General features: G+C 49.0%; 316 protein-coding genes and 10 non-coding genes across 326 annotated transcripts; 160 read left to right on the forward strand and 166 right to left on the reverse strand.

Moving 5' to 3' along the window:
• Positions 1-12,562: 12,562 nt before the first annotated feature.
• On the forward strand, positions 12,563-13,102 carry BKA55DRAFT_686763 (uncharacterized protein; the record flags this gene model as incomplete). The annotated part of the gene is made up of 1 exon (XM_046198970.1): positions 12,563-13,102. The coding sequence occupies one exon, from the start codon at positions 12,563-12,565 to the stop codon at positions 13,100-13,102; it is 540 nt and encodes a 179-aa protein (XP_046053062.1).
• A 1,717-nt stretch (positions 13,103-14,819) lies between these two features.
• BKA55DRAFT_536195 (kinase-like domain-containing protein) lies at positions 14,820-17,116 on the reverse strand (the record flags this gene model as incomplete). The annotated part of the gene is made up of 3 exons (XM_046189793.1): positions 14,820-16,471; positions 16,530-16,997; positions 17,077-17,116. 3 exons carry the CDS (start codon positions 17,114-17,116, stop codon positions 14,820-14,822), a joined length of 2,160 nt encoding a protein of 719 aa, XP_046053063.1.
• Positions 17,117-18,041: 925 nt separating this feature from the next.
• BKA55DRAFT_536196 (TRF2-interacting telomeric protein/Rap1 C terminal domain-containing protein) lies at positions 18,042-20,341 on the forward strand (the record flags this gene model as incomplete). Its single annotated transcript, XM_046189794.1, has 3 exons — positions 18,042-18,164; positions 18,216-18,533; positions 18,581-20,341. The coding sequence occupies 3 exons, from the start codon at positions 18,042-18,044 to the stop codon at positions 20,339-20,341; spliced, it is 2,202 nt and encodes a 733-aa protein (XP_046053064.1).
• Positions 20,342-21,085: 744 nt separating this feature from the next.
• BKA55DRAFT_503574 (uncharacterized protein) lies at positions 21,086-25,646 on the reverse strand (the record flags this gene model as incomplete). The annotated part of the gene is made up of 2 exons (XM_046187018.1): positions 21,086-21,955; positions 22,008-25,646. 2 exons carry the CDS (start codon positions 25,644-25,646, stop codon positions 21,086-21,088), a joined length of 4,509 nt encoding a protein of 1,502 aa, XP_046053065.1.
• Positions 25,647-26,636: 990 nt separating this feature from the next.
• BKA55DRAFT_591377 (something about silencing, SAS, complex subunit 4-domain-containing protein) lies at positions 26,637-28,259 on the reverse strand (the record flags this gene model as incomplete). Its single annotated transcript, XM_046195234.1, has 2 exons — positions 26,637-27,607; positions 27,698-28,259. The coding sequence occupies 2 exons, from the start codon at positions 28,257-28,259 to the stop codon at positions 26,637-26,639; spliced, it is 1,533 nt and encodes a 510-aa protein (XP_046053066.1).
• Positions 28,260-32,200: 3,941 nt separating this feature from the next.
• Positions 32,201-33,002, reverse strand: BKA55DRAFT_686769 (Phox homologous domain-containing protein; the record flags this gene model as incomplete). The annotated part of the gene is made up of 3 exons (XM_046198971.1): positions 32,201-32,264; positions 32,312-32,490; positions 32,562-33,002. The coding sequence occupies 3 exons, from the start codon at positions 33,000-33,002 to the stop codon at positions 32,201-32,203; spliced, it is 684 nt and encodes a 227-aa protein (XP_046053067.1).
• A 3,252-nt stretch (positions 33,003-36,254) lies between these two features.
• Positions 36,255-36,983, forward strand: BKA55DRAFT_536200 (uncharacterized protein; the record flags this gene model as incomplete). The annotated part of the gene is made up of 3 exons (XM_046189795.1): positions 36,255-36,360; positions 36,417-36,505; positions 36,558-36,983. The coding sequence occupies 3 exons, from the start codon at positions 36,255-36,257 to the stop codon at positions 36,981-36,983; spliced, it is 621 nt and encodes a 206-aa protein (XP_046053068.1).
• A 1,625-nt stretch (positions 36,984-38,608) lies between these two features.
• On the forward strand, positions 38,609-40,221 carry BKA55DRAFT_503536 (CDP-alcohol phosphatidyltransferase-domain-containing protein; the record flags this gene model as incomplete). The annotated part of the gene is made up of 4 exons (XM_046187014.1): positions 38,609-38,687; positions 38,779-38,888; positions 39,046-39,171; positions 39,229-40,221. The coding sequence occupies 4 exons, from the start codon at positions 38,609-38,611 to the stop codon at positions 40,219-40,221; spliced, it is 1,308 nt and encodes a 435-aa protein (XP_046053069.1).
• Positions 40,222-41,940: 1,719 nt separating this feature from the next.
• BKA55DRAFT_536202 (uncharacterized protein) lies at positions 41,941-43,176 on the forward strand (the record flags this gene model as incomplete). Its single annotated transcript, XM_046189796.1, has 2 exons — positions 41,941-42,578; positions 42,639-43,176. The coding sequence occupies 2 exons, from the start codon at positions 41,941-41,943 to the stop codon at positions 43,174-43,176; spliced, it is 1,176 nt and encodes a 391-aa protein (XP_046053070.1).
• A 248-nt stretch (positions 43,177-43,424) lies between these two features.
• BKA55DRAFT_278468 (arylamine N-acetyltransferase 2) lies at positions 43,425-45,242 on the forward strand. Its single transcript, XM_046185494.1, has 2 exons — positions 43,425-44,221; positions 44,274-45,242. The coding sequence occupies exons 1-2, from the start codon at positions 43,851-43,853 to the stop codon at positions 44,857-44,859; spliced, it is 957 nt and encodes a 318-aa protein (XP_046053071.1). The 5' UTR covers positions 43,425-43,850; the 3' UTR covers positions 44,860-45,242.
• A 351-nt stretch (positions 45,243-45,593) lies between these two features.
• BKA55DRAFT_686774 (Oligosaccharyltransferase subunit Ribophorin II-domain-containing protein) lies at positions 45,594-46,635 on the forward strand (the record flags this gene model as incomplete). Its single annotated transcript, XM_046198972.1, has 4 exons — positions 45,594-45,718; positions 45,812-46,007; positions 46,059-46,346; positions 46,396-46,635. The coding sequence occupies 4 exons, from the start codon at positions 45,594-45,596 to the stop codon at positions 46,633-46,635; spliced, it is 849 nt and encodes a 282-aa protein (XP_046053072.1).
• Positions 46,636-47,161: 526 nt separating this feature from the next.
• On the reverse strand, positions 47,162-48,333 carry BKA55DRAFT_504664 (Alpha/Beta hydrolase protein; the record flags this gene model as incomplete). The annotated part of the gene is made up of 2 exons (XM_046187111.1): positions 47,162-48,046; positions 48,172-48,333. The coding sequence occupies 2 exons, from the start codon at positions 48,331-48,333 to the stop codon at positions 47,162-47,164; spliced, it is 1,047 nt and encodes a 348-aa protein (XP_046053073.1).
• A 672-nt stretch (positions 48,334-49,005) lies between these two features.
• BKA55DRAFT_560660 (acyl-CoA N-acyltransferase) lies at positions 49,006-50,978 on the reverse strand. The gene is made up of 3 exons (XM_046192106.1): positions 50,458-50,978; positions 49,805-50,387; positions 49,006-49,750 (listed from the first exon to the last, which is right to left on the reverse strand). The coding sequence occupies exons 1-3, from the start codon at positions 50,787-50,789 to the stop codon at positions 49,349-49,351; spliced, it is 1,317 nt and encodes a 438-aa protein (XP_046053074.1). The 5' UTR covers positions 50,790-50,978; the 3' UTR covers positions 49,006-49,348.
• A 1,484-nt stretch (positions 50,979-52,462) lies between these two features.
• BKA55DRAFT_278737 (Alpha/Beta hydrolase protein) lies at positions 52,463-54,119 on the reverse strand. The gene is made up of 6 exons (XM_046185495.1): positions 53,912-54,119; positions 53,785-53,858; positions 53,532-53,729; positions 53,474-53,481; positions 52,727-53,426; positions 52,463-52,672 (listed from the first exon to the last, which is right to left on the reverse strand). The coding sequence occupies exons 1-6, from the start codon at positions 54,019-54,021 to the stop codon at positions 52,584-52,586; spliced, it is 1,179 nt and encodes a 392-aa protein (XP_046053075.1). The 5' UTR covers positions 54,022-54,119; the 3' UTR covers positions 52,463-52,583.
• An 895-nt stretch (positions 54,120-55,014) lies between these two features.
• Positions 55,015-57,342, forward strand: BKA55DRAFT_503892 (uncharacterized protein; the record flags this gene model as incomplete). Its single annotated transcript, XM_046187051.1, has 2 exons — positions 55,015-55,280; positions 55,338-57,342. 2 exons carry the CDS (start codon positions 55,015-55,017, stop codon positions 57,340-57,342), a joined length of 2,271 nt encoding a protein of 756 aa, XP_046053076.1.
• A 1,509-nt stretch (positions 57,343-58,851) lies between these two features.
• Positions 58,852-62,856, forward strand: BKA55DRAFT_686779 (uncharacterized protein; the record flags this gene model as incomplete). The annotated part of the gene is made up of 1 exon (XM_046198973.1): positions 58,852-62,856. The coding sequence occupies one exon, from the start codon at positions 58,852-58,854 to the stop codon at positions 62,854-62,856; it is 4,005 nt and encodes a 1,334-aa protein (XP_046053077.1).
• A 568-nt stretch (positions 62,857-63,424) lies between these two features.
• On the forward strand, positions 63,425-65,311 carry BKA55DRAFT_591386 (TLD-domain-containing protein; the record flags this gene model as incomplete). Its single annotated transcript, XM_046195235.1, has 2 exons — positions 63,425-63,490; positions 63,551-65,311. 2 exons carry the CDS (start codon positions 63,425-63,427, stop codon positions 65,309-65,311), a joined length of 1,827 nt encoding a protein of 608 aa, XP_046053078.1.
• Positions 65,312-65,589: 278 nt separating this feature from the next.
• BKA55DRAFT_686781 (hypoxia induced protein conserved region-domain-containing protein) lies at positions 65,590-66,385 on the reverse strand (the record flags this gene model as incomplete). The annotated part of the gene is made up of 3 exons (XM_046198974.1): positions 65,590-66,143; positions 66,199-66,269; positions 66,327-66,385. The coding sequence occupies 3 exons, from the start codon at positions 66,383-66,385 to the stop codon at positions 65,590-65,592; spliced, it is 684 nt and encodes a 227-aa protein (XP_046053079.1).
• Positions 66,386-66,568: 183 nt separating this feature from the next.
• BKA55DRAFT_560674 (uncharacterized protein) lies at positions 66,569-69,895 on the forward strand. The gene has a single exon (XM_046192107.1). The coding sequence runs from the start codon at positions 66,897-66,899 to the stop codon at positions 69,588-69,590; it is 2,694 nt and encodes an 897-aa protein (XP_046053080.1). The 5' UTR covers positions 66,569-66,896; the 3' UTR covers positions 69,591-69,895.
• A 122-nt stretch (positions 69,896-70,017) lies between these two features.
• Positions 70,018-71,437, reverse strand: BKA55DRAFT_686783 (uncharacterized protein; the record flags this gene model as incomplete). Its single annotated transcript, XM_046198975.1, has 2 exons — positions 70,018-71,196; positions 71,246-71,437. 2 exons carry the CDS (start codon positions 71,435-71,437, stop codon positions 70,018-70,020), a joined length of 1,371 nt encoding a protein of 456 aa, XP_046053081.1.
• A 1,220-nt stretch (positions 71,438-72,657) lies between these two features.
• On the reverse strand, positions 72,658-73,353 carry BKA55DRAFT_686784 (uncharacterized protein; the record flags this gene model as incomplete). The annotated part of the gene is made up of 1 exon (XM_046198976.1): positions 72,658-73,353. One exon carries the CDS (start codon positions 73,351-73,353, stop codon positions 72,658-72,660), a length of 696 nt encoding a protein of 231 aa, XP_046053082.1.
• Positions 73,354-74,009: 656 nt separating this feature from the next.
• Positions 74,010-74,482, forward strand: BKA55DRAFT_536215 (uncharacterized protein; the record flags this gene model as incomplete). The annotated part of the gene is made up of 3 exons (XM_046189797.1): positions 74,010-74,121; positions 74,167-74,283; positions 74,334-74,482. The coding sequence occupies 3 exons, from the start codon at positions 74,010-74,012 to the stop codon at positions 74,480-74,482; spliced, it is 378 nt and encodes a 125-aa protein (XP_046053083.1).
• Positions 74,483-78,139: 3,657 nt separating this feature from the next.
• BKA55DRAFT_504976 (TLC domain-containing protein) lies at positions 78,140-80,167 on the forward strand (the record flags this gene model as incomplete). Its single annotated transcript, XM_046187150.1, has 4 exons — positions 78,140-78,494; positions 78,856-79,169; positions 79,223-79,510; positions 79,559-80,167. 4 exons carry the CDS (start codon positions 78,140-78,142, stop codon positions 80,165-80,167), a joined length of 1,566 nt encoding a protein of 521 aa, XP_046053084.1.
• A 433-nt stretch (positions 80,168-80,600) lies between these two features.
• BKA55DRAFT_504673 (uncharacterized protein) lies at positions 80,601-82,577 on the reverse strand (the record flags this gene model as incomplete). The annotated part of the gene is made up of 2 exons (XM_046187113.1): positions 80,601-82,400; positions 82,455-82,577. The coding sequence occupies 2 exons, from the start codon at positions 82,575-82,577 to the stop codon at positions 80,601-80,603; spliced, it is 1,923 nt and encodes a 640-aa protein (XP_046053085.1).
• A 1,113-nt stretch (positions 82,578-83,690) lies between these two features.
• On the reverse strand, positions 83,691-84,911 carry BKA55DRAFT_686787 (nucleotide-diphospho-sugar transferase; the record flags this gene model as incomplete). Its single annotated transcript, XM_046198977.1, has 2 exons — positions 83,691-83,785; positions 83,837-84,911. The coding sequence occupies 2 exons, from the start codon at positions 84,909-84,911 to the stop codon at positions 83,691-83,693; spliced, it is 1,170 nt and encodes a 389-aa protein (XP_046053086.1).
• Positions 84,912-89,750: 4,839 nt separating this feature from the next.
• On the forward strand, positions 89,751-90,787 carry BKA55DRAFT_536220 (uncharacterized protein; the record flags this gene model as incomplete). The annotated part of the gene is made up of 4 exons (XM_046189798.1): positions 89,751-90,025; positions 90,102-90,306; positions 90,418-90,515; positions 90,547-90,787. The coding sequence occupies 4 exons, from the start codon at positions 89,751-89,753 to the stop codon at positions 90,785-90,787; spliced, it is 819 nt and encodes a 272-aa protein (XP_046053087.1).
• A 932-nt stretch (positions 90,788-91,719) lies between these two features.
• Positions 91,720-92,273, reverse strand: BKA55DRAFT_536221 (Rpp20 subunit of nuclear RNase MRP and P-domain-containing protein; the record flags this gene model as incomplete). Its single annotated transcript, XM_046189799.1, has 2 exons — positions 91,720-92,150; positions 92,198-92,273. The coding sequence occupies 2 exons, from the start codon at positions 92,271-92,273 to the stop codon at positions 91,720-91,722; spliced, it is 507 nt and encodes a 168-aa protein (XP_046053088.1).
• A 682-nt stretch (positions 92,274-92,955) lies between these two features.
• On the forward strand, positions 92,956-94,065 carry BKA55DRAFT_591392 (RAVE subunit 2/Rogdi; the record flags this gene model as incomplete). The annotated part of the gene is made up of 3 exons (XM_046195236.1): positions 92,956-93,021; positions 93,096-93,281; positions 93,397-94,065. The coding sequence occupies 3 exons, from the start codon at positions 92,956-92,958 to the stop codon at positions 94,063-94,065; spliced, it is 921 nt and encodes a 306-aa protein (XP_046053089.1).
• Positions 94,066-94,494: 429 nt separating this feature from the next.
• BKA55DRAFT_686791 (uncharacterized protein) lies at positions 94,495-95,611 on the reverse strand (the record flags this gene model as incomplete). The annotated part of the gene is made up of 2 exons (XM_046198978.1): positions 94,495-94,979; positions 95,032-95,611. The coding sequence occupies 2 exons, from the start codon at positions 95,609-95,611 to the stop codon at positions 94,495-94,497; spliced, it is 1,065 nt and encodes a 354-aa protein (XP_046053090.1).
• A 968-nt stretch (positions 95,612-96,579) lies between these two features.
• On the forward strand, positions 96,580-96,998 carry BKA55DRAFT_686792 (ATPase, F0 complex, subunit J; the record flags this gene model as incomplete). The annotated part of the gene is made up of 4 exons (XM_046198979.1): positions 96,580-96,628; positions 96,694-96,723; positions 96,841-96,891; positions 96,943-96,998. 4 exons carry the CDS (start codon positions 96,580-96,582, stop codon positions 96,996-96,998), a joined length of 186 nt encoding a protein of 61 aa, XP_046053091.1.
• Positions 96,999-97,705: 707 nt separating this feature from the next.
• BKA55DRAFT_560706 (serine hydrolase-domain-containing protein) lies at positions 97,706-98,947 on the forward strand. The gene is made up of 2 exons (XM_046192108.1): positions 97,706-98,002; positions 98,120-98,947. Exons 1-2 carry the CDS (start codon positions 97,825-97,827, stop codon positions 98,830-98,832), a joined length of 891 nt encoding a protein of 296 aa, XP_046053092.1. The 5' UTR covers positions 97,706-97,824; the 3' UTR covers positions 98,833-98,947.
• On the reverse strand, positions 98,943-100,863 carry BKA55DRAFT_279479 (PCI domain-containing protein). Its single transcript, XM_046185497.1, has 4 exons — positions 100,578-100,863; positions 100,462-100,521; positions 99,689-100,408; positions 98,943-99,635 (listed from the first exon to the last, which is right to left on the reverse strand). Exons 1-4 carry the CDS (start codon positions 100,659-100,661, stop codon positions 99,054-99,056), a joined length of 1,446 nt encoding a protein of 481 aa, XP_046053093.1. The 5' UTR covers positions 100,662-100,863; the 3' UTR covers positions 98,943-99,053.
• A 3,496-nt stretch (positions 100,864-104,359) lies between these two features.
• BKA55DRAFT_279510 (DASH complex subunit Spc19) lies at positions 104,360-105,395 on the forward strand. Its single transcript, XM_046185498.1, has 2 exons — positions 104,360-104,700; positions 104,748-105,395. The coding sequence occupies exons 1-2, from the start codon at positions 104,557-104,559 to the stop codon at positions 105,117-105,119; spliced, it is 516 nt and encodes a 171-aa protein (XP_046053094.1). The 5' UTR covers positions 104,360-104,556; the 3' UTR covers positions 105,120-105,395.
• Positions 105,396-106,239: 844 nt separating this feature from the next.
• Positions 106,240-107,259, reverse strand: BKA55DRAFT_504393 (uncharacterized protein; the record flags this gene model as incomplete). The annotated part of the gene is made up of 3 exons (XM_046187089.1): positions 106,240-106,767; positions 106,818-107,126; positions 107,179-107,259. The coding sequence occupies 3 exons, from the start codon at positions 107,257-107,259 to the stop codon at positions 106,240-106,242; spliced, it is 918 nt and encodes a 305-aa protein (XP_046053095.1).
• A 4,685-nt stretch (positions 107,260-111,944) lies between these two features.
• On the reverse strand, positions 111,945-112,608 carry BKA55DRAFT_686797 (uncharacterized protein; the record flags this gene model as incomplete). Its single annotated transcript, XM_046198980.1, has 2 exons — positions 111,945-112,348; positions 112,401-112,608. 2 exons carry the CDS (start codon positions 112,606-112,608, stop codon positions 111,945-111,947), a joined length of 612 nt encoding a protein of 203 aa, XP_046053096.1.
• A 986-nt stretch (positions 112,609-113,594) lies between these two features.
• Positions 113,595-115,501, forward strand: BKA55DRAFT_560718 (transmembrane amino acid transporter protein-domain-containing protein). The gene is made up of 3 exons (XM_046192109.1): positions 113,595-113,617; positions 113,683-114,399; positions 114,445-115,501. The coding sequence occupies exons 2-3, from the start codon at positions 113,842-113,844 to the stop codon at positions 115,336-115,338; spliced, it is 1,452 nt and encodes a 483-aa protein (XP_046053097.1). The 5' UTR covers positions 113,595-113,617; positions 113,683-113,841; the 3' UTR covers positions 115,339-115,501.
• BKA55DRAFT_560719 (ribosomal protein S16 domain-containing protein) lies at positions 115,502-116,234 on the reverse strand. The gene is made up of 2 exons (XM_046192110.1): positions 116,051-116,234; positions 115,502-115,992 (listed from the first exon to the last, which is right to left on the reverse strand). Exons 1-2 carry the CDS (start codon positions 116,125-116,127, stop codon positions 115,725-115,727), a joined length of 345 nt encoding a protein of 114 aa, XP_046053098.1. The 5' UTR covers positions 116,128-116,234; the 3' UTR covers positions 115,502-115,724.
• Positions 116,235-116,485: 251 nt separating this feature from the next.
• BKA55DRAFT_686800 (NAD(P)H-hydrate epimerase) lies at positions 116,486-117,748 on the forward strand (the record flags this gene model as incomplete). The annotated part of the gene is made up of 7 exons (XM_046198981.1): positions 116,486-116,497; positions 116,551-116,659; positions 116,753-116,818; positions 116,873-116,967; positions 117,219-117,315; positions 117,367-117,595; positions 117,646-117,748. 7 exons carry the CDS (start codon positions 116,486-116,488, stop codon positions 117,746-117,748), a joined length of 711 nt encoding a protein of 236 aa, XP_046053099.1.
• Positions 117,749-145,807: 28,059 nt separating this feature from the next.
• On the reverse strand, positions 145,808-145,889 carry BKA55DRAFT_t84. Its single transcript has one exon. It is a non-coding gene; the product is annotated as a tRNA-Ser (tRNA).
• Positions 145,890-147,002: 1,113 nt separating this feature from the next.
• BKA55DRAFT_560729 (CobB/CobQ-like glutamine amidotransferase domain-containing protein) lies at positions 147,003-151,858 on the forward strand. The gene is made up of 7 exons (XM_046192111.1): positions 147,003-147,773; positions 147,822-148,003; positions 148,079-150,561; positions 150,612-150,774; positions 150,845-150,984; positions 151,036-151,077; positions 151,127-151,858. The coding sequence occupies exons 1-7, from the start codon at positions 147,150-147,152 to the stop codon at positions 151,558-151,560; spliced, it is 4,068 nt and encodes a 1,355-aa protein (XP_046053100.1). The 5' UTR covers positions 147,003-147,149; the 3' UTR covers positions 151,561-151,858.
• A 79-nt stretch (positions 151,859-151,937) lies between these two features.
• On the reverse strand, positions 151,938-153,679 carry BKA55DRAFT_686803 (general substrate transporter; the record flags this gene model as incomplete). The annotated part of the gene is made up of 3 exons (XM_046198982.1): positions 151,938-152,173; positions 152,228-153,134; positions 153,185-153,679. The coding sequence occupies 3 exons, from the start codon at positions 153,677-153,679 to the stop codon at positions 151,938-151,940; spliced, it is 1,638 nt and encodes a 545-aa protein (XP_046053101.1).
• Positions 153,680-156,488: 2,809 nt separating this feature from the next.
• Positions 156,489-159,167, forward strand: BKA55DRAFT_686804 (uncharacterized protein; the record flags this gene model as incomplete). Its single annotated transcript, XM_046198983.1, has 1 exon — positions 156,489-159,167. One exon carries the CDS (start codon positions 156,489-156,491, stop codon positions 159,165-159,167), a length of 2,679 nt encoding a protein of 892 aa, XP_046053102.1.
• A 468-nt stretch (positions 159,168-159,635) lies between these two features.
• BKA55DRAFT_504425 (ubiquitin-related domain-containing protein) lies at positions 159,636-159,869 on the reverse strand (the record flags this gene model as incomplete). Its single annotated transcript, XM_046187091.1, has 1 exon — positions 159,636-159,869. The coding sequence occupies one exon, from the start codon at positions 159,867-159,869 to the stop codon at positions 159,636-159,638; it is 234 nt and encodes a 77-aa protein (XP_046053103.1).
• Positions 159,870-162,687: 2,818 nt separating this feature from the next.
• BKA55DRAFT_560736 (uncharacterized protein) lies at positions 162,688-163,581 on the reverse strand. Its single transcript, XM_046192112.1, has one exon. The coding sequence runs from the start codon at positions 163,167-163,169 to the stop codon at positions 162,930-162,932; it is 240 nt and encodes a 79-aa protein (XP_046053104.1). The 5' UTR covers positions 163,170-163,581; the 3' UTR covers positions 162,688-162,929.
• A 267-nt stretch (positions 163,582-163,848) lies between these two features.
• On the forward strand, positions 163,849-164,238 carry BKA55DRAFT_686806 (uncharacterized protein; the record flags this gene model as incomplete). Its single annotated transcript, XM_046198984.1, has 1 exon — positions 163,849-164,238. The coding sequence occupies one exon, from the start codon at positions 163,849-163,851 to the stop codon at positions 164,236-164,238; it is 390 nt and encodes a 129-aa protein (XP_046053105.1).
• A 1,515-nt stretch (positions 164,239-165,753) lies between these two features.
• On the forward strand, positions 165,754-167,040 carry BKA55DRAFT_591401 (uncharacterized protein; the record flags this gene model as incomplete). Its single annotated transcript, XM_046195237.1, has 2 exons — positions 165,754-166,696; positions 166,748-167,040. 2 exons carry the CDS (start codon positions 165,754-165,756, stop codon positions 167,038-167,040), a joined length of 1,236 nt encoding a protein of 411 aa, XP_046053106.1.
• Positions 167,041-167,859: 819 nt separating this feature from the next.
• On the forward strand, positions 167,860-170,303 carry BKA55DRAFT_504880 (pectate lyase superfamily protein-domain-containing protein; the record flags this gene model as incomplete). The annotated part of the gene is made up of 4 exons (XM_046187139.1): positions 167,860-168,019; positions 168,062-168,173; positions 168,223-168,985; positions 169,029-170,303. The coding sequence occupies 4 exons, from the start codon at positions 167,860-167,862 to the stop codon at positions 170,301-170,303; spliced, it is 2,310 nt and encodes a 769-aa protein (XP_046053107.1).
• Positions 170,304-170,367: 64 nt separating this feature from the next.
• BKA55DRAFT_280058 (putative RNA methyltransferase) lies at positions 170,368-171,539 on the reverse strand. The gene is made up of 3 exons (XM_046185499.1): positions 171,476-171,539; positions 171,298-171,422; positions 170,368-171,251 (listed from the first exon to the last, which is right to left on the reverse strand). The coding sequence occupies exons 1-3, from the start codon at positions 171,500-171,502 to the stop codon at positions 170,381-170,383; spliced, it is 1,023 nt and encodes a 340-aa protein (XP_046053108.1). The 5' UTR covers positions 171,503-171,539; the 3' UTR covers positions 170,368-170,380.
• Positions 171,540-171,683: 144 nt separating this feature from the next.
• Positions 171,684-172,702, forward strand: BKA55DRAFT_560742 (thioredoxin). The gene is made up of 3 exons (XM_046192113.1): positions 171,684-171,825; positions 171,880-172,283; positions 172,344-172,702. The coding sequence occupies exons 1-3, from the start codon at positions 171,747-171,749 to the stop codon at positions 172,491-172,493; spliced, it is 633 nt and encodes a 210-aa protein (XP_046053109.1). The 5' UTR covers positions 171,684-171,746; the 3' UTR covers positions 172,494-172,702.
• A 41-nt stretch (positions 172,703-172,743) lies between these two features.
• On the forward strand, positions 172,744-175,345 carry BKA55DRAFT_560744 (mitochondrial small ribosomal subunit Rsm22-domain-containing protein). The gene has a single exon (XM_046192114.1). It carries the CDS (start codon positions 172,767-172,769, stop codon positions 175,203-175,205), a length of 2,439 nt encoding a protein of 812 aa, XP_046053110.1. The 5' UTR covers positions 172,744-172,766; the 3' UTR covers positions 175,206-175,345.
• A 128-nt stretch (positions 175,346-175,473) lies between these two features.
• Positions 175,474-175,556, forward strand: BKA55DRAFT_t74. The gene has a single exon. It is a non-coding gene; the product is annotated as a tRNA-Lys (tRNA).
• Positions 175,557-176,259: 703 nt separating this feature from the next.
• Positions 176,260-178,035, forward strand: BKA55DRAFT_503706 (tetrapyrrole methylase; the record flags this gene model as incomplete). Its single annotated transcript, XM_046187032.1, has 2 exons — positions 176,260-176,569; positions 176,618-178,035. 2 exons carry the CDS (start codon positions 176,260-176,262, stop codon positions 178,033-178,035), a joined length of 1,728 nt encoding a protein of 575 aa, XP_046053111.1.
• Positions 178,036-178,478: 443 nt separating this feature from the next.
• On the reverse strand, positions 178,479-180,817 carry BKA55DRAFT_536244 (uncharacterized protein; the record flags this gene model as incomplete). Its single annotated transcript, XM_046189800.1, has 4 exons — positions 178,479-178,932; positions 178,990-179,220; positions 179,431-179,566; positions 179,716-180,817. The coding sequence occupies 4 exons, from the start codon at positions 180,815-180,817 to the stop codon at positions 178,479-178,481; spliced, it is 1,923 nt and encodes a 640-aa protein (XP_046053112.1).
• A 289-nt stretch (positions 180,818-181,106) lies between these two features.
• BKA55DRAFT_686814 (uncharacterized protein) lies at positions 181,107-184,035 on the reverse strand (the record flags this gene model as incomplete). Its single annotated transcript, XM_046198985.1, has 3 exons — positions 181,107-182,142; positions 182,207-182,437; positions 182,486-184,035. 3 exons carry the CDS (start codon positions 184,033-184,035, stop codon positions 181,107-181,109), a joined length of 2,817 nt encoding a protein of 938 aa, XP_046053113.1.
• Positions 184,036-184,935: 900 nt separating this feature from the next.
• On the forward strand, positions 184,936-186,430 carry BKA55DRAFT_591407 (pyridoxal phosphate-dependent transferase; the record flags this gene model as incomplete). Its single annotated transcript, XM_046195238.1, has 5 exons — positions 184,936-185,100; positions 185,147-185,188; positions 185,246-185,648; positions 185,698-186,355; positions 186,409-186,430. The coding sequence occupies 5 exons, from the start codon at positions 184,936-184,938 to the stop codon at positions 186,428-186,430; spliced, it is 1,290 nt and encodes a 429-aa protein (XP_046053114.1).
• A 208-nt stretch (positions 186,431-186,638) lies between these two features.
• Positions 186,639-187,671, reverse strand: BKA55DRAFT_591408 (uncharacterized protein; the record flags this gene model as incomplete). The annotated part of the gene is made up of 2 exons (XM_046195239.1): positions 186,639-187,209; positions 187,325-187,671. The coding sequence occupies 2 exons, from the start codon at positions 187,669-187,671 to the stop codon at positions 186,639-186,641; spliced, it is 918 nt and encodes a 305-aa protein (XP_046053115.1).
• A 4,763-nt stretch (positions 187,672-192,434) lies between these two features.
• BKA55DRAFT_673002 (uncharacterized protein) lies at positions 192,435-195,147 on the forward strand (the record flags this gene model as incomplete). Its single annotated transcript, XM_046198014.1, has 7 exons — positions 192,435-192,838; positions 192,895-192,984; positions 193,038-193,551; positions 193,601-193,729; positions 193,786-194,193; positions 194,239-194,306; positions 194,454-195,147. Exons 1-7 carry the CDS (start codon positions 192,786-192,788, stop codon positions 195,145-195,147), a joined length of 1,956 nt encoding a protein of 651 aa, XP_046053116.1. The 5' UTR covers positions 192,435-192,785.
• A 1,137-nt stretch (positions 195,148-196,284) lies between these two features.
• On the reverse strand, positions 196,285-199,195 carry BKA55DRAFT_504852 (armadillo-type protein; the record flags this gene model as incomplete). Its single annotated transcript, XM_046187132.1, has 5 exons — positions 196,285-196,471; positions 196,522-196,630; positions 196,680-198,951; positions 199,005-199,063; positions 199,147-199,195. The coding sequence occupies 5 exons, from the start codon at positions 199,193-199,195 to the stop codon at positions 196,285-196,287; spliced, it is 2,676 nt and encodes an 891-aa protein (XP_046053117.1).
• Positions 199,196-199,659: 464 nt separating this feature from the next.
• On the forward strand, positions 199,660-200,197 carry BKA55DRAFT_560784 (uncharacterized protein). Its single transcript, XM_046192115.1, has one exon. It carries the CDS (start codon positions 199,907-199,909, stop codon positions 200,156-200,158), a length of 252 nt encoding a protein of 83 aa, XP_046053118.1. The 5' UTR covers positions 199,660-199,906; the 3' UTR covers positions 200,159-200,197.
• A 2,333-nt stretch (positions 200,198-202,530) lies between these two features.
• Positions 202,531-204,231, reverse strand: BKA55DRAFT_591410 (uncharacterized protein; the record flags this gene model as incomplete). Its single annotated transcript, XM_046195240.1, has 3 exons — positions 202,531-202,731; positions 202,780-203,543; positions 203,595-204,231. 3 exons carry the CDS (start codon positions 204,229-204,231, stop codon positions 202,531-202,533), a joined length of 1,602 nt encoding a protein of 533 aa, XP_046053119.1.
• Positions 204,232-206,277: 2,046 nt separating this feature from the next.
• Positions 206,278-206,372, forward strand: BKA55DRAFT_t75. Its single transcript has one exon. It is a non-coding gene; the product is annotated as a tRNA-Ile (tRNA).
• Positions 206,373-207,999: 1,627 nt separating this feature from the next.
• On the reverse strand, positions 208,000-210,461 carry BKA55DRAFT_503510 (phosphofructokinase-domain-containing protein; the record flags this gene model as incomplete). Its single annotated transcript, XM_046187013.1, has 3 exons — positions 208,000-209,166; positions 209,223-209,693; positions 209,748-210,461. 3 exons carry the CDS (start codon positions 210,459-210,461, stop codon positions 208,000-208,002), a joined length of 2,352 nt encoding a protein of 783 aa, XP_046053120.1.
• A 4,707-nt stretch (positions 210,462-215,168) lies between these two features.
• On the forward strand, positions 215,169-216,902 carry BKA55DRAFT_503666 (uncharacterized protein; the record flags this gene model as incomplete). The annotated part of the gene is made up of 2 exons (XM_046187026.1): positions 215,169-215,268; positions 215,335-216,902. The coding sequence occupies 2 exons, from the start codon at positions 215,169-215,171 to the stop codon at positions 216,900-216,902; spliced, it is 1,668 nt and encodes a 555-aa protein (XP_046053121.1).
• Positions 216,903-226,400: 9,498 nt separating this feature from the next.
• BKA55DRAFT_560807 (uncharacterized protein) lies at positions 226,401-227,824 on the reverse strand. The gene has a single exon (XM_046192116.1). It carries the CDS (start codon positions 227,543-227,545, stop codon positions 226,796-226,798), a length of 750 nt encoding a protein of 249 aa, XP_046053122.1. The 5' UTR covers positions 227,546-227,824; the 3' UTR covers positions 226,401-226,795.
• A 325-nt stretch (positions 227,825-228,149) lies between these two features.
• BKA55DRAFT_686823 (uncharacterized protein) lies at positions 228,150-229,943 on the reverse strand (the record flags this gene model as incomplete). Its single annotated transcript, XM_046198986.1, has 1 exon — positions 228,150-229,943. One exon carries the CDS (start codon positions 229,941-229,943, stop codon positions 228,150-228,152), a length of 1,794 nt encoding a protein of 597 aa, XP_046053123.1.
• Positions 229,944-230,211: 268 nt separating this feature from the next.
• Positions 230,212-232,007, forward strand: BKA55DRAFT_591415 (major facilitator superfamily domain-containing protein; the record flags this gene model as incomplete). Its single annotated transcript, XM_046195241.1, has 3 exons — positions 230,212-230,391; positions 230,440-230,832; positions 230,883-232,007. The coding sequence occupies 3 exons, from the start codon at positions 230,212-230,214 to the stop codon at positions 232,005-232,007; spliced, it is 1,698 nt and encodes a 565-aa protein (XP_046053124.1).
• Positions 232,008-235,136: 3,129 nt separating this feature from the next.
• Positions 235,137-237,182, reverse strand: BKA55DRAFT_536255 (uncharacterized protein; the record flags this gene model as incomplete). Its single annotated transcript, XM_046189801.1, has 1 exon — positions 235,137-237,182. The coding sequence occupies one exon, from the start codon at positions 237,180-237,182 to the stop codon at positions 235,137-235,139; it is 2,046 nt and encodes a 681-aa protein (XP_046053125.1).
• A 4,015-nt stretch (positions 237,183-241,197) lies between these two features.
• BKA55DRAFT_686826 (RTA1 like protein-domain-containing protein) lies at positions 241,198-242,142 on the forward strand (the record flags this gene model as incomplete). Its single annotated transcript, XM_046198987.1, has 3 exons — positions 241,198-241,410; positions 241,464-241,880; positions 241,924-242,142. 3 exons carry the CDS (start codon positions 241,198-241,200, stop codon positions 242,140-242,142), a joined length of 849 nt encoding a protein of 282 aa, XP_046053126.1.
• Positions 242,143-242,342: 200 nt separating this feature from the next.
• BKA55DRAFT_536258 (uncharacterized protein) lies at positions 242,343-243,789 on the reverse strand (the record flags this gene model as incomplete). The annotated part of the gene is made up of 4 exons (XM_046189802.1): positions 242,343-242,743; positions 242,789-243,049; positions 243,103-243,352; positions 243,400-243,789. 4 exons carry the CDS (start codon positions 243,787-243,789, stop codon positions 242,343-242,345), a joined length of 1,302 nt encoding a protein of 433 aa, XP_046053127.1.
• Positions 243,790-243,879: 90 nt separating this feature from the next.
• On the reverse strand, positions 243,880-246,153 carry BKA55DRAFT_560831 (chaperonin Cpn60/TCP-1 family). The gene is made up of 5 exons (XM_046192117.1): positions 245,980-246,153; positions 245,906-245,923; positions 245,808-245,856; positions 244,632-245,748; positions 243,880-244,583 (listed from the first exon to the last, which is right to left on the reverse strand). The coding sequence occupies exons 1-5, from the start codon at positions 245,990-245,992 to the stop codon at positions 244,122-244,124; spliced, it is 1,659 nt and encodes a 552-aa protein (XP_046053128.1). The 5' UTR covers positions 245,993-246,153; the 3' UTR covers positions 243,880-244,121.
• A 418-nt stretch (positions 246,154-246,571) lies between these two features.
• On the forward strand, positions 246,572-249,052 carry BKA55DRAFT_686829 (P-loop containing nucleoside triphosphate hydrolase protein; the record flags this gene model as incomplete). The annotated part of the gene is made up of 3 exons (XM_046198988.1): positions 246,572-247,559; positions 247,609-247,800; positions 247,845-249,052. 3 exons carry the CDS (start codon positions 246,572-246,574, stop codon positions 249,050-249,052), a joined length of 2,388 nt encoding a protein of 795 aa, XP_046053129.1.
• An 863-nt stretch (positions 249,053-249,915) lies between these two features.
• BKA55DRAFT_536261 (uncharacterized protein) lies at positions 249,916-251,501 on the reverse strand (the record flags this gene model as incomplete). The annotated part of the gene is made up of 5 exons (XM_046189803.1): positions 249,916-250,029; positions 250,077-250,878; positions 250,931-251,018; positions 251,072-251,247; positions 251,296-251,501. 5 exons carry the CDS (start codon positions 251,499-251,501, stop codon positions 249,916-249,918), a joined length of 1,386 nt encoding a protein of 461 aa, XP_046053130.1.
• A 724-nt stretch (positions 251,502-252,225) lies between these two features.
• BKA55DRAFT_280731 (uncharacterized protein) lies at positions 252,226-253,957 on the forward strand. Its single transcript, XM_046185501.1, has one exon. It carries the CDS (start codon positions 252,594-252,596, stop codon positions 253,674-253,676), a length of 1,083 nt encoding a protein of 360 aa, XP_046053131.1. The 5' UTR covers positions 252,226-252,593; the 3' UTR covers positions 253,677-253,957.
• Positions 253,958-254,765: 808 nt separating this feature from the next.
• On the forward strand, positions 254,766-257,302 carry BKA55DRAFT_560842 (heat shock protein 70 family). The gene is made up of 5 exons (XM_046192118.1): positions 254,766-255,120; positions 255,173-255,357; positions 255,409-255,649; positions 255,703-256,947; positions 256,999-257,302. Exons 1-5 carry the CDS (start codon positions 254,986-254,988, stop codon positions 257,182-257,184), a joined length of 1,992 nt encoding a protein of 663 aa, XP_046053132.1. The 5' UTR covers positions 254,766-254,985; the 3' UTR covers positions 257,185-257,302.
• Positions 257,303-257,978: 676 nt separating this feature from the next.
• BKA55DRAFT_560845 (uncharacterized protein) lies at positions 257,979-259,777 on the forward strand. The gene has a single exon (XM_046192119.1). The coding sequence runs from the start codon at positions 258,170-258,172 to the stop codon at positions 259,490-259,492; it is 1,323 nt and encodes a 440-aa protein (XP_046053133.1). The 5' UTR covers positions 257,979-258,169; the 3' UTR covers positions 259,493-259,777.
• A 230-nt stretch (positions 259,778-260,007) lies between these two features.
• BKA55DRAFT_591426 (uncharacterized protein) lies at positions 260,008-261,269 on the forward strand (the record flags this gene model as incomplete). The annotated part of the gene is made up of 4 exons (XM_046195242.1): positions 260,008-260,398; positions 260,448-260,617; positions 260,666-261,106; positions 261,153-261,269. The coding sequence occupies 4 exons, from the start codon at positions 260,008-260,010 to the stop codon at positions 261,267-261,269; spliced, it is 1,119 nt and encodes a 372-aa protein (XP_046053134.1).
• A 106-nt stretch (positions 261,270-261,375) lies between these two features.
• On the reverse strand, positions 261,376-263,323 carry BKA55DRAFT_504808 (Endonuclease/exonuclease/phosphatase; the record flags this gene model as incomplete). The annotated part of the gene is made up of 4 exons (XM_046187127.1): positions 261,376-261,702; positions 261,751-262,568; positions 262,615-262,991; positions 263,037-263,323. The coding sequence occupies 4 exons, from the start codon at positions 263,321-263,323 to the stop codon at positions 261,376-261,378; spliced, it is 1,809 nt and encodes a 602-aa protein (XP_046053135.1).
• A 1,089-nt stretch (positions 263,324-264,412) lies between these two features.
• Positions 264,413-266,013, reverse strand: BKA55DRAFT_280783 (uncharacterized protein). The gene is made up of 5 exons (XM_046185502.1): positions 265,618-266,013; positions 265,450-265,493; positions 265,371-265,403; positions 264,910-265,319; positions 264,413-264,857 (listed from the first exon to the last, which is right to left on the reverse strand). The coding sequence occupies exons 1-5, from the start codon at positions 265,761-265,763 to the stop codon at positions 264,660-264,662; spliced, it is 831 nt and encodes a 276-aa protein (XP_046053136.1). The 5' UTR covers positions 265,764-266,013; the 3' UTR covers positions 264,413-264,659.
• Positions 266,014-269,432: 3,419 nt separating this feature from the next.
• BKA55DRAFT_591429 (uncharacterized protein) lies at positions 269,433-273,479 on the reverse strand (the record flags this gene model as incomplete). The annotated part of the gene is made up of 4 exons (XM_046195243.1): positions 269,433-270,508; positions 270,557-271,410; positions 271,717-272,944; positions 272,993-273,479. 4 exons carry the CDS (start codon positions 273,477-273,479, stop codon positions 269,433-269,435), a joined length of 3,645 nt encoding a protein of 1,214 aa, XP_046053137.1.
• A 1,947-nt stretch (positions 273,480-275,426) lies between these two features.
• BKA55DRAFT_591430 (uncharacterized protein) lies at positions 275,427-276,844 on the forward strand (the record flags this gene model as incomplete). The annotated part of the gene is made up of 2 exons (XM_046195244.1): positions 275,427-276,290; positions 276,341-276,844. The coding sequence occupies 2 exons, from the start codon at positions 275,427-275,429 to the stop codon at positions 276,842-276,844; spliced, it is 1,368 nt and encodes a 455-aa protein (XP_046053138.1).
• A 297-nt stretch (positions 276,845-277,141) lies between these two features.
• BKA55DRAFT_560856 (uncharacterized protein) lies at positions 277,142-278,190 on the forward strand. Its single transcript, XM_046192120.1, has one exon. The coding sequence runs from the start codon at positions 277,331-277,333 to the stop codon at positions 278,042-278,044; it is 714 nt and encodes a 237-aa protein (XP_046053139.1). The 5' UTR covers positions 277,142-277,330; the 3' UTR covers positions 278,045-278,190.
• Positions 278,191-280,702, reverse strand: BKA55DRAFT_608923 (uncharacterized protein). Its single transcript, XM_046196629.1, has 3 exons — positions 279,313-280,702; positions 278,816-279,262; positions 278,191-278,766 (listed from the first exon to the last, which is right to left on the reverse strand). The coding sequence occupies exons 1-3, from the start codon at positions 280,375-280,377 to the stop codon at positions 278,395-278,397; spliced, it is 1,884 nt and encodes a 627-aa protein (XP_046053140.1). The 5' UTR covers positions 280,378-280,702; the 3' UTR covers positions 278,191-278,394.
• An 829-nt stretch (positions 280,703-281,531) lies between these two features.
• On the forward strand, positions 281,532-283,177 carry BKA55DRAFT_560864 (Glyoxalase/Bleomycin resistance protein/Dihydroxybiphenyl dioxygenase). Its single transcript, XM_046192121.1, has 5 exons — positions 281,532-281,819; positions 281,880-281,908; positions 282,013-282,449; positions 282,501-282,783; positions 282,833-283,177. The coding sequence occupies exons 1-5, from the start codon at positions 281,656-281,658 to the stop codon at positions 283,006-283,008; spliced, it is 1,089 nt and encodes a 362-aa protein (XP_046053141.1). The 5' UTR covers positions 281,532-281,655; the 3' UTR covers positions 283,009-283,177.
• A 488-nt stretch (positions 283,178-283,665) lies between these two features.
• BKA55DRAFT_560866 (D-isomer specific 2-hydroxyacid dehydrogenase) lies at positions 283,666-286,182 on the forward strand. The gene has a single exon (XM_046192122.1). It carries the CDS (start codon positions 283,916-283,918, stop codon positions 285,812-285,814), a length of 1,899 nt encoding a protein of 632 aa, XP_046053142.1. The 5' UTR covers positions 283,666-283,915; the 3' UTR covers positions 285,815-286,182.
• A 638-nt stretch (positions 286,183-286,820) lies between these two features.
• On the forward strand, positions 286,821-288,698 carry BKA55DRAFT_591434 (uncharacterized protein; the record flags this gene model as incomplete). Its single annotated transcript, XM_046195245.1, has 4 exons — positions 286,821-287,045; positions 287,123-287,318; positions 287,365-288,034; positions 288,080-288,698. 4 exons carry the CDS (start codon positions 286,821-286,823, stop codon positions 288,696-288,698), a joined length of 1,710 nt encoding a protein of 569 aa, XP_046053143.1.
• Positions 288,699-288,926: 228 nt separating this feature from the next.
• Positions 288,927-290,118, reverse strand: BKA55DRAFT_591435 (uncharacterized protein; the record flags this gene model as incomplete). The annotated part of the gene is made up of 3 exons (XM_046195246.1): positions 288,927-289,765; positions 289,813-289,921; positions 289,972-290,118. The coding sequence occupies 3 exons, from the start codon at positions 290,116-290,118 to the stop codon at positions 288,927-288,929; spliced, it is 1,095 nt and encodes a 364-aa protein (XP_046053144.1).
• A 1,671-nt stretch (positions 290,119-291,789) lies between these two features.
• Positions 291,790-294,254, forward strand: BKA55DRAFT_503775 (armadillo-type protein; the record flags this gene model as incomplete). The annotated part of the gene is made up of 2 exons (XM_046187041.1): positions 291,790-293,276; positions 293,327-294,254. The coding sequence occupies 2 exons, from the start codon at positions 291,790-291,792 to the stop codon at positions 294,252-294,254; spliced, it is 2,415 nt and encodes an 804-aa protein (XP_046053145.1).
• A 169-nt stretch (positions 294,255-294,423) lies between these two features.
• On the reverse strand, positions 294,424-295,645 carry BKA55DRAFT_281152 (ribonuclease E inhibitor RraA/Dimethylmenaquinone methyltransferase). Its single transcript, XM_046185503.1, has 2 exons — positions 294,922-295,645; positions 294,424-294,869 (listed from the first exon to the last, which is right to left on the reverse strand). Exons 1-2 carry the CDS (start codon positions 295,330-295,332, stop codon positions 294,594-294,596), a joined length of 687 nt encoding a protein of 228 aa, XP_046053146.1. The 5' UTR covers positions 295,333-295,645; the 3' UTR covers positions 294,424-294,593.
• A 3,414-nt stretch (positions 295,646-299,059) lies between these two features.
• On the forward strand, positions 299,060-299,874 carry BKA55DRAFT_536279 (uncharacterized protein; the record flags this gene model as incomplete). The annotated part of the gene is made up of 2 exons (XM_046189804.1): positions 299,060-299,305; positions 299,353-299,874. 2 exons carry the CDS (start codon positions 299,060-299,062, stop codon positions 299,872-299,874), a joined length of 768 nt encoding a protein of 255 aa, XP_046053147.1.
• Positions 299,875-300,373: 499 nt separating this feature from the next.
• On the forward strand, positions 300,374-301,017 carry BKA55DRAFT_536280 (uncharacterized protein; the record flags this gene model as incomplete). The annotated part of the gene is made up of 3 exons (XM_046189805.1): positions 300,374-300,463; positions 300,593-300,719; positions 300,830-301,017. 3 exons carry the CDS (start codon positions 300,374-300,376, stop codon positions 301,015-301,017), a joined length of 405 nt encoding a protein of 134 aa, XP_046053148.1.
• Positions 301,018-303,564: 2,547 nt separating this feature from the next.
• BKA55DRAFT_505065 (major facilitator superfamily domain-containing protein) lies at positions 303,565-305,125 on the forward strand (the record flags this gene model as incomplete). Its single annotated transcript, XM_046187159.1, has 3 exons — positions 303,565-303,786; positions 303,850-304,311; positions 304,358-305,125. 3 exons carry the CDS (start codon positions 303,565-303,567, stop codon positions 305,123-305,125), a joined length of 1,452 nt encoding a protein of 483 aa, XP_046053149.1.
• Positions 305,126-305,284: 159 nt separating this feature from the next.
• Positions 305,285-311,133, reverse strand: BKA55DRAFT_503490 (uncharacterized protein; the record flags this gene model as incomplete). The annotated part of the gene is made up of 7 exons (XM_046187011.1): positions 305,285-306,121; positions 306,173-306,256; positions 306,356-306,698; positions 306,750-306,838; positions 307,252-308,180; positions 308,230-310,483; positions 310,531-311,133. The coding sequence occupies 7 exons, from the start codon at positions 311,131-311,133 to the stop codon at positions 305,285-305,287; spliced, it is 5,139 nt and encodes a 1,712-aa protein (XP_046053150.1).
• A 5,620-nt stretch (positions 311,134-316,753) lies between these two features.
• BKA55DRAFT_591440 (ste20-like protein) lies at positions 316,754-319,362 on the forward strand (the record flags this gene model as incomplete). Its single annotated transcript, XM_046195247.1, has 4 exons — positions 316,754-317,590; positions 317,638-317,860; positions 317,921-318,952; positions 319,004-319,362. 4 exons carry the CDS (start codon positions 316,754-316,756, stop codon positions 319,360-319,362), a joined length of 2,451 nt encoding a protein of 816 aa, XP_046053151.1.
• An 894-nt stretch (positions 319,363-320,256) lies between these two features.
• BKA55DRAFT_536285 (uncharacterized protein) lies at positions 320,257-320,610 on the reverse strand (the record flags this gene model as incomplete). The annotated part of the gene is made up of 1 exon (XM_046189806.1): positions 320,257-320,610. The coding sequence occupies one exon, from the start codon at positions 320,608-320,610 to the stop codon at positions 320,257-320,259; it is 354 nt and encodes a 117-aa protein (XP_046053152.1).
• Positions 320,611-321,942: 1,332 nt separating this feature from the next.
• On the reverse strand, positions 321,943-323,031 carry BKA55DRAFT_504791 (uncharacterized protein; the record flags this gene model as incomplete). Its single annotated transcript, XM_046187123.1, has 1 exon — positions 321,943-323,031. The coding sequence occupies one exon, from the start codon at positions 323,029-323,031 to the stop codon at positions 321,943-321,945; it is 1,089 nt and encodes a 362-aa protein (XP_046053153.1).
• Positions 323,032-324,302: 1,271 nt separating this feature from the next.
• Positions 324,303-324,929, forward strand: BKA55DRAFT_560889 (uncharacterized protein). The gene is made up of 2 exons (XM_046192123.1): positions 324,303-324,419; positions 324,479-324,929. The coding sequence occupies exon 2, from the start codon at positions 324,517-324,519 to the stop codon at positions 324,754-324,756; it is 240 nt and encodes a 79-aa protein (XP_046053154.1). The 5' UTR covers positions 324,303-324,419; positions 324,479-324,516; the 3' UTR covers positions 324,757-324,929.
• Positions 324,930-328,212: 3,283 nt separating this feature from the next.
• Positions 328,213-331,389, reverse strand: BKA55DRAFT_281497 (uncharacterized protein). The gene is made up of 2 exons (XM_046185504.1): positions 330,206-331,389; positions 328,213-330,153 (listed from the first exon to the last, which is right to left on the reverse strand). The coding sequence occupies exons 1-2, from the start codon at positions 331,122-331,124 to the stop codon at positions 328,286-328,288; spliced, it is 2,787 nt and encodes a 928-aa protein (XP_046053155.1). The 5' UTR covers positions 331,125-331,389; the 3' UTR covers positions 328,213-328,285.
• Positions 331,390-331,513: 124 nt separating this feature from the next.
• BKA55DRAFT_560896 (uncharacterized protein) lies at positions 331,514-333,756 on the forward strand. The gene is made up of 2 exons (XM_046192124.1): positions 331,514-332,004; positions 332,051-333,756. Exons 1-2 carry the CDS (start codon positions 331,813-331,815, stop codon positions 333,542-333,544), a joined length of 1,686 nt encoding a protein of 561 aa, XP_046053156.1. The 5' UTR covers positions 331,514-331,812; the 3' UTR covers positions 333,545-333,756.
• A 158-nt stretch (positions 333,757-333,914) lies between these two features.
• BKA55DRAFT_686857 (uncharacterized protein) lies at positions 333,915-334,601 on the forward strand (the record flags this gene model as incomplete). Its single annotated transcript, XM_046198989.1, has 2 exons — positions 333,915-334,113; positions 334,177-334,601. 2 exons carry the CDS (start codon positions 333,915-333,917, stop codon positions 334,599-334,601), a joined length of 624 nt encoding a protein of 207 aa, XP_046053157.1.
• Positions 334,602-335,729: 1,128 nt separating this feature from the next.
• On the reverse strand, positions 335,730-337,116 carry BKA55DRAFT_591444 (uncharacterized protein; the record flags this gene model as incomplete). Its single annotated transcript, XM_046195248.1, has 3 exons — positions 335,730-335,793; positions 335,849-336,968; positions 337,080-337,116. The coding sequence occupies 3 exons, from the start codon at positions 337,114-337,116 to the stop codon at positions 335,730-335,732; spliced, it is 1,221 nt and encodes a 406-aa protein (XP_046053158.1).
• Positions 337,117-337,822: 706 nt separating this feature from the next.
• Positions 337,823-338,605, forward strand: BKA55DRAFT_560901 (uncharacterized protein). Its single transcript, XM_046192125.1, has 2 exons — positions 337,823-338,168; positions 338,223-338,605. Exons 1-2 carry the CDS (start codon positions 338,034-338,036, stop codon positions 338,379-338,381), a joined length of 294 nt encoding a protein of 97 aa, XP_046053159.1. The 5' UTR covers positions 337,823-338,033; the 3' UTR covers positions 338,382-338,605.
• Positions 338,606-338,613: 8 nt separating this feature from the next.
• On the reverse strand, positions 338,614-340,659 carry BKA55DRAFT_560903 (uncharacterized protein). Its single transcript, XM_046192126.1, has 2 exons — positions 340,352-340,659; positions 338,614-340,301 (listed from the first exon to the last, which is right to left on the reverse strand). The coding sequence occupies exons 1-2, from the start codon at positions 340,467-340,469 to the stop codon at positions 338,743-338,745; spliced, it is 1,677 nt and encodes a 558-aa protein (XP_046053160.1). The 5' UTR covers positions 340,470-340,659; the 3' UTR covers positions 338,614-338,742.
• Positions 340,660-341,537: 878 nt separating this feature from the next.
• Positions 341,538-342,027, forward strand: BKA55DRAFT_591446 (Mss4-like protein; the record flags this gene model as incomplete). Its single annotated transcript, XM_046195249.1, has 2 exons — positions 341,538-341,592; positions 341,645-342,027. 2 exons carry the CDS (start codon positions 341,538-341,540, stop codon positions 342,025-342,027), a joined length of 438 nt encoding a protein of 145 aa, XP_046053161.1.
• Positions 342,028-342,245: 218 nt separating this feature from the next.
• BKA55DRAFT_536292 (uncharacterized protein) lies at positions 342,246-342,957 on the reverse strand (the record flags this gene model as incomplete). Its single annotated transcript, XM_046189807.1, has 2 exons — positions 342,246-342,797; positions 342,853-342,957. 2 exons carry the CDS (start codon positions 342,955-342,957, stop codon positions 342,246-342,248), a joined length of 657 nt encoding a protein of 218 aa, XP_046053162.1.
• A 1,075-nt stretch (positions 342,958-344,032) lies between these two features.
• Positions 344,033-345,250, forward strand: BKA55DRAFT_591447 (uncharacterized protein; the record flags this gene model as incomplete). The annotated part of the gene is made up of 2 exons (XM_046195250.1): positions 344,033-344,810; positions 344,853-345,250. 2 exons carry the CDS (start codon positions 344,033-344,035, stop codon positions 345,248-345,250), a joined length of 1,176 nt encoding a protein of 391 aa, XP_046053163.1.
• A 655-nt stretch (positions 345,251-345,905) lies between these two features.
• Positions 345,906-347,272, forward strand: BKA55DRAFT_536294 (Thiolase, N-terminal domain-containing protein; the record flags this gene model as incomplete). The annotated part of the gene is made up of 3 exons (XM_046189808.1): positions 345,906-345,912; positions 345,969-346,060; positions 346,115-347,272. The coding sequence occupies 3 exons, from the start codon at positions 345,906-345,908 to the stop codon at positions 347,270-347,272; spliced, it is 1,257 nt and encodes a 418-aa protein (XP_046053164.1).
• A 65-nt stretch (positions 347,273-347,337) lies between these two features.
• Positions 347,338-348,826, reverse strand: BKA55DRAFT_504920 (uncharacterized protein; the record flags this gene model as incomplete). The annotated part of the gene is made up of 3 exons (XM_046187142.1): positions 347,338-347,752; positions 347,801-348,542; positions 348,589-348,826. 3 exons carry the CDS (start codon positions 348,824-348,826, stop codon positions 347,338-347,340), a joined length of 1,395 nt encoding a protein of 464 aa, XP_046053165.1.
• A 1,510-nt stretch (positions 348,827-350,336) lies between these two features.
• Positions 350,337-351,014, forward strand: BKA55DRAFT_686865 (uncharacterized protein; the record flags this gene model as incomplete). The annotated part of the gene is made up of 4 exons (XM_046198990.1): positions 350,337-350,373; positions 350,427-350,442; positions 350,569-350,664; positions 350,714-351,014. The coding sequence occupies 4 exons, from the start codon at positions 350,337-350,339 to the stop codon at positions 351,012-351,014; spliced, it is 450 nt and encodes a 149-aa protein (XP_046053166.1).
• Positions 351,015-353,931: 2,917 nt separating this feature from the next.
• BKA55DRAFT_536297 (altered inheritance of mitochondria protein 21) lies at positions 353,932-356,815 on the forward strand (the record flags this gene model as incomplete). The annotated part of the gene is made up of 2 exons (XM_046189809.1): positions 353,932-354,847; positions 354,894-356,815. The coding sequence occupies 2 exons, from the start codon at positions 353,932-353,934 to the stop codon at positions 356,813-356,815; spliced, it is 2,838 nt and encodes a 945-aa protein (XP_046053167.1).
• Positions 356,816-356,918: 103 nt separating this feature from the next.
• On the reverse strand, positions 356,919-358,422 carry BKA55DRAFT_281780 (uncharacterized protein). The gene has a single exon (XM_046185505.1). The coding sequence runs from the start codon at positions 358,218-358,220 to the stop codon at positions 357,021-357,023; it is 1,200 nt and encodes a 399-aa protein (XP_046053168.1). The 5' UTR covers positions 358,221-358,422; the 3' UTR covers positions 356,919-357,020.
• A 57-nt stretch (positions 358,423-358,479) lies between these two features.
• On the forward strand, positions 358,480-360,960 carry BKA55DRAFT_661477 (DNA replication factor Dna2-domain-containing protein; the record flags this gene model as incomplete). Its single annotated transcript, XM_046197583.1, has 4 exons — positions 358,480-358,668; positions 358,724-360,085; positions 360,135-360,227; positions 360,276-360,960. Coding segments are annotated over exons 1-4 (2,184 nt in total), but the record flags the coding sequence as incomplete, so codon positions are not given.
• Positions 360,961-363,571: 2,611 nt separating this feature from the next.
• Positions 363,572-366,971, reverse strand: BKA55DRAFT_686869 (uncharacterized protein; the record flags this gene model as incomplete). The annotated part of the gene is made up of 7 exons (XM_046198991.1): positions 363,572-363,641; positions 363,687-363,904; positions 363,959-364,332; positions 364,376-364,604; positions 364,649-365,517; positions 365,569-365,899; positions 365,949-366,971. 7 exons carry the CDS (start codon positions 366,969-366,971, stop codon positions 363,572-363,574), a joined length of 3,114 nt encoding a protein of 1,037 aa, XP_046053170.1.
• An 858-nt stretch (positions 366,972-367,829) lies between these two features.
• Positions 367,830-368,613, forward strand: BKA55DRAFT_560926 (ESSS subunit of NADH:ubiquinone oxidoreductase-domain-containing protein). Its single transcript, XM_046192127.1, has 2 exons — positions 367,830-368,196; positions 368,307-368,613. Exons 1-2 carry the CDS (start codon positions 367,937-367,939, stop codon positions 368,395-368,397), a joined length of 351 nt encoding a protein of 116 aa, XP_046053171.1. The 5' UTR covers positions 367,830-367,936; the 3' UTR covers positions 368,398-368,613.
• A 68-nt stretch (positions 368,614-368,681) lies between these two features.
• On the reverse strand, positions 368,682-369,915 carry BKA55DRAFT_686871 (aminotransferase; the record flags this gene model as incomplete). Its single annotated transcript, XM_046198992.1, has 2 exons — positions 368,682-369,691; positions 369,744-369,915. The coding sequence occupies 2 exons, from the start codon at positions 369,913-369,915 to the stop codon at positions 368,682-368,684; spliced, it is 1,182 nt and encodes a 393-aa protein (XP_046053172.1).
• A 501-nt stretch (positions 369,916-370,416) lies between these two features.
• Positions 370,417-373,746, forward strand: BKA55DRAFT_673054 (kinase-like domain-containing protein). The gene is made up of 3 exons (XM_046198015.1): positions 370,417-371,274; positions 371,322-372,159; positions 372,207-373,746. Exons 1-3 carry the CDS (start codon positions 370,672-370,674, stop codon positions 373,529-373,531), a joined length of 2,766 nt encoding a protein of 921 aa, XP_046053173.1. The 5' UTR covers positions 370,417-370,671; the 3' UTR covers positions 373,532-373,746.
• A 532-nt stretch (positions 373,747-374,278) lies between these two features.
• On the reverse strand, positions 374,279-375,835 carry BKA55DRAFT_591457 (DHS-like NAD/FAD-binding domain-containing protein; the record flags this gene model as incomplete). The annotated part of the gene is made up of 2 exons (XM_046195251.1): positions 374,279-375,501; positions 375,595-375,835. 2 exons carry the CDS (start codon positions 375,833-375,835, stop codon positions 374,279-374,281), a joined length of 1,464 nt encoding a protein of 487 aa, XP_046053174.1.
• A 1,845-nt stretch (positions 375,836-377,680) lies between these two features.
• Positions 377,681-382,194, reverse strand: BKA55DRAFT_282134 (uncharacterized protein). Its single transcript, XM_046185507.1, has 3 exons — positions 381,982-382,194; positions 378,616-381,903; positions 377,681-378,565 (listed from the first exon to the last, which is right to left on the reverse strand). The coding sequence occupies exons 1-3, from the start codon at positions 382,020-382,022 to the stop codon at positions 377,869-377,871; spliced, it is 4,026 nt and encodes a 1,341-aa protein (XP_046053175.1). The 5' UTR covers positions 382,023-382,194; the 3' UTR covers positions 377,681-377,868.
• Positions 382,195-386,857: 4,663 nt separating this feature from the next.
• On the reverse strand, positions 386,858-389,844 carry BKA55DRAFT_722492 (survival protein sure-like phosphatase/nucleotidase; the record flags this gene model as incomplete). Its single annotated transcript, XM_046201032.1, has 4 exons — positions 386,858-388,538; positions 388,646-388,711; positions 388,757-389,658; positions 389,761-389,844. The coding sequence occupies 4 exons, from the start codon at positions 389,842-389,844 to the stop codon at positions 387,224-387,226; spliced, it is 2,367 nt and encodes a 788-aa protein (XP_046053176.1). The 3' UTR covers positions 386,858-387,223.
• Positions 389,845-390,383: 539 nt separating this feature from the next.
• On the reverse strand, positions 390,384-391,691 carry BKA55DRAFT_504449 (uncharacterized protein; the record flags this gene model as incomplete). The annotated part of the gene is made up of 2 exons (XM_046187093.1): positions 390,384-390,864; positions 390,916-391,691. The coding sequence occupies 2 exons, from the start codon at positions 391,689-391,691 to the stop codon at positions 390,384-390,386; spliced, it is 1,257 nt and encodes a 418-aa protein (XP_046053177.1).
• An 856-nt stretch (positions 391,692-392,547) lies between these two features.
• BKA55DRAFT_686877 (DASH complex subunit Duo1-domain-containing protein) lies at positions 392,548-393,295 on the forward strand (the record flags this gene model as incomplete). The annotated part of the gene is made up of 2 exons (XM_046198993.1): positions 392,548-392,796; positions 392,846-393,295. The coding sequence occupies 2 exons, from the start codon at positions 392,548-392,550 to the stop codon at positions 393,293-393,295; spliced, it is 699 nt and encodes a 232-aa protein (XP_046053178.1).
• A 57-nt stretch (positions 393,296-393,352) lies between these two features.
• On the reverse strand, positions 393,353-394,609 carry BKA55DRAFT_504056 (ribonuclease H2, subunit B; the record flags this gene model as incomplete). The annotated part of the gene is made up of 1 exon (XM_046187063.1): positions 393,353-394,609. One exon carries the CDS (start codon positions 394,607-394,609, stop codon positions 393,353-393,355), a length of 1,257 nt encoding a protein of 418 aa, XP_046053179.1.
• Positions 394,610-395,249: 640 nt separating this feature from the next.
• BKA55DRAFT_536309 (uncharacterized protein) lies at positions 395,250-397,627 on the forward strand (the record flags this gene model as incomplete). Its single annotated transcript, XM_046189810.1, has 2 exons — positions 395,250-395,259; positions 395,325-397,627. 2 exons carry the CDS (start codon positions 395,250-395,252, stop codon positions 397,625-397,627), a joined length of 2,313 nt encoding a protein of 770 aa, XP_046053180.1.
• A 1,936-nt stretch (positions 397,628-399,563) lies between these two features.
• On the forward strand, positions 399,564-401,174 carry BKA55DRAFT_282248 (uncharacterized protein). The gene is made up of 2 exons (XM_046185508.1): positions 399,564-399,592; positions 399,640-401,174. Exon 2 carries the CDS (start codon positions 399,772-399,774, stop codon positions 400,879-400,881), a length of 1,110 nt encoding a protein of 369 aa, XP_046053181.1. The 5' UTR covers positions 399,564-399,592; positions 399,640-399,771; the 3' UTR covers positions 400,882-401,174.
• A 3,179-nt stretch (positions 401,175-404,353) lies between these two features.
• BKA55DRAFT_560949 (uncharacterized protein) lies at positions 404,354-405,041 on the reverse strand. The gene has a single exon (XM_046192128.1). It carries the CDS (start codon positions 404,700-404,702, stop codon positions 404,484-404,486), a length of 219 nt encoding a protein of 72 aa, XP_046053182.1. The 5' UTR covers positions 404,703-405,041; the 3' UTR covers positions 404,354-404,483.
• Positions 405,042-407,284, forward strand: BKA55DRAFT_560951 (uncharacterized protein). The gene is made up of 2 exons (XM_046192129.1): positions 405,042-405,295; positions 405,347-407,284. The coding sequence occupies exons 1-2, from the start codon at positions 405,129-405,131 to the stop codon at positions 406,896-406,898; spliced, it is 1,719 nt and encodes a 572-aa protein (XP_046053183.1). The 5' UTR covers positions 405,042-405,128; the 3' UTR covers positions 406,899-407,284.
• A 1,663-nt stretch (positions 407,285-408,947) lies between these two features.
• Positions 408,948-409,879, forward strand: BKA55DRAFT_282312 (acyl-CoA N-acyltransferase). The gene is made up of 2 exons (XM_046185509.1): positions 408,948-409,402; positions 409,527-409,879. Exons 1-2 carry the CDS (start codon positions 409,018-409,020, stop codon positions 409,778-409,780), a joined length of 639 nt encoding a protein of 212 aa, XP_046053184.1. The 5' UTR covers positions 408,948-409,017; the 3' UTR covers positions 409,781-409,879.
• A 2,393-nt stretch (positions 409,880-412,272) lies between these two features.
• Positions 412,273-413,417, reverse strand: BKA55DRAFT_536313 (uncharacterized protein; the record flags this gene model as incomplete). Its single annotated transcript, XM_046189811.1, has 4 exons — positions 412,273-412,325; positions 412,358-412,510; positions 412,785-412,926; positions 413,133-413,417. 4 exons carry the CDS (start codon positions 413,415-413,417, stop codon positions 412,273-412,275), a joined length of 633 nt encoding a protein of 210 aa, XP_046053185.1.
• Positions 413,418-413,940: 523 nt separating this feature from the next.
• BKA55DRAFT_504930 (fungal-specific transcription factor domain-containing protein) lies at positions 413,941-416,315 on the forward strand (the record flags this gene model as incomplete). Its single annotated transcript, XM_046187144.1, has 2 exons — positions 413,941-414,290; positions 414,512-416,315. 2 exons carry the CDS (start codon positions 413,941-413,943, stop codon positions 416,313-416,315), a joined length of 2,154 nt encoding a protein of 717 aa, XP_046053186.1.
• Positions 416,316-417,189: 874 nt separating this feature from the next.
• BKA55DRAFT_661490 (S-adenosyl-L-methionine-dependent methyltransferase) lies at positions 417,190-419,289 on the forward strand. The gene is made up of 3 exons (XM_046197584.1): positions 417,190-418,371; positions 418,421-418,721; positions 418,771-419,289. Exons 1-3 carry the CDS (start codon positions 417,335-417,337, stop codon positions 419,173-419,175), a joined length of 1,743 nt encoding a protein of 580 aa, XP_046053187.1. The 5' UTR covers positions 417,190-417,334; the 3' UTR covers positions 419,176-419,289.
• On the reverse strand, positions 419,290-420,380 carry BKA55DRAFT_560960 (uncharacterized protein). Its single transcript, XM_046192130.1, has one exon. It carries the CDS (start codon positions 420,100-420,102, stop codon positions 419,317-419,319), a length of 786 nt encoding a protein of 261 aa, XP_046053188.1. The 5' UTR covers positions 420,103-420,380; the 3' UTR covers positions 419,290-419,316.
• Positions 420,381-422,607: 2,227 nt separating this feature from the next.
• On the forward strand, positions 422,608-428,856 carry BKA55DRAFT_686886 (uncharacterized protein; the record flags this gene model as incomplete). The annotated part of the gene is made up of 6 exons (XM_046198994.1): positions 422,608-422,651; positions 422,702-423,263; positions 423,315-423,402; positions 423,451-425,289; positions 425,338-426,475; positions 426,549-428,856. The coding sequence occupies 6 exons, from the start codon at positions 422,608-422,610 to the stop codon at positions 428,854-428,856; spliced, it is 5,979 nt and encodes a 1,992-aa protein (XP_046053189.1).
• A 1,714-nt stretch (positions 428,857-430,570) lies between these two features.
• On the reverse strand, positions 430,571-434,187 carry BKA55DRAFT_536318 (uncharacterized protein; the record flags this gene model as incomplete). Its single annotated transcript, XM_046189812.1, has 2 exons — positions 430,571-433,921; positions 434,158-434,187. 2 exons carry the CDS (start codon positions 434,185-434,187, stop codon positions 430,571-430,573), a joined length of 3,381 nt encoding a protein of 1,126 aa, XP_046053190.1.
• A 1,409-nt stretch (positions 434,188-435,596) lies between these two features.
• Positions 435,597-436,812, reverse strand: BKA55DRAFT_282639 (uncharacterized protein). The gene is made up of 3 exons (XM_046185511.1): positions 436,624-436,812; positions 436,096-436,550; positions 435,597-436,047 (listed from the first exon to the last, which is right to left on the reverse strand). Exons 1-3 carry the CDS (start codon positions 436,682-436,684, stop codon positions 435,928-435,930), a joined length of 636 nt encoding a protein of 211 aa, XP_046053191.1. The 5' UTR covers positions 436,685-436,812; the 3' UTR covers positions 435,597-435,927.
• A 5,204-nt stretch (positions 436,813-442,016) lies between these two features.
• On the forward strand, positions 442,017-444,363 carry BKA55DRAFT_504006 (P-loop containing nucleoside triphosphate hydrolase protein; the record flags this gene model as incomplete). Its single annotated transcript, XM_046187058.1, has 3 exons — positions 442,017-442,802; positions 442,851-442,931; positions 442,978-444,363. 3 exons carry the CDS (start codon positions 442,017-442,019, stop codon positions 444,361-444,363), a joined length of 2,253 nt encoding a protein of 750 aa, XP_046053192.1.
• A 494-nt stretch (positions 444,364-444,857) lies between these two features.
• BKA55DRAFT_673071 (uncharacterized protein) lies at positions 444,858-445,343 on the forward strand (the record flags this gene model as incomplete). Its single annotated transcript, XM_046198016.1, has 1 exon — positions 444,858-445,343. One exon carries the CDS (start codon positions 444,858-444,860, stop codon positions 445,209-445,211), a length of 354 nt encoding a protein of 117 aa, XP_046053193.1. The 3' UTR covers positions 445,212-445,343.
• A 1,426-nt stretch (positions 445,344-446,769) lies between these two features.
• On the forward strand, positions 446,770-448,627 carry BKA55DRAFT_282775 (Tubulin/FtsZ, GTPase domain-containing protein). Its single transcript, XM_046185512.1, has 6 exons — positions 446,770-446,938; positions 447,112-447,135; positions 447,194-447,316; positions 447,364-448,154; positions 448,204-448,219; positions 448,351-448,627. The coding sequence occupies exons 1-6, from the start codon at positions 446,927-446,929 to the stop codon at positions 448,399-448,401; spliced, it is 1,017 nt and encodes a 338-aa protein (XP_046053194.1). The 5' UTR covers positions 446,770-446,926; the 3' UTR covers positions 448,402-448,627.
• Positions 448,628-449,042: 415 nt separating this feature from the next.
• On the forward strand, positions 449,043-449,933 carry BKA55DRAFT_591471 (ribosomal protein L6, alpha-beta domain-containing protein; the record flags this gene model as incomplete). Its single annotated transcript, XM_046195252.1, has 3 exons — positions 449,043-449,343; positions 449,397-449,510; positions 449,566-449,933. The coding sequence occupies 3 exons, from the start codon at positions 449,043-449,045 to the stop codon at positions 449,931-449,933; spliced, it is 783 nt and encodes a 260-aa protein (XP_046053195.1).
• A 192-nt stretch (positions 449,934-450,125) lies between these two features.
• BKA55DRAFT_504923 (uncharacterized protein) lies at positions 450,126-451,199 on the reverse strand (the record flags this gene model as incomplete). The annotated part of the gene is made up of 1 exon (XM_046187143.1): positions 450,126-451,199. The coding sequence occupies one exon, from the start codon at positions 451,197-451,199 to the stop codon at positions 450,126-450,128; it is 1,074 nt and encodes a 357-aa protein (XP_046053196.1).
• Positions 451,200-451,770: 571 nt separating this feature from the next.
• On the forward strand, positions 451,771-452,681 carry BKA55DRAFT_560987 (uncharacterized protein). The gene has a single exon (XM_046192131.1). It carries the CDS (start codon positions 452,049-452,051, stop codon positions 452,364-452,366), a length of 318 nt encoding a protein of 105 aa, XP_046053197.1. The 5' UTR covers positions 451,771-452,048; the 3' UTR covers positions 452,367-452,681.
• On the reverse strand, positions 452,682-456,378 carry BKA55DRAFT_637947 (uncharacterized protein; the record flags this gene model as incomplete). The annotated part of the gene is made up of 2 exons (XM_046197064.1): positions 452,682-456,051; positions 456,134-456,378. 2 exons carry the CDS (start codon positions 456,376-456,378, stop codon positions 452,814-452,816), a joined length of 3,483 nt encoding a protein of 1,160 aa, XP_046053198.1. The 3' UTR covers positions 452,682-452,813.
• A 3,106-nt stretch (positions 456,379-459,484) lies between these two features.
• On the forward strand, positions 459,485-460,638 carry BKA55DRAFT_591474 (activator of Hsp90 ATPase; the record flags this gene model as incomplete). Its single annotated transcript, XM_046195253.1, has 4 exons — positions 459,485-459,707; positions 459,758-459,840; positions 459,913-460,565; positions 460,620-460,638. The coding sequence occupies 4 exons, from the start codon at positions 459,485-459,487 to the stop codon at positions 460,636-460,638; spliced, it is 978 nt and encodes a 325-aa protein (XP_046053199.1).
• Positions 460,639-460,922: 284 nt separating this feature from the next.
• Positions 460,923-464,629, reverse strand: BKA55DRAFT_673076 (DHHC palmitoyltransferase-domain-containing protein; the record flags this gene model as incomplete). Its single annotated transcript, XM_046198017.1, has 5 exons — positions 464,177-464,629; positions 463,968-464,121; positions 463,026-463,915; positions 462,802-462,918; positions 460,923-462,693 (listed from the first exon to the last, which is right to left on the reverse strand). The coding sequence occupies exons 1-5, from the start codon at positions 464,263-464,265 to the stop codon at positions 460,923-460,925; spliced, it is 3,021 nt and encodes a 1,006-aa protein (XP_046053200.1). The 5' UTR covers positions 464,266-464,629.
• A 189-nt stretch (positions 464,630-464,818) lies between these two features.
• On the forward strand, positions 464,819-466,910 carry BKA55DRAFT_503507 (uncharacterized protein; the record flags this gene model as incomplete). The annotated part of the gene is made up of 3 exons (XM_046187012.1): positions 464,819-465,040; positions 465,090-465,138; positions 465,250-466,910. The coding sequence occupies 3 exons, from the start codon at positions 464,819-464,821 to the stop codon at positions 466,908-466,910; spliced, it is 1,932 nt and encodes a 643-aa protein (XP_046053201.1).
• Positions 466,911-467,306: 396 nt separating this feature from the next.
• On the reverse strand, positions 467,307-469,622 carry BKA55DRAFT_686900 (kinase-like domain-containing protein; the record flags this gene model as incomplete). The annotated part of the gene is made up of 2 exons (XM_046198995.1): positions 467,307-468,041; positions 468,093-469,622. 2 exons carry the CDS (start codon positions 469,620-469,622, stop codon positions 467,307-467,309), a joined length of 2,265 nt encoding a protein of 754 aa, XP_046053202.1.
• A 1,857-nt stretch (positions 469,623-471,479) lies between these two features.
• BKA55DRAFT_591478 (uncharacterized protein) lies at positions 471,480-473,309 on the reverse strand (the record flags this gene model as incomplete). The annotated part of the gene is made up of 5 exons (XM_046195254.1): positions 471,480-471,701; positions 471,741-472,111; positions 472,145-472,943; positions 472,980-473,166; positions 473,260-473,309. The coding sequence occupies 5 exons, from the start codon at positions 473,307-473,309 to the stop codon at positions 471,480-471,482; spliced, it is 1,629 nt and encodes a 542-aa protein (XP_046053203.1).
• Positions 473,310-474,067: 758 nt separating this feature from the next.
• BKA55DRAFT_661502 (HAD-like domain-containing protein) lies at positions 474,068-476,027 on the reverse strand (the record flags this gene model as incomplete). The annotated part of the gene is made up of 3 exons (XM_046197585.1): positions 475,482-476,027; positions 475,084-475,383; positions 474,068-475,031 (listed from the first exon to the last, which is right to left on the reverse strand). Exons 1-3 carry the CDS (start codon positions 475,721-475,723, stop codon positions 474,068-474,070), a joined length of 1,506 nt encoding a protein of 501 aa, XP_046053204.1. The 5' UTR covers positions 475,724-476,027.
• BKA55DRAFT_561001 (SCO1/SenC-domain-containing protein) lies at positions 476,028-477,261 on the reverse strand. The gene is made up of 3 exons (XM_046192132.1): positions 476,975-477,261; positions 476,692-476,901; positions 476,028-476,627 (listed from the first exon to the last, which is right to left on the reverse strand). The coding sequence occupies exons 1-3, from the start codon at positions 477,188-477,190 to the stop codon at positions 476,208-476,210; spliced, it is 846 nt and encodes a 281-aa protein (XP_046053205.1). The 5' UTR covers positions 477,191-477,261; the 3' UTR covers positions 476,028-476,207.
• A 63-nt stretch (positions 477,262-477,324) lies between these two features.
• BKA55DRAFT_283153 (uncharacterized protein) lies at positions 477,325-478,993 on the forward strand. The gene is made up of 2 exons (XM_046185513.1): positions 477,325-478,366; positions 478,420-478,993. The coding sequence occupies exons 1-2, from the start codon at positions 477,553-477,555 to the stop codon at positions 478,932-478,934; spliced, it is 1,329 nt and encodes a 442-aa protein (XP_046053206.1). The 5' UTR covers positions 477,325-477,552; the 3' UTR covers positions 478,935-478,993.
• A 330-nt stretch (positions 478,994-479,323) lies between these two features.
• On the forward strand, positions 479,324-481,593 carry BKA55DRAFT_561004 (WD40-repeat-containing domain protein). Its single transcript, XM_046192133.1, has one exon. The coding sequence runs from the start codon at positions 479,715-479,717 to the stop codon at positions 481,221-481,223; it is 1,509 nt and encodes a 502-aa protein (XP_046053207.1). The 5' UTR covers positions 479,324-479,714; the 3' UTR covers positions 481,224-481,593.
• Positions 481,594-481,858: 265 nt separating this feature from the next.
• On the forward strand, positions 481,859-482,117 carry BKA55DRAFT_686906 (mitochondrial outer membrane translocase complex, subunit Tom5; the record flags this gene model as incomplete). The annotated part of the gene is made up of 3 exons (XM_046198996.1): positions 481,859-481,871; positions 481,923-482,024; positions 482,080-482,117. The coding sequence occupies 3 exons, from the start codon at positions 481,859-481,861 to the stop codon at positions 482,115-482,117; spliced, it is 153 nt and encodes a 50-aa protein (XP_046053208.1).
• Positions 482,118-482,433: 316 nt separating this feature from the next.
• Positions 482,434-483,395, reverse strand: BKA55DRAFT_283192 (nucleoporin complex subunit 54-domain-containing protein). Its single transcript, XM_046185514.1, has 2 exons — positions 482,716-483,395; positions 482,434-482,663 (listed from the first exon to the last, which is right to left on the reverse strand). Exons 1-2 carry the CDS (start codon positions 483,334-483,336, stop codon positions 482,556-482,558), a joined length of 729 nt encoding a protein of 242 aa, XP_046053209.1. The 5' UTR covers positions 483,337-483,395; the 3' UTR covers positions 482,434-482,555.
• A 608-nt stretch (positions 483,396-484,003) lies between these two features.
• On the forward strand, positions 484,004-484,965 carry BKA55DRAFT_561013 (uncharacterized protein). The gene is made up of 4 exons (XM_046192134.1): positions 484,004-484,111; positions 484,218-484,445; positions 484,543-484,675; positions 484,729-484,965. The coding sequence occupies exons 1-4, from the start codon at positions 484,092-484,094 to the stop codon at positions 484,867-484,869; spliced, it is 522 nt and encodes a 173-aa protein (XP_046053210.1). The 5' UTR covers positions 484,004-484,091; the 3' UTR covers positions 484,870-484,965.
• Positions 484,966-489,349: 4,384 nt separating this feature from the next.
• Positions 489,350-491,019, reverse strand: BKA55DRAFT_673086 (uncharacterized protein; the record flags this gene model as incomplete). Its single annotated transcript, XM_046198018.1, has 5 exons — positions 489,350-489,592; positions 489,661-489,745; positions 490,066-490,257; positions 490,732-490,899; positions 490,954-491,019. The coding sequence occupies 5 exons, from the start codon at positions 491,017-491,019 to the stop codon at positions 489,555-489,557; spliced, it is 549 nt and encodes a 182-aa protein (XP_046053211.1). The 3' UTR covers positions 489,350-489,554.
• A 957-nt stretch (positions 491,020-491,976) lies between these two features.
• Positions 491,977-493,087, forward strand: BKA55DRAFT_591485 (CAP domain-containing protein; the record flags this gene model as incomplete). Its single annotated transcript, XM_046195255.1, has 3 exons — positions 491,977-492,611; positions 492,663-492,970; positions 493,020-493,087. The coding sequence occupies 3 exons, from the start codon at positions 491,977-491,979 to the stop codon at positions 493,085-493,087; spliced, it is 1,011 nt and encodes a 336-aa protein (XP_046053212.1).
• Positions 493,088-494,261: 1,174 nt separating this feature from the next.
• Positions 494,262-494,918, forward strand: BKA55DRAFT_686910 (copper amine oxidase; the record flags this gene model as incomplete). The annotated part of the gene is made up of 1 exon (XM_046198997.1): positions 494,262-494,918. One exon carries the CDS (start codon positions 494,262-494,264, stop codon positions 494,916-494,918), a length of 657 nt encoding a protein of 218 aa, XP_046053213.1.
• Positions 494,919-495,343: 425 nt separating this feature from the next.
• On the forward strand, positions 495,344-495,673 carry BKA55DRAFT_536338 (uncharacterized protein; the record flags this gene model as incomplete). The annotated part of the gene is made up of 1 exon (XM_046189813.1): positions 495,344-495,673. One exon carries the CDS (start codon positions 495,344-495,346, stop codon positions 495,671-495,673), a length of 330 nt encoding a protein of 109 aa, XP_046053214.1.
• Positions 495,674-495,947: 274 nt separating this feature from the next.
• Positions 495,948-497,140, reverse strand: BKA55DRAFT_283293 (Quinolinate phosphoribosyl transferase). Its single transcript, XM_046185515.1, has 2 exons — positions 496,180-497,140; positions 495,948-496,127 (listed from the first exon to the last, which is right to left on the reverse strand). The coding sequence occupies exons 1-2, from the start codon at positions 496,985-496,987 to the stop codon at positions 496,051-496,053; spliced, it is 885 nt and encodes a 294-aa protein (XP_046053215.1). The 5' UTR covers positions 496,988-497,140; the 3' UTR covers positions 495,948-496,050.
• A 659-nt stretch (positions 497,141-497,799) lies between these two features.
• On the reverse strand, positions 497,800-498,794 carry BKA55DRAFT_536340 (P-loop containing nucleoside triphosphate hydrolase protein; the record flags this gene model as incomplete). The annotated part of the gene is made up of 2 exons (XM_046189814.1): positions 497,800-498,539; positions 498,602-498,794. 2 exons carry the CDS (start codon positions 498,792-498,794, stop codon positions 497,800-497,802), a joined length of 933 nt encoding a protein of 310 aa, XP_046053216.1.
• Positions 498,795-501,057: 2,263 nt separating this feature from the next.
• BKA55DRAFT_t83 lies at positions 501,058-501,152 on the reverse strand. The gene has a single exon. It is a non-coding gene; the product is annotated as a tRNA-Ile (tRNA).
• A 517-nt stretch (positions 501,153-501,669) lies between these two features.
• BKA55DRAFT_686913 (Hamartin protein-domain-containing protein) lies at positions 501,670-504,912 on the reverse strand (the record flags this gene model as incomplete). The annotated part of the gene is made up of 3 exons (XM_046198998.1): positions 501,670-504,123; positions 504,179-504,716; positions 504,899-504,912. The coding sequence occupies 3 exons, from the start codon at positions 504,910-504,912 to the stop codon at positions 501,670-501,672; spliced, it is 3,006 nt and encodes a 1,001-aa protein (XP_046053217.1).
• Positions 504,913-505,521: 609 nt separating this feature from the next.
• BKA55DRAFT_561028 (class I glutamine amidotransferase-like protein) lies at positions 505,522-507,184 on the forward strand. The gene is made up of 3 exons (XM_046192135.1): positions 505,522-506,069; positions 506,170-506,674; positions 506,765-507,184. The coding sequence occupies exons 1-3, from the start codon at positions 505,925-505,927 to the stop codon at positions 506,997-506,999; spliced, it is 885 nt and encodes a 294-aa protein (XP_046053218.1). The 5' UTR covers positions 505,522-505,924; the 3' UTR covers positions 507,000-507,184.
• On the reverse strand, positions 507,118-507,797 carry BKA55DRAFT_561029 (uncharacterized protein; the record flags this gene model as incomplete). The annotated part of the gene is made up of 1 exon (XM_046192136.1): positions 507,118-507,797. A coding segment is annotated over exon 1 (199 nt), but the record flags the coding sequence as incomplete, so codon positions are not given.
• Positions 507,798-508,358: 561 nt separating this feature from the next.
• On the forward strand, positions 508,359-510,206 carry BKA55DRAFT_536343 (uncharacterized protein; the record flags this gene model as incomplete). The annotated part of the gene is made up of 1 exon (XM_046189815.1): positions 508,359-510,206. One exon carries the CDS (start codon positions 508,359-508,361, stop codon positions 510,204-510,206), a length of 1,848 nt encoding a protein of 615 aa, XP_046053220.1.
• Positions 510,207-510,457: 251 nt separating this feature from the next.
• On the reverse strand, positions 510,458-512,285 carry BKA55DRAFT_283428 (class I glutamine amidotransferase-like protein). Its single transcript, XM_046185516.1, has 2 exons — positions 511,946-512,285; positions 510,458-511,890 (listed from the first exon to the last, which is right to left on the reverse strand). The coding sequence occupies exons 1-2, from the start codon at positions 512,132-512,134 to the stop codon at positions 510,709-510,711; spliced, it is 1,371 nt and encodes a 456-aa protein (XP_046053221.1). The 5' UTR covers positions 512,135-512,285; the 3' UTR covers positions 510,458-510,708.
• A 1,911-nt stretch (positions 512,286-514,196) lies between these two features.
• Positions 514,197-515,361, reverse strand: BKA55DRAFT_561037 (uncharacterized protein). The gene is made up of 3 exons (XM_046192137.1): positions 515,089-515,361; positions 514,390-515,032; positions 514,197-514,334 (listed from the first exon to the last, which is right to left on the reverse strand). Exons 1-3 carry the CDS (start codon positions 515,137-515,139, stop codon positions 514,252-514,254), a joined length of 777 nt encoding a protein of 258 aa, XP_046053222.1. The 5' UTR covers positions 515,140-515,361; the 3' UTR covers positions 514,197-514,251.
• Positions 515,362-517,231: 1,870 nt separating this feature from the next.
• Positions 517,232-518,902, reverse strand: BKA55DRAFT_591493 (L-Aspartase-like protein; the record flags this gene model as incomplete). Its single annotated transcript, XM_046195256.1, has 6 exons — positions 517,232-517,265; positions 517,429-517,664; positions 517,712-517,807; positions 517,878-518,141; positions 518,305-518,713; positions 518,853-518,902. 6 exons carry the CDS (start codon positions 518,900-518,902, stop codon positions 517,232-517,234), a joined length of 1,089 nt encoding a protein of 362 aa, XP_046053223.1.
• Positions 518,903-519,428: 526 nt separating this feature from the next.
• BKA55DRAFT_283473 (uncharacterized protein) lies at positions 519,429-521,079 on the reverse strand. The gene is made up of 3 exons (XM_046185517.1): positions 520,731-521,079; positions 519,885-520,628; positions 519,429-519,816 (listed from the first exon to the last, which is right to left on the reverse strand). Exons 1-3 carry the CDS (start codon positions 520,776-520,778, stop codon positions 519,511-519,513), a joined length of 1,098 nt encoding a protein of 365 aa, XP_046053224.1. The 5' UTR covers positions 520,779-521,079; the 3' UTR covers positions 519,429-519,510.
• Positions 521,080-521,895: 816 nt separating this feature from the next.
• On the reverse strand, positions 521,896-523,551 carry BKA55DRAFT_536348 (uncharacterized protein; the record flags this gene model as incomplete). The annotated part of the gene is made up of 4 exons (XM_046189816.1): positions 521,896-522,315; positions 522,370-522,636; positions 522,691-522,982; positions 523,322-523,551. 4 exons carry the CDS (start codon positions 523,549-523,551, stop codon positions 521,896-521,898), a joined length of 1,209 nt encoding a protein of 402 aa, XP_046053225.1.
• Positions 523,552-525,953: 2,402 nt separating this feature from the next.
• On the forward strand, positions 525,954-528,218 carry BKA55DRAFT_638007 (uncharacterized protein). Its single transcript, XM_046197065.1, has 4 exons — positions 525,954-526,283; positions 526,335-526,510; positions 526,562-526,660; positions 526,714-528,218. The coding sequence occupies exons 1-4, from the start codon at positions 526,143-526,145 to the stop codon at positions 528,107-528,109; spliced, it is 1,812 nt and encodes a 603-aa protein (XP_046053226.1). The 5' UTR covers positions 525,954-526,142; the 3' UTR covers positions 528,110-528,218.
• A 313-nt stretch (positions 528,219-528,531) lies between these two features.
• Positions 528,532-531,283, reverse strand: BKA55DRAFT_504944 (aspartic peptidase domain-containing protein; the record flags this gene model as incomplete). The annotated part of the gene is made up of 4 exons (XM_046187146.1): positions 528,532-530,501; positions 530,553-530,909; positions 531,013-531,131; positions 531,192-531,283. The coding sequence occupies 4 exons, from the start codon at positions 531,281-531,283 to the stop codon at positions 528,532-528,534; spliced, it is 2,538 nt and encodes an 845-aa protein (XP_046053227.1).
• A 1,990-nt stretch (positions 531,284-533,273) lies between these two features.
• Positions 533,274-536,550, forward strand: BKA55DRAFT_283650 (uncharacterized protein). Its single transcript, XM_046185518.1, has 2 exons — positions 533,274-533,640; positions 533,752-536,550. Exons 1-2 carry the CDS (start codon positions 533,565-533,567, stop codon positions 536,076-536,078), a joined length of 2,403 nt encoding a protein of 800 aa, XP_046053228.1. The 5' UTR covers positions 533,274-533,564; the 3' UTR covers positions 536,079-536,550.
• A 707-nt stretch (positions 536,551-537,257) lies between these two features.
• Positions 537,258-541,108, forward strand: BKA55DRAFT_638014 (uncharacterized protein). The gene is made up of 2 exons (XM_046197066.1): positions 537,258-537,945; positions 538,004-541,108. The coding sequence occupies exons 1-2, from the start codon at positions 537,555-537,557 to the stop codon at positions 540,982-540,984; spliced, it is 3,372 nt and encodes a 1,123-aa protein (XP_046053229.1). The 5' UTR covers positions 537,258-537,554; the 3' UTR covers positions 540,985-541,108.
• An 8,089-nt stretch (positions 541,109-549,197) lies between these two features.
• BKA55DRAFT_503586 (uncharacterized protein) lies at positions 549,198-550,403 on the forward strand (the record flags this gene model as incomplete). Its single annotated transcript, XM_046187022.1, has 3 exons — positions 549,198-549,391; positions 549,504-550,100; positions 550,151-550,403. The coding sequence occupies 3 exons, from the start codon at positions 549,198-549,200 to the stop codon at positions 550,401-550,403; spliced, it is 1,044 nt and encodes a 347-aa protein (XP_046053230.1).
• Positions 550,404-551,825: 1,422 nt separating this feature from the next.
• On the reverse strand, positions 551,826-553,738 carry BKA55DRAFT_536354 (uncharacterized protein; the record flags this gene model as incomplete). The annotated part of the gene is made up of 2 exons (XM_046189817.1): positions 551,826-553,420; positions 553,471-553,738. 2 exons carry the CDS (start codon positions 553,736-553,738, stop codon positions 551,826-551,828), a joined length of 1,863 nt encoding a protein of 620 aa, XP_046053231.1.
• Positions 553,739-554,586: 848 nt separating this feature from the next.
• BKA55DRAFT_561071 (Nse1 non-SMC component of SMC5-6 complex-domain-containing protein) lies at positions 554,587-555,832 on the forward strand. Its single transcript, XM_046192138.1, has one exon. It carries the CDS (start codon positions 554,735-554,737, stop codon positions 555,728-555,730), a length of 996 nt encoding a protein of 331 aa, XP_046053232.1. The 5' UTR covers positions 554,587-554,734; the 3' UTR covers positions 555,731-555,832.
• Positions 555,833-556,401: 569 nt separating this feature from the next.
• BKA55DRAFT_591502 (uncharacterized protein) lies at positions 556,402-557,749 on the forward strand (the record flags this gene model as incomplete). The annotated part of the gene is made up of 2 exons (XM_046195257.1): positions 556,402-557,395; positions 557,478-557,749. 2 exons carry the CDS (start codon positions 556,402-556,404, stop codon positions 557,747-557,749), a joined length of 1,266 nt encoding a protein of 421 aa, XP_046053233.1.
• Positions 557,750-558,024: 275 nt separating this feature from the next.
• On the reverse strand, positions 558,025-559,727 carry BKA55DRAFT_536357 (uncharacterized protein; the record flags this gene model as incomplete). Its single annotated transcript, XM_046189818.1, has 2 exons — positions 558,025-559,240; positions 559,288-559,727. The coding sequence occupies 2 exons, from the start codon at positions 559,725-559,727 to the stop codon at positions 558,025-558,027; spliced, it is 1,656 nt and encodes a 551-aa protein (XP_046053234.1).
• A 1,303-nt stretch (positions 559,728-561,030) lies between these two features.
• On the reverse strand, positions 561,031-562,100 carry BKA55DRAFT_536358 (uncharacterized protein; the record flags this gene model as incomplete). The annotated part of the gene is made up of 4 exons (XM_046189819.1): positions 561,031-561,139; positions 561,233-561,428; positions 561,470-561,739; positions 561,821-562,100. 4 exons carry the CDS (start codon positions 562,098-562,100, stop codon positions 561,031-561,033), a joined length of 855 nt encoding a protein of 284 aa, XP_046053235.1.
• Positions 562,101-562,284: 184 nt separating this feature from the next.
• On the forward strand, positions 562,285-564,055 carry BKA55DRAFT_504620 (uncharacterized protein; the record flags this gene model as incomplete). Its single annotated transcript, XM_046187107.1, has 3 exons — positions 562,285-562,592; positions 562,644-563,179; positions 563,232-564,055. The coding sequence occupies 3 exons, from the start codon at positions 562,285-562,287 to the stop codon at positions 564,053-564,055; spliced, it is 1,668 nt and encodes a 555-aa protein (XP_046053236.1).
• Positions 564,056-568,041: 3,986 nt separating this feature from the next.
• Positions 568,042-571,732, forward strand: BKA55DRAFT_591505 (uncharacterized protein; the record flags this gene model as incomplete). The annotated part of the gene is made up of 4 exons (XM_046195258.1): positions 568,042-568,378; positions 568,412-569,779; positions 569,838-570,993; positions 571,048-571,732. The coding sequence occupies 4 exons, from the start codon at positions 568,042-568,044 to the stop codon at positions 571,730-571,732; spliced, it is 3,546 nt and encodes a 1,181-aa protein (XP_046053237.1).
• Positions 571,733-572,584: 852 nt separating this feature from the next.
• Positions 572,585-574,990, forward strand: BKA55DRAFT_686931 (uncharacterized protein; the record flags this gene model as incomplete). Its single annotated transcript, XM_046198999.1, has 1 exon — positions 572,585-574,990. The coding sequence occupies one exon, from the start codon at positions 572,585-572,587 to the stop codon at positions 574,988-574,990; it is 2,406 nt and encodes an 801-aa protein (XP_046053238.1).
• A 515-nt stretch (positions 574,991-575,505) lies between these two features.
• On the forward strand, positions 575,506-577,313 carry BKA55DRAFT_505309 (major facilitator superfamily domain-containing protein; the record flags this gene model as incomplete). The annotated part of the gene is made up of 3 exons (XM_046187175.1): positions 575,506-575,881; positions 575,934-576,281; positions 576,334-577,313. 3 exons carry the CDS (start codon positions 575,506-575,508, stop codon positions 577,311-577,313), a joined length of 1,704 nt encoding a protein of 567 aa, XP_046053239.1.
• Positions 577,314-577,508: 195 nt separating this feature from the next.
• On the reverse strand, positions 577,509-578,828 carry BKA55DRAFT_503747 (uncharacterized protein; the record flags this gene model as incomplete). The annotated part of the gene is made up of 3 exons (XM_046187038.1): positions 577,509-578,229; positions 578,409-578,431; positions 578,712-578,828. The coding sequence occupies 3 exons, from the start codon at positions 578,826-578,828 to the stop codon at positions 577,509-577,511; spliced, it is 861 nt and encodes a 286-aa protein (XP_046053240.1).
• Positions 578,829-579,187: 359 nt separating this feature from the next.
• BKA55DRAFT_t82 lies at positions 579,188-579,282 on the reverse strand. The gene has a single exon. It is a non-coding gene; the product is annotated as a tRNA-Ile (tRNA).
• Positions 579,283-579,405: 123 nt separating this feature from the next.
• Positions 579,406-580,280, reverse strand: BKA55DRAFT_561089 (uncharacterized protein). Its single transcript, XM_046192139.1, has 3 exons — positions 579,996-580,280; positions 579,798-579,946; positions 579,406-579,745 (listed from the first exon to the last, which is right to left on the reverse strand). Exons 1-3 carry the CDS (start codon positions 580,188-580,190, stop codon positions 579,574-579,576), a joined length of 516 nt encoding a protein of 171 aa, XP_046053241.1. The 5' UTR covers positions 580,191-580,280; the 3' UTR covers positions 579,406-579,573.
• A 2,700-nt stretch (positions 580,281-582,980) lies between these two features.
• Positions 582,981-584,210, forward strand: BKA55DRAFT_591510 (uncharacterized protein; the record flags this gene model as incomplete). Its single annotated transcript, XM_046195259.1, has 2 exons — positions 582,981-583,128; positions 583,189-584,210. The coding sequence occupies 2 exons, from the start codon at positions 582,981-582,983 to the stop codon at positions 584,208-584,210; spliced, it is 1,170 nt and encodes a 389-aa protein (XP_046053242.1).
• A 1,564-nt stretch (positions 584,211-585,774) lies between these two features.
• On the forward strand, positions 585,775-587,689 carry BKA55DRAFT_591511 (methylenetetrahydrofolate reductase-domain-containing protein; the record flags this gene model as incomplete). Its single annotated transcript, XM_046195260.1, has 2 exons — positions 585,775-587,473; positions 587,523-587,689. The coding sequence occupies 2 exons, from the start codon at positions 585,775-585,777 to the stop codon at positions 587,687-587,689; spliced, it is 1,866 nt and encodes a 621-aa protein (XP_046053243.1).
• A 602-nt stretch (positions 587,690-588,291) lies between these two features.
• Positions 588,292-591,058, reverse strand: BKA55DRAFT_609135 (uncharacterized protein). Its single transcript, XM_046196630.1, has 5 exons — positions 590,678-591,058; positions 590,486-590,604; positions 589,873-590,418; positions 588,819-589,816; positions 588,292-588,764 (listed from the first exon to the last, which is right to left on the reverse strand). The coding sequence occupies exons 1-5, from the start codon at positions 590,740-590,742 to the stop codon at positions 588,438-588,440; spliced, it is 2,055 nt and encodes a 684-aa protein (XP_046053244.1). The 5' UTR covers positions 590,743-591,058; the 3' UTR covers positions 588,292-588,437.
• A 122-nt stretch (positions 591,059-591,180) lies between these two features.
• BKA55DRAFT_284187 (P-loop containing nucleoside triphosphate hydrolase protein) lies at positions 591,181-594,702 on the reverse strand. The gene is made up of 3 exons (XM_046185519.1): positions 594,382-594,702; positions 591,683-594,191; positions 591,181-591,626 (listed from the first exon to the last, which is right to left on the reverse strand). The coding sequence occupies exons 1-3, from the start codon at positions 594,387-594,389 to the stop codon at positions 591,609-591,611; spliced, it is 2,535 nt and encodes an 844-aa protein (XP_046053245.1). The 5' UTR covers positions 594,390-594,702; the 3' UTR covers positions 591,181-591,608.
• A 1,812-nt stretch (positions 594,703-596,514) lies between these two features.
• BKA55DRAFT_686939 (uncharacterized protein) lies at positions 596,515-606,211 on the reverse strand (the record flags this gene model as incomplete). Its single annotated transcript, XM_046199000.1, has 2 exons — positions 596,515-606,082; positions 606,135-606,211. 2 exons carry the CDS (start codon positions 606,209-606,211, stop codon positions 596,515-596,517), a joined length of 9,645 nt encoding a protein of 3,214 aa, XP_046053246.1.
• Positions 606,212-607,199: 988 nt separating this feature from the next.
• Positions 607,200-609,059, forward strand: BKA55DRAFT_686940 (organic solute transporter Ostalpha-domain-containing protein; the record flags this gene model as incomplete). The annotated part of the gene is made up of 3 exons (XM_046199001.1): positions 607,200-607,312; positions 607,368-608,535; positions 608,583-609,059. 3 exons carry the CDS (start codon positions 607,200-607,202, stop codon positions 609,057-609,059), a joined length of 1,758 nt encoding a protein of 585 aa, XP_046053247.1.
• Positions 609,060-609,196: 137 nt separating this feature from the next.
• Positions 609,197-610,996, reverse strand: BKA55DRAFT_284260 (uncharacterized protein). The gene is made up of 10 exons (XM_046185520.1): positions 610,776-610,996; positions 610,708-610,720; positions 610,594-610,620; positions 610,463-610,528; positions 610,338-610,416; positions 610,205-610,288; positions 610,030-610,148; positions 609,913-609,976; positions 609,714-609,858; positions 609,197-609,655 (listed from the first exon to the last, which is right to left on the reverse strand). The coding sequence occupies exons 1-10, from the start codon at positions 610,898-610,900 to the stop codon at positions 609,304-609,306; spliced, it is 1,074 nt and encodes a 357-aa protein (XP_046053248.1). The 5' UTR covers positions 610,901-610,996; the 3' UTR covers positions 609,197-609,303.
• A 36-nt stretch (positions 610,997-611,032) lies between these two features.
• BKA55DRAFT_591517 (uncharacterized protein) lies at positions 611,033-613,558 on the forward strand (the record flags this gene model as incomplete). The annotated part of the gene is made up of 3 exons (XM_046195261.1): positions 611,033-611,136; positions 611,215-613,397; positions 613,452-613,558. The coding sequence occupies 3 exons, from the start codon at positions 611,033-611,035 to the stop codon at positions 613,556-613,558; spliced, it is 2,394 nt and encodes a 797-aa protein (XP_046053249.1).
• A 538-nt stretch (positions 613,559-614,096) lies between these two features.
• BKA55DRAFT_505327 (exocyst complex component Sec5-domain-containing protein) lies at positions 614,097-617,336 on the reverse strand (the record flags this gene model as incomplete). Its single annotated transcript, XM_046187177.1, has 3 exons — positions 614,097-614,807; positions 614,864-616,944; positions 616,991-617,336. 3 exons carry the CDS (start codon positions 617,334-617,336, stop codon positions 614,097-614,099), a joined length of 3,138 nt encoding a protein of 1,045 aa, XP_046053250.1.
• Positions 617,337-617,961: 625 nt separating this feature from the next.
• BKA55DRAFT_561114 (uncharacterized protein) lies at positions 617,962-620,094 on the forward strand. The gene is made up of 5 exons (XM_046192140.1): positions 617,962-618,293; positions 618,382-618,444; positions 618,597-618,683; positions 618,757-618,879; positions 618,954-620,094. The coding sequence occupies exons 1-5, from the start codon at positions 618,213-618,215 to the stop codon at positions 619,743-619,745; spliced, it is 1,146 nt and encodes a 381-aa protein (XP_046053251.1). The 5' UTR covers positions 617,962-618,212; the 3' UTR covers positions 619,746-620,094.
• A 566-nt stretch (positions 620,095-620,660) lies between these two features.
• On the reverse strand, positions 620,661-623,813 carry BKA55DRAFT_591520 (uncharacterized protein; the record flags this gene model as incomplete). The annotated part of the gene is made up of 4 exons (XM_046195262.1): positions 620,661-621,110; positions 621,160-623,248; positions 623,314-623,654; positions 623,712-623,813. The coding sequence occupies 4 exons, from the start codon at positions 623,811-623,813 to the stop codon at positions 620,661-620,663; spliced, it is 2,982 nt and encodes a 993-aa protein (XP_046053252.1).
• Positions 623,814-626,499: 2,686 nt separating this feature from the next.
• Positions 626,500-628,524, forward strand: BKA55DRAFT_504000 (uncharacterized protein; the record flags this gene model as incomplete). The annotated part of the gene is made up of 1 exon (XM_046187057.1): positions 626,500-628,524. One exon carries the CDS (start codon positions 626,500-626,502, stop codon positions 628,522-628,524), a length of 2,025 nt encoding a protein of 674 aa, XP_046053253.1.
• A 1,791-nt stretch (positions 628,525-630,315) lies between these two features.
• BKA55DRAFT_284412 (potassium transporter-domain-containing protein) lies at positions 630,316-633,345 on the forward strand. Its single transcript, XM_046185521.1, has 3 exons — positions 630,316-630,661; positions 630,733-631,917; positions 631,980-633,345. Exons 1-3 carry the CDS (start codon positions 630,497-630,499, stop codon positions 632,976-632,978), a joined length of 2,349 nt encoding a protein of 782 aa, XP_046053254.1. The 5' UTR covers positions 630,316-630,496; the 3' UTR covers positions 632,979-633,345.
• A 60-nt stretch (positions 633,346-633,405) lies between these two features.
• On the forward strand, positions 633,406-635,282 carry BKA55DRAFT_638077 (glycosyl transferase family 4-domain-containing protein). Its single transcript, XM_046197067.1, has 2 exons — positions 633,406-634,137; positions 634,186-635,282. Exons 1-2 carry the CDS (start codon positions 633,712-633,714, stop codon positions 635,164-635,166), a joined length of 1,407 nt encoding a protein of 468 aa, XP_046053255.1. The 5' UTR covers positions 633,406-633,711; the 3' UTR covers positions 635,167-635,282.
• Positions 635,283-635,895: 613 nt separating this feature from the next.
• BKA55DRAFT_686949 (uncharacterized protein) lies at positions 635,896-638,622 on the reverse strand (the record flags this gene model as incomplete). The annotated part of the gene is made up of 1 exon (XM_046199002.1): positions 635,896-638,622. One exon carries the CDS (start codon positions 638,620-638,622, stop codon positions 635,896-635,898), a length of 2,727 nt encoding a protein of 908 aa, XP_046053256.1.
• Positions 638,623-642,923: 4,301 nt separating this feature from the next.
• Positions 642,924-643,878, forward strand: BKA55DRAFT_561131 (ML domain-containing protein). Its single transcript, XM_046192141.1, has 3 exons — positions 642,924-643,270; positions 643,325-643,541; positions 643,594-643,878. Exons 1-3 carry the CDS (start codon positions 643,062-643,064, stop codon positions 643,708-643,710), a joined length of 543 nt encoding a protein of 180 aa, XP_046053257.1. The 5' UTR covers positions 642,924-643,061; the 3' UTR covers positions 643,711-643,878.
• Positions 643,879-644,708, reverse strand: BKA55DRAFT_561135 (vacuolar ATP synthase subunit F). The gene is made up of 4 exons (XM_046192142.1): positions 644,534-644,708; positions 644,437-644,472; positions 644,244-644,381; positions 643,879-644,193 (listed from the first exon to the last, which is right to left on the reverse strand). Exons 1-4 carry the CDS (start codon positions 644,588-644,590, stop codon positions 644,053-644,055), a joined length of 372 nt encoding a protein of 123 aa, XP_046053258.1. The 5' UTR covers positions 644,591-644,708; the 3' UTR covers positions 643,879-644,052.
• Positions 644,709-645,032: 324 nt separating this feature from the next.
• Positions 645,033-650,205, forward strand: BKA55DRAFT_504243 (uncharacterized protein; the record flags this gene model as incomplete). The annotated part of the gene is made up of 5 exons (XM_046187073.1): positions 645,033-645,236; positions 645,301-646,424; positions 647,002-648,047; positions 648,113-648,864; positions 648,922-650,205. 5 exons carry the CDS (start codon positions 645,033-645,035, stop codon positions 650,203-650,205), a joined length of 4,410 nt encoding a protein of 1,469 aa, XP_046053259.1.
• Positions 650,206-650,794: 589 nt separating this feature from the next.
• BKA55DRAFT_561141 (aconitase family-domain-containing protein) lies at positions 650,795-653,911 on the forward strand. The gene is made up of 4 exons (XM_046192143.1): positions 650,795-651,237; positions 651,298-651,329; positions 651,395-651,469; positions 651,544-653,911. The coding sequence occupies exons 1-4, from the start codon at positions 651,138-651,140 to the stop codon at positions 653,668-653,670; spliced, it is 2,334 nt and encodes a 777-aa protein (XP_046053260.1). The 5' UTR covers positions 650,795-651,137; the 3' UTR covers positions 653,671-653,911.
• On the reverse strand, positions 653,912-655,158 carry BKA55DRAFT_561143 (uncharacterized protein). The gene is made up of 3 exons (XM_046192144.1): positions 654,992-655,158; positions 654,779-654,940; positions 653,912-654,721 (listed from the first exon to the last, which is right to left on the reverse strand). The coding sequence occupies exons 1-3, from the start codon at positions 655,050-655,052 to the stop codon at positions 654,012-654,014; spliced, it is 933 nt and encodes a 310-aa protein (XP_046053261.1). The 5' UTR covers positions 655,053-655,158; the 3' UTR covers positions 653,912-654,011.
• Positions 655,159-655,857: 699 nt separating this feature from the next.
• Positions 655,858-656,854, reverse strand: BKA55DRAFT_686956 (uncharacterized protein; the record flags this gene model as incomplete). Its single annotated transcript, XM_046199003.1, has 4 exons — positions 655,858-656,037; positions 656,135-656,430; positions 656,526-656,611; positions 656,844-656,854. 4 exons carry the CDS (start codon positions 656,852-656,854, stop codon positions 655,858-655,860), a joined length of 573 nt encoding a protein of 190 aa, XP_046053262.1.
• A 1,653-nt stretch (positions 656,855-658,507) lies between these two features.
• BKA55DRAFT_609187 (CDC45 family) lies at positions 658,508-661,771 on the reverse strand. The gene is made up of 3 exons (XM_046196631.1): positions 660,669-661,771; positions 659,548-660,617; positions 658,508-659,493 (listed from the first exon to the last, which is right to left on the reverse strand). The coding sequence occupies exons 1-3, from the start codon at positions 661,434-661,436 to the stop codon at positions 658,770-658,772; spliced, it is 2,562 nt and encodes an 853-aa protein (XP_046053263.1). The 5' UTR covers positions 661,437-661,771; the 3' UTR covers positions 658,508-658,769.
• A 2,268-nt stretch (positions 661,772-664,039) lies between these two features.
• On the forward strand, positions 664,040-665,168 carry BKA55DRAFT_504365 (S-adenosyl-L-methionine-dependent methyltransferase; the record flags this gene model as incomplete). The annotated part of the gene is made up of 4 exons (XM_046187087.1): positions 664,040-664,152; positions 664,203-664,393; positions 664,456-664,663; positions 664,700-665,168. The coding sequence occupies 4 exons, from the start codon at positions 664,040-664,042 to the stop codon at positions 665,166-665,168; spliced, it is 981 nt and encodes a 326-aa protein (XP_046053264.1).
• A 913-nt stretch (positions 665,169-666,081) lies between these two features.
• Positions 666,082-668,600, reverse strand: BKA55DRAFT_591532 (fungal-specific transcription factor domain-containing protein; the record flags this gene model as incomplete). Its single annotated transcript, XM_046195263.1, has 3 exons — positions 666,082-667,473; positions 667,526-668,008; positions 668,118-668,600. The coding sequence occupies 3 exons, from the start codon at positions 668,598-668,600 to the stop codon at positions 666,082-666,084; spliced, it is 2,358 nt and encodes a 785-aa protein (XP_046053265.1).
• A 912-nt stretch (positions 668,601-669,512) lies between these two features.
• On the forward strand, positions 669,513-671,901 carry BKA55DRAFT_638110 (major facilitator superfamily domain-containing protein). Its single transcript, XM_046197068.1, has 3 exons — positions 669,513-670,473; positions 670,530-671,015; positions 671,069-671,901. Exons 1-3 carry the CDS (start codon positions 669,843-669,845, stop codon positions 671,740-671,742), a joined length of 1,791 nt encoding a protein of 596 aa, XP_046053266.1. The 5' UTR covers positions 669,513-669,842; the 3' UTR covers positions 671,743-671,901.
• Positions 671,902-672,403: 502 nt separating this feature from the next.
• On the forward strand, positions 672,404-672,739 carry BKA55DRAFT_686961 (uncharacterized protein; the record flags this gene model as incomplete). Its single annotated transcript, XM_046199004.1, has 1 exon — positions 672,404-672,739. The coding sequence occupies one exon, from the start codon at positions 672,404-672,406 to the stop codon at positions 672,737-672,739; it is 336 nt and encodes a 111-aa protein (XP_046053267.1).
• A 440-nt stretch (positions 672,740-673,179) lies between these two features.
• BKA55DRAFT_536392 (uncharacterized protein) lies at positions 673,180-673,569 on the reverse strand (the record flags this gene model as incomplete). The annotated part of the gene is made up of 1 exon (XM_046189820.1): positions 673,180-673,569. The coding sequence occupies one exon, from the start codon at positions 673,567-673,569 to the stop codon at positions 673,180-673,182; it is 390 nt and encodes a 129-aa protein (XP_046053268.1).
• Positions 673,570-673,795: 226 nt separating this feature from the next.
• Positions 673,796-674,598, reverse strand: BKA55DRAFT_561159 (uncharacterized protein). The gene has a single exon (XM_046192145.1). The coding sequence runs from the start codon at positions 674,134-674,136 to the stop codon at positions 673,804-673,806; it is 333 nt and encodes a 110-aa protein (XP_046053269.1). The 5' UTR covers positions 674,137-674,598; the 3' UTR covers positions 673,796-673,803.
• A 268-nt stretch (positions 674,599-674,866) lies between these two features.
• BKA55DRAFT_284921 (uncharacterized protein) lies at positions 674,867-676,526 on the forward strand. Its single transcript, XM_046185523.1, has 2 exons — positions 674,867-675,250; positions 675,301-676,526. The coding sequence occupies exons 1-2, from the start codon at positions 674,971-674,973 to the stop codon at positions 676,275-676,277; spliced, it is 1,257 nt and encodes a 418-aa protein (XP_046053270.1). The 5' UTR covers positions 674,867-674,970; the 3' UTR covers positions 676,278-676,526.
• On the reverse strand, positions 676,527-678,528 carry BKA55DRAFT_284908 (chaperonin 10-like protein). The gene is made up of 3 exons (XM_046185522.1): positions 678,082-678,528; positions 677,632-678,002; positions 676,527-677,580 (listed from the first exon to the last, which is right to left on the reverse strand). Exons 1-3 carry the CDS (start codon positions 678,190-678,192, stop codon positions 676,776-676,778), a joined length of 1,287 nt encoding a protein of 428 aa, XP_046053271.1. The 5' UTR covers positions 678,193-678,528; the 3' UTR covers positions 676,527-676,775.
• A 138-nt stretch (positions 678,529-678,666) lies between these two features.
• Positions 678,667-679,751, forward strand: BKA55DRAFT_536395 (uncharacterized protein; the record flags this gene model as incomplete). The annotated part of the gene is made up of 5 exons (XM_046189821.1): positions 678,667-678,748; positions 678,810-678,994; positions 679,099-679,272; positions 679,352-679,401; positions 679,436-679,751. The coding sequence occupies 5 exons, from the start codon at positions 678,667-678,669 to the stop codon at positions 679,749-679,751; spliced, it is 807 nt and encodes a 268-aa protein (XP_046053272.1).
• A 2,816-nt stretch (positions 679,752-682,567) lies between these two features.
• On the reverse strand, positions 682,568-684,494 carry BKA55DRAFT_504177 (uncharacterized protein; the record flags this gene model as incomplete). Its single annotated transcript, XM_046187071.1, has 3 exons — positions 682,568-683,439; positions 683,488-683,941; positions 683,994-684,494. The coding sequence occupies 3 exons, from the start codon at positions 684,492-684,494 to the stop codon at positions 682,568-682,570; spliced, it is 1,827 nt and encodes a 608-aa protein (XP_046053273.1).
• A 727-nt stretch (positions 684,495-685,221) lies between these two features.
• On the forward strand, positions 685,222-686,130 carry BKA55DRAFT_503917 (protein BCP1; the record flags this gene model as incomplete). Its single annotated transcript, XM_046187053.1, has 1 exon — positions 685,222-686,130. One exon carries the CDS (start codon positions 685,222-685,224, stop codon positions 686,128-686,130), a length of 909 nt encoding a protein of 302 aa, XP_046053274.1.
• Positions 686,131-686,142: 12 nt separating this feature from the next.
• Positions 686,143-687,088, reverse strand: BKA55DRAFT_591539 (chorismate mutase; the record flags this gene model as incomplete). Its single annotated transcript, XM_046195264.1, has 3 exons — positions 686,143-686,811; positions 686,908-686,968; positions 687,036-687,088. The coding sequence occupies 3 exons, from the start codon at positions 687,086-687,088 to the stop codon at positions 686,143-686,145; spliced, it is 783 nt and encodes a 260-aa protein (XP_046053275.1).
• Positions 687,089-687,928: 840 nt separating this feature from the next.
• On the forward strand, positions 687,929-691,976 carry BKA55DRAFT_504252 (uncharacterized protein; the record flags this gene model as incomplete). Its single annotated transcript, XM_046187074.1, has 5 exons — positions 687,929-687,994; positions 688,079-688,679; positions 688,727-689,736; positions 689,790-690,000; positions 690,493-691,976. The coding sequence occupies 5 exons, from the start codon at positions 687,929-687,931 to the stop codon at positions 691,974-691,976; spliced, it is 3,372 nt and encodes a 1,123-aa protein (XP_046053276.1).
• Positions 691,977-692,181: 205 nt separating this feature from the next.
• Positions 692,182-693,726, reverse strand: BKA55DRAFT_503597 (uncharacterized protein; the record flags this gene model as incomplete). The annotated part of the gene is made up of 1 exon (XM_046187023.1): positions 692,182-693,726. One exon carries the CDS (start codon positions 693,724-693,726, stop codon positions 692,182-692,184), a length of 1,545 nt encoding a protein of 514 aa, XP_046053277.1.
• Positions 693,727-695,668: 1,942 nt separating this feature from the next.
• BKA55DRAFT_503858 (uncharacterized protein) lies at positions 695,669-699,787 on the forward strand (the record flags this gene model as incomplete). The annotated part of the gene is made up of 3 exons (XM_046187048.1): positions 695,669-695,928; positions 696,447-699,034; positions 699,087-699,787. The coding sequence occupies 3 exons, from the start codon at positions 695,669-695,671 to the stop codon at positions 699,785-699,787; spliced, it is 3,549 nt and encodes a 1,182-aa protein (XP_046053278.1).
• A 1,529-nt stretch (positions 699,788-701,316) lies between these two features.
• Positions 701,317-705,181, forward strand: BKA55DRAFT_285262 (uncharacterized protein). The gene is made up of 3 exons (XM_046185524.1): positions 701,317-701,893; positions 701,957-704,045; positions 704,101-705,181. Exons 1-3 carry the CDS (start codon positions 701,706-701,708, stop codon positions 704,821-704,823), a joined length of 3,000 nt encoding a protein of 999 aa, XP_046053279.1. The 5' UTR covers positions 701,317-701,705; the 3' UTR covers positions 704,824-705,181.
• A 5,619-nt stretch (positions 705,182-710,800) lies between these two features.
• On the forward strand, positions 710,801-723,937 carry BKA55DRAFT_503583 (dynein heavy chain, N-terminal region 1-domain-containing protein; the record flags this gene model as incomplete). Its single annotated transcript, XM_046187020.1, has 3 exons — positions 710,801-711,101; positions 711,152-723,453; positions 723,509-723,937. The coding sequence occupies 3 exons, from the start codon at positions 710,801-710,803 to the stop codon at positions 723,935-723,937; spliced, it is 13,032 nt and encodes a 4,343-aa protein (XP_046053280.1).
• Positions 723,938-724,339: 402 nt separating this feature from the next.
• On the reverse strand, positions 724,340-726,047 carry BKA55DRAFT_503555 (uncharacterized protein; the record flags this gene model as incomplete). Its single annotated transcript, XM_046187017.1, has 2 exons — positions 724,340-725,804; positions 725,869-726,047. The coding sequence occupies 2 exons, from the start codon at positions 726,045-726,047 to the stop codon at positions 724,340-724,342; spliced, it is 1,644 nt and encodes a 547-aa protein (XP_046053281.1).
• An 877-nt stretch (positions 726,048-726,924) lies between these two features.
• Positions 726,925-727,392, forward strand: BKA55DRAFT_686976 (uncharacterized protein; the record flags this gene model as incomplete). Its single annotated transcript, XM_046199005.1, has 1 exon — positions 726,925-727,392. One exon carries the CDS (start codon positions 726,925-726,927, stop codon positions 727,390-727,392), a length of 468 nt encoding a protein of 155 aa, XP_046053282.1.
• A 2,160-nt stretch (positions 727,393-729,552) lies between these two features.
• On the forward strand, positions 729,553-730,575 carry BKA55DRAFT_591547 (uncharacterized protein; the record flags this gene model as incomplete). Its single annotated transcript, XM_046195265.1, has 4 exons — positions 729,553-729,571; positions 729,628-729,844; positions 729,898-730,300; positions 730,351-730,575. 4 exons carry the CDS (start codon positions 729,553-729,555, stop codon positions 730,573-730,575), a joined length of 864 nt encoding a protein of 287 aa, XP_046053283.1.
• A 361-nt stretch (positions 730,576-730,936) lies between these two features.
• On the forward strand, positions 730,937-731,820 carry BKA55DRAFT_561204 (uncharacterized protein). Its single transcript, XM_046192146.1, has 2 exons — positions 730,937-731,333; positions 731,386-731,820. The coding sequence occupies exons 1-2, from the start codon at positions 731,038-731,040 to the stop codon at positions 731,645-731,647; spliced, it is 558 nt and encodes a 185-aa protein (XP_046053284.1). The 5' UTR covers positions 730,937-731,037; the 3' UTR covers positions 731,648-731,820.
• A 133-nt stretch (positions 731,821-731,953) lies between these two features.
• On the reverse strand, positions 731,954-732,025 carry BKA55DRAFT_t81. Its single transcript has one exon. It is a non-coding gene; the product is annotated as a tRNA-Arg (tRNA).
• A 1,440-nt stretch (positions 732,026-733,465) lies between these two features.
• Positions 733,466-738,121, forward strand: BKA55DRAFT_536408 (P-loop containing nucleoside triphosphate hydrolase protein; the record flags this gene model as incomplete). The annotated part of the gene is made up of 6 exons (XM_046189822.1): positions 733,466-736,052; positions 736,101-736,721; positions 736,776-736,996; positions 737,048-737,305; positions 737,370-737,941; positions 737,998-738,121. The coding sequence occupies 6 exons, from the start codon at positions 733,466-733,468 to the stop codon at positions 738,119-738,121; spliced, it is 4,383 nt and encodes a 1,460-aa protein (XP_046053285.1).
• An 891-nt stretch (positions 738,122-739,012) lies between these two features.
• On the reverse strand, positions 739,013-740,653 carry BKA55DRAFT_504355 (mitogen-activated protein kinase HOG1; the record flags this gene model as incomplete). The annotated part of the gene is made up of 9 exons (XM_046187084.1): positions 739,013-739,088; positions 739,138-739,321; positions 739,380-739,458; positions 739,507-739,863; positions 739,933-740,032; positions 740,108-740,151; positions 740,286-740,415; positions 740,481-740,528; positions 740,598-740,653. The coding sequence occupies 9 exons, from the start codon at positions 740,651-740,653 to the stop codon at positions 739,013-739,015; spliced, it is 1,074 nt and encodes a 357-aa protein (XP_046053286.1).
• A 4,417-nt stretch (positions 740,654-745,070) lies between these two features.
• Positions 745,071-748,119, reverse strand: BKA55DRAFT_536410 (glycosyl transferase; the record flags this gene model as incomplete). The annotated part of the gene is made up of 7 exons (XM_046189823.1): positions 745,071-745,478; positions 745,529-745,601; positions 745,652-746,568; positions 746,618-747,127; positions 747,180-747,445; positions 747,499-747,819; positions 747,957-748,119. 7 exons carry the CDS (start codon positions 748,117-748,119, stop codon positions 745,071-745,073), a joined length of 2,658 nt encoding a protein of 885 aa, XP_046053287.1.
• A 395-nt stretch (positions 748,120-748,514) lies between these two features.
• On the reverse strand, positions 748,515-749,920 carry BKA55DRAFT_285813 (uncharacterized protein). The gene is made up of 2 exons (XM_046185525.1): positions 749,371-749,920; positions 748,515-748,796 (listed from the first exon to the last, which is right to left on the reverse strand). The coding sequence occupies exons 1-2, from the start codon at positions 749,662-749,664 to the stop codon at positions 748,596-748,598; spliced, it is 495 nt and encodes a 164-aa protein (XP_046053288.1). The 5' UTR covers positions 749,665-749,920; the 3' UTR covers positions 748,515-748,595.
• A 4,515-nt stretch (positions 749,921-754,435) lies between these two features.
• BKA55DRAFT_285965 (guanine nucleotide binding protein, alpha subunit) lies at positions 754,436-756,141 on the reverse strand. The gene is made up of 6 exons (XM_046185526.1): positions 755,799-756,141; positions 755,386-755,731; positions 755,201-755,329; positions 755,017-755,146; positions 754,720-754,958; positions 754,436-754,666 (listed from the first exon to the last, which is right to left on the reverse strand). Exons 1-6 carry the CDS (start codon positions 755,920-755,922, stop codon positions 754,567-754,569), a joined length of 1,068 nt encoding a protein of 355 aa, XP_046053289.1. The 5' UTR covers positions 755,923-756,141; the 3' UTR covers positions 754,436-754,566.
• Positions 756,142-762,179: 6,038 nt separating this feature from the next.
• BKA55DRAFT_536412 (transport protein Avl9-domain-containing protein) lies at positions 762,180-764,509 on the forward strand (the record flags this gene model as incomplete). Its single annotated transcript, XM_046189824.1, has 4 exons — positions 762,180-762,445; positions 762,499-762,925; positions 762,980-763,192; positions 763,244-764,509. 4 exons carry the CDS (start codon positions 762,180-762,182, stop codon positions 764,507-764,509), a joined length of 2,172 nt encoding a protein of 723 aa, XP_046053290.1.
• A 549-nt stretch (positions 764,510-765,058) lies between these two features.
• BKA55DRAFT_286115 (Cullin) lies at positions 765,059-768,003 on the reverse strand. Its single transcript, XM_046185527.1, has 5 exons — positions 767,660-768,003; positions 767,526-767,612; positions 767,394-767,470; positions 765,449-767,340; positions 765,059-765,399 (listed from the first exon to the last, which is right to left on the reverse strand). Exons 1-5 carry the CDS (start codon positions 767,725-767,727, stop codon positions 765,211-765,213), a joined length of 2,313 nt encoding a protein of 770 aa, XP_046053291.1. The 5' UTR covers positions 767,728-768,003; the 3' UTR covers positions 765,059-765,210.
• A 545-nt stretch (positions 768,004-768,548) lies between these two features.
• Positions 768,549-770,428, reverse strand: BKA55DRAFT_735606 (uncharacterized protein). Its single transcript, XM_046201300.1, has 2 exons — positions 769,916-770,428; positions 768,549-769,860 (listed from the first exon to the last, which is right to left on the reverse strand). The coding sequence occupies exons 1-2, from the start codon at positions 770,055-770,057 to the stop codon at positions 768,869-768,871; spliced, it is 1,134 nt and encodes a 377-aa protein (XP_046053292.1). The 5' UTR covers positions 770,058-770,428; the 3' UTR covers positions 768,549-768,868.
• A 2,113-nt stretch (positions 770,429-772,541) lies between these two features.
• Positions 772,542-773,561, reverse strand: BKA55DRAFT_673158 (uncharacterized protein). The gene is made up of 3 exons (XM_046198019.1): positions 773,459-773,561; positions 772,710-773,404; positions 772,542-772,627 (listed from the first exon to the last, which is right to left on the reverse strand). The coding sequence occupies exon 2, from the start codon at positions 773,352-773,354 to the stop codon at positions 773,001-773,003; it is 354 nt and encodes a 117-aa protein (XP_046053293.1). The 5' UTR covers positions 773,355-773,404; positions 773,459-773,561; the 3' UTR covers positions 772,542-772,627; positions 772,710-773,000.
• A 237-nt stretch (positions 773,562-773,798) lies between these two features.
• Positions 773,799-775,493, forward strand: BKA55DRAFT_561260 (Metallo-dependent phosphatase-like protein). The gene is made up of 4 exons (XM_046192147.1): positions 773,799-773,965; positions 774,025-774,148; positions 774,200-774,290; positions 774,350-775,493. Exons 1-4 carry the CDS (start codon positions 773,949-773,951, stop codon positions 775,357-775,359), a joined length of 1,242 nt encoding a protein of 413 aa, XP_046053294.1. The 5' UTR covers positions 773,799-773,948; the 3' UTR covers positions 775,360-775,493.
• Positions 775,494-775,609: 116 nt separating this feature from the next.
• Positions 775,610-776,443, reverse strand: BKA55DRAFT_591556 (uncharacterized protein; the record flags this gene model as incomplete). Its single annotated transcript, XM_046195266.1, has 1 exon — positions 775,610-776,443. The coding sequence occupies one exon, from the start codon at positions 776,441-776,443 to the stop codon at positions 775,610-775,612; it is 834 nt and encodes a 277-aa protein (XP_046053295.1).
• A 1,126-nt stretch (positions 776,444-777,569) lies between these two features.
• BKA55DRAFT_536418 (uncharacterized protein) lies at positions 777,570-778,423 on the reverse strand (the record flags this gene model as incomplete). Its single annotated transcript, XM_046189825.1, has 2 exons — positions 777,570-778,331; positions 778,409-778,423. 2 exons carry the CDS (start codon positions 778,421-778,423, stop codon positions 777,570-777,572), a joined length of 777 nt encoding a protein of 258 aa, XP_046053296.1.
• Positions 778,424-782,694: 4,271 nt separating this feature from the next.
• Positions 782,695-783,417, reverse strand: BKA55DRAFT_591558 (uncharacterized protein; the record flags this gene model as incomplete). The annotated part of the gene is made up of 2 exons (XM_046195267.1): positions 782,695-783,168; positions 783,211-783,417. The coding sequence occupies 2 exons, from the start codon at positions 783,415-783,417 to the stop codon at positions 782,695-782,697; spliced, it is 681 nt and encodes a 226-aa protein (XP_046053297.1).
• Positions 783,418-785,710: 2,293 nt separating this feature from the next.
• On the forward strand, positions 785,711-786,360 carry BKA55DRAFT_536419 (uncharacterized protein; the record flags this gene model as incomplete). The annotated part of the gene is made up of 2 exons (XM_046189826.1): positions 785,711-785,968; positions 786,019-786,360. 2 exons carry the CDS (start codon positions 785,711-785,713, stop codon positions 786,358-786,360), a joined length of 600 nt encoding a protein of 199 aa, XP_046053298.1.
• A 579-nt stretch (positions 786,361-786,939) lies between these two features.
• BKA55DRAFT_561271 (AFG1-like ATPase-domain-containing protein) lies at positions 786,940-789,204 on the forward strand. The gene is made up of 3 exons (XM_046192148.1): positions 786,940-787,590; positions 787,645-788,095; positions 788,145-789,204. Exons 1-3 carry the CDS (start codon positions 787,278-787,280, stop codon positions 788,998-789,000), a joined length of 1,620 nt encoding a protein of 539 aa, XP_046053299.1. The 5' UTR covers positions 786,940-787,277; the 3' UTR covers positions 789,001-789,204.
• A 3,168-nt stretch (positions 789,205-792,372) lies between these two features.
• BKA55DRAFT_286527 (uncharacterized protein) lies at positions 792,373-795,003 on the forward strand. Its single transcript, XM_046185528.1, has 2 exons — positions 792,373-794,277; positions 794,330-795,003. The coding sequence occupies exons 1-2, from the start codon at positions 792,700-792,702 to the stop codon at positions 794,870-794,872; spliced, it is 2,121 nt and encodes a 706-aa protein (XP_046053300.1). The 5' UTR covers positions 792,373-792,699; the 3' UTR covers positions 794,873-795,003.
• An 816-nt stretch (positions 795,004-795,819) lies between these two features.
• Positions 795,820-801,984, reverse strand: BKA55DRAFT_686993 (peptidase C13 family-domain-containing protein; the record flags this gene model as incomplete). Its single annotated transcript, XM_046199006.1, has 9 exons — positions 795,820-796,993; positions 797,077-797,150; positions 797,866-797,999; positions 798,054-798,710; positions 798,761-798,941; positions 798,990-799,247; positions 799,294-800,027; positions 800,766-801,403; positions 801,452-801,984. 9 exons carry the CDS (start codon positions 801,982-801,984, stop codon positions 795,820-795,822), a joined length of 4,383 nt encoding a protein of 1,460 aa, XP_046053301.1.
• A 3,298-nt stretch (positions 801,985-805,282) lies between these two features.
• BKA55DRAFT_591565 (uncharacterized protein) lies at positions 805,283-807,507 on the forward strand (the record flags this gene model as incomplete). The annotated part of the gene is made up of 2 exons (XM_046195268.1): positions 805,283-805,317; positions 805,461-807,507. The coding sequence occupies 2 exons, from the start codon at positions 805,283-805,285 to the stop codon at positions 807,505-807,507; spliced, it is 2,082 nt and encodes a 693-aa protein (XP_046053302.1).
• An 866-nt stretch (positions 807,508-808,373) lies between these two features.
• On the reverse strand, positions 808,374-809,435 carry BKA55DRAFT_591566 (mitochondrial carrier domain-containing protein; the record flags this gene model as incomplete). The annotated part of the gene is made up of 2 exons (XM_046195269.1): positions 808,374-809,044; positions 809,096-809,435. The coding sequence occupies 2 exons, from the start codon at positions 809,433-809,435 to the stop codon at positions 808,374-808,376; spliced, it is 1,011 nt and encodes a 336-aa protein (XP_046053303.1).
• A 1,374-nt stretch (positions 809,436-810,809) lies between these two features.
• Positions 810,810-812,586, reverse strand: BKA55DRAFT_505254 (cation efflux family-domain-containing protein; the record flags this gene model as incomplete). Its single annotated transcript, XM_046187171.1, has 3 exons — positions 810,810-811,596; positions 811,649-811,879; positions 811,925-812,586. The coding sequence occupies 3 exons, from the start codon at positions 812,584-812,586 to the stop codon at positions 810,810-810,812; spliced, it is 1,680 nt and encodes a 559-aa protein (XP_046053304.1).
• A 1,596-nt stretch (positions 812,587-814,182) lies between these two features.
• BKA55DRAFT_504807 (glycosyl transferases group 1-domain-containing protein) lies at positions 814,183-815,684 on the forward strand (the record flags this gene model as incomplete). Its single annotated transcript, XM_046187126.1, has 3 exons — positions 814,183-814,420; positions 814,477-814,670; positions 814,728-815,684. 3 exons carry the CDS (start codon positions 814,183-814,185, stop codon positions 815,682-815,684), a joined length of 1,389 nt encoding a protein of 462 aa, XP_046053305.1.
• Positions 815,685-815,918: 234 nt separating this feature from the next.
• BKA55DRAFT_504875 (ubiquitin-conjugating enzyme/RWD-like protein) lies at positions 815,919-816,515 on the reverse strand (the record flags this gene model as incomplete). The annotated part of the gene is made up of 2 exons (XM_046187137.1): positions 815,919-816,283; positions 816,350-816,515. The coding sequence occupies 2 exons, from the start codon at positions 816,513-816,515 to the stop codon at positions 815,919-815,921; spliced, it is 531 nt and encodes a 176-aa protein (XP_046053306.1).
• Positions 816,516-816,769: 254 nt separating this feature from the next.
• Positions 816,770-817,821, reverse strand: BKA55DRAFT_561296 (uncharacterized protein). Its single transcript, XM_046192149.1, has one exon. The coding sequence runs from the start codon at positions 817,722-817,724 to the stop codon at positions 817,011-817,013; it is 714 nt and encodes a 237-aa protein (XP_046053307.1). The 5' UTR covers positions 817,725-817,821; the 3' UTR covers positions 816,770-817,010.
• A 410-nt stretch (positions 817,822-818,231) lies between these two features.
• On the forward strand, positions 818,232-819,191 carry BKA55DRAFT_504743 (tetrapyrrole methylase; the record flags this gene model as incomplete). The annotated part of the gene is made up of 3 exons (XM_046187119.1): positions 818,232-818,366; positions 818,416-818,540; positions 818,588-819,191. The coding sequence occupies 3 exons, from the start codon at positions 818,232-818,234 to the stop codon at positions 819,189-819,191; spliced, it is 864 nt and encodes a 287-aa protein (XP_046053308.1).
• An 82-nt stretch (positions 819,192-819,273) lies between these two features.
• BKA55DRAFT_687001 (uncharacterized protein) lies at positions 819,274-819,940 on the reverse strand (the record flags this gene model as incomplete). The annotated part of the gene is made up of 2 exons (XM_046199007.1): positions 819,274-819,696; positions 819,746-819,940. The coding sequence occupies 2 exons, from the start codon at positions 819,938-819,940 to the stop codon at positions 819,274-819,276; spliced, it is 618 nt and encodes a 205-aa protein (XP_046053309.1).
• Positions 819,941-821,992: 2,052 nt separating this feature from the next.
• Positions 821,993-823,457, forward strand: BKA55DRAFT_536433 (uncharacterized protein; the record flags this gene model as incomplete). Its single annotated transcript, XM_046189827.1, has 2 exons — positions 821,993-822,013; positions 822,063-823,457. The coding sequence occupies 2 exons, from the start codon at positions 821,993-821,995 to the stop codon at positions 823,455-823,457; spliced, it is 1,416 nt and encodes a 471-aa protein (XP_046053310.1).
• Positions 823,458-823,659: 202 nt separating this feature from the next.
• On the reverse strand, positions 823,660-825,775 carry BKA55DRAFT_286943 (Cupredoxin). The gene is made up of 3 exons (XM_046185530.1): positions 825,401-825,775; positions 824,721-825,347; positions 823,660-824,673 (listed from the first exon to the last, which is right to left on the reverse strand). The coding sequence occupies exons 1-3, from the start codon at positions 825,675-825,677 to the stop codon at positions 823,862-823,864; spliced, it is 1,716 nt and encodes a 571-aa protein (XP_046053311.1). The 5' UTR covers positions 825,678-825,775; the 3' UTR covers positions 823,660-823,861.
• A 764-nt stretch (positions 825,776-826,539) lies between these two features.
• On the forward strand, positions 826,540-828,512 carry BKA55DRAFT_286872 (extracellular mutant protein 11-domain-containing protein). The gene has a single exon (XM_046185529.1). It carries the CDS (start codon positions 826,930-826,932, stop codon positions 828,337-828,339), a length of 1,410 nt encoding a protein of 469 aa, XP_046053312.1. The 5' UTR covers positions 826,540-826,929; the 3' UTR covers positions 828,340-828,512.
• A 173-nt stretch (positions 828,513-828,685) lies between these two features.
• BKA55DRAFT_504667 (P-loop containing nucleoside triphosphate hydrolase protein) lies at positions 828,686-829,623 on the reverse strand (the record flags this gene model as incomplete). Its single annotated transcript, XM_046187112.1, has 2 exons — positions 828,686-829,281; positions 829,332-829,623. 2 exons carry the CDS (start codon positions 829,621-829,623, stop codon positions 828,686-828,688), a joined length of 888 nt encoding a protein of 295 aa, XP_046053313.1.
• Positions 829,624-830,440: 817 nt separating this feature from the next.
• On the forward strand, positions 830,441-833,687 carry BKA55DRAFT_561306 (uncharacterized protein). Its single transcript, XM_046192150.1, has 5 exons — positions 830,441-830,779; positions 830,851-831,277; positions 831,326-832,122; positions 832,171-833,195; positions 833,244-833,687. Exons 1-5 carry the CDS (start codon positions 830,621-830,623, stop codon positions 833,533-833,535), a joined length of 2,700 nt encoding a protein of 899 aa, XP_046053314.1. The 5' UTR covers positions 830,441-830,620; the 3' UTR covers positions 833,536-833,687.
• Positions 833,688-833,819: 132 nt separating this feature from the next.
• Positions 833,820-835,763, reverse strand: BKA55DRAFT_504356 (uncharacterized protein; the record flags this gene model as incomplete). Its single annotated transcript, XM_046187085.1, has 1 exon — positions 833,820-835,763. The coding sequence occupies one exon, from the start codon at positions 835,761-835,763 to the stop codon at positions 833,820-833,822; it is 1,944 nt and encodes a 647-aa protein (XP_046053315.1).
• A 5,144-nt stretch (positions 835,764-840,907) lies between these two features.
• BKA55DRAFT_536439 (uncharacterized protein) lies at positions 840,908-841,989 on the forward strand (the record flags this gene model as incomplete). Its single annotated transcript, XM_046189828.1, has 2 exons — positions 840,908-841,103; positions 841,226-841,989. The coding sequence occupies 2 exons, from the start codon at positions 840,908-840,910 to the stop codon at positions 841,987-841,989; spliced, it is 960 nt and encodes a 319-aa protein (XP_046053316.1).
• Positions 841,990-842,625: 636 nt separating this feature from the next.
• On the reverse strand, positions 842,626-843,771 carry BKA55DRAFT_561318 (uncharacterized protein). The gene is made up of 3 exons (XM_046192151.1): positions 843,734-843,771; positions 843,597-843,658; positions 842,626-843,505 (listed from the first exon to the last, which is right to left on the reverse strand). The coding sequence occupies exons 2-3, from the start codon at positions 843,631-843,633 to the stop codon at positions 842,811-842,813; spliced, it is 732 nt and encodes a 243-aa protein (XP_046053317.1). The 5' UTR covers positions 843,634-843,658; positions 843,734-843,771; the 3' UTR covers positions 842,626-842,810.
• A 287-nt stretch (positions 843,772-844,058) lies between these two features.
• Positions 844,059-851,433, reverse strand: BKA55DRAFT_609309 (uncharacterized protein). Its single transcript, XM_046196632.1, has 3 exons — positions 850,524-851,433; positions 844,427-850,470; positions 844,059-844,373 (listed from the first exon to the last, which is right to left on the reverse strand). The coding sequence occupies exons 1-3, from the start codon at positions 851,140-851,142 to the stop codon at positions 844,314-844,316; spliced, it is 6,723 nt and encodes a 2,240-aa protein (XP_046053318.1). The 5' UTR covers positions 851,143-851,433; the 3' UTR covers positions 844,059-844,313.
• Positions 851,434-852,391: 958 nt separating this feature from the next.
• On the reverse strand, positions 852,392-853,920 carry BKA55DRAFT_561322 (uncharacterized protein). Its single transcript, XM_046192152.1, has 2 exons — positions 853,322-853,920; positions 852,392-853,269 (listed from the first exon to the last, which is right to left on the reverse strand). The coding sequence occupies exons 1-2, from the start codon at positions 853,843-853,845 to the stop codon at positions 852,885-852,887; spliced, it is 909 nt and encodes a 302-aa protein (XP_046053319.1). The 5' UTR covers positions 853,846-853,920; the 3' UTR covers positions 852,392-852,884.
• Positions 853,921-855,628: 1,708 nt separating this feature from the next.
• On the reverse strand, positions 855,629-855,700 carry BKA55DRAFT_t80. The gene has a single exon. It is a non-coding gene; the product is annotated as a tRNA-Arg (tRNA).
• Positions 855,701-856,838: 1,138 nt separating this feature from the next.
• Positions 856,839-856,910, reverse strand: BKA55DRAFT_t79. The gene has a single exon. It is a non-coding gene; the product is annotated as a tRNA-Arg (tRNA).
• Positions 856,911-857,686: 776 nt separating this feature from the next.
• Positions 857,687-858,936, forward strand: BKA55DRAFT_504630 (pyridoxal phosphate-dependent transferase; the record flags this gene model as incomplete). Its single annotated transcript, XM_046187108.1, has 2 exons — positions 857,687-857,764; positions 857,818-858,936. 2 exons carry the CDS (start codon positions 857,687-857,689, stop codon positions 858,934-858,936), a joined length of 1,197 nt encoding a protein of 398 aa, XP_046053320.1.
• Positions 858,937-859,147: 211 nt separating this feature from the next.
• BKA55DRAFT_591585 (glycosyl hydrolase family 76-domain-containing protein) lies at positions 859,148-860,615 on the reverse strand (the record flags this gene model as incomplete). Its single annotated transcript, XM_046195270.1, has 2 exons — positions 859,148-860,484; positions 860,531-860,615. 2 exons carry the CDS (start codon positions 860,613-860,615, stop codon positions 859,148-859,150), a joined length of 1,422 nt encoding a protein of 473 aa, XP_046053321.1.
• Positions 860,616-863,773: 3,158 nt separating this feature from the next.
• BKA55DRAFT_t78 lies at positions 863,774-863,877 on the reverse strand. Its single transcript has one exon. It is a non-coding gene; the product is annotated as a tRNA-Ser (tRNA).
• Positions 863,878-865,070: 1,193 nt separating this feature from the next.
• Positions 865,071-865,818, reverse strand: BKA55DRAFT_536445 (uncharacterized protein; the record flags this gene model as incomplete). Its single annotated transcript, XM_046189829.1, has 3 exons — positions 865,071-865,410; positions 865,458-865,609; positions 865,660-865,818. 3 exons carry the CDS (start codon positions 865,816-865,818, stop codon positions 865,071-865,073), a joined length of 651 nt encoding a protein of 216 aa, XP_046053322.1.
• Positions 865,819-867,050: 1,232 nt separating this feature from the next.
• Positions 867,051-868,951, reverse strand: BKA55DRAFT_503716 (argininosuccinate synthase; the record flags this gene model as incomplete). Its single annotated transcript, XM_046187033.1, has 12 exons — positions 867,051-867,337; positions 867,389-867,511; positions 867,569-867,592; positions 867,655-867,693; positions 867,748-867,891; positions 867,949-868,003; positions 868,056-868,170; positions 868,337-868,374; positions 868,425-868,438; positions 868,513-868,608; positions 868,657-868,680; positions 868,738-868,951. The coding sequence occupies 12 exons, from the start codon at positions 868,949-868,951 to the stop codon at positions 867,051-867,053; spliced, it is 1,173 nt and encodes a 390-aa protein (XP_046053323.1).
• A 3,150-nt stretch (positions 868,952-872,101) lies between these two features.
• On the forward strand, positions 872,102-872,831 carry BKA55DRAFT_505033 (uncharacterized protein; the record flags this gene model as incomplete). The annotated part of the gene is made up of 2 exons (XM_046187157.1): positions 872,102-872,379; positions 872,432-872,831. 2 exons carry the CDS (start codon positions 872,102-872,104, stop codon positions 872,829-872,831), a joined length of 678 nt encoding a protein of 225 aa, XP_046053324.1.
• A 151-nt stretch (positions 872,832-872,982) lies between these two features.
• Positions 872,983-874,147, reverse strand: BKA55DRAFT_561343 (large-conductance mechanosensitive channel). Its single transcript, XM_046192153.1, has 4 exons — positions 873,850-874,147; positions 873,600-873,800; positions 873,406-873,550; positions 872,983-873,358 (listed from the first exon to the last, which is right to left on the reverse strand). Exons 1-4 carry the CDS (start codon positions 874,047-874,049, stop codon positions 873,302-873,304), a joined length of 603 nt encoding a protein of 200 aa, XP_046053325.1. The 5' UTR covers positions 874,050-874,147; the 3' UTR covers positions 872,983-873,301.
• Positions 874,148-874,492: 345 nt separating this feature from the next.
• On the reverse strand, positions 874,493-875,856 carry BKA55DRAFT_561348 (actin cortical patch SUR7/pH-response regulator pali). The gene is made up of 3 exons (XM_046192154.1): positions 875,621-875,856; positions 875,269-875,575; positions 874,493-875,221 (listed from the first exon to the last, which is right to left on the reverse strand). Exons 1-3 carry the CDS (start codon positions 875,741-875,743, stop codon positions 874,725-874,727), a joined length of 927 nt encoding a protein of 308 aa, XP_046053326.1. The 5' UTR covers positions 875,744-875,856; the 3' UTR covers positions 874,493-874,724.
• An 839-nt stretch (positions 875,857-876,695) lies between these two features.
• On the forward strand, positions 876,696-876,790 carry BKA55DRAFT_t76. Its single transcript has one exon. It is a non-coding gene; the product is annotated as a tRNA-Ile (tRNA).
• Positions 876,791-878,430: 1,640 nt separating this feature from the next.
• Positions 878,431-881,163, forward strand: BKA55DRAFT_536450 (glycoside hydrolase superfamily; the record flags this gene model as incomplete). Its single annotated transcript, XM_046189830.1, has 8 exons — positions 878,431-879,638; positions 880,017-880,084; positions 880,134-880,259; positions 880,488-880,514; positions 880,567-880,587; positions 880,739-880,857; positions 880,947-881,015; positions 881,068-881,163. 8 exons carry the CDS (start codon positions 878,431-878,433, stop codon positions 881,161-881,163), a joined length of 1,734 nt encoding a protein of 577 aa, XP_046053327.1.
• A 1,506-nt stretch (positions 881,164-882,669) lies between these two features.
• BKA55DRAFT_638244 (ZIP zinc transporter-domain-containing protein) lies at positions 882,670-884,561 on the forward strand. The gene is made up of 4 exons (XM_046197069.1): positions 882,670-883,005; positions 883,060-883,691; positions 883,743-884,043; positions 884,095-884,561. Exons 1-4 carry the CDS (start codon positions 882,850-882,852, stop codon positions 884,278-884,280), a joined length of 1,275 nt encoding a protein of 424 aa, XP_046053328.1. The 5' UTR covers positions 882,670-882,849; the 3' UTR covers positions 884,281-884,561.
• A 5,023-nt stretch (positions 884,562-889,584) lies between these two features.
• BKA55DRAFT_561361 (uncharacterized protein) lies at positions 889,585-891,893 on the forward strand. Its single transcript, XM_046192155.1, has one exon. It carries the CDS (start codon positions 889,988-889,990, stop codon positions 891,452-891,454), a length of 1,467 nt encoding a protein of 488 aa, XP_046053329.1. The 5' UTR covers positions 889,585-889,987; the 3' UTR covers positions 891,455-891,893.
• A 1,822-nt stretch (positions 891,894-893,715) lies between these two features.
• Positions 893,716-895,386, forward strand: BKA55DRAFT_504969 (pyridoxal phosphate-dependent transferase; the record flags this gene model as incomplete). Its single annotated transcript, XM_046187149.1, has 2 exons — positions 893,716-893,764; positions 893,918-895,386. 2 exons carry the CDS (start codon positions 893,716-893,718, stop codon positions 895,384-895,386), a joined length of 1,518 nt encoding a protein of 505 aa, XP_046053330.1.
• A 384-nt stretch (positions 895,387-895,770) lies between these two features.
• BKA55DRAFT_687024 (uncharacterized protein) lies at positions 895,771-896,100 on the reverse strand (the record flags this gene model as incomplete). The annotated part of the gene is made up of 1 exon (XM_046199008.1): positions 895,771-896,100. One exon carries the CDS (start codon positions 896,098-896,100, stop codon positions 895,771-895,773), a length of 330 nt encoding a protein of 109 aa, XP_046053331.1.
• A 712-nt stretch (positions 896,101-896,812) lies between these two features.
• On the reverse strand, positions 896,813-901,609 carry BKA55DRAFT_505207 (uncharacterized protein; the record flags this gene model as incomplete). The annotated part of the gene is made up of 3 exons (XM_046187167.1): positions 896,813-898,173; positions 898,355-901,272; positions 901,323-901,609. The coding sequence occupies 3 exons, from the start codon at positions 901,607-901,609 to the stop codon at positions 896,813-896,815; spliced, it is 4,566 nt and encodes a 1,521-aa protein (XP_046053332.1).
• A 512-nt stretch (positions 901,610-902,121) lies between these two features.
• On the forward strand, positions 902,122-903,280 carry BKA55DRAFT_687026 (uncharacterized protein; the record flags this gene model as incomplete). The annotated part of the gene is made up of 3 exons (XM_046199009.1): positions 902,122-902,185; positions 902,239-902,564; positions 902,612-903,280. 3 exons carry the CDS (start codon positions 902,122-902,124, stop codon positions 903,278-903,280), a joined length of 1,059 nt encoding a protein of 352 aa, XP_046053333.1.
• Positions 903,281-903,285: 5 nt separating this feature from the next.
• Positions 903,286-903,976, reverse strand: BKA55DRAFT_287617 (Rpp14 family). The gene is made up of 2 exons (XM_046185531.1): positions 903,666-903,976; positions 903,286-903,613 (listed from the first exon to the last, which is right to left on the reverse strand). Exons 1-2 carry the CDS (start codon positions 903,874-903,876, stop codon positions 903,291-903,293), a joined length of 534 nt encoding a protein of 177 aa, XP_046053334.1. The 5' UTR covers positions 903,877-903,976; the 3' UTR covers positions 903,286-903,290.
• Positions 903,977-904,207: 231 nt separating this feature from the next.
• Positions 904,208-906,298, forward strand: BKA55DRAFT_591597 (uncharacterized protein; the record flags this gene model as incomplete). Its single annotated transcript, XM_046195271.1, has 3 exons — positions 904,208-904,477; positions 904,530-904,608; positions 904,662-906,298. The coding sequence occupies 3 exons, from the start codon at positions 904,208-904,210 to the stop codon at positions 906,296-906,298; spliced, it is 1,986 nt and encodes a 661-aa protein (XP_046053335.1).
• Positions 906,299-906,629: 331 nt separating this feature from the next.
• Positions 906,630-907,428, reverse strand: BKA55DRAFT_504322 (ATP synthase subunit C-domain-containing protein; the record flags this gene model as incomplete). Its single annotated transcript, XM_046187081.1, has 4 exons — positions 906,630-906,741; positions 906,798-907,106; positions 907,164-907,290; positions 907,371-907,428. 4 exons carry the CDS (start codon positions 907,426-907,428, stop codon positions 906,630-906,632), a joined length of 606 nt encoding a protein of 201 aa, XP_046053336.1.
• A 263-nt stretch (positions 907,429-907,691) lies between these two features.
• Positions 907,692-908,545, forward strand: BKA55DRAFT_561379 (transcription initiation factor TFIIA, small subunit). The gene is made up of 3 exons (XM_046192156.1): positions 907,692-907,829; positions 907,891-908,038; positions 908,102-908,545. The coding sequence occupies exons 1-3, from the start codon at positions 907,783-907,785 to the stop codon at positions 908,252-908,254; spliced, it is 348 nt and encodes a 115-aa protein (XP_046053337.1). The 5' UTR covers positions 907,692-907,782; the 3' UTR covers positions 908,255-908,545.
• Position 908,546: 1 nt separating this feature from the next.
• On the forward strand, positions 908,547-909,689 carry BKA55DRAFT_561384 (uncharacterized protein). Its single transcript, XM_046192157.1, has 4 exons — positions 908,547-908,910; positions 909,053-909,149; positions 909,200-909,235; positions 909,284-909,689. Exons 1-4 carry the CDS (start codon positions 908,741-908,743, stop codon positions 909,611-909,613), a joined length of 633 nt encoding a protein of 210 aa, XP_046053338.1. The 5' UTR covers positions 908,547-908,740; the 3' UTR covers positions 909,614-909,689.
• BKA55DRAFT_561388 (chloride channel) lies at positions 909,690-912,644 on the reverse strand. The gene is made up of 5 exons (XM_046192158.1): positions 912,314-912,644; positions 912,247-912,262; positions 911,914-912,195; positions 911,796-911,863; positions 909,690-911,747 (listed from the first exon to the last, which is right to left on the reverse strand). Exons 1-5 carry the CDS (start codon positions 912,491-912,493, stop codon positions 909,795-909,797), a joined length of 2,499 nt encoding a protein of 832 aa, XP_046053339.1. The 5' UTR covers positions 912,494-912,644; the 3' UTR covers positions 909,690-909,794.
• Positions 912,645-913,243: 599 nt separating this feature from the next.
• Positions 913,244-913,920, forward strand: BKA55DRAFT_536462 (histone-fold-containing protein; the record flags this gene model as incomplete). The annotated part of the gene is made up of 4 exons (XM_046189831.1): positions 913,244-913,307; positions 913,355-913,440; positions 913,490-913,580; positions 913,628-913,920. The coding sequence occupies 4 exons, from the start codon at positions 913,244-913,246 to the stop codon at positions 913,918-913,920; spliced, it is 534 nt and encodes a 177-aa protein (XP_046053340.1).
• Positions 913,921-914,056: 136 nt separating this feature from the next.
• On the reverse strand, positions 914,057-915,284 carry BKA55DRAFT_561394 (leucine-rich repeat-domain-containing protein). The gene is made up of 5 exons (XM_046192159.1): positions 915,074-915,284; positions 914,950-914,990; positions 914,642-914,902; positions 914,456-914,590; positions 914,057-914,403 (listed from the first exon to the last, which is right to left on the reverse strand). Exons 1-5 carry the CDS (start codon positions 915,150-915,152, stop codon positions 914,188-914,190), a joined length of 732 nt encoding a protein of 243 aa, XP_046053341.1. The 5' UTR covers positions 915,153-915,284; the 3' UTR covers positions 914,057-914,187.
• Positions 915,285-915,456: 172 nt separating this feature from the next.
• BKA55DRAFT_561397 (uncharacterized protein) lies at positions 915,457-920,470 on the reverse strand. Its single transcript, XM_046192160.1, has 2 exons — positions 920,005-920,470; positions 915,457-919,953 (listed from the first exon to the last, which is right to left on the reverse strand). The coding sequence occupies exons 1-2, from the start codon at positions 920,216-920,218 to the stop codon at positions 915,590-915,592; spliced, it is 4,578 nt and encodes a 1,525-aa protein (XP_046053342.1). The 5' UTR covers positions 920,219-920,470; the 3' UTR covers positions 915,457-915,589.
• A 2,241-nt stretch (positions 920,471-922,711) lies between these two features.
• BKA55DRAFT_536465 (uncharacterized protein) lies at positions 922,712-923,881 on the reverse strand (the record flags this gene model as incomplete). Its single annotated transcript, XM_046189832.1, has 1 exon — positions 922,712-923,881. One exon carries the CDS (start codon positions 923,879-923,881, stop codon positions 922,712-922,714), a length of 1,170 nt encoding a protein of 389 aa, XP_046053343.1.
• A 10,662-nt stretch (positions 923,882-934,543) lies between these two features.
• BKA55DRAFT_673205 (uncharacterized protein) lies at positions 934,544-935,531 on the reverse strand (the record flags this gene model as incomplete). The annotated part of the gene is made up of 4 exons (XM_046198020.1): positions 934,544-934,808; positions 935,017-935,115; positions 935,159-935,317; positions 935,364-935,531. The coding sequence occupies 4 exons, from the start codon at positions 935,529-935,531 to the stop codon at positions 934,734-934,736; spliced, it is 501 nt and encodes a 166-aa protein (XP_046053344.1). The 3' UTR covers positions 934,544-934,733.
• A 548-nt stretch (positions 935,532-936,079) lies between these two features.
• On the reverse strand, positions 936,080-937,484 carry BKA55DRAFT_287986 (uncharacterized protein). Its single transcript, XM_046185532.1, has 2 exons — positions 937,240-937,484; positions 936,080-937,171 (listed from the first exon to the last, which is right to left on the reverse strand). The coding sequence occupies exon 2, from the start codon at positions 937,146-937,148 to the stop codon at positions 936,198-936,200; it is 951 nt and encodes a 316-aa protein (XP_046053345.1). The 5' UTR covers positions 937,149-937,171; positions 937,240-937,484; the 3' UTR covers positions 936,080-936,197.
• A 3,509-nt stretch (positions 937,485-940,993) lies between these two features.
• Positions 940,994-943,430, forward strand: BKA55DRAFT_504042 (Zn(II)2Cys6 transcription factor; the record flags this gene model as incomplete). Its single annotated transcript, XM_046187060.1, has 6 exons — positions 940,994-941,392; positions 941,633-941,663; positions 941,714-941,765; positions 941,818-942,536; positions 942,588-943,289; positions 943,342-943,430. 6 exons carry the CDS (start codon positions 940,994-940,996, stop codon positions 943,428-943,430), a joined length of 1,992 nt encoding a protein of 663 aa, XP_046053346.1.
• Positions 943,431-944,037: 607 nt separating this feature from the next.
• On the forward strand, positions 944,038-946,428 carry BKA55DRAFT_561420 (uncharacterized protein). Its single transcript, XM_046192161.1, has 3 exons — positions 944,038-944,578; positions 944,627-945,595; positions 945,651-946,428. Exons 1-3 carry the CDS (start codon positions 944,390-944,392, stop codon positions 946,266-946,268), a joined length of 1,776 nt encoding a protein of 591 aa, XP_046053347.1. The 5' UTR covers positions 944,038-944,389; the 3' UTR covers positions 946,269-946,428.
• Positions 946,429-946,510: 82 nt separating this feature from the next.
• Positions 946,511-947,731, reverse strand: BKA55DRAFT_504126 (TatD family; the record flags this gene model as incomplete). The annotated part of the gene is made up of 1 exon (XM_046187068.1): positions 946,511-947,731. One exon carries the CDS (start codon positions 947,729-947,731, stop codon positions 946,511-946,513), a length of 1,221 nt encoding a protein of 406 aa, XP_046053348.1.
• Positions 947,732-949,159: 1,428 nt separating this feature from the next.
• BKA55DRAFT_536471 (uncharacterized protein) lies at positions 949,160-949,927 on the forward strand (the record flags this gene model as incomplete). The annotated part of the gene is made up of 1 exon (XM_046189833.1): positions 949,160-949,927. One exon carries the CDS (start codon positions 949,160-949,162, stop codon positions 949,925-949,927), a length of 768 nt encoding a protein of 255 aa, XP_046053349.1.
• A 218-nt stretch (positions 949,928-950,145) lies between these two features.
• On the reverse strand, positions 950,146-951,081 carry BKA55DRAFT_561422 (Spc24 subunit of Ndc80-domain-containing protein). The gene is made up of 2 exons (XM_046192162.1): positions 950,924-951,081; positions 950,146-950,875 (listed from the first exon to the last, which is right to left on the reverse strand). Exons 1-2 carry the CDS (start codon positions 950,948-950,950, stop codon positions 950,297-950,299), a joined length of 606 nt encoding a protein of 201 aa, XP_046053350.1. The 5' UTR covers positions 950,951-951,081; the 3' UTR covers positions 950,146-950,296.
• Positions 951,082-951,102: 21 nt separating this feature from the next.
• BKA55DRAFT_561424 (mitochondria fission 1 protein) lies at positions 951,103-952,321 on the forward strand. The gene is made up of 4 exons (XM_046192163.1): positions 951,103-951,411; positions 951,465-951,483; positions 951,540-951,633; positions 951,685-952,321. Exons 1-4 carry the CDS (start codon positions 951,393-951,395, stop codon positions 952,012-952,014), a joined length of 462 nt encoding a protein of 153 aa, XP_046053351.1. The 5' UTR covers positions 951,103-951,392; the 3' UTR covers positions 952,015-952,321.
• An 897-nt stretch (positions 952,322-953,218) lies between these two features.
• Positions 953,219-955,171, reverse strand: BKA55DRAFT_504873 (Septin-domain-containing protein; the record flags this gene model as incomplete). The annotated part of the gene is made up of 5 exons (XM_046187135.1): positions 953,219-953,854; positions 953,902-954,368; positions 954,420-954,563; positions 954,617-954,670; positions 954,694-955,171. The coding sequence occupies 5 exons, from the start codon at positions 955,169-955,171 to the stop codon at positions 953,219-953,221; spliced, it is 1,779 nt and encodes a 592-aa protein (XP_046053352.1).
• A 2,885-nt stretch (positions 955,172-958,056) lies between these two features.
• BKA55DRAFT_561432 (uncharacterized protein) lies at positions 958,057-959,857 on the reverse strand. The gene is made up of 3 exons (XM_046192164.1): positions 959,399-959,857; positions 958,764-959,340; positions 958,057-958,714 (listed from the first exon to the last, which is right to left on the reverse strand). Exons 1-3 carry the CDS (start codon positions 959,624-959,626, stop codon positions 958,260-958,262), a joined length of 1,260 nt encoding a protein of 419 aa, XP_046053353.1. The 5' UTR covers positions 959,627-959,857; the 3' UTR covers positions 958,057-958,259.
• Positions 959,858-960,135: 278 nt separating this feature from the next.
• Positions 960,136-966,101, forward strand: BKA55DRAFT_591612 (uncharacterized protein; the record flags this gene model as incomplete). The annotated part of the gene is made up of 6 exons (XM_046195272.1): positions 960,136-960,204; positions 960,259-960,867; positions 960,914-962,102; positions 962,613-963,485; positions 963,537-964,531; positions 964,581-966,101. The coding sequence occupies 6 exons, from the start codon at positions 960,136-960,138 to the stop codon at positions 966,099-966,101; spliced, it is 5,256 nt and encodes a 1,751-aa protein (XP_046053354.1).
• Positions 966,102-966,298: 197 nt separating this feature from the next.
• BKA55DRAFT_288221 (major facilitator superfamily domain-containing protein) lies at positions 966,299-968,784 on the reverse strand. Its single transcript, XM_046185533.1, has 3 exons — positions 967,524-968,784; positions 967,132-967,473; positions 966,299-967,079 (listed from the first exon to the last, which is right to left on the reverse strand). The coding sequence occupies exons 1-3, from the start codon at positions 968,464-968,466 to the stop codon at positions 966,496-966,498; spliced, it is 1,869 nt and encodes a 622-aa protein (XP_046053355.1). The 5' UTR covers positions 968,467-968,784; the 3' UTR covers positions 966,299-966,495.
• Positions 968,785-970,153: 1,369 nt separating this feature from the next.
• BKA55DRAFT_687049 (uncharacterized protein) lies at positions 970,154-971,893 on the reverse strand (the record flags this gene model as incomplete). The annotated part of the gene is made up of 1 exon (XM_046199010.1): positions 970,154-971,893. The coding sequence occupies one exon, from the start codon at positions 971,891-971,893 to the stop codon at positions 970,154-970,156; it is 1,740 nt and encodes a 579-aa protein (XP_046053356.1).
• Positions 971,894-972,358: 465 nt separating this feature from the next.
• On the forward strand, positions 972,359-973,432 carry BKA55DRAFT_561443 (uncharacterized protein). The gene is made up of 4 exons (XM_046192165.1): positions 972,359-972,426; positions 972,524-972,664; positions 972,727-972,777; positions 972,836-973,432. Exons 1-4 carry the CDS (start codon positions 972,424-972,426, stop codon positions 973,010-973,012), a joined length of 372 nt encoding a protein of 123 aa, XP_046053357.1. The 5' UTR covers positions 972,359-972,423; the 3' UTR covers positions 973,013-973,432.
• Positions 973,433-973,740: 308 nt separating this feature from the next.
• On the reverse strand, positions 973,741-979,416 carry BKA55DRAFT_503703 (uncharacterized protein; the record flags this gene model as incomplete). The annotated part of the gene is made up of 3 exons (XM_046187031.1): positions 973,741-973,851; positions 973,902-978,838; positions 978,897-979,416. 3 exons carry the CDS (start codon positions 979,414-979,416, stop codon positions 973,741-973,743), a joined length of 5,568 nt encoding a protein of 1,855 aa, XP_046053358.1.
• A 4,007-nt stretch (positions 979,417-983,423) lies between these two features.
• Positions 983,424-990,111, forward strand: BKA55DRAFT_561454 (acyl transferase domain-containing protein). Its single transcript, XM_046192166.1, has one exon. The coding sequence runs from the start codon at positions 983,538-983,540 to the stop codon at positions 989,850-989,852; it is 6,315 nt and encodes a 2,104-aa protein (XP_046053359.1). The 5' UTR covers positions 983,424-983,537; the 3' UTR covers positions 989,853-990,111.
• Positions 990,112-990,375: 264 nt separating this feature from the next.
• Positions 990,376-992,330, forward strand: BKA55DRAFT_561456 (uncharacterized protein). The gene is made up of 2 exons (XM_046192167.1): positions 990,376-990,850; positions 990,898-992,330. The coding sequence occupies exons 1-2, from the start codon at positions 990,604-990,606 to the stop codon at positions 992,043-992,045; spliced, it is 1,395 nt and encodes a 464-aa protein (XP_046053360.1). The 5' UTR covers positions 990,376-990,603; the 3' UTR covers positions 992,046-992,330.
• A 397-nt stretch (positions 992,331-992,727) lies between these two features.
• BKA55DRAFT_561458 (uncharacterized protein) lies at positions 992,728-994,109 on the forward strand. Its single transcript, XM_046192168.1, has 3 exons — positions 992,728-993,358; positions 993,421-993,674; positions 993,725-994,109. Exons 1-3 carry the CDS (start codon positions 993,161-993,163, stop codon positions 993,858-993,860), a joined length of 588 nt encoding a protein of 195 aa, XP_046053361.1. The 5' UTR covers positions 992,728-993,160; the 3' UTR covers positions 993,861-994,109.
• Positions 994,110-994,569: 460 nt separating this feature from the next.
• On the reverse strand, positions 994,570-997,743 carry BKA55DRAFT_673223 (uncharacterized protein; the record flags this gene model as incomplete). The annotated part of the gene is made up of 2 exons (XM_046198021.1): positions 996,263-997,743; positions 994,570-996,207 (listed from the first exon to the last, which is right to left on the reverse strand). Exons 1-2 carry the CDS (start codon positions 997,649-997,651, stop codon positions 994,570-994,572), a joined length of 3,027 nt encoding a protein of 1,008 aa, XP_046053362.1. The 5' UTR covers positions 997,652-997,743.
• Positions 997,744-999,714: 1,971 nt separating this feature from the next.
• Positions 999,715-1,002,628, reverse strand: BKA55DRAFT_504316 (fungal-specific transcription factor domain-containing protein; the record flags this gene model as incomplete). Its single annotated transcript, XM_046187079.1, has 3 exons — positions 999,715-999,858; positions 999,909-1,002,232; positions 1,002,280-1,002,628. 3 exons carry the CDS (start codon positions 1,002,626-1,002,628, stop codon positions 999,715-999,717), a joined length of 2,817 nt encoding a protein of 938 aa, XP_046053363.1.
• Positions 1,002,629-1,006,564: 3,936 nt separating this feature from the next.
• BKA55DRAFT_505303 (fungal-specific transcription factor domain-containing protein) lies at positions 1,006,565-1,009,316 on the reverse strand (the record flags this gene model as incomplete). The annotated part of the gene is made up of 2 exons (XM_046187174.1): positions 1,006,565-1,007,672; positions 1,007,725-1,009,316. The coding sequence occupies 2 exons, from the start codon at positions 1,009,314-1,009,316 to the stop codon at positions 1,006,565-1,006,567; spliced, it is 2,700 nt and encodes an 899-aa protein (XP_046053364.1).
• A 2,127-nt stretch (positions 1,009,317-1,011,443) lies between these two features.
• On the reverse strand, positions 1,011,444-1,013,185 carry BKA55DRAFT_687058 (uncharacterized protein; the record flags this gene model as incomplete). Its single annotated transcript, XM_046199011.1, has 3 exons — positions 1,011,444-1,012,457; positions 1,012,508-1,013,053; positions 1,013,147-1,013,185. The coding sequence occupies 3 exons, from the start codon at positions 1,013,183-1,013,185 to the stop codon at positions 1,011,444-1,011,446; spliced, it is 1,599 nt and encodes a 532-aa protein (XP_046053365.1).
• Positions 1,013,186-1,013,399: 214 nt separating this feature from the next.
• BKA55DRAFT_673227 (uncharacterized protein) lies at positions 1,013,400-1,016,523 on the forward strand. Its single transcript, XM_046198022.1, has 2 exons — positions 1,013,400-1,015,976; positions 1,016,027-1,016,523. The coding sequence occupies exons 1-2, from the start codon at positions 1,013,524-1,013,526 to the stop codon at positions 1,016,463-1,016,465; spliced, it is 2,892 nt and encodes a 963-aa protein (XP_046053366.1). The 5' UTR covers positions 1,013,400-1,013,523; the 3' UTR covers positions 1,016,466-1,016,523.
• A 136-nt stretch (positions 1,016,524-1,016,659) lies between these two features.
• BKA55DRAFT_503849 (FMN-dependent dehydrogenase-domain-containing protein) lies at positions 1,016,660-1,018,372 on the reverse strand (the record flags this gene model as incomplete). The annotated part of the gene is made up of 5 exons (XM_046187046.1): positions 1,016,660-1,017,754; positions 1,017,802-1,018,077; positions 1,018,127-1,018,164; positions 1,018,214-1,018,247; positions 1,018,307-1,018,372. The coding sequence occupies 5 exons, from the start codon at positions 1,018,370-1,018,372 to the stop codon at positions 1,016,660-1,016,662; spliced, it is 1,509 nt and encodes a 502-aa protein (XP_046053367.1).
• An 888-nt stretch (positions 1,018,373-1,019,260) lies between these two features.
• Positions 1,019,261-1,022,436, reverse strand: BKA55DRAFT_504217 (BRO1-like domain-containing protein; the record flags this gene model as incomplete). Its single annotated transcript, XM_046187072.1, has 4 exons — positions 1,019,261-1,020,388; positions 1,020,438-1,021,586; positions 1,021,654-1,022,083; positions 1,022,159-1,022,436. The coding sequence occupies 4 exons, from the start codon at positions 1,022,434-1,022,436 to the stop codon at positions 1,019,261-1,019,263; spliced, it is 2,985 nt and encodes a 994-aa protein (XP_046053368.1).
• A 3,270-nt stretch (positions 1,022,437-1,025,706) lies between these two features.
• BKA55DRAFT_288678 (RmlC-like cupin domain-containing protein) lies at positions 1,025,707-1,027,428 on the forward strand. Its single transcript, XM_046185534.1, has one exon. The coding sequence runs from the start codon at positions 1,025,859-1,025,861 to the stop codon at positions 1,027,122-1,027,124; it is 1,266 nt and encodes a 421-aa protein (XP_046053369.1). The 5' UTR covers positions 1,025,707-1,025,858; the 3' UTR covers positions 1,027,125-1,027,428.
• A 795-nt stretch (positions 1,027,429-1,028,223) lies between these two features.
• Positions 1,028,224-1,030,626, forward strand: BKA55DRAFT_536493 (uncharacterized protein; the record flags this gene model as incomplete). Its single annotated transcript, XM_046189834.1, has 7 exons — positions 1,028,224-1,028,269; positions 1,028,318-1,028,423; positions 1,028,471-1,028,597; positions 1,028,643-1,028,748; positions 1,028,797-1,029,101; positions 1,029,155-1,029,908; positions 1,029,956-1,030,626. The coding sequence occupies 7 exons, from the start codon at positions 1,028,224-1,028,226 to the stop codon at positions 1,030,624-1,030,626; spliced, it is 2,115 nt and encodes a 704-aa protein (XP_046053370.1).
• A 126-nt stretch (positions 1,030,627-1,030,752) lies between these two features.
• BKA55DRAFT_591628 (uncharacterized protein) lies at positions 1,030,753-1,032,172 on the reverse strand (the record flags this gene model as incomplete). The annotated part of the gene is made up of 3 exons (XM_046195273.1): positions 1,030,753-1,031,182; positions 1,031,238-1,031,940; positions 1,032,124-1,032,172. 3 exons carry the CDS (start codon positions 1,032,170-1,032,172, stop codon positions 1,030,753-1,030,755), a joined length of 1,182 nt encoding a protein of 393 aa, XP_046053371.1.
• Positions 1,032,173-1,032,705: 533 nt separating this feature from the next.
• BKA55DRAFT_561490 (RTA1 like protein-domain-containing protein) lies at positions 1,032,706-1,033,856 on the forward strand. The gene is made up of 3 exons (XM_046192169.1): positions 1,032,706-1,032,986; positions 1,033,037-1,033,288; positions 1,033,337-1,033,856. Exons 1-3 carry the CDS (start codon positions 1,032,812-1,032,814, stop codon positions 1,033,816-1,033,818), a joined length of 909 nt encoding a protein of 302 aa, XP_046053372.1. The 5' UTR covers positions 1,032,706-1,032,811; the 3' UTR covers positions 1,033,819-1,033,856.
• Positions 1,033,857-1,034,245: 389 nt separating this feature from the next.
• On the forward strand, positions 1,034,246-1,035,799 carry BKA55DRAFT_591630 (cytochrome P450; the record flags this gene model as incomplete). Its single annotated transcript, XM_046195274.1, has 2 exons — positions 1,034,246-1,034,473; positions 1,034,522-1,035,799. 2 exons carry the CDS (start codon positions 1,034,246-1,034,248, stop codon positions 1,035,797-1,035,799), a joined length of 1,506 nt encoding a protein of 501 aa, XP_046053373.1.
• BKA55DRAFT_288809 (pyridoxal phosphate-dependent transferase) lies at positions 1,035,593-1,037,550 on the reverse strand. Its single transcript, XM_046185535.1, has 3 exons — positions 1,036,784-1,037,550; positions 1,035,956-1,036,738; positions 1,035,593-1,035,602 (listed from the first exon to the last, which is right to left on the reverse strand). Exons 1-2 carry the CDS (start codon positions 1,037,244-1,037,246, stop codon positions 1,036,035-1,036,037), a joined length of 1,167 nt encoding a protein of 388 aa, XP_046053374.1. The 5' UTR covers positions 1,037,247-1,037,550; the 3' UTR covers positions 1,035,593-1,035,602; positions 1,035,956-1,036,034.
• A 1-nt stretch (position 1,037,551) lies between these two features.
• On the reverse strand, positions 1,037,552-1,040,591 carry BKA55DRAFT_609443 (P-loop containing nucleoside triphosphate hydrolase protein). The gene is made up of 2 exons (XM_046196633.1): positions 1,038,901-1,040,591; positions 1,037,552-1,038,850 (listed from the first exon to the last, which is right to left on the reverse strand). Exons 1-2 carry the CDS (start codon positions 1,040,341-1,040,343, stop codon positions 1,037,984-1,037,986), a joined length of 2,310 nt encoding a protein of 769 aa, XP_046053375.1. The 5' UTR covers positions 1,040,344-1,040,591; the 3' UTR covers positions 1,037,552-1,037,983.
• Positions 1,040,592-1,048,040: 7,449 nt separating this feature from the next.
• On the reverse strand, positions 1,048,041-1,049,842 carry BKA55DRAFT_504504 (uncharacterized protein; the record flags this gene model as incomplete). The annotated part of the gene is made up of 6 exons (XM_046187102.1): positions 1,048,041-1,048,091; positions 1,048,140-1,048,886; positions 1,048,936-1,049,000; positions 1,049,070-1,049,289; positions 1,049,346-1,049,690; positions 1,049,735-1,049,842. The coding sequence occupies 6 exons, from the start codon at positions 1,049,840-1,049,842 to the stop codon at positions 1,048,041-1,048,043; spliced, it is 1,536 nt and encodes a 511-aa protein (XP_046053376.1).
• Positions 1,049,843-1,051,448: 1,606 nt separating this feature from the next.
• BKA55DRAFT_505006 (uncharacterized protein) lies at positions 1,051,449-1,052,177 on the reverse strand (the record flags this gene model as incomplete). Its single annotated transcript, XM_046187155.1, has 1 exon — positions 1,051,449-1,052,177. The coding sequence occupies one exon, from the start codon at positions 1,052,175-1,052,177 to the stop codon at positions 1,051,449-1,051,451; it is 729 nt and encodes a 242-aa protein (XP_046053377.1).
• Positions 1,052,178-1,055,929: the final 3,752 nt, after the last annotated feature.

Here is a 1,055,929-nt window from a genome sequence, read left to right on the forward strand (position 1 = left end):
ACGGAGAGAACTAGAAGGTGAGTGCAGCATGGACCATCAAGATGGGAATCGGCTGATAGACATGGATGAGCCGACCAGACAAAAGTAGGAATGAAGGACAGGCAACGGTGAAATTTGAGCATGTGCTATTATTGTCATTATTGTTGCTGTTATGACTGTTAGTTGCAACTTCAATGAGGTACAGCAAAGTACCATTGATACTTATGCTGTTGGTTTTGGTTTTGCGGGTGAGACACCACGAGATGAGTGGATCTTGATTGGGCTGGGAAAGTTTGACCGCTGCAGTGATGACGAGAAGATCTCCCTGCAACTGCAACTGTACCATCAACTAACTAACCAACTAATGAATGACAATGCCTATTCGGTGCATTCTTGGCCTTTCGTCGACTGCATTTTCAAGGTCCTTGAATGCATGAACGGGTCTCAGAAGGGTCCATATTGTTGAGCAAAGTGACGTCGTTGACTCGTGCAAGATGAGTGTACGATGTTTTTCTTATGAAAGAACTATCTACTGTGACTTCATCTAACACCAGCCTGAAGCATGCTTGTAAATTCTAGGTACAGACCGAAAAAGAAAAAAAAGAAAAAAAAAGGTGCCCCAAGGGATTGGGTCCCTTTGTCAGTGATGACAAGTTGGGTAGCTTGGACAAGAATGGAAGGAAGTCATCGGGGGATGTGTCGGCGCAACATGAACATGGAGAGAAAAGACAACCAAAAGAGGAATGCAATGGTAGGGGTAGGGTAGTGTAGTGTAGGGGTGGGTATGCTAAACCTGGGGTTCCCTCACCTTCTGCTCATGCTGGGCGGACCGGTTCGGGTTGTTACTCCGCCTGCCTCGTGTCCTTCCTGGTCTGTGTGAGAGTTGACTTTTAGTTAGTGAAGAGCAACTGTTAACTTGGTGAGTTATGACAAGGGCAGGGGCCAGGTATTTGATGGACTGGGACAAGGGCTTGAATGATCGACTTCCACATCCATTCTTTTTATTTATTTATGATGCTTGGATTAATAACAGGGCCTCGGTAATTAGTACGTACTCAAGATTGCAGCATAGAACACAGAAAATGAGCGAAATGAGTAGCATTGAATGCCTTCCTGTACTCTGCAAAGTTGCAGTTGTGAATGTAACCGGAAAAGGGTATAGTCATGCACAATTGATGGCGATCTTCAGTGGGCAAAAAGAAAAACAATCAAGCTACTGTACCTTAGCCTCCGTAGTGTTACGTCGGGCACAACACGATAGGCCATCTCGCCTGAGACAAGCGGGTGATACTGATTGACTAGCATCGGAAGAAATAACTTGACATTGACCTTGGGCTTGGACTGGGGGAATTGAATTGGATTTAATCAAGGGGCCACGGCCACGAGGAGGATTCCTAACAAAGCATGGCGCAGATCCGTTAGTGGTTTTCTTTCCTCTCCCATCGGTAAGGTAAGGTAAAAGATGCTAAGTTAGTGCGTGTGAGAGCCGGAGGTCTATTGAAGGGACGTCGCAGTCGTCAGCCAGGAAAACGGCACAGACCAGAAAAAGGACCATGACACCGGATGATACTGTCTCTTTAGTACGGTAATTGATCAAGCTAGAGTTTAGTCCACAGGCTGGGCTGGGGGAGGCTGAAGTGATTAATTCCTTTTCGGCCGACCTTGCGATAGCCTCAAAGCTTTGTTTTGGGCTTCAATGCGCACACGCACGTGTTCAAGTCGACGTCGTGTCACAGACATCTTCACGCTTCAGATTAATAATACGAGGGGAAACCCGTAATTACATAACCAAGCACGAGCTTGATCGTGATCCACGAACTCGCAAAAAGGAAATAACAAAGAACCTCGGACATTTTCTTCTTTCATGCTTCTACGCTTTGACGGTGTCCAAGGTTCCCATGCGGCGTTGAGCTCATCTCAAGAAGCGGTGTTATCAGCTTCATTGAAGGGGGGGAATCCCATCAGGGCCACGTTTTCACCTTGAGCGGGGAACTCTGGATCCATCTCTGACGGTTAAGAAATAACGGGCGGGCGCAGGGGAAAGAAAGAAAGGAAAGAAGGAAGAAAGACGTTGGATCATTTGGAAGGTGAAGAATGATCGCAAGACATGGTCTTGTTCCCGGGGTGATGCTTGCTAGAGGACCATAGCAATGGGATGGATGAGATCTATTGTTTAGAGATGGCACAAAATTAATCGACGATATATACAAGGTAGGTACGGGATATAGGTGAGATTCCACAGTGGTATGAGATGTATCGCATGGGTATTTCGAGATATCAACTAGGCATCCCATATACAATTCCCTGGATTACCACCTCATCGTTCATTATTAAGAGTTCCCGAGGGTGAGGATTGACGCCTAGACGTTTGATGATAACCGCACACCTCCGATTCGCTACTCCTGACCCCCGACCCCCGGCTCCGAGGGCGCTTCTAGCAGAATTCAAGGGTGTCTGCATCTTCATCTTAGCGCCCTCGCGCTAAACTCCAGGGGGACACAGAAGCCAAACACCCGTCACAGGGGGTGTGTGGCCCGGCGGCGCGGGGCGGGGATCTCCCAGCAGGGGTTCTACCCTGGAATCACAGACACTGAGAGGGCACGCTACGAGCATGCGCTACAGGCACACGCACCCTCCCTCCTCCTTCACTGCCGTACCTTAGCTTAGCTTAGCTTAGCTTGTAGGTTCCAAAAACGGGCAAAGAAGCCAGGGCATGGATGACATCCATTGTTATAGCACGAGGTTTTATCAGGATGAAGCCTGTTGAAACTCCCAAAATTCCAGACTCGTGATGTTATCCGTGTTTGTTTATGGTCTTTGCTTTTATTACTGATGGGTTCTGTTATCGTAATTTAGTTTTTGAGTGGCCTATTTGCGATCATGACCTGACACTTCTACACTTTGTATAGTCGCCAGAGAACTATAGTCCGGACGACATATAGATGGGCTATCCCTACCTTGTCATCTATCGTATTGCATCGTATCGCAACACATCGAATTGATCCATTTTCAATCTCTTCGGCTAACTTATGTCTCAGACATTGTTGCTAAACAGGAGTGAAAAAGGACATATCATTACCGCAGAGAGAGTCAGGTTTGCCGATGTTAGTCCGTCCTGTGTAATCTATCATTCTCCATCCCCAACCTCACACGATCCCACTCACATCAAGACCATCCAATACAAACCATGCCAAATGTATCGTCGTCATCACAACGCTCTCGCTTGCTTACGCAGGGGCCAACTTTACTCAACTGCCGGGTCTTCCCAAACTTGACTGATGCTCCTTTCTCTCTCCTCGCTGCGTCTTTCGTTTTCGCCCCCCTGAGATCTTCCACTGATAATGTGATTGCTGCGTCTCATCTTACGGGCCCTTGGCGGCAAAAAGAGACAGAGATAGGTACAGGAGGACAATCACTCCATCGCCCACCGGCAATGGCACTGCAACGGCGGGTACCAGCCAGGGAGTTCCTGGGTTTCGCTTCGAGTCAGGAAACCGTTACATCTGGTCTTCACCGTCTTTGCATGACATAATCACATCGTTTTGAGGGACCAACAGGGCATGCATTGCATACCCAGCAAGTCAGCTTCGCCTTGTGTAACTGTCATATCATCTTGGAGTGTCCCTTTGTTGTGGTGGTTGGAATGAGACCGCCACTGATGGCCTCATCACAGTAGCTGTGCACATAAGAACCCGACACTTACATATATACTATCTAAACATTAAGTGAGTTGTTGAACGACAACGTTCTCAAGCTTGGATCGTCTGCAAGGCTGTGGGCACCTCATGAAGATGCGACACAAGGTCATGTTCCCTGTTACGCATGGGAGATCTACCCATCCATGATCCATCCTCTTGGAAACGATATGGCAGGTCGGGCCGTGAAAGCATAGGGGTCACCGAATCACACTGGTCACCGCAGGGCCAAGTCACTCCCTCCTCTCCGTTCTTGACCCAAATCCTCGATCCATCCCGCACCTCAAACACTCCGAGATCACAGCTGAAGCATCTAGGGTGGCATGTCAACGCAGTGCAACGGGGTATCAATATGGCATGGAGTATGGAGTATAGCTGCGGAGTTTGCCGCAGTCCTTTCCTCTCATGGCTGTGCCGTCGGCCATATTGACATCCACTTTGTCCACTCAGGAGGATTCATCCCTTCTGTCAATCAAGGATATTGATCGACAGAGACCCTGTTCCACGAGGGTTCCTCTCCTTCCATGCGACACTTACATGTAGCCTGACTGATGTTAATGCTGCTGCTAATTTTACAGTGCCGTACCATGCAAAAGGTTAAGCTCCGCTAGAACCCGCGGCGCCCGTTGCCTGTCAAACTAGAGCCAGGCCTTACTGGAATCAACTGCTTTTCCGTGATCCCTATTTGCTTTTGCCGCCTAGCCGAGTATCATCTAACGTTTCCCAGATTCGACCTGACCAGGTAGCTTGCCAACTTTCTGCAGCAGACTGACTCGGGAGAGAGAGGCACAGAAACTTACTTTCACGATGTTATCCCACTTGTAAGACGTCCTCATCAAACAGAACAGGGTCATCGCCAAGCTCGTGAGCAGTCGTTCGTCATTTCTCACCTCAGACCATGTCACCTTGTCGTAAAAGTCAACTGAGCCAAGCTTAGTATAGCCAGCCACTGTGTTGCAAGCCATCTAAACGAGAGTTTTATATCACACTCCTGACTGGGTTGAGGGAGAAACATCTCACAAATCACTCAACTGTACATCGGACACATTGCCATGTTGGGCCTTGGTAAAACGGGATCGACTTCGGGAATCGAGGGAGGTCAGGTCAGGTCAGCTGAAAGGCTGTGGAATCTGAACCTGAGCCTGAGCCTGAACATCATCAGCTGCGGTTCGGTTCCCTGTTGTCGGCGTTTGGATCAGGACTAAGCAACAAGGTTTCCATGGGCTCACAAATAAACTGTGAGTACCCAGCACTTAATTTAGCATGCTGCGACCCTATTGATGGATCTTCATTTCTGTCAATCATAGTTCATCATACTATACCCCAAGCGAAGAGCCAAAATATCATGTCATGGCAGTCAACAGCCGCGCACCTAGTCTATACGTGTACAGAACTGTACTGTAAGTGTACGTACTCTCCAACTAGACAAGCTTTATCATCTTCACATAAGCAGATTCCACGCACAGCCCGTGACCCAAAAAAGCAAATACAGTAGAGAGAAACACTAAGCCCTGGCTCAAAAAGGGCCCACGCCGGAGCGTCTCAGGTCTCGGGAGCAGGGGCCAGGTTCTGGTCAAGCGCACTTCGCTTCAAAGGCAAGAAAGCCCGAAGGGGAAAGGAACACGCGATGTCACTCTGTCCTCGACATGACAGATCCATCCTTTGCCTTACACTGACTGACTCTTCTGACTCTCTACAAACTCTATGTGCCTGCAGTGATCGTCGTCTGGGACCCCTCGTTCTGTCCTCAGCGTCGAACTCTTACACTGATGCTTGCACTAGGATGCGCAAAATCTGTACGCGGAACAAGCCTCAACTCAAAGCACGGACTAATATTAAGTAAAAATGTCTTATTGTTCGGCGAATATTTTGCTTTTTGGTGAGGTTGCTGAAGGGAATGTTTTGTTTCATTTTGCGGGAGACACAGTTGTGGAGAAACCTTACCTTAGCACTCCCTCTCCCTGTTTTTGTTTTTTTTACAGTACGGAGACATACAATATTGGGTAAACTACCGATTTTACTGTCTCTGTTGCATTCTTTCTTTTGAGTTCAAACGAAACTGGTTCCATTGTTTCGAATTGAAACCGGTTTCACCACCGCGTACTCACTCCAAATGTTTAGACGACAAAGGCTCTTTACAGAATTGTCAGCCTTCGTCATAGCCTCAAGTTACTATCGATAGTTCTCGGTGCCTGGATGAGTGGATTGGCATTATGAGGCCGCTATTGGATATCGAGATTGATACATGCTGGGGTATTGTGTCTTGACTCTGTAAGCTGACGGCCGCTTCTAGCTGGTATGCGGCATGCAGCTTGTCTGTGATAAAGAATTTTAGCTGCAGTGAGGCCAGTGGCTGAAGCAAGGAGATTTTTATATGAGTTAAAGGCTCTAAGCAATGTGTGATAGTTATACTGCATTGTCGAGGTGATTGTTGAGATGCCATGCCATGGCTTCACCTGAACACTGCTGATTCAGTGTCAGCTTGTCAGAATCGCGGTGTGGATATGCCATTGACTCTGCATTATTACCAGAGACTCCGGTCTCGCTCGCTGCAGGGTCTTCAACTAGAGCGCTTTGCTTTCTCCTTGCATTTCGGAATGACAACTTCAAGATATGAATTGAGGGTATCTCCGTGGGTTAGTTCCCCGGCGGCATGTCACTCGCATACCAGCTACCGGCAATTGCCGTGTCACAGACAAGAGCAGTTATTCTGCAAATGGAAAAGACTGTTCTTTTCTATGACGCCGGGAGAAGCTTTTCTTAACGGGATAATTGGTAATATGGCCTTGCAAGTTGTCGCTCCGATGCTTCAAGCTACCCTAAACAATGACGTCGAAAGGGGCAAACATGATCGCTTCCTTGGCGAAGAATTTTTGGATGGCGAAAGTCTATTTCGTTCTAGATCATTTTGAACTCACGGTCTATTCTTCTTATTATGGATTGAAATATTGAGTAAAGACACATACTATACTGACACCCGGGTAATAAGTATCCGGAGATGCTTTAAACACACCGAGAAACCACGATTCATGTATCTGGACCCAGTGGCATGGAGAGTATAACCTGATATGACTATGGAAAGCCAAGCATAGCGCAAATACAGACCGTATGTGAATATAGACGGGAGTAACTTGGCCAGTCCTGAGGTACCGCAAGCCAGTTCATGTAGGTCAAAAGTCACTGCAGATGTTGAGCTCCTTTGTGATAGAGACCCTGATAGATGTGTTAATAGGCACAATACCATTGAAAACTAGTATTATATGAGAAGAGAGCTGTTGATATACATACCTAATGACAACATCTGAAAGTCATCGTCATAAGGATTGACGGAGAGACAATGGTGCATCAATAGTCAAGGTGCTACAAAGAACAGAACACTTGTACCATAAGGAGCGCAGCAGAGAAAGAACACAAAGGCACAAACATGGTTACTACATGACATTCATACTTCTGACTTACTTAGAAATAATGGCTTTGGTCTTCCTGGTAGTCCGCTCGTCGTCTCCAGACCACCCCCTGAGTAGGTTTAAGCTTATAACATGTTGCACTAACCGTAAGAATGTATAAAGTTAAGGCTGATAAAAATCTATGGAGATATTACTCTGAGTTGTAGAATATCTGTACCGCAGGAAGCATAGCTCGAAGAAGAGTGAAGGCAGTTCACGATGACGACTCCAAGTCACCATCGGACAATGATTCTAAAGCTGTTGAACATTCTCCATGGCGATGGTCTCACTGTTCTTTCTCTAAGATTCTCCAAGCATAGAACTCAATGTATCATATGGTCAAGTTGCGAGTCTTGTTCATGTTACCTGAAGAGATGGCCAGGCGAGGACAACAGAAAATAGGTGAATTGACAATATAGGACGCAGAGGGCCCAATGAGGATTATTGCATCGAACTTCATTTTCAGCCTCAGAAGACCCTTGGCCTTTATGAGATGGAATTGGAGTCACATAAGTTCATTTCCTTCTACATAACATAGATATGAAAGCCTTTTCCACTTTCAAGAGCTTAAGAAGGGGTGGGAAATACTCTAACGCTCTGCAATTATTTCGATATAAATAAGTTCCGAAATAGTAGATAAAGTGTTAGGCTATGACCACAAAAGAAAACCATGGCCTTACTTATCAGCGCCGAGATTGGAATAATATTGGCTTCGAAAAATGTCGTGGAATGCCATCTAGCCCGACATGACTTGAACTCTGAGATGAGAAGCGTGGAATTATGCCTGTCAATAAACCACAGAGACAAAAACGGTTTGATGCAATTGGGTATTGTAAGGGATGCATAGGTTCAAGTCCATTAGGATCATTGCCGAGTATTCATGATCACCTGTCGCTGAAACTCAACAGACGATGACAGACTTCCACAAGGATAAACACTAGTTACACCGCAACCTATAGACCATTGAGGTAGTAAGGAATTAAGAAACTAGCTATAGTATCTTGGAGAAGTGCTGAGTATCACATATCTTGCGCAAATACTTGAGTTCATTGTAGAGCTCCGCCCTCACCAGCCCCACGGGGGTTTGTGTTGTGCCAGTGAAATAGAACACTACAATAAGACAGCATGTTTTTCTTAAGATACGAAGGTAACTGAAAGACATGATGTATATATACAATGGATCCATTGCAGTATTGTTTGATCTGGCATATGGGCGATGTTAATGCTTGGGGACTGATGATACTGATGCATCATCGGGCCCAAATAGTTCAATGTGCCGGACAAACTTGTACGCCAAGATACATGAGTTGTTCGATCAGATTTGACCTACAACAGAGCGACTGAAGTCGAAACCACAAGCATTATAGTGTTGGTCAGGTCAGTGCAGGGTAGCAACGTAGGCACCACACAAGGTGAGATCGGACTACAGCATGATGAGATATAGGATGAGGTGGCAGTGGATTGCAAATGTAGACGCGGCGGGCGAAACAGAAACACTTAAAACAAAGGGACAGCATCCTCACAATCTTGGAGAGCCGATGTTCGAATATCGCAACCTTGAGGGTAACAGTTAGTCTCGAGCTTTCACTACAACAGCGGTAGGTAAGAGACCCCGGGTTAAGAAGAATATATCGGAACTAAATGATATAAGAAGAAATTTATAGTAAAATATGTCTTTTATGAGACTGAAGATCCGGATCTGAGCTCCCCGCGGTATGTACTAGGATTGTATTCAATGGATATAGTCTTTATGGACCAAAGAGCATGTACGGACAAGCATTTATCACTAATTTAGCGACTTTCAGGATAAGAAACATTATCTTTACCCTGCTGTATTGATCATGCGACCTCTTGTATGACGATAAGAAACGTCGTCGTGAATGCAAGGGTATGGCTTCAGCCAGAACTGAGTGAATGCGCCCGTGGAACATCACGTACGACTCCTTGTAGCAGTTGCTGATCACTTGGGTCAAGTTGGAAGTGATATTAGGAAAAACTTACTACAGTTTTTGTCAGCGCTCGAATTGCAAGAACATGGAGCAACCTTGTACGACTCCAACATCGAACAAATTTGATAAAAGAAGCCGTTACACAGTATGGCGCCCTAGCGGATCTCCGGATGATTGCCCAGTACGAAGGAGAAAGTCTACCAAGGGAGCACGGCATGGTTTGCTCGTGGCTGGATCGACCGAGGACCAGTCTTTAAGGTCGGCGCACAACATAAGATAGCACAAGCAAGGGTGGTATTACTTGCAGCGGCAAGCTGCATTTGACACGATCCTTTGGCTGTCCTCGTGCCACTCGATGCAACGCAAAAAGAGAACAGGCAAATTTGACCGGGAAGAGATGGTATCATCTGAGGTCAAGATGCGGCAGTTCTGGTTGTTGCGAGGGCGGGGGAGGCGCAGAGAAACGGCAAGGTTCCGAGGTTGATGGAAGATATAAGTCTATGGACGAGTGAGTGATGCTGATACTTATAGATGTCATGTTGAGGCTCAAGAGTGCTGCAGGTCAGCAGTAGTTGCATGATGCAGACACGCATCTGCAGGAAATATGCATCTGGACCTGCAGTGCAAAAAGCGAGACGAACTGCAACACGTATTGAGACGAACTCGACAAGCAAACGAATGGGTAATGATTATCGTAGTTTATCCTTTTGGTGTGCTGTGGTGTGTTGTGCTGTGTCAGGGATGTGTTTTGTCTGGCGCGCGCCACAAGATACATCACCCAATAAGTCATCACCCATTGATATTGGGGGGTTTGTGTTTCGGGGAGATGGCTGCCGATTTCCGGATCGACAGAGCAGAGTTAGTGAGTTGGTTGTGTTTCTTTCTTTACGAGACATGGCAAACAGTCACTTATTGTGTGATGAGGGAGGGTTTCAGGCTGAGTCAGTAGGCGCTGGGCTCGTGCGTCGGCTGATATAGCGGTTGATACGCTTCTTGGTTTGGTGTTGTAGAAGGAATCTGCGTGCAAAGAGAGGTACCTGTATTGTAAGTGCAACTAACAGGGAGTGCATTGACGGACGGGAGATACACGTGCGCATGGCATTAACACCTACCAATTTGGGCAGTACCTGGGGATATCTAGACTAGTGGAAGTAGTTTGGTATGTGTGCTGATAGGGTCATCAGCGGAGGATCGTCACGATAATTCATGTACGCACTTTATCTCTGACCTGCCATTACAAGAAGTGTCTTGTACATGTTACAGACAATGGAATACAATGGAGTACATGTCGTGCTCGGGGCTCCTCAGCCTTGATCCCCGCGGTGGCTGCCGCCGCCAAATGTGGCTCGTGGTGGTGATGGTGAACATGGATTAGAGACTGGGATAGACCCTACTTTGTAGGTCATGGTCAGCAGAGGCACGGAAAACTTAACATGGGAATCATCAAATATTTGTGTCTTGGTCTAGTATCGACATGGAAGCCGAACCGAGGTGAGTTAAAGCACCTAGGTAGTATAGAGAGTCTCACCAAGTGAGAAATATACGGCTCATGATCCGGGTTCCCGGGCACGGTCATTCATCTCCGTCTCATGGAATAGGCAATTAGTATCAAGGTGTGTCGTATGTTTACTTTTGCCCGTGGACATGTATTGTAGAATGATCTGTCTCCTGATGTGAGTGAGGTTGTCGTCTTTCATGTTTAGACTCGACCTCAATAAAAGAAGCCACTTTTTTTCTTTTGTCTCTAACTCTTGTTTCCTCTTTTTCTCTCTTTTCTTTTTTCTCCTTCTCCCCCCCTTTGATTCATATTCTTCTTCTCTAGTACGACGCCATCAATAATCATCGAGATCTCTCACCGTGGGTTCTCAGTTTCTTTCTCACCGACCTTTATGCCCCCAGCATCATCACCACCGAGTTGGTCCTGGTTCACGCCTAAATGATACCCTGTCAGGCCTGAATACAGCAAACGCCAGTGGCCCAATAGTTAACTCACTTCACTGTCAATACCAGGAATTAATTTGCTTTTTGGCCTTGTGTCTTTCTCATCTGTCGTTCCCCGGTTGATTAGAAAGACAAGGCAGAAGAAGCAAAAAAAAGCCGACTCTTGGACCTCTTGAGATCGTCATTTAATGACAGGGAGCTCCAATTAGCGTGCGCTACCTCTGGCTGGCTGTAAGAGCTCCCAGCTCCATCAGTGACCGCTCTGTCGGTACCTACCTTACCTACTTATCTATCAGCGCAATCAATTAATCAATCAATCAATCAATCGGGCATCAACTTTAATATTTCTATATAAAGTGATAAAGTATTACTTTGTCCGTCCTTCCCTTGACCGCGGCTGAATCAATTGATTGCTATTACAATTGCACGTGCAATTGTAACCAAATTGTGCAACCGCAACCATCTCTCAATTATCCTCCTTCCCCATCTTATCTCATCCATCCATATCACGCTACAACTTTGGTAGTGGAGGTTAGTTCTTCTCTTATTCAACACCATCACCTAATTACCTTACATACAGCCGAGGATAGAGGCTAATGATCATCTTTGATTCAGTCACTCAACCATATCAAAGTTTGTCACCATTAGGCTCTGCCGCATCTGAACTCACCACACCGCAACCGCACCGCATCACATCCTAACACCAAAGAAAATATCATCCTTTTGGGTCGCAATCATCAAGCAAACCCCCTCGTCAAATCATCCCTGCCTCTTTCACCGAAACGGGCCTTCCATCCTCCATACTCGACCGACCGACCTTACGAAACGATACGTACCGGTACTTTGTTGCTTCGAGTCCAACTCCCCCCACCCTCCACCTCAAGCCCAATTCCGTCTTCTTGGGTTCCTCCCCCGATTCTCCAATCACACTTCTTCCGTCTATTCCCCAAAAGAGACCCGACTCCCTCGACTGCTCTCTTACTTCTCCTCGTTTCTCTCTGGGCGCTCTGAGGTCTGGGAGCCTCCAGACGAACCACCTGATACCCCGAAACCACTAAGAGTCAACTCAACACCACCGATGATGCTCATGATCGTATTGGCCGCGATATCATGATGCTTTGCGCAGCACACCCCACGCCCATTCTAGCATCGTCGCATCCGCTATCATCCTCGCCCTTGCCGTCGCTGCAATCCTCTTCGCATATCTCTCTATCATTGTCGTTTCTGTGCGCCGTGGTATCTTGCCCATTGATATCACTACCAACGCTGTGTTCTTCACTCAATCGTGTCAACAAGCCCTCGGCCCGTCGGTCTCGTCTCATCCAACATAGCCCATGTCACGAGTTGCCGCAGCTGTTTTATACACAAACCGGATTTCTCCTCGCCCACCTGCTCGACTCATACCGTATCCTCAACCCACTTGCTATTCTGCGACGATCCCAAAAGCCAAAAACTTTACTTGACCCCCCAAATCTCAATCGCAGCCGCCTACTTTGCGACTCGCCTGGTCTCCCCACGCCATAGCTAGCAGCCCTTCCAGCTGCTGCCCGTCATGTCCTCACAGGCTGTTCCGGACACCCAGCTAGGGCTCACCAACGAGGAGATCCAGCTGCTTCGCCAAGGGCAGGCGGCACTGGGAGGGGGGTCCAGCAGCTCGCGCGCCGCTAGTCGCGCCAGTAGCCAAGGCCTTCTACTACTCGACAGCTCCTCACTTTCTGCTTTAGGCCGTTACTTTGATCATCTTATGGCTAGTATCGAACAACGGATTAATTACCTGAGTCATGAAGCGCAGCGATTTACCCAACTGCAATATGATGAAGCTGATGGAATCATCGGCGGCGCCGACGCAGAAATTGCTCGATATACCGAGATTCTTCAGCAACTGGATGAGCTCGAGGTAGATTTCGATCGCATCGCTCACATCAAGGAGATTGTTAAGGGCTATCGGTCGAGAGTTGAAAGTTTGGAGCGAGACCTTGAGAGTAGCGGTAGCTCAAGCCGACACCGACACTCTTCGTCGCACCATTCTTCCTCTCATCGCAGCCATGGCCACTCTCATCGTCACAGCAGTTCTCACCGTTCACGACACTAAACAAGCCATCTACGTGGTCGGAGATCACTCACTTACAAATCTTGTTACAGTAAAACAAAAGTCTAAAAAGAAGAAAAGATTCGAAAAAGAAAACAGGGGAGGGTTCGAAAAAGAGACAAAGTCCTGCGCGGGTTACACAGGACCGCCGTGCTCGTTGCATCGCGAAATGCATTCTGCTCTCAGGCTCGGTCTAATCAAAGGTCAGGAAGGGAACCTGGGAGGTGGGAATTTTGGAAGATTGATGGGCCTCACGGCTACAATACGCTACGCTACGTCTACGCAAGATGGAATTGGCCTCGCGGCCTGGCCTATTTTTAATGTTTTTGTTGCTATTATTATCTATCTGCTTCACTTGGGTTCAGTTTTGGTGCTATCTGGCGTTGAATAGCGCCTGTTGTTGGATATATGTTCGTGTCTGGGCATTTGGCTTCTTTTTGTGTTGAATGCTTGGGCTCCTTACCTTACTCAGACAAATTTGGTGTTGAAGCTTGTGCTTGGAGAAAAATACCCCTTGTTGATTATTGTATTGTCATAACAAATCTTTACTACGACATGTACCTTTGTTTCTTGGAATCTTTGGCAGATTGTTTTCTCATGATGTGATGCTAACGTCGAAAGGCATGGATGTCCCTGCCAATGACGGTACTCATCACGAGAGCTCTCACCGCATACTGCTTTTTAATGGACCACTTCGAGTCGTGCTTTTACATCGTCGAACGCCTCACCTGCACGACTGGCTCTGGGGTGCAGCTCTGGGGATGCATATGCAAGGCGAGTTGAAGCATCGTTTATGGGGGAGACGCAGTGATGCCCAACACTAAAGGGTTGTAGTATAGTTGCTGACGTGTGTGAAGATTAAGGCTGGACTAAAAAAATGATTTATGACCTGGATTGAAAGCATATATCAACAGTTTGATTCATTGGCTTTGGAAATTGAGGCGAGAAGTTGGGTTCATGAAGGAGAAGAGTTGGTGTAAGTTGGGTACACATCCATTCTCATGATGATATGGATTGCCCAATGACGTTGTATGTCTTGAATAGACAAGGGCTATCTGCAAAATGCTGCACTTTAACGGCTCCTCATTTTATTGGATGCTCACCGAGTTCTAAAGTGCAGATGCGTTCCTATGAGAAGCCCTTAGACATTTGGGGGCCGAACAATGCTATTCACCCGATTGAGAGAGAGGCTAGGAGAGGTCGAGTATGTAGATGAGTGTGTCATTATCTTTTTACAACGTCTAAGAATAAACTTACGCAAGAACAGCCCGATCCAATCCCACCATTCCTCGCAGGTAGTTTAGACGTTCAACGCCCCCTTTCATCAATCAACTCATTATAACAAATGCTAAAATCCTTGTCCATTAAGTAACAAGCACACCAACAGAGCATCTAAAATGTAATAACCCATTCCATTCCATGCATGCCATGATCCTTGTGCTCGCGCCAAAAACGCCCATAAGTGTTTCCATGTATCATTTCCAAACCCTCACGTGTGAGGGGGGATTATCCATCGGGAAAGCCTCTCGTTTCCCTCTCAGCTTGCGGTAAGACAAATGAAAGGGGGAATCAAAACGAGAGACAAAGAGGTATGTGAGGGTAACGTAGACCCTCGAAAGCAATATCATGATGCTCGCCTCTAATGCATAAAAAAACAAACCACAACCACACCAACTTTCTTCATCTTTACTTCTTTTCATGCGACTAGCACGGAGGCGGCCTACACCCGGGCGATCCGTCGCTGTCGGACCAGGAAAGGACTAGGCATCTCGTCTCGTTCCGGGTCCCAGACAGCGACGGGCTCGTCACCACTTGACTTGCGCTCAATACCGATGCGGTCCCGGAATGCCCTCTTGGGGCTGACATTCTCCCCTGTGCTGGGCATCACAATGGCGCTCATGGGACGACCGCCTGCGCGAGCCTGCTGAAGCTCGACGAGGGTTCGGCCTCGAATGTTATTCTTAGCTGCAACCTTGCCCAGGACGTCATCGGTGCTGCTGCTGTTTTTCTTGTTGTTGAGTGATGAGGCGCGCGTCAAGCCCTGGCTGTTGGCTTCGGACTGGAGGTTTGCCGCTGAGGGAATCTTGCTCAGACGGCGAGTGGGCGACCTCGGAGCCTCAGGTGGAGGCATCTGCTTAGACACAAAGCCCGATGTTGATGGCTGCGTCTTAAGGCGGTTCATGGGGCACGACTTCTGAGAAGTGAGGACAGGTCGTGTCTTGGAGGTGAAGGGATTCTTCGAAGACTTGATGTTTCGTGTTGGCGATGGGACAACGTCTTCATCTTCAGAATCGGACAAGGTATCACGAGGATGATCCCATCGAGAATCGGCGGAGTTTCGATTGGCGTTAGCGGTGAAGATATTTGCATTAGCAGTGGTAGGAGCCTTGGTGTTGCCATTACGACGAGGTGAAAGAGATAGCGACGCAATAGCGATAGGGCTTGGTGAGTTCATCTCGACATCCATTGGTGTACCTGCGGGATTACCGACAAACATGGTCTGCGCACGGCTGAAAGGCGTGCGAGCTGTCTTCTTAGTCTCTCGAGGCGCCTCGGGGCTATCGATGGAGTACTCAGTGAGATCTGTTGTGGAGGGGAACTCGACCTCGCTACCACCAATGGAAGAGTGAGGGTAGTCGGACTTATAATCCGACTTGCCCATTGATGAGGCATACTCATCCTCCCGACTCTCAGGTCTCGAGCCGGAAAATGGCACTGTTTTCTTTTGTAGCTCAGCCTCGACACGTGCCTGAACCTCGGCTTCGAAGCGGTTTTGGAGCTGCTCAATCTCTGCGTTGGCAAGACGGTCAATCTCGAGACGTGCTTTAACCTCCCACTCTCTCCGTAACGATGAGTCCAGCTCCTCTCGGATAACATCCTTTTCTCTCTCCATGTTGGCAAGTCTCTCATTGAGATCCCTTTCCTTCTTACGGAGAGTATCCTCTCTGAGGCGGAGAGATTTGTTGAGGTCGACAACCTCCTTCTCCTTTCTCATAAGCTTGACCACTGGCAAGTTCAGGAGTTCCGAAGTATCGGGTCTTCGATCAGGGTTCACACGGAGGCAGTCCTTGATAACCTGGTAAAGCTCGGGAGAGTAAACGTCGGGCAAGGCAGGGAACTTGCCCTCTTTGATCTTCTGCACAAGTTGGAAGTGAGTCTTTGCGTTGAACGGTGGCTCGCGTGCGCAGAGCTCGTAGATGATGCAACCCAACGACCAGATATCGGACTTTAATGTGTACTTCTCCGCGGCACAGATCTCGGGAGACATGTAGAAGGGAGTGCCCACATAGGTAGAAGCGAAGTCGTGGGACTTGATCATCTTGGAGAGACCAAAGTCTCCAAGCTTGACAGAGTTGTCCTCGCCAAGGAAGACTAAAACATTGTTAGTATCGAATATCGTAAACAAGGGGATCCACTATCGAGGTCTCACCATTCTCAGGTTTCAAATCCCGGTGTAGAATAGTCATTGTTCCAGCGGGAACCTTGGGTCCGCCAGCAGCGTTCCCCTGTGCTAGCCCAAGCACGTTGGAGCCAACCTCTGGAGGGTCAACACCATAGTGACATCGGTAAAGCGCCATGACGAGCTGACTGAAGATGCTCCAGACGAAGCTTTCCTGAGCTCGCTGGCCCTTTAGTGCGAGGTCCTTGATAACGCGGCCGAGATCGCCATTTCCGCAGTATTCCATGTAAAGATGCAAGTCCTGGCTAACTTTGAGGTGTTCACGGTGATAATAGGCGACAATGTTTGGGTGGCGCAGATGCGATAGAATCTGGAATTCGGCGTGAAGTTGTTCGCGCTCCTTCTGGGACATGCGTAGATATGAGATTTCTTTGCGGCACATGATGAAGCCGTCTGTCCTGCGACGGACCTTGCGGATAATGCCAAAGGAGCCATGGCCTAGAAGAAGACGGTGAGTTAGAGTTGTCGCTCAATTGATAGTGTGGCGCATCGAGCACTGTTAACTCGATAGACTCACCAATCTTCTCCAGCGTTTCGTACTTGTCCTCGGAAGACATGATGAAGTTATTCACGGTCAACAAGCAAACTCAACCCATGCAAACAAGTAAATTCTCGCTAGGCCGTGAAAGTGCGATGAAGGACGTAGAAACAAAGACACGAACAAGAACGAACAAACACAACCTGCTTTGGTTAGTAGTAGTAAGCTTGATGTTAAGAGATGGATGAGGAGGAGAGAGAGGAAGAGGAGGAAGAAGGAAGAAAGCAAGGTCCAGCTTGAAGTAGCTAAGTGAATGGATCTATTTTGCGTTGTTCGTGCAACTTGTAGCTTAGACCCAAATAACCCCGGCCACTCGTCCCACGGCCTCGGTTCTGATTGGAAGTAAACACTCCATCGTTGCTACCATGGCAACCAAGGTCAAAGCTACCGATAACCGGGGATAACCCGGGAAGCTTTTATCGATAAGAGGTGACGTCGTTCTCTTTCTGGTTTAGGTAGGATGAAATGATCACTACTGATAGAAGTCTGTCGAACAAACCAGCCAAGAATAGATCAGATCAATTATATGCAAGATAAGGTAATTGTAATGCAGGAGCTGCATTGCTATTTCAACAACTCTACATAGTTTAACAGCAAATCTAACCACATTACAGTGGCTTCAACGTTATGCACTTAGGCAAACCTTAAACGCGCTTAATTGAATACATCTACTAGCACGTGAACGCGCGATGCCCTTCAACGCGTGGCTTTCATCAGGGCGACTCACACTGAGAGAACACCAAAACCGCGGGCGGTAACAAAAGTCTGACTGAGTTCAGGGCGCGTCTAATTATGCGATGAAATTATCGGCTTTTTCAGAAACCTGAGCTGATTCACTCTGCCAATCTTGATATCGTTGGCACACCTCTAGCCCAGCCTCTGACGCGATTTTCAGTGACCAGCGCCTCATCCCTTCATAGCCCGGAAAAAGCCTGCTCATCACAATGCCGCCGACAGTCACATACGATGGAGTCGGAGGTGCGGAGGGTGGTACCATATTCAAGGATTGGAAGTTTTGGCTGGCACGACGAATACCGATGAGAGACCGATGGATAGACCTTATCAAGGTATGTCGATCCTGCAATCCCCTTCACACTCTGTCGCTGATTTTGAGATAGCAAAATAGTGGCAAGATCGTTCCGCTGGAAAAACAAGCTGATATGCTCATTGCGGACCATATCAGAAAAGATTGCCCCGCTGGATCCTATTCCTGGAAGTTCATTGAGGACTCGGTTAAGAATGGGTATATCCAAATAAAGGACAAGTACCTCATAGGACGCCATCCAGACGAGCCAAGACCGGTGGGCAGCCATCAACCCTCGAAATCAACACGGACCAAGTTTACTGCTGAGGACGATGCGAAACTTGCTAGGTGGGCACTAAAACACCCAAACGAACAGAAAGGAAACCAGATATGGTATGAGTACGAAAAAATTGTAAGTTTTAGCAAATCAGGCGATGAAAATTCAGCTTACATGCGTAGAATCCCCGGCATACTGCACAGTCTTGGCGAGATCACTGGATCAAAAAGCTGCAGTTACTGGATAGGAAAAAATTGGAGAAGATGGCAGCCTCTGCACCTGCAGAAGCCGCCCCGGTTAAGAGCATCTCAGAAGAGACTGTGGTAGACCACAACACGGTTGTCAAGGTTCCACAGAAGGCTGCTGTTCAAAGGGCCCCTGAACGACGAGCGAACAACCCAAGAGACCCCGGCCCCATCCGCACAGCACCGCGACCTCAACCTACGACAGTGCCATCACAAAGCCCGAGAGAAGCTAACCAACCTCGACCATCAATAGAAAATGACCAAGAAGAAGAAGAAGAAGAAGAAGAAGAAGAAGAAGCTCTTACTCTTCTGAGAAACAACTGGTATCAAGATCTTGATGAGTATATCAAAGCCACGGAGAGAGACATTAAGAGAAGTCTCAACATCAACGGGAAGAAGATCGAGTTGTTCGATCTTATGCTAGCTGCCCGGGATGCGCCAGCATCACAAGACAGTCAATTGACCGACTGGTACAGGGTCGCAGAAAACCTGGGCTTTGTCGAACCAGATCAGCATACGGTCAATGAGTTGCATCTCTGCTATGAAGAGAACCTCATGGACTTCCTCGATACAATGGAGAGCTTCGAAGTAAACAGCGAGGGAGCAGACCCTGAGTCACAAGGTGCAGCTCCTGATATGGACCCCAATCAAGACATTGACTTCGAGGACGGTCAAGACAGCGGTTTACTGCAAAGCCATGTACCATCCTCGCCCCCAGTCGCCGCGTCAAGTTTGAAACGAACCGCTGGTCAGCCTCCCTTCGCCTCACCGGAGCGCTTTAAGAAAAGACGCTACAGAAAGGGCATGGAAATACCATCTACACCCGAAGCCGAAGAAACCTCCAAGCTACAGCGTGCCCAAGAAACATCTCCTGGTGCGCAAAGAACCTCTCAGTGGCTAGGCTATATTGGTGAAAGCGATGCTTCGCAGCACCTTCCACCCCTTCCCCCAATGCAAGAAGAATCACAAGACCTTGGCACACGGCCAGCATTAAGGCAGGATACTCGACACCAATCTGTGGATGCTCCACTGCCAGACCATCTGGGCTTGGATACTACACCAATACCATTGCATCTAAGTAACCGTCGCCAGCAAATACCTTCTCATGAGAGACAGCGAGAATCACATGCCGAGCCGACAAGACGACGTCATGACAGCAGCTTTACAGAACAAAGTGCTCCCAGACGAGCTGTTTCTTCTGCGAAACCGAACCCAAAACCAAGCACCCGAACAGTTCGACGGTCTCTTCCGGCCTCCTTCAACTCTTCCCGAGCGGTTACTCCCAGAACCAACCAGCCTCGGAGTTCAGAGAAGTCTAATTCTCGAGAGATCCAGAAATGGATCACACACTATGAATCAATGGGTTACCCTCGCCAATTTGTCGTGGAGGCCCTGAAACGCACAACCCTTACACCTGGAAATACGGCCCTTCTAGTCATGAAGCATCTTAGTGAAGGGCGCGATGTGCCTTCCCACCACGAGGGTATCTGGACAGACCGTGACGATGCGGACTTGGACTTTGCTTCGAGCGTGGACTTTCATCGTTCTCCAGCTGACGACAGCGAAGAACTCCAACAGGAGCGCGCTCAGAGAGCTCACAACCGGCTTGTCAATAAACACGGCTTTCAGAGGTTTAACTTGAGAAAGGCTTTTCTCAAGGCCCAATCAAAAGAAGGTGGCAACCACCTGGAGGGTTAGGATCTCTTCCATTGGTTTAACTGACTTGATTTGGGTGAATAAGACGAGAGTTAGGCAGGTTTGTACTTTCAGTGGGAGGGGCGCGGCATGCTTCTTGGCTAAGACGAAACGAACATATTCCATTACACAATACCCTATTTGAATTTGAAACCAGGAAAGCTTCATTAAGCTCTCTTCGCCTACAGGTGATCTTCGTCATGCATGAAGTAATCAGAACATCACGGGGGTGACTAGTGTTGACGGGATATCTTGATGAATGGTCCCCAAAACTGCCTATATACTCATTACGTCTCATTGCATCCTTCTCTCACTCATCAGCGCTTTTGCACACTATGTTGCGCTCCCAACGCCAGAAAATGCAGTTTTTCAGTAACCTCTGCCCCTATACCAAACGCGTGAAACACCACAAACCAGCTTCCATAAATTCCTGCCACTTCCTGTTCGAACGTAATGGTAAAAAGTCTTTTCCTCGTTCCCCGCATGTTGCATCCCGCGTTCAATCCACATCACATTTTTATGCTCCTATTGACAATTGACGTTGTTTAATGGTTATTCGTCACCAGTCACACTCACTTGCCTCCCAGATCAACGAGTAAGAGGCTAGAATGGTAGCAAGTTTGGTGGCAACTTATTATTAGCCAGTAGGCTCACTGCCAACTGTTCTATGACTGAGTCGAACTTTTTGCAATCGGTGTGCTGCTTTAGCATCAGCCAGCGAGGCGATGTCCCCTTCGGCTTCAATTATTAGGGGGCTGGTGGTGGTTGTGGCTTTCGAATAATCTTGATCTTGGGTCGCTGAGTAGGCGCTGCTGCGGGAGGGGGTGTGTTCGTGGCAGGACTTGCAGACTTAGGCTTTGGTGTAGAGTTAGAGTTCGAATGACTATTTAGCGAAATCTTCCTCTCTGGTGCAGGATGCGGCGATGACGCCGGGCCTCCAGGCAAAGGCCTTCGCGCCGCGTCTCCGGGAAGAGGTTTTCTGGCGGGCTTGGCCGTGATTGAATCTGACCTTGAGTTCAGAGAAGGGGCAGGGCCGTCTCTTGGCGCCCCTAAAGGGAGAGATACTCGGCCGTTACCGTTTGGTTTCTTTTCCTTCTTCAACAAAGGAGCGAGGCGGTTCGGAGCAACCCTGAAGGTGACAATTCTGCTCTTCTTCTTCTTGGGGATACCCGAATCAAATGGCTTATCGACCTTTGCGCGTTTTGGTGCCGGGGTGTGCTGTTCATCCTTCTCCGGTCGAGGGCGCTTGATACTAGAAGCAGAGGAGGGTTCTGGGGGCCAAGATGGTTTGGATCCCGATGAAGACGTGGCACTTGCTTGTCGAGACAGACCCGGTGATGCAACAATGGTATCTCTTTCTTGCTTTGGTTGAGTGGGCTTTGGACTTTGAACAACTGGAGAGGCACTGGCACTGGGTCGCTGAGGTGGAGGGACGCTAGGGCGTTGGGCGGATGCCGTCTTGTGGGTGTTAATTTTGATAGAAGATGGTTTCTGCAAAGGCGTAGGTCGTTTCTGCTCAATGATAGGCGCAGCCGGAGCGGGAGGTGGAAGAGGTGGTGCTTGTACGATTGGCTCCCGGGGTGTCGTCCTGTAATGAGCTTTGAATTTCATGATCAACTGTTCAAGTTAGCATCAGACCAGACTTGTTTGTAAACAATGTAGCACTTACGCGGTTAGAGAGCTGCTGCACAGGCCTCTCGACCTTCCAAGCCTTTGGCAAGGGGAGCGTAATAACCCAATCGCCAGCCTCCTCAAACATCATTGCCGCCAAATCCAGCATGCTTTCCATCTCGCCACGACCGAGACTCGGGTGATCCAACGCCTTGCGCATCGCGATGCTGTAGTGCCGTTCGTCTCCTCCGTAGGTTTCGTCCATCTCTCTTCGTAAAGCCTTGAGTGCTGCATCCAGGTTCTCTTTTCTCGCAAACATCTCTTTTCTTGCCTCTATCTCCTGAGCACTATCTTGCACAAGCAGAAGATCTCCTTCTTCATCTTCTGGCGGAGGGTCGTTCTTAACAACCTTAGCATGCTCTCCGAAAGCAATGGCTGCGAGCCCAGAAGCAGCGGCCTCGATGAGTTTGTTCCGCACGTACGGTGACCGGTCGGTGATAAGCGAGTATGTTAAGAATGAGAACACTGTCGGATCCAACATAGCCCCTAGGTCAATCAGAGCCTCGAAGGCCTTGATTCGAATAAGGTCTCTCGTTCCGTCCAGCAGATATTGCCCGAAATCACTGTACTTCTTCGGGATCACTTCCGCCTTCATCAATCGTTGTTTGGCACTTAGACCAGCAATAGTCCAAACATTCTGGTATGAATGGGTCCATTCATCTCGCCGTAAAACTCTCTCGATCTGCTCTATGGCCCTTTCGAGGAACTGCTTCTCATCCTCATTAGGAATCTTGTTCTGCATCGCAAACCAATCGTCTTGCTTGGAAGGGATGAGAGATGTAGCAAGAGCTTCCACGAGAGTAGCGATGTAAAAGTGGTCAGAATATGGGTTATCTTCATTGTTGTTGAAAAGAAGTTGGTCCAGAATAAATTGGCGAGCGTCAAGCGGACATTTGTAGGTGTGAGCATCTCTCACCTGAGCGATGGCTTTGATAATAGCGCACTGAACGTTGTATTGCTTCTTGTCGGAAAAGTCATTCGGCTTTGGCTGGTTCGTGCCTTTGTGGCAGAACATTTCGCTGAAAGCCTTCATCAGTTGCCGAAGGCCAAGCATTGATAGGTCCTTGATGTTAGCCTGCCGTGGCAGAGCTTCAGCAGCCATGGTTCGGATACCATGAAAGTAGCGGCGGTCCACAAGCGTCCTGGTAAGAAAACCTGACGCGATGGGGTGCAAAGGGCCATGGGTCAGGTAAAGCATAGCATCCTGCTGAGCAACGACATCTCTATCTTGTTGCAATTGTGACACGTACATGTACGGCTCAAGGGTCCTCTTCATATCGCAAGACCATTCGAAGTCGGCATCTACACGTATCCATTCGTACGACTCTTGGTCCATCTTTCGTTCAGTTTCGGGGTCCCAATCAATCAACTCCCATTGCGCCTGTTCTTCTGGGGTCTGCAGAACGTCGCCTAAGCAGTAGAGGAGCGCATCATCCATGTTCTCTGCATCCATACTGGCACCAACATTTTGCTTTTCCTTCATGCGACGCGTGCGCTTAAGCCGCTTATACTTCGTATTGTATGGAATCTCGAACTTGGTGGATCTTGTGGCATCTTCGCGGATTTCCAGAATATGCTCGTAGGGCGTTCCATCCGCTTCATGGATTCGTACGGTCATCGGTCCTGTAAACAGAGGCTGTACTTCGCCTGGCTTGACACCGGAGCGACGCTCCTTGACAACGCGTAGGAAATCATTCTTGTCTAGAGGCGGTTTCTTGACTGTCTGGAATTGAATCTGGTTCAGCGTAAGCTCAACACAGAGCCTCTTCTTGTTGAATTTCGCCTTGACATCGAATCGCGGGCATCCTGAACCATAGACCCACTGGCTCCAGAAGCTCTCAAGCCGATACTTGGCCCCCTTCTCACAAGTTGTTCGGAATTTCTCTGTTTCAAGGATAGTAGCCCTGTCCGAAGATTCAATCTGAACCTTTGTTAACATTTTAGAGAGAATGCGTGTCAATCCGTGTCCTCCTGAAGCCTTAATGAGTCGCTTGTCCAGGATGAAGAAAACCACGGGAGCTTTCAGAGTCATAAAGTCCACCTCGAACTCTCCCAAATGCAGGTAAGGGCCGAGATCGTAAAGAGAAGGCCGTTCGACGTCCATCTGAACAAGCTTGTCGGATAGTGTCTTCATCCGGAATCTGTACTCGTTGTTGCCGCAAATTTTCTTCATGAAAAGATCCGTCATGAAATGCGCGATGCCAACGATAAGCCACAAGTCATTTCTTGTGTTGGGTATCATGTTGATCCCTATCCACTGGTACGCCAATGTTTGAACGATCTTTCTTGTGACATCGATCTCGGTGTCGATAATGTCATCTGGGAAAAGCAATCGGTTGCTGATGAAAGCCATGGAATAGAGAGACACAGTGTCCTGAATCATATCATCAAGGAAGCAGAGCTTGAAATTGCCGAACGGATATCGAGCAAACGTGAACGTGAAGAAATCAGCTGCCATAGTGATTGCTGCTGCTGTATTCCTTACCCAGTCGGCACGATGTGGTAGGCAGTATGCGTGAACCTTGAGCGCATTCATACCCAGTTTGACCTCGTCTTCTTCTGTTCGGAACTCAGATGAAAGATCAATATGCTCAAATGGGCCCACTGCAAAACCAAGCTTCTGTACAGACACCTTCTTTTCAGGCTCGAAGGTCATTATCTTTTTGTGATCATCGTCGGGATCTACGGTCTCTTCCATAAGGAAACCTGAGCAGACAACCGACATCTCGCGGAGTTTATCTTCTTCGGCAAGGTTGTGAATTCGCTCCTGGCCATCAATCTGCATCTTGTCGGGGTTACTACCGTTCTGTTGTGTAGCGAGCGCTTGTTGCAAAGCATCGCCCAATGTACGGGGGTACTTGATTGATATCCTCCAGTCGCAACGTGATCCGTGGTCATCTATACAAGGAAATATGCACGAAGCAGTTCCAGGATGTATCGAGCTTCGTGTGTACATGTGTGTAAACCGATTGTCCAGGGGGTCAACGCCGACAAACTGTATCCCATCCCTGGGATTCGTGTGGGTAAATGGTATGGTAATTCTGTACTGCTTGTTGGATCTCTCGTTCGCATCAAGACCTATCATAGACTTCCTGATTATGAGCCTTGGGCGATCCGGCTCGGCCTTACCGCGCAGGTTCACCTTCAGCGATCGATAGACCGGTGTGCACCCCTCGAACTCTCTATTCTCGGCGGGGACATCGTTCTTGCGGGTGCGGAATATCGACTGGGCACGCTTACGGCGAATATCGTGGTGGTCGGCTCTCAAACTCCAACTCTTTGGGTGAGTGAGCTTGGCGTACGGATCATTATAGGTCGCTGTAGTTCTCCGTCTATGACTCTCGACGAGATCACCATTTGACTCCTTAACATCAGCGATGAAAACGTTTTCGGTATCGATGTCGCAATCTGCAGCGTCCAAGACTATATCCTCGATCTTATCGCTGAATACGACAAGAAAAATATCGGTCGTTCCGTCAATGCGCTTATCGCGAAAGTTGACCTCGAGGTTGACCTCTTGCTTGAGAATGAAGAACTCGAGCACTGATCCATCTTCTGTAGAGGATGATTCGTCGTCTATATCGAGGAGAGAGTGGTTCACAGGCGCAGGCTCCTGCGGCATGGCGAGTGAAGTCATATTGGCTGGTGGTAGGCAGGGTAAAGGAAACGAAGGCCTGAGGGCCCCTGCGAGCTGGTGTTCACAGACTCTGCATCGATAGAAGTTCCAACCAGATGCACGGCGCAAAGAAGCCTTCGGGGCCGCTAGGTGTATTTGTAGTTCCTATTATTCTCGTCGCGCAGTCATGTGCTTCTTTCGAGGTGTCGGCGCAATTCGAACGGGGTTTGCGGAGATGGTTCACCGTGAGGTGCTCGGCGAAAAGGGTAACGTGGCTATTAGAAGAATTTGGCCAATTAATTAGTAAGGAAAGGGCCTTGTTGTGAAATACAAATGCTGCAAAAGCGCAATTCGCGCAAACCTAGAAAAATGACCGTATATTAACTTCTCGTCGTGAACTTTGCAAAAGAAGGAAGACAGCTCGCGGCGCGTCAGGAAGCTGGCGTGCACGGACCGCCTCACTCATCCTTTGAGGCTCACGGCGCGGTACGTACCTGCCTGCCTTGAAAGAATGGATGGATTGGGTGGCAGCAAACTTGCGTCTGTTCCTGTCATTCTATTAGCAAAGCACAAACAGAAGAAGGAAGATGATAGATCTCGAGCGCTCCACTACCAAGAAACCCCGAGAAGCGAAACTCAGCTCATCCGTTGCGCTACCTCGCTGGAAACAAGATATGTTGGCATTGGATATTTCTCTATCATTTACCAGGTACTGAACGGCTGTTCATAACCTCTCATCCTTAACAGCTAAGTTAGAACTTGTTGAGCAACGAACAGGCGTCACATGTCATTGGCTTTGCAGCCCATCTTGATTTACAACAGGACACAATTCTAATACAGCATCTCATGATGATTCTCGAGTTATACGCACAATCCCAATCAGACAACTGTGGTACGATTGCCCTTACCAGGGCGTCTCAGATCCTTCCCGAACGCCAACCCATTTAATACAACCGGCCTTGAAATCCTCTTCGCCTGTAGTGATATTACAAACAGCCAAGCAAGTACCACTCACTGCTTGCTGCGTCTTCGGTCACGGCGCTTCTTCCTCGCGCGGACCTTGAGGGTATCTTCATCACGGTATTCCTCCGGCAAATCAAAATCAACTTGGGGTATCTCAGGGATGGGTAGACCCCATGCCATAATCTTTCTCCCTGTGCGCCTATGTCGATGCAGAGCGCTCTCACGCTCATATCGCTTGCTGAAGAACGACTTGAACTCCTTAGGTGGTTCTGGTGGCTTCGGAGCTGGTGGTGCTTTTGCAGGACGCGGAATTTTGGCTGCAGCTGGTTGAGGAGTTGATTTCCGGTTCTTTGAACCTTTGGAATTCTTGGATCTTGCCATGGCTTCCTCCTGCAGTTGCTTTGCCGGCGATTCTGAGTCACTTGCATCACCATTTTCGCCATCATCGCCAGCTTCGTCTTCTTCAACACTTGATGAGTTTTCTTCTTCCTCCTTCTCAGCCCGGGCCTTATCTTTCTCCATCTTCCGCCTCTTCTCTTCCAACACCCAATTTCGAAACTTATCAAGGATAGCCTGGCACCCTTTGATGAAATGGTTACGAGCAGGTTCAAATGTCTTCTTCTTCGTCTCTGTCACACCACTCACGCCCATGACTCTCAACCAGTCATGGCCTTGGAGCCCTTCGAGAAGCCGAATAATTTGGTCCCTTTCATGCTGGGCTCGGCCTTTCTCAGTATTACGTATTGATCTCTCCAGCCGCTCAGCTCGACGATGTATTGGCTGGAACAGTTTATCTGGTAAAGGATCTTCGATAGTCTTGTTCTTCGACTGCGATTCTAGGAACCCGAGATCGACTTGCTGACAATCGAATACATTGTAGAAGAGGGCATCGCCGTACCCGCGTACGGGATATTCAATTGCGGGGTGGTGAGTCTGTGGGATCGCGCGTTGATTTTCTGAAACAGCGCGTCGTGGATCGGAATCAACAATTAGGATCGGCGTGTCAACATTGAATAATTCTATTAAGAGTCAGAAAATGTTGTATTTTACAGGCAACATTCAGTTGAACGATGGGAGTTTTTTTTTTGGATTTTTTTTTTTGGACGTACGCTGCTCCTTGGGCTCGTTCCCAATCACCTCATCGTATTCAGGAAAATAGGCAGAAAGTTCGCTTTTGAACCTTGTAGCTTCCTGAGAGCGCAGCTTGCGGCCTTGCTCCTGGGTATTAGTATCGCTCGGCTGAGGCTGCAACCGATCGAGTTCATGTTTGATTCCATTGATAACTTTGCTCTGGTGTTTTGTAAGAGTCTGCTCCTGCTTCGGCTTCGATGTCGCGTTGTCGGTCGTAGGAGGAGGGGGGATTGGTGTCGCACTCGCCACTGTAGGCGTCGCAGCAGGTTTGCGCGTGGGTGGTGGCGCTTTGTTGTTGTCGATATCGGCATCACGGAGTCCGTGGGAGCCCTTTGCGAGAATCTCGACTGTTAATCGCGTTCTTTTCGGTTTGATCGCATCAAAATCGCGATCGTGGGTGTCGAGTGCCCTCTTGTTGCGCCCTCCACCTCCTCCGCCCTGGGCATGTGCGAATACTCCTGCTGGGGGCGTCAGGTGGTGATGCGGGTGATGCTGGTGCGGAGCTTCAGCGCGCCGCGAGGAACGGGTGACGGAAGCCATTGGGAGACGACAAAATGCCTGGCATGGTTTCAAGGATGTATTTCTCTCAACCCGCCAGCTCAGTTTGAAGATGGCGTCGTCGATGTTGATGGGTTTTTTCGAACGCGGCTTCGGTGCGAGTGCGACCGATCAGTACTGCACGTTTGCGGTCAGTGGAAGCTTGGCTCCGTCTCGCACCAATCCAAGATTTTGAACGCCAGTGTTCTTGGAGTTTCAGCGGAGTGGCGCCACTGAACCCCCTATATCGTACTGACAAATGCAGAGCTACAGGGCGTTGACGCACTGGAGCCACCTGGGGCAAATGAGTTGGTCATTCGCACCTCGAAAAAACGTCTCTCTGACTTCAATGGTTCATTAATTATCAATCAACAGGCCATCATCAAGCTCCTGCTTTAATGCGACAGATATCAATAGCTTCCTATAAGAAGTTTCCTAGCTAATATGATAGAAATATGGACTTAGCAAGGTTAAAGGAGCCTGCTTCACCATATCCTCTGGAATGATATCATTGTGTCTCGACCATAGACATAAGATAACGGAAGAGCTTGAGTCTGTAAAGAAAAGTTTCTACAACTTAAATTATTTAACCAAAATGCTTGTGTTTCCCTTGAAAGCCTTATGTGTTCGCTTGAGTTATGACTGAATTAGGTTCTGCTTTCGTATAATGAGATCCCATGAACACACCCATGGCTTTAGGGTATGGTAGATGGCAAGGCCATGCTTCCGCCATAATACAAACAATAAGATAAATATATGTTGTAAATAGTATGTACGGCCAGCCTTTTTGTGCTTATTTATGCTCCGATACCTTCGCTTAATGGGTATTGTAAGTTAGTCTCTCGAAGCTCTATTCGAGCCAATAGGTAGGCTAGGATTTATACAAAGCTTAGATGAGCTTCACTAGTAACATGATTTGATACCCAGAAACTGCCAGATACACAAAGAAAATACTCATGATATTGGGTATTCGTACTTTACGTCGTGAACCATAATCCGAGAACCGCTCTATACATAAGGGGTATAATATCATAAAACCAAAAAACCTCGCCAAAAACCAAGTGCCTCGCTATACCTGCATCTTTTCGACATCCTCCTTCTTCTCCCTCTTGGCCGCCTGTTTCTCCTCCTTTGTCGGTTTAATGCCCAGCTTCTTCAAGACCTTCTTTACTGGCCTGCCCTCTTGCTTCTCTGCCTCTTCTCGTTGTAGCACCTCCCTCTCTTTCGCAGCACTCTCACTCTTATCCTTAGCTTCCTCTTCTCTGCGCGCTGCCTCCTCTGGGGCTATTATCTTGTCTTTCCTGTGCCCCACACGCTGAGCAAAGTCCTTGCCCTTGCGCTTTGTCTTGATATATGTCTCCAGTCCTATCAACACCACATAGGACTTCGAGATGGAGACGTGGCTCATGTCGACCTCCGACTGCCGCAAGCTTGCAACGAAAGCACGGAAATTCACGGCAGGTGGGCGATAGTGTCCGCTCAGTGGTGAGAGGGACGATAGTCGACCATTCTTGATCTTGATGAGACCAGCTGCTGATATCCGGCTACCCTGGAGGAATGACGAGTGCTGAAATGCCCCTGAATCCTTGATGCCTACGTACATGCGAAAGCTTGTGTCTGCAACAAAGATCCATGTGTTCTTCCGGACAGATTTGCGCATCAACTTGTTGAAGATAGTGGACGCTGAAATCTGGGACACTTTATTCATACCTTGACTATTGTCAAAGCCAGGTGTTGCATACTTGGCTGCCAGGTCTGCCTCTCGTCGTGACTCCAGAGAAGAATCAGAGCTGGAACTGCTGACAGATTCGAGGGATCGTGCATCCTCAGGCTGGGCTGCGGCATTGAAGGCTGGCGTGGAATCGTCCACAGGCACGACACCATGTATGCTGTCCCTGAACTCTTCTGTGGTGTCAATGCGCTGACCATTCTTCGCCCAGCAGAGTCTGCCTTCACTATCGACTTCAACGAGATAGTACTGGCGCTCTTCGCGAGACAGATATCGAACCTGCTCTCGCTCAAGCCGATCGCGTGGGCAGCCATCAACCTCAACGTTGCGGCCTTCACCATAGTCGAGCCAGTAGAAGAAGTTCTCATTTGTATCTGTTCGCTTCCAAACTTCGTGGTAGCGGCAGAGATTGCTTCCGTAACGATGTTTCTGGTCGACCATCTCGAGGAAGTATCGAATTCCCATCATGCGCGCCTCGTGTTTCCGCGCAGCAGTAGCTTTCTCACGTCGTGCTCGTGCAGCAGCTCGTTCTTCGGGGGACGCATCTTCGTCAGATGAGGATTCTGAGGATTCAGAATCTGACAAAAGATCATCATGACCTGCTCGTCGTGCAACGGCGCTCGCCTTCTTCCATTTCTCTCGTGCACTCGCCGACTTGAGTTTCGCAAAACCGTCCGCTTTGGACTTATCGAAAGCTTCGTTATCAGCTTCTGTTTTCGGTCGTGGCATTGTCGCATGTCGAAATTGCGCTTCCCGAATTGCAGTGACCCATCGTGTACTTGCATCCAATCCAAATCCTTGCATCTCTCTTCTTGCGCGATACCCTCTAAAGGTTTTCTGTATAGTGCGCGCAGCTTGCGCTTGCTCCTGCGCTTGCTCCTGCGCTTGCTCCTGCGCCTGCGCCTGGTCGTCCTGACTGTCTCGCGACATGCTGGCAGCTCTATTCCGCTGACGCTGGACTTCGCGCGACCAGCGCCTGCGCTCGCGATCTCTGCGCTTTGTTTCTTGTTCGCGCTGCTGTTGAACAATTGCAATTCGTTCGAATTGCTTTGGTGAAGGTGGTCGCAGAGAGTCCATGTATTCTTTTGTCTTAGTGGTAAAGTGTAAGTCGCCGTTAGCAGTAGCAGCAGAAGATGACGCAGTGCTGACGACTGAGAATTTGGAGTCAGTACGGGTCGGTAGTTGTGCTGTTAAACCCCCCTCCAGTTCCATACTGATATCGTTTGGGGTCTGCACTAAAACCGGTAACATCAAACAACGGTGTTCTAGAATATCGAGTTGCGTCATGGTCGTGGGGTTGAACTGGTGAGAATGTGGGGGTGGGAGCAAAAGTTGGTGATGATGGCGATGAAATCCTTGGAAAAGGTCGTTAATCACATCGAGAAACAAGAAAAGACGAAGCTTGTTGAACTCATGACACTTCGAATCTCTTTAGTTCAGAGCTGGATCTTGTGGCTCTTATAAACATGGTCTTTACTACTAATGTAGTCAGGCCGATGCCCAGAAAACAGCAGGTTCTTGTCATTCTTGTCACGGAAGAACGGCACTTGGCAATCCTGGAAAGGCCATTGGCATCACCGTAAAATCTCAATAGATTGCTTTATCGAGACGTCGCAGTGCTTGGTAAATGCCGTTACATACCGATAGAATCTAGACTCATGGCTGGCAAAGCGTCAGAATAGCGGCACGTAAATCCGTCAGGAAACTCACTCATTGGCTGATGCGTAACAGCATATCCTCTAAGCCATACCGATCTCCACATGGTTATGTTAAGCTTCATTCAGTCAACAGCTTAACTGTTAGTATCGCGCGCCTGTTGTTAGCGATCGGATTTCTCCTGCTGCGCCCTGGCGTCTATACTCAGCCCTTTAGATACGAGAGCTTAAACGCCCAGTGATGACATACCGCTGGGGCGAAGCAAATGGTATGGTTTTTGAGATATGCTTGACTGTTTCGTACAACAATGCCAAACCTTGGTTTCGTCTTGGCTTTCGAATCAAGCCCAAGCTAAGAACAAACAAGCATGCAATACACCTGTAGGGCCACAAGTGGTAGATCATCTAACTCATTATCATTAATACGGATCGCTGGCTGCTGCATATGTGCGTGAGACCGGGCCAAGCAATATATATCGTTTGTACAAAGAGGCCTCCCATGATCGAGACCCAAAGGTAAACATATCCAAAGAAGAGAAGATGCTAAGACGATAGGAACGCTATGCAAAGAGGAACTCCTTGAGGACTGGCGAACCAGAAAATTCTGGATTTAACAATATGCAACTAATAGGTCAGCATAATATTGAACTGGAAACTCCTGATATACGCACTTGAGAAAGTATTGTAGGCCTGCCCGCCTTTTCTCGAGAAATCGGGGCCGAAACTTGGAGATGACACTCTTGGGCGGAAGCGCCGGAACAGCTGCCTCGAATCCGGGGAAAGTCTGAACCAACCGATATCGAAAGTCGTCAAACTCCGAATACCGTTTACGAATATTCATATAACTTCCCTATCGTGGGGTCAGTCAACAGGCCATCTTAAGACCAGCACGCCAATACTGAACCACGACCAATCACGCACATTTAGAGCCTCGACACGGATATTCCACACCACAAAGGCCCCGATATTTGTTGCACTGCCGTTGACAATGGTATAGCTGACAATCTCAACACTCTTGGCCCAGCAAGCGCTGTTGCGGTCGTCGAAGTCGCTCGCTTCGTTGTCACGGAGTGTAATAGCACCAGCAGGAAGAACAGACTCGGTCGACATATTCGATATGGTTCGCTGATGGCCGGCGCGGGTGTTCAGCCAATATGGTGGCGATGTTATCGAACTCGGGGAGACGGTAGATGATGCAGTTTCGTGCCGCGCATGATTGCTGTCGTTGGGGTCATGATCGAAGGATGTTCGTGGTGTCTCAAACACCTCGGTAGCTGCGGTCTGTGTCTCAGAACCGCCTGGATGCGATGCGCCGGCGGCCAAATTGCCATCGCCAGGCGCTTGATCTATCGCAGTCGCCATTCAACCATGCGATGAAACAAAACGTAGAGCTTGAATTGTTCAAGTCGCTGATGAAGAAACGTCCGATACACCAGCTTTAATAGTACTGAATTGTATGCGATTCAATGGTAAAATCGTGTCGCAAAGACTTGTAGCAATGATTCAATTGATCCAGTCGAGTGATGTTGATGTTGATTAACAGTTGAAATCGTATCAGCGAGTTAGGATAACAGCCCATGAATTGTAGCCCTGCTTTCTAGTTGACAAGGCGCAAGGATTTGGGCCGCAGAGCGGTAGAGAAACAATCAATTATGTACAAGTCGTCAGGATGAGGTTGATGATGAAATGAGGCGCAAGCAAAGGGCACGACCCAACCAGGGACATAGTATAGTATCTGGGTAGTGGCGATAGCTTGTCCCAATTGAAAGGATGAATTGGATGTGATGTCGTAGAGCAAAGCCTTAAACGGCGCCGTTCCGGCCTTACAGCTTGATTTTTTCCGATTGATGGAGGGGCCGGCGCCCCGGTCCATGGGAGTCGGGACAACGCACCGGTAAACTTTGTGACCTCTGGCTTCTTATTTGTGTGGATCTACTCCGGATTTGGTTATTCATAGTCTTTATATCTACAGCCTCCTTGAGATATCATGTCATGGGAAGAGAGTTGATTTATCACTCAATGCTTAAGTTAATTACTTACAGTAAACCAATCTCCTGCTGGGTGTAGTGCGATAAGGTTTTCTTAGGTAAACTCAATGCCCACTGACTTGGACATTAAGCAAAAATACCACACTTGCAAGGGTACGCTGTGGCCGCCGCATTCACGGCCGGCCTTCATCTTGAAATACGGAGCTCGAAAGCCACGTCCGTTCCGTGTCCGGCCGAAGAGGTCGGATACCGGTCGTCTAAGCTTTCGGGACGTAGCGGAACCCGGATTGCTAAGCCCGAGATCTCATCGACTGTGGCTTACCTATCAAGGGATGCAAGTACAGAGATTCTGGCTACCTATTTTGCTTCAAGCCGCAGAACTCTCATCATATCACAAGACATTGTCACCTGCTCCAGTTCAAACTGTAACTCTAATCGAAACAGAAGGATGGAAATAGAGGAGGTTGGAATCAAAGGAGTGACCGAAGTTGGATAGGAAGAAACTAAGATCGATGACCAAAGTTTCTCTCAAGTTCTTGCAGGTTCACCTTGAAACGGGAGAGATTATCCTGACTCTGTGGGGTAAGATACTACTCTTCACGTGGAATCTCGAGGATTCATTCTTCCGAAGTCGAGACTGGTCTTCTTCAGGTAGAGTTATCTTTTTATGACCTGTCATGACCCAAGTCTTCGTGTACTCTGTAAGCGTCTTTACCTGGATTAATGCCTGCATGGAACGAACACGATTCAACACGAAGTCACCTTATTATCTTGTACGAGACAAGCCGATATGCTGCTCTTCGGCTAGTCCGTCACATCTCCAAATGCACTCCGCTTTCAAATGTCTTAGGCAGCAGAGTGTTTCTTCGCCTGCGATATTGGGTTACTAGAAGTAATGATTCTTCAACTTTGATGTGTGATACCTCATAAAATGTGCAACTGTGACCATTTCTTCAAGAGCTTGGACTCGAGATGCAAGCCAAGCGTTCCATCTGGACGCGTCAGCTCCATAGTGAGGCACAAACAAGATATCATCATGACCAACGATTGGCGCGATATCCATAGCATCATGTTCTCGTCGTGGTGCATTGCGCGGGGTTATCGAAGGGTTCAGTGACATGCCCCGCCCGTATGCAAGAAATACGAAGGGTGTTGGCTGGTCCAGATGCCTAGCACCAAACAGAGTTACCCTTTATGGGAACAGTTGGCCACCATTCTCGCATCCGAGTGGCCAATCCTCCGTAAAGAATACTCCGACGTGATCATGGTGGGCTCGTACATGTTGTGAGCGACCTCAACCACCAACTGGAGCGCGTCATTCGCGTGGTCCAAGATGCACTCAGTGATGCACAAAGAGAAGACCATCATAACAAATGTGCAGTAGCGGTCTCATATCGCTTCACGACTATGTGGAGTCAGTAGTAGTCAACCGTTCGCGCCCGCCACAGAGCCAAGCTCTAGACATGCGGTTGAGAGGAGACGAAGGACGACCTCCACTCATATGGCCATGATGGCGAGTATGGGGCATCACCGACATCTGACAAGAGTATGGTAGCGTTGAGTCAACTGAGAAGATCTCCATTGGGATCTTCTGAAGATCATAGACCGGGCTGCTGTAACAAGAACATTATCGATAATACTATTGACTCCTTTTAATCACGGCTCTTAAAACCAAGGGCCTTGGAGATTACGGTCATGGTGCACCAACACCAAGCGAGCCAAAGCCTCCCCAGACCGCCCTAAAAAGCCCAAGCTTCAGCGGCGAACCGCACTAGTTGAGTCTATCGGGCCTAGCCTCCAGAGTATTCCGGGACCTCCTGGGCACAAAATGCGCCGAGTGGTGGACGATATGGAGCAAATAAAGTCTCATTGCTGCTGGGATCTGTTAGAGCTAAGCCCAATGTCGCTGTTCTGCTCCTAAAGTCCCCTGTTCACTCTGCGAAAATTGGTGCTACTGGTACTACTTTGTCCACCATCTGTGTGGTCATGATATCGCCCAGGCTCGGGTCTCGCCTCAGCTTTTGCTATGGATCATTTCTTTTGACGCTGTAGCCCGGCGGTAGCTATCTGGGGCCTGCGGGAGAGGTAGAGAAGTATCCATCCATGCATCCATCCATATAGCCGGGGGTTGTCTGTCATTGAAATGTCTCGGGCCTCCTCGACCTTTTCTTCATCGTCCTCTTCTCTCACCACCTGCTTTTGATACACTCGCTATATCAGACTTGGTCCCGATTCTCGACAGTCGTTAACTCGTCACATTAATCTATTATTTCTTCTTTTGTTCTTATTTTACTCAAATTATTGGTCGTCACTCACATACCTCGTTCTTGATCTGTAAGTCAAACATCGTCCGAGTCTACGGGTCTTGCCCCGGTTGTCTTAGTGATAGCATCCTCCATACCTCTCCTTCCCGCAGAGCACACGCAATCTCCTCATTCTGGAAAGAGAGAGACTCAACATAGAAGTGAATAAAACCGCTGACTCCCGGCTAAAGAAAACCCATACCTTTCGTCAATCTTCACCGTTTACGAACTTTTTTGGACTTCGCATACGTATCAACCACATACATACCTCCATCATATCCAACACAACTAGTTTTCATACAAGACACAAATACGTCACAATAATGCCTTCTCTCCGAACAACCGTTTTGGCCGTTGCTGCCTCAGCCATTGCCGTTGTCAACGCCGACTATGTTATCGACCCTGATAGTGTACCCCTGTCTCACCGCCGTGAGTAAATATCTAAAGCCCAGTATTTTGAGATGCAGAGACTAATACAGAACCAGGTGTATGGTGCCAGAACGAGATAGAAACCTGCCCTATGATTTGCGAGCAGACCAGCAAGGGAGATACCAAGGTTAACGAATGTGATCCTGTAAGTTTCGTTATCCAGTCTTGTTTGACAATTGTTAATTTCTTTCCTCCAGAAAACCCTCACATACGGTTGCATCTGCGGTGACGGCAAGCAACCTAACGTGTCTGAATACTCCCTGACCCTGCCATTCTACGTATGCCAGGAATGGGGTAACCAGTGTGTCGAGGACTGCAAGGGCAGTGCCTCATGCGCTTCTGACTGCCGCCAGAACCACCCATGTGGTGCCAGCAACCCCAAGAAGTACAACGCCACTTCCACAGCTGCCGACACTGCTGCCGTCAAGGCGACAGCCAGCGCTACTGACGACCCCAATATTGTCTACACTGGCACTCCAGGAGGTGACGACGGCGACGACTCAGACAGCTCAGACAGCTCAACAAAAACAAAGACCAACGGCGCTGCCGTCATTGAGGCTGGCCGCACATGGGGCCTGACTATTGTTCTGAGCACCATTTTCGCTGGGTTCGCCATGCTTTGAGCTTGTGGTAATGCTTGATGGTTTCCTTAGTTTGGAGACTGGGCTGCCGAAGAGATTACTGCATTGGTTCTGTTCTCTTGTGTTTATTGCTCCTACATTCCTTTGAAGCCTTGGACGTCTAGGTGTTCGGTTATCTTTTATGGTGGGATATTCTTTTTATGATTTTAACTTCAGGGGTTGCCTTTTTACATCATTAATATCGGTAATGTCGAAGGGACGAAGAGATGGGGATAGGTGGTAGAAGAGGACAATACATATCATTGACTGCGATGAAGCAGTTAAACCACCAGGAATGATTCACGACAGATTCGAAGTCAGTGTGATATCTTGATGCATGAAACAAGCGGTGGTTTATCAAGATATGTCATCGTTGTCGTTTCAAGGATACCTAGGGTTGGAGGATGATGGATGGTCAACGTCAGTCGATCTTCACTCCACATTCCGGATTCCAAGACCCTTAGACGTCTACCGGGCTATCGGATCAACCAAACTGCCGTGATGTAAGTATTGTTCTCCAACGAGCATCCATCCATGCCAGCCAATTGCATTTGAATGAGAGGCTCGTATTCTTTTTGTTGGGTGCTCACGCGCTCACGAGCCTAGAAGGGCATGTGAAAATCATTCTATTTATGCGCCATTGATCCATAGCGTTAGTTCATCCCTCGCCTCGGCACCAACGGCTAAGACGGATCAAATAATATCGAAACAATCTCATGATGAGCTGTCCATGCGAGCTTCTCCTCGTGAGCAGACAGGGCTGGCACACCTTCTGACAGGGCTGAGGTCACTGTGCAAGTGAGAGTACTACGTGGGTATGCTCAAAGGATACTATTATTCTCGACTCTCACAAGAAAGGGGCCGTCCAAGTCGACCTGTTTCGTTAGCTGTCAAATTGATGATTGGAGACTTCAAATGAATGAGCCGCTAATTACCCAATTTTAGATGCGTGTTTCCCCTGTAAGCGGAGACCTCTAGTGGATCGGATCGCTGGTGTTAGCAGGGGCTTTCGCGGTTTACGATCCAGGGGTTCGACGTACGACGACACCAGTGCGAGTTGGAGTTTGAATTCCAATTTCGAGTCCTAGCCTTGAGCTGTCAAAACCTGCCCCTTTAAACCTTTTCAGTCCCTTCTTTTCTTCAACCGCAAAAAAACACTCTTTGGCGGTAACTGTTCATCAACATATTTAATTCTTTGAAAGACTCTTCACCGCTATTCTTGGCTGTTTTACTCTGTCTCAGCCCTCCTGGTCGTCTTCGCAAATCAGGTCCGCCACATATAACCTTGGCTTGAAATCCAATTCATCTACCGTTGTCGATAAGAAAACCTGTCACGCTTGCTCTTGGATTATCTTTGTCTTCCCGCCCACGTGCCGCGCCGCCCGTCTCTGTTAGGATAATACCGCCTTGGAAGAGAGCCGAGGGACAATTATCCATTTGCAGGCCTTTTGGCGGATCTACCTTACCCTGTCCTGCTGCACATCACTATTGCGCGTGCCCGCCGTCGCTGCAGGTCCGATTGTCTAGGCGTTTTTACCGACGTCTTTATTTTTTTCTACCTTCCCCTTCGTTCCCTTTAAAAGAGTCCCCCATTTTTGCCCCTCCTCCTCCGGCCCCTCTCTTCCACCATGTCTACAAGCGAGACACTTCCGCTTTACAATCCAACGGCTACTGACCCGGACGGTACGAATATGGCTCCTAATACGAGTAAGTTTGAGAAGAAAGGAAGCTATTTGAACGCTTGAGCTTCACGGGTATTGCAAAAAGACCGTTGATCACTAACCTTGGGGCCTTGCAGAGAAAAATGTTGCCGAGTGCATCTCTGATGACGCACTGGTGCACTTTAAGTCATACAAGTACTCAAGCGTCGACCTGTCGCCAGTCTCGAAATACGTTCTTGGTCCTTTCGTATGTATTGCCTATACCTCCAGCTCTCTTTTGCGCATATTTTCAGCTTTATTTTACTTCTTTGTCTTGACAATTACCATGTGGTTGAGCTCAACACCACTGGCCTGCCAAGTTTTTGGGAGCTCGTGATAGCTAACGCGTCTTTGTCGTCATGTAGTGGAATGCCTCTGTCAACCTCCTACCACTATGGATTGCTCCCAACATGGTGACCCTTTTGGGCTTTTGCTTCATTCTGATAAATGTCGCTTTCTGTGCAATCTGGATGCCTGATCTCGTTGGACCGGTATGTTGAAGGCCCTCCATGTCTCTGAGGTGACATACTAATCGCAAATGATGGCAGGCTCCTTCGTGGCTTTACTTCAGCTTTGCCTTCGGCCTCTTCATGTACCAAACGATGGACAATCTCGACGGAAAGCAAGCTCGACGAACTGGAACCTCAAGCGGCCTCGGCGAACTCTTCGATCACGGCATCGACTCCTTGAACTGCACACTCGCCAGTCTGCTCGAAACTGCCGCCATGGGCCTGGGTACCTCCCCAGCTGGCATCATCACCGCTCTATGCCCATGCCTGCCCATGTTTTTCTCGACCTGGGAAACATACCACACGCATACTCTCTTCCTGGGCGTTATCAACGGTCCTACGGAAGGCATCCTCATTGCTTGCACAATTATGATCATGTCTGGCATTTGGGGACCCGGCATCTGGACCATTCCTCTGGCTAATGGCATCAAGGATACCCTACCTGGTCTTGCTGAGCTCCTTGGTGAGACGACTTTCCGAGATATCTGGATTGGCCTAATTATTGGCTCCCTTGTCTTCACACAGATCCCCTTCTGTGTGCTCAACGTTGCCAAGGCTCGCAAGTCTAGAGGAGAGCCGATTCTCCCTGTCTTCCTTGAGTGGATTCCTATGGCTGTCTTCACTGTTTCAATCGCCGCCTGGGTTTTCTCTCCTTACAGTACCATCATGAAGGAGAACCACCTCATGCTTTTCTGTTTCATCATGTCATTCGTCTTTGGCCGACTGACCACCAAGATTATTCTTGCGCACTTGACTCGCCAACCTTTCCCCTGGTGGACCGTTATGCTGTACCCTCTTATTGGTGGTGCGTTCCTCGGAAACATGCCTCGATTTGGACTCCCTCAGGTCAGCGCCCAATTCGAGCTCTTCTACCTGTGGGCCTATCTTCTCTTTTCCATGGTTGTCTATTTCCGCTGGGCTTGGCTCGTTGTTACCAGCATCTGCAACTACCTCGGCATCAATGCTCTCACCATTCCTAAGGAGAAGCAGATCGCCAACAAGGCGGCACAGGCTGCCAACAAGCTGCACTAAGCCGGAACTAACCGTTCTGGCCGAGCAATCTTGTTCTATGAAGCCCTGATAGATCCAAATGACATACACAAATAATCAGCATCCACCTAGGAGAGGCGCAGCATTTTGGAAGAGAAATCATGGTACAAAAAATATCGGTGTCGCAATACAGGGCGAAGAATCAAAGCATGATGAGGGCGTTTGGTGTTTACTTGCGAGTTTCTCGCATTCTTCATGACGCTAGGATACTAGGGGGTCTTGTATCACGTCAAGAACCATTGGGGGTATATTCATTGTAATAGATTTAAATGAGGAGCATGTGTAGATGATGGGGTTAGAGACTGCCTTTGGATAGGCCCCGGCTTTGACGCATAGAGCGTAAGCCAGATCAATAAGAAGTTTCAATATTTTAGATGCATTGTCCATCATCGTTCTCGCATCATAAGCTCATGATACTGTTGTCCTGTCTGTGTTGCTCATGAGGTGCTTCACAACATTTTAGAAACGTGGGGTTAACGGGATGACGTAGCCTGCGTTAGCTTCAGATGATGTATGTCTGCAGGAACTGTTGGTAGAGAGTTTTGATAAAATCTTGCCTGCTTATTAGTTTCTCGTATAATAAAATGATATTGGGTCAGAGCAACGCTTCTGGAAGAGAAGGTCTCGAAGCTAGCTCCTAGCAATACCTATTTAATGTGAAGCATAACGTCCATTACCTGAACAACGATGAGTGTTTGGATAGCGCAGCTCTTATGCTTTTCCTCGGAGGGGGGGTTCAGTGTCAATGGCATTGTGTCGAATCTCAGTCTCTATGGAATGTGTTCCAGCCTTGCTACGGCTGACTCACACGCCAGGCTGAGGCACGATCAACGAGATCTTTTCGTAATAATTTTCAAGGCTACAGTAGTCTCATTAAGGCCAAAAAAACGGAGATAACGACCACAGTATATCTGAATATGTTTGGTTCAGTGAAAGTAATACGTGTCCAACTTCACAAATGCGTCCAGTATGATTTATCCGTATCAAATCCACCCTCAGATCCTTTATAACCGTGAACCAATGGGACTTTACCATTGCAGCCATGGATAGTGAGTGACCCGACCCCTGGCTGTTCAACCATAAGGTAATTTAAAGGGTCCTCTCCTCCCCCGCGCCTGTTGTGCACATCAAAAAGGCGTCTTCTACCGAGAGCTAACAGGGGCTTCGGACCAATATCATTTCAGTAGAGCAACTGAAGGGCCTACATGAAGTCCGGATCCATTTTATAGAAAGCAACACACAATGGACTTGAGGCTTAGTATTGTTGTAAAGAAAAAGATACACAATTGACAGAATAATGTGAGCTTTGGCCTCCATTGCCACATATGGGGTTGTGGCCGGAGTATTGTATCAAGGTACAAAGCTTCGCCTGCAGTATTGGGCCTGGGCGAAGTACCTACTATTTTCTCCCCACATCCTTCTTGTCGTACCTGGCCTTATCCTCATCCCTTGCATGGGCTGGCGAGAGAGGTTTAACTCCTGACACGAAGCTTTTGTTTGCTTGATTCTCCTCTGTCTTTGTTCGCAACGTCCACGCTCACTTCCACAGCTGAACTTTTGCGCATTATCATACGATTATTCTGATCCTCCAGACGGAATGAGCTAGTTTTGCGCCCCACGATAACCCGAACCAAAACCCGCTTCTTGTTGGTTTAGAGTAGTATTTATTGGTGTCTTCCATCCATGGCTGAATCTCTGACAATGCCTCGACCGCTATCGCAATTGTCATTCCTTGCAAAGCTTCTCGTCTTTGTCTGCCTGCTCCTATCGACGGTCGCCGAGTCCATGACACTTTCAGATGAAGCCCTCGAGAACATTCCTTCGCCCGGCGACGATTTCGATATCAAGGATGGCAAGCTTCTTGCTCCTATTCTGATTCCTCGTGTGCCTGGCACCGAGGGTCAACTGCGCGCCCAGAAACACTTTGTCGAGTTCTTCAAGGATAATCTTCCTGAATGGAAACTCGAATGGCAGAATTCGACTTCAAAGACACCTGTGCACGGAAACAAGCAAATCCCCTTCTCCAACCTCATCTTTCGAAGAGACCCCCCTTGGGCGCAGAACGGAGACGTCAGTCGACTTACGCTGGTCGCGCACTACGATAGCAAGTATGAGCCTGAGGGATTCATTGGTGCAATCGATAGCGCTGCGCCATGTGCCATGTTGATGCATGTCGCGAGGAGCATTGAGGATGCGCTCACTGCGAAATGGGACAAGATGCAAAAGGATGGATCTGCGGATGACGGGCTTGAGGAGACCCAAGGAATCCAGATTATCTTTCTAGATGGCGAAGAGGCTTTCAAGCATTGGACCGAGGAGGACTCGCTCTACGGAGCCAGGTATGATAGATGTTATGCAACTAAACTGCGAACCGAAAAACTGACTAACATGGCGTCAAGGTCACTTGCTGAGGAATGGGAATATCAGTTCCACGGATCTACTGCAACTTACAGAACTCCTCTGGACTCTATCAGTCTGTTTGTTCTTCTCGATCTTTTGGGTTCCGCGGACCCTACTATTCCTTCTTACTTCCTTACAACCCACTGGGCATACCGAGCAATGGCAGGTCTTGAGAAGCGCATGCGACAACTCAATGTCCTTGAGACCAAGCCCAGATTTCCTTTCCTTCCAGATGGCAACAAAACAGCCAACCGCTTCACTCGCAGCTATATCGACGACGATCACCGACCCTTCATGCAGCGCGGTGTCGACATCTTGCATCTCATTCCATCGCCCTTCCCTGATGTGTGGCACGAGATCACAGATGATGGTGAGCATCTCGATCTCCCAACCGTGCGTGACTGGGCGAGAATCACGACTGCGTTCGTGGTGGACTGGATGGGTATTCAGGACTTCATGCCCAAGTTGGCAGGAACTAAAGCGAAGAGGAATGGTGCGGCTGCGACAACTACGTCGAGTCGGAGGACGGAGCTTTAGATGACATGAACGTACATATCTGCATCATTTAGAGAAATGTCGGTGGGTTTCTTTGGGCTTGGCGTTAAAGGCGCGATGTCATGAAAAGAGTCATGTAATGAACAGTCGATCTTGCAAACATGGAGTAAAGGAATCTTTGGTTGACTAGCAAACATATGAATTTACTCTTTATACATACTGAGGTCTCACATCACCTTTCTGCTGTATCAAAAGAACCCTGAAAACGCTCATATTTCCCGAGGGTACCGTGTAAGACGGACCGAGAAGAAGAGGCATTTATTACGGATTTGCACCAACATCAGACTAACAACAACTCCCGAAGTAGACGCCAAATTTTCCTGATTGGCTGACTCTATCTTGGACCCTGACGGCGCCTGTGAAAGGAGGGCGTCTCCAAGTTTAAGCCCCGGACAGTTTTTATGGAGTCTGGAGAGATATCGAGGTTCGTGATACGTTACGGCCAACTTCCAGCGGGTTATTGGCAGTTTGTTTTTGGTTTTGCGCGACATACGAGTAAGGTGAGGTAAGGGTATCGATCATGTTTGTAGTTCAAGCTGACGTCGGCTTTTCTGGCGCCCTCTTGACTCATTTATAAGTTTGATAGTCTTCTATTTAAGTGATAGCTGCTCCCTGTTCTTCAGTTGTTGTAAACCACACTCGTCTTATACCTCACTATGTCAGCCATATACTCTGAAGCCCAGGTCGCCGGGTTTCTCAAACATCTTCAAATCCCCCAAGAGTTCTATGTGGGCAATGAACCTATTCTAGACCATGCCTTTCTCAAAGTGCTGCATCAGCACATGATCGCAACAGTCCCATATGATAACTTGACACTGCATTACTCGTCGCATCGCGATATCACTCTCGAGCCTCAAGCTCTGTACCAAAAGATCGTGGGGGATGGGCGTGGAAGAGGAGGTTACTGCATGGAGAGTAACCTCTTTTTCTGCTACATGCTGAGAGCTTTGGGTTTCCAAGTATATCCCGTTGGCGTGCGAGTTCGTCTGCGAAAGGATGGTGTGCCTCACGGAGGTTATTGCGGCTGGTAAGATGAAATGCAGTAGCTGTCCCCAGTATCACTCACCAATTGCTTACAGGGTCCATATTGTCAACATCGTAACTCTACCTGACAACTCTCGCTGGGTTATCGATGCTTCATTTGGCGGCGACGGCCCTACACAACCCATGCCCCTAGCCGAGGGCACTGAGTGGCGCAACATGGGCACACAAGACGCACGTCTTATTAAAGACTTCATCCCCGGCCAAACAGAGCTCACAGCCGGTCGCCGTCTCTGGATCTACCAATGCCGCAACTCTCCCGAGCAACCCTGGATCAGCTTCTACGCTTTCAGTCACTCAGTTGAATGGCTGCCCGCCGATTTCGAGATCTCCAACTGCTACACGGGCACAAGTCCACGCAGCTTCCAGACAACAACGGTGCTGATTGTCAAGTTTCTTCTGCGAGAGAGCAAAACTTCACCAACGGGCGAGGAGATTTACGGGAAACGAATGCTCATCAATGATGTGGTGAAGGAGAACCCTGGGGGTAAGACAAAGGTTCTAAAGGAGTTGAAGACAGAGGATGAGAGAGTGGAGGCGTTGAAAGGGTATTTTGGTATTGATTTGACGACGGAAGAGAGGGAAGCTATCAAGGGCTTCCAGACTGAGATTAAGAGCGAGTAGAGGATGATATACCACCTGTCATTGTTTTAGAGCTATGTGATTATGATAGAAATGATTTTTGCAATATTGAACGATTATACATACGCTTAAATAGAGGGAAACAAGGAGCGCATTTCTTTTCAGTCGCTGATACATCAGGTGTGTTTTGTTTTATGGTATGGTTTTATAGTGCCAATGTATGAAATCATTCGCCAGTTAATTCTAGTGCCTCAATTATATCACCAGCATATAGTAACCCCCGAATCTGAAAGATCTGGCGTCTAACCCAGCAAAACATGCCCTACGAGTCGTAATTTGTACAATCAGTGAGCCACTGTTGTCTAAGCAAGATCTACTGTCAGAATGGATCACAGATCTGAGGCCAGTTTATAATGTACGGCGGGATCCTTCTTTTACATATTTGGTTGTGCGAGAGCACGTAAATTCTTACATTTTCGAATCGCTGACACGCTCAGTATGCTACCCTCTAGGATTAGTCATAAATTCAGAGGTTAATAAAAGTAATTTGCGTTCACTGTGAAATGAAATTGTTCCTCCAAAGCAAAGACATCACCTGGATTTACCCTGAAGCCAGGAGCTCTATTTGGATTTCCACCAAAGTTTGAGCTTCAACCAATCAAAACTCTCCACTCCCACCACGTAATGCAAGCTACCACCATCTTTAGCTGTCCTGTCTCATCCACTTGGCCTCAACTCTAGAACCGACCGAATCGACCTGCGATAACGTCAAAATCATGCGCTTCTCAATCGCATCGTCCCTACTTTTCCTAACGAGCGTGGCTAGCGCTGCCTCGTCTTGGAGTTTTACCGATGGCTCTGTTACTGTCGGCTCCAAGAGAGCCCAGGGCGTTACTGCCAAGTAAGCTAGCTGTCCCTCTCAAGATGCCATGATGGTGTTATCATGGGCGATTGATCGTGAGAGAACGTGTACTGACTGGTCTGATTCACATAGATTCAGCGATCAGAAGCCTACCAAGAAGCCTCTCGTCCTAGGCAAGACAGATACCATCAAGGTCTCGTTGACCACAACCGAAGCTGGCGAGCCAAAGCGACCTCACCAGGCATTCATCATCCTCACCGAGTCAACAGGCCTCGAGGCCCCGTTCCCTCTTAAGATGAAGGCGTCTGGAAAGGGCGAAGTCGAAATTGTACGCGATCAATGAAACCCGAATCAATTCCACGACTAACAACAATCACAGTCACAAAAGGATCTCCCTATCCAGCTGCTCCTCTCCGACGAACCCATCAAAGCCAACCTCGTCCTGGGATCATTCGGCTCATCCAACCCTCTCATCTCCCCCGTCTTCGATATCGAAGTTCAACTCGACTCCAATGCTCCTTCACCTCAGTATGAGGCTCCCGTTCGATATGGTCCCCGAGCCGAGATCGACCATATCTTCAAGGTCGGCGACTCGAGCCCTCCTATGGTTGTCACTCTTGTCTTTGTGCTCGCCATCGTGGCTAGCGTTCCTGCTCTTTTCCTTGGCGTACGTATAAATGCTGCTATCATAAATTCACAGACTAACAAGCATGCAGTGGCTCTTCCTTGGTGCCAACGTCAACCATTTGCCCAAGGCCCTCAAAGCTGCTCCCATCTCTCACGCCGTCTTCTTTGGCTCTATTGTCGGTATCGAAGGCACACTGTTTCTCTACTATGCCCAGTGGAACCTCTTCAAGACCTTGCCTATCGTCATTGTCCTTGGTGTAGTGTCGCTCCTGAGCGGAACCAAGGCTCTGAGCGAGGTTCAGAGCCGCCGTCTCGCTGGAGAGAGATAATCTGGTTGACGATGTTCAAAAGTACCTGCTTGGCATGATAGAAGGGCTGAAGCTCGAAACCAAGCATTGCAAGTCAATGTCGGTAGAAAGCTAGGGGAAGATAGATCTCTTACTAAAAGAACAGGGTATAACAATGTTTACAATGGATGTTCCATGATGGGACTTTCTGTAACACCAAACGTCTATCGATCAAGAGGTTTTGGGACGGGTAACTTTGCTCGAGAGTTGAAATGATGCCAATCTTCAGGCATGCAAAACGGATGTACATTATGATAGACGCTGGAAATGGAGTCGGATTTGATGACTTTTCAATAATTGCTAGGCTCCAACAAGCGAATCTGTGTCATGATGTTTGTGAATCCTGGACTGAGACATGCACCTTGAACACTTCATCCGTGTAACTGACAGCCAAGAATTCCAGCTTATTATTCACTTCCTGCTTGCTCTCTTACAACGTTCCATGCTTATCGCAATATCCATTATCCATCGATTACTCATGCTCGAAAACAACTGCCACTTGCCACTCTCATTCCTCCTTCGGCTTGGTCCACATACTCAGCTGTTCCTCCAAGACACTGTTGAACCATTGTGTCTTCTCTATGATGGGCGCATGTCCCATATCGTCCACAATGTGTACAGAGCCTGGCTTCAAGACTTTTATGAGCTGTTCGCCATTGGGAAAGCTGATCATGTTGTCACGCTTTCCATGCATAACCATAATGCGCTCAGAGCCGACGCCTTCTGCTATTTCCCGTAGCTGGTCATCCGTCTTGTTGTGCAAAGCTGCCGCCGCAAGCTGACACATGAGCATTTTGGTGGTGTACAGCTCGGGATTTCGTTTCTTGGTGAGTTCCTGAGCTTGGAAACGCTGGAAGTTGGTCTCGAAGAGGCGGTACGTTGGACCACCCTCTGGCGGTGGTGGACTGCATCGTGCGGTGACGCCTGGCTCGGGTAGTATATCATCATCTGGTGCGACGAGCCACTCGGGTGTGAAGAGCCGGAGAGCGGTGTCGACGATACTGCGTTCCATGGACTTAGGGATGATCATACTCATACTGTCTGAGACAGTCTCCCACAGTCCTTTTGTGTTTTGAACTTTGCCTGATGTGCAGATGAGGGAGAGCGACTGCAGACGCTTGGAAATGCGAATAGCGACTTCTTGTGCAATCATGCCACCCATGGAGATACCAGCGAGGTTGATCTCCCGTTCAGCCTTCCAGCCAACATGGTCGATGACCTCGATGACATCGAGCGCCATGCCGCTGGTAGAATAGACACCCACGGGTTTGTCGCTACCGCCCATACCACGGTTATCGATAATGAGAACCGAGTACTTATCGGCACGATCATGACCGAAGTACTTTGTTTGACGTTGCCATGATGTCTTGACTCCTGCCAATCCCATAATAAGCTACACATGGTCAGTCAACATCTCCCCTCAGAATATGACCAAATCTGAAGCAAACATGATATAGACAGTAAGAAAAAGTAACACATGGACGGACAGTTTAAGGAAATTTAACGGAAGAAACGTACCACAAGCTTGACGGGTCCTTGGCCATGAATCTCCCATGCAATGCCGACCGGACCACCTCGACCCTCAGCGACAGAGACTTTGCCGTGGGAGTGAGGTTCTAGCGTCCATAGTGTGCCTGGGTAGGCAGGGTGCTTGAGCGTCTCCTCAGCAGAGGGAAACATGCGTTGTCTGCGAAGACGTATCGCGTGTAAGTGAGCCTTGAATCCACACATGACGAGCGAATGAAAAGAAACGAAGCGAGGCAAGATACTGAACAAAGAGAATATGATGATTATGATAGGAACGGACGGGTTTGTTGGTCGAGGACTCACATGTCAGACGCCATGATCGATATTTGGCGTTTGTTTGCTCTTATAATAAACCTGGCCCGGGCCCTTCTTGCGCAAACACGTTTGTGCACCTTCCGAGTTTCAAGGGAAAGTCTTGTTGTTGTTTGATAGTGTCGTATCTGAAGTTGCAGTTGTCAAAAAGACCCCGTACGTCACTCACGAACTACGCGAGTAAGAATGGGCAGTGAGTATGGAAGAAAGGTGCAGGCAGACTTGAGCGAACGAAGGATAAATGACATAAAAAAAAAGCAAAGAGTTGTCCCTATTGTAGCAGACTACCTACGCCATGAATTGTGGAGAGATAGAAGTAGTATTCGGAATATCTCATCACAACTCAACTTGCACTTTTGCTACTTGCCAGGGTTGAGAGAGAGCGAGTGAGTGATCCAAGGTGACATGGATCGCTGCATTATGCCTCGGCGCTACATACAGTGCTTGATCGCCATGGGCCTAGACACGCCACGTGCAGAATCCGAACGTGGTACGGCAACTTTACATTCCAGTCTTGATGAAAGTGAGAACGAGAGGATCCGAATTATAGGCTAGACTATAACTAAGCTATAGTCACAGAGTTTAATACACCCGTCAGCTTCACCATTCAGCTGTAGCCAATTGACTCGACGACTCCAACAGGCAATGAATCGCCAGACAGCAAATTCATGATTGGATATTCGCTAAACCAAGACTTGTACTCTTTTCAAGCCATTTCTTAATATCTCTTGATTGTCTCTTATTTTTGTTTCTTCCCAGATTGAACTCCTTTCTGGTGTCCCACAATCAAACCTGGTCGTTCATTCATTGTCCACTTAGATCTGCGTCGCAAATCCACAACTTCTCAATAGCCACCTCAAGGCATCACAAGTCCGATACCACTCAGGTTCTCTTCGTCAAGCTGGTTCTTACGATCGACACCTCCAGCAATTGGGTTAACACGGTAGTTGAACAGGTAATAATGAAGTTGACCATCACCGGCTCCGAATTTCTGTTGCTCCAGGAAGAGCGCATTGTCCATCAGTGTCAATGCGTTGAACACGTCGAACTTGTGGCGCTTGGAGATAATAAGGGCATCGTGAACAAGCTCGTTAAGGCGCTTCTTGAGAGCAGCTTTGTCGAACTTGTCCTGCAGGGCGACATCTGTACCATAGTAAAACATGTAAGCGACCTTAATAACGTTGTGCTTAGCGTTTCCAATAGCAGTCGACTCGATGCAGAAGAAAGAGAAGAAGTCGGTGATCTTGTTGTTTTCATCCTTTATAATTGATTAGTGCCCAACCTCTAAACTTTTGGTCTCACAATGACTTACCTCGACAACGTATGTCCACACAACCTGCTGCTCGTTGGGTCCGACCTTGGGGACAAACCAGTGGTGAGCTTCCTCGCGACTGAACTCTGGCGTCATATCGAAGCGCGCATTGTATCGCTTATACAAATCCATAACAGCATCAAGGTCCTTCTCCTCCAGCGGTCGCAGACCCTTGATGCTAGTATCGTCCGGTAGCGCATACTTGCGAACCTGGTACTGAGGTTTACTGTTTGCGGGGAGAGGACTAAAGCCACACTCATAAAGCTTCTGCCAATTAATAGCGCGATGGAAGTATCTGCATGTGCTGACGGGCTTGGGAAGGACGACGCCAGCGGTGTAGAGACCTTGCCAGATCTCATTGAGGTTGCTCCGTCTGGTAATCTCCTTAATGAGCACTGGTGTGAGACGTTTGCCTCGGAGCTTCTTGTGGATGGCAAGGAAGTTGACCTCGGAGCAGGTAACGACGTTCTCGCGGACACGCAGCTGAACGGGGATGGCCGAGATAAAAGCCACGAGAAGACGGGATTGAGTTGCGCGGACACCAACGTGGTATTCCTTCTTCCAGCCAGGAGGCATCATGGCCCTGCGCGTATTAGCGAGAACTGGTTCGGAAAAGTCAACTCATTTATTAGCGTAGCCGTTTGACAACTTACCATCGAAGAATAGATGGGGAGTAGTTGAAGCGGAACATGGCCTCATCGTCCTCGACGTAGTGCTTGTTCAGCAGCTCGTAAACCTCCTTGATCTCCTCGTCCTTGGTCAAATCCATTGTAACCCACTCAAAGCCGGGAATCAGAGGGGCAGGCTCCTTGTCAACCTCCTCGACTTTTTGAATGCGCAGAGGACCCTCCTTCAAAGTCGCATCCTCTCCAAACTTGGGCACAGGCTGCGTCTGCCAGAACTTATACGATCCCATATCTTTGGCGTTCTTTCCACCCGCGGCAAGACCAGTCATGATATCTTGTAGTGACATTTTCTTAAGCATGTCGGCAGCCTGAGAGCCAGAAGGATCATCGCTTTTGGAGGCCTTGGACACCTCTTGGGCGAGGGCCGGGTTTAGGGCGAGGAACTCCTTGATCTGCTGAGGAGTAAGGCCATCGAGGGCCTTATGGAAATCGGAATCGGTCGGGGCGGACTTTGAGCCGGTCAGGGCCTCCTTGACCTTTGATCGCTTCGACTTCTTCTTCTTTTTCTTCTTCTTGTCGCCGGAGCCCTCAGCAGCATGCTGCTCCTCATGCTCCTCCTCGGATCCAGATTCAGTGTTGTCGTCGGCTTCAGCTTCGGCGCCGGCATGAGCGATTGCCTTGCCCTTGAGCTCAGCGTTCGTCTCGTCGACGACGGGCTCAACTGGCTTGGACTCCTCGGACATGATTCGAGATAGACCTTTTGGTGTAGGTGTTGTCGATGCCAACTAATGTTACGTGGGGTGGGGGTTTGATCGAAAGTAGCTCTTTGGTGGGGTAATTCCACGGTAGCATGTGCCTGCCCTGCTAACCTTAGGTGGGGTTAAACGGCTATAAGTACCTATAAAGAACCAACCACGAAATCCACCACAAACCTTCACCTCACAAGGACTTTATACCTAACATCGCATCGACTGTTTATCATAGTCCGCCGTACGAGCAGTGGAGTTAATGTGCGGCAGATCGGTTATCTGAGCCCGAGAAATCAGGTCTCAAGTTAACTTTTGGCCGCCCTGCATGTCACTTGAACTTTCAGTTTGGGGCGAAAGAAGACTTGGCATGGATTCTTCACCAATTACCTGCCGAGACAAAAGCCCAAGGCAGATAATGCACATCTGGAGAACTACTGGTAACCGACCAAGTTGCATATATGAATTTCCGAGCCCGACTGCTTATCTCCCCTCTATCGTCTACACCTGTAGCTTCACCTCTTCACTCACCCTATATTGAGAGCTGAAAATGTCAGATCCCCGGAACTATACAATCGGCTGGATATGTGATACCTCTGCCGAGTACCTTGCTTCTCAATGCTTTCCGGGTGAAGCACATACAGTCTCCGGTTTCGTAACTCCCCACGATAGCAACATTTATGCATTGGGTTGAATAGGGCAACATAAGGTTGTGATTGCCTGTTCTCCTGTTATAGAATACGGTTACTTTCTACTCCTGCTATCATTAAAGATATGGTATGCGGTTTGCCAAATTTTAGAGTTGGGCTGTTGGCCGGTATTGGACGCGGTGCCTCGAGTCCCAAACATGATATGCGCCTTGGTGATGTGGTGGCTGGTTTTTCGGTATATCAATACTAATTTGGAGGAGTCACACGAGAGAATGAGCTATGGATACGGAGAACTGGGGTCTCGACACCGTCATCAAATTTGCAGTCGGAATTGCTTGCACTTAAAAATGGTCGGGCCGGGGGACGCCAGCTTGAGAAATACATCAACGAGATCCATTATTGAAGAGCACCCGAGAATCCAGAAAAGGTTCAAAGACCCGATCCGAGCACTGATACACTTTACCATTTCTGGCTGTTTGGAAGCCTGTGGTAATGATTCCTGTGGTGCGACCTGATCGGCCTGACAATGCGGATAATCTATACCCCTGGGAATACATGACCCTGAAAATATGAAAACTTCGAAGTTGGGTTCCATATAGTAACACAGTAAATTCTACATCTCTTATCGAACTGTGCCAAGTAATTACTAAGAAATCGTATATAAGTTGGTTCATTACAACTTAATGGACCAGATATGAAGATGCTACTTATCAGATGCCAAGTAACTACTCTGGTATAATGTGCTCTCCTCGTCTACCTACTCATCACTGTAGGTCGTTCCGTGAAGATCAAATGCCCTCATGATCGCCAGCGCAACAGGCGCATAACCCATAACATCGTTGTGGCCTGAGTCTCTTATCAACACTCAATCTCAATAGACATGAACATGTTTCTACTTACCGCCGTATGGAAAAAGCTCTTGACGGATAATCATGTTGGGCTCAGCCGTCCAAGTAGTCACAAATGCATCCTTGCCCTTGCGGATGGTGCGTTCTTCCTTCCAAGCCTCGAAGTCCTTGTCGTCCATGATTCCAAGCGTCTCTTGGGCAGCTGCCCTGAAGAGCTTGTTGTCCTCAGTCCATGGAATATCTTTATCATTCTTGGCGTGAATCAGATTGAGCCTTAGCCTCGTTTTCGTAAGACGGACAACGTTGGCGAGTCGTCTATCCGAATGCCATTTGTCGACCACGAATCGGTGAATGAAGCGCACGAGTGACGGCCACATGCGGAAGGGAGCAAGTACAGGGAAGATACCCACAATGCGATAGCCCAATAGGAGATTTGCAAGATCACTGAACCCGGCGACTATGGTAATACCTGCAAATTCGACGCCCTGAAGAGCGTACTTTTCAGCAACGGCACTGACTACAGCAGTACCTAAACTCTGCCCGAGTAGTACGATGCGACTTGGTGGAATCTCTGCGACTTTGGTAGCCCAGTCAACGAGTGTTGCAGCATCTTGAATTACTCCAGTCTCTGAAGGCGTGCCTGTAGAATGACCAAATCCTCGGTAGTCGATGGCAATAACATGATATGATGAAGTATCAGTCAGAGAATGATAGCTGAGAGGTCGAATAGCTTGCGCAATATGACCAGCATTCTGTGAAGTTAGTTGTTGTTGACCAGAATATGGCGGTCATCACTTACACCGTGAACTGAGACATGTGTAAGTATCGATAGGATGAGAACTGCAGATTCAACTTACAATACAGAACTAAGCGAGATTCCGGATCTTCTTTCAGCAGACGAAATGACTCAGTCTTGGTGAAGTCTGCCGAGAAACCCGGCTCTTGGGATTCGATCTTGGCCTCATTTTGTAGATATAGAGGGAGTGGAAGGATGTGCCAAGCGTAGAGAGATTCACCGTCAGGAGTCTTTAATGAGAACGGAGTTACTTGGTTCCCTATGCAAGCATTATGTGAGTGTTACAAATACAAAATCTCAGAGTATGGACATACGAGCGAAACCCCATCGTTCTGGTTGGTTGACATTGCTCCATAATAATGTATTGAACTTATGTGCATACAGGAACCTGATTCGAGAGTCAAAACCAATGAAATCCACGATAATATGGCCCAAACATACTGTCTCTGGAAGAACGGTGTCATTCCCAATCCCAGGAAAACGCAATATAGGCCAAGTGGCGCTGCAACGGCTATAACCACAGCCTTGAAGGCGGGATGAAGATAAGACATGATTTTCTGTTGATGGACCGAAATAACAGATCAGAGTAAAAGAGATCTATGAGGGATTCTGAAAATAAAACGCTACCTTGACCGAAGCAAATAATACGCTCACCTGGTAATTACAAGGCAGAGCCCATGAAGGCCTGAGGTCGAACCAGACGTTGCTTTGTCCGCGCTAAGCATCAGTGATCATCGACGGGACTTCTCACGCGGGGAAAATTACGCCTGCATTCATGTACCTGGAGGCGCGTCTGCTGCGGCTGTTGCTCCACCCATTCTGCTGGGAAGAAAGAGCCGCGAAATGACCACACCTCACCTCACCTCAGGCTAATTGATATACTTTAGTACTTTGATGGCTGCTGAAGCAAAATATGGATAACTAATTTATTCTAAGGAAGTTTGTGAACTATTAACAGCCAACACGTTTGACGGGAGTAATTTCCCCAGCCATCTGCCTTAATCGATAAAACCTAATACCCAGACACTCTCACGGCGCTTCCAAAATAGACCCGGGCCTGTAAGGTCCCTGATGGGCCCCAGCTTCTTTTTTAACTCTAGGCGCTGGAGTGCTAAATTCAGAGGGCCGTCCTAGCCCAGAATTAGTACGACTTGGCCCCTTCGCCTGTTCTGTCCAATCAGACCCCTGAATTAACACTCCATGCTCCATCATGAAGGTGTGTTGGACCTGCACCACTGAGCCTCGGATTGCTGTCCGTGGCTGCTGCTACTTGAATGCTACTACCACTTTCTCTTTTCCAATGGGAGCCTCCATTCCCATCTTCCATCTCCCACCTCCATATTCTCTCAATATTCCCTCGTGACCCAATCTCACCTTCGCTTGTCCGAATATTTCTTGCTCGCGAAAACGACCGATTGCCGACCTTTACACGTTCATTTCGCTCCCAGACGCGCCTTGCATGGCCCTTATATAATGATTGCCTTCGGTCTTGCAGTGTAATTCCCTTGCGCTCTCTGTAGTTTGCCTACTGTACGAGCTAGTTCATGGAGCGAAAGCGCAAACTGCCCGCGCGGGCTGCCGCTCGAGGCGAAAACGTTGCTAAAAAGCGCAATGTTACACCTCGAGAGCGCTCTGCGACGCCTGCTGCTCCTCCCCCGCCAGCTCCAGAGCCAGAACCAGCTCCGGAACCTGAAGAGCCTCCCCCGCCGCCGTTGCCCAAGTCGATCCAGGCTGGTAAACCTCTTCCGACGGTAGAAGTCGCGCAGCCAGAAGAATTGTCGTCAAAGGAGTACCAGTCAGTTGGTGAAAGGTATGCCATATTGAACTGAGCCACGAGATAGTGATACTGACTGACGCGTCCCTCAAGTGGTGTACTTGCCGAATCCCTCTTTCGATCCCGTCACAAATGGATCAGCGAAGGTCTATTTGCAAAGTATTGGACCAAACCCCATAAGCGCAAGGGCGTTCTCAATGAAGACCCTAAAAACCCGCCCAAGGATACCATGTCAAAGGTTGGCACCGTAACGATCACGATTGAGCCTCATATAATCGAAGCCACGATGTACGTTGTGAAGGATCCGAAACCAAAAACTCAGCCCCTACCGCAGCAGCAACCGCAACACCGTCCGATCCTTCAATATGGTCCTCCGAATGGCTCAATGCCACCACCACTCGCACCTCAAGCATTGGGAGCTGGCACCCCGACGCAAAATAGGGCGACGGCAGGGAAATCCATACCACAAAGTCCATCTCAGGGTCCAGTACAAAGTCCAGCACAATCATCTCAAACGCTTCCCAGAACCTCTCAAGGTCAAATTGCTGCTTCGACGACAGCCCCGCCAGCGAACAATGCGACACCATCCCCGAGTCCAAGCTTCCAGCCGCGACCACAAACTGTAGGGCCTGTAGCGCCATCTCCAACACCCCCGATCTCACAAGCGTCTCCCAACATTTCCGCACCAGTGGCGCCTATGTCAGCTTCAGGGCCAACCATGGCACCAGTAGCACCGACAGCACCGGCTGGGCCGATGGCAGCCCCTTCAATGTCTCCAGTACCTCGACCGCCTCCAAGTTCTCATCCGCCCGCGAGTGGCCTCGCCAAACCTGCCCCAGCTCCAATTCCAGGCCCAGCTCCAGGTGCCCCAGCTCCAGGTGCTGCCCCTGCTGCGAAACCGTCGGCCAACGACCCTGTTATCGCTTTATTGGCACAAAAGGCTTCAGGAGATGCGGAGCTGCGCGATCTCATGAAGAGAGTGGCCGTGGGGCAAGCAAAGGAGGGTGAATTAGCTCACTTTCAGAAGATCATAGATCAACTGAATGCAGAATATCGAAGTAGAGGGGGACAACAAGGACCATCGGCAGATCGTCTTCTTGTCGATGGTCGCACAGTGCAATATTTTGCCACGGAAGTCAGGACTATTCTTGACATTGTCTTGGCCTCTAACCCCAACCAGAAGTCGTCTGAGCTGCGGCCACCACAAGGCAGTGATCCGCTTGTCGTTCTACTGGTCAAAACTGCCCTAGAGGATCAGAGGACGCGAGATATGATTCGAAGGATTGCGGAAAACCGACCCGGTTTCACTGATGCTACAGATCTCAAGGAAATTTTAGATAGGCTGCATCGCGATATGAAGACCGCTCCGAGAGCATCCCCTGCTCCTGTACAAATCCGTCAGCAAACCCCGAATGGCATACCGAATGGACAGCAAAAGGCAGCCCATACTGGACCTCCACCTAACCCGCAAGCTCTCAGATCAAAGGGGCCACCACCCGCGCCTAAACCAGACATTACTGCTGTTGTTTTTGACTTTGGAAGCGGTGACCGATATCTTTTTCCCAAATTCAGTATTCTGGAATATCTACCAACTACGACTGGCCAGCAAGTTGTGGCTTCATTCCTAATTGTTCGAAAAGGAAGCACATCTGAATATGGAGGTGACCCAAAGCTAGACTATTACCAGCCCGTCACGATACGTCTCTTTACGCCATCTGGACGCCATCTGGAGAACCTTGCGCGAGTTGTCGCTCCGCAAGATGAGGTCAGGCGCTACATGGACGATGTCATGGATCATATGACCCGCGCCGAGTATGTTCTCCTGGCCATGAGGCTCCCCAAAGCCAGTCCGGATGGAGAGAAAGACGGCACGGCCTCGGAGGAACCAAGGACAAACGGTTCGACACCAAAGCCTGACTCGGCAATAGAGCCGAAACCCGCCGCGAAGGTTGGCGTTCTTTGGACGTCTAAGGGCAATTCTGAAACTCCACCAGTAGAAAGACGGGTGTCAAAGCCAGCTCGAGATGCTGAGCAGGAGGCGGAAGCTAGGTACCAGCGCTTGATCAATCAAGTTTCTGCAAAGGACACCGAAGCCTAATCATGTCTTGAGTTTTGAAAATCTCTCTCGCTACGAGTTGCACAAACTTTTTCTTACTTTGGTGCGCTTACAATGGAGTTGGGCATTTTGTTTTGGCGAAGCTAGGAGTGTTGACTGGAACATCATTCGTGGGATGGATAGGCGCTGTTTGCATATAAGTTACCTAGATTATGTTGAACCAAAGAGAAGAGATTTGTAGGCGGAATCTAATCCCCTGGGAACTGTCCGACGAACCATCATGACCGCGGTTTGTATTTGCTCCATTGGTTGTTGAGCATCATGTCGGGTCCCTTATTGATTTCTCCAGGTAAATTACTTAATTACTACGTGTCATCTATGATGTGTGGAAGACCCTTTGGGCTCCAAGACAGAGGCGTTGAAGTTCCCGCCGGAAGCATATTTGAAATTCTAGCATATTCTTTCCACTAGACAGAATGAGGAGACAGGATTCAAGTCTCATGAAGAGTATAAAGCTAATATACTTGGGCCACAACTTTATATGGCCACATGTGGCAGTTTCGTTGAGGATATGTCGCGTCTTGACTTTTCTGGGCAGCTGTTTCATCCGTCTTGGTTCGAGGAGTGTAATATACTCTCCACCAGCTTGAACGTAACTAGTAACGAAACCCACGAGCTTGCGGAGAAGCACTACCATCATGAGTAATTACATTTTGGCATCGCCATGAACTGCGCTTTCATGAGATGACGATTGTTGTGAATTCAAGTGCAACGAGTTTGACATCTGGGGTTCCGAAATGACCATGTCGCCTCTGCTGAGCCCTGTATCCTCTTTTCATCATCTTGTCGATGATTATATTCAGGCATGCCTTCAAAAATGGAACATCGCAATCACGCAATTTGCTTATAGAGAAGGCTGAATTTAGACCTTGATAGCTCCGAGACCGAAAAGTTGTGTCCATAGGTAGGGAGGGTTCACTTGCTGCTACAGCCAGGAGTATCAAACGGACAGATTGGCCTTTACCAAGATCCATACGTGTATCGATGGGAAATGGAAATGAAACTTGCTGTTGTGATTCGCCAGCCAGTCAAAATCACGTATACAACCATCAAGCATCCAGTGCACTTTCCTATTTGTCAAAGCATGGCTTGGAGGACCACGACAGTAGAAGTCATTGATATACCTTCGCGAACTTACACAATGAGGAGAAACCGTACGATTCCGAATATCTCCTCATTTGAGATATCTCGGCGTTCTCAGCCATCTATGTATGGGCGGCAGCAGTCGGCCCTCACTCGCCTCTGGACTAGTCTCCAGTTATGCCCAACCATACTGATGGCTATCATGGCTATGATGCTTTCAAAAGAGGGGAACAGGAAGTTTGCCCTGATCACGAGGATGATCTGGCTGATCTTGTGTATAAATACATGCTTCCCCCCTTGTACTGACCACCTATTCTTTCATCTGTGCTGGATACGTAGCTCTGTTGTGACCATCTCATCTCTCGTTCAGCTTACTCACCTACTCTTTGTCAGAGTGATCCGGCAATCATGAGATTGACCAACACCGTCCTCATTGCCCTCCAGGCATCGATGGGCTTGGGCTTAGTCGTCCCCAAAGATAACATTAAGAAGGAGGTTGCAGAGCACAAGCACAAAACTTCTGATGATGCCATCCCCTACAAGAAGAACTTTCAGGGTTACGAAAAGATCACCAAGATTACTGCACACCGGTACTATGGGCCCAAAGACCACAAGCATCACCATGAAGAGAAGGAGCATGATGATGAAAATGACGACGACAAGGAGGAACATGGCCACCACTCCCATGAAGTAAAGGAGAAGCACGATAAAGATGACCATCACCATGAGAGCAGGAAGCATGATGACGATGACCATGCCCACAAGGCCAAAGGGAAGGGTCACAAGGACAAGGAGGAGGACGACGAAGAAGACAAGAAACACGATCATGATGAAGACGACGACGATGAGGATGAGGCTAAGAAACATAAACTCATCTACCATACGGAAGAGTACAAGAAAGCCAAGAAGGGCACCAAGGAGAAAGTCCCTGTCTTCAAAGATGTTGTGTTGGAGACCCCCCAGCGCCACAAACCCAAGCATGAAGATGAGCAAAAGCATGACAAGGAAGAGAAGAAGGACAAGCCCAATTCAAAGGACGGCAAAATGTACAAGTATATTCATCGAAATGGAATGGACCACAAGCGCGATGTCGACATCAACATCCATGCTCCAACGTACGAGCTCCATCATGATTCCGACAAGAAGCAGGGCCATGGCAACGCGAAGTTTGTTAAAATCCTTCGTGTAAGCTCTCAAGGGAGTCATGAAACAAAGTATCCAAAGTACCAGCATGATGTCGAAAAGAAACACAGGAAGCCAACAAAGGCGTATCACCCCCTTCATAAGTCTCTCCATCAGCACGATAAGTCGAAGCATCATGATGAACACGACAAGGAAAAACAACATTATATCGACGATGAAACCGCGAGGAAGCTTATTAAGTTGATGGGAGCCGGCTACTTGGGTGAGCCCCATAAGGTTGATAAGAATCACTACTCGCTTCCTAAGCCTCACAGTGAGCATATCAAGTCTAAGCACTATGATAGTCACGACAGGGGTAACTTTGGCAGTGAAAAGAAGTATCCACAGTCTGGTCCAGAAACGACCAAGCCGCTTCTCGACATAGTCGACGACTTCTTCAATGAGGATAATGGGCACCGTGGTTCTCCTGAAAAGCAAGTCTATCGGTATAAGTCTTATCCTTCTCACGATCACTCTGATAAGGACCACACCAGCCACCACGATGAAAGAAAATCCCATTCAAACCCATCAAAGGATCATCAGCGTCAATATGAGCCCAAGGACGGATACAAGTCTAAGCACGTAGCGGACGAGCACCCCAATAAAAAAGATCGTACCGCACTGCTCAATGCCATCAGATACGTCTATGATTCGTCTTACAATCCCAATGCGCCCAAATATGTTGAACGCCCCCACAAGACTAAGCCATCCAGAGACGACCAGGACTCGCATCATGAGTCTGAGAAAGAGCACCATTCTCATGACCGGCCTTCCTACCGATATAAAGAGCATGCCGAGTACAAGCATGATGACAATAAGAAGCACATCAAGTTGAGCGAAGGTCGTTCCTCTCACTATGAGCCAGGCTATAAACACAAGGAGCTTGACTCACATCACGATGAAAAGGAGAGCAGCCATGACCATGAACATGAGGACTCTGAAAAGGATCAATACTCGCATTATAAGCCTATTTCTCAGTACAAGAAGAATTTCGACTACAAGCATGATGATGAGAAGAAGCATATCAAACTGAGTAAGGATCGTGTCTCACAGCATAGGCCAACCTATCATTCTAAGAAGCTTGAACCTCACCATGACGATAAAGAGGCCGAGCATCATGAAGCCCATAACGAGTCAAAGGACCACCACTCACATGACAAGCCAAGCTACTGGTATAAGGAGCATTCCGAGCATAAGCATGACGATGATAGCGAGCGTGGCCCGTTCGATCAAAGAGTGAAACTTGATCGTAAGCCTATCGATCACTACAGAAAATCTGAACATCACAAGGCCCACGAACAAGATGACACGAAGTCATACAGAGATCACCAGTCTCACCGTGAGCCTCACACGAAGAGATCGAACAAGCCGAACCCCAATACACCACTTCCCAGGCTCAACGCCACTCAAATCTGCAACCTCGAATATCTTCAGAAATATGACCGAGAGAGAATCGTACATGGTCTGCCCCTTGATGAGGACGGCAAGAGCCAATTCTGCGATATGGAGGAAATCAGCCCTGAGCTGATCGTCAAGCTCAATGCCATGTATGCTAAGATCGTTGATGACCCCAAGTACGCGCCTTTTATCAAGTACCTCGCCACAGACCGAGGGCTGGAAGAAGACACCGAAAACAATAGAAAGAGATCTGCTCCCGAGATCAGCCCAGAGGCGCTTGCAAAGATCGAAGCTATGAATCCAATCCTTCGTGGCGTAGCTGCAGACAAACTCGATTTTAACCCGAAACTCAAAAAGGAGTTTGTGAATGCCAGAAAGCTCTATCCCGGCCTTATCAAGAAGCTTAACAAAGAGTATGCCCGTGTTATAAAAAATCCCAAATACAAGAAGATCGTCGAGAAGCTCAAGTCTCCTGAGAAGCGATCATCCCCGCCCACGATCAGCAATGAGACACTTAAAAAGATCGAAGCTATGGATCCAATCCTGCGCCGCGTAATGGCAGAGAAACTCGATCTTCCCTCGAAACTCACGGATGAGTTTGTGGATTGCGGAAAGCTCGACCATGTTATGGTTCAAAAACTTAACTGGGAGTATTCCCGCATTTACAACAATCCCAAATACAAAAAGATCCTGAAAGAGTTCAACACCAACTCCAAGCGATCTGAGGGTAACGACGAGCTCAAGGACTGGATCAAAGACGAGCTCAAGGACTTGGACAAGGTCGAGACCACCACAGACGAGACCACCAAGGACGAGAACAAGGAGACGCCGAAAAAGCTCACTGAGAATCAGCTAAGGGCGTTGGGATCTGTCCCTCCTGTGTATCGCGAGATTGTAGCCATAGCGCTTGACTTTCCTAAGGGTCTCAAAAAACAGGTCATGAAGAACGCGGTTTACAAGGGTGAACTTCTGGACACAATGAACAAGGAGTGGGCCCGTGTTCAAACAGACCCCAAATATAAAAACTTTGTCAAGAAGATGGAGAGGGTGGATAAGAAAGTCCAGGAGTTGAGGGATAAGAAGAAGGAGGATGATAAGAAGAAGGAGGAGTCGAAGGATAAGAACAAGATACGTGAGCGATCTGTACACCAGCTTACCGAGAAGCAACTCGAAAGTCTCCTTCAACTGAACAAATACGATCGCCAGGCCCTCATGAGAAAGCTTAAGCTAGACCAGTCACTCGCTCATGAGTTCGTCAACGCTTCTAAGCTGACACCTCATTTTATCGAGAAGTTTAACGACGCTATCGCCAAGATTGCCGGCACTCCTGAGCACCAAGAACTCCTCAAGCTTGTTGGCCAGAAACCCCCCAAGGATGAAAAGGAAGATCAAGCCGAGGAGGAAGCCTTGAAGCTGGAATCTGTCAAGCAGGAAGTACGCATGGAAATCGCCAAGGACTTGGAGCTCGACAAATCCACCGAGAAAGAGTTTTTGGAAGCCGAGGAGCTGGCTGGTTCACTGTTGGAGAAGCTCAAGAAGGGTTTTGCGTTCAAGAGGCTGAAGAACATTACCAAGTCAAGGAAAGACGACACTAAGCACCTCGAACTCGTGGAAGAACTTATCAGGGTAGCCACACTGAAGCAAGAAGAAGCCGAGTACAAGGAATCCCAGCGTAAGGACTCCGAGAAGAATAAGAAGCTTACCAAGACTGACGAGAAATTGAAGGAGAAGCTTAAGAAGACAAAAGACAACGGATGGTGCAACGAGTTCGTTGGCGAGCTTGAGGGCACTTGGAACACTTCTGAGAAGAAGACGGAAAGTCAGAGCAGTTAGAAAGAGGAGGATGGTGTGAAGGAGTAATCAAGTTGAAGCTATTCAGATTGAGATATGGAGATATGGAGATGAGTAGAGGCAGAGGTACTCGATTGGATTTGTTAGTCTGGTGTCAGCAGGGTTTGTTTACTGGACCCAAGTCAGCATCTACCTACCTAGACAATGAATACATTCGTTTCGAGACCTAATTCTGTTGCATGATTGGCATCTTGGTTTCTGGGAATAGCTTCAAATTCCACAATAGAAGCCATAATAAAAGTCCGGGCCGACGATGCCGCCGATTCACGTGTCAATCAAATCAATCAAGACGCCGTCATTGATGCTTGGCACATTGGATTGGATGAGCGACAGGGGAAGGAGCGAATCATTACGTATGTGTACGTACCTTCCCTGTCAGCAATTCACCCACCTCACCTCACCTCACCTCACCTCAGGGCCCAGAATGTCATGAAGTCGTCTAGGCACTGTCAACTTGAACTTGTCATATCATCATCAATTGTTGAATTCTTCTTCATTAGGAGCCAATTTGTTAGTATCAGAGTGATGAGAACGCAGTGGCCTTTGCAAAATGGGTCAGAGTCTTTCGGATGAGCATCCGCAACGGCGGTCGCATGAAGAGCTAACCCAGCAACTTGTGAGCTCCTATCATGCGTTACCAGAGCCAATTCTAAATACCGCTAACACAATCTCATAGACGGAGAAGTTCATGAAGAAATGTTTCACCTCTCTTGAATTATACTCACTCAGAGATGTTTTCAAGAGCCTCGCAGATCAGCAGGACTCTATCAGATACCTGAAAGAGGACACTATCGCCCGATATCTGGAGATACCAGACATTCTCGGCACTTCGCCAGTGATTTTCCACATGGTATCCTACATCGGTGCTTTTCCGTTTCTTCAAGATGCACCTGTGGTCTTGGAGTTTCAGCGGATGATTATGGTGGTCGTCATCATGACTGAGCGCTACCGAACCGTATTGGCGCGGGGCTCTTCAGATAGGACCAAACTATTGTTCAAAAGCTTGGCTGTCTTTGATCGTAAAATGTCCGAAGCAGGAGCCCATCCAGACACTTCACATATCGCACCTACCGAGTCCAAAGACGATAAAGAGAAGGCCAGGTCCCGTGTGACCGGTTTTGCGGTTGATGCAGCTGGCGACGAGGAAGAAGATGGTGAGGACGACGACCTTGTATTGACAGCTTTTGAATTGCTTGACATCAAGGATGCCGTGGACCAGGGCCATGCGCCAATCTTTCATGGCGCAACGATCCCAACCGACAATTTCCGGAAACTTGTCATGCTGCTTCTCCTTGCTGCCCCGCTTGATCCTCAAGAAAGTCTCTCGATGTATTCAAGCCGCGTTGTTGGAGAAGAACTTGAGGGCCTCCGTGGCGCTGCTGAGAGCATTCTTGCCTCCTTCGTTAATGCCGAAACCTCAACTGGCATCAAGTACAACCACTTCAGAACCATCATACCTGTGATTTGCCCTAATCTCTTTCGTGGATTCAATGGTCTTTTTGAGCGCTTTCTTTTCTCGCAAAATCTAGATTTCTCCAAACATCAAAATGATACCCCAGAAGCTACTTCATCCCAAAAAGTAGCACAACCTCTATTGACCGACACGAGCGAAATACTAAATCAGAACACATTGTCCCAGATTTCGCTTTTTCTTCCTGGGACAGATCTCTTCCGGCGAGTGAGACTCCTCTACTCAGGCAATGATGCAGGCTTCTCCATGGGAAGTTTCCAGACGAAGGTTTTCAACTGGCAGGCTCCCACGCTGCTCCTGGTGAGCGGAACAAGGCTGGGAGATGAGCCGGAGGGTGGCCAAGAAAGCAGTTTCGCGGCATCTCTGCCTCCAAAGCGGTTCCCTCATGGTAGCAAATCGGATCGACTCACTTTTGGCGTCTACGTTCGGGAACCGTGGAAACACACCCACCGGGAATGCTTTGGCGATTCAGAGACAACACTATTTCAACTTGAACCGATTCACGATGTCTTCCCGGCATCAACCATTAACAAGGATTATGTCACTTTCACAAAAGCACCAGCGCACCATCCCATGATGTCGTTCGGGTGCCCTCATCCGCACCCGTCTCAAGCTCACAGAAAGGCCGATATGTTACGCCTGGGCCCTGTATCATTGTTGCTTGACGACTCGTTCGAATTTGCAGTGTTCAACCATGATTACACATCTCGAGGAGGTGCATTTCACTCAAGCGTAGTGAGAAAGCATGATTTCCAGGACCGATTCCAGATTGAAAGTCTTGAAGTTTGGGGTTGCGGCGGCGATAAAGAAGCACAGGCTCAAGCCGACAAATGGGCCTGGGAGGAACGAGAAGCGGAAGCTCGTCGCAAGATTAATCTTGGAACTGGCGATATTGAGGCTGACCGAGCATTGCTGGAGATGGCGGGGTTAATTGGAGGAAACCGGAGCGGAGGATCTATGACATGAAGCAGCTCCTAGGAAATTGAGTATTGCCAAACATATGTTCTTGTGGCCTGGATAGCACATCGGTTCACTAACTTCCTGTCTTGAGATTTCAAAATCTTCAAACGCAACAAGCATAAACAATCATTAACATTTGCCTAGCTTGAGAGTAGAGTCACGCTGTACTCGAAGGTACCGCCCGTTTGCTATCGTACACACTATCCTTCTGCCAAAATTAGCATGCGAAACTTTTATACAAACCTCCATCATGACCAATTGCTCCTAATGTACAATATTTATGCTCAGTCCTTCCTCTTGGAAATAATCTCGCCGAGATCGCCCAGAGAACTCTTGGGATTCTTCTTCTTCTTGGCGCTGGCGTCGTCCTCGACAGCTTCTGCTGCGGCCTTCTCATCATTCTTCTTCTCTTCCTTACTGCCCTGTGGCCATAAACCAATGCGGCTCAGAATACCTCCATTGCTGGAAGCATCGGTGCCCTCGGGTTGCAATTCTGTGGGCGCTGCAGTTGCCTTGGCCTCCTCGGCCCGCTGGGCCTGGACCTGTTGTCTCTTCTTCTCGAGTCTCGCACGCATGGCCTTTTCCTCCTCATCTCGGGCCTCAAGCTCACGGATCCACTTTTGTCGCTTCTCTTCAGCATCCTTCTGCTCCTGCAGCTGGCGGAGCTCCTTGCTCTTCTCACGGTCTTTCTGGTAGTACATGCTGCCGGCAAGCATGGCGAAGACGGTGAATCCCTGGGCTGCGACTCGGGCTCGGAACATGCGGTTCGCCTGTTTTGAATCGCCGCGACGGAGGGCTCGGTAGGCATTGATAAAGGCGAGAGTGGTCAGGCCCATTCCTATAGCTATTAGAAGCTGTCTCATGCGTTAAATAGTTCGAAAGGTTTTTTATACCGAGGGGGATCAATGGCTCTTCCTTGATCTTGCGGAGAACCTTTTGCATTGGTCTTTCATTCTGAAGTTCCCTGGACTATCGCATGAGCGGGGACTATACGATATAGCAAGCTGGAATTGAAGCATACTGGTCGCCGTCAAAGGACGAGGGCATAGGGCCCGGGAGGGAAGGCGGTGCGTCAGCCATTGTGTCGTTAAAAAGCCCAATTGCTGGCGCAGAAAGTCGCGAGCTTAGAAGTGAAGTTGAATTCGTGAGAAAGTGGGCTGAGGATTTACAGAGGTATCCATGATCGCTCCATTCAGAGCATCCATATCTGTACAAGCATCATCACTTTTCTCGCTGACGGGTGGGCTCCGCTATTCAAGTACGTACCTCGCCCAACGCAAGCAGCATCGATCGGCCTTTCCGTGTTCGGCCTAGCCGCTGCTCCACCAAAACTTCGCAGCTCTGATCGCATTGATGAGCTTATTGAGATGTAATGTAGCTTTGTCATCATCAGAAACAGAGAACAGATTTGTTATTCATTCTAGCATTGCCTTGCAAACGTACTATACTTCACTACCGAACAGAAACGACGACCGACGCGAACCCGACCCTATTAACGCCTCGACAGCCTCCGTCGATCGACTCTACGACCTTCAACTTCCCCTGACACGTCTAGATTCAGCATCATGCAATATCCATGATATAGCCCACCATGTGGTTGCCGACGCCTTCCGTCGAGAGTATTACCCGGCCGCGGCTGGCTGTGGCCGTAGTTTCTGCTGTGGCCGCGCTCTCAGCCGGATACTATGCATACCAGGTCCGGTCGCAAAGTTTCGAGTCTCTGCCTGGTGGTGGCCTACACAGAAGCAACGCAGTACGACGTCAACGCCGGAATCGGAGAAACGAGGATGGCTCAAGTTCCTCATCCGAGGCTCCGGGTGACGAAAACGCCAATATTGACCCCGTCCAACCCCTTGGCGATGGAGAGACCATAGTTGATGGCGGGGACGAGTGGTGGAACGATCCCAGCGGTTTTCCTTCTAATCAACGAACTGGCCACAACATCGTCACCCTTCTCTTCCGCGTTTCAGAGGACAATGCACGCAGAAACGGATGCGTTCACAGAGGTTGCCAGTGCAATTCATGTGGCATGGTTCCCATCCGTGGAGTTCGTTATCGCTGCGCAAACTGTGCCGACTTTGACCTTTGCGAAACTTGCGAAGCCCAGGGAGTTCACATCAAGACGCACATCTTTTACAAAATCCGAATCCCAGCACCACCGTTTGGTCCTCGACAGATGCAGCCAGTATGGTATACCGGGGACCCAGACACTTGCAGACGAACTCTGCCCCGCAGTTTGATACCCAAGCTGTCACAAGATACAGGATTCGAACGGCCAGAGTTGGAGGCTTTCTGGGAACAATGGACTTTTATGGCTAACTCGGAATGGAGAGATGACCCCGATGAGCTTTGTGTCGCAATGGATCGGAAGACATTCGAGCGGTGCCTTGTTCCTACAGGAGGCTCCCGCCACGCAGCACCAAACCTCATCCACGACCGAATGTTCTCTTTTTACGACTCTAACAACGACGATTTGATTGGCTTCACGGAGTTTCTCCATGGGTTGTCCTACAGAAAGCGAAAGGATAAACTGCGAAAGATATTCTCTGGCTATGATCTGGATGGCGATGGATATGTTGATCGCAAAGACTTTTTGCGCATGTTCCGCGCGTATTATGTTCTATACAAGCAGATGCACAAGGATATTCTAGACGGCCTTCAGGATCAGCTACTTGCCAGCAGTGAAGCTCAACAGCTTGTCACAAGCCGTCAACCACTGAGCAGTCTATTTGGACGCGAGGGTCGAGTTCCCCCTGGTGAAGGACAGTTCCGACACGAGGGCAAGACATATCAACGAGATGGCAGTGTAGATATTGCTGACGGGCATGAGCACGTTGTTGCGCCAGATCGTGGAGATACAGCAGCCCGCGGCGATATTCTAACTAACCTGTTTGCCTGTGAAACTGACCATCGATTCCGGTCTAGAAGGCAGTTCATCACCAGAAACGATACAGATAGCAACTGGAGAACAGTTCGCCGTTTGAGTGGGAGTGAGACCGATCGTACTTATTGGGTTACGCTATTGGAACCGGCATCCACCTTGGAGGAGCTTCCAGGCCTTATAATGGAGACTTTGAATCCTGAGATTGAGGAGCCCACAGATGATGAGGATGAGGAGGGTGATGGTGACAGACCCGCAGATGGCGTGAATGGAAACCATGGTGAAGAAAACGAAACTGGAGGCCCATCACGAACGGAAAGTGAGATCAGAGCCGAGACCATTGCCAAGGATCGCAGCAGGGCCCCTAGACTGGATAAACGTAAAAGAGACATGGCACGGAATCAACTACATGAGCGATGGAAGAGGCGGCAGTTCTATCTCGACGAAGAAGAAGGAGGCCTTGCCCCTGATGACTGGGCAGGCAGTGAGGATATTCTGATGGACCTCCGCCAGATGGATGAAGCCTCTAGTGACGATGAAGAAAACGACTCTACAACGACACCAACTAGTTCAAAGGTCAGGTTTGCCAACGGAAATCTCACTGATGACGAAGAGCATGATAAAACGACCTCTCCTAGCAGTGCTTCTGAGCACGTGCCGCGATGGAGAATACCTCACGCCGAGCGCGATGCTGGCAAAGAGATTCTTTACCAGGTCACTCAACAAGCATTTAATGAGTTGCTTGATACCATTTTCAAGCCGGCTGAGGATCTTGCTGTGCAAGCAGCTGAAACCAAAGAACAACGAGCAAAGTACAAGGACGTACTGGACACCATCGAGGCTGGCGATGATGATAAGTCTAAGCCTACAAGCGAGGGCGACTCCAAAGTTAGATCCGCTGCTGATAAGACCCTCGAGGAGCTTTTGTCTGAAACTGGATATACTATCGCCCTGCCAGAGGGGCGAAATGCAATCGAAATTGATACTACGGTTGAAATTATCCCCGAGGATGGAACGGCAGAGCCCGTTTCTCAATCAGAAACCGAGGCAACCATGCCAATCTCTGAAGACGAAGAACAAGATCCCACTCTTCCGCAATTCCGGCCCGACACACTGGAAGATATACCTACTTCTTCAGCTCACGTATTCTACCCCATCACACAGCCTTTACCAGACACACCCGAGGGCGACGTACCAAACGAAGAGGGTGACACCGATAGCGCTCCCACATCAGACATGCTGCGACACTGGAAACGCCTAAGTCTTGCTGAAGCCCAGGCGATCAAAAGAGGAGGGTGGGGTAAACTAAGCTTTGACGAGTTTGAGGCCATCTATAAGAGCCAGGAGCATCAGGGCAACAGACTCGATTATCTCGGAAGCTGGATAGACTTTTGTATTCCTTAGGCACGGCATCGAAACCGCTTTCGAACATGTCCTGGTAGGGCTCCATAGTGAATGCGTGCCCGAGCTGGTGTTCACCCTTTGACATTTATGTAATTTAAGAGGATTCTGCATAGCATCAAAAAGCTTCTATGTACAATAGCGAAAGGGAAGGAATCGTCACATATCAAGCATAGGATAGCGGGCAAGCATGATATTACTGCCACTATGTCTCACGTTGCATGACTGCTCGTTGTTGCAGCAGATACAATATCATTTTCAAAATCACACAGCAGATGAAAAATAGTTATTAGCAATCGAGTTCGTATTAAATCAACGCTGAAGTACTACTACTCGTATATGTTTGCTCAAGTCAACTCAAGCACCCTATTCCACCCACCCCCCATGACCAGCATGCAACCGTCGATCGATCATCTCTCAAAGCCCCTTCTCAAACCTGCTGCTGAGTAGAATCAACACCGTCGAAGCCAAGCAGAGCGTTCCATGTGTCGGCAGTGCTTTGATCCCGTGTTCCCAAAGCCTCAATCTGAGCCTGAGCATCCTCACAAGCAGCCACAGCATCGGCACTAGCGTCACACACGTTGGTGAGCTGATCACAGATACGGTTGGTAATGATGTTGGGGTTGAGAGCCTCCTGCTGGCCTTCAGCAACGAGAGGATCCTGGGGAATGAAAGTGAACTCGTCAGCTGGGCGACCGTTGAGGCCACCGATGCGAGCCATTGTAGGCTGGCAGACACCGAAGTCGAGAGCACCAGCGTTACCTCCAGTGTTACCTCCAGCGTTTCCAGCGTTATCGGCACCATTTCCAGCGTTGTTGTCATCTGCAGCATCATCCTGGCCATCCTGAGCATTATCGTTGTTGCCATTGTTTCCACCCTGGTTGTTTTGGTTTCCATTTCCGTTGTTACCGTTGCCGTTACCGTTGTTGTTTCCATTATTGCCGTTATTGGCATTGCCGTTGCCATTGTTGTTGTTACCATTGTTTCCGTTATTGTTGTTGTTGCCATTGTTGTTGTTGTTGTTATCCTCGTCTTCGCAATCCTCATCGTCATTTGCGTTGTTTCCATCTTGGGCATTATCCGAGCCATTGTTGCCCTGCTGGCCATCAGCGGGGGCAGTGCCATTATTGGCAGCTCCTCCATTACCGGCACCGGCACCAGAATCAGCGCCGGCGCCAGCATTAGCACCATTGTCAGCACCAGCACCGGTGCCGTCATCCTGTCCATCGTCTTGACCGGCACCACCCGCTGCAGCGCCGTCTTGGCCGTCAAGCTCGACTTGATCTCCGTTAGCACCAACAGCTGTGAAGGTGCTGAACCCCTGAGCAATCATCACCTCAGCTTGTGATAAGCCAGCAGCATCAAAAGGAGTTGTGACTGAGGTTGCCGAGTTGGCATTCTCAGTGGCTGCACCGTCAACAGCAGGGTCAACAAGAGGGACAATGCCGCGAAGGGCAGCAGTGGCTGGTAGGCTGGGGTCAGCACAGACAAAAGGTCTGTCAACAGCTGAGGGGTTGAAGTTGGTCTCAGCTGCGACAAGGCCAATAGCTGCATCGAGAACTTGCTGGTCAGTTCCCAACTCAGTGATCATCTGATCAGCGATAGTAAGCTGAAGGATGTTAGTTGATATATTTCCAAGACAAACTAATATGATATACCTTGTCACAAGGACTAGCAGCTGCGAGCAAAGCGCCGGGGATGCTGCCAGCAATGGTGGCAGCGACACCGGGGTCACCGAATCCAGCATCACCAAGTGCCTGGACAGCAGCAACGGGCTCCTGCTCTTGACCGAATCGGGCCTCGGCGTAGGCCAGAAGAGCGGCAAGGATGATAGACTTTGAGAAAGCCATGATGAATATTGTATCGATTAAGTGATAGTGACAAGTTGGAAGGTTTACAAAGAGTATCAAAGCAACCAACCAGCGGTGCAAAAAGAAGGTATTAAACTTGAAGGAGTGGTCGAAACGAATGCGTTCACAGAACAGCAGAAAGAAGCAAAGGAAAGGGGAAGGAGAAGCAGATGCTGAGAAGAGGCTTTTGTGAGTGATGATGATGATCGAAGGGAAACTCTAACTCTGGATGACAGATCGTCTCACTTATATAGATGTTTCTCCCAACACCATCGAGTAGTTAAATTTGAATAAGCTTGAATCAATGCAACTTGGCAACGAGCCTGAACCTCGTTACGGCGATCATACATGACCTGCTACGATATTGTTTGACGAAACCATATCAGTAAGCGCCGTTTCCATCTTGAGATTCTCCCCAGGGTTGGCAGGACTCCTGGGATGGGGTTGGCGTCTCATTGTTTAGTGTAGTTGTCGAAGAATAGAGTCTAGACTATAGGTGCTTATCTGGATAGCCTATAGTCTTCGGGCGTCTTGGCCATGGCCAAGTGACAGGCATGTGTCGCGAAAAGTCTCCTCCGCGATTCCGAGGCATCGCAAGTCTCGGATACGGAAATCCCGAGTTCTTTGTCGCATCAGATAGTACCTTTCAAGTAGTCAACAGTTGAATAGGGCGGCTGCTGTCAAAATTGGTTCAAGACTAAAAAGAAGCCTCGAATGATAATCCATTTGGTAGCATCGTTGGATTGTGTTAAAGTACCAACATGCAACACAAAAAGTGCTGTCCACAAAGAACTGGAGAGCACTGTAACTCAGATGTCTGGTCGAGCTAACATTTTTTTGGTCATTCAACACAATTCCAGTTGGGAATTGCCTAGTCGATACCATCGTCATGCACAGACTGCGACCGGCAAAGATGGTTGCCGTGATTTTGGGGTTTCGGTTGAGGCTCGCTTGAGCATCCTTGTAAATAGTTCAGCCAAATGTGTTGTAGATGTGAAACGCTACCGAAACCACCCACGCCGTTCAACTTTGGTCACCAGAAACAACACGTGCAAGACGCCCAGAAATGTCTGTGCAAAGCGCCGCCAGTCTGGGACGGTGTTTGTGTTTGTCGTGAGCTTTGGTCACTGCTCTTGAAGCTGAGTTACTCCATGTATCACACAGAACTGCAACGCAAGCCCAACTAGCCCAAGTTGAAGGACTGATTGTAGGAGAAATTTTCAGGCAGGCATCAATTGATTCTCTTCTGGCCATATTAAGAATTCCTCGATAGACCATGGACTGCCACTGAGAGTTGTTGATGGTGTTTCTGTAGTTGCGTACCCTGAATCAACCACAGATTCATCCCAAGAAGCAAAGTCAAAGTCTTCTTGGCCCAGAGTTTCGAAGTCCAGTTTATCAATCCAACTTGTTTCTCCATTTTCCAACAAACTCTGGGCCCCTTGACCTTGTCGTTGTTTTCTCAGATATTCTGTTGGCGTCACACCAACACATTTCTTAAACACTCGATGAAAGTGCCACTTGGACAACCCAGTCTGCTTCGCCATCTGACTCAGGCTCAGCCTGACTTCCGCATCGCCCTGTTTCTCTGTTTGTTGTTGCACAAACGCCCGGATCTTTCGTACGGCTGCTTCTTCTGGCATGAACCCTGCTACTTCGGGCTTACAGCGTTTGCAAGGACGGAAGCCAGCTTTCTGGGCATCGTAGCCATGGGTAAAGAATGAGACGTTTGCTCGGCGGGGAAGACGGGCTTTACAGATTGGCCGGCAGAATATCTTGGTAGTGCGAACTGCATAGACGAAGAAGCCATCCGCATTGGTATTGCGTGAGGTGACTGCATCCCATCGAGATGTCTCGTCTTCAAAGAGTGTTACAAAGTCCAAGGCCTGACCAAAGTCAAGAGTTGCTTGATCCATTGAGAAGTTTGATAAATGCATGGAAAAGTTGATGAATGAGTTGAAGTTGAATCAATGATGGTGATGTAAGGTGAGAGGAAGTAACGGGTAGGCGATTAGTGGGGTCTTGCTATCAATATGACCAATGAAGTAATTGGAAAGCATGACATATTGCTACGAAACTTTGAATAAGGTAGTTAGTCACTTTAGATAACTACTAACCTTAGGATCTTTCTATTCGATCTTAATATCTTGTTAAACTGTAATGTTAAGTTACTGAATTACATCTGACGCCGATTGATCTGTCTATCATTTGAGACAGGACTCCTATGTTGAGCAGAACTGCAGAATACCCTACAATAGAACTTAGATGATTTATACCGAGACTTAGGCTTAGACTTGCCATTCCTACCAACATAAGATTGTCCCTTCAAACCTTACACCCTATGAGGCTGAATACTTTTGCAGTTTTATTCGATTAGCAAGACTTCTTCCTTGATCTCAGCATTGAGCTTGACCTTGAGAAACGATACGACAGTCTCGATTTAAAGACACTAATTATTCTAAGAACAGTCTTTAATCACTATAATGATCATTTTCACAAAAGCAAAAGAAGACAATGTCTAGGTTCCTATGCAATCTGCACCCTCCCGATCGTTGCGCGCTGATGATCTGCCATGTCCATATCGCCTCTATGCTCATTCAATCAAGTATTGTTGAAGACAGTGATTCAGACAACTGCGCCTGCTATGGCGCATACAGGGCTGACGGGAAGCCCCTATGTTATTTGTACGTAGAAACAGAACGGGCCATCGTATCTAGAAGCGTCTCCAGGTGGATATGAGCGAAAACGACATAAATCGGATCAGATGCAAGAAGAAAACTTGGAGAAAGGCCTCCGTCGATTTGTTCGTTCCTTCGGACAAGATACGCTGTCTATTAACTCTCGAGGTAAGCCGATTCATGCCTCTAAATGTCACTCATTCTTGCTGACTCAATAGACACCGAAAGTTATCGGTTGGCCGTCATCATGTTAGACCAGGAGGTAACCCAGGAAGAAGCAGATATCGAAATCGGAATAGCTAATCTCATGGTTCATAAGAGACAACGAACGATGGTCTTAAGGGGTGACATGAGCAACAATGCATAACCGGGCAAAGGGAATTTGACTGACTACAGATATAAGTGACTTACCTGCGAATAAAAAGCGAAACCAGCATAAAGGTGGTGGCTCCGCTCATTCAAAGAGAAATTCTCGCAGGTTGCGTCTCTTCTATTTCAAGATTATAGGTGAACAAAGTTCTCTCATCAAGTTCGCGAGTTTTGAAGCCCATGAGACAAGGCAAAAACACAGGAGCTTTTGCAAATGCTCCAGAGTTCTTGCTTCCAGGATACCTTCGATTTGGTCTGGAACTCTCAACTTATCACCCCGTTTGTAAGTTTTAATGATTGGCGCAGCAAAGAAGGCATGATGCCCTTTTTTATCAGCTTGTATGCAACGAGACACCTCTTTAAATATTCTGTGCCGTCTGATGAGAATGGGTGCAAACATTCATGATCTTTCGAACAGCGGCCTATACAGCTGTGGGCACGACATAGCTCATTCTCGTTTGATAGCAACGAGTAAGCGTGTGCTATTTTATGACCGCTTATGTACTCGTCATGGCTTCGAAAAGCTTTGGAAAGGAAAAAGAAGACGAATGTCCATACTGGGATGACAAACCCTGGCCATCTTCAAAGCACCGAAGAAGATACAGCTATGATGACTCAAACTTCACAGGCTGCTATGTTTCAGACGTCGAAATTTCAGAAGATGAAGATGAGACGGAAAAGTTCGGCTCTGAAGATGACGACGGCGGGGTGGTGTTATGATTACCAGCAATCGACGTATCGCCATTCTTTGAGCCATCTCAACTACTTACCTAGGATAGGCAGTGCAACATTCGAGTTTCCCAACTAAGATCATAGAATTAAGAAAATCACTTAACTGTAGTAAACTAGCAAAAGTTTTGGCTATTGTTTGCCTTAAGTTTTAGACTTCAAAGTATGGAAGCTTCTACCTCATTCTTATAACGGCCACCCGGGCTGAAGGTAGGTTTGTGAGGTAACTGCAATGGCACGCAAACTGAAGACTATGAACTCAACAAATAGCAATTATCAGTGTATGTTGAAGTAACCAATTACAAGTTTGATCAAAAGTAGTCAGCGGATGGATTGCGGGGTGAACGACTCCGACGCCGATTTTCATATCGACCTTTATAGAAACATGCCAGCATGTCACGGCCAACAAGCGATCTGCAGCTTAATTTGGCTGGCTAGATATGCATATGTGGAGGATTGCTCCGCAAGATTGCAGCTTTATGTAGAAGTCGTTCGAGCTGTAGTCGGTAAATGAAACATAGATTAGATCACGAGCCTTTACTGTCATAGAGCGGTTAATAGAAGTAAGCACTGGGCTCTGAAAAGATACGTTGTAGATTATCTGTATCAGCTATACCTCAACTGCGGGTAAACAAAGCTGGAAGAACTTTGGTTGATTGCGTCAAGAGGGGCATGCAAGATAACTTGAAACAATACCCATTGACCCGTCTCGTGTTGAAAAGACGGTGGAGGAGATCGCTTCGACAGTGGATCGAGATGTTGACATTTCAAGAGGTTTAAATAAGCTAACACTGCATGTGCATGATGGCTGCGTCAACGTTCCAAGAAGCTCTCTTCTTCGTTACTGACTCGAACTGGAAATCTTTGAATAGAAGTGACAAGGGCAGAGTTAAAAGAGTCAAATCATCCATCTCAATTTCAGCCCGTGCTTCCGTACCGAGGTTGCATGAGTCCACCACATGAATTGGCCAATCGATTCTGAGGAAATCATCATCAGCCCAGAAGATGCTGGTTCTGAAGCAGCCAACGGGCCCCATAGCGGGGGATAAGTCAATCAATGAGAGACCTGAACATGGGCCTTGCGGCGGCATTTCACCGGGTTCCATACAAGTTAACAACTTGACTTGCAGAAGCGTAGTGCGCATCTATATCACACGAGAATGACATCTTGGACGCATAAAATTTGGTGCCGTGCCTAATTATCGTTTTACTTTATCACTTTTCGCTTCCACATCTTCCCACCAAACTTAACCAATGCGAAAAACTAGGGTTTTACGGGAGCGAGCCGCCACTGGCCCGCATGTGGATGTAATTGGCACAAGGAAAAGGGGTAAACTCGGGTATTGAACCAAGAGAGATCTACGGTGCAGTTCTGACGGTCCTCGCCTCAGATTAGGTAGGGTGCTAGCCAAGCTAAAAGCTTAAGAAACCTTGGCTGTCAATGAGAGAACAAGATAGAGAGGGGCAGCTTGAATAAGGGGACGCGAGAATGGCCTCTTCCCATTGGTTTATTCTCCGTCTCAACGAAATGGAAAGCTTTGAGCAACGGTGGCTGGACCCCTTCCGTCCCCTGGAGCTAGGGCCATTCCATTTAGTCCAGGGCCATCTAGAATCTCGAAATTTCCTTGGAATGAGGCCTGGACAGGACAGACTGTGGTACCTTGGGTAGGTAGGTAGTATATAATTAATATTTGTTTGTTTCTACTGGTGGAGGGTGACATCCATCCACCTTATTCTTATTCGGAACGGAATTGCTCAAATGGATATGGATGTTCTGCTGATGCAGGGATGAGAGGAGGACAAGCGCGGGCTGCAGTGAATGATGTGCTGAAATATTGTTGATCAAAAGGAGAACCAAGGTGGTTGATTCATGGAACTGTCCTCTTGTCACTGCGGGGCAATAACACAGCACTTCTCATAGCTTCAATGAATACTCGTCTATCCAATTGGTGGTCGATTGGCTCTTGTTTCTCCTATTCTCGCCTGCAAAATAGGGTTTAACAGCAATACCTCCTCTATAAAACAATCTCAGATCAGATCCAGTGCCAATGCAGTCCAGCTGCACCTCTTCGCTCACCGCCTTCAAAATGCCCGCTGTGAGGTGGGGCACTTCTCCCTTAACAGCTCTGCAGAAGGTACGTACAGTGAAGGTGGACACCCTGGCACTGGCACTGGCACTGGAACTGGCCTGCCTACTCCCCGTAAAATACCCCCGCTACCATGGGTGTAGTGCAGTGCGCTACCCCCTACGAGCCTCTTTAGAGCCAGCCAGTTCTCAAGTTAATTCTCGGGGGTTCAAAATTCATCGGGATCCCATTCTCTCAGGTTCCTTTGGCTGCCCGATCCTTGAACTTTTCCTCCTCCCTTTCTCCTCTCCTCCTACTTTTTCTCCTCCTCCATACTCATTACCTTCAGGCATCGCATTTGCCATTCGCTGTGTTGAGTTTTGCTTGTTGAGATCGAAAGCCATTGGTAAACTCCAACGGCTTTTGCTCGACTTGACATCTGATTAGCTGCGCGCAACCTCGAAAAGCGAAAAGCGACAGGGAATCTTTGCTTAACTTTTTTTTGATTTGGATCTCGATTGAACCTTGCATCGTTATATCTTTCCACCGAAAGTTTCCTCCCCGCCTTGCGAGAATAATTCAGAGTTCAGGTGCATTGATTGATTTGATCTCTTCCAACGCAATCAACTCAACTCCCTGATCTCTTCCTCTCCCCCAAATTTCCATCTTTTTGTGGCCTCCGACTCCGACCCGCGGACCCCTCCCTCCTTCCGCCCACTCAGCAATAGCAGACAGCCACAGCTCAGCGCCTCTCTACCACAGGCCTGGTCTAAGATAAGACAAAGGACACAGCATCCTCTTACACGAGACGGAGCGAAAACTGCACGAGAATACATCATTTCTGCTACGGGCGCTCAATCATGAGCGGCGATCCAATCATGCAGGTCGAGGACAAGATCGTCCCCGGACCTTCTGTCACCAGCGCAGAGACAGCTGTAGAGGAGACGATCATTCGACAAGATGTAACTGTCATTACAACAGCAACAGACGAGGCTACGGGCCCCAATTCAGCCTTGAGCGGTACCGCCAATCCCACTTCACCAACCACTGCTGCCCCGCGACCACGACTCAAGAAGGACAACAGCACGCCCAACATGAACGGGCCACTCTACATGCAGACTGCCGGTAACAAAACAGTGCTTGTCCGCCGACTTAAGCGCAAGGAGGAGAGCACCTGGAAGCATCTCTCGCGCTGGTTTGTCGAGAACCAAATCGGTACGTTACTCTCTAACCTCCTCTTTTTTTGCCGATCATGGATTGCGAGCGAACGAGCGATGTTCGTGGGGGTGTCAACTGTCAAGGGTGTCAAGTCAAAAATCCAGACTTGTCCCTGGTTAATGACACTTTGGGAATAGGAGGGTGTCGCACTTGAGCAGCACCCCGCGTGGCACGGCATCCCTACAGTACCATCCCAGGCCTAAGGGTCCTTTCCTGCTACGCTACGCTACCTAAACGCCTCGCTCCCATGACTTGACAGGTTGATCGCCTGCTGGTGTGCGTCCGTGTGTGTGTGCACTGATTTGGCCATTTTATCTTGTATTGCTGAACTCAAGCTGACATCGGGTTTCCATTTTAGGCCTCTCTTTTAACCTCCTCGCTCTCATCTTCCTCGCCCAGACTTTCATCCCCAAAGCTCGAGAACACACCCACAAATTCTTCCACCTCAGCTACTACAACTCTCAATCTGGCCAGTATCGCGTCGGTTACGATGATGCCTATTTCATCACCTTCTGCATTATTCTCTTTACCGGTCTTCGCGCCGCCACCATGGAATACGTTCTTGCACCCATTGGTCGACTTCAGGGCATCAGCAACCGCAAGAACCTGACCCGATTTAGCGAGCAAGCTTGGCTCATGGTGTACTATACTGTTTTCTGGCCCTGGGGAGTAGTAAGTTTGATACTGCTCAAAAATGTGAGAAACATGCGCTGACATCTGTATAGTACATTTACTGCACTTCGCCTCACTATATGAGCATGGAGAATCTCTGGACCGACTGGCCCAACCGCGAGCTCGATGGACTCATGAAGGCCTATCTCCTCTGCCAGTGGGCTTTCTGGCTGCAGCAGATGATTGTCATTAACATTGAGGAGCGCCGTAAGGACCATTGGCAGATGTTTACTCATCACATTGTCACCACCGCTCTTATCTTCGCCTGCTACACTTACCACCACACCCGTGTCGGTAACTTCATCCTGGTTATCATGGACGTTGTTGATCTGTTCCTCCCTGTAAGTTGCCTTGCATTGCTTATCAGCCGACCTGCTAATTCAGTTCAGCTCGCCAAGTGTCTTAAGTATTGCGGCTTCAAAAAAGTCTGCGATGTCATGTTTGGCCTCTTCGTTGTTTCGTGGTTCTTTGCCCGCCACGTCTTGTACATCGCGGTCTGCTGGTCCATCTACGCAGACACTCCCCGAATCATGCCCACTGGTTGCTTCAAGGGGAACAACGAGAATATGGTCGGTCCCATCGACCCTCCAGCTGGCTGGAAATATCTGGTCGACCCTTTCATCAACTCTGAAGGCCTTGTCTGTTATAATGAGACCATAAAGTGGAGTTTCCTTGCTCCCCTACTCTTCCTACAAGTCATCACCATCGGCTGGTTTACCATGATCGTTCGCGTTATTATCAAGGTCCTCAAGGGAGGCGATGCTGAAGATGTCCGAAGTGACGATGAGGGTGGCGAAGAGGAGGAGGAAGAGGAGTTTGTTTACGAAGAGGCACAGCCCTTGGAGGAGGAAGTTGGCGTCGAAGAGCTCGACCTCCGAAACTGGGAGCGTCGATCAGGCGTTAAGAAACAAGCCAGCAGCTCAGGAGTCAGCCTCCCCGGCCACAGTGATCGAAAGGAGTTGCTAGGTCGTATTGGCTGCGAGAAGCAGGTCGACTAGACGAAGCTATGGGCTGGGAGTTTAATGGCATTTTTCTCGTTCCACATCCGAGTGATGCTCACATTTTTGAACCTTTTTTCCACTTTTATGTTTTGGGCTTGCATTTTTCGAGGGGATATCTTGCCCTCTGTCTTGATCATAACGACTTGGTAGATGGGAGCTAACGAAAAACAACCGAGGCCAGGAACCTCGTAGGGTCTGCATTGGAGAGCTCCGCTAAAGAATAGACGGCCGCCATTAGAGACGACGATTGCTTCTTTGCAATGAAGACCAAAAAAAAGTTCTTTTTTTTGACGATTTCTAAAGGGCTTTGGATGGGAACACTTGATCATCTGTCTGCTTGGCTTTTCAAGAGAAGAAAAATAGCCCATTTGCGAATGATACCTCGATTATAACGCTGTCAATGCAATGAATTACTTTAATTGAAACTTTATCACTGCGCCGCCTTGTTGTCCTCATCACCTAATATTTCCTTCGCGTAGTCCTTTAACTTGTACTTCTGTACTTTTCCACTTGGTGTCTTGGGATATTCGTCGATCCAGAAAACATACTTGGGTACGAGATGCTTAGACAGCTTTGTCGCAACCCATTGTCTTAGCCCGTCTCTTGATAGAGTCCCTTGCTCTTCAGCGTTGGCTTTATCTATGGGTGCCTCCTCTGCATCTTGCATGTGATCTAGAGGTGTCCATCCTCGCGCGGGGATAACGAATGCAGCGACTGCTTCGCCATATCGCTCGTCAGGGACTCCCACGACACTAGCTTCTCGTACGCCTTCATGAGTCAGAAGGCAGTCCTCCACTTCTAGAGGATGGATGTTCTCTCCACCACGGATGATGAGGTCCTTGATCCGACCAGTGATCTGCACATAGCCTTGTTCGTCCATCTCAGCTTCGTCACCAGAGTACATCCATATTGTTCCGTCTTCTGGATCCGGTTTGCGGACCTCAGCTGTTCGCGCCTCATCGCCATGGTAGCCCTCCATGACGAGATAACCTGCTGCGGCAAGCTCGCCCCGTTCTCCAATGGGAAGAATTTTGCTGTGATCGAGAGGATCAACAATCTTGACACCTGTGTGAGGCATGACGCGGCCTATGGATGAAGTTCGTTTTTCAAAAGGATCTGAGGGGCTGGTCATGCAGCTCACGGGTGCTGTCTCGGTCTGGCCATAGCAGATAACTAGGTCTTGGAGACCAAGGCGCTCGTATAAAGTGTTCATGAGAGAGGGAGGCACGCTGCTGCCAGCAGCAATGCCCTTGCGTAGGTGACGAGGTGGTTGGGAGACGACATTGCCTCTGTCAAGAGCCTCGAGAACAGCAACGAACATGGTATTCACACCATAAAGACCCGTAGCTTCATGGTCAACACACATGCGAAGAGTAGCGTCAGGATCAAAGGCAGGACTGGGGAAGAGAATGCCAGCGCCCGTCGTAGCCGTAGCCATGTATCCCAACACACAGCCAAAGCAGTGAAATAGCGGAGGGGGGACCACGATACGGTCATCAGCATGAAGACCCATTCGGTGTGCTATCAAAGCACCGTTGTTGAGGATTGCGCGATGTGAGAGCATCGCTGCTTTGGGGAGCGAAGTCGTGCCCGATGTGAATTGGATGTTGATGACATCGCTTGGTTTCAGAGGAGAATCCGGCTTTACTGTATGAACTGAGCCGTCAACTAGAGATTGGTAGGGAGTGTAAGCCCGGCAGGATTTGAGGTCGAATTTGATATCTGGGTGGCTCGCCAGGTTGTCTAGCACCACAACGTTACGCAAAGAGGGGACCGTCTCGCTCTGGATCTTGGATGCGGATACATCTCCCACAATGCTCTGGAGCAAGTGCTGGTTACTTCGGCCTCTTCCTGGCTTGTAAGCCAGATCTGTCACAGCACCGATAATGAGCGTTTCCACGGATAGATGCTTCAGCGCCGCTGCTACTTGTTGCTCGTTGAAGCCTGGGTTCAACGGTACGAGAATAGCACCAAGTTTGAAGCAGGCATATGTTAAAGCTGCGAATTCAGGGCCATTGCCGAGAGACACAGCCACGCAATCTCCCTTTCGTACGCCGAGTGAGGAGAGAGAATGTGCGAGGCTGTTGGATAACGAATCAAGGGCGTAGTATGTTAGTGTTGACTCATGGGAGTTAGGACCTGGAGAGCGAGCGATGACAGCTTCGCGATCTCCATGAGCTGAAACAACTGAGGCAAAATGTTCTGGGATTGTGCCATTATATAGAGGAGGCTGCAATGTGTTAGCAAAACTCTATGAGCGTATGAGTTGTTAAAGAGGCTGTACGTCTTTGGGACCCCATCGAATGCTTAAATTGGATGTAGCGAGTGTTCTCACTTGACATGTTCTGAGGATTGTTCTTGAGGATAGATGTGTTCGTCTCAAGCTCTGACGTATCACGGTCTGCATTGTGGAAGCTGTGATAATTCGTCTGGTGTGGATGTGGAGTTTAGAAGGTCTCTGTAGAACAAGGAGAGGCGGGTTATCAGTTTAATGTACAATTGGAAGGTGAGAGACATGTATACCGGCTCTGAGCTTGACTTATTGTGAGAGCTTCAGCCTTAGTAACGATGGATACTTTAGCCAGGCCCATGTACCTTGAGGCGTAGGATCCTCGGCTATCATCGCCACGACCTCCCTCTTTCCACTTCCACCGTCCTTCATCCTCTCCTGTTTTTGCTCCTTCCAGTTCCGTCAGCTCTCCACATTCTATTCACTACTACTGCCAACGGCAGCGGGAGTGGGAGTCCGAACCCCTCAGCGGCTCAACAGAATAAACCAATCACGTATCGTCTTTTCCACTGAAACCTGGGGAAATGCGGGGGCGGTTCGAATGCCGTCCTTTTTCCCTTCCAACAGTAGCAGCCCATCAATTCAGCTTCTAGACCGCGGAAACAACGGCTATATTTGAGCCGGGAACCCAATTCGAATAGGTATTCGCTGTTTCCCGTTGACTCGCAGCAGGAGCGTAACATTGAAACATCCGGTCCGAGTCCCGTTGTTATGACTAAGTACCTTGAATATCACATGCCGCAACTACAAATACAAAGTTTTTGAACAGATCTGGCTCTTTCAACGTTCGGTGAAATTGCATGGTATATGCTTGTTCGCTTCATCCTTCAATCGACAATCCTGAGAAACTCCTTTCTCCTTCGAAGTCCACGAGACATGTGGTTGCCTACAAGCGGGCGACGATACGATAAAACAAGATCAAGAAAACAAATCTATCCCAAAGCGCAACAAATGACTTTCCTAGCAATGTCTTTCATACACAAAATAGAGTCTAGTACCGTTCCCCTCAAACTTTTTTATATCTCTTCCATCGCAATGCAACTGCCAGAGTTTGATAGACCTCTGACTTGAACAACAGCTAATGCGGAAACCAGCCCAGAAACGGACACGAGTGTGTCATTAGAAAAGAGTAAAGAGTAGCAGCTGAAATATACAGGTTCGAGAAGTAAATCTTCATAGTCGTTGCTAAACATTAGGTATCGTGGTTGTGGTTCGCTTCGGATTATAATGTTATTGCAAGGGTGCTTGGGGTGCCTGAGGCGCCTGTTGTCCCTCTTGTTGCTGTTGCTCGCCCATGTGACGCTCGCTTTCAGGTTTCCATGTTCCTATTTTCTGTTAGTAACTGTTGACCCCTAACAAACAGGGAGATTCATTACCTTCAAAGTCGTGTTTGACGAAAGCCATTGGGTCGTCAGGCTCCTTTGCGCCCATCTGTCCCACTCCAGGTGAGAAGCTTGTGATGGGCAACACAACCACATCTCCCACTCGCTTACTCGTCTCCATACCAGTAAAGTTCTTGTAATCGATCGTGCCCTTGCTTTGTGACATGTCAAAGAACCTCGGATCATTGAAGTACTCCATGATAGCATCTGTCCATACAGCAGGGCCAGTAAACTCAACAACGTTTCTGTCGACGAACTTTTCTAGCTTGCCTTGACTCTTCAATTCTAATGTCTTCTTGGTAATGCGTGTGATAATATCGCGAAGCACAGGGTGACCAGGCTTGGCCTGTATCGTCCACTGACAGAACTGGATACGACGACTGTACCACTGAGCCCAGTCGGGGCGATCAGGGTCTGCTTCAATGCCAATAACCAGACCAATAGTATCGCGAGGGATCTGTTCAGGCAACCATTTCACCGAACTTTGAATTGCATAAGTATCGATATCAGAGTAGATGCCGCCTCGAGCGAAGAGAATTAGATAACGGAAGAAGTCGGCCTTCAGAACGGGCATGGGGAGACTTCGGTAGGCCTCAACGACTTCGGGAACGGTGGCGTAGAGTAAGCGAATCAGGTTGATGGCGACGTCGTCGGTGATGACTTCATGAACAAAACCAGGGTGCTCCTCTCTCCAAGAAGCATGATGGTCCTTGAACTGGAAATCACCTTGATCAGGACTTTGCTTCCACGTTTGCCAGATGTAGGCTGGAAACTTGGTCGCAACATCATAAGGATATGCGTATTCGAGCTTCTCCAGGATTGACATGCCCGACATGTCAATGCGAGGCCGCGTGCGACGCTCCTTTACTTCCATCTCCTTTTGTTCCTCGGGTGGTGGTGACACGGCTTGGTTCGAGGCAGGGGCATCGTTCTTGCTTGTATCGGCGGCGGTAGCAGCAGCATCTTTGGCAGCTGGGACGACAGGTGTCGTTGTGTGAGACCGTGTAAGGAGGAAGAAGACAGTGAGGATGAAAACCGCTGCCACGATGGCACGGCGAGAGTTGAGCATGGCGGCGACGGTTACGAGGCGACTGTGATATCGAAACGCCAGGTATGTACGAAGTCGCAGTCTTTTTTGGAAATTCGTCGATAAGGAGCGATGCCCAGGATAAGGGACAGGGGTAGGAAGCGAAGGTCGAGAAACGAAAGGACTGTGCTATAATAGCATAGAAAAGCGAGCGTGGCCAGGCAAAAGCCAGTATCAAGAAGGGAACAAATAGCAGCTGAATGGGACAGAAGAAGAAGTTTTAAAAATGTATGTCGGCCAAATAACTCGATCGCAGTGGACAACAGTCAAATTGAGGCGAGCGAGGGATGAATCCCCAAAGCCAGGGGCCCGCAGTTGGAGACGGTGGAGCTGACACCGAACTAACTTAACAATCGCAGCGAACAAGTCAAGTAACTGGATGGACCCTGGACAAATTGAGGTCGCGGCGCAATCCAATTATTTCGGTATGCTACAGTAGCTGTGCAGTAAGCTCACCAACGGCGCGGTCGCAAAGCGGAGCAGCCGATATGCTGGGAGTAGATTCGGCCAATAAGCAGCGAGGTGAAGATGAATTGAAAGTGAAAGAGGAACCGGCCTTTATCTGCTCATGGATTGGTATCAGGAACTTTAGGCTCGATGCGGTAGGTATTAAGGAGAATAGAATTAAACAGGTGCAAAATGGGTTTGTTTGATGAGGGTTTGAAGAGAGGATTATATTCGAAAGATGGAAAGGCAAGTTAAGCCTCCACTCGTCGTCAATTACGTGGAACGTGGAGAGATCCTTACTGGATACCATGCCTTGCGACGGAAGAAGGCACGGAGTACGCGGCTATCTTTTCCTCACGTTTTCGGTTTTCGGTTTTCCACATGGGATCCAGGAGCTAAGATGGGACGAGGAAGGTGCCTTGACTTGGATGACAGCAAGCACAGCCAGCGCCAGAGGTTACGATTGATGGAAGTGACACGGGCGGCCCGCTTTCGTGCGCTTGATTAACAAGTCTCCTTGAAGACAAGTTACCCCTGAAACTTGATGATACTGTGATCAGTAACTTGCTATGGTGGATGAATCTGTAAGGAGTAACCGTCTGGAAGAAGCCGTTTCTTGTGAGAGGACACCGCTGTAACATGCGCAGCCACAGGGGCTAACGTGCAATAGCGAGTAAGGTCCTCGACGCCTCCTGATCAATACGGATTTAAGAGAAAAATGATATAGCAACGAGGCTATCATCGCCAAGAAATTGTGAGATAAACAAACCAGACTTCAACAGAATCCATCCTTGTCCATCGAATCAAACAAGTTTGCCCTAATCACAATTTTGACACCGCAATGCGCCCCCCCAACCCATTTGGTCCAATTGAGATCTACCCTCATCTCGATCCAGATATGTTACCTGGACGGTTCGCTGACGGCACAAGGTGCAACAATGGTGCAATAACTTCACTTGCCAGACCGAGCTAGACTGCCACAGACAGAAGATCAAACCCGTCAGGAGTGCGGCCTGCCGTTTGCCGGACTGTGTGCATATATCCTGGATCGCAATTCGTCTCACCAAGTGACGCATCTTGTTGATCGCGAAATACAGTGCCACTTTCGAATAAGGTTGCAGAACAAGCCTTTTCTAGCGTTACGTTGGAGATTTCGAAACAGGCGAGGGCAGGGGTTGTCCGTGGAGCATCTCTGTTACAGCCTCTCAGTCGCTGCTTCGAATCCTGTTACAATGGAACCAGCTTGCGTGTCGGCGATCAAAGGACCACGATCATCGTGAAAAGAGCGGAGACTGTTTTTAAGGGGTCCAGATAACCCCCCCCCTGAGGGACGGAAAAATGAACGCTTTTCGTCATGAGCGAACCAGGAAATATTTGGCTTTCGACATGGGTATACAACGTGATTTGGCGACCGTTCCTGAATCTTGCGAGCGGTAAAACCTAATTGCACCTCACGAAGCAGTTTGTGTTTCGCATAGGTGAGCAAACATCTGACAAAGTTCTCATCTCGGTCTCAAGTGCCGAGCTCCTCCGTTTTATTCCTTGCAGAGACTCGGCACATGGCAGAAAAGGTGGTATTGTTTCTGCCAAAATATTGAAGAGGCATAGCTCTAGACATAGTAGCCTCTGTTTGTGGTCTGTTGTTGTGATAGGCAAGGTTGAGATACGAATTGGAATGATGCCAGAAAAGCCAAGCTCGACTTCAGTACTTCATGCCGGCAAGCCGTAGCCAAACGTCATATTATCAGTGAATAGGATTGTATCTTCCCAGCGAGACATTGCATTGCCGGAACCTATGATTACAATGTCGTCCGAGGTTGTTGGTAAACATTGCTTTTCCATTGTTGCTAAGCATAACATCTTGTGATCTGTAGAAATGATCTTTACTGACTGTGTCTGGCCAGCTCGGACTTACTGTAAATTATAATTACATATCCATGGTGCTCGTAGGATCTATAGAATAGCCTCAGCCCAAATCCATGTGCAGCTCAATTTAAACACCGATGCTTGCTGACGAAGCACTAAATCCGCCGGTGCTTGTTCAGCAACTCCATGGGCAGTATCCTTAGACGCGCGCAGAAACAATTCCACATCCCAACAATTCTTGTTTGTTGATCAGCTTTTCAGATCAAAGTCAATTCTTTGCCCGGGATTAAATCGTTATCCACGGCGAACTCTTTACGAATCCGAAAATTTGGTTACAAGATTGCCGAGGTGGTAGGTTCGGTATCAAAATCATGTTCTTGACAAGCCATGTATACGCCTATGACAGGACACGACATAGGGCGCGCGCGGTAATAAACGCCCTATTTGTCTTGGTGTTCTAGGTGGTTTTAGTATCATGGATCTTAGCTTTCCGAAAGTTAGCGGCCCATATGACCCGTTCTTGTTAAATCCGTATGTTGAACATAGCTGTGAATCGGTATGAACTCTGGTTTCTGGTGGTTTCGGAATTCAAGATCTTAGGTCAAGTGGCATTCCGTTTTCCTTTCCGTCTGCAGCTCGACGTAAGTTAGCCCTCTACATTGAATTGGATGTCACCCTTGATGGAGGGGAAGCTTTTTCTTGGCACAGAGTAATCATGATGACCCCAGCCATGAGAGGTCGAAAGCGAGCTTCCCGCCCCCATTTTCGAAGAATGTTGTACGACATAGAGCTCGAGGAGCTCTGATCTGCATAATGTGTATGTTGACAACGTGCAGAGGTGCGTTATCGAGTGCTACCATGCGCAAACTGGTGGATGGACGTTTTGTTGTACACCAGGAGTAAGATATTCATAGAAACAAAACAAAACAAAACAAAACAAAACAAACCGATGCCGGCGGAATCGGCTGCAAGACCAATCCTCATGATGACGGATCCTACAGCCCTAGCAGCTGCATCATGATTTTATTCCTTTTTGGGTAATATTCCTGGACTTAACGTCCTTTCAATTTGTCAGCCCAGTATCTACCTCTAAGCTCCGGGTTCTGACACAACGGGCTTTGCTCTTTGACCGGCAGCCGCCACAACGAAGGGATTCAGATAAACGTTTAATGTATATTAGCAACAGCTTCCAAGAAATACCAATCTTGGCTGACTCTCTCAATGTCCACAGACAGAGTTTAATTGACTAATTATCGTCGTTCGCTTGCCACACCCCCGGCCTCTCGGTTGTTGTGGACAGTCCGAGGATGCCGAATGGAAAAGCCCCGCTCTTCGGCGGACTTTACACGGCTTAAGTCCCAGCGTCTGCATAATCAATAGGGCTCTTCGGCTCGGGTAGGCACTATTTGTAAAGCATTCAACTGCTGTGGATGGAACAGGAAATGTTTCCAAAGCCAGATTAACTCACCATGTCAAGATCTGGGGTCACATATAGGTGCATGTACTGGTACCTGTACCTCGAGGAATAGTTAGTGCACTAACTGCAAAACGAAAGCCTTCCGTCTTGTCGGGTCTGATTCTTAACATGATCTCCACCCGGATCGGCGATTAACCCACCTTTTCATGTCTTCGTCCGGGGCGCGCCCTCTAAAGCCGCGGATATAGTCTCCTGTACTGGTACAATTTGCTCTGTAATTGGACCCTGGACAGGTCAGCCACACCTGTAGGAGTTCTGCTTAGTAGTGAGTTGGAACTTTGGCCTCTCCCGCAAGCTACAGTACAACCGCAGGACTTGAGGCCTAAACCCGCCCATGGAATTTGGAGATTTGCAAGCATGACAAAACAGGCCAGAAGCCACGCCCTTGTTGGACTTGGTCGTACTGTAGTTGTAGCTGAAATGTAGTGTAGTTCAGTAGTTGCAGTACGCCCTACACGCCCCCCTAGCCTGAATTCTTACTTTTTACGGCATGCCATGGGTTGGATAATAATGGATGGATCTCGTTATCCGTTGTGTTGACCTCCATGTTTAAATGCCTTGGCTGATCCTATCCTGCCTTGCCCTGGCCTTCTTGTGTGTTTACAGTTCATCATTTTATCTCTAGTGTATTGACCTTATTATATCTTGCGAACACGATCTGACCAATATTCGAAATAATTAAGGCTCGACCATCATTATTAAACTTCGCCTTCGGGGTTCGGGGATTGCGACACTTATTGCATCCACAAACCGCTTACACAAGCCAAGCCAAGCCGACGGGACCATATAATAGTTGCCGCTCCCGCCATCAATCCGACTCGGTATCCGCGAGCAATAACGTTATATAAACCAACTCAACCGTCCTTTCACTTTTACAAGCCTCAAACGTTTCAATTATTCGACGATAGTACTCAGATGATATCATAAGGTCTCCAACATACCCGACTTCTCATATTGCGACATTAGATAGCCATAAGGCGTCTCATACAATACTCGCTTCAACTTCAACGCAGACACCAAGAAACTAAATCATGGCGACCGAAACCGACACTCTCTCATTCTCGTTACCCACGAGTACCGCCCCTACCGACGTTTCTGAATCTACATGCATGCCTCACTCGACTCCCTTTTGCCAACCCTCGGAATGCCCAGCACAGAACAAACCGGCCGAGTGGGATACAAGAATACCACCGCTGCAACCTACCGCGCAGTCACAAGATTCTGGATCAGGAAGTGGTTGTTTCAACGATGGGGGTCTTTTATATAGAGTTCAGGCTGAGCGTGAATGTCGAGAGGGACCTGGCAAGTAAGTTGGAGGGAATTTCTCAGAATACCGAATTTGATGGACGTTGAGTTGCTGACTATACTTTGGTATTGCTTAGAACCGTTGAAGAGGCTTGCCAACGCTCTCTGAACCACTTCCCATGCCCTGGACTCGCCTTTCCGATGCCAGCCCTCGATTTTGACTTTCGAATCGCTGTTCGTTTAAATCAAGAGGCTGTTCATGTTGACTCCGGCAACACCAAGGAGATCACTACCGTAGCAGCCGGAGTATGGTCCGGATCTTTTGGCCACGGCCGCGTCATTGTGCGTTTCCTTTTTTTCTTTTTTTCTTTTTCCACGCCCCCAACCCTTCTAGATTCTACGCTTTTATCCAATTCGTGACTGACTGAGGAGGATTTTATGTGTGGCGTATAGGCAGGCGGATATGATCTTGGCCAGGCACGCGGTTTTAGGCCCATGAGGCTTGTTGAGGGCGCCTTTGTCGTCCAGACAAGTGATGAACAGCCCGCGCTGTAAGTTTCATGGATTCTTATAAGTCACTAGATCTGGATTTAACTCATTCGTCAGACTTGAAATGCGCACTCGCGGTTCTCTTTCAGGACCTGCAGATGTTCTCGACACTCTATTAAGCCCTCGGGCCCCCAAGGATATTGACCCACGACGATATGGATTCCGCATGTTCGCGACGTTCAAAACATCCGACAAGCGTTACGCCGAAATCGTCAACTGTGGATTGTGGGTGGCCAGTGGTGCCTGGCGTGGCGAGCACTTGGTTATCGAGTAAGTCCTTTTTTGAGTCACAGTCCCCATCTTACAAGGGCGTGCCTAATCACGAGACGCAGTGCCTACCGTGTTACATAAAAATCTCCGTCACAAGCAAGCGAAAGATCCGAATGACTTGACAGAAACGACATTTTAGCATTGCATAAGGGATCCTGACTGGATAGCGGATCCCTCGGCGCACTACAGGAGTTGGTCTTTGACAGCCGAGTCAAATTTTGACCGGCTAGCAAATAGGAGGAAATGGACGGATGATGACGATGCATTGAGCGGCGTAGATATCTTGAGACTTTCCCATCTCTTTCTTAATCCTCATTTGGGCAGTGATGAACTGAATGTCCTGCCAAATCAAAACCAAATAACGTTATTTGACGCCAAGCTGACATTCCATCTCGATTTTGGTGTATGTAATTCCATGCAGTACCCACGCCGGACTCTTATTCGGACCATGATACACCGACGGTGTCATGAGAAAGGATTTCGGAGATATCATTATCAAGCAAAGAACATTCTCCTCCTTTGGCGGCTATTTTGGGCCAATTCTTCCCAGTCGGTCACACCAAACTTCTATTGCTTATTAGGACTATGCCCGAATGTCAGACGGCCTTTGATTTGGCTCTGATTGATTGATTCATAATCACTGTGTCTCGAGCTGACCCAAATCATCCGGGTCGGCGGCCCCCAAGCCCTTAACTCCTCGATCCTCGAAGTCAACTTAGATCTCGGTACTGTCAGATTGGCTTGTTTTGTGTGGCCGTGGTGCATACCCGCGCATTCCGACTCGGACGCCGTGGACTTTGTTCTCTGGAGAAAGTGTCAGCAAAACACAATGCTAATCCAGGATTTGCATGCACGGTTACTTGCCTCGTAGATCTGATGCAACACAGTTTTGCTGCCGTGTCCCTGAATCCTTATCGCCATGCCTGCGGACCTATCTCACTTGAGCTTAATCCGAACTTCCAGACAACTAAGCTTCCTCAGGCGACTCTGATCCTCCTCGTCTCCACCGGCCACCACATCATCCACGGTGCCGACGGTTCCTGTCGTGATCTCCACCTCGCAGTCTCCCTCCTGCTCAAACCAACTCGCGACGGCGAGGGTCTTCTCAATGGCTTTGCCCGTTCCAGTGAGTGTCACGACAGCACTATCCGCATCTCCACCGCTAGTTCGCTGCAGCGCCTCGACACGCGAATGTAAGGACGCGTGCTTTGGTGCTGCGCCAGTGGTCTTGAGTGAGGCGTCAAGTTGTTTACGGGCGCGTTTGACCACAGCCATGAATGGTGTCTTTGACGACACGTAGATGATGCGAGATTTGGATGATGCTGGAGGCTGGCGCCTGGTTAAGGGGCGTTTCTCGACACGGGCGCCTAGGAAGTGTTATTCGCTTGTTCGTAGTATTCTGTGAAGACCGTACCTTCTGAAATAGCAGGCAGCTTGTTCAAGGTGCCATATACCTTGTTTGGAACCTTGGAAACCTCCGTTGAAGCCATCTTGTCGTTTTTTAATGAGACTTGGCTGCCTGATACTGATCGGCAGATGAATCTTCAGAAGAACCTTTCAGGCAGGTATTCGAACAAGTCCTACTTCATAAATGCCAGGAGTCCTTCTTTGATGAATTGGTTGTTTCTAGCCACCTTAGTGTTCAAAGACGCCTGGATATCGATGATGCCTAGCGTGAGTAGAAGTTGAAGTGATGAGAAGAAGGCGGAAGTCTCATAAATGGAAATGAAGAGTAAAAGTCCTTTTAGATACGGGCACCCCCCACTACCTCGATACTTTCATAAATAGCGGCGAAAAACGACCTTCAACTTGATATCTTCTGGAAGAATTTGAAATAGATGTTGAGAACAATTTTTATAAGAGGTTAATAAACTTCATACCATTATGGCAAAATCTTCCATCCAAAGTAGAGGATGAGAGCGCCACAGATCTGTGGCGCTGCCCATGCAACCCAAAGGTAGCGTTTCTAGCGCAGCGGCCCGCTACAGACGCACCTTCAAGCTGCCGTCGGAGCTCACCTAGAGTCAATACTTTTTGGGCTACTCGTCCATCGCCAACTCGCTCCTAATCAGTATCAGTCCACCATCGACATAACCTCGTCGCCGCCATCTCCTCTCATGGCTGCCTACCTACCTCTCCCCGTAGTATCGACCAGCTAGGCACCTATACAAAATGTCCATTGCAATCTGGCCTCCCGTCTCGCCAGCCGAGCTCAGACTTAAAGCCTCCGAAACCCAGGTACTGCGACCTCATGCGACGAAGCGAAACGAGAGAAGTCAAGTCGAGACAACATGCTGATCTATTTTGACAAGGCGCGCGAACTCGATTGGATCGTCGGCGAAACACTCGAGGTCTGTCGCGATCTTAAACATGGCCTTGAGGACTGCTATGCGCTCCTCGCGCCTATCGATCCGGGCAGTACACTCGTCATGAGTACGCCGCGCAACGAAAAAGTAAAGGGCACACTCACCCGTGTCGGTACTCGTATTGTTAAAGGCGTAAGGCTGCCTGTTGAGCTCATGTTCCCCTGCATGCAGCTCCAGCCTCGTTCTGCAAGCTGACGTCCTCCGATCACAGACTATACATCTCCAGCTTCGAACAATACCCCCACAGACCTTCTCCCTATCGCAGTCTAACGCTATCCATATCCAAGGCCTCGATGCTCTACACGGCTACCTAAACCAGTCCATCGATCTCCTCGCTATTATCTTATCCAAACCACAAGACGCTAGTTCACTCGCCTCTACTCTCAGCATTCTTGCTGATTCTCTCTCCGATTCATCAGCTATTCTCAAAGGACCTCCTTTGACAGACTCCGATCCCGCTTGGCAGATGTGCTCATGTCCACCAGATCAGTTTGTGCCATCAATTGGGCCCAACCTCAGCTTTTATCTCGGTCTTCAAGAAAGCTGCATAATTCTGTGGCTACGTGCTCTAGAACCTGTTCATGCGCATGTTCATTTTGGCACCAAGCTCGGTCTAGCCTTTGGAACTGTACGTCGGCTGGAGCATGACGAGATGGACACCGTTTTCCGGTATAACACACAGGGGTCCAACATTGGCGGCTCGAAGCGGGGCAGTGCCCGCCATACCCCGGAGCCAGGATCGTCCGCTGCAGATGTGGATAGTGATGATATTCAGGAAGTGTATGTCCGGGAAAAGGTACGCGTCGAAAGCGCAGATCCGAGTCTCATATCCATTCAGTCCAAGCTTAGCTACCTCAGTCACATGCTTGGCCAAGCGCGAAGGAACATTGCTGAGGTCCTGAGTGTTGACTCTTAGAAGTGAGGGGAAAGGCCATGTGAGCAGCTTTGCATGTAAACTGATTGGATACCCTGGCGTTGAGGTGACAATGGATCTTATTGGGGGGGGTTTCACTCCCAAGTTTGTTTTGAATTATGGCTTCAAAGACGTTAAAATCGATATCACTGCATGCCGCCATGTTATGAATGCCGGTTCTTCAGTTTCAGATGAATTTGTAGAAATCTAGATAATACATCTGTCCATGCAATCCATAATCCACGTTCCATCGCTCCTCCGCTAAAACCGTAAAGACTCTTGACATAAAACAAAATGGACTATGCTGTGAAAACGCAAAGAGACAGCCTGTAATCTTGTACAGGAGGTATGTTCAGCCTGGATTTGACCAGGTGGGTGAGATGATCAGGATACTGTGGAGTAAGAGCGGCGGCGGTGTTGTCGCTTAGGCATTTATCGAACAGGAGACCAAGGCATAGGGACAAGAATCCTTGACTTCATGCTCTGGATAAGAGGCACTGTCTTGTGGACAGTGTCGCTCCAGCCCTCGACCTGCCAGCTCTGCTCACGGCGGCCACGGCGCTCCTCAAGATTGGCAAACTGCCATAGATGGTGGACTGTGTTAAGGTCACCAATCTGAACGAACCAAGCACCAACACCCTCCATAACCTCACGACGGGCTTTGAGACCTCGTCGCCAGTGTGTCTCCCACTCGAGCAGGTTACCGGGGTGCAATGTGTAAGAACGCAGCTCAAAGATACCGCCGAGCGATCGTGGGGGAGTGGTTGGCCAGAAAGAAAACTCTTGCATGAGAGAGATGTTCTTGGAGTTGATCAGGCCCTTTAGCTTGTTGTCAAAGTCGGCAAATTCGGGGTGGTGAGTGATTGAGTATCGGGACTGGTGGTAACCTTCGTATTTTTGGTATTCCCAGATGTGGACTGTTACAGTGGTTAGTAGTTAGAGAGCATGGTAAAATAAACCACAACTTACCGAAGGTGTCACAATCGCCAACTTCTGTCCTCCAGCTTCCGACCAGGTTCACCTTGTTCTCGGGGGCGTTGGCCATCTTGGGATACCATTTTCCAACAAGATCGACATACTCATCAACCTTCTCAGGCTTGACTTCGTGAAGAACGATCGAATGGACGTACTTGCCACGGGCAAGAACTTGACTGAAGCTTGCTTCGAGCTGAGCATCGAGCTCACGACCCTCCTTGGTACCGTAAATGAGGTTTGTCAAAGGGCCCGCCTTACGGGCAGGCTCAGGCTCCTTCACCTCCTCAGAGCGTCCTACATGGTCATTCTGTGAGCCCTCGACCGAAGTGTGGAAAGGAACGTTAGCAGACTGCGGGTGAGAGGGCAACGAACTGGCTTCTCGCTTCTTCTGTGCCTCGACCAGGTGATCGCGGAATTCCTTCTGCTTCTGACTGAACTTATCGACCTCTGCGTGTGTAGGGTTGACATCTCCCAGCGAAGGTGTACGACCATTAAGGACAGCAGTCGAGCTCAAAGCTCGCACGCCTGCGTGAGGAGTGACGGCAGCGGCGCGTGCAAATTGGCGACTGAGCATTTTTGGGATGGTTGGAGCTTAGAGCTTTGGTTGCGGTGAGGAATGGAGATGTAAAGTCTCGAGGTGGATGGGGCGCAATTCGTGTCTAATAAAGCTGACACTGGCGCGGGCGCGGGGAGATTGCGGGCGATCTTCCAAATGACAACAACTTTAAAACGTCAAACGTTGGAGTTGTGCGGTTGTAGATCTTGGAGGGACCGAGACAGACAGGGGAGATGCTGAAAGGAGAAAATACACCGAGGAAACGGAAGCAGAAGGTCAGATGCGGCACAATTGGTGGCAATCAAATGCTGGGAGGGCACAGCAGAAGCGGGAAGGCAGGCGTTTAAGCGTCAAGGTGGTATCAAAGCACCTTTTGGTTGAGATTGCCCTGGCACTGGCAAACCTAAGGAGGAGGGCGAAGCTGGTGGACGATTGGGCAGCTGAGAGTTGGAGGGACGGAACGGCTTTCGGTTACACGCCCAGGAATGTATAATTCACCCCGCACTTATTGGGTGAGTTTTGGTTGTATTCAACGACGAGTATGACGAGTACAGACTCTATGAGCCTTTGAGAGATAAACAAGGACAAAATAGGCTGATTTGATTGAGGGAGACAGGAGTGATGAGATCAGATGGTTTATAGTACGTACACTCCCTTCTTAAAGCTGGAGCTTAGGGAGCTCTCTGATGATGTCACCCCAGCTTAGTCGTCACGTGTAAAAGCTTAGCGCGTCAAAGAATGCGGGGTTCGGTTGGGCCTGCTGTTCCTCAGCTCTGGCCAGGTACGTACTCATCTTACTCAGCAATTCTCAAACTCTCTGCCTTAGCCTCAAGGCACACAGAAAACCATCCGGGCTCGGCTTCGGCAGAACCCGCTCGGAGCTCTGTCTTTCGGAAAAAGGCTCGTTCTGTAGCAATCTCAATCTTGAAGCGATACAGTCCATCAAACCGAACCTACCTCCTACGATACCCACGAAATCCGTCATCATGTCTTGGCTCGGTGTTCAACCCCTCAAGAAGTTCAACGCTCCCTTCTGTACGTTCAATTGCGACTCGTCCGCCTGCGCCGACGTGAACGTATCCCGCTGACTCCTCTAATAGTGAAGCCTTACTGGCCCTTCTTCGCTGCCGGTACGTGAAATTACACAATTCGTCCGACGAAACGATTCTCTCCCGATCATATACCAGCGCCCCCGACTTCGATTGATCTTTCGATGAGTTTTGGACAGCAATTGATTCTTGATATAGGTGTTGTCATTGCCTACGGCGTCAACTCTGCCCAGTCCGCCATGATGAACTGTACGACCCCTATAAAGTGAGCACAGAGCGACGACTAATCAGATTTAACAGCTGCCGAGTGGAAGAACGACCCCCGCAACCCCAACGCCAAGTCTGGCGGTCACTAAGTTTGATGGAAAGGAAATGGGATTTCGTCCAGCTGGCACGCATAATCGATCCGCTCGAACGCGAGGCCATGGTTCATGAGATGGAATTGTATCATAGAATCGCGAAAGGGGCTTAATTGACCTATACAACGATCATACGAAAGTTGCCCATGGATACAACTGCGAACGGCGAATACCCTCGAACTCCGGATGTCCGATTGTGTTGGAAATCAAGACCGAAGTCTGGTCTGGTTTATGTGATATGTGCAAAACCCTTGACTCACTCTGAAATCTACCATCATGCTCCGTGGTTTATTTCTATTTTTGTGCAAGGAATATGAACTATGGCCCAATACTCACCGCGACATACTGGCTATCAAGCTCATGTGGATGTAGCGGTCCATCATCATGGCCACATGCTATCTCGTTTCTATACTGACTTTGTGCTGTGGATGGCTCTATTTCATGTGAGAGGATCCAATTACTTCCATAGACCTCTGAATATAATTCTCCTGTAACGAGGATCATGCGTCAAGTCATGAATTTGGTGGCAAGAGTGATACTGTATTAGAAACTGGTCTTTCATAATAGACCTCAACTATCAGGTGAAACTACGCATTTAACAACACATGTTTCAAAGGCCTTGAATAGCCAGCCATTGTTGGATTGTCGACAATGTTTGTAGTGGGGATAAAGTGCCGTCATGTTAAGCAACGGCCGACGCCCTTTGATTTCTCCCACTGACAAATCATTGTCATTATTGCTCTCCACGCTCGACTCATACGGCCTAAAACCTTCTTATCAACACCGACCTAAGTCCGCTTCAACATTTCATCATTCCTTATAGATGCGTCTTCTTCCTGGTATTCTTTCTGCTGTTAGACCAACTGGAATTACGACTAGACGAGCCTCATCTTTCACTTTTTCTTCATACAAAGTTTGCTTATCTACAATGACCGCTACAGCAGCAACCAAGCCGAATGGCAATGGAGGGAAGCAGGAGGTCAAGATTCTCATGCTTCATGGTGAGTCTTCATGACGTCCATGTAAAGAGATGCATTTCCATATCTCTTTTGGTCATGTTCAGCATACCCTGGACTCGCCCATAATCTCACAAGTCCCTCACTGACATTTATTTCCAGGCTTCACACAATCTGGCGCTCTCTTCCGTGCCAAAACCCGCGCCTTAGAGAAGACACTTGTCAAACTCCTGAATCCCATCTCAATTCTCCCTGTCTTCCTTTATGCCACTGGTCCCAACCGTCTAAGCCCAGAAGATATCCCCGGTTACCAACCCCCTGAAGAGCCTCAGCCCGAGGACTACCAACCCGATACCTGGGCATGGTTCCGCAAAGATGAAGCCACAGGCAACTACCGACTTTTCGACGAGGGGATGGCTACCGTTGGACAGGCTATTCGGGAGGCAGAGGGCATCGATACAGTGTGCGGTTTCAGCCAAGGTGGTGCCATGGCCGCCCTTGTAGCAGCTGCTCTTGAGCCGGAACGCACTCTGCCTGAAGGAAAGGAGGGAGACTGGGCGAGAGGCCTTAGAGAGGCAAACTCTGGAAAGCCTCTCAAGTTCGTCATTTCATACTCCGGATTCTGGGCCACTCCCGAATCGCTTCAGTTCTGCTATGAGCCCAAGATCAAGACACCTTCATTGCACTTCCTGGGCAGTCTCGACACAGTGGTTGATGAGAGTCGAAGCCGGGCTCTCACAGATCGTTGTCAAGACCCCCTTGTACTTGTTCACCCAGGAGGTCACCACGTGCCCGTGTCCAAACAGTGGGCAGCGCCGCTGGCTGGCTTCATCAAGGAGCATGGCCAAGATAATGAGCCCAAAGCGGAGCTGTAAGGACGAGTTCTGTTGAGGAATGGTTTTCGCTACGACATTCTCATTCGATTATTTGGCCCAAAACACATATAGACTAAGACACACAAACGAATAGATAGACTTGATGAATACACCAAATGCCATGTCATATATCCTCATCCCGAGGACTATCTAACCTGTATAATTACAGACCACCCAAACCGTCATGAATTATGAACCGCTCTATCCTTTACTCCTTAATCTTATTTAGCAGGCTGGATTCGTGCCATCATCTCCTCCTTGGTGATGAGATGATCAATTCTCTCCAATAGTCCCAGGAGACTCTTCATGTTGTGACTCCATTCGTTGAGAACATCGTCAGCATCTCTAGGCTTTGCGAAGCTCACAATTCGTGCGGGTCGGTCAATTTTGGCGTAGACAGTCTTGGAAGTTACAAGCTCGCTAATGTACTTCTCTGTCTCGTCCTCGGCAAGATCAAGGAGCTGAGTCAGGCGGCTCATCTGGATGCGAGTATAGTACTTGGCAATAACTCGGACGTTGTGCTCAATCACTCGCTTTCGCAGATCCTGCCATCGCTGGTGGGCCTTGTCGTCAGAAGATTGGCCTGGTTGCGCGTCAAAGACATCGGTACTGCAGAGGTGAGGGCCGAATCTCTTAGCAATCTCGGGCCATCGCATCAACTCATGAACAGTAAAGAGTCGCAGAAGTTCTGCTTCAGCTGGGACTTCGGAGTTACGGGTGTCTTTGTGGATTCGGTGGAGAAGATCGTGCTGTTCGTTGTCATAGGGAGCTAGGATGACAAAGTAGATAATGCGTTGCAGGACCTGTGGTCAGAGATCAGTAAAGCGGATTGGTACTTCAAAAACAGTCAACATACAGGTCGAAGTTTGGCTGGGTCTTCCTCAACTGCTTCTGTGTCTAGAACCTGCCGATAGTGCTTGCACACATCGAGGTACTTCTCCTCGTGTTTGGCAAGGATGATCTGCTGCTCGTAGTAACGTAGCTTCAGATCAGTTGTGTCGTCCTCCTTCTCCTCGGGAACCTCCTCGCCGCGGGCTTTCTTCTTTTCACGCTCCTTTTGCTCCTTCTCGAGCTGCTCGGCTGTCTTTTTAGGCTTGCGAGAAAGATAGCGGGTGCTGATCTTTCGTCCTAGAATAGCAGCCTGTGTCCAGTCTCCGCTCTCAATGCATAGCTCAACTTGCGCCAGAATGAACTCGGTCTTTTCCCGTCGATCCATTGAACCAAAGGTCTCGACTTGCAGCTCGCAAAGAATCTCGGTGGCGGACTTTAGATCACCCTGCTTCTTCTTAATGTCGGAAAGGATCTTGGTGACACGGGCTCGTTCGACTTCGACGAAGATCTTTCCCTCTGTTACTGTTCGCAGGGTCTCGATTACAGAGAGCTTGGTCTTGAGGTCGGGAGTGTCGTCGAGGAAGCCCATGACGGTCTGGACCATCTTGGTGATGGCTTGCTTGAGCTGACTGTGCTTCTTGGACAAGACCAAGGTCTGGTCGTTCAACAAGCTCCAGTCGCCCGCATTTTTGCATAGTGTGACGATTGCGATCAGGACTCGTGATGTGGACGCAAGATCGGAGGCCTAGGACTCGATTAGCGGAGAAGAGGAGTGAGCAGGCGTGTGCCAATGCATACTTGTCGGGTTTGCTTCTCGAGCGCAGCAAGCTTCTCAATGGCGCCTTGGAGGTTGTTGGACTATATACAGCGTCAGACAAAGCTCAATATCGGTAACTCAGAGCTCAAAAACCCACCGCGGCCAGCTTCTCAGCTTCGGGAAGCTGCTGGTCAACCTCCTTTGAGAAGTCCTTCTCGGGCTTTAAAACTCCGTCAGACATGGTAGCGGTGATCGCGATGTAGCCCCCTCAAGATCTGTAATTGTCGGAAAAAGTCTGAATTGGAGGGTTCGAGTTCAGGGATTGTTGATGCGTAATGTTGATGCGATGAGTTTAAGGTCGTGGGGGCGTGTTTGGTTTAGTCCAAGCTGGTCGATTCAGTGACGAGGCTCACGCAAGAGGCTCCTGCCTGCCTGTCGCTAGGTCCCCACCAAGCGAAGCAGGGCCGGGACTGGAATTTAGTGGGACCGATTCCGGATTCTCCGTTATCCAATTTCTGGGGCACGTGACCACCACTAACATGACCTCAACTGAAGCAAAGACAATATCCTGTGACAATCAGGCTTATTTCGAGAATCCTGTAAGTGCTTCTTTTTTACCGCTCTACAGACCTTAGGTTCCCAGCCTAGATTGAGGCACCTTAGTATATGTCCATTCTCCAACTTTAGGGTAATTGAGTACTGATGCCTATACTCTTTATTAACAACCAAAAGGACTAATACAGATTTAAAGATACAAATTCTCTTGAAATTAGAAGGCAAGGCTGATACCCCTAAATCACATACTGTGTCTCGGTTTCCTCAGGTCTCTGCAAGCTCTATTACTTAAGGTCTTTAAGTTTTAGAAATCCCTACATACTAGCTTCAACTTAACATGTTTATTTAAATGTATCAATGAAATTAGGGTTTAAAGAGGTTGTTATAAGAGACAGATCAAGATTTGAATTATATTTATATTCCGTAAGCACCTAGACTTAGTTAATAACTTAACCACATATCGTCTTGTTTGAGAAGTCACTTAGTGCTCGGCCTGCCTCCGCGAACTCATATAAGATGATGGATTGCATACGGAAAGTCGCGCAGAAAAATTGCAAGATAGGAGTAGACTTGATGTCATGCGGTAGCTGTTTGATTGCCCAGGCTGTATGTAAAGAAGCTATTAAGGTCACTCCACCAATAACTTGACATGCAGATATACAGAACACGGCGCCACTGTTCTTTGATTACAATTTACATTTGTATGACATAATGGGCAGTGGGAGCTCTAAACGAAGTCTAAAGGAAGTAAAGCCTTCAAAGGGAAGACGTTGCGCGCAAACCTTGACAAGAACAGAGAAGGAAAGATGTTTTGATTCTGATACGTGGAGTTGCGCTCTAGAGTGCCTGGGGCTCTCTTAATGAGCCAAAATCGCGCTGCCCCATTGCAGACTAGCTACAAGTGTAATTTACTCAATAAGGACGCAGATAGTTCTATAAGAGGATGCAAAAGGTCTCAAGCTACCTTAGTTGTTTAAAGCGATGCGAGCCAAGATCATAATGCTCAAACGCCATCTACAGAATATAACATGATCCTGGACTTGGGTATTTGTGTATTTATTCTGAGCCAGTCAAGTTTGAGTTACCAGAATGATTGGCTTATTGGTGAACCTAATAGTGGCTCGAATGGGGTGAGTGAGCGTAGCCTTGATATGTAGGAATTGGGGAAGTATTGTAAGTGACGTATTTAAAACAATGTATCTTTGAAGTATGGATAAAGGAGAGTACTTGTCATTCCTGCCAAATTGCTGCATCTAAGGTACCTGAGATATGAAATAGGTTTATAGCTCAAAAATCAGGCAAGGTTTGTTAATTGAATCCCTTATGCCTTGGAGTATAGCAGTTTGAACCTCTTCTGTTTCTTACTGCTGATTAATTCTTCTATAAAGAGAAAATTCCCACTCCCATTACCTATTTAGATGTCTTAAAATTGATGATATTGCAGGTTAGCAATAGTCATAAGTTTACATTCAGAGATGTCCTCTGAGACTATGGTTATCATATACACCTAGTAGTATGCACTGAAACCACATAAGAGCCCATTATATCTCCATATCCCCGTTGTTCAACACGAGTTTCCAGCTTTGACGTTGGCCAAAACCCATGATCAATCGAGGTTCATGTAAGTCATTCTTGAGAAAGGAGCCAAAGTAATTGAAGTGCAGCCTGGGGAATACATAACTGCTTCATACGAGACTCTGGAAAACATGTAAAACGACTCAACAGGTAGCCCATTGAATAATCATTCGAGAAGTATCGATTCTATCAACCGCCCGTAATTACTTGACCAGTCTGCAGGATGATGTCTGCTGGTACAAGCAGGGGATTTTGCTTCGTCACATAACATCTCCTGATGTGGCAAATGTCTTAGGAAGCCTCTTTAAAACATGATACAGAGGTTCATGCGAATATACCATTTCAGCCGTGAAGCCCATTTACTTAACTCCACAGCCACAGGCATTCTAATGATGCCCAGAACTGTCCTGAATACAGCCAAAGCAAAGGAACAGAGATCCCACTCAGGACAGTCCAGGTCGATAATATAGATCATCTGTAGTGGTTTCTACAAGTCGATACATGCTGATTTGATTCCAAAAACCAGCCGTCGCTCTCAGGCCAGAACCCACATTGAGGTCCTAGAACAAACCGGAAACACGATAAGTCGAATCTTCTACACGAAGTAAATACTAATAATCGTTGCAGCTCCGATAACAAGGTGACTCTGTGTGAGTTTGTAACACGCAATGAAACCTGGTGTAAGAACTTCATAATATTGCTTGAATAGAGGGCTCGTACTGGTGTTTGTTGGCTGACTGTATGGGAAGTGCGATCTAGTACTCTACTTCTTTAATTGTATTTTATCAGGATCCGTCAGCCATACAACAATAGGGATTCTTGGGCAGGCATAGCTTGCACCGTCCAAAGCCTGTCGAGTGAAATTCTGAATCATGGACGCTAGCCTTGGCCAGGTATATTCAAGGGGACCGAAAGGCGAAGATCGAGGGTTTCATCCGACATATTCAGCAACTCGCAGACACGGAGTGATTTTAAACTTCTCCGGCCAAGAAAGTCGGTACATCTTGAATTGGGCTGCAGACAAACATGCAACCAAGTGACGTCCAGTAGGCATTAGAGATATTAGCTTTCATCTCCGATCATAATTTGCTGTTGCTGCCGAGATAGAACTGCTAATGGAAACTTTAGATAAGCTGTAAGATAATCTCTTTGATCGATTTTATTTAGAATGGGAACTTATTGACCGAAAATACAGGTAGGCTCAATTACAACCTGGAAGTTTTTTCTTATTTCATAAGTTAGGGGATGGCCAGAGTTCATCATCAAATGCAGGTAAACATATTTTATGCATTATTATTATATAAAAAGCTTCTTTCGATTCCTACATCAAGACGAGACTTCTGAATTGGGGATCAATAATACTGTTCAGCCTTTTGTCTTGAATTATACAAAGACTGTGCTTTACACTTCCAGTTGCTATTCGTCCGGAATATGATTGACGGGCCTATGCTTATGATTGAAGATATGAAACGTCAAGAGAGGTAGAATAAGTTTAAGCAAAATCTTTACGCCGGCCAATCTTTATTTCAAGATATGGTTGGGGATCAATATAAATTCGAAGTCATCATGACTTCTCATAAAGAACATTTCATCCAGACTTAATATCATACTCTCACAATTAGGCTCAGCTTTCAGGCTCGATGAGAGAACGGAAAAGAATGTTTTTCAAAAACAATGCATTTCAATCTTGAAGTGACATGATATGACATGAGGTTGAAGCTGTAGTCGGAGGAAGCTCGGTAGAGCAGTTGAGGGCGAATTAAGCGACTGGCCCGTGCGCCGTCGTCATTGTTTATCAACTTTCGCGCTCCGCATCATCAAGTGGAATCACAACAATCCAAAGGCGCTTATGATACCCGGCGCATGACTAATTCAGGGACAAACACCAAGAACCTATGACCACGAACGACTCCACAAACCATTGAGAAAAGTACTGTACTGTAGCATCAATTCGTATCAACAACCTACCCCGCGAGTAACGACCAGAACACCCCACGGTAAACATCATGGCCGCCAGCAACCTCTCGACATACTCCGATTGCGTCTCCTCTCTCCGCACATCCCTTAAGTTCCTCGAATCCTCCGTTGAGACTCTTGATAATGGCGTCTCCGATTTTCCCCGTCTAGTCAACGTCCTCAAGACCGTCCGCGTAAGTCTCTCCACTCACCTTACGTTGCTTCTACTTACACCTCGCAGCACTACGAACTCATCCCACAGCCCACTCTCGCTGCAGCCGAAGCCTCACTACGCGACGAAATTGGCCCGTATATTGCCCTTCTTCTTGCCCGCGCGGACTCCCAGATCGAGCGCCAGGAGCGTCGCATCGAAACACTCAAAGCCCGCGCAGAGCTCCAGCAGGGTCGTTTATCCCGCCCGGACGATGACTACGACGAATACGGTGGAAAGTCTAAGAAGCAGAGAACCGGGAGTCGTAAGTTAACTGCAGAGGAGAAGCTCCGCGCGCGAGCAGTTCGGCAGCGCAAGGAGGCTCTGCGTTATGGTGTTGAGAGATTAGAGCTGGAGGTGCTACAGAAGGAGAGGGAGCTCAGGAAGAGATTGGAAGGGTGAAAAGTCAAGGCGGTATTGAGTTCCAGAAAAACGACAAACGAAGAAACAGCTCAACGGAGGCACTATGGAATATGGTCCTTCTGTGCAGCGAGATCTCCAAGGCGACGCATCATGTCCAAGAGGCCGAGACGTGAAGTCGCACCGATCAATGAGCAAGCCAGGTGGGATTGGCACCGGGCACATACCGGCGTCGTCAACATATCAAGCAATGCCATCCCCCCTCAGCGACAAACACGCGGAATGCAGCCGGAGGATTATGTACTGAGTTCAAGATGAACTTAGGGCAAGTGGTTGCTTTAACTTGGACACGACCCAAGCTCCAGAACGGTACGTCGTCTAGTCTCAGGTAGGCTAGATTAGACATGTCATTGATACCCGGTTTTTCAAAGAAACTGCCACGCGTTCCTGAGTAAAACCTTGACACCACATGCATTGGTCTCAATGGCTGTTGAATGGTCCCGCCAGTTGCAGATCCTAAATTTAGCCCCAGCCCAACCTCACAATTGATGAATTCGAGGATTCAGTTCGCATTCCAATAATCATCGTGTTCACTAGGTCGAAGGGATACCTTGATCCCTCGTCGTTGTAACTACAGCTTGCTTGGTACTATTCATATCTGCACCTGACCAACCCAGATCCATTGACAAAATATAACCCCTTCCATACAAAGCCCAGCCTGCTCGCAGGTCCAGTAGCACGTTTCCTCGTAAACTTACTGCCCGACGACCCGGTGTGGCTGCGGGCCTATGCCACTCCGTCAGAGGGTGAGAAACCTTAACCGAATGAAATATCGTGGTTTTCCGAGGATAATAGATAAAGCGAAGAACAACAATAAGTGAGGACAGTAGAAAAGAAGACATTCAAAGTGAAAAGAACAGCCTAGTTGCAGGCGCCGTGGTCCGAGGTATAACACAAAGGGGTTTTTCGTCCCAAATATACTCCATCCAACATATTTCCCATCCCAGTGCTGAAACCAAATCGCCGAGTCGTGACTCTAAAAACGTTAAAATGCGACAAACAATGAACGAGCAGCCCGTACGTGGGTCTGACGGTGTTCGACGGGCGATATATCGCACATCGCCGAACGGGTATCCCGGGGAATCCATGCATGGATCATTGCTCATAACAGGATGAGGTAGTTGCTGGGCGCAATACCCGTCTCGCCGCTCTCCTTGCGCGCTTGCCACCACCTTCCGCTAACATCTGATACTTCGAGGATCTCGTGCTTGGAGAATGAAATTTCGTTGGCGTCATCCGGGTTGGCCTCGTAGCTGTAAATGGCCTTTGCTCTATAGGGATATTCAGTGGGTGGCACGACCTCGGTGTCGTTGCCGGGAGAGTTGTTTGGCTTGGCTTGCGGTGGTTGTTGTTGCATAACTGAGTTGGTAAAGCTTTGGGGGACTGCTGATCCGCGTGCTCCCCCGACCTGTGAGATACCTCCCACAGGTGATGGGTTCTCAAAACCATTAAGCTGAGCGGAAGTGTACATCTGAGGGGGTTGGACCGAGTTGGATGTCTCAGGGCGGCCACCGTAGGCGTTCATAGTAGATCGATGAATCGTAGTGGATTCTTTGGCGAGGGCGAATGAGTCAAGGAAAGCTCGGGGAGTTGAAGAGGGGCTGGATCCAAAGTAAAACGTCCAAATAACCTGACTCTTTATTAGATTTTCGCCTGAAGTCAATCTGGAATACAACTCACGATGACCATGGCCAGCAGAATAAAGCCAGCAGAAGCAGCCTCGCGGGCGCCGCTGTTAGAGTAAAGGAGCTGGTTGATTCCGGACGAAACGAGAACAATTCCTGCAGCGAGATAACCAGTCACAGCAACGTGGTAGGTATGAACTGCATCGCTTCCAATGACGACAAAGACGCCGACAATCAGGCATAGACAGTAGATGCAGCTCCACCACACGAAAGTTGGGAAAGGGTCGTTCTTGGCAAGGTCGGCATCGCTATTTTGTTGTATCCGTCCAATAATACAGGAGACAAAGGTGATAAACCAGGCGAGCTGCAAAGGTCAATTAGTTGAAGGGCTGTGACGGGGCGCAAGAGGAACGCACCGTGCTAATGGAGAGCGTGGCCAGGGCGAAGGGGTCGCCGAGGATGTTGCTCATTTGAATGCCCTTGCGCTGGCCATACATTCTTGAGTGATCCATTTTCTGAAGCGAGGGAGAGTTGAGAGAATACGATGGCATAAGGAACTTCGGTGTCGAACGAGCTGGCGATCGAGGCTGATGCTAAAGTGAGGGCACGCGCTTTCTTCGTTGGTAATGGTCGGTTGACAAACAGGCGTAAGCAAGACTCGATTGCTACCGGAGCATTCGTCGAAGGAAGAGCGATGTAAAGCGAAGAGGCTGTGCCGGAATCGATTCGTTGCAGTGCTGTGCAGAGCCAAGCGAAGTGAAACAGTGTCGATCGTTTGTAGGATTTCGGTTGGCGTAAGACGAGCGGGAGGTCGCGACAGATGAGGAAAGTCGAAAGACAGGAAATAGGTAGGTAATAATAAGAAGATCGAAAAGAAAGGAGTGGAATGACCCAAGCTCGCGGTTGAGATAAAAGATTACCTTAGGTGAGTGGATTCAGTGGGAGGGAAAGGAAGAAAAGAAGGAGAGGGTGGAAATGATTGAATTGAATTGAACGGACGGTTTGAAATGGGAAGAGAATGGACAGATTGAGTGGATGGGATGGGCGGGATGCGCTGGCTGCGGGTGAGAAGGGGGAAAAACGCGGAGACAAGGGGCAACCCAGTCCAGTCCAGTTCAGTTCTAGCCCAGCGAAAGACCGGGGACCTTTTTACAATGGGCACAGAAGGTTCAGTACGCTCGAGATAGTGGATATTGCGGCGTGATGCAACTGCTGAACAAAGTTGTGAGGAGCCCGAGTCGATAAACGTGGTCGAGGAAATTGTGATGGTGAAAACAATAACAACAGCCCGCCCGTGCAACTTGTGCAAGATACAAATACGCGCGGCTGTTATGAGGAACAACAAGTGGCTGTCGAGTACAGTTCTGTGCTGAATGAAAGCCACTGCCACCCCAATGAGTGTTGCAACGAATGAGAAGTAATGGCCGTACTGTACTTCTTGGTAACCAGACCAGTAACAAGGTACCGCCGTGTGTAGCGTCGCAGTGGCAGACGTGACGCGGTCACAGTCAGACAGGAAGGGCACGGAATCAGGGGAAGGGAGAATTGAAGCACAACCAGGGCCTGATCCAGCAGCAAGGGCAGTCTTGGCCCGATTCCGGTTCGTATTGAGACCGTGTGACGAATTGAAGAGGGAGGTATATCAATCAATGATATAGAAATGAGTGAATTTGGTTGCCAGGAAAAGAACTCGTCGAAATAAAAGATGATGAGATTTCAGGAATCGATGGAAAGTTAATATGACCAGTGGGTGTCGTTCAGGTTCAGGGCCTCAAATCCACTATAGAGTTCCCTGCGGCTGTGCTGGGCCCCAGGCTATCGGGAAATGAAAGGCAGACGATGGTTCCGGGTGCTCTGAGCAAATCAAATCATGCCCTGCCCCCTGTTGTCTGTGGCGCTTCGTCTGCTCGTTGGCTCGGGCCCAAGTTCAGGGCTCTGGAGAAGCTGTCGTGACCGTGACAGGGTGGATTTTGCAAAGAGGGAGAGAAGCCGGACAAGTTTAACAAGCCGAGTCCGTGATTGGATTAGAGACGATAGAGAGCAATTGTTTCGTTTCAATGTCTTGCTTGTTGGTGGTGACTTATTGGTGTCGATATTCGTTACAGTACTTTCAATATTCAAGATGAGAAATGGTAGCAGCCAAAGCTGTGTATAGTGCAGGCAACCTTCAACTTATTCTGGCATGTTCAGCTGCTATCACTCATCCAGGCTCTCGCAGGAATGGATGATACTGTGACTATTGTCCAGTGAAAGTTAGAGTAAACACTGTCTTGGAAACCCCAGCCTACCCCAGCCGACATCATCACGTTAAACGCGCCCTGGACAGGAATTCTGTCTGACTCGTCTCCAAAGCAGTCAGCCCAGTTCAACAGACTGTGGCTGCAAAATACCTCGATCCACGGCAACACCGTCCATGTGCTTTGCGAATTGACCTATTTTGCCCCGTCTTGTTTGAGGTTCGACTAGGGTCAAGTCTAATGCGGGTTATTGGCTCGCTGTGAGGCCAGAGAAGCGGCCTTGACTCCATCGCAGGAGTTTCATCGATGCCGTCCCGGCTGGTCAAGCACAGGGCCACAGTTCACGAATTCCGCGCATTCATACAAGAGGAAATGTTGACCAGAGGCAGATCAACTCAAGCAGGGCTCGCGTGCGCCTTCTTGAAAGATGCAAGACATTGGATTTTATCATTGAGTGGCTGGTATTTAACCCGAATAAAGCACTAATGTGAAACATTGAGTGCGCTCTGCCTCGTGACAACCATTCAAATGTGGTAGACTTTTTCGGGCTGTTTCAACACAGAAGTTGAACTTTTAATTCAATGTTGTCCGAGCTTTCTTCTCAAAAAGATCTGATATTGATGCCTTGCAATTGCTTGCATCAGACCCCAGCGACAGCTGATCATTCTAAACCGGTTCCGTTAGATCGGCACAGCTAATCGCTACCGTTGCGGATCTATCATCTTTTCTCGGTGGACTCTGTCCTCCTTTCATGACAGCGTCACGAAGTGATCATGCTCAATCCTTGAGTTTACTCTTTCTTGCTATAATCAAGTTGCCATGCCCTGCTAGCCCCTGATGTGATACTTACCTGATTCAAGCCAGCAGCGCGCCACCTCAGGTATCTTCAACAATGCCAAACCTGAATTTTCAGTTCTTGTCCTACACTTAAACCCAACTTGTGACCGGCTGCCTCACTACCCGCCAAGGGCTCTGACAGGCCCAGAGTCACGATTCATCCCATGTTGCACAACCTTTTGTGTCTTTGCCGACAAAAACCTGCCAAGGGCTTTTCTTTGAAACTTTACTTAACCCCTGTCACGGAATGGGATTTATCCCCCTGGAACCACCAAACTCAACGAACGATAAGCCGCACAGCCACGGATTTTCCAATCCGATCGATCTTCATGACGTTCAGTGTCAAAGGCTTGCTTTGCCATGTTCATCGACACGTGGCTTCTCTTCCTTTGTCTTGACGATCGGCTGCGCTACAAAGCAGATCGTTTGATGACAGCGCAGCATCGTTTATGGAGCTGCTCCATTTGACAAAAAGCTTGGGCTGAGGCCCTGTTCCAACGGTCGCTGGTGTTGCTGATCACCTGGACTTCCCGGGGCTAGCGTCCGTGTATCAGGGCCGGTTATGGCCAAGGGCCCTGTGATATCTCTTGCTTGAGGCTCATCGTGAAGAACGTGGGATGTTGTTGAATGTGGTGAAAGGTACCGCCCATGAGACGCCTTACACGGTAGTGTTTGCACATGTTCTTTTGCTACCGATTACATGACATGAAACTAGACTACGCAGCTAGCGCCAGGTACGACTCAACAGCTCAAAGCTTCAGACGGATCCACGATCCACTCGCGATCATGTGAGTTGTGCCGGAGAGATATTACCTAGAAGTTGCGTAGTACAACCTGGAATTAGTGAAGCCGAACGACACGACAATGCCTTAGGGAGCGCTTCCAAGCTGGCAACTCCAGAATCCGAGGTTTTCTAACACACCTGTTACATGTGCTCAAACCGTTTCACGTCTTGACATCTCTTGGTAGCAACAATCATAGGAAGCTTCACAAAGGATGACGTATATAAACTGGCTGCCAAACCAATCGCGGGTCTATGGACTGTTTGAATAGAGCAGCTAGAACGCATATCTTCTAATACGGAATTGGCTCGAGTTAGAAGATATGTATCATGTCCAGCTTGCGAAACCTCAAGTCCCTTCTTCACCCTCATACTATCACTCTTCATTCCTACACCTTGCTGAATTATTCCAATGAAGGTTAAAATTCGTCATCTCATGCAGTATCACGATCTTTTCAAAGTCACATTGGTTTAGATATTACCACTTATTGATTCAGCCACGAGACAGCAAAACAGTATTGAAACACATTTCGGGCATTGAAGACGGAAAACTGAGGTTTCACTAGTGAATAAAAAGATTGAAGTTCAAAAAAAATGTATAGTATCTAGGTTTTGGATCGTCTTCCACATGAAGCTGTAAAGAGATGTAGTCACTATGATCGCGTGGGCACCAAGTCGGCGTATCAAGTTCCGAAACAATCCTCCTACACTTTATCAGCCCTCGATGATATACTGTCTGCTCAGGTACAAAGACAGCCTTTAACTCGGCACCTAGAACAAAGAACAGTTTCAATGTAATGGCCACGAAGACGATCGTCAGGATATCCTGGCAGTAGACTACTGCAAAATTAAAAGCAAAACGTCAGTTGCATTAAACGGGAACTGGGCATAAGATTGCGATGCTCATACCCACTGCTTCGAGCTAGGGTTGGTATTGATATTAAGGTGGGACTTCAAGAAGGAATTCATGGCTAATCTGGATGCAATCTATTACAAAGTCGGGGGGAAATCAAGACTCGATCTCCTCTTCATGATATGTCAAGTACAAACGATGAGCTGACTGGGCGATGTTGATACAGCTCAGCCTCACCTGCAATCATGTCCTGCAACACCCCTTCCTATAGGACAGGCTCTGAAAAAGAAGTCAGCCAAAACGAATAGCTAACTCTTTGACTTGCTGACGTCGAACTCGAATGCATCGTTGAATGAATATATTGGGCCACCGGCGCAGATGATACGTATGGGTTGTATGTACTTCTACTTGCCCATTACCAACAGGTCTAAATCAACCAATTTCTTAATTTCAAGGGTATCTTTGAACATGTTTTCATAGCTCTTCTTCAGCTTCCAACTCTCGCTCCGCCCTCCTCACCTGGCGTTCAACAACCTTCACACGGGACTCGAGATTGGCCATTGTCTTTGAGTTATCAAGAATACCTGTTTCGTACCAGGAACGAACCGCGATTTCACTCCTTTGTCTCAGGTCGGCTATCTCAGCAGCTTGCGCGATTTGAGTTGCTTCGATTGCTCTCATTCTATCCTGCAATGCCACAAGCGCTGCGCTATCCGCAGGATCTGGAATCGGACTGTCTTTGATCGCGGTAAGGGACGATAGAGTCGCAGGAAAGGCGGATGCTGAGGCTAGAACAATGGATTGGAGTGCATCGATGTCCAGCTGTGATGGTGGCTCTGATGGGTCGGACGAATGAAAGAAATCGGGGTGAGCTCTGTCTGACAGGGGGTCAGTATGGATTGAGAACTATAAAATATTCCTGATACATACAGATCTTCATGAGCTCGTGGTAAACGCGGACATCGGACAGGAGCATCGAGAAACGTCGCTCTAGCTTGTTGAGCTGGCTAGCCGCCGACTGGTCTTGAGCCAGCGCTGGTGATTGGTTCTGGCCATAGAGGAGATGCTCGATACGGAGAAGTCGCGACTCCAATAGATCGAGCGTAGAAAGAGTTGTTTCGTCCATATTGGTGGCCATCGTGACAGCGAGCGCGCGGCACAAGCGCGGGACCTAAAGGTGAGGTAAGGTGAGGTACAGTACGGCAGAAGAATGACGGAGTGGATGCGGTCAAGGGCCAAAGTGGGGGGTCAGGAGGATGTCATGAAATTGTGAGACCTGCAGAATCATGGTCTTTGTTGTCGCAAAAAGCGGCGCATTTTGTTTGGAGAATGTGAGAAAGGAAAAGGAAAACTGGATTGAAGTAATGTTAGACTTTATCCCCTAGTATTAGATATGTAAACTTGTCGAATATCAAGCCACTACTCTTTATCATAAGGACGTTGCAGAACTATATACTCTTCGTCTCATATGCCCCTGGCAAGCCCTGAAGTTATTCCCCAGATTAGGATCATGGCTTGTCAGAAAAGCCCAATGATTCGCCAAATCATCATCTTGGCGCGCGCTCATTGGCCGCATGAGTTCGGCAAAACCCTCCAGCAGCTCCCCGTCATTTATTTCAAGGATCGTGGCAGGAGAAGAGACCCAACCAGGCACTGTCAGGAATTCGTACTAAACCATCTCCTGACTGTTTCTTCTTCCTCCTGCATCTCAATCATCCACAACAGCCTCGTTGGCACTTCGCTCGTGACTTACTGTTTTGGTCTGTCGTGATCGGACGGGAGTGTTGAACTGTTTGTTCGTCAGGGGCCTTTGTGCCGCGGGACGGTGCAGTACCAACCAGCGACCGGATTGACGCAATCAGGCCTAGGGCTGCTGGCCTACCAACTTTCCGCCTTTCCGCCTCGTGCCTAGTCAGCAATCGGATTAGGATCCCGAGGAACGCAGCGATAACGAACATACATACCTCCAAAACCTACGACGCTACATAACAGCAGAAGGACGCATAACCTAACTACACTTAGCTTTACCCCTCGCGATCGCGCCGAATCCTCGACGAGTCTACACCTTATCGCCGTGTAATGACGAACTACTCTACAATATCTGATGGAAACGCTTCTCTATTTAGAAGTGCCGGCGACATGTCAAGGTGAGGCGATCTCGCTCTGCCTACACCGATTGAGGGAACATCATCACTGACGAAAGATCTCTCAGACCTCGACGTCGTGGTCAAAAGGATGGCGGCCATGGAGGCCAAGCCACCACGATCAGCAGTGTCGTAAACCTGCTAAATACAAGTACGTTCGCTATCTCTCTTTCTCTGTGGCACGTGCTGACACAGGATGCGCAGTTGTTGGAGCTGGCACTCTTGCCATGCCCTCAGTTATGTCACATATGGGTATCATGTTGGGAGTGGTGCTGATACTGTGGTCTGGATTGACTGCCGCTTGCGGTCTTTACCTACAATCTCGATGCGCCCGATATCTCGACCGAGGAACTTCATCCTTCTTTGCCTTGTCGCAAATCACCTATCCCAACGCCGCCGTTATATTCGATGCTGCAATTGCAATTAAGTGCTTCGGAGTTGGCGTGTCTTACATGATTATCATCGGAGATCTTATGCCTGGCGTGGTGTTGGGCTTCCTCAGCAACGCCAACAGCGCTCCGTATCTGGTTGATCGAAACTTTTGGATCACCGCATTTATGCTTATTATTATTCCTCTGAGCTTTCTGAGGAGGCTGGACTCATTAAAGTATACCAGCATTGTTGCGCTGGTCTCCATCGGGTATTTAATTGTTTTGGTGATCTATCACTTTGCATCCGACAAGCACGCCGACCCTGGTAGTATCAGAGTGATCCAGTGGGGCGGAGCTATTGAGACATTGAGCGCTCTACCAGTCGTTGTGTTTGCATATACTTGCCATCAGAATGTATGTCAAACTTGTTCAAGTTCATGATCCAGCTAACACAGTTAGATGTTCTCCATCCTCAACGAACTGAAGGATAACTCACCATCAAGCATTATTGGAGTTGTTGGCACAAGCATTGGCTCTGCTGCGTCCATTTATATTGTTGTGGCTATTACTGGTTACCTTACTTTTGGCAATGCTGTTGTGGGCAACATAGTTTCCATGTGTACGTTTACCCCTCGCCAATATTTGCATAAGCTAACCAAGGCAGATCCCACTGGAGCTGCTTCAACAATCGGAAAAGCCGCCATTGTTGTACTAGTCACTTTCTCGGTTCCTTTGCAGGTTCACCCATGCCGAGCTTCACTAGACGCTGTATTGAAATGGCGACCAAACCGCAACTCGTCGAGTAACGGACGAACCGCAACACCATTACTCCCAGCATCCCCAGCCGGCGATCATGGAAGCACTGCCCCGATGTCTGACCTCCGGTTCGCTGTGATCACTACTTTCATTCTCACCTTCGCCTATATGACTGCTCTCTCAGTCACTAGCCTTGATCGTGTCCTGGCCTTCGTTGGCAGCACTGGTTCAACATCTATCAGTTTTATTCTCCCAGGTCTCTTTTATTACAAGATCAGTAACCCAGATAGCATACATCACCAACGACTGGCCAAGGAAGACGATGATATCGACGAGGACACACCCACCTCAGATGTTGAGGACTCTGCTGCTCTGGCTCAGAGCACAACTAGTGTTCGCAGTGGTGTGAGCATTGCTAGCAATGCCAGCACCCGCAGCAGCCGAAACTCCTGGCGTTGGAGACGCAAGTGGCGATGGGATCTCGAGCATATCGAACACCATCATCTGCGTAGACTCGCCCTCGCACTTGCGATATACGGATCTGTTGTCATGACCGTGTGTCTTGTTCTCAACATTTTCTTTGCTGTCACTCATTAATTATATCATTTTCTCTTACGGCCTCAGGGATGACAATATTGGATATAGGCGTTGTAAGAAGGGGCACATGATGTTTTTCTCAGCGTCTCAGCTTCAATAGACGGCTTAAACTTAGTTAGACATGGTATTGGGTAGTGCTTCAATACAATTACAATAGCGAAAAAATGGATTGGTCGTCGTGATTTGAACCCTTCAAACAAACATCATACAGCTTTCCCCAGTTGCTACACAGGTCTTTGATCCAGTAGCATGCCCGAGCCCCCAATACTCCTCGAGATTGATACGGCTCTCTGTTTTTGTCGACTCTATCTGAACTTCGTGATAGCGTCCCCAAACCAACGCCCAGAGATGCCTTTTCGTACATATCATACAACCCCCTGGGCCACTTATCGAATCCTGACCTTCTCCTGGTCCACAACACCCTTTGTGTTGTCTTGTTTGGGGCCAAATTGCTTCTTTGGTAGAATTCCCACCATGGATAGTAACCTCCAGGCTGTGTCCGTAGGCTGTGCACCAACACCGATCCAATACCTCGCGCGTTGACTATCGAGCTTGATGTCTTTATGAAGTTTTCCGGATGTGTCGTAAGGGTCGGGTTTAGGAATTGGGTCGTATGTGCCGATGACCTCGAGCGGACGGGAGTTACGAGCCGTCCTAAATACCTGTTAATGGTGCTCTCAATTGAACAGATATCATGCATGGGCTGACGCACCGGGCGTGGGCAATGACAATATTGTAGAAGGGCTGGTTTCGGCGCCCAAATCGGGCGAGACGGATCTTGACAACCATGGCGGCGATATGGGGGACTTGAAGACCACGATTAAAGCAATCACCAGTTGCTGAAGGTTGGGACAATTTCGACACGGAGCCGGGGGTTATTTTCGCCGATGTTGCTTGATCACCCGGAAGATGGTGGGGTCGGCCGGGAATAGTGTGGCTATCCAAATGGAGCTCCAACGTGATGAAACACCTCTTACCGAGTGATGTCAGTTCTTGACCCCCTGGACATTTCAACCATTCCTGACTGACGACATTTTCGAAATCACCCAACTTTCACATCTTTCGAACGCATACGGCATCTGGTTTTCACTGAGACTTTTGCAAATATTCATCGATTACTATCAAGAGCACAAGATTCAAAGGCATTATGGCGATCAAGGTAAGTCATAGGTACTCTCATATAGCTCTTCGCTCATTCATTGATCGTTTTAGACCCTCGGAGCCAAAGCTGCTGCTGCTCTTGATCAGGAGCTCATGAGCACTGGAGCGTTCTCCATTGACCAGCTCATGGAGCTCGCTGGACTTGCTGTTTCGCAAGCTGGTTAGTGACTTTACCTTACATGGGCCTTTGACTATAAGATTTCACTTTGGTCTCACAAAGCTCATGCCATCGATGGACTGCTAACATCATAAGTCTATCGCCTGCAGCCTCTCGAGAGTGGCCGTAGGATCCTTGTCGCGTGTGGACCTGGAAACAACGGTTGGTGCTTTCTTCTTACCTGCAAATACCATGAATCCTCACTAACAGCATCAGGTGGTGATGGACTAGTCGCTGCTCGTCATCTTCGTCAGTATGGTTACAATCCGAGCGTCTTCTATCCCAAACGAAGCAAGAATGATCTCTATCAGGTAGGTAACCAAGAAAATCTGGTTTTCACTGTTTTTCACCATGAAAGTCGCATGACGTTTTGTTCGTAACATTGCTGCGATCTTGCAGCTATGTGCTTCTCACAATTATCTTGTCGGTTTTCTACCAGTACTGCGGGAATCGTTGAATGGTAACAACCGGTGTACCGGAAAATGGGTGTACCCAGCCTTTCAAACACGTCCCGTCTCGATTCCATATCCGACAGCTGAACAGTTGCTGATACTGGTCCCAGCGACTCGCAAAACAACTTGAAGACCTTGAGGTCCCTTTCGTGGATGATTTCTCCTCGGCGCTGAACTCGACGGATCATGTTGTCGACGCGATCTTCGGTTTGTATATGAACTTTTTTCGATAGCGATAATCTCTGACCGTTCAACTAGGTTTCAGCTTTTCAGGAGAAGTTCGAGAACCATTTCCTGCTGTGATTCAAGCTCTCCAAGACACGAAGCTGCCAGTCACAGCAGTTGATGCTCCCTCATCCTGGGATATCGAAGATGGTCCACCAAAGTCGGGACTTGGCAGTTCCTTCATGCCTACAGCACTTATTAGCCTAACGGCACCAAAGCCACTAGTGAAGCATTTCAAAGGCCGACACTTTATTGGCGGGCGGTACGTACCAATCAACAACGCTCTCTCGAGGCAACTAACTTCCTGCATAGGTTTGTGACTCCATCCATCGCAAAGAAATATGACTTCGAAGTCCCAGAGTACAAAGGGATCGATCAAGTTGTCGAGGTTGAAGTAGCTGGACAGAAGTCCTGAGAGACATGTTTGGAATGATCGTGGATCGGAAACAAGGAGTATGCAGTAACTACCTCTTGGTCGAGATTTTGAATATACAACAGGCGTTTTACATGACCCGACAGCCTCCTCTCAGACTATTCGGACAAACTGGGCTTGGACACTGTCCGTCACGCATACCATTCCGAAGAAAAAGCAGGCCTTGTGGGCATACAAGCAATGGCGGATGGAAGAAGTGACAGAATTCAACATAAACGAGATAATCTTTCCCGCAGACGTGGCATGCAGCCGAATGCTGCGTGCACATTTATCGTAAACTCGAGATTTTTCCTAAAGTTCGAGTGGGTGATGATCGAAGTCGACAATTGAGAAGGGGGAGGCTCGCACGAAGGACATGGACAATGACGTTGGAACGTTGAAGATGGCGCATGTATGAGTAAGTAGAGACAAATTGACAATTACCACAGACAAAAGATACTGGTGATCAATTCTCAGGAGTCGTTGCAAAATAACTTTCTGACAGTAACCGGATAGGGCTGATATAAAGACTGTGGCGTCGAAACAAACGTGCCGTCTAGGAAAGTAAAGAGGTGGTTGCCACCAAGGCCCAGTGTGTCCGGTATATCCAGGGGGGCTTCAAGGGGGTTACAGGTACCCAACCGGAGCTTAAAAAGGCGAGAAGACGAGTCCACGTCAGGTTGGTTTGTCTCGGCCCCGGGCGACGTTACCTGGAAGGCTCGTGGCAAAAGAGGGACATGGCGAACGAGCGGATGGTACCGCACGAAATAGAAAATGGAACAAGAGCATGCGACCACGAGGCATTTTGAAGAAAGAGATATTAAAATCCTGTGCGTCCGCCGAGCAGCGACTTTTGGTGGAAAACACTACCTTACCTTTACGCTTGTCTGATGAGCACCGTCAAGGAGCCGGAGCTTTTGCTCCTCGACCCGCACGACAGGCGGGGGCGGTAATGCAGCGCTTACAAAATGTACTGTATGGATAAACGAACCTCAAACTGGATCCACTTTTCTTACATGAGAGAACGAGTTTCTTCATGAACCAACTCGAAGGTTACATATTGATGGCTTGACTCGCAATTCCCATTCACATCTTAGCAGAATTGGCATCGACATTTCCACTGACATTTCCACTGACACTGACACTGAAGTCGGCCGACCGACTGATCGGGGCCGCTGTTGCGCCCAGTCTGAAAGATCGGACATGTCTCTCCGTCACACTCGCGCCATCGATTTGCTGCAACTGGAGACATCCATTCTCAGAACAAGGCTCCAGAAAAACCCAGCGGTTCGGGGCCTCGAAAGATTCAGGCTCCGCGTTCTGCACCTCGGAATCGGTACGGGAACTTCGGACGGCACCGTTGGCTAACGGGACTTGTCTGCGTGTTCAACATGTCAGCATAGCATGTCTTGCACAGCAATGTTATAAAAGCGTTACAGAAGGGCAGACTGATTGATACTACTCCAAGACTCTGGCTGGCATTTGATTTGGGGTTGGCCCGAGCTAAGGATCCCGACGCTACGACCGTCAGGGTCCTTGTTGTGGCCCGCGATCTCGGGACCCACGATCGTGAATGGAGCATTATTATGGTAGATCGAACGGCGTCACGTCACGACATCGACTCTACTGGCCGGGCTAACCAAGCGCCAATGCGGTCGAAATACCCTTTTCTCAAATCCACCTCAAACTAGCTGAAAACCCTCAAAAAATGCTTCGGATTGCTACACAGTATTCGGTTCGTGGAAGGAACATGTGCCTGCTTCAATTCAGCTGCGCCACAGCCCAGGGTCATGTGTATGGATCAGAACAGGGATTAAGTTCCCGAATGTTTAAAGCTGCTTCTGATTGCATCTCTCGAAAAACCGTGTGTCTTTTGGGCTATCCCTGCACCTTGTTAACAGGCAGGATTAGTGGCATCTCTGGTCAGCTTGTCAGCCACGTACCGGACCCCCGGCCGCGGGGTCTAGACCATCAAGATAGCCTGGCCATGCAGCTTGTTCCCCGATCATGAGAGTCTGCCCAATGCAAATATTTGGTCTCCAGATCGGATGGAAATCATAGGACATTCTAGAAAGCCTCGGTAGACACAATGAGCTGGACTCGGTGCTACTGGAAGTGACACATTCCTTTATCACTTGCTTGGGTTCGGCAGTGGTTGACGGGTGGTGGTGGGCCACGCTGTGGCGTAACTGCTGTCGACATCCCATCAGTTAAGTTCTCGAAGTCAATTGGGCTAGAGATCGGAAACAGTTGCAAGATAATAAAGCTGCATATTGAAGATCTTGCTCCTTTGGGTCACCACTACCAAGTTCGACAAGCGCGGAGCCACCTTCAGCCACCAACAGGGGTAACTTGATGCTGAGTTGAAGCAGGTTGAAGAACGGATATTAGTGGCAAGCGCTTTCGCGGCTCATTGCTCAAAATTTGATGCATCATTTGGTAGGGCTCGGATTGGCTTGAACTGCGTTTGTGTTCACAGCACGGATACAAGACGGAATTGGAAGTCACTCAAGGGGCCCCTGTTTACCATTTAGAGGGGTGAAACATCAGCGGCCGTTTAATTTTTGCCCCAGACACTTTCAGGTTTGGGGTTGGTCTTGGAATTTTTTGCAAAGCATGGACTGACAGACAGTTAGGGTACCCGCAAAAGCAGGGGAATAGAGGCTGGGCGGTGAGCGGTCTTTGACAAACCGGAAGGACTCCTCATCACACCAGTGGTCAATTTATGAATCGTGTTCAATGAGGCTGATCCACGGTGGTGGTGGTGGATGGGCCTTAAGCGGCCTCAGCGGTCAAGTCAAGTCGGAGAGGGTATTCCGGGGTGAATCGTGACGTTGGGGATGGGGAATAAGTTACCCTAGCAAAATGATGCATATCAGCTGTGTGATGAGATGAGATGCGATGCGATATGCGATTTCCGCACTACATTGCGGAAATACGAGCCATCTCAGTCGGGTCTTTTCTTACTCCAAGCGGAGAGTTTACTCCTACGAGCCCAGGGTCCAATCAGGCACCAATTTAAAAACAATAATAACCCGGAGCCATCTCCGGGTATTGCAACGCATTGATGCAGTCATACTTGGCTAAACCCAGTGGCATGGATCTTGCAGAAGAGTCGTAATTCATACTGTGCTGTGCTGCTGGTGTGGTGTGCACGTGGTTTGAGGGGGAGTGGCTGTGATGGTGTCGAGATGCCTCATTGACGTCATATCGTCAACTGCCGTCTACTAGAAGATTCTACGAAGAACACGATTATTCTATTCTGATCGACTGGAACGCAACATTCTATAGCTTTCGCCGAGGGCAGTCAAGATTGAGCTTGAGTACTGTTGCCACAATGGCCACTGACTGCGCACGCACGCACGATAAATTTTGACGAACCAGCGAACACGAATAGCCACGGGGCTTATAAGTCTCAACCTTCAGTTCTCTTACCTAAAGTTGGGCAGATATCTTAACTATCTGTCGGACCACCCGATGGCCTCCATCGGCTGGCTATGCCATTCTGAGTATAGAGCCAGTCAGCCAGCTATGCCCTACATCATGCATGCATGCATAACCGTTTCTTCAACAAAGCACGCGGGCGTCAGACACGCAAGGGGTCCCCCTGTGCTTCCGTGTTGAGATGCCAAGACACACAAGAATCCATTCAAAACTGCGACGGCTTAAACCCCCACGCAATCTATACATGCTGACGTTCTAGCCTATTCAACCTCGTGGTCTTCCTAAGAACGGATGCTTTGGCTCGTCTCGGAGCGATAACTCCTCAGTATCCATTGAATTGGGCGTCGAAACTTCTGGTTCCTTCTCTTCCAGCAGCGAATACAGCCATCTGAGGGCAAGGCGTCGTCGATAGCTTGAACTTCATTGTAGGTGTTGGTAGGGTAGCGGGGCCTTTCGTAAGTAACGATGTACCTGACGAACAGGCTCCAGCAGTCGGCGCATCTCACGCAGTGGATCTTACACATTGTAGGTCAAAGAGACTAGTCCGACGGGGAGTTGAGGCTATAGCGGTGAAGTCTAAAGAGGTTCTTGAGGCTGACGCAGTTAAGTTTGCGCGTCCTGTTGACATGTTTTTATCACAAGAGAAGTGACTCATTCAGGAAAAAAAAGACGACACTTGGAGAATATCACTGAAAGGGGCAAACGTGCGATGAAGAGTCATGAGGGCTTGCGGGTAAAAGAAGGAGTTCTTGGATTGTGTCATGGTAAGTGATGAGTAGCTACGTTTGAAAACTGCTAACCATATGGAGACAGGAGGTGGACGAAAGCACTGGAGTCAACTTGATTATTCACCGCTCATTTCTCTAAGAGGGGGATCCTTGGTGTGATTCCTGACATGTCGTTGGATTTGTAAATTGTTCCTGGGACCTTGAGCTTCATCAGTCGAACCGCTGCAAAAGCTCCGCCCCTGACTTTGATTGTTGATCACTTGCTGTGTCAACGTACCAACGGATCATCTTCCTTAATCTATTCACGTCAGGGTATAGCTTAAATCCATGAGCTGGAATTGCTAAGCTGTTTTCTGCCTGCGGAAGGTTACGTGGAGCTGAGTGACTCATGGTGATGCTGAGTAGGGAGTTGAGGAGGATTCTCCGAAGAAATTTGGTTGTGAAGCTTCCTTTGAAAACTTGAATTTTGTTGATGCGAAATTCTGAGCTAAGAGCTGAGAAACATATGGAAATTCGGCGAGCGACCTAGGTTTGATACTGGTGTCTTTTTTATCCTTGATTTTCTCCCCCTGAATACTTACTTAACCATCAAGTTGCTATGATCTATATATTTCCACGTCTTCCTGGCTTCCTCCTTATCCCTTAACCGAATCGAACCTGAGCACTTCCGATGCATGCTAAGGATCAAAAACTTGGAATTGTTCGTCCAGCACGCAAGATTCGTTGCTCTGATCACATAGCTCTGTAGCCCTTGATTCAACAGACATGAGACAACCTTCGCAGTCCCTCCGCTCGCCTTCGCCGACCTGATACATGTCGTCCTATAGAGACACCTAACCTAAGATATGGTATACCTAGAAACGGCGTCTATCTGGACGGAAGACCTTTTGGCTCCAGAGCTCCTTGAGGGGATTACTAGCTCACCTCTTGAACTGGTAATCAATAAACCAGAAAGTGTCGATTTGGCCCGTCAGTCTTGCATAGCTGGCTACGGTGAGCTGTTACGGAACTTGGCCAATGGCCGTTCTATCCAGAGTCTGATTTATTTGCTTTACTGCACCATTGTTGCCCAAACTCTATCGCAATATTCTTGGTCGTTGTGACTCAGTTGCTGTGAGCCCGTAAGTGCAGACCCATATCGCCCCCTCAGGCTGGAATACGAGTAGATCTTGATAAGGCAAAATGATGGAATAGCAGTCCTTTGAGTCTTTGCTTCGAAAGTGCACCAACTGCGTAATATTTTTATGGCTCTGAATTTTCAGGCCTGGGCTGTTGTTGTCCTTGCCAGCTTTCTTATCATATTGCAAGCGAAAGTGCGTCTCCACGATATGCTTCGACTCCCTGTAAGCTGCCCAGAGGCCGCTATCTGGCGAATAGGTGGATTGGTTATTCAGAGATCACAGGGCAGGGACTCGCTCGGTGCCTATATCGTCTTTAGTAGATACTGGGTTTCATGAAGGTGATAACATAATGGTGAAGGAATCAGTTAGCCAGTTATCTGGAAAGCACCCTTGAATTGATGGCTCATAAGGCTAGAGCGGTTGCTGGAGATTGCAAAGAAATGTGCTCCTGGTTGGCTTGGTCAGATCGCCTACTCTCATGTTCCCCTGGTTTGTTAGGCGAGATACTTGAAGATATGGAAGGTTTGAAGTATTTCTATCAGATTTCAGACTTTGAGACCCGTTAGTGGAAAGTAAGCAATAGATAGGTGGCTCAAAGGGAGGGAGGGTAAGTTTTGAAAGATGTGAACGGTGCGAGTTGAGAACGAGAAGATCAGACACCTAGAAAAGAAACTTGATCGAGGTTTAGCAGTAGGAATAAAACACGTTATTTGGCGTGGCCATGATGAAGAATACAATAGCCCCGATATATTGATTGAGCTTGCTGGCAAGACGACCTATTTAGCCTTATGTGATATTTCAACAAGATAGATCAAGTTGACGACTATGAGAACTCTTTCTTCCAATTGTCATATTGAAGCTCTCTAATCCGAGCCTCATGCCTTGAGCTAAACTCTCTCAAATATCAGCATGAGAATGTTGAAGCTTTCATGGCTATGAAACCCTCAGACCATCGCAGACGATGTTGTTGTACGCTTCTAGTGGGAAAACAGTGGTGTCGAAATGAATAGCGAACTTGTTCTAAGGTTTATAGCAAGCTTATAATTAGGTTACTAGGAGGCGGGTAGGTATTTGATCTACAAGAATTAAGTGAACGTTGTTTAAGAATCTTTGCGATAGTATATTTAGATAGCATAGCACAACGTAACCCTGATTTAAACGTTGTTCGAATTACAAATTTCTTACAGCAATGCTACGGACACGTATACAACTAAGTCGGTGTTGGGTAGTGATAGTGACAGAGGAGAAGTTGGGCGCAAATACAGCAGATGAAGGTGTCCGTTTGTGGTACGGAGACAGTGCCTATAGATTTAAAGCACTGCCTCTATTACTTTGCCCCAGATTGCTCTCACGCAATTCAAATGACATCGTTCCAGTGGAAAGCACGACTTTAAAATCTTAATTCAAATTTGTCACGGCTCTCTTGCAGGATAATCCCCTTGCGTTGAAGTAGGCCAAGTGGCAAGTAGCATAAGCTGGTGCAATCAATTTTGTGAGACCACAGTGTTGAGACACGCATGAGATAATGGACTTTGAAGCCGAGTGATTGTTTGAAGAGAAGATAACGGACATCCATATCTACTTTGTAAAGAAATACGCAAGACTGTTGCGTACCGAATCCGCCCCTCTACCATATAACATGTGGTAAGTTGATGGATGTCACACAGTTCTGTGGCATTAGGCGAATATGCGTGGACAATGCATAAGATAATTGAACAAGATAACTGCTGTCAATTTATGGAAGCAAAAACACTAGCAATCTCAATAATAACTAGCTATTATACATCGTATACGGATACATATACAGGTACAGATACAGACATAGGAAACGAATTCGTGTCAGAACCCTCTTGGTCTGGGACTCGAGGGTCTAACAGTGGACACATAGGAAACGAATTCGGGTCGTGACTTCTTATAGAGTCCGACTGTAAACAGACATAGGAAATGGATTAGGTGTCGAAACCCTATGCGTCTTAGCTTTATATGGTTTGACTGTCGATACATCTTGCACCATCGTTCCAGGACGATGACGGGCCTGTTGCCAAGAACTTGGGACTTCCCACCGAAGGTGCGATAGGGAACCTCCAGATCTGACCGCTGGTGTTCTCTGAACCGTAGAGATTTCCGTCTTGTGAAGCATAGGCGGCTCCCCATACGTTCTGGCCAGCGATCATACCGAAGCCCTGGATGGTTGTCCATGTGTATGTGGTACGGCTGAACTTGCATAGTGTGGATGTCTTGCCCTGGTCGTCGTACATGATGGAGTACATGAAGTCTCCTCCTCCAGGGACGAAGGCCCAATCGGCAGAGTTGAGAGGGTTCTTGGCGGTACCGCTCATGAGAATCTTGCCGTAAGTAGACGAGCCAGGCATGAGATCGATACACCACCAGCCTTCTCCCTGGTTCGAGATCCAGAAGCGACCTTGGTTATCGATATCACCCATCTGAACGAGGCGGTCATTGGTACGAGTACCGAGCAGTGTCCAACCACCATCGCCACCAATACGGATAACTTGAGAACCCGTGTCGTCCATGTGCATACCGTAAATGTAGTTGTCGAAACGGTTGTAACCGATGGCGTTGATCCAACCACCAGGACCGACATCGCTCTTGATAAGAGTCGTCTTACCAGAAGTGATCTCGACACGGTAGAGAGCGGTCTTCTGCATGAGATATCCGTAGACGTCACAATTGAAGGAGACAGTGGCTGCCGGTGCAGTTGTCGTAGTACTGCTGGTGGTGAGCGGCTTGGAAGATGTTGTAGATGTAGTAGATCGGGGAGCTGGAGTTGCGATGACCACGGTGGCTGGGTCGCCAGGCTCGCCCGGAGCATGAGTGGAAGTAACAGGGGTAGAGATTGTAGTGCCGCCGTTTGTGGTGATAGTGACTGTGCGACTCGGCGGCATCTCAACGATGACGGTACCGGGATCGCCAGGTTGGCCAGGTGGTGAGTATGTAGTGTATCGTGCAGTAAGCGTTGTCGGTCCAGCTGTGGTGACCGTAACGTTGTAAGGAGGGGGGTATTGCACGATAACAGTATCGGGATCGCCTTGAGTTTGTGCAGGCGCAAATACAGTAGTAGGTCGGGTAATAGTGCTGGCTGTTTGTGTCGTCGTGACGGTGTATTTGGGAGGTACCCGCACGATGAAGGTACCTGGGTCGCCTTGAGTAGCTGGCGGTGCGTATGTAGTTGTGAGACGGGAAATAGTCGAGACAGTAGTCGTTGTCGTGACGTTGTACTCAGGAGGCATCTGTATAATGACAGTACCGGGATCTCCCTGGGTGGCCGGCGGCGAGTAGGCAGTTGCAACACGTGAAATGGTTGATACAGTCTGCGTTGTGGTGACATTGTAAGAGGGAGGTACTCTCACGATGAAAGTGCCCGGATCACCTTGAGTAGCTGGGGGTGCGTATGTAGTTGTGAGACGGGAAATAGTCGAGACAGTAGTCGTTGTCGTGACGTTATACTCACGAGGGACCTTGACCCAGACGGTTCCGGGGTCACCTTGCGTAGCGGGAGCTGAGTATGCAGTTGTGACTCGAGATATCGTTGAAACGGTCTGCGTTGTCGTGACGTTGTACGAAGGGGGCATTTGCACAACGATAGTACCAGGATCTCCCTGGGTGGCCGGAGGGTTGTACGCGGTAGCAACGCGAGAAATAGTTGACACAGTTTGCGTTGTTGTAACGTTATATGAGGGTGGCAATTGCACAATGACAGTACCTGGATCTCCCTGTGTAGCTGGAGGGTTATATGCAGTAGCAACTCGAGATATCGTGGAAACAGTCTGCGTTGTTGTGACATTGTATGAGGGGGGCAGCTGTATAATGATAGTACCGGGATCTCCCTGCGTAGCTGGTGGGTTATATGTAGTAGCAACGCGAGAGATAGTTGATACCGTTTGTGTTGTCGTGACATTGTACTGCGGTGGCATCTGCACCACAACTGTACCAGGATCTCCCTGAGTAGCCGGGGCCACATATCGGGTAGCAGGTCGAGAGATCGTGGGAACAGTCTCTGTAGTGGTGACATTACGGTCAGGGGGGACCTGCACAATGAAGGTTCCGGGATCACCCTGTGTAGCTGGTGGCGCATATGTTGTAGACATACGAGTGATCGTGGGGACCGTCTGAGTAGTTGTCACATTATAATCAGGTGGCAGCCTTACCCAGATGGTTCCTGGATCACCTTGTGTGCCGGGCGCAGAATAGGTTGTATAGGGTCTCGAAATCGTACTGACAGTTGATGTGACAGTGACGTTGTACTGGGGAGGTACGTCCACATAGATCGTTCCGGGATCTCCTTGAGTGGCAGCAGGACCATATGTTGTCCTGACACGACTGATAGTTGTGATTGTGTGGGTAACTGTCACGTTGTAGTCCATTGGGACCTGGACCAAGACTGTATTGGGGTCGCCTTGAGTGGCAGCTGGGTAGTAAGACGTTCTGACCCTACTGATCGTGCTGACGGTTTGAGTAGTAGTGACATTATAGTCAACAGGGACCTGTACAAGGACCGTGTTAGGATCGCCTTGAACAGACGCAGGATTGTATGTTGTTCTAGCCCGGCTGATTGTGCTGACAGTTTCAGTGGTTGTCACGTTGTAGTCAACTGGGACCTGGACCAAAATCGTTCCAGGATCACCTTGAGTTGCACCCGGGTTATAGGTGGTCCTGACCCGACTAATTGAGCTGACTGTTTCGGTTGTAGTGGCGTTGTAGTCGACAGGGACCTCAACAAGTACGGTGTTGGGATCACCCTGAGTACCGGCTGGCATATACGTGGTCCTGATGCGACTAATTGCACTGTTGGTCTGGGTTGTTGTTACATTAAAATCCGGTGGGACTTCAATGAGGACCGTATTAGGATCGCCCTGAGTGGCAGCAGGCATATACGTGGTCCTAACCCGGGTGATCGCACTGTTGGTTTCGGTCGTTGTAAGAGTGTAGTCAGGAGGAACTTGGATGAGAACCGTATTGGGATCTCCTTGGGTGCCGGCAGGATAGTAAGATGTCCTGACCCTGTTGATCGTACTGATGGTCTCGGTTGACGTGACGTTATAATCCGGCGGAACCTCGATGAGGATCGTGTTGGGATCGCCCTGTGTTGCAGCAGTCATATAAGAGGTCCTGACACGGCTGATACCACTGTTGGTTTCGGTTGTTGTGACAGTATAGTCAGGAGGAACCTGGACAAGGACTGTGTTGGGATCACCCTGAGTACCGGCGGGCATGTATGTCGTCCTGACCCTGTTGATCGAACTGACAGTCTCCGTGGATGTGACATTGTAGTCCGGAGGGACCTCGATAAGGACAGTGTTAGGATCACCTTGTGTTCCCGCGGGCATATACGTAGTCCGGACACGGGTAATTGAACTGACAGTCTCGGTTGTTGTGATCGTGTAGTCAGGAGGAATCTCAACAAGGACGGTATTGGGATCACCTTGCGTACCGGCAGGCATATAGGTAGTCCTGACCCTGTTGATCGCACTATTTGTCTCAGTGGTAGTGACGTTATAGTCAACTGGAACCTCGACTAGAATAGTACCTGGGTCGCCTTCGGTTCCAGCTGGATTAAAGATTGTGCGGACGCGGCTGATAGTACTGACAGTTTCAGTTGTGGTGACGTTATACTCCGGCGGCAGGTCGACATAAACGGTGCCGGGATCACCCACAGCTGCAGGTCTTGCAAAGCGTGTGGCAGGGCGGCTGATGGTAGGGACTGTTGATGTAACCGTGACATTGGAATCAGGGGGGAGCTCAACAATAATGGTGCCAGGATCCCCCTGAGTTCCGGCTGGAGCAAAGGTGGTAAAAGGCCTTGTGATTGTCTCGATGGTCGTGGTGATAGTGACGTTGTATTCCGGTGGGAGATCAACATACACGGTGCCAGGATCTCCGACTGTGCCTGGACGAGAGTAATGAGTTGTAGGTCTCGAGATCGTAGAGATAGTTTGAGTTGTTGTGACATTAGAGTCAGGCGGAAGCTCGACGATTATGGTGCCTGGATCGCCTTGCGTACCTGCTGGGGCAAATGTAGTTGAAGGTCTGGTGATTGTGTCGACGGTAGTCGTGATAGTAACATTGTATTCTGGCGGCAAGTCAACGAAGATAGTGCCGGGATCGCCAATAGTACCAGGCTTCGAATATCTGGTGACCGGTCTGCTGATGGTCTCAACGGTTTGAGTCGTCGTGACGTTATACTCGGGCGGCATTTCGATAATGATAGTACCAGGATCGCCTTGGGTGGCAGCAGGGGCAAATGTAGTTGATTGTCTTGTGATTGTGGGAACTGTTGTAGTCACAGTGATATTGTATTCCGGCGGAAGGTCAACATAGATAGTGTTGGGGTCGCCGACAGTACCAGCCTTCGAGTACCGAGTGACTGGCCTGCTGATTGTCTCAACAGTCTGTGTTGTAGTCACATTATACTCAGGAGGCATCTCGATAATGATAGTGCCGGGATCTCCTTGGGTAGCGCCAGAAGCAAAAGTCGTGCTCTGTCGTGTGATACTGTAGATCGTGGTTGTGACGGTGACGTTATACTCAGGTGGTAGATCGAGATACACGGTGCCAGGATCGCCAATCTCTGCAGGGCTAGAGTACCGAGTAACTGGTCTACTGATTGTCTCAATAGTCTGCGTTGTGGTGACGTTGTACTCAGGGGGCATCTGGACGAGTACAGTGCCTGCATCGCCTTCAGTGGCAGGGGGTTCAAACGTTGTGCTTGGCCGAGTGATTGTGCTGATGGTTGTGGTCATCGTAACGTTGTGGTTCGGTGGCACATCAATATAGACAGTGCCTGGATCGCCCTTCGTGGCAGCAGATACAAACCGAGTGGCTGGGCGTGTGATCGTGGGCACGACATCAACGATAGTTGTGTTGGTGTCCGGAGGCTCTTGGATAATGACTGTGCCGGGATCTCCTTGATTGGCAGGTGGCATATATGTTGTTTTGACCCGGGTGATTGTGCTGACCTCTTCCGTAGTGGTGACGTTCCTATCAGGAGGTAATTCGATGATAATAGTACCTGGATCGCCTCTGTTTGCAGGTGGAGAATAGGTTGTATACGGAGCAGTCAGTGTAGAAATCTCGGTCGTCCTAGTCACGTTCCTGTCAGGCGGGAGTCGTACAATGACGGTGCCTGGATCACCACGGTTGCCTGGTGGTGAATAGGTAGTATAGGCCTGGGTCAATGTAGGGACCTCTTCCGTAGTAGTAACGTTGCGATCAGGGGGCAATTCAATGATAATTGTGCCTGGATCGCCTTTGCTTCCTGGGGGAGAATAAGTCGTGTAGGGAGCAGTGAGGCTAGAGATCTCGGTAGTGATGGTGACGTTGCGGTCAGGAGGCAATTCCACGATAATAGTGCCGGGATCGCCTGGGGTTCCTGGGGCAGAATACGTCGTATACGGAGCAGTGCGAGTGGGCACTTCAGTTGTGATGGTAACGTTCCTGTCAGGTGGCATTCCCACGACAACGGTTCCTGGATCGCCCTTGTTGGCGGGGGCCGCATAGGTAGTGTATGGGGCTGTGAGACTATCCACCTGTGTCGTGATCGTGACATTCCTGTCAGGAGGAAGCTCCACGATGATAGTACCGGGATCGCCCTTATTCGCCGGTGGAGAATACGTAGTGTAAGGAGCTGTCCTGCTGGGGACTTCGGTGGTGATTGTGACATTGCTGTCAGGAGGCATCTCCACAATGATGGTACCAGGATCGCCTCTGTTAGCCGGCGCTGAGTATTTTGTATAAGGAGCAGTCCGGCTCGTGACTTCAGTGGTGATGGTGACGTTACGACCAGGAGGCAATTCAACAAGAATAGTACCGGGATCTCCCTGGCTTCCAGGAGGATAGTAGGTGGTATAGGGCGCTGTTCGTGAGTCCACCTCAGTTGTGATAGTAACATTGGAATCGGGAGGCAGCCCGATATATACTGTACCAGGATCTCCACGGTTTGCAGGCGGCGAGTACCTTGTGTAGGGAGAGGTGATAGTGCTGACGACTTCAGTGACAGTCACGTTGTGCTCGGGAGGTACCTCGATAATGATAGTACCGGGATCGCCAGGGGAGCCAGGGGGAGAGTATGCTGTGTAAGGAGCAGTGATAGTGCTGACCTCCTCTGTGATCGTTACATTTCGATCAGGCGGCATTTCAACGATGATGGTTCCAGGATCATCTTCAGCACCGGGCGGCGAGTAGGTAGTGTAAATCGCTGTGATGGTGCTGATAGTCTGGGTGATTGTCACGTTGAAAGGAGTAGCAGGACCGGGGGTCTCGATGATAACCGTACCGTTGTCTCCACGGCTCGCAGGAGGTATGTATGAAGTGACAGGGCCAGTGAGAGTTCTTGGACCAGGCCTGTAGACAGTGACATTTTGTCCAGGATCATCGGTAGTTGATGCATCTTGAGAGGTCGATACAACTCGCTGGTTCGGCATGATGATGGCAATGGTGCCTGGGTCACCTGGGGTGCCAGGCGGGTTATACCTGGTGACAACATCTGTTGCAGAATCCGTAGAGTCAGCGTCACTAGTCACAGTGACATTGTAGTCAGGAGTTTCGACAATGATAGTACCGGGATCGCCAGGCTCACCAGGAGGCGAGTAAGTTGTAAATGGCGCCGTGATTGTTGAAGCACCACGAGTGGTCGTCACATTGTAAGGACCAAGAGGCGTCTCAATGATAACAGTGCCTGGATCGCCGGGAGCGCCAGGCGGGGCATATGAGGAACGCAAGGTTGTGACGGTTCTGGGCGCTTCTCGTGTGATGGTGACATTATAATCGGGTGTCTCAACAATGACAGTTCCGGGATCGCCAGGCGTAGCTGGGGGCGAGTACGTAGTAAAAGGGGCCGTGATTGAGGCACCACGAGTGACAGTTACATTGTAGTCGGGTGTCTCAACAATAACAGTACCTGGATCACCAGGAGCGCCTGGAGGAGAGTATGTGGTGTATATGCTTGTGATTGAAGCGGGAGCTGCCCTTGTGATCGTGACGTTGTAGGCATTGTTTGGTGTTTCCACGATTACAGTACCCGGGTCGCCTGGGGTGCCAGGAGGATTGTATGTCGTCCGCACGTCGGTGATCGAGGCTGGAGCCTCTCGAGTGATTGTGACATTGTAGTCCGGTGTCTCGACAATAATGGTGCCTGGGTCTCCGGAGGCACCAGGAGACGAGTATGTGGTAAAGGGTGCTGTAATCGAGGCTCCGCGAGTGATGGTCACGTTGTAGTCGTTGTTTGGAGTTTCAACGATAACGGTGCCAGGATCGCCAGGGGTCCCTGGAGGAGCATAGCTTGTGCGGAGGCTTGTGATAGATGCGGGCGCCTCACGAGTGATAGTGACATTATAATCAGGCGTCTCGATGATGACAGTACCTGGGTCGCCGGGCGTGGCAGGAGGCGAGTAGGTTGTGATTGTAGTTGTGATATCAGTAGGAGCTGCCCTCGTGATAGTGACATTGTAGTCTGGAATCTCAATGATGATGGTTCCTGGATCGGTTGATTGAGCTGGGGGCGAGTAGGTAGTGAACCTTGTAGTAACGCCACTAGGTGCTGTCCTCGTGATCGTCACGTTTCCGTGCTCAGCCAAGGCCTGGTCCAAGTAAACACTGGTTTGCGAGAGAACAGTTCCTGGTTCAGTACCACTTGGTGGAATAATGATAACATTAGTTTCCGCGCCAGTGGTACCCGCATCACTTCCGGCATCGGAGTTGAGCCCGGTACGTGTTGAGGGATCACCAGGAATAGTGACTGTCGCACTAATGGTCACATAGCTGTCAGTATCTGGTGCACCTACAGATGACTTTCCCGATGTATCCACAGGTGTGTAGATAATCTGTGTGCCGGGGGTTCCATCAGTAGCGGGAATAATCTGAGTGACGTTCTCGCTAGCATCAGCGAACCTGGTGTTAGGTTCAATGACAGTGAAGTCATCGTTGCTATCGCTCGGAGTCAACGTCAGTGCATCGGGGTTGCTTGAAGCAGGTGTTATGATGCCACTGGCTGAATCATCAGTGGTTGGCACTGCCGATACTGAGGCAGGACCAGTAGGAAGAGGGGGAGGAGTCTCAATAAGCACGGTTCCGGGATCTCCAGGGGAGCCAGGAGGGTAGTAGGTAGTATACGGGGCAGTCAAAGAATCAGGACCGTCAGTGTAAATAGTCACGTTCCTGCCTTCATCAGAGGTTGGCTCAGCATCAGTGGCCACTGTCTGGATGAAAACAGTTCCTGGCTGGCCTGGTGTTTGTGGGGGTGCGTAACTGGTGATGGGGGTCTTGACACCTGGGGGAGCCAAAGTGTAGAGAGTAACATTGGTGCCAGGTGCCTCAGATGTAGTCTCAGAAATAGCAGCTGGAGTCTCAATGATGATCGTTCCAGGCTGTCCCGGCGTACTTGGTGGCTCATAGGAGGTCACAGGGGCAGTGATAACTCCCGGGCCAGGATACTGACGCACGATGGTGATATTGGGGCTGTTATCACTAGGCGGGATTGTGACGGGCGGAGGAGTGGTCGACTCAGCCTGAGTCTCGATGATGATAGTACCAGTTCCAGAGACAGGAGCAATGGTCGTGACCGTAATTGGGGCAGTGAGCTGGCCAGTGCCAGTGTAAATGGTGTAGACGGTAACATACACATCCTCAGCTGCCGATGTGGTAGCTGCGGCTACAGGTGCAGGAGTTTCGATGATAACAGTACCCGGATTGCCAGCAGAGGGAGAGATGGTCGTAACCGTGACAGGCGCTGTAATCATGGGGGTTCCTGTGTAGGGCCTGAAGACCGTCACGTAACTATCGTCTCCAGCAGGTATAGTCAGAGGAGGGTTCGCTCCCTTGTTTGCGGTTTGCGGGCCCGGTGTCTCAATGATGACAGTACCTGGCTGATCACCCTGTGGAGGAATGGTCGTGACAGTAACCTCACCTGTAATCTCGCCAGTTCCAGTGTAAGGCTCGTAGATGGTGGTATACGAGGGAGCAGGTGTTGAGGTAACAGGGGGCTCAGAGCCTGGTGTCTCGATGATCACGGTTCCGGGCTGATCCCCTTGAGGCTCGATTGTCGTGATTGTGACCGGTGCAGTGATCTGATCAGCACCAGTGTGAGGTCTGTATACTGTCACATAAGAAGGTTGAGGAGCAGGCTCTGGTGAAGATGTCACTGCTGGCTCCGAGCCAGGTGTCTCAATAATAACGGTTCCTGGTTGGTCATCTTGAGGCTCAATAGTCGTGATGGTAACCGGTGCAGTGATCTGATCAGCGCCTGTGTGAGGTCGATAGACTGTCACGTACGAAGGCTCGGGCGCTGGTGCAGGAGTTGAAGTAACAGGCAACTCAGAGCCGGGAGTCTCAATAATGACCGTGCCCGGCTGATCGGCTTGTGGCTCGATTGTTGTAATCGTGACCGGTGCAGTAATTTGATCTGCACCTGTATGAGGTCTGTATACCGTAATATACGAAGGTTGAGGTACTGGCTCCGGCGTTGAGGTCACTGGAGATTCAGTTCCTGGGGTCTCGATGATGACGGTGCCTGGCTGGTCTCCCTGAGGTTCAATAGTCGTAACTGTCACCGGAGCGGTGATTTGACCAAAACCTGTGTATGGGCGATAGACTGTCACGTATGAGGGCTCGGGGGCCGGCGCAGAGGTAACTGGAGGGGCAGAGCCAGGGGTTTCAATGATAACAGTTCCTGGCTGATCCCCCTGAGGCTCCACTGTGGTCACTGTGACCGGCACGGTGATCTGGCTAAAGCCTGTGTAAGGTCGATAAACTGTCACGTATGAGGGCTCGGGCGCAGGGGCTGATGTCACTGCAGGCGCAGACCCGGGCGTTTCAATGATAACGATTCCAGGCTGACCACCGTAGGGCGGGATAGTGGTGAGTGTGACTGGAGCGGTTATCTGATCCGTGCCGGTGTGCGGTTGATAGATCGTGATGTATGAAGGCTCAGGAGCTGGAGTTGAAGTGACCGGGGCCCCGAGCCAGGTGTCTCAATAACAACCGTGCCTGGTTGGTCTTCTTGAGGAGAGATAGTTGTGAGTGTTACAGGCTCAGTAATTCTATCAGATCCAGTATGGAGCTGATAGATTGTCACGTATGAAGGCTCAAGAGCAGGTCCTGATGTCACAGGAGGCTCGGCTCCAGGCGTCTCAATGATCACGGTACCGGGTTGGTCGTCTTGGGGAGGAATAGTCGTAACCGTGACAGGCTCAGTGATTATACCTAAGCCGGTGTGTGGCTGATAGATTGTAATGTAAGAAGGTTCGGGTGCAGGTCCTGAAGTTACAGGAGGCTCTACACCTGGTGTCTCAATGATCACTGTACCCGGCTGATCGCCTTGGGGAGGGATAGTTGTGACAGTTACGGCCTCTGTAATTCTATCCAGCCCTGTATGAGGCTGATAGATCGTAATGTATGAAGGCTCTGGGGCAGGTCCTGAGGTCACAGGAGGTTCAGAGCCTGGCGTCTCAATGATGACTGTACCTGGCTGGTCACCCTGAGCAGGAATGGTTGTAATCGTGACAGGCTCAGTAATTCTATCGAGTCCAGTATGGGGCTGATATACTGTCACATAAGAGGGCTCAGGTGCAGGCGCTGACGTGATGGCAGGCTCCGAACCTGGTGTTTCAATGATAACAGTGCCCGGTTGATCTCCCTGGGGCGGAATGGTAGTGACGGTAACAGGGGCGGCAATTCTGTCTGGTCCAGAATGAGGCTGGTAGACTGTAACATAGGAAGGCTGTGCAGCACTGGTGGACACGACCCGCTGGGCAGGAGTATCAAAGATAATGGTGCCGGGCTGATCACCTTGTGGCTCGATAGTAGTCTTGGCGAAAGGCTCAGTAATATCATCAGTGCCGGAGTACTCCTCATAAACTGTCGTGTATGTTGGAGCAGGAGGCGATGTAGTGACTGGAGGTTCTGCGCCAGGGGTTTCGACCACAATCGTACCTGGCTGGTCACCAGATGGGGCGATGGTCGAGACTGTAACAGGTGCAGTGATTCTGTCGATTCCAGTGTGAGGGCGATAGATCGTGACAAAGGGGGCCTGAGTCTCGATGACAACAGTTCCAGGCTGGTTACCGGAGGGGGGATGGTAGTAGCCGTGATTGGTGCAGTGATCTGATCAGTTCCGGTGTATGGAATAGTTGTCGTGACATAAGAAGGAGGTGTCGCAATGACCACAGTACCGGGTTGGTCACCTTGAGGGGGGACCGTTGTGAGAGCTGTAGGCCCAGTGATCGAATCGGCCCCAGTGTATAACACCGTTGTTGTAACATAAGATCCGGGGGTTCCAACAACAACTGTGCCGGGTTGATCGCCTTGAGGTGGAATAGTTGTCAAAGCTGTGGGACCGGTAATCGAGTCAGTTCCAGTATACAGAACAGTCGTTGTGACGTATGATCCTGGTGTTCCAATAACGACAGTTCCAGGCTGCCCTCCCTGAGGAGGAATCGTTGTAAGTGCAGTCGGAGCTGTGATCACATCCGTTCCAGTATACAGTGTTGAAATTGTAACGAAAGGACCCTGGGTCTCGACTATGACGGTTCCAGGCTGATCGCCTTGAGGGGGGATCGTAGTGACGGTAGTGGGCTCGCTGAGTATCTCCGTTCCAGTGTACAAGGTAGTGATAGTGACATATGACGGCGCAGGCGGTGTAGTCGTGACGGCAGGCGCCGCACCAGGGGTCTCAATGATGACTGTGCCTGGCTGATCTCCTGTTGGAGCAATGGTTGTGACAGTGACCGGACCGGTGATCTGATCTGGCCCAGTATGCTGACGATAGACTGTCACAAACGGAGCCTGTGTCTCAACGATGACGGTTCCCGGCTGGTCACCTTGGGGAGGGACAGTAGTTACAACAGGTACGCTTATCTGGTCCGTGCCAGTATAGGGAACCGTCGTTGTCACATAAGAAGGAGGAGCGGAAATGGAGGTCACAGCAGCCACTTGCTGACCAGGTGTCTCAATGATAACTGTTCCAGGCTGGTCATCCTGAGGGGGGATGGTGCTCGTTGTAGCCTCTGTGATCTGGTCTGTTCCTGTGTAAAGCCTAGTAATGGTCACATATAAAGCAGGACCAGGTGTTGAGGTTACTGGAGGCACTTGCTGACCAGGTGTCTCAATGATAACTGTTCCAGGCTGATCACCTTGAGGAGGAATAGTGGTTGTGATTGGTTCCGTGATCTGGTCTGTTCCAGTGTAGAGCCTAGTGATAGTTATGTAAGTAGCAGGGGCAGGGGTGGTCGTCACAGGAGGCGCTTGCTGTCCTGGAGTCTCAATGATAACTGTACCGGGTTGGCCATTGGTCGGCTCAATAGTCGTGATAGTGACGGGCTCTGTAATCCCGTCTGCTCCTGTGTGAGGTCGGTAAACCGTCACATAGGTGGCAAGAGGCCCAGCAGAGGTTGTCACAGGAGGCAAATCCTGATCAGGGGTCTCAATGATGACTGTTCCCGGCTGGTCTCCTGAAGGCTCAATAGTTGTGACGGTAACCGGCGCAGTGATGCGGTCTGCTCCAGTATGAGGGCGGTAGACCGTAACATAAGTAGCTTGAGGAGGAGCACTGGTTGCTGAATCAACAGAAGCAGGGGTAGAGACAGGCTCAGACTCAACAGGAGTCTCAATGATGACAGTGCCGGGCTGACCGTTGGCGGGAGCGATAGTTGCGATTGTTACAGGGCCAGTAATCACATCAGTACCCGTATGAGGTCGGAATATGGTGATGTAAGACTCATTGGGACCAGCAGGCACGGTAACTGTTGGATTGGGACCAGGAGTCTCTGGCTCAGGAGTCTCAATGATAACCGTTCCGGGCTGGCCACCTGAAGGGGCGATGGTTCTAACAATAACAGGCACAGTGATAACTCCAGTACCTGTATAAGGTCTATAGACAGTGACATACTGATCACCTGGGCCAGGATCGAGTGTAAGAGGAGGCTGGGCAACCTTGGTGTTGACATCTGGAGTAGGTGTCTCGATGATAACAGTTCCCAGGTTCCCGTTAGAGGGCTCGATGGTTGTGACCGTGATGGGCTGATCAATATTGCCTGGTCCAGGATATGGACGATATTCAGTGACATATGTACTACCAGGGCTTGCAGGGGCAGTGCTAGGCGCATTGGTATCCTGGGCCACGGGAGTCTCAATAATGATTGTTCCGGGCTGTCCATTGACACCTGGGATGGTAGTTACAGTCACAGGTGCCATAATGACATCGGTTCCTGTGTGTGGTCTATAGATAGTGATGTAGGAGCTGTCCGGATCAGGTGGAGTAGTCACAGGTGCAGCCTCGGTACTCTCATCAGTCGAGGTTGGCATCTGAGGTACTGGTGTCTCTATAATGATAGTTCCGGGCTGACCATTAACTCCTTGAATAGTAGTAACGGTGACAGGTGCCGTGATAACGTCAGTACCCGTATGAGGTCTATAGACCGTCACGTACGAGTTATCGGGGCCTGGTGGAATGGCCACAGGCGCAGCATCACTAGTCGTGGTTGTGGGAGCCTGAGGCACAGGCGTCTCGACGATAATGGTTCCGTGTTGACCGTTAGCAGGAGGAATAGTGGATACAGTGATAGGCGCTGTGATGAGACCAGTGCCGGTGTATGGCTGAAAGGCCGTGATATAACCATCAGTTCCCTGAGTAGAAGTAACTTCGGGTGTTGAGGTGGTCTCCGGTGCGGTTTGAGGCACGGGTGTCTCAATGATGACCGTACCAGGCTGGCCATTGGTTGGCGCAACAGTTCCAACTGTAAGAGGGGCGGTTATTGTTCCAGGTCCTGGGTAAGGTCTGTATACAGTCACGTAGCCAGAGTTATCGGCCGGAACGGTGACAGCAGAAGCTGTAGTCTGGGGCTCGTCTGATGAGGAGGAAGTTGGGGCCTCAGGAGCAGGTGTCTCAATGATCACGGTGCCAGGCTGACCATTAGTCGGTGCAATAGTGGCCACAGTGACAGGCGCTGTGATAACACCAGGACCGGGATGCGGTCGATAGACTGTCACGTATCCGTCTTGACCTTGAGGAATAGTAACAGGCGGACTATCTGTGGTTGTGGGCTGGGCCTCTGACTGAGACTCAGGTCCTGGTGTCTCAATAATCACGGTGCCAGGCTGTCCTCCCGAAGGTGAAATGGTAGTAACAGTAATTGGCGCAGTGATCGGAGAGCCAGTGTGTGGCCTATAGACAGTGACATAGTTGTTGTTGTCAGCCGGAATGGTAACTGGTGGCGAAGAAGTTGGCGACGCGGCAAACTTGGTGTTAACCTCCGGTGTAGGTGTCTCAATTATGATTGTGCCTGGCTGACCACCTGAAGGAGTTGCAGCGGTGATAGTGATGGGCTGATCAATATTGCCTGGGCCAGGATAGGGCTTATACACTGTGACATATGGGTTGTTGCTACCAGTAGGAACAGTAACTGGACCTGTCTGAGTGGCGGTATTGGCATCAGGGTTGGGTGTTTCAATGATGATAGTACCGGGCTGTCCAGAAACAGGAGCCTGGGTGTATGTGATGGGAGATGTGATCTGTCCAGGGCCGGGATATGGTCGGTAGATTGTCACATAAGAACCAGTCGGGTCAGGAGGGATGGTAATGGGAGAAGTTGAACCATGAGTGGTCTGCGTAGTTGGAGTCGGGGTTTCTATCGGCTGGGTCTCGATGAACACCGTACCGGGCTGGCCGTTAGAGGGAGCCTGAGTCAGGGTGATTGGGGCAGTGATCGTTCCAGGACCTGGGTAGGGCCTGTAGACCGTCACGTATGTATCAGCACTGGAGCTCAGTGGGATAGGAGTCTCAATAAGAACTGTTCCGGGCTGGCCATTGGATGGCGGCTTGGTAATAGTGATAGGTTCGGTAATCACACCTGGACCTGGGAAAGGTGTGTAAATGGTGATATAGTTATCCGTAGTCAGAGCAGAAGTCTGGGGCTGGGTCGGGGTCTCAGGAGCCGGTGTCGTGATATACACAGTTCCTGGGTTACCACCAGACGGTGCCTGCGTGCGGGTAATAGGTGCAGTGATAACACCAGGACCCGGGAATGGCAGGAAAACGGTCACATATTGATCACCGCCAGGTGTAGTGGTTGGCACATTCTGCTGATCATTGGTCAGAGGTGCTGGCGTTGTGATGTAAACGGTTCCAGGCTGGCCATTGGCAGGAGGCTGGGTACTTGTGATAGGAGCAGTGATAACTCCTGGGCCAGGGAAGGGCAGGAAAACCGTCACATAACCATCTGTCCCCTGGGAAGTGGTAGTTAACCCATTCATCTGCTTCGGCGTATTAAATGCAGGGACAGGTGTAGTGATCCAAACAGTACCGGGCTGACCGTTGGCGGGCGGTTGGGTACTTGTGATGGGCGCAGTGATCTCGCCTGGTCCTGGATAAGGAACAAAAACCGTGACATAACCATCTGTTCCTTGGGACGTGGTAGTCAACCCATTCATCTGCTTCGGTGTAGTGAACGCAGGGACAGGGGTGGTAATAAAGACAGTACCAGGTTGGCCATTTGCGGGTGGCTGAGTCCTGGTGATGGGCGCAGTGATCTCGCCCGGTCCCGGATATGGGATGAAAACTGTCACATAACCATCTGTTCCAGATGTAGTACTTGGTAGATTTGGCTCAGAAGTGGTAGCAGGGAGAGGGGCTGGCGTTGTGATGAACACAGTTCCAGGGTTTCCACCTGAAGGGGCCTGCGTCCTGGTGTAGGACGTGGTAATGACGCCTGGGCCAGGGAACGGAAGATACACAGTAACATAGCCATCAGGTCCTTGTGTAGTAGTAGGATCGGGCATTGGTGTAGTCGTAGGAGAGTCCACAACAGGAGTCTGGATAATTACTGTACCCGGCTGCCCACCCGAAGGGGTAGCCTGCGTGACGGTAATAGGTGCAGTAATGATACCTGGCCCGGGGAACGGCTTATAGACGGTGACATAGTTATCGGTGCCAGAAACTGTTGAGGTGGGAGCAAACTTGATTGGTGGCGGTGTCTCGATATAGACTGTTCCAGGATTCGTGCCAGATCCAGTCACTGTAGTAGTGAAGATGGCCGTAATAACACTTGTCCCGGTGTACTGTTCAGTAATTGTGACATATCCGTCGGGGCCAGTCACCGTAACCATTGCAGTTGTGGGTTGAACCTTCACAGGAGGTGGAGTCTCAATAACAACCGCGGTAGATTGCTGGCCCCCTGAAGCTGTCAAAGTGACAGTCTTCGTGACCGTGGTGCTGAAATCTGATCCAGGAGTGTAGATAGTAGCAGTACCACCAGGAGCAGTGGGAGTGATAGTAATGGGGCCTTGTGTTTCGATGATAACAGTTCCCGGCTGGCCGTTCGAACCACTGATAGTTGTGACAGTGATAGGCTCAGAAATAGGATCACCTGTATGCGGTCGATAAATGGTTGTATATCCACCGGGATTATCAGGTTGAACCGTCACGGTCGCACCAGGTTCAGTCTCAGTGACTGTGTCAGCTGGTGGAGCTGGAGTCTCAATAATGATGGTTCCAGGCTGTCCATTTGAGGGAGATTGCGTGATGGTGATTGGGACGGTGATTGGGCCACCTGTATGGGGACGGTAGATCGTGACATACGGGTTGTTCTTGCTGGGAGGGATGGTGATCGGTTGGCCATCCGCAGCAGAGGAGGTCACCGCATTCTGGCCCTTGGGGGTCTCAAGCGTTGGTATAGGTGTCTCAACGATAATGGTCCCCGGCTGCGTACCGCTGGGTGGGACGGTGATCGTGATCGGTGTGTTGATAGGACTACCAGTATGTGGCCTATAGATAGTCACATAAGGGCTGTTACCTCCAGCAGGAATGGTAATAGGCCCACTTCCAGGTGCAGACGTGGTCGGGTCAGGCGTCTCAATAATGATAGTGCCTGGTTGGCCATTCTGCCCTGGCTGGGTAAGCGTAATCGGAACCGAAATAGGATCACCGCTATGAGGTCGGAAAATGGTGACATATTGCCCTGATCCAGCAGGAATGGTAAAAGGATCACCAGGACCCCGAGTGATCTGGCCACCACCAGACGGCACTGGAGTCTGGATGATGATTGTTCCTGGTTGACCAGGAGCCCCAGTGATTGTGATTGTGTTGGGAGCTGTGACAGCATTGGATCCTGTAGGACCTTGGATAATGGTCACGTAAGAGCCATCCTGGCCGGGAGGAATTGTAATCTCGACATCGCCGGGTTCAGGGGCAGGAGTCTCGATAATAATCGTTCCTGGTTGGCCACCAGTAGGTGCGATGGTGATGGTGTTGGGTGCAGTGATCGCACTGTTGGGCTGTCTAACAACCGTGATATAACCACTGTTAGGGTCAGATGGAAGCGTGATAACCTGCTGACCAGCGCGCACAGCCGGAGTCTCGATGATAATTGTTCCTGGATTCGTACCAGATGGAGGCACAGTGTACGTCACAGGCTCAGTAATCTCATCGGAACCGGCGTGAGGTCGCAAGATCGTAGAATAAGGATTATCGCCGCTGGGGGGAATAACCTGCGGTTGGTTTTCAGACAGATCACTGTCCCCATCGCTGCCAGATGTGCTCGAAGGTCCAGGCGTCTCAATGATGATTGTTCCATCTTGACCTGCGGAGGTGGGAACAAGAATTGTGACAGGCGTTGAAATAGGAGAAGCTCCTGTATATTGCCTGAGAATTGTAGTGAAATGGCCGCCGTCGCTTGGAGATATCGTAACAGCGCCACCGGGGTTCTGGTTACCCTGAGGAACCTGGACAACTACTGTGCCCTGATCGCCTCCAGAACCAACAATGGTGGAAACTCGAGCCTGGGTGATGTACTCAGTTCCGGTGTATGTTTGAATCACCAGGACGTTGGAGGTGCTTCCTCCAGCGTTGCCACCAACGGCACCGCCAGCGCCAGCACCTCCAACACCAGGAGTGCTTGGTGGCACGTCTGCCCAAGGAGTTTGGATGACTACAGTCGCAGGGGCATTTCCGGCCGCAGGAATTGTCCTCGTAGCCTCGCCAGTGATGGCAACACCACTAGGCAACGCCGAGATAATCGTGGCCGTCGGATTGTCGTTTGAAGCAGGGATAGTCAACGCGCCGGCCTGGCCCGATGAGAAAGAAGAATAAGCAGTACCAGGAACATCGACAAGAATAGTACCCGGGTTTGTTCCCGAGGGCTCGGCAATTGTGATTTCTTGGTTTGTGGTTGCATCGTTGCCTCCAGTATAAGCCTGAATAATCCTTTCATAAGGGTCATTACGAGTCGGTGCAAGAGTAATTCTTGGGTGTGGAAGGAGTGTCACGGGGAATAGTATTCCTCCGGGCCGAGTGTATGTCTCGACAGTAACTTGGCCCTGTATGATCTGAGGGACAGTGGCATCGTTGTCGGCTGCATCCTGAGGCTTGTCGAGTAAAGTCGCATCGAAAGCTTGGCCCTGATTTCCACCATTTCCAGCATCACCAGCACCTCCTGAATCTCCGTTGAGAGTAGTGTAAGCATGTTGAATGAGAGTCTCCGCAAATCCTGTGGCAATGTTGACTGCGGCTTGGTCGATACCATCTTGTGCCTTGACGGCGAGAAGGAGTGTAGAGGCTAGCAGCCCCCGTGACAACAACATGATGTAAGTTGTCGTCGGAGACGCAGCTAGCAAATTAGTTTGGTGTTGGAGAGAGTCCGTGTGAGGCTTTCAAGTTTCATTCCGAGGCATCCTGGTCGTTTATAAGAACTTAAGAGATACACGATCAGCCGGTACGGCTACACTGCATCGTGTGGCTCTCATCGCTCTTATCGGCCTATCTGTTTTCGTTGCCATTAGAGTTGCCATAGTTCACAGGGCCGGTCTCCACGGTAGGCTGTTCTCGCCCACAAGTCCGCATTCCCAATCCATATTCCCAGGACGTTCTGGACGAGCCAGGAATGTCGTCATTAAGCTAGGAGCACATCTTGCTCCTGGGAGACCTATGTGGCGATCGTTGCCAGCCCTCGTTGTGCGGGCTGTCAGGTCCGAAAAATGTCGCCCTGGATGGGCCTGCATGCGCCGAGTCGTGATTGGGCCATGTCTCACGTAGAGAGCTGGGATCTATACTATTGGGGCTATCGACTGGAACGTGCCGCACCGATCGGGATAGAGATCTTAGGCGTAGATCGTGTGGGTCAGGGGGTCGCCCATCTTTTTGCGTTTGTCTTAGGTGAAAGCGTGCAAGCCCCAGGCGCCACACACGCCACATATTGTCTACTGCAGGACCTTAAGGGGAGCACCAACATCACCAGGCACCGCGTGCGCTTATTCGTGATCTGGACTGTAAGCGTCTCCCCTCAATCCGTTCTTTAGAGTTGCTTTGGATTAAGGTTTGCGTCAGGCCTGGATGCCAAGCCTGGTCAATCTAACCAGTTGCGGCTTTCTCTCTTCTGACATTTCGCTTTCATTCGATATGAGGCGTCATGTAAAGAGTTTGTTGATATAACAGAAGAAAGCGATTGGTCAAGAATTAGGCCAGGAAGAATTACAAAAACTGTATCTTGACACTTAACAAGGAGGCTTCCGAAAAGATTCCTTACCAACAAATTGTTGACATAAACGATAGTCCGAACGAATTTCAATGATCGATGACTCCCAATCACAAGATGGATTCATCCTTAGAACACATCATTAATCGATGACGTCGAATAATGCCGATTTCATCACTAATCAATAGATTGAAGTTGGTCAAAGGAACGTGATCGTCAGGTTAACCATTTCCATTCGCTGTGGTGTTGAGAGACATTTCCGTTTTAGCCATTATTGTTTCCTTGTGTTTCTCAGCGAGACATCAGAATTTGTCTCAATCGCCACAATGACCATATTGCACATCACGATCTTGCTCGTGTCTCGGGGCGATCTTGCCTTCTTCTGCCCGAATCCATTGCGTCGGTCAGAAGCAAAGCCTTTCCCGTTAACAATTACATTCTTTCCATGTGGCGATTGACTTATTACAAATCAAGCCATGAAATTTGCAAGGCACTATTGGTAGCTTCGTGCAAACTCTCTTCTTCCTAAATGTCAATTCATTTTCAATCGTTTCCTTCTCTAAGCCGTCGTGCCATGCACCAGGCTCATGGGAGCTTCATGAGTCTCGGCCCTGCCAAAATTGGTAGTTGGTGTAAGCTATTGATAAATATAAGAGGCCAGACATCGACAGCTCGGGGCTATCAGCCGGATAGACTATATTTGATAGAAATTTGGCGCCGCCGAGAGAGCTTCGGTGCACCCGCTTTGTAGCCGCTCAATAGTTCAACTCTATTTACTTACTTCAAGCATAAGTGCTGGATCTGCTCTTCGCCATTCCTCGTGGAGATTTGTCCCAGACAGTCTATGCAGGATTGCCTCTGTAGAGCCGTTAATATGTTGCGAAGAATTAATATCAATAAGGAGTAGGATACCGGTTGAAAACTTGACAAGAGGTAGCAGGTAGTGTATTAGAAGGGGTTGAAACTGTTCAAATTCAGACTCGACAACAAGTCTCCAACGGTCCATATATCCAGCTTCCAGAGAACATTGCGTTTTTGCACATGTACCTATATTTACTCACCCAGTCGAGTCATGTAAACTGAAATCCTTTGAATAAGTGACTACGTATCTAGCGTGAGGGCCACACTAACTTAGTGATGGTGTAAGTTCCTTTAGTCTTACTCGGGGCTACCCTATAATCAATAAATCAATACAGCGCCCTAATCTACATAATAAGAGAAAAAGGTCACAAGTATAGTATCTCTTCTTTAATGTACTTAAAAATGAAATAAAAGGTCAAAAAGTTATTAAAGCGACGCAGGCCTGATTCGAACAGACGCCTCCGAAGAGAATAGATTTCTAGTCTATCGCATTAGACCACTCTGCCACTGCGCCTTTTGCTTATGGTTTTTCTCGGACTCTCGACACATGTTCGTGGCAGCAGAGTAGCCAGTAACAAACGGCGAACTTGTTTCACACACTATTTGAACCATCTCAAATCTGAGGCTTAAAGTGATTAGTGGGAATACAGTAATCTAGATAAATGAGTTTGTTTTCGGGATTGCCTAAATTCCACAATCTCCATGTCTCAGATGTGTCCGCTAGAACTAAACATCCATGTCTTACCCTGATACAAGTAAGACAGGTTTTCTCCGGCAACCGTATGAAAGTCATTGTCCTCATCGATCCTGGTGCTTCTAAGCCTTTGTTAACGAAAACGTTGCCCAGCCACAACAGATTGCCGCAATTTCGCAGCAATCAAACTGACTCGGCTCTGAAAGACGACTCAAGAAAATTCTAAAATGATCAGGCAGTTTAGGTCCTTCGCTGAAAGTAAGCTATAAGCATGATGTCTCTCTGAAGTGAAACCTTGGCAACAACTTTTAACCTATTCTACCTTGGAGTGCCGGGTGACCTGTTTTCATATTTCGTTATTAATAAGCCAGAAACATATGCCAGAAGGCGATTCTGTTGTTGCTGGACAACTTATAATATGCCGAATCTGACAGGCCAGGCCCTGGAATTACGAAGTTATGGAGATTATAGTTACTAGACGGTTTTGGTTTTCGTAAGGTACACGTTCCATGTCATCCGTTCTCCAAAGCTCGCTATGCCTGGGGCCTCCTAAAATGGTCACGGGTAGGATAGGTATATGGGTTTTATTATCTAGGTAGGGTATGCATTACTAGTTACATTCATTCAATGCAACACGCTATATTAGCTCTACAGGTTTAGAAGAATATACATAAACAAGTATTATCACGACCTCATTTACGCCGAATTTGCCCTTTGCACAGACTCGATACTCTCAACTCAAAACTTCAAAGGCCAAAGCAGAGAGCTCCAAGAGTCCCCGCAGACCCGCGATTGCCCCGCGATGACGGCACTTGCAAAGCTTCGAGCATGTCGCGATAAGGTTGACCGATAAAATTTGGCGCTAGAATTCAAAAAAGCATTCCGCGACTGGATTTCCAGCTGGTGGAGGTAGAGCTGCATCGAAAGACAATCATCGGCTTGAGAGCGGAGAAACATTGCCCCGCATCCGGACATCCCACCTTTATCGGAACCCCGCCAATTTTTTTTTCTTCCTGTTACAGGACGTCGGCGTACAAGCGTCAAGGCGTATCTTGCTTTGAACTCGCAAATCCATCCACCATGCACCACGTCCTGATCGGCGAGTCGTGCTACACGGCTTCTGAAGTCCAGAAGCTCGTGCAGCGCATCAATGATCAGAGCCCCGTCAAGGTTGCTAAGCTCACGGGCTCCTGGCAATACTACCTCGACCTCGAGACTGAGGATGCCGCCGTTCTCGGCAGCATTAAGAAGATCCTCGAGGCCATTGAGCAGCCTACAAACGCTCCCTCAACCGGCGACGATAAGAAGGCCATCGATATCTACGTCAGCCCCCGGAACGTTTCCCCGTGGAGCTCCAAAGCTACCAGCATCGCCCTGGTCTGCGATCTGAAGTCCGTTAACCGCATCGAACGAGGTCGAGTCATCCATATCGAACTCGAGGATGGCTTCAAGGGAGAGGAGGATTTGAGTTTCCGGGACATCCTGCATGATCGCATGACAGAATTCTTCAGCCTTTCTCCACCAGCCCTCGATACCATGTTCGCTCATGGTGCTCGAAACCCTCTCGTCATCGTTGACATCTTTTCCGACGAGCGTGGTCCCTTGGCCGCTCTCCAGGACCATAACAAACAGGCTGGGCTTGGTCTCGACCAACCCAACATGGAGTACTTGGTTAAGCAGTACACTGCTCTTGGTCGATCTCCTGTATGACTCATAAGTCTGACGTTGAAAATCAAATACTGATTTCAGTAGAACGACGTTGAGCTGTTCATGTTTGCTCAGGTCAACTCTGAGCACTGCCGACATCATGTCTTCAATGCTTCGTGGACAATTGATGGTGTCAGCCAGGAGAACAGTTTATTCAGCATGATTAAAAACACCCATAAATCAAACCCCGAATATGTCATCAGCGCCTATTCTGATAACGCGGCCGTGTAAGTCCTGGTTATACAAATAAATTCTGGTTGGGGATCAGGTATTCGGGCTTGTTTGCTAACATCCACTTGCAGCCTTTCCGGTGACGAAGGTAACTACTGGGCTCCAGACTATTCTACCGGAAGCTGGAAGCTCACTCGCGAGGTTGTTCAACCTCTCATCAAAGTTGAAACTCACAACCATCCCACTGCCATCTCCCCCTTTCCCGGTGCCGCAACCGGAAGCGGTGGTGAGATTCGAGATGAGGGCGCTGTTGGACGTGGCTCTTCTCCCAAAGCTGGTCTTGCCGGTTTCTGGGTTTCCGATCTCTTGATTCCTGGCAACAAGAGGCCTTGGGAGCTTGATATTGGACGTCCTTCTCACTACGCCTCCAGTCTTGACATCATGTTGGAGGCCCCTATTGGCTCTGCTCGCTTCAATAACGAATTTGGCCGTCCTGCCCTGACCGGTACTTTCAGAACTCTTCTCACCAACGAGGCCGAATCCGACACTCCTGAGTACAGAGGATACCACAAGCCGATCATGATTGCTGGTGGTATTGGTAGCGTCCGACCCCAACATGCTCTCAAGGAAGAGAGCCACGTTGAAGAGGGTGCCCATGTCATTGTACTGGGCGGTCCTGCTATGCTGATTGGTCTTGGTGGTGGTGCTGCCTCCTCCAACACTGGCAGCGACGCCACAGCGGATCTTGACTTTGACAGTGTTCAGCGTGGAAACCCCGAGATGGAGCGACGAGCCCAGATGGTCATCAACACCTGCGTCGCCCTTGGGCCAGAGAGTCCAATTGCCTTCATCCACGATGTTGGTGCTGGCGGTCTCTCAAACGCTCTTCCTGAGCTTGTGAAAGATGCCGGTTTTGGAGGCAAATTCGAGCTTCGACAGGTTGAGAGCGCCGATAACTCTATGTCTCCTCTCCAAATCTGGTGTAACGAGGCTCAGGAACGATATGTTCTTCTCGTCAACAGGGATGGTCTCAACCGCTTCACTAGCATCTGCCGACGAGAGCGATGTGGCTTCTCTGTTGTCGGAACAGCCGTTACCAAGGATGAGAGCGGTGTTTTAAAGCTCGTTCTCACCGATCGTGAGCCTACGATTCAGCCTCCCGTCGATCCCATCAACCTTCCCATGGATGTTCTCTTCCCTCCTGGAAGACGAATCTCCAAGGACGTCCAACGTGTCGAGAAGAACCTTCGTCCCTTTGACGCTGTCGAGAGTCTCACCGAGCACTGTGGCAGCTCTGACATTGGCGATTTGGTCACTAAAGCTACAGAGTTGGTTTTCAATCTCCCCTCTGTTGGGTCAAAGAACTTCCTCATCACTATCGGTGACCGTACTGTTGGCGGTTTGTCTGTTCGAGACCAGCTTGTTGGTCCTTGGCAGACTCCAGTTGCAGATGTCGCCGTCACCCTTACTAGCTTCAGTCTTGATGACAAGAAGCGACGTGGCGAGGCTATGGCCATGGGCGAGAAGCCTAACCTTGCTCTCATTTCGGCTGCCGCATCTGCTCGTATGGCAGTTGTCGAGAGTTTGATGAACCTTGGTGCAGCTGACATCAAGCCTGGTCCCGTCAACGGTGATCTCAAGCGCGTTAAGCTCTCAGCCAACTGGATGGCCGCTGTTGGTCACCCTGGCGAAGGTGCGGCTCTTTACGATGCTGTTCAGGCTATCGGCATGGAGCTCTGCCCTCAACTTGGTGTTTCTATTCCTGTCGGAAAGGACTCTCTTTCCATGAAGGCCTCCTGGAAGGACAAGGAGACCTCTGAGTCTCAGACTGTCACTGCTCCTGTCTCACTGGTCATTTCAGCCTTCAGCTTGGTCGAAGATGTCCGCAGCACATGGACCCCCCAGCTTCGCCGTGTTGAGGAAGTTGGCGAGTCCGTCCTGGTCTTTGTTGATCTTGCTCAGGGTTTCCGTGCTATGGGTGGTTCCGCTCTTGCTCAGACACTCGGTCAGATTGGTAACGAATCTCCCGATGTTCGTGATGTCCAGATCATCCGCGACTTCTTTGATGCTTTGTGGCAGCTTCATCAGGAGGATATTGTCCTCGCATACCACGATCGATCTGATGGCGGTCTGCTCACAACGGTTGCCGAGATGATGTTTGCTGGTCGATGTGGCGCTGACATCTCTCTTGACGGCCTTGCTGAGTCTGAGGACAAGGTGCTCGACGCCCTCTTCAACGAAGAGTTGGGAGCTGTCTTCCAGATCCGCCGAGGTGACGAGATCAAGTTCAAGAGGTGCTTTGCTACATGTGGTCCTCCTCATGGTCTTATCAAGACTATTGGCTATGTTCGCCCTACTAGCAAGCAATCCCTCCTTGTCAAGTACAGGTCGAAGACCATCGTCGACCTGGAGCGTGCCAAGATCCAACAGTGGTGGACTAGCACTTCTTACGAGATGCAGAAGCTCCGAGACAACCCTGAGTGCGCCCAGTCCGAGTTCGTGGCTATCCAAGACAACAGGGATCCCGGTCTACACTACAAGCTCAAGTTTGACCCTGCTGATGTCAGCCTTCCAGCTCTCACGAGCATCAAGAGCCTGGTGTACAAGCCCAGAGGTAAGATCATAGAATACTGAACAATTAGGGTATATGCTAATATCACACAGTTGCCATTCTTCGAGAGCAAGGTGTCAATGGTCACGCCGAGATGGCCTTTGCCTTCCGAGCTGCTGGCTTTGATGCTGTTGATGTTCACATGTCTGACATCCTGGACGGCTTCTCTCTGGACGGATTCCGAGGTCTTGCTGCCTGCGGTGGTTTCTCGTATGGGTAAGTACACCCATTACTGACATTCGTGTTGGAATGTGCTCCTTCTTGGAATGATACTAACATTCGATAGTGACGTTCTCGGTGCTGGTAACGGCTGGGCTCAGTCTATCCTCATGCACGACGGCGCTCGCAAGACGTTTGAGGCTTTCTTCAAGCGTCCTGATACCTTCTCACTAGGTGTTTGCAACGGTTGTCAGATGTTGACTCGACGTGAGTTCATTCCTCGTTCGTTGGTCTTTAAATCATACTAACAATCTATAGTCAAGGAGTTGATTCCTGGAGCCGAGCACTGGCCAACATTCGGTATGTCATTCTGCTTGTATTCGCGGCAACAAATGCTAACCCTATCCAGTTGAAAACGCCAGCACACAATTCGAGGGCCGATACTCGATGGTGACCATCGAAGACAAGTCCCAGAACTCCGTCTTCTTCAGCGGCATGAGCGGTTCCTCGTTCCCCATCGTCGTTTCTCATGGTGAGGGCCGAGCGGCTTTCTCTTCTGCCAACGACTTGCAGTCCGTCAACGACTCAGGTCTTATTCCCTTCCGCTATGTCGACAACTACGGCTCCGTCACAGAGAGATACCCCTTCAACCCCAACGGCAGCCCCCAGGGTATTGCAGGTGTGCAGAGCAAGGACGGCCGTGTTGTCGCCATGATGCCTCACCCTGAGCGTACCATCATGGCCGACGTTGGCTCATGGAAGCCTGAGCGCCAGCTGGCCGAGTGGGGACAATATGGTCCTTGGTTCCAGCTCTTCTTAAACGCTCGTAAATGGGTTGCTTAAAACTAAAAAGAAATTTGCATTTCGGTGTTCGGGTTATTGGGATGTTTACGGTCATAGAGAATGGGATATGAGGTAGGGAATGTAGAAGGTCTACTTTAACTAGAGAAATTGATTGGTACTAGCAACCAGCTATACTGCCAGTCTTTCATTGTCACTTCATGTCAACAAGTCGATATGTAGTTTTGACTAGAGCATAATTTTGCCAGAGTAAGTTTGGTCATAAAGGTTTCGCAATTCCCCCCTTTTTGACTATTTTAGCCTGTGACTCTGGATCAGCTCTAGCACGATTTTATTTCCTGATGATCACCATGGATATCTCACGTCTGGGCCAAATTTCTGATTTACTATGCATACGCATACAAAGGCAAAGAAACAAACTATACATGATGAACAGGGTTGCCCGCACTTCTGGCCTGTGCAGCAGTTACTTTCAAAATCTCCTTCTCCTCTTGACCGCTGTTGTCTCCAAATACTTGGTCCATCTCCTCTAGAGATCTGCCCTTAGTCTCAGGGACAAGGAAGTATGCCCAGGCAGCAGCAATGGCGCACCAGGATCCGTAAAAGACATATGTACCGAATCCAATTGACTCGAGCATAGGAGGAGTAATAACACCTGTGTATATCGATCAGCGGGACTTCTTATAAGAAAGGACTATATAAGACTTACCAACAATAAAGTTACAAACCCAGCAGGTTGCAGTTGACAGGGCTACGCCCTTCGACCGAGTCGCACTGGGAAAGACTTCTGATGGTAGAGCCCAGCCGAGGGGTGAGTATGACACTCCGTAACATAAAATGAATATGAAGGCCATAGCGACACATCCCCAACCAGCAGCTGCGTTGGCCTTCCAGTCGTGGGAGAAGATGCCAACAAGGATAGCCATGATTCCCCACGAAACAGCACCTCCAACACCACCGAAGATAGCTAGAGGGCGACGGCCAACTCGATCTATGATAAAGAAACAGATACCAACTGCAATCAGCTGAAGAACATTAAAGATACCAGACATAGTGAGAGACATCTCCTCAGACTGGCCAAGAGACTGGAAAAGAGTTGGAGCGTAGTAAATAAAGGCATTGATTCCGCTGAATTGTTGGAAGAAAAGTATCCCACAGCCCACGGCAGTTCTTCGCCAGGTCTTAGGGCTGAACAGGTCAAGCCAAGTCAAGACTTCAAGCTTGAACCCGTGTTTACCAGGGTGGCGGCGCTCAAGCACGGTTCTCTGGAATTGCGCCTCGGCGATGATGCCTTGATACTCGGTAAGAACTCTAGAGTCGTCAGGGGGAAGACGACGCATGCGAGATAGATTGCTGAGAGCATCGTCTGTGCGTCCAGCAAGTGCAAGCCATCTAGGCGAGTAAGGGAAGAAGAGAATTCCAACCCCGACGATTGTTGCAGAGACCATTTGGAGGCCAAGGGGAAGACGAAAAGCGATCTCGCCTTCCAAGTGACGAGTTCCATAGGTGATATAGAACGAAACAACAACGCCGGCGCAAATAGATATAGATTCGAGAACGAGAAGAGTGCCCCGTAGATTAGGGGGTGAGATTTCAGAGATATAAAGAGGCGCGCCCTGGAAAGGAATTAATCATTGCTCTTAAGCTATATGGGTTTGAGTCTTACCAATGCAAGAGTACCAACCCCTATCCCACCGACTGTGCGACCGAGAACAAGCATCTCATAGTTAACAGCAGCAGTTTGAAGTACAGCACCGATATTAAATATGACAACGACAACAGCCAGAGCCTTCTTTCGGGAGATCTTATCAGCCATCCAGGGCATGAAGAAACAACCCAAGAAAGCTCCAAACTCCAGCATACCAGTCATGAAGCCCTTCCCAAAGCCAGAGGCTGCCCTAGGAAAGACATTATGGAACTGAGGCATAACATTGATGATTGAAATGACGCCTTGGTCGTATCCAAAAGAGAAGCCACCTAGGGAGGCGAGAAAAGCAGCTCCAAAGACAAAGTGTGACTGTACAACGCCCCGGACACCTCCTGGGCCATAGGCGACGCTGTCCGCGAGTTTGGTCGGGAGGTCTTCTGTAGGTACGATGTTGATGTCTTCTATGGTGCCGTCATCTTCATCATAGAGAATCTTGTCATCTTTGGAAGACATGGCTAGTAATGAAAGGATAAGGGGTTTATGTGAAGCGCTAGAGGTTGGGTTACTAGTGTTGATGGAGCTGTTTGAAACGGAGAAGCACGACTCGATCAGGATATGGCAGACTTTATATACTGACAATCAGACTACAGTTCTCTGGATAAACTTCCGAAACAACTCAACGGCTGCGGTGATTGTTCTAATTCTCTTGGCTCCGAAACCTAATCCAGGTTCCATGACAGTCTTTGATCCACGCCCCTAAGCCAAACACAGGCAGTATAATGACGTTTAACTATCTCCAACGGCGCCACCCGGTCAGCCAATATCTGGAGAAAGCGAGTGATGACGGGACGTTGTCATCCTGAAGGAATACACATACAGGGGGTGTGGCTAAGATAGTGTGCGGGGAATATCGAGGATGCAAGGATTCGTCGATCGTATTATACAGACTTGACAGTGATGAGGGCTTAAGGGAACACCTCACCTTAACCATGGAAAGGTATTCGCTCCTTCTCAGCATTGTGTCAGGTCCTGTAAGCTCTGAGAGCTTGAATGCTTGGCAGTTGAATTTAAATTCCAAGTGTGTGAATGCATCGTTGGAATTGGAGTTCAAGGTCTAAAGCTCGCGGTATTCTTCTCCGAATCTTGCTTCCTCCCCAGGACGCTAGACCTTGACAGAGGATGATCGACATTTACCTAGTCGGCGGCATTGCAACACGACTCATGCTTCGACCTGGACAAGGACATGCTAGATGACCATAGCTTGCTGCATACTCTCCAATTGTCTGTCTCTCCATCGCCCTTCAATGATAAAACGGTTAAGTCCTATATAAATACAGCTTCCCGCGGAGGTGTCCCAAGTTTAAGGCGAGCTTGTGCTGAGCTGGGTGGTTGTTCTGGTCTCTTGTGAAAGGAACTCTAGTAACTCGCTTTTCCATTGGCTTCTATGATAAATTCCCGAGTGATACTACATGGTTACTATCGATTGTCGGTTGAAACGGTTGAGCATGCGTATATGCCACGGTGAGTTATGCGAACAACAGTCGGATACCTCTCCGAATACATGAGAGATATACCTCTTGTAATTGTTACAAACAGGAATTCATGAGACAATAACGTTCAGAAACTGTATCTCTCCTTCCACGGAAACTTGTAACTTGCAGCCTGGGACGGAGACTGGCGGCTTTGACTACGGTTTTCGAGAACTCGAACGAATCATATACCATGTAATAAGCTCCAATGCTTCATTGGAGAAGATGTCGATCCGCTTTACTGTACAAGGTTGGCTTCGCCGTCGCTGCAACGATCGACAAGCTCGCCGCCTATTTCCTAGCAAAGACAAGTTGGCTATTACAACCCTGACTTCAAGTTTATGGCCTGAATCCTTCAAGTTGAGGCTCATGGCCCGCGCCGAGACTTTCCAGAATAGGCAACACTTCAGCCCTCTCTTGGCACGCGCCCAGATACGGTTTACGAAGCAAGGGGTAAATTTGACCGATATCCTATTAAGGAAATTTATTTGCCAAGCCTTGACTCGGGAGCGACCTCGTCATGCCTTGCGTATGGCACTGGCCTTTTGTCATGGTGTCATGTCTGTTTACATCGATTGGCGACAACCAATGGTTCAAATCAGGGCTGGATGCGGCTCTGTTGTAATTCTGGAACCATTTTTCGTCCCCTAGGATAGTGAATAGCAAGTCTTCTTACATCAATGAATGCCTGGGAATATACCCTAGAGCTGCATGGAGTCTGTAAGAGCTTTTTTTTCGGCTAGGCCTAGATTCTCCAATAATGTTCCAATTCCCATATGCGAACCGGCGAATATCTGGATTAGGTAGATTAATTAGTGCAATGTTTCTACTCCACTGAGAAAAGAGCCAAACCGACTTGACGATAGTTCCCGCTTGTTCCCCACCAGGCGCAAAAAGGCCAAGGGTTGTGTAAGTGGCTTCCGAGGCTTTGGGACATAAATGGATTTCAATTCAATATTCTAATTCTGAATCAAACCGAAACAAACCACTGTTCCGTTAGCTTGGCTGCTAATAATGGACTGTAGCTCAAGTGTTGGGCAATATATTTCTTGGCCTCTCAATTGGTCGTGTTGGGGCTGGTGCTGGCATTGAGTCTTGAACATTAACTGGCAAGACTGGTATGACGATGAGGGAACGTTAAAGACATTCTTGGTCATCTTGTTACCCAATCCTGCCAATCCTGCACACATTTGTGTACATTCTGCCTAATACCCCTCTTTCCGATATGGATGGCAATGACATAAGTAGGCGAACCACTGGCTGCCAATAATACCGGCAACATCTTTTTTAACATTGAGATCCCCCGTTTTCAATCTCAACTGTCCTCGCCGTTGGCTCAAAATCATCTCAACTCTATTTCAACCTCCAACAACACATCAATCTCGACCAAGCTCACTCACAATGATATTCTCTCTGCCAAATCGTCGGGCGCAGTCTCACTGGGGGGTTGAAAATGAGCTGGGCTAACTCGAAAGGATGCCTTTTTCAACCTCCACCGCCAATCAAAATGTCCATCCCACAGCCTTATTTGGTACGAGATACCTTCACATTGTCCTACCTACCCAATGTGCACTCCCATTGTCTGGCCTCTTTAATCTGTTCCATTATGCCTCATCTCCCATCTCCCAATCCCTTCCCGTTTGCTTCATCACCTCCAAGGTTTCGCCACCAATCTGCCATCTCGACCTCATCAATAACTACAGCTATCATCCTCGTTTGGCTTCGTGCGGGGTGTACTAGGGCGCCTCCCATAGAACTGTAACGTCATTGGGAGGTTTGAATCAAGGATCACCATGGACGGATTATCAAACCAGGGCTTGGGTCGCGCGAATAGCGACCAGAACGTTGAGAGTAACGAAAACATCGACCTTGGCAATCCCCCGCGATGGAATGGCCTTAGCGATTGGGAGCTGGATCAGCTAGAGCAACAACAGCGTCGCGGAAGCAATCTCCAAGTCCAAACCTGGCTCCATCACCAACCGAACTCTCAGCCATCACAGAATACCTTCATCACTTCCCAATCGCTACCCCAACGCCAACTTGATAACTACAAGGTTATTGACCGTGTCGATGATGTGCTTAGAAAAAGCCGCAGGCCATCAGCTCAGGCAATTGATGCTCCCAGTACGACGGGTCCGCGCGGTCGGCACATCACCACATCGAGCAATGTTACATCGATTGATGAACGTTTGATGCAGAGGCCTAGGCCTTCAGCACAGTCTTTTCTGCCATTTGGGACCACCTCCGACAGACAAATAAGATATACCGACAATGGCAATCATGATGAAGGGAGACCTCCAGGTTTAGCAACACCTCAAAGTTCTTCTGCTTTCACTACTCTCTCTGGACCCCATACGCGTGGTACTTATAATCAACCAACTGGTCCGATTTCCCAGCAAACAGCTTGGTCAGCAGCCGGCACAGACACATCTTCGGGTTCAAAGAAAGTGCCTAAACGCCAAAACAGTCGCTCAACGGATGATGAAGCGACTAGCAAATATCAGCTCGCAAAGCGATACAGACCCGGACACAAAAGCCAATCGGTACACCGTACGTTGCCAGCATCATCTGGTTCTTCCAGATTGGCCCAGCCAGGACCAGGTGTGACACTGCAAACAATTGAGGATACACCAGCGTCTCAGCGGCGAACTCGAAATATTCAACCATTGTCAGCTTCTAGTGGCTCCAATTCATCCAATATTCGGAGAGACGGGCCAGTACGTGGGCGTCCAAACGATCTGGTCACGCCCGAAGATTTTAAAAACGCTTGCGAGACATGCTTCTTCTGGCTATTAGACCCAAAGCGCTTTTCCTCTCCTGAAAGGCATGCCTGCTCTGGCCGCAAGGATGAAATATCACACATCGTCACTCACGCCGCCGACCATCATGGTCTTATTCGTGGAAAAGATCCGAACAATCCTGCTCGCAAATACCTGACCAGTTGTCACATTTTCGACCCTTTCAACAAAGCGAAAGGAAACTGTGACAAATGCAGCTCATTGCACGAGTGGCAAGGGCAAGATTTTGCAGATCAAGAGCATCACGGCATGGCCCTCTGTTTGCGATGCTGGCGTACGTTTGGGAAGAAGGGCATGCAAGATCATATGGCTGAACCGTTATGTGATTACAATGCGGAGCAACCAAAGGAGAAGAAGGTCTGTATTCTATACACCACTTTCTGCTCTGATACCCAAAAACCCAGTGGACCTCCTAAAAACATGCCACCCCGTAAGTCGAACTATCGAAATCCGGCAAACAAATACAATCGCACCAACCCGAGACAGCAAAGCAATAACAACCAGACACATCGCCAACCTGTCTTCGAGCAGTCTAACCGTGATCTTCGCCCTGCTTCGTCAAAGGCTCCCCAAGGACAGGGGAAACCAAAGGCCTCTCCAGCATCCACAGTCTCTCCGGCGACCCAGGACCGGTCACGCATAGAGAGGCCCAACCAGTTTCCTCAACAAGCATTGAGAAACCCGCCTAATCTACAGGCAGCACCTGCACATCCTTTCTCATGGCAGCAGCCAAATGCCCAGCAACCTGCCCAACCGCCAATTGCTCTGATGATATATCCAAATACCTCACCAGAGGCTGTCGCAGGTCTGGTGAAGAACATTCAAAGAAACGGGATTCAGGAGGTCACTCAATCTCCCTACTCGTCAATGAGTCAAGCAACTTCCTTTAGAAGTCTACAAGGTGGATCTTCCGGATACAGCTTTCAACCACAACAAGCACAGCCACAGGCACAGAGCATACTTCCCCCATCTTACCAATATTCGAACTGGCAGCCATCATTCCAACAATCTTCTCCACAGACATTCTCACAGGCACCCCCTCAGAACGGCGATTTCACCCGGCTTCTTCAACCTGCATCTGCACAAAACGAGTCGTCACAACAGTCGTTTGATCCAAACTTCTTGATGCATAAAACAGCTGCGAACGAGCGTCAAGGATCACGCATGCAAGCACCAACAGGCATGAATTCGCCTATCTACAATGGAGAAGACAAAATGCTCTTTGGGGCGTGTCTCGACGCTGTAACTACAGATTCGAATTTATTCCAGGACTCGGCCATGCCAGTCAATGATAGAGATGTGGCAGTATCCTTGTCTGATATATTATCCCAGGTTCAATCCACTGCTTCAAGGGTGCCATCTACCGCTGGCGAATCCATGGGGCTCATGCAACGGTCACCTAAGGTTGAGGAGAACCTGTGGTTGGATCAGCCGCCGTTTGATGATTTCAATGACATGAATTTTGACTACATTGGGTCTAATCCTAAGCTTCAAGTCACTGTCGAGATGGTAGAGCCTCCACCTCGTCAACCAGAAGAAAAGCTTCAGGATCTAAAGCCCAACAGTCAACTGTCGCCCTTGCACCACAATGCTCTGGAGAAAGATTCAGGCTATCACACCCAATCAGGGATATTCGATGGACCGGATATGGACCTCAGCACCATGTTCAAATGAAGAAAAGCTCGAAGTATGCTTATGACCATCATTCGTTTGTTTCCCAGCGGCCCTGATCTCTTACCTTTCTGTCTTTGTTAGATATATCTTTGGCTATCTCCCTGGTTGTGCAAAAAAAAAATATGTTGAAGCATATATATCATATACTTTCAAGGACATCGCCGTTCTTTTGGTTCCTCTATTACTTCCGTCGACAGACCTACTTTTTCCTTGGTTCAGGACCTGAGTCGCGGTATAGGCGTATTGCGGGTTACGAAGCGCTTTTCTTAACGATTTTGATGAATTTGGATACGAACTCTTCATGAAATGTTCTCTTATATGGCACGGCTCACGCCAATATTCCCAGACTAACTCGTTTCTGTTCGATTATGTATTATTTAGTCATGCAATCCAGGTAACGCCAAATAAAAAGTAAAAGGTTGGAAACTCTGTCCCGGAGCCCATATTGAACAGTGTTTCCATGCCATTTTAGTCCCGTGTATCAATTTCCAGATCCAGTTGCACGCCGTTCGAGATGCCATAGTCTCCCAAGGTAATGTGGTCTTTGAACGGTCTCTCGCTCTGTCGCTTCAGGATAATCTGGCCAGGGTCACGACCGATTCGGGCGGCGACCATCATCTTCAGCTGGCCCACGGTATCAGACTCCAAGCACGGCACAGCAGCTTTCGTACCCAGTCGGTCGTTAACGTTGACGATGATCATCTCCTCGCCTGGCTGAGCTACAGGAGCCTTAGGCTTCTCTTCCTTCTTTTCCTTCCTCTCCCTTCTCTGGTCCCTATCGCCATCTCGCTGTCTGTCCCCTCCTCCATCACGGTCATCGCGGCGGTAGTTCCGATCCCTGCCATAGTCGCGATCCCGATGGCGCTGCGGTGACCGTCTGCGGAAGTCACGGTTTCTGTCGTTATCCCGACGTTCTCCCTTCCATTTGAAGCCACCTGATCCTCTTGGTCTTCGCGCTGGCGATCGCGATCGATCTCGGGGTCTGCGTGGAGGCGAATCTCTGCGGTCGCGGTTGTTGTTACGATCGCGCGACCTGCTGCGGTCTCTGCGCTGGCGACGTTCATCATTCTCTCTGTGTGTATCGTCGCGACCTTTGCGATCGTCCTTGTCCTTGGGAGCAGGGGATTTTGAGCGAGCTCGGGGCTCCTGGGGTGATGAGTCTGTCATAGTTGCGAACTTGCAGCCGCCGTTGCGACAGCTATTATTCTTGCAGAGACGGTGCCGATTGCAAAACTTGAATGCGCGGTGCGTCAAACAGACTCTTTGTGCTATTTCTGGGCGTATAGACGGGGATGAAAGCGCTGAGGGTGGATGATTTTGAGATGTAGGAAAGTGTTTGAAGAGGCTGAAGTTGATTGCGACGTCATGACCTGTCTTTTCGAGAAAGACGGGAGCTCCACTTTTTGGCAGCTCTAAGAGATCTGGAATTCTCCCTATTACAGTCACTGAAGGTAATATTGGTTTTATATTGGTACCTACGGAAATTTAGGGTTGGTTACCTGATGAAAATGCATACGATATTGGCGTGGCTATTGGGTGATTTCTTACATGCAAGGAAGTGTATATGCTGCCTAGAAGTGTAAAAGTGTTGTTCTCGACGCCTTCACTTGATCTCTGCAGCTGATATACTGCGGAGGCAAGACTTACAAAAACTTATAACACATAACCCTCAAGCAATATATTATCTGATGGCTATGATCAAGCTTTGTTAAATCTGACTCGGCTCACAATATATTAGATGACTCTTGATAGCCGTGGTTTCATTGATACTGATTTGCAGGTGCACATCACACTTTGGTTCAGGGTAGGCAAAAGCTACATTCTACCATGGCATCTATTCGCGATACTACAGTAAAGCAAATTTTTGTCCAGGTATTGTATGAAATCTTACTTGCAAGGGCTATTGCATTCAAAGTGATGTTAATCTGCTGTGTTCAAATGTAATGGAGGATGTGGTGCGCATTAGTGACACCTGAATTCAGAATTGAGATGGTGAATGTATGTATTGCGTGTGACCAATATCAACCACGTCGTGGCGATCACAGTATCGTTGACTTCCAATACTATAGTAAATCCTATACCTCGATCTCAATGCGCTGGCCTGTAGTTCACAACTCACAACATGGAAAGCCCTGGGGTGTTGCGTTGTTGCTAGAGTTCAGACTAAAGGCGACAAATCATCACTGTGATGGCATATGTTGATATGCAGAGTAACCTCGTATTGATGACTGAAAGTACGCATGGGCAAAGCCTCTTGGGCTTATTGGAACCTACACTTGATGCAAGCGATTAAGTCAGCAAATCCACTGTGTTTCTTCGCCTGTAGGGCTTGGCACACTTGGGAGAACAAGCTTGTTTGCCTGATATCGAAGTTAGAGTCGATATCCGTTGCTACGGAGAAACCTTGACGTCAACGCAATTGTAAGAACCAAGCCCGTCATTGCAGGGCTGAGCATCAACATAACAAGGATCAGGGTCCAAGTCATAGCCGAGAAATTGAGGAACGGAAAGCTGCCGCTTCAAGGCACGCGACCGGCATGGTGCAGCGACAGCGCGTTGACGACGAGACAAGTGCGCCATCCCCCCGGCTCGAGCCAACGGGTACACCAAATGAGGATGGAATCCTTTTGCGTTGGCGTCGTACAGCGTGGCCACGTCAACATTTGACCTGCTGAAGGAAATGGTAGCAATGATTGGACGCAGTGTAAACAACGCAGCGGTGTGAGGATGGATTACGCTGACAGGAATAGAAACAAAATCAAGGCATCGGAAGAGCCTATACAGAGTTATGCACCATAAGTGCGTACAGTAGCACATGGCACCCACGGCACCCACGCGGTTATCCAAGCGAATCCGGGGCGGGTTGCCGATCAGCGCTGACATCCAGGCTCCAGGCTCTAGGCTTCATAACGACCGGGCCTTATTTTTCCAGCTTCAGGGAATGGCGTACCCCAGCCAAGTGTTAAACGATCGTTGAGTTGACCGGGATTGCCGTTGTGGCAGAGTTTCAGTTCAGCGGAGACAAAGGTATACAAGAGCACAAAATAAAAAGAGTACAATGCTTTCATAGGGAATAAAGAACAAAGCAGCCTCACAAGGCATTATTGTTGGGAGAGATGCAGCTGATGCTACCCATTGCGCGTAATACTCGGTGTTTGGGGGCTGTGACTAACACAAAGCTGCGCTTGAGACTTGAGAGAAACGCAGTTAGATAGAAAATTAGGCTCAGCTAACTTTTCTCATTGCAGTAGCGCTTCAATGTGGCACTTTCCGCTTTCACGGAAGAATGATCGACAGTCTTCAATGTTCTTTTGCGCAACTTGGCGCTGCTGTCTTGGTGATGTGTCTCAGCGGTGTTGGTTGGTGTTGGGGGCACCAATTAAGGTATGGCGCCAGGCACAACCCGACGCAGGAACCGCGGGTGTGCCTGGTACCTTTTGATGGTGGCCAATCAGCCAATTGACGACCGCTGAGGGAAATTATGCAAATTTTACTTTTTGCGCTGTTGTGAAAGTACAAACTTGCACGACCAACGACCAGCGAGTCACGACACTTGAAATGAGGGTCATTGGGCTGATTAGATTGGACAGTGACTTACAGACAACCAATTATCACACAAATCCCCTCTAAAACGCCTTATTCAACTACCCGTCTCCTCAACCGCTCAGGGCCGTCCACACGAGTAGCGGCAATGAGCGCCACCTTTCTCCAGAAATTATTCATGACTTTTTAAGGCAGAGCGTCTTTTTCTCTTTAATTCCCTCATCTCTCAGCCATTGATTGAGTGGGCTGCACAATGATTTCATCGCCACTCAACGCATCCTCGTCGCTTGTCTCTGCTGGTAGCCAACGGGAACAATCCCTATAATGCAGAGTTTTCTTCCCATCCATCACACGGGAGACTAGGGTCACAGATCCCCGGTGAAACCCTCTTTGTGCCTCCAGAGTATCAAATTCTGCCGCACAAAGCGTTAGAGAGCCGAGAGCCTGGAAGAAAGCCATGACAAGGGATTCGAATAAAGGGTCTAATAAGAAGACATGGCCTAGGCCCAAGTTTCAGCAACCAGATATTGACAGGCCTGCTCGGTCAGACTACCTGAAGCTGTCAAGCAAATGCGCTGTAATTTCCCTTGAGGAGCATGACAGGCCTGGACAGGTCACAAGTACTTGAGACATGACCGACGAATAGGGGTCTGTCCGTGTTACATGTACCAGTTTAATGGGCTCGGGCCTAGTCCGCCCCTCCCATCCCACCATCACCAAACGTCGCCTGCGCTCTGGCTCTGGCTCTGGCATTGCCAGGCCTTGGTCTTGGCCTAGAGTCAGGGTGCGTGCTAGTGTGGCCTGCAGAAGCTGAGGTTGCTGTTTCTCTGTGTTGTTTGCTTTTGCTCTCAGGTTCCTCGTAGTATTTCATATGGATCCTCCCCCCCCCGACTTTTGACAGGCCACCCTTCTACGCTTCGAAACAAACTTGTTCTCGGTCCACAGACTTCGTTGGCAGAGTCTATCTCGCTCGTACATTTCTTCGTTGAATACATACATAGGTTACTTTACTTATTAGCTTGTGCTTCTCGCTATCTGGATACAGAGCATCGATCTGTTCTCGCTTCCAACTCGCTCACTCACTTACACCAACCGCAAACGCTTTGAAAGCACTCACTTACACAACAACACCAACACAATGCATTTCTCCAAGCTTATCCTGGCTGTTCTGCCTGCCCTCGCTCTCGCTGACGAGGGTACCACCACCCACACGTCCACCGCCGTCGTTACCAAGACCTACTACCTCTCTCAGGTTCACACCATCACCGCCACTGGTGTGAGCACCACTGCTGTTGAGACTTCCGTCGAGGTTACTTCCACAGCTCTCGTTGAGGAGACCACCACCTACTGGCCTGTTTCTCACAACAACACCACTCCTGTCTCTACCGCTAAGGCCTCTAACACAGCCGGCACCACTGGTGGTTCATCCGAGCCCTCCGAGGTTCCTGGCAACGCTGGATCTGCTGTCGCCATCGGCAAGTTCGCTGTGGTCGGTGTTGCTGGTATGGTTGCCGCTGCTCTTCTGTAAGCGCGTTCTGGATGGAATGAGTTTCCTTTGGAATCTCACTACTGTCGACTTGCAACAAAGTTGACAACAAACATTGTCTTCCGTTTCTTGTCCATTCACCCTTTATACCCTGGCCACCAGCGCGGCCTATTCTTTATGATGAAACGCCACGATACCAACAGCAGGTTGACACTTGTCACCTGCTTCACCCTTGATGAGTCTTGAGACTCTGCCTCCCGGATAGCTTGACTGCTTCCTTACGCTTCATCACGCCCGCTCCATTGACAAAACATGTGGGCTTTCAACTCTTGCTGTTTCTTTCTTCCCCAGCAGCATGTACCCAGCGCGTTGACTGCGCTGCGTATGGCTTAGCCTTCGAGTTGTCGCTTTTGTTGAAGGGTAGCCTTTGATGTTGCCAAGCTTGTTCACCTTCACCACACATATCACAGTTCCACTTTTCCTCACTTGAGGATATCCCTCCCAGGCTTGGTAATCACTCAATGGCTTTGAGATCATATCCCCTTCCTACCAGACAGCTGGTACATACTCCTAGCTGGAGACCCTTTTTACCACATTTATTCAGTCAACATCTCTTCACTCGACTCTGCTGCCTTGTAGAGAGTCGTTTCCAAAGAGACGGGGACGACGTCGGCGACGTGGAAAATAATCCATATTCACTTCAGTAACTCTGCTTCTCGGATGAACTGGTTTTACTATACTTCTCTTTTGGCGATACCCCCTTTTTACGACGGCGCAGGTGATCCAGGATCTAGCTCTGCTTGATCTTTGGAGGATGGTTTGCTGCTTGGAGTATGGCTTTGATTTAATTCGGAAGGGGTGGGATACGATTTACATGAATAAGGAGGATTGGTGATTTTTTGAGTGTCCGACACCGGACCAACGATGATGAGCCATGATGGATGGCTAGTAGATAGTATGAGAGCAATAGACTTTGTCATGCTCAATGATGTTTGGACCTTGCGTGAAAGTGAAAATGAGAGACGAGTCGTTGCCAACTCGGCATGGCGTGGAATTCAACGTCCGGTGACTAACCTGAACAAGCATGAAAGGACCCTTGCTCTAGAAAACAATTCTAGCCAGAGTTCTCTGTCTCTGTCCGTTAAGTGTTACTGTATAAGTTGGCTCAAAAGTATATATATAGATGAGACTATAACCCCAGATAACTGGTCTTTAATCATAGTGAAGTCAATGATTCTACAGACCTCAAAGGTTCTAACCGATGATTTATTCCATTCTTCTGTCTCCGCGGTATCGCGGTATTCGTGACGGGAAAAGGAAATGGAGCTGAATAAGGATAATGCGATGTTCTTTCATTGGCTCATCACTCGGATGCGGCCCGGGATGTGCGGGTCTCATCGGCCTTTGCCCCCGAGTCTAGGAATTTGAGTTCTTTGAAGCTGCCGCCATTTTCGAGTCTGCTTCCCCATATCTCCACGAACGCCCAACGGCCTTCTAATTTCTCGCTATCTTGTTTTCTCGGAGAGATAGAAGCCGTTGTTTCTTTGTATTATTATAATGGCGTCTCTTGCTCCATCCCTCAAGCGGGCACATGCCCCTCTTCGCAAGGCGCTGAGCGCTACGCCTACACTTAGAACTTTCGCCACTGTACCTCCGAGTGGCAGCGAGCCCGGTAAACCTCGACGAAAGAGTTACTTCAAGGACACAACAGTCTCAGACTTCTCCGATTTCCTTGGGACATCGTCTCCAGCCCAGCCACTGTCTCCAGCAGAGGCTTACTCTTTGAAGACCGCCGAAGTCGGCCCCGAGGGCAAGAAGCGAACCATCACACGACTGCCAGAATGGCTAAAGACACCGATCCCCGCCGGTAACGAAAACTTCAAGAGCATTAAGAAGGACCTACGAGGATTGGGATTACACACCGTCTGCGAGGAGGCTCGATGTCCCAACATTTCAGAATGTTGGGGCGGTTCAGATAAGAATGCTGCGACAGCTACTATTATGCTTATGGGAGACACATGCACCAGAGGATGCCGTTTCTGCAGTGTAAAGACAAATCGCAACCCTGCCGCATTGGATCCCCACGAGCCCGAGAACACCGCAGAGGCCCTGGCCAGGTGGGGTCTTGGCTATGTCGTGCTGACCAGCGTGGACCGTGACGATCTGGCAGACGGTGGTGCGAGACATTTTGCCGAGACAATCCGAAGAATTAAGCAGAAGAAGCCTTCGTTGCTCGTTGAAGCTTTGACTGGCGATTTCCGTGGAGACTTGGATATGGTCAAGGTTGTGGCTGAGAGTGGACTGGACGTTTATGCGCATAATGTTGAGACCGTTGAGGACCTCACTCCCTATGTGCGAGACCGCAGAGCTACTTTCAGACAGAGCTTGTCTGTGTTGAAGCATGTCAAGGACGTTATGGGCAAGGACGGTCCTATCACTAAGACCAGTCTGATGCTTGGTCTTGGTGAGCAGGAGCATGAGATCATGGCTGCGCTAGAGGGTAAGACATCATTTTTAAATAATGTTATGCAACTCAGCTAACAGTGATTAGAACTTCGAAAGGCCGACGTTGATGTCGTCACATTCGGTCAGTACATGCGACCCACCAAGCGTCATCTGAAGGTCGAGAAGTACGTGACCCCTGATGAGTTTGAGATGTGGCGCAAGCGAGCTCTGGACATGGGTTTCCTGTATTGTGCCAGTGGTCCTCTCGTGCGTTCTTCATACAAGGCCGGTGAAGCCTTCATTGAGAACGTCTTGCGTAAGCGCTCCGGCGAGAAGGCTATGGCCAGTGGAAACCTTGGCCAAGCCGTTGCTCTCGACTCAACCCAGTCGACGATCTAAATAGATCACTGTACTCCTACTTTCACCTCGACCACACTACACTACATAATCATGGGCTATGACCGTATCGGAAGGCGTTTTGGGATAGGGTCAGATATTCAACTAGAAAAGCATGGCCTTCAACAAGGCTGCTGCGACCTTGTCGCACACTCATATACAATTCAATCACTCACCCCTAGCGGGCTGTACATCAACCATCTGCGCGTTAACGTGGTAACTGTTCAGATATTCTCCTTGTCGTGTAACTGAGCTCTGAATAAGTTCGTCCATTATAGGAACGGCGTCACTCACATGGATGATAGCCAGCCAGACTCAGAGCCTATCGGATATCGTTCTGTGGCAATACTCAAGTATACGTCTTTGGCAATATTCTCTATAGTCTAATGGAGGGTAACATTGGTCGCGGTGGCTCTTGTAATGAACTGGCACTGTCTGGAGGGGTTTTCATCTCTTGTGTAGGTGAAGTTGGAGGTAATGAATCACTGCCCTACATTAGACTTGTTCCACTACAGATGATTAGTATCTTGTGATCACGTCAGCCTCTGTATTTTGGATCAGACTTGGGATGATAAATTTGGTTGCCGTGGAGAAGGCGCAGTCGTGATCTTGAACACATGCAAAGCAAGAGCAGAGCGACAGACAACAAGCTCTTTCCCGTTTCTTGATCAAAGAGGTGCTTGACTGTAACTTCTTGATCAAATCTACCTCTACTTACCTATCTTCTTGACCTTCTTGGTTGACTCTGATTTTCTTGATCAACTTACACATTTCCGACTTGAGCTATATATTCACACTCGCGCTCTTGTAAGGTTCTTCATTATGAAGTTCCTTCTCCTTCTCCTATGTACCTTTTTGGGTAGTGCCAACGCGAGGTACTGGCTTGAGGAGATCGAGCACCGTGGGAGTGCTCCCTATTATCCTGACAAGCTGTACCCTGTGTTTCGCAACGTGAAAGACTTTGGTGCTATTGGCGATGGAGGTTCGTACTTCACTCGGAGACAGTTCACAGCTAACAAAACAGTTGCGGACGACACGGCCGCTATCAATGCAGCTATCAGTGAAGGTGTTCGATGTGTTCCTGGTATGTGCAAAGGAAGCACTATTTCACCCGCGACTGTCTATATCCCACCTGGGTAAGTGTCCAGAATAACATCGCTAATCCAGTATTGCTAACAGAGAAAGAACGTATCTCATCAGCAACTCCCTCATTGATTTGTATTATACGCAAATTATCGGTGACCCCACAAACCGACCTGTCATCAAAGCATCCACCTCCTTTTCAAAGGAAAGCTTCGGTCTAATCGACGGGAACCCCTATCTGTCTACTGGTTCCCTTGCATGGAACTCGACAAACGTCTTTTTTCGTCAAATTCGTAATCTGGTTTTGGATACGACTGCTCTTCCCCCAGATTTCCCTGCCGTGGGTATACACTGGCCGTCATCTCAAGCAACAGCTATCACCAACTGTGTATTCCAACTGTCGACTGTTCCAGGCAATAAACACACAGGTCTCCTCATTGAAGAAGGCTCAGGAGGACTTCTCAATGATCTTTACTTCTTTGGTGGCGGAAATGCCACAGTTTTGGGTAATCAACAGTTTACAGCACGTAACCTCTGGTTCTCTAATGCTGATGTCGCGATATGGATGACCTGGGACTGGGGATGGGCATTCAAGAGTGCCGTGTTCAAAAACTGTCGAGTGGGCATCAAGATGGATGGTTCCTCGTTTGGTGTTGGCTCTCTCACGATCCTTGATAGTTGGTTCGAGAATGTTGATGTGGCTATCGCGACAACACGCAACAGTTCACAGAGTATCAGCAGCGCAGCTTCTTTGGCGATGGAGAACGTCAAATTTCAGAATGTGAACAGCGTTCTCATGGGCCCTACAGGTACTGATCTGGCACGTTCTGCTATAGCACCAGTAGAAAGCGCCGTTTTCCTGATGGTAGGCCAACTCGCGGACCCGTGAACATCACTAACAAAACCAGGGGCACTACGCGAACTCGGAAGGTACATTCGATGCGACGGCCCTTTATCCACTCCCTTTCACTCGAAGTGAAAATCTTCTTGATCGCAACATCTACTACGAGCGATCAAAGCCTCAGTACGAGCAAGTTCCAAGCAGTTCCTTCATCTCCGCAAAAGCAAACGGGGCTTACGGTGATGCATCACATGATGACACTCAGGCGCTCAATGCCTTATTCCAGTACACGGCAGCGAAAGGGCTCATTGCATATATTGATGCAGGATACTACATGGTTTCGGACACTATTCACATCCCACCGAATGCCAGAATTGTGGGTGAAGCCCTGGCGTCGATCATCATGGGGACAGGGCCCAACTTTGGGGACCTGAACAAACCTCGACCTGTCGTCCAAGTTGGTCGCCCTGGTGATGTTGGTCAGATAGAGTGGTCAGATACAATAGTATCAACGCGTGGGCCAACAGCAGGTGCTATCCTAATTCAGTATAATTTGTTCGCTCCTGGAGCCCCATCAGGCATGTGGGATGTACACACTCGAATTGGAGGCTTTGCCGGAACCTATCTTCAAGTTTCGGACTGTCCTGCTATCAAAGGAACAAATACTGTCAACCCGAGATGTCTGGCAGCTTACATGAGTTTTCACGTAACGGCTTTCGCTGGGGGTCTATTCACAGAAAATTGCTGGTTTTGGGTCGCAGATCACGATCTTGAGGATCAAAAATACCAACGTGTTTCCATCTTTGCAGGAAGAGGAGTTCTTGTGGAAGCACAGAGAGGCCGCATCTGGCTCAGTGCATCTGGCTCAGAACACCATGTTCTGTATCAATACCAACTCGCCAACACCAGAGACGTTTACATTGGCCACGCACAGACAGAACAGGCGTACTTTCAACCCATGCCCGTGGCTCAATACCCATTCCCCCCTGTGCCAGCACTGAACGATCCAAACTTTCAGCAAGACTGCCAGAACGACCCTGATCCAGCTGGATGCAACATGGGATGGGGCATGAGAATTCTCAACTCTAGCAACATTGCCGTCTATGGGGCAGGGTTGTACTCGTTTTTCACGAACTACAACGATACCTGTGCTAGCAACAAATCTCCAGGATATTGCCAAGCGAGAACTTTGAGCATCCAAGGCATCTGCCCTGGAACAAGGTTTCTAGGATTGACTACAGTGGGCACCAGGGTCATGGTGCGTCGTGATGGGATGGATTTGGCCCCGGCTAGTGACAACAACAGCACATTTGCGGACACTTTGGCTTTGTATGTCTCATGAGCATTTGACATGCTTTTTTGATGTCAGATAATGAAGGGGGAGAGCTAAACAGGGGTATCGTACGCTATACCAGTAACCTAACTAGAATCCCAAATACCTCTCAATGTTGTCAAAGCAATAAACACAGCTTCATCTGTCCTGATAGTCCGGCTTCCTTGATTGGGCAAAATGTTAACCCAGTAGTCGAACAACTCCTTGGTCTTTGGGCCCTGGATTTCCATGCTGCTGAGCTCTGCGTCGTTCATCGCCGCAAACTCCAGACCTCGCGGGCCACCAAAGACAATGATAAGATGGTTGAAGTTGACTTTCTTAGACGGCGAGAAAACCCTGGAGGCCGGGACACCACGTTCAGAGGTGCCAATACTGACATCGTAACCATTCTCGTAGGGACTCTCGGTGAAAACATTGGAGAGTGAAGTGGCCCTTCTTACAGTGTATCCCCAATAGTAGCCGCCCTCAGTTCTTGGTGCAGCAGGGTGCACAGGTTCAGGATATTGGGTCTCATCATCGGGGAACTTGAGTGTTATCCGCGTCTTTGGGGGGATCTCCGCCTCAACCTCGACAGGCTGCTCCAGGCCAACTTCAACGAGCGAGCCGGATCCTGTGCTAGTTTTACCAGGAACAACAACTCCTTCTCGATAAGAGATCCAGTCCTTGGGGTTTGGGTGGTGGGGCATGTCGAGGCTTGGCAACATAGCAGTGAGTCGCAGGTTAGGGTGGAGAGGGAAGAGGGCTTTGCGCATAAATGGCGGCGCCTCTAGGAAGGATAGAATATGCGAGAGGAAATGGCATGGGTCGGTGTCGCCTGTGTAGCTGTTGGGATCTGTGTGACGAGGTCGGGCTGAGAGAGGCGAGTCGTCAAAAACGACCACTTCGTCGACAGAGAAAACGGCAAGGGCACGGGCGATGCGCGCGGGTTGGGTCATTCGCTGGTCAGCAGTAGCGAGGCTGTGATTGTTAGTATGGGGATAGCTACTAATAGCAAGCTACATACTTTGAGAGGATACTGCTGGGAATAGCAACGGAGATGGTCCATGGTCGACCACCTTCAATTGGGTTAAATGTCGCGGAAGGCTTGAAGGAACCTCCCTCCCGACCATTGTGTTCGGTCTTGCGTTTCTGATAAGAGTTAAGACAATGGTGTGAATAATTAGCGTTGATTAATAACTGACCTTGGAGTCACGCTCTGAGTAGGACATCTTGCTGCTAGGGACTGATAAGATCCGAATAGTCTAGATCAGGTAAAGCTGCGAGAGCTCTTAACAAAAAGTTGTGAATGGTGGGGCCGAATGTCCGGCAGAATCTCCCCGCCTTTGTCACCGCCTGCCAAACATAGATCGTTCGAGGCTCGATCGCGCTTCGTCAGCATCATAGCTAACAGGATGCGACAAATGTGGCCTTTCACGACAAGCAAACTGGCTCAACAATAACGAAATCGCAACCATGAGCGGCCCTATTAACATTGCTTCCGAGTCCGAATGGAGTAGTCTCCTCTCGGGCACAAATGTGGTGATCGCAGATTGTACGTTTGAACATTCCGCGCATATCTATATGATCACTAACACTTAGTACTTAGTCTACGCCGACTGGTGTGGTCCCTGCAAGATGATTGCGCCCACGTTTGAAGCCCTCGCCAAAGAGCACTCGCGCCCAAAGAAGGTTGCCTTTGCAAAGGTCAACGTCGATAACCAGTCCGGAATCGCTCGAGCCCAAGGTGTTTCCGCCATGCCAACCTTCAAGATCTTCCACAACGGCACCTGCATCGAGACTATCAAGGGCGCCAACCCTCCCGCTCTTACGGCGGCTATCAATAATGCGGTTAAGCTTGGCGGACCAGCTACTGGCGATGTTTTCAAGACTCCCGGGCGAACGCTCGGTGGCGAGTCACGATCTGCCCCATTGTCTAAGCAGTGGAACTTGAAAGGCTTGTTCGATGCTTTAATAGCGTTCTTTGGACTCTACTTTGTTTCTCTTTTCACGGTAAGTGACCAGCATGCGGTCCATGGATGTGAATTACTGCAGTTGCTAATTGGATGGCAGTTTGACCCGTACAAGTCAGCGGAGAAGAGCGTTTTCAACCTTCATCGTAAACCAGCACCAAGAAACGCTGGTGGTTCGCAGAGCGCCGGTGGTGCCAGAGCGCCTCCACGCTCCTCCTTCAAGACGTTGGCAGATCTTGGTGGTGATTAAGAGAAACTTTGGGCATGGCGTTTATCGGTATAGGACTCTACGTGGGCATGATTATTCAATCTTTTCAGGCGAACTTACTATTCAGTTCTAGAATCATTCGACTCGTTTACATGATCTTGACTCTCCATTTTTCATTGCAGAATGGCCATTTAGCTGAAGACATAACAAAAGACAGTTGCCACTTAATGTCACGTGATCACGCGTCCAGGCAAAAAAGCTCTAATGAATCTCTAAAACTTTAACTCTATACCTCAAATTTGTAAAGTACGGAAAATGTTGTCGGCCAGAAGAATTCGAAATGCTTGTCCGAGGTGTAATACTTCTTTATTAACAGTATCTTCACGGTTTTATTCTTCCACTCCTTTACTTCGCCAACAGCATATTTCTTCCTCCCGTTACTTGCAGCCCAATAGGAACGCTGCAATTACACAGGCATTTTCGACGTCCAGATGTTTGCGACAAGACACACAAACAACGGGACAGGCATCCCCAGAGGAAATTGAGCAAATTGTTCGAGACGCTAAGCAGAGATTTCGAGATACTTTACCAAAAGGATACCTTAATGACGAAGAATATGCGGTATACGAACGATTATATGGTGCGCCGCTGCGTGAGACGAGACCTGAAGATGTTGGTATCCCAGAGCATGCAGACATGGGGCCACAACCCCCACGACCAGACAACGAGGGTATTCTATTGAGACAGCTCGAGGGTGGCGAATTTGAAGAGATTACCTACGAGATTCCTCTGAATGAGAGTGTTGAGGAGATAAATGAGGCAACTCCGGAAACCGACTTAGAGGACCGCGCAATCGACCAAATGGCGCCAGGTTATGTCGATTTAGTTGCCCGAAGCCAACGAGAATATGATGCACTACAGAAGCTTTCAGAGGACTTCAAGGTCGCACAGCAGAAGCAACAAGAAGCTGAAGATGAAGCGGCGGCCCAGGAAGAGCTAGAAATGGAACAGTTGGAGGAAGATACAGAAGCGACTTGGCCTGAGGAATATGAGCGTACCGAGCGGCTCAGTGGCGAGGAGGCGCGATTTCACCCCTTGACTCTCGAGGGTCGCTTCTGGGGAAGCCCTATTGAAATTCTCTTGCCACAGGACGAAATGGTTATGCCGATTCGTGATCTTCTACAACGAACTCATATCGATCACGTCAAGAGTGCCGCTGAAACTGCATTCGGCGGTCCAGGTCTTCCTCTGTCTCCTGCGACACCCGAAGCTAAGAGGAATGGAAATATGTTTGGCGTTGGCCTTCCAGCAGATCAGCGACACATGACCGAGATTGAAGGCGATGCTTTCCTTGCAGGCTTCATGCCACCAGCCTATGCTTCAGTGATGGCTACCCTCAAAGAGGTTCGCAAGCGAGTTGGAAGCAAGTGGCTTCAGTCCAAGCTCAAAGATGGCAGTGGTATGAGCGTTCTTGATGCAGGATCTGGTGGCGCAGGCTTGATTGCCTGGGACGAGATCGTACAAGCAGAATGGGATCTGCTGAAGGAAAAGGGTGAAGTCAAGGGAGATGATCCCCCAGGCAAGCGTACAGTCATTATTGGCTCTGATCGTTTACGACACCGCACCAAGACCTTCCTAGAGAACACCACTTTTCTCCCTCGGCTTCCCGACTATGAACACTCAGGAGAGATGAAGGGTGAGCATCTAGATGCGGGTAGCAAGCCTCAGCCTCGCAAGAGCTACGATGTTATTATCGCCTCCCATCTCTTTCTGAAGGAAGAACAGGACCACTACCGACAAGCAGTCCTCAACAAACTCTGGACCTTACTGAACAAAGATGGTGGTGTTTTGATTGTCCTGGAGAAAGCTCATCCTCGAGGATTTGAGGCTGTTGCTCATGTTCGAGACACCGTTCTCAGACAGTTCCTTCTGCCTCAATCCGGAGAACCAGAGCTTGATAGCGAGGACTTCAACCCTGCTTATCAACGCGAAAAGGAGCTCGGATATGTCGTAGCTCCCTGCACCAACCAGGGACTATGCCCAATGTATCAGACGCCTGGTAAGAGCAAAGGTCGCAAGGATTTCTGCCATTTTAGTCAGAGATTCGTACGTCCTGCGTTCTATACTCGAATGCTTGGAAACAGCACGAGAAACCAGGGCGACGTCGAGTTTAGTTATGTTGCCTTTAGACGTGGTGTTGCTAAGGAGCGGTCTATAAGTGGCAAAGAGGCGGCAAACCGGGCCTTTGAAGGATACGAGCACTCCGACGAAAAGCCCGATATGCAGAGCCTGCCACGATCTATCATGCCTCCCTTGAAGAAGAAGGGTCATGTTACCCTTGACTTCTGCACACCAGAAGGCAAGCTTGAGAGATGGACCGTCACCAAGAGTCAGAGCAAACTCGCATACCACGATGCTCGCAAGTCACGATGGGGCGACCTTTGGGCTCTTGGAGCCAAGACGCGAGTTCCACGCAACGCTCGCGCTGGCAAGGGACCCGACGATGGCGGCAAACGAGCTGGGCAAGGCAAGAAGCCTAGAAAGGTCGAGATTGTCATGGGACCTGGCGGTATCAGTGCCAACGAGAAGAACGCCCCTCGTGAGCGTCGTGGAAAGAACAAGATGGACAAGAGGACCCGTCTTATCCAGGAGATTCTCGAGGCGGAAGAAGAGGAAGAGAGAATAATTTCCAAGCAAATGGATGAAGAAGTAGAGGCTGAATTGCAAGACGACTCTGACAGAAGAGGTCGATAATAGGTGGATGTATTATATGTAAAATAGATGTAACAACGCTGGTTCGAGACCAGGCAGTCATGATGAGGGCATTTGGGCATGATGATAGATCTCAACACCAAAACAATGTAACGATTTTATGCAATATACTTCCCTGAAGCCTTGGAACCATACCCAACTGTCGTGAAGCAATCCCTAACAGCATGATGAGCCTCATTCAAGTCACTCAGCTAACTCGTCAACTTCTTGGACGCCATTCCAGAGCCTGAGCTTCAACAATAAGAGCCACGCCCGGTTAGCTCAATCGGTAGAGCGTGAGACTCTTACGAGTACGCGATCTCAAGGTTGCGGGTTCGACCCCCGCATCGGGCTGTTCCTATAAATTCGATTGCGAGTGCGAGGCTTTCTTTTTTGTGTTTTTGTACTCCGTGACAGTTATGCTGCGATATCATGATGGTATATTCTGGCGTGAGTCTTAATAACGTTGCGTCATGAAAGAGAACAAATCATCTTTTCGTCTGCTCCTGACAAATGACTCTTCAATACAACCCCTTGTCAGTTCCTCATCATGACACGGATTGAACCACTAATACATAGGCGAAGTCCATATCATGACCATTCCGTTATCACGTGTTTTGATATCGAATGGTTTTCTTGAAATTTGCATCTCCGCCCAAGAACCAAAACCACGGAATTCCATACTTCGGATCAGATCATCTTATCGCTCCCACATTCAAAATAACGTGCTTTATCGCAATTCTGACATCTCCGGTTGCGGCCCGCGGAAGTCGGTGATTGCGTTATCAACCGTGTCTTTGGTGCCCGCCGACAGGCCGATTACAGGTATGGCGTGAGTTTGAGCCAATGACACGAGCTTGATTTGGAGTCTATGGAGGGGAGGGGCAATGGGGTTACTTTTTTTTCTATCGGCTCATGAGGGACGAGCAGGGGTTCAGGGTCTAGTCCATGAGAGCTCTCTTATAAGCCGACCGAGTCTCGCAGTCGCGATATTTGCTGCGTTTTGTTGAGGTGAAGTATTTCTTTCTTTTCTGTATAAGCAGATCAATTACTCGATATGACAACAATAATACCATCATCGCTTCTTGCAGCTCTGAACTGCAGAGGCAACACTCATCTCGTTATCGGCACAAACCCGCTCGCTGCGACTCGATGTGCCCAGTCTCTAAGCTCTGGCGCAAAACCAATTCTTATTGCCCCCGATGGCTCTGAGCTTCACTATGCTCTCCAGAAGAAAATCGACGATGGCAGTGTCCAATGGCACAAGAAGCAATTCGAAGACGCCGATTTGCTAAGACTCGGCCGTGAGGAAGTGGATGGTGTAGTAGATGCTGTCTTTGTCACATCAGGACCACGAGACCCTCAAAGTATGTCTTGCTCTAAACGATAACGACCATTACTAACAAGTGCACCAGGCCTTCACATTTCTTCCCTCTGTAAACGAAACCGCATTCCCGTAAACGTCGTTGACGCTCCTCAACTCTGCACATTCTCTCTCCTCTCGACACATACCGACGGCCCGCTCCAGATCGGCGTCACTACAAATGGTCGTGGCTGTAAGCTTGCCTCGAGAATTCGTCGTGATATTGCCGCTTCTCTCCCTGTCAACCTAGGCGCTGCCTGCACACGCCTCGGAGACGTACGCCGCCGCATCCATGATGAAGATTCCCTAGGCGCTCAGGACGACCCCGCCTCTCTCGATGATTCGTACGACCAAAACGCTCAATTCAATCGTTTGATTACTGAGGAGGATGCGAAGAACCGAAGGGTGCGCTGGTTGAGTCAGGTTTGCGAATACTGGCCCCTCAAGCGCCTCGCTGCTATTACCGACAATGATGTTGAGACGGTTCTCAAGTCATACCCTGGTAATGGTCCCGATATCAAGCGTGATCCCGGTACACCAGAGAAGCGTGTTGGTGCCATTATCCTGGCGGGTAGCGGGCCTGGTCACCCGGATCTTCTTACCCAGGCTACTCATAAGGCTATCAAGACCGCTGATCTTATTCTCGCCGATAAGCTGGTGCCTTCTGGTGTCCTTGACCTTATCCCCCGCCGCACTCCTGTTCAGATCGCCCGTAAGTTCCCCGGTAACGCAGATCGCGCTCAAGAAGAGCTTCTTGAGATGGCTCTCGCTGGAGTTCAAGAGGGCAAGACTGTCTTGCGCCTCAAGCAGGGAGATCCATATGTATATGGACGTGGTGGTGAAGAGGTTGCCTACTTCCGTCAACATGGCTTTGGAGACAGAGTATCGGTTCTCCCAGGTGTGACGAGTGCTTTGAGTGCTCCTCTTTTCGCTGCCATTCCTCCTACGCAACGTGATGTTGCTGACCAGATCCTCATTTGCACTGGCACGGGCAAGAAGGGTAAGGCTCCTTCACCACCAGAGTTCGTGCCCAGTCGTACTGTGGTCTTCCTCATGGCCCTTCACCGGATCAACGGCCTCATTCGTGAGCTCACCACTCACATCGAGCTTGAGCCTCTTGCTCCGGCTAATGAAGAAGCTGCGTCAGCACAGCCCCCTCCTCCACCAGAACCTACTCAAGTCTCGCCCGTAACAGGTGAGAGCAAGCGAGTACTCTGGCCCCGCAACACCCCGTGCGCTGTCATTGAGCGTGCCAGTTGTCCCGACCAGCGAGTTATTAGAACTACACTTGAGCATGTTGCCGAGGCTATTGAGACAGAGGGCAGCCGACCTCCAGGTCTCTTGGTTGTTGGACGATCCTGCGAGACTCTTTTCACCCCTGAAAAGAGTCGAGCTTGGGTCGTTGAGGAAGGATTTAGAGGGATGGAGATAGAAGATTTCACTGTCGGCCTCGAGGCCTTGCAAGCATGATTCATGATATCCTATATGATTTTGTTTGGAGTTTACGCGGGCATGATAACGGTGGCATAGCTGGAGTTGGGTAGATCTGGATATTATTTTTACATAGACTCATATAAAGAATGATAATTGCTAGCCGATCTCTATTCACTCTGCACGCGAGCGCTTCGCATTTAGCGGTGCATCACCGTCGTCTTCTGGTGGTCTCTTGCTCGCCAAAGTTTTTCGCAGGTCTTCCTGTCCATGCTTTTCTAATAGGACCAGCTCTTTATACTTCTCATCACCCAGAAAACCTCTCAAGTAGTCACCTCTCAACCCACGGAGCTGGCTCTCCACTTCTCGAAAGCGTTTTTGCCAGTCACGCAATTTCTTGTCGAAATTTGTCCCCAACTTTGTAACCGTCAGCTGGACCTTCGAATCAGCCTCCATTTTCTTGAGTGAGTACATCGGATCTCCTAGATGATACTCAAGTTGATGCAGGTGTGCGCGATTTCCAGGAAATCCTGCACTGCTGGAATTGGAGGCGCCTTATTTGCCTCCAGAATCTTAAGAAGAGGTTCAAGAAACTTGTCATATATACCATAGTTTTCGAATGGGAGCCAGACCTCCTTGTTCTCATTCAAAGTTTTGCAGTTCCACTCCAATATCCGCAAAGCTTCTTGTCCCGCACAATTGATATTGGCTTCTTTCAGCTGTTCGACGAGCTCACTACCTTGAGACCACCTGCCCGTAAACAGACCAGATCTGAGCTCTTCCATTGGGAGGTACAGTTGTTGTCCAGCATGCTCGAGGGTGGACTTGTAGAGCTCAGGGGATTTCTTGAATGAACCAGTCCTCTCAGATGACATGTGCTTTAGAAGACACAACAAAGGGTATCTTTCGGCTCTCGGTACGATTTTCCGAAGAAAGCTAACAGTGTTAGTGATTTACTCCTCTTATGTCAAGTAACATCTCTGACCAACTTACGTCTGAAGTATCCATTCTTCATCTTCACTGCGCTTTTTGAGAGTGTTGAGGATGAATTCTCTGTGGTTATGTTTCCATGAAGACTGAGATTGTATCTTTTCTTGGCAAATGGGATCTGCCCAAACCTCGAAACTCTCAAATAGAGGGGGGTGCTTTGCGAATGACTTGAATGAAGCACAAAGGGTATCGAATGCTTCAGCTGAAATAGTGTCTTTGGTGAGTTCTTGGAACCTGTCATGCTTGTGTCAACATCGTGACTTTCATGGCAAAGCCGTAATCAGTTCGACCTACCAATAATTCCAATCGTTCGCTTGTTCTTTGCCATCGAAGTGCTTTCTCAGATGATTTACCAGCGCTCAGCTAATGTCCTTTCCATAAGATCGGAAATTTCTTCTGAAACATTCCAGAAAAATCTTCATATTCTCGAGCTCCAAAGCACACTTGGAGATGAGGCTTGGGACTCCTCCATCTGGCCAGAATTGTCTGTAGAAACTCAAAGCGTTCTCCATGAAAGCCGTAGCAACTTGTCTTGAGTATGGATCATCTCGGGGTTTTAAAAGATCCTGGTACACCATTTCTGTCAGGAAATAATCCTCTTTTCTAGTACGAGACTCTCTGTAAGAGAGCTTGTTCGAGCATAACTGGTATAGGTATACCTTTGGCATAAGATAAGCTACCGTCTTGTGATAATGAAACACGAGCGGCGCTTCCTCGTTACCAGTGTACCCCCCCCTTCATCCTCGCTATCAGGGGCTTCCCTCTCAATATCGTAGTCCAAGAAATCATCAAGGCCGAGAACGAGTTCTGAAGAAACTTGATCACCGTTCAGATTGTACAGAGTCCTGAGAGTAGTGTGATCTTCGTCCTCGCCGCCATAACAGTCATCTCTCTCGGCTTTGAAATGCGTTGTGTGTCCCAACATGAAGTAGAAGCCAGCTTCTGAACAGATCTCGTTCAAACAACGCCCAACGGATCGATCGCGACCTTTAAGATTTCTCAAGCACAAGCTTGACTCTGTGTAAAGGTGGTCTAGGGGGTACAGAAGTCTACCGACTTTGGGGAAGTCAGTCCGAAACTTGGCCAGCATGGATTTGAGATCCTTGGTTTGCTGGAAGACGGTGGAGGCCGATAGCTCATCTTCCCCTGTTGCAAAGAGTTTGTAGGTGAGGACGAGTCGGTATCCAGATGTTTGTCGCTCGACTTCATGCGTCACATCTGAATACCAGGACATGGCTATGAGGTCAAACTCGGAGTTTTCGGCCGTTGAAAGACGTCGTTTTTGAGATCCAAAAGACAAGCAAACGTCACCGCCCTCATGTTGCGACGGAAGACAGACAACAAGAGTTCCGATCATGCCTTGTTTCTTTTCTGAATCTTTATGGGGTTTGAAGAACGATCCGGATTCGTAGAGAAGTAGTTTGTGAGGGTCGGCTCGTGGTTGGAATAGACCGAGTCCTCTGGCCGTATTGCGTAGTATCCTTGAGTCAAAGTCCTCGGACCAGTTCTTGTTCATGAGATTGGATTTCGAGGCATCGAGCTCCCATGTATTGCGTACCGAAGTCCCGACAACCGTCTTGTTGCGGTGGCCAAAAGGCGCCTGTTGGCAAATGCTCTGTATGGCTTGCGCATAATCTTCTTTTAGTGGTAGGGAGATAAGGCGATCCCCTTCAATTACAAGACCTGGATTCGCATATTGGCTGTAGACATTGAAGGTACTGATTTCGCCCGTTGATCGGATTGAGTCGAGCGTGCGAGACAACGCGTGAGTACTCTCGGTATATTCATTACCTGAGGAACTTTCAGATCCCTCATCTGAATAGTCGGTCATTGTGTGGCTTAACTCGCCAGTTCGACCGAAGGCTTGGGCTATTTGTTGACGTACTGGCAACATTGGGAGGATGTGGAGTTGCGACGAGTCGGCTTATTTTGTCAAGAAAATGACAAGTTTGACTTCAAATGCCTGCCCGTTGGAAGTAGCTGTTGCACTGTCCCTGCAGTGGCGTGTGCAACGTTGGATAACAGCTGCCACAGGCCACGGATGAATGCAGAGACCCTTCCGTTGGTAGTATTAAACGTAGCGAACGAATTATAATAAGAGACTGAGTTTGTTCGCAGAGCTAAACATTGCCCGTTTCTGTTTGACTTGCTGTTTGATTGTGCGGCAAACCCTGATCTATGGCATCCATCTCGGAGGTGCAAAGTCGTTTATCAGGCTGTGATCCATCTTCAGTGGGTGGCCTTCTCACTCTAGCTGAATTCAGTGGCGGCCCGTATGGAGTTACTCCCTTCAGCAAGATGATTTCGCGGTATCGTTCCTCACCAAGTGCCTTCTTCATGAACTCTCCCTGGAGAGGTTGAAGAACCTTCTCCAAGCCTCTGTAGTTGGAAACCCAGCTTCGCAAGTCAGGTTGGGCTTGGGCTGCTGTCTTGGTCACCCTGAGTTTCCCAAACGTGCCGGTAGTCTGATCCAATACTCTTGTAACTTGAAGCGACTTTTCTACCCCAATAGCATGCTCGATATGCAATCTTCGATTCTTTGGTGCGTTGAACTCCCAGATAGTATCCCGAGGCGAAGTCAAGAATCGATCCAGTTCAGCACAATCCTCACAAAACCCACAGCCTCGCTCTCGGAAAACCAGTCCGCCAACAGCATGAGATTGCCTGGGCAAGTCAAGTCGGATGATTTTGCGCACAAGAAGCTCAAGAACTTCCAACAAAACTGGTGTCTTCCTCAACAGGCCCTCTGCGGACAATCGAATGAAGGGGGTGATCAAGCAGAAGATAACACCGAATGGATCTTTGACAAGAATCCATTTCGCTTTTTCTGCGGCAAAGTCCGAAAATGTTTCTTCAAGTACTCGAGAAGCTTCTACAAATGCCCCAATAATGTGGCACTCAGTAATGAGCCGAACAAAAGGGCCGCAGATCAAGTCATGCCTGGGAGTCTGCACCAACCAAGCTTCTTCCGTAGGCTCAAGCCTATCAGGCGAGAAGTTGAGTTTACCATCGCTGTGATTTATAATGCTTTTGAACATTTCCTTTGCATGCATGAATTGTGGTTCGCTTCTGAACTGGTAAATGTTGAACAGACGTTGGACCAAAAGTGCGCTATGGTTCTGGTTGTGGTGACCAGACGCAACTTTGGGAAGCAGCCTAAAAACGTCGTATGAGCATCAACTTGACTGAAATAATGGTCGGCAAAACTAGATAGACAAACCTGTTGACAATCCAGTGAGCATTATCGCAACGGAGCCGGATTAAGTCGAGGATCGTTTCCAGATCGGTATACTCCCAATTGAGCTCCGGGTTTAGCTTCTCATCCATTATTGTCTCTGCCCAAGCATCAAAAGATTTCCATACAGCTTGACTGATGGCCAGGATAGTACGCGAAAAGTCGCGATATAATATTCCAAATTGCCCAATGGGCTTCTTTGTAGTATCGTCAAGCCTGTATTGAGGTTAGGGTAATACGTGACTTTGTACGCAAGAAACGTACCATTCTTTCCAATCGATAGATTCTTCTGAGCCTTGGTACTTCTTTGCAAGATACTCTGTAAGTACATGCACTGCAGTTATAGGGTTTTTTCGTAAAGCTGATCTATATAGTGGCATGTATCCAGACCTTAGGCTCCAGTTCACGATGGGGTTGATGCATGTGCATAGCACTTGCGTGTCATTCCCAGAGTCGCAAAGCTTGTCGATTATGTTTTCTGCCACCTTGATTGTACCCCCAGGATTCTTCTCTAAGTCGTCGACAACCATCGCCACAACAGGTGCCATGCCTGGATGATGGGTCTCTTGATCTCGAGTAAGTCGTGCTGACCGCCGAGAAGTGTTTTGACCACCTGGTCTCATCAGGTCCAGCAATCCTTCCTTAGGTATCAGAAGAACTGCATGGTCGTGCCAACGGCGAGTCATTGTGTGTTCTTCCATGAGATATTCATTACTCATGCCCTCATCTTCATCACTGGCAGGATCAAGGTCCCATTGTCGATCCACATCAAAGCCTAATACCTCATTTTCTGCGTCGAGCTCTTTGTTCTCTGTCAATAAATGACCTTCAGGCGTATAGACTCCGTCAATGGAACTCTCCACAGTTTTGCTAGTAAGATTATCGGTTACCTCATGTGTGATTTCAGCGAACAACATATAGAGCCCGGCTTCTGAACAAGCCGCGGATAAGGCTTCACAGACTGCTTTGTCCCGGTCTCTTGCTTCTTGGAGTGATAAAACCCCCGTGCCGTTCTCGTCGTCCAATTTATACAGCATCCTTTTGGTACCAGAATGTTGGTGCTGCCACATCTGAAGAACTTCTTCCACACGGCCACTCCCCACATATGATGAAGGGACAATGCGTTGCCCATCGTTGAACCGATGTAGTATGTATGATATAGTGAGCCGATATCCGGAGACCAGTTCGGTGGCCAGGCTATTGGCAGGAGAAACCCAACCAATGGCAGAAAGGTCGAAAGCTGATGAAGGCGCGGTAGATACAGTTTTCCCTCTTCCACCAAGAGATACATGAATGTCTCCACCCTGATGCTCAGATGGCAGGCAAACGGAAAGGTGGCCGACGATGAAATCAGATTGCTCTAGGCTTTGGTCATGCTTGGCTACAGGTCCCGGTCCCTGAAGTGTCAGCTTCTTCAGACTCAGCAAGGCATTTTCTATACCAAGTTCCTTGGTGGTTTCCTGTGTTATCCTGTCCAGACATGATGTCCAGGCCGGATTGATCAAGTCGAATTGTGCACGGTCAAGCTCCCAGATATTCTGGGCCTTACTATCAGTCTCTTGAACCGCGTAGCTCAGCCCTTTGATGACTTCGGCATAGTGATCTGTTAGAGGTAGCGGTATAGTTTGTTGTCCCCCAATTTTGAGGCCTGGATTGACGAACTCCTGATAGCTTCTGAAGGATATAAGTTTACGTTCTGCCTGAATGGCATTCAGGGACGCGAACAGCTTCTTCTTCCATTCGCTTTCTTTGATCTGAGGTGCATCGCCATCATCGTCATCACTGATTTCGATGACGTCTTGTGGCTGTAACATCACTATTGAAGTGTCATACCATGGAGACGTGATGAAAGAAGTTAGAGTTTGGCCGCATGTTAAAAGTGGCACGTGTCTCATAGGTAGGTAAGCGCGACACGCGAAAGAACTGGACGCGACTGAGACGATGACCAACAACAGCAATCAACCGAAAACTGGTGGTTTCGCCATTGATTGGCATTTAGTCGAGATGGCTTCTTCTTGGATTAGGAACTTGAATATTTCAAAAGAGAGCTAGATATAAGAGGGGCCAGTGGCTACCGCCGTTCGGCTGGTGGCCTTTGTACCTGACAGCCCCGGGCCGGCCCGTCACACAATGCCCACTTGACGTCAGCGATACAATAGGGGCAAGGGGAGGTAAGAAAACTTAGGACCTCTATACTAAATGACAAAAAGACTTAGGTAAATTTAAGATAGACTTAGTAGACCATTAGACTACCTAATTATTTTCAGCACCTCGGTTCAGGGTTAGAAGTTTTTTGCTCCGTAAGGGAGGACTCAGCGTTCTCAATGACCAGCCCACTATCAATTCATATTAAACGGTGCGACTTCACTCAATAGCAAGTGGAACGCGTCCATGGTCGTGGATCAGCTCCGCTCAAGTACCCATCAAGGTTCTTTCTTCATACCGCATTTCCTTATTAGAAGTATGTATGTAATATGCCTAGGCTCGGTTTGCCAATGGGGATGATACAAGAAATATCCTTATCTCACAACCAATATCTCAGAGTTTCGCGTTTCAATATACAACCTCCAGTCACCTACCAAATATCTAATTGTGCAATACCACCAAAGGCCAGCAAGAGTCAGTTTGAGCAAGTATTGCAGATCTCATCTTAGACAGCTGACTCATCAGCCCCGCTATTCCAAAGACATTCTCTCTCAAGCGAAGCCTTCGCAATGTTGATTCACCTCCACTTCTCCGATGCAAAGATGGGTTTCCTATCGCAACGAGCCACAGAGGCAGTTGGTGGACTAGATCTGCCATGGAGGTTCGCACCGAGGGGGGACTATGATGCAGATCATAACCCAAATGGTTTGATATCATTTGGCACAGCTGAGCATGTACGAGCACCTTTCAATCATAGCTTCAGAATGCTGACCATACTAGGCCTTGGTTACCAAAGATCTGAAGGAGTTCACAGACAAGAATGTATGAGCCCATTTATCAAACCCTTAGACCTGGGCAGCTCGTAACTCACGCAAATAGGTCACCATTTCACATGATGATTTCCTTTATCGAGGCAGCCATGCAGGGGGTTCTCGCTTCCCAAAAGCATTAGCTGCCCACCTTAATGAATACCTCCAGCCTTACATCCCTGTAACTCCTGATATGATTCGATGCGTCGGTGCTGCTACTGCAATGCATGATATTCTCGCATGGGGAGTCGCGGATCCTGGTGATGGTGTACTGACCAGCAGGCCTGTATATGGCCGGTTCGAGCTTGATTTTGGTAACATGTCTCAAGTAAGAGTCGTATACTCCAACAATAAGATAGAAGAAGCGTTCCAAGATGATATCGTCGAGATGTTCGAGGAGGCGTTGTTGCGCTCTCGGAAGGCCGGGATTAATGTCAAGATGGTACTAATCGTCAATCCACATAACCCCCTTGGTAAGAAACTATTTGTGCTCTTCTCGCCCAAGGACCTAACAGTTTTCAGGACGCTGCTATCATAAGTCAACGCTCATCAGTATAATGCGATTCTGCCAGAAACACAGACTGCATCTCCTGAGCGATGAGATATACGCCTGCTCCGTTTTCAATACAGATGAGCCTGCAGTTCCCTTTGCCTCAATACTTTCAATTGATCCGACTGGAATTATAGATCCAGAACTTCTTCATGTCACTTATGGTCTTAGCAAAGACTTCGGCGCGGCTGGTCTTCGGCTCGGTGCCATCATCACTCGCAGCCAACCAGTCCTCCGGGCAATCGAAGCGGCCATGCGATTCAACAACCCGTCTGGAGCGAGCTTAGCTATTGGAAGCGCCATGCTTGAGGATAGACCGTGGTGTCGAGCTTTCATCGACTCTTCAAGGCTAAAGCTTGCCCAAGCCCATCGACATATCACATCCCAGCTCAGCGACATGGGTATCAAGTACTTACCCGGCAGCAATGCAGGGTTCTTTGTCTGGGTTGATCTATCCCCATACCTTCCATCTGAGCTAGATGGAGAGCTGAATCAAGAATTTGCTCTCGCGAAGAGGTTGCACCAGGCGGGCGTCTTTCTACATCCTCGCGAAGAGCATTCTACCGAGCCGGGATGGTTCCGAATGGTATATTCGCAAGACTCAAGAACTGTCACCGAGGGGCTCCGGAGGTATGTTGATGGTAATTGCATTCATGACCACGTGGCGATGCTAATAATTCCAGGATCCATAAGGCGATATCTTAGCCTGAATGGCCGTGGAAAAGGTTAATTAAACTTATGACTGGCAAATTCAAACAAGTGTCAGAAATTTCAAAGATAGAGGTAGAAAACAGTTAGCCATCACACGTAGGAATGTACGTGGGTGAAGCTTTGATATCAAGCTAGAAATCAAACCTCATATCAGGTGATGATGATTTGATAGCTTATCTTGATACACTTCTGTATCTACCACTTACTGGCTAACAGCGTCCTCGAATTTCTTACCAGTCAACATGAGGAAGGCCTCTCGGTAGCGGTCCGCTGTAGCCTGAACGATATCCTGGGGTAGCTCCACACCCTCCTTGCCCTTGAGTCCTTCCTTAGTGAGCCAGTTGCGGATGAATTGTTTATCAAAGCTGTCTTGGTCGCGACCAGGCATGTAGCCGGCTGCTGGCCAGAATCGAGAAGAGTCGGGGGTCAGAACCTCGTCGACGAGATAGATGTTTCCCTCTCCATCCTTGGCAAATTCAAACTTGGTGTCGGCCAAGAGAATGCCTCGCTCTTCGGCGTACTTTGCGGCCTCCTCGTATATCTTGAGGGAAAGCTCCTTCACGCGGTCTGCAGTCTCACGGTCACCAACCTCCTTCCAAGCGTCATCGGGGTGGATGTTTTCGTCGTGCTCTCCAGCATCAGCCTTGGTGCTTGGAGTCCAAATAGGCTGCTTGAACTTCTGGGCTTCTTCCATACCAGGCTCGACGGTGATGCCATGAACGGTTCCCTTCTGCTTGTACTCCTTGAAAGCAGAGCCGGTCAGGTAACCTCGTCTGTTAGAATGTTAGTGCTTAAGTGTCCCCGTAGAGCCTGAACCGTAAGAGCTATTTCAAGTTCAAGGGAAGGTTTCGCGGGGTTCTTCTGCGATAGGGGGCGGGGCAGCCGTACACAATTGATTCGATCTTGATGACAGAAAGCTTCTTCACGATCATCGAACGGTTCTTGATGGTCTTTGCCTCTTCAGGAGTAACGCCCTCGGGAATATCGAGACTGATGAAATGGGTGCGGAGGCCAGGAATGCGCTCTGTTAAGACTTGGAACCAATGAGCCGAGACGAGAGTCAAAATCTTGCCCTTGTCAGGAATTGGGTTCTTGAGAACAGCATCGTACGCAGAGACACGGTCGGAGGCCACGAAAAGAAGGGAGTTCTTGTCGGGCAGCTCGAAAAGGTCGCGCACTTTGCCCGAAGCAATCTTTTGAAAGCTTGGGAGCGAGATTTCCGTCAAAGCAGACATTGTAACTGAATTTGGTGAGTTTGAATTGATCAGGTTTGACTTATCGGAATAAAGACAATTTGTGACTGACCAGGGTTAGTTACGGTTGTGATGATACCTGAAGGGAGGAAGTTGATGATGAGGTGATGAAAGTGTGAGGAGAAAAATTTAGCCGGTGACTTGGATACATCGTGGAAAGCTTCTCCACTGAGTCATATATTCCATTGCGGTTTCGCCATTGGAGACGACTGACCAAAGTTTTTGATGGGAAAGATGTTTTCCACCTGCAACGCCTTCCTCCTCATAAAATAAGTGAACACGAACCGATCTCACATATTGACAGGGGCAACAAGAACGAGTCGTGTACAGTGTTTTACAGTGTCAAGGGACACTTTTGGCACGGCCCCACAAGACTCCACTCCCATAATGTTATTGGCTACGGCTTGCTTTCATCCAAACTCCAATATCATTGAGCAAAGTACGTTGGCTAGTAGTTTGAATGAGTAAGACGTGATTGAGAGACTTTTCAATCGTCATGGTATTCCTTTGCTTCTACTCGGGACTCCTCCATATCGGGTCGAGTTCTTTCGTGGATCGTCATATCTGTATGACAACTTTCATACAGTAGGTGAGGAGTTTCGTGAGGATGAAGGCATACCTATGTAGCAACACATCAGAATGCAAAGTGGTAGCCAGTACAGGTCTTTTATCCAATTTCTGAATATCGAATCACATTGCAGAAAGTGTTCATAAGAACAATACGGTATGATCATACACCAAAGATATTCACTTCTCCTTCGTCTCGTGTAACATAGTCAAAGAGAGGAGAAAACATTGGAGATCCGGTGCCAAAATTGGGCCAGATCATGTCTTTAGCTGGGCGTTAAGGATGAAACGTGATCTTCTTGTAAGGTTGGGTAAGAAATCACAGGATTACAGAGCAAACACGGATGTTATCTGAGACGGGCCACATATGTTCAAGCATTTGTTCGGTGGTACTCATACCCCGGGAACATATGCCTTGCGAGGTGGCTTTTCCTTGCCATTCGGGTCCTCAGTCTTGCAAGTATCAGCTTGTCGTTTTATACACCATTGGCTTCCGTCAGATTTACTGTCTATCCTCTAAGTACTACCTACTCAAAGATGTATTATTCTCTGTTTTTGTCTCCCAGGCCAGGCGGAAGATCGTAGACAACCATGCTTAAATAATAATAACGATGTCTCAGGCATTCAAGATAAATGTTTCCTATGGTAACATTATAACATGCATTCAGCTACAAGCGGGCTGGCACCAGCCTAACCTAATGATGTTAAAGTAAATTACCTGGTATATTTGACTTAAGCGGCAACTCCTCAGATACGCCAGTTGAGAACTGCCATTCTCTTACACATCCTTGCAGCTTGTTTTAGAACTTGTTGCCGTCCCTGGCGTGCTTCTGGGCTACGCAATAGTTATCTATGTTGTCTCAGCATGGCCACTTTAATAACTTTCCTATCCTTGTGACAAAAACGCGAATAACCCTGGAAACAGGAGCAATGATTGAGTCACCAATTATAGAAGTTGGGATTTCGGGATTATGTGAAAAGGGGGAAAGGATTCTGCAGAGTTTGGTTCTCAGTTGAAACTACGAAGACACTACTTCGATAAACTCGGTATCTCACAAACATCTCAATACTCAAGCTCAGGCTTTCTCCGGCCCTATTCATCGCCAAGTGATCTGATGAATTGGCGACACATTAATATTCATGTTTCCGGTCTGGCTCGTGCGTCACAAGCTTTCCTGTTAATCTCCTACCAGAATGGGAATTTACCTTCAGCCCTAGATTAGGCATCTAAGACTTAACAAGCATGTGGGTATCGAGTTATGTTTTAAAATGGTTTATAGACCAACATGTCAAGAATCATCATGACAAGGAGAGAACAAAACCTCACATCAGGTTTCACTGTAGCCTTTTTGTCCTTTTGTGTGGCAGTTTCGTGCATGAACATGACCTCTGTCCGATGCCCCAACTAACTTCACTCGAATATTGCTAATAAGAACGGTGGTTTAACTCAGTGCAAGGGGTACTGAACCACTTTTTAAATATTGGGAGGAGTAAGTGGTAAGTCCTTCGTTTTTCTGCAAGGCCTATGTAATAATTATTGAAGCGTATCATATTTTAAGAGCTATTTCGAGACTCTTATCCAATGGTTAGAGCCTGTCAATGAGTTCTGTGCCATGACTACCTGAAGAGAAACAAAGAAGTTGTATGGATAGCTTACGAAGTTACGAAGGACCGAATCTACCTTGAAAAGCACCCAATAGCTATTTGACATTTACTTAATTAGGTAGCTTCAGACATTCTAAGAAAGTACATGCTTTATTTGACTTGGTAATCTGGCTTTCGCCTATGGTTACAGGTTTGGTATCAGCACTTGCTAGCATACAACTCAAATGTCACTGATTGCTAATGACAGCGCTGGCAAGATGATGTTCCTAAAGTTGTTCTCCGCGCTTGTTCTCTGGCTAACACTTTCCGGGTGTGAGTGAACGCAAATCTTCATATAATCCTATATTGAATGATTTCTCGATTGTTCATCGGTATGGGCCCATTCGGCTCGTTCAAGCTTCAAGTTTCCTAATACGTATGCAACGACCTACTTACGAGTGCCGGTGTCTGGGCCTTGACAGCTGATAGCATTTTGTCAACCACGTTCCCCATGCTTGGCCGTATATAATCAAATCAAAGAAGGCCAGCTGAGCCGAATAATCAAACACCCCACACCGGCTTATATTTCAGGACCTGTCCGTTCAAAGTGGACCGAAGCGAGCCGCTTTAACATTCATCGTACGCAATACACATCACAGCTTTAACTTTGGACAAAATCATCGGCCCTTCTTACTCCGTCTATGCTTCATATGAAACATTTATCCAAAGGATTTGTTATCCACATGTAGCCGAGAGTCGGGCATTGGCCGCGGGATTTAACCGGGAGAAGAATACACCGATCAATATTCGAGTCCGGTAGTTGATGGGAATGAGGATTCAGCTAGGGATAGTCCCGGCTTTAATGGGGGATGGACGTCAACATACGTTGCCTAGTGCCACCATGTTCGTCCCCAATTGTGGCCCACGCTTGTAATGGATCTCCTGCTCCGTCAAGAAATCATTTCCAGACACTCATCAATACTAGATCACTGTTCACGAAATTTGACTGGAACTCCATGGTTTAGAGGGCAAAATGAAGTCTTCTAAAGGCTTCACCTCGTGTCTTTTTGTGGCTATCTGACTAGTTCTCTTAGCGTAAGCTCAGCCGATGCTAGGTCGAGATCAGCAGGAATGGATCTGAGTCTTCAGCAAATGCCCATCTCCGATGTACCGCAATCGCAAATCGTCGATTTGATCACTGAAAGTCTTGGCAAAGATCTGTGCGGCAATTCCTGGCGTGTTTGGATCTCATCGACGTAGAGGACCAGCAAACAACTGCCGGAGACAAAGCGACACTATACCCATCTTGACTTGTTTCGAGATCCAGTTAGTTGGTGAGTCCCTCAGGCCATATTAAGGGAGTCGAGGGGGGAATAGATGCACCTATTGTGCGTGAGGGTTCCGGGATGAGCTTCGGGAAAGCGTTATTGGCTGCTGCGTATCAAATTGGGTATCATTTACCTGTATCCATGTCAAACAAGATTCCAAGTCTCAAGCGTGGGGGGGTTGAAAAATAGAAACGATTAAGCAGGTTTATGACGGTCGATATGCACCACAAGAGTCCAATATAATGTCTTAGGCAATGTCGAGTTCATAGCCCTTCTCTTGGCTTCTATACATAGAGCCTAGGTATGGTATTGATTTACATCAAAGCACATCCCAAGCTTCATAGATAGCGAGCGAATTGCCTGAAGCTCAAACCATCGTCATGATCTAAATATCATCCTAGTAGAAACGGCCCCTCCCGTCATCCCTGTCCCTTGCATCGCCGTTCCTTGGCCAATCATGGTTCATCCATTCGTCTCGTAACTGCCTCGAGGTCTCTTAGACGCGGTTGCAAAAGCAAGCAAACAAGCAAGAATGTCCCCCCCTTCGCCCAGTCTCAACATGCAAGTATTGCTTATGTCGTAGAAGGTGAAGCCCCTACCAGCCAGGCATCCATATCATCCCCCAGGGCCTCCCCTCGTCATTATCGTTTTCATCGTCTCTCGTCATAATATTTCGAGTTTTGCGCAACCTGTCTTCCTCTCCATATTTGATCATCGGGTGCGTGTAGCCAAGCAACGCCAAAGTCTTCACCCATGTTAGAGGCGCTAACATAAACACCACGCAGAGTTCCAGACGCTCTCTCCCCCCCCCCCCCCAGTTCATCCTAACCAATGTCGTTGTGATGCCCGCTCGTCGAGGTCGTTCCAAGCCTCCCCCAGTGGTTTCTTGTGCCTGCTTTTGGTCTCCTCGCCCCAGCTTGTACTAAGCAACTCTCAAGGAGGAACTGCAAACTTATAAGGCTACGACGCGGATGCCACGGAGCTGATGCCCACTAACTGCAGATCAACGCTTCCTTGCCGATCAGCTGTGCGCGGTCAATCTGATCGGGTAGTTCAATACCATAACACCCTCGTCTTATGAGCCAATCGCCTCACCTGATCTGCCTATCCTTCGATCTCCACCAGGCATACCTTATTACCTTCTGCTCTCCTGATCATAAGCGCTTGCAGAGTATTCCTACCTAAGCGACCTATCTGTACTTCTTTGAATGGTGGAAGTGAAGCACAGCGCTTCGTGCTGACCCGCTACTACACATTGCTTGTTGCTGGCGGGACAGCGCTGCGTACCTGGGCTGTCTACTTGTCGCCCTGTAGCCAATCTCCCGCTCCCGCTCCCTCTACCCATCCGTCTCGATTCCAGCAAATACGTCGACACTAAATCTAATCCAGTTTTCAAGGCACAAGGGTTCAGTTACACTAGGATACGGGACACGATTGGTACGCAACAGCATCAGCCATTGGCGTTTACAGTACAGTACATTTCGTCGTTCGATTGTCTTTCCGTAACCTTGCTTGTTGCAGCACCAGCACCTGGTTCCGGCGCACACCTTGTTATCTACTAGAGCTCTTGTAACTGCCATCGTTTATTGGTATTTTGCGACTGGTCGAAGGGGAAACATGGAACCCTTCATCCCGATCGTCAAACGACGAGCTTCAATTGCTTGTCGCCGGTAGATGAGCCTGCCTCGTGTCTTATGCATACCTATTTTCTGATTCTATGCTCTAGATGCCGGCGGATGAGGAGCAAATGTGTCCACGATCGTGGCCAGCCTCCCTGTAAGGCTTGTTTAGACACCGGGATTAAGGAAGGCGGATGGTAAGCTTCCCTGATAATGTGTCTGAAGCTTATCTGAATTTTTTGTACAACAGCGTGTTCACGCCGCGAGGCCAACCGGATTATGATCGCTGCCACCGGCGTCCACGCGTTGCTCGCAGAAGGACGGCCAAGACGACTCGACAGGATCCAGGAGGAGTACGACGTGAGAGTGCTGATGCTCCTACGAGAGCCCCAGGTACATTGAGTGATGGATGGGAAAACCTGCCTCCACTACCAGAAATCATCGATGGCATAAACCAGTTCACACGACATTACTTTCAACTTGGTTTTATTCCCAAAGAGCAATTTCCCCAGCGTCTGCTCAAAGATCACACGGCAGTCAGCGTCTTTCTCGTTGTCAGTATTCTTAGCATCTCAGCTCGCCTCAGCCGTCCTCTATCGAGGCGGTATGGATCCGGCATAAAGGCATCCGAGTTTTTCATGGAGCGGGCCACAGACATTGCACTCGGCGAGATATTCCCGGCCAAAAATACATTGGAGAACTGCCAGGCCTTTTATCTTCTTAGCATCGCACAACAAGGGAATGGACTTAAAGATGAGAGCCATGTACGTGTAGAAGACGACCTGAATAACCGCTCCACTACTAACTTGATAGACGAGCATGGGCCTTGCTCTTCGAATCGCATCAGCGATCAAGCTGCATTTGGAACATACTTATGCTTATGAGAATTCGAACCCTACACCTGATGCCATAATTCTTCGCGAATCCGCACGCAGGACTCTGGTACGTCATGCCAACCAAACAAACGTTAGTCATATGGCTGAATAGAATGTTCTCAGTGGATGTTGCATAGTCAGGATCAGCTACACTCATGCTCTTCCTCGCCCATCTCTCTCGCGGCTTCGGATATCGACGCCCTACTCCCCTGTGATGAAGATGGCTTTGCCAATGGGCGAGAGCCTCCTTTGCGAGCCGCTCTTGGCGGGACTCCACGTGCTATCAAGGACCCAAGCCTGGTCAATGATCCAAACCGGTCTCTTTTCGGGACTCTCATTCAAGCACACGGATTCTGGGGCGTAAGCACACGGGACGCAGTCAACTATACTCCCAATTCTTATCCATGGGACCCGGAGAGCAAGTTTGTCAGAGTCTCCAAAAAGCTTGATCAGTGGGAAAGGAGCTTGCCTCCAAGCCATCAATGGAGTAGTGATAGACTGTCCGAGTACAGGGCCAAAGCACAGGATCTAGTACGCTACCCCCTTTTGTAACAAACCGAACCACTGACAACTCAGGCATATCTCGGAGTCACAATGATTCCACGCCTTTGCAACATCGTTCTTCGTCGCCCATACTTGGAGTAGTAAGTTCAGATAACCAACACACAATCCAAGTCTAATATGTCGTAGTATCCTGCTATTGAAAACGAGATATACCCTGTATATTGATTCTTTTCATTTTATCCAGTTCTCAACGTCACGCATGACGGGCATATGATGTTCCAACGCAGCCTGGATATCCTGATGGAATGCAAAGAGGTCTGGCCTCTTGCTTCTCGTTGGGTCGACGCCTTAAAGCGCTTTGCTCAAGATCCCAACAGCTCATTTAGAAGCGAAAATGGGATGGCGGATGGCAAAGACCCAATCCATAATCCAATAACTCACCTTCCTGCGACCACGCCGATATCATCTGGCGCGTCGCCTGCTTCGTCCTTGTACACCCGACAAAGTAATTCTCTTGCTCCAGGCTCCATTGCTCTGCAGCTTTCATCCCCAAACGATATCTCCGTCTCCCTATCTACGACTCATATTATTCCCTCTCATTTTTCCCCACCTCAAATCCAACAACAGCCACAGATACATCAGCTGCAGATTCATTCCCATCCTCACCAACCGCCACTATCGGTAATACCACAGCAGCAGGCCTTCGTCCCACCTCAGCCTCAGCCTCAGCTCTACATGAGTACTGATAATATTGCCAACTTTGACATGGTCCTGGGAGCCTTTAGCCCCAATGCTGTCCAGGCTTATCCAATAGCATCGCAGGGCAACCCTCCGTTAGCAACCAGCATCCCAACGGCTATGGACATCACCGGTGGGCCACTAAACCCTCCTCCAGATGGCTTTTTAGACGAGCTGAATTATTATTCATACGGGTCCCAGGACTGGATACCGACAAGCAATGTGTTCGACGGCTATAAGTAATTTCTCTTGCCACTGTTGGGATCCAATGCTTGCGACCGTCACGCTGAACAGACGGGGCAGGAATCAATAAGATGGTGCACTTTTTACAGGATATGTTAGTCAAAATTACTCAATATCCGTTCATATTCCTTGCACTTCAAATTAAAGCAACATTCAAAATCATGGAGATCATTGCTCACGTATGAAACGGACTCTTCCCATCATTGTGGGCAATAACGGAAAATAGATGTGCCTCTGGTGCAGCCGCGTGGTTATGTCGCATTTGGCGTTTCCTTGTTACTTTATTTAATAATCAAGACATAGTATGAGATCTGAAATATGAAATGTGAATTCCACCGTGATTGAAACCCGCATCCGACGAACAGATCCAGGCTACTACTGGTGTCAAGTCTTCATTCATTTTGTAGTAATTGCTACGTAGCCATTATCGGGCTTAGATTCATCAGCACGAGATAGCATTTCACAACATCTTGCAAGTGTCTTTGAGTTCATTGTATGAAAGCCAACGATTGTTTGACTATCGACAGCTACAGACGAGCTCACTTGATACTCTAGTCCGAAGGTTTCATTTCAACGTGTCTTCGCTCAACTCTAAGGGTCCCCTACACACTCCGAATTTTCAATCCATTCCTCAAGAATCCCACCAAGTTCCACAAAGGTGGTTTGTCCGAGTACGCCGTCCTAAGCCTTCCCTAACACTTGAAAGGGAATCCAAGACAGACTCCATGGGCCGTAACAACCAGGGTTGTAAAAGCAGAACAAAAAAGAGTAACAAACCGGCCGCCTTGACTCCCTATCCTCTACATGAATTTTGGGCCGCCGCCGCTTTTCGTCCTCGCAGGGCATACATGACTTCTCTATTCCATCATTGCATCAGAATAAATAAAACAAAATGGGCTGTGTAGTGTAGTGTAGTGTAGTGTTGTGATATGATAGGGGAATGAATACATCATGTAGCGATGGATATGCCAGGTGAAGCGTCATAAGGGGGTATTTGAATTACTGTAGTGTCGTATGGGGTCTATATACATGCAAGGGTCGTGGGGATCGTGCTATGACTGGGGAAGGGGAAGGGAGCATTTGATTTATGGCGGCGATCGCTCGCCTTGAATTTGAGATATGAGTCTGAGTGCCAGATCAGTTGGCCATGACGGCCTGAGAGCCACCTAGTTGGCGCTTAACCTGCTCGCGGGCCCAGCGGGCGGTCTCGATAGTTCGGGGCTGGAATTCCCGGTTGGTCTTGGTCTCCTTGATCATAACAGTGAGCCATTCTTGGCGGAAAGCCTCAACCAGTTGGCCGTCGGGGTAAGCATCAGCAAGGTCGCTGTTTGAGTTAGCATAGTTCGTGCGAATTGCTGGGCCAGAATAGCTTACCCGATAACGCCCATAGAAGCCCGCATCAAGGATTCGCTTCGATTCATATCACTAGCGATGATGCTGAGGGCGTTGAAGATGAGAGGGACGTATTGCTGGAGAGCTTGTGCTATGACGTGTCAGTAACGATTGCATATCAGACGGATAGGGCGACATACTCTTCTCGCTGACCTTCATGGCGCCAATAATCCCACCCCAAGCATCCATAATACCCTCACGGAGGGAGACAACATAGTCGTACATCTCGTAGGGGCCCTCAGGAGAAGCGGTAACAGTTGTAGCTTGCTCGAGAACCTGGGCAACCACGGACAGATAAGTCTCGAAGTGGCCACCGATGGCACCAGCAATGTCGCCAAAGCATTGCAGGATAGCAGGCTTAAATTGGTTGGCCAGAGTGGTACTCTGCGGCTGGTTAGATATGTCAAGACATACAAATAGGGGGATACATACCCTGAGGTTGTTGAGGAGGTAGTTCATGAAGTTATCGCAGTAAGGTTGGCTGCGCTCACCCAGAGATCGAGTAATGTCGCTGACCAGACCAATAGCCATGGAGCAGAGACTGGGCTCGTCCTGGTTTCCGAGGGCGTTGTACAGAAATGGGGCAAAGGCATCCATGTACTTGACGAAATCCTCCTCCATAGCAGTGGAAAGGGCGCTGATGGTAGCGAAAACGGCATCAGGAACGCTAGACTTTCCACCGACGCTGTTGAGGATCTGAAGAAGGATTTGCATGATGCGATCACCCTGAGGAATGATCTCCTTGTCAAGGCGAGAAATGATGGCCTGGAGGACAGTGCACAGGCTGTTCTGCATCTCCTCAAGAGTGATCTTGTCCTCGACACTAACGACCTGGTTCTGGAGAGGAACAGTCTCTTCGAGTCTCTTAATGATTACATCGGAGAGAGAGGCAACAGGCTGCAGGCTTTCGGAAGCAGCGTTCTGCACAAAAACGTTGAGAACCTCGTAAGCAGCAGTTCGCACTGAGGTTTCGGTTTCTGTGCGAGCAGTAACGTCAAGCAGGGAGCTGACGGCATTGTTGAAGTGGGGTGTGATAGCGTTCGAAGACGCGCCGAGATCACCAGCAAAACGCTCAGCCAAGTTCATAAGGGCCCAACAGCATGAGGGCGCCATCTTGGCGCTGCTGAGAAGACCCTTGAAGAGCGACTCAATCAAAGTGGGGAGTTGTGTCTGAGGGTCAATGGCCTCGGAGCATGCCTCCGTGATTCTGCCCAAGGCATAAGCGGTCGAGTCCTTGACGTGCAGGGACTGGTCATCCATCATGGTAATGAGGATAGGCAGAGCCTGCTTGACGATAGGGTCCAAGACCTTCTCGTCAGGACCCTCCATGATAGCACCGAAAGCAGACACAGCAGCATCTCGGTTATGCCAGTCCTCGTGACGCAGGTTACCCTCAACAAACTGAAGGACAGGAGTGATGATCGTAGCACCAACGGCCTGAGCGTACAGCTGCAGACACTGATAAGCAGCGCGGGACAGGTTGTACTCGTCGTCGGTGGCGTCCTCGTCCTGCTTGGTGAGGAGAAGCAGGAGAACCGGTACGACTTCGTTGGCAGCAACGCGAGCAAAGTTGTAGAAAGGGCGCATCTGGTCAGAGCTCTCTACTTGGGCGTTGTCATCCTCGATGGAAATCTCCTCTTCGCAAACGGTACTCCAGAACTCAACAGCCAGCTTCGCGACATCCTCGTCATCGGACTTCATGCCAAGAATAGTGAGACCAAACAAGGCCTTCTCCATATAGAATCGCATGTTCTCGTAGTAAAGGGCCATGATTCGGTTGAGGCAGCCAAAGGCGCCCTGTTGTATCCTTGAGTCGTCGGCTTGTGTGGCCTCGCAGACGACCTGCATAATGTAGTTTCGCTCGCCCTCGTGCTTAAAGTTATTGCCGACAAATTCGAGCGAGTCACCAAGGGCGGTGATCGCAGCGAGACGAACCTCGATGTTCGTTTCCTCCTTTCGGGCTCCTTGCACGACAGCAGTCAGAATAGCATTTGAGTGTGTTACCAAAGCCCCGCGCAGTTCAGCATCTTGGCTCTCGCAGATGTAGCCGATGGTGGTCAAAGAAGACTGCTTCTGGTGGTCGGCACCCTCGCTCACATTCTTGACAAGGAAAGGTAGCAGATCGTTCCACTGGCCACGGGGCAACTCGATAGCGGCAATAGAAGAAATAACCTGGGCGGCGGCAGTACCAGCCTGGGTGTTGGAAGAGTTGAGAGTCTGGAGAGTGAGCTCCTTGACCCTGTTCTTGGTCTCGTCATCTGTTTGCTGAAGCCATTTTGCTTGCAATTCCTGGTGACGAGCAAAGTCTCGGGTTGTGAAGGCGTTCTTGAGTGCGATACCGGCAGCAGCTCTAATAGAGCCATCGGCAGAGTCGTTTGCTAACTCTTGTACGAGGGTTGCGAGGTATAGGGGCTAATGAATCGTCAGCTATCATTCGAGCAGAGGGAGGATCAGGGGTGCCATACAAAGTTGCTCTCCGCGGCTTGGGTAAGTTGCTGCTCGGCAGCATTTCGCAGGTTCGCATCTGATAAAAGTTAGCATTCGTTCATTTCACTCGCAGATAAATGCCACAGATTCAATCGGCGGGGGAGGGCGCGGGATACTGACCAGGCGACAGCGAATTTGCGAGCACCTGGTTTATCTCTGAGCTCGACATTTTTGCGATTTAAGAACGTCTCGTCATGCGGTTTCGGGAGGTATCAATAATGAGCGAGGCGCAGAAAGGCGTAAATGTGTGAGAATGAAGAAGAAGAAGGAAAAAATAGAGCCTTTGGTTAGGCGCACGTGTCGATAAGTTTGGCAGATGGAAGAGAGAACTGTTCTGGATGAGGCGGAGAGGCGGGGGTTTTTTCCCACGACGGGGGGGCTCAGGCCAGGAGAGGAAAAGAACGGGTATGAGGGTCGAACGAGCTTGGCGGGCCAAAAACCGATGGGACGGGGCCTTGTTTGATTTGATGGGCTTTGAGATGCTTGATTGGTAGCAAAGCGGTGGTGAAAGAAGAGACAGTCCTGACTTTTTAGACAAAAGAAGCGTTGATATTTTACGGCTTGAGGTTACAGAGGAGAAAAAGTTAACCTCTTGGATCGAAGGTTTGATGATGACAATCGGCAGCCCGCTCCTACCTTTGAAGTCGCTACCGCCACTTACTTCGACACTGTATCGCACTGTGCAGGGGTGATCTATGAGAGGCGGTTATTTTTTACCAGCTAGCAGCAACGTTCGGTGCCTGACTTGAGATTCAGGGAAGTGCAATAGATATGCAGGTATGGATATTAACTAGTAGGCTGTAGTTATCAATGAGAGGGAGAATCGCAGCGATGAGAGGACTGTGGATGTTGATTCATCACCTATGATGTCTACCTACTGATGCGTCACAGCCCTGAGCCTCACTGTGACTACCGGGTTTATCTATGCATGTATATAGGATTCTTCACACCGACGGCCATGCCCTTTTTTGCTGCGGGACCTTGCGGCAAACGCCATTATGCTTTTCTGGCTGGTGCGATTATATCTGCCGCAGGTTTCGTTTTTGTTTTGTTTATTATGAGACGATACATGAGACTCTGGGCTGCTTTTGGGGTGGCCGTTGCTGCTTATGCACGCTATCGCTTGTCTTGATTCAGGTTTACGTGGGCTGTTATTAGTCCAACGTGTAGAGCCTCCACTATGAACGCAAAACTCATAACCTGCTTTCATTACTAACAGGCGGGAAGAACTTCGCTTAATCTGTAGCCGCACTGTACGCCCTTCATACAGTGCCCCGCGGTGAAGAAATTCACACAGGCTTTTGCACAGTGTTAATCAAGAGCAAATGCCCATAAGCTGCAACCTGCCTGAACCCGACTCGGCAAGCAAGGTATCTCCCTCCAGGGCTCAAGTACCGTAAGGTTCACATGAAAGCCCAGGCAAAGCAAATGCCATTCAGGGACAACAGGGCCCTGACTACCTCAGGTGGCAGATTAAAGTTGGGCATAGCACAAAACTCATCCCTTTAGTAGTGAATAGTTACTACTAAGGATATTCATTTTATATTTGAAATTATCACCACATTTAGCTCACACATAACATGACCCAACCCCTTTCCCTTCTCATTTTTTCTTTTCTTCTGTTTGTGTTGATTTCTTTTCAAAGTAAATAGTTCCACTCTTCCACGGCAACCAACGCCGCCAGCCTTGCCACGCTGGGTAACTCATTTATTATCCAGTTCCACGGCGGATGCGGTTTGGGCCGCTATCAAAATGAAGCTGACTTGTCAGATTGAGGGCCGATGTTCGCTTCGTCTTGGGGTTTGGATCTTCCATGTGTTTCCAGGGGTCCAGTCTGGGGAAAATTCGTTACTCAGGCCCTGCTCCCGCTTTTAGCGACTCACAGGCCATGAGAGCACTGACAAACCGTTCCACGATACAACCCAGTCTTTCTTATGGCCCGTTTCTCTTTGTGTTTTATCCTGCCGGTCTCCTTGTTCTTATCAATACTTTGGTTTCGATCCTTACATAGCTAAACCTCAAAACCTCCTTGTCTTCAAACGTCTGTGCCCTTCCTTGATAGCGCATCGAGGAACACAAGGTCCACAGGCAGCAACTTGCGAATCAAATAACTAAGCCGTAAGTTGAAGTGGACGCATTTGGGCTCCTTCTTACACAGACAGCACAAAACTGGTGAATTGACAGGGTCTTAAGCTGCCTTGCTTAGTTCCCTTTCATCTCTCCTCTGTTGTTGAAGGGATTAGTAAGGCTTTCAGCTTCAGCTTTATGCTCTGGGATGTCACATTGCCAGTGGAGCATATCTTTGAACAGAGTATTCAAGATACATAACTACAAGTCTTGCAAGTCTTGCTAAAACATCCTTTGTTCTCATAATTAAGGTACTAACTAATAGACATGACTACTCCAGGAGTCCAGCCCAGAAGCTTAAGTAAATACATTGCAATCTTTCCTTTATTTCCATCCAAGTATGTTCGAGATTACAAGTAATTTCTAAACAACTTATATGTTCGCACTTTAAGTCTTAGGCCTAGTACAATAAGACTTATTTATGCTTAACCTTGGGAGTGTAATACATAGAAACAAGACAAGAATGACAACAGGTCTCTATTCTGTGTTTTTCCTCAACCTGAGCCCTAGCCACGTACCAAGAAAGGAATCTCCATTCTCGTTTGCGAGAAGCGACAGACTGGGCAGTCTAGCAGCCGTTTAAAAGCCTTCACAGAGCGCCCTACAACACAAGTCTTACAGGGTTGAATCAAGGAACTCAAGGTCACATCAGGTATTCGATCTGGCCGGGATAACAAGGCAATTACATCTCGTTGTCCAGGGTCAAATACCGGTGAGGTGGTATTGAGAAACACCGATTACTCGTTCATTACTCGACATCTATACATGCCGGAGGAAGAGAAATCCTTAACAACTTAGCTCGCGATGAAGAACCGTTTGGTCACTAATAGGTTAGGATCAACTCCCATGAGTAAAAAGAGTTGAAACTTATCATCTTTATTTCAGGCTTTGTCAAGTCTGAGATCCATGTTGGTCAGACGTGGGTCTCGTAGAATGCCCCTCCATCGAGGGGTAGGCAGCGGGATGTCCGAAGACCATGAGGTCACCAGTCCCATCAGTCAGCCCTTCAATCACGAGACTTCTTCTTCTTCTTCTTACTCATCTACCTCCAAAGAAGCATCGTAGCGAGGATGTATATGGGCGCTTATTGAAAAACTTGTCGTTATTTATTTCTTGTCATAAGTCGTAATTATGCGTATCAACCAAGCATCTACATACATCCATTCAATCCCATACCAACTCATATCGTTTCATCCGCTGTATATGATTGATTTCGTAAGTTCGTACAACCAAAAGTTGCCCAATATGAAACATGATTCACGATACCAGTACATGTCTGTAGTTGCTTAAGAAAGGGTATCCATTACCCCCAAAAAAGAAAACCTCTGCTGTCCTTCGAAAGGTGACCATGAATGAGAACGCCAGTAAAAAGCAGACTTAACGCAGGTAGCCTCGGGGTGGGCGGGTGTCATAAAACGTCTCACGTTCCGTCACCTCGTCCCAACGAGGGTGGCTGTGTCGGTGACGATCGCGCTCATAGTCGAACTGGTATTCTCTTTCATACTCGAGTTCTCTCGCGCGCTGCTTTCGAGATCGTCGGATCTCATCGGAAACGTCAACTAGGCGAAGAACGTCGTCCTACAATTGTCAGCATTTGGTCGTTGTGATTCCGGGGTGAAAACTTACGTATTTAAGATAGTCCATGATGTAGTAGAACTCCTTGGTCTCCTCATATTCATATCCAGAGCTCTCTATAGCTTCACGTAGAACGAGATCCTTGGTGATCTCGGTCCACATGTCCTTGGGTGGTGGAGGAGCAGGTCGAGAACGGGTTTCGCGTGTTCGTTCGATATCAATTTCCCTCTCGCGGTCGTAAATGGAAACATTAACACGGTCACGAGTATCCGGGGGTGAGGGGTCTTTGAGGATAGGCTTTGGCGAAGGCGCAGGAGCAGGTAAGGGAGCGCCATCCCTCTCAGGAATGAATTTACTCTTCCTGGAACCACTGTACCTCGTCCAGTTCGTCTCGGTACTTCCACCGCCGACTCCATCCATGCGGATGCGTTCAGTGCCCGGAGGAACATCAACGAGTGTCCAGTCCTTGGTAGCACCGCCCCAGGCTTCACCCATTCGGCCGCGAGAGTCAATCTTGCTGGTAAGATAGTCGCCTTCTTCGTCCACAGCACTGGGTGTCGGCAGAGGAGCAGCTGAATGGGCTCGACGCCGGGTCGTCTCGGACTCGCGTCGAACCACAAGTTCGTCATCGCGGTAGTCGGATCGTCGTTCCCGACTTTGAGAACGAGTGCGCGATGTGCGAGTGACATCCACTTCGGTTCTGTTCTTTGACAAAGAAATATCGATATCTGTCTCACGCTCTCGGACTCGGGAAGGAGCACGAGGCTGAGGCTTTGGCTGGGGAGGAGGAGTAGGGGGTCTAGCTTTGATCATGCCTGCAACCGTTAGAGTTTTGAATCGTTTGGCTAGAGCTTCAGTGTGCTTACCATGGTCGATATCTCGGTAGTGGGTGATAACCTCTCGCTCGATTGTTGGTCCGCGGATAGTCTGAGGCGGAGGAGGTGGAGGAGAAGGTTTGGGAACCGGAGGGGGCGAAGGAGCCCTCTCGCGCTCAATGATACGAGTGCGAATGCGCTCCCGCTCCTCAACTGGAGGGGCGGGCGGAGGAGAAGGCGACCTTGGTCGCTCAACGTATCTGACAACACGGGCGGGCGAAGGAGCTCGCCTGGGAGGTGGTTGAGAGGGTTCTCTGACTCGCTCTCGCTCGTAAACTCTGGTTCGAGAACGCTCATGGTCATGGTCGTGCGAGTGATGGCTGCTGGGTGAAATGCTGCGTGGCCTTCGAATGATGCGTTCCTCTCGAACACGAACTGGGCTGGGACTTCTGGGTCGGTGTCGGTCGATGGTCTCTACTTGACGCTGGCGCAAGACCATGGGACCAGCTTCTGTCCGGCGAGTATCTTCTCGCAAAAAGGCGGGTGTACGAGATTCCTCGCGCGGGGGAGGGCTGATGGTGACGGTGCGACGACGATAGTCGACTTCATCAAGCCCCTCCGGAGCTGAACGTCGAGGAGCAGGGTAGTAGTCCCTTTCCTCGAACTCAGTAGCCCTTACACGGGACATTGTGGTGTAATGAAGTGCTGTTTTCTGTAGATGTGTAGATACCGGTGCTGATTTTGGTGCACTTTTGAGGGCGCCAACTCAATTAAACAGGCTGTTCGTTGCGACAAAGAGTGCAAAAAGGGTATGTCGTCACACTTTAAGCAAGGTGGGGTTCCAGCGACGAGCCTCAGACTTGGTGAGGTCTTGTTACGAGCCAAGCGAGAAGCAAAGCTGCAAGCTACAAACCCAAAAGAATGCAATGTTTTTGAGGTGATAAGAGAGGAGGAGAAAAGCAATAGCCAAGAGAAATGGAAGAGAAAGGAAAAAAAGAGTTTATGAGCGTCAGGTGGGTTTAATGGCGCGCAAGCCGCAAAGCGCCGCAAGAATCAGGCCCCAGACGACCAAGGACGGAGCATGGAACCAAAGCAGAACGTCGTCATCCGACAGCAATAATGAGAGGGAACCCCCCGCCAACAATAGGGTGTCAGCCGTGACCTTGACCTTACTCTAGTTAATGGAGGGGCTGGGCATGGGCGGGCAGTGCTGGGCTGCTTGAGCAAAGTGAAAGTTGCTCCCAGAGACCTGACCTGGTAAGCTGTTGCAGTAGGCAAAAGCGGGCCCGGACTGCCCCAAGGTTAGGTACAAGATTGATGATGGTGGCAGCGGTCCGCAACGGGAGAACTAACATAAACGGTGATCTTTTCGCCTGTTGCACTTTCGTCGAATAGTATGTAGCAAGTCTGATCGAACCTTTATCCAACGTTGATCGTAAATTCGACAACCTCAAAGGAATCTTGCTTGGTTGTGGACATAAACGACTGACCACAATAGACAGACAGTATACCCATCCAATGATCCATCAAGTACCGGAGGTAAGTCAGTCTGCCTGCCTTACGACCCCAAACACGATGAGTCTACCATGGCGGCCCAATGAGACGGGGCCTTCACCCACGCGAAGCATTCAGGTGGAGGGTCAAGCGCAGCCAGGAAGGACATGAGACCTACCAGCCTGACAAACTCTACTCGGAAATTGTCTCTGCCCAAGGCCCCATCCACGATAGTCCTTTCTTCCTGTTATAGAGTTCATCACCGTTACCTCTTATGATTCTGGGCATTCGTTGGGCCTGATTTTGTACATATCTGTCGATTCGTGTTTGCTCTGCCCTTTCTTTGACGAGAACAAAAGCTCGTTTGTTTGGCATCCATGCTGGCTGTGGTGTGGAGATCTACTGACGCAATAGTGCAGCAGCTCACCCCGGCATCTTCTGGTTCTTGGCCCCAGTGCATTGCGAGATGGGAGCCAGAACAGGGCTCTCAGAATGCCCCCTGCGGCGCCACGAGTCCATATCAGCGAATAACATGTTGACTCGAGATGCAACTCGGTGATGTCGACAAAGAAGGTACAGATGTTGCTTCTGGTCGACAAGATAACAGTTGTGCTGGGCAATGCGAATGCTGCAAGTCTATCTCTGTCACATAGAGTTGCATGCAAATCATTGCCCTTGTGATCGGCGATGGAGTCCAAGTCGTTATTCCGCTCAGTTGGGCATTGAATCTCAAAACGAGTGGTCCAGTCATTGACTAGGACTGGGGTCTCAAAGAACTACTCAAGATCCTTGAGAAACATCATACCAAACTTCCAAAGCCACACTGAGGGCCCAACGAGGCGTCGAGCTTGAACCCCATAAGCCGCTATCCTCAGCTGTCAGTTCCTTATCGAAGCCCTTTGAATCGCTGAGGCATCAATGCTGAGCATCTGCCGTCCTTCCATGGTTCCATGGCTGTCTGTCACATGTGACGTGCTGCACAGACCAGGCAAGTTTGCGTGCCAGGCAGGGTTCATTAACTGGGCAGAGTTGGGTTGGATTCGTCTAGATTGTTCTCTTGAAACTTGATGTTTCGAGGAAATAGAATATTGGAAGGTCTACTCTCTTCAAGTTCTTTTAACGGAGTAATTCATCAGGCTTTATGCCAAGCATTTGGTGACAGCAAAGCCTTTCAGGAGTCCCTCTCTCTAACTCAGGAACATAGACTCGGCTATGGAACCCACAGATATCGAATTGGACGGCTTCCGTAGCTCAGTTGGTTAGAGCGTCGTACTAATACTTCATTCCGAGTATCCGGTAATGCGAAGGTCTCAGGTTCAAGCCCTGGCGGGAGCAATCCCAGTGCCTTCCGATTCGTATTTTTAATTCTCTGGTGTCTTTTTTGATGGATGAAGTTTTATTTTTGCTACCTTCGTTCTTGTATCCGTATGTGTAGGTTATTTACTTGCATTGAGCGGGCCAAGTCCTGTTCAAGTTCAACTTGCACCAGTATATTCATTAAGTTATTACTTTGTCCATTTCTCTGTTTTGGTGTTTGAATGATTGATGCTTTTAAATGACAAGGAGTCTTGCTTGGTGCAATTTGATCTCGATCTACTAACCATGACGCATCGAAAGTGCAAACAGGATAAGCCGCTTAAGGGGTTTAATGAACATAACCTTTATCCATACTATCAGTTTGTAGCCAAAAGAAAGGGACCTACATACATTCAATTAAATAAAAGACAACGCTGCTTTAGACGCTGTCTGTCTAAGTCTAAGTTAGTGGTAATTCTTGAACTGTCACATTGTCCTTTAGAAGTGCAAACATCAAGGTCTACCTCTATAGGAAACCAGATTAATAAGATAAATCTTGCACTTCTAAAAATCGGTGTTTATGGCTGTATATTAAGCTTCTCATAGTCTCAGTCTTTATGTCGATATTGTTAATACAAAGAAAACTTAAATCCTTGGAGTTTTTGTGCTAGGGATGCAGGTCCATCATTAGATCGAGCTCTTAACATCTTGTATGGAATGTCCCCAGAGCCGCATATTAACAATAAACCACAGGGACACATCCATCCAACATGAGGATGTCAATGGTAGATTATTCGATTTCAACATACTACGAAGATCTAAAAACAACCTTCAGGAGTACTCTCAGATCCCCTTTAACCAGAACTTACCCTGAACCAGATACATTAAATCATGAACATATTGTAACTGCCTGGATTATCCTAAATAAACACCGCAAGGACAAATATATCGAGAATCCAATAGCCATTTTTCAGGTAAAGGTAGTGTTGATGGGATTTCCCGGGCATTATAAACAAGTCTCTACTTGGTATCTTTACTAGTTGGACGAACCACTTCACACTTAATTCTTCTCCATATCCCCTCCGAACGATAAAAGGGTAACACCTAAAGAAGAAAGGACGCATTCGCGCAATATGTTAGTTGTTTCTGAGATCCTGCCTCTCATAAGTCGTCTAGATGCATCGACAGCATCTCATTGTGAAGTATCTCAATTGGCAGCATCTCACACAAGCGTAGGCATTTCGCCGACCGCTTGAATACGAACATACCAGCTACTTCTTATCGACTTCAACTATATTGAGAGTACTCTTGGGGCTTGTAGATTTAATTAGAACACAGGCCCTCATCTATTACGTTGATGCTGAGGTCAAGCCCTGAAATGAGACATCCACAAGCACATGAAGACGTGGTATTTAGTGTATGTCTTTATTGAGTAGTCCTTCCCCTGTGCTGTTTCTGCTACTTATCCAAGAAAGTACTACAAATGGAGAGCGATATGAGCAGAGCATATGAACAAGATTGTGGTTGAAGACCAACGTAGAAGATAATTGCTTGAACGCCTAAAACTGATTTCATTCATACTGAGCTATCATTAAGAATAAAGGTGAGAGAAAAGTGAAGTAACGTCAATCTGAAAATGTTCTTATAGCCAAATAACGACGCCCCCCTACAGACCACGTTTTGTGTCCTTTGCGATCAACCCTGTCAAGCTCTTCTCCGGCTTAGGGTAATCAGGACGGCCCGCCAGCATGTCCACTACCTCTGACAGGCCCAGCCAGTGGGCAGTCGCAGGTCTTCGGTTGGGCCAATCTGTACCGTGCTCCTCTAGCTCTTCCATTGGGTTGAACACGACCTCGGAGCCCTGGATACCAATGACAGAGGCACTCTTGGGGTCCTTCTTAACGTGGTTGTGAGCGTTGCGTCCAAAGCCCTCAAGATGCTGAATGCACTTGATAGCCAGACGAACAGCTCGGCAACGATCCATAGCAGAAGGCACACCACCCTGCTGGACGTGACCAGGAATACTCTCTCGGCTCTCGAACCGGTCGTGAGCCTCCTCTCGGATGATGTCCGCAATGAGCTTAGCATTGTAGACCTTGCTGGACTTCTCGTTTACAAGAATCAGACGTCCAGCACGGGACTGGCCCTTATCCTTCTTGAAAACCTCCTTGAGATGGTTAACATCGGAGTTGAGCATCTCAAGAGAGATACCTTCCTCAGGGATGTAGACAGCAGAGGCACCAACGTCAAGACCAGCCAGGGTAGCGATGTAGCCTGAGCGACCACCCTGAGTCTCAATAACAAAGACACGGCGGCGGGTAGCGGACGCTGACTGCTTGATCTTGTCACAGTAGTTGACAAGCTCGTTCAAACAGGTATCTGAGCCCAGAGAATACTCGGTTCCGGGAACGTTGTTGGAGATGGTAGCCGGGAGAATGACCATGGGGATGCACAGAGAGGGGTAGTCCTTCCTGGCCTTGCGCATTTGAGAAACGGAGTGGAAGGCCTCGAAACCACCAACAAGGAATAGAGCATCAAAGTGGTGCTCTTCGATCAAGTTGGCAATCAACTCCATACCAGACTCGCCAGGAAGCTCTCGATTTGTACCAATCTCGGAACCACCCTTGCTTGCCCAGCCGTCAACCTCGAGCCAGTCGAATGGGCGAACAGCGCCAATAGGCTTGTCATCGTGGTGTCGTGCAAATCCAGCGAAACCGTTGTGAATAGCCAGAGGCTCGTGGCCCTTAGAAAGACAGTACGCAACAGCAGCACGTACTGCAGCGTTCATGCCACCAGCAGGGGCACCAACATTGATGAAGCCAATTCGCATGCGCTAAGCAGTCAATTGTTAGTAGGAGCAATAATATTCAGATTTGACACTAGACTTACATCCTTCTCAGGCAACTTAGAATCGTCAACCATGACGTTCGTGGTCAACATATAAGAGCCCCATTGGTCGGCGAACTCGGCGTCACGAAGAGACATGGCCTTCTCGAAGTCTTTGGCATCAACAGCCTTGGCGAGTTCTTTGGTCTCAGCAACAGCTTGCATCAAAGGCTTGCGGACAATCTTGTTCTCGTTAATAGCGATGAAAGGAGTCTCGGTCTCTGGTGTGGCTTCGAGGACAGCCTTGACGGCTTCAACACCCTGCAGGGTAGCCAACATTCGGTCGTAGGCGACGGCAGTACCGCCTCGTTGGACGTGACCGAGGGTGGTAATACGTGTATCGAGAGCAAGACCGCCCTCGCTCTTGTCGGCTAGGATGTCCTTGATTTCTTCGGCGCCGATCTTGTTGCCGTCCTTGTCGCGGGCACCTTCAGCGACAATGACAATGGTCTTGCGCTTTCCAAGGTCTCGATGCTGTAAGTCATTAGCGCCTGTGGTTGAGAGTTATTGTCTGCGCATCAAACTTACCCTTCTCACCACGATCTTCATATCTTCCTGCCAATCATGCTCACGAGGTCTTTCAGGAATAAAGACAAAGTCTGCACCAGTTGCGACACCGGCCATAAGGGCCAGCCAACCACAATGTCGGCCCATGACTTCGACGACGAAAGCGCGGGAGTGTGAAGAAGCAGTCGCTTCGACGTAATCGACCATCTCGCAAATACGGGCAAGTGCTGAGTAGCAACCAATGGTCGCATCGGTTCCTGTGAGATCATTGTCGATAGATCCGACGAGACCGACAATGTTGAGATGCTTATAAGGTGCTATTTGTTCTGTAGATAGCTCGCCCTTGGAAACGAGCTCTTCCAGCAGAGAAGGCCACTCAGCTCGGAACTTGTCAGCACCAGTCAAGGAGCCGTCACCACCGCAGATGATCAGAGCATCAATGCCAGAAAGAACCATGTTCTTAGCGGCCGTTAACCGACCAGGGCGCTCGTAGAAAGCCATGCATCGAGCAGTACCAATAAGTGTACCACCCTCAGAGAGGTAGCCTCTGACGTCGTTCCACTGCATCTGTCGGATGAAGTCGCCTCCCTGCACCAAACCCTCATATCCCTCGTAGACGCAGAAGGCGTCGCAACCCATGTGAAGGGACATGCGCACAACAGCTCGGACAGCAGCGTTCATGCCTGGGGAGTCACCTCCCGAGGTCATGACGGCGATCTTCTTCTTGGGAGCCATTTCTGCGAATTCGAAAGACAGAGAGAACGCTTAGGGGTAATCAGTCGATTCAAGGTTTGCCGGAACCAGGTTGAAGTAAGTTTAAGATATTGCGTAGCCGTCCGGAGAAAGGAAAAAACGCGGCGGGGCAGATAGTGTAGCTCTAAAAGGGTATATGATGAGAAACAAAAGCCCAACAATTGGGGAGAGCACGATACTTACAGGAAAATAAGGAGAAGAGAAGAGAAGCGCCGGCTTCAACGGATGATATTGATAGAATATGGTCTCACCAGGTTTTCTGTGAAGAGAAAAGGGGAAATTATTATGGCGCCAGCTTCATGGTCCGGGCAGCAGTCGGTCGGTGACGCAGCTGGAGGTCAGGATAAGTACCTACAGTAGCGAGGGGCAGCACAAGGAAGCCAAGAACCGACTGACGAAGTGGAGGGTATGATGTGTGAAGAAAGAGCTCTTATCGCTTATCGGCCCGCGCGGGGGGAGATTTTGGTCTCTTTTGGGTGCGAGTCTTCACCCAAGGTGAACTTTTAGCTGGCTCAGGTGGGTTATGATGTTACGATTCGTAAGGTGAATTATTAGCACTCACCTCACTTTGGAGCCTCTTGTTCCTCTAGTCTCGGTGTTTTATGCTTGCCTGCTTGTTTGTTTGCCAATTGCCCGCTGCGATAATCCCCTCAAGCCCCTCTTCTTTTTTTATCGCACGCACAATCATATCGAAGCTGTTGGAATAATACCGCATTCCTATTCATGGTATCTGGTCCACGTTTCGGTGGCATTGGACGACGCAATGGTACAGAAACAGCATTGGCAGTGGGACGGGGCGCTTCCATGAGACGTCATAAAGCCACATTCATTCTTTTTTGTCTACCAATGGGCCGGACAAGAGGAGTTTTTGCATGATTTCTATCATGAATGAGCGTTGAATACAAGGGCTGTGCTAAGGGTATCCAACGCATCTCTTCGACATCTAATCCATATGTCACTTCACAGACAATTACCGGCACATCAAATTTTTGACATGATTACCATCCTGGTCTACCGCGATCTACCACTTTAGCTTTAGCTAAGCATGCAGCGGAGAATGACGGCAGCCAGATCTTCAACGCAGGACAGGTGATTGTTAAGGCATTAAGGCAGGCTGAACTGCAAGATCGAAGAACCGAAAGGCGATCGAGATATCCTGATTAACCAATTGTCAGGGGCTCTTACATGGCTGCTCACCTCACATCGTATGCAATTTCAAACACGCCATCTACTACGCATGTCATCCTCCATATCGCTGGCCTCAGAAGACGCCTCAAATTGGACCCAATATCTGTCGTTATTGAAAGGGATAAATATTTGAGAATGAGATAACTTACAAACTAGCTTACGAATGAACGGCATAGAGGAACCAAAACTAGGACAGTAAAGACATGATCTTGCCACCTTGAATACCCTGGACCCTCATAGGAAGAAGGAGATCCAATGGTCAATACAGCTTAGACAAGAGTCATAAGTTTCTAATCCCATGGCTACAAGGGGCCTGGAACACATAATTGCTTTGGTAGTAATAAATGGTTTCCAATAACATATCTGAGGCAGGCAAAGATGCGAACTCCAGGGTCACCAGCCTGTCGGCGCTCTGAAATCTGACCAGTCATTGAGAAAACTTGACGGTCATCTTGGAAACCTAGACAGGCTGTGATGATCGCTGCGAGGATTACTGAGGCGTCCACCACTGAAGCCCTGTGTTTACAGCCCGGTGGTGCAAGCAAGGAAATGAGAGGCCAAAATGTGAAAATAGAATGCCCTTCAGGAGAGTCATATGGCTGCAGATGCTGTTTTATGCGCTGGCAAGCGTCACCTCACAACGGTTGGGATGGATGGTTGGCCTGATGCGACGGCAGCGCGTCTGCTGACCTGGAGCGCCAAGCGCTGAGTCGCCAGGACCCTGAAGAAGCGCCCCTGAACATGACGACAGAGGCCTCAGCAAGGCCTCAGCTCATCACAACCCAGGTTGACAAGGCTCAATTCAAGTCTGCCTCCCTTGAAGCTGCCTTGACTGCCGACTGTAACGGTTAAGCCTCTCGACAATGAGTGGTGCCGAGGATCCTGGAACATCATGGCAGGTGACCTACCCCAGGTATCGTCACTGAAGCCTCGGGATATTCATTTATGAGCTGGTAGCAAGTTTCTCGTCTGATCTGCTCGGCATATGTCCGTGGTCACGCCTATCCCACGATATCGGGCGCATCAACGCAGCAGAACGCACGGGAGGCAAGTCCTGCCCAACTGATTCTGGGCAGAGGGATAGTTACAAGTTACGGCGCAAAAACCTCACCTCCAGAGTGACTCGACTCGGCTTCGTCCCGTCGGAATGAGCTCCGTGGTCAGGCGCATGGACACGGTCATCAGTCATCAGTCGTTACCCGCCTGCACTTCCACCGCTTACAGCCTTTCCTTGCTTTCTGTCGACAAATGAATTTCTAGGCGAGATCACTCAAAGGCCCGTGGCCGCTTGCGGAGGCGAGGTGCAGTGTGCGGATGACAATCTGGGGCTCGTTGTTATCACGGGGTCACCGGATTTTGGTTATGCCATCGAGAACGGGTCAAGTCAATGAATCCCCACGATCCTCTGGGGGTTCTCCAGGGCGAGAATCACTAGCAGGAGTCTCATTTCCAATCCCAGATCGCCCAGAATCACGTCAATTCGCCGTTGAAGTGGAAGCCTGGATTGCAAGCGGACCAATTGACGCTTCAACACGGGCGTCTGTTGATTATACCGGGTTGGGATTGGAATTGAAGCTCAATGTCAAAAACACCATTGACATGACCGGTCGGGGTCTTCAACACCATACTCGGCGAAAATTCTCTCAGGGTCTATCATGTGCCTTGAAGCTATCGAGCTAACGGTTTCCAAGAGAGCCGTTCGCCCCTACCGAGTCTCACTATTCTCAGCATCAAATGCCTTGGTGAATGTTAACACCGCGGTTAATCCGGGCCAGAACAACACAAAGCGAGGCTTGGAATCACCAACGTGACTTGTGATGGGGCCTCAGACAGGTCCCTGATGAATAGCGGGCTACAGGGTGCTTCATCCGTGGGAGACAGAAGGTCCCAAGAGAATGACAGTGGGGGGAAATGGACCTGGTAAGGCAAACAACAGGGTCGTCCGCAGTTCTGGACTCGGATGCCCGATTCAGTCTCAGTTCACAACGGAGCCGTTCAAGGGAGATGGACAGGACACATGACAAGCTGTCAACGTTCCAGAACGTCAAACGGACAGCAGGATCTGCTTTCCGTTACAGGAGGCCGTAGCCCCGTTAGGGAAGAGATAGGGGACACTGAGAGATAGAACCGTTTGCACTCCCGAGACCGCGTTCGTCTGTGCTCGCTCCGTTACTGTCTCAGGTGGGCCACTTACTTGATCAGGTAGTTCAAATATAGCCCAAAGAGGACTGGCCTCATGTCTCTGAGTCTAAACTCTGTTGGGTATCAAAGTGACCCGCTGCTTGAACACAATAAGTGCCTCTTAAGGTAAAGACCCGTGGAAACTGGTCACCAGGAAGAATTTGCCTCCCCCTCTCTGCCACCTCCACCCGTGTTCCTCCCCCTGACAGAAGCCCTGTCCTTGTCTGCTGTGTCGCCGAAGTCGAACAGTCTACAGGCCTTCCCACCTCCACCTCTACCATCCTGTGCCCTGGCTTGGACATGACATTGGCAGATTCTTGATTCGAGAGGGTCCTTTGTTAACAGTGGAAAGAGAGTCAAAGACACAAACGAGCAATAAATAGCTCTTTGGTCTTCGTTGTCATGTTTTTGCTGTACTATGCTGTGCTGTGCTGTACCGCCACTTTACCCCCATTCTCAACTGAATCCGTCTGGTCACGCCTCTGTAAAAGTGTAAGGTTGAGATGGCACCCCACAGGAATCAATTCAATCACTGGACTCATCCTGAGCGAACTTCAGCGTCCATTGACAGCGAAAATTCTCCCGCGCCGCGGTACCTCCGTCTTGTACTGGGAAACTTGGGCTTGTGCTATTTGGGTGGTACCCGCTATTTCCAATCCCCCCTCCATTTCTCCTCTAAGTACGTACCTGAGCCACCCCGGCCAGAGTGGCTCGCACCCCCTCTTGGGGGCCCACGCCCCTGCGGTCCGACACCCCTGGGCCTGGCGTGCACTTGTGCTTGTGCTAAAGGTACCTTAGACTCCATTTACATAGCGCACACCGCGACTCCCTTCCCCCAATCCGTCTTTCTTCCCACAGACCAAACAAGAATAACTACGTTTGATCCCCCCGGACTTTGTTCGTCCTCCTCCACATACATTTACACTTACACCAAGCAACACCAACATCAACATCCATTGAAAGGATTTTGAAAGAACGACCTTGCACCAGGAATCGCCTTTACACATACAGTACATGTCTACTCGAGGATCCCCATGAACCGCAGCATCCACCTCGACATCACACTGACACGCCAAATTCGCTTACATTGACCCTCAACTCCCTCGACTTCACCGCCCGCGACTTAAGGCTTCTCCACCTCGAAACTCAACATCTTTACTACGCTCTGGTGCATTGTCGGCTCTAATTCGATTTACTCCGCCGACGACCTATACAGAACTTGTCCACTACTTCGATTGCACTTACAAGACTTGGACGACTTATTCGCACCCACCCTCGCAACTCTTCCCAGTCGATTAATCGACAGGTCCAAGACACATTATGCCCTATCGTTTAGATACTCATGTTTTGACAGTGGATGCGAACGTCATCCACAAGGTCGATACTGGCAATCCCGCCAATCTGTATAGCATGTGGACCGGTAAGTCGTCTCTTGTTTGTGTTGCCTGCTTATATGCTGACCAGTCAGTCTTCTCTCGGTGTGCAGACTCCGTTGAACAAGGTCGAAGACTAGAGAACCTTAGCTGGCGACTGTGGCAAAGGGAAACCTTTGTCGTCGACAACGAAGAAAAGACAGCACCCACTACACAAACTCTTCCCCAGAACATTCCTTCCGAGTCGAGGATACCCGATCTGCCTCAACTGTCAGGCAGTGTTGAGTCTCTCGTAGACGAAGAGGCCGTCGACTTTTCTTCATTATCAGCACCACTTGAGATCGCCCGCCCTCGTGTACGACGTCAAGATTCTTGCGCCAGCACCCGAAGCAAGCGCGAACGCCACATCAGCTCCGACGACTTCGAGAAGATGATTGTTTCCATTGTTAAGGACAAGGGTCCTCTGTCGGCTCCTCATGTTGCTCCTGTCACCAAGGAGTCCCTTCCAGTTCCTCCTTCTTTCGAGCGATCTGGTTCTACTACGACCGAGTCACAATCGCCTGCAAAGTCCATCACAGCTTCAGAGGGCTCGCCACAACCTTCGCCTCAAAGTCTCTCCCGCACCACTGTTGTGCGTGGCTTCTCACCTTCCCAGATCCCTACCCCTCGAACTATTTCCGGTGCTGCTCAATCATCAGACGCGATCCCTGAGCCCAAGTCATCGCCTGCTGCCAAGGTGGTGCAATCCAAGAAGCCCGCTCGCTTCGCGCTTGGTGGCTCTTGTTCGTCTAGTGAACAGGACCAGAGCCTCAGCAACAGCAAGCCCATCATTCCCATCATCAAGAAGCCCGTGTTTCAGATCGGCGGCTCCTCTGAAGAGGACGGCTCACTCAAGAGCGCAATGGCTTCATCACGACCTGGCTCGCTCCTCTCTGCACGCAAGAAGCAGGCCTCTTTCAGTAATAATGTTATGACACGGACGATTGATGATGAGGCTGCTGTAGACTCGGATACCGACGACTACATCGACGAGAGCGCCATCGATGATGATGACGACTCTTCGGACTGGGAGGACTCAATGGAAGAGAGCGGCAAATCCAGCATGGACGACAAGTTCTTCCAGCGGGTGGATTCCAAGCCCAACTTGACATCCCGACGATCGCTCATTACCCTCATGCTTGCCCAGAATGATCGCGCACGCAATCTTGGTAACCACGCCTCCCAATCGACATCAGCCATTCCACGATCTCGCATGGCCAATGGTCCGTCACTGGGTGCCTCGCCTAATGACTCTGACGAGGCTCCCCTGATGATGAAGGGCATGCGTGGTCCTGGTCTCAAGCCTATTCATGAGGTACCTAGGTCTAGCGCTCAGCCCATCATGACTGGCCCCAACCACATCCAGCCTCAAGCTGCGCTGTCACCTCGCACTACTCGTCGCAACATGCTGGCGACTGAGTTGACCGAGTCTCTTCGACGTCATCTCCTTTGGGAGCGACAGCAGAAGTCCTCGACAGCCAATGCCGTCCTCAAGCGACGACATACATCACACGATGTGGCCAACCTGAAGCAGTACCCCGAGAAGCCTTGCATGAAGAAGAGCGAGGATGTGAACGCGAGCAGCTGGAATCAATACTTTTCCAAGGAGGCCAGCGACGGATACCACTCCAAGGGGTGGTAAGTGATACCCATACCATATTATACCATACCGACACAACTATACCCACTACGATTGTGCATTGGACGGCGCACGAAAGGCATCATCACATCAGCATTGAGCGTTTTTTTAAGCTGCACTTGGCAGCATTTGTTTTACAACTCGTTTAGCGAAACGGAACTGAAGTATTTTATCTTTTTATCACTCATGGCGGGGACTCTTAACGTTATGATACCATGAAATCGTGTTTTTTCAAGGCCGCGGTAGGCTCTTGTTTCGTCATTTCCTGGCTCGGGGCACGTGTACTTGTAGTTTTCATATGGGGAAGATTTCTGGGGCAACCTGAGGATATGATTTCGCTATGAAAGTTTGAGGTGGAGGGGAACCTGAGTTAAGGCGGAGCATGGGTCACGAAATACGGTCATTGGTCTTACTCGAGCAAGCGCAAAAGGCGAAAACAAAAGTCAAAGCAGTGGATGATGACAAGCGAAAAGGGATGTATGAGCGAGAGAGAGAGAGGCTGAGATGGAAAAGGAAAAGATCAAACGAGTCACTCATCAAAAAAACTCGCAAAAAAGGCGAATTGTCTAAGAGAAAGAGGTTTCCGCAAAAACATGAATAAAACTTTTCACGTTGAACAAACAATGACTTGACCTAATTGATTGAATCGATCATCAAGACGCAATGTGTGTGGTGTTGTGATGGAATGTCGGGAGGGTTCCAAGGTTCCTGGATGCTTCAAGGATTGTTGGAGACATGACCCAGGATGGACGTCATCAATCCCGGGTGTTTTTCAAACCTGAGCCAGCACCTTCAGAGCTGAGGGTTGCAGACAAACAAACACCAGCGGCCGTTTAATCCTGATAGGCAGAAATCCTATTGGCTCGGGGAGGAGAAGCCACAAGCCTTGTAGGCCATTTGAGTGTGGCAGACCCAACCAAGCAAGCCAGCACTGCAGGCTTTGTAGAGCTCGTGACTGGATCAATTGGCTTTTGGGTCTTGCGAGAGGAGGAGAGAGTCAGAGTGAGCACATGTCAAAACTTGAATTGAATCTTTGAGACAGTTTTCATCATTCAGTGTTGTCAACTCTACGAGGATACTCTGCATCTCAAGTAAATCACTGGCAAGCCTACCAAACTGTCGGTAATAAATGGCGTGAGTCGCTAGACAAAAAAGAACATGGGACTTTGCGAGAATACCCGTAGTCTGCTCGAGCGGTCAGTCGTAGGAGCTATCGAATAATGGCTGCTACTTCTCTTCTAGTCTTTAGCATAAGGCAGTGCTGTCTTTGTTGGGGAAATATGCAAGCTAACACAGCGCAGTAGTAAACAAGACTCTGAGGGTAAGGTCAACAACAACACGAGGTCAAGTTAGAACCGTCGTGAGCCGTCTTCAGCAACAAGTTTACAAGATGACCATTGACATAAAACGACTGGCTTGGCAAGTTCAACACCATCCCCAGTGCTGCCAAGCCATCGGGCACTTGCTTCTGGGACCTGGAACGCGCCATTGAGTTTTTCACATGGGTTCTCACGTTAGTTATTCTCATCTCAAGTCGACCTGAATTGAAAGGGTGTCCACGTTCAAGTCGCGCCGGCATCGGCATTCAAGAAACCGATCCCAACCTCCCGTCAGTAGGTAGGCGTAGGTAAGCTGAAGGGGGACAACCGGACGCTAAAGAACAACACGCGTAAGTCCAATCTCGTCCAAACGACTCCCTTGTATCTCCGCCCTCGGCCAAAATACTAGACTTCGGGGGTTCTGTTCCTTGGAATATACCTGGGCAAACGGATGTTTTTTGGCTTCTTTCCTTTTTGCGTTCCTGACCTGAGATTGCGATTTAAGGGTAAGGGTTGCAGCGACAAAGCCACGATTGGGAAATGTAGCATTGGACAACCCATAATCAACTATTTTGAGTTTTTAACTCTGACTGCATGTGAATGATGATAGTTCTTTATGTAATTGAAGATGGCAGACAGCTAGAGACGTGATTAACATATGATTGAAGCAACCCAACGTGCATCTCGTATCGTTCAAACTACTGCATTCTATCATCAGCTCTACGCCAGCACGATGTATTCAGGTTCTAGACACATATGTCTAGTCCAGACCATTTGATCATTGCAACGCGTCTTGATTCACTCTGCTCACGGCCAAATTGTGGAGGACGCCATATCCTGCGGAGCCGCAGCCGGAGCTCACGAACTAGGCGCCACATCGCGTACCAAATGAAAGGAGGGCGGGCTCTGACTCCGTGAACGAGAATGAGTTGTTTCAAAGGCATTTGCGCAAAATGAGGCTGGATAAGGAGACGTGTTTGAAATCAGTCATTTCTGACAAGTTATGCCAGAGATGCAATGATAGCCAGTCAATTGCTTCACCTAAGACTCCCTGCGTGTGGGGAAGTCAATCAGAGACTTTTGAAAGGCAAAGGCAAAGGGAACAAGAGACAACGACGCCTCTCCCGCTCAGGATTTTCCGGGGAAGCCCATGGCATCGTCAACACTGACAGAGACACTCACACACGCATGTAAGCAGAGGCCATCGACTCTGTGTGCCTGAGCTCAGATTCACTCGTATTCAACACATACTTTTTCCAAGCGTCAATGGCGTTTAGACGAAAACCAAATATCAATATCTCCCCTCTTTTTTAAAAAGCTTTGACGTGTTCAATTCCCCAGAAAAAGAACCACATGTTGCTGACTTGACTGCGGAGAATCTGGAGAATTTTCTGTGGTCATCCGACTATCTTTTTCTTCTCTCCGCATAGCCATTTTGCCTTTGGATGAGATCACATGGTGTTGGAGTTGCCATTAACGAATTGCATTTTGTCCCCACTGATTATCAGTTTGCTTTTTGCGATATGTGCGCTTGGAGTTTTCAGCACCTCTCGGTCATGGGAAAACGAAACTAGAACAATTGAGGATGTTAGCAAGGGGGGGGGGCGTGCATGTGCCTTGTCTCGTGGCTGACAGGAAGGGATTTCGCATCGTCGGGACTCTCTGGTAGGGTGCAGGGAGTGTTTAAGTCTGAGTCAGAAAGAAGAGCAAACTGTCAGAGGAGAAGATGTCGTTTAGGCTAAACCGAATACTGGAAAAATCGAGACAAAGTTCCGTAAATGGCAGATAAGTGTTTTCCGACCAATGAGAAATGAGAATTATATGTTTTGCTGGGGGAGTGAGCAGCGGAAATAAGACGAGCCAGATTGGCTCAATTACCGATCGGAAACTCGGAGGGGAATAGGACCCTGCATGAGTTTACTGAGAGCCTGCGCTTGTGTTGGTTTGAGCCGTCTTCGAAGCTCCCGGATATTTAAGCCCCAGTGCCGCTGTTTTACTGTGCCGAGCGGTTTGAAGAATGCTGCCTGGATATTTGTAAAGCCTCATGATATCCCGTCTGTTCTGGACTGCCGGGCCAAGCTCATGCGGCTTTCAGGGTTCTCCTCAGGCACCACATCCATAACCGTGACCATAACATTCCTGATTCCCTTAAAGTGAAGTTAAGCGGTCCGAAAGCTCGGGATTCTCATGTCTCGCAGCTCACATGTGCCATGGTTATGCTCCATTTCATTGCAACTCTCCTCGGCACAGGCAGGCAGCCATGGATCTAATGTCGGTCGACTTCGGCATCCAATTCTAAAGACCCTTTTCCCTTCAAGTCATCCATTGTCTCTCAGGGCCCATCCGCCGAAGGTGGGGCTCCCATCCGGCGGGCGTCGGGTGCCCACTGTCCGCTGATTCTGTTCTCGGAAACCTGGGGAATTTATGGCGCAAAAAGAGGGCTTTTTTATCCGTGATAGAATGTCGTGCAATGCAACAAGGGTCCTTTTTGACGTGCATGCTGCGCTCAACTTTGAGCTCATGCCTGACCGTCTTTCATGTGTTTAATGCCGCTCATTCACCGCCTGGTTCTATTGCGTGCGTGCTCATTAGATACCTATAGAGTCGAGCAGAACAGAATTTTTCACATCTGATGCCGGACAAGAGGGTGCAAATGGTAGCCTGAATATGCAATGCATCCAGTCAACCGACTCTTCTCCAAATGAGCTGTAGATCTTTCTCACTGCCAAGTTAATGGTCACTTGCAGCGAATCTGCAGTACGCCAAGGTTCCTGAATCGAAAGGAATGCCGACAGATCTAGAGACGGGTCATGGCTGACATCAGAAGGGCCTCACGTGGATTCAGACCTGTAGCCTCCACTGTCAGCGTCTCTTACAGCACCTGTCAAAAGTTGACATGCCCCTGTGACCTGATCAACCTTTAGCCGGAGCAAGCCTTGTTAACCTCGCCTTGCCTCAAGTGGAAACATATTCCTCGTGGCCTATGACATCGTTTGCATGCATGAGTCGTGAGCATCTAGGTAGAAGCCCCGGATCTAAATCTCGGCGTCAAGTAAGAAAAATACATTCCGTTTCGAAAACTGGGAATTAATTAATTCAATTGACTGATACTGAATAAAATAAATTGAATAATTGGTCAGTCACCCTTAGAGTTTGACTACTGCCAACCCACGATCCTCCCCAGACGGGGTTACGACCAACGACCAAGGGTTCACCGGGGTTTGCGGAATCATCATCCACTAACACGAGAAATTACAGGATATCAGGTAGTAGTAACGAAGAAGATTCGGGACTGCTTACTTAACTCTTACTATTTAATTACTGACCGGAAACCCACCGAGAGTCCGAGATGCTGGACTTTTGCCATTTTTGGTGTACATTATGTGTATTGATGCCCCAGAACCTATTGACTGGAGACTGATGTTGATGTATCAATAGGAAACCATGCCTAAAGCGGTCCACACTGTAATAAGATCAACAATGGAGAAGCTATCGAGAAAAACCACAAAACGAAAAGGTTGTGGTGTGCAATGACAAAAATCAGGCACATGTTGTGATATCGCGATTGCCCTCTCGTCAAAATAACAAATTTGGTGAGCCAAGGCTGGTGATCAATTAAACATCACAACGGGTATGCAGGGCTGCTGTCCTGTCCTGCAGCCTGTAACTTAAACAGTGGTCAGTATCGAAAACTCGAGTTGATATCGATGTTTCTGCTTCTCCAAGATCCATCGAGATCTGGGGTGTTGCTACGTCATACTCTGGGGTGCAAGTGGTGTGTTCTCGCGACACCCCAGAATCTCCAAATCTCGCAGATCTTGCTCTGACGAACCCGCATCGGAACATCACGCGGCTATGGATCTGTGCAATGAGAATGGGATTTTCGCATTCTTTGGTGTTGATGCGTTGTTCAATGATGCAAACGGGTTGTGGTGTTTTGATGTCGAGACGAGGTCATCTCGGTCGCCTATGACCGAATAGTGAACCGGAAATGAGACATCTGTTCTACTTCTAGCAGGGAACTGAGCACGGGAAGAGTAGTTACGTACGGACCATCTCCCGTAAGAACAGCCATACACACTTAGACACTTTAGGGACAACCGCGTTTGTCTTGAGCGCCCGTTGTCGGAGTCTTGGGACTTGGGAACACAAGCGCAGTAATCTCACGATCCACATTGACACCTCAGGCTTCCATTCATGATTTATCCATGATGGTGTTGTCGAGCACGAACCATTACTTTATCCCTATTATGGCTGGTGGTGGGCGGACTTCAGTCCGAGGTGCCCTGACCAATCACCCATCACCCTCATGAGGCCTTTAGGCCTTCTCGAAGTCTTCTCCCGCACGTGGAGAAGAACATCTCACACCTCCATCAATTTTCTCTCGATCACGCGCGGGTTAAAGCTGAGGCTCGAAAAGGCAACTGTTGACGATGCGGCAGCAGAGGATGCTGAGCTAAAACAACGCGGTATTTTCTGGCATTTCGACGAGACATTACACTGTGAAATGCAACTTCAAGTCTTGTTAGTTATCAACACCCCAACAATGGCCCGACGAATGAGAAATTCGATAAATCAATAATTTAATTCGGTATTTTATCCCTCATCTCCACCCAATCTCTTTTCGGATCCGTAGTGGAGAAGATATCTGGAACGGAACAGTTTGGCCTCCCTGTAATCAGCCTTGTAAACTCTAATGCAAACGGTTATGGTTGGGCATCAAAATCTGGTTCTTACATCATCAGTCTCCGCCATGCCCCGATGTCAGCCAGACAGAGCTGACTCATGAGATTTTGTGAGATCGAATGGATCCAGAAGGCCTCCAGAACAAACTCCATAAACTTCAACATCTCCACTGATAAGAATCGTCTTGTTTCCGGCGACTTTACGGCGCTCCTCGGCCCCTCAATAATGCCTTTTTGCTGGGACGGGACCCTCATCACCGTTTGCATGTCTCGCCGCGGCCCTTCTCAAAGCCATTGATATCAGTTAACCGTTACTGCCTCTGTCGGTCCGGCAATGGCAGGGTAATTGATATTCTCTTATTGGTGCAGCTGTGATAAATAAATGGATCGCTTTTTTACTTTCACTCGTTGACATATTTGACACGTGAAATCCGTGTGGCTGTGTCATCTTCCTAGCCACGGGAGGCAAAGTCGACAATATGGGTCCGCAGATTCTATCGGTAATCACCATGTGGGCATGCGTTTCATGGTCCATTATCAACGGAGTCGCCGATGAGGGGATAACAGTTGGAGATGGTGGAGGATGTGAATTACGATTCAAGTGAAACTACAGTTGTTGGAGTGGCTTGGTTGATCCAAGGTCTGCACTTCAGCTCAAGGTTGTTCAGCCGCGTGTTGGAAACCTCAGATGAATTGAATACCGACAAAATATACCCCTTGAGAACACCACTCGAAGCTTAGACTTGCCGAACATGAAGCCGACTGGGCAACTTTAGTTGACTGTCACCCCTAGTGCTTAGCTTAAGCAGATGTCAATTTCCTGCGTTTTGGAGGTATCTCATGTACCTACTACCATTTCTTAAGCGTACCACGTGGTGAAGGTTCTCCGCACCCACCAAAGTGGCCGTTGATATTCCCTCCTTTGTATCTTCTGCCGAGAGTTTAAAGCCATTGTGCCGCGGCCGGTAATTGATTGAAGTTTGGGGGGGGGGGGGGAACGATGTCGACCATTGACGTCTATTGAATTCAGCCTTGATATTGCTGAGACGTTGTGTCAACAACGCCAAGTTGACTGTCGTGTGCAACTCGTCGACCATTCTTGCGTGAGCGGCTGAATTGTCAACATCCTATTATAGAGGCCTAAGCAGTGATATACTGGAACATGCCAGATATGGCTATAGTAAATGCCCAGACTCGCTGTCTGGTTGTGTGCAGTACCACCAGTGTGGTTTTAGCATAAAGCCATCATGTCGATCGAAGAATAAGCCTCCTCGTCGGCTGAAGGCTTTTGATGGTGGTATAGGCAAAGGTGTCTTCTGATGCTGGAAACTACCCAATGCACTTGGCTGATAAGACAGAGATTATCACAAAACACGCAAATTGATGCAGTTCTTATCCAGAGTCCTTGACTAATAATCGTTTACTGGTAATCAGCGGTTCGGCTGCGCCTCTGCTGAGACGGGCAGGTCGTGCATATCAAACTCATGTTACCCCAGACTCCAGGTTTTACCAGACATAATAGCCTGCAGGGCCCTGTGCCTGCTGACATGGTATCATGCCACGGGGAGCTTCCAGCTTCCAGGCCATTGGCTTCCATGTGCTTTGCTGTCGACTGTCAAGTTGCCACCCCCTCCCGAGCAATTTGACCCCCAAATTCGTCCGGATTTCCCCAACTTCCCAAACAAACGGTTCTGCGTGGGTTGAAATTGAAGCCGAAACCCCATGTTCCGGGGAAGACAGTAGGGGTCAGCCGACGGAGAAACTATGCCGTGCAAACGAAGACCCTGATCGGATCGGAGGGCCGTAATCAAGAGGAGATGATAAAGATGGCAGCTTCTCCTTTTAGTTTGACAGGCGACATGTGATGGTCAGAGAGGAGGCCTGGTGATGGGTTGATGCGGAGAACCTGGATGCTGGCCATCGCATTCATGCGGATGCATCGAGGGTCTGATCCGCGGGCCCGGGGCTGGAATATGGGTTGACACCCCAGAGCAGCATATTCTCGGCCCTTCAGCAGTTGCTGTGCCTGAAGGTTGGTGGTATTCACCACAAGATGAGGTGTCGATCCACGGCCCGTGGCCAAGGATGGTGGCATACGGGCCGAGTCGATGCGTTGGCACGCACAATGTGATAATGTCAGAGTATCCCTGATCCTGAGTCGGTGTAAGATTTAATTGTAATAGAAATCAATCATATGAAAGTCGAGTGGCAGCCTAGAGTTGACATACATATCATCGCTGATGAAATTACTCCCACGTGATGCCGAAAATGGACATTGAAACACCCCGTTTCAGCTACCTCGGTCAAGAAAAGATCTGATATGATGTCAGAGATTTTAACCTTGCCTAATACTCAATACTTTATTGTTTAATCTGAAACGGGTTGTGTTACTGGAGGGTGGCATAGGGAGAAACCCCGCGATGCCCTCATACAGATTTATAGTTGTAAGTTGAAGGATGGCCAGTTAACGGTGCTAGTTATGGAAGTGATGCTCAATACAAGTCTCGTACCGTAGTCGACGAGACATCCTTCTTCAACCATATATGGCAAAGTATTTGTATAATCTACCTGGGGTTAGCTATAGGATCAGGCCACAGATACATCGACTATTATACCAATCACATAATCTCACCATTTAACTTCCTATATCTTTTCAATGACTTTCAAATATTTCTATTGGCCAATACCTTTCCTAAGGACAGTTGTTGGGCCAAGGGGCAAATGGATACGATCAGTCTCAGGAGTGTGCATAGTAACATAAACACTTGACTCGCGACCAATTCAATTGTTTGTCTCTTCCACATTAGCCAGGAACTAAGCCTCAATACCATATTTGGCTCTTCTGTTCCTAAAGTTTGCTGGATCGGATCGCCAAAAGCATCCATTACATCATAGCAAGTTCGGCAATAGGAGATCTGATCTCCAATGATGTCAAGTCCTTCACACCATGTCACTTTCTTAAGACTATTGTAGAAACTTGACTTGCTAGCCAGTCTTTGACAAGATGTCATGACTCGCACGATCGACAAGTTGACGATACAAAGCGAATGGTTGTCTTGCTAACTCGACAATCACCACGCCCAGCCTGAGACCTCAATTGCATCACCAAAGGTCAATCACCAGGCGATCAAACTCAGGACAAGCTCAAGAAACATACGATATTTCTAAGCGAGGAGTTTCTCCAAATATATAGTAGAGATTATCGCAACTTTGGTTATCACAGTGAAGCACATAGTCTCTGCAGATGTAAAGGAATCTTGCTGTTCGGGTAATAAGGGTAATGATATGAGTTCGCTTGGGTAAAAGGAGATCTTTCTTATATCTTGTCCTCGTGTACGGTCGTTTTGCGATAGCTAATCATTGTAGTCTTAGTACATCAGTCAATATCAAAGACGATACCTCTTTATGCCACATGAAGGACATTGTTAGAGGAAGTTCATAAAAGATTGCAAGTACGTTATCATAGCAAGTTGAACCACCAGGTGGAGACTCAACTATAAGACCTCTCGGTATAACGTTGAACTGAGGCTTGAGGAAGCATTAAAATTACAATTTTCAGTAGATATTGACTGTTTCTGTTGAGTCGTGCTTCACACATCGCTGAAATCCCCAACCATGATTCCGACAGCATATCCGTCCATTTTCGCCCACCATGTGTTTCTTAGAAATTCCTTTCCTCCATCATCCCTGCTGCTCAAAATTTAGGGCTTTTAACATGTTTACTGACGTCCAGTGACCATGGACATTGTGTGGAATGTCTTTATACGTGTGATTCGATGTGTAGCACACCGAGCTATCTCCAATCTCATGCATGAAGAAGAAACGACACCATTCATGTCGTAGTTTCGACGTATTGAGGAGCTGTTATCTCAAAATTTAGCTTTCTGAAAAGCTATGTCTCCCTCTTAAGTCTCTTGGGATCGGCTGCACCTTGCTGAGGCTGGTTATCTTGTTGCCGTTTCTGGTTTCCAGTGCCACTGGGAGGAATAGGTTGGGGATTCTGCTGCAGGGTGGCAGCTCCAAAACCGTTGAAAGTAGTCTTTGGTTGAGAACTGCCGTCGAAACTGAATGACCGTGAGCCTCCTGGCAGTATAGTACTCACTGTGCCGAACTTGGCCGTCGAGTATGTCGGTGTTCCGAACCTCTGTGCCACATCAACATGCGACCCTTGCTGATACGCTCCGCGCCTGAAGTCAAAAATAGGGTTTATTTCTTGTGGCGGCTCATCGAATCGAAAACCCCGAGAGGATGATGGAAGCGGCGGCCATTGGGCTGTCGATTGTTGGCAATGTTGATTGTTCTGATTGGATTCTTGTAGTCTGTTGTACCGAGACCAAAGGCTCTGGTAGTTACGGCCTGCCTGTTCACTGGCCTTGCCCATATCAAGAATCTCTTGTTTGGATCGTTCTAGCTCCTTTGAAAGTTCTCGGACCTTGTCATTGGCCTCCTGGAGGCGAGTTGATTGTTCCGTTACACGGCCCCGAGATTGTTCCAGATCCTTCTTTGCGTCGGCAAGCTCTTTGTTCATAGATTTTCGGCTGTTTTTATAGGAGGAAATCTCATTCTTGATACTTTGAAGCTCCATCGACAGTTGTCGTTCCTGCTGTCGAGACGCAACGAGAGCAGCTTCTTTCTCAAGCATTTCCGATGACGGGTCATCGGCGCTCTTCTTGAAGGCATCAAACTCGGAAGTAAGTTTTTCAAGTTCGGTCAAAGTTTTCTTCTCTCTTTTGTGAGACGCATCAAGGTCAACTGTGTTTTGTTTCAGCTGGTTCGAAAGGCGATGCTCGCGTTGTTGTGATTCATCGAGAAGCGTTGTCTTTGCTTCGAGAAGTTCGGCAAGGAGTTTTGCTTCACGTCGCGAATTGGCTTGGATCGCCAACTCTGCCTCTTCGAGTTTTGCAGAGAGATCTCTCTCTCGCTGCGAATGAGTTTCCTCCTGTGATTGTTCGGCCGACATGACTGGAGTTTGGGAGGTGAGAGGAATGGAAGAAGCCCCGGCAGAAAAGAAGACGCAGATTCAGTCACGTACAAATAAAAAAGAGAGAGGATGGATAAAGGAAAATAATATTATGTTGCCTAGGCCACTGATTCACAGTGACGAGGTGAAAAAGGCAAGCTGAGCTGCCAGTGTCCGGCAGGTGGCAGGCAGTGAACAAACAAGCAGTGGAGCGGGAATGAATTATAGGAAAACGGCTGAGTGCGTGAGAGTCTTTGAAACACAATCGATGTTTCCTAATGCATTCCTACTCCAGCTCCCTTAAAACAACTACCGGCAATGAAGCCATGTGTAGTGCGCCCACCCAAGTGTAAACGTCTGAAAAGATTGATCGAAAGTTCACAAAACCAGGACAAATCTCTGGCGTCTTCCCATCGAAAGTCATGTACTTTCGAATCAACATTGCCTGCAAAATGCAGAAGAAGACGAAGAGAATGGTGATAGGATGGAATCTCTTCGACCTGCAAGGCTTTGTCACAGTCTCGCATGGCCTAGATGCAGTTTCGGATCTTGGCACAAAGATGGCAGCCATGACAGTTCCCCCAAGAAGCAGATAGTTTTGGAAAATGGCGGTCCAGGAACTTTCAAGGCGAATGTATCTTCCCGTTGTGGCAAAGGCAATGAAGCCAGGCTCCAACACGATGAGCACGATAGCTAGCAAAACGCCTGCTAGCCCATGGATGTTTGCAGCGGCTAGAGGCATGATAGTCCAACGATATCGGAGTTGCACGACAAGGCATGCTGCAATTGAAAGACGTGCTGCGTCCAGGAGACTCAGGAGGTTGGGAATCAAAAGTGCCAGAATGATGATGAATATGACAGCATGTTCTAGAGCAATCTCCGCGTGTCTCCTTATGAAGCTGTCCGCTGGAGGCAGCTTCGCATCACGCGCTGCTTCTACGTCCTTGGCTGCGTAGTATTGAGCTACCCTGGCAAGGGAGAAGAACAAAGGTAAGCTGACCCCTATCGATGCCAGAACTTTGTCGCGGTCCGCATCGTTCGTGAAAGTGCCGATGATTGAGATACATATACCTGCCAAGATTGTGCCAAACGGAACGTACAAACGTCCCCATGGATTAGATCGGGAGGCATTTTGCGGGTAAGCGAGCCTTGCAATTAGAGCTCCCGTCATCCCAATTGCGACGGCAATAAGGCTATGAAGTGACTGTCGATGTGTTTCACCAGGCCTCAAAGGTCGCTCAAGGAAGATTCCGTACAGGAACAAGGTTGATAGGAGTGTAAAGCTACAGGCGACTGCCAATAACGAGTGCGAGATAGGCACCGCGAATTGGCAGAAGTACGTGACCTTGTATCGCACGGGATCGACTTTGATGATTTCGAGTCGTCCCAAGTGTTGAAACGCAGTGTATGTAGAGTAGGATCCAAAGAGCAAGATTCCAAGGGCGCTTACCCAGTCGGCAAGATTATAGGGATCGGTGAGGACGTGGGTTAGGGTGTAGAAAGCGCCTCCAATGCGACAAAAGATCGACAGCAAGGTCGACCCCAAGGAAACATTGTACAACAGCTTCGAGGTCTTGAGCTTATGGCCAGCCATTCGTAGTATCATGACAGATCCCGGCCCGATATCACCACACAGTGACCCAAAGTAGATGTAGAGAGGCTTGATTTGGTGTATCGGCGGCGAAAGAATGATGTTGGCTGTTGCAACAAGACAAAGAATATGGTGTACGAACAGCTCCACAGAGTAGAACTGGGCCTGAGGCAGCTCGTTGGACCACACTGCGAGCTGCGATACAATGCAAACTTTCCCTGCGTTATTCAGGGGCTGATCGACTCCCCATGGTGTAGTTCTCGCAGCTTGAATACAGGACGGCAGAGTTACAGTAAGTCCGAAGGCCATTCGGACAAGTGTGATAATGAGGGGCAAGAGTTTCCGCAACTCGTCTTCGCGCTTGAGTCGTTCGTGAATGGTTGGGGTATATTTGCGGAGGAGGTAGTCAACAAGGAAGTAAACATGCCAGTAAACAACACTGGACATGAGGAATCCAGAAAGGATCGCCGGGCCATTAAGGTGTTCCATGGCTGTTATTTCTGATGAATAGCAGAAGACTTTTGAGGAACATTTCTGGCACATGAGTGTTTGTAAAGGTGAAGACCCCCTCATCCCCTTGATTACACCTGGCCTTGTTTACCTATTTAACGTTTGGTAAACAAAAGCCCTAAAACTTTACGTGATCTTATCATGAAGGAATTGGCTGATCGACCTGATTATAAATGTCACAAATACTGTGTGCCCTGTCGTGATTCTGGAATTTTCATCCTTACAACCATCTTCAATCATGGCAAACATGACGACCGAAAAGGTCCAAGAGGCCGTTGCGCCTGTTGCCTCCCAAGGCCAGGTTCAAGAACAACATGGAGATAAACCAAAGCTCAGTCATCTCCGCAAGCTGAGCATCTTGCTCGTGATGAATACGGTTTCTCTCGTTCAGGCGTTCGATGCGACTTGCATTTGCGTTGTCCTTCCTGTAAGTTACCCCTTCCCAGTTGTGGAGCCATCACTTACAGGGATCCAGTCACTCGCAAGAGAACTGAATGCATCCTTTTCCGAAAGCCTGAGTATGGGCTCGGTGTTCCTGTTGGCGACAGCTATAGCTCAGCCCATCTTTGCCGAAATCGCACATGTCGTTGGGAGAAGGCCAGCATATATCGCAGCCCTCGTCATCTTCATCCTTGGAACGGTCCTCTGCGGCACTGCAGCAAGTAGCATAATGCTTCTTGCAGGTCGAGCTGTACAAGGAATAGGATCAGGAGGACCTCAGGCATTGTCGGGTATGATTCACGCCGATCTGTTCGCGATCCGTGAGCGTTCGCGATGGATGGCGTATCAGAACATCTCTTGGGCCCTTGGAACTATTGCTGGACCTCTCATTGGAGGGGCTGTTGTTGAGAACAAAGACTCCCAATGGGCATGTATCCTTTATTACCATACCACATGTCCTGATACTAATCGTTGTAGAGATGGATCTTTTGGTGCACCCTTCCATTCCTTGGGAGTAGCCTGATAGGAGGTATGTTTCTCCTAGGATATGATAAAGAGAAGCGAAACCTGCGTCTCATCAAGAATCTCGACTGGGTGGGAATTTTCCTATACATCATCGCCAGTGTCAGTCTGCTCCTCCCTCTGACTTGGGGTGGTTCACGCTTCCCCTGGAAGTCAGCAGCGGTTATCGTTCCTCTAATCATTTCGATCCTCGCGTTCATAGGGCTAGGATTCTATGAGAAGACGACAAAAAGGCCTATGTTTCGAAAGAGTATGTTCCGACATCGATCGACAGTCCTCCAGTTTGCCAGTGCGACTATTCACGGCATTCTCATGTGGATGGTCCTATATTATCTTGCCGTCTACTTTCTTGGTATCAAAGGCCAGTCACCGCTTATGACTGGCGTGTGGGCACTTCCAGCTACTATCACCGTCGCTCCTATGGCGGCTGTGGTGGGATTTGTTGCGTGCAAGACAGGACGATACATGGGCTTCTTGCTTGGTGGTTGGGCTCTCCTGGTCATCATGCTTGGAGTTATGACAATTCTTGATAAGGATACCCCAACGTGGGTGATCTTGGTCATCACCTTATTCCTGGGCATCGCAATGGGCCTGCTTATTCCAGTCATGAATATTGGTGTACAAGCCACAGTCGATGAGGAGGGTGCTGGACATGCAATCAGCATGATCTATGTCCTTCGAACGATGGGCCAATGCATGGGAATCGCCATTGGTATCGCGGTCTTCTCCGTTCAGCTGGAAAAGGAGCTCGGAAAGATGGGCCTCGACACAGCTCAGATCAGCAACGCCTTGAAGATGATCAAAGCCTCCGTCGAACAGGGAAGCCTTGGTCAACACGAGCACATGATGAACGCCGTGGCGAAAGCGCTGCAGTGTCTCTGGATGACAGGTAGCCTCTTGGCCGGCTTAGCCTTGATCCTGTGTCTGTTCGCAAGGTGCCCGAAACTTCCAGAGGATTCGGATGCCCAAGTCAGGGCAGAGACGACACCGGAAAGTCGATTCTCGGATACCGCGATAGGGCGGGCCTGGTATTGTTTCTCAGACAAGATTCTCCATAAGGCTACGGGGCAATCAAACTAGGGCTCCGGACTCCGGTGCTTTACTCGTCCCGAAATAGCAATGCGGATGCTCGTCTGTTGGTGATGCCCAACATATACCCCTTGCTTTAGCCGCGATATCGATGGAGTTCCAAGCGAAGCCAAGGGTCGAGATGAGCCCGTCGATCCTTCGAGCACACTCCCAAGGATTAAAGCCCAAGTCCACACCGTTCTTTTTATTATACCCATGGAGCAACTGTGCTGAGAAGATCCAATCACAGTATCTGGTGAAGCCTAAGGAATTCGCCTATTCGTTACCAATACAAAAATTCCACCTGGGGTTGACGGTTTCACGGGCTGACCTCTGACAGCGGTTGAGATGCGATAGCGGGGACCATGGGTTGAGAGTCCCGACGTGCAGAGTGCAGCTCGGTAAATATCATCAGATCAGGGAGGCGAGTTGAGGATTTGGATTGGGGGCCATAGACAAGCATTTATCTACGCCAGGAGATGGATTTAGGCCAAAGGGTTTTTGATATGCGAATTGGTTTTTGATGTTAAACCCGGAGTCTGTTTATGTTTTGATTTAATGGCAGGTAGTTGGAAAACGGTAGGATCAATTGAATATCAGTTATATCTCTATGTTCAGTCTTTGCGAGATAGGGGTTGAGTCTGGAGAGAGGGATACTAGTGGCAGAAGCAATTGGTGGATGTGATCACTACAATTAACGCAGTATCGGTATCATCCGTGACCAACTCCAATAAACTGGTCTTGAAGCAAACGGTCACCGTTTAGTAGCCATGGTATAAACCACCGTTTAAACAAATCAACTAAAATAATAAAATGGAATGAAATATTATTATTTGTCTGATAAATCACTGGGCATCAACTCACGACATCATGCCTGCTTTGACCTTCTAGAAGGGCTTAGGCCTCCCCTGTCTGTCACTTTCAGGGGTCTCCCTGGCGCCGGAAGAGGACCCGCGGGGGCAAGCCTGAGTCGGGAACGTTGGCTTGGCACAAGGGAAAATGAGATGAGAAGCCTGAAGGCATGATAACATGGGATGAATAGAGACAGGGCTTACGCATGGGGGTCATGGCGCACGTGTGAGTCTGTCTGGTCTCCGTGGCCGTGACATGAAGCCAAACTATGCTAACAAGGTTGACCGAGATGATTGATATATCTAGTCGTTTCATATCAAGGTCATCTGTTTGTTAAGTGATACTCGACAAAGGAACAGACGGAATGTTAGAGACAGGGTGTGACTGGAGTATTTGATGAAAATTGAAGCCTTCTGTAAAATACCTTTCACAAGCCATAGTCAAAGCCATTGAACTCTGCCCTGGCATGATCTGACTTGGCTTCACCTCAACTGACTCTCTCAAGTTTCACAAAGCACTAAACTAACCACGGATCTCATCCCCGTCCAGCCATAATTAGGTCCCGTGATGGGGGCCAGCGACGGTCCGGCGCGTCTGTCCGTTGATCCGCGGTCATTCAGGCGCCTCTTTCATTCTTTCATTACTCGGCCAAGTATCAAAGAAAGGGGAGTGAAGCAAACAACAAACTGAGCTAGAAAATATCACGCTCTCCTGTCGAGGCATCAGGGGTAATAAGTCTGTGTTTGTTTCAATATTCCTCATGTGGCATCACCCAGAGTGGAGAGGAAGCCAGAAATACACCTCAGCGTCGAAAGCTAGAACAGTCCTGTGATGCCTTTTACAGGGGTCCATCCATGATTCAGAGTGGACTATGGGGTAAACTGGTACGCCACAGCATTGGCTATCGAATCACTTGTTTGGTGATGCCTTCAAGTCGACTTACATTGTGCTTTGATACGGCTCAGACATTGGTTCGTTATTGTTCAATCGTGGGCCATATTCTTCAACACCTTGCCCTACAGTCCCTGCATACCGTTGGTCGTCCTGTCATGCTCAGAGCCTTAGCCAGACGCATCTTGTTACACCTAAACAAGTTAACATTAATTGCATATTCACGCGTGACTTGATCTCAGCTTCCAGAAGAACATCCATCTGTTATCTATCTTATCAAATTATCTCACCACATCCCACGCTCCCATCAATCATCCCGCGCAGCACGTCACGCCTCAACTTCCAACGCATCCGATGTCGCCAACATAAGCAATAACTTGAATATCGTGTCCGATACCGCTGAGAAAACTCTCTCTTTTGTTCCCCTCGCTTCACATGCCAACAGTAGTTCGCAGGACGCATGTGAGTTGCAGCATTACAGCGCATGCCCTGCAGTATGTAATGGCAAAGTGATGAAGAATTGCGTGATATCCAACGGCTGCGTACGACTTCATTCAATACACACCCTGAAAACTCTGCATCCAATCAATCTTTACATACATCAACATGATCTTTATGGGGGGTAATCGCCAATGTATCGTCATTCAGACCATATGAATCCGCGCAACAACCACACAGAAGACAAGACAAATGATTCAACTTGCACTCTAGAATTCATCACAGTATCTCCCAACAACTTGGCCGTATCGCTAAAATAAAGCGGCGTACTTATACTCCATAGTTTATCAACATATTCGCAAGTATTCTTTAAGCATTGTGCTGACTACAATCACCACCACCCATTCCGACTGGATGTAACAGGAACCAATTAGTAGGTAGCGATTTAATCCTCATATCTTATTTGCCTATTTAAATTTTTATTCTCAGCCATTTATTTCTTCTCAACATAATAATAATCACCAATAATAACCTTCCCACCAATTGCCGCCATTTACTCCCACACAAACGCCTCATAACTCAATGTGACACTCCATTCCCACATCTTCAAATCATATCGTCGCTACAGCGAGATACCGACGGGAATAGAATCAGGATGCTCACATGAATGGGCTGCGTAACCCCCACCCTTCACACGTTTCACATGTCCAAGATTGGTACTCTTGTTTGCGAAACGGTGACAATCCTTTTCTATTATCGCCATGGTTACAGATCTTCATGAAGTGTAAATACTGGCGGCTCGTAACCGCTGAGAAAGGCAATGATGACCAGTGGCAACGAGCATTATCGTTCAGCTGATATGGGGTTACATCTAAGCTGACAGCTGATGTACAGTGCACTCAGAAAGCTTCAGCCTGGCGCCTCTCAGCTGTGACAAAGAACCGCCAGGCAAGGCCCATTCTAGGTCTCTTTGTCTTTAGCTGCCGAGCCACCAATCCTCTTGTACTTTCTCGGATCCTTCCGACTCATCATTCTCCTATCACGGGTCCCTTTCCCGCCTTCCCAAAATCCCCTGCCCTTTCTGCCTATCAGGTACCGGCCGCAGTATCTACACGCCTCAACTGCTGAAGAATAGTTTTGCTCGCGACTACACCAGCCGCAGATGATACGGTTGGCCCATTCATTGATATGATCTTCCATATCATCATGGCACTTGTCACAGGGATGAACCCGGCTGCAGCATGAGAAACGGAACCATCGGTAGGACTTTCGGTAGTGCGAGCATGCGCCCTTGTTTGGGAGTTGCTCTCCCGCGTGAAGGCCCAGCTTCTCCTGCTTCCGCCGCGGCCCTGCGGTAGGCGGAGGGCGCGAACCAGGTGTGATGAAGAGGAACTTAACTTCAGGGATCTTGAAAGTGAAATGACCGTGACAGTCTCGGCAGACATTGGTGACAGAGGAACCCCGTACTGAGACAAGACCAGGAGCTGGGGTAGAGCATCTCTCGCAGGTTGGGACAAAGGTGCTGGGAAGCATATCTGCCACTTTGCACCCAGCGAGATCTAGGAACCCAGCCCTAGTAGAATGCTCGTGAACCAGTGTAGGTCGATACTTGACGGCAAACGGCGTTGCACACTTCTTGCAGCTCAATGTCTTCTCGACGTCAGGCTTTAGGCCTGTGACCTCGTTGACTGTCTTGCATCGCTCGCACTTCACACAGATACCCAAGATGGAGAGCTGAAGTATTTCAATACCGTGCAACTCAATAGATGGAAACGACAACATGGTACCGCGCTCAGGGGTTTCACCTGGCATGGCGACCTGTGGTTCCTTCTCTTCATTTTCTAACACAGCACCGCCCTCATCAGCATCATCAGAGCTGGAGTCATCTTCAGATTCATCTCCATCGACGTGGTTCCACTCAGGAGGTCGCGGGATTACCTGAATATGGCTATCTTCAGACTTTGACTCCGTTTCCTTTGCATCTTTGGGTTGATCTTCAGGTACCGACGCTGCTGGTTCGACCTTGGGTGCCTGTGCCTGTGCCTGCTTCGCCAGTTTGTGGATGTTTTGTGCGAGGTAGTTGAGATGACTCATGAGAGACATCTGCTGTTGCTCAGCTGCTTTTTCACAGAAGAGATCCTCTACAGGCTCCGCATCTTCAGGCTCGACATTATTGAGCTGAATGCGGAGGTTCTGTAGGGGATAAATCAGCGGAATAATCAAGTGAAGACTCCTGACAGATTGCAGTCCTGGTGGAAGCTCCGAGCGCTTTAGTGGTTGCAGCGGCAGCGTGTACACGACGCCATCAGGAGAACGACGATACTCGGGTGTCCTCTTCATACGCGCCTCGAGCTGACGAATCTCAAGAGCACGTCGTTCCTTTGCAGCGGCGATTTCATCTCTTGTGTACGACGGTTCTGGAACGTACGTAAAGGGGGTGGGAGGTTTTGGCGGAGCTGGCTCAGAGACTTGCTTGGGCTGTACTGGCTCGTTTGTCTGAGGTTTTTGTGCCTCCACATGCCTCGTGTCCCTAAAGGTCACGAGCTTGACTGTCTCGGCCTTTTGCTCAGACAGAAACTTTTCCAAATTCTTGTCCAACTCTCGTGTGTGAGCGAGCAACGTAGCCCCAGGTCTCTCCTCCACGAGTCCATCCCATCCTCTCTCGATATTGATACCAAAACCCCTTGGGATGTCCTTGTTCTTCACATGCAGCACCGGCTTCTCATCCGGATATGCCTGCGGGACACGGAGATCACACTCGAGAGCAGCCAGCTCAAAAGGAAAGTCAGGATCCGAGGGCTTAATCTTGAACAGCAATGAAGTCGCACCGTCTGGCGCGGTGGTCTCCTTTGGCGAATAGCGTCGCCGCAGCTGATCGATCTGATATGTCCTAGGATCCTGAGCTTGCGAATCTGGCACAGGCTTTGGGACGACTCTAGAAGAAGAGGCTTCAGCCACAGCCTGTTTACGGGTCTGTGGCGAGCCTGACTTTTTGGTAGAAATCATGACGTTTTTAGAGGTGGGCTGTCGCTGGCCGGTTAATGGTGGTATTTTGGCGATGGTTGAAGTTGAAAACTAGCGATTGACGCGAAATGAACCCAAACTCCGCGCAAGGAAAGAACGGTACTATACAGCCTCAGAATAATGGCTATGATCTGTAATTGGGAAATCAATGGAAATGGAGAGACGGGTGTGTTTTTATCGTGATGTTGATGGAGTGGCGAGCTTCTCCACTGTCTCTGGGGTTGATTCCTTACGTGAGCACAACCAAATTCATTAACGCGAATTGGAGAGTGACTCATCGTGACTGCCATTTCCATATGAAGACATCCAACTGAGATTGCCAATTTCTTATTCGATGATTGATATACTTTCTTTTTAATTGACTCATACCTCATATTATTTTGCTGTCTACTAATTCATGATGACTCAACCTTGGAAGACGAGATGCAGTATCACCAGGTGAAACCAGCTTCGTAGCCCGCCCAGTCATGGCACCTAATTATAATCATGGAGATGCAAAAATTGATTAAAAAAGTCCAGTGAGAGAACTCAAACCAACATCAAGCTTTTTTATGAGCTCTTCTATATCTCATTGGCTCAAATATATTCATTGTCTGGAGTTCAAGACGGTCATCCCATATGAGTCCCCTGTGGCACCGTATAAGAACAAAGGAAGGGAAGTGAAGTACATACACTAAATAATCTAAACTCCTCTAAGATCTTGTAAACAAAGCCAACATGCGTGTCTTCCAGGGGAAACCCGCGAGGGCTTGACTACGTCGACCCTTGGCATTTGAACTTCGGCCTGTCAATGTCAAAGCCAGCCACCTGTGTTACAGTAGAAGGTTGATCCAGCTTTCAGCTGCACAAGACGGTCCACGAGGACGACACTCACATAAGCCGGGGCCATGTATGTTTGACTCGACGTAGGTGACTGTAACAGTTCCTACTGCAGCTTCTGCCGTTGTCCCTCCCCAAGATCACCCCCGCATCGACGATCGGTTTTGCTTGGTCTTCCTACTTGCAGACGGGGAACGACATGAAGCGCCCGGAAGGTCGTCCGTTTGGACATTTGTCTCTCGTGAGATGATGGGTCAAGATGATTGGAGCAATGTCGAGAAGTTCACAATGTGAATGAGAGATGAGAGAAGATCCATTGACATGCCGATTTTGGACAGTCACGGGGGTTCCGCTTCGCGGGGGCTGTGGCTGACATCGACGTCGGTGAACGGTACGTTACTTACGAGATATAAGTTATCAATAATCAAGCATAATGCCTGGACAATAGTACTCGGAAGTCATCAGCAGGGATTCAGGCTAAAGGCGTGCATGTTGCAAGCCGTGGTGGCTGAGATCTATCACAAGTCTATTAATGACAGAGCTTGGCCATGTACGAATCGATTCATGAGTAGGGGTCCGTGATGCTGCCCGATAATATCAAGATGAGCCGTTGTAAAAGCCTGAAAACAAATCAGACGATGAAGGAACACCTAGGTAGTGAATGTGATAAATATGGCTATATCACAATACGAGGTGGTGATGTCGTGGCACCAAAAGAAAGGCCATCAGCCAAACTTGATTTTGATCTGGTGAGCACCGGACAGAGAACGTGGCTACTTGACCGCAACAAAGAAGCATTAAAAAAAGAATAAAATAGATGAGAAGTCACTAGATTCATCAATTGACATTGACACTTGACAGTCGTGCATTGATAGGGTCTGGCTTGGTCATTACGTCGCATGCATGTAGGACAAAGCAAGCCATTATGATAATGGAAGTTGATTACTTGGTAGACGTATCCGTCATGTAATGCAATGTCTCTGAGAAGTTTCTTTTTCCTTCTTCGAAAACGGCTCGTCGCATATGAGGGCACTGTTTGCTGACCCGTGATAGGCAAACAGAAGGGCCAGAGAGTGCGACAAGCGGGTTGAAACATGGAAATGGAGGCCTTTGTTGTTGTTTTTTGGTGTTGCGTTTGAAGGAAGAGTCGGTAGAGCTGATGGTGTCTCAACTAAGCCCGGGGAAGAAGCAAGAGACATCCATCTTTATTTGTTATACGTTGGGGTTTGTGGTGTTAATTGACAGGCCTCTCTTTATTATTAGAGATGGTGGGGGGGAGTGTGCGTCTTGAGATCCAGTCTTGAGGTTGTACAGCTCAGCAAGTTGAGAGCAGATGACCGTCAAGGCCTGTTACAGCGACCACAGTGGGCGGTGAGGCCCGGGAACCCGGTGCTGTGTGGTTGTCTGTACATTCAGGGCAGAATATTGTACCGTTTTGATTATTTGTTTTACGGGTTTTAAATGAATGCGAATTATTTATTGGTTGCTTTTAATTCTTTTATCTTCAACGGGAGTCGATACGGTTCAAACGGTAGATCTGGTAGTCATGCAAACCACACGTCGCCCTGACTTGGCATTTCATTTTCTGCCTTTACCAACTCACAAACTTGACATATCAGTTATAGACTCTTGATAGAATACACTTCTTATTGATTTGAACACTGGCCCTCAATGAATATTATCTGTCGTATATTGTTCTTATTTAATTGTTCAGTTATTTATTGATTCATCTTCATTATTCACCGTTTTCAATTCTTGATTCTCCATGCTCACTTGTAAGTTATCACTTAACATGCACAGCATCTCGCGTCAACCTCACACCAAGCCCTCAACTGACTCACATGCACCCCTCAGCAACAATGGTACCCCATCAATCTCTGAGTCTCACAGCGAGCATAATCACACTCAAAATCAGAACATCGGTGAAGGCACTTTGGGGGGACACAGTTCCCACTGACGGGCCGTTTCCCCTTCCTGGTAAGTCACGATAAAGGAGCACCGTGTATTAATCGATGGTATGTGAGATAAATTTACAACATACGATCCAATAGTCGCAGTGCGCTAGAGAAGTGCGGCTGGCGGGTGGCAGTGTGTAACGCTTCGCCGCCGTGAGGCTGCCTGCTGAGGTGCCGGTGGTGATACACAAGAGAAGAGACAAGATAACTTCATTGTCTCTGCCCAAGTCTAACTCACATGTCTTGCTAACTCTGGAGCAATCAGACTATGTCTCAGCCTTAGATCTAAGCGCTTGCTTACACTCGCTAAGGATATCAACCGAGAAGTCGAATAGAATAAAATTATTCCCTTTTGCGTGACCAAGGTCACGCTTCTCATACTCGCCGCAACCCCATGCCATGATGGCGCCCCGACCCCAATCATCTGCCTCAATCGATCAAGTCAGGGTCTGAGTACACTTTTGTCTCACACGCCTTTCGATCATGAGAAATCCCTACAGCTGTCAATATCAAGATAGCATCATGTGGTGTTTTGAAGTATGAACAACACGTACGAGAATCTTGCAACTGCTATGTGTCCATGTGAATGCCCTCATCTCGTGAGGTCAACGTCACCTCGGTTCCGAATTTCTTGATTCCTTGTGCCGATCTCTTTTCCCGTGTCGGAACTGAGTCATGATCCGAGGTCCTCCGGTGCCTCTCAGAGATGTTAACAGGATCTTGTTCTCGTCGGTTAGTGGTAACTTATTTGACAGGTTAGTAGTTATGATAGTGAATAAAATAAAGCCACCCTTGTAAATAAGCTTAAGTATAACCCGAAAACCCTTCCATGTTCTAATTTCATCTTACACTTTCAAATGAGGACAATTTGATCGTTGGATCCCCTCTACAATTGGTTGCCGTATAAGTCGTTTTCACTAATCTCGCATTCATCGCATTCATCGCCACAGGGCCACGTAACTAGGGTAGTCCGACAACCAACCAGAGTCTTCCCTGACACTGGGATAAGCATCCAAAAACTCGGGTAACGATATCTTTATCCTCGTCAACGTATCCGTCGCATTCAGACATGATGAAATTCGTGGCCTCGATGTTGTGAAAATGTATATAGATTTGATGCTATATGATGAGATGAAGGATGTTCATAGCAGGACAAGTCAGCGATCTATACGAATAACAGTATTTCTTATACCATCTTTACGTACTCGAACAACTGAATCAATATGGGAGATCAAGAGTCCATCTGGATGTACGATCCATCCTTCCCACTTGCTGTGGTTGGTGCTGTTGTCTATGGCATAATCTTCCTTGTCATTGCATATCTCACCCTGATCAAGTACCGAGCCTGGTACTTCATTGTTGTTGTCATAGGCTCAGCCATTGAAGTTGCTGCTTATAATCTCAGAATTCATTCTGTTCAAAACCAGTCAGAGATAGTGAGTTGGTCCGATACTGTCTAGTCTACTCCCATCTCTAAACAACACGGCAGACGCCTTTTGTCTTAACCCTCACTTACACGGTTCTCGCTCCTGTCCTCATTGCAGCTGGAAACTACCTTCTTATTAGCCGTCTGATTCTCAGTGTTCTCCCTCCATCCCATCACCGCATCCTCCGAATTCCAGGTCGTCGCCTTACCCCGATATTTGTTGCCTGCGATGTGATTGCCTTTCTCATTCAGGGAAGCGGCTCTGGTATCGCAAGTTCGGATAACTGGCAAGGAGAGATGGAGAGAATTGGGGTGAAGATTCTTATAGCCGGGTTGGGATTTCAACTTGCCGCCTTCTCTCTCTTCCTCTGCGTTTTTGGACGCTTCCATGTTCTTGCCCTTCGTAAGTCCGTGGATGATGCGCCCAGGGGTTGGCAGAAAGTTGTCCTTGCAGTTTACATCTCGAGTATCTTGATCATGGTAAGTCGTGTGGACCTTGTTGCAACACACGCTAACTCGATAGGTCCGCTGCATCTTTCGAGTCGTTGAATTTGCTGGAGGGAGAGACACATATGCATTCAGCCATGAGTGGCTCTTCTGGGTTTTTGAAAGCTTGCCAATGGTTGGCGCTATCGGTATCTTTTGTTTCTACCATCCAAGTCGATATCTTGGAAGAAATGGCGTTCGGTCCAAGTCTGTTCGGATTGAAGATACCATCGAGCTTGCTCAGGAGCGCAAATAGTCTTTGCATAGACGGTCAATTGATCAAGAGTATAAGGGGATTCTGACAGGTGTGTCATCGAAAGTCTTTCCGAGATTGTTTTAGATTGCAGGAAAGATGGATTTGGGTTGGCTTGACGTGGCTTGATGGCAGTAGTTCAGTTATTTTTTTATTTTTTTTTGAGACATGACTGCGCTTAGTAGTGTTCATAGACTCTAAATCTATCCTACAGCCAAAGAAAGCGTCTCTCCTGCTGGTAGAACTGTTCTGCCATTGCTTAGAAAGAAAGGTTTCCAGACCTGGTCTTCGTCGTCAAACGAGTAATTGAGACTGTTAATGAACTTCAGGGGCCACTCGCCATATTCGTAATACTCAACAGGGAGCTTTCGGAGAATCTGCTGAACCCAGACCTTGGACATAGCTTTTCTACAGTGGTAGCCTTTCTTCCCCAACGCAGATCTCTTGTCTCCTTCGACTGCTTTCCGGCTCATCACAAACTCAAGGACCAGGATGTGCAAGATAACGAGCTGTGAAGCATGATTCGTGGGGTCGATGAATGAAGCAAAGTCGTTGCCGCTGAGGTTGCCAAGCCCATCATACAGGAACGCGAGTTCATGGTAGCCTAAGAATTAGCAATACTGCAACCAAAGTATATGGGAAGACGAACTTTCTGCAGGGCTGGTAGATGCTAGGGTGGCAATTCTTTGCATATGGGCAAGATATTTTAATTCAGCGACGCTCTGGCACAGCGGACCAAGCTTCTGCACACTTTGACAGAATCCCTCGGCGATGACTTTGTCCAGATAATGGTTCGTTTCATGGCCATCTTGTATTAGAGCCTTAACTCTTTCGAGGTAACTTACACGCCCGAATGTCTTGAAGATGGTATGATCTAGATCGACATAAGGTTGTGTACCAACGAGCCAACCTTCAAAAGTGAGCAAGGGGGGGCTCTGCAGAGTTTACTGAGGATTAACTTACAACCCCTGACCATCGTGAGAAAGTCTATGAGCCCGTCGTTCATATATGCAGATTGAAAAGTTAAGTTAAGCATCGCCCCAAAAGCTGCTTCCGCGTCTCGATTGGTGAGACCAGGTTTTGCAAGGTGCTTATTCAAGGCACTGATTGCAAGAACTCGATGCTTCAAGGCCGCTTTCTCATACCCAGAAGGTGTCAGTAAACTTAGATGAGACGCTCCAAGTCCAAGCATAGAGTGCAGTAAGAAATCGTGCTTTTGGGGATTAGTCACATAACCGATATCCATTGCATTCAGCTTACTGAATGTGAAAGCTGTGAGGCCATTTGCCACACTGTGAATCCATCTATGGGCAGAGGAGGATAGGCTTCAAAGAGGAAATGTCGAAAGAAGTTCAGATCATTGTAATCGAACATAACCGGGTCAGTTCGCAATGGTCGTGAGATGACAACCGCTGAGTTTTGACTGCCATGTTTAGGCTTATTCAGGTATTCGCACTCCAGGCCTAATCGTTCGCAGGCTCCGCATTCTGGTGTGGTCAAGTCGCATTTCACTCTTCTCCGTTTGCAGCTAGAGCAACCTGCTCGAGACTTGGTATGACCTTTTCGAGGAATAGGACGTCTTTTGGTGACGGCAGTAGTAGTATCGGAGTAGGCTAATGGGGCGGATGCCGCAGTCTCGGAGGGCTGCATTAGAGAATGTTAAACAGGGTCAATTATCTGTATTGGATTTTGTGGTTAAGATCCATTGATGAATTCTGCTTGAGGTTCGGCATGTTTAGATTACTTTGCACGTAAGCCAAGGGAATTGGAATTCCTCCGATCCCTGTCAGACATCATAACAGGGCATCCAATCATAATGGTCAACAAGCAGACCAACTTTATCACAACAAAACAACACCAGGTACGAAGAATATACAGTACTTTTGATTATACATACATGGATATCATCTACCTGCATAACCAACCCTCAGTCATGATGAGATTGACAAGCATGTATTCATTCATTGCTCATCTATCTTCATCTAAAAGTCGTTGTCATCCGCTCCCGACACAATAACATTGTTGACCTTCAGGACCATGCGACATAATTGTGTGGCGAGCTGAAGCTGCTGCTTCTTGCCGATAAGAGGATCAATAACAAAGGCGTCCTTCATGTTGTTGTCTCCACGTCCCATGCAGTCAACACCAAGCTTTCCTCGGCCCTCAGGACCAGCCTTGACCTGCTGACTCTTGACCTCAGCCAGAGTAGCGATGGGGTTGAGACCACTGTTCTCGGCCAGGGTCATAGGGACGGTGTCGAGAGCCTCAGAGAAGGCACGCATAGCGTACTGCTCAAGACCAGGTGTCTTGACGGCCTCATCCTCAACAGCCAGGGAGCAAGCAATCTCAGCAGCGCCACCACCATAAACGACACGGTTGTCGCGGACCAGGTTTCGCACCACGCAAAGGGCGTCGTGCAGCGATCGCTTAGCCTCATCGATGATCTGAGTGTGTTAGCATTATTTTCACCCCTGACAATCAATAGGACTCACCATCTTGTTGCTACCTCGGACAAAGACTGTAACAGCACGGGTGTTGGCACACTCCTCGATGACAAGCATCTTCTCCCGTGTTGTGCCGAAAGTCATCTCGCGGACGATACCAGCGGTACCCAGCTTCTCGGCGGTCAGATCCTCAAATCTGGGAACAATTCGGCCGTTGGTAGCGATAGCAATCAACTCGATCTCGGGACCGCCCACCCATCGGACGGCTGGTAGCTCATTCTGAAGAAGGAGATGGTTGGCCTCATCATCGAAACCCCACTGGCAAATAGCCAGGTTAGCACCCGTGTCCTTGATCTGCTGGATCATCTCAATAAACTTCTCCTTCTCATAGTTTTGCAGCTTCTTGAACTCCTCGACGCTGGTAATATCGAGATGGTGCTTGGTCTTGGGCTTCGGGGGCTCGAATGCGCATGTGAGAATGGCAATCTTGGCGTCTCGGACTTCTGAAGGCATCTGAGGGTGAGAGAAGTCCTTATCGACAATGACACCTTTAACAAGAAGGGTATCCTCGAGAGCTCCTCCGACCTTTCCATCAACCTTGATCAACTCGAAATCGACATCCTTTCGCTCAAGGTCGGCAACGGAGAGGACGGCATCAACGGCGATGTTGGCAAACTGATCATGAGATTTGGACACAATCTTGCTGCCCAGACTTGTCCGGGCGACCTTGACAAGGTTGGAGGTCTCCTCTCGGGAGAACTCGATGGTGTCTGAAATCTTGTCGAGCTCAGCAACAGCGATATCGCAAGCTTGATCGTAACCGTCGGCAATTCGAATAGGGTGGATTCCCTTGTCGATGAGATCGGCAGCCTGCTCCAACAGAGCACCAGCGAGGACAACAACACCAGTGGTTCCGTCACCAATCTCATCGTCTTGGGACTTGGAAAGCTCTACTAGTAGTTTAGCAACGTGGTTTGTAATCTCCATCTGCTGTAGAATCGTAGCGCCATCGTTCGTCACGGTGATATCTCCATCGGGGGAGATGAGAATCTTGTCGAGTCCACGAGGTCCGAGAGAGGACTTAACGATGTTTGCGACTGTTCGAGCGGCGAGAATATGGGACTTGACGGCTTCGTTACCAAACTGGCGCTTCTTCTTCCCCTGACTAAAAGATATTAGAACGGTTTGGAAATAACGGTGAGGCTGCAATGATGATGAACATACTCTCTGACGACGATGAAAGGTCGGCCTTGCTCATCCTTCATTACCGCCGCTGTTATTGTTAGCTTAAAATCACCATCAAGGCAAATCGTCGCAAATACCATTCGACACATCCAAATCTGTCCCCTCGTTAGCTACCCCTCGCCCCTCATTAACAAAACTGTGCAGGACTCACTCAATGAATCCATTTTGACTGTGACTTGTCCACCCGTGGGGAGCTGTATCCGCTAGAGTAAAGGCGTTTACGGCGATGTCGAAAAAGTCCCACGAAATATGGTGGCAGCCCGGAGCTTCTATCGTTTTCTTGATCGAATCTCCCACCTCAATTTTTTGAAGATTTGGGTGCCTTGCACACCGATGCGCGGCGCGGGGAAACGAGATAGTCCGAAATCAGGGGCTCAGGCGTTGACCCCGCCACAACTCAGTCAGGACCTTAGGCTTCAGCAGTTCAGTTTAGTGAGATCATCGTGAACGTGAACCCCACTACCAGCTTGTGCCCCGCCAATCGTCGATGCATCATTAAAACACACTCCGACCTTAACTTAAGTTAACACTTGGAATCCAAACTCACCAAAGCAAATTTCGGAAACTTTACTTGCGAGCTTGTCAAAGATATTTTTTCCCTTCTTCTTTGTTGTCTATAAAAGCCCCCGGTTCCTCTGTTCTCGCTCTCCAGACACTTTCCTCTATCAACATCCTCCAGTAACTGAGCCAAACCACATCTTCAACCAAAACCATCTTCCGCCTTACCGATCCAGCTACACAAGATGTCGCGCCACCGAATCGTTCATACTTTCGATACAAACGAAATAGTATCCGAATTTGACGGAGATGACTACGAAGAGGAAGTGGAAGACGAGCTCAGTCCAGAGGATCGCCAGGCCATGGATGACGGAACAGCAGAGGTCCGTCGGGTTCTGGGCACTGAAGCCACCAAGGTGACAAAAGCACAAATCGAGGAAGCTTTGTGGCACTACTATTACGATATCGACAAGTCAGTTACATACTTGATGAAGACATTCATTGCCCCGGCCCCCAAACCAGCGAAGAAAGCGCCTGAAGGTATGTCAGTCTTTTTTTCTGCTTCGCAACGCCTCTTTGGGACTGGAGCAGACCACGGACGTCTGCCAAACGGGTATACGCCTATCATGGATCTTCCACCCGCTCTAGGAGTTCCGACATGGCATTTTGACGACATGCCATGGATGAGCGTACCTAAAGAACGCCAGGCTGTCTTCATTGAGCCAGAGCGTCCTCGTGGTGGCTTATTGGGAGGAGGCGAGGGGCCTCCCAAGATGTCAAAGCTTCAAGCTCTTGCGGCCGCTAGGAAGAAGAAAACCGAAGAGAAAAAAGAGTTGGAAAGAGCCGAAAGGGGACTGGGAAGACTTTCCATCAATGAGTCACAAAAAGAGAATCAGCCAATCTTGGGTCAAGTTCATCAGGCTCCTGAACCTACGCTACAAGCCAAATCGCCACCCAAAGAGGAATCAACAGAGGTTGGGGCTATCACCGACAACCATCAGAAAGACATCGATTCTACTCCCAAGGGATTGTCTATGGATGAGGACCTTCCAGTCATTATGCCTCGAGCCACTCCATCTGCTTTTGCCCGGACGCTCTTTGGGTCTGCTCCGTCCAAAGCCCCAAGGCCTGACGAGATTTTTGCTATGCCATATACATCCTCTCCCATTTATGTCGCTGAAGCTTTCGCCGAACCCAGTCCCGATGACGTAGTGCTCGCAGCCCAGGCGAAAGGTTCGAGTTTTGCAAGGACGAAATAATGGGCTAATCTAATTCCAATCAGCGGGAAAAAAGCCAGTGGCCAAGGCTCCTAAAAAGGCCCAAAAGGAAAAAGACAAGGACGTTTCTGAAGCTGAAAAGGACGTTGCCGGGCTGAATATTGCTGAGGCTCCGCCCCCTAAAAGCAAGGGACTTGATGTTTTGAAGGAATATGAAAATAGTTCCAACAAGAGAAGTATCAGTTTTGTTGTAGTCGGTATGTTGACTTCTCTTCTCCTATGTGCTATGCTGATCAAGTAGGACATGTCGATGCTGGCAAGAGTACACTGATGGGTCGTCTGTTGCTGGAACTCAAATTTGTTGAGAAGCACACTATTGATCGGTACCGAAAGCAGGCTGAAAAGTCTGGTAAACAGTCTTTTGCCCTGGCATGGGTAATGGACCAAAGGAGTGAGGAGCGAGAACGAGGTGTCACTATCGACATTGCAACAAACCATTTTGAGACGGAGAAGACCAGCTTCACTATTCTTGATGCACCAGGTCACAGGGATTTCGTACCCAATATGATCGCAGGTGCCAGTCAAGCTGACTTTGCCATCTTGGTTATTGACGCAAACACTGGAGCTTACGAAAAGGGACTCAAGGGCCAGACTCGAGAACACGTGTTGCTTCTGCGAAGTCTGGGTGTTCAGAGGCTTGTCATTGCCGTCAATAAGCTGGACATGGTTGGCTGGTCACAGGAGCGTTTTGACGAAATTGCCCAGCAGGTTAATGGGTTCCTCGCTGGCCTTGGTTTCCAGCCCAAAAATATTGATTTCATCCCTATTTCTGGTCTTAATGGCGACAATCTTGTTCGTCGAACAGAAGACACAGCTGCATCTTGGTATACCGGCCCTACACTAATTGAGGCTCTCGAAAACTCAGAGCCATCAACAACACGTGCTCTCAAGAACCCATTCCGAATGTCTATTTCTGAGGTCTTCAGATCGCAGCTTGGCACAACGACTATTGCTGGCCGAGTTGACTCTGGCTCTGTTCAGATTGGCGATGCTCTATTAGTTCAGCCAAGTGGAGAAGAAGCTTATGTCAAGTCAATAATGGTGGATTCGGATATGCAAGACTGGGCTGTTGCTGGGCAAAGTGTCAGTGTTGCTTTGACCAACATCGATCCTATTCACATTCGAGTCGGCGATATGCTCTGTCACATTAAGGATCCTATCAACTGTGGTGACACTTTCACCATGAAAGCCATGGCGTTTGAACATCTCATGCCCATGCCTGTTGATCTCCATCGTGGACGACTGCATTCAGCTGGACAAATTGTTTCAATTACAGCAACCTTGGACAAGGCCAGTGGAGCGATTGTCAAGAAGAAACCTAGAGTTGTGCAGCCTGGTGGTGTCGCGCGAGTGGTTATCAAACTGGCTGCTAAGGTTCCTCTCGAGTCAGGGCAAAGAGTTGTGATCCGAAGTGGAGGTGAAACCGTCGCTGCTGGATTATTAGAGTAGTGCCATGCATATAATAAAAGCTCCGCACAAGATTCTTTAGTTTGTGCATTTTATGTCTCGAGAGTGAACTCACCGTGAATCCTGGGAGTCAACTGGCTTTTGGGGGTTAGGGGCAAGAAAATATGAGACCTCGATTATAAGTGGCAAAAATACTTAGGTAACTTTAGGATAAACTTATGCAAGCTTATAATAAACTTAGGGAATTTCTGCCTTTTTATCCTTAGTTGCCAAATTAAAGATGTCAAGGTTTTTGCTCCCGAAGGATTGGGCATCTCAATGGTGCACAGTAAGAGTAGTGCTCTCCCATTGTTCAGTTGCGATCATACATCCTGGGTTGAGTCCTTATTCATAAACATAGTATATTAATATTTACCATCTTTGCTTGGTAGGAGAATAGAGCTCCAGTTGTGGCGTCCATCAAATACCAATTCCCAGTTCTAAGATACTCAAGCGATCGCAATTACAAATCCAGTCATGAATAGGAGCCCAATTCACAAACTCTAGCAATCACCCACCCAAATAGAAACAGGTTTCGAATTCAAGATACTTCATGCATGGTGAAAAGTGCGGGATAATTGTAATCGGATTAGAAGTTCAGCCCGTATGATAGTTATGTAAGTTTCCGAGTGCCAAGAGAACATGCTTAGGAAACTTTGATATATCGATCACATTCAAAGAATCGACGGAAGGGGACTTTATATGGAGACTAGAGTTCACTATATGTCATGATGCAGTAAAGGAGGTTGTGAAACCTTGGTAAATACAGAGGTACTAAGCTAAACTTGCGTGCGTCATGCATAACTCATCATGTATCACTAATCGTACAATTGGTTTTTACCATTACCCAAACACTCAGCAAAAGTTTAGTCCAAAAGCCCCTTCTTGCCGTCACCGTCAGCGTCCTTCATGGGGTTGAGACGGTCGATCAGAGAAGGCTTCTTGCCAGTCTGCGTATCTACGCCAGAGTCACCACGGGCCTAGGCGTGTTAGCTTAGTTCAGATTATGAATGTTACGAACACTTACGTGTTGACTCTTCAAAGGGTCGTTGTGGAGGGATCCAGTCTTGACCTGGTCGTACTCGCTGGTGTGCGACTTGTTGAGACCAGCTGTGTTAGGATTTCCAATACCACGGTTGCTGGAGCCGAAGGTGTTCATGTTACCAGTGGTGCCCATGGACTCTACGCCAGATCCAGCACCGGCAGCCCCGGGAATACCAGAACCAGACTGGAGACCAGTGGTGCTTCCAATGCCTCGGTTGCCTTCAAGTGTAGAGGGAGCAGCAGCAGCGCCCTCACGATTCTGGTGATGAGAATGAGCGGCGCCAGCAGCGGCGGCAGCGGCTCCGGCTCCAACACCAGTTCCAGTTGAGCTACCAAGACCACGGTTCTTGGTCTTGGAAGACTTGCCTAGACCACGAGATTCCTCGTCACTAGAGCTCATGGAGCTGCTGCTTGAGGCGGATCCGCGGCGGTCCTTGTGTCCAATACCGTGACGGTGCTTACGAGTAGCTGCAGCAGCTCCGGCGCCAGCTGCAGCACCAGCGGCAAGACCTTCAGTGTTGTGACCCATGCCATGCCCCTCGCGACCGGCTAGGCCCTGATTCTCACCGTAATTGTCACCATGACCGTGAAGGTGCATCGACTTGTCGCCTTCCAATTGCTCCCCCTGAAGCTCTCGTCGGTATGGCTTAGGGCAACCCTCGAATTCAGTGAGCTTTTGAGCTGCTCGCTCCTTGAGACCACCACGCTCTTGAGTAAACTCCTCTAGAGTCTTAGTGGGGAGAGTGGAGGTGCCATGATGGACTGGTGCCGCATGATGGGTTTCGCTTTAAATCAGATCAGCGCAATGCCCTCCATTCCTCGTCATATGTAACGTACTGGATAGGGATGGTCGTGTGAACGACATGAGGCTGAACAGTCTCTTTATTAATCACAGGCTGGACATGCTCATGTACGTGATGATGAACTGTTGTCGTTGTTAGCTTTGCCATTGTTTGATTTGAGGTTTGGGTGACTTACTTCTTTCGCCTGTGAGAACCGGAGCAGTCTCGGTGGAGTGAGTGGTGCTGTGGGTCTCAGTGGTGTCTCTGTATTTGGCAGCTTCTCGGTCGAGTGTAGCTCGAGTGTCTTGCTCATTGCCGTGGTGAAAGGTCTTGTGCTCTACAGGAATAAGGTTGTGGTGGTGCTGCTCGGGACTGAGTTTGTTAGTAGTTGCAAATTGTGGAACAGAGAAAGTCGCCTACAGAGTCTCCTTGTGGGTAATGGGTTGGACAGTTGTATGATGGTGCTCCTGGTGAACCTCCTTGTCAAGGGCAGTGGTTACACTCTCATGCTGGTGAGGCTTGACGTGCTCCTGAGTGACGTGAGGCTTAACGTCTTCGTCAACAGTGGTTCTGTGCTTTCCGTCGTTGGAAAGGAAGCTAGAAACGGCCTGCTTTGCTTTCTCCATTGTGTTTGATTTAGGGATGTGAGTTATAAGTGTATGGGAATCAGGGGTATCTGTTGATTGGCGTTTGTTTCGCTGTGACTTATATGTTGATGATGATGAGGATGACATTGCTGAAGAAGTCGAGGTACGCTTAAGCTTATATACTTGAAGGCGCTTTACGTCGTCTTGTTGTCTGACCTTCCCGCCTCTTCGTCATGGGCAGCATCGTGGACGTCATCACATGGAGCTTTAGCCAACGGTGAGTTCCAAAGTGAGCTCCTAGCTATCAAGATGTTGGAGGTCCACACCGAAACTGCAATGATAATGACCTCAAGCCTTCCATGTCATCCCGCGATCCTCATTTGGTGCGTGTCTTAATCTCCACAGCTACGTCCACGTCAACGGAAGAGTTAGTTCCAGTCTCCAGAGTCAGTGCGATCTGGCATCTGCAGCTCAACTACAGCTGAAAGAGGCCTTCATCGACGTCATGATCGAGGGGCAATCTGAGGAACTGGTGCTCCGCTGGTGCACATAATGGCGAAGCTCCATGCATGTCTCGCCCATCTGAGTGGATGGTGTGTTGAGCCTCAACTGGGGAGAGCAGTTGATCCGCAACCGGAAACCATTGACGGGTCGAAATTGATGATAACCTCGTCCAATTTCTCCGAAAGTCAAAGGGATGTGGGAGATAACAGGAAATGATGAGCAGGTTCTGCCAAGCAGAGCTGAGACTAGATTGTAGATTGGCAATGCTAAGCTTCACTAGCGTGCTATAGCTCTGATGGAAGGCGTCATCGAGCCTCACATACGCAAACTTCCATCATATCCTGTCTGTCGATCCCGACCGACTTCGCGATTCGGTCAATGGCGAAGAATGTGATGTAAAGATGCTGTAACCACGATGCTTCCTATCCTCAATGATGAAATGTAGTGTCTCTGAATCGAATCAGATCACAACAGCCACCTCCCATCACAGGCCAGGGAGACCACGCTTGTAAATATTTCGTAATGTCACTAATACACTTCAGACTTCCGCAACCCTTGTTTCTGTTTCTGTCACTTTTATCTCTTGTCCCGTCGTTGCTGGGCACGTCCAATTAACCCGCCGGTCTCATGGCGGGCCGTCTCAAAAATGCCATCAAGAAGAGGGCATCACGTCTTTTCCATGGAGGTGATGCCAACACTGCCACTTCTGAGGGTTCAGAATCGCACCCATCAAGCAAGAGGAACAGCTCGATTGAGGCGAGTAGGAACTCTCAACCTCGACATCGGAAATCTCTGAGTCTACTGAACAGAAGTTCAAAAACTGAGAGGCATAACGGCCCTGAAACTTTACAGGCGCAGCCTACGGTTGGAGCCCAGAACACAGGCGACTTTCTAGCTCATCCGGCAATTCAACCGTTGAAAACAGATCCAACGCCTAGAACGTCTAGACTAGAACGGCCGCGCCCCAGTCTAGAGCCGGAAAATGCCACTGGCTCGTATGGAGATGAAACTGTGGAAGTTGCATCTCATCGGATATCTCAGCGGTCTTCAATAGAGGCAGAACACTTCCAGGACGCTGCATACCAGACAGTGAGGCCAAGCAAGGCGGAGAATACAGACGACCTTGAAACGAGGTTGTCTCGGCTGGCCGTTTCTCCGGATGAATCAACACTTCCTGAAATAGACATCGACCCTCTAACACCATTCGACCTCGTTGAGGAAGTCAGCCCTACTCAGGCAAGACTTTCACGATTAGCAATTGGTGAAGAAGGACCCGAACATGCAGCGACGCACATCAAGCCCTTATCCCAAGAATCAGACATCAACCTTGAGTCAAATTCAAGTCAAGAGGTCAATATTCGCCGGAACCTGGAGACCATTCACCCTAGGGATGCTGAGTTTGAACGTATCAACGAGGAAGTTTGCGCTGGTACAAATGGCGAGGCCAATTTTCACCTCCAGAACAGCCTTGACTTCGACAGAACCGTTCACAACCAAGACCTAGTTGTGCATGAGCATATTAGACCTCACGTGCACACTATCTACGAACCAACACGTACACGATCGATCCACCACCATGAGCATCGAACTCTGATCCAGCCGATCAAAGATCCAAATCCAACGATTCTTCCAGAACAACACTGGCTTCAGGATGACAAGACTGGGGAAATCTATAGAATTCCTGATGAGTTGGGAAAGAAGTTGATGTAAGCTGTGCTTGATATTGTATTTGTTTGTTTTGCCATTTGGAAAGCACAACAGAGGAGTACAAAGAGTCATATTGGCATATGGTTGCCACATTGTATATGTAATTCCAGTCACAAGCGTTACAGACACAACCATAAGATTCCATCAGGCCGTGTTACGAATCCTAAAGTAAGGTAAGGCTAGTCTAAGTATATGGATCGCCTTTGCGTATATTATCATAAGAGCATAAAAATAGCCTAAGGTAAGAAAAGGGATAAACAGAGAGCATCATGGAATTCAAAGGGATTGTCAGTCTATTGGTGATGGTTTATGGTTGTCTAGGGTGGCATGGTGGGGTAACTTCGGATCACCCAATCATGGCTCAAGGAATCTTCAGTTTGGGATAAAGTTCAATATTGGTCCTTCGTTGATGCGCATAACCATAAACTACCTACCTACTTATTGATAGCTCGTAGATGGTGCCTGCTTTAACGATTGGCGATATTAAGGGATATGAGGATCCTCTGTCGTTGCCACGCTCACCCAAAAGGACACCTTCGGAGCCTTGCTACCGAAGGCCCACCAGGACCAGGTTCCGGTGAGAATATTCTCGAAGTACATAGTAAGAGGCCAAGTCTCCTGTACCTTGGAGGAAAGAAAGCATCTCAGCCTACAAGGTTCACCTCAATTCTTGTCACATTCGGTAGGATTAAACCAGGCAGAGGACTCGCATGACTCACGAGGCGTAGAAACCCATAGAAAACCCACGCAATCCTTTGTTCCAACACATTCTCTGCACATACCTAGAATATCAGAATAGTGATACACAAGTGGCGTCTTACGCAGAGGCCAGCAATGATACTGGCCCTGTAAGTTGAGGCGCTCGGTGTTTAAACAGGTGTCAGGGGTCAGCAGCCTTGCCCTAGAAACACTGTCCCCGGCTTGTACAGCGAGTACTTCCTCCAATAAACTCGGCTAAGGAGGACTCTGAAAAGGCGGCTTGCACAGTGTAGGAACCCCATAAACTTCTGGACCCCTGTCACGTGGGGCTGCGCGAATGATGTGAAATCTGGCCTTTTGTGTTCTGGACAGTTCAACTACTTTTTTTTTGGAGACAGGCACCTTACTTAATAAGTTGTCGGCTTTCCTCCTCCAAACCCGCTTCTTTCAACATTCAAAGATACCCCCTCTCTCCTCCATACCAAACAATTTGTGTGCAAGGCTCGAGACTCAGAAGCCTTTGCTTTACAATTGATTGATTTGTTTTCTTTTCATTCCCCATTTCAGAGTCTAGTTGCGCTTTCGAAAGCAGAGCAACCACATAGAGCTCATCATGGCTCGTTCAAGGAGCTCAATGGCCCTTGGCCTGGGACTCCTTTGTTGGATCGCCCTCCTCTTCTCTCCTCTGGCCTTCGTCCAGACTGTTCAGGCCGACGAGGTCGATAACTACGGCACCGTCATTGGTATTGTACGGTTTACCGCTTCTCACCCGCTCATGATGACCCCGCTAACTAGCTCAGGATCTTGGAACCACATACAGCTGTGTCGGTGTGATGCAGAAGGGCAAGGTCGAAATTCTCGTCAACGATCAGGGTAACCGAATCACCCCCTCTTACGTCGCCTTCACCGAGGATGAGCGTTTGGTTGGAGACGCCGCCAAGAACCAGGCCGCCGCTAACCCCACGAACACTATTTACGATATCAAGTATGCATACATGAATTCCTCTGATGACACCGCACAATGCTAACTGTTCAGGCGCCTCATTGGTCGCAAGTACTCTGAGAAGACCCTCCAGGGCGATATCAAGCATTTCCCTTTCAAGGTTGTCAACCGTGATGACCGTCCCGTCGTCCAGGTCGAGGTTGATGGCGCTAAGAAGCAGTTCACTCCTGAGGAGATCTCTGCTATGGTTCTTGGCAAGATGAAGGAGGTCGCTGAGGGCTACCTCGGTAAGAAGGTCACCCACGCCGTCGTTACCGTCCCTGCCTACTTCAATGTAAGTTTGACTTTCTCCTCTTTCGAGCTGACCAGCCGGCTAACCCTCCGCAGGACAACCAGCGACAGGCCACCAAGGATGCCGGTATCATTGCCGGTCTCAACGTTCTCCGAATCGTTAACGAGCCCACCGCCGCCGCTATCGCCTACGGTCTTGACAAGACCGATGGTGAGCGACAGATCATCGTCTACGATCTCGGTGGTGGTACCTTTGATGTCTCGCTTCTCTCCATTGATGACGGTATCTTCGAGGTCCTGGCTACCGCTGGTGACACCCATCTCGGTGGTGAGGATTTCGATCAGCGAGTCATCAACTACTTCGCCAAGCAGTACAACCAGAAGAACAACGTCGACATCACCAAGGACCTCAAGGCCATGGGTAAGCTCAAGCGTGAGGCCGAGAAGGCCAAGCGTACTCTGTCTTCTCAGAAGAGCACCCGCATTGAGATCGAGGCTTTCCACAACGGCAAGGACTTCTCCGAGACCCTCACACAGGCCAAGTTCGAGGAGCTCAACATTGACCTCTTCAAGAAGACCATGAAGCCTGTTGAGCAGGTTCTCAAGGACGCCAAGCTCAAGAAGTCCGACGTTGACGACATCGTTCTCGTCGGTGGTTCCACCCGTATCCCCAAGGTTCAGCAGCTCATTGAGGACTTCTTCAACAAGAAGGCTTCCAAGGGCATCAACCCCGATGAGGCTGTTGCATTCGGTGCTGCGGTCCAGGCCGGAGTCCTTTCCGGTGAGGAGGGTACTTCTGGTGTCGTCCTCATGGATGTCAACCCCTTGACGCTTGGTATCGAGACCACCGGTGGAGTCATGACCAAGTTGATTCCCCGTAACACCGCTATCCCTACCCGCAAGAGCCAGATCTTCTCTACCGCCGCTGATAACCAGCCCGTGGTCCTGATCCAGGTCTTTGAGGGTGAGCGATCTCTTACTAAGGATAACAACATCCTCGGCAAGTTCGAGCTTACCGGTATTCCTCCCGCTCCTCGCGGCGTGCCTCAGATCGAGGTCTCTTTCGAGCTCGATGCCAACGGTATCCTCAAGGTCTCTGCCCACGATAAGGGCACCGGCAAGCAGGAGTCCATTACCATCACCAACGACAAGGGCCGTCTTACCCCTGAGGAGATTGAGCGCATGGTCGCCGAGGCTGAGAAGTACGCCGAGGAGGACAAGGCTACCCGTGAGCGCATTGAGGCCCGAAACGGCCTCGAGAACTACGCCTTCTCCCTCAAGAACCAGGTCAACGATGAGGAGGGTCTTGGTGGCAAGATTGAGGAGGAGGACAAGGAGACTGTAAGTTCTTCCACTAACTCATATTAGAAACGCATATACTGACTTTTACAGATCCTCGACGCCGTCAAGGAGACCAACGAGTGGCTCGATGAGCACGGTGCTGACGCTACCGCTGAGGACTTCGAGGAGCAGAAGGAGAAGCTTTCCAACGTCGCTTACCCTATCACCTCCAAGATGTACCAGAGCGCTGGTGGCGCTGGTGCTGAGCAGGATGACAACATCCATGATGAGCTTTAAATGCATAGACTGACATTTGGGAAAAGAACATAAATGAAGTCCTTATTTCGGTGTTTGGTTGGAGGTTGGGATGCGCAAGATGTAAAGTAGATAGCGCAATATCATGATTTTCATCCAATCTCGCGTCGTAACTGTCGTTGAATAGGAATTGTGTGTGCCTAGTCCAACTCTCCCCGAATGAATTTGGCGGAAACGATTGACAATTTTGGTGTATATCCCCACAGAAGTTAGAAGTGTTGAAGGTTTAGACGACATCAAACCACATGGCCCTTGAAGGGGCCTCTTCACTCTTAGCCTACCTGGCAAGGAATACGATGGTTTGCTGACTTGACTTTTACCAGAACTCTTCACTGCGTTGTGCAGCCTCTTTGCTTACCCCTGATGAGTCGGTACTTCAGCGGGCTTTGTTGAAGAATTGAGGTAGCCTTCAACTACAGCACTGAGTATATCTATATTCAAAGTTCTTAGTCGAGTCTAGTAGCTAGAGCTAATATTAATCTGCCTAGTGAATCCTAGATAGGATGAATCTTTTCGTGAAGAACCTTAAATATCCCTGCAGTGATCATGTGTATTTAAACAGGAGAGAACCCAAAGCATTACTAGAGTAGACTGTGCCAATCGACGATCCGCACATTGAGTCTTACAGTTTAATGGTTTTGAATCATAGAGATGTGCCAAATCACCAATTATACCCAAAGCAAATATCAGTTTCTGTTAAGTGCTGGTATGCTTGTAAGGTCGAAGCTGTCACTGGCAGGACGAACAGGGCAGTGCCAGGCAAGTTAACAATAACAAAACGACGTATGTTGTATTAGCAGCTTTCCTATTGTTACATTTTCTTGATAAAGCGTTCCTAAAGCATTCTTTTTCCTGCAACGCAGCCAACCCTTAGTTGCATGAGCTTTCATCCAAACACCATCTTTAAAGGACTTCGAACGCATCCCATACGAATCATTTTGACAACATACCATAAACGCTCCTGATTATGGCAATTCCAGGCATAGACTTCATCAAGTCGCTGGAAGATCTTTTTACTGAAGCCGGCGCCAACGGTCGTGATGCCAAAACCGAGTTTGTGCACCTGCGCGGCAGCCTTATTGACTTCATCACTACCGTTAGCAGCGGTGGTTTGAGTGCCGCTAAAGCCCGAGCAAAGTACAATCTCAAGTTTACTGATGGAACTGAACCCGAGACGCACATTGCCTTCTTCCCATCGAACCTCAATATTACAGAGAAGCGTACTTATCTGAATGCTGCAACCACCGCCAAGGAGTTTATTGAGATCCTCGGTACTCTCTTCAGTGAACAGAAGAGCCGAAGTCGGAAGAAGAGAAAACCCAATAAAAAGAGATCCAACGCCACTCCTCCGGAGAGTCCTAGGAACAATGCCCAGAAACGCCTCGAGGCAGAAGCTGCGTCCAAGACTCCGTCAACAACTGATGACAGCCCAAGAAAACGCATCAAGCTAAACACCAGCAAGAATAAAAGCGACGTCTCCGACTCTACAGTTCTTAGCACTGTACACCAGCCAAAGGATAATACTATTGCTGAGTTCTCTGGTAATGAGAAGCCGGCCAACGATAACGATACTGGTGTGCCAGGCCCTATGGATATCGACTCTGGCGCTGTCTCGTCTCACGACAGAGGAGAAGAGATGAACGGGCAACAGACACCGCCTCAGGAACAACAACAACAAGACTCTGCTCCGCAGAGAGCTTCACCGGACCGAGAAGATACGCACATGAACGATGCCGACCCTGAGACTCTCCCTGCATACTGCAGATCAGATATCCTTGAAGTAGTCGTAGCCGCAGAGGCCATCGAAGAACACCAATGGAATGATTTCAAGCCAAAGCTTCTCGAGATGCTGGGTCAAATGCACAAGGAACCGACACCTGACCAACATGCAAAGACCCTGAAACGTCTAGATGTAGCAATTGCCCAAACGGAGCAAGAGAGGTCTCTTATTCCTATCGAAGCCTGGAAGAAGTACGAAGAAAAGCTCACAGATGAATCCAAGAAGGGGTTGTTTGATTGCTTGTGGTCTAGAAGGCTCTGCAAGGTCGGCAAGATCATTTACCTAGCAGAGGAAGAGGTTGCCATGGAGAGCCAGGGTTGGGAGCGCCTTCGCGCCGCAGCCCGTATATGTGCGATCCTGATCGAAATGACTGCCAAATCAGAGGAACAGGACAAACAGAAGGATACCGACATGTGGCTTATTGAGAAACTTGGAGATATCAGCTTTCTGGAGAAACTGTTTGCATGCAAGGGGCGACTTGGGGCAATTAAGGGCCCAGGAAGAGATTGAGTGATATGATGGCGACACTGGTGACAGGAAAGAAGGCCTAGATATAAGAGAAGCCAGAATTGCCGTCGAGATGGCTCGTCATTCGGTTCAAGGAAACTCGATGAGATACGCCCTGTATGATATGACAGCAGAGGTCATTCATTAGGCCAAAGTCGAAGACGATATAGTGCCTAAAAATTGAAAAATTGCTCGTTGTTTTGAAGTTTAAACTGACTGTCATTGGTAGAGAAGCAAAGATCTATATGTGTTCTAACAATGGTTCCTCTGTCCATGACATAAGTGAGGTAAGAAGAACGAGGCGAATGCTCACTCACTTACATGGACGCATCCTCCTATGCCCACGTGACTTGGCTTTTTGTCAGTCCACGTGACTTCGCGTCCCCTGAAACGCGTAGTCGCGACAATTATTGCCATGACGACATGGACCTTGCTTTCGTTGCTCGAGTGTATTATACCACTAGTGGCATTTTCTATCATTTCAACCTTTCATTAATCAAAATCATTGCAGTTTCAATATGCCACCTCGAAAACGTTCCGTAGAGGAAATCACCAGCACTCGGCGAAGCTCGAGGAGAGCTTCCACCACTAAAAGTCAATACTTCGAAGGCAGTGAGGATACAGAAGAGAGTGATGCGCCACCACCGAAGAAACGTGGAAGACCTCCGAAGAAGCAACCTAAAAAGGAAGAATCTGAGGAACCCTACGAAGATGAGCTAGCGCAAGAGCCAGAAGAAGAAGAGGATGATGACGAAGATGACGAGGATGCGCCCCCAAAAGTTACTATCATTCCCTTGGAGAAGTTGAGAGACACAGATGGTGTAGAATATGAAGATTTCAAATTACACAAGAACACGATGTTGTTCTTGCGAGACCTCAAAGCCCATAACCAGAGACCTTGGCTGAAGTGTAAGACACCACGCTACACTTACTGGTAAAGCATTACTGACATGCATAGCGCATGATGGAGAGTATCGCCGCGCTTTGAAGGATTGGAACTCCTTTGTTGAGTGCGCATCCGAATCCATTATAGCAGCCGATGAGACGATTCCTGAGCTTCCCATAAAGGATGTCATTTTTCGAATCCATAGAGATATTCGCTTCAGTAAAGATCCTACACCATACAAGGTACGAGATTGATCCAAAGTACAGGATACAAAGCTAAAAAATCTATAGCCTCACTTCTCTGCTGCGTGGTCTCGAACTGGTCGTAAAGGCCCGTACGCCTGTTACTATATCCACTGCGAGCCTAAAAAGTCTTTCATCGGCGGTGGCCTATGGTGTCCCAGCGGCGACCAAATGCAGAAACTCCGCGCCAGTATTGACGAACGACCAAATCGATGGCGTCGCGCACTCAATGATGAGGCCTTCAAGCGCACATTCCTACCAAAAGCTGCCAACAAATCCGATCCTAACGCGGCACTGCTTGCTTTTGCGGAAAAGAACAAAGAGAATGCACTTAAAACTAAACCAAAGGGCTTCACGGCAGAACATCGAGATATTGCATTGCTGAAGTTGAGGAACTTTACTGTTGGGACACAAATTGACGACAGTATCTTCTACCAGGATGATGCGCAGGAGAAGATTAGCGAGATTATACGTCCTATGGTTGGATATGTAAGTTATGTGTTAATATCATTGCTGAACAAACTGACAAGCTTAGGTTTCATTTTTGAACAGCATCGTTATGCCGGATCCTGGCCAAGATGACGATAGTGACGAAGACGAGGATGAAGGAGAAGAAGACCCTAATAACGGCGAAGACAGTAGCGATGACTAGTTTGCACCTATGGCTATTATACAGCAATTGGGTAAAATTTATGTTTCGGGATGATGCAAGCGGATCTAATTGACTATTTATTTAATCATATGTTTTATCATTTTATCTAACACAGATCGAACATAGCAACGCTAGGGTCATGATCGCTGACCTCACCAGCCTTGTTCTGCCAAGTGTTGATATGAAGATGCTCATACTTGATGCTCCTGCGCAACTCCTTGCTGATGTACATATGGTCCAGAGCTTGGCAATTGCTGTCGAAGAGATATGTGTATCGCTCTGTCTCAGGGATTTTGGCGGCCTCGTCAACATCAACAAGACCGGATGTCTTGACGAAAGTCTGAAGGGGCGCAACGGCAGCGAATTCGTTAAAGTCACCAGCGGCAATGACGTGGGCCTTTCGGTCCTTCTTGAGGATTTCTGCAATAAAGTTCTACAAGTTGTTAGTTGGGTTTTATGCATAAAAGGGTTTGAAACTTACAGCAGTAATTTCGGACTGCTTGGTGCGTTTCTCGACACCCTTGTTCACAGGAGTGCGAGCATCGCCATGCAGGGAGGTCGAGCCGCCCTTGCTGCCAAAGTGGACGTTGACAGTAAAGAAAGACTTCTTTGTGCCCTTGACAGGCTTCCACTCAGCCACGAGGGGCTTGCGGCTGTCATCCCAGGCAGGGTTGGCAGGATCAATTCGTCCAGGGTTGTACTTGAGCGAGGGACCATCGAGAACAGCGTTGACGTCGTTAGGGCCACCTTCATTAGGCTTGACAAGCTCAACTCTATCGGGGCGGTAGAGATAAGCTTGGCGAATGTTACCACCGGGCTGACCACCGTCCTCGTTGTTGTCAGGCTCGACCTCAGCCCAGTCGTAAACAACGCCGCTGGACTCCTCGATACCATCGGCCAAAGCAGCGAGAGTCTTGTTGGCGGAAACGACACCGTCATTGGTAGCGCCACTGTTGTCCTGCACTTCCTGAAGGAAAAGCAGGTCAGGAGTGCGCAGCTTCTCAACTATCTGCTTGACGACAAGAGGCAAATGAGCAGACTCAGGGTTGAGGTTCTCGGTGTTGTAGTCTGCAACTGTGATACCCTTGCAAGATCCCTTGCTGGTGAAGCTGACGGCAGGGTGCTCAGCGTTGGAAGGCTTGCTGACCTTGGTGGCAGTCAGGGGAAGAATGCGGTAGAAGCCAAAAGCGTATGAGACTACGCCAGTGATGTCGCCAACATAGTCGCCGAGCTTAGTGTCGTCAGGGTTCTTGGTGCCATCAAGGGGTGAGCCGATGATGATGGCCTCCGGATTAGCATCTGGATGGTCAGTCAAGCAAACACTTCAGATTGAGGCTTTACATACCGTTGCCGACCATGGTGAGACCGCCGTGCTTGTTCAGACCAGAAACCTTCCAGTTGCCCCGGACCCAGAAATCACCGAAGTTGTTGGGTCGGCTGAGAGCATACGCCTTAGGGACAGTGACAAGCTCACCAACAAGGCTCTCCCAAAAGTCAAGACCGTATGTGCTAGGCTGCAGCTTGGGGTTGGACACTGAGATGAGAGACTCGTTGTTGGGAACAGCAAAAATATTGCCATCATCAAGCTTGGAGAATTGCTTTCCAGGAGGGTTGCCGGTGTCCTTGCCAATAACCTTTGGCTTGAATTTGTTGTCAGAGGACTTGACAACGATGTTCTTGGGAGAAGAGATCTCAGTGAGATAGACATAGTCCTTATTGGACCTGACTATGTTAGTAATGCTTAATGCTTGAGTTGGTTAAACTCACCTGTATTCCTCGACGAGACCATCTAGTGTGATCACATCTCCCACAGAGACGCTGCTCACGGCAGACTTCCCGAAGATATACAGTCCCTCAGAAGTAGCAGAGTTACGATCAGGCTTCGTTGATCGCAGATAAAAGCCAGAGCTGCCAACAGCTGTTACAAGGCCCTCTACACCAGTGACATTCTTCCCGGCGTAGGAAGAGAGATAGCTGTTGCCATTGATCTCAGCAATAGTTAACGCCGCAGCCAGAGGGCTGATGAGGGAAGAGACGAGGAATTGAAGCTTCATGATGAAGATGAGTCGAGAAACACTTGAACTGCCCTGCTCTCAAAATGATCGACAGGGCCACCCTCAGCTATTTGTATTCACGATAACCTCCAAGACCTGCGTTACCTACCTATCCTGGGTTTACTCCAGTTTGGCCCCGGCGCAAAAGACCCAAAAGGTCACCGAAATCGATTCCGCGCTGATTCTCCCCTTGGCAAAAGGTCTATCCCTATAATTTGCCATGTCCATAACCGTCCAGTATCGCCGCCAAGCCTCCAAATGCCCTATCGATCTGGCACGTTTATCTATGCGCCAAATCGGATGTGGCCAGTCAGCGTCGATTGCGCGACCGCGGGGGTTCACGCTTTGCCCTTTTTCGCAGGTCCCTTTTGTAGCTTTTAGGGTCCTTGCTGTTCTTTCGTCTTGGCCCTTGTAAATCATCAACAGATTGGAAACACCTATTGGTTGACTTTGCCCTCGTGCAATCTTGCCAGAGAAAGAAGGAGCCGGAGATATTGTCTCTGGGAGCTATCTTCCGTCCTTTAACGGACGGAAGACTTGGCGGCTCATAGGAATTGCGGCAGTTGATTTATCATTCGTCCAATCGAAATCAGTCAGGTTTCAGGCCAAAGCCATGGAAAAACAATAAATTGGATCATTGGTCCTATTGACATGAACGGGTATCTGTCCAGCTAAAACTCCATATGTCGGCTACCCGACTGGTTCTCTATAAAATCATGGCTTGCCAACAAGCTTAAACTTAAGGCTCTTTCTAAAACAAGGCAACAAAGACTATCGAAGCCAGCCGAGGTAACCCCAATTAAAGACCTACAATTTGTCCTCAACCCTTTGGACACGTGCATATCAATAGTCGGAGACCTCCGACGAACCCGGGGTATTGCTAGGCATGGATAGTAACAGATTGAGCTCAAGATAGCGGGATGCCCCGTCCTTGTATGCCTCAATTGATGGAAATAACTCCGCTCAATAGTGCGCTCTATCCAACCGCTGATACAAAGCGGGTTGCGTCAAGAGCGACGTACTGTCATTAAGGAAAGTGAAAAGTCCACCTCCTCATCACCACGCCTTCTAAATCCCACACTCGATGCATCTAGGACTGGACCCAACTCAACCATTGTGGTCCATTGCGATGTCTATAACATTGATCCTTTGACCCTGAAATCGCAACGACTCAAACATCATATTGGAAGCTGTCCTCGCTCATAGCCTGGGCTCTGGTCTTTTATGTCGTGAGCTCTCAATGATTCGGTGACCGTGCTCAAAGCTGGGTAGGGGCATCGGGACCGATGTCAGGGTGGGGCACAGGTTCTATCGTTTTCCGGAATGACGGAGACATTCAACCAGTGCTGGTGCCGGCATCGGGCCCATTCGTGATAGCGTTCTCCTTGCCCTTGGAGTCGGGCATATCGAGATCGCGATAAAGATTGTTTTCGAATATGTAACTGACTACAAGGTCAGGAATCAAGTAGTCAATCGACATGTTACGTTTGAGCAACAGGCGAATCTTGGTGCTACTGATGTCATTTGTAACGACCTGTATCTATCGTTAACATCACAATACTAACAGAATTATTCCAAGAACATACCTGACGGATTATGTGAATATTCTTCTCCCATTGCTTCAGGTTTGCCAGGGTTGAATCAATTTCAGTTCCCGTGCGCTCCAAAGCAAAAACGCCATAATTACCCAGGATGTGGTCAAGGTCACGCTCGTCCCAGACACCTGGAGTCGACATGGTCTGGATGAGATCGAGGCCAGCAAGGAGCACAATGCGGCAACGCTTTCGAGTTCCGTCAGTGCATTCAACACCACCCATGACCTCGTTGATTTCATAGTCAAAGTGATCAAGCACTTTGGCGGTTGGGATATAAGTTGGGCTCTCAGCTTCCCACGGGTCGACCATTAGCCACTTGGAACTGTTCTCGGTCGCAAGTCTACACATCTCAATCCGATGATGAGCAGGGGCGAGACCCTTCTTTTTATAGGCATCGCTGACTGACATCTGGTTAGTTCAGGCATGTTTCGTCTGATAGGACTGTCACTTACCAGGACTCAAAAAGCCCGCAACAACTTCGAAATCTGATAATGTCAGCGATGCTTCAGAAGCAATGAGCGAGTAACCTACTCTCATTGTGAGCATGGTCCCGAGCCATGGGGAACATCCGAAGGCTGCTCAAAGGTTAGCTATCGCTTGTCCAAATATTGCCAAATCTCATGATTGTCCAATGGTCGAGAGCATCCACCTCGATCAGATGATCTGCTAAAAGAGCCATAATCATTAGGGCAAGCTTACTGAAGATACGTGATTGGGCTGAAAGAGCCGCAAGCAACGAGACATAGCGGAGTTTTGTCTGGAGGGCATGATCGTTGGAAGCGGTGCGAGGGGAAGACGTAATCCTCCCTCGTGTGCTCCTTGACGTATTGGTAGTCGCAAGCCATTTCGACTATTGTTGTGTAGTTGATATTGGTTTCTGAGATGAAAGTGGCGGGTTGAGCGGAACGAGGGGTTTCGCGATCCGATGAGCAACAACGGCCGGCGCCGATAGTTGACGGCGGACGGAAGCGAGGGGCACGGCAGTATCGGCGCAGAGACCGAATTACGACCGACTCGTTGAAAGTGGGCAGACCCGAGTAGTTGCGTTGATTGAAGTCGTCGGGGTGATCAGGCGATAGTTGAAATAGAGATGTGGCAAGTTTGCGATTATAGTTGACTGAATACTGCGCAGGTTTGACGAAATGGATAGGCGGGTGGCGATGGCGGGGGTTCCGAAATCAGCAAGTATTGCAAGTATTATGATGATACAGTAAGAGTTTCGCAGAGCGCTGTGGGTATTGTCGCTTCTTGGGTTAAGCTGTTGGCGTATAGAGAGGGGTCTGAGTAAGTGAATGAGTGAGTGTGCTAGTATGGGCGGGAATGGAGAAGAAGATGGAAGAGGGAAGTTAAAGTAGAGGAAAGAAGGTTTTCCTTACGGCCCTTCTGTGAGAATTGGATTCAAATCTCCAGGCAGGGCAGGCAAGCATAGGCAAAGATGGTGGGCAAGTGCTAGGCTGCGCATGCGCTGAGATCCATTGCCTTAACAAGGGAAAAGTGGAACTACAGAAGGTATTCCCTCTGTTAGACTCCTCGGCTGAGCATTTTGGTAGGTCAGTTTCAGGCCGCTAAAGAATCCGAAGCCATTCGAACCCCAGTCTCCAATCTTGGACAGCCTGCCATTAACTCAACTGAAGTTACTGAACGCACAAGCACCCACAAAACACGAAAGTCCAGGCCTTTGACGCACCATTCGCACGCCATCGACCTCAGTGGAGTGCAACAAAGCCACTGTTTTTGTTGTGTTTTGCTTTGGCTGTTGAAGATTTTACACCTGGTAATGCCTGGAATGGTTAGTTTCCCCCATTGGCTCGTTCGCAATTCCCATCAACTACGACACTGGGAACCTCGAATTGTGCCATGGAATCTCTTACCTCAGAACACAATGAGGCTTTCTCTCTCTAACCTTCACCATGCTCCTTGTTCGCTCCAAAGGAACTCTTGATTACTCATTAAACCATTCACGCTCTAACTCTTAGTGGCGGGGTATGACGACGGCGATCTGAGCCACTCCACCAAGCCGGCTCGAGGGAACGTGATACAGGGACAGAGGGACATCAGTAGCAGCATGAACCTAAGCTCTACGGTAGGACCAATAGGGTCCCTGTAAAGTTACATTGTCGGCAGCCTTGGTTTGTTTTAAAACCGAAACTCATCGAATTGGTCCCTGGAGCTGTGCTGCATGCCGATGGCTTAGTAGGTAAATCAATATGGTCACCTCGCGTATAGCTACAAATCACATCCGTCAATCTTCATCAACAACCAGACCAGACTCAGAGCAAAGATATCTCGGCTTGCTATGACGATCTGGTCCGTTTACAGCTAACGGAGTTTGTCATTCTCTGAAATAGGCTTGTCTTTTATTAGTCTGACTTCATTGCTCTGCCACGAAGATGTCTTTGTAAGCACCATGAATCAATCAGAGTGCATACCAACGACAATCACTTTCTTGAATCCCTGTCAGGAAATGCGGGGTGATTCTAGCTATCTTGATTATCAGAACGCTTACGTTGACAGTTTCTCAATTGACAATTACATAAATAATTGGCACAACTGTGTGAACTTTAGTAAGTTGAGCCGACGGTGTCCTAGTCGCTTGGACTACCGCCGTCAAGAATCGCCCATTAAATCTCTCAAACAGCAACTTATTATATAGTCAAAGCTCTATTGCAGCAGTTGACTCCACGCTCATCCCTGGGGCATATAAACATGGATGTGCTTGGAGCTCCAAACGAGCTTTCTCCACCATTCTCAACGGCGTGCTGTTGACTCGTGATTCAAAAATGCACCGCATCTCGAATTTAGCACAGCCAGTTTGCATGCTGTGACTTTAAAGGGAAAATCATATCATGGTCTCCTAACCAGATGGATAGTTTACGTACATATCGTACCCTTTGGCGGAGAAATAGGAGAAACACCTACGAATTGAACTAGTTTTTCGCTATTTGGAATGACATCGAACCACCAGTCTCATTCACAAGAAATAACAATAGCCGTAAGGTCAAAGCTAATTTCCTGTACACTTGATCGTTTCTTTGAACCCGCAGCTGAACTATCGAAAATCACAAACAATAATGTTCTACGCCAAGGATTCGTGTTAACACCATGTGTCTTCTCTTTTAGCCAGACGGTTTCAGTCGACAACTCGCCTCGTTGCTAGTCAGACGCCGAGAAAACACGCATGTCTCTAAGCTACTTAGCGGACCAATTGATACTTTGAAGGGAGTTGAGAGAGGTCCACTATACCCCCGGCTTGAAGCTGTTGCTGCCACGATATGTTCTGTGATGGATGCATTTTAGCCTGTTCCGTTTTAGGGGGTGATGGGTCCTCCGGAAATCGCATTTCCTAACGCCGACAGCGGACCAGCTTATAAAACCTTGGGCACTTGGAGTCATCATTATCAATATTTCACCCGAGGAAATACATACTTCGTGGCGTTTTTTGTTTTTTTTTTTAATCTCTTTGGAAGAGAGCTTTCCGTCTGGACATAGTCGAAAGATAGGGCAGTGACTTGAAACTTGTTGTTCCCAGGAATGTAGTTATGGATGGATATGTCGACCAAAAGGACCACTTTGAGCGACTTCGGGACCATTCAAAAGAGAATACCCACTAGCAGTCAACGATTGGGGCAATTCATAGTAGAAGTTTTCACTTTCAAAGTCTCTTGGTTCGTGGCGATTTAGTAGTCTGTCTGAGTTGAGCAAGGGGTTTTGCTAGAATGGTCACCCTCCTGGTTACAGTATGCGAGAAAAGATGAAATACACCGTGACAACCTATTATAACTTTAGCTTGCACATATACCAAAGGCTATAAAGTTCTATAAGGGGAGTATATTGTCATAAGTGCTATGGTTTTGATCCATCTATCACAAACTTTGGCCTAAGTTTATGCGCAAGTTGAAGAAATCAACAAGGGATACCTATTCCGCCTTCTTGGACCCCGAGCTCTGGCGATGACCTTCATCAACTGTTGACCAGATTAGGACAAAACCAAATCTTCCACTTGAGCTTAATAATATTAGATTTATAAGTCTCTCCGCCATGGACAAAGACGCCCGAGTGCGGATCCGCAACCTCAAGCGCGGGGATGTGGGACAAGCGTAACTCCCGAACATGTTTGCGGGGAAACGAATTCATTAGATTAGATGACTAGCTTTGACTAATTTGTTCTTGATTCGAGAGAACCACAGACTACAGTCCAGCAATGTTCTCATATGATTATATGGCATACGCGGCGTTGATCTGCTTTGCTATGTCTATGCTCGCAATGAGAGTCTGATGGAGATCGAATCCAATTCAAGAACCTCAGCTATTATCCTCAACCCCAGACGTAACTAACTCGGCAGTGGAACGCTCCCCGCAACTAGAGGCAAACTTCAGGGAACATGTGGTTTAACCAGTCCTTTGCACCGCCGTAAGCTAACAGAAACCTCCGGCGGGCCGGGGTGTGAGACATGTGCTCAGGGAAACAGATGAACACGGAACCAGGAAAGTACTTCAATTTGTATGCTAAGTCCTTAATATCCAAAGTCCTCCCAGACAACCTTCTCTCCCAGCAACCAGCCTTCCAGAGCAGCCAGCAGAGCTGGCGCCGTGCACAGAAAGAAACGGGCGTTTTGGCCCTTAAAGCTCTCGACATCATCAGCGCCTATTCGTCGCTTTACTACCCGTGTCCCAGCCCGCTCGGCCTCCTCCAACAAGTCCACCTTGTCCGGCTGACCAGTGACGAAGAGTGTAGTCACATTTGACAGCCCTGGGATTCTCGAGAACGTGTCACTCGCGAGCGGTAAGTCCTCGTAGCGCAGGGTCCAGAGGAGTGCAAATAGAGCCTTGTGCTGAAGTACAGCGGGTGCTTGTGCGAGGACAGGCGTAATTCCTACACCAGCGGCGATAAAGACGGATTGAGGGCCTTTCGGTTCTAAAGGGATGCGGAAACCCTCTTCGCCGCCAAAGCCAATCACTGGTATCTCCAAAGGCACACGAGAGTTGTGCTTTCGTAGGAAGTTTGTTACCGGGCCATGTTTCCTCGTTGTTATTTGTACCTCTTTACTGTTCTCTGGTGGGCTTGACACAGTAAACGTTCGGACGTAGTCATCATTGATACTTTGAGGATCGTGATCGGCCATATGACTGTAGCCACTCGACACTTCCTGCTCAAAGTCCAACGTGATATACTGTCCTGCGTGCCATGCCTTGATAGGCTGTGCCGAAGATAGCTCAAAGGTGTATCGGTCAATGGAAGGCGTAAGAACTTCGCGCTTAGCGAAGCTTGCCGTGATACCATTTGATGAGGCCTCGGCAATATGTGCATCGTGCTCTGAGAGCAAGTGACGAACAGGTGGGTTGTAAGGCGAGTATTCACCCAGAGCACCTCGGAAAGGTAGTCCCGACTTGACGAACTTTGCAGCAGTAAGTGAGATCTTGACGGCAAGTTTTGTTCTTGCGAGATAAGAAGAAGCCTCATCACCAACAAGTATTGATGCGCTGCCTGTGGCGTAAAGAACGTCGGCTGTGTTATAATCTGGAATAGCGATGCCAACCAGTGGATTCACTCTGAAGTTACCAAGTGTCTGATATAGTCTATTGCCTGAGACTGATATTTCATTAGCTTGGTTCATAAATAAAGGAATGTAAAACTCACACTCTGGATATATCAGCTCCAACCCGTCGTTTTCATTCTTGACAATCCTCATGAACCCAGGACTTCCTCCGCGATGATTTGTATCCATGGTGACCCCATTTGTGCTCGACAAGAAGAACATGTCTGCCGCTGCAACCAAATCTAGGGCCTCCTGTGACAGGGGCAGCTTGTCCGAGACAAGCTCTGGTGCCATCTCATTAGGCACAATATCCTTCTTGTTGAGATATTTCGGGCAGTTGCCTAGACTCTCGGTTACACCCATGGCCATCTGTACTGCTTTGCCTTCCTCTATAGTGGCACCAGCAATCATGTTCCCTACCAGCTTCACGCGGTCTCTGGTCTCCAGGTCGATAGACAACCCTGCCATTCCCTTTCCTTCGCCTCCATTTGGCCTGTTAATGGCGCCCTCTTTCACGCCCTCATCATCAATCCCATCCCACAGAGCTCTGAAAACAGGATCATGGCGAGTATCAACTGAGCTGTTAAACGCGAGTACGCCTTCAGCTACTGGTCTCGCAAAGCCCCGATCTCCACCCCATACTGTAGTCCATGGGCGACCTTCGCTATCCAGCGTTCCCAGGGCTACCAAGGAGGACTGCATCACTCGCATGCCATATTGGGGTGCTAAACCTGGAAACGTTGGGTTCCCTCTTTTAGGGACTTTGAGTTGCTTCTGCACGGCCAGTTCGCCATCGTGCCATTCTGAGGTCGCTGAGGGCATATTGCTGTTAATAAAGGATCCGTAAGATTGTAGTGAATGACTTTGAAACGCGTATTGTAAGCTCAGTGCAAGACTGGGAAAGAGGATGTTTAAAAGCAAGAGCTTGGTCATGCCGCCCTTTAAAAGCCTCTGGCTTAGTCAATTCTCTGTCATCAATGTATGTCAGCATAGATTGACTTCGTGCTGTTGACAGATTGTCAGCGTGGGCTTTTCTCTTTAAGGGCGTAGTTGACCACACTGCAGGGTTGCTCGCGACATAGCACGAATAATAAGTAATCAGAACGCCGAAGTCAGCATGACAACGCCACTCTCTCCAACATGTCAAATATGGTCATCTATCACTTATATTCAGGCTTCTTATGTAAAAGTCCACCTATGGACATGATATTATTGATTCGTGATTCATTATTAATCCAACCCGTTTGATATAATCATTCACCAACCCCTTGGTCTTTGAGATTCAACGTCATAGTTATAGGGAGGAGCTCTTTCAGGTCTCGCAGATGCTGCGCGAGGCGGCATTGGGTTCGTCAAGTTCCTCCGTGGAGGTTCTCGAAAAGGCATTGGCCCTGTGGCACTTCGTACTGGAGGATTAAAGGGCCGTTGCATTGCGGCTCCGCCCTGCTGAGAGTTCACAGATGATACAGTGCTCATGCGACCTCCAGGATTGTAGGCTTGGTATTCCCTTGGGCCCGTTTGGGACGCCTGAGCAGAAGGGAATGTTCCCATGGGCTGCGAAAAGTTATCCATAGGGCGAGCGCTAGGAGCGCGAGTCGGGGGAGGGAAGAAAGGTGCCATATCAGAGTTCATTGGGCCAGGGCTCTCTGTAAATCGACCAGGAAGAGATGTCATTGGGTCCATTGCCATTTGGTTTGCAGGATAAGGGCCGAAGTTATCATGCCTGTCTGTAGTAGATCGCGGCTGGGTGTGTCCCTGGTAGTTAATGGGGGGCACATCAGGCACGGGGGATGCAATCCGTCCATATCCACCTCCAGATCTAGAAGTGGCCCGGGATGCGTAGCTCGCGATAGATGCTGTAGTGCCCTGTCTGGACGGCACAGTTCGTTCTGGAGCCGAGGGTGCGTTCTCCATGCCACCTGGCGTACCGGGCCGTGAAGTATAAGGCGGCAGTGTCATCATAGTGTCGTTACGGTTGAGCATAGGTAGGTGATCCATCTTAGTGACTGGGCCAACGTTTGGCAAAGTTGGTAGGGTGGCAGCTCGATCGAGTTGAGGCTTCTCTCCGTTCTTCTTGGCCGCCTTGACTTCAGCTCTTATGCGGCTGGCCTCCTCCCTAGCTAGAGCTTTGTTGACCGTCTTTGTGACAATCTTCATCAACGCCTTGGTGACCTTCCGCTCGCAGTAGCCAGAAAGACCACCGTCTGCTGCAGGAATCCAATGGTACAGAAAGAATACCCAAAACAGAACGGCAGCGAGAAGAAAAAGCGCAGAAAACACCCAGATAACCAAAGTAAAACACATTCCGGAGAGAATAAGTGCCTGTTGATAATCTTCTTCGGCAAGGATCTTGATTTTCTCAAAGAATCCAGCAATGGACTCGCCTACATTGTCTGCTGTAGGCGTCAATTGTGCCTCATACACTGACTTGAGTGTGAAAGCATTGAGAACTTGACGAGGACCTGAGCAGATGATGACTCGGATCCAGGCTATAGAAGTTAGTAAAGAGTGATTGGTTAACTGATGTGTAGGCCTACCTTGAAAGTTGAAGTACGTGAAAAGCGCAATGTACTGTGCGCCTTCTTTACTTTTGGTGAGTTCAGCAAAGACTAGGAATCTCTTCCAACCTTGAGAACCAAGGCGAATTGATTCCCATCGAACAGCTAAGCTGTCAAGATAGGATTCCGCAACGTTGCCTCTTCTGATAACCCGAAAGGCGCGGAAACCCTCGTAAGCTAGGTTGATGAATGAGAGAATAATGCAAATAGAGAAGATCCATTTCGTGACGTCGAAAGAGATGGCAGGATCAATCTTTGAAGACCAACGATCGAACACAAGTAGATTGACTGCAGTAAAACTGTCGACGACATAGACAGCAACTGAAACAAGAAGCATAAGCCACAGGTAGATATAAGCGAATACAGTTCCGCATCCACGACTTTTAAAGTCGCGAAGGTTGATGTATTCCCATTTCTGATCAGCAATCCCCACAACCTGCTTCTTACGGTTTCCGCAGCAAGTCATGATGAAAACTATGAGAGCCTTCAGAGGCTATTTCGAAAAGAGAGGTTGTCGATGGGTATCAAGGCTATCGAGTGACAAAATATCGGGGTCCTTCGCCAGCGAAGACCAAACACAGCTGTCAAAGAAAGAGAAGCAAGAATGTCGAAGCATAAACTAAAAATAAGCGATCGTGATAATTTCGTGCTGCAACCGGTGCGCGATAGAGTGAGGGTTTAGTGTAAAGTTGACCCCATGGCTGTCGTTGATATTATCGTATATACTTTCGATTAGATAGATAGGTCTTGTTGTTCAAGAAAGGAAATATTCAAGGAGGTATCTTTAAGGGATGAGTGAAATTGGTAGATGATAGGTTTCAATAGAGGACAATAACCATAAAAGTGGATGGCTGTTCTCGGTGGTTGAATGACGATATATTGTTTGAGATTTGGAACAATGGCATGAAAGAGTGACGAAACCGACACAAAAGAGATTGTACTGAAGCCAAGAAAAGAGTCGTCAAAGCTGTGGCAAGAACGATTACTGTACAATAGCAGTAGAAGGCTGGAAGATGAATGAAAGAGAGTCTGGAACAATGAGACAGGACGGGAATGGGAATGGGAGGTTTCAAATGAAAGTGAAGTGGGGGCTAGTAAATCGCATTATTATCCAGCATTGACTTGACTTCAAACAGGAAGGAGCGGAGATCAACATCTATAGCAGTGCAACACTACAACGACCCTGGCCCTCAGTGGCGCCATTGCCTGCAGGTACCAAACGCCAAACGTTGGGAGCATTATCTTGACTGTTCATCGAGGCCAATGATTGGTTGTGGAGATGTTGCGGCGCGGTAGAAGGCCACAATCAGCAAGAACTCAGTGGTTATGAGCCTATTGCCTCTGTCGGGCCTTGGATGGAGAAGACTGGGCATTGCCGCTGGCGTTCGCTCATCTCTCTTGTTTCAGTGGCTGGTTTTCTTTATCCTCCAACCGCCAACTGGAATCTTGACGGTCGAAGAAGACGGCGCGACCAATCCCACAGCGCCAGGCACTAACAGCGAATCAGCGCGATTAGCCGCCGTGTTCAGCGGTAATAATACTGGATAATAACAAAGCCGTGTAACCAGAACCGCGGAGAACAGCACATTATCAATGAAACCTGGATCAGTGCTCCCGAATTCTGAAGTTTCAGCGTGGTTGCATCGCAACAAATCCCCCAATTCTCTCGGGTCACTTGAATGGGTGAAACATGCTAACAGTGGTCGGGTTGCCTCCCCCCGCGTCAATCCATGCCGCAAGCACCGAGACTGTTGCAGACAAGGCCCAGAGCTAACTTGGTCGCAATCTTGGGTTGTCGGCATTTTGGAAACCCGCTTGTAAATCTTCATCTCCCGTGGAACATCATAAACTCACCATCACTGGCATCACATGAGTTGACGAGACGAGGTGCCTTGTCGATCAGGGCTACCGCAACTTGCCTCGGTTACTTCAACCGGGACACTATGATAATTACCGTTCGCTGGCTGCTGGCTGCTGGCTGCTTGAAGTATTGAGAAATAACGCAATCGACGGCAGTTGGCCATTGTGGGCTGAGCGTTCACCCATGCGTTACAAACTTTCCATCAGACCTTTTCTTTGTTCGAAACAACTCTAAAAGGGTCGTGCGAGCAATGGTCCTCTACATGAGACTGTGTGCTACTCCCCGCTATTCACATCAGCGACTGACAAAATCAGAGGTCTCTTTGTTTAGAAGGCGCAAATAATATCGCATTCACTCAGGACAAAGAAATGAAGCATTCATTGGCTTCATCCAATATGTGGCGGAGTTGGGTTCTTTGTTGTCTGTTCTCGTTCCAGAGACGGCGGCAACAGTTATGACAAGAAGAATATTTACTCTTAAGAATATCTTGAACTTTTCATCTATCAGATCTTTGTCTTGTCTCAAGTGAACATCACTGTCTTCGCCATCGTCATGACTTCTGGACACTCGCCGAATCTTGGAGTCGGGATGTTCAGTAGCCCCGCCACAGAGGTTGAGGAACCTACTTTTGAGCTCGTTGAGAAGGTTAAGAAGAATGTCTGGATTGTTACGAGAAAGGGAGACCCGCGACGAGAGAAGTATCTCGCCAGTCCTAGCAGCCCCTTCGGAGTGAAGCCTGATGGTACTGTCGATGTCACGCAGACACTTCGAGAAGCCGAGGCTCTCAACACACTTCTGTCGAAGCATAATCAAGCCTACACTATCCGACAGATCCTCAATCACGAAAATCTCATCTCAATCGCTGGTTTCATGGAAAATCGACCTTTCAACAAGTCACAAACATCTGATGCTACCCCGGAAAATAATGTCCAGATGCTCGTCTGGGACTTCGGTGATGCTGGTAACCTCAGCGCTTTGTTCCGCCATTATCCCTGCGAGAGTTCTGAATTCTATCTCCCAGAATCTCTCTGTTGGCACGTTCTCCGTTCTTTGACTCGTGCAGTGGCTTATCTCCATGACGGGAAATGGCTCTCCTACCGACCCGAGCACCTTGGTCGTCACATGGTCAGGGAATGGGTTTCTGTCAACACTGATTGGTTCCCAATTCTGCATCGTTGCATCGAGCCCAGGAACGTCTGGCTTCAGCATCCTCGAGGCATTGAGACCTATGGCCAATGCAAACTAGGCGGTTACAGCCACGCAGCTGTCACATGCCACACCGTGGATGCTCAATTCAATCCTCATACTGTTCGCTCAGATTCGAATGGGATGGCGTTGGCTACAAAGGAAGGGATTTGGCGACTAGATGATGCTCGATCTGTCTATGATGTCGTCCCAGCGTCGATTCCGAACGAGGTAGGTACCCAATGATGGTCAAGAACTTATCACCAACTCACATGCTGTAGGAAGATCGACCCTATACCCTCGGGGATGAGTTGTGGTCTATTGGTGTGACCGTTTTCACCATGATGACTGGCCAGGCTCCAACTTACTGCTGTGAGGAATGCGGCTGTTCACATGTCGTTTTCTGCGAAGACGATGGCTGTCTGGAGAAAGAGGCCATTGCAAAAGGATGTGACTGCCTCCTTGGTGGCTGTGAGCATGTGAGCGAGAGGAAATGTAGGGAAGAGTTCTCCGGGTGGCCGGATTGTCCAACTGAGCATAATTGCTCCGAGCCCATCATCAACATTCATTCGTACCTTGCACGAGCTCGTTACACCAAAGCATTGCGTACCATAATCATGACAATGCTCGACTACAACCCTGCACAAGAAGAAGACCCTTGGGTTCGAATGGTAGAGTTTGCGCAGATGGTGGAGCTCGCATATGGACAGTGGAAGCATGAGACAGAGGAGGGAATACTTTACGTGGATGTTGAGGATGACATGCTTCAGAGGGTTGCGAAATGAGAGGGCGAGATAGAGCAAAAATAAGTGTATCAGGCTTTAATCACCATCTAATTTCTTATGCTACTAGTAATCCTATAAACCTAGATGATTTCTTTACATGCCTCACAATAATCATGTTCTTTGTCGTGGACCTTTGAATTAAAGATCCAACAATCAAAGAGCCAATGATCTTACACGACTGCATGTCAATTCACAGAGCCAATGAGGTGAAACCAGTCACAAGCTCTCCACTTCGGGCGCCCCGCCATCAACAAGGCTCGAACAAGATGAACCTGGCCTGGACCGACCTGAGCCGTTTCCCCATTCCACCTCAGCATCCATCAAAGCTTGATTCTTCTTTTCTTCCAAACAACGAGCGGGTCTTTTCTCGTTCTTGTACAATAATCTAGCGCTGTTTCCCTATCTATCAAATAACTACGTCACTCTCTGAATTCGGGAAAGTCCGCAGAGGCTATCGACTTATCAATCGCCAATCCTTCAATCACCATGTCCATCTCCCACCCAACGCCTCCTCTTCTCCTCACAAAGCGCCTTACGGCCTTTCTCAACGCGAACCGAACTCCCCAGCTTCCCACGCTTCTTCTTACAAGCCCTCATGGCAAGCTTCTCGCACACGCAAGCCCTCATCCCGTAGCCGCTCTTCGAACACATGCTACCGTCGCCGCATCCCTCCTCGCTATACACTCCACCTCGGCACCCGCCCTCGCCGCTTCTCTACCAGGTTCACGCACGCCCGATCCTATCGGAAGCTCACCACCTGAAGAGGATGACCTCGAAGATGAGACAGATCGACTATCGCAAAGTCAGCAGCTCGACTCTCATAAGTCTGGTAAGGGAAGGGGCATCAAGCCTGCGACTGTCACGGTTCAACTTACAAGCGGGACTGTTGTGATCCGTAGGTTGAAGTGCGGTCTTCTCTTCGTCTGTGTGGGACCCGCCAACCCAGATGCTACAGAGCATGGCGTGCCCAATTTGCATGATCTCCATGTTCCCGCTGGCGAGTCCTCTCATGTTGGCAGTCCAGATGGAGCGGACAGTATACTGAGCACTGGTGGGCAAACAACAGCTAGTCTCGAGAGCAACGCAGGCTCAGCCGCTGCAGTGACTGCCCTTCGCCGTCATGCTACTGAGCTAGCGCGTTGGCTTGACGACAAGCTTGGTACGCTCACAGTTCCAGAGGAGGGTGTTGGCGTGGAGTAATGACAGCACATTTGGTACAAGCGAATTGGCATAGACGGCGTTGGGATTTCTTTATGGGGGATAATCAAGGAGTGGTCTGAGAAAGGCTTCCTTTTAGGCGTTAGGGGCTGCCTTCACAGAGACGGTATTTATATAATCAGAGACGTTGATGATACGTAATATTTTCGCTCAAGATGAGGGTATTAGAAATAAAAGCCGCTTCCAAAGGCTGTATGTTTGAAGACCCCATCCCAATCCATTCCTGAATAACGCCATAGCTCATAACGCCTCCATATGCTTTTAAGTTTCATGATCCAAAGACTCGAATCCTTCGAGGCACCCAAATGTTTGCAACAGAAAGAATCAGTCAGCTACTCTATACTCATACGCATGATCCCATCGTGGGTATCAATCATTCCTTGGAAACCAACCCGGCCTTTGCTGTTAAGTCGTCCAGCCGCAGAGCTACTGCCGGATAGGTTTCCTGGTGTGCTACCGGCCTCGCTTGGGGCACTACTGCCGGCCTTATCGCCGCCGTTGCTACCGGGACGAGAACCCCATGACATACCGTCTCGTTGGAGTGGACTCTGCATGACTGGTGAATTGTGAACGCTCATGCCAGGGCTGACAGCTCGACGTTTGAAGCTAACAGGATCAAAATCATCGTCCCGGCGACGTTTACTGTTGATTCTTCGAGTTATTTCTGCAGCACTTGGTGGTTGAGTACCGCCATTCTGCGGGGCCTAAGACATTAGTTTGTTGTTTCCTTTAAGCAGACAAGGGGGCACTTACAGTAGCTCCACCAACTGACGGTGAGTCCATCGCCACGTCTTCGCTGATACCTGAGGATGAGCCTCGAGGAAGAAAAGCTGCAGGAGGCGGTGTGGTTCTGGCGCCGCCAGTGCTACTTGACTCAGAAAAGGTGTCCCAAAACGTCTTGCCTTTTGAGTTCTTGATAGCATGTTGCTTAAAACTGCTAGAGAGACTCATAGAAATGTCGCCCATGATATCGTCCTCGGGCACGTCGTTCAGGCCTTCTTGCTGCGTTAAGTTGGGTGAAGAGGGTGCTGTTGTTGATTGCGTTGATTCCAAGACCGGTTGCGGGATCCTGGGCTCAAGCTCCATGTCGCAATCACGAACTTGTTTAACAACTTCGGCTTCTCGACGAAACTCAGATTCGGCGGGAGTGCTCTCTTCCATGAGCGCGGCACGAATGCGTGCAAATCCTTTTGTTTTGGGCTGCACCGTATTAGTTGCGCGCTCGTATTAATCTGATATAAGTGACTTGCCAAAAGATTTCCACGTCTTGTTACTACCCTCCGAATGACATTACGCTGCCCATCTCCAAGCCCATCCACATCGCCCATCGCTCGTGTCTCATCGGAATCTGCACCAGAAATGTGCAATTGATTAGCCTGCCAACTGATGCTTTCGCGACGAGCCCGAGAAGAATTAGTTGGCGGTGACTTGGATAGAGATGCGCTACTGAATCCAAGTCCCAAAGGCCCACGAGCCTTCTTCTTGGCTTGTTTGCGGGGTCTCTGTCGCTGTTGGAAACTCATGAGGCTGCTCATTGCAGGGGATCCAAAGGTCCCACCAGACCCTTGGGGACCGAGAATTGGACCAATCTTATGGACCTGCGGAGTTGTTACGTAGGTCTCGTCCATATCCTCGTCCATCAGCTCATCGTCATCAGAGGTACTTGACGAATCAGAGCCAATCACCTGGCTCCCAAGCGAGCTGCTGATGTGCATCTTTTCCTGATTGCCCATGACTGACCACAGAGACGTCGATGTTTGTTCCGGGCCTGCATAATGACTTCTTCGGCTCGGTATGTTCATTGCCCGGCCACCAGCGGTGGGCGATGAGTCGGGAGAAGACTGTTCGGCGAGGGTCGAGTGGTGTAGGCTGGTAGCGGCGCGAGAGAAGTCGAGACCACGGGAGCGACGAGGAAGTATATTGGTAGGGGATGCGTATATCTGGGAGTGGTCCAGTTTAGGTGATAAAGGTGCGGGTTTGACGTATGAGTCCGCGGCTGGCGGAGTAAATTCTCGAGGAGGCATCTGTATGGAAAAGCCACGGTTGGAGAAGTTTGGGCGCCGCGGTGTCACTGGCTGGGGGGTCGGAATACTAGTGTCGTCTTTTGATGTCCGTCGAGATGCCTCAATGATACGTGGTGAGGGAGAGAGTCGAGAGGGAGTTCCTCCTCCATCAGACATGGACCGCGTTTTCGTCAAGGGCGACCGAGCCTGGTTTTCCTGCAATGCAGCAATTTCCTGATATCCAGCGACCTTGATATCGTCCATGATGGCCGAGTCATCATATTCACCCGCAGTATTTCGGAAGCGATCCATGACGGCTAAATTGTTGCTGTTACGGACGGTTACGGTTTCGAGTTGGCGGTCACTATTGCTAGCCTTGAACGTAATTTTGAACAAGGCGCAATAGCTGAGATTGGAGATACAAATATCATGGCATTACATGCTGTGATGTGGTGAATGTTGAGGAAAGAAACTGTAAAGGAAGGGCGTAAAGCCAAAGAACGCGAGGTATTGCGATGAGTGGGCGGCTACTGTAGCAAGCTTGAGTAAATAGAAATTCAACTCATTTAGGTTTGGCCGCTCAGGGCCGCTAAATTGGTTCCACAGGCTGTTGGCGGCTGAGAAGGGCCCCGCAAGGCCATCAGCGTCAGCAGTGAAACATTGAATCGCTCATCCTTGATTTTCTTATTTTCACAGGCATAGCTGTACCTATAACGGAAACAGTCCACCAGGTATACAGCCTGGCTTCGAATATGTATAGTCAACCTTAAGTTTATGCGGCAAGGGACAAATCTGACCCATATGCAGCACTCACAACGTGCGTACTGCAGTTGGCCTAGGTTAAATCTTGACGACATATTTGGTAAAGGTGCATAAAACTGGGTGAATGGTTTATACAATTGGAGGCCTGTATCGTCAGTATATGGGAAGGAGCAATATAAGAACAACTTTTTCTTTAGGCCAGACCAAGCAAGGGCTTAGAGTATTGACTGACATGTACTCCGTATATTGTATGTGATTACCGGTAGTATTGTAGTAGCTTGGCGAAACTGAATATGGTTTATTTCTTGCCGAAAACAATAAGGGGTCGAGTTGAGATCTTACAACAATAACCATTCTAGCCATTGTTCCTTGGGTATGAAACAATGCATCTTCGCGGCATTTAGGACAAGGAAATGCCGTTACCAAATGAAGACCAGTTTCTCCCAGAACGCATTTGTAATAGATACTTACTTTATTCAATTCCGAACACATACATAGTAATTCCGAGCGCAGCCACCGAGAATACCTCCTATCTACCCTACACAAGAGCGCGTCACTCAGTTTCGAACTTATGGTGCCTATTTCATGATCTGTAACTGCGTGAGAACCCACAGAGGTAGGTTTCTTTTGTAAAATTGAGCATCACATAAACTGTAAGCGATTGCGTAACGCTATTGAGGTTCTACTCTCTTTGCTTCTATGAATGATGCTTTGACGTCAGAGCGCAAGTGGGGTTACCGAGTGGAGGGGCATTACCTCAACGACAGTTTCGGCTATCATCATAAAATCTACCAACTTCTCACAGATTCATACTGCACAAAAAGCTCAATGAACTTTGCAAGAGCCGCTCAGCGCATCAATTCCATACAAAACTTTCTGACTAGACAAACTGTTCCCCGTGTTCCTGTACCTGCTGTTGTTGCTGGACAATCCGGATTAGTCGCCATGGCTTCAACTACAGATACCAAGAACTACAAGTTCAACCACTCAATGCAAGTGCAGATCTTCTATTCATATTCGATACGAATGTAGTCGCTAACTAGGTTTAAAAGGATCCGAGTCAAGGACCCCAAGGCTTCCGGTAGGTCAGACACCTTGATGTCCACAACCCTGATCATCAAGCCTCGCTTTATAAGCTTAAATTGAAGAAGCTCACTACATTGGCGAATACTGACTCCAATGCAGCTAAATTCTACGAATTTCTTGGCATGAGTCTTGTGAAGAAGCTCGAATTCCCTGATAGTAAATTCGACCTCTACTTCTTTGGCTATGACTCTCCTAATGCTCTGTCGCACAACAAGAGCACTTTTGACAGGCAAGGACTTATCGAGTTAACCCATAACTATGGCACTGAGGATGATCCTGAGTATAAGGTGAATAACGGCAACCAGGAGCCTAACCGTGGATTTGGCCACACCTGCATTGCCGTCGACAACATCCAGGCCGCCTGCAAGCGTATTGAGGATGCTGGCTATAAGTTCCAGAAAAAGCTGACGGATGGCCGCATGCGAAACATCGCCTTTGTACTTGACCCTGATGGCTACTGGGTCGAGGTCGTTGCCCGAAACGATTACAAGCAGACAGAAGATGTTAAGGAGACCGATGTGTCAACTTACACTATGGTTTGTTCACCTTTCCTGTCGATCTTTCAGAATATGTAGCTAAAGATCTAGAACCACACTATGCTTCGTGTCAAGGATGCTGAGAAGTCCCTGAAGTACTACCAGGAAGTTCTCGGCATGTCTCGACTACGAACCCTCGAGAACCCCGAGGCCGGCTTCAACCTCTACTTCCTCGGCTACCCTGGTGACCAGCCTTTCCCTGAAGGTCAGGATGAGAGCACTATCACCCACAGGGAGGGTCTTCTCGAGTTGACATGGAACTATGGCACCGAGAAGGACGAGAACTTCCACTATCATGATGGTAACAGCCAACCTCAGGGATTTGGCCACATCTGTGAGTTGACATTTGTGAAGGAGAGCATACATGAAGCTGACAAGTTTAGGCGTTTCGGTCGACAACATTGACGCTGCTTGCAAGCGATTCGAGGATATGAACGTGAGCTGGAAGAAGAGACTTACTGACGGCCGAATGAAGAACGTTGCCTTCTTGCTGGATCCTGACGGCTACTGGATTGAGCTTGTGCAGAACGAGAGGTTCTCTGGTAAGGAGAACTTCTAGATGGCCGTGCTTTTATTTCATAAGAACGGAGTGTTGTATCTCAAGATTGAAAAATCAAATTTATAAACGATATCATGAATTAAGGCACCAAGTCCTAAGTATTACCTAGTATTTAGCCGTACCAAAATAAAAATCCGAAGTAAATCCGTACAATTGCAGAATGCAACATGGGGAAGAACAAGTGACAAGCAATTGGTTTCTGGTAGTATTATTCGTCGCCCACCTACTTCCATCTTACAAATAGATGTTGTTCTTGTACCTTGATAGTTACACTGATCCCCATTTCTGTTAGATGGCAATTACTTAATAGCGTCCTTGAAACAGAGAATCGCCTCGATAGTATCGATCCAGGTGTTTGTGAGCATTGAGACAAGATCCCCAGGTTGACCGGTGAGCCATGCTGCCGTGTTCTCGCTCAGGATGCACCAGGTCAGCCAGCGGGCGTCCAATGCCACTGGACTTCTTTGCCCGGCAGACACGGGTCGTTTCCAGCGGTGGCACTAGAATGCTTCTGTTATGTACCCCACGACGGGCCGTGGCTTGCAGTAGTTGAACATGGAGAAATGAGGGGTTGCAGCTTAGGCTGAGTCTGAGATACGGGTGCCACACCAACGCTCAAGCTCAAGCTCCGTGAACATTGATGGTTACTCTCATGGCGCCCCGCCATATCCTTTACCGTGCCGTAGTACTCTGACGTTAATCACATTACTGCAGCAATACTTCACTCGCTGAACGAGCTTTACGCGCGCAGAGGAACCACCCCCGCGTCAGAGATTACTGCGTCCGTGGGGTGCTTGCATGGGAGAACAGACTTCTGCATCTCAATCTGCCCGTTCTTATTAAGGACTTTTACTTTGAGAAACGGTGATCAAGGCTGATCTGGGCTCATTGGATTGGGTAGCCAAAAATGTGGCGGTTATCTGTCTCATGGAAGGACAAAGACAAGAGGGGGAACGTCATCTCGATCTTTTTACTTATACTAGGTCGTGTGCCCTCTCACTTGAACTTGAGTTTCTTAGGACACACACTGTCTTTGCAAGTACTTCCGAATACTACTCAACTCACCATGTCCCCTTCAGCTACTTTTGACACACCGTCTGCTGGCCATTCAAACCGTCTTAAGATCCTCGTACCTGAAAAAGTATCTCCAGATGGACTGGCTTTACTCACCCCTCACTTTGACGTTGACAACCGTAAAGGGTTAACGCCCACAGAGCTCATCAATTTGATCCCTAACTACCATGGCTTGATTATACGCTCCGAGACACAAGTTACGGCCGAAGTCGTCCAAGCTGGACGGAAGCTGAGGGTTGTTGCTCGGGCTGGCGTTGGAGTAGACAATATCGATGTTCCCGCCGCAAGCACCCAAGGTGTTATGGTTGTGAACTCTCCTTCAGGCAACATCCTTGCTGCCGCAGAACACACTATTGCACTCCTCCTTTCAACAGCCCGTAATGTGGGCCAGGCAGACAGCAGTGTCAAGGCTGGCCGTTGGGAGCGAAGCAAGCTCGTCGGAGTTGAAGTTGGCCGTAAGACTCTCGGAATTATCGGACTGGGCAAGGTTGGGATGAATGTCGCTCGCATGGCCATAGGGCTTGGAATGACAGTCAAGGCTGTCGACCCCTATGCGAGCACCGATATGGCTCGTCAAACTGGCGTTGAGCTGGTTCCTGGGTTGGAGGACCTGCTTCCTGTGGTTGACTTTCTGACCATACATACGCCCTTGCTCGCTACAACGCTGGACTTAGTTGGCGAGGCAGAGTTTAAAAAGATGAAGAAGACAGCCCGTGTGCTTAATGTTGCACGCGGTGGTGTGTATAACGAGGAGGCTTTGATCAAAGCACTCGATGAGGGATGGATTGCAGGAGCGGGTATCGACGTCTGGTCTTCAGAGCCACTGGCTGCAGACTCGGCAGGAGCCCGGCTCAGTCAACACCCAAAGGTTGTGGCGACGCCTCATCTGGGAGCTTCGACTGTTGAGGCACAGGAGAATGTTTCAATGGATGTCTGTAAGCAGGTCCTTGAGATTCTTCAAGGTGGACTTCCTACCAGCGCCGTCAATGCCCCTATCATCATGCCTGAAGAATACCGCAAACTGCAGCCGTCGGTGCAGCTTGTCGAAAAGATGGGTCGTCTCTATACGCAACACTTTGTGCGCAGTAGAGGAGGAATGATAGGGGGTCGTCGATTTGAGCTCATTTACCACGGTGACTTAGCCGGGATGTCTAACACAAAGCCTCTGTTTGCTGCTCTCGTCAAAGGTCTTGTGTCCACGTTCAGCGACTCGCATATCAACATGGTCAACGCAGCACTCATTGCCAAAGAGAAGGGCATTGTGATTAGCGAGACTCGTTCTGGCGATTCGCCCTCGACTTATGCCAATCTGGTGACACTGCGTTCATACCAGGCTGGTAGCAGTGGTAGTGAGCAGGTAATTGAAGGCTACGCGAGTGACGAACGAGTCTTCATCTCCAAGCTGGACAGATTCAATGGTGTGTTTACACCAGAGGGAACGCTCATTATCCTGCACAACTACGATGAGCCTGGCAAGATCGGAGGAGTAGGTATGGTGCTCGGAAAGCACGGGATTAACATCAAGTTCATGCAAGTGGCCAGTCTGGATCCCGAAGCTACTAAGGGAGCCGATACCCCGCCTGACCCGAAGGGTAATGAGGCATTGATGATTCTTGGTGTTCTCGGACCTGTGAGTAGTGAAGTCTTGGGGGATTTGAACAATTCTGAGGGTGTCCTTGATGCAAATATTGTGCACCTGGGCAATGTCCCTGAGATCCAGAAAACTGTATAAGTCCTTATTCATTTCGCTGTGCCTGTCAAGTCCCAGAAGATGCCAACAGATGATCAGAATAGCCCAAAATCTTTTATTTTTACCCCAAAAGTGTATTCTCTTTCCCAGCACCACATTAACTACCTCTATAACAACTTGGAATACCCATTGACGCTGGGAACCTGAACATTTCAAGTTGTGATCATGGTGCTGGTTGGCCACATAGAGCGAGGATACCTTACAGCATGCTCTGAGTGGCAATTGTGGCCATGGGAGTGCTGGCTCAAGCAAATTCAGTTGTGTAAGCCCTATCGATATCTCGGCCAGATAGATCTAGGCAACATAGAAGTAAACAAAGACAAAATAAACCTTCATTGTGCGACGATTAACACATGATTGTCTCGACAATGACTTCATCCGGCTTCAGCTGGGAAACTAAGGGCATCGTAGCGCACTGTTTTAGCTTCTGCAACGTCAAGATTTTAGTGGATTTTGTCGACTGCATTCAGGATCGGGACCTGGTCTAGTGGACACCTCGACCAATAGAATTATTCTCCCCTCCCTGGCAGTTCCCTGCGTCATCATGTTCGCGAGTTAGATGACCCATATCATCCAAGGATAAGGTAGCTAATTCCAACCCTTTCGTCCCACTTCTCTTGCCTCGTCGTTCTTGTTCTTCATCAAAGCTCGCCTTTGGTGCGAAAGGTTGGATTTTGAACAGACGAAACGAGGCAAAAAGACTTCGATTGTCCGAATAGCTTATCATCCTTAGCGACGACATTTCTTGAAGCTTGATCTTCACCCTCAGCTCCCCTGTCTCAGCCACATTCCGGTCATTATCGTGTAAGGTTCGCCAAGATCGCTTGTGCCTATCTGTCGGAGATTGATTACCTTGGCCTGCCTTGAACGCGTTCAACTCAATCTGACCTTCGACAATCGACACTCGCGGTCTTTCCGCTTCGCCTTGCGGTGACGAGATATCTCATATATCCACACACACGATATACGACATACACATCCCGTCACAATGGCGAACGCTGCACGATACAATATGGGCTCAATACGTCCGGCTGTCATTGGCATGGGTCGAGTCTTTGGTGCAAGCTTAACGGCTGTCTCTGCCTTTCCAGTCGACACCAAGGGCCACCATGACGCTGGCGAAGAGGGCGGTTCCAGCCTCTGGGTCCTCGCTGTTGCTTCAATGGTTCTGGTTCTTCTTGGTGGTGCTTTTGCTGGATTGACAATTGCGCAAGTTCCCCTCCCTCTTGGCGATGCGCGACGCATGCTGACCTACCCAGTTTGATGGGACAAGACAGTATTTACCTTCAGGTTTTATCGGGCGATCCCGCGGAATCGCAGTCTAAGAATGCGAAACGTGTGTTGAAATTGTTAAAACGAGGAAAGCATTGGGTTCTAGTCACACTGCTGCTATCAAACGTCATTGTCAACGAGTCACTTCCCGTTGTGCTGGACCGAACTCTTGGTGGAGGTGTTGCTGCTGTCGTTGGCAGTACTGTTCTCATCGGTATGTGGGAGATGATATCTCTGGTAGGCTTTGCTAATCATGGCAGTTATTTTTGGTGAAATTGTTCCCCAGTCCATCTGCGTTCGATATGGTCTTCCCATCGGCGGATACATGTCTACCCCGGTTCTTCTTCTCATGTATCTTACCGCTCCCGTTTCTTGGCCTATCGCGAAGCTTCTCGACTGGATTCTGGGCGAGGATCATGGCACTTTGTACAAGAAGAGCGGACTCAAGACGCTCGTCACCCTCCACAAGTCTCTGGGTGAGATTTCCGAGCGATTGAACCAGGATGAGGTTACAATCATCACAGCTGTTTTGGACTTGAAGGACAAGCCCGTTGCTGAAGTTATGACGCCCATCTCTGATGTTTATACGCTTGCCGAAGACCACATCCTCGACGAAAAGACCATGGATGATATTCTTTCTTCCGGATACTCGCGAATCCCTATCTATCGCTCTGGAAACCACTTGGACTTTGTTGGCATGCTTTTGGTCAAGACGCTCATCACCTACGACCCTGAAGATAGAATTCCGGTCCGCGATGTGCCTCTCGGTGCAATTGTCGAAACACGCCCTGAGACCAGCTGTCTGGACATCATCAACTTCTTTCAAGAGGGCAAATCGCACATGGTGCTGGTATCGGAATTCCCCGGCTCAGACCATGGTGCCCTAGGTGTTGTTACTCTTGAAGATGTGATTGAGGAATTGATTGGAGAGTAAGTAGACGATCTCGCATATGATGAGTATTACTGACCAGACAGGGAAATTGTTGACGAATCCGATGTCTACGTCGATGTACACAAGGCTATCCGACGTCTTACTCCCGCACCCCGAGCCCGCCGAATTCACGCAACTGCTGCCGCTGCCGCTGCAATGGCCACTAAGAAGGCCCCAGGAGACTCTATTTTGGTCGACGTTGAAGAACACTCGGAGGAACACCCTCCCAATGTCGAGACTGCCTCTTTCCACAGCAATTACGAAGGGGGATTCCACAATTCTGCCAAGACTGCCATTCACATGAAGCGCCGAACCTCTGACGGTGGCATAGAAGGCACCCCAGTTGTTGTGAAGGCTAGTCTGGATGAAATGAGGTCTCAACTTCGTCTTGGACCTGCCAACCGAGCTGCGAACCCTCGCAGCAATACCCGCAGCCTCTTCAAAATCAAACAAGGTCTCGGTGCGAACCATACGCCCCCCAACGATGGCTCAAGACCTGCCCAACCGCGCGCTGCATCCCACATAGGGTTCACGAGTACTCACGGACAATCGCAGGCGCGGACTCAGGGGCATGAACGGACACCATTATTAGCTGAGGAGCACGAAGAAGCTATTGACGACGACAATGATGACCGCGGTCGCAAAACAAATGGTCGGCATTAGGGGGGTATATTCAGTGGTGTGGATAATAGGGCTTGGTGGAATCGTTTCTTAGGAGTGGCCGCATCTAAACCAGCGCCCTTTACTGTTGGGCACACCAGGCAGGGTTGATTTAATACACCACCAGCAGCATTGATGACAGCAGCCAACCATGGCAACTATAATACTCTTCGACGTCAAGTTTTGCCTCATTCTCTATTTATTCTTCTTTTCATCCAAACTTATATGCTATTAGTCATACCAGATGGCGTTCATGCCGAAGCCAGGTTCTGGTGTTCTAACCCTTGCAACACGGGCGAGGAACTCATCTTGCCAGCGGTAAATCTCCAGCCAACCTTCTTGATCATCCGTGATTGCTACCCACTCATCTGTCCAAGGGCAAGGAGCAACCGCATTACTGTGCCCACCACTCGTAGATGTAGGATTCAGGCAGATCTGGCGCTCAATGGCACCGGTATCTGAGAGCTTAAAGGCCGCCACATAGCCTGTCAGGTCGAAGGAGTTGGCACGGGACGAGGCGAAGAGATACTTGCCCGACGACGAAAGCACGCAGACATCGGCACGGTACTGTGTCCACCTATCGGGGATTCCTGGGGGAATCAGAGGGTAGTGCTTGTGGGTGTAAACGGGAAGACGAGTTGCGGGATCGATGAGGTACTCGCAGATTCGGTTGCCCTTCTCCATAAGTGCATAGAGGTAGTTTCCAGTAGGATGCATAGCCACCCAGCGAGGGTGGTCTCGAGCATCAGGACAATCGACAGAACCAACAAGCTCAAGAGAAGGATCGTCTTTGCTGCGACGGCGATGGGTCCAAAGCTTGTTAGCGCGGAGGTCGGCAGAATAAAGGTACTCCTCCTCAGGGTCAAAGACCATTCCATGGATGCCGGTATTAGGCTGGTAAGGGTAGTTTTGGACATTTTCCTTGAGAGCCTTTGTGGTAGAGTCGGTGGTGAAGACAGCGCCGTGGCCAGCGTGGTCGTAGAAAGGGTTGCAGTAGACGGCATAAGGAGGCTTGTTCGCTGCGAGAAGGAAGATGGCACGGGTGTTTGTGGTGGCAAGAGAAGCATTGGCTGTCGAGTTTAGTTTTCAGTATATGTGCTGGTTATAAGTGACTTACGATCGTGCTCCATTGGGTGAGAGACTTGGTGAGTTATTGAAGTTGGCGATTCGACGGCGAAGCTGGACCACTTCTTCATGGCAGCGCCATAGATAGCTTTGCGATCATGCTGGAGTGCAATGTGAGTCAACGTCTTGCAGAGTGAGAAGCTGAGCTTACACTAAATGTCATCCATGAGATTGGCTCGTCCTTGGGAATCTCGGTTCTTTTCACGAGCTTAAGCGTAAGAGCCTCATCGTCGAAGGCAAAAGTGAAGATAGCACCTGGAGGAGTCCAGGTACCAACCATGAGATGATGAACAGGCATTTTGGCCGCGATAGATGTTGCTCTAAGCTTTGAGACGAGTGTAGGTCGCATATAAGAATCTACAGAAGAACAATTCAATGATCAACGGAGCAATTCTGAGATTATTGTTAGAGGAGAAAGCACATGTAAAAAAAAGATTGAGTCGTTATGATAGATGATGGAGGGGAGAGACAGGCTTAAACATTTATCCTACAGGGCATAGTGGAGGACCCCGCGGAATTGAGCTATGATGCATGCTCAATACAGTTACAGTTGGTTAGTAGTTAGCCGTGGGTCTAAGTCCAGGGACGGGGCCGGCTTCGGTAGTCTACGGCGGCAGATGTTGACGGATATGATTTCGGTATTGAACCGATAATACTGCAAGTGTACGGAGTACTAATATGAGCCATCTTGAAATTTACTGATTAGCGAAAACCCTTAAATGCTATCATCTCTTAGACGCTCATCATGACACCTGAATCGTATCAACATCCCAGACTCATGATGGCATGGCTCTCATCGTACTTGATGTAACTTGCTGTGTTTCATGGGACGCAATTGATCTCAGTTGGTGTTCAAAAGAAATTTTATTTGACTAAACTGTTTGTTGACTATTCTCGTAGTATGTTGAACCTATGATATCTTCCAAGTTAAGCTGACCCAATTGCATCTAGAATACCCCGCATTGACTTCCCCGACGTTGATCCCAGCAAAAAGCCACTAACTTCCTTCTTCTTCTCGTACTATCCATTATTATATTATGTCAACAAATATTTCCTCTTGAACTTGAACGATACTATTGAGGAGCCATTGAAAGAGGTCATGATGACATATCCTTGCTAATGACCATGGCTTTAATACGAACGCGAGAAAAATGTTATGGTCCGCCTACATAGCCCCGGCGATTCATATAAGCTAAACAACAAACAAGGATATCCCCGGCTGATGTTTTGGGCAGTCATGGCGACTCCTTGGCCTCGATGGTACTCATGATATCAGTGTGGTACCTTAGTAGAACACACCGCGGGCCTGTAGTCAGTAAAGTCTCTATCTGAGTGAAGTGCGACCCAAGCATTGATCCTGATTCAAATTTAATTGAACTTATTGAATATCTTTCAGACTGCAAAGCCTGAGCAAATGAAATTGCTACTTCACTGATCAACGTTGTAAGTGGACAGCTTCAGTGCCTTTCCAGCTTCAACGGCCGGCGGAGCAGGAAAAAAAGGAAAGAAAACAATAAACCTATCATTGTTATTATTACTACAAGCAAATATAGTCTTGTACGACCGTTTTCGCCATCCGAGCAGTCCACGCCATCGTGCATCGTCCACCATCACTGGCGCGATAAGATAGGGCACCGTCTCCGGGTCAACGGCCGGTTCCCAATAAACAGTCAACGGCCTGTCTAATCGTGCCTTGGCTCTGGCTACCTAAGCGACCTACTTTCTTGCTAGCTCCAGCTCCAGCTCCAGCTTCTCTTCTCAACTTTACCTTAACTTTATTCTTTCTGCAATGGCGTAGCCCCAATTCGCTGTCTTAGTTGGCTTCTTATTCTCAACAGTTGGCGCGAGACTTAGTTTTGTTCATTGCCAGTTTTTTTTTACATCTTCATTTCTACAGACATCGCTGTGACGCCCTGGGCGAAAGCTACTTATCAGCTCTCATATAACCACAGATATTGTAACCGACATCATGAATACAAACGACGTAAATAGCTTCGACGCCGGTCGAAGACCACGGCCCAAGTCCTCCATCCTCGAGGGCTTCATGCATCGTCGTCAAGCCTCCACCGATACCCATTCGTTCCAGGCCCCTTTCGACGGGCCTGTCTCTCCTATACAGCCCAAGATCATGGCCTTTGAGAACTACTCCAACCCAGGGGCTTTGGCGGAGCTACAATACAACCAACAAGAGTCTTCAGGACGCTTCTCGCGGCGACAGGACCGGGGCCGATCACAGTCTCCGACCAAGAGTAGCTTTGGCAACTTCACCATCATAACAGCACCAGGCAAAGAAGCCAAGGGCTCGAAATCTCGCGATCCCTCTCCCACCAAACCGAAACGCCCAAAGTCAACAACTAACCTTGCTGGTCTGCTCAAGCCCAAGACGCTGCGAAACTTGGGCAGGTTCGGATCCGACGACAATGTCAATTCATCCAAGGACAAGGAAAACAGAACTCCCGAAGAGCCTGTAGCGGACCCTGAACCAACACCCATTTATTCTCAGTTTGCCTCTCGACCGAACATCGAACCAGCCCAAAGCACACGCCGTAGTATGGACGAAGCAAGGGCACCAAGTGCTCAGGATCTCTACAATGGCAGTCGAGTCGCCGTCAAAGAGCGACCAAAATCATATCATCCCATGTTGGGAAGAATGGAACCACCCCCCTCACCAACCAAGGCACGCTCTTCAAACGATTCCCGAAAGGGATCAAAAGACTCGACTGAGGCTAAGAGTAAGAGCGGTCGAGGTAAGGTCTTGAGCGTCTTTACAACATTCAACCACAGTCGATCTAAGTCGACATCAGTCGTACCTGAGCCGACCGAGCCAGTACTTGACCCTAAGGATATTGACAAGCACCTTGAAGCTATGCTGGACCGACGAAACATTCCAGAGAACCAGAGGTACAAGATGAGGAACCTGAGCGACACAATCAAGATGGAGTTTATCCGCCAGGACTGGGCCGAATCACAGGCTTCTCGGACAGAGAGATCCTGCTCAACAGACAGCGCCAATAGCGGCTTGGTCATGGACACCGGCACGCAAAATGAGGAAAAACAGAAGCGATCACGGGGCAAGAGTTTTACCCTCTCGCGAGGAAGAAAGGAATCAAAGGAGCCAAGCTCTCCCATCAAAAAGTCAAAGGGCGACGGGACATTGGGCCGTCATTTCAGAAGCAAGTCCACTGACAGCGTAGTCAGCGAAGGGCCTCCTGGGTCAAGCGGCTCAGTCTCTAACTCTGGAATCCTCTCCAAGATTAAACTCAACCAAGGTCCAGGTGATTACGTGGCGTATCTTAGAAAGGTTCAAAAACCAGAACTTGTTGAGGTCGGCAAAGTTCACAAGCTGCGACTGCTTCTCAGGAACGAGACAGTGGCATGGATCGAAGACTTCATCCAGCAAGGCGGCATGAAGGAGATTGTCGGTCTCCTCAACCGCATCATGGAGGTTGAATGGAGGTAAGTCAAATTCAAGATGTGTTTCAACAGGCGTGACTGACAATTGATAGGGAGGAACATGAAGATGCACTGCTTCACGAGAATCTTCTGTGCCTAAAGGCACTGTCGACGACAGCTCGCGCCATGCAATATCTTCACACGATCCAGAGCGATCTATTTCCCAAGCTCCTACATATGCTCTTCGACCCAGAGAAGAAGGGACCCAGCGAGTTCACCACGCGTAACATCATAACATCCGTTTTGTTCACGTATATTGAGTCTGCTGCGCCAGCCGAACGGGTCACACGAGCCCAGAGCATTCTTGCACACCTCAGAGACCCTGAGCCAAAGGAGGATCAGCGCCCATTGCCATTTGTCCTGGAGATGAGACAAGAAAGGCCATACCGCGTTTGGAACAAGGAGGTTGTTAGCGTCACTAAAGAAGTGTTCTGGATCTTCCTTCACAACGTCAACGTTGTATCCCTTCCTTCGGACCGCCCCTCGATGTGTGACCCTGCCCCTGGTCCGTACAGTTACATGCTTCGACATTTCCCTCAAGAGCGTCCCCCGGTCCCGGCAGCACCATATGTGGGCGGAGTTGAATGGGATGCGACCAACTACCTGGCTTCTCATCTTGACCTCATGAACGCCATCTTGGCCTGCACACCGACACAAGAGGAACGCAACACTCTTCGCGCACAATTTCGAATTTCGGGATGGGAGCGATGCCTTGGTGGTAGTCTACGACTCTGTAAAGAGAAGTTCTATGGAAGTGTGCATGATGGCCTTCGGACATGGGTCGGAGCGGCGGCCGAGGATGGTTGGGATGTCAAGGATGTGCGATACGGGCCGCCCCCTGACGCTCGGGCTTCACCTAAGAAAACTGGAGGTGGTCAGAAGAAACCGGTCGAGGCGGCGCCAAAGCTTGAGATGCCGAAGCTCGATTTTGGGTTGGATAAGCCATCCACTCCGAGTAAGGAGAAGGACATGTGGCTGTGATGAAATGGCAAATCTTGAACTGCTAGCATTTGTTTCTTGCATGTGTTTCCTTGTTGGTCTGGAGCTAAGGTTGATTGTTGGTTGTTTGGAAGTCATGGTAGAGATCCTACTTTGATGATGGCATGTTAATGAACTGATGACACAAAAACTGCATTGTTGACCCATCCGTGCTTCGGGTTACTTGATACAAACTCCTTGTAGATCTCACGTGGTCCCGTGATGTACAGCTTATGTGACGTTCAGGATCAGCCAGCCACCGTATGTTGTGTCCTTACTTTCTTGGAAACTTTGGCCGTATGTAGTAGTCTTGCATTTTTCATCCCCTATGACGGAGCTTCTTCAAAGATTACTTCGATGAAGCTTGAAGGACTCAAAAACCGTTGCGCCTTTGAGAACATCTTCCTCAACCTTGTCATCAGCGGCTGTCAGCTTGGGCAGCAATTTGAAGACCTCAGAAACCTTGTTCTGAGGAATGACCACCACCCCGTTGATTGGATCGCTAAATGCAAGGTCACCAGGAGAGACGAGGGTTCCATCAATGTCGAGAGGTACCTGGATCGCCCAGGGCACGCTCCCTCCACCGACTCCGACAGTGGACAACCCTCGAGCCCAAATCTGTGTACCTCCGAGTTCAGCTTGTTCAAAGAGCAGGGTAAGTAGCACTCACCGGTAAGGAGGTACTCTTTAGTTCCACTATATCTCTGGCTCGCCCAGCTACAACGATGCCCTTGGCTTGGCACACTTTCATGCGAACTGCCATAATCCCACCACAAACGGCATTCTTTTGACCATCGGGCTGCTTGAGAACCACAATGGTTCCTGCTTCTGTCAGATCGACCCAATGGGTTCCCTCAGGGATGTTCTTTTGTATATCTGGAAGATCCTGTCCTTTGGAGGCGAAGAGAACTGTTGAAACTGGCGCAACCGTAACCGATGTTGCATCACCTTCAGGAGAGCTGTATAGGTTCAGATCGGCAACAAAGCCGGCGCCGGGAACCTTTAACTTGAGGAGTGCGTCTGAGATATCACAAGCGGAATACTGCTGCAGCTTTACCAAGTCCTCGGCGTGGTAACTCATGCTGATTGCGTCCAAGGGCAAGAAATTTAGCGAATACGGCGAGTCGGTGAGCAAGGTCTATCAAGTAGTTGCAGTTTCGAAGATTAAAAGCCTCTTTGACGTTGTAGGTGCGTTATAGCCCCGGGTTAGAACTTGCCGGTAATCGCAGGAAGTTCAGGTTGTAGTGGAACTTGGAGCTCCATGACTCCGGAGCCTCCCATCAACCGGGACGTACAGTCCAATCAGAAGCATTACCAGCACATGCTTTGGATGCACGAACTAGGTGGGGGATGGCCAGGGAGAGCTTGACCGAGGCCAATCATTGAACTCGAAGGATCTGGCCCTGGACGGGAATTGAAAGTTGACGAGGAACCGGCGTTTTATTTGCGACTGCAACTGTGAGCTAGCGACAGAGATAGATTAGGAGCTCAAGCGGAGCAACCCTGACATCACGTTTCTTGTTTACTCTTCTCTCTTTCGGATCCTCTTCTAGACTATTCGCAGGAAGGTTTGTTTCGTTTGTTGGTACATGACGCAAAAGTGACTATCAGTTCCCGTCCTGGTATCAATCAGTCAGTGACGAGACTCAGGGTACCGAAATGTGACGTGTCTTATGAGCAAGGGCCAAGATCAAGATGGTGTCCAAGCATGGCCTACATATTCTTTATCGCCGCGATAGACGACCGGCTTCTTTCGGGCAACGAGTCATGGCGAGGCATGATTATGTTTCAGAGAGGCTGGTGTTGCAGAGTAGATTTTGGGACGAAGCAAGTCATTATGGTGAGCGATGGGTGGGGTTCACCAGACATCAACGGAAATTCCGAAGGTGCAAGAACAATCATCATCGATAGCAACTGGTTGAAGACGTTTAAAGAGCGGCTCGCAATTTCCTAACGTGACAAGCCGTAATTTCAAACATTAAAGCGGACACATCCATTCCTGCTACAACATGGATTCGATGCTGTCAAAAGTAGATGCTACGCTAACTAAGTGCCTGTGTCAACCCATTAACCGTTCTATCAACTCAACCCCAGACACACGGACACTCCAAGGGTCCGTTTAACTCGTGACATGTGCTTCATGGCTGGGGCTGGGTTGAAGTTGATGAGAGCTTTACCCAACTGGGCTCAAACTGCTCGTTCAGATAATGGAAAAGAGACACATGAGCAATGAGACCCTTTTTTATGCTAAGATCAGCTGTTGTTGACTGCTTGTAGACTTAGTACATTAGTAGGATAGTCTGTGAAGCGGAACCGGATAATAGGAACTCATTGGGGCGGAAGCCTTGTTGGTCGCACTGCTGAGCCTTTCTTTGGCATGAATAAGAGTATATGTGCTGGCCATGTCCTCCACATAAGATCTTCGAAGCAGATCTAGACAGTTAATTGGTGTTGACATTTTCAACAAGAGGGGTTCATGAGTGGTTTCAACCATATTATCCCTGCCCTATAAACCAGAACAACCACGAATGAGTGCACCAATTGCTGAGAAATGCAGCTAAAAGATGCATACCATCATGGCTATACCTGGTGTGTGAGGGGAACACTTGATGCCCCTCTCCATCATCATCATGATTCGTGGCCGGGACACTTAATCATGTCGAATTCGGCGAGGAGCCATGCGCCTCCACATCAATCACCGTCAGCCGTCTCATTAGATTGACACGGCTGGGATGATGTCGACTTGGTGGATGCTGTTCTGGGGCCGGGCAGAGATGGGTCCCAGTTGCTGCTACCTAGCAGTCGCTAACGGGGCAAGCATGTCGGGTGATGGAACTGACGTTGTGACATCCCACATGGAGGGAATTGTTTCCTATAAATCTATATTTTGACTGTAGTACAAGGAAGACGTGAGAAGCATGAAATGCTCTGTTTGTAATCGAGACATGGCGTATAAGTTTGCCTGTAACCTAGCTTGGCACTGGGAGGAGACAACGGATGATCGACTTGAGCTGCCAGATCTTGGCTGATAGCTGATAGTGGAGGACAACGATATGGGAGGGGAAGACGATCCTGAGAATTGACTTGTTCAGGGTTGTGGCGGACACAACTTTCCAGCAGGGGTTAAAGAAGCTCAACGTCAGGGGTCCATGAAAGGAAAGAAAATTGGATGGAACATCAGGTTACAGAAAAAGCCGTTTGGTGGTTGTGACGGGACGTTAGAGACCGTGCCAGGATGTTTCCCAGGGCAGTGGTAGACTGGTGGTTTGTTCTGGTGATTGCCAGCTCTGATATAACAAGGGAAGCTTCAGTTCAATAAGAAGCACGTGGTGGATTGTTTCAACCTTGACAGACCCAGCCATGGGACATGGAAGTCGATACATTGCGATGCAGTTTGGCCAATCACCATCTCTGAATGCCACCTAGAGGATAGTTCCAAGGTAACCTCAGCTCACCTTATTAACGTGAACAGGCAGTTCTTGGACCAGATCATCCGCGCGGCTCGGCCCAAGAAAAAACGATCCGCAGCGCCCAACTTTCATATCTCCAAACCTAACTTACTAACCCACTAAACTTTGGCCTGGGTTAGCAATTCCTTCACACCTCATCCACCACCGAAACTGTCTGTCTTATTGTAGTACCTCACAACTTCAGGACTAGCCTTATTTGCTTTGTCCATCGGTGTTCATTCTTCCTCCAATATCACACCATCACGCATCACACATCAATCACATCGTTCTCCTTCCTGTGACCTTGACCCAACGTCCACAAATCAAATCTACCATCGCCCGCAAATTCGATCAAATCGCCGCCTCCCCCACCTCATTACGGCACCGCTTCCAGCCACCAGCCACCTGTTCTGTTCGTTCTGTTCTGCACTCTCTGAACTGCTCTGCCAGCCAGCGTCAGGCCAGGTCAGCTCAGCTCAGTTCAGTCAAGCTTTTGTTCGGGCTGTTCTGTGCCTCCTCTGTCTCTGTTTCTTCGCCTCTTATCCTTATCCATTCCTTGGCTTGGCTTGGTCGCTTGCTTCCTTAGCTTGGGATCTCCTACCGCTGCAGCATCTCTTGTCTCGTCCCCTAGTCGATACTGTCCCTTGGCCTCGGGTCATCTTGATCCTATTCGACGACCCTGACAATCATCCTCGGCTGGCTTGGAACTTTGGCTTCTCCTCCTCTACGGATACCCTTAGGCCTTAGCCAAAGTCGCTCGTTCCCGTCACTCGTCCGCTCGCTCGCTCGATCGCAAAACGGAACAGACTCCAAAACGACCCACCCCCCACTACAGCACCACCAGGCCCCAAGACCCAAGGCCAAAGGCCAACCCGGCCGCAGCCCAGAGCCACCCGCTCCAAGATCTCGGAGCTACTAAAGTTGCCTGCACGTCCTGAACCTGCCGGTACGGAGCCTGGAGCCATTTGCCCACGAGCTAGGGTCGCTTGAACCCTGTACGAGACAATGTCGATAAAGTAAGCCTCTTTCGCGAACCTCTTTCTTGAATCTCTTTCTCTGAGCTTTCCATCTTCCCGTCCCGTCTTGTCAACCTTAACCTTACCCTCTTGGTCCCTGGTTTAGTCCTGCACTCAGTCTTCAGAGATTGTCGCTCCCGTGGTTCCCTGTCCTGTGCCTATACCATACCTGCCTTCACATTCCCGTTCCTCCCCCCGTTTCCGTTTCTTGCCTCCGTCACCTTCCCGTCTCCCTCTGCCGTCTCCTCCGCCCCGTACCCTCCGGTCACGGCGGCCACGGCTCAGTCCGTCCGTTGACTGCCCCGCCACCTTCGGCCCATGGAGTCATGGACCCCGCCCTATAATGGACAATCCTCATGACTATCTTATTACAAGCCGTCCTCCTTCGCGGCCTGTCGATCCTGACAATGCCGATAGCTGGGTTATGCTCAATCAGGGCGGCTTCGTCAAGCTTGGCAATGAACGCATCTTGATGAAGCTTGAATCGAGAATCTCATGCGACCTGTCTGTGCCCCAGGAGCTGAGAGCACGATGTGCCTCGTTTCAACGGAAAAGTGATAAAGGCACCCTCTTCCTGACCAACAAGAGAGTAAGTTGATAACAAAACTATCTCGAGATACTCTGCTGACTCTTCAGATCGTGTATCTTCCTTTAAAACCTACACAAGAACCAAAGTTTGAATCCTTCAGTGCCCCAATCCTGAAGTTTCAAGATTCCACCACTTCATCATCTATGTGGTGGGGATGGGTGTGGAAATCAGATTGTATTCCTGTATCCGGTGGTGGCATTCCTCCAGATATCCCTCGTCTTGAGGTCAAGTTCACGTTCTCAGATGGAGGCATGATGGATTTCAACGAAGCCTATATAAGGCTGCGGGAGCGACTTTACCAGTATCAAGAGATGCGCCGGGAGATGGGCCCCGGTGCTGATGTCCCTGATGAACCTCTTCCAGCATATGAAGCCCCTTCCGCCCAGCCAGCACCTGCAACGAGTTCGACAGATGTGCGCCCTAATCGCTCAGAGAGCGCTGCCAGTCGGAGGGCACCAGATGAACCGCCACCAGATTATGACGAGGCTCAGGCGCAGCAGTTGAATATTCGATTGGAGGACCACATTCGGGGCGAAATTGATAGGGGAGCATACGAAAATGATGATTAACGGCCGCGTTGGACCACACCAGTGGCTGTGGTTGTGTTACATATACCAAGATTTGAGCACTGCATTCATGAACTCATTATACTATCTCTTGCTTTTTTCCCCCGGATTTTCATATTCAAGGGATCTGCTAGAATTATGATATTGCGAAATATTACCTTTCCAGACGCTTCTGGATTCGATATTAGAACGTGACAACTTTTCAGTGAATATTCGAGAATCTGTAGAAATCTTCAACTTCAACCACATTATACAGGTTTTGCGGCTGAAGGCCGGATAGATCCGTTCGGGAGACTGGAAGGCGCTTGGATCAGGAAGATATCACGTGATCTTGAATGACAAAGCCGGCTCTGTGCAGCCAATCAAAATGCCTCAATTCCGGATCAGTTTTCATTTCGCTGGCCGAGAGCTTCCGACCTCTTACGATTAGGAACGACGAATCGACGAACGACACCTCAATCGAAACCACCACTCGCCATTGTGAATTCTTCCGCCTGTCGCAATGGGTATCTGGGACGCCTTCACCGATATTGTCGAGGCTGTGACGCCATGGAGCGTTGTTGAGGCCGAGGCCCCTGCTGAGGAGCCCCAGGTACGGGATTTTTTTCCAGCAAGGCATTATGTGTCATCGGCCCTGTCATTGATTGATTACAACGGGACTTCGTCGAGAGCGCATCTAAGACCTTTTGTAAATGGATGACCAAGTACTGACACGGAACAGGAGGAGACCGAGTCAAAGACCGAGTCCAAGGACGAGCCCGAGGAAGAGGCTGAGGACGAGGACGAGGAGGACGAGGACGAGGATGACGAGGAGGAGCTCGTCGACCCCAAGGAGACACTCGAGGAAGGTTCGTCGATTCCTTGCGCCAATATTCGGTCCAGAACGTCATGAGTGATTTCACAATCGCTTCACACCCGGGCGCGATATAACCCGCATTACATACTAACGCATCAACAGAGTGCAAGAACTCTCCCCAATGTGCCCCCGCCAAGCACCACTTCGATGAGTGCGTCGAGCGCGTTCAACAGCAGGAGAGCGAGGGTGGCGCCAAGGAGGACTGCGTCGAGGAATGTACGTCTACCAGCCCCAACTGCGTCATGGGCCCCGAGGACTCCGAGCATCCCACCTACTACACCAGTTGCTAACTGACATCTAGTCTTCCACCTTGCCCACTGTGCGACCGCCTGCGCCGCTCCCAAGCTCTGGACTCAGCTCAAATAAAGTATCAATATCACTGGGTTATCGGTTCCCACCACGACGGAATGGCTACATATACGTCGAAAAGATGCCTAGAGCCGGAACGAAGCAAGCCTGCTCTCTAATGAGGGCTATCTCCTTGTACGATTGCTCGTCAGTTGGGTGTCAAGTCGTCCAGAGATTTATCTGATAGCGGCTTTCTGTACCATACGCTCAAACGCCTGAATAGATTTCTTGCACACTATACCTAGACCATTGATTGACTTTTGCGCCTTACTTGACTCAACAAGGATTGTGCATGCCCAACTGCTAGAGCCGATTGTGATATATCGAGGTCGACGTCGCACCGCAGCTGATTTGGCAACCAAGATGGACTAGTTTGTCACTTCATTTGGCTTAACTGCTGGCCATTGTCCAGTCTGGTGAGGGGCATCAAAGATCTGTCCAGCCAAATCAACCCTGATATATCGGAAACCATTGTAGTGAATATGCAAGCGCGTGTTCCTGTCGTGAGTAACTTTATAATATTCTCGTTGGCATAAACCCCAAATCTTTCAAAGAAAGCACAAGATAGGGATCACTACCGACTTTATGAATGTTATCTAAACACAGAGCGGTGCTAACTATAAATAGTATCCGATTTGTTTCTCTCGCTGGGGTAAAGACTACTGATTATTTAGATAATGCATGGATATCTTGAGATGGCAAACCTTCTATCGCCCCTGTCTATTTCTTTCTTTGCTAAGTAGTTCATGTGACACCTCGGTGCGATCAAAACGAAAAAGAATAGATTGGTGGGATATCGGAACACGGCACAATCTGAGTGGCACATTTTGGCTCATCGATTTGAGTGTTGTAGGGAACAAGGGTCTTGGAACAAAGTTAGAAGTATTGGAAACCCCGCAGCGTTTAGTGGTCTATGAGAAAGTTGTTTTAAATTTATGCGTAGACAATAAGTAGAAACCTTCTCAATATCAATCAGACCATTTGTTAAAGTCGTAAATCATGGAAACTTCAAAATACCATCAACGGCCGTTATCAATCTTCTGATGTTTAGGGTTAATGAAGAAGGTCAGAAGAACATACCAAAACCTCAGGATCTCTAATGTAAACTTCTACTTCTCCTCGATTGACTTTCATTAAGATCTTGAGAAGCCAATACTGATACCTTGTAGCAACGCCGCAGACATACAGAGCTCGGTTAAAAAGTAATAACGTTCGGTTGGCTTGGTTAGGTATGGTGCATGCTGTGGTTGCATTGGAACTTTACCTGATCCTGAATCTTGGATCCTATTTACCCTCGCTTTCAGATTCCTTGCTTGGATACTAGTTTCGAGGGCGATACGACGAAGTTGAATACAAATACACAAATTTGCACATTGTCTGGATTTCGCAAGACAACAGAAAGCGCGCTATGAACGTCAATGCTTCTATCTCATACAAGACTAGCATCAATAGTCTCTAGATATGAACACTAAAAGGAGATATTGCCTCTTTACAGATAGATCAACAACACGAGTTAAGGTGGTGCCGGCCAGTGCTATATCAAGTTAGTAAATAATCTACGCTCGGTTGGTTGAAGTTTGAGATGGATGTTGCAGCAAGGGCGTTTCTGATCCTGGATTGTAGTGCCTGTAGTGGCCTATCAGAAGGCCTAACGTTAAGCCGTTACCGTTAGCGTCGTGTGCTGTACTCGATGCAGATGTCTGTGAAGGTGCAGGTAAGGTAGGCAGGTGATGGCAAAGGTGCCACACGGACTTCCTCTTGTGGATGGCAAGATTCCGGTTGACGGCAATGGCAGTTGGGTTCAGTGTCCTCCTTCCAAGATAGATAAGATTCAATTAACCCATCCCCCCCTCTTCCAGATCAAATAAGATCTTTATTTATTCATTGCTCGTCCACCACTTGTCACCCAATTGCTCAACAACTACAATGCATCTATAAGCCCGCTAGGATCGCCAAGCTGAAACACTCCCACAATCCGCGATCGACCCATCAATCAAAGTACCCCTAAAGTCCAGCCGAAGCGAGGATCCCAGTAAACGTCGAGTAATAAGTTCAAGGTTGAACCAACAATCCAAGGACTCGATCAGAGGAGAGCGACATTACAGTGAGGCGACTTTGAATCAAGTGAGGTGATAAACACCATCACTGGGGGTGTTATCAATTCTCCGTCCGAACTCCTTTTTTCCTCGGTATCTTTGAATCATACTCTCCTCTTTCTTGCATGCATCTGCCACCATAGTCAGACAGTGCATGAGGACGTCCTCGTTCGCTGGACCTCTGCTTGAAACCGACACTGACACTGGCACCGACTGACACTGCCATTGCTCGGTGTATCCCTGTCCCTGTCACGCATCATCATTTCAACGTCGCAAATCGAACGAAACGCATTTCCCCCAATTCAACCTCTCAACTCCATCCTCAGGTCTTAATAGGAATCACATACGCAAGAACCCAAGTGATCACGACAACTCCCTGGTTTATTTAGCATCATGAGTAGCGACGGTGTTGGTGGCCGCTTCTGGCGCAAACAGAAGCTCGGCTCAAGGGACTTTACTCTTCAAGAGCGCAGAGCAACAGGTGAGGGCGAAGGAGATGTCGAGGCCGAGGACGGTAGCATTCGCCAAGGAGTTTCGACAGAGTATCGCACCTACAAACGACGTTGGCTTGGTCTTGCTCAGCTTACGCTGATGAATATCATTGTGTCGTGGGATGTAAGTTTAGAGTTCCCAACCAACCAGCCGAATGAGATGCATATGCTGACAGAAGAACGATAGTGGATGACCTTTGCGCCAGTAGCATCACAGGCTGCCGAGTACTATGATGTACGCGAATCTACCATCAACTGGATCAGCACTGCATTCTTCCTTGCATTTGTGGCTGTCTTTCCCATCAGCATTGCCATCCTTCACCGGGGTCCGAAGCTGGCCTTCATGACAGCCGCCGTTCTCATCCTCATTGGCAATTGGATTCGATACGCTGGTTCTACCAAAGCCAGTGGTGGAAGTATCGCCTATGCGATGGCCGGGGAGATTATCATTGGATTTGCCCAGCCTTTTATTCTTGCAGCACCAACTCGATACTCGGATTTGTGGTTCACAAACCGTGGACGTGTCGCCGCAACAGCTCTGACAAGTCTAGCCAATCCGTTCGGTGCAGCATTTGGACAACTGATTACACCACTCATGGTAAAAAAATCCGGCGATGTGTCAAATATGGTTCTCTACATCTCCATCATCGTAAGTGCCCTTCCAATTTCTGACTTTCCACAGCTAACGGTTCTAGTCAACGGTTTGTGCCGTGCCTGCGTTCGCCGTTCCAGCCAAACCTCCCTCGCCTGTTGGTCCAGCAGCTGAGACCCCTAAACTCAGTCTTCGTGAATCCTTTGGGGTTTTGAGTCGTTCTCTCGAGATCTGGCTAATCCTTGTTCCCTTCTCCATATACGTCGGTTTCTTCAACTCGATCTCTTCACTTCTCAATCAGATCTTCTCGCCCTATGGCTTTTCTGACGATGAAGCTGGTATCGGCGGTGCCGTGCTTATCGTTGTTGGTCTCATCGCCTCCGCTATCTCGTCACCCATTATCGATCGCACAAAGAGTTTTCTCCTAACTCTCAAGATTCTGGTCCCACTCGTTGGTGTCAGTTACCTGATCTTTATTTGGATGCCTGAGACGAGGAATATTGCTGGTCCCTACGTTGTCCTCGCCATTCTGGGCGCCTCCTCCTTTTCGTTGGTTCCTATCGCACTCGAATTTCTCATCGAACTCAGCCACCCACTCAGTCCCGAAATCACTTCAACCCTGGCGTGGGCTGGTGGCCAGCTCTTTGGCGCTATCTTCATCATTATCAGCGATGCGCTCGTGGCAGATAAAGATGCGAACCCTCCGAAGAACATGAAGAATGCCCTAATCTTCCAAGCAGTTGTGGCTCTTGCCGTAGTGCCCCTCCCTTTGTGCTTGGGGCTTTTTGGTCGGGCAGAAAAGACGATGCTTCGACGTGTTCGCTCAGATGAACAAAACCGGTCGGACACGACTGTAACGACTAACGCATGATTGGATTTCAAACTGAATGCGACAGGGACCTGGCGTATGGCATCCCAAGCTATGACTTTGGGAGCTACTAATATTACTGTTGTCTGTTGACGATTATCTATGCCTGTCGTTGTCGCAATATGCCCATTTCCTTCCTTAGTTAAACGCCAATTGGATCTTTTACCCATGATGAGATCTTGTACTCGACGCCTTTTTAACCCCAAGAATGGTTTCCCACTCGTATCGCATGTTCTCCATCTTTTTCCAGCATTCGGCGCCCAGTTCCTCGAATCTCACGATATCTTCCTTGGTCACGTCTTTAGCGCCTCTCTTTCGCCCGATTGCCTTCTTGAAAACACCAACAGCGGTGTCAGCCTCGAGCGTTGCCGCATCTTCGACTTTGCCCTCCCAACCCCAGCCTTCGACTTCTGTCTTCTTGACTTCGACCTGCATGTGACGATTCGAGCTGCTCCCCCACTTGATGCGCTCGGCACCTAATTCATCAAGCGCAGATTGCTCTTGGAGCGCAATCCAAACAGGGGATTTGGCACCAGTATAGCTGTCCGTGTTGTGCCAGGGCGAACCAATCCAGCGACTGATCAGAAGAGCAAGTTCATATGCCCACATGAGAAACCAGGGAACTGGGAACAGGGTGCTGGCAACAATTCCCGGATGGGTGAGATACATGCGCGGTCGAATGGGTTTATCGCGGGCCTCAGTGGGGTCGTCGGGAGTGAAGAAGCGGCTGGAAGATGGCATAGCGGCTGGAAGAGTTGCAGTAAGGGAGAGGATGTCGGTGACTCGTTTGGCGGATTCGTACGGGCCTTTGCCATTGAAGCACTGGAAGTCGGACATATCTAGAACACTATCGATGGCCTCAAGGCTGCTGGACCAGACAAGACGGCCTGGTGTTTCGGTTTCGGATCGCCGACTAAGTAGTGGGAGGAGTTCATGGGCCAATATGTAATGACCAAAAACACAGGCTGTAAAAACCTCGCCGAGTAAAGGTTCCTTAGGCTGCATTCAGTCAATTGGTGAAATCCTTGAGATACGCAGATTCTGACTCACATAGTTGTAGTTGGGCTTTTCGTACAAAAGAGCAGTAGGGAGGGCCATCTTAAAGTTTGGCCAAGTAACAGACTGCACCAACCCCTGGGTCAAGATAGTCCATACAGCTTTCGGATAATTGACCCCTGACCACCCACCATATGCAGCATTGAATACAACAGTATCCAGCCTGTGAATACGCACATCTCGTAGATACTCGCCCTCTAGCCCCTCAGGATTGCTCACCGGGCCTCGTAACAAAGCATTTGCGAAAGAATACACCCCGCGCAAGTCACACAGGTCAAGCTGCAAGCTCAGAATATGGATTCGCGCAACGGTGTCTTCCCAGCGATATGAACTCCCGATTCGAGAACGCAGTGCTGTAGAAGATTGCGCGGCTTTTCTGGCGTAGTCACGAAGGGTTTTGATCGTTTGTAGGGACTTGGACTTGGATCGTGTGGTGGGGATGAGGATGAGGTGGGAGCGCAAAGATCGTGTAGCGAGGAATTCGTCGATTAGTCGTTCTCCAATACTGAGACCGATACCACTAGAGTTCTATTAGCTGTTGCTCCGTGTTTATTAGAGTAATCGAGCAAACCTATTGGCACCTGTGATCAGAACAAAAAGTTGCTCCTGGCCTGAGACCCCATCCCAGGGAGCTGTTGCGGGCGACAATTGTGAACCCATCTAGGTAGAGTACACCTCAATTCTTGGGATGTGACATTCGCGGTGGGCAAATTCAGTCCTGCGAGCAGCAACACAATGCGATATGAAGTTTGAGGGCGGTGTGTAGGCTTTAAGATGTTAGTTGTGGTACCCTTGGGTTGGGTGCACCATGGCGTTCACGTGATAGTCTAATTTCCACCGAACACGAATAAGAGTACATCCTCACAATGCGTCCAACATTAAGGAAGGAAGGTAGGTGAGAAAGGTTAAGGCATCTCATCATTATTCTTGATTCTTATTAAATTGGTAACTATGCTTTTTCCCAGCGGATATCCATTCTCTCCATGAATACTCCATATACCATTGCAATTTGTTGAGGTATGGCTAAATCAACCCAATCATTACTCCCGGGTCTTGTTGCTGCCCTCTCGCACAGCCTCAAGAATTAGATTCTTAGCCAGCTCAACTCCGTCCTTGGTTCCAATAATCTCAATGGCTTCGTCCTTCGCCTGGTCACGAGGGACCTGGATCTTGCAATTGCTTTCCTTTCTGATCGAGTTGACCTTGGAGCCGTTGGGACCAATAACATGTCGGTAGGTTCGAGGGTCTGGGAGAACCAGATAGCCTGTAGCATCATTCTTCTTAGCCTGCTCAAGAGCCTTGGCAATGGCATCCTTGGCCTTCTCTACGTTCTCAGATGAACCACGCAGAACCCAAGGGAAATCACTATCGTCACCAGCATCAATCTGGACAACCTTCCACGAGTGTGCCTCAGATGTGGCATCGTCGTCATCGGTGATCAGAGGGAGTGCTCCGACGTTAGAGCGAGCAGAAGAGTCAGGCTTAGCAGGCAGAGGTTGACCAGCATGGTCAACAGTGACCGAGTAGTTGTTGCGAAGCTGGCGGAAGAACTGGCCACCGTTGGAAATGGAGTGGTGAAGGTTGCGAGGCACTTGGATGGTCTCACCCTGCTGCTGTTGAACAAGTCCTTGAATATGCTCCTTAGCCTTGGCCACGTTCTCAGGGCGGCCGGTCAACTTGACACCAGTCTTGCCATCACCTTGGCGGGGAACGTCGATAGAGACAGTGAACTTAGACTCGAGCTGGCGCTTTGTATCACCACCACGACCAATAAGTGAACGATGGTTCTCAATCGGAACATCCACAATTTCAGTAACCTGGCTCTCACGCTCACCCACAATCTCCTGAATACGCTCAACGATCTTGTTCACAACATCAGTGCGACCCTCGATCTTGATAGTATTTCCATCGGCCTCCTGCTTGGGGAACTGAATGGTGCGGGCAAGCTCTCGTCGGTCGTCAGAGCCGCCGGCCTTGACAACAATGTCGCGAAGGTTGGAGCCTATAAGAGTTAGTTAATGTGGAAATAGATGTACAAGATATAAACTTACCGCCAGCTCCAATGAGAGCCTTGTGGTACTTCTTATCAACGTCGAGAGTTCGGACTACAGTATCGTCGAAAACAGCTCGCTTTTCCTCAAGAACCTTCTTGGCCTTGGCGACCTGGGACGCAGTACCCTTGATCTGAATCTCGACGATGTCAGTGTCTCGGTCCTGGGGTACATCAATGCGAGCACCAGTAGCCTGGCGAAGCTCGTCAAGAGCGGAACCACCCTGTCCGATCAGAGATCCGACTTGCTTCTGCTGCACGGCAACGGTAGCGGTGGCCGAATGCTCTTCAAGATACTTGTGAAGAGAAAAGATCTCATCCCGAGCTTCGTCGGCACCCTTCTTGGGACCTCGGATGATGACCTCATCAGGAGCCTGCTGTCGACGAGGTTTGGCACCCTCTTCGGCATCGGCATTCGACTGCTCGTCATCTGCAGACTTAGCAGATCGAGGGAAGAAAATGTGGACCTTATAACGAGTCTGCAGCCGGTTGATCTGACTTCCCTGAGCCCCAATCAACTCCCTATGATACTTGGGGTCAATCTTCAGGGTGTGACTTGTCTCATCAGCCAGTGTACGAGCGAGACTCTGGATGTGAGAACGAGCGGTCTCAGCCTTGGCCTTAGGTCCCTTGAGCTCAACCTTGCCATCTTGGACTTGAATCTCAACATCGAAACGGTCTCGAAGCTCGCGAATGTTGCTACCACCCTTACCAATTAGGTGATTAGCAAACTTCTGGGGGAAATCGAAAGACAAAGTGAATCCTCGCTCCTTCTCGTCCTCCTTCTCTTGCTCCACGAAAGCATTGGCCTTGGCAGCAAGAGACTCAACAGCAGACGCAGGTCCTCGAAGAGTAATGTTGGTTCCGACCTTGGTGACCCGGACAGGAATCTGATCCGACTTGCGAGATTCCTGCTCCTTCTTGATGAATCGTCTGAGTCTTTCATGGTATTTGGCAGGTACATCAAGGGTAGCAGTAGTAATAGCTTCCTGCTTGTTGATCAGGTCAATAATGTGCTTCTGGGCATCCTCGAGCCCCTTCTTAAAGGCACGGATCTCAGCATCAGTTGGCTTAGTGCTAGGCAGCTGATAAGGACCATCGGCGGGATCAGGACCCTCAAAAACCAGGAGTACAGGAACATTGCCCTCTGAAGCCTCAGGGACAACAACCTGAACACCGTAGTCCTTCTTCACTTGACGAGAAATGTTGTTGCGAAGATGTTGGTGGAAGAAAGGATCAATGGGAATAGCGCTCATGCGAGAGGGAGGCTGAGCATTGACGATGCCAGTAATCTCGGACTGAGCACGGATGGCATTCTTACCCTCACGCGAGTAGAGTTCCCAAGGAAGTGCACCGCCTTCTGAGAAAGGAGTGTTGATGTGAGTGTTGTAGAAAGTTTCCAGGCGCTCGATTTCCTTGCGTTGACGGAGGTATCGAGTCACGTTGCCGGCATGTGCAGCAGCGCCGCCAGGGGCGTTGCGGTGGAATCGAGCAATATCCAAGTTAGACATTTGCATGCCCATGGCCAGATCCATGGCCTTCTCCAGACCAGAAGCAACCTCATCAGCGGGTCCAATGACAGTGATAACATCATCATCCTCTTCAGTGGGAAGAAGAATGGAGCAGCCAGTATCAGCAAAGAATTGCTCAGCAGGAACACCTCGGTCACCCACGATGAATTGGTGGCGGCCACGCTGGATAGAGAGCTGCTCAGCAGCAAGTTGCTTGTGGAGCTCGGCAACTCGGCGCTCAATCTCGGCACGAGCCTTTTGCACGGCGGCGCGGTCACCAGCAAGCTGGATGTGATTATCATCGTTGCCAGCAGGGGCGAAGATAGGCCGTTCACCAGGGTTGGCAATAACAGCAGCTGGCCCTGTAGAGTATGCCTGCAGGGGAGGGATGCGGACCTGTACACCATTGTCTTGTTCAAGAGCTTGAGCCAATGCATTATCTTGACCAGCAATAAAGGGATAGAAGGCAGCAGGAATGCCCCGAACCTTAGTCTGGACATTGGCAGATCGCTCATCAGCAATCTTGAGGATCGCATCTCGAGCAGAGGCGGCAGAGAGGGCATTACCCTCGACAGTCACATCAATGGTGGCATCGTCATCCTCCTCATCGATAGGGTTACTCTCGTCGACTTTGGGGAGTTGAATCTTGGCACCTGTCTTCTCCTGGAGAGCCTTGATCATGGAACCTCCCTTACCGATGATGTGGGCGCGGGCTGACTGTGGAATCGGAACTTTGATAGCAGCCTAGCAAATATCAGTCTAGCTCGCGAATTGGAGACACAAACACTTACTCGAGTACCAATCTGACCAACCAAATCCTTGAGCGCCTGTTGAGCGACATCTTGAGGACCAGTAGCATCAAACCTGTAGCGGCCGTTGGAGGAGGTGGCCATCGAGAGGGTGGCACGAGACTTGCGGTTAAGATCCTTGATGATATCAGGGATAGGCCTCTTTAGCTGACTACGAGACATGATGTACTGGGGATCCAAGGTGACGGACTCGACATTGCGGCCAGGAATGAACATAGATGGCTTGTTAGGGGTAGCAGCACCAGAGGCGGGAGTAGACGAACGAGAGCCACCGTTGGAGGCGGCCCCGTTCGAGGTCTTAGCTCCCCAGATGGGCGCCACATTGGCAGCCTTGCCTTTGGGGGCACCGAGCTCAGGGAACAACTCATGCGACTGAGTATCGAGAGTCTTGGAAGCGGTCTGCTTGGGAGCTACTTTGGGAGCTGGAGCCTGGGCTTCGGCGGAGCTAGAGGCCTCGGCAGGAGAACGGATGGGAAGGTCCTCATCAGGTGCATCCTCGACAGTGACATGATGGGGAGCCTCTGCGTGCTTCTGCATGAGCTTCTGAGCAGCGGAGAGCTCGTTGGCGGGAGCTTCGGAAGCCATTGCAAGCGTGGTTTGTTGTTTCGAATGGTGAAGCTAGCTAGAGTCGGTATTGATGGCAGATGAACTGATGTTTTATGTCAGAAAGGGGTCAACCCGAATCGCAATGGGAGTGTTATGCAGGAACTCTGCGTGGCAAGTACTCACTGAGTTCAATTGGCTACGAGAGCAATGAAGCTTGCGGCCAGGTAAAAGTATTGAAAAATTGTGAGGTTCGATAGAGGAGGGATGACCAGATGTATTAGCGAGTCTTGTCTCTAGAACATTGTGCAAGAGACAGCAGACGATGAAAACCGGTAACCAGAAGGGAGAACCAGAGCTGTGCTAGAGACCGTAGACCGAAAAGACGACGGACTCAGAGAAGATGATTGAGGTTTGAGGATGTATTTGTCGTGGACAAAGTTGAGGGTGAGGTGGAAGTTTCTCCAGACCGCGACCTCTCCCCACGAAGTACAGTAGGCCACCTTTCCTTGCTGCAGGGATTATACCAACGGAGACACCTAGAATTTACGCGAAGCTTGTCCGAGGCAGCGGGCACCAGTCCTTTTTAAGAAGGCGAAGCTGTAAAGGGGAAGTGGGGTCGTGGTTGTATGGTGATCATGTGATGGTGATTATCTTCAACTTTATCAAACACTTTAACCAACAGATTGAAACAATTGTGAGAAGTTTGAGCTGTGTAAGTTTTTTTTTCTCAGACTTGTGGACCTCAAGCTTCACTACTGCCTGGATGTTTAAAGTTCGGCATGGTTCACTGGCCTGTCAAATAGATAGATGGCTTTCAAAGCCATTACCTCGATGGTCATTAAGAATCTACTTTTTCGAATTCAGCCATACAGACACCTTAGACCCAGATCTCAAAAAGCTACCAGCTTCTCTGAATTCCGGGTTCATGACACCTTCGTTTAGTCAACTACTACAATCCTTGGCCTGAGGCTCCCTATACTACCTTACGCATAACCTTTTTCATGTGTATTTGTATCCAGGAGAGAGCATCCAAGTTAAACGACAACAAGCATAAAGCATGTGGTAGTCTATTAGCAGAACTTCGATGTATTGAGGCTGCTCCCGGCAGTTCAAGAAGCTCTTGGAAAACTAATGTCATCCCGCCTGCCCATCTACGGCACTTCAATCCCACTATGATATATCACACGGTCTGAACCTGGGAAACATAACCATAAGAGTTGATCTTATTAGTGTCCGAGTCAACGTGCTGCTTATTTTCCGGTGAGCTTACGATTCACCAACCACGGAACCTTTTTAAACCATGTTGAGACATTTTGCACTGTTGCAATGCGCCCACACCGTTCAAATGTTGCATCACGTCCACCCACACAGTAGATATATTATAACAAGTGAGCCATCACGTCAAATGCTACCGAGCTTGCTGCAGGTTGATACAACGTTTCTCCTCATTGTCAGCTACTGCAGGTACTGACTGGAGATGGCACACTCCGTCCTCTTGAGGCATAGTGGTGTGGCCTCGGTTCAAGCAACTTACAGGGATTACGACATCGTATCACACGGAATAGTGATGTGGCAGCTGAACGGGCCTGGAGAATGTTGAGATGTCCCGTCATATATTCATAACCGACGATGTAGGTTATCAAGCAGTGTTTGCAAGTTTCCGCCGATTTGTATCAGAATCCATGTCATGAATCACGAACAATGGTCAACTGTGAACAGAGAACAGTATTATGTTATGATGAAATGATGTCCAATGGAAGAACAACTCAAATCTGTATGCCACTTTTGCATGAACCTGGCCATTGTAATTTACATCTTGACAAGCGATCATTTCGAATACGGCGGACACGTACTCCGTAATAGCAAAACAAGAGAAGTCCGCAGGTGTTCGTATCGACTGACGAGCTATGCGCTGTCCCGGGACTTAACTCAATAAAGACAGGCATTCTTCCAACCAGTGCTGGTCGAATGAGTTGTACAACATTTAGGGCGATTTTTAGTTAAGGGTATTCTGTCGTGACGCGGATGAGAGGTAACTGGCCCGGATCGTCGAGGACATGGACAATCCCAACTTGTTACAAGGTTGGCCCCTGGCATTGGACGGAATTATGAAAGAGCTTCGGCCACCGAGAAAACAGAGCAATTGAGGATTTAGGTTCCCATATTGCTTTTGTCTATGGTTATTTGTATTCTTTGTATGGAATCAAAGCCTGCTGCTACGCGATTGTTAGTTCTTTACCGTTCCGAGTTTGGCATCGAGATGAGTTGAGCGGTAGTTGAATGGCGAGAATTGAATGGACATTGAAACGTGAGGTAGCTAACCGCCCCCAAAGTTGTGCCTTAAGACCAGCTACCTGCGGGTCGTCCTCCTTGTCTCGGGTTAAAACAATTCGTCAGTACTAAGGGTATCAAGCTAATGACAGTGGCTGTTGTCTTGCTCCAATCCCGGGGGAGACAAGAATGGGTGGTGGAACTTTAAGTCCTCTCCAAACTTGCATATCTTGGCCCTCCTTCAATGGTCTCGGTGGCTTACTACAGGAAACCATGAAAAGATTGTGAGAAGCCAGGTATGCAGCTTTGGTGATTTTGCCCTTGATTTAACATGCCTTTGTTGAATGACGGAAGCAGTTTGTCTCCCTGAGTACCTACGCAAAGGTTAAGAAGGCAAGTTCCATAGCAAATAGAATATCTTATTCAGATGCTGGCAGGCTAGCTAACAACTAGATCGAGGTCCCTTCTTTTCCCTGCATTCACAGAATGAGGTGAGACGCCATGCGAGCATTCGAGGAAACAACTAGCAGCTGTAAGCACCAATGATGAATGGCTGATGAGGGGACAAGTTCAATATTGTGCCCCATCATGACCAAGCTGTAACGCCTACTGAATTAATACTGGACGCAATATTGTGGTGCCTTGTTGATGCCCCGCACACAAAATTTTCTTCAACTTCAGATGCTAAATCGACTACAGCAATGCATATCAATATGTCGGCTCAGGACATACGAGAGCAGTGTTTAACAGAGACTGCGTCGGAGCCAACGACTGCCCAGCCACGGCTATGGTAAATCACCAATGCTTGACTCCCATTAAGACCTGCAAAATCGTCGGCAATCTCCACCAGCCACGAGCGTTCTGACCCACGAGGACGGGGCAGTTGAGCTTGAAGTCGAGCTTGTGCCTGTGCTAGTCTTAAATTGGAGGAGACAGTTGCTTGAGATTGGCCAAGGACTGGCTAGTTTGCCCAAACTTTGATCTCTAGCTTCTCCTGAATCTTCCCGCCCGGCTTTGAGAACAAACTCCACTCAGTCAAGAATCAAAACGCATTCGATTCCACTCACACTTGATCGTGATGAACTTACGACAGGAACGTTCAATATGTTACTGGCCAGTAGGTGCATACCAGGGATGGCCCCGTTGGATACAGCTGTATGTCTTCCGTTGGGGGATGTCTAATACAAACAGCGTTACAGTGCTCGATGGGCAAGATACAGATCGATTAATTTTTCACGATAACATGGTTTGCTAAGCTATTGGCCATGATCGTGGTCTACTAACATGCCCTGTTTAACGAGTCATTGGGGTGACATAATGCACCTGAGACTGACGTTAGTTATCCAAGTTACAAAACCTGAAGACGTGATTCATATAAGTTTTCTAGTGCGAGTATGTGCAACGAGTATGGAGTAGAGCCAACCATACGAGTGATTAACAGTCGAGGCTAAGCAGGCGCCGGCAGTATAGTGCAGCCAAAATATGTGATTGCATTCATTGAAGACTGTTTGTCAACAATGAGTGATTGATTCGATTGGAAACGGCTGGCTTGAGTCTGTAACCAACATCCGTCCCACACTATTGTCTATTCATTCTCAAATGTCCTCACCTTCTGCACCCACCATGTGTCAGGATCAGAGCTCTTCGTCCAGTGCAAACGACAAAAATAAGGTGACATTGGCCACTTGCAGTCCATACGCCATTCACCCCGCGTCGTCATCCTGTGAAGCATCCATTTGAGCACAACGTTCTTTGTGAGGCGCTCAGGGGAAAAAAGATGCAGTGATACCATCCATGACCCTCCAACCATGCCGCTGGTCCAACCACCAAGTGCTGGCAAGATGCTTTCACACTGTCGAGTCGCGCCAACGGCCCGAGGGACAAGAGATGGCGTTGCAACGACGGTGGGGGACGTTGAATGACCTTGAAAAAGGGACAGAAGTTAACAGGAGTTGGGTTGGGTATCAGCGCCAGCCAAATGCCAAAGTACCTTTGCATGAGTGGTCCGCCCCGCTGATCGAATGTACCTTATCCTAATATGCTGGGGTCCAGGGTCCAAGCCATTTCTTCGGTTCCTTGCCTATCAGAAACCCAATTGATTCATTACGTCTGTATCAACGTGAGGGTTTCCAGGGGATTTTACGGAGGACAATGGTCACTTGTAGGAAGCTATTGAGACCGGATTGAACAGGAAGCCTTATCAGGCAAATGTTCCAAGCTGTTTGCTACCTAGCATTCTCGTTGTCGTGCTCAGGTTGAACCCTTCATTTTGAAGCATGGGCCTCTTGATGTCTTGTTTCTAAACAACTTCGCTAATCAAGACCCCAATTCCAGTCGTTTGAACAATTCATCATCAGAGAGATCCATTCCCAGCAAGACTTTGCAACCGTGTCACCCCCGCAGGGCTCCTGATAATACCGTCAGCATCACGGTAGAGGAGTCCGGAAACACTGACAGCCCGTGCCATGTGTTGCGCAGCACCGCACTACGCGCAACAACCGTAGAGTGAGAGTGCCCCATCAGCCGTTTGTATCACAATTCTTGGATTAAAGGGCCTCCATGCTACAGTGTAATATCTTATCCCATAACCCAATCCACCTCCCGCATTCCAATTTATCTCACTCACCCTTCTTGTCGTTCAGTTCCCCTTGATTTGAGGAATACCACACAGTGCGTGTATAATTGTACCTATGTAGGTTGTCTTCCTGTTCTCAAGCTTCCTCTCTTACTTATCTTCTCGAACTTGATCTCCCCAACCCACTTATCCTGTTATCCCCCAAACAGCAGCTTACCCTTTTTTCCTCTTATGAAGTCACCGGGTAGGATTCCCAGGAGGAGAAACGCAGAAGCAAAAGGAACACCAAACAGAGACGAAGCAAGGCAAAGCAAGTAATTTAATTCCACTTGCAGGACCGCCATCACCAATTTAGCATCGCCACTCGGCCAAACAACACACACCACAACAATATCAATACCCCCGCATCGCACTGCGTTGTGCATCCAATCCCCAGTCCCCCGTCAAACTCCTATTGTTTGGCTTCGTTTGTTCCCTCTGGTCTCGCTTGATTCTGAAAAACCAAGGGCCTCTCTATCTCTTGAGTGAGCCAGACCTGCACGGCACGGCACTGCACTGCATTGCGCTGCATGCGCATCTCTTCTGATTTCCCTCCCCTTCATTTTCCCTGCACACACACCCTGTGACTTGATACCTGTTCTGTTTCTGTCTAGTTCAGTCTCCTCCACCTGCTCGCTCGGCCCATCACAAAAAAAAATCCCGTACCTAACAGCAGCAGCCCGCCGTCCCTCTAAGGCCTTTTTTTAGCCCCAAAGGGCCCCCCCAACCCAACTGCTCTCAGTTGACAGGCTGCTTCCTGCTTGGCGCTGGATCATGGACGGCCCCGGATATACCTCTGCGTCGTCTGCGTCTGCTCATACCGCAACTTCACATCGTCGCAAACTCATCAAGAAACCTCCCACTTACGCCTACGCTCGTTCCTCCTCTGGCTTCGATGGTGGTGCCTTCGACGCCCAGTCCCTCGAGAGCAAACGCAGTTCCCAGAGTCTGAGAAGAGCCCCCAGCGCTCCCCCAGCCCGCTCAAACCCCGCGACCGTGTCCGACTGGCAAGACTCTGATCGATCTCATCCTCAATTATCCGCCAACAACAACACCCTAAGACCTGTCCCGTCGCCCATCTCACCCCAGGGCGACTTCACCCCCGCTAATCACTGGGCGCCTGTCCCCCGTCATCCCGACCGTCTCTCCGATTCTCACCTCCGCCCTCTCAGTAAGACAGCGGTGCCTGACGACCTCATCGGCGCTCCTTTTGACGGCGCTGCCATTCTGAACCGCATCGAATCGATTAAGATTCCTAGTCCGAAGGCTGCTGTCCCTCGTCAATTCCCGCCCCAAATCGTCAAGGCGCCTACCGATTCCAGGCTTGCTAGCCCTGCCCTACGAACTTCGACCAGCTTCTCCGCGATGGACTCATCACTAAATGAGAAGAGCCTAGGCCCGAGGGTTCCAACCGATGGGCCTTCGGTCAACCCCAAGCGATATTCTGACGATGGCAAGGATCTCAAGCCTGCTGTTCTACGAAAGAAGTCAGGATTTTCCGGTTTCATGAACAGCTTGGTTGGATCGCCCAAGAAACCCGTTATTTCTGCACCTGAAAACCCCGTCCACGTTACTCATGTCGGCTATGATAGTTCCACAGGCCAGTTTACAGTCAGTCTTCCCGTCTCTTTGTTCCTATACTCGTTAACAGACTCTAGGGTCTGCCAAAAGAATGGCAGCGGCTTATCAACGAAAGCGGAATTCCTGAAAAGGAAAGGCGAGAAAACCCGCAAACTATGGTTGATATCTTGCAGTTCTACAAAGAGACCACGGAGAGGCCCCCAGAAGATCAGGTCCTCGAGAAATTTCATCATGCTGGCCAGTATGCCACCTCTCCGGCAACTGCAGCATCACCGGGCATGTACCCGTCAAACTATATGGGTATGTCACCGAACAATATTTCACCTACGAACCCCAGGTTTCCAACTGTCAATCATGAAGGAAGTTTTGAGAATCCCCGAGCACCACCGCCTGTTCCCCGAGGCCAGGTTGGTAAGGACCTGATGCCCAGCCGCCCAGCTCCAAAACCGCCCGTCAGCATGAGCAATCGACATATGCCTCAAGGCGCATACTCGACCAAGGACTCAGGCATCGGTATGTCTCAGTCCGGCGACGAATCCTACGGCATGTCAAAGGATGCTGGCCCTATGCTCCCCGAAGAGCACCGATCGAGGTCCAATTCGCGCGTCACTGGACCAACATACGCCCCAACTGCTCCGCAACCCAACCCACAGCTCGCCCAAGCGCAAGCCGCCGCTTATCAACAACAACTTATGCAGCAGCAGCAAGAGCAAGCCATGGCCCAGGCTCAAGCTGCCATGTCTGGCGGCATTGGCCGTGCTCCTAGTAAACGAACCCCTCATCCCCAGAACCCGAACATGCAAGCAGCTCCTGGATACGGCCGTGCCCCCGAGTCTAATGGTATGCACAACGCTCCTCGTCAGCAGGCTCCTGGAGCAGCCGTTCCCGGGGCTAGGCCACGACACCGGGCCCGTCAGAGCGCAGGTCTTGATATCGTTGCTGCCCTTAAGCGCATCTGTAGCGAGGGCGATCCTCGAGACATATACCGAGGATTCAACAAGATCGGCCAGGGTGCATCTGGAGGTGTTTTTACTGGTCACGAGCGTGGCACGAACAGATTGGTGGCTATCAAGCAGATGAATCTCGAACAGCAACCTAAGAAGGACCTGATTATCAACGAGATTCTTGTCATGAAGGATAGCTCACATCCCAACATCGTCAACTTTATCGACAGTTATCTGTGTGGTGGCGAGCTGTGGGTCGTCATGGAGTTTATGGAGGGAGGCAGCCTTACGGATGTTGTCACCTTCAATATCATGTCCGAGGGGCAGATCGCTTCTGTGTGTCGCGAGACCCTTCTTGGTCTGCAACATCTGCATTCCAAGGGAGTCATTCATCGAGATATCAAGTCGGATAACATTTTGCTATCCTTGGAGGGCAAGATCAAGCTGAGTGAGTAACAACTGTTCCAGTGGCAGTGCAAGGCACAACTAACCGTAGCAGCCGATTTTGGATTCTGTGCGACCATCAACGAGGCCCAGAACAAGCGAACAACCATGGTGGGTACACCATACTGGATGGCGCCCGAAGTCGTTACCAGGAAAGAGTACGGACGCAAGGTCGATATCTGGTCTTTGGGTATCATGGCGATCGAAATGATAGAAGGCGAGCCGCCATACCTGACCGAATCTCCTTTGCGTGCTCTTTGGTTGATTGCAACCAACGGAACTCCTCACATTAAGAATGAGCAGGATCTTTCTCCTGTGTTCAAGGACTTCCTATACTTTGCACTCAAGGTGGATCCGGAGAAGCGAGCTAGTGCTCATGATTTGCTGAGGGTAAGTCCAAACATTTCCTGTTGATTGATTCCACTGACCCTTTTCAGCATGAATTCATGAAGCAATGTGTTGATCTCGCTCAACTATCACCATTGGTGCGAGCCGCTCGAGAACAGAGGGCGCAAGAAAAGGCTCGCAAGGGGCAGTAGGTACACCCCGGGAGAAGAGTCCCTCCTGCAGATCCCCCAGTGAGAAAACAGAGACTTCGCCGACTGTTGCCAGCGTTTTTCAGACGATGATCGATGTATCTTCAAGTCGATGCAGTGGTCTCGATTGACGACATCCCATGGGCACAATCCGTCCCTGTGTCACAATTCTGCATACCCAACTATCTAATGACCATTTTCTTCCACAAATTATTCAACTGTCATAGCAGGCCTTGCATCTTGAAGTTGGAATTGGTACGGTGCCGCGTCAAGGGGTGGCTCGGATTATGTTATGCCCATGAGGTCGCAAGTTCGACACATGGCAAGAAAAGAAAACCCAAAAGGTGCCAGCAGGCGGACACCATGATGACGCCTGGCAGCACATAGATATGACACGCTGGATATACCCCTGCATACGAATTGTTCTTGCACATCGAGTTCGCACTCGAGGCTGGGTCTGTCACGATACTAGACCTGGCCATGTCTCCTCACCAGCTTTGAATCATAAAAAAATGTCTGCTTTCTTACTTTGGTGCCCTGGCTTTTTGGAATGTGTTTGTGGTGATGATACGAAATGGACTTCTCAGGATTCAGGTGTCACTCTGGGTGACGCTGTTTTAACAGACCTAATGCTCATAACCAATCAAACTAACCGAACAAACGAAGCCAATACTAACCAAACACTCCAACGCAAAGACGACAAGGCAAAATAACAAAACATCTAGACCAGCTCATGGCGACTATACTTGGGGTTTCTTCGATGTTTTCCGTCCTACAAGAACTTGCTCTTTTGAAACATGAAGCTGCCTTGCTCCCATTGTTGATAGAAGGGGCTGATATGCTTCCGGACTCTCGAGCAACCTTCGCCCTCTCTGACAGCAGCGTGGCCTTCCATGCCCACGGGCAGCCCGTTACCAAGCACAGCAACAGTGCCAAGGGCGGCAGGTCGAGCTTGGTGTTTAAGCTTGTCGTGGGAATGTGACGAGAATGGTGAGGAGAAGTGTATTGAGTTGCGTACCGAGGCGGCTGCAGCGCGGGCTGGGAGGAGGGTTCTTTTTATGAGTCGGTTGCGCAAGGACCGAGCGGCGCGGACCAGCGAGATGGAGGGAGTGCAGAGCAGTTTCATATTTGGAAATGATCCTGAAGCCTTTTTTGAGGTGGTGATTTAAAGGATGAGTTGGTTTTCTGATGACCGTGCACTTGATATTGGAATGTTGAGTAGACAATGAACAAGATATCATGAGCGAGTATGTGCTTTGGTCTTTTGTAACGAGAAAAGAAGAATAGGGCGAGAAGTTATAGACAGCAGATGATTGAGAGGCTTTAAGCCTTCCGAGTCATTGCATGAGTTAGCCATGCTCACCTCCGAAAACCCCCCCTCCATCATGAGCCGGAACGACAATGCGGTCTGCCGGTGACACCTCGGGGTCCTCTTTGATCTGTAGGTGTATGTGTCTTGCACGAGATCCTTGGAACGTGGAGGAACTTGGTTCGTTGAATCTGTAGTATATTTCCGCATGAGTCGTTGTTTATCGTAAGGTTCAGCTCTCTACTCGGCTGTGTAGTAATTTTGAGTCTAGGTGCTCAATTTTCACGATGCCACAGAAATCAGATTTGTCTTAGTTCCTGCATCCTCATGAGACATTTCCCCCAAATGTCTCTCCCATATGTTTTGATTCAGAAGACTGTTAAGCGTGACCTCATGTCTCCTATTCTCTTCCTTCATGTTAGTATCGACCCATATTCTCCACCGCCAGTTTAGTTGGCGAACCGCAAAATGAAAAGGCTGGCCGGGCCTTTGACCCGGTTTTGATCGTCTCGACAGCTGCGAAAATAAAGCGGTGAGAATAACATAGACCCGAATTATTGGCTCAAGCTGGATTGCCGTTTTCAACACGGGAGTGCCATCGTGATTGGCTGCTCGGAAACATGCGATGATTGATTGACATTGGCGTGCATTGGTGGACTAGACTTGGGCCAGACTGCACGTGGTTTGGTACCCGTACCTTGGGTTATCAAAGTCACGATCTGCCTCTACAGACGCAAGGGACAAGCAACTTCGGTTGTTAGCGCACGATACACATTAACCTTGTTTTGCATCCGAAAGTCTAATTCAAGCGGCGAGGCAGGATATTCGGTTACACAATCACCAAGATGATAAGTGGTTCTTTTTGATCGTTTCATTATATGCCAGTGGCTATTAGATTTAGATCCCCTGTCTGGATCGCGTCGCTCCGTGTCTAATACGGGCAGATTCATCCTGCTCTATGGTATCCAGAGCTAATCTAGTTTTATCATCATACGTCTCTTTTTGTCCTTGGTCCTTGCTCAAAAATAGGTCACCAATCCTTTCCGGAACTCCAAACAAAGAAAATCAAATCCTCTTTCGGGGCCTTCCCGATCCAGCCATTCGTAGAAACCATTTCTTCGCTAACCGTCAAAGCAGGGTGCCGCTCGCTTAGTAGCATGTGTAGCCGCCGTCGATGATGCAGTTGGAACCAGTCATGAACTTGGAAGAGTCTGAAGCGAGGAAGATGCAAAGACCGTTGAGCTCGTCAACGTTACCCAATCGGTTTTGGGGTGTCAGGGACTTCCAGATCTTCTTCTGTGCGTCAAGCGCAGGAACTCGGTTGAGGGCAGTGTCCATGTAACCGGGAGAGATGCAGTTGACCCGGATATCGTACTTGGCCCACTCAGCAGCAAGAGACTTGCCGAGTTGAATGACGCCCGCCTTGGAGGCATTGTAGCAGCTCTGCTCCTGGGGGAAGTTGACGATGGAGCCAGACATGGAGGCGACGAGAATGATGCTGCCAGGCTTTCCAGCGGACATCATGGCACGGCCAACGGCCTGAGACATGAGGAAAGAGCCGGTAAGGTTGATGTCGATAAGGCGACGGAACATGGCAGGGTCGTAGGTCTCAGCCTTGATGTTGGAGTCGGCAATACCGGCAGAATTGATAAGGACATCGGGAGCACCATAGCGTTCAACAACCTCGTCGACGGCGGCGTTGATGGCAGCGCCATCACGAACGTCGACCTTGAAGAAGGAGACAGGGAGGCCGGTCTTGTCGTGAAGCTCGGCCGCGGCTTCGTCGCCAAGCTCCTGGTTGGCGTCAAAGAGGACAATGTTCTTGGCGCCAGCTTCAGCACAAGCACGAGCCATGTGGTTGCCAAGGCCACGGGCAGCGCCAGTGAGGATGATGGTCTTGCCATAGACACTCATGCTGCGCATGGTGTGGGGAAGCTGCTCATAGGTCTTGCGGGTAAGAGGCTGAACGATGTCGCTCTCGTGAGAAGGAGTACGAGGCTCGCTGGGAACTCGAGCAGCCGCCTCAGGGACGTTGACTGTGTGCTTGTCACCAGTGCCTTGGCCAGCACTGTAGACTGTGACAGGAACCTCCTTCTCCCGGACAACGTTCTTCTTCAAGTTGGTGTCAATGACACGTTGCACAGGGGTGGCCGAGAAGCATCGCGAGTTCTTGGGGAAAGCAACGGCAGGGGCCCGAGTGGCACGGAGGATGCTGCGAGAAATGGAACAAATTGCCATTGCGGAGGTTGTGAAGTTTGGTGGCAGAGAAGAGGATATGGGTATATAAGATAGCCGGGGTGGTAGAGGGAGAAGAAGTGATTATATATTAAAGGATCTTGGTCTTTAGTTTAGACACAAGTGCTCAAGTGAGAGGAGTATAGAATGGAAGATGAAGATTGTAAAAGAAGAAGAGTTGAATAGGTGAAGGGATACTCTTGATATATAGTCGACTGGTTGTGGGTCCGAAAGCAAATCACAGATAGAGTGTAGAGTGTGTTTGTGGAGGTGGAGGGAGTGCAGGCAATGAGAGCAATGCAAAGAAAACTCTAGACCTGGGCACAAAAGTTTTTTTCCTTGTCGCAGAAATTGTACGGTAGGGTCGCAGGGCAAGCTTTTACTTTGGCTTGCTAGGTAGACAGGTAGGTGCAGAATTTAGTGTGGCGGTATGTCCGTGAGGAAGGCGAATGGGTGTGGTGTGGTGTTGCAAGGTCCTTGGACTGTAAGCGATAAGGTACGGTGCAGATGACTTCAGCTGGGGCTGGAATCAAGGGATCTGCTCCTGTTGGCGGCTCTGGGGGCTTCTAGTGCTTGTTCAAGGAGGGTAGCAGCGGGGGGCCTGGATTGAGAGAACAGTGGAACCGGGAGTAAGAGTGCAGGCAAATATAGATAGGTAGGTATGTGAAGTGCAGATCTCGCGGCAGGAAAACTCCGTAGTCTTAGGAGACGGGATAGGCCTCTGTGTTCAGGAAAGGTACGTTTCGCTTGTTCCAAGCTTAGGTGACTGCGAGAGGACCGGTACTATTTTCGGGGCTCTTCAATAGCGACTCCAGAACGGCAATTGAATTATGCTTTGTTTTGCTGTGCAGAGCTGATCTGAGATAGATCGTCTTGTTTTGGTCTGGATGTCTTGGGCGACGGAGATTCGGGCTTGATCTTCGGATCCGGGACTGGACAGGCAAGCTTGGTGGCAAATGCTATGCTATGGTGCAGGAAAGCTATCTCGCCAAGGTGGTGCGGAGAATGTGTCTATGAAAACCTATAATTTGTTAGTCGCCGTTATCATTGAATTGGCAACAAGAATAAGAAGAAGTTTGTTGGGGACAACATACAGCTTCAGATGAACTTTGGTTCAAAGCGAGAAAAGAATCTGTATGGAGCTAAAGTCGTAGAAAGTGCGAATGTGTGATGAAAGGTTATGGGGAACTAGCTCCGACCGGCAATGGATTTATATAGGCATCCAATCCATATGGCAGCTACAATACACAATACACGTAGGTGGAGCAACGGCACGCTTCCTGACGCCCAAGCAAGGGAGAACGGTTCTTCACCGACTTCGGTGTAAGACGGTGAGGTCAGATTTGTAGCAGCAACTATAGAAAAGGTATGGAGGTACATTGGTACGGTTCCTGGATTAGAAGTTTATTAGTTCGGGCCTAAGAAAGGGGGTAACACAAACTGGACTCACCTCACACTCACCTCACATCATGGAGGACCGGGGCACCGATGTCGCATCAGCCGGGGTTTCCTCCAAAAAGTGAGACGGGATGGAGATTTGTGATGGTCACAAGATCGATTGCCAGGGCCACTGACAGGGTCATTGCATTTCCTGTTCCAACCTGTCAAGAGATTGATCAAAGACGAGACTTGGTACTAGACCACAGCAGAGGCGCATTCAGGCACGCAGAAGCAGTACAATGCGGGGGCTTCATTACATGGTCTGAGATTCAACTAGTTTTGTTTTGAATATTTAAATATTGGCTATGCGGGTGATCAGAAAATTTCCATGGTGTTTTACATAGAGGCTTAGTTGAGGTGAGATGGTGTTGTTTCCTCTTTTATCGTCTTGGAGGCATTGCGCAAAAGTTTACATAAGGTATTTTAAAAGTTAGGTTCCCAATCAACAATTGTATCATCAGTCAAATAAAGTACTGCTACATATTCTGTTCTGATCGATTGATAACCTGCTATACAGCCGGTCCGGGTTTCTTTCATACCCTCCGACCTTTTTTTTTATAGCTTTGATAACAACGTGGGGTTCTCCGTTGCTTCTCAATGCCCACATCAGAACATGCATATGCAGCTCTAATTCGGAGGTGACGGTCTAGAGGCAGCCTCTTTTCTCACCCTTCTATTGCGTCTCACATTCACGTCTCTCTTCAGAGACACAGGCACAAACACAACACGACATCATTGCGTATCCCTCTCTGTTCAACGCCGATCTCGGCCAAACAATCAGCCATTGACGCTGATGGTGGCACGTAAAAGACACTTTGCACATCCATCACCGAAAGTTACATGTATGTACATGATGAGGTTGAGAGCGGGAAACAAGCATATGGGGCACCCAGGGATTTGATGCACCAAGTGGAGAGAAGATCAATTAGAAACCCAGATCCCACGGGCAGCCGTGGGGAGCTATGGCGGGTCGCGGGGAGCCTACTCCTAGCCTCTAGGGGCTCTTCGGGACGTTGCAGGGGTAGCTTTGGCTGAGGTGGGCTCTGCTAGTATTTTCTCGGTAGCTATTCCTGGTACCCCCCACCTTTCTTTCTCCCTCTCAACCTCATCCACAGCGGGCGCTTACATGATGAGGTGTGGTGATGTGATGTGAAGTCTCCAACTCTTTGCTGGATAGCTCGGGCAAGCAAATATTGTCCATTCATCCTCCCTCAAAATAAACAAAGTTGATGCAAGGCTTTACACAGTCCGAGCGTTCCGGGGAATGTCTTGGCTTTTACCTGCCTAATTCTAGTTCTAGATTGCTGTCCCTTTGGTTTGCGCCTGTCCGGCCACCGGCAAACAATTTGAGCACAGACGTGCACGTTGCCTCAACACCAAAGACAATCCAAATAACAACATTCACTAACTTGTTGATGATGGCTGGCCTCTGAGCTAATTTGGCACCTCATCCGCTAGGGCTTGCAGTAGTTAGTCTGTCACCAATGGGGGGCGGCAGCATCTAAAGACAGGCTTTGTTCCATCTTTCTAGGCAGACGAATTCTTTTCCACCACCTTCTATTACACCGCTATCCACCCAACCAAATACTTACTGCAATCTGCAAGTGCTTGAATAATGTGCTACAGCTACAGTTCTCAGACCCGAGCCGAGCTGGGGCGCACACACAGACAGACATCTATCTGATGTTGCGCGTTCCCTGGACACCACGGAAGGTTTCAACTCTCAATTCCGGGTAACACGGCTGCAATCGCAATGATGCTGATCCTGGTCCATCCACCATCCACGTCTTGGTCGAGTCAGTACTTCCTCACCGAAACCGCTCCAAGGTGAGGGGGATGATAGCTACAAGACATGACATCTAGAAACTCTTTCTACTTCGTCTCGTAATGAAACTTCATTCTGACCTTGAGGTTTTCTTTTTGCGTCAGAATCATACACTAACAGATATCGCTTCTAACTCCTAGACTACTCACCTCTCGGTGTGCCATCCCACCTCCTTGGATAGACCAGGCTACACCTAGATGGCCAAGACAACCTTAACACCAACCCACCCATTGGCGCCCCCCATTCGTCCATACCACCCTGACCGAGAATGTTCTCTCACTTTCTCAGTTCGTAGTCTGAATGATAGGAAACAATGACAAAGATAGCTTAGTTGTATCAGTGGGGGTTGGCTTTGTCATTTACCAACTGTAGTCTATTCAATGGTCACAAAAATGACGAGATGAAATGTGCTACGCTTGGTTGTTAAACATGGCGATCGTCATTTGTGACTTAATCGAAGCCAAATTTCCATCATGATGACTTCCACAGGGTAAACACCAAAAGACGGTGTATACATCGAACTCATTACGGTTTTGCTAACTCGCTTTATCGAATGACTCCGCTTGTACCCGTTCAGACGACAAAGCAAAAACAAGATATCAGACGATATTCAATTGTCCTCCTAAGAGGCTGCATCGCTAGTTCTGTAGGACAGATATTCTTGCGTGAGGCAAAGCGGACTTGGAGCTCCTTGGGTGACCCACATGATCTTCTTCATTTTTTGAACAAGCACAAGCGAGCTCGAGGGTAAGAGCCTCGAGGCACACTTTGGTTTAGGTCTTGACCTCTTGTGAGCAGCGTTGGTCGAATACACCCCTTGGATCTGCAATGTCAAGAGACTTTCTTTGTGTAAACAGTCTGACAATAAGCTCATGATAGGGCATACTACGTAGTATAAGCACTATCGAAATCAAAGTGCCTCCTGTCAAACCAAGTGATCGGCTTGTACGAGGTTCACTGACATGTTGAGGCCCATCTCACAACCAGGCACGCAATACCTTGCCTGCAGCCCTGCCCTGCCCTTGGAGCTATCGTGTGGTGGGGAGCTGTCAAGGGAACAAGGGCACCAGGTGCATGCATGCATTCGGGCGAGTTCCAGAATCCTCTCAGAAGCACGGCTCTTCCATCCCTTATCAGCATCCATCGACAGACGTGCTCGAGTCTGGGGTATTGTGTGGATTAGATTTCTCATGTTGAATTTTATCAAGTTAGCGAGAATGAACCGCTGTTATCGAGCAGCCACAATGCATTTCTTTTACCCCCTTTCCCCAAATGCGCATAACGGCGGTTCCCGTATGTTTCGTACGAGTAGTTTTGCGGCTGACGATAGAGCCGAATACTGAGATCTGGCGTTGAGATGTATGCACAGGAGAGGCACCGGCCCGGGTTTAAAAATGCGGTGATGGGAAGCCCACGAGATGTCCGGGCCGGTAGTTGAATTTACAGTGGACTTGAGGGATGTTGAATTATATCGCCAGATACTTCGGCACTGCCTTTGCTGAAGATATCATGTCATCAAAATATACTCGCCATCACCTGTACAGCACCAACAGGTAACCGCACTTGATTCATCCCAACTGATTTATGCGACAAACACACAAATCGACAAAGGTGCTATACAATTCTGCAAAATGCATACTGTTAATGTTCTTAGTCTTCGAGTTCAAAGATCTACCGCTCATCCAAAAAAAAGCCAGCCAGCCCAGAACGCCCACGGGCAGGGTATTATTACAAGTAATCCGTGTGAAACGACACAATACCATCCTGATCTCCACCAAGTTTCACTCATGCGAGAAAGCCTGTGTAAATCACTGCGAACAATGCCTCCTCAACACGAGGTTACTTGAAAGCATATCGCTACAACGCCCCGTCTTTTTCCTTTACGCCATCCTGCGAAACTGCATCATCGGCCCCCCTCGTCATTCTCAATACGGACCAAATCAAGGAGTGATGCAATGTAAGGGCTCTGCGAATTTGATCAGTACAAGTGTTTCATGGCAACGGTAATAGGATTGATAAACATACCAAAGCCCTGTTCTCTGCAAGAATCTCGAACAGTCGCGGTAACAGAGGACGGAAAAGGATCTCGTTCCAGCCTCCTATCTCACCCACCTTCTCCTGTTTCTTGACCATCTCTTCCTCAGCCTCCGTTTTGACCACATTGCGAGCAATATTCCTCAGCACTAGCGCAGCGCTGAGTGGAATACCGGCTGCCTGGGGCGGCAGGTTTGGATTTCGCTCGTCCCGTGCTGTTGTAGTTTCCTCAAAAGTCACAGCCATAGTCTTGGCAGGAATAATCCATGAACGTTCCGACTTTCGACTAAGCGAATCGCTGGGCAATGCTGAAGAAATGTGCGTGTTGATGTGTCTCGCGAAATCCTGAAGGCGCATTTTGGTGGACTTGGGATAACGGGAGCACTGATCCCAGGTACAGGTAAATTCCTTCTCGACGTTGTCAAATTGCCCCCCTTCATTTCGCTTCTCTCCGAGATGGTCCACGAGGATGTGCTCCCAAAGCTTTTCAGGTTGAATGTAAAAGTGACCGCATTTCTCAAGCTTATTGTTGGGATTGGAGGCCCAAAGGCATCGTCCGTACTCCTTGCCATCCAAGCCAAGAGGTTTTGGTCTTGCGCGGATACCGTGGATGATGAATTTTTGTTGCGGGTCGCCAGGCTCTCGAAGGACCTGCGCATTTGAATCCTTATATACAGACGTACTGTTTCGGATGAAGTCGGCAGGTGTGATAAGAGGCTGATTGATGACCTTAAGTGGTGCGACAAATGCGTTTTGGTACGCCTGCCAGGCGGCTAGTTGTGTTACAAAAGAATTGTTGTCCTCCTCGAAAAAGCAGCGAACCCAACGGTGAACACGATCTGGCTCTTCAAGCTTGAGCATCTCCTGAAGAAGATCTTCAGGCATGGGAGCAATCTGGTCACGAGCGGGAATTCTTTGTTCGGGCACGAGAACAAACTCGCGTTGTGTCTTACGAGCACCATGAGCTAGGAGGCGAGCAAGATGGTCGATGAGGTTCTCCGGCGTCAGAGACCGGACCAAGGTGTCCACGTTGGACACAACAGCAGTGTACTGATAGAGGAAATCGAGACACGCGTCGATAAGCTCATCATCATTGAGCAAAAGCCAACTGGCAAGTCGCTGGAGCACTTGTCCAGGAACGTTGCTTAGCTTGTTCGTGGCTTCGAGATTCATGGAGATGCGGCCGAGCGCCCGAAGAGACGTCAGAATGATACCGCGGTCATCAGACGTCAACTGCTCCAACAATGTCCTATACATAGGGTCGTCTGAGTCCAATGTCATGAACGGCGTTAACTGCTCAGCAATGTCCAGGGCAAGATGCTTCAGTTCCACAAGAGAATCCTTCTGTGGTAGGTTCAAGATGATACAAATAAGGTCCTTGACGGGAGGGAAGTCTGATATGTTGTGAGCATTTTCCGGCAGAGTGACCATGTTCCGTAATGTCAGGACAGCTTCAGTGATCAGCACCATATTGTCTGCGTATGACTCAGTTTGTAAAATGTCGGGTACATCCTTCTCGATCAGGTTTTCGATTCGCTCCAAGATATCTTGTGTCCCGTAGTTTCCGTCAAGGGCACTTGGATCACTCGAGTCATATGGGAGGTTCCAGGATATACTCCAGTTGACGTGGTAGAACAAATGTCCCACCTCAAGGGCTTTGTCAACTAGACCTTCGGCCAGACCTGGAAATGAATCAAACTTGTACTTATCACCTCGCTCAAACGATATTTTCACCAAATGACTGAGCGCAAAGGCTTGTTCAGCAGGAATGTTTGATCGCAAAGCGTTCAAACACCTCATATAAATGTTAGGACCATCAAAACCGGCTAATACAGTTAGTCGAAGAAAACGACAAAGAAATAACGAATATATACTCACTGCCAGGTTGCATTGCTTGACGAGGGTCAATGCGTGGAGTTTGGCGTGGTTTCTGGAACTCGGTGGGCGCATTGCTCGGGGTTGGCACTGCGCGCAGTGTTAAGGGTTTAGAAAATCGCGGCTGATAGGCAGTGACCAAGTTGGATGTATTCTCAGAGTTAGTGGGATGGTGAAGAACCGAGGGACCTCGATTTCCCTGGTAATTCTGCTGTTGGTGCTGCTGAGGTACGTGCATGTTTGGGTGATGCGAGGGGGTCTGAGGAGGGTTGGCGGCGGGTGAGTTGGTACTGCTCGCATGGTGAGCAGAAGAATGTCGGGTTGTTCGCGAAGGTCCAGTATCCGGTTGAAAGATGACGCGCTGAGGAGGTGCCTCACGCAGTCCTCTGGATGCACGCGCACTGGCAGCAGTGTCTGGCACGGGTCGCTCGCGGACGGGTGTACCATCGTCTCCCGAGGCCGCTGAGTCTGTGGCACCAACGTTGCTCTCTCTTTTCTTCCCCCAGAAATTTTCCCTTGTGCGTGACAACAAACCAGCACCTTTAGCCGTCACGTCCTCCAGAATGTCTTTGGGTGGAGGTTCCTTTCCATGTACTGTGCTGATCTCGAATGCAGCCAAGTTTTTGTAAAACTTCTCCTTCAACGAGAAGGCAGTTGAAGCTTCATTGTTAGAATATATGCCCAGCTCAGACGCCATACGGCGCCATGCAAGCTTCTCCTCCGAGATCTTGTCATAGCCGCCACTTTCAACAACGTGATTGAAGACCTTGAACAAATCAACATGTGTTGCGCCGACCTTGGGCTCTGGATCAAGTGTCGTTCCTCGCTTGGCATGATAATCACGGAGTCGCGACATGAAGTCCTCGTATTCGGGGGTGCGATCTATCGTGTGCGGCGGCACCTCATTGCGAACGGGGGCCATACTGAGAGATCGTGCGGTGAACTGTTTGTGCGCGGGTGGATAGAAACAGGATACGAAATGCGCAGTCGCGAAGAAGGGGCAGAGGTCTCTTGTCGTCGAGCTGCGTTGAACGTCTTGCAGTCAAGAAAGATTTCCCACAGACAGGCGCTTCCACGCAGCGTCTGAAAGGCTTCAATGACCTGTGTATCGATAATTGGCTGGTTTTGGAGATACCGTGGGTGCTTGCAGCTTGATCCACGATTCTCAAATCGCATGGGTCAGTCGCTGATAGTTTGGTTTGGCGCGGCGCGTCGAAGTCTTGGGGGTAAGATTAAGCAAGCTTATCTCCACGTGACCCTTGCTAACAAGATGGTAAGTTCCCTGGTAGCCAATCAATGTTATCCCTTCAACCTCAATCTCTCCTGCCCAAAGTTGGGAATGCTTAGGCCTTTGAATTTATCTTTTTTTAGTAGGTAGGTAGGCAATAAGGATGGGCAGGTGCATCGGGTCATGGAGTACCTACTCGCCACCCAGGTCCTTAAGGTATCAGGCAGTGTTTTGGAAGGAGAAACTGTCCTCATGTTGAAGACCAATTGCATAACAGACAAGGCACGGATGACTTTATCACTGTGAACTCCAAACCAAATCCGACCAAACTTCAACTCGTTCACTCTACATAGTGTGCAGTCTTCCATTTTTAAATTCTATCATGGCCGGTCCCCCGACTCCTGTGTCCCGGTGCCCACTCGTTTACTTAGAGATCCGCGATGGACCATCCGCCAGAGCCTATAACTCTTCTCACCCACACAGTGCTTTCACCTTGACAATCGAAGGTGAAAGGCCGATCGAATCAGAGATGGGTATCTTGGTCCTATTGATTCATAAAGGGAAACAACAAGTGGTACGGACTTGTGGTGATGGGCTCGAGTGGGATGCTAATAGGCCAGGTTTCACTTCGACTCAGCGAAATAAGAGGAGGATCACAGTCCTCTGGAGAGATTATCAGCATCAATAAGCAAACTAATCGAATCTGTGTATCTGTACCCAAGAAGCCCCAAGCGCTCCTCGCGCAGTTCGAGGAGAAGAGAGATTTCAGCGTTGCTGTTTGCTTGCTGCAGAGGGCTGGGTTCTTCGCCTGCGAGGCAATACCAGCATCTCTTCTGACAGTTCCCCCTCAACCCGGACCCCAAACACGCGATGCCATGTTTGACCTAAGGCCACGACTCTCCTCAATCACGCCGCCCTCTCTATTACCTCCGAATGATTTCCAAGGAGCTGGTGCTCAATCTGACTTCTCGTTCACCACAATGTTGAACGCTCCTTTTCAGCCTTCACCATTTTCGACAATCCCGACCTCGCATATCGAGCAGACACAAAGAGCGCAGTCAATGCCTATGCAAAGCTATTTACCAGGAACCCAAATGCGCCATACTAGCCCAGTGACGGCACAGCTCAACCCATACAACATGTTGCTTGAAAGAGACGGTACACGCTCACATATACCTCGCGTTGGGTCACCTCTGAGGTACTCCTTTAACTTGAATCCGCCTCCAACACAGTCACCCATCGGTAGGACCGAAATGATGGTGCCTGTGAATGTAACCATAACAGGCCCCGATGCTCAGAGTCTCCCAGTTCGTGAAAGCTCTAAAGTCGGTTCTTTTGAATATCACCAGAACGTTGCTATTAAGAGTTATAATAAGCACGCAGACTTAAGAGAGGACCTTTCGCCCGAACCGTACCGTCAACAGCCACTGCACAACCAGGACTTTCGCAATTCGATGCCTCGGCCCAGACAGTTGCCATTTGACTTACGCGCAAAGACCACCGCGCCATATGAGAAGCCTAAAGTGCATGTCAATGTGCAACCAGGTCTCGAGAAATCCTCTGGCTCTGGAAAATCCAAGGGATCTCTTGACCAACCTTTGAGGACAGATTCAATCAATTCAGGGAAATGTCAAAGCACCTATTCCACGTACAACACGACAAACAAGAGGCTGAATCAGCCCAGTCGCAGAGCTCTTACGTCAGAAAACACTGATAACTATTCCAATCTAACTCACAGTATTGAAGACCATCCTCCTGGCTCTAATTCGGTGGGTACGTTTGCGAGTGTGAAAGCAAAAGATGATATGTACAAGGACGCCGAATGTCAGACAACCCTCCCAAAGACCCCGAAAGCTTCAACTAGCTTGCCGAGCTCTTCAGAATTGAGACAAGAAATCTCGGGCGTGGAGGTCTTGCCATGGGTTATGCTTACTGATTGCAACACATTGAAGGATTTGGATCAAGCAACAGCCACGTTGTTTGAACAGTTCGAAAAGGATGTCGCAAGGGGTGGTGACGAAACTTTACTCGCACAGTTCTATCTAAAGCAAGTATGGGCAAGGCGTAGAGACTTCTGGTTTAAAAAGCTTCAAGTGATGGTCGGTGGGGAGTGACGACTCTTTGACGAGTCACCTGCCTCTAAACCCGGACTGTTGTATGTGAAAGGAAGGAAACTCGGACATTTGACTTTATTATGGGAGTTCAAGTGATTGTAGACAACTAATTTATTGCTGAAACTGACTCACCGTTCCTAATATATAAATCTTTGTACCGTACCTACCTCGGACTCTCTCGTTCTCCCCCGTCAACAACCGACCGACCCCCTTTAGGTCTTTTGTCCATCGAACTTATCACGGCATCAAGACGCCCCCTAATACCAAACTTATTCCAAGGGTTTAGATTTCTTGCCGAACTTTCACGTATTCCCATTGGTTAGAGTTGAGCTACATTTCTTTCCATATTACAATCATTCTAGCTACCACGATGTCTATATCCGACACGGTCCTCCCAAGCATTGAAGACCCAGATTTCCTCACAACTTTTCCGAGCCCAGCCCCCAGTCCCAACAACCTAGAAATGTCTCACAGTCCCGATATAGAACGGCTGTTGGAGACGTTCCCTGACATTGATGTCGAGAAAGTCCGTGACATCATGGCGAAACAGATGCGCGAGTCCTCTCAACGTAGGTTGCAACCTCAAATGTCCTACTAGAGTACGTATATGTTTTCTGACTCTATAATCGCAGGCATTAGCAAGCGTCTTGCTAGTCGTTCTGGCTGGTTCTGTCAGAAGCAGGGCCTGAGAAACCTCTTCAAGGACATCCATCTCAACGACACTCAGGAGGTCATCAACAAAGATGTCCGTCTCTATCGAAACATCAGCCAGAAGCACGGTGCCCAACACACGCTGGAATGGGCCGAGCAGAGGGGCAACAACATCATGATTGTTAGCCGTCTATCTCGCAACATGGGCAAGCACCGGAGCCAAAAGAGGCTCAAGCTCTGGACCGGGTTCCACAAACACATACGCGACGTTATCAACGAGCGAATACAAGAGATCGAGAGCGGCAAAGGGGAGCTTGCGAGAGCCTTCCACATTATTCAAGTCACAAATACACCCCGAGAGGTAGCCTGGCACCTCATTCGCAAGCATCCAGGGACATGCACCTAGATTAATACCTAGGTAGTCTTGTACCCAACGATGGCACTGTGTATTCCAAGGCTGTATTATTTGTATATATCCTCGAGTTCTTGAAAAGCATATGCATCATTCAAGCTTTTTAAATTAAATTGTCGGACCCGATATAAGGTCTGGATACATTCCCAGGGTCAGGGTTAAGCATGGTCCATGGAAGTCATGTTCGAGGACCTACCTGTTACTGGTATTAAGGATTAAGATCGCAAAGCTACTGCTCTATCTGCATTTACAAAAAGCCTGATTGGCACTTGAAATTTCCCAACATTTCTTTTTAACTTCTTGTGTGAACTCTGTTACATATGCTTAAATATCTGGCTAAGGCTCAGGGTTTGATGCCCTCAGCAACAAAATCATTGCTTGGGCATGATATGAATCCTAGAACTCTGCCTCAGGTGACAAAGCCATCAGTTGACAGAAAGCATTCGTTATGGATCCCAACCTTGGGGTGCTTTTTGTCATTGATATACAGCCCAATATGACCAAACTTCTCAACCGTAGTTTAAGGGGTAACGCCCGTCCCCAACTAGCCATATCAGGGGTAACTAGATTACGTGTGAGGGATCAGCCATAACGTACAGCAACTCGCCGTCTCTACTTCTTATGCGGAGCCACGATCACATCTACGGCAGTACTTTCTGATGTGGCGAATAGTCTTCCTACAGTTCCTGTTATTGCGCCAAACCGTTATGTGCGCCTACAGAGGCTTATTGTGTTTAAAGTACGAGAACGACTATTCTTGAGGCCTTGTGCATATCTCCTGCCTAAAGCTCAAGCTATTTGAGATTTTTCAATGTATCGGCTTGATAATTTCGTGGGGAATCATGAGCTTTAGACATTTACCGACACGCCTTCCTATATATTCCTGTTAGTAAATACACCATTTAGTGAAAGTTCAGGCGTGATACAACATCTATCTGCTACAAATGTGTAGATGTTTGATGATTCAGAAAGTTTGTGGAGGACACATGGTGCAGACCTGTACAATCTTTTGCAGCCGCCATTTTCCAAGATAGACAAAAGACAAAAAAGCCGTCGTATTCATAAGGTATCCATCCGAAACGTGCCTAAAGGGTATTTAAATCGATACAAAGATAACAGCCGTTACTCCTTCATCTTGACATAGTTGCTAGGGAAAATGCCTGTTCTTGTGCCAATTTGTCCCGTCCTATGCGCTGTTAGTTATTGTGACGACGTTTGAGCGATTACTGTTGAATACATACCACCAGTCGTTATCGCTCTCGGTTCGCTTCAGTACAGTGATGACATCTCCCTTCTTGAAGCCCAGATCACCTGGTTGATCCGCATCAAAGTTGTACACAGCAACTGCCTCGTTCTTCTTAAGCATTGCTTGCTTGGCACCGAAGTTCGGCTTGGGAGCCGCTGGCCGTCCAGGGCCAGCCTTCTTTTCGGCGCCGAATCCTCCTGAACCTCCTGTGGGATTGTCACGATAAACGTAGTCATTGTTCGCTCCACCACCAGAAGCAAATGTGCTGGAACGCGTGGGCCCGCCAAAACCGCCTGGTCTGTCGTATACATCGTCCTGCCATGTATTCGACCGGCTGGGTCGTCCGAAGCTGTCATCATATGAACCTGAGCCTGTACGGTCGCGCTGCACGCCCTCGCCCATCGCAGATCCACGGCGACCGTTCCACACAACATCGTCGTGCTGCTCGTCGTATACAGGAACGTCGTTGTACATTGCGTCGTCGCCACCGCCTCTCATGCCGTTGAAAACGCGCGAGTTAAGGATGTTCATGAGAGGGGCGGCTTGAGGAGGTGGCCTCACAGAACCGGTGAGGAGCTGCTGCGCTGTGAAGCGCTGGCCGTACATCTTCTCATTAGCATCACGGCGCTCGATGATGGCAGATCCCTCGAGGGAAACACCAGCAAAGAGACCCTTGGTCTTGGAGTAACTGAAGATGCCGGCGACACCTTTAAGCGAGGCAGCGCCGGCTGCTTCGGCATTGCGACCGACGGGACCAGCTGCCAGGGAAACATTGCCACCCAGTGTCAGAGAGCCTGCCTGAGCAAAGGATCGGACGGCGCTCGAATCGTTCAGAATAAAGACAAAATCGGTCAATTCGAAACCAACTTGACCACCGAAGCCGGCTCCGGCGGTCGCAATAGCGCTCGGGGCACTCCAACCACCCTCAGGAAGTCGGGCGACGACGAGACCGCTGCCAAAACGGCCTGAGCCGAGGAAGCCGGCCTTCAGAACGGTGATGATGGCAAGGCCCTTAGCATTGGCGAGGATGGATGGAGGAATGACCTTGTCGGGACCGAAAGACTGGCGAGGATTGATAAAGGAAGTCAGAATCTTGCCGCACTTCTTACATTCCGCTGTTGAGGAGTTGTGTTAGCCATGTCTCGCACTTGAGCTGATCGGTTCATTGAGGGGTGGAGTGGCCCATGATGCGCGATCATGAATGCGGAATTGGTGGCTCGACTTACACGCCATAGACGACGGAAGGGGATTGTTGATGCCCATCTTGATACACTCAACCAAAGCTCAAGAGATACAATGCACAAACAGGAACAGGGATCGAAAGTAGTCTTCGCGCAAGTCGAAAACTGTTGTTGGAGGAGCCAAGAAGCTCTCAATACAAGGGCGAGTGAGTGGGGTTGATATGATAGGTATAGTAGCCAGCTTGTCCGGGTTGCGTCGTCACCAGACGAGTTACTGCTGCGCCTCGATGGTTTATGCCAAGGAGTGGACGTAAGCAAACGAGTGTAGAATATTCTGCGGCGATATTATACAAGACTTGCAGGATCGACAAAGCTACCAAGAAAGAAAAGTAGAGGTCTAGAGTCTGTTAGGTGCAGACGTTGGACTTAGGTAGATGCACATTCACGGCACCTCGTAATGGGGAAGCTTCCATCTCCTGTGGCGCAGTAATTCAGGTAACCTGGCGTCAATGTGAATAACGATAAATCCACTGTACTTAGAGCCTTTTGTAGCTGCCCAACCATTTTCTTTCATCAGGCCTTGTCTGTAACATGTTGCCCCGCCTCAGGCGCCAAGGTACAGTACATTTCCAGCCTTTTTTTTGGTGTATGGAGAAATCTCCAGTTTATCAGCGGACGAAGGTGTGGCTGTTAGTCGAAGTGTGGCGATGTCATTATCAGAGTACGTACCACTAAAGTCCAGCGCGCCCGCGTGAGGTGGCCGTGGCGGACTTGGAGCCGACCGAGGAGGCCGTCATGGCTGTCGGTTTTGTGTTAGAACTCGAACCCCTTTCACAACTTGGCACTTGACATTTCGAGGATACAGCTCACGACGACGAAGACCTCTCGTCTTCTGCAAAGCGACGACAAATAATACGCAAAATAATCTGTTCTAATCGAAAACCAGACCATACCGGTAACCCCTGTTTCGCTCATCCCTAACTTCCGACAACTTTCACCATGTCTGAAGCCTACGAACGAGAGCGCCAGAACAATGCCCGCCTAGATGAGCTCTCAGCAAAGGTCTCCGCCCTTCGCGGTGTGACAGTCGACATTTACGATAACGCCCGAGCCCAGGATGTCATCGACAACACCGTCCGTATACCCCCTTCGCAAGCGACAACTTACAGCCTACTAACCTCTTAACAGTCCGATACCTTCTCTTCCATGACCACACAGATGAAGGGCTCCGCTGGCCGCTTAACTCGCATGGCTGCATCAGGCAACCGTGTCGCTATCCTCAAGTTGTCGGGAATCGTTATTGGCGTTTTCTTGGTGTTATTCTACGGTGCAAAATTGTTGTTCTAAGAGCCTTGACACAGGTATAAGCTGGACAGGGAACGATCATAATACAAGGTGGCCGTTTGGTAGGGAAGACGGACGTTTAAGGTGGTATACACAGATGGTCAAGGGCATCCAAGTGTACACAGCTAAAAGGCTAAGGAGTTGTGTCCCATGATTTTTACTGTTTTGGCAGCGTTGGGTCGGCGTTATTTGAATACACTCACATTGCTTCATCACTCGAATCAATATCATAATGGTCGTACAATTTAAGCCATCCTATTTCGCGTCTACTTGACTCCTAACATGCAAACGCCCAAACATGCCTGCAATTGTTTTATAGAAACCCCCGCCCAAAAGCCATCTAGATGTTTCCAAAACTCACTGCCTACTGCCACACGTTAGAGAACAAGTCTTCGTCTCCGCCAAAGCCACCGCTAGGCTTGGCTTGACCACCACTGCCACTGGCAGCAGGTCCACTGCTTGTCCATCCTCCAAACTCCTCATCAGCCGATACCTTGGGCGATGCAATAGGATTAAAGCCCCCTGATGCTCCAGGAACGATAGGTGTGTTGGCAAAGGCCCCTCCCGTGTTGCCCCAGCCAAAGTCGTTGGCCGCGGGCTTTGGTGGTTCAGGGGCTTTCTGGACGGGAGCTGGTGTGGGAGCTGCAGGGGCTCCCCAGTCACTTCCACCCCAAACATCAGCACCAGAGAAACCACCCATAGAGCCGGCTGCGTTAGCATTTGTCGTAGTGCTGGTTGGCACGGCGGTAGGAGGGCTTTGAGGGGATGAGAGATTGAAGACAGAGTTGGTAGAAGCGGCTGCGGGCTGTGGTGGAGGAGGCGATGCGGTCACAGGTGCAGAAAGATCGAAAAGGTCACCCATGGCGGAGGATTGAGCGGGCTTGGGCGCGGCAGGAGCAGCAGAAGCCGCAGGCGGTGGGGAGGAAAAGCCACCGAAGCTCGAGAAGTTGGAAGACGGCTGCTGGTGGGCAGGAGGAGTAGGTTGAGAAGGTTTGCTGTTGAAGAAGCTACCTCCTCCTAGGCCACCAAAAGTATTGCTGCTTGATGTGTTACGACTGGCGGAGCTGAGGCTGGCAAAAGGATCGGGAGCGGCGGGCTTAGGGGAATTCGAGATGCTGAGACTACTAAAGGCGTCGTTGAAGCCACCAACAGAGCCTTGAGACTGGTGGCTGAAAGTGGGAGAGGCAAGGCCACCAAAGCCTCCTGCAGATGACTGTTGCTGAGGTTGAGCAGGAGGTTGCGATTTAGGCGCAGTAGCATATAGAGATAGGATAGATTGTTTCAAGTCGGGACGAGACTGACCGCTCGGGGCAGTACCAGTTGTGCTAGCCGGTCGAGGAGGAGCCGCGGGTTCACCAAAGAAGTCAAGTCCAAGTAGTGAGTCCTTTGTGCTTGTTGCCCTTGAGGGAGCAGGCTCGGCCTTGGGAGCAACCTTCGCCGCCTGAGGGGCAGCGCTGCTTGATCGCACAGGAACAGGGTCTCCGCCGATAAGATCTCCCTGGGGTGCAGGGCCAGATTTCGGTGCTTGTGAGTTGCCTAGGGATGCCTTTCTGATGGACTCCTTGCGCTCTATGACTTGCTTCTCCTTGACAATACTAAGGGGCACATCGTCGTCGCCATCAGCATCTAGAGTAGCGGGATCGGGCATGGGACCGTCCATAACCCATCGCTTGAGTTCGTACTTCGTTCGGATAAAGTTCTCGATCTTGGCTTCGGAAGGGGCATGGCCTGGCGCAAGCTTGGCCTCCCAATATTTATTGGCGCGAGCGTTTCCCCAGCTCAGAATGCTTTGGAGTTGTTCGTCGGTCCAGGAATCGAGGTCGACGGATTTGACTCGGCTGATGTGAGTGCCCATGCCACGATGGATGCCCGAACATCGGATACAGATGAAGACACCTAGGTTCCAGCTGGCCCATCGAGGATCTGAAAAGGTCAGAAGGAATGTGCTAGCAAACTTGTAGTCTAATACATACGCTTGTTTCGTTTACAATCAGAGCAGACCTTATTGGCCTCCAACTTGAGGAGACTCTTGATGGTAGCTTGGTTTTGCGCCGCCCGCTCAGCAGCGGGGTTCGGGGCTCTCCTGGACATGGTGAGATCTGATTAATGAAAATAAACAGGACGATCGGAATAGGTTTTGGTGGGCTTCGAGGTGAAGGAATTCGAAGCGTCACTCTGAACGAGTGTTGTTGCAAAGTGGCAACCTGTTCGAAAAGGGTGTGCCTAGAATTGGAAGAAGGTGGTTGATAGGGAGGTGCCAAGGTGGTCGAGTCGGTGATGTTTTAGTTCCCTTCAGCTGCCCAGCGGAATTAATGCATGGGCGGGGCGGGTCTGGACACTCCACTGCGTGGTAGGTACCTGGCCCCTGGAATTGGCGGGGGTTACAAGACTGCACCAGCCACTAGACGATCGAAGCGAAGCTTTCCTTTCACCTTGCACCATGATATTTCTTTTGTGAATAGAGTCAGGTTGAAGGAATTTGGAATTAATTATCTCAGCCTGCTAATTGTCTCAAAGAAACTCAGACCTATTGTCCATTCTTCAATGGTAAATGGATCTGTCTCACGTGATGAGCTGAAGATATCTTTAGGACCCAGATCATTTTGGTAAGATGCGAAACATGGGGGCTGAAACCGAAGCCTTATCGTACTCGAAGACAATAAGACTTTTAAACTTTTAGAGTAATCGTCTCACAAAGTTGAATCATCAAATTACCGAATTTGGAATTGTACCGGCGTATTCAAGCGCAAATACTCGAACCGTTGGGCCCCAAAGGGCATAAAGCGGATAACTAAGATGTGGCTGTGGCGGGCTTAGCAGCAATAATTCGATGATGCAAATGATTCCACAGTTCGCAACTCATGATTTGTCACATTTGCCAACCGGTTGCCACTAAGACCTGGGGACTTATAACCTCTCTCTTGAAAGTCATGAATGATAGCTTGGTCTTCAATCAAATATAAATAATCATATACAAGTCCTTTCTCAATGCGCTTCTCTCCATTACTATCAACACTCTTCTACACTTTCTCAAATATCACCCGCGTGAGACCTCCTCTGCCTTCACACCTGGCTTTTCGACCTATTCCCCTTCGATCTATGTCTGGTATTCCTCTGTTGGGCGCTTTATTTGGCACTTCATCCAAGAACTCTTCCAATATGTCTTACCCTGATCAACGTTCAAACGACGAGTGGCGAGCCGTCCTCAACAAGGGTATGTTCTCGCACTGCTACCATCTCTTCTACACAGTAGCTAACATTCGCAGAGCAATTCCGTATCCTGCGTGAGAAGGGTACCGAACCTCCTGGTTCTGGAAAGTTTGACAAGCATTATCCTGAGCAGGGTGTTTATACCTGCGCTGGTTGTGATGCACCACTTTATAAGGCGAGCCACAAGTTCAGCTCTGGTTGCGGCTGGCCAGCCTACTTTGACAGCATCCCTGGGGCCGTTGTCCGTCATGAGGATCGCGCTTTCGGTATGGCACGAACAGAGATTGTGTGTGCCAACTGCGGCGGTCACCTAGGACATGTTTTCAAGGGCGAGGGCTTTGACACGCCCACTGATGAGCGTCACTGTGTGAACAGCGTCAGTTTAAGCTTTTCACCCGATGATAAGACTGTCAAGGATAAGCCTGAAAGCAAGGCTTGATTTGAAGCATACGGGTTCAGGAAAGACGAATGACGAGATTAAGGACTATATGGCGCAGAGTATGAAGTGACGTGGTACTTAGCTGAAATTGAAACATAACAGTATTGAACAGCGAACGGATTCTACAGCGACTGGTCTCATGGAACTCTCCTTCATGGTGCTGACTACATCAAGTTGCTGTTACACATGCTAACCCGCCTAAGCTTTATCAGATCTTTTCAATCAAACCTCTCAGGAAAGTACAACCACTCTCCAAGTTCCGCATCCCAGTGTCGGAATCTTTGAGCATCCTGGTCCCAAGTCCAGTAGTTATCGTCCATATCACCGTCTTCGGAGAACTTGATTTCGGGGGGTGTCAAGGCTTCTCCCTGTATATATGCTTCTTCGATGCCGCCATCTATGGGATGGCTCTCGAAGGTAATATCCAAACAACGTATCTCTTCCTCCAAGCCATCTACCAGTGAAATTTCAGTCTTTCCGTCGACTCTTCCTTGAACGTATGTATTCCTTTCCGAGCGAGTGTCGGTCGCCTCATCCTCAATTTCGTTGTTTCCTGGGGATGTATATGTCGAACAGTTCAACGCCTCTTTAGGATAGGATATAGGAAAGGATGCTGCGTAGGCTCGAGGCACTTGACCTCCATAGACGGACTTCCGTTGGGGGTCCTTCAGTTGTCTCTTACGAGATTTCCCTCTCATGGATGCTTCCGCAGAACGGGTTATACTATAAATATTTCCTTTTCCAGCATAAAGATGGCTAGGCACGAGCACCTAAAAAGGCATTAGTTTAAAGTCGTGTAACAGGGGCTTGAACAAACATCCATACCTTGACCAATGCATTGTAACAACTCTGTTCATTGTTTTCTCGGACATCCGTCCTACCTACTGGACAGCGCATGAACAAGGCTTTGATGGCAATATTGGGGACCATCAAATTAACCAATCTAATTGTTTTCCTGGTGCTTGAGTCAAGTTTTTACTGGGGAGACTTGTAATGTGATTTCTGGCAATTCCGTCAAAACAGCTTTCTGGAAGTCTATGGTGCAAGTCAGAAAGAGAGGACATACTCAAAGCAGCGATATACTGACTGTAGTAACTTCTGGTAACTATTGGTTTTGAGTCTTCATTGACGTCCTTGAGGTGCATAGATGGACATTTTTATGTCCTGGCCTCATTGAGGTAACTCGGAAACGGGCGGCATTCAGCTTTCGAAGTCGTAACATATTACGATGACGAGGCGAATGTGTTATTCCATGTGGTACGCTATCTCGTAATCATTTAATGTGAAACTGGTCATTTGAATCTGCTTTCTGTCAGAGCCTGACGCCCGGAGACTTATGTGTCTATGAGGCGCAGCAGCCTGACAACCTCATATCTGGTTGCCTTTCAAATTGAGGTTGAAAGGCCTGTGATTGTGACAAGGCGATGGTAGTTACAGGAGTGGAATGTAACTGTGATTTAAATCCGCATCCGCGCCTCATCAAGAGTGATGAGATGCGGTTTCAACCATGCGTGGTCAGTCTCAGTCGTACAACGCACCGAGGCGGCTCTTTATTTCACCGTTAGCAGCACAGCCGCCTTCAACGAGTCGGTAAAGCGAGGCTGTGCAGAGCGACAAGTACCAGAGACCACTCAAAACGCTTATTTTTTAGGTGTTTAATGGAAAAGAGGATCGAGGCAGACAATTGGACCAGTATGCCTCGGGAAAAAGAAACATGCTGTTACATGGCCTTATCCAATGGCTGGCCACAGATATCTGCATATTCGCTGCGCTGCCTGTCACGATGTCGAGGGAAAACCTAGCAGAGGTGATTTTACTCGGACAACAAGCCTCATCTACCTGTTACATATATCAGGTTGAAACTCATACCCCGCCGCTACATTATTCATTGTGTCTAGTTCACGTTTAAGAATCAAGGTCCCTGTCTTTTTTAACAATATTTACTCATCTACCAGGCACTATTCTCTGCCTAATATCCATTTCTTCTACACTCTAATACTTACCCATGACTCCGCCGAGTAGACAAAGAAACCCAGCTCTGGCTGGTAGGCCTGGTCGCTTGAAACTCAGCGTGGAAGAAGCCATCAGACAAGCTTCGTCTCGCTCGCGGTCACCCACTACACTCAGTCCTATTTCCAAGGATCGATCGAGACGTCGAAGTAGTTCGTCTACTACTTCTCATACGATTGAGTCATTCCGACGGCGGGCTGGAAGTGACAGATACTTTGATGCTCTGGGCTTTCAAACCCAGGCGAATCAACCCGAAATTTCCATACCATTTCCACCTCTCGGTTCTCAGGACTCTTCACCATTCCCTCGATTATCCATTGACGAGTCCGCCGTTTTCACAGATGAGGAGCCTCCAAGCCAAGGCCAGTCTCCTATTACTCAGCTATCCGGGCCCAACTGGCAGACGCCAGCACAGCCCCTCTCAAGCACCCTAAGAACTCGGTCAGCACGAGTCAAAGATGGGCAGATGATCCGAGTTACTCTCAAAACTCAGACCACTGAAGTACCGTGTATTGCCAAGTGCTATCTTACTCGGGATTTGAGTGTCGTCGACAACGACTTTGCTCGCAACTGGGGCGTCAAGATACATCCAGTGCCTAAGCCTCGCTGGAAAGATGCCCGACACTGGTGCGTGCTGGATGTAATTGACGTGGAAACGATTGGTAGTGTTCAGAAACAACTGTCAATTCGGCTTGGCAAGCTTCCAGACCAGCGGGTCAGTGTTGAGCTTGGCATTGATGCACTCAAAGCTCTCCATCTAGTTGATGAAACAGGTAGGTAGAATGTCGTCCTAATTAGCTCATGTTAAAATGTAGCTAACCCAAAGATAGAACAGTTATCTCGATCTGCACCTCCTAGCCAATATCTACCATGGACTGGCATCAGCCCTCCTTACCTGCAGCAACCTCAGGATATCCTCGGACCGTATGTGCTTACACCTCCGGCACCACAACAATTTACCACTGGTCGTAACCGTGCCCTTACGGTACCTTCGATACCTTCTATTAGGATTGATACAACGTTCGACACTTCACTTTCAGTACCAAAATCCGTGGGTGACTCGGGTTCTGGCGAAGACTCTAGTTCACCATGGGAATGGGATGCTCTGTCGATAGCATCTCAATCATACCAAGACGATGACAGGAGCGCCTGGAGTCCGGCTGTTTCGGACTGTGGTGGCCTTTCCTCTTCTTTTGACACTTGTATGAAATAACAATCTGCAACTCGGGGCTTTCTTCTTGGTAATTTTTGTTTCCTTTCCTTGATGGAGAATGGAGTTGAGCTTGTATCAAAATTCATATGTTTTCTAATATTGATACCCAGTTCGGGCATGGCAGTGTCATGAATCAGTTTTACCAATCTTCAACAACTTAAAAGATTGGGGGCCGGTTATTTCCTTGTGATAATTGGGGGACCACGTGCTTATCACACTCAGATCAAGTCGTCATTTTTTGGAGTATTTCTTACTTTGTTAGCCACCTCGTGACGCAAGAGTGAAAGCAGTTGGAGAACTTCCCCCGCGCTGAAAGCTGGGGAAATAACATGTGATCGGACACTAAAAGAGCCGCTAACAACGCCAAGACTGGGGCGACGAGATGCCTCGGTCGGTCGGTCTCACGGTTTGAAGTCCGTTCTTAGGTAGTCTCCATCTTCGGCCATTCTTTACCATCTTCTCCTGTGACAAAGCTGACCAAGCCCGAGTCTACTCCTACACAACATCCGAGGTCTAACGAGGTTTCTCTCTGTATAATAATCCTCTCTGATACTTTTTCTCCCCCTCAACCAACTTCTGTCCTTTGTTTTGCGCATTATACCCAGTACTCAACTCTCTCCCTCACATACTTACCTACCCTTATATCATAGCAAAAATGGGTGGTATGTCTTCTCGTCGCACTGCGATCATCGCAAACTCAAACTAACTATCCTCCTAGTCACCGACAGAATCATTCAGATTGGAGGCCAGATCTCTGGTAACCCGACCGCTGGCGGTCGCGAGAAGATCCTCCAGAAGAACCCTGACGATGTATGTTGCCAAGCATTGCCGTATGCACCGGTATAGTTCACTGACCATAACTAGATCGTTGTCACCGCCGCCTGCCGAAGCGCATTCACCAAGGGAGGCCGCGGCGGTTTCAAGGATACCCCCGCTGCTGATCTCATGGCTGGTGTTCTCAAGGCCATCCTCGACCGCTCAAAAATCAACCCTGCTCTCGTCGAGGACCTATGTGTTGGAACCGTTCTCGCCCCCGGTGGCGGCGCAACTGAGATGCGCGCCGCCAGCTTGGTCGCCGGTTTCCCTGAATCTATCGCCGTCCGAACCCTCAACAGACAGTGCTCTTCTGGTCTCCAGGCTACCGTCGATGTCGCCAACCAGATCAAGACTGGCATGATCGATATTGGTATTGGTGCTGGTGTTGAGAGCATGTCCCTGAACTATGGCCCTGGCGCTGTCTCCGAGTTCTCAGAAGCCTTTGAGAACCACCCCGAGGCTGCCAACTGTAAGGTGCCCATGGGTGTCCTCTCTGAACAGATGGCCAAGGACCTCAACGTCACCCGAGCTGCACAGGACGCCTTCGCTGCCTCATCATACCAGAAGGCTGTCAAGGCCCAACAAGCGGGACTCTTTGACGAGGAGATTGCTCCTCTCAAGGTCAAGTTCGAGGATAAGGAGGGTAACACTAAGGAGATTACTGTCTCCAAGGATGATGGTGTCCGAGATGGCATCACCGCTGAGTCCCTGGGCAAGATCCGCCCTGCTTTTGCTAAGGATGGTTCTATCCATGCTGGTAACGCCAGTCAGATCTCTGATGGTGCTGCAGCTGTCCTTCTTATGAAGCGATCTACTGCCGAGAAGCTCGGACAGAAGATCCTCGGCAAGTACGTTTGCGCCTCGATCGTTGGTGTCAAGCCCCTTCTTATGGGACAGGGCCCCTGGAAGGCTATCCCCAAGGCCCTCGATCTTGCCGGTATCTCCAAGGATGATGTCGATATCTGGGAGATCAATGAGGCTTTTGCCAGCCAGTGCTTGTGGTGTGCCAACGAGTTGGGTATTCCCCAGGAGAAGATCAACCCCAAGGGAGGTGCTATTGCCTTTGGTCATCCCCTAGGCTGCACTGGTGCCCGACAAGTTTCTACTCTTCTATATGAGTTGAAGCGAACAGGCCAGAAGGTTGGCGCAACATCTATGTGTGTGGGAACTGGTATGGGTATGGCCGCTATCTGGGTGGCCGAGTAGAGTTCATGTACAAGTATATATAGCATGTATTAAGAGCATTTAGTATTTATTTCAATTTATCCTTTCTAGAATCCTTCTATACAAGTTCCTACATTCTTTTCATTCGCAACCTCAATCAGATGTGTTCCCACAACGAGATCCATCAGCCCAAGCCCGACGCTCTTGTATACTACAGTGCCATCTCTTAACCAACGACATAGGTGGTCCTCTGATTTTTTCTTTTCTTTGTCCAAAGAGCTACTGGAGTTCTTCCTTGAATGGAAAAGGGAGCTGGATCTGCGCCCTTCTGAATCTACTGAACCCGTAGGACTGGTCGGGGCTTCACTAGCATTGCTTCCGCTGCCATAGACCGTGGACATGGAGCTCATCCTACCATGGATATCTAGCTTATCCATGTCAGAAGAGAAAGATGCCTGGCTACTAGAAAATCCGTCGGACTCCTCTATAGCTAGACGATGGAGCATCACAAGTTCTCCCAGCCTGCCATTGATGTCAGTGATAGTTTGGAGAGGAGGAATAAGCACATACTCTACAAGTTGATGGGGTCCAATATTGGCATCGATAATCTCGCCTGCTTCTTTAAGCACGCCTTTGATATTATCAACAACGATTACTCCGCCTTCGACTGCATGCTTGTGGAAGTGTCGATGGGGCTTGTCTTCCCTCTTCACTGCTAGCTGGATAAGGTCGTCTGGAAGCTCCCGCATTTCTGGCGTATAACTTCCAACAGCAATGATGAGTCGTCCTTTCTTGCGGCCCTCATGAGACGTTAAGATGGATCCATCAAAGAGGTCTTTTTGCGAGGCGGTGCAGCAGTAGATCACATCTGCGTCCCTTATCTGATCTTTCACCAGGCGTCGATACTCGTGGAATGCGGGGATCAGGAGACCGAACTTAGTGTCTGACCAGCCTTCTCGTTTCTTGATCTCAGGAGGGATGCTGGCGAATCTCTTCAGGATTCCAGTCGCTTTATCGCTCCACCTATGATTTATAACATGAACGTGTTTAATAGTACTGCCTCGGATCATCAGGGCAAGCCGAATATGCCAGTAAGCCTGAAGGCCACTACCAAATACGGTCAAGGTCTTGACATGATTGCGGCGCTCCAACAGACACGTCGATGCCAGAGCTGTTCTGAATGCTGTGAGAGCTGTTGCATTGACGATTCCAAGCGGTGATCCATCTGGCCTGAACAGATTGAGAACACCAGTAGGACTAATCTGCGTAACACTAGAATGCTGGGATGCTTCTGTACTGGCCAAAGAAATCACTAATTAGTTAGATTGACTCGTCTGTACCGTAAGATGAAGTCTCACCTTTGCAGCCCATTCCACAGGGGGCACATGAGGGCATATAAAGCGTCTTGGCCATGGTCTCTGGATGTAGTGTTGAGATACGTTCCGGTTGCTGAAAGGCTTCCTCGAGAGCCGGCACTCCGGTAGAGAATTCGTGTAGAGATGAAGCCAGAACATGGCGAAACTCATCAAGCTCGTCAACGGTAAGACCTTCCAGGATGGAGTTAACCTGGTCGTTTGAGAGAATGGTATAAGTCATTTTCCGTGAGGCTTCATTCACTGGACTGACTTTCCAAAAATGTGCCAGGTTTTAATAGCAGAGAGCTTGTAATGAGTCAGCTGGTGCAATAGAATTGGCGGTTCACTGGTTATCTGGTTGAGTTTCACAGTCAGATCATGAGTCAAAAACCAATGAGTGTTGCTTGATAAGCTACAAAGACAGAATTGATGCGTGTTAAAGATGATGTAATGGTGTAGAGGCAGCTTATTTATAGGTAACTTTGGCAGGTCCCCGGATCTTCTACGGGAGGAAACACTCCACCTCACCACGTGGTAAGAATAAGGTACGATCGTGCAGGCCATGGAACGTTTAGTTAGGTGTTGTTGACAGGGCTGAACTGAGGCTATTCGTGTGAGAAGATCTCGATTGGGGTAGGTCTAGATGAGTTCCTGACAGGATTCGCTCATTCATATAACTTGACAGAAGTTGATCAATTGTCACGTATCCGTTAGCCGGTCCATAGAATTCTGTAGAACGCTAATTATGAAAGTAAACCAAGGTACTCCGTATAATATCTTTTGACGCAAGACAAAGCTAGTCTTGTTCTTGTTATACCACCACAAACTCCTCGAATCGTAATTTAAAATGATAGCTGGACCTTATAGAGTTAAGGATATGACTACCTACAATATGCAAGAATCTCGAGTGTTGATTCGTGGGCGAGCTTATAATACAGCTTCTAAAGGGTGCCTGAAGTTCAGTATAACCTCACATTCAAAGTCGATGTCTTCAAATACGAATTCATGGATCTCCTAAACAACATTCACTGGCTGACTGGGCCTTGTCGTTGATAATCTTGGCAGTTGTCTCTGTAAAAGACTCCATTTGTGAGCCAACTCCGCTTCACTCTGGGCGAGGCTTGGCGATGCCGCGTGGTCAACGTACGTCACTTGGCTGTGCAGAGAATAGAGCTGCCTAAACGGAAAGTAAATATATGTTAAGCAAGAGAGCACAAAGTAATAAAAGAAATAAGGACCACAAAAGCTTTTGTTCCGTCTCAGCAGACCCAGAGATCCGAAACCCAAAGCCTTGGTCTCATCTTCGCCAACTGGACCTATCAATAGCGCACAATCCCTCCTCCTTACAGGGACCCGTTCCCCTACAAACACAAAACAACCAATGCCCCGTGGAGCATCCACTCACCTGCCCTTCCATTAACTTGTCCGTCCGTATTGACACTTGGAGCCAAGCCCTTTGACCCTGCACCAGCCTCAATCAAAATTGGGGACCACCTCAGCAACCATACCATCCTGCGCCTACACCTACGAAGAGGCTACGTTCATCATTTCAAACTTCGCATCCCCCTCGTCACAGCAATTCAAACTCTCCACCTCTCGATTCAGTCTCCATCGCTGTCGCAACCATCGACAAGTCTCGATACGCTTTACTGCAATCAGATTACGATCTCGAATTGGTTTCTTGGAAAACATCAGTCACCTCCCTCGGCTGGTCCAAGCCCGAATACGAACGCTCGACGTAAGCTGGCAAGATGACGCTCAAGGAGGAGTTCCAAACGCGAAACTTCAGTATGTCGCTCTCGATCGACTGCGCTTGGTGGAAGGTACTAATATCTGTGTAGGCATCTACGGACAATGGTAGGCTACCGATCCTCGGCTGTATACAGCTTCAACCATAGCTATTGAGCTGTTAAGCCACTCTGCGACATGACCCATACCGAATGAACTGCGACGTAACAACCGACTAACACTATTCGTGTATAGGCTTGGAATTCTTTCCATGATCATCTGTCTGGCTGTTGGAATCGCCAACATCTTTTCGTTTAATGTTGTTCGCATTATCTTCTGCGCCTTTGCTATGTAGGTATCTCCCATGTCATGATGAAGCATCGAAATTAACCATGCACAGCGCATCGGCCTTTGTCATTCTTTTCATTGAGGTCCCTCTTCTTCTCCGAATCTGCCCAACCTCCGGCAAGTTCGACGAGACGATTCGCAAGATCTCGACCAATTACATGCGCGCGGCCGCCTACGGCGTCATGTCTGCTCTGCAGTTCATCAGCAATGTCAGCGGCGCAAGCAGCTTGATTGCCGCTGCTGTCTTCCTGCTGCTGACTGCCCTTTGCTACCTGCTCGCCGGTATCAAGGGTCAGGCATTTGTCGGCAGCAAGACCCTTGGTGGCCAGGGTGTCGCGCAGATGATTGTGTAGGCTCGACAGTTGCCAACCCGACCAATTTTGTGACTCTAGCACGAAGCGAACGAGCCACTAAGTTGACATCTTGCACTGTGGAGTTTGCCAAGTACAGGAGGGCGCCTGAAGCTTCCCGTAGCTTGCAGGTGTAGGAGGACATGGGGATGATGATGGAAAATCTGCTTATCTCGACGATTTAGGGTCCTGCCAAGAGCAGCGGCCTGTATACCCAGCTGGATTTGGCGTCTGGGATGAGGAACGGCTCATGTTTTGATTGAAGTTGATGTCATTTCGTGAACGATTTTCAACGGCTGCGTTATTTGAGTTATTTCGCTAAAATTTGATTTCATATATTGTATTTTCCTCATGAGATCTTGCTGTGACCGTGTCGATGTTGTTTCAGTACATTTACCCACTAACAGATATTGTTCGATGTTACGAATCGCATTTCTGGGAAGCTATTGATAGCTCTCGGGATCGCCGCCATAGCAATGTGGTTATTCACCCATGTCCATCATGTGATAAGGCCTGCAATGTGCTCAAATCAGCTGCATATCAAAAGACGGCAACCCAGTGTTCATAATTCTAGACAAGAAGCACGTTGTATAAGGTAGTGTTTATTGAAGCTCTGATTCCCTCGTGATATGATACCTAGGCTTTTCTGCTAGGCGCTAGTTTGAATTTGGTTGATGGCTGAACGGACTGGGCTGTGGACATCTGTTAGATTCGAGACCTCTTTACGTCCAGACGGATGCTGCGAGGGATTTTGCTTGCTTTCACGCCAACGAGCTTCGTGCCATGGCGTTCCACAAAACCAATGCTCCTTTGTCATGAATAAAAAACAACCCATTACAATAGCAGAATGAATCATAGAACAATTCAATATCACATACTCTACTCATCACGGTACAAGAGTTAGCAATGTCTAGGGTAACCGGACCGGTCAACTGGAGCTCTGGTTACGGAGATGGCGTCAGAACGGACCTTTTTGGGACAGCTGCGGAAAACTTCTCGGTCTGATGGCATCATGTACAGGGTGGAGGGGTCAGACGGGTTGTGATTCGACTGGAGGATCGTGATACTGTAAGATGCTCAGGGGAAACAAAGTTTTTTCCATCACAGGTGGGCGATCATTAACGCCAGTCTTTGCTTCTATTTACAACGACATAGAAGCTGAAAGAAGTCTAGAATCTCGAAAACAACAAGATCGTCTTTGACCTTTGTTAGCTGATCCAAGTCGAGACTCCAGTTTTACTCGGGGACCACGACAGGTACTTGACTCTGAATTTTTTTACAGCAACAAAGGGGCCTCGTGGTCTCTTACCAACAACGTTTTCACTTGCAATGCATGGTTTGATAGCTCCGTTCCAGCTGGTCAGGCGACCGTCAGGTTTGTTCACCGTACCGTCCAGTAGCACGCCGTCGAGTAAGCGTCATTCTTTTGACCTCTTATGGACGGGAGCGTCAACAGGAAGAAAATAGCCGGCTGTAGCATCGATCGGTTGGTGGGGAATACACTGCAGGAGATCCCCGCCATGATGAACTATGGCGGGTTGGCGGGAGCGAGCTGTTGAGAGTCTGAGTGAGTACCTCGCTTATGATTCCTTCTCATGATGATATTCTGGTCAAAGACAAAGCCATGCATAATTTCAAGATAGAAACGAGCACCTGCATTGATTTGGCTGTCGCACCGCGCGTCTCAAGTTTCATTAATGGGATTGGACAGAGGACAATCGTAGACTCATGGAATCGTACACAGATTCAGGGACTTCGGACTGGACTGTGGTATCATAGTTATGCGGGGTGCACTGTATCCAGGGCCATGCAAGTGACGAAAATGCTTTATTTGGAAAGCTCTGAGGTAAGCTTCAGAATAGAGGTCAACAATGGGATGAGGTTATAAGATGTACTCAATTCGTGCTTGAAGATGAGTAGAATACACAAATTACAGCTGAGTATTGAATCAAAACTATTACTCGAAGATTGCCGAGAAAAGAACAACCTCTTTGCATTCTCCATCTTTTCAACTCGTTAAAACAATCCACGATCTAGCTACAGTGTTGATCAGAAACGCCTCGCACCGTCCGACTTGGCGCCATCGCCATCCCTGTTTTCACAACCAGTGACGACGAACAAAAGTCACCAGCTCCGGTGGCACTTCCTGTCACCTGGACGTTCCATTTTGTATCGTATTGAGGCCAGAGTCTGGCATATAAATACACTGATTTAGTCGAGCCCGCTGCCAGCTTGAAATGTGCACATAGCTTTTGTATATCTTGTCTTATCTTACACCTCAAATCCCCAACCAAAACCTGTTGTTAGTATTGAACTATAGGTATCTGTACTGCTCGTGCCTGAGCCAATCAATACCAATCACGGCAACCCCATTGGTAAGTTTCTTCGTCCCTGACCAAAAGATCAATGAATCGGTGTGCGACGGGCGCAACACTAGTGGGCGCAGCAGGGTGTGCCCGTATGTGGGATTTTCTATCGCTTTCTGATAGCAATGGATCCATTCACAGGCGCCTCCTCTAACTCGTGAACCGTGGATCCGATAAGCCCAGGGGCTGGTCCAGCGCTGTAGCTACCTGCAGCTGGAACCGGCAACAGGTACAACCTACAGGCACGGCACGGGCACATGGATGGATGGAATCTTGTTGATGGGACGTAGACTGGGATGGAGGCCAACAAATGTCTTTAAATACCAGTCTATGCCCCTGTCACGGTCAAGTCCCAATTCGTGCTATAGCTTCCAATTGCCTTGATTCTACACTTGTTATTTGAACTTGATACTAATTGCTTAGTATTGACCATTCGTTGGTCGTTCCAGATCATCATCATCACACAGCCCGTCTTACACGAAACTGGACTTACTTCTCTTATTTTGTTTCGTCAACATCCTATAATCGCTCCTCTGAGCATCTGAATATCAACAATGACCGCTGCCGCCATGCAACAACCTCCCGTTATTCCTCCCCGTCCGGCTAAGGGCCAGGACAAGAACGATTCCCTGGGCAATGTTCCCAAGATTCCACCTCGTCCTTCATCGAAACGATTTGACCGCTCGATATCTCCCAATCCCGATCGATTCGCTCCTTCACCTTTCAATGAGGGCATTCCTCAAAAGAGTCCCATTTCTGCCCGATTCAACCCCAACGATGCTCAACAGGACCCAATCAACCGCCCAACCAGCGTCTCAATGCCTTCGATTGGCCAGGAGGGAGCTGAGTACAGTGCCGTGACCCACGAAGTCAAGCCCGAAGAGGTCCAGGCCGATGAGGACAACAGAGCTGCGTCACCCGAACAAACACGAACCATTGCCGAAGACCTCAAGCTTCATGCGCCCAAGCCTTCCCTGCCAGCTCAAAGCGCCAAGCAGCGTGTTCAGGCTGTTACCCGCACCGACTCCGACAAGGCAGCACAATTTGGCATTGGCCGCCCTGGATCTACACAGGGCAACAAGAAGCAGTCTAGCAGCAATGTGTCGGTCAGTGACGGCCGCCCTGAGGTAGAGGATGAGCATGGTATCCCCGAAATCGGCCAGCGCGTGCCCATGAACCCTCATCTTGGTGATGTTCAGGCCCCTTCGCCTGGACCTGGGTCCGAGGAATTCAAGAAGCACCACCACCGCAAGCACAGCTCTCGTGGTGGACCTCCGGGCAGCTATGGCCTCCACGGCCATGGTGTTGCACCCTTGGACAAACTCGAGAAGGAATACTACGAGAAGCACCCTGAAGCCCTTAAGAGGGAACATCAGACTCCTCTGCATGACCGTCAAAATGACTTTGCCATGAGCAAGGATGACCTGAACAAGCTGGTCAGAGACACGCGATCTCGTGGTGCCGGCCTGGGTAAGTTGCACGTCTACTTGCGCTAGCACTAGCTAACGAAATACAGGCACATCTGGTTATCAGGCTACGCCTACTGATGAAGTTGGCTTCCAGGCCAGTGAAGAATATACTTCCCGCCTCTCTCCCCGACCCGCTTCCACCAATGAAGGCAAGGTTCAGCCTCTGTCATTTAAGTCGGAGATCATTGGTCCCGATGGTGAACATACTGTGCACGTTGACGATCCTAAGCACCCAGAGTACCGCTCGTATGGTAACGAAGATCCTGCTGTAGACGAGGAGGACCATGAATACACCGCACCCATTTTGGCTGCCGACGAAGTCAAGAATGATGATTCTTCTTACAGCCAGCGTCCTGCTGTTCACCCTCCCGCTGACCGTCGAGGTAGCGGTGACTTGGAGGAACCGACAAGTCGACCTCTGAGCAGGTCTAGCAGACCCAAGAGCAGACCCACTAGCATCTATAAGAACAATGACTCTCAAGAATTTGCTCCCACTTCTCTGGACGACGTCGAAGAATATGAGCCTCTGTTCCCTGAAGAGGGCAAGAAGGAAGCTCAGAAGCCAGCACCTGGTAACAAGGCACGACACCATTTCCCTAGCAAGGACATTTGGGAGGATGCCCCAGACAGCGTACACTTCACTGTTGAGGTTTCGACACCTGATCAGGCGGACCAGGCAGAGCAGGCAGAGGAACCGCGACGACGATCATCTGCTATGGATCGTCCTAAAACCCCAGCTCATATCTTTGCTCAGAGACAAGAGGAACTTGCTGAGCAAGAGGCCAGTGGTCCTGTGGATATTCAACCCCCGAAGAACCATGATAAGCCAATCTGGTACGAATCAAAGGAATCCGATTCTTTCCTTAACAACAACAAGAGACCTTCCGCTAGTCAACGATTCCCCAGCAAAGATATTTGGGAAGATGCCCCTGAGAGTCAGCTCTACGAGACTACCATCTCTGATTCCCCAGAATCCGAGGTTAAGGAGGAACCTAAAGAGGAACTTGTGGAGCAGAACAAGCCTTCAATTCCGGAGCGACCGGCTAGAAAAGCATCTGAGGATCGCCCTGCAATTCCAGAGCGACCCAAGCCCAAGCACACAACAAGCGATGAGGGCAAATCAAGACCTCCCGTGTCAGACAAGCCAAAACCTCAGATCCCTCCTCGACCTACAAAAGCGTCATCAGGGGACTCGGCAGAGCCCAAACAGAAGCCTCCAGTGCCAAGTCGACCGGCCGGTAGCAAGATTGCCGCCCTTCAAGCAGGCTTTATGAGTGACCTGAATAAGCGTCTCAAGTTAGGACCTCAGGCCCCTAAGAAGGAGGATCCCAAGCCGCAAGAAGATCTGACGGAAGAGAAGGAGAAGGCCCCGCTTTCGGATGCTCGCAAAGGTCGAGCCCGGGGCCCACAGCGCCGAGCTCCGGCGAAGAGCCCCGCTGCGGCACCGTCGCCCGCCGTGCAATCTTCAGGCCCTTCTTTGTCATTCTCAACCCCCCAGACTCTCTGGTCTATTGATCCTGAGGGCTCTCTGTCAGTATCCGGCGAGCAAACTCCCGTTTCTGAATCAGAGCCAGCGGTGGAAAAGACTGAGGAGCCGGTCGCTGAGCCCGTGACATCCCAAGAACCGCTACCCAAGTCTGAGCCTAATCTTGAGCCCAAGCCGGAACTTCGATCAGAGCCTGAATCCGAATCAGTTCCAGTGCATAGGAATCCGGAACCCGCAGCAGGAAAGCTACCTCAAGAAGCTGAGCCTGAGCTTCCGGCACAGCAACCTGCCGTGGAGCCCTCCCCAGAGCCTGCTCCAGAGGCGTCTCTCCAAGAACCTGAGCGTGAACAAGAGCCAATTCAAGTTGAAAAGACTCTCGTTACGAACACAGCCGGTGAGAGTATCTTGGAGACTACCGTGGACAAGACGGAGGGAGGTGATGCAGTTGAGCCTGTTGCAGTGTCTGATGAAGTTAAGCAGTAAATAAAAGAATGATAGCAGGTGGGTTGAGGGGGGCATAGGTATATTGTAGATGGCCGGGCTGGCAACGTAATCGGAATTGAGTTTGCTTTGAGCGCCTTGAAACAAAATGAGATTACAGCTGCACCACATATCGAATTATGCTTTCTTTATTTGTGCTACATGAGAAATACATGGTCATATACAGTCTTTTTGTACAATGCTTACTCTACTTGCGCCCCCAGGCTTTCTCTTGATCCACGCCCTTCCTTTCTCTTTCAACAAGTCGGTCGAATTCGTCTTGCGCCTGCTCTTTTGCGACTGCCCTTTCCTCATCCGATTTGCTGAATGAAAAACTGTCACTGGAGCTACCGGCAGACCTGCTGCCCCAACCAGATTGTGATTCTGGCTGAGATCCGGTCTGAGAACGGGCAGCCCAGGCACGGGACTGGTAATCAGATTGCTGCTGGGGCGAACCTTGTGATTGTTGTCGAATGCGCTCCCACGCAGAGCCAGCAGGAGGAGATGTTGTTTTACTGCGGGAAGAGGCAGCGATTGGTGAAGCATCATCCTCATCATCGAGAACGCTCCAGTCGTCATTGGGTTGTTGACTTTGTTGTGTTGTGGTCGAGGATTGGGTCTTGCCCCAGTACTGGGTGGGGGTGGGCTGATATCTACTCTCAGAGCTGGTGTTGCTTTGATCATTGCTGGCCCAAGGGTCGTTCTCATCACTTTTATGCGCATCTCTACCTGTAAAAGGTGCTCTTGAGATGGTAGGGTTACTCATAACATCTTTGACACGCTCGGCAGCATCCTTGGTGAATTGTTTCAAGCGGGGATCATTTGTCATGGCAGCTTCGGTTCGAATGAAACTGACAGCCCGGAATGCAGGCTCAATCATGAGCATTATGACAGCGGCGTAGGCGGTAAATCGAAGTGTATGCCATGTTGCGCGAGGGTAAGCTCCACGGATCTTCTTGTTGGTGAAAATACTGGTAGCCTCATTTGGGTTGAATCGGCCACCAAGCTTGGGTTTGTAGAAAGGGAATTGCCATGTACGACGACCACGATAGGTCATGTATCCAGCGAGTGCGACGCTCAGCCACTTTAAACCGGCGTTGGTGTGGATGTTATCGAGGGTATATTCGGCAATGGCCTTTGCTTCCACATCCTCCAGATCCCGGCCCAGAGTGGCAGCAAAGCCAGAGACCCGGGACGTCGCAACAAGAAGATTCCAATCACGACGGTAGCCAATTACGGAGGCGTAAAACGGGGGAGAGTATTCTTGAAAGTATCGAGTGACTTGTTCTTTGACGCGGGGTTCATATTGGTTGCGCTGGGCGAGTGCCGACTGGCGCCATTCTTCCATAGAGTGCTTGTAATTTTCGCGGGACTGGGCAGGGCCAGCGCCATTGGACTGGGAATTCATCGCAATTAGGACTTAGGTCGGAAGCACAGTGAATCAGAGTCTGAGTGGGCGTTATGAGGTGGTGTTTTACTGACTGATCGGCTCGAGATCATCAAATGACGGACTTGGCGGGACCGAAAATGGTGACGCTGTGAAGCCTGGTCCACTGACGCACATGCCCGTTGATGGTGGAGTCGGGTAGTTTCGATAGAGCTTCGGGGATGACATGGATGAGCTGCAGCTCCAACCACGCTAAGAGCTTCTCCACGTGACCTGGCAACAACAACTGCAAGGGGTCGCGAACATCGCGACACGTTTGCCCATTAAACGCGTCTAACCACTTCCTCCACTTCAATTCAAATGTCCCACTATCACCATACTTCACGGGTTTGGAATTCGGAATGTTCAAGCCCCGGTAGGTATAATGCCTCTACAAAAATCCTACTCGGATCAAGTTGGTCGAACTAAGGTAATGAATATATGTATAAGACAAAAAGTTAGTTGAGCATCACTAACGATTACAGCGCTCGCCATGGCAGCGATCAAGGAGCAACCCGGTTCAGCAAACACCGAGGCCTCGAGCACTCCAGCCTGTGTCCGAGGTGACCAAGAACAAGCTCAATAAGTTTCAGTATCACCCCGCGAATGGCGAATCAGCTACGGAGAGCACAGAAAACGAACAAAATATATCAAACAACCGAACCAAGGACGATACAACGACTACCCCCGCTACTCGATTGACCTGGCAAGAGCTACTCGAACCTGCAGGTGGTGCCGAAGATGATACAACTACATCACCAAATGATCGGCTCCTCTGGGACAACAGGCAGGATACGCTGTACATGCCAGCATTGTCCCCCATGTTGAATCGCAAAGGAAGGAAGCGTGCTAGGAGCTCATCACCCGTCTCATCTCCGGTCGCGGAAAAGCCTAATACACCCTCGGTAAACGTCAAGAAGCTGGCGCAAGCCCTCAAGTCACCGCACGCGGATCCAACACTGGAATTATGGGACCGATACTCTCTAAATGCAACCGATAACGCGGGTAGCCCTCTAGGACTTGCAAACCCTGCACTTGCACAGTTGATGGTATCATCTTCGCCACGACCATCGAAACCAACGGTTGGCGAGTCCAATCTCAGACGAGCAATAAGTTGCGGCTTGAATTGGCCCAAAAGGAGAAGGGTCGAAAGATCAACGTCAGGGAGTCGCCTGAGTATCGAGATGGAAGAGATGGAGGCGTCCAAGTCTTCAATGGTAACTGCACTGCTCGACACGGTGACTAGTAGCATCAACGGGCCGAGTGAGGAGCCCCGCGAGGAGCCTCAAGATGCTCCGGAATCTCCTTCTCCTAAGAAGAGGCGGACATATACCACTAGCAGTGGCTCTCCGCGCCTGTTGAAATCCCAAGCTAGGTCTCAAACGCCAGGACAGCACCCTGCGCAACCGCATATTCAACTTTCAGCTCGACCTTCAGTTCAATTGCAGCCTCCAGAGCCTGCTTCCTCGGACTACGGTGATGATGACTTTGACGAATTTGACGACGACACAATAATGCAACTTGAAGCCAGCATCAATGCCACCCAATTGGAAACGAATCCGCAACAAGAGGTAGCAGTAGCCGAAAACCACCCACTGTGCGAGATCGATGAAAAGGCACCGGAGAAGTTTGACGGCAAGCTGGATGAATTTGACGACTTGGACGATGACTTCTTCGATGAGGCAGAAGATCTCATTACCGCGGACTCTCAACAGGTATCACAGGCTCCACCAACAACAGAAGTCGACGACTTGGACGATGAATTTGGAGACGCATTTGGCGGAGACTTTGATTTTGAAGCCGTGGAATTGGCAGCAACACAAGCAGCCCAGAACTGCTCCGGAGACGTACGTCGAACAACCTAGGAGGATCCGCCATATGCTAAGTAACAGGTAGAGCCGGAAACCAAGAACAATACAACGATACCTGGTGACGAATGTCTTGGAGGGCGAGTATACGGACCAGTATGGACATACACGACCAGAAAAGGTAAATCAGTCGACAATCATGCTCGAATAATACTGATTTTGGCTTCAGATTCTTCTCATTCAGGCCGACAACTCGAAAGATATCAAGACGGTTCACCTAAGGGCCTCATGGTTTGACACACCAGCCCATGCAGAATCCTACGTTCACATTATAGGTGACTTCTCTTCAAGAGGTCAATGTATCATTGACGATGCTCAAAATCTTCTTATTCTACACCCTGATCAACTCATATCTGCAACTGTAGTGGCTGATTCGTTCGGTTGCATGCGCCGTGCTGTGCTGCAAGATCGAGTTAAGGCCACCAGTCCACCAACACCACCCCTTATCTATGGGACAATGCTACACGAAATTTTCCAAGAGGCTCTTCTTGCCAACAAGTGGGATCTCCCTTTTTTATGCGCCGTCATCGACCGAATAACAGAAAAGCATGTAGAGGATCTTAATACTATCAAAGTTGGTATACCTTCAGCTCGAGAGCATCTACAATCGAAAATGACCGAATTGAGTTACTGGGCTGGCGCTTTCGTATCTTCCCGCCCGAAGGAGGATGCTGTAGTTGAAGACCGGAACGGGAAGAAGGCCAACATGGCAGTCACCAAGCTCTTGGATGTTGAGGAACACGTGTGGTCCCCGATGTACGGACTCAAAGGCAACATCGACGCGACCGTCGAAGTTGCGATGCAAGATGGAAATGATATTCGGACTTTGACTGTGCCGTTTGAGGTCAAGACAGGTAAACATGCAAACAGTAACCATATGGCTCAAACAGCGCTTTACACACTGCTCTTATCGGACCGCTACGATATTGAGATTGCGTATGGAATGCTCTATTACATGGAAACATCCAAGACGATGCGTATTCCCGCAATCCGACACGAGCTTCGACACATGATCATGCAAAGAAACCAACTGGCATGCTATGTTCGAGAGAGAAGCGTCCAGTTGCCACCAATGCTCAAGAGCAAGCACATGTGTGGAAAATGCTACGCCAAGACATCATGTTTCATTTATCATCGACTCGCAGACGACGGAGATGGAGACTCGAGTGGTATGGACGAGAAATTTGATGAGCTCGTCAAGCATTTAACTCCTCAACACCAACAATTCTTCATCAAATGGGAGAATTTACTGACCAAAGAAGAGAAGGAGGGCCAAAAGACCAAAAGAGAGTTATGGACAATGACTAGTGCTGAACGAGAAAAGAAATCGCGATGCTTTGCAGATGTCATCATCGAAGAGGGTTCAGCTTCAGTCGACACGGATAACCCTAGGATCAATCGATACCACTACACCTTTGTCAAGCGACTTCAAGTTTCAGGATTCTCATTCCTGGAGTCTGAGTTGTCAGTCGGAGAGCCAATTGTGGTCTCTGACGAGGAGGGCCATTTCGCCTTGGCCATAGGCTACGTTACAGCAGTCAAGAGGCAACGAATCAGTGTCGCAGTTGACAGGCGACTCCATAATGCCCGCATTCGACAACCTGGCTTTGATGAGAGGGATAACCAGATTTTCGCCAGCATTATGGACGTTGCCCATGAAGGCGCGACCCAGGATGAGGCAACGGGCAAAATTAAAGAGGCCCCTATTCGTTATCGACTCGACCAGGATGAGTTCAGCAACGGAATGGCGACTGTTCGCAACAACCTAGTGCAGATGATGGCAGACGATATCGTGGGAGCGCGGCAAATTCGACGACTGATTGTCGATTTAGAAGCACCTAGATTCAAGGCTGCGCCAACTCAGTACATCGTGTCGGATCGGGATAGCCTCAATATTGATCAACATCGAGCCATCGAAAAAGTCATGAGTGCTCAAGACTACGCACTTGTTCTCGGAATGCCCGGTACTGGGAAAACCACAACCATTGCTCATATTATCCGCGCTTTGACATCTCAGGGGAAGAGTGTGCTCCTAACCTCGCATACACATACTGCTGTGGACAACATTCTACTAAAACTTAAGGCTGACAAGATACCTATCCTTCGTCTTGGTGCTCCGGCTAAAGTGCACCCCGATGTCCAGGACTTCGCTATTCTTGCAGGCCATCCAATGAAGTCGTTCGATGAAATCAAAAATGCATGGCACGGGACACCAATTGTCGCAACGACATGTCTTGGTATCAACCATCCCGTCTTTCACGAACGTTCCTTTGATTACTGTATCGTGGACGAGGCATCACAAATTACCCTGCCCATCTGCGCTGGCCCTATCAGAATGGCTCGCACTTTTGTACTTGTTGGCGACCACAACCAGCTTCCTCCCGTGGTAAAAAATGAAGAAGCACGCGAAGGCGGTCTCGATGTCAGTCTGTTCAAACTCTTGTCCGACACGCACCCCGAATCGGTCGTCAACCTCGAGCATCAGTACCGCATGTGTGAGGATATCATGACTCTGAGCAACACTCTCATCTATGATGGAAGACTTCGGTGCGGTACAGAGCAGCTTCGAAGGCGGAAACTTGAAGTTCCACGAATGGAGGCTCTCATGCAGCGACACTACGACGCATCAACCATCAATGCAGCAACTGCCCGGTCGTTCTGCTCTGCCCCCGGTCCGAATCGATGCTGGCTATATGACCTTCTCGATAGCGAGACACGCGTGCGTTTCATTAACACTGACACAATCCAACCTCCCGTTCGTGAAGAAGCCCAGGGCAAACGAATCGTCAACTCAGCTGAAGTCCGTATCGTTTCTCAGCTCGTTGATAGCCTTTTGACAGTTGGAGTTCCAGACTCTGAAATTGGTGTGATGACACACTACCGAGCACAGCTGTTTATGCTCAAAGACAAGCTTAAGATGTTCTCTGGAGTAGAGATGCACACAACCGATCGTTTCCAGGGACGAGATAAGGAGGTGATTGTTCTCAGTCTTGTGCGAAGCAATGAAGCATGCAACATTGGAGACCTTTTGAAGGATTGGAGACGAATCAATGTTGCTTTCACGCGAGCCAAAACGAAGCTCCTCGTTGTTGGAAGCAAATCGACACTCAAGGGCAGCGGTAGCGACAGTATGCTAAGCCGATTCATATCTCTCATGGAGGACCGGAATTGGATCTACGAAATGCCCGCCAACGCGCTTGAAAACCATTATTTTGAGGACTTTGGTACACAGATCACAGCCACAGGCCCTACACAAAGGATTAAATCACCACGAAAGAAAGCTTCTGGAAAAGAGAACCGCAGGCATTCACCGAAAACAGCTAGGATTAGTGACAAGGCGTTATTAAAAGGGAAACTTATCACGAGGGACATCTTGAACGAAATGACCAACGGCGCATATGTTTGATTAGCGGAACTGGTTTAGCATTGCATTGCATGGATAGGATAAGATCAATATAGGATCAATCAAAGCCGCTCAGGCGATACATCGGTATCTTCATCATCGTCTTCCATGTGCTTTGAGGGGCGTTCGAACCTGCTCTCGTTAATAGTGACCCTGTGATTGTGGATAATGACTCACTTCTTCTCTCCTACTATGAGCTTCGTGAACTGCTCCAACTCTTCCAACTGGGCCACACAGCCAGTAAGACTTGTATTGTATGAGTAGCTATATATATCACTCCATGTCTTCTGTCGCTCAAGCTCATAGCCCTCAGTGTCTTCTTCCATTTCTCTGGCCACTTCGGCGGTTCTATGAAGGAGCTTCTTTCGTGCTGCAGCAGCACTCGGTAGATAACGCTTCGCGGTTTGTTAGCCCGGGTTATCATATTTGAGCTTAATACTTGCAGGAACTTTGCGCTCAGATCGCAATGCTACGGCGAGGATGTACAAGTTCCCGAGGATAGCGGCCACTGCATCACGCCGGTAGCTGTGCAGCTTCTCAGCAGCAACGGGATTGTCGCGGATGTAATTTGGGTTGTAAAAGAGAGCGGACTGTCGAACAGCAATGAGATACTCGAAGAATCGCTCACATGAGGCAGCAAGACACGAGTAGGGGATTGGATCAAAAGGGCCTCGAAGGCGAAGTTCGTGACGTGACATGACAAGGAGTTGTCGGATTCTGACAAAACCTTCACGCATCCGACTTTCGAGCATCTCAGAACGTCTGATAGTCTCGGGGGTCGGATTTTTACCCTCGTCGAAGTAAACATAGTTTGCAACAACATCTGACGGTCAGCAGAGTTTCAGAAAAGAGATGCACAGACTTACTTCTGTACATTATACTCATGTATAAAATCATTGAGGATAGCGCGATCCGTAGTTCGTGTCGAGCGATGAAGGGCCAAAGTATCCAATTCACAATGATGGGTGCTATAGTACCGATAAGAAACACCAAGCCCTTGTAAACTCCCAGTAATGCAACGGAAGTTCCAGAACCGTGGTCGCGCAATGTGAGAGATATGACGGCGAAAGACAGACAGCCAACAAGACCAGATCGCTTATCAAAGTTAGCAATGCCCTGGAGTTCGAGATTAAACGTACCGGATGAGTGCTCTGAGTAAAGCGGTATATCATGGGAATCATGTATATAGCAGCAAAGACTGCCAGGACATATGGATTCCCACCACCCGTTGCATGTGCTGCACCACCCCACGCAGCACCAAGAATGGCCGCAGAGGCACGAGTGAAAAAGTCCTGAATGTTGCCCCCTATTCGAGGATGGATCATGATCCATCCCATACAGACAGCCCACCATGCATCGTAAACCATCCACCAGTTGTACGTGCTTTCGAAACAACAAGGAAGAGCTAGAGCAGAAAGGAGAATGACAACTTTCAGTGCATACTTGGTTTCAAACCCCTGGCAACGGCGCATGAGTTTCCACACCCTATAACCCAGCCTATCTTTATGCGACGCAGGTCCGCCATGAATAATCGACTCGACCACCGTACAGTCTTCTGGTTCAGTGACCGCCTCGTAGTTCTCACGAGGGTGATGCTTCTCAGTTGATCTCGTCATTTCTATGAGTTTTGCGATCTCCGCAAATGTCGCTCGATACATGCCAGCCGTGACGCCCCCACGATCGTGTCTAACCTGTGCGTTCGTTCTGTATAGGGCTTTACCAAAAGGGTATACTGGAAGGTTGACGCGTATCCTGTTAGAGTTGGTATGCATATCCTGAACTATGGTCATGAGGTTGACAATAGTCCCGGCTGTTTCGCGGACATGTCTGGCGAATACGAGGAATTCAACAGCCTGTCCATGATCGGCGTACGTCTCGGGCCTGTCGTTCGATCTCAGGAGATGATCTTCTGCAGTATCGAAGACTTCAAGGCTGTTTCGCATGCGCAATTGAACAGGAACGATGTCAGACGAAACATCAGCTGAGGGGCCAAAGTGCTTTCGCCAGCCTGTCAGGTCCATGAGTGCAGCATGACATGTCTTCACACCCTCTGACATACAATCGATGACTTCCCTAGTAGGACCCGACAGAGACCGAGCCACCTTACGGCCAGAATCTTCGACCTCGGATTCACTCCCCGCGTCGTCTGCAACAGTAATCTCAAGAGTGTTGGACCAGTCCTCAAAAAGTTCTGTGTCCGTGTTCATGGAGAGAAGGGCTCTAACCACACCTTGTACTGAATTACGAAGCTCTCGCACGTCATTTGGACGGAAGCGAGTGATAGTAATATCGATTCTCATATCTCGATAGGCAAGTGACATGTCCATGAATGTTTTGGCAAGACGCCTCCTGAGTCCCGTATCTCTAGGTCGAGGGATAACAAGAGATTCCTGGACAGTTAGTATAAACGATAAAAAGAAACATGTGAACATTGCTCACCTGCATAGTATTGAATGATTTATGAAAGGCGACTGCCAGCAGGCGGTTGCCGGCATCAGGGAAGACGAGACAGTTTACCACCAGTGCAATTGCTTGACCTAGTAGCCAAGGAATCGCGTATTGCAGTGACTTGTGCCAGGTGAAAGCATTACCATTAGTCTGCGCCAGTGTTGCGAAGGCGAGGGCTATGCCTGCACATAGAACAGTCTGGTATAGGCGGATAAAGAATGAACGTATGAATGCAATGCTCGCAAAGAACAGAGCGGAAAAGAGAACAAAGATCCAACCAGACGCTTTTCTAGCGTCAATCGTCGATGTTGAAAGCAAAAGGCCAACCATACCCCAGGCCAGGCCGGCAGCAGTACCAATGATAGTACCTACTGTACCATCAACTTGAGAACCAAAATTGCGACCTGGATGATTTATTATGGTAGACACCACCATGATGTAGTCATAGTAACCTAGCCAGTCGTGGACCCGTGGTATCAGACATAAGATGTAAGCGATAAAAAAGGCAAGAAACGACTTGAGAAGCTTGATGCCAGCTCTAGTGGTAGCAACTTTGTGCGTCACTGATTTGAGCTCATGGAGTTGCCTTGGAAGAAAGTGTTTTGCTGATAACGGATGACTCTTTTCGAATTCCTTGGGCAGAGCAGCTTTGGACCGCTCAGCAACCGCATCTGGATCTACTGGGTCCGGCTTTAAGAAGAGAGCGTCGAAGAAGCCATCACGTATCTCAGAGACCCCATACGTTTCCATGTTCATGCGGTCATCGGAGATAATCTGATCAATCTGCATTATGCTCATGACCGATGAGCTCCTTCTGGAGTCCACGCTTGGCCTCGCGAGATATGCTGGAGCAGGCGAAGTAGAGCGCCCTCTAGGTTGATGGTCTAAGGTGAATCTCACGTCTAACCCGGTAGGGCTTAGACTTGGACTATCATCCGCAGATGACTCGGCAGCTGTTTGAGTTTCATTTTGAGGAGGTCCCGTGATTCGAATGCGTTGGCGGCCACGCTTCATGTTGGGGATTTGTGGATTGATACAGTTATGATGGTATATAAGAGAACCGGACTATGTTGACGATACCACCTATTGTGTCGCCCTCGAACATACGAGACTCGAATTGAATTATACACTGGAGTATTGAAGGTAATGGAAGTTAATGAGATGAGACCATAAGCAAATGTTGTGGTTGTATGTTCATTGCCGTATTCCTTAAAGGACTGATTTCGTCATCAGTTACTGCTCTTGGTGTAAAATGCGATGCTTTAGAATGGATACGCTTGCAAGAGAAATGCAAAAAAAGAAAAAGACCGACTCCAGATGAAATGAGTCCAAAAGGGGAACCGCAGAATCCCAAAGAATGATGCAGGATGCAATTATTGGGTCCCGAATAGATCATGTTTTTTGGGCATCGACAAGGCCGTGCATCACTGTTGCCAAGGCTGGGGTCAACTTCAGAAGCAGGGATTTCAATGAAGGGAGTGTTTTTGAAGTATAAGTAGAACTTGTGAGCGATATACATGAGCCACTGCGTTCATCGAGTTGAAATTGCCATGAATGACTCCATCATGTCGTCCAATTGAGTTGAGGTTTAGGTTGGGCATATGTTCTGGTATGGCAGCACCTGCGGAACTCAAACACTCAGACAAAGATAACCTCAAACCAACTGTGCACTAGTGATGCAGCCAAACTCGACTTATAAACAATAATAATTGATTATGCTCAATATCTCATCCCTCCTTCTATCCGCTTGCATTGGATTGGATAAGGACATGCAAGTGACTAGCCCAACAGGGGTGCTGTGACTACCGGGTCACGTGAACCTATCAAATCGAAGTTCAGCAATTACCTACCTAGGTACGCATTCGTTCAGATCAAACAAGCAGCATCACGCCCAACAACGTCACTCAGCCATTGACCTTCCCCGCGCCATCTCATCGCCGAGTCGAATCCCCCTCGAGATCTCGACGATACGGTAAAACATGACCTTTATCCGCGCTGCTGTCGCGCCCCTGCGCGCCGCACGCTGCATTCGACAACCCCTCTCCTCCAGAGGTTTCTCCGTGTCCGCCCGACGACAAGGAGGCGGCGGCGAGCATCAATTCGATCCTCCTACCGGCTGGCTCTGGGGTGTCAAGCCTGGTGAGAAGCCTGAGCCCGAGGGCTGGGAGTGGCCTACCTACATTCTTCTCGGCAGCCTTGCCGCCACCGCCGTTGCGCTCGCCTTCAAGCCCGATACTACGTGAGTGATTTGCACTCGGAGGATACATATCGTATTGGACGGATTCAGTCTTGCCAATAGCGGAATTATGGCCGAGAACTGATACGGGACGTCTACTAACGGTTATACAGTGTCTCTACCTGGGCCCTTGAGGAAGCACGAAGGAGGTTAGAGGAGGAGGGAATCCTGCCCGACCCATCCAAGCAGGACAAGAAGAACTAAGCGGAGGTTACGACATACTGACAGAGGGAAATCCGGTCAATTGTACATGTTATTTTGCATTTGAAGAATGGTATTGCTAGAGGTTTTGGTCTTGAGGTATTACTGTCTGTCTAATTGGGACTGTGACATAACCTCTGACCTTTGCTAGTATCGCTGATTGTGAGCCTTAACAAGCAATTGTGGCAAAGCAGATGATGTTCTCGTAAACCTGAGCGTGAGCGTAATTATTTTGATTCCGATCTATCTATTCCCAGCCGCTATATAACGCCATATACACAACCACTCTAAATAGTGTAGCTCCATTCATGCTCCTCATCACCATACTGAATGGCCTCGATCCATTCCTTCATCTTCAGAGCAATCTCACCAGACTCTTCGAGTTCAGAAAGACCGCAGTCAACGAGCTTACCCTTCCATGAGATGGATCGGACAGGGCTGACAATAGCTGCAGTTCCAGCACCAAAGGCCTCGAGAAGACGACCCTCATCAGCGGCCTCAGCAAGCTCCTTCATCGTGTACTTGCGCTCGCTGATCTTCCAGCCCTCAGGTTCAAGACGCTCCCGAGCGAGAGCGAGCACAGAGTCACGAGTAACACCCTCGAGGATAGTTCCGTCAAGGGGAGCCGTCACAAGCTCCTTTTGGCCAGTCTCCTTGTTCTTGAGAGCAACAAACATGTTCATAGTGCCGACCTCAGTAACGTACTCCTCCTCACCAAACAGCCAGAGGTTCTGCTGGAAGCCACGGCTGGCGGCCTGGAGCTGGGGAACGATACAGGGTGCATAGTTGGCGCCCAGCTTCTTGTCACCAACACCACCGGGCCAAGCACGAACAGCGTAGTCAGTGGCCTCGAGCGAGACAGCCTTGAAACCAGTAGGATAGTAAGGGCCAACGGGCGAGGCAATGACGTAGAGAAGAGCAGATCCGGGAGGTCCGACACCGAGTGTCTTTTGGGTTCCGATCATGGTGGGACGGAGGTAGAGGGAGTATCCCCGCTTGTCAGGGATGAAGCGGGAGTCAAGCTGAGCGAGCTTGGAGATGAGCTCGGTGAGGGCTTGTGGCTCAAAGGTAGGGAGCGCAATACGGGCGGCAGACTTGTTGAGTCGCGCCATGTTCTTGTCGGGTCGGAAGAGTCGCACTTTGCCATCCTTGTCCTTGTACGCCTTCATACCCTCAAAACACTCGAAGGCATAGTGGAAGACACACGTCGCAGGGTCGAGTGAGAGGTTCTGGTAGGGTGTGATCTTGGGTTCCAACCATCCTTCGTCTTGATTCCATTCGATCGCAAGCATGTGGTCTGGCAAAGTTTTAGCTTCCGTCCAGGGCGCATTTGGTGGGGGTTCGTTTACCTGTGAATTCCCTTCCAAAGACGAGATCCTCAGGCTTGCTGAGGCCCTTGGGCTTCGCCGTCTTCTCAATGCTGAGTTTTGAAGCATCCAAGCCCAGAGGCTTAATGGTAGAGGCAGCCTCAGCCTTGATGCTGAACCGTTGCGCATGGCATAGCGGTCTCAAGCTCGACATGCGAGCGCTCCGTAAAGCGGAGCGGACAAGCAACGGTCTCATCATTGATGCGCTTTCTGAAGTCAATTGACAATAAAGAGTTGAATTGGCGGAATTATGTATTCAACACACACTGAAAAACAGAAAGGTAAAGTTTTAAAGATGGAGAGCAATAACCTTCGGTGTCGAGACTAGGTGGGATATTAACTTAAGTACTAGGGGCAATTGTCTATGGTCGGAGCTGTATCGGAGGTTGATGATAGAAATCGATTGCAAATTGACCGACTCAATAGGCTCGCTGCAAAGCGAGCCCGAGGTACTTTACAGGGACAGCCGCCTCCAGGCGTTCACAACCGTCTTGGGCCGTAGATGAGTCGCCTGGCAAAGTCACTTAAAGTTCCGTGAACGCAGCTGTCGACGCCCTATTAGGTTAGTGATAACAGGGGTTTAATGGGGCGCTGATCTGACATTCAGCAGCTGCCCAGGCGTTATCAGCTTATCGTGGGGAAGCTAGGCTTGGCTCCCTGATGGTAAGGATACGTAGGTTATTTGTGAACGCGAGGCTACCCCTACACATGGAGAGTGCGCATCGCGACCAACGTCATTTCCATTCCCAATCCTATTGCGGCCTAAGCGAAGCGATCGTCGACCCTTGTCTTATTTATCGTCATCAACGAATCTCGCATTGTGAGCCTCCAACAACAGCGGCGGCTACGCGCAGCATCTGCGACCCCTTAAGTTCGACCTAACATTTGCGATCCATGGAGAGCTGTCACCATGTTCTCCTCGGCCTTTAAGTCCATCTCTGCCACCAACATCACCGGCAACTACTCCATCTCTTCAGCACCGACTTCGACGGCTGGCCCCTGGAAGATATACGATGCGAAGAAGAAGTCTACCGGCAAGCCATACAGTGTCTTTGTATTTGACCGGAAATCATTAGACAGCCATGGCAGCTCGTTGGGCCGCTCTGGTGCGGCCTCTTTCAAGAAGACGGTCGAGGAAGTTGTCGAGCGATTAAAGAAGGAAGGGTCGAGTCTTGCGAAGCTCAGGCATCCCAACATTCTCGAGTTAGTGGAACCGGTGGAGGAGACAAGAGGTGGAGGTTTGCAGTTCGTGACAGAGTCTGTCACAGCTTCATTGTCCAGTTTACTGCAGGAGAAAGACGAACAGGAACGAGCTGGAGGTCCCGGTGGAAGATCGAGTCGATATGTGACAGAAGACGCAGATGGGACTAAGAGACGAAGAGAGCTTGAGATTGATGAGTTGGAGATCCAAAAGGGATTGCTTCAAGTCAGCAAAGCTCTCGAGTTCTTACATGAGAATGCTGGCATCGTTCATGGCAACCTTACTCCAGACGCAGTTCTCATCAACGCAAAGGCATGCTATCTAAAGCTAATCATGAGAATTCGACTAACATATCACAGTCCGATTGGAAGATTAGTGGACTGGCATTTGCTAGCCCCCCTGAGGGGTCTGACAAACCAACATCTATCCAAGGAATTAACTTATATGAAGTCCTCAATATGGACCCTCGACTACCAAAGACAGTGCAACTCAACCTCGACTATTCTTCGCCCGACTTTGTCGTCGATAACAACCTCAACTCTTCTGCAGACATGTTCTCCCTTGGTCTCATGTCAGTCGCTCTATACAACTCACCCCACAGGTCTCCTCTAGAATGCCACGGCAGTTTGTCTACATACAAGCGACTGTTTTCTTCATCTTCCAGCGTTCCATCTGCCAGTAATAACTATCTTTCATCACGGCCCCTTCCTAGAGAACTTTCGCATGATGTTCTGCCTCGACTCATCACAAGACGGCCTGCCTCGCGAATGACGGCGCGCGAGTTTCAACAGAGCGAGTATTTCGACAACATTCTTGTGTCGACGATTCGGTTTCTTGATTCATTCCCCGCCAAGACTGCAAATGAAAAGGCTTCTTTTATGCGGGGTCTCAACAAGGTGTTACCCTCATTCCCTAAGTCAGTGATGGAGAAGAAGATTCTACCGGCATTGATAGAGGAGCTCAAAGATCGAGATCTTCTTTCACTCATTCTGCAAAACGTCTTCAAGATCCTCGATCTCCTACCGTCTGCAAAGAGGGCGTTCAGTGAGAAGGTCCGTCCAGCATTGAGAGAAATCTTTGTAGTCAACGCCAAGCAGACACAAGAGAAAGATCCAGCTAGGGATGCTGGTCTAATGGTTGTTCTTGAGCATATTTCCTCCATTTCCAGCAACTGCTCTGGGAAGGAGTTCAAAGATGGTAAGTTTACCCAGAAAAGCCGATCGACATGGCACTAATTTCTTCAGACATGCTCCCGGTCATAATGGCAGCAATTGAGTGCCCAACACACTCAATTGTCGATGCTGCTCTTCGCAGCCTACCTGTCGTACTGCCGGTGCTCGATTTTAGCACGATTAAAAATGAGCTGTTCCCAGTCATTGCCGCTGTTTTCAGTAAGACGAACAGTCTTGCTATCAAAGTCCGCGGCCTACGAGCCTTTGTGATACTTTGTGGCGGAACGAACGATAACGGCGAAGACGACGGGCTCAATGGTCTGGAAAACAAGAAGACATCATCTTCAAGTGCTTTGGACAAATACACTATGCAGGAAAAGATCGTCCCACTCATCAGAGTGATCAAGACGAAGGAACCCGCCGTTATGATGGCAGCTCTGAACGTATTACGGGTTGTGGGTTCAGTAGCTGATGCTGAATTTGTAGCGATGGAAATCTTGCCCATTCTCTGGAGCATGAGTTTAGGCCCACTGCTCAACTTGAAGCAATTCCAGGGTTTCATGGAGCTCATCAAGAGTTTGTCTCGAAGGGTTGAGGATGAGCAGACAAGAAAACTTCAAGAACTTGGCGGTCCTTCCAACGGCGCCGCTGCTCCCAGCGAAGATTTCATGGCCTTTGGTGGCGTCACTGGTACAACCTTTGACCAGAACAACGGAGCTACAGAAGACGATTTTGAGAACCTCGTCAAGGGACGCATGGGTAGTCCTAGGTCGAGCACAGCAACCCCCAATTGGGATGACCCAGCCAAGTCAAAATCGAGTACACCCGCGCCTACATTTTCATGGTCGACACCACCTCCACCTGCAAATAACGCTGGATCAAAACCTCCAGCTCAAAAGGCTCCGTCTTTCAGAACCGTAACACCGGATCTGGGTCGTTTCGAGGCTCTTACACCGTCATCTACTCAGTTCAGTCAGCCACTACAACCTACACCGAGCCAGCCCTTCCAACCTCCAACCCAACTTCAGCAACAACCACTGGCTCCGCGGCCGCCTTTGTCTTCTTCGACATCAGGATCATCTATCAACTGGTCTGCTGCTGCCAAGGTCACACCAAGCCCATGGGGAAGCTCCTCTGGATTTGGTACTAGTGCATCTACTGGCAACATGGGCTCCGCGATGGCAAACATGTCTCTTAACTCAACATCACGACAACCGTCATTTACACTTCCACCACCACCACCAGGCAACACATCTACTACGCCTTCTTCGTTCACAATGCCCCCGCCACCGACAAACTGGGGTGGTATGAGTTCGATGAGCAACACAACCCAGAACACGACGCAGAACAACACGGGACAAAAGTCAGGATTGGATAAATATGAGAGTCTGATCTAGACTTGATATTTACGATAGCATTTGTGGGACAGCATTTAGTGTAAGGGGCTGGATATAGATTTGACTTTGTAGTATAAGTCATGGATAATGGTCTCGAGTGGTATGGGCATAGCCAAAGTCACAAAGCCATCCGGTGGCATGGCAAGACTACTATTGGGGTAGAAACAGCACATACTATTACTACAGGCGAGTTGTTATGAGAGTTTTAGACGTGATTAAAAAACACGTCTGTTCGTGAATCTTCAATTTCTGTATTACGATATATATGCTTGCTCTCTAACACATAGCGACTTTGCTGCACCTTGTATCTTCTCCGCCACAGTTTTTGTAAATCCATTCACCATCCCCACCAAACGCTTTTCTTCGCCCCAAATCTCGTTCGGGGTGCCAGTAAATTAGTCCTTCTTCAAGATATTGAAGCCCACGAGGCTGTCTTTATACGCAAAAGTCGCCAAAACGCAGTCGAGACAGGCGCAGAGACAAGAAACGCATGTCTAAGTGAAGGGGAGAAATTGGTTGAAAAACAGTTAAATTCTGACATGTAAAAAAGACAACAGACGGTCGGTCCCGTAAACACCCTTACTCCGTCCATGTCCATCCATTTTTTTGCTGGCATTGGATATCCGTTCCTCCAGACGCCATGCCATCCGCTCGCAGTACAGAATATAGAATTTTATAAAATCGCATAAACGCAGTGTCTTCACATCCTCCCTCGAATATATGAGAGAAAAGCTCGATCAATAAGTCTCACTTCTTGGCCTTCTTCTCCTCAAAAACGTGGCGACTCTTATAGCCAGGTTCGGTACGGACTTCGACCTTTTGGTTCTTAGGAACCATCTCATGCACCATGGGCCAGCCCAGACGGCGGCATAGTTCAGAAACGACAACATCGCAATCGCCTAAGAGATCGATGTCAAAGTTGATGTGATTGACGGCCTGACGAGACACGTAAATCTGAGGGATATGAGCGGGAAGCCAAGACACAATCTCAGATACAGGCGTAACCTTGAGAGAAGTGCCGATGACGATGACGAGATCAACCTTGTCGCGGTCGTGCTCGGTGAGTCGTCGAGAGAACTCATCGGGAAGAGCCTCGCCGAAGAAGGTGATATCGGGCTTCATGACACCAGCAGTGGGGATGTCATACTCAGACTCGTCGGAACTATCGGCGCTCCACCGTCTTCGCTTCTTCTCTGTGCCTGCAGACCGCTTACGCTTAGGTGCACCACCAGTGGTGCGCAGAGTCTGAACGCAACGCGGGCATCGAGGAATCTTGTCAGCCTTAATCTCTGGGAATATGGCCTCTCCCGGGCATTTGTAACCGCACTGAACACATGTGGCGGTTCCGAAGGAGCCGTGGCATTGGATGAGTTTGTCCTTGGGAACGCCGGCCTTGACTTCCAGGTTGTCGATATTCTGAGAGTAGTTGGTCAAGAGTTTGCCCTTCTCATGGAGCATGGCAATGAATTTGTGAGTGGGTGTATATCGGTCCGTGCTCGGCAAAATGTCTTTGGCCACCGAGTAGAAAATGGTGGGATCTTGTCGGAAGACACTAATGTCAAAAACCTCTTGGGGGTCACTAAGACCGAGATGCTCCAACTTGGAGTACAGACCAGTCCCCTTGGAACGGAAGTCGGGAATGCCTAGCGATGTAGAGATACCAGCACCAGTGATGAGGATAATGTTGTTGCTCTTGGTGATCAGGTCAACAGCATCGTCAACCGTGTTGTGACGCAGAAGCTTGGCGCGTTTTGACAGTTCACGCGTAATAGCGAGCGACAACAAACTGAAATACGCATCATCAGGCTGACCCTCTAGGAAGGGGGGAGGACGGATGCCAAAGGCGCTGAGGAGCTTTCTGGCGGTATAGTGACCAGCATCAACGGTGCGTTGACAAAAGACTGTTGGACCATATTCTCGGAGCTCCCGACGAAGTCTGCTAGCTTCTTCAGGTGTGCACACTTTGGGGTCTTTTTTTTTTTTGGAGAATATGGTTAGCAATCTTGGAGTAGAGTGCATAGATGGGGGCGATCTTAGGATAGGGCATAACTAGACAAACTCACCATCAATGGCCACCGTATTATCTGCGTTCAACTCATCAAAAGCATCTTCGAACAAAGAGTCTGTCTCCCACGATTCTCTAACATCGGCAACTCTCTCCTCAAGTTCAGCGAGTGCAACGTTGGCCTCTGCAGTCTTGATCTCGTCTTCTGTTGGGTTATCACCCAACTTGTCGAGAGCATTTGGTTGAGCCTTTCGCTTGGAGAGAGCAACAGCTCTCCCGGAGCCCTTTTTGGTGTTCATGGTAGAGAATATGAAACTCTGTAGAAGGAAAGAGAAGAGAAACGAAACGAAATGAAATGAGGAGAAGGGGATATTAGGGTTTGCCAACTCTTGACGGTGATGAAAGGTCAGAGGCTGCTTCGATCTCCTATGAAAGTGTGTTGTAAATGTAATGTAAAGAAAGGTAAAGGGAAAGGAAGAAAGCGGGTCAGAAAGACGAGGGTGGCATCTATTATTAACCCCAGATCGAGAACCGAACCACGGGTCTGGTTGGCTTGGCTTGGCTTCTGGATACTACCAAAGGTAACTTAACAATAGGTACCTTGAAAAAAGGATACTAAGCCAAGTACCTAATGACAAAATACGCAAAATTCCGTACGAGAAGCCAAGAGTCAAAGGCCTGGCTGAGAAGTGGAAAATTTATGGTTGAGTTGTCGAGGGGGCTGATTGTGAAGAGAGAATCGTTTCAGCTTGAGTGAGAGCGATAGTGAAGAGGGTTTCGTTTGGTTGTGCGAGTTTCGTGCAATGGGAAGAGAGGAAGATGGAGCGGACAAAAGACGACAATGTATGAGGACGAGGCTGTTCCAGTTGAACAAGGCAAGATAGATAAGGAAAGAAACTGAGAGAATGTGTACAAGTCTCTGCCTTATTATTAGCAGAAAGATATCGACGCACGATATCGTGATCAAGCCAGATGGACTATGAGTAATCTGATTCGATGTAATATGTAGTGTCTGTCGCCTTTCCTTTCTCACTTTATTGCCTTTTTCGTGTATCCAATAAAGCTTGGCCGACTGAAACGCGGAACAAAGACCACAAGGTAAAAGGTAATCCTCTGAGAGAACGCGATAAAAGAAACAAGTTGCCAAAGCAAAAGATAGATAGTAAAGAAGAAGAAGAACGAAGTTTTGGAGGAAGAGGAGGAAGGAGGAAAAGAAGCTCAGATACGGTGGTTGGAATGGAATGATGGCGAGCACTGGAGTGCAGGGGTACGTGATTAATTAATTACAGTACAAAGGTAGAGGGGAGAAGTGATAAATCGACTACTCAGCTCGCACACCATCGATACTGACTGACAAACAACTCGAAAACGACCTGAGCAACTGGCGTTCTATTCAACCTCTGCTCAGTATTTCTCATCTATTCTAGAGTCATCTTGTAAACTTTTACTCCCCTCTTCTCTTCTGTTCCCCGCCATCTCCCCTCCTCCTCCTCTCATACACATGTCGCATCATGTGGCAGAGAGTATCTGGGCAAAAACTACCGCCAAGTACCATCCAAGTTAACTAATCCCCTCGCATTTTGGCTTTTCCTGGAATTGCCTCAAACGTCTCCTAGCTTCTCTCCTGCCTTAGACGCTTCGCCAGCTGCCAACGTAGCAATGCGGCCATATGCCTTATGCTAGAGTGACAACTTGTTTTTCTCTACCGGCATATTCTGATACCAAAATATTCATATCCTGGATCTTATGTCAGACTAATCAAATCGTCTCCTCTCTTTTCTCGTATGCGTATCAGGGCTGTCTGGCTGTTCACCACATGGCATGGCATGCCAGGTTGTCACCATTCTCGCTGATTGGTTGGCTACAATATTGCCTATCAACCTTCGACATGACCGGCCCTTTTGATGATGCCGTACAAACAGCACTGTATTTGGATAGACACAGGCTTCGCTACTGAGCGTTGACGTCCTGAGTACAATCCTATTATCTCTATGTCTTGCGAATTCTCATGATATTTATCACAATCCTGTCAGTTTTAATGAAGGTAGTTCTTAGTCCTCAATCTATGACCACCTACTGAATCATCCACCATATTAGTTCCCGCCACATTTAGGCAGATCATGCCGTCTAGTAAATTTTAGTTGTGATACTTTTCTTTCCAGTCACTCACTCAATCCAGCTGTCATTTTTGCATAGACCTTTTATTGTTGTTCAATCGCTCAAACTCTTCCATGTTGATTCCGTGCTAACCAGTTCTATCGGCACCCAAAGCAATACTAAAATAAAAAATACCTCGCACGCACTCAGTTCGGATCAATCCGCAGTACAGCAACTACCTCGGTGAGTCACTGTGATCTCCGTCATCGTCTGGCCGCATCTTTGGTTGCCAGCCCGCCGCTACACCTGCTGCCACGATACCTGCCATCACCGTAGGAGCTCCCAGTGCAGAATTAGACCGTGACCTTGTGGATCTAGGCCTCTTGCTTGAGTTAGGTGTCCCAATCGGCGACCCTTCGAACGGATTCTCCTGGATTGGCGTTTGCGGTGCGTTGAGGGAGTTGGATCGAGAATGAGACGGGCTTCTAGACCTGACCATCTCGACCGCCTCCTTGGGATGCTGAATTGCAAACTTGAGGTTGTTCAACCGTCCACCCTTCATGCGTCGAAGGAAGTTGAGCTCGTCGCGGACATCCGCCAACGGCTCGGGGTACATGCTCATCTCCTCATCAGATACTGTAAGACCAGGCACTTTCTTGGCCCGCTGCTTGAGGAACTCGGGAACCATAGCCAACAGAAAGTGGTCAGGAATAAGGCGAATGATGACACCGACAGGAATAGAAAGAAAGCCAAGCACGATGGCAATGGCCCAGAGCTCTCCACTCTGCTTCTCCGGAGCAATCTGGAAAGCTGCGCCGCCAACAAAGATGATCAGGATTTGACCACCACACATGATAGCGCTGATACCAATAAAGAACCAGTTCTTGGTAAGGCCTTCGAAAATGTTGAACTTGTTGTCCAGGCGACGGTTACTGCATACGTTAGGAAAAATCCAATTTGAATTACAAGAGGTGGCACTTACTTCCATTGGTTGAAAATCTGCATCCAGACAAAGGTATTGAAAACCAGTGTCTTGATTTCCGAGTCGCTTGGGGTCTTTGTAGGTAGAATACCTTTTGAGCTTCCATAGTAGAGGAGAAAGGTAATAACGAGTTGGTAGACAGATTGACCAAGGATCATCTTCCACATAGTGACAGATATAATACTGGATCCCTTGGGCTCAGGCTTTCGGTCCAGAACACTGTCGTGGGGAGGATCGGTGGCGAGGGCGAGGGCAGCAAGTGTATCCATGATCAGGTTGACCCAGAGAAGTTGCACGGCGGTCAAGACAGATGACTCTTCGTTATTGGAGACAGCTGTAACAAAGGTGAGGATGACTGCAGTGACGTTGACGGTGAGCTGGAATTGAAGGAATCGCTTGACTGCATCATTGACTGCACGTCCCCATTTTAGAGCCTTGACAATGCTGGTGAAGTTGTCATCCATCAAAATAATGGCTGAAGCTTCCTTGGCGACTTCAGTACCAGCGATACCCATGGAGAAGCCTACATCAGCCATCTTGAGAGCGGGAGCGTCATTGGTACCGTCACCAGTAACAGCAACTGTTTCGTTCTTGTCTTTGAGTCTCTTTACCAGGATACGCTTGTCTTCGGGGGATGATCGTGCTAAAACATGCAGGCGGGGAATAATCTGCTCTTGTTCCAGCTTGGAAAGGTTGCGGAATTCAGGTCCCTCCATAACAATAGAGTCAGGCTGAGTGATGCCGCACTCCTTTGCAATGGCCTCAGCTGTGATTTTGTTGTCACCGGTAACCATGCGAACGACGACACCGGCCTGTTGGCAGAGCTTGACAGCTTCTGGGACACCTTCTCGAAGGGGATCTTGGATACCGACGACGCCAATAAAAGCCATATCCGAGAAAAGATCATCAAAGACAACTTCGTTACCGCCATCGACTCGGCCGGCATTCTTGGGTGGCCATGAGGAGAAGTCCTTGTAACAAATGCCGATAGTTCGGAGTGACCTTCTCGCATAGCTCTCGATGAGCTGCTGAACAGTGCTGACATTATCATCGGACATAGGAGCAAGAGAGTCGTCGCTGGCGGGGTCACGAAGGACCTGAGTACACTTGGAGAGGATGATTTCTGAGGCACCCTTGATGTAGAGACGAGCACTACCGTTGGGGCCCTGGGTAACGATACCCATGCACTTACGGCCAGAGTCGAAAGGAATGAGCTGCAAAACCTTGGCGTTCTCACGCTCCTCACTCACGGGACCCATGCCAAGATGAGACTTGGCGAGAATGAGTAGGGCAGTCTCAGTCTTGGAACCAATGAAGGTCTTTTCTCCGTCTACCTCGCCTTCAAAAGCGGTAGAGTTGAGTGCAATAGACTTAAGGAGAAGGTCCTTCACTGGCTTGCTGAGCATCTTGGCAAACTCAGAAATACTAATATCACCACTCGTGTCCACGGGGGTAGAGGCACCGCTGGCATCTCCTGGGGATGAGCCACCAAAGCGGAGACTTGTTCCAATCGTTCCTGACACAACCTGCATCTTATTTTGGGTTAAAGTGCCGGTCTTGTCAGAGCAAATGGTAGAGGCATTTCCCATGACTTCACATGCCTTGAGGTGTCGCACAAGGTTGGCATCTCGAAGCATTCGGGTTGTCGCAAAAGCCAGGGCCAGGGTAACAGCAAGGGGTAATCCTTCCGGAACAGCAACCACAATAATAGTAACAACAACAATGAAGATGTTAAGGAATTGCTGTCCTTTTTGAGCGGGTGTGACGGAAGGGGCCTGCTTGGGTAGCCCAACAAGGAACTTGATCAAGAGAACGATGAAGAGCAAGAGACCGGCGGCACTACCGAGCTTAGCGATGTAGGTGGCGATAACATTCAGCTTCGCCTGCAGGGGAGTCATCTCGGGATCCTCGTTCAATGACATAAGAGTTTTGCCGTATGAAGAGTAAACACCAACTGAGGTAGCCATATACGTGCCAACACCTTCCATGATGCGAGCCCCAGACTGGATGAAAGGGTCCATCTTCTTGAGGTCGTCATGGTTCTCGATGGCGTTATAGACAACCTCGGAAGACTGCTTTCGAATGATGTCGGATTCGCCAGTGGCCTGAGATTCGTCACATTTGACATTGAAGCCCTCAATGAGAACTCCGTCGACCGGCACCAAGTCACCAGGCTCAATGTGAATCACATCACCGGCTAAGATGTCGAAGACAGATAGTTCAATCGTCTTTCCTGATCGAATCACCTTGACCAGCCGGTCCTGTTTCTTTTTGTTCAATTTCGTGAATTGGCGTTCTTTTTGGTAATCGTTCAAAGATCCGACAATAACGACGATGGCGATGGCGACAATAATCGCAACGCCTTCAACCCACTCAACCTTGGGCTCGCCATCCTTGTGCTCTCCGCCAAAGGTTTGATACAGGCCAACTGCGAGACTGATTACCGCAGCGATTGATAGCAGAATCAAAACCTTGTCGTTGTAGGTAATCCACATTAGCTGCAAAAGGCTCTTGCCTTTCTTCTCCGGTAACCTGTTGTCCTTGAAAACACGTAATCGGTCGGCAAAACTATCGCCTGATTGCGCTGCAGCATGATCTTCGCGGGGGATCTGTTTCTTAGATGTTGCATCCTCAAATGAGATGTTGCCGGTCAGGCTCTTTTCATCCATACTTAATCCGGCCTTTCGATCGGATCGTAAACCCTTTTCGATACCGTCGATGCCACCTAACTTATAAAAAGCCGAAAGACTCTTAGGGTTGAACATTTTGTTCATCTGGCCAGGTGTGAAGGCAAAAGGGTTGTTTTCCACTTCGAAATCTTGCTCTGTGCCGGCATCTGGTTTCAAAGCGGTCTCATCGTTGGTAATCTTCTTGTGATCATATTCGGAGCCTTTCAGCGTATCTGCCTGTGTCGAGTTGGACCCCACGACAGTAGTATCCCCTTGGGAAGAAACTGATCGAGACATGTCGTCAGAGTCGACGGAGTTTTGTCGCGATCGGTGGTTCATAGGCACAGATAGAAATCCAACACCGCGTTCGCCTGATCTTGATGTTACTGGGCTCGAGACATTGTGGGGACTTGTTGGTCTGCTGTCTCGATTCTCAAAGGCCATGGATGTATCCAATTCAGGCCTCGAAGGTCGTTGCGACATGCCGCTGGTCGATACAGGATTGGCTATTGTTGTAGGGCTGACTGCGTCGTCTTGCATGTTGGAAGGTTGTGACTCTTGGGGCGGCTCGGTAGAAATATTAGGGTTGACAGCAGTGGTATCGATGGTGATGGTCGGGCTGGAATATCGATCAGCATTCAACAGATAAGGACTTGAATCACTGGAGGCCCCTTGAGCCTCGGCCTCAGTCACATACGCGCGACGCCTCATGGGCGGATGGTCATCGTGGTCAGCCATATTGGGTCGGGCAGTGCCGCGATGAGCGACAGCCTAGAGTTGGAGGCGGAAGAATTGACAGCGAACCAGATTTGAGGCTATGCAGCGGCAAAAGTGTTGTCGGTAGTAAGGTTAGTCAGTGTATTATGTTGAGCTTCAAGGGAGCTTCAAGGGAAGATGAGGGCGTGGAGCCGAGAGCGCATGGGGCGATGTTGTTTAAACGGAAGTAAAGGAAACTGGAATTAGAGAAGAAGCCTCAAGGGCAGAAAGAAGGTGTGGAATGATTTAAGGTATCTGTAGAATAAGCCCCCGAGAACTTAATCATGGCCAACTTAACCTCAACTTATTAAACAATCAAAGAAAAGGTTAAGCTGAAGATTGAATTGAGGAGAAATGCATCAAGTGGAGGGCAATGGATGGGATGCATGGGCATGTTTTTCGCCTCGACTGAGCTTGCTTCTCTCTGGTCCAGTCTTCGAATTGAGGCAGTGCAAAGCGTCGACTGTTACTGATTGGTTAGCAGATATCACCATGGGTGTGTGTGTAGAAAGCTACGTACCTAAAGGGTAAGGAGACGGGTTGGAGCATCTTGAGATGGGAGCTGTCCCGTCCGTCGGTCGGTGCAAGGACCGGGCAGGCGCCGAACGAACGGAAGACTTTCTACCTTGGGATAGAGTAGTATTCACAACTCCTGGAACCAGTTATTAGGCGCTGAATGCACCCAGGGTCTTTGAACAAAGGGTCAAGGAATCGCCATACGCGGAGATAAGCCTGCTATTTGTTCAAGTACTTACATGCACTGTGCTTTATTCCCTATGGTCTTCAACTAACAGGCTCTATTGCTGGCTCACTCTTGCTTCAACCTTGCTTCAACCATAGATCCTACGGCTTAACAAAAGATCGCATAAACATCAGTGTCTGGCTTGATCATGCTTCAATATTCTTTCTGTATAGCCAATTCCGTCGACTCCGCCGCCGGGGCATTCTCTCTTGATGGACCTTTCCTCGGCGGCCTCGCACCCTTAACGCCTTTGGCGCTTGGAGAGGGAGGCTGTGTTGCACATATTAGCTCCAGCATAACTCAAAATCTGAGTCTCAGAGTCACGAGTCCATGGTGAAAGGGTGATTTGGTGACGTTAATTCAGCTTCGTTTGTCGCGCTCAACAGATTGTGAGGCAGCTCATTATCCCATGTCGCCACAGTGCACATGCACTTGCGCATGAGGATCCCGTCTTGGCAACGTCTAGAAGTTCTGGGGAGAGCCAAGACTCTAGAATCTATCGGCCTGTAGCGTTCCTGGACTGCTGCCTTGTCCTGAGTCGTCAATGGCACGACTTGGCGCCAAGCCCACACGCTTTTTGAAACAGTTTTTATAGGGAGAAGCAAGAATTACAATGATTGGTGGTCAGACATTGCTAAGTCGGTATTTCCAGGGAGTGTTTCATAGCATGTTTAACGCCGTGATGTTAGTTACTATTCCTGACTCAGTTCATCTGCACCTATAGTCCAGCAAACGAACATTATCTCTGAGATGTGTTCCGTACCAAGTAATCTGTTTTCGTTTGTATAAACAGACAAATGACGTCTCACTGCGCGTCGTGGCTGGTAGCGAGATGAGCAAGAACAATAGCTTGAATAAGCCCCAGTTCAACGCAAATGCCGGAAAATCCTTGGTATACTACACGCTGGTATGGGCAAGACAGTGGTCGACATGACGACGCGATACTATTCTTACTAGCCGTGGATCCTGTCTTGGTCCAGTTTTCGCCCCTATTAAGAGCCCAGGCATGAATATGAATGTCACTGTGGCTAATCCATGAAGTCGTGCTTGAGCCCCCGTCTTTTCACATTCAAAAATCTCTTCATAATCAAGCAACTTCCCTGGTGAGACAGACGTCTACGGCTAAGAGCAGCATATAGGAATCGAGTCCGGGTCGGACTACATAAAGTCCTATGGGCAATTTCCTTGTAAATTGGATCCTCTCTATCCTTGTCCCTTAGCTGCGGGCTCTTGCGTAGTCACACGGCTGATGAGCTTATTTTCTTAGATTGCTCAACCGTGTATTCCGGCTTAGAAGAGAGCGACATATCCAACAACTTGAGGATTCTGACGACATGCCATGGGATGGTTATTTTTTCGATCGCCACGAGAACTTGACCAGCAGTGTGGATCATAACCCTTTCACTGTTAAGAAACAATAGTCCTTTTCAAAGTCGTACTGTACCAGGGGGTGTTTAGTTTGTTACACTAGGATTAGAGCTCGGATTTAATCCCGCCCAAGTAACCTTGAATCGAGGAGCTGTGAACCCCATAACGCTATTTATCAAGTATCCAATCGTAGCGTTCTTGAGACCCCACTGCTCGGGTCAAGCTTCGTTTTTTAATATTTGGAGACGAAAAGCCCCAGTCTCAGGCCTTGTCCTTTATGTCACTAACGGGAAAGAAGCGAGATTGCCTGGGCAAGCAACTTTGTTATGAAATGAGCCAACTGCGTCTGCTCAATGACAACCCGTCACACTTGAAAAATACATTAATCTCAAAAAACCATGAATTCTCTGGTAAGTGGAATCAAGGCATGGCAACTTGACATGTCAGGCTTGGCATTGCCATGCCAAAAGGGACCTCTCGTATCTCCTTTTTATGCCCGTCGCGTGTCATATGTCGATCATGAACAAATGGAGGTTTTGATCCCTTAAACACGAGGCTTGGCGTGGCCGAGGCCACTCTTTTCACCAAGGTCGGAACAATATTGGAGACTGGCCCATCATACAAACTTTTGATAGGAACTCTGCAATGCCATACGGGCAGTTGGAGGCCTTCTGCGTGTAATTAATGTCTCACCTTGAAAACTTGAATGTGGCGGGTGCCACTGCACCGCCACATATCTAACCAATAGCCAGGCTGTTGGGGCTCGCACCCAGATCATGTTGAATAGAGCAGATCGAAATACTGACGATGGGCGCAAAGTGAGTCATGTCATCGGTACTGTCGTTGAAAACATTCGTTCCCAGAAATCATCGCATAAACGATCTGATATTCCAAATTCAACGATGATCAATTGTCGTTGAAAAAGAGTTGTCCACGTCTCATTTAGGAAAGGAATCTTGAATTGTTCAGCCAATCAGATTACACTTTTGATCTTTGCCCAGAAATCTTTCATCTGGCAACTTATGCAGCAAGGTTCTTAAGCATCTAGCCAAGCCAAGCCAAGCCAAGCCAAGCTGAACTGAGTTTAAGAATCCTGGGCTGATTCGAATGTTTGGCAGTGAAGTAAACAGGTCAATTACATCGTAACCATATAATGACTCTCATTACGTTTGGTGGCATTACTCAGCCTCTATCGGCTAATTCCAATAAGAGCCATTGTTTGCAAACACGCGAGGTATGTACACAAGTATCGAGCGGTATCCCGGTATCTTCCTGGCTTTCTTGCCTTCGGCCTGGTGTTCGCCGTGACTTGATTCTCAATGAAATGATTTGGCCGGTTAAACACTCGGCAGTGTCTATAGCTTGGCTATCCTAGTTGGCCGAATAGTATTGTGCAAAGCATGTGCCTGGCTAGCCAAGTGGCGTCTCAGCTCTCACAACTACCCCCCAACTACTAATGCATATGACCCAGGAGGCAGTGCTTGTTGCATCACATGTGATATGAGTTTTCGTAACCAATTGTATTAAAAAATTTGTCTGTAAATCCACAGAAGCTGTTCGACCACAAATTGAGCCCAAGTATTAGTTTTATCTAAGTTACACTCAACGAGACTTGTCAGTTTCAAGGTTTGAGCGCGTCACTACGATTCATGCAGTTTACATCCAGCTCACCATGGAAATCGAAGTTTTGTGGCTGACTACTATATTGGAGAGGCATGCAAAGTGCATGTCAATATGCATGTTTAGTGGCCATCAATACATAGGCATTTCGCCTCTTGCAGCAGCACATCGAACCGCGGGATCTGCGGAGCAATGTCTTATGAGGACACAGGAGGTATCAGATGATACTCATCCCCATTTCGCTAGACGTATTCGTCTTTGGAGTAACGAAGCAGAATTGGGCCAGACTTGGACCGTCTAGCCCAGGATTTACTAACCGCTTTGAAACTGGATGAGAAGATGGCAAACCTGGAAAGTCCCGATAATGCCTTACAAACCCCATGAACTACGAGGCCGATTCTTTATGAATAGTATGGGGAAGAATATCGCCATGAGTTGTCAGATCTTGAGCCTCGCGCAAACAATATAGGAAGCCTAAGATCTGGGAGAGCATGAATTGACCTGGTAAGACTAATCTCCAGTTTGCGCCACAGGATTAAGTGTATGTAATATGACACTATCAAAATATGACTATACAAGTCTTGCCAAGATCATGGCAACATCCGGTTCCAAGCGGTTGTACGGAGTACGACGGTCCTTGTTTGTCATGTCTCGCGATCTCAATCTCACGTAAGTAGATGTACGCCCTAGTAAACAGTAAACAACAAAACCCCTGACGTATCTGACATGATACTCCCTGCAGTGAAACTACAATTACAAAACCCATGCGATCCGGAACGTAACATCTGGTTTCATTTCGTGGGAGAAACCTTTTTCAGTTGTATCATCAAATCCTTCACTACTATCATAGCACAGCCTCCTTCTCGACTAAAAGTCCATGCTTCGCTACGGCACAGCAAAAGTCAACTTCCTTATTGATGAATTTCCACAATTTTGACTCTCTTGAATTAGAGATTTACAAAGAGACGTATGCTTAGAGAAATGGCTCTTTGGGGGACTGCTTTCAACTCCACCGCATCGTGGCTGTGTATTTCCAAACACCAATCAGCGGTGTCCGTTTCTCCTCTTTGGACGACACTTTCCTATATGATAGATTTTTAACTATTAAGTTACGGTGAGAAATGGTACATGTGCTATCTGGCCCTGTCTAGTCTTGCATTTTGTGGATTGTGCAATAACGGAATCGTGGTGTTCCGACGTTGAGCAGTCCCCGATGTCAAGATATTGATCAGCTATTGCAATGGGCTATGCTGCGCACATCTAGACCATAGTTAGGTTCAGTCGATTCTATCAGTGCTACTCGAGTTTCACTGAAGGGACATGATGGTATGATAAGTGCAACAAGTGCTAGGTGTGAATGTAAAACAAAGAACTTTTGAACTCCCTGAGCAGAAGGTGTTGACGACTAAATGTGCCGCACTTTTCGTAACTCTATCCTCATCGACTGTACACCTTATCGTCGTCCCAAATCCACCTTACGGACAGGAATCATGTCTTCGGCGCCCTCCTGGTCCTTGATCAATTTCTCAACTCCAAAGAAGGGCGCAACCCCATGTCTCAGTACGCCCTTCCAGAACCCAGACACAATCTCCTTCAAGTCACCTCCAGTCTGCTTAAAGTCGGGGAACGCATTAATCTCGAGCAGCCAGGCAGTTCCTTGGGCATCCACAAGGAAATCTAGACCATAGACCTCGAAAGCATTGGGTAACGCCTGGAAGTGGATAGGCATAGCCTTTGCTGCAGCCTCAAAAATCTCCCCAGTCACCTCGCAGATCTGGCGGAAGATATCATCGCGCATATCGCCTGACAAGGGCAAGTCCCAGAAACGACGGACAGTGTTTTCGTTTGGTGAATCTTGAAGGCATGTGTTTGTAAGGAAAGACTCAATATCCTCTGGGGCATCTGCCGGCGCTGCATAGGGCTTTCCGGCAAAGAGCGCCAGCATGTGCTTGTAAACCCAAACATCAAGGCTTCCTGTGCACATCACGTAGGTGCGAATGTGGAACTTGCGCTTCTCGTCGTCGACCAGAAGGGGTGGGTGAATATACGGCTGCGCAACAAAGTGTCGCAGATGCGAGGTCATAATGTTGTCCCCATCATTGTCCTGCCCAGCAACATCCTCCTCTTCATCATCAGTGTCAGGCTGGTCCTCCTCCCAGATGTCAAAGATGTTCTGAAGCTCATCCATGGAGCTGAAGAGTCGAATACCTTGACCACGATCACTCATTCCTGGCTTCAAGATCCACCACTCCTTATCCTTAGGATTTGACTGTTGTTCGTTGCGTTCCATACTCTCCCGGAGATCGAAAGCTTCCACTAGAGCATCGTCTAGAAACTCTGCGAAGTCGACTTCGAAGGCTTCACTGCGCTTGATGTGAGGCCCCAAGACGGACTCGGGATGCTTTGCGACCCAGTGATCCACGGTAGCGGACAGGAAGTGTTTTCGGATAAGAGCCTTACGAATCATATAGCTGTTGATAAGAGTTGTACGCTCATGGCTGGCGGCATACTCAAAGTCGATGGCCTCGTACGCCACAATCTGTAGAATATTTCCACCTGAGGGGATGATTTTCGCAAGAGCTGGCTCATCAGACTCCGGTACTTCAGTGATTACATTGAATACCCCTTCGGGGAACAGTGAGTTGAGGGCGGAGAGAATGAGTGGTTGTACGTAAGAGTCTTCGTAGGAGATGACGGCTTGAATTGAAGGGCTCTTTTGCCTCAAAGCCACCTCTTGCTTGATTTGGTTTGCCTCTGAACCTGAGTCCCTTTATCAACAGTAAGAATATGTCTATTGGTGATCTTGGTAGAATACAGGCATTGTGCTTCTCTCCCAGCTCTGCCCACCACATATCATTCGATCGAGGACACTTACAGTTTGAGTTCCTGCTGGTTCCATTCTCCAGGACCATGCATGAAGTTTGCCTTGAGAGGTGTGATGCTGGCATAGTCAGTAATGAAACTTTTCTCGTAGCAAATAACGTACCTTGTCAATCCCTCCTTCACAGTCCATCCGTCGTTGCCAGGGCCAGACTCTTCTACACTCTTGTATACGTCAGTGAACTTTGGCGCCCACTTGAAGTGCTTATGGGTATGTCCTTTTCGTGAGCTAGGTCGGGCAGCATCATCCACCTCACCTCCGACACCCTCACGTATCCTCTCCTCTTCTTCGTTCTCGTCTCCTGCTTCACCTTCGATCTCTTGGAAGCAGCCGCCTTCTCTCCAGTAGTTCTGCAAAACGTTGGTCCAGATAGCCTTGTTGTTTTCCAAACCCTCTACCAAAGGCACATTGACGCTGTAGAGGTCTGCACTGCCGTCTGTGGGCCATTGATTGTAAAGTGTTTCAATGACCTTGACGCTGCGCCGGCAAGCTGCCTCGATAATAACTGGGTCATGGTTTCGAGTGAAGAAGGCGTAGCTTAAAGCAATGGATTTCTTCTGGCAAACAGCGGCCTCTAGAGCAGCACCCAGCGTCCCCGAGCTAAGGGCAAAGACTGCTGTGGTGTTTCTGCCATAGTTAGGCCCACTAACAACAAGGTCGATAGGGCCTCGATCTTGGAAGAAGTGATGAAGGCCAATCTGAACGCAGGAAGCCGGCGTTCCATCAATCAATATCCATTCCTCGACATCTCCTGAGGGGGAGGGTCGATGATGAGTGGTGCCTGGAGAGTCCTCACCGTGGATAACATTTGAAGGGCGGTAGTACAGAGGCTTGAGAGTCTGCCCAATCATATGTGCCTTTCCGATCCATGATCTCTGGGTATGAGGCAAGCAGACTGAGACGGTGTGACCGGCTTGCTGGAGCTGTTGAATGAGACAGTGAACGTAGGGAGAGGAATGTGGTGATGGCGGCCCATCGTCATTGGTAACGAGGATATGCATCTTGAACTATAGAGAAGGCGTCACGAGGACTTTACAAGCTGTTCTAATAGTCAGTATGTCGCCTTTTCTAAAGAATAAGAAGAAAACAGAGAGAAAGGACTCACTCACTTGTAACGCCTGTGAGATACGTAGAGTATTTGATGAAATCAATGTCAGGGTGAAATCGCAATGAGGGGCACGTGGGGCAGGCATGCAGAGTCAGAGAGAGCGCTAAGCACGTCAGTACGTCACAGAATGACTTCCAATTGGGCTTAATGTTCACAGGTACACGTACCAGGGGGGACTCATGTAATTATCATGAACTTGTCTTTTCCTTTATTCGACTATATCATGAAAAAAAAAAATTCTACCTAAAAACCGGGGCTCACAGAATCGAAGACTTCCATTAGGAAAACCCTTAACAAACCAGACCAGCCGATACCGAACCTTGTCAAATAAAATAAAACGAAACAGACTTGGGCTTCCATCCTCACTTCCTCTTCCGAGGGCAGGTATCAACAATAAACGCTGTCTTTCAACGCAATACATGCCATCGTCCCTATCGGCCTACTAGTCCTTTTAACGCGCCAATTCCGTCCAACGCCGTAAAACCGGTCCGAAATTCCATTGTAAGGCGGAAAGTAGGATTAAACCATGCAGAATTATCGAAGTTCGTGGGGCAGCCACTTGACCGTGATGTGACATCGTAGTAGAAAGCAAATGTAACGCCTATGCACGGGGAGGGGCTTTCCTTAGATGCGGGTACGCTTAGACTCCCTAGTGTCGACGCTGTCTGCGGAGCGTTTGCGCGATGGTGATTTCACGACACCTTCCTTGGTTCGTCGCCAAGAGTCGAAGGGGCTTCGCTTTCCAGGTGGCTTAATAGGAGTACCTTCATCAGGCAACTTGTTGGTGGATCGAGTGACTCGTCGAGTAGAAGGTGGTGAGGCGGGAGCAAACCTGGGCGCTTCAGGAGTGCAAGCGCGCTCTGGCTTAGACGCGGATGGGGTTTCTGGGAAATGTGGCTCCTCGTTTTCCTCGACGTCAGTAACAGCCTCCTCTTCCTCTATCTGCTCATCCGTCTTGTCATTTTGGAACAGAAGACGAGGTTTTACGGAACTTCGAGTCAATGGACGGTTGAGATGAGCCTCGGGATCCTCTTCCGCGGCTTGAAGGTCATCAAAATCATCCATCTCTTGCTCAGACCACTTGCGGAAGAATCTCTTTCCACGGCTGTTCGAATTAGCATTTGTAAATATAATGATTGGGTTAAACAAAACTTACAAGGTGTACACCATGCCATCTTTGCGATCAGCAAGATCGTCAACAGTCTTGATGCCTTCTCCAGGAACCTTGACCTTGCGCTTGTCGTGACGTTTAGTAGTCTCAGGTCGCGGTGCATCGCTGAAGAATGGGTTTTCCGATATAAGGAAAGGATTCTCTTGACTCTCATCTCGAACAGGTACTCGATCACGGGTATCGGTAAAGATCTCAATAGGCTCCTCGACCTCTTCCACGGAAAAGCTCTCCATCGAGATGCCGGTGTACTTCTTGGAAGCTCGTTTCCTAGGAGTCAAATTTGCTTCATCGGCATCGGAACTGAAAAGGTTGCGGGCGACTGATTTGATATGTGCGGTTTTCTTTTCTGTGGGTGGTTTTTGAGGAGTCTTTGATGGTGTAGGAAGCATGCCAGCGGCTCCAGTAGCGGAAGAGGTAGATCGCTCATGAGTGCGACGGCTCGCACCATCGCGAGAAGTTTCCGCCTGCATATTTTCTGTTGCGCGACGAACGAAATCGCTGGCGGGCATGCGCTTCTTATGCGGCAAGGGAGAAGCGATGGCAGCGCTCAAATGCTTGTTTGATTTTTTGACAGTATGCGGTGATTGAATTTGACGATGTGATGCGCCGGGTGAAGGAGATCTTGTTCGTTGTGATGAAATTCGTGCGGATTTGCGAGGAGTAAAAGGCTCCCAGTTGTCCTGGTATCCGAGGCGAGGAGTTGGCGGAGTGCGGATGCGGGTGGGCGGTGGAGGAGTGGTAGAGCCGTGTTTGTTGGCCATTTTGATAGGCAGTGAGAGGCAGTGGCAGTCAGTGCCGACTATCGATTATAACGGTTGAGGGGCGTTGCTGGAATATTAAGCTAATCCTTCGAAGGATAATCTCGACTTGATACTAGAAGTATGTTCTCGATGGCTGCCAGGTCTACCCGATAGGAATGCTTCGAATTGGCCTCGTTGACTGACGTGATAAACAGCGCAGTTGACTCGGTGAACTACAGTCGTCGTCTTGAAAGGGGGTATATAGTCTTGGGGTATAGCAACAGAAGAGAGCAATGATGGAGGTCGCTTGCTAATTGATGATAATGGCAGATTTAGAGATGGGAGTTTGTAGGGTAAGATGTTTACATTTGAATAGGAAGAAGAATCAAGATGAGAGAAGTGGCTGGGACAAAACTACCCTGGAGCGTGCACCAGCCTCCCAGCCTCCCTATTCTTTGGTTGTGCGACCAGGTTTTACCCACTGAAAGATAGGTCCACTTGCAACCTAACCGCGTCCGTCGTGTCAGCAACCCCTCCTGACGCGTCTGTTACGCGACAGATTACGGCCAATCAATATGCAGCCATGAGCTATGAGTTTAGATCAATGGTGGGAACAATAGTGGTGCCCCTCATGAATTAAACAAAAGCTGCCGTTCTATAGCAACCCATGACAATCAAATCAACAAACGCCTACGGAGCACAGTGACCCTGCATACGCCACAACGTCTTGTACACGATATCTGAAACGTGGACGCCTCGAAACACACGACCTCACTGCGACCATAGACTGGCGCTTCCAACATAGTCGGTCACTGATACTATTCCCAACAGGCTGGACCCGCTTCTATTGGATTGGATGTCATAGCTATCTGCCACAATGGCTGACGATACAACTGAATATACAGAGTCCAACATCTGGGAGTCTCCTGGAAATGATGATGGCCCACCAACATCTCGACCTAGGACTCCTAGAACCCCCAAATCCCCCAAAACGCCAACACAAGAGCGCCCAGAGCCCATCGACCATGAAGCCGCCCTACGCGAAGAGCTTGAAGGTGTTCGGAGCATAAACGAGTCCATTGAGGGTGTCATCTCAACCCTGGAACGTGCAGGGGGTAATATGAACGTATGTTTCTCATTGCATCATCGAGTGTACATTTACTAACTACCTACAGACCGTATTGAGCACAGTGAATAATGCTTCCGTTCTTCTCAACACCTGGACACGGATATTATCCCAAACCGAGCATAACCAGCGATTGATTTTGAACCCTGCATGGAAAGGCGCAACAGAGGATATTGCCGAACAAGAGGCTGAAGCCATTCAGAAACAGCAGGCTGCTGAGCGAAGAGCTGCTGAAGAGGAACAAAGGCGCGAGGAGTTGCGGCAGCGCCGAGAAGAAGAAGAGGAGAGACGAAGACTGGCCGCAACTGCACCTGCACGAGGAACCAGGGGAACCAGAGGGCTCAGAGGTACCATGAGAGCACGAGGCCGAGCCGCTACGACGAGGAGTGTTAGCTCTAGCTATACATCCGAAAGCACTACATCGAGCATACCGAGCACTCGCGGAACCTCCAATATTGGTCGAGGATTTGGTGCGCGCCGAGCTAGGGGGACTAGATAAGCCAGAACAGGTTCATCTCACGTTTTAATGACAGATACCCAATAGAGATTCTTCTTATTACTTCTTCTTGAAAAAGTCACTCATCTTTTTCATGCCCTTGGTGTTGACCTTCTTGAGATCCCGAACTCCCCTGCTCTCAAGCGATTTCTTCTTCTTCTCCTCCTCCATCTTTCTCTTCTTGACAAAAGCCTCGTCCTCATCCTCATCTAAGCCACGCTTGCGAGAGTAGTCGATGGAGTGTGCAGCCATGGCCTCGGCCCGCAATTTGCTAAGCTTAGCCAGATACTCGTCAAGAGGTGAGAAGTCCACAATAGCCTCCCTTTTCAGCAGGTCCTCCAGTTGAGCTGTAAGAGATGAGGCAATGTAACCTGAGCAAATGAAACTAAATGCGGTCCGTAATCTCTGAAGATTTATTATCTCAGGAGATGCCTCAATGGCACTGACAACGTTTTCTGAGGTCATCTCTTCAGTAAAAGAGGTGGCTGCGGTAGAGGTTTCAGAAACTTCGGTCTCTGTCGTTGCTGCAGTCGATTGCGAATCGGCAGATTCCGAAATAGGTGTCTGAGATTCTGTCCTTGTTGTCGTTGTAACCTCTGTCCTTTCACGCTTCTGTACGAGGATAGGTGCTTCCAGAGCCTTCTTCACGAACTTCTCCTCCATACTTGAAGCAAGTCCGCCCTCGTGCATTCTCTTTGCCTTCTCTAGGACGATCCTGACGAGTTTATTCTCATTTATTCGGAACATGGTCTCATCTCCTGCTTCAACAGTATCGCAAACCTCGGCCATTCGGCTCTCGATGAGCTTCCGTGTCTTATCGCATCGCAAGATTTCAGATAGATGTGATGACCCTTGGGGTAGCTTGTCAAAGTAGTCGTCACTGGAAAGAAACAACCGCTTTCCTTCTGAGCTTTTTGACTGGGTTTCCGTCAACGCTGGAAGGACCAGAAATAGGGGGTCGATTGAAGTAGCTAGAAAGAGATCCTGACACATGGATACTCCAGTCTTCCTGACACTATCTGTAGAAGAATCTGACGAAGTCTCGATCAGCCAACTTCGAGGAGTCGTGTTTGGTGTCGCAACCTTGGTGAATTCGTATATGCCTGTCTCTGGACACACCAGGTATCTCGCGGGCCGGCCATGTCTAGGATTGGGAAGAGTGACTATGCGTGCTTCGGGCGTCGCTTTTGAAGGAAGTATGAAGATTTTCGAGGGGTTCTCTGACCGAGACGACAGACTGAACTTGGATGAAGTAGATTTAGGCTCTGAGGCTTTCGTATCAGCTGTAGCAGCTTTGGTTGATCTTGTCCTTGCCATTGCAAGTTTCGTGTGGAAGATAATTAAATATGAATATGAATATGCACAAAGCTACTCGTTTAGGAAATCCAAAAGAGAAAATGGACCAAGACAGACGCGTTGATGCTCTCCAAAGACAATTGTGTGATCTGATAGAAAAGCTAAGAAGTGATACTCGTACCTGACAATGTATCCGTAATATTGAATTAAACACGTTGAGACGCGTCTGTACGCGACGGTTGCAGGGGCTACAAATGAAAGTAACTTACCGCATTTAGGTTAGTGGGTGCTCTAGTATAGAGGCCGGCGCCAAGACCACCTAGCCAGCGCAAAGAGCAAAGAGCTTTGCGCCCGCCCAGTCAGTATTGGTTGACGCATTGGGTGTGGATGTCCTCTTCAACACCGCTGAAACAGACATTCCCTGCATCAACAACTAAAAATTCGCATTTCCAGCATCTTACCCTTCACCAACGACTCTCGACAGATCCAGCTGAATGGCTGCCGCCCTCCCAAGGCTATACCTACCGCCCTAATCGATTGGGAATATGCTCTATGCTATAGGACGAGCACTTATATCCAAAACCTTCTAAGTGACTGCGTACCAACGGGGCCGGTTTCTGGGCCACCCGCCTGAAATTTACTTTCTGTCCCAGGTATCGTCATGGCTCCAGGTGAGACCGCAATAATTGCTGAACTGCTCTTTCATGTGACAATCCACTGACCCTTCATGCCACAGCTTCTCCAGCAAAACAAGGAACCGAAGCCCAATGGCCCCCAAGATCTCCGCATGAAGCTCTGCTTAGTACGCCGCGTGGCCGAGAGCGATACCGACAGATGATGACATCGCCTTCATCTTCGCCGTCGAAAAGAGCTCACAACTTACCCTCGATGAATCTTATGGCCGAGATTGAAAACGACGATGACGACGAGGATGAGGAAACCCTGCAGCTGAAGCTTCAAGAGATTCAGGCGCGGCTCAAGTTGAAAAAGCTGCAGGCTGCGAAATCAAAAAAGTCGGAAGAAAGCGTTGAGAATTTACATGCCACGACCTCGGAGCTCGTGATATCAACGCAAGTTCCAAGCCGATCGAGGCGCGCAACCACACCAACTAGGGAACCACTAGTTCGACAACAAAACAATGTGGAAGTGCCTGCGTCTCCGGTCAGGAGGGTGCAAGAGCCCTCTGTGCAAACATCGCCAAGTAGAGTGTTGCTGGGTATTGATAAGGGCCTTAAGGCTCGGGATATCTCCTTGAAGCGTGCGCCCAGCTACCGGGATTCGCAAACGTCGACTGAAATTGGACAAACGGGCTATTTGCGAAGAACAAGGTCGAAAACTACAGGGAGCGCCAATTCTTCTTTCTCATCAGAGACACGTCCGATGAGTTTCAATGAACGGCTTGTTTCCGCGAGGACAGATGAGGCTACCCGGGCTCAGCGACAAAAGGACATTCAAAAATTGAGATCAAATGCGTTTAGTATCAGCCAGGATGAGATGGAGCAGTACAAGAAGAAAGCTGTTGAGATACCAGACGAGCCATTGCAAGCTCCGTCCTTCTCAAGGGAGGAGATCATAGGGACAACAAGACCTGTTGGCTTGCAACGAAGTTACACTGTGCCTAACGTACAGGCTCCCGAAAAGAAGGCTCCGGCAACTTCTACAGCTTTGGTTCGGAAGAAAAAGACACCCCCTGGCGAAGTATCTGAAGAACAAGCGGCTGGTTTCGAGCCATACTCGAGTTTTCACTTGTCCAAGAGAATTTTACCACATGGCGTCCTTGCTCGGCACGTTTCCGGCAAGAAAGTATACACAATTAAGGATATACTGAAAGTTGTTAAAGCACCAGACTTTGCTCTGCCAGATGTTGAGCAAGACATCGTGGTGTTCGGTATCTTGGCAAAGAAATCAGAACCTCGCGCACATAAACCAACGCAGAAGAATGGAAAGACGGAGGACAGGGGTAAGTACATGGTCATGACCCTAGTCGATCTAGAATGGGAACTGGACCTTTTCCTCTTCAACTCTGGCTTCACAAGATACTGGAAGCTCACAGAAGGGACTGCTATTGCGATTCTCAACCCGACTATTATGCCACCGCCACCCGGAAGACATGACACCGGCAAGTTCAGTCTTGTCATCAACTCAGATGATGACTCGATTATTGAGGTTGGCACATCTCGTGATCTTGGAGGCTGCCAATCGGTCAAGAAGGATGGAGATTTATGTGGCGTTTGGATCAATAAGAAGCGCACCCATCACTGCGAATTCCACTCCAACGAAGCCCTTCGCAAACAGCGTTCGACAAGAATGGAAGTAAACGGAAGCAGTTTCGGCGCCAGGAAGAATAACTCTAGGGAGGTTATTGGCTGGGGCGCCGAAAAGAAAAAGGAGGCATCCAGGAAATATGACTGGGAAACAAAAACGCATTGGTTCGCTTCACGTTCCATGAGTGCAGCAGACCTGATTGATGGGAAGGACAGAACACCAAACGATCGAAAAGAAAGAGCAGAATTCCTGAAGAGAGATCTGGAGGCAAAAGAGAAAGAGCGTGAAATGATGAAGAAGCTCGGTCAAGTTGGCAACGCAGCTGGAAGGGAATACATGCGACAAGCTGGTTCGAAGGTTGCGGCACTGCCTGCCGCGGGCACTTCTACCCAACCCTCGAGCTCTGCACAAGCGTCAGAGGAAGCTTACAGGCCAGACGCAAAGTCACTAGGCCTACTGGGAAAGGACTCTGCCATACATCTGAGCCCTGTAAAACGGAAACGCCCGGACAGCTCTCAAGCTAGCTCTCAAACAGGTTCAGCCGCAAGTAGCGGCCCAACGGCCTTTGGCTGGGGGAGCAATCTGAAGGATAAGCTCGCAAAAATGAAGGAGGGGGAAAAGCTACGCAAAGATGAACAACCTCCAGTACGGAAGAAGACTCGCTTTGTAACAGACAAGGGGATCCGTGAAGCCGGGAGGGAGAGTCTAGGCGACGAGCTCCACGGGCGGCAGATCATGCTCGACGATGACGATGACGACTTGGTTATTGTATAAAATATTCACTTCTTTCTCCCTTGGACACTCATATGGCGTACTGGCGAACATGAGGCTGTGGTTTTTGGCGTTATTACAGATGCTTTGGACATGTTTACGAATGAACGATTTTGGTCAGGGTTACCTCATATCGCTTGAATCAAGGCAGGTTTTACTGATTGAATCAACTTAGATGACACCAGACGCTCCCTACTTTTGACCGAGGCTTATGTGCTTGCTCGGTTTAAATGCACGATGTCAACAACATGCCATGTTTTACCCCCAACATGCCTCGACATTGGCACGGCCTCCCCCACTTGAACGTATAGCATGCATTGCGCGGAGAAGCTGTAAGCGACGATGATGTGCGTGGTCGCGGTATCCCGGTGGCGTAGTGCATAACATAACTGAGCTGTGTATATCGGCGGCTACGGAGTGATGGAGGAGAAACATGATTCTCTTCAATCTTTCCGGTTTGGTGCTTGCCTTATTGACCAACAGAAGCGTCCAGAATTCCCGTAGCAACGTGCCTTTCTGCGGTCATCGTCGAGTTTCCGCGTTTGTGTAGTGAGCATCATGTGAGGGCAAGACGTCAGGGGGTTAGGAAAGTGTGGTCTGTTCCTCTGGCAGCCTTTGGCTGGTTGCATGAAGAACATGCGAGTCTTCCTTAGCTCTGTGTCTGTTGGAGAGCTATATAGTCTGGTTGTGAAAAATGAGGCATTGAAGCTCGTCCTATCGTTTTCTAAGGATACCACCATACAATCTTCTAAACGTTCAGCTAAGTCAATACCAAAGTTAGTTTTTATTAATTGCACTCCCACTACTCACCAACCGCCAATGCTACTGTGCCGAAACTCTTTATTTTATTGACGCATTCTACGATCTTCTGGTTTCATTCTAACCTCTAGACAATACGACTCAATATGTCACTGCAGGGTAAGCAATGGACGTGGAGTAGGTTTAAGGGGGCAATAAGCACTCTTAGACACCGACATCCCGTGGCAGCTTGGCGTTTTATGCATATATTGCTTCGCTAACTTGATTCCCTATGGGGGACTGCGTTTGGGTTGCAATGACTGAAAATGTTAGTTGTGACGCAATTTTGAACTCTTTGCGAAGACCTTGTGTTGGATAAACTTGTTCTGTCGAGAACACCTGACACATCACGGGTCATCAAAGCTGACAGCTGAATTAAGTTGACTAAAGAATGACATCCATTCGGACCAACGTGGTTTATGGAGGGACATGCCACGATGCTTGGGATGGTTACACAAGTAATTGTTACTGGTGACTGGCTATCGGGCATCACGATGACTTCCAAGCTGGAAAGATATCCTCTGGTCCGTCAAAGATGTAGTACAGAATCGAAATCGATCAAGCATTTTCTTGTCTATCAAGTATAGAGTCACATAAAGATAAACATTCTTATGTTCGCGGCCAATGGCTTGGCTTCGAAAGAGCCATGTTAAATCCGGCTTATTTCAGTTAGATTCGCCGGACTCTTCCTCTTGAATGATACACTTTAGAGGCGCAGCAACCATGCCATGATCCTTTCATCTCCTTAAGCTTTTCCGCAATTGTAATGTACTGTACACTCCAGAAGCCTCTCAGCACTCCGTGCTAATGGCTCTAATGGAACGTTGACTGGCCTCAAAAGGCTCAAATAAACCCCCACGCTCCAGACTCGTCAAGCGACTCTTAGACCCTGAATCGTAGTCTCGTCGACCCCGGATTTTCTGCAGGAATAACCCCAAGAAGCGACTCCCGTGAGCACTTCCCCTCATAGCAAGATGCATACAAGCGGAGTATTTATTCGAGTCTACCAATCTTTGAGCTGCCCGTTTCTCTGACCGGTTTAATCGTCCTCTCGGAGTTGATGAATTGTATCATTTGACTTATTATGGCCCCGCCGTGAAGTAACGAGAAGTTGTGAGTGATCAAGTTGCCGGTTCGTGACTGGAGAGCCTTTTGAGCCGCGATATATGGGTGAGTGTTGAAGAATATTGATACCCAAGAGATGATATAAAAGCCAGTTTTCCCTCCGACTGTATACCTAAAGAAGAGCTTACAATATAGTCTGTTACATACTGATAAATCCTATCAATTACCTTTACCATTGATCTCAAGCAAACTTCCAGACAGTCCCAATAGTGTCAAGCTATATCATGCCTCCTCATAGTGACGCCCCCTCACCAACAGGGTCCTTCAGCAACCAGCTATACAACCACAGCCAATGGCACTCAAGCAATGGAAATCACAGCTTCATATCTGATTCTTCATCAAGCGCTTCTGCAGACGGTCGCTTGGATGACGTGCAGCATACAACACGCCCTCTAACACCCGGCGTTTATGTTCCAACCATGTGCTTCTTCGATCCAGATACAGAAGACGTAGACACCACTGCAATTGCCGCTCATGCCGTGCGACTCGCTGAGGCTGGTGTAACAGGCCTTGCGACGCAGGGTTCCAACGGAGAGGCCGTTCATCTCTCCCACCCAGAGCGGCAGCTGGTCACCGCCACTACAAGAGCCGCCCTGAATGACGGCGGCTTCTCGCATGTACCCGTGATCGTGGGATGTGGAAGCCAGAGCACGCGCGAGACCGTACAATACTGCCATGAGGCTTGGGACGCTGGCGGTGACTATGCGCTCGTCCTACCCCCGTCCTACTATGCCACGTTATTTGCCCCGGCCTCGGAAACCATCCTGGAGTATTTCACAAGAGTCGCAGACAAGTCTCCTATTCCGATCATAATCTACAATTTTCCTGGTGCCGTGGGGGGCATGGATATGTCATCGGATATAATCATCACTCTTGCACGACATCCAAACATTGTAGGTGTCAAGTTGACGTGCGGCAACACGGGAAAACTCAACAGGGTAGCCGCGGCAACCCGTAAGCTTTCAAAATACAACTCAAAGGAGCCCGAGTTCATAGTCCTCGCAGGTTCCGCCGACTTTCTGATCCCTTCTCTGGCCGGAGGTGGTCACGGCATCCTGGCAGGCTTGGCCAACATTGCCCCGAGGTCATGCATCAAGACCATGGAACTCTATCTGCAAGGCAATGTTTCCGAAGCACAAAAGATGCAGGAAGTGGTCTCACAGGGCGACTGGGCGGCGATCCAGGGCGGTGTGGTTGGTGTCAAGGCTGGACTACAGGCTTGGATGGGTTACGGAGGCTTTGCACGAAGTCCACTGCCGAGGCCAGACACAGAGCAAACGAGGCGGTGGAGGGAAGGTTTTCAGGACCTTGTGATGCTGGAGAGATCACTCTAAGTCCGAGTGTGCTCTGAGTCTGAGACGGTGATCATGAAGGGCCGGCCACGAGTGTCACACCAAAGCAAAAGAAGTGGAGGATATCTTACAACTTGGCATGGATGAGGGAGCTTTGATAGCACGATACACTTGGATCGTGTCGTGTTCTTTTCATAAGTGGATCGGCGTAAGCAGCAAGAGTATCCTATGATACCTTCACACAGAGTTCAGAGTGTATATCCCGGGACCTGCATGAGTCGGGAGCTGGAGCGGGCGTGGTCAGCATCGTATTGATGCGATGGGTGGTTCACAAGGCGTGGCATTGTATGATGACTGCTTTTAGCGTTGCGCCATAACAGTGATACTGTACATATTTGCCCTATTCAATGAGACATTTTGTGGACAAGAGGCATTGTGTCTGTGACTATGGCTGACGCGCAAGACTGTCTTGGATTTATCCTCCGTAGTTGTTACTTATTCAGCGGTGTTTTTGGTTGAGTGTAACATCCAATATCTATCTTACTTACGTGGGTCAACCAGTTCCCGGCAACCCTTTATTGCCAAGACGATCTGCAGGAACCTCGAAACACTCCTTTTGGCAAATGACATGTCGATCCCATCGTGTTTCAGTCCCAGATTGGAAATCGACAATGCTATCATGACAAAACACCGTCGACATGTAACCGGACCGTTGGAGAGATCAGCAATTAAATCGGAGCAAAAGAGTTTTCCGAAGAAGCGAGGAGAGGATCTCGATTCATCAAGAGGAGACGCTGTAAGCAAAGTTGAGCACAACAACCTTGTCGCATAACGAGCTGATCTTTTGCCAAGTTTGTCAAGGGACTAGTAATGAATTATTGAATTTGTTGGCATCCATACATTGATTGAAAATAGTAAATAACTCAGCCGTAAGCATTGGTCTTGCTCGTCCTTGGCACATCCATCTCAGATTCAATCGAGACTTGCATGGGTTCCCCTCATTTATCACATCATTAGATACCTTACCTTACCTTACGGTACGGGGTCAGCCGTGAGGTGACTCTGGAGGTTGTGCCGGTAAACTTTCTGACAATAAGCTAAAAAATAACTTCAACTCAATCTCTATCCTGTGCTGAATACAGGCTTCTACCCAGCATGGGAATTGTTAATGATTGCTTCCAAGGCCCTCCTGCCAATGTAAAGTGATTTATAGATGCTTCAATAGCCTCATCATCTGCCATCAAGCCATTGAGGTTATAGCCACAAAATACATCCCTAAATCAGACAACGGTATCGGCGTCGAATTCGTCCGTTGGGACGCGGGGAGGCACGAGGCAAACACCTAGTAAACGGTTCAAACTCTGATCTGATCAGCCCAACCTGGCATCAGCATCTCGAGATGCCATATTTGGGTATCGAGTCGGGCATCCTACAGCTCTGCTTGGCTGGAACCTGTACGGCTCGTATCGGCAAGTTAATGGATCGAAGCCTCATGCAGGCGGGCCATACCTCATCGGCGGTGTGTAGGTTAACACGAGGTTTTCAAGCTTAACAGCAGGATATAGTCCCAATCATGAATGCATCGAGTTACATGAGGCGGACGCTTACAGACATAGAAATGCGGGATTGGCTGCAGCTAAATGCATGTTGTTTGTCGACGCGGGCTTGTCAGGATATAAGTGGTTGAAGAGAAGATCCATGCATGGAGGCTTACGGCAGAACACCATCTTTTTTTGTTTGTTAGTATGGGGAAACAACAAGATATGCAGCATTGCCAAGCGTATAGCTATAACTGGAAGAGGTGCAATTCCAATCCTACAGTAGCATAATCAATAGTTCTAATTGAAACGGACCCAAGAGAAGCGGAATCATGCGCAGAGGCACAACGAGCTAGAGACGAGCTAGAAGCTGGAGGGAGGGGATTTAATGAATTTAATTCTCCCTTAGTGCAAAATTGCCCCTTACTGAGACATGGCTTCACGGACAACGACCCATGGCTCTGGTGAGGGACAAAAGGCTGTCGCCTCCGCCCCTTGGCCAGTGCAAAGACTAGCTGCTAGTTCCTTCAGCCGTCTAGACTATTGCGAGTCTAGGGGCAGGCTATTATGCACGAATCGAGCGGGTGGCTGTTTCATGACTGGGTGGATTCTGAAGGCTCGCATCTTAGCAGAAGCCGCTTGAGGGAGATTGGGCCTAGCTTAAACGGTGAGGACGAACCACGAGGACCGAGACCGTAATTAACCCGTCATGATGCTAAAAAAAGGCCAAAAGGTTTTTCATCAATGTCCAACAAATCCAACAAGAGGCCAAATATGGATGTGATGGACTGCCTCAGGTAGACAAACAGACGAGCTGAACTGACCTGAAGAAGCAAGAGGGCTTTTTGCGATTGCATTTGATCGGAGTAAAGAGATATTTTCTCCGTTTGTTTCCTTCTTGGACACGCGCAGCAGTATCATGTATCAGGTATACCGAACCATACCGTATAGGCACCACAGATGAGAGCCTCGTATAACTGAGCCGATTATTTCCTACTGCTACACTCTCGTCTCTGTACCGATCGAATCGGCATCTCCGTCTAGATCCGGGGCGTCCAGGTTTCCTCTTTGCACAGGACCGCAATCCCTGCCAGAGAGGATCTGTTTGCTTCAACACCAACGTTGATCATTGTGCTATGGATATTAATAATTGTTCGGAATAATAATCAATAGTGCCTGACGTAGTTTTGACGCATCGTGAGTTGTTCCCGGGAAACGGCTGATGCCCCTTGTGCCAATCATCAACTCCAAACGCAACTTCAGCTGCACCTGCGATAAGCTGTTATGTCAGCGCATCGCGCTGGTGATCCTTTTTTAGTATCTTCCGAATATCATGTCATGACCTGGGTGTGCTCGTGGTGCCGGGTGCCGGCCTGTACCTAGCCTGCCAGCGAGGGAGTAGACTCTGCCAGGTAGGGGCGGCTTTACTCTTGGCATCAATTTAATTTGAGTCCCTGGATGCTACGCTGTTGACAGTTTAGCGATAGGCCTAGAGTTAACCGTGGTTGTATGTACAGTAGTTGTGGCTATGATTATGGCCTCATTGAACTGGGCGTTTAGCATTCTAGCTGTTGAGCTCAGCTCTTTCAGGAAGCAATTCACATTTGCTCGTGATTCTTCACATCCAATCCTCAGATCATTCATCCACAGACGGGTCCAATTTAGGCATGCAAGGCATGTTAGAATTTCAGGTACAGGCTCTAAGCGCGCCAGGGGAGCTCATTTGGGCGCTACGCTACATCTTGCCTGAGATTGCAATTTACATTCGGTACCTCGGTATGTCACCTATACAAGGTGTCCGATGGAAGTACCTGCCAACCACAACAATCCCTTTGTCCTTTGGGTATCGTATCGTGCCGTGTCGTGCCGCTGAGCGACAGGCCCACTACCACCTTTAGCCTTAGCTTGGCCCACTCACCAGGCACAAACAACTCCAACTTCCAGCTTCCCCAACCGCTGAAAGAGCCCAGAAGCAGGGCTGTGGTCAAAGTACCGCTCGTCTGGGCTGGCCTGGATCTTACCCCCCTGTTGCCTTCTGGTCTTTTCACAACCATCAGATACGACGTACTAGAGGACGGGCAAGTTTCTTACCATCAGCAATGGATCTCACTGAAAGCTTACCTGCTTCTCCTTATTGATGTCTCGACTAATGCCTAGACAATTTACGCGCAGACAATTTGACAGGCCTAATCTTCGGGGACACAGACGCTGATCCATCCAATGTGGCGTTACGAGCGAACAAGCTACTAAGCACAGAGAAGACCAAAGAAAAGCAACATTGGATACATGACCCTGGCTTGTCCATGTACATGGGTCATATCCCATTTCACCCACACCTTCCTAGCTCATTGCTCCTTGCAACTTTCAACTCTTCGTCAGTGGACACATCCCATGGAATATCGATCTTTGCCCTCCCTGCGCACCCCCTCCCCCTTGTCATCTAGGGCCACTATGAGGGGCGTTACGAACCCCTTTGACGATGATTGACAGCTGGGACGGAGGTTCGGATGCGGAGAAGGGATCATGACCTATTCCCATGGCCATTGCCATTGCCATCAGCCCTTTCTTGCACACCCCCCGTCTTGTTGCGTGGTCATGGCTCAGGGTTGACTTGACTATATCTCGGACGCTTTCCCACACTCTTAACCACTTCCCTCTTCGACCTTGTCCTTTTTCTTGAGCAAGCAAAGTCGTACATTCACGCACGACTTCTGTTCGAATACATTCGTTTTATTTTACAGGACAATCATCATGCTGGGCAAGTTCCTAGTTGCCGCTCTTGCGGTCGTCGGCGGTGTCAACCCCGTCGAGGCTCAGCAGCAGAACATCTTCGTCACCGGTGTCCCGGTCACTGGTGGAGCTGCTGTTCCTGCTCGCAAGAGCATCAATGACATGCAGAAGGCTGGCGGCCCCGCCTGGTAAGTCTGCCGTATGGTTGCTAACACAACCAATGTTAATTTCGACACCAGGGACCTTTACATGCGAGCCGTCCGCTCCATGTACGATGCTAAGGAGACTGACTGGAAGTCCTACTTCCAGGTTGGTGGTATTCACGGAAAGCCTTTCATTCAGTGGAACGGTGGTGGTGGTCGAAGCGGCAATGGCTGGCCCGGATACTGCCCTCACGGTGAGAGCATCTTCCTGACATGGCACCGTCCCTATGTCCTGCTCTACGAGCAGATCCTCGTCGAGCATGCCAAGCGTCTGGCCAACCTCTACCCTTCCAAGTACCGCAAGCAGTATGTTGATGCAGCCAACAATCTGCGTGCCGCCTACTGGGATTGGGCACTCGATGGCATTCCCGCTATCCTCACCCAGCAGAATGTCAACGTCAAGGTTCCCAACGGCAGCGGCCTCAAGACTATCAACATGAAAAACCCTCTCTACACCTACAACTTCCCCAAGGACGCCCTCAACAACAAGTACGGATCATGGGACGACGAGCACCGCGTTCGCATCTACCACTGCCCTGCTCCCGATAGCTTCCCTTCAAGTGCCAACAAACTCCTCCGCCAGCGACCTTACAAGCAATGGGTCTACGATGTCATGACCCGACCTACCACCTTCAACCAGTTCGCCTCCACCGGTGCCAACGGTGCTTCTCTCGAGCAGATTCACAACGCCATTCACTGGGATGCTTCTTGCGCCGGACAGTTCCTCGCCACCGAGTTCTCTGGCTTCGATCCCATCTTCTGGTTGCACCACGCCAACGTTGACCGTCTCTGGGCTTACTGGCAGGCCATGCACCCTAGCCAGTCTACCTTCACCGGCTCTTACTCTGGTGGTGCCCGTTACTCTACTCCCCAGGGTACCCGCATCACTCCCAGCTCTCCTCTCAACCCCTTCTACCGATCCAGGGGTAACTTCCACACCTCTGACACTGTCAAGAGCATCAAGGGTTTCGGTTACACCTACGCTGGACTCGAGTACTGGCACATGTCTGCCAGCCAGCTCTCCAGCTCCGCCCGAACCACCATCAACCGTCTCTATGGCAGCGGTTCTTCCCGCCGTCGTGATGTTGAGGAGCGGGGCGAAATTGAGGAGCGTGCTGATGCCAAGACCACCCGTTACTTTGCTAATGTCCAGCTCGATGTCACCGAGGTTGAGCGACCTGCCCAGGTCAACGTCTACGTCTCTGGAAAGCTCGTTGGTGGTCTCGTCGTTATGCGACAGCCTGCTGAGGGTATCATCCACGGTTCTTTCTCCGCTGACCAGGCTGCCGATGCCCCTCAGCTTCTTGCTGCCTGCTCTCCTACCAAGGTTGCCGATGCCGTCAACAACGGCCTCCAGGTTGAGATTGTCAAGCTCGACGGCTCCAAGATTGACATCAACACCGTCCCCAGCTTGAAGCTCAGCCTCGACGACGTTGCCTACACCCCTCCTGCCGCCGAGGATGACCTCCCCGTCTACGGCACTCCTCGCACCCAGCCCGCCAAGGCTGTTGCCCTTACCAACGCCAAGGCCCTCAAGGCCGTCAGCGCTTGTGCCAACAAGCTTCCTTCTTTCAACCCTCCTGTCTAAATACCCGGCCATCATCGGCGTTTCATTTTATCATATCTGCCGTCGGCGGGCTAGCATGCTCGACCGCGGCTTATCATAAGGGACCACTAGCAAACCGCACAAATTCTTTTTAAGTAATTTTAATCCCTGGCAGACTCGGGGAGTCACGATTGTATTTTTTCGCCAGACTAGGTCTATAGTTGCCATATAGCGGCCCCTTTGTCTTGTACATCTTGAATTCATTCCGTGTGCGTGTCGTGATGTCAAGATGTCTATTAAAAAGATCCTCCAATTAGTGTATTATGAAGTCTGAAGTGCTTAGCACAGTGAAACTGTCTCTAAGCTACATCATCACTGTGGATGAAAATACGTACTAACTCTTTATAAAAAGAGTCTAGAAGACCATGTGAAGTGATGTGAGGATTTGTAACGAGATAAGTCACTTGTATTCATTGCCCCAGGAAAGCTGAGCCGTCAGGTAATGTAACTTGACCTGGGCCTATACGAACAGAAGGTTCATTCCATTTCACTTCTCATATGAGAAACTTGAAAGATGGCCAACCGGCTGCTTGACTGCTCCTTCAACATGAAGTCATTCAGGGGTTCCCCAGCCCAAGTACTGATATGGTTGCCCAATAATCTTGGAGCGTCAATCCCTCCAACGTCGAGACTGTTGCCCTGACTGAAATTCCGTGATTTTATATACCAATTCTTTTACCCCAAGCTCTCGTAGTGTTGTTTTAACCATTCCTAAGTCTATGTAACATGATCTACAAAACCAATGTCTTTTAAGTGTATGAGGTAAAGCTTGCTGGGCTGATCCTCAATTTTAGGGACTCGTCGTATTGATATGACATGTACAATCAAAGGTTTGCAGAGGCCAATAACATTGATTCTCATTAAACACCAGTGAGGGAAAGCAATAGCTATCCAAAGATCTTTATATTAGATCTCAATCAATTTCTGCTCTTGAAGTAGCTGTATGCCTATAGCATTATTATCCGACCGAGACTTGCCTATTGTAAGTCCATGGTTGGATTCTTTCTCAGCTCATATGAGGTATTGGAATAAGCTCGGAAGTTTTCTGTGCTTTTTTAAGTAACTTATATAACTCTTTACCCCTCTATAAAAATAGATAACTTTGCCATCGCTGGAAGCCGATGCTATCAGGTTTCGTCTTCAGAGAGCAACTCAATAAACAATTCCTGCAATGGCCTCGAAACAGACATCTCAAATATTTGAGGGCTTTCAAAGAACGCAAACAAAGTAGTTCCCATAAAGATGAGATCGAATAGGCAAGGACTGGAGAGATATGCCCGAGCTGCGCACGCGTTGTCGCCCCTACCTCTAAGTGGCGGACCGTTTCTTCATTGAGATTAACAGGATATCGCGATAGACTCTTCTCAATACAATGGAAAGTTAGAAAACTGTATAACCTAGTATATAGCACTGATTCTAATGAAACAAAAGACTTTGCCTAGCAGTTCTCTCAACCCACCATCGTACCTATGAGGTCCAGCTCCAACATTCATTAACAGTGTTAGTAGAGAGAGAGAAGAAGAGTTAGGAAACCCTGATTCTCAAGAAGGATTGGATTATAAGGTATAAATACGAAACTATTGGTTTTTTTTTTTTTTTGTTGCCGTTCTACCTGGTAGATACTGTATATAGGCCAAGCTATAAACTACTAGAGGAATCTATAAGTTAACTTGGGGCATAGTGATCTTTTTTTTTTACAACCCAGAATATGTGCATAACTAGTGAATCGCCGCAATTTACTAATGGAGGTATAAGGAAGAATATCAGGCGGGCTGTTCCTTATACAGAGCCAGTCTTATTAATCGTTGAGGCTCGAGCATTGTGTCATGCAGGATGTCAAACTATAACGATAGAAACTCAACACTCGGAATACAACCGACACTGTTCGGTGGACTTTGAAGGAGTCGGATTTTAAATTCAAGGGCTCTGAGATTTCAAGATATAGAGACTTAACCACAGACTGTCACGTGCACCAGGTCTAGGCCACAAATGTGATGTCGTGAGGTTTCTGGTTGGCCAAATTCGACTTCACAGCTTTCTTCTTGCTATCTCATAGTTGACTTTCGCATTCTTTAACTAAATTAAACGTCACCTAGTGAAGATGGCATTCGAAATTTTTGTTCCTTCCGAGAATGAGGCCCCTGGTGTCGCCGACACCTTCTTTGCCGCCATGGACATCAACTTGTTGATGCACGCACAGTTTCCCAACCCTGAGAGCAAGGAGTTTTTCCGAGGCTGGCTTTTCAGAGATACTATGGATCATGTCCAAAGCGCCGACAAGGGTGTTCTCGTTGCCCGCGACCCAGAGACCGGGAAAATAGCGAGTTTCGCTAAGTGGAACGTTCAACGGCAACCGTGGTCACAAGAGATCGAAGAAGCCGATGATGATGAGTTTCCAGACTTTTGCCGTCGTCAATACCTTAAGCCCTACGCGGATCTTACTAAAAGCAAGAGAGACAAGGTCCTAGGCGACAAAACTTATTACCGTAAGTTATTGAGTGGAGGTCGGAATATCGCCCTCCAAACCTTGACCGCTATATACCTATAGAGTTGGAGCTTTTGGTCGAAGCTACCTTGGCTATGTGTCTCTCGGGCACTAACATTTCCTAGACGTGACATATCTATGCACAGATCCCAAGTTCAATGGCCGAGGGGCTGCGTCCACTTTACTTCGCCGAGTGCAGGCTGAAGCCTCCAAGGAGAATGCACCAGTTATTCTCGAGGCTACCATGAATGCGATCTCGTTTTACCAAAAACTAGGTTTCCAGGTTCGAGAAGAGCTTAACATGATGCTCCCAGCTCGTGGCTCAGATGAACCAACTGAATACTATGAAGAGAGAGTTATGGTTTGGACACGAGACTGAAAGCCATAAAGAGTTACACACACGAGGCCACAACGTTGTCGCTAATCGTCTCCACACTCACGTGGCAAAACGTTAAGAGTAATTTAACGCCGAGCTTTGACTCAACATCTCCAAACATGACATCAACGGAGGTTGCGAGCGAAGCAGAGCCTCGGGCTGGACGGAGAGGGTTGGACCGTTATCGGTCTGTATAGCGGGTCACATAGTGTAGCTGGTCGTACATCTCGCCTGCATCACATCAACAAAGTCAGAGCCACCATGACAGAAGCTCCGGACCCAACAATGGCGCTCTTGGTCTTCAGATATCGCTCGCTCTAGAATCAGTGTTTGATGGATCTCGATAAATTGGCCCGTGCATAGCGATGGGCCGGGACAGGACCGGCAACGTGCCCCTGTCGCCCCCACGACACAGGGGTCGAGTCTCTGTTGAGCCAAGATCAGGGACAGGACAAGGGACATTTTCGGATCGTGATGGGAGGGCTTTTCTATGGACCAATCAGAGAGAGTGTATTTGTTCCAAGGGATCTGAAGTTATCTATCAATAAATAACTCTGAGCTGATAGATCTTGGAAGAAACTGTCGCGTGCGGGGCCCATCTCAACGTCTTTCCAAAGTTTGTGTCAAGGTTTGGTGGAATGAAACTGGGGACCATATGACTAATGTTGTCTTGTTCTAGGAATTGTTGCTATCAAATAGGGACGAGAAGATCGTCACTTGGCAACAGGAGATAACTGACTGATGACAGGTTAATTTTGGCAAACGGTTCACCGAGTCTACATGTTGTGAACCGAACATCGGAGTAATTCGGATTAGTAGAAAGTAGCCGGCGGCGGCGGCGGCGCCGGGTCTGACAGCGAGTTATAGAGCCGGTGGTGCCAAAAGTGAGCAGATAGGGGAGATTTGCGGTGTTTGGGAGCTGAGGCATATCACGACGAGCGAATCCAACAGTAAGGAACCTCGGGAATTTTACCAATAAGATAGAAAGGTTATTTTAGCCGCTAACAAACGCAGTGAGAGGGTAACGACGTCTTGTTTGACTGTAGCGGTAAATCAACCCCGGACGAGCCATTACGTTAAAACAACTGCCGGACCATGCAGAATGAGGCAAGACAAGCTCACAGATGGTTTTCCATTTGGTAATGGGCTCAGAGGGACGCCCTTGGTCAGCTGGTATGAGATACCTGACTTCTCAAAGCATTTACATGGTCATTTCGTGTATACTGTACTTTTCAAGCTCAAGGGTTCCTCTTGAGATGGTGTTCAAAACTGGCATCTGTGGTTGTGCAGAAAAATGTCTCTGACGGCTGGGGGGTTCCTCTTTTCTTGATTTAACTTATCTTTTGCCATTATGTATTTCTATCTCCTCTGGTTTTCTAGAGATAAGCTTGCTCATCCATTCAACTCTCACAGCCTTCATCCTCACTCGCTCGGATGTACAGTACACAGCAACACCAGACCCGGACCTAGACTCTGGACCCCGGGGTTGTTCATGATGTGGCCCATTTCTTTCCTCGGCCTAGGAAAAAAGTGAGCTGGTCTTTGTCTGGGCATTTTGCAACGACGCCGCTGCCGAGAAATTTCCCCATTGCGCACGCTGGTCTTCGTCTACATGACTAGGGCCATGTAACGGCTCAGCGTTAGCCATGATTCAGACAAGGCTGTGTTCCCGCTGAGGTACCGTCCGTATGTCTTGGGACATCGGAAATTGGAAGCGACTTGATATTGAAGGGTATGATTTGCAGCAAGTGGATATCTCTTCATGAGAGAGCTTAAGGTTTGATGTTTCAGTCTGTTGAGTCATTGATTACTACGCCCCTAGTATATTTGCGTGCAAGGACAAGCAAAGAACCACTCAAGTCGAGGGTATGACAGCCCAACTGTACATGCAGCAACACGAATGTCCCCAGATGTTGCGTTTCCCTTTATCGTTTGATGTTGAGATACGAAATATCCGTACTGAAGTTCAGTACCTCCCTTCCTGGGCCATGTTCCCCAAGTTCGAGATTCCTCATTCGGCACATGCTCCGGGGCCTTCGAATTTGGGGGGACGCCTCTTAGACACCAATTGACAAGGCTTGTCCCGAAGTTGACAGAGGGGAACTTGGGGATTGGATCTGGAGAACGGGACCCTTTGGCGGGAGAAGTCCTGGTCAGGTACTTTTGGCGTTGCGGGGAATACCATCAAGCCGGATGTATTCTTTCTCTGTTCGTCTTTCTCACATGCCTGTCTTTTTGCACTTTCATGTCCCTTCTCCAAAACCTTCCATGATCATTTAGTACAGTAGCAGCATCTCTGCTATTTTTTTTTTTTTTTGCTCCTCTCTGCTTTTTCCCCCCTTCTTCTTTTTCTCTCCTCATTCACTTTCGGGTACTGCCCGGCCACAAAAGACACAGTTCAGGCAACGGACGGCTATTGCAACTCTTAATTATACTTTGATATAAATAAGTTATTCACGGCTGCGACACCGGCCCATCGCGCCACTGTCGGGCGACTAGGTAGCTGATTTTGGCCCAGTCGGTCGTTTTTGATTGATGACGTCGAAATCTGATAGGTCTGTTAGCTTATCTCGCATTTACCTGAGAGGAAAAAGACAAGGGTCAAGCCTCCAGCCCAGGTTTTACCCTCTACCACTGGCCTCTGCACATCCTTATCATCGTTGTTATCAATATCAGTTGGTTGTTGCACACAGCTTCTCCGGATTGTCTCTTCTCCAAGCAGCGAAGTCGATACTGGATCGAATCAGGTCACAGCAGAGGGTAACTTGACGACGCATTGAGATTCAGGACGCTACCCTGGCCCTGCATCTGCATCTGTATTTGCATTTGCATTCCAACCAAACCCAGTCTAATCTAATCCCCGGTTCCCCAGGCTTTGATCCCCGCCTGCAAAAGTCAAGACATTTTGGCTGTGGGAGCACCAAATCAACCAGCCAGAGCACAGCTGACAGCTCACAACGGGCGTACCAAGGCAAGCACCTTGTCATTCAATTTGCTTTGTGCCTACCTGTTATCGCTGCCGCCCACGATCTAGACAGTACTGTAACGGTACTGTACTTTATCGTGCTCTGTCCTGCCTGTCTAGGCTTTCGCTTGTTGTGTCGCACCGCATCATCGCCGTACAATTTCCGGGCTATCGCATCTGCAACCTACATACGTCTAATATTGGTTGCAGTGAAAGTAGACGAAGAGAGGACAGCAGGACAAAACAAGACCAGGCAAGACAAGAGAAAAAGGAGAGGAGAACTGACTCAACAATAAGGACCGAGTTCGGTATTTCTCAACTTGATTATCGTTCTCTTAGTCAATACCCTCTCCCCGCTTGCAGAAGCCTTATCAGATAAACCAAAAATACCCCTGGTCTGTTTCTGTTTCTGTCACTGTCACTTTTACGCTGTCGACCGACTCGACTCCTCGACTCCATCGGCGCCCATCTGCGCCCGCCATCCCAATCATCCCAGCAAGTCCCTGACATTGGATCCCAGCATCTTGGATCCCACTCTTTGCCCTCGCTCGCGCTGGTTCCCGTCTTTCTTCGCCAACCACTTACACACTTTGTTTGCTCGCTCGGGCATTTTCTTATCTTTTTTTCCCTTCTCCTTCTTCTCATCTTCCTTGCATCACTTCGCCTCCCATCCATCCCGTCTTCCGTTTCCCCAGATTCTTATCTCACACCAACCATTGACTCGTGTCGTCTGTGTGACTCGAATCAACTCACTCAACTTGATTTGGATAACGTGGTTCTATTAGCTATCGTTACCTATCATCTCGCTTCTCAGTGGTCGTAGATCTAACCGCATTGCGTCACTGTCGACCCCGTGGGGCTTTATCGCATCCCAAAAAAAAACTACAGTATCTCTCTATCGTCACCACCATCCATATCGGAAATCTTGCTGCACTGGCATTGACCGGGCTGCATTGTACCCCGAGACGGGAGGCTGACAACTCAAGGAGCCACTGAGGCTCAACCATCTTGCGCCCGTTTATTGCAGGGCAACGGGCGCCTGTAAGGTATTCTGGTGTAGCACAATTCAAGCCCTAGGTTGTGCCCTGACAGCAACACACCCTCTGTCTGTCGGTGTTTTGCTCTGCTGATAGCAGACAGACCTGCGGCGTTATCGAGATTCCATACATTGTTCTGGATCTATCCGTACTCTCCCACCATGTCTCCCCAGTCCTCAGCCCCGGTCCAGAGGACGGCGCCTATCGCCATTGCTCCTAAACCTCCTCGGCCAGAGCCGTCTGCTTATCGCCAGGACAGCTTTCATAGGCTCGAGATGGGTCACGGAGTTGCCAGCTCTGCACCCGTTGAAGGTTCATCCTTCAACGCCTCCTCCATCCCACCTTGTCTATCATGTCGGTACTCACGCGTCAACTGCATCCTTAACGACGATGACGACTGTTGCATTCAGTGCCAAGCTACGGGCTCCGAATGTTCCCTTTCATCCAGCCCTCAGTCCCGAAAAAGGAAGCTTCATGGTGAGGCTAGTGATGATATTATCGGGAAAAGAAGGTCAGATCAATCCGATATCCCCATCATATCCATAATCTTCTCCATATTCATGCCGGCGAGCCCTCCACACTCATCCTGGCTTGAATGCTCCACCAGTCCCCGTGCCTTTCCCTTGCGTCTATCGTTTCCTTCTACACTCTTTCCCTTTCTCTGATAACCTTTCACCTTACTCGTGTTCCTCCTTGCATGCCTTTGTCTGACATATGATTGGCCTCGTACAGTTCACCGGGTCTCGCATCTAGGCGACGAAACCATAACTCCAGTCTTTCCAGCACCGCCGCTAGCAGTTCGTTCCTGGAGGAGATGGCCAATGTTGGCGGCCCGACCATGCTAAAACGTACGCTCGGCCTCCAGGATGATCGCTACAGCCAGTACATTGGTCCTACTACCGACTTTGAACCTTCACTCATCAACCTCTCCTCTTTTGATCCCCATGACGAAAGCCTCCTGTCAAGAGGCACTCTTCGCAAAGTCAGCGAACACGATACTTTCTTGATGCTTCCTGACTCCAGCACTCCAGGACACGAACATGTGACGCAAGACGCTGATCATGTTGAGTCCATCGTGGCACCCCATGGCAGACGTCTCATCGATATATACTTTCGAGTCGTGCACCCCGGATTTCCTATCATCCAAAAACATGTCTTCATGGAAAAGTATGAAAGATCTTACCGAGAGTTTTCACCACCATTACTAGCGGCTGTATACATCCTTGCCATCAATTGGTGGGATCAGAGCGAGGAACTGGCTGGTTTGCCACGACCTAATGTTAAAGAGCTCGAAAGCCTCGTCCGTGCAACTCTTGATGAAGCGACTTTTCGACCCAAGCTTTCAACTATCCAGGCCGGTCTACTTCTTTCGCAGAGGCCCGAGGGCGACCAGTGGGCCCCTACCGCCCAACTCGTCGCACTTGGTCATGAATTGGGGTTGCACCTGGATTGTACTGGTTGGAAAATACCACCGTGGGAGAAGGGCTTGAGAAAACGATTGGCTTGGGCACTTTACATGCAGGACAAATGGGGTGCCCTCGTTCACGGGCGGCCATCACACATTTTTGCTACTAACTGGGGTGTTCAGCCTCTAACAGCAAACGACTTTCCTGACGTTGAATGGGACGAGAACGATCCGGAGGAGAAGCTTGATATTGAGAAGGGAAGGGTATTGTTTACCCGAGTGGTGCAACTTTCGGAAATCCTCTCCGAAATTCTGGACACATTTTATACCCTTCAGGCCATGAACACGGTTGGAAATGCAGGCAAACAAGGGACACAGCTAGTTTTGTCGCTTGCAAAACCTATTCAGCTCAAATTGAAGGAGTGGTACGGAGGTCTACCGCAATTAATTCGCCTCGACTCTTCATACTCTTCTCTTAACCCTTCCTCGAACAGGTTGTCGAGTATTGGATATCTCCATCTGGCATACTTTGCGGCCGAAATTACGCTCCATCGACGAATTATCCGATCATTGGCATCTCCGTCTAGTTCTGTCGACTCGTACGTGCAGCACATCTGTCGCAGTGCCGCCAAAGCACGCCTCATCTCTGCCATGGACTTTGTTAACAGACTTGGACCCAACCATTTGCGTTCGTTTTGGTACTTCGCTTCCAAGACTAACTTTGCATTGATTGGCACATTTGGATCGCTCCTTTGGGCAACGTCACCTGGGCGGGAGGAAGCGGATTGGTATCGAAGGCGTTTGGGAGAGTATAGATGGACTCTCTCAGTTAGCTCAAAACCTGGGGAAGGGAAGGGCTTGACTGAGTTTGCCATGACGATGTTGGATATCTCGACGGGCTTGCTCAAGCAGCTCCCTGAAAAACCCTCCATGAGTAGGAATGGGAGTCACGCTGACCTTTCGGTTTCCGCGCCACCCATTTTCAGTGGTGGCATTCTTGACAGCTTGGGCAGCAGGCCCAGTGCGTCAGAAATGAGCGCTATGTACAGTCCACGGACTGATGATGAGGAAGAAGAGGAGGAGGATGAAAGTAGTGACGACGACATGGAAGACTATCCTACACGGATGTAAGAATTGGGGGAAGATACGGGAACACGATACACTTAAAAGAGGAAGGTTCCGATATTCAGACAACTACCATGATTGAGGAACGATCAGAGGTGTTGTTATGGAAGATATTGCCACGGCTTGCATCGTTCAGGCGTTTCTGTCGTTGCTGCATTGCGATTCGGTAAGGCTGAGGAGTTGGCATGGGTATATTGCCATCCTTTTGGGCCTTATCATGGTTATTTTCTTTCTGATCATTTGGGCTTGGTTTGATGAATGATACCTTGGTTTTGGGGCCCCTCTGGAAGGGCTCAGGATATGACGGAACAGCATGAAGGCGCATTATATGGGGAATATGAGCATCGAGAATTCAGAGTTGCATAAAGCAAGGTGTGCATGATCAGTTAGATTGGACTGGGTTTTTATGAATCACGCATAATACGAGGAATGGCGGCACTAGCAGTCGAGTTATCACGTTGGATTTCATGATTTGGCTCCAGAGAATGTTTCGTCGTCTTGTCTCGTCAACTAGAACAGCCATGGAAGTATACTTATCATGGTAATTATGTCAGTGACAGCTTCGATCTGAGGGAATTGCTATGCGAGTGGCTAATGCAGCATTGCGTATGCAAGACAGTGAATGTTTAGATAGGTACTACCATGAGGTTAGTGGTGAGACACGAAGTCGAGCATGAGTATATTAAATGGATAGAAGTTTACCACGTGTATTAGAAGTCAATTGTTGCCATATACCGGTACTGAAGCCTATCTGCTCTACAGATACCAGGCACTATCCAACGCGGCCCCATATTTCGATTAAGCCACTGCACCAGCCACAAGAATCCGAATAAAGAAAACGGTTTCCCGCCACGTCAACCTTAATTGAGCTTGATTTCATCTGTAACCAACCAACTGTCAACGAGCTTCAAGTGCAGGCCATTTGAATCGCCAGGTCAGACTGTTCTTGTCTATTTTCCTTCTTATTCATATCTTGATTTGTGTTTCCTGTACATTCATTCTATCAATTGCCCTCGTATCTCACAATGGCTCCCAAAAAGGACGGCCAATCGGCCAAGGCGACTGGCGCGCCTGAAGGCTTCACGCCGGAACGGTTTGAAAAGGAACTCAAGGAACTTGCGACCAAGGCCAAGGAAGATACTTTTGCGAAGCGATTCATGGGTCAGGCACTTGTTTATTTCCAGACTCTTCTGCTCCTCGGCTTGCTGGGTGTCGCGTCGAGCGCGTCGCAGCTCAACCTGTCTCCTATCTTTGGCTCCATCCCCTCTGCTGTCACGCACACAACTGCCCTCAAGGCGGCTTGCTTCATTGGCTGGGCCGGCAACTTGATGCTTCGCATGGTTCTTCCCATGTCAACTTCTCAACTTCTCCCAGTCATCGCCCTTAATATCCCGGCTATTCAGTTTCTTCTCGGGACCTTCACTGACCGTCTTGGCTCTTGGTGGGGTCCTCTCATCATCGAGGGTTTCACCTTGTTCCCCCTGGCCATCGTTTCGGCCGCCTCCGTGGCCGATGTTCTTGAGGATGCTGACTTGAGTGCACTACCCAAGTTCGTCGCAGATGCGGCGCCTGGCATTGTCTCGTGGGGTCTGTTTAGACTGGCTGAGAACCAGTCCATGGAGAAGCTGCAGGGTTTTATTGGGAGTACATTTGTGTTTACTCGTGTCGGTATCGAACTTGCCTTGGGAGCTATTTATGCTATTGTGGCACCGTCCAAGTATCTCGTTCTGGCTATCCCTGCACTATTACATACAGCAGTCTTGAACACTCACGTTATGACACCCATGGCTACCGAGGCTCTTAACAGCACCTTGACAGCTCAGAATTGGACACTATTGGAGCGCCGCGAGTCATTAACTGGCTATGTGTCAGTCATCGAGAGCCTGGATAGAGGTTATCGTGTAATGCGCTGTGATCATAGTCTTCTTGGAGGTCAGTGGGTCCAGCTCAATGGCCGAAGAGTGTCTGAGCCGATTTACGGTGTTTTCGTCATGCTCGAGGCTGTCCGTCTTGTTGAGCGGGAGGCTCCCTTGCCTGACAGCGAAGCTAGCGCCCTTGTCATGTAAATCCCCCGTTCTTGTGCTTCACCATTACTCGCTAACATGCCATAGTGGCCTTGGTATCGGAACTACCCCCTCTGCCTTTGTTTCTCACGGTATTGACACTACCGTGGTTGAGATTGATCCAGTGGTTTATGAGTTCGCTCAAAAATACTTTGATCTTCGGGAGAACAGCCCTGCTGCCATTGCTGATGCTGTCTCTTATACAGCTGACCTGGTGAAGCAATCCAAGACCTATGACTACATTGTCCACGATGTGTTCACTGGTGGTGCAGAACCTGTTGATCTCTTTACTCTCGAGTTCCTGCAAGGACTGGGAGACTTGCTGAAGGATGATGGAGTCATTGCTATTGTAAGTAAAGTGAACATCTGCTTAGGCCATGCACTAACTTTACCCTTAGAACTATGCTGGTGACTTTGGCCTTCCTACACCTCAGCTCATCTACCGCACCATCAAGAAGGTTTTCCCCTCCTGCCGTATTTTCCGTGAGAGCCCGCGAGACGAGGCCAACGTAGAGAAGTGGGGAAGCGACTTCACCAACATGGTCATCTTCTGCCGCAAGACCCCCGGAGAGGTCATCTTCCGCAATCCCAGGCAGAAGGATTTCCTCCGAAGCCAGGTTCGACAGGCTTTGCTATTGCCCAAGTATGAGATTAAGGAGCAGGTCTTCCTTGAAGATGAGGCTACGGACGTTCTCAACAAGAACGAAACAGACAAGGTTACTAAGTGGCACCAGGACAGCGCTGCTGGACACTGGAAGATCATGCGGTCTGTGCTACCTGGTATGATTTGGGAGCAGTGGTAGACACATATCTATCTTGTATATGTTCTGATTGCACATATTTCGTATCATTGTGTATACTTCTACTTAGATGACTTGTTAGGTATGACATGTTCCTGGATATATCATATAATAGACATTTGAATTGTCAACTCTATGTCAGAACTACTTTTTGGGGTCCTTTGCAGCATTAAAGGCATACTGTTGGTTGTCCTCGTTGAAATCCTTGGAGAATTCGGCAATGTGATCTGGCACATCAACCCTGTTGTAAGGACCAGCCACTGGTTCACCCATGGTTGCGTGAATAGGTAAGACACCCGTCCAGACTTGGTCCTTGATTGACTCGTCTTCCATGTCCTTCTTGTCGTCACTGGGACCACCGTTGTTGATTTTGGCACTTCCCGAAGTGATCTTGACCTTGAGTATGCCAGTGCTTTGGAGCTCAGCTTTGGTCGGCGGGAGACGGGTGTGTCGCCAACGATCCGGCACCACACTATTGGTGATGAGCTCCATGGCATACAGCCTCTCCTCGTCGTCCTCTACGAGGGCGGCGTGGCCGAAGAGTACAGTTGAGCGATAGTTGTAGCTATGGTGGAAGGTAGACAAAGCCAAAACAAGGCCGTCGACATGGGATGCAGCCACACAGACGGGCATGCCTTTCTCGTCACTAGCGCTACGACCCAAGTTCATGATGCGGCTTGACACATATCCGTGAAGATAGAGGTCCAGAGGGTCACCGATATCTGCGCTGGGCCGGTCAAATGAGCCCATCTGACCGATCATGGGGAGGATGACGGGGAAGGGTTGGACGGGTGTGTTGAAAGAGACATGGAGGATCTGGCAAGTGTTGATGATGTGGTGAATGGTCTTTAGGGCATAAACACCGCGGTCGTTTTCGCGTTTGACGGTGTTGATGGCCTCTTTGGGATATTCGAGATCGAAGCGACCCATTTTGATTGATTCTGATGCTGTTGCTGAGGAAGATGGGAATGAGCTTGATTGTATTGAGCGATGCCTTTGACCATGGCGATTTCTCTTCCTCTTATACTCGAATTTGCATTGTGTTACTCATGCATCATTTTAGATCCCACAGGCAAGCCAATGTGAGTCGTCGTATCGGAGCCGAGATATCATGTCATAAAATTATTCGGTGCATATGGCCGAGCAACTTGAAGTGTACTTGGAGAGAAGAATACCAGCTAATGTAGAGCACTTACACGCCTTTCAATGTCACTGCCATGAACAGTATACTTTCAAAATATACAGCCACATCTGGCTAGCAGTTGTTATGGTGGTGCGGCTAACTGTGGCATCTGACCATTGCGTAGATTCCAATTGGCGAGTCACAAATCATGAGTCTAAATGTAGTAATTCCGCATGCCGTATGCCGGTAGCTGCATTTGCGTATGGGGGTCTTGCACAGGCAGAAGAGGTTAAGTCCCGAGTTTGACAGCTGATAAGAAGCTTTCATTTGGGATCATTCCTGGCTATAGGTTTGATAGGATGTGTCATGAGAATTTTGAACGGATGGAGTAATATTTGGCGGTTGCGGGATGAATGACTAACTGGTCTGTAGAATTTGAGGCTGAAGTTTCCCGTATAAGTCTGAGGCTGATCTACCGGCCCGGTTGTGACTCTTGCAGATGACCGGGAGGGCCGGCCATGGACGGTATAGGAAGGACAATGGAGAAGGACTGACTTGTCTCTTTCTGGGTAATATAATACACCTTTTACCATATATTCAACCTGAGATTTGACAAGAGAACAACTGAGGTTCAGTTTGATGTTGATACATTATGTTATGTCTTACCCTATACATCAATACTGTGAGCCAACTCGGCTTCTATTCCAAAATGAAACGCCTGGACCGTGGAGTTTTGACTCGTATTAGTAGTGGCTAACTGGGTTCCATAGTATTTGATTGCATCTTGTCAAGGTTGACTACAAATGAGAGTTCCATTCAACACCTTGGGACTGGTGGCTGGCAACGGTCGGGTGATCCAGTACTGCAGATCAGCCGTGTTGCAATAACTTGATTGATAGTCATTCTCGATTTGGTTCCGTTGATAATAACTTCTTATAACCAACATATTCAACAGTCGGGAAACTCCCAATCATCTTCCTAAGTCGCCATCTGTTTATCAAACGTTGGAAGATGGATATCGAGTTTTACCACAGAATTTAGGTTGTTAGCCGCTGGGTAAGGTTATTACAAAAAATCCGGGGAAGTTCGTAGGGTAGCAACAGGTTGCATCCAAGTGCCCGTGTTTTAGTCCAGTTCGGGAAAGAAAGCCCAAAGCCCCTCCCTCTTCCTTGTCGTCATTCGGGCGTGTTCGGGTTGAATAAGAGTGAGGCTCCACTGAGAAAGAGAATATAGAAAGTATTGATGCCCATTTATTTCTCCAACTCATTCACTTTCCATAATCACTACTACTCTATATCCTCGGCGATAACCTCATCCTCGTCTCTTCCCTCTTCCTCTATTAACCTGATCAGGAAACTACCTAGAATGCACAAGAGTCTAGGGTGCCTGTCACCCTGCAAGTTGTGCCATGCCTTGGGCGGCGACATGGTCAACCAACAGCAGGCCTCCCTTTGCCCCGCCAAATCATCTCTCGGTCACTGTCCGAACGGGTAATGGGATGTCATGTTAATTCGTCTGAACGCGAGAGGGCGAGCGTTATTTCTCTTCTCTTTTATTACTTTTATTGCCACGAGTTGAAGTGTTTTGTTCATGTTCGCCAACCATCCATCTCCTGGCCAAAATCAAACAAACTCCTCCACCATGTTTCAACAAACCGGTCTCTCCCCCAACTTGGAAGCTGTTTCCGAATAAGACTGATCCATGGAATAACTCAATCCTCGCGGTTATAGTCCAACAGGCTGCCTCTCTTATTCATATGGCATCAGTGTGCTATTGCCCATGCCTGTTATAGTTCAACAGTGGACCGGCTTGTATCAAGCGCCGAGTCCAGTCTGGAGCCTCGTCTCAGTATTGCCCTAACAGCCGCCATCTCCGACGACTCCAGTTTCATAACGGAAGATGCTACATTGGGACTTAACGAAACACCATGATATATCTATTCTGCCCAATCATGTCGGATTGTGCGCCACAAAACAAGCGACTACGCGAGTGAGCTCGAACAAAGCCAGTTTGACCCAAGACCTTCGGCTGAAACCCAGCATGATATAGTTAGTGTTGCAAGTGCAACTCTGCCTTTCAAAGTATTGTCCCCATCTGTTGACGGCTCTGGTGACTTTCCCATCGTTGCATCGCATTTCGTTCCATCTCTCATCTCCCTTTTTTCGCCATTATTCTCTTCTAATCGCACATACTGCTGAACTACCTGCAGTAGTATGCGTCTTGGTTGATCCAAGATCTCATTCGTTTCCCTCTTCAATTTCCTAGCCTCATCTACTCTTCTTTACACTCGCTCTAATACTAATGTTGCTTTCATGACGAACAATCACCGTCAGGCCCTGGTTGCGGCCTTTACTTTGTAAGTCATTCCCTGCCACGATACGAACTGATCGAATAACCAGAACACAGTGGCCTGGTCGCCCATGCTGGTATAGCTGGTGCCTTTCTTCTTCTAAATAATCGTGCTTCCAAAATCTTTCGAGATGCTCCGAGGCTGGCCCTCATCGCGTTCCTTATTTCTTCAGCCCTGTGGGCTCAAATCGATTTCTTCGCCTTTTTACTTAATATCAACTCCATGCCAGGCTGTCAGATCATGGTTACCTTTGCATCAACATTCGATCAGTTCGCACGAGTGTCCATACAACAGAGTCTATTATGGATCTTCAGCACTCACAGTCTTGCATCTCTCACCGAGATAGGCGTCATGCAAGGATTTATTGTCTTGCGACTTATTCTTGGAGGAGTCTTCGTGGGGATTCAGCGTCCACAGCTGAATACTGTCTGCCTGACTCAAACCTCCATTCTACCAGTTGGGATTACTGTCTCTGTTGTTGACACTGCTTTCGTCGCTTTCCTCTTAATCAGAGTTATCTCTCGCGGTATCTATTCGGAGACCCAAGGAGGAGCCATCAGTCCTAGACAGTCCCGAGCGGTTGCTCTCGTTGTGTTGGGTTTGATCATATGGACCGGAGTAAGTACAGACAAGCTGTAGATGATTACAATCATAACTGACCATGCTTAGACCAGTGCTCCTTTGATGCTGAGCATTCAGCCCATGCCCATTGTTGTTCGAACGACTGTGCCTTCAGTAGGTCTATTGATACTAATCGGTAGGTTTGCTCTCTAGTATTCGTTCATGAGCTAAACTGACTCAATAGGGATACTCACTTTGTTCCAAGATCGACTGTTCTCCGACAATTCAAAGCACATACAACCAACGGACGTTAATGACTTCGATGCTTCGCGAGACTTCAATACACGACAGATAACTAGTGCGGATATCTATCGCCCGAGGAGTTATGACGAGTTCACGAGAACATCTGCAGCTGATTTCACAAGAGAATCTAAACCTTTGCAAGTTCCCGCGGAGCCCAAACGAGAGCTACCTTTGATCACGATGCCAGCTGCTGGGCAAGCCAACATTGGCATGGGCGGTGTTCCCGTGCTAGGCCAACTTTTCCCTCTACCAAGAACTCAGACTTTGCCAGCCTCGACGAAACCGGAAAGCTCTCGACAGATTTTGAACCAGGCAACACTGAGCACATCAAGCTCTGCATATAGCTCTAATTCCAGGACCTCAGCTTCCAGCCAGGAGAACTGGGCCGAGACCGTCAAACTGGCCGAATCTCAACACAGCTCTCTATCTTCAGAGGCTACAGTGGCCGCCACTACTTCAGCTTTCTTGTCACCAGGAACGGAGGAAGTCCGGCGACGATCCCCTCGACAGTCTCCTCGACAGTTGCCATCACCAGCCCTTTCAATCTTTCCTCGTTCGACCCCCATCACGTTCCAAGCACGCACTCCCACGAAAGCCGCAGGGGAAGCCGTTGTGAACTTCTCTTTGCCTGTCGACGCAAGAGTACCGCGCCCATACCAGCCAATGCGAAACCAACCCCCGAAATCAGCACCATTGGCTGTCATTCCCAGAAGCAACGCGAACGAGATTCTGACCAAGAGAGAAGACTCTGCACGAACATTGTCGGTGGTTCATCGTCCTCGACCGATACCAAGAAAGTCGAACATCGATCGTGCCCTCTTCCCAGCAGAAGGGTCCCCAAACCTCCAGCATCACAAGCGATCACTGTCGTGTGGTTCCATGAGATTCAAACAGCCGCATGACACACCAGCGGAAATCAACTATGATTTATCTCGTTTAAATGAATTTGCCAATGTTCTACACGCCAACATCCCAACACCAAGCGAAACCGACCGTATCACGAGGCGGCGATCACGATCTATGGTTGAGCTACCGATATTACCAGCTGATATCGGGTTCAAGCCGAACCACATTGAAGCCAAGCCACAGATCGACAAGTCAAATACTCTGACCGCTCTCTCCAGGACGCCAGCAAGCCTTACTTTAGGTGAGATGTCGATTCAATTTCCGAAGAGTCCTCAGCCTACAACTGCTCAACTGCACGACGAGCCAGTATCCGCGACAAGTTCATCTTGGCGTGACCCGCATGGAAAGGGATACGGTCGACGATCCTCGCCTATTCTGCCAGTTGAAGACCTGAGCGCACTCACGCCTTCCACGATTAGAGATGAGGATTTTGCTCTTGACGCGACTATCAGGTCGCCTGCGATGCAGGTCCACGTGCAGAGGGCCTTGACAGTGACAGTTACGGCAAAGCATCAACAACAGAGTGGACTCCGAGTTGCGGGGACTCTATCGACATCGAGCGACGAGGGTCCTCAGGAGCCCTTACCCTTGACTGTGCACAAGCCATCTGCCGAAGCCAATGTCGGCTCTGAGTCGGAGTTGCGACGAGCCGAGGACTTGCACCTCACCGCAAAACAACATTTCTGGCCATCACAAGTGGGGGAAACCCGTCCAGCAACTTTCTCAGACCGGGGATATACGACAAAGCCGCGTCGGAGTCTGCCGCCAGCACCGCTGGTTTTCCGCCGGACCGACAATTTCTACGCTGAGCCATCGCCGGTGGAATCTGACCTTTCTGAAGAAGATGTGGTGGGAATTGTCCCAGACATGACCCGTAAGTTCACCAGAATTTGCTTTTGCGCAATCGCTGACAGTGGACAAGACTTTGGTTCTCCAGGCTCATCTTATCAGATAGCGGAAAATGATAGACTGGCGCTGTTGACAAATTTGGAACTGGAGCTTAACGAACAGGAACACCAATGGCAAACCATTCGGCATACCATGCACGTTCGTGATTCGCTGTCAACTGTGGGAACATCTCCTAGCCGAGATTCGCGATATGGGAATGGAAGCGCACGCCTGTCAAAGCTCGCCCAGCAGCGAGGTCAGTTGGATGCGGACTACGACATTCTGGCGCTTTTCCCTCAGGCCGACTTAAAGTCCAGGACAAAACTCGCGACTAGCTCGACATACCCCAGGTTTACGACCTCATTAGCAACTCCTACCCCTCCAGATACTGATGAAGAGAGCGAATATGACGAAGATCACGAGGATTTAATTGGTCAGGCCCAGATCAGTCCTGCCAAGGCAGCCATGGTGCTGTGGCTCCCCATAGCTTCCGTGCAAGCGGTTACTAGCACTAGCACTGCACCGTCACTCTGGACCCCAGCTTCCAGACCACTGAGGGAAATTGCGCCAGTGGAAATCCCAGGAAGGTATATTCGAGGACCCGTGAGGAAGGACATGAAATCTCTCGTGATTGAGAGTTCAAGACTTTGGCAGAAATCCGAATCAAAGACCGAAGTATCCGTTCACGGACTTTGGCAGCCAGTATCTCAAGCCAAAACCCAAGTGGTTGAAGTTAAGGCCCATCAGTCAAAGCCTCCCCGCAACCCCCCGCGTCGGATCAAACGTGTCACTATGCTGCCAGATATCCTGGAGAGTCCAAAACCACTCCCCGATAGGCGCGGGACACTTGGGATCTTCCAATTCCCATGGGGTGATCGGTCAGACTGTGCGACAATAACACCGATGTTCATGCCTGGCATGACCTACCAACCTATGGTGGTGGATGGGGGTATGCAGATGCAGAATAGCGGCTCGGTGTTTGACATGGAGGACTACGAGCAGGATGACGGGGAGTACTACGATTCGAGCGAAACGTACGATAGCGACGACGAGGATTGTTTCGAGCTGGCCCAGCCTGTACCCCAGCCAACGGACACGTATTTCCACGGAGCCCCGCATGAAAAAATATCAACTTCTCACGAGGACGAACTAAAACCTCGGTCAATTGCTGAGTAAGTAAAAAATCGGCTACAATGGCCTGGCCTAGATATTGTCAAGAATGAAGCTGATTATTTTTCTTTGTAGAGAACGCATAGATTCGGAGCTTTTGAAACGTTGCGAGACATCCGAGGATGCTTATGCCAAGGATGTGCAGATGCAGATGCACGGCAGTGGCAGAGATGACAAAGCCAATGATCGGACAAGTCTCCGTACACAGACCCAGGTAAAGTATGACGAAGATGGAGACGCCGACAGCGAGAGCGAAAGCCCACAGGCTGGAGATTACAGCGCAAAAGCCGGTACAGCAGTTGGTGTTCCCCCCACCTCAACAACCACCATAGAGATGACGATTACGGATATGGATCTCCGGGAGCACGTCTCTGAGAAAAATCGAATCAGGGTCCGCCAGCAGCCGCAATTTGGGGGTCGAGTTGCATCAATAAGCATGCCCGTGCCGCAGATGGCTCGCTGCTTATTGATGGACGTGGGTCGAAATGGACAAGATTGGGCTGGCGCACCAATCACCGATGACAATGGCACTCATGGGACGTCCAAATTCATCTTAGACCCCTGCATTGACAGGGAGTTTAAGTCCCGTGGCGCCCCAGGCGCAGGGCATCCGCAACAGCACCAGCACCAGCAGGCAACGCTTCTGTTCCGTTTCTTAGAGGATTCCATTTCTAAGCCAGCCGACCTTAAGCTTGATTGTGACTCTCCGAATCCGCTCCCGCTAAGTCCGCTCGTCATTTACAAATCCGAAACCCCGACACGCCGGCGACAAATCTTGGTTATTAACTTGCTCTATCCTCCATTAATTCCCACTCAATCTTCTCTTCAGCAAACAACAAACTATCCGAAAATTTCCATGGCTCTGTGGACTCCTAGCACCCCTGTCTCACGCCCTAACAAAGGACTCCCTCAACCCGACGACTCTACCTGGAACACTTATATTCCTACCGGTGAGGCTGCACGCCTCCTCCCTGCAAAGGCCGACATGCCTTCTATCAAAAGCAACTCGCTCTGGACTGCCCCTGTCAAGAAGGCGCCTCTCAACAACTTCGGACTTTGGGGAACCACACAACCGGTGCCAGGCATGTGGACTCAGTCGCCAGTCAACACCAAGATTTCCTACGGTCTTCCCCAACCTGATGCTGAAACTTGGGCAACCTACCTCATCGTCGAGGACGATGCTACCCGAGTAAAGCCTAGAGAGGCCGAGCCTCTACCTGTAGATAGCACTTCCTTGTGGACTCCTGCCAAACCCGTTATTTCCGAGATCGTTTCCGAGGATGGTCTCTGGAGCGGATCAAGCTCCGCATCTTCGGTCAGCGGCTCCGAACCCTCTACACCTAGCGAGACCTCGGCGGTCAATTTTGGCTTGTGGGAGCCTCTTCCCGCTATTGCTTCCGTTGATGATGAAGAGCCGATCGGCCTGTTTAGCCTCAGCCACCGGCGCACCGACTACCGCACAACGAAATTGGCGCCTGCTGCTCAGGGTATGGAACGCTCACCGCGAAGAGCTCTAGAGGCCTTCCCCGATTTTGGATTTACCCACCTCTGGAACATGGCCCCTCTCTGGGACTCTAAGGCCAATGCTGCCGCCGTTCAGCTGCAGCGTGAGATTGATTCGTTGGTATTGGAGGGCCTATTCAGCCTGAACCATCGCCGAAACAACTTCCGTACTACGTCCGAGAGCCCCGCAGCGCTCGAGACCCGACCCAAGCAGCGCATCTCGCAGCAATCTCTGCCGAAGCTCAACACAGATAGCCTCTGGTCTGTGCGTGCATCTAGCCAGGATGTTACCGAGATCAATTGGCTTGCTCTCTCCACAGTCCGACCGAGAACTGCCTCGGTTGTGTCTTTCACTGATAGCGAATCCGTTGTTTCTGACGTGCCCGCACTCACCAGAGCTTCCTCCATCAAGTCAGAGAAGTCCCGACCCGCCGCTACACCCGCTGAGTGGCTCGCTGCCTTGGACGAGGCCATTAGACTTGGATCTGGAAAGGCTCTGGAGATGGACACCGACAACTATCAGCTCTGGTCCAAGCCTGGTGCTGACATTGGTGAGCCCGTTATCGCTTCAGATGAGCTTTGGAAACCCTCTACTGCTCGCTTCCTCGAATTGACGCCCACACTCAGCGAATTCGATAAGCAGCATATTGCATCAGGCACTTCTCAGCGTGGTCGGGTCCAGAAGGCCCGCCCCCCGATGCCCCTCTACCCTGGCTCGTCCTCATCTGCGTTCCTCCCTGGTGCAAGCGAGACTCCCCGCGACTTCAGTGCACAGGGGCTTTGGGTTCGCGCACAGTCCCCTGCTCCTGGGGCTAAGGACGACGGTTCATGGATTGACAAGTCTCTTAGAAAGGGACTGTCATTCGTGCAGCTGTGGTAACTGATCCCTGCATAGAAAATAGCAACGATGACAACCCCCGCTGGGTTGGGGTCGGGTTGTATGACATGACGTTACGATCATCAGATTTCTCGGACATGATTTTGCGAAACTACGGCATGAAATTGCTTTATAACTTGCTTTGAAAGCGAATGATGTTACTATTTGAATCGTAGTAACAGTCAATTGGAGGAAACAGGAGCGTGCTTGACTTCATTTGGCCTTGGCATTTGGTTTTAACCGTTTGGCGTTGGACGCGATAGGTCTCTAGATCGCGGGTGGGTTTTCTTTGTCTCATTGCGTGCATTTGCTCACGCCTGCTGTATGAATAGCAAACAACACGGCACAGTCAACCTGAGCCTCAGAAAAGTAGCTGAAGCATTCGATCTCGAATGACAAATCCATCAAAATATCAACAAATGACTCGATACTAGCCCCTTGAACTTTGTGTTTATACGCCTCAACTTCTATCATAACTTCCGAAAAGCTGCATTCGATCATGCCATTATGGTTCCTCATACCAATAAATTTGTGTTTAGGCTGATCTAAAGTAAAATGTCCTCGCGAAGACTTAGGATATCACCTGTGGCATGATTTTGCAACATGTTTCTTTTTAGCCACGGATAAAGATATTTGTTACTGACAATTACAATACTGAGACACACACAAGACATCACATGGATAAAAGTTTAAACGATCACCAAACTTGGGGCAGCAAGAGTATAGGCAGTAAATCGTCATGTCCGTTATAACCTCTCTATCCATGCGTGCATGCATCATAACAACAGGCTAGGGCTCGAAAAATATACGCCTCCCTCGATGCAACATCTCCAAAGCCATAAAAAATAAAAATAAAGCAGCTACATATAGGCTTTACTCGTTCATCTCTTCTTTTCTCCATATGCTCTTTTCCTGTCCGAACCTGTATGTATCCCAAACAGTCCCTTTGCCCCCGTCCCTGCGCGATTCTCTTCTTTTTATCTTCCTCATGGCTGTTGATCCGTGTATGTTCAGCTTGGTATTTCCTCCGTTCAAAGGCAGCTTCTGTAGGCAGCAATTGTTCTGTCTGTTATCTCGAGCGAAGGGACGTGAATTCTCTCGAGTAAGAAGGTTGTTTCGCAACCACCTCTGCTTGTTTTTCCTTTCATTTGAGTAATCATCAAAGCATTACAGCGTGCCTCGGGGCCGCAAGAATAGAACAACAGAAAGAAAGAAAAATAACAAACGAAACATTACGTTTCCTCATAAACACAAAGGGACAACGCAAGAAAATTCGTCAATAAAACTGACACCTTCGTAAACTATACTCGCGCGAACGAGTACCGGCATAAACGCCGCAACGTTTCGTGTTCCGTCTACCGTATTACTTATAAAAAGTCATTAAGAGCTGTGCTCGTAGTATGGCGAGTGCGCTCTGCCTCGTACAAGGTCCATCCGGTCCAAAATATAGCCTCGGTAGGCATTGAGGCTCACCAGCGAGGCTATGGGCAAATGTTCGTCTTGAAAGTATGTGTAAACGAGAAGAATCAAGATGGATCAAGTCGGTCGGAAGAGCTCATGTCGGGGCGTGAGACAGATCGTCCACGAAACGAGTTCCCAGCCTTGAACGTATGCGAATAAACCCGAGTCTTAAAGGCCATCGCTATATAAATAGAATTCGTGATTAATTTTGTTTTATACACGCTCAGCTAAAGCAGAGCACCAGGACGCAGGCTCATCAGTTGACAGTCATCATCTGCATCCGTTGTGGTAGGCCAGAAGTTGGCGAGTTTTCGGACGATGCGGCTTCTACAAGTGAATTGTTGCCGCGGCTTCGCGCCACTCTTCTAGGAGGGCTCGAGCCGGGGTCGTCAAAGACCCGCGTAAAGGCAGGGCTCGAGTCATGCTGGCGCTCATGTCTGGGTGTTCTCATCGGGCTGTGCGTAATCTGATCGGCCTGTCGAACAATGTCGGATAGTGTATCTCGTAAGTCGCCAGCTCTCTTGACCAGAGCCTTGAGGCTATTAGTGTCGAAGTGAACTTTGCCATTATCAGGTACTTGCTCGGGAGCACGATGTTGCATAGCCCCAATGACAGAACGAACGACTCCCGACACATCATGAGCCTTGCTGTACTTGTTCTCAGGTGTTCGAGGGCGACTGGGCCTATTGGATGGGGGGTTGTCATTCAAAGGCCAGTTACCGAAAATATCATCTTCTGGAGAGAAGACAGATCTTCGCCGGGGTGAGGGACGTTCTCGAACGACAGTGGTTTTTGTCATAGCGGGTTCGTGGCCATCAAATGCGGCATCAAGGCGATTCATGGAATGGGCATCGAAGCCTTCGTCTCCGAACGTTTCGTCAATATCGAATGCATCGAAGTTGATAGATGATGTTGACTTTTGATCATCGTTCTCGTCCAACGACTCTTCATCGGGGGATGCGAGAGCGATAATACCATCAGCCTCCTTCCAGAGATGCTTCTGTGATCCTTCGAGCATATCCATATCTCGCCCATGACGGCACAGGCGTTTCAAATCATTGACAAGAAGCGAGAATTCTCGAATATGGCCAGAATGAGCCTTAACACTTGGTTGCGTCGCACGAATCGATTCTGGTACCGCAAAGATCTTGTCGTTCTTGTCATTACTGCCAATAGGGCCAGCACCAAATTCGAAGTCGTCATCCCAATCCTCGCTGACTGTCTTGGTGCCCATACCCCATGTGCCATACTTGGATCCGGTAGTCTTGGTATCTTCGGGGGCATCATGAACCACTGGGACGCTCTGACTTCGAACGTGAGTTGGGGTTGGACCTTTGCGTATGGCGGAGCGGCCACCTCTAGCGTCCATCTCCTTAGCATAAGAAGTCTTGGGCCGCAAAGACCGTCCAATATCAGATTTGTCGTGTGTCGGGGGCTCGCTCCAGTCGAAGAGGGTGCTAAGTGGGCGGTCATTAGGAGCATCGTGGCCGTTCGTATCAGGAAGGCCATTACCACTAATATTGGCGAGGGCGAGGCGAACATTAGGGTTAATTCCTGTGGAATTCAGTGAGCTCCCTTTGGAGGGAGGTGACAAGGGGTTACAGGGAAACTCGTCATCCCTAGCCCAATCATCATCAAATTCGTCGTCCAAGGACAGCCTGCTGTACTCCTTGGTCGTAGTGGTTAAGACATCGTAAGGCGATGAGTTAAATCTCGACTCAAGCCTGAAGCGTGGTGATGCCTCAGATCGCTTGACTGTGCGGACAGGTGTGGATGCATTCTCGTCCTCCTCCATGATCTTGTCATCCTCGTTCCAGGTCCGGCCAAGGATCTCGTGGATTGAGAGGCGCTTCGTCTTTGTACCATTGCCGGCGGTGCTTGGTGGTGACTCGTCATACATGGACTCCAAGGGGGTCTCGACAGCACGGGCACGACTGGAGCCAACAGTGCGCAGCGAGTCAAACATGGTGTCGCTCTTGAAATCCGTGTCATCGTCATCCCCCGATGTGCAATCCCGGGTGTCACCTTCAGAGCTCTCCATGGTGGAGGTCCTGTCGTGCTGCGGTGCCCTAAGTTGTGACATCGCAGTGGAGCTGGTAGAACTTCCGGAGGGTTGGTTAGGCCGAGACTGGTGAATGGAAACTCCGGCAGAAGACCCTAAGCGGGATGCATCCACATGGAAATTTGCAAGTCTTGGAAGCGTGGGGATTGGTGATGATGAATTCCTTTTACGACTTTTTAACTGCACACTGGCAGCTGAACCCAGGAACGACCCCTGCCGGCCCGATAATGGTGATGATGCGGGGAGGGTCGATTCCAGCGGCGGATTGGTTCCAGGTTCAGCGCCAGATTGCGCGCCAGTCAGCGGTTCCGACACATGTCGCTTATTCCCGATCCCAGATTCAGCGCCACGTTTAGAGCGCCGAATGCTCCCTGTCGTCCTTACCGCCCAGTTTCCTGCAGATGCAAATGGCATTGAGATCGACTTGCGGGGCGTCCTAGAAGGAGTTCCCTCGGAGGGTGGAGTCTTTTCTTCCGCAGTGGATTGATGGGTGCAAGTTTCTGGTTGAATTTGTGCAGCTGGCAATAGACCTCGAGGGGCAGATGCCGTCGAAACCATTCTTGGTTTCACCAGATGAACTCTGTTGCGCTCGTCGTTCTCGATGCAGATGCGCTTCAAGGAGACGGCTCGAGCATGTGGACTCAACTCGCCAAACCTACCCGACCCTGTGCGTCCGCTAATACTTAATCTTTTAGAGTGGAAGTACGACTTCCATCCGCTCCTTGCAGATGCAGATCTGGAGGGGGACTCGAGCAGGGATGGCGCGAGGAACTCGTGGGGTCGTGATGGGTCGTCGAACGAGAAATTGTTCGAATCGGTTGGTGTGTTCAGCGCAGAATCGGGTCGAAATTGTTGTAGTGTTGCAGACCTCTGATGGCTCGTAGCAGGTCGGCGAAGAACGGGTAGAATCTGTAAGTGAGACTTCGCACGTCGTCGCGGTAAAGGATCTGGATCGATGCGGGTTGAGGTAGATCGCTTAACGAGCTTATTTGGGAGAAGCGTTGCTGTAGCAGGATTGCGCAAGATGGGGGCAGCTGAACCGTGGGAAAAGATGGAAGGCGCGTCGGGACCTATACTCGACCTTGTGCTTTCGTGACGAGACAGCGGGCGAATGGAGAAACGCCTTATCCAAGATCCATTGGAAGAGATTGAGTCTCTAGACTCAGGAATAATAGCTGGAGAGTCGGTCTGCCTTACAAACGAAGACTTCCTACTGATAGCCAGAGGAGGGGGAGTCGACTGCGTCTGTGGCATAGGCGGTCGCTGGTAACGGGAGAGGGGAGGTCTCGAGGCAGTAGTTGGGCGCGGGAGTGTGTGATAGTGCGAGGCGCCGACAGCAGAGGCAGCGGTGTTGCTCGTAGCGGGCCGTGTGGAAGCAAAGTTGCCAGGCGATTGTGAATGTTTGCTTGGCTCGCGGTCTATCGAGACTCGTCTGGAATGAGAAGGACGACGAGTCGGATGAGAGAAAGAGTTGGGTTCAGTGGTGGGCTGGCCGAAAACCAAACCACTGGCCGCTGCAGCGATGGCAGTGCCTGTTCCAACAAGCTGAATAGATAAACACGGTCAATTACTGCTGCAACAGGAAAGATGGTGGGTAAGCCACCTAGAAAGAGGGTTTGAGATGATCCAAGAGCAGTGTAGGATAGGGCAAAGTTGGGGTGGGATAGGTTAAAGTCTATAACAGCGCCATGTGATGCTGGTGTGGTGGTGATGATCCTTGATTGATTCGATGTGATTGTGGATTGATTTTGCGGGGAGGCCAAAGCTAGCAACAAACTTACACTTGGAACGGTCTGCATAGTAGCTTCCATTGCGAGGGAAGCCGACGCTCTACTCAAGCGAGAAAGAGAATGCAGCGGCTAGCATTCTAGAGGCGGAGGATGGCGGTGCTGGAAACGGAGGTGATGCTCATCGTCGTTCAAGCCATGGACCTGAGAGATCTCAATGGAGTCTCAACAAACCTGACGGCTCAAGGAGAAGCCGTTGTAACCCACACACGCAGGCGCTCCAAAGGTCCCCTGACTTTGAGAGAGAGGAAGAGTAGCCCCGGGAGAACGATGCGAAGTCGGGAGGAAGCTAGGCGAAACCTGATTCTGGCCGAACAAACAAAACAATGCGAAGCAAACAGCAAACAAGCAAGCAAATCGATGCCTTCTCCCCGAAGAACCTCGGCGTCAGTCAGTCGCTTGTGTCTCTCTGACTTCCTGGAGGGTGGTTTAAAAGAAAGACGGGGAAAGGGCTTGGGCTTGGGCTTGGAAAAGAATATGAGAGACGAAACTTCTGGGCTGAGCTGAGAGTTTGAGGTTGATTAGGCCTAGGTCGCGGGAGCGACTGTCGAAAACAAAACTCTCGGCTGGCAGTTGCGGCCGCGGATGTGTAGGCAGGTAGGTACCTTTTAGCGACAGTGCACCTCAGTACCAGTGCCAGTGATAGTGGGGAGATAGAAAATGGAGAACCTGGACCGCCTCTATAGAACGAACGATTTGTGTAGTGAACGATAATGTAGAAAGGGAGAGACTAATTAGTTGGAAAATAGTTGACGTTGAAAAGAAGCTTGGCGTTGTCTTTTGATCGTTTCCTTTTTGCTCTCTCTTATCCCCTCTTACTTTTCAACTGGGCGTTATGTTTTCTCCTGTATGCCCTTACAGTAACTGGCAAAGACAACACAGTTAAGGTAAGTTAGGTGGTACCCTTTATCGAATTGAGCACCAATTAGCCAGCAGCGAAGCAGAGATTGAACGACAAAAGCAAGGCCTGGGCAATCACAGCAGGAGAAGAGATAGGGAATGCCGCCCTGAGCCCCTCGAATCGCACGCTTTTCATTACCTGCAACCTGGAGATTACAAGTGAGATTTAGGTGAGGACGGATCGTCTCTGCAGGGATGCACATAAGACCGCGACTCCACGGGAAGCCAGGGCACCCAGGTCCTGCATTTGTCTCCTATTAGCGGGCGGAGCCACTGAGAATCTAGCGCCGTTGCGGGCCTCAGGGCTCCTGTAAAGCCGGGAAGCCCACTGAACGTGTCTTATCCCTGGCAGTCCAGTGCAAGCAAGACTGCAGGTGGCCCGCTGCGGCGCTGCGCCCAGATATGGCGAGTACCTGAGAAACCTGGAATTGATTGGGTCTGAGCTGGGGCACGTCTCAAGCGCTGAGCAGCAAGAGAGATTAGACTTGCTACTTTGAGTGGAGGGCAGCCAACATTAACATGACTTGCATACAATAGTTGATTCAATGGCCTGAATCTGATATCATAGACACTGACTTAGCATTAGTACATCGGACCTAAGGTCAAGGTGAGGATCCTCTGGTGGATGATAGTTTTGCTAAACTTAGGGACGGCTTCAATCTGGTGAAATTGGTTTGACACAGTTGGTTCACAGCCGCATCTTGAACAAGCTGCAATTCCTCACCTAACCTCCACTACAATGCCCTATTGTATCTACTGTAGATGCTACACGAGATCCATCACGTCTCAAAGTCTCAAACATAAATTTCAATATCCTGGAAAGGTGCAACGCTTATTATCTAGCGCCTGCGGGCTGGCCACCCGTTATTTACCATTCCAAGGAATATCAACTTTAATTGTCTCGACCTGTATCCGATCGATGCCCTTGAACTTTGGTATGCTTTTTACGGATACCTGGAGACTGGAGTGGGCAACACGACCGCCCTGTGGCTGTTAACCCTGGTACATGGAGCTCCGGACGGGTTACTTCACCGAGGGATTCCTTGGCTTCCTCCGGGGGTTGCATCTCGGGCTCTCCCTACAGCGGCATTTCTGCATCAAAGTCAGATGGTGCGCAGGAAAGCGGGTGGTCTGAACGAAGAATGAGGTGCTTATTCGATCTTCAACGCTAAAATACAGGATCGAAGTCAAGATACTCCACCAAAAGGGCATCTCATCGAGCTGCCCTTGACCCTCGGGCTCGCTCGCTCGCTCGCTACCTTTCGTCTCGTCCCTCCCGGCCCCGGAGGTGACGACGACGGGGGTCACAACGGGATGGAGACTCCCCGGAACGGACGAAGCAGAGCAGCACGAGATCCCTGCCGTAGACTCAGAGACCGAGAAATATAATACACGGGCCCTGTCCGTTGCTTGCCCAACGTCAACACAGGCCAAGGGCCCCCGAGTTTGCTCTGCCACGTAACAGCATAGGCTATCCGCACATGTAGGTAGGTATCACCAGCATGTTGTCACAGGGCCCTGGTGACGCTGTCCGTCTGCAAGACTGATGTTCCCGCGTATACCTGTTGCCATCGAGCTGCTGGGGGAATGAGATACAACGATCAATCCCCATCTGCATCATACAACGTGTACGGCCATGTATTCTCGCCCCCTGTTGTCACACAGGGCCGTTCCGGGTTGGAGGCGCGGCCCTGGCAGCGACCCTGTTTATCAACAAACCCTTACAATGTTCAAGGGACTGATGATTATGAAAAGGGTCCTGGGCATAATAGATGCTAAATGGGGTATCAATTCGCGAGGCTTACAGCAGAGAACATGTCAGCATAGGTCCATTGAAGCCTGCTCTGAACCAGACAGCACTCTTATAACATATCTTATCACGGAAATAGGAGTTGTGTTCCCATCGACTTTATATCTTGCATCTTACAATTGCACCGCCTGAGATCTGTCTGACTGGCATTTCTGATGATGCTGTCTGTACTACAATTACAAGTCTTCAACTCCAACCAGTAATTCGACAGTAACACACACTGCCTTACAACGGTATGATCCTCCGGAGTAGTTCGCCATCTCACGCGCATCTGTCTAGCCAATTCGCGACAAGGTCTGCAACAGGTTCCCCGATTCCTTGATGCGGCCCTGCATGCAATTGGTATCAATTACAGGTCAGTGACAGTTTTCAGCTTGCTTTGTTCTCTGCACCTTTCCTCCTTGGGACTACTTGATAATACCCATGGCGTGCTCGGCCTTCAATAATCGCTGGCCAGCAGCTCTTTCAATGACCAAACTAACATGAGAAGCTGCTTGTGAACATGAGCAACTCGCCTTTTTGTCCCACGTCCATCAGTCTGCAGCCGCCCTAGGTCATCATGTGCAACGCCAAGTACCTAGGACTATTGACGCATGAAGAACAGAGACCAACAAACAAATAAAAGTTTGCCAGTCGAACTTCAGGGACCTTGCCATTGACAAGGTGGCGCAGGGTTCAAGTGGAAGAAACTCTGATGGATGCAATCAAGGCTGTTTGTCTTTTTTTGAAGGCTTTCATGATCACATCATGCCCCATCATTGCATACAAGAAAGTGAACATCATGGTTCAGAATGGTTAAGTTGGTTGGGTAGTGACTTCGGGGTACACGGGCCGTTCTTAGCATCTGCAAGACGAATGTTTGCTGTTGAGTCTGCTACCTACATGAAAAGCACACTATATACGTAGCAATTGCCTTTCGTGGCCCTCTGGAATCTCCCCATTCTGTGCAATATACGACCTTGGTTGTTCATGTTGCCGAAGCTAATGTTTCGCTCCTTTCCAAGTTGGTCCCACCCTGTTCGCACATATGCATATAGTTTGTTGATATGCACTCATATAACTTTACCAATGTACAAGTCAGACTAGGATAACCCAGACTATTATATCAAATTCTACTTTGATTTTCCAGAAACTAGGTACACGTGTATTGACCGTCCCCTTGCAGATCTAGAACACTGTCTTGAAATCAACAATGGTACCGTACCTTAAAGGCTGGGCTGTCAGAGGACGAGGCCTGCCGCACACGGTGAATTAGCCACAACCAACCATAAATAGATAAACGTAAACAACAAAAACAAAAACAACAACACCACACCACACCACACCACATCCAAAACCCAGTGATCTGCAGAATAAACCTGCCGCTCTGCCTCTGCCTCTGCCTCTGCCTGAAGAAAGCGGAGCAGCTGGCCGCCCCTTGCTCGCATTTACTGAGGGGTCAGATGAAACGACTGACCTGATTTGATGAGATTATGCCTCCGCCGTCGCCGCAAGTCATGGGTATCGGAATGTTTTTCGGTCAACGAGCTTTTCGATCAAGATCCGAAGAGGCGCTCGCGTCTCATAGTGGGGTCCAATTCAAGAACTAGAGGTATCTTGGGACTTGGAACATCTCTCGCCTCAAGGCGGGCACCATTCAGATGTTCCAGATGCGAATTTGCACTCACACCAAGTTCCCAAAAAGCCACAGGCAGATCCTCCTCGTGTTGAGGCAATGGCCCGCGACGCAGAGAAACTTAACTTGTACCCCTGCTCCTGGTGCTCGCTTGTCTCGATAAGGCTGGCTCGTGGCCGCTGGATATCTTTTGCCTGGTCCAATACGCTGACAAACATGTGCTCAGCCCATATCCTCGTGAACCGGTTTCCTTGAGCATTGGCATCGGGTTGTTCCAGAGACCGAAACCATCTCAGGAACTCTCGCAACTCATACCTGAAACGAGACTGTCGAGAAAAGCGGGGTTGTTCCTTCTTTCCACTTCCTTCAGAGTTCTCTTCATACTAGGATATCCCTTGATCTGTGGTGTTTCTCGTGCATCTCACTGCAGATGCAGTTGGATGGAGATGAAGAGGAAACAACTTGAGCAGGTAGAACCAGTCAATTCGCCACACTTTGTTCAACAGCCCACTCGCCTACCGACTTGCGATCATATTAAAGTGTTCCTCAGCCAGTCAACACGATGCATTTTCTTCGAGCATCAAGTCCAATTTCCACCAACCATCCTCAAACGGCAACTAGGCTTTAGACAGACGTGCCTAGTGCTCACGATCAGAGCTGACGCAATGCACGAACTGCTTTTTCTGGCGATAGCCCTAAACTCAAAAGCGGCGGTGTGCTTGTCCACAGCCACAGATTGAATAATAAGGGACAAATAGACTCTGAGTCTGAGCTCTCTTCGCAGGGGGTGGACTAGGGTCCTATCTTGAGGCTCTCTACGGAGTAGGCTCTCAAGCAACATGGACAACTCCAGCCTGGAATGCTGATTTTCCCCGCAGAATAAGGAAATAATTCCGACGATCATGATCGCCATGGCTCTTGAGTCAATGGGTGATTTGCTTCCGCCATTGTCTCATATCGGCCCTCGACAAACGTGAGCATAGGAGGCGCATGACAGACGAGGCGTCCAGCTGCCCACGCGCCTGGGACACTGTCGCTGCGAGGAGCTAAGTTGACCTTGTCCTGTCGAGTCAATCTCATACCGGCAATTGGTATTGAATCCTGACAGGTGGAAGATTGCACGTCTGAGACATGATCAATTTGTTGTCTTGCTTGAATAGCACGTTGGTGCAAGTCTTGTTGAGCCACACTCATAAAATTGAATGATTCAATTGACACCCTTGGATGCCAGGAGTTCACACAATAGTTCAAGGATCACAATGCCAATCTTTCAAGTTTCCATCAGAGGCAGCAATGTCTATACACGTACGATGTCCTGGCCTCTGACATTCTAGACTCAGAGCTAACTTTTTTCGCATTTAAAACCAATTTGCTATGTTTCGATAAGGCACGATGGTCAAGCTATCGTCGCGCCAAGTGGAGGCAATAGCATTGCGATGTTAGAAATGACATTGAATGGGTCATCTCCTCGCGAAACGGCACCGCCGAAAGTCCGTCTAGAGGCTCAAGCGTCCACAATTGCCGGAGCGCCGTTTGTCCTTAGTTAGCAATGTCCTTCAGGAGTTGGTGGGTAATGGCTGGCGCCAGTGACAGTTGGTAGTGGTTGTCAATCAGCTGGTAAGACAAAAGACGTTATTGGTCTCACAGAGCCCCTAATGTTTATTGTTGTTGTGAGTGGGGAATGTGAATTCCTCAATAACATCAGTGGAGGGTATTGTCAGAAGTGAATCAGTTGATTTCTTCAGTAAACATTCCATCTCTGTGGATATAGCGGTGTCTAGCAAATAAGTCCGTTACGTGACTCTGCATTGGGTATGTAACTTGAGCTTTCATGCAGAAGGGCCTTGCATCGATCTCCCGTATGTACAGTAATGCACATGGTTATTACATCTGATCGCCAATGCAGTGTTGTGCAGAACAATGCAGGCGCAAGATCAGGGCTCGGTCAGCATAAACGACCTAGATCTGAGTTAAACACCAGGGTTCATCTCCGGGCCAATTGGCCGAGTTGCGCAAACGGGCGAAGAAAAACATCATGATATGAAGTTGACGCGTCGCGTCAATCCCACTCTGACTTTACCTTACTAAACTTAACAAAATAAATACACAGAGATATAGCGGCTTTCTGCACTGTGATTGGTCTTCCCGGTTTGGAGCTGAAAACTGTAATTACTGAAACCGGCGTAGAGCCAGGATTCGTGGCAACTGATTATTGCTGAATTCAACGCCGGTGGTTTCAATAGTTAGCAACCATATTGATAACCGACCTCCGAGGCACTACATCGTCGCTGGGATAGCCCTGTAGAATGAACCAAGTTTTGCTCGATTGCAGTGTCTTGTCGTTGTTGATAAGTTGGCTTGGAGGTTAGATAAAGACTCAATGGGCTGCGAACGCTCAAGTGGCTCTACACATGCAGTCTCTCTTTGCATAAACGCAACTTATCAGCGCTGATATTGGGTCACGGGCAAACTAAACAACGGACATACATGCATGCATGCCGCAATTAGCATACTTTGCCCGCGAACAGGTTTTGTGAGAAACCTGTACCCGACATCCCATTCTTGAATTAGAGGCCCTTCACCGCCAGTTGGGCTTTGATTGATAACCTTATTCTTCTAAATTTGGAGTGAATCAGTACAATCTAACATCTGTAGTTTATTATGAGGCTTGGTTCAGTTTTGATGGTCAATTTTCTTTCCAAGTCCAATGAGTCTGGAGGTATACTGGTATACCTTTCACTCGTATGGATGCCCCTGCTAGCATTTTGATATAGCCTCCCTCGGCGATATGCCTTTTTCTCGTGTGCTCGAGCTCCCGTGTCTTAGGTTCTTGCTATCCGCATGACCCGGTTCAGGAAGGCCATGACTCCCATTACCATCTTTCTGGACATTTACAAACATGAAGTGGCTAGCTATAGGTTAGGTTGCTACGACTGGCAGTTTATCGTAGGTTGAGTGGAGTGGCTTCTATGTCCAACATTCCACCCGCTGGAAAACCCAGGGATTTCTGTCACTCGGTTTGTCGTCCCGGGCACATTGAGTAGCGTTGAAGTTCCAGCTTGAATTCTTGGCCGGCTTGAAATATCTGGTGCACCCACCAATGTCACACTTCCTGTCAGCACACCAAGCTGAGTTAGTTGTGGCATATTTACCATAGCTATACCCGAATTCAACCTGTCAAACTGGAAATTAAGAATGAGCATGCATTCCTTTAGTGATTCATGATCAATCATTAAATTATGTGGATTGGTTGTCACTATTTCAGACACGCCTACCCTGGAGATGATGATGTCGGCGATCGGGCATCAGACCTCCGTGCTGATGGATCCAGTATCTACACCCACAATTTTCAACGACATTTCTGGCGGGGCATTCAAGGTAGCGACACTGTCAAGCCATTCAGTCACGGTTTGGAAACTCTGTGTAGCCCGTGGAGCATACTGAAGGTGTACATCGTGTCGTGGTTTATCAAGAGGTCTCAATTCATTCGTTCCTATCCCAGCTATCCTGCCGTCAAGTCAGCGCATCATGGAGGCTGATATCAGAGCTGTGCTGCCGCACATCGACCCCGTAGTCTCCGAGTACTCTGTGGGCTACCTAACCCATGCGTCAACCTCCTACTTGGACGAGGAGGACCCATCGGGCGAGTCACCACTGAACGAGGCTGCTTCCACCATCACCGAGCTGCTGCTGTCCGCATCTGGCCAAGTTAATACCGAGCTGGAGGAGAAGATTAAACAGCTGGTCGAGAAATGGGTCGATAAGTACACCGAGGCCAATGGAGGCCAGAGACGAGGGCCTTCGACTGTCAAGCGTCTTGACCAGACTATCCAGGTGAGCCAGCAGCGCAACATGTCGTCCACCTTAGCTGTGGCGACTGGTGGCGTGGACCTGGAGTCTGCGAACGCAAGGAAGGTTGAATCCAAGGTCGATCGTAAGAAACTTGAGAAGGCAGAGAGAAAGATTGCCGCCAAGCAGCAGAAGAAGACCTTCAAGACTGTCGAGTACGAGGCATCCAAGCTGCTTGAGCAACCCGAATCGACACAGTCATACGAAGAGTTCTACATGGCCGTCAACCCTCTGCAGATGGGCTCCAGCTCCGCAAACAAGTCGAAGGACATCAAATTGGACAACATTGATGTGTCGATCAGTGGAAACCGTATTCTTACAGATACAACGCTCACCCTCGCCTATGGCCACCGGTATGGTTTGGTTGGTAACAACGGTGTTGGTAAATCAACACTGCTTCGAGCTCTGTCTCGCCGTGAGGTTGCAATCCCACTCCACATCTCCATTCTGCACGTCGAGCAAGAAGTAAGTTCTCCCTAGTACACCAAAAAAAGAACATAGCTGACAAGAAAGATTACCGGTGACGACACTCCAGCCATCCAGGCGGTTCTAGATGCCGATGTTTGGCGCAAAGTTCTCCTGAAGGAGCAAGATGTAAGTATGCCTTTCAGTCATATCGAACACTTACTAACAATGATAGCAAATTACGGCTCGTCTGGCAGAGTTGGAGCAGCAACGTGCCTCTCTCGCTGACACATCTACCGACGCGGCCAGACTCGATCGCGATAGAGAGGCCCAGGATACTAAGCTAGGAGATGTTCAATCCAAGTTGGCCGAGATGGAGTCAGACAAGGCCGAGTCACGAGCTGCTAGTATCCTTGCTGGTCTCGGTTTCTCAGCAGAGCGACAGCAGCACGCCACCAAGACCTTCTCTGGTGGTTGGAGAATGCGTCTGGCCCTTGCCCGAGCACTGTTCTGTGAACCTGACTTGCTCCTTCTTGACGAACCGTCTAACATGTTGGACGTTCCTTCGATTACGTTCTTGTCCGAGTACCTTCAAACATACCCCAGCACCGTACTCGTTGTCTCTCACGACAGAGCGTTCCTGAATGAAGTCGCCACCGATATCATTCACCAACACTCTCAGCGTCTCGACTACTACCGTGGAGCCAACTTCGATACCTTCTACGCTACTCGCGAGGAGCGCAAGAAAGTCGCCAAACGGGAGTACGAAAACCAGATGGTCCAGAGAGCCCATCTGCAGGCGTTTATCGACAAGTTCCGGTACAACGCTGCCAAGTCTTCAGAAGCTCAGTCACGTATCAAGAAGCTCGAAAAGATGCCGGTTCTTGAACCCCCAGAGGCTGAGTACAGCGTAAAGTTCACATTTCCCGAAGTCGAGAAGCTATCACCCCCTATTGTGCAGATGTCTGAGGTCACTTTTGGTTATAACAAAGACAACATCTTGCTACGCAATGTTGACCTGGATGTCCAGCTGGATTCTCGAATTGGTATCGTCGGACCCAACGGTGCGGGTAAGACAACTATCCTGAAGCTGCTCATTGGTAAGCTGGATCCTTCGTCTGGTCTGATCTCTCAACACCCTCGTCTTCGAATTGGATTCTTCGCTCAGCACCACGTTGATGCCCTCGACCTCAATGACAGTGCTGTGGGTTTCATGTCAAAGAACTACCCGGGACGAACAGATGAGGAATACCGTCGCCGACTTGGTGCTTTCGGTATCACTGGCACAACCGGCCTGCAGAAGATGGGATTGCTTTCTGGAGGTCAGAAGTCTCGTGTTGCTTTTGCTTGCCTGGCTCTTACAAACCCCCATATTCTGGTCCTTGACGAACCTTCCAACCATCTTGATATCGAAGCCATGGATGCTTTGGCTGAGGCGCTCAACGAATTCCAGGGTGGTGTGCTGATGGTGTCTCACGACGTCACAATGTTGCAGACGGTGTGCAAATCTTTGTGGGTTTGTGATGGAGGCACTGTCGAGAAGTTTCCCGGCGATGTCCAGGCGTACAAGAAGAGGATTACCGCGCAAGCTAATGCTGCGGGTGTTGTTAAGCAGCATTAAGTACGTAGCCAAATTGATAAGACTGATTCTATGATCCAGAATCTACATTTGCCCGATAACTTTGAGACCAGATGACCTATAATAATGTGTGATACAAGCATTTCATGTCGTTGATTTCAGCTACTCGCTATTCAGCTGATGATAGTTTCCTCTCACAAACGCAGCAATCAAGATTTGACTCATATTGTCCAACCCTAATGGTACTGATGCATAATGTGAGGTTGTGTTACATATGATGTCGATAAAATGGGCTCGGACGGATTTCTATCAGAGCCTCGATGAATAGGCGGCAATTAGCACTCAATAGCAACAATAAGCGTTGAGTTTCAAACGAAATCTTTTTAAATGATGCACCCACGGATTCTGCATATCACTTTTCATCGAAGTTCGAACTATCTTTCTTCAAATAACTTAACTGCGTACAGCGCCTCAACTTTGACGAGAAATATTCAACAACCACATCTCCTCTGCCTAGATCTAAATCACTACCAATCATGTCAGAAATGGAAGGCATCGTGACCACCCAAGCGATCGTCGCCATGGATATCACAGATCCTGATCCTCACGAAAGCCGCGACGAAAACAAACCTGCATTCGATATCAAGAAGCCCAAGCCAACACTTCAAATCCGCGACAATCTACTGTACTGGAAATGCAACCAAACACTCCACGACGGCAGTATCTGCGGTTCCTACAACGAGCTGGACTTCAAGCAGTGCAAGGACTGCAAGAGCCGACGCGGTGTTGGAGATGATGGCACTGACGCCTATGGTACTAAGATTGCAAAGATCGTCTTTGTCAATAACAAGAATGGAGAGGAGCTTTGGCAGTATGTTTCGGAGGAATAGGTTAGCTCAAAGATGGATGTCGATGGTTTGAGAGGATGCGAAGTCTATCACAGAAGACATGAATGCGTGGCGAAGGAGAACTCAATGATTATTTGCACGCTAGAGATGCCGCTTTTGCTTCAGACTTTTACGAATCATGAGAAATGGATCAGATTTGATCTTGGAGGTGGCTTATAGGTGTGGACATGTTATTCCTCAGAGGAACCTCCGAGCAACATCAACTGCAGAGATCACAATACATTTCCCCTCAAGCTTTTCGAATTATACCCGATACAGCAGAACTTTTCTTTCACCGATAAGGAGTCTTCCAGAGCCATTTAGTTGCACATGAACACATATTATTGTGACGATCTGAGACTTCCAAAGAGAAGTCACATCATAAATTTTACTACCGTCCGTCTGGCGGAGAGCGTCCTAGGCCAGATAGATAGACATAGCTCACCCAAACCTATCTAATCATGTTCAGCGACTTTGCATATAACATATATACTCCTTACTTTTCAATTGGAGAAGCATGGGTAGCTTACTGGTCGTTATATCACTGGACCTTGCTTCAACGTTGGTATATGATTGGTTCTTCTGAGGACCGTGGTTCTTTTTCTCGAATCAATGCAATTAGATGAACTTATATGTTTCGTCTGGTTTCCATTATTTCACACCATATGATTTCCTCTTACGTTATTTTGACCTGACTGCTGGCGAGAACATGAAACCTGTCATATGTAGTAATCTAAGGTCTACTGAATTTACCGAAGTCTTTTTGGTCTTTAGGATAGAGGTCTTGGGTTTTCTTGCCACTAGCCAATGTAGGTTCATTGTAGCTTAGATTGATAAGCGCCTAGGTTCAGAACAATATCAATATGTGCCAGTAAAAGAACCAATGGATATCAAACATGCAAATTGAAAGTTTTCAAAACAATTGGGGCTTATTTCACAGGTGGGAATTTTTCTACTGTGTATCTTGGGCTGCTTGGTAAATACAGATATCAACTCGGAGATTCTCTTACTGTGTTATCACCTCATTTCGAAATGCTGATCGCCCAAAGCCGTATCTTCATCTCGGATGGTCAAAATCGCCAATTTACCAGTGGGGCAAGTTTTGCTGGCACTCCGTCAGTTGGTGATTTCACATACTGGGCTGCCAGCGTGGCTGGCCTCAACGGCGCGTAGTTGTGACTTTAACAACGGTTCAAGATAGCCCAATTAAGCTTACTTAGGGTATAAGTTAGGGTGCAATAGCTTCTTCTTCTTCTTCTTTCTTTCAAGCTGCATTATAAGAATTCACCACTTCCATTCTTAATTTGCATCTGGAGATAAAACGGCGGGCTGTTATTTCCTCTCCATCGGCAGTGACAGGCGCAGATTCATTGGCGTGCCTGCCACTGCGGGACCCTTCAGGCGGCGCCTTGCCCTTCTGAACCTGTGCACGGACCAGGAGGTAAACAAGTGAGAATGCTCACTGGTCCAATAGCCTGGAAGGAACCGCCCTACCCCTTGTTTACCCCCTGCTGGGCCCTGGAGCCGTGGCGGTGAACAATTTCACCCTCCAGATCCAAACAAAAATCAACATCGCCCTTTGGTCTCCTTCCAACCCAACCCAACCCACTCTTGTCCTCCTCCGTCAAAGCTAGGTCTACTTCAGCTCTTCGACGACTTCGGCCCATTTCTCTCCTCCTCTCTACTCCTCCAGATTACATTCATCCACATCCATCAACATGCGTGAGATTGTGAGTACATCACTTTTTAAGTTCGTGTTATGCTGTTGCACGCGTTGAGTTTATCGTGCCCCTGATTCTACCCCGCTGGGCGGTGGCAGCTCAACCACAATGCACGATAGCTAGCAGCTTTACCAAACCTTCTGTCAAAACAAGAAGCTAATCAGATCTTTTCTCTACAATAGGTTCACCTCCAGACCGGTCAGTGCGTAAGTGCTCATGGCTTCCTCAACATCGCATGCGGGGGATGCTCACAATGTTTATCAGGGTAACCAAATCGGTGCTGCTTTCTGGCAGACCATCTCTGGCGAGCACGGCCTCGACAGCAATGGTGTCTACAACGGTACCTCCGAGCTCCAGCTCGAGCGCATGAGTGTCTACTTCAACGAGGTATGTATTGACAGTCAATGTCAAGAAACCCAAGCTCACACAACTAGGCCTCTGGCAACAAGTATGTTCCTCGAGCCGTCCTCGTCGATCTTGAGCCTGGTACCATGGACGCCGTCCGTGCTGGTCCCTTCGGTCAGCTCTTCCGTCCCGACAACTTTGTTTTCGGTCAGTCCGGTGCTGGAAACAACTGGGCCAAGGGTCACTACACAGAGGGTGCCGAACTTGTCGACCAGGTCCTCGACGTCGTCCGCCGTGAGGCCGAGGGCTGCGATTGCCTCCAGGGTTTCCAAATCACCCACTCTCTCGGTGGTGGTACCGGTGCCGGTATGGGTACTCTGCTCATTTCCAAGATCCGCGAGGAATTCCCCGACCGAATGATGGCCACCTTCTCCGTCGTTCCCTCCCCCAAGGTCTCCGACACCGTCGTTGAGCCCTACAATGCCACTCTCTCCGTCCACCAGCTGGTCGAGAACTCCGACGAGACCTTCTGTATCGATAATGAGGCCCTCTACGATATTTGCATGCGCACCCTGAAGCTTTCCAACCCCTCCTACGGTGACCTCAACTACCTCGTTTCTGCTGTCATGTCCGGTGTCACCACCTGTCTCCGTTTCCCCGGTCAGCTGAACTCTGATCTCCGAAAGCTCGCCGTCAACATGGTGCCTTTCCCTCGTCTGCACTTCTTCATGGTTGGCTTTGCTCCCCTGACCAGCCGTGGTGCCCACTCTTTCCGCGCTGTCAGCGTTCCTGAGTTGACCCAACAGATGTTCGACCCCAAGAACATGATGGCTGCTTCGGACTTCCGCAACGGTCGCTACCTGACCTGCTCGGCCATTTTGTGAGTGAAACCGATCTTGCACCTAGGAACTATTGCTAACTTTTTACAGCCGTGGCCGTGTCGCTATGAAGGAGGTCGAGGACCAGATGCGCAACGTCCAGAGCAAGAACTCTTCTTACTTCGTTGAATGGATTCCCAACAACATCCAGACAGCCCTTTGTGCCATTCCTCCCCGAGGACTTACGATGTCCTCGACCTTCATCGGAAACTCCACTTCTATCCAGGAGCTCTTCAAGCGTGTTGGTGAGCAGTTCACTGCCATGTTCCGACGCAAGGCTTTCTTGCATTGGTACACTGGTGAGGGTATGGACGAGATGGAGTTTACTGAGGCTGAGTCCAACATGAACGATCTTGTCTCCGAATACCAGCAGTATCAGGATGCTGGTATTGATGAGGAGGAAGAGGAATACGAGGAGGAGCTCCCTGAGGGCGAGGAGTAAACGTACTCCAATGTGCTGAAATGACTGGCTGCTATGTTATGTTTGTCGTATAGCTGGCCTGCAACTTCTTTTCGAGTGTAGTTGTTGTAATTCTGGGGTTAAGATATCCTCATTAGTGGCAGTACACAATAGTGGTATGAGCCGAATAAAATTCCCAAGAGTACTATTGTACCAATTTAATGCTCAAAGATAGTGAACCTAGAACTAACTGATTCAAACTGGTCACAAGCCAATTTGGCCGAGTTCTCGAAATGTTACTGCGACATGAAGTTAGGTATCGGCAATCGGACCACCCATCTACCGACGGACCCTTGGTGTAAGTTATCGTGGTGAGCACGTGATTCTATGACTAAGCGCGAAAAGTTGAGCTCCATCAGCTTGTCAACCTCGTTCGACGAGCCAATACTGCTGCACGCCCACGACAGCCATCTCGACACCAATGGCCGCCATGTTTACTCCCAGCCGGGGGAGGGCAATTGGACGAGCCATTGCGGCCTCATCGTCTGGCCCTGTCACCCTCCCTGGGTTCCTGGTGCCAGCATGGCAAGCGACAGCACCCAAAGTCGCATCTTCTCGAGCCGCCACTGCCCTCTTCTCAACGACCTCGAAGCGACCATCCAAGCTGGGAAGAACCCCTTTGTCGATTCCTCCAGGAGTGGAGCTATCTGTCGGCGAGCCGGTTGCGAGCAGGGACTTGACATCATACAAGAAGGTGTATAAGAAGACCATCACTGTAAAGGGACCTTTGGGTATGAGGGAACAGCATTCAGAATGAGGGGAACAATTGCTAACTGGATGTTAGGAGAACTTGATCTCGAAGTTCCGGAATATGTGCAGGTGACACAAGATCCTGAGGCCAAGATGGTGTCGTTGAATGTCCAGAACACTGACGCCAAGGACCAAAAGGCCATGTGGGGTATGCTCACCGTCTATAACCACGCTTGACGGCACTGGGGCTGACAATTGAATAGGAACAACATGGTCGTACCTGAGGAACTATATCATGGGTGTATCAGAAGGGCACACGGCCATTCTCCGTCTTGTCGGTGTCGGTTACCGAGCGAGCGTCGAAGAGCGAGGAGCTAAAGAGGAATTTCCTGGGCAGCGCTTCCTGTGCCTCAAGCTCGGGTTTACGCATCCTGTCGAGGAGGGCATTCCTCGCGGCGTGACCGTAACAACTCCTGCGCCCACACGTATCCTGATTGAGGGAATTGACCGCGAGACCATCATGTCGTTTGCTGGACGAGTTCGCATGTGGCGTCCTCCGGAGCCTTACAAGGGTAAGGGCGTGTTTATTAACGACCAGACGATCAAGCTGAAGCAGAAGAAGATCAAATAGAGAGATGGTATTTTGGAATTTATACTGGCCAGCTTGGTGGCTTGGCCTATTGGACGCAGCTGGCGTGTGTATTCTAGTATCATGTACAGATTTGTGTACTATTTGACGAGGCATATACAAAACTACTTTTCCTGCTTTTCAAATTCTCGCTTTCATTTAAATCGTGCCCATTTCTTTTCTTCCTTAATTTCCTTATGACTGTTTGGCGCTCAGAACATCCTGGACAGCTTCGAGAACCTTGCCGTGAACAGCAGCGGGAGCAGCAATGACGCCCTTGTTGTTGGCCAGGGTGCGTCCTACGCTGAAGTCGAGACGCTTTCCGTGAATGTCAGTTACTTGGCCACCAGCCTCACGAACAATGAGGTCACCAGCAGCGTGGTCCCAGATCTTCTCCTGATATGTGGCCTTGACAGGTAGACGGAGGTAGATGTCGCCAGCACCGCGGGCAATAGAGCCATACTTAGCCTGACTGTCCATGCGGACACTTTCCTGAGTGATACCAAGCTTCTTCGAGATAAGAGCTTGGTCATCGTGCGCTGAGTGGCCAGCCTCAACACTCTCGCAGAAGGTAGCCTTGGAGAGGTCGTCAATGCTTCGCATGGAGATGGGCTTCTCAGCAGCAAGAGCACCGGAAGTAAGAGGTCGGCTGTTCGCGCCGTGGCCCTGCACAGCAGAGAAAACAACACCACGACCCTCGTCAGTGGCATTGGAGCCAATGTCGGATGTCAGACGGGCTGAGTCGTCAACCGGGAGGTTAGGGCAGCCAAGGACACCGACCTTGACGTCGCCATCGACCATGAGACCAAGGCAGACAGCGTATTGCCCACCACGGAGGAAGCCCTTTGTGCCGTCAATGGGATCAATTGCCCAGATACGACCGCTGGAACCACCCTGACTGCCACCTCTGTCAATCAATTCCAACATATCATCAACATCCTTGATAGGACCACCGAGTTGCTTCTCAGCGTCTTCATCGTCGAGCTTTGTAGAGCTGACGAGCTCCCAGATAGTCTGCTTCAGGTTCGCATCATCACGGAGCTGCGCAGCCTCCTCCTCAGCGACGATAGCGTCGTCAGGGAAGTTGTGGCGGAGAGCGGCGATGATGAGGGCCTGGGCGCCAAAGTCGCCAATGGTGACAGGGCTCTTGTCATTCTTGTCAACGGTTCCCTTTGCCTTCTCATGGAAGACGCGCTTGGTGAGGATCGTAGCACGCTGAACGGCCAATTGGGCGATCTGAAGCTCTGAGGCGTAGGATGGAGACGCCATGGTTGTGAGCGGTCGTTGGAGAAGGATAAGATGGGAAGAGAGTTGGCGGAGACGGGGGATGAAGGCGGGCGAGATAAGGATGGCCAGGATGAGGGTCAATAAGAAAAGGATAAAGGATCTAGACAAGAAGAACTTTGGAGTAGTAGTGGGCATACAAGGCAACGCAATGCAAGCTAGCTACTAAGTAACGTGGGATGGCGCAATTGTCCTTGTGTTTTTTATGGTGGTGTTAGAGCAGACACTGGTTGGTCTCTTTCGGGTCGTCGGGCGGGTCGTCGGGCTCGAGGTGAAGACAATTGGGTCTAATTAGAGTGGGATGTGGATTGATTGATTGATCCGAGAGAGGAAGAGGAAGAGAAAGAGAAAAAGAAGTGGGATGAGTTGTTGGGCAGTCTGAAGTCAAGTCTACCTATGTAAGCTGCGACGTTAAGAGTTGTTTCACTTATGGCGTGACCAGAAGCGGAATGTAGCTCGACTATGTCAATCAAATTAAGATTTATTTCAAGAGGAACCCTTCTAGATTGATACGTCTTAAACAGCAAATTTAAGTTAGGTTTATAATTATATACATCCATAAAGAAAGCTCTACTGCTAGTCATACAATGGCAAGATAGCTCTCTCAAGCCAACCCCGCCATCAGAACTCCGATATCGATGAGGAGGGGCATTTCTCTCTCCCATCCCGCTAACAGTTTCTTCCCCTGCTCATAGCGGAACCACCCGATTGGCCGGACTTTTCAAGCATCAATTCTATTCAGTTCATGCAATCAATCGAGAAGCATCATCTCAACTTGACATTCCACTCCATCGATCCTCTTTGTCTCCCCCCGACCTACCAAACTCATCCAAAATGGCCTCATCTCCAGCCTCACTACGCTCTCTCTACCGCTCCCTCCTCCGCGAGCTACCACCTCGACCCATTCTCGCCTCACCACGCTCTCCTCTTCACTCCCACCTTCGAGATTCCTTTTCCTCCAGCTCCAAGGCTGCGACATCGCAAGACGCCCGCGCCCACGCTGCTGTCCAGGCCATCGCCTATCTTCGATCTCAGCGCATGTACGCCACGTTACTCGAGCGTTATAACCCTGGCATGGGTATGGATGAGGAGGAGCGTGTTCGCTTGACTGCTAGGAGGGTTGGCATGGATCTGCCAGTTGAGTATAAGTAAATGGTGGACTGCGAAATGGAAATGAGAAAAGAGACGGGAGAAAGGGCGGGAAAAGACTCCAAGGGCCACGAATGATCAAAGAGACACGAACCATGACTTGCCAACCCATCAGATGAAGCGAAACACGAAGCACCAAGCAAATCTATAGATGGGAGCATAGGCCAGAAGGTATCCAGAACTCAAGAATATGGCGGTGGAGAAAAAGGCTCAAATTCAGCCCACAACCCTTCAGTGTACGAATAAATGTACCATGGAACAGAAGAGACAGGCGCAATACCCAGGCATCACTCGATAATAAAGAACCAACCATTTCATCATCATATCTCATATAAAAGGACATCTTTGGTCCAGGATCAAAAAATTATATACTGAATAATATCGTTTCCAATCATCAAGCCCATTTGGCTCAGGGGTATCAACGTCTACTCACTTCACTTAGGTACTCTTCTAGACACTGCCAACACCTCTGTCTTCGAGCGACTCATCCCAGCCGCCCATTTGCAACAACCACCCTCCTAGTCGCTCTTTCACGAGCGTAATGTTATCGCCTAGTGCGCTCTTCCATTGATCTTGAACTAGACGGACCTTCTCCTTCAGATCCTCAGTAAGTCGGCGTTCTTCTAATCGTCGCATTTGCAGCGCCTGTGCATTGCTATCAGCCTTGGGAATTGGGTTTCCGTTCTCATCCTGGGTCTGCGTCTCGAGGACCTTGCCCTTGGCGTGAACCACAGCCTCTTTGACCTCGTGAAGCAGACATAACAGGTTGGTGTGTGATTCGATGAACTGGTATGTGCTCTTCTCGGCGTGAAGCAACAAGCTAAAAAGATATTGCATCGGATGCTCGACGTAGGATGGATTTTCCTCGATTTCCGATGCTGGAATTTGAATGTTGAAACCGTCAAGATCGAGAGGAATATTGTCCAGTAGCTCACAAAGCGGAGGCGCAATATCCCAAAACGCCGACAGCTGCAGTGCAACACCATGGTCCACAGCCTTTTCAACCACTCCTCGGAAGTCTCGGGTCCGTTCCAGAACCTCGTGAGCGAACGCATATTCACGCTTGGCCGAATCTTCAGCGAAGAAAGCCTCAGCTGACTTGAGCTTCTCAGTATTCCCGGAAAGTCGGTAAGGAGTCAGTACAACCTCGCAGTATCGGCCGTTGCGATCTGAAAGAAGATCGTAGATGGCCCGGTAAAGACCCTCTCGTGCCTCAAAGACCCATTTAAGCAGCGTCAATTTTTCCAGGAGTTCTGGTCTATCGTCACCCTCTTCCTGCGGCATGTCTGCGTCTATTTGCCCGTTATCAAATAGATGTCGGGCTAGATCGTCAAACAACTCTGTGGCGCCCGAGATACGCCCTGTCAGTAGTTCGTTCAAAGGCAGTACCACCTGATTCTGGAACAATTCGTATTCGGTCTTTTCCAACTCCTTTTTCTTTGTTATCTCGCTGGCTTTTGCATCAGCATCAATAGCTCCTGCGTCTGCATAACTCAAGCTGCCAGCATTGATCTCATTCTGCAAGTTTGTACGCAAAGCTTGGCGGCGCTCAGACGCTGCTTTGGAAAATTGTTCTCGACGTTTGGTGCTCTCAACAGCGAATCGCTCTTTTGTCTTGGCCAATTCATCGAGCTGACTCAAAGCTCGCACGGCTGTTCTGATGGATGTCAACTCGGGATGCTTGTTGTTGACAGCGGGATGGTGCCTTGGGTAAGGAGGAGGCATGGTGACAAGGCGGGAAACATCTAGGTGGTCGCGGTTGATCGTCGAACAGGGACTTGAGCCCATGTTTGAGGTGGTGGCGAAGCCAAATTGTTGAGGAGTCAAGTTGGGCTCGGACTGATCATGCCAGCCCGTCTTCTCAGGAGGATACTCGGATGAAGAGCCTTGCTCCTCGTATACCACAGACGGTCGGTCCTCTTCAACCCACTGTGTCTTGGTTACGCCCATATACTTCGACTCTCTCTTGGATCTTCCTAAATGGGAAGCCTCGCCTTGCGAATCTGATTCCCACCAACGGCTCGGAGGACGACCTCGTGAGCTGCCATTTTCATAGTTTTCGCTGACGCTCATGCTCAAGATTGGAGATAACGAGGGCATGTAATTGCTTGACCAGTTCACATTTGGTGGGTTGTTCCCACTCGGCGACGTCGGGACATTGACTGTTTTGGAGGTAGACTGAGGACTTTCCCCAAAGTTCGAACCTGTAGAGCCTCGACGAGAAGGCCCTGGTTCGGATAGCCCAGGGGTCCACTGATCCTGTGAAGAGGCTGATTCTCGCCTTTGGCTGACCATTGGCCGAAACAAGTCGCGGGTGAGGTCAAAGATCTCGGAGCCCATAGCCCCAATAGCGACAGAATATCGTTCTCGTCTGATCCTTGATTCGTTGACAACAAAGTCGGCGAATAAACGCACCCTGTCCGCGTCAGTAGCGGCCCTCGATTCTTTAATCGCAAATTCGCGGAACCGATCGATAGTCCCTTCTTCAAACTGATCGGCAGTTTGAGTCGTAACCAAATGTTTCGATACTAACAGGCCAGCAGAAGGGGGCCGGGAAGACTCCCGAACCCTCGAGACCGATGCCACAGATCCGGATCTGGGAGGTGGAGTAGGGAGCGCCTTCGGAGCAACAACTTTTGAGCTGCTGGTGTATATCGGTTGCTTAGAAGCGTTGGGAGAGAAAGGTGGCGTTTCCGCTTCCTGAGGCAGCTTCCCTGATGCTGGGGCTCTAGGGGTCGAGTTTCGAGAGTCTTGCGATGCGAGTGCATCACTTAGAGGGGTTGATTTACCGATTGATGTCCGTGACAGATCAGTCGTATTTGGTACCATAATGTCGGCCATAGAATCGGGTCGGGTCCGTTCATCTATAGAGCCACGGACGCTATGTCGGGTCCGACTCTCAGCCCTCCGCTGCAAAATTGTTTTATCATGTCTTACTGCCTTTTGCCGATTGAGCCCGCCAATACTTGATGAGGACCCCAGAGCAGGTTCAACAGGTTGGGAGGATGGTAACGACGTGTCAATCCTGAGGCCCGGTGAACGGCTTCTGTTTGACGGGCCCGCTTGACTCCCTGTCTCGTTCCAATCCGCAGGTGTTGGAGGAACAGGCCCGAGTTCTGTGACGCCGGTTGGTGGTCGGCGTCTTTTTGTGGGAGGAGATATGATGGGGACTGTGTTCCTATCTATAGACTGTACACTTTGCGACCTGCTTGAAGCAGGCGGGGGCCCAGGGGGTGGAGGTGGGAGAGGCATGCCTGGTTCCCATCTGGTCTGAGATGCCGATCGTGAGCGAGCAGATGTGGGTGTCTCCACGGCTCCTGCAGATACGGCTCTCCGAGCCGCCGGAGGCCCGTGAATCATAGGACCAGCCATTCCATGTTCGGGAGCAGGTTGATGAAACGAAGTTTGCACGATCATGCTCTGTCGATGGTTTTGGGGAGGCGGCGGTTGAGGTGGAGGAGTACTAGAAGTGTCCATATCTCTCCGACGACCTAAGGATGGCAGAAAACGGCGATCTCGTGAACCATTTCGCCCATTAACACCCGGAGGAGGAGGAAAAGATGCATTGGCTGGTTCAGGTGAAGGTCGATGCACCATTGTGTTTAGTCGAGGTGGCGGAGTCGGAGTACCAGCTGGTGTAGAGTCGAAGACGGTACTCATGGGACGCTGCTGTTGACTTCTGGGCGGACTGTATGGCGGAGGCGGCATTGGCGACACTGAGGCATGTTAGAACGCTAGCGATAACATGATGTTTTGTTCTTTCTAGTCACTTGCCTTGGACTTCGCCGGCGTATTGAACGGCGCGCTCGGCGACGGCAGCCTGTGTGGGAACCCATTCTTGGGGGTTGTATGGCTGTATACTACTGCCAGGTGTTTGGGCAGCGGACTGGAAATGACTGGAGCTCATGGACACGGCAGATATGGGCGTATGTAGAGGGTTGTTGAAGGCACCTACAGACGTTGTCGTGAGAGGAAGAAGGCCCTGACGGAGTCGCGCCGCTTCGTGAGAAGTCATGATGAAAGATCAGAGGGACCAAGCGAGTATGGACAAAGAATTCACTCGAGCGCCAGGTCCAGGGTCCCTGTTTCAAGCCACAACACCAAAGGATGAGGGACGTCCAACTTAGAAACAGCTGGGTATCGTATCAGGGCTGTCTCTTTGGTCGGTTGGTTCTGATACGTGGGGTGCTAGGGATTGGATGGATCCGCGGGGTGGGCGGCGCGTGCGAGCAGCAGCAGTAGAGTGAGTCGATGCTCAGGTGAGGATCGAAGCAGTCGAGACTATTTTGAGACGACAAGGAATAGGTATGACTATGATCACTCTTGATCTGACCCGGCACCGTACAGCCGTTTGAGGTGGACGCACGAAGAGAGACCTGACAGACGTATGTTACAGGTGAGGCTCAGTGTGTAAAGGACGCTGCAACTTGTCGATGTTGGTCAATTGACAAGGACGTAACGAATATTTCTCATCAAGCCATTCACCGTAGCTGCGGCGAGGACGAAGAGTACGTCCCCTAATTGCGCAACCAACCAAATAAGAAACAGAGATGTGATTGAGGATTGGACTGGATGTGAAAGGTGAAAAGAGAGAAAGTGGTTGGGAGAGGGGCTCTGTAAAGGGAAATGGATGTACAGGTTGCAGTTGGAGTAGCAGCATGAGATAGACCCCTGCGTAAGGTACCTTTACGGTAAAATGTTGAAATCACGACACCTCAATTTTTGGCGGTGTCAGCGGGAGTGAAGTGCTAAAAGTAAGTACATTCTCAAGTAGATAAATTGGAAACCATTCTCGGTTTTCTGTTTATTGCCGGTGAGCCAAGCCCTGCCTACAGTGTGTACCTGCTTTGGGAGAGACTTGCTGGGGGTCGAGAATCGGCACAATGAAAATGGAGTGGCATGGGCATGGATGATGGACGCTATCTGAGGGTGGGACAAAGAGAGACTACATGGGATGCTTCATGGGAACTTTGCCCACGGCCAATTGGCAATAGAAACGGAGGATCTACAAGCATGGCTTTCACTATCAGGCACTAGTTCAGCTTGAGGGGATTCTACTAAGGATGACAGAGCACCTTCGACCGCTTCTTGCAGAGTAACTCAGCTGACAAAGTTGAAAGATGGCGTTCTTTATATATCCTGGTTGGGGTATCTGTAGATCCTAGAGGATGCATTGGTGTAGTAAGGATGGTCACTAAGCAGTCGAGCGCTGCTTGGCTTGTGCCTTTTTAATATTTCTTTTGGGTACGGGGTACTGTAAGCAGAATATCAACACATAGCTAGTCATGTTGCTTGCCTGTCACCATACAAAGACGTTGAATATCCCACATGGAAGCTGAAGGACTTGCTTGATCTTCCTCGTCCGACCCCGCTGAGTGGAAAGGTTGGGATAGACTTGCAGAGATGCTAAGTTTGGAGCGATCCATGGTGGTTCTATTCTTAGACTCATCCCACAGCTTCTATTGGCTGGCAAGGATTGACTATGCGGGTTGAGTGTGGATGCCGGCGCTTAATCGACGTCCCTCGCTGCCTGTCACATTTCTTTACTCTCTGAAACTCTCGAGACCCATGACCGAAAAGACGTTTGCATGGCTGGATCGAACTGCTGCATGAGATCCAAGTGCAAGGGGCTTTCATGCTGTGGGCTGATGTTGACTTTTGATCGCTAAAGTGAATACTCCTTGCAGACTGCAGAGTGCCATTGAAGCCCCCGGGGACCAAGTTATCCGAAGAGAACAAAATAACAACGCAAAAGACGGTCAACAAATAAAGTTTCGACTGCCATGGCCGTTTAAGAACAAAGATATGCTTGATTGAGTTGATTCCATAGCCAATGTCGCCGACCAATAGCTTATAAATCTAAGCTGGAGTGAAACTCCGAGTGATCTGTTTCTATGAATAGATCTATCAACTATGGTATAAGATGCATACTTCCACAGATCCGGCTGACTAACCCATACACCACTCTTTTCCACAACTGAGTATATCAGGCGGACAAGTCTGATACATGGCCTTCTCAGATCACAGCTGATCTGTCAATTGATTACAGAAGTACTCTTGTCCAAGCAGGCATCAGGCATGGTCATAATGTGACGGCGATACTTAAGTCCAGTAGCGCCTGTTGTTGTTGCTCTCAACCTCTATCCCGTTACCCCATCAGGTTTCTCTGATAACTCTTGACCATCCGCACGAAACCTTTCATGACTTGGAGCGTTCGAATTCACCAATATGGAAGCTATCGGACTTGAAAGGCGTGTCGTCTTGCTTACAAACCGACACTCTGCATTCTGAGCCAGCCTACTAACAACTTCAAAGCTTACCGATGCTCAGTGTCACTTCGCTGAGTATTCAACCTCAAGGCTTTGCGCAGCTGTCTCCTTGCGTCAATTGAGATGCCATTCGCAAGGAAGACACTTGCGATTACAAGGCCTAATCTTGGTGAAAAAAAACTAAAAAAAACTAAAAAAAAAAAAAAACTCTGTCAGTTGACACAATACGGACCATCGATTTCTCTTTGGGGTGCGCCTCCGTAGATATCTTCTGAGAAGTCCTTACACCGTAATCTCTTATTCCACCATTGGGAAGCATATTCTTACCGAGGCTGAAGAGACGACGTTTTGGTTATGGATGAAAATGACGAGGCTGGGTCTTGCTCTGAAATGAGCCCCACTTGAAGCTAGCTCTAGGACACTGGAAAAAGGTGGGGGCACAAGGCTCGAGTAAAATTCTAGAGGATTCTTCTCCAACAAACTCTCCTCTCTTTTCAACTCTTCATATTCTGCTCTTCTCTCTCTGCCTTTCTTTTGCTATTTATTGACATTTTGACCGCTGCTCACTCTCTTTCCTTTCAACATCTTCTCTATACCTTCTTCACTAAAATGTAAGTACACACGACACTTTTTTGCACCAATTGTCGCATCTTCCATGATGAGATATCCAGCTGGCACCAGTCATAGAGTGACTTGTACTCCCTTCATTGATGACCAACATGCTGTGGTCTAAGACCATTTCTGATTCCAATTGCGACTCTACTCTTGCATATTCACCTCGATCAATTTCTGTTTTGAGTTCAAGCTAACAGATTCAAAGTCATTTAGTACACCCCTTCGACCGGCTTCACAATGGTTCTACACAACCCCAACAACTGGCACTGGGTCAACAAGGACGTCTCAGCATGGGCCAGGTCCTACTTTGACGAGAGCCTCACAAAGGTTCAGGCCGAGGATGGCGAGGTCAAGGCCAAGATTGATAAGATCCAGAGCATGGATGGTGATGTCGATGTCAGCCAACGCAAGGGCAAGGTGATTACCATCTTTGACGTTAAGCTGGTGCTCCAATATTCTGGTAAGGCAATGCGGTGACTTTGACTGCAAGCATGACAACTAACCATTCAGGATCTGCTCCCGGTGAGGATGATGTCTCTGGTACCATTACTGTGCCTGAGATCGCCCACGACACGGAAGAAGACGAGTACGTGGTACGTAAAACCTCCCCTGCTCTTTCGCCTTCCGTGTTGCCGTAGAATAAACCTCGCTAAGAACCCTCGTAGTTCGACGTAGACATCTTTGCCGAGTCCAAAGAGAAGCAGCCCGTGAAGGATCTCGTCCGATCAAAGATTGTGCCTCAGCTGCGCCAGGAATTCCAGAAGCTTGCCGGCGCCCTCATCGCCGAGCATGGCAAGGATATCCAGCATGCCCCAGGTTCCAACCCGTCGAGCGGTTTCTCGACTCCCAAGATCCACCCTCAGAGCTCTACTCCTAAGCCCGCTGCCACTTCCAGCGCTCAAACTAAGACCGGTGGTGTCGTAAACACAACTACCGTGACCGACAACGAAGAGTTCCGAACTACTGCTGAAGAGCTGTACCAAACCTTTGTCGACCCTCAACGAATTGCTGCTTTCACACGGTCTCCCCCCAAGGTCTTCGATGGCGCCAAGGTCGGTGGAAAGTTTGAGCTGTTCGGCGGCAATGTGTCTGGCGAGTATCTCGAGCTTGAGGAGCCCAAGAAGATCACCCAGAGCTGGCGACTGAACCAGTGGCCTGCCGGTCACTTCTCCAAGCTGCACATCGAGTTTGACCAGAACGACGTCGACCACGTTACCGTTATGCGAGTCAAGTGGGAGGGTGTTCCTATCGGCCAGGAGGATGTTACCAAGCGTAACTGGCTCGAATACTACGTCAAGAGCATCAAGCAGACTTTCGGGTAAGTCCCATTGAAAGCTTTGCTCGGTTACTTATACTGACTATGAGTGTGTAGCTTCGGCACCATTTTGTAAGCAAGCTACAAGACCAAGGAGTCGTGGAGTTGGGGTAAATACAAGGTTAATTCGCTCTCTAGATGAGGGTAGTGACGGGGGGTTACATAGTCGCTGCTGTGGCGGAGGAGGGCGAGAGTCGTCTTGGGTGATCTACACAAGACCTAGAAGCGTGTGGTTACGATATCATGAGAGACGCAAAGTAAAGTAAAATGAAATAATGCATCAATGGTCAGAGCCATATTGCGTCAAAAGCTACCTGAAGTACAGCTAGTTCCTCGCGTATTGGCGTAGTATCTCTTACATCATCGTCCCGTCCGTCCTTTTATTTTTGCTTCCTCCGAGTCACTCTGCTGTCCATCAGATGATATAGTGGGTTTCAACATGGCATCTTCTTCCCCTCCCTTTCGCATCGAAAGCCGAAGCTTGCCCAGATCAGACTCTGCCACTGTGTATCCAGACGCCAAGCCAATTGCTTTATTAGACAGAGCTATTGCCTCGGTTCCAGCCAGAAAGACATGCTGTCCCATCCAGGAAGTCAAAGCTGGCGGACCAAGCCATATACGGTATATTCCAACCATAATGGAAAAACAGCCGAGGATAATGAACACGATGGCAGCACTGATATGACACCCAGTGTTCTTATTCTCTCTCCACCCAACGTAGAAAGGATACTTAGCATTATGAAATGATTCGCCAGAAGCCAAAACTCTTTCTTCCCCAAAAGGCAGGAAATCAGCCTTCAGGTTCTCAGAGTCCAGCAGCTTCGTTGTCTTGATAGATACCATGACTGCTCTGATAATTGCACTAACACCGCTGAGAAGCGTGGTATCTGGGCTCTTTACCAAAGCATCCAGCCAGACGCCATACTGTGGCATCAGTTCCGAGACGTTGAAGCGCTCTGTGACCGTTATGTTGCCCCAGGATGGCATCACAGCAGCGATGGACTTTTCAAAAGTGTCATTGCTAAGAGACAGGAACGAAAGAGCCCCCTGCGGCAGAAATCTGCAGTTCTGGTCTCTGACGTATCTCCTGACTTCGGCGGTTGCGAGCTCCATCTTGTATAAGGAACGGTGCTCTACCGGTATTCTCCATGATTCTGAAGAATCCTTTGGTTTCTTCGCCCACTGGATTTGAAGGCTTCCGAACTCGACGAGTCGATACTCAACCAGAGCCCTTCGAGGCGGATCAAACCAGTTGGTGCTGGTTGTCTCCATTCGATGCCAGTCGCCGGGATCCTCTGTCATATAGAATTCACCCTTGCCAACTGAACCGTTGGCCACTAAAACCACTTCTCGAGTATAAAGCGTCCCGACGTCACCAGGGTAGAATTGATCAGCTCTGCTGGTTGAAAAGCAATTGGCATGGCCAACCATAGCTAAACCATTAGGTGGCAGGGACATGTTCGCAACATAGGGGGACTCTTGAGTGTCCTGGTTGAAGTGGATAAACGCCCGGTTAATATCGTAAAGCGGAAAGTCATTGATCCAAGGTTCAGGTTCTGAGACAAGAGAGCCGTTCTTCACTGCCGAAAGCTCACTCTTGATGAACTCGATTAATCTTGGATGAAAGTTCTCCCTAATCCAGGCGTCGGGGCTCACAATAGCGAACTTGTAACCCACAGACGCAATGATGCTCATGATTACGAGTAAGTACCGCAAAGTGATAAAGGAGGGAAATCCTCTGAAGCCATAGACGACTGGTGCTCGCGGTTGAGAGTTGAGATACCGGGCATAGTCGAGGCCATTGCTGCGTCGAGCTTGTCGACTAGCCCATGTATCGAATATATGAACATATGCTTCTGTAAAGCCATAAGATAGCAGAGCAAAGGCAACACCAACAATGGCTATCCAGGTCTGGATGCTCCATTCATGACCAACACTGAAACGAGCCTGACCTGGTGGCCGTGCCCTCCCAAGCTCCTCTTGTCCTTTGCGGCCGGAGAGCGCATTGACTCCAACAAAAATAAGGACTGAGCCGCCGATAACAATCGCAAGTAGAGAAAGAGTGCCAAGCATTTGCAGGCGTCGAACCTGAAGTGGCTGCATCAACGCCATCACGGTATAATGGTCATTACTTGAAAATCGAAAACAAGCATGAGAGAAGACAAGAAATTGTATCGTTGCTTCAGGCACAGGTGATTCAGGAAAGAAATAAACATCATGGCACCTCTTGGCGACTTACATCATTGAGGCGGGCATCCATGTGCTCAGCCCTGGATATCCGTGGACAGGGGTTGTACTCCTGCAGTCAGCCTGCAGATCACCTTCTGCGTGCGGTTCACTGACTAGTACCAACTCACTATATATACAGGTTATCACCGCCTGCGCCGTCTCTCGGCATTGGGTTCGTCATTTTTGTTCCCAAATCCATAGTCAGGGATAAAGATATCGACCAGATTATCCCACAGTCCCATATCGTATAAGTTCTCGACATCGCTCAAGTTCCAAACCCTCTCCCAGTCGCCTTCTCCAGGATATCGTAGTTCATCCTTTGGGGGCTGTCCATCCTGAGTAGTGACAATGACCTGCTGAACCTCAACTGGCCAGCGCGTGAAGCGAGGCTCAACCCGCTCGTTCTTCTGACGATTTGCTGGCATAGAGCGACGAAATGCAAAACCATCACGCATATCTTCTTTCCAATCCGACCATTTGAGGGTCTCGTTTGTCGTAGTGCCACAATAAACGAGATACAGTGTGTATAGAAGCAGCCCCCAAACCAATGGAGACGTCAGAGCTGCAAGGAGTGACGAGGCCCCCATGTTGACGTTGTCTTGAATGCCCCAACCCCAACCAGCCAAATACTGACTGACTGTCATACCTCGGGGTTTCCATACAGACCAGCCAGGAGTGTATCTCTGAACCCGTACCGTAATAATGGACAATCCAAGAAAGCCACCATATGTGCACAGAAATGCAGTAGAGATTAGTAACAGTATGAACCAGTGCTGGTTTCCGTAACCAACACATGAGTTTATGAAGACGCAATGATGATCGGCTTTGGCAACGCAACGTTTGCATAGACCGCAGTGCTTGGAACGAGCAGGCTTAAGGAACTTGCACGTACGACACATATGCCCCGGGTGGAAAAGTGTGTGGTCGTAGGGATAGAGCGACATGTAATAGGCGTGATTTTCAGGCGTAATGTAGCCTGGATCAGCAGAGCATGCCAGGTAGAGAAATAGGTAGGGCAAAAACACGGTAATCACCACAATGAGTCTGGTGAAAGATCCAATCTTTGGCCACGCTTGAGGAATAAACATGTACTCGCCCACAACCATAATGAGCATGAAGAAAATCTGAACTGTTTTTTAGCTGCCATCTCACGAAAGGTATAGCAAGACAACTCACCACAACAGTCCAGTGTCGCTCATGTAGCATCATGTTGCTGAACCGAGACAGATAACTCGATACTCTCCCTCCCGTGAGCACCTGATCCACCCTACCGATCACATTTGGTATATGAATCCATATTAACCTATGCAGTGCAGCTATGGGCGTTCGTCTATCCCGAGTCAATATCTTAAGTGAGGTAAACAGGAGACAACTCCAAGACGAACCTCAGAGCAGGTATTCGGCCAAAAAAGGCTACAAACACCATAAAAGAGATAAACAGGACCAGAAGAATGAGTTTCTTTAAGGGGCTCATGTTTTCGATTCGTATAAAGAGTGAAGTTTGAAGAATGTAAGAACCAAATTTGCCAGCTAAGTGAGAAGCTTGGCAGGAGAATGTGGGTGGTGGCACTGAATCAAAGCTTCATTTTGCTAGGTTAACAAAAAAAAGATCATCAAACAAGACAAACAAGAAATTAAGAGAACATGAAAACGAACAAGTAAATACGTCAGATTTCAACCTCAAAGAATGATTGTTAACAACAATGCCCGGAGGAAGCGGGCTTAAATGTTATGCATGTAAGCCATGTTCGATGTCTGGATAGAAAGATAACGCGTTTGAGCACGTGATCCCGTGATAGCATCGATGCGAAAAAGATGTAGCCCGTCATTGGCTGATTTCAGCCCGCAGTAATGATGGCGACTTTTTTCCTTGGAGGGGGAATCCCCATGCTTTGATAATCATGAACTAGAAACGAGCGGGCGGGCTTCGGAGATAAAACAATAACAAAAATAAACCTCTTTTCATACTCATAGACACCCTAAAAGACTGTCCTTTCATAGCTTTACTCTGATATTCTTACTCGACAATGGTTCTCCGCAAATTCGAACTCGAGGGAAAGCTTGGCGAAGAAACTCGGCTCATCGAGAGTGGCGTCCTCCTTGAGGAGAATCCTCTTGACGAGAGCCCTGAGTTCAATGAATTTCTCATGGCGTGTCGACATGGCGATCTGAAACGATGTCAAGAACTCATCAGCCAGGGTGTGAACATCAATGGCAAGGATCGTTTCGATTACACGCCTCTCATCATTGTAAGTGTTGGAGATGTAAGTCATCAGAGATTAGGACTAACACAGGTAGGCAAGTTTATGCGGACATTATGAGCTTGTTCGGCTATTATTAGAATCTGGTAAGTTTACACTTATACAATTGGTTACTATTGTAATTTCATTATAAACAATGTCTTTGCAAACTAACACTTACAACTCATCGGATCCCGTCATCCACTAACACTCTCCAGGCGCCCTAGCGGAACGAAATACTTTCCAAGGCGAACGATGCATCTACAACGCCCTCAATGATCGTATCCGCAACCTTCTCCTTCAATATGACTTCTCAAAGTCCTCAGATCCCTATGTCTATTGGTCAACTCATATCTCAACTCTTCTTGGCCGTACAAGCCCCAAGACAACAGATATCACCTTAGTCTCAGGCTCTCGTTCTTTTGATCTTCACAAATTCATCCTTATAGCACGTTCACCTTATTTCCGTGCTAAACTTGCTGCTGTCCCAGATACCACGACTTGGAGACTTGCCAACGCTGTACCTGTGCAGTCTTTTATCATTGTCTTGAGATATCTCTACTTGGGCGAAGTTCCTCGTGATATCGCACCTGTGGGTGGTGCTGACTCTGAAGAAGAAGTTTTCAAGGGTTTAGACAAGGTCAGCAAGCAGCTCGAGGTTGAATCTCTATGGGAGACTATCCTCGCAGGCGGAGACAGGAGACTTGCTCGCCAACGGCATCAATCTGAAGTTGACCGAGCTCGAGGACAGTTCAAGAAGTTCTTCAAACTAAATGTCCTCGGACTCAAGATGGTTGTTGATACGGACCAGATAAAAGATATTAAGTGGAAATATGACAACTCAATGTTTGCAGATGTCATCCTCCGCGCTGATGAGCCGATCGATATCGAGGATGAAAAGTCTGGTCAGACAACGCCCACAAAAGACGCCCCTACTATACCGATTGGCCCAGCCGGAGATCAAGAATCAGTCATCAAACGCAAATCAGTCCTTTACCCCGCTCATAAGGCAATGCTTATTCGCAGCGAGTACTTCGAGAGGATGTTTTCGGGCGATTTCGTCGAGTCCAAACGAGATGAACATCTCCGAATCATTACCGTCGACTGTACGCCCGCTGTTCTTGAAATCATCCTTACTTACCTCTACACCGAGACTGTAAGGTGCCCCCTCGAGCACGCTTTGGATCTACTATACGCTGCAGATATGCTGTTCCTTGATAATCTTAAGAGCAAAGCTGCTCTGACCATCAGCACGCTCGGTAGTGGCACCTCCAATGTGTTGGTAGACCGCACTCATGGTGAGGCGCAAAGAAATGACAAGGCAGGCGAAGAGGATGAACAAATAGAGATGGAGCCCGTCAACATATATGACGTTATACACGCAGCATGGGATCTTCGTGTCCAGCGATTAGAAGAATTCGCTGCGCGTTATCTTGCATATCGCCTAGAGGACTACATAGATGAGGAAGACTTCCAAGCTCTCATTGCAGAGTCTGCCCAACGGATCACTGTTCGAGAAGAGACAGATACTATCGAATTGCTGGACGATATTCGGTATTACCTGGATGATCGATTCAGATATCGCTTTGAGGATGCAGGTCTGGAAGACATGATGGATGAGGAGGGAGAGATCGATGCCGAACTAGCTACTGCGATGGCGCAACAAGCTGAGATCTCGGCAGATGCGACAAACGGCGTTTCTACTAATACTGAACACACGGTTAAAAAGGATAGCAATGGACAAGCCAATGGCGGACAGGTTGTGAGGACGTTAGATGGAGCGGAAGCAGAGGACGAGTTTGTTTCAGACGCCATCAATTACCAGATCCTGCAGCGCAAGATCGATGCCATGCTTGAGCGACTCAAGCTTGATGCATAGAGGACTGTGCCATAGATATCACGTTTACAAGACTTACGGCCTGTCGTTCACATACAGCATAAAAACAAGCATTAGATTCACGAGAAGAGACGAAATGCATTGATAAGACCGCAGTTTATCAAAATGGTATCAATTGAAATGCTCAACGCGCAAGCTTCAAAAATTACCCGTGGGAATTTAAGAACCGGAAATCTTTAATCCAGATCATTGCATGATGATTCTAGCATGCTGAGCTTGCCAACGCTGAAAGTTTTAAACGTGCTCTAGCTTTCCAGAACGATGTAGTCAAAGGAGACATCTGGTTGTGCCACAGTCTTAAGTCGGAACGCACTCACCTAGTGTGTATGCCGTGTCCGCCGAAATATGTTTCTTCTCAGAGAACTTGATGGCTGTTCTTTAGTACTCAACAGTCTTGATAGACTGCTGCAGCAGGGGAGGGAGCTCCTCCCGCTTGACAAGCCCCATGCGCACACAGTCACCCCAGAAGAACATGACACGATCCTGGGCGTAGCTCAAGTAATCGAACTCATCGGGGCTCAGCAGATCTTCTTCCTTGACATTTTCATCGAGACCTGGGATCTTGGCCTGTACGATGCCCCACGCGATCCAGTGAGCATGATTGGCCGGGCGCCACTGTCGAGTCTCCTCCAACAGCTCTCGCACGCGCTGGTCGCTTCGTTCTTCGTTGGCCCGTTCCGCGGCGCTCCATCCTCCGGGGGGTACTCGCGCATCAAGCATAAACTCGACAATGGAGCTTGAGCTGCTCGCTGGAGGGTTGGTAGGTGTCGCAAGTGGCGTAGACATGCCGCTCGACGCGTTGCTATCTGCGGGCGCCAGTCGGGGGGTGGAATTGCTGCCTTGGAACCGGGGACGGTGATCGACATAAGCCTTGATGAAACGGCGTTGCTCATCCGGGGTGGGATATCGTCGCACATCGCACGCCCAGGGTACCGCAGCATCATGGTAGTTATACGTCCATTCGTTGAAGTGATTGGCAAACTCGAGACCACGAGTATTAGGGCCCGCATATTCAAAGTCAATGACGATGAGTTGTTTGTGTTTGTTAGCAGCCTGAAGCAAGGGTGACTTTTCGTCATCAGGGCGAATGCGGAGGATATTTCCATATTGCGTCTTAAAATTTGTTAACAAAGAGACTTGTGAGGCGCATTCTCATGAACTTACATCGCTATGGGCAAAGACGAGGCTGTCCTTGATCTCTCGTTGACCCCCCTTGTAAAAACTGTTGAGATGGACTCTGTACTTGGTTATCGTGTCCCTGAACTGAGGCCAGGGAGTGCCGCATACATAGCCTCTCGATTTCCAGGCATGCACAACAGAGTCGCGTCGACCGTTTTGAGCTTGAGCTTCTTTCTCGTACTCATTATCAAGGTAAGTTGCGATTCGCTCGACATTATCGAGCCATTGATCCCAACTTTTCCATGTTGCCGGTCCGCCCTCCCTCTCGTGCGGGAGCAAGTCAATACCGTCGTGAAGCTCTCTCATTCGCTTGGCAATCTGACGGGACATGTCGGCATCTCGAAGGTCCGCCGGTGTAAGCGTGATAGAGTCAAAGTACTGCTCGAAACGACCATTCTTGAATGTTCCCAATAGGCGAGGTCCAATTTTCTTGCGTGCCAATCTCTGCAAGACTGACAATTCGTTGTCTCGATCAATGAGATGCTCGACCTGTGGACCATAAATGCGTAGAAGGACCTTTTTGGGCTTTCTTTTACCCTCCGCCTCATCGATTTCCTTTGGTGGTGTGACGACATAGACAGCGTTGGTCAAAGCACCACTAAGCCTCTCAACGGAGATCTTATCGCCACCACCGAGGGGAATACGCCTCCATCCCTTGAGTCGCAACGTATGGGCGATGCGGATGATTTCATTCTTGAAGCTAAGCCAGCACTCCTTCTCCTTATCAGCCCTGGTATCGGCATCGGTTGGTTCCTGGTCGTCATCATCCGCGGCTCCACCTCCATAGCTCATCGTCTTAGAGTTGTCAAGCCAGACATCGCAGCTGGGTACAACGGCATCGCCGTCGGCATATTCAGTGTCGGAAGAAAGGCCACGAAGAGAGGATCGAGATGGGACTTTTCGATGCTTAGGGCGGGACACCTTAGGAGTCAGATGAGGCACAGAGTTGAGACCCATGTGGGCTAAGGATTCTTCCAAAATACGCTGAAGTCGATCAAAAGAGATATCACTTGAGTCAGAGTCCAGAGAATCGGAGCGAGGTCGTCCATTGCTGCCTTGTTCAGGTGCTTGAGCCTGTTGGAGTTCGGGTTCGACCTCCGCAGTGCTTCCCCCCTTCGTATCCTTAGTTGGCGATTTGGACTTGCGCCTGCGGTGCGTCTTCTGTGACTTCCTGGCGTGTGCCTTGGCACGCTCATGCTCCAACCAATCTCCTACCTGGGCGAGTAGTTTCTCACTATAATACTGCCCACGGTGGGCGTGGCCATGGCCGTGGTGGTGGTGCGAAGAAGGGTTCGAAGTAGGAGGTGTCTCTTCAGGCCGGCTGCCAGAAGGACTGTCGCTAAAGGAAGACCTAGAGGAGCTGTTGGGAAGGGGAGACGGTAGAGGTTTACCACTCAGGCGTCGCCTGAGGTTGGTAGGAAATTGCTTGGTGGGCTGGGTGTCATCCTCGAGGGTTTGAATTTCGGACTCGGGTTCGGCAATCTGGACAGCTGTGATGTATGAGCTTTGGATCATTTTGATTGAAGCTTTTGGTGACAAAACACAAGCACAGCATGCAGGATAAGATGGATAGCAGGGGAGATATTGTGATATGAGTAGACATAACCGTGGGAGCGAAGTTACAAATTCTGGGTGTTCAGGTATAGCATTCTTGCATTTGAACCCACGTCACAGCTGGCAAAGTACCCAGTGATGCTTTCCCTCATCCGTTATATTTTTGAGGAAAACGAGATGCGAGATATGAACACCATTTAAAGCAAGGCGCTTGAGTGAAGACCTAGTTACAACGCACCTTTGAGAGAGCCGCTTGAGGGACACGGACGATCGACGTCATCTTCGTTTTTGAGAGCAGAGCGCAATGGCTGCTGCTGAACAGACGAGCCGTTGATCGTGGGGCTCGGTACCGCAGACATGGCGGGGGAGGGGTTTCTGCCTTCTGAAGTAGGATTCTGAGTTGTCAAAACGAATCACAAAATGTGTGAAGATTGTGTGCTGTGAGAGTTGCAGTAGAGAAGTGAGTGTGAGTCGCGGTGTGAGAGAAGAGAGAGGACGAAGGGGAGGAGAATTGGTAGAGAATTGAGGCGTAGGTACGGGTACGGATACAGATGCAAGATCCCCCTCTCTCCCAAAAGTAGAAAAGCGGCCCAAGGGTCACTGGCTCTGGGCTCTCGCTTGTGGCTGCGGTAGACGCAGAGGGGGTGCGCTTAGCAGAACCAGGGACTTGGGGTATCGAAACGACTTATTCGTATTGGCTGGTTTGTGAGCTGAGGCGTTTGATTGAAGTTTAAAATGACATGGTTATCATCAAACAAAAAGATAAAGGCCTGGAGAATAAAGATAAGTGGTGAATTAACAAGATAGAAATTGATAGAAGCACGAGATAAGAGAGTGATACCAATTATATAAAGGAAAAAAAGAGACGCACGCCAGGTTCACCAAGAAAAAAAAAGGCCACATGATCTGGACCGTTTAATTAGACTGGCTCTCTTTCCCTTACATAACCCAAACGTCACAGCATTAACGTTCAAGGAAGAATAAAGAGATCACGAACCAGGAACAATCCTTCCACGTCACCAAAAGAGGCGAATTCTTGACGACCAGTGCTGCTTAACTGGAGGTTTCTCTAAAAAGCGTCACCGAAGAAAACAGGAAACATCCAATGGATGCCTACAGTAAACCAACAGAGAGAGGCTGTCAGGAAGCGTTAGAGGTTCCAGACCCGGTCCTACAAGGGTGACGTAGTGCGGCACTAGGGTGACCTCGGTGGCAGTTTTGGGAAGTGTCTCACATGCTCCCGCTTCACCGCCAAGACCTTCAGGGTCCCTCTGACGATATTGATGTGAATTCTTTTCTTCCTTCCGTGCTGGATGCTGGTCTGTTCGTATTCTCCGGGACCTATATTGCCGGCCCCGGAAACTATTGACCCGCTCTCGGGCACCGAAGCCGTGGGGGGCTACCCTCGGCATAACGTCGTCCTACGTCTCTCTCTCTAGTGAGGGTCTCGTGTGGTTGTGGTACTTTCTTCAGGTAACACATCTCATCCATTCAAGTGTCCCCCACGCTCTAGATTTAACGTTTTGTCTTCAGCGAGGTGAGACGAGACAGCCTCATTCTGACAAGTTACACATTCGTGCTACGTACGTGGATATGTAATACTTACTCACATAGCCTCCGGTGTACCCGTATAGGACAGGACGACTCATGAGTGTCACAATACTTGATCTTTCACATCTTGACTATCCAATACTATAGCTGATGAAATAATACTTACTGATATAAAACGCAATAACTTGGCCAGATGTAACATTGCCATCGACAAGCGTCCAATCCGGTAAACTTACAACTCGAATATGCCCAAACTGTGCATACATATCAAAACTCGTTGCTTAGCCTTAACACACCCAGCATTTGCTGAATAGGTTCTTCATCCTCCTTCATCTGTGCAAGTTGTTGCTCCATCTTCGCGAGCCGTCGCTCCACGGCTCTTCTCTTCTCTCGCTTCGCGGCCAAGTCTTTCTCAACAACCTCGGTGATCAACTTAACCCACTCTGTGGCTAACCACTTTTTGGTATTCCAGAGACACTCATCGCTCAGCTATGTCAGTTTGTATCGCGCCCAAGGATCCCTCAAAACGCCCTTTTTGTCATACCGGTCCAACCTGCTGAACTGTTGCCAGACCTCGATTACTTGGCGTGCCTGATTTTCCGTAGTCTTGAACCATTCCTGGTGCGTCTTTTGGCAGGCTGAATTGGGACATGAGGCAGCCTTTTTCTCTCTGTGTAAAGTTTGATGAATCAACCTCTCCATCTTCAGAACAGCACAGGGCATGAAGACCTTGAACTTGAAGACCAAGTTATGTTTGCAGTCACTCTTCCATTCCTCCATCCTCTGTTCAACACGATCAGGCTTGCTGAGCTCAGGACATATTACGTATCCAATTTTGAGGTATCCAGGCTTTGACTTTTCGGCGAAGCAATATATATACCCAGACCCCAAGTTTTTCACTTCAACTCGCTTTACCAGTCGATTCATAATACCATGGACTGGCGATTTTTCCGTGTCATCGAACGTCATGGAACGACGAGAGGAAGAACTGCGCAATGACTCCACATCTGGTTCAGCTTCCTCAATCTCATTACCCAAGTCATCCACGTTGAGTTTCATTTTCCTCATCGTATCACTTGAAAGGAGGTCGTCAACTGCCTGCATCTTTTTGCACGTTGGACTCTCCATATACCGTTCGTTGTAGGAGCTCTGGCGAAAAGAAGATCGTGGGGTTTCGCATCCCCCAGTGCTCATGATAGAATATGGTGTCGACACTGTCGAATATGGAGTGAAGATTTCACTGGGATCTGGCGAGTTGACAGACCCTGGTGAAGTAAGGAATGCATCGTCCGTCGGTGTTGGGTATGATAGTGGGCCTGGTGATCTGGAACAAATGCTGCGATACCTCGAATCTTGGTTTCTTGAAGGCGTCCTGGGAATCTCTCTTTCACTCAGTGGGCTCTCCCTAGTAAGTTTAGGGCGTCGAAGTTCCGGCTGTATAGACCTCTGACGGGAACATTCGCCTATCTCTTCATCTTCAGAATCTTCTTCTGAACCGAATTCCTCGTTACTCAAATCAATTTCTTCTTCAATTGACTCGATTATATCATCGCTTAAATAGTCACCTGAGTACTCGTCGTCGTCTGTGTCGTAAACGATAAAACCTTGACTTTGATCCGAAGTTCGTTTGCTCGTAGGCGTTACTCCACGTTCTCGGAGGGAAGTCGATGATTTTTGAGAATACCGAACCAGCCTTGGATGTTCTGTGAACAGTCTTTCTTTGCTCTTCATCTTGAGCCAGTCTCAGAACCTCCTAGCCAACAAGACATGAACATATTCCACGGGGTCCGAAAAGTTGGCTCCATCAAATACGAGGGTGTTTGTATGTCGCTTTTTTGGTCCGCAGCAGACGAGTTTCTTAGCCAATTCCAGAAGAGAAGCCTTAATCGTGCTCTTCTGGTCTTCATCGTTTGGTTCTTGAACTTCCAGTGTTTTGACAATGGGATTAATAAATCTTCGTCGCCATTATGGAAGCTTGTGAAGGTCCTGGCTCTGGATCTCCGTCCCGGCTAAGCAGTTGATTGCTCCAGTCTGTGGGATGCCTAACGCCTGATAAAGGCTTCTGGAAGCCTCGGAGAAGCTGTGAGCTGGACTCATTGCCAGTAGTTGAAACTATTGCCAGAGATTCGTTATACTGGAGCAGCTGGGACATCAAAGCTGACGAGTTGAGGGCTCGCAAGGGACAAGTTGGAGGAGGAAAGTTATTAGTGAGGAACTCCTTGACGAGAGACTTTTTGATACTCTTTATGTCTTTCGTCCTTCGAGGGGGCTGGGCCATCCTTGATCAGGGGGTCACGAGCGAACTGAATCGAATGCAGCTGAGGCCAGGATGTGACGCCCCATGTGCGTGACCCTGGTCCAGATCAAAGATGCGAACTGTCACCAGATTGACGAGTCTACGTGGTAAATAGATGATGAACAACTGGAGGTTTCGAGGGGACGGAAGAAATAGAATTTCTTTTCTCACTTACTTACAACTCTCGTTGCCCAGATCAATTGGCCTTCGAACAGCTCAGTTAACCTCCTTCATTGAGTGGTCTGACACCATGTTGGTGTTGTTGGTTGTGATGCAGCCAAGGAGCTGGTTAGCGCCAACAGTATCTACAACGGGGAAGGACCTTCTTTTGGGAGGGTTCCTCTTGCATATGTGCCCCCTGTTTCACTCAAGGTATGATCAACTCTTTTCAGCTTTGGTACAAGGTCTGGAAAAAGATATCCCCCCCTGAAAAGTCAGCCTTGAGATTTCGAAGTAAGCAACCACCGGAAAGATTTGGAGATTTATTGTCCTAAATTCTAATGGAAACGCTTCATGTTCTGCGTCAAGTGTTGAAAATCCGTATATGATTGCACACTTTCTACAGTCTTGCCTCAGCAGCCTCCAACTCACTTGGGTACTTAACTCCATCTTCGAGGCTACCAACCTGATCTCCAATCTCCAGCGGCGGCAGCTTAACATAACCCTTCGTGTGCGACAGAGCGGACAAGACCCATTCCCTGGTAGCCTTGATGCCTTCGTTGTTGAGCGCCCAAACCACAGCATCAACAACATCGTCCACGATGACGGCTGGTTTGTATCGAGGCTCCTTCTCCGTTGATGTCTGTCGCCAGACGCCAGTTCGTACAAGAATGGGCACCCACTCGGTACCATCCTCCGCTTTAAATTCGCTAGCACCCCGGATGTCACTTTCTGGGTTATCACCAATCATGTAAACGCGTCGAAGAGGGTGGCACTTCGATATATCATGCCCAGGGCTTTGACCTCGATTGCAGGCCATATCGTGGTAGTACTGTAGCAGCCTATCATGAGCGTATTTGTACGTATGGTTGGATGGTTTGCCGAGTGCGCTGAACTGCAGTTCTGTTCCGTTGGTAGTGGTGGACCATACTCCCTTGAGGGCCTCCATGAATGCACCCGTGCCAAATCGGTTCACAGGGTAGTTTGTTTTCCATAGCATATCAAGGTTAGAGATCCATAGTCCGGGTTGACCATCTTGCTGCCAGCCATTGTTGGGCAGAGACTCAGTACCATTCCGGTTCGAAACCGTTCCGAGGTAGCCTTGATGGGATATTAAAAGGTCGTGGATGATCTGAATATCAACTGACCAGTCTCTTGGATCGTTCCAGATGAAAATGTGATCAATCTTTAGAGCGTTCGCAGGGACGTTAGTTGTATAAGGGTCCTTGAGCAAAGGAATTCGCTTGCCATCAGGTAATTGTGTCGGCTTGCCATTAATCTCGCCCTCAATATGCTCGAAGGGAAACACGTCCTTGCACTCAGCGAGGATATCTGCTGGGGTGATAACACGCTTGAACCCATAACTATAACAATTAGCTGGCCGGAGGATATTTTCCACAGTGTTTGAATACTCACCCAAGAGCAATTTGACGAGCTTCCTCAGGATGAGAGCCTGTAATCAAGATAGTGCCATTGTTCTTGACATCATCACTCCAACCACTCATTGGTGTGTGAGACAGAATCATCCTCCCTTTTACCACATCGTCGTTCTTGGCAATTTGTAGTCTTTCTTGAAGAGTCTCTGCTTTTTTGTCTTCAGGAACACAACCACCGTTGGTCAAAAAGACATATCGGATACCATTGCTTCTGAGCATCTTGATGACCTTCTCAGCTCCATCCACTCTATTGCGGCCTTGGTACAAGACTCCGTCAATACTGTCATTTGTCAGTTTATAGTGCACTTTTTGTATTCGCGAAACATATCCTCTGAGTTGACTAGGAAGGTTATAAAACATCGTACGAAGCCGACTTACTCAAATGCAAAGGCAAACTCGGAAAACAGCTTTCGTGCCAGGTCGGTGGGCTCCTCATATTGATTCGGGTTGACGCCTAATGAGCCCTTTGGCTTAGATAGATAAACATTAGAGGTAGTGAATAGTCTTTGTGATATAGATGAAGCTCTCAAGGCAGCCGTCGTCGTCGGTGCGACAGGCCGTAGCTGCGTCAATCGACGTGCGGCGAATCGGCATTGGCCGACCACACCGAAGCGTTGCATATTTATTTACCGAAGCGCGAAGGATCAAGTATAAGAGAAAATATACACCAGATCTTCAAGATCGGAGATCTCAGTGAGGTAGCAGGATAAGGAATGGTGCAACGGCGACGGGTAATGCTCAAAGTTAACTATTAGTTGTAACACCCTAAGTGTCAACTTGTTAGAGTCATGGTTGATAAGAGGACTTGTTGTCGGTAATATCCACCCACAATTGATATGAGCCGAGGATCGCCATAACCCAGTAACCAATACGTAAATTGCCAATACCAGTAGACTAAGACACAAAAAACTATAATTCACGAGGCTCTCCTTTTTAATACAGTTCGTGGAAATGTACAGTTGATTGAGTGGTTCCTAATTCACAGTATCCGTCTATGAGTTCATGATTCTGGTGTTACAGTACTTTTACATCACCCGCAATATCTGCTCATCTTACAACCCAACCATGGATGTTCTTTTTACATAGAGCCAAAAAGCGAATGCTCTATTTCTTATCCCAGTCCTTCATATGGTCCAGGATAAGCGCTGCGGCCTGCTGCGGCGAGTGTTGTCTGCCCAATGCCTCAACAAAATCACCATCCGGGTCCATCAAGTAAAAGTAAATGCTGTGGTCCACCAAATAGTCCTGTCCTGGCTTGACATTCTGAGGTGTGCTGAAGTAGACGCGGTACTTCTTGCAGAGCGCCTTGATCTGGTCGTACGTGCCGGTCAACCCGATGAACTTCTCATGGAACTCGCCCAGGTATTCCTTAAGAGCCTTGGGGGTGTCACGGGCAGGATCGCAGGTGATAAAGATAGGAAGAAGCGCACCCGGGGCCTTTTCTTCGACGATATCCAACATGGTAGCCATCTTGTCGAGTTCTTCGGGGCAGATATCAGGGCATCGAGTGAAACCAAAGTACACCTAGTAAGAATTAGCCATGAACATCCTCATTTCGAAATAGCGAAGCTCGTTTCCTTTGACATACCAAAGAGTGTTTGCCCTTCATCATCTCGCTGGTAAATGGCTTTCCGTCCTGATCGATCAACTCAAAGGACCCTCCAACTTTTGGTCGGCCCACGCCCTTGGCCGCCTCGGCTATTCTCTTGCGCTGCATGCGCGCCTTTTCAAATTCGAAGTACCATACTAACAAGCCGCAAGTACCGACGAACAGAATTCCGGCCTTCCAGGAAAAGGGCTGTTGTCCATTTGTCAGCTCATTGTTTCCTCAATTACCGACTCATTTCTCTCCGGATCTTCTCCATTCGTACCCCATTGCTATATCGGCTCTTGGCCTGCTCGATCGTCTTGTATTTCGTTCGGCGCTGAGTAATGGGCTGTCTCGACTGGATTGGCGCTCGTGGGAGGGTTGGTCGGAGCTGCTTGGGCTGGAGAGCGCTGCTGGACAAACAGCGCTGGCATTGTCTTGTCGAGAGGGAGGAAAACACCCCCCTCAGTGCTCTTGATGCCGCGATCGAATTCGACATGGTGAATTGACTCTAGGCAAGAGTCGATAAACTCATGCAAAAGCTAAGCTATCTACTACGTAAACTTACATCTTTCGATTGTCACAAGCTCCAAAAAATACATGGTCCGGGCTTTTACCGGGTTTGTCGGTCCCGCCTTAGTCATTCAGTCTATCAACCATTCACTTCTCCCATCTCCAACTACTTGTCACTTACACCGAAGTTTCAATTTTCATTTTGTCGATTAGCTTAATAAACTGGTGGTCTTCATATTTTCCTTTCATCACCTGTTTCTCAGTCTATTATATAAATCGTATTGTGTCAAGTGACCACATTAATTGTATAGAAAGGGCAACACCTGCCAGCACTGTCAACACTCCACAATGGAACAAACTACACCAACAATAGGACAAAGCGAAGACTCTCGCTCTGAGCCCTTTGAAAATGACACAAAGAGCGAAACAGTAGCCGAGAGTACCCCTCAACCTCTGTCAGATGCCCATCCCGCCTCCTCCAACTCACCTTTACATCCTCCTTCTACATCTGCAGAACCTTCCAACATGGCCGCTCACACAGCTTTGAAGAAGAAAGGCACCGCTTCAGCAATTAAGAAGACGTCTAAGCGATCAAAGAAAACCGGAGGGCCAAGAGCGGCGAAAAGAGCCAAACCCGCGCAGTCAGGTTCCGCTGGAGATGCCCATGAATCAGCAGGATCCGAACTCGAGGAGTCCGACCATGGGCCATATTGCCTATGCCGCGGAGCAGACGACCATCGATGGATGATATGCTGCGAAAATTGCGAGGATTGGTTCCATGGAGAATGTATCAACATGAACAAAGAAATCGGCGAGAATCTGATCGAAAAGTTCATATGTCCACTCTGCACAAACGAAAGCCTCACAACATTATACAAGAAGACATGCGCCTTGGGCGGATGTAGAAAGGCAGCCCGAATAGCCCAGGAAGAGAAGAGCGTGTTTTGTTCTAACGAACATGCACAAACATGGTGGGAGCGCATGGTAGCCAAGCTGCCCAAGGCAAAGGGAAAAGGAGGCGTTAATGACCAGCTTACCCAGGAGGAATTCATGGCGCTCTTGGAAGGTGGTCTTTCAGGAACCGATGAGGAAGGACTTTGGAGGCTGGTCAAGGCACCATTTGCAGGCAAAGAGTCACAAGGGACAAACGGAACTGAGAAAGGTATGTCGCTGTCATCCCCTGTCTATCACGCAATCGGCTAACAAATATCACAGAAAATCCCGATCAGATGCACCTCTCTGCTGAGGAGAAAGAGTATCTCGAAAATGCAGCCGCAGCACGCTTCCATCTAGCTGAGGAGACGGTTCTCTGCCACAAAATGCTCACTCTCTTGGAATTCGCACACGAGCGTCGGCAAGCTGCAATTACTGCCGGTCGCTTCAAGGAAGATATTTGCGGATACGATCAACGCCTCGACAGTATTAGTGCCCGGGACGCTTTCGAGGCGTTTGCAAGGTCACCAGAAGGCGAGGCTATTTTCAAGGCGTCTCAACTCAGCGACCCTTTAGGAGAAGGCGACGAGGTTCGCGGTATGTGTGAGCGCAAGCGTTGCAAGATTCATAGCGGATGGTATAAGATGCTTTCATTGGGTCTCAAGCATCAGATTCGGGAGATGGCAACACAGGCCGATGAGGTTGGAGAAGAAGAGAAGGCTATGCGCCAAGCCGCGAAGGATAGATGGGGGCGGAAGCAGTCAGAAAAGAACTGGGTTGAAGTTCTGGATGCTTGAAAGGCTGCTGCTATTCAGGCGTTGCTGGCGTAGGTGGGATACTGCTCATAGTCGGGTGCTTAATTATGTCACCCTGAAGCCACTACTATAGACACCTTTCCAAGCAGTTTGGCGGTTGTTATGAAAGGAACCACAACTGTCTGCTCCAAATCATTAATATTCCATTCGCATCTGGATGGATAATGCTATGCCCTATCCACGAACCAGTGTGAAATTATTATTGTTATGATCAAGAGTGATCGACTGAGAATTTATCATAAGTACTAGGTAGGTAGGTTGGCAGGTGTATAAATGGACATCCATAGCCTCAACCTTGTGTTAGAAACACGATACAGCCCATCTTGTAAACCTTTTAAAAACACTTATCTATTTAAGCTAGAGCTCACTTGTTTCTTTTTCTTTTTTTTTTTTTTTTGTTAATTGTAATCTCTAATGCGATGACTGTTAATATTTATTCATTTATCAAAGCCTATCGAGTTCATACCTCAAGGTGGTTCAGAGCTAGGCGGACTGTTATGACCGCCACCACCCCGCAGTCAGGGAAAAAATCCTTGTCCCGACGACCACCAAAAAGTTGAAGAAAAAAAAAACATTTGCCTGCTTATCAAGCAAGCTTCGACTAACAACTGGAAACTAAAGGGAGCGTCTATTAACTAAATACGTTACCTAGCGTATATTCCTGGTTCTTTTCATTTAATACTCTTTCCTGTTTTCTATACTTTCTATCGCCCTCATCGAACATCAATCATCGTACCCTCGTCATAAAATTACCCCGCCATCATGTCGTCTTCTAACCCCCGCGATCAAAAAGAGCCTGTCGACGAAGAGCTCGAAGATGATATGCTCGCCGTGGAGGATGCCGCCGAGGAGATTGTCGAAGATGAGGACCTGGCTATGGACTCCGACAATGAGGAGATTCTGCTTCAAAACGACTCTATCGGCTACTTCGACGAACCTAAAGACTCTCTTTTCACCATCGCCCAGCATCCCAAGCACCCCTCCATCATCGCAGTTGGCGGTTCAGCTGGCCAGGAAGATGATGCTCCTGGTGCAGGATGGGTCTTCAACACAGCCTCTGCTCAATCGCGGCCTCCGCTGCCTGCTAGTTACTCGAGCGACCCCGCCGCAGACGCCCTAAAGAGCACCCAGCTTCCCTCTTTATTTAGCCTAGATGGCCACACAGACTCGGTGAACACACTCGCATGGACTCTGCCTCAGGGAGAGGCTCTCGTCAGTGGTGGACTTGACGGAAGGTTGCGCGCTTGGAAGGCAGCCATCTCGAATGATGGCTCGGTCAAGATGGACTTCCTTGGTGAAGCACAGGAGGTGCCTGAGGTCAACTGGATTGCGCCTTGCCCATCTTCCACCAACCCCAACACCATCGCCCTAGGTGCTTCCGACGGTTCGGTTTGGGTCTACACAGTTGATCCCACAGATAAAGCCAACCCTCTTCAGATCGTTCAGTCCTACTTCCTCCACACTGGAGCCTGTACCGCTGGTGCTTGGACGCCTGATGGCCTTCTGTTAGCTACTATCTCCGAGGATGGAAGCTTATACGTCTGGGACGTTTGGGGTGAGGCTACTGCCAAGAATCTCGTTGGTGATAACGGTATGACTGCTGTGGCTCTGACTGCTGAGGATCAGCGTTTCGAGGTTGAAGGCGGTCTCTACTCTCTTGCCATTGATCCCAAGGGCGCATTTGTCGCCGTCGGTGGTGCCACTGGTGCCATCAAGGTTGTCTCTCTTCCACGACTTGCGCCTTCTGGACCTCAGCCCCAGGCTCGCGCCCGAGCTGGAGGCAAGACTACTGGCCAGTCAACTTCGACTGCTGGCGGCCAAATTCTCGCCGCTCTGCACACCCAATCCGAGAGTATCGAGTCGCTTGCTCTCGTCACAACGCCCAACACACCTCCTTCCACCCTTCTCGCAGCCGGCTCTGTGGACGGCTCTATTGTCGTTTACGATGCCACCCGCCGCTTCGCCGTCCGACGACACATCTCTGGTGCCCATGAGGAACATGCCATTGTCAAGCTCGAGTTCATCCCCAACTCATGGCAGCTGACCAGCTGCGGCATGGACGGTGTTGTACGCCGCTGGGACCTCCGAGGTGCTGGTGCTACAAACCCTAACGCTCCCGCAACAGCTGCTGAGGCTGGTCTGCAAAAGGAATGGAAGGGCCACCGTGGTGATGGAGAAGGTGGCGGTGTCTTAGGCTTTGTTCAGGGCGAGACAGGCGAGAGGATTGTCACCGCTGGTGACGACGGTGTTGCTCTAGTCTTTGAAGCATAGTGTTTGATAAGATCAAAGGTTTTGGGAAATGATACATAGAAGGAGAAAAGCGTACGCGGAAGTCGTTTCTGCTATCTTATGATTACAATGAATAGAATCATAGGGATGATACCCTGGATATTGGCTGCTACGGCTCTGGTAGTCTGCACTTTGTGAAATGTTGATTCCCAGCATATACCTGGTTAGATTCAATGTATGTTAGCTGCAGGGGAAGTTCGACGAGTAGCTGCACATATATATGAGAGTGAGGGCCTTCGTTGATAGAGAACCTAGAAATTCTAGAATTATAGTATGAAATATGATTAATTTGTGGATCGGTATCAAGATGAATGTCATGAATAGTTTTACTATGATACTCAAGTAATTACCCTTGTTGTCTAAGGTAGATGTATCAGTGGAGGTAAGGGTCAGTGGTGATAACATAGACGCCTGGCTTATCGATAAGAGCTGCGAGTTCGGATCCATCAATCGCAGTAACTGATTGGCCAGCGCTTGTTAGAACTTGAACCGCGCTTGTTCAAAATTCTTTGACCCATGACAGCGAAACAAGATAGCATCATACCCGAGTCTATTTAGCTATCAACGAGCGTTGCCCTTCAACCGAACTCTTCTTTTCCACTTAAATCACATACAAAATGTTTGGAGGATGTACGTCAAACCCCAATTGAGTTATCGAACTACCAAACTGATCCATCGCAGTCGCCCCCCCTCAGCAGTCTCGAGAGGAGATCCGTGCTCTTGAGGCCGATGCTGCCTTTACAGTCCAAGGTGCCATCACCACTGTTGTCCTCCTCTACCTCTGTACGTTTGGTGGATTTTCCTGATTTAAGATGAGTGGTGCTAATCAGGCTCCTAGCCCCCTTCGCTATCGACCTCGTCGGCAAGATCTTTTAAACACCAAAAACACCGTTTACGACTATGAATCTGTTGGTGTTGTCTTGATAGTGTTATGAGCCTGCAGAAATTCGGTCGATGGTGCTTCCGCCACGCCATGTACAATAGAACCGGTTTAGATGGGACGGGCGGGAAGTCATGATTAATCTGTAAAAATACATACCCCTGGACGTGGTAAAAGCCGCGCAGCAACATCACTCACGACATCAAATTGCACTATATGCGTTCCCACTTCATAAACCCAAGTAAAGATATCACTTGCTATGTCGATATTACTCTTAGACTTTACAAAGAATTACGTTTCTTATCCTATGACGCCTAGGATGAATACCCAGTCCTGACTCCGACTCTATGTCACCAATATACATCCTAACAAAAGACAATTGCTTCGTCTTTACCACCTTTGTCGCTAAACCGTGTGCCCTGATTAAGTTCCATCTATTTTGAGTGTGGGTTCTTGGTCTTCTCCCACTCTGCATAATCTGTCGATAGAGCCTCAAGCTCTTTCTTGATATGCTGGATCTGCTTCTCATAGTCCTCAAGCACCTAGGAAGGGGTTAGCCGGCTTGTTTGTAGCGTGGTATATCCGCCCACTTACTCGTTTTGCTTTGGCTTCTCGCTCTGGGTCAATGCTCTCTCCCTCAGCACCGGTAGGCTTATCCAGCTCCTTGCTGAGCTGATCAGCATATCCTCGCAACACAATGAGTCGGCTCCATAGTTCTTCCTCTCTTGCTCCAACAGCAGGGTCCTGGACTTCTCGCTCCAGAGTCTGCAGTCGGCTGCTCAGGTCATCTTCATCACCACTTAGTGCATAGCCACGGTTGCGGAGCACTTGTATCCGCGCAGCAAGTGCTAGGCATCTTTCACTAATTGTTGTCTGTCGTCGGCGGGCTGCGACAGCGCGAACCTCAGTTTCGAGCTCGTGACGCTGTAGAATGGCATCCAGGCTGCCGTTGATCTGGTGGAGACGAGTGTTGAAGTCGGCAACGGCGCGCTTTTGCGTCTTGAGGCGGTCGGCAACGCCAGCGTAGCCGGAACAAAGAACGGGCATGAAACCTGGGGCCGGCTTGTTCTGCAGGGCTTCCTCCCATTCCCGAGGGTCTTCGTGAGGTTGAGGCTTGTAGTAAGGAACGTGGCTCTCATCAACCTTGTTGTAGAAATAGTATTTGAAGACGCAGTTGGGGTTCGCAGGGTCCCATTTCTCGGTAACAAGCTTCATTTGCTCCAGAATCGGCTTCTGGTCTATGCAGGGGTCAGTCTTGCGATGTACGAGAACAACTCTTACTTGATAACATACGCGGTGTTTCCTTTCCAGGCTGCCATAGCGAGTTTGAAAGCTGAGCTTGCGATTGAGATAGAGCTGGCATCTGTTGCGGCTGTGGTTGCTGAATCGATGCGCCGAGTGTGTTGCCTTGTTGCTGTTGTTGAGGCTGGCCTAGACCGAATCCTGTGCTCTGAGTCGGCGCAGTTGTCTGAGCGGGCTGCGACTGCCCGAACAACGAAGGCTTAGCCTGTCCGAAGAGCGACATGGTTGGTGATGGGGTTGCGATGTCTAAATCGGGAGCTGTCGGTCGGCAAGCTAAGCTTGAACTGATGAGATGCGTTGCCGAGACGAAACCCGGTCGAAATAAGTAGCTGGCAGCTCAATATGATACTGATTCCGTTGCGCGACTGTATGGTTGTCGTAATCAAGCTTTATCGGGGCTGTAAGACTGAAAATGTGGTTGTTCGATTGTTTGCTGTGTTTATTTGGCGGCTTAAAATTATTGGAGCTGGCGACGCGAAAACAGAGCTACTCTCACCTTGAGCCCCGTTGCAGCCTTGCGCCCAGCCTCGCTTCACCGAACCACCAATCACAATCAGTCAATTCCTACCTTACGCTACCAAATCCTAGCCGAACGACCTCACATAACCACTTCCGGATTCTGGAATCACCGCAACGTTTGACGACGAGCTTCGCAGAATACCGGCATCATGTCTACCCGAAGGCCCCAGTATGTTCATTCGACAGCTGACTTTCTTGTCTTTGCTCTGAAGCTCCCAGCGGATGCAATTGAGTTCTATAACAGCTGATAATTGGCTAACTAATCAATCCATCAGATTCTCCCAGCAGGTGCTCATCGACACCACTCCGTTGCCCGCCGATATTCCCGCCGTTAAGGAGGTCGGTGCCAGTTCTGCTCCTCTCCTCTCGGCCTCCTTTTTCATCGGTGCTCGATGCCGCGACTACAATGATGATTATATGCAATGCAAGAACGAGAACCCTGGCCGAGGAGAGCTTGAGTGCTTGAAGGAGGGCCGACGAGTTACCCGATGTGCCTCCAGCGTGTATGTCATCTAAAATTCAGCGGACCGTACAGTCTGGTGGTATTCCTGGAGCGCAATATGCTTCAAGGCCGGGGCCAGCCACTGACACGATCAATAGTATTAAGGACATCAACACCCACTGCCTGGCTGAGTTCCGCAAGCACTGGGAGTGCCTCGACGACCGAAATCACCAGTTGTGGCAGTGCCGTCCTGCTGAGTGGAAGCTCAACAAGTGCGTCTACGACAATCTGGTACGACAGCCATGGTCCATCACTTTAGATGAAGGTTCTAATACAGCACATAGAAACTCGAGAAGAAGATCCCCGATCAGCCAACGAACTCTACCCCTGTTCACCTTCGACCAAAGCAGATCTTTGCCGATGTACGCATCGGGCCTGGAGACGGCAAGCCATTCGTTCCGGGGCAGGAGGATGCGCAACAATAAAGCGCTGGAATTTATTAAGATCGAGGCTCGGTCATGTATATTTGTCGATGAATCAAAGAGAGAACTACCAGCTATCAAATCAAAATCCGTTTGCTCACATGCGGTGTCATATATTATTGACTACTAACCTTCAGGTCCCATGTTCGATTCACTACAGTCTCATTCACATCATCCACCAAGCCAAGCAATATATTGACTTGCGGCGACATTTTACCCATGAGTCGTCATCTCAACATCAATAGGTGCTACCCTGAGATATTATTGTAGCGCATTCTTACGAGCTATGCAAGCTCTGTCTCCCAGCATATCGTCTCTAACTCCAGGCAGATTAAGCATATAAGCACAAGTTGCTGTTCACAACATTGCAGTCCCCAAACGTAACAGAACCTGCAGCATCATGCAGCAAGCCTTAAACGCTCGATACACGGCACTCCAAGACATATGAGGGAAGTTACCAACAACACCACAGTTCAGCTAAGCCGTGGAGCCACAATTCGGTATGTCCTTTTTATGATCTGGTGTAGACCACATGACGAGATCGAGATTTAATGGGCAGAGGTATATGGTCACGATATATGAGACCGACCGACCACATCTAAAGGAGCTGCTGAGCACATCGCCACACCTTTTTTGAGTGACCAATACGGACTTTGGCAAGAGGCCAAAGGCTGGACTTGTAGTAGTGGCATTTGATATGCAACAAGCATGCTCCTTGAGCCGCATGTATGAATATGGTTACAAATTTGAACCTACAGTAGGTCTTTCTTGTCGGTGACTGGCCCTTGGAGTCGCACAATCTCACATATGCCCCAGACCATGCACATGATCATGTTATTTATGTACTGCTGGCCTTTTAGCGGGATCCTTTGTTTCGGCCTCATCTAAACTCGTTCAGGCAGCGTAACTGTTATCATGCAACAACCCGTTTCGTTTCGAGTAAAAGTCGGCCAGCAGAGAGGTCGATTGGCTTGGGCTGGGGGGCAGAAACCTGCTGGAACCGACACATTCAAGCTGTGGGGGGGACATACATTGGAAACCTGCTTCGCTGGCTGAGTAGAGGTTCGTCTATTAAGCGAGGCACGAATTAGGAGTTAGGCTCTTGATACTGTAAATTGAGCCTGATATGGCCAAGCTCAAGTCTATCAAAATGGGCTTCTTCATACTTAAGCAAACTGCTCCTTAGGTAGAGTAGGAAACTCTGGCACAAGTGCAGAACAGCATGAATGCCAGAGCTGGCCCTTGCATCATCATACTTTAGGTGTTTTGTTTCTCAATTTTCGGCGCTTGTGTGCTTCGTGAAACAAGAAACGGGCCTTTCAAGCGCCCATGTTTGATGTTCAGAATGGGTCACATTGTTGGTTGGCTGACATCATCTACATCCCCTCTGGCCTTCATAAAGGCCGCCAACAAAGAAACATTTCTGAGAATCTTGTCTTGGTTTTTTCTCAGGGCCGTTTTAGAGGGGTTCACGAGATTGTACAAGTTTGCTTCGAGAAGTCAGGGCAATGTTGTACCATGTCGTGGTTGCATGTCGCCGAACCGATCGGCCCTGTCTCTAAGCAACGTACATAGTAGTGCCACAGTGTCCGAGTACCACGGCTTCTTTTCTTTGTGCGTCACAGGTTTCTAGGGGTGTTTGTGTTTGGTGGTGTGCTTGTGTGGTGGTTTGATCGTCCTGTCCTTTAAACGTTGACCCGGAATGTCACACCCTGAGTGGTGATGCCAAGCTTGGTGTTGTTCTGCCGCCCCAGTTCCTAACTAGAAGAAACACAGCAAGATCATATAACATGGGTAAGGTACCATAAGGAACTCTTAGTTTATTGGATCTCGACAAGTCTGAAGACATATTGACGATGTTGAGGAGAATTCATCAACTCGCAAAGACAAGGAAAATACAAGAGCTCTAGCTGGATTGCACCCATGTGTACGAGCTTGTATTCTTTCTGCATTTTGCTCGACAACACGAGCCAAAGCATAGCATTTTAGGGCAAGTAATTACTGTATTAGTGATTGAAAATGAGACATTCTAATACTCAGCCCTGAACTATAGGGTAGGCATGTCAACTTGTAGAAATGGAGACATGCTGAAGATCTGTGAAGTTTGTACCGATCAGAGTAAAAATAGCTACCTAGGTGGTTAGCCGGGAAATCAGACGAATTGGAGTTTAGAATCAAGACCGGGCGCACGGTTTGACTGAGGGCCACAAGAGATAAACGAGAGGTGAAGTTCAGTCCATGCCACCACGTTGATTGTGTCGAAGGATCAGCAGGCCACTCAGGTCGCTATGGTAGCGCCGGTAATAGCAGCGACATTGAATATATACGAAACAATGGGAATAAATCCGGACCTGAGACGCGGGATAAAGGAGGCCACATTGGACAGGCCTTACTTGCGAGAAGAGATATCTCATCCATTTGCTCGAAGCGGTGACTAAAGTGGTAAGATATCACGCGTGACAGAGAATGAAGGAGACATGTGGAGAATTGAGGACTAGAACCCAGGATAGACCCAGGATATCGGGTACTGGATGTAACGAGAAGTAGTCTAGAATGATCTGTGCTTTCATGTGGACCAAGATCGATCAGCAAAGCAACTTGAAAGTTCCAGCTAAATTGCTTGTTCAGATCAAAGTTTGAAGGCTGCCAATATCTATATCGATGCTTACATATATCTTCAGTTCAGTGATGTTAGACCGTAGAACTTCAGCCTCCACTTGCTGATCCTAGGCCCGGAACTACCGAGCATCATCGTCAACAGGGCAGGCTTGAAACTCGATAGACGAATTCGGTGCCGCCGGTGACAAGGCTGGGCTTCCTAATCGATACAGCTCTAGGAAGTCGGCCACGTAATACTCGAACTCTAGCAGAGCCACGAGTGAACTAAAGATTATGGTTTTGGTTTAGAAGCGAGGATAAAGTTGTCCGAGGTGCACTGAAGGAATGAAGTTGAGCGCCACAGTGTCGGATGCTTTCTCCGATGGGAATCACTGTTCCCTTTCTTGCTAGAACATGGAAAAGTTGTGGATTGCGTGTCATGCCGTCTAAGCTCGGAAGTCGGTCTTGAGTCGCTGTGATCGACTCAATGGTTTTAAGACAAATGCGTTGATGGCTGAGCTCAAAGGGAGGAGTAGAGAGAGAGAGAGAGAGATGACGAGAGGGGTGTGAAAAGTACAACTTAGAGGTAGATTGATAATTCATAAAGTAAGGTAGTACGGCCGATCAAGGGATCATGTGTAAGTTAACAAAGCCGAACTCTGATGATCAGTGACGATCAGTTTATTGTTTCAGTGGCCTGCTAGAAAGCCATTGATAATATGACCCGGAGGTAGCTACCAACTTCGAGTTGTCCAAGTGTTGGGTTCCAGATATCAATCGTCACCTACCGACCTACTCTCAAGACCATCGAATGCATATCCATAGCTCTAAACTCTGAAGCAGAGGCAATCATTCTGTGACACGCCAATCTCCTTCGACTGTGGAACTGTCCAGGATGACATACAGAGAGACCAACAACGAGCCGAAGTGTCCGTGGCTGTAAAAGAATGACGGCTCACGAAATTGAGCATGTTTTCGACTATTTAAATGACTTACAAGGATGAATTGGCATATGCCAGTTTGACATCAGATGATAAAATGCTCTCAGTATTTGGTAGTATCAGAAAGGAAAAGTGAGGCCTTGGATGGGAGATGAAGAACGGAGCAGAACAGTCACCTCTAATTAGCTCAGTTTCAGATATGCTGGAAGCGCATGGGGAAGACAAGAGCCGGGTTTATTAGCGGGCTTTCGGACATGCAGCTGCAGGGTAGCCCCACAACAGCCCGCTACACCACCCTTGAATAGCTTGTTTGATGGAGATGAGGTCGACAATTGCGACTTTGATTGGCCATGTCCATCGGAGATGGATCGTCAGAGCACGCGCCACATTGACTTCTGCAAGGGACGGTGAAAAAGGGGTGGAGAGGTACGTACCCTTCATCAACCAATTGCTCAGCTCAGCTTGCCTCTTACAGAATCAAAATCAATGCAGTGGGTGCGAAGAGAGATGATGGCTAAGGCCAGGTAGGAATGCGTTTCGTATTTGTTAATACTGACATATTGTCGTTTCATCACATACAAACCCGTGCGTATGTGTAGGTGTACGATCCGGCATAATACAAACCCTCACTGTTAACATGATCTTGATCTCGTAGTAGGTAGTATTCCTTCCCGTCAGGTTCTAGTATGACTCTGCATCCGGAAGTCAATGGACCCTCAAAATCTATGGTGTAAGTGCAAAGTGTATTGACTCTAGACCCATCCCCACAAAGCTACGGGTCAATACGCATGTAGTACAATAAAATGCTCACCATTGAAATTGACCAATCCCGGGGGGCTTGAGACTTGGCTTTGGCTTCCGACGTGGCTTTCATGTCCACGCAAGCAGGCCAAGCTTTGCGAAGCATTCTCTAACCTTTTACTCCAGCATAATCACCAGTGGGGGATGAGTGGGGATCATTTGGACAGGAAATGATGAGCAAAGAGTTGAGCTTCAATCGAGTCTGGACTGTTGAACCCGACAAGGTTTCAACACAGAGCAAAGTCAATCGTCTCGTTTATTAGTTGGTTATGATGAGACCGGGGGATGGGATAGCCCGGCATTCGAAAGGAAAAGAACCGGATATGAAATGAGGGGACGGATGCTACGTCAATGAGCAACGCCAACACCAACAGCCTGCCTCACCACTGTCAAACCCAGCATCAAACGCCCAACAGCCGAAGACACAGCCAGAGCTGAAATGACTGGTAATTACCTTGAGCCAGGGCCAGGTCTGTTATGATCTGAACCTGTTGATTACTCTTTTTCCACTGTGTTTGAGCATAGCAAGGGTCCCAATCCTGGATCGTGTGTTGATTTGATTAGTTGACCGCCTATGAAGTCAATGCTGGCGCTGCAATGTAATGCTGCAATGCTATGCCGCAGAAGACAAAATTTTGTACATAGATATCACGTAGATATGTGCGATCGTCCCATTGAAACTGATATGTTTCTACCAAGTCACTGGGTTGCGATTATGATGTATCGGTGGTGCAGTCAATCAGCGGCAGTCGATCAGCGGCAGTCGTGGGGTTGGACAGTTGGACCGATGCCTGTGTGCGCAGCATTGACGCCTCCTGATGGAAAACTGGACGGTACCTGCATTAGGTACTTCTCTCACTGCGACACCACGCAAAATGAGATCGAGTAAGCCACGAGTTTCATCATCGTGGCTCAAGGCCCGTGCGTCTGCCATACGCCGAAGATATGTATCATCCTCGAGGCGATTGGCTTGCGCTGTGAATAATAGTGTGAACGTCGAGTTATTCAGTAGATAGCAGTCAATAGCTGTAAAAATGAGGGTTCCATGAGACTGTAGAATGTCAATCAATGCCGTTGAGCGTGTATGCCACTGGGCCTGGATTTCAATATCACAGCGCTACATGTCAAAGCCACGCTCATCAATGCCTCCCGCCCAGTTCAAGGCACTGGACTGATGCATGATTCGTTCCTGGGTGCCTTGCAGCATCCATTCCCGCCATTCTTCTAGCGCCCAGTCTAACGCACCCCTCCACTGGCTTGAGGCACTAGCGGGATCCAGCCCGCGTTCCAGGGGTCATTTTAACAACCGACTGCCTAGGACAACAACAACAGACGGGAGGAAGGACAGCAGCGTCACTGTCAGTGCTTGCCAGCTGCGACGGCCCTTGGCAACGCACTGCAAGCGCACCGCATCGTAGCCAAAACATTGGCAGCCTCATCTCTTCTTGGGACCTTCCTTCACTTTCCCTCAAAATGAATTTCCTTCTCCGCTTTCTTTCTTCTCAACTATCCACTACACGCTCACTTTATTCGCATTCACACTCATTCGTTCGTCTTGCACTAACAGCTTCTCGCTGTTGCCGCTCTCTACTCTGATAGTAAGTTCGTCCTCGAACGACACCCCTGGCCTCGTCCCCTGCACCACACCCCAGCTCAAACTCGATTGCAGGCTCGCGAGATCCCCAGATACCCCCTGCAAAGCATCCAATCAATACCGCACCACCTAGCCAATCGCCCCTGGGCTAACAGTGGCTGTCCGTCTGCGACCCGCCGAGCAGTTCCTTTTTAACGTCGTCGTCCGCTCCGAAGCCATCTCGACTCTTCTTCCCTCTCCCTCACCCCCCTCCAAGAGTCTTCGTCGAACGATAGCAGGGCCTGCCACTCCTTTGTTTGCGTGTCTACGACATTGCAGTCCACTCCTTCAAAACCAAACCTTTAAAGCCAAGCCTCCGGTTGAACCGTTGATATAGTCCCAAGACCTCCCTCACCTTCTTGACCTCACCTTTCGGTATCGCAAAGTAAAGCTGATCAAGTCGTCCTTCCTTCGGTTCATCCTTCTGTCACTCCTTCAATTTTTGAACTTCAGTCGTTGTTCAACCACACCAAAACTCTTTCGAGGCTCCTAGAGGGAATCTCAACTTCAGCAGTGCTGTCAACCGCTCACCAGACTGGTTCTGAATCAAATCCAACGTCAAGTCTATCTACAGACACTACCCACAACAAAAAGGTAAGCATAATCTGAACCACTATTGTGTGAACCCTGCATTTCTGTACCTGCATCCATTATCTTCGTCCGCCCTCTTTGTCTCGCCTTGTTCTCCACCAACCCCAGTCTTTGAGGGAGTCTTTACGATATCCTCCCTTTCACAACACCGACTCGGCATTGTCCTCGACAGAGCATCGCCGAAGCAGAGCCATGTTTTTGGTCACCATAATCGATAGCAGCGATGAGTCCCTTAAATATTCAGCAAGGGAAACCCCTTCAACTCGATATATCGATGTTTACTTCATCCCGTTCACACGAAATTGTCTCAACACCAAATGTCTTACACGTTCTCGTCCAAACATTCCCCACAAGAGACACCATTCCACCCTCTCTACATCTTAGCCTCGTCGCATTCATCAAAGACACGGAAACAGCTATTGCCAAGCGGCATTGGTCTGACGTTTGCTCAACTGAAAACAGCCACACCTAATACCTCTCAAGCTTATATAACTGACTCTATTTCCAGCTCACCCCATTCCGTCTTGTGCCTCTTCACCGATCACCATGAAGGCGTCTATGTTCCTCCTCGGCGCTAGCGCCATCTTGGCTTCGGCCAGCCCTATTCGAAATGCTCTCGAGAAGAGAGAGATTGAGAAGCGAGAGATGAAGACCGAGTGGGTCTACGAGGTTGTTACCGTCACTGTTGTTGCTGGCGAGGAGCCCGAAACCACGGCTCCTGCGGCCACAAAGCCCACTGGCGTTGTGTTCATGGAAGCTCCTGCTCCCGAGTATAAAGCTCCCTCAACCACCAAGGAGGCTGCGAAGCCCAAGAAGGTCAAGAAGCCTGCCAACAAGCCCTCCACCACCAAGGAGGCTCCCAAAGTTACGGTCGTTACTGTCGAGCCCCAGCCTGAGCCTACCAAGGAGAAGGTCTATGAGTCTCCTGCCCCCGTTGTCGAGAAGCCCAAGACTACCGTTGAAAAGGTTGTCGCTAAGCCCACTGAGGTTGCCGAACCCAAGGTTGAGGTCCCTGCCAGCAGCGGTGATGACCTCTCTCTGGATGGTGCCTATAACACTGTTATGCTTGCCTACCACAACATCCACCGCCTTAACCACTCTGCCACTGCCCTTGAATGGGATGATGAGCTTGCAGGCTATGCCGAGAACACTGCCAACGGTTGTGTTTTCGAGCACGACATGTAAGGCAACAACACATGTGATGAATGATTTGATCACTGACACATTTTTAGGAAGCAGGGCAATGGCGGCTACGGCCAGAACCTCGCTTCTTGGGGTGCCACTAGCGACATTGATGGTCTCAAGAACAAGGCTGCTGCTGGTGGTATTACCAACCAGTGGTACAACAACGAGATGGGCAACTGGGCTTTCTACGGCCAGGAGAACCCTCCTGAGGATATGAACATCGACCTCTACGGTCACTTCACTCAGGTTGTCTGGAAGGACTCCACCAAGGTCGGCTGCGCCACTGTCAAGTGCCCTGCCGGAACTGTTCTCAGCTTCCCCTCTTGGTACACCGTCTGCAACTACAACCCTCAGGGTAAGTCCCATTCATATGCTGATGATGTGAACCATCGCTAACTTTGCAGGTAACTTTGGCGGCCGTTACGGCGACAACGTTCTTAAGCCCAAGGGCGAGAAGCGCGTTACTGTCTAAGCCCTAAGCTATGTGATGAACGGATATGGCACGCTTCTACATCGTTCGCGGGTATGAGGAATCCCGGCATGTCTTCGTTGGCAAGCACTCGTATCTAGTGAGGTGGCAGAAGACGTAGCCCCCTAGACCACGTCTACAGCAACTGTTTTCTTTTTCTCTTCATTTCGATTCTCAATGTACGTTACGCATCATCGTACTTTACGATCTTCTTTGCTCAACATGGGGCCACCTGGCCAACTTTTTTCTTCTCATTTTCTTGACTTTACATGCCTGGCGTCTACGAAAATGATATCAGATAGGGATTGAGGGCGCGTAAGGAATGAGGGTTAACGAAGAGTACCTGTGCCGGTTCTTTCAAACCGCGTTGTCTCTTCTTTTCATTGCCTGGTAGCGAGTCACGAATGAATCGACTCTTATCCACGGCCGTTTTGGGGTTTCACAAAAGGGTGTTTGATGAATGCCTCTGCAGACAGTTGCACGTCGATAGACACGAATGGCACGAAGATTCTGCCAAGATGTTCCCATTGGATTCAATAATTGCCATGATACTGTGACAACTTTCAAGGTGAAGTCACGTCTAACTAAGTATGCCCTTAGGCTTTAACAACTAATTAATTTGCTTCCTGGGTTTTTGACAGTACTCATTATGCTCTCGCATGTACCAGACCTGTAGTATATGTATAGAAGTTACGGAGTACCTAGTAGTTCGAGAGATAGCGCAGCTACCAGGCCTTGGTCCGCGTTGTAGCCATACCGTGTCCGAGGCCATAGATGCAAGTCACCGAGCCTGAGAACACCGACGTAGCCAGGTGCCAGACATGCTCAAGCGGAACCCAACCATTAGGTATATCACAAGACCTTCATGCAGCAAGGCAAGGCCATGGGCAGCACAAACCCAGACCGGGCATACATATCACCAGAATTTTAGAAGCATCTTCAATATACTGGTATTGTTTTGCTATGACTATACATTTAAGTGGTAGGGACGGACATCTGCCATCTTCTTGATCCTAGCAGGCATATCCAAAGCTCCATCTTCTTAGTTTCTTATCGCTCGGAACGCTGTGCTGAAACATTATGGCACAAGAATATTTCTCTGCTTTCGGTATATACCTTCAAGAGCCCAAGAAGAATGATCTCGTTCCATTCTAACTCCATCCTCATAATCCCTGTCATGGACATGGAAACAAAGACTGTTGTTCGCTTGATCGACCTGCGACCGGCGGTTCAGATGATGGCCTTGAGCCCAGGGAAAGGGACAACAAGCCAAGAAACCTTTTCCAACACAGCCATGCGGCAGGGTATGTCCATAACTACTGGACAGATCCCTCCGAGAGGATCTGAAGTCTCAAGAGAACGCATCCTGAGAGCTTCTTTCACCATCTCCAAGGATGGCTTGTTGGAGTGCCAGAAATGGCGCTTCCGTCTTGCCTTCAATCCATTCCACGAGAAGAGGCTGTTCTTCAAGATGTCTGCTATGAGAACCGACCCATTCTGTATCGCCTCAGCTATAGCGAGCTCACACACCCCTATGATGATCCCCAGTCCCCTTTCCACTGCAAGCATGCCTTTGAGCTTAGGGATGGGTTTTTTTCTTGGAAGGGCTGTAAACAACCTTGAGCTAGGGTGTGACTGTCTTTGGGCAATTCACCATGTTGACTCATATCTCTCTGGCTCAGATGACCTGCCAACACCTGCCCAGGTAGTTGTTTGTCTCCACGAGGAAGACAACGGCATTCTGTGGAAGCACACAAACTTCCGCACTAACAGATCCGTTGTGGCACGCATGAGAGAGCTTGTCGTGCAATTCATAGTCACTCTTGCGAACTAAGAATATGCCCTTGCATACAAACTTGATCTTGCTGACAACATCACTAATGAGACCTGCTCGATTGGAGCTGTTAGCGTTGTTGTGATAGATGAGGGCAAGACAAGTCGATATGGTAATGTCGTTGCAGTGGGAGTTCTCGCACAGAATCACCAGCATCTTTTATCAGTCCGGATTGACCTAGCCGTCGACTATTATAGACCTCAAGATACACAGATTATTGTGGAAGAAAGTGTTGGAAGACGTATTGACCCAAAGACCAATCCCAAGGGGAACTTGCATGAATTAGAGTGCAAGATAGTGACAAAAGCGTCTTGGATAGACAATGAACCACGTTGAACCGCCTCATCAATTTGGAGCATGCCACGAAGCTGAATGCTATATCTGGTCTACCGGTAGGTTACAGACTTCTACCGCCGGCAACCCAGATGATCCTGCGGATGAGAATAGTGTGGCTGTTGCAAGAGCCACTTTGGGGAACACAGTGTTTGGTTCACAGGGTATCTGATGGGGAACTATGGGCAGCGGACGAGTTCACGAACCAGAGCAAGGCAGAAGTTGGTGGTGTCTCTGATATGGTCAAGAGAGGGGACCGGCTCACAGATGAACAAGGAAAGCCAAAGACGACTGATGAGATTGAAGATCGGAAGCAAGGGAGAAGAAGCAGTCCTGTTATGTGGGTGTTGTTTGGCCTTACACATAACACAAGAGTTGAGGACTGGCCTGCTATGTTTGTGCTTGGTAGCCCTGACGCTTGAATATGAGATTGCTAAGAAAGGCATAGACCTGTCGATGAGCAGATCCATCTTCGCCCCCAACCCTGCTCTAGATGTTCTATCGACGAGGAATCTAAGCAGCGTGATTTTGTCGTATTCTGACCGCCCCAAACCCCTGAGCAGGAGAAGTAGTTGTCTTTGCAAGATCGTTTGAGTCACCGTCGGTGTAGAGGACCAAACATGGAAGAGAGGTTGGGTGATGCGCATATCGATGATAGAGATACTTCCTAGGCAGATAAAGATTATGAAATTGTTCATGTGACCTATGGAAGTCTAGAAAGATCAACACTCGACTTCGAGTTACCAGCAGATCGGATTCTTAGTTTTCGTGAATATCAATTTACTTTTATTATCTTGACTTAGTGCTCGATCTTGAGTGAGAAGTCGATGTGTGGCACACCCTGATGAATCGAACTTGTTGACAAAATATCGACATCTATAATTTGTTAGTATCAACATGCTCACCAGAATGCCTTCCAAGTACTCACCATTACACAAGTAGGCCTCAAAGTTATCCTCCTGAAGTCCACCAGATGTCTCAAGCAGGAAGTGCCTCTTCCCTTGCCATCGCTCCTTGAGACTTCTTGAAGCAACCTTGACACCATCACCAGTGAAGTTATCCAACATAACCACATCCGCGCCAGCCTCAATGGCCTCGTCAGCCTCAGCCTCGCTCTGAACTTCAACCTCTACCTTCATACTGAAGCCACCGACCGACTTGGCAGCCTTGACAGCATCGGTGATACTGCCTCGGCTCCAGACGTGGTTATCCTTGAGCATGATCATGGCGCTGAGATCCATTCTGTGGGCATCCGCGCCACCGACTAGCATGCCGTACTTCTCAACGAGGCGGAATCCTGGTGTTGTCTTTCGTGTTCCTGCAATCACGCCTGTGTACCCCGCCTCACGCGCAATCGATACAAGTCGCTGGCTCTTGGTAGCGACGCCAGAGCATCGTGCGAGGGTGTTCAGAGCAACGCGCTCACCAAGGAGAATCCCACGAACAGGACCCTTGACTGTTGCGACTCGATGCTTGCCATTGCTCAGGTCAACAGCGGTTCCCTCTTCAGCATGCCACTCGACGGTGCAGCCGCACTGCGTAAAGACCTCGTCGAAGAAGGGTCGGCCGGCGATGATGCCGCTGGATTTACCCCAGAGGGTAGCGACGCGGGGGCCGTCACCGACAACGAAGCCGGCGTAGTCGAACGAAGGCGTATCCTCAGCTAGCCAAGCGGTTACCGAGGTTTTCCACGAAGGAGGGAGAAGGTTTGCGAGGTTTCCTTGAGGGTGGGCCATTGTTTCGAGGTTGAGGCCAGCAAGTGGTGATGTGGGGAGAAGAGAGAGAAAGAGTGGAGGCTTAGCTGCTTAAGAAAGTGTCAAGAGAGTAGTAGAAAGGTAACTCAGTTGGTGCTGGCGGCAGTTTTCAATTCCATAGCCCCGGGTGCGGGACGGCGGATAACGGGAGGATGCGGGGGACACATCCGACCTCCGACCGGAACAGGTGGGGGTGGGGTTCTCCGGATGCTGCCAACTTAGCTACTCTCACTACAACCCAGCAGGTGGAAATCATATCAGTCTGCAAATACACAGAGAGTTGAGGTAGCTATGAATATGAGATACGGGGATGTCGACAGATAGATTTGAACAAAATAATAATGCATAGTATGTTTTGAGTAAAAAAAGGGAAGAATCTACCTCTCATGACCCTCTCGTCCAACTCCCAATCGAGAAACAGTAGAACAAAAAGAAGACCCGCCTGATGCACCATGCATGAATTGAAAGAAGAGAAAGGAGGAAAGAAACTATGCATTGCTCACAGAAATAGTGAATGGGCCGAGACCAGGCTACCAGTATCAAAGACGAAAACACCCCGACTGTGAACCAACCCGCAATACATGACCTATAAAACAAAAATAAGAAACTCGAAAAAAGACCGGGTATCAAACATATGCGCTCAGTCGTCGAAACCATCCTAAAGCTCCTCTTCCGTCGTTGCCGTGGGGAATTCGTTGTAGACATGACCTCATCTCGTATGTCCATACAACGTCTACATCTCTTTCCATCATATCGTCTTCGTTCGTCTAGTTTAATATTGGCAATCAAGAAAATCAACAGCACTTCTTGCGTTCTTTTCGATCCCAGCCGTCTGTTTGTGTCTGCTCCTGAGTTCCCGCCTGCTCGACCGTAACGGCGGGCGAGAAACCTGGTGAGAAGAGCCAACTGCGACGATCGCGGCCTACTCGGAAACTCCCTCGTGCGTCTGCACCCGCAAAATAGCCTCCGTCCATGCCGGATTCGTAACCTGGCGTACCAGGGATGGCAGTAGCCATTAGAAGGGCCTGCTGCATCTTGCGGTTCTGCTCAACAAGCTTGCGTGTGACAACACGAAAGACTTCCTCAACACCCTCTCCTGTTTCGGCGCTGATTTCGTGACAAGCGTCCCAACCAACTTCCTGTGCCCAGAAACCAGAGCTACGCTTCGAGCTGGGGCTCCGAGGCTCCATAGACGGAGGAGACATTGCTTGACCGCCTGACATAGGCGTCGGTACGTGGTAAGGGGTTGCGGTCGGAGGCGGCGTGCTGCCCATGCCTGGGGCAAGGTTTTCAGCGACGTATGCGATACAACGTTCGAATGGGACCTGGCGGGTTGAGGGATCGCGGGCGACAATGTCGGCTTTTGTACCGACTACGTGAAGAACGACATCGTGGGGGAGGTTTCGTCGAAGTTCCATGAGCCATACGCCCATATCGGCAAATGACTGTGCGTCTGTGATGCTGTAGCAGAGGATGCAGGCATTTGCGCCGCGATAGTACAGGCGGGAGATAGAACGAAAGCGTTCTTGGCCGGCTGCGAGTTGACATTAGCATATAAGAGATTATCAACTTGTTTGGCTCCTTATCAAGACCAACCTGTATCCCATATCTGAAGGCGCACAACGGTATCCGAGTCAGAGTCAACGACGCGCTTTGTGAGAAAGCTGGCGCCAACAGTAGAAGTGATCTGAGCCGGGTTGAATGCGCCTTTGCAGTATCTCATAACCAGAGACGTCTTTCCAACGCCCTGGGCGCCGAGGACGACGATCTTGGCCTCGAGCGACGACATGATTATTGGTGATGGTCGCGTCGTTTGCCAAAGGGGGGGGGTTTAGAACCTCCCGTTAGAAAGGACGGAGAGAATGAAAGGGGAAAGAAAGAAACCCGAGGCGCACGAAAAAGAAGGGAAGAAGCAAAAAAGCGAGAGAGGAAAGAAGAAAAGAAGTCGATGTGGTTGAAAGAGAGGAAAGGGTAAAAAAGATCGGCGCAAAAGAAAAGAGGGTCGTGGGTTCTTGGTCGTGGTGTGTCGGTAGCTCAAGTCTTTCTTATTGTGAAGGATGCTTATTTGAATTTCATGCCTAGGGGCGTGTAGACAAGGGAATCTCGGGCGCAGAAGTTAGGGCATCGACTGTCGATAATGCAGAAGCGTATTTTTGAGAGGTAGAGTTGAGGTAGAATGACTGATCATGAGCCTGGAGTTGAGAGCTGAAGGAAGAGACACAGAATGAGTAAACCCGACGTTGAGCGGCGGCATCCGGCGATAGATGGTTGATATAACAGTAACGGAGTCAGCAAACAATGACAATGGCAATTCTAAGTATCTAATGAGTCAAATATATTAGGCAGCAAGCGTCAACAAAGAGCTAATAATCATACTCGATGTAATTAACCTACAGTCACTCAACGTGAACCGGCACAATGTAAACGAGCAAACCCATTTCAACGTTCTTTTATTAGAGGTCTGTAGACATCGTCCATACATCCGTGATATCAAACACCAGAGGTCATTCACTCACCCAGCCATATCCCCCCTAGTCGCTTCAGGCGCCTCTTCAAGGCCCAGTCCACTGGAAATCCGCTAACCAACCCCGCTGAAACCAGAACGCACGGTCTTTCCAGGAGCCTCAGGTCCGCTGACGACATGCGCTAACGGGCCAAGAGGGCTTCACGTGGCACCCAGTCTCTACGTCATTTCTATCCACGAGTCAACGGCTTTGTCCTGTCAAATTTGTCAGTTGAGGACCCATATTCTCAATTCCAGCGATCAAATGCAGCCATAACTATTATATCTCTGCCGCACAATGGCCGTGTAGCGAGTGACTCGAATGTTTTTGTCTTATCATCGCCAGACTTCAGGTACCACCAACAAACACCAAAACGACGTATCTGCAAAAGTTCCAGCTCTGGTGTGCGCATTCCTCGGCTCAATTGCCCTCACCGCTATCCTCTCCAATCTCGACTTCTTTCGAGCACAGCCTCTCGCTGCAGCTGTTCCATCATACATGACAATGGGAGCGGTTCAATGACAACCAACCAGCCAACCAGCTTCTGGATAGGCACTAATACGCGGGGGTCCGATTGCCTACATACAGTAGTCGACCAGAAAACTGCTCAGATTGGGCGAGAAGCGAGCCCATTATCCACATGCGGCTGGAGCGAACCAGATCGGCATTGCAGCCAGATGCATACCATAGTCATAACCATATCCCCAATCAAATTGCGAAATGATACAACTCAGCTGGGAGAATTGTTTTCCATGGGCCTCTTGTAGGAGTACCTAACTATTCTTTTTCTTGCCTCACTGATAACTACGCTCCTTTCGTTGTAAACACCCGGATTCGCCAATTGTGTGTTCGACTGATCTGCCCTCGTCAAATCTCTCCCCCACAAGCACACAAACCAACAACCCCTGTACAGGCTCCTCTATTAGGAAGGGATATGGTGTGTCAGCATTGCAACATGGACAACAAACAGCTCGAGTCGAGTTGGATCTCTTTCAAAGGACGATTTTTACAGAAGAACAAAGGGCTACACTAACTTCTGTTCTAGTAATCTTCACCAGACCTTTAGCTTCTCAATCTGAATCATCAGATGAGAAACATGTCTCAAGACATGGTCACGTCCAGAACAAAATGACGTATATCAAAACACAGTCAGAGACACAACAAGCATTGACCGCTCAGCTGTTCACAGATCGCGATCTTATTTAAAACAGACTCCCCGAGAGCAACTGAATCATATCACCAAATAAGCAGGCATTCCGTTTGTTATGTTTTCTTCGGAAATGAAGTCCATGCGTTAGGCAAGAAATAAGGAGAAAAAGGTCTCGACAACCCCTACCACCATGTGTCATTTCCTGCCTGATATGGGTCCTGACCCCGCATCCCGCAATTAGCCATTCAGCCCTGTTTACATAAGGCATTGAGCTTCTCCAGACTTCACATCATAGGACGGACACCACGGGCCATCTTGCTTGCCTCAGCATAACCGTAAAACAATAGATGTCGAGATGCGAGAAAATACAAAAAATTACAATTGGAAGGCGTTGGGATTGCTCCCGCCAGGGCTTGAACCTGAGACCTTCGCATTACCGGATACTCGGAATGAAGTATTAGTACGACGCTCTAACCAACTGAGCTACGGAAGCCGTCCAATTGTTGAAAGTGATGTCGATAATTGAGCTCATGGATGTCAAGCAATGGTCGATCTGGGCTCGATGCTCATACAGCGGTATCGGCTTGCTCAAACCGACCCTCTTTTTCATAAGCAAGTACCGCAACTTCTGCTAAGAAAAGCTGCTGGCGTGATACTGATATTTAGACTGACAATCCACATGCGCTACCTTGCGTGTTATCATTGTGACTATATGGAATTGCAATCATTACATGCACTCTCAGTTCATTCTTTAAAGTGCTAATGTCTTGATTTGCCGGTAGTTGTAGCAATTATTCATGCTGGTAACTTTCGTACTCGCATCTCACTGGGAGCATAGGGGTTCTTTGTCCAGTACCAGGCTGCATATTCATTAGTGTTGCTGGTCAAACAGAGTTGATGGGCACGAGCCTAATGATTTATACCAGGATGACTCCCATATGTACGTAAATATGTCAAAACCGGCCTATGTATCAACTATCGCAATTGCTCACCTTGTCGTAACCATGTTCTCATTCATACATGAAGCCCCGAATCCCCCTCAGCGCCGATGGTTTCTTGTCCTTTTTTGCGCCTGCCTCCTCCTTACCCTTGTCTTTTGAATCTTTACGGAGTCGATTGTGTGTTGCGCTGGCAAATAGGTCTGAGTGGCTCCTGGCAAGCAATCGTCCCCCATCGCTTCGCCCGAATCGCTGGTGATCTGGACTCATGGATAGAGATGATGCATCTGTTCCTAACGGTGACCCTGGTGGATGTGCCCAACCCCCCGACTTCGGTGATAAGGCAACTTCAGGTTTGTGTCCGAGAGGTGGCGTGACATTGTATGCAGTACCCTCTGCGATGTCAGGACTTGAGAGCACACGCTGTGGCCGCGTTTTCATCATGACGGGGCTCGTTGATATGGACGACCCATCATGCTCTCCATCTGGTGAAGTATCGATCCTTAGATGACTTGGCTTCGTTTCCGTCTTCATATCCAGGAACGATGACTGAAGGGCGGTGTATTTGCGCATTAGCAGGTCGCATTGCTTTTGTAGTTCAGCTTGCTTTTCTCGACTCGCTGCGAGCATTGCCTGAATTGCTGCCTTGCTATCTCGAGAGGGTAGAGTTCTTTCCTCCTGCGCCTCGGATAACTTCGCTTGCAGTGTTGCAATTTGATTCTGGAACAATTTCCGAGTACGCTCGATTTCATTCTCTCGACTGGCAAGCTGAAGATTCAGGGCCTCAACTTTGCTCTCTGCACCTGCAGCAGCAGCGATTGCCCTTTGTTGTTCAAGTTCCTTGGCTTGAAAATCACGTTCGACCTTTGTCAATCTATCGACTTCACTTTTCAGGCGGTCGATTTCAGCGCTGTGAATTTCAATGGACTGCATATTCTGCTTCCAGTTGACCTCCTTGACTTCGGCATCGCACAGTAGCACCCTCAACTTGTCACGCTCCGCCGTGGAATTATCTAGCTCCTTCTGGAGCGCTTCATAGTCAGCCTTGAGTCGCTTTGATTCGTCACGCAGCTTCTTAAGCTTGGTGGAAAGGTCAGCTTCCCACTTCTTCGCAAGGGCACGACTCTTCTCCGAATCCCTCCGAACCTGCATCTCCGCTTTCTTCGCCTCCTCAAATCGATGCTTCAAGTTACGGTTCGTGATGAGGAGATTCTGTGTTTCTGCCTCTGTCACGGCTTCCTCCATATGCCGTCTGCGCAAGTCACCGATATGGGCCATATGTTGTTGTTTCAAGTACCTCTCGAAGTTCAGGTCATTCTGCAAAAGAAGGATCTGGCGTTGCAGACGAGCCACTTGTGTATTCGTCTCAGTCAAAGAAAGAGGCGTGCTAATAGTTGGCGGAGCGCCCAGTAGCGATGGGCCGAGCCGATCAGCCACAGAATCTTGATTGCTGAGCGATAGTGATGGCACACTATCGTTGGCCAAAGACTGATGCAAACTGGACTTGATGGCCTTGTTAGATTGGATCATGTCCTGTAGTTGTGTATGGGAGGAAGATTGGATAAGATGAGGACCAAGGGTCGGACTGTCGGCGTTTGGTTCTCTTATCCTAGCATCAATAGAATCTCGAGTTGATGGGATGCTTGATTGGGATTCCCGCCGAACTAGAGCTGATGGCCGACGACTGCTCGCTAACGACTCCATACTGGCGGAGGTGGGCAAACGATAGCCGCTGTGGAATTCAGCCGTCGCGGTGGGAAGCGGAGGGTGATTTTCTTTGACAACCCCTTCATTCGACGGAGACGCTTCAGATACCGACAAAGTCTGTCCGAAGGGCTGATTGGAATCGTTCGCGAGACACAAAGCCATGCATTCAGCAACAACTTCCGAGGCCTCGCTCTTGATCCAGCGGCCAAAATCCGTCTTCTCCGAATCAATCGTGAGGGTAAAAAAGTTTGGGTGAAGTAAATGGCATTGGCGAAACCTTTCTGACTGGTCTCGAATCTCCGTAGGCTGAACTTCCATATCGTTGGCATTTGCGACATTGGCGTGACGTAGATATCTCTGAGGTTTGCGAATATAGTCCATGAAGTTGATGGGATATAGACCATAAAGAATGGTATAGTAGTTTAGGAGGTGATAGACAGGGTGATCATCTACTTCTGCCTCATAACTGCATTCTTCCCAACTGGATGAATCTGTATCCTCTGGCTGAGGCTCAACTACGCCGGCTCGTTCTCGTGACCAGAATAATAACCTTGCATAGATGTTGAACAGCGTAGGTAGATGAGGAACCAGTGAGCTTGGCATCTGCGGAAGCAACATGATGACAACTGTCAGCGCAGCTGACACTATGGTCGTTGAGCTATCCTGTTGTAGGCATTTCAAAATATCAGCGAATAGTGGCGTTTGTAGAATCTGGTGAACGTGAGGAGGTTGGCTTTGAAGATAGTCGCCCAAGAAACGCAGGACAGCCTTGCGATACTGTTTCTTCACAAAATAGCGATCAAGCGCAGTAAAAAGTTCCTGGTGCAGGTCAGAAAACCCGCTGATGAAAACAATTTGGGCATATATAACCAACCTTGGGATGCTTCTTTCCGAACTGCACAAGAGCCTCCCGCGTGATTCTTTCATTTGGCTCAAGGTTTGAGAGCGCCTCGGTGACAGACGGGTAAAGTTTCTCCATCCATCCCGTGAATAGGCGGTCAATGAGTGGGTTGGAGGAAAGGTCAGAATCAGAACCATCATGATCCTCTTCCGCAATTGATATGATTTCCATGATATTCGCTAGTGACGCTTCCACAACACCTTTCTCGGGAGATGACTTGGCTAAAAGCGCAGAGCACGAGTCCCACCATGCAAATATTCGCTCAGGAGTTCGAAGTATCGAAAGTAGTTGACGAAGGATGCTCAGAAAGGGCGCGAAGGCTGCTGGTTTGTCTTTGACGTGCTTGTCGAAAATGGACAGGAGCTCCTCCTGGAGGCGATCGGCCGTCGCGTCGTCATATTTCTGGTGTCGGCGGAGGTACGCATCAATGATCTTTTCTAAGTCGTCAGGCAGCGAAGGCGTTGGCTCAGCGAGGAAGGCGATGATCGCCTTGGAGAGGTCCTTTAGCGATCTAAACAGTGGAGATAATTGTCAGCGGACAGCGTATAGTATTTGACGTATGGAGATGAATGTCGCAGGATCCAAAGGAGAAGATGGGATGGAAGATCATGAGGGACGAGCCGTTGAGTGAGGGGAGCTCGAGTCGGCAACGTTTTTGGGATGGAGTTTTCTGCAGGGGACGAGATGACGTACGCCGATGAAGCCATGGCGGGCTTGACGGCCTCATCCGAGCTTGTGAGACTCAAGGTGAGCAGGCCGAGATGGTGAGGCCCGTAGAAGTGTGGATCTTGAGCCAAGGGCCTGAAGCCGTCGGAGATCTAATTTGGGTGAAGCTATTCGGTGACGCTCAGTCGGTATGCAGGGCAGGCAGCTGATTTTTGGGAATGGGCAACAGCGCGGCGCGGCGCGGCTGGCCGTGGCGGTACCTTGCCTTGCGCTGTACCATTCTCAAGGTGGTGCGAGTTGTGGCGCTTACGAGTGGACTCTCCATGCGCTGGAAAATCATCCGGCGACCAGCAACCTCGCTGAAAACAGCGGTTGTGACTCGAGCCACAGGGGGTCGTCCCTCTGCTAATGATTTAGTAGTGGTCTAAGCGAAAATGAGTTTGGAGGGTTGCGGCAGGGAGCGGGGCCGGCAGAAAGCTGATCGGTCACAGCTTGATGTCCCGACATGGTCCCCTCTACCTGTCCGACCTCAGTGGAGACAGCCGAACGATGGTACCCTGAACCTCATGGAGAGCCCCGCCGCGCTAGTAACCCCGCAGTTTTCTGATACTAGCTGCAGACGAGACCGTACCATGACTTTGTGGGTAATGATCACACCAGACTCAGAGTCCTTCTGACCTAGAAATCGAGCCACTCAACTTTGGGCCAGGAAGGGAAGGGACGGGACTTGATTGAGTGAAGTGAGGTGAGGTGGTTGCAGTTCCTGAGTCGTCAATCGATGAGGGGAAAGGCTCAGGGCAAAGCAACCACATAACATTCCTTGATGTACTTAAAACGGCCCTCCTGCTCTTCCTCATCTCCTTCTCCTTTTCTTCCTTTCTCATCATTATCCAGATCACTTATAAGCCAATCCAACAACAACAGTAACCTCTTTTCTTGTGGTAGCCAGCATCTCCTTTTAGTGCTTGTCTACTTCTATAACTTCACTTAAACACACGTCACAATTCTCCCTCAACTATTACCCTCTTCTAAACCTCCAACAATACCGCAAAGATGAGTGCACAGAAGACCTCGGCCATCGCTGACCAGGAGCCCGTTGACGTTCTCTTCGCCATTCACGAAAAGTTCGATCTTCTGGACTTCGCCGGCGCGCTCGAGGTCTTTACTACTGCTTCACACGATTTCAAGGATCCTGACAGTAAGTATCCTCTATCTCACAGTATACTACCCCTCGTTTTGGTGTACGGTGCATTCATTTGCTTTACCCCTCCCGCTGATCACGTTTCCCCTTCATGTAGACAACAAGGCTTTCGAGGTCACCATCGTCGGTCCTGAGCCCAAGGTCATCTCGGACCAGGGCGTCGTCGTTGGCTCCCAGATCTCTTATAAGGAAGCTCACGAACGTCTTGAGGACTTTGACATCCTCGTCGTCGTCGGCGGTAACTCCAAGGAGGTCGTCGCCAAAGAGCTCCAACCCCTCTCTCTCATCACCGACTTCTCAGAGCTTCAGAAGCGTGACCCTGCCCGCGAGCGTACCATCCTCTCCATCTGCACCGGTGCCCTCTTCCTTGGCAAGCAGGGTATCCTCTCTGGCCTCTCTGCTACCACCCATCCCGACTTCTTCACCACCTTTGAGAACATTTGCAGCGATGCTGCTACCGTGAACCTTCAAGAACGTACCGACGTGGTCGAGGACGCTCGCTACGTCGTCAACAACCTTCGATTCGATCTCGGCGAGGACGAGAGCCCATACATCCGCCGCAAGTCCGATGCTGGTCAGGGACGTCGCCCTTCGGCAGCCCGGTACGTAACACATGCAGAGTGGTCCCTTCATACCCCACTTTGTCATGCATTGAGTTTGACGCAGTTAAACTGACTTGTGATGACACACAGAAAGGGAAGCATGTCGTTCAAGGATTCCAACACCCGCCGTGAGTCCATTGTGCGCCGCGCAGCTATGCGACTTGGTGGTCTCCGGGTGGTCACATCCGGAGGTGTCAGCTCTGGCATTGATGCAGCCCTGTATCTTGTCAGCGCTATGATTGATGACTTTACTGCGTTGGAGGTGGCCAGGAAACTTCAGTGGACCTGGAACAAGGGCGTTGTCGTCGATGGTCTCGACGTTTAAGATCCTTGGTCTTGAGTGCCGGTTTGTACGAATTAAGAGATTACGAGAGGTTCAGGCATGGCCCTGATTGAGACCAATATTTATGTATCTAATGTATTTGACTGTTGAGCGGGAGGAACCCTAAGAAAATACCAAAAAGACTAGGAGCTCTCTATTTAATTCAATTATTTTGGTCGCCTTTCAAAGATGTCCGGGAAAGTTATTCAAACCGAATTGATCATTGATGATAACCAAGCGCTCATCTTGGGCTTCTTAGGTTCATGGCTGTGTCGGCGTTGAACTGCGGAGGTGGAGGTCAAAATGTGACACTAAAAAGCCACAAAAACACAAAGTGCAGACGCCAAAGGGCAATGACGTGTTAGAGCAGGACCCACACAAGCTCGGGGAGCTCCAGGTCGCGATGCGGGATAAGCTGGAGGTCGTGTGATGATGGCTATGTCCACGAACCAGGGGGTAAACAGGGGTAAGGATGGGCTAGGCGAGGGACATCACCTCATACTATGAATGAAACGAGCAACGAAACGATTGTCGGTCCATCTCGATTGCAATTGCGTTTGCACTTGCGTTGGGCTAGGGAGTAGGGATCGGAAAAGAGAAGTACGATCAAGGTAACATGGGTAACATGATTTCGGTGAAGGGAATTGGATATCAGCTCATGATGTCGAGGCAAAGAACGCATGAGAGCAGTTGAAGTCATGATGAGCTGAATAGACTCAATCGAGTCTTGACCTTGTCCCCTAAGTTAGAGCCCATCAACCCATTTGTATTGTCATGACAGACAGGTGACTTTGATTGCCATTGACCACAATACATCACAGTTTGAGGTGGTACGGTATTCTTTCTATTGTACAACCCATGGCCCACTTGCGGCTGCATATCATGAGACTGCATGTGACCATCAGGATAACTTTAGCCTTTGATTGACCGAGCGTGTTACCTCAATCAGTGTAAACATGAAGTCACGCGAAGCCTTTAATGCTTCAAGTACGCTCTAATGGCTTCCGTATTACACTTCGCAGCGTTCACGTTGAGCATAAATAAGAAATGCAACTCATGTCTGGATCTCGTGGCTGTCTCAGGTGTGGCTTGATCTCGCCACAAGGTGGGCCTGAATTGCTGACATAAGAAATATTCATTGTGACACCTGATTGGATGAATAGCCCTTTACACTTAGATTTGCGACGGGACTGAAGATAATCAAAGTTGTTTCAAGCTTTCAACAGCTCCAATTCGTTACCTACTCTCGCCTTTCAGATTCAGATCTTCCACGAGATAATCAATCATTTAACGTCAAAAGGAGAGCATATGAAATAGTTTTCGAACACGTCAGACGTTCACGCGCAGTCAATTGCTTTCATCATGACTGACTGGGCCAAGCTCAAGGTCATTGACCTCAAGGCCGAGCTCAAAAGTCGCGGTCTACCACAGCAAGGTCTCAAAACAGAGCTTGTCGCGCGACTAGATGAATCCGATCAAGATACTGAGAAAGCCGAGGACCAAGAACAACTCGGAGATGCGCCCGTAAACAGCGAGTCGGGAAATGATGAGCCACCGGCTGAGCAACCAGCCCTTGCAGACAATGAGCCCCAGGAAGCGACCGAGCAGCCCGAACCGAAAGAAGAGAAGCCAACGGCTGAAACAATGGAGCTAGAAGAGAACCAGTTGGGTGATGATACCGCGCCCAATGCCGATGGAGAGACTGATAAAGGGGTCCCTGAAACTGAAAAGGAGGAAGACATCAAGAATGGAGCATTAGAGGAAGCGGCGCGCGATGGCGATCTGGTCGCTGACGTGCCAATCCCCGGAAATGAAGTAGATATACAAGTAAGGGAACCAATGGTGGAGGAGAAATCAAGAGCGGGAACAGTGACAACCACTGTCGAATCTACACCCTCTCACTCACTCGAACCAACCCCTGCTGCCGAACAGCAAAAGCGCAAACGCCGCTCTCTCACACCCCCACCAACCGAAGAATCGATTGCACGCAAACGCGCCCGCACGGATGAGAGTCCAGCAAACGGCGATAGTCTAGGTGCGCGACAGGAAGATCTGCTACCTGAAACTCAAAACAAACCTGCTCCTATGAACATGGATAGTGAGCCCCAAGCAGAGAAACCTCAACAAGAACCTACACAAGAAGCTGCCCCAGAGACCGAGGTACCCAGAGAAGAAAATTTTGGTGAAGACAGAGATAAACCGCAGGACATGGACTACGAACGAGACGTTGCGCCGGCGGTGCACCCGGCCACTTCTGCACTTTACATCAAGAACTTTATGCGCCCTCTCCGACCCCAAGATGTCAAGGCCCATCTCGTCACGCTTGCGGCACGTTCTCGAGACGCAACGGACGATGACGACGGGATTGTGACTGAATTTTTCCTGGACCAGATCCGTACTCATGGTTTTGTTATCTTCAGGAATACCGCTGCTGCTTCCCGCGTTCGCACTGCACTTCATGATAGTGTCTGGCCTAACGAGAGCAATCGCAAAGCCCTGTGGGTTGACTTTGTCCCTCCTGAGAAGGTCCGCGACTGGATCGATACAGAACAAGCCAGCAGTGGTCCACGCGGCCGTTCTGGTGTTCGATGGGAAATCGTTTATGAGGATGGCCCTGGCGGCGATGTTGAAGCACACCTCGAAGAAGCATCAGCATCAACATCTCGCACGATGCCTCAACTGAACGCAAGACCACCCCCGAGCTCAACAATGGCGACCAATTCTATCCCTCTTGGACCCAGAGCACTCCGCGAACCTGCCATTCCCACTGGACCACGCCCTGTTCGCCCCGGCACTGGACCTGGACCAAGACCTCCACCTATCAACCCAGGCGGTGCATTCAAGCGAACCAATACTCGCCCAGTCATCAACTACCAACCTGTATCCGAAGACCTTGCGCGCCGCCGTATCGACAACATGCGCTCTTATTACACAAAAGATCGCGACCGCGACGTCGGCCGTGAGATTAACCGCTACTCCTTTGAGAACGGCACTACATTCGTTGACCGGGGCAAAGAGGTGTTTGAAGGCATCCGACCTCCACACCGTGAGCGAGCCATAGGCCGTGAGCGCCGTGGTGGAAGACGTCGTGGACGCGGTGGTGGCGGCGGTCGACCGCGTAGTGATCGGTATCTTCCCCCACCACGGGACGACCACGGTCCTCGTCGTGGCTCCTTGTCTGACGACGGTGATTTTCGAATGAGGGATTGAGGGCTAGGTGCGTATTATTGGCCACGAGATGCGAAGAAAAGACAGGGCATTCAAATTAATAACTCTGTGTTGTACACATGGTATCAGGAGCTATATCACATGAAGGGCGGCGTTGAGACAGTAAAAAGGCAAGAAGCCTAAGGAAATAAACAACCCGTGTTAAGACATCAGTGAAATGGGTAACTTTAATTTTAATTTCTACTTTAGTTCTGAAGGCTGGTTTTATTCAAGTTATAATCTGTGTTTGTACTGTTGATAGCACTCAACAAGACGCTACAAGCTGGATGCTACGGTTGCTTTGGTCATTGATTTCAGAACATTTCCGCACAGCAGGTTGACATAGCGGGTTGAGGTGTAGTGGTGGTATCACAATCTTTATTATAAGACCAATGTTTCTTAACATAACATTAAAAGAATAGCAGCCGTTATCCTTGCTCCCGAGAAACTAACAGACGTTACCAACGACCTATCCTAGACGCCAAAATCATCTCACACTAGTCGTTCAAGCAGTAGCAGCAAGAGGAGTAGGCTCAACACCGACACGCTCTCGGCTCATGATATCGAGCATCAGAGGGGTAGGTCGGTTATCCTTGAAAACAACCTGGTTACTCTTGGCAAGCTGGACGTTCTGGAGGTACTTGTCGAAGAGGTAAGAGCTGTCCATAGGGCCACCCTTGGCCTCGGGATGGAACTGGGTCGAGAAGATGGGGCGGGTCTTGTGGAGCATACCCTCGTTGGATCCGTCGTTGAGGTTGACGAAGTACTCCTTGAAGTCGCTAGGAAGAGTGCTGGCATCGATGGCGTATCCGTGGTTCTGGCTGGTGATGTGGCACAGGCCAGTGGTTAAGTCGAGAGCGGGAATGTTGTGAGCTCGGTTACCGTACTTGAGCTTGATGGTGCGGGCACCAACAGCGAGAGCCAGAAGCTGGTGGCCGAGACAAATACCCATGATAGGAATGTTGGAAGTTTCCATCAGGCGGGCGAGATTGTGGACGGTAGCCTGGCAATGGGTAGGGTCACCAGGACCGTTGGAGATGAAGACACCATCGAAGTGCTGCGAGACCTTGTGGATGGGGTAGTCATAGGGGAAGACTGTGACGGAAGCACCTCGGCTAACCAGGCTGCGAAGGATGTTCTCCTTGACACCACAGTCGATCAGAGCGACGTGGAGAGAGGCACCGGGGGACTCAACAACGAAGGGAGCCTTGGTGGTGACACGCTTAACCAGGTTGATCTGGCCGGGGTCGACGAAACCCTCATCCTCGTCGGCATCGTACTCTTCACCAATGGATATCCTAGCCAGGGAAGAGCCTTGCTCTCGGAGGTGTGTGACAATGGCGCGAGTATCAACGCCAGAGATGGCGGGAACTCCCTCTCGAGCGCACCACTCGCCGAGACTCTCAACAGCAGTCCAATGGCTGTAGTTGACAGCGACATCGGAGACAACAATACCAGCACACTGAACGTGGGGCGACTCGAAGTACTTGAGAAGATTGAACTCGTCTCGGACAGCGGAGGGAACACCGTAGTTGCCAATCAGGGGCTGGGTGAAGACGAGGATCTGACCTCGGTAGGAGGGGTCGGTCATGGACTCGGGGTAGCCAACAAGAGATGTGGTGAAGACGGCCTCACCAGAGATGTTGGCATTGGCGCCGAAAGCCTTGCCCTGAAAAACAGGACCATCCTATGGGCATATTAGCTTAGGTTGACAAGTGGCATGCCATTGAAGGAGTACATACTCGAATGGTGAGAGTGGCGGGAAGAGAAGCAGCAGGAGCAGTAGCTCGAGCAGCAGAGAAGGGCATCGTCCTGCCCTTGCTGCCAGCAACAGCTTTCTCAGACAGGTATCGGACCTGAAGCATGGTTCGGCCAGAAGCCGACGCGGACTTGGCCGCGGGTTTGGCAAAGGAAGCCAGTCGGGAGAACATTTTGGTATATGTCGGTTGTTTAGGTTGTGTTTAGAAGGAGAATAGTCGGTTGGTCAAGAAAGATCTTTAGCAAGACTGTGACTTCCAGAGATGGTCTGTAAGAGTAGATGGGTTAGTTTTCGCTTCTGGTGGAGATAAGGTAAGGTTTCGAGCGGTGAATCAAAACCAATGAAGAGTACGAACCAGATAGATAATCCTACAAGTCGAGTTAGCATTGTGTCGATTGAAGTCTAATGGAAGTCTTGGTGACGATGAAATGGAGCCATCAAGTAGATACACATCGATTTGTAGCTCCTACAACCAACGTTGCAGAGTCACAGACAAAAATGTGTTCGGTGATGGCGGGGTTGATACAGCGAGTGTATGTCACACGCGAGGTAATAAGAAAAAAAAAAAAGTGAACGTACCTGCGAGGTGAAGACGGATGGGCGCCCGTTCATATGGGCGGATTAAAGAGACGAGCTCAGTTCGGAATTATAGTAGAAGATGCAATCGGGTTGCAGGAGCGTTGAGTCAGTGTTTGGAGGTGAAGATTGTGTGAAACTGTCGCGAGGATTTCTTTCTGTTGGAGGAGAAGAAAGAAAAGAAAAGGACCAAGAGGGTGGGAGTTGGGAAGAAAAGATAGGATACCTCAGTTAGTAGGATCCAACCATGGATGGACGATAGGTGGTGGAGGGCTGACTGGTGCGATCCCGCTCCGCAGGTGCCGCCCCGAAAGGGAAACCTGACAACACGGTCTTGGTCATTGGCAAGTTTTTTCGAGCTGAGTGGGTTCCTCACTGCAAATTTCCTCCTGGCGGAACCCGGATCCCGCTCTTCCGCCGAGAAAACAGTGGTGGCGGGCTGAGCGCTCCGCCTATTGGCACTATTAGAGCCCCGCTACCAGGAACTAAACCCTTTGACAAGATCTCTTAACCTCCGATATCGTTTTTGACTCTCTTCGCTGTGTGAGTCCTTGACCCAACACCAATTACACGTCACAACGCAACCTGGATCGATCACCAAGCCTCTCTTTTCTCCATGTCACATATAGCCAGAACAAGACATATTGTGACCATTGAATATCTTCTCTCAAATGCTACAACTCATGTTCACTCTTGCACCCAAGGCCATATTCATTGAACGTAAACATGTCGACTGAGTCAAGCACTCCAGCACGGCCATGCCCTTTATCATGACAATGAAACCATACAAGATCCACCGTCCCCAGACGAACTCCGGAAATGTTGAGACGTCATTTGATTCGCCCTTGTTGAGGTTTCTCCTCTGTTGGCGGTCAAAGCATGGAAGCCAAGCTAGAAGTATTTCTAGCGTAGCACTGTCGATCGCTCTGATAAGAGTCTGTGGAGCCCTCGATGACCCTGCCAGGCACGCGGCGTTCGGCAGTCGGAATCATGAGACAACCTTGCAAGTCTCGGTCTTGGTATCACAATAAGATGGAGGCTCTATAGAGTCTCTTGAGCCTCAACTTATTGATAGCAAGCCATGTCGTTGACAGGAAACTGCTCACGTGCGTGCGTGTTTATGTAACCAGAGCCCTGACACATCTCGGGCTCGCAGCGCGATATCCCCACAAACTAGCCTTATAAGTGCAATTTGCGTTCCAATTAATCTATGGCACCCCGTCGCCTTCAAATGGAACAACTTGGAACAACGGGAAATACGTCGGGCTGAACATGGACCGCCCGAGATCGAAACCTCGCTCCTTGGAGTGAGGTTGCGATTTTTGTCTTTTTTTCCAGTCACTCTCTTACCTAGGTACCTGTGTGCCTTTACACTTGCAATTTACTAATAACATTCTCTCTTGAGGTCTCTTGAGAAATGCACGCTTTCCTTTTCTTGAATTGGCAGCTCAGCAAGTTGGTGCAAGCTCAAAAGCATTAAGTATTTTTCAAGTTGACAATCACATATATATTCAAAGCAGAAACTTATTTCAGTCATAGTCTCCTGGGTTTGCGGACATATACATGGAGCATCTGGTAGAATTGGAGAACAGCATGCGAACTTGTCTCATGTAAACCTCACGTTACACATTATAACAGTAATAATACTACATTCAGGGTTCGGCGTTTCTAATGACCTTCGACTTTGTCATGTTCACTATTCTTTCTTCTTGTTTACAGTGCACCAAGCTCCTTAAGCTTGCTAACCAAACCACCAACATCCTCAACCTTACCACCTCCCTGACGAGCGGGGGGTTCTGCGGAAGTTAGTAAAAGCACTATGGAACATTCATGCGAGAGAAGTTAACTTACCGATGACCTTAAGTGTCTTAAGACGCTTCACACCATCCAATCCAAAATCTTCAAGCTTTGTCTTCTCCAACTTCTTCTTCTTGGCCTTCATGATATTGGGCAAGCTGGCATAGCGGGGCTCGTTGAGTCGCAGGTCTGTCGTGATGACCATGGGCAGCTTGGCGCGCACCGTCTCAACACCGCCGTCAACCTCCTTTGTCACGGTGACTTCATCACCAGCACCGAACTCGATCTTGCTCGCCTGTGTAGCCTGAGGCCACCCCAGGAGACCTGCAAGCATTTGGCCAGTCTGTGCCGCATCATCATCGATGCTCTGCTTGCCCAGAACCACCAAGTTGCTCTTCTGCTGTTCCACTGCCTTCTGGAGAATCTTGGCTACTGTGAGAGGCTCTAGCTCATCTCCGTCCTTAAGCTCAACGTGGATTCCTCGGTCTGCGCCCATGGCCATGGCTGTTCGCAGCACGTCTTGCGCCTTGGGAGGACCAGCAGAGATAACGCAGATGTCCTCGACACCACCGGGTGCACGCTTCTTCTCTCGGATCCGTACTGACTCTTCGACAGACAGCTCATCGAACGGGTTCATTGAGTGCTTGACACCGGCCGTTTCGACGGCCGTTTGGGCCTTGTTAACTCGAGGCTTGACCTGTAAAGATTGTCAGCATTCCATTGCTTCTCAATTGTCAATCCCGGCTTCTTTACAGCATAGTCGATGACCCGTTTGACGGGCACGAGGATCCGTAGTGCTGACATGTTGTATGGATATTGCTCAATGCGAAATTGAAGTTGTCGGCAGCGGCGAGACGTTCACGAGGGCCGGCCAAGTCGTCATGGCAAAGCTCGGCGCGGGACCGGCTAGGGCCGGTCTCAGCTCCAACCTCGGCCGACGGCCCACGTGACAAATCCGCCGGATGATCAAGCGATGTCGGGATTCATTTCCGTGTTGTTGATGTTATTTCTGCCAAAATGTTTGCGACATATATTAATTGGTATCGTATCTTTCTTCTCTCATCATACGCATATGTATTTCGGTATGACACTCTACCAAAATTCGATTGAAAGTATATACGGGCAGGTGTTGAGGAAATCGGCCACTGACGGTATTGAACCACCGGCAACTTATACGCAAATGCCGAGCCCAGCCATATAACTAAGGTAAGGTAGTCTACCACGAAACCCAGATCAACACTCCACATTTCCGCTATTTACATGAGCGTCATCGCTCTCGCGAAGTACGTGCCCCACGCGTCAAAATCACTTATTCCTTTGACGATGCGGGCATGTCTGCGGCACTGATCCGCGAGGATTCTAGTGGTAGAATGTGAAGGCCTGCGATCCGAGTGTCCACCAGGGGTTCGTGCTGGTAAGGCACGCCAGTTCAACTGCTAGGTCCTTGGCTTGGGTGCTTCATAGACGTAGTACACGCGGTAGGGGTAATGGTATGCGATTGCGACCTGGCTTTCTAGGCTACTAGGGGGGAAGATATCTTAAATAATGAATAATATCTCAAGGCAAGAGAAGGCGACTCTACGCTTATAAATACCTGGTGCATTCTTAAAGAAAACCCTGCTCATTTCTTGTGACCATTTCACAGACATCACTTTCCTGTAAATCAGGTCCAAAGTGGCCTTCTCTTGTACTCCATCTGACAGCCAACTTGACTTGGTCTTACATGAAATTGCACACGCCTCACACTTCCTGAGGCTTCAATCTCTGCGCCCTTCGCTCCGAACTCCGGCGAAATAGCAGTCTCAAGGCAGAAAGCCAGCACGCAAGGCTCAGCCTAATGCTGCTCAGTCACCCTCTACCAGGGCCCTATTCCCGCCTTCTGGATTCTCAGGATCATTATCCTCCTTTTCGCCTTACCCAACCACCGCCCTAAACACGACCTCTGTACAAGACGATATCGATGGGTGCGTTTCCAGAGATGGGTTTCGTCCAGTCGATTGGAAGACCTCAGGGTCAGATATCCTGAAAAAGCTGGTAGATAAGTCAAGAGGAGCTGCCTTCAGCGCTACGGTCTTCTATCTCAAGAAGTAGCAAGTTAACTTTGTCCTCGGCGTCATATATATATCGAAAACCTTGGTTTAGTTTTGCGGTTGATCTAATTAGTTTCACTTGTCTACCAGGAACGAAGATCGTTTTTGTTGTTGGGCAAGCTGGGGTAGGAAAGTCAATCCTCCTTCAGGAGATCACAAACCGAGACAGGCGATCTTTTTGATACCTTGTTGCTTTCTACCCTCATTATTTGATCTTGGTAGTAGTTTTTGTTCTCTTAAATTGTCTTTGAAAACTTGCAGGCACCCAACGATACGAAGTCTGACCTACGCTTATCAACAAGCAATATGTTTTCGTGGATACAGTTGGCTTTGCCGCTACTGACAGGAACAACTGGGACACTTTTGGTGGCCTAAACCAAAGTTAGATGCTTGGCCCAGGCTTTGATCACCTTTCTGATCGCCTCTGCTCAGGGTAAAGCAACGACAACTCAGGCATGCCGCCCAAAACAGATTCGAACGGCAAGAATTGTTGGTTGAGGCTATTGGGGATGTCTACTGGCGAAAGGAAGCTCTTGGATACGCCATGAGTTCTTCAGTGAGGGCAAGGTAGATACAATAGACGATAGAACATCAACAATTGATCTTATTAATGACTTGATGCTTTGTTCTTTCGGAGCGGGGTTCTCGTATTAAGCTACGAACGAGGCTCGGGCCGCCCCGTCAAAAAGTGATCACGTAGGATGCGCAGAACAGGTTAATGGGTAAAACCCGACTACAAGGATTGTTGGATTAACGATTAAATTAAAAATATATACTACTTTTGTGGCCATGCCCCATTCTGGCTCTTACATATCTCGTCGCCGGAGGGCGGGGGACATCCTATGTTATTTGTGCCTTTGGCCAGACACAAAAGATAAATCAACTCAAATGTCCAGCCACTGCCTAGCCGCAGGTAGCCTTGGTCGACCAGCAGGCTCAATTCCCGGCGAGATAAGCCTCGATGGCGGAGATTCGGCCTAGCACTGAGCTCCGGCTCGTGCACCCCTGGGCAGACCTCCTCTCGACGCTCCTTTCGAAGTCGAAGACGTCAACAATGTCAGCCTCGAACTGGGGCGAGATCTGCTTAAGGTCCGGCAACTCTAGTTCAGCGATAGAGGCGCCCTTCTCCTCTGCCTTGCGGACAACGGCGCCGGCGATGTGGTGCGTCTGCCGAAAGGGCACACCTTTCACAACCAGATAGTCGACTGTTAGGGCTGCTTTCATCTTCTCGGAGTCGATCTGCAGCGTGCTCAGGACGTCGGCGGCAATCGCAGGCAGTGCGAAACCGTCTTAATGCAGTCAAGGAGGGGTTCCACTGACTCCTGGATGTCCTTGTTATACGCCGTTGGAAGGCTCTTGGGGGTGGAAAGAAAGCCCGATGCCTGTCGACAGTCAGTCAGCTCAGGGCACAGCCCTTTCATATCTACTAGTCGGGGCCGAAAAGGGACGGACCTGCCCCATAACCCTGCCAGCCTTTCCCCAGATCAGCTCGAGGTTGTTGGGGTTCTTTTTCTGGGGCATCAAACTACTACCGGTGCTGTAGGCGTCGGCAACCTGAACGAAACTAAACTCGGCTGTTGAATAGATAATCAGGTCTTCGCTAAGGCGGCTAAGATGCACCATCGGCAGACTCGACCACTGCAGGATCTCGGCCACGAAGTCACAATCCGCGACCGCCGCTAAGCTGTTAGGGTGGACAGAGGAGAAGCCTAGGTCCTTGGTGAGAAAGGTGCGGTCGATGCCAAAGGGGTTCCCCGCCAGGGCGCCAACACCAAGGGGACAACAGTTGGTACGGTCACGGACGCCGCGAAGCCGCGAAGCCGTTGCAGTTCGCCCATAAGGTAGGTGGCGTGCGAGAGTAACCAGTGGAAACCCGTACGGGCTGGGCGCGTTGGAAGTGGGTGTAGCCGGGCATCAGTACATCGATCTCTGCATTGGCGCGGGCAGCGCAAACGGCCAGGGCCGCGCGCAGTTGTTCGGATAGGTCATCGAGCTGGGCTCGCATCCATAGGCGTACGTCGGTGGCGATCTGTTCGTTGCGTGAGCGGCCTGTGTGAAGCTTGCCAACGATGGTCGGGCCAATGAGCTCAGCTAGACGACGCTCGTTGGCCGTGTGGATGTCCTCATCAACAGCAGGATGTATGATAAATTTGCCCTCAGCCCACTCCTTCTCGACAGCCTCGAGGCCCGTGGTGATCTCGCCGAGCTCCTCGTCGGTGAGCAGGTCTAGCTGCCGCAGTGCCTTGGCAAAGGTGATGGAGCCCCGGATATCAGCCTCATGCAGCGCCCTGTTGAAGGGGGAGCGACTCGTTGAAGATGACCATGAGGTCGTTCATGTTCTCTAGATGGTGACACGGTCAGCATGCGTCGCCACGGGAGTCTCGCGGTGGCCGATTTGCCAGGTCGCAATACCGGACAGAGCAGTACCGGCCTGTGAAGCGACCGCCCCAAAGGAGCGTTGACGGGTTGGACGCCATAGTAGGTGTCCTGGACGCTGGCAAAGGCTATACAGATGGCCGAGCAGTCGGGAGTTATATGGGAAACATCTTCTTTATGCTTGTGGATTGAGGCCACTTGTTTAGTTGGATCTTAAAGTTCAAGGCAGTTGCTGTGTGATCTGTTGAGACTTAATATTAAGGTTATTGTGTTTCTTGGGCGTAGTGCATGACGGCTTGTATTGTGTTGTGTTTAAAAACATTGCTATTGTATTATCTTGACTGTGCGCCTTTGGCCTCACTGATATATGTTGCTAGATACCTATGTGAAAGGGGGGATCCCAGGACAGAGCCCGGGTGCGGGCACAATATTGCCTTCGATGTCAGCGACAGCTCAGGCCCAGCGCCGCAAACGGATTGGGACTGTAAGAATTTGTCGGGGGTGACAGGTATTCAGGTCGTTCGACATTGGGAACAGCAAGCATAGGTTTACTGGCAATTCTGTTTGGACACTGAAGTAACCCGAGGGAAAGTCGAGTTTTTTTGTAAAGAGACTGGTTCAATCAACAGGCACGCCTATACTCCAATGCTCCGACTACCTTACATTACCAACAAATCGCCCTCCGAATCAGCTAAGAGTACACTTCCGCTCACCAATCGTCCCATGCATCATCCTGCTTCTTTGATGGAGGAGCTGCCGTGCTCTTCTTGCCCATTCCCATAGCACTTGTGCCGATTGAGTTGTTGGCAGGTTGTCTTTGATCGGCCAAGTTTGAGAACTCATCCCAGAAGCTCTTCTTGCTCTCATCTAGGGGGGCTTCTCGACTTTTCTGATTGTCAGGGCCTTCCACAAATCTGGTGAAACCCTCCTGTGCATTCTTGCCCGCTGCTTGGGCCTGCTTTGCGAACGCAGAGGCGGTCATTTGAGCCTGCTTTGCAAAGTCGCCTTCCGCAAACTGTACACATGTTAGATAAGACTCTAAGATACCTTACGTAGAATGGCCAGGAAGAACAGGTGACATACCTGCTTAGCAGTGGGCTGAATGTAGCCATCGTTAACAGTCTTGGCGGTCTTTGAGACTGTTGACGTGAACCAGCCGAATCCCCTAGTCAGAGTCGCGACAGCGTCCTTCTGTATATCACCAAAGTTGAGGTCGTTGTCCGAAGAATTGGGCGCAGGAGTACTTCCAAATCCAGCATATTTTCCTCCCTGGCTGGGTGGCAGATGATCCGGTCGTGAAGCGTTATCAGCTCCAAGCCTTGAGAAGTACTGGTCGTCCACCTTGACCTTGCCTCCTGACCCCGCTGCAGGACTCTCATTACGGCGCGAGCTACCACTCATGGGAGTTCCTGTTCGCGACGCGGGTTTCGTGGGCGCAGACACAGGCTTCTTCGCACCAGGGACATACTCGCGGCCCTCAACCTTGCAGCTCAGTCTCTCCTTCCACTCCTCACCGACTTCACCACTGTATCGTTCTGCAATAGTCGAGTCTTCCCATGTGATGCCCATCATCTTAGTTTGCTCATGCTCTTCGAAGAAGTTCCTCCATCCCTCGTTGCCGCCCAGTCGCATTCGCTCGATTTCGCTCGACTTGAAGGCGTCCATTGAAATACTCCTGACGAAGGAAATGTGAACTCCAAGACCTCGATGCACACCAGCGCACGAGAGGCAGATGAAGACGCCAAACTTGGGAGACGCCCACTGGGGAGAGGGCGCATTGCAATCGCAACAGAGATTATTCTTTGATTCCTTCTGGAGGGTGGCGAGCTATCGACAGTATCGGCGTCAGCGTGTGTGACTGCAGCGCAAAGAACAGAAAGGATGAGGAGAGATTAGATGAATAGGAAAGGAGACCAATGGTGGACGAACCTTGGACCGCGTCTCGGGATCGACCTCCCACATGCCCTTGGATGCCATCTTAAGAGGTTCAGTGCTTGTAGAGATATTAAAGCGTCGAGTATATGTTGAACTGTGTTTGTTGAGCACGATATAGTACGGTACAATGGGTCTTTATGATGAGTTGGAAACACCTGAAAATGGAAACAGAAACGAAGGGAGACATCTGAGGGCGCTAGTGCCATCAGGTACCTTGCCTTTACATTTACACCACTCAGCGCCCAATACTACCTGTTGCTCGATGCACTGGAGCATGGGCCTAGCTCCTCCCGCTCGTTGCCATGAGGTCCCCCCAACTGCTCCCGACCATTAAGGGGCTAAGGTTGGCGGGGCATTTTAATCCATAAATAAATTCGCTACACTTTATCAAGACAACATTAAGCACCAGTTCTAGAACCCTTAATGTCCACGTGAGCTATATTATCCAGTATCCTGTTTGATTTAGTCTGTACATTTCACGATAATGGCTTCAGTCGAGTTATTTGTATCATATCCATAATCTTCTGCATGCAAATGGTTCACAAGACCGCGTTGACGCATTAGGTAAATCGAGATATGCTTTCATCATCCTATACTCCAAAGCGATGACGCCTCTTCCCACGCATCTCCACAATTTTGAAGGGTGAACTCGACTGCCAACTTATATCATCATGTCAAGACGAATTTACATACATTCATCATCACGGCAATATACATTCGAGCGACTTAAATCACAAAGGCCCGTTTAGCTTCATCAAAACGCCCTTTATAATACCGCTAAACTTTTCTCTCCCCCCAGCCGCCTCCGGTGTAAACTAGTGTACAACCCGCAGAAGGGTGATGGAGAAAAAGTGATACAAATACAAGATAACAGAGGGCCTGTGAGCTTTTTTGTGTCCCGATCATGGAAATATTAAGTGTTTGATGAGAAAAGTGATAAAAGCTGATAAGTAAACACCACCCGAGATTCATGAGAGCCCGATTCGCTCCTGCTTACGTCCCCAAGATCCCGGCAAGGTCGAATACCTCATTCTTTCTTTTCATCGTTGTAGCGAGAATCTACCGTAAGAAAAATTCGTGAAAATCGCGTACCAAATCGTAAGTGTTATCATCGTGGCATACCTAGTCCATGCCCATGAAATTCGTGCCAAGCCATAACTTAGGCAGTAGTGGCAGGAGTGGTAGAGGCGGGGGTAGCCTCAGTCTTGGTGGCAGCAGCAGGAGTAACAGCAGCCTCAGCACCACCAGCAGGGGCGGGCGCGGCAGCAGGAGTAGCCTCAGTAGCAGGGGCAGCATCCTTCTGGCCGTTGGTAGCATCACCCTCGTGCTGCTCCTCATCGGTCTTGTCAGGGCTGTCAATAGCAACCTTGACGGCGATCTCACGGCCCTCAATCTCCTTTCCGTTCATCTCGTTAACAGCCTTCTGCTGGAGTTCCTCGGAAGCCAGAGTAACAAAGCCAAAGCCACGACCCTTGCGGGCCTCACCACGAGCCTGAAGCTTCTTGATCATGAATCGGGGAATGGGTCGGAGAGCAATCTTGGCGGAAGAAGGCTCATAAGCCTTGAAAAGCTCAATAAGCTGTTATGGTGTTAGCAAACTGTATCAAAAACGAGTTTGGTACGGTGCTCTCACCTTATCCTCGGTCAGGTCGTAAGGCAGGTTGGCAACCATGACCTTGGTCTTGGAAGGAATTCCATCAGCAGGAGGGCCTCGCTCACGGCGCTCACGCTGGGGGCGAGCTTGAGTCTTGTTCTTGGTGTTCGCGTCAGTGTTGATCTTGTTTGTGATGTCGGTCAATGGTAAAACCTCAGCGGTGGCAGGAGCCGCTGCTGCGGGGGCAGCATCTTCAGTAGCGGCAACAGCCTCAGTAGTCTCTCCCTCCTTCTTCTCAGCACCCTCCTATGACATTGTCAGTACAAAACTCATAGATCATAGAACTGACGAATGACTCACACGGCCAGCGCGGGCAGTGCGGCCTCCACGACCACGGCCACGACCGCGGCCACGTCCCGAAGCTCGACGACGAGAGCCCTCGGCACCAGAACCCTCACCGTTAGCACCCTCTGACTTCTCGCCAGCGGGCTCAGGCTTGCGAGCGAGCTGAACAGAAACCTTGCGCTCGAGGATCTCCTTGCCGGAGAGCTCCTCGATGGCACGCTCAGCCTCAGTGGGAGTGGAAAGGTCGACAAAAGCGTAGCCGACAGGGCGGTCGGTGCGGGGGTTCTTAGGAATCGAGACAGACTCACTAGTGGCAAGAACATCAGTACTTGTTAAGGTGTATTCATGATGAGGTGGTGGGGTGATGGTTATGATAACGAGGCAATGGGATCAATGGCTACTATTCCGAGCCACAACAGGTAGAGCCAGTAACCACCCATTTCCAGGGCAAGACTTGATAATTGGGAAGGGACTTCACGCGTGCCTGCCCATTATTTGTCGTCATATGATAGCTAGGGAAGGCGCCCATCGCGATGGCGAAGACACGTGTCTCAGCTAGCCGCTCATTGCATGAAACAGAGAAGGTGACACCAAGATAAAAAGAAGCTGGGCAGGGAGATGATCATGAAGAGAGGATAGAACTTACACAAGATAGCTCTTGAAAAAGTCCTTCAACTCCCCCTCAGTTGTCGCATAGGCCAGGTTGCCAATGTAGAGGCGACGGCCCTCAGCAGCGCTGGCCGAGGCGGCCTCGTTGGCGGCCGTCTTGTCATCGGCAGGCTTGTTGTTGAGTGAGGTATTGCTCAGAGTGTTTGCGACGTCATTAACGGCAGCATCCATGTTGTTGTTGGTAGTGGTAGTGTTGGCGGCAGACATGATGGCGGTAGGTGGATGAGGTTGGTGGTTAGATTGATTATGACGTTCGAACTTGGACCTGTGGTGGAGGAGCGTTCGAAAACGATGGCTGCGAGTTGAACAGGTTGAACTCTGGTGCAATAAGGAGGAGTTTGATCAGGGTAGCTTCGTGCCCTAGAAACGAGGTTGAGATTAGACAGACGACGGTGCGTTGCGCGGAGACACAGGTGTTTGATGTTGTGATGAAGAAGAGAAAGGGAGGAAGTGATGGCGACTGGTAGCGGAATCTGAAATATTTTTCTGGCCTTTGGGTTTGGGGGGCACAGAGGGAAAGAGGAAGGGGGGTGTTGTCAGGGGTGTGGGCAGGTGAGGAGTTGTGGAAAGTGGAAAGTGGCCAGGGCTAGGGGGACGACGGCAGGCGCAAAGAGCGGAGGAAAGCTTAGTACAGGTCACGACGGAAGGTACGAGAACCACGATGCAGTTGGCGGCAACACTCCACGTTAAGGTTCAGATGCCCATGTATCATCCACTGTGAAAGGCGGTATTCAGTACCTGAAAGCTTCGGAGAGAGCTTCAGTTTTGTGGGTTCTCTCCCACTTGAGTGGTTACAGATCCTGGACACTTGAAGACCGCTTTCGGCCGGGGGAATTGTTTCCAGAGCCTGTATCAAACGCTCTTACCTGGAGATGAGAAGGGTAGCCGCTTGACTGTTCAAGATGAACGATCTTGGCAGTAGCAATGAGAGAGAAGGGGTCACACGTTTGAAGGAATTGTTCACGTATTTTTGCTTGCTTGATGCATGAATTGTGCCAGTACAGTATGTTCATATTAGGGCCTGACGTGTGGGTGCTGCGGGCCAAGGATCATGTGCGTCACTCTATGTACAGTATCGGTGTAGTTAAAGTGGTGCGGTGATGTTCTGTTGGCTACTGTATCTTGACTTCAAAGTCAATAGGAGTAAAGGTTGACTTTGTTTGAGCTGAGGCACACGCGAGTTTGAAAAGCTTCTCGAATGGCAAGAATGGCCCCGATCCCTAAAGGGCACCTACCTTAGAAATGGAAAACAAAAAAATGGCAAGAATGGGAGTTGCATTCAGAGATTATATCTTTCCTTTTGGCTGACCGCTCATGTTGATATCCATGAAATCGATATCACGGTCAAGAACAGTGGGGTGCCTGCTAGGGCGTAGATTTATGAGCAAGCACGACATCAGCGAATTAGCATACCTAACTTGGGGTGAATATGCTTTGAATTGAATCATGTTCAGAAATCAGCGGATTAGGAGAGTTGTAGCGCTTGTCTGGTTAACAAGGCTTATGGTTTTCTGTACTTCAAGCTCTGGACTACATAAGGTAGTAAGACTTTCATAATGGCAAGTCTCGAGAACTAGCGATATTATCTTTCTAAGTTTTTAACTGTTTTTATGTACAGAAGTACCAAATCTATTAGTTACATATCCTTGATGGTCTAAGGTATAATATTACCAATTCTAAAGCTTGCAACTTTCCAATACTAAATACCGTAGCCTGGAAGTTTCCTAATTCTTGCCAAACCCCAACGGCCCTTTGCTACCTGGATAATGGTTCTCGAAATGCCTGATGATCACAGCATAGGCTCACGAAGTTGCTTGGTTGCCTGCATGGCGGAAATTGCATACCCTGGATAATTTCACAGCTGGACAGCTTATCGAGTCACATATCTGGGAGAAGCCCCCTGACCGGGTCGATTCACCCCCTTTGCAAGCCCCTTTTACATAGCGGGAGCCAAATGACCAGGGCATCATCGATCATTGCCAGCTCCCACCAATAATTACACGAGAAGAGGCGAGCTACCTATTCTATTCTTACATCCATGTCCATAGTGCACGCCCGCCATGCTCATGATCCTGCCATGCCCGGCAGCTCGGATCCAATGCTGTCCTGCAAGCCAGGATTAGGATTGGGTTTCTCAAGTCCCCGAAAGCCAAGCCCAGCTCCTTGCTCCACAGCTTCTTCTTCTAGAACTTGCCCGTTGTCAATGCGTTTGAATATGAAAACTGTTTTAGGAAATGTTCCCTTTGCCTTGGGTTTTGCGGTCAGTCTTTAATAAAGACGTTGGGCTAGGCGGATATGGATTGCCGGTATTGTTGTCATGAGTAGCACGAAGCAAATTGTTGTTGTTATACTACATAGGTAGTATGTAATCGATCTAGCCAATGAGTCTTAAAAAAGAAAAAAAAGAAAAAAAGGTAATTCGAGGGCATAAACAATTGACTATTGTCACCTATCAATAGCTTGTCTGGCCCCTAATCAAACAACAATAGATCAATTTCTGTGAAACATGATCCCGAATGACAAAGGCCATGTGTAACGACATGTTCATCCAATCCCAATAATCATCATGATTAACAAACGCTGAATCATCTGAAATTTCATCCCCAGATTGATAAGATCCCGAAGCGCAGTAGATACCTCGCCCCGCCATCGGCCGTCCGCTAAACGGCGCTAACTTTGACGCAAACCATCCCACTAAACAACCTCAACCTGCGAGACCGGACCCTGGCTTAATTACCTCTACTCCAACTTCAGTCTCTACCCTGCAATCGCCTTTACATATCTATCGGTCACTCACTATGGCCGCTCACGATAGGAGCGTGCTCGTCCTTTACGGGTCCGAGACGGGCAATGCTCAGGACATGGCAGAAGAGCTGGGGCGAATATGTCAAAGACTGCATTTTGAGAGTCGTGTCGAAGAACTCGATGCAGTAGATTTAGTAGGCCATGTAGCTCCCTTATCAATGAACATCACTGACATCCTAAACTAGAATGCACTTCTTCAGTCTGACTTCGTATTGTTCGTCATATCAACCACTGGCCAAGGAGATATGCCTCATAATTCTCTGGTCTTCTGGAAAAGGCTCCTTCGGAAGAAATTACCACCAGGTTGCTTGGCTTCAGTCAAGTATACAACTTTTGGGCTTGGTGATAGTACCTATCTCAAGTTAGTTATCGAGAAAGTTTGATGCTGTCCACGATGGCTTATACGGTACAGGTTTAATTGGGCAGCTCGCAAGCTCAACAGGCGTCTCGATCAACTTGGTGCTACACCTTTCATTGATCCCTTTGAGGCGGACGAACAATTTCCAGACGGGTCAGCTCTTACTGTTCTGAATCGCAAGTTGAAGTAGCTAATGTTGTGGATAGTATTGACGGAAGTTTTGTACGCTGGAGTGAGCGGCTTTACAACCATTTACTTGAACACCATCCTCCCCCTACTGGACTGGAGCCGATCCCTGATGATGTTATTCTTCCCGCTAAATGGTCCCTAAAGAGTTCCCTCAATGACAACTCAATAAGAAACGGCCATGCATCTCTCACAGTTTCTAACCTCCCTCCCTCTTCGCCTCTCCCTATCCCCAATGGTTGGAAAGCAACTTTGATTGGAAACGACAGACTCACCCCAGAGAAACACTGGCAAGATGTCCGCCTCATATCATTCGACATTCCCCGTCGCGATGGAGATAAGTTATCTTGCGTCCCTGGAGATTGCCTCACCATTTACCCTAAGAACTTCCCCGAAGATGCCCAGAAGCTCATCACACTCATGGGCTGGGAAGACGTGGCCGACAAGACTCTTGACCTCTCGTTGTGCGAATCTCTTCCCACGAACCTCTATATCAACCCCATATGCACATTGAGGGAGCTTCTTTTGAACAACATTGACTTCACTGCAATCCCTCGAAGATCATTCCTCAAGAACATGTCTTACTTCTCCACCAATCCAGATCACAAGGAACGGCTTCTCGAGTTCACTATGACTGAGTATCTAGATGAATATTTCGACTATGCAACTAGGTCAAGGCGATCTATTCTCGAGGTTCTGGAGGAGTTCACATCCGTCAAACTACCCGCCGAACGTCTCTTAGATATTTTCCCAATCATCCGTGGACGAGACTTTAGCATTGCCAATGGTGGCGTGCATCAAAACCATTCGACGGACAAGGACAAGACTCGTATCGAGCTTCTCGTCGCTTTGGTCAAATACAAAACTGTCCTCCGCAAACCTCGTGAGGGCCTCTGCTCTCGCTATCTCGATAACATTCCCTTGGGCTCCATTCTTACTGTCACCCGCAAGCCAGTCCTCTCACCCATTCATGGCCCACAAAATGCCCGACGGCCTCTGGTTGCCATCGCCACGGGCACAGGCATCGCCCCAATACGCGCCCTTATTCACGAGCGTCTCACGAACCCCTCACCAGGACCGATGCATCTCTTCTTTGGGAACCGCAACCGCGAGGCCGACTATTTCTTCCAACAAGAGCTTGATACCGCCGTGCGTGACGGGCATCTCAATGTCTTTCTAGCATTCTCGCGTGATCAGCGAAATAAGATATATGTCCAGGACAGGCTACGCGAGGAGGCTAAGAGAATCGAAGAGGTCATCCTCGATAATGGAATATTCTGCGTATGTGGTGGCTCGACCAAGATGGCGGATGCGGCTAAGAAGGCCGTGTTTGATCCCTTCTCAGAGGATGTCAAGGATGTAGAGGAGCGCAAGAAGATTCTGGCAGCGTTGACATGGTGGCAGGAAATCTGGTAGGAAAATGTCAGTAGAAAATATAGTACATACTTTAGACATCATACAACAGGGCCAGCATAGAAACATGGCAATATCAGAAGCAGATGATAAGCGTATCATCATATGTGTGATTATAGATTGAATAAGAAATATTCTTCTCTTTGGTATATGAGACTGACATATCAAGACAAATCATTACGCTCGCTCATGCATATTTGACAAAGAAAACGTTAAAACAGCCTCAACTCCTGAGGTTTTAACCAGTCTGGGCCAGATATTGTTCTGGCAATCTGTGGCATTACTCAAGCCAGCTGGATATCGCGCCGTCCACGGCCGATACCACGCCAGACCACAGACATCGTTCCTTTCGCGTTTCTCCTCAAGGCAGACAGGAATTTTCTTGCTAGTGATCATTATGGGAATTAAGGCGCACAACAACCAGCTTATTGCTCCCAGCTATACCGCCTTTCAGCCAGTTGCGGTACATGAATCAAATCCTCACCAGGGTTGATGCGCTCTCGACTTCGTGAAGTGTCAGGCTGATCTGTCGAATGATTCTGTTGGGAATCTTCTATCACAGCATTCAGGGATGAGCCATTTGTACCTAGATCCAAACGCCTTGATGATCCTTCTACATTTCGCCTTTCCTCGTCGACAGTAAAGTTACTTCCCAGAGTATCAACGGAGCCGTGCCGATGTGATGACTCACCGGTGGCTTGATAGTCCTCATTTGCTACAATTTGAGGAGCGGCGTGCCGAGAGAAGCGGGTATTCTTGGGTAGTGCCCCAAGAAATACAACCTTTGATGGATCAATGGGCGTCCGTTGCACTGCTCGCTGTTGTGGCTCGTTCGAGGGTTTCGATGGAGAATGAGGTTCACGGTCAGAATGAGATCCACCCATTGCCATCGAGTTCATGGTATGGTGGTCCGAAGTCGGAGAAAGGGGTGAGTTTGGTAATGAAATGCTGTCATTAGTTGGCGATACTGGTATAGTAGCTGGAGAGGGTGCCTCGATGGGACGGCCATTCGCATCGAAGCCCGGAGTCATGGGAGATGGCAGCGGTATTGAGCTTGTGTTCGTGCCCCCTTGTTGTGTTGTTTTTAGAGATGCAGATGGCGATAGTTGCAGGGCCACAGGCGGAACATTTGTTGGGTTTGGCTGGTATATCGCTTTCTCTGCGGGTATCTCCGTCCCATCAGCAGGCGGAGTATATGTTGGAACTGGTCCCTGAAGTTGTTTTTCCAATTTTCTCCGGGCAATCTCATAGGCAGTCATGTTATAGGTGCTGTCGGTACCCATCTCCGTATCGTCATTCCACGACATACAATCATCACCATCAAGTTCTGCTATTGGCAATGGTGCTGACATCTCGTGGATTTGAGTATCGGGAACTTCAGCAACCTTTCCTCTGACATTGGCGCCATCTTCTGCTCGCTGAGTCGAGTTGTTCCGTCTGAGAATTTTCGAAAACAATATGACTAAAGGAGACTTTGGTGATCGCGATCCGTTATTTGGCGTAAGGTCCTGATCCTCTGCTGACGGGTTGTTGCTTTTGGCTGCTCGTTTACGTTTGCGTCGAAAGTATAACCACACAAACAAAGCTGCCGCACAGACGACGAAGACACCCAACCCAACACCTACTCCTATTCCAATCACCTGTCCATCTGAGAGTCCAGCTTCATCCTCTGCATATGGTGGAGGATAGGGACTGTTGTCAGACTGTTTAATGGCAGTCAATTCCGAATTTGTCGATGGCTCGTCTGGGAAAAGAGCTTGGTGGATTGAGAAGACACCCTCATCATACTTGGTTATAAGGTATGACTCCTGTAAAAATGAACGGCCTAGAATATACGACGCGCTATTCTTCGCCTTTCGTAGCATAAAGTAGGGGATCGCTGGGTCGCCGTATTGGATCGTATCGGGCATGAAAGGGTATTGCAGTAAGCCCACAAAGGCTCTCAAAGGTATGGTAATATTGACGATGCCTGGTACATTATAAGGGTCGCCAAAGTTATCGTTATCGTCAAAGCTTGAAAGCACAAAAGTAAGGTCGAATGTCTCGTCATTTGTATAATCACGATATTGATCGTCACTGATGGTGTAAAGCTCAAAGGTGCTGTTGTACGTCAAGTTAAGACTTTGGGCAAATTGGTCGCAAGCCTCGTCTGGTAGCCACAGGTAAGGAGTGCTGCTATCAATGATGGCGAAGAAAGACGAGTTCCATTGGGAGAGCAAAGGTTGCTGAGATTCCCAAGAACTAGGAACATCTTGGCCTTCAGCGGGTGTTATCTGGATGCCACGGACCATAGGGCGCTCCAGATTGTCTTCCTGGCTGAGTGTAAAGACATTATCATGGCTTTTAAATCTTGGTGTTTCGACGCCTCCAAGAGTCAGTGATACAGGTTTGTTTCCTAGTTATGTTAGTGTCTTTAATAAAAGAGGTCGCATGTAGGGCAGCATACTGTAGTATGCTCCAGCTGTATATCCGAAGCTGTAACTTGGAATCAATCCATACGTCCCGACTGCTTGGGTCAATGGTGAATCCGCCACAGTGCCGTTGAAGTTACTCTGTGTGATACCCAAACCGAAGAGTCCGTTCAAGTAGTTGGTCGTGTTTATGGCCGCTATTAGCACACCGTCCATGGTATACGCATCATCACTGAGAGGGCTTTGCGTGATGATAACATCACGCCCGTAGTTGCCATTCCCATCGTAACCAAGATAGCTTAGACCTAGCTGCCATGTGCCTAGGGAGCTCCAATCGCTAGATTCTTGAGGGTTGTAGATGCCTCCGCGAGCGGCGATACAGTGAGGCTCCTCTAACAGATTGTTAATGGCAGATTCAGAATAGAAAGGTATCAATGACTACTTGGATTTGAGAAGCCAAGCTGAAGAAGGAACGACCAAGTGAGGAAAACATACTGGGTAGACATCCTCCCGGTCCAATGGCCCAGAATTCGGAGAGAGCCGTGCTCACCAGAACCTCAATGGCCTGTGAATTTGAACCCAGGGAAAATGAGATGGTAGACCAATTGCCATCGCTCCCAGTCCTGTCTTGTGTTTTAGAATTGACTGCAACAAAACGGAATCGAGTAACTTACCAACCACCAGAGGGCAACAAAACAGGTGCTGGGTCACGGGCTTGTGCTAGTTGCGCGAGAAGGAAGTACGATCCAAGAATAATTGGCCACATCTCGAGTCTGGCAGACAGATGTGAGAAAGTCTGTCGTCTTTGACCCTCACCAAAAATGTCATCCTAGGTTCGAAGCAAACATCCAACGAGATTTATTGAGCCGATAGAGTGGAGGTGACCGCAATGCGGCACATTCAACGTCGCGATTCACACCAAACAACGATCCCAGTGTCCAGTCCAGGGTCGCAGTTAACACTAACAACAGCAGAGCGACAGGGAGCCGAATCCTTCTTGGTGATGGCCACTATTGTACAACTCTGGCACGGAATAATGATTCGTTGAAGCTGCCAAGGCCGGATAAGAGTGTAAACCAGTGGGTTTGGTGACAATGGAACTGGGAGTTTGTTGGAGCAGCCAGGGCGAGGCGACTGAAGATTAACGAGTTCTGGCCTTGTGCCCCTTCTCAGTGGCCTTGGACTGAAAAGAAAGCCACAGAGTAGCGTTACATGGCTTTGGCCATTTCTAGCTTGGCTCGGCCCCCAACGCTATGTATGATGCGGAGCGCGGAGTGTTCCTTGGCGTTCACTAGGCCATCCTGAAGAGGTCGCAAGGGTAACATGTTCGTTATTGGCTGAGTTGAACAACCTTATCATCTCAAGTAGTTCCCTCTTCCATCTTGAATACATGGCATCCACGAAGCAGGACTGTTTAGTTGGAGGGGAACTTACGGTCTTGTCAAGTTGCATTGCCATCTGGACTTGTCGGTGCTGTAGAGTTTCAAGATATTGTTGCACCATGTATAGCTGTGATTTACTCTAAATTGTTCGATTGTACCATTAAGTGATATCGTAGCACCTTCAAGGAAAACAAAATAGTTTGTTGGTGCTTTTGAGGTTCTGGAAACGATCCTGGTCCCTGTCAACAAAGGGCCTCGATTCGTCTGACATGGCGAGCATACTCGGCGTAAAACCCTGACGCCGGCTAGTCGGTGGCTGGAAAGCGTTGCACGACTAGTAAGACCCTGGCTGCAGGTTCAACGATATCAATCAATACTGACGGGTCCATCAATATCAACTTGTGTAATAAACTTGTCTCACCGAGTGCCCGTCAACTATCAGTTAGGTCAGCATAACATGTGAATAAAATTTTAAGCTACGGTTTAGGGTGTATAGGCATCCGCATGATAAACCAGAGCTTATTCCACAATGGCAATTTCCGACAACTTAAAGATCATCGAAATCGGACCCGAAACTGACGGTTATGGGTGTTGCTGCCGGTCGGGTGTGAAAATTGCAAATACCGGAATTTTGCTTCTGATCCATCTTCTTCAGCTCCGTGTGCCTGTGTATCCAGATTGTTCAGCTCCATGTGAAAAACTGAATGGATATCAATTGTTTGAATTTCAGCTGGATGTAACTTAAGACATCATATTGGGCCCGCGTAACTTTGATTGTCCCACCGTTCCCACCGAATGTTTCCCGGAAGGTCGGGACTGATGAGGTGGTAACCCTCTGGGTTAAAGTTCTGCAAATTATCGCTGGCTCTTCCGACTTTTTTTTGGGACCTTGGTACGTCAAGGAGATAAAGTGAAACCTGAACAAGTGGTGATCTGCCAAGGGGAATCAATCGTTCTGGAGTGTCATGTTCTGGGCCAGACCGAACAGAGTTGATAGACGCATTAACAAGGGAGTTTTCGCATAGGATGAAGGCATCAGCCACATGCATTCTGGGCTTTGTGGTGGGTGTCAACACAGCACACAGTGCAACTATGAAAGGCCGGACTGTTGTGTCTCCCGCCACCAAAGCCCTTCGGAGCTATTCTACTAGATCGAGGGCAAAAGTCAGATCCAGAGATGAAACAATACCAGAAAGGAAGGCCCTGAGAGGACAGTATAGGGTCGAGTCAATTAGCAGCCCCAGATGACCTGAACTTACATGGTTCGTTCGCTTGCGCTTACGCCTTGGACGACGTAACCCCTTGTCATTATGCACTAGAGCCAGTTGCTAGAACCTAGGTTAGAGGCTGGAGGCGGGTTCATTAACCTTTGAGCCCCTCCTCAGGCATGCATCGGATCTTGTGATTGATTTTCTCTCCTTATTATTGACAACGTCGAAAGCCGTTGTGGTCACTGCGTTGAAGAACCATCTATAGGTGGCCGATGTGAGACCGGTTCATCAGACACGGCCCAAATCACTCGCTTAGAGGCCTGTCCTAGTCGGTTTGACTTGGTTTGGTGAGCTTGGATGGCAGACAAAAGGAGCTCAAAACGATCAGGGCGACAGTTGATATAGTACGGAGCAGCCCGTCTATGCTGTCTGTGTGTTGTGCTATATCGACAATATGAGGGCACAAGCTATTGGACTGCTCTCAGTCGCAACGCTTGTTCCTTCTATTGTCGGTGTTGCTTTACCTCGATGTAAGTCTTCGAATTGCCCCATTAGCGTATCTCATTGTGCATCCATTCCCCTTGAAAGATGAAGGGATGGGGAAAAAAAGAATCATGGCTAAAGATTACCTTGTCCATCAGCCCCATCCGAACCTAACCAGCCAAACCCTCGGCGCTTTCCACTGAATGAAACGGCCGTCGCGATTGCCCCAGACGGCAGTACCACTCGCTTGTTATCGATAGCATCAACGTCAATAACACAGGTGGAAGAGGAATTTTCCTCTTTTCCTGGCCAAGCATTTTCTACTGAAGTTAACAAGTCAGCTTCGCCAAAGAACAGTTCTGATTATTCTGTCCAGAGACTGCCAATAACTTCACAGTTGGATCAAGAACCGACCACTTCATCTGAGAGCACTCGACTTACTCTAGTAACTCATCTTCGATCTTTCTCGGAACCTTCAACTTCACGTTTCTTCCAGACAATTCCTAAATCTGTTGCTCCGGCGAATGGCAACCCGTCTGATCATGATAGAGGTGCAAGCTCTGTAGCAACTCAAGCTGATATCCAGGCTTCGGCTCAGAGGAGACCACACCAGGGGTTCGCACATTCTTTTACACAAGCCGCACCCAATAATACCAAACTGCAAACACAAACATGCGGTCCTGGCTCCAAGTCTCCCTGCGGCTGGATTCCCTCAGTTACTTCGAAAGGAAATGAGACATACACACCTGGGCCATGGACGTCTGGTACACTGACGCTGATAGCACCAACGTCAGTGTTGCCGTGCACGACATTGCAGGACAACGAACCCATCACCGAGTATTCCATCGTGTATACATCGACGATAACATTCTTTGGAAACCGAAGTGATTACACGCCACCCTATCCTACTATCAGTACCCCCAACATTTGCGAGACCGAGGCCCCAAGCCCATCATTCTCAAAGATTGTCCCATCTCATGGCTCCGAGGGAGCCGGAACACTACCATGGCCAGGGTCTGAATTAACTAAGGAGCCTCCTCAAGGTTGCTTACGGGGAAAATCTTGTACTTCGGAAAAGCCTCCTGGGTGGTCGAATCCGACAGCCGTTCCTGGAGTGCCAGGCTTAACTATGTCAAGTTCACGAATGACCGTGACATTTATAACGACTGACAAAAACCCTGCGGTTGTATTCCCTACAAAGCCGCCACCGCACTTCGACCGACCGACCGGTGGAGGGGTTCTTCCTATGAGTAATAAACAACTACCCGAGCCTTCCAAAGCACCGGGCTCAAACCACCCAGATTCTTCTGGGGGGCACGGAAAGTCGAGTCCCCAGTCAGGGCCCCAGCCTGACGTGAAACCGCGACCTTCAGCAGAATCCGGACCAAGGCCAACATCAGAACCCCAGCCAGAAATCGAGCCACAAGGAGGTCCACAGCCCCAATCACAGCCTGACGCTAAACCTGAACCCCCTAGGAAGTTTTTTGTGACTGCCAGAGGTCAAGAAGTTATTGTCAATGATAAGACCTTTTCGAGTCTCAGAGCAGATCAAACAACAACAGTTACTGTCGATTATGGAACATTCACAATCCGCCCAACAGAAGTGGTTGGTGAAGGAGCAACAGTTAAGAAACCGCAGCCTGTAGGTACTGTGATATCTGTTATCAGCCCTACTGGTGCGACTATTGGAGAGGTACCTGTTACTGTTTCGGGTACGGAAGCTACTGTGGGCGGCACGAGGCTCAAGATTCCTCTTATGGGCACGACCACAAGGCTTAAAGTTCTTGTCGCCGGGTCCAGTACTATTATGGAGGAGCGACAGGTGTCCATTGCGCCTGGTAGAGTGGTGGTTGATGATGAAACACTCACATACCATGGGGTCGGTGGCCCTCAGACAGACGTAATCATTGAGGGTGGTGAAATGGTCACTGCAGTTGGAAGATCCGTGTTTGTCTTTCACTCTACGACTCTGATATACGGAACTGGCGCCCCCGTTACAACGGAAACAATAGATGACGATACTATCACTGTTGGACCAGAGGGTATTGTTGTCGACGGGACCACTCTAGGCGGGTCTGACGCTGAGGTTACCGACACCAAATTTCGGATTGTTGGTGGGGCTACTATCACCAAAGTCAACCCTTCATACGTGATAATCGACGAAACGACCTTCACTGCCGGGCCTGGTGCCAAGAGCACAACAAAAGAGGCCGGGGGTGAGACCATCACAATCGGGCCCAGCGGTATCATCATTGGCACAATGACAATAAAGTATCCCTTTGGGGCTTCAACTGTAACCACCATCGAGGCGAAAGCGACAGCGTCCGATGAGTTACCTGTTGCTACGGGAACCAGCAACACCAATGCTAAAGAGGACGGAAAGGGTAAGAAAGACGATGACAGTGGTGCGATTTTACAACAGCCAGGTTTAGCAACAGGAATGACTGGATTTTGCATAGCGTTTGGCGTTTGGATTCTGTTTTGAACCTGGCATTGGTCACGATTCACCATATTAGGGTCCGTGTCAGGAAACAGATTGGCTTTTAGCACCTAGGTTTTAATGGCATGACAGTAACTAGCATTGCATGAAAGAGATTTGGAATTATGGATGGGAAACACGATATACGACTAGTTGGCTTGTAATTTATGACTGGGATTGACGTTATAATTACAAAGGGCATCTAAAACGCGAGTAAATATGTATTACTATTAGTTCCTTATTAAATAACCAGGAAACTCCCCAGATAAATTCTTGGAGCCTAGTGAGTATTATGGCTCGTTAAATAGGACTGATTAAAATCTTATTTCAGTACTTGTAAGTTATAACCTATATAAATATGGGCAACCTTAGCACTATTTCATAAGGTTTATAATACTAACGATGAACTATTGGCGTCCTGGCTAATTCTTCCTATATGAACAGCGCAGGATCAGCTTTGAATGAAGTTCTCTCAATGAGTTCTGCTTTAGTTTTTCTATGTTTTTTGTTAGATTCTTCGATATAGTACAGGAAATCAGCAGTTCTAGACTCCTCACTTTTTCAATTATGGAGAAATCTAAGTAGCTGAAAGCTTAAATATAATTGCCATAAAAAGATAATAAGCCAATCAAAGGCTGGCAGAAACTCGTATTTGGCGAAGATACCTTAGTATGTGGGAAGCGTTCTAAACTTCTAATAAGATCCAATTCAAATGGCTGATTAAGCTTAGAAGTCCCAGGGGAATAGTCCAGGGGTGTTAGGTAATGAACTTGTCGTGCGACTGTTATTTGGTTTTAAGAATTCCAGAAGTTTGCTTCCAGAAATGATGATCTATTTCTTGTAGGGTAGATATTGTCAGTTTCTATATTGTTAACTTGGCAGCCAAACCAGAAAGGTTTCACTACCTCACTCATCCATGCCTCAAAACATCAATACCAACTTATACACTGATGATGGGATTCCAGTGTGTGTTGAAAATTCTGACCAACGAGTAAGCTGCTGGAGGCGAACTTGAAGTGGCTCCGTCGCGAACACCTTGATGACTCACAGTATCTAAGTCGAGCTCAACAGGCAACGATAATGTCAATGAGGAGGTGATATGACCCGGGAAGAAAGAAAACTTAGAAAGACAAGACAAACGTTTCAATAACGACTTCTTACAACATCTTACCACTTCATCGAACACGATGTCTTATAGTGGTTGTCTATTGGCTCATCAGTGTATCAATAGTGTCTCGCGCCGGCTTATCATCGGCAAAGTTCAAGATCGGATACTCGACACGCCGCGAGGCAAAAAAGGGAAACTTCCTCTTGGAACGATCATCACCTTGACCAACACCTCATCTTCGCGACGATATACCACAACAGCGCACGAACAAGCTCCTCATCTGTTTCAACATCCTCGCCCCGGCGTCCTAGACTGTGCAGATACCTTGTGCACGGTCAACACCCTTATCCCCCGAGTCCCAAGCCTTCAGCTATATGCAACAAGAGCCTCTCGAGAATCTAGAACCTTTGATTCACCGAGACAACCCTTATAAAACCTCGATCTCCCAGCATGGCCCCATTCACCATGACCCGTGTGGCCTTCGTCGAGTCTATTCCGGAGACTCAAGTGGCGCTGAACCAGGCTCTGCACCGGCACTCCGCCGCGACTCCGGTCATGACGTCGATGCCGACTTACTCGATGAGGAGCTACGTCGACTGAGTTTGGGTCATCGCTCAACTGTTCGACCTTCAGCTCCTGGCCAGCGCATCTCCGAGTACGAAAATGCAATGACACCGCCTACTCCAAAGAAGGCATTGGGCTTCAAGGTTATCAAGCGCTCCGAAACTCCTTCTGATGGTGTGCAGCTTGAAGATTTCCCAAATGGTGCGTCATACCGTTCATTATGATATTTTTACAGTATCCTAACTTGAGTTCACCCCAGAGATCTTAACACATATTCTTTCGCATCTCCATTCCGACTCGCACGCCGCCATTGCTCTCGTCTCCAAGCGCTTTTATGCCCTCATCACCAGCTCCCATGCTTGGCGCATGGCCTTCCTACGATTCTTCCCAGGTCATGAAGCACTCGAGGTTAAGAAAAATGTGGATATGTGGGCTTACAGCTCGCACGATCTGATACAGTCTGAGTCTCGTTATTTCACTCGTCTTACCCCCCTAGCATCCTGGAGAAAGGAATACCTTCTGCGCACCCGCTTGATCAGAAGTCTGGCCCGTGGTAAACCAGGTGCATCCTTTGCCTCTGGAGGTATTGGCGCATCTGTTCGTACCGGGAAGAAAACCAGCGCTGTGTTGACGTACAACTCCAAGCTGCCATGGGCTGTCACGAATATTCACGCTGTCTTCACAAACGGAAAGAAACCACCAAAAGCTATCCACGGAGCCGCCGACCTGGGAGTAGCCTCAGTCAGTGACCCTACCAACGGGAGGATTGAGAAATGGGGATTCGTTGATCCCTTCAGCTCTATGCAACTTGATGAGGTGTTCCCCGACCTTGTTCCCTTTGGCTTGGGGGAGGGTCCCGCAGCAACTCCCAATGTTCTCGATGTAAGCCAGCCATATGGTATCCTTGCAGGTGAGGGATTTCCGGGTGGTCGTCCCTATTACCGCCCTGTCAATGAGAACCGTGGACGATATCTCGGTGCGGATTCTGGTGTTGTTGATACCTATCCTGATATCCCTAAGATACCAGAAATGTCTGAAGCGGTCTGCAGTGTATGGTTGGCCAAATCGCCGAATGTGCCAACAAATACGCGGTCAATGATTGGGATGCTGACTGGCTCTACCCTTGGAGTCGTCACTTCATACACCCTGGGCAATGACTCTGGACCTCAACGTTATCAACCCGGAGAAGTTACTGCGCGTTGGGTCCTTAGTCCTGGCGTTCCAATCATCTCTCTAAAGGTTGATGACAACTATAGCCAGAAACGCAAGTCTTCTGCAAGGGTATGGATCGTTGCGCTCAATGCTTTGGGTGAGGTATTCTATCTGACTGAAACACCTACTGCACAAAACCCAACCAAGAGCGAAGACATCACCAAAAATGCTTGGTTTGCTGGGCGCTCAGTTTACTGGCACCTTTTGGACTCCACTCGACGCGTTGCTCGACCAGATGATCTGGACAAAAACGCCATCAAAGGCGCGTACTCGCCCCGGTCACCTTCCAACTCTATGAGCCTGAGCAAGAGTCAGTTGGCTGCTGAAGCACGAGAAATTGAAAAGTTCTTGCGCCAAAAACCTGCACACTTCCGAAGGGTTTGCGAAGGATGGGATATGCAGCGCAAATTGGAAGTCGATTTCGCTAATGATGACGGCCATGGTGCTGGTGAAAACATATTTGTCATCGACTGTGGACTCGCCGAAGACCGCCCTGCACACGTCGAGCGATACACTCGATCTTTAGTTCCTCAAGATGTACAATCGTCTTCGGTCGTGTTGTTCCCCATGCCCCTTGATAACTCCGCCAGCGCTGAGCCGTCACTATTCGGGACTATTGCAGGAAAGGCATCACAGGGGCCAGAGGAGAAGATATCTCAATCTGTCACGTCTACTTCAGTGTCATCATTGGAGGTCCTGTCCCATCTTCACGAGTGGGAGAGTTGCTCCTTTAGGTTGAAAGGTCAAAGTCATGCAGTGATCACTAGTGCCTCAATGGACCAATCTAGCACGGCAGTCCTGACACTCGGCGAAGATCCTCTTCACTCGGCTGAGGAAGAGATTCCAGGCCGCAGATCTCGATTGTTTGCTGTCGGCACAGACGACGGGGCTGTACTTGTCTGGAACGCTCGTGAGGATGCCAAGGCTACGGGTATCAGCCCAGTGCGACAAATCCAGACGGACTCCCCAGAAGTGTCCTGTGTGGCACTCTCGGCTATGTATGTTGTCCATGGCGGTAGCGACGGACTGGTGCAAGCATGGGACCCCTTGGCATCAACATTGGATCCAGTTCGAACTCTCAACGCGAGGTCCAACGGCCGAGTGCCTCGACACATGGTGACAATGAACCCAACTCTTGACGAGTCGACTTACTCGGCAGTTGGTGCAATTTATCTTGACCCTGATCCAACCGTCCTTCGTGGAGTTGTTTCATTTGGTGCTTTTCTGAGGTACTGGGCATACAGCTCTGCCAGTCACGCTTCAGGACGCAAACGTCGGCTTAGACACTCCGATGTTCATGGTCGTCTGGCCAGTCGTCGTCAAGGCGGAGCAGTCATTGATTTTATCGCTGCTGAGGAGGCTGAAATCAAAAGGGAGAACGAGCAAAAGGCCAGAGAGCAGAATCGCCTGCGCAATCGCTTTGGTGTCGGTGCGCTCGGTGACCTAACTGAAGAAGAAGCATTGCGGTATGCGCAGATGGTCTCTGAGGAAGCCTTCCTTTTCGAGGAACAACGTCGAACAAGCGATTCCGCTGCCGATGCCAGCCTGGATACTGCTTCGACATTCAGTGAGACCACTACTGTTGATACCGTCACCCCCGAGCCAAGTGTCTCGGACATGATAACTCCCCCATCTGCCTCCACGGATAATATTGAGAGAGCACCTGTCGAGGACGACTATGAACAACAGATTCAGCAGGCAATCCGTCTTTCTCTGATGGAAGGCGTCAATGATAACCCCACGTCTCCCCAGGCAGCGAGCTCCGGTGATTACGAATTCTCCCTGACATACAAACCCAAGTCCGGCAAGAAGAACAAGACATCTGGAGCTGTGTCGCCTGGAGTTTGCAAGGCGTGGTCGGCAAACCACATAGAGCCTAGGGACTATGACCTAGAACTCGCTCTGAAACTGAGCATGGAGGAGCAAGGTCTGTCGGCGTTTGACGCAGGGTCAGTCGTTCACCGCGAGGAGTTCCCGGCGCTGGAAGCTGAAGGCGTTGGTAAGGGGAAAGGGGTACAGAGGTGGTGATTTAGAGTATTTGCTGCATTGTGTGTCTCGTCGTTCACCGCTTTACATTCGATGCCATGGGTCAACACGATACGTGTTCGATCCGCTGGCCTAGCTTTTACATAATTGGACCTTCCATCGGTATATGTCCTTTCCCGCGCGAGCTGGTGCCTTTGGTGACCAAGTGAACATCGTGATATGATTGATCATCACGAAGCATACTTGTGATCGTGTCAATGTGTCCTCAGAGATTGTCCTGTAATCCGCAATGGGTCTCCTAAATCGAGGCCATCATCTCGAGTGGCATTGCCGATGTTTCCGACTCTCTCATCTGCCAAGCTTAGGTCATCTCATTCCTGTAATTTTGTACCTATAGGTATTCCTTTCGAGGAGTACTCTTTTACTATGGCTAGCTATCTAGGCGGTCCTTGTATGGAATCGTAATGTGGCCAAGTTTTCGCCTTCTCCGTCTGGAATCTTTTAATTAACAACGGATTTATCAGCCAACATTTCCACTCTATAACTCTTATTTACACAAACGACCTCGAGTCATACGTGATTAGTCATTCATCCATCCAGTTCAGTCCGTCCCTTGCCATCAACCGTCATGATCAAGATGTCTATGTGAGCTTAGCGCAGACAAACGTGCTGAAAGTCCTTCCAGAAAAGTGCCTGACTCTTCCTGAGCCAGGCCTCCTCGTGTATATGGCAACTATATCAGAGATATAAATTCCTTTAGGATGCTCGCCTATGAAGGGACAAGATGTTGCCCCTTGTCTCTGGTATATAGCCCAGCAACGGTTCTCTAGACAGACAAACTTATTCACTGGAGATTATCGCTTCTACTTCTCAATTCAAAGATGTTTAAGTCATTTTGTCTCTTTTGGATGATTCGGCTTCCCCACCCGCCGCTTTGATCACGACAATTCGTTGAGCTTGCACCTAGTAATCAACACATTCGTGAAACATTAGGCTCTTGTTATGTCAGTAAAGCTATGCCTCGGCCTTAGCGGCCTTCGGAGCACCTTGTACTGGTGATACCAAATGACCAGTGACTGTTTGTTTTCGTTTTCCCAAGCAATGAACCGCTTTTCACTTCAATACACACAAGGACAAAACGCATTCTTTGTTCCTGAGCATGTTGCTAGGAGTATAGCTGAATGATGTAGGCTTTTCTATTTCTAACACGTAATATGCTCTTTTTCTTCTGAAGGCCCAGACACAAATTTAGAGAAATCCCAATTCACCTTGTCCTCGCTGGTTGGTCTCTTTACTGTAGGCTCTTGTTTCATCGACCTTTTCTTCTGGGCCACTTCCTCTGAGCACTTCTGAGTGCCATAGGAAGAAACCACCTACTAGAACATTACTTAATCGAAAGTCTCTAGTTCGTCAAGTTGGCAAATGGAGCTTCAGGCCATTCCATCATATGCAGATATCTCTAATGCTACTGGACGCATAGTATCAGCTCGTGGTGAATGGGGGTATAGGGTAACTAAAAGATTTTCCACCTACCTACCTATTGAACGGGCACCAATTGACACTAAGCCTACATACACCTTCCTTGGCTGGAATTCACCTGAACTAAAGTTTGGTTTAGAATTCTCACTAACAAAGGGCCGCGAAGACATGCCCCTGATACTCGCAGTTGCTCCGCGGGCGCAGTGTTAGTGGGAGCATTTGGAGGTCCCGGTCCATCCGGCAGATGAGAACAGACCAGCTTGCGATTTTGCGACCAAGGTCCTGTAAGTTACTGTTGCTATTCTCTCTCAAGTAACATCCCCGATCAAGGCATGTTGCTCGCATGTTCATGGATGAGTAGAATATGTCTCGGCTGCCCCGAGTTCACAAGAGCTATCACATGCTTGGAAGCAACCCCAAAACGACGCTCTATGAGGCAAGGCGAAATATGCAATATCATATCATTACACATGGCATAGACAAAGAGCTCAAGACTTTGGCAGAGTGCAACGTTGCAACTTGACGGCCAGGCTCCTCCCGGACCAACTTCCCGCTGCATGGAACTTATAAGGGACCTGCATAAGAAAGGCATCTCCAAGGGCCCAGTTTTTGCGGTTCAAAGATCCTGAGACTTGCGTGAACCGAGTCTCTATTCTCCGAGATATACTGGAGCTTCAAGGTTTCTGAGTTGCCAGCTCATCACTCCCAGAGAGGTGAGGAAGCCACTATGTAACTCAGAACGAAACAAAGGGACAACCGGTAGCGTCCCGAGCAACAGCGTTCGGGGCACGGTCCCTGATCATAGAGCTGATCTTGCACTCTAATAGAACTACTATCAGGAAGCATGAGAATAGCTGCTCGCGGCTGAAATGCGGCGTTCCGGCCGCGCTGGGTTGTTCCTAAGTTTTCAGCACTTGCTCCAGTAGCCGGATATTGGTGGCGGGGAGCGGATCCGCGGGACGGGATGGGCCGCAGCGCCACTGATGAAGTCGTAAAGGATCCAATTCTGAACGGACGTTTGCTTCATTCAGCGATGTTGTGGTAGGCATTTGCATGATCTCGACAGAGAATCCGTTATGTTGCTGTAATTGTTGACAATAGTACTTGCTCGCCACGTAGTTGAATTAGACATCCCTGCTCAAGAACCTGGTCGTTATGACGAAGGTTTCTGCACTGCTGGCTCCGGTCTATTGGGTCATCAGGCCATGACACCAAGAACTCAAACTCGGGGATACATAGCGTTGCAGCATGCAGCTAAAATCCAATCCAGTGCGCTGCAGACTTCAGACCAATGGGCAAAGTTGGCTTCTGAATCAGCGCCCACTGGTGCTGCAGCGCTCTGCAGATAACCGGCCAGCGTATTTCGGCTGTAGCAATTATGTAGTAATGAACAAATAGATGAGGCCTTAGAAATGCTCAGGGAGGTAATCACCCCAGACAGACCCGTCTTCGGGTGTAAATATGCCCGACGAATGTCTTGCCTTTCCAGGGACTGTCTCCGACCAAAATCAGGCCCTCGCATGCTATCAAGAAGTGCGTATCAGGAGACCGGAGCAATGGTGAGTTTTTGGTCAATGCTGCCACGGATAACCAAGGGTCTTTGTCGTAGCAAGTGCATGCTTTTTACCTGTCTTTCATTTCTGTTCTTGTTAGCTCGCTCGGTTAAGTCCCTTCTGACGGTACGCGAAACTGTTTTCCTCAACCCTTGTAGGGGTCAAAGTTAATCCTTCGATAGATTTGTGTGTCCTTGAAGCTGATTGCCTGCCCCCATCAGTAACCCTGCCAGACTATCCGAAAACATTTTAATAGCCGACCCAGGGTTCACGGCCGAGAAGGATATCATTTTCCGTGCTCCGCCCTAGTATGGTTGAGTACTGTACTGATCAGTGTATCTCGATCAATTTTTTCTCTCTTAACTGTTGGGAATGCCGCCGCCGCCGAATATTGGCAGGGGAATGTGTCTGATATTTGCTGCACTGTACTGGTGCCAAATTGAGGCGGAGCTCACGATTCGTAAACAATGCAGACATATAACCAATGCGAAGTTTTTGCTCGAATGCAGATGATGAAAAGGCGTTCGCTGCAGTGGCCGGCAGAGGAATTGACCCCTCTCGACCTTGTCGCCCTTACCTGATCCAGACTATGTGCACAACACACAGATGCGTCTGTACGTAGTAAATGAGACACGAAAGCGGTCAAGGCCTGTAACATACCATTGACATGGTCATATGGACCAAGCCGCTGGGAATTTGCTCAAGGGTTCCCGCCGACTTGTCTCAGGAACTGGAACCGGTCAGCTGGATATCATCATTTATTGGGAATGACTCAAGCCCCTCTACCGGGAAATGCAGATCAACGGCTGTCTCGTCAGCATACACATCTCGTTCCGTCGATCGTGTTTGTTATTAGCATCAAGATCGAGTTCTGATCCGTTGATCGGACCTCCTTGTCACGCAGCAGTTCCCGTCTTCCAGATAAACTCCCGTCGTGCATTATGACAGCTAGTTACCGTTGGGACGGTTCGCGGAACATCATGAATATCTTCCCACAAAGTTAGCACCAAACCTTCCATGTCCTGTCACCGTCCTTCCACTCCCTCGAGAAAAGTACCCAATAGTTTCACTTCTTAAATGTCTCAAAACTAATAATATTTTCCCCGTCCAAGCTCCTATTAGCCAAGAGAGCAGTGGCGGGCGGGTCGATCCACCAGGTTGGCACAGTCGTGGGCGGGAGCCAGCGGGTATCTTTAAGCTGCAGGACGGGCGAGACTGAAAATCAGCTCATGGCGCTGGATGCAAGCAAGTCATGCTGTGCAGCAGAAGACCGCCATGAAAAGTGCTCGAGTTGTGATCCGTAACACAGGAGCCAAAGAAAATGTTGAGCAACCAAGAGCCCAAGGGAGCAAAGCAAACTGATTTGCCTTGTCGACCAGAAAGTCTTTGATAGTTTGCGTTTATTTGTTTCAAACACGGCATTGAGCCGTGGAAATCAGTGGGCCACTCTTAGTTGCTGGAATGTTGCATCGAGCTACAGTGGCTCCGAGGGAGAAACCATCATGTCCCTGTTTCCCAGGTTGACGGTCCTATGAACGTGGCCTATTTACGGAAGGCATAAAATCTGGTGCAGAATGGCATTTGACAATTGCACTGTCCTTTGCCAGCGAGTCAGAATTAACGCCAATCCGTACTGATATGATACATCATAATTGTTTGTTCGGACTTTTCTTTCCTTTCCAGTCTTTCAAGTCTCGATCCGGGAAGATCAGACAAGTCTGAGATTCCAGCCTTGGGATCATGTCTAGCATGCCAAACTTCATGATCACAAGTCGCCAATAGTTCATGTGACTGAGATCCAGGAAGTGCAGCAACGTCGTCACTCGCTGGTATGTTTAGAGGCCAGCAAGGGGAGGCGGTATGGAAATATTACTGCAGACAATCAGAAGTTAGAGCCAACCGTCTGGAACCCTTGCGCATCTGAGATAACCACATGTATGTCGAGACTGATGGTGTCAACGCCTAACCATCTGTGTCGGAATCGAGGCAGACCGAGAACCATGTCCAATGAAGGCAGGAGAGTTAAGAAACCCTTGTAATTGCAGGACAGTGCAAACTCTCTCGCGAAGGACGATATGAGGATGGAACTCGAAAAGTGGCATAGGTATCATAAACCCGCGGGATGATTATTAGTTGTTTGCATGAAGAGCTCCCGGCTTTTCATTTTCTTTAATGAAGATGTGTCCTAGCAGGATTTAAAACCACTGACAGTACATAAGGTCTCCACGAATAGATGGAGACTTGGGCTCTTCGGAGTGTGCAATGATGGACCGATTGAAACGTAAAAATCCAGGGGTCGCTGCGGGAGAGAGGAAGAGTTGGTCCGTCCGTATCAACCACGGCACATTTTCCATGAACCCCGGGTTGCCCATGTCAACTTTGGTATTGCAAAAAATAAATTGAGGCGCAGTCTGGACTTTTTGCTGGCAGACTGGACTGCAAAGTATCATCATATTGTAGAGAATATATGGACTGGTAGTGGAAACCCAGGGTCTCGGCCTAAGCGACGTCGAAATGGTGCCAGCATGTGAGGTGAAGCAATTCATTGATTGACTGATTCCCGGTTGTCAATGACTCTCTGCAAGCAAGCGAGCCGAGGTCCCAAAGCAATGGAGCGCTGACAAACAGAGGCTGGTCTGTCTGTCAACGAACGAACCGTTACGACACAACGGGCGGATGAAAAGTGACACCTCACAAAGGCTACTGCCAAGGCTCGTGGTGATAAGCTTGAAAACCCCCGTAAACCGACAAGGTGAGATTTCTGAGAATGGAAACGGGGTCTTCGATGCAGGGATGAGAGTGTTTTGATTGGGATCTCTTCTTTCAAGCCAGGGCGGGGTGTGTTGAATGGATGATCTGACTGCCCTGGGGTTACCCTGAGCCCTGGAGTTTTTGGTGGATTGTGGTTCCGCTAGTGTTCCACTGCCAAATTCAAGGAACGGCAAATTGTCGGAGATGGACTTTTGGACAGTGCAACCTGGGTTCCTGCTATTCGGGACTGCTCCGAACATGGGCTCCTGGCCAATCATGCGAGTTTGTGGCTTCATGACTCTTTAGTGCATACCTAGTCCTGGGTTCATGAATCTTGGAGCAGTCGTGTTTCTGTTTCTGCTTGGAAGGGAGATACCTTCAACGCCTGTTTGCTCCGGTATTCACCACTAAATGTGAGACTGTTATCTCTGGAATCAAGCCCTCCCTATAGTTGGGTACTGAGGCATTCTACAACCAGGTTCGCGGATGCCCCATGGACAAACGGTTTTCATATGTGTGCGCCTTTACACAGGAATGCTGTGACACGCTTCATCTGCATGAGGCTTAAACTCAAGGCCCAGGTCATGGCTTACGTTTCACAGACAGCTGCATCATGGACCAAGTGCCGTGTTGACAATATCATCAGACGGCCTTTTCTGGCTCACGGCTGGATTGTAGCGCAGCCGCCACAAAACTCATGAGGTCAAGATGTGAGGAACGGGCGCGTGGAAATAACGTGAGTGAAAGCAGCTATACTCTCTACCTCAAACTGTATTCCTCACCAGGAATCCTGTCTGCGACTTGAAATGTTGCAGCAATTGCCTGATGATGATAATCCATTCCAGCTTTGCTAATGTGTGGATGGGGCATCGTATCGCCTCGTGCAACGCAACGCAATCAACAACGTTTTACTGGCAGGTTGACAACCGGGCCAACAAATCCAGGTTCTCAATGTGGCAGCTGGTGACCGCTGAAATGCTACCACAGTTCACAGTGCCGCAGTATTGCCACCACCTGGCCGCTCGAGCTGGCCGCATCAAAGGCCATGGCATAGGCCAGAAGCTGGCTGTGAACCACTGGGCCACAACTCCAGTGAACCGAGCAGCTGGAATAGGGAAATACCACGGAGGTTGGACCTCGTTTGGAGGAGCAATACTGTGCTTACTGTGCTGGATCATGTACCCGCAGGGGTGTGATTCAGGTTAGATTCCCTGTGAGTATCCATCGTTCACACCACAATCTCTGCCTCTGAGGGCAGAGCATGAGCCTCTCCCAGAATGTAGAGCAAAAGGACCTGACCTGTTGCGCATTGCAGCGCATGGCATCACACCTTTCCCTTCCCGTCCCCAGAATTCCGAGCTACTGCGGTGTACTGAAGTTGCGTGGCCAGTGGCATGTCCTGTCGTGTCTTGGATTGTCTCCTGAAGAGGTCAAGTCTCCAAGGTACGTCCTTGAACTAAGACCTAGGCCTCCTGGTTTCCAGCGGCCGACTGCTCACGTCCCCTCCCCATCCACTGTGTCGGGACTGACTGGCTGTCTGACTGTCTTTTGTTGTTGAACAGAATGGACGGATCATGAACAAATACATATTTCTACATGCCACCACTCACAACTTTCACCCCTTCCATGGTATCGTTGACGTCCCCCACAGGCCCTTCTTCCCGTGCTGGGGTTCCTTCCTGGTTCCATGTTCCATGGATGCAACGAACTCGTATGAATTCCTAATTGGGTTGAGGTGCCCTTCTTTAACCCTTGTTGCACTGGGCAGGCCTTCCATTCGCTGTCTCTGCCTTCTGCAGCATTAGCATTGGTTTTGTAGCGCCGGGCCGCTAGACTGGGTCCACTAATACCACCAGGCTGGCTCGATGTGCACTGTAGAGTTGAGTGTAGCGCCATCCACGAGGTCCCGTCCAAGTTAGCAACCGCCAGACTAAGTATAGTTCGCCCGCCCTCGCCCATCATCCTTCGACCAACTTTCTACTCTACTCTACTCAGTCCTCTCTCTCTCTCCCTCCTCCCTCCTTCTCTTCTCATAAAGTCAACAATTTCGATCCAGCCATTCCCGTATCGTATCGCCTTGTTCATCGTCGCAGATCCACTGCGTCATGAGAGGCTTATAAACTCTTAACCTTCACTCAGCTCGACACACGGATTGGACTATCCTGACTAATTAGCTCGACGTCTCTTTAACGGGACCGTCGCTATCTATCGGACGATACATCATCGTCGCTTGAGCGCCACTACTTTCGGTCCCGCCGATTGCATAAACACCATCGCCTCTACTGGACTCTTTCACGACACATAGCAAACCCTGTTACCCAATTTTTACTCATCGTATTCGCCTCTTGCATGTAGAAAACTGTATAGAGGGACGATAAATTATCTCATATCAAATCTCACTCGAAACGGTTTCAGTCACTTAAAGCAGCAACCACTAAAGAATTTCAAATCTGTTACAACAGACTATCCAACATGAGTTCTCCCTCCCAGGCCGGGCCCTCGTCCCGTAGAGAGGAGAAGAAAGAGAAGGGATTCAGCAAGCTTCTTACTCGCACCAAGACTTTCCTCAAGCGAGAGGGCTCCTCATCTGCTTCTAAGCGTCAGTCGACTCTCTCGACAACCAAGCCTACCGCTCCAGCCAAGTCGGAGGAGACTCCCCAGACGAGGTACGATTTGCTCTGGTAACTTTTCCTCGGACGAAACGTCTCGACGGATTGTTGCTATTCCTGAATTTGACTGGACTAGTCCATGTACATGCAGTAACTAACAAGCCTGCAGTCAACCCCCTGCTCCTGAGAACAAGAAATTGGAAGCCAAGGCTAAATATGAAGGCTTGGAGGGCGTCTCCAAACTCACCAGGAGCCAATTGATCGAAGAGCGTGCTAAGAAGCTCGGTGAGCGCTATGGACTTGATATCAACGTTTCCGAACTTCAGACCAGATCACCCGACGACACCGTTCTCCGCATTGACAAGCCGATCCGTATGCGTGTACGACGAACGTGCCACAAGTGCAACTCCACCTTTTCTTCTGCCAAGGAGTGCCCCAACTGCCAGCATGCTCGTTGCACCAAGTGCACCCGTTACCCTCCCAAACGAAGCGAAGCCGAGATCATTGCCAGCCGTGAGCGACGTGCCGCCATCATCAAAGCCAACAAGGAGAACGCCCCTATCATTCCCGACTACTCTTACGCCTTTGACGAGAAGAAGATCGTCCTTACTCGACCTAGCAAGACAGGTGGTCAGGACTTGGTTCACAAGAAGCCTCGTCAACGTGTGCGAAGGACCTGTCACGAATGCTCGACTCTGTTTATCTCTAGTAATAAGACTTGTGAGAAATGCGGCCACGTCCGCTGCACTGACTGTCCTCGAGATCCGTACGTTCACCTAGCTGTACCTATCAAAGTCTTTGCTAACCAGATAACAGCCCCAAGAAGGACAAATATCCATACGGTTATCCTGGAGATGAATTCGGTCCTAATAGTGTGCCACACTATGAGTGCAAGGAGTGCAAGACAATATTCCCGACTGGTGCCGAAAATGGAACCAAATGCACAAAATGTGGTTCGGAGAAAACAGACGAGTCGCCCCGTGTCAAACCCCGCAAAGTCGAACCTGAACCAGACCCGGAGATATTGAAGAGGTTACAGGAGCGACTTGAGAATCTAAAAGTGGCATAACTTGCATAAACTATTAGATTCCCTTGAACTCGGGAGTCGGGGACGAAGAGAGGATGCTATTTCATTTTTATCGTTTTACACAAACACACACGACGACGACATTCGAGCTGCGAGAGCGAGGGGACGATGGGCGGAGGGTTTCTCAACCATCTCATATTGATGAGTCGAAAATTTGATGACCTTCGATCCCCATCCGCGGTTCATTTTCCTTCTACTTGGCCACACGTTGCACGGTTCATCCACCCTGGACTACGGGTACATTCGACACGAAGCCTATTTGTTTTTCACGAGATAGGGATGGCAATCCATATTAGCCAGCGCATACAACATCACGTTCTGGATCATTCCATTCAAGCGCACCTCCATGATTTTGCATTACCAGCCATCAGTCATTTACACGCATTTACGAACAGAGGAGTTATGATTCAGGGGAGCAAGGTGATGTAGAGGGGATAGGAGGAGATGTGGGTAGAATTGCCGAGAGCTGTTGAAAGGGGGGTGATTTGTGTCTTGACAACAAAATTCGCATGTACCTTGCGGGCCGTGACCTTTTGGAGGATGGATACCACAACGAGTGTGCCACACATTGTCAATTTATTGGCGAAAGCGAAGAAGCGGTGTTTTTTTTCCCATTCTCTCATGGTAAACACAATTCTGTTGGCGAGCGATACCTACGCCTTGCATCAATGAGAAAGACGTCAATCCTTCATAACACCAATACTATTTGACGAACACAAGTGATTTCAATTCCATGTAATCCATTCACTCCCACTCGTTCTGAATATGATTCATCACTTGGTCGAGGACTAATGAGGATGTGGCATCATATCCATGCCATTTATCCTCTCCTAGTTCGTCTAAGAACCCCAGCAATGCAGTAAACACGTGAGTCTTGCCCCAATATCGCCATCATACATACATACCTGATGTACCTACCCCCGCAGTGTTCGTGATTCATCCAACCCATCTTCCTCTATGCAGATGTTGTGATACTTGCAGTATACGTAAGTGGTACTTGTGTTGGGCAATATGCAAGAGTTGTGCCATGGTCTGGTGCTTTCTGTGTAGCGGTGTGTGTCGCACAGGCGCAGCAGATGCTGCATAGTGGCGCTGATACCGTAAGGAGAAACAGGTGCGTTCGGCTCATCGGGAGGACAAGAAAGCGAGAGTGAGGCGTATGGGTGTTCTGGGAGAGCCAGAGACAGGGGATAATGGGGGGGGTTTCTTCCAGGGACTGTCGTGAGTAGTGATTCTAGAATATGTCTGAGATATTACTGGAAGGGTTATGATGGTTCTGGTATCCATGTATGCCTCTATTAAATGATCAATATACTATCTAAAAACTTCACGATTACTCCTTGTTATCCACTCCCTCGGCACATGTGATTCCATGCCGTATGGACAGAGTATCCCCAACATCCCTCACTCCAGAGGCTGGTCTCCTTCCTTAATGAACGGCTCAAGACCAATCCTAGCTGTATGGGTCACCGAAGCACCAAGGGTATCAAGCCGGTTGATTTTTCGACCAAGATACCTCCCTACACCATCCATTCGGTTATTGAGATGGGCATGCTGTTCATCCACTCTACGTTGAGCAATGGACTTTTGGAATTCGGTCGGGTTGAGGATGGGCATGAGACGGTGCGTTGGGTAAAATCGACCTCTAATCGACTGTTCCTTGAACACGACGTTCTCTTTGATCAGTGCGTAGCGCCAGCGCTGTGCCCCGACCGAATGGCGCCACTGGCTTTCACTTCGTAACGCAATGGGAAGGTGTTCATCCCGGACAATGTTTGGCTGGTCTTCAGACACGAGCTGGTAGATATGGCCGACGAAAAAGACGGCGCCAGGGAATTCCGAGGTGGTGAAGATGCGTCGGAGGCCCAGAACGCAAGTCTCGGCCGGGACGTTCAAGTCAGCTGGGATTGATCTGAGCCGCATTGCGTCGCCAATCTCGATGCGTTCAGCTCCAAAAAAGCAACCCCAGTACGCAACTCTCTTAAAATTCGGTTCTTCGGAGATTTTGGACCATAGGGAGTACGAATAGTCAATCTTCACAGCTGCCATCTTAGAAGCGTCGAGTGCAATCACCTCTCGGCTATTCCCGTCCGCAGTACTTTGGAAGAGAGCCTCCCATGAAACACCATCATATTCCTTGTCCTTCAATTCGGGGAGGTTGACAGGTGGTACGGTGAAGGCATAGAAGGGTCGCATATGCGCATCTGTTTTTGTCACATTGTTTTGTTGAACGATGCCATGGCCGATTGGCATAACCTCATGTTGACCGGCACTGGATGAAGCAATGACTCCAAGGCGCCATGCATTGCCGTTCAGATACCAGACCAGCTCTCCTGACCTGAACAGCACAGGTGATTTCAGTGACCACTGAACCGGCGGGGGCTGTGCTTGAGTAAGAGGTGGAGCTTCTTGTTGAATCTGCTGCTGTGCTTGAGGCTGGGATTGTTGAATATGCGGTGGCTGCTGCTGCTGCTGAAGTGGTGGTTGATTTTGGGGTTGAGACTGAGGCTGGGGTTGGATTGCCTGCTCCTGTGGTCGGATCTGGGGTGGGTGATGAATATGCTGTTGTATGGGAGTTGTAGTTACAGGGACCGGTGTCGGTGCTGGTGAATTTTGTGCTGTGGTAGCCGGCGTAGACTGTGTAGACGGCGGACGTGGTGCAACTTGGTTCGGCTTCTGAGGTGCCTGCCCAGGCATCGGGGGGAGGGGAACAGGCGTGACCTTGGGCGGGATCTTATCGGCTTTGATAGGTTCATGTGTGATGATCAACGCGTCGTCAGCACCGATGCCCCCTTTGATTGAGTTGAAACCGTTGCAGTGCGCACAGCAACAGTCTCGGTAGTCCATCGATGTTGAGAGCAACCATATCAGGTGCACAGCAAATTCCTGCGGGCTCTTAAAAAGCTTCACCTTGATAGGATACCCCGAAACCCAAAGATGCTTAGACTTCTCGTATAGCCAGTAACCTCGTGGGAAGTTCACTAGCCACGGATTCCCCTCTTCACATGGTTAGATATCTGAGAGGGAGCAGGCAGAGGAGCCAACTTACCATCAGGGTTCGGACATAGCTCTTGCTTCAGCAGGATCCCGAGTTTGACTTTCCACTCTGTGAATCTTGGATCGTCTTCGGCTAATCGAATCATCTGAGGTTTAGTCCTTGGTGTTTTCTCAGCCGCAGACGCATCCTTTGTCTTCTTAGTGGTAGTCGTGGCGGTTGGTGCTGTGACTGGCCAGTAACCAGGTCCAGTATCTGAGCCATCGCTTCTTGCCACCCGTACGACATCGAATTCTTTCAGTTCCGTGGGATTCATTGCCATTCTTGGATCAAGAGCCTATTTGCGTTTGACGCTTGCTCGATGCCTTGCAGGTTGAGGGCCCTCCTCCAGGAAACTATGAGGGCGTAAAAATTTTGTTTCTATCCTTTGGCAAGCGAGGGATGGCTCTAGGGCCTGATGAATTTGAAGTATTTGTCGAATTCGCGTGTTGTTGAAAAGTCGATCATTTATGATCGTGCGCTTTGATGAACTGCTCAACACGAAGAGTAGCTGTTGGAGTAACAATGACCTGGACACGCAATCTTTCATCCGCTTAGCTGAGTGTTACTAACAACTTGTATGTTCTGGGAAAATGCGTCCCGATCTTCGCGCTCTGTGCCTTGATCGTGAAGGGGGTTGCCGTAACTTACCTGAAGCCCAAAGCTCTCAAGTGTTCTTTCAATTGGTAGACGAGCTGAGTCAGCAGAATGGCTGGGCCACCCTACACTAAACAAAGGAATATTGGTTGACAGTGAAGTCAGTAAGGTACCTAGAGATTTCTGCTAGAATTCGGTATGGAAGAGCATGCTGTTTCTTTCTATTGGTAAAAGGTTTTACTGTTCTTCTGTGCATTCTGGCCGTATTCTAACGTGCTAATGTACAATCAATGTATAATGTCAATCGAACTTCATAGTCAACATTCACGGGTTATTAATTTGATCTGATGAAACCTTCTCATCTATACAAGAAGTAACAAAGCATTCTCGAAACACAACGAAACAAAGAAAATCGAGTGGCACTGACAAGTGATATAAGAACAGCAAGCTGACTGACATGCCTGAATGAGCCACCACAGCCACAAATGCGTGGCTCGTGCACTCAATTGAACCGTTGAGATCCCTTAATTAACGCGTCAAACGAACGCGTCTTCTCTTCCCCTCCAAGAAAATCATTACTGAGCTTTCAATCCAAGTATTCACACCTCATCAAGTTTGAGAACAAAATATAAATCTACAGCGCTTGGCCTCGGGCGCGAATACCATCAAGTCCAAACAAATTATGAATAACCATGAATTCAACCACGGGGATAGGGCCTTTCTACAGGCTATTCTAGCTCGAGGAACGATTACTTTCGAAGAGGCCCGTCCTATCCTTGCTGCGATATTCAATGCCGGCCGTAGGCACAACGAGGATGAGGACGGAGATGAAATACGAACAGATCAAATCACTGAAGAACACTTTCAAGAGGCCATTGACAAAGCTTCTGAAGCAGCCTCACTTTTTGACTACGAAATCCGAAGTACTTTTCACCAAATTACCAAGAGACGAATATGGGCTTTGGTCAACACCACATCCGATCCGCAGACGCAACTCGCTACAACATACAGCCACGAAGAAATCTCGTTCATCAAACGTGTTCTAGACGCCATGTTTGAAAAGTTCAATACCCCGCGTATGGAAGTCATGGCTATCACCGAGATGCAGGCCATCAAACTGGCACGGCCAAACCGACGAGAAAGCCAGATCGATGTGGAAACTCAGACGCAAACAACTGCAGACAAAGGACTGAAGCATAGTGAAGTGGAAGCTGTACTCGCAAATTTGGTCGAGGGAGGCTGGTTCGAGAAGAGTAACGAGGGGTTCTATACATTGTCACCCCGAGCATTGTTGGAGTTACGACCCTGGCTAGTCGAAACCTACAACGACCCGGATCTTGAGCCACGCGATTGGCAGCGCATCAAGTTTTGCGAAGCATGCAAGGACCCAGTTACGATTGGACTGAGATGTGCAGAGGTGGATTGCAACTTCCGGCTCCACGAGGTGTGTGACGAGGCTTTCTGGCGAACTAGGCGCGACAGCAAATGCCCAAGATGCTCTACCGAGTGGTCAAGTCATAAGTTCACAGGCGAGAGAGCGGTCACTTCGACGGATGCTTTCCAACGGGGACGGCGGAAGAACGGTAGCGGCTGGCAACGTAGCACACTCGCCGATGAGGTTATCCGTGATCAAGGAGGGGCAGATGAGGTAGAAGACGAGGACGTTGATGACGCCTGATCAAGGTGTATACGCTGTTCTACCTACTTGTATGTCTTTATCGTTAACCATAGAATTTCAAGATACCCAGGGTCAATCAACATGAATTGGCATTACTTAGTCATTACTTATGCTGCCTACCTGTGCCAGCTGAAGTCGAATTAAGTCCCGATCTCCACCCACCCACGTTTTGGAAGCGATTTGACCAATAATTTTCGGATTCGTATCATGCTACGGCAGTTGATTGTCGATCATCAAATCACGTAGCCGTAAACATATTTACGTGGGGGAGCTTAGGCTCTCCTCAGGGAGCAAGAAAACTTCTGACCTTATATTAAAGTACCAAAAAAGACTAGCCTAAAGGTCCACTAAATTTATACTAAATTTACCGTAGTCTTTTTGTCACTTAGGATAGAAGTCAAAAGTTTTCTTGCCTCCCCTAGGCTCTGACTCTGGGCTGCCGTCATGACATCACATGTGATGTGGCTGTGTGCTCTCGATTCGCGTAGATCGTTCGTCACCCAAGACAAGACAAAGGCGAATTTCCAAGCGCGCGCCAACACCAAATCGCCATCCCTCTTTTTCCTTTGAGCTGGGCGGCCTCTTGTTCCAGACTAAGGTAGTTAAATAGCTAAATCCCCATCTGCCGGATCTCCGAACCAGGCACCCCATACATATAACAAAACTCCAAAATGTTGGAATACTTGACATACAAAAAGATCAAGAAGAACAGAGCGGAGAAAGCGGCTGCTGCTGAGGAGACTGCGAAGAAGACCGAAGCTGGATCTTCGGTAGACCCATCCTACGGACATGTACCGGATTTCAGCAACGACGCATCTCGTGCATCAGGTCATCAACACAGGCGGCGAAGCACGCAGCACAGCCTCAGCTCCAATACTCCTCCTCTGAGCCCAGTCCTCGACCGCGATGATGAGGCCTGGCTGCAAAGTATCCTGGAAGACGATGGTCCAGCTCCGCCTCTGCCCCCACGCATCAATACCCCTCAGATCGACCTCTCGTCTGCATCTGAGAGTGAGATAGAGGCGGTCAAGGCTCTGCAAGAACCTAAGAGTAAAAAGGACAAGAAGAGAGAAAAGAAAGACAAAGAGAAAGAGAAGCACGACAAACAGCCAAACCGTCTAACGGCTTTGTTCACGAGACACAAGAAACCACAGGATGGTCTTAAGCCTGAAGATAACGTCGCCCCACCAGAAGCTGAGCGTGAGGAGCAGGATCTCGGTAACGTTCTCGACCGCCTGAACCTCCAAGCAAAGAACAACAAGATCGTTTCTCTCTCCAACGAGTCATCCGAGCTCCTGTCTCGTTTTACTCAAGTATTCAAAGATCTTGCCAATGGAGTGCCAACAGCCTACGGCGATCTCGCAAGCCTAGTTGAAGATCGCGATGGTGCCATCAATCGCGGTTTCGAAAAATTGCCTTCATCTCTCAAGAAGCTTGTTACTCAACTTCCAGATAAGCTGACGTCCTCCCTGGCGCCTGAGCTTTTGGCAGCTGCAGCAGAAAGTCAGGGTCTTAAGGCAAATACGGAAAAGGGCGTTAAGGATGCCGCTATTGACCTCCTCAAGCCCTCCAATTTGACCGATCTGGTCACGAAGCCAGGGGCTGTCGTTGGTATGCTCAAGGCTATCGTTAACGCATTGAAGGTGCGGTGGCCTGCATTTATCGGTACAAATGTTATTTGGAGCGTTGCTCTATTCTGCAAGTCATGATGCGCAAACTGTTTCATACATTTGCTAACCCTGAACAGTATTGATGTTTGTACTTTGGTATTGCCATAAGAGAGGCCGCGAAGTGCGACTGGAGCGTGAGAAATCTCTAGCTGAGACACCCGTTGATGGCAGCGATCGCATCGAAGAGCTTCCAGATGACCCTCTTCTTCCCGGGCCAGAAGCAGCGGCGGCGGGTCGCAATACCGACAGGGCAATACTCGGAGATCCTGTTTCTCCTTTGTCTGAGCCATCCCCGATTCCTGCTGTAGTCGAGCCAGTCTCACCAGAGGAACCGGTTCGTCGTCGCTGAGACAGTGCCTGGATAGGAATTCTGTTTGCAAGCAGGTTGGTATAGGTAACGAGCAGGATTTACGACATGGTTTATGACGAAATGAGAATGGGGCCTCGGGGCAGTGCGATACCAGCTTTTACTAGTGATGAACATGATACGAATAATAAACTTGATTTCTGCATTTCCACAGTGGGTATCTTTTATAGGTTGAAAGGCATATCTGTTCTGGAGGGTTTCGTAATTCGGCTTTCCAGTGCCATCCGGACACAACGAGACAACAAATATTGTGATGCTTAATCGTCTTGAACCACTTCTTTGATCTCTTCTCGCCCAGGGGCCATGGCGACGGCCTCACTCTTATCGCTCACACCTTGGCGATCTGTCGCCCCACCTCCATCTTGCGACCAAAAGTCCACCTCATCAATAATGTCATAGACAATATCCTCTGCAATTTGGTCACAATAACGCTCGCTCAAAGCGTGCACCTTGTTCAAGAGAGCGTTGCCTGACCGGACCTCATCGGGACCATCTTCGGTGGTCTCGGCTGGAGGAGGATACCAAAATTCGGGGCCGAAATTGACTTCCACAGCGCCTCCACGGAAGACACTTACGGCAGGGTAATATCCGAGCATGCCGTCGTCGAGGCCTTCGCGAGCGCCAACTTGGGCTTGAGGACGCGAAGCTGGTGGAAGGAAGCCGAGGAGGTTCTTGAACGGAGTTCCCATTAAAACACCATTCTTGTATATGCGGATGCAAGAATTGGGAAGCGTGCGGAGACTTGGAAGGGGGTGATTAGGACCGGGTTCTTCTGAAGAGCCACCGCCCGCCCCCGTCGGGTTCATAAGATCTTCCAGTTCTTTGGCGGGGAAGTACTCGATCTTCTCGAAATAAGTATGAGCTTTGAAGCGTATGGGAACGCGATCGCGGACAATGTTATGGCCTTCAGCGGTGGGCGCAGGACCCTCATCGGTTTGATCAACAACTGGATTGTACTGTCCAGACATGATCTTGCGGTGCAGATGTTCTGATGGAAGCTGAATCTCGAGGCCGATGACATCTCCCTCTCGAATGCCTTCTCCGGCAGGAAAGAATTGCTTAGGTCGAGACATATGCACCTTTTCTCCCGCAACATCACGGAGGCCATAACTGTAAGCATCAAACCCCACAGGCGCATCAAGCGATGCTTCTCGTCTCGCCCAGCCCACGCGCACATGCTTTCCTCCTTCCGGTTTGGTCTCTCCATCTTTTGGTGGCCGAACCCCTTGTGTAATTTTGCACTCCCAGTACCATCTGCCCTCCCTCACAGCCACGTTTGCCCGTGCCATGCGAAATCCTTTGTCGGTTGTGACTTGACGAGCCGACTTATCAAAATAAACATGCCCCGCTGAGTCCTCGAAGCTCATGTGGGGGCCATATGGCTCTGGTTCTGTGCTTCGGTAGTAGATCATGGACGGGAAGAGAGGATCGGCGATGCAGTGAGTATACCGGAAGTTCTTCTTGTTAGAAACACTTTGACAGTTAGCATGAATGTATTTTTGGGTATGGTCTTGGCTTACTGATCCGATGTCTCAAAGAATTCTACCGTTTGGCCACTTGGAACCGTAACCTTGTGATGCGCCGTCATGACAGGACCTCGAGGAGGGTCAAAGCCGGACAATTTAGGCAGCGCCAACTTGTATCGTAATGGGCTCGACTCGCTCTGTTTCTTCTGTGGCTTCGATTTTGGTTTTGGATCAGGTGTCGCACGAGCACTATCGCTTCCTTTGGCCTCGCGTTTCTTGAGCGTTTCCTTCTTTGTTCGCGCAGACTTGGATCTAGCATTTTGAGCAGCATCTTCGGGTGCCAAAGAGTCGGAGGGCTTGACTTCAGGATTCAATGGTGAGGGGACGACAGGACTGTGACGACCTTCTTCAAGGGCGCGTTTTTGCGGAACCGAGGACAAAGGGAGAGTGGGAGTTGGTTCTCTCTTGGGGGAACTCCCGAGCTCGGAAGTCATGATGAGGGGGAACGACTTAGACGTTCGCGATATTGCATGCAGTCAGTTAAAAGTACGGAATTGATGTTGAGTGACGCGACGCGACGTGATAACCAGACTATTAACGCCAATCTTTCTTAAGATGAAGCTACTGATCGATAACCCTGCGTTTGAGCATGAGCGAGATAAGATAAGATAAAAACGAGAATGCGAGTTCAAGCCTCGGCTGATAAGAATTGAATGGAAAGAACAAAAAAGAGGGCCCGATCTCGGCCTAGCGTGGACTGGATCTGAGTCGGTCAGGGCACCAGGACGGCGATCCCCTGCGCAAAAATCCGACCAGCGGCGCCAAGAAACAAAGAGGAATTTCTCCGTATTAGCTGAACCAATCAGAGAAGGCTTAATGTAATCCAACACATTTCAGGGGCTAAATGGCAAAGTTGACAGAGCCGCGGTGAGGAAGAGGGGTCTACTAGAACGTCCTAATTTAAGGGCCCTTTCTCTTGGTCCCTCCACTGTGACGACACGTTGGGAAGGGTCTTTTCTGCAAGTTTTCTGGCGTGACGAGATCTGGAGAGTTGAGAGTTCATGTTTGTGAGGCATAGATCTCTCACGTGAAAAATACGAACAGTACTCGGTATCAAATGATATCCATGCAGTCGGAAACGGCATCTTTGGTTCGAGAGCTAAGAAAGACACTAGAAACGAGATGAGAGTGTCTAGATCAAGTCGGTTGTTTTAACCCCAACCCACCAGCGGCCGTCGTTCCATGCTGGGGCCGACTCCCCGTGAAATCGCATCATGTGTCTGTTGAGTCTCGTCTTGCTTCTGGTTTGTTTTTGCCTTTGCACGTCACTCCCCTCTTGTCTGAGGACGAATTAGACTTGGCTGTCACTGAGGGGTACGAAAAGAAGAGAATAGAGAGAACAGAGTCAGCGAGTCTCTCTCTGCTGGGCCCCATTTTGACTCATGCAATGCAACGCCAGCCCGAGACCCGACAACCAGTCTCCAATCCACCATAACTAATACCAAACAATCTGAACGGTAGAAGGCAGAGCGAGGCAAGGCAAAGTAAAGCAACGCAAACAAGAAAGCACAAACCCAGATCCAATTCCAAGACTAAGCCCCAGCCCCATTGGATAGATTAGGCCTTGTCTGATCATCAATCGCTACGCAATCACCTTATTCTGCTCAACTTTCTCTGCCCTCTATTTCTCGTCTGACCTGCGCCTCAATCTCAAATCAGACGGAATTGTTCGTCCATCTGTTTTGTTGACTGTCATCTCTGAGTTCTCACCTTTGACCTCTACCCTTTCCCTTCACCCTAACCCCCGCCTTGTCCTCTCTTGGTTTCGGACACCCTTCCTTCTCCCGGGGTCACCGTCATTTCCTCCACCGCCATCTGCCGTCTCATTGCGTCGCTAGTTATCGATCTACGGTATCTCACGCGCGCGTGCACGCACACATACAGTACACAAACATACACCCTGGTCTTTGGTCTTTGCTCTGCTTGGTCACCAATTCACCTTCCACCGTCCCAGCCTGGTGGTGCCGCAAGACTTGGAGTCTGACGCCTAAACCCATTGACGAAGACCTCCCCTGTTATTCGCCAAGCACCACATTCAATTATACCTTGCCTAGGAACGAGACAAGGCGTGTTCCGTCCCGTCCTGTGCTGTCCTGCACTTCGCTTTGGGCCGCCTTTTGTTGTCTTACCAACATCTGTCATTGCGTAGTCACAGATTCATCACCCTTGCCCCTACTTTCCGCCTTTTTGGTTTGGTTGATAATCTTTGTTATCTCCTGTTCTTGGTTATTCCCTTCGTCTTCTTTACTACACACTCCAAACATCCTTGTCCTCTCCTCTCCTCCCCGCGGTTGTCGACTCCTCAACCTTCTTCTTTGGTCTTCTCGGCCTTGCAGTTGCGCCGGTCCCAAGTATCTGGTCGCTGTCGCGTCACTCTCTGACATCTGTCGTCTGACCAATACCTGGCTTCCCGTTCGATCGAACTCGATCCAACTTTCGATTGGTCCTGTTACTAGGTCAGCTGCCTACGCATCTACGTCTCTTGGTACCCTGGCGACTTGTTCAACTCGTCTGCCCACCAGCAAACTGGCAACTTGACGATACATATCGCTTGACTGCAGACTGGGCTTTGCACTAGGTACCTCCTCAGGATTCTGACTTTCACCTCGCATCGAGCCAAGAAAGTGATACCTTTGTTTGGTTCGCTTCGGTGCCTGCGAACTTGTAGTTACATAACCCGGCTCCGGCCTCTCTCCGGATTCGCCTCCTTCCTCGGCCGGTTCGAAACCACTTATCAATCCGCTGCAGCCGATTACGAGTCGTGTGAAGGACTTTCTCTCCCGTAACCAAATTTCAATCTTACTCATCTTCGACCTGTACGACAATCAAATCAACCTTACCGACCTTGATATCAACGCCGATGCACGCTATAGATTTCGGTTTGTAACTGACCCGTCGCATTCAAACCAAGACTATTGAAGTGCACCTATTTGATTCATCTGGACCATTGTCGCCTTGTTCTCCTCGATACTATCAGCCCTACCTACGGGCATGAGCCAAGAAACCCAATCAACGGCGCTGTATAGCCATCAGCGCGAGACGGGCTCGGTGCGAACTGCGCTGCCATCACGACCAATGTCCTCGAAACCAAGTGATACCTCGACTGTTTCTTCTCAGGAGCGGACTAGACTCCCTACCGTCCAGGATAACCGCGACCACCAACATAGACTAAGTGGGAGCCCATCTGGCTCCAAGACAAGTCCAGCTCCAGGAAACATGTTAAAGCAACAGAGTCCTGGGTCAGAGCATGGTTCAAAAACAAGTCCGCCACCCAGTGGAAGTCAAGGACAAGTTTGCAGGTGAGCTTAGCCTTGATTCTACAGTAATTACTCTGCTTATACCGATGATAGTAACTGTGGAACCACCCGAACCCCTTTGTGGAGGAGATCACCTCAAGGTGCTACGATTTGCAACGCCTGTGGTCTCTATCTGAAAGCCAGAAACGCCTCTCGTCCGACTAGTCTCAAGCGACCACCGAATGTTGTCCCTGCAGACCCCCCTCGAACAACTGCGCCGAAGCCCTCTGCAGCCACAGGCCCAAAACCTGCGTCAAATGCGACCTACGTATCTGCTGATCAAACTGGAGGGACTTGTCCTGGAGGTGGACGCTGTAATGGAACGGGTGGTGCAGAGGGCTGCAATGGATGTCCGGCCTATAACAACCGTGTTTCGAAAAGTGCCAACCTAGGTGGAACCCAGAAACGACAGAGTTGCCAAAGTCGGAGTGAAAGTACCAAACCAGAACCAGTGCCTCTGGATGTCAATGCCCTTCAAAATCAACAAAATTCGAATGCCACGGTTGTGATCGCATGCCAGAACTGTGGTACCACTATTACTCCTCTCTGGAGGCGTGATGAGAGCGGCCACACCATCTGCAACGCTTGTGGTAAGTATTGACCTGTTAGCGTTTATTAAACAGTAGTCGTTAACAGCCCTAGGCCTATATTATAAGCTACATGGTGTTCACCGGCCGATGACCATGAAGAAATCGACTATCAAAAGACGAAAACGAATTATCCCAGCTTCCCAGGATGAAGAGATGGAGGATGCAATAGAGTCAGCCGAAATACAGGGCCAGTATGAGTCGAATGCCGAGAAGGGGTCAATGAACGAGGACGGATCTGTCAACCTGGGTCTTCGTCGCCGTCCAGATCATCCACTCACGATCGAGCCTCAACCGGTTATCCGACCTACAAGTAGAACAATATCGCCATTACCTTCGACCTCGGATCTCGCTGCGTACCACCAGTCAAATAACCCACGCCAGTATACCGGATCCCTGAACGACGATAATCGACTGGCCCCCATGGCGTCTATGTCATCGAACAATGACAGGAAGACATCGCTATCCCCTGCCTCGTTTCTGTCGCCAACTCGAAAACGATCCTTCTCTACTACCGAAAGTGAAGCATTTGCCTCACAAGAAAATGGACAGGAGAGCTCGAAACGAATCTCCTCGATTAATATAAAATCGATACTGAATCCCTCGACGTCAGCCACCACTCCCCCCAATTTAGGAACAGGAAGCGACGACGGCGACTATTCCTTGCCTCCCATACGATCACCTGGCAGTACCATAGCATCAGCACCTAGTCCCAGCGCTTTTTCTAACAGAGATAACACACCAGGTGCTGGCCCGCGTGATTTCGACAGTGAGAGAATAAAGGCTGAGCGTCGAGCAGCCTTACAACGCGAAGCGGACAAGATGCGAGAAATGCTTGCCGCAAAAGAGAGAGAATTACAAGAACTTGGACATGATTAATGAGTAGGATCCACGACAAGACATCAACGATTTATGAGGTGCCTCTTGGTCAGCAAGGTGTCACTGGACGCGGAATTTGAGTGAATGGAAGGCGAGTTAGGAACCGGCGCATTTTGGATTTCACAGCACACACGGCTTTCTCGGATGGGTTTCAGCTCATGGAACTGGAGTTATTGCTGTCAAGGAGCATGGTGTTTGACATACGTGTCTGGTCTGCTTTCTTTCTTTTCTTCTAAAAGCTATTGGAAGGATTATACAGAACTACTCGCTGCAGCCAGCGATACCACTCTACCTCTCAAAAAGGACATTATTTAACGCTACGGAAAAAGCACATATAGACAGGATCAGGCTGTATGTATCGCAAGATAGTCTACACGAGCCAAAAAAGAGAATGCGGTGTCGCGTTGAGCGACTGTGAGTTGACAACTTGATCAAGTATCAGTTTTGAGCCTCCTTCCCGCTTCCTCTTTGATTTATTCGTTGTGATAACGACCTTCGTGAAAAACCAAGAATTTTTGATGGAATTTACATAGTTTTCCGAGATTCAACGTGCACTCTATAAATCGTTTGCGAAGGTGGTTGCACAGTAAACCATCCATTGTGTGGACATCATAGCGTAGCACAAAGCCCCGTGCTCACTATGTAGGCGCCTAATGCGTACATAGCCCAAGCTTGACAGACCACGAGGTATAAAAAGTAGGTTTTTATGCATCAATGAACTGATCAGAAAACCCGAGTCGTCTTGTGATCACAACGAAATAGGTTGCCTTCAAGGACCATGAAGTGCAAGGCTTGTTGGTAAGACTGATCCATACAAATGTAACGCTGTAGAGAGAAAAGCGGCGAACTCGTTTACTACAGCCAGTGACATTATGACTTAAAGGAAAACAAATCCCAAGACTACTTAAGCAATGCAATGGTCCATTAGGGTGGGGAGAAATTGTTTCCTCGGGCATTGGAGAAGATTTGACGACGGATAAGATAGCAAAAGGTGCCGTCACAGCTCAAATTCTTGGAACTAATATGTTAGATGCATCATTACTAGTAAGATTAGAACAAGAAACATAGTATGAACCTCTAAGACTCTTTGTTTATACAGTGACGTTCTCGAGGTGTTCCTCTTCGATATGGTGATATGATAGGAAGGATGAATGAAGGGCGACCTAACAATGAGCTAGCTCTGACAGAGGCCTGAAGATGTCTGTCATTCGTTAACCGCAGCGCATAGGCCGTTCATGATATATTCCTCGCAATGAAACCTATAAAACGCCTGGCGTGGAGTAGTTTAACATTGGCCCATGCAATTGCAACCTTCAGGGAGGGGATAGAGCTGTCGTGAAACCATGGTAGCTACCATTCATGCATACACTCGGTCTTGTAATACATAGCCGGTATTTGAGTTGAGAGTTAGCTGCAGCAGTTACGGGTGCCTTGTGTTGGCCGTGCGCTGCTGCGGGATCAACTAGAGTGACTTGATGCGTTCTCTGTTAAGTGTTCAAACAAGACGGGGGATGTCATCAATATAGTGGATGAAATCATGATTGAACAGTACATAACTAGCAAGTTACCTAATTGCGAAAACCATGGTTTGCTAACTTCTGTATGACGCGCCTAAGCCCGAGTGAATCGCTGTTAGTCACCGTGTTTGGGAGGGTTGGATTTGGTGGTTATATGCTATCTTCTAGAGGGAAGCCTTGAAGATGTCGCGGCAGCGTAGCCAACTGACCGACACGCATCGAGTGAATTGTATATGCATCGACTTTCAACTAACATGAGTACTCGACCCCGTTCAAGTAGATACTACATCTTCAGGCTTCGCCACAAGGCTGTGTGGATGCCTTCAGAAATCTCTATATCCTAGGCACTGCCTGTAACATCAACTCCAAGGAAAATATTACAGGTTATAAAGTATTGATACTGAGCTGAGTTTGATGTCAATGTCTGCCTTGATATATGGATATACAGGAAATCGAACAGTTCATTAACAGAACAAAACACCACAATTACCATCAACATGAGGATATGTCCAACGAAAAAGGACCCACCAAGATTCAGGATATACCTAACAGCTGCCCGCAGTCTTTTGTATTTCAGTAAGGTGGATGATTCTTTCGGCTTCGGGAACAACTGGTTGAGGACGAAAGTTTTGTTTGAGCAGATAGTCAAAAGCACGACGAAAAGTATACTGGCATCCAATGGTAAATCATAAGGTTAGTCAATCAACCCGGCAAGAGACACTTGAGTCAACTTATCAAGCTGCGGCAGAAAACTATTCGCCATGCTAAAGTCATTAGGTCTCTGAACAGCTGGACATGTTGTGATACCTGCCCAGCAGCATGGTTCGGATCTTACCGTATGTGCATATTGAGCTAAGTTAAAGTTACGGCATCTGCGGAGGGATGTTTTGCCCTGTCTATCTCCGGTCCGGGATCTGGTCGAGATAAAAGGAGAATTTCCGAGCAAAGGGCGTTGATATGGTCAGAGTTGTATGCTGAATCGAGCGAAACTAGAACGGCCGGGCGTCGATTCTTTAGCATCAAAACTTTTTTTTCTCTTGGAAATGCCGTAAACTCACTGCTGGACACCCCCATAGGCTCCTGTCGAGCTCCGTAATGACCGGTACCGGTGCCGGTGCCGGGTGGGTCGCCTCTGGAGACTCCGTCACGGTGAGTACTAAAGGCTTACCACCAGTAGTTGCAACTGTACCCGTTCTGCCGCTTTCCGCTGCATTTCCGCCGTGCAGGTAGGCGGGTTCGCCTAAACCAATGGCGCATTTTCTTGCCCCAGGATTTGATCACCTACACCAAATCTTGCTCATATCAATCGCAACCTAGATACATAGACACCAAAAAGACCTCATTCAACTTTTCTGCTTACCAATACGTCAGATGATAAGACACAACGTCGTGTTTAAGCAGGGAAATATCTTGAGTGATCTGCGATTTGCTACCCCAAAGCTAAGGATGCTGTGTCGGTGGCTGATCCTAAAATCTCACCGACAAGGCAGACCAGCTGGTCTTTATTTTTCTCTCCGATAAACTGTTCTTAGAAAGTTCCAGTGCTTTCGCGACTATCAGGAGGTGATACGAGGCATATCAATCAATCATTCAATTATAGCGGAGAAGTAAGCATCTGAGCCTCTGAGGACGTACTGAACCCCACAAAGACATTCCGGGGAAATGCATGCTCGGACTTATCAGAGTCATGACTCCGATCCGGTTGACGATGACCCTTCAAGAGACATCACGGATAATATTTATTGAAATATAGAAGGTCTTGTTCCAGGTAAAGGATCCATACGAAGGCCGGTCTCGGGTCAAGAGTTGGGTCTAGCGAGACGCATCCGCATGGATGGCTACGCCTTGCGAACTACGAGAAGCGGAGCCTAGCCCATATTGACGATGCCGAGCTGACACTGTACTTGCGAGACAACGATTGGACACCCATGCTCTTGGCTTACCATATGAAGAGGAGTTTGAGCCATCCTACAGTGTTGAAAACACCGTCACTCCGCAGCCTGTGTGCGTGGGTCCATTGATCAAAAAGATCCTTGTCTGTCAATTGAAGGGCGCACGACTTGACAATCTGGCTAGACTCGCTCAGCTGGTTGGTGTGGCTGGCCGACACTCTGCACTCTGTACTCCACCAGACTTTTGGCTTGGTTCACATTCTGGGGGATGGAGACTGCTGACTCTTTCGATGTGCTCCTAGACAGACCGTTACTTGTGCCAAGGTAGTACCTTGGTTGGATTTTGAACTTGAACAAAACTCAGGGACTACCCTCAATCTAGGAGCCTCAGCCTTTTCTCTTCACTTTCAGGCTCAACTATTTTGTGTTCCTCTAGCTCCCACTTCAAACGATTCAAGTGGGACCGGGCTGACTGACATCCATATCTATTCGGTTCATGGTTGTCACCCTCACGCGCGCCTTTCGATTGACCTGAACCGACATCTCTGCTCCGCATCAGCACTTATCCTTGTGCATCATGTCTAATATCGATGAGATGGAGCAATTTGTCAACTGGGACAAGGCCATTGACGCCTTTCCACAACCCCAGGATGGCAACGCCTTTGCTGGTCTGACAGCTGACAACAGCGAGAGCATTGATCTTGTCCTGGAGAATGTCAGTGAAGACGACTTCAGCTTCTGCGCCCTGCAACACTTCTCAGACAACAACTTCCCTCTACCGGACATGCCCGCCCCAACAATGGACTTCACCACAACCGCTGAAGACATATCTAGTCAATTTCAGTGGGACACGCCTTCATCGCCATGCATCAACTGTGCTATGTCTGGCTTCTCATGCAAAAAGATCCGAGAGGGTATCTACAAGGACTATTGCACTACCTGCGTAGCATTGAAAGCCGACTGCAGCTTTGCTGTTGCCCCCGAGTCTATCAACACTTCAGCTGCGCCCTTTGACATCAACCCTTTTCTGTCATCTGGACCTCAGATCTCCAACACCCTCCAGGAGGACAATCAGGACGACTCTTGCCAATCCTCTCGCAATGCCTCTCGCAATGCCTCCGTCAGTGATCTAGGAAATCTGGGAGAAACATTCAACAACAAGGCCGCACCTCCTCCCAAAATTGGAGCACGATTCTCTCGAGAATCTGTTCGTATTCTCAAGAACTGGCTCTCGACTCATAACCGTCACCCTTATCCTAGTGACGAAGAGAAAGAGATGCTGCAACGCCAAACAGGGTTGAATAAAGTTCAAATCACAAACTGGCTTGCAAATGCTCGCCGACGTGGCAAGGTTCAGCCCCCGCGCTCAACATCGCCTCACTACACCAGCTCCTGGTCAGGCCCTATGGATATTCCTCAACGCCGAGGAACACCAGCACTGGAAGCCATGAATCCCCTGCAACGTTGGGAGCACTCACCCCCTGAGAACGAACCTGCGTCCGTCAGCGCTATTGCACGGGCCGTTACCGCCTCTTCCTCCGGAATGTCGTCCGGACTCGACAGCCCTTTCAGCTTGAGCTATGCGGACGATGGCTCAAGCAGATCCATCTGCAACCAGTCCTCAGTCAGCAGTTTAGGCACCTCTCACTCGAGTAATGGTTCTCATGGATCGGCCTATTCACACGGATCTCGCAACTCATGGGGGTCGTTTGGCTCAGCCCCATTCAACAGCCACGGACGTCGTCGCCGTCGCCGAAGGGCTTCGGCAAAAATTAGCAAAGAAAAGACCAGCCTGTCAACCCCTCTCAAGACCTTCCAGTGTACATTCTGTACCGAAACATTCAGGACTAAGCACGACTGGCAACGACACGAAAAGTCGTTGCACTTGTCTCTTGAGCGGTGGGTGTGTTCTCCTCACGGCGCAAAAGCCGTCAACCCTGATACCGGAATCTTATCCTGTGTCTTTTGTGGTGAGGCCAACCCAGACGATGCCCATATCGAAAGCCACAACCACTCCGCCTGCCAAGAGCGTACCCCAGCAGAACGGACGTTCTACCGGAAAGATCATCTCAACCAGCACCTGCGTCTGGTGCATAATATCAAGTTTCAGGATTGGTCTATGAAGTCGTGGAAGGTAGCAACGCCTGAGATTCGGTCCCGATGTGGTTTCTGTGGTATCGTAATGGATACATGGACTATCCGTGTCGATCATTTGGCAGAGCATTTCAAGACGGGTTATTCCATGGCTGACTGGAAGGGTGATTGGGGTTTCGATAACCCTGTACTCGAGATGGTCGAGAACTCCATGCCTCCATGTATGAGACCTCTCCAGTATCCCGTAGACAAGTTGCCAACGTCTAACTTTTGAAATAGATCTTATTCATTATGAGCGCACATCCCCGTTACCATACGTAGCCACTCACTCCCCGCCAGAGTCACCTCGTAATGCCTACGAGTTGATTAAGTTGGAACTGGCTTTCTTCACACGGAACTATCAGGACCAGCACGGACGACTCCCGAACGACGAAGAGATGATGGTCGAAGGTTGCCGTATCATTTTCGCTAGCGAATTGTTATCTCTGCAGGGCATCGCGACGAGGCCATCGTGGCTCCGTGACATTATCATGAGCTCTGACACTCTACAACAAAAGGCTAGATTCGGTCCTTTGCGTGGTGCCGCTGAAAACAGGCTGGCATCGCTCAAAATTAACGGCAAGGACAACTTGTTCGAGGAGTGTCCCATGGAGGTACAGCTCCACGAGTTTGTCAAGGCCAAGAGACTACTTGGTTTAACAGCGATGGATGATGAGCTTCAAGAAGAGGCTTGTCGTATCGTTGGCCGGGTGGAAGAAGTCTCTACACACCCGTCAGAAGCTATTGCTAACTGGCTAATTCGCCTTGCAACATCATTTACGGACTGGCTCGCACCTTTCCGTCGACGTGCACACCTTCCACGAAGCGAAGACGTGGTGAACCACATTTGCCGGTCAACGGATCCTTCATCTATCGACTCGACCATTCACAGCTACTCGCGCCTTGAGCGTGAACTGAAGGACTATCTCATCTTGCAACGATCAATGGGCATGGAGCCTACTGACGAGGACCTCCAGCGACAAGCTCGTATCATTATATACGAATTTGACGACGGTTGGAATCAAACCGCGGCAGATAATGCATCATGGCTTGAGGGATTCAAGAACCGTCATCTCGCAACTAGTAACAACTCGCCCACATTTTCCCTTCAGCCTAGCACAAACTCAACTGTCAGCGGAACTGCCACCACTGATGCGACACTTTTTTCCAATGACTGTCCTGTGCTTCTGGGATTGGGTTGTGATGACATGTTTGATATGGGCAGCGGCCCTAACTGCCCCGGACCATACTTCCTCAATGATGCGAACTGCTATCGACGATTGGCGAAAGAGCTGAAGCGATGGGTTGCTGGCACTATGTCGGCGAACAACCCTAACAGGCATGTGCCTAGTGATGCAGAGCTTCAGCACCAGGCACGCTGGATCCTATATGACGAGTAAGTTTTCTGAGCAGGGAATTTACCGAATGTAATGAGCTGACAATATTGTAGCGACGATCCTTGGAACCAGACTGCTGCAGATAATGCCGAATGGCTTCAAAGGTTCAAGCGAGACGCCGGAATCCTCAAGACAGATGGCCCTGGTCTCCCAATGAGCGATGGCTGGGCCCTCGAATCTGGTGGTTCAGGATTCGCACCCCCCTATGCTTGCCCCAAGGCATCGCTCGAGCCTTTCCCTGCAAATGCGCAGGTGTCAATGGGTCAGGGTGCCAAGTCACTGCCAGCAGCTATTGCGAACAGCTACATCGAGAAGCTCACATCGCAGGCAGCACGACCTGCTGAGGTTTTCTGCTCGCGAGAGTTGGAGCGTGGTCTTATCAGCTATGTTGAGGATCATGTAGCATGCAAGGGATCTATGCCCACAGACGCCATGCTTCAGACACGAGCGCGTCGGATTCTTGACTCGCAGACCACACCAGCCGATGATGTTGATCTGTTGAATAAGTTCAAGGATATGGTGGCCAAGAAGGTTCCTCAAGCAGTGACCGCTCAGGACGCCATTGCGAGCGCTCCTGCGATGCCCAGCAATATGGAACTTAACCTCTCAGACGAGGATGTGAACAACATTCTGCAAGACATGAATTTTGAATTTGATGCTCAAGACTTTGGCGTTACAATGGAAGGGCTACAAGATACAGGTGGTGTTAGCCTGGATATGGCAGGTTTCAAGGATTAGGGACCGCTTTATACCATTCACGAAGTGTATTAACGATGACGATTAGACGCATACAACAAAACGGTGTCAGGTTTTTGAGGATTTCTGGATACACTATGGGTGCGCAGAATTGATTTAAGAGGCGGATATATCAATGGATATCAGTTTGTTTACATAAAATTTGGGAATGGCACAATAATATCACTATTTTAACAATGTTCCCTTAGCACCTTGCCTACTAAGTTTCAGGCTGAGTCAACATAGGTGATAGCAGCGATTATTCGGGCATAAGCGAGACCATGTCTCAGCCCAGACTTTGGCCTAGAACAAAACAACCACTGGATGGAAACAGTGACTCACATGCTCTTCAATTGCATGCGGACAGTGAGAGAGCGCCAACCGTTAAAGATGGGCCGATGACTTCCAAAGACGGCACTGGGCTTGATATCTGACGTTAGACAGTACCTGCCCGTACCTTGGACCAACCTTCATCAAGTAATTGGAACCTAAAGCACCTAGTGCTATTCTGAGTAAAGTACGATGCGGTAAGATCCAGTAGGCAACGATGTCCAGATAAAGTAAGAAGGCACAGCAGGAACGGAAGCGACGCATGTCAATTCCATTCAACTTGTTCATTCCATGTTTTTTTTAACTTCAAACAACCACTTTCACGCGTCAATTTCAGTCACTAGAGACGGAGATGCTGGAGGCTTCACAGACTGCTCTATGAAGCTTGCTCAGAAGACACCTCGTCTTCTTGACAGAGAGACAAGATAAAGTGACGCTTGAGTGAGGCAATCAATCGATTCGGATCGCTTACACTTACAAGACGCAGCTTCACTCTCATCTATTGCTGGGCGACCTCCTACCCAAATGCCGACTTATCTATGCCACGGGTTTCGATGGCATCGCCGCGACATCCGAATTTTTGTCATCCTCAACGACCTTGAAGACGCAGCACCAAACTGGGTTCTTGCGCCTGCATCGTCTTATTGTATCCTCGACCAGCTACACGCGAAATACGACTTCTTGCCTGAGCTCTCTCCACCAACAACGCCCACGCAAAAGAGCGTCAGCGCCAAAAATGCCAATATCAAAAAGCAATTCGATCATGTTGACGACGACCATGCTCTCCCGACATCACGTGTACCTGATGCCGAAGATGCCGTTCTCATGCACTCATGGTCACCGGTCAAATTGCTGGAAGAGTTCGATGTGGACGAAATGGTGACGGCATGCAGGCCATATGCTTATGTGGCTGATTATGTGGTACGAGTCGACCTGAGCGTGGATGTGGCAGGTCAGATGGCCAAGTACTACGACAAAATGGCGGGCGAGGATGGATGGATCGTAAAATTAAGGAATGAGCTGCAGAAGGGTGAACCCGTGCGGTGGTATGTCGTAGTCTGTGGTGACGATGTGAGAGAAGTCCCAGGGAAGAGTGACGAAGAAGAAAAGGAGGTCGGCTATGAGCAGGTAAGAGACGCGGCCCAAACTATGGTGCGCAACCGACGAACAAAGGATGCCTTGGAAGGATTTTCTGATTCCCCATCCGAGTACGATGATGACAACAATCGAGATGAAGATGGAGAGGATGCTCTCACCGTCCTAGATGGTATTTTAGGGGGAACAGATGGCGCTGCAACACCCCGGCCACTTTCGAGGACATTGCCAGATATCGATATCCCGCTCCAGCCTCAACTCGACCCAAATCGGGCTTCAGTTTTGACAATATCAACAGTTTGGTCCCAAGATGGGTCACCCAACGGAACAGCAAGGCAGGAAACACCGGATATCGATGCACCTCTCCAGCCTCATGAACTCGGAAAGAAAAGGAGATCTGTATCTACAGCTTCATCAGTATGGTCTCGAAAGGATTCTCCAGACAATGGACTAGCACTGGGAACACCGGATGTTGAAATGCCGCTTCTCCACCCCGACAATGCACGATATTCAGCTTCGACAGCATCGGGGATATACTCTGCATATGGGCAATCTAAAATCGAACCAAAAGAGTTTGTCAAGGTGCAGTCATCGGTGCAAAATTCCATAAGAGAAGAGATACCGGGTGTAAAGCAACCGCTCAAACCAAACGAGCTTCATCCGTCAAGATCTTCAACGCCTCCAACGCCCAAACCTTTGCAACGGCAGCTGCCAGCTCCAACGATATACAGACCCGAAAGTTTTATACCGCCTTTCTCGCCTGTTCTGCTACCTATGGAGGGGTTTGACCAAGAATCTCCGAGGCAAAATACTCCTAGCAGAACAGAGGATATCAAGCCTCCAGAGACATCTTGGCCATTATCATCAGACTCACCACTTGAATCCTCAGGATCCAGTACATTTCATAATCAAGATAGTTCGTATCCATATGTTGCATCAATCATAAATCCAAAGGACAGGCTAGGGGCCCATCTGAACCTACCCAAAGAGCTTGTTCCTCCTCGAACACCGTCGCCAACATCAGAGTATTCACCACAACCCCAGATTTTTGGATCAAACATGCCCAAGTTTGAGGGGATAGTGTCACACGCTCCACCATTGTTGGTGTCACCGAATCCAGCACGCCTAGAACAACCAAGTTCTGGTGTATTGTATGAAGCTGGTGACACAATTTCCGAGCAGCAGCTACCATCAACACGAACGCCGGCTCATCGAAAGACGACCAATCCTGTCTTGAAAACACCTCCCAGAAATCCAACAACACAGCAAACTACACAAAAACCACCGAGGTCTCGCTTACCGAGAAGTGTCCCCAAGAATATTCGAATATCCAATGTACCACTACCGCCGGAACCAGAAATAAAGACGCCTCGTCGCCCGCCTACGCCGCCAAAGCCTCGAGCTATACAGGGGGGAAACTCGCAAAAAAGACCACAAACTGCGCCAGAAAAGGGGACGATGTCGTCGAAAGCTCATGCCAGAATGTTATCAATGCCGTACCAGTATGAGACACCCAGCTCTCTGCAAGAACTGGAAAGGGAAGAGCTGGTACTAGAGCCTACACCATCTCTTGCTTCTGGCCACAACACGGGTGTTAGTTCAAAACCGAGCGCGCCACGAGATTTAACACGTGGGGTGAGGTTACGTGCACCACAGCCAGTGGCCAACACGACGCAAAGTCCACAGACTAGTGTATCTATGGAGCATAGTGATGGTCAGGTAGATGAAGACGGAAGACATCCTAAACAACGAATTGGTCGGAGCCATTCAGTGGCTGAAGGGCTTAAGAAGCTGTTCAGGAAGCCGTCTCATGCTAAGGCAGGCCATCATCATTAAGGGTAACGGAGATGGATCGTTATGATGTAAGAGTAACGGAACGAAATTCTTTTAAAATTGTACAGTATTTGAGAATGCATAGAGGTTTAATTACATAGTAGGTGACCTACAATTAACAATCGGGTTTAACATGTTCAGTGAAATTTTCAAGATGCGAAATGAGATGAGGGTATGGTCATGTAAGGAGTTGATGCACGTCACGTGTAAGTTAAGCAAGACAGCTTGTGGCTCGAGTAACTCAACTTAATTACCAGCATACTCAGTCAACACCCTCAATTCAATCTTAGCCTGTTCGATCTGTAAACAGCCCGCTTACACCAAATAAGGATGCAACTCATGGTATCAATTGATTGGAGTCCCTGATGGTCTCCAAATAATTTTCCAATCCGAGATCATTGTGCCCACCGAACCTCGACAACATCAAACCTCGAGGCCCGAGTCCGAGTCCAATCTAGCCTCCGGCGATTGTCTCCTTGCCCGTAACCTTCGGTTCTTAGGAATCACCTCATATAAAAATGGCCCTATCGCGATCCGATCCTGGCCCCAATGCGTCAGTCGAAGCGTTTGCGCAAACCGGCGCTGAGCCCTCGCTTGATGATAGCGACGACGAAGATCTCCGGTCGGCTGTTGGCAGTGGAAGCGATGTTTACGAGCTGCATGAAAGGAATACAGGTAGGGGTAGCCACGGCAGCGCGATATGGGATGCCGAAGCTGCAGAGGATGGAGATGTGGACCATCCTCTCGTAGAAGAGCGCTCGCGAAGTCCTGGTTCTATGGCGAGTTTCCAGCTCTATACTCCGGATGAAGAACAAGCGGTGCGGAGGAAGTTCGATCGCAAGCTTGTCTTATTCGTGGCTCTACTTTACATGTTGAGCTTCGTCGACAGATCCAGTACGACCCTTCTATCTTTTTGCGATCGGCAACATGGAACTAACAAATCTAGATATCGGGAATGCTCGTATTGCAGGCATGGATGAAGACCTCCAGTCTGACCCGCCCCGCGATGAATGGTACCAATGGGCCCTTACGGCCTTTTACATCACTTATATTGCCTTTGAATGGATGTCGCTTCTGTGGAAGCTCATTCCGGCACATATATTTGTGTCGATGGTGGTCCTGACGTGGGGTCTCATGGCATCCCTTCAGGCTGTCGCGACGTCTTATCCCATGTTGATTGCGCTGCGCGCTGTTCTTGGAATAGGAGAGGCTGGCTTCACGGGAATTCCGTTTTACTTGAGTTTCTTCTTCAAACGAGAAGAGCTTGCGTTTCGTACTGCTATTTTCATATCTGGTATGTAATTCCCTCTTACGATGGCGAAGAAGAAAACTTATAGCTGTCACAGCGGCACCCTTAGCTACGACGTTTGCTTCAACTCTCGCCTGGCTCATTGTTAAGTTTGCTGAGTTTGGCCCCATTGCTCCCTGGCGTCTTCTCTTTATCATCGAGGGTTTCCCATCCGTCATCGCGTCTGTAGTAGCTTGGAATGTCATTCCTGACTCTCCACAAACAGCCCCTTACTTGACCAAGCGTGAGAAGAAGGTTGCTCATCTACGACTTCGCAGCGAGCAGCCGACAGCCACAAACAATAAGCCTTCATCCGGTCTTAAAGGCCGCGATGTTCTAGCGATATTTCGTGACCCTGTCGCTTGGATCACTGCAACCATGTTTTTCCTCACCAACATGGCTTACTCGTCTCTCCCCGTCTTCCTCCCCAAGATCCTCACTGAGATGGGTCACGATACTCTCACCTCTCAAGCTCTCAGTGCTCCTCCATACTTGGCGGCTTTTGTCATCGTCCTCTTCACAGCGCACATGTCTGATCGTCTGCGCACACGCACCGTACCTCTAATATTCCATGCCCTTGCCTCTTCAAGTGGCTACGCCATTCTCGCGTTGGCCAAACCCCTTAATCTTCCTAATTTCATCCGTTATATGGCCGTATATCCTGCCGCGATAGGCTTTTTCAACGTCGTCACTCTCATCATTACTTGGAGCATTAATAACCAAGCCAGCCAGAGCCGCCAAGGCGGCGGCTTTGCTCTCCTCCAACTCGTCGGGCAGTGCGGACCGCTCGTGGGTACCAGATTGTATCCAGATCGAGATGCTCCCTATTATGCGCCCGGGATGAGTACATGTGCAATTGCTATGCTTCTGGTCTCCATCCTAGCATATGCTCTTCGCTTTTATCTCAAGTATCAAAATCGTAAATTTGACCGAGCTGAGAGTGAGCGTCTGCAGGGAGGCGATGAAGTCGAGGAAGAAGGCCTCGTTGGTCCTGGGAGACGCAAATCAGCGGCTGTTGTCTTTCGATATATGTTATAGGGCAATTTTAATAACCATTGTTTCAAACTCACTGCTCATCAAAATGCGTTATTCACGATATGATCGGTACTGGGGCAAACTCGATTATTAGACCATGTACACTTTCTTCTTGCTAGCTAACACCTCGTGATGCTAAAACAATACCGTTTGTAGTTTCATTTTCTCAGACGAATTGTCATGTAAGTTATTTATAATCTATTTCCCGAAGCGCATCCACTTAGGGGCGTGATACTTCTCTACGCCAGCTTTCCACCAACACTCAGTCCCATGCCCGCTTTTCTCGATCGAGAAAGACGCGGATTCTTTCTCATGTTTGCCCTTGCTGGCATCCCCAGGTCTAAGTTTGCGACGCAGTGTCTTCCAGGCCGAGTGGTGTTTTTTCTGCTCCTTATGTTGACGCTTGATACTCTGACAGGCTTGGCGAACTTTGTTGCAGCTGTTATGACAAATATTGTGTGCCAGTTTCTCAACTCCGGCTCGAGACCGTTTCACGCCCTCTGTCAAGCTTCGAAGAGAGATAACAGAAGCCTTTCTCTTAGTTCTCCTTTCCATTTGTGGTGGTTTGATTGATGGACTAGCACTGTCTGGGTGCCGGTTTTCTGCTGGGCCATCAAATTGGGTTTGGATTCGGGCCTTCACCCGTGTCAGGGGATAAGTCCCTACAGGACCGGCAGTGTCTTTCAATGAAGTCTGTCTCGCCATGGTCTCCTGAGGAGCCGTCGCATTTGATGGTAGGTCTTCGGAAATTGATACAATCTCAAAGTGATAGTAGGACTGGGTGGCTAATCGTTGCAGGTTCCCGAAAGCAGCTGCCTCATCGACTTCTGTCTTGTGGGTGCTTCCTTTAATCATAACTCTCGCAGCAGCAGAAGAGCTTGATGAAGATCTCAGACCAGATAGCCGGTCGTTGGTGCGACTATATTTGTTCAAATCGCCCAAGTCAAACCTTGGTATGCGAGTGTCCGAGGCTGGTGATGGCACACCATTAGATTCAATACCTTGGTCATGGTATGATGAAGATGTGCTCCTTGGAGCTCCATGCGTGGGCTCTGGAGAGGGTGCTTGCGACCTCACAGGCCTCAGATTATCTCTTACCATTTGTACGATAGAGAGCTGGTCTGAAAGAATCTCAGCTGTCGATGGTTTGCGGATTCGGTCATCGGATGCATCGTTCAGCTGTGCTTCTTCACGAAAGTGATCGCGGTGGGCAACTGGTAGTAAAGCTCCATTCTGAAGAAATGCATCTTGTCTGGAGGTCTTTCGACTGATTGGGGTTGTATGTGCCTCAACCTCAGGGAAAGGTCGCTCATTTGACAGGAAATCTCTCTAGGATGCTGCTGGTCTGATGTTTTCCAGATTCTCGAGTTTCTTCCGGTTAATGGGGGCTCTTTTTTGTACGTTGAGTTCGCTCAACTGTGTACCAGAAATGGTGTTACTGTCGTAGGAGTCTGTGGTATACCCTGCTGAGACGCCGAGAGGGCGGGACCGGACGGGAAGTGTAAAGGTGTCATTCATGGTGAGGATGTATATATCACTAATAAAATCAGCTAGTGGGTGATGAATTTCAAATGCTGATGAGTAATTGAAGATGGGAAAAGAAAGCGAAGTGTGAGATAAGAGTTTGTTGATAATAAGCTGAATGAACCCCAATCTAGTGAACATCATTAGGTTGCTCCTACCTCTGTGTGGCAGATGAGAAAGAAGGATAGGGCAAGTACATACTATATAAAGGAGTCGCAACCGTTAACGTTGTTTCGTGCTTGCCTTCTTGGAATGCCTTGATCGAAAGTGGTATAGAAACACCAAAAAGATATTGCTGTCTCATGATGATGAGACTTGAGACGGCAAAAAAACGAATCGGAGGGCACTGGGATTGCTCCCGCCAGGGCTTGAACCTGAGACCTTCGCATTACCGGATACTCGGAATGAAGTATTAGTACGACGCTCTAACCAACTGAGCTACGGAAGCCTTCCAATTCGATGGAAAAGCAGGCGTTATTTTGCAATACATCGTATGTCAATTGCTCAAAGTCCGCCGAGTAGGGACGATATGCATCACAAACATCCAGTGGGGAATACCACAACAGACTATCTTCGATGAGGAGACTGATAACGATGATTACTAGTCCATGAATTAAGAAGTGCTCTAGCTAGAGCTTATTGATTTTGATTATCCCTGTTCAAGCTTCATATGCCCGAAACGACATATCCTTCCTCAAGCTTCGATTTTATACATCAAATCACCAATACTCCGCCTGTCTTATCCAGAATTCTCAACGCAGTTGGTACACTTGGCGCACGTGAAATGCGTTGTTGCAGCCCCGAGCTTGATAGCTCCTTCTGGGGCATTCTGATGGAATAGGTCAGGCCAGCCATGCTGAGTCTCGGGCCAGGCAAATATTTTGATCGGGGCACACCGATCATTGTTGAATCTATTGTTTGCTCTGTTAGTAGTATACGGACATATGAGTAAGTATAACATACCCAGCTAGACGGCAGATCATACCAGGATCAATAAAGACAGATCCGACATGTCCCTTAAGCTCTGGGCCTAGCTCATTGCATGTATATTCAAGTTCGGGACGATAGGCGAAACATGGAGCTCCCCAGTTCTCCTCACGGCAGAAGTAAACCTGAGGTGTGGTTAGTATATGTAATAGGCCTGAAGCCCTTCAAACCTACCATGCCAGGCTCTCGATCCCCCTCACTGTTCTCATCAGGGGTAGTACCAAGGCGAGCCTTGATAACTTCAGGCTCGATGGCTTCGTACTTGAGTGCGGCTCGTTCTTTGAGAGGTGAAGACCACATGTCAACTGAGGCAGCGAGACACTGCGTAGAAAAGAGCGACAAGACTGAGAATGCAAAAGATGACTTCATTTTGATGATTGGGTGAGAGTAAGTGTTGATAAGAATGAAGATGGAAGATGGTAATCTGAATTTATAGTCCTGGATAATCTGAATTGTTTATTGAGCATTCACAGCAGCTGACGTCTGGGATACACCCTTTAATATATCAGAGTTTGTTACGGCAAGCCATTGATGATTTTTCGGTTTCATTCATTGACGACGAAGCTACGTATGACGCGCAAAGCCTCGTGACGGCAATAGCTCATGCGATGTAGCTACAGCTTCAATCCGAGCCCACTCATTCCATTGTACCTATTTTTCCACCTGTTACCGACCGTATTGATTGCTTGTGTTGTGTTGTATTGATTAAAGACTCGGTTGCCTCGTCAGCTCATAAACAAGCCCCCTCAAAGACCTTCGGAAGTCATCGGTCATCCCGTGATACAAATTCGGCCCATCGGGCGTCCAAGAAATGCTGTCAACTTGCAGGTGGCTTGCATCACTAGTAAACAAACAACTGGGCCCAGATGGGAGCTGCGGCTGATCGACTAGACGATTGTATCAACGATATTACCGGCCTCAGGAAGCTTGTGCAACTCTCGTGTCTGCTGCTCAACCGTTTGCCTGGAATTATCAGAATAGCGGTCTCGCCTCAGTCGGACCCCCACGTTGCGCATTGCATCACGGGATATAAGTAACTCGCACCAAGTACCGATTTTGGTTTGCCAAAGATATATTCCATGTCGCTGCGTTTATTCTTATGCAAGCATTTGCCGTATGCCAGTAACATCCACCGCGTGAAAGCCGCTGGATCGCCCAACGTGCATAACTGATCGCCCGTCCCTGACGTAGATGGCAGGGAAAACGAGTCGACGCAGCTTCGTATCAAGTCTTCGATTTCATTTGATCTGTTATGAAACTCAATCTTCCCTGCACTGGATTTCCATTTTTAGAAATAGAAGCATACTTACATTTATGCATATTCATCATCCGACTTGATCGGCCTTGGAGCAGCGGCCCGGAGCCGGCAACGGAGACGGGCGGAAAAGACTCCACAGGGATTGCCTAAACAGGCAATATCTTTCACAGCGGACTCCAGCACCTCATCCCGTATACACGAGTGTTCTTATGTCAGGTTAACACATACGGGCGACAGCGTGATACGGTCTTCTCTCTCACGACGGAGTATTTGGCTTGAAATTGCCCGTTACGCTACACTTCTCACAAAACACATTCTTGGCTTCGGAGGAAATGCAAGAAAGGGCATATTCGGTCAGCCAAGCAGGTTGCTTCGAGTCGAGACCGATCTTGGTACGAAAAGAGACTCTGTTCGGATACACAACATGATTCGACGCAGCCATCCGTTGCAACTCCCGGCAGATAGCCACTCCATCTAGCAACTATCTCTGGCGTTGCCGGTTGCACGACATCAACTTCAACCACTCTGCGTACACCAAGGCCACTGCCGTGGTCCCCAAGTCGGATTTTATTGAGTAGGATAGCACCTTACCATAGCCATGTGCCTCGATCCTCAAGGTTTCTTGGACTGTCTTAAGAAGGCAGACAGATACGAGATAGTGCAACTGTAAAACACGCTTGCACATAGTTCAACAAGGTGATCATGACCTCTGTAACAACACTGCAGTCGACAATTATATGAACACACAGAGAACTATGGTACCTTTGGTAACCCGGATTCTGAGGCGGTGAAGTTGGGTCGCCCATCACGCAACATCTTCCACACCACAAAAAAACGAATGATGATTACAACAACAAGATGGATTCTTGGTACGACATGCCTATACAAGTGCTTCAGAACCAAGACGATCACACATTTTTATAAACAACAATTACTTATGGGGTTGTATGGATGAAGACTAGAGATTACTTAAGTGTTTCGGGAGAATTGGCATATGCTGTTCCTGAACTGGATGTAGGGTAATATTGTTAGCTGTTTTAATGGCAGGATATGATTGTGACAGTTCAAGTTTTTTTTTTTAAAGCGACATTTTTGTTTTTCTTATATTATGATTGTTCTGATAGACGTTGTCCTTGATGGAAGTACTAAATAGACAGCACCGCTGCCATTGATACAATCATCGTTCCCTTTTACGTTATGTTTCCAGGTTATGTTACTGTGGGTTTCAAGGAAATCTAAATATACAAAAAGGGCGAATCCTCCTTTGATATTCTGTCCGATTTCAAAAGATAACAAGCTCAAATCAAAACCTGAAGAAACACTGGGCACTTTTCTGCCAAGTATAAGAGTATGCCTTCCACTCATGCAATATTCTCGAATTGACTGCTCATCTAACGAACAGATAATGACTTTTTTGCAGGTAGAGTATCACGCGACAGTTTTTTTTTTCAAACACTTGAACCGATGAAAAGAAAAGAAAACCACCCCAAAGTTCTAAAGAGCAAAGAGTTGTTCTGCAATCAGAACAATATCATGAACTGACTTCCAGAGCAGCTGGGCATGTAGTCGGACCAACTTTGGGCGATCATTACACAGTGTTCTACGCACAGTAGGCACTAGATTCCAAGCTTTGGTGCGATGGGGTATACCGAGTAGCCAAGGTGCTTTCGCCGGGGCCATAGGTTTCTGTTATCTGTTATGCTAAGACAGTGCACAAATCAGCTAATTCCTACGCGTTATGCTTGGTGGAGATCACGAACGCCATCGGTTATGGCTTGAAAAGCAATGGGTTCTACCACTTTTTGACCAGGAAACTTCCCATTCATTCTCCTAGCTGACGAGGCTTCATCTCTGCAATCTGCTTCGACAAATATACATAATCTTCCGAAACAGAAGGCTAAATGGAAGAACCAACCACAACGTTGACAAATCGCCCTCGTACACGGCAACGAGCGTATAAGAAGCCACCTGCTCTTGATGTTCCCAACATTGATGAAGATGCTGCGGAAAGGAAACGCGTTTTGAATGTTTTGGCACAGAGAAGATATCGTGAGTCATCATTTTTCTTCTTTTGCAACTGAGTAACGTTGAGATCTGACAGGCATGTAGGTGAAAAGAAACGACTAAATCGTCTTAAAACCAAGTCAGCTGGTAGCAATGCGTCTCAAAACTCCGAACCTCAAGACGAAACAGCTCAAAACTCCGAATGCAGAGTATCAAGAGACAATGTCTATGAAGCTCCGAATCTGCAGAGCAATTTGCAATCCACAATTCCAGAATCCATCTTGTCAATCCCTCCCACTACAGATGCTGACATCTTGGCTGGGTTTGGCCTCAGTCTGACATCTTGGAACCCCCTCGGAGACCCCTTCCAAGATTTGACATTTGCGTCTATACTTCCAGACTCAAACACAGTACCCGAATACCTACCCGAAGACAATACCAGGGATGATTCAGTAACAGCTACTCATCATGACTTGCCTGCGGATTTTGGCGGAACCGATATGACCATGTTTATTGATTCGTCATCACTCAGCTCTTCAGCCTCGTCATCGGAAGGGCAGACGTTTCCTGATAGTTATCAAATGCCTCTGCTACAGCTTACACTCCTCAAGGCTGTTATGCGTATCGCAGATCGTCTTAACCTGAAGCCAGATCTTTGGGACTTGGCGGGCAACTCGGCATTTAACACAGGGACCGCAACGCCAGCATCTCTATTACCTCCATCATGGCAGCCGACTCCATCGCAAGTTGCGATACCACACCATCCAGTGTTTGATCTGCTGCCCTGGCCAGGTGTCAGAGAGCGTGCCATCTTCATCCTGTCATTGCCCGATGAGTTACGGCCACCACGAGCCCAGGGTGCACTGGCGACCGTCAACTTTGCCTATGATGTTGAAGATACAGCCGAGGGAGTCAGGATTTATGGTGATGATCCATATGATCCAGGTAACTGGGAGCTGGGGCAGGTGATGTTTGAAAGATGGTGGTTTTTGTTTGACAATAGCATCATCAGCACGAGTAACCGCTGGCGAAGGGCAAGGGGAGCACCGCCGTTGCTATTGAAAAGCGGAAGTGCTGGTTCGAGTCCGACTGCAAGTACATCATCTGCTACAACTGGGGGATCATGATGGGGCCACTGAGGTTGTTTGAGTACCTTAGCAGGTAGGGACATGCAGCCTTGATACAAAACTCTCTATGATACTTGTAAAATATAGAATAGCGATGCAGCATGAATTTTATGACGTTAACATCAATTGAGCAAGAATGAAAGGTAAAATTATAACCACAGGGCCAAAATGTGATATCTATTCGCATAGCCCCAATACTCACTCACCTCAATAAGCCTCACTTCTTATCATCCGAGCCCCGTGATTAGCTCAAAGAATAATTGGCATCTAGGTGAAGGTCTTGATGCTTAAATTGATCTTTGATAAAATAAATTTTGGACCTTTCACCCACCGGTCTGACAGTGACACCACTAGTAGCTCAGCATCATGACGGAGGGGTCATAAAGGTACTCGGGTGATGATTCGTCCATTTACTGGACCCTCGACGCTGGGGGAGAGAGGAGACATAGAGATCATTGGCAGGGCCTCTCAGAAGATGGCTGCAAACTGCAAGCTGCAAGTCGTGAGCTACTTCAGCCAAACAGAACCCATCGAGTCCACAGTTTCTAGGCTCATTGCAGATGTTACCTCACGCTCCATTGTCTTGGGTTTCTCACCGATCAAAAGAGGCGCAGCCGAGTACAAGCCAATTCAACGGCCACTCTAATTAAGGTAAGCAACGATTTATGACTCTGACCCTGACTCTGAGTTCTTGAGCTTAAAAAATTTCATCCGTTTGTCTTAGCTGGAACGTTTGGAAGCTCACCTCATAGCCTGGGGCAGCTTTAGCGGCATCCTCACTGGTTCGATGCCCTGAGCTCCCCTGAGCCTCTCGGCTTCCGATGCCCGGGAACGGCGCTGAGATCAAATGAATGCATCTGCATCCGCCAATCAGCAGACACAAATCATACATCGGAGGTAAAAACGGAACCCCACTGGGGAGTTTCTGGAGGAAGGAGGGGCACTTTAGAGGCCGTCGGCGGGGGGAGAGGAGAAATTTCCTGGACAGTTAGAAGGAAGGAACGACGTGGAACGCTTTTCTAACCGTACTCGGTTTCCTTCTTCTCTCTTTTTTTCCTTCTTTCTTCTACTCGTCATCCATCACTGAATATATAACCTCTTCTTCGTTCTTCTAATAGCATTGACCGTCATTTGTCAACTTGGATCCTGGTACTACGTAAACTATTACCCCCTGCTGCTGCTTCTCGTTCAACGGATTGAGAGAGGGAAATCGAAAGGTCAATACAGATCATCGTTTCCACCGCCTCGTCTGGAGTTGCAGCGCAAACCCTCAAAACCGGGCTTCAAACAATACAATAAACGTTAGTTCATACCAACATCGCCGCAATACCTCTCTTATCTAGTATTGAAATTGCTAACATAGGATTCCTAGTCAGTCGTCGTTACAGTTCCCCTCCCCCACAATCTCCCCATACTCCAGCTCTTCGATCCGAGCTTCGACCCGCCACGACCATCACGTCCGACTCTTCCTTTGTAACGAATCAACATTGTTCTTTGGTCAAATACAAACACAAGCTCGTCACAAACGGCCTAATCCAGCAAATCCTCGTCAATCGATTTCACCATGCATATCAAGGACATGCTCAACGACGCCGAGAGGAGCGGCCAGCCCTCCTTCTCTTTTGAGTACTTCCCTCCCAAGACCGCCCAAGGTGTTCAGAACCTTTACGACCGTATGGATCGCATGTATAATTTAGGTCCTAAGTTCATCGACATCACATGGGGTGCTGGTGGTAGAATTGCCGAGCTCACTTGCGAGATGGTTCTCCAGGCCCAAGCTGTCTACGGCCTCGAAACTTGCATGCATCTGACATGCACTGACATGGGTGTTGAGAAGGTCAATGATGCCCTTCTTAAAGCGTACAAGGCCGGATGCACCAACATCCTGGCCCTACGTGGTGATCCCCCCCGAGCTCAAGACAAGTGGACCGCTGCCGACGGAGGCTTCCAGTATGCCCGTGATCTCGTCAAACACATCCGCGATACCTACGGCAACCACTTCGACATCGGTGTTGCTGGTTATCCTGAGGGGTCCGACGACAACAAGAATGAGGACGAACTACTTGATCATCTCAAGGAGAAGGTTGACATGGGCGCCAGTTTCATCGTCACACAGATGTTCTATGATGCTGACAATTTCATTCGCTGGGTGAAGCGCGTTCGTGAGCGTGGTATCACTATCCCTATCCTTCCCGGTATCATGCCCATCGCTACATATGCCAGCTTTCTTCGACGGGCAAACCACATGCAGGCCAAGATCCCTCAAGAATGGCTCGATGCACTTGAGCCTGTTAAGAATGACGATGTTGCTGTCCGAAACATTGGAAAGACCCTGGTTGCCAATATGTGCCGAAAGTTGCTCGCCAACGGGATTCACCACCTTCACTTCTATACTATGAACCTTGCCCAGGCTACACGCATGCTACTCGAGGAGCTCCAATGGGCTCCTTGCGCTGAGCGTCCTCTTCAACAAGCTCTCCCTTGGAAACAGTCCAAAGGACTTGGCCGCCGCGAGGAGGATGTCCGGCCCATCTTTTGGAGAAACCGCAACAAGTCTTATGTTATTCGCACACAGGATTGGGATGAGTTCCCTAACGGTCGATGGGGTGATTCTCGCTCTCCTGCTTTCGGAGAGCTGGATGCTTACGGCATTGGCTTGACTGGTACTAATGAGGCCAATCGTAAGAAATGGGGCGAGCCCAAGACCATTCAGGATATTGCTCAACTTTTCGTCCGATATCTCCAAAACCAGATCGAATCTCTGCCTTGGAGTGAGGCACCTCTTACCACTGAAGCCGATGAGATTCGAGAGGAGCTTATTGAGCTGAACAAACGAGGATTATTGACTGTGAACTCTCAGCCTGCTGTCAATGGCGTCAAGTCTTCTCATCCTGTCCATGGCTGGGGCCCCGACAACGGTTATGTCTACCAGAAGTCATACCTTGAGTTGCTGGTACACCCTGATGTCTTCGACAAGATGATCACTCGCATTGAGAACCATCCTGACCTGACCTACTATGCTGTGACTAAGGACGGCGAGCTTCGATCTAATGTAACATCTGATGGCCCCAACGCAGTGACATGGGGTGTCTTCCCTGGAAAGGAGATTGTGCAACCAACCATTGTCGAGAGCATCAGTTTCCTCGCATGGAAGGATGAAGCATTCCGACTGGGTGTCGATTGGGCTCACTGTTACGACATGAGCTCGCCTAGCCGAGCTCTACTTGAAGGTGTCATGAATGACTGGTACCTCGTCAACATCGGTGAGTGCTTAGGTTTCAAACTGACTCTATAACGTGTTAACAATGGTAGTGAACAACGATTTCCACGACAACAAAACCATCTTCGAGCTTCTGAAGGGCCTCGAGGTCAAGGATCTCACCACTCCTGCGACTCCTTTGACTGAGTCTGTTGGCAATGGCGCCGTAGATACCGAACCTATTGCCAACGGTACTGCAGCCACTGCAGTTGCGAACTAGATATTCTCGCGCGGTGCTACCCCATGCAATGGTTTACCAAGATGCCCAGCATCTTACCCAAAGTAAATCTCTGTTATGATTGCAGAGCGATCGCAAATATGCATCATCGGGGCGTTGCTGTGCTCTTCCTCTAACTTTAACGACCTACTGCTTTTTTCTTCCTTTGATTTCTTTTTTGATTTTCGGGTTTGGTTATAATAGCATCACCAAGGTGTCTTTTTCAACAAAAAGTTACCAGGGATACGGGGGCAGCATTTTAAAAAAGGCGCAAGATACGAAAAATCACCCGGCGGGCGCAGACGACTTTATGTTTTGGGGGCTTGCTTTGCTTGTTCTATATCTCAACGATACCCCGCCAGCAAGGCCTTATGGATGGACGAATGCATGATTGAATTTGGTTTCTTCCTTCTATCTTTTTCATTTTTCTTCTTTCCCGACGAACGGGAAGAAATTATACAGAGAGTGGATGATGGAGACATGGAAAAGATTAAAAGGCAAAGTTTGGCTATCATGATGGACCGAAGCAACAGCTAGACATTGCTGATGCTCGGAACCAACAATTGACTTGATATCTAGTCCCGATATTGGGCTACGATGATACTTTGCGCTGTCCCATGCCAACTTTTAAGTGACTTGAGTGAAATGTCCAAAGTCCATCGTTATCCTTTCTTCTACCCAATCTGGGATTGTGTTGTACACGATAAAAATATCTTACTCGAAGGGGCTATGCAAGTAATTCCCTCCGTTCTCACCATACGTCTTCCTCTGCCACTTCATAATCCATATTCACCGCCCTCTCTTCCCGCTGTGGTTCTGCGCTCTTCTCCCGTCTAGGTTGATCATCGAAGTCCGCCATAGCATCGTCCTCTACACCATGCCGTGGCGCATCATCATTGCTAAAGGTCTTTACAGGCGGCAGGGGTGTATTCACCCACGCAAGTTCGAGACGACCCTCAACGCCAGGCAGTTCCTTGCCATTCAGACTATAGTAAAACTTCTCTGCTGTTTTGCGGTCTTGGAAAGAGACGTGTGTGATTTCGGGAGCTGTATCAACAGACTCAAACTCGCCGAGGTTCTGTTCAGTATGTCAGTGAAATGAGACGTGAAAAGGGAGAGAAGTTTAACGTACTAGGAGGAAATGACGTAGCATCTCATCCTTATCGGGTGCTGTAAAGTCAACACCTGTAATGGCGAGCTTTTTAGGTCGGTTGTCGATCGAGTATTGCGCATAAGCCGCGTGCATGTTTCCTCCTCCACGACCCCTGAAGCTTCCTCTTCCTCGTCCACGAGCGCGAAAGCTGCCTCGACCTCGGTACCCACCTCGAGGAGCCCATGATGAAGTTGATTCTTCCTCGGCATCGGGATCCAGACCGAGCATCTTTGCCTCTTGTTCGAGAGCCGCAAGTTTCGCGCGCAGCATACTTGTACCTGACGAATTGGCGTCTCCGTCTTCGCCCCTCTGACTGGCGAGTTTTGCCTGCAGCTTCTCGTTTTCCTCCCGGTGGCGGGCGAGGAGTTCTTGATGCTTCTTCACTACCTCCTGACGCTCCTGCTCTATCTTGGCGCGCTGAGCCTCGCGCTTTTGGTGTTTCATTTGTTCTTCTTCTTGCTTTCGCTGGAACTCTTCCATATCGATTTCTGGTTCGAGCTCGTTATCTTCTGCAGTCATTGGGTCGCCCGACCAATTGCCCCCTTGCAAAGGAGCCGATGCTGGCAGTGTGTCGATCTTGTCTTTGTACCAAAATACCTTGACGAATCTGTTGTCAAATATCACCTTCGGTGACTGATATGCTGCATTTGCCGAGCCCCATTTATCGTACTTAACAATCGCGAGGTGCTTGTATGGCTGCATTGATACCTCCTGGATATTGCCAAATTGGGAGAAGAACTCCCGCACCTGTTCCTCGCTGAACGAATCTTCTGGGATGTTTTCGACAACGATGGTGCTCTTTGTACGGTCATAGTTGGGCCCTTCAGCAGAAAAAGGAGCTCTCGAACCGCCCTTCTTAGCGCCACGGTTCCGACGACCTCCTCGGCCACCTCGGCCCCCATCGGGTGGGAATGTCCAAGGGTTCATGTTATTTGGAGCGTTTGCTAACATGGCAAATGGATCACTTGGGTCGTACTCTATCAAGGCTTGTATTAGACGAGTAAGTAAAACAAGTGAGTGACACCAAACTTACCGGCGTCGGTACCTGGGGGCACGAATATTGACTCGTTGCCATGGTCGTATGGACAAGTGCTCCCGCGCGAACAGAAGCCCTTGGTGTCAAAATCACGGCATCGACCTCTTCTCCGTGGCTGACCCCTACCACCACCAAAGCCCTGTTGCGGGAAGTTTGGCATGCCAGGGTAGGGCATCCCCATAGAACCCATTTGTAGAAATGCCTCCATGACTTTCGGATCGAAAGACATATCGGGTCGTGGAGGAAGATTATGCATGGGAGCACCAGGCCGTCCTCCCCTCATATCGTCGGCTCGCCCTCCACGTCCACCTCGCCGAGGTTGCTTCTGCACGCGCCCGTCACGGTTGAAATTCTCGTATCCATCTTGAGGGTCGTATTCTTCGCGATCGTAGAAACCTCTCTTTCTTGAGCCATTCGGTGTCGTGCTGTCGGTCAAAGGTTGCTGTACTGGTTGGACTCCGATCTTTGGAGCTGGAGGAGCACCTGGGAGGTAGGATCTGTATGCGATTGCTTGGAAGACGTCGTCGAGGAAAGCTTTGGGATCTGTGGAATTGATTTGCGGTCAGTTTCTGCGAACAATCGTCCCAAAAGTGACAATAACAATGCGCACCTTCGCTTAAAAAGTCAGGAATCTCTTGTTCGCATAGCTTCCGTACCGCGTCTGCGTCGCCATCATGCTTGAGAAGAGCAATGACATACTCGGCTAGGACATCGGCGTCGGCGTCAGAGCTATTGCATATGTTAGCGGAGTCTTTGAACTGCAAGCTGCTCGCGTATCGCACGGAGAAATGGGGTTACGGACGTATTCTCGATGCGCTTGACGATCCACGCCTTAAGTAGGGGCGCATCTTCTTCAGAGAACAGCATGGCTCGAATAACGCGACGGCTCCGTCAGTAGCAGCCGCCAGAATGCGCTCGAGACAAAATGCAAGGGTAGATTAGTTAGGAAATGTTTGGTTGATGTTCTGAGGTTGGAGGCTGATTTTTTCGGGTCTTGGGCGGTTGGGGCCTTTCCTTGTATCGTCCATCACAGGTCAAGCAGTAAAATCCCGGGAGTTCGAGTCAATAGAGACAGGTCCCAATGTAATTAAACAAGAAGTATTCTTATATACTAGACAAGTGTTAGGAAAGGCAATGCTCATGGGAGCATTTTAATTAATTACTAAAAATTCGGAAGCTGTTGATATGACATAGTAGGCAGTGCTATAAATACTTATGTACTGTAGTCCAACAGAGCTCCATATCATCTACCCGCTCCACTTTTTAATGAAGGCAACGTCGAACTCACTCACCTTAAAATTGCCAGTAACTTTATATTCTTCATAGCTTCTCGGTCAACAGAGTTGCAAGTCAAAATTGTCCTTCTAAATAGCAAGTAGTTCTCGGTCTTGGCCGCTGAGCCTATGTGGTTTCCTGTTAATCTTGGTCACCTTACACCTTGTGTCTTGACTTCACAACTAGAACTTCATATGAACTTCAATCTAACGTGTTTCAACTCATCAGATACGACATAACTACATAAAAGCCGAATTGAGCTTCTCCTTGACATTCAGCTTCAACCCGGCCACTCGACTTTTCTTTTGGTTTCCGCTCAGCATGCCGCTCCTGAGATCATCAAGGAGCTCCTCCATGGAACCTGACATGCATCCCAAATCTTCGTTATCAGCCGATTAATCTTGCGTGTCCAACTCGGCACGCTTCGTGGTTCGTTCGGCGCATTAAAAAAAAGCCGTTTACAGCTTGTCGTAGTACTATAATGATATGTTAGTATATCTCCTAGATCCTCGGGCTCGGATATTAAACTTACGTTCTCGACACCAGGAACGTTCTCCTTGACACCCTTGCGCTTTCGCATGGTGGTGACAATTTGGCCAACCTTGGTGGTGGAATCGAGGGGAGAGCCACCGGGGAGGATCTGCCAGTGGTCGAAGACGGACTGGGGGAAAGCCTGTCCGGAGGTGGCCTGTCGGAGATCTCCGTTGAAGCCGAAAGACTCGAGAATGGGGAGGTAGGCCTTGATGTTGAACAGAGGAGTACCAGGTCGCTGCTCCTCGCTGAAGACGTGACCACGTCGTCGGGTAAGGACACCGTAGACACCACCCATGGCCTGCTCGGGGACCTGAATCTCGACAAGGTACACGGGCTCGAGAAGAGCGGGCTCGGCGAGAAGAGAGGCGGCGTACAGGACACGACGGGCAGTGGGGATGATCTGACCACCACCACGGTGAATAGCATCAGCGTGGAGGGTAACATCGAGGATGTTGAAGCGGCAAGATCGCATGGGCTCCTCAGCAACGGGACCCTCACGGGTAGCCCACTGGAAACCAGAGACAACGGAGTCCTTGATTTCGTTGAGGTACTGAACGGCCTTGGTCTGGTCAACCAACAGGTTAGCACCAGTGCCGTCAGGGCCGAAGGTCCAGATCTTTCGGGCGTCGGTGACATCCCAGCCGAAGTCGTCAGCAAGGACACGGGCACGGGCCTTGAAATCGTCACGGGCGCTGACCTTGCCAGCCTCGATGGCAAGCGAGAGCTCCTCCTCGATAGGCTCAGCAACCATGTACAGACGGTTGTGCTTGTTGGGAGACTTGGACAGAGCAGTGATGCTGGACTTTGCAGTAACGGTCTCACGGTACTGGACGACGGGGTCGGAGATGATCAGGGGAACACCGGCGTGATCCTCCTCAAGATCCTTGAGGCAAATCTCGAGATGCAGCTCACCGGCACCGGCGACGACGTGCTCACCAGACTCAGAGGTCATGGTCAGGACACAAGGATCGGACTTGGAGAGACGCTTGAGACCCTCAACAAGCTTGGGGAGATCCTGAGCGTTCTTGACCTGAACGGAGCGCTGGACGACGGGGGAGACGGAGAACTTCATGACCTTGAGGTTGTGGGCGGTCTCGCTGGTGGTGAGGGTACCGGACTTGAGAAGGAACTGATCGATACCGACCAGACCGACAATGTTACCGGCAGGCATGTCATCGATGGGCTCGACCTTGCCACCCATCATCAGGACAGTACGCTGGATAGCCTTGATGAAGAGATCCTCCTTCTTGCCAGGGACGTAGTTGGGACCCTGGATGCGGACCTTGAGACCGGATCGGACGGTACCGGAGAAGACACGACCGAAGGCGTAGAATCGACCCTTATCGGAGGTAGGCACCATCTTGGAGACGTAAAGCATGAGAGGACCCTTGGGGTCACAGTCACGGATACCAATGGCAGCTTCGTCGTCAGGGGGACCCTCGTACAGAGTCTCAGCACGGTACCTCTGGGCAGTGGTGGGAGAAGGAAGGTGGAGAATCATCATCTCGAGGAGGGAGTCGGCAGCGGGAAGGAAAGTTCGCATGACAGCCTTGAGGAGCTGCTTGCCCTCCTTCTCACGGTCCTCAGCGGGGAGCTTGAGGTTGAGCTTCTCAAGGAGAGTGGCGGTCTCCTCCTTCTTGAAGTTCATAACAGCGGAGAAGATCTTGAAGATGGGGTCGAGGATGAACTGGTTGAAGGCACGCTCGAGCTGCTTACCCTCGTAGGTGCCGTTCTTGGTCCACTTCTTGGTCTTGGGGTTGAAGTAGTTGTCGCCCCAGAGACGCTCCATCATCTTGTTCTTGTCAACACCGAACTTCTTGGCGTATCGGACAGCGAACTGTCGGACGGTGAAAGCCCAACCGTGCAGACCGGAACCGAAGGCGACGGTACCCTTGTCGGGGTAGACCTGGATGTCACCAATGGACTTGTCAAGGTAGGTGGAAATGATGACGTTGACGGACTCGATGGTTCGGGAGAAGGACTGGTACAGATCCTCCTTGGAGACCTGAAGCTCGAGAAGAGCACGATCGACCTTGTTGATGATGATGACGGGCTTGATGCGCTCACCAAGGGCCTGTCGAAGGACAGTCTCAGTCTGGACACAGACACCCTCGACGGTGTCGACGACAACAAGAGCACCATCAGTAACACGGAGAGCAGCGGTAACCTCAGAAGAGAAATCAACGTGACCGGGAGAATCAATGAGGTTGATCAAGAAGTCCTTTCCGTCTGTCTTTTGGCCAACAATGTCGGCAACGTCATCGTCCTCACTAAGCTGACCATATAGAGAGATGGCAGTGGACTTGATGGTGATACCACGCTCCTGTTCGTCGGCACGAGTATCGGTGGCTCGGGCATCACCAGCCTTGGCGGTGGAAATGATACCGGCCTTGGCGAGAAGAGAGTCGGTCAGGGTAGACTTGCCGTGGTCGACGTGGGCAATAACGGACATGTTACGGACATTGGTAGGCTTGTCCATAAGCTGCCGGATCTCGTCGATCGTGAAGCTATTGTGAGTGAAGGCATCGCGGTTAGCTCATGGTCATAGAAGGGCGGAGGGCTCAAGTCCGAGCGGGGTATAGTGCAGCTGGAGGGGTAGGTGATCATAAAAGGTGGTGGACGACAAGATGGTGATGAGGATAATGATGAAGGTGATGTTGGCGATAGGGAGACGATGATAGATTCCATGCTACTTACTTAACCATCTTGGCGGTATTGTCTGGATGACCTGACTATGTGTATGTCAAAAGTCGAAGTTGTTGATGTGGGAACAGAGCGGGGTTGAAGTTTTCACCCCGCGATCTGAGCCGCAAGAAAAGGGAAGAAGCAAGAAGCGATTGCCGTCAAAGAGAAAGAAGGCAACGATTCAAGTGACGATGGAAGAGAGACAGTTCCGGAGGAGAACCACTGTCACTCTTTATGCGTCCCTTTTGGCGAGAGAAGGTTTGGAGGAGGAGAAAGAGGGAGGGAAGAAAGGAAGAGTTTTGAGCGGGGAGGAGGAGTAAGGTAAGGTAGGTTTGGGCACCTCAAGATTCATTCGGCGAGAAGCCTACGGGCAGCAAGGTTGGACCACCAAGTCCACCACTTAGCGGAGGGCATCCCCACTAAAGCACGAAAGAAAAAAATTTGGACAGTGGGCTTTTCACATTTTGGTGGGGCAGCAACCGCTCAAGAGGACCCCGCTACACAGTTGTTTTCTGCCACCCGCTGAAGGAATAGGCGCTCCAGGCCCTCATGGAGGGGTTGGGCTTGGTCACGATAGGCCCATGAGTCCGCTAAAATTCTGTCTGCTGAGCATCTTGTCCATTGACGGGAGCTTGAGATACCCAGCTTAGCTCTCGGCTGCCAGGTATGGATCAATTGCCACAGTCACGGCCGCACAAGATGGGAAATTGAGGTGATCTTGGAGGGCACCAACCCTGGCACGCCATGGCTTAGTCACCACCGAAAACCCTTGAGCTTGCCCCTCCCCCTCCTCTTCTTCAAGAGCTCATGCACTGATGGCAGAGTATTTATTTGTCTTTTCTCACTGTCTTACCGAATGATTCATCGTATAGAGTTGCTATTGTTACCAGGCGTCTACACACTGCTATAACTGTGAGAATGCACGGATGTCTCGTCAAATTGCATAAGCTCACGCATAATCACCCATGCTAACCAAACTATGAGACAACCTGATGGAGGGGGATTGTCCGTGGGCCCAGCTTGAAACCGAGTCTCCCCTCCTCTGCTCGAGTCGGTTATGAGTGACTCTCTATGACGTGCATGCACTGCAGGTTACCTACTGTAAGTCAGTGTTACAGTGGCTTATCATAATCAGATACGGTACCTTCGTTATTATGAGACATCAAATTCGTGATTTATCATTTATGGACCCTTTTTTTTTTTTTTTTGTGCTTTTTGACTCTTGTCCTCTTCATCGCCGCAAAGGGTTACAAATATCCGAAGTGGGCTGTAGCTTGAGCTGAAGAGAAGGGAACCTAGAGAGAGCTCCAACGTTACGCCTCCCACACAATTCACCCCGTCCATACCATTACGGGAAAACCCCTCTTCACCCACTAATACTGTACAACCCACAGGCCTCATGAACTTGTATTTTCCCGGTGGAGATTCCCTGGGACGGTACATGCGCAGTTGATCCTTTGCCGTACCTCTGTCAATCATCGCCTCACATCCTCAGACCACCGCAGAAAAGCTGATTTCTCGTAAGAGCTTCCAGGTAAACTCCCATTGGAGGATTCCACAAGCTCTCCCGGGTGTGAACCCGCTAGACCCGCCCTTGCAACCCAGAAGGCTAGACCGGAACCCATAGATCACCTGGTGATGCCGCATTGAAGATCTGATACCAGATTTTCCGAAGCATAGAAAGGTCAGATCAGTATCAAATGAATTTTATACCTTATCTACTCCATAAGAAAGGAGAAAAATACCGCAACATTGCCATAGAAGACATAGACAATAATATAATCACTACATCGTGCTTGGTATCAGGTTGACTATTCAATTTATCTCTCCTTTTGCTATGTCAAATTTTCCATACTTCCTATGCCCTCAGGTACTGTTGTTGATGGTCGACCACTGGTAAATGCGTCAATCGCTTGAGACAATGAAAGATCCAAAGCAGTACAATTTCTAAATGTATCCAAATGCATCATGTCCATTTATGTGTAATCAACTCAAACATGAACTTGTCGAAACACATCCCTTTCTGACATTGTCTAATGCCTCCCGTAACGCCTCGCTTGCTCATCATGCCGCTTACTATTACCGAATGACTCACTCGCCGCCCATTAATTCAAATATCGTCCTTTGCCATCACCATGGTCGATCTCACGACGAGCCCAAGATGCGGGCGTATGCGTCCTCGACCTCGCCGGCCAACTCGAGAAGTGACACAATGACAATCTGATGTGTCAAGTTTGGTAATCGATCACGATGCAGGCCAATCCATTCCAGGGGCGGTGTTGCCTCACCCATATCGCGAAGCTGCGGCGTCTCGATAATGGGCGGCTCCAGTGCCACGTAGTCGTACTTCGACATGGGTACATCGATCTCTGCTGTGATCTTTTGCTGTTCTCCATCTGTCTCTTCCGCCCCTGGCACTCCTCTGATCTTGACTGCGGTAAGAGGTATCTCCTTGCCCCAGACTTGCTCGAGCGCCTTTGCATGGTTTGCAAACATCCCTCGGATGTAGCTCACACGCGAGAAATTCCAGCCCACTTCCACCTTTCCTTCGAATGCACTCTTGAAGATATAGCTGATCTCGTTCGACCTGGGCTTCTGCCATGTCTCCATCACTGCTGATACCTGAGGAACGTTAAGAATGGTTCCTCCTCTTGATCCCGTTGCACGTTGGACGACATCCTCAACAGAGATCTCGCTTAAAGTCTTTGGGGCCTCAACATTGCGAACTCCAGCAAGACCGATCCGAAGCTGACCCAACATCATCCTCAGGATACTATGAATGCGTCTTTGCTCCATGCTCGCAGCAAAGCGGGCATATGCATTGAGTGCCTCCACCTTGAACACTTGGTGGTCTGAAAACGTGCTGGGGAACACGCCCAGATTTAGTGCCTTGAGTGTCACCACAACATCTGTGTCTAGAGAAATAGGTGACTTTGAAAGTGTGTCCTCATTCTTTAGCTTCGGTGTTTGTTCGACTTGATGGATCGTGCTTCGAGATGTCGACATTGACCTCCTCTTCATGAACTTCTCAATCTCCTTCAGCGAACCCTGGAAGCTCTCTTTCCTTTCTTGGACAAGTTTCTGAACGGCCTGCCACAGTGCAATGCCCTGAGCCGCTGAAGTTGTTGTCCCAAAGATTTGAACAGAGTCACCATCAAAAATCGCGACCAATCTATCTCCACTTCCGTCCAGACTCTCCCGGACATTGTACATGAGGAACTCAAGCGATGTGATGTCAGCAACCAAGAAAGCTTGGTAGTCAAAGGCCGCCTTGACTCGGAAAGCGTTGAAGCTTATAGAAGCTTGAATCATAGGAGTCTCGTTCAGAGCTTCTTCTCGTTTTGGCCATTGAATAGAAGTGCGCAAGCGGAAATCTTGAAGAGCTACAAACCCACTCAAGCGTCCAGTACAGTCAACTCCAATCTTGTCAAAACCGAGACATAGGTTTTGTTCCCAGTCGGACGTTTTCTTAGACGATACCCAGAACTTCTTGATTGCAAAGGCGGATTTACCGATGGCCTGCCCAAGATCGATGGTGACATCTAAGGCTGCAATCGAAATGGTTGCTGTCCAGGGGAATGCAGCGGTTGCTGCGACCTGCTGATATCGTTGCACAAGATGTCCACTCTGGGATGTCTCGGGAGTCATCTTTGCTACAGGTGCTGTAGTGGCAGAGCGTAACTCGCTCGGGTACCAAATTTCACGGAACAGTAAGAAATCCTGTGCTTGTTTGGCGTTGATAGACACAGCCATGGGACTCACGTTGATGATGGCAGATACTCCGCTGGTTCCGCTTACATGCTTGCTGTTCATGAACGATAACGTAATGGAATCAAGCTCGAAACTTGCTGTTGATTCGCGTGAATACACATGCTGCACCGAAGCATGCAGTTTGGTAAAGTCTCCTGAAATGGCAAAGAAGTTTCCCTGCTCTAGAGACTTGACTGTGTTGACTGTAAAGTAAATATTGTCGAAGCAAGCTGTGGCGGCAACACGAGCTATGGGTTGGCAACTCAGAGAGAATTCTTGTCGGCAAATCCTCAGGCCCAGGTTGAGCTTGAGGCGACCCAGAACAGCACTTGGGTCCGCAGTGATGATATTATCACCGTCTCCAGACTTGCTGGGGGGCGGTTTGGACTCTGCTTGTTCGTTGAGCTGTTCAGTTTCCTCGTCATCCTTGACAACCTGCTTCACGCTTGACAACATGTCCATAACTAGTGGCACGACCGAAGGGTACAGAATGTTGCTCGAAGCGTCAACCTTTATCTCTCCATACAGAGATGGATCGTCCTGAGCGTCATCACGGTACTCGATCTTCCAGGCCAAACCAGGACTGCGCAGGACTGTTCCACTGCCAGAATCGTCTGTATTAAATTGACCGTATTTGCCTGCAGGTGAAGGGCGCCCCAGAGTCTTGGCCGAATTGTCCAACGATCTTTTACTGGCGATGTAGACGACAGCACCAGCGAAATCTGCATCAATAAGAAGGCTTTCTAACCTCTTGTTACCGAAGATGCTACGCTCTGGCTGCCGCTTGGGTACTCCGTCTGGCTTCTTCTCACTTGTGACTGCGGTGTTCCATTGTGTTGACGCTTGTGCGACATTGTTCAACGAGAGCGTAATCGATTCAGCCAAGTGGGCAGCCGGAACAATGAAAGCGGATGTCAGCCGGAGATCAAGGGATTCGCCAACAGCCTGGAACGCCATCCGTCGTGCAGACGCAGTTGACATATAGGCGATGTTGAAGGTCACTACAGGTAGTAATGCTGAGTGAAGTGATCGAATACTCAGGTCTTGGCCTAGGGGCACCATCTGAATCTGGAAGTTCTCAATCGAGAGGCGTGCTGATCGTTTGGTTCTTGTACCGAACTCGAAGAGTTTGACTGACAAGACAAGATCCTCCTTGGTACTTGACGCTTCATCAACATTATCCGCGACGCTCCACCGGACACGAATATTTCTGAGTTCGAACTGGTATTGCACTGATGCAAGAACTGAGTCGATGATATCGACCTCTTCCGGCTCATCATCTCCATTAATAGTGATCTTGGGCTTTGATTGCCTCAGTTTCCTCAGGTAATCTAATTCCCGAGAAGTATCAAGATCCTTGATCTTCTCACCCATGTAACCGAGGACATCGACGACAGTCGAAATGGTTTCCGGGGCCAGGTTACACTCAAAATCGTCACTTGTGAAGTTAAACGCCCAATCCTCTTTGCCATCATCGCTCAGGGTTGAGCTGGCGGAAACTTCAACACCAACGCCAAGATTTCCACAAGATCTCATGGAGTCTTCGGGGCCTCTGCGGATGTCAAGGCCGATGTGACTCAAATTGAGATGGATCTCTGGATATTTGAGAATAGGGCCGTGTGCTTCATGCCGATTTGACGCATGCAAATGGGCTCTGTCCAACGAAAACAGTACTTGAGCCATTGGCTCAACCTCTGATTTTAGGGAGGTCTTGGCAAAAACCTGAAGGCCAGCCAGAGTCAGGTGGACATTATATACGACCCTGAGGCTGTGATGCTCTGGCTGAATAGGCTCGAATACCGGCTTAGGAACCTCGTCCTCCTCGGGCCCAAAGATCTCGGCAATGCGATCCTGGATAATCTTGGTTTGCTGCTGTAATTCTTGGACAGCACTCGATATCTGAGGTCTGTTCAGGGCTGTCAGAAGACTGTAAACAGCAGAGGCATCAAGTTGAACTATCTCCAGAGACGAGAGGACATTGATTTGATGCTCTGTCTGGCCCATATGGCTCGTGATACGACCATTGGTCGGGGGGATCTGGAGGAGTGAAATGCTGCGAGGTTTGTTTCTGACATTGATCTGCATCTCATGATAGTTCTCCTTAATATCAAAGTCGAAAATAATCTCCTTTCCGAAATTCGCTGCCGCTGCCGCTCGTGCTACAGTTCCCGTGATCTTATAGGTGAGAGACTGGAGGAAGGGAATAGTAATGCTGTACTCGTCTAAGAACATGGCAAGATTGAACTTGACGCTTGAAAGGCGATCCGCGATCTTCTTCTGTCCGTCCTTTGGCTTGGGCTTTGACAAACTGGCAAGCTGGTTCTTCAGGCCATACACTGTCTGTATCTCATCTCCTAAAAGACGATCAAGCACCTCCATAAGTCCAATGGGGTCTTCCTTGACTGCAAATGTTAAGTTTCGACTTCCAGCGCTGGCTTTGATTGTGTGGCTTGACGTGTTATCGGTATTTTGAAGTTCATGGGATACAAAGATGCTTGGATTCTTCAGCTGCATCATACCCAGGGAGTGTGAGTTACTATGAATTGATGAAGTGATGGCGTTGCAATTGAGCATCAGGCTCATGGCACTAGAGGCATTGAGGCTGGACTGATGGAGCAAAGACATTTTTAATCCATGGCTCAACGTCCTGGCCTTGAGATTAATAGTCTCCAATTCAATTGCGCCTCTTGTCACCTCCACTACTATATGGACAGGAGGCCAAGCAGCAGGATCGGGTTTGGCTGGGCGCTTGGGTTTCGGCATAATTGGTGTTGGCTGGACCTGGCTCTGGCTCTTGCTGTATAGCTGTACCACTTCTTCAGCTAATTCGCAAAGCTCCCAGTTCAAGTTGATGCCTGCTTCGGCGCAAGATACATTCAGAGTCGTGAAAGGAGCTCCTGGGGCTTCGCCGGCAACCCCAGCTTCATGCATTTGCTGATCAATTCTCGCAGCCAGGTCAATGAAACCGATCTTGTTCTGCTTTGGCCCAGGATCGAGCACGAGTTGAAGCTCAGCAAGCCTACAAGCACCAAGAAGAGGAAGTAGGTCACCTTGAACCATGTCTGTCTCTCTGAGTTGTCCAAAAATATTGGTAAGGATAATTGCACTTGGCAAGTCCTCCATGTCCCAGCCACGCCATTTCTCCAACACGGTCAGTACATAATTTGCAGCATCTTCTGGTATGTCTGGAGTGGCGTGGAAGCATTTCTGGATGATTTGAGATTTGGAATGGGAATCCATGGCAGTCCAGATCTGGCGAAGTCGCATCGCGAGTTTCCAAGAGTCAGACGTACGAAGATGATCATCTGCAGATCGCAGTACTGCAGAAGGTCGAACTAGAAAAGAGGGATCGTTGGTAGATTTGCCCTGGACAAGAAGCAGGTACGTGAAAAGCTTGTGCCGATTTTCGTGTTTCGTCATAGTTTCAGAGAAGATATGTCCAAGATCGGAAGCAATAAGTGAAGTGCGGTGGATGAGGGAGGCCAGGTATTCGATCTTGCCCGAAGCAGTACTTCCAACCACTGACCCAATATCTGCGTCAATGAAGCGAACATCTTTTTCGCCGATAGACACAACTACATCCTCGATTTGTGCCATGACTGCAGGCTGGGGTTCCTGGAAGGACGGGCTACGTTCAGATGCAGATAGCTCTGCAGATCCCAAGCGCAGTTGGAGCGATGTTCTTGAGTGCCGCGTCTCATCCCGGAAGGGGTCTTCCCAGGTGTTCGTCAATCGCGTAATCAAAGCCACCTTCGAGATTGTGAGGTCGTATTGATCTTGCTCTTCCTGTGAATAGCCGGAGGAATCCTCTGTAGTCGAACTGAGAAGCCTAAATGAAGCGTTCGGTATCCGAACCATAAAGTCCTTGATCTGGCCTTTAGTTTCTCGTTCCTTCTGCCGATCAAAGATCTTAGTCATGGCATCAACTTGAAAGGTATCTAATAAGGTTTCTGGTTCGTTTGGCTGCAGAGCATCAAGAAGAGAAGCCGCATAACGCAAAGCCGATGGGTTAACGAAAGCTGACATGCCAGATGGAAATTCGACAATTGCACCAAGATAAGGGTGATCCTCGCCCAGACCGTTGGGATCAATATCATCCAATCCTATGCTCATCGTGTCAAATCCGTCATCCCCATCGCCTTCCTCGGTGCTCTGGAAGGGCAATTCATGCGTGCTTGGTCGTAGGCCATGTAACGGAAATTGAGGCGAAACATATTGGCTTGAGAAGGCCACTGAAGAGTGTGCAACATCGTCTTTCACAACATAGTCGTTGGCTGAGCGATGTGAACCAAACGAGCCTCTAGCTCTTAGGGATTGTCGGTTGTCTGCTGACGAAGACCTACCCCCCAGGAAATCGCCCTGTTTGGATCTGGACCGAGCTCTGGATTGACTATGTGCAAGCACAACGCTTTCGTTGCTAGATTCAGCGAGAGAGAGAAACGAGGACTTATGAGTCAAACCTCGGGAATGACGTGAGGTTATCGTCGTGCGTGAAACATCGTCTTTCTCTCCCTCGAGGGACACAGCTGGATGAGGAGGGGGAGGTGCACATTGAGCCGGAGGGTCAATTACCTCTGGGACAAATTCGTCCAGATATTCCGGCAAGAGGAGAAATTCGGCTCGATGTGTGCGCTGATCCTCCCTCTGAACCAACTCCTGCTGGATTCTTCTTTCTTCACTGAATTTGAATTTGCGCCCGATGACAGCAAGGCGAACGGTCGTTCGGAAGTGGGCATCTGTTTCCACAGGATGGTGGTATCTGGATTTTTGTCTTCCCGCTGACTCTGCATTGAGACATGAGATTTGAATGTTTGGCACGACAATATCTGCACGCTTAGAGTAATGAGATCTGGCCCAGTCATTGAAGCGTACATCGATGGCATCAGTTGACACCAAGAAAGCAGCTTCATCTACATGCAACCAAACTTGAATAGACTCCACGGCAGCTCGAGCAAATGTTATATCGTAGAAGACAAGTGATGAGTATGGCACAAGGGCGTTCTCCACATCATCGAAGCAAAAGGCAAGGGATTTGCCGCCCTTTGCTACTGCAACCAGGAAGTCAGATGTACACTCTCCGGTAATTCCGCCCACATTGACATCCCAGTTGCAGACGTATGCTGGCTCGGACGGCGGCAGCCCAAAGAGCTTGTGCCCAAATAGTCGAAGGCCATCGATGAAGAGTTGGGTATTAGACGAGGACATGCCAGGGGAGTCCAGAGTGCCTTCGCTACATCCTAGCGCAAGACTGATAGGACTGACCTCGACCTCGACTTCCATGAAATAATTGGTGAAGCGCAAGTCGACAGAGACGCTAGCCAGCTCACCCTCTATGTAACGGTCAGCAGAGTAGAGGTTCGTTGGTAGCATGACCTTGAGATCCTCAATTCTGACACCTAGAACGACGTCCATGTCGTTGGACTTCTTGGGAGGAGGTTGTGTTACAGCTTCCGCGTCAGGATTCTTTTTCTTCATCTGAAGCTGATTCTGATATTCGTCTAGCGTTCGGAAGTGAACAAATTCTCCAAAGTAATTATCTTTCAAAAGTATGACGTATCGGATCAAAAACCCATACAAGTACACATAAGGTGATTGACCGCGTACATTGAGAATAAGTGTGTCCGTGTTTGCTGACGACGTCGTGGCATTGTAGTTGTAACTTCCATCTACCGCAAGGCCTTCAATATGGCCCAGTCGCTTCGAAGAAAGGAACGCAGCCTGTGTGTTCCATTGAGGAACTTGAAGCGCCATATCCAACTGATCAGCACGAACATCAAAGGGGATGGCATTCTTGCTTGGCCGAAAGGAGTCGGCCGGGACGCAAGACTCAGCAGTCAAGCAAGGGCTCGAAAGTATAAGATAAGTGTTATCTTCAATGACCGTTGCTTTGTCGATGATGTTGGCCTCGTTGACGTTGAGATAGACCTGTAATGAGTTCAACGTAAGATTGAGATGATATTTGAAGGGCACGAAAACAAGATAGTCAGCGGGCGGGCCAGCTGTCCAGTCGTCAACCAGATCTGTAAGTAGGAAGATATGGTCTCTCAGCATGAAAAGTTCCATTTTCGAGCTGGTGATGTTGAAGTGCCAGTTCCTCAGCGAATTCCAGGCTAGCGGGTTTGAAAGGTCACAGGATATCACTTGAGCACCAGATCGCCACAAGAGATCATGGTTCACGCTGCTCCATAACTCAGAACTTGGCAAGTCGACATCGAGCTTTGTGGTATAGCCTGTTGAACTAGCCAGCATATCCATGTTGAACTTGACCGACGAATTCGCGGGGAGCTTCACTTCCAACCATCCTGCAGGCCGAATTTCCGTTGCGTCTGTTTTGCTGTTCTTCTTGGCCCGGTTCCTCTGCTTTCGTTTGGTGGGAGGTTTAGCATGTCGCATGGGCGGTTCTTTACCACGCCAGCGCCAATTTTTGGACTCTTCTCTAATGGGAACTCGCAGCGTGATTGCGTCGTCCATTTCGATGTAGAGTTGAAACGTTGTAGCGATTCTCCAATCCCCTGGTTTCAGCGGTTTGGCAGGCACGGCATCTTTACATAGTGATGGAAAAAAGAAGCGCTGCAAATCTGCTCTCTGACGATCTGCCCAGGGGCCATAGTTCATTGTGCCTCCTTTAATTGAAAAGTTCATACCCCAAGCAGGGGGTTCGTCTCCATTGATGCTGAGTGGGAAGGTCTTTACGCCTCCATAGCGACTCTGATCAGGTACTTTTCCAACAGCATCCCAGAATACTGTCAATACAGCCTCAGGGCTGTCAAGAATTGTCGTCACAGCTGCGTATTCTACGGATGCCCAACGAGCTCTATCATCTCGGTCGCGGTCATCAAGATAACGGGTCAGGCCTTGCCATTGATTTGCCCCGGGAACTTGCGAAGTAGCGGTAGTCATGGCAGTCCGTGAGTCTGTTGAGAAGGATTCCACAGACCGCCGCCAGTACGGAACTAAATTCCGCAGCGAGTTAACGGCTTTTCGGCGATGGTGGCGGAAGAAAGATCGCTTAGATAATGCCTCCTGGGTCTGGGTATTGTCACGGTCTCGGGTCGCACGAGTGACTTGATCCTCCTTGAAGTCTTCGTTCTCCTTGATTTCGACAACCGGATGCTGGAATTGAACCTTGAAGGTTTGTCGATATGGATCAGGTGTAGTTGTTTCCGAAGCATCTACTTCCACATCCAACGAATCCGCTTTGGCGATAAGGATGGCTTTCGTGTTTTCATTGCCTATAACCGCAGCCGCTTTCTGGCACCGAATATGCACAGGGAACAGTCGAAGCATGAACGGAAGCTCGGGTTCATCATCCCTGGTTTGTTCATCGTCCTCGCCGCTTCCAAAGCCCGTGGTTGTGCGTCGGAACATGGTCTTAGCTCGTTCGCTGAACTCTTGCTTCGCATCCGTCCCTTTCTCATTGCCAGCCACGGAACCGCCCTCCTTCTTGTGGCCTCGTGATCGTGTAGTGGTCTCGTCCTTCTCTGATATTCCACTAGAACGAGCCTCCGGGTCGTAGGTCTGGGTAAGACCAGCAAGTATACCATCGTAGGCTGGGCTACGATTATACACAAACCACTCCAACCCAGTCAGATCCACCTGGATACGACAAGGAAGCTCCGAGTTCTTTACATCACTTGTAGGTGTAGCATCATCGGAGGAGAGTTTCGATCGTCGAGTGTCGATTATATCCGCGTCTCGAACTCGTCGTAGCCAGTATCGCCATGTTATGTAGCCATGCTGGATCATAAACGTCTCGTTCTCGCCATGGTATCGTAAGCCTGTAAAGAAGACTCGACCACCAAGAAGGGATATTTGTATAGCCTTGACATCTATGTAGACTCGATAGTGGTGCCAGGTATAAGCTCGGAGGGCGTAGGATACGATCGACGCGAAGAGTCGATTGAAGTATAGGACAAAGAAGATCGCCAGGAAACAGCACAAGGCCATAAAAATAAGGAATTTACTATTTTACGTGAGCAGTAGCTTAAATGGCTCTTCAATGACCGGGAGCATACTAGTTGAACTGGGGATTCCCTTCAGCGGCCCTGGCTACAACAATCGCATTGTTGAGGCCAGGCATAGTGATATTCATGTTGAATATACTCGAAGGAGCTCACGGGGCTCCACTAAAGGATCGGGAGGTGAATCGCATTATACTATTAGGAATTATCAATTCGTGGTTACAGAGTTAGGAGGTGTTTGCGCAAAAGTCTGTAAGTGAATCAGCCATAGTAAGTTTGGCCTGCTAGGTAATGTTGGAGTCGGTCAAGAGCTATATGGGCTGTCAGGTCACAATGGAAGAAACCAATTCGCGACGGGACAGGACCACGGTTGTCGAAGTAGTCCTCTGCCCCTGTCACTCAGCGGATGCAGGGTAGTGGAGCTACCTACTGGACATAGCTTGGCTTCAGTGGTCGAGCTGGAGATTCTAGCGTCCCGCTCCCTAAATTGTTTAGCGTCCACTTCATCCCGCAATTGCATCAGTGGATAGACAAGCTTCTTGTCAGCACCACGCCTCAATATGAGGCTGGCTGCATGTCACCACATGAAGTTGATGGCACCAACTTGGCGGGGAAATCGACTTCACGGCGGACAGTTTCCTTCGTTTTAAAGCTTTTCTACAGCTTGTCTAATATGTAACGAACTCCTCAGCCACTAGAGCAATAGACTCTTTCTGCTAATTACGAAGCTTGATCGGCTAGTCTCAATATGGATGATCTTCAATATCGGGCAGGCATGCGGGCGCATGAACGATAAGCCGCCCCCGGAGCTATCATTCCTTAGACACTGTTACGTACCACACTCAAGGCAACAAATACATCATCTGCCCCAACAACCAAGCTTCAACTGTGACTACATGGCCAAGCGACACACGACTCCCGCGAAAGCTTGAAAGCGTCGTCATCGACGCGATCCGAGTGCCCTCGACACCTTTGCACACTCCGTCTCTTGTTACGTATTGTCGGCGACATCTGTGGCTCACCGAAATACTTTGGGCAAACCGACAGTCATGTGTTAGGACATTTCAGCCATTGCCCTTTTTCACATCAAACCCGCCGAACTACAAAATTTAAGTAGAAATGGAGGAATACGTCGGGACTATGGCGGATGGCGGCACTGGCCAGAAGCTTACCTATGCCACAACTGTGGTCGCTGGCGTTGCTTCAGTGGTTGCGACAATACTCTCTGTTGTGTATGGACTCGTCGCGTGACGCATGATAATGCATATGGCTAACCACAGCTTCCAGCTCGATAATGTTACAAGCCAAAAACTACCGTAAACCCCTACTGCAAAGATACGTCGTCAGAATCCTTCTCATGGTTCCTATATACTCGATAGCATCATGGACAAGCATGGTCTCGTTGAAAGCCGCTGCGTTTCTCGATCCGGTCCGCGATATCTATGAAGCCTTCACAATATATACCTTCTTCCAGCTCCTCATCAATTACCTTGGTGGTGAGCGGTCTCTCATCATTATGACACATGGTCGCGCTCCAGTGCATCACCTCTGGCCACTCAACCATGTTCTTCCCAAGGTCGACATCTCGGATCCCCATACGTTTTTGTCCATCAAGCGCGGCATTCTTCAGTATGCCTGGCTCAAGCCTATTCTTGCGCTATCTGCTATCATCATGAAAGCGACCGGTACATATCAAGAGGGCTATATTGGTCTAAGCTCAGGATACCTTTGGAGTGGCATCGTTTACAACATCAGTGTCACCGTCAGTTTATATGCGCTTGGTCTCTTCTGGGTCTGTATGAATCAGGACTTGAAGCCATTCAGGCCTGTGCCCAAGTTCTTATGTATTAAACTCATTATCTTTGCTTCTTACTGGCAGGGCTTTTTTCTATCGATTCTGGTTTTTTTGGGTGCGATCCCTGATAATGTTGAGGGTTACACCTCCGACAACCTGGCAGCGGCTATCCAGGACGCTCTTATTTGCGTGGAAATGCCTATCTTTGCCGTGGCCCATTGGTACGCTTTCTCATGGCACGACTTTGCTGATAACAGCATTCTATCCGCTCGCATGCCCTTGCGACATGCTTTCAAAGATGCTTTCGGTGTTAGAGATCTTATTGAAGATTCGAAATTGACCTTCCGAGGAGATACGTACGGCTACAGAATCTTCGATTCTGGTGACAAGGTCATGGCTCATGAAGATTCCAAATCTCGTCTTGCGAGACTCAAAGAAGGGATGCGATACGAGCGTGGTGGAAAGGGGAAATACTGGCTTCCTAAGCCTGGTGAGGTGAATTCAACAACGCCTCTTCTTCGCGGGAATGGGGAGTCAAGCGACAACAGACCTGATCAGATTAATGAAAACATACATGGTACCTTCGAGGAACCCGAGATAGACGCTGATGAGGATCGCCTTTACGAGCAAGCACGCCAACTGGAGTATGGTGATTGGAATGTAAGCGCGATTGAACACCATGCAATTATACCGCTAATATGAGACAGTACCCAGTCATTACCGCCAGCGAACCGCTGAGAGAACGATACCGTTCTCCTGGCAGCTTTGGTACGAGGTCTTCAGCTTATGCCAGCCCATCCGTGAGGTCGCCGGCAACAGAGTATCCTCCCGCAACAAACAAAGGGAAGCAAAGGAGCAGAGGGCATGGACGTGATTCTCAGCTGGAGCCTCAACCTGAAGCTGTTGTCCCAATTAAGAAGAAAAAGAAACCAAGGAAAGTTGTCAAACATGCCGAACCAGACCCAGGCGAACTGGGCCTGAACAAGGGGCCTCCCGCTCCTGCAGAAACCGCCCAAGTTGGTGGACACGATGGACACGAGAGTCCTAAGAATGAAGAATCTAGAGCTTGGAGCGACGATCGAAATCAACCAGAGTCCCATGCAGCCTCCAATTACCAATCGGATTATGGAATAGACCAGGACGAATTCCGCAATGTTTGGGGAAGAGATGAAGGATCTAGATAAAGGGCTGCTTTTTATACCGAATACCCTCATGTCCGCTTAGGTTAAATGAAACTTGAGAGCATAGCATGGAGTTACGGCTGACGTTGCATTCATATCTGCTCTATTCATAGCATGGCATTGAATCTTTACTGGTACTTGCGAAGCATGAAACGTGGTTTGAATAACACACCTTCCTTTTGACACCTCGATCTATAGTTCTGCGCAACCTTTACACCTCGCACCGTTTTCAATGGTTAGCCATAACTCAAGCCCACGTCAAACTGAATACCTCAGCTCCATGTCTCGAGATACCAACTTCGGTCTTGCCGTCCGCACTCTTGATGCTAGTGGGGATCTTGTCACCCTTGCGCTCTAGGATAATCTTCTTGCCAGAGGTATCGGGCAGCTTATAAAAGCGACGTCCGTTACGGCTGAAGAAGTTCTCGAGTATTTCTTGTGTCACATCAGCTTCGGAGATGACTCCACGTTCGATAGCCTCCTCGAGACCAAGGAGGACAAGTTGCACGACGTAGGGCTGAGTGAAAACGCCTGCAGGCGCCTTCCCCTGCTCAGCAGAGGTCTTGGATTGCAGGGGGTGGGGGGCACTGTCGCTACCGCTACCAGAGAATTAGTACCAGAACAAGAACCCGACTTCAACTTGAACTCGAATCTTACAAAAAGAACCTGGGGTTGCCACTGACAACAGCCTTGACCAGGGCATCTCTGTCGGTTGGTTTCTTAGGAATGGGCTTGCAGAAGGCGAAAGGGTCGCAACAGGCCTCGTGAGAAGTGAGGTAGAGGTGGTGAGCGGTGATGGTAGCTGTGAAACTAGTCAGGATTGAGCATCACCAGCGTCGGTTACTTGACATCATACCGCCAACAGTTGGGCCACAGGCCTTGACAGCCTCCACAGCAGCGGAGGTAGTGCAGTGCTCAAGCTTAAACTAGTGTCAACAATCACGGGACCTGATCGTGAGGAGGGCATACATACCACGATGCGCAGTTGGGGAAATCGGTCATGGAGCTGCTTCAGGGTTGGGAGGAAAGCCTCCTCAAGGGTTGTGTCGGCCAGCGCAAGAGACTCGAGGACTTCTCCGTGAATGTTCAGGACTAGCATAGAAAAATAGTCAGTTTAGTCCGGAATAGAAGTTTTCTAGGATTCTAACCAATTCCATGCTTTTCCATTGCCGCAAAGGTATCATAGAAGGCTGTGATATCTGAAACACCACTCTCAGAGTTGGTGGTTACACCTACACAATGTAAGTGGTTACGATCATAGAGTTGGACAAGATTACGCACCCTGAGGGTACAACTTGACACCGGTTACACCAGCCTCGGCAGCTTTAGCTATCACTTCAGGAGTGACTGAAGGGTGAAGCTCATACGAGTTAGAGATTGGTAGTATAGGGTGGGTTGAGACTTACATAGAGTGACATGAGGAAGTTGACATCTTGGGTGATAGCAGTGAGCTTGGCCTTGTATTCGAGAACCTACAGTTATAACGGTCAGGCTTGATCTTGCAGAAGTCTACTAAGGCCATTTCTTGAACACGTACCTGCTCAACAGCAGTAAGAGGAGGCAACTATACGTGACATGGGTCAGCTTTCATGTATATGAACCATTGGACAATTATGAGTTTTGAACAAGATCACTACAAAACATGACATACAAGATTAGGCATACTATTATATTATATTAGCAATTAATATTCAATTTGTTATAGTACAGAGTCCATACACAAATACCGTATCGACTCCACCCTGGCGAACCGTTGGAACAACCAAGTCCATCATTTCGCCCTGACGTAAATGGACATGCATGTCAGCCGCAGCCGGAAGTTCGAGACGCTGAATGTTCTTCATTTTGAGAGTAGTATCAGGCGTGACTGTATCTTCTTAGTGGCAATTGGAAACCTTGTATATCCTCAGACAAGTATTAGATGATAGCTGAAGCGCGGGGTTCAACTTTTTTTCGATGCCCCGCGGTCTCGGAGAATGACTAAGAATGCTAGGTTTCGGAGACTTTCTGCCAATAAGACAAGCTCCGCACTTCACCGGATAAAACACAAATCCGCTTCTACAGGCGGTGTGAGAAATTTGTCGGTCTGTCAAGGCAGAATCGCAGCCACGGCACAATTCTATCATCAAATCCCTGCCCTACGTTATCAATCCTGCAGCCATTCTGAAGTCTCTTGGACTTACGGCACTGGCCTCTGGTGGAAACGGCGTATCAGACGCCTTGACGGTTCAGGTTGCGGGCGACGCGCTTGCAACGACTCCCCAGAGCGCGCAATGGGCCGCAAGCCCAATCCCCTCATTCTCGAGTACTTCGTCCGTGGACCCAAGCTCAACGACAACAGTAACCGATACCCGCATACGTGCAAGCAATGCGGTGAGAACTTTCCAAAGGGAAGGATTGATAGCTTGACAACACATATCACCAAGAAATGTCCCGCCATCTCCGAGTCGGATCGTATGCGAGCATGCCTTGAACTTCATGGTATCACGAATGCCCGAGCACCTGTCGATCGACCGCCTCCTGAAGTGCAGCCGAACGAACCGCCAGTCGATGTCCCAAATCTCCCACAAGGGTGGAGCGCCCTCGAGACACTCGCCGAAGCCTCACGACAGGTTGATTTAAATGAGAACAACCGTGCTCAGAGCGTACAGGCAGGCGTGGTTGACCCCGCTGACCCCGCCAACGCCCAGCATGTTCCAGATCGCTTTGAGCTTCACGAGCAATTTACTCTAGATAACCCTCCTGTGAGCTATGAGAACCGGTCGCAGCAGGGCAACAGAGGTAATGGCCCCTTAGAGATTGACTTGCAGGGCGTGCTTCTTACAACAAATGTGCTAGGTGTAATCCAGCAACCACTCCCAGGAACCGAGCTATCACCCGAGGAACGACTTCAAGCATTACTTCCCAACAGCGTTGCTTCACCAGACGTCTCGAACATATCGGTCGCCGTTGCTGCTACAGCCAGGTTAAACCCGTCGCTTCTTGACCCCCAGCTCGTTCACGAGACTGGTACCTCGACTACACCGCCGTCTATGGACATTTCGACCCCGATAGAAGCCTCGCCTAGTGCCGTAACAGCTCCTGACAGTGGGATCTCGCAACCATGGGGTGAAATGACATACCTGGCCACTGCCTCGCCTGTTCCTTTACTGCATGAACATCCGCCGACACCCATCCAAATGAGCAGGGGTGGTGTTCGAATGGACACAAGCGATGGGCAACTTAATGGGAGACCTCGCCACGCTCGATCCCGCTTTACCGCTGCGCGGCGTAAGGAGGTGCAAGAAGTACGGAAAATAGGTGCATGCATTAGGTGCAGGATCCTTCGAAAAAATTGCGGCAAAGGAACACCATGCGACACTTGCAGGAAGGTATTAGCACCGAGGGTGTGGAGGACTGGTTGTGTGCGAACGAGGCTCCAGGAGCAGCTTGATTTGTACTCAGCGGGTGTCCAAGTTGTCCTGTCCCAAAACCGCATCAACCTTCTGAAGAACCAGCTGAATATGACCCATGATGGTACCATGATAGAGGTTTCGCACTTTCCTGAAACGGGAAAAGCCATAATCCTCGAGGCTTTGGTCGCACTGCTAGAGCCAAGTGAGTCGCTAGCAGAATCCAGAGGCAGCAAGGATTCATTCTTCCAGGTCATTATGATCGATCAGGACAAGGAAGATGTTCCAGGCAAGGTTGAGGCCTACATGCGCGATGTCTTTCAACTTTTTATCGATCGTGAGCCCTCCAAGTTCATGCGTGTCACTCTGAGTCTTGCTCTTCAGCAATTGCAAGAGTCAGAGGATGATCTACTTCGAAAGTCTTTAGAGCTATGGGGTTTGGTGGAGAGCATCGATCGCGAGAGGCAGTGGAACGTTATCGAAAGACCAGCCAATAAAAGCGAAGAGCCCAGGCGCATTCAGGAAGCCAAAAGCGAGAACGATGCTGACATCTATACGACCCTTTGCATGCAGCTGAACGCGGCAGCTGAGAGAAAGGCCAACAATACTTCAAAGGCACTACTCAGCGGCATGCACCGCGTGCTTCAGGACAGCAAGGTCAAGGTGAACTTCAAGATGTACCTAACGGCTGTCATTTTCCTTAACTGTCTTGAGAAATCGACTTGGGCTTTCAAGGCTTGGGAGCAAGATCATCTTCGCCCTGGGTGGCCCCTAGAGCGAGACCCGGGTGTCTTCACACAGCAGGGTGGTAATCTAGCAGGGTTGTTGAAGATGCTATTGGCAATCCGCAAAGCATTGCCACAAACACTTCGCAGTGAGACAGGCAAGCTGATCACCTCGGAACAAGACCCTGTTATAGGGACTTACTTCCAAAGCATCGATCTGGACTGTGAGTACCCTCTGTTCTAATCCGTTTGTAATATTTGACTAATCACTGTCATAGACGATACAATCCTTGCCCGCCAAGAGGGCTCTCCCTTTTCTCCAGCAGACTCTCGATCCCTCGAGATGATGTTGTGCTCTCACCTTCTTATCACAAACTCTCCTTGAACGATTCTTCACAGGCCGATGCTTATGACACTTGCAAACGCTACGAACGGAGTATACTGACATAAATCATGCACAGAGGGGAGATGTATTTGAGTTGAACCGTTTAATGGCTAATGACTGGACGGAAAAGAAAATGAATTTTGATACCACACGATATATACTATATATATATGTATGACTAGACACGGTGCGTTTGGGCCAACGTGTTATGAGGGGAGGACAAAGGTCGACGAAAACAGAATAGAAATCAGGGGTTGTGATTCATTATGGCGTTTATGGCATAGATAAAAAAAAAAAGAAACAATATACCTCGGGATTTCTTAACGATGAAGATTTCAGCGATTGAATGGACTTACAGAAGTGAAGAAAGTTGATCATGATTCACTTCGCTTCGTGCTCTCTCCTACTACATATCCTTAGGTACACAGACCGTCCCACCGAGCATGCTCTAACCTGTAGAGTCCATTCCCATTGTGTAACTATCATCCTCCCTCTCTTGGTTGTTTGAAGTGCTGGAAATATGCGGATCCAGAGCCTTCTAGGCTGACATACCGGATAGACCGCTATTATTCCTACTAGGGCCGTGGCCAGGCCTTTTTGGTTTCTTGAAGCAAGCAAATTCGTTTTTGCTCGCTTCTCTAAGACGTTTGAGAACGTTGCGCATTTCGGATAATTCGCCTTGGAGACGTGCGCGGGCCTCGTTGTCCGTACGCGCATCGAGTTCTTGATAGATTTGGCTCTGAAGCTCTGAAGCACGCTCCGAGGTGTAGTGGCTGAGGGTCTGGGCGACGAATTCTACGTCGAGGGTTGCCTGCATGAGAGCCTCTAGAGTATAGCGCGGGCGACGTCTGAAGGCTTCAAGAAGCTGGATGGACGTCTGTTCGAGGAGGAAGGACAAGACTTCGACGGTAAGAGCCGGCGCAGTAGTAGAAACCTGAGAATGGACAAGTACGAGGGTAAGAAGCGCCTCGTATACATATGGTTTAGCTGCCTGGGTACGTTGCCCTTGACCAGGAGCCCAGTCAGGGGCTGAGATGCCTGATTGAATGACATCGCGAAGCCTCTCGATTGACTGTCTTGTGTAGGACTGGAAAAGTCGTTCGTGAATTTGTCCAAGAACTTCGCGAATCTTCTTGGACTCGTCAGTCAACTTAACAGAGAAGGCATTCTCGAACTGCAAGTTAAGACTTGGCACTACTTGCGACCGCAATGATGAAAGGTTGCTAAGGGTCATAAGCATGCGAATGTTCTAAATGAAATTGTCAGTACGGTAAAATCGTTCGGAGTGGGTGGAAGTAAGCCTACCCTGTCCCCTGAGTCCAATGCCCCTTTGCCCGCCATGCTCGGTGCCGCAGCCGATGCAAGCGATCTCTCACTGTCGATTGACCAGTCGTCCTCGGTTTTCTTCAAAGATCGCTCGGCATTTTCTACCATACCACTTAATGCCTTGTACAAGGTAGTGACGTATTGGCTGCGGACCATCTGAAGAAGTTTGGTCGGAGGTGGCAAGACAATATCTCCCGAGCCTGACCTAGACATGGCATCAGGGATATAGAGAATTTTCTGCATACCCGATAGGACTGCCCCTTCGAAGGCAGCGAAGCTGGCTGGCATTCGTGTCACGTCCCCCATCTCAACCGAGCGCTGCCAATCCTCAACATACTTAATATTCTCAGCATCTCTGTTCCAGGCTGCGCATAAAGCTGTCACGCATCGCTCTCGGGAACCTCCAACAAGACTCCTAAGGCGATCGATCACCTGGCCTTCTCCGGATTCAATTGGCTCAATGCACGCTAAATCTCCAGCTCCAGCGCCAACCAAAGTCAGCATCTTGGACAGATAGTGGACGCCGCTGATGGAATTAGACCACGGAGGCCAGAATGCCAGCTTTTCCCAGACTTCGCCCCTCTTGGGCGATGGAGGAGGCATATTGTTTGGATCAAAATTGAAGCGAGGATCTCTGGGGGACGACAATGCGGCGGATCCGGGCGTCGTCGGGGCTGGCGTATTGGGGATTGGTGAGAAAAGTAGGGATACATCTTCGGGAGGCATATCCACGAAGAAGGAATAAGCGTGTTCTCGGAGCAAGTCCACCAGTTCCACAGCTCCTTTTCGTAACTCTCCAACACTCTGCGGTGATAGTTCATGGTGATGCCGAGACTCGCCGCGATATCCAACAGGGAGGGCAGCTTGAGCAGATCCATTGATGAATCCTTGCACTGTCTGCCAGAATTCTATCACCTCACCCAGAATACCTTCACTTGACAGGAGACTGTTGAGGAACGACAACATCTTCTCCCAGAGCTCGATTACTTCAGGTGAGTCGAATGTCAAAGGCTTGTCCTCAATTACCGGCCGTCCTAGGGATCGAAGATGCGCAGCGATGATATTGGGGTTCGGCTTATCGTTACTGGCCAGCCGGCGACGAAGCACCTCGATCTCAACTTTTGAGCGGTCTGCTGTCGATTGGATTTTGCCCTTCAAATGGTCGTATCGACTCAAAAGCCATACCCAGATGGGATTGTCGTCGGTGCCAAGCTCAAGAAGCAATCCGATGAATTCCATGTGTTGATCTTGGATACGACCAGTCGTGCCGTCTGTCCTGGATGCGGTGTGAAGAGTAACCAGCCTCTTCCAGATATCGCGTTTGAAGGCGCGTATCTGCTGGTCAACATCATACCACATGCGTCCCGCTATTAACAACTGGTAAAGCTGGGGTTCTGTTGGAGTCTCGTCCCCTATTTCCTCTGTCAATCGTCGAGCTTCGTCAGCAATTTTTCTTGCCCTGCTAAACTCGTCGACTAATGATTCATAGTCCTTGCGTTTGATGCTGTCTGCTATCGAGGTGCTCAGCTCAACGTAATCCTTGAATCTGGTCAGATGATTTGAAACGGTTTTGAGGTTTTCCTCCTTCTCTCTTCCTCCCAAAGCAGGTCCCCATACGTCCTCAGCCTTTGCCGAAACTTCCAGGAGAGGGCCCTTTATTCCCAGTACACCGTACTCGCTCTCTTTAGTCAACGCATTCTTTTTACGCGTATCAATGCTGGGGGATGTCAGGGAATTATTGATTCCTAACCCAGCACCACTCGCAACACTATTGCGATAGCTGCGACGCTGAGCTGCATTAGAGTGCGCAGTATTGGCGTCAGGTGGTTCCGTTCCGCGGTATTTCATCTCCTTATAGACATTATCTATTGTTGCTTTTGCTTTGACGAATCTTTCGAAGTTAGTCTCAACGAGGACCTTAAGAGATGCGGATTTTTGATCGATGGATTGAGATAGGACATCAAGACCAGTAAGGAGACTCCGAGTGTCGGCAGTAGCATGCATCTGGGAGAGGAAGAGAGCTGGTGAAAATGTTGTTGAGGAGAGTAGGAATCGGTTGCCTGATGTAGTCACACACCGTCAATCTATTATATCCGTGAAGCGTACAGTCATGGCACGGGAGCATACGTAGTCGGTGGTCATCTTGGAGGGGCAAACCAAGATGCTTCAGCGTTCTGACGACGCTATCCGTAGTCCCTAGCGGATCCGGCTCGTCTTTTTGAACAATATTTCCAACGCCTCCTTGGTCGTCTTCTCTGGGAATGTTACTCCTTCGTTGGCTCACAGCTCTCTCAAGCGCCTGATAACGCGACTGTCTTCGTTTTATAGCAGCATTTTTCTCGTCCTCCTCATCATCGTCCAGGTCTTCCAGGTCCTTTTCGGCTGGCCATTCAGTGGGATAAAGAGTAGGGATCTGGTAGAAATCGAGGATTGTACGCTCGGTATCGGCCATGGTGATTCTGATGATGGTCTTGAGTTAGAACACTTAGGGGTGACGTCGCATGCTCGATAGGGTCGGACTGTGTTGCGCCAAGTCGGCGCAGTTATCTTTGCGAAATATTCTCTAGTCTGGAGAGTAAATCTAATACCGAATGTCACACGCGCAAGGTTGCACGAGTCTATTGTATCACAGGTCTTGCTGTGAATAGGTGCTTGGAGATAGTGTTATGATGAGCTATCCTGGGTAGGAATACTAGGTACCTAGGTAGCTTATGTGGCTGGGCAATTCCTACATCGGACTGTGGGGTTTAAGTGTGGCAGTCTAGCTGTGGCGTCACTTATTGCTGTGACGTGCATTTCTGTGGTTTCTTCGTGAAACGTTAAGTGAACTACGGGTGCCCACCGGCCCCTCGTTGCTCGGAGGAGGCTTCTGAAATGTGAACGATCCCGTGGAAGGACGGGAAGAAAAAAAATATGTCAAGCAATGGAGCGGAAGTCCGCGCGGGATACGAGGCTGCAGCCGAAAGGAAACCTTGAAACCACTGTAAAAGGCGCGAAAAAGTGGAGGGTAGTGGATCTGGGCGCCGCAAATGCCTTGGCCTGCTGTTGTTTTCAGTGGCTAGTGGCCCTGTTCAGACTGCCAACCTGTGGCTAAACTACCATGAAAACAGCATTGGCCATTGATTTGGTCGGTTTGGGGTGTTTGTGGTTGGGTTGGGCAGGTTGTTTTCTTCCATTGACCTGAGTTATTCTTTCCTCTTTTCTATTTCTTGATCTTCTTGTCACGCTCTTCCCGTTATACCCTCTCCTCTCTTCCAATCCTCGCCTCATATTGTCTCTTCTTTCTCAAGCTGTATCCAGCTAGTCTCTCTGCTCGCTCCTCTTCAAAATGCTGGCCATTCGAGCTCTCCGAACTCCCGCCTCCAGGCAAGCCCTGCGCGCTGCTACTCCCCGCGCCGCCGTCTTCTACGTATGAGATCACCACCAAAACTTCCCCAAATTTATTCAAACATGCAATTTGGGCACAACATGGACATTTACTTACATTCTCCCTACAGAACCGATGCTACTCGACCTCTGGCGAACGAGTTGCCAAGTACAACGGTACCAAGGATGCCAATGTACGTTTTGCGCTCCCTCATAAAACACCTTTTGGATGATCCTAGCGCTCGGCTGGGCCGAGCAAGGTGCCGAGATAAAATAACTCAGTCTCACTCGACACAATGCTTGGCTTCAGTCAATTGAAGAGATACTTTGCTAACTTCTCGCGCAGGGCAACTTCCTGGTTAGCTTGATCGAGGGTGACGGTATTGGCCCCGAGATCTCTCAGTCCGTCAAGGACATCTTCGCCGCCGCCAAGGTTCGTCATGACAACTCGCCCATCCGTATAAGTCGCACGAAAAAAACAATTATGCTAACACAACATCTTCAAGACCCCCATTGCTTGGGAGCCTGTCGACGTCACCCCCATCATCAAGGACGGCAAGACTGCTATCCCTGATGCTGCCATTGAGAACATTCAGAAGAACAAGATCGCCCTCAAGGGTCCCCTCGCTGTACGTCACCATGAACGCAGACTCGTCACACTCTACGTCTCTCTCATGGCCCAATGGCTAACATCTCTCTCAAGACCCCCGTTGGCAAGGGACATGTCTCTCTAAACCTCACTCTCCGACGAACATTCAACCTCTTCGCTAATTTGCGACCTTGCCGATCCGTCGCTGGTTACGAGACTCCTTACGACAACGTCGACACCGTCCTGATCCGAGAGAACACCGAGGGTGAATACTCCGGTATTGAGCATGTTGTCGTCGATGGTGTCGTTCAGAGCATCAAGCTTATCACCCGTGAGGCCTCCGAGCGTGTCCTGCGATTCGCCTTCCAGCACGCTGAGTCCATTGGCCGCAAGAAGGTCCGCGTCGTTCACAAGGCTACCATCATGAAGCTCTCAGATGGTCTCTTCCTTAAGGTTGCCCAGGAGGTTGCCAAGGACTTCCCCGGCATTGAGTTCGATGCTGAGCTCCTCGACAACAGCTGCCTCAAGATGGTTACTGACCCCACTCCTTACAACGACAAGGTCCTTGTCATGCCCAACCTCTACGGTGACATCCTCTCCGATATGTGCGCAGGTCTCATCGGTGGCCTTGGTCTTACCCCCTCCGGAAACATCGGTGATGAGTGCTCCATCTTCGAGGCCGTCCACGGTTCCGCTCCTGATATTGCTGGCAAGAACCTTGCCAACCCTACTGCCCTCCTCCTCAGTTCCATCATGATGCTGCGACACATGGGTCTCACCGAGCACGCTTCTCGCATTGAGACCGCTATCTTCGATACTCTTGCCGAAGGCAAGGCCCTCACTGGTGATCTTGGCGGCAAGGCCAAGACCAACGAGTACGCCGCCGCCATTATCTCCAGGCTGTAAATATACACCCTTTAGTTTAGATACCTGTCTCCTCACCCGAGGGTTTATACGCGATTTTCTTTTTTTTTTTTCCAGGGTAGTGTACTTGCTAAGTGTACCAAACCTAGAATCAGGCACGGCGAAATGATTAAGTTACGGAGTTGCTCTTGATGATGAGGACCTTAAAAATGTGTGGATGAGATGAGAAACAGTGAAAGATAATGCCTAAGCTACCTTATGCGATATAGTATTGGTAAACAATATAGTCAAGATTCAAAATTTGTCACTCTCGTATCGCTCTCAAAACAATGCTTCTAATTTGAGGTAAAACTCCTTCCATATCCCGCCGCGATTTTGCATGATACTCAAGTCATTATGAGTTTTATAGACCTTACTGAGTGGGGACCATATTTTTGTGCCAGGTGGTGGGTGTTGGCTACCCTACAGCTTACAGAACAATTCAGAGGTTCATTAGAGATTTCATACTGAGTTATGCCCTTGCGGATTGGTGAGGAGATGTGTTATCTTAGAACGTCATAACGTGTGAAATATGAGTATCTACGGTTATCAAGATTTATACACAACAGCAGCAAACAACATTCATTCAGCCAGATCAAGGTAACGATTATGACTTGACTGAACGTGCCAAATCATACCATAACCCATCTCATTACGTTCCTAGTTCAATGCTGCCCCAGTCACCATTAATAAGTTGTAGATGCCTGATGCAAAGTGCATTCATAAAGCGACGCTCCGTAAGTTACATGCAGGTCCAGATTCACCAATTCCCTTGTGCATCGTCTTTGTCCCAGCCTTTCTACCCTAACCCACAAACCCAAAGCATTGCCGTTGAGCCGTTTGCGCCGTCTTGCCATCGTACCTTGGGTAGCATTTGGCACCAAAAGCAATCCCATATTTGGAAGCTGCCTCTAGACCTCATAGTCGACCAGATCGAATTTCCTTATCAAAAATTTTGACGCCCCAAACCTCATAAAACTGCAGGACTCCAACAGTCTTGAGTCGAAGCCTCTTTCCACAATTCGAGGCATCATCATCGTCCTCCTCACTTTCGCTATCTGAACCCCAGGATGGTAGCACAGGCAGACTGCTGCTATTGTGATGTGGATGAACGGAAGCCTTTTCCTTACCCTTGCCTCTTCTCTTCGCCCCTTCCTCAAGTGCGTCTGTAGGACGAATGACCCTGTCGAGCCGATCATCTTCCATAGCGATCCACTCCAGCTTCAGCTCGGGATGGTGAGAGAGATTATCCACGATGAAATTCAGAATCTCGCGCATGACCCATATACATGTGTCATTGTTCCTGAAGCGAAGAATGTTTATAGCACGAAGGTTGACTAGTCCAGCAAAATACTGCATGAAGGCGTGCTAATATTGGTGTTAGCGACTGATCGGATTTCTGATAATGCTGACTTACCACTGCGTGGATGTTCATACTGAGAGCCAGCTCCTCGAGCTGCACACCACGGTTGCAAATAAGTATCATTGCCTTCTGATTCGCATCCCAGCTGCTGCTGTTTGATTCGTCCTTGATCATGAGTCTCTTGAGTGTGTGCATGTGCTTCTTGAGGACGAGCCGACGGATCTGGTCGATCGTGACGGTAGTTCGTGGAGCGAAACTCTCAGGCTTATGTTTAGCGCTTCGCTCCAACAAGAACAAGTCGTGCAATTCTTCAAGCTGGGACATGCAATTGAGGAATGCGGTCGAAACATTGTCGGTAAAGACACTCCGCAAAGCCAATGGCGAGACCTTGTTCTCTTTGGAGAGCAACGTCCAGATTGGGCCTTGATTACCAACATTTAGCAGGGTCAGGTTTTTAATGCACTTCAGGTCAATAGCCCTCGACAGAACGGATGCCTTGACAGGGATGAGATGAATGCTCAGTGTTTCTAGTGCAATACCACGAGTGTCTCGTAGGTATTCGTCGATCGAGCGTCGTGATTTTTCGCCGTCATTGTTTTGAGATTTTCCGAAGACTTGATCCTCGATATGTTTGATCTCGAGATGAGTCGTTTTGATCGCGCCTCTGATATGTTCAGCTTCCTGACTTAGTTCTCTTAGTTGTGTCACTGAGTCCTTGAACTGTTCCAACTCAGTAACAGTACCCTGCACACGAATCGCCGTGATTTTCTGGATGAAAGCATCGTTTTCGTCCTGCAACTGCTGCAGATTTGACAGTAGGGACTCATAATTCACCCGCTGCGCATCCAAATTTGTGTGGACCTTGTTCAGCCCTGGGGTCGCGGATGGGTTCGAGTTAGTATCCGGTGTCTTCGAGGGCAAGCCAGAGGAGTCAGCAACTGCCTCTGGTGTTTCTGATGCTTTAACCCCAACTTCCTTCTCCCCAATTTCCTTGGTTTGTTGTTCGTCCGAATCCACTTCCAATTCATCTATCATATCCAGATGTTCAATTTCGATATCGTCTGGCGATGCATCGTTGTTTGAGTCGTTATTCTTAGACAGTAAAGTCAATCTTGATTCCGTTGTCGTCGGCTTCGATGCGCCACTCTCATCACTCTGTTGCTCCTCATCATCCTTAGGTGTCGCTGAAGTGCTGCCGGACGGTTCATTGCTTGACTGAGAAGGGAGCTCACATGAATCCACATATTTTCTTGCTGCCTTTTCAATCACGTCCAAAATATCCTGCTGGGCTGTCGAGAAATCGCGAGTGCCATTTATATGTGACATCAACCTCGTTGAAACACTGCGGATAGATGACACAAATTCTTCACGAGGATCTTCTGAATTGTCGTTGGTATCGGCTTCTTGATCATCCTCTTGGCTGGTCGCTGCCTCGCGAGGACTCTGGATAAGCGCAGGCTTCTTGATAATAAAAGGTTCGACATCAAATATCCTTCCCAGGATGCCCTCTTGGAGTTTACGCTCTTCCTGGGAGCGAAACGTCTTCGCAGGGCCGCTCGCGTCGAAGCTGGTGCTCTGGGAAACGGGAACCACCTGAAACTCATCGTCGACATCAGAATCGTCCGGATCCGAGTCAGGTGGCGGTCGTCTAGCTTGTAGCCCCAAGGTATCAGACAGAGAAAGCTGCAGTTCGGTAAGTGTGGCGGAAGAATTTCGAACGCAAGTCTTGAGCTCCGTAACCAATTCGAGATTGTCGATATCGAGAACGGAAAGACTTTTCAGTTTTTTGAAACCCGAGAGCGTTGGGGGCTCCTGTGTTGCAGAGTCACGCTTGCTTGCCTTTGATTTGGAGGACTGCTTAGACGTTGGCAACAGGGGAGGAGGTGAATTGATGACTGGCAGAGATGTCATGGCACCAGCCAGTGGGGCTGAAAACACTCCTGGGGGAGGCCCAGGCGGAGGAGGCGGAATATCTGGCCAGTGAGTTGAGGCCGGAGGGAGAGCGTCAATGCTGAGAGGAAGAGGAGGGGGTGTAATGTAGTATGTATCCCCGGCTTGGAGGCGAATGTGGAATTTTGTTAATGTTTTGATCTTATGAAGCTCACGATAGACCGGCCTGCTCAACTCAACGCGAATGTTCCACCTAGCCAGAAAATTAGTGATAAAGAACTTTCCAAGAAACCAGATGCAGCCTGCTGTGGAACACACCTAAAAGTTTCGAGTGACTTGGCTTTCTTCAGAGTCAGATAGAGCAAAGTGTTAAGGAACTTGCCACAACTGGCGCTGTACAGATACGGCTTGTAGGCATGTTCGGCTTTCACGCCAGTGCTCACTGTATCCATAGACAGTTCCCTTAGATGCTTCGCGTAGTTGTAGTCGCTCGTAGTGAAGGTGTCGAGACCACCCGCAAGGCCATCAATTGGGGATTCGAATCTCACATCATCGTCATCGGGAAAGAGGATGTTGAAGCTACGATAGAGCTGCGCGGATGCTAACTCATGAAAGTGCCGAGATACAAGAGCGCAACATATCAGCTCAGACTGGGAGCACTATGGGGGTGTCAGCAATGTCGCACGAGGCACAGGATTGTGAGTCTAGGCACGAACATGCGACAAGATGTCCTGCTGGGTCTCTGCTGGGAGATCGAGAAAGGTGAGTCTGCGCTTGGGCGGGGTGGCAGCCTCGTTGCCGGTGGCCTCCGCAGCCATGATGATTGAGCGGGGGCAGCGTGGCAACTAGGCTGACTTCAATGCGAGGTGAGAACAATGAAGCAGATAGATAGATCGAAGAGTAGAAGGAGTAGCTTCTCAGTGGAACGACTTCAGTCTCAACAGGCGATGCGACGGATGGATGGATATTTCGCGATGCGACTGGGGTAATGCGATGCGATGCGCTGGGCATGCAGATGCGCCGATGTAGGATGTGCTCGAATGGATAGCGTCGATCAGCAGGAGCTAAAGAGGAGGCTATAAACTGGGGCCTAAGAGATGAGAGAGATGCCGAAGCGACGATTGGGATGGGGAGACGTGTATGAAGATAGAATCGTTCGGTTGAGTAAAAGGAATGAAACAAGAAAACCGAAACAAGGATGGAGGAGAAGCAAATCCAAGCAAGTCCCAGTCAAATCAGTAGCGAGCCGCTTTGGGGTCGTAGTCGCAAGTCTCAAGTTCTGGGTTCACGTTAGCTGAAGTTGAATTGTTGATCGTTGGTTGGCTGTGAATGGCGGCTGGTGCGGGGCGGATCAACGATGACCAGCTAGGATCTTCTGACCCAGTGGGCATTGCTCCGTAACTCAGTGGAGAAACATACTGATCTCTAATGTAGTGCCCGGGTGGCAGCTGTTGCTGACTGCACCTCAAGTTTGGCTTTGCTGCACTGAATACCTTATCTGGGGGATACCTACCACTCTAGATTTGAGTAGTCAATAGAGCCTCTTCAAGTAGTGGAGGCGTTGCAGTTAGCTGCCCGCCCGGGGAAGGTTGATGGTATCTGAAACTCTTCGACGTCTAAAGTGCCTGCATGTTTAATTTGTATTTACCGGTCATATGGCGTTGTGCAACAGTACTATTAACGGCATCCGTGGTTTTATATACAATAACGAAACCAGGGTGTTCTGATTCCAGCAGCCATATTTCTTATGATAAATTGCCTTAATACCAGGGATGATCGTCCTCAGACACTTCATCTGGGCACTTACATATATCCTATGCCAGGTGTCACTGCTAAAACTATGAATACATAGAATAACTCTATATGAGTCATAGGCAGAGACAGCTAATCTTTACTGACGTTAAAGAGACTAAATATTTGTGTAAAATCTTTACTGACTTCATCCAGCACACACGTGGCAACATTAGACTTGCCATGCATTTTTTCAGCAACTTGATTAAGAAAGTTAACAACGATAGAGCGGACAGTATGACTCCCACTGAGTATTAATCCTTGCATTCGGTATGGCATCAATTTCATGACGATTCTGTTCTGACAAACAACCCAGTGGATTTTATTATTATTAAAATCTACCTTATGAAGTTTGTATCTCTGTGGATGTTCTATGATTGCGGTAATGGCAGACTGCTTCAGACGATACATAACTGTAGCCCGAGTAGGGAAATCAACATGATTTTCGTGGTTTACTTAAAGTGATGATATATGCTTCAACTATTAAATACCTATTTGGCAGCCTCAAGTTGCCATGATCACAACATGAAACACCACATCTCCAAATCCGCATCCTGGTTTCTTAAGTGCAACTAATGACTAACGTTACCATAGATCTCCCGTTCAGGCATGTACTAGCCGTCTGATATTGGAAGTTAGGTTCTAGTTAGCGTATATCTCCATCGTCCGAAAAACGCCCCCGCCGTTAGCCTAACTTAGGGTCTTGTTTCATGTTTTGAATGTTTCTGTTTCTGTTTCTCAATAAGCTGTGGGATGGGGTTTTATAGAATCAAAGGTTTTGATCAAGAGAACACATGTTTGTCGGGCATCGTCCTTTCCAGTCAGACTGAATCCATTTGGATTCTTTTTTTGGGTCACGGTGTTCTAAATACCCGGACTGCAAGCATTCTCTGGATCCTTCTAATTAGGACTTACTATGTAACAGAACGGCGTGACTATTGAGCTCTGATGTTATAGTCTACGAATTATAATCACAACATTGTGTTGGCTGGTCTCATATGGAAGAATCTTCTTGGATTTTTGCCCTTCGATTACGCGGCAGAGCAAGAAAAAGGGGGAGATATCTCGATTACTTACGATCATCACAAAGTGTCTGGGTCTAGGCACAGAATTGCCGAGAGCCAAGTCATCAAATGGTTGGAGAACAGACTGTTGTGTGGAACGACAAGGGCAACAGCCAGTCAAACAATTCAACGCTTGTATACGCTCGTATAAGATGACGCTCGTATATGGTTACGGTCAGTGCAATCATGACCAACAGCTCTCTAAGTCTAATGTAAAGCGAACGTTGGCTCAAGAACATCATGAAACTATAGTTAGTGGACCTGGCGCTCCATCATTCTTCCCCGCCCTCTAAACTGCGGCCCTCAGGTTCCACCTGCAGGGCTGTGTGGCTATGTTCGATCCCTCTAGACCCCTTCAATCAGCGCTCAGGTCAACTCAGGCATCCGTCAGTTATCCGGTTCATCGTCTGTTGCATTTCTTCCCTTCTCACTCTCACTCCTACTGTTGTTCTTGTTTGTTGAAACCGAATTGACATCTTCCACGTCTGTCGCTACCATCTTTGTTACATACAGTCTATTCGAGCCTTTGCAATCACATTCACAGCTAGAGACATTCTCGTATCTTCTCAAGACCACCTTCATCCTCCCGCCTAATTAAACATCGTGAATACCAAACCGTTGAACTATCCTTTACAGTCAGAGCGTCAAAATGGCCGACACAGAGGAGCCCCAGTTCAACACTCTAGCTGAGCGCATTGCTGCTCTCAACAAACAAAAGAGTTTCACAGGCGCCCAAAGCCAAAGTCCTGGACCAGTTCGCAAACGACCGCCGCCTCCTCCCCCTCCTGGCCGCCCAGCAATTGAATCCCGAAGCCAGACGGTACCAGCTATATCGACCACTTCAACTCCATCGCAGACCAACCCAGCGATTCCTCCTCGCCCTACGCGAAAAGCGTCGACACCACAGTTAACAGCGCAAAATAGTCAACATGATGTCCAGCAACGAGCCCCGCCTCCGCTCCCAAGCCGGACCCCAACTATGCAGTCCGCTCCGTCTTTACCACCAAGGCGACCTTCCACGCAGTCTGGTCTGACAGTGCGGCGGAACTCTGGCTCGTCAGAAAGATCACAGAACTCTGTGATATCTTCGTTATCTACGGGCAGGCCTCCATCATCAGTGACTAGTGTCAACTCTGATGGAGCAGGCTATAAGTTACCACCTGCTTATGATCCTGCGAGTCTCCCCAAACTCCCTCCGTCAAGGAGAGAAAAAGAAGCAGCCGTCAAGGAGGCAGCGAAACCTAATCGTGCTCCGCCGTCACCGCAGCCCCCACGGGCCATTGAGCCTGTGCCTCCAGCTCGACCTAGTCTGCCACCAAGGCTGCCTTCACGGCCAGCAAAATCACAAGCGGATGCTACACCTGGACCACAAGCGGCGTCGCAACCCAGGAAGTTACCCTCTAGGCCATTGGCGAACTCAAAAGCGAAGACACCGGTAATTCTTGGATTTTCCAATAAGGACAAACCCAAAGATTCCCAGCCAGCACTACCCACACGGCCTCCGATCCCAGGCCGCTCACAATCGGGAGATCAACCACCACCAGTGCCGCTCTCTTCTCGACCCTCAGTCGCCCAGATTGAAGCGTTTGAGACGCGAGCTTTCACTCCATCTGCCCCAGTATATGGATGCCTCATATGCCGGGACTGGAGCGGTCCAGATGCTGTAGCTGCGCAGTATCCTCGAGATTCTGTCCCGAGGAATGACCCGGTGGGTTATCTGGCTCAGGTTCTTTGTGGCCCATTTCCCTCGTACACGGACAAAGCGCGAGCGATCTTCACTTGGTTCCATCACAACATCAGTTATGATACCGCTGCATTCTTTGGCAATAACGTAAGGCATATGACCGCGGAAGATACAATTTTTACTGGTAGAGCCGTATGCGCAGGATATGCAGAAACATATAAAGCGATCGCCAATAGAGCTGGTCTTGAGTGTGTGGTTGTCACCGGCCACGGGAAGGGCTTTGGATACACTCCGCTCAAGAAGGGCGAGCGTCCACCAAGAGCAGATCCAACCGGACATGCTTGGAACGCAGTGCGAATCGATGGTGGTGACTGGAAGTTACTGGACGCATGTTGGGGCGCCGGTCACGTAAATGGACAAAATTACGAACCCAAATTCTCTCCTCTACAATTTACCAATGCCAATGAGAACTTTGGCCTGAGACATTTCCCGTCCGAGTCACGATATCAATTCAGGGAGGACGGTCAACCAGTCACGTGGGAAAACTACTACACTGGAGGAATTGATGGGGAGCCCCACGGGATGTGCTCAACTACAGCTGAAGAGGGCATCGCCGAGTCCAGCGTAGAGCCAAAGCAACGGCATATACCTATTGACAACGGTGAGATTGTGCGATTCCAATACTCAAAGGTTTGCGAGCACTGGTCAGAGAAGGTGTGTGGCGGTAAAGAGCGGCTGGTGCTCCTCTGCCTTCCCCGAAGCGATGGCCAGAAGGAAGAGATGGTACCCATGGAAACGAATGGATACTGGTATTGGCTCGACGTTAATGCAAGCGATCTTGGGCCTCGGGGCAAGTCGGTTCGGCTGCTCGTTCTGACAAAGTTTGGAGACCGCGAGGATGCAAGGGGAGTCACAGGCAAAGAATTCCTCGCCAAGTTCGGTAGATGCGCAATGGGCTGGTCGTACCTTGTTACATGGGACTTGGTTTGAGGCCTCTCATCTGATAGTCACATACTTGGCGTCTCCTGATGGTACTATATATCTGCATGTTGCAGTCTGGAAAGACTTGGCGAATACACGCCTCCATCGTAAAATCTCCGTCCCGCACCTCGATGCATGAACCGGACAACCGACGGCCACTTTCTCAGGAGAATCATATAGACCATCTTTGAGTGCAGATGGTGAGTTTATGCACTGGAAACTGGATGCTTAACAGGAATAGGGGTTTATGATCAGTTCCTGAATGCTATAATCTAAGTCGCTTCTTACGGCATTTTGATGAAATTAATATTAGAGGGCAGTAGAAAGTTGGTATACATGCTATCAATGAGATACATTCTGATATTCGTTAGTATTATCATTAATCGGTATCTATAGTACTGAGGATCGACAGGCCGTTCCTCGAAACTTGACTTCTTACCGTGAGGGGTATAGTGGATCTTCAGGATAGAACCGAGCGGCGAGAATTGGTGCCGAGACATCTTTTAAATGCATCTTTTTCTTGGACTTCATCTTGGCAATCCCCATGACGCACACACGGGCTGTGCACCTGTTAATGATATCAGAAATGTCCTCGTGTGCAGGTTTAAGTTTATCACAGGTACTTCAGTTCTGTTTGTAGTGGAATTCGGGAATGGCCATCTGTCCATAGGTGGTAGGTAGGTACCATAGAGGATTTATGACAGAGTGAAGGGTAAGGTATCATGAGCAATCGGTTTACACAAGTTAGAGAGCGAGCAAAGACCGAATACTACCCCAGCAATCTATCTATCCATAAGCATATTGAAGGCTTTGAGCCGAGTTACATAATTCATCAGAGTATGATCATCTATATTGGAATTACTTTTATGATGAGTTTGGTCTTAGTCTTGGCACAAATTGTCAATCGAACGTCCTACGTTATTAAGAATGCCTATTCCTGTTCTCAGAACCCGGGAATGAGAATTGCCTGATACAAGACAGGATAGGATCTTGGCCCAGCATGAGAGAACCGCAATCACACTATTAACGTAAGATCCCCAAGACTTCAAAACCTCTCAAGTTTTCACGTGGGGCCCTGGCTAAAGCCGATAAACTGACAGGTACTTTTTAGCAGGGGGTCTGCTATGCTTGATACGTACTACACTACAAATACAACCAAAAGCTCACTCGAGCGTCATACGGCAAGACTCGGTAAGACCATTCACTTGGTCTCGGACGACCGATGAAGGACCCTTTTTACGACGCACTATGCAATGAATAAGCAGCCAAGAGCAGAGAAACCCAAATAAATGTCTTGGCGCTTCGGGTTTTTGACTACGAATGCAACGAGCTACCACCTCCAAATGCCCATGGGGCAATCATTGCCCCCAGTTCGACTATCCCCGCACTTCTTTACGCTTAGATTGGAGGACGTCGGGATGACCTGGATGGATGCCCGCATGTCATTGGACTGACTCAATGTGACTGCCAGGGAACCTTCCCCCCTTGACAGTTTCTCGAATCTTTTGACTCAAGTGTGAGCAGCATCTCGGCGACATCGTGGGTACAGCCGTCCTGCAAGTGAGGGGAAAATTGGGTCCTTGACATGCACACAGCCTCAAGCCTGCATACGGGTGCATCTTCTCAGCACGCAGATAGAACGGACCATCAAACCCCTTCTCGAGCTTCGGTGGAGAGGCTCAAGACGCGATGGTTTGTCCGAGTACGCCTGGACCTATCAGCACCACCAATACTTGCCAAGGGACGTCTTGGCAGTCAAGATGTTCACCGTCCACCAGAATTGTGGCTGTTGGCAGAGTGGACCAGGAAGCCAGTTTCGCCTAGGCATGGCGTTCTGATCTAGGATTAGGCTCGCCATTATCCACCACCATCCTAGTCAGAACATGGCCGAGTATATAAGCATGAGCCCCAGGTTTTAGTCCCTTTGCCTTTGGTCTTTGGACCCAGCGTCACCGAGTGACCTTGCCGACTCCAGATCGAAATGATCTCCTACAATGCCCGCAACCAGAGAATAGAAGCCTGGGTCAACGCGGCTGCCGAAGAAAGCGAGGATGCCGCCCCTACAGACCCCGAAGCCCGCGACCTGCATGACCAGGAAAAGGCCCAGCGAATCGAGCACGAGGATTTGTGTCGCGACAAAAAGCAGGTAGGTCCTAGCTCCATGGAAATAAATGTGCGACGTTATGAATGAAGGTCTGACTTTCTCATCTCGAAAAGACGTATAAGGGCGTGGTCTTACTATGGCTCGCCTGGCAAACTACTGGTGTTGTGTATGGCGACATTGGCACCAGTCCCCTTTATGTTTTCAGTTCGACTTTTAGCGAACAACCGTCATGGCACGACCTCGTGGGAGCTCTGTCGATAATCATCTGGTCCCTCACCATCATCGTAACGCTTAAATATTGTTTCATTGTCCTGTCAGCCGACGACGATGGACAAGGAGGAACCTTTGCTCTGTATTCTCTACTTGCTCGATATGCCAACATTGCCCGTGTCGACCCCAATGGCCCGGAAAGAATTGTTGTGCGCCTGGACCGTGAGACGGGCGCCGAACTCGCACCGGCTGGGAGAATGGCCCGGGATTTTCTGGAACGTAGTCGGGTTGCACAGAGCGTCCTCAAAATCGTTGGCGTTTTGGGCGTTTCCATGGTTGTAGCCGACAGCATTTTGACACCCGCCCAGTCCGTCTTGGGCGCCGTCCAAGGTATTCAGGTTATCAGACCTGATCTGGGAAGACCGGCTATTGTGGGGACATCGTGTGCGATCCTCATTGCACTTTTCTTACTGCAATTCATTGGCACGTCCAAAATTGGCACCTCTTTCGCTCCCGTCGTTGTTGTCTGGCTCCTCTACAACTTCTCCATCAGCATATATAATCTTGTCTTGTACGATCACACCGTACTCAAGGCATTCAGCCCACATTATGCGTTCAAATACCTGATACGAAACGATTCTGATGGATGGAAATCTCTTGGTGGGTTGCTTCTCGCATTCACCGGCGTCGAATCACTCTTTGCAGATCTGGGTGCTTTTGGACAGCGAGCCATACAGCTTTCATGGTTGTTCTTGGCATTTCCATGCTTGCTGATCACATATTGTGGTCAAGCTGCTTATATTTCACAAGATGAAACTGGGTTGGCTTTCACCAATCCATTCTTTCGCACCGTTCCCGAAAGCACACTGTACTTCAGCATCATTATTGCCGCACTCGCTGCTGTTGTTGCCAGCCAGGCTGTGATCACCAGCTCTTTCCAACTCATTTCTCAGTTGATGAGGCTCAGCTACTTTCCTCACATCAAGACTGTTCACACCAGCCGTCGATTCCATGACCAGATTTATATGCCGCTAGCAAACTGGCTACTCATGACCGGTACTGTTGTGGTTACGGCTGTTTATAACAATGTAAGTTACCCAGCCTCATTGTATCACTTTGGAACGGACTCGTCTTACATGACTTGAACTAGACAACGAGCTTGGGTCATGCTTATGGCGCATGTGTCATTATCGTTAGCTTTATCACAACGTGCATGGTGTCACTAGTAGCACTCATCATCTGGCGTATCTCATCAATCGTTGTCCTCATCGGGTTCCTCGTCTTCATTCTTCTCGACAGCATTTATCTTAGTGCAGCAATGAACAAGGTGCCCGACGGTGGTTGGTTCGCGCTGGTCCTGTCCGCCATCCTCAGTTCATTTGTCATGCTTTGGCGATGGGGCAAGGAACAGCAGTGGGAGGCAGAGCAAAGGGACATGGTGGACCCCGCAGAGTTCCTCATGTCCTCTCGGAGCACCTCAAGAAATAACTCCATAGCCAGGGGGATCCAAGGTGACGGCTCTCTGCGCTCGACGAGGCTGAGGCTTTCACCCGAGTTTGGAGGTGGACAAGTAATGGTCGCTCCAGGACTCGGAATATTCTTCGACAAAGTGGGCGGGAGCGGTGATCACATCCCCAAGGTATTTTCGCAGTTCGTTCGAAAGTTCCAGACGAGGCCACAGGTGATTGTTTTCTTTCACATGCGCCCACTTTCCCAGCCCACGGTACCATCTGACCAACGGTTCGTCATTGCTCGTGTTACAACAAAGATTCCTTCATGTTATCGCATCGTTCTGCGGCATGGTTACATGGATGACGTTCTCACACCGAATTTGGCGCCGACGATTGTTAACGAGTTGATGACCTTTATTACCAGAGGTCCTTTCCCACCTGATGAGAATGACATGCCGCCAGAGTTTCGAGAAGAGCTTGAAGCGCTGCGGGCCGCTGAAGAAGCACAAACCGTTTATCTTATGGGCAAACAGACCATGCGGGTGCAGAGACCAGAAAAGAGGAGTATTGCCAGTATCCTACGCCGGGTAGCACTGGAAGCATTCTTGTGGATACGAGAGAATTCACGAACCAAGCTGGCTAATCTGGATATTGACCCTGACAGTCTGGTAGAAGTGGGCTTTGTGAAGGAAATTTAAAGACGACAACGATATTGAACACGAGATACCCGATACATTTACGCAAAAAGAAAAAGGGACGATTGGGTACCAAAAGTTAGATGGACTACTTTACGATTTTTGAACACAGGCGCTTTGGATATTTGGTTCAGCTGGGAGTTTAACTGATTATGGGTTTAGTGGATGTCTCTGCTTTGTTTTGCTATACTGGATGGGATGGGAACTCTCCGCTTACCTTAGATGTGATCGTTTGCTTGTACATGGTTTCAAGATGGAAGCGATATCGATATACCCTCAAGAGCGAATGAACAACGATAATTATATTGCATATGCTCTAGGTTGAAGACCTTACTGATAGGCGGAATTCTATCAACTGTGAATTAATTTCAGAAGCATGAATCTTGAGGGGAGAAGTTTAGAGACAGATACTTCCTGGTGTTGATCTTTTTATCAGTCTCTGTCGTGTATTTTGCACGTGTTTCCGCGTAATTCAATGCCACTCCACACCCCGGCTGTGTTCCGCAGTGTAACAACGTGTCACCAAGCTTCACCTCAACAATACCTTGCTCTCTAGAGACCCTGTTTTGCTTTGACAGCAGAGCGCATTGTGTTGGACAATCCATAGCAGTCGCCTTTCTGCTGGTAATTGCTCCAATATCGTCTTCCATGATGCCCTCTTAACCCTCGTTACGCACCGCCTAGCACACCATCGCGCACCTATCTCAAACTACTACAACACCAAAAGCCGCCTATCATGACTGTAACCATGACAACCTCACTCTCTCGCTCTGAAACACTTACCCTCTCGACCATCTCTGTCGCTGCTTTTGCAGTCCTAGCAAACACCCTCCATGGCGATGGCGAGCCCCTCATGGCATCTCTGGCCCTGTCGGTCCTCGCCTTTGCGCTCTGCTTCGCCATGATCCGCTGGCTAGGCCCTACCTTCATGCGTGCTGGTTTTCAAGGCCGCGACATGAGCAAGGCGAACCGCATAGAGATCCCAGAGTGCATGGGCGCTGTATGCGCTGCGGTCTATCTCCTCAGCGTCATCGTCTTCATCCCATTCCCGTTCTACAAGGACATTGTTGCGGCGACTAGTGGTGGCGGAAACCGTGATGTCGTCGTTGAGCTTCAGCACGTCAATCAGGGCCGTTTTCTGCATCGCTTTCCACACAACAAGGTGCGCATAACCCAAGATGCATGTCTGCTGCTTTACTGACCCCGTTAGCTCGCTTCATTCCTGGGCGCCATCATCTCTCTTCAAGCAATCGCCCTTCTTGGTATTGGTGATGATCTCTTCGATATTCGCTGGCGGCACAAGTGGTGGATCCCCGGCCTCGCCTCGATCCCTCTTCTTGTGGTTTACTTTGTAGACTTTGACGTCACTTCTATTGTCCTACCTCTTCAGCTCCAGCCATATCTTGGTGAACTCGTTGACCTCGGGTTTCTCTACTATGTCTACATGGCCTGCGTTGCCATGTTCTGCCCTCAGAGTATCAACATGCTGGCAGGCATAAACGGCATTGAAGTCTCGCAATGCATCGTCATCGCTTCTCTCCTCGTCTTCAACGATTGCCTGTACCTCTTCACGCCATATCCTCACCCTGCTACCGACTCGCACTTGTTCTCCCTCTATTTCCTCCTCCCATGGATAGGCGTCTCATGCGCCTTGCTCCTCCACAACTGGTATCCTGCAAAGGTTTTTGTTGGCGATACGTACTGCTACTTCTCAGGCATGGTCTTTGCTGTCGTCGGTATCCTCGGCCACTTTTCAAAGACCCTCGGACTCCTCCTTGTTCCTCAAATATTTAACTTCCTCTACTCGTGCCCTCAGGTCTTCGGTTTGATTCCCTGCCCACGCCACCGACTTCCTCACTTCAACGCCCGGTCTGGTCTCATGGAACCGTCTGTGACTCCTTGGTCACCCGAGCGTCAACCACACCCCTTGGTCGCCCAAGGCCTACACTTTCTCAACACGCTACGCCTGGTAAAGGTGACAACCGACGAAAAGGGCCAATTTGTCGAGACAAGCAACTTTACCATCCTCAACCTCTGGCTTGTCTGGCGTGGACCACTCCGCGAAGATCGATTGGCCTTTGAGATTACTATGCTCCAACTTGTTGCTGGTTTCTTTGGACTGTTTGTGAGGCATCGTCTCGCACTGTTGGTCTTTAAGGAAGATAACTGGGGGACTGCTGCACAATATTAACAGAGTAAGAAAAGGGTTTGCGCCTTGCTCAGGGTCACAACCTTACTGTCTATCCAAATAGAAAATCATTCCACTGGTTGGAAAGTTAGTAATTGAATGATACCCTGACGTTACGGAATGAGTGCCGCCTACTGTGAAAATCATTTTCTCATTTTGGTTCACCATTTTATATATGAGATTGCTGTCCAAGACGGCTGTTGAATCTTTAAGGGGTGTATTTCCCATTATTCAGGGCAGTGCAACATGACTATGGTGAGTACGTGCAAGTAGGGCTGACGCCTATAATTACATACAAGGATTCCTTCAGCATCTTTTCGTAAGAGACTTACTCGATCCTACTCTTCACTTGTTTTGTTTCATGGTCAACCCTCTTCAACTGGACATCAATCAAAAAACATCCCGGAAAAGAACCACATAACAACTCTGCTTTTCCTCCCCCAGTGATCCCTGAGGAGAAATCCCATTGACCCATAGGCACCAAACCTGATGCGCCATTCCCGTATTTAGATGCCAGGGTTCATTTGACAGAACCCATCAATCCCAGCATCCGTAATCCCACAGCCTCCCCAAACGCCAAATCAATGGGGTAATCATCTGACGTACCAGCCAGTGTATATAAAGGAAAGAACTCCAGGCTTTTGATTCCGTCATCCCCAATCCTAATCAATACGACAAAGAAAATCTTGAAACGGTTGACACATTAAACATACAGCTACTTCATTCATCCTTTTATGAAGACCCATTGGCAGCGGCTACGGAAGCCATAATCAGGGTCTCCGCGGGTTTCTCTCTCGACGGGGAATCGACTATGATATCAACCTTGGTGTCTTCAGGGCTTGAGATAGAAGGCTTAAGAACGGTATGTCCTCCAGCTGTTTTCCCAGCAGCCTTGTTCATCCGACTTTTAGTGTAGTCGCTGAGGCTCAGCTTTTTCTTTACAGGACTAGGGTGAGTACCGATTCCGTTGACAGCCGGCGGAGCGAATGGACTTGGCAATGGACCTGAAAGGGGGGAGTGACCGACGCCGCCAGACTTTGGCGTTGTTGCGTTGTGAATCCCGAGTCCTGTACTATCGAAGGCTGGTACGGGAGGTAGCTGCACGCGTAGGTCGGGAGTCTTTGCCTTTGTCGACGTGCTACTCGCACCCGATCCTAGCACAGGAGTCGTAGTCGGTGAAGAGGCATCTGCCATGGGTATATCTCCTGGTCCAGAAAATAAAGGTGGTAATTCTGAATCCGATCGCTTGATTACTAGCTCATGCTCCAAAGGCGAGTCGACCTCCATTACGGCACCATTGGATACTTGGCTGACAGACGATCGCCTGCGTAGATCCTCTCCTTCAGCTCGGACTTTATGGCGACTATTTAATAGTCGCTTGGAAAGCGAGATGATCCGCTTCTTTGGACGAGGCGATTGATTTGGCCCACTAAACCAGGCGCCTTCGACAGGGTCCGTCTGAACCGCAGCATCACAGTATACTCCTCTGGGAGAAGCTGATGATTGGCGCGATGGAGTCGCTGCAGAGTCTTGATTAGAAATTGACGGCCTTTGTTGGATATGCGGAGAAGAACTAGCAGGGGATCCTGAATGGCTTCTGCAAGTACCGGCATCTACGTAGTTGCCGTGAGACGCAACTGAGCCGTTGCGATGCTTCGACTTCGAGGAGGTTGAGCCAGTACCATCTGATACTCGCTTCTTCTTCCGCGACGGTGGTTGTTGTTCCATACGACGAAACGAATCCTCAACCATGGCAACCTTCCGCTTGTCTCGATCCGTTGGCTCAGTCAGTATGCCTAGTTGGTCGAAAGATCCTTGGCGAAGAGGTGTAAGGTCACGACTGGGTGGTTTGCTTCGCATAGAGCCAGATTGGGATCTGTTATCGTGATCCGCAGCATCGTCCACATGACCTTCACTCGTGGCTCGACTGGTGGCAGTCTGCCCTGTGTTTGTTGGGGAGATAGCCTGCGTTTTCGGCTTCCTTGGCTTCTTTTTTGCGGGCGCACGTCCCTGGGGCTTGCCGAAGAGATACTGACGGTGAAATCGTGCAAATGCACAGTTGTTATCCAGATCGCACGCGCACCCGCCGTATTCGGAGAGAATTCGGTCTATCCAATTCGATATCGCCATGTATTCTGTTCCATCGACCGGAGTTTCCGTATTACTGGTCGAGTCATCGTCGCTTAGGCCAAGAAGATGAAGCCAACGCGTATCCACACTCTTCTCCAAGCGGAAATCCCAAGGCAAAGTGATTTGTTCGTTAGCGGAGATGTACCTGTCGCTAACGATCCAGAAATGATATTCGCTTTCATCGGAAAGATACGTATCAAGCTGAGCATTGGGCTTGCAACTCCTGCGAACATAACGGGCAAGAGAGCCCTCTTGCCTTGTATCGATGTATAAAGGTAGGACAGGGTGAAAGAAGACAAATGGGAGAGGGGAAGATAGATCTGCCCAGAGGTTGACAGGGTCAGCGCAGTAGTCCTTTTGAAAACCAATTTCACCATTCAGCTCAACAAGAGGTACATCCTTCTCAATTGGTGTACTCGATTTGAGAAACCTCCACCTGAGAGCTTTACCATCGTCCAGTGTTCGCGTTGCATCACTAACTTCAAGCTTAGGCTTGTTGGCTTCCAGATTTGAGGGTGCTTTCTGGAATACTTCTGAATGGCGTCGACCAACTTCACTCCGCATTGTATTGGGTTCGCGAAGCCAGCGAGATAGCGCAGTGGGAATAGCGAGACTGGCAAAAGCATTGTTCCGTGACTCGGGGACATCCCTGGCATTATATAAGTCGTAGAACTTTTCAGAGTAATGATGGATTTGAAAATCATCGGGAAGGTCGGGAGGGGTAGTTGCTGGGCTGGGAGGGTGGGCAGTATTTGATCGGCCATTTCCATAGGAAGGGCTCCGTTTGGGAGCCTGAGAACTCATAGACTGTGATGAGCGATGCTTCGCCTTTTTAGGAGGATGATGGTGATCTCCAGAATGGCCATGTTTCCCATTTTCTTGCGGACTCGCATGGCCATTTATTGGTAGCTCGGTAGGTCTCGATCTCTTCTTGTGGCTTCTGGGAGGGGGTCTTTTTGTTCTTTTATCGGCACGCTCGTCCGTCGTTCCGTTTTTCAGGCGTAGTGTACGCTCAATAGCCTTTTGACGGTCGAGAGGGCGAGGTTTGCATTCTGCACAAGAATGTGCAAAATCTTCGCGCACAGCTTCCTCTCGATTGTCAGGGTAGAAGCAGTCGATGTGCTGCCACGTATCACATGACTCGCAATAGATTGTGTTTCCATCATCGTCAGAGAAGTTACATATACACTTGATGGTATATGGTTCTTCTTCCGCTCCCTCAGTCGGTCGGGCAACTTCGTCTTTAGGCGTTGCGCCTGGAAGAGCCAGAGGGGCGATCTGACTAGGAGTCGCAGACTGCGTTGACAGCGGTTCTGGTCTGTCGGTCATAATCTGTGGTAAAGATAATACAGTGAACACCGGAGGGGGTATGTGTCTAATCTATTATCGCGGTCTTTGGAGCATGACGACGCCGTTCAGATGGCGCGCCGGGGAGACCGTAAGAGGAGTCGATAACCTGAGTGGTTTAAGGGAGTCTCATTCGCCAAGACAAGCGTGGATCGTATTCTGACAGCCAGAAATCGCAATCGTCGAACAAGAGACTCGAGACAGGTCGAGACGTCGACACAAAGGGTGGAGGGTCAGCGGCGCGACGACGGGAGAAACAAAGTCAACGGTCGTAATCAGGTCGACACGAAGATGTCGAATATGAAGCGTAGACGCGAGTCGAAGGCGTGTTGGGGACACTCGGTCGGTTTGTGTTTTCGCAAAACTCGTTGTGATCGGTCACGGCAGGGTTGAGACGAGTTAAAGTCGAGATGTCGAGCGCGGAGAAGACGAAGATTAAAGGTGTAGGTGGCGAAATTCGATGGGGAGATCAGAAGAAAATAAGATTTGAGACTACTCAAACACAATCTGTACAGAAGAAGCGCTTGAAGCAGAATGGAGATAACGAGAGGTGAGGATTGAAGATCGTGGACTGCACGAAGAAGGGTGGGTGATGGGAAGAAAGAGGATGGGGAGGAGCGACAAGACCGGGAGTGCTTCAAGACAAGTGCGGTACTGGTGCTGGTGCTCACTGGTGGTAGGCTGGACTGGGCTGGTACTGGTACTGAGGTACCAGCCTGGGACCTGCCTGGGTTCCATTTCCAGTTGGCTAAGAGGGGGAGGAGAGCAGGTAATGGAAGGGTAGAGGAGAAAAGTACGTACCATTGGTATCTTCACCTCACCAGCGGCTCACGCTTCCCGTCTCATTCTCTTGATGGCTCCCACTCAATCTCAGCGCGCAGATGCAGCAACGATAACATAAGAGGGTGCCAAAACTTGAATGGTCCACTGGGCCGTTTTTGGTATCCTCTCCTGATGCTTCTGGGCTGGATTGGGTAGAAGTTCCATGAAAAAGAAGTGTGCGAGTGAGAGAACGGGGACACTCCCACTCCAGCGACAGTGGCCCCCCAAAGAAAAGACAAGACAGAGAGACATGGAAGAGAAGAGACGAGACAATAACCAAAATTCGGCGCTAGACCAAACCTTGACTGGCGGTGGATAAGGAGAACTCTTAGTGCAGGAAGCAGGGCACGCAGGGCGCATTGTTGGCCTGAGGCACTAACAATAAAAATTGTCCCGCTGCCGCTGCCGCTGCGCCTGAGCACAGGGCTAAGAGGGGGAAGGAAACTCAAGAGAGCGGAGGGGAGAGGGTTTCTGCTGGAAATTGCGTACGGCGAGTTTTTGTTGGCGTTGGCGTAGCCAGCCAGGGGGCTCGGTTTGTCACTGAGTGAGTCCGTTGAGACTCGAGTATCGTTTGAGATAGCACGGGTGAGGGGAACGGTGATGGAAACAAGACAAAGAATAGAAAGCCATGTCTCGAGTTTATCGAGTATGCTTCGCTATGCTTTCTGCTTTGCTTTTTGGTAATGGGCCGATACTAGGAGTTGAGTATTTCGTATGAACGGGAAGCGAAGGAGTCGGGAGGGGCTTCACCAGATTTTCAAAGGCAAAGTGACGACGGCCACTATCAGGGAATCAGGCACGTAACCTGAACACGTCTCAGAGCCAGTCGAAGGCAATAAACAGCAGATGACAGCTGAAGCTGGGTTTGCTAGCCTCAAGAAATGACTGTGGTTGGCGGGCTTGCAGTGGAGATGAGTGGGGCGTCTGAAATTTGGCACCCGCCACAAATAACCTGCGCTTGGTGAAACGAGGAACCATTCATTCTAAGTTAGTAAGTACTAATCTAAGCTGAGGCCGCCGAGGTAAACCCCAGGAAGGGGAAGAAAATAGTATTTATTTATTGTGAGTGTTGTTCGCCGCGTTGAGATTTGCTTGATCTGAGAAGAACGGGATAGTTCAATAACAGAAACTCATGGCTACTCAATGTGAATGTAATACTCTATTATCTTAGCCACGGCGTTCATTTCGACGCCTTCACGAAACGATGTCGAAAACGGGACCACACTTCTTCATGGTAAAATGCAATTTAGAAGAGCCTAGCTTGCTAATACAGTCCCATGCTTTTGTAGTTCGCACTGTATATGAAGACAGTGCCCGCGACAAGGACGGCATATCCTTGTTGCTTCGACTGGCTTGTTTTGCATGGAGCAGGCTTGGTACCAATCTGGCCTTACACCTCCAAGCCAATCAGGTGAGGCTACTTCGAAGTTCATTACTACATTGTGCATACATATCTGTGTTCGGAGCCTGTGAAAGATTCCATGATGAAACGGAAGTGTGTGCAAGCTGACTGCGTGATAATGATGATATTCGTCGCGTCATCACCACGTGCAAATTGCTCAGTGTCAAAGGAGCGACAATTGCGTCGAATTTTGTAAACAGCAACATTTTAACAGGAAGCCTGAGATGCAAAAAGACTCATTATAATGAAGGGCACGAGCAAGAAGTATCTATTTAAACCATACCAAACTTGTCTGAATATACCTATTACCCGAGACCTCATGGGGTTTATGCCTCCGGACAATCCTTAGAGGGCACCTCGATACCAAACACGTACATTTGAATACTGGCCTTCCCAGATGCCGACATTCTCGTCCCACGGTCTGCTCAGAACATCTATGTGCAACAAGTGTCCATCACCATCGTGTCTGTCTCGCGATGCTGCCCGTATTCGCACCCATGCTTGGCTGACACCCAGGGCATGGAAATGGCCCGCGTACGAATGAGATCCGGGTGCGACGCTGAACTGCTGCAAATACAGATATCTGTTTTACAGAGAGCGTCGCCTGGATATTTTCCCATTTCCCAATGACCGTTTTCTTTTGAGCTCGAGTCTTGGGCAGCTGGTGGCAGTCAACACGAAACATGTACCAACAGCCCAAGGCGACTTCATTCCGATGGACTAGTGGACCCCCTTTCGTGACGAAACCTTAGCCTCAGAGGCTCACACCTTGCGGAAGTGGGGAAAGTTGCACCAGAAGAAACGCATGCATCAGGGAGAAAGAAAACCTCTAGTCTTAACCTAGGGCGCCAGAATTGATCGATCTAAAGGCCTATCAAGCGTATACTAGGTTTGTCTAAATCTTTTTGTCACTTGTGTCTGGGTCCTTAGTTTTCTTTTCTCCCCTAGGCATGGTCTACACAGTGCGATACCAAGGTGACGAAGATGTGTCGCGGGCAGGGGTTAACCCATCGGCAAAGGCCAGCATAAATATGCATTGTCCAAAACATGGAAATGCTATTCAAGCTTCTGCCGAGCTATACATACGCCAAAAGCCAATAGCAACACCAGCGCAATCAATCCATGACTCGAATCCACTCGAGGGAGCTTATAGAATACCTTAACCGACACGTCTCACCGTGACCCCCTGGTGAAATACTCATTGTGGTATGTCGCCGTGACATGCCATCATGATTCCGGTACCCTTCGCGACATAAACCAGAAAAAAAGCCCGCAGAACTTGTCAGATCTGGCAGCAGGAGCAACACCAGCATGCGCAATTCCGTAGCAAGTTCCTACAGTCCTTCTTCATGCCCGCCGCAAGCAGCAGATCACAATGAAAGATGGTAATAAAGCAAAAATTCCGCCCCCTATGGTCCCGAAGGACAATAGAGTGTGGAGTGACTCCGCGGGTGTGCAATGCAGGCCCTCCACGCTAGAAAGGCCAATTCTTGAGCTGGCTTTCCTGAGGCAAGGTAAGTATGAAGAGTTCAAAAAAAGGTTGGAAGAAAAGCGCAATTATATACCGAGATCTGAGAATGGCCCGTGCACAAGGCTTCGACTTTTGTGCCTCAGGTCGTGACTTATTCGGTGACGCTAAGCGTGAATGGCTCCTGAGGAGGCTGGGCTTGCTAAATTCGGCATGTTCCACCTCCGCAAACTTGAGACAGGAACCTGCATCAGAATGAGCATGCAGCTTTTCTATCTCATGATGTTACCAAAAAAAAAAAAAAAAATCACAATTAACTGAAAGTCAGTAACTCATACGCTTTGCCGAGTTATACACACTCATTTCGCTACTCATCATGATGGCTCGGTCTGGAGGCTTGATTCCATCATTTGGTTCTAGGCTTTAGGCTCCATGATAAGGTAAGGTACGTAGCTTATTTAGTGCACTTGGATATGGCCCGCGATCATCTGCAAGGCGGTAAGGCATCCATTCTCAACCGCTCTCGGCCAGTCGTTGTACCAAAAAGTGGAGGATAAGTCCCATGACGCACTCAACACTAAGCCACTCGCCATCCAACCATTCTGCCCTGATAACGACCTCTCTCATCATCTTCACACGACTTCCATCATCTAATTATTGCTTCGTATCATTTTCGTAAACATCACAACATACAACAACCCATCGCATCTCGCGAGATAACACCGCGCGATGAGATTCTCTACCGTCACCGCATGTCTGACGGCATGCCTGGCCCCAGCGGCTGCTCTGAGCGTTCTCAATGGCAAGGCTCCCGATGTTACCATCAGCGACGACCTCAAGATTCCTGGCGACTCTCCCCTCGAACTGTGTCCCGGAGACCATACTGCCGACCTGATCCGGATTGACAAGGTCGACCTTGCTCCTAACCCTCCCAAAGCGTACGATTTGCCCGCTCATACTTGCACAACCATGAGATACTAACATTTTGATAGTGGCCAGGAACTCTTGATCAAGGCAAAGGGAGTGGTCAAACAGAAGATTGAGCAGGACGCCTATGTTCTCTTGACTGTCAAGTATGGCCTTATTCGTCTTATTAGCACCAAGGCCGATCTTTGCGAGCAGATTGGCAATGTCGACCTGAAGTGTCCAGTCGAGGCTGGTGAAGTCGAGATCACCAAGACCGTAGACCTTCCTGCTGAGATCCCTCCCGTACATGGATACTCCTCCTTTTCCTCATGTTTTTTTTTCTAACCTGTTACAGGGCAAATACACCGTTCTGGCCGACGTCTTCACCGCCGATGATGTTCAAATTACCTGCCTCACAGCAACTGTCACTTTCTCTCGTAGCAGCAAGGGCTTCTTTGGCAGCGATCTGTAATTGACATTATGGCGCATTCATAACATACATATGATGGCATGAATTACCGTTGGGCACGTTCTCATGGGTTTCTCGGTTAAACGTTTGGTTTGGCGAAGTTTCTTGCTCTTCCTGAGCAACCTGCAGCGGCTTTAGATCTATTTAGCATATCTGATAATGAGTCCATTGCATTGTACTCCACCTCGTATCTCTGTAATAGGAACTGCCCTGCACAACATTAAGTCGAAGAAAAAACCGCAATGCTGGCCTCAAGTCATGTGCGGCCATGCTCACTGCCGCCTCTATGCCATGCTCGCTCCATTATCCCGAAACAAATCCTTGCGCCCAGTGAAACAATATCCCTTACTCTCCAAATAGGCGTCGCACTCGTCTCAATACACTATCCTTCTCAGGGTCGTAAGGGTGGTCTTTGCTTGGGATCTCCAACACGGCAGGGAAAGCCGCAGTATAGGTATCGATGCGATGTCGAATTCGGTCAGCGATCTGCAGGAGAGTTAGTTGCAGCGGTATAAAGAATTGGAACGATGTCTAACATGTTGATTGATGAGCACGATGCCAATATCTTTGCGATCTTCGGTGAATCGATCGAACGCGGCCTCAATAGCAGCTGTATCGGTCTTGCCATCAACGACGAGGAAGTTCTTTTGAGCATCGGCACCTGTAGTTACATGCTATTGAATAGAGTTAGCCTGTGCAGGGAGAGTGCGCAGTAATTCTGAGACTCACGCCGATACCCGCAAGAAGCAGGCCTGTTACTGAGTCCTAGATAAGAGCTACGTCAGCGCAAACCTTCGAACCAAGAGCCATTCATTGCAGCACATACTTCGTCGCCAATGACGGCGAGGAATTGACGGTCCTTATAATCTGCTTGCGAGGCCATCTCGATGAACGTGGATGTGCGTTTGCGCGTCCCTCTTGGGTGTTGATGGCGCTAAGTTGATGATAGTGGAAGTGACAACGACGAGGAGGTCGGCGCCTGAAGTTCCGCTCCGCCTAGGAACCTGGAAGCTCTGACCATTGTGAGCAAGGTAGGCCCACGTCAGGTGGATGCTGCAGCCTCCACTGAGTTTCTACTGGCCGGCTTCTGAAGTACCTTAGGCAGGTACTGTACTAGCGAACAAAGAATTGACCTGGTCCTTAGCAACAGTGATCTCGAAGTAAACAACATCTGGCCAGGTCGCCGCCTTTACTTTCTTTATTACTTTCATACTAACTCACGACTCTCCTCCCTGGTATTGCGATCGCGAATTTCGAAGAAAACAACCTGCTGTGCGCTCAACATGCCACGCCTAGTTCGCCGGCAGCCGCTCAGAGAGCGTATCATGGCTGCAATCAATCCTATGGACTTTTTGCTTTGGTTGTCCGAAGAGCTGGAAACGAGAGATTGGGACTCAGCTTCTGTTGGAACACAAATGGGCCTTGCCATGAACTTTGTTTTCTTACTTGCGCGCGCGAATTCAGGATCCTCAACCTCAAGTGACGATATTTTCAGCGATGAAACCAGTTCAGGGTGGCTATCATTCTTGGTAAGCTCTCGTCTTCTCAGGCTGCTCTATTACAATGTCGAGGCTAACCACATATCCTGTAAAGGTCTATCCGCTGGTATGGACCCTCGTCGCTTTCTCGTTTACCAATGCTTTCTACACAATTACACGAACGCGCAAGTACCGACTCTTTCTGGCCAAGGTCGACAAGCCGCTTTCAACGCCTTCTGCGCGACGTGTGAAAGTAAACCAATCGAGCGCATCGCCTTCTACGCCCCTGAGCTATCTCGCCAATCTGATAACACCAGAATCTGCCGAGTCGCGAGCCCACCCAGATAAGACATCAGATGTCTGGGAGCTGTCAGTCTGGGATCCTTTGCCAGTTTCCTTGCGTCTGGCTTGTCTCTTTGGCCCTGGACATGTTTTGGTGTACATGATTTTCCTTCCTCTGGCTCCTCTTGATCCCCGACCAAGCGTGACGGTTCTGAATACACTAGTTCTGCAGGGCCTTATTTCCGCTCAGCTTCTCTTCTTCTGTTCTCGATTTGCGCAACAAGCAAAGGATAAGGCCGTGATTCAGGAGCAAGTGATGAAAGAGTACGATACCAAATTTGTCCATCCCCGTCTTCACCCTACAGTCCGCGATATCGGCACACAGTTCTCAATAGACCAGCCCGACGACTATCAAGAATTTGTGCAGACTGGAACTCCTACGGTTCAGATCCGTCATGGTTTCCAGATCCACTCTAACCCATACACTGGAACGGATCATACCCCTGAGGAACGATCCCTCACCCCAACCTCCAACAACGTAATGAAGCCTCACATGTTCACGCCTCCCACAGCAACTCGACGCTCGGAAGCTTTTAGACCCGCTACCAGCCAGAGGGGCACCGCACCTCGTCATAGTTTGCCCGCAGGCTACACTTCAACTGGTACATCCTCAGGAGTTCAAGGAATGAGCTTTGGTGGAAACATGGGCATTCATACTCATAACAAGTCACCCCTCAAGAAGGCCACCAGCCTTAATGAACTCAATCCTCAGGAAGCGGCATCTCCGCGTAATTCTCGGGAAATGGCAGCTTATGAGCAACGAAACTGGGGAGCAGCAACACCGTCGAAAAAGGTTGACAGTCGTCGACTGACAGGTTCAAGACCTAATGGAGGCGGCAACCCCTTTGCTGGATTGGTTCGGCAACAAGCACCCTCGGATAATCGTCATCCGCGATGGTAGCTTTCGATTATTATCTTGTTTATTATACATTTAACCACATCGAAGCTTTAATGTAGCCTCGGATAGCAAACATTGGCGTTAAGGTCTGGCTTCTGAATAAATATTATGGAACATCCTGAACCTCCCTAACCTATATTCATCGTGAGCCTGTCTTTGATGGTTTATGCCTGCTTAAATACTGTCACGATTCGTTTCTATACCTTAGGTACTTATCATAAGCATCAAGGGATATCGGAGACGATGGCAGGCGGGGGATTTGTATGCATTCGTCGTGGTTTCCCTCCCAATATCACTAGTGGCATATACGAGGAAAGCGTAGTTGATGGCTTCTCAGGATCGATGCCAATGGTACACTTGATGTGATAATCTTCTCTTTGACAATCACCCCTGATCCTCGTATCCATAACTGCTGTCCTTACCTAGCGCTCTCATGCAAGTTCGAAAATATTAACAGTCACCAATCACCCCCTTTCTTTACCATATTATCAAACAGAGTCAAGTTATTGATCAACGACGCGATTGCCTGCACCTAGACATGCCTGAGAAACCACATTGGTCATCACTACGCCGCAGGGCAGCATTGTCTGACCATCCTTCCCTGCCTTCACATCCGCAGAATCTCCCTCAACGCATGGAAGATTCCGGGAGAAGACTAACACTTGGAGATTTGGGTATACGAGCTAAGGAAAGACAGGAACCTGCTCGGAGTGCCACATTAGGGGATGTGGGAGATTGGTTCAGGAACAAGCTTCCAAGTCATCGTCCAGAAAGAGGAGGGACATTGAGAAATAACGGGGTTTGGGAAAACGGAGAGGCTGCTGGCAATTATTCAGCTCAACTTCAACACAAAGTCAACAATCGAGCACCAGCACAACAGCCCTCTGCCTCAAATCGCCGAGGGGGCCAACGCAGCAGAAAAGGGGGTTCGGATCGCCTTGTGGATTGGAACACACCAAAGAACTTAAGTGAAGCAGTGCCTGAACCAAAGCCCGCATCTAGAAGCAAAGGGAATGGGCCTTCACTGCCGCCTCATCGTAGATGGAATGACTTTGGTTCCCTGAGAATAAGCAAGAAGCGCGGTCAGAAGAAGCCGAGTGGCAGTATAGAAGCCGAGAAGGACAAAGGGAAACAACCCATGAGGCGCTCCTCCAGGGCCCAGTCCTTCGCGGCAGCCATTCAAGGAACACCTAGCATATTGGAAGTTCTAGAAGCCAATCGAAAGGCAAGGAGAAAAGCCCGAGAGGACCGGGAAAGTCTGAGAGAGAGCGGAGATTACTTGGGCGTCCAAGGTATCAATCCGCAGACTGGTATTCTTGATCTTACATCGGACAGCGGAGAGAGCATCCTGAGCTCGGAAACTGAACAAAAGCTACTGGCCCTGGAGGCACAGGCCAAGAACGCTTTATCAGCTGCCGGAAGAAAGGAGGCCGAGGTCGAAATCGTCAAGGTACATCTCGACCATGAAGTTGCGAAGACACGACGACAAGAGAAAGCAGAAAAACAACTGGCAGCTTCTGCCACTGGCAAATGGCGAAGGGGGACACACCAGTGGTCGTCGGTTCAGGAGCCTGATTTGAGCCCCATTGCCCAATCACACAGAAGTACTTCAGTATTCTCAAGTCAGTATTCTAATCTATGCCATTTTCGCCCTGACACATTTAACTAAACTTGTCTTTTGACGTAGGGCGCCCGTCACACCGAGACTTAGATATGGCAAAGGAGGAAGGGCTCATCGACTTAGACCTTCCGCTTCATCACAATGACTCAAAGCAACCTTCCGATGAAGAATTCCCACCTGTTGTGCAACCCAAAGAAAGCTCGCACTCATCTGACACGGTCATCAAAACCCCCCATCGACGCAGCCTGGCGAATCCGTCTCCTGCGGCCTTGGAGCTTTTCGAGAATGACATAAGTTTCCATAACCCAATCGAGCCCAGGCCAGACAGAGATCAGATCCCAAAGTCTTCCCTTGAACCCGCGCATGATGATACACAAATACAAACGGCTTTGAACGAGACACAGCATCTGCAGGGGAACAAGAAGTTCCACGAGGCGGGCGGACCACTGGCGGACCACAGAAACCAAAACAAAGGCTCCAAGTCTTTTTTAGAGAAGGGACCAGAAGGGGAAACAGAACCAGGAGGAACCCAGACACTTCGGATTTCAATCAGCAAGAACTCTTTGCTAGATCTCTCGATGATACCAAACCTCACAGCATCCAACCACAACAGCCACTTACTAGAGAAGAGCAAGATCGAGATACGAAGCCAGCACGAGAACAACATTCCAGAAAGCTTCGTGCAAGATTTGACGATCACCCACGAGAAATCCACTACCCCCCTGACAACATTGGAACAAACCGCATCGAGTTCCCTAGAAAACCAGTGCCAACACACTCAAGCCTCGACATACCATCAGCAAGTCTCGACAGGACGCGTATAGAACCCGCACCTAACAGGAAGCCTAAGGATACAGCCAAGTTGGGAGCAAGAGGCACTGAACAGTTCAACGCCGTCTCCAACAGTCCTACTGCTCCAGCGGCGGACATTGAAAGCTGGGATCACAAACGGCCCACTACCCCAAAGCGAGGTAGAGCGGTCAGCAACTCGAGATCCCCTCACCGCTCCTCCGTTTCTCTCGAAAGAAGCGACAGTCAACGAGAAGCTGCAACATCTACCTACGATTACCAGGGAAATAACACAAACAAACCAACAAACAATCAAAGTGACTCATCCCCAATTCTTGCATCAGGTCCATACGAAACCCGAGACCAAAGATCATACAGCCAAGCAGGTTTGGACGCAGAGCGCGAATCACGACATCACGAATAGGTACGAGGTCAAGGGGGCGTCTGCATCCACAAACACCACCATCATTACTGGGTGCGGCCAGATAACATCGAAATACCCCCCCAAGAGAGGTCAAGAGGCCGGAAAGGGTCTACAGCGCAAGCGCAGGCTCAACCGGGTAATCCACAACCTGAAGAGATTTGGCACAACGCCAAACAGCTTGGAAGCTTCCCCAGAGAATCGTGGACTGAGTGCATTGCCGAAATCGGCGTCCGTGGAAAGGATTCAAGCGACCGATACTATATCGGAGAGTCCTCTCGAGGAGTCGAGAAAACAACCACAAGCACAAGGGTACAACACCATGGGGAAATTACCAGAAGTGCCAGCAACGCAGCACCGATGCAGCAGTTTGTCAACATCCACTTGCACAATGGACGTCAAAAACAGAGAAGAGGGGGAGAAAAGGCAGAACATTCCTCAGAAAGCCAGCGTTCAATTGAGCAATCTGGATCTTCTATCTCAAATATACATGCCAGGAGTCAGCAATCAAGCAACGGATCCAGGGATTCACGTGCCAGGCAGTCTTCCAAGACATTGGAACGCCGAAGACGGCATCGCAGATCTTTCCAGTAATAGATCTCAACAGGGTGTGACGGGAGGATTGTGGGATGCTATCAAGGAGTTTCTGTGTACGATCAAGGGGTACAACATACAGTTTTTGAGATTGTACTGGAAAGCGGTGAAGCCTGTCTTTGATTACAGCTCTCCGTATTGGAGAGCTACCGATCGAGACAACGATGGTTGGACAGATTTGGCGAGTACTTGTCTCGCATTACCCCTTGTATTCGGGCTGTTGGTGATATTAGTATGGGGTATGGAATTAACGGCAATCACAATGAAGTGCAGGGAAGCGGATTGGGATTGTTTAGTTGACGAGGCACTGGCAATGTTTCGGCGGAGCTTGACCGGAGTATACATGGACGACTAGGTACACAACGGCCGGGCGGATACCCGGGAAAGGACCGGTGCCGGAGACAACATAGTCCGGGGCAAGCCGTGCGCCGATGGCGGATGCGGAGGAAGGTAAAATAGATAATACATAGTACGTCTTTACGATACAGCATGTTTAATGTTGAAATTGATCGTCTGTTCGACTCTGACTTAATCACTAATGTCTCAAGTGTGTTGGCTCTTCGTATTCATGGGATTCATGTTCATGTAACACCGTGTAAGAACCAACGAAGTCTGGTGCTATTAGCTAATTTGCAAATATCTAAAACTCAGCATTGAGTGAGGCAAGGCAATTGATGTCGTAATTAGACCAGGGTAGAGCCGTGGAGTTTGAAAAAGAACCAAAACTAAATAGCAATCGGAGGTCTTGGACTTTTGACATCGGAGGTTGAAAAAGCAGCGATCAGCGAACAACCAATAGTAACCAATTATTTAGCAATCAGCGCAGGAGGCAGCTGTGGGTCTACCCCGCGCTGGCGCCCGTCCTGGGGCTTCTGGCCTCTTGGTGAGCTCCAATTGCTGACGGCCGCAAACGGACCCCTCCGATCATCGGCGCCTTCGTGCCAATTCGATGAAGCTCGTGGAATTGGGCAGGAGAGGGGCGCTCAGATGAAATTTTGTTGATAAACCCCAGAAGCAGACGCCTTTTTTTCTAAGTAATTCCAGTCCATTTCCTGACTTCTTCTTTCTTCAGCTGCATCATATAACTCTGTCCCCTTGTCTAAAGCAGAGAGTTAAAGCTTCCTCTTCTCCTTAACAACTCCATCAACTACCTTCTTCCTTTTGAACCAACTACATACCTTCTCACCCTGCATTTGTGATATTCTCCTATTCACGAGCGTCATTAATCACTTCGTCTCTCAAGTACTCTTTCAAAGTCGTTCACTCAGGGCGACTATAAACATCAAGATGCCTGCTCCCGTGGGTAACCCCCAGACCCTCTACGACAAGGTCTTCTCGGCACATATCGTCGACGAAAAGCTCGATGGCACAATTCTTCTCTACATCGGTACGTTTCTGTGCGTTTAATTCTGCTTATGGGCAGTGAACTGACGAAGTTGGCCAAAAGACCGGCACTTGGTCCATGAAGTGACATCACCAGTAAGTTTAAATCCCCCAAACGATCGACGTTAGGTTCCGAACATCCGTTAACCAATTACCAACAGCAAGCCTTTGAGGGTCTCGAAAATGCAGGCCGCAAAGTCCGAAGACCTGATTGCACTCTCGCAACCACTGATCACGTATGCATTACCAACTACTGGAAACTACCGTAACCGGTGGTCAACAGAGCATTTACTGACCCTGGACCCTGCAGAACGTCCCCACCACATCCCGTAAAGCCCTGAAGGACATTGCTTCATTCATCGAGGAGGACGATTCGCGAACACAGTGTGTCACTCTCGAGGAGAATGTCAAGAAGTTTGGTGTCACATATTTCGGCCTGGGCGACAAACGACAAGGCATTGTCCACATCATTGGCCCCGAGCAAGGCTTCACTCTCCCTGGAACCACCGTCGTGTGCGGTGACAGCCACACCTCAACACATGGCGCCTTCGGTGCTCTTGCCTTTGGTATCGGTACCAGCGAGGTTGAGCATGTCTTGGCCACTCAGTGCCTCATCACCAAGCGCAGCAAGAACATGAGGATACAGATTGACGGTGAGCTGGCCCCTGGTGTCAGCTCCAAGGACGTCGTCCTCCACGCCATCGGCAGGATCGGAACTGCCGGAGGTACTGGTGCCGTTATTGAGTTTTGCGGATCTGTTATCCGTAGCCTGAGCATGGAGGCTCGCATGTCCATCTGCAACATGTCCATCGAGGGTGGTGCCCGTGCTGGTATGGTTGCCCCTGATGAGATCACCTTCGAATATCTCAAGGGACGCCCCTTGGCCCCCAAGTATGGTTCCGAGACCTGGAACCAGGCTGTTGCCTACTGGGAGTCTCTCCAGTCTGATCCTGGCGCCAAGTACGACATTGATGTCTTCATTGACGCCAAGGACATCATTCCCACCATTACCTGGGGAACCAGCCCTGAGGATGTCGTTCCCATCACCGGATGTGTCCCTGACCCTGAGACCTTTAGTAGCGAGAACAAGAAGGCCGCCGGCCGCCGCATGCTTGAGTACATGGGCTTGACGGCTGGAACACCAATGGAGGACATTCCCGTTGATAAGGTGTTTATTGGATCGTGCACCAACGCCCGAATTGAGGATCTGAGAGCCGCCGCCAACGTTGTGAAGGGGCGAAAAGTTGCTGATAACATCAAGCGCGCCATGGTTGTCCCTGGTTCCGGTCTTGTGAAGGCACAGGCTGAGGAGGAGGGCCTCGACCAGATCTTTGTTGATGCCGGTTTCGAGTGGAGAGAGGCTGGATGCAGTATGTGTCTGGGCATGAACCCTGACATTCTGGCCCCCAAGGAACGATGTGCCAGTACATCCAACCGAAACTTCGAGGGTCGACAAGGTGCTCTTAGCCGAACGCACCTCATGTCTCCTGTCATGGCAGCTGCCGCCGCTATTGTCGGCAAGCTTGCTGACGTTCGCAAGCTATCGCACTACACCCCCCAGTCGGCCTTTAAGGCCCGCGAGCTCCCTGCGGAGGAGCCCCATGTAGATGAGCGAACCAAGGATGACTCTGAGGAGCGAGAGATGATCGGTGACCAGCCCCAGGACTCCCAGCCTCACACAAACACTCTGGTTAGCGCTGGAGGTGCTGCTTCTGGTCTACCTAAATTTACTATCTGGAAGGGCACTGCCGCTCCCCTGGATCGATCCAATGTCGACACTGACGCCATCATCCCTAAACAATTCCTCAAGACAATCAAGCGAACAGGTCTTGGCACTGCACTATTTTACGAGCTCCGATACAGGGAGGACGGATCTGAAAACCCCGACTTCGTCTTAAACCAAGAGCCTTTCCGACAGACCAAGACTCTGGTTGTCACTGGACCCAACTTTGGATGCGGCAGTTCTCGAGAGCACGCCCCTTGGGCCCTCCTAGACTTTGGCATCAAGTGCATCATCGCTCCCTCGTTCGCCGATATCTTCTTCAACAATACTTTCAAGAACGGCATGCTCCCCATTAGGATCGAGGACAAGGATAACCTTGAAGCCATCGCCGCTGAGGCTCGCGCCAACCGCGACATTGAGATTGATCTGCCCAATCAGCTAATCAAGAATGCTGACGGAGAGACCATCTGCTCATTCGACGTTGAGGAGTTCCGCAAGCACTGCCTGGTCAACGGTCTCGACGACATTGGCCTGACCATGCAGCAGGAGGACAAGATCGCCGAGTTCGAGCGACGCATGACACAAAACACTCCCTGGCTCGACGGCACCGGTTACCTGAAGCGTCCTGGACAGGGTGGCAAGTTGGCCGCTAAGGCCGTGCCTGTTCCCAAGACAAATCAGGGTGAGGAGAAGAAGGAACCCCTCGAGTGGTGATTCGGGTAAAGGGATGTTGGAATGAAGAAATGACTTAACGGCGAAGGGATCTGGTATACTGGTATATGATGATTAGCATCTGGTTTTTGTGGTTTCAAATATTCGCGATGGACAAAAAGGGTTGCTGGCTTTGCTCATACTGAATGCAAAAGCACTAAAACATGGAGTAGATACCAAATCGAAGCTCCTGAGAAGATTTATGAATCAAAATATTTACAATTAATGGCACCGGAATAAGATGAAAGCTACTTTATGCGATATGAAAACGGGTTTCTTCAGAAAATGATAATTTAGAACATTCGTACCATCTTAGAGTACGCTACGAGGTCAAGAGAGTAATATCAATCCCTCTTCCTGATCTCATCGCGAAGGATACCGACATGGACCACGAAACCGGCGGAAGGTCGCAGTTCTTCGGGCAGCACACTATCAGAAGCTTTCCAGACATGAAATGAAGTTGAAAACGCCTTTAACCAAGACTCGAATACTTCGTCACTTCGAAGTTGTTGCCCAATGACACAGACACACGGCCGTCTTTCTTCATCATCGGCAAACGACTCATCGGAGAGTCTTAAACGACACGCATCCGCACATGCCTGAACGAAGGGGTCTACCAAAGCATAGTTATAAACACAATCACAGGCAACAACGGCGTCAAAGCTACGAGCTTCATCAGAACCAGTAAGGGACGGTGTTACCTCGTCCGTCTCCCAATCAAGCGTTGTAAAGCGGATATTCGGTTGTGCTGCACCATGCCCATGCCCATGACCATTTCGTTTCTTCTTGCCTCGGCCACTTGTAGGTGTAGACGTCCCCGAGCTAAACGCAGAAGAGAAGTTCTCGTCAAGATTGCGCTGAACAAGACGCTGCACGTAGGACTGATCGGTGAGGACATAGCGTGCTACGCGTGGACCAAGGGCAAGGGCACTCAGGGGGGAAATGCCACAGCCGAGTTCAAGGATGGAGGCGTTTGAATGGACGGTATTGGCGAGAATGGGATTGGATGAGGAAGACAACCAGGAGGCGAAGCTGGGAGCTATCTTCCATAAGACTATATCTCAAGTCAGCCTTCTCTCCTGAGGAGTGAGTGTGAAAAGGAAAAATCTACCGGCTCCTGTTGTTCCACCTGCGCGTGACGATGACAGAACAGTAGGAGATTGATGAATAGTGTAATCCCGATCAGCAACAGAAACATCGACGGAAGCAGCACGAGAGTCGATGAAGCCAAGATTCATGGAAGGGATAGGCTGTGAATACAGCATAAAAGTTTCTATGCATTTTTAGTGAGACCTGCATGAATGGAAGGATCTTGTAAGCTGACCTTCTTCTGCGTCTTCAACTTCTGGCTCAAGATTTGTCAAAAGACTATTTACGAAGTCCATTGTGAGGTGTTATTTATTCTGATGAAGCGTGGTATGAATTTCGCGTGATGTTGAACAGAGCATTTCGTTGAAAAGGGTTGGTCTTATATGGAGATACCGAGATAGTGTGAAAGCGATTGACCTAGCCGAGTATGGGAGTTGAATGTAAGTGGATCCTGTGCTTTACATATAGGCAAGTACACATATCAGGAACTTGAGGAAGAATCACCTAGACATGCCCCTTGATTCTATGACATGATACAAAGTAATTAAGCTACCCAGAAAGATAAACAATCATGACTACCATGTGTTAAGCTGCAATCAATCCGTCCTAGAGACGAAAAAGATCAAGATGCCGGAAGCTCACAACAGAAATCGACTCTGTCCAACCCAGACAACGCCCTGGCCCAAACGTGATGAACTAACCAATAGAGATTCAAGATCTTAGTCTAGGACCATATAAAACCATGGAAAGTGAGAGCTTGGGGAAGCCATGGCGTCTAAGCAGTCATATCTCAAAACACACTCATGAATGCAAACAAAACATGGACAGTAAATGAAAATACAGAGCCCGGTAAAAAACAGCAAGTCGATTTATTCCGCAGTCAAAGATCCCTTAAGGCGCGTCCTTGTAAAAGCAAGAGGGCCGTACGCTTGGGTCGAAGACAAACAGTAAAAGCAAAAAGATAAAAGCTCCTCACACTCCTGGCCAGTATGGCACCCATGGGTCCTTCTTTTCACTTGTATTTGTTTTTCTTTGATTTCATTTCCTTCCCTTTGTTCCTGCTCGTATTCCGTTCATGTCATTGGTCGGATCTCGTTATCCCTACACCAAACCGTCGTAAAGAGATAGCGCTGAGACGATAGTCTCGTCCCGTTTGCTGCCCTCCTTGAACTCCTCCATATCTAGACTTCCATTCTCGTCCTTGTCCATCATGCGGAAGATCTTCCTTACTCGTTTTTCGGGGGTATCTTCGTCTTCGGGTAATTTGACCATGGAACCGACCTGTTAATGTTTAGTAGGGGTTCATCCTGTCGTCCGCATTCCCCATAGTTGCATGAGGACATGGCGCTGCAAAGCTGGCCACGAAGTCGGTACTCACCATCTTGTAGATAGCTTCGACAATCTTGAGCATCTCGTCATAGCTAATCTTGCCATCGCCATCAATATCGTACAGCTGGAAGGCCCAATCCAGCTTGTCCTCCATCTTGCCTCGGCTAGTAACACTTAGCGCGCAGATGAACTCTTTAAAGTCAATAGTGCCGGACTTGTCGCTATCGAAGACGTTGAATACATAATCGGCGAACGAGCTCGGATCTCCGAACGGGAAGAATTGTCTGTAGATTTTCTGGAACTCCTCCTTGGTGAGTGTACCCGAGGGGCAGTCCTTGAGGAAACCTAGCCCTGATATCAGACACAAATTCCTATCTCATGAAGCGTGCAGACTCCTGGTATAGATCGAGTAGGAGGCTGCGTCAGTGACAGAGACTTACCCTTGTACCATTGCTGAAGCTCCTTCTTGTCGAAATGAGTCGACTTCTGCAACTCGACGAGCTGATCTTGGGAAAGCTTGGACTGTCTGTATAAGCACAAGGAGGTTAGTATTGTTGTGATGTGGTCGATCCCTAGGTATAATGACGTCGGTCCCTAGCTTCCGCGGGGATCCGAGGTTGACAAATGCGCTTGCGACCCGATGGGATTCCTGGCGGCAAGTGACGCAGAGGACACTCTCAGACACGGAGGCGATAGGGCAGAATAATAATGTAAAGCGACTTCCCAAGACAACTGGAATAGGTTGGAGATAAACTTACGATTTACCCATGACGTCTCGGACTTTACGATGTTATCAGCGGGTGGTTATAGAGAGCGCGAATTGCGCGACGGTCGATCAAAGGCTTGGACGTCTGGGGTTGTCTTTATCTCGAAGGAAATGAGGAGCTCTCGAGCCAAGGCGCCGAAGTGAGGGTAAGATGAGGCCGTTTTCTTTTGAGAATCGCTTATCGGTAGGAAAGGTGGTAGATGATGATATCAATGTCGATGTCGATAGCGGGAGGATTGCGGGTGGAATAAGTAGGTCACGTTGGGGCTGGAGAAAAGCGAAGCGCTTAGTGAGGGGAAAGCTATTAAGCTCTCAGGGTCGTGCGACAGTAATAGGCGAGGAGAGACGAGTCGCAGTCGTGGAGGGACACAAGAGGCGTAGAGGCTCAGGTAAAAATCGGTTCAAGCAGAGTAATAAGAGAAGAGAGATGGAGATGGAATAACTACCTGCGTCGTAGGTAAGAAGTGGAGGCCGCTAGATACTGATGCAAAGTGTAAGGCCAAGCAAGCAAGCAAGGTATGGAACGGGAAGTGTGGGAAGGAGTATGATGAGGGTGAGGCGGGAGACACTCCAGTCCGACGGGGTTAAAGGCGATCCAAGATGGCAGCAACTCCGCTGGAATAAAGTCGCCGCCCAGCACATCCTTCAGGGCATCATAGGGGTCTCAGTGCGATTTTAGGCACTGGTAGGGGAGGAGTTAGTGGGGGCGGGGTTTCTGGATAGCAGAACCCCGCTGTACTCCAAGTGGTTGGGTCCGTGATGCCATCCATCCAATTGGTAAGCGAAACCGCGCTCTGAATGCATCTCGACCCATTGGAAATCTGGTTTTTCTTTCGCTTCCAATGACGAATCCGAAACAGCCCGTGAATACGAGGATCTGAGATCTCCAGACTACCTTGCCTTGCCTATACAATAGACTGAGCGACCACAGTATCCCAATACTGACGCTAGGGACATTGTCTCCAAGACCAGCTGCCTCTTTCAGCCATCATCTGTAGTCCCAGCAACGATCTACGGGGAACATCAAAGAGGCTGTGTCTTTTTCGATTTCTCGAAGCGTGGCGACCAGGTTGTCCACGCATGCAACCAACAACCCAGCACAGGATTGTGGCTGTGTTATCAGAGCCTGTCGTGGGCTATCACTACGATCCGCTTAGATTCCTTTGCCCTGATCGAATTCGGTTTTTGACCCTAACAGAGTCCGAGGATACAAACTCCCGATCGAGTCACCTAGACTAAGAGATCTTGGTTCTAGAACGACTAATCGTCAAGTGGTTTGCTCGGAATTCTGATAGTGCTCGTGACCTTCAAAAGCGATGGTCTATCTTTAGCCACGGACTAATTGAGACTCAAGCAAAATGGACTTTGAACAAACAGCTGTAATTCCAGAATATACAATTAGCGCTCATGTGTCACAACTCACAGAGGGAAAAACATCTGCGCCAAGTCGGCACCAAACCACTCTATCGTCAATAAGCTTTTGCTGCGCCCACCTCAAATAAACCCGTCCTTCACCTTATCTAGCTAGCTTCCAAGGAAAAGCTCAGGATGACATGCTGCTCTACACAACCCCTGCTAGATGGTGCCTCAAGAGGCCTCACATATCAACTAATTACCTTGAATCATCTCCGTCACAAGATCCAATTATAGTAGTGGAAATATATTTCAAGTCCTTAGTACTCAATATACTTCCAAGAGAAGTCTTGCTTAGAGGTATCTTAACCATAGTTCCACCCATGCATGCTACCTGTCCCAAATCATGATGCCTCCTGACTCCTATCCCTCTGCCAGCTTGGAAGATATCCAATTCAGAAACTACTTTAATCATCCCGTCCGCTTGCATCTACCAGAACGACACACACGTATACAATCATTAGATACTTAGCAACCATCATACCAGGCCGTACTACTGCGCTCTTCAACCCACGACAACCTTCATGCTCAAGCTCTCCAGAAAGCCACCAAGATCCTCCTTCTTCACCTCTACCACGCAATGCTCAAAACTGTCAATTCGAACCCGCGTGTTGGTTTCTGCTACTACCTCTTGAAACGCGATCCCAAATTTGTTGAGGCCGTAGCCTTTCTCATGCTCGACGTCCTCGTCATCTGACGCGTCAGAGTCTGAGCTGTCCTCGTCCTCTGACTCCGTTTCCAGCTCGTCGTCATCGTCACCCGCGTCTCGTCGGGCTGCACGCTTATCCTCTCGTATCTTCTGCTTCGCTAGACGTGACTCTTCTTTCTTCTTGAGCTTTGCTTCTCTCTCAGCTTTCCGTTTCTTGGCGGCTTCTCTGTCAAGCAGTGTGGTATCTGGACCACCACCGCCGCCAGTCCCAACTACCACATATACACCTCTTTTCTCGTTGAGGCTTGCGACGACAAGAGGTGTACCGCGACCACCATGTGACAGCTTGCCATGCATTTCTCTCTCCTGTTCAGCAAGGGCTTCGCCTATCCAGAGTGATAATTTGGTCAGTGCTGCGGGATGGGTGAACAGTGAAACGTCAGGGCCCTCCTTGACCACACACATGCGGAATGCACGAAGATGCTTGATCTGCTTCTTGTTGATGAGAGACGTTCCCGTCCGGTAGATGGCACGGTGGAGGAACTGAGCAGTAGGGAGACCGGCTTTCAGCGCGTCGATGCTATTGTCCAAGTCAGCGAGGAGAGAAGAAGGTCTTCAACGAGTTGATACTTACTTTTCGAGCGCGTCATATGCCTCCCAGAACCGCTCAATCCACTCCTCGCCCTGAGCTGCAAACTCTGCCTCTTCTTCCGCGTCTCTACCAGCTTGACTTGCTGTTACAGCAGGTTCTGGGTTCTGAACATGTTTGCCTACTTCTAGGAGTGCACCAATAACGACTCCCACATCCTGGGCACTCAGCGTTGCTCGCCATCCCCAACTTCGGACAAACCCCCATCCATCCTTCGCGCCAGCACGGTCTTTACCATCCGTATCGACTGACGGCACCATCTCGTCAAGGTTGTAAAGTGAGCCGTATTTCAATAGCTTTGCCCTCAACTCACGTTTCAGCATCATGTCCATGTGAGTATAGCTCTGCTTGCACTGTGCCAGGCTGACCCCCATTTTCGCAAGTAACTTGTGAAGCCGCTTGATTCCTGCTTCGCTCCAAGTCTTGAGGCGAGAAAAGAGATATGGCGAGTGCAGCATGCTGTCATAGAGGCTCCAGTGTCTGATAAGCAAGAATCTGGGCTCCGGGGACAGCCGAATTCCCGTGTCTTCAGGGTTCCTCGCTGTAGTAGGAATCACGCCTGTATTTTCTGCAGCAACACGTCCATTCGCAAGTTCCGGGGGGTTCAATCGCCTGACTTCATCGCGGAATTCTTGGCGTATTCTAGCACCTCGAGTTCCCAACCAACCTGTCGGACGACTCTTGTCGCTCTGTCTGACAGGTGCAGCAATGCCTGCCGATGAACGGCCATAGAGTTCCATAGATGTAACTCCAACTATAGATAACCATAGGAGGTCGTTGTCTGCTCTACCAAGATCAGAAGCAAGCGAATACATCATCGATGACAACGGCTCCGAGAAAGAAGATCCAACTTTGTAATATTGGTGTAGAATGGCCTCGTGCTTTTGTCGTAACCGCAGGAGTTGTCTCCTTTGTGCGCGCAGTGACGGTCCTGCAGGTAATTGTGCTCCGGAGGGAGGTTCGATAGCATCGCTTGACAGTCCAAGATCGGGCTGTCGCATTGATATGAGCCCTCTTTGCTGGGGCCGCCGTGGTGATTCGGCAATAGAGCTAGACTGCACGAAAATGTCAGTAAGTCCAGTTGTAGGTAGTTTAGGCCGTCATACTGAGTTACTCCTTCGTCGTTGGTGGGGCCTATCATCGTCGCTTTCGTCCTCTGCATCTGACCAGCTTTTTCGCTTTTGACCTGCATGAACAGGTTCTGGGATGAGATCGCTTGGATTTTCGTCGTCGTCGTCGTCATCGGTATCTCCCAAGTCCTCACCACCGTCGTCGATTTCGGGCATCTCCATCAATTCGAGGTACGCATTGCGCTCGGTTTGCATATCGTCGACAATATCGCCGTCATCGAAGACAATAACACCACCCTTGCCAGGTTTAAATGTTGACTCAATCATGCCACCGTTGACACCAGTAGGGCACCTTGAGTGATAAGACGACGACACCTCCGTTTCAGGGTCGAGGGGAAACCCGCCAAAAACGTTTCCAAGGTTCCATGGTCGATGAGCGTCCATAACCCAGACCTCGACACCACTGTAAGGTTGATCGTCACCTTCAGGCTCAAGGCCAAGAAGTGGCCCCAGATCAACCATACCCCCTACACCAAGGCATACAACGACACCACCGCTGCCTCCCTGAGACTCCATCATGGGCATGACCAATTCTCGGCCAGCCTTCTCAAGATCTGTGTAACCAGCAACAGGCTGTATTTTGTGGGGAATATAGTCATGTTTCAGCAGCCGGGTCAGGATCCTGCAAGCACAAAGAGCATCGGGTTCGAGAGCGACGAGAACAAGTACAGGCGGGGAGAGCGGGTGTCTCGTTTGCTGAAGGTGGACGTAGAGTTTAGAGATCAATTGCCGCGGGAGATACATGGCGACGAGACTATGGAAGCGGTTCGATCGCTAAGCCTATATGCCGCAAGTTTCATGAGGGTGAGGGTGAGTAAGAATTGTATAATGGCAATCGGTCTTGTATCGTCAAGGGGCAAGATCGGGACGCGATGATCGCGTAAAGTAGATGGGGAAACGTCGACAAGGGAAATAAACAATGATATAATGAGAGTCTTTGAAAATACAATAAATGAGTACTCAATTATAGCAATGAGAAAAGAAGACGCTCGAAGCGTAGAAGTACAGACGGCGTTATCGTTCGTTATGCTCGCTGATCAATATGGGAGTGCGTCGTGCTACGGTGGCTCTGCGTTGCTCAGACGTTGAAAATCAATTTAGTCCAACGTGTTTTTGGCGACGCGACTTGGCTTGGCTTGGGCGATTGGATGACGCGCTTTCCCTACCGACCGTGTAAATTGGCCAAGCGTAGCGGAATGGAAGTGGCTTCAGAAATGTAATGGCACGGACTGCCCCTCCTTCCATTTTTAAAGACAAGGTCCTCCTCAAGATGTGCATTGAATGGATGAATATAATAAGTCATCGGAATAGAAAACAGCTTGACTTCCTTATTGAGTTGGTCTCGTACTTCATAAGGCACTGCTCAATTTGTGTACTACGAGCTTTCGCTTGGGCACGGATACAAATATGAATGAAAACCGCAAGTATTCTGCTGTGCCTTTCCATGTTATCCGTGTCTTCCTAGGTTGTTCATCAAGAACTGGTCGTAGGTATAAGGTTACCATACTAACTTATACCTTGAGGTTATTGATATCAATCTTCACTATCACTCAAATTTCCCATCTTCGATTGGTCTTACAATTCTTAAGATCTCTCAACATCTCTGAACTTGTGCGAAATAGACATACCATCGAGTACCCCCTGGTCAAGTCAGTTCGGATATCTTGATGACTTATCCGAAACTCTTAGCTGGGTTCCCTGGCTACAGCACACGCATATTGACACAGCACTCAACTCTGCCATCCAACACAATTTGCAAAAGCGTATCTTTGACTTCGCACTGCCTTTTGGACTTCAGGCTGGCGGGAAATCCAACGCCATATTTGTCATCATCTCGACAAAAACTCCCAATGTACCTTGGGTCTCTATTCATTATAAGGCATGCAGCACTTTGGCTGAAATAACTTATTGTATGCCGAACACCTAACCCTTGACCATGGTTTCAGCGGAAGTGGACATTCCCTTTTCCGCGTTGCTCAATAGAATCAGCTCAATGATTTGTTCAAGTACGCAGTTTTGTGGTACTATACGAGCATGCAATGCTTTCACGGAGCATTCTCTTCCCGTGACGGAGCGGAGTGGACGACCCCAACACCCTCCGCTCGGAAGTGACGGTGCGCAACAAACAAATGGAGACTGGTCCTGAGGCTCCTTCGGCCCACTGTGGGATGCCGTTGCAGTGATTGCACCTATGCAGGATACGTTACTGTTACCGTTACTCTACGATACCTTTGGTAGAGCACAGCACCACCTCCTCGGAGCAGAATTGGTGACGGAGAGGTCTCATCTTTTGTTTGCCTCACCTTACTGCTCGAACTGCGTGAATTAATGGCTCTCAGAAACGGAATGGTCGAGAGAGTGGCATGATCTATTGTTGTATTAGACTGGCCACATTCCCACACAAGCTTGAAAACTAAGGTATAACGCATACATCCATCAATTAAACAATACGGCAACTGAACTTGACGAGACTCGATCATCACGACTCAAATTCCTCCAAACCTCCACACGAAACTCTCTATCCTTAGCCACAGCCCTGTTTCTTGTTAGTTTTCCTCTATCGCAATTAGGGACAGTTGCCATTTTGTACCCGTCGTCTCAGCTTTCTTAGCTGCCTTAGTACACTGGACTCGCTCGCTCGTTCGACCACGTCACAACTGGGTCGCATCACGGCCACCAATCAGTGTGAACACTTCTCAAAAGAGTTTCGGTTTGTCCCGACGGCTCGGGGCCATACCGCTTGACCAAAGAGCCTATCCCGCACCGACCGTCTGTCTTGTTTGCTACCAACTTACCGGTCACCTGGGATTCTGGGTCTCCCTGCGCCGCCGACCCTCCCTTCCGTTCTTCTGGAAATCCTCCTTGGCTGTTCTCCCATCGTATTGGCTAGCTGGAACCATTCACTCGGTTAGTCCCCTCCACACAGTCCGGCTTGCTGGGTCTTGTCACTCTTGTCACTCTGTACAACTTTTCGTTCAACGAGGCCCTATCATCCAAGCCGGTTTGGTCGATACCCGGGATTCCCATGCTTGCTTCTCTCGATTCTCCCTCCCTGTCACATATCATTCTCCCAGTGTTAGCTTCCCTGCCTTTGTACAGGCTTCCCCTGCGACATACGTACCCTACCTTCGGGACAAGGTCTGGGTATCTGTCACCGGCATATGCTTGACCCACCAAGGCCTGTCCTATCATTCTGCCCTTCTTTTAGCTTGCTGCTACAGTACCTATCTGCTGCTTTTCTGCGGAGTGCTCATGTATTCACGTCAAATATTATTTCCTTCCCACTTAACTTATCTCTTCTCGAGTACTATCCCTCAAGAGGGACTTGAAGCAGAGGTTCCGTAGCGATGGACCATAGAGACCCCGAAGAGGACCCAACTTCGGACTATGGAGATTCAATAGCAACCTCCGAATTTACTTCAGTTAATACCAGAGAACTTTACTCGTACGAACATGGAAGGTGTGTTGCTGATCATTGTTACACCCCGTTGACGAATGCTAATCTGTTAGGCGATATCAAGGCTTTCTCTGCGGTCGTTATGGTCTGCCAAACGACGATGCTGAGCAGGTTCGCGAGGGCCTGAAGCATAAGCTGTACCTGGACTATCTTCTCGACGGAAAGCTATTTCTGGCCCCCATCGGGGACAACCCGCAAAAGATTGTTGATCTTGGTACAGGTGTTGGCATGTGGGCGCAAGACGGTCAGTTATTCCGTCTCAATTGCAATACTTTTAGGCTGACACTGAACCTGCCTTAGTCGCAGAAAACTTTCCCAGCGCACGGGTTATAGGATGTGATCTTTCACCCATCCAACCACATTGGACGCCGCCCAACGTTGAGTTTCGAGTAGAAGATCTTGAGGATGAAAATCGTCCATGGACAAGAATATATGACAATGCAGATTTGATTCATATCAGAGCCTTGTTACAGACCTTGCGAAAACCGATACAGCTATTGGAAAGGGCTTTTGAGTAAGTTGTGTCATCATCAACTTGTCGTAACCCCAGCTCATTTAATGCTGTTAGAAAGCTGAAACCGGGTGCTTGGATCGAAATCCATGAAATTGTTCCGTTTGTCTTCTCTGATGACGGTACTGCCGGAGATGATCATCCTATGAACAAGTTCTACCGGCTTATCGAGGGTCCCTTTACCACGATATACGGTTGGAATCTACGCTTTCCATTCCAAATCGTTGAGGCGCTGCGTGACGTTGGATTCATCAATGTCAATGAACGCCATTCATACACACCTGTTGGCCGATGGCACCAGGAAGCAAAAATGCGAGAAATGGGAATCTTCACTCAAAACATCCTGGAGGAATGGGTCACGGCAATGCTTGGCCGTCCGGATATCATGGGAGTCACAGAAGAAGAGGCATATGAGCTGGGGCACAGCGTATTCGAAACCCTCAACAACACTCGCATTCACGCACAACTAGACTGGATTGATTGCTGGGCGCAGAAGCCACTTGCATAAGGCACTGAAGAAATTTTTATCAAAATGGCCAATCCTGCAAAATTTCTCCCATGTGGACGGGTATCCGACAGAGACTGACTCAAAACTGTCAGTGTGCATAATGCTTTTGTCCCCGCTTGGAATGTGTGACAGCTAAATAATACTAACTACTAACCTATCTGGCCTTGGTGATTGGGGTGACATGGATGCAGGGTTACCTCGCATGCTGTTTGAGAGTTGTAGCAATGCGACACAAAGCAAACAATGGCTCGTCATATGCTAATCACTCTGCTGTGGCTTATGCTGGTTATCCAAATGGGAAATGGCAGCGTAACAAAGTGGAACGGTTCACCATATCCTCAGCTCTACTCCGTACATAGATAGGTAGTTTCACACAACTATCGGCTTGGCTTTGAGGTGAAGATTGGACAGGCAAACGGCGCCAACCTTCTGATCAAGGTTGAACTAGACATGACATCCATACCAGTGAATAAAAACAGTGGCGCACTTCTGAAAATCACCGTCTGAATAGGTCGTGTGCGCTTCCGATCTATGATCCTCAGCCGTACCCAGTAAATTATTCGGCTTATGACAGTCGAGGACACTGCATTCCGAGAAGATCTGGGTGAAGTTGATGTGAGAGCGTCTCAAGTCTGGCACAGACGCCAAAATAAACAAGTTATTCTTATAACGGTCGCGCCACTATGACCATTCGTATATTCTAGTTCGAGCTCAGGACCGTGAACAGTAGCATATGGGCACAGGTCAAGAAAACAAAGACCAAAAAAATTAGATACCGGTATACTGCATCATCTTCAAATACTATGATACAAATAAACATCCAAGATAAAGCATTCTAGTTGGAAGAAGCAAAGCAAACAGACAAAGGGATAATGCTGCTCGTATATCGTATCACATCACTGCTCATATTGTTCTAGTTCCCACCAAAGATGCGACCACCTGGAAGATTAACAGTCGGAGGACGCCCCATACCTCCCATCCCAGGTGGCATACCAGGCATACCCCCGCCAAAGCCACCACTGAAACTACCAAATCCGCCCATCGGTGTAAAACTTGAAGTGTCGTTGTAACCAGACATCATGTAAGTCCAGTCCATCTCACCAGGCTCGTCGCTTGAGGCAACTGAGCCAGAGTTTGCTCGTTGGCCATGGTGCACAGTTCCAGGGGTCATCTGGCCAACAGAAGGGGCGAACCCCGTGGAAGAAGGCGTCGTGACCTGAGAATGCGGGACACCGATCGGAGGCTGGGAAGGATTGGGAACAGGTCGATTCGCTTGCTTTGCTCGCCGGCGAGCTGCCACACGCTCACGCAAAGGTCCCAAGAAAGCTGGCCTGTGAACCTGTCTGCCAGCAGCTATCAAGGCAGCTTCATGCGCATCCCAGGCTTTGATAAAGTGGCCACCAAATGCCATGTGCATAGGATTATGGTAGTTGTTGAGAAGGCCACGGAGGTCATGGTTCTTTTCGATGGCATCCCATGCTCGCTCTACCATGGGGCCAGAGACGCGGTGGCGCAACTCCTGGACGAGAAACATGTAAGCGGGAAAGGGGAAGTGATGCATAGAGTACCACTTAAAGGGCCGCAGGGATTCGGATGACTGGACAACGTTGTCGTATTCGATCATTTGCGTGGCTTGTAGGAAGAGGCTGTCGCGTTCAACGTCTTTAAGAGGGAGGTTGTCGTCATTGCTATGCATCCGAACAAGGAAGCTAATGATTCGCATCTTGCACATAGCTTGACGAGTCATGGTAAGGGTAAAAAAGTGCAGAGGAATCTTAGGGTCGCATTGGCTAAGGTAGGTGCCTTCTATGTGTGCGCAGAAACCGTCGAGCGTATAGGCAGGGCCGTCTTGACCAGCAAGGCGGATGGTAGCTTGATTCTTGGAAGCAGGTGTCCCAGCAGGACTCTTATCTGTGTTGTTCATTTTGTAGCTGTCGCGATTACTATCGCTTGAAACCGCCATAGCGAGCTCGACTCTCGTAAGAGAAAAGAGCATCTCGGTTGGTCCAGAGTGTGGTGTAGGTAACTCTTTACCGTCCACATGTAAATCTGAGTCGTTGACGTTCATGGGGATCTTGCAATCACCGCCGGTCGAGAGAGCAGTAACTGTTGATCCTGCCATCTCTCCTAGCCGTCGATCGTATCCCACAAGGGTCCACCACAGTCGGCGACGCTGCTCAACCTCAAATGGCGGTAGCCCAAACTGCGCTGGATCTCGGTGAAGTCCCATCCGCTGGGCAATGCGGACAGCTAAACCAATGAGACAGAATACTTGACGAGGGTCAACGAACCATCGAACAGCAAACTAAGTAAAAGTCAATCGACAGCATTCACAACAAATTTATAGGTGAACTTACGAGGTAAAGAATATACGCCTGCAAGAGAATAGGATCGTTGACCCGCATAAATCCGGCTTTCGTCAGCGCATGCTGTGTGCCAGTATGGTACCTTGCGAGGAGCTCTTTTTTGGTCTCGTTGAACCGTTTGTAGACGTCTGCATCCTCAAGCGATGTGATCGCCATGAGGTATATGGAGAACATAAGAGCCTCAATGTTCTTTGGTGCATTTTCGAGATCAGAGCTCGCCTCTATGATCTGTGCTTGAACTGTAGGAACGTGTGTTATCTTGAGCAGGGGGTTGATGTTGTCGATATATATTTGCCAGAGCTGAAAGATGTGTATTGTGGAAGGATGAAGATTCGCGATAGGGACTGGAGCAGCTCCAATAATGAAAGGAAACCCATCAGTGTCAAACATTCGATCAAAGGCACGATGAATACTTGAGCCCACTTCAGGTTCATCATCAGATGAATCTTGCAGCATGTGCTCACTGGCTCGAAACTACGTAGGATATTAGACGACTGTGGTGAAAGAGAGGAGAACTCAACCTACCTCTTTGTGATAAAACCACGCCCCGCCACCAGTCCTATAATTATGTGAGCAGAAGTACTTCCGGAGGCGTTGACAGGCCTTGTCTGCAGGATGCATACCGTTGCTCTGAATTAGACGGCGCAGGGGAAGAACTAGCTTCAGGGGTTGTCTTGAGACCTTCAAAATCATTCTCAAGTTCTTCAACATCTTCACCCGGGGGACCATCAGGTCTCAGTTCATGTCCTATGGCATCAACCTTGACTCCGTGCTCCGCGAGAAGGGTTTCGTACTTTTTTAGCCGATCGATCAAGTCCTTCTCCTGTAGACGCTTCTTCCGGCGGCGAGGAGGCTGGGGAGGAATAACGCGACATTCAACTTTGGCCTTTACACAGTTGGCACATGGCTTGTTCTTGTCACAGCGGACCTTTCGCTGTTGACAAAGCACACAGCTGGTCCCTCGAGTTAACTTGATGGCGGAAGGATCTTGAGGTTGTTGTACTTGAGACTGCTGCTGCTGCGGGGCCGATTCGGGCACACCCGGAATGCCATTGGGATAGGGCATGGCCAGTCAGTAACTGTATCGGGGGACCGAATGGCCGGATGATTTGACCCCGACGGAGTGGGTATCCTATCCCGGATCTGCACGGGACCGGGCAAGGGACGGCGAAGGAGGTGTCGGGCCCGGGCAAGTGGGTGCTGAGACAATAACACACAGCAACAGTCACGCGTTATTGGATATTGACGTGGCGGCGAATGAAGAGCGGGGATAGGCCCCAGAAAGAGGCGTTTTTGTTCAGATATGAGAGACTCTCATGGGTTCAGCTGAACTGCAAGTCTCTTTCAGCTGTAGGTACTGCGCTGTCGGAATTCTCAGCCCTACAGTAAGATACTTGCCTACTGTAAGGTAGCTTGTGGGTAGGGATCAGAGTCAGGGACCTGCAAATGCATCCATCCATCTGCTTGTGGCCAGTGACAGGACAGATCTGCAACGAGGGAACAGACGTTGCGATGCGTTGGATGGATAATTATGGCGTGTTTGTGATCTTCGGGCCCGAGATTACGGGAACGGGAGCTTGATTTTTGCTTGGCGGCCGTGCTCTTTTATGAGAGACTGGTTGTTATCGTAGGTAAGGGTTCAAATGATTGGTCCCCTCAATCTTTGCTTGTTAATGGGCGTTGAAAGTGAGGTTGAGCAGATCAGATACAATCAAGGGCGGGTCAAGACGTGTAATCCAAGGGCGAAATGAAGAAAGGACGAAGTACCATTCAGAGGCTCTTCGGGCAGTAGACAAGAAAATGGCCGAGAGTTGTCAAGTTTGAGTGTTGCTCATGATGAGTTTATGTCCGTCGGTCCCGAGAGGGGACACTCTTGGCACCTTCGCGACTTTGATTTCCCAATCGGGTATAGCTTTGTGGTCTCCGGATCCGACCTATAACTGGTTCCTTCACCTTCGGGACCCTTGTTCTGCATCAAATCACTTCTCTCGGGTCAATTTTCGTAATTTTCTCTATTGGGATGAGTATTGACCGAGCACGCGCATCTTCTGTATGCAAATCTCTTCTAGGTCCTGCCGCTAGTTTCAACTTATTGCATGGCTCGGTTTTCAGTCCGTCCGATGATTACTTGCAGTGTAGATATATATCTAGCAAAATGTCCAGTTCAACAGGCCTCATCTTGCTCAGCAGCACCAGACTCCAGTGTTTCCCAATATTTATACTTATACTAATACTAATACGCTGTTTAATATCACATCATCTAAGCCCTTGCATCTCTAGCTGAATAGCTTCAGCTTCAACTTCAACCATGTCTCCCCCTGACAAGGCCGAATCTCATGCTCCAGATCGCAAATCATTCAACTCACTCTCATCAGCCGAACCACAAACGTATTCTGAACCTGACAACAAGAGATCATCACAAGATGAGAAGCCTCAGCCGCTTCAAGGCAATCAGCAAGAGTCCGCAAATGACACCAAAGACGAGGAGTCAACCCCCCAGGGCCCAGCTTTCGACAAAGAAGCTCAAGAGAACTACAAACCAAAGACACTGAAGTTCTGGCTTATCATCTTCTCCGTCTTTGCTGCCATGTTTCTTGTCGCTCTCGACCGCACAATCATTGCAACTGCCATTCCTCAGATCACAAACGACTTCCAGAGTCTAGGCGACATAGGATGGTATGGTTCTGCATACATGCTCACTACAGCTGCCTTTCAGCTCATTTTTGGTCGTATCTATCGATTTTACCCTTTGAGAACGACCTTCCTTGTCTGTATCTTGCTGTTCGAGATTGGCTCTGCTATTTGTGGTGCTGCTCCCAATTCTGTTGCTTTTATAATCGGAAGAGCTATTGCTGGTATTGGCTCTGCAGGAATTATGACAGGCTCAATGATGTCCATCGTACCTATGATTCCTCTTCATAAGCGGCCAATGTTCCAATGTAAGTATACACTCCCCTCCCCATGACTATACGAGTAATATCTAACATATTCACAGCCATGTTTGGCATGGTTTTTGGCATCTCGTCCGTTGTTGGCCCTCTTCTTGGAGGGGCCTTCACTCAACATGCCACTTGGCGATGGTGTTTCTATATGAATCTCCCTGTAGGATTCGTCGCCTCGGTCTTCCTCTTCTTCTTCCTCCACATATCGCCCAAGAAGCACGAGCCTGTTCCTGTTCTGAAGCATATCACTCGATTGGACCCGCTCGGAACATTCTTCTTTGTGCCATCCATGATCTGCCTCATCCTGGCCCTTCAATGGGGTGGCTCGACTTACCCCTGGGACAACTGGCGAATAATTCTTCTCTTCGTTCTCTTCGCTCTTACAGCCATTATTTTTGCTGTCGTACAGATCAAGATGCCCGAAACTGCAACAGTCCCTGCCAAGGTCATCACCCAGAGGACTATGCTGGCTTGTGCGTGGACTATGCTGTTTGTTGGTGGTGGTATGATGATTGTCGTTTACTATCTCCCCCTTTGGTGTGAGTAACCCCTGCCTTCATTTTGTTTATAACATACGCTTACAGATTATTAGTCCAAGCTACCAAGGGCGCAAAACCCATCGACTCAGGCATTTACACGATTCCATTAGTCCTAAGCCTTGTCGTAGCTAGCATTATCTCTGCTGCCTTCACCCAGCGCATTGGCTACTATGTCCCATCTATGCTGATATGTCCCTGTATCATGGCCATTGGAGAAGGGCTCTTGACCACGCTCAAGCCAGATACGGGTTCATCACACTGGATTGCCTATCAATTCCTTGTTGGCTTTGGCTTGGGCCTGGGAATGCAGACTTCCGGCCTCGCTGTCCAAGCAACGCTTCCCAAGGAGGATATCCCCATCGGAATCTCAATTACCTTCTTCGCGCAGCAACTCGGTGGTGCCATATTCGTCTCTGTTGGGCAGACTGTACTTAATGGACGCCTCGCGGAACATTTATCAGATATCCCAAACCTTACGCCCAAGAAAATTGTCGATGCAGGTGCTACAGAACTCAACAAGATAGTTCCGTCCGAGTACATGCCCCTGGTGAAGGACGCATATAACATCGCCATTACCCGAATATTCTTTGTAAGTCTGGCATTGACTCTAGCCCAGTTGGTTTGCGCATTTTGTGTGGAATGGAAGAGTATCAAGCCCAAGACCGAGTCATCGCCAGAGGCCGGCAACCCCCAGGTTCAACAGGAGTCAAAGCCGGAAGAGTCATGATGGACGATATATAAGACGCTTGAGGTTTGTAAGATTGAGGAGGCTGGTGACAAATAAACCCCCCTCATGGAACAAGACCGCACACACAAAAACAAAACAAATAGGACAATACATATGTAGATTAGAATAGGATAATAGCGATTACGAGCATACAATCATGTCCCAATTCCTCAAACAGGCAACTGATTTTGACTCGGATACAATCCGATTAGCCGGTGCAGCACCACACCGTGCACCGGCCGCCCTCAACACCAAGCGGTTGCTGTTTGTTGGACTTCCTAGTCGCACTCGGGAGGCGTAGGATGGCGGTGAAGCCTTTGTGCCATGATCATCATGCGACGTCCACCAGAGACGACTTGGACAGGGGACCCATCTCTATGATCGCAGAAAGGATCAAAAAGAAGGCATAGCCTAGATAATTCTTGGAAGTTAGTCAATATCTCTTTTACGGACAAACTTGTTAATAAATACCTTTAATGTGTGGATTTTCTCTCCTCCAAGTCCACGACGCTCAAAAGTCACATACATCTGTAATACTTCATTACCGCCATCTTTAGCTCACAGCTTATGCGCAATTGCGCCGAATTATCAGCGGTTTCATCCTCTCGAGCATTTCTTGAACTCAATTGCAATCGACATGTGCACAAGTATCAAGACCACAATGGCTTGCGGCCACACGTTCACAAACTATGCCACAGCATGTGGCATGGCCACAAACTCTCGCCCATGCACTCCCAATGTCAAAATTCAACATCTCAACGACACGTGCGCAGCGTGCGATCCGGCGGCCCGGAGGCGCCGTGTCCGTCAGGACTACGAGAGCCGGCACGCCGAGCTCATGGCCAAGTACATGGCGGCCAAACAGACGGGCGACGGAGCAGCCATGGCGCGTGTGGAACTTCTCGTCATGGAAAATTCCATGACCACAATGGAGCGGAATTTCGAGATCGGCATGCACTGCCAGGAAGAGGATGTCATGTGGTGGGAGATGGATTGAACGACAGAAATGTGCTGAAATGATTTATGATGATTACGAGACGGATCTGGCGTTGCCTGTAACAATAATGGGGGGACTACTGCGTATTTATGAACTACTTATAAACATCTGCCATTAATACTAGACTCCGAGCCTAACATGTCCTCAAACCATTATCCCAACCGTCTAACTAATATGTACCAGAGTCTAGTGTGACTCTTTAAATCCTCCGCTCTATGTGTATGACGCCGAGAATTAGATAAGTCGAGTATTGGTAACCGAGGTCCAGGTTCGGTGTTTTTCGTGTTCCGCGTAAAATGACAAGAAGGGAATCATTCTGGGTCTTGATGCCGAAAAGAGTGCCCTCAGCTCATCGCCGAGGGATGCAAAGTGGTATCCAATTTTTTATCAAAACAAAATGTGAGGCCGTGTCTTTCATAACACCTTTACTGAGGTGAGTTTCAATGCGATCTGGGTGATGGTGGCTGTGGTGATACTGATCGGTAGGTGGGACGGTCGTATTGTACGTTCTTGAAGGCCGGCATGAGAGTGTCAATGCCGAGTGGTGTCTGTATTGAAGGATAGTCCAAGTCGATAGAGCTAGCAGTCGACGTTGTCGATGTTGAAGAAGTATCGGAAGTGAAAGAGGTCGCTTGTTTGTACTTCTTGCTCGGCGCAGGCGAGTCGCTGTCGATGCTATCGCAATGAGGACGTTTCCCACTACGAGATGTCATGGCTGTGCGTGTCGTGGGTTGCTGGAGGTAGAAAGCAGGCGTTGTGATGTTTAAATGATGTGAAGCCGTCGACACGCGGACCACTTTGTCCGTACTTTGACCAAAGGCGGCGATCATGGTTTGGATGTGCCCAGAGATGAGAGTGGTGAGATAATATGGAGTGGACTCCCGAGGTGGGAGGGTAAATTCAAAAGTTGGTCAAAAACTGGAGGCGGCGACGAAGACGGAGCTGGGCGATGAACATCGGAGAATTAGAGATTGAGATTGAGTATGAGATTCGAGGCAGATAAGAGATGCGATTCCGACTATTTCAGATCAGATGAGTACTTGATATTTGCCGGAAAGATCCAGTTATGGTCCAGCCAGTGAGAAAGAGAGACAACCGAGAAGGAAGAAGAGGGGCTGAAATAGGTGAAGGGAGAGGAAAGAGACAATGGGACGACAATAGTAGTGGAGGATAAAGAGGATAAAGGATGATAGATCTTGAAAATCAATAGAGGGGAAGGAAGAGAAGGAAGAAGGAAGAAGAAAGGCGGAATGCGGAATGCGGAAAATGTGAGACTCGGGTGTATGAGAAAAAGGAAAAAGAAGCCACAATAATAATAAAGAAACAAACGTTCCGGCTGGTGGTATCGCCCGTCTGAGAGCCAAAATGAGATGCCTGCATTGGATGGATGGATGCATGCATGCATTTGCATTTGCTTTCACTTTGCATATCTTACCTTGAGCGGCTTGAAAAATGGTGGGGATGGTCAAGCTTGAAAGCTTCTTTTGAGTTAACAAAGGTTTATGCCTGATAAGATTTCGATTCGACTTTTATTGCGTTGTCATAAAGAACCGACACAGTAAAGCTTATTATGTCGCTGGTGAATGCCGTGCTGAGTAACCTGCAACCATGGCCGGTTTTGAACAAAGCAGTTGGTGTATCAAATGGATTGGATCTCGACTCCTGGATGATGATCAAAGCACCATAGACATAGCCACAGGCACGGGCACAGGCATGGATCTGCTCAACTAAGCGAGGTCGCGTCAACGTCGATGAACGATAGACAATAGAGATACCATAAATAGATTGATAATAGGATTATATCAGCTCATACACACAAAGCATAAAACACACGCCTGTGCTCTCAACTTCATTCATTGTATGATCATGACATGTCACTCAAACGGCGGCAAAATTCAGGGTTACATGCCGCCCATGTCGAATTTAGAACGGAAATTGAATGCTGACCTAATACTGTTATCACTCCAATGGACCCCACATTCAACTCTTAGCTCAGGTAGCCCTGGAGCTCTAGCAGCCTAGCATGGATGCGGGGCATCTTTATTCCCATGATCCGTCCACCAGCAACTCATCTCCATCACCCTTCACGCCGACGCCGCCTTGACCAAAGCTAACGATAGCTTCATTCAGATGTCAGACACACTAATTCAACCCCCTTACTAACTTCATAACATAATTTCCACGACACATTTCACTTTACACCCTCCGCTGTGTCTTCGCCTCAGCTCATCATGGCTGCCTCGACCCCCGCCAACCCTCTTCTCTCTAACCAGAAGAGTTCCGAGCTTCAGGCTGTTCTTCACCCACTCGTCCTCCTCACCATCTCCGACTACATCACACGTCATACTCTTCGTCAACAGGAAGGGCCCATTATTGGCGTTTTGCTAGGTCAACAGAATGGTCGCGAAATCACAATCGAGCATGCCTTTGAAGCTCACACCCGACAAGAGCCCAATGTACAAGGTGGATACCTCCTCGATGCCACGAAATTTGGCGCACGGTTAGAACAGAGTCAGTAGACTCGTCCATGCTATCATCGTCTCCCTCTGACCATGTACTAGTGATCACTGTCCATAAAGATAGACACCTCGACCTCGTTGGATGGTACACTCTTCTACCTTCTTCAGGTCCTACCCCGACTATCCTCTCAATCCACAATCAGATTCTCGAAGGTTGGAACGAGTCAGCCATACTCCTCGGGTTCCACCCGGAGCAGGTCCTTGACCACTCCGTTGGTGGCAGACTTCCACTCACTATTTACGAGAGCAACTATGAAGTCGACGACCAAAAGGCGGATAACGATGGAGAGGACAAGAAGATGGATGACGGGGAACCCACGCTCAAGCTCAAGTTCAGAGAGCTGCCCTACTCGGTTGAGACCGACGAAACCGAAATGATCAGCATGAACTACGTAGCTGCTTCAGGAGGAAACGCTGCTGCTGCTCCCCCAAAGGAAGACAAGCCCTCTCTGTCCATCGAGTCGAATGGCAAGGGCAAGCGCCGGCTAGTAGAGAGCCACGACGAAGATCATAACAAGGCGATTGCGCAGGATGATGAGGTTGTTCTGACACCAGAAGAGGACGAAATGATTGCTGCCCTTACAGCAAAGGCCAACGCTATCAAGATGCTCCAGTCTCGAGTTCTCCTTCTCACTACTTATCTCGAGCGTCTTCCTCCCTCGTACATCAACGGTGACGCAGCCGACTCCAGTAGTATGGACGCCGACTATACCACTCCATCAGCGACAGTGCTTCGCCAGATCCAAGCCCTCGTCAGCCGCCTGGACCTCGTCATTCCCTCTGACAGAGCCTCATTTGAGCGCGAGATGCTCCATGAGGCAAACGATGTTAACTTGGTGAGGCTCCTCAATGGCATCGTCCAGAGCGTCGGCCAGGCCCGCGACGTTGGCAAAAAGTTCCACGTTGTCGAAAATGCAAAGGCGTCGCACCGTCGTGGTGCTCCTCCTGGCCCCGGTCAGGATTTTGTCATTGACCCAGCTACTTACAACATTCGTGGAGCCGGCGATATCCTGATCTGAAATTGCTAGATATACGCGCGGAGGCCCGCAGGCGCAATGACGCGTACGACAGAAACGACCTAGTCAAATGCATTCAGCCCGGCGTTTGGTGTTCGAGGTAGATCACAACTTCAAATCGTGTTTTAGAGATGAATTAAAGCATAGACTAGTTATTCATATCATATTTATTAGTCTAGTGATTTGTGAGTGTTTCTCGGCTTCACGGGTCAAGTTGCGGTAGGGGTCAAATGTTCATGTTAATATCGTGGAACTATGTCTGTTAGGACGAACTCCCTGCCGATCCCTTTTCCCAACCCATTAAGCCATTTCATATCATATTTTGTGTCTTTTCAATCAAATATAACCTTCCCCCCAGGCTACCAATGTAGTAGCTGGTATCATCGTAACTGAATATCTATTTACCCCACCCCCTGTGAAATATGCCACTGGAATATGTGGCTTCTTGGATATCTTTGTCTATCATTCATAAGTCGTAAAAAAGCAATCTTGAGAAAGTTTTTATGCCTCAATAACAATCTTCAGGACAAGTTTGCCCTCATCATCACTGGTGCGTGTTGCTAGCTCAAATGCACGTTGTGCTTGATCGAGGCCCCTGAAACGATGGGTGACCATATCGTCCAACGAAGGCAGGCTACAACCAGAGGGATTCGCAGCTTGCGAACACAAAAGCCGAATACCAGTGGGATAGGTGTTGGAATACCGGAATACGCCCAGGATGTCAATCTCACGGAGGTGGGCCACAGAGAGAGGGAGGGTCTGGATCGGAGTTCCCATGCCCACCATGATTACTTTGCCGCCGGCTTTGGTGGCATATAAGCTTGTGTGCATGCACACCTCCTTTCCAGTGCACTCAAACGTGACATCAACACCATCCTCATCCTCCTCAAGCATGAAGGTACCAGCAGGGTTTGATGAAGCAAGGATATCCGCAGCCAATGATTTGGCTCCGTCGAAGCGGCTTGCTGTTGAAAAGGTGCTGGCAGGAGTAATGATACCAGTCTCGGGTGTAGAGATTCCAGAAGAATAGTTGGATGAGTTCAAACGGGACAGGGGGGTAACAAAACCATGGGTTGCAAATCCACGGCTTATGGCATAGTTGACACGCCCAGCATCAATATCAGTGATTGTAACTGAGGTGCAGCCTGATTGACGAGCCATTGCAGCAGTCAACAGGCCAACAGTGCCGGCACCGATAACAAGGGCAGTGGAGCCCGGCTCCGGCCTGGCACGGTTCACCGCGTGGATAGCTACAGACAGCGGCTCGAGGAGGGCGGCGGCCTCGAACGAGACGTTATCAGGCAACCTGCATTCGAGTTAGTGACCAGGGCTGTCAAAAGAGTCATGTTGAGCTTACTTGTGGCACCAAACAGCGGGATGGTTAATCCTCTCTTGCAATGTGCCTTGGTAGTGAGGGTAGGTTTTGGCACTGCTTCTGAAACGCAGCTTTTTGCATAGGTTGTAACGACCTTTACGGCAAGTGCCGCAGTTTCCACAAGCAACACCAACTTCAAGAGCAACTCGGTCGCCCAACTTGAAGCCACTCACTTGAGGACCAATAGCAACAACTTCGCCAGACGATTCGTGGCCTAGTGACAGTGGATGGCAGGCACAGAGATCGCCATTGGCAAACTTCTTGTAGTAGGAAACATCTGAACCACAAATGCCAGTCGCCTTGATAGCGATTTGAAGCTCGCCTGCTGCTGGAGCCTCGATGGTCCTTGTTTCCTGGAACGCGGTAAGTCAGCCAAATGTTCGGGTAGGGCTGAATCGACAGTAACCATAGAGATTGTCAGGGTCGGCTTACAAGTCGCAGATCGCGGGGACCATGCAAGACAGAGGCACTGATGCTCAATGGCTTCGATGGACCACCGGGTAGATGCGTTGGTGCGATCTCTCCCGTAGCAACTGGGGCCATAGCTGTCAACGGCAACGCTTGAAGCGTGGGATAAAGGTGGGATGTTGGTGAGAATGGAGACTTGAGGTCGGGCGATGACTTGATCAGTTGCCGTTTGGGGCAAATACAGCAAAGGGGATTGGCTGGTGGAGAGAGACGGAAACGTGGGAGTCGACCAGCGCGTGGGGGTAAGGGCCTAGGATAGCTCGTGGAGGCGCTCCAAGTGCCAAGTGCCTAGGTGGTAGATTGGTGTAAGATATAGAAGTATATAAGACTTGAATTTCTAGAGCTGTTTGGCACGAATGCTTGAGCCGATTTGGGCAGGTAAAAAAGGTTCACGGCTATGTATCGTTGGATCAAGCAAGAATGAGCCAAAGGAGATGGGTTCCCACCCCTTAAGTAGGTAACACTCCTCGCCAGTAACCTCCGGAGCAATTCGCCAGAGGAGTCCGAATCGAGAGCAGCCAGAAGCAAGGGCGTGCGCTCATCATTAAAATGATCAGTGCCAAGGTGGAGCGGCGCCTAGAGGCGTTTGAATTGGGGGGAGAAGGCCCAGTCAGGAAGCAACAAGCTATCGGTGGGAAACGAGGAGCTTTCCGTTAGGTGTTGTCATATCGCAAACTAGCTGCAGGACTTAGCACGATGGCAATGGCGTATCGGCAGAACGACAGCCCCTGATGCCCTAAGAGAGCAAGATGGTCTCCATGTTGCCTGGGCCGAGGCCGGACCACCAAGCAGAATTGGTGGATGTTTCGCGGACGAGCCTGTCGCAGGCGGGCGTCTTGCATGCACAGATGGGGCGTCACTGAGGGCCTTGATGCTTGTTCGCGGGGCGCGCTATCAAGGGTCTAATAGCGGCGTCAACTTTCTGCGTCCTCCTGGAAAATCGTGAACAGGGGCATTGAACTGTGACTGGTTTGATGGAAGGTGTCAGGGCTAGCAGAACACCATGGCGCTGACAGAGGAGGGCTAGGAGACCTGCTGCCAGAAGAAATGGTGCCTTTGATCGTCACGGCTTATACAAGTGTTGAGGTTTTGAAAATGCTGGCCACTACTGGTGCCCGCTCTAAAGAGGAAACAAGATCATCAATTGTGACGAACGTGTGCCGTAGATACTGTTGCATGCCTCCGTGACGGAAGACGGCCAGGTGTACCGGGGACCATGATTGTCCTACTATAGTCATGCACAAGCAGCATCGTGGTGTGGTCCCTAATCAGCCCGAGATCGCGGTGAGTGAGATTGTGGAAAACATGACAGTTGCAGAGTGTCATTGACGCACGTGTCTGGGACGTCAACGACTGCAGTCAAAGACAAGGCTTTGCTTGATATCAACTTTGAACGGAGGAGCCAGTGTCAGAAAGGCTTCCCAAGCTTGAATGTCTATGCAAATGGCGGTCTCATCAACATGGACAAAAGGAACATCGTTTCAACCGTTCCAGTTCAAAAGAGCTGTCGTCAACAGTCTTCCAACCGTCGTCAGCCACCAGCCAATGGATACGTTAAGTTATGTTGCAAGCTGCAGGGCCAGACAACGGGCCGAGTCATATCCCCCGCTGAGTACTTCTTGGACATTAAGTGAATTTGAGAACTTGAGAAGTGATCAATCTGCCTCAATAGTTGATGGTGGCCAAGGATGCCAAAGCCGGTGGAGGCATGCTTGATTCTGCGATGCTCGTAGGTCAAGCCGAAGAAGACTGAGAGAAGAGAGCATACAAGATAAGGTACTGCTCGGTGCAAAGGTGGCCACAGAGGTTCTCTTGTCTCAATTGAACCTTTCCTTTTTGATAGTAATCTCCTCCAGTACATGTATTTCCGCGTTTACCTACCAACCTTGCCGGCCGTGTATCACACCAATCGGGGGATATCCATCCCCTCCAAGTTCCAGGAGGAAGCCACAACTTTAACCAAGAACAAACCTTCCAGCCTCCAGTCCTCTTATTAGGTCCTGTTCGAAACATCTTGTACTGTACATACACAACAATGCCTCGGGGTCCTCTGCTGGCGTTGATTTCTCGCTTGATCAATGCCTTTTCCAATAAATTTTACAAGGTTATACGATAAACGATGTTGAAGGCTTGTTATCAATCAAGATTTATAACCGCTTATCGCCTCCACTTGTCATGTCGTCGGCTGCAGTGCCTTATCAAGGATTTCAAGGGCCAAGGATCAACCACAAAAGGAGCAACACGATGTCGACAGTAAATCTACAGTTGGCAGGGATCAGAGGGTCAAACCCCGGACCCCATATGGCCCAGTCCTCGCTCCGTTTGGCGGGGATGGGGTGGGACTGCATCCGCCATATTCTCAGTTGTCTTCACCACGGCGATCTGTTCTCTCCCGATGGGGGTGAGAATGAATGATGATACACAGGTGTGGCTATTTGATCTCCTACCGATGAATATATCCATTAGTGAGGAATGTCATATGGGCAAAAGCCACCATGATACGCCTGATACATGTTCTGGTTGCCAGCAGCCTCATAACATGAAAATTTTCAACAGCTAACACACGAAAAACATCTGCACGTCTTTTCTTTCGCCTAAGGCCAGGCTAAAGCTTGCATCAACAGCCAAGACTGGGTCTTCCCAGGATTGTTTGGGCCATTCGGATGTTGAGAAGTTTTCTAGAATGCAGCTCGCTCCATTCCTTGCCGCAAACTTCAGCTTGATTCAACCCGACAGTTTAAGTGCCGACCCTGTGTGCTCAATTCCTGACACGTTGACTTTCTGTCAAGGCGAAATATTCCGTTGTTCTGGAAAGCACTACAAATATCAAGAGAGTTGCATAATTGATTGGCCTACGGTAGCTATCTCACTGCCTGTCCATTCTAAGGGTTAGCCACAAGGTGCAGAAATGACGAGATGCCATGCGCTTGGGGTTCCACTACTTCATCCCAACCCCTGGATGTGACAGACTGAATTCTTGAAAAACCACCCCAGTCGGAAGTAAGTTCTGATAACCGTCAATCGCGGTTAAACACGTCCAATAATATTGATAGCCTATTATTATTCAGGCTTTATGCGAGGATAACGACAACCGATCTCACATTTTAGTCAACATTAGAGAGTAGGTACGTCGTCCTTCAGACCATATAATATGAAGGCTGCTCTGTTGGTCTCGTAAGAGAGCATATGGCCACAGCCCAAGGCATGACTGGACAAACAACTCGCTCCCACACAGTTCAAAGCATGAGAATCACCAAGTTGGATGTAACGTGAAACATGCTATGCGTAGGGAGGCAATCGCAATCTCTTCAGACCGCCTCTTCCTTGAGCACGACATAGTACATGCTTGCTTGGCCTCACTCAACCAGGCATCGTCTCGTTACAAGAGCAGACAGAGAGCAGAATACAAATATTGGGCCCACGTAAACTCTATTTTAAGAGAATACAAATAATACAAGACACATGTTAGCTCCCTCTACATACTCAGGAAGAAGGTTATGGGGATAGCCAACCAGCTGCACATGTGTCTCCAGGCAGTATTTGATAGGATGTCGGTCTCAAACCTCCGCTTGAGGCCTTCATTTAGAAACAGCCCTATGGATGCTGTCCGGCAACCATTGGAACCTGGAAAGCTGGCTGGTTTTAATTCGGGCATTGCTGACAGTCTTGTTCATGCAAGATTGACGGGATATGCTATTCAACTGAGGTTAAGAGCTTACGCCATTGCTCCCAAAGCTTTCGAGGTGACACAGCATATGTGTACAGCAGGTTTCGCCATAACCATCATAGAAATGCAATCTACCACCTCCAAAGTCTCAGACAGATGTTCTGTACGACCGTTACATGGCGTGAAGTGTTATTCTGCAGCTTGGCCTCGGTCAAGATTAGAGTCGGGGTCCTCCAGACCGGATTTCAGCATAAGACAAGGTATGTCCAATGAACTCAAATTATCTTATCTATTGGAAGACTTTCTCAACATGAGTACCAAGGCTCATGCGAACGATGAAGCATACTCCTCAGACCTCATTTGTGATTATGAATAACGCTATGATGATTCTTTGTCACGGCTTTCACTTGGTACACCGGTCATCACGTCGCATCTTCCACATTTGGGAGCTGGGAGATGTGCAGTCTTCCTTGTAACCCACCAACTCTATACACCGCCATCCCTTCAAGATCGAACGATGGTGATAAATGACAATGAGATTCCAGCAGCGCAATGACATTATCAAAAGTCTGGTGTTGCTGTTACATGGCATCTCCATACACACCACGGCGTTTGATATAAATTTATGAGGCCTTAGACGAATAGAAGACCACGGACGCAACGATAAAGAAAATCGGTTTTACATATGACACCAGGCTCAGAGCAATGCTATCAAAAAGAGGAGGGAATCTGATGCAAGCCCCTTATTCATCATCCACATAGTGCACTTGTTGCTGTTGCAGCTTAGAAGGTGCTGGCCGCCAGTCGGCTCGCAGCATTTCTAGCATCCACACGATCCTCATCATCCTCTTCGTTGACACCCTTAAGGCCGGCACGGCCGCCCGTCTGTCGCCCTTGGGCTGTCTCGGTGCTCTCTTCGCTCTCGCCCTCCTCTGACACCTTGCTGATGAGACTGCCTGACACGCTGCGACCCGTGGCATCTGAACGGCGAGGAACGCCACTCCAAGAGTCACCCTTGGGACCTTGACTGGCGGCGAGACTCGATCGACGCACGGTTGGATGCGACTCACGACCCAATCGGCTCAATCCGCCTGAGGCGTCAATTGATCGAATATCCGGTCGGACCGTCTCCAGCAGGGCCAGAGTCCGCCTCTCAGCTTCAATCTCTCTGAGCACATATTCCCTAATGCTCAGACGGAGATCAGCAGAGGTTCTCGAGAACCACTTGCGACGCTCCTGGACCAGGTTTTGGGTGACACGGTTGGTCTTGTTGTACAAGTAGGTCTCGTGCTGGCGAGCGTCGTCCAATGCTGTGATGGCCTCGTCCACCTTTTCACGGCGAACACTCGAACTGGCCTTGAGGCGATCAGCCGCATTGAGCTTGCTACGGGTAGCTTCCTGAGCTTGTAGGAATTCGCGAATCAGAATCTGACGGTTGGTAAGGGACTCCTTGACAATGAAAGCGTCTTGTGAGTGATATTGGAATGGGTCGCCAATAGTTGTGGCCTCTGCTGTCGCTTGGGCAGCATGGTAGTCGCCGACGGTCTGGACGACTTTACCTAGCTTTCGATAGGCGTTTGCCAAGCCAGGATGGGGTTCCTGAACATGCATACTTGTGAGTTTAGCACCGTAATCGGCTTCGGAAAGGCCGAGTCCTAAATACGTTTAATATGCTGGACTTGTGCGGTCTGTCGGAAGCTTACCTCTCCTGGCCTTGACCAGCTTATCGACCTTGTGGCCGGCATCCATGCTACCAAGATAAAAGAGCTTGACGGTTGGACGTGCATCCGCAAGCTCAGGGGTATCATCAGGGGGGGGAGCGAACTGCTTCAAAATCTTTCTGCGGACGCCTGTCGCTGGCTGCTTCTTCTTCACCATAGGGCTATAACCAAAGTCACTCTCCACAAAGAGCACCATCTCGTCGTCCCGCATTAGGATTTCATTACCACAAACGTAGTTCAACCATCGCTGCATGAGGGCCTTGACCCGAATCTCGTCCTCGTCTGTCCCAGCTCCAGCGGAGGTCAGAGGCGGCGGGACCGCGGGAACAAGGACCTCTGGGTTCGCAGATATCAGATGATCGGCAAGTTTAACAAACTCGGAGTGTAAACGGCGAACATCTCGGAATTGAGTTGTTCGAAAGCGGGGAATGTTTGTCTGTGACACGTCAGTCCATCATGAGGGGGCAAAAAGACCTTAGAAAGCATACGTGAACATCGAATCGGAGGATGGGATCCTTCTTGCCGGTGCGTTCAAGTCCCGTAATCTTGGCTTGGAGTCGATACTGAGGCCCGGCCGGTTTTTGGGGGGGCGGTTCCTGTCCAGACTGTGAAACCGGTGCACCACCCTGGTTGTGTTGCTGGCTATGCGCTTGAGCTTGTCCTTCCTCCCCAGCTGACGGTTCAGCGGCTGTGGATTGCGACTGTGCCTCTGAAGTATTCAGTGTACCCGAAGCCTCAGTATCGTCTTCAGTGCCGGAGGCTGTAGTCGCAGTCCCTGGACGCTGGAATTCTTCAGACTGAGATGTAGACTGGTCCTGAGACAGGCCATTCGAGGATTGTGGGTTGTAGCGAAAGGGAGGAGCAGCATCAGCTGAGGCGGGATTGAAGGCAGCAATGTTGTTTCGCGATGGAGACGACACAGGGGAGTTGCCCCATGGTGAATCCCCAGCGGGATCCTCCACGTCGTGGATCGTGGAGCTGTAGTCCATCGCGAGTGAAATATCAAGGATATAATTTGGCGATTGTGTCGGTTGGGCGATTGTTGATGGGAGAGAGAAGCTGGAGGAATGACGTTGCGTTGGTTCTGCGCGCGCTTGACCTAGGTCCAGTCGGTGGTCGGCAGGGACGGACGGGGGTAGCGAGCAAGATGGAGGTGGAGTGCGGGTACCAAGTTGGGCCAGAGGAGCTGCTCGGATTCAAGGTGATGGGCAGAGGACTAATAGCCCTCCAGGAGTAATTCATACTCTTCTCTTACTACAAATTTGTTGAGACTCGTTGTCTTCAGCGAGTTCCTCCTTGCTGAAAGTTCTATTCTTTCAGAGATCGGCCCAGGTATAACCCACTGTAATTACTATTCTTGCGCTCCATCGCTTGAGGCATAGGTTTCTCCTCTCGTAGGTTGCAGCCATTCCCGTCTAGGTAGGCTGGCGAGCTTACCTCTAGGCCCATGACACCTAACAGGGGGCATTGCTTCATTGAGCTTCCGCTACCGCCTGGTCACTCTTATCTTATCGGCGCCCCAAAATGTTGTTAGTGAGGGGCTTGGAAAATGTTTTGGCTCGACATCACTGGTGAATGAATTTGTGATTTGCTACTGGAGGAAACTTTGTCAACTTATACTTTTTTTTGCGCCAGCAACCCAAGCGACCTTCTCAATCTTCTAAAATTCGTTCTAACAGAACATCTTCCAAACCGACACCCATATAATATTTAATAATGGGTAAGAAGCGAGCGCGCGAAGAGGGCAAGGATGTCCCGCCGGCTGATGTGGACAAGATGGACGAGGACGGTTCTGATGACGAGGTTGGCAAAATGCTTTCAAGTTGTATGCGCATCCTACTGACTACACCAAAGGACTTCGATATGGTTGATGTCGATTTTGAGTGGTTCAACTTTGACCCTGAGGTCGACTTCCACGGCACAAAGACCCTCTTGCGACAACTATTCGATGTTGATGCGAATCTCTTCAACATGTCTGCCCTCGCCGATCTCGTTCTTTCACAACCCACCATTGGTTCCACCATCAAGGTTGATGGTAAGGCCACTGATGCCTACGCTATGCTCACTATTCTCAATACGGCTGTACACCGGGAAAAGGAGCCCATGAACAATATCATCAAATACCTGATCGAGAAGTCGCAGAGTAGCTCGTCCCTGGCACCCATCGCCGACGTCCTTAGCAGTGGAAAGCACGTGGGACTTGTGTTCTCCGAACGCCTCATAAACATGCCTTCCGAGCTGGCCCCACCACTATATTCAATGCTTATCGACGAGGTTGAGGCTGCTGTGGAGGACAAGGAACCCTACGATTTCTCTCACTACTTGATATTGTCCAAGACATACCAGGAACTCGAGTCTAAGTTGGATGTCGAGAATCAGAAGCGCAAAAAGGCAAAGGAGGAGGCCGGCATTTATTATTTCCACATGGAGGACGAGGTGCTACAAAAACATGCAGTGGCGCACGGCAACTTCAATTACACAAAAGAGGACGAGTCGGCGGCAGACAGTAAACGGGCATTCCAAGAAATGGGCGTCAAGGCGCATGGGCACATGATTCTTATCGAGGCGAACAAGTTCCCAGGGGCGGTCAAGGCTGTTAATGAATATCTCAGTGCGGCGCAATAGATGAGATGAAGCTCAGGCGCTTGGTTCTAGCCTTTGCATCAAGTATTCCACCTCGACTTCCTTGGTCAATGGGATAACAAAGTCCTTGTACATTGAAACAACAGCGTCGACATCGATTTTTGCCGCTCCCTCGGTTCCGTCGGGGATAGAGGGATCCTTGCCGTATGTCAGAGCCTTGAGTCGTAGTCGCTCAAGGACCTTTTTCTCCACTGCTGCATTGGTGATGGATTCAGCGATGCCCTCCCGATCTTCAGCCTTGATAAGCCGAATATATTTTTCCTCGTCCGAGCGGAACTTGGACTCAGCGACAAACTTGCCGAAGTGAATGCGCCGTGACAGAGCTTGTAAACAAGCAATATCGCAAGTTGCGGTTGAGCCGTAGTTCTCTTGAGACTCGCCCCGCTCCTCGCGTCCGAAATCGGGGCACACTGCGGGGAGAAACTTTTCGGTATAGAATTTCTTGATCTTGTCGTTCACATTGACGTTGTTCTCATGCAGGATCTTGGGGTAGTTGAGAGGCTTGAGTATTGGGTTTTGCAGTGCATCGGGGAAGAAAGGATATTCGTCAGGCGACTCGAAACGTCGGATAAGGGATTGTAGCTTCTCCTGCTCGCGAAAATACCAGTCGAGGAAGCTCAGGTTCGCTTCAGGTAATTCCACAGCTCCAGGGACGTAAATCGTCTAGAATGAAGACATCGTTAATCATCGTTATTATGCAATCTGGGGTTTTTTCGGCTGGACCGGGGTTTGCATGAGGCGTTCTTATATCCCACTTACACCATTCAATGCGAATTGCACCCTTTCTATCAGATGAAAGGTGATTGTATCCTCAAGACGGCTACCAATGTCAGTCCGGGTGCTCAATGGAAAAACAAACGGTATGGGAAGTCGGGAGCAGCTCGTACATAAGTTGGAATCGGATTCGAGCCAGATCCAGTGCGTGTGCGGCATCGGCCATGTTGATAACGGTATCCATACTGGTCCTGATACAAAAGGAATTGAACACCGAGGAGATGCGCTTTTGAGGTGTGTATCGACCTGAATGATCAAAAGATCCAGATCTGATAGAAGACAGGAATTGGGTTCGATGTAAGTAGAAGTGGGATTATATATCAGTGTAATGAGTCGTACAAAGTCAATATTTGAAGTACCGAAGGGCTAATTACCTAGAGGTAGTACCTAGGTAGGTTAGTTGGTAGCAGAAAGCGGGCATGGAAAGGCTGAAGCTCTGTACTAAAAGATTGCAGCCCATGACATGGTCGGCAGCCCAAAGGGAGGAGGGCATGAGCGGAACTAGAGCCGGCATTTCCCTTCCCTTCCTCCCACTTCCTGCGGCACAATAAAATTGAGCATGGAGGGGTAAGCTCGGGGAAGAGGTCGAGCTCAGCCTTGAACGTCACCAGGGGAGCATTAAAATACCTTACAGGGCACAGCTTCACCTGTGCGCCACTATCCTCACAGCCCCCAGCGATCATTCCAGCAGTTCCAGCGCTGTGGCAGAGGTGTCGCATGAGCCAATTACAGAGGGATGCCATCCATCCAATTCTGCTACTGCCCACATTAGCGTCTCGGATCAGAAGCCTCCCAAGCCCAAATCCAAGCCTGTTCGGGTCTTTTTTGCCCTCCACCTCAATAACCAAGGTTATCCCGGCGCGCGTCATGATAAACTCCTCGTGAGCTACCAAATCTTTTGATTCTTCCTTGTCCGAAGCCTCAGCGTCAATCTTCCACCTCAATCCAATCGCTCCAAGGCCCTCCGATTCTCTTTCGCTTCTGCACCTCCGCCAGGAGCTAGGCCATGGCGAACCAAGAGACTCACTATGGCTTCGACGAAGGCGGAGATGACGACCAGTCTATTGTGTCGGTGTGTAGATACCTACTCGAGCTCCATTGTCTCTTGTCATGCGGACCGCACATAGCTAACCTCAATGCTTTGTTTCTTGGGTAGACGCGCGGACTCGAGGCTTTCAGTAGAAAGGTTACAACTACAGCTACTCATTTGATCGGTCCCAATGCCGAAGCCACGGCTCATCACTACCAAACCGCAATGGCCGAGGTTCACAAACAAATGAAGCGGCCGACTGTCCAGCGAAGCATGTTCGCGATGGCCAGGACAACCCCAACCGACCTCATGCGCTCCAGACTCTCAACGCACGAAATCCAGCATCGCGCTTTGACATACCTTCCCGATGAACTGCTTGCCAATATTCCTGAGCATGATAATCCTTACTCGCTGTTTCAGGGTTTCCAGGCCAGCTTCCCCGAGCTGACTGACGAGGGCAAGAAGTTCCAGCGACGGGTTACCCGCGGTCGCAAGATGCTGGAAGATTCAGATGGGACGCCAGGAAGCCCCAAAAAATTAACTCAGTTAAAAAAAGAAAAGGCTGCCATGATGCATGAGTTTGGGCTGTTGGGTACTCGCAAGAGCATGGCAAGCTACGAGATTCGAGAAATCGATAACAAAATCGCCAATCTCCACGGCATGCGAAGAATTATCCTGGACAGGCTCGCTGGTTTGGAACAGGATGAAGCCATGTTGGAGCATGACAGTATGTGATGTGCCAAATACGTGACAAGACTCCACTGACTTGACAAGTTTCCGAGATGGAGATCCGAGTTGATGAGGCGCAGGCGCTGGTTGATGAGGCTGAGGAAATCGCACGAAACACACGAACCCAGGATGAGCAAGATCTTGTTGGCGATGCCGATGATCACGATCAAGAGTTTATGTCCCAGTCTGTTTATGAAAAGATTCCCATCTCAGAAGCAGGTAGTACGCCCCGGAAAACGAAAAAGGTTCATCGTAAAAAGTCAATGCCCATTCTGCACGAGCATTTCGAGCCTGGCACAGCCATTCGCGAGCTCCGAGCACACAAGGACACGATTACAGCTATTGATTTTGACGCTCCCTTTGGCACTATGGTTACTGCTGCGCTGGATGACACAGTTCGAGTTTGGGATCTCAACGCTGGCAGATGCATGGGTTATTTGGAAGGGCACACTGCTTCGGTACGCGCCTTACAGGTTGAGGATAACATTCTTGCAACGGGCTCTGTGGATGCGACTATCCGACTCTGGGATCTCAGTAAGGCGCACTACGACCCTCACGGCGGCTTGGGAAAAGACGACGATGAGGATGCTATTGCTTTTGGAACGGATAACCACCTTGAACCCCCACCTGGTAGCATGGCTGATTGCCCTCTGTACACATTGGAATCACATGTCGACGAGATCACAGCCCTTCACTTTCGAGGCGATGTTATGGTTTCCGGTTCTGCAGATAAGACGATTCGCCATTGGGATCTTGAAAAGGGCCGTTGCGTGCAAACACTAGACGTTATGTGGGCGGCGGCAGCGAGTATGACAACTACAGACAGCGGATGGCGACCCACTGGGCGGTCTCAAAGCAGTTCAGCCGACTTCGTGGGTGCGTTGCAGGTCTTTGAGACTGCACTTGCTTGTGGTACCGCAGACGGCATGGTGCGTCTTTGGGATCTTCGAAGCGGCCAGGTCCATCGCAGTCTTGTTGGTCACACAGGTGCAGTTACGTGTCTCCAATTCGACGACGTGCATCTGGTGACGGGAAGCGTAGATAGAAGCATCAGAGTATGTTGCCCTCTTGTATCCTCTAAGTACATTTTTGCTAACCAAAACCACAGATTTGGGACCTGAGAACAGGGTCTATTTACGACGCATATGCATACGACAATCCAATCACAGACATGATGTTTGACGCCCGAAGAATCGTCAGCGCTGCGGGTGAGGACGTTGTCAAGGTGTACGATAAGGTAGAGGGACGACAATGGGAATGCGGCGCCGGCATCACGGCCGCTGAAGAGGGCAAGACTCCAGCCATCGTGGAGCGTGTACGTGTAAGAGATGGATATCTTGTTGAAGGCAGACGAGACGGTGTCGTGGGAGTATGGACAAGCTAAGACATACGTGTGTAATCTGTACAAAAAATATAATGAAATCCACTCATGACGATTTGAATCATGAGCAACGCTTCAGTCGTTCAATCTGTAGGCTTATAAACTGAGTCGGGGCAAAGTTGGCTGGAAGGGTTCGCTATACAAAAATATACGCTGCACTCGATGTTATATATCGAATTACGCGATCAAGATGCTCTAGATCATATTGACGAACATTGTGGGTGAAGACTACCTTAATGTATCTTATTGGATGCTTAGTACTGCCAACTTCAAGGTTAAGCGGCGATGTCTCAATCCGTGCTTTTGCACTGTTATTGATCACAACGCTTTAGTTCTGGCAGATAACAAGCAACTTGAAACAACGTTTCCTTTCGATTAGGCTGATTGCAATCTCATAATTAATGACATCTTTCCTGGAACATGGCGTCAGCGGCATATGAGCAAATTCTCGTCAGGTATTTCGAGACAACTCGCGCGCTCGTCGAGGCACCAGACACTGAGCCGAGAACGACAGATGCACGCTGTATAGGCACCGAAGGGTTCAAAAGGGTTTCTGAAGAAGTTGTAGAGAACTTGACAGATCACGCTGCGCATACGGATCCCACAGCAGATGCCATGGTTCGACTTCTTGCAAGACAGGCTCGTACGTTGATCACAATCCACAATGACTTGGCCTCGAACAAGGGTACCATCAACATCAATCAGGATCTGCTCAAAAGAAGAATAGCAGATCTGATCTCTATCTCGTCATCCAAGTTTTACGCCTACCGTTATGACCTCCTCCCTGTCATATGGCGTCAGATATATACTGACGCTTGCATCCTTGACTCTTTCAGCCTCATTGTACCACCTCTCATAATTGATAGCATTCTCCCAGACAAGCTTCTAGATCTTGTCGTTGAGAAGCTTGACAGAGCACTCATCACGGCTGGTGGTGGCGGACGACAAGAATGGCTTGAGGAGACATTACGGATACTTGAAGTAGCGTGGACGGCGAACGGAGAGCACGAGAGGCCAATAAAGCGTCAGAGACATGACACTTCGACGCAATACTTTTCGAACTACCAGCCTCATGGACATCCGAAGCTCTCACCTATCAGGGAATGTCCCCGACACTCCGGCTGGACAATACCGCAGTTTGAAGACTATATGAACTGCGATAACGGAGAGCCTCGACCTGTCGTCTTTACAGATTTGATTACAGACTGGCCTGCTCTCGCAGATCGCCCCTGGAAGGATCCCGGGTATCTCCTCTCTAAAACCTTTGGAGGGAGACGTCTGGTACCGGTTGAAATCGGTAGGAGTTATGTCGATGAGGGTTGGGGACAAGAACTAATCCAGTTCCGCGAATTTCTTGCTCGTTATGTTACAGGAGAAACAGAGGGCATTGGCTATCTCGCCCAGCATAACCTCTTCCAGCAGATTCCTTCGCTTCGTAACGACATATCCATCCCGGACTTCTGCTGGGTCGACGTCCCACCTCATCCAACAACTCCGTCTCTAAATCAGCCACCCGTTGACATGCCCCAGCTCAACGCCTGGTTCGGTCCAGCGCGCACTATCACGCCTCTCCACACCGATGGCTACCATAACCTGCTCTGCCAGGTCGTTGGAACAAAATACATCCGTCTGTATCCCCCCCGTGCAACATATGCGATGCGGCCGCGAGCATCTGAGCATGGTGTTGATATGAGCAATACGAGTGGATTGGATGTGGGTGTTCTCGAAGAATGGGATGAGAAGCCCAAAGATATGAATGAAGAAGATGCCCAGAAGATGAGGGAAGAACTCGAAGGAATCGAGTATTGGGAGTGTATCCTTGAACCAGGAGACACACTGGTTATTCCTATCGGATGGTGGCATTATGTGAGGAGTCTAAGCGTGAGCTTCAGTGTGAGCTTCTGGTGGAATTAATAGGCCTTGGGCGATAACCCTAGTAGATCCACGGGTGAATTTCAGAAACATCTGCAGGAGGCTGATACACACATTTAAACGACTGTAGTGATAAAACCGCAGTGGAGGTCGCTGACATGTTCATTCCATTGCCTACGGACAAGACTCTGCTGATCCAAACTCCTGTAGATTTTGCAGAATATCAAAAAGACCTGTGATCCCTTTGTTACCCAGCTGTGGATGCATCATCCACGCTCTCGCCCGTTCCTTGAGCCTCTCTCCGAGCTTTCGCCCCAGCCTTCAATGTCTCCCACTTCTCACGATACTTATCCAAAACCTTTTGCATCTTCCGGTTGTCCTTTTCCAGTCGTTCCATCTGTTTGACGGCTGCGGTGAGCTGTTCCTCCAACTCTTGGTTCTTGCGTCGTAAGGATTCATCTGCAACTTTGCTGGTATGTGGTGAAGCAGTGGGCGATCCAGGGCGCATGAGACGGTAACTTTCGGCAAGAGCCATTGCGGAATTCTGAGCACTGGCTTCAAAGGCGTGGAGCCGCTTGGTAAGTTTATCTAACGTGTCCTTGAGAGATTTGTTTTCAGTGTATAGCTCTTCGATGATGTTGTTGAAGTCCTTGTCAGTACGGGCACGGCCAATACGACGTTTGGCTCCGGGCGACAGCGGGGGTGCTTCTCGAGCATCCACAAAGTCGTCGTCATCTTCATCAGGAACATCGAGGAGATCACTGTGGGATGATGCCCCGAGTCTTCTCTTTTCCTTCTCGGCAAAGCTCAGGATATTTGCATAAGACATAGTGTGGCCAGTACTGGGCACAACGTAGAAAGAATCGTTAGCTCCGTGCCCTTCTCTAACAAGAGCCTGCATGGTTGCCTTGGAGTAGATCTTGCTAAGGTCTGGTTCTAAGACCTTGGACGGGGACGCCTTAAGGTGACTACGCTTGGGACTGGGAGACATTTCTGGGGAGTCAGGTGTTTCTGTAATGGTGGATTCCTCTTGTATCAGTGGCAGACCGGCAAATGCCAAGGGTGCTGAGATCTTGTTTATGAGACTTCCGAAGGTGTTGTAGAACCGAGTATATCCTCCGTCGTCACTGCTTGCCGCAGAGGAAGTTGTATCGGTGCGTGGGGACGATGAACCTTTACCATAACTATCGGATCGTGTGGTTGCAGCGACAGGTGGAACCCAGGTCGGTTTGCCAGGTTGATGATCGATGATAGTCTGCATCTTGGCCTTGGTTCCGCGAGGGTGCGAGGCTGCATCTAGATTTCCGGGAGCTTGGTCGTTGGAAACGCTGGGCGCGAGAGGTTGGCCTCTATACTTTGATCGGATGCCACGAGCGGTAGCCAAGTTACTGGCGATGGAAGAGGACATCTCCCGGGGAGCATATCTGCGTTGGGTAGGAGGAGACAGTTTCTTTGACGCCGTTGAGTCCTTCTTGTTTTCCTTTTTGTCGTCCGCATCTTGGGTGGGAGCATTCGTTTTGGTGGACGAATCCTTCTCGTTGAGATCGGCATCGCTGGCCTGGGAGGTAGGTTCGGTCGGTCGGTTTAAAATCTCGACGATCCTACGATGATGTTGTTCTAGGAGCTTCAGTGTTCGCAGAGCTTCGATGCTAGAGGTCGATCTCGCAGCGTTGGCGAACTCGCCAGCGGCCTGAGTGTGTTCGGTTATTGCGACGGTGCTATCGGACGAGTGGTGAGCGACACTCGCGGCGCGCACATGATCGTGTGCTTTTACAAGCGGAGATGAGTCCATTGTTCCATAAGTGGTGAAATTCGAGAGAGCTTGAGTTGTCCAGCGGATCTTGGTGTGCTGTTCAACTTTTTGAATTCGCTATTGGGTTGTAGGTTGGTTGTTATCGTAACGTGATGAGGTCAAATGTGGGGAGGCACAAGACCACTGATGATGGCGGTTGAGTGGCTCTGGGCCCAGATATTACCTACCTTACCTAGTCCCTATTTCAAGTTGGCGATGTACTTCACGAATGGGAAAGTGACAGTTAGACCTTGTGCAAATCAAGGTAGGTAGTTGATTGTTTATGTCATGTTGAAGATCTAGTAATACGAGAGTTTACTAACAAGTAGGCACCTACATTTGGGTCAAAGGACGAATGGAGTAAGATGGAAGTCTTGCTTTCCTCTTGACGCAATCAATCGCTCATACTAGCAGTTGCACATAGCCCATGCTATAATACAATTTAGCTTTTGGCGGGGTTAAGATTAATTACCTTACCTACTAAACGCCAGGTACGCAGAAAGTGATCGGGAATTTCATGACGACACTGACTCAAAAGTGGAGAATGGCTGCGGATCATGTAAGGTAAGGTATGTAATGTATTTCGATGAGTACCGTAACTTTCTTGCCTATTAAGGAGTTTTCTTCGTAAATATGCCTGATATATGAGATGCATGAGATGCATGGTCTTGGCCCTGTGCTGTTACCCTAAAGCATAGTACTAACAGTAAATTGTTTTTTTTTTGTATGTTATGGCTACAGGTTATCTCGGGACATACAATATCGTCTTTCGGACATATATTGTTAATTTGAGCTTTCTCTCTATGTTAGTTACACACTTACAGCCCTAATGGAAGGTTCGAACCAATGCATATACTCAGTATTCGATCATGAATCCAGTCCAGCTACTGTACGGGAGGATATGGGATACTTATGATTATTCATATTGAATAACCTTTTATTCCTTGATATATCTCCAATCTTAATCGAAGCCCTTCTGGCTTTGTGTCCTTGCTGCTTCTTTCCTTTCTTGTACACAAGAGTTAGATATTCATCAATAAATACCTAACTTAAACACTCTGTTCTTTTTATCATTCTCGTATAGGAGTCCTACTTCGTACCTACCTACCTTGGGTAGGTAGGGTTGTTACTGCGCCACGGAGTCTGGCCAGCTCATCCACCAACCTCAAACAAAACCCCATTGTTTAGCCAGAGGTTCAGCAGGGATCAAGTCTGACTGGTCCCACCAGCTAAGCATCCACAGACATCATCATTGGCGCCCCCACTCGTCCACCACACAGGGGTTTGTACGCGGGTTCATCGGTTAAGTTTAGAGCTTCCAGTTGGTTTCGGTGGTTGGCTGGTTCATTCGGACTCTAATATGCCTACACCAACCGAAATACCTACGGATTTGCGAGCTACTTCATCCCCTGAAGTAACCCTTTATTGATAAAAGCCACAGGCGTGGTTAAATGCAGTAGGCACCCACTGAGATACAGGTTGGAAATCACGCATGCGGTTGAAGTTGGATACCACCCAATTGAGGGAGGAATTACACAGAAACCAAATCGAACAAGACTTGACCCGACTTGGCGTGGTCCAGGACGTCGTAGTCTGGCCCGTCATATAACCACCATTTGGGCTAAAACAAACCAACGACGTCAACTCTCTTATCCTTGGCTCGATCGCCATTCAGCTTTCCACGACAAGACCTCAAGACCTCTCAATCTATATCCTTCGACTTTTATCGACTATTCTAAAAATATATAACCAAAGTTTGTCATACGAAAACCCTTGCGTTCTACAACCACGACCAGCGTTCCTCAAGACTGCCGCCACATCGAGCGCATCCACTCCAACGCCTCCAAGCACGTAACAACGAGCGATTCCGGCTTGATCCCTCACATCTTATTCGACCTTCGACCGCAGGAGGCTGCGGTACGCGGCGACTGCGACTGCAACGATGTCAACGACTTTGGACAACAGCAGCAATACTGGGCTGAACAAGCTGCTGCCAAAGTCAATATCCTCCAAGCGACTTCGAAGAAAACAAGACCGAGAACAGCCAGGGCTGTCCTATGACGATGCTAGCGTCTTTGCACATTCACAGTCAAGCCGGGAAACTTTGGAAAGCGATGGCACACGCTCTGGGCACATTGCAGGAGATGAGGATGAGGGAACAAGCCAGAGCCATCGCTCCTATGAGTCCGATGGGGACGAATCGTGAGTTTCATCAAACTTTCTTGTCTCGCTCTTTTTTGTTTTAGTTTCCCCTTCTGCTTTCCCCTACCGTCATCAACTGGATTCTTCGTGGCAATGATCGTCCGCCTCCTTGTTGGTTTTGCCAGTCCTGTTGCGTGGGAACAGCTGCGAGGCTGAGACCCCTCGGTCAGTATCTGCGACATCCATGCTTCAGTGGCACCAAAAGGAGAGACACAATATTCGACGTATTGCGCTAAGAGGATGGCAGATCAAAGCTCCACACGGCGCTATGATCGTCCATACTCGCGCTGACAAGCTTCAACTCCATTGTTTGGCATTACATACTTCCCAGTTACCTTGCTTACAATGTCGCTATCTTCCTGCTTTGTTTTGTTTCTGGTTATTCTCGTGCCAGCAGGCTTGGCACATCTGCCGTCTTCCCCGTGCCCACTTCCCTAGCAAACTCCACTTATCGGTGTTACCGTCTGTGCTCTCTACTGCATTTGATCAATCTAACTGGAGCCATCGTCACTCTTTAGATCCAACTCCCGACACCCGCCACCTTTCTCGACTCATCCTTCTCAAATAGGCCACTTAACGACAAACTCTTCTATTGTACAGGCGAAGTATCAACCAGAATCACAACCTTCGGTTTCAGACGTCGAATCCAATAGTAGTGCTTCAAAATCGTCAACGTTCCCAGCATCGCGAACAGATTCCATCGATTCAAAAGACCCCCGGATCGGCCGGAGTAAGACGGGCTTGCTCCCTCCCCAAAGTTCCGCTCGTCGCTCGCCATCACCCGCTGGTAGACTAAAGGGTATCTTCAAGCCCAAGAAGAGCTCTGGGAATAACCCAAGTCCAGAGCGTCGCCCAGCAAGCGAGCCCCAACCATCGACTGAGACTCGCGACGAACAACAGCCCACCATCTCGGTGGATCCTGAACCTAATCAAGAATTACCAGTTATCGAGCCACCAGCTGCAGCTAAAGTTGCTTCGCCCGAAAGACGAGCGAGGGTCCAGCCCAAGGTTGACACGAATATCCCTCCTCGAACTCCTCCAAGCGGTGACAAACCTGCCCCGGTTATAGTAAACACCCCACCTACACCTACCGAGTTCGCCAACAAATCCGGCCAGTCGTCTCCCGAAAGGAGGTCTTTCTGGGGTAGTCCAGGGAACAATTCGGGCACAAATGGCCGTCCTTCCTCTCAGAACATGAGTGCGAACAGGAGGAGTCGATCGAATTCACAAAACATCGGCCCCAGCAAACTCTCTAACATTGTATCCGCTCCCCTAACACCGACCCAAGAGAGTGGTGAACCGACGCCTACGGCGAATCAGAACCCTTCAGGCGGCTTCTTCTCGTCTATGATCTCAGCTGCCCAGAACGCTGCCAATTCTTTCAGTAATACCAGTTTGAATATTGGCGGAAACAAGTCTCGAAGCGTGACTCCCAACATACAGGAAACACCCGAACCCGACAATACCCAAGACAACACCGAACCCACTCCGGTTACGCAAATGGCGGACAAGAAGGAAAACAGAAAGTCCGCGGTGTCGACAATTGGTGCTGGTGAGCTTAGTCTCAGCCAGCTTGGACTTGCTGAAGCTCCCAGCCTTATCGCATCTCCAATCAACGCCAGGTTCCCGGACGTGTCTGACACGCGTGCTCGGTCTGAATCTGCCCCGGTCGATTCCCCAGTGAGTCCTGTGGAGTTTATCCCAGAGGAGTCTTCCAGTCGCCCACGTTCACTATATGAACCCGTGAGCCGTGAACGCACGCCTCCCCCTGCAGAGTTTACGAACAAGGAGAACGGTGTGCAAAGAACATCGAGTCTCCGAAGTGCTCTCAAACAGAGCCACAGGAAGCGTGGAAGCTCTGTCACGACTGGAACCACCATAGGAGCTGCGATTGCAGCTGCCAATAGTTCACTAGCACATCCCAATCTGAGCGCACCCAAGCTTACAGGATTCGCTATTGCCAGTAAGAAAAGAAATCGCGATTTTCACGATTTGTTTAAGAGTGTGCCAGATGATGACTACCTCATCGAAGACTACAGTTGTGCTTTGCAGAGAGAGATTCTCGCGCACGGCCGCCTTTATGTCTCAGAGGGTCATCTCTGCTTCAGCAGCAACATTTTTGGTTGGACAACAACACTCGTTATGAGCTTTGATGAAATAGTGTCTGTCGAGAAAAGAAGCACTGCACTACTCTTCAAGAACGGTCTGATGATTTCAACACTGCACGCCAAGCACATTTTTGCCAGTTTCACAAGCCGAGATGCTACATACGATCTGATCGTGAATATATGGAAACTTGGTCACCCTACACTCAAAAGCACGCTAAACGGTGTGAGACTTGAGGGCACCGGTGGCGACAAAACAGAAAAGGTTGATGCTGAGCCTCCCGCTGAGGATGAGACTCACGAGGGTTCAGAGACAGATGACGAGAGTGATGACGAAGAGGAGTACTACGATGAAGATGTCCACGAGGAGATGCACAATGCTAGCATAGCTGCCGAAACTAAACCCAACGGAGCAGATGCTGATGGTGAGAAGGCTGCCTCCAGGAAAGCGTCAGGAGCAGCGCTCCCAAGTGGACCGGCGTCTGAAGAGTCACCACCCGCTGCTGGAGGCTCCGCGGACTTCCCAGGCCCAGCTACTCATGCACCCACTGAATGCGGCGACACTGCATCACATTACGATAGAGTGGTTGGCGACGATATCATTCCGGCACCACTTGGCAAGGTGTACAATCTCATGTTTGGCCCAGCTTCAGTTGCATTCATGTCGAACTGGCTATCAGGAGAGCAGAAGTGCTTAGAGCTGCAAATGGAGGACAAGAAGGGCCTTACACTGGATAACAGAACCCGGACATTCTCATACATCAAACCACTCTACGCCTCGATTGGACCAAAACAGACTAAGACTATTACCTCGGAGACATTAGAGACTTTAGATCTCGAGAAGTCGGTCAACCTTACCTGCTCAACCCAGACACCAGACGTGCCGAGTGGAAATGTGTTTGCGGTCAAAACCAGGTACTGCCTCTCGTGGGCCGACAACAACGCCACTAGAGTGCAGATGAACTGTACAATTGAGTGGTCCGGCAAGAGTTGGCTGAAAGGTAACTGCAGTAACCATTTAGATCAATTAGAATCGATGCTAACATGGTTCAGGGCCTATCGAGAAAGGTGCAACTGATGGCCAGACTACATACGGAAAAGACCTGTTTGCAGCTATCAAGGCAGCAGTATCAACCAAACCAGGAGGAGCAACGCCGGTGGCCCCAGCACTTAAGGGAGGCAAGAGGAAAGGCAAGAAGGCTAAGCTTTCACAGTCAAATACTGGTGTTGTCGAGACCAACGTTGCGCCCAAGCGGCCTGCTCAGACGAGTTGGGGTGTTCTGGAGCCTGTACGAGGAATCCTGGAGCCAATTGGAGACATTGTCCAACCTCTTCTCACTGGAAATGTTATGTATGGACTTTTGGTAGGGTTGCTGGTTGCCACGTGGTTTGGGTTCGGCTTCACTCCTAGCAGAAATGCTTCCTACGGTCGCGAAATTGGGGGCGTCTATCGACCAGACAGGATTGCTGCTTATGAGGAGATGTGGCGAAGAGAGGACAGTGAGCTTTGGGATTGGTTGGAGGAACGTGTCGGGATGGACCGTCTGCAGAGTGACAATGTCGGGGCACGCAAGAGGGCAATGGAGCCAAAGACAGTTGAAGACAACTTGCGCGCAACTCGAATGGGTGAAAAAGAGGTGGAAGAAGCGATTCGAGTCACAGAGGAAAAACTACGAGTACTGAAGGGAGTTATGGAGAAGAAGAGCAAGCCTGGTAGATCGACTGGTGACGATGTTCGATCACAGGGACTATAGAAATTGTGTATATTTTAGTGATACATCATAGCCTGACGGGAGTAATCAGCGAGCTCCTTTGTTCTTTTGTCAACTACCTTTGTAACAACAAGTTAACCATTGAATATATTTGGTAGACGAGTCAAGCATCGTTTCCAAGTTAGGGTGGGGTGGTATTGTGTCGATGGTCGGTTACACAACTGGTGATGGGTGTCTACATTGCAAGGCCCGTGATGCTGATGAATGATCAGATTGGTCAGCCTTAAGCAAGCAGGCAAGCCAATGGCATTCTTGGCTCAGGACAAGGAATCTGAGCGTTCCTGCATGGCCCAGTTTGGATCTGGAGGGTGGTGGCTATGCTCAGATAGCTCGGTACTGGCACTGCACCTTAGAGACGGGTTGAGAAGTAGCTCCGAGCACCCAAAGGTAAACATCCATCGGTTTCGTGCAGGCCTCTGGGTTCCTTGAACTCGGGCATAGGAAGTTGCATGGATAGTCAATATAGCGTTGAGGATAAAAAGGTCGAGTAAAATATCGGATATCAATATCAGTACGACTGGATTACCTACCCTGCAGCTCAAGGTAAGTAGGAAACCGGGCTCTTGCTATAATATAAAGCCGGCAATCATCTTACAAATTATCTATGTTAGTACTCCGTACATTGTTTGTTGCAATCAGCTGATCCAGTCTAGCATATGGATGGTCTGATTCCGCGACGGGTTGAACACGAACGAAATATTTAGGACGTTTCGGTGTGACGCAACCACGCAGCGGAGACTTTGTATGTGACTAGAACAGCTTCCATGTCTCCTCTAGCTATATGTCTGGCGTGACAACGATGCTCAACTACTACTATTAGGTAGTTAGAACTTAACGTTTGACAGTATATTCTGAGACCAATATACCGACCTCACTTTCACAATAACGAGACCACAGTTTCCAAAGTCTCCCAGCATATAGAGAGTTATGCCTTATTAGGCCAGCCCAGCCCAGCTCAGCTCAGCTCAGCATCTTACGGGCATTCTCAGGAGCCGACTTGCAGTTGATGAGGGGCCAGAGCTGTGTCCGCCTTGTTGCCTACCCTGCTTCTTCCCAAGCCACTCGAACCAAACAACAGGGATGACGATGCAATTGTATTGGATGAGGGAAGCAAGTTTCATTGCCGGGGCACCCCCGCGTGTGGACGGGCGGGGGATGGTTTGTGCTGCAATTCCATTCTGAGTGAGCTGTGCGAGGCTGATTTTGCTTTAGTCTTTTAGTACCAACTATCCATCCCTCCTTGTCCCATCGGCTTCAAAGAGCCTTACCTGATGACGGAGGCTTATCCGCCTTCCTAGGCACTGCCCTGAATAAGATCTTTTCGCTACAAGGCAACTCTGTTCATCTTTCCAACGTCCGGTGCCTCTCTGTACTTGAGCAGCAACAGCAGATCCCCCATCCCCAGGCCCGGGTCCCACGGACGCATACTGACTACCTACATCGCTTGCGTTGAATGGATACAGCCCAACAACGTTGATCCACCTCCCTCCACTTCCACCGAGCCGCAAGCTTAAGCTCTAAGCTCCAAGTCCTAGTCCAGGCCTTGAGTCCTACACACTCTTGTCTTATTCGCCCTAGGACAGTATCCTCGCGAGTTGCCTCCCCAGCCGTTGAACTCATATTCCAGTGGTAATAAAACCAAAAGAGAAAAAAATCTATATCGACTATGGGTGGCGTATACGTCTGATTGTCTTTTTTATTTGGAGGAGGCTGATACTGTTGCAATCTCATCTATTTCTCTCAATATCGCTCCCGCCTCTTTCGCCATCCTTAGAGTGCTTGCTTGGTCTTACTTGGATCGACTTGTAATTGCAACAGCCCACAAAGTTCAACATTGCAACACAAACTTTGCTTACAGGGCCCGGGAGTCGAATAAAGAGCCTTTCCATTGACTCTCGAAATGGAGTCAAAAAAACGTTTGTCCCTGGATGGGACAAACTCTGGCTCGGGACCTTCAGCCCTACGCCGGCTCACTCGAAGCCCCAGTCATCGTATAAGTCTGCGGCGATCAAGCACTGAATCTACATCATCATCCTCCGTCTCCTCAATCGCGTCAGAAGACAATGAGGCATCACCGAAATCTTGTGTGTAAGAGACGATTTTTCCTTTCATTCATCTCGACAAGTCCTCCCCGACTCATTGGTGCAATAGGACCCGTGGTACGTCGAGCGACGACTGCGCTCTTCATCGGTTTATCGTCTGGACTGCAGTCAAACGAAATGAGTGCGACAGAATGACTCCCCAAGAGAAGCTGGAATGCCCTATGCTGCGCTGCCGCAAACGATTTGCCAACCACGAGCTCATGCTCCAGCATCTATACTCGTGCAGCTGGCTCTCCACGAGTGAGTATTGGTGTTACGAATGCGGAAAATCCGAACGGTTCAACGATTCCAAGTGCAAGCGATGCCTGGGTCACCCATCACGAAGAAAGAAGATACTGTCCATGGCAAAGAGCTTCTTCAACTCCCTCGGTCACAAACCCAAGAGCTCAGCCCTGGAGGATCTTGACCTCGACATTGACATGGGAGAATCTGAGGCGCCGCCCAGTTATGATCTAGCCGTGGCGCCAAGTGAGCTCGAGCTACCTACGAATGAGATCCATGAGATTGGCTCCAGCGGTATAGTTTTACAGCCCATATTGGAGAATGAGAACGAACATGAGAACGAGGCAGAGATAAGCCCGGCCCCCATGCTCACACCTTGCATCGCATCGCTGCCTACACAGACCCAGGCACAGACTCTGCCTACTCACCCCGCGGAGCTCGAATCAGATGCAACCCTCAGCGACCCCCTCGATTTCATGCTGCCGCCAGGCACTGTTGTCCCTGTCAACCTCATCGACCCCGGCTGCAACACAACTTCTGTACGGCCCACTCTTCAGCTTCATACAGCAGGTCTAGAAGAGTACCGCAGAGAACAAAAGAGACGCAGTAAGGGCCAAGTCGCACCTAGCACCTCGGTTCGCTCGACAGCCAGTACCAACTCGACGTCGAGCACAAATACGACGGACACTACTTTCAGCAGAGAAAGTTACAATATCTCCCCCATATCGTCGTTCTCTGATCAATGGGCAAGTGCACCAGTCTTCGACTCTGACTTCACCTCCCCTGAGAATGGCTTCCAAAGCCCAGGAGGCCTCCTCAGGACGAAGTCGTTCGCCATATCTCACAAGGCACCCGCAGCCAAGGGCTGGAACTCGTTCGAAAACGAGGCAGGCATGTCCTATGACTCCCAACCGACTGAACTCCCCACAGACATCCCCATGCTCGGTGCCTTGCCTGCCGCGGAACCTGATACTCTGAACCTCAACCAGCCCGTTTTCACATTGAATGACTCTTCCCTTTCCTCTACTTTCGACCTTGATGCCAACATTGCCCTCATCGACAATAATGTCACGATGCCACCGTCCCTCCACCTCATGCCACCGCTACCGAAGGCCGAGTCCTATCATAACCCTCGGTCTCTGATCGGCACGGCATGGAGTACTCTCCAGATGCATGTCGCTGACTCTCTGACCAAGCTTCATCATATCACCAAGAACCACCTTGTCATACAACTCAGAAGTCTTACGGCTCAAGTAATAGCTATAAAGGGATTCGAAACTCTTATGGATATCATCGAAGGTCGCCAGCCGACTGTTCCCATCAATGTCCTCTGCTTCGTTCACTTGGTTTACTGTTTCTCCCTTATTGTTCACGAGCAAGACGCTGCAAAAAGATCTTCGGATCTTTTTGTTCAAGCGATGTCCTACAGCACCTTGTTTTCACGGCAGGATCGCCAGCTGTATATACAGATTGTCGAAACTCTCTGGAAACCAGCTGCTATGAGCAATGCTGACCTCGTAAACCTGGTTCGGGCCAAAACATCTTCTTTGATGTCGCATTCGCCTGGCTCGAAGGGGAAAGGTATTGAGCCCACAAACATGATCTACGCCAGTGTCGACTCGCTAGCGTTTCTGGCAATGTATTTCTTAGACCAACTCGAAAATGCCGCCATCCATGTGACAGACGACGCGGAAGTTCTATCATCTGATCTCTTTATGGGTCACTGCAATAGCCTAGACAGGACTCATATGGATTCGACACAAAACATGGCAGCAAATCTTATGCTCAAGCACAACTTTCAACTATATACTCATTATCAAGCCTTTGCAGACAGTCTGAACAACATCGCTCATCGCGCCAATTCGGAGTTGATGCTACCACGGCGCTTAGAACTCGAGCTTATGGAGTGTGGAAAGGTGAGTCGAAAATAGTCACTTGGAGGCCGAGACTAGACTAAACAATCCAATGCAGATGTGCCTACCTCCAGACATTTACTTCGACGGATATATCCGCTTTGTTCGAGAACAGATGGATTCTATATATTGCACGGCTACTGAAGAGGGTACTTACCGGGCTCTCTATTACCGCCAATGCATTGAGCTTATCAAATCTGTTATTGGCGTCCAGTCACAACCGATAGCTGCGCACTCAGTTCAAAACAGCTCAGTAACGCAAGATGGTTTTGACGATATCGACGAATTCTTCAATGTGATGACGCCGAACAACTTCAATTTTAGCTCGGTTGGCCCATTTGATGCAGGGCAACCCTTGGACTTCTCATGCCTACCAAACACAATTGATCCTGGCACTTTGAACCCGTTACCACTTCCTACGCCCGCAGACACCAATTCGGTGCAGGCGACTTCAACGGCCGCCAATTCACCACCTTCTCCTGCTCCAGCAGCATCCTCCTCCTCCTCTTCAGCAGCAAAAATCAAGTCGGACAGTAGTTGCAAACTGTGTGGATATACACCTGAAGGTGATCCTCGATGGTTCAGCGGCAGTATGGCCAAGCACATGAAACTGCAGCACTCAACAAAACCTCCAACCATCTACCGCTGTCCATACCCTGGCTGCACAAGTCAGTACAAGAACAGACCAGACAACTTGCGCCAACACCAAATAGAGAAGGGTCATTTTTTAGAGGGACAAGACGTTGTAAAGCGATCGAGCAAGCGACGTAAGATTGAGTGATCTTGGATGCCAAGGTTGGCACAGGCAGTTGCTTCTTGCAGAGGGCCTTCAATGGGGACAATCACGGATGACCTATGCTGATGTGTTCGTTTTGCTTTCTCAACTTTCTTTACCATTGTTTATAGACAACATTTGCATGGCGTTTTGGTTGGACACCAGCACTGGAGTGCTTTATTTTGGAAACATACCATGACAGGCGTAATGCGTTCTCGTTATCAAACGCAGCCGATGTTAATATATGGTCATTACGGCGCATGCGTTGACGCAAACATTGCCGATACTACGGTGACGAATGTAAATACCCTGTAGTTACATATATCTTGTCTTTGAGTTATAAGCTCAAGTTAGTTCTATCCCACAGAGTAAGGAAATTAATCAATATACCCACCTATTTCATAAATTATCTTGCAGTAATACAAATCAGGCAACACTAATAAGGTACTTAGACAAGATGGTGACGCTATAACTGCATTGAGGTTCGACACGTCAATCTTTGGCCTGTTGGTCCCGTTTCTGAACAAGCCTCTGACTGAGAACGGAATGCTCGGCAAGGCTTCTTGTAGGACAGAGACTTAATGATTGGCTCAGTGAGAAGGCACTTGGAATCACGTGCTAAGCCCGCAAAGAAACGATAGAGACATGAAGGTTGATAGATGAAAGGTGCTGGGGAATTGGTGTCTGCTTGTAGGTTTATTAGATATATGAGACAGAACTGTTAGGGTGTTGTTATTGCAGTATAAAACTGCATAATATTAAATTGAAACAGAATCGGGATAAGAAGTGTTGAGTTTTCTGAATTAATAAAGAAACAGCTTAGGCTAGTAATAAAGTTGAAATGGCGGGAACTTATTTATTACTGACGTGGAAGTACTGCGCAAACTCTGTACTTAATTTTCAATTCCAAATATGAAACTGGACAATTAATAATTATCAAAGCTATCTAGTTTGTCTCTTGAGCCGCACAAAGAGATACCTAAGCAACCTACTAAGGTAAAACACTTCATGCAATTGCCGCGAGACTTCAAATGCCGAAATGATAGACACCATGTCTACTAGATTGAAATCTCGCAGTGCAATCATATGGCTTCCGATCCAGATTATCACCAAATTCACTTCCAGTTACAGGGGCTAGTTCGCTGACGCAGTGACGCCACGCCACGCCACGCCACGCCACGCCAGCCATAGAGATCCCCCACAGCTTGAAATAAGATCGACTGGCTGCCTGGCTGAAGTCCAGCGAAGAGAAGGAAGGGAGGATAACGCACACCTGCCCCAGCCTGCACTTGCCTACACCTGCCACTCCATTCATATCCTGTCATCAACCATACAGCTTCACCACTGTTATTTTCTATCTCTTAGTTTATGTTGTTTTACTCGGTCCTTCTAAGGTGCTCAGGCTCACACGAACCTTACCGCAAAGGCTCAAACAACGAGGCCAGACACAGACAGTGCAACACCGTAGGAAATCACACAGTGCCGCAGCGGTAGAAGAGGCGTGTTTGTCCATCTGCTTGCTCTGGTTGCTGCACTGCACCCTTTCGGCTCTTTTGCCCTCCCACCTTTTCATCTTTTCTTGCGTTGCTGCTCTGTCATCGTACCAAATCTGCCATCAAATCTTTCTCCCTTCGCCCCTCCCCTGCCAATTTTATCTCCCCCCTTCGCTCAGGCCAGGCATCGTCACGCCAGGCAAGCAGGCAGACTTTTTCATCCCCATAATTTTGCACGCCTCTGCATAACCCGCAACCACGCCTCCTCCTCCCCAAGTCCAGAGCTTCATTAATCACACCCCCAAAGATCCTGGGTCCCAGGGTTTGCTTCATACACACGCTCCGCAATCTGAACTACACTGCACCGCACACCACCGCGCTCCGCTCCGTATCAGCACCTCGTGCCCGGCGAAATCAACGTCACGGCAGCATCTCTCGTCACTCTCTTACCGTCACCGCCACCGGTCACCGTCACGGCCTTCGGCTTCGGCAACGGAGGCCACAACGACACCTACCGGAGGAGCGTAAAGACGGATCGCGACAACCTCATCGAGAGCATCGTGATAGTCACGCAGCCGAGTGTGCCATCATACACTCGACTCGACCAGACCAGACTCAGCTCCCCGAGTCACGCCACGTCACGTCACGTCGTCGCCTTGCTTCGCTTTGTCGCGATCGATAAACGACAACAACACATCCGGCGTACCCATTGGCTTCACTAGTCCCCGAGACTCAATTCTTTCGCGTTTAAACATTCACGTTTACCAACCGGCCCTTCTGCCGGGGCTGACCAGGCGATATGTCGAGTCTGCGTCCAGGATCCAATAACCATACTGGCCTCAACTTTCCCCAGACCAGTCTTCGCCGTAACCCATATCCTCCAGGGCCTCATCCAGGTCAGCAGAACAAGCAATCGCCCGCGCCTCATTCTGCGTCCCCTTACCAGACTCAGGCATATCAGCCTCAGCAGACGCCAACTGGATATCCTCAGCATCTTTTCTCAAATCCTCCGCATGTCAACGGCAGCCTTTCCAATGGCTCCTCGCGTTCTTCCACTTCGCACATGCCCAGTGCGGTGCCGAACCCGCTTGATGTGTCTAATCCCCGAGGACTATCGCAGTCACGCTCTCAAATGATGTTTCCGACGTTGGGGCAGGTTGTGCCAAATCAGTTACACCATCCCCAGCAGCAACAGCAGATGCATTCCCAGCACTTGAGCCATTCTTCTCACTCCCTCAACCAGCCTCGACAAACCCTCCATCAGCACCATGCTCAGCAGTCGCCTCAGCAGCGGCCTCAATCCCAACAGACTCAGCCAACTCCAAAAATTGGCCAGCTTCAGGTTAAGCCTCAAGCGCCTTCCCCTCCCTTGACCCAACAGTCGAGTCAGCAACAGGCTCAAACGCACCAACAGCTTCAGCAACAACTCCAACAGCAGCAGCAACAGCACCATTTGCAGCAACAGCAACAATTGCAACAGCAACAGCAGCTTCAGCAGCAACAGGCGCAACAGCAACAACAACAACAGTTGCAACAACAACAGCAGCAGCAGCATCATCATCACCAGCAGCAGCAGCCGCAGCAACAAGCGCACCAGCAAGTCCATCCACAACAGCAGCAGCAGCATGCACAACAACAACAACAACAACAACAACATCAGCAGCAGCAGCAGCATCAGCAGCAAGCGCAGATTCACTCTCAACAGCCACAGCAGCAACAGCTTCGAACTCCCCAACAAGAGCAGCAGCAGCTTCAGCACCCGCAGCAACATGAACCGCCAAGATCTCAATCACATCAGCAGCCGGCACCTCGACAACAGAAGCAGCAGAAGCAACGTGATCAACAACGTGAACAGCAACGTGATCAGCAGGCACAGCAGCAGCAAATCCAACAGCAGCAGCAGGCTCAACAGGCACAGCAGCAGGCTCAGCAGCAACAAAAGCAACAGCCCCTTCCCGCCGAGCCAATTCAGCAGCAGCAGCAGCAGCAGCAGCAGACTCCGCCACAGCAACAGAAGCAAGATGCCAATGGGAGCGAGTCAATGGATATTGACACTCAAGCAAATGGGGAGGAGAGTGGAGGCCTGGACATGAAGATGCTTGCTGATCCTAACTACATCCCAACTCAGCCGTTGGGCGAAATGATGTCCCCGCCGCCAGAGGGCGGAAGTTACCCTACCCTCGAGGCGGTCCAGAAGGCTGTTCTCAGATACTGCACTTCCGTCGGCTATGCTATTGTCATTGGTCGTTCAAAGAAGACAGTGCCTGGCTTGAAGAAGGTCCTCTTTGTTTGCGATCGTGCTGGCAAGCCGCCAAGTCGTGTAAGCCCCGAGTGCCGCAAACGTAAAACATCGTCCCGCAAGTGTGATTGCCCTTTCGGCTTTTTCGCTATCGAACAGCGCACGCAGTGGACGATTCGATATCGCCCTGACCCTGCCCATCTTCAGCATAATCATGGGCCAAGTGAGAGCCCCTCGCATCACCCAGCCGCCCGGAAACTGGATAGTAGAATGGTTGCTGCGGTAAAACAGCTTAAGGAGAACGGTGAGTTACTCGACTAGAGGAACTGATTCCATACTAACTGCAATGAGCAGGTGCTGGCGTCTCGGAGACGCTGCAGATACTGCAGACCGAAAACCCGGATTGTCATCTCCTGCCACGCGATATATACAACGCTCGTGCGGCTATCAATCGCAATCCTCAGAAGGTTGCTACAGGACTGGCAGAGAACAGACCAGCCATATACAGCAAACCTCACCAGTCCCCTGAAGATCGCATTCGTGCTGAGTTGAGGCGTGAAATCGCAAAGGCTCGCGAAGAAATGCAAGAAATGGAGGAAAAGAAGGATAAAGAAATCAGCGAGCTGAAGACCAAACTGGAAGAAAAAGAAGTCATCATAAGAAAATTCGAAGAGTTCATCGACATTTGTAACGAAAGAGTTATGTTTCAACGACAGCGACTAGCAGGAAGCAACGGAAATGGGGCAAACCAACCTCAAGTCTGATCTCACCCACAGGCGCATCGGTTGGTCGAGTGGTTAGTATTGAAAGAAGTCGGGTTATGGTCGATAAGTACAAAGGCGTTATGATCGGGAATATTTGGCAAATGCTTGCACTTATGAGACTGGTTTTGCACAATGCTTGTTCAAGTTGATTTTGGGTGGCACGTTTGTTTTCTTCCTGGAGCATGGTTTAGGATTATGACGTGGCTTTTGTTTTTGCACTCGAAGTTTGTGTGCCTGAGACATTTTCACAGGAAGAAATGGTGATGATTGGAATACATATCTGTTGAGCGATCCGACCCTGAAATGCATCGATATGTGATAGTTGCCGTTGGGCTCAATATAAATCAATGCACTGGTGTAGATTACACTAACCTTTCTTGTCTTACCTGGTACATAGTTATCGATATTAACAAAGCAGTTTCAAACATCTAGCCACAACTTATACGTTAGTTGTGGATCCTAGAGGCTTGGTGGCCTCATGATTAACCGATGACAGTTGAGTTTAGAGTCTTATATTTACCTTACCTTATTTTTGGTTGAACGTGTACTCCGTTCATATCCCCGCACTCCCATCCACATGTACTCAAGGTAGCCCTGGTAAGCAAGGCCAAGTAGCGTAATTGGGAATGGACAGAACAGCGACTTCTAGCCAGTTGGAGTGTAAATGTCCATGGGTTGTGTTTGAATATTATGGTCCTTCCATGTCTTTCACATTTGTTCGTGCATATCATGCCATCAATAAGCACCCTTTAGAATGGCAGATGGTTGCTGAAGGTTTCATCTTATTTGCTGTGCAAACATGTAGCCCCTGGCTCGTGTCTTCAGTTTATGCTGGCCCTTTCTTTTGCACGTTAGGACCAATCAAGGCTCATATCTCTGGTTGGTTACATGTGGATTGGATAGGTACGGTACTGCTCCACTTCATCAATCTGCAGTGACTCCAGCGGGCTGCAACGGGCTGCAGCGCGTTTATCTCCTGTGTGAGCGATTGTTTTAGGTGGCCTGACGTCCAATGGCGTTCTGACACATCCATTTCAGCCAATTGCCGATCATGCTTGAGCATTCTCAACAGGGGTACCCCTGGATTTAGTCGCGTCTTGAACAGTAAATTCGGTAGAGCCAAAGCTGAGGTGTGAGGTGCCCTTATTATTGAAAGTCAACAACTCCTGGATGATCAACTTCATTTTAAATCACCAAACCCCAACCTGTCGTTGAAGATTTCATAGCACCTCTGCGGCTTTGTTTCACGACTATCCATAGTTGATTGTCAACTGCACGCTCCTTAGCCTTTGAGCTCATCTTTTGATTTTGCTAAAGCTTTATAATATCTGACTTGTCACCACGTTTGCGCCCAGCCCGAAGCTCGCTCGACCGCCACATACAACCTTCTTGATTGCGTCCTTTACCCATAGCCCACTGACGATTCGGAAATGATCGCGCGCCATTAAAACGCTCATATACTCTCTTCTTCCGGCCTTCTCATCATTATGGAGGTCACTTCGCCCGCTGTGCCGAGCCCTGGAACTTCCGCCAACGGCGTAACATCTTCCCCGTCCTTCCCTACCATCGAGCCGGAACGCGTTATCGAACATCTCGCCTCTGTCTGCGAGGTCGCACTTGGAGCTACACGAGATGAACTCGAACAAGTGGGAAGCTTGCTGCACAAGTCCCGCTATAGCGAGACTATTTCACGATGCACACGCTTTGCGAGCGATACTCAGAATGTGCTTTACATCCAGAAAGATTTCGCAAATTCATCTGCTGTTGAGCCTGGAGCCGACCCTTCTTGTTCGTTCATTTTATTGTTATAATAGTCATGGCTTGCTAATGTGAAGTAGCGCCCGTCTCCTACAACTACACCTTGTCAACCGAGATCTCATCTTCCCCGACAACTGTCGCTTCCCTTGTCCTCATCAAGTCACCTCAGCCTATAGACCCAGCTCGACCCCTTACATCTCAAATATTTATTACTAATTTGCCTGGTCCCGCATCTCTCAACGCTGGAGTTGGAGAACAGGGCTCAGTACTTTCTCCTTGGGAGGTACTTCATTCTCAGGTCCACCATGCCCTGGTACCCTACTTTGATGCCAACACTAAGAGCCAGCAACTGGCGAACGGGTCAAGAGGTCGAGCTGACGTTGATGCAAAGACTGGAATCCCTGTAACAAAGAAGCGACTGAACGATTTGGAACTGAGCTTGCTGCATCTCCAGCAGAACGTCGATATCCCTGAGATCTCCCTTACGTTTCATTCTATCGTCCAGAATGTCCTCGATGAGGCCGAGGCTCACAATAACCGACCATCCATCGATGGAATTCCTCAGAATCTTCTCCAGGACAGTACCTTTCTCAACCGATTGCAAGCAAACGTCAACACCTGGATCAAGTCCATCCAAGGAATTACCAAGTTGACCAAGGACCCTTCATCAAATGCGAACCAGGAGTTTAGCACCGCGAGCCAGGAAGTCAATTTCTGGTTGTCCATGGAGTCAGCTCTGGAGGGCATCGAGGGCCAGCTCCGTAGCGAGGGCGTGCTCTTGACGCTGGAGATTCTCAAGCACGCCAAGCGTTTTCAGGCCACCGTGAGTTTCACGGCTGACACTGGTTTGAAGGAGGCTATGGATAAGGTACAGAAGTATAACCAGCTTATGCGAGATTTTCCCCTCGACGAGTTGCTGTCTGCTACTTCTCTGCCGAAAGTTGGGGAAGCCATTCATCAGATCTTCAGCCACCTGAACAAGAAGTTGAGGATCTGCCCTTATCCTATCCGCAGGGCTCTTCCGCTTGTCGAGGCCATCTCTGCTGATCTCGACGATGTGCTTCATAGGCTGTTGACAGGAACTGAATTGGTTAATCTGGATTATCAGCAATTCAAAAATATCATGCAAACATGTGACCAGATTTTCCAAATTTGGGAAGAAAACGTCAAGGAGTTCACCAACGTAGCTCGTGAGGTGACCCGACGAAGGAACGAGAAGTTTATTCCCATCAAGATTGTCAAGAAGCATTCCGAACTTGAGGCGAGAATCAAGTATGTCAGCACTTTCCGCGACAACCACGAGCAGCTCCAGCGTACGATAGTCACTGTCCTTGGCCCCCAAGCAACTATTCCTGGCGTTTCCGAGACCACCGAATTCAATGGCATCATTGTCGAAGAGATTGGTAACGTCGACGCCGTGGAGGAAGTCAAACAGGCTTGGGAGGCTCTTCAGAACGTTGATCTTCTGGATGTTACAGACCAGGGCAAGGAACGATGGGTACGAGCTGAGAACCTCTACAACGAGCGTACGACCCGTGTAGAGAATTCCATCATCCGCAGACTTCGAGAGCGACTGGCTACAGCAAAGACTGCCAACGAGATGTTCCGAGTATTCTCCAAATTCAACGCCCTTTTCGTCCGCCCAAAGATTCGTGGCGCAATTCAGGAATACCAGAACCAGCTCATGGACCACGTTAAGCAAGCGATCAACGGTCTCCATGAGCGGTTCAAGCAACAGTATGGCCATTCAGAAACTCATGCTATGGCCCAACTACGCGATCTCCCTCCTGTTTCGGGTGCTATCATCTGGGCTCGTCAAATTGAGTTCCAACTTGATGGATACATGCGAAAGGTTGAAGCTGTCCTCGGCCCTGACTGGACTTTGCACGCCGAAGGCCATAAGCTTCAGGAGGAGAGTGAGCTCTTCAAGCAGAAGCTCGACACGAGCCGAATCTACGATGCCTGGCTAAATGATGTCGGACGACGTAAGATTTCAATTTCAGGACAGCTTTTCGACATTGCTCGTGTAAGATCTGCTGGTGGTATTCTCGAGCTTGCTGTGAACTTTGACCCGCAAGTCATCACTTTGTTCAAGGAGACTCGTAATCTTACTTGGCAATCGTACTCGGTTCCACATGCTGTCACGACTGTTTCCAAGGATGCGAAGCGAGTTTATCCCTATGCCGTTAGCCTAATGGAGAGTGTGAGAACACTCTCCCAGACCCTACGTCAGATTTCTGCCATGGGAGAAGAGTCTGTCCTTCTTAATGGATATCGAAATGATGTCTACAGGCTAATTGGGGAGGGTGTCCCGCTACGATGGGAATCCTTCATCAACTCACACGAGTTATTCTACTCTGAAAATAGACAGACTCGCCCCTTGCTACCTGGCGGAAACGATTTCGGTCTGGCCAAGAATACTGAGAGCAAGCATGGTATGTTTATCCGCGGATTTGCAGCAGCTGTATCGGTTCTCCAGCAAAAGGCGGTCTCTTTGAACTTCATCCATACCACTGTTGAACAAGCGTTGAAGGAACTCAACACTTGTCCCTATGACGAGGCTGCGTTCCATAGTCGCCTGGATACGATTCAATCGGCGGTGGACCAACTGAACTTAGAACAATATGTCAATTTGGACTTTTGGGTGCGAGAGCTAAACGCCAAGATTCAGTCTATCCTCCTTACGCGCCTTCAGAGTGCAGTTCACTCGTGGATCGCTGCTTTTGAGGATGATACACCCGAAGAGGAAACTCGTCGAAAGACAAATATCGATGAGACAAAGTCCGAAACCCCCACGATGAAGCGTCTTGTTCTTGAAGTGGTCATGCGCAACCAAGTAATCTATCTTGACCCTCCTTTGGAGTTTGCGCGTGCAAGCTGGTTCCTTCATCTTCATGAGTGGCTTGGAATTGTCTGCAATCTCCGCAAGATCAAGGCCACCCGTTATCAGATGAGCCTCACCACTGCTGCTCACGATGAGGCTCGGTTTACCGACTTACCAACTGAATGCGCTGGACTGCTGCAGCGTGTTTATATTTCTGTTGAAAAGAAGCTTCAGGAGATCAGCGCTTATGTTGACAAGTGGCTTCAGTTTCAGTCACTCTGGGACCTCCAGTCTGAACAAGTTTACGATGCTCTCGGCGAGCCACTCCCTCGATGGCTACAACTTTTACAGGATCTCCGCAAGAACCGCTCGACCTTTGACACCCAAGAGGTCAGCCGGGAATTTGGACATCTCACTGTTGACTATGATCAAGTGCAGACCAAGGTCAATGCGAAGTATGACCAGTGGCAACATGAGATTTTGATGAAGTTCGCCAGCCGCCTTGGCAATCGTATGCGCGACATCAATGCGGAGATTGAGAAGGCACGTAAGCATCTCGAGAGCCAAAGCTCCGACGCCTCATCAACTGCACAGGCCGTGCAATTCATCACAGTCGTTCAGAGCTGCAAACGCAACGTGAAAACATGGGCGCCCGAGATTGATATGTTTCGCCAAGGACAATCCATGCTTGTAAGACAACGATACCAGTTCCCTAATGACTGGCTTCACATTGAGCAGATAGACAGCCAATGGGAGGCATTGAAGGAAATTCTTGAGAAGAAGTCAAGAATCGTTCAAGAGCAAAGCGATGCTTTAAGGGCCAAGATCACTGCTGAGGATAAGTTGGTTAACGAGAGAATTGCCGAGATCGCCGCCCAATGGAATGAGGAGAAGCCAGTGTCTGGCACCATTCAACCTGACGTTGCTTCCGCTACCTTGTCCTCCTTCGAAGCTCGCATCTCGAAGTTGCAGGACGACGCCCAAATGGTTGTCAAGGCTAAAGAGGCACTGGATATTCCCGCCAGCATGGATACCTCTCTCGAGTCCACTCTCGAGGAGGTACGAGATTTCCAGTCTGTTTGGTCAAACCTTTCTACTATATGGGCGAGCCTCAACGAAACGCGCGATATCCTCTGGACTGCTGTTCAACCGCGAAAGATCCGTTCCAAGGTCGATGACCTTATCAAGAGTACCAAGGATATGCCCAGCAGGATGCGTCAGTATGCCGCTTTCGAACACGTTCAAGGCATTCTGCGTGGCTTCCTCAAGGTCAACCCCATTCTATCTGACCTGAAGTCTGACGCTATCCGCGAGCGCCACTGGGTCAAGATCTATAAACAGATTAAGCCTCAGAAACGATTTTCTCCTAGCTCTATGACTCTTGGTGACGTTTGGGATCTTAACTTGATTGCCACCGAAGTCATCGTCAAAGACATTATTGCCCAAGCCCAGGGTGAAATGGCCCTCGAAGAATTCCTAAAGCAAGTTCGCGAGACTTGGCAAAACTACGCACTGGAGATGGTCAACTATCAAAACAAGATCCGTCTCATTCGTGGCTGGGACGATCTTTTTGCCAAGTGCAGTGAAAACCTTAACTCACTTCAGGCCATGAAGCACTCTCCTTACTACAAAGAGTTTGAGGAAGAAGCTGTGTCTTGGGAAGACAAGCTCAACCGTGTTCATGTGCTCTTTGATGTCTGGATTGATGTCCAGCGTCAGTGGGTTTACCTCGAGGGTGTCTTCACTGGTAACGCTGATATCAAGCACCTCCTCCCTATCGAGTCTGGACGCTTCCAAAACATCAACAGCGAGTTCTTGGCTGTCATGAAGAAAGCCAACAAGTCACCATACGTATTGGAAGTTCTCAACATTCCCAACGTGCAGAAGTCATTGGAACGACTCGCTGAAATGCTTAACAAGATCCAGAAGGCTCTTGGCGAGTATCTGGAGAAGGAACGTGTTTCATTCCCACGATTCTACTTCGTGGGTGACGAAGATTTGCTCGAGATGATTGGTAACAGTAACGACACGTTACGCATTGCCAAACACTTCAAGAAAATGTTTGCGGGTCTCTCAGGACTCGTCATGGACGACGAGACTGTTATTTCTGGCTTCACCTCCAAAGAAGGCGAGGTTGTTCGGTTGAAGAAGGAGATTTCTTTGGCGAAAACCCCTAAGATCAACGACTGGTTAGCCCTCTTGGAGGGTGGCATGAAGTCTACCCTTGCTGAGCTCCTTGCCGAGGCTGTCGATCATTACACCCCTATCTTCGAATCAGAGAATATTGATCGTGATGCATTGAATGCGTTCATGGATGCCTATCCCAGTCAGATTGTAGTTCTAGCCACGCAAGTTGCCTGGACCACAGCTGTCGAGCAATCCCTATCTGCTGGTGGCAGCACATTGAAGATGCTGTTTGAACGGGAGGTCGAGGTTCTTCGTGTGCTTGCCGACACCGTCCTTGGCGAACTCGAAGTTATCCTGAGGAAAAAATGTGAACAGCTGATTACGGAATGTGTCCACCAGCGCGATACCATCGAGAAGCTTATCAACGCTAATGCTAATTCCACCGGCCACTACCTTTGGCAGCTACAAATGAGATATATATACAACCCTGATGGCGAGTTCCTGGACCGCCTTTACATCAAGATGGCCAATGCCAAACTCAACTATGGTTTCGAATACCTGGGAGTTCCTGAACGTCTTGTTCGCACCCCGCTGACTGATCGTTGTTTTCTTACTCTTACTCAAGCTTTGTGCCAACGTCTTGGTGGTTCTCCTTATGGACCCGCTGGTACGGGTAAGACAGAGTCAGTCAAGGCCCTCGGCGTGCAGCTGGGTAGATTCACCCTTGTCTTTTGTTGTGACGACACCTTCGATTTCCAAGCTATGGGCCGCATTTTCCTTGGTATTTGCCAGGTCGGTGCCTGGGGTTGTTTCGACGAGTTCAATCGTCTGGAAGAACGAATCCTCTCAGCCGTCTCTCAACAGATTCAGAACATTCAGCTGGGCCTGAAGCAAGGTGCTGAAGATGACCAGTCGCAAATTGAGTTGGTCGGCCGTCAGCTCCATGTCAACGAAAACACAGGTATCTTTATCACCATGAACCCCGGCTACGCTGGTCGTTCCAATCTGCCCGACAACTTGAAGAAGCTCTTCCGAAGTGTCGCCATGTCCAAGCCAGATAAGGAGCTCATCGCCGAAGTTATGCTTTACTCCCAGGGCTTTAACCAAGCCAAGCAACTATCCAAACACACGGTTCCCTTCTTTGACCAGTGTTCTGGAAAGCTGTCCAAGCAAGCGCATTACGATTTCGGTCTGCGTGCGCTGAAGAGTGTTCTTGTCAGTTCCGGCGGTCTAAAACGTGCTCGCCTAGGTGAGGGCAGTCTTGGTGCCGAAGAGGTCGTTGAACCTGAAATTCTTGTGCAAAGTATCCGAGAAACGATTGCACCTAAGCTTATCAAGTCTGATGTTGACATCATGATGACTATTGAAGCCAATTGCTTTCCTGGTGTGCAGTACGTTCCGGCCAACCTTGTGGAACTGGAAGATGCCATCCGTACCCTTGCTGCCGAACGTCACCTTGTAGTCAACGAGCTTTGGATGACCAAGGTTCTCCAGCTGTACCAGATTCAGAAGATCCACCACGGTGTGATGATGGTCGGTAACTCTGGCTCTGGAAAGTCCGCGGCCTGGAGACTTTTGCTTGATGCACTTCAGAAGGTCGAGGGCGTCGAGGGCGTCTCACATGTCATCGACTCCAAGGTCATGTCCAAGGAGGCTCTGTACGGAAACCTCGACTCTACCACCCGTGAGTGGACCGATGGTCTGTTCACTAGCATTCTTCGAAAGATCGTTGACAACCTCCGTGGTGAGGATTCCAAGCGACACTGGATTGTCTTTGATGGTGACGTTGATCCTGAGTGGGTTGAAAATTTGAACAGTGTTCTTGACGACAACAAGCTCCTTACGCTTCCCAACGGAGAACGTCTCAATCTACCCTCCAACGTCCGAATTATGTTCGAAGTCGAGACGCTGAAATATGCAACCCTGGCTACTGTCAGTCGTTGCGGTATGGTCTGGTTCAGTGAGGACACCGTATCACCCAACATGATGGTCGAAAACTATCTGTCCACTCTTAGCAGCGTCCCCTTCGAGGACCTGGATGAAGACAGCGTTGCCACCGGTCAGAACCCCGCTAAGACTCTGGCTGTGCAGAGCGAGTTCGCTGCCTTGCTTCGTATTTATCTAAGCGAAGAGGATCTCATTCTCCAAGCCTTGAAGCGAGCCGAGGCCTACAACCACATCATGGAGTTTACAGTCGCACGCGTTTTGACTACTCTTTTCTCACTGCTCAATAAAGCAGTTCGTGATGCAATTGAATACAATGGTCAGCATTCCGACTTCCCTCTTGAGTCTGAACAGATCGAAGCGTTCATCTCAAAGAAGCTCCTCTTGGCACTCGTTTGGGCCCTTACGGGTGATTGCCCCTTAAATGACAGAAAGGCCTTCGGCGATGAACTTTGTGCTTTGGCAAACTTTGGCTCCCCCCCTCTTGACGGCACAAGCTCACTCATCGACTTCGATGTTACTTTGCCTAAATCTGAATGGGCGCCATGGCAAAACCAGGTTCCTTCTGTCGAGGTTAACACTCACTCTATCACCCAGACCGATGTAGTCATTCCTACTCTGGATACTGTTCGCCACGAAGATGTTCTGTACTCGTGGCTTGCGGAGCACAAGCCTCTACTCCTCTGCGGCCCCCCTGGTTCCGGTAAGACAATGACTTTATTCAGTGCACTTCGGAAGCTGCCAAACATGGAGGTTGTTGGCCTGAACTTCTCAAGTGCAACCACACCTGATCTGCTCATCAAGACTTTTGAGCAATACTGCGAGTACAAGAAGACATTGAACGGTGTGATGCTTTCCCCAACCCAAATTGGTCGATGGCTTGTTGTTTTCTGTGATGAGATCAACTTGCCCGCACCAGACAAATACGGAACTCAACGCGCCATATCCTTCCTGCGTCAAATGGTAGAGCATAACGGTTTCTGGCGAACGTCCGATAAGTCCTGGGTTACACTCGATCGCATTCAGTTTGTTGGTGCTTGCAATCCTCCTACAGATGCTGGACGTACCCCAATGGGTGCTCGATTCCTCCGACACGCCCCTCTTATCATGGTTGACTATCCCGGTGAACTGTCCCTCAACCAAATCTACGGCACTTTCAATTCTGCTGTTCTCAAGATCGTTCCGTCTCTCAGGGGATACTCCGAGGCCCTTACTCATGCCATGGTTCGCTTCTATCTCGAGTCTCAGCAGAGGTTTACGCCAAAGATTCAACCCCACTATGTATACAGTCCCCGTGAGCTAACACGATGGGTTCGTGGCGTTTATGAGGCTATTCGACCGTTGGAGTCCTTATCTATTGAAGGTCTAATCCGAATCTGGGCTCACGAAGCTCTTCGTCTGTTTCAGGATCGTCTGGTCGCCGAAGACGAGCGACAGTGGACCGACGAAAGCGTGCGCCGCATTGCGCTTGAATACTTCCCCAATATCGACGAGGAGAAGGCTCTGGGAGGGCCTATTCTGTTCTCTAACTGGTTGTCCAAGAATTACGTTCCGGTTGACCGTGAACAGCTAAGAGATTTTGTCAAGGCGAGATTGAAGACTTTTTGCGAAGAGGAGGTGGATGTTCCTCTAATTCTGTTCAATGACGTCTTGGAGCATGTGCTACGCATTGATCGTGTCTTCCGACAGCCCCAGGGTCATCTTATCTTAATCGGTGTGAGTGGTAGTGGCAAAACCACCTTGTCTCGTTTCGTGGCCTGGATGAACGGCCTCAAAGTCTTCCAGATCAAGGTTCATGGCAAGTATTCTGCCGAGGATTTCGATGATGATCTTCGAGACGTTCTTCGCCGTTGTGGCTGCAAGGGCGAGAAAATTTGCTTTATCATGGATGAGTCAAACGTTTTGGATTCAGGATTCCTGGAAAGAATGAACACCCTCCTCGCCAACGCTGAAGTGCCTGGTCTCTTCGAGGGTGACGAATACGCTGCTCTTATGACAGCATGCAAGGAGGGTGCTCAGCGACAAAACCTGCACCTTGACTCTCCAGAGGAGTTGTACAAGTGGTTTACCCAGCAAATTGTGAAGAACCTACATGTCGTATTCACTATGAACCCACCCGAGGATGGCCTTTCTTCCAAGGCTGCTACCAGTCCCGCGCTGTTCAACCGTTGTGTTCTCAATTGGTTTGGTGACTGGTCTGATCAAGCCCTGTTCCAGGTCGGCCATGAGCTCACCCAATCTATTGACCTGGACCGAAGCAACTTCGAATGCCCTGACACCGTTCCTGTGGCTTACCGTGGCCTGCAGCTACCTCCATCTCATCGTGAGACAGTTGTCAATTCTATGGTCTACATTCATTACTCTTTGCAGCGGTACAATGAGAAGCTGTTCAAGCAACAAGGCAAGGTCACTTTCCTGACCCCTCGTCACTTCCTCGATTTCGTTGCCCAATACGTCAAGCTCTATAACGAGAAACGGGAAGATCTCGAGGAACAGCAGCGCCACTTAAACGTTGGCCTTGAGAAGCTCAGAGACACTGTCGACAAGGTTCGAGATCTTCGAGTGAGCTTGGCAGAGAAGAAGAAACAACTGGAGCAAAAGGATGCCGAGGCCAATGAGAAGCTGCAGCGAATGGTGGCTGATCAGCGACTGGCGGAGCAAGAAAAGACCGCATCGCTCGAGATTCAGGCTGCTTTGGATAAGCAAGAAGTTGAGGTTGCGTCGCGGAAGAAGGTTGTGCTGGAGGATCTGGCTAAGGCGGAACCTGCGGTCGAGGAAGCAAAGGCTAGCGTCAGTAACATCAAGCGTCAACACTTGACCGAAGTCAGGTCCATGGGTAATCCACCTCAAGGTGTGCGACTTGCTATGGATGCTGTGTGTACGCTTCTTGGCCACAGGATCAATGACTGGAAGGCCGTACAGGGTATCGTACGAAAGGACGATTTCATCGCTAGCATTCTCATGTTCGACAACGCCAGGCAGATGACCAAGGCTCTAAGAAACAAGATGCGTAACGATTTCCTGTCCAATCCCGAATTTACGTTTGAGAAGGTCAACCGTGCCTCGAAGGCTTGCGGACCCCTTGTTCAATGGGTTAGCGCTCAAGTCAACTACTTCGACATTCTTGATCGTGTTGGCCCTCTCAAGCTCGAAGTTGAGGAACTGGAGGAGAAAGCTCTGAATACCAAGGCTGACGCCAAGGCTGTACAGAACAAGATTGCAGACCTGGAATCTAGCATCAATAGGTACAAGACGGAATATGCTGCGCTGATTAGCGAGACACAATCCATCAAAGCTGAGATGTCCAAGGTCCAGTTTAAGGTCGATCGCAGTGTTAGGCTTCTCGATAGCTTGTCTTCGGAACGAGTTCGCTGGGAAGAGGGCAGCAAGTCTTTCGAGATCCAGATCAGCACATTGGTCGGAGATGTCCTTGTTGCTGCTGCTTTCTTGGCTTACAGCGGTCTCTATGACCAAACTTTCCGAAAGTTGATGATGGATGATTGGTTCCACCAACTTCACCTCTCTGGTATACACTACAAATCACCCAACCCTGTCACGGAATATTTGTCGACTGCAGATGAACGTCTGGGCTGGCAAGAGAACACCCTTCCCGTCGATGACCTATGCACAGAGAATGCAATTATTCTCAAGCGTTTCAACCGTTATCCTCTCATCATTGACCCCTCAGGACGAGTCACAGAGTTCCTACAAAGAGAGTGCAAGGATCGCCGCCTAACAGTGACCAGCTTCTTGGACGATACCTTTACCAAGCAACTCGAGAGTTCTCTGCGGTTCGGAAACCCCATCCTCATCCAGGATGCGGAGCATTTGGATCCCATTCTCAACCACGTCCTCAACAAGGAATACCAGAAGACAGGTGGTCGTGTCCTCATTCAACTAGGCAAGCAGGAGATCGATTTTTCGCCTGCCTTCAAGATCTATCTGTCTACTCGTGACCCATCAGCTACTTTCGCTCCTGATATTTGCAGTCGAACCACCTTTGTCAACTTTACTGTCACCCAGAGCAGTCTACAGACACAGTCCCTTAATGATGTACTTAAGTCTGAGCGTCCTGATGTTGATGAACGACGTTCGAACCTCATCAAGCTTCAGGGTGAGTTCAAGGTCCATCTGCGACAGCTGGAGAAACGATTACTTCAGGCCCTCAACGAGTCTCGTGGCAACATTCTCGATGATGACAACGTAATTGAAACTCTAGAGACTCTCAAGACTGAGGCTGCAGAAATCTCTGGCAAGATGAGTAGCACTGAAGGTGTCATGGCTGAAGTCGAGGAGATTACACAACAGTACAGTATCGTCGCACGATCCTGTAGTGCCGTCTTCGCTGTTCTTGAACAACTGCATTACCTCAACCACTTCTACCAATTCTCGCTCCAGTACTTCCTGGACATTTTCCAGTCGGTGCTCCACGGCAACAAAAATTTAGCTGGCCAGACTGACCACAACGTTCGGCGCGACGTTATCGTTAAGGATCTTTTTATTAATACGTTTAAGCGAACCGCTCTGGGTCTGCTCCAAAAGGATCGGGTGACTCTCGGGATGCTCCTCGCGCAGGCCTCGCCCTACAAGATGGACAAGTCTTTGATCGACATCATCCTCGATAACCGTGTTGAAGGTAAGGACCTATCTTCAGATCCCGATCAGAGAGATCAAGCCTTCACCCAGGCTAAGAAGATCGGCGTTCTCAAGGAAAAGCTCGACGCTGTCTCTGCTGAGGATTGGGACAAGTTCTTTACCGAGGAGTTGGCCGAGAACGCCGTGCCACAGATCTGGGATGACAAAACTGAGCTCATGGATCAAGCACTCCTGTCTCTCCTGCTCGTAAAGCTTTTCAGGATGGACCGTTTTGTTCCTGCTGCTGAACGCTTCGTCAACCAAGTTTTTGGCTCGGGCATCTTCGATATCGTCGAAGACCTCAAAGAAACAGTCACTCAAGTGTCAGCTACACTGCCAATCTCTCTCGTGTCGAGCCCTGGTTTCGATGCCAGTTACAAGGTGGATAACTTGGTGGAGAGAATGCGCGTCAAGTGCACAAACATTGCCATGGGTTCCAATGAAGGTTTGGCTAGTGCAGACAAAGCAATCAGTAACGCCGCTCAAACGGGCTCATGGGTCTTGGTAAAAAATGTTCACTTGGCTCCTACCTGGCTGCAGAGTCTGGAGAAGCGTATGGGGTCACTCAACCCTCACTCAGACTTCCGTCTGTTCCTGTCCATGGAGTCAAGCCCAAAGATCCCAGTCAACTTACTCCGGGCTTCTCGTGTTCTGATGTACGAGCAACCTGCTGGTGTCAGGGCCAACATGAAGGACTCTATGTCTTCCCTGTCCACACGAGCTACCAAGAGCCCTGTCGAGAGAACTCGTCTTTACTTGCTTCTATCCTTCTTGCATGCAGTGGTGCAAGAGAGATTGCGATACGCACCCAATCTGGGTTGGAAGGGATTCTGGGAGTTTAACGATAGTGATGTGAGTAACCCTGAGTTCAAGCACAATCGTATTATTATCAGCTAACACATTACAGTATGAATGCTCTGCTTTTATCGTTGATACTTGGGTTGACGGCGTGGCTGGTAACCGGACCAATATTGCTCCTCAGAACATTCCTTGGGAGATGCTCCGCTACATGGTGACCGAGACGTACGGTGGCAAGATCGATGATGAAGGGGACTTCAAACTGCTCTCTCAACTCGTCACATCATTCCTGACTCCTGCCGCCTACGAAGTTGACCACAAACTCGTTGACGGCCTTGTTGTGCCCTCCGGTACAAGCCTGCAGGACTTCAATGCTTGGATTCACCGCTTGCCCGAGCGTGAGCCGCCTACCTACCTTGGCCTTCCTGCCAATGCCGAGAAACTTCTCCTTGGTGGTCTTGGCCGAAGTTTGATTGGGAACGTCCGCAAGGTCACAGAACTACTCGATGAAGGCGAGCAGTTGGTAACTGAAGTGTAGGATTTGAACACCTAATAATATGCCCCAGAGTACATGAGATATGGTCTGGATGTTGACGGGAAGGACTACATGATGGCTACTCCATTTATGTCTATCTTGCAAAGGGCGCAATGGTCCTTTGACTTTTCTATTTGTTTCATTAGATGTGGCACCAAGCATGGCGTGCGGATGAGGAAGTTGCTGGTACTGAAAGATTACTGCTGATTATACCCCTGCATCACATAGACTGGGTTTGTCTGTCTTACTCTGTTGGATTGTACTATTTACACCACCGAATTCGTTTACGGCTACCTAATAAACGGAATATGTTCTGTATCGTAAATTGAATCTGGAGCCAAGAAGAAGAAACAAAGTCAAGCAAGGAAGGGGATTCTAGAGACTCTAAGCTAAATAAAAAGAAGACTATCTATAGAAGTCCATTTGGGAGTTCATGTCAAAATCACCAAATCCGTGCTGGGGAAAATTGTAGAAGTCCACCTCGCCAACACTGGTAGATTGGGTCCCTGCTGGATGTGGCAACTGGACTCGAAGCACCTCGGAGACATATTTGCGCAGCTCATCTTGCACAATAGCTTCGAAAGTCCTCTCAGCATCACCCGGATTGACCAGTTCGTTCATCCAAGTAAACTTGTTGAGAAAGTCTATCCAGAGTTGCGACTCGTCGACTTGAAGTAACTTATCTGCTCCATCAGCGGCCTGAGTGAGTAGTTTAGCATCAGAGATGACGCTATCAGTTTCAGTTGCAGTTGACTCAGCACGAATCATCCATGATAGTGTTATGAGTAGTTCTGATGGAGGAATGCCAAAGGCCGACTCGCACTGAGTATACCATTCAGGGGCACAATTCGCCCTTACCAGATGCGTCATTACTCCCCAGAGAGTGCAAAAGACACGAATATTGTACCACCAACAACGCATATCAGTACTTGGCTGTACTGGGGCATCTTGTAGAGCCACGGGGTGGTTGAGTCGGAGCTGTTCCTCGCACCACCTAAGACAGAGACTTAGGGGGGATGGACACCCGTGGCGTAGAGCGTTCATAAAAGGCTGTGTCGTGATGAATTCATTCAAGAGATGCTCAGTCATAAAATTCGGGGGGTTGGAATCGTCAAAACAATCGTCATAAATCTCGAGGGCATAATTGAGAAAAAAGAAGGCTACGAGATCGATAGACGAATACTTGCGTGAAACCTCTCGAAGTGATCCGTCGCTGCCAACCACTTGCTCGACATTACGACAGATTTGTTTGACAAATGCCGACTTGTCCGAATCTTCTTGGTGGCTTCCCACGTATGCTTTGAGCATCGACAGAACGAACGGAGAGTCTGAGATTCGAGTCGTTGGTGTTTCGGTCCATTCCCTTGCAAGAATTGCCCTGGCGCTACGAGCATTATCTGGTTTACCGGCCACACGGGCACAAGAGATGGCGAGAAACTCCCGAGTCTCAAAAAATGACTGACTGCTATTTGATAAGATCTCGTAGAGATTCGAGTATAATGCGAATGCGTTTGTGTCATCGAGCATAGCGGCACAAAAGTCAGCAGCAAGTTTGTTCGCTTCTTCAGATGACCCAGTTGCCCATGGATATGGGACGACAAGCTTTGCGGCTTTGTAATTATCTGGCGACTCGCCATACTCCACGTTTTCTGATCCGACTGCAACCATCAAAGTGTCTGGGTCGGAGCGGTCAGACAGGGGGTGTTGGTTGAAGGAGTGAGTTTCTCGGTCGAACTCGGCTCCAATATCACCATAGTCCATCGAGTCATTTATGCCACCAGGTGATAGGGAAATATGAGGAGTCTTTTTCTCATTTGCATTGTACTTCTTTATGCCCCATTTCTCGAAACGATAGCCATATTGTCGTTTGCTTTTTGGTGAAAGGATTAGTCAAAGATCAAAACACTGGGTACTGTACTTGATAGGTGAGATACCTTTGAACAATATTGAACTTTTTCTCCATGACATTCATAACGACACTCAGGGTATACTTCTTGTATAGATTGCATAGAAAAGGCTTGAACCTTTCCCAAGTCTCGTCGTTCATGCGTGTTGTAGGTCTGGGTAGCCTCTCGTCAGTCCCCCGTGAAAATGACCTTTCTCTAAACTCCATGATTCTTGTCACGTCTTCTGCGAGGAAACCGTCTCGAAAATTGAAGTCGAGCATACGTCAAGAGGTTGAGTGTTTTGTGGAATTGAGGATCGCCCGCAAATGGTGACAGGGCTGCCTGTCGCTTTTAAGGGCAGCATTTTGCACTTCCTGGCTCTTGGCAGTATATGACTGTAATTCTAGATTGCCTTGGGGAGCGCCTCATTTATAAAAGGCGTGGAATGCCGGTGCCTTTCGTATCATTTTCAGGCTCAAGTGGGTGAGTTGAGTGTATGTAATTTGCTCGGATTGTAATTTCAGGAACACAACATGCCTGTCTGATTGGTCATGGTTATGGCTGTGCATGCATTGAGCTGGCGAACCAACTTTGGCGGATGATCTCGGGGGCTTTTCTCAATAAGCAAGGCCCATATGACAAGCATACTGCAGCACAGCCTCGACTAGGCCTCTCTCACTCTCTTCTCGAAGGAAGATGGAAATTCCAAACCTCACACGTGAGGTGATGTGCTAAGATGTGCTGTAGCCCAACGGCACCCAACTCGGCACCCAATACCCAACAGCCGCTTTTTGAGGCCTGCCCTGGCATATCATAACGGAATCGAATACGTGGTTCTTGATTCTGACTTGTAGTTGGTCAATATTGGCGTGATATTGCCCCAATCTGGCCGTGGTGTTGCAAAATGCGCGTGAGCTTTGGGCGAGCTCTCATTTGCATGAACTGCCGATTTTTATTGACATGACAATCCCGAAGCCCGCAACCCTTTAAGACTTTTGAGTGCCCTCGCAAACTCAGAATTGGCCAACACCTCGTCTCCAGCTGTGTCTCCAGCTGTGTTATACTATGCAAACAACGTCAGCACCATACCACCGCAAACCCATCATGACGGACGATTTTTATAATTCGTGGGTGGAACCTAGCAAATACCCACGAATACCCAATGTATACGAACCAATTCAAGACCCCCAAATTTCTGGTCCTTGTGGTATTCGAGAAAAGAAAGAATCTGCCTGGGCTCATCAGGATTCTCGGGATAGCCATCAATCGTCTTGGACGAGCAATCGCAAACCTTCGAGCGGCGAGGAATCATATCAGTGGCTCATCAACGACCGGACGAATTATTCTGTGGCTGTACAACTAGGGAGCAGCTACAGGAGCGAGAACCATATCCTTGGAGATAACTTCAAAGACACATCGAGGGACTGGCACTTGCCGTCTTATCACCCAGATCCAATTGAGAAGAGACGTGCAAGGCGTGAAGCGAGCTTTGAGAAGTGGAAAGATGCTGGTGATAGGGCTTTTTGTCACCCAGGGAGGTTTGGCCATGATTTGAACCACTTGAAGGCTTGAATCAGAGGACTGACAACCTATTGTGAAGACTTGGGGATTCAAGGAATTCTTTAATGTTGATGCGAACGCAGATGGTTTGATATACTGGTCGTGTCTCACATTGGTCGAGTTTAATTCTGCATCACTTTACCGAGCTGTAAAGCTCATGTGTTGCAGGGACATCGTTGCTAAGAATGCCACAAAGCAGCCCATCCTCCTGTCGAATTGACCAAGACTTTGCAGTGATGGACATGTCTAACGTGTCTGGAACAACTGTTTGGCCAGGGCTGGGGTATTTCTATCTTGGCCATTGGGACGATCGTGGATTCAGTGCGGATTCCCTCAACATTCACAGCGACCTATCAGAGAGCTTTGGTAGCAAACGTATTTGCGCGCCCAAACTCGAGGGTGCAGACATGGGTGCAAGCTGCAGTTGGTGCTCGAATGAATTGGCGATGATGGTGGTGCACTGAAACACGATTTGATACGTGCCGTGAGACTTGCATTGGAACAAAGCAGATGCATGAGAGTGATACTACTACCTACCTCCTTCTGTATGAACCAGTGGAACGAAAGCAAAGCAGAATGGACAGCTCTTGTTTGAATAAGAGGAACACCACAGCTGATATGATAGAAGCAAGGGGTTAAAGAAAAGAGAGGTAGCTGTTGACAAAAAGATTTGGAGGATAAGGTAATCTAACTGCACTTGTAGGACATCGGGCAATAGGTAAGGTACGTACCTGGTACCTTATGCGGGCACTTGAAAGCAGGAAATATGTGGTTTGCTAAGTACCTGTTGGTGGGAAGAATCTCGATGAGCAAGGGTAACTGTAACCCGAAATAATGCAAGGTCGATTGCCACCTACCACCTAAACTACCAGATACCCTAAGATACCCTAATACCTATCTAAGCCTTTCTGTCATTTAGGACTTTAGTCTGAAGTTTTCTGCTGCCCCCTAGGAGCCGTAGGTAAGTTCAATGGTAGCGGGTGAAAATGCACATTGTCCCGCTGTGAGCCGCTCGTGAGAGGTAGGAGCTTGGAGCAAGTTGTCGTCATTAGAGCGGATCATTTAACCAACCAATCATTAGCTAGACGCACGTCTGTCATCCTTGCACTTACCGAATGCGGGTCTGTGCAGAGAGCTACCCTCCCTTGTCTTCGGGGATAAAGATCCACTTGAATTGTTCTGTAACTTGGATTTGTTCCAGGTCTTCCACGTTCGAATAAGGTAGCAGTAGCAGCCTTTATAGAGACATACATAAGAATTACGACATCCAGATCATAACGGAAAAGTACGTCAGCTCAAAAAAAAAAAAAAAAAAAATACCGGACACAAAGCCTGCCTCGTACAGCTACGTTGACAGTTGCAGCGTGTACCTCATCTGGCACCACTGTCATTCCCCATTGCTACCACACCCATACAGTCCACAATCGTGATGGTCGCCAGTCTCAATGCCTCAAAACCAATGACAGCCCGACCTCTATTTAATTCCCGGCAGTTTTCATAGCTGATCCGTGGTTTAGCGCCCTTGAAGCGAGGTCATATGGTCTAACAAGGCAGCATGAAAGAAGCACCGTCTGGGCAAGACAAGATCCGATATAGCCTGAGAGGCTGTGAAGAGGCAAGTCATGCGCCGCCGCCGTTGGTCTGATCCTTTGACGTAGCCCTTTCTGTAGTTTCGGTGTCCTGACTTTGAGTGAGTACCTTGCTGGGGTTGTACAGAGTTCTTGCTTCTGGAGGTTATTGGTTATTCCTCCCATTTCTGACAGAAGACGGCATACCTGACTATGCGTGGAAACAAGGCACGTCGATGGAAGTCTTATTAGCGTAAATCGTTTGGTGTCATTCGTGGTGTGACGATCCCAGAGTGTGGTTGTTTACTCCTCACCTCTCTTACCTACTAGGTACCTTAACCTACCTAGGCCTGCTTCCCCGCATACCTACATTAACTAACGTACCTTGAGAGGAGTGAACCACACCTCCCCTACAGTAGCAGCAGTAGGTCGCTGTGTAAATAATTCCCGGTGTTTAAATACTTCTTCTCCCCTCCACCCTCTCCATATTCTCCCCCTATCACTTCTTCGACACCATACACAACTTTGTTTCGACGGCGAACTTCTCTTCTTTCAATCGACTACAAACAACCTCGAGTCGAGCTCAGCTCTACAGCCCTTCATCATGGCAAACTGGCAACAGTGTAAGCTACCTTGTCGTCCTCCACTTCCAGTCCATCTCGACTGACCCATTCAATAGACAATCCCTTTGGTAAGAGGGAATCCCACTCCAATAGTGCGATCCTCACCTACAAGATCCTCACTCTCGTCACCTGGATCTTGTCCCTCGTTGTCACTGTCTACTACACCCTCAACCGTCCCGATGATGGGCACACGAGAAATCGAAAGATCTGGGAGCAGAACCACATGTATCGCACTGCTTTTACGCTGAACCCGATCATCACATCCATTTACTGGTGCGCATCTCCCAACCCATTAGCGCGCGTTCGCATACTGATAACTTGTCCAGGATCGTTCTCTTCATTCTCCAAGCTGGTTACATTGGCCACCTATTCTCGAGCAACTCGGACATTGTTCACGCTGCTGCCAGTGTTGGAAGCCACTTCATCTTCAACAACCTCTTCCACTTCGCCTTTGTCATGCTGTTTGTCCGCTCTCACTTCCACTGGGCTGAGGTCATTCTCGTTCTCAACTTCATCAACCTCTCCTCGCTCTACTTCCGCCACAACACGTATCCCCGATTCATCCATACGCCTGTGGTGTCCGGGCCTTTGGCTTGGACTTTTGTCGCAATTTACTGGAATGGTGCTCTGATGGTTCCCCACCCTGACCACCTTGTTGCTCGCATCTTTGGGAACATCTTTATCTGGTCCATTCTTGCTTATGGACTTTTCTTCATCACCATCTACAAGGTATGTCAAATTACTCCAGTCAACTTATGTAACTCGCTGACCGTATGCAGGATTACACTATGGGCTTCTCGCTTAGCGTCTTTGCTGCTGCAATCGGAGTTTCCCAGTTCCTTCACCAGGTGATTGCCTTCCAGTGGATCTTTGCCTTTATCATCATGGCTCTGCTTTTCATCGCTACTGTCGTCGTCGCTGTCCCTGCCGCGACTGGCCGAGAGATCAACTGGCGCAGTGCGCCTGCTGACCAGGAGCGTGCCCCTCTCCTCGCAGAGAATTAAAAACATCAAGTCACGGAGAGACATTGCCGGGGGAGCGGCGGTACCTTTCTTTGCTTGTCCAAGTCTCGCACTATTTCTGTAACTCGAGTTGCCTGTGGCTACTGTTTGAATTTCTTAGCCGGCCTGCTGCATGCATGATTCGATAAACCTTGTCGAATGCGGAGTAATGAGATAATCTGGCGTTGAGGATTTATCAAGAATCGTCAAATCCTGCAACATGCGCGCGTTTGTTACAGGTTATATGTTACCCAAACTTAGGTAGTAATTGGAGCTTCTTCTGATACGATACGAAACATGGTTACGAGGCTGTTGGAGGTTTTATTCCGGTGATCAACGTGATGCTTGAAGTAAATGCTCACTGACGTAGTGGTGGAGCTTAATCGATAAGTTGCCGACGCTAGCGGCTCAATTCCAAGATCTTCACTTGCGCAGCTGGGCATCCACCATCATCAACACACGGTCATGAAGCCTCTGAGGGCTTTTCCTTTTCCTTTCAATATCGGGACCGACATTTGCCAAATATCCCGTATTTACAATATATTGTCAGGTCCGCGGGCTCTACGCTTTGTAAACAGGGTTTTAGCCCCTGAAGAGCTGGCAAAGAAAGACGTCCGATTAAATGTACTCGACCAGGCGGCAGCGCATAAGGTTCCATCACGAGGTGCCAGAAGCAAAGCCAGTAAAAAGCATCAGCCACATGAATACATCGCGTCAAAGGACCCTGAACTGTGGAAATGCGCTGCATTCATAGCAGGAAGGTGCGGGGTTTCAAGTCTATCATCGGTAATCACTGACTTGAATGGTGTTTAGATTCGCTGTAAAGGAGGCTGCCATTAAAGCACACCCACACCGTCATTTGACGTTTCATGATATTATGATTGAGAGACGGCTTGTGAAGGGAGAGGTACTGGGCAGTGGGCCGCCAATCGCGCGTATACGGAGCGGCGAAGGAGAAGCAGAAGACACAAGTGCGATGGTGTCGATAAGCCACGATGGAGATTATGCAACAGCTGTGTGCTTGGGTTATGAACCTGATAATGAGAATAGAAGAAACAGAGACGGAATTACATAGCATACTACACATATATCTGCTTCCAATACCGTGCTCTACAAAAGTCAGCAACCGAAGGCAACTGAATATGGAAGACATCGATGCTAAGAAAATACAAGTGGTATGCATTAACCTTTGGTCTTAGTACTTACATAGGTGGACATAATATAAGAGTTCACCCTGCCTATTAGTGCTTTAGAAGAATAGTAAATATTATAGCTTATATGTGGCCTGGTACCCTGTCCCTTTTTCCAACCAGCAGCAAAAAAAGACACCTCACCAAGTATCCCACGATATTCAACCCAAACCTCAAAAATAAACTCAAATCGGTATACCAGGGACTCGAACCCTGAGCCTTAGTCTTAGGAGGACTACGCGCTACCATTGCGCCAGCACACCGGAGCGGTTTTTCCGATTCCGTGATGATTGGATATAGTTGGAGTGATGTTATTATGGCTTATATCCTTGATGAATCGAGGTGGATTTAGTGCAAAAAGGTTCACGGTTTGAAGATAAAAAGACATCTTTGTATGTAGGACACTAGAAATTCGCATTTAGTTTTGCTAGTTGGACAATCTGCCTTATAGCTACTGTTGACAGTGAGCGTGGCCGTATCCATGTTGCTATCAATGTGGTCCTTTACTAAGCTACTGGCAGCTCACATCTAGTAGCATAAGGATAAAGCAGGGTCGTTCTTTTTAACAATTAGCCCATATGGCGATCAAATTGCCTTTGTACTTCATCATGTTTGTCAACTCCAACTAAACTTGTGTATGCCGTTATCGCTGCATCAAAAGCACGCCTACGCTGACACCAGCACCCACCTTGTTCAAGATCTAATATAGAGACTTAGACCAAGTATCTTCGCGTTGCACAACCGTGATTCAATTTATCAAGCAATCGAAATAGGTTTCAGGCTATCATTGTTTCATAGTAGCATCACGTTAAGCATCTACTCTTTGTCACAATCGAAGCGGACTGGAGATGACCCGGCCATAACATTCACAACATCCAGTACGACCGCAGCACACCACCACACCTCTCCTTCACCTCTTCACCGTGACAATGAGAAAACAGAGGGGGCAAGATAACCGAAACCGGTCAACAGCATAATGAGGCGGTCAAAGTTAGGCTTTGATGGCCATTTGAATGCCTGTCCGTCTTCCCCAATAACTATCGTTGCTTCATGGGTGCCCCTGCATTCAGCTAAAGGCGTTAACTCCCCCACGGGCCAGGCGGCTGGCGAGGACGGCGTTCAGGTCCGTTGCCCACTGAAAACGTCGGAGGTTCACCCGCTAAAGCAGCTAACGTCCAGTTCTTCCAGTTGTGCCTGCATCTCTGATTCCGCCCCCGATGCCGATATTCGGGAGTCCACGCCTTGATGGGGTGCTCCACTTGTCCAGAGCCCACTCCCCTCAGCCATTCACTGTTCATGACTTCCGACTTCGATTGATAACGTGCTTGCTAGTGACTTCTTGATTCTTTCACTAACATCGTCCTTTGTTTGTATATTCGTGATGATGAGTCGAGGGTCAGTGTTTACTTAAACCCAATCCTTGTTTTCTGCTTCTGCTCTGCTCTGCTCTGCTCTGCTCTGCTCTGCTCTGCTCTGCTCTGCTCTGCTCTGCTCTGCTCTGCTCTGCTGTTCCTTTATGGAATTCTTCATGTCTACATCAGCATGATGGATGTCGTAATTCACCGCTTTGGCGGGTTAGAGTTCTCTCCTTATGAAGGGAACGGATCTGTCATGATACCGCAATCTTCTTCTTTGACTAGGTAAGAACTCTCTCAATATTATAAATTGAGTTTGCTAAAATTTCTAGCCTATATCAGAATGCCATGTCCTTGTCCCAAATTCCGTGGATTCATCATGTGTCACAGTTCGCCCAATCTGGGATACCACAGGCCATTGTGCTTTTCCTGTCACTTATGCAACTCATCTACCACTTAGATCGAATTCGTCGGCAGGAGTCTAGTTGCCGATTCAAAGCTGCCAAAATACGGTGGCCGTATGAGCTTGCCTCACAAATCGCAAGACTTGCTGCTGTTGTATATATTACATTTGCTTATGTCCAAGATCGACTACATTGTATCAACATTGTATCTGTTGCATATACCTTCGCTGTCGGTCTCGCTCGCCTCTTCAACCATCTTGAGTGGCGTCATGTAGCACTGCATCAAATCAACTTTGTGCTTCCAGCTACTCTGACCATTCTCATTGCAGGGCACACGTTGCCCTGTATCCAGACTGGCACAAAATGCCTTCACGACGCCAGCACTTCTGGTGGGATAATCGCTCTTGCAGCAGCATCTGTCACTGCATTCATTACCCCTAGAGAATGGACTCCAATGCAAGTTGACCTCAACATCCCTGGTTACGACCAGAATGAGCCGGCTCCCGAGGAGGCTTGCAGTTGGTTCACTTACTACTGTACCTATGACTGGCTGACCCCAATCATCTGGAAGGGTGTGAAGCGGCAACTTGGTATGGCTGATATTCCAAAGTTAGCTTGGTATGACGAACCTATATACCTCTTACGTCGTGTACAAGAAGCTCGTTCAATCTCGAAAAAAACACTCCGTACTGTTCTTAGATTCCAGAAACGCGAGTTGCTTCTCATGTCGTTTTGGGTTGCCACCTCATACACGGTGGAGAATATAGCTGCATTCGCCATGTTCAAATTACTCGAATATCTTGCTAACCCTAGCGGTGCCATCTATAAACCATGGCTTTGGTTATTCCTTATGTTCATCGGCCCACTATTCCGCTCCGTTGCCTTCCAGCAGTACATCTTTACATCTACCAGACTCGTGGTTCGTATCAAATCTGCATTCACTCAAGAGCTGTACTGCACTGCCCTAGACTCGATGGAGATGGAAGAGGACCCTTTTGAACTACAGTCCGGTGGCGCGAAACCCAAGAGCAGGAGCGGCCAGACCACTGCCAAGACCACATCAGCAGGACGTTTGGCTAACCTCATGGCTTCCGATATAGACGCCATCTATAGATCAAGAGACATCATTCAGGCCACCATTGGCACCCCCGTCGGAACCATAATATCGCTCATTGGAATGTACAGAATGATGGGCTGGGCATCTCTGGTAGGAAATGCGATTCTATTTTTGGCCACGCCTCTTTCGATATGGCTTGGGCGCTTGATGTTCTACTCACAGCGCCGAGTCAGGAAAGCCCAGGATTCCCGCATGTCCTTAGTGACGGAGTATCTTGCATCCCTTCGCGCCATCAAGTACTTCGCCTGGGAGGACCCTATCACTGAAAAAATCATCGATGCGCGTTCTGCAGAACAAAGGGAGCTTTGGAGGACCTCTATGATTCAAGCTTCATTGAACCAAGTTATGCAGATTGTTCCTTACTTATCCTTACTTGTCATGTTTGGTTTGCACGTTGGACTCTCCAAGCGTCGACTGGATGCCGCTACGGCTTTCACAACCATATTTCTTGTCAAGAATGTTCGCAGAAATATCATGCAGGCTAGTGCCTTTGGTAGGAATTTCGCGAGCGCGCTGGTGTCGGTGACCCGACTCGACAAGTACTTTGAGAGTACAGTTCCTATTCCTCATTACCCTGTTGGACCCCTTCACATTGATCATGCCTCGTTCCGGAAGACGAAGACAGCCAGTTTCACTCTGAACAATATAACACTTGGTTTTGCCCAAGGGGGTCTTAACGTCATTAGCGGCCCAAGTGGCAGCGGCAAAACAACGCTGTTGCTGTCTATTCTTGGTGAGACCTATCTGGAGAGTGGAACTGTGACCAGACCAGATGACATAGCGTACGCTTCTCAATCTGCATGGTTACAGAACGAGACTATACAGGCCAACGTTCTATTTGGTAGTCCAATGGAGAAGCTGCGCTACGATCGTGTCATCGAAGCATGTTGCCTATGGCAGGATTTTAAGGATCTACCGGCTAAGGACATGACCATCGTGGGCGAGAACGGAACTTCTCTTTCAGGTGGTCAAAAAGCACGAGTTGCCCTTGCAAGGGCATTGTACTCCAAAGCACCACTTCTGTTACTCGATGATATCTTTGCTGCTCTTGACGCCAAAACAGCTGCTGGAGTTTGGAAACACTGCTTCTGCTCTGACCTTCTGAGTGGCAGGACAACTGTACTTGTGGCAAATCTTCCCTGGATTGCAGAGCAAGCAGATCTCTCTGTTGTATTGGGGAAGGGTCAAATCGAGTCAGCAGAGCCCCAAATTGGTATTGTTCGTAAACCAATCGCTATCGCTCAAGTCCTCGGAGGAGATGCTGAGGACGATGACGCACTATATGATACAGTTCAGGAGATACAATCTAACGGTGATACTTTGAACGATGCTAACCGAACCTCTGAAGAAAAACACCTGAAGGATGTGGTCAACCAAGAAATGAAGGCTTCTGGAAAGGTCGGCCGCATGACTTGTCAGTACTCTTTTTCCAATCGTGATGAGATGCTAACTTTGTCGCTAGTTTTGCAATACATGAGCTACTTCGGACATCCGGCCTTTGTTGCCGTCTGCCTGGGACTTTTGCTTGCCACGAACATCTTTACCTTTAGCAGTCTTTTGTGGCTCTCTGTCTGGGTAGAAGCATACAATCACCAGGCTCACATCGATATTCCTTATTATATGGGGATCTTTGCAGGCCTTACGTTCCTTGAAATTGGTAGCTACTGTTTGGCCATCATAATGTTTGAATGGGGAGCTTGGAACGCTGCAAAGAGATTACACAATGATTTCATACATGCCATCATGCACGTCTCGCTTTCATGGTTCAAGCATATCCCCATTGGCCGCATCACAAACCGCTTCTCCAGTGACATGGCCTCAATCGATGGTACCATCAGTACCATGCTACGAATCATGCTTGATACGGTCCTTCTCATGCTCTTTCGCATTGGAGCTGTCAGCAGCATAATGCCGGTTTTTATGATACCAGCACTGTTCACATGCTTGTTTGGTGTTCTCATTGGAGAAGCATATACTAGAACGGCAGTTGTAATCAAGCGGCTAACGTCTTCTGCTCAGTCGCCTGTGTTCTCCCAGTTTGCAGATACATTGGCAGGTCTTCCTGTTATTCGTGCCAGGAGTGGTATGTCGTCAACATTTCGGCAAGAGTTGGCTGCTAGATTGCGTACATGGTCAGCTTCAGCCGAAGCCAGCTTCAACGCTAACCGTTGGGTTGCTGTACGCGTGGATCTTGTGACAGCCCTCGTCAGTCTGTCGGCGGGCATCATTGCCGTATCACAGACCGGTGTCGTGGCTGCAGGGCTGGTCGGTTTCTCCCTCACCAATGCCAATGGGCTCAGCCAGACGATCCTGTTACTCGTTCGAGCGATGAATGATTTGGAAGTTGAAATGCAGAGCGTGAGTGTGTTTGTCATCATCTGCCAAAGTGCCTACTGACCAAGCACCAAGTTTCACCGAGTTAAGGAATATGTCAAGTTGGAACCTGAGGAAAAGGATGACACAACCTATCCCGAGGAAGGCGAATATACAGATGATCCCTCTCACGTAATTCCCGAGAACTGGCCTCGATCTGGCGAGATCGAGTTTCGAAACGTTACAATCCGGTACGATCCTGATGGACCCGACATTCTCACCAGTGTGAACCTCAAGTTCAAAGCGGGTGAACGCGTGGCTGTCATAGGAAGGACGGGTTCAGGGAAAAGCACTGTTAGTATACTACGCTCTTTACCTCTAGCACCTGTAGAGTTTCACTAACGACTGCGATTCCTAGCTGGTGCTTTCGCTCCTTCGCTTCACACATGTTGTCTCTGGTGAAATTCTATACGACGGAATTGACATTACCAAAATTCCTCGACACCGCCTCCGAGAAAGCCTTACAATCATACCACAAGAGGCTGTCCTGTTTAATGGGACAGTCGAGTCCAATCTTGATCCTGGCGGTCGAGTTCCCAAAGACATTCTCGATAAGGCCCTTGACAACTGCAAAGGCATCGCATCCTTCTCCCCTCATACTTCTGATGATAGCGATAATGATTCGCCCGATTACGAGCACAATAGTGTGAATCTTACCACATGTGTCGACGCTCGCGGTGAGAACTTCTCTCATGGTCAACGGCAAGTTCTTTCACTCTGTCGTGCGCTGATTCGCCAAAGCAAGCTGATGCTGCTTGACGAAGCCACGGCAAGCATGGACTATGATACAGACCGAGGTATTCAAAACGTCCTGCGGCGGGAACTTGAAGCGGCCGGAGGAGGGCGGACTTTGGTAACAATCGCGCATCGTTTACGTACAATCATCGATTATGATACAGTCGTGGTCATGGGTGCGGGGCGTGTTCTTGAGTAAGATCTTATTGATTCTGGTCCCTTTCAAATTGACAACTGACAATCCTCTCCAGATATGGCTCACCTCGCGATTTGTACAACAGTAGAGGCCAGTTCTACGACATGGTCTACCATAGCGGTGAAATGGAGGACCTACAGACTTTACTAGAAACAGGGACTTTCCAACAGGGCATTTAACGAAGAAGCATTTCTTTAGGCTAGGTATGATTGGATACTCAAGATGTATATGTCAGAGCATCGCAGGGAGCACAAATACGTGGGAAGGTTGCCGCGTATAAAGGTGAGAAGTATTGCATTTTTTGAATAGCGGCATGGTATGCTCAGACATCTATGCCGTGCCTAGAAAATATATCTCCCATTTAAAATATAATGAATGAGTCCAGAAGTGAGTAATGGTTTACGTCCATCTGGGGCATACATACGTCTTCTTCATAGCTTATCCGAGTATACATATGTTGACGATATTAAGGCAGACTTCTTTAATAAAGATTCCATTCACAAGCTCTATAATTTCCTCAGACAACTGGGAGCCAGCTAAATAAGCAGAAGAATCATTTGTAACCTAAAAGCCTTTTGTGTCGTGTATTTTCATGCCCCGCTGCATCCTTGCTTGAACAGATACGAGAATAGAAAAAGCAGGTGTGGTGGGAAAAGCGAGAGCCAGACAGTAATAAAAAGGGGAAAATAAAACGAAGCTCCCGTTGCTAAAGACGATCGATCGAACATCTTCCTCATAAAGGAACTTGTTCTTTAATTCCAAAATCAAAACCAAAGCAAAGTCTTTCCCTGTCTCCCCAACGCCATACGTGCGTTCGTATATTTTGCATGTACATGCCTGTTTCTTGCGACGGATATATCGTCGGTTCGTCTCCTTTCACGTCTTGTCGCGTCTTCCTGCATCTTCTTTTTTATACGGGCACGGGATAGTGTGATTGTGGTAAGATGAATGGATCATGGGCGTATGCGTTGAATTTCGTGGTATCATCGACACTGTGACGTGGTCTGCTTCTTCCTCAAGTTCGTTATGCACTGGTAGCATCTTCCTCCGTTATTAACCACATCCCCCATTTATTGTCCGTTGAACTGCTCCTCCATGTTGGTAACTCCGGCTTCAACGTTGTGGTAGTCGAGAATTTCCGAGTACCTGTTCTGTATTAGTATATTCGATGCATGCAGCCTTTCATCACACTAACATCATGATCTTCCATGTATCAACGGGCAGATCGGCGTCGTTGAAGCTCCAGTCAAACTTCTCCTCCGCCACGGGCTCGTCTGTGGGGTCGTGGTAGGGGGAGAGATAGTCATGGGAGAGTGCTTCTGTGGCAGTTATTCGCTTCTTAGGGTCGAAGACAAGCATGCGCTCCAGCAGATCAATAGCTAATGATTCTGTCAGCTGGTGAATTCTCAGGGTCCATTGGGGAAGGTTATATCATACCTGAGTCGTCGGCATTCTTGAATTTGTTACGGAGAGGCTGTCGTTCACGTTTAGGCAGCGACTTCACGAACCGCAATGTCTGGTAGTTGTTAGAATTATAGATAGAATGCAAAGCAGTATAACTCACGTTCTCGCTGGCGATGGTGTTAATAACATCATCAGGCGGGGTACCAAGCAGCTCAGTGATGATAGAGAATTGGTTGACGTGATCCTTTCCGGGAAACAGAGGTTTGCCCTCAAGCATCTCAGCAAAGATGCAACCGGCACTCCAGATATCAACCTCGACATCGTATTTTTGCCAGGTGAGCATAATTTCGGGGGCTCGGTAGTACCGTGTGGAGACATAACCAGTCATCTGAGGATCCTGGATTCGTGCAAGACCAAAGTCGCAAATCTTGAGATCACAGTTTTCGTTTACGAGAATATTGCTGGGTTTGAGATCGCGGTGGACGACGCCGGCCGAATGCACGTACTTGAGACCTCGCTGCAGGGCAACTAATGTCAGCAAATGATCTGCAACAACCGTCTTTGTCTAGACGTCATTGGTACATACCATAATCTGGTAGAGGAAGTACTGGATGAACTGCTTCTCAAGAGGGCGCGACGTCAATAATCGGTGAAGATCGGTACCGAGGAGCTCTGTGACAAAATAGCTACGGAGCTGTCAGCGAAAGAACATGGGGAAACGAGGCGGGGGAGGGGTAACGCCGGCCGCGGCTGGAACGCACATATCTTCCAAAGGAGAAATAAAGATGTCGCTCAGAGAAATGACCTGATAGCAGAGCTGCATTAGCATCGAAAGTCCTACAATTGCTCATACATTAAGTGAGGACAGGTCAAGCAAAAAAAAGACGCGTTGAAGGCGAAGATATGCGGGGGTCGAACTGTGGAGGGGCTGATGCTCACGTTTTCGTGCTTAAGGTGCTTGAGCAGCTTGAGCTCACGGTATGTGCGCTTTGCGAGCACAGGTGTGCTGAAAGGCTTCATGATCTTCTTGACGGCGACATTTTGATTGGTAAGTTGATCCCGGGCAGAGCTGTTGCAAGGGAAGCGTGTCAGTCAGAGGGCGCAGGAATAGTTGGGACACCCAAGCGAACGTACCAAACAAGGCCAAAAGCTCCCATGCCAACAGGCTGGAGATCAGAGTATCTGCGCGCAAATCGAGTCAGTAATGCGACGAACGGCGAATTGTTGGCTTCAAAGGCATGGTGAGCTTACCTCGAGGTGATCTCGAATGTGGTGCCAAAGATCTGGGCGCGTACGAACTCGGCCATGATGAATATGTGATTTTTTTGGACGAGAGGTTTGAGGGTGAAGAGAAAAAGTAGACAGTTTCCTAGCTGTAAAACGAGGAACACCAAGATGAGGTAAAGATGATGGTGGGCGGGGCGCAGACGTAATCGTCTAGGATCGTATAGTCAAGGCTATGTTGAACCTGGCGTGCTGTGCGGTGCGAGATAAAGTGAAGAACAGAGAGATAATCTAGTTATTGGATTGGATGGGCGGCTGGAAATGGAAATGGGATGGACCGATAATGGGTCAGGTGAATGGTAAATCGACGATCGAGCAAAAGACGATGACCGACCGGGGTACAGTAAAAAAAAAGCGATGCAGGTTTCGATGTCGATGAGCACAGCGTATCAAGCGGGGGCGGGAAGAGGCGCGTGAGATCCCACTGGATAGGACCACAATGAGCGTGTTTGGTTGACTGATTCCTAGATCACTCAATGGCTTTGTAACACAGTGGTCGACTGATCGTCGTTGTTTTGTCTTGGGCCGTCTTTTCCTTTGATGGTATTCAATGCCCGTTGGCAGGTGCGGGATGGCGGGGTAGGTAAAGAAATGCGTAGGCAAGAGCAACGTGTCTATCTATCAATGATTGCAAGGTCAGCAACAGTCCATAAAAATGGCCAGAAGATCAGTCAGTTAATGAGTGAAGATGGATTGCCACCTAAAAGAGCCGGTGTTCGGTAGATTCATAAGGGCACAGAAAGAGACACTACGAGAGCTGCTGAATTAGGTTGGAAACGCTCCGTATGCTGGGCTGTCCTGTGTAGGTACCTACTCAGGCCTGTGACAAGGTACCTGGGTGAGGGGCAGACTGGCCACTGAGTGACACTGAGATTGTTCAGGGGGGATAGTACAGGCTCTGACACCGCCTAGAGGCAGTCTCCGGGTCTTGTCCCTCCAGTCCGCTCCAAGACTGCAGCAGTGGGGTCCAAATTCGTCGAGCCCCATAGTGAGGTGCCTTCGACGCCATCGTGCCCCAATGGTCCGGCCGTTTGCCCCGAGTACTTCAGAGGCCGAACGAAACAGGGCCATTGCTTGGTGCCAACAAGGAAGTAGGATCCAAACGCTGGGAGGAAGTCTGGGGTATTGGCTATTTGCTCGACAAAAGGCTTACCTATTCTTTGCAGCTTCAGGCGTCGTCGGTTACGGAGACTCGTTTCGAATCCGGATGGTTTCCTCCTGGGCCGGCCAAATGTCGATCACTGCAGAGGATATCAGACGTGTCGCAGGCTGTGTAAGGTGACGGGCTGGAGGAGACAACAGTTGTAGGGTAAAATGAGAAGAGTTGAGAGGAAGAGAGTCGAAAGGAGGAGGGGAAAACGAAATTTCAACAAGACGTTAGCATCTGGGATGGAGGGTACATGTACATATATACATGGTCGTAGAAGACATTGGGTCGGTTGAGGTGAGGAGAGTGAGGTGTTGGTATTGGATTATGTGGACGGAGGACCGCCGGTTGGTTTGCTTGGTGGGGGTGGGTGAGGGGGACAAGAGCTCCGGGGAGTAGTACCCTGGAAAGGTAGGTACTTACCAAACTAAGGGAGTTGAGTGGCTTGATCAAGATGCCTCTACCTTCCTTCCATAGGCAGAGCAAGGAGCTGTCCCTTGTCACCGTCTATTTAGTTTGTATCTGTGTCCTCTGATTTAGTGATTCACCTTATTCAGACCCTTGCGACACGTAATAGGATCGAGATCTCTCTGTCGTAGTGGATCCATATCAAGGTTATGCGCTTACATGGTCACATACCTGCCTACTACCAGGACATGGAGTTTTTTTATGGAAAAGTTGAAAATTTGATGTATGACATGATACTTTGAGCCCTTCCAAATCGATTCCTAATCCTTGCAAATCAGGGTCCCTTATGAAATTTGAAGTCGTGTTCTCGCAATGCATGACTCTTGTCTGTAGATGGTTATCTAAGTGCAGCTCGGGCAAGAGAGTGATTGTTGTTGACCTATGCAGTCAGGAGTTGCTGAGAGAATATTACAGGTTTGGCGGTATATTATGCACGATGTGATATATAACGAGGTTTTCTTGGTTTTTAACATTGGGTGACGATAGCGACAGCTGAGTCCATATCAAACTGACCCTGCCAAGTCTGGCCTGTATCTGCACCTGCACCTGCGTCTGCGTCTGCATCAACATCCCATCATGGCATCACCAAACTCAGCCATAGGTAAGGTAGTCAGGGAAATATTACCTATTGTGTAAATATTACCAATTCAACCCATCATGATTGCTTAAACTTGTCCCCTCATTTTTCTCTCTTCCCCCTTGTCTCTTGCGTATCATTTCCTGCATCAGAAACTTCAAAACTTCCATTCACATGGCTGCCATGTTTTCTCAAAATGACGTCAATTCAGCCTCCAACTGGCTTACCCCTGTTTTCTAACAGTACACGCCTGATGGCCGGTGCAGATGCATGAGGATGGGGCATGGCCTGGCGCCCAAGCGCCTTTGCCTTTTCCTTTTCCCTTTCCTTTCCCTTTCCCTTTCTCTTTCCCTTTCCCCCCTTCTGTCTTTCTTTTTCAAACGGCGCTAGGACCCATCCCCAGTCTCCGATCTTTCCCATGGCTCGGTACCCCTACACCACTTTTACGCGGCAATGGTACCTGCGGTCTCGATCTGCCATGCTCAATGACCTAGCCCGCTCATCGTGGAATCGTCGCAACGATCGAATATTCTCCCGAAAGACTAGCCTCTTCAGTGGAGCCACTTCCAAAACAAGCCCAAGCCTAAGTTCAACTCACCTCCACTGCATACTATTGAGTACCTATCAGTTCTGGTTTTCATCACGCGCTACAATGCTGCAATTAATGGTTCAGGTTTTCAGAGATTCAGAGATCTCTTTCACGATTCGCTACGTCATATATCAAAGCCTTGACTTTCAGCTGCATCTTTGTCGTACCAGTATCCAAAGTCCCACACCTCAAGACGAGGGTTACCACCAACATCTCGCACTGGAGTTGTCTCTACTATGTCAACGATTCATGTTACAGTCTTGATATGTTTGGTTGAGCGTAGTCCTGCCCCCCTTCTCAATTATTAATTTCCTTGTTGCGGTAAGGTCTCAGGATGATATGCCTCAGTGTCATCTTGACCTTCCTTGAATTACACGCATAACTGGGTGCCACCCTCACTCGCTGGGCTTTCTAACTCATAATATCGCAACTCACAGCCCTCGCGATTCTTCAAACCTCAGATCTTCCCCAGCGCCCCTTAACCTTGGCTTCACAACACAAGCGTGCCCTGTCGATCCTCTCCTGATCCCATTGCCATCCACACGTTCATCTTCCATCCGATCCCATCTAGTAAAGATCTAAATTCTATCGTCTCTTAACCCAGCAGAACCAACCCTACCAATTGACATCCCAGATCGACCATGTCACTTTGTTCCAGACCTTTTGATCGGCATCCAGGGCATACTTAAACTCTCTGCAGCGAATCTTTCCCGTCCCGTGACGCGGATCTTAACACGTAGAGGCGACCGAGCAAGGGAACACCCGCCCTGACTGTTCCAAAGAGTCGGTACCGAATCTCTTACGGTCCACTATGTATAGCAATCCGGACGCTTGGTACCGGTCACCCACCCAGAGTCAAGTTTCTGCTACGTACTACGTACAAATAACTGCCGTCTAGCCAAGCCATAAATCTAGGTACTTGACATCACCCCTCCAACGGTTCCGGTTCAGGGTACCACCCTTTCAAGTGAATCCTATATATAACATGCATGTACTGGTGCTGCATCGTTCTAGACGGCCGTACTGTAGATATAGTGCTATTCCTTTTGATCGGGCTCGTGCTCGCATTTGATATGCAGCCGGGCAAGGTCGAGAGATCACTTGAGATGCCCTTCTCTAAGCTTCCACTAGAACTTCACCTCTTCGGCCCCTTCCATTTCGTGACCATATTACCCCACAAAGTCCTCGTATCAATTCCTCAGTCTCTCTAGAACCCCACAGAGACGCATGGATCAATACACCTTGCATGGTTACGGTGAATCATTGCCTGGGAATACAGCGTTGAGATTCAGTCTCATGCAGGCCTTCTCATCGATCTGCACTGCCGATATAGACTTACTTGATCGGATCCAACAACATATCGGGAAAATCAGCACACATAACAACACGCCTATATGCGGATGCGATCACACCAAAATCAAGAGTTCGAGGAGTAATATATGCCATGGCCGTTTCATTATCAAGGGGAGAGCCTATCCATTATCCGCTCTTGTCATGGTCTCGCATTTCGAAGTCATTCTCCACCGCCAATCATATGTCACCAGTCTGCCCAATTCCTTCTCTTGTCTCTCGTCCATCATGAATGTCTAACCCCACGCCTCTCTGTGAATCTATCCACATAGCCGTGTCTACTTCTATCATAAACTAGTCCTTCACGATCTAATCATGGACGACAAGGGGCTCTGCGTTCCAGATACTCTCGGCATACTCGTCAATGCAGCGGTCGCTGCTGAAAAATCCCATGCGAGAAACAGAGATAATTGACTTCTTGATCCATTCCTCCTGGTTCTGATACGCCTCATCCACCAGCTTATGAGTCTCGTTGTAGCTGTGGAAGTCATCAGACACCAAGTAGTAGTCACCGTGATCACGGACAGCAGCGACCAGAGCGCTAAAGTCATGGACCGAGCCAAAGGTGCCCTTCTCAATCTCGGCAAACACTTTCTGCAGGTCGGGATCGATTTCATGAGAACCGTACTGGTGACTGTGTCGGAGGTCTTCAACGTCTTCAGCGAGGTTTCCAAACAAGAAGATGTTGTTCTCGCCAATCTCGCGAGTTATTTCAATCTAGTGGTTCTGGTTAGCCGTGGAATCAAATGCAGATTTCATACACTTACGTTGGCACCATCACAAGTACCAATGATGAGACCGCCATTCAGCACAAATTTCATGTTGCTGGTGCCGGATGCCCTGCGACACATATTAGCCACTGATTTCTTGGTGCTTGCATATTAACTTACTCGGTGCCGGCAGTAGAAATGTGCTCGCTGAGGTCCGATGCAGGGGTAATAATCTCAGCTTTGCTGACGTTGTAGTCGGGCAAGAAGATGACCTTGAGAAGATCTCCAATATCCTCATCATTATTCACCACAGAGCCAACAGCGTTAACCAGATGAATAATCTGCTTCGCCATCCAGTAACCGGGGGCGGCCTTGCCTCCAAAGATGGAAACACGAGGAACGACCTTCTTACGCTCCTCAGGGGACAATGACTTGAGGTGGAGATATCGGTGAATAACACCGAAGATATTGAGCTGCTGTCGCTTGTATTCGTGGATTCTCTTGACTTGAACGTCGAACAGCGCGGCAGGGTTCACTGTGACACCTACGGCCGACTTGATGAGCTTAGCGAGTCGAACTTTGTTGGCATACTTGATCTCGGACCACTCCTTCCGGAATTCCTTGTCATCAGCAAACTTCTCGAGCTGGTTGAGAGTGGTGAGGTCCTTGAGGAAGCCATTACCTCCAACCTTGGAAGCGATGAGCTCCGAAAGACGAGGGTTGGCCTGGTGAAGCCAGCGGCGAGGAGTGATACCGTTGGTCACGTTGGTGAACTTGTCAGGGCCGTAGATCTCGACAAAGTCCTTGAAGATAGTGGTTTTGATGAGATCCGAGTGCAATTCAGCAACACCGTTGACCTTGTGTGATCCAACAATAGCCAGGTACGCCATGCGCACCATCTTTGTCTGAGATTCCTCAATGATGGACACTCTTCTCAAGATATCTCGGTCATTGGGGAATGCCTTTTCGACCTTCTGGAGGAAAAACAGATTGATATCGTAGATAATCTGCAAGTGTCGAGGTAGAAGGTGCTGGATCAGACCAACAGGCCATTTCTCCAGAGCTTCGGGCAGCACAGTATGATTGGTGTAACCGAACTGGAAAACAGTTAGAGGATGAAGTTACAAGCTTGTTCGATCGACTCACGGTGTTCACGACAATTTCCCAGGCCAGGTCCCATTCAAGGTGCTCAATGTCAATGAGAATTCGCTGCAACTCCACGATGGCCAGTGTAGGGTGGGTATCGTTGAGCTGGATAGCCACCTGGTCGGGGAACTCTTTCCAGGGGCGGTTGGACTTTTTGAAGCGGCGAACGATATCGTACAAGGAGGCAGCAACCCAAAAGTACTGCTGTTTCAGCCGAAGTTCTTTTCCGCGCTCCAGATTGTCGTTGGGGTACAGAACAGCGCTGATGGTCTCAGCTCGTTGTTGATCGGCAACCGAACTCTCGTAATCACCATTGTTGAACTTCTGGAAATCAAACTCTCCACCAGAAGCTTTGCTGGACCACAGTCTCAGATTGTTTGTTGTGGGTGTGTCGTACCCGGGGATGGGAACATCGTAGGCAACAGCCTGAACGATCTCACCACCCTCCCAAATAGCAACGGACTTGCCATTCTCATCAGTAGTCTTCCTAGCATGTCCAAAGAATTGAATCTGATCTCAGATTAGCTGTGCTTGACTATCGATCAAGTATTTTATGACTTACATCAACAGTGACGTCGTGTCGTGGGAACTCCCAGGGGTTGAAGTCAAGCCAGTAATCAGGCACCTCGACTTGGTATCCATCGACAATTTCCTGCTTGAAAATACCATATCGATATCGGAGACCGTAACCCCAAGCGGGGTAGTTGAGGGAGGCCAGACTGTCGAGGAAACAGGCAGCGAGTCGACCAAGACCGCCGTTACCCAACGCAGCATCGTTCTCCTGCGTGATGATATCTTCGATTCGGAAGCCGAGCTCAGCAAGACCAGCTAGCAGCTCACATTAGCGAGGCATCAATAAGCTCAGGTCTGAATTCGCCTACCCTTTGCAGTATCCTTCTGACCCACGTTGAGCATAGCATTGTCAAGAGCGCGACCCATCAAGAACTCAAGACTGAAGTAGTAAACGCGCTTGGAATCGCGGTAAGTCTGTCTCTGTTGGGTTCTGTTCCAATCAAGGATCAGGCGATCACGGAAAGCCAGGCTGGTAGCAGAGTAGGCAGCATGCTCATCGCAGTTGAAGACAGAGCGGGCGAGAGTGGTCTCGACATGGCGGACAACCTCTTTTTCGAAGCCGTCTTTACCAGTAAAGCCACTAGACTGGTTACGCTTCCATGCTTCACGCTGAGGTTCAGGAATTGAGGCTGTTGGTGGTGTAAGTCGATATTCAGTGGCAGATCGTTTCCAGCGATTAGATGGGGGGGGCGTCGAGCAAAGAATCTTGACGATTGAAAATAGCTCAAAGAAAACGAATTGCAGATTGAGTGCATAGACAACGTACCTTCAAAGCTCTTGATCTCACTAGGACCGAAACCGGTGGCAGTTCGGGTGTGTTTTGGGCGAGAGATGCCTGCGGGGCCGACTGCACCCTGAATGTCGACAATCGGGGCTGAGGTGGAGGGGCGCCTCTCACGGGTGGGCAAACGCTGCTGTTCAGACGCCATCGCTTCTATCCACAGGCTTGTTAGTCGAGTGGTGAGAGCGGGTGAGGAAATTGAAGGGCGAGAGAAGAGAGATAAGAACTGTTAGTGTCGGGGCATAGCAATTAAATACTCAACCACTATGGATAGATCCCTTGTCCTTTTGTGAAGCGAGAATCAGATCAGATCACCTACATCAACAACAAGGTTTACTGATGCCACTGAACGAGTTCTCGACGTTAGATAACACAACTGGCTAACTACACGAGGTGTGCCACAGCTTTGGGTGGGGGAGCGGGGTTGAAGGTGCAAGGTAAAGTTGCAGTAGTTTCTTACGTGCCCTGCTTTTATCGTGGCGGCTCAGAATCCCAATAAGTGCAGGGATCTGATCTAGGCAAGGTAGATTTATATGCGAGAGGAGGCTATGAGCCGTGGTATGTCGAATCTGGACTGTCGTGTTTCTCTATCGACTTTGTTGAGGACAGGGAAGTTGCGCGTATTCAGTTGTCCAGAGAGGCCATCCGTTTAGTTGATGGGGATCCGGAGAAGGCGGGAGCTTGGGGAACAGGGGAGCTTGGTGGAGTAGACAAAGAAGATTTGAGGAGAAGAATGACAGGGATGAAACGAGTTGAGGTAAAGATGAGAGAGGATAATATGGTTAGTTTTATGTTAATTGACGAACAGATGTTGTAAAGGGAAGACTGAGAGGTCAGCGGAGGATGAACTGAGAGAGAGGTTGGAAAGGAAAGAGGAAGAAAGGAGGAAAAGTAGCTCAAGTCATTTGGTATGAGCTGAGAGAGGGGAGCTGCAGGGAGCTTATAGTCTGTCTCTGGGTAAGTGCAACACAATTGATGGTGGTGGGAGGGAGCTTCCCGTCCAGTCTCCTCCACCATGAGCGGATCCATTCTAATATGGTAGCATGACAACCCCTCCACACGAGCCGAGCCAGAAAAGACAACAAAGCAACAGCTTCACTTGCCTAGCGTGTGTCTTGTTTTGTCTTGCTGCCGCGTTGAATGTGGCATTACTTAGAGCTCTAACCCATACTGCGTCGCATTTTGTCTCTTTTGCTCCGCTTACCGGCCAATGTCGTCCTCTTGCCTCGTCTACCGCAATGACTAGGCCGCATACCATCACCAACTGGCGGCATGGTTCCCCTCCCCCACAGCAACCGTTCTGTGACATGACGACATACGACGCACACCTACGCTTGTAGAACATGCGATGCGATCCAACAGGTACATAATAAAGACGGAAGTAGAAGAAATCACGTACCTCCACGTCCGTCTCAAGGCCCTTTTCGGTTTGGGCGTCCAGTCCAATGCAATAATTTTTGAACCAGTGCTCCGAGTCGCTAGGTGAGAAGGTGTTAAGCTCTAACACTAAGGGGTCTGTCCGTTTCCAAGCACTTAAGACAGTAAACAGTTTCTGTATCGCAGCTCTGAAGATGGAGCTATGCTGCGACTTACGCGACCTTGATTCAGGCCACTGGCAAGAGCGACATGAGTATCGTGGTAGCTCGATATTCAGCCGAATTTGACGAACAAAAGCCGCAGTTCGAGTGGTCATATGGCCAAGTTGCTCTAGGCATGGTACCTGTAATTCTAGTTGGTAGAAATTCTGCGGCTCAATAAATGCCTTCCATTCTGAGCAGACAGCCGCGTAGGAGCCGCGACCCCCCCTGGCGCAAGGCTACCTCCAGTATTTGTAGCCGAATCTCCGGCGGCAACAAAGCCCAAGAAGAGCCTGACATCGTTTTTAGCCTTCTTTATGATGTGCTCCGGTATTTGTGTCAGAGGCAAAAGAGCCATCGTCACATCCATGATGGGGGGACTGGAGGCAGCCTTTTTATCCCTTGGAGAATGTATTTAGGGTTCTCTTGTATGCGTCAGACCTGATCAGATGATAAGCTGAAAAGCTTATCTTGGGCTATTGTGTGGGTAGTTGGTATGCTGCCTGAAGTGTGTTTTTGAGAGTGTTATTTTGAGTTGATAGACCTGACAGCTGATGCTTGCATCGCGCGCCTTACTCGCCATCGTCACCTCGTCGGGGAAGGTAACGTGGTGCTGCTTGCCACGTGATCAGCCCCGGCTGAAGAGGCACTGAAGGCTTAAAAAGAGGTGAAAGAGAGTTGGCCACGACCTTATAAACGACAAATCTGGGCTCCCAACCCCATAGTGGAGGCGACAGCAGCAATTCGACACTCGAGCGACATTCACAGTATGGTAGCCGAGCATCAGGCGTTGAGATGTCGAGGGAGTGTGTGTGTCGCCAGAAACAGGGATATGTAATTCGTGGGCGTAGGCCCCTGTCCACTAACGTATTTCCCCACCACCCCGTGCACCCCTAGAGTCCGCATACTTTTCCTACCAAAACCTATTACTTATACCTATAAAATTAAAATACTAATAAAATAGCTATTTAAATATAAAGAGAATTTTTAAAATATTAAAAAGTTATATTTTTTTATTATAAGATAAAGTATTATATATATATATATATTATTAATTAAGTTATAAATATTTAAATACTTAATATATTTAATTTTTTAAGTATATATACTTTATAAGCTATTTAGTTTAAAATATTAATTAAAACTATTTTTAATATAATATTTAAATTATAAAATATATATAAAATAAAGTTTTTTAAAAATTTAATAATTAATAAAAATATTATAAATTTAATAAAATTTAATAATTAAAACTTATTAAAATATATTAAAATATATTTTAAAAATATTAAATAAATTATATATAATAAGATATATATATAGTAAAATAGCTTATAAATTATAAATTATAAGTTATATTTATAATAATATATAATTAATATAAGGTTTAAATAACTTAAAAAATTAAAATTAAAACTTTTTTAAAAAAAATATTTAAGCTTATATTTTTAAATTCTTATAAAAAGATAAATAAAGCTTTTAATAAACTTTTTTATATTTTTATATAACGTGTTTTATAAGCGAGTGACCCATATAAGCGAGTGACCCAAAAATCTCAACCTTCTCAATTAAATCGGCAATAAAAATACCACAAATTATCAGATCAATTAAAACTAATCGCTATATTCTTCTAAATTAACCTCAATTTCCTCCTGACAGGTCCTTGTATTATGCCCGGCCCTGCCGCATTTGCTACAATGTAAAACCCTCGGTCCCTTAGACCTTCCGCGACCACCACTTCTCGACGATTCGGCTGCTACCTGCGTATCAACATCCATCTGATCAATTGCTTGTGATGCCTCTTCTATAGTCAAAGGCCCTCCTTTCTGTAGTCTAGTCCTTTTCCCCCTCCGGCGTCGCTTTACTATCCGATTCTCTTGTTCAACTTGTTGAAGCCTATCCTCTAGTAGGACTATCTTATGGATAAGGACGCTTGTTGCCTTCTCAAAATGCTTAACAGCCTCAATAATTGACTCTGGGGAGCTGCTCTTATGGTTTCTAACCCTTCCCTGTAGATATTTAGAATGCGATTGGGCCTCTAGTAGTGTCTTTGGGGTCCTTGCAGTCCAAGGGGTTGAAGGTATCGTGACCTCTGCGGGAGGTGTCGGGGTCCGTAATTGCACATCAAGCTTTGAGATGACATTTTCTGGGTCAAAGGGAGCAAGCCCAGCTCCTCTAAAACCTCCTTTGATATTACTTTCTGTAATAGTAGCTCGGTGGGCGGCATGAAAGGCAGGAAAGAACTCGATCTTGGTGATGTGGTTTATAGAGCATCCCATTAGACGCTCTATTTCTCGCCCATAGGCCTTTTTCAGCGGCCCAAAGCACCCTACATCAAGAGGCTGGAGTAGATGAGAGGCATGAGCAGGCATACAGAGGGTAATAATCTTATTCTCCTCACAATATCTCTCGAATTCGATAGAGTGGTGGCTTTCATGACCATCGAGGATTAAGAGACGATAAGAACCAACTGATCGGTCCTTTGTTGATCGATCAAAGTGCTGTAGCCAGTCAAGACCTAGCTGGTTATTGGTCCATCCATTTTCGCTCAATGCAATGACCCAATCGGCGGGGAGGTTGCATTCTCGGTACCAATTGGCAAGATGATATTGGCCTGAACCAATGATGAATGGTGCGATCGATTGACCTTCTGCATTGACCGCTTGAATCACAGTAATCCATTCACGATTTCCAGGCTGTATCTTCTTTGGTATCCCTCGCCTTTCTGAGCTTGTGACGACCATTCCGGGCTCAATCATACCCATCATAAAGCCGGTCTCATCAAAGTTCCAGATATCAGCTAATTGGATACCGTATTTCGCGATCGTATTCTCTACGAGGCGAAACCAGCCCTGAATAATAGTCGGATCTTCGCATTTAGCTCTCTTATAGTCATATCTCCGAAATCGACATGCCTTTAGCTCTGGTTGTCGTTGGATAAAGTTATGAACCCAGAGCTTGCCGACTGGTAATGCCTCGCGATCGGCAAGTAGAGAATTGGCCATTTTTTCCACAAAATCGCGCCGAGGGGGGAAACCTCGGGAATCTAGGTCAAGGATAAATTGAACTATCGTCTGTTCCTCTAGATCAGATAGGTTCCGTGATTTTGTGGTTATATCACGCTTTGAATGAATGCCATTCCGGCGGCGACCTAAGGTGCGGTGATTGACCTGATATACAGTCGCCGCCTTTCGGATACTTAATTTCGGGTCATTTTGAAGGGCCTGAAGGGCAAGAAGTATCCTAGCTTCATATGAAGGCTGTGGCATATCGGGTTGTTGAAAGATATTGAATTGAATGATGATAATGTAAGTTGAGGGATTTTTGGGTCACTCGCTTATATGGGTCACTCGCTTATAAAACACGTTATTATATATTAAGTTATATTTAAATATTAAGTTATAATTATTTTTATAAATATTTAATATTATTTTTTAAAATTTTTAAAATTTATATAAAACTTTATAATTATTTATTATATTAAATAAAAATATTAATAATCTTTTTTAATAGTTTTTATATAATATAAATCTTAAATAATATATTAATAATTTTAAAAGAATTTATTATATTTTATAAATATTTAAAAATAATAATTTATTTTATTATTTTAAACTTTCTTTTAAAGCTAATATTTATAATATTAATAAAACTTTATATTTTAATAATATAATTTAAAAAAAGTTTAATATATATAATTTAAATCTTAAATAGCCTATATTATAAAAATCTAAGTTATAGAATTTTTTCTTATATTCTTAATATTTTATTATAAAAGCTAGATTTTAGTAAGAAAAGTATGCGGACTCTAGGGGAGTATGGGGTGGTGGGGAAATACGTTAGTTTGCCGATTGCCTCATGGCTCACGGTCAAAGCTCCAATCCACATTCAGCCCCTCATCCAGGTCAATTTAAGGTACGTAGCTCCCAGGACCATCGTACGTTGCTGATATCGGGTTCCTGGCCAAACCCCGTCATAAAACTTTCCCTTTTCCCTCCCAGTAAAGTTTATTATCCTCCTTAAGTCCATAACAGCACGTTTCGCGGAGCTATTGGGTCTATTACGCCAAGCAATGGTACGCATACCAACGGTTTATAACTATCGTACTTGACTTGGGTGTCCAGGCAAGCGAGTCATCTCACTGGAACAAAATATATCTTTCACATCACGTCCACTATGCATACCTTGTCCAAATAGAGCCCATCAAAGGCGATTTCATGATATAAATATCGTCAATTCGTCTCGTTCGAATCGAGAACTACATATGTACCTAGAGAAGATAAGCAACCCATTAGCATGCCAGACGATGAGTCCGGCTTTCATTGATGTTCCCAGTCAGCTCCATAAACACCAATCTCCCTGGAAACGGCAACCATACGCCTGCTTCTCTTCCGTATCTTTGAGATCGACAAAAGCCATAGGAATGCTAGTACCGTAATGTCTCCGCCTATCCCGCACTCCGGGATTTCTTTTCAATCCAAAGTGACCTGACTGCTTCGCTAAGCAGCTTCACGACAGCAACCTGGGTCGCATTGCGAACACCGTTCATTTCCATGTCATACAATGCTTCAGATCCCAATTGAACAAAGCCCAACCTGAACCCTGAGCTCCTGCAAGGTCTAGTCGCCCAAAACTCGAAAACTCGATGAAGCACAATATATGCCAGACCAAGATATATAAACCGCAAATTCAACTCCATGTCGATAGTACTCTTTTCGGAAGGGGTTTGCCCTGAGTTGCGGACAACCAGGCGCATCTCCAGGAATCATGAACCGGCGAAGAGATTGGCTCAAGAGAAATGCCCGTTCGTAGCCGTGGAGACTATACCCGAGGAAGGCTCCGAGTATAGGCGTCGCGTGAACAAAGATAATAAATAATAAAGCAAGAATCGTATAAAATCGATGTCGTCCTGAGCCCCGTACCCCAGACTCCACAAAAGAAAAATGCTCTTGACGCCAGCCAACAGTTCCGTGCCCTTAACATCGTGGTTGTAAATTCAAATGAGCAGTGATTCGCTATCAAAGAATGCCCGAGTCCTTAAGTGCGTTATTCAAGATAGTCTCTTTGACTGCAGCGAAAACGAGTCGAATGTTTGACGTATCTGTTGCTTGCGTCAAGCTATTTCATGTTAGGAACCCGCAGGAGTCATTTTCGACATTAACAAAACTTACTGGGGATACAGGTTTAGATGCGCCCGATTGACCTGATTGAATCGCCAGAGTAGATACTTGGCTGCTTTATTGACGTCGTTACCACCCGAGTAATCGGGAAAGTAATTACCCAGCGGAGACCTGCTCAGCTTTTGTTTGAAAATATCAACCTTGTTGAGGAACAAGATGATGCTAGTACGCATGAACCACCGTGAGTTGACAACCGAGTCAAAAAGGAGCAAACTCTCCATCATTCGGTTCTAATGCTGGTGTTAGACGACACCCCCCAGATATCATTATTGCAATTCCCAAGCTTACCTGACTGCTCTCCTCGAGCAGGACTTGATCATATTCGCTCAATGCCACACAGAAGATGATTGATGTGACGTTCTCAAAGCAGTGTATCCACTTCTTTCTCTCACTTCGTTGACCACCAACATCGAACATACTGTCAAAGTGTTAATAGAAGCTCGTGCCCAGTGCGGGAGTCGTATGTCCTTACTGAATGCTTAGTTGCCCCATTTGGAATCTCGTCTCATAGATACCTGTCGTCTTCGTTCGCGCTCGGAGCACATCCATTTCGTTCGGTAGATAGTCTGATGCTACTATTCGCATTGCTTCTTGAAAGAAACTGGAACAACCCAAGTCAGCAACAATCCGCGCCCAATATCAACTGCCTGAACATACTATTCCGCGGAATCCATGAGGTAGAACTCTGTCTGATGCTCCATAAGAAGATCCTTCGCTGGATCGTTCCACAGAGATTGTACCGCTGCGCCCACTTTCGGATCGATTTGCGCTTGAGGACCAGACTCGGCTTGGTATTCTAACAGGAATTCCGCATGTGCCTTGTTCTCTTCGTTTTGGGGCTCGATGTCGAATTGTTGCATGGCCATGATAACAGCTTTGGCGCACTCGACAAGGTTTTTGAAAACAGTTGGCCGGTAATTGAACAGCTCATCTTCCGAGTAGCCTTTGAGATGGATAATTTTCATCTGTTTGACAATCGTCGACTTGCCACTCTCACCAGAACCTGCCAAATTTGTTAACTATCAGAGCTTGGGCTCTCAGCGCTTCGCCTGTCGCCTCGACACCCTTACCTAGCAGCAAAATCTTGCATTCTTTCCGTAATCGTTTCGAGTCTTCCTCCAGAATTTTATCGATAGCCTGACTCTTCTTCTTCTGATCCGCCTCCTCATTACTGGAGCTCATGCATGCACCCATTTTGGCGGATCACAAAATGGCCCGAAAAAGACGGCCCTTCGATAAAAAGGAAGTGATCGGTGTGCTGAGCACAGGTCCACTTCGTGATTTATGATGTTGTTTATCTTCAGAAGTGCATGACGGTCGCAACGTTTTGCGAAAGTAAGCGGTGTCGTATAATGTGGAGATAATGGGAAGGGAGACAGTCGTGAGGGTTTTTGTAGCTCGGATTTCGAACTGCTGGCTCGGTTCGGAATGAAGGATTGAGGAAGACTGACGAATAGATGCGATACGAAGTTGGTGAAGTAAATGGTAATCGGGCACGTCAAGGATGAACGGAGAGGTCGGGAAATCGGATCGATACGGGCGAGGAAGCGCGGACAAGACTCGAACCCTCGTAAATGAGTCCTCGAGGCGTTTTCTTGGGGACGGGCGAGCGAATCCGAAAAGTACTGAAAGATGAAGTCGGGCGAGATATGCCTGAGCAGCGTCAAGGCTGGAAGCTGGAAGGAGAATGTTTGGCGGTGGGTAGACAAGAGAAAGAGATGGATGGATAGTCCTTGTCGCTCCAGATGGTTGGCCGTAACCAGCTACTGTACGGTACTAGGAGCTTCGTGGAGGCAGGGCGAGTGGGCGAAACTAAAGAGTACAAAGGCACTAGGGAACCTCGACGATGACGAGACAAAGTCGGCGGAGGGCTGTGCCAATTGGTGAGAGAGCCGACAGTGGAGAAGGAGTGAAGACAGGGGTGTGCGAGCCAACGCGAACCAGTGAGCAGGCGAGTGAAGACGAGAGATTTTGAAGGGAGCCTAGCTACCTAGGTAGTACTTCTGAGCCTTGGGGGCTTGGGGGGTTGAAGCTGATGGGTACGGCCAAGTTGAAGGGGCGTCTGCAGCCAGTAACTAACAATGTTCTAATGGGAGCGAGGGGTGCGAACCAGAGTGCCTACAACCGGATATCGTTGGTTACAAAGGGACTCGACCGTTCGTGGAAGAGTCGCTTTAGGGAGTCTTGCAACGATCTCGGCAGAGTAGCGCAAGCGGAAGTAATGTCAAATAGAGAAACCTTGTCATGTCTGACTCTGAAGTGAAACGTGGTGATGAACGCCATCAGCCAAAGTTGGAGGCGAACTCAACTGAAATGAACTGAACTGAATTGAATTGAATTGAGCTGGTGCAGGGTTAAATTGCACTGAGCACCTACGGAATAAGGCATGGTCGAGTAAACATTCAGAGGGAAAGTATAAGTCGGTACCAACCGTGCCACCGCCTGCTTTCTTTGCCAACCCGATTCAACCGTCACATCCACATCCAGCCCAATTCAAGCAGGAGGCAGGGACCGCAGACCTTTCAGCTGCTGGCAAGGACCAAGGGGTTCACCTCAGCGCTATTCTCCGCCGAAATCTAAAAACAAATTCACATTCATATCCACATCATACTGCCATGTCCATTTCAATAACTTGATCAGCAATACCCTCCATGGACCATAGAGCATCTTCACAAGCCAATTCCACAGACTACATACTAACTTACCTACTGAGAGCACATGAAAAGTTGAGTGGAGGGGACGCGGCTTCTGACCTGTCTGGCTTTCAGTCTCTGCCGGTGCGACAGATTTATATGACCAAGCTGAATTGTTATCATTATCCTTATTCCTTTAAGAATGGTGGACGGTGTGAGTAGGCATTTTTGTATCTTTCAAACCCAGCCTCAACTGATCAAAATCTCGGGCAAAAACAACGTGGCCATCGCCAATGGGCTTTTCGCATCTGTCATTCCCCGCTGTGCTGGTGTCCATTGAACCATGCTATCGGGACCGCCTTGAGACTCACTGGTTCTGGCTCTGGTTGATAGCTCTTATTACTAAATTCCAGATCGTGCCATCTAAATGGCCTTCTAAGGTGGTTAGGTATGTCATACAGAGAAGACGCACTATCATCTCGTTGTTGAGCACATTGACTTAGGACAGATGCTGCTTGGCTAGCTTATTTACAATGATCAACTGCAGTAGATAGCTCGGTACAAATTTATGATCCCCCAACAAGGAGTCTCGACAACCCTTGTCACGGAGAATGGCCAACTCGATGTGAGACCAAATTGAAATATCCAGTTTTATCTCATCACGATTGATAAGAGCAGCTCAGAGCGAATCTATTGGCAGAGCCTTAGATGGTCGTCCCTCGTTATGTATTCATCTGTTTTCAGGTTGAACATTGCAGCTCTATCCGTATCCCAGTCCAAGTTGCGCTTAACACAGGCTCTGGCGGTATTGGCCACCACTCTAGTTCCGAACATGGGCAAGGCAACCATGGATTCACGCTCCTGCACTTGCTCTGACCTCCTGAAGAGTCCATAAGGTACTGATCAACGTGCCAAAAGCATATTCTAATTGGCCAATATCTCAAATTTCATCCGCGGCGGCTTGGTGAGATCGCTGCTGGCCATAAAGCTTGTGCTAGACCCTGTCCTGTACTCGATAGCGGCTACAAGATCTTATTAGAATTACCATGAAGACTCGACGCCTCGAGTCCTTGATAAAAGCTGCACACTCGATGTATGTCGACAATAGATCTTCTTTGATCAAGATGGGACGGCGGGTCTAGTGGAGAGAGTGTTTTGCCGCCCGCATATGCCAGCCCTCTCAGCCCCTCTAAAGCCTGGCTAAGGTAACTGGACTTTAACTTCTTCAACTGACGTCTCCCTCTAGCCCCTGTAGGGGACTCGCCTCCCCATGTTTCCCGAGCTGTATTAGCTAATGACGGCTCATCCAATCTGGGTCCCAAGGCTCTTCACTGAGGGCGCTGCTCGTAGCGTCGTCAGATCTAATAAAGTTGGGTGGACTTATCCGCATTCCTCACATAATTCTAGACCATCGCCCCGTGCCACGCGCTTTCAAAAAAGAATTTGTTTCGTCTCATCAAAGATGAAGAAACAGCCCGATGGACGAAAACTTATGGTAATTGAGTTTTCTGGGACCAAACAAGAGCGTCCGCAACAAAAGACGAAGCCAGGTCAGTGGAATTTTCAAACAGGGGTCTCTTTGGGATTCCTGGAGACAAAGTGGAGTGCCAATGCAACCCATGTTTACATATTATTGCATATTCCTTTTCTGCTTCTCATACCAAGCTGCATTGGTGTTTGCCTGCAGAAACCCTCGCCGCCCCCCCCAAACCCTTCCTATCTCCCTCACCGATGCACCAGGCTTCCATATATGAGGCACACCAATAAGCCTTGCCTTGAAACCGCGCACCATTAAATACTGGCTTGGCAGAAGGATTGCCTGATCTCATGCTCCATTTCTAAAAGTATTATTGAGAAAGGGAAGTCAAAGTTGCACGCAAGCCAAATAAACAACGAACCTCAACAACCCATGGAAGGCGGAAAAAATAGATCATTGATCTGACATACACTTCAGCTAGGTGACCCTGTCATGTATGTTCACCACTTGGAAGAAGCGAGTGCCTCTTCTGATTAGGCGTTGAAACATGGAGAATCCCAACCACCCTTCATCAATTCTGCGTGCCCTCGTCTTCCCCTGATTTATCCTTCTTAGCCAAAGTCGTTGATGAAGCAGCAGCTGCAGTGATGTCTATATAGAAAGCGCAGAGCGCCTATACCACATGCACACACTACAACTAGACATGACTCGGCTGTGTCTCTACCGCTAACCACTCCGCCTAGTCGGACTTTGGGGCTATGATTACTTGCTTGATCTTGAGTAATAAGCCTCACAATGTGCTTGGTTGCTTTCCTGCTTCGTGTCAACATGCAACATCATGATCTCTCTACCAAGCTGCTGATCCAAAACCCGGCCGTTGAGCCAATTTGGTGCCTATAGTCGGAAATGAGGGCACTGGTCCATGCTCAATAAGTAGATTTGTTTATGTTTTGACTAATCAAAATAAATCGATTATACTTGAGTCGTTATTGCTAGATATGTCGTTTCAACCATGAGCGTAGACGGTACAGCACTATCACCGTGGTGTGAGGCCTGAAAACAAATTTGTGAAATGAACGCAAAATATAAGCCTTTGTCATCCAAGCATGAATGGAATTCAGCACGGCATCCATCTTGATGATATTTCTTTGTCTCATCCGTCAACTATGCCGAACAAATTGTCGGCTATGGCTTATTAGTAAAGTCTGGGGTCGTGCCCTTTGACCTGGCGGCCCCACGATATTGGATGTCAAAACATTGACTCATAAGGACTGCTATTCTCACACATACCAGGAATTTCAACTTCTGAAGCCTCTAGTCAGAGGCTGGCCCATCGTGATCTTACATACCTACCGTTTGCCTTAATGAGTTTCCCATTGGCATATTTAGGCCCACAAAGCCATGACAGTCTATTTCGTCGAGACCCATGTTGAAGTGCAATCAGATTGGGACATTTGAACCGTTACATTTGTGCATTGCTCAAAGACACCAGCACCTTCGGACCGACAAGAGCACGTGCCGTATGGAAACTGAGTAGTCGAAGCTATCTCGATCGACTAGGCTTCTCAAAGTGAGGGTATTGGGATACACGTTCAGTTGAGCCGGAATTCAAAAGTGCATATGACGAGTTTGAGCCAAGAAGCTTGAAGCCCTTAGGCCATAATCTACGTGAGGCGAAGAGAGATAATAAGTATTATTATTAGAAAACCATTGACCTGTCGTTCTTTAGGTATGATAACTGGCCTAGTGATGTTGTTTATCTCAGTTGGTAATGGAAACCAAGACCGCGAGTCAATGTACTTCACTTAATTCACTCTGGTACTCGGTTCTTACTCTCTCTATCTCTGTAGCTGTCATATCGGACATTTGGTGATCAAGTATCAGATAAGCCGTTTTTTATGCATGACCTTGAGACTGCGGGTCGACCAGTCAATGCAAGCAGCTTGCGAGATAGGTAGGTTTGGCTTCACACATTGATATTGGTACTCCATGTGCGCAGAGATCGGTATCTTGAAGCCTCTTCAGGAGCACTCTTCTGTGGTAAATTGCCCGGACATTATAGTAGTTTGGAAGCTGTCACTCCTAAACAATCGAAGCCAGGCGTTCTCACACATCTCCCGTGGCAGTATGGAGCACAACACCTTGGAAAGGATGGCTGAGCCAGATGACGGGAGCTGAGGCTCATCGTGCCCATCTATATCGCCCGGGGCGATAATGCTAGGCTAGTAGCTAAACCTAGGTACAGTACGTAGGTAAGTAACTAAATTATGCAAGACACGTCGACTTGCTTCATTGGACATGGATACAAATGACCAATCATAGCTGAAGAAAGGATTATGCTTAGCCGGTGTCGAGGTCCGTGGGAGGAATGTTTCTGACGTTCTTGGCTCCAAAGGAGAATACGGCATTGAAAAGATTCATACGTCATTATTTTGGTTCAGACCATACATACACAGTAAGAACAACAGCAAATGCAGCCAAAGTACGATGGATTTTAATTACTGGGGACCATGCTCTCTTTATTTACAAGGCGTGGAGTAGTTTCTGAAAGGCGGAGACGGGTTAATTTGCATCTAGTGTTCACTTAATAATTCAACCATTTGATAGCATTGATCTTGGGTTTAGGGGACGTGCATGTTTAATTGGTGATTTTCATTCAGACCTGCCCCTCTCTATTAGCACCTGAGGTACCTGGACATTGGGACATCTTCCCGTGATGATACCTTATCCTACCCCATAGTCCAGGCTAACTGACTTGACCCTGCATTGTCTATTTCAACCTTTCTTCCCTCCAGTTTTCTTGATTTCGTCTTCTATCAACATCATCATGAATTGATGTGCATCACATTTGCAGCCCCATCCGAAATAAGCGGAGCTAAGGTACCAAGCGGAGCTTTATCTTATCTGAATAAGTTACCCATTCGTCAAGAAGTCCTGTTTGGATAACCGCATTTGTCGAGGGGCACCCATGATCGCTATGCGACCTTGAACCTTCGTTGATACTCACGCCCTATAACAAGTCTTGTATCTGAACATCTAGCCAAAAGATATCGATACCTTGAAAGCCGCAGCATCGAGCCTCTAGTTACAACTCAACGTCACTGAGATTCGGGCGCCTCGACGTCCAACGTCCAACGAATTCGCCTCCATCCCTGACATTGCAGCTCGAGTCAAGCAAACCCCCTTATCACGTCAACGAACCTTCTCAACTGTCGATCGATCAGCCCCTCGCACGTAGCGATATAAACAACGTATAATTATATACATATCCTTTCTGGAATACTATTTTTGGATATCTACATGGCCGATTTCTAGCGTACGACCTCGACAAGAACCACACAATGAGCTCCGACGAATCCCCTCCCACCGGTCTTGGCGCGCCTGAGTCCCACGATGACCTCAAGCCCATACTTTCGCCCATTCTGCCCTCTTCCCCTGCATCCTCTACCAAGGTCGATTTCATCCCGCTTGTTACTGTTGTCGGATTCCATCATGCAAGGGGCCCAGAGGTAGAGAATTGGTTTGGAGCAGACGAGGGGAGTGATCCTGCGGCTGATTATGGCTGGTCTTTGTTACCTTTCATGGCCCTGAGTGATGGGGCGCATGCGTGAGTTGTTTATTGGTTTGACAATTGTGAATGGTGCTGAGAAATTTGTGTAGATCCGAGGAGGACTTTTCATACTTTACGCTGCTTCGCCCCGAGACGGAGACGAAACCCGCTACGTCACTGTTTGGAATTTCCTGTACACGACAACTCGACTCATCTCAGCTTATTAATCGCCCTGCCGATGTCACGCGATCCACTGTCCAAAAGGCCGTTGTGGTCATTGCTGATAGTCCTCAGTTCTTCGGTATGCTTCGTGAGCGTCTGAGTATTGTCACGCAGGCTTGGTTTGCGCAGCGTGAGTTTACCGATGTTGAGATTCTCCGCAGATTTCAGGAGAGTCTGGCAGATGAGAAGACCAAAGGCATTCTCAATGACCAGGTAGACCGAGACCAATATCTCGGTATGAGTCTTCGGGAACTGATCCACGAATACAAATGGCAAACTTTGGTTTTGTTGAAGTGTTGTCTCCTCCAACCGAAGGTAACACTGCTAATTTTTCCCACTGTGACGAAGATCGCTGACTGGTTTCTCCAGATGCTCTTCTTTGGGTCGAGGTGCGACAGGTTGTGCATGATGCAATTTTCTCTTTTGTCCTTGATACCCGGCCTCATTCGCAACCTGCAGGACAGTGCAGACCCAGAGCTAAACAGCTACGAGACGAGTCTATCAAAGCCTACCAGTTTGCGAACTAGTGATCGCAACTCCCTCCTCTGCTACATGGGCCTACCACTCCAGATATTTGGCAAGGTGAGTCTCGTCACAAGAACTCGATCCGAACAGGGACTGATAGCAAATTAGGGAAGTCTATTTGGACCCTACACCCCCCTGCAACAACTTGATATTCTCGCCGACTTTGGCACAAAGTCCTATATTGTCGGCAGTACAAACTCACTTCTCCTGCAGCAGAAGGACCGCTACAGCGATATTCTCATCAATCTGGACGAGGACTCAGTTGTCATCAACTCTCCATCACTCAGAAGCGCTTTGACTCTCACCGCTGCAGACCGCAGGTGGATAGACTATTTAACTCATGAGATCAACGAGACATGGGACGAAGCCAATCCTAGCAGGCCAAAGACGTTGAAGTACGTCGGGAGCGAGGAGTTTATCAGGCTCCAGTTCGAAGAGTACATTCTCGCTCTCATCTCCTCCGTTAAATACCACAACTATCTTAACGTGAACCCGAATAACCCCAAAGCCATCCTTCCCGAGGTTGAGGGTGATCCCGTTGCAGACTTTGGTTATGAGTGGGTAGAGACTTGGAAGCGCACTGAGAACTACCGCATGTGGAACGCAAACACTGACTCTCATTTGTTCGACATTGTTGACCCTCGACACCCTTGTGCAGGAGGTTTAAACATCGAGGATGTACAGCGTCGTATCGCAGAGCAAGTGAAAGAACTGCATCTGGACGAGCGTTTTGCGCAGGGCAAAGAAGTCCTCGGTCGGAATCTTGCCGCTGGTCGTGAAAAGGCGTCCTTTGTTCTTAACAAACTGTATGCTGACATGGAAGCTTTGCGTGAAGCACAACGGCGTCGCGCTGAAGAAGCTCGCGCAGCATCACCGCCAAACGGTTCTAGTCAGTCAGCCGGCCAAGATGCTTTAAAAGCCGGACAGCAAGGGCAATCAGCTGGTGCGCGTGCAGGTGCTTACATCGGGAGTTGGGCAGCCTGGGCTGGTGAGAAGCGCCGAACAAGTGGATGGGGTGCTGGCTGGGGTCGCAAACCAGGCCCGAAGCCTGAGAAGTCAATGGACGACTCCAGTTCAAGCAGTCCCATCGACAAAGACTACCAGATGATCAGCGCTCCAGGTTCTCGAGGTGGCAGTTCGGATGATGCAACTGCACGACCAGGGAGAGGAGCAAGCTTCAGCGAGAGTATCCTCTCGGGAGTCAGCGAGTCAGGCAGCCGGCCGACCTCGGGGATCAACAAGCCTCTCCCAGGTCCACCTGTGCCCGAAAAGAGGGACGATGGGTTTCAGACCGAGGGAGTTGTTGGCTCGAAAGACAAATTGCCAAGCGTGGGCCCTCCTCACGACGAAAAAGGTGCAACGACTAAAGAATGATAAGTATACAGAGAAAGCCTAGGGAAACAGGGGCTATGGACGGCCGCTTCATGAATATAAAGACATGGTAATCAAAGCGGGTGATTTTAGCCACATTATGTATATATCACCCATTGTAGCCTGCTATAGTTTGTAATTAATATTGAACGAGCCATGCAATATTACAGCATAGAAAGATCGAAATGGCTAATAGTTTTACTCTAAATAAGTCCTTTATAAGTACTGTTTTCATGTCATGTCCGTAAGACCTTTTTCTTTATTTGAAGCAGTCCATTTCTACAGAGCCCTTTTTGCAATCAGTCAGTCCCTGATCCCAAGCCAACTTATTCTTCCTTTGCAAACCAGTTTCTCCCCGCCCAAGGTACCAAACCATCAAGACCCAAAACACAGAGAATAAATAAGTCAAGGAACACATAGAAAGAAACCTAGGCAGGGTCAAGGGAGAGGTAGCCGCGTGCTCAAATTGCTGATCATCTATTGTTTACCAAGCCCCATTTCTCATCATGTCTGCTGTCAGACTCTCTTACCAGTCGCTGAAGGAATTAAGAAAGTAGATACGCTCATAACCGCCGAAAGCCCCGGCCCGGATATTTATGCTCTCAGGAAATACATAATAAATCGGGCTTGATAACCGCGAAATACATAGGCTGGGATGAAGCTCTCCGACTTGACCTCGAACCAATACCACTTAGGTAGGGGGTTTAAGCTAGGTAACCTAGCTCGTCGTCTTCCAAACGCTCCAGATACTCCTTGTCTAGTAGGATTTCGATGCATTTTTTGATATCGCCGACCTTTGGAACAAAACGCGAGCGGATTTGGTTGATCGTCTCGCTCACGAGCTGGGTGTGCTTCATCTTCTTGCGGGCCTTCATGATTCGAACGATGGCAGACTGCGTTATAGTTAGTATGAATCCTGACAAATAAAAGAGATATACATACCTGGAGGACAAGTTTTCGATCTTCCTCAATTGTCTTGTTTGTCTCGGCCTCCTCCTGCTTTGCTTCCTTCACACCGCCGAGGTTCAGGTTCACTCTGATCTTTTTGCTCTTGAAGTCGTAGTTTAGTTTGAAGGTTTTACCGGCTCCTGGCTTCTCACCGGCCGCGCCAGACATGATAAGCACCTTGGCCTTCAGGATAACAGCGAGGGCCTGATCCAGTACCTCCTTGCTCAGTTGGGTGGCGCTGAGCATATCCTCGTAGCTGTATGTGTCCTTCTCATTGAAAAGAAGGAGAATGGCCATCTGGTAAATTGAGACCTGGAAGGTATACGGAGTCTTGCTGGCCTTGCAATAGCCAGCCTTGATCTCACCCTTGCAAAGATGCCACAACCACGTGAGCTTACGTCCGTCATGCTTGTGCTTGTAGAAGCGGATGAAGCGCTCGATCTCGGCCGCAATCTCGGGAGGTGGGCTGAAGTCAGTACTTGGTGCCGTCAATGGCCAGAATCCGGTTCCAAGAATAGAGAATGTTGAATCAACGGCCTTGGTGTATTCAACGCCTTCAAGATGCTCGCGGAAATCCTTATTCAAGTCCTTAGAGATTTGCATATCCTGGAACATGCGCTGGAGTTTGTTCGTGTATTCGAAACCGCACGCCTCTTTAAGTTTGCTGATCATGCTAGTCTCAGCGTCATCTGAAGAGGAGTTGCTATGCACCAAACGTCGGGCGAGCATCCGCGAATAAAACTTCTGAAAGACATCCTTGTCCTCAATGTACTTAAACACGGTCATAATCTGACTCAAAGTACGTTCCAATTCTGCCTCCTCAATACTAGTGCTGCTCTTTCTTAGCAAGACATCAGTGTATTTAGCCAGAAGTTCGGGCGATTTGTTGGATCCTGCCTTGCAGACTTCGTTCCGATTGACGAACTCCCTACAGGCGTTATCAAGAGAACGTGTAAACTCTGGCTCATCATTGAATGCTCTCTTCACAAGGCCCTGGTACTGGGTATGGATTTCGAGGAGAGCGTCGACATATACCTTTGGTTCGAGCTTATCACCCTCCGATGATTGGACCTTCTGTACAGCAGCAAGGCCTGCCTTTCTCACATGCGTCTCAAAACGGGCTCTAAGCGGTTCGAGGCCATCGGGGATTCTCGAAAGAAGGTTATACATTCGTGCCATATCCTCTTCACGGTCGTTGTCAAGAAGTACCTGGAACTCATCCCGAAGGAGACTTGAGTGATCGGCGATGAGAGCTTGATTGCAAGTCTTCTTGAGAGGAATGGCGATGTCTTGGTGCAGGTACATGCGCACGCGTTCCTCCTCCTCAGACAAGCGAGCCTCTGCCTTCTTCATGTATTCCACGACGCTATTCTCGGCAACAAATTGCTTGGACTCAGCCACGTAGAACTCTTTGGTAGCAGTGAGGAAAGGACGTTCGAAGTGATAGCGGTAGACATCGAGGGTTGACTTGGAGGGGTCTGCTTCATCCAGTCCCAGAGAGACAAAGGAGTCCACGACTTGCTTGATTTGGCCATGCTCGATGGTCTCGCCGTTCCTTTGCTTCTCCACAAGCTTAAGCACCGCATCCATGACCTTGTCACTGACCTTTTCGAAGAGCTCCTTCCTCCATTGCACAAGATGCAGGGTATAGACATCGTAGATATTCTTTTTTCCTTCATCGATTTCTCGCTTGACCCAGTGTCTGTTGAGATAACGGAAGAGATGGTGGATATACTTGGCGGCAACTGTGTAACGCCCCCATTCTTTGATGTAGAAAGCGAGCAGCGCTTCGTCGGTGTGCGCCTTGCTTTGATTCACAAGGCTCTCGAGATGATGCTGGAGGTAATCGATGAGCTTGTTGTAGAGTTCTTCCCCTAGCAAGTGTGCTATTGAGCAGTTAGCTTGACAGGCCGTAAATGCATGTCTAAGAATGGCTTACCCCCTCTGTGGTTACTATGCATGGCAGGGCCAGTCATACCAACTGCCTTTTGTGACGTACAGAAATTATGGACAGCGCTGTGACAAGTCAGTAGACTCTTCTGATATACTAAGTTTGGTGAAGATGACTGACGTGTAGACGCCCATGTACATTTGCATGTCGATACCCTGCTCGAGATCGTTCATGACGCGTGAGATACCAGCTTGCAGATAGGTCCATCTATTCAAGTCAGTCTTGATAATCTAAACATGCATAAGGCTACTCACGTTGCCCCAATATCCTCTCTATTAGGTATCGGTGGCATCTGACTCGGGGCACTCATCTTTGCGGCCATGGTGGGCTGAAAAGCGAAGATGGATGGCGGTTCAACGGAGGTACTGGTGATGGAGGCGGGGTCAGTCTCGAGGGGCTCGACGCGATGTCGTCAGAGTCGATAAAGGTCGATTTGCCCAGGAGGAGTAAACCCTATAGAGCTGTAACCGAAGCGCAAATATGCGACGCGATGATGAAGATGACGATTAGGACCGACGCTCGAGGGGATGTTGTCGAGGCTAGTGTTGAGCTACTCGGGCACGAGTGAGAGCAAGGTCGAGCAAAGAGGCGGCTTCGGATGGACAGTAATAGTTGGTCGGTCGGGTTTGTGCTTTTTGTGGTAAGGCAAAATGCAGTCCATAAACTTAAATCATCCTAGACATATGAGTCATAAGAGAGAGTGTGAGAAAGAGAAAAGAAAAAAGGGAAACACCCATCAAGTGATTCTTGACAGTCAATAAATGCACAGGACGGGAGAGGATCAGGCAGTCAAGGCCAGACCGCAGTAGCTGGGACTGAATATGACAAGGCGTTGGCTGAGGCAAGGCCAGGCGCAAGAACTCGCTGTAAAGGGCTTAGCGTCGGGATCTGCCGCTCCATACCGCCCTAGGCTGATGGCCGGGTTGTCTCCAATAAACAGGGGTGGAGTAGGTACTAAGGTTAGGGACTGTGGAAGCCTCCCAGTTGAAGCATGAAGTAGGTAGTAGGTAGGTACGGATAGGCCTACCTACCCTGGTAATTACCTTCTTCCTGAGGCCCCATAGTCTACACATGAACGCACACAGTAACGAATGCTAAATGACACAATGCATCTACTAGGCAGTGGTTGAACTGAATGGGAGATACCAACTCGATAAATAAAAACATTACTGCACATTCCAGCAAGGAGACGTATTATTGAGTTTTATTCGTTTGATTCCTCCCCATGCCAAATGTTGTTCCTGAATGCAAAGAAACATGCATGTTTAGCACGGCATGTGTGATAGGTAGCCTGTAATACTAATAAAGGAAAAAGAGAGCAGCAATGAACGCTAAGCACGGTCTACCGTGATATCAATGTCCCATATAATCCAACAAGTCGCCATAAGCACTCCCTGCTCAAAGGGGTATCCTAAAATTTCCAAACCAAGTCCGTTGCTCCAGTCCTTCTCTCACTTCCTTTCCTAACCATGCAGCCCATCATCTTCACCTCCTCCCAGGCGCTCCACTGTCCGGAATATGTTGACTGCAAAGTTCATCGTCCAAGCAATCAATCCCATGAGCATGAATGCTGCCAGCGCCTTAGACAAGCTCTTGACTGCTGTATCAGACAAGTTATGATAGACAAGGCTTTCGAACGCAAGTGCTGTGCTTGCCGACTTAAAGATAATGAAAAAGAGGTCTAGCAAGATGAGAGAGATCTTGGAGACAACAGACCTTAAACCCAAAGGCTTTCCTGTGTACTCATCCCAGATCATATAACCAATGTATGGAATAGCAACGCAGTCTACGGCCACGGCAACGATGGACTGTGTCTCCTCAGCTGAATCTGTGCTATCAACGTCTTCAAGCAGGTGGATCCGCGCCGCAATAGCAAGGGCAATAATTGAGGTGACCATGACGCTCAATCTAAACATTAGAGGAGCAAGAGAGTGCCGAATAGCTATATTCCATAAACGTTTGTACGGAGCTAGCGTCCTCTTCTTCCGTGAGATCCTGGCTTCTTGTGCATTGTAAGGATGGCGGGCTGGTGTGTTGAAATTTGGTTGTAGGTGGTTTAGAGCCTCAACATCCATCACTTTCGAGTCCTCGTTAGTCATGCGACCCCATGACGAAGATTGGACAAAGTCTTGCCATGCTATGTTCGGCTGCGAGGTTAATGCTGGTTTATGTCCTGGCACAATAACGGGTTCTGCGGATCTCAAATGATCCCATTTCCTGCCACGCATCGAGGCGCGACCGTAGCGCATAAAATGGGGGATCTTGCCTCTCGTTTCCTGGCCTTGACCAACGAGAGGATCTTGTGGATCGACGAAGCCATCTTTCGAGATTCGTCTTTGAGGGTCACTTGGTGACGAGTTATGTTGTGGTGGCACAGCGCGAGTGGGAGGCCGGAGGAGCCGCAGTTGGTCGTCGCTTACTGAACCATGTTTGTCGTCCCATGAATCGATCCAGGCTATTTTTTTTGGGTTAGTTAAGAAGTCAAGAGATGAAGTGCTATAATCGCTTACGTGGGAGGGATCGAGGAGGGCGTAGACGGGCAGATCTTCCCGCGACAGAGCTGCTCAAAGTACGACCAGAATCATAGGTCCGTGGGGAGTCGTGATAGGTGCCAGTGCCAGTGCCAGTTCGTGGAGGAGAGGGAGAAGTCATGACTTGAATCAGCGGCGGCGGCGGCGAAGAAGCCAATGATCGCGATATTTATGTCTTCAGCCGGATATTGAAGCCGGCGAGTGCGATCGCAGAGCGTACCCAGGACAAACTGGCATGGCAGTCGATTTGTTAAAGCGCGGCTGAGCCGGCGAACACGTAGGTTGAGTTGGAAGCCGAGCCTATTGTGTTTTGCAGAGGAAAACCATAAAATAGAAGGTAGCTAAAATAAAATAAAAAAAAAAGAGATTTGATGACCGTCAACGGTTGGGGTTCAAGAAAATGTAATGAACACAAAAACACACACGACACAGCAAAAAAACACAATAGTTGGAACGTAAGGTAGCGAAATAGACTGGGAAATTAGAGATTGGAGATCCCCGTCCTTAGGCTTTTGACGGGCGTTTCGACGCGCTCATGGCATGGTCTGTGCGGGCTGGGTCAGGTCTCCCCACAGCGTCATCCATTGACCGTTAGCGGATGAGATTACCTGCTGAGCTCTGGAAGCGCTAGAGCGTCATAGGCTGCCAAGGCCGCTTCCAGGTCGCTTCCAGGTCGCTTGCACGTTTCTTGCTTTGTTCTTCATGGATGCATGCATTTCTGTATAATGAAATCATCGAGGCCAAACGATCCATCATCCTCGGTCATTATACTGTACATTTTAGATGGTTCATTGCAGTCTAGGCCATGTTCCCTATTATATTAAGTAACGTCAGATACGGGGAAACCGGCCACCCCCGGAAACCGGCCACCCTGCACTAATAGATAATAAAATTAAAATATTTAATAGCTTATCCTATATAGCCTTATTTAAGATCTATAAGTAACTATTATATAGTTTTTATATAAGAATATTTATATAAAATTTTATTTTATTATATTTTAATAATATTTAATATATAATATAAATATATATAAAACTTAAATATTAAGAATTAAAGAATATTTAAATATTAATATTAAATTAAATAAAAATATTATAAAAATAATTTAAATATATTAAAATACTTTTAAACTTATAATTTTTTATATTAAAATAAGTAATTTAATATAATTTTTTATAATATTTATAAAAATTCTTTAAGATAATTTATAAAATATATAATAAAAATATTATTATTATTTTAAAATTTAATTTATAATTAAAAAAAAAACTTATTTATATAATTTAACCTTTTTAAGTTAATTTATTAATTAAAATATAATAATAAATTTAAATTATTTATTTTTTATAATTTTATTTAATACTTATAATTATAAAAAGATAATATTAAAAAAAAAAACCTTAATATTATAAATATATAAATAAGGCTTATTAATATTAAGTATTAAAAATATAATTTAAATATTTTAAAATTTTAATATTACTAATTTTAAAACTAGAGCTTAATAGCTATTTTCCTTATATTTTTTATAAATATTTATAATTAGTTAAGATTTTCTTAATAAATACTAGTAATTCTTTAATAAATTTAATTATTAAATTTTAAATAATTATATCTTTTTAATAATACTTAATATAATTATATAGTATTTTTTTTATTATATAATAGCTATTTAAATATATAAATAAAATTAGAAAAAAAAATTATATTATTAATCTAGAGGCTTTTATAGCTATTTAAAAGTTTAGTGTTTTAGTGAGGAAGGGTGGCCGGTTTCCGGGGGTGGCCGGTTTCCCCGTATCCGACGTTATTGTAACCATTGTCTGTCATCCTCGCATGATACCCTTGCCAACCAGCCTATCAACCCCAGTGGTGCCCAGAAAGCCTAGTTCTCGTTTGCATGCCTTCTGGCTGCCTCCTTGCAGCAACGCAGATCCTTTGTTGACAAGCTCCAGGCACAGATCAACAGGGTCCCTGTGCCAGACTTGATTTTGATACGGATACGCGAATAAATCTCAACGTTTGATCAATGTCAGGATATCACATATCACGCGACACAATCCCATGTTCCCATAATTACACGAACCAGATACTTAAGTACCTATCATACCAATAAGTTTTTCAAAATTTTCGAAGAAAACTTGTGCCCATGGCGTCAAATCAGGTTTCATCAAAAGGCTGCAGTGAAGATAAACTTCACTTGCCGCTTGTCACCATCTTCAATTCTCCGATCGTCCCTCAACCTTGATTCAACCCCACACAGGTGTTAGGTCCAGACTAACGTATTCTGCTACCACCAAAGAGCGGGCTATTCTGGGATATCTCTTACACTTGATACCAGAGCTTCTTCACTACTATTATTGATTTGCGCGAATTGTGGCTCTGGACTATACTTTCTAGACTTCATAGAATCATCTCTATTGTAGCGACTTTCTTTCCAAGATACCTTACCTTACCTTACCTACTAAGATATATAGATGTGTGTTCTTCAACAGTACATCCTTGAGCAAAATCGACACCTCGAGTATTATCCTCGAGGTTGAAACGTAAAATAGAAATGTAGCCAATCAGACCTTAAAGAACCCATCTTCAACTAGCAGGTGTTAATCCCGGCTTCACTGTCATGCACAATTATCGTCCAAATCAAGTCACACATTCTGCCTATCTGATAAAAATGATGCAGTTTAACTTGGGTACCTAATTTTAGCTAATTGTTATTTCAAAGCTTCCCCCCCACCATTTCTAATTTATAGCTTCTGGGTAAACATACCTAATAGTACAGCTAAGGTATGTTTCAACAAAGGTTGTCCTCTAGAGCCTGGGATTCAAGGACGAATATCATTATTCAGCGATAGTCACTCCCGTTCTCCAGAAACTGCACTCTTCTATCGATTCGCTTCGATAGTTTCCCCATGTTTTGTAGCATCATAGCGGAGTTCATTTCAGCTTGACTGAACCCATGGGAACCGCTCTGGGTGCCATTCAAGCATCCGGGTATGTACCAAAGGAGCAAACACGCTCGATATGCATGTTTGAGATCATTCAAATCATTCTTTGCCGGTCATCGTCCAGCCTCCTTATCGCTCTTGTGAAATCCCAACCACTCGCCCAGCATTCCTCCCGGCTTCGGCAATGGGCATTCCCTCCTTGCTCTGTCTTGTGCGTCCTCTGTCTCGTCGCTTGCCACATCGTTAAATTGAACAATCCCATCTTCGACTTTGGGGTTGGCGTCCTTCTTCTTCCATCTCATTCGTCGGCCATTCTCGTCGACCATAACATCTCCATCGGCGAAGCGGGCCCGGGGTACGGGGCAAGGAAGCAAATGTGGGATTGTGACGACTATAAAGCATGCGGCGACTGTCGTTGCGAAAAGTGACGATGTCATTCGCGATTTCGGGTGAAGGAGTGGTGGCATGATCCTGGCTAGGTCCGGAGGTCGTTTGGTGAAGTGTGGACTCTAAAAGTCTCAATTGGTCGTCAGCAGGTGTTTCAATGGGTTCCAGATGCCATTGAACTCACATGACAACTGTAGCATCATCCTCCAGACAAGCATTGACCAGGTCAACGTTGCCGACAGTATCGAGCGATTTGTGGTGGTGATCCAGAATTCATAAAGGCTCACCCAAACCTGAGTTATGATGTGGTTCTCATTGGCTACCGGCGGAAGGGGATTGTTTCGGCCTCGGCTCTATGTAAGCCCGACCTCTAATACTTCTTCATTGGCGGGGCAGTAGAGCGTCTCCACCCGACGAGACGAAGAGCGTCACTCAACACCACGAATCGCGAAATCTCCAAATCCCCAACTACAACCAACACGCGCGATCAGCTTTCAAGTCATCCCCGCGTTCAGCTTAAATCACATCGCATCGCATCGCATCGCATCGCATCGCATGAAAACCCCCGATTACTTACGATATGTTATGATCATTTGCTTCGATACGGTTTAGGATTTAAAGATTAGCGGCGCGCATATCCCCACGTGCCAACCCACCAACTCTACCCTTTCACGATGAGCGACCTCGACAAGTGAGGCTGAACGCCCGACCGCTGGTCTTCGAATTTTTGAGCTAATAACTCATTCTCAGGGCCATTGCGCAGCTGCGCGCATGCCGACCGATTCCGGAAGCGCAAGTCCGCGAGCTCTGCCATAAAGCTCGGGAACTTTTAATAGAAGAGGGTAACGTCGTCACTGTAACGGCACCAGTAACAGTATGCCTCATGCCCTAATGAAGGCTCAGCAATCGCTGATGTTCTTATTAGATATGTGGTGACATTCATGGCCAATTCCACGATTTGATGGAGCTCTTTCGAGTAGGGGGCGATGTTCCGGATACAAATTACCTATTCATGGGTAAGACCAGTCTTTCATCATATCCAGCAAATGTTCGTACCTCTAATCAAAATTCCTAGGCGACTTCGTCGATCGCGGCTTCTATTCACTGGAATCATTCCTCCTTTTGCTCTGCCTAAAAGTTCGATACCCCGATAGAATGACGCTAATTCGCGGCAACCACGAATCCCGTCAAATTACCACAGTTTACGGCTTTTACGATGAGTGCATAAGAAAGTACGGCAGTGCTAACGTTTGGCGTTACTGTTGCGACATCTTTGATTACCTGGCGCTTGGCGCGATCGTCCTGGGCGCCTCCAACACCATGTCGCCTGGGGTCGAACCTGTCGATGACGAAACTGAGATTGAGGTTTGCGACCAGAATGGCTCTATAATGAGCCGTTTTCCCCGACGTCGGCCAGACGATAGCTCGCAAGATCAGATCCAAAGCCCAGGTGGGACAGCAATGGACAAGACAGGCCCCCCAGGGTCGGGCGCTTCAGGGTCAAGCGGTGGCTCTGTGGGAAATCCAGCCGGAGCAGTACTCTGTGTTCATGGCGGTTTGAGTCCATTGGTCGATACAGTTGACAAGATTCGCTTGATAGACCGCAAACAGGAAGTCCCTCATGAAGGTGCCATGTGCGATCTACTCTGGTCCGACCCAGATGAAATTGACGGCTGGGGTCTTTCCCCACGAGGCGCAGGCTTCCTTTTTGGAGCTGATATCGTCAAGGTCTTCAACCATCGCAACGACCTGAGCCTCATTGCCCGCGCACACCAGCTCGTCATGGAGGGATTCAAGGAAATGTTCGACGCTTCTATCGTAACCGTGTGGTCTGCTCCGAACTACTGCTACCGCTGTGGCAATGTTGCTGCGGTTTTAGAACTCTCTGAGGATGAGTCTGGTACGGGTCTCTTCGCCCGTAGCAATGGTGATGTTGGCAGAAGCGATGGCGGTACTGGAGTCATGATGGAGGGCGGTATGCCTCCTAGGAGCGGTCCTGCGCGGCGATACAGGGTTTTCCAAGCTGCACCACAAGATTCGCGAGGAATGCCTGCCAAAAAGCCAGTCGCTGATTACTTCTTGTGATCATCTATTTTGTCATTGTCTATTATTTTCATATCTACCGGCCACAAAGGTGGCTTTGTATCACGGTATTAACTAGGGTTTGGGGTTACGGACAGGGCATGGAGTTCGATAATACTCAAAATTCATTATATACTACCTGAGTCAAGGGGTATTGTCATGGTACGCCTCTTAAATGCTTGATAACCGACGCAATGCAGTTCGATCAGACCCAATCTACTTCGGGGCCGCTAAATCCATGCAACAAGCCAGCTCATGCTATAAAAATACCTCCTGGTCCCTCTCTTGGATACAGCTCCGCAAAGCTGTCAAACCTCTCCAGCAATTCCAACATAACTTGCAAAGTGTCGAAGCTTTCAATAGTCCCCCAGCTTGCGGATTCGGGGTTTTCGTAGACCTTTATCTGAAACATGAGTGCCTGTTCGGGTTTCCTTTGTCGTCCTATAGACGTCAAGAGGTATGGCATCCTTTTCAAGGCGTTACGCAGTATGGCTTGGTCCTCAGTAGACAGCCTTTCACCATATCTGCAAATGTCAGAGATGAGGGTAAGGATAGCGACGGCAGCATTGACCTCGTCAATGCTAAACACGCTATCTGTGTTCAAATCGTTTGATATAGCGGGTTCAAGGAAATCCGGAGCCTTTGTTGTTTCTGAAGCTGTCTTCGAACTGAAACTATCAAGCGTCTGGTCGAAGTTGTATGCATACTTATGACAAATGTCAGCGGATTCTTTTACCTCATTCAGCGTATGTTCTGGTGCCGTACCATATCTAAACAAAGTTTTTTCTTCGCCACCACCAAGTCTCGGCCTCAGGATTGAAGGCGTTTCGCCGCAGGTTTCGCCGCAGGTTTCGCCGCAGGTTTCGCCGCAGGCCGAAGAAAGTCGCCTTCTTCTCTCTTCCTCTTTCTGGTGCCATGAAATACAGGGCTTGAGTCTTTTTCGATGGACACGATTCCGAATGATGGACATGATTCCGAACCATTCTGACCATCTTGATGTGGTATTTTTGCCTGTGTCACACGAATCATGACTTCCGGTTTCTGCTGTGACTTCCTGGTGCTTCCTCTTTTTGGCTTGCTCACCCATGTTGGATGTAGCTTGCTTTGATCCTTCTTTGATACTTTGTGATCTGCTTCAACAGTGGATAAGCCTAGGGTTGGAACCGAGAGTTTGATGTGCGGTATGCCCTCAACTGGACAAGTCAACGGGATGCTCAGTCTTCTATCGCTTGGATGTTCACTCACAGTTATGTGATCATTCACTAGTGAGGGGTTTGGGATGTTTGTGAAAGCATTGCGCCCGGATCGGAAAGGGATTTTATAGGTTTGATGCGACATATGTCCCACACAACGCAGAGTGTTAGAGATGTCCTCAGTAGATTGTTCGAGTGCCTGTTCGTCAGGTGGTGAAGCTGATAAGATCTGGTCAAGCTCTTCCCTCCTTGTTCTTATTGGTCTTTCCAGATTGGCAGAAGACATCGCCATAGATGTTTAGTTGTCAACTTGTGAATTCGTAGATGGTATCAAGTTTGCGAATGTTGAAGTGAAGTATCGTACAACGGCCGGTTCGGGGTAATACTTGATTAATATTCGATACGAGAAATGGCATGTGTTGGTATCTCCTATCCTTAACGCCCTATTAACAATCGTTCTTTGAGACTTGATGAAAGACCCTATTATTCCTTCGGGTTCGTTGTTCGTTTTATCGATGTCGATGTTCGACTTCTGCTTTATGTTCCAAGAATTCTGCAAGACAGCCCAACAATAAGATCTTTGTCTGTAGAGGACAAAGCTACAGGAACATCATCGCGTGGTCGAGCTCGGCTTTGCCGCTGGGTTTCCTGTTTGTTCACTCATAGGTTCCTCCCAGGCTGCATTTCATCACCAACTTCGCCATGGCACGAGGTGGAACACCCTTATACCAACTCGGATAATATTGGGTATTTCGACAAGACAGGTGACCGACAGGAAACCCATATCGATTTGTGGGGAAATGTACGTCGCCGCCGAAATGCGAGGTCAAGTCTATCGATAGGTCGAAGGAGCTTATGCGCAGCGGCTGTATCGAATCCCCTTGAACTTCACGCAAATTGCATCAACGCGAAGCTACTTGTCGATGCCTGTTTGATGTGGATAGCAGAGGATTTTGAGGCCACCGGGCGCAACGAAGTCCATTGGGTCGGACAAAAGCTCTCTGCTGGTTGGCCATCCAGTCAACACGGTCCTGGAGGGCCACCATCTTGTCCGACAGGGTTGTGAAAGGAATTCATGGGAATGCTGTAGCCCATCGTTGACGAGACATCCCCAGGCATGGGTGCCACAGAGTAGCTGTGTCGCCGAGGATCATCCATCAAAGATCCAGGGGTAGCGATAGTGTGGTAGCTTTCGGTCCGTGAAACTTGGGGATCAGGGAACATTTGAGAGGTGTAATGCTGGGGATGCATCGATGAAGTTATCGATTGCCTCGGTACTGGTGTAGGGACGTTGGAAGGAAGTGGCCGGGCGTATGCTGAACCTGGCTGGATAGCTTGGCCAGATTCCCATATGGAAGAACTGCTTGTAGATCCACTTGCGATAGATGGCTCACGGCTTTCTTGCGGAGGAAGGCCATAGGATACGCCAGTCTCGAGAGCTGTAGGTCTCCGGGGTGCTATAACCTGCTGAAGAGATTGGACGCTATCGCTGTGAGTGTTGGGGGTGAAGTGCGATATTGCAGTCGGACCGGTTTGCGACGCTGTTCCCGAGTGCAAGTAACTAGTAATGTAATCATCGCTGATTCCATGTCGGTTGAGAAGACCACGGAGTTGTCTATTCTCTTCTGCAACCCTCCGCGCAGCATGTTGCACCTCTGAGGACGCCTCGACGCCCTGCAACTCATACACTCGGAGTCGTTGCTCGAGCTCTTGGAGATACTCTCTTCTGCGGGCCCGGGATCTCCTCTGATTATCTCTAATCCGGGCAAGGTTTGCTTTTTGCTATAGACAAGGAGGTGTCAACATTAGGAACATGGATCGAAGAGGAATGGATATGGACAGAGGAACGGGCCACGTACTGCCGGCGTTGACATTTAGTCGTTTTATAACTTGACGGGACAGGCGTTGTCAATATGCGACAAGAGCTCGGCATCGAGGCCAGATCGCGAATCTCTAACAACCTCTTGCGACAGCGCCGTGGTGTTGGTCAACCAACCCTGATGAGGATCAACGAAAGGCACAAAAGATAATGTGCAGGAGCTCAAGTTGAACGAAGCTGGAGCAGTCCTGATGAAAAACAACCCAGGTCTAATAGATGACGCTTTCCCTTTTATTGAAAGGATGGATGGGGCACCACCGGTGACATATACCAGGGTATTTATGAAGACTTAAGACGATAAGCTCACGAGAGGGTCCGCCACATGGGAAGGTCAGCCACAGCGGCAAGTGTTTCTTTAGAAGACGGCGAAAGGAGAGAAAGAGGTATTGGGGGCTTCTATACTACAGTCTGAAGGAAGTATCAGATACCTGTGCCTCTAGAGATCCAGGGCCCGGAGAACCCCATCAACGGACGGGGCAGCCCTATTGGGACGAGGACCACTGGGCCGGCGCGGGACAACGAGACCAGTCGATGCAAGTGGCAGCCGGTTATGCTGGGAATATGCTGCAGGGCTGCGCTACAAGCAACAGTCATGAGCTAGCTGCAACCCTGGTGCATTGCAATCTGCAAAAGACAAAGAGCCGGCCAACTCAGTAGCAAGAGATCCATGAACCGGGCGAGCGAGCAGCGCGCCACCAACTCGATATGTGGAAAATGGTAACAAGCCACACTTGAACGCTGACACCGCGACTTTCGAATTGTTCCTTCACAAGCTCCGTCCAATATCTTCTTGCCTTTCTCGGAGGCGAGTGAAGTTGAGATCACATTGCGCAGTCAAGGGGGGTTAAAGGAAACAGAAGATAGGTGTCTCACTAGCAAGCCATATACACATACTCCAGGCGGGCCCGACAGGATATGAGACTTGGGGATGTGAGAAACTGTATCGAAAGCCATGAAACCACCACCTAGCAGCTGTGCCAAGCTGCAATTAATTGAACGGGAAGTGTTGCCGCACAGCAAATAGGTGTCTGAGAACTGGCAATGTTTCCAGGGATCCTGTCCCTCGGAGGTAGTGGCTGAGAAGATTTTGAGTTCACGGAAAGCGGAGTTGCAGCTGAAATGACGGAGGCCTGGACGGCAGAGGGGCCAGGACCCAAAACCGATGTTAGTGATTCGGTGAATGGGCATCATCCTTTGGTTGGGCATAAACCCGTCGACGACGACATGATTCAGTGATTGTGAGAAGAGCGGCTCCGAGGGTATGGCTAACAAATGGCACATCACACCCACTTTCGAACCTCGCTGCAGAAAAAGACGGGCTGGCGTGAGCCGTTATTGCCCCCTTGTGGCGATAAGGTGGGTGTAAGTCAGACAGACAGGGTACGCTGTACGGAGATCATTTGCTGAGCCACGCGCTCATAAACACGCATCCTTGAAATTCAGTCGCTGAGAACTCGAGGATATGAAAGTATCAAGCCCTCCCAAATCAACAGAGCGGAGGGCACAGAATTACGTCTGTTCCAGCGGCGGAGAGGCATTAGACTCGCATCCTCCATATGTTCTGCGATCGTGTCTAGACGCCTCTTTCCTTCCAAGGTTACCTGTGGTCGTAGAGGCTAGCATCTTGAAATTAGTCTGCTGACAGACATCTCCTTTCACCTAGGAAATCTAAGAAGAGCCGTGGGAACCAAGACCCCTAGGGTGACACCATTCCCCAGCTACCATTCAAGGCTAAGCTTTGTTGGAGGTGTTGCCAGGTGCCGTTCTTTTCTTTTTTCGAAATAGAACAAGGGCGTTCTGGGGAGCGTTAGGGAATCAGGATGTGAAGCCATGGATGCCGCTAGCAATGCACGGTCGCTCATGTCTAGGGAACCGAAAATGGAACGACAATGCCGGTCTCCAAAAAGCAGATCCATCAAACAAATGGAGAAAGTACGTATCGTCTAGCCGTTTATCAAGGCGTTGTCTGGTGGCTCAACACTATAGCCAGTGCTGTTATGAGACCGCAGTTAGATCCCACGGCGTATAACTGGTACCCCAACGGTCGAGAATGAGAGCAATAGGCGGTGATGCAAATTCGAATGGCAACACTAAAACAGAGGCAGCCCAACCACAGCTCGAGGTCCGTATTGCACAGTACAGAGAACGCATGGCAGTGTCGAAAGGGCTGGGATCAATCAAGGGAGACAGATCGCGAGCCTAGAACGAACCAAGCGGATCATAATCATACTGTAATAGGCACGTCTATGCGATGTAACATGCTGGGAATTTTAGCTATCCCAATTGATTCGTATGAAAGAAGAAAGCATCTGAGCAGTCATTTGTTTGGGTGGAAGCAACAGCCAAGCTAGGTAAGTCCAGCAGGACAGGGACATCTGTACAACGCAGTCCGGGACGGAGGAGAGCGCATTGCTCATCAATGGACTAGGTACCTACTGATTGAGATTGGATGCTATGATTGAGTTGGCTGGGCCTAAATGACTTGACGATGTCGCGATATGACGCATTGTGTTTTGCACCCACCGCGATAAACTCGGGCCTGGGGCTGGGCTGGCGAGGATATCGTCATGTGCCTGCTATTCCCCAAATTTGGGTGAGCCCCCCCAAATCTCGATCTTCGCCAGGGAAGAAGGCCCAAGGCTGTTCCAAGGGTTTGGAACTCCGTCGAGATGTGGCTGAGGGGCTTAAAGTCCAGACCCTGTCCCCACCTCGGCAAATGCCGACCGTTGAGGGTTAGCAAAACTGTTCGGTCAGGTTGAACAAACTAGGTAACAAGACAAACAATTACGAGAACTGTTAGTTGTCAACAACTCTTAGCCACTATAGGTAATATCAAAAAACCGTTACATCTTAAGTATCAGATCAAAATTACTATGGTCCCTGGGAAATCCTTGGTCATACAACTTTCTACAAAGCAGACTCTGTATAATCTTGACAATGCATAGGTGGTAAGCCTCTATTGTTGGCCGAAATAATTCAGTTTGCCGAAATACACATCCATGTCTCGGCAGTCATTTCATCAACATCTTTAGAACTCGTAACATAACACAGATTCTTCTCGCCTAATGTCGTTACGTCTAGCTATTCTCACCGTATATGATGTGTCACTTGCATGCTTCAATGGGGAGTGCAGCAGGCCGTACAAGCATAAGTCCCAGCGCCGCGGTCGTGGTAGCGGGTGTACCGGACATCAATCCGGTTTCCAGACCGACTATAAAAAATTATTCGAGCTGCGTCACATCCATTTACAAGGGGAAAAGGGAAACTCTTACCATCCTTGTATTGTCCTCCGACGACCCGGCCGAGAAACTGCAAGCACGGAATAATATGGGTCAGAAACAAGAAACAGGAGAAGCATTGACTCGAAAATTATCAGGTTTGATCCTTTAGCATACGCAGTCTTGGCGAGGTTAATGGTGAATAGATCTTTAGCAGCACGGAAATGGCTCACTCACTAATATCTTGGTAATCTTGCCTTGACTCTTGATTTCCACTGATTTCTATGGTCCCGACCCGTTGTTGCCCGTCGCGGTCACGGAGCTGCCGTTGAAAGTGGGTCTGCCCTGTGCCCCTCTTCCCGCCGGAGATCCCACTTCAACTACCTATTCGGAGTCTCCTTCTTGTCCGCGCGCTGCCTTCGATTCTCCCTCATCTCTAAATTACTCAGCCCTCCATAAACCTCCCTGCGGCTCTTTGTTTTGTTTCCCTATTCTGCAAAACATCCGAAACGCCAAGCTCGGATCACAAAACTAAGAAGCAATTCATCACCATCAAAACCAAAGGCCACTCCCAATCAGAGGTCGTCGAGTCAGTTTGGACGGACACTAGGTGCGAAACCCGGTACCGACTCAAGCTTATGCACCAGATCGACCACCATGAGGTCCCTAGACAGCTGAATTGTCGGCCCGTCCTTGCAAGTCCTCGGGAATTTTTTCAACGCATGTGCATACGTAGCATCCACGTCACATTCGCGATTCAGGTGGTTATGGGGGAAAACGTGGTTGTGCCATGGCAGCTTCGCTGATGATGCCTAAGAGACATGTAACTAACATGTGGCAGCTTGGGTTGCACAATACCGCTTCTTTCAGCCGTTGCCTATCCCTGTATATTCTTTACTTTCTGACTCGAGCAGGCTGAGGAAATTTCTATTGCTACGGACTAAGTATCGTGTACTTTTACGATTTCCGCGGATACTAGTTGCCTCTCAAAGGCTATCTCACCCCTACCTATCATCGATCGAGTCATGACTCCCTGCATCATGACACCCTACCAGCTTGTCAACCACGTGCTGAGCCGTTTGAGGTATACCTCATCTCGGAGCACTGTCTCAAACTCGTCTCTCATATTCATCATAATTACCTCGTCAGTGGGCGCTTTGGTGTGGTGGAATCGTAGTATGGCTGCTCGAAAACTCTCCATGGCTTGTTCAAGTTTTTCTTCTGCTTGAGTCAACAATCTTGCTTTGAGGCACTTCGCACAGAGATTCGGGATCCTGCCCTGCTCTGGTAGTGTCCTTGGTAGCAGATGAAGTCCTTCCCTAGTCAGGGGTCTCACTGGAACTCTATGCCCACACCCGGGATAGATGAGATCGACTCGGCAGAAGGGGCAAGTGCCCTGATTCTCGAACCACTTTTCAAGGCACTGCAAGCAAGCAGCATGACCACATGGCATTAGACTAAATGTACTTTCGTCAAGCGGCTCTGCATCTGACTTGATCTGACAGTTCACCTGACAGCATATCTGACATTTCAGTTTTATTAGTTAGTCAATTAGGAATTTAACCTTGGAGAATGGAAAGAAGGACTCTTTCGGGTCGTATCGTCGATGGGGCTGGAACCATGATGAGAATCGCGGTAGAATCTTGGCCTTCATCCATGACCCAGAGGCTAGTGATGCATTTGTTTTCTGGTGTTGAGGAGCCAGGCAATGTTTACTGGCTCGGGTTCTCAAGTACCTCTTTTGAGGCTGCTGTTGGCGATTGGGAGACATCGTTTATGAGCTTTTGCGTGCGTCTCGTTAATTGTGTTGTTGTCTATTCAGTCGTGCTACTCTTGTTGTTGTGTGATGCGGTTGGTAATATTCGGCTATTGGTTACTAATTAGCAATTCTAGGCATAGAGACAAACTCTGGATAATGAAACAAGTCATGAAAGTCCGCGGCACTGTTCAGTTCATTCACGGCTAGGAACAAGCAATATTCCCATCGCTTTGGGTGTTCAGTAGTGTATGGTTGTGTTCTTCAACGTTCTAGCCCATTGTTTGTTGAACATTGCCTTATGTTCTACTACTATCTTTGTTCCTCACTATAGTGAGTACGATGTTCTAGATTCCATTGATGACATGCATGCCCTAGGGATGAACCGCTAAAACGTTTAAAGACTCCATAGCCTCCATAGCCTTGTCCAGGTACAATAGCCGGTGACAGCAGCTAGTGTGTGGCTTGATCTCTTGATCACTTTATCTGTATGATCTTTTGGATGCTGAATCGAAAGTCGCATGTCGTTCGTGTTTCACGTGAGAATCTTGGCCCCAGTCTATACAAGGTCGAGACCCAGACCATATATCTTAGCTGTTTGCGGATCACAATATTGATTCTTCTAGATGTGGTAGGAGACTCGCGAGGCATGCTGCGAAACGATGTTTCTTCATCCTTAACCCCCTTGATTTGCCATTGCAGCTCAGCCTCAGGCCGCAGAGTATGTATGTGGGGATACTGGGGAAATTTGATGACATGCCACAATAGTCGATTCTTTCCTATTACTGAAAATCCTGCATCAACTTGACTAGTTGCTGATATTACCCCAGTATCATTTGCGTCCCTGGGGATGACACATGTTCGACAACACGATCATGTTTAGGGCTCAATTTGCTTTGCAGATCATAACGTCGATCTAAAAGTCCGTTCATTATTACATTGGGCCAAAGTTAAAGATGCGGCTCAGCCCCAACCTCAATTCCCGGGATCTAGACTGGCGTCGATGGATCCGTCCCTTACGTTGTCCGAGCTAGTCATTCTCGGCCGAGGGTACCGAGTCCCCGACCACTCGTTTCGGATTTACGGCCAGGTTTGGCCAAAGCTTCCGAAAATACCCAACGACCGGAGAAGGTTAATTCTTTGTCGGACCGCTGGACACTCGGACCCGGAATGGATGTGGGGCATTCCGATTTTCAACACCGGTATTCTGGGACCCCGGAAGTGATATCGGGAGATGGGCCAACAGCTGAGTCAGTCAGTACACCAACCTGGAGAATGTATAGAGTACATTGCACCGTTACTTAGGGCAAAGAGGCTTTATTATATGGGAAAAGATTTAAGTCATGGAACGATTACAGTTTTCGTCCATGACATATCTACGTGCCTGCATTGTCAACTAACTAATGCACATACCATCGTTTCACTAACGGACGTTGAAAAGTAACCAGAGTCATGAGAAGGCTTTGATGCTTGCCCTGCAGGGCAGATGTAGCTGTGTACCTAAAGTGCGTTCTTTGTTATACCTTTGTGCTACAGAAAGGGAAACACGCATCCCACGTATGAGCATACTACGTTGTAAGCGAACACGCGTAGAGCGGTGAATGGAAGCCATGTTACCTTACGAGATCAGCAACAAGGATAGATGCACCATCTCATCCGTTTGCAGCATTCATCTTGGTCTAGGCTGATGGTCTCAGCTAGGTTCCACAGCTTTGTTTAATGGCATGTGTCTGAAATACCGTCCGAGACTGAAGCAACATTCTCTTGACACCATTAAACTATTGTCTTGCAACAGACGTTCTAGAACCGGAATCCCTGTCAACTTGATGAATCGAGTATGTTGTAAGTCGACTTCGACAATCATCCAGATATGAAGCTGTATTGAAGCTCTAGGGTAAGCCATAATCCTTGTGCTTCTGGTTGCTGGGGTTGCACAAGTAAACAGGGCTCTCGATGGAACAAATAACCAACCTCAGGGCACCAGCGAGTGAATCCTTCGCGATGGAGAGTCCCTGCGTCTCCTTGACCTCCCCTTGGCCAAAACCTGGTCTTGGCGTCTCTTTTAGGCAATCAGAACAGAGTATCAGCTGGCCCATGTCAGAAGTGACACAGAAAAACTGCCTTGATAGAAGGGGCTGCTGGGCAACAGGCGACTCTTGGCCTGACGTTGAATCTTTCTTATAAACTTGCTCGTAGCGGTCAACTTCTGGCAAACTGATAAACTCCAACTTGCCTCTTCATTGAATCCTCACTCGCTCGTACTCTAACACCACGTTTCACGTATTACAGCACAACTTTACCACCGAGAATGCCTTCTGTCAAAACGCTGTTCGCCTCAGCCACCTTGGCTTACCTGGCCAGCGCCAAGACTATTAAGATCACAGCTACCAGCGACGACAAGTTCGACCCTGAGGAGGTTGAGGCTGAGAAGGGTGATGTCCTCGAATTCCACTTCGAGCCCAAGAACCACAGCGTCGTTGCTGGCGATTACCGATATCCTTGCTCTCCTCTCGATATGGGCACTGGCTTCTTCTCTGGTTTCGTTCCCACTGACGATGGATCCGCCGTAAGTTGCGACTCCTCGGGCATATATGCGATATCTAACACGGTCTTTAGGACAAGATATTCAAGGTCACCGTCAATGACACTGACCCTACGCCTTTCTACTCCTCCCAGGGTAAAGAATGCGCCTCGGGTATGGTTGGTATCGTCAACGCCGACTCCAACAAGACTCTCTCCGACTACAAGAAGCGCGCATCGGAGCTGAGCTCTGGAGTCAACCCTGGCAAGAAGCCATTTGGCGGCGAGTTGGTAGACGCTGATGATGCTGATTCAGATGGCGACAGCAGCTCCGGAAAGTCCAAGGATGGAAAGAATGACGACAATGCTGCTGGTGTCCTCAGTGCTCCTCTCGCTGGTCTGGTCGCTGCCATTGGTCTTGCTTTTGTTATAGCCTAGTTGGTAGGATGTTTGGAGAGATGTGACATGATATTCACGAAATCATCTGGGAACTGTGTTTAAAACAGCGGGAGTAATTTGAATGTATCATTAACTAGACCATAATACCTGTGAGCCTGTACATCGATGCTTGTGTCGACCAGGCAATGAATTGATCACTAGGTCAGAGTATTCGATCGATGCACAACGCACATTGTCTTTTAGCCGTTCGAACCCCCTCACCCGGCAGGCTTCAAATCCCTAATCTTATAATAACAATATGAGGGTTTTGAATGCTTATTTGCCATCACTGTCAGGTCACTTACCTTGGTCGGAGATGATTCTCCGGGTCATGGTCAGAGAAGTTTGGAACTCTCTCGTAACATCCATAGCCAAGGGTTCAAATTCTGCGTGCTAGCTGGGATTGATAATTGCTGATGCTTTGCCCTCGGAGTTGAATCGGCATCTTGGTTAAAAAAAACTCGAGATCACAACAACCGGGCCGGTCGTCAACTGTATGACCACGCTCGAATATAGGGTTTAGAAGAGCTGAAAAAAAGCTTGAATCCAGAGCTCTGTACAGTATTGGCAATATATCATGTGAAATTGTGAACAGCTGACCAACGAAATCTGAACGGATCATCTAGGGTAGGCTCTTGGAAGCCGCCAAGTAACGCTTGTTAGTGAGCCTCGGCAAACTGACGCAAAACTTCTTAATTGAAAGTACACCCGGGAATATCGGTAGCCTTCGGGTCAAGGATGGAATACCAGTACCGGGAACCAATTCTAAACCCGGCCCACACTATCGTCACTTGAATACCGGATTCGCAACTCCCCTCCGTGATTAACTCTCATATTACAAACTTATTTCCGTAAACTCACCAGCGACCGATCGCAAACGAAACCGCCTCGATTCCTGCGACATATATGCGATCAAAATGCGCGGCGCATTGAGGTGTAGTGCCACTGTCCGCCATCCTCAATTGTTGCGGCCGTTGGTGGATGGCGGCAGATTTGCGAGGGCGCTTCGGACGAGCGCAACACCACAGGCCTTGCGAACAGGCTCAGATTACCGCAAAACACAACAAGCCCTCACAATCCAAGGCGCCAACTTATCGACGTCATGTATACATCGATCGCGATCGATGGCAACAGTAGTCGATGCCGAACCTATACATGGCGGAGGCCCAATCCCAGAGTATGACAGAAGAGTACAGGCGGGCAGGTTGCGAAACGATGAGCATCAAAGAGGTGAGGATGTTAGAATCGAGTCAGGAACGTAAGCAAGTACTGACAAGAGAGAAGGGATCATCCAGAATTTCCAAAATCTATATCATGAATTGGAGAAATATGACGCCCCGCCTGTCCAGCATCCCAGCATCGAATCCCTCAAGCCCACCAAGAAGTCAATATTCTCGTCGCTTTTTGGCGCAGGCGGCAGTAGGTTGGCTACTGGGGATATTCCTAACAACCTTCCGAGAGGCTTGTATCTCTATGGTGATGTGGGTTGCGGCAAGACCATGTTGATGGATCTATTATACGAAACTCTGCCTCCATCTGTCAAGTCAAAAAGTCGAATTCATTTCAACAACTTCATGCAAGATGTACATAAGCGACTTCATAGATTCAAAATGGAGCATGGAAACGATATAGACGGGGTACCATATATCGCAGCCGACATTGCTCAGCAGGCAAATGTGCTCTGTTTCGATGAATTCCAGTGCACAGATGTAGCAGATGCAATGATTTTGCGACGGTGAGTGCACTTTCTTACTACAAAGGCGCTCAATGCTGACTGTATACAGACTGCTTGAATCTCTCATGGCAAACGGCGTAGTCCTGGTAACAACTTCCAACAGACACCCTGACGAGCTGTACAAGAACGGTGTCCAGCGAGAGTCATTCATCCCCGCCATCGAACTTCTCAAGAATCGCCTGCATGTCATCAATCTCGACTCGCCAACCGATTACCGAAAGATCCCTCGACCTCCATCTGATGTATACCACACGTCACTCGACAGCCATGCGCATGCGCACGCAGAGAAATGGTTTCGGTTTCTCGGTGATCCTGAACAGCCTGAACCTCGACCCGAGACGCAAAAGGTCTGGGGTCGTGAGATTTATGTTCCTCGAGTCAGCGGACGAGCGGCATGGTTCACCTTCGACGAATTGATTCGACAGCCAAAATCTGCTGCTGATTTTATTGAGCTGGTTCGGGCTTACGAGGCATTCATTGTAACCGATATTCCCGCAATGACTCATCAGCAGCGAGATCTCGCGCGTCGTTTCATCACATTTATCGATGTTGTGTACGAGGGCAACGCTAAGCTTGTCCTTACTACAGAGAAGCCCCTCTCAGAACTCTTTGTCTCTCGAGATGAGATCGCTGAAAGCCTCATGAACCAGGGCGTGAAGCACGAGCACGCGGAGGAAGCTGCTGCCAACCATGACCTGGTACACAGCGTTGACAAGCTCAAAGACTCAAATCTCTTTGCGAGTTCAGAGGAAGCATTCGCATTTGCTCGTGCGCTAAGTCGACTGCGTCACATGGAGAGTAAAGAATGGGTGGAAAGGGGGATGGGTCTTGAAGCTCAGGGCGGCAAGTCGGATAAGGATAACTGGACCAAGGCGAGAAGTCGACAGATGGAAGATTCCATGTGAAGAGGAAGAGGCGAAGCTGGATTGTGGGAGATGCATTATATACCCGGAGCATTGACTCAGCATAGCGAGCGTTTGCCTGGTCTTGTATTTATAACTGTACGATGACGCCTGTTGAACAACCAGCAGTTTGAATTCATACATGAGCATATTTGCTGTTTATATTTAGATAACTGATGATGTCTGAATAGAAATTTTGATAGGAGCCTAGGAGTGTTTTTATCGCATCCTATGGTGACTTCCGAAAGCTAGATTGCCATGTTGGACGTCGCGACTCGAGAACTCATCGGCTGAACTGGAAATGGGGAGAGTTCGAGAATATCTTTAGGAAGCTCAACGGCGTACTCATGAGCGAATCGTAACTTGACTAACTTCATAGTCTTTCGGTTACTCGTCCCATGAAGGGAGGGTTCAGTTGTCTAATACCCTACTCAGTGGCGTGATTCCACCTTAGATCCAAGTGTTGAGAAGGCCACTTCGAGCTTCGACGGATCATTGCAAAGGTTTACACCCTTTTCGTGGAACGCTACTATAGAGAATGCAGTTTCAATGGCCTACAAAGAATCGCAGGCCCTCCTGAAGGCAAAAGTGTTTAAGGGACGAACGAAATCCCCATTAACACTGAGACAAATTTAAAGCCATGCAGGAATGTCATGTTTTAGACACTGGTGATCACAATCCCTGAAAAATCAATTGTCTCTGACCAGCCACACCTACAACCTCGAATAATGATAGAAACGACGAAAACAGGATATCCTGCGAAATTTCGACTTTCTCAATGGTAGCTAGCACTGTTATCAGCAGGTGATCAATACACCAAGGATCTCGAAACAGAGCCGAAATGAGCCTTATGGCATTCACTTACCCAGTTTCTACGGAGACTTTGTGAATTTCATTAGGTACCAAGGAGCCCTGTGAGGTCTCCCAGGAAAGCCTTGTCTCATTGAGTGCGGAACACCGGCGCCTGTAGCTGAAGCTGGGGAAAAGCGTCGAGTAAATTTAAACAACAGGCCATATCCACAACAACAATGGATCTAACATCGATATAATTTGTTTGCCGACCGAGACAGAGGGACCGAGGCTAAACATGAAACAGTGACGTTGTTACGATGTAACCAAAGATTAATTAATATCCTTGTATTTGGAGATTGAAGACCCTTATCTAGACCAGATTGTGAATCATTTTGTCTATTTATGCAATAACTCAGTGCAAGGCATATTTATCAAACTTCGCTAATCATTTCGAGAATCGATTGCTGCACGAAATGCTTTCTCATCTCGGCATGACAAGGGTGGGTTCAAGCGGATGGACGGACACATTGAAGGAGCACAGATCAAGCACAGATTTGTCTCCATCGGTCGTTTCAAACCATATAACGTCAATGCGTGGATGAGCGGTCAAAGTGGTGCAAACAAAGAGGGAGTTTGTTTCTTCCCATAGTTCGGAAATGGGTAGTCGAAATCAACGGGATTAGCATAATTGCTTGAGGAAGCCCTAGATTCGATATCTTGCTATTAAGAAATTGAGCCACTCATGTAACCAAATCTGACGAGAAAGACCTTACTAATTTTTATTACCGAGTCGAAGCATCTGGTGGGATCATTTGTTAGTTGCCCGAGATGTGAACACAGCCCTGTATCTGTGCAAATATGGATGGATTTCCTCTGCTTCTACATAGTAGCACTTAAATAGACAGACCAAGCAGCCAAGTACACAAAATCAATCACAGAACGAAAACGTTTACTGAAGGCAAATTCGATAGACTAACATTCTTGGGTGAATCGGTCGATATTCGTTGCTGGATCCATGGAAAAGGAGAGGATGAAAGTGTGAGTGGGTGTGGGATAATTTTAATGAAATCGGGCTATTCTCTAATTTGGGTTGGAAGACGTTAGAGCTGCGCGCTGCAGAAGCCACGCTGTACAGGGTCGATTGGATAAGCCATTACGGATTGGCCGGCGCCTCAACGGTTCCTGGCTAAACAGATTCGACGGGGCTTCATCAACCAATCATACAACTTATGTACCTGAAGTGGCCCAAGCCACCCCTGATGTTTAACCCCCGCCAACGCGCTTACCCCTGGCTATTGTGAACCTTCTCAGTCGTCACAACTCAGCAGGGATCAGCCTTGAAGCCTCCCACCTCGGAGCAATTGGTTTCTTCTCTTCTCGGCAAATCATAAATCACTCGAATTCCTTGGCCGCATGCTTCTCTGCTGATCATCATTAATGCACGGCGCCTCATGAATAAAATGAATGGGAATCAGGACCCTGTCTCGTTCGTTAGTGTGCCTGATAGCATTCATTGTCGTGATGGTCATGGTGATACGAGTGACACAACTGAGATGGCTGCACAAGTGGCAGGTTAAATTTGGAATACGATATGCCTAATCTAGTGTCGTGCGATGTACCATAATATGCATCTTGCAATGCAGCTTTATGCAAGCGCATCTATATATTTTCGTATGGCGAATGTCTGTTCAACAACTCACAACTGGAGGTGATTGGCATTCTACCAAGGACTGAGGACAATCTGTACTTGTACTACCGTGTACTATATAGCCCGGTTAAAGATGAAACATCAATGAAATTGGTCTATCTGGAGACCCAACATAGCACAGAGAATACCTCAAAGTACATAGCCAGGGCCCTGTCACTGCGAGGTTCAGCTCTGCTACCCACTAGGATTACTTTTAGCTTGGGGGCTCGGTAGGCCCTATCAAACATTAGCAGGTCCTGGGATTCAATGGGGAGTCCGGGGGGCTTGCTCGGCAACCTTGTATTTGGCAAGTGCCTCCACTGAGCTGCTCCTGGTCCTTCCCCGTCTCCTCATCTCACAACCATATCCTCGTCCAGGGCCTCTTCCGCCCAGTGTCTTTTCTTCTCTCCACCACCATTCTTTTTACACTCTTTCAACCTTGAAATCGTTCAGTCGTTTTCAGAACTGTTTCTTTACACGGTCGCCTTGCTTTGGCTACTGTCCGTGTTGAGTTCAGTTTGTCCATTCGTTTCAACCCCTGGCGTGTTTTTGCAAGACTGCTGCCGTGCGCTGTTTGTTAATCAGAGCGATATTCATACTTCTTTCAACATCTAACCCTGGTTTGGCAGCTGGTCCAACAACATCCATATTTCACGTTGTAACTAGCAGTTGAACTTGCGATTTTACATCACACTCGTTACCGACGCACTCCCCCCACCGTTCTGGTCTGAGACATCGCCGCCGCCGCCCGTACAAAGACATCAGTCTCGAGACCCCTAAGGGACACATTCTTTATTCCCGCCCTCTATTGCAACGCCCTTCATTCCAGTCGACCTGACAACCAGCCCCGCCAATTTTGTCTTCCGAGACGATATATTCCACCGGAACGACAAACATCGACTTTGTGATCTTCGCGCGATCTCGTCATTTAGATTTGTTGCCGTACTACATAGTCCCCCGAAACTCTAGCAAACATGCATCTCCGGCATCTGCAAGTACACCGCAGGGCCGATGGGCTTTTTGGGTTTGGTAACATCGCTCATGAGATCGACGTCTCATCCGACGGCTCAAAGCGCCATGTACATAAGAGACAACCACGTAAGTTTCGCTTTTATCTGAGTAAACCAAATCGGCTTTAGGACGAATTACTGTATCAGTTTTGACCAGTGAATTGTGCATCAACTAACCCAATTGCAGAAGAAATAAGGACTGTCTTCAAGACGATGGAAGCTACTTTCGAAGGGAAGATTGGTGGCTACAAAACAGTAGGCCACGAGCCTAAGCAAACGGGCTCATCAAAGGACGATGACGAAGAAGATGACGACGACGAGAGAGACTCGAAGAAGGAGGCTGAAGAAAAGAAGAAGGAAGCTGAAGAAGCCAAGGAAAAGGCGAAAGAACAGGCGGAGAAGGAGGAAGAAGCAGCGAAGAAAAAGGCTGCCGAAGACAAGGCGAAACAGGAAAAGGCGGAGGAAGAGAAGGAAAAGGCAGAAGAGGCTGCCAAAAAGAAGGCTGCGGAGGATGCCAAGTCTCGCAGTAAATCCGAGGATGACGATGCGAAGGAGAGCTCAACAGCCAAACCGACCAGAACTCGCGCCCAAATTACCACTAGTAACAACCCATCGAGCGTCCCCTCCGTTATTAGCGACCCAACTGGCAGTCAATCTATCGAATCCATTCTCGCCAAAGCCACCGGCTCAGCCTCCGCTTCTACAACTATCGATGAAGCTGCCGACATATCTGGAGCCTCAAGTCTACCTAGCTCCAGCTCCAGTGCTGTGCCAGAAGCCAGTGGTGGCACCAGCGCAGGAACCAAGGCTGGAATTGCGTTTGGTGTTCTTGGCGGGTTACTTGCCATGGGCTTGCTTGTCTACTTTATCTTCACTAAACGCCGGAAGCAGGCTGAGATGGAAAGACTCGAGAATGATGATGAGAAGCTTCACGGCCCGATGGCTGGTCACGGTGGCCCCCCTATGGTTGCCGCCGCCGCTGTGCGTCGTTCTATGTCTCCCGAGCCTATTGAAACCGCCTCTATCCGCACTGATGCAAAGGCTCCCCGTGTTAGTCTCCGACCCGTCACTCAATTCCTGCCCAACTGGAACGGCCTTGAAAAGGAGAAGCGCGCGAGCAAGGGTGCAGGTTTGACTCTTGCTGTACCCGCTGCCGCTTCTCCATCATCCGCTGGTGGTCCCTTGTCCCCTCGATCCCCTGGAGGCAGTGCCTGGGAGCGTCCAACAACAGCTCAAGGCGTCGATTCTGCTAACCCCTTCGGCACACAGGCCGAGCGTGTTCCATCTCCTGTCCAAGAAGAGACTGCTTCTGCGCTGAGAGCTTCTCCCAGCCCCATGTCCGAAAACTCGACCATTGCTGTTGCTGCCGCCGCCGCTTTTCCTGCTGCTACCGCTCCAGTCTCACCTCAATCACCTTCTCCCCACGGCCCCCTAACCGCCAATGGACCTGCTGTTGCCGCAGCAGCTGCTGGTGCAGGAGCCGCTATGGTCGCTCGTAAGACTTCGATCCGCAAGGCTGGAGGCCCTCAGCAACTTGACCTGACCCTTCCGAATGCCCCTATGGCAGCTGTTCCTGCTAGTCCTGCTGGCACTGAATACAGTAACTCTTCCGCTCCTTCTGCGGGTCCCGACAGTCCTTCTGCGGGCGCTGCGGCCATTGCTGCTGCTGGCGGACCTGCGAACTCCGCCGTTCACCGCGTGCAGCTTGACTTCAAGCCCACTATGGACGATGAACTAGAGCTCAGAGCTGGTGATCTTGTGCGACTCCTTCACGAGTACGATGATGGCTGGGTAAGTTTGTACAGTTCATTTTCTGTCTCAGCCCAATCTAACTTCTCTCCAGGCTCTTTGCATCCGACTTGACCGTTCTCGACAGGGTGTTGTTCCTCGAACCTGTTTGTCAACTCGTCCTGTGAAGCCCCGCCCTGCTCAAGGTGGCCCTCGCCCAGGCCCTCCTGTTAAAGCTGGCGGACCTCCCCGAGGACCTGGACCCAATCAATCTCAAGGACAACGACCTATGACCCCTCAAGGAAATTTTGGTCAACCTCGACCTGCATCGCCGGCTGGTCCTATGAATCCCAACAGCAGTCGTCCCCAATCACCAATGGGACCTCCCGGCCGTCCTCAAGGACGTCCGATGAGCCCAGGACCTCGAGCGCAGTCACCCGGCCCCCGTAATGGACCGCCTAGTGGCAGACCCATGAGCCCTGGGCCTCGTTCTCAATCACCTGGGCCTGCTGGTGGCCGTTCACAAAGTCCTAGCGGGATGAACCGAAGAAACAACCCCCCTGGACCCAGCCCCATGAACCCTTCTCAAGATCCTCGCTCGGGGCCATCTTCTTCGGGCTCTCTTAGCAGGAAGCCCGTACCTGGCCAGGCGTATTGAACAGCTTACAGCCGTTAATGGCTCTGTATGAAACAGTATTAAAAGGAACGGCGTTCTGCGGTACCATGGAGAGACCCTGAGCATTATGGTCTGCTCACGCTTCTTTACTCTTCTGGTGGATGATTTAAATTACTTTCGAACTTCTTAACACTCACTTGACCAATTCTTTTCTTCTTACGTGGCTACTTTCGAGCTACTTTTTCCCGTTTCACGTTCATATAAACTTCATATTTCTCAGGCGGTCGTCAACTCGTCATTATGTCATGGCATGTCATTTACGCTCATGTCAGGGCGACCTTGCGAGTGACTTATCTCAGCCATTTGGTTTGAAGGGAGACGTGTATACAGGTTACGACGTCTTGTTGCGAGGCCTTCTCCTCTAATAGAAGGAGCTGCGCTAGTCGCTAATGTGTATCTACGTTTGCGTTTGTTCTTTTCGAATATCACTTCTTCCTCTGTGGCTGGTTCGAGGTCGTTGGATGGAGAGAAGAAAGAGAGCTTGCTTGGTAGCATGTTGCCACCAGCAGCTAGGATTTAAAGACTTGAGACGAAAGATAGGAAACGAAAATTATTTCTCGATGACTTACTTCCATTAGTCCCATGTATCTTTTCATGCTATATGTGGTGTCTGTTGTGTGACGCCTATCATCTTTGTGTTCGCATCTCCTGCAGAGCATGTAATACTTGTGCTGAATAGCCATTGTTTTAGTAACTTGGCTTTTTCCATCAAATTGTATGCAAGACAGGAGATCCCGCCCCTGAACGAAACTGACTGTCGCAAACCAACGATGATGTTTCCTCGTTTCTTCTCTCCTATCCTTGAGAAAAATGAAGAAGCAGAGCCAAGTAGTCCGAAATATCCTTTCAAATCCTGAGCGCCCCAACATGCCTAGCCGTAACGCCTCGCTTCCATCTCTAGATATTGCTGCTCCTAGGTTTTCTCTTGCCTACAAGCGCATGGCCACACGGGAGAGCAATGCTACTGGAAAGTCACCTCCCTTGCGTAGCAGCTCTTTGACTTCTGGCGTATCCCGAATGTACTCAATGAAGCACACAAAGTACTCCACAATAATCTCTCGTGCAGTGTCATCCTCCACAGTATTTTCGAATAGCTCCTGCGCGAGGGCAACGATGTCGGGAACATGGTATTGGTCGAAGTAAAAGTAATACAGTATACAATGGAGGCGGCAGATGGAGAGACGGCGAAGATCTTCAACATCATACTTATCCGCCAGGATGTAGAGACGTGCGTGGCTGAGGAAGACAGGCAGATATGAGTATTTGCCTTCTTGTGTGTTCTGCAAACTAGTCACGGCCGGAGCGCCGCCGTTAATCATGGGTGAGTCGTAAGGAGGACGGGCAAAGTTTCTCATTGCTTCAAACCGCTTTCCTGTTGTGGTTGTCACGTCAAGCATATAATTTTGATCCGGGCACCTGCGTTTGCGCCTGGATAAGTTACCGTCTTCAGTCAACTGCAGAACTCCATTATGTTGATCGTTATTGGACTGATAGCTCTGGATAAACTCGCCAACGGCCGCCGGCAGCTTCCACTCACAGTATTCATAGGTGTAGGTATAAGTGAAAGGGGGCCGATTACCGCCATTGTTTGTTGGCATGTGGTCTACGGTGGTGGAAGCTTCAGATGAACTTGACTCGTCACCCGCAGTGCTGTGGTATCCGGTTGGAGTGCCTTCCGAAGAGTCATCGTCGTCGTCAAGATCCTCGTCTTGATCAGAATCATTGTCGTCGCGCATTTCCTCCGAATCCGAGCTGGTGCTGCGAGAGTCATCTGAGCCTTTCCCAGACGAGGATGCATAGCCATTCACATCATGAGTATATGACTTGAGTGGTGAGTGGTTGCCTTCAGTGTCCAGTTCAGGTGCCGGGATAAGAACAGGCTGTGCCTCACTGTAGTCACCAGAGTAGGCGAATTTGGCGAAGCGCACAAAAGTGTCGACATCTAGATCTGCCCATACGACACGACCTTCCCGAGCTTCTCTCATGTTCCCATTTACTAGAGCGTTTAGGACTGGTGATAGTCGGCCGATGAGTTCCTTGTGTACGTGGAACTCCTTGGCCTCTGGCCCGATAACGAAGAGAAAGGGCTTGGAAGCGAGGGATCTGTTGTAAAAGTCAGCATGCTTGGAAACGTCGAATATGAAAGCACCATCTCAAAAATCAATGGAATACATGCTAATACTCACTCTTCGAAGTTGAAGCTGGCTGCCGGAACCGCAGCGCCAGTTCGCGAAGCAGACATGGTGTAAGTGGGAGCCTCCTAACCGCTAGTAAATGATCTGCGTTGTGACCACTAGAAGCAGGGGTTGAAAGGTAAAAATAGGAGAAAATAAAAGAGAACACGCGAAGTATTGATGTGGATGTCTCCAAAGTGAGGTTGAATGTGGACGACAAGACAAGATGACATTAACGGATTGAAGATTGTTTGAAGTCCATGCCCTGCGCTGCTAATGGACCCGTATGATACGGTAAGGAAATGGAGGAATAGCGCTTAAGGTGGGTACCTACCTTAATCACAGAGACCAGGGTACCCATACACTAAATCTCAGGTAATGCGGGGCGGATGGTAATGATTGGCTCCCTTGCCGCGCAATGTCTCACAGATGGGTTATAGATACCTGGGCAGATAGGATATCTGGAAACATTGAGGAAGTTGTTGTGTTTCTTTTACTGTGCATGTGCAGCCTTGGTTTCGCTGTTCATCTAAAAAACGCTTGAGCTAGAACTTCCTCTTCGACTCCCTTGAGCCTTTTCTTCAAGTACCTGTATAGTGTATGAGAAGGATATCGCTTGGGGGGAAATACAGCGGAATCGCTTACACCAAAAATCGCTGATCTGCCACCAAATCGTTTCTGCTGTTTTATTTCGCCCCTACCTCTCTCTACCTTGGGTACTACTTAGGTGCCTAGGTAGGTATTTATTCATGCGACGAACTTTCCCCCACATCCACCACAAACTTCCCCTGATGCCTGTACATTTGCCCCTGATCCAAAATGCATCTCAACAACACGCGTCAATTCTGCAACTTTCAGACATCGCAACTCGCACACTGCGCAAATCCGAGAAATATCAGGAGCCATTATCGCCAGTCCCGTAGAAGCACAGCGTGCTATTCAAAGGTGTCAGCAACAAGTGCAACAGAGAGGATGCGTAGACAACTTACCAAACAAATGTCCGTTTTCACATTTTGCTTCTTCCTCTTCCAAACGCAATGCTGCATCACAAAACACGCAGTGTTGGTTAGCTGCAATATCTCTGAACTGCTCCCTCAATAACGAATTGTTGAGCTCAGGAGATATCTTGCGCGTTGCTGTAGTCCCAAGTACTTCAGGGGCATTCCCGTACATCCACTCCCAAACCTGGCCTTCAGTTGTTAGAGGCTTCGTGACTGTGACCGCATCCTCTTGGCCGCGCTCTTCGTCTCTTCTTGAGAACATCAGTTTACAGAGGGCTCGCCTTTCTGGGTGCAAAGTGCTGAATCGCGACACAAGCACTGCTGTTGTGCCACCGCCGGGTGAATGCGCCATGCCCCAGATGCGGTACCTGGATTCGGGAACTTGTAACTGTGTTGTATCTTCTTCCATTAGGTCGTCTTCTGAGTCGTCTGAATCCGAGTCTAATCCTTCCAGCGCAACCGCTCTTGCAACGAGCCGTGTTGTGTGTTTTCGAATTCTTGTTGCCCATTTTGGAACAGAAGCCTCTGTGTCCGGAAGATTTGTCTGAAACCAGTCCTGGTTGCGTGATGTTGCAGATAATCTGGCGATTGAGTAGTACGGAACTGATCCTAGGTGCGTTATGCCTTGATCGTGAATTAGAAGTCCTACATTGTTGTTAGATGTGTTGTGTGCAGAGCCTGTAAGAGTTGTGTACCAGAAATAGGATTCGATGAGACTATTTCATCTTCCTTGGAATACGTTGTCGAGCACTCCCAAGTATAGTGAGCGCCAGCCAACTCCTCGGCATCGTCAATAAACGAAACCTGAAATGGCTTCACATTAAACGGATCAGCGACCACGCCCCTGGCTACAGGCTTATCATCGTCATATGCGATCTTGAGCCACGTTAGCTATGGTTATTCCACGCGCCATAAACTACGTACCAAGTCTTCCCACTCGATATATGCATCCGTTGACAGAAACATGCAAATGGCCGTCATATCCGCCTTCTCGACTTCGATATGCGGAGGCTGACCTCTCTCCCAATTGCCCAGGATAGTGATCTTTCGAAACCCAACATGATTCTTTGCCAAATATGCCAGTATAGCGACTTTTTTGCCTTGGCTCTTGAACCAAGAGCTCCATTTCAAAGAAAAGGCACTCCCATGAGGCACATAGTCGGGATCTGTGATATCTACAGCCTATTTTATGTTAGAGCCTTTTTCGACCAAGTTCAGCATAACTCACGTCTTCCTTAATATGTATCCCTCTGCCATCAAACCGGCCGACTTCTTGGATGTCCCATCGCGTCTCTTCACTTGAAGGATCACCTTCTTTTGCCTGCGAGAAGAGCTGCACCGCCATTACAGCTACTTCTTCAGCATCATTGCAGTATGCTAGCAGACCTCTCCCTATGTCCACTTCTTTGGCCCACGAGAAGGCCTGAATGCGTTCATTCATGTTTCGATATCCATCTTCCTCGTTGCTGTCGGGCAGCGGAAGTTGAGCCCCGAGGCCCCAGAGTGTCTTCCATGCCTTGAAGCTCCGAACCCGCATGCCTGCTATCATTGCAGATTGCCGATCGATATGTTCACCAATCGCATATATACATCCACTGGTTGACAGCGCTGTTAAGATAGGTCGAAGATTGCAACCCAATCCATTTGGTGACCATTCCAACCTCACAATCTGGCAGATTGGCGCACCCGAACCTGTGACTAGTCCATTCCCCACGCCAGGAAACCAATTCTCGTCGTTAGCTGGCGGCCCAGCCACTCTGATACCAGAAAACGAACAAAGCTGTGCATTGATTGTGGGATCTGGGCGAATCAAGCCTGAGGCTCGATAGGAGAGCGTATACTGGCTCTGTAGTTCTTCTTCATCCGCTCCTTCGTCGGGACCGCTACTCCTTGGATATTCTGGAAGAAATATGTAAATAGTATCATCTGTAGCAACTGCAAGCTCAGCGTCACAAGACCATGCTAGGGCATGAGTTGTCAGTGGACGCGATTTGAGATGAATTGTTTTGAGAGGCCTTGTCTTGTTTTCAGAACAGTTAGCAAGTCTTTCGTTACAACTTTCTATTCAAGAAGCGGGAATATAAAAATGACTGTACATCCGTGGCAGAATTTCTGGCACAAAAAGAAGTAAAGCGAATCTTTTGTTATTGAAGTCTCACCTTGGACTTTTCCATCCTGGCAGCTGAGACGGATCGCGTCAAAGGCCGGCCGTAAGTGACATGAGAATTATAGCTCTTATCAGATAGTCATGTGAAAAGGAAGATCGATACTTCGCTTCGACAGTGGCATGGCAGAACCGAGATTTTGATGAAATCTTCATATGAAATGGTCAATACCAAAAAAGTTGCTGACTAAGGCAAACAGTAGACACCTCATACACCATGAAGAAAAAACAACAAAAGTACCCTTCTGTGCTCTCAGGGGTTCAATTATACTTCAGTCAGTCTGCGAGTAGGATTCTTCACGAGGTAACTATAATATTAGGTCACGGACATCTATTTGAAATGGTATCAAAACTCATCAAGTCAACATATACTCTGTGCAGAACCGTTTGCCTGTGGCCATATCTGCAGATTACTCATGACTTATTACTAGTATGGTAACAAAAACACATCAATCCCGTCAAGTACGCCGTTCTCCATATTCTTGGTATGCCATTAATGTATAATAATAACAATACTCGTGATTATTGACCTCAACCTTCCAAGAAGGATCCTATAGCCCAGAGAAGGCCACAACCTGCAAGCGCTGTCGCACCAACGACCTTCTTGGTCCACCAGTTGTCATCCGTCAATGCCTTGGCCTTTTGGATCTTTCTGGCAGTCTCAGTTGGAGCACTAGCAGGTGCCTTTGCAGATACCTTCACCCCAACAGACTCCTTGGCTGCCTCTGCTTCCTTCTGCTGGAGAAGGGCAATTTTCTTGCTGAGCGCTAGGAGATCCTCCTCAAGAGTCAGATTACCGCTGCGGTCAACCTCGACGTTCTGGATGTTGCCGAAAAAGTCTGTGATCAGACGGCTACGGGCGTTCTCTTCACCACCGGGGAAGAGGTCGTAGCGCACTCCAGCATGTGAGTGAATCTTGCCGAAGTCGTAGCTGTCGAACAATTCGCCCACTGTCTTCTGGCTGTTCAGGTCCTTGACGTTGTTCTCAAGGAATTCAAGATTGTAGTACGTGTATCGATCGATAACGGCGACGCCTACATCGTTGTCGGCGTGATGTGAGTATGAAGACTGATCGAGCTTGGAGGAACCGGTGGCGATGATGTTGGGGGAGTAAAGTCTGCTGTACATGGTGTTCGCTTGGCAGGTATCGATCATGAAGAGGATCTCGTGATATCTAAAAAGCATTAGTGGTTGATAAGAAAGCAATGAAGCTACCACTTACCTCTTCTTCTCCCACATCTCCTCAAAGGCGTTCGCAAGATCGAATGCGCCAATCTCCTCAGCATCCTGGAACTTAAGAAACTCGTTTCCACCATGACCAGTCATGTAAACCAGAATATTGCTTCGATCATCCGTAAGTAGGCGCTTGCTTCGCGGCATCTCCGCGCCCACGCGATCCGTCAACAGGCGAATAAAGTTCTCGACAGTAACCTCGTAGCCACGGTAGTCCACCTCGATGTTGTCGCCGTAGAGATCAACAGCGCGATCTGAATTGCTGTAGACGGTTCCGGGAAACGCGTTCCGGGGATTGCAGGCCATGTCGTCGGGAAGCATGAGGATGATCTGGGAGTCGGGAATACCCAGACGCTTGACGGTACGGTACATGGAGAGGACATTGGCGAGATGACGGTAGTTGAACCAGAATCGTGATGTGCAGACGAGAACGGCCCAGTTGCTGGTATGTTCGGCGAAAGCGACAGTCGCGAATATAGTCGCAGCCACGAGGGCGTGGAATCGAAGTATTGAGAGCTTCATGGCGGGGGGTGTGATGCGATGAAGCGAATTGGTTGACAAGGGAGCGTGCTAGAATAAGGAGCGAAACTTAGAAGACAGATGCAGCAAATGGCATGTCCGCTGGCTGTATGCAGCTGAATTGAGGTTGCTGAGAGATGCTCCCTCAGACTTACAAATCTATACGGCGGCGATAATGATGAATCCCATCCACTGGATATCCCTTTTCGGAACAACGTCACCAAGGAGGGAACACCTAACATTAACGTTAGGGGATTACTGTTAAACACATAATCGGAGTCTTACCGGATCTGGACCCGGAGTTTTCGGCGTGTAGGATCCGATGAGACGGCCCCTGGCGCTTGTACTGATTCGAAGCACTAACAATTTCTCAAAGCATGTCACCAGTTTGAACAAGGCCACTTCACCTCTCGGCTGTCGTATCTCGAGAGAAAAAAATCTTGGGCTGAGGTGGCAGAGATGCTGATGAGATCTCTCCTATTCCTTGACCAGGGTCGAGAAACAGTTGGGGATTAGGATCTGTTGGCGTCGTGTTTGTTTGATGAGGGTATCTGAAATGGTTCGACTACGAGTGAGATATGCTCTGATGTTGGACATGGCTGTCTCATGGGTGTTGTTTTAGGAAATGTCGAGTCTAAGAATGAGATCAGGTATATGCGGCTCGGCATGGTTTGAGATCAACATGGTTAGGAACATACAGAAAATCCATCACGAGGGTGTAGCATGGGATTCATTGTTGGTCATACGCGAGTCTCTAAACCATTGCTTTGAGTATGATACCTGCCAAAAACTAAGCATCAATGTGGTAAAAAGGCCGTGTTCTACTGACTGGCTATCTGAACCTGTGGGCTTATAGTTCTGACTCAGAGCGTAAGAGTACTGTAACTGAGTGAAAGCTGACAGGGCGTATGGATTCGGGTCGTTCACGATATTGACGCTTTTTTATTATAGAAGAGACGATACGAGAACAGTCTATCCCATTAGGTAGTCTAAGATATTCAGCCTGGCCACCACACCCGCTAAATTATTTTTCTCTCCAAAATTCAGGTAACCTTTATCTTAGCCTGAATCGAAAGATTCAGTCTGATGCGGATATAACAGCGAGGGCCCATGAACCCCTCTTCTTGTTGCTTTCATGGTCATGATGAGAATCGAATTTTCAACACGATAACGAGAAAACACAATCTGTAATTAGTAAGTCACTTACAGTAGCGTCTCGTAGCTGCATGGAAGAGCGAACAGAAAAAAATGGAGGACCCTGCAGCGACTCCACCATGACGATGTGATAGTCCATGGATGGAACTGAGACTGGGGTGGCAGCGACTAGGACATTCGAGTTGTTCGGCTGCAAGTGAAGGAGCAGAAAAGGTCACCTTGGCAGAAAGATGCCGAACAAAGCCGTTGGCGCATACCGAGAAAGGTGAACGACCTTGTGCAAAACGACTCCATAAAATTAAGCCATGTATCGTCAGGTGGGCTGAAGAGAAAAAACAGAAGGCTTCTAGTGAGACGCAAGTGACGAATGAGGGCCGGCACCGGAGTTGGAAAAGGTACGATCACATGAATATTGCAGACGTGAAATTCAATGGAGTCGTGTTTTGAATGGCGTAGGTGATCCACTTGGCATGTGTCTTCTTCATAACCGCTACCTTAGACCAGGTTATGCCATGCATGGACAGGGCATGGATCTTGAGCTGTACTGTATGCACAGTACTGTACTTCCAGTGCAGTAGGAGGAGCAAGACCAAGGTTGGGCCGGCTTAATTAAGGTAAACTCGGTGGTTGTGAGTCTTGGCCGAGGTTGAGCAATAATATCGTGCATAGAGCCACGGGGTCACTTCAGAAGCTCTGAGGTCGAGAACCAAAGACATCCAATGGCGAGTGGTTCCGTGACTACATGCCGGAAACATCAGCTTGAAATGATGGAGCGCGTGGTAAAAAGCCTCAAACATCACCTGTCATGGAGAGAAGCTGGGGGAAGAAAACCTGGGGTCGAGGAGAATCACGATATAATGATGTATCATGACAGTCCGGATGGACAGTCCAACCCCCAATATCTCCTCGGGAGAACCCCCAAACTTGTGGTATATACGGTACTGAGCCTCGTTTTCATTAATTATTATGACAATGTTGATCAATGCCAATTATCGTTTGGTTTCAGTCCACTTTGACAGAACTCTCCGATCATGACTGTGCACTTAAAACTTGTTAGAGCTGTTTATTTTCTTGATTGTAAAGCTGGCTGATAATGAAACTCCAAAGCTTCCATGAGATTTATACATAGCTACCCAGGTATCTAACATTGGCCCGCTAACCTTGTCGTAACATAACACAAAGGCAAAATACAATGCATTGGATGCCCACTCTCTTTGGGCCTGGGTCTACCTACCTAGGTAATAAGGTGAGGAGTACTGTAAGATCAAAGTGTAAAGTGTATGTGTCGTGTTTCGACTTTTGGGTGTTGGAGGTCTCAAACTTGTTGCTAAAAGTAGTCCTCATCACCTGTCCTTGTGTTCTTCTCCTCTTTTACTTGTCCTATAACTTCTCCTCCTTTCAATTATTTCTCTCCAAGGTCTTACGCGAAACCCAAACAACCAAACAAAATCGAAACACCACATACTCCTTTTCTCTTCCACCTCATCTTATATCCTAACTATCCGGGGTGACACGGTGTATGTTACGCCCGTCACCTCAAGGACCCTGCCTTTGTCTCTGGCTTCACCTCAGGTCAACCTCTGCCGTGCGACGGTGACTCGCTGAGGTGAGTCCGGGTACCTCAAGCCTGGCTCCAAGGGACCAACCACCCCCTGGTCACCTGCTAAGCCGCCACGCCAGATACGATCCTAGTCGAGCTCCCTGCTTTGCTTTGTGTACCGGTAGACCTTCTGGACCGTGGCGTGCATATGAGTCTTTGGCTGAGTTATCCTCTTCCGTCTCATCTGATTTGAGTAATTCGACCCCCAGAGGCAAAACGCCAAAAACGCCGGGGAGCCTAAATCGGTCACTTTTACAGTGGAGGCTTGAAGGTGCCTGGGTACAGTACTTACACTGCCCTGCCTAGTCCCGTCGGCTTTATAGTGGGCGCCTGCACAAGCTCCATCTAAAATAACCAAACTAACTGTGCGACGTGCGCCAGGATATTTGACTACCCCCTTGGCCTCCATCTCTTATTCGGTTCAATCCAACCTCACTCTTCTTTCCACCAAAACAACTGACAAATCTTTCTCTTCAACTTGTCGAGGTCTTTGCTGTCTCAGCACTGCCACGGCTTCTACCTTTTGTCTCTGTTGAAGACTTCACCATGGGCCGTACGCCGGCCTACATCTTTGTCGTCAGGTACGTTTTCAGCTACCTTTCCAGACCCCTGTCGTCATGATGCATCGTCGCAATCAGATCGCGTAGCCCTAGCGCTGCGTATGCGTACAGCATGACAGTATGGGCATGATGTTGGTTACAGAGCTTAACTGACCTCTATCTAGGCACGGCAACCGCCTCGACGCTGCTGACAAGAAATGGCATCTTTCATCTCCTACACCCTATGATCCGCCTCTGACCTACGGCGGCTGGCTCCAAGCCAGAGCTGTTGGCAACCAAATCTCCAGTATTCTTGAACAAGCGAAAGACGAGTACGAGACGAGCTCCAAAGGCACAAAAAAGCGACGTCGATTCAAAGTCGTCATTCATAGCTCACCATTCTTACGATGCGCCCAAACATCGATCGGAATCAGCTCCGGTCTTGCACAGACTCCCCATGAATCGCCTTACCGTCCGAACGACATCTTCGTTTCAGCGACTGGACCACCAAAGCACTTCCGATCCACTATATTACGTCTGGATTCCTTTCTCGGAGAATGGCTGTCTCCCGAATATTTCGAACAGATTACTCCACCGCCTGGCGCGGCTCTCATGCTTGGAAGTGCAAAAGCCGAACTGCTAAGACGCGAAGACTACAGTGCACTAACATCTGCACCCGCTCCCGCCCCGATGCCTCATAGCGGCTCTACTGCTTCTCTTTGGAACGGGTCGCCCGCCGCCAGTCCGTCTCTTGGGCCCCTGAGATCAGGGTCTGCAGTGGAAGGTTCTTCAGGCTCGGCTATGGCTGCGGCTCTAACTGGGCAGCTGGCGACTCAGATGGAAAAGAAAGGGTACACAGTACCAAAGCCGAACTATGCTATCTCGAGTTCCGGAAAGATCCCCGACGGATTCGTGGCCCATGCGCGTGACGAGTGCGTTGTCGTCGATTACCAATGGGATTCCATGAGAGCTCCACTAGATTTTGGGGATGGCGGCCAACTTGGAGAAGAGTGGACAGACATGCACAAGAGATTTCGACGTGGCCTGAAGAAGATGGTGGACTGGTACGCTACGACTGATGCGCCTGACGAGATGGTAACGCAGGCTGCCGGAGCTTCGCAGAATGACACACATGACCCCTCGATTTCCGAAGACGAGGATGTTGAGACTGTTGTCATTCTTGTGTCTCATGGAGCTGGATGTAATGCTCTGATCGGCGCCATTACTCATCAGCCTGTTCTCATGGATGTTGGCATTGCCTCCATCACTATGGCAGTACGAAAACAAGATGCTGACTACGACACTCTCCTGGCTGCATCAGCAAGCGAAACACCAAACTCCGAGCCCCATGTCTCTCCCCATCAGATGTACGATATTCGCATGTCTGCAAGCACCGACCACTTGCGCTCAACAACTTCGACTCCAGTCTCGTCCCGATCAACCTCAGCTGATGGTTTCCCTGCTGCTATCCGTGGCCGCAACCCCAGTATTAGCAGTACTGACGGACCTGGCCCACTCATTGGTTCTTTCGTCTATTCCGATCCTATTATTCCCATGGGTAGTCGTAGTGCTTCGGCCAGCGCAACCGTGGGATCATCTATACGGCGAACTTCGGGCTCACAACGGCCATTGAACCGAGGGCCAGCTCTTACCACGGCAACAGGCGAACCAGGCCCGAGGAGCAACTCTCCAAGCGCTAACACACCCTCGTTCGGCTTGTGGACACCTGGGCCTTCGTCTCTTAGACTGATGGATGATGGCAGTGACGATACCTCTGACAAGGAGGATTTCGATTCTGTGCTGCCCAACTTCGGTCGCTTTAAAGGTATCCCAGAGGACAACAAGGGAGAAGCTCAAGCTTCCACCGCCATGTCTACCTCAAACTCATCTACACAATCATCTTTTTCTTCACGCTTTGAACTTAACTCTACGAACTCATTGTCTATGAGCTTGCCGCCAGCGGCTATCACCTCACTTAGCTCGTTCTCGTTCCCCCCAAGTGGAGAGACTACTCCAAAGGCTACTCCCAGAGGCCCTATTCTATCAGCCCCTATTAGAATCAAGACAGATATCTTGCACGATTTCGACAAGCCCGCTGAAGAGCTTCATATTGGACAACTTGGAGATGGTCTGGGCGGACTTTGGGGTCTTCCTCGACCTCCTGGCGAGGCCGAACGTTTCCGCGATATGAGTCTTTCAAAACGACGTTGGACGACTACTGAGCGCGCTTAACACTCGAGTCTCTATGATACCCTACTATACTTGCCCTTTGACAGGATGTTGACTCAAATATCCTCTTCTTTCGAGGCCTAGGGCAGAACGTTATTTATCTCTTCGCCTTATACTATTTCAGCGCGCGTTGCTTCCTGCTAGTCGTTTACTCTTATTTACTCGACGACAGGCAGGTCTGTCTTTTTTACTCATGACATCGGCGAACTGGCGGGATACCATCCACTCATGAAAGGGAGCACAGCAATGATATGCCGGACCTATTGGCATTGGGATTGATACCTAGGGAAGGGATGAATTTACAAGGACACAATATGTTTCATTGAGTTGCTAAGAGTATATTGCTTTTCACTTTGGAATTCGGCGCACGGTTATTATGGCGAAAACGGCGGCAATGTATTCTGGTACGTGGGGTAGCATATAGCGATACCAGGATTATAGGCACAATCGCCGTCAAGAGCCTAAGATTGCTCAAATGCATTTTGTTTAGAAAGTGAATACAAATCTCATCTTCACTATTCGGCCATTGTTCGTGGTGAGCTAAGAAAAACAACTGACGGCAGATGTGTGTGATTATGTTTTGATTTCATCTATCCATCACAGCAGAAAGCCAATACCACGATCTAACTGTTCATGATCTATGTGCGTAAAACAAAGGATATGCTCAGCGCTCGAATTCTGCTTGAAATGCGCATCCACTGCGGATGGGAAAATACAATTCATATCATGCCCAGCAACCAACGCCGTCCATCCGCTGTGACCCTGCCCAATGGTCAACAACCTGTGTCGAACCCCTGAAAAATCCGAAAGCAAGCTTTTCTTGTGTATGCCTATATCGCTTTATCTTTACAACTTCCTTGTCACGGCATCTAGCCGAACACCTTGTTCATGGCCTGGTGAGCCAGCTCGACACCGAGGAAAGTAGCGGCGTTGGCGGGCACAGCACGAGCAAGGGCAGGACCAAATCCAGGAAAGAATGCCTTGACACCGCCCTTTCCGTAGAGTTCGCGAACAATGCTACCAACGGAGACGTTGCCCTCCGAGGTCTGCAGACGAGACTTCACCGTATCGATGGGGAAGACGGGTATCCACATGGCAACTCCAGCGGCAGCTCCGGCGCATGTGATAGCACTGAGACTGAGCTGGCCACTGGGCTTTCCAGTGAGAGGATCAACCGGTGTCATCTTTCGCTTGATGTACTCGTAGGCGGCAAAGTAGGCAGCAGAACCGGGGCCGTCACGGGCGAGAGTAGCAGCGCTGCCGCGGAAGACGCTACGGATACCACCCTCCTTGTAGAGCTGGCGGACGACGTCAACGCCTCCGTTATACTTGGGCTTCTCGCCGGGAGCAAGCTGCTTCTGACCCTGGACCTGGAGGATGACCTTGATGCGCTCGAATGGTGCTGTGATGGCAGTCATGGGAATGGCGGATATGAAACCGGCGGTTGAGATCTGGGCGATTGTGAGGCCCTCCGCGGGGACCTCACCGACACCTCGGACGATTTGCTTGCCGAGGTCGTAACCCCAAAAGGACACAGCAACTGGCTAGGTCAGTTGACGGCATTTGAAGTTGAAAAGGGAATAAGACATACACATAGGTGTGACACCGACGAGAGGGGCGCTTACGCCAGCGTAAAGACCTCTTCGCAGACCATCACGAGCAATACTCTTGCGAACAACATCGACGGCGGAGGAGTAAACACCTCGCTCAGCGGTTTGAAGGCGGACCTTGACAAGGTCGAAAGGATGGCCTACTACGACAGCGCAAAGACCACCGAAACCACCAGCCGCAAAGGCGCGAAGCTGCTGGGCGAGGCCAGAGGATGCGCCGGCCTTGGAGTCAGCTTTTGGTTCAGGAGCGGGCGCAATGGTCTTGAGCTTGTCTACGACACGGGCCTCGATGGCGGAGTCTGGGGTATCGGCGGAGGACATTATGAACAGTTTGGAGGGGAATGATGACCGAGAAGGAGGAGGTGACGAGAAGTGAGGTAGCGGAAGGGTTTATGTTGGGTTTTGGCACAATGAACCTCGGAATGTGGAATGTGGAGGATGTGAGTGGGATAAGAAGAGTGTGGGGTGGTCTCGGCCGAGGGGAGGGTGTAGCTTGTAACCAAGAGCTCAGGTATGATGTGAGTCAAGCAAAGGACAAGCTGATATAGGAAAGGGTATAAAAAAAGGGAGAGGGAGATAGTGAGAGTACATTGACTCAGATCTGATCAGGCACATCACAGGCGTATTTTCTAAGCTTCTATTCGATCAGTACAAGCTTGACCTGAGGTTCTGTCATGGAGCTTCACGCCTTTGTTTAATTACAACAACTAAATAATGATTATCGATTATTATTTTTTTTCACTGGGCAATAATACAGCTAGTGAATCTAATTCTCCAATTCCTCCCCTCGGTCTTCCGGGGCAATGATCCCTCACTCACCCCCGATCCCCGAGCCCCGGTCCCGGCTCTGTTCGTTTTTTGTTGCCTCGGCTTCGGCTCGCGGGGTGCATCGAGTCTTTGTGTTCCCACATGGAAAAGAACCGAATTTCGTGGGGTACTAGAGGCCGCATATCATTGCTCTGGATGCTGATGTCAGTTACAATGCAGTGAGCTGGCTGCAGTAGCATGCAGTTACACTGCTACAAACAACCCGGGCAGACGGAATTGCGTCGGGATTAGGGGCTCTGCATCTAGAGCTCAAACGAGGTGAAGTGAGGTCATACACCAGATCTTCAGGTCAGATTAGGCTCTTTCAGTTGGAGAAGAGCCCCACAATCCCCATGTCTTCCAGACTTCATCTGATTATCACATGCAAACTGCAATTCTGTTTCACATACACCCTCACTAGCATAGCTTGATCACGAGCAACATTTATAAGAAGCAAGCTGTATAGTGATTGAAGCCTGTTCTATTGCTGGATATACACCCGTCTCACCCCTCTACTCTATAGTTTCTGTCTCCATGATGAGAATCCAAGTAAAACCTATTAATGATACATGAGATCCTCCACGTGCCCCATGAATGACGTTGTTGGCCAACTCCGGGAATACCAAGCCAGAAAACACCAAGACAACCCAACTGGCAATGGTATTGAACCATTTACCAGTCTCTGGCTCTCTGGCGGTTACCGTTATTCCAACGGAGTGTCCCTCAGCAAGTAAATCGACAATCAGCTGCCCTTCTTTGATACAAGCAAGTCATACACTTCGTCTCGCGACAATGCTTCTCCCCTTCGTTGTACGTCCCCACCTCTTTCACATCGTTTGTCCCATCTTGAAACTCCGCCTCTAAACACTGTAGCGACAAATTCCGCTCCTAGAATGCCTTCGCTGATGCCAATGTGGGTGTTGCTGGTGGTGCTGGAATTCCTCGCCTGCTGCACCAACAGCTGTTGTCCCCTTCTCGCTCAACTTGCACCACAACGTCTGCCCCTTCTCTCAAGAGATATTCGCGCACTCGATCTCGGACGTCTTCCAACGGAGCTCCTCTTGCTGCCACTACGTGAACAACGCCCAAGAGCTTTCCTCCACTAGGGCTAGCGCTGTGGTCATCCCGCCAAAACTTTGGCGACGAATAGCCTACTACTCCTCTTTGGTTCAGAATACCACCCAGGCTGTTTCGAAGATTGTACTCTGTATCCTCCGGAATGCTGAGCAGCAGCCGTTTTGCTGACGAGTATACCAGCGGCTTGGATGAAAGAAAGATCAGAACAGCAATAAAGCATGACGCCAACGGATCCCATCCGGCCCACCCCCAAAAGCTCGTTAATATTGTCGATACGATGACCGACACACTACCCAAGGTATCGGCAAGAATATGCAAGTAAATACCGTGCATGTTCTCGTTGTCATGGCCGTGGTCGTGGCCATGATTATGGCCATGATTATGGCCATGATCATGGCTGTGAGAATGCCCATGGTCGTGTCCATGATCGTGTCCATGATCGTGTCCGTGGTGATGGTGGTGGCCGAATGCCATCATTCCAACCAGGTTAACAAGAAGACCCAGAGTGCTCACAATAAAGAGCTCGCCCAATCGCTTTGTCTGAGTTCCCTCCCACAACCGTTCGAAAGCCTCAAAGGCAATTTCGACACTGAGTAGCCTACACCCAATAGGTTAATACCGGACCTGCAGATGTCCCGAAAGTTACTTACATCAACAAGATGCCGTTGGCGAATCCACTCAGTGTCTCAATCTTGCCGAAGCCATAAGGAAATCTCTGGCTTCGAGGCCATTTGCTCAATACGGCAGCCAACAGGCCCACCATGAGCGCCACGCAATCAAAGAACATATGGATACTGTCGCTCAGTAAACCAAGGGAATCTGTGACGTAGCCGTAAAACGCCTGTACAGCCATGAACGAAAAGTTGAGTCTAGACGGAGATCTGAATTAACTAAACATTCCAGGTAAATTACGTGGTTTTGCTTACGCCATGAAGTAGAAAATTCGCCTGGAATCCTTTTCAATTAAAATCGCATTCAAAATGGGAAATCTTGTTGTATACGGCAGAATCATGCGGGTGAATAATGATCTTTTGCCCTTGTCGTCATCATGCGGATGGCCATGATCATGTCCATAATGATTGCTATGATCATGACTATGTGAGTGATCGTGACTATGAGAGTGCGAGTGGTCGTGGGAATGTGAATGGTCGTGAGAATGATGGTGGTGAGGAAGTTCCGGAGGGGAATAAGTCATGTTGGCCGATTCGGGACCTGGTGTAAGTATACTCTTGCCTCCCGGTGTTCTCTCTTCTGTCCAACCCTCTAGGGTGTTTAATGGTGCTGGAGGGAGCTTCTCGCGGGCAATGGATGCGCTTGTGTTGGACATGCGGGAGCGTCTGTGTCCATGCTTGTGGACGCTCGGATTGTGTGAGTGTGCAGAATGGTTTCCGTTCCCATTCGCATGATCGTGGCTAGTATCGTGGTTATGGTCTTCGTCAGGTACTGATGGAAGGCTCCCGTTGGAGAAAGTCGATTGCCGTCTAATGTTGTTCAACGACGATTGAGAATGACTTCGTGTGTGTGAATGCATATGGTTCTGATGCGCATGCGGCAGAGAGGAGGTCGGAAGGGCGTATGAGGACGCCATGTTAATTTATAGAACTCGGGATGGGTGCTTAAGTCAAAAGTTCGATCTTGAACTAAGTCGTAGAGTCGCTCAATGAGGGCGGTGATCGGATATCGGCGCAAGTATTGGCGATTTCAAAACAGAGTCCTTACGCCTCCCCTAGGGCCAATCGCAACGTCATCAGTCGAGTGTAAAATTGAATTTGTGAAACGGGCGCGTCGCAAGCAGCTGTACCGGATCGGATATAGAAAGACAAGAGAAAGAGATCGTGGGACGTCAAGAATCCTTTTCAGAGGTAGACGCGGGAGGCGTGAAAGAGCTGTGGTGGTGTGGCGGGCTAGAGATAGGAGACTCCAGCACGTGGAGCTAAAAGTGACGACCCGAATGAGCAGCGATCGACGGGAAGCCAAGAGGATTAAGACCCAAGATGGAAACAGCTGAGAGGGAAAGTTAATGACTCGATCAATGGATTAGAGTTGAGCTATCTTATCCTGCTGAAAAGATGGTCTTGAGTCGGTGAAAGAGTTGCTAAGGTTGCTCTATTCGCCAAGACTTGATACCATTTCGGAGTCACTTGACTGTTGATCTGGATTGCTCCTTCCTGATCCTCTGATGCATCATGGATTGGTCCCCTCATGGCCTTGTCGTTTGGTCGGGGATTCCTAGGGGATGGTCAGTTTTGACTGGCTGAGCGCTGGAAAGTTTGGCGTCTCCCCTGCATGCGGTTACTTTTCCGCTAAAAGTTAGTGCATTTGATGCTCTAGCTCGCTTTTAGGCATAATGCTATCACACCCCGCAGCAGAGTTGCATCTCAACCCCTGAACCTCATCTAGAGATGAGGTGTGATAATCTCCCGTTTCCCATCTTTGTGCTTTACACAGTATTATACACCTAGAGAGTATCGGAGCGCAAATAGGCTGAACAATTCTACTTAACAAAAACTACAGCTAGGTGCCTTGTTAGATTTTAGGCTTTTCATTTACTCTGAGTCAATCTCAAGTCCGTCGAAGTATTTCTATCACCCACCTACCTACCTTGTAAGTAGGATTAATAAGGTGCTATGTTTTCTCGCATCACCTACTAGGTAGATTGCTTTGCTTGACAAAGAGACATAAGCTATGACGTTCATTACAGCAATGGAGCCAGGTTTGTTGCTTGTTACACTGCATCTTCCCTCCCCTGCAGCATAAAAAGTTTACATTTGTTGTTTTGGATTGAATTAGATGAAAGCAGCTGGTGCTGTTTCTTTTGAGTTTGAGCGTGGAATGATTCACAAAGCCTTTTTCGTTACTCCCACAGCCTGACACTTTTTATCTTCAACTCTCGCTTACCTTGTGCGTCAATAGAATACTTATTAATCTCTATGTTTGATCGTCTTCTGGGATCAGCTTCAATCGAGATCGCTTTGTTTCGTTATCTCTCTCCTTGCTTTCTTACCGTCGGTACCTGTGCGTCCTCGCCTGTGGAACCTCAAATCCATTCGACCAGAGTGCAAGGTGGCCTTGGCCTTAGCCAACACAACTCCAACAACGCTCATAACTGGTTGCTGCGGGCACCACCAAAAGGATTCATATTAGTCTCGACGCCATGCCATGATTGCCGATTCATTTCTTTAATATGTCAGCCGCTTTTATTGTCTCCGTCATTGCCGGCGGTCTCAGCTGTATCTTCCTGGTGTGGCTGATACGTGGTTTTGCGATCCTTATTCCTACTCGCTATCAGCCATCTCAGAAACCTGAAGATGATCATATTCAGATTCTTGTCGTCGGCGACGTCGGGCGCAGTCCTCGCATGCAATATCATGCTTTGAGTGTTGCCAAACATGGTCGCAATGTCGATATCGTGGGCTACAAAGGTATTATTCCATCGTCTGGATCTCATGAATTTTGTGCAGAAGCTAACACTTGATAGAAACCTCAAGACACCCTGATCTCATCGGGAACCCTCGCGTCGCTATGTATGCACTCCCACCACAACCTGAAGTCCTTCAATGGGGAACATTGCCCTTCTTTCTCAACATTCCTCTCAAGGTTTTATGGCAGTTCTGGGGCTTATTCAGTACCTTGATGTATGATGCTCCTGCTGCAAAATGGATCATCATTCAAGTAAGTTGATATCACATACTACGGCTCTTTTTAGCTTTATGATAACAACCCCCCAAGAACCCTCCCTCGATTCCGACTTTTCACGTTGCACTCTTGGTTTCCTTCCTACGAGGCAGCAAGCTTGTAGTGGACTGGCATAATTATGGCTACACCATTCTGGCGCAAGGGAAGTGGTATGTTAAGCCATTGGTTCCTGTGTACCGTTGGTATGAAACCGGCCTCGGACGCTATCTGGGAGACGTCAACCTTTCTGTCACCGATGCTATGGCCCGCCAGCTCAAGGAGAAGCCTTTCAACCTGAAGCGTTCTGTCCTCACACTTCATGACCGACCTGCCCAGGTGTTTCAGCCTATTCTCTCGACTGCGAAGCGTCTGGCCTTTTTGTCTCGGCTTGCAGAGACTAAAGATATTGCCAAGGATATTGTCGATGGAGCAGTACGACTCATCGTGAGTAGCACTTCGTGGACGCCAGACGAGGATTTTGGTCTGCTCCTGGATGCTCTCGTATCCTATGCCAGTTCTGCAGAGGCTTCGCCCATTCTAGCTATAATTACTGGTAAGGGTCCGCAGAAAGAACTTTACCTTGAAAGAATCAAGACAATTCAGGAGGAGGGCAAACTACCTGGCGTTCGTATCATAACAGCGTGGCTTTCCACCAGGGACTATGCTTCACTTCTTGCTTCGGCAGACCTTGGTATCTCGCTACATAAGTCCAGCTCGGGTGTCGATCTTCCCATGAAGGTAGTGGACATGTTTGGTGCCGGTCTCCCTGTCGCAGCATACTCAGCTTTTGAGAGCTTCAGCGAGCTTGTCAAGGAAGGTCAAAATGGCTGCGGTTTCGAAACCTCATCAGAATTGGCGGAGATTCTTGCGAGATTGCTGAGTCTTTCTGGGCAAGAGGAGTTGGCTCGTTTGAAGAAGGGTGCTGTTAGTGAAGGCTCTCTGAGATGGGATCAGGAATGGGATCGCGTAGTTGGCAAAGTCATTGGGCTTGTTGGTGAAGAGAGCACTTAGATACTGCAACCCAAGAGAGAAATCAACGACTAAAAGCCATCTTAATGTTCCTGCGTAATAATAGTGGAGAGTCGTTATTTCGCTGATGGTTCAACACTGATTTAAAATACGCCAAAGGCTCCATGACACCGCTTGAACGCTGTTGATCGTCCGCAAGGCGTTTCCCACCTAACGCCAACCCACGTATGCTTCATACTCCCATGATAGCCACATATATAGAGAATAGCCTTGCATCTAATCCTCTCCCAAGCTCTCCCTTACACACTTTCTGCAACGTTTTCGGAAGTCTTTATTCTTGCCCTCCTTTTCCTCGCGGAACATACGTGCAGCCTCCACGTTGGCAGGGCTCTCGTCGTTGGGGCTGTGGAAAAGACTGATGGTGCTGAGAAGAATAGTTTCGGGCGTCTGGACTGGGCTCCAGCGTTCAGAAGCTGCTTCGTAACCGTACTCATCTTCCTCGGGAGGATGGAGGATGGAGATGCAGAGCTTGCCGTTTTCGTAGATATTCGGATGGAAAGGAATGGGGTCTTGAAATGTGAGTGAGGGTGGCATGTGAGGGTAACTCGACGGAAAGGATAGACGAGCCCGGAAGTTGCCTCCTGGAAATCGAGGTCAGCGTATGTCAAAGGTCATGAGGGGGAAGCGAGCTTGGGCTCTGGTTGTACCGCCGTAGTATTTGCAGTCGTCGCTAATCATGAGCATCACCTCCCATTCAAAGATGTTGTTATCGTTTACGAGGCCACATGAGATGCCTGGAATATCCTTGCCAGCCTGCATCTCTTTGAGCTGTCGCTTGAGCAACGAAGCTGCTGGGGCAGAGCTAGCAGCCATGATGTCTTCTGTGGACGAGGCGCTGATGGTGAGGTTCTAGCTTAGCACTTGTAAAGTAAAGTTGAAGTGTGCCAGTAAAAGCGGGTGAGGTTGTATATGTATATGCAAGATCAGTCCGTAGAGGTGTGATCCATTACTACTGGACCTAATGTTCTGGTGGGCGGCGGGTGGTGGGGGAGTCGTTAGGCTCTAGTTGGAAAACGGCCCCGCCTCACGGATTCCATGAAGAGAAATTGAAAAGCAATTCGCTGATCCATTTCACAAGATTGGCTGCTTTGGTTTACATCTGTTGAGTCATGGAAGCAATGCCTGCTGTATCAAAATCTTGCCTGGCACTATTATCTAAGGTTGTTTGCTTCACTCGCACCGACCTCTGCAGTATTGTGATATCTCGAACCGTCTGTTAGATTCTTGACTGTTATACACCCCTCCGGCAATACTTTTCATATAAAACAATGTTGAACACGGGGTATCATTAAACGACTTGGATATCCATCACTTCTTCGACGTCCCAAATCCAGTAAAGCCCATTGCTGCCATCATATCATCTTCGTCATGTTCACCATCAACCCGCACGTCCTCTCCGTATTCCATCTTCACCCTTGCATCCTCCTCCTTCTTAAGCCTCTTCCTCTCATTGTCTTCTCTTCTCTTCTTCCTCCGCTCCTCGGCTTCTTTCTCAGCCTCTTCTTCTCGCAACTGTAGTCGTTCGTGTAGGCTAGTCTGCTTCTCCTTCTCTAGCTCGTCTCGCCGTCGGATGTAGTACTCAATGCGTTCATGGACTTCCTCTGCCGTCGCGCGCTTGACTTCAGTCGTTTGGCCCGTATTTATCAAGTGCTGTGGCGTGTTGAGATGCTCGATGTATTGTTTGTTGTCTTTGAATGTGAGGTCGCAAGGCTCACAGTAGAAACCAGCTCCGCGTCCACGCTTTCCAACGCCTGCACCTCCGGGGACCAGCTGCGTCTTTCCGATTTGTTGTGTGAGGTCTATAACATTTCGGCGCGCTGATGTGTATGTTTCGTCGCCTGTCAAAGGCTTGTGGTATTTCTTGCCTGCAAGCTTGGCTTCGTAACGCGCCTTGGCCTCTTCTTTTTCCTTTGCCTCGCGTTCATTGGCTTTGGCAGCGTATTCGTCGAGGTCATAGGTCTTTCGAAAATCGGTATCGCCTGATGGCGCGCCACTATAGGCACCTTTCTTGGAGTCGGACATCGTGGGTTATATCAATATGTTAGGAGGAAAGCGAATAGGTCTAGAATGATCATGGATGCTAAAAGTTGGGACGCGATCATAGTAGTAGGATTTGTACCGGATCTAGCCAAAAAAAAAAAAAAATGAGACTCACATGGAGACAGCATCTAACTCAAAGGCACGATCTTAAACGGTAATTTCGTTTCTTGTGATTGAACTATGACCTGTAGTCTATCTCTGGCATATACTCACCGCAGATCCAAACTTAGCATTTGGTCTTTCTGAATATACTTAGTCTCGCACTTCGTCAAAACCGCAATATCGTCCTGGTGCTAAACATGGCGCCAACCGTGCGAATTATCCCAGGCCATAATTGCTTTAGAGCGACAGGGGTGCTTGGCATGAGGTCACAGATAGAAGCGCTAAAAATACCCCGCCGCGGGGCATCTCTATTTTTTGAGTCGCGGCCTAGGGACAATTTTTCACCACCAGACACTACTGCGATAATCAGACGTGGAAAGGATCACAATGCTGTACTTAGTAGGACTTGGTCTCTCTGACGAGACAGATATTACTGTCAAGGGCCTTGAGGTCGTCAAGAAAGCCTCCAGGGTCTATTTGGAGGCTTATACTAGCATTCTGCTTGTCGAGCAATCTGTCCTGGTACATGCAACCATTCCCATAACCCATGAACCAATGCTAATTATACAAGGAATCTTACTATGGACGCTCCATCACTGTAGCTGACCGTGAGATGGTTGAGTCAAACAGCGACGAGATTCTCCGAAATGCGCAAAATGAGGATGTTGCATTCCTTGTTGTTGGAGATCCCTTCGGGTATGATCTAGTAATCCAACGTACAGCTGTATACTGATACACCATAGTGCCACTACTCATACAGACCTCGTTCTCCGTGCGCGAGAACTCGAAATCCCCGTCCGAACCGTTCCCAACGCCTCCATCATGTCCGGGATTGGCGCCTGCGGTCTTCAGCTCTACAACTTTGGTCAAACTGTGTCAATGGTTTTCTTCACTGATACATGGAAGCCCGCATCTTTCTACGATCGGATAAAGGAGAACCGTCAGATTGGTTTACACACATTAGTCTTGGTAGATATCAAGGTTAAGGAGCAGAGTCTCGAGAATATGGCCCGAGGTCGTCTGGTCTACGAGCCTCCTCGATACATGACTGTCGGCCAGTGTGCTCAACAGATGCTAGAGATTGAGGATGAGCGTAAGGAGGGTGTCTATACCAAGGACAGTCTGGCCATTGGCGCTGCTCGCGTCGGAGGTAAGACAGAGAAGTTCGTGGCTGGTACTTTGGAGGAGCTTTGCTCTACCGACGAGGAACTCGGGCCTCCTCTTCACAGTCTCGTCCTTCTTGGTCGAAGAACACACGAGCTGGAGCTCGACTACGTACGAGAGTTTGCAGTTGACAAGGAGAAGTGGGATAGGCTATGGAAAGCTGAGTACGGAAAGCAGCTGTGAATGGTTGCTAATATTGTCATGAATTCGTATCACCTTTGATAAAAGTCCTATCGTACAAGCGAGATTTGCATTATTCAGAATATTACTCTCGCGAAGCGCGCCAAGATCGCACATCCCCTTCCGAAATCTCCCTCAATGTATTGGGCGAAGCAGGCTTGCCAGTGACGGCGCTAGAAGCGATGTCGGCAGCGCGGCTCAGCAGGTTCTTGGAAACGAGCGAATAGGTGACTGAGACTGTCTTGACGCGGATAATTCCGATACGAGGGTCGTTCTCAGAGCCATCATGGACACCGTCACCGAGATCACCAAGCCAAGCCTTGAGGGTAGGGCTGTAGTGCTTGGAAACAAGACTGCGATCTGTGCTGATACTAGCATTACCAGCAATGGAAGCCCACTCTCCGGAGGCGTTGATGAAAGAAACGTTGACATGAGGGTCAGCATCGAGGTCGTCGGTCTTGCCAGACTCGGTGTTGGTGTGGAAGAGAAGGTCGATACCTCCAGTCTCCTACAAAAATGTCAGATAGAGTTTTAATATCAATTGAAGGCACACATACTGTGGCAGCCAGCGCCATGCAGCGAGATACTAGGTTACCAGAACCTGAGCCCCGGGTGGTCATCATGCCAAACTTCTCCTTGGTGATGAAGTGGACGAGATCCTCAATCTTGGTCTGGAGGGGAGCCTCCTCAACGTTGGCCTTCTTGTAAGGGTCGGCAGGGGCATCGCCAGTGTTTGTGTTGGAGAAAGACATTTTGTCTGGTTTGGTATGCGGTGGGAGTGTTTTGTGTTGATGTTGATGTTTGAAGATAAGATCAGAACTCAAGCACAAAAACTGAAGCTTCCCCAGCAGATTTATATACCTCCTCGCAAACGAGCTATTTGCTTACACATTATAGCATGCAAGCCATCATGGCAAAATCGTATGCATTTCATCATCGATGTTCAGTTGACATGTAAGGCAATCGCAGCGGGGGTGTTTGAGATCGAACAATAATAATGGTGACGTCAGCGCCCATGATGGGTTCCCGGCACGGAGGCATGAAGCTGTTGTGTCAAGCTTCGCGTTATTCTACCAATCAAGGACTACATTGGATTTTGGTACGATGGTTGGAGGATTGGGCACAACGTCTATTTCCCAGTCTCAGTGGGTTTGGGTTGCTTCCATTCAAGGCGTCTCCTTGATGATGGGAGCCAACATCTCATGGCCAGCCCAAGCCCAATCAGTCCAATGTTGGCTCGAGGCTACTAAGATATAGTTACTTACCAAGGTGCCGAAGAGCCAGAGGCAGCGAGTCTTTCCATTGTGCCATTTTCCATTCAATGCAGGTTGGCCAAGACTGTTATGCAGATGCCCGCTCCGCTCAATATACAATGCTTGTTCAAGGACGCCATAACAGACAGATGTAACTGCAGATAGAGTAAAGCTCCTTTTCGAGCTTCCCATCGGAAGTCTTTTAGAACAAACGGATAGCCTATAGCATTTTGGCTTGCGTAGCACAAGGGTTCCTATGCTATTCCTTGACGAAGATCGTGCTAGGGTATATCGATCGTTGTTTAACGACTACAGTTATGAATACCAAGAGACAACATCAAATGGAATTACCAGTTTCATTGGTCACATTATCCCTCGCGTCCTCTCTGAAGACATAGCTGAAATTATTCGGGATCTCGTAGTGATCCATAGGCAAAAATATTCAGTAGGGTAAGATATGTTAGAGCCACGGTCTCAACACCAACGGGGTTTTTCCTACTTATAACCAGAACCATATCCTACCCAACACAAGTTTCCCTTCAGCTTAATGTCAGTGAGAGAGTGGTTTAGACCACTGAAAGTGTAGGGTGTTGTTGCTTGGCTGAATTGCTTTCCTAATTCAAATGGCGGGCAATGTTTGATGACGCCAGAAATACTATCATTGCCTTAAGATTCCCGGATGTTTTGTCTTCGTCTATAAACCCCCTCTGTGGACCTTCGGGGATCTCGATCGCATGGGCTACCACTTTTGGGAAATTTCAGTCGGCGAGCGGCAAAGGCAACTTGCGCCCGGCGGTCCTTGCCTTATTAATTTTGTGTTGCCAGTGCCAGTGCGTGCCTTCCTCAACCCGAGCCTATAACGTCACACAAGAAACAGCAGACTTGAGGGACAGGAACTCCACTCCACCTGGCTTCAGCAACCTCAGGTAATAACGTGCCGACCAGCGACTTCCCTAAGCACTTCCCGTGCAACACCTGCCTTCATCTTCTCCTTTTGTCATTCCCATCCATCACAGACAATTCCACAATCAACAAGCCAGCACAAATCGACACTGGAGGCGTCGCGCCTTTGCTGTTGTCACCTGCAATTCGCAAATCCATTGGGAGACAAGCGGATAGCATTTCCCTGGACGGTTGTGCCCTTTCAACTCTTCACTCACTCAACTACCTACCCTACTCTCCTCGTTTCCCCAGACCGCATCACCACAAAAGAGATAACCATTTGATTCAGTGCCGGCGCAACAGGATTGCAGCCTTTCTATTCTGCATTCTGTTTTTCTATGCAGGTCGTCTGATTGAATACTTCACCTTCTTCCTCATTTTATTCTACTCTACCCTTCTCATTGCCATCGACCGTACAAAACCGTCCCACCCATTTGTGGTCTTAGTTTCCGGCTAAGCTCACGACATCTTCACCTGACTTCGGATCAACGTGTTTGTGACCCGTCCACTCTCGTTGACTGGAGGTTGCGATCGTTCTGCGACCGCTTATGCGACGCTGTTCACACAATTAGCCATCCACATAAGCCAACTGTCTTTCAAAACGTGACCATGACATCAAACACCCCCGCGGTCAGTATCTCAAAGATGCTCAGCCTTGGAATTGGCTGACAAGTTACAGACGGCTTACCCGTGGGAATGTAGGGACAAGGAAGACCAGGCCAAGGCTGCCTTTAACCATCCTCTCCGCCGTGCAAATCAGTCTCTTGCCGAAGAGAACATGAAACTGAAGCGTATTCTTCGCGAAAACGGCATTTCCTGGTCTTCCGTCGCTCTGAGCCATATGAACCAATACAATCCTTTGAAGCGCAAGACCCGATCTTCTATGACCGCTCAGGAGCTCGGTCACCCTTACCTTCCTATGGAAGTCATTCTCCGTATTCTGAAGTTCGCTATGAAGTCTCCTTTCCCAATTGTCGATCCTCTGTCCCCCCTTACACCTGAGAACATGTCTGACAAAGAGAAAACGCGAGGCAACCAGATTGCAATCAATTTCCTGGCTACTTGCAAAGCTCTTCACGTCGAAGGTACTCGTTACCTGTGGGAATCGAACAACTTTACTTTCACAACTCCTCAAGCTGTTCGCACCTTTGCCGAGCTTCCCGCCAACTTTCGCCAAAGTATCACTCATATCACTTTTCGTGTTATTGCACGATACTATGACGACCAACCCTGTCGCCGACACAAATTGGACCGCTGTTATCATGCCGATTTGAAGAAGGACCACGTCTTGAAGGTTCAGCAACGTCCAACAGAGTCTCCCCTTGTCCGTGGTGGCTTCCGGTGCTACACTTGGAACCAGATTGTCGATTTTCTCGAGGGGCTTCGTGCACCCTTCGATCCGAGTTACCGAAACAGGAAGCAGCCGCGACCACGAATGCTGCCATCTCTTGTGTCTCTCCGTCTTGACCTAGTGAATTTCTCCGACACCCTCCTCCCCTTCTCCGGATCCGAACTTCACGATATCTGCTCTCATGAACTCGGCTGCACCTTGAATGAACTCCAGGTCACGGGTATGCCCTTTGATGACACTGGCATGAAGGCATCTGCCGAAATGAGCGGCATGCTCAAAGACGAAGGTTTGTATCTTGATGGCCCGGCTTCCTATATGGCTCACTCTAGGCATCTCCAACCTCTCTCTGGCAAGAAATGGTGTGCCCGAGTGATTCGGGCGTGGAAGCCCAAGGATGATGACGACGAAGATAGTGAAAACGATTCGGATACTGTTCATGGCCACTCCCACGGCCATGTCAGGCTTGGAGCTTTGCCTCCTGCCCCGACTGAGGAGGGCCACCCAACTTCAAACCGCGACGAAGAATCAGTCATCTGGAAACGAGTGCCAGTCTCTAGAGACATGGAGAAACGGGATTGGGTCCAATTCTCTCGCTCTAGTGGATACGAGATTAGCGATCTCGATTGGGATAGCGACGACGAGGGCATCTGCCCCTGTTGCGGAGAATCCCACCCAGGCTCGTCCTTCCTGGAGACTCTAGTGGATGAAGATCTTGCTGACTGATCATCAGTATAATTATATTATCGGATATTTGGCGTTGAAAGGGGGAATCGACAATGGGGTTGCTGTGATGGATTATGTGTTTATCTCCAAACATGCATAGATACCCCTACAAGCTATGAGGATGCTAATGTTTTTTGTTGTTTTTTTGACGACCTGGAATGGAGTCTAAGGAACAAAATGGTATGGGAATATATTATGATGGGAATGGGCAAGATCTCTAGACAGGTCGACATGGCTCTAAGTCAGTGCCTAGGCAAAGGATGCCCAAGGTCGAAGGTGTAACATGGAAACACTGAACATGTGTGATGGAGTGGCGTCTTGCAACATGATCAGTTCGTATATGGTTTATAGGGGTCTATAAAATCAATCGCATTTTGTACCTATGGCAATATCCTAATAGTTGATCAGATACCCGAGTCGTCCTGTTCCATCTTCATCTTGTGTGAGAAATCATTCCATGCTTTACAACCTTCTTCGATATCTTGATAATCCTGGTCCGACACGAGGCTCGGGATTTCATCTTCTCGAACAATAAATTGTAGCGAGAAGCCTTCAGCAGCGTGCCAACCTATATGGCAGTGCATGAGCCACACGCCTGGATTGTCGGTGAGAAATGCGATTACAAGATGTCCTTTGGCAGGCAAAAGAGCAGTGTCACGGCGCGGCGGGTTTTCTGTCTTGAGGGTAACATTTGGATCGTATGGACCAGGGCCTTGAGCAAGAATATGAAAATCGAATCCATGAAGGTGGATAGGATGAGAGATATCTTGTTCTGTCTCAACAGCAAGGTAAACCCAGACATCCTTTTTAGGAACTCGAATGACAGCATTAGACTTGGTGAATGAGGCGTTGTTATTGAGCTTAAGGAGAGAGGGTTCGCCCCATTCTGCGATCATGGTGGTGCTGTTGAGCGCCCATTTGATGATGCCGTCCGAGTTCCAAGAGCGGTTGGCGTGCTGTATGACTTCCATTTCGGGAGGCCCAACGTTGTGAGGAACGACAGGTACAATGCTCTCGTAAGGTTCGTCTTGACAATGATCCTCATGCTTGCGTCCTTTCGTCGTAGGCGTAGTGCTGTTCGACGCATAAGATACAATACCGAGCGCATTTTGAGGGTTGACGTTTCTGGTGCAGTCAAGTTGAGGGATAGCGCGAAGCCAAAAAGACGATGCCTTTGAAGCTTGGTTTGCGGTCACGAGAATATCCATGCGTTCACCTGGAGAATGTTAGAAGAAACTAGATAAGGAGTGGTGAGAACAATACCAATTGCGAGGCTGATGTGGTCGGTCTCATAGGGCTCAATTGATACAAAGTCTACCGCAATGACCTTGAGAGTGTGATGATCAATAGAAAACTTATACAGAGTATCAATGCCGGTGTTGATGAGACGTAGGCGATATGTTTTGCCCTCTTCAAAGTCCAATCTGAATCTCTCTCCCGTCTGGCTCTTATAGCTATCCTTTCCATAGACATTAGTACCGTTGATGAGAACATTATCCATCAGTGCGGGACCCTCTCGCTGGACCTGATGTAGAAGTTGATTGACGGTCTTGTGCGACCAGTCACTGAGCATAATAGTTCCAACATCCTCATCATAGTTAGCGCTTGCGGGACCACGGATTATTAAACCACCATAAACACCATCATAGGTCTGGAGCCCAAAATGAGAATGATACCATGAGGTACCATACTGGGTCGCGCGCCATCTGTATGTTACTGAGGATCCAGGTGCAGTAGGGCACTGGGTAATAGCAACAACTCCGTCTTGTGGGTTTGTGTGGTTTTGATGAGTGCCATGGAAGTGAAAGGATGAACCGTTGGATGAAGTCTTGAGGTTACTTGTCATGTGAACGACAACATTATCACCCCAGTCGGCAAATATAGTTGGTCCTTGAAAAATTAGCTCCAAATTGACATATCGTTCCAAGCCGGGATTCTCATACCTGGCATCGTTCCGTTGATAGCTTGGGCGAATCTGGGGACTCCATCAGGAGTAAAGGTTATCTCACTGATTTCAAGCCAGTATTCTCTCGTCACACCAGTATTAGGAACGACCGAGTAGTAATCACTATGGATATCAAATCCACACCATTGATCTCGAGTAGAAGGTGTGTTTCCAGAACATGGTCCTTGTTTTTGAAATTTGGAATCGATGGGCTCCGGCAAGGCTGTCAAGGGCGAAGCCAAAGCGATGAAAAGAATTGAAGACAATCTGGACATTGCAACAGATGAATAAAGACTTTTCAATGACTGTAAGCATGAATTATCCCCATTGTCACGATGAATCTCTTCTTTTAAACAATTACTTGAACCCACGAGGACGGGACTTCCGCCATGAAGAAGTCTCGTCTGATCACCATACGCCCCAACCGGGATCAGCGAGATAAATTCTAGTCATATAAAGTACGGAATTACTTTAGAGCTCGTGGGAAGCCCTATATTGAGAAGCCATGGCGTTGAATTGCACTTCATCGGAAGGACCGAATATGTCGATGGCGCCGGTGACTGGACGATTCTGACGAGTTGTCTCCTGATATTCACGTGATTCGATATACAAGACCTGGTCAAGTAACTGGTCTCCTAAAATCCTGAGTATGATGTATTTTGTCATTTGTACCAGGGGGCTTGAGGAAGAGGAGCCTCAGGGCATATGATAGGCATAGATCGCATCAAATCGGAGTTACCGAGGTTCCAACACGAGCTCATGGGAGTGCCGGTCTTAGCTTCAAATTCGATAGAATTGCATCGATGTAAAGCTTTGAAGTGTTCAAGCATCGAAGACGTTCGATTTGTCCTTTGCTATACGACAATCTCGTCCTATATGTCACTGGGCTCGCCGTAACCCGAAGTCGAAATCTTTTGTCAGAGAAGAAAGAGACTATGTTTAGACTACCATACAATGACCTCAAGGGTTCATCTGGTATAGAGAATCGATCGCCTCAGCATGTGGCTAGCGTGAGTTCCTTGAGCGTCAAGGTAAGGCTCATGTAAGTGAAGTTATCTTTAGATGCAAGGATACCCAGGAAGTTCCACTGGAAGCTTCCCCGCCAACGTCACCTGACGTCGTGACTCTCCAGGCGCTTTGCGCTTTCTCTGAGCGCGCCCCTGCCTGTCGTTTCGTTGGGCGGGTATGAACTGAAACCGCGACTCCCAATTTAACATACTTTCCTTGTCTCTGTCAACACCACTCTTAGGTTTGCGCAACCCGCAACTCACAACCTGCAACGAACGATACCCTTTTAGTTCTTGGGGATTCCAGCCTGGTGCAAGAACTCCAAGTTTGCTTTCATCGCATTCAATTCACTTGTTTTTAATCAATGGCCATAGTCAATCGCCAGCAATAAACTCGACATATACAAGTCTATAATCACACGAAATCTTGAAGACTTTCAGTTCCCGACGCGCGCCGACGCGCGCCGACAACGCTTCAAGTCTTTAGGGATACCTTCTCTTCGAACGCAGGAACATCACGATGCCCCCCAGTCTGAAGGACAAAGGCGGTCGGCTTCTGGCTTTTGCCAATGCTGGCCAGCGAACGAACGAAGCTCAATCCGGGGTGGATGTTAAGCCCACGAAGTCAGAACCACCACAAAATGTTCCCACAGCTCCTATACCTCGACCTACTAGCTACCCTCGGGAGATCACGGGGCTCGGTGGTAGAAACACCGCGCCTCCAAAACAGAACTATCCTTTCAGCCAACCACTGCATCATTCACCAGTGCGCTCAGCAGTATCTTCTCCAAATGGCCGGATTAAAGCAGACTCAAGTGATCGTCGGGTCGACATCTTCTCTGGTTCGCAACTTGACGAAAACTTCATGGAGTCTGGTCTTACGACTCCACAAAACGAGCCATCCGATTCCGTTAAGCTTGGGCCGGAGTTGACTCGTGATCTTAAGAAGACCATTCCGTCACACCGCCTCCCTGACCGCAATCGATTTCATCGACCACCGCCGACAAGTGACTTATTCATTGTTGGTGACGATCTTCGTATGAACGTGGTCAGTCGGTCACAGCAACACAATGTTGATCATATGGGCGATGGTTTCCAGGATGATGTAAACGTGAGGCATGGAAAACTCAATGGCCAGCACGGGCATGGGCGAACTCGACCAGACTCCCCGGCACGACAGGACTCCAAAATTCCCATGCGTGAAGTGAGGATTCGAAAGTCACATTCCGGCCGATCAGAGGCCTATGACACGAACCAAGCAAGGAACATATCACCCAAACACCGTGAAACACAATGGCAGACGCACTACAGAAATGAGAGCTCCCGGCAGCCGACTGTCCACCATTTGGATGATGCAGATACTGAGTCTGCATCTCAGGAGGAAGAACATACAACGCCCAGGCCTAAGCCTGCCAAGCCGGTGGTTCAGAGAACTCTCTTGGAGAGCTCGATGCCAGCTACGACAAACTTCATGTCAAACACTAATCGCTTGGACAGAAAGCGACGTCGTCCAAGCCCTGAGTACGACGATGTGGCTCTTAACTCTATGACATTTGCCTCCCTTCGGCAGCAGCCTTTCGACTTTGATCCTTCCAAAGATGGGCAGAAGGGCACTGGAGTCAATGCTGACAATTTGGAAACCAAACTTGAGCATTTTCGTCATCTGGGTGAAAAGGAACAAAATGACCTGTTTTCCAATATGTCGATGGAAAATTGGGAAACCTCGGGAGAATGGTTTGTCAACAAGTTCAACGTACTCATGCAAAAGTTGCTGGATTCGAGAAGACAGAAGCGCAAAATCATTCAGGAGTTTGAACAAGAAGCAGCCAATCGTGAAGAAGCTGTCCGTCTCAAGACACAGGCCATTGACCGAAAGCTCTCTAAGATGAAGCAGGACGGCCAGCGAGTGGTGGAGGATAAGACTGCATAGATTATGCGTGGCGTATGGACAGAGTCGTTGGTTTTTTTTATTTTTCCTGAAATGAGTTTACGACCGATATGATTGCATTATGCTGGAGTTGAGGCTGGTTTACTCGATATCGGGGCGTGAGATATCCGGGCGGTTCGCGAGGCACCTGGAGCAGAAATGAGCTCACTTACACCGGAATTGTTTATAGATAGATTCGCTACGATGGTCACATCTTTGATGAGGTAATATGTAAATTCGCTGAAAACGGTTCAGGGCCGTGAATGGTTCATTAGTCTGTCGTGAGGGTTTGTTGTGTTTGGTTTGTTCGGGTGTGAGTGGAGGTGAGATGAGTTGTGTGCCCCCTTTTTTATACTCGTCGGACATGTTTTACTTTTCTGTCGCGGCCTACCACCATCCTCAATTGTCGGCCCGGTCGGTTGGCGAGAACTCCTTTTCTCATTCTATCAGTATAGAGCTCATAAGCAGGATAGTAGCCGTCGACGAATTTGACCACTTCGACGGAGGTCATCCCCGCATCTGGGTCACCCCTTTCCTCACGCAAGTGATCTTCTTGCTCTAGTCGCCAACCGTAGACGTAGCCAAGATCCTCTGCATCGATTTGAATGAAGGCGTCGAAGGAATCTGTGAGGGAATCATACTCGGAGAGCTTCTCATTTACGAATAGAAGGTCCTCAAGTTTGTGTTGTTTGAGAGTTCGATTGGGCATGTTGAGTCTCGCCTCAACGGCCTCACGAGTCAGAGGACGGAAGCCTACACACCATCCCTCGAGAATGATGGCCTGGATCTTGTCCTGGCCTGGCTGATTCACAGGAAGCCATTCAGATTCTGGGAGGCGATCACCTTTACCACCCTTAATGGCCTTGTCGTATTTTGGTAGTTTTGTAGGCTCTCCTCTTAGTAATGCCTCGAAGAAGGCTTTGAGAAGAGGCAAGTCATGAGTTCCTGTACCTATTAGAACCCGCCTAGTTAACAAACAGGGTGACTTTACTTACCGGGCTCCCCACGATGCTGAACAAGGGCATTGTCAGGGTGAGCTTCAGCGAGTGCAACCTGATCCTGCCGAGTGAGATAGAACTCGTCTATGCTACAGACAAGGGTTGTCACATTCTGGCTCTCAAGAGCCTTGCTCAGCGCCTTGACAAGGGTAGACTTGCCGGCGCCCTGAATGCCGTTGAGGCCGATGACAAAGGGGTGGTCGGGAGACTCTTCGCGGTGGAGTTTGAGCTGAGAGAGAATGAAGGGGAGGCAAATCTCAGTTTTGTCGTCGATGAAGTGGGGAGCCATGATTTAATCAAGATACGGATAAGTTACTGCGCATATACAGGGCATGGGAGTGAGAACGATAGTACGGTATGGGTATTGGTAGCGCAGCCATAGGATGATTGAGTGTTGGGTGTTACTGTCAGTCAATTGCTTTCTTTTTTTTCGTCGGGCAATTCAAGCCCGAGGAGACACGAGACACTAGAGACACACACACAATGACTGACCTTTTCGGGCTGATCAAATCAGCATCAAGCTTGTGGCCCGGTCTGGGCTTGGTTGATTTTGCGGGGAGGGAATAGAGAGAATTTGTGGGGATATGTCCGTAGCCGGAGCCGGGATTGGAGGTCGGCAACAGAATTGTTAGAGAATGCGACTGAAGGGAAACGGCAACAATGCAATTAATGGTAAAGTGCAGTTCAATTTCAGATATAAGCTAGTTTCGTGAGCTTGCTTCCTCTGTCTAATGAAGAAGAAGAAAAACCAGAGTTTAAAGACATTGTGTGTTGTTCTATGTAAATGAAATGCTGTCTTCACCTCGAACTATCCCACATGTAAGATTCGAGATGTCACTCGACAGTACAATCTGACAAGACTTTGAATATTACCCCAGATATTATTATACTATTCTCTTACACTGATTCAGTAAAGGCATGTGACATTAACTACTATAGGGTATTTCCTCCGCATGACCTCATCTGCCGCATCTCAGCTTTACATGTGAAGCCAGACCCTTTCCTGACTCGGCCTAGTGTATTCCCCGCAACCAGTCCCCTCGGTACCCCATAGAAGCCGAGGCTTCCCCTTCACAAGGTTCCTTGGTATCCCCGAGACGGTTTGAGTTGCAAGCCGGCCCAAGCTTGTTAAGAGCTGCTCGTTGCGCTCCCCAATTATTTCGCTTTACAGTTCTTCATCCTCATCCTCATCCTCATCCTCTCACTCTCTGTCTTTTTTCCATCATCTTGAGCGTGTCATATTATACCCCCTTACATATTTGAATAACACATCACACATTCACACCATGGCAGACCAGTTGAGATACGACGGCCAAGTTGTTGTCGTCACTGGTGCTGGCGGTGGCCTCGGAAAGGCATATGCTACTTTCTTCGGCTCCCGTGGTGCCAGCGTCGTCGTCAACGATCTTGGTGTTACTTCCAAGGGTGAGGGCAACTCATCAAAGGTTCGTAGACAAGCAAGAGCAAACAGCTTCCCCGGGCGCAAAGCGCATAAAGCTAACCCCAATCGCGATAGGCCGCCGATGTTGTCGTCAACGAGATCAAGGCCGCCGGTGGCAAGGCTGTTGCCAATTACGATTCAGTAGAGAACGGCGAGCGCATCATCGAGACCGCCATCAGCGCTTTCGGCCGAATCGACATCCTCATCAACAACGCTGGTATCCTACGCGATGTTAGCTTCAAGAACATGAAGGATGAGGATTGGGATCTTATCTACAAGGTACACATTAAGGGCTCATACAAGTGCGCCCGCGCTGCTTGGCCTCATTTCCGCAAGCAAAAATATGGCCGTGTTATCAACACCGCCTCGGCTGCTGGCCTCTTTGGCAACTTCGGCCAGACCAACTATTCCGCCGCCAAGCTCGCCATGGTTGGTTTCACAGAGACTCTCGCCAAGGAGGGTATCAAGTATGGCATTCTCGCCAATGTCATTGCCCCCGTCGGTATGTAACAATCGCGCCTCATGAGCTTCATACACTAATCCCAAATAGCGGCTAGCCGAATGACCGAGACCATCATGCCTCCTGATGTGCTCGCCAACCTCAAGCCTGAATGGGTTGTGCCTCTCGTTGCTGTTTTGGTCCACAAGAACAACACAGAGGAGACTGGTGGTATCTTTGAGGTTGGCGGCGGCCACGTGGCCAAGCTCCGATGGGAGCGATCTAGCGGTCTCCTCCTCAAGGCTGACGACTCATATACTCCCGGTGCCATTATTAAGAACTGGAACAAGGTTGTCGACTACTCCAACCCTCAGTACCCTACGGGACCCAACGATTTCCTCACATTGCTTGAGGAGTCTATGAAGATGGGACCTTCAGAGCAGGGTGAGAAGCTCGACTTCGCTGGCCGTGTCGCTCTCGTCACTGGTGGTGGTGCTGGTATTGGTCGTGTTTACGCTCTGGCCTTTGCCAAGCACGGCGCTTCAGTTGTGGTCAACGATCTTGCTGATCCTGAGCCCGTGGTTGCTGAGATCAAGAAGCTCGGCGGCAAGGCCGTTGGTGTGAAGGCCTCAGCTGAGGACGGCGAGAAGGTTGTCAAGGCTGCTATTGACGCCTTTGGCCGTATTGATATCGTCATCAACAACGCCGGCATCCTCCGCGACAAGGCTTTCTCCAACATGAACGATGAGCTCTGGGACCCTGTCCTGAACGTGCATCTCCGAGGCACCTATAAGGTCACCAAGGCTGCTTGGCCTTACTTCCTCAAGCAGAAGTACGGACGTGTCCTGAACACTACTTCAACCAGTGGTATCTATGGCAACTTTGGCCAGGCCAACTACGCTGCTGCTGTAAGTTCTCAATATGCCGCTCATTATGATAATTGCTGACGATCACAGAAATGTGGTATCCTTGGTTTCTCTCGAGCTCTTGCCCTTGAGGGCCAGAAGTACGGCATCTACGTTAACACTATCGCCCCCAATGCCGGCACTGCTATGACTGCCACCATCATGCCCGAGGAGATGGTCCAGGCTTTCAAGCCTGACTACATTGCTCCCCTTGTCCTCGCTCTCTGCAGTGACAAGTGCCCCACCCCTACTGGTGGTTTGTACGAGGTTGGCAGCGGCTGGTGTGGCCAGACTCGATGGCAACGAACCGGTGGCCATGGCTTCCCCGTTGATGTCACTCTCACCCCTGAGGAGGTTGTTAAGAACTGGAAGGACATTGTCACCTTTGACGGCCGTGCCGACCACCCCTCCAAGTCCCAGGACTCGATCGGTAAGATTATGGCCAACTTGGAGAACCGCTCTAAGCCTAAGGAGTCATCTGGCGAGACCAACTACCTCAAGGTTATCGAGGAGACTCTCAAGAAGGAGGGCAAGCCTACTGAGTACAAGTACGAGGAGCGCGATGTCATCCTCTACAACCTTGGTGTCGGTGCCAAGCGCACTGATCTCAAGTACGTCTTCGAGGGCTCAGATGACTTCCAGGTTCTTCCTACCTTTGGTGTCATCCCTCCTTTCAACGCGGAGATGCCATTCGAGTTTGACAACATTGTGCCCAACTTTTCTCCTATGATGCTGCTCCACGGTGAGCAATATCTTGAGATCCGCAAGTTCCCCATCCCTACCAGTGCTCGCCTTGTTACCCGAGGTCGTCTCCTCGAGGTCATCGACAAGGGTAATGCCTCTATCGCCCGAAGCTCCACCACTACCGTTGACGCCAACACTGGTGAGGACGTTTTCTACAACGAGTCCAGCGTCTTCCTCCGTGGCGCTGGTGGTTTCGGCGGTCCTAAGCGCGGTGCTGATCGTGGTGCTTCCACTGCTGCCAACAAGCCTCCTGCTCGTGCCCCCGATGTTGTCGTTGAGTCACCTACCCACGATGACCAGGCTGCCATCTACCGCTTGAGCGGTGACTACAAGTAAGATTTCCTACTACCCATAACTTGAATCATGACTAACATGAGTAGCCCTCTTCACATCGACCCTGCCTTCGCCAAGGTCGGTGGCTTCAAGGCCCCTATTCTTCACGGTCTCTGCTCCTTCGGCATCGCTGGAAAGGCCGTCTACGAGCGCTTCGGTGCCTTCAAGAACATTAAAGTCCGTTTTGCTGGTGTTGTCATTCCTGGTCAGACTCTTGTCACGGAAATGTGGCGAGAAGGCAACAAGATCATCTTCCAGACCAAGGTTAAGGAAACTGGCAAGCCTGCCATCGCTGGAGCGGCTGCTGAGCTCAGAACCGACGGCAAGAGCAAGCTCTAAACAAAAATTCAGCACGGTCAACGGAGTTTTTACAATGGGATATGCATGTACCATCATAAAGTTTGTATTGTAGTTGAGTGATGTGATTCTTATCATGTCCTGTTTTGCCCAATCTTATATGCCAATTTCAATACCAATTTCTTAAATTTATAACCCATAAGACGCCCCGTGCCCATTCCGATAGTTATATTTGTGGAAATCCGTTAAGCCTGCGCCTGAAGTCACAATGAGGCTTCTTTGACCCATCTTGTTGTACGCCATTACTCGAAAAAAAGTCCATATCCCTAAACAAAAATCGTTTCGACGACGAGATCCAACACTTCCGAAAGAGCGGGAATTCGCCCACTGAAGAGAACACGCTCAACGCTCACGTCCATCCTGTTCGCCGCAACGCCTGTTTCAAGGAACGCCCGCTCTGTGCCCGATAATTCCCGGTTCTCCATGTCTTTCCACTTACGCTCAGCCTCTTCGCGTGCAGCTTGCAAAACCTTTTCCGTATCCTCGGATTCCCAGAGATTGCACCTGTCACACTCCTTGCAGGGCGTTGCATCACCTTCCGGGCGGAAGTGGTCGCAAAAGTGGCGATATCCTTCGTCAGTGAGGTCGGCGCGACAAACATAGCACATCTTGTAGCCGCAGGGACAAGTGAGCTTATTGCAGCCTGCATTCTTGACGAAAGATGTGTTGCAGCGGGGACAGACGCGCTTTATAGCCATGCTCATGGCCTGCTCGACCTGTGTGCGGAGGGCGACGAGCGAGGATTCGTTGCATACGTGGATATCCTTCCAAGACTTATGGCATGAGAGGCACGACATGCGGCCGCAGCTGGGGCTTTGGCAGGTGAATTTGGTACCGCGACGACGACGACGGTGACGGTTGAGAGCTTTGGACCATTCCACTGAGATGTAGTCGCCAAATGACTGCTGTGTGCTGAGGAGAAGGCATATGAAGGAGGATATGAGGACGAAGGGGAAGACGAATGGGAGGGTGCCGATACAGAGAACGAGGAAAAAGAGGTTGTAAATACTATCCGACTTGATACGAAGAGCAGATTCGTGCGCTGGCGTGTATATGTCGTCTATCTCGGCATAGTCACAGAAGGGACACCGTACTAGGGGGAGATTGGATGCCAGAAGGCTATGCTCTGCTAGTCGACGGTCAAGCTTGTGCAGAATTTCTGCTCCCATTTTTTCTTCCTCCATGGCACGGCGAATATGATCTGGTGGGATATGTCCAGGACATCCATCGCCATCTGAAGAGAGGCACTTGAGCGTTCCCGTTTCAGGGTTGATGCTGCTTTGCCAACCTTGCCCAAAGACGGCTTCTTTGATAGAGTGCTGTACACATCGGTAGCAGACGAGATGACCCTCACGATTGCAGTGGGTAAACTCCTCAAAGGCGGCTGATATGAAGCAGCAGACACACTCGTGGGTTGCATCTGCCTTTTCTGCCTCCTCGTTGTTGAGTATGACAGCAAGACCTCTGTCTCTGTCCTCCCTGTCCCTTCTGTCCTTCTCTTTCAACGGTACCACCAAAGTATCGTACAGTTCACGGTCCAGTTCTGCACTACCTGTGGCCCGAATAGTGGGAGTAATCGAGCCCTGACCGGTTGAGCGCCATGACACCAGCGGGTGATTCTCTGCCTCGCCCGTAGCGATAGGTTTCCTTCTGAAAAACAACGATGATATCGTGAAACGCCATGATTTGGAGGATAAAGTAACGAGGGTCTGGCGGGCTTCGAGGTAGGAATAGTTAGACTCGGCAAGAACAGCGTTTATGGTAGACCGCGATAAGCCTTTGAACTCATGCCATGCTAGATTTTGCACGGCTCTTTTGTACTCCTTGCTCTTGAACACCTCTGTCTTTGGTATCGCATCCGGTTGAGCGGTGTCTTTGTCCGGAACTCTCCACCGACCCTTGACCCACGTCACTCTATTCTTGAGCAGCGCATCAGCCACAAGAGCAAGCCTTGAGTCGCCGTCGAAATTCGACAAAAGCTCGCGAAACACTTCGATCTGGATATCGGGAAACACGGCGGCCAGGGCCTCGAGGCTGTTGTTGAGTTCGCGCAGGTCAGGCCTATCGGGTGGCAGACATGGTAGTTGGGCTTCGTCGTAGATGTACTCGGGTTGAAGAAGGTTGGAGTCGCTCGACTTGGACCGGACAGAGGGTGTTCTGGTTCTATCGGTGGAGGTGGAGGTGGAGGTGAGCAGCCCGGGGAAAACCATCGTGACTGCTCATTCTGGTGCGTGTGCGCGTGAGGTTTCGTTGATGGAAGTGATAAATGGCGGTGGTAATGGTTGACGGAGGATTAGGTAAGGTGCTTGAGGCGTTGAGCTGAGGAATGAGGCTTGCGGTGGTTGGTTGGGGTGCAGAGCTGAATATTTTTCACCGAGAAAAACCAGTGGGAATAGTCAGAGTTATTGAAATGCAACATGTTATCCATTCGGCTGTTATCATGCTGTCTAAGTTTCATGGCTGAAGGCGGTAAGTTAGGATAGAGTTGTGACACGTTGCTGAAACAGAGACACGAATGATAATCGATTAACCAAGTTTACTGTAACCGTACAAATATTTTAGGTTCGTTTTCAGGACTTAATTTCATTAGCTGTTAACTTATTGCTTCATACAAGAGGAATCAGAGTGTTATTTGACTCATTGCGTACACTGGACCCTGAATTCTTTGTACTGAGGTATGAAGCGTTCGGTTTAATTGAAGCAGCACAATCAGAAAACCCAAAGACACCAACGAGAACAAGCATGCATCATTATTTATTTGCCGCATATCAGACGAATTTGACAATTTATACCATACTCGTCATAAGGAATATAAATTGTTTGAACGTGAATTGACAACAGAACCACCTCTGAAGATGAAGATGATAGGTACGGTGCCTCATTAACCGACAATTTTTCGACTACCAAGCTTCTACGAGTTTCATGTCGTGACACCTTAGAATTAATACTTACCAATATATTAAACTTAGATAGTTAGAGGGTAGATATGAATAGCAAGTAAAACAATGCATCTTAGCATTACGAATGAATTAAGAGTAACAGAAGTCATAAAATATACCTACCTGAATAAGGTAAGTAAGTAGGTAGTGAAGATGTATTCTTGGCTCTCCTTCTTAGACTTGTCAATATCCTCATGATGGCTGAATGTCATCCTACTCCATTAGCATGAGCATGAGACAGACGGCCTCAGATGCTGCCCCAAAGGCATGGCAAGACCATCATCATTTTCCCATCTCGGATATCAAATCTTCATATTCGGTAATTGCTGGACTTAAAAGCTGCCGGTCCCCTCTCGCTCAGACTCCTGCCCGCCATGCACTAATGGATATTTAGAACTTCTTTATTGACACTCTTGGACAATTTGACTCCTTCACATACGGCACAAGGAGGGGAGAAGAAAGGCGCCTGACATTTATTTACTCATGCTGAGGCTGGTACAGTATATGCTAGTAGACCAGCCAAAGCTCGATCTCTTCTTGTATTGAATGAACGGGAGTCTACAACCTTATCTGAGAACACAAGACAGGCACGCATGTACAGCGCCCCATAGACGGCTCAGAAAGGCAGGAGAAACACGGATATGCTATGTACGCAAATCGTCCAAGTGATCCGCCGTTGACGCACCCCACGCTTTGGTTGGTAACATTGATGGAGAAGATCACCACACCAGATCGACAACCCCGCAATGTTAACTCGTCTTGAAACTATCATGACGACAAAACCAGGTAGCTGTTCCTCGCTCACCTCCGTTATCAGACTCAGAAGGAGCTCGCACGAGAAAACCATGACAATGGGAGGTCAGATAGCTCGTGTGTCAAGCCCAGAAACTGACTCGTCAAATCAGGATATTTGCTGCGTAAAATCTACCACAATATCACTGAGCAATATGAAGGTGGCAGCGTGGGCGGCCATCATTATCATCTCGAAACCGCCAACTCAAAATTAAGATTGCAGAATGCCTGTTTCACGTCACTCGGCTGCACAATAAGCACCGTTCATCTGCGCAGTCGTCCACCATATCTGCAGCAGTGCAGCCTTTCCAACCCCCCCCCTCTTCAATCTTCAGTATGCACCATACGACATGCTTGATGCAGGCACGGGGGTTTGTGACCAAAGTCCCATCATGAAGTCAATGACCGGCCCGAGGCTTCGCAAGCGGTGAGATGAAGTTGACAACATCAAAAGTTAGCGCGCCGCCAAGGTATTAGACCTTGTGCGGCTAATCGAGCACTTCGCGCTTAGAAGGCTGGATGAGTCTAGCAACGAGTTTAGAATAAGTCCGTTGATTTGATAGCTTGGATGACGTTAGGCCCTGTATTCTAATATAATCAATCAATCACATGCTGAAGACAATGGCAACTGACTTTGGAGGAGTGAAGGAGCAACATAACATCTTCCAGATATCTCGACATGAGACTGAACTCATGACGAGGGCTATAGATCTTTGTCAGATCCGCAGCCAGTCGTTCCTTGCAAATGCAGGCATTGCAGGTCCATTTCTCGTTGAGGATCTCGCTCCTTGTCAGCCGCTAGCTCTGTATTGCCTACATCAAGCCTGCTAGACCACTTGTCAAGGACTCAAGCCTCTTGGACATCAAAGCTTCCACCCGAAATAGTCGCAGCGATATGTGTATTACAGTGTTGAGATTGTGCGAGACTACGTACACGGAGTCCTAACGACAGCGCCAAGTCCGAGCCCTGACATGGGTTTTCAGGGATGACGACGATCTTCTCCCGTCATCGTTGGCTATGCTCAAGCAAGCGAAGTGAGTGAGAAAAAGGGGTCTCTCGGCGATGAGCTCGGCACAAGCCAACAGTCGGCCAGCTCCACTCCCTGGAGGAGGAAGCACGCGACTTTGTGCAGGATAAAGCCCATCGTGCATAAACTGCTGTGGAGGAAAAAGCAAAACCCCCCATGATATGATGATGTGAGCTTTGCATTGGCTCCAAAAAAAAGTTGGCATGTGCTATGAAGCGCAGTGCTCCAATGCTGTATGTGCATACATGGGGTGTTTGGTGTTACATTGAATAGCTAGTGGACAAAGCCTATCGACTGATGATCACTGATCCGAGACGACCAAAAACGCTCGCTCGTGGCGTCTGTCTCGGACGAATGATGTTGTTGAAGCGACAATAAACCGAGGGTATATTTTTTGGCTCTCAGATCTACTATGGGGCACTGCCGCAATTCGCGATATTCTAAGTGGAGCTGAAAAGGCAGCATAGTTCAACCAACAAGCTGGATTAGGGCTACAAGAGGCTCAAAAGCCGGCCTGAGAACTGCCGCCGTGAGGATACAGTACCCAAGATGAAGGCCAGCCTTTGGCTTGTGTTTCATATCACACGGTGCCTCACGGTAGGGCGCTTGCATGTGCAGCCAGAAGTGCTCATGAGACCTCGATTCCGGGGCACTATTTACGAGTTTAACCAGAGGGTGTGATGGCCTTGACGATCTTTGTTGTTGCAAAGGTCTTTATTTCCCTCATGGCGGGTTTGATTGCTCGATGAAGCACTTGGCAGCGCTTCTCATCTCCAGGGAAGCGGCGTTTTCAGAGTGTGGTTTCGTCATTCATTATATTCGACTGGGAGATCGATCGAGGACGATACACACTGTTGACGTATGAAGTGTTTCTCCTGACTAGTCAGGAACCGAAACCCGAACATCGATGCCCATAGCGCCGCAGTTGTGCGTGCTATTAAGGGTTGACCATCGTATTGCTCCTGATAATCGCCCGTACAGTTGATTTACTGTAGATCCCACATTGCACCATTTCCCTGATTTGGTTGTCGGCCACGCGACAAGGACTCTGCTTGCCTGAGCATTACAGAATTCTTACGGACTGTCAAGTGCCGTTGGGCGTCATCAGAAGTTGCCCAAGTCAGCACGGTCAGCCACCTCATCTTGGACAGAGCACAGCATTCACGGCAGTCAGGCTGAACCAACGATCCGTCATCTGTGACAGCTTGCTGTGGCTTTCAGCTGAGGTGGATTATCTTGCATTTCATAAGCTGCCAAAGTTCTATTCAGGGGGGCTGTGAGGACGGAAACGCCTTGGCTGAGTTTAATTTCTCACCATAAGCTTCGGGAAATTGATCAGTTCGAAGTCTAGATCCGCCATTTGAGTATCATTATTCAACTTGGACAAATGCTGTTTACCTGTTGCAGGCTAATAGCAATAAAATAATTCAGTGTTGTAGCCGCACCCATGTCCACTTCTGCTCTTGTTGCATCGTTCTCGTCGCCGCCACTATTTCCATGCTCCACTTTCCGCCACCCACCCCGGCTAGCTTAGGGAGCAAGAAAACTTCAGACCTGAACAAAGGGTGCCAAAATAAACCCATCAAAGAGCCCCTAAGTTTATGATAATTTACCTAAATCTTTTTTATCACTTAGGATCGAAGTCCTAAGTTTTCTTGCCTCCCCTAGCCCGGGACTCCAAAGTTGTCCTTAAACAACTTTTGTGTACCAAAAATATACGCCAATACGATGTGCAACAGAACAGGTACGGCCGGCCCCGACAAACATGAACCAAGCCAAGAAAAAACACTGGACATCCAAATCACAGAAAACGAGGGATCTACGGACAGCAGTTACAGTCTATCACACGGTGCCTGATTTTGAAGTTACCTAAAAAAAAACGCCACAGCCCGTATCTTTTCAGCCGCTTCAAGATGAAGATCAAGCTCAAGCTCAGAGCAATGTGAGCAAAGTAAACGCCAACTCTCTTGGGCCTTGGTCTCTGGTCTCAGTCACTGCCAGGGACAAAGCAACACCAGGACAGGGTCCGGTGTTTGTCTGCAATAATAAAGCCGTACAGTAACTTAGCCAAGCTTAGCTCAGGTGCCTAGGTTCCCCCTGGGCCCCCCTGTCCTGGCGCTGGACATCCACCACACCTAACCAGCCGCCTCCTCCACCGCTACAACTGGAGAGTCTGGTTTAGCATACTGCTCAGCCTTACTTAGTCGCGGTGAATGGGTCCCTTTTCCCTTGTCTTGGGCCTTGGTCAATATTTACTGGAGGTACTCCGTACTGTATGTATTTGGCTCAGCTTTGGGATATATAACTTTAGTCCTCCCCCCCTCCCATCGACTGTTCTCTTCCTGCATTACCTACTGGTGCATCTTGAACTTTGTCTGCAGGCGTGGCTGTTCGTGTGTGTGCTCGCGTGATTACCACTCTCTTATATATTTAAGGGTATTTCGTAGACAGACGGACTTGTTGATTCGTCTTCCCACGCTCGCATACACCTACGTGTACACGTACACGCCAAATCATGAGAGGAGGCTTTTGGAACTGCTTAGAACTGAGGATTGGACGACGAAACATTGCATCTTGCTGCCCATAAACGAAACGATGAACCGAGATATGAAGCTGGATGTTGAATCCGTCATGGCCGACCAAGACAAGAACAGCCGCTATGAAGGCTACTTTGCCTATCGACCTCTATCCAACCTACCTACACCGCCCCCAAGCTCTCGCAACTCATCCGCGGCTCAATCACCACGAACTACACTTGACGATGGAGAGCCATTGATGCCTCGATTCCGAGGTAAGTGTTATCTCTAGCACGGCTGGCAGAGGATCAAGCAGTGTTGATGTGTAACATCACATTGTTTGCATCTCCTGTCATGTCACGCAGCGTACCAAGCTTGTTTTACTAACGGACTATAGGCCCCGCCATCCACCTTGTCAACCTCATCCCATCATCTGCCTCTCTGGCCACGGCCTCAGTCCCTCTTGTTCAGGCCATCCTGAGCCGCGCCAATCTCCCGATCGAGACCGTTGCTCTCGCAGTATGCATTCTCGACAGCCTCGATTCCCGTTTCGCCCGACGATGGCGCCTCTCGTGCCCCCTGCTGTCCGGCTACTTCTCCTCCACGTCTAAGCGACACACTCTCCCGCCGACGCCCATCATGCCTCAACGACAGCAGTTACACATCGACTCAGTCAACCCTGAGCTCATCATTATGGCAGCTCTTGTCATTGCTGTTAAGTTCATGGAGGATCCTCAGGAGGCTTCTCAGTACTATTGCAAAGCCTGGGGTCGTGGCATGTGGTCACCCGAGCAGCTCAACACCACCGAACGATGCATCATGGAGAACCTCAACTACCGCATTATGCCCCTTTGCGATGAAGACTGTTTGACGGATGCTATGGTGGATATGCAATATGCCGCTCAGCAGCCCGAATGGGACCTCAACGAGCACATGCCCGCGGATAGTGATGACGAGAGTGACGACAGCAACAACCACAACAACTATGTGCCTAGCCACTCCAGATCAAAGACACTCGGCACAGGATCCGCAGTATTAGGATTAGGCCTTTCTCTAACACCAGTCGATACCCCGACTGCCGAGGCCAGCCACTCGACTACCCCGCAACCGTCAAGGCTCTGCAATGACTACTTCAACCATTTCCAGGCACGAGAGGATTAAAAAGGAAAAACGGCGTTCTTTTTTTCACTTTGGGCATTACGAGGCGTTACCGTGGATACCAACACATTTAGCGACTTTTTATGGATTGTTTTGACAGCGACCCGACTCGATCCGGCGTGATAGGCATCTTGTTATGTGTTGTTTTGGGAATCAGACCCCTTTTATAACGCTCCTGATTGGACGACAGGGCGGGAAATAGCATTGTTCTATATACGGAGGCATTCGGAGTGAACATTGAGTTCCTATAATCGAGGAACAAGTTTATTGGGATTGATTTGGTTTGGTTAGCTGTGTCTGCTATATGGCATCATAGGTTGAAGCATGGATATGGCATCTGATCTGAAGCTAGGATTACACATACCCCTTTCCGTATATTCTAGTCAATAACTACGTACTTTTAATGTTCTATAAATGGCTCCCGGTCCCATACAAGTCACTCCGGCCCTTGGCATAACAAATCAGGCGATATCATGCCAGCATTTTCAGGGGGGATCCACCTTGTTGACGTTGATGTCTTATTCAGGATTCACCGCATGTAAAAACTCGTGATGTAGTTTTTATAAGTCAGTATATTATGCTTGGATACGGCAATTGATGCCGGCTTGTTATCTTGATAGTATGTATTGAAGATATGTGGTGTTACTTACTGTATCGAACGAGAGTTGCAGATAGAGAGTTGTAACATAACTCACCGCATGCTACTCAAACACCCCTTGTCTGTTGACCATTATCTTAGCGAGGAGCTCATTCATCATTTCGCTTCTATATCTGGCTTCATGCTGAGCATGATTGAGCATCTGTAGTACATCAAATACATCTCCCTAAGGACTCAGCCTCTTTATTGTCCACTCCTGCTCCTCGCCCTCCCGTTCATAAACGAACCTGTCGTGAAGTCTACTCTCCCTTCCCTGCCAGAACTCGATTCTGTCCGGGATAATCCTCAAACCGCCCCAGAAATCAGGAACAGGAATTTTCTCCTGCCCCTCAAACCGCTTCTCAACCTCTTTAACCCATCCCTCCAGCTGCTTGCGGCCATCGTCGTCTTCACCTTGTGGCTCAAGTACTTGACTCTGTCGACTAGCCCATGCACCGATTCTGCTTCCCCGAGCTCGCGTGTCATAGTATGTCTGGCTTTCTTCCCGGGAGATCTTCTCCACCCGTCCTTCAACATGGACTTGGCGCTGTAGAGATTCCCAGAAGAACAGCATCGCAGCGCGGGGATTGGTCGCTATATCGGCTGCCTTGCGAGATGTGTCCAGGTTAGTGTAGATGACGAAGCCGCGGTTGTCGAGCTCCTTTAGATACACAGTACGAGATGAGATACGACCTGAGGGGAGAGATGCTGTTGAGAGAGTGCATGATTCAGGATGATCTACGCCAGAGTCATTCTCCTGAGCACGGGAGAACCATGCGTGGAATTGAGGGATAGGTGATGTTGGGTTGAGCTGTGAGCGGACAAGAGTCCCTTTTGTAAATTGCTCTGCTTGACCTGTTGCCTGATGGCCCGCCGGGGCGACTATGAGTTGTTAGTAAACTGTTCCATGACAAATGGTGCTGTGAAGAGAAGAGTCGTGATGGCAAGACTGGCGGGGTAACGTTGAACATACAGATCAGCTTCGAAGTATCTGCTGAATGAAGCGCCATTTTTGCAGTAGGGAACAACCTAGAGCTGGAGTTAGATATTAGTAGACGCATTGATTTATATATATCAGTCTACTGTGGGAAATCATGCGATTTGACTCACTGAACGAACTTTGAGGCATACGATGGATGGGATGTTCAAGAAGGAAAAAGGTACGTACTGCGCTATCGGTGGGTGGTGGAGTTATGACATCTTCGAAGTGAAATTTCCATTTGTTGACTTTACTCCAGGAATAGCTGTACATTGGGATTTCAGGAAAGTATACTATTATAGCACAATACAAACCAACATCAAGATTTGAGAGTTACACCATCGAGGGCTTCTCGGAGGAACTTATAAGTTCCAGTCTCATGATATTCACGCCACGAACAGCAGGAGAAAACAGACACACATACAAAACACACGGAACGCACGGGTGAAATAATAAATAGGTATTCAATTAAATAAACGTATACGACGATACGTATACATACATGATACATAACATACATAAAACCGTACGCCGACGACGTGAGTCGCGTGTCATTTACACAATCTATAACATCAAATGTCGTTCACGGGCATCATCCTGGAATGCTTGCTAACGCACGCCAATTTCTATCCGGCTTTGAAAAAAGCAAAAATTACAAATATCCAATCATGTCATGAAACTTTTCAAATCCTTTCCGACTCATATATAAGTTTACGAATCAGCCATAACCAACGCCAACAGAGCCATGCGGCAGTAGAGGCCATAGCGCATCTAAACACCATGTTAGCAATTATGGTCAACATCTCGTAGAAATCAATGCTTACCTGTCGGAAGTATGCAGCTCGCTGGTCGAAGTCGACCTCCTCGGCAACCTCCTCGTTGCGGGGGAGAGGGTGCATAACGATCGAAGAGCTCTTAGCATGCTTAAGCGAAGCGTTGTCCACTCGGTAAGAGTTCTTAACGCGCTGGTACTCCTCCTCGGTAGGGAAGCGCTCCCGCTGCACACGTGTGCAGTACAGGACGTCACTGCGAGCCAGGATCTCAGGGGTGAGAGTCTCAGACTCGCAGAGAAGCTGGCCAGAGGCAACGAGCTGCTCTCGGACCTTAGGTGGAAGAGCCAGAGCCTTAGGGGCAACGAGCTGGACCTGAACGTGGTAGTGTCGGAGTAGGTACACAAGGGAGTGCACAGGTCGGCCGTAGAGAAGATCACCCAGGAAGGTGATGGTCAAGCCCTGAACAGTACCCAACTCCTCACGGATGGTGAAGAGATCAAGGAAAGCCTGCGTGGGGTGCTCCTTGCTGCCGTTGCCACCGTTGATGACAGGGACAGGGCTGTATTTCTCAGCAACATGAACGCTGCTCTCCTCAGGGTGACGGAGGACGACAGCATCACCATAGCAAGCCAGAGTACGGAGGGTATCCTGGAGAGTCTCGCCCTTCTGGACAGAAGAGTGAGAGGTGGAGATGGCGATGGTGCGTCCACCAAGACGCTGCATAGCAGCATCGAACGAAGCCGAGGTGCGAGTAGAGGGCTCGTAGAAGAGCGTCGTCAAGACGCGACCTCGAAGGATGTTCAAGACACCTTCGCGCTGGACACCAAGACGCATCTCCTGAGCAACAGTGAAGAGCAGGTGGAGATCAGCTCGGCTGTAAGACTTGACGGACAGAACGTGGGTGTTCTTGAACGACGAAGGCTGAGCCAGGAGCTGCTGGAGGGAAGAGCTGACCAGAGGCTGGAGCTGGAGGCCAGGGGCGAGCTCCTCAACAGGAGCAGCACCACGAGCAGGCGAAGGCAGAGTAGCGCCAACAGCACCAGTATCGACACCGCGGAGACGGTTCAGAGGCTGGAAACCACCCAGCATGGACATGCGACGGGCTTGAGGAGAGTCGGTGGCTTGAGCGATTGAGGTGGTGGGCTTGACGGGAGGCGACATGGGAGGAGCGATGTGCGAAGACATGTCCTTGCCCTGAGGCGAGACAGGCAGGACCTCACCATCAAGGCAGACTGTGGTGTTCTGGAAAGTGACTCGTTGAACAGATCCACGCATAGTGCGGCCTACGAAAGGAGACCAGAAGGTACCGGGAGCCACGGTGTAGGGACGGTCAATCTCAGCCTCGATGGTGGTACCAGACTGATCGTGGAGCTCGAAGATCTCCATAGGGTTGGTGTAAAGACGATCCTTGATGTCGTCAACAGTTAAACGACCCTCAGCAACTGAAGTGAGCAGCAGAGGGAGAGCATCAGAGATACCCATGTGAGGATCGCCCTTGTGGCCGAGCGAAGTGGCCAGGCGGTAAGGCAGACTACCAATGGAGAACACATCAATGGTCGACATGTGCTGCCAGAGTGCCTTCTGATCAGCAGCGGTAGGCAGACGCTCGCACTCAGGGTACTCGTCACGGTTGAGATATAGGGAGTAGATCGAGACGTCGCAGGTGACTTGGAGTCCCTTAGCCTTGCTAAGGGCAATAAGCTTGATATCGTCCTTGTTGGTGACTGAAGTAACGTGGATGCGACGGTTGTGGAGGCTGGCAAGGAGGAGAATCGAGGCCAAGTCAGTCAGCTTAGCATCAGTGACGATAGGCTTGTGTGTGGGCCAAGAATCGAAGTGAGCAGTGACAGCAGCAACCTTGCTGATGTTGCCAGAGAGGTGGTTAAAGGGGATGAAGAGCGACCCAACCTCGCCTGTAACGTGGCTGATCTGATCAGCATTGTCGGAGGTAGCAGCTACAGAGAAGTTGTAATCGCAGTAGCCACCCCGTCGGCTGCTCTGCTGAGCAGTCTTCAAAGTGAGGGCATCGGTGATGGCACCATCAACACCCAAAGGCATAACTCGAATCATGCTGAAACCAGCAGAGATAGAGGCCTTGGTCACTGTTTGAAGGTCGTCATTGTTGGCAGTAGCAATGCCAGGAACGAACGCAGCGATGTTGATCAGACCGGGTAGCACAATGGTTCGGTGGCTGGTCTGGTAATCGCGCTTAGAGACCTCAAGCTCGAAGTGGCGGGCAATGGCCTCGACGAGAATCTTGGCGTTCTTGACGTTGGTAACAAGAGGAATCTGATAATCAACAGCCATACGTCGAGTCTGGTAACCCTTACTCATGTAGTTGGCAGGACGGCGGTACTTGTTGTTGGAAGGCAAGTTGATGTACAGATCAATGGTGTTCTTAGCCAGATGCTGGGTGAGGGAGAACTCAGAGCTGCGATCCTCCTCCTTACCGAGAACCTCAAGGTACTGGCACTGAACGCCGTGCTCCTGGAGGAAATCGGCAGTACCGGAAGTAGCGAACAGCTTGTAGCCGAGCTTCTCAAGCTTCTGTACAGAAGGAAGCATCTCACGCTTGTCCTTGTAGGATCCAATGGACAGAAGGATGTTCTTCTTGGGAATCTTGAAACCGGTAGACATCAAGGCCTTCAGATAGGCCTCATTCTTGTCAACACCGAAGCAAGCAACCTCACCTGTAGAGGCCATCTCGACACCCAGTACGGGATCAGCACCGGAAAGACGGGAGAAACTGAACTGAGGGACCTTGACACCGACGCAGTTGGGAGCAAGATCGGTAGGAGGGTAAGCCTGGAAAGGCTGGCCCATGATAGCCTTGGTGGCCATCTCGATCAAGTCAACACCCATGACCTTGGACACGAAGGGGAACGAACGTGAGGCACGAACGTTACACTCGATGACCTTGATGTCGTTGTCCTTGGCAATGAACTGAATGTTGAAAGGACCAGTGACGTTGAGAGCCTGACCAATCTTGCGAGTGGCCTCTTCAATACGCTCAATGGTAGTGGCCTCCAAATCCTGAGGAGGCAAGATAAGGGTAGCATCACCAGAGTGAACACCGGCGTTCTCGACGTGCTCAGAGATGAAGTGGCCAATAACCTTACCATCCTTGGCAACGGCGTCCATCTCAATCTCCTTGGCATTCTCAATGTACTTGGTAATAACGACAGGGTGCTCCCGAGAAACCTCAGCAGCCTGGTCCAAGTAGTTCTTGAGATCCTTCTCGGAGTAAACTGTGTTCATAGCAGCACCCGAGAGGACGTAGGAGGGTCGAACCAGCACAGGATAAGAAACAGCGTTACAGAACTCCTGAGCATCAGCAAAGCTAGTAAGCTCCTTCCAGGTAGGTTGATCGACCTCAATACGATCCAACATACGAGAGAACTTGTATCGGTTCTCGGCGTTGTCAATCATCTCAGGAGAAGTACCCAGAACCTTGACACCGGCACGGTGCAGGGGGAGTGCAATATTGTTGGGGGTCTGACCACCCATAGCACCCAAAACACCGCTTGAGTTCTCAAGCTGGTAAATGTCCAGGACAGTTTCGAGGTTAATGTTCTCGAAGTAAAGCTTATCAGCTTCGTCGTAGTCTGTACTAACCGTCTCCGGGTTATAGTTGACCATGATTGTCTTGAAACCGGTGGCACGAAGGGTTCGAATGGCTCGGACTGAGCACCAATCGAACTCTACGGATGAACCGATACGGTAGACACCAGAGCCCAGGACCATAACACCGTGATCGTCAAAGTTGACGTCGTGATCAGAGGCATTGTAGGTCATGTAGAGGTAGTTGGTGAAGGCAGGGAACTCAGCAGCGACGGTGTCAATCTGCTTAACAAAGGGCTGGATACCAGCCTCAAGTCGCAGGCGGCGAACAGCAATCTCGTTGGAGCTCCAGAACTTGGCGAGCTGACGATCACTGAAACCCAGACGCTTGGCCTGGAGAAGGATAGAGGGGCTGGTGGTGATGTCGGTTGTGCTGTAGCTTGTCATCCTCTTGGCGAAGTCGCTCAAGCCCTTGAGCTTGCGGAGGAACCACTTGTCGATCTTAGTCAACTCCCAAATCTTGTCGACAGTGTAACCCTCGTGCATGGCGTTGGCAATGGCAAACAGACGCTGGTCAGAGGGGGTCTGGAGCTCATCCTCAATGCTCATGAGGGCCTCGGTTTCGTTAAAGCCGAGGTTGTGGAAGTCGATGGCTCGGATGGCCTTCTGGATGGCCTCCTCGAAAGAACGACCGATACTCATGACTTCACCCACACTCTTCATGGAGGAACCAAGCTGAGTGGACACACGGGTGAACTTCTTGAGATCCCATCGAGGCATCTTGACCACGACGTAATCTAGCGAGGGCTCGAAGCAAGCACAGGTGGACTTGGTGACTGAGTTCTTAATCTCCTTAAGAGGAATACCAAGACCAAGCTTGGCAGCGATGAAGGCCAGAGGGTAACCTGTAGCCTTGGAGGCGAGAGCAGAAGATCGAGACAGACGGGCGTTGACCTCGATAATGCAGTACTCGCGGGAAAAGGGGTTTAAGGCATACTGGATGTTACACTCTCCGACGACGCCAAGATGGCGAATGACATTGACAGCTGTTGTTCGCAGCATGTTGTAGTCCTCATCAGACAAGGTCTGCGAGGGGGCGACAACAATAGAGTCACCAGTGTGGATACCGAGGGGGTCGAAGTTCTCCATGTTACAGACTGTGATACAGTTGTCTTGAGCATCACGGACAACCTCATACTCGATCTCCTTCCAGCCCTTCATACTACGCTCAATCAGAACTTGGGGACTGGCGGCGAAAGCCTTGTTGCAGAGATCCATCAGTTCTTCCTCGTTGTTGGCGAAACCACTGCCGAGACCACCAAGGGCATAGGCGGCGCGCACAATGACGGGGAAGCCAATGTCCTTGACGACGTGCATAGCCTCGTCGATGTTGTTGGCAGACGCGGACTTGGCACACTTCTCGCCAATAGAGTCCATGCTTCTGGCAAAGAGCTCACGATCCTCAGTAGTGATGATGGTATCGATCGGAGTACCAAGAACCTTGACACCAAGAGACTCGAACTCATCCTTGAGCTGAATACCGACCTGAAGGGCGGTCTGTCCACCGAAGGTCACATAGATGGCATCAGGTCGCTCATACTGAATGACCTTTCGAACGAAGTCGGCGTTGACAGGGAGGAAGTAAACCTTGTCAGCCAAGCCCTTGGAGGTCTGGATAGTGGCGATGTTGGGGTTGATGAGGACAGTGTAGATGCCCTCTTCCTTCAAAGCCTTGATAGCCTGACTACCAGAGTAGTCAAACTCACCAGCCTGACCAATGCTGAGACCACCACTGCCAAGAACGAGGACCTTGCGAACAGAGACGCGGGGGTGAAGACGCTCGTTCTCCTCGATGGTGCCACCAGGGAAGCTGACAGGAGCCTTGAGAAGCTCGGGCTTCTCGGCACAGTTGGCCATAGTGTTGATGAAGACATCGAAGAGGAACTCGGTGTCGCGAGGACCAGGGGTGCTCTCGGGGTGGAACTGCACACTGAAGTAGGGCTTCTCAGTGTGGAAGATACCCTCGTTACTACCATCATTGGCGTTGACGAAGAGCTCCTTCCAGCCATTGGTCAGGCTGTCGGTATCGACGGCGAAACCGTGGTTCTGAGAAGTAATGTGGCATTTGCCAGTAACCATGCTGGTGCAAGGAATGTTGTGGCCACGGTTACCGAACTTCATCTTCTTGGTGGTGGCGCCAGCAGCACGGGCGAGGAGCTGGTGTCCCAAGCAAATACCGAAAACGGGGATTTCATTCTTCTCGAGGACGGCAGCGATGTTCTTAACGACGTTGTCGAGCATAGCGGGGTCACCGGGACCGTTAGAGAGGAAGAGACCGTCGAACTCGTCGATGGCGCTGGCGATATCGTAGTCCCAGGGACAGACAAGGACCTCGACACCACGCTTGAGGAAGCACCTCAGCTGGTTGAATTTCATACCGACATCGAGGCACAGAACACGGATAGTACGCCCGGATGGGTGCTTACGGGCGACCGACGTCGGAGGCTTGTAGAGCTTAGGAGCCTTAATGGAAACTACATATATAATGAGCATGCGTCTCCGAGTTTGAAAACGCTAGGAAACTCACCTTCGGCCACCAAGTTCTTGGTGTTGGGGTTGACCCATTCGACCTGCTCAAAGTGGTCGGTAGGCAAAGCAGCCAAGGCATCGTCAGCCTGACCGTTGACAGAGCCATTGGTCAGACCACGAGTCTCAAGGCGCATCTTACCCAACATGCTACCCTTCTCACGGATTCTTTTAGTCAAAGAGCGGGTGTCAACGCCGTACATAGCGGGAACACCCTGCTCCTTCAGCCATGTGCCCAGAGAAGATTTGGCCAAGAAATGAGAGAAGTCCTCGCCAGCATATGAAGCTGTGACGAGACCAGCAATGTGGATTTCGCTAGACTCGAAGTGAGCGGGCAGATCGCCGAGGAGCTCATCCATAGCCTCGCGCGAGGGGACACCATAGTTTCCGACGAGAGGGAAAGTGATGACGAGAATCTGGCCGCGGTACGAAGGATCCGTTACGGACTCAGGATAGCCAACCATACCCGTTTGGAAGACCAGCTCTCCAGCAATGCTCTTCTGGGCACCAAAGCTGTAACCCTGGAAGGAGGAGCCATCTTCAAGCTCGAGGCAGGCGAGGCCATCATCCTCGGCGCCAATCTGACGAGCAGAGGCTGGAGGTTGAGGAACCAAAGCCATTGTAGTGGTTATGGTTATGACTTAGGAATGAAGCAAAGGAAAAGACAAAAAGCACCTGCACTGGGCTATATCAACAAAATACCCAAAGAAGCGCGGGGCAACGACGGGGAGGGGTCGTCGCGGGAGGACAGGGAGATTGCGAGCGACGGGCCGGCAAGTTAACTCGTTTTCAGAGCTACCCTGGTAAGGTCAGAAGCTACCTCGCAATCATCAGCCTCAACTGTAGTTGGAGGTAAAGAGGATGTTGGAGAAGAGCGAGGGTTTGGGAGGAGGAGAAAAAAAAGAAAGAAGTCTTTTGATGGAAGCGGCCCTCGAAACTTTTTTTATCGCCGGGCTGCAGTACAGGGTGCTCCCCGCTGTGGACTGCTATAAACTCTAATTGGCCAATTGAAAGATGGTTCCCTTAATGCAGCCAATTGCAGCATTCCATTAAAATCTGCAGGGACACTAAAATGCCCCGCCGTGCCTTGGCCAAACTTCTCAAGCCTCTCCACAAGCTGCGCAACAACCTTTCATCATGACTGATCGCCATCAGAAATGGTTGGACTTGAGCCTCGAGAGTGGGTTTGTTAGATCAGCGGTCAGGGTTTAGCCGCACCGTCGATACGGGCCAAGGCAGTGGAAAATTCCCTGCCCGAGTTCCATGGCAGGTGGCGGGGAGACTTGTGAAAGGCTCCGGTAACGGAAGAAATATCTACGACATATGCGGATTGGAGTTGTCATGACAAAGTCTTCAACGTGAAAAACAACATATCACCAACAATGCTGTAGGGAACCATTCTGGAAGCTGCAGAATGCCCGTAAGCTTCCAGTCCGTAAGCATGATACTAACTCTTACTGTGAGAAAGAGCTGCAGTCAGCCACGCAACAGGACAACCTTTTCTCAGCCGGCACTCAACACCCAAGATCCATGATCGAAAAAGCTCGAGCCTAGGGCGACAGCGAGAAAAAAGGCGCTTTATATGACAGGCTAAAACATAAAACATCCACTTTCCGCTCAGCATCCACCTCCACAGCTTGAAAAAAAGAATTTTTTTTTCTTACATCTGATCTTGCTATGATTGGATTAGTTCACGGTGACTGTCCACCTTCAGTCAGGTTTAGCCTCATGCGAGCCGCCAAAACCCGATATGCAGGTTCACTAGCAAGTACCTATCCCGACATGAGGTTCGTGCCACACCATGTATGTCTTAACAATTCTAGAGTAGAGAAATGACATCGTATACTCTGTTGCACATGAAGATATATACAAATATCTCATAAACGCTGTAAATTCGAATATCAGACAAAATATCCTTATTTTATAGGTATAGGATAAATTCGGATCGAGATCGAATCGATAGAAACTACTCCCTAAGACTGGGCACATTGATGCAGGCAAATGACGTGAAATCATTTATCCAGGCTAGACTCTCTTGGCTTTTCATCGTTAATTCTTCTGAAGGGAGCTCCCAACGCCCTGAGCAAAATCACCAACTACATATACACTTCTCCTTTTGAACCACCCCCAAAGTAACGCTATTCTTATAACAATATTGCTTCTAATCTGCCAGTTTGTCGAGCTCTTAAAACCAAGCCAGCCCTTATACCATAAAAAAGAAGAAAAAAGTGTTATGCTATTCGTTAGATGAACTGGTCAAATCGACCCAAAATAACTCCCATCTGAATCTCTATAAACCTTGGCACCATATTTACGCCTTAACGTTCTTTGTCTCACTCAGTAGTCGTGTGAGCCAGCAGCGTTAGGGCATAGGAGGTGCCCCCATATTCGTGATCTTGGGCGTCCTTTGTGCTGTCGGGCTGGCCTGGCTTCCCATCATGCCAGGCTTCTGACCGCCTTGTGTATTCATGCGGTAAGCTGGTTCTCTCTTCGGGTCGATACCGGGGAAGACAGCCTGCAGCCTTGAATACAGGTCCCTGATGCTATTATTTCGCTCTTCACGGTCAGCGACCGGGTCGATATTGTTTTCCGCCCCTTCAGGTCCTACAGCTGGGACCCGAAGTTTGAGCGAAAGAGTCAGAGCAGGCGCAGTGAGGTATGCTGGACAGGGTGGAACTTTAACTTCAGGCTTCCGATCTGCAAGAGCGGCCATATACGACAAGTTTGCTTGCAATCTCCTCATACATCTGATGGACAGTTAGTTGTGTAAAGTGATACTTTGTCCAAATGAGAACTCACTGGAGATAATCCTGCTGTAGTTGTGTCTCTTCATCCGTCGGTTTTTTCTCAGCAGGGTTTCCAGCTGCAGCGCTCTCCTTCTTTAGTTCCTGTTGAGTTGCCTGGATTTGTATAGATTCATAGAGAAGTTCGTGGTTGATATCGAGCAATAATGCGAATCGTTCCTTGTCTCGAGACTCAGTACCAGGGCTTAGCGGAGCCGCTGTTGAAGCTCCATTAACAGCCGGTCCTTGATTCGAAGAGAAGGTTGGCGTCTGAGGTGTCGATAAGCCGGCAGATGCTGGCTGTTGTTGCTGCTGCTGTTGTTGCCCTTGCCCTTGTGCCTGTGCCTGTGCCTGTGCCGAAGCTTGTTGAGTCTGCTGCTGTTGTTGCGGCTGCGGTTGTTGAGACTGCTGGTTCGTAGGGGTTTGGCTTTGGGAGGGAGGCTGAGGTGTTGGAAATTGACCCTGTTGCGAAGGTAGAGCGTTGTTCGGCGTCCCTTGTGCGGCGCTCGGGGGTCTTTGAGGGGTCGATACCTGACCCATACCAACGGGGTTGGCAGCTTGTTGTTGTTGTTGTTGTTGTTGTTGTTGTTGTTGTTGCTGCTGCTGCTGCTGCTGCTGTTGCGCTTGAGCCTGCGCTTGCTGTTGCTGTTGCAATCGTTGCATCATCTGAGGATTCTGGGGCATCCCGGGTTGGTTCATTGGGAAGCCCTGCATGCCTCCGCCCATCATGTAATTTGGCGCAAAATTTTGAGGAGCGACCGACGAGGGAACGACTTGACCGTAGGGGTTGCCAGCGAACTGCTGTTGGAAGCCTGCCACTGTGCGCAACATGTTAGCTGTTGGGTGTGGAGGAGAGGGGGGTGTTTTGTCGCGTCGCATATCGGTTTGCGCCGCGCTTCTTCTTAATCACGCCTGACCACAGACTGTCCACACATCGTTAAAGAGGCTGGTGCTGTTTACTAGAGCATTGGAGGCAGGCGCGTCGTGAAAGATTCGATCGAGGATTGCGCGCAATGAAGAAATGGTACCTACTCTGACCATTGGCAGCCATATGCTGCATTCCTGCGTTTGGCATCATGCCTCCTGGACCAGCACCCATCATTTGAGGATTCGCGCCAGGGTTAAAGCCTCCTTGAGGCGTCATGCCGGCGAACTGCTGTTGCTGGTTATACATCATCTGCTGAGCGGCTGGCTGGGCTCCGGACTGCTGCTGTGGGGCAGGGTTGTTGAAAGAGGGAGCAGCATTGTTGCTAAAGCCGTAGCCGGCGGAGTACATGGCTGTTTGTGACTGTGACTGTGATTGTGACCTGGGCTGGGCTGGGCTGTCGCTTTCAGGGCGTCAAGGCGTCAGTACAGCGCTTCAAGCGGCAGCGCGTGCTGTACTGGCTGTGCTGTGCTGTAGCAGCGGCAGAGGGCAGCGTATAATAGTGGGAGGGATGTGTTGGGATTGCGCCTGTGTGAGCGAGAACAGGCTTGTCGTTGGCTGGCGATGGAACACGAATGGGGTCCAATCAGTCGGTCAGTCCATCAATTCATGAGTGACAAGTGAGGAGTGCAGGAGGTCGTATGGCGTGGGATCGGGAGGCTGGGCTTGTCGCTTGTGTACGGATATGGACATGTATGGACGCGGTTCAGTTGGTTCAGGTTCCAGGATTGGAAATGAAACCTAGAGTTAACTCAACGGTGGGCAGTTGAGACGTGGTTGTGTGGGTCCAAATGTTACGGCAGTCTGGGTGGGCAACCAGGCCGTTTTTGTCACAGTTACACTTCAGCTACCGTACCGTCAGCACTACGTGTTCGACATCAGCTATCGAGGTGTATATCCTCCCTGCCTCCTTCTGTACATACCGCGTTTGTGATTTAACTTTCGCCTATATCTGTTATTTTTCACGAAATTCTATTCGCATATATCATTCAGACCACCTCAGTCTATTCTTCGTTCCCCATACCTCTAGGCTCCAAACATTCATGTCGCCGACGTTTCCAGTAAACAAGGGTAGTTCAAGGAGCTGCAGTCCATGTGAGACATATATTGACTTGGGCTGACTGAGTTTAAATAAAACTATCACCCAACACCAGCGTCCCCGTATCACTAACTTGGTCCCGGACTTGTTTGCTCTTATTATCAGCCGCACGCCATCCAAAGAAGCTGAGTATCACTCTTGACCTGTTAACACTTCCCAGCATTTATACCATCTTCAAGGATTTGCTTCATAACAGGCGCCTTCACAAAATCCTCCCTAACCTCAGTGTACAATTAATACCTACCATATAACCAGATATCCTCACAGCCCCAAGCATACCCCAAAACGACAAAAATAAATGATCACGCTGGGGATCGAACCCAGAATCTTCTGATTCGTAGTCAGACGCCTTGCCATTGGGCCACGCGACCTTGCTCTTGGATGATTCCTGGTGGCCAAATTCCCGTCCAAGATTGTGGACAACACAAACGGAGAGCTTGCTTGTCCACCGCAAATGCGATTTTAAACTCGTGGATTAGTTCCTTGTTTGTTATTCATCTTCTCCTCTCGTACGAGTGAAAATTAATGGATGGTACTGGGTATACCTCTGCAAACGACCTATGTGGAGTCCACTGTCCTTGAATTACCCCATTGTTGGCCGGATTGTCCGTGATAGGGTTTGCTGTCAAGTTCATAAGCAGTCTATTAAGAACCAACCCGAGCTGACTCAAGTTTTCTTATATATCAATTGTAAAGGCATGTTAAGAATGATAAACTATACCACCCCTTTACACCAGCGTTTCATAAACACAAGAGGTTGAGTAAGAAGCTGATACCCAATCCATGACTATGGAGCTTATCATAAGCCCGTTTGATCAGTGTAGTGATGAAGTGAAAATGTACATAGACCATTGATCCTGCCAGACTTCGGTCTGTTAACAACGGGTTCTCTTCCAGATAAAGTTGCCCACTTGCTGAAGTTGACTAAGGGACGCGAAGCGATGATGTAGATGTGGACAGGTTAGAGGTAAAGGGAAAATAAAATTTATCGTTATAAGAGATTCGTATAATATATCTGAGGTTTGCAAGTGCTCTCGCGTCATGAAGATGACAGAGTACCTTAAGCTGTTGGTGACACACAAAACGAGTCTTGTTGTCTAGCCAATCATGGCTCAAGGGAGTTACACAAACACTCTGCCAATCATCAACCGCGCGGTACAACTATAAACTCCCCAGGTTAACCTCAGTGGTTGTGTTAGTCGCAATAATCTTGTATATACATTACAAGAGATCATTGTCCTTACGTTTCTTACCGACCTCAAGGTTTTAAAGCCAAGGAACATATTAATAAGGAGATGATTCTCACTTCGACGCCTGGCTAGACCTGGAGCGATTAACAAAGCACAGTCTCACACAGGGTTGGTCTTTCAATATTAATACAAATAAGCTATCAGGAAGTCGGGATTAGAATGTTGGTTTACGTAGTGGCAATATGTCCTATCAGGGTGCAAAAGGTTAGCGCTTTCCTCGGAGAGGATCGACACCACTTAACGCCAGAGTCAAAAAGCATGATCACGCTGGGGATCGAACCCAGAATCTTCTGATTCGTAGTCAGACGCCTTGCCATTGGGCCACGCGACCTTTGTTCTTGAATTTCGTGGTGGTATTTGATACTATTGGTCTGGAGTTGTGCCGAATTGTAGAGTTGGACGTTAGACGATGTCTGTTTGTATTGCCGACTTAACTGTGGCTATGAAACTTGATCCCTGAAATAGTGATTGGCTTTATAACAGTGCTCTGTAGCTAAGACTTTAGCCTTCACTTGTAAGGATGATTCTTTATGCCTATAGCGGACTATCATGACTGGGAAGACATAAAGGTGTTCGAATCTCACTGGGAGAATTTGGATTCTTCTGTCGGTATTATACGCCCATTGTCAGTAGAAACATAACCCGATCGCATCATATGATAAAAACTCAAATAGGATAAATCGAAACATAGTTATTAACTTATCTATCCTCTGTTGTCTCTTCGTTTCTCAATCATGAAGCCGCAGTTCAGAATTTTCGTTGTACTTCAGGGTAACGTTCTAGCCCATAGATGACTCCAACATCAGAATATACCTTAGCCATACCCATTGTGACTCAATTGCGTATCGGAAAACAATCGTCCCGTCATACTGCAAGCCTTTACCTATATTCAATTGCTTATCAAGGTTCTAAACACCACATCGTGGGATACATATACGCCGTATCCAATGCTTCCCCTCTATCATGACAAGATGAAAGCCCCACAAAAAAGTCAATGACTCCCCTCCGGCGTCGGACTCAGCAACCAAAAAGTGTTAAACACCACATCTTAAAGAGCCACACATCCTCATCACTCCTCAGTTCGTCAGGAGATAAATCACCACCAAAATGGCTCCCTTCAACCTCGAAAGCTGTGCCAGGCCAAACATCTTGGCCCTCCAGCCATATCGCTGCGCGCGAGAGCATGTTGCCCCTCCCCCGCATTAGAGCAACGACTAACTTTCCCCAGCGACTACAAGGATGACGGCACCAATATCCTTCTCGATGCAAATGAGAACGCGTACGGTCCCTCTCTGAGCTCAGACGTCGCAGAGAAGACTGCCAATGGTGTAGAGGTCGACTTGCTGGGCCTGCACCGTTATCCTGATCCTCACCAGGAGCCGTTGAAGCAGCAGCTCTGCGAACTGCGAAACACCCACGCCCATACAGATAAGACTCTCAAGCCTGAGAATCTGTTTGTGGGAGTTGGCAGTGATGAGGCTATCGATGCTCTACTGCGTTGCTTCTGCGTTCCTGGAAAGGACCGCATCCTTACATGTCCGCCTACGTATGGCATGTATTCGGTGTCTGCACAGGTCAACGATGTGGCTCTCGTTAAAGTTCCCCTTTTAGAAGCTCCCACATTCAGCATAGATGTTCCAGCTGTCATGGAAACTCTGACAAAAGAGCCTAACATTAAGCTTGTCTACCTTTGCTCGCCCGGAAACCCCACTGGCTCAGTCCTTGCCAAGTCCGACGTGCAGCAGATTCTTGATCACCCAACATGGAACGGCGTTGTCGTTCTCGACGAAGCATATATCGACTTTGCCCCCGAAGATGCTTCTCTGGCTGAATGGGTGACCGAGTTCCCTAACCTGGTCGTTATGCAAACCCTCTCCAAGGCCTTCGGCATGGCTGGCATCCGACTCGGTGCTGCATTCACATCCCCCCCAATTGCACGACTTCTCAACAGTCTCAAGGCCCCTTACAACATTTCCAGCCCTACAAGTGCCCTTGCGTCCTACGCTGTCTCGGAAAAGGGACTCGCTATTATGCGAGACCACCGTGCGCGCCTCCTAGAGCAGCGTGACCGTCTTATTAAGGAACTCTCTAAAATTCCCGGTGTCGGTCGTCTACGAGGTGGCACCGAGAGCAACTTTTTGCTTTACGAAATGCTTAACACTGTAGGCGAGCCGGACAATACTGTCGCGTTGGCCGTATATGAGAAACTTGCTGAGGGCAAGGGTGTTGTTGTGCGATTCAGAGGAAAGGAGCACGGATGCCAAGGATGTCTACGAATCACAGTCGGTACAGATACCGAGGTGACAAGATTCCTGGAGTCACTGAAGACGACGTTGGCTGAGGTGAGAGGATCATAAACTTGGGCACTAAATAGGAAAAGGACGATAAAACGACGGCGTTCTACGTCAGATCTAGACCTTCTGGGCGTAATCTCGTGGAATTAATACAAGCAACGCTCAGGGTATGAGCGTTTTATACCAAAGTAGTCTCTCAGACCGTTTATCCAAATACCTGACGCCTATTCCATTCTATATCTATAAGGTCTAATAAATAGCCAACAACTCTTGTTTAGGCCCATCCTAAAAACAACAGGACACTCCCAATACTGACCGAAGCCAGGACGAGATCCGCTCTAGAGAGATTAGCAGCATCCTCACTCTTGGTAGGCTGAGCTGCAGTTGCTGATGATGTCTCTGACGAGGTTGATGGTGTACTCTTGGTTTTGGACTCGTGCTTTTCCATGGCAGCCCAGTCTGTGCTGCGGACAACCTTGACATCATCGCCCTTGAGCGGCGCAGGAGCATCACTTAGTAGCAAGCCCTGAACAGCTTCAAGAGCACACATTTGCTGCCCGAGACCGGGATTTCCATCAAAACCAGAGACATACCATCGCATACCACACTCACGGCCAGACTTCCCTCCCGTACATGTTTGGACAGCAGCCTTGGCCGATGGGAGGAGATGAGCATGAACGTACCCCTTCAAAGCGGGCTGCATCTGAATGGACAGGTACATGAAGCGTGATAGATAACCCTTGAAGGTGGACATGTCGTCGTTGCATGTGTTGACGGTCTCGCAGGCAGCTTCGTACATGATGTTGGTCGCGTTGGGGAATGGCGAAAAGAACCAATCGGTGCCCTCTAGGAGACGCTTTGAGCGGTCGATCCATTCTGGCTTCTCAGTGTAGTTGGCGAGAACTGCCGCGCCATAAAGATATATACCGCTGGTGTAAGTAAAAGAATGGTATGTTGTCTTCTGGCAGTTGTCTTCCACACTGGCGCCGTCATAAACATGATAGTTGCGGTGATCGATGAAGCCCACTTCCCAGGACCAGTCCCAGATCTTAATGGCCCAGTCGAGATATTTGTTATCACCAGTGATACGAGCCAAACGGGCAGCAAGTTGGAAGAAGCCGCCGTTGCTGACTGAGTTTTTGTATGTCATGCCATTCGGGTTACTTGGGTAGATCTGCCACAGGAGGCCGCCACCACAAGCTGTTGTATTCCATCGATCAGCAAGCTCGTTGAATACGTTAATGCTGATATCGAGCCACGATGGGAGGTCCTTATTGGGCTGAGGGAAGTTTCGCTCAGCGGCGGAGAGGACGGCTGAGCCCCAGAAAAAAAGATCATCGTTACCCTCCTCGTCGGCGTGCTCTGCAGGCATGTAATCGTTACCGGTGCCGAGATTTGTAGGCCCCAGAAGAGCTTCGATGACCACATCGTTGTAACTGTAATCTCCAGTGAGGTGGTAGTAGTCGAGCATGACACCCCATAGGGCACCAGCTACCCACCAGTAGTATGGATCTTGAAGGTCGCCGAGATCTTTGGGTACTGATGATGTGTTGCCACCGTAGTACTTCATGGCATCGAAGGCGAGCGTGCCCGCTACATCTCGGATTGAATCTGAAGTTGTTGGTGAATTGCAACACCTCTTGGCCGTGGGACATACCTGGATTTGCAGTATCAAGTGAACTGGGAGGCGTTTTGGTAGCGATGGCTATAGAAGCCAAACCGGCCAAGGGAAAAAACTTCATAATGTGTCTATTATCGGTGATGGGTATGGTGTATGGTGTCTATGTTGAGTATGCTTAAGATTCTTGATCGCTCAGCGATAGTCTTCTCCTGGAAGATTGATTCAAAGTCTTTTTGGTGCTTGCAGCAAGTTGATAGTTTTCCGGGGTCCGATAATGAGTGTAAGTTAAAGGCGATTAATGGCAAGTGATATGGAATGATCGTCTAATTATTCGGGCAAGAGCGAGGCGTTCAACTCAAACAAATCAAGCTCCCACAACAGGTACGAGAGAAAATCAGGCGTAGAAGTTGACCACGCCTTCGGGGGCATGAAAAGTAAGATAAGAAAGAAATAAGAAGCGAAGGACGGGCCACCAAAAGATAAAAATACAATCACAGCTGAGAGGGAACGGGAATACGAGAACGCAATGAGCTAAAGCTGAAGCTCCAAAGACGTTCGTTCTTTTCAGGCTGGACTGGGCTAGTCCAAAACGTTGATAGAAGACGGGGGCTAGTCTAGGTATTAATACGTGATACCCTTGCTTGGCGGATTGTTTTCAGAGTTAGACACACAGGGAGGACATCTTGAGGAACGAATGACGAATCGTGCTGGGTTCATGTGTAGACTAAGACTTTAGCTGATGAGCCTCAGACAAAGTCAACCGTTGAATCATGACCTCTCCATTTTCCATGTTCATGGGTTACCGAGCTCTCCCCGCAGACGGACACGACAAGGTACACAACCCTTGAAGGCCCTGCTCTCGGCGATCAGCCGTTGATTGTGGCCAGTAGAACATGTCATCGTGTTGGTGTTACAGACACAAAGAACCGGCCGTTTCGACTGGCCGCGCGGGTAAAGAATTGCCAGTCACCAAACCACAGTTTTTGTTTCCCAGGAATATGAATCTAGTGCAAGGTACTGTAGGATCCAGGGGTAAAAGCCACTAAACCTTAGCTGACAGATGCCTTGGGGGAGGGGATTGGTGGGCGTCAAGAGTTGGAGGAAGAGGCTTGGCGCCACCATGTTCATGCCCTGACTAGAGGCTTTCGGGGATTATCGCAAGGCATTGAATGTTGATACTCTTCTGGGAGACCTGGCGAAACAGGACAGGTTCTTCCAGAGTGTGATGTTCTCTGCTGTGTAACCATGCATCATCCAAACTCGAGCAACACAAACTCAATATCCTTGCCCATCAACTCTGCATTAACGTTACGGTCCTCATCTCCACTCCCCCACCCCCAGCAACCTTTCTTTTCCCTGCCCTTGCATGGTCTTTCGTAAAAATGATCGTCTCAAAGCCTGACTCACTGACGAAACACGATGCTCAAAAAAAGAGATCTTCAAACACGAAACAACGCCGGGCATTTCTCTCGTCTGATCTTGATTGCAGCGTTTCCGACCTTGCCGTGTTATCATGCGGCACTTTTTTCAAGTCAGACACGAGGAAATTTTTGAAAGTCGCAACCTTACAGGACTCGAAGGAAAAGCAACTGTAAAGTCAGCCTAGGTCCGTGCATTGTTTACGAGATTCGGGTCGGTTCCGACATTGGAAGAAGCTCAAGGCCAAGCTTCTTGTCTTACATGTGGAGATGCAGGCGGAATTTAAGATCTCCCACACTATAGATGGTAGTAGAAAACTTAGGACCTCAATCTTAAGTGACAAAAATATTAGAATATCTTGGGATAATTTAGCATAAACTTAGTGGGCTCTTTGGCTGGGTTTGTTTTTGGCCCTACTTTAGATTCTTAAGTCTTTTGACAACCTGAGGGCACTCTTATGTTGGACACCAGCACTGTTTCCCATGTCTCGGAACCTTGAAATTGCTGAGATGTAGTCTTCGTATGGTTATGAAGCTACCGGAGCTTGGCCGGATGTTGTCTTCCTTTTTGAGCCTCCTTGCAAGCCCGTCAGCAGTATTAATTTGCTGTCTTGCTGTGCCACCGTCTTAGTGAGACTGTCTCCAGTGCAGTTATGGATCAGGTCTCAGAACCAGGGACCGGCCGCTTCAAGCATGAAGCGCTCACTCAGATCAACTTGTTCTCAATCTATTGACCTTCGGAGGCAGAGTGTCGGGCCTCCGTAAGCTTACTCTCTCCTTCAGATGATACCATTGTTGGCTGAAAACCTTAATGAGCAAGGTATACTCTTGCGGCCGCATACAAACACTGCACGCTACAGCGCGTCGCCGACGCCTTTGCAGTTTAAGACACGGCTGGTCGCCATGTCTCTCAAAACTCTTACCCCTTCTCTCCGCCATTTCCCGTTCTTTGCCTCCATTCCCAGTGCCGCGTAATCATCAAGTAATGCATGTGTTGAAAGTTAATAATAAACACAAAATAACAGCATCAACAAAGAAAAAAGCATCTGAATATTTCAATGGAGTTCTAAAATTGTGTACGTAGTCTTAGGTTTCTGGAACATTAGGTTGCTCGTGAATGACATATCGCTACACGATAAACAGCCAGATCCTGTAGGGCTGAGAGAATGGCTGGTTTAGTTGGAGTCTGCAACGAGAAGCGGACGGAAGGAAGGAGCATCATGACTTCCCTCTTTGATAACAAATCTCTACGCAAGGTCCGGGCCGCTGAGCTTAAATTAAGCGACACGTGACTGAAAGAGGAAATCGCCAAAACCAACCTCACTTGAGTTGGTGATGTGAGGACATGAGCGAAGGGATATAATTTTGATGATAAATCGAGCTTCCTCAAAGTCAATGTGTCCTATCAAGCAAGCTCGCTTAAAATTTGGACAAGATCGTGGTGATAGATTAACATATCAGCTTCCGTACGCTCTGCCAGCAATATGAATGCACACACAAATATATCGATAAAATGATTATTTTTCTCTGACAGCCCATGAGGTCTATCTATCTATTCTATCGCGAAAAGAATCCAAATAACATCATGCATATCAAGTTTCGTTGAGCTGGGCGGGAACACAGCTAGTAACGTTATTCGCTTGGAGGTTGTGTGACCCGATTTCCATAAAAGTTTAAGAAGTGATGATATCTCAACACTTCTGCTGCACAACTCGATTCTGTAAAAGACAGAACCCAACTGCTAATTCGCGTGCATCTTGTCGTCCCAAAATCGTCTCCATAAGTGCAAAATTGAGAGCATGATTGATCCTCGAATTTTCATATATCAAAACACGTTTAAGTCGCAAAAATGAAGGTTTAACGACACAGGCAGGATTTGAACCTACGAACGCGAACGTAACAGATGTCTAGAACCTCTTAGAGGTCCGTTCAAGTCTGTCGCCTTAACCACTCGGCCACTGTGCCTTGTTTTGTTGATGGTGGGAGACGGACTATTTTTGGTATTGAGGCATTTCTCAACGTCTGTGCTGAAAGTGGGTACTCTCATCTCACGCACAAAGTCTCCACAACTCTTTGACTCCTGAACCCAATGTGGAACTCCAAGAATTGAGATCGCAATTGCACATTTTCATTATACAGTGATCTGGCCGTCGCTCTCAATTTTCGATGACACTGTTTGTCGGAAGCCTCTGAGAATAAGTCTTCTGACTTCTACGGTCACTTCTTCAATGATGTTGTTCTTCACAAGCAAGGGTCTTTCTTGAAAAAAGCTTATGTCGATACTGGCCACAGCCGGCCTGTCCACACAAGCTGAGACGTAAAGCTCAACTGCATTAACACCTTTCAACTCGTCAATGTTGTTCTGAAGGTCGCCAATAGGCTTGATTCAAGCCAAATTGTCAAGAGGACTTGTAGCAATGTGTGAATGTTGTCATTTCGGCATGCGTCACGGCCGGCTGAGATTCCGGGACCGGAAAAATGGAGCCTGTCATTCCGGCCGGTAAGAGCATCCGGCCGTTCATGAAAGACGGTACTGGGACAGAACTCTTCTCTTTTCTTTAAACATTTTTAACCTAACACTTCCACGCCTCATTCCGCCGAAATCTTAAGCTCAATCTCCATAGTCGAACATCCTCCTCTCCTGGAGATAACATCCCGAAGAAGCAGCTCTAATCCACCTGACGCGGTTTCTGTCAACATCTTCATACAAATCGAGGAGGTCACTAGTACATTTCTAGACAATACTTCCCCTTATTATGCCTTAATACTGCCTATAAGGATTTACCAAACTTTTGTCCTGGCATCTCATGGCCACCCGATGCCATTCTGTCGAATAGACATCTGTTTGAAGCACTCAGATGTGCATGAACCTGTATCTACCGTCGGCTACAAGATTGTCTCTAAACATAAACCCAATACTTCGAGGAATCAGAACTTCCTGCATCTCCATCGCTATACCTTAACACAACAGACTTTGGGCTCGTCTTAGGATAATATTACTCTAGCTCATCAAATTTGCTATCGTTTTTGGCTACTCTTAGCTAATATACGAGCATGATGTATTAAACATACAATAATCGAAATTCAACAAAGAAAATTGCTCGCTTGCTCCCGACACCCATCATAAATCGTGTTCTCATTAATAAACGGCCGAATTCTTACAGAGTCCAACCAACCATCAAAGTGCAACAAGCAGCAAGCAGAGCAGTTTTAAAGGTGATGCTCAAACTTGCTCCAGCATTATCGCCATTTGTAGCTATCGGCATGGACACAAAATCCGTCGGTGTACTCGAAACTGCAGTAACAGGGTCCGGATCATGTGGTAGTTCGCCCATTGTCAGGACACCCCATTCTACTTCACTGCTGGAATAAGTTGATGTCCATGTCACCTCGGTTGGACCTGTGTGCACGCCATCGTTATAGCCTTCGTTGAAGCTAGAGTATCCGGAACACGTGGCCCTGGTCGTGCCTTGTAGATTACACTCTAAATTTGCGGTGCTGCACCATGTTAGTAATGGTACTTCGTAGGTATAGGGAGAACATACAGCCTTGAGGTATGCGTGCCGTGGAACCGGACAGTATCGGGACCTTCGACTAAAACGAAAGGGAACTCAAGGGATAGATCACACTCTGGAGGGTCTGAGTCGTCTGTATCTGGACAGAATATTGTATATGTTGTTTCCTTAGCTTCCGCATCCTTGTGCGTGTTAGCACCCATGATCAAGTTTGCAGAGAATGTCGACTCACGCTTGAGATGACACTGCCGCGCACGAGAGACCACGACTCTTCATCGTAATAGGGCAGATAGATAGGCGCTGTCGTTACAGCAGGCGGCTCCTCGTTAGCATATGCGAAGCTGTTCACAGCCAACAACGCCAGCCAAATTGACTTGGAGCGTGGGGACATGGTCGACTAGCTTGTCGCGCAGGGATAAAAAGAGTATGTAAAAGCCACTCTAGCCAATCAGAGCTTGTGGAAATGCAGAGCGATGATCGCGGTTGCAAAGATGCGCGCGCAAACAAGGGTTATCTTCAAGGTATGCGCAGATAAGTCAAGACAAGATTTACTCGAGCGCGAAATGATGACCTTCTTAACAGCTCCTTTTCCCAGGAAACCGGGATGGGAGGGGCCAAAGGCCAGCCAAGCATCAGCGGAGAGTGCCAAGGTCTGGGCGGCCGAGGTTGAGGTTGTGAGCTAAGAGATGGTGATGAAATTTGGGTGTGAGTGAAATGTTGACGAAACAGGAGAACGTTAGAAGAGCTGGATAAAAAAAGAACGAAACATTTTAAATAGAGACGATGATACTTTGATATATTCATCCGGATATCGGCTACAGGAAATGTCAGACGGACAAATTTATCATGACACGCCAAGACTGAGCTTTGTCTGGAATCCGATGCCAAGACGGACACTGAATGCCAAGAATGACCCAGTTTTGTGACATCCCAGCAAACGTTGCATTCAAGCAATATGAATTCTACAATAGTAAATGGAAAATGGTTATCTAGCCTAAATCTCGAAAAAATCTCCCAGAAAACCCATCAGGAGTTACTACATCATGAGAGGACATTGTCGTATGGCTAAAGTCTGCTATTGCGGCCGCCAACCTTCAATTACCTCCTGATATTGATGAAAGATTATCGATCGAATGCGGCCTTTCCATGCAATCTTTGATGTATGAAGGTGCAGAAACAACATTGGTTTCTGGTATCATTCGGGGAGAAATGATATCAAGTTTGTGATTGATAGTCAGCAACTCTCAGCCGAGAAGTACCGTGACAGCATCGCAATCTGTCAAGGCTCCATGCAACAATCGCCACCACATTGAGGGTTGAAGTTCAGCTTTCCAGAAACAAAGTATGGGAACGGCCCAGATGTTGGAAGCCCGATGCTGTGCCAGACAGATGTACGATCTATTACTGAGGGGAGGAGTACTGTCTTACCAAGTGGCGGGGTTGTTTCTACCTCCTTCTAAGTACAATAACTACAGGCAACGAATCAGGATAGCATCAGTAATTTAGTTTTTCTTTTTATAAACGCGAGCATGAACTACTTGCGGCGGGCATTGAGCTGTACAAGTTTTCGCCGCCTACCTCAATGTGGCGAAACACATTGAAGCCGTCATGCCGATGATGCATTTAGACACGGGCAAGGGGCTCGCCGTCCTTGATCTTCCTAGCACCGTACTTCTCGAGACGGATGGCTTGGATGGCGATGAAGCCAGATGTGTCTTGGGGAGTCCAGTTCATGTCCAGAGTGTCCATGCTGCTCTCATCGGCTGAGTAGAGGTTGGACGTCTCGCTGGAACGTCCAACGACATACGCGCAACCCTTATAGGCGACAAGGTTCACCTTGCCCTCGACTTGGCGCTGTGAGAACTTGATGGCATGCTCAACGAGCTCACGCTCAGGGCTGAAGTACATGCCTATTGCAAGAGTTAGTGGCTATATGGGAGAGGGAGGTGAGGATAACTGACCGTTGTAAATGGCGGCTGACCAGTCTTGAGACAGACGGTCGCGGATGGATCGAACCTTGGAGTCGAGGACCATTCCTTCAAGATCGATATGGGCCTGTCGAAGGATAGTAAGACCAGGGGTGTCTATGGAAACAATATTAGTGCTGTTTTCCGATGACTAAAACAGATCCTATCACATACCGTAGCAGCCTCGGCTCTTCAGGCCTAATAATCGTTAGCGAATAACACAGCCAACAGCGATGAACTTATAGCAATCGCGAACTCACCAATAAATCTGGACTCGACAATGTCAACACGTCCGATACCTAATAATTCGTCAGTGGATACTCATGGAGTCAGTTCAGAGTCTGGTGCCTTACCGTTGACTCGGCCAATCTCGTTCACCTCCTTGAAGATCTCCAAAGAGTTAGTGATGACCTTGTCACCGACCTCGAGCTTGACGGGAACACCCTGATCGAAATGAACAGTGAAGGGCGTGGGCTCATCGGGAGCCTTCATGGGGTCTACAGATGGAAGTCAGCGTCGACTCTTCCAAGCCAGAACAGTGAGCAGTGTCTTACCAACTGTGCGCTTCCACATATCTTTGGGGGGCTCGAGTTCTGTTTGCTCGAGAATCTGGCAGGGTCAGCACACTGCACGATAGTGTTTATGATTGAGGGGGACTTACACCGGCCTCGTACGAGCAATGGATGATGTTGTCATCCATAGACCATGGGGCCTTGGGAGTAGAGCTGACAGGGATGTTCTGCTCGGAGGCGAACTTGAGCAGATCCGCACGTCCACTGCGTGGTCATTAGCTTGGCTGCGAGAAAGCAATGGCGGGTGATCACTGACGCGAATCGGTTGTAGAACTCGGGCAAGCGCCATGGAGCCAGGACCTTGAGGGTAGGATCGCAGGCCTTCCATGCGAGCTCAAAGCGAACTTGACTAGAAAGGAGAAGTAAGTACTAGGCCAGCGGTTCATTGGAAATTGAGGCATACTCGTTCTGTACACGTTAGAAACAGAAACCTGAAAAGACGGATCTCAAGAACTTACACCCTTGCCGGTACCTGAAGAGATAGGAACCCGTGTCAGAGAATTATCTAAAAAGCAAGCAAGCTGTGACTGGACAGGGGCTGCTTACATCCGTGGCTGAGAATTGTGCAGTTGTGCTCCTTAGCAACCTTGACCATCGCCCTAGCGATGACTGGGCGGGCAAGACTGGTTCCGAGCAGGTCATCTCGATGTTAGTCGTGTTGTCTATGAATGTTGAAGCTGAGTATCTTACATCTGTCCTCATAGACTGCGTTGCCTAGATTTCGAAAGTTAGCAATCTCATTGGTTTCACACTACAATAGCAGAGACGCACATTGGATAGCAGGCCAGACGAGTTCATCAATAAGCTCCTGCTGGACATCGAGGATGATCATGCGCTCAGCACCGAGCTTAGTAGCCTTGGACTTGACAGCCTCGAAGTCCTCCTCCTGACCGCAGTCGGCAAGAAAGCACACAACCTCATAGCCCTGAAGAACCAACCATCTGAGGATTGTGCTAGTATCAAGGCCTATTACATGTATGAGCATTGGTTTATGGTCTTATCTTGAATGTTTTCAACTTACCACCTGAGTAGGCACTGAATTAGGTCAGTTGTCAGTAAGATATCATCTACCAGTCTTGATCGGACTCACAGGCAGACACGTTCCGGAGCCATTGTAATGGTTTCTTGAAGTTGAGAGATGACCTAGATTGGTAAGTGTGAGAGACAGACCTAAGAGTTATCTTAGATCCAAGAGGTATACGGGAAGCAAAGCGACTTAGTATCAGGCGCAAAGTGGGTGAAGATACTAGCAAGGCCTTACGTAGGGTCTCCAGCTCCGAAGACGGGGCTACTTTTGTGGGTCACGAATTGATAAGGGCCGACCAACCCTACCCTTGTCTGGCCATCAACAAAACTCTCAAGGTATGGATTGAAGTTGTACTAAGTGAATCCCCGCATCATGTGATTACTAACAATTAAGCTTCAGTTTGCTGGCCGAAGTCGGTATCGAGTTGTGTCTTCACCTCTTTAGCTAGACAAATTCTTGATCATCTTGCATGAGATAGAGCTGATTGTCGCTGGGAGGACCCTTGTCGAGCAAGGTTATTGATACTTGAAGATCTCTCTATTCGGAAATTTATTCATTTGACGATGCTTTTGGCCGTTATTGGAAGGTCCAAAGCCCAGCTTCTGCTGTCAGGTAGGTCAAAGGATCTAATATCTACGCCTACACTGCTACGCATCGAAGACTAGTACGGGATTTCTGTGTTACCTTCCTACAATGGGAACAGAACTCAGCCTTGTGGGTCAAGTTTCAAAGACTCTGTGGTATGGCAGGCAACGGGTCCAAGAAATACAGTTGCCTCGTGGGGAACTGCGAAAAAGGAGCAGCAAACGAAAGCCCACGTTTGCTGCCCAGACCGTCGAATGACATTGTGTTTTTCCTTTATTGCAGCAGAAGAAGACATTGACAAAATACTCATTTCAGTCAGCGAACTACACAAGGGCGGCTTAGATAGCCTTGATGGGAGTAATGTAAAGCGATGTTAACGCTGATGGTCAACAGCTCTGCTCTCACAGCATCGATTGCTTAATACATAATGCACAGCTTGATTCTTATCGAAGGCTTTAGTAAAAAGGTTTTTGGACTTGATTCGAGTAGCGAGATCTTCAAGCAGCTGCCTTTATGGATCCTATTTTCCTTCTTGCTTGGTTGAAGGTCAATGACTTGCGCTTTGTTCTTCATCGAGGCAATGTGTCTGGTGTCAGGACACAGAGAGAATATCCCAAATATATGTAGAGAACCTCATTTCCGTAGTATTATGCCTGTTTGACAGACAGCATTTGGGCACGTTTACATTAGGGTGACAGCAACGTCACATTGCCTAAAGTTGAGCAAGGAGAGGACAGTATTCACTAGATCAGCTCCTAGCGCTATCTGGGATATCAATTCTACCTCTCTCGGAACACTGAATTCTGATCATATTCCTTTCGCTATATTTACGCCTGGCATAGAAAACTCTCAGGCCGAACTATATGCCCACGCCAGTCTTTAGAGGGCCCAACTTGGCATTTCGAGAAAAGTTGCAGACCTTTTGGGGCTTATGCAGTGACTCTCCTGCATCCATGGATCAATATGAACACATTTATTCAGGCGACGCAGTTTAATGGGGCAGATATACACCATCACTTCCCCTTCCAACTATTCATGGACAGGCAGTACGCCTTCGAGGGTTATTCAAGCACGCGCAAGCGAGCATTTCTAGGCTCCGGAAACTTCTTCAGCTATGTCAATTGGAACTCAAAGCCAATATGAATGACAATTGTCCGTAACATCAACACGTCTGGAACTCCTAGGCTTGCATGCCGAACAAGTCTTTTGTTACTGGGTTATCTAACTTCTGAGGGCCAGTCGGACGAGAGCCCGACTTACAGAGGAGATCTTCACTCAAGTTTCACGAAAAGGCTCTAGAGTGGTTTGCTCTCTTGGGCCACAGTCATCTGTACAGCTACGAGGTTAACATCCCGACACCAATAGTTCTGGATCCAGATCTCTGTCTCATGCCATACACTCGCTTGTTGTCTCGCTGAGCTCACTACCTCGTCTATAGACCCTAACTCTCCACACACGCCTTGACAGGGAGGATAGGAAAGGCACCACGTTGTTTATTCTAAAGCTCCAATGTAATACCGCTTTAGTGGCACTCCGGTGTCCTATAGAACAAAACAGGCCCACCAACCCAACGGTATTCTCACAATATTCTGCCTCAAGAAAAACATCTCTAGGGCAACTTTCATATCAAAATACTTGGATAGAACGAAAATCTGCTTCGCATTGGCAAAGAAAGCCATGTAGAAACGTCAATTAGTGGCCAGGGAGCCCTGCTTGTTTCTCGTTGCTACAGGTTAGTCATGCTCCAGTTGTTTTCGGAAAACAAGGCAAAAAACTTCAGGCAACATCTCAAAGGCTGTAAGTCTTAAACTGTATTGTTGTAATAATTTAAAGCAGGTGCTTTTATCTGGGGAAGATGTTCAGGCAACCTCACAAGGATGACTCTTAGCGAGAGGCTCTAATTGCACTTCGCCTGTCCTTGATTCTCATCAACATCATGGGTCTCGTTCGAGAGCTAGGATCTAACAGTGGTCTAACAAGGGCGCCACCCCCGTAAAACTAACTCGATTCAATCAAAGCTTCACCAGAAGGATCAATAGTCCCAACGGCTTTGTTAATGACAGACGCCATCTCCACGCCAAATACGAAATGTAAGCCTCCCCCACAGTATCTCATCAAGATGTCACTGACACAGTCTTTGACATCAATATATTTAACTTTTCTCTATTGAACATCACCCGCGCATCTTCTCCAATTTTATCCCGCCCTACGAGGCCCGAGTGGGCGGTACCAAGGCGGATACTCGGAACATGGGCCGTTTTAATCTCCTTTCTAAGTCCGAAATAAGGTATCGGAGTGTTTTATTCGAGCATAGCGTTGTCGTTAAGCGGCCGCCGAAGGATTCAATCAATCAAAAGAACCGGTGAGTCTCTAACGCTTTAAAACTAGTTGAATAGGGGAGGCTCTTTTTTCTTAAAGTCTCGCGTATATCATCGTTTTTCTCCAGTCGTTCGTCGTTCGTTCAGCATTCAACCCCATACACTCATTCATTTGCTGTACAGTCACTCTTTAACAATAATCACAATGGCTCGGTCTCTTGCTCTTCTCGCTGGTGTCCTCGCCACTGTTGCGGCCCAGACTACCACCGTTGAATTCCTCCTCCCCATGTTCGATCCTCAGCCTCTTGATGGCTCTGTTGTTGCCGTGAAGGGCGGCGCGACTACTCTTGCTATTCACTGCCCTAATGCAAAGGCGACAAACTGCGGCCTTGCCGGCACCAGCACCATTGTTGGTGGCCCCTCTACCATTGAGTACTCTTACACCATGCATCCTGAGGTTGATGGATTCGATGGCGGTGAAGTGTAAGTATCCTACTCACAAGTTTCATGGCTTCAATGCCTAACAAGTCACCAGCAAGCAAGATATGGGTTGCGTCCTGGACCCTAAGAAGGATGTAGCTACCTGTTCCGTCCACCAAGTTGCAATCCTCTCCGGCATCACCGATGTCACATCCATGACTGATAGCGTGAGCGGCTACAAGTCGCTTCTCATGCCTATCACTGTTACTGCTGGCGTCAACAAGCTCAACGGCAACGACGATGCTTCCGCTACCGAGGCCGCTGGCTCTGAGGCTACTTCTGCCGATAAGCCCAAGGACACTGGTGCCAAGGCCACTGATACCGCCGACGCTACTGCTTCTTCTGATGCTGCTGCCACTCCTGCGAGCTCCGACAATGCTGCTGGTCCTATGATTACCCAGAATGCTATTCTGGCTGCGGCTGCTGTTGTTGGTGGTGCTGCTATGTTGCTGTAAATGTGAGCATGTATTTTGGACAAAAGTTTTGTAGTAATGATGCCTAATTAAATATTTGTTAACTCGGAGCCAAATTGCGAATGACATGCAATGTTAATCTAGTGAAAATCGATCGACGAAGTAAGGTTTCGGCAATCAGCGCCACACTATAACACTATGACATTAGCTCCATCCTGGCAGCCAGCCACACACGTCACATATTGGAAAATGGATACTGAATATGGCACTCATTGAGTCACGGTTGATCAGCTTGAATGCAGTATAAGCCTCTTGGTATTTGGGCTCGAACAGCAACACTTCCAAATGGTAACAATAAGACTGAGTCTACCAATAATCGCCATGATAAAGCAAGCATTACGCATAGCATCTCACTATCCGTAAAGAAATGAGCAATCTGTGAGCAACTCAAGAATGCAAAAAGACGAGAAGCAAAGAGTATCACGTGTGCGTACGAGATGTTCGAGGTCAACTCAGTTGCGATCCTCTCGTCCATCAAGCCAACTGGTACACTGGATGCAACGAATGGACTAGATAGTGTTAGTCATGATTCCATCTTGAGATTCGAACGTCTCACCTTTTCGTTGATGCGCTGTCTGCAGTACTTGCACTTCTTTGTGTGCTTCATGATAGGTTCGGACGAAGCAAGCTGCCACAAGTGCGCAAGTCCATAGAGGGCGATACCCAGCACAAGAAAGGATATCATTTGACCAACAAAAGATCTATTTGCTGTGAGTATAGATGTCTCGAAGGCCTCTGATGTTGTCGTACCCATATGCTAGGACAACAGCACCGTCCTCTTGCGCCTGGTGAAGGGTGTTGTAGCCCGTTGTCTTGTTGTAGTTGGGTCCCTTGTGCAGAACGGCAAATTTCTCCTCCATGTTTCTGTTGAGTGGGAGGAGGATCGAAATAGGTGGCATTAATACATCGCTCACGAAAGACTTTACTAGGTCTGTGAAAGCGGCCGCAAGACTGTCCAGTGTGTTAGTTGCCTTCACCGTAATTCCAGGAGACTTCATACATCAAACCAACGGCAATCTTGAGGATATCATCTTGGAACGCAAAGTCGACGAAGCCTTCCCAGAAGCGCTTAACTCTCTTGTGGCCTCGGCCAAGCAGGGACTCTGACTCTCCAGAGCCAGACTCTTCATCGTGAGATCTGCTGGGCATGATGCGATAGTTTGGGCGTGATGTTCTCCAGAGACCAGACAGCCAGGACATGGGCGAGGAGTCAAATGATCAAGGATTGTTTGTGTTCCGGACAACCTGAAAGCTATTGATGCTATATTAACTTGGTCGTGGAAGCTGAAATCAAGGTCCAGGTGCCGAAGTGACACGCGCTACACGCGGTTGTTGGTTGATGTCTGTGACGTCATGTGTACTCAATCGCACTTACAGGGTAACTGAACGACTTACACCAATTACCACCATATAGATCAACGATCATTCAGTATTTGTGAATATATTCAATAAATTAATAAATGAGAGATAGACCAAGGAGAAAAGGATCAGCCGGATATGGGTTGTTAAGAGTTTCGAAGGGCCTTTCTCGAAACTATACGACTGGGACTCGTTGCGAAACAGGCACCCTTGCGACACCATGGGTACCCATACAGCGAGCAATTGGGAGACCTCAGTATCAGTTTGACAAAGCACAGCACAATGTGACTGACAGACACGAACACGTTTGCGTGTAGATTAGATAGACCAGCTATCGCATTACTTACTATCTGACTATCTAGAGGTGCCATTCTTCTTGTTTGTATAAAAAAAAAAATCAAGGAGGGGATCATTCTGAAACTGCAAAAGGAAAGTAAAAACACTTTGGTATCATAGTCGCGCCCAATCTGGTTAACAAAAACCAATCATCAGTCTAGTCATCATGTCTCATCAAATCTAGTAGCTCCCCTTTCGTGGCTTCCACTGTCTCTTTCTCTCGCGTCGCATAAGACACAAATGCATGACCCAGTAGATAGCCGCGACGATCATGAGAGCAGCAGCAGCCCAGGTCAGCCCCAGGAACTTATTTCCAATAGACGCCGACAGCCCAACATCATCGCCGATGTCGTTGATCTTGTTGACACCCTTCTTCCCAGCCACAGTGACGAGAATGCTGGCGATAAGGAGTACAAGTGCGGCGAGCCCCGAAAGAATGACGTTGACGGCGTTGACGCCGCGACGAGCAAAGAGGAAGAATGCGCCGGCGCTCGCGACCATGGCGAGGCCGGAGAAACCCACTGCCAGGACGTAGAGGACGAATGTAACGAGGAGAGCCGTGTTGAGAAGATCGATAGAGTCTTGGATGTCATCGGGCCAGTTGATGTCAGCAAGACTCAGCTCGAAGGGACCGACGGACAGTTGCTTGTCAAGCATCTCGGTGAGGTTGAAGCGTTCTATAAGATTAGAAATTATTCTCAATCGGCGTTAGGGTCATACTCACTCTCAGGGGCAGAGTTGGTGCACTCTGTAACATTGTATCCAGCACCAGGGCTCGTGGCATTGGGCTTGTACTGTCCATCACATGTGGCCATGACATGAATGGAGTACCACTCCGAAATACCAATAGTATCGGCCAACTTGTCTGCAACGTCGCCAGTGATGTCGTTGATCTTTCCCTTGACATCGTCCTTAACTTCGTTCCACTTGTCGGTGACCTTGCCAAAGAAGCCATCATCTTCATTGTTGTCATTAGAAGAAGCGTCGCTGTCCGTGTCGAGAACGTTATGGCCAATCATTGAAGTGTTGAGCTAAATTGTCAGCTCAAGTTGTTGAGAATTTGCTTCAAAACTCACCCGTGCAACAGAGTATTCTTCCATAAACCCTTCCTTGTGACCAGCAAAAAGGCAGAGCATTGAGAGGATAAAGGCCACCATGGACAACACCATGGGCAAGAGGACGAAGAACCTCGATAACATGGTTGCGATGTATGATACTGAGGAAGTGGAGTGTCTTCGAGTTGTAGAAATACGAAAATCAACAATTCAAAGGAATGTCTAGTAGACACCGAAGAAGTCGTGTTGACTTTGCGGGTGCTGTAGTGAAATATATACTTTACGAGTACAGAGACCCTGTCCATCAATGATGCAAACTACGACAGCGCATAACCAGGTATGATTCGCGCACAGGGCTTCAAAAGAGTCTACCAAGCCAAGCTAAAAAGGAGCACAAACGCCAGAGATTCAGAACAAGCTCAAGGTCGTGTTCATGAGCGCATCGCCGTGCAAATCATGACCCCAAACAACGGCCAAATCCGAAACAGACCAATTATACATGGAGCGCTTGCGTCACTGGCTGGACTGCTTCTTTTGTTTCTTTTCTTGGCTGGGGATTCTTTGAGGGTTGCATGGCTGGGAAAACCGGTTGTGCAGGGGTCGGGGCTGGGATGGACGTCAGCCACTTGATGAATCGACAGTGGACGCGTGTGAAACAAAAGGGACAGGGATTAAGAATTGGGTCTCCTTAATCATTATTTCTATGTTTGTTCTTTATTTCGTGAAAGAGGCCTCTTTCTCGTATTTGATGCATTGTTGATGGTGGACCATTATGGGTCATTTGACTGAATCGAAGATGGAGATGGACCCTGAACATCGTCATTAGAGTTGTGCATAAGCGGGCGAGGCTTGCCGATAGCCCGGTCGAGAAGTGATTCACTGCCTCGCTTCTTTGATGCTTGCAAGAGTGAAAGACTCTGATGAATCAACAAATCCGTGGCCCTCAGTCTGCTCGGGCCTGTCTTCCTTTCTTCTGGCGATCAATACCGATAGCACTGAGAGATTGCCCTCAACAATGGCCTCCCAACCTTGTTATTCTGACTTTCCTCGCCCATGCAGCATCCAAGAGCGGGTCATCCGCTCATCTATCCGGTCGGCTTCCGTAGCTCAGTTGGTTAGAGCGTCGTACTAATACTTCAATCCGAGTGTTCGGTAATGCGAAGGTCTCAGGTTCAAGCCCTGGCGGGAGCAATCCCAACGCCTTCCGGATATTTCTTTTTGTCGATTTCTGCCCTTCCCGAAGAGTGGTTGTGGTCGTGATGTTGACCGGTGATGAAGTGGCTGGTGTTGAGCAACGATGTGCACGTAGTGTAACAGAGGTGAGCAGGCACGAAGCAGTGGTTACTCAGACTTTTTTCTTCTTTGGTTTACTATCGGGATAATCGAGTCTTTATTACACCAACACTGGGCCAAAGGCAAGCATAATCCCAATTGCTTCGACCTCGAGGCCTCAGCTAACACACTTAGCATTGTAAACTCGACTACGCGGGCGATTCCTCTCCAGGAATATCTCCTCTATGGCTCACTTGATCAAGCTACAGCACTATACTCAACTGTCCAGGCGCTGCACTCAGAGTCGTACCATCAAATGAGCTTCCTGGCCCAAGAATGCGTCGTCAACTATTGATGATCCACGTTGCCAACGACCCACATATGACGAGCACAAAGCCTAAATAAAGATGAAAAAAATGTCGCACAACTTCAGCAGAGGTTAGAGACGTGGATTATCTTCCATCGAAGCAGATAAATGACTCGTTTGCTTCTAGCTCTTCCTCCACCACTTAGAGCAGTTCTCGACGTCTGATCTTCAGCCATATTTCAAGCCTCGAACTCTGCTGCTCAAGGGGCAGACAAGAAATGAAGCTTATTTTTAACACAGGTCACTTTGCGATGGCCCCGTAGGCTTACACCGTAATATTACCACCGGTATCCCTGCTTGGATTGATGGTCAAGTCTTAGAAACTAAATGGTTATGTTTCAGGAGCCGCCTGTCAAGATCTTAGCCAAAGCCAAGACACGGTTATGCTCCCCGGAATCTTCTTCCCGGGGTAACTGACATGGTTGCTATTTTGGGTTGTCTCATCACCATTCTCTGGGGTTGCTTCCATTCCAGACTTCAAAGTCGACTCTATAATTGCCTCGATTTTTCTTCTGGCCGTTTCTTTTGTCGTTACCAACGGCCAACGGCTATCGGCAAAATGCGTATCCTTGGCCCGAATTGACTTTTTCATGGCGCCCTTCGATCGAAAGTCTATGAAGCTGAATCCACACTTACACAAGCTTCCTTACACTGGCTGCCTCGAAGCTTAACCACGTATTTCACACTATGAGTTCACCATGGACACAGTGTAAGGTAGTGACACATCCTGATATTTCTTTTATCCCGCGAGTGGCGTGTTAGACTTTTTATCGACGACTGATCGGGAAACTGATGAGGGCACCTCAACAACTGACGGGCCGACGGAGTGACTTGAGATGGACCTATGTTGCCACTGGTTTTCTCAGTGGATTCGTAAGTGTCCTTGTATTCTCGGGGTAACTCTGCAAGCTGAGTGAAGAGTCTGCCTCGATCGGACTTTGAATTGGCTCGGATGCGTGCGTGTGTGCGTGTACCTGCATGAGTACGTAGAATTATTCATCTTCGACGTGTCTTCGATCTAGTTGTGGTTCAGATTCTTAAGACAATCTCATTTCCATCTCTTCTTCTCTTTCCTTTCCCTCTTCTATATTCCTTTCTTGTACTTTTCTCTCTTTCCTAAGGACATACTTTCGTTACCATAATCCAGAGTTTCTTGTATATGTGTTATACTCTTACCATACCATCAGTCACAATGCCTTCCATCAACAGCCTCCTCACAATGGCCCTCGTAGGCTCTGCCAGCGCTGCATTCCAGGGTTTCAACTACGGCTCGACCTTCACAGATGGCAGAGTGAAGGCCCAGTCCGACTTTGAGAACGAGTTCAAGACCGCCGCTGGCCTCGAGGGCACCGGGGGCGCCTTCACCAGCGCTCGCCTCTATACCATGATTCAGGGTGGCTCAACCAACCAACCCATCTCTGCTATTCCTGCTGCCATCAAGACCAAGACCAGCCTTCTCTTTGGTCTCTGGGCTTCTGGTGACGGCTTCGCCAACGAGATCGCCGCTCTAAAGAACACTGTCGACCAATATTGTGGACAACTCGATGACCTTGTCGCCGGTATTTCTGTCGGAAATGAGGATCTCTACCGAATCTCTCCCACCGGTGTCAAGGCCAATGAGAACCCCGGTACCAACCCTGACGTCCTCGTCGACTACATCAAGCAGACTCGTGCTGCTATCAAGGGCACTTGCCTTGAGTCTGTCCCAATCGGTCACGTCGATACGTGGACTGCATATGCCAATGCTTCCAACAATGCTGTCATTGAGGCCTGTGACTGGCTTGGTATGGATGCTTATCCTTACTTCGAAGACACCAAGAACAACCCCATCTCAGAGGGTGCAAACCTCTTCAAGGCTGCCTGGAATGAGGTCAAGACTGTTGCAAAGGGCAAGGAAATCTGGGTCACTGAGACCGGATGGCCCGTCAGTGGCAAGACATATGGTAAGGCCGTTCCCTCTACCAAGAATGCTCGCACATTCTACGAGGATGTCGGTTGCCCTATGTTTGGAGATATCAATGTCTGGTGGTACACACTCCAGGACTCTGCTCCTCAGACTCCTAACCCCAGCTTTGGCGTCATTGGTTCCGAGTTGACTGAGAAGCCCCTGTACGATCTCAGCTGCGATGAGAAAAGTAAGAAGAGAACTCTGGTCAGCCGCAACAACGATGTGTCTGGCAACGTTGAGCACCGCTTCGTCAGCCCTTCTTTCGTAACTGGTAACTATACCAACGGAACTGTGCCTGTAGTGCCTGGCACTCCCACTTCTCTTGTGCCTACTCCCTCTTCTACCTCCGGCAATGGTGGCTCTGCTTCAACTCCTTTGCCCGGCAGCGGGGCTCAGCAGCTCAACTCAATGGGCGCCGCTGCTGTCGCATTCATTCTTGCCGCTGCTCTGTTGTAAGCGGAAGTTTTATGAAAAACTTATGATTTGTTGTATATAGAATCGGAATTGGTAATGGGCATTGGGACAGGACATACAAAAGGCGCACATGAGTATATACATATGAGCACATGGTTTACCGATGAGTCGGCATGTGTATCCTATGAGAATTGAATAATATGAGTTCTACACTTTCGAGGCATCGTTCGACCGTGACATCCATAATTAAATTGATAGCAAGAAAGGATAAGGGAAGCAAGTTGAGCTTTGCGTGATGGACCTCGTAAGGGAAGAATACCCTTACCATATTGTCACTCCTATACAGATGCTTACTTCTGATAACACCTACATTGGGCTTGCGGTTCCTGTGAGCTAATGATCACTTGCACCCCTAGGTATCTCCTAGCCAATCAGAAGTCTGATGCAGCTGGGAAGCGGTTAGGAGGTACCCCCCATCAACAATGTTCGTGATGAGATTACACTACTGAGTGTTCATATATACTTGACCACAGCTTGCCAGTGGCAAGGTACCTTAGGTCAAAATCTCTCTGCTCTCGCGATCTCTTCCCTCCTTTCTTCTCCAGCCATCAACATAAACGACAACATCATTATCATCATCATGATCAGCAACAACAACCGTAAGTTGACGGTCCCTTCATTTGCCCGGGCTCTTGACTTCTTCGCTTCACTTGTTCCCTCATCTGGATGTATTTGTTACTGCTGCATTATCCGTTATGTACACGCCTTCCTTCTTGTCGTTCCAGTCACCGTGTCTCATCTCGCGATCTCTTTGGAGATCCCTTCATTCACTCTCAACTCTTGTTATCACTTGATCTTTACAGATTGCTAATATATATGGTTTCTAGGCGTCTTTAAAAAAGAAAATGGCTTCCGTAAGTTCACTCCTATCTCACTAGCAAACATATACTGACTATTTTTCTATAGACACCTACCACTACTCCAGTCGTAAGTATACTCCAAGGTCCTTTCTATCACTGCAATATCTCCTCGACACATTCACGACATCTCCGCGACATCTTCCCATTGTTTTCCACATACTGTCCCGGCGTCATCAGACATCTTTCGCAACACTCTCGAAACATCCTCACTAACATAGTATCTAGAACCCGCCTGCCAAGGGTCCAGAGGGGGGCCCAACTAGAGACGATGGCGCTGTGGCTGGGGGCGAGGCCCCAGCCACGAAGAAGAAAGGACGACTCTTCTGCTCGTATTGTCGTAAGGCAAACCATACCGTGGACACATGCACCAATGTTCATAAGTACTTATCCCACTATGCAAGTTATGCACATACTAATCTTTTGTAGCTGGCACTATCACTATTCTTCGGGGGTGGGAACCCTTCGGTGGCCCCTCCGGGCACCGTGCTCCGTGTTGTAAGTTCAACCTTCACCAGATTTTTGGCAACTTACTAATCCATATATACAGGCGACTGATCGAGTCGAGAAAAACAAAAAGAAGAAGAACAAGCACAGAGCTCAGAAGAAGCTCACAGACAAGGCTGCGGAGAAGGTCGCAAATTAATACTAAATTAATACTAAATTTACCTTAAGTCTTTTTATCCCTTAGGATAAACATCCTAAGTTTTCTTGCCTTCCCTACCTAGCTTGACTATTTTATTACACAAGAACATGTGTAAAATATCACAAAATAACAAATTATGTTCTTACTTTAAACAGCTATTCTTCTTTTTCCCAGACAGGCATATTCTATTAATCGCTTTCCCGTAACTATGTCATCCTCAACTAAGTCATCAATATCGACTACTTTGCCCACCAAGCCAACCCAGTGCTGGATTCAGAACCCGTGTCATTATTCCCAGCTACGACTGATGTGGGAAACCATCAACAGTCTAAATTGACAAATGTCCTTTATGCTGTCACTACACCCTCAAACAAGCCGAAGCTCCAGAAGTCTGGTCAAGGCTGGCGCCCTCAGGAGAGCTGTCACGCTCTAAGCACAATGACCAAGTCTTCGGAGATAAGGACAAGGCTGGAGAAGGGAATGAAGGTGACACTGACCTCTCAGGACAAGACGATGTCAAATACAGCTGGTCTGAGGTCCGTTGTGATAGGCCTTTTGGACTTGGTACTCTGGAGGGAGGGTTGTTGCGACAGTATCATGTCCCATCTACTGTGTGGTTATATGATCCCCAAGCTACCTAGGTATCTTTGAACTGGCCTTGGCTCAAGCAAGGTAGTCTCATCGCCATGCTCCTATCAACGGCAATAAAACTATTGGGGCAAAAAGGTTGGAGCTTACAAGGGAACAATACTCAGGGAGAGTCGATTGATATTAGTATGGGCTTCTTGAGAAGAATAAAAGCTCTACTTGAAATAAGAAGTAGTAGCTATTTTATAGCATTATATGTCTTGGATGTTCTTATGTGACAAATGTGGTTAACAACCAATGTCAAATTTCATTCAGCTGGGCTTTTATCTTATCTGCTCGCGTGACCAACATGAGCGAACCAGAGCAACCTACCTTAAGTAAGGTAGTCAAGATGTTGATTGTTTCTATAGCCTGATTAATATAGTCACGGTCCATCGACATCTGTAGGAATTTAGTTAAGAAATCATCCCATTCAATTGCCCTCGGTGCTCTGTTCCGTTCCAGGTAAATGCTTGGAAGCCCAATCTTGCAGGCCACCACGTCTACGAATATAAGTTTTAAGACCATTTTAGGGAGTATTGTCATAGTTTAGAAGAGTTTTCCTAATGTTTAGTTCATTGAGTTCTAATTTATATATAGGGTCCTAAAGTCTATGATGATATTCTCATAAAGTCATTAAATTATTACGACATTGGATACTCGGAAATGCACCAAGCTGAAGATTTTTACTCTTTTTTCTTGTGCTGTGGTGAGGGCGTCAATAGCTCTGGAGCTCCCCTGCATGGAGTGGATACTTCAGCCTTCAGCCCGGGGCGCAACATGCTCATTGGCCGACGCATCTTGGCATCCAAGCCCCTCCCCCTGGCTTATCCGATCTGCCTCTAGCCTAGGAATATCCCCATTTCATCCCCAGCTTCAACTTCAACTTGGACTTGGATTGAAACAACACAAGCCAAGTCGAGTTGTTCTTTTTGACCTCTTATTTCCGTTTTTATTCTTCTTGAACAAGGCCACTCGCTCCTTTGCCTTGGTTTTGGCGTCTTTCTCTTTTCTTATTATCTAACAACTAAGCTGTCTTGGTTAAGGACACATATAGACATGACGCTCACTCGTAGGAGCGTCGTTTGCTCGGCTGTCTGTCTTGCACTCCTTGTCGGTCTTGCATATGCAGGCCATGACCACGGCCATGCCGAAACTGTTAAAAATGCCAATATTGACAATATGAGTCTCGAGGAGCTCGACACTCAACTCCTGGTACGCCAAACTTACCTCTCCCTCAGAGCGTCTTGTCCTGACCCAGTCCTCTAGACCTGCCCAATTGTCGAGCAACTCAACGCCGCCAAGCACGCTCACCACGCCGCTGCACCCTCGTCGATGACCTCGCGCCTCTTCGCCGTTCTCTTCCCTGGCTCACCCGCCGTCAACGCCCTACTTGCGACCCTCTACATCTCCGGTCCACCCAACTTCCTTCTCGCGCTCTGCCCGACCAACATTGATCCTGCCTCTCTTTCCGTCATGGTTGCTTTTGCTGTGGGCGGTCTTCTCGGTGATACCCTTTTCCACCTTCTCCCTGAGATCTTTGTTGGCGAGGACCATGATGAGGCTGTCAAGTTCGTGCTTGTCGAGCCTAACCGTAACCTTGTGCTTGGATTGGGTATCTTGGTGGGTTTTATGACATTCGTCGCTATGGATAAGGGTCTACGAATTGCTACAGGGGGAGCTGGTCATGATCACTCCCACGGACATGGTGATGCGCATGCTCATTCTCATTCTCATAATGAGGATAAGGCTGTTTCTTCCGGTGTTGATGCTACGGATAGCCTTGTCAAGTCTCGCAAGAAGGGTAACGAGGATAAGGGTGCTGTTGTTGCCAATACTGTTGAGAAGCCTGAGAAGGAAATCAACCCTAGCGTCAAGCTGGGTGGCTACTTGAACCTTATGTATGTTGATCTTACGGGGTTGATCATTTGAAACTGAACTAACATCTGCAGTGCCGACTTTACACATAACATCACCGATGGCCTGGCCATGTCTGCCAGTTTCTATGCCTCGCCTACCATTGGAGCTACCACTACTGTAGCAGTCTTCTTCCACGAGATCCCTCACGAGGTTGGCGATTTCGCTCTTCTCATCCAGTCCGGCTTTTCCAAGCGAGCTGCTATGGGTTCACAATTCATCACTGCCTTGGGTGCTCTTCTCGGTACTCTCATTGGTATTGCTATTCAGGAGTTTGGCAGCCCTAGCAGTGACGTCCCCATGGGTCGTAACGAGGGTATCTGGGGAACTAGCCTAGTAAGTTATATAAACACTCGCATCCCGGGATAAGTTGCTAACTCGTTGTAGACCTGGGGCGATATGCTTCTACCCTTCACTGCTGGTACATTCCTCTATGTTGGAACCGTTGCCGTCATCCCTGAGCTTCTTGAGACTGGCCCCAACAAGGCTAAGGAGCTCAAGAACATGCTCATTCAGTTCACAGCCGTGGCTATCGGCGCTGGTATTATGTTGTACATTTCGTGGCACGACTAGGGTATACGTGAGTGGATTGCATATGATGAGAGCTGTGTAGTAGATGAAGCGGGTGTAGATGTGAGTTTGAGATATCATGAGTTTGTCAGGCGTCGTTTGATAGATGTCTTTTTTCACGGGGGTGAGTGTGCCCGAGTATAGCAGTTGAAGTTGATTTGATCTACTCCTGATTGTTCAAGAGTCCGGGAAATAAATTATTATTCTTATGATGAATCTATACAATCGAGGCTTAAGTTGAAGCCTAAGAATTATAAAGCTAGTAGCGAAAAATTACTATGCCCTCGGTTTATGTGTTCTGATTAATGTCTGGCATCTCAATGATAGGATTAGGGCAGTTTGTCCCCTCCTTTACAACCTCCAATCACTCTTGTGACGGTGTGTTACATAGCAAGACTCCGAGTTCAGTATACCTGACTGATTGATTGATCAAATAAATTCATTGGGCCGGGACACTTGCCCCCTGACATACCGAAACTGCGACCCTTTACCATAAATTGAATCCGCACTTCATGTTGTCAGGAGATATCGTCATAAGAACTCTCACCTCAGGCTCAAGTTCAGGGTATGTCTCACAGGGTATTGAATTCCGAGACCAAAAAGGAAATTCTCCTCTGGGTACCTCTTTTCAATCGTCTGTCGATTGGCCACGTGAGATCTCTTATGTCTATTTCTACTACATGACATGTTGATGACAATAATGCTGTACGTTTCGCTTTATCTATTACTGAATGGGAAAGGTCTGTTCTGACATGCTCGTCACTGCTTCATTTCTACACAAAAATGTCGGCATATCCAACGTTTATTTACATGTGAATGAATGACAATAAATAATATGTGTAATGACAAGCTTATATCAGTAAATGTAACTCATCTAGCTATAGAATAGCACCTTTATGTCATTGCAGGAGTGTTTATGATTGAAGCTCTGAACGGGCTTCAGAAAAGGGTCTTGTTCAGGGTAGTAAGAGCTTTTGTTGGTCTTCTTTGGAATCATTGCCTGTGAAAAAAAACTGTAAAAGAGTTAATAGTGATTACGAATAGTTGTTCTGATTACAGAATATTCACGTAGTATCCTTTTATGCAGTGAGTGGGTAAAGTGAAGGAATTCTTTTCTTTTTTACCATGTGTCGCCACTGAAACATGAACTGGTGAGAACCTCATTAAATAAGCGGACCGAGTCAAAGACAACCCCACAAGCTCTCAATTTATCACTGATAAGAATCACTAATCAACATCGATAACTGAGCCGCAATTTCACTAACCACCACCGCTGATCAATGTTATCAGATCAACGAAATAAGCCTTTTGCTCGGCAACCGGACATCCACCATCAGCTCCTTCACAAGCCAATGATACAACAGAACCCAAGCCCCGGGATGGCCCTTGGACCCCTAAAACGGTACTTGTCGAGCAAAAAGCTCAGGGCTAGGGCATCTTCATGCACGGCGGCTATATCCATAGTATGTGGGCCGCGGGTGAGCGACGCTTCACCAGATGGAATGAGTTAGAGCCTCATTAGTGCACACGACATGGATGCTGTCAGTGAATGTGTTTCCGGTATCCGGAAAGTGGAAAGATTAGGGGGTTTACGGGTTGATGGAACGAGCGCAAGAGTCAGAGATGGAGAATGGGAAAGAAACTATTTGCCATATAATATCATCATATGGAGCAGTGGCAGTGGAGTGTAAGGTGCTTCCTCGGTATGATGCAGGGCAAGAAACCATCTACGTCTGAGCTTGCGTGTGCCTCCACGAGTGGCTCACAATCTCTTGCCCTGAGCGCGGCAATGTCATGTCGTGATAGAAACGTGGAGAGTGGATCACGATCAAGGTGAAGCCACTCATACCGAGAGTGAGCTGTGCTGAATGAGTTGGCTCTTGGCTTCCTAATTAATGCAAGCCTCGGTGGGTTTACCAGTGGGTCAACGGAAGAAGAGATTTTTTTCAGGTCTGCTGAGCTTAAGTGCAATATCGCTAGGTGTAGCTATCGTGAAGAGGGAAGCAAAGTGTCAATATCGAAATTGAGACCGGTTGAGGGAAAGGTGGATATTCAAGATGAAGAGGTTGGAGGGGATGAAGAAAAAAAGGGGAGAGAGGTGTGAGCCGAGTCAAGGTTTGACTCACCGACTCCAAGATGGAGGCGAAAAGGGTAGGCAGGAGAGAGCAAAAGGTTGAATCGAGGGTTAAAAACACGGAAATGGTGCATGGCAATAGCTATATGGACAGACATTGATGTTGGTTCAACTATCGTGAAGTTGAATCTTGGTGTTTTGGCGTTTCAACGATGATCAACACCTTCAGACCAACAAGACAGTTTGTGCCTGGCCGAAAGGAGAAGGCATGCAAGGGCCATTAGCCAACCAACTGACACGAAGCCGGCTCGGAGACGGTGAGAAGATCGTTTCGGAGACTAGCACCATCTCCAGTTTCTGTTAGTTACAGTAGCTTCAAAACTCTGCATGTAGATGGGCTGTTCCACTTCTGCAGAGCGGCCTGAGCTTCCCCGTGTTATCTTGAAATTTGCTTCTCCCCGCATCTGGGCTTGAATGCTTTGTTCGTGATCTTCTGCCGGTAGCTCAAGAGCCCATATTTACTACGACTGTGATTGTGATGGCAGGATTCTGTTGCGTAAAAGAACAAGTGGGACGTTGAATGTTCCCCAGAGTAAAGATGCACGTCTAGTTGTGAGATTTCCTAATTGATACTCGCGAGTTGGAGACATCTGACGATATCGGACCCTGGCATGGCGAAACGAGAATTTTCCATCCAGCCACGCTTCCTAAATAAGAACACGTTGTTTGCTGTTGCGGTGCGGGACGCCCGTCGAAAATCGGCCATTGGCGGCGGCATCGTGCGGCATCGTGATGGCCTGGACGGTCTCAACTGATGGTGGGAGGGGCAATTGGAGAAAAAGGGAAAAAAGCTGACCGCCAACGAAGGAGAAAGGGATAAGGGAGGGAGGGTAAAGACTGGGGGGGTGTAACGGAGTGGCAAAAACAGTGAGTAACAATAAACACATAACGCCTTGAGGGGAAAGGAAATGAAAATGAAGCCCACGATGCAAAACGAGACGCTGCCACGCAACCATTCGAATCGTGTGCTCGGGGGCCTGCCACCAACGTTGACTCGTGGGGGGCTTCACTAGCTATCCCCAGGCGAAGCGCCCCCATCTCCAAAGCTTATACTGCACTTCTCGTCCTGACAGGGATAGCACTGAGGAGAAAAGGGCTAACGACATCTGCGTGTCGACGAAGACAGAGTCAGACTCAGTAGGGAATGGAGTCAAAGTTAGGAATCGCGGGCGAGCTAGTCCAAAACTCCAGGTTCGAGAACCGGGCACAGACGTAGAAACGGTTAGTTTAAGACTTCGACCCCAGCATTTGCTATCACCAGGCCTTATTGACTCTGATGCACCAGGTCGAAACAGGAATTCCTCATGTAATGGGAATTGTAGTATGCGACTCTCCCCCTCTTGGGCTTTAGACTCTAGAACATCTCACGATGTTCGCCTACGTTTCCGTGGTGTAGCCTGTCCCATATTAGGCACGGAAAGGCGGCAGCTGAAGCAAGCTCTCATTTTCTGACCGCCGGTTTACGGCATGAGAGGGAAAAAAAGACCATCGGCCGGTTGTCCGGAGAGGTGCGATGGGAAATGGAGAGGATGAGGTGTATCAGGTTTCTCGTAAATTTCCGTCCAGATACACCTTTGTTTTTCGGTTAACACCAACCCGTAGAGGTTCATATTCACAATCAGTGGAATTTTCGGTGCATCACAATTGCAAAGGCGAAAACGTGGGGAATCATGAAGTCATGCAACTCCAGTTTCTTCCCCAGTTTGTGTGACTTCACCGTCATCATCAAGAGCCTAATCCAAGGCATCAGGAATTTGGGCCGCGTAAGTGACGTCCCAGATCTCGATAACTGTATTTTGTTCCCAATTTTGTAGGGCGAAAGGAATAGTAGCTCCGGCCTGGAGATGGCTTGAGCTGATGGTGGGAGGAGCTGGGCGAGGGTGAGGGTGAGGCTCTTGGAAGACGGGCCGGCTCACACCAGAAATTGCTAGAACCATGCAATGAGTGCATGGAAAGCATGGAACAAATGGAAAGATGGATGGATGGCTGGAGGTGCCTTGCAGCCTCGTTCCTGACGTGCTTGAGGATGCAGTCAATCATAGCTATGCATTGTGCTATGCCTCGCTATTGTTATGCAATGCTTAATTCTCGTAACCCGATAATGCCGGCCGTGAATCTCCGATTAACTCTCTCTCTCTGGCCACCATCATGACTCTTTTTCGGAGCCTTCCGAACGACATTTCCGATGTTTACTTCAAAGGGATCAATACTGAGATGTTGGACTACAGAGAGATAGTCTAAATCGATTTGAAGATTTCATGTGGTAATTTGGTGGTTCACGGATTCTCATCCGCGCCAAGAACTGTAGCGTCCTACCTTAACCCAAAGTTAATCAAGCAACTCAGGACTTGAAGCCGACTATCGGATGTTTTATTATTAGCCTCTGGGCTGTTGGAGATGGTCACACCCGGCCCAGCTGCAAACGCACAGTCAGGAACAGGATCTGTTGGAGAAGTCGGGAATGAGCAAGACAAGGCAAACAGGGACCCCTTCGGCACTGAAGAGCCTGTAACCACAACTCCACCATCGGCGCTAGTCATGCACGATTTGTCGAACCCCGGTCGAATGGCTCACAAAGCTCGGAAGCCTTTTTCTCAAACCCCCACTTCAATTTTTTTCTTCAGAGCGAGTCGCCCGTGTAAGTGAGAGACTCAGTTAAGGTACCGGTACCGCGATGGAGCTCATCGTGGATATCTTTGAGGTAAGAAGAGAGGGTCTGTTGTTTGATCCAGCTCTTCAAACACGCTCTGGGTGTGTTTCCTCAAGAGCAGTAAAGGTTAGACTTCCGAGGAGGTCAGACCTGGAAAGGGAAACATCGTAACAAAGACTGCAGTCAAGCAATATCGTAGATGTTCAATATTGAAGATGCAAACGCTGTTGTCTTGTCTGTGATCAACAACCCGTGCTCCCATCTTGACCTACTCCAATTCTGAGCCCTTGTTGATGGCTTCTCCAATTCATCACCCCTCCAAAGATGATTTATTTAGAAGCAGAAAAGACTTTTCTCCAACCTTTCCAGATCGCCTCTATGGCTAAAATAGTGGCTGATGATGTGCTTTTGGCTACCATCCAACTCACATTCCTTCCGGCTTTCAAACTTTGGTGGTTGTCGATATGTCAGCCGGGCGTCATATCTGATATTATTAATGAAGCCTACGCCCTATGTCCAGAGAGTAATATTAAAGCACGTCGTCGTCACCATTTCCATCCTCAGGAAATATATAATTACCACGTAGCAGACGAGCTGTTCTTCTCATCACCAAATTACTCTCTCAAGTCTCGACCACGATCTAGCAACTATTGCATGCAGACTTGCGAGACCCAGCAACAAGAGCACGCGCTCCCTGGGTCCCACCAGCCTACAGCGCGCACACCCCTGGCAATCAACGCCCCTCCCCCTGTAAGCACCTCAGCATCCTAGACAGGGCAAGCTCGAGCACGAACCAAAGTAACGGGTACGGTACCGCCGCATTTCTGTTTTTATATAGAATACTATATATATGACTCTGGCCTTGCCCTCCCATCATATCGTCAAATCTCATATCAGTATCATTCTGCTCTTTTGCAATCATCACAATGTCCAACGCTGTATCGGACAACGGACCTCGGTCTACTAGACCCCGTCCTGCCAAATCCGGCATCGACATCAAGCTCGACCAGCACTGGAGCTCAAAGTCGTATACCTCTGGCTCCAAGGTCACAGGAAACGTCATCATCAACACCCAGCGCGATGTTGCCTATGATGGCTTTGACATCTTCTTCACTGGCACTGCCTACACTCGTGTTGACTTTGTCAGCCAATATTCTAGCGCTAACTACGCTTCCCGCCCTTTCATGAAGCTCCGCATGCCCCTCAGCCCGGCAGACTTCCCCAGAAATCGTGTCTTTGAGGCTGGTCGCACATATACCATCCCCTTCAACTTTGTTGTTCCCCACCAGCTTACTCTTAGCGCATGCAACCACCCTGTGGAGCATGAGGGTATCAGGGATCACCACCTTCAGCTCCCTCCTACCATGGGATTTTGGGAGCGCAACGATCAGTCTCCTGACATGGCTCACATCGAGTATGGCATCCGTGCCGTGGCTACCAAGAACAATGAGGAGGAGGGCCGAACTTTACCCCTTGACAGCTTCCACATGGTCAAGGTTCTCCCTGCCATGCCTGAGGATGCCCCTCTTGATATCTGCTCCAAGGATGAGCGCTACTGCCTCTCCAAGACAAAGCCTATCCGCAAGAACCTCTTCTCTACCAAGCAGGGTGAGCTTACCACTACGGCTTCTCAGCCCAGTGCCATCATGCTCTCTGGAAACTTCCTCAACGCCAGCGGTACCAACTTGAAGGTCAACTTCGAGTTTAGCTCTACCTCCAAGGATGTTGCTCCTCCCAAGATCAACTCTGTTAGCGCTAAGCTTCACGCAACCACGTTCTTCAGCAGCGCTCCCATGACGCAACTCCCTAACCTGGGTTCTCGCATCAAGCACCAGAGCACCCCCTCCCTCACTTACTCCACCACTACACCTGTCCCCATGCGACCTGACACCCAGCTCACTTGGGAGGATGAAGCTCCTGGTTCTCGACGGGATTCTGGCTACGACAGTGCTTTCTGGAACGAAGGGGAGACTTCTGAGTCTGATGATGCCCAGCGCAACAAAAAGGCCAGCAAGTACAACGTCCGCCGCTGCGCCACTCTCGATGTTCCCTTCAACCTGCCCACTTCCAACAGCAAGCTCTTCCTCCCTACATTCTACTCGTGCCTCAGCGCCCGCGCTTATATCCTCCACCTCACCCTCTCTGTTGGCCCCATGAACACCAACATCAACCTCAACATCCCCATCCAGGTGGCTGTTGAGAACACCTACGACCACGTCGACGACGACGAGCTTCCTTCTTTCGACGCCGCCATCGCCGAGGCTGAAGAAGCCGATGTCGACCTTCACCTGCAGCCCCGCCTCATGCAGGTTCCCGATGCTCGATTCCAGGGCAACAGCGTGCTCCCTGGCTACGAAGACATGCGAATGCGAGCCCAAGTGGCAGTTGCCTAGATGGTAACAGCTTTTACAACCAAAACAACTTAATATGGATATTAATGGAGGAGGATCTGTTCCAAAAGTTCTTATGATACCACGTTTCCAAAAAGAAGGAGGAGGATAGGAAACTTTTATGACCTTTGTTTATTGCATTACTCAGCGAGGAGTTTTCGAGATTTTTTTCAAAAACGATTCGATTTTCTGTCAAGAATGGTTCTTGGCATTTTTGGAGTTTAGAGGACGTTGCATATACAAGCATTATACAGGGGATGGCATTATTGGGATTACATAAAATGGGAATCGGACACCGCATTCCGAAGCGAGTTTTACTATGTTAGACGTGGAACCACCACATGATCTTTTTTGTTATAGAAGAATATGATAATCTTCCAACATTTGTTTCTTGATGTGATCTGCTGTTCTGGACATTTGTCTCTGGGTGTGAAAACAATTGCATTTTCTTACGTATTAACAACCTCGGACAACACCACAGTCGACTCATCCAAAAGGGCCTCAAAAAGGGACATTCGGAAATGCCGTCGGATGATGAACCACGTGGATGTGATCGGCCGAAACCGCAGTACACACGTACCACTACCAGCAGTGGAATCATTATCGCGTTACATCCGAGACTGTTTTGCTTTCCCATGTTATTGCCGTAGCAATATCATAATCTTCCGCTTTGCAGTATACAGACATGCACTGAAACTTGATTGGCTACAACTGTGGGACAAGGCGGGATCTTGCATACGGGATAGAGCGGAGCGATATCATTGGTAGATTTGGGGGCCTTGAAGAGCTTGCAGTATGATTGAGATTTGGTGGAAAAGCTGCGATAGAGATGGCCGTGTATTTTAGTTTCCAAGTCCATGAGCCTTAGTCAATGTCATTTAGTGATTAATAACTGATGGATATCGAGATTGGCTAGTGAGAAATATTTGCATACATATTTCGCTTTTGACATGATGCTTGAACCTCCTTAGTAGGTGATGAGCTAACGCCTGGGGTCTACAGACTTGCTGTACAAGCTGTAGTTGTTTGGTTTCCAGCGGCGGTTACAAAATAGATGATCACTCAAATGAACAAAGATGGGCGATGCATGATTTGGATCCTGTCACACCTACAAGCGTCTAGTCACCCAATCGCACCTCGTCTCTCGCGAGATCGCCTCGTCTATGCAGGGGCTCAGATCCAGATACCGTCACTATAGAGCAAACAACGCCGCTACAGGTTTCAGCGCGAAGAGCGAGGACATTGTTCTAGAAGCGAGTGTGGTACTACCGATCATATAAGCTTCAGCCTCGAAAGCGGTGTCGAAAGGACAATGCGCGACAAGTTTAGGTGGACAAAGACGACCAAGAAACGTGATTTGGAGCTTATGCGGTTTGCAGGGGCTAGCCACTACACCCAAGGCTTATGGACGTTCTCGCGTCGCCGGTTGTGATGGATGATATTTGCTTTGAGGACAATTTAGAAGGGTTGGCAAAGGTTTGAGTGTACTGTGAGCATGGCCCCTGCTTGGAGGGTTAATATTGTTCAGCGGTTTGGTGGCGTTGCCAAGACATGAGACCGTTGTGCTGGTAATTCAACCTTCGTTAACAGAAACAAGAGTTTCTCGATAACTCTGTTAATACTAATTCCTCAATGAGAGGTTGTAAAGTTAACAATATCTTGCCTTGGGAATGCTTTCAATTGAGTAAGGTCTCCAGCTAAAATGGCATCAAGAACATCGAATTGAACCCGGTGTTCGGGAAAGAAATAAAGATACATCTCACAGCCAATTGCCCGAGAATAGCGTGCATTAGCCCCTCCTGTCACGTCAAATTCAGGATGTCAGCCAAATGAACAATACTAAGACCAAAACCTAGTTCTGAGCCATGTTTGCTCTCTAAAGGACAAGAACACCAGCCCTGTAGAACAAAATTCGAAGATCAACATCAACTAATCAACAAAAAGGTCTTAGTCAACGGAATTGTATGGGTGGAACAATATCAAACCTGGGTTATCATGATGCTCCGGAGATATGGACAATACTAAGGCTAGTAAGAAGAGCAAGGAAGCCTCGGCGCAGGAGCTTCGTTTTTCATGGCGAGATACGATCCTTGAGTCTTCAGAGCGAGTGACTCTATTACTCTGAAGTCAAGTAAGATGGATAGATATAAGTACGGCGATCGTTTGCTGTTTGAGAAAAAACCAGACATCCAGTCTCATCCGCTTCAACCTCTCCACTACCCATCTTCTCCTATATTCACTTCCTTCGACATATAAATCTCATCATGGAAGCTCGAGAGTTCCGTGAGGCTGCCAAGGCGGCAATTGACGAGAGTAAGTCCTTATATCATAATCATAATAACCATCATGACTCCCTTTGAGTCACAATGAAACCTGATTGAACGTCTTCTTCTCGAACTTCCCCTTATAATACCCTCCTATTAGCACTGCCACCTTGGAATGACGAACTCGTACTAAAACTTTCAGTGACCGACTACACCGAAAACGTCGCCGATTATCGCGTTGTCTCGAATGTTAAACCGGGCTACTTACGCCCTCTACTACCCTCCTCTCCGCCAACAGATCCAGAACCATGGTCCGCCATCCACCAAGACATCGAGTCCAAGATCCTCCCAGGCATAACTCACTGGAGTAGCCCTCGCTTCATGGCATTCTTCCCCTGTGCGAGCAGCTATCCAGCCGCTCTGGCAGAGATATATTCCAATGCCTTCAACGGTGCACACTTCAACTGGATCTGCAGTCCTGCTGTCACAGAGCTCGAGACTATAGTCATGGATTGGCTTGCCCAGGCATTGGGGTTGCCTGAGTGTTTTCTCAGTGGAGGGTCCACACATGGTGGCGGCGTGATTCATGGGAGTGTTAGTGAGAGTCTCATTGTCAACATGGCTGCTGCGAGAGATAAGTATCTCGCTGCTGTGACAGCCCATCTCCCTCCTGGTAGTGAAGAGAAGGAGGAGGCGCTTTGGAATCTTCGAAGCAGACTCGTGGCCCTTGGAAGTTCAGGTACACACTCGAGCACTAAAAAGGTCGCTCAAGTTCTTGGTGTTCGCTTTGCTACCATCCCAGTCTCTGAGACCGATGGCTTCTCTCTCACAGGCGAGGCTCTCGCTGTTACTATTGAGACTCTTCGAGCCCGTGGTCTTGAACCATTCTTCCTCACTGCCACTCTTGGCACCACCGATGTCTGCGCTGTGGATGAATTCGAGGGTATTGTCCAAGCTCTAAAGCCAACCTTCGATACACCACGGGATATCTGGGTTCACGTCGACGCCGCGTACGCTGGTGCAGCGCTTGTTCTAGAAGAATACCAACACTTGGCCAAAGCCTTTTCGTCATTCCACTCCATTAGCTTCAGCCCTCATAAGTGGTTTCTTACCACATTCGACTGTACAGCCGTCTGGGTTCGTCATCGATCTTGGCTTATCCAGGCCCTAAGCATCAAGCCTCCTTATCTACGGAATCAATTCAGCGACGATGAGTTAGTCACCGACTACCGCGACTGGCAGATCCCTCTAGGGCGGCGTTTCCGCTCTTTAAAGCTTTGGTTCGTTATGCGAAGTTATGGTATCAGCGGCCTTCAGAAGCATATCCGCAATGGCGTCGACCTGGCGGAAAGCCTTGAAGAAAAGATAGACTCTCGTCGGGACATCTTTTCTATCTTCACACCAGCTCGTTTCGGTCTCATTACAATCCGGATCGATGGCGAGTCCGAGCAGCAGATTAACGACCGCACTGAGGCGGTGTATGAGGCCATCAACGCTGCGGGCAAGTTCTACCTCACCGCCACCGTTGTAAATGACAAGTTTGCTATTCGTGTGTGCACGAGTGTGACAAAGGTAGAAGAACAACATGTCCAGCGAATGTTTGACGTCTTGGTGGAGGCGGCTGAGACTGAGATTGCTAAAGGGCATAAGTGGTTAGAATGTAACTTATAAGTAAATGATTTAGATAATCAAGAACGAGAAACATCATATAACAAGTTATGCGTCGGTGTTGGACGTGCAACGAAAGTCAAGAAATCCTCCCACACTTGAGAATATTCTGATAATAAGGAAGGTAAGTCGGTAGAAGTCCTCGATCTTATATCAAAGAATTTCAGAACTAGACGTCTAGTGGTTCATCTCATAATTCAGCCACAACACCAGAGCATAACTTAAAGGAAAGAGAAACGACTTCTGTTATGGCTCTTGAGCTTCAAGTAACCGTTTTAAGAATGTGACACTGACATCTAAATGCGACCTTTATGCCTCCTATGCTCATCTCCCCGAATTCCCCCAATTCATAATCGTGTACTCATTATCATAACCATTCACCCCCTTTCACCGACTATAGCCCCGACCCCCTCGATAATCATAATCATCATAGTCGTCGTCTGGATACCGACTGCTCGATCGATACCTTCGCCTTCCCCTCTCATTATCCCGGCTTCTACTCCCCCTTCGATCATCGCAGTGCTCGTGCTTCTTCTTGTAGTTATCAAAGTCGTGGCTGAGCCACGTAAAGGCACCAAGGAGGGCGAGAACAATGCCTGGTGTCCAATCGAAGCCGGATTCGCTCTGTTTAACAGGAGGGCCACGGCGGGGAGGAGGTTGGCGACGAGATTGGCGATGGCTCCGGGGAGGCTCTGAGTATGTGTCTCTTCTTCCCATGGTAGTGGCAATCAAATGTGATGTGGCAGTTGAGTGTTAGATGATACTGTGGTGGTTTGCTTGATGATATAATCAAGGATGAGATAGGATGTGAGTCGTATTCAGATGGTCGACGTATGTAAGAGGCTCCAAGAGTAAATCCTAGACATATGTCGTATGTGTCTCTCCCTAGTGAAGATCAAGGGAGTTGCTTGATGTGCCGTATTGTGTCCTGGTTTAGTATCGGTCTTCCATTCACGTAAACTGGTGATATACGAAAAAGCGCAGATTTCACGGTTATAAACTTCCAGCCCCCATTGGAATTAAAGGCCCTGACCCAACCGTTAGACATCTCCGCCACTACTGCCGGCTTGCATCTCCGGGACCACTTAAGCATTAAGGATCGAATGTCATTGCTTACTTCTCAAGTCAAGCTTAACTGGAACAAGGATCATAGTTGGGGGTGACGTGCCAGGGCCCAATTGAAGGACCTGGCCCGAAATGATGTCACCAATATCGTCATTTCTCCTCACTTTCGACACTCTCAAAGCAATTTCTCATCAAAAGAATGCATCTTCACGTAATATTGCAGTACCAAGACCCCATCAGATGATTCTATCTTAGCATTAATATTTGTCTAGATCAGGTCCCGTAGTCTTAAGAATAGACGCCTCTACTCTAACGGAATGCTAAACACTGTAAACGCTTAAAAAGTCTAAGTGAACATGATACATTAGATGCTCGCTCGCCTTGGTGCCATTGTACGTCTCAACGCCTTCTTGGCCTCCGTCTCTTCTACTAAAGGCAAGACTCCTTGCTCTTTCATCTTGTTGAAAAACTCCTGTCCATACTTGTATCCCAGTTGGTACAATTCATCGAATTTGTGGAAGTCAAGAGTTCCATAGTCATCGATTGGTGGACGCATGTAAATGCATCCAGCCATCGTTTTTGCACGTTCCAAAGCATCAACACTCGACACGTATGCCAGTCGTCCTTGAATCTCCGCAAGAGTTGGCGGGTTCGGGTGAGACGAGAATGGGTTCCATCGGTTCACAAAAGCCCATGCACCAGAGAGTGAATCACCATACGTCTGCGGCGTGTCATCGTCCAAAGCACCTACATCAATGGCGAAGATTATGTCAACTCCGAGACCCTTCATGTGCGACACGGTCAAATTGTCAATATAGCCGCCATCCAGTAGCATACTGCCCTCATCGCATAGAGGTGGGAGTAAACCCGCAAGGGACATGGACGCTCTGATATATCTCCACGCGTACCCACTGGTGTGGAATTCCGCTCGACTCTTACTGATATTGGTTGTGTTGCAGTAATATTCGAGCCAGAAATCTTCCATCTGCGTGTCGCCTAAAGCCTTGAAGATACCACGGTTGAACTCGTGTCCTGTAGTGTAAGATGCAGAGGGATACGTCAGATCAAGAGCAAACCGCCATAGACTGGCCATTCGCCCAGCAAATTTCTTGGCAAATCCAAACATAGGCACGACATCAGCATGCCGGGCGTACAGAGCGCCAACGAAGGCACCGATCGAAGTACCTCCAACGAGATCGATCGGAATTCCAGCTTCTTCCATGGCTCGGATGATACCAATTTGTGTGATGCCTCGAGCACCGCCTCCACCAAGAACAAGTCCAATGGATTTACCACATAGTCGTCGTGCCAGGCGATGAAAATCACCCTTATAAGGCGAATCGGGTGAGTAGTACGGCGTATGGTGCACCTTGCGAGATGTGTATTTTTGAATTTCGGCCTGGAGGACCTGAACACGTTCTTTGAGAGCTTGACCAAGTTTCTTGGGAGCATGGACTGGCATCTCGTTTGTTCTGAAAGCCATTTGAATATGGCAGTGGCCACCATTGATCCACATACGGTTTTGCAGCCAAGCTCGAGTCAGCCCAGGCCGTGAATAACGCTCAGCATGTAGCAAAACCAGAACCTTTCTAGCGGTAGATTTCATGCCAAGCATAAAGCGTTCGTATTCGCCAATAGCTGGTGATCCTTCGGCAAGACCCACCAAAAGGATGCTGTCAGCTTGCGTGATACAAGTCTGTGTCCATGGCGAGTTGACGTTCGTATCTAGAGCCAACATGTTAGCTCGAGGCTCTCGTCTGAAAGTCCAGAAAGTATGTTGTAATGGGAATAAGTCAGGAAAAAATTAGAGTTAATAGAACCAACATCGGCTTTGCCTCTGGAGTCTATGTGTGATCTTATCATCATAAAAGGAATGGCTGAAGAAAGAAAACAAGTTACTGCTTACCTGCAACATAGACAACCAGACCATACTTCTCTTCCAGATCAGCAAGATATTGAGAAAGTCTGAGCTTTCCCATTTTGTTGAACGCATGCTTGCCAAGATGGTTAAGAATAGCAGCCTGGTTGAGAGATGTGGCCCCATTAGCTGGACCGACTTGGGCCAGGGCATTCATGAGGCGGTTTCCAAACTCGACAACAGGTACACCTGCGGTAACAGGCAAGATTGCTACAGTTCGCAGATTCATGTTGGACTTGCGCATTAATGTTTTTGGGTTCGTACTGGCATCCTTGTACGAGAACTTGGAAGTCTCATCAACGATTGCCCTCATCCGTGATGCAATGATCTTTGAAATCTTGATGGTGATATTCGGATGCTCCTGTGCCAAGCTGTTGAAGAGTGTTCGGGGGAATTTCACCAACTCCGTATCTCGAATAGCGTGCAGAGTCCCTGGACGAGCAGTTTCTGTAAGCACCTCCAGCTCACCGACACTGTCACCTTGTCCGAATTCGGCCAGAGCCGTTACGCCACCACTGCCGCCCTTTCGCTCCTGAACCAAACGAAGGCGACCGTTGAGGACGATATAAATCGCCTCACTTTCATCACCCTCATGGAATAGCACCTGCCCTGCGTTGACTTGAACCCATTCCAGAGCAAAGTCAATATGTAAAATCAGGCGGGGCAAGATGTTGGTCAGCCTCTTGGCCATGGTGAGGAGGACAATTGGATAACGGTCGACGATCCGCTCCAGCGAAGCGCGAGGCAAGAAGCCGACATAGACATCCGTCTTGGCCACTACATCAATGAAAGACCGGTATGAAGACACGCTTCCGATGTAGCCAGCAAGCCCACCAGGTTTGACCAAGGCAATGCTGCGACGAGACTTTTTCGATGTTGATTGCTGTGTCTCGGCTTGATCTCTTGCAGCTTCGGTGCGAGCCAGATTGGGGAAAGAACCCATTTCAGAAGGATCTGGGGATGAAGGATCTGGTTGTGATGAACCGAATCCATTAGATTGTAAGATGTTGTGGGCATCTGCCTCACCAGTTGTACCAATATCCAAGAACCCATCGACAACATAGTACAAACCAGGGTTCCGCTCTCCTTGCTCTACAAGAACAGAGCCTTTGGGGAAGAAGACGATCTCAACCTCATCCTTCATGTCGCTGGCAAGGCCCTGAGCACTCACAGGAGCATGCAAAGCGGTTCCTCCAGAAGTCACTGACTCAGTTTCGCCGTCAACAGAACCATCGTAAGGAGGCATGAAACCGAAGGCATTGCTTTGGCTGTAAAACTTTGATCGTCGATGGTCATATGACACGAGTCTGGGAGAGCCTTCCATGGACTCGGGCTCGCGGGACGCGCTCCCGTTGGCATCAAGCCCAAGTGACTTGAACATGCACTCCAAAATAGAAGCACGGAAGAGATTGTCTTCGTCCACAGTTTCTCGTGGATCCATCGTCATGCGACCAAGCCTCCTTGAATCAAAAGGATCATTGAAAAACCTATCATCCTTTGGATTCGCGCCCTGGTGTCTCATCGAGGCCCCGGAAACGGATCGTTGGTCCGCCGGTGAGATACGCGAAGTCCCTCGAGCTAACTGAATATTAGACAGCAGATCTCCAGGACTTGGAGTGTGGGGAGAAGTTCTTTCGCGAGGTGGCGCAATAGTGCTTGTGACAACCGAAGTCGACCGCAGTTTGGTCATTGATTGCAGCATAGCCTCTTTCCGAAGAGTTGTGCTTGACCTTCGCCGATGAGTTGAGGCCGAGTTGTGCAATGCAATACCCTTCGTGTCATCATCTTCGTCTGTACGTTCCCTCTCCCGCTTGAACTTCTCCTTGAGGCGTTCTAGAGCATCACCCCGCAGGATATTGGGGAGCTGGCATACCGTATACTTGATCATGCTCTTCTCTGTCTGCAGGACTTCGCTAGTCAAGCCGAGATAGTTGAATGCTTGCGCAAGCGTGACTCTCTGGAATCTTGAGAGAATAACATGAACAATGTGTGCGGTTGCCTTGGGGTAGATCTTGATGAGCCTTCTGAATGCACTTGCTGGGATGATGGCAATTGTTGTATCAACTGTAGCACGAGCAATAATGTCTGGGTGAGCCGAGCCAGATGTTGCCCTTGTTGGCAAGGGCGGCCTAGTAGGTGGAGGTGTCTCGCCATCCAATGACATGGCAGGAATCGCAGCCTGATCAGTTTCCAAGCCAGAAACACCAAGGCCTTCGGGTTTCTTCTCATCCGTCTCAGTATCATTCCGGGAATGAGGTGTGCCTGGCATGGACATGTTGACATCCGAAGGGACACGTCGAAGATGAGGCTTTTCGAAAGTCGGGTGTTTGAGGCCGCTGCTTTTGGCAGGATGTAGAGAGGGGTCCTCCTGATCATCATTAGGTCGTAGCCTAACATCCTCTGTAAACAGAGACATGATTGAGAACAAGGATGACATAGGTGCACCATTCCGAACTTCTGTCAGAAGCTGGTAGGTTTGTTGACCAGGAGCGATATCGTCCTCATCGGACGAGTCCAGGTCAAGATGTCCTCGAGAGGCGGCTGCTGCGCGTGGGCTTCGGTTTGATTTGACAAAGATCTCTACCAAGCCATCGACGACGATACAGAAGCCTTTTTCTTCTTCGAGGTTGATGGTCTCTCCAGCAATAAGTTTCCTCGTTTGCATGCTCCGAGTCAACTCATGAAAGACAGGTCGTTCCAGGTAACCGAAGATCTTGATGGCACTCAAGAACTCGTCCAGGTAGTTTGCCAACCCAGACTTAGTACCACCTTCGTGAGTGTCTGGAAAGAGATCGATGTCCGGCTCTTTGCGCTGAGGCTCTGGTGGCAGACGGGAGTACATGTTCAGGATGCGATACCTGACAACCCAACTGACGGCCGACACGACCGCTACCATGATAAACATCCTACAGGCGTGTTAATATTACGAAGCAAACGAGATTATTGGCAAACATACAGTGTAGTAGCGTTCATGGTAACAGTCCAGCTTGTTGAGAACAAGTGGAATAGAAAGGAAGGGACATTGATAGTCGCAATTCGAATGACCCAATAAAGAATTGTGGAAGTGATGTGAAGAAGAAACCATATCAGCCACCCAAAGAGGCCAAACCAGGTGTAAGGCTCATGGGCGGTGACAGCAGGCATGGTGCTCACGATAGAGGGAGAGGAGCTGCTGAGGGCATGGGCGACAGTCTCAGCGACGTCGCCGGCCATTTGGGCGGCATTTGACGGATCAGATGCCATGGCTGGTTATGAGGCTGCTGCGCATCATACCGTAGCATCCTGTAGAAAAAAAGAGCCGCATGGAAGCGGAGGGAGAGTTTTGGAGCAAGGGAGAAAATTGGAGGTAGAGGTTTTATGAGCATGGGAAAGGAAAAAAGAGCGTGGCTGCTTCTGCGCGTGAGAGCTTTTAGCTTGTGATCGGTGCGGAGCTGCAGGGGAGCTCAGGTGCCGAGGATTGGCCGGTTAAGGCCCCACTTCACTGAGTGACGGTGGGTGAGCCGCTGAATTTGTTCCGCTTGGGTAGGTGTGGTGGAGGGGCTGCCCGTTGGTGCCGTCACCTTGTGCATCTGCTTGGATAAGCCATCACTATTCTTTTCTCTAGATATAACGATCGCGATTCCCAGGTCGATTTATTTGGTGCATAAAACAGACGGTAATAGCCTGTTTTGTCTTGTGCCAAGCTGCTACATCCCACAGTTGCATCTCACTTGATCATGCGCTCTTGAGCTCGGCACCCTACGACAGCCTCTCAGATGCCCTTTGCGCAACTCGTCGTCGGCAGCCCAGGCTCTGGAAAGAGTACCTACTGCGATGGCAGTAAGTTCTGCAAGAGACTGAATCTTCCTGTAACTGTATACTGACTGATATAGTGCACCAGTTCCTGGGCGCCATCGGGCGAGCCTGTTCAGTCGTAAATCTCGATCCTGCCAATGACCATACAAACTATCCTGCGGCACTCGATATTCGCAACCTAGTGAAACTCGAAGAAATTATGAAAGATGACAAGCTGGGACCTAATGGTGGCATTTTATATGCCCTTGAAGAACTGGAACATAATTTTGAGTGGTTGGAAGAGGGACTGAAAGAATTTAGCGAAGACTACATTCTTTTCGACTGCCCGGGACAGGTGGAACTATACACACACCACAACTCCCTACGGAATATCTTCTATAAACTCCAGAAGATTGGATACAGGGTTGGTAGCTTCCTCTCTACGGAAACGTAGCGACTAACCGTTGATAGCTTGTCTGCGTCCACCTCTCGGATTCTTTCTGCCTGACGCAACCCTCGCTATACGTATCGAACGTCCTCCTTTCCCTCCGAGCCATGATCCAGATGGATATGCCACATATAAACATACTCTCAAAGATCGACAAAGTCTCCGAGTACGACGAGCTTCCGTTCAATCTCGACTATTATACAGATGTGGACGACTTGACGTATTTGACACCCCATCTCGAATCAGAATCGCCCGCTTTGAGGAGCGAAAAGTTTGGTAAGCTCAATGAAGCTATCGCAAATTTGATCGAAAGCTACGGCCTGGTGCGTTACGAGGTCCTGGCCGTCGAAAATAAGAAAAGCATGATGCACATTCTTCGTGTCATTGATCGTGCCGGTGGATACGTCTTTGGGGGTGCTGAAGGTGCCAATGATACAGTGTGGGCGGTCGCCATGAGGAGTGAGTCGTCTATGCTAGAGGTGCAGGATATCCAGGAGCGTTGGATTGATCAAAAGGTGGAATATGACCAAATAGAACGTGAGGCCGAGGAAGAGCAGGCTCGCATTCAAGAGGAACAAGCCATGGAGCTGGACCAAAGCGAACCATTTGCTCCAGCAGGCGGAATGGACCCCGACTTTGGAGATATGACAGTTCCAAAGGACAGTGGGATCAAGGTAGTTAGAAAGAAATGATACCCGTTCATCAATCCGCATCATCCATTTCTTCATCACTCGACGCGTCGTTGATGTCGATAACCATTCCGTCCTGATTACGCAGAGAAAGGCTGTGAGAAGATTGGGAGTCCGTATCCTCCTTTGCAGCAAGGATGAGTCTCTTGGCCTGGCGAATAGCTTCTTCCTCAGCTTTGCGAATTGTACCACTGACGCGTACAACACGAAAGATACACGGCCTGCCGTCTTTGACGGGAACGTGATCCATAAAGGTCAGTGTTGACCAGAGCATTTGATAGTGAGCCCTTGAACATCGTAGGATGAAAGTTGAGGTTGCCAGGGATAAGTATTTTACTAGACATGTTAGAAATGCGACGCGGTTAGAAGCAAACAGCAAAATGCTCACCTGAGCAGCTCATCAAAGCTCCAGATCCACAGTCGCCATAAAGCGACGCGACTTCAGCTCTGATACCCCTGATGAGTGCGCCAGGAGTGAGCTTTTCGATTGTTGGCTGGTGATTAAGAACGAAGTCTGGCAAATCTGATTTTGCAGCCTTTGCAGGGTCTGGCAGGTAAACAATGTTGACAAGGAGATATCTTTCCTTTATGCGCACCATTTTGAGGAAGCGGCGGTGAAAAATCGAGTGATGTTGTTGTAGATGTTGACGAATAAAAGAAGTTGAACCAAAGCTTGTGACTGAAGAAGTTGACTTGCATCTCTGTGGAAGTTTGGCGGCTTCGGGGTCTGCCCCACTAAGACCGGGGCGGTCCAGCGGGGCCGTAGACGAGGGAGCTTCCCCGCCGTCATCAGTTGATGAACTCAATTATTATATTTGCTCATTTCTCCCTGCAAGAGCTATATCCTTTGATAACTATACCTCAGTATTGATATTGTTATTCTATGAAACGGAGTTCTTCATAAATTGTCACTCAATTGTCGCAAAAACCATGGCTTCCGGTCCCTTGAAGGCGGCTCTTCTTATCGTCTCAACGACAGCAGCCAAAGACGCTTCTGCTGATGCTTCAGGACCTATCCTTGCCCAAGTACTGAAAGATGAAGGTGATGAAAAGTGGGAGGTTCAAGATACGAAGATTGTCTCAGACGATGTACTCGCTATCCAACGACAGATAACTGCCTGGACCGACGGTCCTGATAGTGTCAACCTCGTTGTGACTACTGGCGGAACTGGTTTTGCTACTGGAGACTCTACCCCAGAAGTCAGCACTCTATATGGGCTTTTATGAACAATCTAAGGCTAATAGTATCTAGGCAGTCACTCCCTTACTGCATAAGCAAGCCCCAGGCCTCGTTCATGGCATGTTAGCAGCCTCTCTCACAGTAACACCCTGTAAGTGATATCGCTTCCAATATCGTACCAGATAGTCCTAACAAGATCGATAGTTGCAATGATGTCACGTCCAGCAGCAGGGGTCCGCAACTCGTCCATCATTGTGACCTTACCTGGCTCGCCTAAAGGCGCAAAGGAGAACCTCCAAGCCATCGTTAAGACACTACCCCATGCCTGTATCCAGGCTAAAGGTGGCAACTCCAGAGCTATTCACTCTGGTGGAATCAAGAAACTGGAAGCTGAAGCAGGCCTTACAGGTGGAGATGCTCAGCCTGCACCTGCTGGTGGATGTGGTCATCATCACCACGGCCATGGAAATCTCGTGAGACACACAAAGTCCGGTACTACTCTCTCTAATGATCCTGCACTTGGGCCTTCTCGTAGATATCGAGAATCACCCTACCCCATGCTACCAGTCGAAGAAGCCCTGTCGTTGATCGAAGAGCATACCCCCGAACCCGAGGCTATCACAGCACCAGTTAATCAGTCCATCATCAACTCAGTTCTAGCTGAGGACGTCAAGGCCAGAGAGAATGTTCCGGCCTTCCGCGCCAGTATCGTGGATGGCTACGCTGTTGTGGCCCCTAAAGACGGCCAGCTGAACGGCGTCTTCCCTGTAACAGCCATATCTCATGCTTCACCTGGCGAGATCGGGGCTCTGAATGAGGGAGAGTTGGCTAGAATCACCACCGGAGCCCCTCTGCCTCCTGGTGCCACGACTGTTGTTATGGTCGAGGATACTATCCTCAAAACAATGTCAGAGGACGGTAAAGAGGAGAAGGAAGTTGAAATTCAAGTCGATGGGGTAAAGGAGGGTGAAAACATCCGCGAAGTTGGTAGTGATGTCAAAGAAGGAACTGTCATTCTCAACAAGGGAGAGACTATCAGCGGCGTTGGCGGTGAGATCGGTCTTCTCGCTTCTGTGGGAGTCTCAGAGGCAAAGGTCTACCGTCGTCCTGTGATAGCCGTATTATCCACTGGTGATGAGATCGTCGAGTACAACCGCCCAGGTGATCTGAAACTTGGCGAAGTCCGCGACACCAATCGAATTACTCTCATGTCCGCAGCGAAAGAATGGGGCTATGAAGTTATCGATCTCGGTATTGCTAGTGACAAGCCCGGTACTTTGGAGGAGACGCTCCGTGATGGACTCAGACGTGCAGATTTGCTCATCACCACTGGTGGTGTCTCTATGGGCGAGCTCGATCTCCTCAAACCAACGATTGAGCGTTCTCTTGGCGGCACTATTCACTTCGGGCGTGTTGCTATGAAGCCTGGAAAACCAACCACCTTTGCCACAGTTCCTGTCAAGGACAATTCGGGCCAGCGTGTTACCAAGACCATCTTCTCACTTCCTGGCAACCCAGCGTCGGCTCTGGTTACTTTCCATTTGTTTGTGCTTCCTTCGCTGCACAAATTGTCTGGCGCCTCAACTAAGGGCCTCCCAAGGGTACCTGCTGTCATCTCGCACGACTTCCCCTTAGACCCTAGACCCGAGTATCACCGCGCCGCGGTTACCGTTGGAAAGGATGGGCTCCTCTCAGCTACAAGTACCGGAGGGCAACGCAGCTCCAAGGTTGGAAGCTTGAGGTCAGCTAACGCCTTGGTCATTTTGCCAAGTGGAAAGGGGAAACTGGAGAAGGGGTCAAAGGTTGAGGTTTTGCTATTGAGCGCTGTGCAGGCTGCTTAGAAGCCGATCATACTGCGCAATATACAAGTCTTCCAGCCAATAATGAGCTGCAACCAAACATACAATGCACACGCCTGCATCAAAAGCTAATCTTGAGTAACATATAATTCAAATCTCATCGTGATGTACACTTCCACCTCAAAATGATACTGGTACTGGTACTGGTACAGGTACAGCCAAAACACGTCCTCCCAAACCAATCTTCCAAACGCCTGACCAAATATTATTGGCGCAATGCATGCACGCGCTCCGTCTCTTTTGAACACACAAGGTGATGCCGTCGGTAAACCCGTCGGACTTGATGTCTAAGGTTAATGGATAGGTGGAAGACTTATTTCTTCTCGCCGAAGGCAGGGGCCTTGCTAGAGACCAGAAGACCGATGATCAGACCGAACAGGCCAAGCACCGAGCTGAAAATCTCTATGACCAGAATCTTGACAAAGCTTAAGACATGTAAGTAATTTGTCTAAGTTATGACCAAGTTAGGTAGATGACGTACAGTGAGGGATCGGCAGCATCGGCCAGAGCAGCACCACTTCCGTTGATACCAACGGCAACACCGCAGACAAGGTTGCACATGCCGACGGTGAGACCAGACCAGAAGAGTGCATATCCAGTGTAGTAGGAGTTGGCGGAGTAGAGCTCAGCTCCAGAGACGTTCTCGACCTTTTGCGAGAAGACGATAGCCATGATGACACCGTAGATGGCGACAACTTCACAGAAGATAATGGAAATCAAGTTCTTGGTTCGGATGCGAGGGGCCTTAACACCACCTCCGAGAATCGACGAGCCGGTAATGAAGATGCCCCTGGAGATAATGTGTCAGAGCTGTGATGTAAGAATTGTTGTCTGAGGCTATACGCACCATGCAGCACCAACAACAGAGAGACCGATGCAAAGCGCGATTCCTAGAGTAGCCCATGTATAAGGCGAAACAGATTCGAGAAACGCGCCGACATCGAAGGACTCGCCGCTTCCGGTGAAGAGCATGTCTATACGACAGCATCATGGTCAGTAAAAGTACACTAGAGCCTCCAAGTATCAACGTCTCTAGGGAACGGGTTTCGCGTACAAGCTCCAACGATGGTCAAGAACGACCCAATGCCGCCCACTCCATAGTATAGACTCATTGCGACGGTATTCGAATTGTTATCTCGACGATCCGGGGGTTGATATGTTGGCGATGGTGGGCGTCGGGTCGGATGAAGATGGCTTATTCTGAGCTTGAAGGAGCTCCTGTTTCAAGGTACCTCGAAGCTGCGATGCGTGTCCAGCAAGCAGGCAACTGGAATAACTGGGTACGACGTCACATGATGCGAGGCTGACTGGTGGCTTGTGGCGCGCTTAGTCATTCCCACTTTGTACATCCCCCGAGGCAGATGCATCTCATGAACCTTGCCCTTGACAAACAATCAACCACCCAAAGCCGAAAATAGTAATTTAACGATCGACTCTTCTCGCGCCCGAACTTCAAACCCGCAATCATGGCTACCGGAGCGCAATCCTTCTATGAGCTGTACCGCCGAAGCAGGTACTGCGCCATATTGCTATGCGCTGCTTTGCGACAGCCTGACTAACATGGTTCACTGCAGCATTGGTCTCGCTTTGACAGATACCCTCGATGATCTCATCAGCGACGAGCGCATCAACCCTCAGCTTGCCATGAAGATTTTGAGCAATTTCGATCAGGCCATCACCGAGGCTCTTCAGAAGAACGTTAAAGCTAGGCTTCAATTTAAGGTGAGCGAATACCTCCGAGCTCGGCGCACGTATTTCGACCAGAACTAACCACCTCACCTACAGGGAAGCCTTGACACCTATCGATTCTGCGACGAAGTCTGGACCTTTTTGATCAAGAACGTAACCTTTAAAATGGACAATGGGAGTCAATCCGTTACGGCGAACAAGGTTAAGATTGTTAGCTGCAACGCCAAGAAGCCTGGCGAGGGACAATAAGTCAACGACTCAAGAATGCGCAAGAACGGATACGAAGAAGCAGATGCGCAACTTTCATAAATTGGGAAACTACCAAAATTCTGCTTTTCCAGCATTGGGCGGCGTTTGGAATCTGGCTCTTTACTTTTACAGGACATTGATTTATTGTGGGCAAGAAGCAAAGCACTGGATTCAGTGCTAAGAAACTAGACTTGATTCTATGCACAATCAACAGAAGTTTAGTCAAGAATGATATGATATTGCTTTACCTGGACTCTACCTGATTAAATAGAGAAATAGCATGACGCATGTAAATTCACTTCCCCAGATTCTGGTGGTGAGGCTGGTTTCTTAAAACGTCTCTGACCAGGGGCGAGTCTGCCTAAGACCGGTAGTCCCCCACTAAAAGACCACTTCTCAGCCTCTAACAAGGGTGCCAAGTCAATCCATCATTATCAGGGGCCCTCCATTCTCACCAACCTAAGAACTCCGAAGACTCCGACGACCATGCTCCGTAAACGTCAGAGGCCAGAAGCTGGACCTTCTTCTTCGCCTTTAAAGAAACAGCCATCCCCTGAGATGCCGTCGCCGAGTAACTGGAGCCTGCGGTCGCAATGGATGTTCTTTGCGGTTGCTAGTGGTGCTTGTGCTGCTTTCAATGGAGTTTTTGCAAAGTTGTAAGTACAAAGACATTGTTCCCTCACAGTGACGATTATGCAGAGTCTATTCCAAGTGTATGATGATAATGCAAATTGCGCTACGGAGGCTTCGGGTTGGCAACCGGCCTGAAAGATGGAAGGTATACTAATTTATGCTCAGGACAACTACACAACTCACTACCAACCTATCCAATAGCATTGCGAAATTGATTGGCTTGTCCGCTCATGAGCACATAGTTGAATATCTCGTCCGGGGCGTAAGTGGATCTCTTCTACCCATTACTTGACTTGCAACTAAACCTTGTAGATATTCTTTGTCCTCAACTTAACGTTCAATGGCGTTGTAAGTGACTCCCAGTCGAACCTCTGATCACTCACTTATATGCTTCAGATGTGGACGCTTTTCACCCAGGCTCTTGCCCGTGGTACATCCACAACTCAAGTCTCCATCATGAATACATCTACGAACTTCATGGTCACAGCAGTACTAGGCGCCTTGATCTTCTCGGAAGTTCTCCCGCCTCTATGGTGGGCTGGTGCTGCGCTTCTTGTCGCAGGTAATGTCATTGTGGGACGAAAGGATGAGACTAAAGACGCTGGTGCTGCGGCCGCTGCCGAGGGGCCGAGTTATGTTCCTTTGCCGACTGAAGATGATGGAGCGCAGCGGGATGACGAGGATATTATTGATTTAGGAAGAGTGTCGGATGAGGAACCACGATAGACAGGTTGGCCAGTCACAGTTTTGATGCAGAATGCCACGAGAGACACGCTGTTGGATACTCGATAGAGTTCGGCCATGTAGCATAAGTCAAAAGTAATAGATTCAGTCCCGAACACCAGCGTATCATGCACATTTCTATAGTACCAAATAACAAAAGGTAACAATCAACATGTTCATACAATTACCGTCGACTCTCCAGCTCAACGCCCTCATCGAGTACCTCCTCATCGCCGTCTAATATTTGCCCTCTGCCCAGTGGCCGCTCACCGCCAGAAGTGCTTGTTAGGCGAATCCGACCTCCAGAATATCTTGAGACTCGACCAGAGAACCAGTTGCCGGCCCGTTGGAACAGATTCCAAAGTTGCTCTTGCCCCTCTTCGATACGATGATTATCCTTGGGATTCTCGGCGGCTTCGACCTTGAACTGATATTTCAGACAATCTTTGACGGTCACGAGACCGGTGAGCTTGCCATGATATTCAATCAGAATAACTCGTGGACCAATTTTCTGAAACAATTCCATGACGGTCTCGAGGGGTAGTCTTGGGTGAGCTGTGACGGGTGTTGCATCAACATATCGGCTAAAGTCGAGAGTTGAAGAGTGTGATGAGTCGCCATGGATGTTGTTGAGCGATGTACTTGACAAATTTGCCGACGACGGTGCAAATGTGCATTTTGCAGTCTCTGATAATGGTGAGGTTCGGCTCATCTTATCAATAGCATACCGCAACTCCGTACTGCCGATATAACCAACAAGCACCTTGGTGTGTTTGTCTTCCACCACGGGGAAGCCTTGGTATCGATCATCAGCAAGGAGGCTCTGGACTTCGCCCAAGGTAAGCCCATGAACGGGCATCGAGACAACGGAGGTTCTCATGACAGCCGAAACAGGGACTCCAAAGTTGTGCTCCTCTTTACTGTCAAGGAACGGCATTCCACTGAACCATATCATTCTATCTGCGATGCCTCCTTTGCCAAACAACTCGCTGACAGCCTTGGTGACTCCAACGACGATCATGGTGGGGAGGATGTAGTTCAGAGCACCTGTGAGCTCAAACATGATGACCACCACGGATATAGTGATGTGCATGATGCCACTGAGTGCCGCGGCGGCTCCTAGTAGGGCATATGTACCTGGTGTGATGCAAGGCTCGTCAGGCTTGCATGCTGAAAAGAAGACGCTGGTGGGATTGGCTTCGTGAATAGCTTGAACAAGAATTCCAATTGTTCTTCCGAAAGATGCTCCAATAGCCATTGAAGGAACGAAGATACCAGCGGGAACCTTGCATCCATAGGATAGTATAACAAGGAAAAGCCTTAGGAAGGTCGCCAGAAATAGTGATATTATGTTCCACCATCTCTTATCAGGCTCGCAGAGACCATGGTACGATTCTCCACGACCGCACTCTGAGAAGAGAATCTCCATACTCTCTGTCATGTCAATCCTCAAGAAGGCATTAGGGTAAGCAATAATAGCAGTTCCAGCTGCCAGTAGAGTCGCTTCGAGAACTGCATACTCTTTCAAGTACTTCTTTCTGAATGACTGAACCCGCAAATTCCACTTAATCACAAAGGCTCCATAAAGACCTCCGAAAATACCAATCAAGACGTAGAAAAGCAGCTCGAAGAAGTGCCAGTCGTTCTTATACTCAACCTGGAACATAACCAGTTGGCCCGTTCGAAAAGGATTCATAGCAGCGAGAACAGCTGTCGCTACCAGGGCACAGAAATAGCTTCGCCATAATGTCTTGAGAGGGAATTGGTTCGACATCTCCTCAAGAGAGAAAAGCACACCGCCGATAGGACTGCCAAAAGCGACAGCGACACCAGCAGCTGCCGAGGCGCTCAGAAACTCCCTAGTCTTGGAAGCGTTGCGCTTGTATTTGTCGAAAAGTCGAGAGATCACGTTTCCCGTACACACGGCGTAGTGTACACTTGGGCCTTCCTTTCCAACTGACAAGCCAGATGCGATGGCTAGAGGGAGGCATATTGATTTGATGATCAGGGTCCACCATCCAAGGAAGCCTTTCATAACGAACCCGGCAATGATGCACTTGATCTCAGAAATACCTGAACCGGCAGCATATGGTGCGAAAGACTTAACCAAGGTGCCCGCAACACAAGCAAATAGAGTCTATATCATCAGTCTATAACCAAAATCGAAGGGAGACTTGGCACTTACTGCAAAGACAAAATAGATGAAATAGTTCAAGGGTTCGAAGCCAGTCCATCTGTGCCACTGATCGCAGCCTGTCTGGTGTCAGTATCATTCATGTCACCGTACCCTGAACACCACATACCATTCTCTTCTCCCCAGCAGCAAAAGTTCTCATTCAAATAGAAGCCTGTCTCGCAATAGCCCATCTTGACATCGGAGAGCCATTCTGTAATGATATTGAGTAGCGCTGCGTTCAAGCCAATCGCAATGCCAATGATTGTTACCACGATCCAGGCTTGCGCTGCATCATAACTCCTCCACAGCTGATATCGCCAGCCAGGTTGTCCTTTATCGTAGAGACCGGCCGCTTGCTTTCTTCGCGCCTTACGCTTAGCTTGTTCTCGCGCCGCATCTTGAACCCAGTCTAACGTATATCAGTACCGAAATCCGTATCGTAGTCGATCGAGTCGCATACCTATTGTTGTAAAGTCCTAGTCCAGCTAGTTAGCACAGAGCCGCATATCCAGTGTCCCACAACATACTTCATATCTCTTAATCTCGGCAATCTCCTCCTCAATGAGCCCAGCCCCTGTACGCGCTGCACTCCCTGTTTCTTGATCTGCATTCGAAAAGACGGAGGATAAACGTGATACCACCGAAGGACGTCTTTCAAGCCCAGGTCCAGGAGGTGCCAAGCTGAAGGATGATTGTCGCACGTTCATGGCTCAGGCAAGGCAACCATTGTCGCTCAACCGCTATCTTTGAAGTCGCGTAAACCGGGGTGATTGGATTGACTGATTAAAGATGCTAACGAGGCGAAAACGAGAGCTGTTTCTTTAGTCAAAGGCTATTTCGTAGACGTTGTTATATGGTGAGTGTCGTAATGACCAACAGGGATGCTGACAGCTGACATGTGGCTTTAGGTTCCAGCCACAGTATCGCGTTTAGTGGTTGCAGCATCGCGTCTCAGACTTCAGTTAATATCATTCTTCGTGTATCTTGACTTCACGAGAACAGTAATTCATATTTAACTCGACTAATCAGCCATTTATAGCGACATAAAGACTTTTAATCTTCTCCTAAATAACTCCATAACCCTCATATTCTCTTTATTCTCGACTCCCAACTCTCAACCGTATCTTAGCCCCTGATACTACTCTTGAAGCATTGGCTTAGAGTCAAGGTACGCCTCGCATTTCTTGTTCAAGGCGCTCGCGCAATTCAGATGTCATATTCAATATTGGAGTCGCTGGCGCACTTGCTTTTAGTGTTTGTTTTCTTTCCTTCTCTCCCAAGTCTGCTGTTCTGTATTTTATGGTGACTTTCTTACCCTTGTCCCCAACTTTGGCCTTCGCCCCTAGCCGATATTCAAAGTCATCCACCTCACGCATTGATACATACATTTAGCTCTTTCTAACTCATTCAGACTCATCCTTGTCGCATTCTCGAGCGATTTCGTCTCTACTGCCGCCATGCCTTATAACACCACTGCTATTCCTCCTCGAAAGGAGCCTACAGGCCAGAATCAGCTTCCTCGTAAGCAATTGACCATGCTCTCCAGTCACAATCTAACATAATTATAGTCTCTAGAGTTAAGAAGATCATCGCACAAGACCCAGATATCGGTCTATGCTCTAACAACGCAGCTTTCGTGATAACTCTTGCTGCCGTATGTCTTCGCTATTTGATATTACCATCATCATGCTCACGCGACACAGGAAATGTTTGTTCAGCATCTCGCAGAAGAGTCACATACCCAAGCCAAGCTAGATCGCAAACCTCGTCGAAACATCCAATACAAGGACGTCGGTAAGTTACGCCACCCATACTTCATCAGCTCTTTCTAACTTCAATAGCAAGCGCTGTTGCACACCATGACAACCTCGAGTTTCTTGAAGACGTTGTACCAAAGACTGTTCCCTACAAGAACATCAAGGCCAAGGCCAAGGCCACGCAGGCACGTCTCCAAGGTGACAATACCAATCAGAAACTTGAATTTTCCTTGGCAAACGGCGCCGGCAAGCCTCTTGTGAACGGCAACTCCATGGGTCATCATGATAGACAGGACGACCCGAACTCGCAGCTGGAGTTGGAGTTCAGACAGGCTTCTGGTGCGAATCGGGATGGAGATGTAGCAATGACTGGCTAGTTGTAGTATTGCTCATTTGTTAGGTGGCTGACGGTAGAAAGAGGCGTTTTCAGGATTGACCGTTAGTCAGCTAAATTAGATAAAGAGGGCAAAAGCTGTCTATCAGCATTATGTACATCACAAACAAACAACAAGCTTCATATTTGGCATCAACTTCCATTTATTGGTATGTGAGGATATAGCCATAATCCGAAAGCCAAATAATCATAGTATTTTTTTCTGCAACCCCCAAACCAAGCAGTACAAAGCCATCACAGATGTAAAGATTTATTCCTCCATGGCATCTCCATGAATACCAGAAGGCAGACGTCCCTCGTTCAACTCTTTCTCCAGCGCGATAATCTCCTGTAGGCTAGTAGCCTTCTTAATACGCTCCTGTAGTCGCTTCTTCTCAGCGTCCGTCAGCTTTATTCGGGAAAGCTTAGAGGGTGCGTCTGAGCCGTCAGTCGAGGTGTTGAAAGTTGTAGTCTTGATACCCTGGATCTGTGTCGTTGTTAGCTTCATGCAACTGTTCTATTATTGGTGCTGTCCATACCTTTGAAGCCAGAGCTGTTGGCTCTTCGTCAGTTCCGAAGAGTTCGCGAGCTTTCTCCCGCTCGGACTCTTTGACCTTTTCGAAGTCGAGAAACCGCACGGAGGGACACTTCCATAGCACCCAGTATCGATAGTTCTGCATCTTGCATCAGTAATTGCTACACCAGTCGACACGTCTCAGACTGACCTCCTTCTTGGAAACGGGGTTATCCGACAGTACCAAGTGCGTCAAGCGGGGAAATGACGCCAGCGCATCCAAGTCCGCAAGCTCTGTCAGGTTGTTCGACGATAGCACCAGGTTGGCAAGGTTTGGGATGGCCTTAGCCAGAGAGGGCTGAATGCTTGAAACACGGTTTCGCGCGAGGAGAAGGGTCGTTATGCGAGGCGACAAGGGAAAGTTACCCAGTACTTGAATGTCATTGTCTGTGAAGTCGATGGCATCGTGAGGCTAAGCTGTTAACAACAGAGCAACAAGGCAGAGGATTTGGAACTTACGCCAGCGACACCCAAGTTCTCAATCGCGGGAATTCGGTGTCCTGTTCACGCCGCAAAGACGATTGTATCAACTCTGCGCTCTCTAAAGATCAAAAATGTAGCATCTGCTCTTTTCAAAACGCACCTCGAAGATCAAGCTCTCGCTCCTTGAGCGGGTTGAGGTAGGATAGGGAATCCCGGATGAGGTCGGCGGTAAGCCGCATCTTGGGTCTGGGGCCGTTACCTCGGGTTCAAAAATGAAGTTGCTCGGATTTGGTACACTGTGGGATCGAGATTGGAGGCTGTTTGGAAGGGCACGCGAATGTCGGTAGTGTTGATTTATGGCAAGGCAAGGCTGCGGCTTGACGAGGCGTGGGGGAAATTTTGGTGTCGCGTGTGGCTTGAGCTTAGAGTGGCACACAGACCCCAGCCACCATAGACTTAGATTGAAGGACAGGCAGCTCAGTAAGTTTTACAACACAAACCAGTCAATCACAGAACAGAGAGTGGTTCAGGATTGCAATTTCCCTAAGCTTGGGAGTTGATGATAATGTAATTCCTGCTTAATTGTTCTATCCAGAAATAAGCTGCTAGCAAACTAAAAGGTGATTGCTCTTGTTGTCTTTATAAACTGCATCGCGTCACTAGCTGTCTCTCGGCTCTACTGAAACACAAAAACAACGCCCATCCTGTCCACCGAAACGCTCATAGTGTACGGGAACTCCAACAACGCCACATCTAAAATAGAATCCACGTGAGACTGCAACAACTGCTGTTGTTGAAGGGATATAACAGTCGACCGAGGTGGTCGGGCGCTCGACGACTTGGCTCTTGATCCAGAACCCGCATTTGGAGCCGTTGGAGCCTGCCTAGGAAAACGCTCCGTGTTTAACGTCAGCGCCGTCGTAGGGTGCGAGGTCGTGTAAGTCGGTTTGGGTAAATCTGGGGACAGTCCACTGTAGATGAACGAGCTCTCCATCCGTGAAAGGTCCCAGAAGCGAAGTCTTTTATCTGATCCGCCAGTGACGATAAAGGCGTGCCTCACGTCTCTTGAGTCTTCTGCAGTTGCGGTTCCGACAACCATGGCGCGAACTCCGCGATCGGCGTTGGCGATTTCATTGGGTTCGATGTTAGTAGCATATCGTCCGAGCATGCCTTCTCGCCTGTCTTCGTCCACATCCCATGCCTCATACCCTTTAAGACCATCCTTGCTGCCTCCTGCTCTGTAAATTTCTCGGCAGACGGTTTTCTCTAGATCCCAAACCGTCACTTCACCTTGTCCAGTGCCACCAGAAATGCAGACCCATTTGCCACGGCCTTTGGTAGGGTGGATGCAAATTCGATAGATCGAGCCTTTACCTGGTAGGCCCCAGCCCTTGAGTCTCATCTTGAAACGCAAATCCCAGAGGTCGATAACTCCATGAGAAGTACCCACACAAAGCCAGTTGCGCTTCCTATCCACGCAAAAGCAAGTTGGCGTTCCATGGTGCACAGGATTTTCGAGAGTGTATAGGAGGCTCATGGTCCTCAAGTCGATACCGAGAATCCTTGAGCGATTCGTGGCGATGACAAGAATCGAGTTTGATTCTTGTCTGAAGTGTTCACACCACACCGCGAACTCGCCATCTGGTAGTTGATACTCACGCAGAACACGCAATTTGCCGTACCTAACAACTCCACTAGCAGATACGGTGTCGACCTTAACCACGTGAACGGTACCATCAGACGCACAGCTCACAAAACAATGCGAGTTTTCCACGAAACAGAGGGCGACAACTCGTGTGTTATCTCCATGTTTGTGAAGTTGACGAGAACGGTGCGTAATGTTTCGCTCGAGCCTAGCCGTATCCCACACCCTCACAGTACCATCGTCGCCGCCGGTGATGAAGAAAACATGATCAGGGGATGGCAAAACCCTATTGATAGGACTTTTATGTTCGGAAAACGTTGCGACAAGTTGTCCAACCGGTTTCCAAGGTTCCTCGCCAGGTTGGACACTGGCGCGACTTGCTTTGCTCCTCTTAATCGGTGTGACCATAGGCCCAAACTCGATAACATCACGAGGAAAGTTATCAACATACATGTTGTCTAACATTCTTTGTATGCTTGGATCGTTGCCTGCGTAACTATGTTTCGACACACGGGATCCGGTAGTGTCTCCTTCGTTCCCTTCAGAAGAAGGTTGCTGGTCTGTTGAAGTCTGAGCGAAAGGCCCTTCGACCTCACCAAATGCATTGGCGTCGGTGGTGCCAGTTTGTGCGATAGATTTGTTCTTGTCCTTGCGGTCAAGGAGACTCAGGGCGCTTGCCTGGTGGCGAACTTCATTTCTGGAAGGTGGCTCTCCTTGAGAGGATCCATCGTCAGCTGTTTGCATTACCTGCCCTGCTGAGGGCGCTCTGGTATGCGTTCGGCCAGCGCTAGTTGGTGAAAGAAGACGGCGTGATGAACGAGGTCCAACACTTTGTACTCGCCGGTTAGTGTTGACCCTCTTTTTTCCGCCAGTCGAGTCGTCAATAGTCATGGAGGCGTCCAAGAGGGCATCTGCAATTGTGTAAGGTTCCGCTGGTGGCTCAAGATCCACCACTGCATTGGGGTCTCGAAGTGGCGCATCATTGAAGAACACCGTTTGAGGAGTGACTCCCAAGGATTTGAGAGATACCACACCATTGTATGTAGTACCATCTGTTGTAGAAGTATCACGCGCCTTCATCTTGCTAAGACGCCAAATGAATTCACGTAAAGCATCGAGCTTCAACTCATCCTCATGCTTGAGTCCAAGGTTTCTGAGTTTCGTCAGCCATTGCTCGTCTTCGTCATTTCGGGCCACTCGTCCCATAGAGCTTTGCATTAAATCTCGAGAGGTGCGGCTTGATCTTGACCCTTTGGAGCCGAACAATAACGGTTTGAGCTGTTGCAGGGGCTTCCAGTAGACGCCACGTTCTGTCTTCGAGGCCCAGGTTATAGCCTGATCAAAGACATTTCGAGCTAATGGCCTCTTGAGAGCATCAAGTATGTTGAGTTCGGAGAAGTCTGAGAGAACCTCCACTTTCAGGAACGGTTTTACAAGAGGCATCAGGTTACACCTAATATCAGCAGGTGGCAAGTACCGTGCTGACATTGACAGGAATTCTGCCGCTGATTCGCGGATCCAGATGTTTGGGTGCATCGTGAATCGGCTGATGAGGTCAACTAGCTCCCAAACCTTGGGCCTCGATAACAAACCAAGCCCAGCAAGCTGAGCAAGCGAATGGAGAGCCGCCTGTACCACGTACTCCTCTGGGTCAGTCAAGGCTTGTATCATCAAGGGTAGCATGAACTCCTCCAAGCTCGTGCTTCCAATGAAGGCTGCGATGCCGACGATCGTATCGAAAAATGCGCATTTCAGCGTCCAATCTCGATCATTCAGATATGTGTTAAGATGAGTAAGGAGGACATCGTTTGAATGATGGTCAAAGAAGAGGCACAGCTCGGGTACGGAGGCCAAAAATGCTCTGCGAACCGAGATGTCCGGGTCTTCTACCAATTGCTTTGAATGGCTCTCAAGAACCTCAAAAAGCTGTCGCCCAGCGTTGTCAAAGACGCTCTCGAAGTTTGCTTTGGCATCGGCTCCAGGTTCGACCTCAGGATCTGTAATAGGCATCGAGCCATCAGCTCGAAGGCTTGAGGCCATATTAAGGAATCTCTGTGCAGTAGTCGCAAGACTGCCGAGACAAGAAGCATAAGCTGCTCTGACCAAAGGACTGGGTACTCTTGATCTAGACCCCAACGCGATTTCCATACGAGGCAATACGTACTCCACCAGGACATGAGAGTTGAATGCATTGACTGTCTGAACCAGCTGCAGAAGCTGGGTAATGGTTCGAATAGCGGCAATCAACACTAGATCTGTCTCATCTGGGACGAGAAGAGTCATTAGATATGGCAAAACTCTGTCCAACTTGGCTTCATCAGTCAGCCTCTCAGAAAAGGCAAGGAGTACGTCACATGCGCGGATTCGTGAAGATGCTCGCGCAGTGTTTCTTAGTTGCGACACGATCAGCGTCAGGAATATCAACGTTCCATCATCTTCTGGTGGCTCTAACTCGGAAGATACGGTATGGTTGTGATTCGGTATGTTGAGCCTTACCGGGAAATGCGATAGGCTCAGTCTGGGAGGCGGTTGAAGTTCGTTTGAGGTACGTTTCTCAAGCTGATAACCAAGGAAGTATGAGATCTTATCAAAGTCGTAAAATACGCGATCGATTCGATCATCAGCTTCTCCGAGATTCTTTGAAGTGCCTGACATTGGATTGTTGCCAGATGAAGGGTCTGTTATAAGCTCCATATACTGGTGCAGGAAATTGTAGAAGTAATGTGGAAATACTTTGCCTTTCCAGAACTCCAGGTAATGGTCCGCCGAGTATCGTTTCTCGGGGTCGAGCTGAATCATGTGGGCTATCATATCGGCGAGATCCTTGTTTGCGATGGTGCTCAGATGTGTAATCACAGGGTCGTACTCGCCACGGCGATACTTGTACAGCTGTGCGAGGCTGAAGATGTCCGACTCAAGAAATAATTGCGCAATAACGCAACCAGCACTGAAGATGTCCATCGCCCAGGTCATCTTCGCCTTCTTCGGTGGTAGCTCTCCAGAAGCATAGAAGCGCTCAGGGGCGACATAACAGGTTCGGAGGCCTGACGTATCGAAGAAGTAAGAGAAATCGGCCGGGTTGTCGTCGGGGAGCATAACAGGCTTATATGCGGAGGAGAAATCGGAAAGGTATAGCCAATTCCACGAAGTCACGAGGACATTCTGCGCCTTGATATCGCCGTGGTAGACATCGCGTGCATGACAGTCGCGAAGAGCGCAAAGAAGCTGGAAGGCCAACCATTTCTTCTCGATGTCTTCGAGGAACGGTCGAGTGCTGACTCGGTCATATAGTGAGCTGTAAAGGAACTGGCGGACTAGGTAACCATTGGTCTCGGTCTCGATAATGCGCTGGAATCCGAGGGTGTTGGGGATTTTGTCTATCGCGTTACTCTGTTCTAATTTTGGTTAGAAGCTTTGTGGGAGGGTTGAAAACGCCCAAAGGTTACCTATTATCTGTTTCTTGTATTTCTGTAGCTTGACTTCGGCGTATGGCTTAACCAGGACCTTGACGAGCACTAGACCATTCTCGTGACGCCCACGAATAGACTTCATGAACCTCGCATTTCCTATACTTTTCTCAAAGTGAACATCGCTAAGCTCCGAGATATCGATGCCTGCGGAGCCGACAGACGGCGTCGCGAGGGAGAACCCTTGACCCATGATTTGGTGGGGGGCCTAGGGGAATCGTGAAAGCTATCGATCGGCCACGCACGAAGCTATCGTCATTTTGAACGATTGAAATGGTAGGTGTATGTCGTCTGTAATATAGCACCTAAAGTCACAATACGTTGATTCGATGTTGAGGTTACCTAAGGTAGGTAACGTACCTAAGTATGAGGAAGTAACAAGCCGTGGTTGATGCAGGAGTGAAGCTTTGTCACTACGAGGGACGTCATACGGAGGCAGGTGCACGCGGAAGAACATGCCCCACTAAACCACATCTAAGTGAATCTGGGGCTCTTCCCAACATAACCACATACATGGTTTGTTTTCAGGTAAGAGAAACTTTGGATTTATATTTCCATAATTTATCAATTGGTCGGCTTTCTTCGTACAATACTTCCATACCTAGATAGGCAGTCACTTCCATGTTGTTGGTCTGTTCTTTAGCAGCTTGTCCTGCCACAAGCATGGAGAAACATAATTCACCATCCATAGGCCAGACTTCACAATTCATGGAAGAATAAATCCAATTGTATTGAGATTGACGGGTACAGCTATCAAGTGCTGGAAAGACAATCGGTATGGTTTGTCAGAACAGCAGGACCGCAGTGGACTCCCTGTTACTAACAAGTAAACAGCCATCTAACCAAACGACATGAATGAATGCTGATCCAGCCAAGGTCACTGTAAACCTCAAGCTCAGCTAATCCTATATCTCCCACTACAGAACATCAGTTGTTGCTGGTTTTTTTTTTTTTTATGTCGTGGTCTTTTACAGTTTGTTGTCAGCGCCGGCTGTGAGTAACGGGATCTTTCCACCATTCATGCACATTCAACCGGCATTCGGGCTCTATAAACATCATTCATTGTTCAATCTCTCCATTAAATACTAGACTCAAAGTAGCCTAAATACCACACTGAGGCGCAGAGAAGACCTCGAGATCTTCTTTGCCAGATGCAAGTTCCACAAACTGTTGAACGAGGCTATAGCCACAACTCGCCAAGCCTTTTGTCACTTTTATCCTCGTCCTGACGTACAGACATCTATATACGGCTAGGCTTTTATGTTTGAAACAACAATAATTGCTTCAGGAGTAACGGCGCTCAAATTAAAGGCGACAGTGAGGTCACAAACCAATGTTGGCCATCGCGCCTGTTAACTTGCGCAGGGGAAAAGGGCTTCTAGCTCTAGTACTTTGTGACTGGACTCGTGCGAAAAAGATAAAACGGCAGTTCTTACTCTTTATGTATATAAATTGATTGTCCTTAAATCTTCAATTAGAGGACACAACGCTCCGTGTGTTGTATTTTTGTGATAATCGACTTTCCTTCCATCTCGCAAGTATTTGTCGACGGGTCTCAGCCAACATCGCTAAGGCCATGGGTGGAATGAGACGGTACACTGCGAGTCAAAAAATATCCCTAGAACTTCATCTCACTCGTTTTATGTTACAAGAGTGCCCTTCATCATTTTCAGGTCAATAAAGACATTCATTGCATCAGGAATATACATGTCCTTGTTTCTAGCCGTGACTGGATTGGAAACGTTCTTACTCCTCACACAAAAGCTCTGGGTCGAATACCTAATCTATAACAGCTTCCTATTTACTTAAGTGCCACCAAGAGATGTTTAATTAACTTCAGTTACTAGCTGGAAAGATGCACGGCGAATGGAAGACCAACCTTAGAGGCAACATAGAAGAGTGTTGTCTCAGTGCTCAAAGAGGTACAATGTATGTGCCAAAGGATCTCACAATAGAGTACATTAATACTATACTACCTTGCTTTCTATACCTAGATATTGAGAAGAGTCTTCACTAAGTTTATAAACTTCTATAATTTTTTCTGAGGTTTACTTAAAATATATAACTCTTTTATGAAATCTATAAGTTTAGGTAATTTTAGGGTACTGCTTATTCTTGGTTATTTATGTAAGAAACTGAGCTCTCCCAAAAGAATGCCGAGTTCCAATCCATCTTTTATTTCTTACGGGAACGAACGAAGCACAACTCATATAACGTCATTTTCAAGATTCCCATTGTTCATGACCATAACCTAGATAGAACTATATGAAACAAGAAAAGAGTGATCAGAAATACAGCCAAGTCCCTTGAAATCCTTAGAGCATGCAACAACCCCGACGCTATGAATGGTCTTTCTTTTGACATAAGATGAGCTCCAAAGTGACAACCAATAAATAGTGTATGATACAAAGCCATTCCGTACGGATGCAATGCTCACGCTTCGTGATAGATATAAAATGAAGGATGAAAGACGGTCCTCCGTTTTCCAACAGATGGAAATTAACCAAAACAAATTCCAAGTGAGATTTTCCCCTTTTGAAGCTTTCTTCTCCCTAGTCCGTGACGCCAATGATGATGTCGATGAGCAGTAATATGAGCAATGCTAAAAGCAAAGTACCTTAAACAATTGAGTTTCTCGTTATGGAGTTTCAAGAATGATGGCCCAGGCACACGACTCGCGACCACTCTATGGTCCACGACTGCGCATCGCCCGGGTTGATCGATATTGTAGTTTGGGAAGTTCCATTTCGACATCGATACCCTCGTCGGCTTCCATGATATTTGGATCCACAGCCATAGGTGCCATTGGATCTGCTGCGAGAATAGGCTCGGCAGCTTCTAGCTTTGCCGGCTCCAACTTGTTCTCTTCCTTAGTGGGTGTCGGGCTGCTTTCCTTGAGGCCTACGGTCATGTCGCGACGCATACTTATGGGTCGCCGTGTCCGGACTTTGCCCATCTCGCCTGTTTCCTTTGCTAATTCAGGCTCTTCGCGCTCCACGCGCTCCATTTCTGTCTTGGCCATCTCAAGAACCTCAGTCAGTCGTTTCTGCACCTTACTGATCTCGTCGTTGCAGTCACCATCGCGAAGGAACTGATGTGCACCGTGCTCACACATACTCTGCACAAATTCGAGGCCCTTATCCAGCTTATCGTATACATCTGGTGGTTGGTCGCCAGCACCGGATCGGGATATTGACATAGGACCGAATCGCCTGCTACTCATGTATCGTAGTGAAGGGAGAGCGTCGTCATTGCTTCCATCCTCTGATACGTCTTGCTCTGCAAGCTTCTTGATCTGGGCAACTCTTGCGGCCATCTTGGCTTTGCGCATCAGGTTTCGGCTTGACGAGACGAACCTCACAAGATCGTCAAAGAAGCTCTGAACATAACTATCATAATATACAATGATCATGCTCCGTGTTCGATAAGCGGCAGGGGCGTCTTCGTTGGACATCATGGATGGCGACTTGGGCTTCTTCCTAACCTGAGCTCGTGCTCTGGCTTGTGCGGCTTTGATGATCTCTTGTTGCTGACGAATGGAGCCAGGGCTTGGGGTATGTACCTTGGGTGTCTCGGGCTTGACTGGTGTCTGTGCTGTGTTTTCACCTGCGCCATCTTCAAGGATATACTCGTTCGCTAGAGCCTCGGCATGGACTACTGGAGGATCATCTTTAGGCTTGAGTGACTCGGTTGAGCCTTTGTTGCGAAGCGACTTTGTCTCTGCACTTTTGCCCTCTGCGGCAGCAACAGCGGCCAGCTCGGCCTGGCGTCGGTCGATCTGGCCGCTGAGGTCATCAAGTCGCTGTAACCAGTCCGGAACGTTGTTGACAAGATTCTTAAGCGCATCCATAGCCATGTCGCGGAAGTCTGTTTCTAGCGGTGGAGCCGTGTTGGCTGAAGGTATAGGGGTCAGGTGATGTTCACCCGACTCCTTTACTGTCGGATTGAAGATTGAAGATGTGCGTTGGAGCTGAGGAGCTGCGTGATTACAGAATTACGGCGAATGAGATAAGTTGGGGAATTTGGGTTGTATCGGGACCTGGTGGCAAATAATGGTAGGGTGATCGGCAGCGTTTCGTGTCTCGGATGGATCAAAGTCCAGTTCGTGGGTATCAAATAGAATCAGTGTGAGAAATAATTGATCAAGCAAGCACCACAGCACTCGGGTGGGACAGAGGTATGGAAATCGGATCGGTTCTTGGGTGAGACTCGTATCAGTCCTCTTTTGTCTCGTGATGGTCGTAATCGTCGTAGGCGTCGTTAGATGATACAAGGGCTCTCCCTGGACAAGAAGGGATAAAAAGGTATACAATGCGTTAATGCGACTTGGTATGAATTGGGCACCAGGTCAAAGAGCTTGAAGCCAAATGGCCAAAGTTGCAGGAGAATAAGAGGTTGCTGGAGGTGTTTAAGATTAAAGAGCCAAGGCTGGTTGGTTGAAACGAAATGATTCGAGTTGGACTTGGTTTGGTTCTGGCCTGGTCTGACGCTTGATGGGTCCACTAAGATGGATCGAACCTGGCCCGATGGATGAATATTGGTTGTGAAGAGAATAGAACCAACAGCTGAGGCCTCGGGGAAGAGAGAAGGATGGAGGTAAAAGCAAGGCTTGCAAGTCTGAGAAGTCCACTTGAAGCGGTTCCTCAATTGATCGCTTACGTCTCGTCTCGTGTCGTCTTGTCTCAACAGGGCAAAGGACTCGGCAGGTCGGAGGCTCAGGCTCTCTAGGGAATAAGTGACCAGGTGGGTAGTGGGAGTGCGGCGGGGAGTAATGGAAGCTAGAGAGCGCGGAAGACGGGAATTGAAGCGTTTTAGAGAGTCCAAGTAACGACTCCCAGGATATATGGACCCGATCCGAACAGCCCTGTCTAGGGTCTTAGTCTTATCCGATCTTGCACTTCCAGTGGCCTTCTAAGCTCTCGGGATTGGCTAAATGGTCTCTGGACGGGCGAGGGCAAGCCACAGTCCACTAATGACGGGGGATTTTGAGCTTGGCTCAGGCCGGTTAAGGGCTGAAGTTGGCTGAGAGTTTGCTGCCTAGGGCACGGGAGTTGGAACGATTTAAACCCCGAAGCGGCAAAGGTAGAAGGATCAGGATAGAGGAGAGGAGCCAAGGACCCGAGATTCAAGAATATATCGGATGCAGTGGGAGAAGAGGAGGAAGTAGGATGGGATGGTGTAGAGGAGAGAAAGAGAGAAAGAAGACGAAGGGAGAGACATGCAATTAGAGATGCAGAGTGATAACCTAAGCCTGGTACGTAGCCCAATAAACGAAAAAGAGAATAAGATGGAGAGAGGGTTGGTGTCAGAGGGAGGGGAGCAGAACAAGCATGAACATGGGTCGTATAGGTATGGATGCCATGCGAGCGAAAAGGCGGGATGGGGATGGCGAGAGATTTTATTGCAGTAGCAGCAGAGAAATGTAGATGCAGATGCAATGCATATTGGCATTGCATGGTTCAAGGTCATGGTCAAGGTAAAGCAAGGTCACTGCAGAGAATGGAAGAGAGAGGAGAAGGGTAAACAGAGCGAGCGAGCCTACGAGACGGGGTGTTTCTCTAGGGTGCTAGGGGCGTGTGTAGAATCTCTCCCACACCACCAACAGGCGTGTACTTCAGAGGAACTCTCTGGCACACTGCATATTACATACAAAATGCATGTACCACATACCACTCGTACTACACCCTTGAACACTAAATAGCAAAGCAGAGCAAAGGCTCAATGAGAGGGGAATTTTGGCAAAGATGAGATGGGAAAAGAAAGATTCTTCCATTACAGGGATTGTCAGAGGATGAACAAGCGGCGGCTGGGCGGCAGGAATTACGGCCGCGGCGGCACGGCACAGGCTCTCTACAGTGCTTTGGCTAAGGAGCAAGAAAGAATCAAGGTGTCAAAAAGTAACCACTTAGAAGACACCCTATGTTTATACTAAGTTTGCCTAAGCATTTTTGTCGATTAGAATGGAGGTCTTGAATTTTCTTGTCTCCCCAGCAGTGGAGAAGAGGTTAGGGAGAACATGCAAGTAATCATGAGGTGTCATTGTTGATACACTGACAACTGTACCCGTGATGTTTTGAGATAATCATGTTGCCATGCATTGAAGATGACCGACAAACTGAACTCCAAAAGAGACCATCACGGAAACAATCAACTTGAATAGTGAACAAGGACCCTTGCGAGGTGATCGGACTCGATGAGATATGCCACGAAGGTCAACTTGGGGCGCGTGTGGGATGTACGGGATGGCACGCAATGAAATGCATTGAGGAGAGAAATGTGACTGACGTTTTAAGGGTCGTGATTAGTTCAATCGAGCTAAGCTAATTGTGCGTCTAGTTGTTTGTGGCTTGGTATTGATTTTGACACAAAACTGTCAATGGGTCTCGCTTTGTGCTTTGACGTTTTTGAAGAGGTCACCCACCATAAATGAGACAGAATTCTTGAAGCCAATGGCCTCTCCAATAATCTGCCATTCTGCCAGTAACACAGATATCATCACTCAATTTCTCATTGCTGATATCTGTGTTGAAAGAACTGCGTACTCGTAAACGGGGAATGCTTCCTGCGGGGATCCATGTGGAGCTGTTGAGTTGAACCACGGCCCATGATGCCCTCTCTGGCACAGACAGGCTCATGCATGACAAGTCAAGTCGCAAGGATCCAAATCATACACTGTAGCTATTATTGAATGAACACAAACCAACAGGAGTTTCCTCTTTCAATAGCCACAGCCGATACTCCTGTTCACACAAGAAGTGTTCATGATATGACGTGACAACTTATCATGTTGCACGAATCCTTCAGAAACAGAAGTAGAAACAAATAAACGCACCGCTCTTCCGTCGATCGCAACTCGCCTTGTCCAACCTTCGGCCCGCTACTCATGGCTCTTCTACCACAATATCCGCAAGACATTCCCTCGTGCCGAACCTTCGGTGACGGAAAGGAGATAAAACACGGAGGTTGTTGAACATCGCCCTCGAAGCCTAAATCGGGAGATTCTTGCGCTTGTAGGACATTGCAATGGATCTACGTGAATGCCGTGTTTGTTTGCATACCAAACCTCCCCAAGCCAGTTTCGCTTATTTCTCTTTCTCATTCTCATGATATGATGGTTTTCTCGATTCGATCTGGAGCTTATCGGCCAACGCGTATGTAGTCTGATGTCAAGTTGAGAATTTTTGCTTTTTTGTATAACCAACGTTCGGCCGTTGAACCCTTGACGGACTTAGATCCCTGCACCCCACCTTTACATTATATCCCTTCTTTGATTGATTGCTTTGAAACTTCGGGTTGGACAAGATTGTTGGCACATGATGGTTAGAGAGGGTTTCTCAGGCACAGTCTGATATGTAATCATGACAGACCACAGTCAAAGCTTTTGGTGATGATAGACAGGCACTCTGCTGTTGTTGTCATTGACACTTTGTATCACCCCAACCGAAGGTTTTCCTGCAGGTACATCCATTGAAGTTGCTGTGATTCTGCAAGACTTCGATTATCAACGCATGTATCTCATCTTAAAAATTAGAGAGAAATTCGACTTTTCCTCCGTTTCAAACCCATGGCAAACAGGGGACTCATTAACGATTGCATTATAGGCTACCGCTTCTTTAGTTTCTTCTAGACGACGGAAAAAATTCTTTATTTGCTTTCTCATCAAAAACCCTTGTCATACCCTCCCATGCACGATCTTCCTCTGAAACGACCTACCTACAGAGGAAGGTCAAGAAACACAACACCGCACTTCCCGTCGTTTGTACGATCAGAGTATAAACTGAATATCTCATGGCTACCGGTTCGCTGCAATTCCTGTAATAGGTAGTGTCACAGCATGCGGAAACTATCAGCCTTGTTCCTCATGAACTTGTCATTGTGCTGCATGGCGATACTTGTTGTTGGTGACACTGTATTCGTACTTGATGATCGTCTTCAAGGAAGACAGGGTTTATCGATCTCCGTCTTTGAAAGCCCCCAAGTCCACTTGAATTGTCTCAAGGGCTAAATGGTCCGACGGATATTAGTATTTTCTCAAGAATTCTAATTGTTGTTCACCAGACCTCAACCCAATGACTTACTCATGAGAAGCGTGTTGGTTCTTATTGCTCTGGGTAAAATCGAGTGTAACCCCAAACAGCTGATAGTCAACCTGTTCATCAACCTCCAGAGAGGCTGTGTCATCGCCGCGTGTTCATGTCCAACGGCTAAAGGACAACTCAACACGCAGCCAAGCCAAGGGGATCATCTCGCATAACAGTGCATATCAACGTCGCATCAACAGCTCGTAACATGACAATAAATAAAACACACTATGATCGACTGTTGATTGTTCCCTGTAGTAGTTCTGCAGCCGATGGCTCACTAACGTTGTCTAATGAGAGAAAGGCCAAGCTGTCACGGCAGTCAAACCATTCTTGTCATTGTCCGATTCGTAGCTTTTTTCCTTTTCGGCTCTTTTTCTCTTTTCTTTGATCGGCTTCGCTTGGCTTCGCTTCCGCGATGCTAGTTCAACGGCCAACTAAGCTCAGTTTTGCGCCCGGGCATGAGAGATATCCATAGTAGTTTTTATACGCCTCCCGTCTCGATACGTTTTTTCAATTCGAGACGTGAGTTCTGTTCGGCACTTCTGAAGCGAGGACACACAGCGTGCAGTATCCCCAGTCATGCTATTTCCTGATCAACGAAGTCTTGACCTAACGGATCAGCAAGGTTATACGGGTTGCAGGCGTCAACAATTCATCACCTGACTAGACTTGACTCTGTTGGTCAAGGTTCATATCCTTGAACAAAGCAATTTGCCCTGTTGGCTCTTCAGCAGAGCAGGGCTTTCAGCCAACAAGTGCCGTGTCGACATGGATTCAAAATGTCTCATAATGGTCGTCATTAAAGAACCCCAGTTTCTTAAGAACGTTGGTCGCTGATCCACAAGGATGAAAAGGTCTAGAACTTGACTAGACGCTCGGCTCAAGACGAATACAAACGGAATTTCTGATGTATTCGATTCGATATCTCGGCGGTGTGGACGTTAATAAATCGGCCGTCTCTTGCAGTTCCGAGGTTGCACTCAGAAGCATGAAGGATCATCAACAGCCCCAATCCGTCAACTCGCAGCAGAATGTCATTCCAGTCATAGCTTTCAGGCTTGTATCTCCATAACTTAGACGCAACTACACATAGCAAAAGGTTTAGTCTGTCAAAGATCGGCGAATGGTGCCCGTTGGTGTTGTGCTTTGACTTTGACTTGTCTCGTCTCTGAAAGGCCGGCTCGCTCCGCTTTGCACGAAAAACGGCCAAAACGGTCGAAGGGGGCTTGAGACAGTGGAAGCCCTGTGCTTATGACGATATAATTACAGGGTTTGCGGCTGGCAGATTGAAAAAGGGAGAATAGGAGAATATGCATTGAGACAGTTACTGAGACACTGACAAGCAATCAAAGACATGCACAGCAGATCCAAGGCACTCATGAGACCTGGCTAAGCCGTTTTCGTCATGCTGTTAAGTGCCGCAGGGTTTTAAACTGAACGAAACACTTGATGCTGTCTGTCTGAAGCATCAACCCTTATTAACCTGGATTCACTGTAAATCGCCAGAGCCAATCCATGCACACCGATGACTTGAACAAGAGAGCTTTGCCTTCTCTTTTTCTCTCTGTTTCCGACTAGCTTGCCTTCTCGGAACAGGTCCGATTAATCCTTGCAGCCATCAGAGTATGTTGATTGTTAGTTATCATCTGTTGGTCCTAAATTTCTTGATGACAGCCAAGAAACTCATCATCAATGCTGCGTGCCAAGCTATACAATCAGGCACAGCATTCTGTAAAGAACTCTCGTGTCATGCTGACAACATACAGCCGTCGCTCTTTGACTCATGCTACTCGCCAACTACCAGCGAGCTAGCCAAGCTAAATTCGCTTTCTTTCTTTCTTTCTTTCTTTCTTTCTTTCTTTGTCGCATCTTTGGATTGTTTGCTTGTGGAGAGCTTTTTAGCTGCCGGTTTGCTAGTTCTCAGCTGAAAAGGGCCCCTTGCATCGGTTCTTTGGCAGGATTGTAGCTATTGTGTCGCACTATGGAATGTCGAGATGCATGTCGGCCGTTTACCTTTTTCAAGAAAAGCAGATGAGACCGAGAAACAAGTTCACCGCGAATAAACAATTGAGTTCAGCCAGCAGGTCTGCAGAAGATCCACGACCCTTCATGAAGTGGAGTCTTTAGTTTATTAGTCGTGCAGATCATGGTCGTCTAGAGGTTATCCATGTAGCAGCTTGGACAATTCATGGAGCTACTTTGTACTAGTCACGATACTTAGAATAAGGCAAAACTTTCCGGGTTGATATAGCATTGCCGACTGGGCATGGGCTGTGCATCATGGCGCTTATCACATTGTGATGCTGGCCTCAGAATGTGTTCACAGTCTAGACAGTCTATAACCCTCGACAAACATACAATGACTTGCTTATCTTTCTAATGAGCTTGCGCTCCTCAGTTTCAGCAATTAAACTCAATTGGGCAATGCATGTGGTACAATGCGTTGTCTCAAGTCGCATATGTCTCTATGTTTTTCTTATCCTACAAGGTGACAATACTCACCTAACTCATTACCCGCAGACCTTGAGCAATACGGTATATCAACAGAAAGAGGTCAACAACTTATCATAGACAGGGATAAGGTCGCACGGCATGAGATCATCATCACATAAACACTATCGATGGAGCTTTGAAACGGAGGGTAATAGCAGCACAAGTTAAGAAACGGGAGCCTCGAGGTTATTTATATACAACTACCAGGGGCTTTATTCGATGTGCAACTGGGTAGGATAGTCTCCTCAAAGCTACGGTGTGCAGCGATAAATACCCGAGTGAGTTGATCTATCATATGCTGTAATGTTGCAAACTTCAATGGCTATATGCCGAGTTCTCATAAGCACCCCCGAGATGCTATGTACTGTACGTGATTGACCGAACTGAAACAGATATACATACTGGTCATGTGGTTGAAGACCCTCAGCGAGGTTACCTCGAGGACTTCCAGATTTCCAGCTTTCCAGATGACCAGGTCCCAGAGTTCCTGTTCAAAATTTTGACGTCAATACAGAAGTTTTACACAAGTAATGCATAAGCACACTATGAGGCAGCCTTCATCGTTACATAAGCGTAGTCACCGCAAAGAAAGGAACAATAGCCAATTACAGACTCTTGAGGAGAGGCAGCCAGGCATTTCCAATCTCCAACCATAACTGCATCCATTGGAGATGAGGCGCGTTACTCTCAGAATATACAGAGAGTTAGTAAAACGAGATGAGTGTTCCGACAAGGCTTGTATCTATAACTACCACGGAGATATAAATTAGGGTAGTATAATGATGATATCATAAGCGAAGAAGCGAAGTTTGTTTTCAGCCTCACAATCTAAAGTTAGTCTGCCAAGATCTTGGTCCAGGGTTCACGATAGCTTCAATGACGACTGTGCCGTACATACTCACGACTAATGGCAACAAGCGTTACCGCCTTATAACCCTGGGAAATCTGCAAAGCCATTCTTTCTAGGAACCCTGAATACAGTGACAGATGACCCTTTCCTGGTTAAGTTTATCGTGAGCGGCGCATGGGTTTCTGTGCAATAGCAGGGTAAGGCGCAAGGGCGGCCGCTCGATGTATGTTGAGGCTCGGGCTATAGAGTATTCGGCAGATGTTAGTGGGAGCCGTAGTTACGATATCAATCACTCAGCACACTAATTGAAACAACCTACCATTTAGTAAGCCAGAATACTTTCAGCCTGTATGAATTTGATGATGTGTTGATGTCCCCAGAAGGGGCACATACAATCTTTCTTTGCCGTATGAAAGTGCCGACATAAATCTTACAACGCACTGCTACTCAACACCATCTGATTCTGAGGACTCAAATGTCAGCACTATAGCGATCACAGGCACACAGAACACCTCGGTAGTTAAGTTCAAGCTCTATTTTGAGCCTCGCTCTTCGACCCCAGTTTCTTCCGTATCAAGCTTTCGACAGCTTTTCTTCTAAGGGTTTCCTCGGGTTATCATGCCTTACAGGAAAGTTCGCCGAACTATCGGCCAGCCTCAGATGCTAAACTATTACAGGAAAAGTCTCATCCTCCCCGGATCGGTCCCGCGTGTTACCCGCCCATTAGCGTAGCGTGGGCGTGGCCTGACTTGAGGGGTGAAACCCTCCGCTTATACACACATACAGTGATTGTAAACTCACCGGACGCACGAACTTGTTGACTTGTTAGACCAAGCTGGTTGAATCTTGCCAGTTGTCGTGTCATGTCATGCCTCGGCTTGACAGATGGAGATTTACGTGCATGATCACTAACACCACTTATCACAGACTCTTCACGGGACTAACATGCTTGGAGATTATCTAACGTTAAGCACGTGTCTCTGCGCACCATAAGACGAGATAGAGGCTCGTCTAACCTTCACTCTAGCCTTACGCAGTTCAAGTCGTGTAAGCGCCCAACCAAGTGCGGGCCGCCTCCTCCAAAGCTTGGCTTGCATCTGTAACCCTTGCCCTGCTGTGCATATTCGGAGGTTACACTCAAGTAAAACTCCTTCGCCAACGGAGGCGGACCGACTCTACGAATCTTGTTCGAAACTAGAAATCGCCGTGATCAAGATGTGCATTTCAAGGATCGGGAGAGTCTCTATTTGTGGTTGTGAGTTGTATTGACCGAGTATCAATTGGACACACTCTTGCTAGCTAAAATAATACCCCGTAGCTCCCAGCCTCTCCCGCAATTTGACGGAGTACTTCTGTTGTAATGAGCAGGGGTTGAAACACGCACTTTTACAGATACGGAACTAGATGCGGAATTACAATCAGAGAGTTACAGTTGAGAGTTGCAGTCTCGCCAAGTTGCATACATACTTGAACCGCCAATTCTGCTCTGACTGCTTGATACTTGATGCATGAGACAGTATATGAGGTCCGTTCATATACAGAACAATATCCGTCGTATCTATTCTCAGCAAGACAGAGCGGAAATGAAATCATAACAACTGAGACATGCTTCCGCGAGCGCCTATAGACGAGTCAACAACCAGTGAGAAAGCTCATCAGAAATTTATCATATATTGCTTTATGCGTCTTTTTATAACAGCCACTCCCGTCCCCAACCTCTTTCATTACAGCCCCCAATCGCAAGAACACCCACTGCTTCATGCTTGAGAAAAATCAAGATCAGACATGTTGAGTAACCTTGCCTCTGCATCTGCCTTGCATCGCCGGCTGATATGTATGAACGGCTGCATGAGCAATTCCCTTCACCGCATCGTTCGTATAAACAACTCCATTTCGGATAGAGGGTGAAAGGTGATGCGTAATATCTCGTTCCGCATAGCCGTAGGTAGCAAGTCCGGTCCTTGACGGGGATTACGGCGGCGACTACCCGTAAATTACTAGATAGACTTGGTTGATCGGATCGCAGATCTTTTGATCTTACGGGTCTCGTGGTGTCTTCCTGCTGGTGGAGTAATTTCTATCAAGTATTCTGACACAGTTTCGTAGCGACGATCACTTACGTGCATATGTTACTCGTTGAACTAGGCACCAGTTTAGAGCCCTTGGCGTATAATCCTTCATAATAGGAAATCCGTGTCTGAGCACAGTTTTGGGTGCATTCTTCGAAGAATTGCTGACGTGGTCATGCGATGTTGATGTAACAGAAATTGCTGGGCAGTATGCAATTGACTTTATAATATTATGACACGATAATGACTGGTCTTATGCTTTGACCTCAGGATGTCTCGCACGGATTACAGGGCTGTGTAATACGAATTAGGGTCATAGTTCAGGAAAACTATAGTCGAGATTGAGTAAAAGCGATGGATGTCAGTGAGGCAATGTTTGCGAGCACAGCTATGTACAAGTCACCTAGCGAATAAGGCTGATAACTCACTTGCTACTGCCAGTGTTGATCCACTATCTGAGGGCTCACATTCAAAGTCCCAGTCCTGAGATTGCTGGAATAGCCTTAATGCAAAGAAGATATATCACAGGTTTGCATCATGGTCGCACCTTTCGGTCCTTTAGGGATAAGTTTTAACGTAACTATAATACACATATTCATCAGTTTATGATTAAACATTTGTAACTCAGAGTGGTATTGGCTGTCGTTTGGCTCTGAAACTATCTGGTCAATGACCCATAAGAAGATGAGGAATTCAACTTCCACGACTTCTGGTGAGGATTTAGGAATAACAAACTAGGTAAATCTATTCCAAAAGCCTGAGTTCAGGTTCTTATAAGTTACAGAACTCTATCATCGAGTATAAATGCGGGAGTTAGTAGTAGTTAGCTTACACACTCGCTGTTGCCCTGATGGGACGTAGGCAATGAACAAGAACAGCTAAATGGTGCGGGCGAGATCTTTAGAGGTTCCAATGCCTTATAATTTTCCCCGCCATTCGGCTAGTTCAACGGTAAAACATCCATTTCCGAAGTTCAGGCAAGGTGAGGATGAGGTACTGAGTAGGCCTTGAGATGCAACCATCACATCATTAGCAGTTATTTGTTGATATAACAGATGTAAACTAGAATAATTTATTCCTTCTTCGTGTTTTTAGTTCGTCTGCCACATAGTGTAGGTATTTAACAACAAGTCCCCCTTTCCAATGCACGAACAGGCACAGTAACAACCTCATCGCGCCGCATGGTACGATATAACGACTGTTTGAGTCATTTCACACAATAGTCTTCACAGAGCGGTTGTAAACTAGACTCTTCTGCTCCTCGGCAAGTTTCATCTGCCACAATACCTGTAAAGCGGTCGAGTGTCTTGCATTGACCAACTTGTAAGTCGCCATCTCCCCCTCGAGAATTCGTGTTTATGGGGACGGGCAAGTGTACCATATAAGTGAGTACTTACCATATATCATCTATCATGTGTCTTTGCGCTCACGACGTCAGGAGGTTTAACACTGCATCTATGAACAATACACGATTATCAAGTTAACAGCGACTGACCATAACATCATAAGGAATGGCATTATAGCTTTTAACGACATTACGATCAGTGGCGACGAGGGGATAAGTATACGCGTGGGCGCCAGCCATGGGAATAGACTGGAATAGCAGAAGTGTTGGAGGGTTATCAGGTATCCTATACCGAGTGAGAAATTCTGGCTTTGATGCAATGGGCAGAGATGGGTGGATGTTTGTAGGTTTTGCAGGCGAATAATGTCTCCGAGATCCCCTGACTATACATCTCTTGCCCGGCGGCTTCGTTTAGTAGCTTGATTGAGATGGATTCATCATGATTGGACAACTATCTATAAGGAAGTTCAATAGCAGAGACTGGACAGTCTACATACATGTAGCATAGTCCCAACAAATAAAGTTCTCCCTCGGGCTTCCTTCCAAAGGAATGTATGTTGGGTCTCATTCTTTGACTTTCCACTGAGTCCCTCGTTCAGATCACCAGATAGCGCACCCAGGGATAAATAGGCATTATTGAACACGAGATACATCCGTGAGTTCATGCAGACAATAGCTTAGGATGTTTTGATCGCGCCAGTTTATACAACATGGCTAGTGCTTGACAGAAGCACGGTATTGCAAGGGATCTCCTGGATCCAATGAGCAACAAAACAACATAAGGTCAAAGTCCGCAATATGTTCTGTTTGTCTCGACGGCAATACAAGATGCTGTGTTTCATTGGGCTGCTAGTTCTGTAAACCAGGGCCCCTCGGCTTCCATACTGTTGATTAAAGATAGACGGATCACATCGCAACTTACCTCCAATTTACACTAGACAATATGAGGATCAGAGATAAATACTCAAGAAATCTGTGCCCTTGATCTATAACTCCTTACAAACTCTCATAATGGTTCTATTTTCTAGTGTCACTCAGGGCTTAAACGACATAATTAGATCTTTGCACATCCCGATGTCACAGGACGCTCGATAGCACGTATAATAGACCACCTGCTTCTGCTAACAATTCTAGTGTGACAATAGATAACATAGGAGCCGATTTTATGAGCCTTGATATCGTTCCCACGGATAGTATCGTTTCAAGAGAACCTGGTGAATAATGGTTCCTCCAATTCACTCATCATTCGCCAGTTTAACCTGGTCCTTATATGGGTTTGTCTTTCAAACAAGCCTTGATATATGACAGCTCAGGCTCACCGGTGTGCCACTTCAAGGCCACAGCTCAGTCTTCTCCCAAGAACCATCCTTCAACTTATAATTCCATCTCCTGCCATCCTCAGGATCACTTAGGTCAACCCGGTCCACCTCCTCTGGCACAATCACCACAACACGGAAATTCTTCCTTGCAATCTCATCGTCAAGATCTTCGACTTTCTGCCCGAGTCCGAGTCCAGGAGCGGGCTTTTCATCTCGTTTTGTGCCAGGAGGGGGATTTCGGAACGATCCTCGCATGCCAGGGCTCAAGTTTCCAAAGTGTGCAGTGATCTCTTTGCCCCAATTCCAGGAACCCGAATCATCATTATTCTTGAGTCGCATATAATTTTCTATCTCTTGCCTGATGTGTGAGGCTGATGGATCATCGATATCTTGGCCAAGGAGATAAGCGCGGCCGCGTAAACGCCACTGAGTTTTGGTCTCTACGACCCAGAAGACAGCTTCGACAGGTCCACCGCCGCCAGACTGTGGGATGCTCTCTCCATCTGTTGATAATTCGGGGATTTTTTCCATACGAGCATCAGTAGTGATGGTGAGAAGGTCGCTCTCGTAGAGGGAGGGGTTGAGAGGTGCCTGGTTCTTGGGGTTGACGGGAATCTCAGCCCATGTGCCTCGATACACGACGGTACGGGAACGAGGAGTGACTGAAGAGCCATGATGGTGAAGGGTACTGAGCATGAAAGTTGGAGATTCCATCTTGTCAACGTGGGATAGAAAAGCTGAGCGCCATGGCGCTCGTAACGGGTGGTGTGCTGACATTGTGTGTTGAAGATGGCCGAAAATCTGAGTTGTTCGCTGGATGGATCGCGTTACAGGTCTCATGGACAGTGAGAGTTGTGAGCTATTACGGGAACTTTGTTGCTGTACTTGACCGTTGTGAGATTGCTGTGAGTGACGCTGGTTAGTGATGAGGTCGTCAAACCCCACTTCAACATTCAGCATCATAGGTCAATTATGGGAACATCGATCTATGAGTCATGACAACGACAGTTAAGTCAGGAGAACATATCAAAGAGCCGAGAGTTGAAATGCTAACGGTATGGAACCTACCTCAAGCTAATTCTCATAGCAACTCTCCAGGTACAGGGTAACAATATGAAGAAACCATCACAGGATTCAGATTCTGAATTTGCAATGGTCTAGCCAGGGCTGACCCAACAATGATCCACCCACATACATATCCAGAATATTTCCGCCCTCGGGTCGTACTTTTACGATCGTTTTTCAAACCCGTAGTCTCACCATTTAGGTTTTATAGTGTTAAGCTTGGTCTTTCTCGCTGCAACGTAACACACTGATGATTTGCATCGTGAGGTTGACAACTAGTCATAGGAAATATAATTGAAGACCACTAATGACTCTGCTTGGCTCGCTTGACCTTGTCTGATCCTACAGCGTATGACTAATTAGCTTGTTAACTTATATTAGCACAGACACTCATCACAAATGTTCAAGAACTGTTGACATTCCACGTGATGAATCCGGCCAGGGTTTAAGGACTCTAATTGCTAGAAAAAGAGATATCGCCAAATGCAAGCCACGCAGAGAATATGACGAGGTGGCCACTCAAAGTCCAGAGCCAATGCTGGCAAAGAACGTTGTCAGTTGCCGCAGGGTATTCTGTCCCATTAAAAAAGGACATTGCGTACGTCATGAGCTCCGCCTGAGATTGGTCAGCGAAGTTCTCTCTGAATGTTCCAGACCGTCCGGGGTCCGGGGCTTGAGGGAGACTAGCAACGGAGGCTGGTGGGAGCGGCAATACCAGCGGAAGTTGGCGACGCGAACAGGGGGTTGTTACGAAACTATGAATTGCCGTCGTCGCTATCGTAATGTAGGGAGACAATCTTGAATGAGTTGGGGGGGTGATTGACCAACAAAAATGGCGCTTCTTGATATTGTCCCCCTCGTAACTTGGCCACTATTGTCTCGTGTTTGCTGTGTTGGGAGAAGGGATGTAGTGCATCAGGGGACTCCGAGAGAGGAGAAAAGAAAAGAAAAGGATCGACATCGCTTCTCTCATTCTTTCTCGAAGCTTGCCTGGTACGTAAGTTGATGCACAGTAGCGCAACTGCCAGCTGCCGCTACATTCTTGGTGATCAGACAAGACGTCATGAGCTGGCAAGAAGAGTCCAAGGGCGATTTAGAGTTGAGAGTAGGGATTCGATGGAACGCGGCATACAAGAAAGGGAAGATCAAGGAAGTGTTCATGTGTTCCGTTCCGTTTCCGTTAACAGGGGTGCAGTTGATATTGAGTTTGACTATCAACGACTGGGATTCGTCCGGCAGCTCTGGTAGGCCAATTTAAGCGGAGAAAGCTGGAGATGCTCGTCTCAGGCACGGAGATCGACTAGGACTTGTCGGAGCGATGTAGTTCCTCAAGGCGGTCGACCAGAAGACTTGGCTTTGAACCAAAGCCGCTGGCGCCCGACTTTACCAGGGTGCCGGACTGTTGGGATCGGGTTGGTCTTGCTTCTGCGGCGATCGTTTTCAGATGCGGCCCATTCAGAACTACCCAACCTTAACATGATTTCTCGGCCTGTCCACTAGATTCAAGTTTCTGCGTTGCAATTAAATCAGCGTCGCTTTTGAAGTACCGGTCAATCCGCTGGGGTGATATATGAGCTGATGTTAGAAGTTTCAAACGAATTCGTCTGTGATAGTCACACACTCGAAGCATGTTTGATTCCTTCGGTTGCATCTAATTGCGCAGACACATTTCGCCCATATTCAAATTACCGTATTTCTGCCCTGGTATGGCATTTCGACTAAGTCTGTGTGCATGTCTCACAGTGAAATATTTTGAATTGCCTCAGGAAGTCAAAGTTAGAGAGGCGCTCAGCCAAGTGGAGATGACCATAACTTGGTCATTGCCTTTTTAGCTAAAAAAGACCCTGGGCCTGGGCCAGCCATATTGCATGTCATTTCCCCCAGGGTCTCTTAAAATCCAATGGCGACATTTCGCGATGTCCTCAAACAAAGGTTGGAAGAAAATATGGGAATATGTTGGTGGATTTCATATACAGATCTGCGCTCTTTTTGTCAGGTCCGCGAATCGAGCGACGACGTACGTACTAGTTGACCGACTCGGCACTTGTTGACGAGGCCTTCAACCATTAACGGAGTCCTCGGTCGATCCGTGCACCGTTTAGCTCTTGATAGTCACGGAGTACCACTTGAAGGGGTACCTGACCGAGCCTAGAAGGGAACAAGGAGGCTGAAAGTGAAAGGCCTCGCTTGAAGAGTGGGATGGCCAATTCTTGTTTCGAAGCGAGGTGGGAGAGACCAAGTAGATCAGACGGACATGTAAGAGGTTGAGAGAAACCTGGGCTCATAGTCTGATGTTATTTACCCCTTTGTATCGAGTAATGAATGGAGTCTAGGAATAAGTTTCAACGGAACATGGCTGCGGGCTAGTTGCATTAGGGGAGTTCGGTAGTTTCCCATTGGCACTAATTGGGCGTCAACAATTTGCTGCAATCATTTGCACCTGTCAGAACTGTTTTCGATTTGTATCGATATTTGTAGATCTGGCGTCCAATGGTGGTTGTTCTTGGCGATCGAGTGTGGTCAGAAGAACGCCAGAGTCTCACTGAGTCTTATGTGCGAAAAGCCAACAAGAATAACGAAACGAAGTCAAGATTCGGTAGCTATCTGTAGTTCGTGATAGTCTTCACTTTGACAAGGCGCAAGACGTCGTCTGAGTAAGTATGGTCTGAGTCGTAGAACGGATGGATACCCCTAGAAGGGTCTAACATCGATCAGACGGGTGTACGCGAAAAAAATACATGTAAGATGAAGAAAAATAGCCACGATTTATGAGATGGATGGATGAAATTTGTTATTACCCTTGATCTTGGGCAGGTACGGAAGACAAAAAACCACGCGCCAGCGGGCGCAAATTCCGCACCTAACGCATACAACTGCCATTAGAGGCATGGTAAGTTAGGGGTCTCCTGGTGGAAAGGTACCTACAGTACTAGTAAAGTGCACACTTTGTAGAGTGCTGTTGCCATTCCCACTTTGTTACTTGCTCCGCCCCCGCCTTTTTTTTTTCCACGCCCAGGGCATCACTCCTCTTATTTTTGACTCTTTTTCCTCTACTGTCCCATTTCGCAATTCCCTTTTCTTTTCCGGGGTCTCTCTCTTTTTTTTCGGTTCCATTTCGACCTTGTTATTCCCTTGGATTGATTCTGCACTTTAAGAGGCTCTTTTACACTCTGGCCCTACCGACACGGATACAGTGCTTGCTCTCACTATATCCGTTACTGACTGCTTCCGCCAACCGTCGCTATCACTCGTTATCTACCTACCGTTACGGCTGTTCTAGTGCTTTTATATTGCCCAGGACTAACAAACTCTTTGCCGTCCGTTTGCTCTACCCCAGCTACTGCTGCTACCGCTGCCGCTGCCCTGCCGCGGCTGCCCATATCCGGCCGTTATTTCCAGCGCCGCCCACTGCCAGCAGCCGAGTTCCGGCGACATAAAATCATTCCCGCGTCAGTTTAAATCAGCAAGCCGTATCAGCTCAGATTCCAGTCATTATTCCCGGGGTCTTCCACCTAAACCTAAAGTTATCCCCAGAGCTATCAGAGCTCCAGCTCCAGCAACAGCTAAAGCTCTGGATCCAATCGAACTTCTTTTCGGTCCAGGTAAATCCCAGATCTCAGCCCCATTTTCTTTCAGATCCAGCTCCCTCTGCAACGTCCAATTGACGCGCCCGTAATACCCTCAAAAAAGGCGCTCATCCACTGGACCGAATATTTTGGTGAGCTTTGTATCATCCATCGTCAATGGATCTATCACAGCGGGCGCTTCCGCGTCACACTCATCACCAACCACCACCGTCTCTCTCAAATCCTTCGCCTTCTCATCTGCCTGCTCAACATTCTACGTCTATGTATAGTCCTGGTCCCGTTGCCTCGCATCCAACTCTCCCTCTTCCCGGAACTCACCCGCCATCCTCGGCCTTGACACCAGGATCGGCCTCAACATCCCCTGCATCCATCTCCCATCGGTTGCCTTCAGCATCAGCTTCCACGACATCAAGGCATCCTACTGGCGATTATCTCCCTGACGCGGATGATCAAGACGCGTCGACACCCGTGGATGGAGAGGAACCCCCAAAGAAGAAGCAAAAGCGCAACAAGCCAACTCTTTCATGTCATGAATGCGTAGAGCGCAAGACCAAGGTGCGACATTTTATCAATCCATTTCATTTTCTCATGTTGTGTCGTGCTGTCTGCATATCATCTCTCATCTCTACTCACCTTCCCCATATGGGATGAGCCCACTTTACCCCGACATTCTGGCTCAGTATCGAATTTGATCATCCTGGGTTGTCTGAGCATGCCCAAACAATGCCTCTTCTTTCCTTTTGTTGCATGAAAATGAGTTTGGTTGGTTGGGTAAATTACTGACACCATTCAAAGTGTGACAGAGGTCGACCTCATTGTCTTGCCTGTAAGTGCACCTGGATGTTGCTTTGCTGGTTTTATACTAACCTCAGCTAGGCATAAAACGACAAACTGAATGCCGATATGCCCATGTCGCAAATCTTCTCGAGTATGAAGCCTCCCGACTGAGCAACTATATGTTCTGGTTAACAATCAAGTAGGGAGACCACCAGGTCCGCCGCCAATGGCCGCCGCATGACGAAACCTCCAAAGAAGAAGTCTGGCTCTAGTGGAAAGTCCCCCATTCCAAATATTGCAGATAGGGGTATGTCGAATGATCCCAGGGCAACCTCGCGTGGCGCTGTTGCCCTTTCCATCGGCCTTCTGTCCAATGTTCCTTATTCCTTGCCTTCTGCAAGTAATGTTTTTGGTATCGGATCCGAGCACCCATTTGCCAACTACTGGACCTGCGAAGGGGGCTTGCCTGAGGTTATCTCGGTGCTTCCAGACAAGATTCAAGCCGATATACTACTTAGTCGATACTTCGAATGTGTCGATCCTGTGTATCCTATGATACATCGCCAGACATTCTATGCGGACTACGAACACTTCTGGCAGATGAACCAGCAAGAAAAGACCGATACAGACCCTTCTTTCATTGCATTGATCTTTGTCATGCTGGCCCTGGGAACTCAGTTTGTAACATCGACAACATCCCCACAGGAACGAAGGCAGACAGCAGAGTTCTATGCTTCGGCTAGCAACCAAGCTCTCCGTATCGCATCATATCTTAGCAGTGCATCGTTACGGTCAATTCAGGCTATGGTATTGTTAGTGTACTTCCTTATTAACGACAACCATGCCTCAGATGGGTGGGCGTTTGCAGGTATTCTGATTCGGCAAGCTTATGCTATGGGTCTACATAGAGATCCAAATATTGGTGGGTGACTTGTTTTTCATTTGCAACTTTTATTATACTGATGCCTTTTAGTAACTCCAAATGCCACCTTGTTCGAGAAGCAGCAGCGGCGTAAGGTCTGGCAAGCGGTACTTCTCCAAGATACTTTCCTGACCGTCTTACTCTCCCTGCCACCCTCTGCGACACATACAGATGTTTCCGTGGAAGATCTACTCGACGATGGCTCCTCGATTGCAAATAGCGACCCAACAGATACGGCATATATCCGAGGCTCTTGGACTTTGGCCAACTTGGTTCAGGAGACGATTTGCTCACCAAGATCGTTAGACTTACCAATCTGCACTACGGCAAGGCATAAGTCTAAGTTGATTGCCGACTTCCGAGCTGTTTACCGTTCTTTCCCTGACGTCTTCCGGTCTTGGGATCCTGATAGTATCACGGCGCTCGCGAAAACCAATAAGAGGGTGGTTCGTCAGACCCTGTTCCTGACGAGCAACTACTTCCATAACTTGATGCTTGTTCATGCTTCTGAGAGCCCTGATGTTCCTGTCAATGTTCGCGGTACGCTGGAGGCAGCGCACGACGCTATTACAGCCTTCTTCCTTCTTTTCACCCTTCTTGAAATAGAAGCACGTGTTTGGTGGGTGTTCAATCACCGAGCTTTCTTGGAGGCGCTGTGTATCGGAAATGTCCTGAAGGAGGCTGCCCGAGAGCCAGGCGGTGCAGATATGATGGCAAGAGATCCTCTCCTTGTCAGGGCAAAAGCTGATATCAGTGAGTATTAATGCCTTTGTTGTTCCTGGCCCCCCTGCTAACATGTCAACAGCACGCATGATCCAAATCATGCAGGTTATGGGCGAAGACTCTGAAGTAGCGAGGACTCGAGTGCAGGTTTTGAGTGACTTTTTGGCATGAATGAGGCAGTAGTCTGCTTGTATAAAAGTGTTCTGGTTGACGATTGAATGAGACGTGAAGCATGTTCAGGGGTAGCATTGGTCTAGCACGTCAGCAGATATCTAGCAAGGCATATGTACATACCGAATGCCATATTGTTTGATATTCAAGCTGCGAGTATTCGTTGCATGTTAGAAGATGAATAGAACTTAGCATAACATATGTATACTCTTTGAGTTTATTACAATGTTTGTTTGCTGTTCCATGATGTGTTTGTTTGAATTTCTTGGGGAATATGTCTGGTGAATGAACTATCCACGCTGTCAGTAATAACTAACAAGAGGGACAGAATGTCATGGTAATAATTTATTAGACATCTTGAAAATATTGAAGGCATTGCCATATTCAAATATTGCCAAGACAATCAAGGCAAGGGAATTGCCGATGCCGTTGTGCCCCACTCACGACACCAAAGACTCGGCCGGGGGCTGAAGGATGGACTCGTCAGCTCATGGTTAATGATTGGCCACTCGCTTATAGTGTGGGTTGATTGATTGCGTAGCCCGACCCTTTCAAGATAAGGCCGTCAGCCAGGCTAGACTCAACAGGGCTTCAGAGCTGTTTCAGTGCCTAAGCTATCGTGCGCTACAGGGCTTTTACAGGGCCTGTTTTGGGAGGCATCCGCGTGGCCAGGCTCCCACATCCCGTCTAGTCGCGTGGGCTTTTTCGCTCTCATTTCCACGGGCATGTCATCACCTCGACTCAGCTCGTCTCGTATTTGCTCTTAATTCTTTTTTCCCTTCTTTGAATTATCAACCTTTTCCCTCCTTGTCTCATTTTCGTATTCTTTTGCCTAAGGCTTCTTTGTAGCGCGGCTGCCTGCCTTATATCCCCTGCTCTGCCGTGTAAGAGGGGTTTTTGCAGTTGGAACTGCTCGGTGTCCTACCATAACGAGAGATACTCGACTTTCATACCTCAGTATGCGCGGCCTCGTTCAGGCTGCCGTGGTGCTAGCACCGACGTTGGTGTTGGCTCATGGACCTCACCATCCTCCTCCTCCGCCTCCTCCGCCTCCTCCCATGGGATTTCTTCCCTCAGCTCTCGATGTCACACCCTCAGCCTTTGTCACAGTCAAGCTCCCCTTGAGCGAATCTGAATCGTATCCTCTGGTCCGTCTTTGAGACTTGGTTACAACGTCATGAACTAACATGTGATAGACACTACGATTCGATGTGGAGGAATCAGAAGAAGTCTGTGGCCCCGCCAGCATCACCCTCAATGGCGAACCCCTCAAGCAAGACGCCAAGGGTCGCGGTGTCGGATCTTTTCTCGTCAACAATGAGACTACTATCTCAGCAGACTGGGATTTTGAATGCATCGGCCCCAAAGAATTCCCCTTCGGCCAGTCTATGCGCTTCAATGTCAAGGCCCTTGACGACATGGCTCTTACTCAGGAGTCTTCCTTCTGGATGACGTTCAAGCAAACCGCACCAGTTCGAATCTCCGACGTTGGAAACGCCGCCTATGTCTGGAGTCTGTCAATGCCTTTCAGCAAGGACAAGGAGTCCTCTTCTGACGACAAATCCACCTCTACATCACCGCCCATCTGGGAGTATCCCGACCGCGATTTCCAGGATCCCGAGGAGGAACTTCAGGTTGAGCTCATGGAACTGAATGCTTTGCACAAGCAGATTCTTCAGCTTGAGGAACTGGTGAAAGAGAGGGAGGCATCTGTTGCTAAGAAGCTGGGCAAGCAGTATCCTCCCCCACCCCCTTCGACTATGAAGAAGATCAAGCAGTGTGATGGCGTGCAGTGTGTGCTGCACACTGTTGGTGAGGAGATGCGACACTCAGCTCACAGATTCTACGACAGCATATTTGGACATCCTCCACCCCCTCATGGTCCTCATCATGGCCCTCATCATGGAAACGGTACTCACCGGGGCCCTCATCCTCCTCATCATGGACCTCCTCATCACCCGCCGCCTCCTCACCATGGTCACCCTCCCTTCCCCTTCCCTGGAGGCCACCCTCCCCCTCCTATGTGCGCCCCTTGCGCCTGCGATCCTCACCATGGAAACCCTCCTTCCCCTCCTCACCATGGAGATAAGCCTCATCGCGACAGGCCTGAGCATGGCCACGGTGGCTTCCGCGCTGAGGATCATGAGGGTCACCCCCCTCCACCTGTAAGTCTAATGCTTCAACCAGAGAATGAACTCGTTTTAGCTAACTGCTCTTCAGCCTCCCCACCATCCCATCATTATCATCCTTGGAATCGTGACCATTGCTCTCGCTCTTTTCTGTGCTATTTCCATCGCCTACATTCACCGCCGTGTAGCGCGTCTCAGCCCTGAGGCTCGTCGTGCTATTCGCCGGGCATTCCGCCAAACCCGCGACGAGCGTCGCAAGAACTCTGCTCTTAAGGCTGCTTACCGTGCTTTTGTCACTCGATGGATCGAGAACGAGGACGACGAGAAGGAGGCCATGCTCAGCGGTGAGCGACGTCGACGATCATCTTCCTGCAGCAGCGTGACCATGGAAGAGGAGATTGCTTCTTTCCGTGAGGCTGCTCATATGGTTGAGGGCATCGTCGCTGCTGAGGAGGGTCACCACAGCCATGCTCGTTCTTACAGCTACGCTGCTGGTCCTCCTGTTCCTCCCCGTCCCTCACACACCACTGCTGCCACAGCATACCCCGGTTTCATGGAGACAGATGAAAGCCTTCCCGCCTACGACGACGATGAGCGTGACTCGTCGGTTGTAGCAGATGGATGCCGATACACTCCTGGCAGCTCCGATTATACCCCTTCAAACTCCGGATCCAATGCCAGTGATGTTCTGGGGGATACCAAGAACTAAATTAGACAATGACTTTGGGCATGAATGATTTTCTTTGCATATTACTATGATACACCAGATTTCCTTGTTTTGAATTTATGCACATCAGATGTGGGATATTGGGAATTGTATTTACAAACAGCAAACGCTCTCGCTCAATAGAAGCTATAGCAATCTAATACCACAACTTGAAAAATGCCTCTATAATACGCTCTCATGCGTGATCTACTTGCTGGTGCTTATTCGTGCATGATCGTCTTTGTCTATGACCCAAATATGAACTCTTCGTAATTCTTCGCAATTTTCTCGACGCCTTCGTCAAGGTTCCAGCCCTTGACCTTACAGACATGTCGGTACATGTCTTCCAATGCACTGTCCATGTGTTCGCCCGCAATGTGCAAATCACTCTCCACCAGGATGCTGTCGTCAGGCAGAGCCCGTAGCACATCGTCGGTTTTATTCCGGCCAGCATCGGTGCTTAGATTGACAGCCGTTGATAATGACACAAAAATACGAGCCGGGATGGCCCGGTTCAGATACTGCCTCAATACTTCGACGCTAGCGCTGAATGAATGCAGACATATTCGTGGAGGGTACGGCTTCTCGCTGCCGTCGTCGTCCTCGTCTGAGAAGTCCTCAGCACCCGATGCCACAAGACGGCGCTTTCGTCGTGTTATAATTTCCCGCTCGTGACCCTTCCACGTTGCCGCGAGAGTCTCGTGCAAGAGGCCGTGAGCTTGCACGCCATGCACACTAACAGCTCTTCGAGTTTTTGCAGCAAGACGAAGCTGTGCGGCAAGAATATCACGCTGGTGCTCTATTTTCACCCGATAAGGGCTGAGCTGTCGACCCTCACGACCCCCTGGGGTGAGCGTTGAATCTCTCTCTGCATGTTCTGATGGATGCCAAGGTTCTGGAAGACGAAAAGCCTTATCAAGGCCGATCTCACCAACAAGGGCGTGGGGACTAGTAGATAAACGGATTTCAGTTGCTTTGAGAAACGAGCTTACAGCGATAGGAGAAGGAAGAGAAGCAACAAAGTCTGGTGAGGGCACCGGCTGTAGAACGGCAGCATAATGGGCTTGTTTGGCGGCATGGTCGGCCTCGGAGCCGGAGGTGGGCTGAAATGTCGGAGTATTGGCCGAGTCGTCATAGAGTAAATGGGAAAACCACGGATGCCAGCCAAATGAGGGAATAGCACCGGTATCTATTGCTTCGGAGTTGCCTTGACACAGCGCTTTGAGATCTGGGTTTGAATGTCTTCTGGCGACATCTGCAACGAGGTCCTGGTCCTGGGCACGTGTTGCCATGATGGTCAAAGCAGCAGCACGCATAGAGGGTATATCAGTTATTGAAGCCATTGTATCTGTTGGATGGCAGTGGGCGTCGCATATTGGCAGATGCCAGGGGAATGGAGGTTGGTCCCCTGCAGGTTCTGGCTTGGACTGCTGAGGCTCATCATAGTTATGGGTGTGTTGACACATGTTGGTGTTGATGATCTGATAATGATATAGTCAAAGTGGTGTCGAGATAGCGGAGTTTGGTTGGCACTATTGACGTGGTTTCCGTCGAAAAGAGCATATGTGAGATTGTTACCATCAATGGCTAAGGTTTTGAGGGCTTGATGCTATGAATGACAAGTTTGAGTGATGTCAGCGGGGAAAAGCTGATGTGGATCATGATGGGCCAGGCATTATCGAGGCTCCAAGTGGGGTTGACTTATGATGAGGCTGGTCAATGCAGTACGAACATAAACAGCCAGTTAATCTGGGGTAAATCTCTATTAGCTTGAATCTAATGAATTTGGGAAGCCGAGTTTCAAGTTTGTGGATGAATATCAACTGCCTCGGCTTGTAATCACTCATGTGACGTGTGTGGTTGATGTTGGTTATCAATGGGCTTCAGTGGTAGAAGCTGTAAGTTGCTGGACCGTTTTTAGTGTAACCACCGTTTCCAGGGTTCTTTTGTGTTGCAGTTGACCCTCGCTGGGCGCAGATTACTCGGAAGTTTAATGTAGTCATCCAGTGTCTTGATATATCAGCATTGTGATAAGGATTTGATACTGCAAGTGCATCAAAAAGCTCGTCATAATATAAAATCATGCCTTATCGTTGCATTCCACCACTACCGTTGCTTTATCTGTACAGTTTGGCAGGTATCATTGACCCTCCTTCTGCCAACATGAAGCTTCCTCCTACCTCTAACTATCACTGCATCTCTTCCTGGAACAGGTCCCCCGCACGATCCTTCCCCGTGGCTTGTCGCGTTGCCGTACGACAGTCACCTCAGACACCATAAAAATGGGCAAGTGCAGCATGCAAACCGACCTAAGCCAAGCCAGGCCAAGGCGAGCCACCATTCACATGTGATTGCCTCCTCTCAGTGTAATCCTCCTCACCTTAGACCTCCGTCGTTTTTCTTTTACCTTGTGCCTTCTCCTCTTTTCTTCCCATCTCCCGAGATACATATAATTACGACTTCTACTTTGCCCCAGCTACAGCTTGATGCAACCCTGTAGAGTCACATTCACCGTACACCGACGCTACATTCTCGCTGGCTCAAGCACCTAACCCCTCCGCGGCGCATCTTTTTTAGCTCCCCGGAAACAATCTATCCTATCACGGCTTTGGGGGATGTCGACGCATATCTCGTCCTAGAGCGGCATCCATCCATTCTATGTACATATCGGTACTCTACACCAACTAGTTGTCCACCTCTTGGTTCTCTTTCTTCTTCCTCTTACTTCTTATTCTTTCATTTCCACATCTTCTTTCTCCTTATAGCCCGTGCCTCGACTCGGCTTTCACCTGTAACCACTAATTACATTGTCGACAACCTCCACGCCTCCATACAGCACTCCTCGAAGCTGCTGTGGTCATGTGCTGCTAGTCTCGTTCTGTATCACCATCAATATGGCACTCCTCAACCCTGTATACGCCTTCGTCGTGCCCTTCCTGTTTGTCGTCACCGTTCCTCTTGCTGTTTTTGCTGGTATCACAACTACTATCGCCTTCTCTGTTCTCATCCTCCGAGTGTTGGCTGTGTATCTCGACGTTGCTCTATCCTTCGTTCCTCACTACTTAGGTGGACGTAAGACTCGACCTTATCATCCAAATACTTATCATCCTCACCACCAACTCCTCGAACCGGCACCTGCAACGCTCTATACCAATCCAACACCTGCTTCTGCCGGTTCAACAGCATTTGAGTCCTCTTTGCGACGCCGCCGACATAGAAGAAGCTCTAGTGCTCTATCCACGGCAGGCACTACCACTCCAATTAGCGAAAAGGGACTTGGCTTACTACCAAGCATTGGTCCAGAGCGAGACTTTGAAGGCGTTGGTGGCTGGCGTCTGGGAGGCGACGATGAAACATGGACCACCATAAACTCACGACTTGAATTACCTGACAAGCAACATCATGGGCGAAATCATCATCGTTCCCCATCTGGTGGCCCCACGACACCTGGAGAGGGCGGGTACCTCATGATGAAGGGTCGTAATCGAAGCCCAGGAGCAAAACGCACATTAGCATCTCCTAATAGCTCCCGTACAAGAACACCTTCAGGCCCTCGGATTGCTTTCACAAACAAGTCATTCATTGACAGCTACTTCCCAAGTCTCAAAACCTCTCCGAAGGGACTGAAAAAGCCCCCGTCTCAGGGTGTCGTCGATGCGTAAGAACGACAAGGACTCTCTGCGACATCGTGTAAACTATTCTAATGATCTAATGAAAAGCTGTGGTTAAGGAGGTAAATGGAACTGGACCAAAAGTGTCACAGTTAAATGGTGATATGGGGGTTTCCATTGGCGTTTTAGCGAGAATTTGTCAATTATCTGAATTCAGATGATGATGATGATGCAAAAATAAAGATAGCAATGCTATTTCTAAAGAAAACGACAGGGGCGAATTCCAATCTGCTATTGCTCAATACTAAAATGATGCATTCGTTGCAATATCCTATTCCTGGTATCTGCAACGCCTCCAACGCCAACCCAGTGTAAATCCATTATCGTAAAAGATTGGCCAACCAAAAAGAAGGGGTTGTCTTAGAGAGTCTGCCAGAAGTAGTTTGCGTAAAAGAATCGCGAGAATTTCTTGTCCATGTTGACAACATGCACATCCCCTTTGCGATCATTCCGAATAACAGCCTTAGACCACTCCCCATCCCTCTCGTCCCTCTCAATGTCGATGCCCAGGCTCCGGTACACCTTGAGCCTCAGCAGCACCTCATCATCAACTGGATCTCTGCGTCGAGCATTAGCTGCCGCATCGCCCTCCACGCCCTGAAGCTCCAGCTCGCGAAGACGAGCCTTGAGGTCGGCGGCCGTCAGAGCAAGGCGCTCAGCGTCGGTCTCAGCATCAGCAGCAGCTTTGGCGGTGCGGAATTTCAGGGTATCTAGGCGTGCGATGTTGGACGCGTGGTCGGCTGATGAGTGGGACGCAACGAGGTCGTCATGTCGCGATGTGTGTGTTGCGAGCTGACGAGAGAGCTTCTTCAGTGAGGATTCTGCCTCACGGACGCGGAGATCGCGAGCTTGTTGCAGTGTTGAAAGTGACTCTGTAACGCGGGAGACGGCAAGCTTGTCTGGCGCGATGTTGAAATTTTCAATAGTATGGTGAATGAGCTGGATTTGTTAGCTTGGATAAAGGGGGTTACAGAGTTAAGGACTTACAGTTGCGGGTTCTTCGGAGAGCAACATCTTTGTGACTTATCCCGAGTATTTGACTCAAATGTGGGAGATTTCGTGTTAATGGCAGCTGTAAAATGAAATTCCTCTACAGTCTTATACGGTGATGATGATGGACTTGGTGTTTTGCCAACGCATCTCCCTTTTGGGCTAAACACGTTTCCGTCGTCACGACGACAATCAGAACTTATCTTATCGGCGTCCACCCCACCTCATTTAACCGAGCTTTGCCCGACAACGCCGCACAGCGTCATCGGGCCCGCCACAGCCAGGCAAAGGTGAAGCCGAAAAGAGCTACCTCTGAATAACACGTGCAACCTCCATTACGTTACGTTTGCCATTCCACCTCGAAAGCCTCTTGATTCTGACGTAGATAATTTGTACCAAATCTCCTATTCCTCCTATACAGAATACACCTTTACGTTCTTTGTTCTCGAGGACTTGTTCTCTCAAAATGGTTACCGAACTACCATGTGAGTTTTAAACTGCATGACGATATTCTAGCTTATACTGATATCCTCGTTAGATGCGCTCGATGCCGAGACGTTAGTCCTTTGTCTTCAAGATACGACGATTTCTATATCCTGACTGACGGCGACAGACCGCTAAATGCCTCTGAACTCAATGTGCTAAAAGCGCAATATGAGCGCGAGGGTGAGATGGTTGGCATCCAGACCAAGTTTAACTATGCCTGGGTAACCCTCCTACCTCTTGATATATGATGTTTCACACTAACTGAGGACCAGGGCCTCGTCAAGTCCAACCAGCGAAACGACCAGCAGCTCGGCGTGCGTCTTCTCTCGGATATCTTCCGCATCTCCCCCGAACGTCGCCGCGAATGTCTCTACTACCTTGCCCTTGGCAACTACAAGCTCGGAAACTACGGCGAAGCGCGTCGGTACAACGATCTCCTTCTCGACAAGGAGCCCGCCAACCTTCAAGCGTCCAACCTACGCCAACTGATTGATGACAAGGTTGCCCGCGAGGGGCTGATGGGTGTTGCTATTCTGAGTGGTGTTGGTGTTGCGGCTGGTGTTGTGGGAGCATTTATTCTGAGGAATGCTAGGAAGAGGTAGATGACGGTATTATTTAGGAGGAAAACGTGCAGGAACATATATTGCATGGGCGGTTTCGGGGACACTTTACTCACTCTTCACTCTAACCTCTGGATTGGGCCCTATTGGAGTCTTGACATTATGAGATATGCTTGCACTACATAAAATGAAGCGACCCTTATTATATACGTTAACCCATTTTATACAAGTTTACCATTATTCATCCTAATTCCAACGCGATGTTGAGATGACTAGGACAGGACATTTGTTATCGGAAAGTCACATTCGACAAGGTAGTACAAATTTGCCGGATGTCTCACTACGCAATGGTTTTCACTCGTCAACGTCACAGACCAAAGTGTTGGAACAAGGAAGGCTAGACAAATAAAACAATGTTAAGGAAACCAAGAACAAGCCAGCTAAGAAACAAACCAAAGAGACGACGCATCACCATCTAGGGAATATCATCTGTCGAGACATAAACAACCATCCTTGTCTCAACAAACGTACAACTAAAATACAACAAGCTGCTGCTTGACAACCTCCTTGACATCACCCATCTGATCCTGTCTAATATCATCCATGACTGAGGCACCATTAAGCCCGAGGGGAAAGAAAAGGGTATCCGAAGGCACAGTATGTGAGCAGGGCAACAAGGTAATGTAGGTAAAGCTCAAGGAGCTAGCATGTCACCCTAAAAAATATGGCGAACCAGATGCATAAAACATATTAGCATCTACAACGTCTCTCCCAGCGAGAAGCGCTCAGATTGAAACACCTTTCGCCAGTTACCCTGCTGTTCTTCTCTCCAAAAGGTATTCTCATGTGAAAGATTAGAGGTAAAACCAACAGGTTCTCAGGTTTGGTTCGACTCAAAGCATGGTCTGAGTAAAACGCTTGCCTGTAACTTGACGTCATACCGAGACTCCTGCAAAGCCATATAGTCTGCATCTCCCGTCTTGCATGACTATTCTTCATAAATGACTTTTGTTCCGTCTCCGTACGACAATCATTCCATGTGGCATATGTGATGTGATGTGATGTGATTAGGAGACAATGTTTTGTTTCTTAATTAAAAAAAAAAAGGTGAGAGAAAGAGGCGACAAAGAAACGAGAATCGAATACAACGAGGGGCGTCGAGCTGGTATTGTATGGGCATCATGGGTACTCAGACATGGATAACGAAGGAGTGAAAGAATCCGCAAATCGTGAAGAGGCTGGAAGTTTAGCGAAGTGAGAAACCCTTTCGCTTTCCTTCCTTCTCTAGTGGCCGTCCGCTCTCGACGCGCTGCTTCTTGTCCTCGAGCTCCAGTCGTTGGCGGTCGAGTTGCTCCTTCATCTCCTTGTGGCGGGCGTACAGTTCCTCTTCGGATTGCTTGAGCTTGCTCTCCTTCTCTGCTACTTTCTGTTGGAAGACCATCTTCATTTCGGCCTCCATCTTGGCTAGCTTCTGCTCGTGCAGAGCACGCTCCTCCTCCTGCTTGACAGCAGGGTTGACCTCCTTGAAAACACTGGGGTCTTGCGACACGCCCATGGCGAGCAGCTTGTCGGTACGGTAGTTCTCGTATAGCTGGTTGTTGGTGTGCTCCTTGAGCTCCTCCATGTGTGTTCGGATGAGCATTTGTCGAAGCTTAACGAAGTCGCAGTGCTCCTCATTATCGACCTCAATGATGCCCCAAGGGTAGGCACGACCGCGAATCTTGCGGCCATCGGCGCTTGTGATCTCGTTGTTGGCACCAACAACAGCGAAGGGAACCTTGGACATAATCTCGTTGTTCTCAGCGATCGTCTCCTCATCATCAAGCTCGTATCGGGGCCCCTCGAAAATCTGGATACCATGGTGCTTGATATCGGCGAGAATCTTGGTTGGTTAGTAATTGAACAAAAATTGGTAGTCGAATAACTTACTCGTGACTTGAAGGCGGCAATCTCCTCGTCGGTAAGGGTATCAGCCTTGGCGATGACGGGAATCAGGTTGACCTTGGTATGGAGTCGGCGCATGACCTCAATGTCAAGAGGCTTGAGAGAGTGGCCGGTGGGCTGGATAAAGAAGACACATGCATGAATACGGTTGTCAACAATATTCATGCGGTTAACCTTGTTCTCAGCATCCAAGTAGGAGTCGAATCGCTGCTCGATGTTGTCGACGATAGGGCGCCAAGACTCATCATTGTTGACAAAATCTCCAAAACCTGGTGTATCGACAACAGTGAGGCGGAGACGAACACCTGCCTCCTCAATGTCGGCGCTGATGGACTGAATGGTAACAGTCTTGGGAATAATGTCGAGGCTGGGTCCCTTGCGCTCCTTGGGGGGGTACAGGGAGGTGTTGAAGAGAGTGTTGACCAGAGTAGACTTGCCCAAGCCAGACTCACCTAGGTCAGTGTTAGTCAGATCCTTTACATTTCAAGCATCTCTGTACATACCAACAACCATCACGTTGAAGTTGAATCCCTTGCGAACACTCTTTCGGTGCCATTGGTTGGGGAGGTTGGCAAAACCGACATAGCCAGTAAGCTTTCTTCGGACAATGTTTCTGTTGTCAGCCGGGGGAGGGGGCTGAGATGGAACTACATGATAGTCAGTATGGGAGCAGATACATATAGGTTCAAGATTAACATACCATTAGCAGGCGAGGCGGAAGGAGCCAACGCCGGAGATTCGCTGCCGGGAGAAGCTATTGAGAAACATGTTAGCGACCGATGCAATCATTGGTGCTGAATATTATGCTGCCAGAGGTAGAGACGCAAGGAGGAGCCTGACTCGGTGAACATTCCGAACTTGTGTTGCGAGGATTTCCCTGGGTAGAAGCCTCGATTGTTAGATGATCGCGGTTGGGCTTCACAAGATCCATCCGCTCATCTACAGCTGGCCCACTTGTAACAGAATAGAGATATAGTTCGTCGAATGACATTGGCTTCATGGGGCTTAATGTCGGCGGATCCTGGATGTCCACGTCGAGCATACTGCGATAGTGGCGTACAGTCGAGGGTCGAGGGGAGGAAGGAAATGGGATTTTATCATCTTGGCTCAACGGAAAACTGATAGTTCGCTTGGAATCCCGCGATGCCTTTGGCGATGATTCAGCGAGAGGTGTAGTTGCCATGAAGAGGAGACTTCTGTCAAAGTGCACGCTGCGAGTGCGAGCCTTGACGTGCTGTACCAAATCGAATGTCATGATCGAATTTCAGGGGTTGGAAGTGCTGATTCTCAACGAGGAATGTTGTCAGGACCAAAAAGGGGGCTGATAAGATAGACCCAAGAAATTGTAGATGATTGAGAAACGAATGTCGTCGAGCTTATCGAAAATCGATGGATTGTACGGGATGAATGTCGAGATTTTGTCGAGCTCCCAGAGAACAGATCATCCTCGTGGTCGAGTTCGGAGGCTCTTTCCGTGGTCTCTACCTGTCGCTGATGCCATGTGGTCTGACACGCGCGTGCATAAAAAGAAAGAATCATCTTACCCATATTGAATTATCAAGAACGGTCGAGTTGTAAAGGCTCGTGGGAAAGTGCGTGTTTCTAAGTTGAAAGTTGATGGTTAGCTACGTCAGGGGAAAGGCCAGCTAGCTACACGAGCTTGATGGAATGGTCACGGGAGACACAACAAGAAGGGCCAAACGACGACTGAAAATCTCCAGGCAACAAGCGCAATGTGACAGGTGTACGGTCGAGGAGATATCGAGTTGATCGAGGGCGCTCCTTCTCGAAATCGTGGTCGGGCAGTAAGGAGTGGAACGAGGACAGCTACTCACGGAAGTACCAGGAGACGCGTGTCAATGAGCGTCGCAACGAGTGAATACGAAGAATAGAAAGCGGCCTCGGGTTTATCAACGCGGGACCTACTCTCACGCACGATAAAAGGCGATCGAGAGAAGAGTAGCAATGATGAGGCTAGAAACGGGGGGTAGGGAAAAAAAAAAAGAGAGAAAGTAAAGTGAAGGAGAAGGATGGGAAATTTTGGAGGCGACAGGCGGACCAAACAAGGAGACGAAATTCTGATGTGCTGTGCTGTTCTCCCAGCAGAGCAGCCTTTGGGCAGAGAGCCGTGCTGCAACAAAAGGGGTTTAGACGAGCTAGTCCGAGTTGAGGCTGGTGTGGATCCCCCAACTTACATGATCCAGGGGCATGCTCTGGAGATTTAGCGGACAGGGTCGCTGAAAGCCTAGTGTCGAACCTCAAAGGGTGTTGCATGCGCGCTTATGATTGGTTCAAAAGACACGGGTCCAATTAACGGCGCGGGACAGGGGTCGTTGAATGGTAGGATGGGAGATTGGGGAGGGCGAGCTCTAGCTTCACCTCAAAGCAAATTACTGCATCTTGGCTGTCGGCATATGCCTGTATCATATTCTAAGCGGCCATACAATTGACTCTTGATACAGCCTCTATCTGAAGCTTGACATCCTTTGAATTACCGGTGAGGGCCTACAAATGTCTGAATGTGGCCGGACCTCCTTACATCGCTCCATTCCCCAGGCAAGCTTGGAGCTCACCTGAGGTAGGTTGTTTCTAAAAGGGGAATGCTACTCTAAGTACCTGTTCCCTAGCTCGCTTGTGCTTCAAGTATCGATAATCATTCTGATGCTGCAGGTTATTGATAGGGGTTATTCTCTCCTATTTGAAACTATTGTTCGATGACTTCGATTGCATCGTTAATCTCTCTCATGTGTCATTTGTCTTGATCTACAGTATTTCTTTCCAAATCATGGCCATTGACACCTCTCTAGCGGCATAGCTCAGAGCATTCATAATTGGACTTTATCAGAGACATATTCCAAGACATACGCAGATCAACCGTTTCTTGAAGGGGCCAGGGTATCTTCTCCCTTCTTTCTCGTGGCCATAACGCTCGTCCGATATTGAATCACGGTATAACCATGTTATGGACTATTTATTTGCTCCTCGTCCTACCGTGCCCACTCGCCGTCAGTCCGGTTGCGCCTTAACCGCTCCCACGTCTGTGTTCCTCGTTTATTAGTTTCTTTTCCTCGTCAAAACATCAAACATCCGGTCCATTCAAGCTGTTCCCTTTGTGGGTCCGGGATCAATTACTTTCTGTTCTAGCTTCGTCAATAACTATATTGGGCTCGCTCAAGCAACCAACCTCTGTTCGTTTACAGTACTTGGCATGTCAACTTATCTCTGAATATTCAATCATTAGATGTACTAATGAGGAATTCTACAAGTCTGGCATGCGCATATATGTCAATCAAACAGGCTTCTGTACGTTGATATGCCAATTCCACATTTGTATGACTGTACACGAGGTTGCATAAGTTCACTGCATCTGCCCTAAAAATAATTCCAATAACCAAGGTATCTTGTGAAAATCATCTTGAGAATCCTGCACGCTGCTACCTCACGCCCTTCTCCTGCATGTACGACACGAACGTCCATGATTCGCATAGAAAGGGATGGGGAAAGGAGGTACACAACGTGTAATTGCATTCCAGGCAAATGTCCCTGGTCCGAAAGAAAAGTCGTACGAAGTGATGTCGCCCTCTAAAATGTTTCGCGTTCAACCGCGTTTTCGGATAATGCACTCTAAAGCAGTACATCAAAACTATGGCAAGAGAATTTAACTTACTCTTATGTCTCTACCTTACTGCGAGCCGAGCAGTATCCAGAAGGGGCTGATTAAATAGTTGCCGAGATATTGCCTTCACATGGTTCTCTAGATGTTGTTCAGGAATACTGAGCATGATTATGTTATTCTCATACATCTTAAAGTTGTGGCTCCTCGAACTTCTGACTGAGGCAATGGGCACATCTGACGCTACTACAAAGTACATAAAAGGGCAGGGTTTTTTCTTTTCTTTTTTTTTTTTTTCGTTTTACTTATTAAGTAGAGACGGTATAACATAAAGAGTATAAATGGCTGTATGGCTTTAGGCTTGCTCGCCGCTGGTTGTTATGCCAGTGCAGGGTAGACGAGTTACTTACAGTCCAACTTCACCGACGGAGTTGGTAACGTCCAGCGTTAGGATTCGAGGATTTACCACATATGATGGTATAGCACTCTCAGGGAGACACAGAAAACGATAAGACATGTAAAAAAAGTTATTTTTACGAGTAGAATATTGTATCTATACACCCCGCATCGTCTTCTAAATGTCAAATAAGCACTGAACCCCTCAGTGCCTCGTTTAATTAAGATACACGCCACTTTTTTGCTTCTAGTAAAGGTATAGTACACTACTGGGACGAGCTGCCCAGACTTTGACGGCTTAACTTTATAGGATGATCACATCATCTCACTTATCTTAAGCGAGGCCAGCCTGCTGGCTTGCAAAGAATCGTTTCGACTCAGCACATCTCTCGCTCTTGCACCCAGGGCATCGAAGACCCATCTGCTTAGAGCAAGCCTGGCCTTCTACCAAGTGCGCCTTGGCAATATCGGCGAGAGCTTGGATAAAGACAGGACTTCCATTGAGAGACTCAACTCGCTTGACAGTTTCGGGGTGACCACTGTCGCCGATGACTTCCTGATCCAACTCATATAGAGTTTCGATATGGTCGGACGTGAAAGCGATGGGGATGAGTACGAGATCCTTCTGACCCTTGGCTATGTAGTGCTCTACGCTATCTGAGGTCTGAGGTCCCAACCAGGCCGACGGGCCGACCTGAGACTGCCAGCACAGCCGGTAAGGGTTGGAGAAACCGAGGCGCTGCATAACAGCGTAGACAGTGGCCGCAACTTCAGCAGGGTAAGGATCACCTATATCATGTTAGTATGTGTTACAAATATCCACGATGAAGAGACAAACCTCGGTTCACGACAGACATGGGCAGACTATGCGCAGAGAAGAGCAGCACAACATCCTTTCTTCGCTCCTCAGGGTATTCCGCCAGCTTGGCCTCGATATTCTGGGCAAAAGCCTCAACCAATCCACTGTGGTTAGGCCAACGGTCAATTACACTCCAGGTAATGGTACCGTCACCAGACTCCTTGTTGGTCTTGCCTTCAAGTCGGTGCCTCCACTTCCATAGCTCGTTCAAGCTGCTACCTGTTGTTGAGCAAGAGTACTGAGGATATTGTGTGAATGCGACAGCGCGGCCACCTTTTCCATTTCCAAAGCCGTCCTTCAGCAGCTGCTCGTACATTTCCTCGGTTAATGGGTTCGCGTATCGGAAAGCGACGTAGGGCTTATGAGGCGCAGTCTCGGGGGAGATCTTGTCCAAGATCTTACACATCTCGGCGTTTTGGTATTCAGACCACTTTCGAATTGGGGATCCTCCACCGATAGCCGAGTATTGCTTGATGATTTTGGGTGTTCGCCGGCTCGAAATCAAAGGACCGAGATAGTTTTGTAGAGGGCCAAGAGGAATCAGATCGCCGTCAGCCTGGGGTGGTGGTTAATGTACATGATTCGGAGGACTCGGTGCTTCGATAATGACTTACAAAAAGGCGACTCAAAAAGTCACCAACCTCATCGGTAGTCGAAGGTCCCCCCATGTTGAGGAAGACCATAGCCGTAGGACCCTTTGATCCAGTAGCATCTTGGGTGACAGGATGGACGGGAGTGGCCAGATATCGCCTTTGAGTAGTGATTTGGGGTAGCGCAAGTCGATGCGTACTGGCCTGTGAAATGCTCTTACAGAGCTGGCCTCCAGATCTTCGCAGAGCCATTGTCGATGAACTGTCACTGACTTCAAGAGACAAGGCGTGGGAGGGGAAAGAAAAGCCAATTTATTGACCAATTGGAAGTGGTGCGAGGTTTGGAATCATAAAACAGCTGAGGTGGTGTAAAGAAATCTTATGTTATGTACATGCAACTAGTGCCGACGGCGATGATGCACGCATCTCCATGGGCTCCGGGATCGCCTACAACGCATTATATCGGAATTTGGCCAAGGCTTGGCTGTTAGGAGTGACTTGCTTGGCCCGCGGAGTTTCCATGGTGCAGGAGGTATTACTGAGCAAGGCATCATCAACCAATCACACAATTGGTAATCGGTCGAATCAGTTCACGTGAGCTCGTGACAGGCAGCGCGTCGGCCCTTGTCATTAGCTCGCGTTTGCCTAAAGCTATGGCCCGCTAGCATGAGATCACTCATCAGCTCTTAAAGTCAAGCTGACCCTGGGATGAGATTGATCAGTCTTCACTAAACAACAGACGAACATCAATCACATCAATCATGGCCGATAAACAGAATTGGCGAAAAGAAGAAGAAGAAGATGAGGAGGAACAAGAACTTGACGAGAACGTGAGTTGATCGAACATTGATATCCGTCCCAACTCCATATTGATCCACTCATAGAGCTATAAGGCACAGAAGGATGCCATCTTGCTTGCGATTGATGTTAGCAAGTCCATGTTAGAGCCGCCGCCGCCTTCGGATTCCAAAAAGGCAGATCGCGACAGCCCTGTCCAAGCGGCTTTAAAATGTGCCTACCATCTCATGGAGCAACGCATCATCTCTAATCCCAAGGATATGATGGGCATTCTTCTCTTTGGTACTGAGAAATCAAAATTTCGGGACTCTGTAGATGGTCGAAGTGGTCTGGGTTACCCTCATTGTTACCTATTTACTGATCTCGACGTGCCGGCGGCAGAAGATGTGAAGACTCTCAAGGCCTTGGTCGAAGATGGTGAGGACGAGGATGAGGTACTGACACCTTCGGATGAGCCTGTAAGCATGTCGAATGTGCTATTCTGCGCGAACCAGATCTTCACAACAAAGGCTGCGAACTTTGGCAGTCGTCGTTTGTTTATAGTAACTGACAACGACGATCCTCACGCATCTGACAAACAGGCCAAGTCCGCTGCAGCGGTACGAGCCAAGGATCTGTACGATCTTGGGATTCTGATAGATTTATTCCCCATTACCCGTGGAGACGAGAAATTTGATCTCAACAAGTTTTATGATGTAAGAATCGTTCTGAAGATACCAGGGAACCAGCTAACATGCGAAGGACATCATCTATCGTGACCCTGTTGGAGAGGCGAACATGTCAGAAGTTCGAACATCGAAATCTGGAGACGGACTGACACTGCTCAACTCGCTCATCTCAAATGTCAACACCAAACAAACTGCAAAGCGAGCACTGTTCTCAAATTTGCCATTCGAGATTGCTCCTGGGCTACGCATCTCAGTCAAGGGATATAACATCGTTCATCGTCAAACACCAGCGCGCACTTGCTACATTTGGCTGGACGGTGAAAAGCCACAAATTGCTACAGGTGAAACTACACGAATCGCGGAGGATAGCGCCAGGACCGTTGAAAAAGCAGAGATAAAGAAGGCGTACAAGTTTGGCGGCGAATACGTTTACTTCTCCCCTGACGAACAGAAGTCATTGAAGGATTTTGGATCACCCATCATTCGTATCATCGGCTTCAAACCGCGCAGTTTGCTTCCCGTATGGGCCAGCACCAAGAAGTCTACGTTCATCTTCCCCAGCGAAGAAGATTATGTTGGTTCGACCAGGGTATTCGCAGCACTTTGGCAGAAACTTCTCAAGGATGACAAAATGGGTGTCGCTTGGTGCATCACCCGTGCTAATGCGCAGCCAATGTTGGCCGCTGTCATACCGTCTAGAGAGCGGTCCGATGATGACTCGGGAACACCTTATCTGCCTGCTGGCCTTTGGATCTATCCTCTGCCATTCCAGGATGACCTGCGAAATATCAACCCACCAAGCGAAGTGCTACGAAGTTCTGGAGAACTCACAACGCAGATGCGAACTATCGTTCAGCAACTCCAACTGCCAAAGGCGATGTACAATCCAGCAAAATACCCCAACCCCGCGTTGCAGTGGCATTACAGAATCCTTCAAGCTCTTGCTCTAGAGGAAGAGGTACCCGAGAAGGCGGATGATGCAACGGAGCCGAAGTACAAAGCAATCAGCAAACGAGCAGGCGGTTATTTGGAAGAATGGTCGGAGTCACTAGAAGAGGAGTCTGGCAAAGTTGCGAACAAAAAATCGACTAAGCGAGAAACAGACGATGAAGATATGGATAGGCCGGCGAAGAAATCGAGAGGCACATCGGAGAAGGCATCCGGTTCTTCCTTCAGTATGGCTCAATTGAAGGCCGCAATCGAAGGCGGGACTATACAAAAAATGACGGTAGTTCAGCTTAAAGATATACTGGCTACCAAGGGTATGAGTACCGCCGGACGAAAGGTTGAATTGATCGAGAGAATCGAGGAATGGATAGAGGAAGGCTCATAAGAATGAGGTACGTTGGCACAAGAGTGTGCATTGTCGGTACTTTATATGAAGTATTGAAACGACTGGGTGGCCGGTGGAACGGGCGTTTGTGATGCTTTGTAAGGTTATTGTTTATCAAGCGGCGAAGACTTGATCATATTGAATCAAAATACCGAGGACAATAACCCCGCTATATTTGTTCCTTGTTGTGGTTGTGATTAAATGTTTCTTTCATGGAAGCTTTCGAAGCTTTCTCCTTTTCATCACATTCACCAAAGCTTCTTTTACTCGGCACCAACATCACAAGTTGAGCATCTTGGCAAGTCAATTATAAAAACTGTCATACTTAACCTCTATTCACTTTGATCTGAGTATCTTTTTTTTTCTAAAATTCCAATATGAAATATGGCGACTGCAGGCGGGAGGATAGCTTCATCCTCTATACTCACACCCCCTTCAGCACCCGTTAGTGGCTCTCAGTGGCGAGGCGCTCAACTCACGCCCACTAAATCTCAGGCCCATGCAGAGTTAGAGCTAAACACTCCCCGGCCCCTTACCTCATCTGTCAAATCTGTAGCTCCACCATCACCCACCTGCGCGTTCGTGAGCCCGCAAACGCCAGGACAGCGTCGCCCGAACATCCCATCGGCAATACTTGTAGCCTCATCGCCTCAGAAGGAGCCGGGCGCTGACGAGTATACCTCAAGGCTATTGCGTCTGGCGCGACGCCCACCAACCTGCGAGCAACGCACCACCATGGCCGATTTCCTCGCAAGCCTTGGTCTTGGCGGCGCGCAGACACCAGCCGCGTCAAGTAATCCGCAATGCGATTCGGTCGAGGAGCTCCAGTTCAAACTACGAAGCATACTAGATGCCAAGGCGACACCCACCCGGGCCGAACATGTGACTCTGACAATCGAATTGAGAGCTACGGTACGATTTCAGTTGCCTGTGTCAGAATCGGAGAATGGGACACTCGAGAGCCTAAATAACATTGATCCGTCACTGGGAGGAGCACAATTTGTAGGAATGAATGGCAATCATGATGAAGGACAGCTATCGCGCGTGGTATTTGCCAATGACACACTTATGAATCAACCACAAGATGACCCGACCCTTCAACGATCTGTCGCCAAACATATCATTTCAATAGTCAGCTCAACCGACGGGAGTACCTGGACCGTTCGAGAAGTGTCGCGAGGTACACAGGGTTGGACTTTTACGTATTTGTGCAAGGACTCATATCAGCAATGGACTCGACAGAATGCGAAGAACCCAACGAAAACAATAGTAGGAGAGTTCAGTTATAGAGAGCCTGACCCAGTTCTGCATGGTAAATTCAGAGCGTCAGCCAAAGTTGTTTCAGTAGCTGATAATGAGATAGCTCGACCTGCTTTTGACTGTCGAGGATCTATCACGATTGCCTTCAACCGCGGCAGTCGCTCCATCACAGTGAAATACGACCATACTCCTTTGCACAAAACTGTTGCCGAGCTGGCCGCCCACTTCAAGCCTGCCCCTCGTCAACTGGGACCAGGCGCGCAAAAACTCCAGGAACAGCAGCAGAAGGCTAAAGAGAAGACGCCAAGGAAACCCAGAGGCGAGAAGAAAGACAAGAGGGAGAGAAAGAAGCGGGATTCGACTATAAAGGCGCAAGATGAGAATGGTAATCCCCGGAAACGAAAGAAGAAAAACAACGGTACATCTCAACCGACGGACTCAGTAGACGGACCGATGATTTCCCCAGACTATCCTGGGGCACCAGCAATCGATGGGCAAAACCAAGGGGGTCGGTCGTATATGAACGGCGGAGAAGCATCGGGCAATCCTGGGCAGCAAGGATTCAACGATTATCCTCAAGGGTTGATGGGGGACGCATCAGCAACGACAAATGGAACTTCGTCTCAGCAGGCGAACGGCCAGATGGCTTCAGTTGCTTTCCCAGTTAATGTCTCAGCCGCTGAAGCAGCACGTCGAAAAGAGGCAGCCACGACAATGCTTAGCAACGCTGGTGTCGATCCCACCACATTGTCTCCTGAGCAGTTTGGTATTTTCGCCAACCAAGCACCAGAGTTACAACGCGAGTCATTGAATATGCTTGTCAAATATGGCGCAGAACGGCTCCGGATTGTCCATCCAGGTAACAAGGAAGGCTCTACACAGGCAAACTCTTCAACACAGAGCAGTCAGACAGCTTCAACTGGACCTAGAACCACCAAAGAACTAGTGCCCCAGTCAAGTGCTCAGAGCAACGCGAATACAGATACTGAGACAGCGGTAGCTCAGGCTGCTGACGACACCTCCACTCCTAAGCGCAAGAGGAAGAAGATGGGCAAGTCGAGAACAGCTTGTTTCCCCTGTAAGGCACGGAAGACAAAGGTAAATGCCTCTCAAACTAATCAAGAGCTGCTAAACTAATATAACATAGTGCCCAAGGGAACAACCAATCTGCACCGAATGTGCGAATCATGGGGCTGCATGTGAATATGCACCACAGAAACCAAGAAACAAGGCAACGAAGCCCAAGAAGTCTGAGGCTATCGTTGTTGACGATGACGATGACGATGACGATGACGATGACGATGACGATGGCGATGAGGAAGATGAAGAGGTTGAACAGCAGGAAGATGCTGAGGGAGAAGGTACCGAACAGGAAGATGACGAACAACAAGACACTTCACAGGACTACTCATACCCTCAGATGAATATCGGAAACATGGTCACCAACACTGACGGAACAACTCAAGATACCCACTCCACACAAAACAACTACTACCAGCCTACCTCCGGTCTAGTTCTTCCTCAGCCAGACCCTTACTCGACCAGCTCTCAAGCAATGGGCACATCAGTATCGCAGAGAGGTAACTACTCTCACAACCTGCCAGAAGTGACACAACCCATGGTCCACCCAGCCCCTCCTATCCCAGCACCAGCTGGAACGATCGCTCCCGCTGAAACAAGGCGATGGACCGCCTTTGGTAGCGGTAGTGTCAATGGAAGTAGCACCAGCAAGACACGAAGAAGTCTTCCGTCTGAGCCCAGCCATCCAAATACACAAAACATTCCTGCAAACCCACAGCCATCAGACTGGGCTCAAACTTCTAACGCGACTATGCCTGCAACAACAATGGCATCTGTTTCTCCGCAGATGACATACGAGACACGCTCAAGCGGAAGGACTCGACAGAAGAATCAGAGCCTAACGAATGATGCTTCCCAACAAGCTACAGCAGTGGCCAATACGGTCATACAGCAGGCTCAGGCACGTCAATCGCCCGCCGCTGCGGCAGCCATGACGGCACAAGCCCGCAAATCTCCTTACCAACAACCTGCTGTTCCTCGCACGACTTCTAGAACAAGCCAGCGAAACCAGTCTCGCACACCTGTGAGTGAGCAGGCACGAGGTTACCAACCTCCTTCCGACATGGATCAGCAGCAAAATCCGCGAGGCAGCACTCATTACGATACATCACACATGTCCAGTGGTTCCGGCTATAATGACTATGGGCGTTACAGCGGCACTAGCACCGGAGCAAGCCATCAGCCACCCACAACCATGAGCACATCTTATCAGACTACTTCTTCCACTGCAAATCAGTGGTCTAATTCTTCGAGTCGAAACGATCGCTCATATGACACCAACCCATCATATCAAACGCCTAATATTCACGTACAGACAACAGCGTCAAAGCCAGCGGCATCCCGCCAGAACTTTAATATGCGCGCAAACACACAACAGCATACTCGTGCTAGCAGTGGTTCATACAACCAGCAGAAACAACAGCAGGGTTATCCATCATACTCTGGATCTACACACCAGAACCAACAGGGTCAGGCATCAAACCAGCAACAGCCGTCAAGCTGGTACTTCCAAAACTCGCACAACCCTTCTATTAATCCTGGAGGCCAGTCGTCTGGTTATAACTATGAGACATGGTCAGGCGTTTAGGGATTTAGCATATTCAATTGTACACATCTATCATCTATGGCTCATGATTGGGGCTGAAATTGCTATGGACGGGTTTGGCGAATCGGTTTATTTAGCGCGATGATTACGGCATAAACAGGACTCGAGTTAAGGCACTCATGTCTAGAGATACCCAGCAATGTCAGACAATTGAGAATCGCGGGTAATAGCATTTTTGTTGCATTTGACGGATGCGATAGTATTTTTGAAGCATCACATCGCTTAAATCATTATTAGGTGCTATTCAGCCCATCATTAACGTTAACTTGTGTGTATTCCCCTCGAGTTCCGCCGAATTCCATGGTATTTCCGTCACATTAATTTCCAGTGTGGTATCCAAATTGGGCTGTCCGCCCTTAGATGTATCGTGCTTCATCTACTCAACATGGTCTGAAATAGCAAACTTGCTGAGAGATCGCAGCTTGCCACCGTAAAAGTACAGCAGCCAGATACCAATGATACCAATAACACTCAAGCCACCAAGAAGACTGGTACCCTTAGCAACGCCGAGATTGTCAAATAAGGGCTGGGCAAAGAGAACACTGCCACAAGCAAGAGCACTGCGGAAGAAGTCATTCGCTGCGAAGAGACTGGCAGCGTACATTGGGTAGCTGAGAGGAATGTACACAAAGATACACTGCATGACAATGAAAACTGTAGCTCCGTAGATGGTGATGCCAATGGTGGGTACGATCCAGTGGATAGAGGCTCGAGCTGTCCAGGCAAAGAGGAACAAGCCAATGGTAGGACCAAGGGCGGCCGGAAGAGCTGGAACGAGGCGGCTTTCTTGGATGGGCCAACCACGCTTAGCGATGCGGGGGTCCATGTAGAAGTAGAGGTAGGAGACGTAGAGGCCTACTCCAATCATACAAGAGACGAGAACGCAGAGGAAGACGAGACCGATTTGGCCAAGGTTCATGTTGTAGTAGACTGGGTAGACACGGGGGAAGACCTCGAAGACTAAGAAGAGTTAGTTATCAGAGATACCAATCATATAGTGGAGGAAACTTACATGAATAGTAGATACCATAAATAATGGCAGTGTAGACCTGCACGAACAGCACGGCAGGATCCTTGATGGTGATCTCCATGGGCTTGATGAGGGCATCGACAGCAATAGCAGAGACCTTCATATGACGCTGGTCAATCTCACTCTGTGACATGAAACGTTGGTTACCAGTGAGCTTTCGAAGACGCTCTGCTCGACGGAGGAGAATGTTGGCACCACTGGTCTCAGGAAGGAGAAGGAACATGAGGATGAAGATAGGGGCTGAGGCCCAGATACTTTCGTAAAGAGACCAGCGCCAGTTCTTTGCGGGAACGGCGAAACCGCTGATCAGAGGACCAAGAGCAGCTGAATATGTTAGTTGAAAGTAAGTGACAGTGAGAGAAGAGGAGACTTACGACCACAGTAAGCAGCCGAGACCCAGGCCATCATGGCATAGGGGAGAGCCATGAGGCTGTAAATATCTCCTAGCGAAGCACCACCAGAAGCCAAACAAGGCGAGCCGAAGAAGCCTTGAAGGAATCGAAGAACCATGAGACCGGGATAGTTGTTCACTAGTGCCGTAGGAATAGAGATGATAACAAAGAGAAACATCGTGACGATGTAAACGGGGTTTCGTCCAATGCGAGGGATCTCACTCAGGGGTGAGAAAATCAGAGGACCAATACCATACCCCAAGACATATAGTGAAAGGCCAAGTGTAGCTTTAAGCTGACTAACTCCAAAAGCGCGCATGACACCTTCAGTTGAGGAAGTGTAGATCGCAGAGGATGTATACACGACGAAGGTGTATAAACAGATGATGAGAGAGACACCTAGGCGGCGGTTGTTGGTCCAGTTATGAGGATTCTCGTTATCGTCGCTGAAGTACCAATCGACGAGGATAGAACCATCTTTTGTACGCTTGGGGACAACAGGGATAGACTTGACCTTCTCGACATCGTGCTCTTCATCGGCCTCGAGTCTGTCGACAGTGTAGGCTTGTGTTTCTTGGGGAGATCGTGATCGATGGAGTCTCACGGGCTGAGGATCAGCACGCTCTATGTCGTCGTTCTCATTATTCTTCTCGCTCTTCTCATTCTTCTCATTCTCAGCCTTGAGCTTGGGGTCTTCCTCTGCTGCAACAGTAGACGAAGCTGACGATGCGAGAGCTGTACCAGTGAGGACTGTGTTGTCGTTGGGAGAAGACTCTTCGATGATAGCATCGGGGTTGTTAATCACTGCAACCCAGGACTCTGGAAGCTTGAAGTCGGGCTTTTCTTCTGGGTACTGGAGATACTTGTTGCGAGTGACGAAGCGGATGAGTTGCCCCAGGGGAGCATCTCTGATGAGGTCTGACATATTGATGTTTATCTTCTTATCGGAGTAACTGTATTAGAGGGAGATAAGAGGAAGATATTAAGTGGGAAGGGTTCTCTTTAAGCTTATTATGCTAATTGAGATCTGGAGTTCAAATCTCCCTGAGGCATGCACTCGTCTTATACTCATATTCTCTCCCACTCCTCTACTCCTCTGCAAGCTCTTACACCACGGAGCTTAGCAATCCGGAGTTAGTCACCCGTCATGCTGTAATGTAATCTTAGCCCTTCCACATGTCTTTGATAGTGTCCATACGAGCAAGAATAACTCTGTAAGCCACTTTCGGACTAACATGCCTGACGTTATTACCAATCCCTGCTCGGTGCTCGGCCTACTTTATTATCCTAGAGATGATCAACAAGCTTCATGTTTTGGAATAGTCTGGACCTAAGCGGAGTTTAGGGCTGACATTTAGGATTGGAGGGTGATTAGTTTTTATCACCGGGGTTCCCAATTTGCTTATCTGTGTGAGCACTTACACTGTAATACTGTATGAATATTCACTTTAGCCTGTGGGTCTATTGCGAAGTGAGTCGGATTTCTTACGTTTTAGTCGAATGTACACGGTAGTTGACTCTGTCTACAGTGAGATTGATTACCATCTGGAGACTGAATCTATATGTCGTCATCGAGATCCGGATGCTCGGCTGCCTTTTTCTTAGACTATTGTTTATCTGTGAGCACTAACACGACGATATGCGCATCTTGGCTGCTTACTTTGTCTTTCATCTCTGAATCTCAGCCTATATCTCCTTGTCTCTCCCCCTCACACATGTCTCTCACCTCAGCGGTAAGCTCCAAGAACCCGCCAGCTCATAACAGACCCAGCAAATGAAAAAAAAAAAAAAAAACTAAAACATATCTTGAACCCCAAAGATCAGCACTAATGACCCAAATGGGTGAGACCCTCCGCCATCTGCCGTCAAAAGCTTAGCAATCGTCCCGGGGACGTGGTGCCAAGATCATCCAATCATAAGCTTAGAAGCCCCTGGATTAATCACCCTCGGTGTGACGTCTCCCCGGTCGAGGAGCCTCAATTGTCAATGAATGCCGAGACCCTGCGGAATATTAATCACAACGGACCAACTATGAATTAAATATCGTTGCTTTCAGACGGAGATTAAATATGTGTATACCAGTTCTTGTGACTCACTGAACTCGTCCTTTTTTCGGCCGAACAGTGAAATCTCTTCTTATATACCCCAACAATATCTGAGTCCTTCACACCATAACAGCCAACAGCTTTTCCTGGGCCGGTAGGACCTTATATCTCACTGACTGGTACCCAAACGCCCCGACTACTCAATGATCGGCGCCCGCTCCCCAGCCTGATAAGAATCATGCTCAATCTAATACAAATATACCGGATAGCCCGGGACCCTGCTTACTGTGATGGCATTTCAAGGCCAGACACGAAAGTTCAGAGAGGTCGCATTATTATGTTGGTCACGTCATTGACGCTCACCCACAACAGCTGGTCTGCTTGACGACAGGCCCAGATACACACAGTAGCTAGTTGATAGGCTCAACATCACTTAATGCTGACCCTGAAGCGCAACCAGAAACTGGATACGATAATGTAACGTAATAGTCTCTTTCATGCTCACTCTCGACCTCAGAGTCTCGTTCTTGAGCTCACGTCTATTGACTTATACAACATAGCATATTATCAACTGCTCGCTCTCTTCTGAATGCGCCGTCGTTGAAGTTCCTTTCGTACCATCATAGCCGGCGCGTCCTCGCCTCGGTCTAATAGGTCGACAATCTCCCACACTCCAGGATGCTGTGCGTCAAGGGCCAAATTGATGAATGGCTTAACCCAATCTGCAGACCTCCAGGCCGGGTAATCAGGCGCTGCATTCTTGGCATAGTCAATAAACTTGAATGCCAGCTCAAAATCGCCCATCTGTGCGCACGCTGGGATTATCACATCAAAGGCAGGTCCCGCATCGACTTGATCCATCCACGTCTTGGGAACCGTGGCATCGTCATTGCCTTGATTATTTTCAGACTGCTTCTTCCTTATTGACACCGGCGTGGTGTCAATCTTGGCAAGTCCGGAATTGTAGGCCACTGCAAGCTCGTACTGCGTCTCTGTTTTGACGGCATGACGAAGCAGAAGTCCAATGTCTGTCAATCGGGGGCTTTTCCCGGTGAGGAGGTGGGTGTCCTTGAACAGGGGCATAGCAGCTTCTGAAGTTCGGGCTTCAGCCAGAGCCTCGATCGTAACCATAAGGACTTCCCGCGGGACGGGGCCCTCTTTGTGCATGCTTTGAATAGCAGCCTCAGCTTCGCTGATGAGGTCCCGGTTCTTGAGTAAAGCTTGTAGAACAGGCCGTGTGGTTCCTCGAAGAAGTAGGCACCCATTGTTATGTTGCAGATTCAAAATCGTAAGCGCACCCGTCACATTTCCCGAATTAGCAAACGCCTCCACGATGGCATCATTATGCTGCTGGCGAGGCTTGCCACGACTCGCCAGCTTCTCAAGAGCTTGACTGGCGAGTTCAGTGTCGCCGTGCCTTGCTCCAGTGGCCAGAACGTTCTCAATAATACCGTTAGAAGGGTTGTGAATTGGTATGTTGACAACATCTCGCCATACAAAAGTTGTTCCTTCATGGTGGAAGCCCTGGCTGAACATGTCCAGGGCCATCAGCTGGATACTTCTGAAAGCTTTGTCCGAACCATGAGCAAATTTTCTCTTCTTGAGTATGTGAAGCATTTCATCAAAGAAGCCCTCTCTACCAAACTCCAGAATAAAAATATCGTAGACCCAAAGATCCACGTGCCCGGGGTCTTCTAAAAGCTTGTTGAATTTATTCAAGGCCAACTCAAACTGGCCTTCCCGGAGCATCGCCACGGCAATGCTTTGCTTGGCAGGCATCGTGAACTCGAACCAGTGCTGCTCCATCATCTGCACAACCTCTTGCCGCAGGATATAATCTGGGTGTACGCTGAGAGCTTCAAGAGCGAGGTAGCAAACATCTGCAGTAAGCGGAACATTTTGAATGCTCATGTCCTGCAATAATTTGCTAACTCCGGTGCTGGACCCTTGTGGGTCAGCCATAGCAGCCATCAAGCTCTCATAAATCAAAGCATCGGGGGGGTATTTCCGGTTTCTGAGAAGATATCTAACGATATTCAGAATCCTCAAATACCTGTTGCTAGGGAGGTCAGAATTGCCTTTTTGCCGTGGCATTCGTAACCGTCTAAGGGCGTCAACCATTAATGACACTGATACGGCGTTCAAGTCTGGCAAGACTTTAGCCAGGGCTGGGTTTCGGCCTTGTGGCACGGCTTGTTGATCAACATGTTGCCCCGTCTCCGCACTCTGTTGTTGGGTTTGCCCGTGCTCATATTCATCAAAAAAGGCACTTAATGATCCGGCCTTCTCTTCAGAGTCCAAAGACATAGCCTGGTCAAGTTCATCATGAAATGAACTCAATAAGTTATCATTGTCGAGAAAATCTGTGCTTTTTTGCTCCTTGGTTATGTCGGTCCCATATTGGCGATATTGAACTGTGTTTAGATATTGAGGCCACCGTCCTGGCCCTGCCGAGCTTATGGTTTTAAGTGAAGGAGGCTTATAAGTAACTTGGCAAAGACAGCGCCGTAGGCCATTATACACCAATCGTGGACAAGGCATTCTGGCTGTACAATTATGTTGCCAATGTCGATGCTGAGAAATGGATTCTGCCGATAATCCAATTAATTCTGTACCTTGCATACAGCCCGGTAGCGGAAGCCTTTCCTAAGGTAATTGCGCAACGACCACTATCACTAACCGGGGCTATGCACTCCGCGAGGTGTTAGCCGCTCACAACCGCTCTCACCTTGGGTCTCACCGAACAGCCGCGCTCCACTGAGCTTGTTCCATTCTCAACGTTGTGTTTCCAGCGCGCGCATCATACATCACATAGTTACGACGCAACGAATGAGACCATGGTATGTTGGCATGACCCCTATCCCCAGATTGCCACTATTTATTGTCATGATCACCTCAGCGTACAATGTTAGCATAGCAGAAGCTAACATCAAATAGCTGCCCCTTGGACTACTCAACGCGGCCCAGGGCCACCCCATGCTCGTTGAGCTGAAGAACGGCGAGACACTCAACGGACATCTGGTTTCGTGCGATACATGGATGAACCTCACCCTCAAGGAGGTGGTGCAGACAAGCCCGGTATGCGCTCCCGTAGCGATCGCGATGGTTTCGAATAGGATATGCTGACGGGTTGAGTACAGGAGGGCGATCGATTTGTGCGGTTACCAGAGGTCTATGTCAAGGGAAACAATGTATGTTTCAAGCGCGCTATGGAGTATTCATCAAGAAAGGGAGACTAATGTACAGCAGATCAAATACTTGAGAGTACCGGACGAGATTATCGACCAGGTTAGCGAATCACAGAAGGGCCAGCAGGGCGGTTTCCGAGGCGGAAGAGGGGGGCAATCAAGGGGAGATCACAGCGGTCGTGGTGACCGTGGACGTGGCCGTGGTGGAAGAGGACGAGGACGAGGCCGAGGTCAATAAGATGATTACATGGTTGACGATAATATCTACGCATCGAACCAACGGCCCTAGATTTCACAACACTTCACGACAAGGCATAGGGGAGTCTATGATACCAAAGGAATGAGGAGGAGCTGCTAATCCTCTGGTACTACCACATCGACGTTTCAACTACCTGCTTGGTAGCGGTCCTATCGGTGGGCTGTAGAAGTTCAGGATGAACTCCAAATAAGCTGGGAAGAAGAATCCAGTCTATGAACCAAATTAATGACATATGTCTTCAAGTCAGCACGAGACAAGTTTTCTGCTTTTAGTATTTTGTGCGCGCGCGTTTAAATGCAGTACGTTGGCTAAGCAAGCACTGTTGCCCACGGTCCGTCATGAATCCAAAACCATTAAGAACTCTTTTCCACTCCCTGGCTTGGGTCTTGGCTGACCACAACTCAAGTCTCCGCTGACCTTAGTTCGTGGCTATAAAAACTGGTTACGTGAACAGGTTGATTGTACATGTATATCACAACGGGTGCCCGCAAGTTTAACTTAAAACTGTCTATTTCATGCGTAAAATTGTTTTACCCAGCGCTGTCCACGCCACGTTCTATCAACACCGTAGGCCCAGTATCATCAACTGTAGCCGCCAACATATATCATCAAAAGAGTCAGGCATTATATCGAAACATACGTTCATCAAACGCCCATTACAAAGTCCAAAGTAAACCCGTACAAACCATCCGTCTCATTGTATGCACTTAAAAGTTGGCAACAGCCACAGCGATAGCCTGGCTATCAGAGTGTGAGATGGACAGTGTGATGTCCTTCACACCAGCCTTCTTGGCGGCCGCAGCAGCCTCACCATGAAGCTATAAATGTTAGCATCTTGCATGTTTGACTTGATTACAGGGTGACTTACAGAAACAGTGGGGACGCCGTTCTCTCCCTTGACAATCTCAATGTCCTTCATAGCGGCACCAGCGCCTTGACTAGCGACGCCGAGAGACTTGAAAACAGCCTCCTTGGCACTCCAGCGGCCAGCGAAAGAGCTCTGGGGGCTAGGAGCTTGGCGGCAGTATGAGATCTCGTTGGCGGTGAAGTTACGCTCGACGAAAGTGTCGTTGTCGATGTTGACGGCAGAAATGTCCTCAACATCAACGCCAACCTGGCTGTTCTTGTTCGTGACCTTGAGGGCCAGAGCCTCCATGACTTGCTCAGTCTCCTTGGCCTTGGCTGATGAAACAACCTTCTCCGACTTCTTCATGAAGTCAGAGGCATACTTGAGCTCAGATGACTTCTTGTCCTCAGAGACACGAGCATCAGGGTTGAGAAGAACCTTGCTGAGCTGGTCATCAGAGTAAGGAGAGTTGTTCTTGGCGACGAACAGCTTGTTGTTGATGAAGCCATCGTGGAAGTATCGGTAGGCCTTCTTCTGGCGAGCATCGACCTTGGCGCAGTACTCAGTGTAGGTCTTCTCATCAAGAGTAGCGAACAGGTACTTGGGGTGGACACCAATGGCCTGAGCACCCTTCTGTCCGAAACCGAAAGAGGTAACGGAGAAGGCCTTGACACCGTCGGTCTGGATGCTGCGGCTGGGGTAGACGATGAGGTCGTACTGCTCCATAACAGGATCAACGTTATCCGCGTTGCGGTTGCCAGGGACAAGACCGGTGTCGAGGACCTGGAGGCATCCGTTCATCATCCAAGCACCAGCAGCACCCTTGGGGTGACCAGTGAGGTACTTCTGGAAGATACCCAAGACAGCGTTGCCCTTCTTGCGGCCAAGATGGCGAAGCTGCTGGCAGATGACATTGGACTCGTTCTTATCGTTGGCCTTGGTAGAGGTTCCATGGAATGAGGCAACACCGATATCGTCGACAGTAAGACCCCAGGTGGCGAGGGCACCACGCAGAGGAGCGATGCTAGGATCGCTCTTCCAGAAGTTGTTGCCCATGCTGCGGAGAAGCTCCTTCTCCTGTCGGGCAGCCTCCTTCTCAATGTGAGCAAAACGGTCTGTAGCATACTCCTTCTCGTCAAAGGAAGCACCCTGAGCCTTCATGGCATCAATCTCGTCATAAACGTACTCGAGCTCAGACTCTTGCCATTGCTTGATAGTCTTCTTGCGACGCTCGATCTGGCGGCGTCGGTAGTTAATGTCGAGAAGAGGTGAAGGGAACTTGCCAGGGTTCTCGCGGGCCGTGGTGAGAACACCCTGGCCAGGAGCGGGAACGGAACGGCCAATCTTGTCAGAAGCAGTGGTGGTAAGAGCAACGATACCGTGGATGGGGACACCCATGTCAAGAGCAAGCTTGGCAGTCATGATGACCTGGATACCGCAACCCTGGGATTCCATGAATCCGTTTCGGGTAGTAGTGGTAGGACGAGACATCTCCTTGGGAGTACGTCCGTGGGCAAACTCGTCAACAGTGTTGCTGGTGGCCTTCATGTTGGCGAACTCATAAGAACCTTCCTCACCGAGATCATCGAAACCACCAACAAAGCAGACACGAGCCTTGCCCTCCATGATGGTCTCGTAACCGGTGTCAATAGACTCGACAGCGGTAGCACAAGCACCGACAGGGGTCTTGATAGGTCCGGAAGAGGACATCAACAACATGTTGACCCAGGCAGCCATGGTGTTGATGAAAGACTCTTGGAGAATGTCGTTCTGCACCGGCTGGTCGAGGAAACGAGTGCGGTGCATGTCGCGGAGAGCGGCGGCACCACCCATACCGGAACCAACACAGTTACCAACCTCGGAGACGTGGACATACTTGTAGAACTCGTAGGGATCGGTGATACCACAAGAAAGGAGAGCCTCGGCAGTGGACACAAGGAGGAACAGGGTGACAGGGTCAACCTGGGAGACGATGTCCTCAGGAACACCGTATCGCTTGGGGTCCCAGCCAGTAGGGATCTGACCAGCGACAAGACGATCGAAGCGAAGAGCCTTGGGGATCCAGAGAGAGGCACCCTTCCTGAGGCGAATGATGTATTCACCGCTGTCGGGGATCTCGAAGACCTCAACCTTGTCACCGTGCTCACGCTTGAACTCCTCAGCCGTCTCCTTAGATGCCTCGAAGGGCTCAAGGTCCTCCTCAATGACGACCTCGTGAAGCAGCTGCTTCTTGTTGGGGTCGTAACCCTCAAACAGCTCAGGCTCGATCAGACGGATACCAGAGTGCTCAAGAACATACTTCTCATACTTGGGCTTAACGTCCTTGTCGTCGACGGGCTCACCAGTCTTGGCGTCAACCCAGCCGGAGTAAGGCTTACCCTTGATAAGACCGTTGTGGTTCTTGATGAGACCCATGATCCAAGCCATCTCAACGCAACCCTCGAGGGAGAATTCACCATAGGCCTCCATCTCCCATCGAGTACGAGAGTTACCCCAAGGGCCAACTTCAGCGAAACCAGTGACAACAACGACCTTCTCCAAGTCAACCATGCCCTTGAGGTTCTCATTGAGTGGCTCAATCTCGGTCTTCCAGTCAGGTCGGTTGGGGAAGTCAAGCTTGATGTTGGCACGAGGATCAATTGTCTTCTTCTTGTAGAGAACCTCAGAGGCGGCACCATTGACAATGGTGTTCTCAATGGCGCTCTCCTTGGCAACAGCACGGCGAACCTCGCTAGTCTCCATGATATCCTTGCGGAGCTTGGTCATTGTCTCGTTGAGGTTAGGAATGAACTGCAGACCACCGTTGAGGTCAGCAAAGACAGGCTCATTCTGGCACAGATCAACCAAAGTGGGGGACATGAGACCAAGAAGGTTGAATGCCATCTCCTGCTGGGAGAAAGTGCGGACTCCGAAAGCCTCAACGCCTTCGGCAACGATATTGTTACCAGACATGAGACCAGTTCCTCGGGTCCAGCCAATGACCGCACCGCAAATGGTGAGGTAGTTGGCCCAGCTCTCGGAATGCCACCTGTTGAAGAGAGTCTCGAGGCCAAGCTTGGACTCAGAGTAAAGACCATCATTACCGAAGGTGCCGTGGTTGGGGGAAAGGGGCAGAACAACCTGAGCGGGTCGGGTCTCGAAGCCACGCTCAGTCTTCTGGGCCTTGACGCATCCGAGGAGACGGACAAGGTTGGTAAGCATGATACGGTGAGCAAGCTCAGACTTGGAATCAATGCTGTCAATCTCGCGACCGTTCTCGGGAATAGCAGCGAAAGGAACGATGAAGTCAAGATCCCAGCCAAGACCCTCCTTGGTATCGTAGATGTACTCAACAAGGGCCTCAACATCTTGCTTGCTACCCTGATTGAAGGGAACAACGACAATCTGAGAGCCGCGAGAGCCATAGCGGGTGTACATGGCCTGGTAGTACTCGGTGACCTCGCGAGAGAAGCGACTGGTGGTGACAATGACCTTAGCGCCACCGCTGATGAGACCTTGAAGGACCTCGGCACCAATGGAACCGGCACCGGCACCAGTCATGAGAACGTGCTTGTCTTGGAAGGTGACACCAGACTTGGCAGCATCCTCGAGGCAGTTGAGGTACACGCCGGTGAGCTTCTTGCTGTAGTCCCAGCCATGGAGACCCTTCTTCTTGAGGTGGAGGAAGGGAATGGTCTCGACCTTACCCTTGCTCTGGCTGTTCTTCAGAACCTTTCGGCCCTTGTTGTCCTTGGGAAGGATCTGGCTCTCGTTCATGGCAAGCGAGCGAAGGACCTCGCCATAAAGGCTCTTGATCTCAAGCTGAGAAGTCTTGGACAGCTTGTGCTGCTGTTTGATGAGTCTGTAGATGCGAGAAAGATCGCTCTGGACCTTGGTGCGGTTGCCGTACTCAGAGATCTTGCCACCCTCAGCCATTTGCTGGACATAGTGCTCCAGCTTGCGGCAGCTGGCACGGGGGACTTCCTCGTAGTTGAGGTTACCTCGGGCGTCGACTGTTGTCCTGGGGCCAGTAGGAAGGGAGACATCCTTGTACACAGGAGCGACATCAAGAACATCCTTGCAGTTCTCGATGAGTTGCTGTCCAAGCTCCTGGGCAAGCTTGTAAGTCTCACCTCGCTCGGTGGGGCAGTTGTCGATGTGGTACTGCATGAACTCGAGGAGCTTGGGGTTAGATCGATTCATGAGACGAATGCACTGGCTGACGATCTCACGATCAACAGCCTGGAGACGACCGAAGATGATATCGAAGTACATGCTGAGAGCGTCTTGGCGAGCCCAATTCCAGGATGAATCGTAGGTTCGGGCCTTGAGGGGGGTGAAGACCGGTTCGATGCCAGAGGCATAGAAATCACCATGCTCGGCAGTCCAGAGATCAAGCTGGGCTTGCAAAACCTTCTCGGATTTCTGGGAGTTGAGGTGAGCCTTCTCACCCTCACGGAGGTCGATCTTGAGGTATCGAGCGAGAAGCTCTAATTGTTGCTTAAAGAGGGCACGCTGGTCCTTGGTGAGGGCATCAATGGCAGCGGGATCCATCATCATGCCACCACTAGAGCCGCCGGCGGGGCCAGCCGCAGCAGCTGTAGACAAACTGATGCCGGCATTGGTGGCATACTTGTTGGCAACGCCGTCGAAGAAGGCCTTAGCATCACCCTCAGAGCCCAATCGGGCGGGAGGCTCCATTGTGAGGGCGAGAAGCAGGGCACCATCTTGTCGGCCAGGTCCAAGGCCCCATCGACTCTCGAGGTATTTTCGGGCGGCTGTGATATTGAAGCCACCAGGCATCTTAGAGGAGATAAGTCGAGCGATCAAAGACAGCGATTGCTTGCCGAGGTTGCCATCGAAAGTGGCTTGCATGGATGCACCAAGCTCATCGAGAGGTGTGTCTTCGGGCTTCTCAGGGGTGGAACCGAATTCCTTTCCAAGATCGCCGAGAATCTCGTTCTGAAGAGTAGATTTGCCTGCAAAGGAAACATCGTTAAAAAAATAATCATTTGGCTCAGATTCAGTCTGACTTACCACCGACAAGGTCCTTGATGGCCTTGCTGAGAGGAACCTCGAGGAGAGGCTTCTTGAGCTTTTGCGCAATGAGGGCGCGAACAATGTCGACAGCCTGGACAGGCTCATCGGCAACCTGGGCGACAGGACCAGAACTGGGGGCAGGTGCAGCAGCGGCGGCGGGAGCAGCGGCAGCGGCCGCAGGAGCCGCAGAGGCATCACTAGATGAAGCAGCCGCAGGCTCAGGCTCCTCTTCCACGGGATCAACATCATAGTAGATCTCCTTGGCATCCTTGTTATAGCAAAGAATATTTCGCTGAACAGACTTGGCGGCATCGTAGGCTTCGTACTTGGACTTCAAGGTTCGCTTAGCCATGACACCAAGAGTATCGGCAGGACCAATTTCCACGACTCGCTCAGCGGTCCTCTCACCGAGGAACACATCTTGAGTCTCAATCCATCTAACAGGAGAAGCAAACTGGTATGCGAGCAATTCAACGAGCAGCGTGTGAGCAAGCTCTTGCTCAACTTCGGGACGCATTTTTGGCGGTATTAGGTCGTGAGAGGATTTGAAAGAAGGGGTATCTCGAAAAGGGCGAACTGGCTATCGCAACCTAGAATTGGTGCAAGACGATGGTCGAATTGACGGTGAATATACCAGGGGCCCGCTTAACCCCAACGTAAAGAGAAGATGGAACCGTCGTAAGGAAGCTCCCAAGCTGAATTCAACTGGCGGGGAGACAGAAAGAAGGGGAGGAGGAGGGGAAGGAGAATGAGGAAAAGGATGATGGAGGCAGAAGAAAGTGGCCGGAGAGTCTATGAATATGAAGGCCAAAGGTGGAAATCCGTTCTGCCTACCAGCGAGAAGCAATGGGAGGAATTAGAGAAGAGACAGAGCTGAAGGATCAAGCCAAAACATTCAATGGATGCGGACGGCCCGTACGAATAGGTAATCACGACTGTAACCGACTTGCGAGGGAGGAGCTGATTGTTGAACGACTGGCCCACCAAAAAGTCGTCGAGTGAAAAAAAAATTGGGGGAAGCTCTAGGCCACACCCTGGCATGTTGTCTCCTTGCCCCCCCCCCTCCACCGGGCAATTGGCGTCTTGTACAGTACCTCTTGGAAGAGCAGCTGTCGGTACATCGAGACCCTTACAGGGCGCCCTGTACGCTCGCTCCCGCTGTAGCACGGTTGAGTATCCGGTACTTTCTCTTCAGTGGAACATTGGAACATCCCCGAGCCACACATGGCGGCGGGTCCTTGGCGTGCAGCCCGCTCCTCAACCATATTCCAGCACTATGCCTATCCTAGTATGGTTGAACAGAGAAGGCGTGCGCCGGCCAGGGGCGTCCAGGGGAGCATCTTCCCCAGAAACCGACCTTTTGGGGCACCATCAACATTGATGAACTGAGATGAGATAGCTGTTTTGCTGGCTATCTTCGTTACGGCTTTGCCCTCATGAGCCACTGGTAGCTCGGCCGAGCGGCTTCATCATGTTGCATTCTTTGATTTTGTTATCTACTGGTCGACAATTGAGTTCTCGGCCCAGGAACGATAAGAATAGGCGCCATCTCGGAATATCAAGCAAGGTGACGACAGACATCCCACCATTAATATTCACCCCAAGTGTCTAAGGCTGTGACAGATGGTCCTTGCTACCAGTTAGAACTCGTACGAATAAGCGAGAATGGTGAAGGTCGAGTGGTCCAGATGGGATGGATTACAGTGAGGCTGGATCGGGTATTGAGTTCTTTCCCATAAACTTTGGGAGGGCTTTTACTAGAGTCATAGAGTGCCATACAATCGTTAAAGTCTTAGACGTAAGATTAACTGCGATAATGATGATAAACTCGGCAAAATTCTAAAATCAAGAGGTCAGGTAACACCGTAACTCCCAGTGGTTCCATTTGTCAATATAATTTCGCGTCTTTCTCAACTGCCATCCTGCCGCCTGCCTATCCGGCTAGGTAGGTAGGTACCGATACATTTCAACGTCGAGGGTACTCGTTTGTCCGTCGGTTTCCGCAAATCCGAACTCCTCTTATATGCAACAAATTGTCGAGACGTTGAGAGCCATTCCATGTTTACTATCTGTCTCTAAGCCATCGTTGAATAATAGAGTTAGGTTGACTTGCTGAAACGTTCGTTGTCTAAGTCACTGTGATGTTTGCGGCTCTTATCTGCACCTCTCAGAAACCGCTGCGGATAGCCACAACCGTTGGTGCGTGGAAAGCGAAACGAGATCTACTGGAAGCCATGCCGCCCAGGGATAAGGGTCAGACAGTCAGAAAAACTCTCATACGAATTCTCTCAATCCTGAATGGCAGACGCTCCGTTTCCATAAATCGCAAGCCATCAGTAACTCACCTAAGCGAACCGACTTGAGGCTACACATCCAGATACTGTACTTTACGCGTAAGATACTTGGAAAGCAATCAATATAGCCTGACCCCACCATGAGGCGGGAAGTTGATGCTCGACGGAGAATGTGGGGGGCCGAATCATTGTTGGTAGGGGAAGTTGGGGATGTGAGTGAGGCGTTGACCAGGCGGTGGAGGGAGGCACAAATTTTCTCTCATGAGTCGGCGAACATAGGATGGAGTCATGAGTTCTCATGATGGTATGCACTGTTAGATTTGGGATCAATTCAGAATCAAGGATCAGGAATTGCTACCCATGCCATTTGAATCGAGTATGTTCAGAGTCGCCGGAGGCCTATAACAGCTCATGTTGAATCAATCCCCATCTGAAAGCTGTTTGCTGAGATTGGAAGTGGACGTTGATGCTTGTCTTTCATAGTGGAGTGGAGCCCACACGGGAGGCCCACGAAACTCCCGAGCTGAGTAGATGTACAGTACTTTCAATGAGTGCTCACTGATACAACGCCTGGGCTAGAAAAGGCTGGACGATGGAAGGATGTAAAAAATAGCCACCGATTCATGATAGTTTTCCCAAGTCTGAACAGCCGGATGATTATTTCCAGTATATTAGTGCAAGACCAATTTTTTGGCCACCATTTATTAGTTACGGAAGAAATCTATCGACAGTCAATGGCCACTCCGAAGACGAATTTTCCGTTCCATACTGTATCGAGGCAAATGAAGCCCACGATAGTCCCGGGTAGGCGGCGACTGCGTGAATGCTTCCTTAGCATAACCGAAATGCCGAAATTATTGGTGAAAAAACAGTTGAGGATAACTGACCAAGGTATGACGAAATGTCTTGTAGAAAATCTTACTTTCAAGATTGCTGAGGGATAATGATGACAACTCAATCATTCGATGGCTTGGTAAAGTTACATAGGATGTCGGAGATAGGTAGGAACTCACTCGCATAAGGAATTGAGTTAAGTTGAGTGCAACCCGTCGAACAAGCTTGGCCACACCGTGGCAACAAGATAGTGCGATCAAGTTAAGGATCAGATCCAGATGAATGGGATCAGACTATTGGTCTGCAGGGAGGATCCTGTTGTTCCGAAGCGGATGAATTGACTTCCCATCAAAATTCAGCATCAGCCTGCCTTCCTTCCACCCGCTTGCTGCAACCATAACTCAACAGCAGCCTCACAGGTGCCCCAAGAACAAACAGATGCCCCATTACAGCTCCAAAATGCTGTTCCAGCCCTTCAGATCGAATACTTGGAGAACAGTGGCTGGGAGTAATCGTTTGCCCGAAGTCACCCGGCCCTCTTTGGAGGCAGAAGCAATGGGTGATTGCCTGTTGAAATGCGGTATACAAGTACCGGTACCTTGCTCAAGACCCTTCACCTTCGTTGACCATTCTTCTCAACCCAAACCCTGTAAATGATGGCCCCCTTGTCCCTCTTTGGCAAGGAGTGTCATGCAGCAAGGGGCGTGTCTGATGTCGTGGGGACCCAGCGGATCAAGCGAACCGCCAATGCGGTGCATGCCAATGGCTCTCACGGTCTCACAACGGCGGGAGGTGGATGCGCTTCTTCACTAAGATAGCCCGGATTGTGGAGGGGAGCAAAAAGTTGCCCTCCTGTTGGTAAGGTACAGTGCACCTCGTAGAAAAAACAATGCTAGGATACGTACCCCTCCATATCCCCAACAGAACTGAAATTTTGGCCTGTTACTCCAGTTCGCTGAGGCGGCCCCTCCAAGACTCCAGGTGCTTCAACCACACCCTCGACAACTCAATCCAATCCAATCCCTAGTCGGCTACCGGTACAAGCTCGATTTTTCTCATCTTGACTTATACCGTGGTCGGGACCATTTCTGAATCCCTCTTAGACCTCTTCTTCCGACTCTTCCTTCTTGAGATTGTCCATCTTCATCTTCCTCTTCCATCATCATCCTCATTTCCTTCTTCCTCCCTCCCTACATCCCCTTTGCGCCTGGCTGGTGTTGTCTTGTCTTGTGCCGCGCTGCGCTCCACCGACTCTAAAGCTATTCTCTACTAATTTCTAACCCCTCCCACCTTTCAGGGGACCAGCCAGCCTTCACGCAAATCAGGACCGCCGGTTTCTTCTCACCAGCGTCCTTGGGGAAAGCATCAGATCTTGTTCCTGGTGTGTTACGACTTGAATTGATAGGTTTGTGACCACTGACCCTTGAGAAGGGTCTCAATCGCCAATTGCAAGAACTGACCATTCGCTTTTGCTCGCCACTGCAGATTTCTTCGATACCCTTCACTCATCATGTACGGCGCCGGTCAAGGCCCTCAAACGGGCATTTCCACCCCCAGATCTAGCGCTTCTCTTCGGCCGTTGACTCTCTCCCACGGCTCCCTCGAGACTTCTTTTCTCATTCCCACCAACCTCCATTTCCACGCCTCTCAGTTGAAAGACAAGTTTGTCGCTACTCTTCCCGAAGCCACCGACGAGCTTGCCCAGGATGACGAGCCATCATCCGTTCCCGACCTGGTCGCCAGATACCTCGGCCTCATCGCTCACGAGGTTGATGAGGGTGAAGATGATGAGCAAGGCTCCTACGAGGAGGTTCTGAAGCTCGTTCTCAACGAGTTCGAGCGCAATTTCCTCCGTGGCAATGAGGCTCACGCCATTGCTGCCAGTTTGCCTGGTATTGAGTCTAAGAAGCTCGACTTCATCCGCAGCTACTACACCGCTCGTGCTGTGTGCAACCGACCGATCAAGCCCCACGCTTCAGCCCTTTTCCGAGCAGCTGAGGATGGTGACGCCGAAATTTACACAATTTTCGGCGGTCAGGGTAATATTGAGGAGTACTTTGAGGAATTGCGAGAGATCTTTAAGACGTACTCGAGCTTTGTCGGTGATCTTATCACCCGCTCAGCTGAGCTGCTCCAGACTCTCTCCAAGAACCCGAAGGCCGAGAAGATGTTCCCCAAGGGTCTTGATATCATGAACTGGCTTCATCACCAGGACTCTACTCCTGATGTCGATTATCTCATTTCGGCACCTGTTAGTTTCCCTCTTATTGGTCTTGTCCAGCTCGCCCATTACGAGGTGACATGTAAGGTTCTTGGCGTGCATCCTGGTATGCTGCGCGAGAGAATCACTGGTTCCACCGGTCACTCTCAAGGTATTGTCATGGCTGCTGCCACTGCCGCTGCTGACTCTTGGGATTCGTGGAGAGACATTACCAGCTCTGTCCTCACCATGCTTTTCTGGATCGGAACACGAAGCCAGCAGGCATTCCCCATTACCTCCATGACCCCTACCATGCTTCGCGAGTCACAGGAACACGGCGAGGGTGCTCCCACTCCTATGCTTAGCATTCGAGACCTCCCTCAGGCTGAGGTTCAGAAGCACATCGATGCTACTAACCACTACCTCCCCGAGGATCGTCACATCAGCATCTCTCTCATTAACAGCCCACGAAACTTAGTTGTGACAGGACCCCCCACCTCCCTCTACGGTCTTAACGCCCAGCTGCGCAAGGTCAAGGCCCCTGTTGGCCTGGACCAGAACCGCATTCCCTACACAGAGCGAAAGGTTCGCTTCGCCAACCGATTCCTGCCCATCACCGCACCTTTCCACAGCAAGTACCTCGCCGAGGCTACCGCCATGATTGATGAGGATCTCAAGGATATCTCGATTGACTCCAGTGATCTCGGCATTGCCGTGTTCGATACCAACACCGGTAAAGATCTCCGAGAGGAGGTCAAGGGCAACATTGTTCCCGCCCTTGTCCGCTTGATCACTCGCGATCCCGTCAACTGGGAGAAGGCTACTGTCTTCCCTGATGCCACCCACATTCTGGACTTCGGTCCTGGTGGTGTTTCCGGTCTCGGTGTTCTGACTAGCCGAAACAAGGAGGGTACTGGTGTTCGTGTCATCTTGGCTGGTACTGTCGATGGTGGCATGAACGACCTCGGCTACAAGGCTGAGCTCTTCGATAGAGATGAAGAAAACGCCGTCAAGTATGCTATTGACTGGGTTAAGGAGTTCGGTCCCAAGCTTGTCACCAACAAGAGTGGCCGAACATACCTCGATACCAAGATGAGTCGTCTCCTTGGTCTCCCTCCCATCGTGGTTGCTGGTATGACTCCTGCTACGGTCCCCTGGGATTTCGTCGCTGCTACCATGAACGCTGGATACCACATCGAGCTTGCTGGCGGTGGTTACTTCATTGGCCCCATGATGACCGATGCTATTACCAAGATTGAGAAGGCTATCCCCGCTGGTCGTGGTATTTCCGTCAACCTGATCTACGTCAACCCCCGTGCTATGGCCTGGCAGATTCCCTTGATCGGCAAGCTTCGATCTGAGGGTGTCCCTATTGAGGGTCTTACCATCGGTGCTGGTGTTCCTTCCATCGAGGTCGCGCAGGAGTACATCGAGACCCTTGGCCTTAAGCACATCAGCTTCAAGCCCGGTTCCGTCGATGCCATCCAGGCTGTTATCAACATCGCCAAGGCTAACCCCCATTTCCCTGTCATGCTTCAGTGGACTGGTGGCCGTGGTGGCGGTCATCACTCTTTCGAGGATTTCCACCAGCCTATCCTCCAGATGTACGGTCGTATCCGACGACAGGAGAACATTATTCTTGTTGCCGGTAGTGGTTTCGGTGGTGCTGATGACACATACCCCTACATCACTGGTGACTGGGCCAAGAAGTACGGTTATCCTCCCATGCCCTTCGATGGTTGCTTGTTCGGTAGCCGCATGATGGTTGCCAAGGAGGCTCACACCAGCAAGGCAGCCAAGGAGGCTATTGTTGCCGCACCTGGTCTTGAGGACAGCGAGTGGGAACAGACCTACAAGGGACCTGCTGGTGGTGTTCTCACCGTTCGATCTGAGATGGGTGAGCCTATCCACAAGCTTGCCACTCGTGGAGTTCGCTTCTGGGCCGAGATGGACCAGAAGATCTTCAGTCTCCCCAAGGAGAAACGAGTCGCTGAGCTCAACAAGAACAAGGACTACATCATCAAGAAGCTCAACGACGATTGCCAGAAGGTCTGGTTCGGTCGCAACAAGGAGGGCAAGGCCTGTGACCTTGACGACATGACCTATGGTGATGTTCTCCGTCGTCTTGTTGAGCTCCTCTACGTCAAGCACCAGTCTCGCTGGATTGACCGCTCCTACACTGTTCTCGTCGGTGACTACATTCACCGTCTCGAGGAGCGTTTGACTACCACCCCTGGCAAAGCCTCTCTTCTCCAGAGCTACTCCGAGCTCAACGAGCCTTTCGAGGTGATTGATCGCATTCTCGCTGCCTACCCTGACGCCGAGACCCAGATCATCAACGCCCAGGATGTTCAGCACTTCCTTATCATGTGCATGCGACCTACTCAGAAGCCTGTCACTTTCATCCCCGTCTTCGACGACAACTTCGAGTTCTACTTCAAGAAGGACTCCCTGTGGCAGTCTGAGGATCTTGATGCCGTCGTAGGCCAGGATGTTGGCCGAACTTGTATCCTTCAGGGACCTGCCGCTGCCAAGTTCTCCACCGAGATTGATCAGCCCATCAAGTCTATCCTTGACGGCATCCACGAGTCTCATGTTGAGTACCTTACCCGGGATCTGTACAACAACAACAAGGCTACCATCCCTTACATCGAGTACTTCGGTGGTAAGCTTGTTGACCCCGAGATGCCCCTTGATGTCGAGGGCTTGACTGTCAGCTATGACACCTACAAGAACACCTACCGCTTGTCATCGTCTGCCGCTGCCACTCTCCCTGAGCTTGACTCTTGGCTGTCTTTGCTTGCTGGCCCCAACCGCAACTGGCGCCATGCTCTGCTCATGGCTGATGTTGTTGCTCAAGGCCAGAAGTTCCAGACCAACCCTATCCGACGCATCTTTGCTCCTTCTCGTGGTCTGTTTGTTGAGATCTCATACCCTAATGATCCTTCCAAGACCACCATTGTTGTTCGTGAGCAGCCCCGCCACAACCAGTACATCGATGTCATCGAGGTTAAGCTCGTTGGTGAGAACAAGATCCAGGTCAACATGATCAAGGAGACCACTGCTCTCGGCAAGCCTGCTGCTCTGCCTCTGGAGTTCACCTACCACCCGGAGGCTGGATACTCTCCTATCCGTGAGGTTATGGAGGGTCGCAACGACCGCATCAAGGAGTTTTACTGGAAGGCGTGGTTCGGCGAGGAGCCCCTCGACCTCGACGCTGATGTCACTGCTAAGTTCGATGGTGGTAAGACTACCATCACTGGCGAGGCCATCAACGACTTCGTGCACGCTGTTGGCAACCACGGTGAGGCTTTTGTCGACCGACCTGGTAAGACTGTCTATGCTCCCATGGACTTTGCCATTGTTATTGGCTGGAAGGCCATTACCAAGCCTATCTTCCCTCGCACCATTGATGGTGACCTTCTGAAGCTTGTCCATCTTTCCAACCAGTTTCGCATGATCCCCGGCGCAGAGCCTCTCAAGAAGGGCGACGAGGTCTCCACTACTGCCCAGATCAACGCCGTCATCAACCAGGAGGCTGGCAAGATGGTTGAGGTCTGTGGTACTCTCGTCCGTGATGGCAAGCCTGTTATGGAGGTTACATCCCAGTTCTTGTACCGTGGTACCTACACCGACTACGAGAACACCTTCCAGCGAAAGGTTGAGACTCCTATCCAGGTTCACCTTGCCACCACTCGCGATGTTGCTATCCTTCGATCCAAGCAGTGGTTCTCCGTCGACGAGCTTCCTCAGAACATTGACCTGCTTGGCCAGACCCTAACTTTCCGCCTCCAGAGCTTGGTTCGCTACAAGAACAAGGCTGTCTTCAGCAGCATTGAGACCCGAGGCCAGGTTCTGCTTGAACTCCCCACCAAGGAGATTATCCAGGTCGGCAGCGTCGACTATGAGACCGGAGAGTCTCATGGTAACCCCGTTGTTGACTACCTTGAGCGTAACGGCCAGCCTATCGACCAGCCCATCAACTTCGAGAACTCCATCCCTCTCAGCGGCAAGTCTCCTCTCGCTCTCCGAGCCCCTGCTTCCAACGAGAACTACGCTCGTGTGTCCGGTGACTACAACCCCATCCACGTCTCCCGTGTCTTCTCCAGCTATGCCAACCTCCCTGGCACCATCACCCACGGCATGTACTCTAGTGCATCCGTGCGGAGCCTGATCGAGACCTGGGCCGCTGAGAACAACATTGGCCGTGTCCGAAGCTTCCACGCCTCGCTTGTTGGCATGGTTCTGCCCAATGATGAGCTCGAGGTCAAGCTTCAACACACTGGCATGGTCTCTGGTCGCAAGATCATCAAGGTTGAGGTCCGCAACAAGGAGACTGAGGACAAGGTTCTTGAGGGTGAGGCCGAGGTTGAGCAGCCTGTGACTGCCTATGTCTTCACTGGACAGGGTTCTCAGGAACAGGGTATGGGTATGGAGTTGTACGCCAGCAGTCCCGTTGCCAAGGAGGTCTGGGATCGCGCTGACAAGTACCTCCTCGATGCCTATGGTTTCTCCATCACCAACATAGTCAAGAACAACCCTAAGGAGCTCACGATTCACTTCGGCGGTCCCCGTGGTAAGGCTATCCGCCAGAACTACATTGCGATGACTTTCGAGACCGTCGCTGCGGATGGTAGCATCAAGTCTGAGAAGATTTTCAAGGAGATTGATGAGACCACTACCTCATACACCTACCGCTCCCCCACTGGTCTTCTCTCGGCCACTCAATTCACTCAGCCTGCCCTTACCTTGATGGAAAAGGCCAGCTTTGAGGACATGAAGGCCAAGGGACTTGTGCCTAACAACAGCACCTTCGCTGGTCACTCTCTTGGTGAATACTCGGCCCTTGCCGCCCTTGCCGAGGTCATGCCAATTGAGAGTTTGGTGTCCGTTGTGTTCTACCGTGGTCTCACCATGCAGGTTGCCGTCGAGCGTGATGCTGCCGGCCGATCCAACTACTCCATGTGTGCCGTCAACCCCAGCCGCATCAGCAAGACCTTCAACGAAGCTGCTCTCCAGTTCGTTGTTGACAACATTGCTGAGGAGACTGGCTGGCTCCTTGAGATTGTCAACTACAACATTGCCAATATGCAGTATGTGTGCGCTGGTGATCTCCGTGCGCTCGATACTCTTGCTGGTGTGACCAACTTCATCAAGATCCAGAAGATTGATATTGAAGAGGTCAAGGACAACATTGAGGAGGTTAAGGGACACCTCCGCGAGATCATTCGCGGCTGTGCCGAGAAGACCCTTGCCAAGCCCACTCCCCTTGAGCTGGAGCGTGGCTTCGCTACCATCCCTCTCCGTGGTATCGATGTGCCTTTCCACTCAACCTTCCTTCGATCTGGTGTCAAGCCTTTCCGATCTTTCTTACTCAAGAAGATCAACAAGACATCCATCGACCCCTCCAAGTTGGTTGGAAAGTACATTCCCAACGTGACGGCCAAGCCGTTCGCGCTGACCAAGGAGTATTTTGAGGATGTGTACAAGCTGACCAACTCACCCAAGATTGGTGCTGTGTTGGCCAACTGGGAGAAGTATAACCAGGATGAGGCCCCTACCAACGGTGTCGAGGTTAGCGACAGCTCCAGTGGCGAGTATGAGGGCTCTGGTCGTGCTGCTTAAGCAAATTAAAAAACAGAAAGATGAGAAAGGGAAACATAATAAAAAAGAGGAAAGGGACCATGCAAAGACATGATACAACGGAAGATTAGAGATGGATGGATGATCATGAAGAGAGTTTACAGATTTCCGGCCGGATTGTTATCCTGGTATGAGTATATTATGATGTATCTTGTTATCTTTAGCTAGAGGGGCGTTTGCTTTTTGCTACAAGTTTTAGACAATTTTGAATGTTTTGATGACATTTGGTTCATGAATCGAATATCGTATCTTATCCCGTGAAAGCTTGGTGATGCGCAAGTTTGTGATGTTGGTTCGCTACCTACCTATGCTGTCGTACAAGTGAAGCTGGTGTAGGAAATAATTGACGAGATAGGGAAATACCTGACATTGATGGGCATGCCTCGGCTCGGCAATTGTACCACCTTAGCTTTGGATCCCACTGGTTCCGAGCGGTAGCGGTCGGCTGCCGGCGACAGCCGGAGACGGACAAGTGGTGGAGGTGGCCTATCAAGGGAATCAAGTCCGCTTTGGTCGCTAACAATATCACGAAAAATAGATAAGTTTACGTGTTCATGAATTCGTATATAATGTCCAAAGAGGAAGGACTTTAGATTCTTTCTTCTTGTTCTTTGGGATTCTCTTTCTTTCGGCTCTATTCGCTATTACATCATCCCCACTTGGCGACATCTTACCTCTTATTGTTCAACAACACGACACACGCTTGAGAGGTTGAGATATAGAGGAATTTACAATGACGGGTTTAAAGAAGCAGGTCTTTGTAGGGACGTTCATATCCAGCAAAAACCTCAAAGAGCTTAACTATCAGCATGATACAATCGTATGTGTTGATGGAGAGGGTAGAATTGTCAAGGTCGATACAGAGGGCGGTAGTACTGAGCAGATCGGAAAGAGACTACGTGAAACTCTGGACTGGGAACTCAGCGATGTAGATGTTCATATCGCGAAGCCCGGCCAGTTCTTTTTCCCTGGCTTTGTCGGTGAGTGATATAGCCCTCGTTTTCAAGAACCTCACTAACAAACACAGACTCACATGTTCATGCATCTCAATACCCAAACGTGGGAATATTTGGAAAGACCACACTCCTAGACTGGTTGGAAAAATACACATTTCCTCTAGAGTCCAGTCTAAAGGACTTGAGCAAGGCAAAGCGAGTATATGGCTCATGTGTTCGACGGACATTATCCCATGGGACGACAACAGCTGCTTACTATGCTACCATCGACGTGGCAGCAACGAATCTCCTCGCTGATCTGTGCCTGGAGATAGGACAGCGAGCCCTTGTTGGACGCGTATGTATGGACAACCCTGACATGTGCCCAAGCTACTATCGCGATGAGAGTGTCGAAGAGGGGCTTGAAAAGACGAGACAGACGATTCGACATGTTCAGAAAATCGATCCTGAGTTTAAGCTTGTATCACCGGTGCTGACACCACGATTTGCACCGACTTGCTCAAGCGACTCGATGAAGGGACTGGCGAAGATCCAAAAGGAGCTAGATCTTCCTGTCCAGACACACGTTTCCGAAAACGAAGGGGAAGTCGATCTTGTCGCCAAGCTGTTTCCGGAGTCGGAGTCATATACGCAATTGTACGATGATTGCGGTCTTCTAACCACCCGGACGATTCTTGCGCATGCAATTCACTTGACCGAAGCGGAAGCAAAGTTGATTGCACAACGAGGAAGCAAAATCTCGCATTGCCCGTGCAGTAACAGTTCTCTCACCAGCGGTTCTGCACGTGTACGATGGCTATGGGATAAGGGCATCACAGTTGGTCTCGGTACAGACATGAGCGGTGGCTACAGCCCCTCTATTCTCGAAGCAGCACGTCAAGCAGCCCTTGTGAGTCGACACGTCGCGATGGGAATGAACGAGGAAAAGGAACGGAGCAAGTTGACGGTCGAAGAGGTGCTGTATCTTGCAACTCGGGGCGGTGCAGAGGTTGTTGGCCTGGCTGATAGAATCGGTGGGTTTGAGGAGGGGATGGAGTGGGATGCCCAGTTGATAGGACTGGGGAGTGTTGATGAGGATGGCGTGGCTGAGGATGATGGGAATGTGAATGTTTTCGGGTGGGAGACTTGGGAGGAGAAGATTGCGAAGTGGCTGTTTAATGGAGATGACAGGAATGTTAAGAGGGTCTGGGTTAGAGGGAGAGCGGTTCATGTGAGATAGGTAGAGGACAAAGAGGCGAGCCGAGACATACTGTCCATGTTGGTTCAGACATGATAACGAACACTTACACCAATACTATTCGTTGGTACAACAGTGCTATCTCTACCCTTGTGATCACCCGCATCAAATGTTTCACTTAATCTCATGCTCTTTCAGCCCTAATATGCCAAGATGGTGGCTTATTAAAAAAGAGGTGCGCCACGGACCCCATGATTGGATTGCGACCCTAGGCTTTTCACTGCCACTTTATCACTGACAATACATGTCATAACTGGCTTGATTTGGGTAATAACTTTAATTGATTGTGTAAGTCAATACGAATAATCCCACCAACTTGCGAGGCATGGCACCTTCTGTGGAGAAATCACGGCAGATGCTATTCCCTGTAAAGGATCTGCAGAGTGAAACGAGACTGACAAGGGGGTGTGGTAAAAAGCCGCTCTCTTGTTGGTGTCCTTGTCTCTAGGCTTTTTTTTTCCCGTACTTGATGGATGGGTGATAAGACAATGCAAGGGCATGTTCTGTTTTACTGGCTGTATAGCCGCTGCATGCATGACAAGACCATGAAGACCGTCACATGAGAAGGAATTTACTAAAAATACTACTCTGTTTATTCATGTTTCTATCTAAATGTCTGTGTTCTTCATCATTTTGCTGGACGGAATCAGATGATAGTCTTTAGCAAGCGCTGTCAAGTCAAATCTGCCTCAGCTGAAGCCTTTAACTTCACCGATATATCCGCCATACCCGTAGTAAATTACCATCTAACCTCCTCGGTTATGGTTAATAGCTCCCCTGTAATGGCTGAAACTCCATCTCCCATAACAGACACTCGTAACTGGGAGGCCTCGACGTGGCGTCCATTCAGAGACTGACTCACTCCCCCATCAAGCGGCTCCTCCCTTCAGCCCTGTGTCTGCCCAACGGTTTGACAGTTTTTCAGTGCTTGCTTTTTTCGGATCGAGAGGGGTGGAGGACTTGGTATTTAAGAAGAGGGTGTTCCCCTCTTTGTAAGTGAGGATCAAGTAGTCAGACTGGTAGTTCTTTGAGTGCTCAAGAGTCAAACTGTCTTCAACACATCTAGATATCTATCCTCCCAATATTCGTGGCTTGCAATGTCTACTACAACATCAACTCACGGCCTGACGGTCACAGGTGTCCCAAAGATGCCTTTCTGGTTCACCATCCTTCGCGGTGCGGCTATTGTCCTCTCCCTCGGTGTCCTCATAACCGCAGCCTACCATCTCTCCCTCCTCGGAAGCTGGGCCCAATACTATGGTGGCTCTGGTCCAGCTGGCTTCCTCATATTTGACGTAACTCTTCCCCAGCGAACAGCCATTTTCCTTGGAACGATGACAGTAACTGACGAATGCAGGCTATCTTCACCTGGCTCGTTCTAGGCTCCATGCTCGCCTCTGAGTATTTCGCCCCCCATCTCTACATGCGTCTTCTCTTCTTCGGCTCTCTTGTTCTCACAGCTATCTTCTGGCTTTCTGCTTGGGCGTGGGCTGCGTCGTGGGCGGCAGACTTTTATCGTGTGTACGATGACTATGGACTTGGTCGGGCGAATGGTCTTGATGCGTGGGGTGCCACGCTGGCCGCTGGTGCTGCTCTGGGTGCTGTAACTTGGTAAGTTTGTGTGCTCCCCAATTGAACGGTTGTTGTTAACGTACCTTCAGGGTTCTGGTGGTCGTCTTCACGGTGTTCTTCGTCAGAGCTTGTCTGGCTGATCCTCATGGCTCTTCATTCTCACCTAGACCCCAAAATGACGCTGAGGCCGCCCAGCCAAAGCCTGAAGGACCTGTCTATGCATAGATGGTTAGCAGAGCACATGGACAAGATAGAGGGTGTTGGGGGGGAGAAGAGACTGAGTTGGTTATACCCGTGAGACGATGATTCACAGTTGGAGTGTGTTGTCCATTCAATCACAAGAGTAAGAGGGACGATTTTGTTGCAGATGTCTAGTATTGCTAGTCAAGCCTGTGAAGGCATCCTATACCTAGTGACCACCTATGTGCTTTCGAATTTTTGTTTTCTTTTGAAATACCGTACAAGATGTTCATACCAGCCCCATTTTCCTGTGGACTCAATACCGTAACTCCAACAACAATGTATCCATTCCCCTCATCCTTGGGGGCTATCCGTTCTGATATCGAAGGGTATCTTCCGTAGCTCGAGACGCAGTGGGCGATAATCATTCCGTTCTAACCTTCTCAAAGAAGTCGTTTCGATCCTGATGAGTAGTTGGTCCTTAGTGTCGACCACTGTGTGTCGATTCCTTTCTGGCTGTGTGGCCAAGGGGGTTTCATTCCGTAAAGTCAAACGAACTGTGCTATAATCAAGCTCTTGTTTCCACAACAAGGCGATGCTCTACTGTATGAGATAAGCGACGAAAGCAAAGTGGCAAAAAAGAAATCAAGTAAAACATTCTCAAACAAGAACCATACAAGTGTAGCAAATATGCTCATCTCTCAATCGTATTGTGAGATAGTAGAAAGGACTTGATGTCGGATTGGGGCAGGATTCATTCCGAATCCTGAAGGAGATCGGTGTAAGATCCTCGGAAATCCGTATCATTGGTAGCGGCGTAGGAGTAAGTGCTGCCATTATGAGCACCAGCCTGTGAGGACTGATAGCTGGAACCCTGAGTATCGAAGGGCTCAACGAAGGTGTTGTTGTAGTTGGAGTGATTTTGAGGGTAGTCGGTGGCTAAAAGTTCATGGCTGTGAGGGTCGGAAGGGACCATTTCATATTCAGATGTAAAGAGACTTTGGTTGCCCGCGCTTGTGAAAGAGTTCTCATATGTCAGGTATTTGTCGTTTGCGAAATCGCTCGCCCGAGGAGTGATAATCTGTTGACTAGCACTAGGAGGTCGGCCGCCAAAGGCATAGGGGTCTCTGGAATCGATGTGATCAAGTCTAGCGTGTGCGAGAACGATTGGGTTGATGGGGTTATGGTTCTCGACTCTGGGGTTAGGGCTCTCAACTCTAGGGATATCGGCTCCAGTGATCTCGCCTCTAATGTTCTCGGGCTTCTTGATCGTACGGCCGTTGCTCTTGCTGGCCTTGCTAGTCTTGCTGGTCTTAGTGACTCTATAGGGCTTGGGTTTATTCGTTGCGTTACCATTGCCCTGAGGACCAGTGCTGATAGAGGCATTGTCCAGAATCGCGTTGTCGAAAAAGCCATTACCCTGAATACCGTCGTCGAAAGAGCCATTGCCCTGAATCACGTTGTTGAAAGAGGCATTTCCCTCAAGACCGTTGTCAAAAGAGGCATTGCCCTGAATACCGTTGTCGAGAAAGTTAATTCTCTGAAAACCATTGGTGGTGAAAGAATTGGTCTGAAGGCCGTTGTTGGAGAAGTCAGTGTTCTGAATATCATTCATAATAAAGGAACTGTCCTGGGGACCGTTCTGCATAAACCCATTGCCCTGAGACTCCAAGTTGGGAAAGTTGGTGTTTTGGGGGTCAAAGCCGTTAAAGACGTTATTCTGGAGTCCATTATCAGTCAAATTACCGTCAGGAAGGCAGTTGTTCTGCATGCCGTTGTCCTGAAGGCCATAGCTGTTGAGGGGAGCACCTTGAAAGTCCATAGACATAACAGGGAGATTGTCGATCTGACCATTTGCTTGATAGCCCCAGTTGTTTGGAGGAAGGGAGCCGTCGCTCATGTCGAATGTACCGACCATGTTGTCAGTATCCATAGCGTTTTCATCCATCGCATTGTTGAGACCCATAGAACTGTTGATATTGATAGGATTGCCAACTTCCATGGCATTGTTGACATCAGTAGTGTTGACATGTCCGATTGCGCCTCCAGCATTGGCATTTTCACCGATATTGGTTGTAGTCTCAATTGGAACACCGCGATTATTGATGTTGATGTCGCTGACCCCCGTGTTGACATAGATACTGTTGAGGTTGCCATCGATAGGAGTAGGGGCTTCGGCCGTGTCCCAAGTCGTCACACCGGGAGCGGTAGTGGTATCGACAGGGATTTCATCGTCAGGAACGGTCATCTCAACGAATTCGTCGAGATTCATCTCAGGGGCTTCTATTCCCTGAGACTTGGCGTCCTGGGATTCACGATCTTTAGCCTCAATGGCAGCAATGATTGCTTGAACCACCTTCTCCTTCTTGGCGCCGTCCTCTTTCAACAGTCGCTAGACACAACATGTTAGTAAGTTTCTCGTTTGGATCGTAAGCACTATTACTCACTGCGTTTTCTGTATTTCGAGCAGAATGTTCTAATCCTTTGATCTTCTTAGTTTCCGCCGATTGAGCAAGCTCGGCGTTGCACACTTTTTCATCCATATCTTGTAACATTTTGTTCTTGAGGGAGTCAGGGATACCATCCCATTCTCGCGTATTGCCGCCAAGAGAGACAGCCTTGAGACGCCACCAGTTCATTTCGACTTGTAACCTGCTAATGATCTTTTTGAGATTTTTTTCTTTCTCTTCCCGTCGCTCGCGAGTTCCCTTTGCAGCTAAGTTGTTACGGTCAAGATCAACCTGTTTCTGTGTGTTGAGAATAATTTCGTTCCTTCGTCTCAGGACCTCCTTGAGACGAGGGTCTTCAACACCGGTCGGGATCTGGTAGGTACCACCAACAAATGCCTTGGGCGGCTGCCGAGGAAGTGCAGAGGCGGGAGGGATGGGTACTCTGGAAGCCTGATTTTTGAGCTCAGTCTTGATCAGCTTGAAACGACCATCAACATCGTCCTTGGGAAGAGTAGAATCGGGCCCCAAGCCAACTTGGCTGAGCTTGACACCTCCGACAAACATTGCGTGAGCACGAGGGTCCATGGAGCTATCGACATACTGTTCCTGAAGCTGGGGGTCAATCGGAGGGCCAAGGGCTGTCTGTTGATTGTCTGTACCCATGTCGGAGGAGAGGTCGCCGGGCAGGTTCTCGAGAGCTTGAAGGTCTGCAGTTATCGTGGCAGTGTCTTGTTCAAGCGCAGCCGGATTAGCAACAACCTGGTCGGAAGTAGCTTGATGAGCGGCAGCAGCAGCCTGGATCTTCTTGTGTTCGAGTATAGCCAGGTCAACAATTCCCTTAGTAAGACCCGATGCGAAAGTTCGTTTGCCTCGGTATCTGTCTCTGTGGAATTGCTTGAACGCTTCAGAGAAGCCGGGGGCCTCCCACCAATCAGCAGGAACGGGCTTTTTGAGAGGAGGACCTTCCTGGGAAGTTGAGGGCTCGACGCTGTCGATAGACCGCTTCAGAGATTTGTTTGGCTGCTTCCCCTTGGCCTTCTCAGAAAGGGGTGCTTCGGTCTGAGGTTGTTGAGCCTGTTGAGATGCCTGTGGAACAGGAATTTGAGATGCTGAAGACTGCTCCTGAGCCTTCTCTGGCTGTTTTCCCTTAGCTTTCTCAGAAAGGGGCGCTCCGGTCTGAGGTTGCTGAGACTGTCCGGTTGCTGGCACAGCAGGAATCTGGAGATTAGTTGATTTCTGAGCTGTCTGGGATTCAGCAGCTTGTGGAAAACTGGATCCATAAGCTCTGATAGATGCGATGGCTTCTTCAGCAGACCCGGGTGGCAGATGTACTTGAGACAACGGGTGTGCAGGTCGAGGAGGCTTCGGGAGAAGTCGTTTAGACATCGTGTCTTCGGAACGCGAATCCGCGTGGGGAATAAATAGAAGGGGTTACGAGTGTGACGGTGATTCTGTGATCAATATATCGTGTAGTGATTAAGGGTAGATTTGACGTGCGGCAGTGAATAGCTGCACAGGTCGGGGATGGTCGATCCAGCGATGCAGAGTGCAATGCAGATGGATGAAATGACAAAGCAAGAGATGCTCGTGATTAAGAGAGGGATCAAAAGAAGATGCTTCAGATGATAGAAGTGTGTTGTGTTAAAAAAGAACTTTTTGGTTTGTGAGAATGTTGTTGTGATGGGAGAAGATGAGAGAGGAGAAAGGAAGAGATGGGGGAACGAAGTGGGTGGAGCAACCAAGAAGGCAGAACAGCAAACGCAGTGAAGCGGACCTGGAACTGCCAGTGCAGTAGAAACAGCGGGCAATGCAGTCGAGACAAGTTAGTGAGTTCCCTACATGGAAATCTAGCAGTGGCATAGGGGCATTATGAGCTAATGCACTTGGTCACTGCGAGGTATAGTCCGCCTATGAAGGTGGAGGCACGCGTAGACAGACAGTTTGCAGGTGTAAGACGCGCCTGAAGACGGGATTAATAAAAGAAGACGTCACGGGCAGAGCAACAGATTATATCCCATCTGATGCAATGGAAGCCATACGCTGCATTTTTGTTTGGCAGCCCACGTGAGCATATCTCATACATATTTTACCCAAATTTCTCTAAATACGTAATCATGAGCATGCTTTATGATGTATCTATATAGAATGTATAATATTTTACAAGTGATGCATGCCTATGGAGTTATATCGTCGAGTGTCTGGCGGACCCAATGCGTTGAAGTCGAGAGTGGAGTTCCAAATCCCGGCACTGCAGAGCCTCTATCCCCCACATCAAGTTGATACGCAGGGAAATAAACGGCCAGTCGCCTGGGTGAGGAAAGCACATGACGTGGTTACTCGCGAGGGTGCACGAGGCGTGACATGCAACGAAAACAAAGATTCTAGCGAGAATGCACTTTGATAATTGTTTATCTACTTCACACTCTTACTACAATTACAAAAATGTCGAAAAGAACAATCTTTGGTGAGTCATTCGTTATTATTTCTTTTGTTGATGTCTTAATTCGTCTTGGTGGTTTACCCCCCAACTCGCCAACTCGCCCCATCATCGACATTCACTAGTGTCCAAGCTTCCAAAACCCGACCCTGAGGACCTCTTATATCATGTCTTCATCGTCAAGGTTTTATGGAGTCGTATCGATCGTTCCGCCTCATCACAGCTAACTCGTCTCGTGGTTCGTGTCGTAGGCAGACGCCGCATCGATGGTACACGTCAAAACAGCTCGTCGAATTATTAAGCTATCAAAACGAAAAATACACAGAATCAATGCCAGGCGCTCTCAATCCTTCGGGATACATTTTAGGAAGCGCTGAATCGTTCTGTGTTGATGGGCGTAAATAGGGGTTACGGTTGGCGTTGGTCGTTAGCAGGATCGTTGGCGATGCGCAGAGGAGACATTGACGAGAAGATGGAGAAAAGAGCCATTGGGATCAAGAGGGCGAAATAATCGATCCAAGAATCAATCTATTGAGATGAACATGCTCACTCGTTCTGTCATAGTCTTACCGAACACACTTGTTCACCATCCCCTTCATCTTACATCTGCGCCCTTTGTTTGAACAGCACCCAGCACCCAGCACCCAGCACCTAGCACTCACTCACATACAACCAGCATTTTGATCTCGTTGCTGATATATTCCTTTACTAGTCATTCTCACCATCATCGACCTCGAATCATCCTAAGAAAGACACCCAACTCTCCAAGAACTCAAAAGATTGATATGAATTGAATTTCCAAATGCCAAAAGACTTGGCTTTTCGACATCATATTGCTGCCCGCTTCATGGTATCTAAAAGCACCGTGCCGCTCCCATACTCAAGTCATGTCTCGAGTCCATAAAGGCCGTTATCCACCCGAAAGAGAGTGTCCCAATGCGCCGCCGCGAATACGTTGCCTCCTTTTCCAATCCCTTTGGTTTCCTTGCCGTTAACTTGACCAGAGCCTTGCTCATAGGGCCAATCCTGTTCCGTCCTTTGTCCATCGATAAACCGCCAAAAGCTCCCTTCGCCTTTGCTGCTGCTCTCCCAGATCCTCAGGTACACGACCTCGAACCTGAGCAAGAGCGCTGCGCATAACTTTGCTGAATTTTCGCTATCCATTGTCAGTACTTGCGCTGAGAGCTCAATTATAGAAGGACTTACCTGATATTCTGTGCTTAGAGTTACAACACATGCTTCGTGAGCCCGCACAATTGTCTCGCATGCTTTTGCAACACTTGGCGATGCCTCCGACTGCAGCTTATCCGCAATAAGCAGCAACAAGAACGACCCCTGAAGAAGATAGATACCGAAGAAGAACGGCATGAATTCCAGTCCGGGGTCGAATTCAAGAATTTGGTTGATCGCTTCAGCCGCAGCTACAGCATGGCTCGTTGATGTGATGAATCCTTGCGATGAGATCCACAGATCCTCATCATCCAGCAAGTTGATGGGATCCCATTTTCCAGCCAGAAGAATATGCAAGACGTGCATAACGTGAGTTCCGTATGCAATAACAATTCGAGTCTGGATATTGCTCTCGGTAAGGCGATTAGATCCATTAGTGTGTACCGAGTGAACTGACGGCGTGTTGGCATCAGGAACCCCTGAGCGCTCGTTACCCTCGTTCTGAGCATCGACTCTTTCCTCCCCCGGTCGGGGCAGGTTCTTGTGCTCGAAAGCCTGCAAGCTCTGCTCATAGATTTCCAGATGTCGAGTAATTTCTGCAGTTTGGGCATTCCACTCGTGGCCTTGACGAAAGCCGGTTCCGAAACGCGGATGATTCTTTGCGTGGTGCAAGTCGACAATTTCACCCAGGATGGTCATAAGAGGGAGGAAATATCCAAATATACTGTGGCCTCGACACTCGTATTGAGGCCCATGAGCTTGTACCATGTCGGCACCATATCCTTCTGGGCTTGTTCCTAATAAGTTAGGATCTGTGGTGGAATTCGAGTGGCCGCTGAAATCGCCGCTCTGCCATCGAGCATCGTCCATGGGTTGCAACAATCCCTGACATTCGATATCGAGCAGAAATAGGGGGCGATTGTAACACAATGCCAAATGCCTGTCGACGATGTAAAGGAGCCACCATATCCGGCGTCGCTCCTCACGTTCTTCCTCACCTACATATCCACTACCACTAATACCGCCTTCTCCATCATCTGCGGCATCAGTGTCCATATTTTCTTGAGTCGCAGATGAAGGCCCAGAGGGAAGCTCGCGACCCAGCTTCAGCTCACGAGCAAGACCCCAAGCAGCGGTCCACCATCTCATACTTGCGCCTTTGTATTCGCTAGCAGAGACGACGACCGCCAAATGAATGTAAGTTATCACGTCGTCAAGACTACCAGCGGCACCAAATGGCCCTGATTCGCCACTTGTGGCATCAAGGCTAATGGAGCCGGGCATAGCCACACCTAACCCACCAAGAGCAACACCATCAGCTACGGGGCTGGGCGCATCGCTTGGTGCTGTATGAATGAGTGGTCGAAGAAGATACACTGTAAGTTCTAGGAGCTTCTGACACGTCTTGGCACGAGCTGATGGTGTGCTGGCGAGGAAAGGAGCGTCACTAGTCTGTGCAGCAACCCAAAGCATGCTTGCCAAGAGGGCTGGTTGACATGGTCTCGGCCTCGTCTGATCAAGGAAATATCGTTTTCGGAATACGAACCCCAAGACATAGGGTGACATCGGGTGCATTTGGGCCGATGAAGAAGACGCAAAGTATAAGTCGACTAAATCGCAAGCGAGCGGGATCGGGATAAGATTGTTGAGATATGGCACCAATGGCTCAAGAACAGGATACCGCAACTTTGAGTTGTTGAAGGCGGGAGCAGGGACCTGGGACTGATATTGACCTGGCGGTGAAGCCATTGAGATACCCCATCCAGGTGAAGTTCCCTTTCCCATTGAGTACCCAAGAGGGCTATTTCCTATCCTGAATGTGGAGTTATTGGCGAAGTTGGGAGGACTCTGGGCTTGCATCGAATATTGGAATTCGGCATAACCAGGCATGTTGCCTCGTCCATTGGCCGCATATGACTGACCGTTGAGCACAGGACCTTCAAGACCCTGCGTCTCATAGCCGTGTGCCATACTTCCGAAACCGTTAAGATCCAGACCGCCGTTATTTTCAATGTGTTCACCATCCAGAGAAGAACGGCCCAGGTGTGGTTGCTCGCTTATGTTGCCAAGGGGGTCGAGACCTTCCAGGCCTTGAGTATGTCGCATCACATCGTCGCCGGGATCTCTGCTCGATTTGCTGCTTGTGCTCGGATGGCGTTCATTGGATTGCTGCTCCAGGACCATATTCGACGAGTCGAGTCCCTTGTTGCCGGGTTGGCCATTCTCGGATGTAGATTCATCGAGGCTCTGGCCATTGGCAGCCGCCGCAGCTTGAGCAGCAGCTTGCTGGGCCAGTTCCTTTCTCGACGCCTTTCCTCTCTTCTTCCTTTCGCGGATGTACTCGCACCCCAAACCGAATTCTACAGAAGTCAGAAACACTCCGTTAATGTTTGACCTCAGTACTTACCAATACAGTGTGCGCAGGGGTGTTGGCCGTCACATTTTGTGCGTAGTTGGTTGCACTGATCGCAAGCTCGACTGATTCTTCTCCTGATGGGCCCTGAAGTGCTGGCGTTACGCGGATGGATTCCATAAGGATGTTGTCGATTCTTTATTTGAGGACCTGACCTCTCCAGATGAACGTTTGAGAGGGGGACAGCCTGCGAAAGTGGTTGAATCGGATACTGATGGCTTTGGCCGAGTGATTCTAGTCCTGTACCTGACATCGTGCCTTGCTGGACGTTTCCATCCGGTGAGATGTTGGAGGAGGTGATGTTCTGGTAAGGTGAAAAACGTTGAAGTGGATTAGATAACATGTTGCCGGTGCTCGCGCTCAGCCGCAGACGCTGCGGAGGGTCTGGCGGCAGTAAGGGTATTGTGGGTTCGAGTATCCGTAGCTAGGGTGAATGTTGTGAGCTATTCCCCTCTCTTGGAGAAGACGGGGACAGCTTTACTGATAAACCTGGTCAGCTTGCCCTCCTGCAGGCAGAACTCAAATCAGTTTATGGGGAAGTGCTAGATGTAAGAGGTAGGTAAACAGGGGTTCGAGTCTGATGACGGCTGCAGGCGGGTTGCAGAGGCATCAAAACAGACCAAGATCAACGCGTATTGCTATTAGGGGGCAAATGTGTCGGGGAGCGGGGACCGCTGAGTGATTGACAAGGCATCTGACACCTTTGCATTATAGGGAGTGATGGGTACAAGGTTTTGAAGGTAGAGGGTTGTAAGAGTACGTCTTCCTGTATATATGAAGATGGCAGGGTGTAAGAAATGGGTTGACACTTGACAGGGAAAGTGAAGGGATTTGGGGAGATGAAAGACGGTTCAGGAGATGAGACAAAGTGAAGGCATACACTTACAGTACCCTGGTCGTTTGAGGGGTCTAGCTGCCGTCGTGAACTCTGGCTAAATAGCTTATTGCCAGATGCGTTGAGATTTGCGGCAATGTCGAGCTGGACTTCCTCTTCCGACTCTGTGCTTAAACACAGCTCGACAAGATCTTCGTCTTTGATGCAATTGATTCAGTGATTCTTGTTTTAGAGAGGCAAGAGAAGAATGGAATCTTCATATCAAGATTGGTCACCTTATGGCTCGTTTTAAAGAGACCCAAGTCAAGTCAAGTCATGTCAGATCAGAAGACTGAGTGACTGACAAGTGGATCCTGGAGGTTTGACGTTGAGTGAGTCGTGAGTGCTATAAAACTCAAAAACCCCGGAGTCGAAATTCAACTTTGAGATGGAGAATGGGTTCACAAAGATCAGAAAAAGAAACAATTTGGATAGATTCGAATGGTCTTAACCAACAATGACAACGGCAATCTTGATCAGACGGTAACGAAAGAAGGGACGAGAGAAACGGGCGTTGTGTTTTTCTGGAGAAACCAAACCGTCCCCAAGGCATGGCCGCTCGTGACTGAAATGTCGGGCGGTACCAGGAAAACCTGGGCATGGACGGGGCCTGTCGACAGAATCGGGGGAGTACTTTTACTAGACCAGCATGCCCCAAGAAGTTGCCGCATGCCAAATGGTTCGCTTACTACTCCGTACGGAGAAGTTGGGATCTAGCCTTAGTTAGACTCCAAGCTTGGGAGCGAGGTCCCGCCGAAGGTGGGTTGATGAACAGATGTGGAGTGGTGTAAGAGGTGGAGGATTTTTGGAACCATGGGGTGCCACTCCTACCAACGAATTGCTTGTCCTTGTCGGTTGGATCTTCCGAGAAAGAATTCTTTAATGACTGTCATGTCACAGTCGCAGTCAATCTGGGGTGTCATGTTCGAGACGTGTTCTTTTCTTTTATTTTCTTTTCACTGGCCGGCTTCGAAACTAGCCGTGTCTTGCTTGTCGCGTCTTAAACCCGTCACAACGAATCGACATTAATCGTGAACCTGGGGAAATTGACAATGACAGTTCGTCCGTCTGGGGTCGAGATGCAATGATGCAGAAAGGTGGCAGCCATCTCCAGGATCTCATCTTGTTATCCAGACAACAATTGGACGGGGTAGAGGTGAGAAGCCACTGTCGGTAGCTTCCTCATATGATTGCTACCCACCTAGGAAAAGAGCTGTAGCACGCCCACGGGCTCAAGCATGTGCTGACGTCTAAGAGAACCGTTCATTACCTTTGTTGGAAACCGGTGATGCTATTGATGAGCTTGTCTGCTACTCTATGGCTGTCCCAGTAGGGGAAAGCCCAGGGTCGTTGGATCTAGTGGCGTCGAGCGCGTGGCCGCCCATCTGAGGCTCTCAGACTCTGACACACTGACATAGACATGACAAAGCCGGGCCTAACTTTAGGTTAGCCGAGGCTTGACGTCGAAAATTCTCTCGGCGTTTGGGAGTTTGGGGGTAAAGGGAGACGGCAGAGCAGAACGGCATTGTAGAACTTGAAAGTGCCAAGTGCTCTGCTCGTAAGACGGTCGAAGGATGATGAAGGATTTTCGGGCTTCGTTCCCAGGGCCTACGATCCGTTCCGCAAGGTGCTAGAGGTGTCAGGGTATCTACAGCATGTACTGTATCTTTCTGCATGGTGAGTGTGTATGTAGGCGTAGGTAGGTATGAACATATCATGGGCTTGCACTGCATCTGCATCCACAAAGTGGATTGAAGCAGGGCAGGGAACGGGAACGGGAGGGAGGTGTGGATGAACAATGCTTGGGACTTTCCTATTGCTCTCAGTTCCCCGGATTTTCATGGTCGAGACAATTGACTTTATCCCCCTGTTCTCTCTGCTGTTCTTTTGCTGAGATTCGAGCTTGAATGGCGATGAACCAATGTGCTACGTGAACTGAACCCCAGGTGATTGATTGACTATGCGCCTTCCTTAACGGTTATTAGTGTACTGGGGAGGGGACTGTTTGGGGCTCCAGCTTTTATTCTTCCCCCAATCTCTGAGATCGAGGACAACCGGGGCCAATTAGCTTTGGGTTCGGTTCGTCTCTAAGAGCTTAACTTACTTGGATATTGTTCACCCCCCCAAAAGGGAAATACTCGCGAGCTTGTCTTTCGATTTAATTTCTCTCATATCCTTAAAATTTCCACTTCCAAGTTTGAAGTTACAGCTTTGACATCTTCCTGCCAAACTCTTCACATCTTCTTTCTTACCAATTCTTGTGTAACCTCTGTTGCTGGACTATATTATCGGTAGCCTGCAGTTAACCCGGCATTTGCGCCCGCATTCGCGCACCAATCAAATCGTCGAGAGCCCTGTCAGAACCTGCACCGGAAGCGCGGATTAGACTCAGTGGAATGTATGCAATGCTAGGCTCCAGCATAAGTCAAGCTACCATAGGCGATTCAATCACTTCAAGCAGTATTTGAACCCCATGGCAGGGTCTTGGCCACGAGTTGGATGGAACCAATGTCTAAGCCCTCCATCGTGATCTTCCTTCAACTCTGTATCATACCGTATCTTACTTGCTGACTTATTGTTCCTACGTTCCTTCAGAGCTCCTACGCTGTAACTCTCTCTCCAAAGAGCCAATCTCGCCAATCGTTGCCTCCCCCTAATTTCTTCTCCATCTCTCCCCTCATGACGTCCACCGCCGGAATGTCTTGCTTGTGGCGCCGAGCGTCCAACGGCCTTCCGGGCCGATTTCCCCACACTCGTCCCATCCGCATACATCCCTGTTAGTACCTCCTCTGCTGTATGTATTCTGCACTCTCCCTGGTCCAAGGGCTCCATGAACTGACCCTTCAGTTCGTCTTGACACCATCTTTCAACCAGAGACTCGCACTGCAGTGTGTGCTTTACCGTCCCTTGTTCCCGGATACCACGTGGCTCCCTCTTACACAACCTCCTACGTCGTGATCGAAGCTTGAATATTGAACCATCTTTGTTGTGTGACAGTCTTTCCACCTCGTTTTCAGCGGTATAGCCGTGGCTATATGACCACTTTATCTGTAACCGCCTGAATCTCAGGTCGGCAAATGCGGTCTGTGAGCCTAGCTGAATTACGGAGAGCTGAGCCGGACACTTATATTATTGAATCGTAATAATATAGCCAAAGCTTACCACTTATGACAGAGATCCCGACTTAAAAGTTGTCACAGCGCATTATGACCAGTCGTGTAATACGAATCCACGCGTCTACACCTAATCCATCAAAAAATTTATGCTTCATGTTTTGGCTAGTATACTTTTGACGACCAACTCCGATCCCCATCTAGTAACTGAAAATTCTTCATCCAAGTCGTAACTATTTAACATACAAATGCAGCAATATTTACAGTACCATAGCAGGAACTTTCAACCCCTTTAATCTAAGCCCGGGAGCCATCCACCCCGGGATAATGAAGCTCCTAACCCATCAAGCGCTGCTATCTGGTCGTTAGCTTCAGCTTGCATATTGCCGTTACCTTCTGTGCTGCTGTTAGGGGTATCCTGATTGTTGCCGTCGCCAAACATAAACACAGAATTGTCCTGTCCGTTGTTGGCCATTTGCCAGGCCTCAAAGCTCTGGTGCCACCTTGCGCTGTCGTTCAAGAACCATTCTTGCCCATCCATCCTCATAGACCGGTTAGATGTTGGAGGATTGCTGACAGGCGGGACACTTGTGCCGGCGTTTGCCATGCTGTTGCGGTTGATGGGTGCAAATGCCTGCTGATAGGATGGCATCGATGATGTAACAGGGACAGAACCCCATCCACCCATAGGCTCGGGTCCAAATCCTGCGTTGGATCTGTTCAAAGGCATACCCTGTTGCTGAGAAAGAATGGTGTTCGACAGCGGGGCGCTTGTCAGCATGGCGTCTGTTACAGATCGTTGAGGCTGGTGCTGCGGCTGTTGCTGTTGCTGTTGCTGTTGAAGCTGTTGCATCGGCCGAGCCAATTGTGCTCGATTATACGGGGGAAAGGGGCTGTATTCACCCATGGCCTTCATCCCCAGACCACCATCAGAAAGGGGCGAAGCTCCTGCCTGCGAATGAGGTGACGGGACATCAGATGTGCTGTACGTTCCGTATTTTTCGTCGGCCCGATGAAGCACGAATGCTGCATCCTCAGGGAGTTCGCAATTCCACTTCCGGGCAAGAACGCTCAGGATGCTCAAGGTTCTTCTGGCGCAGAGCCAGTCCTCCGCAATTTCTTCGAGATGTTTTACCCCATGAGTGATATCCCGGCGAGCAGTTTTCTCGGGAAGGTTTAATAAATGGATTGTGCATGCACTGTGCACCATATACACTGCAATGTTACAAATCTGGCGCAAGTTCCAGAGCTTCTTGTACAATCGAAGCAGTTTTGAGATTGCCCCAGCATTTGCTGTACAGATACGGCGGGGTGAGACATGTGGCGGAAGAGGCGAAGAAGTAGGTGAGTACTTTAAGAAAGGTCGGAAGAGATGTATGTACTGGAGATGAAAGAACATGCTATTCAGGGTCAGTGACTTGCAGCTTAGCTGTCCGTTTCTGTGTCACTTACTGCATGAGAAGCACATTGGGTAGCTGGCCATCTTTAGGCTCAAATTCCTTTGGAAGTTCTTTTCGCCACTCTTCCAGACGGCGATGCAGCTCACTTAACTTCTTGAGTTCTACCGTCTTTCCACTGGACCTGCCAATGTGGCTTGGATGGTAGAAGAAGGCGAGCAAGTCACTACTGATCTCGGAAAGCTTTGACATCTGCAGAGCAATAGCTCGTGTTCGTGCTGGTTGTTTAAATGACTGGTCAAATCCACTGTCCGTATAAGGTGACCATGATTCCGCGTCTTCATCGGGGAATACATCAAATTTGGACACGTTGAACGAACTCTTGGGGATCTGAGGCAGCCTGCCGAGGTAATTGGACCAGCATTTGTCGAACAAATAGCAGCCCCAGAATGTAATTCGCCTTGCATCAATCTCATAATCACTCATTCGTTCTTTGTCGAGCTGGCCAACATCTAGGTTCAGACCAATATCTTCAGCCATGCGGAAACTCATTCCGCTATACACCCACCCCTTGGCTTCGCGAGCACAACCGGCTTCTCTCACCGACATGAGTGCCAATGCTTGAACGGTAACTAATCGGGGCTTTTCGTATTCGTCGTTCTCAACAATCAAGCGTTTTGCCTCAGCAAAAAAGTGATCGCCTTTCGTCCGGCTATCGCCAGGGGTACCATATGCGCCGGCTACACTTGTAAAATGGCAACCCAAAGCGAGCATAGCGTTGACCAAGAGCGATGAACAGTATGCAGTACCTCGGCCTATCCCGGCCTTGCCTCTCAAAAAGTCTTGGAAGAAGAGTGTTTTTGAGAGCGTGGTAAAGTAAGGGTAGTGCCAGTTGAAATACATGTTAATTAGGTGAGTGATGAGCTGAGTGTCTTGAGTGACGCGAGTCCAAGAGGTAATAGGATCCTGTCCAGTTGTGTAATCTTCAAGATTTGGCTCCGTTTCTCCTTCATGAGTCGGATCACTCAGATAGATAAGGTGAGAGGTGCCTCCAATAAAGCGAACGTTACCGTTCTCGAGTCTGAGCTCACCCATCTTGCGAGCCAAATCCCTTTCACCCTGCTCGGGTTGGTCGGTAGTATAATTATCATTGGATTGATCATAATCATCAGAATCATCATTGGCCAACGGAATTGCCGGCTGTTGTTGTGGCTGTTGTGGCAGCTGCTGTTGCAGCTTGATAATATCTTCGGCAACAGCGTCAAGGCTATTGCAGGTACGGATCTTCTGAACAATGCCCAGCACGTCGTCTTCTTCAGCATTCAATATGGCTTCGATCAGAATCTGTAAGGTCGAATTGCGTGCCTTCATGCTGTCGACCTTTTCGCGATAAACACCCTTTCGGCGATGGTCTGAGTTAGGATCATAAACACACTCAGTTCCATATACGCTGGAGCATGCAGCGCAACTAGGAAGGGCACCATCGCACTTGGACTTGCGTTTACGGCACGCTATACACGCCGTACTCACGCATCGCCTCTTCTGACTGGCAGAGTCGGCGCCTCTGCGTGACTTCTTGCGAGTTGCCCCTGGGGCTGTTGTCGATGGACCCGGCTGCACCGCGGTCTTAGGTTCCGGCTCTTCCATGGTGTAACTGAGCGAGCGAAATCTGGTGATAAAAATGCACGTAAATCAAACAAGTGGTAGAGGTCGGGATATGAGGAGATCCAGATAATAAACACTCTTTGTGAGATGATATGACACGATGTTTTGAATGAATGTGCTAGTTCGTAGGCCCACAACGTAGACTGTGGGGGACGAAATTGTGGTTAGAGGTTGAACGGGGATCAGCACTTTGGCTCAAACTAAGCGAAAATGAGGTCTTTGCGGTAGGTTAATAGATACGAGTGTGTGTGATAGTTTAGATGTGACAGATTGGAAAAGAATTGAACAGGAGTTGGAGATTGGGCATATAGTCCTCCTAACAACTATTCCATCCTGACTTTGCGGGTTTTGTAATCAACCATGTCTGGTAGGGACAAGGTGAGGGCTTCTGCCGAGTTGACCAACTCCACGGGACTTGTTAACCCAGGGTCAACGCCGAAGACAGCCCGAGGGTGCCTGACCAGAGTGAGGTGATCTGAGATGAGGTGATGATGTGAGGCGATGCAATGCGATGCGATGAAACCTGAGGTGGTAAAAAAAGACCGTGGATGAAGAGTGAAGAGGAATGGGAATGTGTGAGGTAGATTTCTTGCAGCTGAGGCCTAGACTCTGAACGCGGCTGATTAAGGTGAATGTTCAGGCGATTCCCGACTCGACCTGACCTGACACCGAATGGATGCTCCTTCTGGTACTTTACTAATGTAGAAAAGGACCCTGAGGTAAGTGCACGCGTGGTAAGGTTAAAGCAGAAGAAGGAACAGTGAACTGACGTTGGTCAAGGAATTGAGTGGAGGCAAGAACCCAGCATCAGCGTGGAGGGTTCCGCCTCCCCTTGAGTTCTGGCGACTCAGAGAAAGGCGTTATGTAAGTTGTCTCTCCTAGAGCGGCCACTCTAAATCGAACATTGTCTGGACCTGGGTCTGGTACTATTTTGGTATAGTCTGAATATTCGGCTTTTAGAGGGAATGAAGACAGCCAAGATAGCTTATTCCCCAAGAGTCAAAACACCAGCTGTCTATCACATGGGATGGGATATTTTTCAACAGAGATAATCGACATCTTTCCCACATAATCCCCCACTCGAGATCTGCCAGCCAAGGATGTGGCTCCTCACCCTTTTGTACAGTAGCGGCCCGGGGCCCCAGGGTCTCTGATAGCGGCTGTGCGACTTAGGCAGGCCGTCCTGATAAGCTCTCAGGAGAGTCCTCAGATTGGCTACAGACGGCAATCAACAGGTCTAGGTTCTCTTTTGGACCGGGACTTGAGCTGCATCCTTATCCACGGACGTGGTACCCAATAACCCCATCCGTGCTTCTTGTCGCGCCTTGAAGAAACGCGTTGGCCTTGTACTGCCTTGTACTGCATGTCTACTCCAATCAAGTGGATCGGCGGCTCAGCTGCACCTTATCAGCTTGAGGCCTACGCTTTGACTTGTTCGTCTAGACTATACCCAAATACATATGCACTTCTTCTCTCAGTCACTTTATCATATCTCAGTGTGATACCAGCTGACTAGAAAGAACGGAGAGCAGCCGTATCAGGCCCCTGACAATCCCTTTGTTGGAGCATGTCCAAGATAGCCTCTAAACTTTAAACTTCAGTATATATTCAGCCACCAACAGTAACATTACAGCCGCTATCCTCGGTGGCTTAAGACCGGGAATCTAATAACCGGTTGAGTGCTCCTCAAGCCATTTGCCAGCCGAGTTGCCCACCTGTGCACTCGAGTTGCACAGCAGATGAGGCGCCCGGAGAGTTCTACTACGTCGCGGAGATTATATACCATCGTTCGAAACCTCAACAACCCACTTGCGACCCATTTCTTCTACATTCTCTCAATGTTGACATGGCTTAGCTAGCTTATACAAGCATCCGAATCATAATTTCGTAGAAGCATCAGCATATATGGACTCAATTACTCGCTTAACACTGTTTCTAACAGCTGAAAGATAGTGTGCTACCCAGACTTGTCATGCTTTTAACGGTGGTAATACATACAAGGTACATCCGGTTATCTACCGTATACTCTAGAAGGTGGTATAGTACACAGGCACCCCATCCGCCTAGCCAAATTTCTTCCCAGTTCCAAAAACCACATATCGCTTTTCATTAACCTCGTCCCAAGTACCAGTTATGGGCCAGCTGGTTGGTCAAGTAGCTGAAAGGCGTGGGAACCTCAGCCATACCCTTTCTTGCGACAGGATGACGCAGGTAGACTGCAGCACAGATGTTGGGGTTGACCTCAAGGTAGCGAGGGATGAAGGCAAAGGCAGACATGAACGGGCGAGGACGCCAGGGGGTAACATAGGGTTTGGAGGGGTCGATAGGGTTCTCGGAGTCGTTTCTGAGAATGTTGATGAGGCGGCGGGTCTCCTCATTGGTCAGGTTCTCAGTGGCCAGGATATTCATAGCCCGGTCGCGATCTGCCTTATTTGTGATGCCCTCCAGACCCTTCTCGAGAACCTTGTTCTTGAACTGCAACTTCTTCGCCTCTCTCTCCTCCTTACTTAATTTGGAATCTGATTTCTCAGCTTGTGTTTCAGCGGACTCCTCGACCGATGCTTCAGCTGAATTCTCAGCGTTTGCTGCTTTAGTTGACGCTTTAGCCAGTGTCGAGTCAGCCTTTCGGAAAGTATCGACAGACTCAAGCTTCGTGATCTGAGCCTGAATCTGATGGAGGAGGTCTCGTGCATCAAGTTCGCGAGCCTCAGGGAGAGAGAGAAAACGCTGGGCAGTGTCACGGAATAGTCGTAAATCCTTCTTCTGCTTAGCAGAAAGGTTTCTCATATCACCCTTCAGAATCTCTCTGGCTGTTGTTCGGAGGTTTCTGACACGGTGCAACTGCACCTCTCGCTCAACGCGCTTGCGCGCGTGTTTTCCAGGAGCCTTTGTATCATCGGACCCAGCTTCCTCTCCTTCTTTGGCAACGGCCTCGAGGACTTTGGATCGCTTCTTCAATCCATGCTTTCTGACTGAATCTTCTTGTTGGTCGAGCATCTCCTTCTCGCGACTTTCCATTGTTGTATACTCAGCCGTCTTTTGCTCTCCAGTGCCATACAAAACTTTCTCAACCTCAACTTGGAACATATCACCAGGATTCAATGCGTACGATGGGTGAACCATCTGTCAAATGTTAGAGCCATGCGTCCTGGGAGTGTTTTATTGAAACAAACCTTCTTGCCGTTGACCTTGACAGCTCCGTGAATAATAAATTGACGAGCTTGTCGTACACTGCTAGCAAACATAGCACGGAAAACAGCCGTATCCAATCTTCGCTCCAGGGGCGCGAATGTCATTTGCATATAAGGTGTCATGTTCTGGAAATGCTCCGAGAGCATGTCATTCACGTTTCCAAAAGCTCGGCCTCGCTGAGCAGGATGAGAAGGGTTTCGGACCGTCGTACTGCCTTTGGGAACTCTGGAGTAGGTCTCGGCGGTCACATTGGATGTCGTCAAGCCTGAACCACGACCAGCGGCCTGCTCGGCACCATCGTTGGCGGCAAGGTATTCGGGAGGGAGATCGACAGCGGATTGAAGACGTCTTGAAAAGAGCCGCACCCACTTCTTCTCGGACACATGCTCGCCGTGATAACCTCGGGTTTTCGACTTGGCTGCCCATTTCTGCTGGAAGAATGTTGCTCGACTGTTGACTTGGGGCTCGCGGCCGGCTGCACGGGCGATGTTAAACAGATTGTACTTGTTCCATGATTGCCTGAGTTTCTGTATCGTGTGTCCGTTAGCAAGGCAAAATTCACCTCCCGCGGGGTGGAATCTAGCCAGCCCGTCTCAATTGGGGTCAGAAACTGAGCATACCGGTCTCGTCAGACTGTAATATTTCGTAGGCCGACGCATATTGGCAGATTGAGGCCCACGATGCTGGGAACTGGCTCGTCGTGGGTTGTCTTGAGGAGCCAAATTTTTGGCATCAATTCAGCTGGATCACCGGATTATCTCGTGGATCCGGCCGTGGTGGTTCAATTCAAAGTCACTCGCTTATGTCAGCTGGGGAAGATGAGAATAAGTGGATCTCAATTGACTTACACGCAGGACGCGACTCAATTAAACACGACGCGTCCCTAGCCCGGAGACGTCCTAAAGAATTCATGAGTCCCACCAGCAACACCACCATTTTCACAATCCTTCAATATTAAGGATATCCTATTTCTCATACTCTTGGAATCCCTTTCACAATGCTTTCAGCGTCGTCACCAATCACTTTCCCTCATTCTCCACCACCGGCGAAACGCGCCAAACCCCACGATCATGGCCCTCCTAAACCGAAAGCTCGAGGTCCATTCCTTGTCGAGGACGATGACTCCGATTCAGACAGCAACGTCGATTCTTCCGACTCTACTCGTGTAGCAAAACGTTTGATGACCGAGGATCCACGAGAGAAGCCTTCAGATACGATAGCACAAGACCAAACAACAACTATTGATCTGGTTGATGAGGAAGAACCCTCAAGCACTCCCGATGTGCAAGTTCAAGAACCAACACGACTGAGCCAAAGACCAATCTTCACAACTCCAATTTTCAGTAATCTTGTGCCCCAGTCTTTCAAGGCAACAACATGCAATGGCCAGTCCGTAACGATCAAGGAGCGGAAGACCAACTCTGCACCGACATACGAGTCCATGGTTGCAGCCCGATCAAAAACGAAAGAAGGGCGAGCGAAACGAAGTTACTATGGTGTTGATATTCACAATCTCATAAACGCTGCATCTGCAGAGATCGCAAGTCAGAAACAAGCGCAACCGCAAAGGCCTAATTCGCCTGTACAATCAGTCGAGCCCCAGCTATCGACAAGCAAAAAGCCCAAGAGATCTCGCTTGTGGACGGAGAAATACCGAGCAAGAAACTTTATGGATCTGTGTGGTAATGATAATACCAACAGGCGGGTATTAGGTTGGTTAAAGAAGTGGGACCCGGTGGTGTTCCCTGGAGCAGCAAAGTCAAGGCCCGTGATAGCCAGACGACCAGGTGCTCAGCAACAAGAAGAGGAAGAAAGGCCTCATAGAAAGATTTTGTTGCTCACAGGGCCTCCGGGACTGGGAAAGACAACGTTGGCACACGTGTGTGCGAGACAAGCAGGTTATGAAGTTATGGAAATTAACGCCAGTGACGACCGAAGTCGCGACGTCGTCAAAAACCGCATCCGCACAAGCTTGGGAACAGAGAGTGTCAAGACAGTCAGTAACCGCAAGGACGGAGACGGCCCTCCAAAATTGGCTAAACCAGCGTGCGTCGTGGTGGATGAAGTGGATGGCGTTGTGTCTGGTTCAGGGGGTTCAGGTGAAGGCGGCTTTGTCAAAGCACTGATAGATCTTGTTCTCCTGGACCAGAAGAATGCGTCGGGTGCCACCACAGAAAATTACGGGCGAAAGAAGAAGAAGGGTGACGACTTTCGACTGCTCCGACCCCTGATTCTCATTTGTAACGATGTATATGCGCCAGCGCTTCGACCACTCCGGAATTCCAATTTGGCAGAAATTATTCATGTTGGCAAGCCCACTATGGAGTCAGTGGTTACCAGGCTGAAGAACGTTTTTGAAAAGGAGGGTATCCCTTGCGAGAAAGACGCTGCACGAAAGCTGTGTGAGGCGGCCTGGGGCATGACGAGCGGCATTGACGCCAGGCGGGGAGCTGAGAGCACAGTAGAGGGTGACCTTCGAGGTGTCATGGTGGTTGGTGAATGGGTAGCTGGGCGATATCGCGCATCAGATCTGAAATGGAAAGGCTCTCTCACGCGGCAGTGGCTGGAGCGCAATGTCCTCCAAGATCTAACTAGCGGCGCTGGTGGTGCTCGGGGTCTGGGTCGCGGTAGTGTCAAGGATATCGTTTCACGCCTCTTCCAAGAAGGCGGCGGGTTTCCCAAGCAAGCTATGGATTTGTCTCAATCCAAAACACAGCATGAGCAACCGCAGGCTGAGCTGGGTTTCGGCGAGTATCAAAAGAAGCATGCTATGGAAAGATTACGACAAATGATTGATACAAGCGGCGAAATCAGCCATATCATGACGGAAGTTTTTACCGAATACCCAAATCGCGAATTCAACGATGATCTGTACCTTACCAAGCCTAACCAGGCATACGAATGGCTGCACTTCCACGATACATGCCAATCACGACTTTATGCTAGTCAAGAGTGGGAATTGGCACAATATCTTAGCCAGCCCGTTCTAGCATGTCATCATCTTTTCGCATCTCCCAAACGCTATCTTCCCAGCATGGGCTACGATCGCCGTTGGGGTGGTGATGCGGAAGATGACTCTGCGCCTCCACTGCCATTTTCTGGTTCTCGAGCTGACTACCAAGCATTCGAAGCAGAGCGTCAGAATAGGACTCAACTACAGGCTCTGCAGGGTCAGCTCCCACCCACACTGATGCGTTCCTTCCGCAGCGCTGAAGATGTTGCTGCCGAGTTCCTCCCATATCTTGCGCGTATTGTGTCTCCGGACGTCAAACCCGTCGTGGTGGGTGGCAGTCAAGGATCCACGGCCAGCGTACGCAGGGAGAGTGAACGTGCCATGGTCAAGCGTGCAGCTGAGGTGCTCGCTGAAGTTGGTATCGAGCTGCAGAAGGGAAGAATTGAGAGTGATTCGCTCACCAATCGGACACCACAATATGTGTATCGCATGGAACCGTAAGTCATTCTATACCTCGAACAGATGAACACGGCTAACATAACTACAGGGATCTTGATGCTCTAGCCACATTCGAAACGGCTGCATCACTTCTACTACCCTCAGCAGCACCAACACGCTACGCTGTTCGTCAAGTTCTCGACCAAGAACTGAAACGAACATTGGTGGAACGAGAAGCTCGCGCTCGACAGTCCCGCTTTAAAGCTGGCAACCCACTCGGACACGCTGAGCACCTCAACACAGACAAGATTATGGCTTCCAAGAAACATGCTCTCGAAGCAGCATCGCAGGACACTACACTCATCAAGCGTGATTTCTTTGGTCGAATCATAGAGGCGCGATCACTGGCTGAGATAACGGGAAGTACTCCCCAGCAGCAAGCCAAGCAGGAGGAAAAGGAGCGCAAGGTGTGGGTGACGTATCATGAAGGGCTGAATAACGCTGTGAGAAAACCAATGTCTTTGCAGGAATTTATGAGGGGATTATAAGAACACGGCATAGTTGAGGGTAATGGATATGTGGATAGCATTGAATCGAATTAGCATTGGTTGCATAGCGATGTTAAATTTATACTGAATTTTGTAAACAAATCGACGCTATAAAGAACTCGTGTCTCTAAACCTCTCTACATCTAAGGCCACGACAAATATCCAAAAGACAAGTCTTGTCAAACACAGCTCTTCTAGAGTTTCGCTTTGGGAGGGTCCTGCTTAGGTCCAGCCTTGGGTCTCTGAGCAGGCACAGACAAAGGATCATACACAGTAGATGAAAGGTTATCCGATGGCACAGCAGAATGCTGGAACAGACTTCGCAGATCAAGCATACCAGGATGCAAATCCTCAATAGTGCTAGCACCAATGAGACGCATGTTCATTTCCAGCTCATCCTTCAGCAGCTGCATAGCTCGTATGACACCAGCCTCACCATAAGCACTCATGGCGTACAGGAAAGGTCGTCCGATGCCAACGCCACGAGCACCTAGGCAGAGAGCCTTGAGGATATCAGTTCCACGACGGATTCCGCCATCGATGAAAATCTCAATCTTGTTCTCGAGACCACGCTCGCGAAGAACAGGCATTGTCTCAGCGAGGACTTCAATGGCGGATCGGGCAAACTCAAGCTGGCGACCTCCGTGGTTGGAGAGAACAACGCCCTGGCAGCCGTAGTCAATAGCCTTGAGGACATCTTCGACGCGCTGAACACCCTTGAGGATAATAGGCATGGATGTAATGCTCTGGAACCACGCGATGTCCTTCCAGCTCAGCGCGGGGTCAATGAATGTCGAGATAGCGCGCGCAGCACCCTGGCTGTTATCCGTATCTGTGCCCTCTTGGACGTGAGAACCAGGGTCGGTAAACTTAGATCTCATATCCTTCTCGCGACGTCCCAGCTGGGGCGCATCAACGGTGATGAAAAGACCCTTACAACCACGCTTCTCAGCGTGCTGCACGATCTTCTTAGTGATAGCACGGTCCTTGTTGACGTAGAGCTGCAGCCACTGGATTTGATCGCCAGCCTTTGCGTCGACAATCTCGTCGAAGGAGCATGATGCAAGAGTGGGGATCATCTGAATGATGTTGTGCTTTGCTGCGGCGCGGGTGAGGACGACTTCACCCTCTGGGTTACCGAGTTTACCCAGGGCTGTGGCTGTTACATAGACGGGGATGTCTGTTTTTGTGCCGAGCATGGTGGTTGAGAAGTCGATGTTTTCCACGTCGACGAGAATTTGAGGACGAAACCAGATGCGATGGAATGCGCTGTGGTTCTCTCGCATTGTCTATTCTCATTAGATACTTCCTCAGTAGTGGTTCAAGGAAAACTTACAATCTCATCGTCGGCAGCGCTAGAGTAGTACCCCCATGCAGTCTTTGACATGACACGTCGAGCGACAGCCTCAAAATCGAAGAGATTATAGCATTGTGACAGAAGAGGCTTCTGCTCAATGCGCTGCAGACGTTCCTCTTCCTCAGGGTCTGCCTCCTTCTTCTCCTGCTGAACGGTACCCATATCGACAGGTCCGAGATGCTTGGAGGCATCTAGATACTTGTCGAGGGTGTCGGGAGGATGAATTGGTTCGTATTCTTCGGTAGCATCTTTGCCCTGGCACGTGTTAGTAGATGGGTGAGGTTCAGTAAATGGTGAGACTTACAGCGTATTTGAGAATGATCTTTTGACCTCCAGGGTGTTCTGCAAGTCGTCAGTCTTATCCAATGTTCACTTCTTGAGTATATCATACCTGGTAGAAATTCTGTCACATCATAAGCTTTGCCCTATCGTATTCAAGTCAGTAAAAGTCGGTAAGTCGCAACTCAATTCATGGCATTCATACATGAACGATAACCCAGCACGACTTTGCGCTGTTGTGCTCAGCAACCTCGCCGCCTTTCAACACCATTTTGACAGTATTCTATTTGTTGTTTTGTTGCAAGAAACGCGCTTCAACTGAGGAAAAAAGAGGAGCGTTGCCTTTTGCCCGAGGATGAATGACGAAATAGGTTCTTGATCGACAGGGTATAGCCTATATGTGGATATCTTGTGTCCTGGTCTTGGGAGGGTAAGTCAATCAACCAAAGGCCAAAAGAGTCAGGAGTAAAACAGAAGTGAGAAGATGAGAAGACGAGAGTATAAGAAGAATAAAAATAAAAACAATCCCTTGAGAATCCGAACACGGAGACCGGATAGTCAGGGAATAACGGGTAGCGGAACGAAGCCGAGTCGGTTCGGCGACATGACCGGTCTGAAAGTTCAACCTCCCGGTTCAACCTCAGTAACCTCAGTTCACTTCTGCGGGGAAATACTCCATAAATTATCTAGAATAGCCTCTAAAATCGCTTGTATTACTCCCAACATGCACCGTCAAGTCTAGCGCCTGATTTTAGTTGGGGTTAAACAGCTCGGGCAATCGGGGTAAAGGCATGCGGGTGCCTGGGGTCTTTTTAGTCTCATTACACCGCAACCACAACCTCGGTTTAAAGTGTGGCGAGTCAAATTTGAGATAACCTTACAAGATCAAACGAATATTGTTGACAAATCTTCTCTATGTTATATTCTTCCGCTCAGCTCTTATAAGCGCTGCAATGTTTGAACACAATTGCTTTTCTTTCCATCACTGTAGCCCTTCTCTTGAGGCCAGACGAATGTATCATAGCCAAATACATCTCAAAACTCGTCGACAAGCATAGTAGTCGTCTGTTTACTATGTCACCCCCCAGCCCTTATGTCGTTTGAAGAGGATCCCCACACAGCTAGCCTCTGAACCCGAAAACTCGCTTTCACTTCCTAATTACTTCCATGCATTCAGCCCTGCCCAAGGATCATTTTGCTGTTGTTGCTGAGGAGCTGCTGATTGAGGATGTGCGCTCTGTGGGTAGGCACTGTTTGGGTGCGCGCTGTTAGGTTGATTTCCATAATGGAATGTCTGCTGAGGTCCCAGCGGTGGTGGTCCAGGGGGTGGCGGAGGTGGCACGAATCCAGGTGGCACATAGCCTCCCTGTGTCTGCGGCGTAGCTGAAGCTCCGTATCCTCCGAATGATTGAGTTTGTCCGAACGTTGTTTGGTTAGGAGGTGGTGATGCAGGGCCCCGATAGCCTCCAATGTTGAACGACGTTTGGTTCGGAGGAGGCGACGTAGGTCCCGGTGTGCGTCCGTACTGACTTGGGTTATATGTAGGCTGCACAAAGGTGTTGATAGGAGGAGGTCCAAACGATTGTGTTGTTGGTGGCGGAGAAAAGTTCTGGTATGCTTGTTGTTGAGCCAGGGTCTGCTGCTGCGCCGGAGGTGAATTTGGCGCCTGATACTGGCCTTGGTAATTGGTTTGCGGATATCGAGGATTCTGTCCCTGTTGATACTGCGAGGGAGGTGTTGGTCGATTTTGCGTCTGAGGCTGTGGCGATGACTTGGAAGGGTCTATCGACATTCGATCCATGAGACCCCTGAGTCTCTCTCGTTCCATCTCGGCTTGCGAGTTCTTGCTCGATGACCGCTCCTGCTCAATTTGGTTGAGTAGCTGCGCTCCCTCCGATCTACGGTTGTTGACAAAGCTGTCAACGTTCTTCTCCAAGCTCTCTACTGTCTCACGCATCTCAGTATACCAATTTTTGGCGCTCTGTAAGCCTGCGACAAGGTCCAGGAATTCCTGGTATGCACGCTTATATCGGTTGATGACTGATGATCGCTGCCGCTGGATCGCCTCATATTTGCTTTGTTCCGATTGAACCCGCTTATCCTGCAATAATCTGTTGAACGTGCTTGTGAGCTCCTTCATCAAAGCCGATTGCTTGTGGTTCGCTTGCAAAAGTCGGTTTTGATGAGGTCGGAACTTTTCCAACTCTTGCTCAAAAAGCTGCGTCTCATAATTAGATATAGACTTCTTATTCAATATGAGAATCTGGGAAATATCGTCGTTGTGAGCCTAGCAAGGTTAGTCCGGCTTCTGATTGAATATGAGTGGCTTTACTCACCTTCTCCTTCAAATCCTTCAGCACCTGGTTTCGTTCTCGCTTGATAAGGTTGAGTTTCTTGAGAATATCCTCAACCCTGTTGATCTGATCCACAACACTAGGGCCCTCTTCGAAATCGTCATCCAGAAGATTCGGCTCGATGCCAGCTGGGCTTGTTGCGTTGCTTCCCCTTGCTCGCGCCTGTGCAACGGCACGTTGGAACAGCTGGTCGACTTCTCCTGATTGAGCAGCCCGTCGCATTTCATCAAAGTCCATTTCGTTCTGTCGAAGTTTGCCCGCTAGCTGGTTGTCACTCCTCGATGCCTCATCTAGAGCCTCGCGATAATGGCGAATATCGCCCCTTAATGTCGTTGTGAGTCTCGAGCTTGGCTGCTGTGTCCAGTCGTTTTCGTACTTGGATCGCATTTTTTCGCATACACCTTCCTCCATATCGAGTTGCTTCGTACTCTTGTCCAGGATCGAGAGGATGGAATCCTTTTCGGCCCGAAGTGAATCGAACAAAGTCACCGGGTTGTCTTGGTCAGAAACATCAGCGCACCACTGCCGGAAATCCTCATCAGGCAGGATATCCTGGTCGAATCCACCCTTGAGCACTTGCAATGCTCCTGGCAGCCTCAAATAGTCCAGGCTGGCTGCCATTTCATCATTGGCCGTTTCCACCCGTTCTGCCTCAGCTCGTACAAGCTTGGCTTTCTCTTCATCATATAAGCTAGCTGACTCCGTAACAGCAAACGGCACAATTTTAGCGAAAAGGTCAGGCCCAGTAATACGTTGAATGTCTTGGCCAGCATATAGCTCGCTGACAGGAATTGGCTTTGCGGCTGGCAGCTTGGCGACGGCTTCCAGGCTGGCCTCGGCGGGCACTTCTTGATGGTACACATAGTCATTATCCCTCAAAGCACTTTGCAGCTGAGTTTGCACTGTCGAGTGATGTCGTTTCGTAATTTCCTGAAGGAATCCTCCACAATCGGCACTCAGGTTCGAGCTCATGGGAACTGAGCTGGGAAAATTCCTAGCAATGCGCTCAGCTTCCTTTGCTTGAGCCTCGGCAACTTGCAGCCTTCCAGCAGCGATACCATGCTGGTTAGCCTCATCATCCGCCAGGGCTTGATAGTATTGTGCCATAGAGTTCAAAAGGTTGGTTTTAATCTGGTGCCGTTAGCGCATATACCACACCAAGGAAGCCCTCATGTTGCATGGTGATGGGTGGATCTACCTGTATCATCGACAGCCACACTTTCTCGAAGATGGCCTTGTTCACATTTTCCTGTACACCTTCAAGAGCCTGGCCATATAGATAGCCAGCCTGGGCAGCCAACTTTGCGAGCAGTCCGATCTTCTTCTTATCAGCAATTTGCTTTTCAAGAAACACTTCCTGAGCCTGTGCAAGCATGATATGAATCAGTGCCTTGACAGTTTCCCTGCTAAGGTCGGAGGATGGTGCATGGAGGAAGTTCTCATTGATGTAAGTGAACATGCCGGCTGAAGCCTGAAAGTTGTGGTAGGCAGTCTTGAGAGCGGACTCCTCGGCGCGGTCCTGAGCAGCAGCGTGGCAGGAGAGAACAGCAGAGATGTTAAAGATAATAGAGGCTTTCTCGAAGGCGAGTGAATATTGCGCGGTAGATTTGTGAGTGAAAGCGTCGAACCTGATTATAGAAAATCAGCATGTGGCAAAAGTTGCAGCGCACCATCCGGTCGCACTCGACCTTGGGGAAACAAACCATGTAAAGGATATCTTGATGTGCTGCTCATCAACGGGAAATCGTAGGTCGAGAAGCTCAAGCTGCCCATAGTAGCGATAAAGCATATCTCGTCCAGAAGTGCTATCCTTTCCAGCGCCCCGCACATCTTGTCTCAAGCGGTTCAGTGTCGCGCACTCTTCAGCATAGCGTTCGGGATCATCGCCATAGGTATCGCGGATATAGCCCTTGAGAGGCTCAACCCAGTCAATCTCGTTGGTAGCCTTGAGAGGCACCGAGATCATCGGAGACTGTGCCATGGTAGGCGACAGTTAAAGGGCGAGTAGCGTAGCGGCGCGATCGGATAGGACTACGGATCGAGGTGGGTAAGAAAGGTATGTGGCCGATATGCAGCTGAGCGTGGAGATGTCTGCTGGAGCTCCAAGTCGGCGGTCGCACAGATGCAGCTAAGGGTTGCAGGAGATGCCGAGTGGAATGACAAGGCTGAGGAAAAGACAGACCAAGTCCCTAGAGATTGAGGTCGATAACCGGCTGGCCGCTTGCAATGCGACCCGATCTATGTATACGGTTCGAAGTGCGTGGTAAGAACGGAGGTAAGAGGCGGGTCGTAAGAGGATGGTTTGGGGGCGGTAGCGGGGACAGGTACAGTACGAAGCCGGCCAAGAGCTAGAGAGGCCGCAGAGTCAAATGAGCTCGAGGGAGATGCAGCTGGGATGCACTGTTGACAGGGGCCGTCGAGGGGTGGTGTCGTGAGGAAATCTGTCAGCGAAAGCTGCAAGAAGACACACCAGTCGATAGTAAATCGTCCCACGGGAGGTTGTGAAGGATGAACAGAGACGTGTCGCCGTTTAAGTTGAGTTGAAGGTTGACGTTGAGGTTGATGGAGAGCGGGGTCCGTCAGGCCCAGTTGGCGTACGGCGGTGACGAAATGGTTCCAGGGGGGTCTCGAAGCGCGGTAAGGGTACCTAAGACATGAGCTAGGCCCAGGAACAATGTTTTGTCACATTCAGATGAGGGCAAATAAACACCGCAGTTTATTACAGAGTGCCGCAGCTGATGAGGCGGATAAAAGTCTAGACCCGTGGCATGTACAGTAGCTCGAGAGACGGCTAATTTGGAGTTGAGCTGGACCAGCAGCACCTTCTGATTTTGGAGACCACCTCACCTCAGCAGACATTACAGAACTTACCTTCTGTACTGCACGGAACATCGTATTTTACACTCACAAATTGTAACCATAAGGTAACGCCCACGCTTGATTCATGCATAATACAATATTCAATATGCAACAGATAGTCGTCTTCCATCACCACTGGCTCACGATAGCCCCTGTCGCCGTCTCATCGCGGCATATATCTCCACTCAAGCACCCCCAGAACATGAGCTTTTAGTGCCTAACTGCATCAACAACCGCCTGATGGGCCATCTTAGGCCCAATATCAACAGCCAGTAACGTTGCAAAGGTGCCTTGTAAACCACCTCTCGTCCCGTATCTTGTGGCTCGACTATTCCTGGCTTGTCTAAGCCTCAGTGATTAACCGCCGCCATATTGTCCTCTTCACCTTAATCCGACACTATCACAGACCGATAATAATGTCGAGCTTGGTTCATGATAATATTCATAGGCCGCGTTATTACTTACGTGGAGAGGTGCGAATCACGGCTGCCTGTTAATAGCTTCGTGAAATGCGTACTACAAGCTGATGAATACACTAGGCATCACAATTATCAATGCATGGGACTGGTCAGATTTCTTTAATGGGCAATTACTGTCAATCTTCATATCACTGTCTGAATAGTTTCCCATGGTCTCGACTCATGCCAGCAAGGCGATTCGTTCGACAGTCACGCCAAAATGAAGCTAATCATTATCATGTACGTCAAGGCAGTTTCTCTTCCAACCATCACACGTTCCTTAATCAATAAGGGTAACTATACTAGTTATCTTGCTTGGGGTTAGCGATCGGAGCTCCTTCATCCGTCTCAATCACATTTTAATCACAGCCCAATAGAAGCATATGGGAAAGACAAATTTATGTTTCGCTCAGTCTATGCATGAAGCATGTCACATGTTCAAACTCACCTCCATTGATAGGTAGGGCATCCTAATGGTCTGCCGAACTATCAAAGTTACAGTACTAGACCATCATCGATTCGCTCAACTCAATATCACTCACATACAAAAAGACCCTCATCTGATAACTCGGAGCTAATGCAAGTGACGCTGGCCTCATCCTAGCCAGGAACGCCCACTCTATCTACCATTGGTCAGTTCTTCACAAAACCAACAAGGAATCCCGCCCCAATCCGTAGCAATGAGCGGCCCGCTTCTGCAGGGGTCTTGATCTCTCTCAAAGGGTCGCCGCGGCCTGTTATGCGACCCCATCTCTAACTATACCAACCCGTGCGCCACGAGCTCGAGAAATGACCAACCGTGTAAGCGGTCTGTAAACCAGGTGGTTTGCGCAATATGAGGTCCTGCTTCTGTACATCGACATCTTAAGTTTGCAATAAAGGTGGAGATACATTGCCTTATAGGATGGTCTCAAATATTTGAACTTTAGTTGGGCAGAGTCACATCAGACCACTCCAAGCTAGCCCCAAGGCTCACTTGTCACACCGCAAACTACCTCGATGTGTCGGGTGCTATTGACGACGGAGTTGATCACTCTTCTAGTAAATTAGCCGACGGCTTGCATTTCTTGATCGCAAGACTAATCTGAACATCACCGGATCCACCTGTTGGTCCCCAGACTGAACATTATGACTACCGACGATAAATCATTGCCGGTAAATCAGGGTCCACTATCAACGTTCTCCTGAAGGTATTCGGGGTGTAGATGGCCTTTGAAGAGATTGCCGAGGAGCATTCAGTCACTTCTCTTATAATGATTTTCCAAGCTTATCACTTTTTCCTGGCCAGTATGCTTATATGTGATAGGTAAGATGGTATTTTCCCTTATGATGCGTTGGCCAAATAACGGTAGCTAAAAAGCTGTTTAAGCATGGGAGTAAACCTTACTTTCGAAACATGTATTTAATAATAGGGTGGTTATTAAACAAAAGACCACTCATGAATAATAACAAGCCCCTTGAAATTTAGCCAAGCATTTATTATTCAGCAAATCGTTCACGTTTTGAACCATCTATTCTACATTTGGTCTCCAGGGTAAGGGTGCATAAAGACGGTATCGGTAATACAAAGGTATAGGACGCTGACTGCCTGCGTGAGTCAAATTTAACAGAGACCATGGCCTAGGTGAGCGTACAGCGTTGTGTAGAAGCTGAGATGTCTTTTATATAGTCCCGTGACGTCCATGAAACAGCCCGGGATTTGCGGCGCAAGCATATAAAAAAGCGGGACACATCCGGAGGCCAACGTCCGGCCGGATCGGGATCGAGTCTAAAAGCCTTCATCTTCGCTCATCTGACGTGCCAAGCCTTGCGAAGATGTACGTATCTTTACAAAATGAAGGACCAACGAGTGATGTAATTATACTGGGTCTATCGAGAACCTCGCATTGCATGACCTTGATTCAATTATCATTATCGCCTGACGTCAACGATAGTGATGACAAAATGACGATGAATTCGGCTGTTGGAATTCAACATTATATCAGCCGCGCGACTGGCCATATATCAATAAGAACTGTTACTGTTCGGCTGCTCACTGTCACTCACCCAGAAGAAACATTACAGTTCTTTTGCATTGAATCTCAAAATGTCGACACCAGCAGCTCCGTTCTATCAGCTCCGTTGCGGCTGCAACCAATATCCATGGGGCAAACAAGGCTCCAACTCTCTATCTGCCCGACTCTGTGAAAAGACGCCAGGATGGGATGGAGATGGAAAGAAGAACTTTAAGATCGATGAGAATAAGCCATATGCTGAAATGTGGATGGGCACATATCCCGTTTTGCCATCCTACGTCGCCAGCACAGGCGAGGACCTCCAAGACGTTCTGGACAGATACCCGAAGGAGCTCTTAGGAGAGAAAATCACTACAAAGTTTGGACACAGCAAGCTTCCATACCTTCCCAAGGTTCTATCCATTGCGAAAGCATTACCATTGCAGGTTCATCCTAACAAGGAGTTTTCGAGCAAGAAGCACAAGGAGGATCCGGACTCATTCACGGATGGCAACCACAAGCCAGAAATCGCTCTCGCATTGTCTGAGTTCGAGGCTTTTTGCGGCTTCAAACCTGTTGAGGCTATCGTGGATATCTTGCGCCAGAAGCCACTGAGACACTTCCTTGTTGCCGGTGGTGCAACTGTCGCGGATGAGAAGCTTAGCCAAGAAGGGTTGAAGCAGGTCGTTAAGACAATCTTGACATCTTCTGACGAAGACATCAAGAATGCTTTCCAGGCAATCCGAGAACTCCCCGACTCTGCTTTCACGGGACTCAACTCAGCCATTCCACAGGTCGCGAAGAAACTCGAGAAGAACTTCCCAACGAACGACCCTGGTAATCTGGTCGGACTGTTGTGTATGAACTACATGCTGCTCCAGCCTGGCGAGGTTATCTACATTCCTGCAGGTGGAATTCATGCCTATATCCAAGGCGATATCATTGAATGCATGGCACGTTCCGACAATGTTCTCAACACTGGATTCTGCCCCAAGGCCGAGCGAGACAATGTCGATGAGTTCTGCTCAGTGCTTAACTGGGAGTCCACGACCAAGTCACAGACGACACTGCAGCCCGAAACTTATCCTGGAAGCAAGCAGGGCAAGACCCAGCTCTTCAAGCCACCTACCAGCGAGTTCAACGTGCTTGCGACTGATTTGAAGTCTGGTGAGCGCGAGGCTTTGAGCGAAGGTGGTCCAAAGATCATGCTTGCTACACGTGGAAGTGCAAGTGTCAAGGCAAATGATCAGTCGTTTGAGATATCCGAGGGCCATGTATATTTCATCGCTCAAGGAGTGAAGCTGGACATCACTGCTGGTAATAATGGTCTGTTGTTGCATACTGCGGTTGCGGAATGATTGACGATGACGAGTAACGAAGAAGACGATTCAGTCTGTAAAACTAGAGGATAGATTGATAAATGGAGAAGCCCCTTAAGCCTGTAGTTCCTATAAACGTTGTGAAGCCTAGTGTGTAAATCCTAATGTTCAATTCTTAACCATTACCCATGGGTTCGTTGTTGGTGTACTGGCTCACTGGACGGGAACCAATTCGTTACTGAAGTTCGTTTGCCAGCCATTGCGGCATGGAGGGAACACCTGACGATTCAAGTTCGACTTTCGCGTGGTGGTGTTCTTAATGGATCCGCTTGTGAAAGTCTAGGCTCATATATCAATACTGAGAGTTGCACAAGTCATCCCATCTCGTACCAGGCTTGCCGCAACCTCGATACTTTACCACCACATAAGCAAAGATTGAACACTTTGCCTATGGCTCCTGATAATAACTACCTAGACGAAAGAGCAAAAAGATGAAAACATACAACAGCGGGGATTCGCTGGTCGTCACCGACCCAACTACTAATCCGCCGGTTAGTGGCTTGACTATGGGAGAGCGGACGGGATCCCGTATTTTCCACTACCTTTGGTCGTATGTACCTGATGACCGTAGGAAGAGGCCTATATGCTTAGCATTCTGTTGACACGTAGCGCCTCGAGTACTCTATCGATCGTAGATCGTGTTCAGGATGGATAATGGAGGATCTAATAGAGAACTTAATGGAGAGGGGAGAAGGAAAGCATATTACTGCGCTTATGATAATCTGATGGGGAAGGGAAGAGGAAGTTGGGATGCGGTTGCGATGCGGTTGCAGGTGGTGTTTTAGGCAGGCATGGAGCATTGGTCAGACAGGTGCACTGTGTCAAATGTGAGCCACTGGGGCGGAAGAATGGACAGTGCGAGCGCTCCGTGATTCACCTTCTTTTCACAACTTCACAACACTCATCGCCATGACACTCCCTCAGACACAAATAAATCTCGAGGCTGATCTCCATACATCTGAACGATCAGGCGGATAAATGATATACAGCTCCCATTTTGTCCGAGTTCCGTGAACGCCTCCTTTATTCTGCACATTCCGCTTTTGGCGAACTCGCTGTTCACGTCTGAGTATTGCAAATGTCAACGTTCAACGGAATTGTGTCTGAGTTTCCAGACGTACGAAGTCAGTTGATTTCCGAGAAGTGGTGAACATGGTCTAACAAAATCTCAGTTGATTTCTTCCGGCACAATGCCAGTGCACAACCACCACTTGCTTGTTTCCTAAGTCATGTTCACAGCGACCACTTGGCTGGGATTGAGACCCTGCGATCTCCATTGTACGCCCCAAATTTTGGTTTTAGTACTCTGCTAATTGTAAATGTAGTGTCTACTGCTCAGCATCCACTCGAGAGATCCTTCTCCGTCTTGAACGATATCCTTGTCGCATCAACTATGCCAAGGGTGTGCTAGAATCAAGACAGCAAACCTTCAGGCATCTCCACAAAGTCTTGGTATGTATACTCTCTATTTCCTCGACTTCATACTGAAACGAATAGAAACCCCTGCCTTTGGAAACCCCTACATCGATCGAGCTTCGTCCAGGCCGCGAGATTCAGGTAACGCTTTTTGACGCCAACCATTGTCCTGGAGCGGTGATGTTCTGTAGGTTGACACCCAAAGCCGACCTTTACCGTTTCTGACCAAATCAAGTGGTTGAAGGAGGTAACAAAGCAATTCTTTATACAGGAGACATCCGGAGCGAACCATGGTTTGTCAATGGAATATCTCGGAACCCTAATCTCATCGAGTATACGTCGGGCATCAAGACTCTCGACAAAATTTATCTTGACACGTCTTTCACCGAAAATGTGCCTTTCCAGACGAAAGCCCAAGGCATTGCTGAATTGTTGCGAAAGGTTTCTCAATACCCGAGTGATACGATCTTCCACTTACAGGCCTGGACTTACGGATATGAAGACGTCTGGCTCGCCTTATCTAAGGCTTTAAAATCTAGAGTCAGTCAGAATGACCTCACAGTCCGCTGAAATCTGATCACTGATATTAGCAGATTCATGTCGACGATTATAAACTCCGCATCTATGGTTCGCTCAAATCAAACACCCCTGACTCGCGTTTCAACACAGACATTCATCTTACTCCAGAGTCGCCTGCTCTGACCGGTCACATGTGTGGCAACACGCCACATCCAGGGTGCTTAACATCAGATGTAAATGTCCGCTTACATAGTTGTGAAAAGGGAAAATTATGCGAAGTAGCTCAGAGACCTACCACTGTATCTATTCAACCTATCATTGCCCACCTGCCTACAGGAGAAGACTTGGCTGAAGTTGGCGTTGGCGGCGGTGGAGATGATCTTCAACAAGAAGCCGAGTTGGAATTCCTGGACCAAGCAAGCTTGGCCACCCTGTTCAATACGTTCGTCCACTACATCACTTTTGCGGGAAGCATGCTAATCATGAATCCAAGGGCCCTCTCCTCATCTGCTTCTTCGACCGATATGTCAGACATACTCAAAGGGGCATTGGAGAAGATAGTCTCCACCGGTCGCAACATTCCACTGGACTGGGACATTGGCACCTTGAACGCTCACTCAGCTGAAGAAGTTATCATCATGCTGGTGGATAGATTGAGAAAGAATCCCAAGAATCAGAAGCGGCATGACGAGTGCAGCCTCCCAAGCACCATTTACTTTCCATATTCAAGGCATTCTTCGTTACCAGAACTCTGCCACTTTGTCGAAGCTTTTCGGCCACTAGACGTGTGGCCATGCACTGTCAATCCTGCCGAGTGGCTAAAGAATGGTAAGTATTGCATATAGACCTACAGGTATTTAGCTGACATATATAAGGGATCACCATTGGGGCCATGTTTGGGCGATCATGCTCCGGCGAACTATTCGAGCATGATTTGCTGATGCAAGATTTCGCTGCCAAACACACATCAGACGACGGGCATCAGCAACATGGCAGCCAGACAACAATTGGATCCGACTCTGCACCAAGCTCACCGGTCAGTGAGTCGCAGGGTACATTTCAGAAACCTCCCCCGAATGTAGATCATCGATTCGTGAGCCCCTTACTGGATACCCAAGCGAGCGTTCGTCATGAGCGCGTTGCCTCGGAGCCGGAAGGCCCATGGCAAAACCTGGTAGCTCCATCTAAAAACTCTACTCAACGATCACTCGTAGTCCATACCATCGAGCAAGCAGAGGATGTGCAGCAAGAGAACCACAGTCATTCGGCATCACTAATAGATAACTCATCCAATCCGCCAGCACCTGTTTCGTGCCGCCACAAGCGTACCGTCTCCGATATTTCAGGGGGAGGAACTGATAGCAATCGGCGACAGATGCACCGCACCACTGGAGAGCTGTTGCATTTGAGCTTATCGGAGGGGGACTCGATCGCTCGCCGAGACGCATATTGGCATATGATTGATTATATGGACGAGGATACTTGGGGCACATTCCAGCTTATATCTACGAGTAACGAGTACACAGTCATTGAACAGGAGCTATGATCGAAGGTATGTTTTATACCTACAATTCATCTAATCAGCTCATGGTTCCAGCTAAGGTTCTTAGGTTCGAGGCTTTTATTCTCGGGCAGAATATAACTTTACATGCTGCTTTTGAGGCACTCATGCCTATACAACAGCTTCAGCAACCATCTGTTTGGGCCATTGCATCATTTCTAAGAAATTTGCCCTCCCGCTCAAGCCCTCTTCTATCTTGGCCATCACCTGTCGAGACCAACCCCTCGTGAACCAGAAGCTTTTCTCGAATACTGCCCAGTGCACAAGATAATGGGCGAAAAGAAGAAGAGCGTGGGGTCTATGTGCAGCGAAGTCAAGAATTATACTATCATCAATAATGTATAGCCAAAAATGCGCTGCCGCAACCTCGGCGTGTAACCCAGCAGCAGCGAATAGTCTTGCGGAAGTTTCTAGACCGTCCAAGGCTGTTGCATAATGTTGCAGGCCGCTAGCAGGGATGTCAGCTTCTTGAAAGGCTCGAAGCCTTTGCAAGGCGCTCCAGGTATTTGTGGGCAGAGACGAGTTTTCAAGGGAGGGATAGCTGTGGTTTGCGTCAGCTTCTTTCCAGACAAGATCATAACTTTGGGTGTGGGTACCGTTCTGCCTCATCATCAGAATCAAACACCCAAATTCCGAAGACGACAGGAGCAAATTCTGTTCTGACGATACGTCCAATTGCTGGTTCTAATGTTGTCTTGATACCCCTTAACAGGCCAGCTAATTCGATGAGATTCGTGATAGGGTCTTCTAGTACACAGTTGTCCATCCGGGTGGGTAGGGTCAACATATGCAACACAACGAGAGATGCAAAGCCAAAAACAGGCATCCAATTAGTCATGTTGTAGTGTTGGAGGTAACGACGATAGCCCTCGGATCCAAGAGTCTGATGATAGTCAGCCAATGGCAAATAGGTCTTGCGACTAGCGGGCATCAGATAGGCTTTGTGGGCTGCGGCAATGGCAAGGATTCCATGCATGACGAAAGGGTCTTGATAACCTAATCTTGGAATTGCGACGCCCCAGACGTATGCTAGATCTTTCCGGACGCACAAGGTATCTGCGGTTACTGTGCAGTAATGATGCATAAGCTCACAATCGCGGGCCCAGAGTTCATGTGGAGGAAAGGGAGCAATCTGCTGTGTGGGACTGGGGTGACTGTAGCTGTCAAAGTGGTCAGGGGAGTTGACCAGATGATGGTTGTCTAAGGAACTCAGAGTTGGAGCCGGGGTTGAAATTGAGGGGCTCAAGTTGGGAAAATATGATGAACGACTGTCACTGCTGCTGTCAACTGAAGATATCCCTTGACTGGTTTGAGGTTGTGATGAAAGACTGCATGTTACGCCATGCCTTGTGCAGTGGAAACATGATGGTCGAGCCTCATCACACTATTTCCGTTAGACACAGAAAACGGGTATGTAGCAGCTTAAAACTCCCGTAAGGAAAGGGTGTTATGGCTTACGAACCTTGACTTTACGCTTCTTACAGTTTATACAGCCTGTCCGAGACTTGGTATGAGTTCTCCGAGAAGACATTGTATGATTGGTTTGTCAACCCGCGGATTCGTATCACAAACAAACATGAAAGCGAAGAGAAAATTGAGAGACAGGAGGAAATCAGCTTAGAGACACTCTTTTTCACATGGACTCGGGACAATGTAAGGCGAGGCAATGACGAATACTCGGAAACGAGCCTTCTATACGCGTACTCGGAACCGCTAGGCTTGTTTTAGGAAAAGACTGCATGTCAGCATCCTTGTCGTGGGGACGTTGAGGCTCCCGCTAGTGGGAGATCGACCAATCTGAAGCAAAGGATCATGAAACTTGAGCTTCATTGGGATAAGAATGGATATTTGCGAGTACTCGCAAAGAATTCGGAGATTTATCAGATGGATACGGGAATGGCCGTGGCTGTGTTGAAGGGAGTAAGTTCGAATAGAGAAATATAGATTATAAGAAGACGTGAGGACAGCTGGGTATTGTTTCTTCTGGTGGTGTACGAACTGAATATTGTTCAGCTGTTCTGCGATTATTAGCAGGTTTGCTTCTTTGTGTTGGCTACTCGTTCTTTTCCTTTCCTTTCCTTTCCTTTCCTTTCCTAGCCCTTCTTCTTTTGCCTTTCAAACTTTATCTTAACTTTCACTGTACATCGGAAACACTAGACGAGTGGTTACCATGGACTGTAACCCCAACTACAAGGATGCCGTATGGGCATTCTATCGATTCGTACCCTCGAAAGAGGCAAACGTTGTGTTTGTAGTTCTCTTCGCGATAACGACGCTCCTACACGTCTTTCAACTCTGGCGAACGAAAACATGGTACCTGATACCATTGGTTTTGGGCGGCGTCTGTACGTTTTACCGACATTCCGATGCGAACAGGGATACTAACCCATGCCAGGTGAGGTTATCGGATATATCGGACGGGTTTTAAACACAAACGAAGAACCGGGATGCTGGACCATGGGACCCTACATCATGCAGAGTGTCTTAATTCTCATTGCGCCTGCGCTCTTTGCAGCGTCAATTTATATGATTCTGGGAAGAATTATTCTCTTGACGGAGGGTGAGCACCACTCGTTGATTAGACGGAAGTGGCTCACCAAGATCTTTGTATTTGGCGATGTTGCATCGTTCATGCTTCAATCATCAGGTATGACACTTGTCTTTGTGAATGATTGATGAATTACTGACTTTTTAGGTGGTGGTCTCATGGCCATTGCAGATCTCAGCAAAATGGGCGAAAAGATCATCGTTGGAGGCCTTTTCGTTCAGCTCTTCTTCTTCGGTTGCTTCATCCTCGTAAGCGCGGTATTCCACATTCGAATGCATCGAGACCCCACCCCGAAATCCTTAGAATCTCGCGTAAGATGGCAGACATATCTCACGACACTCTATGTCACAGGCGTTCTGATCTGGGTGAGAAGTCTGTTCAGAGTGGTTGAGTTTATTGAAGGAAATGATGGACACTTGATGCGCAGCGAGGTTTGGGTGTTTGTGTTTGATGGTATGCTGATGCTGTTGGTGTTGGTTTGGATGAATTGGTTCCATCCTGGCGAGATCGGACTTCTGATCAGAGGAGAGAGAAGTATCACGAATGGACTCGAATTGGTCAAGATGGGAGGATCGGGGAGAAAGAGACTCGATACTATGGAGAGTATATCATCTGAGCAGAATGTTTAAGATAAGAGATTTGCAGTAGTATCTATCATGAGATACTGATGCTAAAATAGAATAGTGCCCCTCCAGCTGGAACTTCCCCCTGTAAATCGAAAGCTTAGCGCATATGCCAACCAATCACCCAATTCCTAACGTCATCCATCCCTGGGCCTGAGACGGACAAGACATCTCCCAAACTAACATGATGCATTCCAAGAAAAAAGACGGAACTAACTGCTACGGTAGCTTCATGGGGAAGTACCTCGGGATGACAACTGACTTATCAATATGATAGCATTAGCATTAGCATTTCAGCTGAGTTGATAGGAAGTGGCCCCCGGCTAAGGAGATGGGTTTTATCTAGTCTGGCAGTTCCTCTTCTTCTCTTCTTTTTGTTTCTTTTGTAAATATTCTTGTTAATTGATCGGATCTTCTCTGGAGAAGTGTCATCATGACTGTCCTGGGCGACATATTGACCGAAGTCACCTTCACTCGCGTCTTCCTCTTCGGCTTTCTCTTTCTACTCGTATCGTTCATTGTCGATTTACTTACTCAACCGCGTTATCCCTCTGAAATTCCAGTTCTTGGTCACAGTTCAGAGAAATGGTTCTCTAGTATCAGGAATAGCCTCGCCTACTTCACTCAACACCAAGCCTGGATCGGCGAAGGCTACGAAAAGGTAACCCCTCTAACCCACTATCCCACTACTCATTTCTAAGGGAAATAGTATGGCAAAAATGGCCTCCCATTCATCGCTCCAGCGCCTATATCGCGTCCTCCAGACGTCATCCTTCCCCGTTCACAAATCGCCTGGATGATGGACCAACCCGATCGAATCCTCTCGGCATCCCACGCCCACGACAAGATTCTATACACAGAGTATAACTTCCTCGGAAAAGATCTCGCCGCGGAGCCCTTTGCGAATCGCGTCATGCACAAGTATCTCGCCCGTAACCTGTCGTCAGCGATACCAGCAGTCGAAGACGAAGTCAACGGTGCTGTTGAGCATGCACTGGAGACCATGATGAAAGCAGCTGCTGAGAAAGACCCGGAAAATGTCGACGCTGAAGGCTATACGAAGGTCAATCTTTGGGATCTTTGGCTTGCAATTGTCCCGCGCGTTACGAACCGTCTCCTCGTTGGCAACCCAGCATGTCGAAATCCAGACATCTTAAAGCCGATGGTGAGCTTCACCGACAACGTTGTAATGAACAGCTTCTTGCTACACGGATTTCCGCAAGTTCTTCATCCGATTATTGGCCGTTTGATCACCATACCGAATTATCTCCATTGGCGCAAAGCATCTCGTATCTTACTGCCGATTATTGAACAGCGCCTGAAAGATATGCAGCGTCAGGAGGCTGGTGATCCTGAGATGAAGAACTACACGCCTCCAGAGGATTTCATCACTTGGGATATTCGTCTTGCGATGGCAGAGAAGAAGCCGTTCGAGCTTGATCCTGTTGTCATCTCTAAGCGACTCTTACCTATCAACTTTGCTGCTATCCACACAACCGTCCTGACAGGTCAATCTTGGATGCTGGATTTCCTTTCTTCTCCGCCATCTGTTCTCGACACACTGCGCAACGAGATCCTCGAACACAAACCTTCCGAGGGCCACTGGACGAAACAGACCCTATCTTCTCTCGTACGCGTCGACTCGTCCATTCGCGAATCCCAGCGTGTAAGTAACTTTGCCGCCAACCTCATCGAGCGACAAGTTATTGCACCAGAAGGTCTGCATAACCCTGATTACGGATGGACGTTGCCGCGCGGGGCATTCGTGACGGTCAACTTGCAAGGAACGCACCACGATGATGAGATTTATGAGGACGCTATGAGCTATGATCCCTGGCGATACTCACGAGTCCGAGAAGAGTGGGAGGCGAAGTCCGCTGAGGAGAAGCAAGAAAAGGAGGAGGAGGCGAAGAAGATTAGGGGATTGGGAATGGTGACAACTAGTGATGCTCACTTGGCCTTTGGACACGGTCGACATGCTTGGTAAGTCTTGTAGGACCCGCATGTGACTTTCTATGCTAATATTGTGAAGCCCTGGCAGATTCTTCGTTGCTCATGAGCTCAAGCTCATTATGGCTGCATTCCTTCTCAACTACGACATCAAGACACTCGAGAAGCGACCAAAGCCCCAATGGATGGGCGCGACGATCATTCCTCCCCTGGGCGCATGCATTGAAATTCGACGAAAGAAATCAACATGATTCATTCAGCTATCACAAAATCTAGCTGTACCCTCCGTGTGCCCCTCCGTCATTAAGAGTCACCCCGTTACGCTTGTCCTCCATCAGCCTCGTTAACGCCGTCACCAACTTGTCAACAGCCAATTCAGACGTCTGATGATGAAACACGAGTCTGGCCATAGGGAAGACCGAAATATCCTCCTTTGCGCAATACTCAACAAATGCCGCGGGTGGAATCTGAGCGGCTTCCAAGTCCAGCAGAATCATGTTGGTCTGAACAGGAAGAGCGAACTTGTATCCTACAGCTTCGAGTCTTGCAGCAGCATCCCTCGTCATGGCGTGCACCGATGGAAACCTCGGAATGCTATACTCAAGCGCTGACAGAGCTGCAGCGGCCATCATACCAGGTTGTCGAGTTCCTCCTCCCAACATCTTCCTAAACCACTTTGCCCGCTCAATGAAAGGCTTCTTGCCGAGGATGACACTGCCCATTGGAGCACCTATGCCTTTGGCTAGACAGATAGATATGCTGTCAAAGCAGGCTGCGTAGGCCTTGAGATCAACTCCTTCTCCGATGACGCCGTCAAAGACACGAGCTCCGTCGAGATGCATGGCAATGGGCTTCTGACCTTCCGGTACAGGGAATGAACGGACATAGTTTGAGATGGCTTGGGCATCAGCAAGCGGTAGAATAGTGCCTGAAAGGGTATTCTCAAGAGATACGACCCTTGTAGGCGGAAAGTGAACTAGCAAGTTAGCTGCGTATCATTTATCAGGACAAACCAACGTACTGTTCCCACCAGCGATGATGTTCTTCTTAACATCCTCCAACGTCAAATGCACTCCATTCTTTGCATGAACCGTCGTAACACTCGCCTGCGAAATCACCGGCAGAGCACCACTCTCCCAACAATGCACATGCGCCCTATGATCCAGCAGCACACTATGCGGTGGCTGGGTAAGATGCGTTCTCAGACAGATTTGGTTCCCCTGAGTGCCCGAAACAGCCCACAGAGCAGCCTCCATGCCCGTCAACTCGATAAGTCGAGCCTCAAGGGCCTTGACAGAGGGGTCGCCTTCAGGATCATAGATATCGTCGTTTACTGAGGCCTCGAGAATAGAGGTCATCATCTCCTCAACGGGGACGGTTACGACATCTGAGCGGAAGTCGCGAGAGGCTTTCTCCCGGCTCGCAAGCAACTTGGCTTGTACTTTTGGGGTGAAAGGGGATTCGGGGGTGGTCAGAGCAGGCATTTTGTTTGTGGTGCTGTGTTTGGTGGTGAGGTGGGAGAATACTTTGATGGACTATCAGGGTCTTTTTATATTTATCTAGTTTATATATATTCAATACCCCGCATGTCATGAGGGGAATCTATGTCTGGTTGCTCTGCCTTCGTTATCTTTGTGGTGTGTGTTGATCTGAAGTTTCCCGCGGGGATATGTCAGTCCCAACTACTAGACGGGGATGCAGTTGATGTTGTGGATCTCAACTCTGTGGACGTAGCTCGGGATCTACTTCTATACTTTTAACAGGATAGGTTATACACTAGACCACGAGTATGCCACAGACCGATACTCCAGTCTTATCAATATGTGCCTTCCCATCGATATTAAATCAACTAAATCCGCGATTCATTTTGCTTTGTGTATCTTGTTCAGGCACATATGCATGGCAGATATTCTATCACCTGGCATCCCCACAGTTGAAACCCGCGGCCAACTCAAAGTTTCCCGCGGTTGCGCGGCTCAAAAGAACGAACATTTTTGTGAGTAATGTCTAAATGTCTATTATCTGCCGCCGAAGGAGAAAAGAAACATCGATTAACTTCTCAGATGCATACTGATAGCTTGACTCAATAGGTCTTGGGATTCTGTTGGTTGAAACATGTCGACGGTCTAATAGTGTGAATAATACTTTTGTTCTTCGATAGATGCATTGCAACTTAGTCGTTATTACCTTTTATAGGCTCATGCTCAAACACGCTCTATAACTACAAGTCAAACCCCAGTCCATCTGTATTTCCCAAGAAAATACCCCCGTTCTTCCCCTCTCTCAAAAGAGCACCAACGTCCACTCTTCCACCCGTGATATACCTCTCACTCACACCCAGGTTCACTCTCCTGCTCAACTCCTCTCTCAGCTGGGCCTTCAAAGCACCCATTTCAGCCTTAGAGAGACTCTTGGCAGCCTGCTCCTTTCTCCTTCGACCACCACCTCGACCACCCTTGCCTCCACTTGCGTTGACAGCCTCAAGGTCCTCAGAGTCGTATTCAACTCCAAGTTCATCGGCTGCATTTCGTAGCCATGTATCATCGCTGTGAGCCTTTTCCTTGGCCAGCACAGTATCGGCGATCTTCTTGGCTAGGTCCACGCGAGGCTTGAGACGCGATGCCATCTTTCGATCAATAAGGAGAGTCTGAATAAAATGCTCTCTCTTTGCACCCGAGTTACGCTCAGCGTGAACTTTGCTGGCAAGGCGTCGTGTAGGAAGGACTTCGTCAGGTGAGCACAGAATCACACTAACACCACTAGACTCGCCACGAGCTGTACGACCAGATCGATGGATGTAAGTGTCCGCAGATCGGGGGACATGGTAGTGCAGAACTTGATCAACCTGCTTGATATCGAGACCACGAGCGGCGACATCGGTGGCGATAAGGATAGAGTTGCGAGCAGCAGTGAAACGCTCAAGTGAGCGAAGACGCGCCTTTTGTGCCATTTGAGAGTGCAGAGGTAGAACTGTGAGGTTAAGATTTGACAGAAGGGGTGTTAGACGGCGAACAGCAGAGATAGAGTTGGTGAAGACAAGAGTGCGGCGGCCAGGGTTAAGAAGAAGAACGGTATATAGGTAAAGATCCTGTAGAAAGTTAGCATGAGGAATTTATCTTGTTAATCCTGCAAACTCACCTTTTCCATAGCACCACACTCAATTAGTCCTTCCTTCAAACCCTCAGCCATCTGGCTTACAGGGTTGACGTCGATGAATTTGGGCTCACCCCTGAACTTCAAACACTTCATTAGATACGCCATCTTCTCTTCATCGCTTCCTGTAGATTTGCCCTTTCCAGCCAATTTGGTCTGAAGGTCCTTGTCGAAGGTTGCTGAGAAGACCAATGTCTGTCGTGCACTACGCTCGTCATCTTCTTCTTCATCTTCGTCGTCTTCATCATCTGAGCTCTCCGCGTCGTCGCCAGGGCTTTTCCCATCAAGAGCACCAATGATATCTTCGGCCTCTTTAAACTGGCCAACCTTGAAAAGTCGATCAGCTTCATCAACAACAAGGAACTTGATCTTGGCAAATTTGCTTTGCAAAGCTCTGTCGCCACTGAGAACCTCCCATAAGCGACCGGGTGTACCGATAACAATATCAGCCTTCTCCAGCTGTCGCTGCTGCTTCTGGATACTGAGACCACCTGTCACAACACACACGTACGGCGCGCTGGGAAGACCGTCACAGAGCGCCTTGAGATGATCACCCAACTGCTTAGCCAATTCTCGTGTAGGAGAAAGTACCACAGCCATAGGACCAGTTCTCTCGACGCCCTGCTCTTGCAGTTCCAGCCAGCGCTCAACCATGGGAATACCGAAAGCCAATGTCTTTCCCGAACCTGTCTGTGCCTTGCCAATAACATCCTCACCAGCCACAATCTCAGGAATTGTCTTCTCCTGAATCAATGTTGGCTTAGTAAACTTGAGTTTCGCGATGGCTGAGAGAATCTGAGGTGATAGGTTCAGAGGAACCCAGGCCGCCATGTCGACGTCTTCTTGGTCTGCGTAGTCGTTCGCATCGGCCAACGCGCCGAACGTGTTGCCCCCGCGTGCAGAGGACTTTTGTACGACTTTCGAGGTCTTGTCCAGCTGCTCGTCTTCTTTTTTGGTGGCACTGTTCTTCCCATCCAATTTGTCCTTGTTTTTGTGTTTCTTGACTTTTTCTTGTTCTGCTTTCCCTTGCCCAGCCTTGCGCTTATTCTTCCCTTGAGGCTTCTCGCTCTCCAAGCTACCTTGACCACTGCCAGTTTCGCCGGAATTGATATCCCCGACCTCCACAGGGTCGTCGCCAAACCCTTCAAAAGATTCGTCCCCATCGAGGACTTCTTGTTGAGGATCGATTATATTGCTCTTGTCGCCGGCCACAAGGAATTGCACTCTGCTACCATCCTTGACCACGTCCACGCCCTCGATAACCTCTAGTCCTCCAAAATCCTCGCCTACCGATGACCAAGCGAGGGCTGTAGCGTCGACGGCTCGGCGCGATTCTTTTCCGGGCTTCTTCTTGGAGATGTTCTTTGATCGTTTCAAGGCGGGACCGGTCGCAGTTGGAAGCTTGCGCTTCTTTGAAGGGGGAATCATTGAATAAATGCGAGTCGCCTCTTTTCAAGGCGATCCCTGTTTCGCTTTTCGTCGTTTGCGTTCGTAGTTAAGTCGACTGAACGTGGTTTCTGGGAAGGTCCCCAATCTTTTGTTTTCCTCCAAACTTTTTCTTAGCTTATCGTTATCGGCAGAAGCTGGTGCCGATCCACCGACACCCCACCAAGAACCACATCATGCGCTGGAGTTTCGTTCATTCGAGTGATACTTATACATCTGACTTTCATGGCTACAACATCGAATGAGGTAAGCGGACTTCCAAAATAACCTTACCATGTGAGGTCATATACCATGGTGCTACTCTGCTCTCATTTTAGGCACACTTAGATAATGAGCATCACTCCAGCTAATCACTCCTATTCTCAACGAAGGGGACGCAAGATTGTAAAACCAAGGAAATATATTTCTTTTTCCATTTAGGAACCCAATAAGTATATGAGACATAATAATGCTGTTGTAACACTCCCAATGAACCGTCATCCATTCTCTCATCCCCTTTAATGCCCAAAACACAATAATTACATGCCTTTTTCGTGTTGTACATTTCAGTATCCCAATACAACCTGGAATATATCAACCCCGGCGCTCTACTAATGCGCTCCACGTGCTCGCTTGGCTCCTCCACCAACTTCCGAATCTCCTCGTGGCCGCTTGTTGCCAGGCTGGAAATCGTTGGCACTAGGGTTCATACCACCGCGTCCACCACCACGACCTCCTCGTCCTCCACGGCCAGCATTACCATGTCCGCCCTCTTGAGGTCCGCTGGCTGCACGTTGGCCAGGAGGCACATAAGCTCCACCTCTTCCACGTCCGCCACCACGAGGCATGGGGATGCCCGATCGGACTGGTTGTTGGCCTTGTTGTTGACCCTGCTGCTGACCCTGCTGCTGACCCTGCTGTTGACCCTGCTGCTGTCCTTGCTGATGCCCTTGCTGCTGGGGCGCTTGCGTCTGTTGCTGACCTGGCTTAGCAGCGGGTGCAACGCCATTTTCATTCTTAGTAGCAAATGGGTTTCGTGCAGCGGCTGTTGCAGCGTTAGCTGGAACAGCAAATGGATTGCTGGTCTTGGGATCGGGAATTCCACTACTTGCTGGGGCTGCCGCCTGCGCTGGTTTGGACTCTGAGCCTGCTTGCTGTTGTACCGACGGAGTTGCAGCTGGTGTCCCCTGGGCAGTCTTGGCACCAGTTGCGGGTGTTGCAGGCGATGGTGATGGAGGCACGCCCGCAACCGAACCCTGCCTGGCCGGAGTAGGTTTTGCTGCAGCCGGCGTTGCAGGGGGGGCCACAGCTACCTTGGCCACTTCCCAAACCTCGACCACAGGCTTCTGAGGGGTTTCGGAAACAGCCTTCTCAACTACACTAATCTTAGCATTGGCTGCTCTCAGCTTGTTCTCAGCCATGTTAATGCGCAGAGTTGACTTTTTGGACTCCATGAGCTGGGCTTGATCCCTAGCTGCGGCAATCTTAGGTTCATACTCGGTTTTGAGTGTTGACTCCAGCTCCGCTTTGAGTTTGGAGCTTTCTATCTCAAGCTTTTTCTTGATGTTGGCGGCAACAATATTCTTAACCGTAGGGTTAGTCGCCAAGAATTGTCGAATGCCAGTATCATCGAGTTGAGACAAATCGGTTTGTCCAACGGATGAAGGTGTTGCAGGCACAGCAGGGGCTTCTGCTTTAGCAGGTGTTGCCGGGGGCTTATCCGCTGGCTCAGTCTTGGTGGCATCAGCGTTTCTAGCAGTGGGGTTCTCGGCGAGCCAGATCTGCTTTTCTTGCTCGAACTTGAGCTTGAGATCCTCATCCTTCTTCTTGTATTCCTCCTCCATCTTGCTTCGACTCTCCCTCAGCTTGGCGTTCAGAGTATCCCGCATCCTGTCCGAACGTTCTTTGATAGTGGTTTGAATCTTTGTCTCAACCTCATTCGCCTTCTGCTCAAACTCGGCAGCCTTAGCCTCGGCAGCTGCAACTCTCTCTTCCAAAGCCTTCTTCTCTTCGTCGGAGATACTTGCAGCGGGCTGCTCTGTGGAATTGGTAGCTGCAGGCTCCGCAGGGGTTTGATCAGTAGTTTCAGCAGAAGCATTGGCGGTGGCCTCTTGAAGCTTCTTTGTCGCCTCATCACGCTCAGAAATAGCAGTCTGTAACTCATTGTGGAGAGATTCAAGCTGTTGCTCAGCACCTTGCTTCTGCCCATTGATGGCTTCCAGTTCCTTGCGAGCATCAGCAAGCTGTTGCTCAAGCTGAGCAACAACGTCGGAAGAAGCGGAAGCTTCAGCAGGTTGGGCGGGAGTAGGGGCAGACTGTGCAGTCTGAGCCTGTTGTCGTAATTGCTCAACTTCCTTCTGGAAGTTTTGTATTTGTTGTTCGAGCTCAGACTTCTGGTTTCTGGACTCCTCCGCCTCCTTCTTGGTACCTTCGAGCTCACTGGTAGCTTTGTCCAAGCTCTCTTGCAGTTGGTTGGCACGCTGAATGGCTTCGTTCTTCTCTCCGGTGAGTTTCCTTGATCGTTCCTTGGCCTGCTCAACAATCTTGGCGCGTGTGGTACTCCAGTTGTTTCGCTCACTCTCCATAGTGGTCTCAAGTTCAGTGATCTTGGCCTTCAGGGGCTCTTCGCCTTGCTTCAAGGCATCACGTTCAGTTTCCAACTCGGTGATCTTCTCCTTAAGCTGCTCCATCTCAGCGGGGTCAACTCGTCCATACTTGGTCAGAATGCCCTCAGTACGCTTCTGCCATCGGTCGCGATCCTCCTGGATTTGCTTGATTTCATCCTCGAGGAAAGACTTCTGAGTCTTGAGGGTGTCGATTTCAGCCTCCAGGGGTTGGATACGGGTCTCCATCTCCTCAATCTTCTTGTTTTTCTCGCCGATCTGGTCCTTGAGTTGCTGGTTTTCGTTGCGCAACGTCATACTGCTTTCGCGGTAGATATTGAGCTCATTTAGCTTTTCCATGAGGTCCTGGTGCGTCATTGAAGTGCGACCACTCTGGGCAGCCTGTGTGCGTTCCTGGTCAAGCTTGAGACGTGCCTCATCGAGCTGAGCCTGAGTATACTCAAGTTGTTGCTGGAGTCGCTTGGCCTCTTGAGCCTTGAGATCATACTGAACTTCGAGAATCTCCTTCTCTCGTCGGAGGTAACTGTTGAGTTCCCGGAGACCTTCGCTGGCGTCTCCCAAGGGAACTGGCGACATCCTTTCGTCCTCCTCTTCTTCGCCACTTCGCTTCTGCTGAAGCGCGGCAACTTGTGTAGTCAAGGCTTCCAGTTGTTGGTGAAGAATCTTGTTCTGGGAGTTGACATCTTCTCTTCGAGTCTTAAGTTCCGCCATCTCCTGCTCCAGCTGTTGTCGACGTTCCTCCCAAGAGCTTTCGCTTTGAGCAAGAGTAACCTTTGCAGAGTCCGCTTCTGACTTGAGTGATGCGGCCTCGCTCTTAAGTGTATTGTACTCAGTTCGTAGTTGCTGAACAAGCTTAGCAGCCTCAGCATGCTTCACTAGTTCCTGCTCATAGTCTTGCTGGGCCTTGGAGGCGATTTCAGCTTGAGCACGAAGATCTTGCTGATGGAATCGCGTTGCCTCCAGATGCCTTGCGCTCTCCTCCTTGAGTCGGTTTAGCTCCTCCTGTAATATCGACTTCTCATCTTCGTATCGTCGTGCAACCTCACCCTGGGAGTCCCGTAGGCTAGAAAGCTCGGTGTTAGAGCGAGACAACTCCGCCGACAAGTCCTCAGCACGCTGGCTAAGCTCCTTGATCTTCGCATCCTTTTCCTCAATGATGGCCTCCATCTCTTGTCTGTATTGTTCTTGTGATCCCCGCAGATCTTCAAGCGCTTCTTCGTTAGCCTGACTGAGCTCTTTGAACTGCTCAGCCTGGGTCTTCGCGTTCTCGAGATGTGTATTGGCCATGTCCAAATCTCGCTTGAGGTCGGAGATCTCGACGTTGAGCTCCTGGATCTCGTTCTCGAGTTGCTGTTGTTGCTCGCTAACCTCGATAGTTCCAGGTCGGGGCGTAGGTCGGGGCTGAAGTCTTCCAGCTCGTTCCTCAGCGTTTCGTAGCTCAACCGTCAACTCATCAACGCGAGCTTGAAGGTGATCTCTGCTGGTCTTAACAGCGACATGCTCCTCGCGAATTTGGCTCAGGCTTGCCATGAGTTCGTCGATTCGCTTCTGTGACTCCTTTGACTCGAACTCCTTCCTGAGTTGCAACTTCTTAGTTTCCTCCGCTTCGTATGTGAGTTTTCTCTGGGCATCGCTCAGTTCCTGCTCGAGGCTTTCAATCTTGGCTTGCGCTTTGCGTCGAGCTTCCGAATCAGCCATGTTGCGCTCATTTTCGATCGATTGTTGAGTTGCCAGCAAATTGTTTAAGCGATTCTTTTCCTCGATAAGGTTCTCGTTGTCCTTGCTTAGTCTATCTTGAATGTCCTTCCAAAGCTTTTTCTCCGCCTTCAGGTTCGCAGTCTCGTTGCGAACGCTATCAAGCAAACCTCTGGCTTCAATGAGTTCTTCAGCAACCTGTTGCGTTCGAATATCTTGCTTAGCAGCAGTCTCAGACAAAGTCTGCGCTCGCTTTTGAAGTTCGTGGTTCTCACTTTGAAGTGCCACAAAGTTGGTGTGCAACATTTCACGCCTCTCAGACTCAAGGCGGGCTTCGGCGTGAAGTTTAACCTTGTCGGTCTGTAGCCTGTTGCGTTCGGCTGACAAAGCATCGATCTGGTCACGCAAATCCTTACGAACTCCGTCCTGGGCCTCGCGGTAGTTATCGTATTCAGACTGAAGCTTGCGCAGTGCCTCGTTCAGAGCCTCGGTCTGCTCAGTTGCCTCAATGCTGGCCAAGGGCAAACGCTCACCACCAGCAATGGAATTTCGCATCATAGATGCCTCGTCACCGTGAACACCCCGTTGCTGCAAAAGTCTTCGGAACATATCACGCTCCGTCTTGAAGCTCTCCATCGTCTTCTTGATAGACCTTGCCTCCTCGGTCATGTGGCTAAGTTCCTGCTGAAGCTTCTCAACCATGTCGTGGTCTTGCTTGGCCTGGTGCTTCTCTGCAAGTGCTTCCTCGCTTTCGAGTTGATTAGCAAGTTCTCGAGTAATGCGAAGAAGCTCTTCGTTCTTGGCTTGCAGGGACTGAATATCCTTGAACACCACCAGTTTCTGCGTAATGAATTGGTGGGTGTCGGACATATCTGACAAAGCCTCCTCTGAAATCTCTCCTTTCTGTAGTTGTTGAAGTCGGAAAGTCTCTTCATCAGTAAGCTGGTCCGTACCCTTCTCCATGGCGTGGATCTGGAACAACAACATGTTTATCTGAGTACCAAGGTCTCGAAGTTGAGTGCGCAGAATATTTGTCTCAGACTGTGAAGTTGCAAGTGCACTCTCTGCCTTTCTCGCTGCTCGTCTTGCCTTGTCACGTTCCTCAAAGCTATTTTGAGATAACTCAGACATTCGAGTAATTTCTTCTCGAAGCTGCTCGGCTTCGGTCTGAAGATCTTGGATCTCGGGAGCCTTTGCTTCTAAAGCGGTCATCATGTTGTCCAGCTCTTCGGAGAGCTGAGCGTTGCGGCGCTTTTCGGTGGCAAGTTGACCCTTAACTTGGTACAGCTGGTCAAGGGCCTGCGTGGTGGTAATCGCGCCCTTGGCTCGAATAGACGAAGGTGTTGCGAAGGGAGAGGAGGGTCGCATCAAGGAGCCGTTGGCACGGGGAGTCTGTGGTGCAGACTCAGGTGGTGGTGCGTGCTGCTCCATACGAGCCTGAAGCTCGTCAATTTCGGACTGGAGCTGGTTAATGCGTTCCTCCATTTCACTCGTAGTCTGACGCTCTTGCTCAAGCTCGGCTCGAACGCGTCGAAGCTCATTTTCGTAGTTGTCGCGGAGTCGCTCTTTTTCGGCTTCAAGATCGTGCACTCGTTCTTGGTGCTTCTTACTGAGCTGGTTAGACATCTCAACCAAACGTTTCTGAGCTTCAAGCTCATGCTTATAGCTCTCGATTGTCTGCGCAAAGGATCCCTCCTGGTTCTGAACCTTCACCAAAGCTTCATCAGCCTTGGCTTGCATGGCATCGAGTCGATCGCGGAGCTGTTGCTCTGTTCTCTTTAGAGAGTCGACCTGAGATTGAATGTCTTCATTTTGTCGCTGGAGCTCGGCGATACGGGCGCCCTTTTCCTTTCGGTACTTGAGGCCCTCCTCGCTCTTCGTCTTGAGTTCATTCTCTAGCCATTCGCTATTCTTTCGGGCAAGGTCGAGCTGTTGTTGTAGGGATTCTTCTCGATACTTGGCACTGTTGAGCTGGCCTCGTGCATTCTGCTCCGATTGTTGCAGTGCAGTAATCTCGCGAGAAAGCTCGACATTTCGCTGGTGCTGCTTGGTGAGTTCTTCGGTAATAGTCTGATCGCGCTTGTTGTTGGATTCAATAATGCTCAAGTTGGTTCGGTTCGACGATTGAAGAGTTTCGATCTTGTCATTGAGAGCCTTGATCTCGGCATCGTAATCCGATTTCTTAGCTTTGAAAACTTGAAGTTCGTTCTCGAGAGATTGTCGCTTCGTTTCTGTGGGGAAAATGAATGTCAACAATCATCCAACTTGGTTTCGCACACTCCTTCCAAACATACCTTCGTCCTTGAGCTGCTGCCTAGCCTCTTCAACATCTTTGAGGGCTTTATCCGCAGTAGCTTTGAAAGTTTGCGATCGCGTTTCAGAGCTTCGCACCGCGTTCTCAAGTTCAATGTCGGTCTGGAGCTTTTCAGCGTAGAGGGCGTCAAACTCGTGCGCTTTGGCAGCAACAGCCTGTAGAACAATATTGACGAGCTCTACGGTCGGTTCTGTCGTTAGAGACGCGATAACAGGCTGATCGAGGCCGAGGTGGCCTGCGACATAGCCAATGTCCACGTCTGCGGCCGCCATGGTCGAGGTCGGATCAGGTCAATAGCGCGATACTCGTCATTACCACAGCTACGCGTTCGAGGAGAAAAAGTCGAATTAAAACCCAAGTCCACGTCGGTTGTCGCTTCGCTTTGTGTCTATCAGATCGACAAATGAGGGTGAGACGTTGATGAAATTCTCCGACAAAGGAAATGGAGTCTTTGTTGTTGGAGAGACTAGGAAATTTGGAGCTCCAAAGCTGAGATGCAACACGCCAACGTTTGCTGCCGGGGAAGCAACGGGCACGGGCCAAGTGCAGGTGGAAGCTTTTTCCGATCGCAAGTGGCTTACCCTACACTCTTGGCCTCGATCAGTGGGAGGAGCGAATGGCTTCTTTTTTCGTTTGTTAGCATTAGATACCCAGGTATGTAGGTGTAGCAGTGTGTGCATCTCCGTTCACAAAGGAGACTGTGAATCACTCCTCCGAATTGCAGCCACATTGAGGTATATTGATAGATCGACAGCGGCCGCGGCTCATGCGTCCATAATATGAGGCTTCACTTTCACCTTTCATTTTCACTTCAGAATACCGTTGAAACAGGCCAACATACCTTAATAGTTGTGTTACAGAAGGTTCATTTCTACAAGGAGAATAAAAAATATAGTTCTTTACCTAGACACAGGCGCTTACATACGTGCAGGTTTTTGATAACACTAAAACTACAAATATATCTGGTATCCATCGACAAGTTATCATTACATTACTCCTATTACCAAAAAGCAACCATAGCGCCAGGTTTTGAAGCCATTAAAAGAAAAGCGGAGATCGATATCCTTCTACCGACCCCGTATATTAGAATCCAATTCATAAGCCTCCACAGGCCCTGACTGAAAGCCCATTCCATGATGACCAGAATATGTTGGCGCAGGACTCACTGGCGACACATATTCTGACTGTGCCGGTGAATGTCCCCAGTTAGACTTTGCAAGGTGAGCTTGAAGCTCAGCTGTGGGCGCATGGTTAGGAGGGAGTTCTGAAATGCCTTGTCCTCCGCCTAGTTCCGGTTTGAAAGAAGTGGTCGATGACAGTTCGGAAACAATTGGTGGTGCAGTGTGGCCCTTGATATAAGCACTATTGCCCATGAGCTCTGGGTGCCCGCTGTATTCTGGAGGACCGTCGGCATTGTTGGAGAGTTCTTCGCCTTTGGCTTGACGTTGACGTTTTCTTCGAATACAGAGGAATAGTCCGGCGCCAAGAGCGGCTAATATGACAACTCCTGCAACTCCTCCAGCAATCGGCGCGATACTCGTCTTTGATTCACTATCATCTTTGTCCTCATGGCCAGGATCAGATTCTTTCGCAGTATTAGAACTAGAAGTTGCAGTTGCACCAACTGAACCAGTCATTCCTGGAACTGTTGTCCCCGAACCAGCTCCCGAACTAGCAGTCGGATACGATTGGAAGATGGACTGGCTGACGGTAGCAACAACTAAACTCTCAGCAGCGCTGCAATAATACCGGAAAACATCGATAGCTGATGTGACGTTGGCAATGTGTGTACTATCGCAGTAGTCCTTGACTCGCTCAGTCAAACTGCTAGATATGATCTTTGACATCCCTGATTTTATGCAGATGCATGAAGCCAGTTCTTGAGGACCTTCTCCACATAGCCAGGAGCTTTGCTATACTGTTGTTAGAAACAGGGTCGCGTATCGAAACATTGGGACTTACCTCCATGACTGCAGAAGCTATCCCGGACTGGGCGCATTTATTGAGAGACTTGAAATGCGGCATAGCTGTGATGTAGTATGACACTGACAGAATCAACATTAGAATGATTCCCTGAGACATAATTCCAGACTCACTATCTCCAGGAGGCCCTTTCGGTGGTGCAAAAGACGTTGTGCCGTCGTTCATCTGACAGAATTCGCTGTAGAAGTTCTGGGCCGAAGTGACGTCTCCGTTGTTAGAACATGAATATTTCACGGCACTCTTAAGTGTTGAAGTAATATCTCGAACGACGTCTTTCTTGTTACAGACACACGGCGCATTCAGTTCAGCGGCCTCGGGACACCTTGATGACCCCTATACTCATGTTAGTCAGGTCACCCCCTATTACTGGACTTTGGAAGCTTTCATACAATATTGACCACGGCGTAGGATAATCCCGACTGCGCGCAAGGCGGAAGATACGCCAACTCAGGAAGATCTGTTATGTACGCCTCGACGATATTCTTGGTTGGCGAGAAAAAAGTGATGTGCTCCTCCTGATTGCAGTACTTCTGCATCAGCTTAGACGCACTTGACAGATCTTCCGTCGCGCTGGAACCGCAGCTGTATTCTATATCGGTCGATATCGATGAGGCAACTTCGTCCATTCGAGTCGAGCAGATACATTTCTGCAATTCGGTCTCCGAGTCGCCGCACATGGTCGAGTACGTCTGCATGCCGACATTGTATGAGATCGCGCTGGAAACACATGGCGCCTACACAGTTAGTACTGCACTGGTGCTCTTTTCAGGAGTCGTACCAAGTAGGTAAAGATCTCGAGATCGGTCACGTAAGAGACATCTTTTGCGGTAGTTAGGACAGCCAAGCCTAACAGGCCGACCCACGAGAGGCAGTGTAAGTGCTTCATTATATCCAGAAACACTACAACAAAAACACCAAAAAGCATAGAGAACAATGAAACAAAGATCCTCACGCTCAGCTGCACACAATACAGCCGGAACATTCCGTCTCGAAAAGGAGCTCTTCATCTTGCCAGCAGCCAGGCTATACTGTAAAATGCCCTATTCTCCTGGTGTGAAGCCTCAAACAGCGCCTCTCGAGTCTAGATACAAATTGGGACAGGACCCCTGAGGCTAGCTGAGATAGCCTGTACAGCACACCATCAGCTGCATTTCATCCCATCACCCGAGAGTAAAGTGAGTCAGGTCCTGCATTTAAGCAAAGAATAGAGTTATCTCATGCTTAAAGAGAAAACTACTCAAGTGAGACAGCTGCTGAGAGTTTATAACCGAAGTGTTTCATAGTTGAGGGTGCGTGCAGAAGAGGTCGACACAATTATCACAAGACGTGGACTTTTCTTAGCGTCCCTGGGCTGCATGCTTTTTGTTCGACCAGAGCAACAGACAAACGATTTAATTTCCCTTGAATAGAGAGGTTGAGTCTCACCAAGTTAAATACTGAAACCAAAACTAGATGGAGATGGAATTATCCTTTATTAAAGATCTCAATGTTTCATAGTCGATTCAGGTCTCACATGTTATTTGAAAGGGTGTTTCGATGACCAAACACTCGTCCGTCTCAACTGGTCCCAGTGGACTTCAAAGCAATACCTGAATTGGGAATGAAGACTTTACCCATCCCAGCCGGTGGATGCATACTCCTGATTGAGCTAGCCCCGGCGCCACACGGATAGTGACTGAAGCGCACCTCGAACCATTGGCTCTCCTGAAATGACCTCCAGGCTCAGCAACTAAGACAATGCCAAGGATAGAATCACTACATGAGACGAGTCAGCGACGAGAGTAGGCGACACGACAGCGCATACTGTGAATATGGTGATCATTTGATGAAGTGGTGATGAAATAGAAGGTGATCAACTGATGTGATGAAGATAATTGCTTTGCAGTCTTGATAGAGTTCCCCGAAAAAAGGTCTGGCCAGGTCTTGTTGGCCAGATACGGAACTTTCCAGGTTCTTCGGCTCTTAAGACCGCGGCAGTTAATATTCCCTCCACCATGACGTCGATTTCTCCCTTCAATCCGATCATATCTCGATGTTGCAACGACGGATCTTGGGTGATGTCAGAATAGCGACGATCTAGCTTCAAGACAAGGAGTTTTCCTTGGTAGTGCTAATGGTTGTTGTAGAGCTTCAAACTTTGAAGGTTACATCAAGAGGAGCCATCCAAATTTTCACATCGATCACTCAGGAATTGCATGATTATGAAAGTATCAAAATTATTTGGTAAATTGTTCGTTGCTGTACTGTAGTAATAATATGGTAGCTGTTATCCCCTCAGCTGTGATATTGGTGGTATCCCGTAATCCGTAATTGTCCGGTGCCATTGCCTACATGTCCAGAACGCCTTGCTAATACTCAGAAAACATGAGAAATCAATATGTGGCTAGTGTAGCGGTTGCTGCGAACTTTGCTAATTTCCCAACGCCCGCTTGAAAAAGCAGTATAAGATCAAATACAAAAGAAATGTTCGTAGAGTAGTAATGTGTAAGCGCTTATAGGACCCGCACAATCTTGGGAACACGATATCGCGAGGGGCTGTCGTAGTACTCGCTGATCATACCGCCCTGAAGACCCATAGGTCTCCGGGAAAGTAATCTTCCGTTGACGCTCTGGTCTCGGGCGGAAGCTGTCTTGCGCGAGTCGCGGCTACGCTCACGCTGATCTTGTCGCTCTGAGGAGACTTGGCGAGAACGTTCAGAATTATGTGTCTCAGAGGAAGATGTCCTGGAGCTGGCGCGGGATCGGGATCTTCGGGGGCTTGTGTGATCCCAGCCGACGGGTTCTTCTGAGATTTCGTCGAGGAGATCATCATCGCTCTCCTCCTCGTCGCTTCCAGGGTGGAAAGTGCTGTTGAGAGTCTCCCAGAGATCAAGACCAAGATCGTCCCAGATGACGACGGCTTTGAATAGACGACGGCAGGCTTGTGTGCCAGCAGTCTTGTCGAGTCTGGCGAAAGACTCAAGCTCGCCCAGGCTGGGTAGGTTCTCCCAGGCGATGGAGATCTGATCGGATTGGTCCTTGAAGGGGGATCGCTCAAGGTAGTAGAGGAGGAAGTCTGAAGTTTCGGCCTTGGTTGCGAATTCAGCTTCCTCGAGAGCCTGTAGGCGAAGCTTCTCTTCTTTATCCTTTTGCTCCTGTTCTTGTTGTTGCCTCTGCTTGCGTCTCTTGGGTACACCAAAGAGTGGGACCTTGGGGACGTTGGAAGTGGTTCCTCGGAGCATCGTTGCGGTGTTGTGAGTTGGTGTTGACTAGGGAGGTATAGTAAACGTTGTCGAGGTGCCGTATTGGTATATATGGCTGAGCCAGGTCGATGATGAGCTGGAGGGGTAGGAATGGGTTGTTGGTCGACGGGGGAGCAAACAAGACAATATGCGTGTCAGGTTGTTGCTATTAAAGGATGTTTATGCATGCGTATATGCAAGGTGAGAGCACAAACAGGTCCCAAGCTTGTTAGACGTTTCAAGAGACCAGCTCGTCGAAGCTTTTGGATTTAGTACTGCTCTTGGAAGATACAGTTGTAAGGGAGAATGTCTTGACGGGCAGAGCAAGATGGGAAAAGTTGCAGTGGTAGGGGTGCTGGCAGATGGATATATGAAGAATTGGATTGGATCGAAATGAATGAAACCCTGGGCCTTGTTCCTGGTTCTTTCTGTTTGTCTTTTGTTGTGCTGCGTTGACTAGCCCGGGACCGGGGGGTGTAGGTAAATGTGATGAGGATCCGCGGCTATTTTGGTGGCAGAGGTGAGGTAGCCCAAAGCCCGTGCTTGTACTGTAAGGTACTGTAATAGGTGGTAATGGTATTCTCGGTTTCGGAACTTCGCGGATTGGTTGGTGATCGTAAAAAAAAGAGATCAGTGTGTTTGAGAACCGGGGGAATAGAGGATGCTTTTAATATTATTGTTTCTGGCTGCTTGCTTTTTCTCTTCTGACCCCTTGGCTCGTAAAATGTACTCCTTTCAGGTTTAACTTGTTGTTTTAGGCTGGGCTGGGCTGGGCTGGGCTACCGCAGCCTCAGCCATCAGGTGTAGGTACCTCTAGTGCAGGTCCGTAATTCCATTCGCCAAAAACGCCAGAGCGGATCCGTGCCATCATTGAGAAACAGCTGGAGACATGACCTGGGGGCGCCCAGCCTGGACTTGCTATGGCTAATTTAGTCGCAACGGTGTCGGCGTAGGTGAGGTGCTCACTGTCCTGTAGGTTACGAGGTGCACAGTACCGACGGAGTTCTGCTAAAATGATCACCCACTGATTTTCCCCTTGTCTTTCCCAAAAGTCTGGTCTGCCAAGAAGAGAAGCGAGTAAGGCGCACCAGTCACCAGAGCAGAAGACCCTAGCAGAGTGAAGCATCAGTGGGCTTACCTGAACCTAGGTACGGTAGCGAGTTTTGATCCTTGTCCCGTTTTGTCTTTCATTGTCTTTCCGATGCATCTGATTTCTGGTTTGTCTCATCCCGAGTTTGGGGGTTGTTCACGAGGATGCTTCGTGATGATCAGTCGAGAATTCTATTTGTTTCGAGACGATACAGTACGGTTACGAACAGACGGTTCAATATTAGCCGGCTGAGGGGCGTCAAACCGTACAGTAGATCCAGAATAGAGGCTATTTGCTTTTCCCCAGCTCCAGCTCAGCCCTTGAATTGTTGAAATGAGATGAACCGAGTTGAGTTGTCTTGTCAACGTTTGTTCATTTGATTTGACGTGGCTGTCAGACGGTCCCTGATCGGCATGTGAGTTCGCCGAAACCTAACCCAACATTTACGAGCCCAGCAATGTCTCATTTTGCCGAGTTGCGGATTAGCTCTTTGCCAGAGGAATGCGGTACTCGCTCGAATCACCGCTCTATTCTCCTGTCTTGTCTGTCTTGTCTGTCTATCTATTGTGAAGCTTCCCGTTGTAAAACGCGAGGCGTTGCTGCTCGTCATGACTTTTCCCTAATTCTCCGCGGAAGCCGAGTGACCGAACGGATACTGTTCTATTGAAACCAATGTTTGCTGCAGCCATTACGGTCTTGGATGCCTAATTGGTTACCGTGACCAGAGACAATGAGACGCTATTTCTGTTAGGTGCAGCAAGATCAGGATTATTGAGCGTTCCGTGATTCCGACTCCGTCCCGTCATTAGTGTCAGTACCCGCCAGTTCCTAGCCTCCGCCGCAGTACGATCCCGCCCGTGCGAAGAAGACCTGACCTGAGGATGATTGAGATGGATGGATGTACCTGGTCGGCCCGTCAAAAGGGGGCACGGATACAGATGGACAGGTCACGCCAGCCAATACTACTGCACCCTAGGCATCTCGCACGGTTGGGGCACCCTTGGGATCGCTCATGATAGGTCGGCTTCTGTTCCGGAGGCATAAATGGGACGAGGCAGGGGAAGAGACGAGACGAGGCGAGACCCCAAAAGTAAGGGACAAGTACTTCGTAACAATCCTGAGTCCTGAGAGAGAGAAGAGAGGAGAGAGACCGCTGAAACGCTAACAATTGGTAACATTCCCCGTGTCCCAGGAACCCGGAACGAGAACGACAGTCTGCCTTTTTCCCGACATCGCAAACTAGGCCCTCTTTTGTCGAGTACCCTTCTCAGTGTCCAGTGTCAATCAACGAGCCGTAAACGCCAAGGCTCTGAAACTGTAGCCTCGTTCCACCATGGCTAAAGCCATTGAGGCGCCACTTTGTCCTCAATAGGTACACAATGTGGCACTTGACTCGTCAAACTCACGTTGAGGCTTCCAAGCACCTATTTAGAATCCACTTCTGGGCACTCCCGCTTTGCTTGAACCAGAATGCGATCAGCAAATCCCCAGCTTGTGCCGCGTCTAGACTCCCAGACTAAACTCGGCCCTTTCAAGCTATCTCTAGCTGTTCTCTCACGCCAGTCATAGCTTGCCTTGCTTGTGCCTTCATATCAGATCAGATGCACTAAAACCTCAACCAACAAGACTGTTGTAGTCCACATGACGAGGCGTCTGTCTTTACGAGCCCACCGCGTTTCTCATCCCACTGAACTACCGATAACTGTTTTTACAGGCGTATTCGAGGCTTACTCGTATCCCACAAGACGACATCACAATGTCGAATGGCCTTCTACTACCTCCATTGAGCTACCATGACTTTTCGCCCGGACTCTGTCCGTACCCTCCACTTCGGTCCGCGATGGGGACCGGAGGCTAACCCACATGACGGCTCCGCGGTTCCACGCAATCCTCCGGTGACGGAAGTATCTGAGATACCCGTCTCTCGAAACAGTGACATTCCATGAAACCTTCTTTTTTTCTTCGGTCTCCCCAGACTCATACTTTTTTCATACCTCAACTGACGGCATATACCTTAAGTGCGCTTCCACCGAGAACGCAGAAACGTCCAGAAGGAAACTCTGCCTGTGTTTGCATACGTAGTACGCTCTCTGCATCTTCTGTCAAAGTCAAAAGGTGCGGCTACATTCCAGCCCTTCTCTTTCGCGCAACGCCTGCCCCGAAGAGGAATCGCCTCTCGGGCAACTCGTAAATCCCCCAGTCCGAGGGCGACAGCTGCGACAGCGGGTAGATGAGGCTCCTAGCCAAGATTAAGCAGCCGTCAAAGCTGTCATGGAATTCAGCATTGAGGCTTGTGCATTAGGCTTTGGGTGAGACGTCTGTTCAGAGATGTTTCTCAGTCACTGGATGAATGAATATAAGGATTGTGGCTGAAGTCTCTTTCTCCTGGACAAACTCTCCCTAAAGATCAGTAAACAAAATACATGAAGGGTCTGTTCATGGAATGAAATCAGATGTCTCATGGTCTTGGCGATCAGAATAATACAGACCAAAAGGCAATCGACTCTATTGTCATCTCCTTTAAGACTGGCCTCGCTTTTTCGGTGTTGTCCCTGAGAGCCGATTAAGATCAGACAAAGCTTGGATGGACTATGACCACCAGCATAAATCAGCTACAGGTCCCTTGAATGGTAATTTCAACGTGCTTGAATTTTGTAAACTC

Source organism: Fusarium redolens (genome assembly GCF_020744475.1).
Source record: "Fusarium redolens strain MPI-CAGE-AT-0023 chromosome Unknown BKA55scaffold_4, whole genome shotgun sequence".
NCBI lineage: Eukaryota > Fungi > Ascomycota > Sordariomycetes > Hypocreales > Nectriaceae > Fusarium > Fusarium redolens.

What these genes read in the sequence shown, in the direction of transcription:
- BKA55DRAFT_278468 (XM_046185494.1), top strand. Translation starts at nt 43,851, where the DNA reads ATGTCAGCCATATACTCTGAAGCCCAGGTCGCCGGGTTTCTCAAACAT. An exon ending in CACGGAGGTTATTGCGGCTG is followed by an intron (nt 44,222 to 44,273) that starts GTAAGATGAAAT and finishes AATTGCTTACAG; the next exon opens with GGTCCATATTGTCAACATCG.
- BKA55DRAFT_560660 (XM_046192106.1), bottom strand. Translation starts at nt 50,789, where the DNA reads ATGCTTAAGAAAATGTCACTACAAGATATCATGACTGGTCTTGCCGCG. An exon ending in TCCCCATCTATTCTTCGATG is followed by an intron (nt 50,388 to 50,457) that starts GTAAGTTGTCAA and finishes TAATACGCGCAG; the next exon opens with GGCCATGATGCCTCCTGGCT. An exon ending in TGTGGACATACGTTGTCGAG is followed by an intron (nt 49,751 to 49,804) that starts GTAAGTCATTGT and finishes TCAATTATAAAG; the next exon opens with GATGAAAACAACAAGATCAC.
- BKA55DRAFT_278737 (XM_046185495.1), bottom strand. Translation starts at nt 54,021, where the DNA reads ATGTCTTATCTTCATCCCGCCTTCAAGGCTGTGGTTATAGCCGTTGCA. An exon ending in ACACCGTTCTTCCAGAGACA is followed by an intron (nt 53,859 to 53,911) that starts GTATGTTTGGGC and finishes CTCTCGAATCAG; the next exon opens with GTTCCTGTATGCACATAAGT. An exon ending in AGAACGATGGGGTTTCGCTC is followed by an intron (nt 53,730 to 53,784) that starts GTATGTCCATAC and finishes ATGCTTGCATAG; the next exon opens with GGAACCAAGTAACTCCGTTC.
- BKA55DRAFT_560674 (XM_046192107.1), top strand. Translation starts at nt 66,897, where the DNA reads ATGTGGTTGCCGACGCCTTCCGTCGAGAGTATTACCCGGCCGCGGCTG.
- BKA55DRAFT_560706 (XM_046192108.1), top strand. Translation starts at nt 97,825, where the DNA reads ATGCGTCTTCTTCCTGGTATTCTTTCTGCTGTTAGACCAACTGGAATT. An exon ending in CAAGATTCTCATGCTTCATG is followed by an intron (nt 98,003 to 98,119) that starts GTGAGTCTTCAT and finishes ATTTATTTCCAG; the next exon opens with GCTTCACACAATCTGGCGCT.
- BKA55DRAFT_279479 (XM_046185497.1), bottom strand. Translation starts at nt 100,661, where the DNA reads ATGTCTGACGGAGTTTTAAAGCCCGAGAAGGACTTCTCAAAGGAGGTT. An exon ending in TCGAGAAGCAAACCCGACAA is followed by an intron (nt 100,409 to 100,461) that starts GTATGCATTGGC and finishes ATCGAGTCCTAG; the next exon opens with GCCTCCGATCTTGCGTCCAC. An exon ending in ACCCAGCCAAACTTCGACCT is followed by an intron (nt 99,636 to 99,688) that starts GTATGTTGACTG and finishes CTCTGACCACAG; the next exon opens with GTCCTGCAACGCATTATCTA.
- BKA55DRAFT_279510 (XM_046185498.1), top strand. Translation starts at nt 104,557, where the DNA reads ATGGCCGCCAGCAACCTCTCGACATACTCCGATTGCGTCTCCTCTCTC. An exon ending in ACGTCCTCAAGACCGTCCGC is followed by an intron (nt 104,701 to 104,747) that starts GTAAGTCTCTCC and finishes TACACCTCGCAG; the next exon opens with CACTACGAACTCATCCCACA.
- BKA55DRAFT_560718 (XM_046192109.1), top strand. Translation starts at nt 113,842, where the DNA reads ATGCCCTCAGTTATGTCACATATGGGTATCATGTTGGGAGTGGTGCTG. An exon ending in CATATACTTGCCATCAGAAT is followed by an intron (nt 114,400 to 114,444) that starts GTATGTCAAACT and finishes TAACACAGTTAG; the next exon opens with ATGTTCTCCATCCTCAACGA.
- BKA55DRAFT_560719 (XM_046192110.1), bottom strand. Translation starts at nt 116,127, where the DNA reads ATGGTTGTCAAGATCCGTCTCGCCCGATTTGGGCGCCGAAACCAGCCC. An exon ending in ATTGTCATTGCCCACGCCCG is followed by an intron (nt 115,993 to 116,050) that starts GTGCGTCAGCCC and finishes ACAGGTATTTAG; the next exon opens with GACGGCTCGTAACTCCCGTC.
- BKA55DRAFT_560729 (XM_046192111.1), top strand. Translation starts at nt 147,150, where the DNA reads ATGCACCACGTCCTGATCGGCGAGTCGTGCTACACGGCTTCTGAAGTC. An exon ending in CTGCTCTTGGTCGATCTCCT is followed by an intron (nt 147,774 to 147,821) that starts GTATGACTCATA and finishes TGATTTCAGTAG; the next exon opens with AACGACGTTGAGCTGTTCAT. An exon ending in CCTGGTGTACAAGCCCAGAG is followed by an intron (nt 150,562 to 150,611) that starts GTAAGATCATAG and finishes AATATCACACAG; the next exon opens with TTGCCATTCTTCGAGAGCAA.
- BKA55DRAFT_560736 (XM_046192112.1), bottom strand. Translation starts at nt 163,169, where the DNA reads ATGGCTTTCTTCCAGGCTCTCGGCTCTCTAACGCTTTGTGCGGCAGAA.
- BKA55DRAFT_280058 (XM_046185499.1), bottom strand. Translation starts at nt 171,502, where the DNA reads ATGTCCTACTCAGAGCGTGACTCCAAG. An exon ending in ACTCAGAGCGTGACTCCAAG is followed by an intron (nt 171,423 to 171,475) that starts GTCAGTTATTAA and finishes AACTCTTATCAG; the next exon opens with AAACGCAAGACCGAACACAA. An exon ending in CCCAGCAGTATCCTCTCAAA is followed by an intron (nt 171,252 to 171,297) that starts GTATGTAGCTTG and finishes TAACAATCACAG; the next exon opens with CCTCGCTACTGCTGACCAGC.
- BKA55DRAFT_560742 (XM_046192113.1), top strand. Translation starts at nt 171,747, where the DNA reads ATGAGCGGCCCTATTAACATTGCTTCCGAGTCCGAATGGAGTAGTCTC. An exon ending in AAATGTGGTGATCGCAGATT is followed by an intron (nt 171,826 to 171,879) that starts GTACGTTTGAAC and finishes CTTAGTACTTAG; the next exon opens with TCTACGCCGACTGGTGTGGT. An exon ending in ACTTTGTTTCTCTTTTCACG is followed by an intron (nt 172,284 to 172,343) that starts GTAAGTGACCAG and finishes ATTGGATGGCAG; the next exon opens with TTTGACCCGTACAAGTCAGC.
- BKA55DRAFT_560744 (XM_046192114.1), top strand. Translation starts at nt 172,767, where the DNA reads ATGTTGTCGGCCAGAAGAATTCGAAATGCTTGTCCGAGGTGTAATACT.
- BKA55DRAFT_560784 (XM_046192115.1), top strand. Translation starts at nt 199,907, where the DNA reads ATGCGTCACAGCCCTGAGCCTCACTGTGACTACCGGGTTTATCTATGC.
- BKA55DRAFT_560807 (XM_046192116.1), bottom strand. Translation starts at nt 227,545, where the DNA reads ATGCTTGAGAAAGAAGCTGCTCTCGTTGCGTCTCGACAGCAGGAACGA.
- BKA55DRAFT_560831 (XM_046192117.1), bottom strand. An exon ending in CCTTTCATCGTCGTCAGAGA is followed by an intron (nt 245,749 to 245,807) that starts GTATGTTCATCA and finishes AATATCTTTTAG; the next exon opens with TCAGGGGAAGAAGAAGCGCC. An exon ending in TCCGAGGTAGCAACAAGATG is followed by an intron (nt 244,584 to 244,631) that starts GTGAGTCCTATT and finishes TAACACACTCAG; the next exon opens with ATCATCGATGAGGCTAAGCG.
- BKA55DRAFT_280731 (XM_046185501.1), top strand. Translation starts at nt 252,594, where the DNA reads ATGGCGGGCCGTCTCAAAAATGCCATCAAGAAGAGGGCATCACGTCTT.
- BKA55DRAFT_560842 (XM_046192118.1), top strand. Translation starts at nt 254,986, where the DNA reads ATGGCTCGTTCAAGGAGCTCAATGGCCCTTGGCCTGGGACTCCTTTGT. An exon ending in AACACTATTTACGATATCAA is followed by an intron (nt 255,358 to 255,408) that starts GTATGCATACAT and finishes CTAACTGTTCAG; the next exon opens with GCGCCTCATTGGTCGCAAGT. An exon ending in CCGTCCCTGCCTACTTCAAT is followed by an intron (nt 255,650 to 255,702) that starts GTAAGTTTGACT and finishes AACCCTCCGCAG; the next exon opens with GACAACCAGCGACAGGCCAC.
- BKA55DRAFT_560845 (XM_046192119.1), top strand. Translation starts at nt 258,170, where the DNA reads ATGGCAATTCCAGGCATAGACTTCATCAAGTCGCTGGAAGATCTTTTT.
- BKA55DRAFT_280783 (XM_046185502.1), bottom strand. Translation starts at nt 265,763, where the DNA reads ATGGCTTGCGACTACCAATACGTCAAGGAGCACACGAGGGAGGATTAC. An exon ending in GGACCATGCTCACAATGAGA is followed by an intron (nt 265,404 to 265,449) that starts GTAGGTTACTCG and finishes TGACATTATCAG; the next exon opens with ATTTCGAAGTTGTTGCGGGC. An exon ending in ATATTCACATAATCCGTCAG is followed by an intron (nt 264,858 to 264,909) that starts GTATGTTCTTGG and finishes CGATAGATACAG; the next exon opens with GTCGTTACAAATGACATCAG.
- BKA55DRAFT_560856 (XM_046192120.1), top strand. Translation starts at nt 277,331, where the DNA reads ATGTCCATCTCCCACCCAACGCCTCCTCTTCTCCTCACAAAGCGCCTT.
- BKA55DRAFT_608923 (XM_046196629.1), bottom strand. Translation starts at nt 280,377, where the DNA reads ATGGATCGCTTCCGAAATACTGCGGGTGAATATGATGACTCGGCCATC. An exon ending in CAAGACGTGGAAATCTTTTG is followed by an intron (nt 279,263 to 279,312) that starts GCAAGTCACTTA and finishes AATACGGTGCAG; the next exon opens with CCCAAAACAAAAGGATTTGC. An exon ending in CGTCAGTTGGTGGAGCTACT is followed by an intron (nt 278,767 to 278,815) that starts GTAAGTGCCCCC and finishes CTAATGTCTTAG; the next exon opens with GCCCCGCAGAATGGCGGTAC.
- BKA55DRAFT_560864 (XM_046192121.1), top strand. Translation starts at nt 281,656, where the DNA reads ATGAACTTTGCAAGAGCCGCTCAGCGCATCAATTCCATACAAAACTTT. An exon ending in TACAAGTTCAACCACTCAAT is followed by an intron (nt 281,820 to 281,879) that starts GCAAGTGCAGAT and finishes TAGGTTTAAAAG; the next exon opens with GATCCGAGTCAAGGACCCCA. An exon ending in TCAGGGATTTGGCCACATCT is followed by an intron (nt 282,784 to 282,832) that starts GTGAGTTGACAT and finishes TGACAAGTTTAG; the next exon opens with GCGTTTCGGTCGACAACATT.
- BKA55DRAFT_560866 (XM_046192122.1), top strand. Translation starts at nt 283,916, where the DNA reads ATGTGGCGGTTATCTGTCTCATGGAAGGACAAAGACAAGAGGGGGAAC.
- BKA55DRAFT_281152 (XM_046185503.1), bottom strand. Translation starts at nt 295,332, where the DNA reads ATGAGTTACCACGCCGAGGACTTGGTAAAGCTGCAGCAGTATTCCGCT. An exon ending in TAAAGAGTACCTCCTTACCG is followed by an intron (nt 294,870 to 294,921) that starts GTGAGTGCTACT and finishes GGAGGTACACAG; the next exon opens with ATTTGGGCTCGAGGGTTGTC.
- BKA55DRAFT_560889 (XM_046192123.1), top strand. Translation starts at nt 324,517, where the DNA reads ATGTCGCATCAGCCGGGGTTTCCTCCAAAAAGTGAGACGGGATGGAGA.
- BKA55DRAFT_281497 (XM_046185504.1), bottom strand. Translation starts at nt 331,124, where the DNA reads ATGGCCCCCGTTCGCAATGAGGTGCCGCCGCACACGATAGATCGCACC. An exon ending in TCAAGCAATGCAACCTGGCA is followed by an intron (nt 330,154 to 330,205) that starts GTGAGTATATAT and finishes TAACTGTATTAG; the next exon opens with CCGGTTTTGATGGTCCTAAC.
- BKA55DRAFT_560896 (XM_046192124.1), top strand. Translation starts at nt 331,813, where the DNA reads ATGGCCGGTCCCCCGACTCCTGTGTCCCGGTGCCCACTCGTTTACTTA. An exon ending in ATAAAGGGAAACAACAAGTG is followed by an intron (nt 332,005 to 332,050) that starts GTACGGACTTGT and finishes CTAATAGGCCAG; the next exon opens with GTTTCACTTCGACTCAGCGA.
- BKA55DRAFT_560901 (XM_046192125.1), top strand. Translation starts at nt 338,034, where the DNA reads ATGTCTGAAGCCTACGAACGAGAGCGCCAGAACAATGCCCGCCTAGAT. An exon ending in AGGATGTCATCGACAACACC is followed by an intron (nt 338,169 to 338,222) that starts GTCCGTATACCC and finishes ACCTCTTAACAG; the next exon opens with TCCGATACCTTCTCTTCCAT.
- BKA55DRAFT_560903 (XM_046192126.1), bottom strand. Translation starts at nt 340,469, where the DNA reads ATGTCCAGGAGAGCCCCGAACCCCGCTGCTGAGCGGGCGGCGCAAAAC. An exon ending in TGATTGTAAACGAAACAAGC is followed by an intron (nt 340,302 to 340,351) that starts GTATGTATTAGA and finishes TGACCTTTTCAG; the next exon opens with ATCCTCGATGGGCCAGCTGG.
- BKA55DRAFT_281780 (XM_046185505.1), bottom strand. Translation starts at nt 358,220, where the DNA reads ATGAATTCCCAGTCCAATGGCGCTGGCCCTGCCCAGTCCCGCGAAAAT.
- BKA55DRAFT_560926 (XM_046192127.1), top strand. Translation starts at nt 367,937, where the DNA reads ATGACCTTTATCCGCGCTGCTGTCGCGCCCCTGCGCGCCGCACGCTGC. An exon ending in GCCTTCAAGCCCGATACTAC is followed by an intron (nt 368,197 to 368,306) that starts GTGAGTGATTTG and finishes ACGGTTATACAG; the next exon opens with TGTCTCTACCTGGGCCCTTG.
- BKA55DRAFT_673054 (XM_046198015.1), top strand. Translation starts at nt 370,672, where the DNA reads ATGTTCTCCTCGGCCTTTAAGTCCATCTCTGCCACCAACATCACCGGC. An exon ending in CAGTTCTCATCAACGCAAAG is followed by an intron (nt 371,275 to 371,321) that starts GCATGCTATCTA and finishes AACATATCACAG; the next exon opens with TCCGATTGGAAGATTAGTGG. An exon ending in TGGGAAGGAGTTCAAAGATG is followed by an intron (nt 372,160 to 372,206) that starts GTAAGTTTACCC and finishes TAATTTCTTCAG; the next exon opens with ACATGCTCCCGGTCATAATG.
- BKA55DRAFT_282134 (XM_046185507.1), bottom strand. Translation starts at nt 382,022, where the DNA reads ATGGCTGACCACGATGACCATCCGCCCATGAGGCGTCGCGC. An exon ending in CCGCCCATGAGGCGTCGCGC is followed by an intron (nt 381,904 to 381,981) that starts GTATGTGACTGA and finishes TCGATATTCCAG; the next exon opens with CCCGACCATCACCATCGATA. An exon ending in CAGATTTTCAACCAATGGAA is followed by an intron (nt 378,566 to 378,615) that starts GTAAGTGCCACC and finishes TAACGTATGCAG; the next exon opens with TAACCGTCGCCTGGACAACA.
- BKA55DRAFT_282248 (XM_046185508.1), top strand. Translation starts at nt 399,772, where the DNA reads ATGCCTCCTCATAGTGACGCCCCCTCACCAACAGGGTCCTTCAGCAAC.
- BKA55DRAFT_560949 (XM_046192128.1), bottom strand. Translation starts at nt 404,702, where the DNA reads ATGGGATATGACCCATGTACATGGACAAGCCAGGGTCATGTATCCAAT.
- BKA55DRAFT_560951 (XM_046192129.1), top strand. Translation starts at nt 405,129, where the DNA reads ATGCTGGGCAAGTTCCTAGTTGCCGCTCTTGCGGTCGTCGGCGGTGTC. An exon ending in AAGGCTGGCGGCCCCGCCTG is followed by an intron (nt 405,296 to 405,346) that starts GTAAGTCTGCCG and finishes TTTCGACACCAG; the next exon opens with GGACCTTTACATGCGAGCCG.
- BKA55DRAFT_282312 (XM_046185509.1), top strand. Translation starts at nt 409,018, where the DNA reads ATGGCATTCGAAATTTTTGTTCCTTCCGAGAATGAGGCCCCTGGTGTC. An exon ending in AGGCGACAAAACTTATTACC is followed by an intron (nt 409,403 to 409,526) that starts GTAAGTTATTGA and finishes AACATTTCCTAG; the next exon opens with ACGTGACATATCTATGCACA.
- BKA55DRAFT_661490 (XM_046197584.1), top strand. Translation starts at nt 417,335, where the DNA reads ATGGCTCCCAAAAAGGACGGCCAATCGGCCAAGGCGACTGGCGCGCCT. An exon ending in GAAGCTAGCGCCCTTGTCAT is followed by an intron (nt 418,372 to 418,420) that starts GTAAATCCCCCG and finishes AACATGCCATAG; the next exon opens with TGGCCTTGGTATCGGAACTA. An exon ending in ATGATGGAGTCATTGCTATT is followed by an intron (nt 418,722 to 418,770) that starts GTAAGTAAAGTG and finishes CTTTACCCTTAG; the next exon opens with AACTATGCTGGTGACTTTGG.
- BKA55DRAFT_560960 (XM_046192130.1), bottom strand. Translation starts at nt 420,102, where the DNA reads ATGGGTCGCTTCGATCTCGAATATCCCAAAGAGGCCATCAACACCGTC.
- BKA55DRAFT_282639 (XM_046185511.1), bottom strand. Translation starts at nt 436,684, where the DNA reads ATGATGCAGATGGGGATTGATCGTTGTATCTCATTCCCCCAGCAGCTC. An exon ending in GCAGCTCGATGGCAACAGGT is followed by an intron (nt 436,551 to 436,623) that starts ATACGCGGGAAC and finishes GGTGATACCTAC; the next exon opens with CTACATGTGCGGATAGCCTA. An exon ending in GGAAGCCAAGGAATCCCTCG is followed by an intron (nt 436,048 to 436,095) that starts GTGAAGTAACCC and finishes TAACAGCCACAG; the next exon opens with GGCGGTCGTGTTGCCCACTC.
- BKA55DRAFT_282775 (XM_046185512.1), top strand. An exon ending in ACCTCCAGACCGGTCAGTGC is followed by an intron (nt 447,136 to 447,193) that starts GTAAGTGCTCAT and finishes AATGTTTATCAG; the next exon opens with GGTAACCAAATCGGTGCTGC. An exon ending in TGAGTGTCTACTTCAACGAG is followed by an intron (nt 447,317 to 447,363) that starts GTATGTATTGAC and finishes TCACACAACTAG; the next exon opens with GCCTCTGGCAACAAGTATGT.
- BKA55DRAFT_560987 (XM_046192131.1), top strand. Translation starts at nt 452,049, where the DNA reads ATGGCCTCATCTCCAGCCTCACTACGCTCTCTCTACCGCTCCCTCCTC.
- BKA55DRAFT_561001 (XM_046192132.1), bottom strand. Translation starts at nt 477,190, where the DNA reads ATGTCGAATTCGATCGCGGCATCAAGAGCACTGAGGGGGGTGTTTTCC. An exon ending in AGAGCCGATATAGCAATGGG is followed by an intron (nt 476,902 to 476,974) that starts GTACGAATGGAG and finishes AATGGACAACAG; the next exon opens with CCCTTTTCCTGGAAGGCCGG. An exon ending in TGAAGGGCAAACACTCTTTG is followed by an intron (nt 476,628 to 476,691) that starts GTATGTCAAAGG and finishes AATTCTTACTAG; the next exon opens with GTGTACTTTGGTTTCACTCG.
- BKA55DRAFT_283153 (XM_046185513.1), top strand. Translation starts at nt 477,553, where the DNA reads ATGGAACAAACTACACCAACAATAGGACAAAGCGAAGACTCTCGCTCT. An exon ending in GACAAACGGAACTGAGAAAG is followed by an intron (nt 478,367 to 478,419) that starts GTATGTCGCTGT and finishes CAAATATCACAG; the next exon opens with AAAATCCCGATCAGATGCAC.
- BKA55DRAFT_561004 (XM_046192133.1), top strand. Translation starts at nt 479,715, where the DNA reads ATGTCGTCTTCTAACCCCCGCGATCAAAAAGAGCCTGTCGACGAAGAG.
- BKA55DRAFT_283192 (XM_046185514.1), bottom strand. Translation starts at nt 483,336, where the DNA reads ATGAAGCTTGTTACCGAGAAATGGGACCCTGCGAACCCCAACTGCGTC. An exon ending in GAGAAGCCAAAGCAAAACGA is followed by an intron (nt 482,664 to 482,715) that starts GTAAGTGGGCGG and finishes ACCCCTTCCTAG; the next exon opens with GTGCTTGAGGACTATGAGAA.
- BKA55DRAFT_561013 (XM_046192134.1), top strand. Translation starts at nt 484,092, where the DNA reads ATGTCTACCCGAAGGCCCCA. An exon ending in ATGTCTACCCGAAGGCCCCA is followed by an intron (nt 484,112 to 484,217) that starts GTATGTTCATTC and finishes TCAATCCATCAG; the next exon opens with ATTCTCCCAGCAGGTGCTCA. An exon ending in ACCCGATGTGCCTCCAGCGT is followed by an intron (nt 484,446 to 484,542) that starts GTATGTCATCTA and finishes CACGATCAATAG; the next exon opens with TATTAAGGACATCAACACCC.
- BKA55DRAFT_283293 (XM_046185515.1), bottom strand. Translation starts at nt 496,987, where the DNA reads ATGGCCCACCCTCAAGGAAACCTCGCAAACCTTCTCCCTCCTTCGTGG. An exon ending in TGAGGCCTACTTGTGTAATG is followed by an intron (nt 496,128 to 496,179) that starts GTGAGTACTTGG and finishes AACAAATTATAG; the next exon opens with ATGTCGATATTTTGTCAACA.
- BKA55DRAFT_561028 (XM_046192135.1), top strand. Translation starts at nt 505,925, where the DNA reads ATGAGTGCACAGAAGACCTCGGCCATCGCTGACCAGGAGCCCGTTGAC. An exon ending in CGATTTCAAGGATCCTGACA is followed by an intron (nt 506,070 to 506,169) that starts GTAAGTATCCTC and finishes CCCTTCATGTAG; the next exon opens with ACAACAAGGCTTTCGAGGTC. An exon ending in CGTCGCCCTTCGGCAGCCCG is followed by an intron (nt 506,675 to 506,764) that starts GTACGTAACACA and finishes GATGACACACAG; the next exon opens with AAAGGGAAGCATGTCGTTCA.
- BKA55DRAFT_283428 (XM_046185516.1), bottom strand. Translation starts at nt 512,134, where the DNA reads ATGTTCTCCCGACTGGCTTCCTTTGCCAAACCCGCGGCCAAGTCCGCG. An exon ending in CCGCCACTCTCACCATTCGA is followed by an intron (nt 511,891 to 511,945) that starts GTATGTACTCCT and finishes ATATGCCCATAG; the next exon opens with GATGGTCCTGTTTTTCAGGG.
- BKA55DRAFT_561037 (XM_046192137.1), bottom strand. Translation starts at nt 515,139, where the DNA reads ATGTCAGCACTACGGATCCTCGTGCCCGTCAAACGGGTCATCGACTAT. An exon ending in AACGGGTCATCGACTATGCT is followed by an intron (nt 515,033 to 515,088) that starts GTAAAGAAGCCG and finishes CAATCTTTACAG; the next exon opens with GTCAAGCCTCGAGTTAACAA. An exon ending in TAAGACACTTAAGGTCATCG is followed by an intron (nt 514,335 to 514,389) that starts GTAAGTTAACTT and finishes TAACTTCCGCAG; the next exon opens with AACCCCCCGCTCGTCAGGGA.
- BKA55DRAFT_283473 (XM_046185517.1), bottom strand. Translation starts at nt 520,778, where the DNA reads ATGGCATCCAAGGGCATGTGGGAGGTCGATCCCGAGACGCGGTCCAAG. An exon ending in ATCCCGAGACGCGGTCCAAG is followed by an intron (nt 520,629 to 520,730) that starts GTTCGTCCACCA and finishes TACTGTCGATAG; the next exon opens with CTCGCCACCCTCCAGAAGGA. An exon ending in TTCAGCCCACTGCTAAGCAG is followed by an intron (nt 519,817 to 519,884) that starts GTATGTCACCTG and finishes ACATGTGTACAG; the next exon opens with TTTGCGGAAGGCGACTTTGC.
- BKA55DRAFT_638007 (XM_046197065.1), top strand. Translation starts at nt 526,143, where the DNA reads ATGGCCGCTCACGATAGGAGCGTGCTCGTCCTTTACGGGTCCGAGACG. An exon ending in GGTGATAGTACCTATCTCAA is followed by an intron (nt 526,511 to 526,561) that starts GTTAGTTATCGA and finishes TATACGGTACAG; the next exon opens with GTTTAATTGGGCAGCTCGCA. An exon ending in GACGAACAATTTCCAGACGG is followed by an intron (nt 526,661 to 526,713) that starts GTCAGCTCTTAC and finishes TGTTGTGGATAG; the next exon opens with TATTGACGGAAGTTTTGTAC.
- BKA55DRAFT_283650 (XM_046185518.1), top strand. Translation starts at nt 533,565, where the DNA reads ATGAGGGCACAAGCTATTGGACTGCTCTCAGTCGCAACGCTTGTTCCT. An exon ending in CGGTGTTGCTTTACCTCGAT is followed by an intron (nt 533,641 to 533,751) that starts GTAAGTCTTCGA and finishes CTTGTCCATCAG; the next exon opens with CCCCATCCGAACCTAACCAG.
- BKA55DRAFT_638014 (XM_046197066.1), top strand. Translation starts at nt 537,555, where the DNA reads ATGCAACAAGAGCCTCTCGAGAATCTAGAACCTTTGATTCACCGAGAC. An exon ending in GCTTGAAGATTTCCCAAATG is followed by an intron (nt 537,946 to 538,003) that starts GTGCGTCATACC and finishes AGTTCACCCCAG; the next exon opens with AGATCTTAACACATATTCTT.
- BKA55DRAFT_561071 (XM_046192138.1), top strand. Translation starts at nt 554,735, where the DNA reads ATGAATAACCATGAATTCAACCACGGGGATAGGGCCTTTCTACAGGCT.
- BKA55DRAFT_561089 (XM_046192139.1), bottom strand. Translation starts at nt 580,190, where the DNA reads ATGAAGTCATCTTTTGCATTCTCAGTCTTGTCGCTCTTTTCTACGCAG. An exon ending in GGGATCGAGAGCCTGGCATG is followed by an intron (nt 579,947 to 579,995) that starts GTAGGTTTGAAG and finishes ACCACACCTCAG; the next exon opens with GTTTACTTCTGCCGTGAGGA. An exon ending in ATGATCTGCCGTCTAGCTGG is followed by an intron (nt 579,746 to 579,797) that starts GTATGTTATACT and finishes AGCAAACAATAG; the next exon opens with ATTCAACAATGATCGGTGTG.
- BKA55DRAFT_609135 (XM_046196630.1), bottom strand. Translation starts at nt 590,742, where the DNA reads ATGCTGTTCTCTGAAGAAGATGCGCCCCTACTTAAGGCGTGGATCGTC. An exon ending in TCCTGACTTTTTAAGCGAAG is followed by an intron (nt 590,419 to 590,485) that starts GTGCGCATTGTT and finishes TCAATTCCACAG; the next exon opens with ATCCCAAAGCTTTCCTCGAC. An exon ending in TGCTACGTCATTTCCTCCTA is followed by an intron (nt 588,765 to 588,818) that starts GTACGTTAAACT and finishes CATACTGAACAG; the next exon opens with AACCTCGGCGAGTTTGAGTC.
- BKA55DRAFT_284260 (XM_046185520.1), bottom strand. Translation starts at nt 610,900, where the DNA reads ATGAAGAACATTCAGCGTCTCGAACTTCCGGCTGCGGCTGACATGCAT. An exon ending in ACTTCCTCATGTCACTCTAT is followed by an intron (nt 610,417 to 610,462) that starts GTAAGTCTCAAC and finishes AACTCGTATGAG; the next exon opens with CTTCACCCTTCAGTCACTCC. An exon ending in GGCAACCCCAGGTTCTTTTT is followed by an intron (nt 609,656 to 609,713) that starts GTAAGATTCGAG and finishes ATTCTCTGGTAG; the next exon opens with CGGTAGCGACAGTGCCCCCC.
- BKA55DRAFT_561114 (XM_046192140.1), top strand. Translation starts at nt 618,213, where the DNA reads ATGCTGGCCATTCGAGCTCTCCGAACTCCCGCCTCCAGGCAAGCCCTG. An exon ending in CCCGCGCCGCCGTCTTCTAC is followed by an intron (nt 618,294 to 618,381) that starts GTATGAGATCAC and finishes TTCTCCCTACAG; the next exon opens with AACCGATGCTACTCGACCTC. An exon ending in ACGGTACCAAGGATGCCAAT is followed by an intron (nt 618,445 to 618,596) that starts GTACGTTTTGCG and finishes CTTCTCGCGCAG; the next exon opens with GGCAACTTCCTGGTTAGCTT.
- BKA55DRAFT_284412 (XM_046185521.1), top strand. Translation starts at nt 630,497, where the DNA reads ATGATCTCCTACAATGCCCGCAACCAGAGAATAGAAGCCTGGGTCAAC. An exon ending in TGTGTCGCGACAAAAAGCAG is followed by an intron (nt 630,662 to 630,732) that starts GTAGGTCCTAGC and finishes CATCTCGAAAAG; the next exon opens with ACGTATAAGGGCGTGGTCTT. An exon ending in TTACGGCTGTTTATAACAAT is followed by an intron (nt 631,918 to 631,979) that starts GTAAGTTACCCA and finishes GACTTGAACTAG; the next exon opens with ACAACGAGCTTGGGTCATGC.
- BKA55DRAFT_638077 (XM_046197067.1), top strand. Translation starts at nt 633,712, where the DNA reads ATGACTGTAACCATGACAACCTCACTCTCTCGCTCTGAAACACTTACC. An exon ending in ATCGCTTTCCACACAACAAG is followed by an intron (nt 634,138 to 634,185) that starts GTGCGCATAACC and finishes TGACCCCGTTAG; the next exon opens with CTCGCTTCATTCCTGGGCGC.
- BKA55DRAFT_561131 (XM_046192141.1), top strand. Translation starts at nt 643,062, where the DNA reads ATGAGATTCTCTACCGTCACCGCATGTCTGACGGCATGCCTGGCCCCA. An exon ending in GCTCCTAACCCTCCCAAAGC is followed by an intron (nt 643,271 to 643,324) that starts GTACGATTTGCC and finishes ACATTTTGATAG; the next exon opens with TGGCCAGGAACTCTTGATCA. An exon ending in TTCCTGCTGAGATCCCTCCC is followed by an intron (nt 643,542 to 643,593) that starts GTACATGGATAC and finishes AACCTGTTACAG; the next exon opens with GGCAAATACACCGTTCTGGC.
- BKA55DRAFT_561135 (XM_046192142.1), bottom strand. Translation starts at nt 644,590, where the DNA reads ATGGCCTCGCAAGCAGATTATAAGGACCGTCAATTCCTCGCCGTCATT. An exon ending in TCGCCGTCATTGGCGACGAA is followed by an intron (nt 644,473 to 644,533) that starts GTATGTGCTGCA and finishes GCTCTTATCTAG; the next exon opens with GACTCAGTAACAGGCCTGCT. An exon ending in TGCTTCTTGCGGGTATCGGC is followed by an intron (nt 644,382 to 644,436) that starts GTGAGTCTCAGA and finishes TCTATTCAATAG; the next exon opens with CATGTAACTACAGGTGCCGA.
- BKA55DRAFT_561141 (XM_046192143.1), top strand. Translation starts at nt 651,138, where the DNA reads ATGCCTGCTCCCGTGGGTAACCCCCAGACCCTCTACGACAAGGTCTTC. An exon ending in CACAATTCTTCTCTACATCG is followed by an intron (nt 651,238 to 651,297) that starts GTACGTTTCTGT and finishes GTTGGCCAAAAG; the next exon opens with ACCGGCACTTGGTCCATGAA. An exon ending in TCCATGAAGTGACATCACCA is followed by an intron (nt 651,330 to 651,394) that starts GTAAGTTTAAAT and finishes AATTACCAACAG; the next exon opens with CAAGCCTTTGAGGGTCTCGA.
- BKA55DRAFT_561143 (XM_046192144.1), bottom strand. Translation starts at nt 655,052, where the DNA reads ATGGACTTCGTAAATAGTCTTTTGACAAATCTTGAGCCAGAAGTTGAA. An exon ending in AGTTGAAGACGCAGAAGAAG is followed by an intron (nt 654,941 to 654,991) that starts GTCAGCTTACAA and finishes AAAAATGCATAG; the next exon opens with AAACTTTTATGCTGTATTCA. An exon ending in AGGTGGAACAACAGGAGCCG is followed by an intron (nt 654,722 to 654,778) that starts GTAGATTTTTCC and finishes CTTGAGATATAG; the next exon opens with TCTTATGGAAGATAGCTCCC.
- BKA55DRAFT_609187 (XM_046196631.1), bottom strand. Translation starts at nt 661,436, where the DNA reads ATGTATCTCCCGCGGCAATTGATCTCTAAACTCTACGTCCACCTTCAG. An exon ending in AACGACGAAGGAGTAACTCA is followed by an intron (nt 660,618 to 660,668) that starts GTATGACGGCCT and finishes ATTTTCGTGCAG; the next exon opens with TCTAGCTCTATTGCCGAATC. An exon ending in GCATATGACGCGCTCGAAAA is followed by an intron (nt 659,494 to 659,547) that starts GTAAGTATCAAC and finishes CTTGGACAATAG; the next exon opens with CATCGACGCGCTGAAAGCCG.
- BKA55DRAFT_638110 (XM_046197068.1), top strand. Translation starts at nt 669,843, where the DNA reads ATGTCTCCCCCTGACAAGGCCGAATCTCATGCTCCAGATCGCAAATCA. An exon ending in TAAGCGGCCAATGTTCCAAT is followed by an intron (nt 670,474 to 670,529) that starts GTAAGTATACAC and finishes ACATATTCACAG; the next exon opens with CCATGTTTGGCATGGTTTTT. An exon ending in TTACTATCTCCCCCTTTGGT is followed by an intron (nt 671,016 to 671,068) that starts GTGAGTAACCCC and finishes ACAGATTATTAG; the next exon opens with TCCAAGCTACCAAGGGCGCA.
- BKA55DRAFT_561159 (XM_046192145.1), bottom strand. Translation starts at nt 674,136, where the DNA reads ATGCATCCATCCATCCAATGCAGGCATCTCATTTTGGCTCTCAGACGG.
- BKA55DRAFT_284921 (XM_046185523.1), top strand. Translation starts at nt 674,971, where the DNA reads ATGGCTGCCTCGACCCCCGCCAACCCTCTTCTCTCTAACCAGAAGAGT. An exon ending in TGGCGCACGGTTAGAACAGA is followed by an intron (nt 675,251 to 675,300) that starts GTCAGTAGACTC and finishes ACCATGTACTAG; the next exon opens with TGATCACTGTCCATAAAGAT.
- BKA55DRAFT_284908 (XM_046185522.1), bottom strand. Translation starts at nt 678,192, where the DNA reads ATGGCCCCAGTTGCTACGGGAGAGATCGCACCAACGCATCTACCCGGT. An exon ending in GTCCCCGCGATCTGCGACTT is followed by an intron (nt 678,003 to 678,081) that starts GTAAGCCGACCC and finishes ACCGCGTTCCAG; the next exon opens with GAAACAAGGACCATCGAGGC. An exon ending in CCCGCTGTTTGGTGCCACAA is followed by an intron (nt 677,581 to 677,631) that starts GTAAGCTCAACA and finishes ACTCGAATGCAG; the next exon opens with GTTGCCTGATAACGTCTCGT.
- BKA55DRAFT_285262 (XM_046185524.1), top strand. Translation starts at nt 701,706, where the DNA reads ATGGAGTCAAAAAAACGTTTGTCCCTGGATGGGACAAACTCTGGCTCG. An exon ending in GCATCACCGAAATCTTGTGT is followed by an intron (nt 701,894 to 701,956) that starts GTAAGAGACGAT and finishes TTGGTGCAATAG; the next exon opens with GACCCGTGGTACGTCGAGCG. An exon ending in AGCTTATGGAGTGTGGAAAG is followed by an intron (nt 704,046 to 704,100) that starts GTGAGTCGAAAA and finishes AATCCAATGCAG; the next exon opens with ATGTGCCTACCTCCAGACAT.
- BKA55DRAFT_561204 (XM_046192146.1), top strand. Translation starts at nt 731,038, where the DNA reads ATGAAGCCTCTGAGGGCTTTTCCTTTTCCTTTCAATATCGGGACCGAC. An exon ending in GCTGCATTCATAGCAGGAAG is followed by an intron (nt 731,334 to 731,385) that starts GTGCGGGGTTTC and finishes AATGGTGTTTAG; the next exon opens with ATTCGCTGTAAAGGAGGCTG.
- BKA55DRAFT_285813 (XM_046185525.1), bottom strand. Translation starts at nt 749,664, where the DNA reads ATGACCACTCGAACTGCGGCTTTTGTTCGTCAAATTCGGCTGAATATC. An exon ending in GCCTTGAGACGGACGTGGAG is followed by an intron (nt 748,797 to 749,370) that starts GTACGTGATTTC and finishes CTGACCTCTCAG; the next exon opens with TCTTCCCTTTACAACATCTG.
- BKA55DRAFT_285965 (XM_046185526.1), bottom strand. Translation starts at nt 755,922, where the DNA reads ATGGGTGCATGCATGAGCTCCAGTAATGAGGAGGCGGATCAGAAGAAG. An exon ending in CTCATGGATTCCGCGGAATA is followed by an intron (nt 755,330 to 755,385) that starts GTATGTTCAGGC and finishes GGGTTGTTCCAG; the next exon opens with TTTCTTTCAAGAAGCAATGC. An exon ending in TGCTCGAGGAGAGCAGTCAG is followed by an intron (nt 754,959 to 755,016) that starts GTAAGCTTGGGA and finishes CACCAGCATTAG; the next exon opens with AACCGAATGATGGAGAGTTT.
- BKA55DRAFT_286115 (XM_046185527.1), bottom strand. Translation starts at nt 767,727, where the DNA reads ATGGCCGCAAAGATGAGTGCCCCGAGTCAGATGCCACCGATACCTAAT. An exon ending in AGAGAGGATATTGGGGCAAC is followed by an intron (nt 767,613 to 767,659) that starts GTGAGTAGCCTT and finishes TGACTTGAATAG; the next exon opens with ATGGACCTATCTGCAAGCTG. An exon ending in ATCGAAAACTTGTCCTCCAG is followed by an intron (nt 765,400 to 765,448) that starts GTATGTATATCT and finishes ACTATAACGCAG; the next exon opens with TCTGCCATCGTTCGAATCAT.
- BKA55DRAFT_735606 (XM_046201300.1), bottom strand. Translation starts at nt 770,057, where the DNA reads ATGACTTCTCCCTCTCCTCCACGAACTGGCACTGGCACTGGCACCTAT. An exon ending in CCCTCCTCGATCCCTCCCAC is followed by an intron (nt 769,861 to 769,915) that starts GTAAGCGATTAT and finishes CAAAAAAAATAG; the next exon opens with CCTGGATCGATTCATGGGAC.
- BKA55DRAFT_673158 (XM_046198019.1), bottom strand. Translation starts at nt 773,354, where the DNA reads ATGCCACCACTCCTTCACCCGAAATCGCGAATGACATCGTCACTTTTC.
- BKA55DRAFT_561260 (XM_046192147.1), top strand. An exon ending in CTGTAACGGCACCAGTAACA is followed by an intron (nt 774,149 to 774,199) that starts GTATGCCTCATG and finishes TGTTCTTATTAG; the next exon opens with ATATGTGGTGACATTCATGG. An exon ending in TACAAATTACCTATTCATGG is followed by an intron (nt 774,291 to 774,349) that starts GTAAGACCAGTC and finishes CAAAATTCCTAG; the next exon opens with GCGACTTCGTCGATCGCGGC.
- BKA55DRAFT_561271 (XM_046192148.1), top strand. Translation starts at nt 787,278, where the DNA reads ATGCGCGGCGCATTGAGGTGTAGTGCCACTGTCCGCCATCCTCAATTG. An exon ending in AAACGATGAGCATCAAAGAG is followed by an intron (nt 787,591 to 787,644) that starts GTGAGGATGTTA and finishes ACAAGAGAGAAG; the next exon opens with GGATCATCCAGAATTTCCAA. An exon ending in GATGCAATGATTTTGCGACG is followed by an intron (nt 788,096 to 788,144) that starts GTGAGTGCACTT and finishes GACTGTATACAG; the next exon opens with ACTGCTTGAATCTCTCATGG.
- BKA55DRAFT_286527 (XM_046185528.1), top strand. Translation starts at nt 792,700, where the DNA reads ATGGAAGCTACTTTCGAAGGGAAGATTGGTGGCTACAAAACAGTAGGC. An exon ending in ACGAGTACGATGATGGCTGG is followed by an intron (nt 794,278 to 794,329) that starts GTAAGTTTGTAC and finishes ACTTCTCTCCAG; the next exon opens with GCTCTTTGCATCCGACTTGA.
- BKA55DRAFT_561296 (XM_046192149.1), bottom strand. Translation starts at nt 817,724, where the DNA reads ATGTCCGACTCCAAGAAAGGTGCCTATAGTGGCGCGCCATCAGGCGAT.
- BKA55DRAFT_286943 (XM_046185530.1), bottom strand. Translation starts at nt 825,677, where the DNA reads ATGTCCAGATTGTCTTCAATTCTTTTCATCGCTTTGGCTTCGCCCTTG. An exon ending in TATCAACGGAACGATGCCAG is followed by an intron (nt 825,348 to 825,400) that starts GTATGAGAATCC and finishes TAATTTTTCAAG; the next exon opens with GACCAACTATATTTGCCGAC. An exon ending in CCACATCAGCCTCGCAATTG is followed by an intron (nt 824,674 to 824,720) that starts GTATTGTTCTCA and finishes AACATTCTCCAG; the next exon opens with GTGAACGCATGGATATTCTC.
- BKA55DRAFT_286872 (XM_046185529.1), top strand. Translation starts at nt 826,930, where the DNA reads ATGCCCCCCAGTCTGAAGGACAAAGGCGGTCGGCTTCTGGCTTTTGCC.
- BKA55DRAFT_561306 (XM_046192150.1), top strand. Translation starts at nt 830,621, where the DNA reads ATGGCAGACCAGTTGAGATACGACGGCCAAGTTGTTGTCGTCACTGGT. An exon ending in GTGAGGGCAACTCATCAAAG is followed by an intron (nt 830,780 to 830,850) that starts GTTCGTAGACAA and finishes CAATCGCGATAG; the next exon opens with GCCGCCGATGTTGTCGTCAA. An exon ending in CAATGTCATTGCCCCCGTCG is followed by an intron (nt 831,278 to 831,325) that starts GTATGTAACAAT and finishes AATCCCAAATAG; the next exon opens with CGGCTAGCCGAATGACCGAG.
- BKA55DRAFT_561318 (XM_046192151.1), bottom strand. Translation starts at nt 843,633, where the DNA reads ATGGCGCTTCATTCAGCAGATACTTCGAAGCTGATCT. An exon ending in AGATACTTCGAAGCTGATCT is followed by an intron (nt 843,506 to 843,596) that starts GTATGTTCAACG and finishes AACAACTCATAG; the next exon opens with TCGCCCCGGCGGGCCATCAG.
- BKA55DRAFT_609309 (XM_046196632.1), bottom strand. Translation starts at nt 851,142, where the DNA reads ATGGCTTTGGTTCCTCAACCTCCAGCCTCTGCTCGTCAGATTGGCGCC. An exon ending in CAAGAACTTGGTGGCCGAAG is followed by an intron (nt 850,471 to 850,523) that starts GTGAGTTTCCTA and finishes TTATATATGTAG; the next exon opens with TTTCCATTAAGGCTCCTAAG. An exon ending in GAGCTGCATACTTCCGACAG is followed by an intron (nt 844,374 to 844,426) that starts GTAAGCATTGAT and finishes CATGGTGTTTAG; the next exon opens with ATGCGCTATGGCCTCTACTG.
- BKA55DRAFT_561322 (XM_046192152.1), bottom strand. Translation starts at nt 853,845, where the DNA reads ATGGGTCAGGTATCGACCCCTCAAAGACCCCCGAGCGCCGCACAAGGG. An exon ending in CTACAGCAGGATTATCTCCA is followed by an intron (nt 853,270 to 853,321) that starts GTGAGTTCTCAT and finishes ACTGTCCATCAG; the next exon opens with ATGTATGAGGAGATTGCAAG.
- BKA55DRAFT_561343 (XM_046192153.1), bottom strand. Translation starts at nt 874,049, where the DNA reads ATGTCCTGGCTGTCTGGTCTCTGGAGAACATCACGCCCAAACTATCGC. An exon ending in AAGATTGCCGTTGGTTTGAT is followed by an intron (nt 873,801 to 873,849) that starts GTATGAAGTCTC and finishes CACACTGGACAG; the next exon opens with TCTTGCGGCCGCTTTCACAG. An exon ending in GACAGCGCATCAACGAAAAG is followed by an intron (nt 873,359 to 873,405) that starts GTGAGACGTTCG and finishes AACACTATCTAG; the next exon opens with TCCATTCGTTGCATCCAGTG.
- BKA55DRAFT_561348 (XM_046192154.1), bottom strand. Translation starts at nt 875,743, where the DNA reads ATGTTATCGAGGTTCTTCGTCCTCTTGCCCATGGTGTTGTCCATGGTG. An exon ending in AAGAATACTCTGTTGCACGG is followed by an intron (nt 875,576 to 875,620) that starts GTGAGTTTTGAA and finishes CTGACAATTTAG; the next exon opens with CTCAACACTTCAATGATTGG. An exon ending in CACCAACTCTGCCCCTGAGA is followed by an intron (nt 875,222 to 875,268) that starts GTGAGTATGACC and finishes CTAATCTTATAG; the next exon opens with AACGCTTCAACCTCACCGAG.
- BKA55DRAFT_638244 (XM_046197069.1), top strand. Translation starts at nt 882,850, where the DNA reads ATGACGCTCACTCGTAGGAGCGTCGTTTGCTCGGCTGTCTGTCTTGCA. An exon ending in AGCTCGACACTCAACTCCTG is followed by an intron (nt 883,006 to 883,059) that starts GTACGCCAAACT and finishes CCAGTCCTCTAG; the next exon opens with ACCTGCCCAATTGTCGAGCA. An exon ending in GGTGGCTACTTGAACCTTAT is followed by an intron (nt 883,692 to 883,742) that starts GTATGTTGATCT and finishes TAACATCTGCAG; the next exon opens with TGCCGACTTTACACATAACA.
- BKA55DRAFT_561361 (XM_046192155.1), top strand. Translation starts at nt 889,988, where the DNA reads ATGTCCAACGCTGTATCGGACAACGGACCTCGGTCTACTAGACCCCGT.
- BKA55DRAFT_287617 (XM_046185531.1), bottom strand. Translation starts at nt 903,876, where the DNA reads ATGGTGCGCATAAAGGAAAGATATCTCCTTGTCAACATTGTTTACCTG. An exon ending in AGCTTTGATGAGCTGCTCAG is followed by an intron (nt 903,614 to 903,665) that starts GTGAGCATTTTG and finishes TAACATGTCTAG; the next exon opens with TAAAATACTTATCCCTGGCA.
- BKA55DRAFT_561379 (XM_046192156.1), top strand. Translation starts at nt 907,783, where the DNA reads ATGGCTACCGGAGCGCAATCCTTCTATGAGCTGTACCGCCGAAGCAG. An exon ending in GAGCTGTACCGCCGAAGCAG is followed by an intron (nt 907,830 to 907,890) that starts GTACTGCGCCAT and finishes GGTTCACTGCAG; the next exon opens with CATTGGTCTCGCTTTGACAG. An exon ending in AAGCTAGGCTTCAATTTAAG is followed by an intron (nt 908,039 to 908,101) that starts GTGAGCGAATAC and finishes CCTCACCTACAG; the next exon opens with GGAAGCCTTGACACCTATCG.
- BKA55DRAFT_561384 (XM_046192157.1), top strand. Translation starts at nt 908,741, where the DNA reads ATGCTCCGTAAACGTCAGAGGCCAGAAGCTGGACCTTCTTCTTCGCCT. An exon ending in AATGGAGTTTTTGCAAAGTT is followed by an intron (nt 908,911 to 909,052) that starts GTAAGTACAAAG and finishes ATTTATGCTCAG; the next exon opens with GACAACTACACAACTCACTA. An exon ending in TTGAATATCTCGTCCGGGGC is followed by an intron (nt 909,150 to 909,199) that starts GTAAGTGGATCT and finishes TAAACCTTGTAG; the next exon opens with ATATTCTTTGTCCTCAACTT.
- BKA55DRAFT_561388 (XM_046192158.1), bottom strand. Translation starts at nt 912,493, where the DNA reads ATGAACGTGCGACAATCATCCTTCAGCTTGGCACCTCCTGGACCTGGG. An exon ending in CTGCTGGGGAGAAGAGAATG is followed by an intron (nt 911,864 to 911,913) that starts GTATGTGGTGTT and finishes GACACCAGACAG; the next exon opens with GCTGCGATCAGTGGCACAGA. An exon ending in TCATCTATTTTGTCTTTGCA is followed by an intron (nt 911,748 to 911,795) that starts GTAAGTGCCAAG and finishes CTGATGATATAG; the next exon opens with ACTCTATTTGCTTGTGTTGC.
- BKA55DRAFT_561394 (XM_046192159.1), bottom strand. Translation starts at nt 915,152, where the DNA reads ATGCGGCTTACCGCCGACCTCATCCGGGATTCCCTATCCTACCTCAAC. An exon ending in AGAACTTGGGTGTCGCTGGC is followed by an intron (nt 914,903 to 914,949) that starts GTAAGTTCCAAA and finishes TTAACAGCTTAG; the next exon opens with CCTCACGATGCCATCGACTT. An exon ending in ACCCCGTTTCCAAGAAGGAG is followed by an intron (nt 914,591 to 914,641) that starts GTCAGTCTGAGA and finishes TGCAAGATGCAG; the next exon opens with AACTATCGATACTGGGTGCT.
- BKA55DRAFT_561397 (XM_046192160.1), bottom strand. Translation starts at nt 920,218, where the DNA reads ATGGGTCAAGGGTTCTCCCTCGCGACGCCGTCTGTCGGCTCCGCAGGC. An exon ending in ATACAAGAAACAGATAATAG is followed by an intron (nt 919,954 to 920,004) that starts GTAACCTTTGGG and finishes AACCAAAATTAG; the next exon opens with AACAGAGTAACGCGATAGAC.
- BKA55DRAFT_287986 (XM_046185532.1), bottom strand. Translation starts at nt 937,148, where the DNA reads ATGATGCTGAATGTTGAAGTGGGGTTTGACGACCTCATCACTAACCAG.
- BKA55DRAFT_561420 (XM_046192161.1), top strand. Translation starts at nt 944,390, where the DNA reads ATGCGCGGCCTCGTTCAGGCTGCCGTGGTGCTAGCACCGACGTTGGTG. An exon ending in AATCTGAATCGTATCCTCTG is followed by an intron (nt 944,579 to 944,626) that starts GTCCGTCTTTGA and finishes AACATGTGATAG; the next exon opens with ACACTACGATTCGATGTGGA. An exon ending in AGGGTCACCCCCCTCCACCT is followed by an intron (nt 945,596 to 945,650) that starts GTAAGTCTAATG and finishes ACTGCTCTTCAG; the next exon opens with CCTCCCCACCATCCCATCAT.
- BKA55DRAFT_561422 (XM_046192162.1), bottom strand. Translation starts at nt 950,950, where the DNA reads ATGTTGCTCTCCGAAGAACCCGCAACT. An exon ending in TCTCCGAAGAACCCGCAACT is followed by an intron (nt 950,876 to 950,923) that starts GTAAGTCCTTAA and finishes TAACAAATCCAG; the next exon opens with CTCATTCACCATACTATTGA.
- BKA55DRAFT_561424 (XM_046192163.1), top strand. An exon ending in CCAAGTTTAACTATGCCTGG is followed by an intron (nt 951,634 to 951,684) that starts GTAACCCTCCTA and finishes ACTGAGGACCAG; the next exon opens with GGCCTCGTCAAGTCCAACCA.
- BKA55DRAFT_561432 (XM_046192164.1), bottom strand. Translation starts at nt 959,626, where the DNA reads ATGGCTCTGCGAAGATCTGGAGGCCAGCTCTGTAAGAGCATTTCACAG. An exon ending in ACTTTTTGAGTCGCCTTTTT is followed by an intron (nt 959,341 to 959,398) that starts GTAAGTCATTAT and finishes CCACCACCCCAG; the next exon opens with GCTGACGGCGATCTGATTCC. An exon ending in CATGTCTGTCGTGAACCGAG is followed by an intron (nt 958,715 to 958,763) that starts GTTTGTCTCTTC and finishes AACATGATATAG; the next exon opens with GTGATCCTTACCCTGCTGAA.
- BKA55DRAFT_288221 (XM_046185533.1), bottom strand. Translation starts at nt 968,466, where the DNA reads ATGTCAGACCTCATCAGAGATGCTCCCCTGGGGCAACTCATCCGCTTC. An exon ending in CTCGGCTGCTTACTGTGGTC is followed by an intron (nt 967,474 to 967,523) that starts GTAAGTCTCCTC and finishes TAACATATTCAG; the next exon opens with CTGCTCTTGGTCCTCTGATC. An exon ending in TTATGGTATCTACTATTCAT is followed by an intron (nt 967,080 to 967,131) that starts GTAAGTTTCCTC and finishes AACTCTTCTTAG; the next exon opens with TCTTCGAGGTCTTCCCCCGT.
- BKA55DRAFT_561443 (XM_046192165.1), top strand. An exon ending in AGGTGGTGCAGACAAGCCCG is followed by an intron (nt 972,665 to 972,726) that starts GTATGCGCTCCC and finishes GGTTGAGTACAG; the next exon opens with GAGGGCGATCGATTTGTGCG. An exon ending in TCTATGTCAAGGGAAACAAT is followed by an intron (nt 972,778 to 972,835) that starts GTATGTTTCAAG and finishes AATGTACAGCAG; the next exon opens with ATCAAATACTTGAGAGTACC.
- BKA55DRAFT_561454 (XM_046192166.1), top strand. Translation starts at nt 983,538, where the DNA reads ATGTACGGCGCCGGTCAAGGCCCTCAAACGGGCATTTCCACCCCCAGA.
- BKA55DRAFT_561456 (XM_046192167.1), top strand. Translation starts at nt 990,604, where the DNA reads ATGACGGGTTTAAAGAAGCAGGTCTTTGTAGGGACGTTCATATCCAGC. An exon ending in CTTTTTCCCTGGCTTTGTCG is followed by an intron (nt 990,851 to 990,897) that starts GTGAGTGATATA and finishes TAACAAACACAG; the next exon opens with ACTCACATGTTCATGCATCT.
- BKA55DRAFT_561458 (XM_046192168.1), top strand. Translation starts at nt 993,161, where the DNA reads ATGTCTACTACAACATCAACTCACGGCCTGACGGTCACAGGTGTCCCA. An exon ending in CTGGCTTCCTCATATTTGAC is followed by an intron (nt 993,359 to 993,420) that starts GTAACTCTTCCC and finishes TGACGAATGCAG; the next exon opens with GCTATCTTCACCTGGCTCGT. An exon ending in GCTCTGGGTGCTGTAACTTG is followed by an intron (nt 993,675 to 993,724) that starts GTAAGTTTGTGT and finishes ACGTACCTTCAG; the next exon opens with GGTTCTGGTGGTCGTCTTCA.
- BKA55DRAFT_673227 (XM_046198022.1), top strand. Translation starts at nt 1,013,524, where the DNA reads ATGCTTTCAGCGTCGTCACCAATCACTTTCCCTCATTCTCCACCACCG. An exon ending in TATGTGTATCGCATGGAACC is followed by an intron (nt 1,015,977 to 1,016,026) that starts GTAAGTCATTCT and finishes ACATAACTACAG; the next exon opens with GGATCTTGATGCTCTAGCCA.
- BKA55DRAFT_288678 (XM_046185534.1), top strand. Translation starts at nt 1,025,859, where the DNA reads ATGTCGACACCAGCAGCTCCGTTCTATCAGCTCCGTTGCGGCTGCAAC.
- BKA55DRAFT_561490 (XM_046192169.1), top strand. Translation starts at nt 1,032,812, where the DNA reads ATGGACTGTAACCCCAACTACAAGGATGCCGTATGGGCATTCTATCGA. An exon ending in ATTGGTTTTGGGCGGCGTCT is followed by an intron (nt 1,032,987 to 1,033,036) that starts GTACGTTTTACC and finishes AACCCATGCCAG; the next exon opens with GTGAGGTTATCGGATATATC. An exon ending in GTTCATGCTTCAATCATCAG is followed by an intron (nt 1,033,289 to 1,033,336) that starts GTATGACACTTG and finishes CTGACTTTTTAG; the next exon opens with GTGGTGGTCTCATGGCCATT.
- BKA55DRAFT_288809 (XM_046185535.1), bottom strand. Translation starts at nt 1,037,246, where the DNA reads ATGCCTGCTCTGACCACCCCCGAATCCCCTTTCACCCCAAAAGTACAA. An exon ending in CATCATCGCTGGTGGGAACA is followed by an intron (nt 1,036,739 to 1,036,783) that starts GTACGTTGGTTT and finishes CTAACTTGCTAG; the next exon opens with TTCACTTTCCGCCTACAAGG.
- BKA55DRAFT_609443 (XM_046196633.1), bottom strand. Translation starts at nt 1,040,343, where the DNA reads ATGATTCCCCCTTCAAAGAAGCGCAAGCTTCCAACTGCGACCGGTCCC. An exon ending in AGTGTGGTGCTATGGAAAAG is followed by an intron (nt 1,038,851 to 1,038,900) that starts GTGAGTTTGCAG and finishes AACTTTCTACAG; the next exon opens with GATCTTTACCTATATACCGT.